The sequence below is a fragment of the Culex pipiens genome, chromosome 2 (assembly GCF_016801865.2).
Source record: "Culex pipiens pallens isolate TS chromosome 2, TS_CPP_V2, whole genome shotgun sequence".
In the NCBI taxonomy this organism is placed as follows: Eukaryota; Metazoa; Arthropoda; class Insecta; order Diptera; family Culicidae; genus Culex; species Culex pipiens.
The window spans coordinates 18,434,884-19,580,855 of record NC_068938.1 but is presented as its reverse complement, the minus strand read 5'-3'; the positions used below and the strand labels follow the sequence as shown (position 1 = coordinate 19,580,855).

Sequence of the window (1,145,972 nt, the reverse complement as noted above, 5' to 3'; positions counted from 1 at the left end):
AAATGCTTTGTTACATTTTACTGGCGGAATAAGTCACTGTATTGCTTGAACTAGTTATGACTCATAACTTATGAGCGATGTTTTGAAAATCAATGAACTTTTGTTTATTTTTGTAAGAATTTCCAATCATGTTGGTCATACTGAATGTTCGAGAACAAGTTGCACTGTAAAAACTATGTTTTCACAATAACTAAAACTACATTTAGCATATCATCATGGTGTACCTAACTTAAGCTATACTCAATTGTTATTCAAGCCTCTTCCTGTCCACGTTGAGTAATTTATGGTTGATAATTTTGTTCGAATTGTTTCGTTGTTCTTACACTTTACGCCATACTTTTGAATTAATCTGATCACAGCAGAAAAGAAGTAGTTTGGTTGGGGAAAAGCTAGCGAGTTTTTGTTTACTCTAGCAAAAATTTCTTAATTAGATAGGAAGCACAGACATGCAGACGAATTATTGGTTTATGTTTGCTTAATAAAGACAAGTATTTCAAAGTTTTGCGAGCTTTTCGAGTCGGAATTAATCAATCATTTTACAGATTATCATTCTCTCTTGGATATGGATGGGAATAAAAGTGATTATTCTAAAATAAAATATATCGTGAAGTTCGTCTGCAATTACAATTTAATTTTCATGATAGAGCCATACTGACATGGAATGTTTTTTTGATGAAGAAGAATTAGGAAATCCTTGTCAAGGTTTTCGAGATAAATAAGGCTTTGTGATGATTTTAACGATGTACTTTGGCGTTGAGTGATGTTCATTTTTTTTCGTGCAATATACTAAAGAAATTATGTAAATCCAATACCTTTGATTATCTTACGCAATTTTGATACAAACTAATTTTGTAAACTTTCAAGGTTTTTTTTTTTTAATTTGGTAGAATCGATCAGCAATGATTTTTCAAATATTTTTGTAACGAGGACCATGCATATCCAAATTGATCTGACTTTTTGCAGAATCACGTTGTTTATGGATGATCCTCAAGCACCTGTGTGTCCTGAAATTTGTTCTTCTCTGTGCGTGTAAGAGGAAGGGTTAATGCACCTACTTACTATTTCGATTGCAAAGTTGTTTTAGCAGCTTAATGTCTTCTACTAAAAATGCAAACTATTTTCGAGCTGTTTACTTGTTGTCATGTTTGTAAACCGTTTAGGTTTATTCTTATTTCGAGAGATTTACGTGATGCCTGGTTTAACGTAAATTTCAAATCTACGCTCCTACAGGTTCTAGAGTTGGTCATTCGAGTAAAATATATAAGTATAGCACACATACAAACTTAACACTTTGGGATCTCACGTGCACACACTTTCTAGAAAAACTCTCCACTTGCTCGATAAACCCGCGGACAGTACTGTTCTGCCAGCACCCCGTACAGTACCCTTGAGCCCACCCGCACCTTGTGGTCCTTGCTGAACTTGTTCCACACATGGACCACCACGGACCGGTTGACGGTGGCCATCGCCTGATCCAGCCAGCGTTCCTCGAAAAACTGCTTGTAGTCGTCAAAGTTTATCGCGTAGAACGCTTCCGGTGGATATACGGTGAAGAACCGGCACCGTTCCCGGGTCATCATCAGGGGAGACTTGGTGGCGCAGATTTGCTTCAGGACGCGGGTTATCACGCCCGGGCCGTTGTTTCCCCAGTCCTGGCCGTTGAAGTTGATCAGCAAGTCTCTGGAAATGGTTATGATTTGAGTTATTCCTAATTTCGAATATTTTCCACTTTGTAGTTAGCGAGTAAAGTGTGCAAACTGCGGTTACACCGCCAATTATCGCGGATGCTCCTTACGATAGATTTGCTTAATGACATTTCAAAATCAAACAGATAAACCCCCACCACCTACCTCACACACATCTCCGCCAGCTCGTGCCCGTGGCCGTCGGGTTCAAAATTCATCACTCCGGCCGCCACCCAGCGCGGCGATTCCGCCCCGGCATAGTTCGGTTCGAGCGTGTCAAACGACTTGAGCACCACCACGTCCAGATCCAGGTACGTCCCACCGTACTTGAACAGCGTCAGATAGCGCATTATGTCCGACAGGTGGGAGTTCATGTACCGCGAGCGGAATATCTCCCCACTTTGCATCCAGGCGTCGAGCGGAGTGTCCTCGGCGTACGTCGAGAGGTTCACGAACCGCAGGTTCACGTTAGGATACGCTAGCAGTGCATCGAGCAGCGGAAGTGCCGATTTGTTCCGGAACCCCACCGGAGCGGCGAACAGGACGAACGCGTTCCAGTTGGGGTTCATGCGGGCCGCCGACTCGATGGCACAAGCCTGGCGAGCGTTCAGCTTGACGACTCCGTCCGCCGAACAGGATGTTTCATGGAAAAAGATGTTCCGCCCGCGGTGAGGCTGCTTGTGCGCCCTCTGGACATCTTCGAGCGTTCGCTGAGGTTCGGAGAACTCTCGCGCGAAGCAGTTTTCGTTGTACGTGTGATAGTCGATCGAGTACAGAATGTAGACCAAGGCCACCAGGGTAGCCGCCGTCAACACCAACTTTCGTTTGCCAAGGAACAAGTTTATCGACACTACCATACTTCCAACCTGGACGGCAGTCAAATCGTTGTCGAACCCGTTCTGATTATCTTGCCGAACTGAGGTCCAACGTTTCGCCGCTGCCCGCTTATCGCGTAAGCCGCAGACTTTTATGATATCACGCAGGTGATAAAACCTCGAACCATTAGTCGAGATTGCGGATTTTATCTAGCCGGTGGAGCTGGGTGGACGGCACAGAGTGAGATCACCAGTCGATATGGCTACGGGCGCCACTGCTACTGCTGCTGTTGCTTCTTTGGCATACTTTCATCGCCATGAATGAATAATGTGTTGGTACAACTGAGCAAACAAAGTCAAAGTTCTTATCTTTTAACGCGCGTGATCAGCGACCCAGCAGCAGCTATCCGGTTCAGCTGCTTCCAGAATGTATGCATTAAATTGCCATTATTGGAATCGACACTGAATATTAAATGTTTATGTTTACGGTTGGGCGGCTACTGCAGTGACTGACGTTCGATGAAGTTATCATATAAAACGCAGACAAAACAACACCGGTTGGTTGTGTTTGTGAAGTCCGCACTTGAAGGCATGGCTGCGCAGTAGCGCTATCCGCCAGTAGATGGTGCTGTTCAACGCTGTAGGTGGACACGATAAAATTTGAGATTTAATAAACTACCGACGGAGAGGTAAATTATCAATGGGCTTCTGGTTGAACATCGTTTAATTCAACACATTTAAATCGGTTTGTTAGACAAAGCTCTACTAATATGAGGCTAACTGACACTTTTAACAATGCAATTACATTTAATCCAGCTATTAATTTGAGCTAGAACCGATGTTAATACACATACGAAAAATGGATTGTTTTTGTCATGCAGCATCTCGGGGTTTCATCAAAACAGTCAAGTTAGCCGGGTGGCCGGGAATCGGTTTTAGGTTTACTGGAATTTGCCAATATGAATGGCGTCGTATATGCGTGAAAAACGTGTAGCATTTTCAAGAGGTTCTCTAAGCTATGGGGTTTTCTATGATTATAGGACCTTTTCAAATAAAACTCTAGATATGAACTTTCTAGTTTTGTTGGGAGGTTAAGTTTATTGTAGTTCTCTCCCATTCTTCAACATTTCATTCCCGAGAATCGGCCATACCCCAGAAATCCATTCGCCAGAGTAGTTTTTGGAATATCAAATCTTTGAATTTTAAAATTATATAAATGATTATCATTAGGCTTAGTGATTTTTCACGCTCAAAAATTGCAAATTTCACGGGGACCATAATTTCGAACAAAAAAAAAAAACAATTTTCACGAAAATAACGCGGAGTGTGAAAATGTCAAAATAACTTTGAAAATCTTATTTTTGATTACAGAAACTACTTTCTTTGCTTCATAATAAATTATTCTTCAATAAACTAAAAGAAAATCACTAAATTTGAATGTGACACAAAGATAACTGTTCCTAATTTCCAAAAAGAAAGTTTGCATCTGTTTTATCTTTTTACATTTAACTGAATTTTATATTAAAGCAAGATTCATCTATCTTGTCCAGCCAAAATAATTGAAATAAATTTAATTTTCTACGATATTTTGCCCAGTAAAAATATTTTTCAATGTTTCCATCTCACTTTTTAAAGACTTAATTAGAAATCAATGGGCAAAAATAATTTAATCTGTAATGGAATCTTCAAAATTGTATTCAAAATCATAACAGCAAACAAAAAATTTGGTTTTTGTTTAACTTACACGGGAGCCATCCACCCTAATAATCAAGTATCGTAAAAATTTAACAAGATTCAGAAAAAAATCTGAAATTTCTTAAAAATAATTTATGTTTTGCTAACAATTCTACCACGCTTTTCAATTGTAAACTAGGTCTTTATGGATGAAATATTTATTGTGTTGCTATTTCAAGGAATTGATTTGAAAAAAATGATAAATTTCACGGGATTTCATGGAAATCTTCAAATTTCAGGAACTTCACGCTGTCCGCGAAATCGTGAAAATTCACTAACTCTAATGTTCATAATGCGTTCAAAAGTTTCAAATCTTGCTAGCAAAAAAAGGGGAAAAAAATCTGTGAATTTCATAGCATTTTTAAAAATTAAGCCTTCTTTTAATGTCTTCAAATATTTAAATCTTATGAAAAGAAGCTTGACCCTCTTTGAATTCTATGATTTTACGTAAACAATATCCTTCTTTTAAAAATCTTCAAATCTTATAAAATAGAAAAGTGAATTTCTATGACGTTTAAAGTTTCATATAAATAACACTTCTTTAATATCTTCAAATTTTGTACAAAAAAGAGTTAATCTCTATGATAATTCAACAGGGATATAGTTGGATCTTCACCGATCTGTAGGTTCCTCATACATCGTATGCAGTTAACACAGTATACGACGTACGGAAAACCTACATTGGCATTGATCAGACTTTTTCACAGCGGTGAGATAGTCGAACGGGTTGGGCCCGGACTTGGTAATCTGAATATGACTCTCGCCAGATTGATGTTATTTTTGGGGTGAGCAGACCTGATTTTTTTTTCTTCTTTTTCTTCTTTCTACATGCTTTTTGTGTACACGTTTTCTCATACAATATTACATGCTTTTGCTCACAAAGGTGATGTGCATGCTTTTGCGATTTTACAATGATTTTTTTTACTGTGTAACCGCTTCATTCTCAAAGAGATTCAAATAGTGAAAGGAACTTTAAATTTAATGTAAGTTACCAAGGATGAATTGAGTGAATTTTAATAGAAAATTGTATAAAATATTAATAATTTAATAATTTTCAAGACTTAGAAAATAATTTTCAAATGAGTATGTTTGGGATTCCCGACTTTTCCCGACTTTTTGAGGATTTTGGCGAATTCCCGACTTTTTCCCGATTTCCCGACTTGAGTAGCCACCCTGTTAATTCTCGTAAATGTTTTACCTTCTTTTGAGGCTTGGAAATTCTTTTCCAATTTTACTCAAAATTGGAGCAGATGTTTAAAATAAACATTAATACACTTTTCGCTTGTTTTATAACAGTCTCAGAAAGGTACGGTATGACCCATGGGTGATTTATACGTAGAAAGAATGTGTTGCACTTTCTTTAGTAATAATATATTCGATTCAAAATGTTCCATCGGTGAAATTTTTTTTTTGTATTTTTTTTTCTTACATAGGATAAGACATATTTTTTTTTGCAAGTTTATACTATTTAATGGTAAAAGAAATGCAAAACATTATGAAATATGACAGATAATAAGCCTTTTTTACAAAAAAAAAAACTTAAGGCGCAATGCGCTTCCTCCCATGGTGCTTTATATGGAAAAACATGTTTTTTTCAGAAATACGCAATTTTCACCGAATTTTGAATCGATCATATTCTTAATCAGGAAGGTGAAACACAACTTTCTACATATGAATCTCCCACGGGTCATATCGATTTATAATATTTTTTTCTAGGGGTGACATACACAGCAAAAAATCCGATGGTAAAATCGCATGCAAAAGCATGCACATCACCTTCGTCAAAATAAACACTTAATATTACACACTGCATGTACATTTTATGCAAAAACAAAAAAAAAAAATGTAGCAACCGACGGGAATCAAACCCAGCACCAACAGTGAGGACTGGCGCCATAGCCCACTCGGCCATCAGATCGATAAAACGCTGTAAGGATAAACGCATATATGAGCTTGACATTTCGGTCAAGTAGGTTTCCCATACTGATGGGTTACATATTTTAGGGTGTAAAATTACATAAAATTGCATAAAATAATGCAATATTAAAAAACAAATTGCTCTTTTTTTTGAATGAACCCACTGTTATTGAACATATCCTTAAATCCTTTGATTTTCTTGCTGCATAGTAGATTATTTTGTTTTCCAATCTTTTTTTTTTCTTTTTTTCTTTCTTTTTTCATTTTTGCTTCCTTCTAAAACTCAGTTTAAAAAGTTAGTTTTTCGACACAATTATCTTTATTCTATAATTTTGCCTTTATCGCCATAATCTATGCACTTTTTTTATATCATTTCAGATTTCTCTTGCCAGGATCAACCAAACTCCTTCACAGGTGGAAACCAATGTAGTTTGACCGGATATTTAAAAGTTAACTGTAAACACTAAAATTTATTGTATATTGTATTAAAACGATGTAGGTTTTTGGTGCTACTGCTTTGGTGGCTTTTCCTACCGAATAAAAAATCAATCAATCAATCAATCAAATATTTATTTTACACCCAGGCCTTTGACACGCAGCTGGATTACAACTTTTTTAGCTTTGTATTTTTCAAGCAAAATTCTTAATTTTATTCTTTTTTGAAATGCGCAAAGTCCTTTCGACTTCTTGGTTTTGGTGTCTTCGTTCCTGAAATTATTTAAAAACATTATGAATATCAAATTGATAATCAAAACATGTTTGGTTTGTAAAGAGCTCAGATTCATTTCCTAGTGTTTAAAAAATAGAAAATTTGTAACTTATGTTTTGTAAATTTATCTTTTTACCTGTTGAACAGTCAAAGTACACAGAAAAAAATAATGTAAATTTGGAAGCTGTAATTTTGGAAGGTTGAATATTACCTCTTTTATGATGTAATTTTACCTCAATTTAGACTGAAAAAGTGACATTACACCAGAAAAGTGGTAAAGTTACACATTAGCGTGGCTCACGGATATATGAAAAAGACAAAAGTGTTCAATTCCAAACGCCTCGACCGGATTTTTGTAGCAATATGGCCCCAGAACATAGCCTGAAACTTTGAGCGCATTTGGTTAAGGTTTAGTACTTCCACCATTGACCTAAAGTTAGTATGGAACTTTTAAAGATTTACTATGGGAAATTTCACTTTTAACCTCTTCTTAGATAAAGTTTCCCAAAACCCAATCAAATTTTCTTATTCTCAAGTTTCTTATAGGTTTTGATCCGGGGAACAACTTTGTAGAACATCGCAAAGCGCTAGGAATTGATCCTGAAAAGATACAGGATATTTTTTGGAGCTAGGAATTTTTTTTTAACGTGCTCTAAAAATTTGCCTGTATCTTTCCGGGATTAATTCCTAGCGCTTTGTGATGTTCTACAAAGTTGTTCCTCGGATCGAAACCTATAAGAAACCACTACTTTGAGAAAAAATCATAGGGCATAGGAAAAAATACTCGAAGAAGAGTTAAAAAGTTGAAAATAAATAAATTAAATTTATTGAAATTTCTTTATAACTTCAGGTCAATGGTGGAAGTTCTAAACCTTAACCAAATGCGCTCAAAATTTCAGGCTATGTTTTGGGGCCATATTGCTACAAAATTCCGGTTGAGGCGTTCGAAATTGAACACTTTTGTCTTTTTCATATATCCGTGAGCCACGCTATTACACATTTCCAGAGGTAAAATTACACATTTTTTTCTGACATAAAAGATGTACCCCTTCCTAGATGTAATATTACCATGATTTTTTTTTGCTGTGTAGATGATTCTGTAATTCTGATCCCGATCAAACAGTTTTTTTCTAGATTTTTTATTGACGTGAATCAAATCTGATTGAACTCAAACATATTCGCACCAAATTGGATAGTGCTTCTGTGCTACTTATTAGGTATTAACACCCGATGAAAGCTCGTATCGTATATGGCACTGCTGCGCTTATGCTGCCTGTGGCTGGCAGCTGAGCGATGTGCGCTTTCAAGTTTTCCCATTTATAACTTTACATTCCGCATCTTTGACTCATAAACTCCCCCGCGCTGGAAGCTGCTGCTGCTGCAGATGTTGCACGAGAAAACCACCACAACAGCTGCACAACAGCACCAGAGTGGGTGGCTGTTCGGAGGGTGAAACGCTGTGCAACATTGACGATGGTTTTGCCTGGTAGCGTGTTGGTATTGGCAGATTTTTGATGCAATATTCGGAAACTGGTTCGAAAATTTCATTTCAACTGGGGGTTTCCTTTTTCGGCGAACCGTGATTAATTACTCGCGAGATGATTGATTTGGGTTCGGTGTGATATTGCAGTTTGATTTGGGTACTTTTTTTTCATTATTGTGTAAACTCATTAAAAAGTATTTGTTATCCTCAAATTTTAACAGTTTAACTAAGCTTACATGTCGGCTTTCTTTTGAGTAGTATGTTTAGTTTGACGTTACTTCAATTCCCAACAATTCTTTGTTCTGCTTGAAAATGTGACATTTAAGCTGAATGAATTCAAGCCACAATAGGTCATCGATTTGAATAGAAAACTTTTTCAAACATGTTTGTAACTATCACGTTATTGAATTCAAAAAGTCACTAGTTTCAGGAACCTACAGGGAACGATCAGTACATAACGGATGAACTTCACACAAGAACGTGTTACGAGCGAAAACTTTTCCTTTTGTGTGGTTCAACTACAAGTTGCACTGGGTCAGATGGAGGAATTGCGAAACATACTAAAAATTTCCACTCCATTACATTTTACTTGCTAGAATTTACACCTAAAAAATGTGTAATTTTGCAAGATGTAAAACTTACATATTTTGGATGTAATTTTGCTTAAACTTCTATTGAAAAGGAAATCTTCAATTTTTTTTAGATGCGATATAATCAGGAAATTTTACTGTGCAATTTCAGTTTTGTAGATTTTTATGATGTCCAAACACACCTACAAAAGCTCCTTGCAATTGCCCGAGGTGGTCACTAAAACTCCGCCCCAGATTACCTGTAAGTTAAGATAAAATTTATATTTACGACCGTCCGACGCTGACCAAATCCACCTGAGCAATTTTATTGTTTCAGGGAGCTGCTCCTTTTATACTGCCCTCAAGCATCTTACGAGGATCCCTTCGAGGATGCTTCTCTCATAAACGTAAAATCGTCCTCCCTCGTAAGAAAAATCTCAGCCTCATCTCCTAAATCCGTGTTTTATGGACGCTAATGAGTTGGCTTATTTGTCGTTATTAATAAATTATTACCCGGTGCTGGCCACAACCACTGGCCTCTTATCCAGCTTTGCTGACCTGCTTGAGGGTATCGTGACCTTTTTTTTTTATTTTGACAGAGAAACTCTGGTAGTTTGACACCTTTTTCTGATTTATTTTTTTTTTTAAATTAAAAAACCTTTTAAAACTTCTTTTAGTGATCTAAGTCTATAAAGAATCGGTAACATCAAAATCCTGATGAAAAATGTCAGTCCAATCGGTTCTTTGTATTGGTTTGGTACACCCATATAAATAAAAAGCTGCAGACAGTGACTTACAGATCATGCGAAATTAAATGATAGCTTTTATGTCAAAGTATGCAATAAACACGCACAATAATTCTGCTCCTGAATTATTTTTGGAAAAAGATAAACAATTTCAGATTTTTTGTTGAAAATTCGAGTCTGCCTTTATTTACATTTCAACTTAAATACAAAAAAAATCCTCTAAAAAATATAGTTCTTTTAAAAGATCTTAAAAATGAATTGAAGATGGCAGAATGTTGCATGACACGAATGCCAAAATTATGGTAAAGTGTCAATAATAAATAATAATTATAATAATAGAATGTTGCATTTTGAGCAGTTGAATATTCTATTTGATGAATCGATTTTGTTAGCTTTCATAAGAACTCAAATCCGAAAAATGTCAAACTATCAGTGTTCTACCGTACCCCAAAAAGTCCATTCATTCATGTTTCTCATCCTACCGATTTATGAGCCACACTTAACCAAAATTGTAACGAGCAGGAAACATGATACTGACGATGATGATGATGATGTAACTAATAATGTGCCCCGTCATGGTTAATTCTGGGCCGATCGACCAAGTGGTCGATGGTGTCCCGAAACATCGTTCCGGATTATCGTCACGTACTGTGTACCAAAAAAAGGATTTTTGTTACGATGGATTGAAACTCCGGATTGATGATCCCCTTTTTTGCTATTGTTTTTATTCTGACAAAAAAGCAACTCGAAAGATCAATAAATTTTTAATCTTTTGTTTATTTCCTCGCTGAAAGGCGGTGTTTAAATTAAAAGAATGAGGTGGATGGGAAATTTCCTTCGGAATTTCTACCTCCCCGCATCAACTTCAAACTGGTTGCTCCTTGAACTTGGTACACAATAGCTGCTGAAAAGTGGGGCGAATCCTTGGGCGGTCCTTGCGATGCCGTCACCACCAACAGGCTGAAGTGAAAATGGAATTTTAACTGATTAACCAGCTTTTAATTAGATTTTAACCTTGCGTTTGGGGAAGGGATTACGCTTTGAGATATCTCGGAAAGTTGGGTTATTCAAAATTTGGATTTAGTAGCAGCTTATTTGGTGATCAGGTAAACATTTTTTTCGAAGGTTTCGAAATTAAAAAGTAATTTGGCTCGAGCAATAAATGATGGAAATCGGATTTTATTTAAATTTCAGAATGAATCAAAAGTTATAAAATATCACGTTTAATAAATATGAAAAAGATTTGGCCCAACTGTAACAATTTTGAGTTGATTAATTTTAAATAGAAATGCTTTCGATATAACCCATTAAGAACATGTGATAGAATTTCGCTCAAATTCGATCCGGTTAAGATTTGAGAACACTGTACAGTATAAAAAAAAACATTTTGGGAAGATGAAAAAAAAAATTACCTCAATTTATGTGGAATACAGTCCAGACTCGATTATCCGAAGCCTAATCGAGTCATTTTTTTTTTTTAAATTTGCGATGTACAGTACCGCAAAACGTTTTTTTTTTCACTAAAATGTTTGTTTTCGTCAAATCTTACATTTTTTTAAAACTAATGATTGCAAAACAACTGAACTAGTGTTAGATTTATTTTTAAACACTTTTTTTTTTAAATTCAAATGTTGAGACTTTGGCTTGTTATTTAAATTTTCATATTTTTATTTTATTTTTGCTCTCCCCCCCGACTTGATATCAACTTAATTCAAAATAATTTTCTACGGGATAATCTTTTTCTGTTCCTTATGTACCCTCCAGTAAAACCTAATTTTGGGCCCAAGCCCATCAAAAACCACATTTGTTTAACGCTTCGTTACTCATTCATGGTTATTCAAATTATGTACAACCGGCCAAAAATAAGCCCCCAAATTGAACCGATTGGCGGTCGGTCATAACTCGTGCCCAATTTAGCACCCTCGGCGGCGTAGGTAAGCACTCGGTGAACTATATTTGGTCCCTGTTTGGTGGCACCTCGCAACTCCCACGCGGGTTATTCAATTATGCAATTGTGTGGGAGGTGAAATCAAGTACAAATTGTCCGCCGCAGAATTCATGGTTTCCCATTTCGGGGACCAATTTGGTGGAGCAAGCTCCATTTACATATTTGTAGGCACATTTCCAAATATTGACGTTGTAAATATATCTGTGCGAATAGCAGTTCGATTGGTGCTCTCTCAAATGTCAACAGCTCAGTTAATGGGCTCAAAATTTCCAGTGTGGCCAAAATGGGATCAAAATTGGTGTAAATCACTTCCAGCTGAGCGATCTAGATTAGCGAGCAATTTTGGGGCCAGTTTGGGACGAAATCCAATTTCAATTAATTAAAATCATCGCTTTATGTCTTTTCTAACTCCCACTCTGAAACCGTAAAAAGAAATCGCTGTAAGGACTAATAATTCGATGAGTTTTCATTTCCCATTTTCCGATTTCCACCACCCTGGAGCTAATTTCGGACAAGACCGAGCACAGCGCGGTTATTCTACTCTTGCCATTTTCGTCACGCTTCCGGTCGCCGGTGGCCACGTTCTTCGGATCGGAGGATAAACTTGATTGGGAACAAAACCGTTTTACGCGATGACATCTTCCGTCCGTTAGGAGATTCCTCCCTCCCTCATAAGAAAAGGGGTCAACGCGCGCGATGGGTTTTGCAACCGGAAGATTCTATTAATTCTCGATAAATGTTCGATTTCAATTGCTGCCCCAGGGGGAATCTGCTCTCCGTTGAGAATGACTTTCGCTCGGTGCTTGGCTGGGTGGTGGAAACTGTGGGAATGTAGGATGAAGAAGTGGACAAAATTAACGGATTTGAAGCTTTCCGGAAATGGTTTTAACCTTTAAGTTTGACTCAATTTTGTAGGGACCATCCTAAAATTGGACGCTCAATTTTATGGCGTACTCAAAATTTCAATAATCGTATTTTTTTATTAAAAAAAAAACACAAAACTAGTTATAAAACCTCTGCCAGTTTTCGTTCCTTAACTTTTAAATTTAAAATGTCATTTTATGGAAAATATAATATTATTTTCGAATCTGCAATAACTCAGATGGAACATTGTCTCATTCAGAACAATTTTTTTTAATTATTTTGTTATTTGCTGGGTTATTTTTAGAGTGTACAAAGTTGTAAAGCAGGCCATTTAAAATAAAGAATGATGATTTTTTTTCTAAGCATCACCTATTCAGCCTGACTGACGATATCTCGGAATTATTGATTCGATTTTCAATTTTAAAAATTAAACTTTTGCGTTTTATTTTTTGAATAAAATGTAAAAAAAAATTATTATAATTTGATTTGATAACCAACAGGGCCACAAGGATGACCTATGTAGCGGTTGCCTAGAATTACAGTGGCTCAAACTAAATGTAAAAAAAAATATATAATGTAGTCTAACTATGAAATTAGGAAAATTTTCTATTTCCAAATCTTATCAAAGTAAAGCTTGATTTTAAAATTATTTGTGTTGATCAGATCAGAAAATTTTGCTATAGTTTCATCTTTTTACATTGAAAATCGGGCCAATAGTTTCCAAGAAAAGTTGAAAATTGCAGGCTAATTAGGTTTCACTAAAAAAAATCATTTTCATCGATTCGAATTCTTTGTGAGGCTGTATCTAAAAAACTAATTGCCTTTTTTCAAAGTTCCAAAGAGATAATTGTAGGAATTTTTCTCAGTTTTTCAAAAATAGTTTTTTTTTAGAGATGAGCAATTCTCTACGAAATCGGCCGATTTCGACCATTTTTATTTTTTGTATTTTTTTTATTTGGCTCAAACTTTGTTGGGGCCTTCCCATGACCAAAGAAGCTATTTTTTGTCATTGTTTCACCCATACAAGTCTCCATACAATTTCGGCAGCTGTCCATACAAAAATGGTACGTAAATATTCAAGCAGCTGTAACTTTTGAGTGAATTTTCTGATCAATTTGGTGTCTTTGGCAAAGTTGTAGGTATTGTTGAGGACTATTGAGAAAAAAATAGGTACAAGGAAAAAAAATTGCCGAATTTTTAATTAATATTTTTATCACAAAAATTAAATTTTCCAAAATATGTAATTTTTGATTTTCGAGATTTTTTGATATGTTTTAGGGGACAAAAACCCGCAACTTTTGAGCTATACAGAAATGTGGTCAAAAATCTGCCACCAAGTTATAATTTTTTGAAAAAATAGTGATTTTTGAAAAAAACTAAATTTCATTCCAAAAAAAAATTTACCTCAATTTTTTATGTAAAATTGAATTTCGATTTTTTTCCAAAAATCACTATTTTTTCATATTTCATAACTCATAACTAATTCATAACTCGGCGGCAGATTTTTTGACCATATTTCTCTATAGCTCAAAAGTTGCGGGTTTTTGTCCCCTAAAACATATCAAAAAATCTCGAAAATCAAAAAATACGTATTTTGGAAAATTGAGTTTTTGTGAAAAAAATGTTAATTAAAAAATCGAAAAAAAAATGTCCGTGTACCTATTTTTTTTCTCAATAGTCCTCAACAATACCTACAACTTTGCCGAAGACACCAAATTGATAAAAAAATTCACTCAACAGTTACAGCTGTTTGAATATTTACGTACCATTTTTGTATGGACAGCTGCCGAAATTGTATGGAGACTTGTATGGGTGAACCAATGACACAAAATAGCTTCTTTGGTCATTGGGAAGGCCCCCACAAAGTTTGAGCCAAATCAAAAAATACAAATAAAATCCATTTCCAGTTTTGGTAGAGAGTTGCTCAGATGTTATTCTTTCAAGAAGTATTTTTAAATTTCAAAAAATCGAAAACAAATCGAAAATGTATATCTAAAAATAGCTATAACTTGAAAATGGTACAATTAATCATAATATGGTTAATTACTTCTCGATTCGACGATTTTTAATTTTTTTTGTCCAGGTTTTCGATATTTTCAAAAAAAAAAAAACATGTTTTTTTAAATCATATATTCTAAACCAAATTTTCCACCATCGCTTTCCACCATTTGATGTAAAATCGAATTTGCAATCAAAAAGTACTTAAGTGAAATTTTGATAAAGTGCACCGTTTTCAAGTTATAGCCATTTTAGGTAAATTTATTAAAAATAGTCGCAGTTTTCCTTTTTTAAAAATAAGTGCCCATGTTTGCCCTTTTTTAAAAAAATATTTTTGGATAGATGAGAAAATTCTTTATATTTTGCTTTTTTGAACTTTGTTGATACGAACCTTAGTTGCTGAGATATTGCCATGAAAAGGTTTAAAAACAGGAAATTGATGTTTTCTAAGTCTCACCCAAACAACCCACCATTTTCTAACATCGATATCTCAGCAACTAATCGTCCGATTTTCAATGTTAAAATAGGAAACATTTGTGAAATGTTCCGATCTTTTCGAAAACAATATTTTCAAAATTTTTAAATCAAGAGTAACATTTCAAACAGGCCAATCATTCATTATTACGCCCAACATTATTTTTGCGACCTGTATTTCGATTTTTTGAAAAAAAAACAGTATTGATTCAAAAAATCATAACTCGGTCGAAGATTTTTTGCCCATTCTGGAAATTTGTGAAAAGTTGCATGTGATGTCCCCTAAAACATATCAGAAAATGAAAAAAAATAAAAATAGTGTTTTTTTGCAAATCAAGTTTTAGTGACAAAAAGTGAAATTAAAAATCACCAAAAAATTTTTTACCGTGTATCATTTTTTTTCAGTGTAGTCCTTATCCATACCTACAACTTTGCCGAAGACACCAAATCGATCAAAAAATTCCTTCAAAAGATTTTTGAATTTTCATACATCATTTTTGTATGGACAGCTGCCAAATTTGTATGGAAAATTATATGGACAAACTAATGATACAAAATGGCTTCTTTGGGCATACCGACGGCACCAAAAAAGTTTCAGCCGGATTTAAAAATACAAAAATTAAAATCAAGAAAAAAATACCGATTTCGTAGAGAACTAATCAGCTGAGTAACAAAAATGCCAAATATTTCAAAACCATTTCTGTGGTTTTTTCGATGAACAATACGCTTCTGTTTTGGAATTTTGAGTACGCTTTCTATTCGGCCGTTCCATATTACATAAATGTTTCTTTGACATCAAATTTCTAAAACTGGAAATAACATTTATAATGACTGTTTGTTAAATTTCATTATGGATTTATTTGGTTTAATATTCCAGATCAAAAATAATAAAACTGTTATTAAACAATCCAAATTTGTGTTGTTAAAATTTCCAAACCATTACGGAAAAAGATATTTTTTTTATATTTCTTGCCGTATTTTTAGAATTTCCCTCCCACTGTCCATCCGGAACATGATACTATCAAGTACGGACCATGTGGACGACTGCCCGTTCTGCTCTTCCGCTGGTTCACGACCCGTCGTACGCAATGATCTGATAGTAGACGCCATCGCGTTTTCATCGCTTTAGTCGTTCTCGAATCACAGGAAAGACGATGACAGCTCAGTGTGTGTGTGCGTGTGTGTTTTGGAAATTGTCGGCAAGACAAGATACCCGGGAAATGGCCAGTAATGGGCAAGATTGATCGAATCGCTCCGGGGCTTATGATGTGATTTTTCCGGTCAGTGTTCCTTTCGTTGAATGTTGGATGGATGTTGCTGTTCGAAATTGAGTTCACTCGACTGTCAGGTCGAGCATAGTTGAATGCTGACGATATGGTATGCTAATGGCATTTAAACACCATTGGTGATTGCTGATTCGCACACACACCGAATCTCGGGACACTTCCACACCTGGGGAATTTGAAATCAATAAAGAACGGAACACGTGGCACGTGGCCAGCTTTTGAGCACATGACTGCCTGTCGGCGTGTGGTGTGGTGGGTTGAGGTATTGCATAGAATACAGGAACTCACATATTCAATCATCATTCCTTGGTGAGAAATCGATTTTGCATTGCAAATGTGCAACAGGTGAATTGTTTGCTGTATCACTACTATTCTTGTAAGAATTAAAAAAAAAATCAATTCAAGGTATTAGTTTGTATAATTGCTTATTTCTTTTCAACTCTTCTGCAATTTTTATTTTGTCCTTGAAAAAGTACACTTAAATTAAAAGTCCTTGCTGTGCAAGCAAATGTGATGAGCAAACCATTCGAAATCCGACTATTCTAATTAGCATCTGACGAGAGTGTCAATTGTTCTTAATTTTTCCACGGAAAATGTATGTGACGCTACGAGTACAGAATACGTCCTGAAAAGATGGGAAACTCACTCGCGAAATGTATTCAAAGGCATACATTGTATAAAATGCTTAATTTTCCTGGAATTCGTCCCAGTTGCAACAAACTGTCGCGGTTTACATCGACATCAGCACCACCAACGCGTCTCAATCTCATTAAGCAACAGCCGCGGGCCATAACTCCTGTTGATGTACTGCCGAAATTAGCCCAGCTCCATCAACATAATCCATTACCTGAGCCGCCGCCGCGCCGCGCCGTCACGGTTGCAAAATTGTATAGTGCAACTCATTACATGTCACCCACATGCGATGCAATCAGCGTGATAGTGTGGTCAGAGATAAACAGAAACAGAAGGTTGCGCTATTCGCCGCTGGCGGCGCAGCTGTCGCGGACAGGCCTACCCGCGTGACGTTTAACGCTGGGACGGTTCATTGATGTGGGTGAGAGTTTGAGTTTAAACAAGTTGTATCTACTAATCTGTGACATCCAATTACACGTCCCCGGGCATTAGAGGTTGCAACAATTTAGTGCTAATTAAAACTAATTTGCCACCAACCGTCATCAATAAATTCAAACTGAACTAAGCCCGGCTCAGCAGCTTAGTTAAATCAATTCCCTTTAGTAAGTCACACCCTGAAGCCATGGGTAGAGAGATCACCCAGCTAAAGTGTCATATCACTTTATAACCGGATTAATTCCCTGCTCCCTTAAATATAACCGTTATGCTTCCTGGCAGAATCCGTCGGAGTAATCCCAGCCTGTTGCCAGTTCCAGTGGTTTGGCAGGAAAGCTCGCGTTAAAGCTCATCACGCTGATTACATGTAGGACCAACGTTAAACAGAACGGCGGCATGCATCTAATTTGCATTCCCGTATGAATAATCATGATGGTGGCGGAGGAACTTGATGCAATTTCACCGGCAGTTTCCGAAATACTGAACAGAGCGCGACTTTGGCGGTGGTAGGACTCGTGTACTTATTTGAATAATTCAACGCTACGTAGAGATTCATGGTCGTTTTGTAGTAGGGGAAGGGGTCAGATGAAGTATTTCCAGGTCAAATGGGTATAATTTCTCTGGGTGAGATGAAACTAATTGATTCGATTGTTTAGTCTGGAGGCCGTGATTGGAAATTGATAGCGTAATGAGGAGGCGATTGAACGATGGATTTGTGAGCACATTGCATCTCTGGTAGACATGATAATTGATTTGCTCAATGCCGTAATGTGTGAGGTATTAGCAATAATAACGGGATTGTTTGATAACAAAAATGTGAGTTCAATGCATTAAAAATATTAAAACTAATCTACCCAGAATCTTTCACATATTGCAACTTACGACTTTTAAAAGCTAAAAAGAACATTCTGCCTTCGAAATGACCTAGAATTTTCATCCCTTACTTTTCCCTTGCCGTAACGTTCCCGGAAGCGTGCAAGGCAGGGAGGTGCTTCCCGTTGCATATCTCTTATGAAATAACTTTATTACGTCCTCCTACAGTTGCAACTCAACAGTAACAGTGCCAAAGGTTAATAGACAAAAAATGTCTGCTCAATGAAAAAATATGTTCACTTTAAATATTTTGCTAAAAAATAGATTTAAAAGGTATTGTAATGGTAAATGATTAATAGTTCAATAATAAAAGTCTTTTTAATATTGCGTAAAATATTTTTTTTTAATTTCAAGGATTTCTTCTGCATTTACCCAAGTTAATCGTCACCAATCTCCACAGATTTCTGATTTTTCACATGTTTTGAGGTAAAACCACATTAAAAAGGGTAAATTTATTTGATTTAATGTTATAACATCATTAGAGTTGAACCAGCCGCTTGCTGAAAAATTCTATAATAAGGAATGTTAAATATCTGAATTTCATAATTTGTAGTGTAATTTTCTAATTTCCAACTTACACAAAATAGTATCTTAGGTTTCTTAACACCTAAACTCCCAAGCTCGAGAAATTTTTTTTTAACAAACCCTTTTAAAAAGCTTTGAACTGTCCAATTTGATCACACTTAGATTTTGTTTACCGAATCCGTTAAAAACTTACCGAAATTCGGTAAAATTTTGTTCATTTTGACAGATGGTTTACCGATCTAAACTTTACCGATTTTTCAACTATAATATTCAGTAAAAAATCTAAGTGTGATCAAACCGGGGGGATGACAACCCTATTCCGACCAAAGCTAACTGACAACTGTCGACATAGCACGGTTGTCAAATGAGAGCCCACAACAAAAGCACTAGCTCTCAAATGGTAGCCCATAACAAATCAATGTTTGGGTTTTTCATTTTCATTTATTCGCAATCTCCTAAAAAACACGTCAATTGAGTTGCTGATGGCAAATTTTATCATATTAATGGAGATTCCATCCCAACATTGGCTGAAAATTCATATAGAAAAAAGTGATTTATCTGTTTACCTTTTTTTGCTTTTTTTCTTTTGGTCGATTAAACAGTGCGCCCGTACACTGATAATCGGCATTACACATTTTTCAGTTTGTTTTCACACATTTGCATGGGACTTTTGAGTTCAACCGTATGATATTGATTCTCAGAGTTTATTTTCTGAACTTACAAGATGGCGGATTCTTCGCTACCCCCTGGATCAAGCATAAAATTAAACGGGACATACATTTAGATTTATTTTACCGAATTCGGTAATGAAAAATCGGTAAAGTTCAGGTCGGTAAACCATCTGTCAAAATGAACCCAATTTTACCGAAAATCGGGTGTAAGATGAACAATAATAAACTTCATTACCGAATTTCGGTTAGATTTTACCAAATTCGGTAGTTTTAAGTTTAGCAAACTGTTCAGCAGTTAAAAAGTCGGTTAGGTTTTACCGAAATCGCTAAAAGAATCTAAGTGTGACACTGTATTTTGAACATGTTACAAGTGTTTTTAGATAAAAATTATAAAACTTCATATATTTTTAAAAATTTCCTTTAGTTTTTGATGTTTTGAAAATTAAAGAACCCACAGATATCTTGTTCTAAAAATAATAATAAAACAATATAATAGTTTAAGATTAACAAATTTGACTTCAAACTTTTTGTCACTCACAATAAGAATAAAAGTTTTCAAAGCATATGTAAAAATTACGTGCAGAAAATGTTAAGTTTCACAGAAAGATTTTTTTCTTAAAAACTAGATTTTTATCGAAACAGATGATCAACTGTAATTGTGTGTAATGCATTTTGCAACATTTTTCATTAAAATGTTGATTCCATGGTTTGCAATTTTAATTTTATCCTCTTTTTCCTGAATGCTTTCGTTTTTCAACAGACGACATTTCGGCTGTTCATCTAATTTTCAATGCAAAAAATTCATTCATTCAATGCAAAAAATAAACTTTTATGATTTTTTTGCAATCTTACGAGTTAACATATTTTCAAGTAAAAAAATGAATTCTCAACCAAATAATATTTGTCACTTTGACGATGATTTACTGAAATTCCAGTACAAAGGTTATCTAAGCACCTTAATTTTTAGCAAAAAAAAAATAGTGCTTAAAAAACAGTAATTTTGTTCTGTTAGATAGTTAGATTGATAGATCGTTTGCGGAAAATTCAGCATCGCTGTTTATTTTTTATTTATTATGATTTTATTATTCTTGTAATTATTTTTGTTCGATGCATTTATTTCTAAAATCACGTTTGAAATTAAAAAAAAACCTTGCGAACCGCATTTTTATCAACAATTTTTTCCGACCCTAAATATGTTGTGACTTGCTGAAATTATTTATTATCGATTCAACAGTTGCCGAAACAATCGAATTCAGCTACCACATTTTGGTCAAATTTAAATACAGTACTTCTTCGGTAACTGGACGTGGCTTAACTGGGTAACTGGGCAAACGTAAAAAAAAACAAAAACAAAACGAAATGATTTAGGGGCTAGTGAATGCAAAAAACATGTTGAATTAATTAGTCATACCTTAACTTTAAAATAAATTCAAGTCAAAATTTAAGGAAAATTGAAGCTCAGAAAAAATTAGGCATCCTTTTTTACAATTTGTAGAGAAATTTTTATGCATCGGTGGTACCCTCGTATCATGATTTTTTAACTGTGTACTCAAGATAACAAATAAGACAAAAAAAAGTTTTTTTTTTAAAATGGTTCAAAATTTTCATTTTTTTTTTACTTTTTGGGTGTTTTTGAAACTGCTTTCAGTCAGAGGTATTCAACACCCAAACAGGCAAAAAATGAAAATTTTCTTTATAGGACCTTTTTAAAAAAAACTTAGATCTTTTTTTCTTGATTCGATTATTCGAAGTGAAATAAACGAGTCTGGACTCACTTTTGACTTGGTTTTGATTTTGTTTGCGTTCTTGCTACGTTTTTTTTTTAAATTTAAATGAGTTTCACGTTAATTTGTCTGTGACAATACTACCCTGCAAAGACAGAACCTTCCGGTGGCCCACATTTCTTCACCATATCATATCATCATCACTACATATCTGCACGTTATTCTAACCATCTTCTTCAGTTGTGGGAGTCGTGAAATATACGCAGTGTGGCGAAGCGGTGGCAACTGTGGCGAAGAACTTTCCCCAGTTTGGGCAAAGTTTATTTTACAGAAATCTTATTAGAAAAGAGCACCAGCTCTGGGATGGAATTAAATGGAATCATAACTCCGGAGGGTATCTTTTTGTGTTTCAAGATTTAGAGTGTGGATTAGTTTCACTTACATTTTGTGTACTTTAAATTTAACGGTAAGAATGCTCATACTTCCCACATAACTGCCAACATTCCAACGGATCAACATGCTTTAAGGTTAAGCTATACATTCGCCAGACTTCATCAGCGCACCGAAATGCCAACCCAGCGGACGGTTAATTGAAACGTGGCCCCCCTTCTTCCTTGGGGAGTTCATCATCATCAACATCGTCACACCCCCCCTCTGTTGGTCCCAAAATAGCTTCACCCTCCTACCACCCCGGTCGCGATACTCTGAGCTCTTAAATAATTATATCATTACGTGAAGCTGCTTCTCTTCTAGCTTTTCTAGCTTTCCCCCGACCCAACCCCACGGGAGAGGCGTGATGTTTTCCCAAGAACCTCCCCCCTCCACTTTTTCCTTTCCCCTTCACTGTGAGGAAACATTGGTCAGGTTGAATTTCATTCTTCAACTCTGGGCGCAGGAGGAATCATGACACGATATACCAGCTCGTTTGAGAAATCGACTCCTAACGAAACCCAACCCCGGCTTTTTGTTCACTTCTTTGGTTGGAATAATATTTGCCCAGGATCGGTTTTACGGTATCACTTTGCGGCGGGGGTGATGTTCTGGTTTTTCTACCATCCCACCCTCGATGGAATGGAAATTTAGTTCGGGTTAAAGTTTGATGGAATTTTACGCACCCGTGAGCTTTCGGTGTCAACTTTGAGGTGAAACCGGAGAAGATGGTAATGATGATGATGATCCGGTGGCGAACTTTATCCCTTTAACTATACCCTAATAGTTTTTGCCTTTGGGACCTAATCATAGATTAAATTGAGGGGTGGACGCAACTTTATCAGTTGATCTCTATGATTTATCTAAAATTAACTTGATTGATTGGCTTGGAATTTTTAAAGAGGTTAGGTGTTAAGAATTTAATCCAGTGAATCTCATTCTGGAGATCATGGTACCACCTCAAGCGTTTACTGAGCCCGGGCAGACGGTAATAACAAAATCCATGCCATTTCAATAACAAATACTGTTAAAATAACCGAAATTGTTATGGAATCTTCTTGAAAAATAAATTTTTGCATAAGGGTTTAATAACAGTTTATGTTATCATAACAAAATTTGTTATTGGTCTGATATTGGTTGAAAGCAAAAACAACTTTTGAATAATATTTTTTGTTATGGAAGAATACCTCCAACTGTTATTGAGATGATCGTATTAGTTGTTAAAATGACAAAAATAATATCAAACATTTGTTCGAAGCATAACTTAAAATGTTTTTAGTCGGTTATTACAATAAAAATCCAATAACAAAAGAAAAACTAACCTAATCCACCTATGTGGTTGATGCCTTCCTCACTTTTTACCAAAAATGGGTAATATGAGTGGTTTGGACACACATTTCAGCTTTTTTAGTTCCAGAAAAAACAGATATAACTTATGTGGTAATAACTCGAGACAGGGTTGCCAGATCTTCAATGTTTTGGACTCATTGGAAAGGCCTTTCAATTACCTAACCAACGATAGGTCGGATGATGGATCCGGACATACACAGAAAAAAATATGTGAATTTACACAGCACGTAATTACTGTTTCTTATGTAAACTCACTCAATGTAATGTTGAAATATGATGTAAAGAGTAAAAAATCATGGAAACTTCTCCAATGTAAATCTAAATCTAATGTTAATCATGAATCTAATGGAAACGTTGAGCATGGAAACTCAAATCTGATGAATTTCTACCCGTGTTCGGCTTCCTGTAAATTCCTATTTAATGTAAATCATATATCCAATGTATTTCTGCCAAACGTTGACTTCAAAACTACCCGAACTAAAAATAGTAATATTTGGTTCTCTTTCTATCGCTGGCCCACTGCCTGTGCCTCGACCTGAACAAGTTGATGCTTTAGCCACTCGTTTACAAAATGCGAAGATGGCTCAGTCGGCAGCGGGTAGCAGCAGTAACACCGAACATTCTTCCCGTCGTCCGTTCGATTCCAGGCCAGCGTTATTCCACTTGGCCGTCGACGAGAAAGCATCCCCTACCTGAGAAACAACTTTTTAAAATCATAATTTCCTTTTGCTGCCCGCTTCAATCATTTTAAAATAGAACATAGGCCACACCCTTTTCCTACTGCAATCCAAGTCGAGCTTCTCATTCCCATTGGCCAATCAGAATTAGTTGATTTGAACTAATGTAAATTCAAAAGTAATGTAAATTCCAAAACTAATGTAAATTTTCAAAACTAATGTAAATTTCCAATGAATATAATGTAAATTTCCAATGAACCTAATCTAAATATACATCATTTATCATCATACCTTTTGGTACATGATAAATAATGTAAATTTACAGAAATATTTTTTTCTGTGTAGTTTACATACATTTAAGTGAGATCCGGCTTCAATAAAGTACATAAATATCACTTAAGTGGTCATAACTCGAGACAGGGTTGCCAGATCTTCAATGTTTTGGACTCATTGGAAAGGCCTTTCAATTACCTAACCAACGATGGGTCGGATGATGGATCCGGACATCGTTTACATACATTTAGGTGAGATCCGGCTTTAAAAAAGTACATAAATATCACTTAAGTGGTCATAACTCGAGACAGGGTTGCCAGATCTTCAATGTTTTGGACTCATTGGAAAGACCTTTCAATTACCTAACCAACGATGGGTCGGATGATGGATCCGGACATCGTTTACATACATTTAGGCGAGATCCGGCTTTAAAAAAGTACATAAATATCACTTAAGTGGTCATAACTCGAGACAGGGTTGCCAGATCTTCAATGTTTTGGACTCATTGGAAAGACCTTTCAATTACCTAACCAACGATGGGTCGGATGATGGATCCGGACATCGTTTACATACATTTAGGTGAGATCCGGCTTTAAAAAAGTACATAAATATCACTTAAGTGGTCATAACTCGAGACAGGGTTGCCAGATCTTCAATGTTTTGGACTCATTGGAAAGGCCTTTCAATTACCTAACCAACGATGGGTCGGATGATGGATCCGGACATCGTTTACATACATTTAGGCGAAATCCGGCTTTAAAAAAGTACATAAATATCACTTAAGTGGTCATAACTCGAGACAGGGTTGCCAGATCTTCACAGTTTTGGACTCATTGGGAAGGCCTTTCAATTACCTAACCAACGATGGGTCGGATGATGGATCCGGACATAGTTTACATACATTTAGGTGAGATCCGGCTTTAAAAAAGTACATAAATATCACTTAATTGGTCATAACTCGAGACAGGGTTGCCAGATCTTCAATGTTTTGGACTCATTAGAAAGACCTTTCAATTACATAACCAACGATGGGTCGGATAATGGATCCGGACATCGTTTACATACATTTAGGTGAGATCCGGCATTAAAAAAGTACATAAATATCACTTAAGTGGTCATAACTCGAGACAGGGTTGCCAGATCTTCAATGTTTTGAACTCATTGGAAAGGCCTTTCAATTACCTAACCAACGATGGGTCGGATGATGGATCCGGACATCGTTTACATACATTTAGGCGAGATCCGGCTTTAAAAAAGTACATAAATATCACTTAAGTGGTCATAACTCGAGACAGGGTTGCCAGATCTTCACAGTTTTGGACTCATTGGGAAGGCCTTTCAATTACCTAACCAACGATGGGTCGGATGATGGATCCGGACATAGTTTACATACATTTAGGTGAGATCCGGCTTTAAAAAAGTACATAAATATCACTTAATTGGTCATAACTCGAGACAGGGTTGCCAGATCTTCAATGTTTTGGACTCATTGGAAAGACCTTTCAATTACATAACCAACGATGGGTCGAATAATGGATCCGGACATCGTTTACATACATTTAGGTGAGATCCGGCTTTAAAAAAGTACATAAATATCACTTAAGTGGTCATAACTCGAGACAGGGTTGCCAGATCTTCAATGTTTTGGACTCATTGGAAAGGCCTTTCAATTACCTAACCAACGATGGGTCGGATGATGGATCCGGACATCGTTTACATACATTTAGGCGAGATCCGGCTTTAAAAAAGTACATAAATATCACTTAAGTGGTCATAACTCGAGACAGGGTTGCCAGATCTTCACAGTTTTGGACTCATTGGGAAGGCCTTTCAATTACCTAACCAACGATGGGTCGGATGATGGATCCGGACATAGTTTACATACATTTAGGTGAGATCCGGCTTTAAAAAAGTACATAAATATCACTCAATTGGTCATAACTCGAGACAGGGTTGCCAGATCTTCAATTTTTTGGACTCATTGGAAAGACCTTTCAATTACCTAACCAACGAAGGGTCGGATAATGGATCCGGACATCGTTTACATACATTTAGGTGAGATCCGGCTTTAAAAAAGTACATAAATATCACTTAAGTGGTCATAACTCGAGACAGGGTTGCCAGATCTTCAATGTTTTGGACTCATTGGAAAGGCCTTTCAATTACCTAACCAACGATGGGTCGGATGATGGATCCGGACATCGTTTACGTGCATATAATTGAGATCCGCATATTTGCGAAAACACGTTTTTATACATAACTTTTGAACTACTTATCGAAACTTCAAACAATTCAATAGCGATGTATGGGACCTTAAACCAAGTCGAATGCAACTAGTTCGATCAAAATCGGTTCAGCCAGTGCTGAGAAAACTCAGTGAGAATTTTGGTCACATACATACATACACACACACATACACACACACATACACACACACATACACACACACATACACACACACAGACATTTGTTCAGTTTTCGATTCTGAGTCGATATGTATACATAAAGGTGGGTCTAGGAGCTTTTAATAAAAAGTTCTTTTTCAGAGCAGGATTATAGCCTTACCTCAGTGAGGAAGGCAAAATCATAACGACGAATAACAAATCTTGTTATAAATAACATAAAATGTTATTGGCCTAGTATTTTGAAATATCAAAAAATGTTATTCCCAAGTTATTTCCGTCTGCTCGGGATGTATCTTTTTGAAACTAAATATCAAAAATATTGTTTTTTGCCATCCTGTCTGGGGTTTCGTTAAATTGATTAAAATGTTTATTTTGGGAAGCTTAAAAATATATGAATAAAAATATCACGATTCCAGAATAATGACAGCTAGTCCCTCGCACAAATTTAATTTTTCATTCAGCCAACTGTTGCTAACTGACCCGAATCTGATAACGGTAATAAAAGTGACCTCGCACATCAAGTCGAGCATAAAATTATCCTGCCAACAAGAACCATCTCCGGACAGCCACACTTGTCACAAAATTGTCGTAAAAGTTTTCCCCAAACCAAAAAAGTAGCATTAAAAACCGTTACCATCCCACGCAATTTTAAATTTGTTCTCATCAGCTCCTTCTTCCACGGTCCATGCCAAGGCCAAGCTAATGCTAATGAGTAATTTCCTTTGCTGAAAAATCCACCCCCTCGCATGATGATTTAAATTGAAATGGAGAAGATGGTGGCCCGGAGGTTGGAGGAGGCCAAATTTTTCGGCTGACCTCACGCGTCCTCGTTCTGACTCCTGATGGCAGGAAAACGGACCAAACTTTTGGCAAATTTATTCATATGAAAAGTGAAAACTTTCGCTGTCTGCGCGGGGAAAACTATGTAGGAGTGTGTAATTATGTTTTGGAGGATTTGGAAGGGAGATTTTGTGATGCGAAGTGGACGATGGAAATATTTTGCCGGAAAAGTTTGCTCACTGGAAGTAGACGATCTAAATGACACCAGGTGTAACGTTGGAAGAATTTTGAAAAAGTAATCTTTGTATCTCATTGTCTGGGAAAAAATTAAGGGGGAAAGACAATAAATGTTTTCTTTTGATTTATAGAAATATGAAAATTATATTAATTCTTTTGAAATTATTTAGTCAGAAAAAATTATTTTTGCAATTCCGTCGTGAAACTACGTACTTTTCCTGTCATTCTTGAACGACGAAATAGCCTACTTTTCTGTACCAAAAATAACAGAATCGAATAGCAACACTTTTCAAAATAAATGCTGAAAAGTTCTACTTTTCAGCACTGAAATGGGTGCTGAAAAGTTGAACTTTTCAGCACTTGTTTCGAAAAGTAACACTTTTCAATTTTTTTTTATTTAAACGATTTATTGACAAAATACGTGAAAATTTGACTTAAAATTTCACTCAATGGGTGTTTTTCGGAATTGCAAAAAATGTTGTATGGAACTCGTTGCAAAACTTGATTTTTTCAGCACTCTTCGTATTTATCCAACTCGGTGAACCTCGTTGGATAAAAGTACGACTCGTGCTGAAAAAATCCTTTTTTTGCAACTTGTTGCATAAACTACTATTTCATAACTAAACAATTAAAATTATTAAAAGTATTATTTTTTTTAAATCATTAAAATTATTACAATTATTATTTTTTTAAATCATTAAAATTATTACAATTATTATTTTTTTAAATCATTAAAATTATTACAATTATTATTTTTTTAAATCATTAAAATTATTACAATTATTAAAATTATTAAAACTTTTAAAATTATTAAAATTATTAAAATTATTAAAATTATTGAAATTATTAAAATTATTAAAATTATTAAAATTATTAAAATTATTAAAATTATTAAAATTATTAAAATTATTAAAATTATTAAAATTATTAAAATTATTGAAATTTTTAAAATTATTAAAATTATTAAAATTATTTAAATTATTAAAATTATTTAAATTATTAAAATTATTAACATAATTAAAATTAATAAAATTATTAAAATTATTAAAATTATTAAAATTATTAAAATTATTAAAATTATTAAAATTATTAAAATTATTCAAATTATTAAAATTATTAAAATTATTAAAATTGTTAAAATTATTAAATTATTAAAATTATTAAAATTATTAAAATTATTCAAATTATTAAAATTATTAAAATTATTAAAATTATTAAAATTATTAAAATTATTAGAATTATTAAAATTATTAAAATTATTAAAATTATTAAAATAATGAAAATTATTAAAATTGTTAATATTAATAAAATTATTAAAATTATTAAAATTATTAAAATTATTAAAATTATTAAAATCATTAAAAATATTAAAATTATTAAAATTATTAAAATTATTAAAATTATTAAAATTATTAAAATTATTAAAATTATTAAAATTATTAAAATTATTAAAATTATAAAAATTATTAAAATTATTAAAATTATTAAAATATTAAAATTATTAAAATTATTTAAATTATTAAAATTATTAAAATTATTAAAATTATTAAAATTATTAAAATTATTAAAATTATTAAAATTATTAAAATTATTAAAATTATTAAAATTATTAAAATTATTAAAATTATTAAAATTATTAAAATTATTAAAATTATTAAAATTATTAAAATTATTAAAATTATTAAAATTATTAAAATTATTAAAATTATTAAAATTTTTAAAATTATTAAAATTATTAAATAATTAAAATTATTAAAATTATTAAAATTATTAAAATTATTAAAATTATTAAAATTATTAAAATTATTAAAATTATTAAAATTATTAAAATTATTAAAATTATTAAAATTATTAAAATTATTAAAATTATTAAAATTATTAAAATTATTAAAATTAATAAAATTATTAAAATTATTAAAATTATGAAAATTATTAAAATTATTAAAATAATTGAAATTATTAAATTATTAAAATTATTAAAACAAAAGACCAAAGAAAACCCATTACTGGCCTTATCCCAAAAAATGATGAAGAGATTTTTTGAAGAAAACTATAATACAGTTCATGAACAGCTAACACAAATTTTTAACGTAAATTAGATTCAACTTCCTTAAACTCATTCTGCGGAATGTCCACTCATACTGTAATAATTTCTCCTGAATGTAAGAAAGCTAACCTCGGGCCTCGGGTAAATATTCAAAACAATCCTTATTTGCACAACTTGTTTTGCATAATCCACCGACAATCAAATGTCACAACGTTACTTTTATAGTTCTCCATTATCCACAAAAAATAACCTTGGTTTTTGTATCTTTATCTATGTTGCTTGTCAGACAACAGCTGGCACACCGAGACGAAAAACACATTTAATGCGAGACTAATTTGCAAATTGCCCTGCAACAGGTCTAAAAAGTGCATCCAGCCATCAGGCAGTTGTGCAGTAGAAGAGAGGCTGCAAATATTTGCACAGCAATCTGGGCTTCCAGTTTCTGGGCTGGTTTGTTGAAAACATGATTCCATTTTGAGGTTTTTTTTCGAGCTCGTGTTCAGCTTTAACAAGCTGGTCAACAATTTTTGGGGGAATTCGGTTACAAGTGTCCAATCAGGAAACCACAAACCGAACAAATCTGCTAATTTGCCATAGTGACCGGTGAAAGGACGTAATTGATTCAACATGTAATTAATTAGTGTGGGAAAAGTAACACCTTTCCGGTCGAACAAACTAATTAGTGTCGATAATGAATCGTTTCCTGTTTTTGTCGTTTTTTGTTCTAGCATTCCTGTTATCGAAATTTCCCTCCAATTTCCACTAGACAGACAAAAAAGTTGGTTGCTCTGGCATTGTTTGGTAATTAAAGGGGAAGTGACTATTTTCAAACTATTTCATACCTTACAAGTGGAGTTCCACGTTGTCAATAATAGGTAAAATCCTCCTCGAACTGATAACAAGCCCAACTGTGAAACCAGATACGGTTCGATCGATCTCCCAAACTGATAAAAAGCAAGCTCTATTTTTCCCCACGCAAATACAAGAAACCGCTCAACCAAACCGCAAATATTTACCTTCGACAGAAGTGGTAATTCCGAGTGGTTATCATTGAAATGAAAAAGTACAATGCCGCGGCAGGAAAACCCTCCAGGCAAACACACTTGAACATCCCGATCACTTCAGACAACATCTCGTTCCAGCAGCCATCGGCTTCGATCCCGAAAGCTAATATTTTATCAACGATTATTTTCGGCTTACGGCGGTTTCGAGAGAGCTGTTTGCCTGAACACAATTGTGTGATTCAGAGTTGGGGAAGGGAAAAGTTCGCGGAAATCGAATGACACACTTTGGGAGCGGAAATTTAGACTAGAGCTGGGCGGAAAAGTTTTCCGAAATGGTAACGAAACACGAAAAGTGCGGAAAAGCACTTTGAATAGATGTCAAGGGAAGTAATAAATTCATGTAATTCTTTGTAAATAATTTATGATGTTTTCGATACAGAATTCTTAGGCATCTCTAGAAAATCACTAGAATCATCTCTGCGGTAAACTTTACGCAGTAGGCCTGGCCGCTTTAACGTTTGTGATGGTTTCAATAATATCTAATGCAATGGCGCACTAGTTTGCATTCGATTGGATTGGGATTGAGATGGGGATTGAGATTGAGATTGAGATTGAGATTGAGATTGGGATGGGGATTGAGATTGAGATTGAGATTGAGATTGAGATTGAGATTGAGATTGAGATTGAGATTGAGATTGAGATTGAGATTGAGATTGAGATTGAGATTGAGATTGAGATTGAGATTGAGATTGAGATTGAGATAGAGATAGAGATAGAGATAGAGATAGAGATAGAGATAGAGATAGAGATAGAGATAGAGATAGAGATAGAGATTGAGATTGAGATTGAGATTGAGATTGAGATTGAGATTGAGATTGAGATTGAGATTGAGATTGAGATTGAGATTGAGATTGGGATTGGGATTGAGATTGGGATTGCGATTGGGATTGAATTGGAATTTCTGAAAATATTTCTTCTAAGAAACATTGAAAATTGAACTTCTGGTAGCTGAGATAAAACAAGAGTTTAAAAAAAGATAGAACATGCTTTCTACACGTTTCAAAATAAAAGTGTATCAATTTACTCACCTAATGCTCTAAAGTTAATCACAGCAACTACAGCGGTTCTCTCAAACTAATCCCGAACACTTAAAGCTTAACTCTCGAACTATCCGCTGCAAAACACCGCACCAAGCTGAATGATGAATGTTCATGAATTATCCCCTTAATCGCTCGGTGTAGTAACTTGTTCCGGTGAAGTTCACCGGACTTCCGTCCGGACGCTAATAGAGAGAGAGAGAGCGAACTACGATGAGACTGGAATAACTTTAAAGTCGAACTAATTAAGCTTGTTTGAAGGGGTAAGGGAAAATTGAGAGGAGAGGAATGTTTCCACCCACGCGTTGACCATCATCCTTGGCCAAGTTTTTTCTTTTCTTCCGGGTTGTCGAATATAAAGCGAATAAAGGAGAAGAAAAGTTGCTTGTAACGGGTGAAAAATTGTGCAGATAAAAAGTACAAGTTTCCTACTTTTTTTGTTGCTTCCGGCTGGGTGCAGAAGTGTTTTTGTTTTAGTTTCCATGCAGAAGGATTGAAAGACTGTGAAGAATTTGAATAATGTTAGAGAATTTCTTGAGAAAATCGATTACATTTATATAGTTTGATTCTTGTTTTTGAAAGAACAGGGCTACTTTGAGACATTCTTGAGTTGAATTAAGATCCAAAGCAGGTGTTTTTCTTATTCTGAAAATAATCTGATAATTGTACCGGATGTACTGGCAATCTGTTGTCACCAGGTCTGAATATGTAATCATTTTGTTATTAGCCTACACAGATAACATTGCCTCAAAGAAATACAATCCTACAGGTTGCTCCTACACTCAAGTAAGGAAGGTCGTACATTTACTCAACGAGGTTTACTGAGTTGGATAAATACGAAGAGTGCTGTTGAAAAAAAAAAAATGCGGCTGGTTGAACACAAAATTGTTTGTAATTCCGGTAAACACCCATGGAATTCGATTTTTTCAGTAATACGTCTGTTGCCCCAAGATATGTGTCAAACTCCAAACTGTCGTGATCGGGGACTTTCTTTTATAATAAAAACACAGATATTTTGCAATTAACAAACAACACGTCTTATTCCACACAAATGAACCACAAAACTGATTTGCCAATCTTCATTCTCTCTTTCCCGGCCGCGCACATCTCGTTGTTTTCTCGCTTATCGTTCTCTCTCGCAGCTCGCTAGCGCGCTCTCGCACTCAACGCGCAATCTGTCAGCTAACAAGGCAATATTTATGTAGGTGCGCACTTTTAGTTGCGCTCTAAATTCTTATTTATTATATCAAACTTATTATAAATACTCATTTAATAATTTATTACATATTCAATCCTGCAACCCAATTAGTACTTTTCGATACAAGTGCTGAAAAGTTGATCTATTCAGTACGCAAATGGATGCTGGAAAGAACTTTATGATATAACAGTATCATAAATAAAAAATAAGCCGTTTTGTTTTTCAAGAATGACAAAAAAGTAAGTAGTTGCACAACTGAAATGCAAAAAATTAGATCAATAGCCAGCAATTTTTGATTTGGGTGTACCACACAAACACGAAAGCAGCTTTTAAAGCCTGGGTGGCTTGGCCGGTTAGTTGGAAACCAAGAATCGGAATTGTTATTGCGGCCTTTCCCCGGTGCACTTCAATTCGAGTAAATCGATCATTATTTATCCATTACAATCGTTTGCTCGTGGGTTTCGTTTCTGAGGGATGAAGGATGTAGGGAAGCCAATAAGGAGTTGGAGCAGCAGACAGCGCGACAGCGGAAACACAAGTCGGTAGCGACAGATTTAGCATTCAATCAATTTCGTACTCTCCTTGTTGGAGGTGGATTTATTGGATCGATTTTTATTTCAGAATCGCGCGGTTGATATTCGAGAAAGCGGTCTGTAATCGGAGCAATATTAATTTTGTACTTTCGATTGGAGTTTTCGGTTTGGCTTCTCTTTTTAGGTTTCTGTGGCTTTTCGATTTTCATTCAGCTACTTCGGTCTTGGGTAAATCTGTATTTGAAGACCTTATTGTTAAATTCCCCTTCTAACCTTGATTTTCTCAAACCAATCTATTTGCACACTTCTTTCTCCTCGCAATTTGTAACAATTTCTTCCCACTTTCGCGCACTTTACTCCCGCGTAAACCAACTTTTAGATTGGAGTGCAAATTAGATTTCTACTCACTTTTTTTCAAACACTCTACTTTCCCTCAGCTTTGCGTTCTATTTTCCACCCCAAAAGCAACCAACCCCAGCTAAGAAACTTTACGCTGCCCGCTCTAGATTCCTTCCGCATTCGTTCAAAGAAAAAAGTTTTTCCTGCTTTCAGGAATTGGACGTCGAGCGAGGGTCAGGGAAAAACTTGTTCCGGGCAGTGTATTTACATTAACTGCTGGTGGCCGGTGTCGTCCACTAAATAGTGGAACACACTGATTTGCGCCACGTAATGCTGGTTTGTTCACAAAGTAATTGAGATACGTTTAGTGGAAGTGGGATCGTTTAGTGGGCAAGTGGCTTTATAAACAGTTTGATGGGGGAATTCATTTGGAAAAGTGTTAAACTGGGGTTTAAATTCAATTTGTGGTGGTCATTTGTAAAAAAATCGCTTTACCTAATGGAATTGACCATAGCATTAAAATTGTGTACCTCGGAAATGTTAATTAATCAGTGCAGCACATGAAGTTGATTGGATTTCCATCGTGGGCTAATTCAATTTTCGCATTATCAACACCCTCCTGCACATAATAATTTATACCGGGGGGATCAGAACATGGTGTCGATTTTTTGGGTAAGCTAGGAAAAAACTAGATAATATTACTCTTTGATCTAAATCTTAACATAAAAATAAAGAATAAAGATATAGAGAAACCATCACTCATAACCTAATTTGTTATGGTTGAATTATACAGTACTTGTTCGGTAACTAGACTGAGAACGTAGCCCAGTTACCGAATGCTGCTCGCTAACTGGGCTGAACAAAAAGTGCCAAGGGGACCAACAATGCATTATATTTTCTTAATAAATAAAAAATAAAAGTTACTTCAATTGTGACCATAGCTAATTTTTCAAATTTCCTTTAATTGTGACTTAAAATTAGCCCAGTTACCGAACTAAAACTGTACTTTAAGGCCGTTGCAAATATTTTACAAAGTTTATGTTGCGACCCCCCCACCCACCCCCTCACTTCAAAGTCGGCCTGAATAAACGGGGGCAAAAAAATAGTTTTTCGAAAAACTTCAAAATTTTAATGAAAATTAAATGTTATTGAAGCAAAACTCGTGGCGCAGGGGTAGCGGCTTCGGCTGCCGATCCCGATGATGCTATGAGACGCGGGTTCGATTCCCGCCTTATCCACTGAGCTTCTATCGGATGGTGAAGTAAAACGTCGGTCCCGGTTTCTCCTGTCTCGTCAGAGGCGCTGGAGCAGAAATCCCACGTTAGAGGAAGGCCATGCCCCGGGGGGCGTAGTGCCAATAGTTTCGTTGAAGCAAAACCAGTTAAAATGCATTTTCCTGCGTTTATAATCATATTTAGCATGTTTGAACTCCTTTGAAAACATTTTAAATTTTCATGAAATAACAATGTACAGTCCGACGAAAAGAATTTTTGAAAAAAATATGTTTTGGAAAGTATCAAAAATGTAAAAGAAAATTAAAAATAAATGATTTCTAATTCGACAATTAATTTTGTAATATTTTGTTTAAGAGCACCGTTTTTTCAGTAAAAGCCATTTTTAAAATACATTTTTCATTAAAATTTTGTATTGTTTATACAGTGTCCTTCTCGTCCTTCTTTAAAAATATATATATATATTCCAAATGCTGTGAAAATTGTCTAAAATTTGCTTTTTTGGACATTGTTGATCTGCTGCTGGCCTTGCAAAGAATGCACAGTGGTCCAGATCGCAAAATTTAGTGGAAAACGGATTTTCCGAAAAATGGTGAAGTTTTGGAGCTTTTTTTGGTCATATTTTGTGTTCAAATGATAATTTCACATAGAAACCCAAAATATGACCAAAAATCGATTTTGCGACACTTTGGGTCAATTCTGAGGGCAGATTCAGATTCAGCGGGCGAAATTACATGGAAAAACATATCGAGAAATTAAAAGTGAGAGTGTGTGCGTGCAACATGGAGTTAAACTTTTCAATGTGCCATGGTAATCTTCACAGCAACTTCACAGAAAGTTTAACTCCATGTTGCACACACTCTCACTTTTAATTTCTCGATATTTGGACAACTTTCAAAATTCGTTAGGGTGGTCCCATAAGGTTTTCCCTTGAATATTAGCCTTTTTCAAATGAAGATATCTCGAGTTTAAAGAAAAACACCCCTGGGATTTTTTCAGCGTTGGTAGTGCTGGATCTCCTCTTTCAAATGCTACCTAGTGCTTAAAATTTGGCTTGCGCCTTTTCGAGATATTTAAGTTTTAAATTTGCATCTTTTTTACTTAAAAATGGCTGTAACTTTGGACCCTTAAGTCCAAATTGACTTGTCAAAAAATAAAATTGTTTGTTTTTTAAAGCTCTAAAAGTGCCCCGAACATCACTTTTCTCTAAAACTTAACCCTGAATTGCCACATTCAAAAAACTGATTTTTGAAGGTTTACTTAGATGCTTTCTATTAATTTGGTCGTAGAAGGCGTAGATTACGAGATGAAATTTTGGTGTCTTGGACAAAGTTGCTTGGATTGGCAAGCTCAACAACTTTCTAGAAGACAAAAAAATTCCCAAAAATATTCATGAAAAGTTAGATTTTCAAAATCACCCTAAAAGTGAACCACCCTAATTTTCAACAAAACCAAAAGTTGCCCCTTTCCATTTGCAACAACTCTTTTGAAGACACCAAAGCTCCAAAACTTCACCATTTTTCGGAAAATCCGTTTTCCACTTAATTTTGCGATCTGGACCACTATGGAATGGTATTTTTCATTCTCAAAATATTTAAATTTTGTTGAGTTCTACATAATTGCCCCTTAATTTTCTAACGATGATATCTTGTAAACCATTAATCAGATCTTGAATGTTGAAAAGTTAACTTATTAAAAACTATTTTTGAATTTTTGAAATCAAGACATGCGTTTCAAAGGGCTTTTAAGCATATTATATTATTTGACCGCATTAAAATGTAATTCGCAATTTCAAAAAAATCTGAAAATATATTTTCACAGAACTTTCAATCAAAAAACGCATAAATTTAAAGATGATTTTTTTTTGCGAAATTTCAGGGAACTGCTCAGCTGACCCTTTGTTTGTTACAGTTATTAGTAGTTTTAACACGTACTTTTATGATTAAAATAAAACTTGTTTCCTGATTTTTATTTGACCCACTTTTTTAATTTTGGAATTGTTGGATTACAGTTTGAAATCAAGATATGAAACCAGTGAAAACGTCTTGGAAAACGTTATATTCATGAATTATAATTCATGATCATATGATATTAAGATTAAAGGATTACGTTAATTGAAGTATTTTATTTCTAAAGATTTTAATTTTTCTCAAATATTTTGCAAAGAACTTATTACGGCCTCATTTGACAAAAAAAAATGCGGCTATGACCCAAATAAAACAATTTTTTTAAACATATAAAATTGCCAAATTAAAATAAAATTCAAAGAAAATCAGGATATTTTAAAAATTTAGGTTGTATCTCCACCATGCACCATATTTGATGGTGGGTGATTTTCCTGGCCAGCGTAACAAATTTTCAAGCCGATTCAATAACTTATGACTCTGCCAGGCGCGCAGTTCAATATTGACGCTGGTGGTATTTATTTTCGCGAGTTTCTCACTGGTTTGTGGCGGTAAAAAGTAAACCACCCAAATAAGCGCGAAATATTTTCCCGGCCTTTTTCCGGTGAAAGGTGATTTCCTGCTGGAAAAGCACGGCACAACCCAGAGAGCAAATATCAAAAAGTACACAAGAGTTTTGTACTTGTGTGTGCTCATATGAGTGTGAATTCGAACCCGAGTGGTACTTTATGGGGGGAAATTTTCACACTTGAACGGCATTTTATCAGCTCCACTCGTCAATCGTAGGTCGAGCGGAATTTCCGCAATAGTTTTCGAAAAGTACACTCAAAATTGCCAAAATGAACTCAGCATAACTTTTCCGCCAAACCGTTTAATTCGATTTCCTCTCAAAATCGACTTCACAACCAATTGACTCAACGGGTTTTCCACTTGACTATGCGGCAAATGCAGCCCTAGGCTGCAAAATAAACTGAAAATATTAAAAAATCTCCCCTCCCACCACAAAAAAAAATAGCTGAAAATTTTCCACCCCATCTTCGTTTCCACGTTTTCCTGGAAAATCGAGGAGGCGAAGCAAACTTTTTGATGCTGAAAAGAAGTCACTTTTCTCTTCCCCGCCGGGTCAGGTTTAATCGTTTTCGGGGTTGAAAAGTTTTCCTCGCCCCTTACCTGAAAAGCTTATGAAAAGCTCGAACAAGTGGCATCACCAGCAGAAACTTGCCCCCCCTGCCATGTTTTCATTGGGATGCAATGCAGCATCAAAAAGTTGCAATGATCGCCACCGAGGAAGGTGTGTTAATTGGATTTGAGGCAGCTGGTGTCAGTTTCGAGGTAAGAAGAAGATGAATTATGTTTAAAATTCATTCCCAATTTTTGAGGAAGTTTTTTTTTTTTCTCATGGAACACAAAAAAGGGGAATTCGGTTTACCATTCAACGGAATCACTTATCCAGGGAAATGAAGGCCAAGAATAACAACTGAATGATCTTGTACATCTTTCAGCTGAAGGAGGAAAGCTGCTGCACTATTTGAATAAATTGTTTTTAGTGCCTGGTATGAGGCAGACTGCAGAATAATAAATAAATTATTTCGATTCATTTGCAAATATAATTGGATGCCTAACAGAAGAATTTGCATTTGTTAGCAGGAAAAGCTGTTTTAGTTTCTTTCCAGGGGAATTTGAACTGCTCACTTTTCAGCTCACTTCCACCGCACAAATATGTATGCAGTAAGATGCAGATTTGACTTGTTCTTAGACGTTTTTGCTAAATTTTCCCACCATTTAATGTCTGAAGGCTTAAGGCAAACGGTTGATTCTATTTGTTTTATTGGAAACATTAAGAAATATGATTTAGAAATAATGTGTTCCATAAGACAAAAAAAATAATTATAAAATTCCACTTGGTATGAGTATGTTTTTATGGGGAGTTTATATAACTAGTATATAAAATAGGCTAAAATATTGACATAGAAATTTTGTTGTAAGCTTTGAGATGAAATATAAAAAAATAGTAAATTTAATTTAAATATTTATTTTAGAATCTATGACATTTCCCCGAAACCCATATTACCGAAGCGACATTTCCCCGAATGCCACTTTCCCGAAAAGACACTTCCCCTTATAGTCATTTTCCCGAATTCCATTTCCCCGAATTTCCAATTTCCCCTAATCGTCCTCATCCCCGAATGCCATTTTCCCGAATGGGCCACAATCCCGACTGCCACTTACCCGATTAGTCATATCCCTGAATCAACGTTGCCAGATTATTTTATGGGAAATCTGTATTTTCTTAAAAATAAATCTGTATTTTATCTGTATCATGTCAAATTCGAAGCCATAGAAATTTTTTTTAGTCTTATCTCAACAGATTTAAGCTTTTTAATCATATTAAAGCATAATTCAATTACAAAATTATTGAAATTTTCAAATTAAATCATTTAAAAAAAATCTGTATATACAGATTTTTGTGATTTTTGGGATCAAAAAATCTGTATAATATTCTGTATATTATTATGTATATCTGGCATGGCTGCCCTGAATAGTCATTTCCCTGAATGCCATTTCCCCGAACGCGATCAAGCGGAAATGCCCGGTGCCCCGGAGCACGCGCGATGGCAAATTTATCACATCAAACTACATATAATATTTATTGTGAGGTTCGTATTGGCCTTGAATGATCAACTTTCTTTTTGGCTTCATTCAGAACAGACGTAGCATTTTAGGGGGGAAGGGGTGTTGAAAGGTTTGGTACTATTCATTCAAATACAATAAATATTGTTACAGGCTTTTTTTTTATATATTCTCAAAACAAATACTTTTTTTCTTATAGACATGATAATAATAATGCAATAGAAGTTATGTTATTTTTTATGATACGTGCGATTTTCGTAGTACAGATCCCCGTTCACACTGATCATTTTATTCACATTGCTGGTTTAGGATTTGGCGAAAAGTATAATCAACAAAAACTTTAAATAAAATTTGTACTAGCCTTATGTACCTATTTGTTCGATTTTTGGGTATGCGGTTGAATACAAATGTTAATTGAACAAAAAAAAAATCTAGTACATTCCAGACTCGATTATCCGAAGGCCTCGGAAAAATTTCACTTCGGATAATCGAATCACGAAAAAAAAAATTTTTTTCGATGCCTAATTTTTTATTGTCGAGCTTAGGTATGACCCCTATACTACGTTAAAGTGATTTAAAACTTTTAAATCCAAGATGGCGGCCAATATGGCGGTGTTGAAATATTGAAAAAAGTATTTTATTATTTAATAAGCAATCAACTATTCAAATTTGACTAAAATGGGGTTGCAGAATTCAAATTTGATGTTTAAAACAAGAAAAAGAAAAAAAATGTTCGTGATTCGATTATCCGAAGTCCCATACAAACCTTCGGCTAATCGAACTTCGGATAATCGAGGCTTCGGATAATCGAGTCTGGACTATAATTGGGTCTTAATTAATCTTAAAATTGTGATATTATTGTTCACAACGATAAAGCTTATTTTTCTAAGTACAATGACCCTTTGAACGACCGCAAAGGATTTAAAATGGATTTTAATTAATTTTTTAAAAATTCACTTCACGGCCCTTCTTGGCAGAAAGGCTCCTACTAGACAGCTCGTTCCAAGGGGACCATAGTTGATCCATCGAAAAAATGTTGTCTTGTCAATAACTTTTTTTTTACATGAAAATGAAAAAAAGGTATCAGAAATGGTTTTTAATCGTGTTTCTTACCGTTGTTCATAAAAATTGACAAAGGACTTTACTACCCAATTTACAACATTTTAAAATTGAGAATGAAAATAACTGTTAGTCATGGAAAAAGGCTTTAGCGAAAATGATGATTAGGGGATATGAAAATTCGGGAAAATTTAAATTTAAATAAACGGCAATTGGCGTAAGTGTCACTTCGGGAAAATGGCGTTCGGGGAAATGGCCGATTATGGGAAATGGCATTCGGGGATATGGGACCATCCATAAACCACGTGGACACTTTAGGGGGGGGGGGTTTATGGCGATTGTCCACGCTCCATACAAAAAAGTTTTTTTTGTATGGACAATTGTCCACGAGGGGGGGGGGGGAGGGGGTTGAGATTTCCAAAAAAAGTGTCCACGTGGTTTGTGGATGGTCCCTATAGCCGATTAGGAGAAATGATATTCAGGGAAATGGCATTCGGGGATGTGGCTGATTAGGGGAAGTGGTATTCGGGGATGTGGCCAATTAGGGGAAATGATTTTCGGGAAATGGCATTCGGGGAAATGTCATTCGGGGAAATGAGCTAGACACTTTATTTTATGAGGCTGACATTTTGTTTTTTTATTCTTTTCAGTTCAATTCCACGATGTTTTGTGTGTGTGTGTGTGTGGTCCAATCCAATACCCGCTAACCGGTAGCGAAATTATGGGAAAGTATAATTTGTATCAGACTGTGTATATGCCGAATGCTGATACAGCTTATCTCAGTCCCGGGTATTAGGTGGTGACAGCCCTCGCGCTGCTTCCAACGACCCGTTTCAGAATGACAGAGCTCCTTGCGGTCCAATTCCGAGGTCGCTGGGCATTGTTCGGCCCCGCCTAAACATAGAAGCAAGCATCTGAAGGAAACTCGATCTATATTTAGACTTCCAATCCCCTCAGGCAAATCAGGGATCAGCGCGTATTTAATATGAGAAGATAACATGTTTCAACACTACGGATCAAATTCACTGCTAGAGTGTAAACCTTCTGATGGCCGACTACTTAGCGTCCCAGACCACCAATCCAAAGGTGTGAGTTCGAGTCCCACCTGATTCATTTTCGTTTTTGTTCATATTCAAAGTTCAAATTCATGATTCCAAATTTCAAAGGTACCAACCGGGATTTGATCCCTGAACCTTCTGCTTGTGAGGCAGAAGCCGTAACCATTAAGCCACGGAGCCGGTTCAGTTCAATTCCACGATGTTTTCATTTAAAATTCTTGAAGTGTTTACACCACACCTAACTGATTCGTAGCGTTTGGTACGGTATTTCCACGCATCCTTCCTCCCCTGTAGATTTTGTGAACTATGATCCGTTCACAGAATCCTCTCTGCGGTAAACACAACGCAGTAGGGCTTGCCGCTTTAATTGTTGTTCTCGGATGTTCTGCAATTATTAATATTTAAAAGAAAAGTGCTTGGGGTGTAATTAAATCACAAGACTTTCCAGCATGCTTTCATTATCTTTTGTGCTAAAACACAAAATCAAATTATTTGGTAGTGTTTCTTTTCTTGACATTGGAAATCTGTCCAAAAATCATCATTTTATTTACCTTTTTTTTCATGGGAGGTTGCGTCTCAGCAATCATTTGGCAAGTCTTCATTGTTTTTCGAATCTTATTTGTAGGGAATTTTCTTTTTCTTTTAGATAAAAAAAGCCTTTGCAAATATTTTTAAAAGTTTCTGTCGCCCCCCCTTTATAATTGGTCAAAAAAAAATCAGGGGGCAAATATTTTTTTTTTCTTCAAAGAGCTTGAAAATTTCAATGGAAATAGAAGTCTAAAGTCTGAAAACAATCTGAAATGCCCTATTCTGCATTGATTATCATATTTAGCATGTTTGGACTAGTTTAAAAATATTTTAAACTTTTATGGAATTTCAATGTTCATCACCGCAAAAACTTTTTTTTTCTCGCAGAAATAAAATTTTCGTCAATACTTAGAAATTTATGATTGCAAAACAACTGGTCAGATGTGTAATGCATTTTAGAACACTTTTTTTCATTCAAATGTTTAAATCGTAGTCTGCCTTTATATATTTTTTTTTGTTTTTTGGCCCCCTCCCCCTCGACTTTGGTCAGAGTCGAGGGACATAAACTTAACTTTATGTCACCCCCCCCCCCCCCTTCAAAATTGGTTCGAAAAATCAGGGGGCAAACAAAATATTTTTTCAAAAAACTTCAAAATTGTTTGGGCTGGATTAAAAATATTTTGAATATTGATGAAATTACAATGTTTAGCACAGCATTTTTTTTTTTGGTAAAAAAATAAATTTTCGTCAATACTTAGGTATTTTGGAAACTAATGCAAAACAACTGGACAAGTGTATAATGCATTTTCAAACACTTCTTTCATTCAAATGGTAAAACCATGGCTCGTAAATTAATTTTTTTTAACAACGGCCTAACTTTGACATTAAAATAAGATGTTTGAGCTTGCACGGAGAAAAATCTGTTCCCTAAATTGTGAAAAAAACGTTCCTCAAATTGAGAACCACGAATGTTCGAAATCGTACCATGGAATTTTTAATTTTTAAATTAAAAAATACACTTTGTTTGTAGTTCCCAGTTTCTAAACCGTTTGTTCATGATTTCGGAAACTGATTTTTCTCCACATATTTTGACCTTTTCGTGTTATAGTTCGAAAATGGCATTTTTGGTCATCTCAAATATTTCCAATTATGATTTTTCATTGTTATTTTGTGTGATTCTATATTTTTTTAGAGGAAAAAGAAAAATAAAAAAGGTCGTGAATTTGAACCCCGTACCGGGATGACAATGTTGTTTGAAGTTCCAAATCCAATTTAATTTTCGCTCTTGAATTTTTCAAGGTTGAACGTTCAGCCCAAATCAAATCACGTTACAAGTGCAGAGATTAATGTTTCACACCAAAACCACTGAAACATGGCGAAAAAGTAAATTGATTTCCCATTTTGCAGCGTTGAAAGCACAGATTGTGGAACCTTTTCTCGTTCCCCGTGATGTCCCACGCGGCCAGTTTCTCCAAAGCATCTCTCGTCTTTCGGCTGGAAAGTTTATTATCTACCCATTTAAAGAAGTTCATAAATCTTTCCACCAACGGCGAAGCAAAGGTAGCAGCACCTTTTTCACTCGCTCCAAGAATTGGATCAAGGTGCGGGAATTTTTCCACCGCACTTTTATATTTCAGTACGAAAAGCGAAAAAAGTTCGAAAAACATAACAATAAACTGGGTTTCCACCAGTTGCCCGAACCCGAATCTTGTTCCGGGCTCTTCGTTGGGTGGAGAGGTACATTTCCTATAAATTAAAAGCAAACGCTCTGGTCGAGAAGAAATATGATCATTCATGCGAGCGGTGGGAAGAAAGCGCATCTTCGGATCCTAAATCCAGGACACCCGACAAAAAAAGCAGCTGCTGGCAGCACTGCACCGACAAAGCACCGTGAAGAAGTTGTTTTATGACCTTCACTCCCAGTGCAAAGGAAGAAAAGGTCTGGCGGAAAATTGTTGTTCTGTCTATCTGGTGGAGCTTTGTTTTTACACCTGCGAGTGCTAACTTGCTTTCACGGTCAGTTCAGTTCAAGACTGTGGGGGCGGGAATTGAATTTTACACTCGTTTACTTTAATCTACTTTAAATTTAGTTGTTCATTCCCGCACAAATAGTCCTATTCATACCGCTAAATTGCTCACAAGACCTAAGAGCCATCACTTTTCAAGACGTCCGTAATCCCCGAGTCTAGCGAAATTATGAGATTAGTTGGACAGTAATGCCGAGAACGCCTCCAGAATGGTCACAAATGGCCTCCGGCTGTCCTCAGTGGAATCTGGCCGGCCATTAGCGTCCGAATACCGTCCCGGATAAAGACGGAACGACAGAATAATCCCATGTTAACGTCCTTGTTCATGGAATAAACCACGTGTCCAGGGAATATCCCCTTCTTGTCAGCGGTAGGACACTCGCGATGACACAAATGCGGATCATGGTAATAAAGGTGGAGAGTACTTATATTCTCACTTATACTTGGGATTTTCAACATTGTCTTCAAAATAGAAGCTCCGATGTCGTGCTGGATGTAAACGGTCTTCCTAATGTTTTCATGATCCTTTTTTCAGCACAAAAAAGTGTTTTTTGAGTAATTTTCTTGAAATTTTGACAAAGGTTTCATTATTTCATGTCAGTGTTGCCAGATAATTAATTTTATGGTTTATCGATACAGTCTTCCAAATATCTCATCAATACTTAAAAAATAAGTCTTGAAAAGTTGTCCACATTTCAGTTTAATCTCAACTTATTTTTCAGTGTTGCCAAATGATCATTTAAGTGCTCATTACTTAGACAGGGTGGCCAGTTTTTCAAATGTCAATTTGAAATTTTTCACAAAACCTTTTTTTTATTTTTTTGTTGCATGCAATTTGTAACTGAAATGCTAGTAAAACCAAGATAAAAAAATCGCCCTGCATTCAACGGCCAATTAAACAATTTAAGCTTGTTGCTCCAACACATGTTCAACCTGGGGTGAAAGGGCGCCCCGAACCGTATCATGTCCAGGATTGGGGCTACCCTCCAGGTAATTAAAGCTGACAGGTTAACACGGTTAACCTTGCTCACCTGCAACCTGACTTCAGGCTGCTACAAAGGCACGTCACGCGGAGGTCGGCAAAAAACAACAAAAAAAACTCCCACCGGTGTAAAGTGAGGCGAACGATTTTGGACAGGTTTATTTAGCTTGTACTCGGCCCGGCCAGACCATCAGGACCAGAGCGTCTGGCAGCCGGGTCCGGCAGCTTTTGTGTTAAATTTAATAGCCGAGGGGAGGGAATAAAAAGTGGCGATGAGGGACAACTCGGGACGACCCGGATGGGGTTTAATTTAGTTTAAATTTTCCCCAACAGATAAAGGTGCGATTTTTGCTGGGAAAGGACGATTGTTGACTTTGTCGGTGAAGAGGATTCGTTTTCCAGTTGTCAACGTCAATCTACGTCATGTTTTGGTTTGTTAAAGCAGGAAGAGTTATTTTCAATCATGACTAATTGTTACAATGATTTTAACTCTTTTCAAGATAGCTAGAGTCGGGGATTCCCACATTAAAATCACGGAATGAGTCAAATGGAGTGGATAAGGGAAAGCTTTCAAACATCAAACGAGCCTTGCTTTGCCGAACGGTGCTTTGAACTTGCACTTTTACTCATCGAGTTTACTTTCTGATGTCACCCTCGTCACCGCTTAAGTCGAATAGTGATTCCCAGTGATTCTTTGTACAAATTTGGAAGCTGTCCAAATCTTTTAAAATCTGTATCTAGAAAACTGATTTTCTAATTGATTTTGGTGCATCAATATATACCTGGTATACCTGGATGCTTAGCAGATGTTAGAAAAATTCTTACACTTTAAAAAAAATCTTACTGTTTTTCCACCTTCTACCGCTAAATAACAATTTCAAAACAATATGGTTTGTTTATTTTCTTTAGAATATAAAAAATGCCATGTTGCCAATGCTAAATTGTGCAAATTTTATGAAGAAACCAAGATTTTCTAAAACGTTTAAAAACATATTTTAATAAATTAAAAAATACATAATTTTCCATACACTTCGAAAAAAGGGTTATTTTAAATATTTTAAATTTTTAGGCTTAAAACTCAATTTGCTACACAGAAAAAACGTTGAATTCTGGAAGGTTGAAAATTTGGTTGGTTGAATATTACCTCTTTTTTGAGTAATATTACCTAAAAATGTGTAGAAATGTGCACCTGATGTAAAATTAATCGTTTTTTTTTTTTTACACAAAATCTGTCAGCATTTCCTGATGTATATTACTATCATTTTTTTCTGTGTATCCAAAAGTACCTCACATTTTGTACCGTTTTAAAGCGTTATCCAATTTGATTTTACTCTTAAAATCTAAAAAAATAACGCTTTTGAATAATAAAGATATTTTTAAGCATTTTTTTTTAAGTTAAAGTTGAAACAAAAATTTGCTTATTTTATCTAAGAGCATCACTTTTTTAAAATGAAAAGCTTTAATTTTCCTTGGTATTTAAATCAGGGTGTTTTTTCATCTCGACTATTTCAAGTTGTGTTTTTAACACATTTTTTTTGCAGTGTGACTTTATTGAAACATGAATGTAAAATAGTTTTTATATATATTTTTTATGAGGTTATTTTTTTCATCTCGTGTATGTTCTTGTGGTTTTTCAACTTACTTAAGGTTTTAAATTTGTCTTGATTTTTTCCATCTTGTTTTTTTTCAACATGATTTGCTTAGAATTAAGTTTTAAGTATGTTTTTTATTTTTCAAAAAAAATAGTTTTGTGTAGGTTTGATTGCTTTACAAAATTAAAAAAAAAATTATAGCACTATTCTAAATCTTAAAAAAAATGCTGTCATAATATTATTGCAATGAATTCAAGTTTTCAACTAATTTTCTTCCAAAATTAGTTTTTTTTCGTTGTTTCAATTTTTATTTATTTAAAATAACCATCTGACGTGTTTCCATCTTGTGTGTTTTGCAAATTGATTTTTATATTCAATTTGATCAAACAAGTTGAACTTGTTTCTTCCACTTCTAAGTTGTTTAACTTGTGTTTTGCCTTTCTTACTAAAGAAAGGTATAGGGTTTGCTTTTTTTTTACTGTGTTTTTCCAACTTTAGTTCATTTAAATGTAGTTTTGAAAACATGAGTTTTTTTTCAAATACCCACACGGAAAAAAAGTGTGAGAGATATCATGAATTTCGATTCATGATTTCGTGAATAGTTTTATTCGTGATTTCGTGATACTTTTCATGATTTCAATAATTTTATTCATGAAATCATGCAAAAATTCATAAATTTATGATTTTTATTTATAACTCAAATATTTTTACAAATATTTATGAATTTTTGTTCATGAAATCATGATTTCATACCTGATTTTCATGGAGTCATGAATAAAATTCATGAATTCATGAAAAATATTCATGATTTTACGATTTGTATGCATGCAGAAACTTTACGTCGAAAAATTTTATTCGTGAATCATATTTTTCATGATTTCATGAAAATTTCCATGTTTTCATGAATAAATTGCATAAATTTGTGCAAAACATTCTCCGATTTATGATTTTTTGTTCATGTTAATGACGAGTGCTCTTGATCAATCAAGAACAGTTTCGCTCGAACTGTCAAGTTGTTGAGTTGCAGTGAGAATTTTGGGTCGAGCCTCGAGTTGATTTAGGCTAATTTTTAACTTAAGTTGATTTTTTTCCTCCAGATTTTTACTTCGTTTTTTTTGTTTGAGTTTTTTTTTATTTATTTCTTTTACTATTGTGTTAAGTTATTAACAAAAGTTTCACTAACCTCTGATTATTAATTTTTTTTTATTTTTTTTTCATTTTCAGGAGGTTATTCTGAGCAACTTTTGTTGTACGAAAAACATGACTTTTTTTGTTTTATGTTTTTCTTGATTAATTTTTAATATTTAATATGCAATTATCTTGTTTAGTTATTATTTGTTTATGATAATATTGTCAAGGCCACAACAAACAAAAATACAGCTTAAATGAACCCTGAAAAATGTTTTTTTTTTTATTATTTGCAAAGTCAAAAAAAGTTTAAATTCAAGATGTACTGCAATCAGTCATGCATCAGCACTAAGAGCTATTTTTAATGACTCTCGATGGAAACATGTCTAACAGCAATACCGTAAAACGGGGTGACTTTGATAGCCGGGGTGACTTTGATAGGTTTGCGATTTTTCCGCAAAATGTAGAGTACAATTAAATTACGTAAGGAATGGTTTAGAAACATACTGACCATGGTAGAGAAGTGTTCAAAGAACCTCAAGAAGAACTTTTCATAAAATTTTGACAAGTTTAATAAGCTAGTTAACTATAGTTAAGAAAATGTTGATGAAAGTCATTATTTCGAACTTCTCAAAGTGTCATGATTTTCTCAATAAACTTGATTTTTAATCGGAAAACGGAATGCATTTTCGGATTCTATGGACAATTTTCCACTAGGAGATGGTTGTAAAAGTTTGTAAATAATAAATAATATGTGTTTTTAAAACAAAATTTAAAAAAATCTCCAAATTTATAGGCAATTTCAGTTGAACAAATTTCATGTAAAATGTGAAAACTTGTGATTCGTGCTTCGAATTCAGTATAGAATGCAATATAAATCGATAATTTTACAAGCAAAACTAGTTTTAACAAATTTCAGGAAAAATTCCGACTTTTTAACAATTTTACCTAAAACTTATATGTATTTTGCTAAAAAGCTTATACACTTAGTTAACTAAATATAAACATTTTTTTTTCTTAAAAACTATATCAGCTACTTTAGTGATGGTGCATTTAGCGTACAAATAAAGTTTGAACATCTTAAATATGATTTTAACAAGAAAAACTATGACTATCAAAGTCACCCCGGAATTAAAACTAAGAATTTTTAACGTAACTATTTTTCTAAACATTATTGGAAAAACTTTTTTTCCGAAATAGTGCATGGACTTTGTGTGGTCTACCCCAGTACATGTTTTAAAAATAATAATCTTGAGAAAAACCTTACCTGTTTGAAAATATTCTGAAAACAAATTGAAATCCTATCAAAGTCACCCCGGTTTACGGTACTCGAAATCATCCTTCAAAGATAAGTCGACTGAAGCTGATTGACGAGGTTAACACACAAGGTAGTGAAAGGGCTAGTTTTTGTGCTTATCACCCCGATTTTAAACGGTTTCGATTATTGCAAAATAAATAAACAATACGATTTTCATTCTCTTCAGGATATTGTCTGAGGTCAATTGCGAATGATAATTTTTCACTAATTAAGTCAGCATTTAAGAGCGTAATTTAAAAGGGTTTATAAAAGCCTCAGAATAAACCTCGTGGTATTTTCACGGTCCGTTGAACTTTGAGAAGGGAAAATCCAAGTTAAACGATTCATCCCAATCGTTTTGTTGACCTTCTCGCCAAAACGAATCGCATTCAATCAATTGTCTGGCCACCAGCTTGTAATCTGCTTGTAAATTGCATTTTACGAAATGATAATGAGAACGGTATGGTTAATGGCAGACAGACAACTTGCCACAGTTAGAATTTATTTCAACCAGGTGTCTCATCCATTTCAAACAGGTCATCAACTTTTGTTAAAATGTTTACATTTCCTGTTTTTTTCAAAACTGATAAAAAATAGTTATGCAAACAAAAAACTCAACATAACATTGAATAATTCAAATTTAATAAATAATATTTGAAACTGTTCTACACTTCCCGGTCAGCTGATGCAGCAATCCATTTATTTCACTCATCATCGAGTGCCCCAAGTGAGTCCCCAACATTATGTTGTGAACCAGCACCGCAAAGCATAAACTTCCAAAGCTTCGCCAAATCCCCCTCACTTCGTGCATTTTCGTACAACTGAGAACCCAAAACAAACGGCAACTCAGAGCGCAACAGGATGAAGAAGCAACTCACCCGCGTGAGTTACTTTTGAAACCGACTGTTGCTCTGCAGCATGCCTGCTTGGATCCTTGTGCAGAAGGACGGAGAACGGAAAGGACGACAAGCGCGAAACCTGGTCTCTGGGCTGAGTCGCACCAGCAGCATCAGGCCAAGAATCGACTAAAATACAGCAATCTTGTGTTAATTTGGCCAGTAGCTTGGCGCAAGCGGTAGCGTTCACATCGCGGAACTCCTCTCCTCCCTGGGAGGTAACGGGCAGGTCTGTAGGTTTTTGTGTGTGTGTGGCAAAGTGTAGTGTACTTTTGGGGACTTGGTGAAGTGACTTCCTGGTTTTTGTGACTGCACTTTAAAGGATCTTTAAGGGAAAGTGTTGAACTTTTTTCTGTGTCTTTGGGAAGACAAGAAAATAAATTTGTTTGGAAAGTTTGAAGAAGTGTTAAAAACCGAGAAGCTTAAAAATTTTAGAAAGCGAAAAAAATTTATTTGAATTTTGAGGAGAAAATATTATTAAAAAGTGTTAGAAGAAAAGATCAACCGCAGAAGAAGAATTTTATGAAAGTGACAAAAAGTTGACCAATTTCCAAAGGTGTAAAAAAGAGTAAAAGAGCAGAAGAAGAATCCAGCTGTGAGTGTGGTGTCCTGGTGATTTCGTACAATTAATGAGCTAACTTTTTGCACATTTTGTCTGGTGCCGGAGAGTGTGGTCTGTTCTGGTGAAGCATTTTCGGAACAAAGTTGTGAACCTTCCCCCCTGCAGTGTGATATCGATTGGGGCGCGAAATAACATTGTCGTCACATACTGTGAATTGGCAAAATTGGCGTGTGTGGGATCGAAAACCTGTGAAATTCTCCAGAAGGTTGTCAATTGCTGTTAAGGTGCGTGGTAGTTAATTAAGCTTAAAATTAATTCAAAATTTATAGTTTTGAGAAATGCTGAACAATTCACAACATAAAAAAGATATCTTGAAAAGCTTAACAAATATTCTATTCTGTTGGATTTGGACCAAGGTCAAGCTAATGCCAATTATTCGCTAATTCATACAGAGAGCTTGAAGCGTGATGAATGGGCTTCGAACGATCTGTATTAGAAATAGAAAAAAAAACTAGGATTGTGTTTTGTTACGGTCTGGCAAACACTTAAGCCGGGTGCGGTGCTAGTTTATCGCTATGTTTTTCATAGTTCGAATCGTTATTTTGTGGTTTTAAGTAATATAACTATAGCAGTTCTTAGCTTTTAATTTTTTTGCCTTTCTTACTAAAGAAAGGTATAGGTTTTACTTTAAGCCAGGACGTCATTTCCATCTTCGTAAATATGTCGATTCAGCATGAATTTTAAGCGGAAAAATCGCCAAAAAATCACACTGCATCGATTTTCGACGCTCTATCGATTCACCTTGACAGAACTCGTCTATCTCGAACCCTCGAATTTTGAGAAAATAAATTCCGTGGAGGTCGAGTGATGTTCGTATGTGGTAAAATTTTGCAAAATTTTGTGTCGCGCCGTTCTCAGCTCCCATATATCCGATTTCGATTCTTCTAAATGCAGATGAAAGCTAGTGTGCTGAACCTGGGCGAGTTGCCGCGCAAATTTCGAAATATCCATCTGCTTTCGGATGCGGCCAGACTTTTCAACAAAATACACAGTTTTCAAATGAAAATATGGTCAATTTTTTTCATTTTCATATATTTTATTTATCTCAAAAATTGCATTATTCGAGCCCTACAACCTCCCAAATTTTCATCCAGATTCATAATATGGTTCTGGAGTTAGAGCCGTTTGATTGACCTACCATAAGAAAAAAAATCCCTAAAAAAAGGTAAAAGCCCACCTGGTGACCTTCGCCAACATTTTTCATTTCTGATTTTATTCGAAATTTCTTGCTACATTCATAGTACAGACCATGAGTGAGCATCTGAAACAAATTCGACATCGATCGACAATCCCGATCAATTTTTAGAACGATTTACTTTTTGCCTTTCTTACTAAAGAAAGGTATAGGTTTTACTTTAAGCCAGGACGTCATTTCCATCTTCGTAAATATGTCGATTCAGCATGAATTTTAAGCGGAAAAATCGCCAAAAAATCACACTGCATCGATTTTCGACGCTCTATCGATTCACCTTGACAGAACTCGTCTATCTCGAACCCTCGAATTTTGAGAAAATAAATTCCGTGGAGGTCGAGTGATGTTCGTATGTGGTAAAATTTTGCAAAATTTTGTGTCGCGCCGTTCTCAGCTCCCATATATCCGATTTCGATTCTTCTAAATGCAGATGAAAGCTAGTGTGCTGAACCTGGGCGAGTTGCCGCGCAAATTTCGAAATATCCATCTGTTTTCGGATGCGGCCAGACTTTTCAACAAAATACACAGTTTTCAAATGAAAATATGGTCAAATTTTTTCATTTTCATATATTTTATTTATCTCAAAAATTGCATTATTCGAGCCCTACAACCTCCCAAATTTTCATCCAGATTCATAATATGGTTCTGGAGTTAGAGCCGTTTGATTGACCTACCATAAGAAAAAAAATCCCTAAAAAAAGGTAAAAGCCCACCTGGTGACCTTCGCCAACATTTTTCATTTCTGATTTTATTCGAAATTTCTTGCTACATTCATAGTACAGACCATGAGTGAGCATCTGAAACAAATTCGACATCGATCGACAATCCCGATCAATTTTTAGAACGATTTACTTTTTGCCTTTCTTACTAAAGAAAGGTATAGGTTTTACTTTAAGCCAGGACGTCATTTCCATCTTCGTAAATATTACGATTCAGCATGAATTTTCATCGGAAAAATCGTCAAATAATCACACTGCATCGATTTTCGACGCTCTATCGATTCACCTTGACAGAACTCGTCTATCTCGAACCCTCGAATTTTGAGAAAATAAATTCCGTGGAGGTCGAGTGATGTTCGTATGTGGTAAAATTTTGCAAAATTTTGTGTCGCGCCGTTCTCAGCTCCCATATATCCGATTTCGATTCTTCTAAATGCAGATGAAAGCTAGTGTGCTGAACCTGGGCGAGTTGCCGCGCAAATTTCGAAATATCCATCTGCTTTCGGATGCGGCCAGACTTTTCAACAAAATACACAGTTTTCAAATGAAAATATGGTCAAATTTTTTCATTTTCATATATTTTATTTATCTCAAAAATTGCATTATTCGAGCCCTACAACCTCCCAAATTTTCATCCAGATTCATAATATGGTTCTGGAGTTAGAGCCGTTTGATTGACCTACCATAAGAAAAAAAATCCCTAAAAAAAGGTAAAAGCCCACCTGGTGACCTTCGCCAACATTTTTCATTTCTGATTTTATTCGAAATTTCTTGCTACATTCATAGTACAGACCATGAGTGAGCATCTGAAACAAATTCGACATCGATCGACAATCCCGATCAATTTTTAGAACGATTTACTTTTTGCCTTTCTTACTAAAGAAAGGTATAGGTTTTACTTTAAGCCAGGACGTCATTTCCATCTTCGTAAATATTACGATTCAGCATGAATTTTCATCGGAAAAATCGTCAAATAATCACACTGCATCGATTTTCGACGCTTCGTCGCCAAGTCGACAAGTTGTCAAGTTGAGCTTCGAATACTGGCGCGAGAATGCTGGCGCATCTATTTTGTGGCTCGATTTATACTCATTTTGTAGTAACTTGTCTACCGATGTTTCCTTCAATATGTAAGATATCGTAGCTTTTCGGTTTCTTTTGCCCTGTCCGTTTTTGCATAACTGTCCAATGTTTATGCAAAAACCTTTGTGACATAGGACATTCATCTGGCTACAATCAACTTGTTTCCCGTGCGCTTCTAAAATCGCCTAAATGTAGACTTCATTTTCGTAAGTTTATTTAACAGAGTTCATTGGATTCCAATAGGAGCTTTCTAAGCTTTTCATCGTTTATATCGTTTTCAAAGTGTTCAATGCTGGCGACTCCAATGGCTTTCTTCCTAAGGTTCTCGCGATTGAGTGTGTAGTGGTGCGGTTGTTAAAAATAGCTATCTCTGACTCTGTCACTCTCGTAGAAGCTGAAACCGCGGTGTGCGTTGTTGGGAAGCTTGCTATGATCGCGTTTGTCATAATCGCTTGTTTGATTAGAAACGTACAAACATATTGTACGATTAAAAATATTCTTTTGGTGAAAATTGCGTTTTTTATTTCTTTTGGAAATCATATCATTCATAATACTCATAATATCATCATAATACTTTGCTTTCATCATAAGACTTTCTTTTGTGCTGACGTTATAAATAAACAAAGTTGATGTTATTAATTGAAAGAAGTTCTACCATTGTTATATTCTTTAGTAAGAAAGGCTCTTTCTCACCCCAGGTGGGATTAAATCGGGTTTTTTTGAAAATGTCTAATCTAAAACTGTGCTTGAATTTTGTGTTGTGCATTGTGCGAACTTAGTTAAGATGTGTCTCATTCTTATACAATTCTTCAATTCTTTGAGGAATTTTTATTTAATTTTAAATCATGGTCAAAGTGAAAAATTTGCGATTAAAAAAGTAATAAAAATATTTGAGATGCTGGAATTTTTTTTTTGTTTTTGTTGTTTTCATATATTTTTATTGTTTGTAATTCTCCACGTTTTCGCAAATGGATTTTTATGTATTTTTTTTATTTGGATGGAATCTTTAAAACCATTTTACTAGCCATTTTACATTTACCATTCTACAAGTCTCCATAAAAACTTGGAAACTGTCCTGTGTCAAAAACTTGTGTTCGACAAACTTTACCCCCTTCGATTTTTTTATTTTGTTATAAGTTTTAGTGAACCAAAAGTGACAACTTGTAAGCTAAAGTGCATTGATAGGCGTTTTAATTTTGGCTAAGTCACGATTTTCTTGAAGTTTTTTTTTTTAAGTTTCGAAAAAAAAACTCCAAAACTGTTCAAAAATAACTTTTGGATGGAAATTTTTATTTTATTCAAAACCTACTTTTTTGCAATTCCGTCGTGAAACTACTTACTTTTCCTGTCATTCTTGAACGATGAAAAAGCCTACTTTTCTGAATCAAAAACAACAGAATCGAATAGTAACACTTTTCAAAATAAATGCTGAAAAGCCATACTTTTCAGCACTGAAATGGATGCTGAAAAGTTGAACTTTTCAGCACTTGTTTCGAAAAGTTATAATTTTCAAATTTTTTATTGATTCAAACGGTTAATTGATATAAAATGAACATTTTACTTATAATTTCACTCAAAGGGTATTTTTCGGGATTGCAAAAAGTGTTGTATGGAACTCGTTACAAAAGTTGATTTTTTCAGCACTCGTCGTATTTATCCAACTTGGTGAACCTCGTTGGATAAAAGTACGACTCGTGCTGAAAAATCTTCTTTTTGCAACTTGCTCTCCACCTCTGTTTTTTAAAGCTGAAAAATGTCTACATTTTTTTGACATTGGCAATTCTACTTTCGGTAACAACATATGAAAATTGGGAAAAAATTAAAATTCAAAGTGCTTACCAGCCATCATTTTTCAATCGACGATGTCTCGGAAACTTTTATCCGATTTCAATGTCATAAAAAGTAGCTTTTGTGAAATTTTCTCATCCCTTTAAAACAATATTTTCAGAATTTCAAAATCCCGTCCAACATTTCAAAAGGACTTTAAACTTTTTTTTTCGCTTTTTTTAAGTGTAGATAAATGCTCAAGGTCTTAAGACAATCAAGTACATTACCTACCGAATAAAAAAAATCAACCAATCAATAACCCATCCTGAACCCCTTTTTGGCAGAATTAAAGTCCAATGTTTAAACCAACACGTGTACTTTAAGAAGCTTTTGATAGAAGAAATATATTAGGTTTTTTTTAGATAATGTTTGGCTTCACTATTGCGCAATTCTCTACGAAATCGGTCTTTTTTAATTTTATTTTTTGCATTTTTTATGGCTGAAACATTTTTGGTGCTTTCGGTATGCCCAAATAAGCCATTTCGCATCTTTAGTTTGTCCATATAATTTCCCATACAAATTTGGCAGCTGTCCAAAAATGATGTGTGAAAATTCAAAAATCTGTATATTTTGAAGAAATTTTTTGATCGATTTGGTGTCTTCGGCAAAGTTGTAGGTATTAATAAGTACTACACTGAACAAAAATGATACAGGATAAAATTGTGATTTTTATTTAACTTTTTGTCACTAAAACTTGATTTGCAAAAAAACGTTTTTTTTTTAAATATGTTTATGGGGACCTCAAATGCCAACTTTTCAGAAAATTTCCAGGTTGTGCAAAAAATCTTTGACCGAGTTATGAACATTTGAATCAATACAGATTTTTTCAAAAAATCGAAATATTGGTTGCAAAAATTATTCAACATAATTTTTCGATGTAAAATCAAATTTGCAATCAAAAATAACTCTAGTGAAATTTTGATAAACTGCATCGTTTTCAAGTTAAAGCCATTTTTATGTATTTTTTTTTGGAAACAGTCGCAGCTATTTTTTTTAAATAAGTGCACATGTTTGTCCACTTTTGAAAAAAAATATGTTTGAAAAGCTGAGAAAATTCTCTATATTTTGCTTTTTTGAACTTTGTTGATACGACCCTTAGTTGCTGAGATATTGCCATGCAAAGGTTTAAAAACAGAAATATTGATGCCACTAAGTCTCACCCACCCCCCTTTGCCAACCTCCTGTGGCCGAATGGTTACGGGTTTCGCCTCATAAGCGGAATGTCATGGGTTCTTCTCAGGGTGGCAGCCTTAGGTTTAAGTTCAGAGGTAGCAGCAACCGCATGAGTATAAAACGGTTGCTTCACGTGCTCTTCAAGCATGTGATCGATCTTGGGATATTCCTTTGCGCCTCTTTCCCAAAATACTCTCCTCGTGTCTTCGCATGTAAATAATGCCCAGCCGATCGGTATTTGCACTGCAGTCCAGTCGCATTATCCAGATCAGAGCAAAGGGAACACCGCAAATATAGCACCACAAAAGACAATTGTCTTTACAAGACCCCGCGCGGCAAATAATAGCTGCTGGGAAGAGCTTGAAAAATGACACGAAAAAATTGTCACCGCGGTTCTAGCGATACATAGCGCACAAGGCAGAAGGAAAGGAGTTTACAGCATCTGGATGGAACAGCACTTTCCCTCTCAATAGGGACTGTGTTATAGATCTGGAAATGCTTAATAACAGTAAAAATGGGTAACACGATACAATAGTCCTTGTAATCAGGATTCAGTGTCTTAATACTCAAACAGAAAAAAAAAGTCTCACCCAAACAACCCACCAATTGGTTGTAGTTGTTAAAAAAATATTGAAACGCTGAACAGTTGGAAATGTGCTGAAACGAAAAACAAAACGAAAAAAGATTGAAAATTTTCACTTTCAAAATATTGTAAATTGTCTTTCCAAAAAGGAAAACCATGGTACACATCAAATAATAAAATAAAATCTAAAGATATTTCATCAAATTACTAAATTGGTATTACCTCATGAAAATTAAACAACTCTTTCTCCATCAACCAACTCATTGCACCTGAGCTCATCCAGTCTGGCGACGAATCTTCTAAATTTCAAGAGATAATTTCCATTTCAAATGAATATTAATGACATTGTCCTTGCATCTCGGTGCTATTTTAGCCAAATGCTAAACATTTCCACCACCAAACGACGCTCTTTTCCAGTGGATCTCAGTGGAAAATTCAGCTTTCTTAAACCACCCACTCCTTCCACACTTCTCCAACCCACGCAAAAACACCCTCCAAGTCCATCAGCATAATTTAATCAATTCAAACATAGCGATTTGGGTACCATTCGAGTACAAGCTGATGGAAGAGAAACCTCCAAAAGCTAAATTAAATCTTCTTTTGATCGATTCTATCACCCATCAACCACTTCATGGTGACCATCCTGGGGGAGAGATGGTGGTCCCGAAAGTGAATTATCCAATGTTGACTCACCTTTTCGTTCTTCTCACCAAATAACACAGAAGGCAAAAAGTGCCCTCCCGAGACACATTTCAACGACCAATCAATTGCGACAAATAGTTTGACGAAAAAAAGTGGTCTCAAGGTGAAGAGTAAAAAGTTTCGCAATCAAATTTGTGTTGCTCTTTTGCCCCGAACCTTCATTCCACGTGAATTTTCCTGGCAATACTAACCAAAGAGTGCACAAAACACACATGAATGCAGCAAACTTTGAACGCGTGTGTTTGGAGGGGAAAATTCTGCTGACGGCGGGCGACGAGCGTATGCGAAGCAACATTTTCCTGACGAACCCCTTCCCGAAAGGGGTAAACAAACTGTATGCTGAGCATTTTGTTGAACAAACTCCTTGTCGTGGGTCCTTGCTTTTGCAGTGTAGGTACCTATCCTGTGGGGAGGAAAGTTTGTGTGTTTGCAAAAATGGGTTGATGGAAGAGTTGAGAAAATTTTGTAATGCACTTACATTACATTTACTTCAAGTTTCTTTTTGAACGATTAAGTGAATTCTGTGATGCATCTGTGATTTTTTGGTATGCTTTTTTTTTCATTGATTGAATTAATTGAATGAGTGTTTTTAGATCATTGATTTGATCAGATTTGATTTTGCAAATTAAAAAAAATACCTGGAAATTTCAAGAATGGTTTATTTTGGTGAATATAACTTGAAAATGGTCCACTTCATTGACAAATTAGTTCTTTTATGTTTGAAAACTAGATTTTATTTGTTAATATAAGGTTAGCTTTTTTGACATTATTTCAGACGTTTCCCAAAAATCCAGATTTTTTTTTATTATCCCTTTAGGCCGCTGCAAATATTTTTTGAAGTTTATGTCCCTCGTCTCTGGTCGTGGTCGAGGGGGGGTGGCAAAAAAAAGCCGAAAATGCATTTCTAATGCTTTTCCGTTGGTTAGACTTCAGTTTCCTTTGAAATTTTGAAGTTTTTTGAAAATATTTTTTTTTGCCCCCTGATATTTCGGACCGATTTTGAAGGGGGGGGGGGGGGGGCGACATAAACTTTGAAAAATATTTGCAACGGCCTTACCGACCAAATTTAGTTTTTCTTGCGTTTTTTGCCTGTTCAACGATCATTTTGAACAACTTTTGTTCTACGTTACTTTTCTTTTTTCATGTTTTTTTTCTTTTGGTTTTAACATGTTTTTGTATGAATACCTTAAATCCGTATCTTTTGGCTATTTTCTGTTTTTCATATTTTTTCTGTTTTCTGTAAATCTGTATCTTTAAAAAACTGATCAATTTTGTGTCTCCGACAATGTCGTATGTATTGTCGAGGACTATTCAGAAAAATAAGCAGACGGATTTTTTGCCGATTATGCCGATGCCGATGTTTAACTTTTATTTTATAAATATCTCCTAATAAATGGTCCAATTTTCAATGGTAAAAAATGAAACATGAATCATAAAATGAAAATTTCTGATCTCTTCGATTTTTTGTTGTCAACTTTGGAATCAAGGCTAACGTTTCAAAAGGGCGTTATATAGAATATTTGGCCATTTTGAAATGTTAGTCACGATTCCAAAATTTTCAAAAAAATAATTTTCTGATCAATTTGGTGTCTCTGGCAATGTCCTAGGTATTGTTGAGGACTATTCAAAAAAAAAAAGCATTTTGTATTTTGGAATCAAGATTATCATTTTTGGATTTTGGATTTTGGAATCAAGACTACTGAATATTTGGTCCTTTTGAAATGTTAGTCTCGATCCCAAAATTTTCAAAAAACAATTTCGAAGAGATCGGAAAATTTTATAAGATTGTATCTGGGCATGAAATAAATGTGAACCACCTTGTGCCATATCCTAAAAGAGGAAATGCTTAGTAACCAAAAAAAAAACCATCGAAAATTAAAATGAAAAATTGATATTTTCCCAAAAAAATTTTTTGTTTTGTGAAAAAGTTGAATAAAAAAATTGGATTTTTAAGTGTAGCTATTCTCTGAATTTTTATTTTGAACATCTACAACAAACAATTACAATTAGAAAATTCGTTCTCAAGATTTTTTTTTTAAACGTTGGTCTTGATTGTAAAATTTCCAACGAAAAATCGAAAAGATCAGAGAATTTCGCAGGTGTTCCGTTTTTTAACATTGAAAATTGGACCATTTATTATGAGAGAAAATGACATTAGAAAATGAGGAGTTGTTTTGGCGAGACTTAGAATTATAAATTTTTTGATCATTCAATAACAAAACAAATAAAAACGATAAAAACTCCTCTATGGTCCATGTTTCGGGTTTTGTTATACCCTAAAATCAAACAAAAAATTATAAAATTGAAAAATACCGATTTTGGGAAATTGATTTTTTGTGAAAAAAGGTTTATTTTAAAAATCGGAAAATAAATCCGTCTGCTCATTTTTCTGAATAGCCCTCCATAATGTAACAAACTGATCAGAAAATGCTTTTAAAAGATACATATTTTCGATTATTTAGGTTTGATTTTTCCATCTAAAAAAACACAATAATTATGAAAAACAGAAAATAGTCAAAAGATAACGATCAAGGGTTGTAAAACGGGATAACGCATACAAAAAATGTAAACACTGAATGAAAAAAAAAATAACATGAAACAAGAGACGTTAGTTTGAGCAGTGGTTTTTATTTTTTTAATCTTTTTAGAATTCATAAAACAATGTTAGGAAACACCTAAGTTGTGTTGTAAATCAGAAATCATAAAATTGATAAGTACCATCTTCTTCTTTTCCACGACATTTCACGCGAAAATAATGGCTGTGTAAATAAATGATAAAAACCATCCCATTGCACGCAATTTGCCACGATTGATGGATGCTGGGGGCCGCCGTGAAACACAAAATCTGATACTTTTTGATGGTATAATTTATTCATACTTCGAAGCAGATTCACCCACTCTTATCCCCCCTCTTCAACCTTGGCCAAAATTTGCTTGTTAATGTAACCGCCATCACTTTCCCAATCAGAAGAGATGAACTTTGGGGGGGAGAGCGAAAAAGAATCCTTTCTCAACCGAGCATGAAACATTCAATAAATCCATGGCGGTGGCCCAAATCCCGTTGCCCGAAAGAAAAGAGCAACAAATCATGCTTTCCATTTCGGCCAGCGATGCTTTCTGCCCAGGCTTATCCCCGTGTAACGGACATTTTTTTAACGATCAATCAATTTTCCATCTCCACAGTCTTTTAAGGGCGGAAAACCCCTTTTTGTAAAAAGGTTCGAACGGGGCTCTTCACAATTTTACTTTGGTTTATCTTTTTTATATTTACCGATTACCCGTTTAATTCTTCCCGGTGAGCAGCTTTTTGGAAGTGAACAAATGTGGATTTTGCTGAAAGAATTTAAATAAATGAATGTTCTGAAAAGAGACCATTCGAAATCAATTTCGCTTGCCTCCCTGCCCCAAAAAAGCTGTTCTTTCATCTGGTCAAACAAAATCGGATCACGCTGGAATGGCCGTAAGCTTGCCTGGCCGCGGATTGCCAACGTCGGTGAAGATCCGTTGTAATCTGGTTCGGATTACCAAAGTGTACACGACAACTGCAAGCAAAAGGAAGCGAGCCAGCAGGTGTGGTTTCACGGGATCCTCATTCGAGGAGTGAATGGGATTTCTTATTCTATGAATGAAACGGTGTGTAAAATTTTTAACTTTTTTATATAAAAATCATATTGATTACGGAATAAATTGAATTAAGAAAGTATATTGTAAGAAAAAAAAATAACTAATTTAATTTGGATTTTTTATACACAAGTTCCCACCGTGTCATCCTCAGTATAGAAATGTGACTAAAGCTCTTGTCGGACATAAAAGTGTTCCTTTTTTCCCCACCACGACGTCGTGTAGCAATACGGGATGTGAGATTGTGACACAGAGGTGAACACGGGGTAATTTTATGCTCCTGCAAGCCTGACCCTCCTTCAACAGAGTTGGAGGTAGCTGCTAGAAAGGTGGTCGCTGATGATTGTCCCTAATGATTGTTATTCAGTGGGCGGATTGCATAACCTGGGATTTCAGGACCCTTGGACTTTATCAAAATGTTCATTGAGGGGTTGTTTTTCCTTTTTTGTAGTGGTTTCGTTTCTTTTACACACACAGATAAAAAAGTTGAATATTGAAAGGTTGAAAATTTGATTGGTTGATTATTACATCTTTTTTGAGAAATTTCACCTAAAAATGCAAACGTGATGAAAATTCAAATTTACTAGTTCCTGATTGCAGATTTACTAGATCTTGATGTAATATTACACATTTTTTGACCCAAAACCTGTTCCTATTCCCTGATGAATATTACCATCATTTTTTTTCTTTGCAGCCAAAAAGTGACGTTCATTAACACACGAACGGAAGAGCGCAACGCAAAGTCACTCACAAAGTTATTTGACTCTCACATACACTCGATATTCAGCCGAAATTACGATCAAATTCCCGAAGACCGCGTTCAAATGACTGCTGTCACCACGCAGCTCAAGTAAAAAAGAGAGACAAAAGAAAGCAAGAGAAACAGCATGGGCCTTCGCGTCGCGAGGCTGCTTGAGTGTCGAGATCGGCTTTCGTTCGTTTCAACTTCGTGTGCGTTCATTGACGGGCTCTGCGTAATGATGATCTTAATAAAGACGCATGGAATAAATTTTACGTTAAGGGAAGGTCACCTTATAACCGTTGAATATCAATCTATAAAGTTCAAAAATCTTCATTTCACCGATAAAGTACTTTAGAAATACACTTTGAAGAGTATTTAGTAAAAAAAAATAATTGTGATAAAGTCAATATCTTCATTCTATTTGATTTTCATGAAAAAAAAAAAACATTTCACCGTGTATGATCTTCTTAAAGAGTTGGATCAGTTCAATTATTTCTGAATTAAATTTTAGATTAAAATGTGAAATAAAAATTGGGTATTAAGTAGATTTTTTTTAAATATTCCTTGAAACTTTTTGTGTTATTTGTGATTTATTTCTCAAATTATATTTTATATTCTTCTAGAGCATAATATATTTTAGAATACGTTATTCCTTTTTTTTGTTATTTGCTCAATTCAAATCTGAAAAAGATAAATATTCAGAAATACCATAAATATTTTTTTCTAGTATTTAAATTTATTGAAAGCAATATTTTTTTTATCAAGCTTTATGATTTTTAAGCATTAATTTGAATGTTTATCGCAAAAATGTTTAATAAAATTTCAAACAATTTGCACAAAATGTTATGCATTTTTTAATTGTATCCCTTATGAATAGATTTCTCCATGTTTAATTAAAGGCTTTGAAAAAAAAAAGAAAAAAACCCTTAAAATAAGCATTGTGGCGTAATCTAAATAAAAGGAGTAACACACTGTTCCACCCTCATTGGGAAATTCGAAATTAATGACAACAGAAGTGGATTCCCATGATTTTCATGATTAATTACGTTGACGTCAGGTGTGATTTTGGTTTGGCGTGTTGTCGGCAAATTAAGGCGCGAGCGTAAACATGGCATGGGTGGGTGGGTGTTAATTTGTAACGAAGCTGATTGTAACTGGCGTTATCGGTGTTGGTTTAGCGATTGGCGAGGGGTGGGACACTTGGAAATTAAGTAAGTTTTTTTTTGTATTTTTTAAGGCATTTTCAAAAATGTAAAAGTATTAATCAATTTCCTGGAAAATTGCCCGACTAAATAATTTTATAATAAAACATAATTTTTAAGTGTCTCACCCCTCGCAAAATCATTGCGCGTTGACATTTCCGCTTGTTTTGGTTCCCACCACTCCATTGACCGCTTGCGGCTAGGGAAAATGCTCTGTGATGTGAATCGGGCGCTGGATTATTGGATTAGTTGGACAAATTGAATGTAACCTTGCGGCGCGACGTCAATCTGTTTATTTGCGTGGACATGCGTTCAACTTTGCTTGGAGCAAATTCGTCACAATTTTTATCAAAAAGATTTTCTCTTAAATGGCGCAGTATGTATTCAAAAAGGTTCTGCAGCAATAAACTTTTAAATTTGGTGAAGACCAAAAACTTACAAAACAAACTTTTTCAAAGGGCAAAGGGCCTCACGTCCTTCAAACAGGTACTCATCTAATTAAATTACCTCGAGCAGATTGCTGCGGGGCAAAGTTTACTGCCAACCGACCCTTGAAATATTATTCATTGAAACAGATCCTCACAACAAACTTGTTAAAAATTATAATCCTCCCCAAATTTCCACCCTCCCCAGCGTCCTTTCCAGCTCTCATGCAAATGAAGCCCCGCAAATTTTAATCTTTTTGGCGGCACCACACTCATTACCATATTTTCATTTAAAAAGTTGAACCACTCACAACAACACAACAAATTAACTCGTACCTGTCTCTCGCGGTGATTCTGCCGAAATTTTCACGGCTTTTCCAACCCCCACAGTGTGCGGGAAAACTGTTTTGGCAGCCTAAGCGTGAGGTTTCACGAATTAAACGGTGGAAAACGATTCTGGTTTTTTCTCTCTGTTTCAACCAACGCAGAAGAGTTGGGGGGTTTTGATTTTAGAAATCGTCGTTTGTGTTGTGTAGTTGAGAGGTTCATTGTGGTTGGAAAAACAGCTTATTGAGATTGGTTCGAAAGGTTAGACTTTGAGTGTATTAGAAAGGATTATTTTCTTGGAAGCAAGCGTTATGAAATTGTTTACCGAAAATTAGCCAGACAAGTGTCTCGCAAAAAGTTGAGAACAAACACGTAAAAAGTGCTTCTTTACAATTCACTCAACCTTGATTGTTTTTATTTAAGACATTTGCAAAGTATGGAAAATGTTTGCGTTTAATCGATCTTATTCCCAGTAAACTCATTTCGAATTATGAAGGGCATTCAGTTTGAGTCGTATATGAATTCCGTTTCAAACGCCAAAACCGGTACGAACACGAAACCATTTGTTGCGTTTGAAACGGAATTCGAATACGATTGTAATTAAATTCCGTTTCAGAATAAGAATTGGACTCTGCACAGTAATTAAATCGTGGTCATATTGCATCCGGGAATGGATACAGCATATTCTTAGCAAAATGTGTAGCTTTACTTCCAGCAATTTGTAAATATATCAAATTTATATGTATCACAAACCTTAAAACTCTACACCCCGCCTTCCCTTTTAAATGCTACGTCATTTGTGAATGGCCTTTTTTGCATGGAAAGCTACAAAAATTGTATGGATGTACCAATAATGTAAAATGTCTCTTTCGTGACGGAAGTTCCTTAAAAGTTAACGCCAAATAAAAAAATGATTTCGGTGTAAACTGTTCAAAAGTAAAAAAAAATATTAAGGCCTTAAGCATATTAAAAAAGGTAAATTAATTCTGAAATTTGTTTTTGAAAAGATTCAATAAACAAAATTATCATAATTTGCTTGCTGGTTTTTTAAGCCGCGTTGAGTCAGGGGTATTTAGAACACCCACAATGCAAAAAAAAAACATTTTGTCTAATGAACCTCAAAAAAGCTTCGTTTCTGTACCCTACTTTTCTAAAATATCCTTAATAATGAAGACTGATTGCAATTTATTTTGCTAATTTGTTGCAATGCTTGTTTTCTTGCTTTTAATCGAAAAGAATCATATATATTTTTTTAGTAAACCGCAAATTTTGAAAGAAAAATTACTTGTTGAAACATTTTTTAATGAATTTGCATTTTTTTAAACTTTGCCTTAGTTCTACAGTTATGTCTCAAGAATAATGTCTTTTGTTTTAATAATACTTATGGAGTGAATACAAAGAGACGAGTTGTTCCTTTTAATTCCGCTATATATTTTTAATATCTTGACAGATACATATTTCGTCTACTACTTGCAGACTTCATCAGTGTTCTGTTCTCGACTGAAGGTTCATCGCTGGTGTATCCATATTTGTAGTAACTGTAAGTACTACCTCCTCGTTCTTCTTTTGTGCCTGTATAGGTAACAGCTTAAACAGCCACGTTGAGCCGTTACCTGAATCCTTGTTGAGTAAACGTTTGTTGCCTGCCTTGAAGATTTCCAAACTTTCGGCGACATCCAGCTTCGATGGGTTTGTGATGTGTCTTAAGATGACCGCGTCGCTAGTTGTGATGTTATGTTTTTCCTCGATGATGTGTTCGGTTACTGCTGACTTGAAATGGGGGACAAATCCTTTCCGTTTTTCCTCCTTGGAAATTCTGACATATGTGTTTATATGCTCATCCAACCTGGTTTGCAGCAATCTCTTAGTTTGTCCAATGTAGCTCATATCACAGTGGCCGCAGGATACCTCGTAGATGCCGGGTTTGCCTAAAGTCGGTATGGGGTCTTTCGTTGAACCTAAGATGGATTCCAACTGGCTGTTTCTACTGCTGAACACTAAATCGATGCCAAATTTAGCCAGTTTTTGTCGTAATGGGCGTGTTATCCTGTAGTCGAATTCTACTGCTGCTCTTCGCAGTGGCTCTACTGATGGCGTAAGGGTTGTGAGTGAAGTTCTGTGCAGTTTTCTTTCCTTCTTATCGATGATTGCTTGGATAGTTGTTCTGCTGTAACCGTTGATTTCCGCTGTTTCAAATATGTACTCCAATTCTTTCTGTTTTCCTGCTTCGCTGAGGGGTAAAGTTGTCATCCTATGTATGAAATAATGATATGCTGCCATCTTATGTTGGAATGAATGGTTTGACGTGGCTGGGATTGTTCTTCTGGTGTTTGTTGGCTTCCTGTAGATCTCGAAAGAAAACGAAGATAGGCAACCTGGTTCTCTTAGGATCAGGATGTCTAAGAAAGGTAACTTTCCTTCGACTTCCATTTCGTAAGTGAACTTGATGCTCCTGCGTGCGTTGTTTATGGTGTCCAGTACCGTTGTTAGTGAATCCCTTTTGATGATGCAGAAGACGTCATCTACGTATCTCCACCAACGTTCTGGTAGTAGGTTTTTGGTTTGTAGTTCGTGTTCCAAAGCTGCCATATAAACATCGCTCAGGAACGGTGACAGTGGGTTACCCATCGATGCTCCCATCTTCTGTTGGTAGATGCAATCCCTGAACTGGAAGTAGCTCTGTTCCATGCATAATTTGACGAATGTTATATACTGGATCGTTTTTTGTCTCCATGGTTCTCCCTCGTATTGTGATTGCAGCCAATCCCGTAGAGTTCCTATTGCGTTTTTTACTGGTATGCTTGGGAACAGTGCTGTTACGTCGAAGGAAACCATTATTTCATCCTCAGCTATCGGTCCCGACTCTAAGAGCTCCTTTGTGAACACCTGCGAACTGATGATCGAACGGCTCGGGAAGGATTAGCGTGTATCCTCGTTGTAGTGAATATTTTTCCCTGTTTCCGAGTTTCTCAAGAAGTTCCTTGTCGTATTCGTCCCGGTCCATGATTACTACCCGGTTTCCCTTGTCCGCTTTTAGGTAGTACACGGGTTTCTCCTTGAGTTCCTTCACTACTCGTACTTCGGCGTTGTCCTGGTGTTTTGTTGTTGCTTCTCGTATTAATTTGGATACCGTCATCCTGACGCTGTTGATTTGTGCTGGAAGGAGCGGGGGAGGTTTTGTCTGTTTTTCGTCGATGCTGTTAGCATTGATAACAGTTTCGATGTCGATAACAATGTTTTCCAGGTTTGGTTTTGATGATACCGCGTACTTAAGACCTTTGTTGAGTAAAGTTAACTGTTCTTCTGAAAATGTTTCAGAAGAACGATTAACAACGAACTCTTCTAAGGGTTTAACTACTGGTTTCATTGTAGGGGCAATGTGGGAAATCAGTTGTCGGAATTTGTTGTCAAGTATCTTGCGTTTCCTTTCCGATTCGCACTTCTCGGCTACCTTCACCTTCGTCAAAAAGGCTTCGAATTCGATGGGGAATTCTATTGGCTAGTTTCAGATGGAGTGAATAGCATTCGAGAGTTTTGATACTCAGTCTACCGTAGAGTTTTTTGATGCTCTCTTTGACAAGCTCTAACTCCACCCTCCGGATGATCTTGCTGTCCGTATGACCCTTCGTCCTAATCTTGTGGCTAGTTGGTGTAACTCGGTGTTCGACGCATGGATTATGGACGTTATGGATTTGGGGTTCTTTTTTTCTAATTTATCTTTATTTTTTTCCTTAATTATTTACAATAATGTATTAAATGATTATTTCTAAATGATTGATTATTGATTTTTTAAATAACTGATAATTGAAAAAGCTTTTTTGTTTTTTTTTGTAGTTTTTTTTTTGCTTTTGTTGATTTTGAATTTGTTTTATTTGTATTTCCACTCGTACATTAGTAGGAAAACAAGTTACAAAAATGTTCGTGGATCGTAAGTTTCGTTATATTTTTGAAACTTCGTTAATTTCCAGTAAAAAATCATGTCTGTACTGTTCCAAAAGCAATTGGCACAATGTCTCGTGAGCTTGATTATCTGTCAACATCCCAAACCTGAAACAGTCACTCAGTAAACACAAACGAAAACTACACCAGACTAAACTCATTTCAAGTTCAACTCGTTGCACTAGTGCGAGTGATTTGGCCGTAGGCCAGAAAATTCATCCCCTAAAGTGCCTTCAGTGCCGAGAGCAGCTAGCCTAGTTGTTGTCACCAGCCGGCATGAGCCTCAGGGGAGGGGCAGATGAAGAGTGAAAAGAAGAGACCCACGGGAACTTCTCTGTATCTCTCGAATCACCTAGCCAAACCGACCAAATCGGTGGAAAAGTTGCACTGTCTATCCACCTGCCTTTGAGCTTGACAAAATCCTGACATTTGATTCGCACATCTGAAAGCATCTGGTGGAACTTTTGTTTGCGGGGGAGGAGGTAATTCTGAGCTTAGGCTGCTTTAGACGGTAGGGTGGATCTGGATTTAAAATCCTCTTTTTTTTAAACAAATTTTCAAAATATTTAAGTAATTTTCGTTATTTCGTATTTTTTTCGCTATTATTTTAAGAATCTAAATTATTTTTTTCTCGAATATTTTTTAAAGGATACTTTGAAACACCGAAATTGAACACCCTACTAGCATTACAAAACCCCTTTTTACGAAACCCCGGCTGATAATCCAATTTCATTCGATTTCGAAACAGGTAAAACTAAACCTCGCCCAGCGAAATACGGTTTCGGCATAGAAAGTTGTCACATCGTCGTTCTGACTGTATAGTCATCAGGGGCCCCTAACATCATCATCAGCATCATCGAAAGTTGTTTGGCGTTTTGTTGTTGTGTTTGTTTTGGTGGCGGAAGCTTGAAACCGGATATGGGATGGTGGCTTTTCGGTTGTTTCGGAAAATCCAAACGGCAATATCTCACACATGTACTAACTGCTGGTGTGGAGTTTTGCTGTCCAGATTTTATTTGCAGCTTTGTTTTCTCCTCCGTGTGTTTGGAAGGTTTGTTTGCTCGGTTGGTTTGAGTACAAAGTTGGCTGAGGGGATTTGAGAAATTCCGGTGAAAATATTGTTCTTTGATATTTGTCTTTGGTGGTTATCTGAGCAGTTTAAAGTGTCGAAATTTGAGCATGTTTTGGGTTGGATTAGCACTTTGAACGAGTTTTCCAATCTCATTTATTTTTTAAAGGGAGCATTCTGATTTTAGATTTTTTATTGAATTAAGTTGATTTAAAATAAGACTATTCTCAAAATTTCTTCACGTAGGATTTTTCATAACATTAATAGTTAGGAGTGTTTCAGAAAATGGTACTTTTCAGGAATATTTTTGGGAATTATTTCTTTTAAAGAAGACACCAAAGTTTTAATTCAAAATCTACGACACTTCATCTAGTTATCCCAGACAATATGTAGAATCTCATCATTCCCAATTATCTCTGCAATTTTCATCAATTTCAGGATTATTGCTGCTTCATCGCCTCGAATAATCTAAATTAATCCAAAGTAACCCAATTGCCATCGACGAGCACATCTCCCTCTCCGACAAATTATCGATTAGTGCTGAACAAACTTCTCTATTTCATGAACACAAGTTGGCCGTTTGGTTAGTTAGTCTGCCCACTTTCGTCATCAGGCACCTCACGTTTTGTTTGCCGATTCTGGGTCCAGCAGTGGAACCACAATTCGTCCATTAGTGGCCGCGCCTCACCACCATCGGTCTGGTGACCCAACAACGCGTTTGGAAGTTTCGATTGAATTAATGAATCCTAATCGATGACGGGGTCACGCCGGCCGGTCGTCATGCTTGATGTTGTTCCAACCTTCTGCCTCATCATCGTGGTAGTTACATAAATTTCGGGTTGTGCCGACGTCGTCGACGTCAACCGTGGCAGGTACCGGGCCGAGCGGCAAGCAAATATTGGCCAACTTGTTCCCGAAAAGGCCCCAGCGGACGTGTGCAAACATGTGTCATCGTCCACTTTTTCCGAAGGGGGGATGAACTTGATGTAGGCATGTTCGAAGAGATTTTGTGTGTGTTTTTGTTAGAATGGTTCATTTTCGCTAGTTTTTTTTTTAAATTTAAGTCCTCATTTTTCAACTGAAGATCACTCGGCAACTGTTGGTCCGATTTTCAATGTCACAAATGAAATTTTCTGAACTTTTCTGAAGTATTTCTTCATTAAAAAAAACAAGCTTTTAACAAGCCATATTTTCAACATTTGACTAAGGCCGATGCAAATATTTAAAAAAGTTTTTGTCCTTCGGCCCTGGCCGAGGTCAAGGGGGGGGCAAAAAAATAAAAAAATATTAAAATTTAAATAACAAGCCATAGTCTTCACATTTAAATGAAAAAAGTGTTTTAAAATGCATTTTACACTAGTTCAGTTGTTTTGCTATCATTAGTTTTCAAAAAATCTAAGATCTGACAAAAACAAAAATTGTATCGAAAAAAAAAGATTTTGCATCGAAAATTTTCAAAAAATCATAAGATTTTTTAATAAATTCAAACATGCTAAAAATGATTTTAAACGCAGAAGAATGTATTTTAATTTGATTTCAGCTGGTTGCACTTGAATTTTCATTGAAATTTTGAAGTTTATTGTAAAAATATTTTTTTTGCCCCCTGATTTTTCGGGCCAATTTTAAAGGGGGGGGGGGGGGGGGGTGACAAAAACTTTTAAAAATATTTGTACCAGCCTAAAAATGTGTTTGAAAATGCATTTTACACTAGTTCTGTTGTTTTGCAATCATTAGTTTTCAAAAAATGTAAAATTTAACAAAAACAAAAAAAAAAGCAAAAAAAAAGTTTTTGCTGTACTGTACAACGACAATTTTCAAAAATTCAAACATACCAAAAATGATTTTAAACACAGGGGAATGCATGTGAAATTGATTTCAGCTGATTGCACTTCAATTTCTACTGAAATTTTGAAGTTTTTTGAAAAAAATTTGCTCTCTGATTTTTGGGCCTATTTTGAAAGGGAGGGGGGTTTCTTATTAAAAATAACTATAACGAAAAACTTAACGTCTGCCATATTGCCAAAAAGTTTTTTTGTCCACTAAAAACATATCAAAAAATCAAAAAAGAAAAACAAAATTTGGTTTGAAAAAAAATGGAGTTTTTGTGATAAGGCAAAATATTTCTTTTAAAATTGATTCGTAAAATTAGTGGATCACCAAACTTTTTTTTCAAAAAGCTTCCAAAAAAATATTAAAATTTACGGCACCGCAAAAACAGTACTAAGGCCGCTGGAAATATTGTTTGATGTTAATACCCCTCTAACAAAAGCCGTGGGGTGTGAGAAAAATAAATTACGAGCCATGATTTCATCATTTGAATGCAATAAGTTGTTTTTTAATTGCATTATTTACCAGTTTTTTTTTTGCAATCATTAGTTTCCAGAATTTTAAAGTATTGATGAAAATTTTATTATCAAAAAAAAGTTTTTGCAGCGCTGTACATCGGAAATGGAGCTTCATAAAAAAAATCAAAATATTTTTAAACGAGGCCCAAACATGCTAAATATAATAAAATAACCATAGCAGAAAATGCATTTTAGCAGCAATTTCATTTGAAAAGAACATAAATCGATTTCTCCGATCGGGCTTAATTTTTTTTCTGGGGGTTTCTTGGATAAAATAAGTGTTAGGGTGGTCCGAAAAATGGCAATTTTTCAAAAATTCAAATCACGCTGTTTCAACCTATTTGAGCTTTCTTGGCGCAAATGAAAAGTCATTAGATGGGCTTTTCGGGAAAAAGTGACAAGTTTCGAAAATTTAGCCTATTTTTTTTTTATAAACTTTCGATTTTTTTCCAAAAAATACTATTTTTTTTCCTATTTTTTAACAAACCTGGCTCAAAAGTGCAGGTTTTTGTCCCCTAAAACATGTCAAAAATTGTCTAAAATAAAAAATACGTATTTTGGGAAAATGAGTGTTTGTAAAAAAAGTTAATTAAAATTGGAAAAAAATGTCCGTGTACCTATTTTTTTCCTCAATAGTCCTCAACAATACCTACAACTTTGCCGAAGACACCAAATTGATCAGAAAATTCACTCAAAAGTTACAGCTGTTTGAATATTTACATACACAGAAAAAAAGTCTAATTTTTTGGAAGGTTGAATTTGGTAGGTTGAATATTACCTCTTTTTTTGGGTAAAATTACATAAAAAATGTGTAAAAATGTGAACCTGATGAATATTCATCAAAAACTGATGAATATTCACCAATTCCTGATGTAATTTTACACATTTTTTTCGACACAAAATCTGTCACCATTTCCTGATGAATATTACTATCGTTTTTTTTTTCTGTGTACCATTTTTACCATTTTTGACAGCTGCCAAAATTGAATGGAGACTTGTATGGGTGAACCAATGACACAAAATAACTTCTCTGGTCACAGGAAAGGCCTTAACAAAGTTTGAGCCAAATAAAAAAATACAAAAATAAAAATGGGCGGAGTCGGCCGATTTTGTAGAGAATTGCTCACAAACATATGATTGAAATCTTTTTTAAATAGTTTTTTTTTTGTAAATTGAATAAAAAAAAGTGTAAAGCTTTTTGTTATTTTGTCTACCGGAATTAAAAAAAAGTTAAAGTGTTTTTAAGGATTTTTCCAAAAAACTTTGGTTAGTCAAAATTTGCCTGAAACTTATAAGGTATCGGAGTTAAAGACAGTTATTTTCCCACATATAACTGTATGAGTATCTCTATTTATTCTCAATTTATTTAGTGGCTGTGTGTGCATATGTGTACCAATTCGTGGCTCATCTCGCATACATGAGTTGGTTAGCATCAGCCAGTTTCGGTGTAGGATGAAATGTAATCAAAACATCAAACCGTCGCGTCGAAAGAAGGAGTGCCGGGCCCGGCATCGGAAAGTGGCTTATTGACTGGGAGCGATGATGACGAACATCCATGGGCGATGACGGGGACGAGGACGTTGATGAAGTGATAATGAATTAGGTGCCATAGTGTGTGTGAGTGAATGTGGGTGAGGGTTGGGGAAAAAGTTTTTCCGACACTTTCCTCCCTGCGTTCTTCCCGCAGAATGTTCATCTTGATGGAAAAGTGCTTTTCCGCCTGCTGTTGGAACTTGCTGTCTAGCCAAAGATGATGAAATTTGGGCGCAGATATGGCACGAAAAGGCACGTCCTCATCGTCTTTGCCGGGTGTCAGACAGGCCTAAATTAAGATGATGATGGCTCGATGATAAGTGCGTTACAAGCAGGGGATGTTAACATGGAAAGCCCTCTGTATACTAGAGATGATCTTTTGATGTACAGCTCGACAAATTAATACAACTCGGTTTTGCCTCGGTGTACTTCGGCCTAGGTTGTTATCACCGGCTATTACAGGCCGACAGGCCGGAAAATCTTCCTACAGTTTCCAGCATTGTATCTTCTAATTGAAATCTCGATAGCTTAAAGTCCCAATTCAATCCGGAAGATCAAAGAAGTTCAGCATTCAGCATTCTGACCTCGAACGTTTCTAGCTTCTGTGTAAATTTCCCCTCTTATCGCACTCGAGTTCGAGGAAAGTTTCCGGACCAGAATTACATGCACCCTGCCGTAAACCATTTCAAATGGACTTATTTCCCCTCTCCGTTAAAAGATAAACTCCCGGCACGACAATTAGACTAAAGGGGAAACAAAATTATCCAAGAAGTTTTACGTTTCGTGTGCTGGGTTAAGGGTGCACAGCAACCAAGGAAGTTGTTGTCTTCTTATTCCAAAATTGTCAAACTTACGGACCCAATCCTGCAAGAATCTGAATGTAAAAATAGTCAAACTTTGTTGTAAATAACTACGAAGACAGTAATTTAGGGGATGAATAAAAAAATACATCGATAGTTCCCGTAGTTTTGAAGATACTAAAATGTCTGTAACAGAATTCTGGGTGCAAAAGCTATGGTTGATGTGTACCGTTAAGGCGAAACAAGCCAAGATAAGCCGGTCATAGTTCTTCGAGCGGAAAAGCTCGGAAAAGTGTTGCCAGCTAGACTGGGTACTGTGGGAAGTTTTTACATGTTTTGAAATGTAAAATAAAATGTAGAAGAGGGGTGGTTTTTTTTGTAACTGCGTTCTGCGGAGCAGTGTCAAAATTATGCTTTATAATTGAATTTGGAGAAAAGTTTCCAGAGTGCAAGAATATAAATAACTTGACGGAAGGAAAAATTGTGTCATTCCGGATGTTGCCAGTTTGTCGGTGCTTGTTTGTTTAGAGAAGCGTGAACTTTTGCTGTCAGAAGAGCTGGGTTCTTTGTTTTGTGGTTTTAAATTTTTACACATCTATCAGAGTGAGCAATTCTCTACCAAAACCGGAAATGGATTTTATTTGTATTTTTTTATTTGGCGCAAACTTTGTGGGGGCCTTCCCTATGACCAAATAAGCTATTTTGTGTGATTGGTTCATCCATACAAGTCTCCATACAATTTTGGCTGCTGTCCATACAAAAATGGTATGTAAATATTCAAACAGCTGTAACTTTTGAGTGAATTTTCTGATCAATTTGGTGTCTTCGGCAAAGTTGTAGGTATTGTTGAGGACTTTTGAGAAAAAATAGGTACAATGAAAAAAAATTTGCAGATTTTTTAATCAACTTTTTTTTTCACTAAAACTCAATTTCCCAAAATATGTATTTTTTGATTTTCGAGATTTTTTGATATGTTTTAGGAGACAAAAATCCGCAACTTTTGAGCCATAGAGAAACATGGTCAAAAAATCTGCCGCCAAGTTATGAATTTTTGAAAAAACAGTGATTTTTGGAAAAAATCGAAGTTTCATGCAAAAACAAGTTTGACATAATTTTTTAATGCAAAATTGAATTTGCAATCGAAAAGTATTTTACAATTTTTTTGATAAAGGGCTCCGTTTTCAAGATATAGCCACCGAAAGTTTGATTTTAGCGAAATATTTGCAGTTTTTCAATTTTTAAAAATAGTGACCATACACCCAAACGGCGGTCGCATGATTGTGATGCATGGCGGCATGAAAGTATATCAGAATCTGCATGAAAACTGTCCTCATGCATTTTTTGCGATAGAGGGGTATGACATTTTTGCCCGTTACCGACAATTATCGACATTACCGACGGCTTTTTGGTTGTATTTCACAAAAAAAAACCTTAACAGAACGAGGATTGAACCACTAACTTTATGGTTATTGATCCGACACGCTACCACCGCGCCATGGACGCTTGATGAAAAGTGAGTGAAAGAGCACCAACATATGCTTCTCTTTGGAGTGTTGCTCGGGGACGGGCCAGCGTTATATGTGTTGGTGAGAACTGCAGATCGCTGAAATGTTTACACGCGGGCAAAAATGATCTAGGGGCTTGTTGCAAAAAATGTTATAAAATATGACATTTTCTGCAGCAAATCCACTGTTGCAGATTTTGAGATATATTTTTCCTTTGGGTGTAATTGACCATTTCTAAATTTTTTTTAAAGTTCAGAAAATTTGCTATAAAATTGTCTAAGAGACATTGAAGATTGGACCTCGGGTTGCTGAGATAGAGCCGCTTTAAGAAAAAGAAACACGAAAATTGAAGTTTTCCTAATCTCACCAAAATAACCCACCATTTTCTAATGACGATATCTCAGCAACTAATGGTCCAATTTTCAATGTTAATACATGAAACATTCGTGAAATTTTCCGATCTTTTCGAAAAAAATATTTTGAAATTTTTTAAACAAGACTAACATTTTAAAAGGGCCAAACATTGAATATTACGCCCATTTAAAATGTTAGTCTTGATTTAAAAAATTTCAAAATATTTTTTTCGAAAAGATCGGAATTTCGGAACATTATTTGCTGAGATATCGTCATTAGAAAATGGTGGGTTATTTTGGTGAGATTAAGAAAACTTCAATTTTCGTGTTTCTTTTTCTTAAAGCGGCTCTATCTCAGCAACCCGAGGTCCAATCTTCAATGTCTCTTAGACAATTTTATAGCAAATTTTCTGAACTTTTCAAAAAAAAAATATTTTTAGAAATGGTCACTTATGGTCACTATTTTTAAAAATTGAAAAACTGCAAATATTTCGCTAAAATCAAACTTTCAGTGGCTATATCTTGAAAACGGAGCCCCTTATCAAAAAATCTGTAAAGTACTTTTCGATTGCAAATTCAACTTTGCATTAAAAAATTATGTCAAACTTGTTTTTGCATGCAACTTCGATTTTTTCCAAAAATCACTGATTTTTCAAAAATTCATAACTCGGCGGCAGATTTTTTGACCATGTTTCTCTATGGCTCAAAAGTTGCGGATTTTTGTCCCCAAAAACATATCAAAAAATCTCGAAAATCAAAAAATACGTATTTTGGGAAATTGAGTTTTAGTGAAAAAAAAGTTGATAATAAAATCTGCAATTTTTTTCCGTGTACCTATTTTTTTCTCAAAAGTCCTCAACAATACCTACAACTTTGCCGAAGACACCAAATTGATCAGAAAATTCACTCAAAAGTTACAGCTGTTTGAATATTTACATACCATTTCATAGAGAAGGCCCCCACAAAGTTTAATTCAAATCAAAAAATACAAAAAATAAAAATGGTCGAAATCGGCCGATTTCGTAGAGAGTTGATCAGAGTATATTTAATATAAAAGGCAGTTATGTTCAATGTTTTTTTTTTTATTTTGATCAGGTTCGAACTCCAAACAATGTTTTGCAAGGATGTCTTTGCTCATTCTGGGGGTCAGTTAGTTTTCTTGTAATAATCCTTATGTTGCATAAAGAACACGAAACAGAATGGCCTTTGTGCAGCAAAATTTGTCGTCCTATTTGAATCAACCAAGAGAATGTTTTTGTGTTTTACACCTTCATTCTCAAGGAAGAACTACAAAAGTTTAAGTACATCCTTTTCCTGTTTTCATCACCATCTAAACAACTCTAGAACGTACACAAAACGGTGCATTATACTTTCATGTGTGGAGGAGGTTGGTTACATCGGTCCAAAAAGAAGGAAGTAACAACAACCTTCCCTAAGTTCCCTTGTGCTTCCTCGGTCCAGGTAAACTTTTTCACAAAAGATGAGAAAATCCACACCCTTCATTCCATCAACGCCTGGGCCAGGTCATGTCTCGACAGGTGGATGCTGTAGAGTGTGTGTGTGGTACACCCAAGTTATTGACATCATACTCAACCCTCAGCTTCCACAAAAGTATCCACTTCCTTCAGGCAGCCAGTTCCTGCCCCCGTCCTGCAACTGCACCGCTCCACGTTCAAGTGAAGGTCAGAAGGGCAGACACAATTCCACAATCATTTGTGTGATGTATCTGACACCTTGACACATTTTAGCAACTAGACCGTCCACCACCGCACTCCACTCACCACAGAAACCCACTAATGTCGGTCCAACGACGAGTCCGACCTCTTCCGCAATCTGAAGCCACTTGTTGAGTCAACTTCTGGTGAAAGTTCAGTGGTTTGGGAGGGGGGCTGCGTACCCCAATCATTGGAGGGGGGTTGTCCTCTAATAACACATGTTCGAACATGCATACGAGATGATGATGTCCGGGGCTCAGGACGACCATGGCCATTGTCGGTTGGAGGCAAACCACAGAACCACCCCCGTCTACGTTAACGAATCGATTGTCATTCCAAATCTGTTCCGGCAATTTTCGGAAATCGTGTCCTTTTATGCACGCCGGAATAACGAGAATGGACGAGGACACTGTTGAAATCTTAAAGGTGAAATTTCATTAAATTTAAGAATTTGATGACAGCTACCTTAATAAACAATGAAAAAAACATTTGTTTTTAACACAAAAAAATATGATTATTTTTGGCAGTGCACGAAACAAAGTAACAACAAAAAAATCTCGAAACTTTTCATCACTGGTGGAACGACGAGGAAAAGTTTTTTTTTTGCTGCTCCTCCCCACTCTGACAGAGATTTTTTTGCTCCAGAAAATTTTTCTACCCGATGATCAGGCCAATCTCTCTCTGGTTTCGAGCGAGCGGAAAAGTTTGACACTTTATGACTTGTATGGAAATTCTTTTCGGGGGGAAGCGTTTTGCAGTTGACTAACTGTTTTTTTTGCTCTTTTGTGAGTTGGAATCTGGGAGAAATGTTCGACGGGATTTACACCTGAGGCGAACGGACGGAAATTTGTGATCGATTTTTGATGAGCTGGTCTGCGGTGGAATTCGTTTAGCTCTAATGGATGTTCGTGGAAGTTTTGCAACAATTGAAATTGTTTTATTTTATTATGTTTTAAATCTATTCCTCAATGGAGTTGCTTGCCCTTTTTGGTAATTTTTGCTCCTGATCACGGATTTGAGCTTTATTTTTTTTAAATATATTTTTTGATATCTCGTTACGGAGGAGCGGCTCGACCCCTTTCATTTCTGAACATTCGAAAAAAGATGTGTTTTTCAATAATTGCAACATGAAATGGAGATGGTTTGGAAATTTGGTGTCATAGAGACTTTATGTAAAATTGGACGCACGATTTGATGGCGTACTCTGAATTTCAAAATAATCGTATTTTTCATTTAAAAAAACTAAAATATTTTCAAAAATTCTGCAATTTTTCGAGAAATCTTATTATTCTTCCAACAAAATTCAAAAATAGTTTCTATAATTCTGCACTTTTTAGTAACTCAACTGTAATTTTTTTTGGCACATGTTAAGTCGTGTGGTGTTCGTGGGGGAGATCGATGGGTGAATCGACGTGCGAGAATCCGAGAAAAAGTGCTAGAAGATTCTGGAATTCATTGAAAAAAGGTGTCGCGTCGTGGCCTTGGAAGTTGGGTCTTCAGTCGTGTGTTGAGCCTGTTGTTCGCGGTCCGGACTGGACAAATTCGTGTTGAAGTTTGTTGCAAAAAAGTCGTGCGCGAAGAATCTAATGAAATCGATTGAAACAGTTCGGTGTATCAGCACTCTTTGAGGTTTACATGATAATGAATAATATGTTACCTAACATTTCATTTCGTTTTGAAAGCCCTTCCCATAGCATCGTTTCTCGGATGGCACGTCAACGGTAAGAAGTAAAAAAATACGGAATTGAGTATATAATTGAGTCCTTCTCATAGTGTCGAAGCTCGGAAGGCAACGATTATGTTTCACTTTCTGGTCATATCATCTACCAAGATGAATCCTAACTTTCCCTTTCCTTCCCCTACTAACACAATTACCCCACTTCCCGTGATACTTGAAGGAGATGCTGTGGATTCAACGGTCTCATGCGGTGTCAACAGTTATAGAGCGACAAACTCTGTGTCTGATGAGCCTGCAACTTCAACTGTCGGACTAACATTCCTACCTTTGTTGAACTGCATCTCCTTGGGGGGGCGCCGGTATTGACTTAATGCAGAGATCTTCAGGGGTTATACAGTGAGGATGTTTAGCTCCCACTATTCATCAGTTGGTTCATTGTGTAACTTCAGCTGATCCGTCAATAACGAAGTAGCAGCTCATTGGCAGTCAACCATGCTCATGCTCATGTAAATTTTTTTGGCACATGTTATTTCATGGGAAATTTAAAGTTATTTTCAGTAACCCAGACTCGTGGTGTAGGGGTAAGCGTGGTTGCCTCTCATCCAGTCGGCCTGGGTTCGATCTCAGAAGGTCCCGGTGGCATTTTTCGAGACGAGATTTGTCTGATCACGCCTTCCGTCGGACGGAGAAATAAATGTTGGCCCGGTCTTATCTAGAGGTTAGGTCGTTAGCTCAGTCCAGGTGTAGGAGTCGTCTCCCTGGGTCCTGTCTCGGTGGAGTCGCTGGTAGGCAGTTGGACTAACAAGCCAAAGGTCGTCAGTTCGAATCCCGAGGTGGATGGAAGCTAAGGTGCAAAAAAATGGTTGCAATTGCCTCAACAATCAAGACACCTAGTTTCGAGTAGGAATCTCGCAATCGAGAACGCCAAGGCAATGCTGAAGAGCGAATAATTTGATTTGATTAGTAACCCAGAAGGGTAATTTTTCAATTCAGGGTTGTTTTTAGAGTGTGATTTAGAGTTTGAAACAATTTAAGAAAATTCATGCTGGTCTCGGGAGAAAATCTTGAAAAAATCGGAAATATCAAAATCGGGCTGCCACCCTGGTTCATGTTAGCTTAGTTTTGTTATGCAGCGATTTCCTTACAATTTACATTTTTTATAACTCTCGGAAAGTCGTTACAACGAAACGGCATATTTATTTCACTATCGACTGCGATACAGGGCGTATCGTCACTCACTTTAGTGAACGATTTCCCATGCTTGCTACCGATATGGAGGGTGGTATCAAGATGAACTGCCAATCCAATCCCCCCTGCGGGGAAGAATTCAAGCGAATCTAGATTGAGGAAATAAATCTCACTTATGGGAGAAGATGCATTGGCGTGCATGCAATTGCAGTACAATGCAGATTTACCTCTACTAGGGGAAAAGGACCTATTTTTGGCTTATAGAAAAAAAAGGTTTTCGTTTTCAAGTTGATCTTTGATTCATAGGGTGGTAATGTTTTATTGAAAATTCATCCTACTTTTAAAAAGACAAAAAAAATCTCTTTCCCTAAAATGTTCCAAGAATATGTAAGGGATTTGCCTCGTTCGTCCTTTTCCAACGACGACGACACTTGGATCCCAGAATGACAGAAAAAACGTTTCTACATACTAGTTCACTGGAGGAAATCGAACCAAACCCTAAGAGAGAGCGAGGCTTCGAGCATCGTCGATGCAGTTCAATGCACATTTTACAGCTATCAATTTGGCATCATGCTGGCACACGACACACATTCTGGTTCGGTGTGTGTGTTAGAAAGAGAGAGAGAGAATGAGAGCAAGGGGATGGCAAACATTTTCCACTCATCCCAGATTAGGGAAAGTTGTGGTAGGTTGATACTGTTGACATGATCAAAGCTTTAAAACTTTAAACATTTCATAATTTTATCGAAAACTTTTAAAAATGTTTATTTATTATTCCCAAGAGAACACAAGTGAGCAAGAGAGTTACTTTAAGTGCTTAGTTTTGTTCTTACACTCAAGAAAAGCAGAGAAAATTAGAGAAATGAGAGTTACTCTCTTGCTCGCTGTCTTTCACTAAGGCTTACGTTGATAAGGATGCTGGATTGTGCTTTTATTTCACAGTTAAATAATAATACGTAGTTTATAGATAACCGCTCCATAGATGCCATTTTTAAAGATGGTTGAAATGTGATAGCGGATCAAAATTATTCCAATTATTTCCAGATCATTCAATCGATACTTAAATCCCCCATGTGGAATCCCTAATCGCCCCAACCCTCCCTTCATCAAGCCCTTTTACCGTAGAAAATGCAACAGTATGAAATTGGAAAATGATGTTTGTCAACATGTGGGTTCCGCCCCCCACCTGCCTCTGGCCACCATTTGTGGGGGGCGAAAGAGGTTTTTAAAGCAAAGTCATCAATTGAATTACTTTTTGCTGTTTTGTGGTTTCGTCGTTTGTGATGGCACACTCTGATTACCATAAATCGGGGGAGGATTGTTGGTAGCATTTTTTTGTGAGGCAATTACGGCGTTGTTATACGGGTATTTCTATGGTGGGAGGTAATTTGCAGTGGGTGTGAGATTTTGTGAAACAGAACGATGCAAAATGTTCAAAACAATGCAATTTTTGTTGAGCAAAAAGGTTAAACTAATCTTGAACATGGTGACAGTTCATCTTTAAAAAAATCTTTTGTTGTTTTTTGTATTTGTAATGTTTTTAAATAAAAAGTTGTGTTTTACGTCGTTTTTTAATTGGCGTGACAAATTGCAATTTAGTTTTAAATTTGATTTTTTTTTCCATTTTCCAGGTAGCTTGCGTTCAAGTTGGCGCTTTATTTGTCCATTCCAGTTAACACCCTGCAACGGCAATTAGTGTATACCTACTCGTTTAGGCTAGGCAATTTGCCACTTGTGTAGGCGCCAAAGGGGTCATTAAGATAATGTTTCTCACGAAAAGCGCACACGCGACAGATATTCAGCACCCAAAGAAACATTCGTCATTTGTGCCAGAGGGTGGAGAAAGTCCTAATGTGTTTACAGGTTTGCTGTCCTGCTTCTTTTTGCCAGCCGGGTTCCCATCCTTCCAGATAACACCATAAATCACAATACTGCGTGGAGGAGGGAATTCCGAGAAAGGGAAAAAGTGCTCCCAGCCCGGAAGCAATCAAAATGAAACATCCCCGAGAAAACAATCTGAGATAAGACAAAATGCTGGGGTTTCCGGTGCTGCCTGCGGGGCAAAAGTTTAGCCATAAAATATATTTTGCACATTCCGTTTGCCTTACTGGATCTGGCCGACGAGACGGTCTGAAGGGGGTTCTACAAGATGCCGTAATTACCGGTCTGAAGCAGCATAATTCTGGCCCTCGAGCTGCTGGTCCCTTTTTTGAGGAATGTGCCACTCAACTGTGGAAATTTTCCACAAGAATTTGTCACCCAAGTGGAAGTTTTACGACAGCAAAAAAAAAAACCATCCCCAAATCAACCGGTTCGATTGACGGTCATGGCCTCCGGGTCAGAAAAAAACGGGCCATATTTGCTTTGGAACAGCTTTTAATGCTGATTTAAAAGCTTCCTCCTCGCCTGGCCACCGATGGCACTGCTGGTGAGTGGTCCATCTGCTACGGGGTCACTATTTGGTCACCGAAAACCGCAACCAACCATGGCCCAGCATCTGCCGGTTGGTTGATTGTGGGAAGTGTTGCCAAATTTGTAACAAAAAAATCGACCATAAAAAAGAAAAAATAATTCTTTTCCATCACTGACCCAGTTCAACCATAACCTCAAACCTGAACTCATCGGGACGCCACAGCGCTGTCATAACTGACCTGTCCACAGCTGGCAGCACTGCTGGAGTGATGTTTTTTTTCTTCCCCGCACTCCAGTTCAGATTGTGTATCGCTGTAGCGATGATTTATGGGCGATGAGAACGGCTTAACCTCACTCTTGGTTACAGCTGGTGGGACCGGTTGGAGCCGGCCTCTAGCCGGATTTACAAGCTGTCACATGGTTTTTCAATCACCGATTGTTACGCGTCATGCTGGCCAAATTCGAGCGGACATCGACGACGGGAGGTGCGGTTTTGTGTTACATTTAAAAGACCGATTAACGGCGTTGACGTGGACATGGTGGACCGAATGTGGGGTTCCGGAGGTCTATGTGGAGTGTAGCCGCATGTCACTTTTTTTCTATTATTTTAGTTGAATTCTATAGAGATAGGTTTCTTTGAATAAAAACAATTTCATGTGATATTTTACAGTTTAATTGGTTTTATTTCGAGTTGGTATAGATTTGTTCGTACTACAGCTGCCCAAATTTCCATGTGATTTCACCCCAAACTTCCTCTCTCCAACCTCGATATCCTCAATCTGAAAACACAGCTTCTGAACCACCGCCATGTCCTTGCAGCTGCTCTCCCCACACTTCAACTCGCAAGCACTGAACTTCCTCACGGCCGTCGTCGTCTCATCGTAGAAATCATCGTCCAACGACAGATCCAGATCGCACTGTTCCATCGCTGGAGAAGACGCTGGCGATTCTTCCAGATCTTCGCTGGGAATCTCCCCCGAAAGTGTCGTCTCCAGCGAAGCTCCCTCGCTGACGATCTCAACGGTAGAAGATTTCAGCTCACCGCCAATCCCAGAAGATGATCCGTTCGATCCGGTGTCGGTCCAAAGAATTGAAGGCGTCAGACACTTAAACATTTCCACCGAGTTGGGCGCACTGGAGGAAGCGCTGCTGTCAAATCCCATCTCTGACAAAACACCCCCAAACTTCTCCGACAATCTCGGCCGCTTCACGGGATTCTCCGTCCGCTCGTCACTGTCAAACGCGGCGACTCGCTTCTCGCACTGCTTGCTGTTCTCCTCCAGCAGGGCCTTCCGCGGCCAGATGCCCTCGTGGTAGGTGAACGTGTCCATCAGCGCTTGCACGCGACTTGCCATCAGCAGGAACTCGTAGTTTTGTTCGACCCGTTGATAGCACCGGGCACAGATGTACCGCGTTGAGTTGCCGACCAGTTCACCGAGGACTCCACCGAAGCACTCGGAGAGGAGCTCCTGGATTCGCTGGTTCTCTGGGATGCTGACCAGTTCATGCTTGGTTAGACAGAACCGGCAGAGTTCGGCCGCTTTAACGCGGTTAAGCCGTTGACGGACGTCTGCGCTGTAGCCTGGGCTGCTCATGGTGGTACGTTGTTGCTTGGTTGAGTTGAGTTGTAGGTTTAAAAAAGTGGAATCGAGTAGAGTTGGAACAAACTTCTTATTCGAATACCTAGTTGGAACAGGTAGATTGCGTTGAATGTTTTGCCTATTCTTAACTCCAAGATCAAATAGGTATCGCAAAAAGATTTTCATTTAACCGTAACATCAACCAAGTTTTTCAGTAGTTCCCCACTATCCTACTCTAGTCACCCACCATGAACGTGTACCAGGTGTACGTGCCCGTCAACCAGATCGTTGCTCGGCGTAGCGCCGAACTTCACCAGGCTCAAAAGTGTCGCATCTGCCTATCAAACCGTAACCTACGTGAAATCTACACCGGCGGTGATCAGTTCCGGCAGCAGCTGATCGAACAACACTCTACGCATTTGCTGGCTGCTCACGAACTGCCGCGGTTCATCTGCGAGGGCTGCGAGGACGTGATGATCTTCTACCAGACGATGGTATCGAAGCGGGAGCGGGCGGAGAGTTTGATGCAGTCGTTCGTGTTCGGTGGAGGAGCCTGGCCAGAGGTTCACGAGATGGAACTGAGTGATGAGGATTCCGACTCGGAGTCGGACTCTTCGGAAGAGGAAGTAGAACAACAGGTACAGCCTGCTGTGAAGGTAGAAGCTGACAGCACTACAGAGAGTGTTCCCGATGCCGTACTACGAAGCAGAGTGTTTGAACGGGAAGGTATGAGTTCAACATTGGAGAGAAACGATGATCCTTTTGATGGGATACTTGATGCGGTGATACAAAGACAACTGAACCGTCCGTCTCCATCTGAAGCTCAACCTTTTGATGCGATATTCGACGTGATCATGGGAAGACATCAAGCCCGTGACCAGAATGAAGCCAACGATTCCGATGACGACATCGAACTAGTCAACGAGTATAATCTGAATCCGTTCTAATGAGGTGTGATTAAAAGCAATAAACTACTTAAGCTAATAAATCTTGAATCGTTTAACCACAGGGTAATCAATAACATTGTCCTCCAGCCCTTCAAACGTTTGTCAAACAATTAGATCAAACAAGGCAAAATCCTCCTCAACTCCCAAGTTAAGCCTCCAGGCAAACAATGACAAATCGCTCGGAAATAAATCCCGGATAAGCTCCGGCTTATTCGCAGCGAAGAGCAAGTATCAAGCGTCGTCGCTAATGAACCTCTATGCCGTATTATCGGGTTTTGAGAGTGCTGGGAGGGATCCCACCGGGGTCGTCCCTATAAACGGGCCATGTTTGTCATCAATTAAATTAAATTTGTCTTGCGGATCGTGGCGGTGGCAAAAGGTGCCAAGGGCGGATTTGCTTTGTTGGGTTTCTGTTGATTTTTTACAGGTTTCTGCTGAAGAGGACATATTGATACTATTGATGATACTATGAAGTTAAGGGGGTACACACTAAAAAATTTGGAATATTACATTTGACGTAATCGTTGAATTAACCTATTATCGAATCATGTAAACGTATTTTCGATGTAAAATTAGGAATATTCTGACGTAAATTGATGAAATTCCCATTGGCACACATCTACATCTTGTGAAACCTAAAATTATAGTACAAATAACCCATTATTACGCTTTATTTGATGCACATAACTGGAGCATCAAATTTGATGTAATTTTACATCAAATGAAACCCAAAAATACCCGCTTCAGCTGTCACATTTTCGTCCGAGTGGTGAACTGTCAAAACGGTTGCCATGCTCGACGTCGCTCAGAATATTTTTGCAGCAGCATTTTTCGGTCTAAATTATCTTCAATTTGGATCATTTATTGGGTAGAACCTGCTACCGTTTAAGATAAAGGTAAGTTCATTAATATTTTAAAGTGGAGAAACAGATCGCTGATATTTTTCGTTTGGTTTTTGTTAGGTTGCGGGTGGAAACATGGAACACTAGCAAAATATCCAAGATGGACTGTTCCGGCAAGCCGCTGTTCGTGATGTTACTGGCCTACCACCAAAGAGGATGTTCCCGATGTGGATTGAAGTGTAGTGCATAAGTTGTAAAGTTCCCTCCAGTTGTTCCAGCGTGATGCCTTCTCCCGTGGAGTGGCCAACTCATTTCAAATGGCAAGCCGGAAGATTGCAAGTGGAACAAAAGCCTAGGCCGAAATTCCGACGGAAAATCTAAGAAAAAAATCAATTTTGAGCTGTGAGTGAAGTTGTGACATGAAATTATGTGGTGTAACAATAAAAACATTTTAGTTTCGGACAATATAAACATTTTTTTTTTCATTCCAATAAGAATTCCAAGATTCCTATTCGAAAAATGATCCACCGAAATTACGTTTAATGTAATTTTACACGACCGTGGATGTTTGGTGGTCGTGTAATTTTACGTCTTATTCAACGCTACTTTACACACTAAAAAAATATGAATATTACATCAAACAGAATTCAAAACCTAACGTAGAAACTAGTCATGTAATATAAAATCAAATGTAATATTATGATTGGTTTGACGCAGAATGACCAAATCCCCATCTAGAACCTAAAGTAGAAAATTTAATCTAATAAAATTTAACATTACATCATCTTTAACTGAACATTAAATCAAATATGATGCACATGATTAGAGCGTCTTTTTCGTGTAATATTCTGTGCGATGATTTAATCCTACGTCAAAATTAACTCAATTATACCATGATTTGATGCTTTTCACTTCACAGTGCAGCAAACGTCAGCCATGATGAATCACTCGAAAAAGTGTCGCGGATTAGTTGTAACGGTAGAAACAATTGAGAATTTCTCAGCATTTCAAATTTATTCTGCTGAAATAGTTTAGTGAATCAATAACCAAGGTAGGTGTAATGATTTTCTGTTAAAATCTGGGCAGCGATTTATAATCTGAATGCTTCGTTTCTGCTAGAAAAATTTCCTCTTCCGGACGAAAAAAAAACTCTTCCTGGATCCGGTCCGTGGTTGAGGATGGCCACACGAAGAACTCGCCGGAGACGGAGTTTGACAAGCTGCTGGCAACGGACGACTGCCGGTTGATGGCGGTCTGTGCTGCAGACAACGGTTGATAGTGCCGTGGTGGTTTGCAATAGTCAGTTGGTCCAGCCGGCGGCATTTCGCGATAACCGCTTTCGGTGCTAGCCACCGACGAAGCCATCCGGGACGAGGTACTCGATCCTGGTGGCAAGACAGAGTGCTTCGTGGTCCGGTCAAAAAAAGGTCTCAAACGCGTAGATGGACCCACGCACGTATTTCGAATCGATCAATTAAGGCAGGTTGGTCAATCAAGGGATTGCAAGTGCAAGTGCTAAGTTAATTATCCGTTCCTGACGCTGTCAAAACACCTGTGCTATAAAATATATTCGTTTAAAATGATAATGTGCTAATAAAAACTATAAATTTAAACATGAATGTTGTGATTTTTCTCTTCCCGATTAATCCCAAAATCCAATAAAATTCAATTCCAATAGGAATCCAATGGGAATGGTTTCCAATGAATTGCGTTGTTGTAATTTTACACGACCATATCGGATGACGATTTGGTTCATGTAATTTCAAAATCAGATGTAATTTTATGTCTTATTTGACGCTCCAGTTATGTGCATCGAAAAGACAGAAAATTACACGATTTTTTCGAAGTGTGTAGGTCTGATTTGATGCTCCAGTTATGTGCATCTAATATAACTGAAAATTACACGTTTTTTTCGTAGTGTGTATATTTAGGTTAATTTGAAAATTAAATAATTTAAACTTATTTTTTTTTATAAAATATACATAATTTTGCAAAAGAGAAAACAGCTTGCAAAGTAATAAATACTGTTAAATACACTTCTACGCTATTAAATATAAGAACAACTCGGAGTGTTTGGCACGGTATGACCACGTCTCCACGTCTCCTTCCGCCCATAATGATATGAGGGTTCCGTTGGCAGAATCTATCGAATGCGATTAATCAACGCAGTTGGTTAGCTATGAGTGTAATTATTACCATGTAATTTATAGAATTTGACAACTTCTACACGTAACTCATAAATAAACAATATTTAAATAAACAAAAATATTTTGTGATTTGTTTGTTTCTTTGTTTATTTTGTTTAATTGAATTAAGTTTATTGTAAAACATAAATTTTTAATTCAGTTTACTTTGAATCACAATTTTAACCGACGAAACCCCTTAACACAAAACTGATGACTTCAGGAGGCACACTTGTGGTGTACCCCAACCCTGTCTGCCTGCCACGGCAACAGATTGATTACCACCATTTCGAGCGTCTCTGCTAACGACGTGGAAATATTTGATTGGGACCATCGGTGCCAATAGGACAGGACACACAAAGGATGGGTGATTCAGTGAATAAACAGATGAACATGATGGTTTTTTTTCCCCTTGATTGAGTTTCAATTAATGGTTGTGTATTTTTACTGTCAATTAATTTAATTTGCTTTGTGGAGTACTTGTAATTATCGGTGACATTTAAAAAGCTGTGATTGTACACGAGAAAACAAATACTGTACCAAAAATTCCTCGAATAAATATGAAATTCTATTGAAATCATTTGTTTACATAATTTGAACAGTCACAAAAGAAAAAAACAGCCGAACTTCATTAAACGGCTTACACTCGACTGTGTCATCTTAATCCGCACATTTTATTCGAAACAAACGAAGCGAATTGAAATAAAGCCCATTTGCTTAAACCGAGCGTTAAATAAACGCGTTTCTGTTCGCTTCCCTCCGGAGTTTTTAAGCCAGTATTAAAACGAGGATTTCCAAAAAGAAAAACGACGAAAAAAATTGTTCAATCAAAGTGAAACTTAAGTACCCACGAAACAACGCCCCCTTATTAATCCCATCAGACTCCCACGCGCCTAGAGGAATTATCAACTCAACAGGTTGTCAGATCGCCCGCTGGCATCCTTCCTTTCTTCAATAAATAACGTTGAAGGCTCCCCGGTTGAGGGACGTTATGATGAATGTCAGGAGGACGTTACAGTGGGACTTCGAGTTTGACGGGGTGTAACTAGAGTGACTTTTTTTTCCTATGTCTCAAACATTTTTTTTTGCAATTCCGTCGTGAAACTACTTACTTTTCCTGTCATTCTTGAACGACGAAACAGCCTACTTTTCTGTACGAAAAATAACAGAATTGAATAGCAACACATTTCAAAATAAATGCTGAAAAGTTCTACTTTTCAGCACTGAAATGGGTGCTGAAAAGTTGAACTTTTTAGCACTTGTTTCGAAAAGTAACACTTTTCAACATTTTTTTGATTTAAACGATTTATTGACAAAACACATGAAAATTCGACTTAAAATTTCACTCAATGGGTGTTATTCTAAATTGCAAAAAATGTACGACTCGTGCTGAAAAAATCCTCTTTTTGCAACTTGTTGCATAAACTACTATTAAAATTCTTTAAGTTTGTAGTTAAAAAAACATAAAATTTATAAGTTTCACAATCTTCAAGTTTGTTACGTACCCTCACTGCCTTCATTACCGTTCTGCGTAATGATAAGAAAGGAAAACATAAAGTGAGCAAGGTGAATGAAAGAAGTCTCATTCAGGGATTTGGCGCTTGGCACACAGAGAATAAAAGAAGGAACGTCTTCCTTACGTTGATTGTGCTTTTTTGGGGGATGCTTCTGAGACATCCTTATTCATTTTTTTTCGGAGGGTTAGCTTTAGTGGGACAATTTACTGCGTGTATTACGTGTAGGAAAATATAGAAAAGAATGAGTTAAAGGAGGGTGTTTTTCTTATTGTTGTGTGGGTGGAAGGATGTATGGAGACTCCAATGGAGAGTTAACTGAACCGTTTTACTTCTTATTTGGGATATTCAGATTAAATAATATAATATTTCTAAACAGGATTCGGTCAAAGATAAATGAAAAAATATTCATAGAGTTTTGTAAAAAAATCTTTAAAATTGATTTGAAATCAAATTTCAAAAGAACTCTAGTAAAACAATATCATTGGGCTAATGTCGATGTTTAAACAAAGAGTCTATCCTGCTCGTTCCTAATGTAAACATTAAATGACGTGAGCAAGATATATTCTTTGTTTTCGCTTCAATATTGGCCCATTTACATTGTTTTGCTTGAATTTCTGATCAATCAGATCAGACACCAATCTTCGGCAAAAACACCCATTTTTTTTATTTCACTTTGTGTTAGCTTAAAGTTTTTGATGTGTTTTATGGTACTCAAAGATACATCTTTTGAGTAATTTTTTATGCATGATGGTGCAATATCTGGTTCCAGAGATATGATTTTTGAAAAAAAATCTAATTCTTGAAAAATATCGAAAATTCGCGAGAAAAAAAATCAAAAAATCATTATTAAAAGATAATTAAATCTGCAATTGAAAAGCATTTTATTCCAAGTAGGCACCCTGAAATGAGGAAATTTATCTATTTGTAGACCTTTTGAAAAGTTATGCTTGAAATTTGAAAATTTTTAAAAGAAAAGATCTGAAAATTTCACTAAAGTCTGTGAAATTTGTAGGAAACTGTTTCAGTTTTCGAACATATTTTTTCATGGTTGGCTTTTCTTCGTAAAGTATTTGAAAAAAAAAATATAACGTAAAAGTGACTATATCTCCTAATTTTTTTCAACTTTATCAAAAAACCGGTAAAGTACTTTTCGTTTGCAATTGATTTAGCTTTTAAACATAGTTTGTTTGAATATTTTTGACCATATTTTCGATTTTTTCCAAAACTAGTTTTTTTCCCATGGAATTATATCCCTGGAACCAGATATTGGCGCATTGACATATAAAAAAGATTCCAAAATAAAAAAAAAAACACGTATTTTGGGAATCCAATTCTATGTTTCAAAAAGTGAAATAAAGAAATTGTAACTATTTTTTCTGCATAGTATTTAATCAAAATTATAACTTTGCCGAAGACTCCGAATAAATCAGAAAATGCAAACTAAAGATACATATTTTCATTTATTTACGAAAAAATAATGAATTGCTTCTTTTGACAAAGGGTAATAAAAGGAACAAAGGTAAAAAGTTTCATCCAAATAAAAAATTACGAAAAAGTCGGTTCACGTAATAGTAGAGTGCCAAAAAGCAAAAAAAATGTTTTTTCAAATACCATAGACTTTAACTGTATTGCCTTAAACTTAGACTTTTAATTATCTATATACATCAATTTCCCACGAAAACAGCATGGAAAAAAACAAAAGTTCTCAGATCGGGGTCAAAATTTGTCTGACGGTTCCCTGGCCGAATTAATTAGACCCGTATTTTTTTTTGTTTGACCATTAGGGTGACCTACGCCGTGTTAGGGTGGTCTGAAAAATGGCAATTTTCGTCGGTTTTCGCAAATACAACTTTTATCGAAAAATCATAACTCCTCGCCATTTCAACCGGTTTCAACTGTCTTATACGCAAATGAAAGATGATAAGTTGGCCTTTCAAAGAAAAATAATTAGAAGTTTCGAAAATCTAGCCTAACATATGAAAAGGGCGTATGAAACTTTAAAATGCCGTTTTGACGGTGTCTGGACCAAAGAGCCTATGTCTGGAAATATTTTTATCGGATTCCCGATTTTACGTAACATACTAAAAAATGGGAGGAGTTCCTTAACAGGATTCCGAAGTTTGGCATTTTTTCGAAAAATCGGCCCCGGCAAAATCAAATGGCGTCTAGGGCGTCGCGAGGCGCGACGCATATCTTTTTTGCCGGGACCGATTGTTCGAAAAAATGCCAAACTTTGAAGGCCTGTACCGAGCTCCAGGGTGCTCCAAATGTCAATGTTGTATATACCAAAAGATGCGCAAGGATCTGGCCTACACGCCAGTGATGTTCTTGGTAAACGCATTGGTGGCCAAAATGCCTCAAAAAGTGACATTTTTGAAAAAATCTTTTTTTACGGGTTAAATCCCATTTAAAATTGAAGGGCGGAGCGCCAGCTCCTGTTACGTCCAATCAAGCTCATATTTTGGATTTGGATTTTGGACTTAACCGGAACAAACCCTTGAATGCCCGCCAAAAAGTCATTTTTGTTACATCCTAATATATAACAAGCCTAACCCGACAAACTTCGTTCTGCCTTTCATTTGTTGACGTTTTTGGCTTCAGCCTCCTGTGATCATCCCGTAACTTTTTCCATACAATTAGCCGATGCTCCGGAATCAGTTCCAGAGTGGCCAAAGTGTCAATTATTTAGCGTATAAACCTTCCTTGGGCTTATACGAACTCAAAGCAACAAAGAGCACCTCTATCCGACGCTCCGTATTGAACTGATTCGCGTTCGAACAAAACCTTCGAAATGTTTTATATATATATATAGAAGATATATATGTATATATATAGAAAAAGTTGTTGATAAAATGTTATGAACATTGCTTCTGAGAATAAAGCTTATAGTTTTTTTTTTATTAATATCCTATGAGCTGCATTTGCAATGCATTGCTTTCATTTCAAGTGTTGTAACAAATTTGTCATTCTCTGCCAACTCACACGAAATCAGAGCAAGTTGCACAAATACATAAATCGAGCAGGAGTCATGGCCTGCTTTGATTTTAATTACATCAACAATTTTCAGCAGAACAGCTAATTATCGCTGATGACAAGTTTGTCAACAAACTTACAAATCAAGGATTTCAAAATGACTCAGCCGGATTATTCCTCATCTACAGATGAGATTGACACGATCTGGGATCAGTTCAGTGATCCTTTGGTCATTGACGAAAGCTTCGGTCAAGTCGAAGATCTGGAGAGTTTGCTGATGGACGTGCACGGTGAAACTGGGTCCAATTTGTCTGACGCGGCACTCATGGGAGGTGTCCTCAACTTGGATTCTTTGGACCTACTGGAACTGCTGGATGACGGTGAATCAAGCCCGGAACCGCTGGATGACCCGTTCTGCAGAGTGTTCATGCAGTTTGGACCGGAAGCTGCTTACTATCAGTGCGATACTTGCTCGTTGATATTTGATAGTATTGAAAGCATGTTTGAGCATTTGCAGGCGGAGCACTTTGTTATTATTTAACTAAGAAATATAAAAATCTGGGAATTCCCCAAATTTGTTTGTTTTCACTATAACCGTATCTAAGAGCAATAAATTACCTGTGGATTATACCTGCCTCAACTACTTAGCTGCTTGTTTAGAATGTACTAACCTGAAGTTGAACAGGTACTCACAATGGTCTGTATAAAATGTTGCACGCGGTGTAGTTTCGACATCAATCACGCTCAACTATCAAAGCTAATTAGAGAAAAAAAACCATGGAGTTCTACGGTACCGTCCTCTCAAGAGCCCAACGTGTCCGTTCCGCTCAGGTCTGCCGAACGTGTCTCCAAACTGCGAATCTAATGGACATCAGCGGAAATGAGCGCTTCCTCAGTCTGCTCTCGGAAGTCCTCTCGAGCAACGTCCAAACCGAACAGCGACTTCCGGTTTTCATCTGTGAACAGTGCCTCAAAATGCTGGAAGTCACGTTTCACTTCAAGTCGCTTGCCCACCGAACTAAAACCATGTTCACCAGCTACATCCGGACTGGGACGGTGTGGCCAACGCCGACCAAGCTGCAGCACCAGGAGTACATGTCGCCGACGGTGAGGAAAACCCGACGACCCGTTGCGGATCGTTCCCGGCTGGCGTCGATCAAGCGGCGGCTGTTTGAGGATTCGCTGATCGTCGACGAAAGTGCCGTTGAGGTCAGTTGTTTGAGTTTTATTACGGAGGACACGGATTATGTGATGGACGTCGAGGAGATTGAAAGTGAAGTTGTGGTAGAGTGTGAAGTGCCAATGTTCAATTTTGGGCTGGAGATGTCGGCGTACTATGAAGAACCTACGGTGGAGTGGGTGCAGAATCCGGTGCAGATGGAAGATGTGTCCTGCGAGAATTATGTTGAGATTCATGATATGGAATCGTTTCAGTTGCTGTTGAATAGTATGGAAGGGTTGGAGTATGAGTTGCTTCCTTATGGTATTGAATAATTGGTATAAAAGGATGTATCCTGGAATTGAGAAAAAAAAACAAAATTAAAACACTTTTCATAATTGAGATAAGCTTAGGCATAAAAAAACACACACAATGCAAAAGGCAAATGATTGTAATTACAAATAAAAATCACAGACTTGACGAACAAAAACTATTCTTTTAAAATGTAACTTCTCCCTTAAAAAAATCTGTTCCACTCATCATCGAACCACTTAAAATTGAATTAATAAAGCACAGATTCGCCCTGACCCTACCTTGTCATCACCATCCTCCCTCCAGGCCAATTACAAGCCCTCGGGTGATCAAATTCACACAGCTTTTCACACCCTCATTCTACTGTCAGGGCTACAATATTTCACGCCATCATCAATCAATTAGGTGCAACAATCCGATTAATTTCCACATCCTCTTTCTCCCGACTTCTCCACTTTCAGCAGAAGTGACACCAGTTGGACCCACGTGGACGAGTTTCGATGGGCATCCTTCTGTTGAAGCCCCACGTCGTCGCCGTTGTCGTGTCTCGTAATGGTGAAAGTGGTACCGATGTTTGACACTAGATGTCGTTAGTTGAAACTGGCACCACCGGACCAATTGAGAGTGTCATCGGGTGTATGTGTGCGCTGTAATTAAAAGTGATTGAAGTAAAGTGAAGTGAAGTGTGTCGATCGAGTTCAGGAAGTTCAGGAGGAATCGCAAAATGATGTCACAACACTTGAACTCGATGCTCGAGCATCTCAAAATGGGCTCGCTGATGAACAAAGGTCGTAACAACAATAGCAATGGGAGTGCTGGTGGTGGTGGCGGTGGCAGTGCTGCCAGTAATGGCAGTGCAAGCAACGGAACCGTGGCGAACCACATCGGAAACGGGCTCAACAATAATAACAACGGAAGTGTCGGGTAAGTGGCGTGGCGTTGGAAATTGGACGGTTATGTAGTTTGCATGATAGTTTCATATCGTTGCCGTTGTTTTATCCTGTTGCACATTGTAGTAAACACCCGTCTTGTTCTCTACACAAGTCTATTTTTAGTTAAATTGAGTTAGGTTAATAAGTATGTTTGCAGATTTCAAAAAGTGAAATCACTTCGCTCCGAACAGAATATTGTTGTCTCTTCAGATTTTGTTTAAATTCAAGTTTAACGCTATATTGAAACCAGTTTCGTTTTTAGTTGTTCTGGAAGGTGCTCTATAACTTTTCAGAAGACAGTATGGTGCTAACCTGCTCCTTAAATAGAAATAGCGTATCTTGAACGTGTTTATGCTCGAACCCAATAGAAACTAAAAAATTGTTGACTTGAAAAAAATTGTCTTGCAACGTTTCGAAGATTTTCTAAAGACATTTCCAAATATGTTTTAAAAAATGTCTTAGACCCATTTTGAAATATTTTTTCATTTTTGTGATTTTGTTTTTTTTTTCATAAGGCCGTTGCAAATATATTTCAAAGTTTATGTCGCACTCTTCTTCAAATTCGGTCAGAAAAATCAGGGGGCAAAAAAAACAAGAAGCTTAAAAATTTAAATGGTCTAATCAACTAAAAACTATTTCAAATGCATTTTCTTAATCGCAGGAATCATATTTATTTTTTGTTTGTGTATTTTTCCGTCAAACAATATTTTAAACTTTTCAATTTTTTTTTTGCATTCACCAGATTTTGCACTATAGCGCAAATTAAGTATTTTTTCTAAAACATTTGTAAAAATGTCGAAAATAAAAACAAATAGAATACAATTTCAGTGACAAAAAAATGAACTTGAAAAATCATGTTTTTTTGTTTCTGTTTGGTTAAACCAAGAGCAATTCTCTACGAAATCGGTCTTTTTTCTTCAATTTTAATTTTTGTATTTTTTAATCCGACTGAAACTTTTTTGGTGCCTTCGGTATGCCCAAAGAAGCCATTTTGCATCATTAGTTTGTCCATATAATTTTCCATACAAATTTGGCAGATGTCCATACAAAAATGATGTATGAAAATTCAAAAATCTGTATCTTTTGAAGGAATTTTTTGATCGATTTGGTGTCTTCGGCAAAGTTGTAGGTATGGATATGGACTACACTGGAAAAAAATTATGCAAGGTAAAAAAAATTTGGTGATTTTTTTATTTAACTTTTTATCACTAAAACTTGATTTACAAAAAAACACTATTTTTAATTTTTTTTATTTTCTGATATGTTTTAGAGGACATAAAATGCCAACTTTTCAGAAATTTCCAGGTTGTGCAAAACATTATTGACCGAGTTATGAATTTTTTAATCAATACCGATTTTTTGAAAAAATCGAAATTTTGGTCGTAAAAATTTTTCAACTTCATTTTTCGATGTGAAATCAAATTTGCAATCAAAAAGTACTGTAATGAAATTTTGATTAAGTGCACCGTTTTCAAGTTATAGCCATATTTAAGTGACTTTTTTGAAAATAGTCACAGTTTTTCGTTTTTTTTTTAATTAGTGCACATGTTTGCCCAGTTTTGAAATAAATATTTTTGAAAAGCTGAGAAAATTCTCAACATTTTGCTTCTTCGGACTTTGTTGATACGACCCTTAGTTGCTGAGATATTGCAATGCAAAGGTTTAAAAACAGGAAAATTGATGTTTTCTAAGTCTCACCCAAACAACCCACCATTTTCTATCGTCAATATCTCAGCAACTAATGGTCCGATTTTCAATGTTAATATATGAAACATTTGTGAAATTTTCCGATCTTTTCGAAAAAAATATTTTCAAAATTTTCAAATCAAGACTAACATTTCAAAAAGACCAAACATTCAATATTACACCCTTTTGATATGTTAGTCTTGATTTAAAATTTTTGAAAATGAATGTTTCATATATTAACATTGTAAATCGGACCATTAGTTGCTGAGATATCGACATTAAAAAATGGTGGGTTGTTTGGGTGAGACTTAGAAAACATCAATTTTCCTGTTTTTAAACCTTTGCATGGCAATTTCTCAGCAACTAGGGGTCGTATCAACAAAGTCCGAATAAGCAAAATATAGAGAATTTTCTCAGCTTTTAAAAAATATTTTTTTCAAAACTGGGCAAACATGTGCACTAATTTAAAAAAATGAAAAACTGCGACTTTTTTCAAAAAAGTCACTTAAATATGGCTATAACTTGAAAACGGTGCACTTTATCAAAATTTCACTTCAGTACTTTTTGATTGCAAATTTGATTTAACATCGAAAAATGAAGTTGAAAAATTTTTACGACCAAAATTTCGATTTTTTCAAAAAATCAGTATTGATTAAAAAATTCATAACTCGGTCAATGATTTTTTGCACAACCTGGAAATTTCTGAAAAGTTGGCATTTTATGTCCTCTAAAACATATCAAAAAATAAAAAAAAATTAAAAATAGTGTTTTTTTGTAAATCAAGTTTTAGTGATAAAAAGTTAAATAAAAAAATCACCAAATTTTTTTTACCGTGTATTATTTTTTTCCAGTGTAGTCCGTATCCATACCTACAACTTTGCCGAAGACACCAAATCGATCAAAAAATTCCTTCAAAAGATACAGATTTTTGAATTTTCATACATCATTTTTGTATGGACATCTGCCAAATATGTATGGAAAATTATATGGACAAACTAATGATGCAAAATGGCTTCTTTGGGCATAACGAAGGCACCAAAAAAGTTTCAGTCGGATTAAAAAATACAAAAAAAATCGAATGACCGAAATCCTAGAGAACTGCTCCCAAATAAAAAAATGTAATAATTTTGAATAACAAGCCATATTTTAAACATTTGACTGAAAAAGTGTTTTTTTTGCAATCATTAGTTTTCAAAAAAATGAAAGATTTGACAAAAACAAAAAAAATTGCGAAAGAAAAATTTAAAAAAAAACTCATACAATTGAAATTTGGAAGCCACCGAAAGTTTGATTTTGCAGTTTTTCGATTTTTAAAAATAGTGACCATGAGTGACCATTTCTAAAAATACTTTTATTGAAAAATTCAGAAAATTTGCTATAAAATTTCACGAATGTTTCATGTTTTAACATTGAAAATGAGACCATTAGTTGCTGAGATATCGACATTAGAAAATGGTGGGTTTTTTGGGTAAGACTTAGGAAACTTCAATTTTCCTGTTTCTTTTAGTGTTTTTACTTTCGGTGGCTATATCTTGAAAACGGAGCCCTTTATAAAAAAAAATATGTAAAGTACTTTTCGATTGCAAAATCAATTTAACATAAAAAACAGGTAAAATTTTGTTTTCTATGAAATTCCGATTTTTTTCAAAAATCACTCCTTTTTAAAAAAAAAACATAACTCTGCGGCAGATTTTTTTACCGTACTTCTCTATGGCTCAAAAGTTGCGGATTTTTGTCCCCTAAAACAAATCAAAAAATCTCGAAAATAAAAACAATACGTATTTTGGGAAATTGAGTTTTTGTAAAAAAAAGTTAATTAAAAAATCGGCATTTTTTCCATGTACCTATTTTTTTTCTCAATAGTCCTCAACAATACCTACAACTTTGCCGAAAATTCACTCAAAAGTTACAGCTGTTTGAATATTTACGTACCATTTTTGTATGGACAGCTGCCAAAATTGTATGGAGACTTGTATGGGTGAACCAATGACACAAAATAGCTTCTTTGGTCATAGGGAAGGCCCCCCGAAAATTTTGAGCCAAATAAAAAAAAAATACAAATAAAATCCATTTCCGGTTTTGGTAGTGAATTGCTCAGGAGGGGGTGTCAAAAGCCTTACATGTACAGAAAAAATAGGTTGCGGGGACATTAATTTAAGAAAAAAATGACCTAAAAGATTTGTTCTCTGAAAACGAATGATGTGTTCATTATTGCTTATTTCCAAAATTGACAGTTAATACACAGAATAAGATATTTTAAACATAGAAAAAAGGATTAACGTGTAAAATAATTTGTTTGATACAATGTTTTTTGAATTTCTTAACCATCATATTTTTCAATCGTTATAGTATTTTTAATTATAGAAAACAAGCCTTACCCGACAAACTTCGTTCTGCCTTTTTTTCGTTTGTTGACGTTTTTTTGATTTTTTGCTTATTCAGCCTCCTGTGATCAAAATATGATTTTACGTAACTTTCTCCATACAATTTACCGATGCTCCGGAATCGGTTCCAAAGTGGCCAAAGGGTCAATTTGTTAGCGTATAAACCATCCTTGGGCTTACACGAACCTAACGCAACAAAGAGCAACTCGATCCGACGCTCCGTATTGACCTGATTCGCGTTCGAACAAAACCATCGAAATTTTATATATATATAGATTAGAATTTAACTAATCAATCTACCTCCACCAAGCAAACCGGTGTAGGTGATGCTCCCCTATACGAATAAAAAACTCGATGAAAGTCCACTTCTCATCTTACTGAGAGGATTGGAGCATGCAGAAATAAAGAAAAAATAGAGAAGTTTTGATCTTTTGATCTTTTGTTTAATTTAGAAGTTCAGTAGTGTTTTAGTAATTTGTTAGGTATTTGTAATTTTACTTAGGTTTTTAGCACCTGAGTGTATTATTTGTTATCATGTTTAAAAAGAGACCGTAAGTTAATGCCAATAAAACTGTTATATCTTATACATTTTTGAAAGGGCTGAAAATCTAATTTTAGTTATTGACTATTTTTCAGTTTATCTTAAAAAGAAAAAAAATGTAAATTTGTGTTTTTGACACTGTTGAAGAAGCTTAAATATGAACACTTGTTTTTTTATTTCATTATCTGCTATTTTTGATATGATTTTTTTCTCTCTTCCCCAGCACCAACACAAACAACAACAACAACCATGTGACGGGCCTCAAAACCCCGGACAAAAACGGTTCCGCCGTGGCGGCGGTGGACGGATTCCCCGACCATCGACCGCAAGCCCCGTCGGAAGTGATCAAAGTGACACCCAGTGACACGGTGCCTCCTCCCGTAGTGATGGGTGGTAAATCTGGCCACGGCGATGGTCATCACGCAGTGAGTGGCCACCGGTTCGAACCGGGCCGCAAACGGTGCAGCATTTCGGTTCACAGTCAGCATAATCAGCACCTGCCCGGTGGCGACGGGGGTGGTCCCGGTGGGGGGTCCAACGGGGATGCCATCCGACCCGGGGGTTATCGTGAACTGTCGCCGCAATCGTTGCGAATCCATCGAAAGTCCTCGCACGACATTCGCATTCTGGGCGCGGACGGTGAGACGTTGCATGGGTTCATGGAAGGTGGCAAGATGCCCAACGTGGTGAAACCGATGAAACTCAAGTGTATTAGCACCAAGGCCGAGTCGTACGACACGCTGCACGGAAGGGCGCTGGATGTAAGTACAGTTTGGATACATATTTGCTGGGTGGGCTTTGGGAAATGTGCGTGTTTTGCACGTGGATTGAATGATTGCGATAGGGGAATAGAGTTGGTGACGCATTGACTGAATAATATTATTCGGGAGGATCAACACGGGTCGTACTGAAATGGTGCCATGGCATAATGAAATCCAAAATGTTCGACAATAATCATGTAATTCCATGATATTCAGTTTTGGACATGTCTTTTTGGTGACGTACGCAATTTTATATTTATTGCTCAAGAATCTAGATGATATGCACATTTGCATTTTTTAAATCAGATTAACGTTTGATACGATCTTAAAGAATATGTCAACAAGCAACTGTTTAAAAAATAATTGTTCATGATGGAAGTGATTTCTGGATATTGGAAGTGGTGACAGATTTTGTGTTAAAAATATGTAATCTCTCAACAGGAATTCAACTAAATTCATTTGTTTTAATTGTGAAGTTATTTCGTAATGTGGGATAGAATATGTACACAAAAATCGTCAGTTAGTCATCAAATTGTTCGCTGCATTGCAGCTAGGAAACTTCTCTCCTTTTCCAACAAAGATGTCTACATTCATCAAGCAACCAAACTTCACTCTACTCGACCGCATCCTTCGCAGAACAACCAGCCCAGCCCCGCGGGCCACGTTGTACATTATTCATTGAGATAAGCAAAAAGCATCCAACGAGAAGTCGAAGCTCTTGCCTATCTCGGCTAATTAAAGCGAAACGCCTCCATTCACTGGATAGGCTTGGATAAGGGATTATTATTAGGAAGATTTCATCTAAATCTTTGGCATCATTTGGAAATTTGGTTCTTTAATAGAAAGTTTTTTATTTGTAGATTTCAGATAAAATTTTACGATATTTCAGAAATAAGATTTTTTCCCGAAAATCATTCTTTTTGAACAGATTTTCTGTGAAGCAATCGTTCCCTACCCAAAGAGTTGCTTCTAGCAAAATTAAGCCAGCAGTAATTACGGCATTATTCGAGCGCAGGAAAAGTATATCTGTTCATGTTAATGTAATTATGTAGATAAGGCCAGCGTTTTATTTAGATGTTCTTTCGGTTCCGCCATGAATTCGTAGCCACTGCCGTTGAATATTAGACGCCATTTGCGGAAAATCGATTACCCTTTTCCTGATAAAAATGTGCTTAAAATAAGAAATGGCAGCCCCATTACCTTGGCACATTCTCTGGTACCGTTTATCGCATCAAAATCGTTTACTCGAATGTAAACATATTTTGCCATCGACCGAAGTCAAATGTGAGATTACTCGTCAGAGTGCGTGAAAAGCCATTTGTTTTGAAAGAACGACTTTTCTTTTTTTTTCGTCGATTTCTTCTTCAGAACCGTTTACGCGACAACGTCGCTGGCACGTGCCCCGCTTTGCCTCCGGAAAACAGCTAATAATTTGATCAACGCGCCGATATGGAAATTGGAAAACTCTGTTCTTTTGTCGTTCGGTGGTGTTTCGGGGCACGGTTCTGAGTAGAGGAAGGGGTCTTATTTTAGATTTTGTTTGTGTTTTGCAAAATCTTTGATTTTACATGTTAAGTTCAATGTTTTTTGGATTTTACATTTTTTATCAAAATGAGAATGTTTCAAAATTATGTCAAATGTTTATTTAAATGAAAATTTTTTTTTTGACACAAAAAAAATTGAATCAAAATAAAAAAAAATCACTTCAAGCATAAAAAATCAACAGTACAAAATTTAGTCGAAATAGGAGAAGTTCTCGTATGTTAGGCAGGTTAATGATTTCCATCCAATTTTATGATTTTCACCATTTAAACTCTTTATTTTGCAAAATTCTGGATAAAAACATGCTAGCTCACTTCCATCTGAGTTATTTATCACTCGATTTCAATTGAAAACTCCTTTTAGGAGCGTTGATTGCTTGTCAAAGTGCTAACATTTGGGGCACGATTGATTCACCAATTAGATGCTGAATAGTACTTTTCAGTTCTGTTATTTTTGGCGATGAAAAGTATGCCATTTCGTCATTCGAGAATGATAGGAAAAAACAGTCTTTGGATATTTCACGGTTTTTAAAAAAAAATCATAACAAATGTGTATTTTTTAACCCTTTACTGCTCAAATTATTTTTCGAGGTTTTTATTTTTTCCTTGTTTAGGAAGTCTATTTGAGCAACTTTTGTTCTACGAAAAAGTTTATTTTTCTTGTTATATGTTTTTCTTGTCCCATTTTTGGTATTTTATTTTGCATTTATCATGTTTAGTTTATGTTTGTTTCTGATAGTATTTGGCTTATTTATGCCATCACCTATCATTACTTTTTGCCGTTTTAGTAGTTATGTTCTTAATATTTTCCAAAAACCTCCATTGAAAAATACCGGGCTGGATGCATGCGCGTCGACGACAGCGCTGCCCAAGCGGTGGGATTTTGAACTAAAATTCATTTTTCGCGTACACCAATACTATCACAAACCGCGGTGAGATTGAGTGTACAATACATAGAAAGAAACGTCAGAATAGGGCCGAATGCATTTAACCGACTTTGACTGAGATCTCTGATAAAGATTTGACCAAGGGGGTGGTGCCAGAACAAAGAGTCAGTAGACTCGTCCGTCACCAAAATCTTACTAGCCCACGCAGTTGTATTCGTGAGTAGTCCCTGTCTGAAACTACACAGAAAAAAAAAGTTGAATTTTGGAATGTTGAAAATTTGGTAGGTTGAATATTACTTCTTTTTTTGAGTAATATTACATAAAAAATGTGTAAAAATGTGAACCTGATGAATATTCATCAAAAACTGATGAAAATTCATCATTTTCTGGGGTAAAATTCATCATCTGTCACCATTTCCTGATGAATATTACCATCATTTTTTTTACTGTGTAGTCCATGCGTTAGTATTTGTGAGTAGCCCCTGTCGAAATTTTTTGGTGTTTAGTAGTGTTGTAACCACAAGCACTTAATTGAAGTAATAATTCAGTACTAAATCAGAACTGGAATGTTTTGAAGTAGTAAATAAGCTTTGCGAATGCGCCTAAGTACCAAGACTTTGCAGCATTACAACTGGCATTAAATCACCATTTACGACCATGAAAATGTGCTTCAAAGCATTTGATGTTTATCAACAAAGTAACCCATCGATACGGGAAACATTTCAGCCAGGCACGCTCTTATTGACTTTTATCCTTCTCCCGACATACCGTTCCAATAAGCGTGCGGGCTAAGGCGCAATTCCCCCAGTGTACATCAGTTTTATTTTTGCGTGAACTGGGTTCAATTCCCGCTGACTGAAGTGTTTTTTTTTGTGGAAAACTGCAGCCTGTAATGAAGTCAATTTTTTCAAAACATATGCCCTTAGCACAAAGGACATTATCAAAAGTTCTCTGGTAAATTGAATGACTTTTCTCGCAAGCAAAAAGCTGCTTTCCGGAAGTCTGATACACTTTGTGAAATTTTGCCAACCGTGAAACCAAGCACTCCTCGGAAAAACAGTTCCCGTTAGCCGTTAGCCAATACTTGTCCCTATTATCCTCAAGCTTTCCGTAATTGATTGCACTGCAATTACTGGCTGGTCGCAGTTTGCTGAGTGACTCGTCAATAATTTCCGTCCAACGAAATGACAACGGATTTTGCTCATGAACCAGAAACTCGAAACAGCACAAAGAAAGTCTTCCTTAATGTTCGATGCATCAACCACATCGATTAAAACTTTCAAAACAAACACTCATTTCAGAATACATCAGTTGGCTGGCGCGCATCCTGGAGATCGACGAGAAAAATGCAAGAATAACATCAAAGTGTCACACTCACACATGAAACGAAAAAAAACAAAGGAGGCCCACCACCAAGTGTGTGTGGAGCAGCTGTTCTTTTTTTTCCCCAGCCTTGACGTCGATAAAGCAGTTTATTTTGTTCGAGCTTTCGGTGAAGTATTAAATCAGCATCACTGTGCGCCACTTGAAATATTTCTCAAGGGAAAAGTGCTGATGAAATGTTTTGAAGCATTAGTTGCTGGTATTAAATGCCAATATAATGCTGATTTAATGCCGCTATTTAGTGCCTCGCGGTTACTTGGGTAATGTTTTGGTTTCGTTAAAATGGCAGCCTTAACATAGACCTGGATAAATTTACCGAGAATTTCGGCGAATTTGACCGAAGTCTAGGTTGCGTGTACAATCACTTTTTCATTTTTATGCTTGATTTTCACATTTTCTGCTATAGAACAATACCATTGTCATTTAAATTGTTGGAAAATGCGTAAATGCATAGTTTGGGGCATAACAAAAATTAATGCTCAGCTATTTAAAAAAATATATTGGAAATGTTAGTGAAATACATAGTCAAAGTTGACCCCAGAAAAATTTACATTTTTAAAAACATTGGTAAAGTCACTTAATTTTATAGAACAAGTCAAACTTCCAACTCTATTTTTTTATAAAATTTTAAAAGTTCTTCGAATTTTTAAATCGAAGCCCGCACTTTTCATAAAAAAAGTTGTTTAGAATTAGTTTTAGAACAGCAAAATTCGTGTATCTTTCAAAAGATTTACAATATATTTACATATTTACTAAGAATTCTTAGTTCAAAAATTGCTCCTTTTCCCCTTCCCGTCCTTTCACAGACCACACGCACCCTCAAAATTAAGCTCGTAACCGAATTACGACTTTGCCGACGAGTTTAGATATCGCTGGCTGTGGTCATGGGACGTGGCGTGACTATTCCACTCCAAGGGGGAAACAGAGAGAGGAATACTGTATCCATCTGCGGGTTTTCGTGACGGGGAGTGAACCGTCAACACGGTCTTATTATTTTTATTTCCTCCTACCAGAAACCATCCACCCGCGTGAATCACACGGATGACGAGATTTTCACCCACCAAAATTGCCTATCTTTAGGCGCTCTTTGACGCAGTCGACGCGGTGACGAATGGTCACTGATACTTAATAAGGGGGCAATTTTTGGGGGGAGGAATGGCCCTTGGTCGTCAAAGTGAATCCGGGAAGCTCCATCCTAGATTTTTTTTGGGCACAGTTAAAAATTTAAAAAAACAGCAATTTTAATAATCTTGAAACATTCTTCTTAATTTCTTGAAGTGCTCAATTCCTCTTGGAGTTTCACGTGGTGAGAGATACTAAAAATATCATTTTGTCAGAATGATTTACCAGCCGTTTTGAGGAAGATTATGGTTTTACGTGCTCTCATCGGATGTGGTTGTTATCTTTCGTCGGGGGTTGTCTTGCAGGTTGCCTCCTTATACAGAGCGAAACTCACTCCGATGTAGCTTTCGAGCTTCCGGAAGAAATGAAAACGGAAGTAGGGCATCACCATTAACATAACGAATGTAAGCGAATCCATCTGTTGGACGCGGGCCAGAAGGTCGGCGCTGCTGGTTGTGAACAACAGCAACGTATCATCATATAAATCTAATAACGGTAATGTGCGGAAGTTTACGGATTTTTTCGGCGATGATGGTGAACTGCTGGGATGGCCAGCTGGTTATGAGCTTAACTCAATTTAAAATCGTTTACAGGTTTTGGGAAGGGAGGTGGTTTTTTTGTTTGTTAAGAGATTTTGATAGCAGACACTGATTTTAATTTGCTTGCTTAAATAAGTATTTTATTTAACTCCAGGAATCTTCTTTACGGTTTTGTGAATGTAAATATGATTTTTTTTTCAATTCTTAACAAAGATTTAATTTTTTGTTTGGTTCATTTGAAGTACAAATTTACATTTTTTTATGTAATTTTACGCAAATTGAAGCGTAGAATTTATATGAATGAAATGACAAAATAGTTAAAAATTACGTCGCATATGTAATTTTACTTAGTGTCAGGTGTAACATATAATTTTAAGGATAAAATCTGTTTCAAAGAATGTGCAGAAAAAATGTGAAACTGCTGAAATTTTCATCTGTATTTTGGTGAAATTACAAGGTGGTAAATTTACATGTTCATATTTTGAGTTTAGTTTAACGTTAAGGATATTTTTCCAATGCTTCAATTTCAAGCCAACAAACCCCATAGATTTAATGAAGGCAAAAAAGTTTATCTGGATGCTTCTATGTTGAAAATTTACTATTTTTTTCAGAAAGTTCAGGATCAATTCTAGCTTTCTTTTTAAAAAGTTTCTGTACTGCCCATGTTCGCATAAATGTCCCATATGCATTTTCTGCAAGTTGAGAAAACGAGCGTTAAAGTTTAAAACGTTTTGTCACTTTTTAAGGAATTATAGAGCATTATACTTGAAGTCTGTTTTTTGGACGGTCGGAGTACACAAAATATGATACTTTTGTGTGGTTTCCCCGATTATCCACTTGAATTTTGCTCTTTCATTTGTGAAAAAAAGGCGATGGGACAAGTATTTAAACATTTTTCACCCTGTCCTTGAAAATGTTCAAATACCTGTCCCATCCATCATAGCAAACCTGTCATTGACATTTGTGGAAAAGTTGAATCGGAACTTGATATGGCCGGATTAAAGTTAATTGCTGCGTATGGGGGCTCATCTGAGGAAGAGGAGGAAGAACCATCCGGTTCCGGTTTCGGAATCGTAACGGTCAGCGAATGTCATAGGTATTTTTTTAAATTTAATTTGAAGCGAAAGGAAAAAAAAATCTTATTTCACTTTTAACACTGGTAGTGATGAACGAACTGGCCGTCCAAGAACCGAGACCATTACGGACTCGGATGATGATATCCCACTCTCTTTGGTCCGAGCCAGAAAGAGGACGAAGAAGGAGCAGCGTGCGGAACTTATAGCGAAACGGCGACGCTTGCAGCACACCGTTAAAAATAACGACTGTTCCTGCCCGAACAAATGCGGAGTTAAAATTTCAAAAGACGACCGAACTGAAGAAAATCTGAGGTTCTGGAAATTAACAGAAGCCGAACAGGATGCCTTCATCCGGTCTACGGTACGTCTGGTCCCGTTGATGAGGCGCAACAAGTCGAAGTTTATGGACGACGAGAGCCCGAAAAAGAACCACTCGTACAAGTTCAGCTTGCAAACGGCGGCCGGAGATCTTTTGCCGGTATGCCGAAAGTTCTATCTGAACACTCTCGGTTATTCGCAGGATTGTGGGTAAGCATTTTAGAAACTGCTTTAATCCATGGTATTGATCTGGACCATTTAAATCTAGAAACATAGTTTATCGACGTATCAACACCGAGCTGGCTCCGCGGACTCTTAAACGAGGTCGCTATTCGCGGTCCACGGATAAAAGGGACGCGGTACGCAACCATATACTCACTTACAAACCAACGGTGTCGCATTACCGACGTAAGCACGCTCCGCAAAGGTTGTACCTGCCCTCTGATCTGTCCGAAAAAGCCATGCATGCGGATTTCCTGCAGTCTCAGAACCTAACCGTGTCCTATGAGTTCTACTGCAGGAACGTTCGTGACATGAACATCGCGCTTGTAAAGCTTGGGCATGAGCAGTGCGAGTCATGCGTACATGCTGACCTCCATCAAAAAGAAATGAAGCACGAAACAAGCACAAACCCGGCCGGTGAGTGTACGATCTGCGACGACCACCGTAACCATCTGCTGCATGCGAAAACGTCGAGAGTTGCCTACAGGGAAGATGGCGAAAAAATTATCCCGAAAAGCGTGGTTTTGTCGGCGGATTTACAGAAGGTAATTATACAATTTTATTTTAAAATATTTATGTTAAAGTTTATATTAAATTTATGCTTAACTGTGCAGGTGATCCAACTGCCTCGACTGGAAGGGCTGAAATCGGTAGTGTTTTCATCAAGATTGCTTGCGTACAATGAAACTTTTGCGCCCGTTGGTCTGTACGCGCGTAAGCTTCCCACGTTGGCATGTGTATGGCACGAAGCTACCAGCGGCCGCTCGGCGAACGAACTAATAAGCTGCTTTCACCGGGTGCTCAGCCATTACAGCGACATGGAGAGTGTGACTATTTGGCTGGACAACTGTTCGTCGCAGAACAAAAATTGGAATCTGTTCCTTCACCTCATCCTTTTGATAAATTCATCCAAAATTCAGGTGAAGGAACTTATTCTAAAGTTTTTTGAGAGCGGTCATACCTTTATGTCAGCCGATAGCTTTCACGCCGCTGTGGAGGGCCGAATGAAGAAATCACCGCCGATAACATTCCACGATTTTGAGGAAGTCGTGGCAACGGCGAAGCGGCAGGTTGATGTGCTGACAATGGATGCTAAGCACTTTTTTGCTCCTAAGTTCACCGTGACCCCGTATATGCTGAGCAAATGCCGCCCTCGGCCGTACATCGAGCAGATCCGCCGCGTCGTGATCAAGAAGGGAAATTTTATGTTCGTGTACAGTGACACCGTTCAAAGTGAGGGAGAGCTGAAAGCTTGTTCGCTGTTCAGCAAGAAGAACCAAAAACTTGTGAGCGAACACAGTTTCGATTTGGAAACAGCCCTCTCGAGACAAAAGGAGCCGGTCGGCATCACTCCGGAGCGAAAAAAAGCCCTGCTTAAGGCAGTACTTCCTTTAGTAGAGCGGGAGAAGCAGAAGTTCTGGAAGAATGTTTCTGAAAAATGATATTTGGTTATACTGTTTTTTTTTTGTTAATTGGTTTGTTAATGGTTTGTTAATGGTTTGTTTTTAAATGGTTACAGCTTGTTACTCTTCGTGAAATATAAAAATAACCTGCTATTTGTGTTTGATTCAATATTATTTCAAAATCACATATATGTAGCTCAATTTTGCTATTTTGATTAACATCGAGGCGCTTCTGAAAACTGCAATAAAAAAGGCTACCTAGAAGATTTTAAACATTGCACCATCAAAATATGATCATTTAAATCCACAAAATAAGGTAAATAAAATGCAATAAATCATATAAAGAGCACACTTAACTAGTACCTAAACTCCTTCTGAACCTATTACTTCGTTCAGCGCTCAATTTTTAATTAGAAATACCAGAGGGACTGATATGCAAACATTTTCAAGATGGGACTCAAATGTGAACATTTGTAAGATGGGACAAACAAACCATGCGTTGATTTCAAAATTTCTAGAACAAAGTGTTCATGATGATAAGTGTAGCTTAAAGTACACCTAAAAAGAGCACTATTCCAACATCTAACTCAAAATCGACAAAAATGCATATGGGACATTTATGCGAACATAATAGGTAATCCAAAAAGTACATTTGTTAATATGTTGAGTTCTCTTCTTTACCCACTCTTCTGTTAAAAATTCCAAATTTTAATCAGGATAAAATTGTCCTATTGGATTAAAAATAGAAAAGTTTACGACTTTAAGTGTTTTAATCCACGCAGTTTAAAAATATATGTTCATATTACATGGGAGAATGTTGATACATTTTGGCTCAGTAAAAAATGTGTAAAATCTCCTTTAAAAATATTTAAATATACATCATTTTGTGTGTAGTTTTACATATTTCACATGAAATTGAGGTAAACTTACATAGAAAAGAGGTAACATTGAAGAATAAAACTTTCATCTTTACAGAATATATCTTTTTTCTGTAATTTTCATGTTTTTTTTAAATAATGTGTTCATTTAGTCTTGGATTGTCAGGCATTTTTTGAAAGAGAGGGAACATAAATAATTGATATGGACTTTAATTACAAAGAAATAATTTAATAAAGTATCTAAAAAAAATTAATTCTCTAAGTGCCAATATCTTTTAAAGAAACATGTAAAAATTAAAAAAAAATAGGAAAGTGGTTTAAAAAATATCACTTTATTAAATTTCACACTTACAGTAACACCTTAAAAATTTTAATATTTACCAACCTTAAACCAGAAAGGTTCAAGTCGCGTATTGAAATGAACCATTTCCCAACGGAGGCAGATCCTCCCGGCCGCGGGAAAACCGGGTCGCTGTCAGCAATTTTGTGCAATGTTAAGGAGTAGGACAAACAGAAACCCGCATAAATACACAACTCTGTGTTCTACATAACTCCGCACAATAGCCGGCTGCTGAGGTGGGAATTCTTCCCGGGGAACATCAAGAACGCGCAGCCGGCTTCAGATAAAGGTCGAAAGCCGGCAGTGTTTACACTTTCACGTTGCATTTTCTGAGGTGGTTTTTCCCTACTAACTAAAGCGGTCTGGGGGAAATGTATGCCAGTATGGTACCAGTAGATTTATGACGTTTTCCTCCACCCTCAGCGACCCTTCAGCGTGTGTCGTTTAGTCGTCGTGATTTTGCCCATTCAACAGATTTGCCTTTCAAGAGTCACGTGATGAGTGCAGACACAGAGCAGTTGTCATTTTCTTTGGGGGTAGTGGTTTTTGTACTGAATATTCAAGACATGGCAAAATAGCTACCGCGAATAATTTAAGCCTTGCGCTTGGGCGTAATTGTGCCAATGTTAGAGTAGATGTCGCAAAGGAACTGAGTTAATTGCTTCTCGGGGTTGAGGAAGGTGGTTGGATCTTGTTTCTTGGAAAACTATGTCTCATCGTAATCATCATCAACTTGGTTCCACGTGGTGAAAAGAGGGATTGGGTGACAGCTTCCGATTAGGTTATGGCACTGTTTGTAGGGTTTCTAGTGTTTTGAGGCATACATTCAGTTTTGTATATATTTTTTCTAAAGTTTTTGTAAAAGTTTTTGCATTTCTATCAATACTTCAATACATTACAATACATCAATACTCTTTGATTTGTATATTTTTATTTGTTGGCGTAAGTATTGCAAAAAAATATATTCAAGGCAAAACTAGAACAATCATAAAAATTCAAATTGCTTGTTCTACGTTAATTTTTATATTTGCAATCAAATGGGAAACTTTTGGTTTAAAATAATATACAGTTCAGACTCGATTATCCGAAGTTTCGATTATCCGAAGTTCGATTATCCGAAGGTTTGTATGGGACTTCGGATAATCGAATCACGAACAAAAAAAACTGTTTTTTCGTATTTTTTTATTTTCTTCTTTTAACATTAAATTCAAGTTCTGCGACCCCATTTTAGTAAAATTTGAATGGTTGGCCTATAAAATTAAAAAAATGCATTGTTTCAATATTTCATCACCGCCATTTTGGGGTCATACTTATGCTCAACAATCAAAAATAAGACAAAGAAAAAAAAAAAGTTTTTTCGTGATTCGATTGTCCGAAGTTTCGACTATCCAAAGTGAAATTTTGCCAAGGCCTTCGGATAATCGAGCCTGGACTGTATTGAAATTTGGTGCCACAGGTTGAAACAAAACGTAAAACCTAGGGGATTTTTTTTGTCATGAATTCATTTTTAGTTTGCTAATGTTAACTAATGTACAAAGCATTTTGTGAAAGTTATTGCCTCAACTTTTGAGAATGATGCTTTTATTTGAAATTTAGTGTGTTTCTCCCTTTTATCCTTGACCTTGACCAAGGCTAAGGAACTAAAATTTTAAATAAAGTTTATAAGTGCCTACACAGAAACTAAACAATTCCCGTAATCGTGATTTGTGTTCACGAATTTGAGAACCACGAAGGAATGTATTGTGCATTTGTACCATGGTTGTTTATCGATAAAATAATCGTCGATAATACTATCGTATATCGTTAACGAAAATGGTTATCGTTATCGTCGGGACGATTTCTATAATTCTATCGCCGATAATGGACGATAACTATTTTTTTAAACCTTTCGATTTAATTCGACCATTTAATTTTAAATGTTTAATGCTTTCACTAAGAATATATTTTTAGAAAAAATGTAATTTTAAAAGTATAATTACTCAAAATTGTTCACAAAATACCGTATCTTTTCGAAAGTACTCAAATTTTCATGATTTGCAATATTGGGTATCAAACGAAGTGAAATTTTGTTTGCTTTTTCACTTCTTATAGTTTTTTTTAGAAAATTTCACAAAATTTTCAGAGTTTTTTTTTGTTAAAGTTTGCAATATGGGTATCAAACTAATGAAAGTGCATATGGGTCATTCCAGGTCAAATGGGTACACTTTTGGACTCGACCAAACTTGGAGGGAACGTTCATCTATCGATAGTTAACAGAAATCTCATGTTTGGTGCTGATTGGACCATCCCTCTATTTATGGCACCGCCCTCTTTTTTGACGATTTTCTAAAAAAAACTATTTTTTCTTTTAATCATAACTTTGTAACTTTTTGAGCAAAAGACTTTCTACAGGTTGCATTTTATAGAAAATTGTCCAAGGAATTCGATAAAAAATAAAATTTAACCCTTAATTCCCCTAATATTATATTTTGCTGCGCAAAATCAAACTTTTTTTCAGTACAATCGCTGTTTCTCGCCAATAGTTCATTTAAGTTTGAGGTCTACATTGATTATTATGTAAAATTGTTCGGGAAACACGATGGTGATAAAATAAAACAAATAAATATATAAGGAATTGGTCAAACTGAATTTCAATATTTAAAACTTTAAAATATAATAATAGGAGCATATAAGGGATAAAATTTAATTTTTATCGAATTTCTTGGTCAATTTTCTATAAAATGCAACCTTTAGAAAGTCTTTTGCTCAAATAGTTACAAAGTTATGATTAAAAAAAAATAGTTTTTTTAGAAAATCGTAAAAAAAGAGGGCGGTGCCATAAATAGAGGGATAGTCCAATCAGCACCAAACATGAGATTTCTGTTAACTATCGATAGATGAACGTTCCCTCCAAGTTTGTTCCAAATCGGTGAAGGTCGAGTCCAAAAGTGTACCCATTTGACCTGGAATGACCCATATGCACTTTCACTTTATTAGAGTTTTTTTTTTTGAAAATACCGCAATTTTCACAAAATATCGTATTTTTTTCAAAATACTCAAATTTTCGTAATTTGACATATGAGCAATTCTCTACCAAAACCGGAAATGGATTTTATTTGTATTTTTTGATTTGGCTCAAACTTTGTGGGGGCCTTCCCTGTGACCAAATAAGCTATTTTGTGTCATTGGTTCACCCATACAAGTCTCCATACAATTTTGGCTGCTGTCCATACAAAAATGGTATGTAAATATTCAAACAGCTGTAACTTTTGAGTGAATTTTCTGATCAATTTGGTGTCTTCGGCAAAGTTGTAGGTATTGTTGAGGACAATTGAGAAAAAAATATGTACACGGAAAAAAAATTGCACATTTTTTTTATCAACTTTTTTTTCACTAAAACTCAATTTCCCAAAATACGTATTTTTTGATTTTAGAGATTTTTTGATATGTTTTAGGGGACTAAAATCCGCAACTTTTCAGCTATAGAGAAACATGGTCAAAAAATCTGCCGCCAAGTTATGAATTTTTGAAAAAATAGTGATTTTTGGAAAAAATCCAAATTTCATGCACAAACAAATTTGAGATCAATTTCTAATGCAAAATTGAATTTGCAATCGAAAACTACTTTACATTTTTTTTTGATAAAGGGCTTCGTTTTCAAGATATAGCCACCGAAAGTTTGATTTTAGCAAAATATTTGCAGTTTTTCGATTTTTAAAAATAGTGACCATGAGCGACCATTTCTAAAAATATTTTTTTGAAAAGTTCAGAAAATTTGCTATAAAATTGTTTAAGAGACATTGAAGATTGGACCTCGGGTTGCTGAGATACAGCCGCTTTAAGAAAAAGAAACACGAAAATTGAAGTTTTCTAAGTCTCACCAAAACAACCCACCATTTTCTAATGTCGATATCTCAGCAACTAATGGTCCGATTTTCAATGTTAACACATGAAACATTCGTGAAATTTTGCGATCTTTTCGAAAAAAATATTTTGAAAAAAATTAAATCAAGACTAACATTTTAAAAGGGCCAAACATTGAATATTACCCCCATTTAATATGTTAGTCTTGATTTAATTTTTTTCAAAATATTTTTTTCGAAAAGATCGGAAAATTTCACGAATGTTTCATGTATTAACATTGAAAATCGGACCATTAGTTGCTGAGATATCGACATTAGAAAATGGTGGGTTGTTTTGGTGAGACTTAGAAAACTTCAATTTTCGTGTTTCTTTTTCTTAAAGCGGCTGTATCTCAGCAACCCGAGGTCCAATCTTCAATGTCTCTTAAACAATTTTATAGCAAATTTTCTGAACTTTTCAAAAAAATATTTTTAGAAATGGTCGCTCATGGTCACTATTTTTAAAAATCGAAAAACTGCAAATATTTTGCTAAAATCAAACTTTCGGTGGCTATATCTTGAAAACGAAGCCCTTTATCAAAAAAATTGTAAAGTAGTTTTCGATTGCAAATTCAATTTTGCATTAGAAATTGATCTCAAATTTGTTTTTGCATGAAATTTGGATTTTTTCCAAAAATCACTATTTTTTCAAAAATTCATAACTTGGCGGCAGATTTTTTGACCATGTTTCTCTATAGCTGAAAAGTTGCGGATTTTAGTCCCCTAAAGCATATCAAAAAATCTCTAAAATCAAAAAATACGTATTTTGGGAAATTGAGTTTTAGTGAAAAAAAAGTTGATAAAAAAAATCTGCAAATTTTTTTTCCGTGTACCTATTTTTTTCTCAATTGTCCTCAACAAAACCTACAACTTTGCCGAAGACACCAAATTAATCAGAAAATTCACTCAAAAGTTACAGCTGTTTGAATATTTACATACCATTTTTGTATGGACAGCAGCCAAAATTGTATGGAGACTTGTATGGGTGAACCAATGACACAAAATAGCTTATTTGGTCACAGGGAAGGCCCCCACAAAGTTTGAGCCAAATCAAAAAATACAAAAAATAAGAATGGTCGAAATCGGCCGATTTCGTAGAGAGTTGCTCATATGGGTACCAAATTTCGCTTCGTTTGATACCCATGTATGCAAATTTGGAAAATTTTAGTATTTTCGAAAAAATACGGTATTTTGTGATAATTTCAGTATAAAAAAACCATTAAAAATATGAAAACTCATACACAAATTTTGGAAATTTGAGTACTTTTGAAAAAAAAGGTATTTTGTGAACAATTTTTAGTATTTATACTTTAATACTCTTAGTGAAAGCTGGTAACCTCCCCTTCAAAACGTGATTAGGCGAAATTTCCACCAACCCAATGACACTAGCACCACCACCGTCACATCGTCAGTATGTGCCAGTGGCATCGATGTGACATGTTGAAGAAAAGTTTCTTGCCGGTGGTGCTTGCGTGGGCGGTGAATGCAAGTGACAGTCGTGGTGCAACCGTGTCACCTGAGGAACCTGCATCTGAGGGGTTGGGATGCGCTTTTTTGCTCGTCTTGCGGTTGATTCATTGGGAGGAAAACTGTCTGCAACACAGGTTTTCCAGAAGCAGCTTGGCATGACTGTGAGGAAAATAGCTCTGCTTGAAGGAATGTCTTGGGTGCGCGGTATTTTTTGTTGAGTCATTGGAGAACGATAAATTTAATCCTACTTTAAAGTTTGCAACTAAGTTTAGCAAACAGTTGAGTATGAATATCAACTGGAAAGTATGCTAATAAAATTCATGAACCTCAATATTGACTCACCGCAGTCGCTCCTAATTGTAATTTTGATCCGTCCAAAAGTCGCCCAAGTACCAGCTGGCGGCAGCATGTCACAGAAATTTTCCCGCCTCCACATGAAACTAACGGAAAAAAATCCCCTGCCCAAAAAAACAGCCCCAGAGAAAGGACTCCAAAGTCAGTTGGCCACGGCCAAGCCACGTTTTTCCCCCAGTCAGATTTTTCCCTTCAATGGGAAAAATTCCACAAAAGCAACAAAAAAAAAGGTCTCTGCAAAAAAATCCTCCTCCAACGAGTAGCCACCCCCGACAAATGACAACAGTTGAATGGAATGAATAAAAGACCACTTGAAGCCATCGACGAGTGTGGCAGGCTTGGGAGGGGCTGGCCGAGAATGGAGGAGGTGATTCCGTGGAAAAAAGGGAAGGACACCCCCGGAGGAAGGAAAATTACACAGATCGACGTCACTCGGGGTGTCCCGTTCTTGGAAACCGAGTGTGACTGTGTGTGCGAGGATGCAGGAAAGGAAACTGCAAATGTGTGGAATATTTCCTCTTTACTGGGTTTTCCCACGTTTTTTTCCGCCGGTATGCGATTGGACCGACGGTGGGTTGAGGCTGAATTTGTGGAAAAAAAAACCGAACAATCACCGTGGTTACATGGTTCAATTTCCATTAATTTTAATTTATGTGAAAAGTAACATAAAATGCTTGATTGATGAATTTGTAACGCAATTTCCACCGAAATTTTAATTTATATTAAAAAGGTGTTACGTGAGGGGAGTTTTGACGTCAAAAAATGGGATATGTAATTTTTGAATGGACCTGAGAATTTGAATTATTATTCATGATTTATTTTAATATATTTCATTATTTTTATAAGAGCGCAATTTTACCCACAATCGGTACATTTCTTGAAATTGTAAAATATTGTTAATCCCTCATCTTCTTTATCACCAAAACAGTTATTTTGTATGATCGTTGTCCATAAAAAAAAATATAGCTTGGAAAGGGATTTTTTTTACTGATTTGCTGTCTGCAGAAGAGTTAAAGTTATAATTAGGAAAATTCTGAACAAATTATTTCTAATATTACATTTTATGGATATGCTTGAAAATACTTATTTTCAATTTAATTTAAGTAAGTTAATTTGGTTGGGGACTTCCCTATGATCAAAGAAGTCATTTTGTATAAATGGTATATAACCCATAAAAGTCTCCATACAATTTTGGCAGCTGTTCATACAAAAATGATACCGTTATCAGGGGTCACATTGGGTCATAAAAATGTCTGCATTTTTGTTTGACCCAATCTCACCCCCAAGACCCAATGTCACCCCTGATGACGGTACGTAAATATTCGAAAATGAGTAACTTTTGAAGGATTTTGTTAATTAATTTGAAGTCTTTGGCAAAGTTTGAAAAAAAAAATAACGAAAAAATAGGTACACGGAAAAAATGTCGATTCACATTTTTAACAAATTTTTTTTTCCAGAATCCTTTTTTTTATTTTTCAAAAAAATCTAATGTTTTTGGGGACAACAAAAAACGCAACTTTTCAGGCATAGAGAAGTATGCTTAAAAATGTTGCCACCGAGTTTTTTCGTAAATAAGGGTGTTTTTTTTCGAAAAAAAAAATTGAATTCCGATTTTAATGTAAATTCAAATTTTGTTTGATAAAGTGCACCTTTTTAAAGATATAGCCACCTTAAGTTTAATTTTAAGTGCAAATTTCCCGTTTTGCGATTCTTAGAAATAGTGTCCACGATCGTCCCTTCCTGAAAATATTTTTCGTAAAGTTCAGAAAATGTCCAAAAAATGGTCCAAAAGACATTAAAGATTGGACCTCGGCTTGCCGAAATACAGTGAATAAAAGAAAACGAAACAAGAAAATATTTTTTTTCCCAATTTTCAATGCTGAAAAATGAAACATTTTTGATATGGGCGTAATTTTGAATGTTTGACGTTTCTGAAATGCTAGTCTTAACTCCAAAATTTTCAATATATTTTTTTCAAAAAGATTATAAAATTTCACAGATATTTATTTTTTATCATTGAAAATTGATCCTATTTTCATCCAATTTTCAGATTCTTAAGATGGTAACAATTACTTATGCAAAACTTTTGATAGTGACTAGCTTGCTCAAGCTAGTTATTACCTATTTGATATTAATTCAAAATGCTTTTAGAGTCTTAATTGAACCTCAATGGGCTGATATGAAAAAATATACCTGTCTGTGAGAAAAAAAAAACAAAAAATTTGAATTTAAAATTTTAACAAAAAATATTTTCAAACGAGTTTTGTGGTACTAAATAAATGATCTCAACACAAATTCAGCAAACTGTTTTTGTTAAAAAATTGATTATTTTTGATTATTTGGAATATTTTGAAATGTGTCGGTGACACATAAACGTTGAAAAACTTTTTTAACGTCCTTCTCTACAAATTTAAATTTTGTAGGCATATTATTGTTTACATATTGCGGTTTATCACTATTACAGTCAAGACTTGATTATCCGAAGGCCTCGGAAAATTTTCAATTCGGATAATCGAACCACGAAAAATTCTTTTTTTTGTCTTATTTATGATTGTGTAGCTTAAAAAAAACCCTTAAACTACGCTTTGAGGGTGATTTAGAATTGTTAAATTCAAGATGGCGGCCAATATGGCGATGACGAAATATAAAAAAATGCGTTTTATTATTTTATTTGAAATCAACTATTCAAATTTGACATAAAATGAATAGCAGAACTATAAATTGATGTTGAAAACAAGAAAATAATATTTTTTTGTTCGCGATTCGATTATCCGAAGTCCCATAAAAATCTTCGGATAATCGAACTTCGGATAATCTAAAATTCGGATAATCGAGGCATCGGATAATCGAGTCTGGAGCTTTTCTTTATATTTTTTTTCAAATTTTGAAAAATGAAATGAAAAAAAAAATTGATAATTCATGTTTTTTTTTAAATCCAACTTTTTTCAAATACCGTCACCTTATTCCCGCGCGTGGCACGGTCGGGTTGGCCGTCTGTCGTGTCGTCCCGTTGGCGGCAACACACAAGAAGAAGAAGTAGCAGAAGAACCTATAACCGGAAACGACATCACACCGACTCGACTACGGGGTCTAGAAAAAGTATCCAAGAACTGATACAGAATAGACAAGAGTTGAGTCTGCACTGCTGCCGCCGCCAGCAGGGCATGAACATCGAATGAACCTTCAAAGGGGAGGAGGAAACGGGCAGGAATTTGTGGCACTTTTATATGATGTAATGCGATATGAATTCTAATTTTTCCCTTACTTGCACAATTTTTCGTTCTGGCGGGGGTGATAATATTCGTCATGAGCTTCGTCATATAAACCTTCGTTAGTGTGTTAAGGTGACACGCACACGTGCTCGTCCTTAAACTGACACAATGATGGGAGCAAAGGCAAGCAAAAAAGGATACGAAAGGAGACCGATTTTTTGTTGAAGAATACCCTTTGTCAAAAGTGAGCCTTTGAGGAAGCTTTTTTTTCTGAGCAGATATTTCTTGAAATAATACAATCATAAATTATTAAGTTGTCCGAAAAGTAAACACATGTCTCTTTCTAACGAAATGCTATTGCTGTAAACACTTTTCCAAGGAGGAGCTTTTCCAAGAGATGGTATTCAGTATTCACAGACAACAGATGGGAGCAGCTGCCGGCTGCTGCTGGTCTTTGCCTTCTGAAAATCTCGGAAAAGCTCAACCAAGATTGTTTCCTTCCAGCATTTTTCTCTTTACCCATAGTTTAGTAAACCATGCTGCCTTATACGAAACCAACTCTCGTCCAGTTTGGTTATCGTTATGATCAGTTATCCCATGAGCAGTTCTTTGAATTTAATTTAATTTTTTGTATTTTTTTATTTGTCCAAAGAAGATGTTCGATCATACAAGACTCCATACATTTTATGAACAAGGTTTCATTAAATTATTCGAAAATCTGTACATTTAAAAAAAAATCCGGGAAAGTTATTAGTTTTGAAATGGACAGTTTAGAATCAAATCGTTAGGGACCATTCATAAACCACGTGGACACTTTTTTGGACATTTCTTACCTCCCTCCCCCTCCCTTTATGCACAATTGTCCATACATTTTTATGTATTGAGCTTGGACGACCCTGGCAGTGACAAGAAATGGAATTAGAAAACGAGAAGTGATAATGTTCCACTTTTTTGAGGGGACAAGGGAAAATCTCCTCGGTATCCCAAATAAGTTTCGCTTGGAATTCAACGATTTTTGGGAAGTTTCAAGGTCTAGGATACGCTCTAAGCAAGCGTTGCGACCAATGACCAATGTGTTTATTACAAATTTCGGTTAATTTTTAAAATGTAGCATGTGACAACATAACACAACCACGACCAACTTGAGGCCGAGAAACTGCCCTCAAGGAAGTTAAGAGAAAAAAAGAGGAGAAAAAATCCTTTTGTGTCGACGAGCAACCAAAGCACAAGTTGGAGGGCTAGTAGTTGGAGAAAAGAACAACATTTTGAGTGGTACTCAATCTCGGTACTTTTCGAGGTATGTCAACTTTGGCCACCGGGCACCGCTTGGGACAGCAGCTGAAGGGAGGACAATGTCTTGTAATGTCCATCTCTCGAGTGTGCTTCCCCCCTCTGTCTGTTTGGACAAGTTGTTAAGGGTAAGGAGTTTTGAACAAGGGGATAGTTTTTTGCTTCGTTTGCCATTACTTGAGTTGTGTTGAGAAGTTGAACTCTTTGATGCTGCCGGTTGGATTAAAAATATGTGATAAACTTTGTGCGGTGATATCTTCACCGGATCCGGAATCCTCACGTGCACTGATGGGTGATTAAATCAGTTTCGGATTGCGGTCAGAAGGTCTCCGCCTTCATCGAGTCGAGAATGTGTGTGATATTTGATCTGATTTATGAATTGAACCGTTCGTTGCTCGAGCCAACCCTGGCTCAACTCAACACAAAATTTCAGCTTGACAAAGGTATGACAGCTGTTGCAGTGTTGTCGGTAATCGAATCCCAGGGAAAATATTTTCTTTGACAAATATTATTTCCTGTTCAATTATGGCCACATTTTGGGTGCGCTTGGGAGGGTGCCATTTTGGTCGGATATTACTTTTTTGCGGAGGTTCATCGAGTTGTCAACAATGTGTCGTACCCATGTTAAAATTTCAGCAGTCATATTTGAGCTCAATGTTTATAGAACGATAAATTTCATCATTTGTAAGCAGCATTAAGGTTAATTTGGGTGACCTCGTCTTAAATTGCTATGGTTTAGACTGTTGCAAATATTTGTCCATTTTTATGTCAAAACTAAATGACAAAACGGAAAAATCAAGTCACGAATTTATTCATTGTAGCAAAAACCTTTTCTTCATTTTTACTGAACAAAAATATTAATGCTTTTTGAGCTCTTTATCTGATTTTTATTCTAGATTTCACATTTTTTGTACAAAGAAAAAACAACAACAAGTAAAAAAACACACAAGATAACATCACAGCATGGTCCGGCGCAATCCGTGATACAAATTAAAAGCTTGTTGGAAAGTTTGGTCACGCACCGGATCCGCAGGGAAGATGATTCTTTTCTTCTGCCCTCTCCGTGGCTTGCATGCAAGAGGCAGGACCATCTTTAAAGACTTGGCAAAGGATATGGCGTGCAATGTGGGGTTGCAAAACGGTTTAATTCCTGCACGTCTGCAACCCCGTGCAAGTATCGCAAGCTTCATGATTGAATCTTGGCGAATTGGTTCGTGATCCTGGTTTAAATGGTGAACTTTGTGCAAGCTGACAAAAGACCACATTAAGCTCGCACTAAGTGAAAATCATAAAGAAACCAAAATCGATGAACCTCCAAATTGGCCACAACGGACACACGCACACGCACCAATAGGCCGTTTTGCCCAAAGGGAATCCCAGTTTGGTACGTGACAATAATATAAAAATTCACACCGCCTAAAAGTGTCGGTCAATTTATGACCACAAGAGCACAAATCTCACAAGAGGGGAGGGGACATGTCAATATTTCCAGGGTTGCCAGAAAAAAAAATAAAATGAAAGGTCAAATAAAATTTAACGGCTCCCGTGCTGCGTGGACCAGATTTCCGGTCCTCAAAAGGTACAAAGCCAGTAAATTTGGTCATTGGGTCGGGAGTTTGTGAGGAGGGGGATTTAGTACTGGTTTCGAGGGAAATGGAAGAGTGGTGTCTGGAGATTGTGAGGTGGGGAAGCAAAAAGGTTCGGGTCGGTAAATTTTCAATTACGCGGGGTCGGAAGAGATTTTTCACGGTTCTGATCGTAGGTGGACTCTTGATATTTTTGATAAGATTTACTGGAACTGGAATCTAAATCTGAAGAATTGAAAAAAGTTGCTTTTTTTAAACCATTCTAATGTTTATTTCTTTCTATTTTTAAACATTGGTTCTTTGAATAATTTTTCAATAAATTGTTTGGCATCAAATTATTTTTAGGTTTTATTATTCAGATTAGACAGATGCAAATATCTTCCAAAGTTTTTGCCCCTCGGATCTGGCCAGGGTCGAGCAAAAAAAAAAAATTAAATACTATGCCATAGTCCCTACATTCGAATGCAAGTCATGTTTTAAAATGTATTTTACACTAGTTCAGATGTTTTGCAATCATGAATTTTCAAAAATGTTAGATTTGACGAAAATAAAAATAAAAGCATCGAAAATTTTAAAAAATTCAAGAGATGTTTAAATCAAATCAAACATGCTAAAAATGCAGGGGAATGCATTTTAAATTTATTTTAGGTAATTGCACTTAAATTTATTGAAATTTTTTAGTTTTTTTTTAAATATGTTTTTGGCCCCCTGATTTTTCGGGCCAACTTTGCAGGGAGGAGGGGTGACATAAACTTAAAAAAAAAAAAAAATTCTATTGAAATTTTGAATTCTTTTGAAAAAATACTTTGTTTTGCCCATTTGATTTTTCGGGCCAAGTTTGCAAAGGGGGAGGGGGGGGGGGGGGGTAACAGAAACTTGAAAAAATAAATAAAATTTGTACCAGCCTTAGTTTTTTTTTTCTAAAAATAGCACTACTTTTTTTGTAAATTTATTTGTTTATGCCTTTTAGGACCCAAATTCCCAAAAAAAAATCTTTAAATTATGGTGGTATTAAAGTAAATACTCGATTTTTCGAAGCCTCGATGATCTGATAAAGGTTTGTATGGGACTTTGGAGAATCGGATTTTGATATTTTTTTTGCTTTTAACATCAGATTGACTTTGTGGCCCAATTTCAATGAAATTTTAATTGTTGCCTAATAAATTATTTTTTTTTTCAATATTTCGTCAGCGCTATTTTGGTCGCCATCTTGGATTCAAAATTTCTAGTTTGGGCTCAATAATAAACAATTTAAAACAATCAAAAAAAAAATTTTTTTTCGGATATTTAAAATTTTCAAAGGCTTTCGGATAGAGCGTCCAATTTCCCGGGGTTACAAAATTCCCGGGAAACGGGAAATTGTTAACAAATTTCCCGGAAAATCCCGGGAATTCCCGGGAAATTTGAAATTTATCGAAAATTGTTCTGATTCTGGGTTTGATTATTATTTTGCAACAAAATTGTTTAGAATAGCAACTATAATGGTCAAAATAAGTGTTAGGTTCAATCAATGCCTTGGCTGCTTTTAAAAAAAACATACAAATTCAAGAAAATAAATAAATTTTCTAAATATATAAGCTGTCTTTCATTTCGTTCAAAATATCAAAAAATAATGATTAGTATTTTGTTTTGATAAGAAGTAGCTAGGTATTTTTTTTAAATCACAGTGTTTGGAAAGTGAGTAAAATGAATCCAATTTTCTTCCAATTTGGTCATGGTAAACATAACGTAAAATCAACTCAATTTTGATCTTGGCGGGAAGAGGTACCTTATTTTCAAATAATATAACAATAATTTTCGTTTAAAAAGCTTACCAAAATTATAATAGTTAATTTTCATTCCATAATATCGTAGTTTTTGTTGCCCAAGATCTACTCTCAGTTGTCAATGCTTCAGAAATTAATACCATCTGAATTAATCTTGACATGGCATTTTCAGACGAACTGTTAAGTTCAATAAGAACAGTAAATTGAATTTAATGAAATAAGATTGAGTTCTTTCATTATTTTTTTTAAGTTTAAAAAAAATTATCAAAAAGTTAAGAAAATGTATACTTACGCTTTAATTTCAGGAATTCCCGGGAAATTCAGAAATTTCCCGGGAAACGGGAAATATTTTTTTTCGGGAAATCCCGGGAATTCCCGGGAATTTTTTTGTCAGGGTGGGAAATTGGACGCTCTACTTTCGGATTACCCATTACCCAAAATCATGCCAGGAAAGAGATAAATTTTTTTTTCTACATGTTATTAGAAATTTTTAGTATGTTATTAGAATTATGTATATATTTGCTAATTTCAAAGATTCACCCAATTTTCCGAAGTTTGGTTCTATAGTTTAAGTTTAAATAGCTCAGAGCTATCTCTTTTGATAAAAAAAATGTTAAAAATACTCATTTTAAACTATACAGTCCAGACTCGATTATCCGAAGCCTCGAATATCCGAAGTCTCGATTATCCTAAGTTCGATTATCCGTTCAACATTCAAAAATAAGAGAACAAAAAAAAATCGTGATTCGATTATCCGAAGTTTTGATTATCCGAAGTTAATTTTTGCCGAGGCGTTCGGATAATTGAGTCTGAACTATATTTAAATAGTGATTCTAAAAGTATTTATTTTCAACATTTCTCGGGTGAGTTTTCAAAAAGCCGTAAGAGCCAGCGTGGCCTCCGACACTAATATTTGTATTTCTCCAAATTGTAACAAAATTTCATATGTTTTTAGTTTAGGCACTTGGAAGACGTGTAGATGAAAAATCTTAGGCATTTTTTAAATTGATTTTCGTAAGTCGGTCGAATACCGAGGCAAAAAAGGCTTTGTTTACCATTGGCTCTTACGTCTTTGTGAAAACTTATCCGAGATTTTTGCTATGCACTTTCTGGGATATTTCGAATTTGAAGCCTAAATTAAAATCTGTGCTAGCCTAATCAGGTCGTTAAAATATTTTTTAGTTCATTTCAATGCCAGTGGATATTTTTTTCAAATTTGATAAAAAAATACGTTTAGTTATTAAATTGTATGCATTACAGGAAACAAAATTTTAAACTAGAAATAAACCACCCAATCATTAATAAAATACTCGATTTATTAAATAAAACAAACTGAAAATGAGTTACTTTTTAAAGCAATACGAATATTTTGCCAAACTCTATGATCCCAAAAATGTCTTCTAGAAATAAATCGTCTTCCAGATAGAACCTTCATGTGCAAATTTCAAGCGAATGGCATTCTTGGTTATAGCATTTTCAAGCACTCTGAAGCGACGGAACAGTTAGACCTTCTTTGCCAATGTCGTAGCAGAAAGTTGCTCTTTCCTTCTTGTACCGCAACAAAGGACCAAAGCCTTGGTGCTGCTTTCATGTTTGCTAACACTGCTACCTAGGTTAAGGAATTTATTTGTTGTAACTTTCCTATGCAAACATATGCTTGGAAGTTTGCTTTGAAAAATGGCACCATAAAAATAGCTTCACAAAGCTGTGAAAACATGCTCGTGACACAAACAAAAAATCACGAGCTTATTAGCATGACGAAACTGATGACGTGTCACCAACTTTAAGGTAGCTCATATTTCACAAAACCACGTGTGGGGACTCACCTGGTGTCACTGAGGTGAACTAGCTTTTTTTTTACGTCCCTCCCCATATCCCACCAGATTTACCCCACTAACATGCTGTTTTCATTCATCTTCCCCCAACAGGTGATGCACTGCTCGAAGGAGGTCTGCACCGGTAGCGTGATGCTGCCCAACATCGTCGGAATCGAGCCCCGCAAGCCCGACATTGTGCTGCAGCACGCGAAGGACTTCCTGGATCAGTACTACTCCTCCATCAGACGGTAAGAACTCCCTTTGGAGGGAATTTGAATGTTTTTTTTTTCTACCTTTCAACGAACAAAGTGAAAAAGCAGCTGCTGCTGGATGGGAGATGATACAGCAAATGTAATGCAAGCATGATTTGCAGTAGAAGCGCTGGGAATGGTTCAATCTGGTGGTTTTCGGAGAGCGTGATACATTGTGGCGTGTTGTCACACCCTGGGAGGTGAATTGTGGGAGAAATGTAGTTCAGATCTAACCAAAATTTGTTTGAAATTTAGCTAAATTTGCTTAAAAAATCGATTTAATGAGTATGTAATTATCAAACAGATAACATTAGGGCTGAGCATACTTCTTTTCCAGTTTTCCATTTTAATTTTTATATTTCAAATCAAATTTTGTTCGTGGCAAATAGAAGCATTCGTTTCTTTTGCACAAGTCACCGCAAAAAATATTTGGAGTCAACATTTTGTACCGAAAACGTGGAAATGTTGTACCTAAGGGGTTTCTAGCATCGTGGAAGAATGGTCAGTAATCCGGAATTACCCGAAGTTTGAGCGAGTAATTTAGTAATTCCGGAATAATTCTAGTAATTCAAGATAATTCAAGTTATTGAGCTAGTAACAACTCAGTAATTCCACACCCGAGCAGACGGAAATAACTTGGGAATAACATTTTTTGATATTTGAAAATACTAGGCCAATAACATTTTATGTTATTTATAACAGGATTTGTTATTCTCCGTTATGATTTTTTTGTTATTGGATTGTTATTGTAATAACAGACTAATAACATTTTCAGTTATTCTTCGAACAAATCTTTGTTATTATTTTTTGTTATTTTAACAACTAATCCGATCAGCCTAATAACAGTTGAAGTTATTCTTCCATAACATAAAATGTTATTCCCAAGTTGTTTTGGCTTTCAATCAATATCAGACCAATAACAAATTTTGTTATGATAACATAAACTGTTATTGACCTCTTATGCAAAAATAGATTTCTCATGAAGATTCCATAACACTTCTTGTTATTTTAACAGAATTTGTTATTGAAATGGCATGAATTTTGTTATTACCGTCTGCCCGGGCAGTAGTTTATGTAATTCCACAGTAACTCGTGTTATTCCGGAAATATCCTGCAATTCCGCAGTTATTCGTATAACTTCAGACTAACTCAGTTATTTCGCAGTAAGCATTTCTCAATAATTCAACTAATTTCAGCTGATTTTTTAAAGGGAAGAAATCTTGTTATCCGTGATGCCGAAACAATGAACAAAAATTGTAATAATTTACTCCTCCGGACCAACACAAAAGAAAATCCAAATCGTTCTAAGAATCTACGACGTCGGAAGTGCTCTGGCTTGCTTTGCATTTTAGAATTAAGTTTTCCTTTCCCTGTCCCCACCCTTAAGTAATTTTTGGTAGGTTTTTTGATAGTTTTTTCCTGCTCCAGTCACCCCCTTTTCAAAGTTCAAAACATCGGAAGATTATTGTGTGCTTAGTAAAAGTTGAAAGGAACCCCATATCTCTATTTAATGTATTTTTTTGTAGATTTGGTCAAATTTGTTCACTTTTTTACAAATCGATGGAAAAGGCCACCATTTTGACTTTCCTCGACCTTCGGGTAGGTCCAACTAGGTCGAAAATTGTCTCCCTAATTCGAATCCGGGCTCAGATCAGTCGTCTAGAAATCTAGAGTAATTTTTGAAAAGGTCCTATAAGCTATGTTTCACATGTTTACGTTTAAAATTTTACGAAATGTCACGTTTAACAAAAAAATGGAAGAACATGATTTGATTCAGCAAATCACGGTTTATTTTTGGAATATTTTTAAACGTTCAAGTCTGATAGCAAAGTGAAATTAGTTAGCTGCAAAAATGACAGCGTTTCAAATTTTAGTTTTTCTTAAATATTTTTTTTAAATTTTTTTATATGTTTGACAGTTTTTTTTATACATATATCATATCGGCAAAGTGTACGGATTTTTGCTCAGCAAGAGTTGGTAGCCTTAGTTATTACAAAAACAATCCAATAACAAAAAAAATCATAACGACGAATAACAAATCTTGTTATAAATAACATAAAATGTTATTGGCCTAGTATTTTCAAATATCAAAAAATTTTATTCCCAAGTTATTTCCGTCTTCTCAGATAAATTATAAAAAAAAACCCACATAGAATTGCTAAAAAACGCTCAAAAGTGCCCAAAAACGCGATTTGAAAATTTAGTCATCCATGACTATTTTGGAAATCTCGTCCAAAATCGAAATCTTTATAAAAACAAATTTAGTTTTTTTTATATATTAGGTATTGAAAATATAATGACATTAGCTTACAATCGTCAGCGTATTTATTTAGAGGTATCATTAATTAGTCCATCTTTAATCGGCCATGTTTGCTTCAGAAAAAATTTATAGTATCGTTTCAGAATTTGTCAGTCAAGGCCTTGAAAAGACAATTTAAAAATATTCCAAGTAAATTTTGTAATTCTAAGTTACTATCCATTTCAAGTTATTTAACGTAATTCGTGACATATTTCTAGTAATCCTATTAATTCCATTCAGACTGGTTAGTAATTCATGGAACCCATTTGTTGTACCATAGTAATGTTTTAAAAATACAAGATTTTTTTTCATTATTTTGAAGTTTTTTTTAGAAAATTTGTCCAACTTCATTTTCAAATCAAAACGATGCAAAAATGTTACATATAGTTTTGAAATGTTTGAATTATTTGCCTTTTTTAAGGTGTTCAAAGTATGTACACCAAACTCTGATAATTTTCCACATGACCTTTCCGATTAAAAACTTCATTATCTGAAAAGTCGAAAATTTATTCAGAAATGTTGATGGATTTTTTTTTTATGCAAAAGATGATTGATTATTTTTACTATATTTGGTAAAATAAAAATGCTAAAATTAAATTACACACTTAGATTTTTTTACCGAATTTAATAGTTGAATAATCGGTAAAGTTTAGATCGGTAAACCATCTGTCAAAATGAACATCATTTTACCGAATATCGGTTGTACGATGAACAATAATGAACTGCATTACCGAATTTCGGTAAGTTTTTAAATTTGAAACTCAAAATTAATGTTAATCACACAGAGATACTGTCTTATATAAATCTAATAAATTTTGTTTAGCTTATGTTAACCTAAGTATGAATTTCGGAACCCCCTAATTTTCCAAAAGTTGTCCCTTTTCACAACCCTGCCGAGAATCCAATGCTCCTAATCTCCACATTTTTAATATAATAGCCACTTAATGTTGATGACTTGACACCCACGCTGTGATTTTTTTATTATCGTTTGCTAGTCTTTCTATGTAGTTTAAGACAGGGCTGCGGAGTCGGGTCATATTTCAAGTGACTCCGACTCCGACTCCGACTCCGGCTTTCTGAGTTAAGCCGACTCCAACTCCGACTCCGGCTCCGACTTTCCACAAATTGATGACTCCGGCTCCGACTCCGACTCCGGCCTTCCAACTCTAGCCGACTCCGACTCCGACTCCGACTCCAGCTTTCCACAAATTGTTGACTCCGGCTCCGACTCCGACTCCGACACCTAATCTTTATTTAAAATATTTTAAAAATTTGAATTAATCACATCACTCACATTTCAGTTCACACTTGCGCGAATACTGTAAACCGGAATTATTTATACAAACAGTATGGAACCATACTAAGCTTGATAGATAAGTGTTCGTTGTTCTATGTTACATGTTTTCAGCGTTATATAAACAAAAATCATAAATATCTTCAGATTTAAACGCATTTTCAGCACAACAATTTTCTAAATAAATTAAAATTTTGTTGTTTGTAAAATTGGAACTTTTTATTTATTTACTTTAAATTTACTTTCATTTTTTAAAATTTATATGCTAGCTAACTAATTTTTAATTGTACTTTTTTTGTAATTAAATATTAAAGGAAAGTTAGCCTTCATGATCGTACATATAAAATCAATTTGCATAATTTTGGGCTGAAATTTTGAAGAAACACAGTAACTATCAAAGATACCCTGGTTTTGGAATAGTAAATTTTCAAAGTCTTTTTTTAAAGCTCTTTTGAATTTATTTCAGAGGACGTACATGGAAATTGTATGATCCAGCCCAGTACACACTTTAAACATATAAATAATGATGAAATTCTATAATTTGAAAATTAAAATTATAGCAATTATATCACCCCGCTTTAAGGTGTTTAAAAACACTACACGCAAACTTTTTTTGCATCGATTTTTTACTGAAATTGTCATAATTCTGAATACAGTTAGAGTTCCACTTTTTGTATTTAGTCATGTAGAAAAGTTATGCAAAGTTAACAAGACCTAAACTGATCTGATTGTTTCTATAGTTTCTTCAAAAAGCACAAAAAAGACTTCTTTTCAGAGTTATGACAATATTCTGTAAAAAAGTCGAAGCAAAAAATGTTCCAATAAAAAAAAGGATCTACTTAAAATCTTAGCAATTCCATGGTAATATATTTACATTTAGTTGAATTAAAAGTTTGCAAAATTAAGTTTAGATAAGTTTTATATAGAATTTCCAGAGTTACATAAACATTTATACAAAGTAGTCAGTTAACTTTATATTCAATCCCAATTATTTTTTTAATCAGTCAAGGATGCCTATTTGGAGTTGGGAGACTGGATTTATGGAAATTTGTCAACAAATAACTTTATTTATGTAAATTTTTTGAAAGGTGTACAAACTTTTTTGCTGGCATGAGTTTCTGAACAAAACGTAGTATACGGTTTCTGTAAAATTTAAATTTTTTTACATGTTTCATCACAAAATGTGCATAGTGCCCAAGGGGTGTAAATACTTTTTTTACATACTGTAAATACTTTTTTTAAATACTGTAAATACAAGCAAAAAGAGACAGTAAAAAATTACTTAAATATGTTTTAATTTTTTGACTACACAGCCACAATTGTTTAGTATTGTATGAGTTATAAAACTATAGTTTAGTGTATACAAACATTGACAAGAGAGGATTAACAGATTATCATGCTGTGATCTTGTGACAATAAATAAGTTCATAAATTATATAAAATATATTGATAACTCCGACTCCAGCTCCGACTCCGGGTCTATCAGAAATTTACGACTCCGGCTCCGACTCCGACTCTAGCTCATCAAATTTAGCCAGCTCCGACTCCGACTCCAGCTATTCGAGTTTTGACGACTCCGACTCCGACTCCGACTCCAGGTCCCCAAAAAGACCCGACTCCACGGACTCCGGCTCCGACTCTGACTCCGACTCCACAGCCCTGGTTTAAGATATACTTTTTTAATATGAGTATAAACAAACTTAAAAAAACATTATATAAACAGTGGTCCATATTTAGTGAGAATTACCCTGTCATTTTTTTTTCTTATTTTAATTATGAAACAAAAAAACTAAAATCAAATTCAAATTAGAAATCATTGTACTAGCGCAACATGATCAACAAACCCAGAAGCAAACTCAGGATCCTTCTCCATTCCAAATTCTCATTCCTTACAAGCTGATTTTCCTCCAAAAGATTCTCCTCAAGCCCTCCAATCTCACATAACTTTCAAGACTGCTCCAAAACCACTTCCCATTTTATTCCTTTTCTTTTGCCGAACTCACAATCTTCTACACACCATGTTGGGGGGTGCTACATTATACAATACACAGTATACACTTACAAAATGCTCCAACACCCCCACGCACACACACACACTCCCACAAATACACCCTCTCGCAAAAGTTCAACACTACAATAAAGAGGCAACAGCCAACAACATTGCGCTTTTTGCAAACTGTTGCTCCTTTTTTTCAAGTTTTCTTTTCGAGACGGCGAAGTCCTTGTTGCTTTTGCCGAGGCTTTTCCCCCGGATTAAGGGATGGCATCACTTCTCGAAGTCGCACCTGGGCTCTCGGGGATGTACAATTCCACCTTTCATCGCCGCACACAAACGCACGTACGTGTGTCTGGTGTAGGCAAACAAGTTAAGCAGACATCACATTTGCATATTTATTCACCACGTGGGTGGGCGGTTTGGTCGACGAGGCAAAGGAATCTCACCGGGGGGGCTTCTCTGCAGTGTTTTTTTGGGGGTAGGAAAAAAATCTGGGAAATTTCGAACAAATTCTCAGCGTGAGGTATGTTTGGCTTTTGAAAAGAGGGGTTTTTCTTTGGTTTGTGGGAGGAATTTAATCAAATTGTCAGAATGGGTGACAATCTTGTCTTTTTGGTTGTATTTTGCACAAAGTTTGATAGGTTTATTTTGGAGAAGCAACCTGATGAAAATTGATGATGATATCAAGGGACCATCCATAAACTATGTGGACACTTCTTTTGAATTCGAAACCTTTTTAGAATTAAAGGAAAACAACGTTATCAATGTAAGATTAAAATAAGTAAGCTTAGTGATTTTTCACGCTCAAAAATTTAAAATTTCACGGTGATCTTAATTTCAAAACACAAAATTTCACGGAAATTTTGCGGAACGTGAAAAATATTAAAATAGCTATGAAAATCTTATGTTAAACTCACAGAAACTAGGTATTTTTTTTGCTTTATTTATATTATTTTTCAATAAACTAAAAAAAATCTTAACGCGACACAAAAAAAAACTTTTTCTAATTTCAAAATAAAATTCCACTTGGTTTATGGATGTTCTTTATATATATTTTGAAATTAAAATGTAGGACATGCGTATTGTCATTTATTGAGCTTTTTTTAAATGTATGACTTATATAGCTGAACAGTTTTAACTAATTTGCTACTATTTTATCTTTGTACATTTTATTGAATTTTATATCTTAGCCAAATTTACCAAAACAATTTAACTGTTGCTCAGTGAAAATAATTTAAAGCTTTTCAGGTCACTTTTCAGTACCTAAATCAAAAATCAATAGGCAAAAATAATTTAATCAGTAATTAAATCTTATTTTTTTTTGGCTCCTTCAAAATACATTTATCAAACGAAATAGTTGTTTTCTATTCAGTAATTACAAAACGCATACGTTCAATTATTCATTGAGATGTTTCGCGGATAAAGCTATAGACAACATCAACAACAACATAACTCAACACAACTACATTGTGTTCCCCAACTTCAAACAGAAAACTTCACTACCATTAATCAACGCGCTCCCGATCGCTACAATGAAATGCTCTGCGGTCACGCGGCTGAACAAAAACGCTCCAGCCAGCATCAGGCAAAAAATTTTCGTTCTTTCATGACGTAACACTCGGTAAAGTGTAAATTGAAATTTACGTAAATCTTGTTCATTTCAATAAAATTTTGATAAATTTTCAAATTTATTTGAAATAAACAACTTATTCCTTCGATTTTAAGTATCTTTTCACAAATTCATTAGCTGCGTTACGTTATTCTCGAACATTCCCCCCGCAAAACGCGTTCTACTGTTTAGAAACGCCTCCACGTGGTGTCGGACTAGACCATAGAGTTGTTGACTAAAGGCCGTGTTGCTGGTGGACGCGACCCGGAACGGACTCATCGATCCGCCGGGACACTGGACCGTGTCCACTTTTAGGAGAGAAAGAGAGAGAAGAGGGTAAGGGTGGCAAGTCCCGTCGAAAAACTGCTGATGACTGTTGTTTACAGTGCCTGGCCCTCATACACTGAGTACTCGCTGGTTTGACAACGTTTTTTGTCAAACTTACGGAGTCCATTTTTAGTTTGACAGCTCTTTTGCATTTTGGTTAGTGAGCAAGAGCGCGATGTCAAAATTGACAGCTCGTTAATGTTAAGTTTGACTTTGTCACAACAACGGAATAAAAACTAAAAAGTGTCCAACCACTGGGGGTTTAGTGTACGGGGAACTGATTCAGAACGCAGTACAGTAACAACCCGTTAGTTTGACAAAGATTGAATTCTAAAATGACAGCTCTCAAAAACTAAATATTAAGGAAAATTATATTTACACTTTCAAAAGATTTACAGATTAGACTTTCTCACAATAAAAGTTTCACTTTACTTGGCTTGTACATTATCCACCCCTGAAGTACATCCCACAGAGTGGTCCACGCTGTGGACACCAGGTGTACTCTCCGGTATTGTGGTTTTGTCCACCCGCGACCTCGCGTGTTGAAAGCCTCCCCCACAAATGCACAAATAAACACAATCAATTTGTTCGCTGTCGATTCTAATTCAAAAAGTGCTGCTTTCAAATCGACTACCGGTAGCACTTTTCGGGACCAGGCCGTCAATGGCTTTTCAATTACCAACACTGACCATTAGAGGGATTGTGGAGGAGGGGGTTAGTTCTGGATGTGAGTGTGAATTTACTGACCGTAATAATTGTAATTGTGGTTGGTTTGTGGGTTCTGCTCAATTGCAGGTTTGTGGGATGCGAATGTTAAAAAAGATCTGTTAAGCGATTTACGATGAGTTGGAAAAAGTGGTCATTATTTATTTACCACACGAGGGCCTGTTGACATTTGGCGACCACGTGACTTTTTTCCGAAGTTTGTTTCTCATTAAATGTCGATTAATTGGTGTTTGAACTGTGGATTTTATGTGGATTTAATTGACAGGTATTTACACTATACGACAGTTTACTAGATTAACTGCTTTATACTTGAGTTGAGAGCACAAGTATTGCAGTGATAACTCATGGTTATTATTAAGTTAGCAAAACAATGTTGTGTTTTTGTTGTATTTTTTTTCCGATAGTATTTTTTTTAACTGGTATGCTCTGTCAGTCAAAAAACTATGTTCAAATAACCCTAAAAACCACATAGAAGATGCATGTAAAATTTCAAGAGTTAAACTTTAAATTGTATGAGATAAATAATTTTTCACGAAATTCTAGAATTTTTGCTTTGTTGTCATTTTTCCAATATGCCAGGATTTGAAATAATATTCATGCAAATAGGCATAGCAGTACATACGTGGATTCAGATTCAGCGTAACAAATTCAGATAGAAAACAACCTATTTTTTTCTCCTTGTGACATATAGCTGAACAATTTCATTTTGTTTGGAAAGTCAACATGCTGAAAGTAGCATATTAACTGACTTTTTCTTAATTCTTTAAATTTAAACTTATCATTTTTAATAAAGTTAGCTTTAAGTTGACGATTAAAAGAACCAAATTTAGGAAATCCAGTCCAGAATTGCCTCAACAATCAAGCCTTCGGACACCTAGTTTCGGATAGGAATCTCACAATCGAGAACGCCAAGGCAATTCTGTAAAGCAAATAATTTGATTTTTGAGTCCATACTCGATTTTCCATAATATCCGAAGGTTTGTATGGAACTTCGAATAATCGAATCACAAAAAAAAAATGTTTTTTTTTTCGTTTTCTTGTTTTTAACATACAATTCAAATTCTGTGACCCCCCATTTTAGTCATAATTGAATAGTTGATTGCCAGTTAAATAACAAAAAAAAAATCAATATCTTCGCCATTTCGGCCGTCATATAGGATTTAAAAATTTCAAATCACTTTAACTTAGTTTAGGGGTCATACTTAAGCTCGACAATCAAAAATAAGACAACGGAAAAAAGTTCGTTTGTAAAAAATACGAAATTTTTAATAAATATGCAAAATTTTGCTGAAGTAAAAATATGTAAGTTCAAATCGAAAAACGGATTCTTTGAATAACTTCTTGCCAAAAGCAGAACAGTCGGTTTTAGAAAGGTAAATTGTGAAAGCAATTAATAAATATTTTTGGAATTAAAATTTATTTTTTAAATATTAATGCAAAAAGTATTACAAAATGTTTGATATATTGAAATGATTGCAGAATCAAAAAAAGATGCAAATAATCTAAATATTCCTTAAACATTGTTATTGTTCATGTCGGGTTTTAAGTAAAAAAAAAAAACTTTTAACCAGTACACAGAAAAAAATCATGGTAATATTACATCTGGAAAGGGGTACATCTTTTATGTCAGAAAAAATGTGTAATTTTACCTCTGAAAATGTGTAGTTTTACCACTTTTCTGGTGTAACGCCACATTTTCAGTCTTAATTGAGGTAAAATTACAACATTAAAGAGGTAATATTGATCCTTCCAAAATTACTCCTTCCAAATTTACATTATTTTTTACTCTGTAGGTACTCTAAAATTCAGAAATTTTTAAAAAAGGGTGCAAAACAGGGCCGTAGCCAGGATTTTTGTTCGGGGGGGGCTTGGGTTCAAAAATTCAAATTATATGGAAATCAGCAAATCAGAAATACCACTAGTTTAAATTCACCTGGTTAACGGTATAATTATTGAGACGAATTATTAAACTTAAAATATTGTATGCAAAAAAGATTTTAAAGAGTTTCATCTTATGTTTCTTTAAAATTAAATTGAAGAAACTGCTTCATCAAAAATCCATTGTTTCCATATAGCATGTTGATACAGTGGACTCTCTGGCTGTCGATCTCCTCGATATCAATATTGCTCCAGCTGTCAATAAATTTTTCAGTCCCTTCAAATAGATTGCTTTGATTTATCGTTCTATAATTTGATAACTCCCGCTCTCGACGGTCTCTTCAATATCGACAACGAGAGAGTCCACTGTATAAAAGAACTTGAAAAGAAAATGATTTTCTTACGTTTTCTTGGATTGTTGAAATGTAATCGAATTTTATGAAAAACTGTCCGCTAGCAAATTGTCTATAAATTTAAAAAAAAATCCCTGAATTTTTCCCTGAATAATAACAAATTTAATAACAAAAATTGCCAGAAAAAATGTTAATTTATTTCACTTATGTATGTAATTTCGTAATTTAACAACTCTGGATGAAAAACTCATGAACAAATTGGTAAATTTCTACTATCTAATTTAAAACAGTCTTGATTTTAATGTTTAGCTGTGTGTATATTTTGATGGCTAATTTCTACTATAGTTTTATAAATAAAAACTATGAACTGAAAAAAAGCACGCTTTTAAAACAAAATAAAACTCATAACTTAACTTTTCTCGAAATTTTCTTTTAAAAACATTAACACTGTTTTATTTAAATTGTTTTAAGGCTATTGAGGCTATTGCTTATTTTCTAAAGCTAATGCAACCTCTTCCAACTAAACACCACAATATTTACTGAAAAAATATTAAAAATGTATTTATTTAAAGCAAGCAAAATCATAGTTTGATTTTTCTCGATAAAATCAAACATAAAAAACGATTAATGTTTAACGTTTGAAGTTCCGGTAAAACACCATTTTCAAACTCATGACTCTGATAAATTTGTCGAGAATTTTGAGCATTGATAAATTTTGCAAATTGTTTAAAAAAAATATCAGTCAGTTCCTTACTCCTAAAAGTATTTTTTTATAGCATTTCAATCCAAATAATATATAGTTGAGAGCTGTCAAAATTCTATCTTCAAATAAATATAGTTAAATTTTTCCTTTAATATGACTGAAAAAACAGTTCATTTTCAAATTGAAAAAATCCAGCAAAGAGTATCACAAAATGCTACTGAACATTATTATAGGTATTCTAGAGTCAAAATATGTAATAATCAATGAATTCATAAAAAAAACATTTATTTAAAAAAAAACCTCTTTTCCGACCTTTCGAAAAAATTCTAAATTCACAGTAATCTTTATGGAGCACTATTCATTAAAAACGCTAGAATAAACACTATCAATGTATTGAAAATGGTGTACAAACAATTGAGCAACTTTCTCAAATTAAAATTTGTGTTTAACCATGATTTATCTATTCGTTCCTGAGACACAGCTTCTTGAAATTTAAAATAAAATTGTACGATGAAAAATATAAATATAAATACGATTAACACATTGAAATCTTGAGTTTTGATAGAAGCTATGATTATACATGAAAATAGGAAAAAATATGAATGTTTTACGAAACTGTTGATAAATTTGGCTGTGTTGGTTCTAGGAACGTCTAATGCTCTCTTAATCTGTTTTAGCAAAATAAAAAAAATCTGTACTACATCATTTTTTCATATCTGTGATTTAACTAATAAAAATGATGTAAAATTATATTGGTTTGTATATTCAAGCAATATAACTCTGGAATCGAAATTTTACAAATTCTAGGATTTAGAAAAAAATTATTTACGAAATCTGGTTCAATGAAGTCAAGAAAACTTTCCATAAGAATGTTTAAAACAATGAGTTTTTTCCTGTAAATCTAATCTACGTCTGGCATTTTGCTACTAGAACCATATTTAACATTCATAAGAAAATTAAAAAAAAAAAAAGTTTTGCCCTATCATGCTTGTACGGAGCACGGAAGGAACGTAAAATTCCATATAAAAACGTTACTTAATCCACCTTAAGGTGGTTGGTGCCTTCCTTGCATTCATGTTGTATTTTAGGTTGTATTTACAAATTAATTTAAGAGTCTTTTTTTTTTAATTTTTTTTTATTTTTTTTTTCATTTATTTTTTTGTAATTATTGGTTTTACTTGAACAGCAATTTTCAATTCTTTTTTTACCAACTCTCCAAAATAAAGGAGAAAAGTCCCATGAGTTATATATTTCAGTAAAAAGTTCGTGTAAATCTTTGTCGAGACAAAATGATGCAGCAACATAATTAATACAGATTTTTTCCAGAAGAGACGCAGACACTGCTTAAGCAATGTGGCAACCGGGCGATACGCATGCAAGGGGGTGTGGCTGCCAATCCCCCGCATGGTCAAACCAAAATCCCTACGCATGCTGCGAGACTCTCGCGCGTAAGCAAAAAGATCCGGCCTTTGAGGTTATGCAAAAATCACCCTTTTTTGTGGCTACAAAAAAACTTTTTCTTGGCATAACTTTAAAAGTACTTCATTAAACAGAATAAAATTTAATAGGGTCTTAGGGGACCCCAAAACGAACAGAATAAGGCGGATCCGGCCAAAATCGGTTCAGCCAGTTCTGAGATAATCGTGTGGAAAAAAAAATCATGTCTACACACATCCCCACAGACATTTGTTCAGAATTTGATTCTGAGTCGATAGGTATACGTGAAGGTATATCTAGGAGGTGTATTTAAGAAGTTCATTTTTCGAGTGATTTTAAAGCCTTGCCTCAGTGAGGTGAGGAAGGCAAAAACGCTCAAGCAATGGTCAGAGTCACGAAAACATTTTTGTCAGGCGGTAAGCAGCTAAAAGCGAAGTGGCTTTTAACGTTTCTTCGCGCGCTACTTGTTTGCAATATTTTTTGATCAGTCTCGTTCCTCAGCTTGACAGAAGAAGACGTGTTTTGATTTTCATTGCGCGGCAAAGTGCTTACGGATGGAGGTGGAAGAATCCTCCGATGGGGACGAGTTTCGTTCTGTAAACGGAACGCGGAAGCGGAAGAAGATCAGCGACGGAGTCGTTGGCGGAAATGGCCAAGAGGAGCATCTTCTCAACAACAACAAGTTCAGCCCGCTGGTGAAGAACAACAACAACAATGGTAAACAAGCCGGGAAAGGAGACGTCCCAACGGTACCAGTGGTTCCAGTGGCCAAGAAACCACCACCTCTGGTGGTAAAGAATACGAGCTACGCCAAGCTGAGGAGTGTAATGTCGCCGTGCACAACCAAGCCAAGTTACAAGCTAACTCCGTTTGGGATCAAATTGCTGTGTTCCTCCGAGGAGCGTTTTGAGACCGCGCGGGCCCATTTGATTGCGAACAAAGTGGAGTTCTACACCCACGAGAAACGAAGCGAGCGGCAACTCCGCGTCGTCGTCAGAGGACTTCCACCGGCTTCACCTGAATTCGTCAAGAAGAACCTCAAGGAATCGCAAAACCTGGATGCTGTGGAGGTGCACGCCATCAAGAGAAAGGGAGAGTCCGCCTCGTCAGAGGAAACCCCGTACATTGTTACGTTCCCCAAGGGGTACACCAACTTGAAGCAGCTGAGTGAGATCAAGCGCTTGAGGAGATTTCACATCCGGTGGGAGGCCTACCGGAACAAGCGACCGAACGTGACCCAGTGCAGGAACTGCTTGCAGCTGGGTCATGGAACCAGGAACTGTCACCTCAAGGGGAGGTGCAACAACTGTGGGGGTCCCCACAAGACGGACGAGTGCGAAGTCCAGGAAGCCCAGCCAAAGCGGTGTGCCAACTGCTATGGAGCCCACGAAGCTACGGACCGCAGCTGCCCCAAGCGTGCGGATTTCATCCAGCGGCGCCAGCAAGCGTCGAAACCGAAACCGCCGGCAAGGAAGGCGGAGAAGCAGAATCCAGCAGTTCCGGCGTTCACGCCAGCGGAGTTTCCTCCGCTGCCGGGCGCAGTTCCGGACGGAAAATCGAAGGATCGCCCTCGACCCGCAGAAAGCAGCCAAGGTGGCTCCCGAGACGGTGGAGCCACGGAGGAGGAAGCCGGGGAGGTGCTCTACAGTTCGGCTGAGCTGTGGGGCATTTTCTCCGAGTACATCGGCAGGTTCAAGACCTGCAAGACCCGCTTGGACCAAGTAACCCTAGTCAGTTACATGATCTCCAAGTATGGAATGTAAGGAGTTGTTTTTGTTGTGTATATTTAATATGTTGATCGATCCTCGGTCCTAACCTGGTCTTAGCACCTAAGAGGACCTAATAAAAATAAGTTTAGAATAAAAAAAAAAAAAAAATATTTTTTGATGAAAAAAATCAAATCATTTGAGATTGTTTATTTGAATGCGACTGAAATCAGAAAGGATTGAAAAATATTGTATTTGCTAAAAAAATATTATAGATCAATAATTGCTTAAAACGCAGAGTCGAACATTTAAAGCAGGGGTGCTCAAAGATTTTGGAGGCCGGGCCAAATTTACATAATTGATTATTAAAAAAAATGAAATTACTTTATTTTAATTTAAAATATTGAAAAATACAACCATAAGATATTTTGTTTTTAATTTCTATTATTTTTTGAATATTTTCATTAAAAAAAATAATAGAAAACATCGGTATTGTTAATATTACACAGTCATTTTTGATTTCCGAGCTCGGCAGAATTCTGCCGAAAACAGAACAACTGATTTTTTCGGCAGAAAAATGCCGAACTTCGGCATATTAACTTTCATTTTTCGCCGAGAATTCGGTAGAATGACTCCCATTTTGCTGGGATTCGGCATATATTTCTGCCGAGCGATAAGTTGTTCTGATTTCGGCAGAATTTTGCCGAAGTTCGGCATAAAAATCTAAGTGTGTATTGTTTTAGGTATTGAAAAAAAGGTTGTAGCTAAATGTACTTGTGTTTTCAATAAAATGTTAAATTTTTGTTTTGATATTTCGAAAATGTAATCTGAACAATGCATGTAACGACAAAATTTAATCTTTAATTTTAGAGGTGAATAATAAAAAATCGTTAAGAGCCAGAATTTTATCATTTCAATGAAAAAAAGTGTTAGCAAATGTTTAATGCACTCGCAAAATTAAATTACAATCATTATTTTCAAAAAATGTAGATTCACGAAAATTCAAATTATCTTTTAATGTTTGATTCTAAACGCAGAAGAATAAATAAATGTTCATACATTTTTGATTTTTGAAAAAATATTTTTGTTTCTGATTTTTCGAGCCAATTTTTAATCGTGGGGGGAGGAGAGGGTTGGTCGACAAAAGCTTTGTAACATATTTACAACAGCCTTCTTCCTCCGATTTCAACATTTTGATGGTAGTCAGATTCGTTATCCAACTGTCATGAGTTCGAATCTCGAGGGAAGGTTTCTAAGTGCAAAGTAATTTTGAGAGTTAGTTCATAAAAGGGTTATTATGACTTTCATATTATTATAGATTTCTATCTATGTTAAATTTGAATGTTTTATAAATATTTCCAGAAATGTTTTTAGTTTCACTCACATTGAAACGTGTAAAATTGTTTTTATTATTACGATTTTTGAACAAAATATTTGTGTCCTAAAATTGTAACAATATATTGGTAAATCATTAGTTTTAATAAAAAAATAAAAAAGATTAGCATGAAAAAGTTTAAAATAAATCCTTATTTTGAAAAAGTATAGAATCATTTTACAAGAGATAACGGGCCATTTTACATGATCTTTAAAAATGGGCCCGCGGGCCAAAAAAAATCACATCGTGGGCCACGTTTTTCCCGCGGGCCATACTTTGGTCACCCCTGATTTAAAGGATACATTTAGTTTTTTTGCTGAGAGTGAAGTTAAAAGTTATGGAAAGCCATTACAATAAACATTTAATTTTCGGGATTTTTTTTTTAATTTCAGCAATTTATAAATTTTAGAATTAAATAATAAAAATATTAGTCCATTTCAAATATTTCGGATTTAAAAATTTCGAAAATAAGTTAATTCTTTTCAAAAATAAAATTTAAAAATCAAGTGGATTTAAAAAATCAAAAATTGAGCATTTCAAAATTTAATAATTTAAGCATTTTTGAATTCAGTATTCCAAAATACAAAGTAAAACCACTATGAAATGAAGAAAATTTAATCTAAAATTAAATTTATATCTCTTGATTCTCACCGGAAAAAGCAAATAAAAAATACATACAAAAAATATAAGACATTAATTTATTATTTTAAATGTGTTTTCAAAATATCCGGCCAGCGACGATTTTTTTTTCTGTACTGCACATCGAAATTTTTGTATTATTGACTTAAGAAAATGCACTTAAATTTGTTTTCTACATAATGGTGAGAAGTTATTGAAAGAAATATTTTATTTGTCCTTCGATTTTTCAGACGAGTTGCAGGGTTCTACCTCCCCTATCTATGTAATTTAAAAAATGTTTATTTAGATTTTTTTATTATTTTAAATTTAAAACTCTGAAATTCTAAATCTAAAGATGCCAGAAATTCAAAAATACAGAAAATCAAATGTTTAAAAACAGAAAAGCATAAAAATAAAATATTAATCAGAAATTTAATAATTTCAAAATTCAAAAATCACTATAAACCATTATAAATTCCCAGGACCCGTGATGTAGGGGCAAGCGTGGTTACCTCTCACCCAGTTTGCCTGGGTTCGATCCCAAAAGGTCCCGGTGGCAAATTTCGAAACGAGATTTGTCTGATCACGCCTTCCGTCGGATAAGGAAGTAAATGCTGGTCCCCGTCTAACCTAGAGGTTAGGTCGTTAGCTCCGTCCAGGTGTATGAGTCGTCTCCCTGGGTCCTGTCTCGGTGGAGTCGCTGGTAGGCAGTTGGATTCACAATCCAAAGGTCGTCAGTTTGAATCCCGGGGTGGATGGAAGCAAAGGTGTAAAAAGAGGTTTGCAATTGCCTCAACAATCAAGCCTTCGGACACCTAGTTTTGAGTAGGAATCTCGCATTCGAGAACGCCAAGGCAATGCTGTAGAGCGAATAATTTAGATTTAGAATAAATTCAAGAATTTAAAAAAATCAATAAAAATTCAAAAATACTAGAAAAAATATTTTGGGAATTTTTAGTTTTTATTTAATGAATATTTTTGAAAAATAAGGTATATTTCGAAAAATGTAGAAAAAAAACCTTATGCAAATATACTGATGGTCTCCAAAAGAAGTCTCGATAATCTTATATTTCGATTATCGATTTTAGATAATCAATTCATGAAAAAATAAAAAAAATGGTATTTTTATTTAGTTGATGTAAAAATATTTCATCACCGCCATTATGACCGCTTTCTTAAAATCACTTTAGAAAAGTTTAGATGCTATTTTTTTCTGTCTGATGCCGTACTAAAGTTCTAAAATAAAAAATATCACTATTATTTTTGTGATTTGATTATTCGAAGTCAAATTTTTGCAAGGTCCGCGGGCAATCGAAGCTGGGCTGAACTTTATTTGACCTAGGTGCTCTTTTAGACGCTTGTTGTTCTTTTTTCTGTGAAAGATAGCCCAACGTCTCAGTGTAGGATAAATTTAGCACCAAAGTGAATTGTAAATGTAAACGAGGCGAATAAAATGTCACTGAATAGAACGATGTTCAAAAATGCAGCTCAACTGTTAAATAATGGACGCAAAAATTACATAGTATGATCAATGAATACTAGATTCTCTATCTAACATTCTACTTCTTGGAGAATGAAAGAGAACTCACAATCATCGGTTTGAGATTTTTTTTCGAAAGCACATAATAAAAAAAATTATGGGAAAAATTTCGGGGGGGGCTGCAGCCCGGTAGCCCCCCCCCCTGGCTACGGGCCTGGTGCAAAATGTCGTGATATGATTTAAAACGAATAAACATTATTTTTATGAGGTTATAAGTAATTCCAAAACGTATTTATTAAATAAAAGTTCATGTTTGTTCAACAGTTTTTTTTTTGCCTAAAGATAATAAACTAATATATTTACGCATATTTATTTTTGCAATTCCGTCGTGAAATTACTAACCTTTCCTGTCATTCTTGAACGACGAAATAGCCTACTTTTTTGTACCAAAAATAACAGAATCGAAAAGCAACACATTTCAAAATAAATGCTGAAAAGTTCTACTTTTCAGCACTGAAATGGGTGCTGAAATGTTGAATTTTTCAGCACTTGTTTCGAAAAGTAACCCTTTAAACATTTTTTTGATTCAAACGATTTATTGACAAAATACATTAACATTTGACTTATACATAATTTCACTCAAAGGGTGTTTTTCGGAATTGCAAAAAATGTTGTATGGAACTCATTGCAAAACTTGATTTTTTCAGCATTCGTCGTATTTATCCAACTCGGTGAACCTCGTTGGATAAATGTACGACTCGTGCTGAAAAAATCCTCTTTTTGCAACTTGTTGCATAAACTACTATTTCAGTAAACTTGTTTAACAATGAAAAAAGAATCGTACTGTAAAATTAGTAAAACTTCAATAGATATATCAATACATATATTAATTATAATATAATGTATAATCATACAAAAAACTATTTTTGCAAATCCGTTATGGAACTACTTATTGATTTTGTCACTCTCAAATGACGAAACCAAACCACAAGACGAAACGGCCTGCTTTTCATCACCAGAAAAAAACAGTACTGAAAATCATTTGAGTGCTGAACAGTGTTCAACTTTTGAGAACTTCTATCGAAGAGGGATACTTTTCAATGTTGTTTTGAAGTTTGACACCTATCTTGACGGCAAATAACATTCAAGCTGAAAAATATCATCGGGAGGCACATATTTTTTTAAATACTTTTCAGTTGAATACGCTGCAAATACGCTTCCATTGAAGTGAATTTAATATTAAATTTAAGATATGTTGAAAATTTTGGAGTTTTTTGAAAAATTAATTATTTTTTTGCTTCTTTACCTTTTCTGCAATTTTGTTGGAGGCGACATAATTTAATACTCTTAGTGACCTTCCTTTTTTACATTTTTTTTTAAAATAAATTTCCAACAAGTTTTACACAAAACTATTTCAATTTAGTGCACATTGTATAATATTGAATTAAAATAGGTACAACAGCATGATTTTGATTCGAAATTTGATAGTTATGTGATCGTAAAATCAATGACCAGTAAACACATAAATATCAAATTTCGAAACAAAATCCTGCTGCCTATATTTTAATTCAAAACATGCAACACTGTTGACTAATAACAACATTTCACCTCATCGCGATTAAAAGCAAATATTATTCGACACATGCTCGCGTTGATTATACAAATTTGGTCATCGAAGCCACTATCTATATATTGGCTTCAGCTTCCAGTGCAAATTGATAATCACACTCATTATCGACGGCGGCTTGCCACAATTTGGCAATGTTTGTCTATGTTTGGTCATGCTCAAATTAAATGGAAACTAACCAGAGCAAACATGTACCTAGTTTTGTGGAGTCAACGATAATTAAAATTTGTTAAACTTTTGATGACATAATGATGCTGGAGATGTGTTTGGAATTAATTTTCAATTGAATTTCAAATTGATTTGTTTTAAATAGTTTCTCTACTCCGTAATTGATTATCAATAAAGACTTGAGACTTTAAGACTTCAAACGCAGCATGCTCCAATCCTCTTTCATAATTTTCCCACCCTTCTTCAATCACTTTCAGACTCAAATCGCCCGCCCACGAGGCCCGCCTGCAGCAGGTTCAGAAGGAGATTGAAGCGTCGGGCATTTACCAGCTGACCGAGACCGAGCTGATCTACGGAGCGAAGCTGGCCTGGCGTAACTCGTCCCGCTGCATCGGACGGATACAGTGGTCCAAGCTGCAGGTAAGAAGATGTTCTGCTTATTTCTTATCCTCGGGCCAGATATGGGTCTAGCTAGATAGTTGGAAAAGCGGAAAATTCTCGACTACGTTCTGTTGCGGCTAAGAAGAGCGTCTTCGAACAGGATGATGTGGGGGTGTTAAAAAAACTTGGTTAATAATCTGTGATAAATATTATACATAATGATTTTCTTACATTTTTTTAAAATTATTTTCAATTCAAGATTTAAAAAAATGAATGACATGATCGGTTAAATTCTTCAAATTAAATTTATTCATTCCAACGCAACAATATGTTTCTGCTCACTCATCAAAATTTTCCCCCTTCCTAGAGAGAAAAGGAAAACTTGCAAGAAAAGAATATGGTGCCCCCCACAGTCCAACAGAAAGAGTGAGAAGGGATAGTTAAAGTCATTAATTATTCAAATTGAGAGTCATACACTCTTTATGTAATTAGCGCAAGCCTCCCCCTTGATGCTGCTCCCCGAACTATGATGATGGTCTCCTAGTTATGGGGCAATAGTTGCATAGTTTTTCCCCCCGGGAGCTATGAAGAGTAAAGGGGAAGAGGGGGTGGTTTCTATCAGGCACACTATGAAGGTGTAAATTAAATGAAGCACAGGGAGGAAAATTAAATTATTCTCGACTATCGTCTTCGTTCGAGTTCGACTTGGGAAGTTGGCGTGTTTTCATGGAAGGATACTTCAGGTTGTGCAAGAGTTTTTGTGTGTTGGGAAGTGCAAAGTTGCACAAGAAGAGGTGTCGTTCTGCAAATGATTGTTTTAATCGTTGACAGTTTTGTAGTTGTTTCGTTGGCTTTGTGATTCGGGGTGAAATTTTCAAGTAAATTAAACGAGATTGTAACGAGGTTTCAATTAAGATAACATCATCACCAGTATCGAGTTTTATGTTAGGTTCGATGTTGACGGAATATCTCTCAACAAACTCAACTTCATAAATGAAACTAAGAGCTAAAAACTCAAAAAAAAAAAAATGGTGCAAAAAATCTTTACAAATTTACAACATAAATTCAACACGAACAAAACTCATTTGCATACAATTCACGGTCTCAGATGAGTAAGATAAACTTCCCAAAAAACCACCTGATGCATGTTTAGGGATTTCTTGTGCGCTTTCAAGAAGGAACTTAATTCCAGTTGAAATTACAAAAAGTTTTCAAATAATTGGATTTTTTATTGTTTTCTAAAGAATGATCGACTTAATATGATAAATCCTTTCAATGTGGAAGTTGAACGAAAATTTTCAAGTTGTCTCTGATACAGTTTGAAATGTGAGTCTAATAATAAGGATTTTGAGCTTAACAAACTAGCGAAATGTTAAAAAATTGCATATGGCAGATTTACATTAGCCTAAAACTTTGTTTCAATTTGACTCGATCACATCAATATTGTTTTCCGAATTCCATACAACAATAAGACGAATTTGTTTGTTAACCCTCTACTGCCCAATTTTTTTGTTCGTTTTATTTTTTATTTTTCCCGTGTTCAGGAGGTCATTTTGAGCAACTTTTGTTCTACGAAAAACTTTACTGCTCTTGTTTTATGCTTTTTCATGTTTCATTTTTAGTATTTCTTGTTTTATTTATCTTGTTTAGTTCATTTTTGTTTTAGGTAGTATTTGGCCATTTCTACCACCTCCTATCATTACATTTTGCCTATCTAATTTTTTCATGTTTTTACAGTCACTTTTTCAATTTTTTGCTTGTTTTTCACATTTTCTGCTATAAAATGGCACCATTCTCATTTAAATTGTAAAACAAATGCGTAGAGGCATATTTTGAGACGCTACTAAAATTACTGCATACTTCTTTTTACTTAAAATATAGGAAATGTTAGTAAAAAACACAGCCAAAGTTAACCCCTAAAAAATTACATTTTTAAAAACATTGTCAAAGTCACATAAAACAAGTCAAACTTCCAACCCTAAAATTTTCTAAAATTTTAAGAGTTCTTCTTTCCAATGCTTTTTAAAGATCAAAAATTGGTTGAAGAATGGATTTTTGGCGATTTTTTTTAATCGAAGCCCGTCTAGAGGCGGGGTTGGGTTGTAGAGGGTTAATTTCTAAATTTCATAAATAAGAAAAATTTTTGAATAAATGACCGAAATTTACAAGAAACAACTTTAAATTTATCGTCAGTTTATTTCAAAGTTATTTGTTAACGACGTTTACAATAGAGAATTGAAAAAAAAAACAGATTTTTATTTTGTATTTTTTCAATTGCGTAAACATTGTTAACGAATTCCCTAAATAAAAAAACCAATTTTAGGGACAAGTCATACAAAATGAACATCAAAAATCTGTAACTTGAGAAGAGTTTGTCCGACCGCTTTAGTGTCCTAGGCGATGTTATGATTGGAATTTTTTTTACAAAATAATGGGTACACGGAAAAAATGGAAATGCATTTTTCTTAATGTGATTTTGGAAAAAGTTGAAAACCTAACTTTTTTTTTATTGAGCCCGTTTTAAAGTTACAGGCATTTTAAATTTGATTTTTTTTCAAAAAATCTAGAATTTTTAAAATTAAAAAAAAAATTGTTTTGGAAAAGTAACCCTGCATTATATATTTTTCAAAAGCTAAGAAATTTTCAAACAAACAGCCTCTTTAAGATAAATTTTGCGAAGAAAGAGTTTTTCTCAGTGTTGTGATCTGATTAGCTCTCATTTTTCAACTAACAATTTCTCAATGTTATAAAAATATTGAGGAATTTTCTTTTAATTTATTTAAAATATTGTCGAATTCAAAAATCAAGCCCAATTTTCAAAGTGTCCAAAAAAAGAATTTTCATCTTTCTCAAAAGGATTTTCTTAATTTTAAAATTTAGAAATTATTTTAATAAAAGAGAACAGAACATTTCATAATGATTTGGATCTCTACATTGAGAATCGAATCAATAGTTTCTGGGATATCGCGAGTTGAAAATGTGGGATTATTAGATAACCATAAGAAATCTTATATGTCACAAAATTTAAACTTTGAGTAACTCAGCAACCAGTAGACCGATAAAAAAGAAAATTGTAGGACATTTTCTTAGTTTTTGAAAAATATTTGATGCAGGATTGCTTTTTAAACATGAAGAATTTCCATAATTCAAAAACAAGACTTTCTTTTGTTTTGCTTCTTTACAAATTATTTTTTGTGCAAGTGTGTTTTTCTTCATTAAGTATTTTTTATTGCAAAAATGAACATTTTTTGAAAAAAAAACCATGAATATACCAAAATTGCATCTAAAAATAAGTTTCAAAATTTAGTTTTACAAAAGTTTTAATGCTTTCCAAAAATAAAAAAAAATCAAAAAAAAATCCGGTGGCGGATTTCGCACGATAATTTGCATGGAATTCCTTCGGATAAAGATGTTCTGGTCGAAAAATGGCTTCAGGAAGGCCCTTAAAAGGAAGAGAATACTAAACATGGTCCGGCCCAGCTGGAGTGGGTAAGGAATTTCCTCCCTGCAAATAAGTTACTCCGGAATGCTATAGTCATGAGGACTGAGGCCACATAGTTGATTTGAAATTTCCATTGTACAACTCAGTCGAGAGTTTGGTTCGGTTATGTGTGTATCGGTTTAAGTGGGATTACTGATGAGGAAGATTGAGTGTCGATCAGAGTCAAGTGATGGCCGAGATTCATCATCGACGAAAAGGAAGTCTTCCTTCTTGGAGGTACCCTCCCACTACGTGTTCCTCGCAGAACCAATATCTCTCTCTGAATCTAACGTAAATTCTTGCCATTCTTTTGCTTTCATGTGGCGTTGCTGCTGCTCATCCGCATGTGGAACATGACGTCGACGTTCGGTTTGCATCATGATCTGACGACCTGACACCACCTCGTTGATACACGCGGTAATTGCCCCCGGGGGGTCTTCAACACGACGATGACGACGCGGGTGAGGTTAGGTTTTCGACTGCCGTTACGTTACCACCACCAGTGGAATGTTTGAAGCAATTTGCAATCACATCAAGTATGCCACCAATAAAGGGAACCTCAGGTACGTATATGGAGCAGGTTGCACTCTCTCTTTGGTTCTATTCTTGGTCGTGATGTGGCCGTTTTAACACCTTAACAGTAGTTTGATCTTGTTTGCAAAGTTTGGTACTATTTCCAGAAGAAAGATCAATGTTACGTATGAGCTACTTTGAGATCTGGCCGACCAAGAGATGTTAACGAAAGATGTAACATTTTACAAGGAGCAAACTTGTTCCACCATTTTTCATGAACAATAAAGTTTGCCCACACTCTTCAGCAGTAGTTTCACAGTGTGCTAAACATGGCATGCATTGAAAGCTTAGTGCACTAATGCAGAGATTAGCGTGTGTGTACTTTCTAGTTGCTGCATTTCCCTTCTATAGGGGAAAAGCACGTTTCTTTGATAGGTTAAAGATTTGATCGAATTGATAAATTATTTTGCAATCCTTTTTATACAAACTAGCTTTGTAATTGATTTCAGTTGAAAACGCTTTTTAAAATGCGTTCAAATTACGTGCCTGATGAAAAAACATGCATTTACCCTATTTATTTCCTCACATATCTTTGTGGTTGCATGGCCTCCTGTTGGAAGGAACCGCAAAAGTTTCTTGAAGCTTTTATCTACCCTAAAGGGAATAACATACGTCTCGTTGGTGTAATCGTCTCTTAGCGTAATCAATTGTTTTTTGAATTCTGTAAAAATAAAATTATTACTCAATTTAAATTATTCACAGAAAGATTTTTCAAATGAAAAAAATACACGATTTATTGAAATTTTCACGCTTCTTAAAAATAATCAATTGACTTCAGAAAGTACCATGTCGACGCTAGTTGCTCTTTTCAACGACGACGAATTTTCCGAGCATGCTTCGAAAAACTATGTTAAAGAGCGCACTGATAGTATTGCTGCAATAGAATGTGGCACTTTGATGCGAGCCTTTGTGTTGCATTTTTTTGTAGTTGTGAGTGAGTGAAAAATTTTAAGATTGAAAAATTCGCCGCATTTCGACACTCCTTTTGAAATTGAGATTTAAGAAAAAATTGAAGATAAATTCAGAGATTTTTTTTATTTTTAAAATTTAATTGCCTTAATTTGCCAAAGGTTGATAGCATGATTATTTTTTGAAAATCATTTTGGACATAGGATTTTTATGACTTTTTTGCATGAAAAATGTTTTTCTTTGATCCAGAAAATATAAAACACTCTTTTTCAGATACTGGAACTTTTAATGCAATTTTTGAGTATTTTTTTTCACGCATGCCTTGTGATCAATCGACAGAGCTCGTATTTGGTTTTCGCTAAATGCGTCCTGAACTTGATAGTCTGCTCTCACTCATACAAATCCGAACGGATGAACGTAACAAAACTTCACTCACACGGTCATTTGACTCTCACCAGAAATTCCAATCGCGCAGAGCTCGTTTTCACTTGGCCTATGACTGCATTCAAATGATTGCTGTCACCACACTTAACCACACAAACAAGAAAGAGATACGAAAAGAGATACGAAAAGAGAGAACGAGAAAGAGCATGCACCGTCGTGTCGCACGGCTCTATGAGTGTTGAGCTCAGCATTCTTTCGTGCCAACTTCGTGTGTGTCAACTGACTTTTTCAAGTCTCATGAGCATATAGTTTGTCTACTGTGAAAAATGTGTGAAATTTTATTTATGTTCCAAAATTCATGTAAAATAAGGGTCTCAAAAATGACAAAAACTTATCCTTAATGTTGAACTAAGGAGAATCGTAGATTTTCTGGTGCCTATGAAAAATTATTCTAAAAATTGTTAAGTTCTAAAAGATGAAATTGCCTTTTTATTTCCATCCCTCCCCACAGATCAGCCATCACGATTTTCCCCCAGCGCACGGACGGCACGCACGACTACCGGATCTGGAACGGCCAGCTGATTTCGTACGCCGGCTACAAGGGCCCGGACGGCAAAATCATCGGCGACCCGATGCACGTCGAGTTCACCGATGTATGAAATTGAAAATCTATCCTTGCGAATTTTCTCACTAATTTGTCAATTTTCTTCCCTCGCCTACCTGTTGCTGCTGCGCTGGAAATTGATTTTCGCACACACACACACACACAGTTTTGCATCAAACTGGGCTGGAAAAGCAAACGAACCGAGTGGGACATTCTGCCGCTGGTGCTGTCCGCGAACGGCCACGACCCGGATTACTTCGACTTCCCGCCCGACCTGATCATGGAGGTGCCGTTCAGCCATCCGACGTTCAAGTGGTTCGCCGACCTGAACCTGCGCTGGTACGCACTGCCGGCCGTGTCCGGGATGCTGTTCGACTGCGGGGGCATCCAATTTACGGCCACGTCCTTCAGCGGGTGGTACATGTCCACCGAGATTGGGTGCCGAAATCTGTGCGACACCAACCGGCGCAACATGCTGGAGGTGAGTTTTCGGGGATCCGCGAAAAACCGCAAATTTCAGCGTCTCATCGAATTGGACAATTTTCTGTTTTTCCCCTACTAACTATAAAAAAATAATCTTTCACTGGAATTCCAACCTGTCGTCAGCCCGTCGCGATCAAAATGGGCCTGGACACGCGGAATCCGACGTCCCTGTGGAAGGACAAAGCCCTGGTCGAAATCAATATCGCCGTGCTGCACTCGTTCCAGTCGCGCAACATCACCATCGTGGACCATCACACGGCCAGCGAGAGCTTCATGAAGCATTACGAGAACGAAACCAAGCTGAGGTGAGTCTGGGGACAATTATGGAATAAAAGATGATTTTTTGTAAAAAAAAAAATACATTTAAAAAAGAGTAAGAGTTTAAAAAACTTATCTTATTGTGAATATGTTCTAAATATTCATATTAAATAAAATATATCACAAAGTTGCACACAAGCGACGCTAAGGCGAACTTAAAAAATGCACCCGTATGATAAAAGATGTAATTTTCTAATCGTTAACGTCAATTGCATATCTATTAGACGTCAATTATCTAACAGACCATCAATCATTTAAATATTTTATGTTTGTTTTATTTTTTAAATCTTTCTTATTTCTCTAATACAGCAGCTCTATTTTAAAAGAGCACAAAAAAGAAAAAAGTGCTCATTACTTTACTTTTCTACATTAGGCGTCATCCATAAAGTATGTCACGCTCTAGGGGGGAGGGGGGGGTTTGAGGAAGTGTGACATTGCATGTTATAAGTATAGGAAAAGCGTGACAAAGGGGGGGAGGGGGGGTAAATTTTGGCTGATTTTAGCGTGACGTACTTTATGGATAAAGCCTTACTTTTTGTTAATTTTCTCAAAAACCCCAGCATTCCTCTTTCCGAGGAACCCGATAAACATATTTTCAGACATACACAGACAAAAAATGATGGTTATATAACGTCTGGAAATGGTGAAAGATTTTTTTGTGAAAAAGTGTAATTTTATATCAGGAACTGGTGAAATTTTCATCAGAGTGAAATTCACATTTTAACTCATTTTTAGGTAAAATTACTTAAAAAGAAGTTATATTCAACCATCTCAATTTTCAACCTTCCAAAATTCACCTTTCACCTCACCTCAACCTTCCAAAATTCACCTTTTTTCAAAGCAGACTCATATCTAGAGTTTTTTTTTTGAAAAGGTCCATCAAACCAAATTTCCAGTTTTTGCTTTTTGGGTGTTTTTGAAACCGCCTTGAGTCAGGGGTATTAAATAACACCCAAAAAGCAAAAACTAAAAAAAAATGGTTTATTGGACCTTTTAAAAAAAAAAAACCCCGGATATGACCTTTCATTTGCATTCAAGAGACGGACGCGGTGTTATGCTTTTTCGCATTGTTAATTTGATTTTGGTTATCCGCGGTATATTTTCTTGAAATATTTCGAACTGTCAAAAATCCACCAAAGCATTTACCACATTGATCACACAAAAAACTGTGATAGAAAAGTATCCACCGCGATCAATTTTTGACAGTTCGATGCCAACGAATTATTTCAAGAAAATTTACCGCGGTTAGCAAAAATCAAATTAACAATGCAACTATGTTGACCTAAAGGCACAACAAATAAATCTGGTCTAATTATTTTGGTCAAGGAATCGCAGTCCAAATTTGAGCCTGATCCTGACTTTAAATTTTGTTATGCTCCTTCAAACGGAATATTTTTTTAAGTACGGAGAAGTTTTATATTCTGTGGAATAACCTTCTTACCTCAAAACATAAATAACGTCATGTTTCGAATTTCAGGACGCTTCGAAATCTGGACAACTCATCTTGCTTTATCTATTTTATGGACATATTTTCGCTAAAAATCGACAAAACTGTGTTATTTGATAAATTTTGGCTGTTTAGGAGAATATAGTCAATGCCAAAAACAAGCTAAAAAGTTGAATAAAATGAGTGTGCATAAAATGAGAAACATTCCGCTGAAACATTTCATAGTAACAAGAAAGCAAAGCAGAAAATTGTGGTTCTGAATTTTTAATATCCTAGCAAATTGGTTTACATAATATCAATTGTTTTGCTGTTTACAGCATATTTGAGGCCTATAGAACGCCGTTTACTAAAATTTTAGTCCAAATTTCAACGATTCATAAGCTAAAACGAATGTCCGGAGTTCGAATCAGCCTTTATCAGTGTCCGGAATCCGAAGCAGAACAAGTCATCTCAATTTTAAAATTCTGATAAAAAAAATTGTTAGAAAATACGTGTTAATTGTACTTTTTTAAAATTGATTGTTTGTATTACATTTTGATAATATTTGTACATTTCTAACTTATTACAAGATTTCATGACAGCTAAAACAAAAATACAGTACTTGTTCGGTAACTGGGTGTTGTTTAACTGGGCGATCGATAATTGAGCTAAAGCCCTCTAAAAAAACAGACAAACGTCAAGAAACAAAACAAGCCAGAATGACCGAGGGGTCAAAGGATGCAACAATCAAGTTTAATAAATAAAACTTTTTTTTAAGCTTTTGTGAAATTTCAAGTCACAATATAAGGAAAAACTTGAAAAATTGGCTCTGAACACACATTTTTTGTGACTTTCATTTTTATATTTTACTAAGAAAATATAATGCATTGATTATCCCCTTGGCATTTTTCGATCAGCCCAGTTAGCGAGCAGCATTCGGTAACTGGGCTACGTTCTCAGCCCAGTTACCGAACAAGTACTGTAATATGCTACAAAGTGTCGGGATTTCGACGTTATCTTCCAGAGTTCGGAAAACCACTCACACTCACAAATCGAGTAGGCTTCCTCACAGCAAACACTCTCGATACTCACCGTGAGTGCGAGGGCTGAGTAAATTTACTCATATTTGAGTAAAATGAGGGTGTGAGTAGGCCGTGTCCAACAATTTGTTATTTACAAAATCATTGAGAACATCAATCCAAAATCATGACTCTTTATCAATCGGTTGTACATTCGAGGTAGCGTCAATGTCTATAGATCCGAAGGTTCTGTGTTGGTATTAATGTGGTTTCAACATTTTTTTTGTCTGGTTTTTTTTTTCATTGCTGCAAAACAAACTTTGGATTGTCAAAGTCCGGCGGATGCGCAATTATTTTCATAATTTTAAGATTGGTGCCCGGTCGAATCCGTTGTGGATTGAAATGCCGCAGGATAAATCGGAGGCCACAGACGGGGGCAGCTTCTGCGGGTGGATGTTGGCAGCCATACCAAAATATGATGGCAGTGTTGCTGTGGGTAATGGTCACTCCCTTCGACAGCTGTGCAACTGTGGCCACTCTCGGTCGCTGACAGTTCTTGCCTAAGAACCGGGACACGCCAATGGAGCCTCAGCGGCCGCCGGTAGCCCTAGCCTAAAGCTGTCCAAAGCACTGGATCGGCCTTTTTTAGTTTTCAGTGAACCTCCAAGCCAAAGCCACCGGCGGCTACTGCAACTTCTTCGGCATGTCCCGATTCTGATCCAAAACACATTTGTACAACTGTCGACGACCGGGAGTGGCCACTTACCTCAGCTACACGGCCTTCCATTGCTGGTAAAGCTGTTAAAATTCACCCGCAGAGGCATCCCCCGTCTAAACAACCTCCGACCTACCCGTCGGTAGGACAGCTGGAAGCTGACAACAAACATTGTAATTAAAAAAAAATAAACTCGCTGAAAAAAAAAACAGATAAAAATCAGGATTTGAACCACTGTGATGAAAAAAAACTTCTAATTGATAGCACTGCGCCTCTACCATCAGGACTACTTTTTCGCTGTTGAGTGAACAAGAAAATCACCGATGTACAGTTTGACATCTCGAAATTTGTTTTCTAAAATAGCCCTCGTGAGCTCTCAAAGCCCTCTTTGTGAGTAAATGAGGAAGGCCCTCACACTCACCGAGAGTGATGAGTAATTTACTCGCAGGTTGGTTTGTTGTGAGACAAAATTTGAGTGGATTTGAATAGATCGACCACTGCTTATTACATGACATGAATGTTTGAGCTTCTATCATAAAGAATATTTATCTTTGAATATTAAAACATTGACCTTAAACAATATCCTTTTAACAAAATTAATTTCAAAAACTTTTCGTTTCAGTAAAACATATTTCTTGTTTAAAATACATAATTTATACTGAAGTAAACCTTAGATTCAATTAATCTTATTTATTGAAGCAACAAAATTGCTCAACATAGCTTTATTGTTATGCGTGTTAACTATTTTGGGGAAATATTTTATTCCTAATCCTTTTGCTAGAACTTATTCAAAAATATTCCAATACTCTTTTTATTATGCATTGACATGCACTGTAACTTACGCTGTTTGTAATATATTTTTCGCTTCTCGTTTTTACCCAAATTGTGCTTTTAGAGTTTTGTTTTGTTTTGTTTGGAGGGAAAAGCCCGTTTGAGTGGATCGCCAACCGATGGGTCCTTCTCAAATAGGCACAAAACCTCTTTTTTTTTTATTGTCAACAGATTTACAGTCCAAATGACAAAAAGGCTTTTTACATAATTACTTAAACTAACCTATTGAGCTAACGAAAATTACATACAATATAAATAAACGAATAAATAAATAAATAAATAAATAAGCTACAAGTGTAAACCTAAACTAGAGGGTTAAGGGGTCGGGGATTTTCTTCTCGGAGAAACGTCAAGAATTTAAGTTTTTGAACAGGACGAGACAAATTAAAATCGAAAGACGAGTAGCACCGATTGAAGACTCTGCACATGCTGGAGAATGGTTCATTGAAGGCGTAATTGGTGCGAGCAAAGGGTAGGGTCAGAAAGGCAAATGAGCGAAGTGTTCGCCGGCGAATGTTGATGTTGAGTTGTCCGACCAAGTAAGGACAATCAATGTTGGATCTCAACAGATCAGAAACAAACACGGTTTTCGCTAAATCTCTCCTGACAGACAAAAAATCAAGATGAAGGAAATCACATCGACTGGCATAATCCAAAGATTGATTGGGAGAGTACCGCAATGCGAATCGAGTGAATTTGCGTTGAACAGCTTCAATTCGATTTATCTCGTTAGCATAAAATGGCGCCCAGACGATAGAGCCGTATTCCAAGGTGGATCTGACTAGTGAACAATATAAAGTTTTTAAACATTGAATATCTCGGAAGTACTTAGTCATTCTGAAGATCATACCGAGCAGTTTGGATGCCTTAGAAGTCATGTAAGCCACATGATCCTTAAATGAAAGTTCTGCGTCAAGCATGACACCCAAATCTTTGACACAACGATCACGTTTTAAAGAGTTTTCAAATAGTGTGTAGTCGAAGCAGACCGGCGACCTCTTCCGTGAAAACGTTATAACTGAACATTTAGTGGGGTTTAACACCATTTGGTTCAGCTGACACCAATCGGAGAAAACGTTGATTTGCTGTTGAAGGAAGCGACAGTCTGAGGGTTTCTTGATGATAGTGAACAGTTTGAAATCGTCAGCATAAGAAAGTTTCGAGCAACGAAGTTGATAGTTGACATCGTTGATATAGAGCAGGAATATAAATGGACCTAAGTGGCTGCCCTGAGGTACCCCGGATGTCACAAGGAATGGCGATGAAAGGCAATCCGCGATTTTTACCTGCATCGATCTTCCGGTTAGGTAGGAGTAAACCCAGTCAATGAAAGTCCCGTGTAAGCCAATACGTCGAAGTTTTGCGATTGCGATTCGATGATCGATCTTGTCGAAAGCTGCAGAGAGGTCGGTGTAGACCGCATCGACCTGGTACCCACTTTGGATTGCTCGTTGTATTGTGGAAACATAAGTCACAAGGTTAGTGTTAGTTGACCGTTTGGGGAGAAATCCGTGCTGGTCGTAAGCAATGCCCGAAGAATAGTTATGCAGAAAAAAGTTAAGCACGATAACCTCGAAAAGTTTAGACATGGCACAGAGGGCAGCAATTCCGCGGTAGTTGCAAATGTCTCGTTTACAGCCTTTTTTGAATACCGGGAAAACAAATGACTCCTTCCATCGGTCAGGAAACACCCCGGAGCTAAGAGACATGTTATAGATTTTTGTTAGAGGAAGGCAAATGCTGTTAGAACAACTTTTCAAGACAACCGAGGGGATACCATCAGGTCCGGCGGAGTGGGAGCATTTTAGCTTGGCACTTGCAGTTCTAAAGTCTTCGTGCGAGATGACGACGTTCGAAGGGATGGGTAGCGATTCTGGAACTCGAGCCGCAGCGTTGGATATTTCTTGTTCAGAAAGATTGTTATGGGTGAACACGCTAGAGAATTGGGCACGGAACGCATCACAAATTTCTCTCGTATTTGTTGCATCGACGCCGTCACGAACCATGGAATTAGGAAGGCCGGACTCACTCCGCTGTTTTTTCACGTAGTTCCAAAACCCTTTAGGATTTTTCTTCAGGTGTTTTTGAACTCTAATCTGATGCGCGAGAAACAATTTCTTGTTAAGGTGCTTGTACCGATTGTTTATGTTGTTGACCTGGAGACGGTAGAAGCTAGAATGGCTCTTCGAGAAGCATTTCAACGCCGAACGTTTGGAGGATTTTAGTCGTTTGAGAGCAGGAGTGGACCATTCCGGAGTGACAGGTGGTTTCCGACACTTCTTGGGGACGAACTGATCAATTGCGTACAATAGAACGTGAGAAAAAACCTCAGCAGCAGAATGGACATTCCGTGAAGCAAGCAGTTCCTCCCAATTCATGTTGTTCAGAAAGGTGTTCATTCCAATGTAGTCAGCTTTTTTGAAGTTGTAGTATACAGCAGTCTTACTATCGGCGAACTTACAGTGAGCGCTATCGAAAATACTCAGGTGCAACGGAGGATGATGCCGAACATCTTTTACCAGAGGTGCAGGCGCGCGGGAAACTCGGTAATATTCCGTAACATCGTTGCTGACAAAACAAAGATCAAGCAAAGCGTTGTTTTCGTTTGTGATTTCACTAATTTGAGCAAGATTTGCCAGATGGTGGTCGTCCAAAAAGCGCGCTGTCACTGTGCTAACGGTAGACCTGCTAACGTCGACGAAAAGGGAACCATCTTTGTCGGAAATCCATTTGAGGCAGCTGAGATTAAAGTCGCCCAGGACGCAGATACTGTCATTAGCTTTCAATTTAGATACGACCCACAAGAGGGACTGGGTATAACGCTCGACAAGCTCAGAATCGTTGACACGGTCCGGTGGAAGATAAACGACGCAAATGTGAACGGATTTTTCAGTTAAAGGGAGAATTACCCAGACGAGTTCAACTTCGGAGGTGTCGGGGACCTTCATTTCACGTGGTTTAAGTTCTTTGCGTACAGCAAGAAGAACACCGCCCCCGCTGGATTTCGAACTAGTAGAACTTGACCTATCCTTCCGGTAAACTTCGTAAGTGTCATCAAATAGCTGGCTGGATAGGGTATGAGACTGTAACCAAGTTTCGGTAAAGGCATAAAGGTCATAAGAAGCATCGGAGCACGCGAGCTTGTATTCAGCTAAGGAACTATTCAGGCCGCCAAGATTTTGGTAGTAAACAGAAAGAATGTCTCGTCTGGTATTCGATGTTACGGAAGCGAGAGCTGAGCAGGGCTTTGATTGCTATGAACGACGCCTTGAAGTGAACGAATCGACGCTAACAAAGTCGGGCCAGAATGCTGAGTTGGTAATAACATTGGTAAAAGCTACAACATCGGGTACGGTAACTTTGAACGACACGAATGTTAGTGGTCGAGAGTCTGAACGAGACTCAGAAGTCAGTCGTTGACAGTTAAAGTTATCATAGCTCCAGCCGGTACGGCTTTGGATGTAATTAGCGATTTGCTCGGCAGTTGTTGCGGGGTCAAACGGTTTAACATAGAAATGCTTGCAGGTAAAAGCCGGGGCAGTTTGCTGAAGAGGAGGAGCCAAATTGTGTTGAACTAATGGTGGTTGTAGGAAGGGCTGTAAGTGGGGCTGTAGCTGCTTCCGGTTCCGGGGACGAGCAGCTTTTTGTTGTGGCACAGATTGTGGATTGTTGTTGATTGGTTGCACTGTAGTGTTGGCAGCATGCGAAAATGCCGTACTTCTGTTGGCTACAGGAAGATGGAACCCAGCCAATGTTGATTGTGATGTTTGGAAGGCATTGTGAGCTTGTGGTTGTCCAGACGCTAATCGAGAGCTGCCAGATTGCCGGTTGGTAGTGGATCCGAAACGAAAAACTGGAACGGTTGGGAATCCAAATGAGGGGGCGGCAGCACCTGCGGCTTCGGCCGGACATATACCCGAACGAGTATTACCTGCACGGAAGGTTAAAGATGCGGAGGGCGCGACCAGGTTCGGCGTCGGTAATCCAGGTAGGGTGGTGACAGTTGCGGCGCTGGATGAGCAGCGGGTCCCAAAAGCACCGGGTTGCGTCGAATAGTTTGCTGGAACGTTTTGGAAACCGAATGAGGGGGCGGCAGCACCTGCGGCTTCGGCCGGACATATACCCGAACGAGTATTACCTGCACGGAAGGTTAAAGATGCGGAGGGCGCGACTAGGTTCGGCGTCGGTAATCCAGGTAGGGTGGTGACAGTTGCGGCGCTGGATGAGCAGCGGGTCCCGAAAGCACCGGGTTGCGTCGAATAGTTTGCTGGAACATTTTGGAAACCGAATGAGGGGGCGGCAACACCTGCGGCTTCGGCCGGACATATACCCGAACGAGCATTACCTGCACGGAAGGTTAAAGATGCGGAGGGCGCGACTAGGTTCGGCGTCGGTAATCCAGGTAGGGTGGTGACAGTTGCGGCGCTGGATGAGCAGCGGGTCCCGAAAGCACCGGGTTGCGTCGAATAGTTTGCTGGAACGTTTTGGAAACCGAATGAGGGGGCGGCAGCACCTGCGGCTTCGGCCGGACATATACCCGAACGAGCATTACCTGCACGGAAGGTTAAAGATGCGGAGGGCACGACTAGGTTCGGCGTCGGTAATCCAGGTATGGTGGTGACAGTTGCGGCGCTGGATGAGCAGCGGGTCCCGAAAGCATCGGGTTGCGTCGAATAGTTTGCTGGAACTGATTGCGTCGAGTGGTTTGCTGATCGGAAGGTTGAAGATGCGGCATGCCTGGCTCGTTTAGACGTTGGTTGTCCGAAGGAGTTTGGTGTCTCACCAGACAAATGGCTAGCGTCGGCTTCGAGAGACGAAGGTGTGTTCGAGGCTGTGGGAGGTGCGGAATTTCCTTGAGGCAGTGCGGTATCTTGTCCAGCTTCGGCTGGACATATACAATTTGTGCAATTACCTGTGACAAAATGTTGAACTGCAGGCAAAGGTGCACAGGATGAGATTCCACCATCAGCGGAAGCAGCGGGCAGAACAGATTCGGCTTCCAGTGGATGCTCGGCGCTGGTCTGTAGATGGCTCACAGAGCTTGTCGAAACATCCATAGCGTGCTCGATGGTAGGTGAATTCGGAGTGGTGGAGGTCGTTTGAGTCGGTGGGTCGTAAGTGGTGGAGGTCGTTTGGGTCGGTGGGTCGTAAGATCGACGAATCACATTGCCGTTGTCGTCGAATTGAACATAGTACTGGTGAAATTCGGGATAACTTATTTGTGGTGCAGTATCACGTCCTGCTTCGGCTGGACATATACTTGTTGTGTAATTACCCGTGGAAACTGAAGGTTCTTCAACCACAGGGTCGGTAGCTTGAACAGGGAGTTCAGGTTCAGATTGAACGGGGGGAGCAGCGAGCGGAGGTACTGCACTTCGGGCTGGCTGTTCAGGAAGCTCGGTAGGTGAGGTTACACCAGCAACTACAGAAGCGAAGGTAGGAGTGGGAAGGTCGGCAAGATCTTCAGCGGCAGGAGAAGGGCTGTGCTGGAGGTTCCTTTTACGCTTCGAAGGGCATTCTTGAACAGCATCGTCGTCACCGGCAGCAACTTCGTCGTCTACATCGACGCTGCCCTCGCTGAGTTTGCGTTTCCCATTTGCGTCAGCAGCTGATTCGACGGCCTTATCGCCAACCGAACGAATAGAGAGATCCAGGGCAGCAGTGTTGTGTAAGTCACCATGGCAGGCTTCCAGAGTAGCGTACGATAGCTGGTTCAGCTTGGAGAGGTTTCCAATCATGTTGTAGCAAGTTTCGATTTTCGACTCGAGGTTGGTTTCCACACGTCTCAGGAGAATGCGGGTGGCCTCAACTGTTTCACAAATATATCCCACCTTGCGGTGAAGTCGAAACAGAGAGTTGTTCTTGCAATTTTCACAGAACCAAAACATTCCTGGGTTGTCTCTCAGCGCTGAAGAGCCGGCAGCTGTGAGTCCAATACACTTCCAATGGAAGCTTTTGTCGCAACCGCCGTAGCACTGAATGAGTTTGTTGTTATGCCTCACGCCAGGGTTACTGCAGACATCGGCCGCGCAAAGCTGCGGACGCGTCATGTTTTGTCTGTATCGCCGAGCCCAAGGCTGGCAGCCAGATGATAAAGTAGCCAAGCGATAGGTGACGAGCAGGACAGAAGGTAACAATAGCAGAAATTTCTCCAAAATAAACTTAACTAAATTAACTTAATTGTCACTAATTAGTTAAAAACTTCACTTCGCCGAGACGGACTAGAGCGCGATAGTCACGATGAATCTCGACGCGGGTGAAAATGATCGGTTTAAAACACGAAAAAGTACTTCAAAAGTGTTAGCTATATTGACACGATGTAAACAGACTTGCTATGGCTTTGTTTTTTGAGTTACTTTACAGTTAATAATTTTAGTTCTTCAAAAATACTATGTTTATGTAAAATATTATTAAGGTGTGACCTTTTTATAAATTACCAATTTTGTTAAGTTTCGTTGAGTTCAAGCAGAGAGAAAACAATTTTTATTAAATAAATGTTTCCCAAAAAAAACAGCAAATGTGCAACAACAATGCTAATTTTTGAAATTATGAAACAAAAGATTTGTCCATGCTAATAGTTTTTAAAGTAACCCTCAACAAACCCCAAATTCCATCGCAAATTTCCAACCATACGCATCGATACTAAACAAATTCGACCTCAATCTTCTTTCTTTCCCCCCTCCCAAAAAAATCCAGGAACGGCTGCCCGGCGGACTGGGTCTGGATCGTGCCGCCCATGTCGGCGGCGATTACTCAGGTGTACCACCAGGAGATGGCCTGCTACTATCTGCGGCCGTCGTTCGAGTACCAGGTGGGTGGGCCCGAATACGTCGTGTGTAATTTCCCGGATTTTATTTCCGGGTCACAGATTATCACTCCTAATGCGAGGGCGGTCATAAAAAGATACTATTATTGGGGCTTCTTACGTTACGTGTGAAGAGCTGCTTCCCGGGGGATGTTTTTTTTCAGATTTGATGCAGCCAAAAAACATTTTACGATAGTACACTCCAGTGGGGAATGTTCATTGAGGACTTTTTTTTAGACAACAGTGGAAATAAAACAGCTCGTAACATGCAATAGTCGTTGTTACTTATGTCCTGTGAAATTGGGTCATTTAATGATGTTAAAGCTGAATTTTGATTTTATTTGGGTTGGAACTGTTTAAAAATTTGTGTTTAAATTTCTTTTTTCCTTCTCAGGAATCTGCCCTCAAAACGCACATCTGGAAGAAAGACCGAGGCTCATCGAAGAACAAAAAGCCCCGACGAAAGTTCAACTTTAAGCAAATCGCACGGTAAGTTCTTTAACGTCGAAAACCCATACGTTTATAAATTGCCTCCCCCGAAAAAAAAACTCCCAATCCAAAAATAAAGCTCCCCTTGACCGCTCACATCCAGCCCATAAATTCTCGGCCCAATTTACTGGAAAAATAATTTCCCATCATATGTAATAACTGCTGTTCTGTTGGTTCATATGCCTCGGTTGGAAATCAATAAAGCGCATTTCACTTGGCTCGATTCTGACGAAGCTCGTTCTCTGCGCTAGTCTGGAATGTTTCCTCTGGCCTTCCAAACAGGCATGTCAGTGACGAACGGATTTCCCATCCATCTGAGGTTTCCGTTGCATAAGTGCCGGCCAACAACCGAAGCCGGAGAGCCCGTCCGGAGGGCCTTTCTTTAGCCCATCACCATATTTTTGCCACAATTGATTCGGACAGAAAAGCTCATCAGACTGTGTCCGTCCAGATATGAGTAGAGCACAGTTGGTTCTGGTACGGCGGACCATAAATTGCTCTGGATTGGGACTGGGCGGCCGTTTGACTTTTGTTTGTGTACTGCAATTCGGAATATGGTTTGGGAATGGATTAGGATGGCTTTGTTTAATTACAAAATTGAGAATTTTTTTCCTAATTTTTTTAGAATAATTTTTCAGTTACAAATTTTCAAAAACTAAAACTAACATTAACTTAAAAGTATTTTACAAAATACTTGAGTCACCCTAACTGAAAACGAAAAAAAAATTCTATGAAAGTATTAAGGTCAGTGGATTGGGAGCTCCGGTTATGAAGCGTTCTGCTTATTTGCCTCGATGTTATTGATATCGTTTCGATTTATTCTGAAAGATTATTGTTTTTGCTGCTTCTCTGTGCGCTTCTTGTAGAGAACGACCTCTAGAACGATGTGAGTTATGATGAAGGATATTGCTTTGAGATAATTCACTGCTGTTCAGGCTATCACGTGCAACAAAAACTGTAGGCTTATTTTCTCAATTGTTTTTTTTTAGTTTGAAATCAATAGGACAAAATTGATAAGCATAGTTATTCGAGTTGTTTTTTTTTTTCAAAAATGACAAAAATGTTTTTATTATTTTCCAAAACATTTCAATACAGTCTCCATTTTTATTAAAATATCTGAGATCCGACCCCCAAAAACTGTATACATAACACTTAAGTGCAAATAAGTTTTGATAGGGTTGTCAGTTCTTCGATGTTTTAGTATGGAATGTGATTGGAAAAGTCTTTCAAATACCTTTCTAAAATATATAACAAGACGGGTTTTCTTAAAAAATCCACCTTTTTATAATCTTCCGGACTCTAATCAAACTCGTTTGTTAGCATAACTTTTGAAGTAATGTCCAAAATTACCAAAATTACCAAAATTACCAAAACTACCAAAATTACCAAAATTACCAAAATAACCAAAATTACCAAAATTACCAAAATTACCAAAATTACCAAAATTACCAAAATTACCAAAATTACCAAAATTACCAAAATTACCAAAATTACCAAAATTACCAAAATTACCAAAATTACCAAAATTACCAAAATTACCAAAATTACCAAAATTACCAAAATTACCAAAATTACCAAAATTACCAAAATGACCAAAATGACCAAAATGACCAAAATTACCAAAATGAACAAAATTACCGAAATGAACAAAATTACCAAAATGACCAAAATGACAAAAATGACCAAAATGACCAAAATGACCAAAATGACCAAAATGACCAAAATGACCAAAATGACCAAAATGACCAAAATGACCAAAATGACCAAAATGACCAAAATGACCAAAATGACAAAAAAGACAAAAATGACAAAACTGACCAAAATGACCAAAATGACCAAAATGAATAAAATGACCAAAATGACCAAAATGACCAAAATGACCAAAATGACCAAAATGACCAATAACCAAAATGACCAAAATGCCCAAAATGAATAAAATTACCAAAATGACCAAAATGACCAAAATGACCAAAATGGCCAAAATGACCAAAATGACCAAAATGACCAAAATGACCAACATGACCAAAATGACCAAAATGACCAAAATGATCAAAATGACAAAAATGACCAAAATGACAAAAATGACCAAAATGACCAAAATGACCAAAATGGCCAAAATGGCCAAAATAACCAAAATGACCAAAATGACCAATAACCAAAATGACCAAAATGACCAAAATGACCAAAATGACCAAAATGACCAAAATGGCCAAAATGCCCAAATGATCAAAATGACAAAAATGAATAAAATGACCAAAATGACCAAAATGACCAAAATGGATAAAATGACCAAAATGATCAAAATGACCAAAATGACCAAAATGACCAAAATGACCAAAATGACCAAAATGACCAAAATGACCAAAATGACCAAAATGACCAAAATGACCAAAATGACCAAAATGACCAAAATGACCGAAATGACCAAAATGACCAAAATGACCAAAATGACCGAAATGACCAAAATGACCAAAATGACCAAAATGACCAAAATGACCAAAATGACCAAAATGACCCAAATGACCCAAATGGCCAAAATGACCCAAATGACCAAAATGACCAAAATGACCAAAATGGCCAAAATGACCAAAATGACCAAAATAACCAAAATGACCGAAATGACCAAAATGACCAAAATGACCAAAATGACCCAAATGACCCAAATGACCCAAATGACCAAAATGACCCAAATGACCAAAATGGCCAAAATGACCCAAATGACCAAAATGACCAAAATGACCAAAATGACCAAAGTTATCAAAATGACCAAAATGATCAAAATGACCAAAATGATCAAAATGACCAAAATGACCAAAGTTATCAAAATGACCAAAATGATCAAAATGATCAAAATGATCAAAATGACCAAAATGATCAAAATGACCAAAATGACCAAAATGACCAAAATGAACAAAATGACCAAAATGACCAAAATGACCAAAATGACCAAAATGACCAAAATGACCAAAATGACCAAAATGACCAAAATGACCAAAATGACCAAAATGACCAAAATGAACAAAATTACCACAATGACCAAAATTGCCAAATTGACCAGAAAGACCAGAATGACCAAAATGACACAAGATTTTAGTTTTTAGTTTTTAGTTTTAGTTTTTAGTTTTTAGTTTTTAGTTTTTAGTTTTTAGTTTTTAGTTTTTAGTTTTTAGTTTTTAGTTTTTAGTTTTTAGTTTTTAGTTTTTAGTTTTTAGTTTTTAGTTTTTAGTTTTTAGTTTTTAGTTTTTAGTTTTTAGTTTTTAGTTTTTAGTTTTTAGTTTTTAGTTTTTAGTTTTTAGTTTTTAGTTTTTAGTTTTTAGTTTTTAGTTTTTAGTTTTTAGTTTTTAGTTTTTAGTTTTTAGTTTTTAGTTTTTAGTTTTTAGTTTTTAGTTTTTAGTTTTAGTTTTTAGTTTTTAGTTTTTAGTTTTTAGTTTTTAGTTTTTAGTTTTTAGTTTTTAGTTTTTAGTTTTTAGTTTTTAGTTTTTAGTTTTTAGTTTTTAGTTTTAGTTTTTAGTTTTTAGTTTTTAGTTTTTAGTTTTTAGTTTTTAGTTTTTAGTTTTTAGTTTTTTAGTTTTTAGTTTTTAGTTTTTAGTTTTTAGTTTTTAGTTTTTAGTTTTTAGTTTTTTAGTTTTTAGTTTTTAGTTTTTAGTTTTTAGTTTTTAGTTTTTAGTTTTTAGTTTTTAGTTTTTAGTTTTTAGTTTTTAGTTTTTAGTTTTTAGTTTTTAGTTTTTTTTAGTTTTTAGTTTTTAGTTTTTAGTTTTTAGTTTTTAGTTTTTAGTTTTTAGTTTTTAGTTTTTAGTTTTTAGTTTTTTAGTTTTTTGTTTTTAGTTTTTAGTTTTTAGTTTTTAGTTTTTAGTTTTTAGTTTTTTAGTTTTTAGTTTTTAGTTTTTAGTTTTTAGTTTTTAGTTTTTAGTTTTTAGTTTTTAGTTTTTAGTTTTTAGTTTTTAGTTTTTTAGTTTTTAGTTTTTAGTTTTTAGTTTTTAGTTTTTAGTTTTTAGTTTTTAGTTTTTAGTTTTTAGTTTTTAGTTTTTAGTTTTTAGTTTTTAGTTTTTAGTTTTTAGTTTTTAGTTTTTAGTTTTTAGTTTTTAGTTTTTAGTTTTTAGTTTTTAGTTTTTAGTTTTTAGTTTTTAGTTTTTAGTTTTTAGTTTTTAGTTTTTAGTTTTTAGTTTTTAGTTTTTAGTTTTTAGTTTTTAGTTTTTAGTTTTTAGTTTTTAGTTTTTAGTTTTTAGTTTTTAGTTTTTAGTTTTTAGTTTTTAGTTTTTAGTTTTTAGTTTTTTAGTTTTTAGTTTTTAGTTTTTAGTTTTTAGTTTTTAGTTTTTAGTTTTTAGTTTTTAGTTTTTAGTTTTTAGTTTTTAGTTTTTAGTTTTTAGTTTTTAGTTTTTAGTTTTTAGTTTTTAGTTTTTAGTTTTTAGTTTTTAGTTTTTAGTTTTTAGTTTTTAGTTTTTAGTTTTTAGTTTTTAGTTTTTAGTTTTTAGTTTTTAGTTTTTAGTTTTTAGTTTTTAGTTTTTAGTTTTTAGTTTTTAGTTTTTAGTTTTTAGTTTTTAGTTTTTAGTTTTTAGTTTTTAGTTTTTAGTTTTTAGTTTTTAGTTTTTAGTTTTTAGTTTTTAGTTTTTAGTTTTTAGTTTTTAGTTTTTAGTTTTTAGTTTTTAGTTTTTTTCAGATAGATAGTTTTAATTTTAATCGAAAATTGTAGTAGAATTTCAAATTTCATTTTTTCACAGTTTTTCACATGCATTATTTATAATCCAAATTTGATGAATTAAAAGTCAAATTGTATCAGGAGTCATCCACATTTTACAATTTTAGTGAAATACGTACAAACCGAAATAACGTAAACAAACACTTCTCCAGATTCCTTTCTCCCCTTGCGGTCTCGTAAATATCACATCACGCAGTCAATAAAAATCACATCTGCAGAATCATCATCAGCTTCTCCTCTTGCGCCCCAAGGGAAAAGGGACTCTCAGACGTCTGACAGTCAAACCGAACCCCTCTCCGAAAAAGGGGTAGAGAGATGCTGAGCTCAGATGACAGTTTGGAATTTGATTGGATTTTCCGCACGGTGGCGGCAAGCCGTGAACGCGTGTTCATTTTTTCTCCCCTGACATACAGCGAATGAATGTCTGGACGAATGATGTTCACTTGACATTGATGACGATTTTTGCGTTCGTTCGGTTCGATAGGTGTCACGGAAGGAAGTGAGCAGGGGAAATTGTCTGTTTAACGAGATTTAACGACCTTGTCGTGAGCGATTCACTAGACTTGCTCAGCGTGCTTTAGTTTGGTGAAACTTGAAGAAGTGTGAAATCTTGACTAACATTTCAAAATGAACAAAATCTGAGTTGATATTTTTTTCAACTTTGTCAAGTTAGCAGACAGTCAAACTGACAGTTTTGCGAGAGAAATTTCTATCGCACTTTAAAAGTCACTGACTGGAACTGTGTTCAACTAAACAGACCTACCCAAATAGTCGTTCAAGGTCTAGTTGGTCCGAGTTGCATTTTCGATATCAGCAGTAGAAGCTAGTCGGCATTCAGGATAGAACGGCGGAAAGGACGTACTTGATTGCATCCGCGAAACTTTTCCCGGCACGTTTCCGACTCTAATAGTAGATATGGATGCTGCACGTTGATATTAGCATGAGTGATATGACACTTTGCTGGTTTTGCAGCGTCAGGGTTGAAAAGTTAGGCAAAAGTTTTCGAGCTTTCCACACAGTTGGAAGGGGCACGATCGTTGAGGGCACTTAGTGGGTAGTTTGAGCAAATTTTGCTAGGGAAAATTGTTTTCCTTTAGCGAAATGCTACATGTAGTAACACTTCTTAGTTTATTTTGTTTACTTTTTGTCTTTTCACATCTAGTTGCAGGCCAAGGATTGATACCTAAGAGCATGCAATGGCACTGACCCTGTTGCGTGCTCTTCGGTTGACGTCCACGTAAGGAACATCCTGGAAGGAGCGCAACTAACTACATCCGTAGTTCTGTTAGATCATCCGAATTATCTTGATCAGAACAGTATAGCTCTGGTTCCTTGCGAGTGTCCTATTTTCTTACCTCCACGTTGGCTTGGTTTTCATGATGACCTAGCTGGTGGCCTGTGGAAACGGATCGTAAACCTTTGACCACCGCGGGTCAGAGTCGAGACGGCTAAAAGAAAGGGGCGCGACAATGTGGGAAAGGGAAGTAATTTGTGATTGTAGACGGTATTGTTTTGATTCGCAGTATGTTGAGTCAACTGCTGTGGATGTACCTGAAACATCGCACAACGGGGTTTCTCTTCTCTTCATTCTCAGCTACCACCTATCTCCTATTTTTATTTTGCTCTACGGATTCACAATTTTTCAATGATTCTTCTGTTTAATATCCATCATTTGATTTTTATTTTACTAACTTTTGATTCTCTTATCTCTCAAAGCTTTTCCACTCTTTTTTACCAATTGATACTGCTGTAACAAACTTTGTTTTGTTTTTTTTTCTCCTTAAAAATATACTTTTCCTTAATGTACTAGTAATATCAAGTCTATTTATCATTTGCCTAATCTTTTTTGATTTTATTGCGAATTTATTTATTTGAATAATTCTTTATTCCTATAAATTATCATTACTATAATCTAAGCTTGTTTTGTATCTCTATTCATTAACTATTGTTTAATTTTATATCTAATACAGCTTCTCATTTTTATTCTTTAAAATACGCTCATCATTCTCTTACTATTGATTCTTGATTTTTATAAAATAAATTCTCTGTTACTGTCTTTATCTTCACCCTTTTTTCAAACAAGTGAGGTTTGAGCCCTTACTCAATTTATGGAATGGTTAAAGGATTAACACAAATATTACTATTGTATTTTTGGTAAACTTTTATAACATGCTTAGGACCAAAAATTGTAACAAAATACCGCGACAAAAGAAATAGCAACAGATAAACACGACTCAACACTAGGGAAGATTTCAGGAGAAAACAATACACAGTAAAATAACAACTAGTTTTTGAATTCAAACTAAAAATAAAACAGTTTTTGCTTTAATGAAAGTTGATAGGCACACTATAAATGGTTAGGCGCTTATACTTACATCAAACCCTACGTAATGTACCACCCCCGGCCGAGTTAAAATGCGTAACCGGAAAAGAAGGTGTGCATGCCTGGCACGAACACTCAAAGCGTGTTCTAGCGTGCTGCTCGTACTGACTCAGAGCAAGGGTGAGATGTAGGTGTAAGGGCAGTGCGTGTTCGTCGGGAACCTGGTGCATAAGATCGGTCAAGGCCCGTTCTTACACTGAAAATTGCGAATTGCGAATTTTTGTCTTTTCACATCTAGAATCATTTTATTTGAAAAGGTACTATGGCTTATCCGATGAATATTTCAATACTACCGTCACTTTTGTTACGCAACTACCTTCACTGACTTCCAAAATGACTATGCACCGTGGATCCCACGAAATTACCCCAGATTTTACATCAAAAGCTACGTTCTGCCTCGTAGTTCTTCTCGCCATAACCTCCCGACACGACAGCAGAACGTTCAAACCTCTAAAAAGCTCCTAACCTAACCTCATTTCTACGTTCTCTTGCTCTCTCTGAATTTCTCCACAGGGCCGTCAAATTTACATCGAAATTGTTCGGGCGCGCCCTTTCCCGCCGCATCAAGGCAACGGTCCTGTACGCCACGGAGACTGGCCGCTCGGAGCAGTACGCCAAACAGCTGGTCGAGCTGCTCGGACATGCATTCAACGCCCAGGTGAGTGAGCATCATGGACATGGTTCCACGACTTTGAATATATCACTTTTTGGGGCGGTGTTGGTTTTGGGAGAAAGTGTTTACGGATGGCGCTCTTTTGGGGGTTGATCTACGTGGGAACAATGTAGTTCGGGGTCTGACGGTGAATATCTGTGTTATTGCGCTATCACTCAATCACTTGTCGGTGTGCATTTACTGCTCCGAGGGATGTATAGCAAAGGGAAGGATTCGGCCGAGATTGGGAACGAAAACAACGTTCCGGACATGGCCAGCAACCCACCACACAAGTCGGCAGGGAAAGGTGAAAACACAGAGTAATCCAGAGAGAACAGTCCAAACCAAAGCAGTCAAATTTTGTGGCTCCGTTACTTGTATACCCTTTGGAAAGGTAGCGGCTTTCAGCGTTATGTCTTGAGCGTTACGGGTTTGATGAAGAAAAAATTTCATCATAGTAAACTCAGGATTTTTCAGATTTGTTTGTTTTGACAAGTGCCAGGTTTTGATGACTGATTTGTTATTTTGTTCCTTTCAAGTTTTATGTTTTTTTAAGGAACTTGGGAAGCAGTTGAAAGTTAAAATCCAGTTTATGCCTGAAGTGTCCCTCAGGCGTGCCCTCAGGACTACCCAAATGATTTGGCGGTGGGACGAAAACTATGCTTCCTTCCGGGTATTTGTTTCGCTATCTCAAATTGCTGCCCGTGGATCAGGCAAATTCTTATTGCCTACCCAAGGCAGGTTGCCCAACGTCCAGGGAATCCATGAGCGCAATCTGACGAAGTGTGTCCTACTCGAAGTCCTATAAAGGTTTTATAAGTACTACATACACCCAAAATTCACAGTCGAGATAATCGTTCTCTCAAAATTTATTGAGGGATCAGTGCCAAAATCGATAGAATAATGGTACCACCTCACACCATCATAACAAATGAGTTCATTCGTTAGTTGAATCAATAAATTTCCAACAAGTGTCATACATCGACTTCTGACCTCTCCTTGGTCACCAAGCTGTGGTGGCCGAGGCAGTTAAGTCATTGGAATGGTATGTCAAAGGTCTCTGGTTCGATTCCCGTAGTCAACACTTTTAGTTTTTTGTTTGACGGATGAACTTTTTTTGCAAATGAACCTCGAGAGAATAGTTCTATCGCCCATCTCGAGCTGTGTTCTCTGTGTCCGTGAATGGTACCACTATTCTCTCGACTCGAGACCATCATTATCTCGGACTAGCGCTGCCAGTTTTGGGTGTACAAATAAATGTGTTTGTGAAGGAAAATGAATGTGTTAGCAAGGAAAAAGGGGGGAGGTCAAGTGGGGGGTCTCTGAACCTTACAGCAGTTTTTTTGGGATTCTTTACTCACAAACGCATGCCATGCATTCTTCGCAGTTTTTATTAAACAGAGGAAAAAAGAGGAAAACCTGACGTAGGTTAGTCATAGTCCCAAGATTAAAACTATAAATGAAAATTAAACATAGAAATAAGAAGATTCCATCTACTAATCAATTTTTTCTAGTAGTATGTTACGTCGTTTCCCAAAAACTGTCCTGAGAAATTGTTCTGACCAAGCCACAAATGTTACAGCTACGAAAACTGTCCCAAACAATTTCGCACAATTTTTCACTTTTAAGAAAGCTTAGTTTTCGGAAAATTCCACTGGAATTCTGTTGGAATTGGAATTTATTACTCGAAACCACAACTCCAGTGAGAACTTGGTCATGCCACAGCGTTGCCAGCATGAAACTTCCAACACAAGTAATTCTTTGGCGGAACTTGGCCCACAAGTGAGAGGAGGTGGTTCCTAGACAGCTCCAAGTTGGTCCTTTTCCAACACTTCCACCAAACTTTGGATATACCAGATGTGGTCCGCGATAGTCGTCAGAAAATTCACATTGTTGATTGAGAGATTGTGAAAATTTTTGACAGCTAAATATAGCACCTGGTTGCTGCGAAAAAATGTAACGCTTTAAACGTCATCTTTCTCGGAGACAATCAACAGTGTTGCTGAAGGGGGGATGTACCACGATGTACCGCGTAACGCAACCATAAATTAAATGCCAGTGCTCCCTCTGGGTTACTCTGTGGTGAAAATATGCAAATCAAATTTGGTAAACCCCAATTCATTGGTTCGATTGGATAACTTGGTTGGCCATGCTTTTTGGTGGGTGTTGAACTTTGGTGGGTTTCGGAAATCAAAATATGGTGCACTTTGATCGAAATTTTAGGGTTTGTGATGCAAGAAAATTGAAAACTGACAGTTTAGAGTTCAAAAATCAGAATGTCTGGAGTTTTTTTTTGAAAAGGCCCACTAAACAAAATTTCCTGTTTTTGCTTTTTGGGTGTTTTTGAAACCGCCTTGAGTCAGGGGATTGAAAAAATACCCAAAAAGCAAAAACAGAAAATTTGGTTTATTGGATCTTTTAAAAAAAAAAACTCCAGAGATCAACTTGTACACGGAAAAAAATAAGTTCCCGAAATCGTGAATTGTGTTCATTAATTTGAGAACCAGGAACTAAAATGCACCATACTCATGAATAAATTCCTTCGTGGTTCTTAAATTCATGAACACAATTCACGATTTCGGGAATAGAGGAGAAAATCGTGACGTCAGAAATCACTAAAAGTTTGGCCTAGTTTGACAGCTACATTTCCCCAGTTTTCTGTGTGAGAGAAAAGGAGGCGAATACTTTATGACAGTCATTGAAATTGAACCCTGGTGACGAGTTTGCTGGAAAACTCGGTTTACTTTTGAACCTTCATTCGTGTTTGACCTTGAACACTGTTCTGTTTGAAACAGGGTTCGTCGGGTTTGCCGAACAATTGGTTGAACCCGTGTTTAAACATTTTTCTAAAACAAAAGGTATAAGCAAAACATGAGCTTTTGTTGAGCTTTTACAAGTTATTTTAATTAAAATCCATGTCATTTTTAGATTAAAAAATCGTTTTTAGCCGAGAAACCCGTGCAAACGAAACAATTGTTGTCACCAGAGTTCAAACCCAAGTTTGAAACTCACCGTGAACTTGGGTTTGTGTTCGAACATCCAAAACGGAATCTTGAAAATAGTTGCTGTTTGGACGCGGGTGAGAATATTTTGGCAGAAGTTCAAACAATGAACGGTTCGGCCAATGACTGCTTTATGAAAATCAGACCTGTCAAAATTCCTAGCCTCAAAATTTTGTCGCGAGTTGATTTGCTCCTCTATTTTTTGTGTAGAACATTTGTTTTGAAAAACGAGCAGTTCCAAAATTTAATTTTTAATGTTTATTTTTGGAAAATTGGAAATCAATAACTCGTTTTTTTCTGAAATTAAAGACAGGTAAAAAAATATAAAACATAATATAATCAAAAAATATAATTCAAAAACCAAAAAAAAAATTCAACTTCTACAAAACTGTTTTAAATCATATTTTAAAAAGAGTAACCAAAAACTACGTTCCCGTTGCATTGTCACAACTTGGTGGAAACTTTCACTTCCCACGCAGAATTTCCTCGCCCTCGAAAGGGGCTACGTGACAAATGAGAAAGGGGGGAGTCTGGGAAACGCAAAAAAGCGCCACGAAGCTGTCGCTTAAGCAGCTCATTTCCCCGCGACACTCACTCGATGACAGCTCGTGTCAAAAGAAGAAGTGAGGAAAAAGCAAGCCACGCTTTTCCCGCTTTTCCTTTGCTGGGTATTTCATACTCCTCCTCGAGGGAACTTCCGGAACGCAGCAACACGTGCCGATTTCAATTTGCTACCAAATTTACGTTAAAATCCGGTTGGCATCACAGCGCTCTGACTGGCAGCACTGGCAGATTGGGATTCAAAGGGAGGATGGAAAGACAAAACAACCCACCAAGTCGGAAAAGCTCCCGGTTTCGTGCAAATCAGTGACGGAGAAAATTTCCCAGATTCTTTGGGGAAAAGTGGTTTTTCGTTTTTTTTGGATGTTCCATGCGTGATGACAAAAAAACTTGTTTGAAACAATTTTTAACAATTTGTAAAAAATTAAGTCGATTTGGAACAATTTGAAACAGTTTGAATCAATTTTATACCACATGAAACAATCTGGAATAGCTTGAAACAATTCGGAAACAATTTGGAAACAGTTTGAAACAATTTGAAGCGATTTGAAACAATTTAGAACAACTTGTGACAATTTGAAACAACTTGAAACAATTCAAACAATTTTCAACAACTTGAAACAGTTTGAAAACAATTTGGAAGAATTTGAATCAATTTGGACACAATTTGGAAACAATTTGAAACAATTTGGAAACAATTTCTAAACAATTTTAAGCAATTTAAGACAATTTGAAACAATTTAAAGCTATTTGAAACAATTTGGAACGATTTGGAATAATTTTGAACAACTTTGAACGATTTGAAACAAGTTGGAAAGAATTGAAAACAATTTGGAAACAATGTGGAACATTTTGGAAACAATTTGAAACAATTTGAAACAATTTAAGACCATTTGAAAAGAATTGAAAACAATTTGGAACATTTTGGAAACAATTTAAAAACAATTTGAAAAAATTAAAGACAATTTGAAACATTTTGGAATCAATTTGGAACAATTTGAAACAATTTGGAAACAATTTAAAACAATTTAAGACCATTTGAATCAATTTGAAACAATTTAAGACAATTTGAAACAATTTGGAACGATTTGGAACAATTTTGAACCATTTTGAACAATTTTAAACAATTTGGAAACAATTTTGAAATAATTTGTTAACAATTTGGAAACAATTTAAGACCATTTGAAACTATTTTAAACAATTTGAAACAATTCAAGCCAATTTGAAACCATTTTAAACAGTATGAAATAATAAGGCACAATTTGGAACAATTTGAAACAATTTCGAGCAATTTGAAACAATTCGAAACAATTTGAAACAATTTGGAAACAACTCAATTTAAGAAAATTCGAAACATTTTTAAACAATTTGAAACAATTTGAAAAAAAATTAAGCAAATTGAAACCATTTGGAACAATTTGAAACAATTTGAAATAATTTGAAACAATTTGAAACAATTTGAAACAATTTGAAACAATTTGAAACAATTTGAATCAATTCGAAACAATTTGAAACAATTTAAGGCAATTTGATACAATTTTTAACCATTTAAAACAATTTGAAACAATTTAAGACAATTTGAAACAATTTTAAACCATTTGAAACAATTTGGAAACAATTTGGAAATAATCTAAAATAATTTGAAACAGTTTGTTTTTATTTAAACAATCTGATTTATTTAAACAATTTGCAACAATTCGAAATAATCCGTTTTTTTTGCCAATTTTCGTGGAACACCCCCCTCAACAGTAACCGGTAAACCAAACATTACCGGTCCCGATTTGAGACAGTCCTTGTTGAAACACTGCGTGTGTCGGTTTTCTCACCACGGATTTCCCAAAGCCCTCGAGGATCCAAATTAGGAACAATGAAGCCGTCTAGGAGTTTACTTCCGCGACATGGCGGAGATTGACAGCTGCAGGACGGACGGAAATGATCCCAACAACGACGTAATTCCTGGTCTCGTGTACTAGGTTTGTCTTGCCGTTGGACCTTGTTTTGGACTTGGTGCGTTGTGAGCTTGCGAAGTGTGTTTGTTGGCTGAGCAGATTGTGTTAAGTAATTGAGTTGAATTTGCGAAAATAGGGGAAAGGAGCTAATTCTTAGTCCTTTGAACATGTTTTGTTGAGAATTTTAAATTTAAAGCACGATTGAACTGAAAACACAACTTGTAATTTCAATAAATAAATCAAAATAAGGTCCCTCCTCCAGTAATGTTATGATGTTTCCAGTCAGAGAGTCAGTGTCAACGTGTGATAGCATGGGATAATACGTGCTAAGTTAAATTTACATGGTTAAAATCGATTTCGTCTGTTGCCTGTTGATTATGTGTGTAAATATTCATGAAGTCAGTCGCTCGGCGAAAATTTTAAATGACTAAAGTTTCCGAGGGGTTGACGGCACCGTGCTTCAACTTTGGGCACGAAATTCGGCGTAATCAATTACGATGATTAAAGGGTGCGTTGGCTAGCAAAATGTGGAATTTATCATGAACAACAGCAGATTGAATATGAATTTCAGATTTCGTTGGTTTGGTTTTCGACATGGAAAAAGAGTGGGTAACAATTGAATCTTTAAAAGACAAATTATAAAGATTTGTTAAACTTTTCAACAGACTTACCTTTTGACGGGTGCGACAACGGTTTGCTATGATACCGGTTTTTCTATGCGCACCATTTCTCGTCACGACCCAAACCCGACACAGCTCGGTAGCTTGATCGGTGCACCGAAACCGAAGTTAGGTGTGACGGCGGTGTGGAACGGGTACACAAAACTGACATGGTTTCTGCGCCTACCACACGGTAGAAGATTAGAACTCTTGATGCCTAGCAAGCCAACCGAACTCAACAGTTCTTAATGGTGTGGTTGTCAAAGGCAGTGCATTAGTATTTTAAAGGTTCTTGGTTCGAATCTCGACAGTTATTATTTTATTTTTTGAATGTTTTTTTATTTGTTTAGAATAATTCGTTAGGAATAGAATTTCGTAGTGTCATGAAATATAAACTTTAACTTCTCGTGCATATAATCCTGAAATAAGCATTTTCACTTAAACCTGCCTGCATAATATGGAACGTTTTCTCTATTCCACTACAAAAATCCATTCAATTTTCTAACTCTTTGACTAAAGCGTCGCAGGTTCGAAGATGTTGCTTGAAAAATGTATATAATCAGTAATTTTGACAGCAAATATTGAAAAAAAACCTCAAAAATATTTGTACTCAGGATTGAACCAGGGACCTCGTGGTTAAAAGACGGAGACACCAACCGCCACGCCATCCCGAAGTTGTGAATGATGGCTGACAAACCTCAATCAAAACAATGTCGCCTCCGGTTTACTTGGATCAACCATATGTTGAGTTGCATCCTTGGTATACAGTTTGGGTGCACCGGTGGTGTACCAAGGTGCTTTCGGTACAGTTGCTATGGTGTGACAATAAACAGCTCGGTTTGGTTTCTAGAGTGACACGAAAACCGTACCACGGCGCACCAGATCTTGGTGTTCAGTGAAGCCTGCTTTTCAATAAAATTTATTGATATCCAAAAGTTGGTAGAATCAAACTTTAGATCAATTAATTTCGAAAACGGTGCATTTTCTTTAAATTTCTTTAAAGTGCTTATTCATTTGAAATCCAATTTTACACCGAAAAATGAGGTTAAATATTATTTCAAACATGTTTGCGAAGTTTTTCAAAAATCATGTTTTTTTTTCAATAAAATGGCAACGTGTTCGAATTGATTTGCCCTTCCTAAGTCATAGGTTAAAATTTATTTATTTTTGATCAATATATTTTTTTCAAAAATGATGTTCTTGGGTAAATCGAATTGCTGTGTTGAACAAAGAAATAAAAGATGGGTAAGTTAAAGTTTACACTTTGTATTTTTTTGTTTAGTTTGGCTAAAACTTTTTAGGGGCCTTTCTCCTGACCAAATCATTGGTTCGTCCATACAAGTCTACTTACAATTTTGACAACTGTCTATATAAAAATAGTTACACTCTAAAACAAATTTACCCATTTTTGATAAACCTTATTTTAAAAAAATGGAAAATTCTCATGAACCGTATTTTTATATAATTTAGGGGACTAAAATAAAACTTTTAAGCCACAGAGAAGTATGGACAAATATTTTTTCACAGAAAATCTAAAATTTAAAAAAAATGAAAACTACATAGGTACATATTTTCTTATTGCTTAAAATACCAATTTTAGTTTTTTTTAATTTATATTTATTCAGATTTTCTTTTCCATGTACATTCATTCAGTTAATATATTATTGAGTGTCCAATCACAATCGATGACTTTTCACCTCAATTAAAATACCAATTTGATAATATGTTTGTTCGATATATCTATAGATCTATAGACCATTTTTTAAATTGCAAATTAAACCAATAGTTGCCGAGATATCGTCACCTGGAAATCATGGTCAATTGGAAAACACTTGGCAATTTTAAATTTTCTCAATTTCAATTCTTTGCATCTCATCTCGGTAACTTTTACTCCAATTTTTCAGAGTTTAAAAATGAAAATAAAGCTATTTGAAAAACCATCTAAAAATGGATTTACATGAAGACTTTTAAAAAGTACAAAAAATACATTTGAAAAATTACTTTTGAACAACAATTAAGGCACACATTTTCAGTATTTTTTTTAAATCTCGAATTTGTCATATTTTTTTATGTTCAATATTCAGCTACATTTCTGGATGTGCACTGCAGCTGTCAAATTTGAATTAAAACTTTTGCTGACGAACCACTAACGCAAAAAGGACAAAAGGAAGGTCCCTACAAAGTTTTAGGCAAAAAGCGCAAAACAAATTAAAGAAAAGTCTGATTTCTGGAAGAATTGCTCTCTTAATAAAGCCCCCTTTCTAGAATGTTAGCTTTAGCAAGTCAAATTAAACAAAAACTGGGATTTCTTTATCTTAGAATGGCGTTCAAATGATCAAGTAGAGCTAAGTAGCCGTGTAATGAGATATCAAGTTCCTGCATTTAAACCAAAAACTTTTAAATTGCAGAATCAAGGTTAAGCAGCGAACTTTTCCCAGAAGTTAATTTCAAACTTCTGCGAAGAGTGGGACAAATTAAAGAGCGCTGGAAACTAATTTCACACGCGGATCCGATGCCATCAACCGCAAAGATTAACTTTTCAAATAAACTACAAAGTTGACTTTCTGTTACCATTTTTTTGCTAACAAATTTCCCCACTCTCCCTTCCTCCCACGCAGATTTACTGCATGTCGGATTACGACATCTCATCGATAGAGCACGAAGCCCTGCTGCTGGTCGTCGCATCCACGTTCGGCAACGGAGACCCACCGGAAAATGGCGAGGTAAGTTTCTGTTTCAGCTTCCGACCACTACTACTGCTGCTACTACTAACACGGCGTCGGCGGCCTTCAATATTTTATGCAACACCTCCCCTTCTCCTAAACTTTTGAGTTTTCCCTGTTTTATCCCATCATTCTTGCTTGTTTTAAGTGCCATACACACTAGGGTGGGTACGGATTTTGAAAAGTTCTCAGATCAAGTTCTGGTGTGGTTCCCCTTGTAGGTCATACCCATAGGGACTCTCACGCCAAATTTCAGCTCATTTGGTTGAAAACTGGCTTGTCTCAAGCGGGTTCAAGTTTACATGGAAATTACTATGGGAAATTTTGAATTTTCGTTCATTCGCTCCTACAGGCCTGGGGAAAACATGTAGAAACTTCTAGGATGGCCAGAAATGAGCGGAATCGTCTGGAGAACAACTTTCCCTAAGAGACCAGGTCGATTCGTTCAACCCCCATCGAGCTCAACGGCAATACATCCGGGGTTTTCGGAACCAACGGTTTTCCCCAGAAAAGCATCAAATTTTCCTTAGCATGCTATGAATGCTAGATGAACACCGCGACGCCACATGTCAAACAGCTACCACGTGATTGTACAATTTGCACCATAACAGTTTTTTTTTCTTATTTGGAGATTTAGAATACAGCTAAATAGTATCAGGATCACCATAAATGATAATTCTATAGTTCAAAAAGTAATAAAAAGTAATATTTTATAGGCGATGCTAGTCCACGTGGTAGCTGTTTGACATGTGGCGTCGCGGTGTTCATCTAGCATTCATAGCATGCTAAGGAAAATTTGATGCTTTTCTGGGGAAAACCGTTGGTTCCGAAAACCCCGGATGTATTGCCGTTGAGCTCGATGGGGGTTGAACGAATCGACCTGGTCTCTTAGGGAAAGTTGTTCTCCAGACGATTCCGCTCATTTCTGGCCATCCTAGAAGTTTCTACATGTTTTCCCCAGGCCTGTAGGAGCGAATGAACGAAAATTCAAAATTTCCCATAGTAATTTCCATGTAAACTTGAACCCGCTTGAGACAAGCCAGTTTTCAACCAAATGAGCTGAAATTTGGCGTGAGAGTCCCTATGGGTATGACCTACAAGGGGAACCACACCAGAACTTGATCTGAGAACTTTTCAAAATCCGTACCCACCCTAATACACACACACACACATCATCGTCATCATCGGTGTGAGCTACAAAACGCCGAAAAGTGCGCGTTGTACAGATTTGCTCCCGACAACAGCGAGAAGAAGGTGGTGGGAAAGAAACTTTTCATCTTATCGCAGCTTTGCCAGCAGTAACGGGAACGTATACATGGGGTGAATGAGACAGATTGAAAACAAATCTTAAAAATGATAACAATTAACAACAGTTTTACCTTCAGTTGATAGTTGAAAGTTGACATGATAGTTAACACCAATTAACAACAGTTGACATACCGTAAACTGGGGTCAATCGGGACACATGGGGCGAATTGGGACAGCAGTTTTAACCATGTTAGAGCACAATATTTTGATTTTTCTGGTTGGTTTTGGTGAGAACAGACTCTGGCCAACAAGATGTGTACATCCATTTCCAAATTTAAAAGCTTTAAGTGCTCTAAAAACTGCTGTCCCTATTCAGACTGTAGTCCCGATTCACCCCAGATTACGGTAATTTAATAACAGCCGAAATAAGTCAATAATCATTAACAACAGTTGACATAAGTGACATGACAGTTAACAACAATTAACAATAGTTAACAGATGTTAATAACAGTTAACAACAGTTGACAAAAGTTGGCATGACAATTAACAACAATTAACAACAGTTGACATAAGTTTACAAAAACTAACAACAATTGGCATAAGTTACTAACAGTTAACAACAGCTGACAAAAATGACATAACAGTCAACAACAATTGACAGCAGTTGTTATAGGTCAGTGGTCACCAAACTGCGGCCCGCGAGCTGGTTTTGAAATTACTATGGAATCCGGCCCACTCGGGAGTCCTCATGTCAAGTTTTTTTTAGAGTTTTGAGCAAGATAAGTTGTCTTTAATAAAGAATGATAAATTAATGATAAATATGATTTAATATAATGAAGAAATGTTGTTGTTGTTAATTCATTTATTTCTGGAAGCATTTACGAAATAACTTGACATAAGAATTTATCTAGTTTTGCCTAACTCTACAAATAGATTTATAAAAGTTTAATTATATAATTATAGAAGTTGAATAACTGAAAATGCGATGTGACGTAAAGCCTGTCGAAATCCTATGAGCCTTGCGGGAATAGGGCTCCGATAACTCTATCTGACATTAAAAATCTTTGCGTCCGTAGGATTTAAACCAGCGGCCTCTGGAGTGTTAGTCGATGCGATTGATTCATACACAGCAAAAAAAGTTGAATTTTGGAAGGTTGAAAATTTGGTAGGTTGAATATTCGCTTTTTTTTAGTAATATTACATTAAAAATGTGTAAAAATGTGAACCTGATGAATATTCATCAAAAACTGATGAATATTCATCAATTCCTGATGTAATATTACACATTTTTTTCGACACAAAATCTGTCACCATTTTCTGATGAATATTACCATCATTTTTTCTTTCTGTGTACAGTCAGAAAAAATAATGAATGATCGGAAAATAATTAAAACCTTTTTTTTTACTCTGAATACGGTTGTGTCTCAAAAACTTTTCTTTTATTTATTTTGATGCCATTTATTTCAGAAAAAATAACTAGCATTTCCAAACATAAGATTTGCATTTGTGGACACCCTCCGATTTTATTTCCAAGATTTCAAAATTAATACATGAAATCTGGGACAAATTTTTGCTTCATAGATCAAAGGAAACGATTCTCATAGTTGATTATTGTTTAACTTGATTGTTCGTGAAATTTTCATAAAAAATAAGAAAAGATAAACTTGCTACAATAAAATTTGAAAACTGAATGAATAATTCGTTTGGATGTCAGATGAAAATTAACTATTAAATGTAACTAAAGTTTTTTTTGATCTCTCACTAATTACTCGGTAAAAATGGAACTAGATTAGTTCACTTACAGAAAAAACGTTACTTAATCCACCTTTAGGTGGTTGATGCCTTCCTCATATTCATAAAGTCAATACATTCAGTAAAAATAGCAACATTCCCCCTTAACATGTTTACCAAATCAACTTTATTACTCATTTCTTTTGATATGGTTCGCAGACCATCAATATTTCTGGCTCATCGGCAAGGTCTGATAAAAAAAAAACCTATCCAACGATAGTTCGCATGGAAGATTCAGACAATATTTTTATCACAATATCTGAAATCCAACCTCTAAAAAGTGTATAAATAACACTTAAGTGCCAATAACTTTTAATAGGGTTGTTAGATCCTTGATGTTTTAGGCTCATTTGAAATGTCTTTCGATTATCTAACTAACGATGGGCCGCATGATGGACCCGGACAACATTTTTACTGAAATATCTGAGATCCGGCCTCCAAAAAGTGTATAAATAACACTTAAGAGCCAATAACTTTTGATAGGATTGTCAGATCCTTGATGTTTTAGGCTCATTTGAAAGGTCTTTTGATTATCTAACTAACGATGGGTCGCATGATGGACCCGGACATCATTTTCATTGAAATATCTGAGATCCGGCCTCCAAAAAGTGTATAAATAACACTTAAGTGCTAATAACTTTTGATAGGGTTATCAGATCTTCAATGTTTTGGGCTCATTGGAAAGGTCTTTTTAATACCTTTCTGAAAATGTATAACATGACAGGATTTCTCACAAAAACCACCCTTTTTACAATCTTCCGGACATTCGCCAAAATCGATATTTTAGCATAACTTTTGAAGTACTTAACTGAACTTGCTGATTTTAAATAGAGACCTATGGGACCCCAAGACGGATCGAATGAGACAAATACGGTCTAAATCCGTTCATCCAGTCCGGAGATAATCGAGTGACAATTTTTTTGTCCACCCACCTACACACATCCACACAGACATTTGCTCAGAACATGATTCTGAGTCGATAGGTATACGTGAAGGTGGGTCTACGAGGTCAAATTAAGAAGTTCATTTTTCGAGTGATTTTATAGCCTTTCCTCAGTAAGGTGAGGAAGGCAAAACTGATCTCTAGGCTTAGTGATTTTTCACGCTCAAAAAAAGCAAATTTCACGGGGACCCTTATTTCAAAACACCAAATTTCACGGAAATTTCGCGGATCGTGAAAAATGTTAAAATAACCCTGAAAACCTTATGTAAAAAATACAGAAACTACTTTTTATGCTTCATTATATATTATTTTTCAATAAGCTAATAAAAATTCTTCAATAAATTTCAACGAGACACAAAACAAAACTTTTCTTAATTTCCAAAAAAAAATCCATTGGTTTATGCATTGACTCTATAAATATTTTTAAACGAAATGTAGGACATGCGTGTTCTCAGTTATTGAAATGCTTTTTTTAAATATTCGACTTATGCAGCTAATTTTTTTTTTCGCTAATTCGCTTCTATTTTATCTTTTTACATTTTATTAAATTTCATATCAAAGCAAGATTTTACAATCCAGCCAAAATGATTTAAAATATTTTTTGTAAAGTAAAGTAAGTACTTAAACATATTTTTGAGGATAATTTCTCACTTTTCAAAAACTAATTTAAAAATCAATAACCAAAAATAATTTTATCTGTGACGAAATCTTCAAATTGTTATTCAAATTCAGAACAGGGCAAACAAAAAAAGTGTTTTTTTTTTTTGCAATTCCGTCGTTAAACTACTTACTTTTCCTGTCATTCTTGAACGACGAAACAGCCTACTTTTCTGTACCAAAAATAACAGAATGGAATAGTAACCCTTTTCAAAACATTGCTGAAAAGTTTTACTTTTCAGTACTGAAATGGATGCTGAAAAGTTGAACTTTTCAGCACTTGTTTGGAAAAGTTGTACTTTTCAACATTTTTTTAATTAAACGATTTATTGACTCAATGCATGGACATTTGTCCAATAATTCTGTTCAATGGGTGTTTTTCGGAATTGCAAAAAACGTTGTATGGACCTCGTTGCAAAAGTTGATTTTTTCATCACTCGTCGTATTTATCCAACTCGGTGAACCTCGTTGGATAAATGTACGACTCGTGCTGAAAAAATCATCTTTTTGCAAATTGTTGCATAAACTACTATTTTAACTTCCAAGAAAACTATCCACCAAAATAAACAAATATCGTGAAAATTAAACAGGACTCAGCAAAAATTTGAAATGTGCCTAAAAGATCAAAAATACTATTCATTTAATCTTTTAATTGATTTCTAAAAATAAATCAATTCAATTTAAAAAAATCTGTGCGATCTTTTAAAAACTAATCACAAAATACTTGTTTAGTCAATTTTAACAAGTTTTTGGCTAAAAAAGCCAACATTTGTAAATAAATTAAACTTTTTTGTATTAGAACAACTGTAATCAAATGATTGTTGATATCATCCTTGTGATAACTTGATGATTACGAGAACAATTTTTTTTACTATGACTGATTTTTATTAACATCATTTAAGTATTCGTAGTTTTCACTTCTCAGTAATAGTTGTAACAATTTTATGTTTATGTAGAAACTTGATAAATTTCACGGGATTTCACGGAAAAATACAAATTTCACGAATTTCACGCTGTCCGCGAAATAGTGAAAATTTACTAACCCTACTGATCTCCTTCAGACACTTAATAACAAATCAAAATCACTACGATAATAGTAATACAAATTTTTTCGAAGCAATGCAACATAATTTTGATTGTTTAACAAGATTAATTTTTTTTATTGATTTTTTTTTTCGAAAATCAAAAAATATTGTACTTTGAGATCATAATTTGAATTTCCAAAATTCCTTTTCAGTTTCGAAATTCATTTAAAACATATGAAAAATGAAACAAGGTAAATTTTAAGCAAAATCGTAATATGTTTGCAAAACATAAAAATGTTTCTTGCCGATAAAGTGTAAAAGTATGGAATTAAATAAACTTTTTTTTTTGCGTCAAAAATGTTATTGAGAAATGGAAGTTTATTTGGCGACAATGTTTAAATTGAAAACAATTAGTTTCATTTGAAAATTCATTGAATAAGTTTGATGTGAAAATTTAACCTTCCTTTTTTAAATCTGCAATTCTAGTAATTTTTCAAACATTTGACCTGGGATTCTGGGCCAAATTGTCAAAATGTCCCGCGAGGTTCATCTGGATGAGGACCACTGTATAAGTTGACTAAATCAGCGAATTTGTCCAAATATGTACAAATCTTACCCCTTCACCCTATTTTCCCACGCTGCCTTTGATGCTTTTCTCGCAACAACGTCCGGAAAACTGATTTCCCACCTCCTAGCCAACAGCAGCGCCGATTTCGGAGGTCGGTCTCGGAGCAACTTTCCGGGATTCCGGTCTGCGCGCCAAACTAACCGCATAATTTGCCGTGGTGGTGACGACGGCCAAGATGATGCTAGTAGTACCTACTACAAGTTGTAGCTCGAGAAGGGAAAGGGGTTGGGAAAAAGTAGGGAAGCGTTGATAATCAATCTTCACGGGGATTGTGGTTTCTGCCGCGGCACGTGGATACTTTGCTGAACGCTGAGTAGGAGCTTGATGGGGATGGAACGACGGAAGAGCTGTAGGAAAAGTCGAGTCAACTTTGCTCGTCCAAAGTGATGGCGTTTATCACGGACTAAGAAGAAGGATTACATGAATTGGCGATAGTGTTACTTTATGACTTTGAAGATTTAAAAGTGTGGAAGCATGAAAAAGTGATGAGGTATGCAAAACGGTTGGAAGGGATTTGATAGTAATACAGCTTACAGTTTGCCAAAACGTTTATGTTCATGTTGGTTTTTGTGATAATTAAATCAAATTTTGTGAGAAACCTTCAAATAGATATTTTACAAACTAATTCATATTTTGAAACTAAATCAGTTTTCCATATTGTTAATAATTGTTTGACACAATGGCAATTGCTTTTTGAAATAAACAACTAAAAAAATAGTAATTCATCTCACTAAAGCATTATCCTTTCAAAGTTCAAATTTTCAACAGAGAAAGGTCTTCTACAATGTGAGCTAATGTGAATCCTCCGTGCAATCAACCAACAGAGTGCTAAACCACCCTCAACTGGTCTGGTGGTAGCCTGCCGGTCATCACTCAACACCTTCAAGAGCCATAAACTGCGGTTCTTAGTACGTTTTCTCTTGACACAGAAACAAAATGCATTTATAGTCTGTAACAATGCTACAATTTAACTATTTTTCGGTTCAGTCAAAAACATCTAAGAATGTATATTTTAACACTGTGCTTCAAGGCTACGCCAATACAGTCCTGAGAGAATTTCTAAATTATTTTTAAAATTTTGAGGAAAAAACGAATTTTTCAACATTTCTGAAATCAACTTCTCACAGTGCACCTCTCATAAAGTGGTGCAAAGTGGCACTTGAAGCACTCTGTAATTCAGCCAGCAAATCACCACGTAATCAACATGATTAACACAACATACCAGCAGCAGCAGCAGCACCGTGGCGCGGTTGGGTGGCGGGAAATTCGCAAATTAAAACTAAACTGATTAAATGCTTGGCATTAAGCTGTCCGGTCACGAATGACTGCACGATGTCCTGAGGCAAAGGGGTTGGAAGGATGCGAATAGAGAGGAGATGATTTTTAGCCACACAGCAAATTGAGCTGCTCAAATGGTTGGCACGATTTGCCACGTGGACTCCCGAGCAGACGGAAATAACGTGGGAATAACATTTTTTGATGTTTGAAAAAACTAGGCCTATAACGTTTCATGTTATTTATAACAAGATTTGTTATTCGCTGTTATGATTGTCATTGGATTGTTACTGTAATAATAGATTAATAACATTTTGAGTTATTTTTCGAACACATCTTTGTTATTCCTTTTTGTTATTTTAACAACTAATCCGATCATCCCAATAACAATTGGAGTTATTCTTCCATAACAAAAAATGTTATTCCAAAGTTGTTTTGGCATTCAACCAATATCAGACAAATAACAAATTTTGTTATGATAACATGTGTGTGTGTGTGTGTGCAACCAACCAAACGGGACCACGCGGTCGCTTCTTACAAATTGAGTTGTTTCCATATATTTTCGATTTCCATTCTATACATGCAAATAACTCGCATAGGCATTTGGTGGGTGTTAGCTCTGCCGAGCTTCGGTGACCCATTTCTACGTAGGCTAGCCGTACGCGAGGTACCTCAGCTTGAACCGACAAGCCCCGCTCTAAAGAACGTTTGCATCAATCGGATACAAACGTTATTCAGAACTTCCGATTTCTTATCTGTGGACAAGAAATCAGCGCGTATTTAGTAAGCAGATGTTTTATATATAAGTTTGTTTTTGATGGATGTCTTGACTGGTGTGAGCGAATGTTAGAATATTAGTGAGAGGGTTTTTTTTTGTTTTATAACAGGAACGTGCTCACCGAATAATGATATCTTCAAGACCAGCTTCATTTGAATTTCTGGAGTTGCCCGTTTTGTTGTTAAACTTGCGAACCGCTGAACCTCCATCGATAAACTTGAAACAGCCAACCGTATCACGATTTGTAGCTGTGATTGATGACGTTGCCAATGGGTCCTCCCTTTGTCCGGAAGTGTAGTGTACCGGATGTAGATCGCCATCTGCTGATAAGTTGCTGCTGCTGGAAAATCCTGACCGTGAAGATTTCTCCCGTTGGAATCCGGGAATCAGCTTTGGTTTCTGCAACAGGCTCGATCTGACACCATACTCTTTTTTGGAAAATCCAGAAGGTTGTGCTTCTAATTTTTCGCTGGAAATCACTTCCCCCTGACCGCTTATCCTTGACCACCAACTTTTCCACCGGATATCACCATAATTTAAATTTTTGGAAGAAAATTCACCGATTTTTTTAATACGAGAAAAAACGTGGAGTGAAATTTACAAACGTCAACAAGCGCGCACGGCTTGCTTCGAACAAATTTTGTTATGATAACATTAACTGTTATTAAACTCTTTTGCAAAAATGGATTATGCAAGAATATTCCATAACACTTTTTGTTATTTGACCAGTATTTGTTATTGAAATGGCATGAATTTTGTTATGACCGTCTGCCCGGGCTGTAATTCATATCCCGAGCAGACGGAAATTACTTGGGAATAACATTTTTTGATATTTGAAAATAATAGGCCAATAACATTTTATGTTATCTATAACAAGATTTGTTATTCGTTGTTATGATTTTTTTGTTATTGGATTGTTATTGTAATAACAGACTAATAACATTTTAAGTTATTCTTCGAACAAATCTTTGTTATTATTTTTTGTTATTTTAACAACTAATCCGATCATCCCAATAACAATTGGCGGTATTCTTCCATAACAAAAAATGTTATTCCTCAGTTGTTTTGGCTTTCAACCAATATCAGACCAATAACAATTTTTGTTATGATAACATAAACTGTTATTAAACCCTTATGCAAAAATGGATTTTTCAAGAAGATTCCATAACATTTTTTGTTATTTTAACAATATTTGTTATTGAAATTGCGGGTCTCGTGGCGCAGGGGTAGCGGCTTCGGCTGCCGATCCCGATGATGCTATGAGACGCGGGTTCGATTCCCGCCTTATCCACTGAGCTTCTATCGGATGGTGAAGTAAAACGTCGGTCCCGGTTTCTCCTGTCTCGTCAGAGGCGCTGGAGCAGAAATCCCACGTTAGAGGAAGGCCATGCCCCGGGGGGCGTAGTGCCAATAGTTTCGTTTCGTTATTGAAATTGCATGAATTTTGTTATTACCGTCTGCCCGGGAGTTTACGCAGTGGGTTAAAATCTCTTTAAATTAATTAAAATAAGAAAATTACATTGATAGTTTTTTTGCATTAAAACCTTTTTAAACAAAATTCAAGTTGTGTTTTGATTAAAACATTTCCCATTTATTTTTAAAAATGTTAGCCTTCCTCAAGAGTGAACCTTGAGGGAACAAAAAAGTGTAAGGTCCAAGGAAAATTTAACCATTACCGCTATTGGTTTCCCCCGTTTTGTCTGGTATCCCTTCTCTTCGTGCCAGAGTGAAGGGGTTGGCTTGCGTGCAGATAAATTTGTTCCGTGCGCAAAAATGGTAATGGCTTGACCATTATAAATAAACATAAGTGGTCGGAAAAACGAAACGAAACCGCCACCTCACACAGTGGGAGGAAACCTCAAGAAAATAACAAGTCTTAATCAAAATGTGCTAAGGAGGAGTTGTTTTCTTTATTCTTAGCTGAGGAAAAGGCAAAAATGTCAGAGTTGAACAAGTCTCAATTTATTTGAGCTATTCAACGATCCAGATCAAATCGACGATGACTTCATTCGGCAAGTGCGTTTTACGTGACAGTTGGTTTGGATTTTGAGCACGTTTTCACGCGTTTTTACCACAGCTGATTGAGAAGGACGCAGCTGTTTCGTTGGAAAATGAAATCGATGTCAAAATTTCGAGTAGATGTGAAATATGATTGACAAACAAAGAAAGTTTGCGAGACAAATGATCGAAATAAGTCAATCTGAGACCAATTTGGGAAAACTATAAAGTCAAGCTTCGTTCCCGCCTGGGGTTTCTGAGTTAAAATAGTCCACTTTAATACTCTTTTGATCAACTTTCACCTCCCCCGGCAGTGGCAGCAAAATAAATTACAGTTGCAAAACATGTGTGAATATGATTTATTTTCTTTCTGCGTGCCGGCGCGCTGCTGAGATGCTGATGCACGGAGGGAAGCACCCCGAGAAATATAGAGTTACTTCAACTCTGTATGATGTATGCTGCAAAGAATTATGTGTGTGTGTGGCTTCGTGCCGCCGGGGTGACAGCATGAAAAGGAAAACGGTGTTGGAGGAGACTTTTATAAAGGAAACTCTGTGGGGAGTTTGGAGGAATCGCACGCATTTTCCACTAGGTGGACGGGGTAAGAAGTTCAATCTAGTAAATGATTCATGGTAACGATAGATGAATAATTGCTTTCGCAAAGTGTGCTTTTTTTAATAAAACTCTCTCAGGACATAGATGATAGTGCTTAAGTTATATAGATGACATTACTCAAAATTCAAACGAATGTATATAAAAGTATTCCTCATCAGATGAAACTATTTTTTTCAAATAATAAGAGAATAGCATGTTATTCCAACGTTCACCCAATCTTAGCATATCATATAATAACATTAGATTACAGCTTCTGAAAAGAGTTTTAAGCTGAAATCGATTACAAACTGTTCGAACAGAAGTGAGCTAGCAAATTTCTCTTGATTTTTTCCAAAATATTTTCTTAAAATTGTAAAAATCTATGAATTAGATGAAAATAGGTCCGAATCCTTAACGAAAAACTACAAGAATTTCTCTTTTTTTATTATACCATGTCATTTAGAATATTAGAATATTTGTTTAAGTTGCTTGTCAATTCGTTGCAATTAACTGTTGGTTTTTGATTACAATTGTTATCAATTCATAGAAATATTTAAAATTGTCCAACAGTTAAACAAGGTATCAGTGTTTTTTTTTTTCTGTAGTCATATCTGTAACCTTGCCTTACAAAAAAAGGTTATTGATCTCATAAAAAGAAGCATGTTTTATAAACTATAGTTTTTTAGCTAAAAATTAAAAAAAAATCTCTAAATTAGTAGATCACGTAATTTCCTGAGACTGGTAAATCTTACTAAAAAGGTCTTTGCTGAAATCTTGCATGCGATCCACAAGGATGTCAAGAATCATCTTCAATAAGGTAGATCCAAAATAGATACATCTACCCTAAATTACAATGAAAAAAGTATTTCCATTTTTTTCCAAGGGAGATACAGTCGGTTGAAGTTGCCTTTCTAACTAATTGTGCTTTATTTTTTTTCCAAATGTTTTATTTACATTTTCTAAAACATTTCTTCCTGTGAAACTGTTTTTGTTTACCAAGCCTTTTGGCTGGTATAGCTGAAAAATACTCCAAATTTTTGCCATCGACTATTTTTTTTAAATATTTTTTGGTTTGTAGGTGCCTTTCCAATGATCAAAGAAGCAAAGTATTTTGAGAATGGAATTCCTGATGAAGACAACCTAAACCTAGGTTTAGGAGGATAATTTGGTAAAAATAGGTACACTCTAATAAAAGTTTACCCATTTTTTATTTCACATCTTAGGCCGTTGCAAATATTTTCTTAAGTTTATGGCGCATCCTTCAAAATTAGTCCAAAAAATTAGGGGCAAATTTTTTTTTTTCAAAGAACTTAAAAATGAAGTCTAATGAATTGAAAACAATCTAAAATGCATTTTTCTGCACGAATATTCATATTTAGCAGAAATCAGATCAGGCTAGAAATCAGTGTATGGAAATTAAGTCATTCTTCAAAACATATAAATAACATGAAATTTTATGTTAAACAACTTTTCTGATTCTAAATAAAACCAAGTATGAGTCCGTGGGAAGAAATAACATAATTTTTATTCTCCAACATTAAATACAATAACAAAGTTGTTATAATATGTACAATAGCTCTACCAAATCATAAAACATAAAAAGTGCTTCAGAAGATAAAATTTAATCACGTTGATTTTCAACGCAAAAAAAATGTTTTTTTTTTATTTTAAATAAAAAACTAACTGAATCCACCTATGTGGTTAGATTAAGTTTTGAAGGTAATCAACAATATAACTACAACTTTAAACCCTCTTTGGCCGGCTGAAGAGGTTTAATAATCAAACGCTTAATAATGCAGATTGCTGCCTAAACACACAAAAATTAACCCTTATGACTCACCCGCAATACCTTCCGAGGTATATCCTAGGGTCTTACCTTTCTACTAACATTGAGTCCAAAACCGCCTTACAAACATCTATACCCCTAAGGTGTCGTAGGGATCCTTGCGCACTTTAGATAGGTGTTTACTAACATTCCTTCCGCTCCCCAAAGGATAGCTTAGACCCGGCAAGGACCCCCTTATGCCCTGGGCTGTATTACACACTCATTAAAAGATGAAGACATGGTATCTCCCGTGTTGGATTATTGTTCCGGATGAGGGTCTACACTGAAATAAAAAAATAGTACCAAATTCCTTTATTCTAGGAATTTTGCCTCTTTTCCTTATTTAGTAATCGGGTTTTTTGGATTACTTAATAAGGAAAGGAGCCAATATTCCTAGAATTTAGGAATTTGGTACTTTTATTTTTTTTCAGTGTAACACAACCAGACCAAACAGAGGGATAAGCGTTGTGGAGCCATCCGTGGATAGGGCGTCCTAAAATGCTAATGCTAATGCTAATGCTAAAACTGAATCCACCTATGTGGTTGGATGCCTTCAATTTATACCAAAAATGGGTGATATGATGGGTTTGGACACTAATTTAATCTATTTTTGTTTAGATCCGGAATAAAAAAGTACACAAATATTACTTAAGTGGTCATAACTCGAGACTGTGTTGCCGGATCTTCAATGTTTTGGACTCGTTGGAAAGGTCTTTCGATAAACCTACCAACTATGGGTTAGACGATGGATCAGGACATATTTTACATACATTTCAGTTTTATCTGGATGTACGAAAAATTATATTTTTATACATAATTTTTGAACTACTTATCGAAACTTCATAAAAATTAATAGGTACGTATGGGACTCTAAACAGAATCGAATTCCAAAATTTGAGCAAAATCGGTTCAGCCAGTGCTGAGAAAACTGAGTAACAATTTTGATCACATACACACACAGACATTTGTTCAGTTTTCGATTCAGAGTCGCTATGTAAACATGAAGGTGAGTCTACGAGCTTTTAATAAAAAGTTCATTTTTAGAGCAGGATTACAGCCTTTCTCAGTGAGGAAGGCAAAAGTATGACCATCAAAACATTGCGTTAACAAGGATATTAAAAATATTTCTGAACAAATAGAATTTCAAAGCCTAATTTTGTTTTTTTTTTAATCTGCGATCCACTCTCTCGTAAATGATACATAATCATATTGATTTGTCTTTGTTTATTTTTTATTTGTTTAAACTTCTCAAGTGACTTACCATATTGTTTACAGAGACCCAAGTTTAGTTTTTTTTCTTTTTTTTAATTTTCACACCTTCAATAACGTCAGTGATTGCCGGTGGTATAAGATAGGTACATAAATCGTGAATTGTTTTCATTGGAAAGTGGAAGATTTTTGACTCTTTTGCCATACCATTGATCACATTGACATTGCTTAAATTTAAACTTTTCGAAAAATTTAAAATTTTCCAGAAATGTATTATTGTAATGTTGTTTATAACGTTTTTTTTGCTTTTTTAACTTTTATAATTAATTCAAGGTGAAGGAAAAAAATAAGCAAATCAATTGGAATAAATAACTATTAGTTTTAATCACTAACCTCGCGTCCCCATCAAACATGCAGCCTGTCCGCTTCACTAATAACGCGTAATGCCGAACGGTTGGGGGGTAATTTTTCTCCTGGTCGCCCAGTCACCACCCACCGCAACAAAGCTGACAAGCTGTTCTAACCTTTCAACTCTGCTGCTTGCTCATTTGCTGCGCCCGCCCCTACTCTGCTGACACTAACTAAGCTACAACTAAACGAGTGGAACGCTTCGGGGAATAGCCCACATTGCATTGCTCCGCCAGCTGGTGATAGATGGAAAACCGCATTCTGGATCATGGAGAAAAAAAATGCTGGGAAAAAAGTGAACAATTTTTCTGTGTTGCTCCAACGCTCCACTTCATTTAGTTCCTTTCCCCCCTCACTTTATTAATTTCGTTTGCGTTCTTCTTTTTCCGTTTTCTGCAGGGATTTAAAGAGCACTTGGATGTGCTAAAAGAGAAAATGGTCTGTATGAAGTTATTATTTTTCCTTGATTTTTTCTTTCGTTTTATGTTCTTTTAGTTCGTTCATCCTTTCCCAAAGTGCACACCACCCAAACCCAAGCTGGACCAGACTTGAAACGAGCTCTGAACTGCAAAACAATTAGCAACAAAAAAAAACTGAAATTTTCCCCCATTTTTCCTTGGCAGCTTTTCGCGCAAGATCTGTACGCCATGCGGCTGCACGAAACAGGCAACAGTCAGGTGCACAGCGAGCTCAGCATCGCCGCGTCCTCCAAGTCCTTCATCAAGGCCAACTCGCGCAGTGACATGAACCGGCACCGGAAGATCGATCGGTTGGACTCGCTGCGGGGATCCACGACGGACACGCTGTCCGAGGAGACGTTTGGGCCGCTGTCGAACGTGAGGTTTGCCGTGTTTGCGCTCGGATCGTCGGCCTATCCGAACTTTTGTGCGTACGGGAAGTACATTGATAACATTCTGGATGAGCTGGGCGGGGAGCGGCTGATGAGGATGGCCACCGGGGACGAGATCTGTGGGCAGGAGCAGGCGTTTAGGAAGTGGGCACCGGAGGTGTTTAAGGTAAGGGACTTTTTGTAACCGTTTTCGAAAGATTTATTATAAAAATATTTAAAAAAGGGATTATTTCAAAGTATGTTTCAAGTTTACAGTTTACCGCTCATTTTTTTTTTATTTAGATCTCAAAAACACATTTAATGAAAATTTGAAAATAAAATAAAAAACATTTTAAAGAAAAGATCATATGAAGCAAGGAACGCTTTCAGATATTTGTATTTACCAAACAAACTTTTGAAACTGCCTTGACAAATAAAATAAATATCGAATTTCAAATTTATCACAAAATATTTTACGCATAATTACAGTTGAAATATTTAAAAAACTCATAATATCAATTATTTTACAAAATTTCTTTGAGTTGAACTTTTTTTTCCTGATCTGTGGTACCAAAATTAAAAATAAAAGATTTTTTTTTGATGTCTACTAATTTGGGGCGGGGGATAAGAATTTGAAGTAGAATTTGGGATAAGAATTTTTTTAAGCATGAGTTATTCTATAGATTTCGCAATTTTTTCGAGATTTTAAATTTTGTATATTTTTATTTGGATGAATCTTTGTTCATGGTTTCCTTTTTCAAAAAGGGGACATTATGCTTCATTTTTTCCCATTAGAGGCTCAATTTTTTTTTTAGAAAATCTGCATCCATAGAAGGGAATTTGTGATAAATTTGGAGTCTTCAGCAAAGTTGTAGATTATGATTGGGACTTTTAAGAGAAAAATAGGTACACGGAAAAATAAATAATAATTTTGTTTTATTTGTCTTTTATTTTTTTTTTTGTGGAAATTAAAAAAATAAAAAAAGTATAAAAATTGAAATCACAAGCCAACATTTGAATGAAAAAAGTTTTTTTAAATGCATTTTAAACCTGCCCTGTTGTTTTGCAATCATGAGTTTTCAAAATATCTAAGCAATGACCAATTTTTTTTTTCTCAGAAAAAAACGTGCTACGGAATTTCACAAAAAATTAAAATATTTTCAAACGAACTAAACATGTCAAAAATGTTAATAAACACAGGGGAATGCATTTAAGAATGTTTCCAGCTAACTGCACTCAAATTTCGTCAACATTTTAATAATTTTAGAAAAAAAACTATTTTCCCCCCGATTTTTTGGACAGATTTTTAAAGGGGGGGGGGGGAGGGGGGTAGTTAAACTTTGAGAAATATTTGCAATGGCCTTAATGAGTTTTCATTTGTTAAACCATGTTACAAAAAAAATCACAATATTTTCTGCTCTATTCTATAAAAAAAGATTGATAATTTTCACAATTAAGAGTTAAATTTTGATAGGGCCTAAAAGTTAAATTTGGTCAATTTAAAAATATTTTGATTTTTAAAATAATGAATAATTTGAATATGCGTCTATAAATAGTTAAAATAATTTAACTGATTTTCCAAAAATATTTTTTTTCCAAAAGTCGTAACTCCGGTACCAGATTTTGCACCATTTTTAACTTTTGACCAAAAGATGCCCTTACCTCTGAAACATATTTAAGTATTTTGTATGACCAACCCCTTAAAATTGTTGACAATTTTTTAAAATGTCCTATACTGCCGTTCTAAGCATAATTGTCCCATGTCCCAGTTTAATTTGATGTATATTTTAAGAAAAATCCATAAAATCCAGTGCTTTGTTAGGAAACTCATCAAAAACAACACCAAGTCTGTTTGTCCCATCGTTGAACTTCTACGCATAATTGTCCCACCAAGTATTTTCTTTCACGAAATCATTAGTTTTACGAAGTATTGTGTCTTGTTTAGCTGTTGTATAGCAAGAGGATTACTAATAAGAGTGATTTACTGCTAACTGAGGTGATAAAGGACTTATAGCGTGAAAATGAACCCACGGGACAATTATGCGTAGAAACACAAAAAACGGTCGAAAAATTTCAATCGCGTTTTTCTCCGTTGCACTTTTTTGAACATGGGACAATTATGCGTAGAACGGCAGTATAAGCTTTGAAGTTTTCTACAAGCTTGTGATAAAAAAACTCTATAATTTAGCTTTACATTTGTATTGATGCTTTTTACGTTTTTAGCTTTTTAATACTTCTTCTAAAAATAATGTGAATTAAAAAAACAATTTTTGGATCAAAAACAGATTTTTTTTATAATTTTCAATCACATTTGAGTATTTTTCAAATCAAATTGAATGTTGAATGTAAAGCATTTTTCGAATTCATTCATGTTGAGCTTTGATTCGCCAGATTTTTCTTTAATTTGTTAAAATTAAAAATATGTTTTTTATAATTCATTTTTTTTTCACCAACATGTTTTAAATAATTCAAAAAAATTGAAATAGTAGTTTATGCAACAAGTTGCAAAAAGAGGATTTTTTCAGCACGAGTCGTACATTTATCCAACGAGGTTCACCGAGTTGGATAAATACGACGAGTGCTGAAAAAATCCAGTTTTGCAACGAGTTCCATACAACATTTTTTGCAATTTCGAAAAACACCCATTGAGTGAAATTTTAAGTCGAATGTTCATGTATGTTGTCAATAAATCGTTTAAATCCAAAAAATGTTGAAAAGTGTTACTTTTCGAAACAAGTGCTGAAAAGTTCAACTTTTCAGCACCCATTTCAGTGCTGAAAAGTAGAACTTTTCAGCATTTATTTTGAAAAGTGTTGCTATTCGATTCTGTTATTTTTGGTACAGAAAAGTAGGCTATTTCGTCGTTCAAGAATGACAGGAAAAGTAAGTAGTTTCACGACGGAATTGCAAAAAATTTCTTATCTAAAAAATGTCAAGTTTCGTTGTTGTTTTGTAACAATTAGTCAATTGTGAGCAAAGATTTAAATTTGAATAATATATTTAAATTATTTTTCAAAATTTCTTTCTAGCAATTTTTTAATCAAATCATGATAATGACAAATATAACCAAAATTGCCTTTTATTCTGAGATGAACTTTTGCCTATGATAAATTTAACGAGTTAGAGTGTTGGTTAGAGGCAAAATTTTAAAAGAGAGTGCAGTCCAGACTCGATTATCCGAAGTTTTGATTATCCGAAGTTCGATTATCCGTATGGCGTCATCCATAAAGTATGTCACGCAAAAATCGGCCAAACTTAACCCCCCATCATATGTCACACTTTGTCACACAAGGTTGAACCCCCCTCGAAAAGTACGTACCATTTTTCCGCCCCCCCCCCCCTTGTTTTCGATGGGATTTTTTATAGTTTTTATATCTTTAAACTCTCTTAATTTTGGTATTTTTACCAATTTCAATATAAAAAAAATAATAATAAATTGTCTTATTATTCATTTTTTTAGAATAAACATTACGAAACAAAAAAAAAAACAGTTTTGTTTCTTTTAAAAATTAGAAGACTTGGAACATATAACATTCAAGTATAAAAAAATCTTGAAAACAGTTGTTCAATAGTTGATTGCCTATTAAATTAAGAAATGTATTTTTTTAATGTTTCATCACCGCCATTTTGGCCGCCATCGTGGATTTACAAATTCTAAATCACTTTAGCGTAGTTCAGGGATTATACTAAAACTAGACAATCTAAAATATGAGAACAAATAAAAAATGTCTCGTGATTCGATCATCCGAAGTTTCGATTATCCAAAACGATTATTCCTGAAAAGAATATACTTGGTGAGACCATTTTGCATAAAAATAAAGCAATGAGACTTTGTATTGAATGCATTCCTTAAAATTTCTTCAAAACAGGCCAAAAAGAATGTTCAAATATTTCACTAATTATCTTCTATCAGATCGCCTGCGAAACGTTCTGCCTGGACCCGGAGGAAACCCTCTCGGACGCGGCCTTTTCGATGCAAACGGAGCTGACGGAAAACACGGTCCGTTTTGCCCCCGTGACGGAGTACGAGTCGCTGGACAAGGCGCTGTCCAAGTACCACAACAAAAAGGCCACCGAGTGCACGCTGAAGCGGAACGCGATCAATCTTCACGAGGGCACCAACGGCAGCGAGCGGTCCACGATTCTGGTGGAAATCATCGCCGAGGGGGTGAGTATGGAGGGTTGTGCGCTATGTTGAGTGCCACTCCTTCTCCGGAATATAGGCAACCACCCGATGTGTGTGTATGTTGTGGGTGGTTTGGGGTGGGACTTGTTGCATTGTGAGTGCTGAAGGAATGAATGCGGGGCACTCGTTCTCTTGAGAGAAAAACGAGAGAAGATCTCACGGTATAACAGTTTGGAAATTCAACGTTGTAGGGTTTCTCGATGTTGCGAGATGAATTATTTTTTAATCATCTTAGATTATAAACGTTACCAAATTTGGAATAAAAAATCGGTCAACTTTTTTTAAAATTTTTCTTTAAAGGTACTTATAAAAAAATCTTGTGGTTTATCTTTTATATTTATTTTTAAACTTCAAATTAAGGTTTGATTTCTACCAAAAAATTTTTAGAAAGAGTCTTATTATAAAAATAATGTTACTTGTTGACTGTCTAACTGCAAAATCCGGCAACACTGTCGAACACGTGCTTTTCGATGAACCCAATTTTCTCAGACACTCATTTCAAGCTCTTCATTTCTCCCCCTTCCAGATGGCCTACGAGCCCGGTGACCACGTGGGAATTTTCCCCGCCAATCGGGCCGAAATCGTGGACGGTATAATCAAGCGGCTGACCGGCGTTACCGATCCGGACGAGACCCTCCAGCTGCAGGTCCTAAAGGAAAAGCAAACCCAAAACGGTAACTCAAGAGAGGACACTCACTCTCTCGATGAACTCTGTAGTGGAGCATAACAAATGTTGCTTTATTTTTTGAATTTCCAGGTGTTTACAAATCGTGGGAACAACACGAAAGGATACCGATTTGCTCGCTCCGGACGCTTCTAAGCCGGTTCCTGGACATTACGACGCCTCCATCACGACAACTGCTGACCTTCCTGGCCTCGTGCTGCCAGGAAAAGGAGGACGAGGAAAGGCTTACGATGTTGGCGAATGTGAGACAAACATACTGAATTGAAGCTCGATTTGCTAAAAAATCTTTAAATTTCCAGGAACCATCCGTCTATGAGGATTGGCGTTACTGGAAGTTGCCCCACCTGTTGGAGGTGCTGGAGGAGTTTCCCTCCTGTAAACCACCGGCTACGGTGTTCGTGGCCCAGCTGAACGCTCTGCAGCCCCGGTTCTACTCGATTTCATCCTCTCCGCGCAAGTACTCGGACGAGATTCATCTTACGGTGGCTATCGTGTCGTACCGGGCGGAAGGTGGGTTGAGTATAAGACAACTGCATCGAAAACGAGAAAAATCATATTAATTTAAATTTTAAAAAATATTCTTAATAAACAATCCAGACTAGATTATCCAATGTTTTGATTATCCTCAGTTCGATTATCCGAAATTTCTTTGGAACTTCGGATAATCGTTTTTATTTTATTTTCTCACTTTCAATATTAAATTCAAGTTTTGCAATTTTATTATAGGCAAATTTGAGTGATTGATTGCCTTCCAAAGCTCTAAGATCTAAAACAAGACAACCAAATTATCCAAAGTATTTTTTTTTTCCCCATGACACGTCTGTAATGGAGTCTGGACTGTACCAATTGACAAAATAAATTTATACAAAATGTTTTTTAAACCAATATTTTGAAATAGCTCAGAAAATTCTCTATATTTTTCCTATTTAATATTTTTGATCCCGCCATTTGTTGGTGAAATAGGGGAGAGTGGGGAGACTTGGTCCTTTTTTTGTCTCGCACATAACTCTATCAATTTCTCACAAAACTATGAACGTTTTGCATGAAGTGAAAGCTTAAACAATCAACTATGTCTGGCTGATAAGGGTATTTAATCAGATGAACTCTGCGAATCATGCCAAGCGTTTGATTTTTTTTAAACCGGCATTTTCAAAACGTTAGGGGTAACCTGATCTCCCTTATTCACCCAAAGATTTAAAAACATGAAAGATTATTTTTATACCAAAATTGAGCATGTTTCCAAAAGCTGGTAATTATTTTGTTTACAAAACATTTGAAAAATAGTCCAAACTGCAGTAAGTCATCCACAACTATACTAAAAGAATCCATGTACGAAAAATCAAGCAAATTATTTAAGCTTGAGGCTGATTCCAGTGACTGTAAAAATGCATGGGTCAAGTCTCCTTAAACACACTTTTTAGAACAATTGATTGTAAAATCAACTTTTTTATCCAAATATAGTGCACTGTCAATATTTAACATTAATGTTTTTTTTTTTCAATTCAATTTAATTGTTATAGCGTTCACGTTGGCGCTAGGATTGCAAGTTCAAAATGAAAATAAGTTTGAATCGGAAAATGGACTGCCTTTTCGAATATGTTAGACACCTATCCACAAAGAAAATAAAAAATAAGTATTTAAATTATAATTTGTAAGTTGAATCGAAACAATTTTCAAAAATAAATAAATTAATTCTAAACATTTCAGGAAAATAATTGTAAATAAATAAATGAAGAAACGTTGAAAGGGTTTTTTTAAATGCTCCAGTGAAAATTGTATCATTTGCTGTTATTTTCCAGAAAAATAATTACCTTGAGAATTTCAAGCAAAATTTAAATACTTATCAACATAGCTGCCTCAATTTTTTTTTAAATACAAAATAGGTCAATGAATTTAGTTAAGAAGACGTTTAGATGTGATTTGTTAAACAAAAAATAAATATTTAGTAAACTTAGTAAAGGTCCATTTTAAGAATACATTGTGTTCAGCACATTTGAAACAAAATTTGGAATAATCATTTTGACTGTTGAAGTCATCTGTAATAAAAAAAAATCCTGCGTGATTTTTCAAATATTCCTTGGAAAAACTTTAAAAAAATATTATACATGTTTTCCTAACATGACTATTGAAATAAAACTTAAACAAATTTAAAAATATTTGTTACATAATTCTTTATTCCCGGTTAACGGTATTTAAAATACAGGGTGGTTAAATTTTCGCAATATTCGCGATTGTCGTGAATTTTGCGGATTTCGTGGAATTCTATATTGCTTCCACCGAGCAGGATTTAGATGAATCTTTGTACTTTTTTCTGGAAATTCTAGATCTACACATACGTTTGCACTGGCCATCGAAACCTGTGTTGTATTCTTGAAGACAGACACACAGCAACATTCAACAGAATTCGCGAAAATCGCGAGTGTTTGAACCACCCTGAAAATAGTCAAAATTATTATAATTTTTCTTTTGCTTTCGTTTCCCTTTGGCGCCTAACATTTTTTTTTAATTCCGAAAAAAATGCGTTTTGGAAAATTCAAGGTTTTTAAAAAATTTGATTAAATTCAAATATTTTGTGTTATTTATTCAAACTTAAGTACCATCAACTGGGGTGAATCGGGACTGTAGTCTGAACAGGGACATCACATTTAGAGCACTGCAAGCTCAAAATTTGGGAATGAATTAATACATTTTGTTGCTCTGAATCTGGTCTAACCAAAACCAAAACAATAGGCTGCAACATTGCTAAAACTGCTGTCCCATTTCGCCCCATGTGTCCCGATTCGCCCCAGATGACGGTAGCGGTATTGTTACTCAATTTTGGTTAAAAGCTATATTAATAAAGGCAAAAATTATACAATGATTTGATGATTATTTTGCTTAAAAAACTAAGAATCTCACCAAGTTTTTACAAGTTTTGTCGACTTTGCATTGGAATTTTTCAAATTGATTTTTGCACTGTTTATTTCTTTACATAAAAATTCTGTTTGTAAATTTAAATTCTTATCGTTTCATACCCTAAGTTTAATCAAGTTTTTAGACTTTATTTGAGATCAGGAAATGGACCTTTTTTGCCTTCCTCACCTCAATGAGGAAAGGCTATAAAATCACTCGAAAAATGAACTTCTTTATTTGACCTCGTAGACCCACCTTCACGTATACCTATCGACTCAGAATCAAATTCTGAACAAATGTTTGTGCGTGTGTCTGGATGTGAGTCCGTGCACCGAAAAATATGCACACAATTATCTCCGGACTGACTGGACCGATTTGGACCGTTTTGGTCTCATTCGATTCGTCCCTAGTTAATATTATGAAGTTTAGAAAAGTCCTTCAAATGTTATGCTAAATAAACGATTTGGATATAGTTTGAAATATTATAAAAAAGGGTGGTTTTTGTAAGAAAACCCGTCATGCTATACATTGTTAGAAAGGTATTTGAAAGACCTTTCCAACACGTTCAAAAGATTGAAGATCTGACAACCCCATCAAAAGTTATGTGTACTTAAGAGCGAGTTTTTCACCAATGTGTAACAGGTCGTATCGAGTTGCTCCGATTTGGATGAAACTTTCAGCGTTTGTTTGTCTATACATGAGATGAACTCATGCCAAATATGAGCCCTCTACGACAAAGGGAAGTGGGGTAAAACGGGCTTTGAAGTTTGAGGTCAAAAAAACATAAAAAATCTTAAAATTGCTTGCATTTCCGTAAAACTTCATCAATTCCAACTCTCTTAGATGCATTCGAAAGGTCTTTTGAAGCACTTCAAAATGTGCTATAGACATCCAGGATTGGTTTGACTTTTTCTCTTAGCTTTTGCAAATTACTGTCAAAAATGGATTTTTTTAAAACCTTAATATCTTTTTCCAACAGCCTCCAACACCCATACTCCCATAGGTCAAAAGATAGGTAATTTCATGGACTATAAGCCTATGGTATTAACTTTTTGGCCAATCGCAGTTTTTCTCATAGTTTTTCGATTTTTCTACAACAAACATTTTACAATGTTAGTTTTTGCCCTGTAGGCCTCCATAGCAGCATTTTTTGGTCTCAATTTTGTCATATTCGGAATCCTCGGACAATTTCACGTAAATTAGAAGCATTGGAGTTGTAAATTTGATTGGAAAAATTGCCATTTAGAATGAATTAAAATATTTTTTAACAATTTGTTGGATTAGGGGTAAAACAGGTTTTCGCCTGACGTATTCATCATAGGGTAAATAAAATCGATTTCTTTTTTCAAAAATGTTTTATTTAATTATTTTTTAAATCAAAATTACAATTCCAATACTTCTAACTTACGTGAAATTGTCCGAGGATTCCGAATATGACAAAATTAAGACCAAAAAACGCCGCTATGGAGGCCTACAGGGCAAAAACTAACATTGTAAAATGTTTGTTGTAGAAAAATCGAAAAACTATGAGAAAAACTGCGATTGGCCAAAAAGTTAATACTATAGGCTTATAGTCCATGAAATTGCCTATCTTTTGACTTAAAGGAGTATGGGTGTTGGAGGTTGTTGGAAAAAGATATTAAGGTTTTAAAAAAATCCATTTTTGACAGTAATTTGCAAAAGCTAAGAGAAAAAGTCAAACCAATCCTGGATGTCTATGGCACATTTTGAAGTGCTTCAAAAGACCTTTCGAATGCATCTAAGAGAGTTGGAATTGATGAAGTTTTACGGAAATGCGAGCAATTTTAAGATTTTTTATGTTTTTTTGACCTCAAACTTCAAAGCCCGTTTTACCCCACTTCCCTTTGTCGTAGAGGGCTCATATTTGGCATGAGTTCATCTCATGCATAGACAAACAAACGCTGAAAGTTTCATCCAAATCGGAGCACCTCGATACGACCTCTAGAACAAACCGAGCAATATTTACAAATACTGCCTCTTAAGTGTTATTTATACACTTCTTCGATGCCGGATCTCAAATATTTTGATGAAAAAGTTGTCCGGATCTATCATGCGACTCATCGTTGGATAGGTAATCAAAAGACCTTTCCAACAAGCCCAAAAGATTCAAGATCTGACAACCCTATCAAAAGTTATAAGTACTTCAGTGTTTTTAATAAACTTTTTTTGAGGCCGGATCTCAGATATTTTGATAAAAATACGCGAGGAAGGCACCAACCACCTAAAGGTGGATTAAGTAACGTTTTTTATTCTAATTTTTGAACATTCAACTTGTAGTTTAATTTTTTGTTCACCTCAACTGACAAATATCTTAAAATTGGACTGAACATAAAATGATAAATTTGAACTATATTTGTTTTGAGTTGAAACAAAATTGATTGCGTTCAAAAGTTTTTGAATTTGATTTCAACATTAACCCACATTTTTTTCACTTTTCAATTTCAGACGGCGAGGGCGCGGAACACTACGGCGTTTGCTCCAACTATCTGGCCAACATGGTGGACAACGAGAAGATATACCTCTTCGTACGGAGCGCCTCTTCATTCCACATGTCAAAGGACCCCAGCCGACCCGTTATCCTGATTGGGCCCGGGACCGGAATCGCACCGTTCCGATCGTTCTGGCAGGAGTGGGACACACTCAAGACGGAACTTCCTGATGTTAAGGTATTTGTTTTAAATTTTATGTTATTTTCGCTAAATTTACATCGAATACCGATTACAGCTTCCAAAGGTTTGGCTCTTCTTCGGATGTCGTACGAAAAAGGTTGACCTTTACCGCGACGAAAAGGAAGAAATGGTCAAGAAAGGGATTCTGGATCGAGTTTTCCTGGCACTTTCCCGGGAGGAGAATGTTCCCAAGGTTTGTTGCAAAGATTAACAAATTTGAAGGATAAAATAACTTTGAGTTTTTTTTTTCAGACCTACGTCCAGGACCTGGCCCTCACCGAGGCCGATTCGATCTTCGACCTGATCTGGAACGAGAAGGCCCACATCTACGTCTGCGGCGACGTCACGATGGCCGAGCACGTGTACCAGACGCTGCGGAAGATTCTCGCCGGCAAGCTCACGAAAACCGAGTCCGAGATGGAGAAGTACATGCTGTCGCTGAGGGTAAGTTTGGCGGGCAAATGAATAAACAAATCGTGACGATCAATCTGCCACGCGAGAGGAGCGATGCGATGCAATTAAAGGCGCCGGATGAGCGAAGGGTGTCCGATTTCGACACGTGGAACTGCGCATTTGAAATTAGCGAATCAATCGAGGTGGGGTGTCATTGTGTGATTTTGGACAGGGAGACTACTCCACGAAAAAAAAAATGGAAAAGATAGTTCCTAACTGCACACAGATATTAAAGAAGAATTTTATTTCCTGGATTGAGGTAATAAGTCACCCTGTTATCTCTAAAATCGTAATGTCTAAGAAGCAAGATGTAACCTGATGCATCACGTTTGCCCGAGTCACGTGTTCCGTTCCAAAAAACGTGCCACGCGTCCTTGTGACCGTTTCCAATTGAGCATTGTTTGTCCACAAACCGTGAAGCTTCTTCCTTCCTCATTTGGAATACCAAATATTCACGCACTCGCACACAAATTAAAGCCAATTCAGACAAATTGCTTCCAAGTTCGAATTATTTTCCATTCATACGTCGCGGTAATCATAAATCTGACCGACGACGACGATGTTTCGCGATGAGTAATTTGCATTCCAATATGTGGATATTGTTGTGGCGCGCGTTCGACCGGCCGCCGATCGCAACCACATGGAGACGCCTGATAATAACTGCGCGAGACTTCAAGTGTTTGGTTCAAGGCATCATTGGTTCGTGCATAACTGCGAATACGCGATCGGTAACACGGTCCACCGGCAAGAGATCGACGCCCTGCGCCTTAGGCGCACCCGCTAGGGATGCTCAAAAAAATAGAAGCTTTAAACTTCAAATTCGAATTGGAAATCAAAATTTGAACACCCTTTTCGCAGGTCGATCGACGATCGATCGATTCCTACGTCGTGTGGTCACGTACGAAAGTTTCAAGTTTAATTACCGAATGCGCGATCGTTGACGCGCGAGCATCTTCAAAGAACCTACGCAGGCCGTGTACTTACATGCGGGGCACTACTAGCTTACGCTAGACATGTTCCGGATTTTGTGCTGAGTTGACGTGAACAACAATTGGTCATAACATCGATAAATTAGTTTTTATGGCACTTCTTGGTAGTACCGTAGTACAGAGCATGACGGGGTTTACAGAGCAATGCGTCGTGTGATATTTGGTGACACGCCACTGAACTCACCATCATTGACGCAGATACGTTAATGTGTTTAATCAGCTGGTTTAATTTTGACAGGGAATATTAGTTAGACAAGCGTTTCACTGGATGCCGATTCTGAAAAAACTTTTAGGCGATTTAAATCAAATTTTAAACTCAACAAGTTTCTTGTTTTCGACTTAATTATCGTCTGCAAAACAGAGAACGGCGGTTTCCTTAAAACTGATTTAAAAAAAAACGCGAGTCGAGGAGTGCGTATTTCAGAGATGAAAAACTCCTGTCTGACATAGGGGAAATATATCCTTTCTAATCAAACACCTATCTTCGTCATTTGAAGAGTTTGATGCTCGATTAAAGCTCCAAAAAGACTATTTAGGATATAAACTTACCAGCAACGGCACCGCCTCGAGTAAGTACGCAAATTTGTCTTTTGCCTTTTCACTTGCGCTAACGTTTTCAAAGCGCTTAAGATTTAAAATTGCTTCCAGCTACCGGCAACATGTTCTTTTGCACATGAGTTAATCACTCACTTGAAAACTAATCCCGAAAAACATGTAAATAATTAACAAGCGCCATAAAAAAAAATGCGCTAAGTCTTTTGACGTTTCAATTTTCACTTTGCATTCCAATCGAAGGCTGAAGAAAACTGAGCGAGAAGCGAAGGCAAATGAATAACAAAGAGTGGCCACCAACACTCACTCACTGTTGGAGTGAGCCAGTGATGTCAGGAAACTTTATCTAGGGTACGTTATCCATTAGTGGACCCCTTTCCTATAGTGGACCCTCTGAAGTGTTTTTGATGAAAAAACAATAAAATCACAATTTCAAGCGTGTTTTTGTCTACAAATCTTTTATTTGGCATGTTCAGCATAATTAAAAACAATGTTGGCTGACATTGACGTGTCCTTTCAGCCGGAATAAGTTTTTTGAGTTCGACATCTGAAATTAACCATGGCCACTAGCATTTTCACAACAAAACTGCATTTATATTTAATGATTGAATTAACTATCCAATCATTTTTTGACTGATTCTTTAACAGGTAGAAATAATGTAAGTTTAAGAAACTTTACTAAAATTAAGCGAAGAACTGCTCATTCTCGAGCAAAAATTAGGGGGGTTCAATATACACGCAGAAAAATCCAATTGTAAACCTAGCAAAATGTTGGGTGCATCCCACAAACAGGATTGTCATCTCAGGGCCAGTAAACATGTTTGTCAAATTTAACCTAACAAATTTTGTGGTTCTAATAAACATGTTTGTCAATGCCCTAACGTGACATTTTTACTCTAACAACAATCATGAGTGGTGGTTCAACAAACATGTTTATCAAAAGAAGAATCCATTTTATCAAATTGCTTTTCTGGTTTTTCGTTTTCTTCTTCTTTTTTCTTTTATTAAAACGCAATATTGTTTTTCAGTTTGTTTATATTTTATTAATTACGAGATACTACTCAAACTTACATTCATCATGAAATTCGACCCGGCCAATCACTCCTTTATCCTCGTGTTAAACCCTATTTTCTAGCAGCTCCCTGGGGAACCCTGGAAAATCCTTGGCGGTCGTCACTGTGGGATCATTTTGGGAATATACTGAAAATAAAATTTAAAATATATTTATCACTTGGCAATCAACTTATTTGTTCGGTTGTTCCTGAAAGCAAATTAAAAAGCAAAGAATTCATTCTTACCTGACACTGCCAGGAAAGCCGGAACGTTCTTCGGAACTGGACCTAGTTTGATTCGCGACCTTCCCTAATTGGTATGGAAAGATAAATACATTATACTTAGATCTTATACAAAAGTTAATAAATACTTACGGACTGGCCGAATCCGGCAAATCAGCACGAAGAAATCTATTCGCCTCCTTTTTTTCTGTTTTCAGCCATCTTGGTATTCGGTGACGTTGAAAAAAACTTACATTCTCAATAATAAGTACACGTCAATAAAAATCGAAGTGAAATCAACAATCGTGTTTGTCGAACTGACAGAATATTTGTAGGATTGATAATAAGTGATTATAGAACTCACAAAATTAGTTTTTCAGTTCAATAATCCACGATGTTCGTTGATAACAAACAAGTTTGTCGATTCAAACTCACAAATTTTTTTTGCGTGTAGGACAACGAAAATCTAAACTTTTCCAAAAGTGGACCCCTGTTAATTTAACTTACAAAAATAAAATAAAAAGTGTTTTAAGCAAAAGTTTCTCTTAAATACCATAAATGCTTGTTGTAATCAACCTAAACGCATTTTTTTTTCAATTATGAATATAAATACAGCTGTTTTCATGTTAAAAGTACCAAATATGCTGAAGCCGAAAGAATTTATAATTAATCAAAACTTTAGTTAATGGTACTTAACTGAAGCATCATAGTTGCAGTTTAAAATGATATTTTATAATAATAAATCAATTACAAAACATTTTTTTCCAATAAACATGCGTGGTTTTATCAGCAACTGTAAACAATTCTATTGTTTAGTATCGGTCAACCATTTATGTAATTAATATGGAAAAATTTGCATCAAGATTACTTTTTTTATATTATTTTTATGTTTACAGTGGTTTTTGAAACGTTTTCTCTGATCTTTTTCGGAAATAAATGTGTTTAAATGTCTGTTAGGTTTTTTTGTTGTTTAAAGCCAAATTTGTTCATGATGAAAAGTGAGCAAAATCCATCTTTTATTCATTATATCTATCATTAGACCTACACAATGCATCAACACATCAAATATCGGTTAAACTAGGTATAAAAATAACAGTTTGCCTATAGTGGACCCGGCTCCACAATCGGATTATGGACCCGAATAGAGAGGTCCATAACAGGCAAAGGGTTATGAAAAAGTGCTTAAAATATTGAAAATTTGTGAAAAATTTGCTTCGGCTCTACTAGGGGGTCCACTAATGGTTAAAATACCCTATTCATGCAACTTTTCGTGAGTGTTCGCTTAAAATTTCATTAATTTTGGCAGCACTAAGCAGACCCAAAAGAGCGCTGGAAGAAAAATGAACTATGTTGAAAATAGGAAAATGGGCGTGGTCCAATACACTCGACTGATTGGAATGCATTTGGGAAATATTTTTTTTAAATGCTTCTAAAAGGAATAGCATAACTTTTAATAAAAGTGAAAATAAACAGAAATGTTCATAAAAAGTAGCTCTACTCGTTGGTGTACTTGGTTTTAGTAAATTTCAAGGAAAACTCCAGATTATCCAGCATCATTCAAACACGACCGCTTATTAGGCTTAAAATGGGTATATTTCCTTAATATTAAAAGTATGGCCCTTTTGAAATGTTAGTCTTGATTTAAAATTTTTGAAAATATTGTTTTCGTAAACATCGGAAAGTTTTTTTTAAAATAAACAGTGATAAATTTTTAATCTATAATTAAATTTGCAATAAAAAGTACTTTAGTTTAAATAAATAAAAAAAACACCGTTTTCAACTTAAAGCCATTTAAGGTCAGGCCATTGTGAATATTTTTTTCAAATTTATGTCCCTCGACTATGACCAAAGACGAGGAGTTGGTAACAAAACAAAAATTATAAAAAAGAAATGAAATTACAAGCTATGATATTAACATTTGAATAGAAAAAAATGTTTGAAAATGCATTTTACACTGCAAAGTTGTTTTGCAATCATTAATTTTCAAAATAATCTGCCAAGAGAAGAAATATTTTTTCGCAAAATTTTTTTATTGGTGCTGTACATTTCAATTTCACAAAAATTGAAAATATATTTGATCGACATGAACTATGAAAAAGTCGCATTTTTTTCAATGTTCAAAATAGTGCCCATTAATTGCTCACTAATTTTGTTTTATTTTTGAAGAGCTCAGAAACTTCCCTTCATTTTGCTTTTTTGAACTTTGTTGATATGGCCTTTGGATGCTGAGATATGGACATGCAAAGAGTAAGAGTAAAAAAATAGATTTACTCATTTTTTTCCAAATTAGTTGTCGTTTTTTGATCATCGTTGATCATCATTGATGATCATATCAATAAAAAATACTTCAAAATTTCAAAACCTAACCGAACGTTCGAAAATGTCAATAATAAGTGTGTTTAGTCCTTTAAAAAGTTATTCATGATCATAGAATATTTTCTCTCTTTTCAAATTATGCTTTTGCTTCATAAAATATTTTTTTCAAATTGCACAAAAAAACAGAATATTCAATTTAAAAATGTATAGAGTCGTTTTCGTTACAAATTTGATTTTGCATCAGAACTGTTTTTTTCTGTCCTCGTTACCAGATTTGCACCATATCTCTAGCAAAAGATACCATGTTAAGTCCTCTCAAAATTGTAAATAAAAAAAAACGTATTTTGGAATTGAACTTTAAGGTTTTTTTTCCGTGTGCCTATTTTTTCAAAGAAAATTCATCATCACTAGGCCGTCCCAAAAAAATGAAAAGTTGTCAAATCTTCGGTGCTCACCCCTAGAATGATAGATTAGGATGTCAGGAACAATGTTCTCATACAACAAAAAATCCCAAAAATGGTTTACAACTCGCGTGCGGAGCTTGAATGAAAAAAGCGCATTTTTCGAGTATTTTTTCAGAAATTCGCGTAACAATCATACTAAAGTCATTCAAATTTGGTCGCCTTGGGCTTTAAGTTATAGTTTAATGTTCCCTGAACAAATTCCTGTAAAAACATAGTCCAATTTATATTTTTTAGCTATAAAATTTCAAAAATCACACCCCAAAACGAGCCAATCTATCATTCTAGGGGTGAGCACCGAAGATTTGACAACTTTTCATTGTTTTTTGGGACGGCCTAATCATCACTCTTAAATGCTCTGTATTTAGTTCAAACTTACGATTTTTTGCAACAAAATGAATCAGTTTATGCCGGTTGTACCCTTCTTGTAGATCTTGAAGGAATGTTTGATCAAAATCAAGTGTGTCTCAAAAAATTAATTATTTTGGGCAGCATTGACTTCTAGGTTGGCAAACAATGATGATTTTCATAGCTTTACAATGAAGAGGAAAATCGTTACCAAACCCGGGCAGACGTTAATAACAAAATTAATAATATTTCATTAACAAATCCTGTTAAAATAACAAAAAGTGTTATTATTTTATCCTGAACTTCAACTTCAAGATGATAAAATAATAACAGTTTCTGATAAAATAGCAAGATTTTGTATTGAAGTGATATTATACAGAAAATGTTTAATAACACGCTAATAAGAAGAAATGTAAAACATTTCAAAAACTCTCCTAATAACAAGATTTGTTATTCGTTTGGTATTCTGACTTAGAAATAAAATTACCATAAATCGCACAATTTTGATTATTTGATACACCCCCTAAGGGACTTTACTAAAATTGGCTAGAACTATGGAATAACTTTGACCATTTTCATTGGGGTCTTGACCATGAAATGGGGTCCTTAAGCTTAAATTAATCTGATAAAATTAACTTTTGAAACTTGTTTTTTTTTAAGTTTATTATTAGGCTTGGTGATTTTTCACGCTCAAAAATTGCAAATTTCACGGGGACCTTAATTTCAAAACACCAAATTTCACGAAAATTTCGCGGAACGTGAAAAATATTAAAATAACTATCTCAGAAACTACTTTTCATGCTTGTTTTCAATAAACTTAAAAAATCATAACTTTATTTGAACGTGACACTACAAAAACTTATAGTTAACTTAAAAAAATACGTATAGCCATTTATTGAGCTGCTTTTTTAATGTTCGATTGATATAGCTAAACAGTTTGCGCCGATTTGCTATTATTTTATCCTTTACATTTTATTGAATTTCATATCAAATCCAAATTCAACAAAACAATCTAACAATTAAAATAACTTTTTTTTGCGAAAATATTTTTTGAGTTTTCATTTCACTTTTCAAAAACTAAATTTAAAATCGATAGGCAAAATAATTTAATCTGTAACGAAATCTTCAAAATGTTATTTAAAAAAATCCGAACAAAAACAAACATTTTTTCTTATTTCCACGGGAGCCATTCACGCAAGTAATCAAATATTGTGAAAATTAAACAGGTGAAATGTTCTTAAAAGGTGACTTTAAAGATAAAAAACTAAATCGAAAAAAAACTAAAAAATAAAAATAAATTGTTATTACAGGTCATGAAAATATTGCTAAATCAAGTTAGTTTCCTTAGTAAAATTGGAAAGATTATTTAGTAAAAAGCAATCTATTTACTCAATATTTTTTCTTTACTCTGATGAAATTCAATTTATCAATCTATTTTTTTGCTCCTCCTATTGAATCATTGACCGGAGGAAAAGGGAAAGACGAATTTTTCCACTTAATGTTACTTTTACAAGAATGTTTCTATTAATTGATTTCTAAAAAAAAGCAAAAAAAAATATCACAATAAAATAAAATTTAACAAGTTTCCGTTGAAAAGTACAGAATTTATAAACAAAATGTGAGATTATTTTTTTTTCTTTGACTGATTTTTTTTAACATCATTTAAGTTTTCGTTGCATATTAGTAAATGTTCTATCAATTTTATGTTAATATAGGTTTTGCTAACAATTTTTCAAATGATTCATATCACACTTTTCAATTGAAAACTAATAAAATTTACTCAAAAAGCCATTAATGAATGCAAAATTGATTATGTTATTATTTTAAAGAATTGATTTGAGAAAATTGACAAATTTCACGGGAGGGCAAGGAAATCTTCAAATTTCACGAATTTCACGCTGTCCGCGAAATCGTGAAAATTCACTAACCCTATTTATTATATTCTCTATGGGAATTGATTTATTTATTGAGAATTTTTGAAATGTGAATTACAAACACTGTATTTTCACAGAGCGAGAAAGTCGGAGCTGACGTTGAAGTTCGAACTGGAGTAAGACCTCAGAGGCGGCATCGGATTCAGCTAATTTCCAGCTAATTTTCACTTGGAGTCGGAATCTGTGAAGTCGGGTATTTTTGGATAGCTGAAGTCCTGCATTGAGAGTCGGAGTTGTCTCCAAAGTATGGATTCAAAGTCGCTTGAAGGAACCCGACTCTGCAGCCTTGACTAGTACAGAAGAGTTATGGCAACTGCAGGTTTATTTGCAAATTACAAATAAACCAAAACAATAACTTTTTTTGTTATGGAGACATACCAGTTCAATAACATTTTTTGTTATTATGCTGCTCCACCTCTCCGCACAAAATAACAAATCTAGTTATTCCTTCATGATTCCTTCTGTGTTATTGGTTTGTTATTGAGCAGTTCTCTAGGATTTCGGTCATTCGATTTTTTTTTGTATTTTTTAATCCGACTGAAACTTTTTTGGTGCCTTCGGTATGCCCAAAGAAGCCATTTTGCATCATTAGTTTGTCCATATAATTTTCCATACAAATTCGGCAGCTGTCCATACAAAAATGATGTATGAAAATTCAAAAATCTGTATCTTTTGAAGGAATTTTTTGATCGATTTGGTGTCTTCGGCAAAGTTGTAGGTATGGATACGGACTACACTGGAAAAAAATAATACACGGTAAAAAAAAATTGGTGATTTTTTTATTTAACTTGTTTTAGAAGGCATAAAATGCCAACTTTTCAGAAATTTCCAGGTTGTGCAAAAAATCACTGACCGAGTTATGAATTTTTTAATCAATACTGATTTTTTCAAAAAATCGAAATTTTGGTCGTAAAAATTTTTCAACTTCATTTTTCGATGTAAAATCAAATTTGCAATCAAAAAGTACTTTACTGAAATTTTGATAAAGTGCACCGTTTTCAAGTTATAGCCATATTTAAGTGACTTTTTTGAAAATAGTCGCAGTTTTTCATTTTTTTAAATTAGTGCACATGTTTGCCCAGTTTTGAAAAAAATATTTTTGAAAAGCTGAGAAAATTCTCTATATTTTGCTTATTTGGACTTTGTTGATACGACCTTTAGTTGCTGAGATATTGCAATGCAAAGGTTTAAAAACAGGAAAATTGATGTTTTCTAAGTTTCACCCAAACAACCCACCATTTTCTATCGTCAATATCTCAGCAACTAATGGTCCGATTTTCAATGTTAATATATGAAACATTTGTGAAATTTTCCGATCTCTTCGAAAAAAATATTTTTGGAATTTTCAAATCATGACTAACATTTCACAAAGGCCAAACATTCAATATTACGCCCTTTTAAAATGTTTGTCTTGATTTGAAAATTCCAAAAATATTTTTTTCGAAAAGATCGGAAAATTTCACAATTGTTTCATATATTAACATTGAAAATCGGACCATTAGTTGCTGAGATATTGACGATAGAAAATGGTGGGTTGTTTGGGTGAAACTTAGAAAACATCAATTTTCCTGTTTTTAAACCTTTGCATTGCAATATCTCAGCAACTAAAGGTCGTATCAACATAGTCCAAATAAGCAAAATATAGAGAATTTTCTCAGCTTTTCAAAAATATTTTTTTCAAAACTGGGCAAACATGTGCACTAATTTAAAAAAATGAAAAACTGCGACTATTTTCAAAAAAGTCACTTAAATATGGCTATAACTTGAAAACGGTGCACTTTATCAAAATTTTAGTATAGTACTTTTTGATTGCAAATTTGATTTTACATCGAAAAATGAAGTTGAAAAATTTTTACGACCAAAATTTCGATTTTTTGAAAAAATCAGTATTGATTAAAAAATTCATAACTCGGTCAGTAATTTTTTGCACAACCTGGAAATTTCTGAAAAGTTGGCATTTTATGTCTTCTAAAACATATCAAAAAATAAAAAAAATTAAAAATAGTGTTTTTTTGTAAATCAAGTTTTAGTGATAAAAAGTTAAATAAAAAAATCACCAAATTTTTTTTTTACCGTGTATTATTTTTTCCAGTGTAGTCCGTATCCATACCTACAACTTTGCCGAAGACACCAAATCGATCAAAAAATTCCTTCAAAAGATACAGATTTTTGAATTTTCATACATCATTTTTGTATGGACAGCTGCCGAATTTGTATGGAAAATTATATGGACAAACTAATGATGCAAAATGGCTTCTTTGGGCATACCGAAGGCACCAAAAAAGTTTCAGCCGGATTAAAAAATACAAAAATTAAAATTGAAGAAAAAAGACCGATTTCGTAGAGAATTGCTCTATTGCAATAACAACATAATAACAGTTTAAGTTATTCTTCGAACAAATCTCTGTTATTGATTTTTGTTATTTTAACAACTAATCCGATCATCCCAATAACATATTTCGAACTTCTCACAATATCAAAAACTGACCTTCCCAAGTTATTTTCGTCTGCTCGGGAAAGGTATCAACAAGTGCTGGGTATTATTTTGAACAAGTTGTAGAAAGAATTTTGTGAAAATATTGCAAAATAAGCAAAATTTTGCCAAAGATAACAACTTGATCCGAAAATCTCTTCTCAAGATACAGATTATCGAACATTCACATGCCCATTTTGTACGACCAGCCATCAAAATTGTATCCAGACTTGTATGGAGAAACCAATTATGCAAAAAGATTTATATGACATGGGGATTGCTAATCAATTTTTCTGCAAAAATATTTAAATTTTCTGTCCTTCTCGGACATCGCAGTTGCATTAAAGTTCACTAGATTTTACGCCGTTTTCATTAAAGCACTCTAGAGAGTGGAATGATTCTAGAATTAATCGTGCTGTCATCTCCGTTTTATCCTACTCCCCCAGGACGAGAACCGCTACCACGAGGACATCTTCGGCATCACGCTGCGCACGGCGGAAGTGCACAACAAGTCACGTGCCACGGCCCGGATTCGGATGGCCTCGCAACCTTCATAAGCTGGCTGTGGCATCGTCAACAACAACAACAACAACAACACCAGTCATCAATAGGCCTGATTCTGTATTCTGGTGCAACGCCGACTCGCACACAAAAGCTCTCTGAATGAATATGTGAGGGGACGTGCTGAGCGCGTCGCGGCTCTAGTCGTTGGTGGGGTATTGTTGAACTGCCCAATAGTCATTGAAGCGAAATTGAACAGCAATATTAAAGCTTTCGTCGAGCAACAGCGTGGAAAATGAGAATTTATAAACACCAAATGGAATTTACCACATCGGTTATGGTTGGAATGAATTTCAAGCAACGCACTAAAGTTTACTCTCATAAATGTTATTGTTTGTTTTTTAATGATGTCTATACAATTGTTAAGGCTTCCTTCAAATATTTTAAATATATCCATCTTTGTAAAAAGGTAGCAAAACAATTTTCTTACGCAACTATCCTTTAAAAAAATCAGCACCAAAAAATTCAAAATACGAAAAAATAATAAATGCAACAATTTTGAAAAATTTAATTCAAACTCCAATTGACAAAAAACAACAAATTAAAATATAAATCAAAGCAAAAACTAGATAAAATCTCGCACAACTTTTCAGTTAACTGAGCGAATTTAAAATTAGCAAAAGCAGCTGATTGCGAATTATTGATGGGCACTTCCACTTGGAATAAAGTGAGAAAAGCGCCAGCGCCAGAGCCAAAGTGATTTACGGGTGAGAAGCGAGAAGAGAAAAATGTAAAGAAAAAAAAGATAAAGCGCGGAATACTTCTAGAAGCAAAAGTTGCAGATTAATCGTTCTTGTTATGTTTGAGGGATGTGAAAGCAAATGCGTTTCTTTTTTCAAGGAAAATCTTTTAGCTTCAATCGAAAGGGTAACTAATAGTTCGTGACGGGAAGATGTTATATGGAGAAGTTAAACCCTGGTTTCATTTGAGGTAAAAAAAACACTGTTTATTGTGAAACAATTGTTTCAAACGATTATATTTAAATTTGAAAATGTTTCGGTATCAGCGAAAGAAAATATTACGATTTTTTACTGAATGCAACACACATCAGAACCAATGAATGTAGTTATAAAAATCAAATCAATTTTTATTGTTAAAGATAAAATATGCTAGCATATACTAAATCAATTTAAGATATCCACTCTTCGATACTACCAAAATATCATTGGGCAGCAATTTTTTTAATAAACTTTTTATATTGTTTCAAAATTAATTGAGTATTACATTAACCAATGATTTTAAATAAATTAATTTCAAATGTAAAAAACAACCCATTTTTTTTAAATTGTGGCAATATTATTTTTTATCAAGGTGGAATTAATATTTTTTGAAAAAAATAGGATAAATAATTTGCACAACCTAATGACCATGACTTATTATAACATTCAATTTAAGTTTTGAACTAGTTTGCTGCTGAGTAAATTGCTTCTAAAGTTGATCATAATTTTTTATTCTATTCACTATTTATCTCATAAAAAAGAAAACGAGAAAAAAACAAACAAAACATTATCGAAAAGACTTTTAATCTAGATGTGAACAACTATTTTCGAATCGATTCTATAAACATATTTATAACAGACATTTGTCATTAAAACATTATGCAAAAAAAACGAAGTATTCCTATTTTTAACAAACACCCAGAAATAATACTTCCACATTTAGCTGTACATAGTTGCAAACTCCAATAAAAAAAACAATATTGTTAAACAATCCCACTGAGGATCATCTTGTATCGCAAAACACACACAACAACAACAAAAAAAACACGCATGAAAAAAATAAACTTTTAACTCTATTCACAAACAAATAGTTGCCGTAATGGTCGTGTGTTTTTTTTTATTTGCAATTAACACTTAACACCACCGCAGCGCCAGTTAATTACCTTCGGTCGAACTCATCACATTCATCACCCCCTCGTTCCTAGTCATAGACGGCGATAGAGAGAGAGATCATCTTACCTGGAATTAGTGCCGCTGACTTCGCCATACAAAGAGAAGAGTCAACTCACTGCTGACTTGGGGGAAGAGGAAGATGCTCCGTAATTTGCCAAGGAGCAGATCTATGGAAAAACGCAATAATGTACAAGTAAAGGGGTTTTTTTGTTACATTTGTTTTAATTTAGTCATACTATTTATGAACTTGACATGATAACTGTTTTATTAACTTTGAATATTTAAAAAATATTCCATGTATATTTTTCACCAAACTCTCTTACATAGTTGTATAAATATGAGTCATTTTATAGCTATCAAATAAAAACAAATTTAGTAATATCCCAACAAAAAATGCATCAAAATATTTTTTCAAAAAAGAGTTTCAGTACTGACATGAGGGATGGCATTTGGACTGGGGGATGAGATTGGGTCATACAAATTTCAGCTTTTTTGTATGACACATGAAACAAGACAAAAAAAACCCAGACAAACAGGTGATTGAGAAAATCACGCTTACCTCTACACCACCGATCCCGGCAAATTTTTGAAGAAAAAATAGCTTCAAAGGTTTTAGCTGTTGTATCTTGCTCATGCATATTTTTACTTCTTTTTTACATGATTTTTTAAGGGCTATTACAATTATTGCGTACATCCCGGGAATTCCTGGGACAAAACGCCCGATTTTTTTTTAAACCGGAATTTCCCGATTTCTGTGATTTTTTTATATTTTGTCCCTGGAATTCCCGAAATAAAAAAAAATCTCTGGTCTAGAAATGTTGAAACATAACAAATAAAATGAAAATAGTAGTTTATGCAAAAAGTAGCAAAATGATGATTTTTTCAACACGTTCCTCCGCCGAGGCACTGCCGAGTTTGGTTCATATAGAGAGTACTGAAATAATCGATCTTTGCAACGAGCTGCGACTATGTTTTCTGAAAACTTTAGATTTTTGAGAGAAACGTTTGATTTTTTGCTTTAGGTTTTTGTAACGTGTATTTGAACAGATCAAAAACCAAAACAGTGTCGGATATTTTTTTGTTAACAAGTTGTGTTGTCACGGCGTGTTTTCTAGAACAACCTTAGCAGGAAAAAATAGTCATCGCTACTTTCAAATGTGTCTTATAGGAAATTTTCTCAGCTTTCCAAAGCTTCTAAGAGCGAAATGTTTCATCGAGAAATTTCTGAGATATCTTAATTTTAAGTTTTTTGTTTTAAATCCCATAATCATTTATTGTAAACTTCTTAATAACAGTTCTGGAAACTAGTCAAATGATGTGTTTTATGTGGCATTTACTCGTCAAAATGGGCAAAATAAGATAGGAAACAAATTTGTAGAAGGTTGCAAATCGCTAAACATTTTGAAAATTATATTTCTACTGAGTTTTGAATTTGTGGGATTTATTCAGCAATTAAAATCATAAAACCGTATTTAAATAAAAAATTTACTAGAATTAATGGATTATTACATAATTTTTGTGAACATGTATCACGTGCCTGCTATGAATTTTTGCAGGTTTGAGATTGTTAAGAGTATTATTGCATTTTATGAATAAATATGATATTTCCTTAAACAAATATGAACCAGGAACATAGATACAAAGCATGATTAAAAATCGAAAATGTACTACAAATTACTGTTGCATGCTTCAAAATCCATGAGAATAAAGTAAAAATATTTATTTTTTTATGTTTTACTGTTGAAAATGCATTGAGAATGTTGAAAACACCTTCACAAACATTTTTTTAGTTGGAACAAAAATAAAATTTTAATTTGAACAAAAAATCAAACAGAAGCCTCCATTACAAGCTATTTCAAAATAAATCAAGATACTTGTAAGGCTTCATCCATAAAGTACGTCACGCTAAAATCAGCCAAAATTTACCCCTCCCTCCCCCCCCCCTTTGTCACGCTTTCCCTATACTTATAACACGTAATGTCACACTTTCTGAGACCCCACCCCCCTCCCCCCCTAGAGCGTGACATACTTTATGGATGACGCCTAAAACGTTTTTAAAACAGAGAAGACTTCTATAACATAACATTGCTGATTACTTGATCATTAAAAAAAAACTATAAAAATCCTTTCACACTCATGAAAAGTATTTCCCCTGAAACTCTACACAGTAATTTGTGGATTAATTACAAGTAAATAACATGTTTTGGTATCAATTCATGCAAATGGTTAATTTTGGTTAAGGAAATATGATATTTGGTTAAAAAAAATTATTTGATTGCCCTTAACAAATTCAAACCTGCAAAAATTTCGGTTGTATGTATCAGTTAAATCCAAGCTAAATCAGAGCAGACGGCTGATTTTTGTTCACAAAAATTAAGTAATTATCTATTAGTTCTCGTAAACATATATTTTAATACGGTTTTCTGATTTCAATTTCCGAATAAATCCTGCTTATTCAAAAACTCGGTTAAAACTTAATTTTCAAAATGTTTAGCGATTTGCAATCTTTTAAGTAGTTGTTTCTTGTCTTTTTTGCACATTTTGATGAGTAAATGACACATAAAACACATCATTTGACAAATTTCCTGAACTGTTATTAAAATGTTTTCAAAAAATGATGAAGGGATTTAAAACAAAAAAAAACTTAAAATAGAGATATCTCAGAAATTTCTCGATGAAACATTTCATTCTTAGAAGCATTGGATAGCTGAGAAAATTTCTTATAAGACACATTTGAAAGTAGCGATGACTATTTTTGCTCCTTAAGGTTGCCCAGAAAACACGCCGTGTTGTGCTTGGTGAAGATAAGTCACTATAGAATGACATGAAGTTTAAGGTCTTTCAAAACAAATTTCAAAGTAGTAGTTTATACAGCAAAAGTTGCAAAAGGAACATTTTTCCTGAAAAATAATGTTTTGAAAAGGTGTTGAATGCAATTTTTTTAAACTTCGGAAACACCATTTAAACAAGATTTTTTGTTGTTTCGCGCTTGAATGTTATTTACCGTCAAGATATGTATCAAACTCCAAAAAAGTTTCGAAAAGTATTACTTTTCGATACAAGTGCTGAAAAGTTGATCTTGTCAGCACTTGCTTGGCATTTTCAGTAGAACTGCTTTTAAGTAAATTTGGGTTATTTTTTAATCATGCTTCTAATATGGAGCTTCTAATTTGAGTTTTTGTTGCCACCAAAATTGTGGATGGTCCCATTTCAGTTGGTTGCAATTAAATTTCCATTGAAAATTAGATTTTTTTTTTTTTTTGAATAGTTTTTTGTCCCCTGATTATTCAGCCCAGCTTTGAAGATGACAAAACCTTCAAATAATGTTTGTACCAGCCTTATCACATAATATAAAAAAAAATCTAGCTATCGAAACCAAAATGCTTCGAAAAAAACGAAAAAAAACCTTGCAGTGAACATTTTTTACAACAAACTTCCTAGAGAATCGCCCCCCCCCCCAAAGCAGGGTGGAGGCGTTGTTCTCCGCGCACACCAGCCCCGGACAGGTGAGAAGGCTCGAGCAATTAAAATCGCAGGAATTTGCACGATTTGCGCGCAAAGCTAGTCTACGGCTACGATGTGTGATGAGCAACCACCCGCCACCACCTCCTTGGCAGAACTGTGGCGCCAACACCCCGGGGTGTCCCGGTTTCACGGATCCAACTAGATGGACTGGCACGAATTTGCTGTCCCCGTTGTCGTCGTCGTGGACCTGGCCAGGGCTCATCAATTTTAATTTGATTGATATGTTTACGCTGCGTTTTACAGTTAAAATTGATCGCGGGGGGAAAAAAACCAGGAGCAAATTGTAGCCTGGTGACTTGGCTATTTGAGGGATGTCCAGTCCTTGGCCAACCGCATTCTGGAGGTGGACTCTGAAGCTGAAGAATGCAACCGGTTGAGGTCTCCACCACACGTGCTAAATATAAAATGAGAAAGCATCAGGCCCAAAGATCTGGACATCTGGACGGACACACTTCTTTGAACGACGTCACGCGGGGTGTAGAAAGGAATATAATTAGGGCTGGTTATCAGCGCCGAGTCCGGAGAAAATGGGCTTATTATGGGCTGGAGTGTATTTTCTATAATAAATTTTCTTTGATTGGCTCTTCGACAGATTCTTCTTTTCATTAAAATTACTTTCTATAATGGAAGTGGATCGAAAAAATATGTATTTATAGCTGTGAAAAGAATCCATTCACACTACAATCTACTGCTCTTGGTGGTCTCTGTTGCAAGATTTCTACTTTTTTATGATATGTCTAAACATAGCCTACACCTTTGCCGAAGACACCTAATCGATCATAAAATCTTTTTTAAGATACAGAATTTCACATACATGTTTGGTAACTGGATGCTCGATAACTTGGCTGTAGCCCAGTTATAAAGCAGACAAACGTCAAAAAACAATAACAAAGCAAAATGATTCAGGGGTCAGTCGATGCAAAAAAATAATTTTCAACAAATACAATATTTATTTTACGATTTTGCATCATTAGTTTGTCCATATAATTTTCCATACAAATTTGGCAGCTGGTCATACAAAAATGATGTATGAAAATTAAAAAATCTGTATCTTTTGAAGGAATTTTTTGATCGATTTGGTGTCTTCGGCAAAGTTGTAGGTATGGATATGGACTACACTGGAAAAAAAATGATACACGGTGAAAAAAATTTGTGATTTTTTATTCAACTTTTCGTCACTAAAACTTGATTTACAAAAAAACACTATTTTTTATTTTTTTTTATATGTCTTAGAGGACATCAAATACCAACTTTTCAGAAATTTCCAGGTTGTGCAAGTCTTGCAGGTTGTGGTTGTGAAACATTCGTGAAAAATATTTTCAAAATTTTTAAACCAAGACTAACATTTTAAAGGGGCGTAATATTGAATGTTTCACCCTTTTGAAATATTAGTCTTGGTTTAAAAATTTTGAAAAAAATTTTTTTCGAAAAGATCGGAAAATTTCACGAATGTTTCATTTTTTAACATTTTTAACAACATTTGCATGGCAATATCTCAGCAACTAAGGGTCGTATCAACAAAGTTTAAAATCGCAAAATATAGAGAATTTTCTCAGCTTTTCAAAAAAAATTTTTTTTCAAAAGTGGGCAAACATGTGCACTTATTTAAAAAAATGAAAAACTGCGACTATTTTCAAAAAAGTGACCTAAAAATGGATTTAACTTGAAAACGGTGCACTTTATTAAAAATTCACTAAAGTACTTTTGGATTGCAAATTTGATTTTAAATGGAAAAATGAAGTCGAAAAATTTGTGCGACCGATTTTTTGATTTTTTGAAAAAAATCAGTATTAATTCAAAAATTCAAAACTCGCTCAAAGATTTTTTGCACAACCTGGAAATTTCTGAAAAGTTGGCATTTGATGTCCTCTAAAACATATAAAAAAATAAATAAAATTATAAATAGTGTTTTTTTTGCAAATCAAGTTTTAGTGACAAAAAGTGAAATTAAAAATCACCAATTTTTTTTACCGTGTATCATTTTTTAGTGTAGTCCATATCCATACCTACAACTTTGCCAAAGACACCAAATCGATCAAAAAATTCCTTCAAAAGATACAGATTTTTGAATTTTCATACATCATTTTGGCCAGCTGCCAAATTTGTATGGAAAATTAAATGGACAAACTAATGATGCAAAATGGCTACTTTGGGCATACCGAAGGCACCAAAAAAGTTTCAGTCGGATTAAAAAATACAAAAATTAAAATTTAAGAAAAAAGACCGATTTCGTAGAGAATTTCTCAGCTTTATTCAGTGTTTTTTTTTCAAGAGATGTTCAGTTGTTCTCAATTTTAAATTGCTTCTAAAAATATTTTCTTTCTATGAGCTGGGAAAAGCCGAGCCATCTAATTAACCCTCATTTTTCAACCTGCGATGTTTTGGAAACTGTTGGTTCGATTTATAATCAAAAAATTTTTTTTTTAATTTTTGTTCTTTTCTATTTAAATAATTTGAAACTTTAAAAATCATGCCCAACAATTTAAAATGCCAAAAATAAGTGAAAGTCCTTTCAAAAGGTTAATCTTGATTCTAAAATAATACAATTATTTTAGAGAAAAAAGAAAAAAAACTTCACAAAAGATTCATTTGTTAACATTGAAAGACGAAGAAAAATATATAAAAATATTTTACATAAAAAATAAAAGAGCGAATTTTGGAAAATAAACTTTAATGATAAAAAGTCAAATAAAAAAATTGGCATTTTTCCGTGCCCGTTCTTTTTATGATGTGTCTAAACATAGCCTACACCTTTGCCGAAGACACCAAATCGATCACAAAATCTTTTTTAAGATACAGAATTTCACATACAGTACTTGTTTGGTAATTGGGCGCTCGATAACTTGGCTGTAGTCCAGTTTTAAAGCAGACAAACGTCAAAAAACAATAACAAAGCAAAATGATCGAGGGGTCAGTCGATGCAAAAAATAATAATTTTCAATAAATACAATATTATTTTTAAATTTTCATAAATTTTCATGTCATAATTAATAGATTTTTTAGAGGAAGCTTTGCAATTTTTATTTTGAGTTTTTTTCATTTTAGTTTGATGTTAGCAAGATATAATGCACTGACGTTCCCCTCGTCATTTTTTATGAGCTTAGTTAAAAGACAAAAGAAAATGTATGACGCAAAATTGTACGGATCTTTGTATTTAAAAACTAATGATGCAAAATGGCTTGACATACGAAAACATGTACATAAACATTTTACCAACCAAATTAAAAAAAAATACAATATTAAAAATCTCGAAGAGAATTGCAAATTCTACAAAAAATTGAAAATTTCTGATATAAATATTGTTAACAATTTGTTAACATAGGAAAAAAGTAAATTGAAATTCTATAAAATCGATTTTCTACACTAATTTTACTGACCGTTTTGACAACAATTACAATAAGGTTACAAATTCGATTTTCTCAAGATTCTACTGACTGCACTTGCAAGTTCTTGCAATTGTGTGCAAAATTTCGCTCAATCCTCAATCCGACACCTTTTCCGGTCCCAATTTCCACAGAACTTCTCTCCGGTGCAATTCTCAGGAAGGTTGGTTCACTGGCCAGCGTCAGTGAAATTGGAAGCCTTTCGCGAACCACTCCAACACAATGTCACGTTGCCATCGTCCGTCGACCGGTTGGTTGTAATTGGAGACAAATTTGCTTCCTTCCGTGGTCGACCACCGCCGGACGACCGGCCAGAGAGGTCTCCTCAAATGGCACAAGGTTGGCTGAACTTTGCTTCGCTATTCGTTGACAAGTTGACAAAAAAGTGAGGTTAGATTTACGACCGCGTCAGCGCCAGCGTTTTGAAGGTCAAAGGTCAAGGCTTATTTTGGATTTGAGTACAGGTACTTGACGAAACACCAATCGATGCTGGTGGCCAGACCACAAAAAGTGACCTTTCTGGTGACGCAGAGTTGTACACACATCAAGCGTGGTCCCGGTTCGTAACGGTTTCCACGCGGGGACAAGCCTTCTTCTTCTGCCTCGAGGGATTGAGTGATTTAGTGGACGGAACAGAACAGAAGCAAAGGCAAGAACCGTCGCCTACTAGACTTGGTGTAGTACCTACCTACCTAGTAGCAGCGGCGTAGTGAGTGGTCATCCTCAAGCAAATAAACATTCCAGTTTAATGGGATGTTTTCGTGCCAAGCTGCACTTTTAATGGCAATATGTCCAGTTGCGCCGGTACTGTTTGTGCCGACGATCGTTTTGTACATACTGGGTTGGCCCCTCGGGAGGAAAAACCCAACCTCGCACGGAGTTCATCGGTTTTGCAGCCGGGCAGTGACGGAATGTACGACTGCAACGCAAGAGGAAGCGCTCTTTTTATGGGAGCGCGGTTTGGCGGTTTTTGTTTTTGTTGCTTTTTTTTCGGTAGGAAATGAACAATAAATGCACGTGCTTCCCAGGTTAATTTGAACGATGACCGGGGTGTGAGTGAGGAATGGTACCGGTTGAGGGTTAATTTGAATAAAGGATTATCCTGAGGCAAAAAGTACTTCCGACTTGTGGCGGTTTTTGTTAACTTTGCTCATGGTTTATAGTACTCACATGTTATGGCTTATTTTTGGTCTGAAATTACTTTATAAAGCTGAGTTATTTTCCTAGTTTTTGCTAACATTACCATTTTTTTTTATTATCTAATTTTTCCATTTAAGTCTCCACAAAATTATACGGGATCTTTTAAGTCCACACCCTAAATCCTTATCCCGAAGCCAAATTCAAAGCAACTCCCGAATATTATTTTGTACTTCATGGCAGAACAAGATAAATACAAACCCCATTTTAAAAAACGTTAAAAAAAACCTTACCAATTTGGAAAATATGAGCAATTCTCTACGAAGTAGGACTTTTTTTTATTTTATTTTTTGTATTTTTTTTTTCTTCAGATCCACAATTCGAACTTTATGCAATTGAAAGACTCTACTTTTTTACCCCAGAAAAAAAGATCATCGCTTAAATTATGAAATAACCACAATTTTTTTTTGTTTTCTTTTCGCATTCGCCATTTATATATAAAAATCCAATAATTATTAAAAAATATATAGCCTGACAAGCCACTGGTAGCCAATTTTTAGATATTTCATAAAAAAAAACGAGAAAATCAATGAACATATAGATTTTAAAGCTTTAGTCAAAAATCCGTCAAAACAGCATTTCTGGAGTTTTTGTTAAGGAGCAGTTCTCTCCGATTTCGGTCATTCGATTTTTTTTTGTATTTTTTAATCTGACTGAAACTTTTTTGGTGCCTTCGGTATGCCCAAAGAAGCCATTTTGTATCATTAGTTTGTCCATATAATTTTCAATACAAATTTGGCAGCTGGCCATACAAAAATGATATGTGAAAATTCAAAAATCTGTATCTTTTGAAGGAATTTTTTGGTGTCTTCGGCAAAGTTGTAGGTATGGATACGGACTACACTGGAAAAAAATGATGCAAGGTAAAATTTTTTTTGGTGATTTTTTATTGAACTTTTTGTCCATAAAACTTGATTTGCAAAAAAACACTATTTTTTTTTATATGTTTTAAAGGACCTCAAATGCCAACTTTTCAGAAATTTCCAGGTTGTGCAAAAAATCTTTGACAGAGTTATGATTTTTTGAATCAATACTGATTTTTTCAAAAAATCGAAAAATTGGTCGCAAAAGTTTTTCAACTTCATTTTTCGATGTAAAATCAAATTTGCAATCAAAAAGTACTTTAGTGAAATTTTGATAAAGTGCACCGATTTCAAGTTAAATCCATTTTCAGGTGACTTTTTTGAAAATAGTCGCAGTTTTTCATTTTTTTAAATAAGTGCACATGTTTGCTCACCTTTGAAAAAAATATTTTTGAAAAGCTGAGAAAATTCTCTATATTTTGTTTTTTTTTTAATTGTAGATACGACCCTTAGTTGCTGAGATATTGCCATGCAAAGGTTAAAAAACAGGAAAATTGAGGTTTTCTAAGTCTCACCCAAACAACCCATAATTTTCTAATGTCAACATCTTAGCAACTAATGGTCAGATTTACAATGTTAAAACATGAAACCTTCGTGAATTTTCTGAGCTTATCGAGCTTATTTTAAACCAAGACTAACATTTCAAGAGGGCCAAACATTCAATATTACGTTCTTTTGAAATGTTAGTCTTGGTTTCAAAATTTTGAAAGTATTTTTTTCGAAAAGATCGGAAAATTTCACGAATGTTTCATATTTTAACAGTATAAATCGGACCATTAGTTGCTGAGATATCGACATTCGAAAATGGTGTGTTGTTTGGGTGAGACTTAGAAAACATCAATTTTACTGCTTTTTAAACTTTTGCATGATAATATCTCAGAAACTAAGGGTCGTATCAACGAAGTTAAAAAAAGCAAAATATAGAAATTTTCTAAGCTTTTCAAAAATTGATTTTCCAAAATTGGGCAAACTTGTGCACTAATTTAAAAAAAAAGAAAAACTGCGACTATTTTTTAAAAAAGTCACCTATAGTTGGATATAAATTGAAAACGGTGCACTTTATCAATATTTTACTAAAGTACTTTTTGATTGAAAATTTGATTTTACATCGATAAATGAAGTTGAAAAATTTTTGCGACCAATTTTTCGATTTTTTGAAAAAATCAGTATTGATTTAAAAAATTTATAACTCTGTCAAAGATTTTTTGCACAACCTGAAAATTTCTGAAAAGTTGGCAAATTTTTTTTCTAAATAATATCAAAATTTCAATGGAAATATAAGTCTAATCAAGTGAGAACAATCTTAAATGCCTTTTTTCTGCATTGATAATCATATTTAACATGTTCGGACTCGTTTCAAAATATTTAGTACTTTTATAAAATTACAATGTACAGAACCGCAAAAAAATTTTTTTTCGCAAAAATAAAATTTTCGTCGGTATTTAGAAATTTTGGAAATCAATTATTGCCAAACAACTGGACAGGTGCATGATGCATTTTAAAACATTTTTTTCATTCAAATATTGACACCGGGACCTGTAATTTCAATAATTAGCTTTTTTATTTTTTGCTTAAAAAAAATAGGTCAATAGTATTTCTCTCATCGAAAAGGACATCACAATTTTTTTATCATTTTAAATTCCTAGTTCCTATTCCTATTCCTAAACCTTAGATTTTTGTTTAAATAACAAAATTGTTCGCATTATCAAAATATTTTAAGAAGAAAAAGCAAATTTGATTTTCTTTGTCAAATGTTAAAAAAATACCTGCCAATCTATTTTTTGGTCTTTGGTGATTGGACTACTTCTTGCTGAGAAACAGCTTTTTCCAGAATAAATATAATTCAGAATTTGATTGTCACAGAGCTCCTTCAATTTCGAATTGGCGATATCTCGTCAAATATTGGTTCAATTTTTTCAACAATTTTTGAACTTTTTCGATCTGTTCTATGCAAGCCGGCCTTTGGAAAAAAAATAATAAAAATTTCTTTTTTTCATTTTCAAAATTGTATGGAAACTTGAATGGAAAAACTCATGAAACAAAACAAAAAAATACAATATTCAAATTATGGAAAAAAGCAAAAATGTTAAAAAGACTAATCAGGTCTTTTCTACGATAAATTATCACTGCGTTACCCAAATCAATTTTTATTTGAGGCTCTTTTCCAGAAAATACTTTTAATACTGATTGCGACGCATTTTACTAAATTTTCACCAGCATCATATTTCCGGAACTAACCACCATCGAAAGCACTTTCGAAACGCGATCAGTGTCAAAAGCTGAAAGGTGATAAATCAAATCAAACTAAAATTTGCAAACGATTAGCCCCACCAGCAACGATTTCCCCTGAGGGGGGGACAAAAAAGGCGCCCACCAAAATCACGAACCCAAGCAAAGCACGCGTTTCAAACTAATTCGAACATGCCGATTGTCAGCGCCAGCTCCAAACATGTCTAAATGATCCCCACGTCGCTACTGCCAGAGATCACACCTTTTCGGATCGTTTAACCCTTGAATGGTCAGGTATTCGAAGACGTTATTTAATTTTTATTAATAACTTAGTTGTTTCTAAGTAGACATTTTTGGTTAAATCTTAATCTTTTATCAAGGGTTTCTTTAGGGTTTGAAAATTTAACAAAAAAAAAAGTTCAACAAAGGTTAATTCCATCCACGACGTAGTAGAGTTGGTCACCGATCCCCGGAGGCCAGCGACTGATTGATTACCACGGGACCTGTCGCGAGATGGCGAGGTGTCGCGTGCAGGTCGGACCGTTATCTTGCGGAATGACCGGCGAAGTGATGATGGGAGAGCACATCATTAGCAGAAGCTGTCGTCGTCGTCGAGTCATATTTAATGGAAAAGAAATTCAGTTCTTCGCCGGGCGCGGAGAAGGGAAAGATATTTTTAGCAGGAGCCGTTCCGGATTCCAAGGCGTCTGGCCAATTGGTTGGCGCCACTACAACGCGGGCACGTCATCTTGGGCTTGGCACCTGACGAAATCTGTGCAACGCCAAAAAAATGGGCGGTGAGAGTGTCGAATGACGTCGTTGGGAATGTTATGCGGATTTGCGTCTGTTTGCGCGTTTAAACTTATTTCGTTTGTTTGTTTTAAGTTGGCTCAGCAAAACCCTAAATTTCGACCAAACAATTGCCCAACGCGATCACCTGATCCAATGGATTGACCAATCGAATCGTACGACATTCGGTCAGTCTGCTTGACGCGTATTAAATTTCCTTCCTTTGTGCCAGACTGGTGGGTCATCGGCAGTCAGCAGGTTTGCCGGTTTTGAACGCGGGAAACCAAAACGTTGCGCGTCTCAATTTTCTGCGACCTTAATCAAACTTATGCAGCGTTTTTTTTTTTTTTTTGCTTGCAAGAAGCAATATATGCTTGAAATGCATTCGTAATTAGTTCTGCTTCCGTTTGAAGGGAGAATGGAAGAAATTTCCAGAAATTCATAGGAATTGATTAACACTGGAACGCCCAACGCATGTTCAACTTACACGGACGCCCAAGCCTCCCAAAAAAGGTGGAACGGTAACTTCAACTCGCTGGTTCTCGGGCATTACTCAACCAATCGAGACGATTCTTGTTTCCAGTGATTTGTAAGAATGTCTAGATGATCCTAAAATTTTGCAGAACTTGATTTGATCAAATCTGTAATTTCTGCGATCAAAAACATCGTTCCGCCTTTTTTAAAACGACTGCCTCCACAGAATTTTTGGCGATTTTTTCACACGCGACAAAAAAGAGTTGGAACGATGTTTTTGATCGCAAAAATTACAGATTTGATCAAATTAAGATCTGCAAAGTTCTAGAATTATCTAGACATTCTAACAAATCACTGGAAAGAAGAATCATCTTGATTGGTTGAGTTATGCATGAGAACCATTGAGTTGAAGTTACCGTTCCAACTTTTTTGGAGCCTTGGGCGTTGGAATGATAATTTATTTCTTGGAATTTTGTTTCTTGAGCGCGTTTCATTTACCATTTTAATTATGGAATAATAGTTATTACGAAATGCAATTCCCTGAGAATTCCAGCAACGTTTTATTTGGTAGCAAATTAGAAGTAATTCTCTAGAATTTTTGGAGAAAAATTTGTCCTTGCACTTTGAAGCCGTTTACAATGTCAAAATGGTTGTGAAATGGTCTACTTATCATCACCAAAAAACAGTGCTGAAAAGTTTATCATATAAGACTAATTTTTTGAGTGCAAAAAAGTTTAACATTACAACACTTGGATCAAAAAGTAATATTTTTGTCACTTTTTGGTTTTTGAGTTAATCAATCACACTGGCGCAAAACTTAAGCATGAAAACAAAAACGATTCACTGAAAATTCCTTTCAAAGTGTTTTTTTAATCAAAAAATGTTTTACATGTCTCGTTGCAAACAAAACTCGATGTTTCCGTGCTGAAAAAATATATTTTTGTTTTTTTTTGCATCAAGGGGTTACATACATGTAGAAAATTTCAAAACTTCATATTACAGAAAATTTATAAAATCCGCTAAAAAGATGATTTTCAATCACTCCTGAAAGTTTAGGTTTGAGATGTTTCCGCAAAATGAAGAGTACAAATCATATACGTACGGAATGCTATGGAATCATACTGACCATTGTAGAGAAGTGTTCTAAGTACTGTTAGAAGAAGTTTTCATAAAATTTTGAAAAGTTTAAATAGTTAGTTAACTATGATTAAGAAAATGTTGATGAGTAGCATTATTTTAGTATTCTCAAAGTGTCATGATTTTCTCAAGAAACATGATTTCGAATCGGAAAACGGAATGCATTTCCGGATTTTTTGGACAATTTTCCAATAGGAGAAGGTAAAATATGATTGTGAAAATCTTCAAATTTTTAGGCATTTTCAGTAGAAGAAATTTCATTTAAAAAGTGGAAAGTATTGATTTGGGCTTCGAATTCAATTTAAAACGAAGTACATTGCCACATTAAATAAAAAATGGCATCAGGCTATTTTTTTTGGGCACAATCTTTATCCCTTAGTAGAATTCTTTCCTAAGGTACAGATTTACACAAAAATCTTATGTTAGAGAAATTCATAGAACAATATGACGATTTTTTTGTTGATTTTTAAACATTTGACATGGTTTGATAACTGAACACCAAGACTAACATTTTAAAAGGGCGTAGTATTAAATATTTGGCCCATTTAAAATGTTGGTCTTGATCAAAAAATTTTGAAAATATTTTTTTCGAAAATATCGGAAAATTTCACGAATGTTTCATATTTTAACATTGTAAATCGGACTATAGTTGCTGAGATATCGACGTAAGAAAATGGTGAGTTGTTTGGGTGAGACTAAGAAAACATCAATTTTCCTGTTTTTAAACACTTGCATGGCAATATCTCAGCAACTATGGGTCGTATCAACAAAGTTCAAAAAAACCAAAATATAGAGAATTTTCTCAACTTTTCAAAAATATGTTTTCTAAAGTGGGCATGTGCACCAAATTAAAAAATGAAAAACTGCGACTATTTTCAAAAAAAAAATACTTAAAAATTGATTTAACTTGAAAACGGTGCACTTCATGAAAATTTCACTTAAGTACTTTTTGATTTTAAATTTGATTTTACATCGAAAAATGAAGCTGAAAAATTTTTGCGACCAATATTTTGATTTTTTGAAAAATAAGTATTGATTCAAAGATTAATAACTCGGAAAAAGATTTTTTGCACAATCTGGAAATTTCTGAAAAGTTGGCATTTTATGTCCTCTAAAACATATCAAAAAATGAAAAAAAAAAATTAAAAATAGTGTTTTTTTGCAAATCAAGTTTTAATGAAAAAAAGTTAAATTAAAAATCACCAAAATTTATTTTACCGTGTATCATTTTTTATAGTGTAGTCCATATCCTTACCTACAACTTTGCCGAAGACACCAAATCGATCAAAAATTCCTTCAAAAGATACAGATTTCTGAATTTTCATACATCATTTTTGTATGACCAGCTGCCAAATTTGTATGGAAAATTATATGGACAAACTAATGATGCAAAATGGCTTCTTTGGGCATACTGAAGGCTCAAAAAAAGTTTCAGTCGGATTTAAAAATACAAAAAAATAAGCATCAGCTAGTTGACTTTACTTCGTTTTCTATCACCAATTGACAGTTTTGAGCTAACTCTATGATTAAAGCTAGAAAAACGTAACAAATATAATGAAATCATAGATTTTATGACTACTTCAAAAATTTCCCAGGATTCCGGGAGTTCCCGGGATTAAAAAAAATATTTTTCCCGTTTTTTCCGTTATTTTTCAAAAACTTTTAAATTATAATGGAAATGTGAAAGTTTAATCAACAGAAAACCTTTAGTGAAAATCCCATTTGCATGTTTGGCCTTTTTGTAAAATTTCAACGTGCAACATCAAATCGTGACACAGACCATTTTGGTCGAAAATGAGTTAATAATGACGTTTTGCTATACTTAACAAACACTACGAGATGCTTTAACCCGATTTTGGAAACTCGCTTCCGTTTTCCGGATATCGCAATACACACTTGTGACATAGACCAATTTATTATCAAAATGATTGTGCACACTTGTTGGAAAATGTGGATAATTTGTCTTGTTTTTCACAAATTTATTTACACACATACTTTCTAAAGGCAATGCAACCTTTTATTTATAAAAATATACTGATTAAGTTGATTAAACCATTGATTTGACCTTATTTTAGTTTGTATGGGAATTCTGTGCACACTTGTGACACGTAGTACAATTTTACTTTCGAAACACACTTGTGACACGTGCTTTTCAGATTTTTGTTTACATTATTTACTGTATCTTTTAACTGGTGTAACCAAATTAGTTGAAAATTGGAGCTTTTGTTTAGCGATAGTATACGAACCGATTGCTTTGGCTGTATCATTCATAGTTTTTAAATTATTTACCATCAAACTTGAAAAATCGATTTTCTCGAAAAGGGACCATCCATAAACCACGTGGACACTTTTTTGGGATTCTGTTACCCCCCCCCCCCTTTCGTGGACAATTGTCCATACAAAAATAAACTTTTTTGTATGGATCGTGGACAACCGCCATACCCCCCCCCCCCTCCCCCCTAAAGTGTCAACGTGGTTTATGGATGGTCCCAAAGTACTAAATGGTCGTTGTCACAAGATAGCATACAACTGACGAAATGTTAATACCATGGCTTGTTATTCAAATTTCAATTTGCAAATCTAGACGTTCTGCTGTGAAGGATTACTAAAATCAATTAGGTTTGTATATTTTCAGCAAAGTTTAAATCAGAGTTCAATTCAAACTTGCAACCATGCTTCCGTTCACCTACGCGCGCAAATATTTCAAAACGCACGCAGCCAGTTTATGTTCATGTTTCACAGAAAGAGAGGAGAGAGAGTTTCGGTTCATGCACTTCAGTTCATCCTAACTCAGTTCATTCCAAACAACCGTCGTCCCGCGTCCGACGAGGGACGACCGACGACGACGCCGTTTACCTGTTCAGCATACTATGATCGGCGAGACACCGCACGACGACGTCGGAGGGGCGCCACGCTTGAAAACAGTTTTGGTGGTGTCGATATTGAATGATTTTTTAATGTTTGATTAATTGATTGAAATTTTGAAGTAAACTGTTAATTTGTTAAATTAGTTTTATGCCAGATTTTAATTGTTGATTGTTCATGATTTTTTTTTGCATAAGTTTTTTTATACCATTTTTTTGCATTTTGGGGGTTGATGTTTATATGAATATTTCAATTCGAAGACCCAAACTCCACTCAAACTCCGCACCAAAACCCTCTTCCACCGTTGCGCCGTAGCGTGAACCCCCCGGCCTAACCTGGGCCTGTGCCGAACAGCAAGCAAACTCCAGCCGAACTGCCAGTCGGCAGCTCAGTCCACATCGAGATTCCGTTCAACGTTGACGCACATTGTTGTCTTGCAAACGGCCGGCAAACGGAGCTTTCATCGCCGCTCGCCGGGAATTTCAGTTCAGTGGAGAGGAGGATAGTAGCAGCGCGCAAAACCCTTCAAGGAAGATCCGATCCGCACTCACACGAGGAAGCAGAGGTTTGAGAGCGAGAGAGCACGAGTGTGGTCACTCCGGGATAGATGAACGGGGAGTGTGTGTGTGTGCGGGAGCGAGAGCGAGATAGCACAGGACGGGACAGAGCGAGACGGGGAGTTATATGTGTATTAATATTTGAAATATAAATTATAAAAGCGATCGGCAGTCCGAGGACCACTTCCAGACAGAGTCCACTGAGTCCACTGAGTACGCGCCCGGAGCAAGTCCCACTTCCGAAGGAAGTCCCAAGAACTCTCACGCTCTCGCATCGAAGTGACCAGCGCAGCGTTGCGGGCTAGCGCGCAGGATAAGAGCGCGCGGTGGTGGTTCGAGTCTCGTGGTGAAAACGGTTGGTGAAATTTTTGAGTTTTTTTTTTTGTTCGTCCGTTGAAACGTGAGTGATTGACAAATTTTGAGTGTTTTGTGAAGAGAGAGAGGGTGGAAGTTGTGTGCGGTGCGCTGCGGTAATGTTTTATGCATACTTAGTCACAGTAACTAACCGCTGCGCTTAACACGGCTAAGAAAGCGAAAACCGCGAACCGAAAACCGAAGTTGATGCATAATTTTGTGGGCTCTCGAGAGCTTTTGCACGCGCGCACACACCGCAATAAAAGAGAAATAGTTGGATAAGTGAGTGATTTTGCTTTATATATCTGTAAAGTTTTTTTTTTGTTATTTCTTCTTACTTTTTTTCTGTGTGACTATTTTGTTGTTTGGTCGTTTCTTTCTCGGCTCTCGGCTAACCCACTTGACGAAATTCGCGAAAACGGTTCGGTCTGCAAAAATAATCGTCTCTTTGAAGAGAGGAGCGCTTGCGAAAATTGAATTTATTAAATAATATTACATCAAAACAGTAGAGAAAAAAAAAACAGCAGAGTCACACCATAGAGCACACAGTGGGAAAAAAGGGGCACGGAGAACGAGAAAGCAAACCAAACCAAAAAAAATATAAAGAAATAACAAACCAAGTAAAACCACAGTAAAGTGCAGTGCAGACAAGAAGAAGGGAAAACAAATTCGTGATTTGAAATTGCAACGAGCAGCAGCAACAAATCGAAAGAGGAATAAAGCGAAAAGTCAACACCAGTAAAGTGCAAACGAAACAAGCGAAAAAGCTAGACGAAATTGCAAGCTCGTCAAATTTGAACATCAAAAGGATCAACTCTAACAGAGTCTAGGTAAGTCACTAAAACTCAAAAACTGAGTCAAAACTATTCCTAAAACCGCTTTTGATACAAATATTGTGATTCTTTCCCTCCGGTATCGCGTTCAACTCTAGTTTTTTTTTTTCGCTGCAATTAAATATTTATCGATAAAACAACTGTTTCTCTGGTGAATCGTGAACAGCTTGGTAGCAGCAGACACGGCATGGAACTAGCGCGACTGTTGGCCATATGTGCTGCATGATACCTGCTTGCTGCTGCAGCATGTGTTAGATATAGTGTGTTTGTTGGGTTGGATTAGAGGTTGACGATTGGACTTGCAATCGTGCGCGGTTCAGCGCGGTTGCTGCCGATTAGGAGTTGAGAAAGTGATTCGGTGGGTGGTGATTTTAGTGAAGGGGTTTTGAACGGAACGTTGAATTTATCAGGATTAATTGATTATAAAATTTAATCTTCAAAAAAAATCGTAGGATTTTTGTTGGTTTTCTGTTTTATCGCTTTGTTAAATTAATATAAAACCATCAAATTTCAATCAAAAATAATCAAATTGAATTCATCCCCTACAACCAGACTAATTTCGCTGAAAGTCACTTTGAAAGTCACTTTGAAATAAATTGTTGCAACTTTGTAAAACTTTCCATTAATAATAAGGCCGATGCAAATATTTAAAAAAGTTTTTGTCCCTCGGCCCTGGCCGAGGTCAAGGGAGATGGACAAAAAAATAAAAAAAAATATAAAAATTTAAATAACAAGCCATAGTCTTCACATTTAAATGAAAAAAGTGTTTTAAAATGCATTTTACACTAGTTCAGTTGTTTTGCAATCTCTAGTTTTCAAAAAATCTAAGATCTGACAAAAATAAAAATTGTATCGAAAAAAAAGATTTTGCATCGAAAATTTTCAAAAAAAAATAAGATTTTTTAATAAACCCAAACATGCTAAAAATGATTTTAAACGCAGAAGAATGTATTTTAATTTGATTTCAGCTGGTTGCACTTGAATTTTCATTGAAATTTTGAAGTTTATTGTAAAAATATTTTTTTTGCCCCCTGATTTTTCGGGACAATTTTGAAGGGGGGGAAGGTGACAAAAACTTTTAAAAATATTTGTACCAGCCCAAGGTTTGCTAAAAAAATGTATCAAATTTGTTTTTGATATGGACGATGTATAGATGCAATTTGTTGCACATTAAAAACCAAACAATTCAATTTAAAAATAAAATTAAAATACACGGTAAATAGGAAATGGTACTGGAAAAAACTTGTATTTCACCATCATAAACAAGGGACCATCCATAAACCACGTTTGTCCACGCTCGATACAAAAAATTTTTTTTTTGTATGGACAATTTTCCACAGGTTTCCTAAAAAGTGTCCACGTGGATTGTAGATGGTTCCCAAACGCTAAAAACAGTTAAATTAAGGTTGAAAAAAGGTTTAAATTTGTAACAAATTGCAAAACATAATACTTAATTGTGAGCTTGATTTGAAAATATGAAATGCGGATTGATCAATTAGAAAGATTAGGATTAATTTTCCAGAAAAACTTGAAAATAACTAAGACATACAAACATTTTCAATAAGTCGATTGAAATTAAAAAAATTTAGTACCCAAAAAAGTATCTAAGTGATTTTTTCCCATTTCCCCAATTTTTTGATATGTTATAAAGCCGATACAAAACATTTTCAGACATAGAACCGGACATAATCAAAACAACGCCTTTTTAAGATTTCATATGACTTTTGAAAATGCTAAGCTAGTTTGTTTGGATATTATACTAATTTTCCAACTAAAACTAGCTCAACTTATAACATTTTTTTCAGTCTCAGAGGGCTCGGATAATCAGTTGAAACGGCTCGGAAACATTTTTTTTAATGTTGCATTTGCGAAAATTGGCGAAAATTCCCTTTTTTGGGACGGTGGTGTTAGCACGGCGTAAGCCAATAGAGGATCCATCCCGGGAATTCCCGGGACAAAAATCCCGGTTTTTTTGCGAAACCCGGAATTCCCGAATCCCTGTATTTTTTATAATTTGTCCCGGGAATTCCCGAAATTGAAAAAAATCAGATTTTGGCCCGGAAATATTTTTTTTATAGAAATACATTAATAGTTGAATACATTATAATCGATAAGAATTTAAAAGCATTAAAATTTGTATTCGGCATATATCACCAATAATTTGGCTTATTAGTGAAAGTTGTTAAATTTGAGTTTACAGATTCACAAAATTTCTAGTGCTTTAAGTATTTGTTTTATTTATCTCTATATATTTTTAAAAGACTGGTTATTGCATTTATGAATATTAATAATTCTAAAAATTGGAAAAATATATTAAACTATTCAGACATTAGTCCCGGATTTCCCCAGTTGGCCAAAGCAGAATAGAAAACAAAACATATATATATATATATATATTTTTAATTTTTTTAAGGTGTTACATACGTTTAAACTGGCAAAAAAAACTTATTACAGAAAATTAATTAAATCCACTTGAAAGAAGTGAAGATATTTCATTATTAAACTGAGTAAGAGACGATTCAAGCACAAAATTTTGCCATGCGCAAAGCAAACTGTTAAACTTTGTGAACATTTTTTTCTCAAGATAGGATGGACCAAATAGGCTGAAATTGGGGAGAAGACTCACAAGACCTCCCGTGTGCATGACGATGCCCGATTTTTGAATTTTGCGTATTTGATAAATGCATGAATCAAAAGCTCTCTAGCCTTTATATGAAAAACAAAAAAATACTCTTATCTTATTTAAAAATATTATTTTTGAATATCGGCTTTCGTCAGGCACACGGAACCACGAGTGTTCACCAAAATTATGAGCCGATTTGGTCATAGCAGTGTTTTTTAAACTGCCAACTTCAAATTGTTATATCTTGGCAATGGTACAACCAAAAGTTTTCAATTTTATTTTGTTGATAGATGAAAATATATATTTTAATGTCTTGAAAATAGATTTAAAAAAGTTTAAATGTGTTCTCATACCAACCTCTGGCATTTATGCCGATTTACATTTACCCTTTAAGCTATTTAAAAGCTGTCTTCTATGCTTAGATTGAAGTGTAGATTATCACCAATTAATATAATTGAGCTGATTCTATGATTTTAAGCTTGAAAACATAACAAATAAAATGAAAATATAGATGACTGTTTAAAAAAATCCCGGGATCCCGGGAATTCCCGGGATTTCAAAAATATTTTTCCCGTTTCCCGGGAAATTCAAAACCCGGGAAAATTGGACGCCCTATTGACCAAGGATTGCCCAGATTTTTTTTGATTAATGCTCTTTTTAAATTTAATTGATGTATTTTAAATTAAGCTAGCTAAAGTGACCCATAGGGTTAAAGTTCCCCCAATAAAATCAACAACAATAACATAGCTAGAGTACTCTTTCAGGGAAAATAAATTTAGAAAAAACTAGATCTTTTAAATTTCCCCAAAAAAATCATGGAGAGAAGCTATTGATGAAAAATAAAATTTTCATTGAAAAACATGTCTAACCCATATTTTTAAAAAATATATATTAAATTGAATTTGTTTTTGCAATTTGAATGAATTGAAGGCAGTTTAATCTCTATTTAAAAAAGTTAAATTTATGTTTTTATATAAATTTTGGAAAAAAAAACCGTAGATTTATGATTTTTTAAATTTATTTTTGTGTTGCTGTCTCAACTTTTAAAAATATAAAAAAAAATCAAGCGGGAAAACTATTGATAAAAATTGAAATTTTCAATGGAAAATCTTGTAAAATCCATTGTTTTTATTTATTGAATTGCGTTTATTTTTGCAATTAGATTGAATTAAAGTCTGTTTAATAGCCGGGACCGTGGTGTAGGGGTAAGCGTGATTGCCTCTCACCCAGTCGGCCTGGGTTCGATCCCAGAAGGTCCCGGTGGCAAATTTTGAGACGAGATTTGTCTGATCACGCCTTCCGTCGGATGGGGAAGTAAATGTTGGCCCCGGTCTAACCTAGAGGTTAGGTCGATAGCTCAGTCCAGGTGTAGGAGTCGTCTCCCTGGGTCCTGTCCCGGTGGAGTCGCTGGTAGGCAGTTGGACTCTCAATCCAAAGGTCGTCAGTTCGAATCCCGGGGTGGATGGAAGCTTAGGTGTAAAAAGAGGTTTGCAATTGCCTCAACAATCAAGCCTTCGGACACCTAGTTTCGAGTAGGAATCCCGTAATCGGGAACGCCAAGGCAATGCTGTAGAGCGAATAATTTGATTTTGAAAGTCTGTTTAATCTTTATTAAAAAAAAAACATTTTTGGATCACAGATCGGCAAAAACGTGAAACTTTAAAACTTCAAAATTTCAATGAAATGAGACGTGCAATCAACTGAAAACAATAAAATCAGTATTTTCCTGCGTTGATAATCGTTTTGAGCATGATTGAACAATTTAAACATATTTTTAAGTTTTGTGAAATTTCTTTATTTTTTTTTATTTGTCCAGTCACCAATGCTGCTGGATTAACAATGACAAATGTTTATCATAATTAAAACAAGAGTAATTAATTTGTAAGAAACCCAAACAGGGTCGAAATTTGCTATTTCTCACTCCCCTGCAACGTCGTTGTGCCAAATGAAAAATCCGACTTAAAAGTAGTTTCCCATAGTCACTACTTGTAGATAATTTAATTTCTCATTCGAATCTGTAATAATAATGTTTTGGAATGGTTTTGTTATCATACGAGATAAATTTCAAAAAAAAAATCGTGACATTTCAAATGACCACCTTTTCAAAATTTCGGGATTTGATGGATTTTTTACAAACGTCCTGTAATATATATGACATATTTTTCGAAGTATTTTTGGCATTTTTTGATCCAATAAAGATTGGGTGCGCTGTTTAAAATTTCAAAATTAAAAAACAAACAAAAACTGTCTATTTAAAAAAAAAAAAAAAAAGCAAATCTTCAAAATAATCACGCGAAAAAAATATCCTCACCGGCGTCATCACATACTATCACGTGTCGGGGGACGAGTTCCAACCCAGATCTTCAATAAAAATATTGGAAAACACAAATCGAACCAGAAAGTCGAAACCCCAAAAACCGGTACCCAAGGAGCCAATGCACTTCGGCAGCAGCAGCAACGTCACACCAACCGGTTGACACGCCACCACCGCCGTCGGTCTCTCTCCGCGCAACAGCCTCTGTCTTGGATCGCGAAATCGAAAATATTTCAAATATTTCACTCTCGCGTGTTCTTTTCTCCGTTGTTTTTATTTTCGTGTTTTTTTTCTGTTTATGCCTTTTTCTGATATTTCTCTCTCCATTTGGCTCATATTTTAGTTTTGTTAGTGTCTGTGTGTGTGTGTTCACAAGTCGATATGTTTTGTTATTTGGTTTCCACCTTTCTTCCAATTTTATACCGATATACTACCTATATGAAATAGATATGGACATAAACATAAATAATGATTACACTCGTTTCAAATTTGGGCCAAAACGACTGGGTTTTGGGTCGTGGTCCCTCTGCTGTTGTCATCATGCCGTTGAGGTATGTCGCGTGTGGGATAGCCGGTTCGATTGGTTTGGTGGAAGGTTGAAATGTTTTTAAAACTCTGCCATTTTCCGTTACTCAACTGTAATTTTTTTTTTTGGAACATGTCATTTTATGGGAATTTTAATGTACTTTTCGAATCTACATTGACTCAGAAGGATCATTTTTTCATTTAGAACAAAATTTTTCATTTTAAAATTTCGTGTTTTTTCTAACTTTGCAGGGTAATTTTTTAGAGTATAACAATGTTCTACCAAGTTGTAGAGCAGACAATTACAAAAAAATTGATACTTAAACATAAGGGGTTTGCTTGTAAACATCACGAGTTATCGCGGTTTTACGAAATAAAAAAGTTTTGAAAAAGTTGGTCGTTGTTGATCGTCACCCGCGGCAGACACGGGCAACGAAACAAAGAGAAACACAAAAAGTATATTTTTTTCAGAACTTTTTTTGTGAAATCGCGATAACTCGTGATGTTTATAAGCAAACCCCTTATGTATGTGTTTCAAACATTTTGTAATTGTCTGCTCTACAACTTTCTAGAACATTATTACACTCAAAAAAATAACCCTGCATAGTTAGAAAAACACGAAATTTTAAAATGATTTTTTTTATTGAAAAAATTACTCTTCTGAGATTCAAAAAGTACATTAAAATTTAATTTCCCATAAAATGACATGTGCCAAATTTTTTACAGTTGAGTACCGGAAATTGCAGAGCTTTTTAACTTTTTTAGTGTTTTTTTTTTCGATGAAAAATACGTTTTTTCGAAATTCTGAGTACGCCACTAAATCGGGCGTCTCATTTTTCATAAAAGTCCCTTTGACACCAAATTTCTATCTTATTCAGGCCGTTTCAGGCTGCAAATTATTGAAAAACACCTCTTTTTTCGCATGTTTAAAAATTAAAGGTACGTACCGCCCCTCCGTCACGAGATATCAAAAAACGGACCTTTGATTCGTGATCAGGGAAAAAAGTTACTCCTTAGGACAAAGTTTCACGCAAATCGAAGAGGGGTTTGGGTAACTTTTCCCGATTTCGTGTAAAATGGTAAAGAATTACGTGTTTTTAATTTTTTTTTCGCAAAAATCTTTTTTTTCTAAAAATGTTGCGCCAGTATTAGATTATTGTCACCTAGGACGTATAAAAAATCCTAAAATTTAAACAATATAGGGGAACTATACCCTTTCTCAGCCTATTTCTATTATCGGCCTACCAGCACTTTGATCGTGAATTACAGCTTTCATAAAGTGTGTTTGATTGTCCAGAGTTACAATTTAAAAAAATCGTGTTACAAAAATCACGATATCTGTGTTGCAAAAAAATCTTAATAAATCTGTATTGTAACAGGAAGTTGAAACACCAAAATATTGATCATTTCGAGTTAAGTCTGAGCAATTATCACTCCAACAACTCAACAATCAAAACCAGCAAACAAATCAATGCTTGTATTCCCACACCTTCCAATTTACTGTTTGAGGTGACAAGTGGACAAGATCAAGTGCGACTCTCGTCGTCGTCGTCGTCGTTTTGTGTACGAATCGCAGTAAATTATTCATATTCGAGCCGTTGAGTTTGAGCAAATGCAACATAGACAAACAGGAAAGAGCCCGCAAGAGTGCGCGAACAAACAGACAAACAATCAAGACGCACAAGACTCGATGGCGATGCTCTCTTGAGACTCGCGGAGACGGTCCCCGGTCCGGCCAATTTGCGGCCACTCGGGCCGGACTTTGAGTACACCTTGAGGTACGTTAGTCGTCGCAAAAGACGGATGGATTGTGGGTGTTCTGTTAGCTAGTTTAACACTCAGTTGTGTAAAAATTCAATTCTAAAACATTGAAAAAGGAGATCGCTTACTTACCGAAAAAAATCATTCTTAGAGTGCAGGTACGTACATTCCCCACTTCTTCTAGAGATCTGTACTATGACAAGGCCAGCGCTGTTATTGATCAACAATACGTTTCAACTCAATTTTGACCAAATAAATAAAATATTTTTATGATCTTCATGAGAAACAACTTGTTTGCAGTAGGATTCTTTTAACTTTTTAAAGCAACTGAGTGCCCCTGGATGTGAAGAGGATGCTCAGCCGTGGAGCCACTTCCAGAACACTAATCAGACAAGTGTGGCAAACATACTCGACGCGCTGTGAGTTGGTGTGGATATGTCCGTAGGAATGCTCCTGTCATCTTCATCACCTTCGTCGTCGTCGCCGCCGTCGTCATCATCAGCCAGTTTGTACCAAAATGCGTTCGTACCGCCGCCGCTGGATTGTTTATAGCTGATGTTGCTGATTTTTTGCACGACCGCGACTAAATTGTATATATTTAGATGCGACCGCAGAATTGATAAATTGCAAAAGTGCTAGCACATAGACACACACACACACACAAGTTATGAACGGCTCGTGGCTTGAGCTCACCGGGGAGCAGATCATCAGTGATGATCGGACAAATTTTAGCTAATTTTTGGGTTACGCGAGGTTCCTTCATTGAGACGAGTTGTTTTTATTTCGGCAACGTGTTGGCTTCGCCGTAGGAGGAATTACGCGTTGCATCCGTGACAAAAGTGCCGTTTGATGGGGATTGATGGTGACGATTGCGAGGTAAGATTAGGTTGTTGACGAAACGGTTGACACGAATTTAGGAGCTGATTTGCAAAGTGTGAAGTAAACAAGCTTTAGCCTTAATTTGTTAAGCGACTCCACGAGTTCAGCAAGGGCCTCGATTTTTATCCGTATTTTCAAACAAACGGCATAAAAAAATAGTACTTTGAAATACTTGAATAGTAGTCTAATACTCTAAGCCGGGGAGGTGCTATACAGTTCGGCTGAGCTGTGGGGCATTTTCTCCGAATACATCGGCAGGTTCAAGACCTGCAAGACCCACTTGGACCAAGTAACCCTCGTCATGTATGGATTGTAAGGAGTTTTTTCATTATTATTATCATATCAAAAATCAAAATCAAATTATTCGCTCTACAGCTTTGCCTTGGCGTTCTCGATTGCGAGATTCCTACTCGAAACTAGGTGTCCGAAGGCTTGATTGTTGAGGCAATTGCAAACCTCTTTTTACACCTAAGCTTCCATCCACCTCGGGATTCGAACTGATGACCTTTGGATTGTTAGTCCAACTGCCTACCAGCGACTCCACCGAGGCAGGACCCAGGGAGACGACTCCTACACCTGACCTGGACTGAGCTAACGACCTAACCTCTAGGTTAGACCGGGACCAACATTTACTTCCCTGTCCGACGGAAGGCGTGATCAAACAAATCTCGTCTCAAAATTTGCCACCGGGACCTTCTGGGATCGAACCCAGGCCGACTGGGTGAGAAGCAACCACGCTTGCCCCTACACCACGGTCCCGGTGTTGATTATTATATATTAGATTTTAAACTGATCCTCGGTCCTAACCTGGTCGTAGCACCTAAAAGGACCTAATAAAAATAACATTTATGATAATTCGTATATATCAAAAGATCACTTTTTGTTTATGACACTCGCTTGAAATTTTGTTTAAAGAATTGAAGGCTAAACACATAAAATTGTCAGAATAATGTTTTTAACATAATCAAATTTTTTGAGTTCAAATTACAGTCGACCTTCTGGTTGTCAATATCTAAGAGACCGTCGAGGAAGAGAAGCATCAGTTTACAAAACGATGCAAAATGAAGACTCGATTGAAATTTGTTTTTTTTTTTTCTTTCTTGCCAACCAGCTAAGGAAGAGAATCATGGCAACGTCCAGCAAACAAAAACAAATAAATGTCAAACACCCTTCAAAGCTTCGTTGCTCAAAGAAAAGTGTCTATGCAAGCCATGAGAAAGTGAAATTATTGACAACCGGAATAGATATTTTTTGTCCCGCCCGTGTGGATCAATCGGACCGCGCACTGGACTCACAATCCAGAGGTCGCCGGTTCGAACCCCGCGGCGGGCGCTCTAAAATTCTTTGTGTAAATATGGGTATTCGTCGCCGTCGCTCCGTGCCATACTTTCATACACTTAGGAGCCCAGGGTGGCGAAGTCCTTGTAGTTAAAAAAAAGACGCTAGTGGTTGGTACTAGCAATGGTGGCCGACAGCTATAAAGTCAACTCCGTTTTTCAATAGATATTTAAAGCAAATAGAATCCAAGGGACCGTCGAGGAAGAGATTCTTCAAGCAAGAGAAAATATCGAGGATTTTATCCGCTGTATCTCAGTAACCAGTGGTCCAATCTTCAATGTTTCTCAGACGGAACTGTAGGAAATTTTCTAAAAAAAGAATCAGGAATGGACACAATTTAAAAAAATAAAAAACGGATTTTTTCGGACAAAATTTAACTTTGAGTGGCTATATTTTGAAAACGATGCACTTTATTGAAAAATCTGTTGAGTACTTTTCGAATTTCGCAAATTTGATTTTACAATGAGGACAAACAAAATTTAATCACAAGATTTCAATTTGTTACAAAAATCACGATTTGAAAAAATCATAACTCGTCGGCAATATTTTGGTCCATACATCTGAATGGCTTTAAAGATGCTGGGTGTTGTCCCCTAAAACATATAAAAAAATCAAAAATTAAAAATATTACGGATTTTGTGATGTTGATTTTTTGTGAAGTTAACAAAAAACATGTTTTTTTCCTTTTAACTATTTTTTTCTGAAAGTCCTTATCAATACCTACAACTTTGCCGAAGACACCAAATCAATCAAAAAATTCCGCTGCCAAAATTGTATCCATACAAATCCATCGAGATTTTTATTTGTGGACCAATGACTCAAAATGGCTTCTTTGATGATAAGGAAGTTTCCCACAAATTTTGAGCCAAATCATACAATACAAAAAAATAAAAATGGTCGAAATCTGCCGATTTCGTAGAGAATTGCTCAAATGAACTTTGAAAACTTTTTTTTTCAATCCACATTTTTGCTAAAAGCAAACATTTTTTGAAAAATATCCCAAAAAATAGTGAAAGAACAGAAACAATTTATGGGGAAAAAAAACTTTTGCAATTAATTACAAACAATTTAGAGTACATTACAAAACCTTAATTCTGAAGTTTTTTTGAAAAGGTCCAATAAATCAAATTTTCAATTTTTGCTTTTTGGGTGTTTTAAGTACCCCTGACTCAAGGCGGTTTCAAAAACACCCAAAAAGCAAAAACTGGAAATTTTGTTTATTGGACCTTTTAAAAAAACTCCAGATTTATTGTATTTGAATAAGCAAGGGCACTCGACATTTTGCAAATTTTAAATATAAGGTTCTGGCCCAAATTCCCCTTCAGGACTTGAACGACTCGTGGCAGTGCGTGGCCGAATGGTTACGCTGTCCGCTTTGTAAGCGGATGATTCTGGGTTCGATTCCCATCTGCTGCAACCTTCCATTGGATGAGGAAGTAAAATGTCGGCCCCGGCCTTGGTTGTTAGGCCGTTAAGTCATTCCAGGTGTAGGAGTAGTCTCCATGCCATAAGTACAAACAACACACCAAACCAAGCCTACTCCGGTGGAATCGCTGGCGGCGGTTGGACTCGCAATCCAAAGGTCGTCAGTTCAAACACTGGGGTGGAAGGTTCCTTGGAGTAGAAAGACGTTTGGGTGCTCTCCCCATTCAAGCCTTTGGACTCCTAGGTTCGAGCAGAAACTTGCAATAGAGACCACAAAAGACCCGGGGGTCGTTAATGTGGATGGTTTGATTCAGAGTTTCCTTTTGACGGGTGTGACAACGGTTTGCTATGATACCGGTTTTTTTATGCGCACCATTTCTCGTCACGAAAAAAAAACCGACATAGCTCGGTAGCTTGATCGGTGCACCGAAACCAAAGTTTGGTGTGACGGCGGTGTGGATCGGGTACACAAAACTGACTTGGTTTCTGCGCCTACCACACGGGAGAAGTTTAGAACTCTTGATGCCTAGCAAGCCAGCTGAAATCAACACTTCTTAATGGTGTGGTTGTCAAAGGCACTGCATTAGTATTTTTAAGGTTCTTGGTTCGAATCTCGACAGTTATTATTTTATTTTTTTGAATGTTTTTATTTATTCAGAATAATTCTTTAGGAATAGAATTTCGTAGTGTCATGAAATATAAACTCTAACTTCTAGTGCATATCGACGTCGTCGTGCTATCTTGTCGCACCCGCCATTTTGACGTTCCGAGAAAAACGCGTTTTAATGTTTGACCTTGAATATTCAAAAACGAGAGCACGCAATGTAAACAATAACAAACACGTTTTGTTTGGCTCACCATTCTGTGCATTGTCCCAAAGTTTGGTTGAAGTTGGCTGCTGGAGTCCCGAGTTATGATTACAAATGTTTACGGTTGTCTAGCTTGTACGTGCGACAAACGCATCCTGACTTTCCTGGCCTGAAATTCCTTTGGCCTTTTGTCGCACTTACATCAATTTTCATGGAGTGACAAGATAGCACGACAAGATTGAAACTACTTTCATATGTAAAGTGACAAAAACGCACGGAGTTTTTTCGGTTTTTGTTGAATATCTCAGGATTGAAATCGAATTTTGGGGATCTGTGACGGTCAAAAGGTGAGGCATTGTGAGCTGCACAAAATGGCGTTCTTAACTCAATTTGGCTCAAAATGCACGTACGACAAGTTAGCACGATGGCGACGATATAATCCTGAAATAGGCATTTTCTGCCTGTATAATACAGAACGTTTTCTTTATTCCACTACAAAAATCCATTCAATTTTTTAACCCTTTGCCTAGAGCGTCGCAGGTTCGAAGAAGTTTTTTTTAATGTAGGGGAAATCTACCCATTTTAATCCTAATAAGCGGTCGTGTTTGAATGATGCTGGATAATCTAGAGTCTCCCTTGAATTTTACTAAAACCAAGTACACCAACGAGTAGAGCAAGTTTTTGTGAACATTTCTGTTTATTTTCACTTTCACTAAAAGTTATTCTATTTCTTTACCAAGCATTTAACAAAAAAAAATTCCCAAGGGTATTCTAATCGAGGCGAATGCATTGGGCCACGCCCATTTTTCTAATATCGGCTTAGTTCTTTTTTCTTCCAACACTCGAGTCGAGTGTTGCCATTTGCGCTGACAGTTCAAACGAACACTCACGAAAAGTGGCATTTATAGCGAAAGTTTCCTGGCATCGCTGGCTGTGCTGCTGGTGGTGTTGACGGCCAGCCTTTGTTCTTTTTTGCCTTCGTCTCTCGCTCGGTTTTCTTCAGCCTTCGAGTGGAATGCAAAGTGAAAATTGAAACGTCAAACGACTTGGCGCGTTTGTTTTTTTGATGGCGCTTGCTAATTTATTACATTTTTCGGGATTATTCTTCAAGTGAGTGCCTTACTAATGATCAAAAGAACATGTTGCCGGTAGTTGGAAGCAATTTCATATCTTAAGCGCCGTGAAAAAGTAAGCAAAAGTGAAAAGTTAATTTTGGCGATATTCATTAAGCGTTTGAGGGATTCTTGTGTGTGTCACTGTGTGTGCCAACAAAATGATGAGAAGTGGTCTCGCAAAATACAAATTATGATCAAAAGTGCATTAAATGTGATCTTTTTGGCCAGTAAGTGGCATACATTTGCGTGCTTACTCGAGGCGGTGCTGTTGCTGGTAAGTTTATAGCCCAAATAGTATTTTTGGAGCTTTAATCGAGCATCAAACTCTCCATATGACGAAGATAGGTGTTTGATTGGAAAGGGTAGATTTCCCCTATGTAATCACTAATTTTGATAATAAAAATTGAAAAAAAACCTCAAAAATATTTATGTCAGGATTGAACCAGGAACCTCGTGATTAAAAGACGGAGGTCACAACCGCCAGGCTATCTCGAAGATGTGAATAATGGCTAACAAACCTCAATCAAAACAAGGCCCGCCTCCGGTTTACTTGGATCAACCATTCTGTTGAGTTGCATCTTGGTATACAGTTGGGTGCACCGGTGGTGTACCAAGGTGCTTTCGGTACAGTTGCTATGGTGTGACAATAAACAGCTCGGTTTGGGTTCTAGAGTGACACGAAAACCGCACCACGGCGCACCCGATCTTGGTGTTCAGTGAAGCCTGGTTTGATTTTTTTTTTACTTGACCGACTCACCAGAGTTTGATAGACTAAATTTACTGAATTTTGGGGTTAAGTTGCCGAATTCATGATTTCGTCTTTCCTTAGCATTCAAAATAGCTGCTGTCTTTGTCTGATTTATCTGTTCAAAGGCCTTAGTTTAGAAGCGTAACTTTCAATTCATATCACTTTAATTCACACTACCCAGCACCAAGCCGAGGTTGGATCGATAAAATCGTTTATCTGGCTGAACAAACTTGCACATCGCAGAATGCTGACCACCTCATCGCACCCAGGACAGGCACTCATCTGGTGGCTCATCCGGACTGGACTAGCTTCTATGCTACTGCCGCTGCTGCTAGGCTGAGCCATCTAAAAATAGGATAGCTCCTCTATTCTCCCCATTATCGTCCTAGCATCATCACATTATATTGCCTCCAATGATGTACAAAGAGCCATTATTTTAGACAGAACAGCAAACTATTCCGGCGAAGAAGCTGGTGTGCTGGCCGGTATTTGAGCCCGGTAATTGCTACCAGCTTCTTCTATTGCCGAGGGGAATTTGCCAGGTCATTCTTTCTGGATGGGGAGCGATGGCATTCCAAAGTCGGGTGTGAGGAGACTAGCGGAGCAATAGATAGCCCCCGATAGGATAGGAGAAATTCCATCAAGAAAGCTGTTGCAGGTCGGGCTCTCGATGGTGCACAACTCTTCCTAAACCGAAGACCTAGAACAGGTATCTCGTGTGCGTGCGGCCGGGATTCGCGCGTGCACGAGGTACCTATGTGATGTAATAACGAGAGATCCCAACAGCATCAGGTAGCATCCGAGGGCACTAAAATGTAGCGGACGAGTCCGGACACTGGCCATTAAAGTATAACATCATCATCTCGGCAATTCCTTCTTCTCTCTGCGTTCCAGACACGAGCAGGCAAAAAAGGTAGATCGAACGATGCAATTATCACATAGTCAAGGAATCAATGAACCCTGGCTGGAACATCTTTCTTCTGGTCGAGTTCTCCACCTGTGTGTCCACCACGCGGTTCGACCCTGCCCGGGTTTCGCACATCTCCATCCGAGTATGTAGGTTGAACGGGGTGGCCCCTCGACTTCAGAATGTAAAACTTGAGTATTGAAGAAACAAGCGTTAGTAGCCACCCTGGTCAGGCTCGCTACGAGACCGGTAATTATGGTCCAGCCTCCTCCGATCCGGCGAAGCCTGTTGATCAGGCCTGAAGTTGGTCGCCTCTCATCTTACATAAAGGACTGCGAGCGGAACGAGTTGTGCTGTGGTATGCAGAAATGTCTCCTTCTTCGTCGTCGTCGGCTTCCCCCTCTTCAGGGCAAGCTGAACTCCCGTAATAGCAGCAGCATCACAGTAGCAACTTCAACTAGTTTGGTCAACAGAAGGAAAGATGATGATGATGCAACAGCAGCAATAAACTTGAACTTGAACGCGAGCTCGTGCGTGGACCGGTCAACGCTATGATGTAATACGGATGGAACCAGTGGCAGTGGATTGACCTCTTGCGAATGCGACACAACTGGATCTTCTACCGCAGCAGCAGCAGGGTTATCGCAACGGGGAAGTCAACGCGGAGAATGCCGCACCGAGTGCCGACAAAGAACCTCTACCTTTATGCGCTGTGTAGTACCCGCGAGCCCAAAAAGTTCCACAACCAAACAAAGATGATTCACCTGGCAGGAATGCTTGTTATTTCGTTTTCACAGCAGCAGCAGAATTCGAGACAAAGAGGCAGAGGCATTTTGGGAGAACAACGGCGAAAAAAAGAACGAAAGAGATAAAGAACCCCCAGCAACTCCATACTCCGGCAACGTCCGCGGAAGGTAGGGTGATGATGAGTCTGGGCCTGGAAATGCCCGGCAACAACAACAAGAACAAAAAGAAGGGAAAACACGCCAAATCACCCCGCGAAGCGCGTTCACGTGGTCTGAGCCCGCAGCAGTTTAGAGAAATGACTCCCGGTTTGGTGGGGAAAAAATGCGCAATTTATTGGTAGAATGTGGGAAGTAAGTAGTGAAGAACTTTTCAAAATTAAATCAAATTATTCGCTCTACAGCATTGCCTTGGCGTTCTCGATTGCGAGATTCCTACTCGAAACTAAGTGTCCGAAGGCTTGAGATTGTTGAGGCAATTGCAAACCTCTTTTTACACCTAAGCTTCCATCCACCCCGGGATTCGAACTGACGACCTTTGGATTGTTAGTCCAACTGCCTACCAGCGACTCCACCGAGACAGGACCCAGGGAGACGACTCCTACACCTGGACTGAGCTAACGACCTAACCTTTTAGGTTAGACTGGGGCCAACATTTACTTCCCGTCCGACGGAAGGCGTGATCAGACAAATCTCGTCTCGAAAAATGCCACCGGGACCTTCTGGGATCAAACCCAGGCCAACTGGGTGAGAGGCAATCACGCTTACCCCTAAACCACGGGTCCCGGGTGAAGAACTTTTATACTATAACACATTTGATGAAAATTTAAAATTAAAATTTAAAATCAGCAAAAATCCGATGGTAAAATCGCATGCAAAAGCAGGCAAATGACATTTGCGAGAAAAGTCGTGTAATATTACACGCTGAATGCTGTGTTTTTCAGTACCTGTGGAAAAAATATTTAACTAAATTTAGGGACCCACGAGACCTCAAAACGATTCCAATAACATTAAACAAAAAAAATGCCAAGAAAATTGAATGCACAACTTTAAAGCGCCTCAGAAAAAAAATGAATTTTGGAAGGCTAAAGATTTTTTTTTAAATGATAAATTCAACAAAAACTGATAAAAATTACACCAGTTCCAAAAAAAAAACCTGGTTCTGAGTCAATCAAGGGTCCTGATTTTCGGTCCAAAGATCAGAAATCACGCAATCATCGCCAACTGGAGCGCGCAACCATTCGCGAGCGAACACGACCCGCCAGCTGCCAGTGCCATGGCCAATCGCTTCACACAGCGAGACAAATACTTCGACACCAACATTTCAAAAAGCATCATGTACAAACCGTGCGTTTTGAGAAAAACGTATTTGAATGTTGAGCAAAATTTTTCAATTCCCATTTTAAAATAAATGCGAAACGATGAAAAACGTTGCCTTTTATGATACTTGATCATCCATGTTCAAAAAAACATTATTTCCGTCATTATATTTAAGAAAAACAAACATAACTTCTTTTGAAATCACCAACGTCTATTGCACCCGGCTGCAGGGATGGAGTAATCGCAAAAAAATCATTTTCGCTTGCGAACTTTCTTCACCCGCAAAAGAGAGCGGAGGCAAATCACACAAAAGAAAATCGCTCCCGATCTTCTACTCGAATATCAATTTGTTGATGACTTTTTTTTAATTTCCATGTTAGCACCACTTAAAATTATTTATTTCGCTTTGTTTACACACATTGTCCATCTACAAAAAGTTACAGGAAATTTTTCGACTTGTGACGTTACACTTGCAAGTGTAATACTTGAAAAGATGTTCCGCCAAATAATCAAGATGATGTTTTTTGTTTAGATTCCTTTTACCGATATTTCGTGCGCGAGAGAGGAGAGCCATGCTCCCTTCGGATTCTTTCTCTTGATGAACGTCCAAAGATTTTCATTTGGTGATGATTATTCCATCGCGGCCCTGCTGTCATTGCAGGGGAAGCGTTGTTATGATTCGTTTTTCTTCGTCGAATGTACATGGCGCCTTTTGCAAGTGGAGGGAAAGTTTTGTTATGATTCGATTTTCGTCGCCAGCGATTCCACGGGAGTAGGCTTGGTTTGGTGTGTTGTTTGTACTTATGGCATGGAGACGACTCCTACACCTGGAATGACTTAACGGCCTAACAACCAAGGCCGGTACCGACATTTTACTTCCTCATCCGATGGAAGGTTGCAGCAGATGGGAATCGAACCCAGAATCACCCGCTTACAAAGCGGACAGCGTACCCATTCGGCCACGCACTGCCACAATAACCCAGAAAATGTCAAAATGTAAATGATGCCTTTTGAAATGGTCCTGTCGACTTCGTGATTTTTTTTGTCTGCTCCGACCGTCGACCTGAATCACAAACGAATATGTTCAGAGAGGAGAGTATCTAACAAAATACCAGCGAAGCGCTCACTTGGCCTGCACTGCAGGGGTGCCAGGTTGCCAGATAAATATGGCATTGCCAGATTTTTTGAGTGCCAATTTGAAAAAAATAAATTTATATTTCTTCCACACATTGTTTTGTTGATGTATTTTGCTTATTTTGTGAATCTATAATGTATAAAGAGTGAAAATACACTGATTTTGAACACAAAATTGCTTATTACTTTGAGAAAAGTGGCTTGCCAGATTTTTTCCAGATTTTTTGCCAGATTTTTTCTGTTCAAACCTGGTAACCCTGCTGCACTACCACAGCTTACTGTCAAATTATATTTGGCATGGTGGAAATTGCTGTCAAATGTGTCTTCGATGTTGTGTTATCAACAAAAAAAAGTTGAATTTTGGAATGTTGAAAATTTGTTAGGTTGAATATTACCTCTTATTTGAGTAATGTTACATAAAAAAATGTGTAAAAAAATTTTGGGGTAAAATAAATCATTTTTTTTATACAAAATCTGTCACCATTTCCAGTTGAATATTGCCATCATTTTTTTTTTTCTGTGTGGCATTGATTTTTGACACTCTAATAAATGAACAAAACAAAGACGCAATCGTTCTCTCTCAGCCATTCGCTGCACTACCCGATTGGAGTGAGAGGGAGTGCAAAGAGAGAGTATGTATTCAATAGCGATTGGTGTGAAAGTGAAAACGGTAGGAAACGGTCAGAGCAGTTTTTTGTCGCGTTCGATTTGTGGTCACAAGTGAATGAGTCTTTTTGGAGCAATCAGGACCTTTGGAGTCAAAATGTAGATATCGGTTAGGGTTGAATATTTTTAAAGATGTATTTAAAATGTGAAAACGTGTTTGGAATTCACGGAAGGCAAATCTGTTTAAAAAAAAGTTGTATACAAGCTGTTTGCTAACCGATTCAACCATTTTTGATGCTATAACCTCTAAGCTTTTCACGTAATTCTTACATAAATTGAAAAATATCTAAGAATCAATAAACAGTACATCTCTAGAGGTGTTTTTGAAAAGGTCCTATGAGCTATTGTGTTTCATATGATTATAGGACCCTTTCAAAAAAACTCAGAATCTTATTTATATTCTATGACTCAAACTGCAAATTAAAATAAGGCACAGTTTTTTTTTCAAAATTTAATATACACAATTCTAATAATAGTTTCAATCACCAAATTGTTTTGATTAGGGCAATTATGCCAGAAGGAAAAAATGATTTTTTCTTGTACATAATTTTTATTTATCCACAGATTTTTTGGGACATTTTAAAGGAAGGGGAGGAGACAAAAACCTGAAATAAAATTTGCAATGGCCTAATTTGGCTTCAATTTTCTGGGGACCTGACTCATGACTCAAGAAACAATCTTGCATCATTTGTTCATCCATATGTAGATACAATCGAAAATCTGTATGTTGAAAACAGAACTTCTGATTTATTGGATTAGGGGAACTATACCCTTTCTCAGCCTATTCCTATTATCAGCCTATCAGCACTTTGATCATGAATTACAGCTTTTTTAAAGTGGTTTTGACTGTTCCAAAGTAATAATTGAGCAAGCAACTCCCCATTGTTGATACATCTGAAGAAGATGATTTAAGAGCGGAAAACGGCAAAAGTGATGAGAATCGGTCGAACGGCAAAGAGTGATTAAAATGGGTATATTTCCCCTAGTTCTTTTGTTACTTCGACAAAAAAAAAGAAAAACCAAACGTGTAAAAATTGATCCGATTTTTATAAAACTTTCTTCTTAAATTTTAATTTTTAATCAAATGAAAATGATTTCAATATTTTGAATTCAAAATAAACATTTTTAAATGGCGTAATTAAGCATACTACACCTTTTTGAAATGTTTGGATATTTGAGCGTCAGATTTTTTAGGAAAACCTTGAGAAATATATCGAATCGAAGTTAGGACAATGCAAATTCTGATTCAAGTTTGTGTTTTAGGATTCACTTCAATTCCTTAGAGTTCAAGCAAAGTGATTGACAGCAACCTGCAACATGTTCACTAATACAACTTGACAAGCAAAAAAATCGCATTTCCTGCAAAGTCATTGGTTTTGCATTCAGCGGCGATAAAATCTAATAATTATATCCGCTACTAGAACGCCAAATAATGACAGGGAGCAGCAAAAAAAGTGAAAATATAGGTCAATCTAGGGTTGTCAGCCCGGGGGTAAACCCCCGAAGCAGTAGTCGCACACAACAAAACAAAAACTATTTCACGAAAGCGGAAAGTATGCAATTTATGAAGCGGGCAAAAAAAACAAAAACAAAAACCATGGTGAAAATATAAATTGTTTACGATCCTTTGCAGCAAACTTTTGCCCGCCCGCAAAAAGAGGGTCGTCGCCGCACATACACAGGTAAGGTAAGACAACCAACCTTGTGTCGCAAAAGCTCTGTAGAACTATGCGCGCTGCTTAGAACGAAGCAAGAAGACAACAACTCGAGTGAAATCAAAGTGAGAGTTGCAGCAAGAGAAAGAGAGTTTGGGGTGGCGCCAAGCGAAGTAGCAGTGCATAAATCACCGTCGCCGAACATAAAAAATGCGAAAAACCTCGAAAGTTACTCTGCTAAATTGTTGACGGAGAGTTGAAGATTTTTGGTACGAAATTTACGGGCTAGGGATGTTGAAAACAATATGAAATTTTGTTAATTTAAATTGCTTAAGCTACAAACCAAGTCAAATCAAACGTATTTCACCATTTGATGCAATCAGAATCACGTTTTCGTCTGCAATCGGAATCACCAGATTGGAATCTTTCCAGTAAACTGGTGCTGTGCACATTATCGTGGGAGGTTGTCCAATTTGTACCGGTACATATACAACCGATTCCGTTATAGCTGACACACGTAACGAAGAAGACGACAACGAGTTCGCTGCGAATTTTGCGACCTGGAGCTCTCTGGTCATGGCTGTGGCGTTTTGCGTTTCGTCGTTGGCGCACAACACACAAGAGCGCAAACCCGGCAAAGAATTGTGTTGTGAAGAGGCGTTTCAGGAGGTTTTCGGCGGTGCCTGGCAGTCACAATACGTCGAGATATCGATCACACAAAGTTACGGTCTTCCTGGGTCGTGGACTTGTGGGTGTGTGCGTGGGGTTGTTGCACACATTTAATTTGACTTTTGCGATGTGAGATATTGCGTGAGGGCACACGCTTACTGTTCTAAACTGCACTGTGGAAAATTTTAAATGAAGCTACAATCAAGATTAAAAATTACAGATATTGAAAAAAATATGAATTGTTCAACAAAAAAAGCATTAAAATTGTGTGAATCGATTTGTATACATTTTTTGCTGTGATGCACGAGAAGACAAATGACTCTCTTTAATCGTGGTATCTCCATGGTATTTGCGTTTGTGACTCAAACTTTACGTAGAATGGAATCTAAACGATGGAATTTATCTATAAATGTAAAACGAACCTTCAACAATTAAAAGCTGAATTTGAATATTGTAAATAATCAACAAAAACTTAAACTCATGAAAAACGTGAGATATGACGTTTCACCCGCCAAGTACCAACGCGGAAATGCCCATCACCGTTCGTTCAATTCACGCCGCACCGCCAATTACTGTGTGCTCACAATTCCTAATGCATGTCCGCGAGATCTGCCGAATCCATCCACGATCCATCAGCCAGCAGCACCTGATCGGTTGCAAGGTCAATGCTATTCAAACCCGTCGTCGTCGTCGTCTCTCTCTGCAACCGTCTCGAGCACTATGAAAATGCTAATAACCCTTTACAGCAAACCCCTTACCGTACCTTACACCTGTGATACCTTCAGCCAACCGCCGAAGAGACGAAACGCACATGTCTTTTAAATCGACGCGACTCCACGACGTCTCCCGGAGTTGTGCAAATGAACTCCGCGTCACGTACGCAGCCCAACCGCCTGAACTTCACCGGACGAGTTCATTTCACATGCCCCTCACATGACTCGTCCAAAGTAGAAACTCAACTCGACTCGACTCGACTTTTCCTGCCAGGTTTGAATTGGAAATTAGACGCGTGCGGACGCCTATCCGGCTTTTTCGTCACCTGAACCACCTGACTTTGGCGAAAAAAATAAATAAAAAAGGTTCCCTAAACTTTCATTCAGCTGTTTCATTCATTAACGAGTGTGAGTGTGCGCCACACTTCATTCATAATTAAACAGTCGGGGCTGGTCGGAGGGGTTTCGAAACCCCCGGTAGCAGTGACGACAGCGAACCACGCTCACGTACTCATCGATTGGAAGCAAAGGCCGGCCGGGTTGACCACACCGCTGACCGGCAGGCAGGGGTGAGGACATTAAAAGCGGGAAAAAGAAATTGAAATATGCCTGTTTTGGGGGCTGGTTAGCTAAAAGAAAAGTTTTGACTAATTAGTGGCTTAATGCCGCGAATGCAAATTTGACCAATTGGGCGTTGAGGATGCAGAGCAGAGAGTGATGGTTTTGAATCACTTAATTAAATCTGATTAAGACATGATTTATAGTAAATTGTATTGATGAGCTTTATCAAAGCGTGCGACGTATCAAACTTCTTGATTTGGAATCGAAAGTGTCTTGAAAACATAATTTTGTCTTCTGAGCCGATTTTCAGGTTCTTCGGTGGCCACATCCGGAATCAATTTTTCTCAATCACGTTAAACTTTTCTTGCGACATATCAATCTTCATGGTTTTCAAGAGGAGTTTTGCTGAAGTTTTTGTGTATATTTGAGTTAGTCCCAGGTCCCATCAGGTCCATTATTGAAATTATTTGTCAATGAAAAATATAAAATTCTAGACCACGAATGGTTTCTGCCATCGATGGCTCTGGACCTCATCACAGTATTGCGCAAACCGTGGAACTGATCCTGCCTATAACAGTTTATTCCTAGATTCAATTTTCAAAAGGTTCTATCTCAATAGGAAATCCATGACTCATAGGTTGTTTTGAAAATTTACTCTAGATTTCAGAATCACTCCTCTTCTAAAACAATGAAGTTTGGTACGTCACAAGACATGGTAGAGGCGTTTTAAAAAAATGGATTCCGGATGTGGCCGCCGTTGAACCTCCATTCAAAATCAAAATCAAGAAGTCGCGATATATTGATATGATTTCTTTTTTTTTTATATTTTGCAACTGGTAAGGTTTGTCTAAAGATTAATATTTTTAAAACATGATCTATTGGTTGGCCACACAAGGTCCATGCACGATTTTCGGAAAAAGTTTTTTCAATAGTGTTTAAGGGGTTACATACATGTAAGTAGGCAAAAATGTCAGAAGTTGGTTTGAGCACAAACTAATTTTTTTAGACCTGTTTTCAGAGCACTTTAATACATTTTTATGTACAAAACAAATTTTAAGATATTTAGTTGTATCATTGCCGAGATATAGCTAGTTAGGCCGTTGCAAATATTTTTTGAAGTTTATGTCCCACGACTCTGATCAAAGTCGAGGGGGGGGGGGGGCAAACAAATATAAAAAAAGCTGAATTGCAAAAATTGAAATTACAGGCCACGGTGTCAACATTTGAATGAAAAAAGTGTTTTAAAATGCATTATACACCTGTCCACACGGAAAAAAATCAATTCTCAAAATCGTGAATTAAATTCACGATTACGAGAATTGATTTTTTCTGTGCAGTTGTTTTGCAAACATTGATTTCCAAAATTTTTAAACACTGACGAAAATATTATTTTTGCGAGAAAAAAAAAGTTTTTGCGGTGCCGTACATTGTAATTCCACAAAAGTTTTTTTTGCCACCTGATTGTTCTGACCAATTTTGAAGGAATGGCGACAAAACCTTTGAAAAATATTTGCAACGGCCTTAGCAGTTTCAAAAACCGCGTGCCACAATATCTTATAACTAGGGTTAGTGAAATTTCACGATTTCGCGGAAAACGTGAAATCCACAAAATTTGGCTTTTTCCGCCAAATCCCGTGAAATTTGATTTTTGTGTGAAACTGTATCGATTTTTCTCAAAATATTTTATCAAATTTAAATAAGAATAAAAATAATCTTAAGAACTACTGTAGAACTAAGTGAGTGAATACCTTTGTTCAATTACTAATATAGAGTTAGTAAATTTTGACAATTTCGTGAAATTCCTAAAATTTATTAATTTTCTTCTTTTTGAAACTTAAAAATAAAAATTTCAACCATAAAGACTTTTTAAGTAAATTTCATTAGTTTGCAATTGAAAAGTTTGATATGAACGATTTGAAGAATTATTCAGATTTTTCAGTAATTTTTTTTAAATAACTAAATACAGTAATTTTACATTCGTTGTGGTTAAACATTTATTACATTTTTATTTGAAAGGTATAATTTCAGCCGGGACCGTGGTGTAGGGGTAAGCGTGGTTGCCTCTCACCCAGTCGTCCTGGGTTTGATCCCAGAAGGTCCCGGTGGCAAATTTTGAGACGAGATTTGTCTGATCACGCCTTCCGTCGGACGGGGAAGTAAATGTTGGTCCCGGTCTAACCTTGTGGTTAGGTCGTTAGCTCAGTCCAGGTGCAGGAGTCGTCTCCCTGGGTCCTGCCTCGGTGGAGTCGCTGGTAGGCAGTTGGACTCACAATCCAAAGGTCGTCAATTCGAATCCCGGGGTGGATGGAAGCTTAGGTGTAAAAAGAGGTTTGCAATTGCCTCAACAATCAAGCCTTCGGACACCTAGTTTCGAGTAGGAATCTCGCAATCGAGAACGCCAAGGCAAAGCTGTAGAGCGAATAATTTGTTTTTTTTTTTGAATTTCAGAAGATATTACAAGAATCAAGCTTTGTTTTACTTAAAATAAAATGAAGATTTTTTTATCTTTCAAATTACCTTTTAAAAACATTTCAGATTTTTCTCTGAGTACTGTTTAATTTTAACGACATTTGATTATTTGGGTTGATGATTCTCGTAAAAGTAAAAAAATACCACCATTTTTGTTTTCTGTTCTAATTTTGAATAAAAATTTAAATTTCGTAACAAATTTTATTATTTTTGTCTATTGATTTTAAATTTAATTTGTGAAAAGAGCGATGAAAACCTTACAAATATTTTGAATGGACTAAATGTCGCAGAAAATTCAAACTATTTTACTCATTTTGGCTGGACAAGATTGTTAAATTTTGCTTTGATATGAAATGCAATAAAATGTAAACTGATAAAACAGAAGCAAATCAGGAAAAACTTTTTAGCTTTATTAGTCGAATATTCAAAAAGCAGTTCAATAAATGAGAATACGCATGCCCAACATCTTGTTTCAAAATATAAAAAGAGCCCATCAACCAAGGTGAAACCTTTTTGAAAATTGAGAGATTTGTTTGTGTCACGTTCAAATTTAGTGAAGATTTTTTGTTTAAGTTTATTTGTATGCTTCATTATATATGAAGCATAAAACGTAGTTTCGGTGATTTTAAAATAAGATTTTCAGAATTATTTTAACATTTTTCACGTTCCGCAAAATTTGCGTGAAATTTTGTGTTTTGAAATTGAGGTCCCCGTGAATTTGCTATTTTCGAGCGTGAAAAATCACTAAGCCTACTTATAACTGCCTTGACCAAATCGGCTCAAAATTTTGGTGAAGACTCGTTAAACCTGTCCCGTGTGCATGACGAAGCTCGATTTTCAAAAAGCTTATTTTGAAAAAGATAAAAAATATTTTTTATGTTTTTCATAGAAAAAAAATCTCCAGTTTTAGATTTTTGTATTTTTTGAAAACGCAAAATTTAAAAATCGGGCTTCGTCATGCTTATAAGTGGATTTAATAAATTTATGTAAAATGGAATTTTGTGATTTTCTACATGTATTGAACCCCTTAATAAAATAGTTGCTTTGAAAATTCTTATTTTGAATTCCGGGGTGACTTAAAATCAGATTTAATGTTTTAAATTTTTATTTTACGTTTTATTTTCTATCACTAGGTTACTGCTACAGCTTTTAGGAAAAAAATAGTTGACAAAGTTTGTGTACTTTTTGATTGAAAAACCATTTTAATTTTAAGTAAATTATATGAATAATCAAAATTTTGCCCAATTTTTTTTTTTAAATAGTTTTGTTCACAAAATTTTTAATTTATATTGCATTTCAAACTGAATTTGAAGCCAAAATAAAAAGTTTTTACATTTTATATGCAATTTATTCCATTGAAAATTCCTATAAATTTGGAGATTTTCTTCTATTTTGTTTCAAGATCACATACAATTTATTATTTACAAACTATTTTTATCTGCTCCTATTGGAAAATTGTCCAAAGAATCTGAGAATTCTTTCCGTTTATCGATTCGAACTCATTTTCAATGAGAAAATCATGACACATTGAGAATATTATTATAATGCTATTCATCAACATTTTCAAAAAATATGAAAACTTCTTCTTAAAGTTTGCTTGAAGAACTTTGAATACCTTTCTCTAACAAGTTCACAAGTTCTCGCATTTAACGCAATTCCCTTCCCTTGGTGACGTGATTGAAGCAAGGGCATCTAAACGAAATGCGATGCACATGCGATGATTCAATATGAAAAAATCAATGCTCCCGCTGCGTTACAATGTGATAAATATTCGTGCGGTAGAGTCGGAATTGAAGTTGGGGCCGATGTAGTGTCTTTTTTGAAGAACTGGAGTTGGAGTCAGAAAATTCTGAAAAGCTGGAGTTGGAATTGCTGAATCTTCAGAAGCTTCGGGGTTACTAATTTTCAAAAACTTTTTATGTGAGCAGTTGTTGGAGTCAAGCCCTAGAGACCGTCGAAGACGGTCATTATTTTGTAAGGTGTGTCCTTACACATTTTGTTGGAAAGGTCAAATTAAGCGACTTCATAAACTACAATTTCATGAAAATCGTTACGGACTTTGATCTCCATAATCCGTAGTTTATGGCTGACCCCGTAGAACAGTTTCGCCAACCGGGACCCAAAATGCATTCACCGCCGATTTTGCACCATGATTAACCCAGTTTTCCCCCCAGGTGTGTGTGCGATAACCGGCTAGATTTTCCTTTTCGTTGCACACTTTGGTCGGTCGAATGTGCATCGCACCACAAAAACCCCAAATGCTGCTGCTGGTCTTCGTCATCGCCGCTGCTGAGGAGGCCGAAATAAAAGTCGAACACCTGACCGCGCAGCGCACACTTTTCGGGGTTGCCTCCAAGTCCGCGGCCGAATGTCCGTGGACTGTGATGCACATGAATTATGCATTGGATGCGCATGACGGACCAGAAAGCCATATCAGAAGAAAAATAAAAAAAAAACAAAAAAAATCGAGAATTGAAACGGTAACCTCGGAACGCCAGGAGTGCACCGTTGGTAACGAATTTACCTCTAGAGGCCTCCATTAGAGTTTTAAGGACAGACTTAGATTAAAAGCAAAATCTAAAATTGGATTCTTTTAACAGTCGGCAATACCAAATCGCGCAATAAATCACATTTCAATCGATTAATCTTTAAAATCAATTAAACCAACTCAACTGGTGACCACGTGTGCTGGTGACCCACCCACGTCATTGGTGACGTGTGACGGCCAAGGAAAGGGGTTGAGGGCCTCATTATTGATTCAACTGATGGAATTCCCTTTGGCCCGCGGACACATATCCTCCCACGTCCCAATGGTCAGCTGAGCGAAGGCAGTTGGCAACAAGTGGTCAGTTTGTACAATTGTCGGCGTGCAAACGACAGTTCAATAACTTTCCTCTGTGCTTATAATTGAGCTTTTCCGGTTGGTACACTGTGTTCTTCGTGCTTTAAAAATTAATTTGAGAAAAAAATTAATGGCATTTAGACTGCTTTTCTCAAACTACTTATTGGTATACTTAACCGTTAAATCATTCCCCTACGTAACCGGTGGCTTCACCAACTATTTAGTACTTACAGAAGACATTGTTGTCCAACCAGATGACGCACCGTGTCCATCGGAAATTTTCACTGTTTATATGAGCAATTCTCTACGAAATCGGTCTTTTTTCTTCAATTTTAATTTTTGTATTTTTTAATCCGGCTGAAACTTTTTTGGTGCCTTCGGTATGCCCAAAGAAGCCATTTTGCATCATTAGTTTGTCCATATAATTTTCCATACAAATTCGGCAGCTGTCCATACAAAAATGATGTATGAAAATTCAAAAATCTGTATCTTTTGAAGGAATTTTTTGATCGATTTGGTGTCTTCGGCAAAGTTGTAGGTATGGATACGGACTACACTGGAAAAAATAATACACGGTAAAAAAAAATTTGGTGATTTTTTTATTTAACTTTTTATCACTAAAACTTGATTTACAAAAAAACACTATTTTTAATTTTTTTTATTTTTTGATATGTTTTAGAAGACATAAAATGCCAACTTTTCAGAAATTTCCAGGTTGTGCAAAAAATCACTGACCGAGTTATGAATTTTTTAATCAATACTGATTTTTTCAAAAAATCGAAATTTTGGTCGTAAAAATTTTTCAACTTCATTTTTCGATGTAAAATCAAATTTGCAATGATTTGAAAATTCCAAAAATATTTTTTTCGAAGAGATCGGAAAATTTCACAAATGTTTCATATATTAACATTGAAAATCGGACCATTAGTTGCTGAGATATTGACGATAGAAAATGGTGGGTTGTTTGGGTGAAACTTAGAAAACATCAATTTTCCTGTTTTTAAACCTTTGCATTGCAATATCTCAGCAACTAAAGGTCGTATCAACAAAGTCCAAATAAGCAAAATATAGAGAATTTTCTCAGCTTTTCAAAAATATTTTTTTCAAAACTGGGCAAACATGTGCACTAATTTAAAAAAATGAAAAACTGCGACTATTTTCAAAAAAGTCACTTAAATATGGCTATAACTTGAAAACGGTGCACTTTATCAAAATTTCAGTAAAGTACTTTTTGATTGCAAATTTGATTTTACATCGAAAAATGAAGTTGAAAAATTTTTACGACCAAAATTTCGATTTTTTGAAAAAATCAGTATTGATTAAAAAATTCATAACTCGGTCAGTGATTTTTTGCACAACCTGGAAATTTCTGAAAAGTTGGCATTTTATGCCTTCTAAAACATATCAAAAAATAAAAAAAATTAAAAATAGTGTTTTTTGGTAAATCAAGTTTTAGTGATAAAAAGTTAAATAAAAAAATCACCAAATTTTTTTTACCGTGTATTATTTTTTTCCAGTGTAGTCCGTATCCATACCTACAACTTTGCCGAAGACACCAAATCGATCAAAAAATTCCTTCAAAAGATACAGATTTTTGAATTTTCATACATCATTTTTGTATGGACAGCTGCCGAATTTGTATGGAAAATTATATGGACAAACTAATGATGCAAAATGGCTTCTTTGGGCATACCGAAGGCACCAAAAAAGTTTCAGTCGGATTAAAAAATACAAAAAAAATCGAATGACCGAAATCCTAGAGAACTGCTCATATGCAACCCGGTTTACGCTTATTAGTGCAAAATAAATCACACTGTAATAAATTAAAAAGTGTGCCTCCACGCCCACACACCGAAAACTTGGGCAAGATTCCTACAAAAATTTCGCAGACGTTTCGCGCACAAGAAGCACTTTTGATCAAAGGTGGCACACACAGTCAACACTCGACGAGGTTTTGCCGGTGGAAATGCCACATACTCCGTACTGCTTCGATAACAATGAATAATTTATCATTGCACTTTAGTGTTGTGTTGTGTTGTGTTTGTTGTTGGCTGACATGCATGCATGCTTGCTTGCTTGCCTTCTTGTTTGTTTGATGGCGCTCTTGCGCTTGTGTTTCTCCAACTGACCCGGCCTAAACTGGATGGTTGAGCTTGTTTCGTTGCAAAACGTTAAATTGTTCAAATAAGCATAAACGTCCTTAGCTAATATTATTTTTGAAACGCATTAAAGCTCCTCTATACATAACTGAACGCATTTGATATCTCAAACCAGTCTCACTAATCACATTCGCCGGAATGAGGGGAGAGAAATAATCAAACCAAAATTTCGCACCCTCATCCCTTCCCTAGAGCGTCCACGTGGTTTATGGATGACCCTAAACTTTAAAAATCGATTTTCTCAAAAAGTACTACAGTTATCCCACATATTCGGAACACCCACAAATTCGGAACACTTTTGTGATAATTTGTCAATAGCCTGCCAAATGCTGCTTTTCTCTCGACCCTACTATTTTTAGGACCTTTGTTTGGACATTTTCTAGCTAGTAAAAGTAGTACCTTTTGAACAAAAAACTTCATTTCAAGACTATTTTATCCTGAGCAGCAAAACACTGCCTCCAAATTGCCTGTTTCATGATTGTGGGATGTTATTGTGCCTCCCACAATTGTGGAACACCTAAATTTAACTGATATTTTCACAAAAAAGGTTATCAGACCATGGATAAAACATCACTCAGCTTGAGTTTCACTGGTTAGAGTGTGTGGAGTCATTATTTTGTTTAAAAGATGTACTCCTGGAGAGGTCCAAAGTTTGTTTACATCCGTAAGAAAAAAGTGTTCCGAATTTGTGGATTTCGAGGGTCAAAGTTTTTCTTCAAAAACTTGATATAAAAGTTAAAATTTCCAGTTGTTCGATACAGCATTCGAAAGATCGCAAGAAAAGCTTTCAAATGAAGGTAAAAGCGAATCATTAAGTTCAATTATCGATTTGCTATGATTTTTTGAACATTGGCCAATCTGTAAACTGTTCCGAATATAAGGGATGACTGTAAATGGTCGTTGTCACAAGCGACGATTTGCTTAACATTTTTGTCATGTAGTACTTCGATGATGTACTACATATTTCTGCGTGTAATCTTACATGAAATTTCATGAAATAATGGAAAATATAATTTACAGGTGTTTCACACATAGCTGAATAATAAGAATAAATTTAGAAAATTCGTCAATTTTCATAATGTTTACTTCTTTGCAAAGCATAAAATGTACAATTTAGGAAGACAAACAAGAATGGTTTTCAGCAAGGGGTTTCCAGCATCGTGTCAGACTGGTCACTAATCCGGAATTACTTGGAATTTGAGCAAGTAATTCTGTAATTCCGGATTTAAGCATAAGCATAAGCATAGGTGCCCACCCGCAGTTGCTACTCCGTTATTGACCAGGACCTCCAGAAGTTACATCCACGAGCCGTGGAAGATGAGTGGGTGCTATCTTTCCTCGCTTCGCAACTTCTCAAAGGCCCCTATCATGCTGATCAATACCGGCGCCGGCCACGACCAGTGGTAGGGTCACGGGGAAGTGGATGGGAATGTTAGTCCGATACTTGAGTGATAGAGACCGCCCAATCGACTGCTTCTCCGACAAAGTATCACATGAGTTTTGAGGGGGTTAGTAGATGGGTATGAGGTCAGGATTCACGAGTGGCAGTGATGTGACCATTAGCATTTTGTTTATCGGTTGAAAATTTTATATCTTAGGCAGCCGGCTGCGGAAAGATAAATAATTGATTATTTAAAAAGTTTTTTTATCGAACGCGTGCCAACCGAGCAGTAGTGCTATGGGCTGGTCTTATCAGTATGTTTTACCTGTTTGTACAACTTAGATAACGCGAGCGAATTTCAAAAATAGTTAATAAAAGACGCTTTGCTCTTCATAAAATCGATAGTTCAATAAGTTAATACTAAAACTTCCAGTTGGAATAAATTATTACGATCAACGAATATAAACGAAAAGAAAACAGGAAACCACGTAACCAATTGTAATGAAATTAAAACAATAACATAAACGAACTAAACCGGCGACGTGCCTTCCAATCAACGATGATAAACGAAGGACTTATGAAAAAAAAATCAAATAAAAGGCTCCGAAAAAACACGTTGCATAGTTACCGCGAGGTCCCGCTACTCACAATCGAATCAACAAATTCAAAAATGCGCGCGTGTCAGCGTGTCTTTCGATAAACGATTCTATAAAAATGAGTTTTTCACCATGAAAAGTTAACACATTATTTGAAAAATTATTGTACAATTTACCCGACGCCGTACCTTCTGATCAACGGTGATATAGGAAGGGTTTATAAAATCACAAAACAATTAATGTAATCTCAATTAAAGCACAAAAAACACCAATAACACAGCAAGTTAAAATCACAACAAAAGAAAGATCTCACCCGAGTTCAGCCGATCACCGTTGTTCATTCATGGCTCACATTTTTCGCGTGTAGTCCTTGATGATGGAAGGATAACAATAGAACGATTCTACTAACGGCCAATTATTTCAGTTGGCCAGCCTCGGACTCGTGAACTTCCAAAACCTTCTCTTAACAACAGCTGACAGCATCAAGGCATCACCATCCAAGCAGGCCACACCGAACACAAATGCATACTCGCTCCCTCTGCATTCCTCCCCAATAACTCACACTCACAATTCTCTCTACTTCGTAGCACCGTTGGTTTCAACTTTTTTCAAAAACACAAGATTGTCGGATAATATTTACAAAATTCGAAAATTCCTTCACGACAGCACGAACAAATAACTCACACAACAGTCAAATGAACGATATTTTGTGCTTTTCCCGAGTAAAATCGCTTTTAAAAACGAGCAATACACAAACGTGGCCGGCACTATTTTCGTTTGAATACAATTAAAATTTTGCTGCCCTTAATTCCAGCTTCTGCTCTTGAAAGAAGAGCTTAGGCAGCCACTTTCATGAAACGAAAAAAAACTTTTATCAGCAAACAATTGGAAAACACAGCAGTGAGTGGAGCACGTCGCACACTCTTATATTAAATTGTTTTTCTTCTCAATTCTGTAATTCCGGATTTACTGAGTAATTCCAGAGTAATCCTGGTAATTCTTAATAATCCCAGTAATCCTGGTAATTCCATCATTCTTTTTTTGTGAAAACATACTTCGGGAAATAAAAAAATTATAGAAAAAACGGTTGAAAAACAGTGATCCCCGTGCACCGCGTTCAACCGCGTTCTCTGTTTTCTGTACTCGATCAAACACCAGCACCGCGTGTGCACGCGTACAAGCAAACCTAAACTCTGCCGTGTACAGTCTGTACGCGCACACGAACCTTGAGTTTAAAACCGAACCTTGCACCCCGGGTACAAACCCCGTGCAAGCCAACGACGCAGAAAAGAGACAAAAATAGTTCCCTCACGCTCCCTCTGCTGTAAAGCGGTGTTTCATTCTCCGCTGCAGTCACACTACAGTGTTTGTCACAGAGAGAGTGAGAAGCAGTCATTTTTTCGTCTCTTTACACGCTCTTCGCTCGCACGGCGTTGTACCCGAGGTGTGCACCCCGTGTTTACACCGCGTGTAAACTTGAGTGCGCCGTGCGGGGAGAACTCGAACATGGTAGCCTGGTGTGTTTGAGGTTCATCTGCACTGAAAACTTGTACGGCGTGTACGGCGTGCGCGCGTTTCGGGAAGACTGTTGAAAAATAATTTCGATAAACCTTTTATGATTCTATTGAATGCCTAATAATTTTCATGTAAGAAACCAGCTAGTACGGGATCATTCGGATTTTGAGTAAGTAATTCAGTAATTCCAGAATTACTTCGCAATTCTGCAGTAATTCCTGTAATTCTGGAATTACCTAAAAATTCCGTAGTAATTCGTTTAATTCCATAGTTATACAGTAACTCGTGTATTTCCCGTCAATGCAACACAGAAAAAAAGTTGAATTTTGGAATGTTGAAAATTTGGTTGGTTGAATATTACCTCCTTTTTTGAGTAATATTACATTAAAAATGTGTAAAAATGTGAACCTGATGAATATTCATCAAAAACTGATGAAAATTCATTATTTTCTGAGATAAAATTAATCATTTTTTATGATACAAGATCTGTCACCATTTCCTGATGAATATTCCCATTTTTTTTTTCTGTGAAGTAACTACTAGTAATTCTTTAAAGGTAAATCGGCAGAATGCATTTTGCTTTTCCTTGATGCCTTTTATGGTTGTAAGAAGTACAGAGCGGATTCGGATGTTTTCTAATTCGAATGTATTCAGATGAAAAAGCACTCAAACGTCAAAATAAGTTGACAAATGTCAAAATCAGTTGTCAAACTGATGTTGATATTTACCCCCTTATTCAATGGTTTCTAAGTTCAATTTTCCCGGGTTTTGAGTTTCCCGGAAAACGGAAAAAAATATGTTTTATTCCCGGGAATTTTTTGAAAACGTCATAAAATCTATGTTATCTTTCTATTTGTTATATTTTTAAGCTTTAAAATCATATTATTAGCTCAATATTATTAATACCAATCTTAACAAGGATAGCACTTTTAGATAGTTTTAAAGCCAAAATCGTCAAAATCAGTTGTCAAACTGATGTTGATGTTTACCCAATTGTTCGATTATTTCGAAGCAGGACGTCAAATTTTCCCAGGTTTTGAGTTTCCGGAAAAAAGGGAAAATATGTATATATTACCGGGAAGTTTTTGAAAAAGTAATAAAATCTATGTTTTCTCTATATTTGCTATGTTTTTCAAGCTTTAAATTTATAGAATTAGCTCAATATTATTAATATCAATCTAAACAAGGATAGCAGTTTTTAAATAACTTAAACAAATTTTTGTTGTTCTTTGTTGTGCTTTGAATTTTATATGCACCACAGTTCTAGTTCAAATTAAATAAGTATCTTATTTTTTTTATTTATTTAGATATGACATGACTAAAACAGCTAAAAAAATTGGTTTAAGATGGCTAAACAACAGAACAACTAAACGCCCATTTAAAATGTTAGTCTTGATTTAAAAATTTTGAAAATATTTTTTTCGAAAAGATCGGAAAATTTCCCGAATGTTTCATGTTTTAACATTGTAAATCGGACCATTAGTTGCTGAGATATCGACATTAGAAAATGGTGGGTTGTTTGGGTGAGACTTAGAAAACATCAATTGTCCTGTTTTGAATCCTTTGCATGGCAATATCTCAGCAAGTATGGGTCGTATCAACAATGTTCAATAAAGCAAAATATAGAGAATTTTCTCAGCTTTTCAAAAATATTTTTTCAAAGTTGAGCAAACATGGGTACTAATTTAAAAAAATGAAAAACTGCGACTATTTTTAAAAAAGTTACCTAAAAATGGCTATAACTTGAAAACGGTGCACTTTATCAAATATTCACTAAAGTACTATTTGATTGCAAATTCGATTTTACATCGAAAAATGAAGTTGAAAAAAATTTGCGACCAATATTTCGATTTTTTTTAAAAATCTGTATTGATTAAAAACATCATAACTCGGTCAAAGATTTTTTGCTCATTCTCGAAATTTCTGAAAAGTTTCTCTAAGACATATAAAAAAAAAATATAAAAATAGTGTTCTTTTGCAAATCAAGTTTTAGTGACAAAAAGTTAAATAAAAAATCACCAAAATTCTGAATAACTTAAATTATATTTTAGACAAGTCCTGTAAGATATCTTTTATTATAGAACAGCTATCAAGTGAATAATGAAAACTGTTGTATAATAAACAATTAAAAAAAAACAAATATGTAAAAGCCATTTTGACAAGCAAAACAGTGACTTATTTAACTTCGAGAAACCTCTCTCCATTGTACTCAACAATCCACAAACCGATTACCGCGTCATAATGTGCTCCACCGTAGAATCCGTTGCTTACCGCAGTGCCCAAAAAACGTCATAACTCGTTGGCACCCTGCCAAATGGCGCTCTCACTGTTTGTCACTATAGAGAGAGTGTCATAATATTTATTTATTTTCCACCACCCTGTTCCCTGACCCCGCTTCCCAAGAGTGTCACTAATTGTGATATAATGGCATCGCGACGCGACTACGCAGTGCCAGGGAAAACACATAATAAACCATTTTGCGTTAATTTCACCGGCGGGAGATTCCCGCTGATGTTCATTCTCTGATGTAGAGAGATGCAGATATTGGAGGTTTTGTCATTCCATTTGGCACGCTGTCAGATTGTTATGACAAAAAAATAATTTGTAGAAAAATAAAATCTTCTAAAAGTACCTAAAACATTGCCAATTTGAAGAGTTAAAAATTCAAGAAAAAATATCATGATTTGAAAATAAAAAAATACTTTAATCTAATTACATCATATTTTCAACTGTGCACTCATTACTACCATTTATAGTACATAACACTGACTGACTGGATGCCACCAGACTCTGATCGGCAGGCTAGACGGCGGCGTCGCGATAGGGGTTGTGATAATTGGCGGAATTCCGTGACAGAATCTTCCCAAGGGTGAACACGAGGCTCGCAGTGTGCTGAGATGCTGAACTGCAGATGAATGGATTGTTTGTTGTGGAAAATTTTCCTACTATGAGTTGTGGGGAAAAGCTGTGCTCATTTTGTTTTTTTAAACTGGTTTTTCATGCTAACAGAAACTACACATCAGTAAATTTATAATGAGAATTTAACACTACCTGATTTCCTTATTTTTTAAATACTTTTTATTGAAGCGTTGAGTTATCAGAAATCAGCATAACTGTTTATTTTTGTATTTAATTTGCATTTAACTTTGTAGGAGTCTTTCTAATGACAAAAGATGTTACTTTGCGTCATTCGTTTGTCCATTGAAGTTTCCATACAAATTTGACAGTAGTCCATTATTAATTCCGATCAATTTGGTGTTATTCATATTCGGGAAAAAGTACACTAAAAAAACAAAGTTCCTTTATTTCCCTTTTTAACACATACATTTTAAGCGCAAAAACACTATATAAAAAACATAATTTTTGAATAGTTTTACAGGATCAGAAAATACAACTTTTGAGCTGTTATTGTACGATCAGTTCCATTCTAGACTCGGTCGTTGGAAACGACCGTTGGCCCAATGACCGTCGAAATAGAATGCGGGATTACAAATGTCAAAACTTCTCCCCCCTCACTTCGTCTCACCATCCAGCTACAGCTTTGTCGACAAACAAACGGAGCACGTGGTCGCAAGATGGCGGCATCGAGACAGTATTAGGGGTGATCATTTGGTTAGAAATTAAACTTTTTTTAAAGAAAAATTATACTTTTTCAACTTAATAAAAATTTTGCAGGAATGTTCGAACAATTATTCCTGATGTTGGAGAAGTGATAGAAGGTATAAAATTTCAACCATAATTTTTCATTTGATTGAACTTTTTAAACCAATTGGGCACCCCTAGGACTATCCACGATCGTTTCCAACGACCGCGAGAAGTTGTTAGAAAATCAAGTTATCAGCAAAATCCACAGTATCTAACAAGGCAATAATTTTCAGCAGTGTTGCCAAATGTTTTGAAAAATCTCTTAATTTGGAACAATTGAAATGACGGGCAAAAAAATCCTACAATAAATTTTGAAAAAGTGCACCGTTTTCGACATGAACCAACCTAAAGTTTGAGTTATTCTGGCAACCCTGATGTCCGGAAACTATTCTTATTTTTTAACCTACCTTTTTCAAAAAATACTATACTGCTACAAAAATTTACTCCTTATTTATGGACTTAACAAAAAAAATCATTGAAATCACTCAAAAAACTTGTTTAGCCAAATATAGTCCCTTATTTCTTAACTTGATCTGTTTCAAGAAAACTTACAACATAAAGAAAAATAATAGATAAAACTGCTTCATTCAGCCCAAATAACAACAATATAGAAAAAAATGTCGAATTCAGCATTGTCCAATGATTTACTCATATAAGTAATGTTAACAAAAAATATTGCAATTCATATTAACGAATAACACAACTCAAGTTCACTACCATCAATACAATGCGATGACATTACCGATCGTTCAGGTCGTTTACTGCCGTTTGCAAACCTGTACTGTCAATCACCACTCACACCCGATGCCGTTATAATATAATTGGACCCACCGTCATCACCGTTGACGGCCACTCAACGACTTTTACACGCTCTGTAATCAATATTTATTGTATTCTGATCGCTTATATACTTCCACACCAAACCCCCCACAACAACAACAACAACTAATAACCTTTTGTTTTGTTTCTGCTCATTCTCAATTGCAGCAGCCGGCCCATTAGCCGCCTCCCACAACAGGTTCTCCAGCCAGGATCAGGTTGAGCCATACTGAACGCCCCCGGAGAGGAGATGAGGAGTCTGGATAAGCGCCGGAGGCCGACACCGGGAATAACGACGACGACAACGAAATGCTGCTCCTTCTACTCCTCAGCCCTGCTCGGGCTGGTGCTCCTCCTCTGCACATCGATGTCAGTAGTACAAACAGGTAATTATCCGCACGCACAACTGGTCATCGATTCGATTGGGAGTCAGTGCTGGCTAACGAGCGGCTCGCGAGCAGCAGCTCCGTTCTAGTGAGCAAGATTGAGAGCTACTTCGCGAGCACCCGCTCAAAGAGCGATTGCGCTCACGAGAACTCTAGCCTCACAACACTGGCGATGAGCGATGACAATCTCATGAGAAAAATTTGTCATCACTGGGCCGCCAATCTATGGCGCCAAATCCCGTGGGATGCAACGGCCTCATCAGAGATTGAGCTCAAACCTGCTGACCGACCTGCTCGGCGCGGGGTCGTAAAGTAGATTGATTGACTCACTCCGGGTGAGGAGGAACGCTGGCGAAGAGAGCCGGCAGCTACTAACTGTATGCAAATTTTAATGGTGGGATTAGCGATATGTTATTTACTACCCTCCCCCCGCTCCACCAAGCTTTTTAACCGACTGACTGACTGGGCAGATTTTCCGTTAATCCGGCCGGCTAGTACTAATTTATACGACTACGATGCGTGCCCGACGACGACCGTGCTCATCCAGTCGGAACGGTGGTCACCGCGACGAAAAAAAAAACAAATGATAGCATGCTGGGCTTCAATGCTTATATACGGCGATTGGCTTATCGGATGCATCGCGTCGAAGGGAATTATAAAGTCATTTGCAAGTCAATCGGGCTCGAAAGCAATCAATGGGGGGAGGTTCGAATTCTGCTGCACGAGGTGATTTGTTTTGGTGGTTTTATGTTCCAGACATAACAAGCGTGTGAGTCACTTTGGTTTTTGCTAGATGACCCACATTTTAGTATCGTTTGAGAGAATCACTTTGAATCTCACCTGGAAAAAGTTTAATTTTGGATTTTTTTTATTTTTACACAGTTGAAAAGCAAACTTAAAAATTGATTAATTGTGAAGAAAAGCAGAAACTGAAAATCAATTTATTTTCAACATTATTGAACGAAAAACTATCTAGATTTTTTTTTCAAAAAATTAAGCGATCTCAAACAAAAGGTGGATTTAAACAATTGATCAAAGATTAGCGAAGAATGCTTTTTAAAAGAAATATTTTGAAAGCTTTGTTTATTGCAAGGTTTTTTGTTATTCCAAACAGCTGTTTCCCATTATTTGTTTGAGAATGAGTCATACTAAATTGATTGTATTCTTTAAAAAAACTTAGTATAGCTTAAAAGAGCAATTCCAGCCCAAAACAGGAATTTTTTAGGTACTTTTTTCTCGACCCTCTCCGATTTCAATGAAACTTTGTAGACATGTTATCCTAGGCATATATAAGCCATTTTTGTGTATATGGTGCCAGTAACACTCGATCATGACATTTTAGAAGGGCGTACGTGTTTTCAATATTTATGTATTTCGTAATTTAAATATTGCTGTATCTCGAAGCCGTTGCATCGTATCAAAAAGTGGTCAAAGACAAACTTGTAGGAAATTTGGCGGGCTTTCCGAAAAAAATACACTGAAAGAAAAATACACTCCACTTTTATGAGATTTTTTGATTTTTAAGTTTAAAAGTCAAATTTGAAGGTGAGCCCACGATTTTTTTTCGTTCAAAATTTTTGTGAAAATAGCCTAAGATGTTACAAAAAGTCTCACGAAAAATGCAGGATGGAGCAACTCACCTAAAAAAATATAAAAATCATTTACTGAAACTGTTTTTTCGAAAAGTGCTCTAAACGTCAAAATTTTCAAAAACCGAACTCGAGAGTCGATTCTCCAGACAATTTTACATAAAAGTCTCCTTATTGACCATTGTCCTAAGTCCAATCCTTGTGAAGTTACAGCGGTTTTAAAAATAAAAATGTTGAAAAAATAGGTTTTTTGATGGTTTTTAAGTTTGTCTTTGACCACATTTCAATTGGATGTATGGGCTTACAGATATAAGCTAATTTATTATCCAGGTTACTTTACTACACTGACAAAATGTTATGTTTGAATTATGAGCAATGTAATTTGCTTATATCTGTAAGCCCATACATCCAATTGAAATGTGGTCAAAGACAAACTTATGGGAAATTGGACGAGCTTTTCGGTAAAAATATTTTCGAAACTGAAAAATCAAGTCCGTCATATAGAAATTGCCAAAAACTATCAAAAAACCTATTTTTTCAACATTTTTATTTTTAAAACCGCTGTAACTTCACAAGGATTGGACTTAAGACAATGGTCAATATGGAGACTTTTATGTAAAATTGTCTGGAAAATCGACTCTCGAGTTCGGTTTTTGAAAATTTTGACGTTTAGAGCACTTTTCAAAAAAAACAGTTTCAGTAAATTATTTTTGTATTTTTTTATGTGAGTTGCTCCATCCTGCATTTTTCGTGAGTCTTTTTGTAACATCTTAGGCTATTTTCACAAAAATTTTGAACGAAAAAAAATCGTGGGCTCACCTTCAAATTTGACTTTTAAACTTAAAAATCAAAAAATCTCATAAAAGTGGAGTGTATTTTTCTTTCAGTGTATTTTTTTCGGAAAGCCCGCCAAATTTCCTACAAGTTTGTCTTTGACCACTTTTTGATACGATGCAACGGCTTCGAGATACAGCAATATTTAAATTACGAAATACATAAATATTGAAAACACGTACGCCCTTCTAAAATGTCATTATCGAGTGTTACTGGCACCATATACACAAAAATGGCTTATATATGCCTAGGATAACATGTCTACAAAGTTTCATTGAAATCGGAGAGGGTCGGGTACAACCGATTCCCTATTTGACATGGAATTGCTCAAAAGAATTATGCGCATTTTTTTTTGGATATGTATGTTTTTTTTTATCATTGAAAAAATATCAATTCTATTAATTCAATTACAGTTTTTTTTTATTTGAATACAGAAATTTCATGCAAAATCAGGCCAGAACTTTGCTGGGAAGCTTTTCTATTTCCAAGACAGCTAGTAAAAAAAAGTAAATCTTTCCCTGTTCCTGAGGGGAACACCCGTGAAGAATATCGGGGCCGACATTTACAAAGCGGGTTCAGTGACAGTTTATTAATCAACTTAATGTTAACATGTTAAGGTTAATGTTAACATTCCATAGGTTGTCTTCCAAAGGTGTCGTGATAAGGTTCAGCTTGTGACGATACACTACCTTCCCTTTACTAAGCAATCGAATCCAGAAGGGAAAAGATCGCCAGCTGTGTTGGTCCGAGCCGGGATTTGAACCCCGATCTACCGCTTAAGAGGCGGAAGCGTTACCACTGGGCTACGTGGCTCGGTCAAGACAGCTAGGTATCTCGGAAAATGATTTTCTTATCGATTTGTTCGTTTTAAAAAATAGTAATCAAACTATTTTCACAGTGCTCAAAATACCGTTATTATGAAAAAAAAAAAAAATGCACTCCGAGATTTTGGGGTCTATCGATTCCTTACACCATAGCGCATCTCTGTGCAAAAAATAAAAACATTCGCTGATGTAGTTTTCGAGATACAGCCCTTTTAAGATGTTACATCCGATTTTTAATAAGAAAACCAAAACAATCAATACAATGTCAGCACTTTAAAGAATATGCATTTCGAGATAAAGGTGTTTTTTGTTTCATATGACTGTCAAGTATCTCTGGGCCAAGTTTCAGAAGGTTTGCTGATGTATTATCTCGAAATGCATATTCTTTAAAGTTCTGAAATTGCATTGATTTTATGGATTTTCTTTGAAAAAATCGGAAATAACATTTTAAAATGGCTGTATCTCGAGAACTACATCAGCAAACCTTCTGAAACTTGGCCCAGAGATACTAGACAGTCATATGGAGCAAAAAACACCTTTATCTCGAAATGCATATTCTTTAAAGTGCTGAAATTGTATTGATTGTTTTGGTTTTCTTATTAAAAATCGGATGTAACATCTCAAAAGGGCTGTATCTCGAAAACTACATCAGCGAATGTTTTTATTTTTTGCACAGAGATGCGCTATGGTGTAAGGAATCGATAGTCCCCAAATTCTCGGAGTGCATATTTTTTCATAATAGCGGTATTTTGAGCACCGTGATTTTTCCATGAGTCGAGCAAAAAAACAAAGTTTGAGCCACAGAAAAGCATGGGCAAACAAATTTCACGGAAAGATTTTGAAAAATCATAGTTCAAAAGATATGTTAAAAATGCGCCTCATAATTTTCAAAACAATAATTCAGCAAATACAATTTTCTAGATAGAGCCGATTAAGGGTTAGTTTCTGATTTTTATTAAATAATAAATTTTCAAAGTTTCAACACCAAGCCTAACATTTCAAAAGGATAATACAACATATTTTCAAAACTGAACATATATGGACACCATTTAAAAATAAAATACCTGGAATGCAACGTTAATGTTTGTAACTAGAAACGATATGTTTTATATTAAGTTTTGATTTTAAAAAAGACTTTGAAAAAAGGAGTGTAATTTAAATATTTCCTCAAATCTTATTTTTTATAAAATTCATATTACAGTGAAACAATTTTGACCATTCCTCTCGTGTTTAACAATTTCTTTCTGAATTGTCCTCATCATCAGCTGCATCTTTTCTGAAGACAAAATATCTTTCAAAAAATCCTTTTCTAAGATTATGATTTTATCAAACAAAGTAAAAACGATTTCCAATTTCCGTGGAGGATTACTAAAAAGCGTGTGTGTGTTTTTTTTTAATTAGGTATTTTGCTTTGCTGTTTTTTTTTTCAATGAATTTTGAATTATACATTTTTTTACATTTTCAATTTTAAGCTAGCACTCTATTGCACTAATATTTTTTTAAATACCTGATTTTTTTTTTACGTGTACATAGGATAGGATTATACATAATAAACAAAATTCAACTCAAATTGGTTTTATTTGTGAATAATCATGTTACAATAAATCCACCTTGATGCACGTCAGAGCATTAGAATTTGTTTAATCGTGATTTATTTTTTAATCTTCTAATCAGATTTTTTCCGTTGCAAATATTTGTTGAAGTTTATGTCCCTAGGCTCTGAACAAAGTCGAGGGGGGTGAGGAAATAAACAAAAAAATTAAAATAACAAGCCTGGGATTACACAGTACACAGTGTTTTAAAATACATTTTACACACGTCCAGTTGCTTTCCAATCATTAGGTTCGATGTATTGTAGCTTATAAGTCCTTTTCAAAAAAAAACTGTAAAGTTGTATTTCATGAGAATTTAAAATATTTTCAAAGGAGTTCAACCATGCTTAATATGATTATAAACGCAGGAAAATGCATTTGAACTGGTTTTCAGTTGATTAAACATTAATTTTCATTACAATTTTGAAGTTTTCCGAAAAAATGTTTTTGCCCTTGCATTATCATACAAAATTATATTGATTGTTAAATCACAACCTGTGAAATTTCAGCTCAAATTTTATTTTGAAGTAATGGTTAAGTTTAACTGTTGACTATAAAAAGTATTTGAAGTTGTTTTTTACAAAAATCGCATAAGTTTTTTTTTATATTGCGATTTAGAAGCTGTAGGAAAGCCAGGTTCATCAAAATTGCATTCTATTGTATTAGAATTGATTTCCTGAAAAAATGAAAAAAAAAAACATGAAAAAATTCAAATTTTCAAAGTTTTTTTTTTTATTTTGGGTTATTTTAATAAGGCCGTTGCAAATTTTATTTCAAATTTTCAGCATGAAAATCATGAATTTGTTTAAAAAAAGAACACAAGATATTTTCAGATAAAGTTGCTCAAATTCCATGATTTTAATTTATAATTGTTAATTTAAAAATAAAAAAATGTTGACTGATTTCTACAGCATTTTCAAATCAATGCTACTAGAAAGAAAAGCAACGGTATTCGTTCAGAAACTCCAGTCACAACTTTCAGATCGTTGAAACCCCGTGAAGCAATTAAGCTAAACCAATATATTTCCATTTTACGATCACTCAACCCGCAGTGACTAATGCTACACAAAACGAGCATGCAAAAGGTGAAATATTTTTATTTCTTATTAATATTTGCACACCGTTTTTCGCATGAACTCGTCAACAAAGTTACGACGATGTCAAGTTCAACGGATCGGACCTTGTCATCGTAATACGTTTTATCGATCCCCCTCCCCTTCTCACCTGGTTTTCAGTTGGATGACTTGGTTTGTGGAAATCCTGCTCTTACCGATGGGGCTAACCCACAGAGAGTGTGGTGCGTCAAAATACCGAAGCAGTGGACGACCTTGGATGTGGGATTGGCCGCCCGACACATCGCAAGTGTGCACACCATTTTGATGTTTTTATTTTCTTTTCCCGTTTCTTATGCAAATTTCCTCGGAAAGTGCACACAGACACTAGGGGGGCTCAAGTTCTTGGTTTGAGTGGGTGGACCTATGTTAGAATTTTGGTCAAATTGTGCAAAATTTTGAATTGGTTTCTCCCATTTTGTTCAATCAGTAATAGAACGCAACAGTAATTATTAAAGAATAATCCAACAAAGGTCACCTCACCCTACCCCTGAACGTGCAAATATTTCCTTATCTTGGCCGGCACATCGAAGCCTGGGTGCTCTCTTATGGACGGTGTCAATGAAAAAGTGTGGACTTTGGTGGATCGAAACAGTTGTGCAAATGGTTTCGGTAAAGGGGTTTTTTTATTGTTATTGTGCACGGCTTATGGTGACCTACGACAAGAACGCCCCCTCACAGGACAAAAGTCTATTTCTGAGCTGGAAACTCGGGTGGGATGACATGTGCAAATGATTCCAATGTTGACATTGACGATTGTTTTGTTGTTTTCGAAAGAGCTTTCTCCACGACTGTTGTTATGCAAAATAGTTCTGGTAAAAATAGGAGATTATTCAAAAAGCCGTTTGAGCACAAATACATCTGGAGATCTTGTTTTTCTCAAACAAAAACTTGTAGCAAATAGACTCTTACGAATTAATATTTGCAATGCAATCCATCTCCAACTATGTCAACTAAATAGTACTACATTATCCACAAACGAGAAAACATTTTCCCCTCAACTGTTCGTTCAAGTAACGTGAATCGTTAACTGCTTTGCAAATAGCCCCACTGACCTTGTTAGATTGTGGTTGGCCAGGGTGTTGAGCATGACCACTGTCCTGACTGGTCTGGAAATAGCCACTGCACTTGATGAAAGCCTGATTATGTTGCATGTTTACTGGACTATTTGTGTACACACACGTGGCGGTGAAGTTTAAGGTCACGCAGGTGGCTTTTTCTGATTATTTGAGTATAGGTCATGGAAGAAATCTTTAAGTTTTATGATATCAATAATGTCTAGCAAAACAATGCAAAAGGGCCGTAGTGGGTTTGTAAACAAAGAGTGTATCTTGCTCACGCTACACAAAAAAAAATGGTAATATTCATCAGGAAATGGTGACAGATTTTGTGTCAAAAAATGATTAATTTTACCCCAGAAAATGATGAATTTTCATCAGTTTTTAGTGAAAATTCATCAGGTTAACATGTTTACACATTGTTTATGTAATATTACTCAAAAAAAAAACCTACCAAATTTTCAACATTCCAAAATTCAACTTTTTTCTGTGTAGAGGATGTTTACATCTGGTATGAAAGTGATACACTCTTTGTATACATTGTTTGCTAGATTTTATTATGACTACAATTTAAAATGCATTTGCATCGCAAAATTTTTATTTAAAAAAAATACTGATTGACATTTAATAAAATTTCCATCAAAAGTAACCCTCTACTGCCCAAATTATTTTTTCGATTTTTTTATTTTTCCCGTGTTTAGGAGGCATTTATCTTGATTGGTTTATGTTTGTTTTTGGTAGAATTTGGCCTATTCTACCACCTGCTATCATTACATTTTGCCTATCAAATTTTTTATGTTTTACAGTTACTTTTTCAATTTTTTGCTTGTTTTTCACATTTTATGGCACTATTATCATTTAAATTGTTTAAAAATTCGTAGAAACATTGTCTGGGATACTAGAAAAATTACTGCATACTTCTTATTACTTAAAATGTTATTAAAAAAACATAGCCAAAGTTGACCCTTAAAAAATTACATTTTTAAAAACATTGGCAAAAACACAAGCACAACATAAAACAAGTAAAACCTCCATCCCAAAATTTTTTTTTTTATAGATTTTCGCTACATCAAAGTTTTTTTTGATTGTTTTGTGTTTTACACTTAAAAATGCAAACATTATATTACAAATACAGTGAAATTTTGTACAAAATTTCGCGCAAAAATTGAAGCAAAAAGTGTTTCATATAAAAAATTAAATTTCAAGCCTGATTTTCGAAAATTCGAAATAAATAGTATCACAAAATGTTCTGCCAAAAAATTACATTACAGTTATGCTATAGGTACTAACAAAAAGTTTCCAAAATATCAAGAATTTATGAAAATGATTTATTTTCTTAAACTTTTACGTTCTCTAAATTCAAAAATTGTAAAAAGATTACATAGCTTCCATTTGATTTAAAATGCATAAATAAGCTTTTAACAATGTATCTTGAATAATTTACAATCGATTTCACAAAGTTTTTTTTTTAATAAAAATTAAATATTAATCAATAGATTTTTTTGACCCTTCATTTTTTGGAGAAATTTAGAAGAAGTAGAAGGAGAAGGACAAAAATTTTATGTAAAATTTGCAATGGCCTCACAAATAAGCTTCTGTAAAAAAAACTAAATAATCAATGAATTCACGAGTGATTTTCGGTCCAAAAATGCAAAAAAAAAATTCACTCAATGTATTCTTGATAGCTTTTAATTGTTAAACAATGATTTTTTTAATCTGAAAAAAAAAGTTTTACTCGCTGATTTCTTTTAACGGGTAGAGAAAATCACGAAATAAAATTTTCATTGGCAGATTAAATTAATTCCCCCATTCCAATCCATTTACATTCAACCCATAATTGTTCTGTAATAAATCATATTTCGGATATTGTGTGACACTTTCTGCTCATTTTATTTTAATGAAATAAAAAAAGGGTGTATGTGTTTTTTTTTTAATCAATTGGTTTTAAATATTTTTCTGTTTTCATATAACAATGCAAACTGAACTATTACACTACTCGACAAAACAAAACTTGTGTCAAGGGATTAACGATATCTCATCCGTTCCTGAGAGAAAAGGCATCCCCGAATCCGATGCAATCGACAGAATTTGATTTTATGTCCACGCGGACTGACGAGAAGTTGGTACATTTTTTAACATAAAAAATCGAACATTTTAAAAAAAACCATGCGTCTCCTCCCAATTATATGAGCCATCTACAAGAATATGGAAGCGCCTGGTGCATAGCCATTTCCTTTAAGCACAACGGAAACAACCAATACAAATGTATAAAAAAGTTGTCAAGTTCTCGAGGGGTCCACAGCTAGCATTTTTTGTACGATTATAAAAAATAAATATTAAAAGTTTAAAATTAATTTATTTAAAAAACATATTTTTTGATTCATTTGTTTACTAAAATTTTATGTATCTCAAAGGTCTATGGGTACTTCGGGATGTCCATGGTCATCCAAGGACTGCCTGGAGTTAAGATCTACGAGTCTACCGCCGTAGCAAGCAAGAGGTCGTCGGATTTTGACCCCGGATCATGTGCGTATAGCATCAGTGCATATGGTAGACTACTATATGAATGTGTTGGGATGTTCATGGTCATCCGAGGACTCCCTGGAGTTAAGATCTACGAGTCTACCGCCGTAACAAGCAAGAGGTCGTCGGATTTTGACCCCGGATCATGTGCGTATAGCATCAGTGCATATGGTAGACTACTATATGAATGTGTTGGGATGTCCATGGTCATCCGAGGACTCTCTGGAGTTAAGATCTACGAGTCTACCGCCGTAACAAGCAAGAGGTCGTCGGATTTTGACCCGGAATCTTGTGTGTATAGCATCAGTGCATATGGTAGACTACTGTATGAATGTGTTGTGATGTCCATGGTCATCCGAGGACTCTCTGGAGTTAAGATCTACGAGTCTACCGCCGTAACAAGCAAGAGGTCGTCGGATTTTGACCCGGAATCTTGTGTGTATAGCATCAGTGCATATGGTAGACTACTGTATGAATGTGTTGTGATGTTCATGGTCACCCAAAGACTCGCTGGAGTTAAGATCTACGAGTCTACCGCCGTAACAAGCAAGAGGTCGTCGGATTTTGACCCTGGATCATGTGCTTCATTCATTCACATTCATATAGTAGTCTACCATATGCACTAATGCTATACGCACATGATCCGGGGTCAAAATCCGACGACCTCTTGCTTGCTACTGCGGTAGACTCGTAGATCTTAACACCAGGGAGTCCTCGGATGACCATGGACATCCCAACACATTCATATAGTAGTCTACCATATGCACTGATGCTATACGCACATGATCCGGGGTCAAAATCCGACGACCTCTTGCTTGTTACGGCGGTAGACTCGTAGATCTTAACACCAGGGAGTCCTCGGATGACCATGGACATCCCAACACATTCATACAGTAGTTTAATATATCCACTGATGCTATACGCACATGATCCGGTGTCAAAATCCGACGACCTCTTGCTTGCAACGGCGGTAGACTTGTAGATCTTAACTCCAGAGAGTCCTCGGATGACCATGAACATCCCAACACATTCATATAGTAGTCTACCATATGCACTGATGCTATACGCACATGATCCGGGGTCAAAATCCGACGACCTCTTGCTTGTTACGGCGGTAGACTCGTAGATCTTAACTCCAGGGTGTCCTCGGATGACAATGAACATCCCAACACATTCATACAGTAGTCTACCATATCCACTGATGCTATACGCACATGATCCGGGGTCAAAATCCGACGACCTCTTGCTTGTTACGGCGGTAGACTCGTAGATCTTAACTCCAGGGAGTCCTTGGATGACCATGAACATCCCAACACATTCATATAGTAGTCTACCATATGCACTGATGCTATACGCACATGATCCGGGGTCAAAATCCGACGACCTCTTGCTTGCTACGGCGGTAGACTCGTAGATCTTAACTCCAGGCAGTCCTTGGATGACCATGGACATCCCGAAGTACCCATAGACCTTTGAGATACATAAAATTTTAGTAAACAAATGAATCACAAAATATGTTTTTTAAATAAATTAATTTTAAACTTTTAATATTTATTTTTTATAATCGTACAAAAAATGCTAGCTGTGGACCCCTCGAGAACTTGACAACTTTTTTATACATTTGTATTGGTTGTTTCCGTTGTGCTTAAAGGAAATGGCTATGCACCAGGCGCTTCCATATTCTTGTAGATGGCTCATATAATTGGGAGGAGACGCATGGTTTTTTTTTAAATGTTCGATTTTTTATGTTAAAAAATGTACCAACTTCTCGTCAGTCCGCGTGGACATAAAATCAAATTCTGTCGATTGCATCGGATTCGGGGATGCCTTTTCTCTCAGGAACGGATGAGATATCGTTAATCCCTTGACACAAGTTTTGTTTTGTCGAGTAGTGTTATCAATAACTTTTAAGAGTGTAGTGACAGAGAATATTTTAAGAGTGTAGTGACAGAGAATATGGAGTCAATAGTCGATTTTTATCATAATTTTCAGTGAAAAGGGGAGATAGTGAAGGTACAATGTTATTAAAACTTTCTTTCTATTAAATTGTTTTTTTTTTTGTGAGATTAAAACACAATTCAATCCTGAATTTTCAATCTAAAACGAAAGAACGTTACAATTTCGGTTGAAAATTTTTGTTCACTCTTGTACAAAAATTGTTCCAATTGGAATAAACTTTCTTTTGACTGTCGCTAATGTGCTAACACCTGTCAGAGCATGTGAAAACCCCAGTGTGAAAAACATTTTCCATCTCACGTGTAGCAACAAACTTCAACCCGCCTGGGAGCGGAACTTCTATTGTGAACTTCCGTTGACCCGCAACTGTTGATGAGTAACCTCTGTGCTGAAAAGTGTAACACATCTTAACATGCCTACCCCCAACGGCATTAGAGGGAGGGAGAGTGAAGTCAAAAACAAAACAACCGCGTTGAAAAGCAGATCGCTAATCGCTTATTTAGCTTGTTTTGCATTAATTGGATATTTTAATAAACATAAATGAGACGTTAGCGGGTAACTTTCCGATCAAAACAACTGATACACGGTCGCGTGGCTTGCGTGCGTGCAAATTCGAGCGCAAAACAGATCCATCTTCGTCACGTGAACTTCGCGTTGGTATCAGGTAGTTCGTCCCCGAAGAACCATGTTAGTGCTCACACTGGTCGCTTGGAAGTGAACACTTTTGGAAGCACATTTCGATTGACGAACTGGGGGCACCCGAAAGAATGGAACTACGTCAAACCGAATTTTGGACGTGTGTCCAAATAATTAAGGCCATCCGCCGCCGCAGTCCGATCATGACGTTCTTCAAACGCTGAATGACAAGTGCAGCACGTGTGTGTGCGCGTCAACTGTTTTGATGATTCCTGGCCCGGCAAGGTTGCGCCGGCGAGAATTTATGCAGAGCATTTCTTCAAAACCGAATATCCAAGGGAAGTTACGCGAGAATATCCGCGTACGCGACCCACGCGGATATTCCAAGAATTTTTCGTCCAGTCACGACGGTGAACCTCGGGACGGCGCCACCGGCGAAGGTGACTTTGAGCTTGTGTTGCGGATGTTCAGTGTTTGAGGAGACTCACATGCGTACTGATCATGATCATCCGCAGCTGTACTGATTCAGCTGCGTAGGAATGTCCGATGGATGGCATTCGGTGGAAGGTTGGCTGTAAATCAGCGCGGGGAATCGATGATTGGGGTTGTCATACGCGACGATATGGCCCACAAATCAAAGCGGAGAATGATAGTGGAATGAACGCCCTTATTTAATTTAACATCTTTGAGAGATGAACAAGAAATACGAAAACAGCTGCTAAATAAAGCATTCATATAGGAATTATTAAAGAAATAAGTTTATGAGCTAAATTACAACAAAAAGTTATATGTTTGTATTTTAAAACTTTAAAGTGAAGTTAAATGGTTTTGAAAAGCCTTTAACAATGTTAAAATGTTGAATAGTTAAAAAATAGCTCCGAAAAGCTGCAATAGTGTTTGTTTTATTACTTACTTACTTACTTACTTACTTACTTACTTACTTACTTACTTACTTACTTACTTACTTACTTACTTACTTACTTACTTACTTACTTACTTACTTACTTACTTACTTACTTACTTACTTACTTACTTACTTACTTACTTACTTACTTACTTACTTACTTACTTACTTACTGACTTACTTACTTACTTACTTACTTACTTACTTACTTACTTACTTACTTACTTACTTACTTACTTACTTACTTACTTACTTACTTACTTACTTACTTACTTACTTACTTACTTACTTACTTACTTACTTACTTACTTACTTACTTACTTACTTACTTACTTACTTACTTACTTACTTACTTACTTACTTACTTACTTACATACTTACTTACTTACTTACTTACTTACTTACTTACTTACTTACTTACTTACTTACTTACTTACTTACTTACTTACTTACTTACTTACTTACTTACTAACTTACTTACTTACTTACTTACTTACTTACTTACTTACTTACTTACTTACTTACTTACTTACTTACTTACTTACTTACTTACTTACTTACTTACTTACTTACTTACTTACTTACTTACTTACTTACTTACTTACTTACTTACTTACTTACTTACTTACTTACTTACTTACTTACTTACTTACTTACTTACTTACTTACTTACTTACTTACTTACTTACTTACTTACTTACTTACTTACTTACTTACTTACTTACTTACTTACTTACTTACTTACTTACTTACTTACTTACTTACTTACTTACTTACTTACTTACTTACTTACTTACTTACTTACTTACTTACTTACTTACTTACTTACTTACTTACTTACTTACTTACTTACTTACTTACTTACTTACTTACTTACTTACTTACTTACTTACTTACTTACTTACTTACTTACTTACTTACTTACTTACTTACTTACTTACTTACTTACTTACTTACTAAAGAAGCGATTTTGTGTCGTTGGTTCGAAAATCTGTATCCTTTGAATGATTTTTCTGATCAGTTTGATCTCCTCGGCAAAGTTGAAGGTACTTTTCGAAATAAAAAATAATTCTGAAATGGACAATCATGGTTACTATTTAAAAACAAACGAAATACTTGAATTTTCAGTAAGAAATGAACTTTAACTGACTTCAAGATATCTTAAAAACGATGTACTTTATCAAAAAACCGCAAAGTTAATCAATTTTCGATTGCAAATTTGATTTTACAATAAAAACTGGAGTAAAAAAACGAATTTAGTTTGTTTTTTCTCAAAAATTTTAATTTTTCATTTTTTTTTTTCAATTAACCATTAACCGGCGGATTTTTTTTTCACTACTCTTTTAAGGCTTTAAAGTTGCGGTTTTTTGTCCTCTTAAAAATAATTCAAAAGGGGTTACATACATGTAAATCGGCAAAAATGTCAGAGGTCGGTTTGAGCACACAATTAAACTTTTTTCAAAATCTGTTTTCAGGGCATTAAAATATACATTTTCATCTATTAACAAAACAAATTTGAAGACATTTGGTTGTATCATTGCCGAGATATAGCTATTTGAAGTTAGCAGTTTCAGAAAATGGGTGCCACGATATCTCAACATTGCTTCGACCAAATCGGCTCAAAATTTTGGTGAATACTCATTAAACCGGTCCCGTGTGCATGACGAAGGCCGATTTACCAAAAAAATATTGAAAAAAAGATAAAAATATTTTTCTGTTTTTCATATAAAACATCGCCAGTTTTTGATTTTTGTATTTTTTGAAAAAACTTACTTAATTTCAAAATCGGGCTTCGTCATGCATGCACACGGAACATGTCTTGGGAGTTTTCACCCAAAATTTCAGCCAATTTGGTCTATCCCATCTCGAGATATCGTGGCACCCGTAAAACAACTTGGTGTTCAGAGAAAAACGCTCAGAAAGTTAGACAGTTGGCTTTGCGCATGGCAAAATTCTGAGCTTAAATCGTCTCTAATACAGTTTAATCATGAAATATCTTCATGAAACTTTCAGGAGTGATTGAAAATCATCTTTTAAGTGGATTTCTGTAATATGAAATTTTGTGATTTTCTACATGTATGTAACCCCTTAATCGAAGTCACCAAACTGATCAGAAAATTCCTTCAAAAGATACAGATTTTGAAATATTTAAGATCAATTCCAGCTCAAATCAGGAATTTTTCTGGTACTTTTGTACCCGACCCTCTCCGATTTCAATGGCACTTTTTAGACATGTTATCCTACGCCTATATAAGCCATTTTCGTGTATATGGAGCCCATTGTACTCGAAAATAACATTTTAGAAGGACGCAAATTATTTAAATATTTTTGTATTAAAATTTTTTAAAATAACTGTATCTCGAAGCCGTTGCATCGTAGCAAAAAGTGGTCTAAGACAAACTTGTAGGAAATTGGACGCGTTTTCTGAAAAAAAATACACTGAAACAAAAATACACGTCAATTCTATGAGATGTTTCATCTTTTAAGTTTAAAAGTTGAATGAAAGATGGTATCACGATTTTTTTTTCGTTCAAAATTTTTGAGAAAATTTCCTGAACCCTCACGAAAAATTCAGAACCCGAGCAGACGGAAATAACTTGGGAAGGTCAGTTTTTGATATTGTGAGAAGATCGAAATATGTTATTGGGATGATCGGATTAGTTGTTAAAATAACAAAAATCAATAACAAAGATTTGTTCGAAGAATAACTTAAACTGTTATTATGTTGTTATTGCAATAACAAACCAATAACATAGAAGGAATCATGAAGGAATAACAAGATTTGTTATTTTGTGCGGAGAGGTGGAGCAGCATAATAACAAAAAATGTTATTGAACTGGTATGTCTCCATAACAAAAAAAGTTATTGTTTTGGTTTATTTGCCATTTTCAAATAAACCTGCAGTTGCCATAGCTCCTCTGTACTAGTCAGGGCTGCAGAGTCGGGTACCTCCAAGCGACTTTGAATCCATACTTTGAAGACAACTCCGACTCTGGATGCAGGATATGACGTCAACGACGACTTCAGCTCTCCAAAAATACTTCACAGATTCCGACTCCAAGTAAAAGTTGTTGAAAATTAGCTGAATCCGATGCAGTCTCCGAGGTCTCACTCCAGCTCGAACTTCAACGTCAGCTCCGAATTCCTGGCTCTGTAAAAATAATAACAGTTTTTGTTATTCACACTTCAAAAATTCTCAATAAATAAATCAATTTCGTTAGGGAATATAACAAAATTTAAAAAAAAAAATGAACTCTCAAAAGTTAACTTTATCGGATTAATTTTAGCTGGAAACCCCATTTCATGGTGAAATAAATGACCCCGATGAAATCCCTTAGGGGGTATATCAAATAATTAAAAAAATCAACTTTCAAAATTTCAACTTTTTAGAATAATTTTAGCTTGAGGACCCCATTTCATGGCCAAAATAATGACCCCAACGAAATTGGTCAAAATTATCCCATAGTTCTAGCCAATTTTAGCAAAGTCCCTTAGGAAGTATATCAAATAATTTAAAAAATCAACTTTCAAATTTCAACTTTTTAGAATAATTTTAGCTTAAGGACCCCATTTCATGGCCAAAATAATGACCCCAACGAAATTGGTCAAAATTATCCCATAGTTCTAGCCAATTTTAGCAAAGTCCCTTAGGAAGTATATCAAATAATTAAAAAAATCAACTTTAAAAATTTCTACTTTTTAGAATAATTTTAGCTTAAGGACCCCATTTCATGGCCAAAATAATGACCCCAACGAAATTGGTCAAAATTATCCCATAGTTCTAGCCAATTTTAGCAAAGTCCCTTAGGGGGTATATCAAATAATTAAAAAAATCAACTTTCAAAATTTCTACTTTTTAGAATAATTTTAGCTTAAGGACCCCATTTCATGGCCAAAATAATGACCCCAACGAAATTGGTCAAAATTATCCCATAGTTCTAGCCAATTTTAGCAAAGTCCCTTAGGGGGTATATCAAATAATTAAAAAAATCAACTTTCAAAATTTCAACTTTTTAGAATAATTTTAGCTTGAGGACCCCATTTCATGGCCAACATAATGACCCCAACGAAATTGGTCAAAATTATCCCATAGTTCTAGCCAATTTTAGCAAAGTCCCTTAGGAAGTATATCAAATAATTAAAAAAATCAACTTTCAAATTTCAACTTTTTAGAATAATTTTAGCTTAAGGACCCCATTTCATGGGCAAAATAATGACCCTGACGAAATTGGTCAAGATTATCCCATAGTTCTAACCATTTTAAACAAAGTCCTTTAGGGGGTATATCAAATAATTAAAAAAATCAACTTCCAAAATTTCAACTTTTTAGAATAATTTTAGCTTAAGGACCCCATTTCATGGGCAAAATAATGACCCTGACGAAATTGGTCAAGATTATCCCATAGTTCTAACCATTTTAAACAAAGTCCTTTAGGGGGTATATCAAATAATTAAAAAAATCAACTTCCAAAATTTCAACTTTTTAGAATAATTTTAGCTTAAGGACCCCATTTCATGGGCAAAATAATGACCCTGACGAAATTTGTCAAAATTATCCCATAGTTCTAGCCAATTTTAGCAAAGCCCCTTAGGGGGTATATCAAATAATAAAAAAAATCAACTTCCAAAATTTCAACTTTTTAGAATAATTTTAGCTTAAGGACCCCATTTCAATGCCAAAATAATGACCCCGACGAAATTAGACATAATTATCCCAAAGATCTAAACATATTTAACAAAAGAAAAAATAATAACAGATTGTGTTATGGACACTTAGAAAATTTTCCATTTGTGCGATTTATGGTAATTTTATTTCTAAGTCTGTATACCGAACAAATAACAAATTTTGTTATTAGGAGGGTTTTTGAAATGTATAACATTTCCTCTTATCAGCGTGTTATTAAACATTTTCAATATAATATCAACTCAATACCAAATTTTGTTATTTTATCAGAAACTGTGATTATTTTTTCTTCTTGAAGTTGAACTTCAGGATAAAATAATAACATTTTTTGTTATTTTAACAGGATTTGTTATTGAAATATTATTAATTTTGTTATTACCGTCTGCCCAGGAAATCACTTAAACTATTTTTTTGAAAATTGGTCTAAACGTCAAAATTAAAAAAAAACGGTAGTGGGATCGATTCTCCAGATAATTTTACATAAAAGTCTCAATATTCACCATTGTCCTAAGTCCAATCCTTGTGAAAATACACCAGTTTTCAAAATCAAAATGTTGATAAATAGGTTTGTTGGTGGTTTTTGGCAATTTCTATATGATAGACTTGCTTTTTCAATCTCGAAAATATTTATACCGGAAAGCAAAAGTGAGGTTAAAGTACATAAAGTATCTATTGGATTTTTTATATATCAATCAATTTTTAACATGAAAACGTTCTCAAATTTTGCAGTCATTTGAATTCATTTCATCACAGTCCGAAGTTGTCAATTTCCAAGCATTTTATAATTTCGATCTCCCAACTCACTGACTCATCTTAGCTCATCTCTGCCTATCCACAAAACAACTTCACAACAACAACTACAAAACCCCAAAAACGTTCAATTATTTCCACCATGTGAGCGCAGACTTGACTGCCTCCGGAGCCTTATTTCGCCAGCAACGATTGCGCTAGCATCAGCCTCCCCCCTTAATTCTTTTCGCTAATTAGCCGTTGAAAACGAGGCGGAAATCAATTCGACCAGCACCACCACAAACACCACAACAAATATCGTGTTGATCGACCAATAAAATCGATAATGTTTGGGCACCTTTGCTATTATATTGCTTCAATTACTCACCCATCGCACCTCACCTCACCAACGAATGAGGCAAGACCTCAGCAATTACTCACGTGGTTGGTGAAGATCCGAGGTGGCTCATCTCTGTTTGCTGGCGGATCGTCTGGATCGAATCCGCGCTGAGCAGACTTCCAAATTTGGGGTTTGTTCTATTAAGAATAAAGGTTTTCCTTGCTGTTGCTGGGGCCTAATTTTGAAATTCGCGGATAATCATGCTCTGAAGTCATGCGTAAATTACGTAATTTACTTCTGATTCATTGAAGTTTAATAAATACCCCCTTTTTCTCGAACTTAATCAGTTCATTGCGGTGATAACGATTTAGAAAATTTTAATTTTTGCATTGAAATACGTTTTTAATGAACATCTCATCCCGCCGTGAAAATCATGATCTTCAACACCACACACGTGCAAGCCAAAAAAAATGCTGACCTCCACACATCCGCCTTCGCCGGGGTCCTTCATTGGTATTCATCCGGAGATCTGGCCCGGATCAGCCCAGATTGCGGATCGTCGTGAAATTGCAACACTTTCTCTTTCCTGATGCCACCTCCTCCACCGCAGCCACTAGGGGGTTGACCACATCATCATCATCTCTCTCGCTCCGAATGGTGACGATGTTGTCCATTTTTCATCTTGGACGACTTTGGGTTGGTTTTGTTTTGATCAAAGGCCGCGACGACGACACGGACAACGCCGCGATGTCGTAATCCGTTGTAACCGAACCAATTTCGCGCACAGCAGTTTTTAACCTTTTTTGCGCTGCGAACCATAAATAATTGTTCCCGCCCGGGAGATTTTGCGGCTAAGCTTTGAGTTAATTTGTCTTTTCGTGTTTTTTTTTTTTGTTTCTGATTGCAGGACCGGTCATCAGGCCGCGTCGGATGATGCGGGACATCTACGGTGAAATCACAGACGCGAGTGCACAAAATGTCACCAATTTCATCGGTAAGGCCGCACTCGTTTTGGTTGATGATCAAATTTAGACTAATCTGTGGAAATTTCTAGATACCTGCCAGCACGACGGAACGCAAGTGTCCAGGGCGAGCATAGTCTGCCAGAAGAAGCATGGCTGTCGGGCGATCCAGAAGACCGGCGAGTGCTGTCCGGATTATCAGTGTGGTGAGTTAAGACTTACCTATACCTAATTGTGGTAACACTGAGTCAGAACTAACTTTGTCTGATTTTCGTCTTTTAGAATGCCAGCGTGATGGCAAGACCTACACCAACGGAGAGAAGGTCCTGGATCCGGAAACGCCGTGCAGAGTATGTTACTGCCAAGGTGAGTAAACCAAAAATTAAATGTAATAAATCATATTCTTAGTTAAACCAAAATTTTAAAAAGGGTCTGCACACTTCATTTCTAAGCATTGTTATTTTCGTTTCAAAATTGAAAAAAATCGTTTCAGGGTTTTGACCAATTTTCCAATTTTTGCAAATTAATGGATCAATAATGAATCTTTAATACAAGTCTTCATAAAAATGGAGGCTGTCCCAAAAATGAAAAAAAAACAGAATCGAAACAATAGTACGATTTCGCGATTTAAAATATTTTTTTTTTTATTTGGATGTACCTTTGTCTATGCATTCCCTATGTCAAAATAAATTATTTTGCGTCTTTAGTTTTTCCATACAAGTCTCCATACAATGTTGGGGGCTAGTCATACAAACTGAGTATGTAAATGTATGAAATTTTGTATCTTGAGAAGGGATTTTCTGTTCGATTTAGTGGCTTCGGCAAAATTGTAGATTATGATTTGAATTTTACACAAAAAAAATAGGTATACGGAAAAAAGAATTCCTATTTTTTATTAAACTTTTAAGGACTAAGAGTTGTATTCCCAGAATACGTTTTTTTTTATTTCCATTTTTTAAGTTTTGAGGACTAAAAAAAAATCTTTGGAGCCATACCCAAGTAACCACAAGCACTAAATTGAAGTATTTATTCAGTACTAAATCAGCACTCGAATGCTTTGAAGTAGTAAATAAGCTTTGCGAATGCCTCAAAGTACCAAAACTTTGCAGCATTACAACTGGCATTAAATCACCATTTACGACCTTGAAAATGTGCTTCAAAGCATTTGATGTTTATCAACAAAGTAACCCATCCATACGGGAAACATTTCAGCCAGTCACGCTCTTATTGACTTTTATCCTTCTCCCGTTATACTGTTCCAATAAGCGTGCGGGCTAAGGCGCATTTCCCCCAGTGTGCAACAGTTTTATTTTTGTGTAAACTGGGTTCAATTCCCGCTGACTGAAGTGTTTTTTTTTTGTTTTTTTTTTTGTGGAAAACTGCAGCCTGTAATTAAGCCAAATTTTTCAAAACATATGCCCATTGCACAAAGGACATTATCAAAAGTTCTCTGGTAAATTGAATGACTTTTCTCGCAAGCAAAAAGCTGCTTTCCGGAAGTCTGATACACTTTGTGAAATTTTGCCAACCGTGGACCAAGCACTCCTCGGAAAAACAGTTTACGTTAGCCGTTAGCCATTACTTGTCCCTATTAACCCCAAGCCTTCCGTAATTGATTGTACTGTACTTGACTGGATGGCCGCAATTTGCTGAGTGACTCGTCAATAATTTTCGTCCAACAAAATGACAACGAGTTTTTCTCATGAAACAGAAACTCGAAACAGCAGAAAGAAAGTCTTCCTTAATGTTCGATGCATCAACCACATCGATTAAAACTTTCAAAACAAACACTAATTTCAGAATACATCAGTTGGCTGGCGCGCATCCTGGAGATCGACGAGAAAAATGCAAGAATAACATCAAAGTGTCACACTCACATATGAAACGCAACAGGAGAAAAAAAAAAACAAAGGAGGCCCACCACCAAGTGTGTGGAGCAGTTAGCTGTCCTTTTTTCCCCCCAGCCTTGACGTCGATAAAGCAGTTTTTTTTGTTCGAGCTTTCGGTGAGGCATTAAAACGGCATCACTGTGCGCCACTTGAAATATTTCTCAAGGGAAAAGTGCTGATTTAATGTTTTGAAGCATTATTTGCTGGTATTAAATGCCAATATAATGCTGATTTAATGCCGCTATTTAGTGCCTCGCGGTTACTTGGGTAGTTTGGTTTTACAGCAATTCCCCACGAAAACAGCATGATTCGAAAAAAAAATCTCCGATCGAGCTCAAAATTTTTCTGGGGATCCTTGGCCGAAATAATTAGACCCGTATTTTTTGTTTGGCCATTAGGGTGACCTACGCCGTTTTAGGGTGGTCCAAAAAATTGCCATTTTCGTCGATTTTCGCAAAAACCGCAAAAGATGACTAGTTTGGCTATTTGGGAAATATAGTAAGAAGTTTCAAAAATCTAGCTTAACATTTGAAAAGGTCATATGAAAACTTAAAATGCTGTTTTGAAGGTCTCGGGACCAAAGGGCCTATGTCTGAAAATATTTTTATCAGATTCCTCTGAAAATTTCACATAACATATCAAAGGTAGAGTATCGAAAACATAACTTTACCATTTTTTGAAAATCGACGAAAATTGCCATTTTTAGAACCACCATAACACGGCGTAGGTCACCCTAATGGCCAAACAAAAAATACGGGTCTAATTATTTCGGCCAAGGATCCCCCAGAAAAATTTTGAGCCCGATCGGAAAACTTTTTTTTCGAATCATGCTGTTTTCGTGGGGAATTGCTGTTTAGTTAAAAAGGTTTTCTCCTCTTTCTCAAATAAAATTAATAAAGCCATTATAAGTTATAAGATCAATGAAAAAGGTTCTTTAAAAAAAATGCGGAAATAAAAACCAATTAAGACAACCACTGAAAAAACGCAATATCCCTAAAAACTATTTTTTGGACAGTTTCTATTTGAATTTTTTTGCATATTTTTCAATGAAACCCATTCATGATATTGAGTATCCGCGAAAGAACCCGTAAAATTTTACGGTTTATCACAATTTCATGATACGTTTTCGTGCGGAATTGATTTAAAAATTGTTCGCCAATCGGTCTTCAATTTCATGGATTTTCGAACGAGTTTTTTTTTGAGTAAAAAAAAATAAAAAGTGTCAATTTATGTCGATGTTTATGTCTAAATTAGAAAAATGTAATATCCTGATGATTTTCTGTGGATTTTTTAACATGGAGCGATATTTGTTCTTCAAATCCTTTGTTACGCAGTTTAAAACTTTTCAATTCAAACAATTTATTGTTTTAACATTTTTGTTCAGAATGGTTTTGCAAACACTGAACACATTTTTGCACATCTTCTAGAACTAATGAATCGTTATTTTTTTTTTTATTATCATTATCATTTTGATTACCTTAAGCAGAAGGTTCAGGGATTAAATCCCGAACGGTCCCCTTGAACTTTGGGTTTGGGAATAGAATATGAAATATTAAAAAAAAACCACTTGAATTAGTTGGGTTCAAACTCGCACCTTTGGATTTGATGGTCTGGGACTCTAACCAGCCGGCCATCTAAAAGTTATGAAACAAGTTGTCTTCTTCTCACTATCGCTATGATCCCTAATTTGCCTGAAGGGATTGGACTTTCCCATAATTTCGCTACCGGTTAGCGGTTAAAATAGTTTGTAATCCCTTTAAAAAACAATAAATTTTATAAATCAAAATATCCATTTCAATATTCCTTCTACAGGTGGCGAGATCACTTGCAGTCAGGTAACATGCTACAAGCGACACGACTGTGAGCCAAAGTTCATCGCCGGTCGATGCTGCCCCGAGTACGACAACTGTCCTCCTCTAGGTACTAGCAAATTCAATAATAAATTTATATTCAGTCAAATAATACGCGATCGTTTCCTTGCAGAAACTTCCAAGATCACCGAAGCTACCAGCGCCAAGGAGGAGCTGATCGAGCTGAAGGAAACGGAAATCGACGCCGCCGAGCTGGAACAAGCGAAGGCCGACTCAACGAGCACGACAACCACAACCCCCACGACTTCCACGGCGTCTCCAACGTCCGAATCAACCGAGGGCCCTTCCACGTCCCGAACCATGCTCGCCGAGGGCAACAGCAACCCGCTGGGTATCAAAATCAAAGAAACCACCAAAGCGGAAGAGATCCGCTACACCGACAATCGCCCGAAGATCTCCGACACCATGCAGGAACGCGAGGAGGCGATGCGACCGGTTTCGGTGGAAGCGGCGTCGTCGCACAGTGAAGAGGCGAACAACTTGGAGCACTTGGACATGAACGTCACGGATGACGGCGAGGAGGGTATGAAGAACGTCAGGCACACGGATGAGGATTTGTTGGTTAATGGGACGTCGGAGGTCACTGAGTCGGGTGAGAGTTTGTTGCCGTCTTCGACGGCTGGGCCGGAGTCGGAAGAGCTGCAGGCTTCGTCGGAAGCGAGTAGTAGTACGTCGACGACGACGACGGTGAGGGTGCTTTCGGTTGGGGTTTCGACGACGGCTGCGCCGGAGGATGTTTCCGATGAGGTGACCAAGAAGGATAAGCCGCTGCCGGCGGTGGTTCAGATTGGGGACAAGCTGGTGATAGTGGATCACAACCAGGAGAAGCCGATAACGGTGATTCAGGTGGAAGAGGTTGAGGGATTGCAGCGGGGGGAGGATGACATCTCGTACGATCCGGAGATGTATACGGATCGGACGCCCGACAACCGGGAGAGTCCGAAGCACATGAAGCTTGAGGGTGGGGAAAATGAGATGTTGTCGACGCAGGCGGATTCCAGTGCGGCTTACGAGACGGTTTATCACGGGGGGTCGACGGAGAACTTGGCTTCGGAGGAGGTCTTTGAGACACAACACTTTACGGAGGGTCCGGAAAGTGCGGAGCATAACGATACCCAGACGGATCAGCTGTTGGCTAGTAGTGAGGAATTTATTCAGATAAGCTCGGCGTCTTCGTCGGAGAAGCCTGCACACTTGGAAGAGGATCACACGACTGTTAATCCATTGCTTTCGAGCGGAGAAGAAGGTAGCACAACGCTGTCGGATATGCATATGTCTTCCGTCAGCTCGGAAGCTTCTGGAGATGAGGTGTTCGATACTCATTACTACACGGAGGGACCGGGAGGTTCGTCGGAAACGACGGACGCAGCGATCAGTGAGGAAACATCTGAGCCGACCAAACCATCCCAGGATCTACCAGCCGACGATATGACCACTCACAGGAAGACGTACATCGAGGACGACGAGCACGACCTGATCCAACCCGGATTCCAGCCCATTCCGGAAGACTTCAGCTTGCCGCTGCGGGATCAACCAGCGCTGATGGACATTGCGGAAGAGGAGGAGCAGCAGAACCCTCACCTGAAGAGCGAACGCAAGGAGGACGGAGCTACGGGAAAGATCCTCTCGGAAGTGCTGGAGTACCGCAAAAATGCCTCGTCGTCGACAACTACCACAACGGAAGCCTCCAGTGAGGTGGACAACGAAGTGACCGTTTCTCCAGCTTGGCTAAAGGAAGAACCTAAACCGCAGCTGCGAGCACCGGGTGAGCCTCATCTAGTTCCAGAGTGGGAACGGAACAACGGAACCAACAGCACTTTGTCGTCGGAAGAGGATTTCAGCGGAGCTGGCGAGCTGCACGTGCTCAAGATGCACTCCGAGGAGTACATTGACGGTTCCGAGGGCAGTGGGCTGAGCACGGCCAGGAAAGATCCGGAGGAGACGACGCTGGCCCCGTCGAAGGTGGCGCACGACATCGATTCGGCGGAAAGTGGGTCGTCCGAGTCGGACAGCATCAAGCACAATCCGAAGAACGACGTCGAGAGCCTCAAGTACGACGAGAACGAGAACAGTACCGCGGAAGAGGTGCTGCCGAAGAAGGCGGCTGCGAGTGTTTGAGGGAAGACGACGTTGGGTAGGACAATTCAATCAATTGAACTATTTTAAAGCCGATGGAGATGTAAGGTAGCTAAACAAATTTACTGATCAAGTATTTAGCGAAACTAAACAGGAATTCTTGACTTCTGAAGGAAACTGGTTGCATGCGGCGTTGTTATGCTTTCTGAACGTTGACATTGCCTCCGCAAATGTCAAAATCCATACAAACATTCCATTTGTTTGCTTTTTTTTAAGGAGTTTGACGATTGCTGAAGCAATGTTTACATTCATAAAGTGAGGTTAAGATGATGGCAACCAACTTGTAACCGGAATCGAAACAGGACAGGTCGAGAATTAGGTGCCAGTTGTTAGAAGAAACGCATACGTCTCTCTTTCTCCTTGATTAGCAAGTAAATATTATTTATTATTCCACTCTCTCTCAATCTTGTTCTTAATCACGTGGGCAACCACTTGTCGCACGTGTTGAGACGAGATGAAGATTCTCCAAAACAATGCGCTTTAGACGAATAATTTTAGTGCCATTTTGTTCATCATCAAAAGAACGTGCATCGAATTTCGGCTAAAACCGGCGGACTGTCTCCCACAGACATAGTGCAATCACTTAGTAAGAAAATGTGTTTCAATTTTCACCAACTTTTTCAAGTTTTGTTTTTCAAGACCAACACGTAGCTAGTCAATCTGGACTCTAGTTGTGACCGGCCAAGACTTGAGTTAGAGACAGGAGACGGAAATTAATCAAAAATGTATCAAAGCGCACGGAAACATCCTTTAAAAGAAAACATGGCACAAGAATTTTTCCTTAAATCACCATCTCTCTGTATTTCGAAAAGCGCAGCTCGAAGGCGTTAGTCGTTGTTGTAAGTTATTTATAAATTTCGACTTGCTCGCAAGAGAAGCAACAAACCAAAATTTTATCCTTATCAATTGTCGAATTTTAACACAGAGGCATGTGATAGCTACATATATTCTCAATTTACTAAACTACAAGGAGCAAAAATGGACCTACACACGAAGGCGAGAAATAAACTAATGCTGTAAATGCAAGAAGAGAAAGACATTTATTAAGTTTAGAAGCTCAAACTAATTTGCACTACCACCATCCACACCCGGAAACACACAAACTCTCTTTCTGATAAGCAGATGATCCTTTAACTTGAATAGAAAGAGCAAATCGTAGCTTAAGTTTAAGACTGTTATAGAAATATAATTGAAAGAGGTGAAACAAAAAAACAAACAAGAAAATCATTATTTATTGATTATTTATGATCGCTGCAAAACCTACATTCATTCGCGATTCAGTTACGCCTCCCCCGCCCAAACTAGGTGGAAATCCCTTAGGCATTCCTTTCTCGATTATGTGTTTTACTGTTTAGAACCTATTAGATACTGCAATTATTTCATTAGACTAAGTGACCCCCTCCCCCTCTAGTACGTAGCATTGTTAGGATGAAATCAATTGAAAGAGTCATACTTGTAACTGAATATAAGGAAAGTTAATTAATCATTCATCTTTTATTTTTAATTTTAAATAAACAAATCCGATGCGAATACTATTGGAACTATTCAGTACTGTTTTGCTGGCCCTGGGTGCGGTGCGAGGATGTGTGATCTTCGCAACAAAAAAAGAGAAGGGAGGAGATTATGTGAAGAGGACGTCCTTACCGGAAGAAGGGCGGTTGATTGCAATTACAGGTGTAAAAATAAATAAATTACAATAAAACATGTTTGGAATTGTTTACTTTAGTAACGATTGAATATCACATGGGCAATTCTCTATCGAATCGGTCGGTTTCAACCATTTTTATTTTTTGTATTTTTTTAATGGGCTCAAACTTTGTGGGAGCCTTCTCTATGACCAAAGAAGCTATTTTGTGTCATTGGTTAACCCATACAAGTCTCCATACAATTTTGATAGCTGTCCATACAAAAATGGTACGTAAATATTCAAACAGCTGTAACTTTTGAGAGAATTTTCTGAACAATTTGGTGTCTTGGACAAAGTTGTAGGGATTGTTAAGGACTATTGAGAAAAAACTAGTTACACGGAAAAAAAATCCGATTTTTAATAAACATTTTTTTCACAGAAATTCAATTTCCCAAAATACGTATTTTTTGATTTTCAAGATTCAAGATTTTTTTTTTTTTTTGAAAAGGTCCTATAACCAAAATATTCAATTTCTGCTTTTTGGGTGTTTAGAACCGCCTTGAGTCAGGGGTATTCAAAAACACCCAAAAGGACCTTTTCAAAAAAAAACTCGAGATTTGGTTTAAGGGACCGAAACCCGCAACTTTTGAGCCATAGAGAAACATGGTCAAAAAATCTACCGCTGAGTTATGATTTTTTTAAAAAATAGTGATTTTTTTGAAAAAATCGAAATTTCATGCAAAAATAAATTTGACCCCTGAAGGTAGACCATAAGTTTTCATCTTTGGTGGGCTATTTCTCGGCAATGGTTTGGATTTTTTTGATGTTATTATTGATTTTCGTGTAAAATTTCTCGGGGAACAAAATGGAGTAAAAATAAATACATAATAAAAATGAGTAATGGGTCAAAACCACGTTTCAATCAAAAACATTTTAAAAAATTGAGGGATGACATTTTTTTTTCGAATTCCTTGGAGATTTTCCTATCAAATGTAAATAGAAAAAAGTATTTTGGTAGAAAAGCTGCAAAGTTATGAGCAAACAATTTCTTTTTTTTTTGAAAAAATCGTCAAAAAGAGGACGATGTAAAAAATAGAGGTATGGTCCAATCGACACCAAACTTTGGTTTTCTGTTACTAACGATAGATGAACGATCGCATTTCTTGGTTCGAATGTTTTTAAAACAACAAGGAGTGAGTTAACTTTTGTTTTATCTTTTTATTCAAAGCTAGTGATTAGGTTTAGTGTATTTTCACGATTTACGCGAAAAGTAATTGAGTAAAAATCGTTAAATTTGGGAATTTCCATGAAATCCACTGAAATTTGATAATTTACTCAAATTAATGCTTAGAAATAACAACATTATACAAATGTTTTTCCTCAAAGCTTTTCTATGTAAATTTACTATTTTTTCAATTAGTTTTTTATAAAATTTCGCAGATTTTTTATGATTAAATAATAAATCTATCAGTACTTTTCGAGAACCCCCGAAGTGTATTACACTCATTAAAGCGGCCCGGCCTACTGCGTTGCATTAACCGCATGAGACAGATTCTATGAACGGAATCCACATTTCATAGAATTATCAGGGGAAGAAGAAGAAGCCGGGGACATACCGTACCAAATTGTTCGAGTTATTTATAGATTATAATGGTGTGTGGTGTGTAGGGGAATCGTTGGGGAAGGGATTGTTGTATTATAGTAAATGACCTTGTGACATTAATTCACCACTACGGATTAATTCTCTCAAGGGGTGTCAACCCCTCGGCGGCCGAATGGCTAGAGCATCCGACTTCCAAATCCAAAGGTGTGTGTTCGAATCCCACCTGGTTTCGTTCGTTTTTTGTTCATATTCAAAGTTCAATTATAGTCGAAAAATTTCAAGGAGACCGGTCGGGAATCGAGCCCTGAACCATCCGCTTATGAGGCGGGAGCCGTAGCCATTAAGCCACGGCCCGGTCACAGATTTTTTATGATTAAATAATAAAGTCGATAAAGTCGACTTTCTCAGAGTCGATTTCACAGGGATCGTGGTTAAAAGAACAAACCAGAATATAGATTGAAATAATTGAAGAAAGCTGATAGAAGGGGTTAAACATTCATTGGAATCATTGATCAGCTTTTTTTCGAAAACTGACAAAATTCGTTCATATTTTTATCCATGAAAAGATAATTTGAATAACATTTTATGTTAAAGGTTAAATAAAAAAAAATTAAGACTTAAATTTGGTGAATTCAAGGTAAAATGCATTTGGCCTTATTATTTTATTTTACATCTTTAAAATCAGGCCTTTTCAGAAAATTTACGTTTTTGAGCTTTATGGATAAAATTGTCAACATTTTGTTGAAGATAATATTTTTAAGCTTTGAAAAGAAAATTCAAGTTAGATTATTAATTTTGGCAGGACTTGTTAAATCTTGTTTGATTTTGCTTTCAATCAACTTAAACAGAGATAGGATAGAAGTGATTCAGAGGAAACATCTAAGAAAATAAAAAAAAATTAAAAGATAACATAACATAACATAAATTTAACAAATTGCCTACAGTAATTTTAACATAACATTTTTGAGGTTATATTACCTAACATCTTTCACGTTCCGTGAAACATGGTGATATACATTTTATGAGCACGAAAAATCAATAAGCTTTAACTTGAACTTGAGAAAGCATTGGCCTATAATATTTGAAAATGTAAATCTGACAAAAAATATTATGCCTGGCCTGGCTCAATCAGTTGCTGAAAACAAATTTATGTTGCCAACCAACAGATAAAATATTAATATTTCAGATGAAAATTAATATTCTACAAAAGTGAGTAAAAACTTTGCAGTGTTTATTTTTATCATAGTTGTTCAAAAGCAATATAAGTTTCACTTATGTTGTTTGTTAAATGTTATTAAAAAATCTCCCGTCTATCTTCTTCCATGAAGATTGCCTTAATTTGGATCTTAAAAAGTCAAAAATAGTTCAATTATATTCGAATTGCAACCATATATTTAAGAACAAAATTCTCAATAAATTTTAATCTCTAACCAATTGAACTAAATTTATCTTGAATGGACATGATTTCAAATTCCCAAGTTTAGGGGAATAAAACAAAAAAAGAAAGTTCGTAAAATCACTCATGCAATTGCCAGCACAAAACAAAAAGTTGTAAGTATTTCTAGATAATTGAGCAAAATTAGCAAGTTGAGAAATGCACCACCCTAGTGCAAACAAGTTTTTCGCCTTTATGTATGCAACATAAAGTTTCATTCAAGCTTTCATTTATCAAACCAGTATCACGTATTCAGGTGCTTATTTAGATATGCTTCCTGACGATACCAACCATAAAGCCTTCAACTTTACGATTTTGAATTGTGGAAAGCCGGTGGAACAAAAACACTAATAAAATTTCAACCATTTATGTTTCTGCAATTGTCACCAATAAATTGCCTTAATTTATAGAGTTTCCTTTTTATGTTGATTTTTCAAAGTGAATCTCTTTGATGCCATCAATTTTCTTCGACAATTTCTGTACAACCATTCCAAAACAAAAACATCGATCCAATGAACGGATATTTCATTGATCAACGGTTAGATAACGTACGACAAATGTGTATGTGCTGCGGAGGAGGAGGTTCGTTTTAGTTGAAGATGGGGTAGTCGCGGTCTGCCACATTTGCAATTGGACATATGGCGCGGAGTCGTGACTCGATGGAAAGTGAAATGCTCGATCCGCGAAACCGATCGACGATTCGTTAGCCAGATCGTGATAGGAAGTTCAATTTATGATCGAGAGTTGAAGTTCCCATGTCTTCTGGTATGTTTTATTTAGGTTCAAATGATTTGAGATCACTCTGATGTTGACGGATCGCATTGAAGTCTTCGCCAAAATTTATTTGAGATATTTATTAAATGTGACTTCCAATCCTCTGAGGAAATACAAGCCCCCAAACTGTCAACGGAAATGTCGAAGAAACCGCGGTTCCTAAACCAAAGTCGCGGCCGATATTATCTAATCGGCGACCAACACAACATAACCTCTCCAACAGCGTCTCAAAGCCAACACTTCCGAGGCCATCCGCTGTTACCTTTCGGATTCGATCGGACGCCTCGTTAAGGAGACGCACCTGATTTGCATATTGCGCTCGTAGTCGACGGACATCCCGCCCGAAAACAACCGACCCAGGGCAGCAAACATGGCGGAAAATTATGCATGTAAAAAGTCGTTTGAAATTTTAAGTAGTTCGCACTTTGTTCGTAAATAAACCCCACTCACACACACACACACTCACACGTGTGACTTGACGAGTGTCACTTGGTTTTGTTGTTGGTCTTTTAAGGTTAGGCTAGGGTGGAGGGAGGTATTGATGGCCGTGGGTGAAAGTTGGAGTATCGGCTCAAGAGGTGGTATTTAGCTTGTTTTTTTAACGATGCGACAAACGTGACATGCGAAAAGTCGATGCTTTTTTGTTGTGTTCGCGTCACAAACCTGTAGACAGGTCTGGCAAAGGAAGGGGATTGGGTTGGTTTGCCATGAATCCCAAATTACGACATGTACTAATCTGGTTTACGAGGGAAAATTGGCAGGTATTATGTAAATCGGTGTAGTTGAATGGATTAGTGTTAGGAATTAGTGGTGTGACACGTCGTATTAATTATCATATCTTATGAACTTTGCCCAATTATAGTATTGAACCTCGCTGGATTTTTTTTTTTTTTGACATTTGCAAATTATAAAACATTGAAAAATTCAAATTTTCAAATCCAAATAACTCCAATACAACTCTCCAAAGTTTAAGAGAAATGGTTTGAATCCTAATTCGGTAATCTAATGCGATTGAATTTTGTTTCAGTCAATATTCTTCTAAACTTTCCCTTACTGTTCTAAAACGTAAATGTTGTGCAAAATTACGTATTTAATTACTTTTTCAAGTTATTATGACTTTTTTGAATCTAAAAATTTTATTTTAATTTGCTTTAAGGTTTTTTTAAATGTTATTCTTGCAATACAAACTTCGATATAATTTATCAAAAAGATAAAAAGAAAAACATTTTTTTAAATCAGATAAGCTAAAGGAATAAATGCTGAGAGTCACGTCGAGTGAAATTCAAGTGACAATTAAAAAAAAATATTTATTTGTCTTTCTGTCTTTGTCTTAGTAACTAGAGGACCAGTCTCTATTTTTTTTATAATAATTGTTTAGGCATTTTTTTTTTCGCAACAACAAGCAACATTTTCGCAAAAGTCAAACATTTATTTTATTTATTTAGAAAACAGTGTATTTTATAAAAATATCTGTAAATAGCTTTTCGATTTTAAATCTAATTTTAAATTTAAAACAAAATACTTTGTTTTCGATTGTATAAAAAAATTATGATTTAAAAAAGCCAAAAATGTTGTTACTTAATTTTTTAATTTATTAAAACACAAAGCCGTCATTATTGGTCTTACAGAAAACACTGATACAACTTTTGTATAGCCAGCTGTCAAATTTATATGGACAAAAAACAAAAAAAATATTTCAGAAAAAAAAAACTAATTTCTTGCAGATTTGCTAGAAAATTGTGGAAAATCTTGTTTTCGGAGAGATCTATAAATTTCACGAATGTTTCATATTTTAACATTGAAAATCGGACCATTAACTGCTGAGAAATCGACATTAGAAAATTGTGGGTTGTTTTGGTGAGACTTAGAAAACATCAATCTTCCAGTTTTTTAATCTTTGCATGGCAATATCTCTGCAACTAAAGGTCGTGTCAGCAAAGTTCAAAAAAGCAAAGTATAGAGAATTCTCTCAGCTTTCAAAAATATTTTTTTCAAGAGTGGGCTAACTAATTTAAAAAAAATGAATAACTGCGACTATTTTCAAAAAATTACCTAAAAATTTCACTTAAGTACTTTTTGATTACAAATTCGATTTTACATCGAAAAATAAAGTTTAAAAATTTTTGCGATCAATATTTCGATTTTCTGAAAAAAAAATCAGTGTTGATTCAAAAATTCATTACTCGGTCAAAAAATTTTTGCTTGTTCTGGAAATTTCTGAAATGTTAGTATTGATGTCCCCTAGAACATATGAGCAATTCTCTGAGATCTCGGTCATTCGACATTTTGAATCAAGATTAACATTTCAAAAGGGTCAATCGTTCAATATTACGCCCTTTTGAAATGTTTCAAAATTTTTGAAAATATTGTTTTCGAAAAGATCATTGTAAATCGGACCATTAGTTAATGAGAAATCGACATTAGAAAATGGTGGGTTGTTTGGGTGAGACTTAGAAAACATCAATTTTCCTGTTTTTAAACCTTTGCATGGCAATATCTCAGCAACTAAGGGTCGTATCAACAAAGTTCAAAAATGCAAAATATAGAGAATTTTCTCAGCTTTTCAAAAATATTTTTTTCAAAAGTGGACAAACATGTGCACTAATTTTAAAAAATGAAAAACTGCGACTATTTTCAAAAAAGTCACCTAAAAATGGATTTAACTTGAAAACGGTGAACTTTATCAAAATTTCACTAAAGTACTTTTTGATTGCAAATTTGATTTTACATCGAAAAATGAAGTTGAAAATTTTTTGCGACCAATATTTCGATTTTTTGAAAAAATCAGTATTGATTCAAAAATTCATAACTCGCTCAAAGATTTTTTGCACAACCTGGAAATTTCTGAAAAGTTGGCATTTTATGTCCTCTAAAACAAATCAAAAAATAAAAAAAATTAAAAATGGTGTTTTTTGCAAATCAAGTTTTAGTGACAAAAAATTTATGGAAAAATCACCATTTTTTTTTACCGTGTATCATTTTTTTTCAGTGTAGTTCATATCCATACCTACAATTTTGCAGAAGACACCAAATCGATCAAAAAAATTCTTCAAAAGATACAGATTTTTGAATTTTCACATATCATTTTTGTATGGACAGCTGCCAAATTTGTATGGAAAATTATATGGACAAACTAATGATGCAAAATGTCTTCTTTGGGCATACCGAAGGCACCAAAAAAGTTTCAGCTGGATTAAAAAATACCAAAATTTAAATTAAAAAAAGACCGATTTCGTAGAGAATTGCTCTGTATTGTTATTAACAAATTATAAATAATTAGTTATAATTACAAAGAAATACAACGTCTGATTTTAAAATGGATCGAAGCAGTTTAATTAAGTTCAAAAAAGATATTAACAAATCATAAAATACCAAAAATCCAACCATTTGTCAAAACCTATTTTTCATATACATTTTTGGTCACAACACAAAACGAATCTTTCAACGCGGAACACAGGCTCCAACCGTCTAAAAACGCTAATGATCAGCTCATCAGCTCTATTTAAAAAAATAAACTGACAAAAAAAATCCTGTTTGGCAGGGTCTTTGGACGCTATGGTCAAGGCCCCAGGTTGAGCCCGTTGGCTTCTAACATTAAAAGTTGGATAAAAAATAACACATTTTCAAACCAAAAAAGGCAAGCATAAAAAGTCTTGGACAGGGGGTGCATCTTCGGCACATATGCAAATTGACCAATCCCAGACTGGCCATCAAACTGGTTTTTCGCGGTGGTCATTTGAAAGAGTTTGGGACACAGATGGGAGCTTTGGGTTCGTTACCGGGAATGAAAATTATTCTAAGCTAATTTTTTGGAGAGTTTTAAGCAGCTTTGAGGCGACGCTTTTGGGGGTTATTAACATAGGTGATATATTTTTCTGCTTCGAACAAACCAAAACGAGTTTTTTTTAGGAAGCTGTTTAGTTCTAGCCGAAGATGCTCTCTTCTGTTGGGCGAACCAGTTTTGAGATTGTTTGGAAGCTGCTGGACGCTTAAGACAAAACCAAAGTGTAGAAGTCAATTTGAGGCACCAACAAATAAAAAGAAGATTTGAAAATATTCATATGCATCGCAAAGTGCCTTTTTCCACACCCATTAGCCGGTGAACGTTTGGACGACATTGGGCTTAACATATTCACAGTTTTTTTTAAGCTTAAATATCAAGGAGACCATTATTCTTCGGACCGTTCTCCCAGACTCTCTGCGATGATGCATCAGGTCAGGTGATAAAAAAAAACCCAAATTCACATCTTCAAAATGATGGTCTGGCGAAGGGGGTTTGAAATACAGTTAGCCCCTTGGCACAGTCAGAGGGTCAGGTGTTTTACGAGACCACAAAACAAAAATTTAACTTGATTGTTCTGCGGGAAGCGTTGACGTTTTTAATGGCTCAAACATCGATTCGTCGGACTACAGGGTAGCGGCTAGAGTCACGCTGAGATGATGCTAGTAATGATAACTTTATCGATTTTTGTTTTATGTTGAAGATCGTATATCTTATGAAAATGTCAAAACATATTCGTTTTCTAAAGCTCTGCTATTTATTGGTGTTCAATCTGCCAAGGTTGATTGCGGAAGTATTGAATGAGTGGCTTTTATTATCAACATTTGAAAATATCAAACATATCTTTACAAATGGATTTCCCTGGCAAGGTGGGGCAGGTAATGTCTCAAATATAAATAATTTTGTAATGTATGTGAGCAATTCTCTACCAAAAACCGGAAATGGATTTTATTTGTATTTTTTGATTTGGCTCAAACTTTGTGAGGGCCTTCCCTGTGACCAAATAAGCTATTTTGTGTCATTGGTTCACCCATACAAGTCTCCATACAATTTTGGCTACTGTCCATATAAAAATGGTATGTAAATATTCAAACAGCTGTAACTTTTAAGTGAATTGTCTGATCAATTTTGTGTCTTCGGTAAAGTTGTAGGTATTGTTGAGGACTATCGAGAAAAAAATAGGTACACGGAAAAAAAATTTGCAAATTTTTTTATCAACTTTATTTTCACGAAAATTCAATTTCCCAAAATACGTATTTTTTGATTTTCGAGATTTTTGATATGTTTTAGGGGACAAAAATACGCAACTTTTGAGCCATAGAGAAACATGGTCAAAAAATCTGCCGCCAGGTTACGAATTTTTGAAAAAATAGTGATTTTTTGAAAAAATAGTGATTTTTGGAAAAAAAATCGAAATTTTATGCAAAAACAAATTTGACGTTATTTTTTAATGCAAAATTGAATTTGCAATCAAAAACTACATTACAGATTTTTTGATAAAGTGCTTCGTTTTCAAGATATAGCCACCGAAAGATTGATTTTAGCGAAATATTTGCAGTTTTTCGATTTTTAAAAATAGTGACCATGAGTGACCATTTCTGAAAATATTTTATTTTTTAAAGTTCAGAAAATTTGCTATAAAATTGTCTAAGAGACATTGAAGATTGGACCTCGGGTTGCTGAGATACAGCCGCTTTAAGAAAAAGAAACACGAAAATTGAAGTTTTCTAAGTCTCACCCAAACAACTCACCATTTTCTAATGTCGATATCTCAGCAACTAATGGTCCGATTTTCAATGTTAAAATATGAAACATTCGTGAAATATATTTTGAAAATTTTTAAGTCAAGACTAACATTTCAAAGGGGTCAAACATTCAATATCACGCACTTTTAAAATTTAAGTCTTGGTTTAATTTTTTTCAAAATATTTTTTTCGAAAAAATCGGAAAATTTTACGAATGTTTCACATTTTATCATTGAAAATATATATATTCAAAAATTCATAACTCGGCGGCAGATTTTTGACCATGTTTCTCTATGGCTCAAAAGTTGCGTATTTTTGTCCCCTAAAACATATCAAAAAATCTCGAAAATCAAAAAATACGTATTTTGGGAAATTGAGTTTTTGAGAAAAAAAAGTTGATTAAAAAAATAGCAATTTTTTTTCCGTGTACCTATTTTTTTCTCAATAGTTGATCAGAAAATTTACTCAAAAGTTACAGCTGTTTGAAAATTTACATACCATTTTTGTATGGACAGCAGCCAAAATTGTATGGAGACTTGTATGGGTGAACCAATGACACAAAATAGCTTATTTGGTCATAGGGAAGGCGAATTCGGAGGCAAAAAATATCACTATAGACTTATACCGAAAATATTCAAAATATAAATTAATTAAAGATTTTCCGGATCTTCCCAAAATTCAAATTTGCTAAAAAAAAACCAAAAGCGCCCTATTTGGTTAAAAACAAAAATAAACGTTACACAAAATGTATTTTAAATAGTGTACAATCCATTCTATTGTTTTTTTAAATAATGAAGTCGTTGTAAATATTTTTCAAAGCCCCCCTTTAAAATTGGTTCGAAAAATCAGGGGGTAAAAAAAATTTTTTTGTCAAAAAAATTGAAAATTTTAATGGAAATAGAAGTCTAATCATCTGAGAACAATCTGAAATGCCTTTTTCTGCATTGATAATCATATATAGCATGCTTGGGCTTGTTTAAAAATATTTTGAACTTTTAAAAAATTACAATGTACAGAACTACAAAAACCCTTTTTCTCGCAAAAATAAAATAAAATTTTCGTTAATACTTGGAAATTTTGGAAACTTATGATTGCAAAACAACTGGACAGGTTTTAAAAAACTTTTTTCATTAAATGTTAAAACCGAGGCCTGTAATTTCCTTTTGTTTTTTTTACTTTTTTGTAAACCCCCTCAACTTTGGTCTGATTCGAGGGACATAAACTTTAAAAAATATTTGCAGAGGCCTAAGTCCTATAAACATATGAAAGACAATAGTTTATAGGACCTTCAACAAAAACTCTGGAATTGTACAAGTTTGTATCAATGAAAACTAAAATTTTCAGATTATTTTTGTCCTGATTTTTGAGGAAATTTGATTATTTGGGGGTCAAAACATGAAATTTAATTTGCAATTTAATTTTTATTTTCAAGGTTCCCCTTATTTCGTTTTCTAAGTTGACTAAAATATCTAGAGCCAAAGAAAAGCTTTTTTTTTTTTTTTTTTTTTTTTTTTGAGAGAAGTATGATATTGACCATTTTGAACCAGTTTTTCGATGGTTTCTCCTATGCTTTTCAAAATATTTTATTAGGAAATTTCAGCATATTTCGCAGAAGAACCCATGTTTTGTTGCTGATAGTTTTTTGTTAACTAACCATCAACACACTGGTTCTGTTTGTAATGAAAATGATCACATTTTTAATGGTCTGCTATAACGTCACTTTACGCGTCTTCAGGATTTTTGCCAAAAAGTGCCAATTATAGAATATAAAATATTTTAATGAATATGCTAAACTCCTATTTTTCATTATCACAAAATTGCACTGGAAAAACTATATTGTCATACCTCTTACCATAAAAATGACATCAGTTTATTGCCGAGGATAGCCAAGCCAACCAATTTATTATACGTTAATCTAAAAATGCAAATTACCCCAAAAATGCATCAAAACCCTGAAGATGCAACTTTCGACTTTGGCTCGAACCCATAACATGCAAATGTTTTGATCAAGAAAGATGATTTTCGCTAAGCTTTTAGTAAATTTTCAAAAGCAACAAAAACAGCTTGAATTCCAGCCAGTGGACTCCTCCTGAGAAATCGAGGACCCCCAAACGGCGGCAGCTGTGTAGGGGTGAGGTGTTAGACTACTTTTTTCCTCTCAGGTATCAAGATTGGGGTTTTTTTTTCTGTTGTGTGTTTTTGGTGGATTTTCTCGCGTTTGTTTTTTTTTTTTTGCGTGGTTTTGGTTGCTGTATTTGGCATTTTATTGGATTTTCGGCTCCCGGGACTGGTTCCGGGGAAAGGAACTGTGGGGCGTGGTGTTTGGGCGAACTCTCCAATTTTTGGCTCCAAAATTTGGACGCAATATAAAAGCTGGCGACGCGCCAAATACCGATGTTCTATCGTTTAAGATTCCTTAGAAGACAGAGGTGAGCAAGCCGTTCGGCGTGACCAAGTGGATTAAGTTTTTGGTTGGAGTTGACTAAGTGAAGTTCATTTTCTTGTTCTGCAATTTTCAGTCGCAAAATGAAGATCCTGTTCTGTCTGTTTGCGTTGTTCGCTGCCGTGCTGGCAAGGCCCCAGGGAAATCTGCCCTTCTACGAGGAGGGAGTCCAGATTGGTAGCCGTATCGCGTTCCTGGCCCCGTACGAAACCGTCGTCGATTCCGGCGTCATCCCGCTAGTCAACAAGCTCGAGAACATCGACTTTGCCCAAAACGTCGACCTGCAGCGATTCCTCGTCGGTCTGGACGGACAAGTTGCGTCCGGCGTTCAGCGCTCGGTCGACGAGGCCCTGGCCTAAACAGTGCCCGCCAACAACTCGCCAAAATGACCCCCGGCAACGACCCACGGACCTGACCCGGAACCCTGGAAACCTTTCGGTGAATACAGCAGCAATGAAAATACTGACATCTTTTGTGGCCACAAAGTTGACTTCTTCCGACGAGCCCACCACCAACGACGCCGTTGAACGCCGTAACATAACACCATCGTCGGCGGAGGCGATTCTCCACCTGGCCACCGTCACGGACCGCGTGACAGTGCTGCCAGCTGTTGGGGGATCGCGTCTCAGCGGTGACAATGCTGGTGGATCGGACGGTTATCCGGACGACGAGAGAGATAGACGTGAACGTGAATTTCGAGGAGCGTCGCGCGGACGTTTGAATTCTTCAAAGCTAGTGAATCCTAAATAGAAATAAATTTATTTTATTTATTTGTGCTCTTAGCGTTTAGTGACAATAAAGAAATGGAAAATGTAAGGGGGTTGTTTTTTTTTTCGAAGGTATCACAAACATTGAAAATTGTTTTTTATGTTTTCCTAACCTAAAACCTAATTTTTTTGGATTAACCATTTCAATAAAAAAAAAGTATTTTTAAATACATTACAAACCAGTACAGTTGTTTGTAATCATTAGTTCAACGAAAATAAATGATTGCAAAGAAAAAACTATTTGCTTAAGTGTAAATAATTCAAAATGACAAAAAAAATCATAACATTTTAAAACTAATTTAATCATGCTTAAAAAAAAGTACACACAAGAAAATGTATATCATATTGGCAAAACAAAATATGAAAAAACTTCTAAACTTCTAATGGAAAAACACAAATAGAAATATTTCAAAATAAATAGAAATAGAAATCTTTACAAAACAAATTAATGTCTCTGGAAAAAGATGAGTTCATAGCAAAAAACAAACTTAAATGCAATATAGTAAAAGATGGTGCCAAATCTGGTTTAGAAGAAAATGACTTTTTAAAAAGAAATTGGGTTTTTTAGGTATCAAAAACCTGGAAAAAAATTTAAAAATATTTTCTTGAAGCAAAATCGAATTTGCATTCGAAACATTACTGCTATTGTGTTTTATATTTTATACGACCTTTAAAAAAAAAAACTCTAAACTTTCTTGATAAAATGAAACGTTTTCAAGTTATAATATTGGTTTCGATTTCCATTTTTCTAAAGATACTTCATGTGGGAAAAGCACCCCTGAAAAAAATATTTTTTAACATCTGAGAAAATTCCTTACAATTTTCTTTCTGGAGCTTTGAAAATCGGACATTAAGTTTGGGAGAAACAGCCTCACAAAGAATTCGAATAGATAAAAATGTTGTTTTTTTTTTCTAGGTGTCACCGTTATCACGTTATCTCGGAAACTTTTGGTCCGAGTTTTTAATGTTAAAAAATTAAACCATTGCGAAATTTTCAGATTTTTAGATTAAAAATAATTCTAAATTTTGATATCAGGTATTACTTTTAAAAATGTCTACAAATAGATATTTTTTCTAATTTCAAAGTTTATACCAGATTATAAAATTTTTGAAATATTTTTGTTGAAAAGATCACAAAATATCGAAAAACTTTATTTTTAAACATTGAAAATCGGACCAAAAAAGCATTGAAAAAAGGGTTAACAATTTATTAACTAGTGTAATGATTCAAATACTGTTAAACAATTATTATGAAACTAGTCAAGCAGATGATTGATTTTTTGATAAAAGTTTTTTTTAGCAAATATTTCTATTATCAATAGCAAAAATTGAAAATAAGAAATGAAATTTCAAACACCTAAAATAAAATCATCTTAATTTACTACCACATCCAATATCTTCGATCAATTCCTAATTTTAGGAAAAAAGGTACAATAAATAAAGCATTTAAAAAACAGCCTAGCAAAAATATAATATGAAATAAACGGTCTGTCACTCATAATTCTCTAAACATTACCGCAATTTCAGGAAAAATTGAAAACCGAATAATATTATCAATTAAATGAAATATTTCTGAAATTGCGCTGTCGTGCTAACTTGTCGTATGTCGTTTTTGGGCCAAATTGAGTTAAGAACGCCATTTTGAGCAGTTCACAATGCCTCACCTTTTGACCTTCACAGATGCCCAAAATTCGATTTCAATCCTGAGATATTCAATGAAAACCGAAAAAACTCCGTGCATTGTTGTCACTTTTCATACGAAAAAATTTCAATCATGTCGTGCTATCTTGACACAGCCTGAAAATTGATGTACAGTTAAACCTCGCATATGCAACTCATATGGGGGTTTCTTATGCGAATCACGCATATGCGAGGTACAGAGCTTATGGGATTTTGGCTATATGGGAGACATGGCCTATATTTTTATAAAAAATCATCCTAACTATACACATTTATAGTGTTTTGGAATCGTTATGATGTCAGCTATACAGCAACACCATGTTTACAAGGTTTACGATGTTCTAGGTCATCCGAAACTTCCTTAAGTTAAGGCCTATGTGTTCACCGCCGTACAAGTATGAGGTAGGCGATTGTGACTGTGGTTTTTGACCTCAGATCATATCCAGATAGCCTCAGGGAGGTTCAGGGACTAGTCTACCGGTATGTGGTGATGTTCTGGGTCTTCTGTAGTGTCCCGGGAGTTACGGCATATGGGTCTACCGCCGTAACTAGATAGAGGTCGGAGGTGTTTGACATCAGATCATATCCAGATAGCCTCAGGGAGGTTCAGGGACTAGTCTACCGATATATGGTGATGCTCTGGGTCTCCTGTAGAGTCCTGGGAGTTACGGCCGATTGGTCTACCACCGTAACAAGATAGAGGTCGGTGGTTTTTGACCTCAGATCATATGCAGGTAGCCTCAGGGAGGTTCAGGGACTAGTCTACCGATGTGTGGTAATGTTCTGGGTCTTCTGTAGAGTCCCGGGTGTTACGGCCGATGGGTCTACCACCGTGACAAGATAGCCTCAGGGAGGTTCAGGGACTAGTCTACCGATGTGTGGTGATGTTCTGGGTCTTCTGTAGAGTCCCGAGAGTTACGGCCGATGGGTCTACCGCCTTAACAAGATAGAGGTCGAAGGTTTTTGACCTCAGATCATATGCAGGTAGCCTCAGGGAGGTTCAGGGACTAGTCTACCGATATATGGTGATGCTCTGGGTCTCCTGTAGAGTCCTGGGAGTTACGGCCGATGGGTCTACCACCGTAACAAGATAGAGGTCGTAGGTTATTGACCTCATATCATATCCAGATAGCCTCAGGGAGGTCCGTAACTTCCAGAACTCTACAGATGACTTAGAACTTCCGACCTCTATCTTGTTACGGCGGTAGACCCATCGGTCGTAACTCCTAGGACTCTACAGGAAACCCAGAACATCACCACACATCGGTAGACTAGTCCCTGAACCTCCCTGAGGCTATCTGGATATGATCTGATGTCAATAACCACCGTCCTCTATCTTTTTACGCTGGTAGACCCATCGGCCGTAACACCCGGGACTCTACAGAAGACCTAGAACATCACCACAGATCGGTAGACTAGTCCCTGAACCTCCCTGAGGCTATCCGGATATGATCTGAGGTCAAAAACCTCCGACCTCTATCTTGTTACGGTGGTAGACCCTTCGGCCGTAACACCCGGGACTCTACAGAAGACCCAGAACATCACCAAACATCGGTAGACTAGTCCCTGAACCTCCCTGAGGCTACCTGCATATGATCTGAGGTCAAAAATCTTCGACCTCTATCTTGTTAAGGCGGTAGACCCATCGGCCGTAACTCTCGGGACTCTACAGAAGACCCAGAACATCACCACACATCGGTAGACTAGTCCCTGAACCTTCCTGAGGCTGCTTGGATATGATCTGAGGTCAAACACCTCCGACCTCTATCTTGTTAAGGCGGTAGACCCATCGGCCGTAACTCTCGGGACTCTACAGAAGACCCAGAACATCACCACACATCGGTAGACTAGTCCCTGAACCTCCCTGAGGCTATCTGGATATGATCTGATGTCAAAAACCTCCGACCTCTATCTAGTTACGGCGGTAGACTCATATGCCGTAACTCCCGGGACACTACAGAAGTCCCTGTACATCACCACATACCGGTAGACTAGTCCCTGAACCTCCCTGAGGCTATCTGGATATGATCTGAGGTCAAAAACCACAGTCACAATCGCCTACCTCATACTTGTACGGCGGTGAACACATAGGCCTTAACTTGAGGAAGTTTCGGATGACCTAGAACATCGTGAACCTTGTAAATTTGGTGTAGCTGTATAGCTGACTTCATAACGATTCCAAAACACTATAAATTTGTATAGTTAAGATGATTTTTTATAAAAATATAGGCCATGTCTCCCATATAGCCAAAATCCCATACGCTCTGTACCTCGCATATGCAACTCTTGCGACAAAACCGAATCAGGTGGAATGACTCGTATATGCACAGTTGCATATGCGAGGCGCTCTTATGCGAGGTTTGACTGTAAGTGCAACAATCGGCCAAAGGGATTCCAGGTCAGAACGCGTTTGACACAGGATCGAGCTCGACTATCGTAAACATTTTCAGTTATAACTCGGGACAACGGCAACCAAATTCAACCAAACTTTAGGACAATGCACAGAATGATCAACCACACAAAACGTGTTTGTAATTGTTTACATCGCGTGTTCTCGTTTTTGTTTTTTCAAGGTCAAACATGTAAAAACTATTTCAATCTCTTGTTATTTTCAATTCCCTGTCACAAAAACTACTGTGGCTAAAGCCGACTAATGAACAAATAAAAAATAACAGTTTAATTATCAACCCAAAGAATTCTCAAAAAAAAACAGAAAAACCTTTTCTCAAAGAAAAATCAATTAAAGCACATAGGCTGATTCAACATTAAATAAAAATATGCAAAATTCTAAAACATTGATGAAAGTAGTAAATCATCCTTAAGCCATAAACATAAACGGCTAATGAAAAGGTCCCGGAAAACGAGAACCACAAAATTTCAAACCCAAAATCCATAAAGATTCGTCCCTCAATCATTCCCCCATAAACCGAAATCGGTTTCCTCTCATGATCCCGCGAGCAAGTCTCTTCTCCCGAGAAGAATAAGCAGAATCTCCTTGCCAGCTTGCTCTCTGCTTAGCAACCACGAACCTCGTGACTGCACTATGCTCGATTCGTGAGCCGATCTACGACGACGACGACCGCGGCGACGAGGAGGGGATTTCTGTCCTATAAAAGCACCGCTCGGGAGGGCGCCGACGTTTTATCGTAGAGCACCTCGCCGTCCAGCAACATCTCGATTCGCACCATCTCCTGATCTTCCAGACTAGGTGAGTTTTGTGGAGGGGGGTTCGATTTGAAGGAGACAGTTTAGTGAAGTATAAGTGAGCTTAGTGAGAAGTGAGAAAAGGTGGATAATAATGCTCATGGACTTACAATGATATACCTCTGAAGAACAGTTGGACACTTTCGATTTCTTCGAGTTTCTTCTCGCTTGATGTAAAAAAAAGCCGCATTACGTTATTGAGGGCAAAATGAAAAGTTGATCGTGCCGGGGTCGGTTATGCCATGATTGTGAATGAAGAAAAAAGCGATGCAAAAAGAGAGGAGAAAAACTCACGACCCAGTGAAATGCTGAAGCGAAAAGTGAGAGGAAAAGAGGAGTTGGTGCAGCAAGTCAACGTGTGAAGATCAGATTTGTCGGTTACGGAGGCTGTGAGTCAATGAACGAAATGCCACATGAAATTGATCTGCCTCATTAGGTTCCATGCAAACAAATCTCGAGTAGAATAATTTTATCGGAACCTTACTCCAAAAACAATAATTTAAAAACTAACTTAATCCACCTATGTGGTTGATGCCTTCCTCACTTTTTACCAACAATGGGTAATATGAGTGGTTTGGACACATATTTCAGCTATTTTTTTAGGTCCAGAAAAATAAGTACACAGATATAACTTAAGTTGTCATAACTTGAGACAGGGTTGCCAGATTTTCAATTATGTGGACTCGTTGGAAAGGTCTCTTGATGGTTCCGGACATCGTTTACATACATTTAAGTGAGATCCGGCTTCAAAAAAGTACATAAATATCACTTAAGTGGTCATAACTCGAGACAGGGTTGCCAGATCTTCAATGTTGTGGACTCGTTGGAAAGGTTTCTCGATTATCTAACCAACGATGGGTCGGATGATGGATCCGGACATCGTTTACATGCATTTAAGTGAGATCCGGCTTCAAAAAAGTACATAAATATCACTTAAGTGGTCATAACTCGAGACAGGGTTGCCAGATTTTCAATTATGTGAACTCGTTGGAAAGGTCTCTTGATTACCTAACCAATGATGGGTCGGATGATGGTTCCGGACATCGTTTACATACATTTAAGTGAGATCCGGCTTCAAAAAAGTACATAAATATCACTTAAGTGGTCATAACTCGAGACAGGGTTGCCAGATCTTCAATTATGTGGACTCGTTGGAAAGGTTTCTCGATTATCTAACCAACGATGGGTCGGATGATGGTTCCGGACATCGTTTACATACATTTAAGTGAGATCCGGCTTCAAAAAAGTACATAAATATCACTTAAGTGGTCATAACTCGAGACAGGGTTGCCAGATCTTCAATGTTGTGGACTCGTTGGAAAGGTCTCTTGATTACCTAACCAACGATGGGTCGGATGATGGTTCCGGACATCGTTTACATACATTTAAGTGAGATCCGGCTTCAAAAAAGTACATAAATATCACTTAAGTGGTCATAACTCGAGACAGGGTTGCCAGATCTTCAATGTTGTGGACTCGTTGGAAAGGTTTCTCGATTATCTAACCAACGATGGGTCGGATGATGGTTCCGGACATCGTTTACATACATTTAAGTGAGATCCGGCTTCAAAAAAGTACATAAATATCACTTAAGTGATCATAACTCGAGACAGGGTTGCCAGATCTTCGATGTTGAGGACTCGTTGGAAAGGTCTCTTGATTACCTAACCAACGATGGGTTGGATGATGGATCCGGACATCGTTTACATGCATTTAAGTGAGATCCGGCTTCAAAAAAGTACATAAATATCACTTAAGTGGTCATAACTCGAGACAGGGTTGCCAGATTTTCAATTATGTGGACTCGTTGGAAAGGTCTCTTGATGACCTAACCAATGATGGGTCGGATGATGGTTCCGGACATCGTTTACATACATTTAAGTGAGATCCGGCTTCAAAAAAGTACATAAATATCACTTAAGTGGTCATAACTCGAGACAGGGTTGCCAGATTTTCAATTATGTGGACTCGTTGGAAAGGTCTCTTGATTACCTAACCAATGATGGGTCGGATGATGGTTCCGGACATCGTTTACATACATTTAAGTGAGATCCGGCTTCAAAAAAGTACATAAATATCACTTAAGTGGTCATAACTCGAGACAGGGTTGCCAGATCTTCAATTTTGTGGACTCGTTGGAAAGGTCTTTCGATTATCTAACCAACGATGAGTTGGATGATGGTTCCGGACATCGTTTACATACATTTAAGTGAGATCCGGTTTCAAAAAAGTACATAAATATCACTTAAGTGGTCATAACTCGAGACAGGGTTGCCAGATCTTCAATGTTGTGGACTCGTTGGAAAGGTCTCTTGATTACCTAACCAACGATGGGTCGGATGATGGTTCCGGACATCGTTTACATACATTTAAGTGAGATCCGGCTTCAAAAAAGTACATAAATATCACTTAAGTGGTCATAACTCGAGACAGGGTTGCCAGATCTTCGATGTTGAGGACTCGTTGGAAAGGTCTCTTGATTACCTAACCAACGATGGGTTGGATGATGGATCCGGACATCGTTTACATGCATTTAAGTGAGATCCGGCTTCAAAAAAGTACATAAATATCACTTAAGTGGTCATAACTCGAGGTAGGGTTGCCAGATTTTCAATTATGTGGACTCGTTGGAAAGGTTTCTTGATAACCTAACCAACGATGGGTCGGATGATGGTTCCGGACATCGTTTACATACATTTAAGTGAGATCCGGCTTCAAAAAATTACATAAATATCACTTAAGTGGTCATAACTCGAGACAGGGTTGCCAGATCTTCGATGTTGAGGACTCGTTGGAAAGGTCTCTTGATTACCTAACCAATGATGGGTCGGATGATGGTTCCGGACATCGTTTACATACATTTAAGTGAGATCCGGCTTCAAAAAAGTACATAAATATCACTTAAGTGGTCATAACTCGAGACAGGGTTGCCAGATCTTCGATGTTGAGGACTCGTTGGAAAGGTCTCTTGATTACCTAACCAACGATGGGTCGGATGATGGTTCCGGACATCGTTTACATGCATATAATTGAGATCCGGATATATGTGAAAACACATTTTTATACATTACTTTTGAACTACTTATCGAAACTTCAAACAATTCAATAGCGATGTATGGGACCCTAAACCAAGTCGAATGCAACTGGTTCGATCAAAATCGGTTCAGCCAGTGCTGAGAAAACTTGGCAAGATTTTTGAACACATACATACATACACACACACACACATACACACATACAAACATACACACACACACACAGACATTTGTTCAGTTTTCGATTCTGAGTCGATATGTATATATGAAGGTGGGTCTTCGAGCTTTTAATAAAAAGTTCATTTTTAGAGCAGGATTATAGCCTTACCTCAGTGAGGAAGGCAAAAAGGCAACATCAAATGTAAAAACACGACAAAGCAACAAAAAAGTAAAATAAAAATACCTTGAGGTTTGAACAAAAAAAAGTGAAATTGATCTGGGCGCAAAAAAAATCAGGCTTTCCAGTCGAAAATCTACTAACAACCTCTGTATACCACAGAATTTTGTTTGTTTGTACATATCAGAATCTGTTTTGTCTTTCTCGCAAAGTTTTTTTTTTACCATACAACTTATGGCTGTTTTTCTAAGGCCTACCGCTCGATGACAGTTAGCACATTTCACAGGGACAGTGACACTGTCACGAAGAGTTCGTCATTTTTGAGTTCAATTATATATTTTTCACTGGGCCTGGAAAGACTTATGGATTTTATAGTTCAAATATTTAACTAAATTTGTATGAAGAAGAATCATTTATTATTATTTTGGAAAAAAACAGCTAAGATACCAATTTTATACAAAACAGTTATTTGTTCAACTTAACATAGATTTATTTCATCTCTTAGTTTAGTAAATGTTCACGATTCTGCGAAAACTGTTAATTCAATAAAATTTGGGTCCCACTGTGAAATTTGCACATCTCGTGAAATACAGTAAAATAATATGTTTTTCCATAGTTTACACATACATTAAACACAAGAAATTAAAATGAAAAAATTTAACATAAAAAATAATCACGGAAAACATTGTTGGTCTTAATTATTTATAAATGCTCCTTTTTTAAAATTGTATTTTTTTTATTTAACTTAACAACAGGAAAACACAGTGACCCTCAATTTGGCCTAAGGAATCGAGCCAGGGGGTGTCTTCTACCCAAGTAACATTTTTTTCCAGGAGTTCTACAAGAGCTCTTCAAGATAACTACAGCATAGCAGTTTGGACCGCGGTAGGATAAAACTCTCTTCAAGTACTCTTCCAAACTCCTGAAGAAGTTTTGAAGAGAATTTTATCCTACTGCGGTCCAAACTGCTATGCTGTAGCTATCTTGAAGAGCTCTTGTAGAACTCCTGGGAAAAAAAATGTTACTTGGGCTAGGATATTCCAAAATTTCTCATTTTTCTTCTTACCCTATCGGTCATCTATGGTTTAGTAAACCATTAAAAAATTACCATGACGCTGGCTCACATCTCTCTTTTTAATTTCTCAACTGTATTTTGTTTAACCTTGCTGAAAAAAAAATATAGATCAGAATACAATACTATTTACTGAACCAATAAAATATTATTTTTAGGATTAATTGGGACCAAAAATCGTTTGTTTAAAATATTTCTATGCCTTTGTTAACAATTAATGAAAAAATAAACCCAAACATATTAGAATGTTATTTATTGTTTCATTTTATCAATACTAAGCATGTTTATTTAACACCTTGAATAACAAGCACAATTCTTATGAAAATTGCACCTTTTCCTTAACATCGCCATTTTTGTAAAAAATATTTTTCAGATATTAATTTATCTACGTAATTGTGTGATTGTGTAAAAAAAATTAAAAAATATAAATATTGAAATAACAAACCATGGTTTCAACAAATGAATGAAAAAAAAAAGTGTTTTAAAATGCATTTCACACTAGTTCAGTTGTTTTGTAATCATTAGTTTTAAAAAAACTAACTTAATCCACCTATGTGGTTGATGCCTTCCTCACTTTTTACCAACAATGGGTAATATGAGTGGTTTGGACACATATTTCAGCTATTTTTTTGAATCCAGAAAAAAACGTACACACATATAACTTAAGTAATCATAACTCGAGACAATCTTCAATGTTTTGGACTCGTTGGAAAGGTTTTTCGATAACCTAACCAACGATGGGTCGGATAGTGAAGCCGGACATAGTTTACATACATTTAAGTGAGATCCGGCTTCCAAAAAATACATAAATATTACTTAAGTGGCCATATCTCGCGACAGGGTTGCCAGATCTTCAGTGTTTTGGATTTGTTGGAAAGGTCTTTCGATTACCTAACCAACGATGGGTCGGATGGTGGATCCGGACATAGTTTACATACATTTAAGTGGGATCCGGCTTCAAAAAAAGTGCATCAATATCACTTAAGTGGACATATCTCGAGACAGGGTTGCCAGATCTTCAATGTTTTGGACTCGTTGGAAAGTGTTTTTGATTACCTAACCAACGATGGGTCGGATGGTGGATCCGGACATAGTTTACATACATTTAAGTGAGATCCGGCTTCCAAAAAGTACATAAATATTACTTAAGTGGCCATATCTCGAGACAGGGTTGCCAGACAGGGTTCTTCAGTGTTTTGGATTCTTTGGAAAGGGTTTTTGATTACCCAACCAACGATGGGTCGGATGGTGGATCCGGACATAGTTTACATACATTTAAGTGGGATCCGGCTTCCAAAAAGTACATAAATATTACTTATGTGGCCATATCTCGAGACAGGGTTGCCAGATCTTCAGTGTTTTGGATTCGTTGGAAAGGTTTTTCGATTACCTAACCAACGATGGGTCAGATGGTGGATCCGGACATAGTTTACATACATTTAAGTGAGATCCGGCTTCCAAAAAGTACATAAATATTACTTAAGTGGCCATATCTCGAGACAGGGTTGCCAGATCTTCAGTGTTTTGGATTCTTTGGAAAGGGTTTTTGATTACCTAACCAACGATGGGTCGGATGGTGCATCCGGACATAGTTTACATACATTTAAGTGGGATCCGGCTTCCAAAAAGTACATAAATATTACTTATGTGGCCATAACTCGAGACAGGGTTACCAGATCTTCAGTGTTTTGGATTCGTTGGAAAGGTTTTTCGATTACCTAACCAACGATGGATCAGATGGTGGATCCGGACATAGTTTACATACATTTAAGTGAGATCCGGCTTCCAAAAAGTACATAAATATTACTTATGTGGCCATATCTCGAGACAGGGTTGCCAGATCTTTAGTGTTTTGGATTCTTTGGAAAGGGTTTTTGATTACCTAACCAACGATGGGTCGGATGGTGGATCCGGACATAGTTTACATACATTTAAGTGGGATCCGGCTTCAAAAAAGTGCATCAATATCACTTAAGTGGACATATCTCGAGACAGGGTTGCCAGATCTTCAATGTTTTGGACTCGTTGGAAAGGTTTTTTGATAACCTAACCAACGATGGGTCGGATGGTGGATCTGGACATCGTTTACATACAATTAAGTGGGATCCGGCTTCAAAAAAGTACATCAATATCACTTAAGTGCCCCGGTAACATTTTTTTCCAGGAGTTCTACAAGAGCTCTTCAAGATAGCTACAGCATAGCAGTTTGGACCGCGGTAGGATAAAATTCTCTTCAAAACTTCTTCAGGAGTTTGGAAGAGTACTTGAAGAGAGTTTTATCCTACCGCGGTCCAAACTGCTATGCTGTAGCTATCTTGAAGAGCTCTTGTAGAACTCCTGGAAAAAAATGTTACTTGGGTGGACATATCTCGAGACAGGGTTGCCAGATCTTCAATGTTTTGGACTCGTTGGAAAGGTTTTTCGATAACCTAATCAACGATGGGTCGGATGGTGGATCCGGACATAGTTTACATACATTTAATTGGGATCCGGCTTCAAAAAAGTGCATCAATATCACTTAAGAGGATATATCTCGAGACAGGGTTGCCAGATCTTCAATGTTTTGGATTCGTTGGAAAGGTTTTTCGATTACCTAACCAATGATGGGTCGGATGGTGGATCCGGACATAGTTTACATACATTTAAGTGGGATCCGGATAAATGTGAAAACACATTTTTATATATAACTTTTGAACTACTTATCGAAACTTCAAACAATTCAATAGCGATGTATGGGACCCTAAACCAAGTCGAATGCAACCGGTTTGATCAAAATCGGTCCAGCCAGTGCTGAGAAAACTTGGCAAGGAATTTGAACACATACATACATACACACACACATACACACACACACATACACACACACACATACACACACACACATACACACACACACATACACACACACACATACACACACACACAGACATTTGTTCAGTTTTCGATTCTAAGTCGATAGGTATACATGAACATAGGTCTACGAGCTGTATTTCAAAAGTTCATTTTTCGAGCAGGAGGAAGGCAAAATGTCAGATTTAACGAAACAAAAAAAGAAAATTTTCGAAACTTCAAGAGATTTTTGAATAAACCCAAACATGCTTAAAATGATTCTAAACGCATTGGAATGCATTTTAAACTGATTTGAGCTAATTTACTTTAATTTACTTGAAAATTTTGAAGTTTTTTGGAAAAAATTGTTTTGCTCCCTGATTTCTTGAGCCGATTTTGAAGGAGGGGTGACAAAAACTTTTAAAAATAATTGTACCAGCCTCATTAACCTAAAGAAAAAAACAACCACTTCTAACCTCCACCAACACACACGACTCGATAGATTAACATTTAAGTTAATTTCTAGTTAGTACTTAATACAATCCAGAATCCGTTCGATTATCCAATAACGAAAACACAAAAATTTCAGCATTTTTTTTATACCTAATACAAGCCTTCAAAATCGGCTTCTGCTAATTCAAATGGCGTCTCGGGCGTCATTGGGTGCAACGCCCATTTTTTTTTTTTTTTTTTTTTGCTTGGCCAAACTTAGAAGGCTTGTACCGAGCTCCAGAGTACTCAAAACAAAACAAAAGCATTAGTGACCAAAGTGCCTTAAAATAGTGTATTCAGTAGTAGGGCATGCACGTGTGTCAAATTGCTTCGGTCTACATTCCCTTTGGCCAGTTTGTTGAATATTTCAGGATTGAAATCGAATATTGGGGTTCTATAAAGGTCTGCTCGAAGAAAACAGACAAATTGGCTAAAAATTTGCACGGTAACAAGCACCTAGTTTGAAAATATATATATATATATATATTTTTTTCAAGCAGATAATACGAACATAAGGATCTAATTTGTTTGGAACCCATTTTCAATTTTACATTGATTCTACAACATTTTTAACAATTCATCTAAACAAAGAAAATTAGGCGACAGAAAGTTTTTAAAAGTAACATAAATTATTTAACAATCAGAAGTGACATAACTATTCAGATCATTTAATCAAACTCAACTATGACACAATTTTGTCCAAAACCTGTAACCCAATTGTCTCGCTGCGACCCTTCAAATCAGGTTCCACCTCGACGAGCAACAAAAAAAAAACACCAACCCGTTGCCACCGACCATTACCGCATCACTTACTCTTCACGACGACAAGTCGTCTCCGAGACGTCTCGCGTCTCGCGCAAAACGGTTACGTGAGTCCAAGATTAACCCCTCTCTTCCCCCTTGTCTCCACCTTCACAGCTCGAAAATGAAAGTAGCCATCTGTTTGCTCGCCCTCGTTGCGGTGGCCGTGGCCGCCCCCCAGGAACGGGACGGTGCCGCCCTCACGAACGAGGCCATCCGACAGGCCCAGTCGCAGCAGCTGATCCCGCGCGACGCCACCATCCAGGGCGTCCAGGAGGGCATCCAGGTGGCGGCCATCGAGTCCATCCCCGGCGATCAGCGCGTCGACCTGTTCCAGCTGCTCGGCGACCAGGTCCCGCGGGAGGTCATCACGAACCTGCAGTCCCAGGTCGACCAGGTTGGACACAACTAAGGAGCGCGAAGGGACTATTTTATCACGTAGACCGAAGCTAGGCACGAAACGAATCTCTGGACGTTGATTTTTGGACACCGAACTGGACAACACCACACGGAGGCATTAGGACAGTATTTTTGTTAGTATGATAGCGATAGAAGAGGTGTAGCTCGCTCGACAAGTCGTACCAGAGTATGATTTTTGTTTCTCTCTTTTTTTAATACATATGTTTTGTAAAGTTACCCCCCAGCGGTTAGAGTTGACGAAAGAAAAAGAAAACACACTTGTTATTCTTCCACGATAGTGCCAATACTCTTTTTGCATCGCAGCATTGCAAAAAGAAGCGATTTTTTTATTAAAACTTGTTTATTTACCAACGTAGACGTTAAGAAAGAAAAAAAAGTGTTTGGTAAAAAATAAAGAAAGAAGATGAAAAGTACCCAAAAAAAACCACCAATTAACTCGCTGATGACAGGATGCCAAAAAACCAAACTTAAAATCTAGGTCGAGTGGGGTTCGTCGCTTGCAGCGGTTGCATGGAGAGACTTGAACGGAGCAGATTTCGCACGATGCACGCGAATTTCCCAACCAAAACGGAGACTGCGCGCGATGTGGATTATGTAATGGATAATTTCAGTGTTGTCGATCGGGTAAGTGTGTCTGGTTGGATGATGGTGATGATGCTGGCGCTGCATCATCTTCATGGCGTGGTTGGCGGAACGGTTTTACTTTCGGTTGGAAGAAATATCTTGAAGCAAATAGTGTTATTGAATTATGATTGGATGTAATCCACATTGCAATCTAAAAGGGAAGTAGGAACTGATTGTAGCACGTTACTAGGCGCTATAGCAAAACTGCTTGGAGTAAACCAAATTTGCCCCACCCGCAGGAAAAATTTGAGATTTCTGAAGTTACGGTAGGCCGAATATTTTTACAAAGCAAAAAAAAAGGTTGAAAAATTGTGAACCTGATGAAAATTCACCAGAAACTGATAAAAATTCATCATTTTCTGAAGTAATATAACACATTTTTTTACACAAAATCTGTCACCATTTTCTGATGAATATTACCATCATTTTTTCTGTGTGATTATGATGTAATTTAAATAAAGACTAACAACAGTTATGCGTTGAGGAACATTTTTTCCAAAAATTGTTTTATAAAACTTCTCATGTAATATTCTTAATTCAATTTATGATTTTTTAAAATATGTTCATTAAATCATCTTAACAAAATTGAAATGGTGAAAAGACTTGTACTTTTTTAAAGTCTTAAAAACTTTTGACATCGAAAAATAGCTCTTGCTTTTAAAAAATCAATTATAATTTAATTTAATTGCAAAACTGGCATTTTTATTATCACTGGAACGCCCAACGCATGCACAACTTACACGGACGCCCAAGCCTCCCAAAAAAGTTGGAACGGTAACTTCAACTCGCTGGTTCTCGGACATAACTCAACCAATCGGGACGATTCTTGTTTCCAGGGATTTGTAAGAATGTTTAGATGATACTAAAATTTTGCAGAACTTGATTTGAACAAATCTGTAATTTCTGCGTTCCAACTTTTTCAAAAAGACTGCCTCCGCGGAATTTTTGGGGATTTTTTTTTACACGCGAAAAAAAAAGTTGGAACGATGTTTTTGATCGCAAAAATTACAGATTTGATCAAATTGAGTTCTGCAAAGTTCTAGAATCATCTAGACATCCTAACAAATCACTGGAAAAAGAATCGTCTTGATTGGATGAGTTATGCCCGAGAACCAGCGAGTTGAAGTTACCGTTCCAACTTTTTTAGAGCCTTGGGCGTTGGAATGTTATTGACTACTTATTTTGAAAATTCAGCTTCAAAATTAAAATTTATGGATTTTTATTTTTAATACCAAGACATAAAATTTAGCTTTGAAAAATATTAACTGTGTTTTGGTTCAAGAAACACCTTTTATGGTATTTTATATGTATGAACTAGAGCGTCCAATTTCCCGTCCCGGGAAATAATTTCCCGGGAATTCCCGGGATTTCCCGGAAAAAAATATTTCCCGTTTCCCGGGAAATTTGTAAATTTCCCGGGAATTCCCGAAATACAAGCGGAAGTATACATTTTCCTACCTTTTTGGCACCAATGTTTTGAAATCATACAAAAAATAATAATTAGAGAACCTTATTTGATTTTATTCATTTCAATCTACTGTTCATATTGAACTAATCAGCTTGTCTGTAAATTTCATGTCAAGGTTTAATTCAGATAATATTTGTTTTTGAAGCATTCATAACTAGGAATATTGCTTGTTTATATATTGGGCAACAAAAATTACGCTATTATGGAATGAATATTACCTATTTTATTTTCGACAACCTATTTTAACTTTTTTTTGTTATTTCATTTGAAAATAAGATATTCACAATTTTTGTTTACCTTGACCAAATTGGATGATTATTGAATTGATATAATTCAATCTTTCAAAAAGGGTTGTTCGAGAAATATCTGTTTGATGTTATAAATTTTAAATATGAAAAAAATATCGTTCAATTCCAACCACTTTTATACCATGAAAATTATTTGAATCTAATTAATTTATTAGGCCATATAACCATATAACTAAAATCGTACCATAAATTTCATTTCATTTCATTTTATTAGGTTGCTTTAACGATTACATTGGTGCAGTTGTTATCCTGAGCTGAGATATGGACTGCCTTTCAACAGCTGATTTCTTCAAAATGGGAAGACTAAGGAGAACGAATTGGACAGAGAAGGAAAAAAATTGCAAAAATAACCTTCGATCGTACCATAAATGGAACCATGGAAAATCATTAAAAAACAACTTTGTATCATACTAAATTTACCTAAAGAATGCAACCATATTTCAAAAACTCGCTTCAAATATTGTAAAACTTTGAGCTGTGATTTCATGAAATAGTGTTACAAGTTAAAAACACTAGCAACTATATTGTTGTGGAGCATAGATTTTCACTGTCCAAACACTTTGATTTAAAAAATACTTCTCAACAAAAAATACCAATAATTTTTTTTATTTGGTACGATTTGAAATACAGCATAAAAAATTAGAAAATTTATAATATTTTCTCAAAGTTGCATGATTTCTTACAAGCATTCAAGCCATTAAATGATCCTTACACTCATTTTGAACATTAAAGTTGCTGTTCTATACAATTCTGTTACAAAATATTAATTAGAAACAGGATCAGAATAATTTTCGTTAAATTTCAAATTTCCCGGGAAATTCGTTGAAAATTTCCCGTTTCCCGGGAATTTTGTAACCCCGGGAAATTGGACGCTCTAGTATGAACTCATATTTGAATATTATTAAATTAGCTAGAGCAGGGGTGCTCAAAGTTTTTGAATGGTGGGCCAAATTTGAAGCTCACATGAGCTTGCGGGACAACTGTAAAAATGATTATTAAAAAAATTAATAACGTTATTACAATCTTCAAGACCGATAATAATTTTTTTAAATACAGTACTTGTTCGGTAACTGGACTTAGAACGTAGCCATATCACCGAATGCTGCTCGCTAACTGGGCTGAACGAAAAATTACGAGGGGATCACCGTTGCATAATATTTTCCCGATGAAATATAAAAATAAAAGCTACTAAAATTTATTTACAAAGCATACTTTTCATATTTCTTTAATTGTGACTTGAAATTAAATAAAAGTTTGAAAAAAATTTTATTTATTGAATGTGGTTTTACATCCCTTGACCCCTCGGTTATTTCGGTTTGTTTTTGTTTTTTTGACGTTTGTCTGCCTTTTAACTGGGCTACGGCCCTGTTACCGAGCGCCCAGTTAAAAAGTAGCCCATTAAACGACGCCCAGTTAACGCAAAGCACTGTATTTCCATGTATTTTTACTTTTTCGTCATTTAAATATTAGAGAACAAAAAATAAGAGTTTTCCAACGGTTTTGTTAAAAAAGCTTTAAACCTGTTGTATAAATTTCGTAAAATCAACAAAACTTAAAAAATGCCAAAAAATATCCATAAGCTTTTATCGCAATTTGCAAGCCTCAACAAACATTGAAATCAGGTTACGCTGCTGCAAATATTTTTGATAAATTTTATATACCACGTGTCAAGGACGCGAGGTGGTTGATCATGTTGTGACTGAAGACGATCGTAATTTCTCAAATATATTCCCTAAATTTTCCAGCTATTATTTTAAAAAAAATCAATAATTATTCCTCCAAATTCAATAAAACTTTAATAAATTTTGTTATGCCTGAATCAGATTCATAACTCAAATGTCATAAGTTCGAATCCCGAGATGAAAAGTTTCTAAGGGCAGAATAAGTTTGAAGCTGAGCAAAGAAAAAAATATATGTATGTAATTTTTTAATAGGTTGATACAGTCCAGACTCGATTATCCGAAGCCTCGATTATCCGAAGTTTCGATTATCCGAAGATCGATTATCTGAAGGTTTGTATGGGACTTCGGATAATCGAATCACGAACCATATTTTTCTTTCGTATTTTTTTATTTTGTTGTTTTAAACACCAAATTCGAGTTCTGCGACCCAATCTTAGTCAAATTTGAATGGTTGATTGCCCGTAAAATTGATAAAGGAATTTATTCAATATTTCATCATTGCCATTTTGGCCGCCATCTTGGATTTAAAAATTCTAAATCACTTTAGAGTAGTTAAAGGGTCATACTAAAGCTCAACAGTAAAAAAAAGACAACGAAAAAAAATCGTGATTCGATTATCCGAAGTGAAATCTTACCAAGGCCTTCGAATTCGAGTCTGGACTGTACATACATCGCACGTACATCGACTGCTCACTCTGTGACTTTAGCATTGCAAGATTTGTCCCCTCTGCCCTCTCTCTTTAAAAATTACCCAACAAAAGAGGCAAAAATTAATTACAAGCTGAAATTGAAATTCACACAAAAAGAAACTTATAAAATCGATGGTAAACTAATCAGAATACACTGTATAACGCTTATTTATGAATTTTCAATCCAATAAAGATTTTTGTGTATTTTAACAAATTTCGGTAAAAGACGTAAAAGTTTAGAGTTGATATTTTGTTAGTTCTTTGATAGTATAAAGCATTTTGTGATACTTTTAGTTTTGAAATTTCAAAAATGAAGCTTGTAGTCTGAAAAAAGATTTCCATTGCAATGAACCACGATCTGAAAACCCTAAGCATGCGCTCTTTTATTACGTAACTCAAAAAATGGATTTTTTACCCCCTCCCCCCTCGTAACAAATTCATAAATTTTTTAAATTTTTTGTGTGGAGCGAAATACGACTAAAAAAAAATATAATTAATGAAAAAACTAAACATTTAAAGGAAAGTTATTTTAAAATCACATGAAAAAATTTAAAAAATAAAACTACACTACCAATAAAGCAACAAACTACAAATTACAAAAAACTACAAAATTTTGATATAAACGAGAACATAAAAAAATAGAAACACAAAAGCCACAAATTTTGTATCACCGCCCGGTTAAGCGTTTTTTGAGAATCAAACAAAACAAGCAAACAAAAGTTTAGCACTTCTCGCTCACAAGAGAGCAATCCCACTCACAATTCTCTCACCAAACGTCAACGCGCGTGGAATTCTCTCTCTCTCACCCTTCTCTCTCCCGGCAGTCATTATGTCATTCGCAAACGTCAATATCACAAAAGTTCGCAACAACAACAATCAGTACATTTTCATCCCAGTTTGTACAAAACATCAGTAAAACTGTGCCACCCCCGGGGAAGCGTCGGGAACTGCAATGTTACTGCGGAAAATCAACCACCACTAACCAAGAGAGAGAAAAGAGGAAAATCGCCGAAAAATTTCCTCACCGCTGGCAATGTTTTGCGGTGCGGCAGCCAAGCTCAACTCTTTGGCAGGTGTTTTGCGACTTAGAAGCGGCCCCGTTGACAACGTCAACAAGTTTTCCGAGTGGAAAAGTGCTCGTTCCAGTAACAGTGGTAGTAACGCAACAGGAGCTGGCGGAGGAAAGCGGAAAAAGGGAATTTTCCAGCATCAGCAGCGGTCGTCGTCAGCTAATTGTTGTCATCAGTTGCGGTGGTTCGATCAATATTTGCCACTGCAGCAGAAGCAGCGACAACTGGGACAAAGAGTGATAGTCAGTCACGGCGAACAAGTTTGGTAAGTTTTTTTCTTTCGGCTTGAGAAAAATCCCCCTTTCATCTTGCGAAGACCTTGGTTGATGGTTCAATATTGATAGGAAAGTGGATTTGTAGTTGAATTGTTTGTATAGATAAAGCAAACTGTTGTTTTGTTATGTAAGCAAATAAGAAATGCGGCAAATTAGCACAGGCAAGCAAGAATGTGTAGATAAAAATCTAGAGAGGCAAATAAATTGAATTTAGTGGCAAAAAGCTACCTTCACAAAAACATGTACCGTCAACTGGGGTGAATTGGGACACATGGGGCGAATTGGGACAGCAGTTTTTACCATGTTAGAGCACAATATTTTGATTTTTCTGGTTGGTTTCGGATAGAACAGACTCAGACCAACAAAATGTGTACATCCATTTCCAAATTTAAAACCTTTAAGTACTCTAAACACTGCTGTCCCTATTCAGACTGTAGTCCCGATTCACCCCAGATGACGGTACTGTTTATCTCGAATGTTTCCCTAATTTGGATAAACAAGTTCAACCATAAGAATTAATTATTCATTAAAAGATCAGAAGCCAGCTTTTAACAATTGATGAATAATTCAAATTTTCAAATTTTGTCGTTTCATGAAATTCAAGCAAATAGAAATTTTATCTGTCTAGGACATCTTGAGACCGGGCAACGTAGCCTAGTGGTAACGCTTTCGCTTCCGTAAGCGGTAGATCGAGGTTCGAATTCCGGCAAAAATTTATATTCAATTTAAAAGATACTACAGCAAAGGAAATCCATGGCGCATAGGACCTTTTGCAAAAGTTCTCTAGAAATGATCAAAAAATTATCAGTTTAAGGGTTAATGACTGTCAATTATGATTCTTGGCACAGTGCCCAGAAATACGGTTATGCCCCGGTTTTGCAAGCCTCGGTTTGCTCTGCCGCTTATAATTCGTAATTTGTCTTATATTTTTAAAATGCAATATTTTTCGAAAAAATACTCAAAATTTTAGTTAATGCAATGTGATATAATGAATGGGAATTTTACATACACACACAATTTCCGAAAATACTAGCAAAAATCACAAAACATTTTTGAAAACATGCAAAAAACAGTTCTCTACGATATGGGTATCAAATGATCGGGAATTTTTCATACTTTTCGGAGATAAGTTTTTTTGAAAATACTCCAAAAATTCCCAGATCTGATTATTTTTAAAAAATACTCAAAATTTTGGTTTTAACAATATGGGTATCTAATGATCAGGATTTTGGCATAACTTTAGAAAGTTTCAATATATTTTTTTGAAGGTATTCAAAATTTTCCCAAAAACTACGTATTTAACAAAAAATATACTTAAATTTTGTTTTTTTTTTTCACAATATTGGTATTAAATGATCGGGAGTTTTTCATAAAAAAATAGTTTTATACAATATGGGTATCGAATTATTGGGAATTTTTGATACATTTCAATAGAAATGATATTTTTTCAAAACTTGAAATTTTAACAATATTTTGAGTGTTCTGAAAAAAATATTATAACTTTCGGATGTAATGAAAAAAATCCAACCATTTCATACAAACAAACACTCAAATTTTCAGATTTTTTTCAAAAAAAAAAAGCATTAGGAAAAGTCATATTTTTAGTATTTTTTTTAAACACGGCATGGTGTCGATCCAAATCCCAAAATAAAATTCCCTGACTTTTCCCTGACCTCTCCAGACCACTAAATTTTTTTTTATTTTCTATTTTTTACTAACATATTGTTTGGAGCGCTTTTAGGGTTTTATGTATTTTCCTTTTTGAATATTGGAAATTTAAGATATTGAAAAATTTCAATGACTTTTTTATTTTATTTTTAAAACAATGGATTCTGCAAAAACTTAAAAACTTTTTTTTATTTTGTCAATCATTTTTTTCTTATCGAACATCCAAAATGAGCAACCATAAAAATGTACTTATCTATCTTATCTGGTGATGTCATTTTAAATGTTGCCCTTTACCAAAAAATCTAGAGTTTTTTTGAATAGGTCTTATAAATATATGAAACACAGTAGCTTATAGGACCTTTTCAAATAAAAACTCTAGAAATAATTAATAATTAAAATTGTTGCAAATTTCTAATTGTGATTAGTTAATTTCACTTCATTTCCTAAAGAAAATTTAAAGTTAAGAGTTTTCCAAAAACAAATCAATTGAAAATTTGAATTAAAGTAAGAAGTCAACTTGCAAAAATATGTAATTTTGCAGAACCTTAAGAAAGATAAAAAAAAATGAAAAACTAAGAAAAATATACAATTAAATGTGAATTTTTCAAGTACATTTTACGGTTTTAAAAAAGATCTAGGTCTTTTTCAACAATGTTTGTATTTAAAGTAAACGGTTTTCTGGATATTTGAAGAAAACATCTTCTTAAATAATTTAACAAAAAGATATTTTTGCCATAAAATTTAAAAAAAAAAGTAATAAAAAGCCTAAAGACGATCATTCACACGATCAATACATTTTATAAAATCCATCCCAAAACCCAATCCGCGAAAAGTCCACGTCATTTGAAGAAAAATAATTTTGCAACAAACATACAAAAGAGTGTCATCATAAATTAAATTTTGTAATCTCAGAACGCAGAATCTTGAAACGCTGAAAATGTATTTTTGTTAGGATTAGATAAACTAGAGGGAAAATCGAAAACAAACATTCTGGCAAAACAAAAATTCAAAAATTTCAACATTTAGAAATCAAGATCAAAAAACTGAATCAAACCTAAAAAAAGAAAAATAATAAAATTTAAACATTGTAATAAATCCTCGATCTTGAGATTTTAAGATACAGTTCATACTCGATGATCTAACCAAAGCGTCACTTAGAAAAATCGAAGCAAATTTTCCTACATCTTCTTCTCAAAATTTCTCTAACCGAAAAAAAATTCCAAAAATACTTCAAATTTTATCAGGGTTTCTGTAATCTAAGATGGTTACAAAAATGGCAGCATTCAAGAAACTAAGAATTTAAGAATTTAATAATTTAATAATTTAAGAATTAAGGAATTTAAGAATTTAAGAATTTAAGAATTTAAGAATTTAAGAATTTAAGAATTTAAGAATTTAAGAATTTAAGAATTTAAGAATTTAAGAATTTAAGAATTTAAGAATTTAAGAATTTAAGAATTTAAGAATTTAAGAATTTAAGAATTTAAGAATTTAAGAATTTAAGAATTTAAGAATTTAAGAATTTAAGAATTTAAGAATTTAAGAATTTAAGAATTTAAAAATTTAAGAATTTAAGAATTTAAGAATTTAAGAATTTAAGAATTTAAGAATTTAAGAATTTAAGAATCTAAGAATTTAAGAATTTAAGAATTTAAGAATTTAAAAATTTAAGAATTTAAGAATTTAAGAATTTAAGAAAATATTTTTTTTTGTTCTTTTATTTGTTTTTTTTTATTTTTTTTTTGTATATTGATATTTTTGATTTTTTTTCAGATTTTTTGAATTTTTTATGTAAAAATTTGGGATCTTTTTTAATTATGATTTTTTTTTGGTTTTTTCATACTATTTTTCCTAATTTCTGAATAATTCAATTTTGAATGTTGGAGCTGTAATTTTTTAATGTCTTGAGTTTTTATTTTTCTTCAAGAATGTTTAAATTTAAACAAATATTTCTACTGCTTGAATCCCATCTAAAATTCAAAGACGGAGGCCAGCTTCTATTACGTCATATTAAGCTCATATTTGGGATATAAGCACAGTACATCCACTAGAACATGTCCCAATAATAATTGTTGTTACATTCTAATGTCTGTATCTTCAGGAAAAGTTTAAAATATGATTAAGATTCACAAGATTAAAATAGAATGTATCCAGTATAAAAGAACACTAAATAAGGGTAAAAAACATTACTCAAAACAAAACTTACATATTCAGAGTCAGTATGTTTAAAAATAAGTTGAGTGTAGTAATACATTTATTTAGGAAATTCTCAACAACACATTTAAAAAAAATATCTCTTCATAATCTTCATCTTCATCTTTCGACGTTTCTTATTGAGAAAACACAAACAAAAAATTTCGGAAGAACTTTAAATTAATAAGAAATTGAAGGTTGTGCACTCAACGAAAAAAAAACATATTATCCTGATTCATGATAATATTTTTCTTTATAAGTTGAAAGTAATTTTATCTCTCAATCATTGTTTTAATAAAAATTGCTAAAGCGCGAAATCCGCGCCGTCCTGTTTATTCCATAAATTTTTGTTTTATTTCTTTAATTCTTAATTTTAATTCTTTAATTTTTAATTCCATTTCACCATCACTATTTTGCTTACATTTTAGATTACACAAAATTTGATTACTTTGGATCATTTTTAAATCATAGTTCAGTAACTGTTTAATTTTGAGTAAAATAAAAATTTAGATAACGAATACTAAAGTAAAATTTTGGAAAATTTTCATACCTTACAATTTTTTTAGAATTTAAGAATTAACAAAATTAAGAAACCAACAATTCCAAAATATCACAATTTCAGAAATTTCAAAATTTAGAATCTTTGAGCTTTAGAATTTTAGATTTTTTTTCAAATATTCAAATGTTCGAATTTTTTAACTTTTGAATGTATGATTTTCTCTGTGGTCCCTATATATGCTGAGCAAACGTCCGATTTTAGAACAAATTTCTGAGGATGGTAGGGCAACTGCCTCATATTGTCCCACCCTATGAGCGCTAGTAATTTGTAATTTTCAGTTGAACGCAAATCCAAAGCAAATCCAAATTATTTAATTTTTAAACCTAAACATATTGCAAACAATCAACGCGCGAAGAAATGCCAAATGCAACTTTTCGTTGCTGTTCCTTTTCTTCGTGACCCTTTTCTTAAGCATTTTTTATATGGAGTTTTGCGTTCCTTCCGGACTGACCAGTATAAAAAATTAAATATTATCAATGTTGCAAAGTTTGGCCTGGAAGACATTCAAATACATCATCAAGGGTGAATTTTCAAAAAGAAATGAAATTTTATAGTAATATTTTTAAGATCATCGAAATTCCCTGACCCAGCTTAAAATTCCCTGACTTTCCCTGACTTTTCCAGGTCAAATAAAATTCCCTGACAATTCCAGGTTTTCCGGGACCATCCATAAACCACGTGGACACTTTAGGGGGGGGGGGGGGTATGGCGATTGTCCACGCTCCATACAAAAAAGTTTTTTTTTGTATGGACAGTTGTCCACGAGAGGGGGGGGGGGGGTTGAGATTTCTAAAAAAGTGTCCACGTGGTTTGTGGATGGTCCCTCCCTGACTTTTCCAGAAATCGACACCATGGACACGTAGTTTGTGAAAATTTTGAGTATTGCGGAAAAAATGATACCATCGACACGTATGAAAAATTCCGATCATTCGATGCCCAGACTGTAAAAAAAACTGTAATTTTTCAGTATTTTTTCGAAAATACGTAGTTTTGTAATTTCTTTTAGTATTTTGGAAAAATGTGTCATAACTATTGAAATGTATGAATAATTCTCGTCATTTAATACCCATTAGGGTGGCTCGACATGATCGATTTTTCAGAACAGGCATTTTCCGGTCACATTTGGGCCCCCAAACAACCCCCCAAAATTGGGAGCGATTGGGTTTGACCCGGCTTTCCGCAAAGCGATTCAAATTTGTATGGAAATTTGTATGGGAAAACCCCCTTTTTTACATTTTAATTTTTATCATTTTCATTTTTCACTCAATTTAAAAACTAACACCGCAGAAGTATAGCCCTGAATGTCCTCTAAAACTTTCCCGAAGAAAGTATGGTCCTATCTTGCTTCTGAAAAAAGATACAGAGTTTTTAAAAGAGGCATTTCAAAATAAGTACTGAAAATAATATTTCTTGCCAACACTGCCAGTACTTCGGTAGATATTTCGAAATCTTATTTTTAAACGTAATAAGGAAGCAACCTAGCAAAATGGTGTCTTAAGAAAAGTTGTTGTATATGAATGTGGCTTTTATTTAAAATTATTGACATGCAGGGTGACACACCTACAGGGTGTCAACCAAGCCCTAACTTCTACTGGTGACCTTTTAAAGCGTTGGTGTCTTAGGAAAAGTTGTTAAGCTACTTATTCCAAGAAATTTTAACATGGTTGGAAGACAGGGTGCCACATATACTGGTTGTCAACTCATTCCTCGTTTCTATTTAAGACCTTTTTGATCACTGTAAAGTGGGCGAAAAAGAGCACAAATCGCAAATTAGGCCTGCCACGCAAACGGAACAATAAATGGGATATCGATTGCGCATAATTAAAAACAGTTTCCGATCTTGCAAATTTAATTTTACATAAAAAATTGGGCCAAAAAAATTTAAGCACAAGATTTCTTTTTTTTACAAAAATCACTGTCTAAAAAAATTATAACTCGTCGGAAAAATGCTGGTCCAAAATTCTGAATAACTTCAAAATATGGGGTTTTGTCACCCAAAACATTTAAAAAATCAAAGATTAAAAAATTCAGATTTTGGGAAACAGATTTTTTTGTGAAAAGAAATTTAATTAAAAAATCTTCAAAAAACTCCGTGTTTCTATTTTTTCTGAATAGTCTTCATCAATAGCTACAACTTTGCCCAAGATACCAAATCAGTAAAAAAAATTCTTGAAAAGTTACAGATTTTTTATTTTTCGTACCATTTTTGTATGAACAGGGAAGGTCTCCACAAAGTTTGAGCCAAATCGGCCGATTTTGTAGAGATTGCTCCAATGTCCTGAACATTTTTACAGAAAAATTTCCATTATTCAACTTCCTTTTATTTTATAGAGCAATTTACAGAAAAAATACAACTTATCAGAAAGTTGCCAAACTAGCATTTTAACTTTTTTACCGTGTTTTTAATCATGTGTCATCGATTCCCCAGAAAATTTCATGTGAAAAAATGACTTTTGACGAATTTTTGTTAAGCCTCCTTTTGCGTGGCAGGCCTAATTTGCGATTTGTACCCTTTTTCGCCCACTTTACAGTGATCAAAAAGGTCTTAAATAGAAGCTAGAAATGGGTTGACACCCTGTAGATGTGGCACCCTGTCTTCCAACCATGTTAAAATTTCTTGGAATAAGTTGCTTAACAACTTTTCCTAAGACACCAACGCTTTAAAAGGTCACCAGTAGAAGTTAGGGCTTGGTGGACACCCTGTACGTGTGTCACCCTGCACGTCAATAATTTTAAATAAAAGCCACATTCATATACAACAACTTTTCTTAAGACACCATTTTGCTAGGTTGCTTCCTTATTACGTTTAAAAATAAGATTTCGAAATATCTACCGAAGTACTGGCAGTGTTGGCAAGAAATATTATTTTCAGTACTTATTTTGAAATGCCTCTTTTAAAAACTCTGTATCTTTTTTCAGAAGCAAGATAGGACCATACTTTCTTCGGGAAAGTTTTAGAGGACATTTAGGGCTATACTTCTACGGTGTTAGTTTTTAGATTTGAGTGAAAAACGAAAATGATAAAAATTAAAATGTAAAAAAGGGGGTTTTCCCATACAAATTTCCATACAAATTTGAATCGCTTTGCGGAAAGCCGGGTCAAACCCAATCGTTCCCAAATTTTGGGGGGTTGTTTGGGGGCCCAAATGGGATCGGGAAATACCTGTTCTGATTGAATTAGTCTATTTTGAAATTTTCCCATACAACTTCAAGCCACCCTAATACCCATATAGTAAAAAACTAAAATTTAAAGGATTTTTCAAAAATACGTAGCACTGTGAAAAAAATTAATATTTTCAAAAAAATGTGTTTATACTCTCGAAATGTAGCTCATAGAAACATTTTTAAAATACAAACATTCAATATTACGCCCTTTTGAAATGTTAGCATTGATTTAAAAAAATTAAAAATATTGTTTTGGGAAAGATCGAAAAAATTCACGAATGTTTCATATTTTAACATTGAAAATCTGGTCCGATTTTACTTTACTTGCTGTGATATCGACATCAGATAATGGTGGGTTGTTTGGGTGAGACTTAGAAAACATCAATTTTCCTGTTTTTAAAACTTTAAATGGCAATATCTCAGAGTCGTATCAATAAAGTTCAAAAATGTAGAGAATTTTCTTAGCTTATTTTTTTTTCGAAAGTTGGCAAACATGTGCACTAATTGAAAAAAATGAACAAATGCGACTATTTTCAAAAAAGTTACCTAAAAAAATGGCTGTAACTTAAAAACGGTGTATTTTATAAAAATTTCACTGAAGTATTTTTTGATTGCAAATTCAATTTTACATCGAAAAATGAAGTTGACAATTTTTGCGACCAATATTTCGATTTTTTGAAAAAAAAATCAATGCTGATTTAAAAATTCATAACTCAGTCAAAGATTTTTTGCACATTCTGGAAATTCCTGAAAAGTTGGCATTTGATGTCCGCTGAAACATACAAAAAAATTGTGTTTTTTGGAAAAATAAAGTTTGGTTTTCAGTGTAGTCCTTATCCATACCTACAAGTTTGCCAAAGACACCAAATCGATCAAAAAATTCCTTCAAAAGATACAGATTTTTGAATTTTCATACATCATTTTTGTATGGACAGCTGCCAAATTTGTATGGAAAATTATATGGACAAACTAATGATGCAAAATGGCTTCTTTGGGCATACCGGAGGCACCAAAAATCCGGATTAAAAAAGTTCAAGATGGTATGTCAGAGACATAACCGAAAGACATAGGACCAAACAATTTTAATGAGATTGTTGATGTTTTTGGATTGCTAGTGAAATTTAGAATAAGATTATTTTGTTTTGTTTCATAGATTTGTCGGCAAAATTGTCATAAATGTTCCCCCAAGGTGAACCTTCCATGAGGGCTCCGGCCACTCCAGGTCGTGGCCACTACTGTCGAAATGGCCATTTTCATGTTCATTATCAAAAACCACGAATTTTGATACCCATATTGCTAAAACTCGTATGGTTCTGTAAAAGGCCCTCCGGGCCTCGGGGGAGCCTGCTTCGAGGGCACCGACCACTCAAGTTTGTGGCCACTACTGTCGAAATTGCCATTTTCATGTTCAGTATCAGAAACCATGAATTTTGATACCCATATTGCCAAAACTCGTATGTTTCTTTAAAAGGGGGACCCCGGGGGAACCTGCTTCGAGGGCACCGGCCACTCCAGTTTTTGGCCACCACTGTCGAAATTTCAGGACATTTTCATGTTCAGTATCAAAAACCATGAATGTTGATACCAATATTGCCAAAACTCGTATTGTTCTGTAGAAGGCCCTCCGGGCCCCGGGGGAACCTGCTTTGAGATCACCGGCCACTCCAGGTTGTGGCCACTACTGTCGAAATTGCCATTTTCAAAAACCATGAATTTTGATACCCATATTGCCAAAACACGTATGGTTCTGTAAAAGGCCCTCCGGGCCCCGGGGGAACCTGCTTCGAGGGCACCGGCCACTCCAGTTTTTGGCCACCACTGTCGAAATGGCCATTTTCATGTTCAGTATCAGAAACCTCGAATTTTGATACCCATATTGCCACAACTCGTATGGTTCTGTAAAAGTCCCCCCGGGCCCCGGGGGAACCTGCTTTGAGAGCACCGGCCACTCCAGTTTTTGGCTACTACTGTCGAAATGGCAATTTTCATGTTCAGTATCAAAAAAAATGAATTTTGATACCCATATTGCCACAACTCGTATGGTTCTAGAAATGTCCCCCCAAGCCCCGGGGGAACCTGCTTCGAGGGCACTGGCCACTCCAGTTTTTGGCCACCTCTGTCGAAATGGCCATTTTCATGTTCAGTATCAAAAACCACGAATTTTGATACCCATATTGAAAAAACACGTATGGTTCTGTAAAAGGCCCTCCGAGCCCCGGGGGAACCTGCTTCGAGGGCACTGGCCACTACAGTTTTTGGCCACCACTGTCGAAATGGCCATTTTCATGTTCAGTATCAAAAACCACGAATTTTGATACCCATATTGCCAAAACACGTATGGTTCTGTAAAAGGCCCTCCGGGCCCCGGGGGAACCTGTTTCGAGGGCACCGACCACTCCAGTTTGTGGCCACCACTGTCGAAATGGCCATTTTCATGTTCAGTATCAGAAAAAATGAATTTTGACACCCATATTGCCACAACTCGTATGGTTCTGTAAAAGCCCCCCCGGGCCCCGGGGGAACCTGCTTTGAGAGCACCGGCCACTCCAGGTTTTGGCTACTACTGTCGAAATGGCCATTTTCATGTTCAGTATCAAAAACCACGAATTTTGATACCCATATTGCCACAACTCGTATGGTTCTGGAAATGTCCCCCCAGACCCCGGGGAACCTGCTTCGAGGGCACCGAACACTCCAGTTTTTGGCCACCACTGTCGAAATGGCCATTTTACATGAGAACCGCCACATCATGATGGCTTCCACCGGTCCGCTTGGTGCGCCTTTGTAAGAATTTCCTCCTTCTGCTGCTGGTGGTTCTTCCTTCTGATTGCTGGTCCTCCTCTGCTGCTGCTGCTGCTCCGCGCCGGCCTGACGTGCACAGTTCGAGTGCTCGTTCCAAAGTGACTTGCTTTTGCGAAATTTTCTGCTTATATAACGGCACAGCCGGAGAACGGCACAAAAGGGGCGCGGCCTCGAATGCATACGCTCGCTCTGATTGGTCATCTGCCCGATTTGAACTGAAAAATTACTCATTTTGTTTGCATGTTTTAAGCGCTTTAACTATGTTTAGTCAAAGTTATTATGTAATAAAACGATAGCTTAAGTCTTCCCCTTTCGACTGGTGATTGAATCTTCTGGATTAATCGATTGGGGGAAAAGATATAAGCGTTTGAAATATGTCAATTTTTTTCGCACGCTTGTGACGGTTTGGATCGAATTTCTGAACTGGCCCCCCAATATAGTAAGTAGAGACATAGTCCTATGTCAAAATACAAAAATTAAAATTAAAAAAGAGATCGATTTTGTAGAGAATTGCTCCTAAGCTCTGTTATGCATCCCCCATATGCGATGCTAAACGGAGGCATGACTGTAGTAAATTCTAATATAAAATAATTACCATACGTAAAATGCTTCTTCGAACAACATGTAGAAACCCATTTATTGATTGATACATTCTGAATCAAGATTTTAATGATTTTTTTAAAATAAACATAGCCAGAAGAAGGATGAGAATCGCTGGTCTCAACAAATCTAGATAACAAATAGTCAAATAACAAATATTTAACTTTGCAGCTAAATTTTCTACAGTGAATCAATGTTTCGAAATGTATTTTTTTTACTTGTCGACGTGCCAACCGAGCCAATATGTCATGAAAAGAATTAAATCGATCATACTTTTTCTAACACAATTTTATTTCCAGTTCCATCTCCACCCACTCAACCATGGCCACCGGCAACGACGGCGCGGGACCATCCGGAACGAGCACGCCCCCCAAACACACGAACCGGCTGATCAACGAAAAGTCGCCGTACCTGTTGCAGCACGCCCACAACCCCGTCGATTGGTACCCGTGGGGCGAGGAGGCCATCGCTCGGGCACGGGCTGAAAACAAGTTGATATTTCTGTCGGTGGGTTACAGTACGTGCCACTGGTGCCACGTGATGGAGAAGGAGTCGTTTGAGAGTGAGGAGGTGGCGGAGATTATGAACGAGAACTTTGTGAACGTGAAGGTCGATCGGGAGGAACGGCCGGACATTGACAAGCTGTACATGACGTTTATATTGTTGATAAATGGGTCCGGGGGTTGGCCGATGTCGGTTTGGTTGACGCCGGATTTGGCGCCGATTACCGGGGGGACGTACTTTCCGCCGAAGGATCGCTGGGGGATGCCGGGTTTTACGACGATTTTGCTAAAGTTGAAGATCAAGTGGGCGACGGATGGGGAGGATTTGAAGGAGACGGGGCGGTCGATCATTCAGGCGATTCAGAAGAATGTGGAGGAGAAGCATAAGGAGGAGCCGGAGCTGCCGTTGACGGTGGAGGAGAAGTTCCGGCAGGCGATCATGATTTATAGGCGGAACTTTGATCCGGTTTGGGGTGGATCGATGGGAGCGCCAAAGTTCCCGGAGGTGTCCAAGTTGAATTTGATATTTCACTTGCACTTGCTGGATCCGGCTAGCAAGCTGTTGGGGGTGGTGCTGAACACGCTGGACAAGATGGCTGCTGGAGGTATTCACGATCATGTGTTTGGAGGGTTTGCGAGGTATTCGGTTGATAAGAAGTGGCACGTGCCTCACTTTGAGAAGATGCTGTACGATCAGGGCCAGCTGTTGATGGCGTACGCGAACGGGTACAAAGCGACGAGGAAGCCGTTGTATTTGGAGGTTGCGGACTCGATCTTCAAGTACATCTGCAAGGATCTGCGACACCCTGCGGGAGGGTTTTATAGCGGGGAAGATGCGGATTCGTTGCCAGCTTGGGACAGCAAGGATAAGATTGAGGGAGCGTTCTACGCGTGGACTTTTTCGGAGATCAAGGACTTGTTTAATGCTAATTTGGAAAAGTTTGGTGACCTTGGTAAGCTCGACCCGGTTGAGGTGTTCACCGAACACTACGACGTCCAACCGACGGGCAACGTAGAACCTAGCAGCGATCCCCACGGGCATCTGCTCGGGAAGAACATCCTGATCGTTTATGGTTCGCTTCGCGAAACTGCGTTGAAGCTCGATACCAGCGAAGAGGTGGTAACGAAGATCCTGAAGGTCGGAAACGAGCTTCTGCACGAAGTTCGGGACAAACGTCCGCGACCTCACCTGGACACGAAGATCATTTGCGCGTGGAACGGGCTGATCCTGTCCGGGTTGGCCGAGCTGTCCCGCGTGAAGGACGCTCCCAACAGGGCAGAGTATCTGGAGGTCGCCGCCAAGCTGGTTGCCTTCATCCGGGAGAACCTGTTTGATGCTAAGGCGGGCAAGCTGCTGCGCTCCTGCTACGGCGACGACAGCGACAAGGCCAAGTCTTTGTAGGTTATCACTTCAAGCTTCTCAGAGGTCATTCAAACTGAAGTCTTGAATCACTTTCAGGGAAGTCCCGATCTACGGCTTCATCGACGACTACGCCTTTCTTATCAAGGGCCTGATCGACTACTACCGGGCCTCGCTGGACACAAGTGCACTTAGGTGGGCCCGCGAGCTGCAGGAGATCCAGGACCGACTGTTCTGGGACGACACCAGCGGGGCCTACTTCTACTCGGAGGCCAACTCGGCGAATGTGGTGGTGCGGCTCAAGGAGGGTAGGTCTGCGCAGCGGAGTCTTGCTGACAAACCTTGACTTTGCGATTTTTTGCAGATCACGACGGAGCCGAACCTTGCGGAAACAGCGTCGCGGCGCACAACCTGCTGCTGCTGGGCGATTACTTCGCCGAGGGGGCGTTCCACGAAAGGGCACGGAAGCTGCTGGACTACTTCTCGAACGTGGCTCCGTTTGGGTACGTTCTGCCCAAGATGATGTCCGCCGCGCTGATGGAGGAGCACGGTCGAGATATGTTTATTGTAATTGGTAGGTACAACTCTTTTCTTTTAAGAAACCCCAAGATCTATGACTCCCTTGTACTTCAGGCCCAGAAGGAGACCAAACCAACGCCCTGGTGGACGCCGTACGGAACTTCTACAACCCAGGACTCGTCGTCGTCCATCTAGACCCGACCAAACCAAGCGAACACCTGGCCGGCAAGAAGCTGGACAACTTCAAGATGATCCAGGACGCCCCCACGGCGTACATCTGCCACGACAAGGTTTGCCAGCTCCCCCTCACAGATCCGGACCGGCTCGCGGAAGAAATCAAGCCGAAGCACCTCTTCGACTACACCGAGTACGAGAACTGATTTTTCGAGGCCTAAGGTTCTGTCAGCGAAGGGGATAAAGCGATCTAGCGAATATGTGTAGTAGGTAACGTTATCTGTTATACAGTATATCTCATTCAGGAACTGGTGGCCGCTAAAAGGAAAGGTTGAATGATTTTGGAACGGAGAATCACACTTGTTTGGACATCTCATTCGAATCGTTATAGGAATTCACAGAGTTATGTGTCATGTTTGTCTTTGCCAATTTGTCATAACATATTCAGTGGTAATTGTAATCGTTTAGAACACAAACATATTCTAAAACAAATCAAACTAGCACACCGAATCAAATAAATATCACACACACAGTTTATCATCGTTGAGCATCATAACACTAACACTAAGAATGCAATTTTAATCAAACATTTAAAAGCATTAAAGTCACTTTTTGAATATATTTAAAAAAACAGTAACTCAAACACACACACACTCACACACTTAGAAGATCAAAATGAAAAGAAAATGTTAGAAGCGCACGAAAAAACGAATAATTTTAATCAACTGATATTACGAAAACTTCTAGGAAATGAAAACCAACTGAAAAAATCTAACTAAATTGAGCAACCAGCAGAAGCAGCGGAAACAGCAACAACAACAACATGTGATCTAGTGATTAATAAGGCAAGCTCTAAATCTAATAAAAACTTAACAATGGTGCCAATATTTGGTCATTACAGAAGCAAACTCGATTTGAAAAACAAAAAAAAAGCCAGAAGAAGGATTTTGAGTAGGTGTTACGGCCGGTCGGATAGGGGCGTCGAGAATTGAGCGGATGGAGAGAGAGAGAGAGTAATCTATTGCAACTATATTACCAGTTTTACTACCATTTGTCAGTCAAATAAATACAATTTTATCGATTATCGAAAAAGTTACCATTACGAAGTTTGTCATTTTGGTGTAAAAGAAAAGACCAGCGAGGGATGAATCATTAGCAAAACTGAGAGAGAAAATATAGATAGCGAGAAACACTTTCGTAGAATTGGTAAGATGCCTCATCAACCCATTTAGATGTGTTGAGTGGGTTGCTGCATTGACTTTCTCTAATTTATGATAATAAGCTCTGATGTGGGATACTGAGCTCAATTTGCATTCCATCCACATTGACTATTTTTTATTCTTGATTTTATGTTGTTCTTTTGCTCTTCATATCATCTGTCTCTTTTATAACCTTACAAGGGATTTTTCATTTCTTCTGCTGAATTGCTTTTTCACTCATTACCAGTCTTTGTGAGGGTTTACTGAGCTCGATTTGCTATCCATCCGCATTGACCTTTTCTCATGTATGTTATTAGTAGTTAAAATTTGTTTTTTTTTATAATTTGCTCAATGCAAAATATCAAACGACGCATTTTTGTGTCTAGTTTTTCATTTAATCAGTTTTTGTATAAATACTATTTTTTATAAAATACCGTATTTTTTTAAGTATTAAAATTTTGCATAGCTTTCAATATGCGTATCAAACGACGCAAAATTTTGAAAAAAGTTAATTAATTCAGTGTATACAGTGTATACTATGTAATTAATTAATTCTCACGAAATAACTTTTTAAATTCCTATTTTTTATTATTTGTCAAGTGATTATCAAACGACGCAAAATTTTGTGGACCTTTACAAAAGATTAGAGTTGTTTCTACTAAAAACTCAAATTTTTCACTAAACACCGTGTTTTCTAAAAACTCAAATTTTCATAATTTGCAATATGGGTAGGGTACGTTATCCATTAGTGGACCCCTTTCCTATAGTGGACCCTCTGAAGGGTTTTTGATGAAAAATTCAATAAAATCACAATTTGAAGCGAGTTGTTGTCTACAAATCTTTTTTTTGGCATGTTCAGCATCATTTAAAACAATTTTGGCTGATATTAAAGTGTTCTTTCAGCCAAAATAAGTGTTTTGAGTTCGACATCTGAAATTAGCAATGGCCACTAGCATTTTCACAACAAAACTGCATTTATATTTTATGATTGAATTAACTATCCAATCATTTTTTGACTGATTGTTCAACTTCAGCAAGTTGAAATAATGTAAGTTTAAGGAACTTTACTAAAATAAAGCGAAGAACTGCTAATTTTCTAGCAAAAATTAGGGGGTCCAATATAGGACAACCAAAATCCAAACTTTTCCAAAAGTGGACCCCTGTTAATTTAACTTACAAAAATAAAGAAAACTTTGTATTTAAGCTAAAGTTTGTCTTAAACATACAAGAAATGCTTGTTTTAATCAACCTAAACGCATATTTTTTTCAATAATGAGTATAAATATAGCTGTTTTCATGTTAAAAGTACCAAATTTGCTGAAGCCGAAAGAATGTATAATTAATCAAAACTATAGTTAATGGTACTTAACTGAAGCATCATAGTTGCAGTTTGAAATGATATTTTATAACAATAAATCATTAACAAAACATTATTTTTAAATAAACATGCGTGGTTTTATCAGCAACTGTAAAACAAATCTATTGTTTAGTGTCGGTCAACCATTTATGTAATTTATATGGAAAAAGATGCATCAAAATTACTTTTTTAAATTATTTTTATGTTTAAAGTGGTTTTTGAAACGTTTTCTCTGATCTTTTTCGGAAATAAATGTGTTTAAATGTCTGTTAGGTTTTTTGTTGTTTAAAGCCAAATTTGTTAACAAAACATATTTGTTCATGATGAAAAGTGAGCAAAATACATCTTTTATTCATTATATCTATCATTAGACCTACACCATGCATCAAAACATCAAATATCGGTTAAATTTGGTATAAAAATAACAGTTTGCCTATAGTGGACCCGGGTCCACAATCGGATTATGGACCCGGGTCCACTATAGGAAAAGGGGGTCCATAACAGGCAAAAAAAAACTTTTTTTTCAATTGGCTATTTTTCTGCTCAAAAACAAATAATTGATGAAAAAAATACTCAAAATTGTTCAAAAGACTCAAGATTCCATTATTTTGTACAAAGTGTTATGAAAAAGTGCTTAAAATATTGAAAATTTGTGAAAAATGTGCTTCGGCTCTACTAGGGGGTCCACTAATGGTTAAAATACCCTATCAAACGATGCGAAATTTTGAATTCATTTTCGATTTATTATATTTTTTATTGTAATTAATTACTAAATTTTCTTAAATTACTAAATTTTCCTAAATTACCAAATTATCCTAAATTACTAAATTTTCCTTCTTTTTATTTCTTCTTATTTCATTTCTAAATTTTTTTAAATTAATTTATTTCTCAAAATACATATATTTCTTAATTTACAAAGTTTTCTTAAAATTTAAATTTATTATATTTGTTTAATTTATTTACAATTTTTAAATTTCTAAGATTTCATATTTTTTAAATTTTCTTAAATTTCTGCAGTTTATTAAATTTTCATTTTCTTAAATTTCTATTTTTTGTTAATTTCTATTTTTTTGTAAATTTCTTTTTTTTTGTAAATTTCTAAATATTTTTATTTTTTTTTTTTAATTTATAGTTTTCTTTAATTTTTTTATTTCTATTGTTTTATTCTTAAATTTTGTTAACTTTTGAAATTTTTCTTAAATTTCAATTTTTTTTATTTTCCTGAATTTCTATTTTTTTAAATTTATTAAATTTCTTAATATTTTTAATTCCTAAACTTTCTTAAATATTTTAAGATTCTTAAATTGCGAATTTTCATTTATTTTTAAAGTTTCTTATATAGTCCGGGCTCGATTATCCGAAGCCTCGATTGTCCAAAGTTTCAATATCGATTATCCGAAGGTTTAACATTTAACATCAACTCCGAGTTCTGAAACCCCGCTTTAGTCAAACTTGAATTGTTGAATGCCTGTTGAGACAAATATTTGTCAAAGTTTATGTCCCCCCCCCCCTCTTCCTTCAATATCGGGCCGAAAAATCAGGGGGGATTTTTTTTTTTCAAGAAACATCACAACTTAACAGAAATAGAAGTCTAATCAATTGGAAACACAAAAAAGGTGTTTACAAAAAAGGTGAAAAAACAAAAAAAAATCGCTTTGTATGATACCATTATTACATATTTTAATTATTTTTAGTATTTTCCAAAAATAAATAATAAATTCAATACGTATGCAACATTTCACTTCGTTTGACATCCATTTGAGTATCTTCCAAAAAATACAATATTTTGCGTTTTTTTTTTTGTATTTTCCAGAGAAAACTCTATTAAAGTAATAAAGAAACAAAATTTCGCTTCGTTTGATACCCATATTGCAAATTTTAAAATATTGAGTAATTTCGAAAAAATACGGTATTTTGTATTTTTTTGTATTTACACTAGCAAGTTTACATTTTCAAAAAATAAACATTCTTTTAAAAATAACAGGATATAGTTAATTATTCGATTTTAGAAACTTGGCGAGAATAAGTGATATGAATAAAAAAAAATCGAAGGTGTTTTGAGTATGAGCATGAGCATGAGAGACCACCCATGGTTGTCCTTCTCCGTTGCTGAACAGGACCGTAATATCCTATCAATACAACTGACCATACGCTTAAACGATCTAATGGTGTTTCCCTTATCAACAGCATGTATGAATGCGTTGAAAAGATAAAACATCAAGATCATTAAAACTAGATCTGAAGCAAATAGGTAACAGTCATTGGCCACCAACGGCGCCCGCCATGTCAGTTTGTAGATCTCGGGGGGATTAAGCCGGGAATGTTAGTTAGCACAGGTTGCTACAAAGAGTGGGTTCTATACGATATCCACACCCCCACGTGTGCCGGAAAACTACTTCTACTTGGGATTTTGTGAGTGGGAAAGGGTAATGGCCAGGATTCATCATAGAGGATGATGATGCGACCCAATAATCAATAAATTTTGTTGAATGATGTGATGTATTATGCATTCTCAAGGCAAACAGTTGGAGGATGCGGATGAGATTATTCCCGGTTATTTGGTGTTAAGTTTAGCATAAATGATTCAATCTTAGACAGCCGGCTGTGGAAAGATAAAACCAAATAAAACGCGAAACCGCACGGACCGAAAAACACACACAATCGGGGGGAAAACAAAGACGGAAACAGCAACGAAAATCCGGCGTGTTGACCGCGACCCGCACCGTTCAAATTATCCAAAGCAACTCAAAAAAAAAATCGAAGGTGTTTTTTAAATAAAAAAAACTTGAGCTGACTGAAGAAAACAAATTGATCAAATAATCATTTCTCAAGACAAGTTTACAGAAGATTCTCTAATATTTTCAAAGCATTTTTGTATGTTGCAAATTGCAACACCCAAATTTGCATGGAGCAAAATAAAAAATTGCTTATTTTTGTGTATTATTGAAAGATATAAATAAAATCATGCAAGAAGAATTCACTTGTTACCATTGACATTAGTGGGTTAAATTTGCAAAAAAAAATCTTTTTGGGGAGACTTTTCTGTATCTTTAGTAAAATCATGTTCGATGCTTTTCTTGATGCTACTAGAGGATACGCTGTGATTTAAGAAATAGTTTTCATATTTCACTTACCTTATCACTCTCAATTGGGGTTAAAATGGGAAAGTAAAAAAAGGCAAGGGAATTTTCGGCTGTTTAGATCCGCATCCATCAACGCTGTGAACCTGTTCGTGTGGAAACGGAAAACAAAAACAATCAGCGAAGCTTATCAATCGAGTGTTTTTTTTTTCAGTGTATTATACATATATTTATAGAGCTGTTCTCAACTGTTGCTGCTTGTTTTTCATATCGGGGTGTACTTGCATTTACTTCACCTAAAGTTAACCTTTTCATCTTCTCTGATGAGTTTTTTCTTGAACTCATCCTAAGTTTACCTTTTCATATTTGCAGCATTTTATCTTTTGTTATCTTATCTCCACCCTTTCTCTCTACATTTCACCTAATTTTATTTACGGGGTTGTTCATTACCTTTTTGTTCTTCTCCCTATTAGGTTTTCACATATCAATTAGTAGTGTTGGTTTCGCTAATTTCAAACCACGTTTTTTGTCACTTTTCAACTTTTTTAATTTCACTTCACTTCATAACTTCGTTTTCTCTCATGGTACAAAAATACTGTTTTATCTTCTGTGTTTTGTATATTGAAAGCGCGCGCGGACACACAAAGCAGATTGGCTTCTTTAGCTTCGCGAGAAGAGATGGGTGGTGAAATGCTTTCCTGCAGTAGCGGTAAGTAGATTTAGAGTAGGTTTAATCGCGGTATTGTCTCTTCTGATTTTTTTTTAAATTAAGCGGAAAACGATGTTCGAGCAAACTTAAACTTGGGAGCGTTTCACCGCGGTTTTTTGAAAACGAAAATTCTGTGAACCTTCCTTCATTTAGCCTTCACTTCGCACGCTTATTTTTCTTGGACGGAAAATAGTACACTTGCCTCAGTATTTCTTTTTTATTATTTTACTTTCACATTTAATTTTAATATTGGTTTCACGCAACACAATACGGGTTGTTCGCTAGAGCGTAGCAAAACAAAACAAAATTGTCAAAACACAAACGTGTAAGCCGTTTCACAGAGAGTCTTCAACGTGTCTTTCTTTTGAGCCATTCCTCGCACAGCTGTTTCAATTTTTAACCTTTTTTGCTCCCACCAAAAGGGACATCTTTTTTTTACTGTAACTTTCTTTTACAACTCGATTATGGTATAATATCGCTTCATCTCACGGTTATTAGGAATATTTACAACGAATCACTCGCACTCGCGCTCATCCGGAATCGCACACACTCACTCAAGTCATGCCAAGTTGATCTATCTCACTAACAGTGTGTTAATTTTCACTTCTCCTTCCCACTCATCTCATCGATTAGTAATTTGAATACATTATGTTAGCGGTAAGTGTCAGAGTTAACTAGATTTTTTTTTTAATTTTTGAAGGGGGAAGTTGATGTAGTAACTCAAAGCAAAACCAATTTAATATTTATTACTTAAGGTGTGTGTGTCACCAATAAAGGAAGGAGGACTCACGATTTTTTTCGGCACATCTAGCCAACCACTTTTTACCCCTTCAATTGTCGTTAAATAGTTTAAAAATATATACCTCTCTCTACACTCTCATGAAGAAATAAAACCAAGCAAAAATAAACAACTCAAACGACAGAGAACGGATAGTGTCGTCTTCTTTTCCTTTATCGTAAGGGGAGGGACGCGACTAAAACTTAACCGTAATATTCACCACGTTCCAGTTCGGGTCTCATTCGAGCGGTGTCGTGGGGTCCTCGGGGAACCCGGAAAGCTCGGTCTGCTCCAGCACGGGGTTGCCGTCGCACTGGTACGATATCCGCAGGCGCATCCGGAGGGTGGCCTAAAGAGGATCATGTTTTAACTACGAGTTTCGCGAAAATTCAAAACAATTTACCTTAGCAGTGCTGGTGATGCGCATTTCCTGCGTGATGGTACCACCGGGCGGTAACGCCGACCCCGAAGGGGACAGCATCTGCAGCGAGAAGCTGCGCGGAACGGCGGCCTGGAACGGAAATAAAACGAAAATGATGTGAAATATTGAAATCCGTTTGTAGAATTTCATCGTTCCGTCCTACTGCAAGCATTAATTATTTGGGGATGCTGGGAGAAATTCCCTTGTTCTCTTAAAAAAGTGGAGCATCAACTTCTTTTCCAAAAACCTGCTATGCGGAATGTTGAAAATTTTCCAAAATCTTAAAAAAAAAACTGAGAAAAAAAAGTTGGAAAATTGTCAACAACTTAAAAAAAATCGCAAAAAGTCGGGAATTTGTGATTTTTTCACAGAATGTCTCAAACAAACTTTAAAAATATTTTCTATTTCTGTAAGAAATTCTGAATACTATATACAGTCCAATTATACTCAACTATCTTGAGCTAAAAATTAAATTAAGTTTTTCGAAATGAACAAGCTTTTGTACAGTCAAGACACGATTATCCGAAGGCTTTGGCAAAATTTCACTTGGAATAATCGAATCACGAAAAAAAATTTTTTTTTGTTGTCATATTTTTGAGTGTTGAGCTTAAGAAAGACCCCTCAACTACTCTAAAGTGATTTAGCATTTTTAAATCCAAGATGGCGGCCAAAATGGCGGCGATGAAATATTCAACCATTTAAATTTGACTAAAATGGGGTCGCAGAACACGAAATTGACGTTAAAAGTTAGAAAATAATAAAATAGGAAAAAAAATTCTTGATTCCATTATCCGAACTCCCATAAAAACCTTCGGATAATCGAGTCTGGACTGTATTTTCAAATTTTTGGCTAAATACTGAATCCCATGCTTTTTTTTGAAAACAATCAAATTTTCAATTTTCAAATGGTTATCAAATTATTTGAAGTTTTGCCTGCATTTTCAATGTTTTTTTAGTACAGATGTTTACTCTAAAACCTCTAAAACTGTGAAAATGCATGCACAATTTCGCTTTGTTTGAAACCCATATTGCAAATTATAACAAATTTAAGTACCTTAAAAAAAGGTATTTAGTTAAAAAAATAGTATTTCTTTTTTTTTTTTTTTTTTTGGGGGGTGATCCAGCCGCACATCGTTGATGTCGAAACCTCTAAACTGGGCCCTCGTCCTGTCACGTCCGTCAGTAGTCTTGTCGTACATTACAACTAGAATCAGATCTGCCAATGAATTAGTACACTTCGACCAAATAAACACTGACGCTGTATGGATCTGACTCTAGAATAAATGCACAGTTGTGTGTTATTGCAGCCCTTAGGTGGTTCTCCACCCCGAGACTAGGTAGCGCAGCCCTGATAAGGCTGCCTACAGAAAAAGAGGATCGCGAATGGCAAGAAGGCTAGAAATCCGGAACAAACGGCAGAAGCCCATAGAAAAGCAGACCACCGATTGGCGACTCGGCTCCTGGAACTGCAGGTCTTTGAATTTCTTGGGTTTCGAATTCGCCTTAGCGAATGAGTTGCAACCTCGCAACTTCGATGTTGTGGCACTGCAGGAGGTGTGCTTGGAGGAGGAGCAGGTGCTAAACTGGCCAGGTCAGCAGACCAATTCCAGTTTTTTTCTGAGCGGCGGCACGGACAAGAAGCTGGGTACCGGCTTTATCGTGCGGGGCAAGATGCAGGATCGCGTGTTCGGCTTCACGGCGTTCAGCGAGCGGATGTGTAAGTTGAGGTTAAGAGGCCGTTTCTTCAACTACAGCATCATCAACGTGCACTGCCCCCACGAAGAAAAGACCGATGATGAGAAGGAAGCATTCTACGCGACGCGTAGAATGTAAAAGGCAGTTTATTCTGCGTTTTGGAAAATAGGCCCAAAACTGATTCTTCAATCTTTTTATTTAGTTTAATTTCTATATCAACATAAATGTGTCAAACAATCAAGTGCAAATCGTCATTCTTGTGTAAAATTGTCTGATCTTTCCGATAAAAATATTTTCAGATTTTTAAAATCTGACCTAACATTTGAAAACGGCCAAAAATGCTTTTATAGCGGAATTGGGGTTAAATGGACCTTAGATGATTTTTGCGGTGCAAGTGGTTATTTTTACTGGATTCCTGGGACATTTTCACATAAGTTAAGTGCATTTTGGATGGCCGCATAAAGCCTCCGCTCTTAATACAGACCGATTTTCAAGAAAAAATGTAAAAAAATGGGGAATTGGGGCAAAATGGACCCTTTGCCGTTTCGTGCGGTGGATGAAACCATCACCAATCGATTCCCCGGATTTTTTTACATAAGAAACGCTATTTTTCATACCAGGGAACCAGCCGCGTTCAATTAAGTCCGATTTTGGGTTCCATTTCGCCCACTGTGCAACGGACGAAAACGCAAATCGACCACGTCCTGATCGACGGCCGATTCTTCTCGGACGTAACGCACGTGCGCACCTTTCGCGGTGCGAATATTGACTCGGACCACTACCTAGTTGGAGTTGACATGCGCTCAAAGCTGTCGACGGTGTTCAACCAACGCCGAAGTCGGCGGGCCCCTCCGTTCAACACCGCGTGTCTCCAGAACGGGGAAGTGGCCCACAGTTACGCGCAGCAGCTGGAAGCGAATCTGCCAGGTGAGGAGGATCTTGGCGCAGCCTCGCTCGAAGATGGTTGGAGCCGTATTCGCTCAGCCATCGGCAGTGCAGCGGAAGCCACACTGGGTAGTGCGATCCGAGTCAGTCGGAATGATTGGTACGACGACGAGTGCCAATTGATTACCGCTGAGAAGAAAGCAGCTTACGACAGGAAGCTGCACAAGGCGACGAGAGGGAACGTGGAACGATACCGGCAGGCTCGGAATCGGCAGGTCGCGGTCTTCAAGCTTAAGAAGCGCCAGCAAGAAGACCGAGATTGCGCGGAAATGGAGCAGCTATTCCGAGCTAACGAAACGCGGAAGTTTTACGAAAAGGTGAACCGGTCCCGCAAAGGCTTCGTGCCGCGAGCCGACGTGTGCAGGGACAACGGTGGAAACCTGATCGTAAACAAGAGCGAGGTGTTGGAAAGGTGGAAGCAGTACTTCAACGAGCACCTCAACGGCGATGAAGCGGACGGAGATGGCGTTGGAGTCAACCTTGGAGCGCCCGCAGCTGATGAACAGTTCCCGGCGCCTGATCTAGAGACGGTGAAGAGGGAGATCAGGAAGCTGAAGAACAACAGAGCTGCCGGCAAGGATCGGTTACCCGGTGAGCTCTTCAAATATGGAGGAGAGAAACTGGCGAGGGCGCTTCACTGCGTGATCTCCAAGATCTGGGAGGAGGAGAAGCTACCGGAGGAATGGATGGATGGTGTCGTGTGCCCCATCTACAAAAAGGGCGATAAGTTGGAATGCGGCAACTACCGCGGCATCACGCTTATCAACGCGGCCTACAAAATCCTCTCTCAGATCCTCTGCCGTCAGCTGTCACCCCATGCAAGGAGGTTCGTGGGGCCCTACCAAGCGGGCTTCACTGGCGCGCGCGCCACCACGGACCAAATATTTTGTCTCCGACAGATCCTCGAGAAATGTCGTGAGTACAACGTGCCCACACATCACATCTTCATCGATTTCAAGGCGGCCTATGATACAGTCGACCGCGAGCAGCTATGGCAGATCATGCACGAGAATGGATTTCCGGATAAACTGACTCGGCTGATCAAGGCTACCTTGGATGGTGTGATGTGTCACGTGCGTGTTTCGGGGGATCTAGCGGAACCCTTTGGATCACGCCGAGGGCTGCGGCAAGGTGATGGCTTATCCTGTGCGCTGTTCAACATCGTCCTTGAGGGCATTATTCGAAGGGCGGGCATCGAAACGAGTGGCACGATTATGAACAAGTCCTACCAGTTTCTTGCTTTTGCCGATGACATCGACATTGTGGCAAGAAACCTGGAGACGGTGAAGGACGTCTACACCCGACTGAAGGTACAAGCAAGGCGTGTAGGACTTGGCATGAATACGACGAAGACGAAGTACATGAGCGGAAGGGGTTCGAAGGATGTCGGCCCCCCAAGTCTCACCCCTCTAACTGTGGATGGTGATGAGTTGGAGGAGGTGAGCGAGTTCGTGTACTTAGGATCGCTGGTAACCGCCGACAATGACACCAGCAAAGAGATCCGGACTCGTATTTTTGCTGGGAATCGTGCCTACTTCGGATTGCGGAAGACCCTCACATCGGATCGAGTGCAACGCCGCACGAAGCTGACGATGTACAAAACACTCATTAGACCGGTAGTCCTCTATGGCCACGAGACCTGGACGATGCGGCAGGAGGACGAACGTGCCCTTGGAGTTTTCGAACGGAAGGTGCTACGAACGATCTACGGTGGAGTGCAGGTGTCTGACGGAGTGTGGCGACGACGCATGAACCACGAACTGCACGCGTTTCTTGAAGAACCGACCATCGCCACCCAGGCGAAGATCGGGAGGCTCAGGTGGGCCGGCCATGTCGCCCGAATGGACGAGGGCCAGCCTGTCAGACTGCTTTTTGACCGCGCTGAACCAGCTGGCGGAACAGGCAGGAGAGCAGGGAAACCGCGCGCACGGTGGGGAGATCAAGTGAATGGTGATATCCGGAAAATCTGTAACCTGGGAAATTGGAGAGTAGCAGCCCAAGACCGAGAAAGATGGAAGCGTCTTCTTGCTACAGCACGCGTACCTGGTGCGCTATGCTGATTGGTATGGTATGTATGTGTGTTATTCATAAGTCCAAAATGTTCAATTATTCATATAAGTCCAAATATTCATTTGCGGATAACTACCTAGCTTGAATTGAATACAAGATTTAAAGCAACCTATCCGAAAGCTACTCTTATCTCAAATCCCCGACATTTTAATTATCAACCAAAAAAAACGTTTCTTTTAAAACCTGTCTGGCTTCTTTTAAAAAACAAAAAAAAAAAATAACAGTTGTTATTTAACAAGTTGTGAATTGAAAAAGAGACGACCATTTGTTCGTCAGAATTCCAGTAGATCCTCGATTCGCAACAATGGTCGATACAATCATAATCCGACAACCGTTAGTTCAACAGATCAACGAATTTAGTCCGATATCATTTCACTATTGATTGATCGAGACTCTATGGAAATTTTGACAAATCATAATGGTTTTTATGCTACTTGAATGAAAATCACCGATTCTGATAGAATTACTAATTCACTGTTACTAATTTTGTCCCTAAATAACTAAAGGCAAAGTATAAAAAGTTGATATTTATAGTTAAAATCCTAAATTCTACAAAAACTAAATTTTTAAAAACCCGCATCCTAACCTGACACCCACATTAAGATAGGGAAAAATCACATATGTAGCGGTTCATTGTACAAATGTGATATTTCCACTATCGGAGAACCTCCTTGTCTCGATGACAGCTTACCGGCCATCGATTAAGCCCTGAGACTACGCCAAAGTGGGTTCTCGCAGCATGAAGTGGTGTCCATGTGTAAAAATGGAAGCTTCAGCAATATACTGAACACTTCGATTTTAATTCGACATCGAATCAAATCATACTCTTTGCCAAACAAGCATCAAACCTATGACACTCATTATGACAAAGCCCAGGGATAACAAATTTAAGTACCTTAAAAAAAGGTATTTAGTAAAAAAAAAATAGTATTTCATTCCAAAAACTCTGAAACAGTGAAAATGCATGCATAATTTTGCTTCGTTTTTACCCATGATGCAAATTATAAAAATTTGAGTATTTAAAAAAAAATGTATTTTGTGAAAATTTGAGTACTTTAGAAAAAAACGGTATTTTGTGAAATCTAAATTCAAAAAATACTAGAACAGTTAAAAAGCATACTAAATTTCGCTCCGTTTGATACCCATATTGCAAATCATGTAAATTTGAGTACTTTTGGAAAAATACGGTATTTTGTGAAATCTGAAGCATGAAATTCAAAAAATACTAGAACAGTAGATCTTGCAAGTTATGTAAATTTGAGTATTTTGAAAAAATACGGTATTTTGTGAAATCAAAAGCATGAAATTCCGAAAATACTAGAACAGTGAAAAAGCATACCAAATTTCGCTTCGTTTGATACCCATATTGCAAATTATATAAATTTGAGTACTTTTGAAAAAATGCGGTTTTGTGATTTTTTTTTAGCATTTATACTTTTAAACTTACCAACAAAATTTTGGTTGAATAATATGGTAAGTTTAAAAGTATAAATGCTAAAAAAAATCACAAAATACCGTATTTTTTCAAAAGTACTCAAATTTACATAATTTGCAATATGGGTATCAAAATAAGCGAAATTTGGTATGCTTTTTCACTGTTCTAGTATTTTTTGGATTTCATGCTTCAGATTTCACAAAATACCGTATTTTTTTCAAAAGTACTCAAATTTACATAATCTGCAATATGAGTATCAAACGAAGCGAAATTTGTTATGCTTTTTCACTGTTCTAGTATTTTCTGAATTTCATGCTTTAGATTTCACAAAATACACAAAATTGAATTTTAGAAATAAATTAAAAAAAAATAATCGTCCGTTATCGTCGATTAAATTATCGTTGATAGAATTATCGGACTAACGATATTTAATTATAGATTATCGTTATCGTCCCGACAATAGCGATAGAAATATCGTTATCGAACCTCTACAATTTTATCGTTAACAACCTTGGAAATAGGAATCATTTTGATTTTGGCAAATTCACATAATAACTGAAATCATTTTTCAAGCCTTTTGAATAACTTTTATCTTTGACAGAAGTGAATTAATATATTTTAATTTTTTGCCGCCTCATTTTTCCAGGCAAAACCGAGGACAAAAATTATTTGTTTGAAAATTTTAATGAGCCTTTAAAAATGATATTATTTAAAGATTTCATTATTTTTTAGTCAGATTTTTTTTAAAGTTACTGTTTTCTCTGAAGCAATATTATGACTCATAATTTATGAGGGCTTACATTTTTGAAGCACATATACAACAAAAAAATCGTTTTGTCAAAAGTGTTTAAAATTCATGGTGAATGTTAACTATCTTATACAATTAGGAAATGTCTATAATTTGAGGTTTTGAACATTTTGGAAAAAGTCAAGAACTCGGAAATCGAAATTGAGTGGCCACCCGCTTATTACTTGTATTGTCATTCAAAAATATCATGAAAATATTTTTAATAATTTGGTTTTTAAATATTAAAAAAAATCAAATCTCGAAAAAAATGTAAAGAATAACTAGACTTAAAATAATATTTCTTGATGTATAAAAAAAATTACAAGTTACTGAACAGTATTTTTGTGGCCTTTGAAAAAAAAAAGTTATATAAAAAAAAGTGTCAGATTGGGGCCGAAAAGTTTTTTGCTTTTTGTTTTTGGAAATGTTTCAGCCAGTACAATACATTTAGTATATCTTTTTGCCAGGTAGAAAAATATAAACAGTAAAAATCCTCTTCCAATAAAAATTGATGAGCATGATTAATGCATTTTTTGACAGAGAGACTACCATTGCTTGTAGCAAAAGCTAAGTAGCAGTTTGTAGTGGAAATCATTTTTTCTCGGACCTTTTAGGCCAAGGTTGACCAACAAACATTGTTGTTCAATAGTTTGAATGAATTAACCAACAACTTAACTTCAACACTCACCTGGAATAGATATTGTTCTAGTGTGCTCAACGAGTTATTTACAGCTGTCATGACAATCTGCAGACATCCACCACTATTTTTCGCTAGTAACTGTACAAGTAGACCGTTCTTATCTAAGGCTGTCAGTGTTTTGGAGTGCTCCTGAAAGAGTTAATCGGCTCAAATTAGTTTCCAGATAAATCAGGACTTTTTCTAGATTAGACTCACCTCATTATTATTAATAGACGAAAAGTCGCTGAAGAGACTGTTGTTGGCCGCAATGCTGCCGGTGCTGTTGTTGATGATGGGGGCCGTGCCCAGCGTTGGCGACACAATGCCACCACCTCCAACGATCGGAATCGTCGTCGTCGGCGAGGTCAGATTCGAGTTCAGCAGGTTTTCCAGCCCGCCAAACGAGGACGAACCCGTCACCGCTGTCGTCGTCGACTTGATGCTGTTGTCGTTGAGACAGTTCAGATCGAGACCAACGCCGCCTCCAAGTGGTGGAATGGCCGCCGGAGGAGTGCTTACGGGCATGTCGAGACCACCGAGGAGATCCAGCAGGTCTTGCGTGTTGGAATTGCTGGACGCTTTGCCGTTGGTGGTGGTCGTGCCCGTCGGAATGATGGAGTTTGTCGGAGGGACCAGGCCGAGTCCGTCGGCGGGATCGTCTCCACCGAGCAGGTCCAGCAGGGCGTTCTAGATTCAAGAGAGTTATCAGTTCCGATGATCTTCATCGCAAAAGAGGTTCAACTCACCGTATTACTGCCAAGTTTGACCTCGCTACTTCCCGTAAGCAGGCCACCAATCTCCATCTCGTCGCCGCCACTCTCGATCAAGTCGATTCCGCCCGAGTTCTCATCGAAGAGACCGCCACCAGTGCCATTACCGTCCCCATTGCCGTTCGTCAGCGATTTTTGCAACTTGGGCATCTTCTCCAGCAGAGCCGGACGCAGATGGCTGTAGTCACGGAAGAGCTGCGAAAATTCCACCCCTCGCTGCTGCAGATCAATGTGCAGGTGCGTTCCGAACGCCTCCACAATCTGCTTCGCCCGGAGTTCCCTGCGAAGACACGGAGTTCAAGTTATTTTCAACACCACGTTCGACGTGCCAAATCAACTCACTCTTCCGCGGAGTGAATCCGAGTGCTCAGCTTGGCCAGCGACACGAGCGCGTACTGCTTGCTCGACGTCGAAACCGACGTAGTCCACAGCAACTTCTGGTACAAATCCACCAGCTCGCTCTCTGCAGGGATTTCAACATCTTTGGTTTAGAGTTGCGTTGCGCAGTTTACGATTAGCGTGTGTTTGTTGTGCGGATTTTGTTGGTGGTGGTGTTGTTGTGGTGAAGAACCAAGAAACCAAGAAGAAAACGAAAAAAACAAACTACGTTCTACTACGACTGTTCTACCGGCCTGCAATTCTACACATCAACTACAATACCTTCGATCCGTTCGCTGCTCAGCATCAGATCGCCGTACTCGCCGATCGTCCAGATGGCCACCTGCAGCAGCGGCTGTTTGTCCTCGTACGAGTTGGTAATGTTGTGCAGCGAGTCCCACAGCCGGAGGCCGATGTAGGCCTGCTCCTCCGGGGGACTGTTCAGGATCAGCTGGATCGTGGAGGACACGACGTCGTCGCGGACGTAATTGCCGGCCTGCGTGGAAAGAAGAGGGGGAAATTGACGAATACAGGTATCGCATGAGGAGTGGTCAGTTTGATATTAGGTTGTACTGGTTTACGGGGTAATTGTCTACCACAAGAAGTCGGTTTGTCATTTAGACTTGAGAACTTACTTGCAAAGCTAGAGTGATTATTTACTTGAATTTAAAAATTCAAGAATTAAAAAAATCAAGATGCTAAAAAAAATTAGAACTATTTTAAAAAAATCAAAAGCTTAACAAAATTCAGGAAGCAAAAAAACAATAAGCTTGAAAAAAAGAAAAAAGGGAACAAATAAAATTCTTATGTTCTGAAATTTCTTTAATTCGCACATTTATTAAATTCTTATATTCCTAAATTTATTAATTCTCAAAATTCCAAAAACACTTTAATTTCCAGGAAAAATTAAGTTCCTAAATTCATAAATTTTGTAAATCTTCAAATTTCCTAAATTCCAAATTTCCATATTTTTTTCAAATTCATAAATTTTCTAGATTATTAAATTACCCAAATTCTGAATTTTCTGAAATTGTAAAATTGTTCAAATTTCAATTTACCTTAATTTAAAAATATCCTGAATTCGAAAATATCCAAAACACTGAAAAACTCTAAATTATAAAATATCTTCAATATATAAAATATCCAAAATATATAAAATATCCAAACTATTTAAAATATCCAAATTTCACAAATTTCAAAAATGTCCTAAATATATTAAATATCCTAAATATCTTAAATATCCTAAATATCTTGAATATCCTAAAAGTCTCGTTACCCTAATATTCTAAAATTTCAAGAAATTAAAGAAATTCATGAAAATCTAAAAATTCATAAAACTCAAGAAATTCATGAAAATCTAGAAATTCATAAAAATCTAAAAATTCATGAAAATCTGGAAATTTATGAAAATTTTGAAATTTATCAATCTGGAAATTCATGAATATCTAGGAATTTACGAGAATTAAAAAAAATGCAATTTCCGCATTTTTTAATTTCTGAAATGTTTAACATTGCATTTAAAATCTTTGTAAATTTCAGAAAATTTTAAATTTCAGTATATTTGTAAATTTCAGAAGAATTGTATTTTTTTTAAATTATTAATATTTTTTTATTAATATAGAGGTTTAAGAAAATTTGTTAATTTTAGAAAATTTAGAAATATACTCACTCAAGCTTTGCGAGTAAGATCTTCTTTAAAACCAAAAGAAAATTTAGAGATTTACAATAATACAATAATAGAAATTCAAGAAAATTAAAAAAAAGCTGAAATTTAAGAAAATTTACATTTTTTAATAATTTAGAAATTTAAGAAAATGCAGAAATTAATGATAACTTCAGAATGAATTTATGAAAACTTTAGAAAAACATTTGTTTTTTAGATTTACAAAAATTTATAAAATATTGAGAAAAATTAGGAAATTTTAGAAATTTTAAAAAATTTAGAAAAAAAAATTAGGAAAATTTAGAGAATTTTTTTTCAAAAATTGAGAATAGGAAAAAATAAGATATTAAAGAAAATTTTGAAATTGAAGAAAAATTACAAATTAAAAAAATACTGGAAATTTAAAAAAAATAGAAAACTTGAAAAATTGAAGAAAATATAGAAATTTAGGAAATTCAAGAATATTTAGAAATTAAAAAATAGAAGTTAAAGAAAATTTAGGAATTAAAGAAAATTTAGTAAATTGAGAAATTAACGAAAATTTAAAAATTCAAGAATTTAAAAAAAAATAGGACTTTACGAAAATTTAAAAATTCAAAAATTTTAGAAAATTTAGGAATTTTAGAAAATTTCAAATTTAACGAAAATTAAGAAATTCAAAAAAATTAAGAAATATAACAATAGATATGAAAGAAAATTTAGGAACTAAAACAAATAGAAATTTAAGAAAATTTACGAATTTAGGAAAAATTCAAATACAAGAAAATTTTGAAATTTAAGCAAATTTTTAAATTTATAAAATATTAAAAATCTAATAAAATTTTAATAAAAAAAACAAGTTTTAAAATTTTAAGAAACGTAGAAAAAGTAGTTCGAAAAATTTTGAAAATAAAAAAAAAGTACAATTAAAAAACATGTTTAAAAAAAAGTAAATTTGGAAATAAAAAATTTGAAATAGAAATTTAAGAAAAATTTAGAAATTTAGAAATTAAAAAAAAGTTTATGATTTAGGGAAATTTATTTATTTATGTTATTATATTATAAAATAATTTATAAATTAGAAATTCAAGTTTCTTCTTTAAAATACGAGTTTTTAGAAGCTTAGGAATATTTGGAAATTGAAACATTTATAAAAAAAATTGGGATTAATTTATTTATTCAAGAAAATTTCAAAAGCAAAAAAAGTAGAAGTAGAATTTCTAGGATTAGGATAGGTGTTTCACAACTCTCGCAAAAAAAGTGGGGTAATCCGATTTGGATGAGAATCGGGCTTCTTGCTTGTTTTGATGGTAGGTATCAACTGTCCCACCAAATTAGATTGCCGATACGTTGGTGGTCGAATGACCCACATTAAGATTCAAAACTTACCGCCACCAGCACGCTCAGCAGCGTGTCCAGCCGCCAGCGGATCGACGACGAGTACCGCTCGGCCACGTGCACCATCCGGCTGCTGCACTGCGCCTTAAAATCGGCGTCGGCCTTCTCCAGAAAGATGAGCAGCTCCTTCGACATGGCGCGAATGTTTTGCGAGTTGATGAGCGCGAAGGACAGCTCCATCGCTCGGCGCCGAATGGACACGTCCGGATCTTTGAGACACTCCAGGATGGTGCTGCGGTGCCGCTGGACGGCGGAAATGTCCGCGTGGACCGTCCGCAGCAGGGTGTTAAGCGCCACGTAGCGGATGTTTTTGTCGCTGTTGAGCAGAAACCGGCCGAGGATGTTGACGGCCAGCACCCGGAGACCACCCTCGGACCTGAGGAGGAAGAGAAAGAGATTTGATATTAGATGATTTCTGAGATGATTTGACTAGAGATCTTACTTGATATCCATGATTGAGAGTACCGTCTCGTACAGAATGGTGTTGCCAACGTTTTTACTCGTCTCGGTGTTGGTGGCGACCTGGGCCAGAATGTCGTTCATGGCTTCCGACGCGTCCGGATCGTTGTGACCCAATATTCTGAGCAATCGGAGGATTTTAACCTAAAACAAAGAGAAGAATTAATTAGTCTCAACACAAAGAATAGCAATAGTAGGTAGATAAAGCAATCATACCTGAAGGAAGGGATCGCTGACTCCGCTGACGTCGTGCTCCGGCGAGTACCCGGCCAGGATTAGATTCTTCAGGATTCGCACCAGGTTGGGCACAATCTGAGATTGAATGGTGGTGAGATGAAAAGAAAGCAAAACGAGAAATAGAATTAATCCACACGGTGGCTGCAATAATGGTCTTTTTTTTGCTTCTGCTCCACAGGACGGTTTTTCCGTCGCCCTGTACTATAATCGGTGGGAAATCCTTTCTTTCTTTCTTTTCTGCTTTGGGATATGACACACACATACAAGCAATGCGCCTGAACTGCATTAGATGCAATGGGATTTTTATGCGAGCAAACAAGATGAAGATTTCATACCTTTTTTTGTTTTGTTTTTTTTTCATGCGCAATATGACGAGATGATTTGATAAAAGAAAGAAAAAGAGCAATTCTCTTGGAAATCTTTTTATTTCCTACAGATGAACAACTTTCATGCATGATAATAACATTTGGCTTTATTTCCTAATAAGAAAATAACTATTATTTAAAAAAATATTAAATGAAACGTAACTTTTTTCTTAGGGAGCGTTCTTTTATTACGTAACGCAAAAAAACTGGTTTTTAGGTTTTTAGTTTTTTGAAAATCAAGTAACATTTTCAGTTATGCTATTGTTTCTATTGTTGCAAACCTAAATCAACAAAAAAAATTCCAAAAGTTTATAAGAAGTTTTATTTATGGTATTGTACTAGTATTTTCCTCGAAAATGTGAAAATCAAGAGGCACAAACATTTTTTCCCTTAATTTTTTGCAAAAAAAGTGGTCATTTTTTTTTAAATACAATTATCACTGACCTTATTTTTTTATCCCTTTCCTTTGCTATACAATTAAATCAAAGTTTTCTGATACTTTCAGAACATACACTTTGCTATCAGCAATTCCATTTGAAAAGAGCCTAAACCGAAAAAAAAGTTCTACGATCGGGCTCAAAATTTTTCTGGGGGATCTTTGGCCAAAATAATTAGACCCGTATTTTTTTGTTTGGCCATTAGGGTGACCTACATCGTGCTAAGGTGGTTCGAAAAATGGCAATTTTCGTCATTTTTCGCAAAAACCACTTTTTTCAAAAAATCATATCCCGCGTCATTTAATCCGATTTTAGCTGTCTTAGACGTAAACGAAAGGTGATAGGTTCGGCTATTTGAGAAAAATAGTAAAAAGTTTCAAAAATCTAGCTTAACATTTGATAAAGTCGTATGAAAACTTAAAATGACGTTTTGACCGTGTCTGGACCAAAGAGCCTATGTCTGATAATATTTTTATCGGATTCCTCGGAAAATTTCACAATACATATCAAAAAATTGGCGATGTCGAACCGTACGTTTCCGAGATATGATTTTTTGAAAATAAAAACTGAGTTTTTCGACGCGCCACGCGCAAAAACAAAAAAAAGGCCGAAATCGGCAAAAAATCAACTTTTTTCACTAAAACTGCGATAACTTAAAAATTTCAGCGATGACCTATACATGTTAGGGTACCAAAATTTTCGTAATTAAAATACGCAACTTTTGGTACCCTAACATGTATAGGTCATCGCTGAAATTTTTAAGTTATCGCAGTTTTAGTGAAAAAAGTTGATTTTTTGCCGATTTCGTCATTTTCCTGTTTTTGCGCGTGGCGCGTCGAAAAACTCAGTTTTTATTTTCAAAAAATCATGTCTCGGAAACATACGGTTCGACATCGCCAATTTTTTTAAATGTTATGTGAAATTTTCCGAAGAATCCGATAAAAATATTTTACGACTTTATCAAATGTTAAGCTAGATTTTTGAAACTTTTTACTACTTTTTTTCTCAAATAGCCAAACTCATCACCTTTCTTTTGCGTCTAAGACAGCTAAAATCGGATGAAATGACGCGGAGATATGATTTTTTGAAAAAAGTGGTTTTTGCGAAAAATGACGAAAATTGCCATTTTTCGAACCACCCTAGCACGATGTAGGTCACCCTAATGGCCAAACAAAAAAATACGGGTCTAATTATTTTGGCCAAGGAACCCCCAGAAAAATTTTGAGCCCGATCGGAGAACTTTTTTTTCGGTTTAGGCTCTTTGCAAATGGAATTGCTGTATACAATTAAATCAAAGTTTTCTACATAAACTTTTTTTGTTTTTTTTTTTGTTGTTTAATTTTTATTCTGTTTTTGCCTGCTTTTTTTAGTACTGCAAAAAGTAAATCTTCAGTTTATAAGTTGCAAAACACTTTCACAATTAAAAATAAGCCTAATAATTTATCATTACATTATTTCAAAAGAATAATACTTGCTCTAAAAATGTTATTCATAAACAAACAGATGAAATAAGTCCAAAAACCAAACCATAATATATGGGATAAATACGACGAGTGCTGAAAAAATCAAGTTTTGCAACGAGCTCCATACATTTTTTTTTTTTGCGATTCCGAAAACACCCTTTAAGTAAAATTATAAATCATGTATTATGTCAATAAACCGAAAAGTATAACTTTTCGAAACAAGTGCTGAAAAAGTTCAACTTTTCAGCATCCATTTCATGTATGTATGTATGTATGATCCCCATACCCGCAGGCAACTTGGTCCCGAAACACATGTGAGCGCTAGGTGAACAATTCGATCATCTTTTACTCCGTAATCTGTAAACCCACGTGCATAAGTTTTTTTGCACGAATTTTAATGCTACAAATACCGACGCATAGATCAAAATGGTTTCCCGCTTCCCTCCCCAAGCGCCGGAAATTTGTAGCGGGTGTAGGGACACTTCGCATAGACGCCCTTGCTCCCATCACGTCACTGAGGGTATGGGGCGACGAGAAATTAATAAGCATGCCCCCCCAGTCGAACCTTCATTAGAGAAGCAGGCAATCCACAACTCACAGCGAACGACCAAGGGAACACCCTACCGCGTATATAGTAAAATGGCGTAGTTGTCTTAATTGAAATGAATGAATGTTAGAGTTAATGAAAGTCAATTTTGATATTTATATAGGAAAGATCTCACCAAATTGAGAAGCTCCGACTCCGGCATCATCGATCTTGACATGTCACTTGAATCTTCTGGGAATTCTGCCCTTGATTTGCTGAACTACCAGAAACGAAACTGGTACACCACCAAAACAGCCAAAAACTTCCTGTTTTTCAGTTCAGTCTTCAGGGATGCTGGAGTTGGTGAATTCTACCCATCCTGGCTGATAATCCGGAACATTGGGACTGGAACCACAAGACGGTGAAATCGATGGCAACTTAGTGGTGTTCACCCGCTGCTGTTAATCCGCCTTTATTTTCCGCAATCCCAATTTCCTGTTCGTCATCCACGAAGATCTTTCACCACTGTGGTTATCACTGGCCGCCAACAGATTAACCGGCAAAATATCCGTATTTCCACTAATTTTATGATTTTTGAAACAAAAAAATTAGGTTTGAAAAATGACAGCACGAAAAAGTTACGTCCGGTCATGCGCACGGATTGCTTCGATCCTTCAACTTTTCAGCATCCATTTCAGTGCTGAAAATTAGAATTTTTCAGCATTTATTTTTAAAAGTGTAAATATTTGATTCTGCAAATTTTGTCGTTCAAGAAAGGTAAGAAGTTTCACTACGGAATTGCAGAAAGTATTTTTCAGAATTGGAGATGAAAAGTAGGGTGTTTCATCATTCGAGAATGACAGAAAAATCAAATAGTTTCACAACGGAATTGCAGAATAGTGCTTTTCGATTTAAATTGTGCTCAAATAGTAGTTTATGCAAAAAGTTGCAAAAAGCAGATTTTTTCAGCACGAGTCGTACCTTTAACCAACGAGGTTTTTCATGTTTTGCAAGTTACTTACAATCTTTTTTGCAATTCCGAAAAAAGGCTTCATGATTGGAATTTTATGTCAAACATTCATGTGTTTAGTAAATTCACCGTTCAAAACAAAAAAAATATTGAAAAATGTTACTTTTCGATACTAGTGTTGAAAAGTTCAACTTTTCAGCACTGGTATTGAAAGGTATTAATTTTCCATTCTGTTATTTTTGGTAGGGAAAAGTAGGCCGTTTCGTTTCTCCAGAAGGACAGGAAAAGTTGACAGTTTCACAGCGGAATTGAAAAAAATATATTTTTTGAATTGTTCAAATTTTCCTTGTTCGATTATCCGAAGTGAAATTATGACAAGAATTTCGACAGGTCGAATCATGACATCAAATTAGCATTAAAAACAGTCCAGATTTCCCAGAGAATTGCTCGACGAACGAAAAAAAGGCACTCCTGCCAACGGAAATGGGTTAACGTGGAAAAAAGGACGCCGTCGACGACGCCGACAAAGGATACAAAAAACGAAGGGGGTAGAGCAGTGCAGCTCAGGAGAGAAAAAAAGTGCCCTCATTGTGTGCCGCAATTGCAACTTTTCTTTTCTGGTGGTGCAGCACACTTCGAGGCACACCGTTTCCTGGGCACCGTAGCTTTTGGGGGTGTTTGTGTGTGTGGAAAAACTGGAGGAAATTTGAATAATTAATGAATTCAGAAACAGAGACAGTGTGGAAGTAAACCAAAACATAAAAGCGAAATATACGGCGGCAGTGTATTCCTGCCCAGCTGATGATGAGATTTGGCCAATCAGCGACGAACGTGGAAATTTATTTGCTGGATGAAAATATTCATTGCACGTCCATGCACTTGCCTCTCCGATGGACATGAAAGCATATAAACACGTGGACGCGGACATGCACGTGGGGAGCGAGCGGAGACGATTCGATCATGCATAATGTAAAGTAAAAGCGTTAACGAGAGAGAGAGAGAGAGAGAGAGAGAGAGAGAAAGAGGATGAATGAACGTCACACGAAGTCAGACGATGATGTCGATGGAGATGAATGAGTAATTTTTATTGGCATGCCAGATGGCGCGCGAAACGGCACACATGAATTGAATTGAGTAGCAAAAGTGGCAGAGCAGGCAGAGAAGAACACTCATATCAGAAAAAGGCCCCATTCGAGCTGACCGACGATGCAGAAATGCACATTGCGTGACATGTGCCACCACCAAAATTCATTCAGGCTGCTGGACGAACGAGCGGGCATGCATCATTGAACATGCAGATAATGATATTGATGTAGGGGGAGAGGTGAAAATGCATAAAATTTTGGCTGAAATCAAATTAAATTAAACAAAAAGCGACAGAAATGGAAAATGATAATTGTATTAAATTAGATTGACATTTGGAAATGGTTCAGAACATAATTTTAAAAGTAATGCAATCAGAAAAATTGTTTGAAAAATACAAAACAAAGTCAAAATTGTGCTGACTTGATAATGGCAACAAAAAATCCTACAGAAATCCTAAAATAAAGAGTCGCCTTTTGGTAATTGTACACCTTTCCGCAAAATCGATTTTTCTTTGTCCTTTTTTGTTTAAATGAAACTTTGTCAAAAGAGGCCATTTTGCATTATTATTCGAAAAATCTGTGTCTTGAGAAGGGGTTTTATGATCGCAATGGTGTCTTCGGCAAAGCTGTAGGTTATGATAAGCTTTTAAGTGTCATCTAACTAGCCCTCGATGTCTTGGAAAATATTGTACGATTTCCAATGGTAAAACATGAAACTTTTGTGAAATTTTAAAATTATAACGAAATTTTAGAATCAAGAATAACTTTTTGGATGGGTTCATATTTAAGACAATTTAACCCTTTCAGGCCTGATGGGTCATATATGAAAATTTCCAAAAATAGCCTATAATTTTCGTATGGTATGAATCATTTTCCCATCATTAACTCAAAATTATTTTTTTTTAATTCAGGCTTGAATGTGTTAAAATATCTTGAAACTTCGAAATACTTTTCGTTGAAAAGAACAGAAAATTTAGTATAGTTTCCTAGATATCTCGATTTGCAAAATAAGGAAAATATGAAAAACCCATTTTCACCAAATATAATCTTTAAAAGGCTGTATCTCAGCAACTAGCTGTCCAATTAACAAAGTCAAAAGGATAAAATTATAGAAAATAATATTTTTTTTTAATTACAAAAAAACTGAACATTTTCAAATATTTCCTTGGAAAATGTCTATAATTTAAAGTCGGTACACTTTAGATAAAAATGTATTAAGTCATTTTTTTTTTGCAAATTTGGTTTGCATCTAAAAATGATTTTTGAAATTTTGTTTGACAATGTTTTTTTTTCCCAAGAATCATCATTTTTAAAAAATGAACAACTCAAGATTTTGCACCGTCCTAAACTCTAGAGCAAAAGGTGCCTTTTTCAGTCCCCTAAACGTATACAAAAATCGTCAAAAATAAATAAAACTTAGATTTCTTGCCATGGTTTTAAGTTTTTAATGAAAAAAGTGTTGATAAATGCATTATTCATCAGTACAGTTTTTTTTATAATCTTTAGTTTAAAAAAAATCTAAATTTTGACAAAAAAAATTTCTTACGGAATTTTTTTTTCGAAATTTGATAAAAATCTAAAATAATTTCAATCTGTTTCAATCATGCTCAAAGTGATTTTCAACGCAGGAAAATGTATTTCAAATTATTTTCAGTTGATTGCACGTCTAATCTAATCTAATCAAGTGGTGAGTATTTTCAGTTGATTGCACGTCTGTTTTAAAACTTTCAAAACTCTTTTTCCACTGTTTCTAAATAAATTTAAAAAATCAAAATTTTCACGAATCAGTGCATTTAACAGACCTTGATAAACATTTATAAAAAAAAAATGAAAACTTAAATTTAAAAGATGTAAACCGTTGTTGAAGCTAAATACAGCCAAAATGGCAAATTCTGTGTAAATCTTTTATTTAATAATTTGTCTTTAAATAAACATAAATACACAAAATATAAAAAAAAGGATTTGCCCAAAGTTTGCAAAAAAAAAAAAAAAAAAAAAAGAACAAACACTCCAGCAGCTAATCCAAATAGTCCGATTTTTGTTCAACATATTCAGGCCGTTGCACATATTTTTCAGAGTTTATGTCTCAATGACAACAACTTTGCCCAAGACACCAAATTATTCAGCAATTCTTTTCACCGGATAAAGTAATTTAAAAACCTTACCATTTTTGCATGGAACCTCAATGGACAAACAATGTTAAATTAGGAATATATTATTATGATAATACAGTTATTTTAAAAATATAAAAATGTTAAAAAATAGCAAAATACCTCATTTATTCGACAATACTCAAATTTTCATTATTCGCAATCTGAGTAACAAACGAAGCGAAATTTTGTATGCATTTTCACTTTAGTATAGTTTTTGAGTAAAATACTCAAATTTTCACAAATTACCGTATTTTTCCAAAGAACTAAAATTTTTATAATTCGCAATATGGGTATCAATCGAAGAGACATTTTGTATGCATTTTCACCTAATTATATTTTTTTTTTTGTAAAACACTCAAATTTTCACGAAATACCGTACTTTTTCGAAAATACTCGAATTTTTACAATTTGCAATATGGGTATCAAACGAGGTGAAACTTTTTATGAATTTTCACTTTATTTGAGTTTTACAAAATATCGTATTTATCAAAAATACTCAATGAAAAATGCGGTATTTTAAAAATATTGTATGTTGTAAAAAATTGAGTATTTTACATAAAAAACTATAATTAAGTGGAAATACACGCAAAATTTTGCTTCGTTTGATAACCACACTGAAAATAATGAAAATTTGAATGTTTTTGAGAAAATACGGTAATTTGTAAAAAATTTAGTATTTTACAAAAAAAAACTTGAATAAATTCAAAATTTCGCTTCGTTTGTTTAAGTACTTAATTTTCATTCCAAAAGTTCCAGATGCATTTTATAAAAAATCCTTCTCTTCAACAAACTTTGAACTTTTCAATATGGATTTTTTTTTAAATAAAACATATAAAAAATAGGAAAAATACTTTTGTCTTACGTTGTTGAGTTTGTTGACCATATCAAAAATTTAAATTTAATCTATTATAAAGTAAATCTTTCCCAGTTCCTGAGGGGAACACCCTTGAAGAGTATCGGGGCCGGCATTTACAAAGCGGATTCAGTGGCAATTTCATTCTCAACTTAATGTTAACATGTTAAGGTTAATGTTAACATTCCATAGGTCGCCTTCCTAAGGTGTCGTGATAAGGTCCAGTTTTTTGACGATACACTACCTTCCCTTTACTAAGCAACTTAACTTAATTCACGATTACGAGAATTGATTTTTTTCTGTGTATCTTTAATATCAATATTATATCAAGTTAAAAAAAAAATATTCATTTGTATTAAAACAATTTCAGAGATGACGTGGAAGGAAAAAGATGAAATGCAGTAACAAACTTGTAATTAATTGTTCTATATTCATGCAACTAAAAGCAAGGCAATATTCAATAATTAATTCGTACAATTCAAAATAAGAAATGTGGTAAATAACTGTAAACTGTTAAACATAATTGATTTTAAATATAAAAAAATACTTCTAAAGGGAAAGGTAAAGATAAAGCTACTAGAAATTTATTTAACACAAAAACAAGCAAACTAATAAAATGCAATCAGTAAAGTCTAAAAGAATATAAGAAACAAATCAAAATAAGTTCAAAACACCGAAAAGCGGAACACATCCTGTGGCCCGTAGATTTGGAGGGAAGTATCGAGAATAAAAAACACACCGATCGAAAATGGATGGGAGGAAAATTCAAACTTGGCGAGACACAGACACACTTGAGCAAAAAAATGTTACGAGATCACCCTAATGAAGAAGCACAGGGAGCGAACGAGAGAACATTCCGAAGTCTTATCACACGCGTTTGGCGCTTTCGTCACATCTCTCCCCAAAAGGTGATAGTTACGAGTGGAGAAAAGCATTTCAGTTCGGCCACGGGCGACTTGGAAGGAGTTTTTCGTTTCGTCATAATTTTCTTAATTAAAAAGACACTTTCCCTGACGTAAGGGGCGGCGCAAAATGGAGGCCGTAATAATTGGATTGGAGCGAAATTTGCTTATCAGAGAGAAGGAAAGAGAAAATGGAGGGGGAGAAGCACAGACAGACGAGCGAAAAGGGAGGGGAGGGATTGGGGGCGGCATTACCTCTTGATTTCCACTATCCTGGCAAGCAATAAAGTATAGGTAAGGATGGTACACCAAGAAAAACCGTTAAAATTGTAGACTTTACTGAGGCGCTTGGGGAAAAGTGTTTGGAGCAGGGGGGGAAACCGGCTTTTTTCCTGGAAAATGGAAAAGTTCTTCTAGCTGGTGAGGGGGGAAACCAAACAATCTTGATGGAAGGGGGGAAACTTAACATAATTTTTAAACAAAAATCAAACCCAAAAACCTTTAAGAAAAAAACTTGTGTGGCTGCTCTAGTGTTGATAGAAAGTTTGAAAAACTAACAAAAATACGCTCTAGAAAAGGCTCAACTACTAGAAATCAGCCGTCAGCTTTCGGATGTTCGCAGCTGAGCTAGCAACTATACGGATTGATTTTGTTGTTACATTCATTAGTTTGGTGTTTTGCTTGTGTTTATGGTAGAAGGTAGAAGCATTTCATTCACTAAACATCATGGAAGTTAGCTTCGCTAGTACGCTCTAAACACGGTAGAATGTATAAAAACGAATGATCAAAAATGTTTTGCAAATGTCTACAATCCTACACAGAGTTTGCTAAAGTTTCACAAAAAACGTACAAGATCACGACTTTAGCCAAGCAATGATCTTGTTTATAAGAACAAAAAAAAACTTTTGTTAAAAAATTATTCATCAAAAGGGTTTCGAAATAAAATCAAAACAATTAGAAAACAACGAAAAATCGAATCCAGAGTAGAGCAAACTCACCTTTTTGAAGTGATTCAGCGTGTCCTGGCTTTTTTCGCACATTTCCGTGATGAGGGTGACGCCGGCGATGAGGATACCTATGGAGAAAGAGGGGAGGCGGAAAAGGGATGCAAATGATGAAAACGTGTACGGTCATAAATAACACCGGGCATTCTCCGGAACCTTCTTGGAGGTGTGTCGGAATTTCCTCATACGGAAAAGGATGGTGTGGTGGTGAGCGGCGGAGGTGGACATTAATTTACGGTGTTGGAGAGCGGGCGTAAGCTACGTAGATTTTTTTTGACATTTAGATTTATTTTATAAGGACAACATTTTCAAACAGGAACCACTTCCCAAAATAAATAGCACAACATATGGATGACCCCTTATGTGGGGGGCCTTTATGATGATGAACGCCCCCGAGAGCAAATCTGATGTTTGCAGAAGGAAAGCTTCGGACATCATGACCCAACTAATAATTCAATCATGTTGGTCGGTTTCGGCACTTTTGGGGAGTTGACCTTTTTCCAAGAATAAAAAGTAATTAATAAGATTTTATGCATAAAATTTTAAGCATAAATCTATTTCACGCTGACAAGCACAAATCCCGAGCAGACGGAAATAACTTGGGAATAACATTTTTTGATATTTGAAAATACTAGGCCAATAACATTTAATGTTATTTATAACAAGATTTGTTATTCGTCGTTATGATTTTTTTGTTATTGGATTGTTATTGTAATAACAGACTAATAACATTTTTAGTTATTCTTCGAACAAATTTTTGTTATTATTTTTTGTTATTTTAACAACTAATCCGACCATCCCAATAACATTTGGCGGTATTTTTCCATAACAAAAAATGTTATTGCAAAGTTGTTTTGGCTTTCAACCAATATCAGACCAATAACAAATTTTGTTATGATAACACAAACTGTTATTAAGCCCTTATGCAAAAATGGATTTTCCAAGAAGATTCCATAACAGTTTATATTTTTTTTTACAGTATTTGTTATGGCATGAATTTTGTTATTACCGTCTGCCCGGGATCTGCCTTCTTCTCTAGCAGATCTGCGTCGTCGAAAAAGTTGATGTTTTCAGCGACGGTGTTATAAATTCTGAAATGTTTTGAATAGTGGACGAATCTTTTCGCACTCTTCGGCAAAGTTGTTCCCTGGAACACGGACTATGAGCTCATGAGGTTTTTGAAATGTAAGGAAAAAAGCGCTCAAAACTGGCAAAAACAAAAACGCATCGATTTTCCGGGTTAAATCCCATTTAAAATGCAAAGTCAAAGCGCTAGGTCCTGTCGCAACCAATCAAGCTCATGTTTGGGATTCGGGCTCAGTACACCTAGTAAATCATGCTCTGAAATGCCCGCAAAATTGACCCGTTTTGTAACATACTAATAATACCCATATTACAAATTATAAAAATTTAGGTATTTTCAAAAACATACGGTATATTTAAAAAAACTCTATATTCAAAAAACTCTAAAACAGTGAATATTCATGCAACATTTCAAATCGTTTGATACTCATATGGCAAATTATGAAAATATTTTTTTTTTATTTGAGTATTTCGTTGGATTAAGTCAATTTTAGAAATATATCTAGAGTTTTTTTTTATTAGGTCCTATAAACATATGAAAGACAATAGTTTATTGGTCCTTTTCAAAAAAAACTCTGGATATTTAAAATAAGTTATCGTCCGTTATCGTCGATGAAATTATAAAATTATTACCGATAAATTATCGCCGATAGAGTTATCGGAGTAATAATAACGATAAATTATCGTATTTTTTTTTAAATTTTTGTATTTTTGTTTTTTATTTAATTTATGAAATATTTGTGTAGTTTGTGTAATTTGTATAATTTGTATAATTTGTATAATTTGTGTAATTTGTGTAATTTGTGTAATTTGTGTAATTTGTGTAATTTGTGTAATTTGTGTAATTTGTGTAATTTGTGTAATTTGTGTAATTTGTATATAAGTTGTGTAAGTTGTGTAATTTGTGTAAGTTGTGTAATTTTTGTAAGTTGTGTAATTTGTGTAATTTGCGTAATTTGTGTAATTTGTGTAATTTGTGTAATTTATGTAATTTGTGTAATTTGTGTAATTTGTGTAATTTGTGTAATTTGTGTAATTTGTGTACATTATTTAATTTGTGTAATTTGTGTAATTCGTGTAATTTGTGTAATTTGTGTAATTTATGTAATTTGTGTAATTTGAGTAATTTGTGTAATTTGTGTAATTTGTGTAATTTGTGTAATTTGTGTAATTTGTGTTCTTGTGTAATTTGTGTTCTTGTGTAATTTGTGTAATTTGTGTAATTTGTGTAATTTGTGTAATTTGTGTAATTTTTGTAATTTGTGTTATTTGTGTAATTTGTGTAATTTGTGTAATTTGTGTAATTTGTGTAATTTGTGTAATTTGTGTAATTTGTGTAATTTGTGTAATTTGTGTTATTTGTGTAATTTTTGTAATTTTTGTAATTTGTGTAATTTGTGCAATTTGTGTAATTTGTGTAATTTGTGTAATTTGTGTAATTTGAGTAATTTGTGTAATTTGTGTAATTTGTTTAATTTGTGTAATTTGTGTAATTTGTGTAATTTTTGTAATTTTTGTAATTTGTGTAATTTGTGTAATTTGTGTAATTTGTGTAATTTGTGTAATTTGTGTAATTTGTGTATCTTGTGTAATTTGTGTAATTTGTGTAATTTGTGTAATTTGTGTAATTTGTGTAATTTGTGTAATTTATGTAATTTGTGTAATTTGTGTAATTTGTGTAATTTGTGTAATTTGTGTAATTTGTGTAATTTGTGTAATTTGTGTTATTTATGTACTTTGTTTAATTTGTGTAATTTCTGTAATTTGCGTAATTTGTGTAGTTTGTGTAATTTTTATAATTTGTGTAATTTGTATACTTTGTATATTTTGTGTAAGTTGTGCAATTTATGTACTTTGTTTAATTTGTGTAATTTATGAAATTTGTGTAAGTTTTGTATTTTTTGTAATTAGGCTTGTACATATCTTCGTAAAAGTTTTTTTTTCAAAATAAGTCCAAAAAATCAGGGGGCAGAAATTTTGTTTTGTTTTCAAAAAAACTTCCCTGTGTTTGGAATAATTTTTAGCATGCATTTTTAACGCAAAAATTTTTTGGTTTGTAAATTTTTTTGTTTTGCTTAAATTTTTTTTTTTAAACTAATAATTGCAAAACAACTGAACTAGTGCACAATGCGTTTTAATTTTTTTTTTTTTCATTCTAATGTTGAGAGCATAGCTTGTCATTAATTTTTTTTATATTTTTATTTATGATTTAAAATCAAATTTGCAATCGAAAAGTACATAAATTAGCAAATGGGTAATTCTCCGCCAACTCACACAGCAGTTGCCCCGACCCCTCTTCGATTTGCGTGAAACTTTGTCCTAAGGGGTAACTTTTGTCCCTGATCACGAATCCGAGGTCCGTTTTTTGATATCTCGTGACGGAGGGGCGGTACGACCCCTTCCATTTTTGAACATGTGAAAAAAGAGGTGTTTTTCAATAATTTGCAGCCTGAAACGGTGATGAGATAGAAATTTGGTGTCAAAGGGACTTTTGTGTAAAATTAGACGCCCGATTTGATGGCGTACTCAAAATTCCGAATAAACGTATTTTTCATCGAAAAAAACACTAAAAAAGTTTTAAAAATTCTCCCATTTTCCGTTACTTGACTGTAAAAAATTTTGGAACATGTCATTTTATGGGAAATTTAATGTACTTTTCGAATCTACATTGTCCCAGAAGGGTCATTTTTTCATTTAGAACAAAATTTTTCATTTTAAAATTTCGTGTTTTTTCTAACTTTGCAGGATTTTTTTTAGAGTGTAACAATGTTCTACAAAGTTGTAGAGCAGACAATTACAAAAATTTTGATATACAGACATAAGGGGTTTGCTTATAAACATCACGAGTTATCGCGATTTTACGAAAAAAAGTTTTGAAAAAGTTGGTCGTCATCGATCATGGCCATTCATGGTCACCCGCGACAGACACGGACGACGAAACAAAGAGAAACGCAAAAAGTAACTTTTTCAAAACTTTTTTTCGTAAAATCGCGATAACTCGTGATGTTTATAAGCAAACCCCTTATGTCTATATATCAAAATTTTTGTAATTGTCTGCTCTACAACTTTGTAGAACATTGTTACACTCTAAAAAATAGTCCTGCAAAGTTAGAAAAAACACGAAATTTTAAAATGAAAAATTTTGTTCTAAATGAAAAAATGACCCTTCTGGGACAATGTAGATTCGAAAAGTACATTAAATTTCCCATAAAATGACATGTTCCAAAATTTTTTACAGTCAAGTAACGGAAAATGGGAGAATTTTTAAAACTTTTTTAGTGTTTTTTTCCATGGAAAATACGTTTATTCGGAATTCTGAGTACGCCATCAAATCGGGCGTCTAATTTTACATAAAAGTCCCTTTGACACCAAATTTCTATCTCATCACCGTTTCAGGCTGCAAATTGTTGAAAAACACCTCTTTTTTCGCATGTTCAAAAATGGAAGGGGTCGTACCGCCCCTCCGTCACGAGATATCAAAAAACGGACCTCGGTTTCGTAATCAGGGACAAAAGTTACCCCTTAGGACAAAGTTTCACGCAAATCGAAGAGGGGTCGGGGCAACTTTTCCCGATTTCGTGTGAGTTGGTAGAGAATTACCCAAATGCAAGAGTTGAATTCGAACGTTAAAATTTGAGTTGTTTTTCGATGATAAATATGTTTGGCCAGTGTTAAAAAAAGGGACACTCAAGAGGTCACAACTCGTGCACTATCAGTCCCAAACGTACGTCACATTTAGCTCGCTGCCTTTCAGAGCAAATATCTAGTATGCAACACAACACCAACTTCTTCCCCTGTCGTCATGTCACACATGGCCCAAAAAGTTTTTCGGGGACGGTGACGGAGACGTGGTTTTGCGGTCAAATGATGGCAAACCCTGGCTAGCTGGCGGGTACAGCACTAAACACCCGTCATGACGGGTGAGCTTTTGTGACACATCATCATAGGTGGGGGCCTCCACACAAGATGATGGTTTGGTATTTATAACTGGAGCAAGTTTCAGATAGGTCGTACGAACTCAAGCTCTTTGTTAAGTTTTGTTTTGGCATAGAATTTCTGCGGACAATGAATAATTATTTTACATCCACCACAAATTAATTCACCTGTTCGTCTTCTGCTCCGTACCGCCGACCAGCATTGCAAATGAATAAATTACATCCAATTGGCAACGTACGAATGGGTACAAAACACTTATGCTGAAGCGAGCGATACCTTCCTTCAAGTTCTGAACATCGCGGGAACAACATCGTTTTCCACCAAACGGCCATCGCGATACCGCATACGATACAGTCAGTGGCGAAAGGGATGGTTATGTTGCGATGTAACGATTATTACAGGAGGATGCACGCTCGAAAGAGTTTTCATCCGCCACCCACACAGGAGTCTGAGCGAGAAGAGAGGGTACGTGTCTTAGCACCAACCGTATGATAATGCCTTCACTGGTTGGGCGAATAATTTAATGAAGCCATCCACAGCTGGGCGGGAAGAAATTGAATCGATCGACCTAAAGCAAAATGATGATGGTTGTTTTCCCTAGGAAGCGAACCTTTTTTACGCGATTTAAGTGGGTCGTTATATCGAAGAAGGTTCAATCACGCAAGTGGCGTAACCTCAAACCAACCAACTGTTGTCGTTGTTGGTGCTGTGTGCGTATCGATTTGGACGTACGATACGCGACAGGCTTCCAGTTAAATCTACTGACACAATTATTTCGTCATTAAGATTTTATCATAATTCATAGATTCAATGTCAGGGCTGTTTTTAGTTGGTTTTGTTACAGGTTTGCTCTTTCTTGCATATCCTAAAGCTGATAAAAATTGAAAACAAGTTGGTTTGTCTTATCCCAGTCTAGAGATAGGACGACCCATTTTGAAAGTTTTCTTTTGTAAACATTTATTAATTATGACAGGGTGGCCACTCAAGTCGAGAAAAAGTTGGGAATTCTCCAAAATCCACAAAAAATTGAGAAAAAGTCGGGACTTTGTTTTTTTTTGTTAAGGTTCGATTAGAAAAAAATAGGAATCACTTGCTTGAAAAATATTCAATAACTCTTGAATAATCTGCAATATTTTTTAAATAATCAATCCATTGCACCTAACTGAAAATTTAAGGTTAATTTCACCACCACAATTTTAAAGAATTAAAAGGATATTTAAGACATTAAATTCCTGATACATACATGATTATGGCATGCATTTGAACCAGATTTTTAAAACATTTTCTATGATCCAAAATTTATGATTTATTTTTACTAAATTTATCAAAATAAAATAGTAGCAGTAACCTAATAACAACATTATAGTCAGATTGAAAATATAGAGCCTAGTGACAACAATTATGACCAGCGAAAAGTTTTTATTATGTTTAATTTTGTCACATTGATTAAATATTTGAAAAACGATTCCAAGTGGAGTTTGAGTTTTTTAACTCTGTTCTGTTTTCATGAAAATATCATATTTTGTTCTAAAACCTTGAAAAATGCTTTCAAACTGTCCCGTATTTCACTTTATATCATAGTTAGGAGTCCTACCAATAATGTTCTGTACTCATATTGGTCCAGAAAGTCGTCATTCATTGGCAGCATGTTAAAGTTGGAAAAATGAAATTTTATGCCTGAAATTTTTACGAATTTCTCTCAAAAATCCATCTAAAAAAATGTTGGCACCAAAACCAATACCATCATCTTGTAGGTAACAATTTTCTGAACAATTTTGCTTTTTTAACAATTAGTTTTCATCACTTCAGTGCCAAGATACAGCCATTTTAGTAGAATAAAAATGGCGAATTTTCAAAATTCTTTATGAAAACTCAATTTCAACACATACACCACTGTTTCAGCTATTGCCAGCATTTTATATGTTTCCAAACCTTTTGCATTGTTTTATAACAGCAATTTACAAGCAAAATCTATAGTTTTCATTGATTTGACTATGTGACGTAAGCGCCAAGACGACGAAATGTATTTTAAATTAACCGCCTTTAGTACAACAAAATCACATTTTTTAAAAAAAATTATGAAAATTGCTTTTCAACCAAAAAAAAAAATTACATACATAAATAAACTGTCAGCCTTTTTTTAATAAATCTTGAAATTTGTTGTATTGTTCAGCTTTTTATTAGCTAAAAAAATATTTTTTTAAAGTTTTCCTTCTGAATGGGAATTAAAAAAATATTTCTTATGAGAAATTTGTTGTTAAGTTTGTATTTTACTGTGACTGTCAATAGTTTGTTCTATTTTTATTGATTAAGGAGTTTGTTTAGTTGGTGATATTGACTTTTTAAGGACATTTTATGATCTGCAATCATTTTTTTGATAAGAAATGTTATACTTCAAGTTCTGAAAAAGTCGGAAAAAGTTTGGAATTCAAAAAAGGGATTTGAGTGGCCTCCTTAATTCCAAAATACAAAATAAATTCAAGACATTCGAATCAAGAATTTTTCTCATCAGCAATTCTTACATGAAATGAGAGATAAAGCATAAGTTCTTATCAAACTGGATTTTTCATTGTAATAAAATTGAAAAAGTCAAATACTGATAACCTGTTAATTAAATTTCAAAATCCCATAAATTGAAAAGGAAGCCTGGCAAAAAAATTGCTTTATGATTTTATTTAAGAATAAAACTGTCCTGTCCCGCCGTAAAAAAAATCAGATTTAAAAAAATTAATATTTAAAAAAATTAAGATTGAAAAAAAAAATAAAATTAAGTAATTTTCAACATTTTGCCATTCGAGCAATTCCAGCCCAAAACAGTAATTTTTTAGATATTTTTTTCTCGACCCTCTCCGATTTCAATGAAACTTTGTAGACATGTAGACATCCTAGGCATATATAAGCCATTTTTGTGTATGGGCTTACAGATATAGCTAATTTACTATCCAGGTTACTATACTACACTGAAAAAATATTATGTTTTCAGTTATGAGCAATGTTATTAGCTTATATCTGTAAGCCCATACATCAAATTGAAATGTGGTCAAAGACAAACTTATGGGAAATTGGACGAGCTTTCCGGTAAAAATATTTTCGAGACTGAAAAATCAAGTCTGTCATATAGAAATTGCCAAAAACCATCAAAAAACCTATTTTTTCAACATTTTTATTTTTAAAACCGCTGTAACTTCACAAGGATTGGACTTAGGACAATGGTCAATATGGAGAATTTTATGTAAAATTGTCTGGAGAATCGATTCCCGTACACGGTTTTTGAAAATTTTGACGTTTAGAGCACTTTTCAAAAAAACAGTTTCAGTAAATGATTTTTGTATTTTTTTAGTTGAGTTGTTCCATCCTGCATTTTTCGTGAGTCTTTTTGTAACATCTTAGGCTATTTTCACAAAAATTTTGAACGAAAAAAAATTGTGGGCTCACCTTCAAATTTGACTTTTAAACTTAAAAATCAAAAAATCTCATAAAAGTGGAGTGTTTTTTTCTTTCAGTGTATTTTTTTCGGAAAGCCCGTCAAATTTCCTACAAGTTTGTCTTTGACCACTTTTTGATACGATGCAACGGCTTCGAGATATAGCAATATTTAAATTACGAAATACAAAAATATTTAAAACAATTACGCCCTTCTCAAATGTCATTATCGAGTGTAACTGGCTCCATATACACAAAAATGGCTTATATGTGCCTAGGATAACATGTCTACAAAGTTTCATTGAAATCGGAGAGGGTCGGGTACAACCGATTCCCTATTTGACATGGAATTGCTCATTCTTGTTTTCTTCTACTATTAGAAAAAAGGAACAAAAACTTTATACAAATTTGTAAACTTTTAAAATAGATATGATTTTTTTATAGTTTTTATTGTTATAAAATTTCCCAAAAATTGCTTCCATTTTTGAAGTTTTTTGCATGAATTTGAAATATAATTAATAAAAACAACGTTTTTTATTCAAATCAACAAATGAAAAAACTATTCGAAATTTATTGACTCTTTTTATAAACAGTTTCCGATTTGCATTTTTTTAAGTCGAGAATTCGAAAATGTGATTTGAGTGGCCACCTTGATAAGTTATGCTCCACCAATTGCAATAAATTCTTCTAAATTTTAAGGCTCAGAATAATTTTCTGAAATTTATGAAATTAGATGTTCTTATGAATCCCAAATCATTCTTCATAACTCTTATGGAAATCAAGAAAACCAAATCAGAAAATTCTGATTTTTGCGTTATCATTCGAATCTCTGTCCTCTTCCAGACAAAAAAAGAACATTGACGCGCGATAAAACTAATGACAACCTATATCCAACGCAATACCAGTCCACATTCCACCGAGGCGCCTAATTGATGCCCCTGACACTTAATTTATACTAATGATAGCAGGCAACTCACCGTGATTTTTCTCGTTCAGCAGTGACCGGGTGGCGGGCAGGAAGATCTCCATCAGCTCCGGCACCCGTTTGATGATCCTGAACGCACAGAGGGCGGCTTTTTTCCGGATGTACGCGTTCGGCGATCGCATCAGCTTTTCCACCTCGCCGGCCAAATCGCGCGCCATCTCCGGCGAGGCGATGGCTCCGAGGGTGCAAAGGGCCAGCCCCACCACGAACTGGGTCGGACTGTTGAGGTCACTGTGTGGGGGAGTGGGGAGAAAAAAAGGTCGTTAGTACAAGGACTCCGTAGGGTCATACCGTGAAACTCACTTCTTCAAGCAGTTGGTGATGAGCAGGTGCACGTCTTGCCGCTCGTCCAGCAGCAGCATCGCCCCCAGGTAGCCGATCCGTTTGTCTGTGAAGCGGGGACTGGCGGTCAGCTTGAGGCACTCGAGCTGGCCAAAGTGGGCCGGATAGCCGAGCATGTGGATGTACAGCAGCTTGGCGATGTTCCGGCAGCGCCACACCGAGTCCTCCTCGCGGAATATGCTGCGGATGTAGGCGCACTCGCGGTTCACCACCGCTCGCTCCTCGGCCGCCGTCCGCGCGGCACGGATCTGTCGGATGAGGTCCCGCAACCGGGTCGGCGTCGGGATGCGCACTGTGCGGAGAAGAGCACCAATGTCTGGAGGTTATCAAGGGGGCAGAGTCGGAGTTTTGGGGGGATGTAGAAGCAAGATATTTTAGTCCCAAGTTGTAACTTTTATATTGTTAAAATTACTTACTCTAGATTACGCTAGCTTAAAAGTTTTTGTTGGCCAATTAAAATACCTTGTTCGTAGATTCCAATCCAATTAGATTTTTTTATAGCATAAGGTAACTTTAAAAAAAATATTTTGTACAGAATTTTTGTTCAGATATCCTCACAAATTTCATTCTCCAGAATTTTATATTGAAGAAACATTTTTTTAAAATTGTCACTTCTAATAGATCTACACTAAATAAAGCTTCTTTTAAATATAATTTTGACCATGAATTTGAATACTTCATTAGAATTTAGCAATAATATTTGTTCATTCGAATGAAGCCTTATTCATGCATTTCATATACCAAAAAACCATTTTGCATTATTAGGTATCTTGAGAAAGGATTCGATAAATTTGGCGTCTTCGACAAAGTAGTAGGAACTAACAGTTCAGACAAAAAAAAGTTAAATAAAAAAGTCGTTTTTAAATACTAAAAAATATTTGGAACATTGTGAAAAAATGTTCAAAACAATTTTTAAATATCATTTTCAGTAGCAAAATTTAAATTAGCAACTGTTTTTAATAAGAAAAACGTTATTTTTGGCATTAAAAATATTTTATGAAGGAAAAAACATTTTTTTCCTGTTTGTTTTCTTTCAATCAAGGGTTCTGATTGCTCCAAAGAGACTCAATCACTCGCGAGCACAAATCTAGAGCGATGAAAAACTGCTCTGATGTATTCCTACTGTTTGTCACATCCACACCAATCGCTACTGAACACTCTCTCTTTGCTCTCCCTCTCACTCCAATCAGGTAGTACAGCGAATGGTTCAGAAAGACCGATTTCGTTAAGTTGCTCAAAGCTGACTGAGATTAGCTTGCGATCGGCATTGCTTCGATCATTTAAGAAATTGTTTAAAATCAATGATATCAATAATATTTTGCAATTTTGTTGTTAACACAACATCAAAGACAAATTTGGCAGCAATTGTCACCAAACCAATTTCTAATTAGGTTCTACGCCGACTCGATTTGGAGGTTAGAAAGGAGTGCACTGTTTACATGGACTTAGCACAGTTCGATGCGGTCGTCGATTTTGTTCTGGGAAATTTGTCGACAATCGACGAAGACCATGTAAACAGTGCACACGAGCTGTCAAATGACGTCACGGTGTAAAACCTAATTGAGGGCAAACTGTGGTAGTGCAGACCAAATTAGCACCGCGCTAGTATTTTTTTTTTGTCTCTCTCCTCTGTGAGCATGTACGTATATGACTCGGGTTGACAGACGGAGTAGGAAAAGAAATTCACCAAGTATTTGTTTCGCTGAGTGAATTGATTGAGCAAGCCGCTGGCTGCCAGCCTGTCGTGTTCGCTCGCGAATGGTTGAGCGCTCCGGTCGGCAAAGATTGATTTATGATCTTTGAAAAAAAAACAAAAAAATATTTTTTTAAGCAAGTTTAAAATCAGCACTTTAAAAAATTGCAACAGCTGCCAAATTAATTTTGACCATCTTGGGTAGTGCGACAAAAAATCCCGGGATTTTTCCAAAACCAGAAATTGGCGAATCACAAGGAATTTTCATAAACTGTCCCGGGAATTCCCGAAATTCAAAAAAAATATATTTAGGATTTTAAATTTAAAAAAAAATCATCTTAATTATTTTTCATCAAACACCGGAATCAAAACAATTAGTACACCGATTTCCAAATGTATTGCTCTTAAAACTTCCTGTTCTTTTTCAGCCTGTAGTCCTGATTTTCTCCAGTTGGTGGTAGTAACATAAAGATAATTAGTAAAATATGTTTTATGTAAAACAAGACATTCAAAACTTATCTAAAATTTTCCATTGACTGGTATCATTTTATTTCTAGAGTTTTTTTTTTTTTTTTTGGGATAGGTCCTATAGACATATAAAAGACAATAGGACTCAGGGTTGTTAAAATATCAAAATATCAGCTCTCAGCAACTACAATTATCCCGCCTGAATAATCATGCCTCAAATACAACTGCTCTTCTCTCCTCATTGAAACTCTCAGAGAGATTGAGAGACTCAGCGGTGAGAGCGCATAGTCGAGGAAAAGGGGAGGAGTGATAGAGAGAGAGAGAGGGACATCGCTGGGAATCACGAGACACAAGAAGAGATCTCACAAGCAATAGTGACTGCCGCTATACTAGCGGATATTTTTGGTGCAGAAATAATCTATTGATAGCTTTTCTATCACTCATTTGCAATACTGATTGGACTTATAGGACCTTGAAATTGAAATTGAAATTCGTATTTTTTTTATAAATCATAAAAAAAAACCATTTTAAAAACTGTCGTCCTTGTTTAGATTGAAAGTAGATTGTCATCAATTGTTATTATTGAGCTAGTTCTATATTTTTAAGTTTTCAAAACATATAAAATATTATGAAATCATAGATTTTATGACTGCTTCAAAAATTTCTCGAGTTCCCGGGAATACCCGGGATTCCAAAAATATTTTTCCCGTTTCCCGGAAAATGCAAAACCCGGGAAATTGGACGCCTTAATCCTGGGTTATTGTGCAAAAGTCGAAATTTGGGGATTTCGAACATATCTAAAATCATTTTTTTATTAATGAATATTTTGGGCTATTTCACCTTTGGGTAAAAAAGATAATCATAACACTCAGTAAAAAATGAAAAAGTGTAACTCTTTGATCCCATAATACTTGTAACCAATTCCTAGAACTTTGCCAAAGATATCAAAACGATTCAGATAACATTTTTTGAATATTTTGATAGCGTATTGGTTTAGACAGCCGACAAAATGCTCCATCTACATGAAACAAATAATCCGGCATACACACTTTCTGTATTGTAAAACAAATATAATCAATTTAAAAACAATTGAAAATTTATATTTTTTGAAGAATTACAGCCGAATTTCTGGGTGTCAATTGTAAAGGGATTATCGAGAAAGAGAAGCATCAGTTTATAAATTATTTGTTCGTTTATAGATTTTATAGATTTTTTTCTCAGCTATAAGAGAGAATTGTGGCAACATGGCCATGAGAAAATATAAAAATTGGCAATTGGAATAGATTTTCAAAACAAATGAAAACCATCGAGAACGAGACTCTTCGACCTAGAGAAGATATCGAGTAAAAGCAAGCCTCAAATTATGCAGCTTTAAAAGAACCATCGATAGATAGAAAAAAACATTGAGATAGCGAAAATCGACAAACAGAGTCACGACTGTATAACAAAGTTTTTAGAATTATATAAAACTACAAAAGAGAAAAATCATTGTAATAAAAAAAATAAAAAATGTTAATTTGTGATAATCAATTATGAAATTATTTTTTTTGCAAATTTGGTTCAAAAAAGTCTCAGTATTGAAAACAATGTGGATTTTGTACACCTCCTGGAGAATGAAATTGTGTGCATTTCTGTAATAAAATCATGGTGTCGATCCAAATCCCAAAATAAAATTCCCTGACTTTTCCCTGACCTCTCCAGGCCACCAATTTTTTTTTATTTTTCATTTTTTACTAAAATATTGTGTAGAGCGTTTTTATGGTTTCATGCATTTTCCTTTTTGAATATTGGAAATATAAGATATTGAAAAACTTCAATGAATTTTTTAATTTAATTTTTTAGCGATGGATTCTGCAAAAACTCAAAAACTTTTTTTTTTATTTTGTCAATCGTTTTTTCTTATCGAACATCCAAAATGGGCAACCATACAAATCGACGGTAACATTTCAAAAGGCATCATGTACATTTTGACACTTTCTGGGTTATTGCATATTCTGAAAGTACTCCTAATAAGCTACCTCTCCACCAAAAATGAGCAAAAGTTACTTCAGTAAAGTCTGTTTAATCATGATTTTAAATAAAGTAACATAAACAAAATCTCTGCCATCAGCAGTCCCTGTTTATATAGCCCTGTCAACCTGTCAAACAAAAGACTACATGAACCTCGTGACGAAAAAAAGCAACATAAACAAAGCGCCATGTACATTCGGCGAAGAAAAACGAATCATAACAAAGCGTCCCCCTCAATGACAGCAGGGTGATATAGACGTTGGTGATTTCAAAAGAAGTTATGTTTGTTTTTCTCAAATATAATTACGGAAATGATGTTTTATTGAATTTGGATGATCAAGTATCAATAAAAGCAACGTTTTTCATCGTTTGTTATCATTAGAACATCTTATTTTGCTTTTATATTAAAATGGGAATTGAAAATAGATGCTCAACATTCAAATATCCTATGTTTTTAAATCTTGTGATGTAATTTAAAATGTTGCCCTTTACCAAAAAATCTAGTTTTTTTTTTTTTTTTTTGAATGGGTCCTATAAACATATGAAACACAATAGTTTATAGGACCTTTAAAAAAAACTCTAGAAATAATTAATAATTAAAATTGTTGCAAATTTCAAATTGCTATTAGTTAATTTCACTTCATTTCCTAAAGAAAATTTAAAGTTAATAGTTTTCCAAAAAAAAATCTATTGAAAATTTGATTTAAATTAAAAAGTCATGTTTAATTTTAAAATCGATGCCTTTTGCCGAATTTTCAAAAGAATTAGGCCGATGCAATTTTTGATTGTGCCTTAATATAAAAAAACTAATGGTTTTGGAGACAAAACTATGTAATTTTGCAGAACCTTAAGAAATATTTGAAAAAACGTAAAAACTAAGAAAAATATACAATTAAATTTGATTTTTTCAAGTACATGTTTACGGTTTTAAAAAAGATCTAGGTCTTTTTCAGCAATGTTTGTTTTTAATGCAAACGGTTTTTTGGATATTTGAAGAAAACATCTTTTTAAATAATTTTACAAAAAAATATTTTTGCTATAAAATTAAAAAAAATAGTGTTATCTACCTTGACCAGAGCCTACAGACGATCATTCACACGATCAATACATTTTATCAAAATAAAAACAAAATACAACCTGCTCGAGCTTTTTTTGTTTTGCAATAGATTCCAAATTTAAGCTCGATCTGACCACGAGAATTCCTCCTTGTAAGCCCTTGAATGTTGTTTGGGAAAAACATTTTTGTAGTTGTACAATCCCTATGAAATCTCGGATGCTGGATCTTAATTAAAGTTGAAACAACTTTTCCGAAGAGACCATTTTTTATAAATTCTTGAATTCTCAAATTCCTTTATTCAGGGTTGTTACGGAGAAATAAAAAAAATCCGCGCCATCATTAAACACAGATTCATGAAACACTGAAAATGTATTTTTGCTAGAATAAGGTAAACTAGATATAAAAGCCAAGACAAACATTTTGGCAAAAAAAAATCAGAAATTTTAACATTAAAACAATAAAATTTAAAAATTGTAAAAAATCCTCGATCTTGAGATTTTAAATTTCAGATACAGTTCATACTCGATGATCTTACGAAAGCGACACTTAGAAAAATCGAAGCAAATTTTCCGACATCTCCTTCTCAAAATTTCTCTAACCGAAAAAAAATAACTTCAAATTTTATCAGGTTTTCTGTAATTTAAGATGAAAAAAAAAATTGCAGCATTCAAGAACCTAAGAATTTAAGAATTTAAGAATTTAAGAATTTAAGAATTTAAGAATTTAAGAATTTAAGAATTTAAGAATTTAAGAATTTAAGAATTTAAGAATTTAAGAATTTAAGAATTTAAGAATTTAAGAATTTAAGAATTTAAGAATTTAAGAATTTAAGAATTTAAGAATTTAAGAATTTAAGAATTTAAGAATTTAAGAATTTAAGAATTTAAGAATTTAAGAATTTAAGAATTTAAGAATTTAAGAATTTAAGAATTTAAGAATTTAAGAATTTAAGAATTTAAGAATTTAAGAATTTAAGAATTTAAGAATTTAAGAATTTAAGAATTTAAGAATTTAAGAATTTAAGAATTTAAGAATTTAAGAATTTAAGAATTTAAGAATTTAAGAATTTAAGAATTTAAGAATTTAAGAATTTAAGAATTTAAGAATTTAAGAATTTAAGAATTTAAGAATTTAAGAATTTAAGAATTTAAGAATTTAAGAATTTAAGAATTTAAGAATTTAAGAATTTAAGAATTTAAGAATTTAAGAATTTAAGAATTTAAGAATTTAAGAATTTAAGAATTTAAGAATTTAAGAATTTAAGAATTTAAGAATTTAAGAATTTAAGAATTTAAGAATTTAAGAATTTAAGAATTTAAGAATTTAAGAATTTAAGAATTTAAGAATTTAAGAATTTAAGAATTTAAGAATTTAAGAATTTAAGAATTTAAGAATTTAAGAATTTAAGAATTTAAGAATTTAAGAATTTAAGAATTTAAGAATTTAAGAATTTAAGAATTTAAGAATTTAAGAATTTAAGAATTTAAGAATTTAAGAATTTAAGAATTTAAGAATTTAAGAATTTAAGAATTTAAGAATTTAAGAATTTAAGAATTTAAGAATTTAAGAATTTAAGAATTTAAGAATTTAAGAATTTAAGAATTTAAGAATTTAAGAATTTAAGAATTTAAGAATTTAAGAATTTAAGAATTTAAGAATTTAAGAATTTAAGAATTTAAGAATTTAAGAATTTAATAATTTAAGAATTTAAGAATTTAAGAATTTAAGAATTTAAGAATTTAAGAATTTAAGAATTTAAGAATTTAAGAATTTAAGAATTTAAGAATTTAAGAATTTATAAATTTACGAGTTTAAGAATTTAAGAAAATATTAGTTTTGTGCTCTTGATTGTTTTTATTTATAATTTTTGTTTTAATTTTTTGCAAATTTTTTAAATTTTAATTTAAAAGAAAAATTATTTTATTTTCAGATTCTTTAAATTTTTTATTTAAAAATTTTCGGATCTTTTAATTTTTTTAATAGGAATTATTTATTTATTTTTTTTGGGTTTTTTAAATACTATTATTCCTAATTTTATTTCCTAATTTCTGAATAATTCAATTTGAAGTTTTTTTTATATTTTGATTTTTTTTTATTTTTCTTCATTTAAATTTAAATTAAAAAAAATATTTCTACTGGTTGAATCCCATCTAAAAGTCAAAGGCGGAGGCCAGCTTCTGTTACGTCCAATCAAGCTCATATTTGGGATATAAGCACAGTACACCCACTGGAACATGCCCCAATAATTATTTTTGTTACATCCTTATGTCTATATCTTCAGGAAGAGTTTAAAATATGATTAAGATTCACAAGTTTAAAATTGAATGTATCCAGTATAAAAGAACACTAAATAAGGGTAAAAACATTACTCAAAACTTAAAAGAAATTAAATATTCAGAGTCAGTATGTTTCAAAATGAGTTAAGTGTAGTAATACATTTATTTAGGAAATCCTCAACAACACATTTAAAAAAAATATCTCTTCATGATCTTCATCTTCATTTTTCTCATTGAGAAAAAACCAACAAAAATTTTCGGAAGAAAATTCAATCAATAAAAAAATCGAAGTTTTTGCATTCAACAAAAAAAAATTATTCTGATTTTTGATAATATTTTTCTTTATAAGTTGAAAGTAATTTTATCTCTCTCAATATTTTTTTAAATTAAAATTGCTACCATGTGAAATCCGCGCCAAATTCGCGCCGTCCGTAACAACCCTGTTTATTTTTAGAAAAAAGTTTTATTTCTTTTATTCTTGAATTTAATTCTTTAATTTTTAATTCCATTTCACCATCACTATTTTGCTTACATTTTAGATTACACAAAATTAGATTACTTTGGATCATTTTTAAATCATAGTTCATTAATTTAAAGGAAAATAAAATTTTGGAAAATTTTCTAACCTTGCAATTTCTTTAGAATTTTAGAATAAAAATTTAAAAAAATAAAAAATCAACTATTCCAAAATATCAGAATTTAAGAATTTTTTAAATTTGATATCTTTGAGCTTTAGAATTTGAGATTTTTTTTAATTTTCTGTTGTCGAATTTTATAACTTTTGATTTTTTTAATCATTCAATTTTTTTGACAAAATGTATGATTCTCTTTATGGTCCCTATATGCTGAGCAAACGACCAATTTTAAAACAAATCTCTGAGGGGGCAACTGCCTCATATTGTCCCCCCTGTGTGCGCTAGTAATTTGTTATTTTCAGTTGAACGCAAATCCAAAGCAAATCCAAATTATTCGATTTTTAAACCTAAACATATTGCAAACAAGCAACGCGCGAAGAAGTGCCAAATGCAACTTTACGTTGCTGTTCCTTTTCTTCGTGACCCTTTTCTTAAGTATTTTTTATATGGAGTTTTGCGTTCCTTCCGGACTGACCAATATAAAAAAATAAATATTATCAATGTTGCAAAGTTTGGCCTGGAAGACATTCAAATACATAATCAAGGGTGAATTTTCAAAAATAAATGAAATTTTGTAGTAATATTTTTAAGATCATCAAAATTCCCTGACCCAGCTTAAAATTCCCTGACTTTCCCTGACTTTTCCAGGTCAAATAAAATTCCCTGACAATTCCAGGTTTTCCCTGACTTTTCCAGAAATCGACACCATGAAAAATCAACTTCACACAAACCTCTCCCTCCCTCCAAACTCACCTCGCTCGATGGTCTCGTTGATCGCCTGTCTTATGGTGGCCATATTAAATGCTGGATTGAATCTGTGAAGCAAGCAAGAAAGAAACGAACAAATTAATCCTCAAGTGTCACCGCCAGAACCTGCCAGCCAGCGCGTTAAGTGTCAAGCACTCGTCACCATCGTCGGTCGTCGAAAGAAAGTAGAGAGTCGTGTAGAGAAGTGGCACTTCCTCTGTTTCCCACTGCCAGTGGTTGAACTCTCTCTGTTCGATTGGATAAACTCAAGTGGTGAACCCAGCCAAGCCGAACGATTAGTCCTATGGGGTAGAAAACATGCACGCTGGTGGTGACGACGAGAAAACGATCGTCATTAACGCGATGTCGCAATTATTAACCACTTGCGCGCGAGTTGGCAGAATACGGTAGCAGCTGCAGCTGAGATTTGCTGGGAAAGTTCTGATGGATTGGGAATTTCTCAGGGGAGGAGTCAGGGTTGCCACTTTGAGGTTATGTCATGGATTTACTACACCCCATAAAAAGCTTCCTAATTACAAAAAATTAAGGTCAAAGAACCCTACAGATTCCAAGATTATAAAATTGGAAAAGGCCATGAAGCCAATAATCCAATAATCCAAGAGTCCAAAAGTCCAAGGGATCAATTGTCCAAGAAGTCCAAGGGTTCAATAGTCCAAAAGTGCAATAGTCCAATAGTCCATGAGTTCAATAATCTTTGACTACAAGAGTCCTAGAGCTTTAAAGTCCAAAAGTCCAAAATTTCAAGATTCCAAGAATCTATGAATCCAACAGTCTAGTCCAAGAGCCTAAATCTATAGTCCAAGTATCTAAGAGCTATGAATCCAAAAGTTTAAGTCTGGGAGTTCAAAAGTTCAATTTTTAAGATTCCAGAAATCCAAAATTCAAGAATGCGATAGTTCGAGCATCCAAGAACCTAACAGTTTAAAAGTTAAAGAGTCCAAGAATCCAAGCGGCCAACCCTACTGCGTTGTGTTTACCACAGAGAGAAATCTGAGAATGGATCACATTTCACAGAATCTACAGGGGAGGAAGGATGCATGGACATACCGGACATACCGTCCAAAATGCTCCAACTTATGATTTAAATTTAAAAGTTCAAGATTCAAAAAATTGATGTGCATGACAAAACCACACAATAACAACTCTGCCATGGACAGAATCCCTCCATACAAAAGCACACAACTCCGAGCATCACGTACAACTATACAGGAATCCCCCCATTTTGTGTGGTTTACAAACTTGGCCACATCCCAGTGCGTAGGCGCTCACAACGCAACTCGAGGAAAGTACTGCTGAAAAGGGTCCCAAGAGTGATTACCACGGGGTCACCTTTTCATGCAGAAATCTCTTTTCATACACCGGCGACCGACGACGTCTGTCTGGAATCGTATGCAAATTAGCAACCAATTCACGCCCAAGAGAGTCCCGCGGTGAGTTACAGACCGGTCTGCTATAGCTTCGCTAAGGGGTTTCAGTACTTGGGTACAGCAATGTAACTTACTAGGTAGATTGACTCATTTGTGAATGGCGATATCGTAACGAGTCTTTAGGCACGTCTCTGGGTAAGTGTTTGAATGTTTTTGTGACTGTCTGTGTGTAGTTGTAATGAGGGTGAGGAAATAGAGCACATCGGATGATTAATAGCTACGACTAGTCACGTTGAGTGCTGGATAGGGAAGAAATAGTTTTGTTAGCATTAACAGAATGCAAGAGTACAAATAGTGTCCATGACTTCTATAGCTCGAAAGTCCAAGAATTCAAAATCCAAGATCCAGAGTCCAAGAGCTCAAGATTCCAAGAGTCCATGATTACAAAAGTCCAAGAGCTTGAAAGTCAAAGAATTTAAGGAGTCCAAGAACCCAAAAGTCCATGAATCCAAAAGATCATGAATCCAAAAGTCCATGAATCCAAAAGTCCATGAATCCAAGAGTCCAAGAATCTAAGAGTCTAAGAAATCAAGAATTCAAGAGTCCAAGAATCCAAGAGTCCAAGAATCCAAGAGTCCAAGAATCCAAGAGTCCAAGAATCCAAGAGTCCAAGAATCCAAGGGTCCAAGAATCCAAGAGTCCAAGAATCCAAAAGTATAAAAATCTAAGAATCCAAGAATCCAAGAGTCCAAAAGTACAAGAATCCAAGAGTATAAAGTATAAGAATCTAAAAGTATAAGAATCCAAGAGTCCAAGAATCCAAAAGCATAAAAATCTAAGAAATAAAGAGTCCAAAAGTATAATAATCCAAGAATTCAAGAATCTAAGAGTCCAAGAATCCAAGAGTCCAAGAATCCAAGAGTCCAAGAATCCAAGAGTCCAAGAATCCAAGAGTCCAAGAATCCAAGAGTCCAAGAATCCAAGAGTCCAAGAATCCAAGAGTTCAAGAATCCAAGAGTTTAAGAATCCAAGAGTCCAAGAATCCAAGAGTCCAAGAATCCAAGGGTCCAAGAATCCAAGAGTCCAAGAATCCAAAAGTATAAAAATCTAAGAATCCAAGAATCCAAGAGTCCAAAAGTATAAGAATCCAAGAGTCCAAGAATCCAAGAGTCCAAGAATCCAAGAGTCCAAGAGTCCAAGAGTCCAAGAATCAAAGAGTCCAAGAATCCAAGAGTCCAAGAATCCAAAAGTATAAAAATCTAAGAATCCAAGAATCCAAGAGTCCAAAAGTACAAGAATCCAAGAGTATAAAGTATAAGAATCTAAAAGTATAAGAATCCAAGAGTCCAAGAATCCAAAAGCATAAAAATCTAAGAAATCAAGAGTCCAAAAGTATAATAATAAAAGAATTCAAGAATCTAAGAGTCCAAGAATCCAAGAGTCCAAGAATCCAATAGTTCAAGAATCCAAGAGTTTAAGAATCCAAGAGTCCAAGAATCCAAGAGTCCATGAATCCAAAAGTATAGAAATCTAAAAATCCAAGAGTCCAAAAGTATATCAATCCAAGAGTCCTAGAATCCAAGAGTCCTAAAATCCAAGAGCCCAAGAATCCAAAAGTATAAAAATCTAAGAATCCAAGAGTCCAAAAGTATAAGAATCCAAGAGTTGGAATCTAAAAGTATGAATATCCAAAAATCCAAGAGTCCAAAAGTATAAGAATCCAAGTATCCAAGAATCCAGGTATCCAAGAGTTGGAATCCAAAAGTATAAAAATCAAAAAATCTAAGAGTCCAAAATTCCAAGTGTCCAAGAGTCCAAGAGTCCAAGAATCCAAGAGTCTAAGAGTCCAAGAATCAAATAGTCCAAGAATCTCAGAGCCCAAGAATCCAAGAGCCCAAGAATCCAAGAGTCCAAGAATCCAAAAGTCTAAGAATCCTGGAATCCAAGAGGTCAAAAGTGGACTTTTAGATTCAAGAATCCAAGAGTCCAAAAATCCAAAAGTCCAAGAATCCAAAAGTTTAAGAATCCAAGAGTCCAAAAGGTTAAAAGTAGATTCATGAATCCAATAGTCCAAGAATCTCAGAGTCTAAGAATCCAAGAGTCCAAGAATCCAAAAGTCTAAGAATCCAAGAGTCCATGAATCCAATAGTCCAAGAATCTCAGAGTCCAAGAATCTCAGAGTCTAAGAATCCAAAAGTCTAAGAATCCAAGAATCCAAGAGTCCAAGAATCCAAGAGTCCAATAATCTCAGAGTTTAAGAATCAAAAAGTCCAAGAATCCAAGAGCCCAAGAGTCTAAGAATCTAAGAGTCCAAGAATCTCAGAGTCCAAGAATCCAAGAGTCCAAGAATAAGTATATAAGAATTCAAGAATTCAAGAATCTAAGAGTAAAAGCATCCAAGAGTCTAAGAATCTAAGAGTCTAAGAATTCTAGAGTCCAAGAATCCAGGAATCAATGTAATCAGTTCCAAGATACCATAAGGTCCGGGAGTCTAGTTGTCCAACATTCCGTCATTTGAATCTTAAAAAATCCAAGATTCAAGAATAAAAGAAATTGAAGGATCAATAATCCAAGATTCATGTATTTGAAAGTACATGGAATATATTATTCAAGTTAAAGAGTAAGAAAATAATGAATTCTGAAAAAAACTAGCTAATCAATTTGATTCCAATCTGTCCGACTAACATCACACAGATCATCATCTCGCACAAATCTGTACAACCACACTAGCTAAACTTGCCGCTCGGCACAACCGATTAGCATCGATTATCTAATTGCGCACACAACCTCCACGTCGCGCCGTCTGACGGAGAGTACTCGTGTCACTCTTTGCCTGCGGTATCCAACGGAATAACCTGACTTGGGAACACGCGCGTCAACCGGACTGGCAACAATGACGGCAATTGTTACGTCAGCACTGCAAAAAAAAAGTAAATCTCAACCGCCAAAAATGGACCAGCATGATTCATAGCCTAGTCTTTGTTGCATCGCGCCGCCTTCATGACTCTATGAGTTCAACGGTGAAACAACAACAACAGTGTTGCCAGCCTTCGTGACCGTGTCAGTTCCCGCGGGGAAAATTTTAAAATCAGAACCTGCAAGTGACATTGACACCTACTCGACTCCCTTTCCTTCCCTGGTGACCTCGAGTTCTGCTGAATGTTCGACTGACCGACCCCGTTTATAGGTGTGGCTTGAAGAAGAGGTTACGTGCACCGGGACGACTTTATCAGCAATCAACCCGAGCAGAGCTTTTAGAACTGTAGGGTGGAGTTGCTTTGAAAGGTTCATTGTTGGAGTAATTGGTCTTTTTTACGATTGGTGTCAAAGTCTTCAGAATAGATTACATTAAAGGATCCATTAGTTCCTCCCTATATTCACGAATAGAATTGGAAATTATTTAAGTATACCGTTGTCCGTTATCTATCAGACCGAATCCCACTAACAACAAAGCAACATGTCTTGGATTGCCCTAATTCTTCAACTGTGGATTCTTGTATCATCGTTTCTCGCAGTCGAGTTTGACTTGGAAAACCAACCCCTAAAATCCCTCAACGACTGCCCTGTGAATACCAGAATCTTCGGTGACATTGTGACCTGGATTCCGAACAACCACGGCCTAAACCCGTTCAACCTGGAGGATCCATTCGCTGTCGGGTGTTACCGTTTCGCCATGGAATGCAATCCAACGAGCGTCCAGATCATAACCTGCAACACTTGCAGAACGTTTCGTACCGTGAACAGATATATGCTACCTTGGAGGCTGGACAACCTGTGGTACCGGAACGATACTCGAGTCTTCCAGATCGTAGGACTTCAACACTGTGAGTGGGACTACCGGGGATCGTTAACGGTTAAGAGGCACGATCAACTAATAGTGGATAGCACGTGCATGCTGTTGAACATGATGACGATCAACAAAACAACGCCAGCCATGCTGCAACCGTCGGCGGTGCACTGTAACACAGCTCTGGCAGCACTGCTCTGGATTGTGAGCTTCAGCGCGTGCAGTATTCTACTAGGGTGCTGGATTTCACCGTAAAACCTAGTCCTTGTATCGCACAAATAAAGCTCAAAGCAACTCCACCCAACGTTTTTCCCGCGGTGATGTTGTGACCTACAGCACGTGAAATCAAGGTGTGGACACGGAGAGGACTGTGGCCTCCCTCCACCCAGCGTGTATGTTTGTTTGTGTATCTTCTGTTTTTCCAGCCAGCCAACCGGCCAGGTCTCGTGTTTGCTGTTCAAACAAGTATAGTTTCGCCCTTTGCTGCACGGTAGTTCAGTGGCAACATCAAGCATGAATTTGCTGTGGGTTGTACCCACTGACTGATGTTGCTGCTACAACTAGCAGGGTGCAGGGTTAGGGTTCATGATGCTCTTTGTGTGTCCGCAGATGATGGTCTAGTCTGGGTTGATGAAGGTGTTCTTGGTAGATTTTTATAAGCTTTTGAGGGTTGTTTTACGGGTGACCGGCAGGGAAATTATGAGGAAGTATAATTTGTATCAAAAATACATAATAAAGATTGGTATTAATGTTGAAGGTGTTAAATTTGATGCTGTTAATGTACCTTTTAATGATGTAATATTACCTCAATCAATGTTTAAAAGTAGAATTATCATAAAAATCACGAAAAATGTGCATTATTTCAAAATTTCTGGATGAAATTAAATGTGGGATAAGGTTTATCTTTTCTGAACTCTTGTGTCAAAAAAATTACCCATTCTAGGATGTAATTTTATCTCATAAAATGTGTAAAATGACACATTACCGATATAAAATACAGTTGAAAAAGTTTATTTTTTGAAGATTCAAAATTTGATGGGTAAGAATTGATACTATTTGGTATAAATTTATTCGAAGTAAATAAGTAAAAAAGACAAAAACTGATGCAAATTTCACCAGTTCCTTAGATAAATTCCCTTTTTTTCACACATAAAAAAAATCAAACAGTAAAAAATATGTAAATTTTGAAGGTGTTAAATTTTAAGGTTTTAAAAATATAATTCTCTTTATGATGTAATATTACCTCAACTATGGTTATAAAATTGTGATTTAATTGAAAAAGTAATAAATTTACATTTTTTTAGAGGTAAAATTGCATGTTATTTTCTGACATAAGAGATACCTACATTTACACAGAAAAAAATGAATCCTGGAAGGATGAAAATTTTGATGGCTTTTATTGAGTTATTTTATAAATTCTTTTTTGTGTAAAAAGTTAATTCAACAGAAAATGATGAAAATTTCACCAGTTTCCGATGTAAAATTACACATTTTTTTATTAGAAATCTTAAACGCATATTAAAAAAAATCAAGGTAATTTTACATCTGCGAATACTTTGGTTAATAATACTAAAAAATACTATTAGTACACCCAACTGGCAGTCGCATGATTGTGATGCATGGCGGCATGAAAGTATATCAGAATCTGCATGATAACTGTCCTCATTAGGGTGCCCAGAATATGGGACTTTTTTTCAAAACCTCCCTCCACAAGCTGAATGTTGTTCCTTGACCTATTTTAGGACTCTGGGCCAACTATGAGCAAAATCGGTCATCATTTACCCATTGATACTCGGAGGTGAAGTTTGTATGGGAAAAATCGAAAAAATGTATGGAAATTCCAAGTTTCTTACGGTTTGGTCTGCACGGTGCGTTTCTTCCATCCAAATATTCCCAAAAGTGAGATTCTTTTTGAAAATTTAATGCTCTACAACTTTGTAGAACATACCAAAACTGTAAAACCCGATCCTGAAAAGTTATTAGCGATTTAAAAAAGTCATTTTTGTATGAAAAACATTTTTCTCACCAACTTTAAACTCGGGTATCAATGGGTTAATCTCATCCAATGTCGTTCAAAATTTACACAGATGCTTAAAATAACCCAAAAAACCGTTTTCCGCTTGTGGAGCAGGGGGTCATTTTTTCTCTGCACCCTAGTCCTCATGCATTTTTTGCGATATAGGGGTATGACATTTTTGCCCGTTACCGACAATTATCGACATTACCGACGGCTTTTTGGTTGTATTTCACAAAAAAAGCACTTAGCAGAACGAGGATTGAACCACCAACTTCTTGGTTATTGATCCGACACGCTACCACCGCGCCATGGACGCTTGATGAAATGTGAGTGAAAGAGCACCAACATATGCTTCTCTTTGGAGTGTTGCTCGGGGACAGGCCAGCATTATATGTGTTGGTAAGAACTGCAGATCGCTGAAATTTTTACACGCGGGCAAAAATGATCTACGGGCTTGCTGCAAAAAATGTTATAAAATATGACATTTTCTGCAGCAAATCCAATGTTGCAGATTTTGAGATATATTTTTCCTTTGGGTGTAGGCAGTATTCAACCATCAATTTTTCATTTTCAAACTTCAAACATTCAACTATTTTTTACTGTGTAATGCGAAGTATATAAACAAGTGAAAATTCCAAAGGTTGAAAATGTGATGTTTGAATATTACCTTTTTTGTGTGGTTTTACCTAGAATAATGTGTATAAAAATTAAAATTAAACATAAACCAATTGAAGATATAAAATAACATTTTTTTTACAAAATGCGGTAAAAAAAAATGTGTTAAATTGCAACAGAAAATGATGAAAATTTCTCCAGTTTCCGATGTAAAATAACACATTTTTTTTATTAGAAATCTTAAATGAATAGTAAAAAAAATCATGATTATTTTACATCTGCGAATACTTTGGTTAAAAATACTAAAAAATACTATTACTAGGCAATATTCAACCATCAATTTTTCATTTTCAATCTTCAAACATTCAACTATGTTTTACTGTGTAATGCGAAGTATAAACAAGTGAAAATTCCAAAGGTTAAGACTGTGATGTTGTAGTATTACCTATTTTTGTGTAGTTTTACCTAGAATAATGTGTGAAAAAGTTAAAATTAAACATAAACCAATTGCAGATATAAAATATTTTTTTTTTACAAAATACGGTAAGAAATGTGTAATATTACATCAGGATCTGGTAATTTTTTTTTCTGTTGAATTTCATTTTTTACACAATAACGCGAAAATCATGTAATATTCAACCATCAAATTTTAAACCTTACAAAATTTATCTTTTTTTCACTGTGGATATAATCTAACTTTTTTCATTTATGATTATAAAACCTTTAAATTTTCCCATCAAAAATACTGATCAACAGAATTAGATTATCACACAGTATCATTACAGGATCGATTCGTAGCACTTTACGATGTTTCACAAAGATTTTCCCCAGATCGAAATTCGAGTTTATGCTGTATTCCCTAACCAAATTGTCCAAAATCTTACACAATCTTTAGTTCCGACCTATATACACAGAAAAAAAATCATGGTAATATTATATCTGGGAAGGGGTACATCTTTTATGTCAGAAAAAATGTGTAATTTTACCTCTGGAAATGTGTAATTTTACCACTAGAAAGGTGTAATGATAATATGTTGATCGATCCTCGGTCCTAACCTGGTCTTAGCACCTAAGAGGACCTAATAAAAATAAGTTTAGAAAAAAAGGTGTAATGTCACTTTTTCAGTCTTAATTGAGGTTAAATTACATCTTAAAAGAGGTAATATTCAACCTTCCAAAATTACAGCTTCCAAATTTACACATTTTTTTACTGTGTAACTTTTCCTAAAAAATATCCTTCTCAAATCAAAAACTCCCCATAAATCACAAAATTCCCAACACTTCAACCATCCATGTGCTTTTCCTTTCCTCGACATCGGCAGCTCATCATTCATCGACAACGATGCGACAGGCACACGCGAACCTCGAATGAACCTATACCTACACAGTAAAAAACATGTGTAAATTTGGAAGGTTGAATATTATCTCTTTTATAATGTAATGTTATCTCAATTATGAGTGAAAAAGTGACATTACACCAGAAAAGTTGTAAAATTACACTTTTTCAGAGGTAAAATTACACATTTTCTGACAATTTTACTGTGCAGTAGGACGCTCCCTGTTCTGCCACGATGTCTGGGCCTCGAGTAAAACGTGTTCTGTCTGCCCCTGTGCCTAGTCTGTTCGTATAGCCTCCGCTGAATCACACGACGTATAAAAGCAAATCAAAAGCCACCCGATTAGGATCTTTATCCCGTGGGTAGCGGAGAACGTCCCCGGGTAAACAATAACCAGTTGCTGACTATACAGGCACAGTTTAGGGAATAGTAACGATTTGTCAAATATTGTTTGGGATTCATTCAAAATAAGAAAATGTAGTAACAGTAGGCGAAATGTTCAAAAACCATAAGGTTTATAGTAATCATATGGTTGTTGTCTGTCTGGCGCGCAAAAAATCTAAATCTCCCCAGTTCTGAGTGCATCTAGCCATGTACAGCAGTACAAGGTGTATACGTGGCCTGGATTTGTCCAGATTCCTCGACCTCTCTCTCCCTAATGGTGACTTGTGTGTGAGTACGAGACCGTTGCTCCCATTTTCTGAAAGGTCCCCCCGAATCCGAAAGTGCGGAAACGGTTAGTCTATGACCGGTCCGCCTAATGGAACCATTTAGACAGAGAAAGAGCTCTCTTTAATGCATACTTAATGGTGATCCTAGATTTTGGATCCGGAGAGGCATTCCAACTGATGGGAAACGAGCTTTTAGTGGCATGTTGTAGTACGTAAGCCATGGCTTACCCCTCTTCTCTTTGCGATACAGACACTGTACAAACGAACACGAACCCCCGTCCCACAGAGTTCAAATGCATTCATATCGACGGACATGCCCGGCCAATATCGGAACCCGGCCCCAGACAGGACTCTCTTCTGTGGCATAGCGCGTTTGAATAATTAATCAAGTTTGAACTCTTGTCAGACGATTGGACGAGGATTTATTCGCGCCCTTTTGGCATTGCCGGGAATCTCTTGACCACGGTCGTCCGGAAGAAGGACTCTGGTGTGAACTTGTGGGGTGCGCTTCGTGTGCCCACTCTTCTTGGAGTTGATTTATTATGTAAGCTGCCTGCCGGTCCTGCCACTCTGGTGGGAAGGAATTTCAAATTTATGTCTGCATAATTTAATATCCCCACTTGGCAGTTTTCGGATGGTTTCGTCCTGGCACGGCGGCCTTTCCAGGAGGTCCAAGAACAAATTAAAAGCTCTCCCTCGCCACTCCCCACCTTCTTCCGGCCCAGGGAGTGATGATAATGAAAAGATTGTAACGTTGGGATAATTTATCACCTTTCTATGGCCGGGCGGGCCCTGTCAGTGATTCAGAAGTTGGTTCGTTGGTATGTCTATATTTACACCGGCAAGGTAAATCTACAACCGAGAGAGAGAGGTGTTGTATACAGGAGCGAGCACACAGCAAGGAGTAGATAAGATAACCCGGGAGACCTTATCCTCGACTTTGAGATTGAGGCAGATTTGAAGCGCACGCGACAAGCAAGGGTGGTAAACATATGGGCGGCGGTTGTCCTAATCTTGGAACAATATTTTGATTGTAAATATTTGGAATGTTTGTGAAGCGTGGGTAATTAGGCCTCATTGAAGGTGGGAAATGCAACTTTGTAGAAAATTATGAAAGGTTTTAACGTTTTTTTCTGTTGAACACATGTTTGGATTATTTATTTCAAAACATATTAACCTCTAACTGCCCAGAAAAAAAATCTAGTTTTCAACGTTTTCCTTTACCAGTAAATTGTGACTATACCAAAGATGAAATTTGAACTGGTTTGTATAAAAATCCTAATTTTTTTTTTTTTTTTTTTTTTTGGGAGCGTGATCCAGCCGCACATTGTTGATGTCGAAACCTCTAAACTGGGCCCTCGTCCTGTCAAGTCCGTCAGTAGTCTTGTCGTACATTACAACTAGAACCAGATCTGCCAATGAATTAGTACACTTCGACCAAATAAACACTGACGCTGTATGGATCTGAATCTAGAATAAATGCACAGTTGTATGTTATTCATAAGTCCAACTTATTCAATTATTCATTTAAGTCCAAATATTCATTTGCTAACTACTTTGGATTGAAAATCTAACCTTTTTTTTTTTTTTTTTTTTTTTTTTTTTTTGGGAGGGTGGTCCAGCCGCACATCGTTGATGTTGAAACCTCTAAACTGGGCCCTCGTCCTGTCACGTCCGTCAGTAGTCTTGTCGTACATTACAACTAGAATCAGATCTGCCAATGAATTAGTACACTTCGACCAAATAAACACTGACGCTGTATGGATCTGACTCCAGAATAAATGTACAGTTGTGTGTTATTCATAAGTCCAACTTATTCAATTATTCATTTAAGTCTAAATATTCATTTGCTAACTACTTTGGATTGAAAATATAAATTTTAATCTAAAATCCTCTAAACTTAATGTTCAAAACTAAACGTTCCTTTAACTGTTGTAATACTACTTCTATCAAAAAACAATAAAAATTGTGAACTGATATACAAATAGGATAGAAATCGCGATTTGAAAAAGAAATGACCATTTACGTCAAAAGATCCGTAGTTCCTCGATTCGCAACAATGGTCGATACAACCATAATCCGAAAACCGTTAGTTCAACAGATCAACGAATTTTGTCCGATATCATTACATTATTGATTGATCGAGACTCTATGAACAATTTGACATAAACGAATGCCTAGTATTCTACATCAATCAAAGGTTATTGACAGCATTACTCTCATTTAACAATTGCAACTAAATTTATCATCAAATAGATTTGGAAAGCATACAGATTTATTTTAAATGCTAATGCTAAGCAACAAATCAATTCTCGAGTTTTTTTTGAAAAGGTCCTATAAACAAAATTTTTAATTTTTGCATTTTGGGTGTTTTTAGAACCGCTTTGAGTCAGGGGTATTCAAAAACACCCAAAAAGCAAAAAGTGAAAATTTTGTTTATAGGACCTTTTCAAAAAAAAACTCGAGAATTGTACTATCCTGAAGTCCCACCTAAATCCCACATTGTGATAGTGAAAAAGTCACAGAAGCAGCGGTGTCTTGTGCAATTGTGATATTTTCACTATCGGAGAACTACCTAGTTCACGAAGACAGCTTATCGGTCAACGCTTAAGCCCTGGGGCTGCGACAAAGCGAGTTCTCGTAGCATGAAGTGGTGTCCATAGTGCTTATAAAAAAGAATGTATACCCAAATTTTAACTAATGCACTAGGATCAAATCATGCCCCTTGACTTTACAAGGCCCAGGGGGATTGAAAATCTAACCTTTAATCTAAAATCCTCTCAACTTAATGTTCAAAACTAAACGTTCCTTTAACTGTTGCAGTACTACTTCTATCAAAAACAATAAAAATTTATGAACTGATATACAAATAGGATAGAAATCGCGATTTTAAAAAGAAATGATCATTTACGTCAAAAGATCCGTAGTTCCTCGATTCGCAACAATGGTCAATACAACCATAATCTGAAAACCGTTAGTTCAACAGATCAACGAATTTTGTCCGATATCATTACATTATTGATTGATCGAGACTCTATGGACAATTTGACATAAAAGAATGCCTTGTATTCTACATCAATCAAAGTTTATTGACAGCATTACTCTAACTTAACAATTACAACTAAATTTATCATCAAATAGATGTGGAAAGCATACAGATTTATATTAAATGCTAATGCTAAGCAACAAATCAATTGTACTATCCTAAAGTCCCACCTAAATCCCACATTGTGATAGTGAAAAAGTCACAGGAGCAACGGTGTCTTGTGCAATTGTGATATTTTCACTATCGGAGAACTACCTAGTTCACGAAGACAGCTTATCGGTCAACGCTTAAGCCCTGGGGCTGCGACAAAGCGAGTTCTCGTAGCATGAAGTGGTGTCCATAGTGCTTATAAAAAAGAATGTTTCCCAAATTTTAACTAATGCACTAGGATCAAATCATGCCCCTTGACTTTACAAGGCCCAGGGTGGTTTGTATAAAAATCCTAATTAAAACTATACAAGAAGAATAAGGTCAGTCCATTTTATAGTTGTTCAGAAGTCTTTAGATAGTTTAAGAATTATGCATAAATCTATTGGAGTAGTTCTCTAGATTTTCCCAATCATACACAGAAAAAAATTATGGTAATATTCATCAGGAAATGATGACAGATTTCGCGTCCAAAAAAAATGTGTAATATTACATCAGAAAATGATGAATTTTCACCAGTTTCTGATGAATATTCATCAGGTTCACATTTTTAAACATTTTTTAGGTAATGTTACTCAAAAAAGAGGTAATATTCAACCAAAATGGGTGAATAACAATCTGTAATTTATAAAAAAAAAAAATATAGAAAATACTGTCGTTTTTAAATAAAATGCATTGTTTTGGACTTATAGGTTATAATTTTCGATTTTTATTTTACATTTTTGATTATTTAAAAATAAATTCATGAATGAAAGACGACCCTGAAACTAATATTTTTGAAAAAGCTGAGAAAAACTGTGTTTGTTTTTTCCTTCAATTTTCTCTCTGCAACTTTACTAGACTTAACTAGATTTTTGACGTAAAATCTATCTCCATTCCCTGATGAATATAACCATCTGTTTTTTTTGCTGTGTATAAAATCTAGAGTTATTTTTGAATAGGTCCTATAAACATATGAAAGACAATAGTTTATAGGTCCTTTTAAAAAATGGAAATGCTCATTTAATTTAACGATATCTCAAACACTTTTTTCCGGTTTCCAATGTTAAAAAAAAAACTTTTGGAAACTCTTCTGATTGTTTTTTTTTTTTTTTGATAAAAAAAATATAATTAAATTTTTTTCCTTCATTTTACATTTTCGACCAGATTTTAAAAGTGGAAAACCTTTTTTAACGTTGATTATAAAAGTTTTATGTTATTTTCTTTCAAAAGACTCACAAAAGTTTCATTCTATTAAGGAACCATCCACAAACCACGTGGAGACTTTTTTGGAAATCTCAACCCCCCCTCGTGGACAATTTTCCATACAAAAAAAAACTTTTTTGTATGGAGCGTGGACAATTGACAACAAAGGTACAAGGAAACAAATTTGCAAATTCTGAAATAATTTTTTTATCGCAAAAATTCAATTCTGTCGATATGTTTAGTTTTTTTTTTTTGAATTTTAAAAAAGGGGTTTTTTTTAAGTATCGGAAATTTAACCAAGCAAAATCCAAATATTACTTTTGGTTGTAGTATTATTTTTTTTTTAAATGTGCAACAAACAGTGCGTTTTCGTGTTAAAGCCATTTTTAAGTTTTCAGAATTTTTTTTTTAAATTGTATACTCAAAAGTTGTCCATATTTGTCCATTTCTGAAAAAATGAAAAGCTGAGCAAATTCTCTACAACTTTCATTTCTGTACAATGTTGATCCAAACTTTGGTTGCTGAGATATAGCGCTGCAAGGATTTTAAAAACGAAAAGCGAGTTTTTGCAATTCTGTCGTGAAACTACTCACTTTTCCTGTCATTCTCGAAAGGCGAAATAGCCTACTTTACTCTAATAAAAATAACAAAATCGAATAGAAACACTTTTCTGAACAAATGCTGGCAAGTTGAACTTTTCAGTACTTGTTTTGAAAAGTAAAACTTTTCAACATTGTTTTGATTTGGGTGTTTTTCCAAATTTCAAAAAATGTTGTATGGAACTCATTACAAAACTTGTTTTTTTTCAGCAGTCGTCGTATTTATCCAACTCGGTAAACCTCGGTGTATAAATGTACGACTCGTGCTGAAAAGATCTTAGTTTTAAAACTTGTTACATAAACTAATATTTTCCATAAGCAAACCCATAAGGTCATCAATTTTCAAACGATGATATCTTAGAAAATATTCATCCGATTTTAAATGTTAAAATGTTGAACCCGTGTGAAATTTTGTCAACGTTAAGAAAAAAATATTTGAGATTTTTTTAACGACTTACGACTTACATTTTAAAAGGAGAAAAATGTCAAATGAAGTACACCAGTAATTTTAGATAATTTGACTGTAAATTAAATATTTTCAAGCTAAATAAATAAAATTACTAAAAGAAAATGGCAAACTCTCTGCAATACATCAAAGTTACAAAAACAATATTTTGGTAAAAAATTTTAACCCTCAATTGCCCAAATTTGTTCAGCTTATTTTGAGCAACATTTGTTCTACAAAAAACATTAATTCTGTTGTTTTATATTTTTATGATTTGATGTTAGTATTTGGCTTACTCTACCACCTCCTATCAGTAACTTTTGCCTATCTAGTATCCTCGTGTTTTTACAGTCACTTTTTCAATTATTTGCTTGTTTTTAGTTGCATTTTCTACTTTAGCACGATACCAATTTCATTTATTTATTTTTTTGTTGAAAATGCTTAGAGGCATAAAACCAAATTTTTAGTTTTTGCTTTTTCCCGAGCAGACGGAAATAACTTAGGAATAACATTTTTGGATATTGAAAAATACTACGCCAATAACATTTTATTCTATTTATAACAAGATTTGTTATTCGTCTTAATGATTTTTTTGTTATTGGATTGTTATTGTAATAACAGATTAATAACATTTTTAGTTATTCTTCGAACAAATCTTTGTTATTATTTTTTGTTACATTAACAACTAATTCGATCATCCCAATATCAGTTGGAGGTATTCTTTCATAACAAAAAATGTTATTCCCAAGTTGTTTTGGCTTCCAACCAATATCAGACCAATAACAAATTTTGTTATGATAACAAACACTGTTATTAAACTCTTATGTAAAAATGGATTTTCCAGGAATATTCCATAACATTTCCTGTTATTTTAACAGTATTTGTTATTGAAATGGCATGAATTTTGTTATTACCGTCTGCCCGGGTTGGGTGTTTTTTTTAATATCCCTAACTCAAGGCGGTTTCAAAAACACCCAAAAATCAAAAATCAAAAAAAAATATTTTTAAAAATATTGGCAAAGTCACATAAAACAAATCACATTTCCAACCTTAGAACTTAATTAAATTTTAAGAGTTCTTCTTTTCAATGCTTTTTAAGATCAAAAATTGGTTGAAAAGGAATGAATGTTCGCAAAAATGTAACTCAATCAAAAACAAAATTCGATTTCAAGTGTAACGATGCTTGAAATGTTCAAATCCCATGAATTCTCCATAAAGACCAAACCGGAGAACCGTTCATTTTCGCAGACCTCCGAAAATATCACCATCATTGGGCAGGGGGAAAATTTACGACTGCAATTTTCAGCTTTTCGCATTGCCACTGATTTTCGTCAGTTTTCTCGATTAATTCTTCCTGCTTTGCCCTCGCTGAAATGTATTTTAGGTTCGCAAAATGGTTTTCAAAATCAATTTATGCCTTTGAACACACATCCAGAAACAAAAGCCAAATAATAATTCACATAAACTGGCTTGGATTCCTCGACCCCCTCCTTCGATATTGGGGACACACTCCCAAAGGAGCAGTAAATCGCGTAACTTTGTGTAAAAATTCCATCGCAGAAAGGACTGCTGGAAAAGCCTCCACTGCGACAGCAGTGGCAGCTCCTTGCTAAATATGGTTCACGCTTAAATTAAAGCTTCCGGCGAATTTGAGCTCCGGTCCTGGGGATATCCTTTTGTTTTTTTGTTGTTGCTGTTGTTGACCTGGCTTTGTATTTGAGAATCGTTCGTTGGAACATGTGTGCGTTAGGGTGATATTTTCAAATTTGTTTATTTTTTTCTGAAAGTTTTAGGTTGAATTTGACTTTATTTGAAATTTTACCAATTTTGTTTAAAAAATGTTTCAATTGAAAAATTGGAAAATTGGTCACCCTAAACCGTACGTGCTGCACCGTTGAACTGGAAAGAATCGAAAAACAAAAGACTGCCAGCAAAAACGAAAAGGCACAACAACAAAAAATGGCACAAAAAATGGGGCATTTCCTCGGAAGAACAACGGAGGCGAGGCGTAATCGATCCGACTTTGGCAGCATATGATGGCCAGTCTGTGCCGCACTCTTTCTGGACCTGTCTCAACAACAACAAAAATCCAATGTTTTGTGATGAACTCCACGCTTGTCCCTCGGTGGCCCCGCTCTCTTCGATAATCGTAAGCGTAATGTTTTTGTTGTTATGAAAATGTGGTACGTTAAAGCGGATTGGATTATGTTTCGTTGATTCGGACGAATCGATACAAGACTCTATCATCCTTTCGAAAAAAGGAGAAACTTCTTCAAGCTTGTTCGTGTGGTGATAGGAGCATCTTCTTCTGCTGTGGCCATGGTATTGGGCAAAAGTTATACTTTCAATCAAAAACTTTTCAATAGGATGTGGTACCTACAAGAAGTAATACATAAAACACGTACAGTATTGATCTTCACATACAGACATCGCATCTTAAAATTTTGCTTTTAAAATTGGCGTTGCCAAGCAAAGGTTGGTACATAATATGAAATTGATTCGTACTTTATGCATAGCGGAATTCAAGAATAATTTTTAAAAAAGATCTCTCATATTCCAAAAGTGTCCTCAAGCCTATTCCAGAGTGGTCAGGATAAGTCAGAGAACAACGGCATGAACGTAGATTGTCATATCTTTAAATTTCATGAAGTTTGATAGGTCGGATGATATGGTTTCTATCATATTCCGGAAGTGTCCCTAAGCGGCCACCGTTAACCGGTTCCAGAGTGGCCAGGATGCTTCAGCAAACAACGGCACGACCGTAGATTGTCATATCTTTCAATTTCATGAAGTTTGATTGGTCGGATGATATAAATTCTCTCATATTCCGAAAGTGTCCCCAAGGGGCCACCGGTAATCGGTTCCAAAGTGTCCAGGATGGGTTAGCAAACAACGACATGGCCGTAGATTGTCATATCTCTTAATTTCACGAAGTTTGATAGGTCGGATGATATGGTTTCTTGCATATTCCGAAAGTGTCCCCAAGAGGCCGCCGGTAACCGGTTCCAGCGTGTCCAAAATAGGTCAGTGAACATTGGCATGACCGTAGATTATCATATCTTTTAATTTTATGAAGTTTGATAGGTCGGATGATATGGTTTCTCTCATATTCCGAAAGTGTCCCCATGCGACCACCGGTAACCGGTTCCAGAGTGGCCAGAATGGGTCGAAGAACAACGGCATGACCGTAGAGTGTAATATTTTTCAATTTCACGAAGTTTGATAGGTCGGATGATATGGTTTCTCTCATATTCCGAAAGTGTCCCCAAGCGGCCACCGGTAACCGGTTCCAGAGTGGCCAGGATGGGTCTGGGAACAACGGCATGACCGTAGATTGTCACATCTCTCAATTTCACGAAGTTTGATAGGTCGGATGATATGGTTTCTTGCATTTTCCGAAAGTGTCCCCAAGCGGCCGCCGGTAACCGGTTCCAGCGTGTCCAAAATAGGTCAGTGAACATTGGCATGACCGTAGATTGGCTGTTGAATGCATCCAGAAGCAACCAAATTGGCAGAAATTTTCCGGGGAAACAGGTTGTCAAGGCTGGGGCCTCAAAAAGGTCTTTTTTCGGTTGTGGCAGATTCACAGTGGCCACATTGACCAAATCCGGATTTACAGGTCAGTTTCGTAAAGGGAACATTCTAAACATTCATCTGACACCAAAGAAAAGAATTAGGTAAAAAACTGGATTGTTTGCGTCTTTATCGCAGAGAGGATTCTGAGAATGAATCACATTTCACAGAATCTACAGTGGAAGAAGGATGCGTGGACATACCGTTTCAAACGCACCAGTTTACAGTTTTATAAGAGTTATGTAGGTAGATAAACTGTCAAACCATTAATTTTTTTTTTTCGTTAATAGCCAGTTGAGGTTTATAACTTTGTAAAGTTAATTTGATCCTGACCATTAGTTTGTTGAGGCAAGGGAGTTTGTCAGATCCAGTAAGGCAAAAATTCAGAATGAATAAATTCGGAAAAAACACTCATTTAGATCTAATGTTACCAACACTTTCCGAAACATAAAAAAGTTTAATTCTATAGTGAATTTTGGAGGTAATTTTACAAGGTTTTGTTTTTTTTATTTTTAGAATTATTTTTTTTACCTTCGTATTTCAATCCAATGAAAAAATCTAAGCTATTTCATATTGGACAGTCAAAACGCTATCTCAAGCAGCACTTCTCTCAAACTCATCACTTCAATTAAACCAAATTAAAAGGCGTTTCCCTTGATTCCCGTCCAAAAGTTTATCACCATCAGAGTGAGAGACAGCAAGCGAATCAATTGATGCCTTCGCGAAGGCCATTCCAAACATAACTTCATCTTCTCCTTCTTCTTTCCCTTCCTTCTTCCGACGACAACGCTGACGACACAGTGTTTAGCTTGACGATGGCAATTGATAGTTCAGAGAGGGAGTAGAGTACGATCAGATGACACACTTACCCATGATCGGAGGCATTCATCTTCTGCTCGTTGCTCCTTCAGCTGCTGTCTCTCTCTCGCTCTCGCTCTCCACGCTTCAGTGCTCTGCTATCAGTGTCGAAGTCGTGCTATCCAACTGAGGCTGGCACACAAACACACGAACGCACACACGTTTATCTACACTTGGCTGAGAAATGCAACACTTTGAATTTATTTGATTTTTGCTTCTTTTTTTAGCTTCAAATGCACTGTTGGAGTGCCACTACAATTGAATCTGGCGATTACGACGCACTACATATGATTTTAGCTTGAGTTGGATGATCTTCTGTTGGGAAAAAAGTAAATTGAACTTTTAGTTTCACTACAAAAATCACTTCCTATAAGCTGCTTTTGAACAAACCCACCACTAAATTATTCGAAAAAGAATGTCTGGAATTCAGCAGCTGTCCAGCAGCGTTGCGCGAATGCTTTCTGTGGTTGTGAGGAATTCGAAGGTCAATGTTTATTTGTTGTGTCTTTTTGTGAATCACACGTTGAAAAGTAAAAAAAAAAGTGCAATGTGAGCGGTTGACAACGTTTTCATTTAGTGCATTTCATGCAATAATCAATTCTTATTTAAAATTCCTAAAATGAATCCAAATTAAACAAACTGAAGATTGAAAATGAGCCTTTATATTTTCATAACTATCGAAAATATAAAGAGGAATCTAAATTTATTCAAAAAATAAACTATATTCAGTAAAGATATTAAACAGGTTTCCAAATATTATTCAAAACGAAACGCACATGAATCAATTTCGCGATTTTTATAAAATGTTAAAAGTGCCAATATTTGAAACCAGGGATGCCAGTTAACTTATCAGAAAATGTCTATCCTAGAAAATTACAAAATAAAACGATTAAATGTTAAGAACAGTTAAACGGTTTTGAAAAGCTATACAATTTTTTTTTATGTGTTATCGCCAATTTCGCAAATCGAATTTTCTTTGTATTTTTTTATTTGGATGAAACTTTATCCATGCATCCCTATGTCAAAAGAAGGCACTTTGCATAGAAGTCTCCATACAATTTACAATTTTGGGGGTTGGTCATATAAAATGAGTATGTAAATGTGTGAAATTCTGTATCTTGAGGGATTTTCTGATCGATTTGTTTTCTTCGGCAAAGTTGTAGATTATGATTAGAATATTTCGGAAAAAAATGGTACACGGAAAAAAATCCTATTTTTTATTTAAGTTTTTAGGACTCAAATTCCGAAATTACGTATTATAGAAAAAATATTTTTTCATATGTTTTGATATGATATTTTGAAGAAAAAAATGACAAATATCGAAAATTTGGACAAAAACTATTTTTAAAGCAAAATTTCAACCAAAAAGATTTTTAAAAATTTTATGATGCCTTTTTTTAGTTATAGCTATTTTTAGATAAATATATTTTTTTTTATTTTTAGTTTCTAAAGGAGCTGTTACACTACCGCAAACAAACTCGCACTTTTGGACAGTTTGTCTGCTTTGATTGTTTGCCTGGATTTGTTTGTTTGTTTGATTGCGGTAGTATAATGGCGGCTTGAGATACACGAACGAATCGATGAAAATGAAAGTACAGTACAGTACAGTGATTATCCGAAGGCCTTGGAAACAAATCACTTAGGATATTCGAACCACAAAAAAAATATTTTTCTTGAGACGAAATATTGAAAAAATGCACTAAAATTTGACTAAAATGGGGTGTTACGTTAAAAAATATTTAAAAAGAAAAAAACGAAAACAAAAATTTTGTTCGTAATTCGATTATCCGAAGTCCCATACAACAATCATCTTCGGATAATCGAGTCTGGACCGATTTAACATGTTAAAAAAAAAGCTTTTGTGACATTACCTGATCTTTTCAATTTGCGAAATCGTAGAGAACCACTCGTCAGCGGCCTTTAAAAGTTTTATACATTTCACTTAAGTACTTATAAGTTGATGCAGGGTTGCCAGTACATCAATTAATTTAACATTTGAAAAAATAATAATATAACGGGAGTTTTTCAATTTGCAAAACTATTTGTCAGGAATGTTGGGTAATTCTTAGGTAAATTAAATAAACAATGTTTATAATTTTTAATTTTGTAATTTTATTTTGATTAAATTAGGCATATGAAACTTTGTAAAATTGCTCATTTTATTAAACAAAATCTACAATTTCTCATAATTTTTTTTTTAGAATTTTCATAAAACATGTAATTTTCCTTTGGGATCATCAATAAACCACGCTGGTTATGGATGGCCCCTTTCCAATACTCCAAAAATAATTTGTGTCGATATTATTATTTTTTTTAGTAAATTGCCTTTTTAATAATTGAATGGGAAATTATCTCAAAATGTTTTGCCTTCCTCACCTTACTGAGGAAAGGCTAAAAAATCACTCGAAAAATGAACTTCTTAATTTGACATCGTAGACCCACCTTCACGTATACCTATCGACTCAGAATCATGTTCTGAGCAAATGTCTGTGTGGATGTGTGTAGGTGGGTGGACAAAAAAATTGTCACTCGAATATCTCCGGACTGGATGAACGGATTTAGACCGTATTAGTCTCATTCGATCCGTCTTGGGGTCCCATAGGTCTCTATTTAAAATCAGCAAGTTTAGTTAAGTACTTCAAAAGTTATGCTAAAAAAACGATTTTGGCGTATGTCCGGAAGATTGTAAAAAGGGTGGTTTTTGTGAGAAATCCTGTCATGTTATACATTTTCAGAAAGGTATTAAAAAGACCTTTCCAATGAGCCCAAAACATTGAAGATCTGATAACCCTATCAAAAGTTAATAGCACTTAAGTGTTATTTATACACTTTTTGGAGGCCGGATCTCAGATATTTCAGTAAAAATGATGTCCGGGTCCATCATGCGACCCATCGTTAGTTAGATAATCTAAAACATCAAGGATCTGACAATCCTATCAAAAGTTATTGGCACTTAAGTGTTATTTATACACTTTTTGGAGGCCGGATCTCAGATATTTCAGTAAAAATGATGTCCGGGTCCATCATGCGACCCATCGTTAGTTAGATAATCAAAAGACCTTTCAAATGAGCCTAAAACATCAAGGATCTGACAATCCTATCAAAAGTTATTGGCACTTAATTGTTATTTATACACTTTTTGGAGGCCGGATCTCAGATATTTCAGTAAAAATGATGTCCGGGTCCATCATGCGACCCATCGTTAGTTAGATAATCGAAAGACCTTTCAAATGAGCCTAAAACATCAAGGATCTGACAATCCTATCAAAAGTTATTGGCACTTAAGTGTTATTTATACACTTTTTGGAGGCCGGATCTCAGATATTTCAGTAAAAATGATGTCCGGGTCCATCATGCGACCCATCGTTAGTTAGACTTTTTAGAGGTTGGATTTCAGATATTGTGATAAAAATATTGTCTGAATCTTCCATGCGAACTATCGTTGGATAGGTTTTTTTTATCAGACCTTGCCGATGAGCCAGAAATATTGATGGTCTGCGAACCATATCAAAAGAAATGAGTAATAAAGTTGATTTGTTAAACATGTTAAGGGGGAATGTTGCTATTTTTACTGAATGTATTGACTTTATGAATATGAGGAAGGCACCAACCACCTAAAGGTGGATTAAGTAACGTTTTTTTTATATTTATACATCTTAAACTTTCTGTTCAATAGGTCCAAAATAGATACTAGGTCCAAATTAGGGACATCACCCTATATAAACAAAAAGCAGATATCATACAATTAATACCATCACAATTTGTATAAAAACGGAGTTCTGAATTGTCTTTGTAAATAAAAACAGCTTGAGCTTTTTTCTAGATTTTACCGAATATTTGGCGTTTGATTTTTTTAAGGTATTATTTTGAATGTTTTACATTTGAATTGTATTTATTTGTGTATTATTTTACATGAAATTTATGAAAAAATAGATTTTGTATTTGTTTGAAAAACTCCACGGTTCAATTCCCGGAGCAAAAAAGTAACGGAATCAGGTGGGGTTTAACACACATACACGCACACATTATAACTATACATATTTTAAAGCGCTTTAGTACGGTATGTCCTCGCCTCCATCCTCCTTAGATGATGCTGTGCAATATACAATGATCCGTTCATAAAACCTGGCTCATGAGATTAATGCATGGCAGTGGGTTGGCCTTGTCTTCCATTAGATTAGATTAATGTTTTGAAAATAAGTATTATTATTTTTAATATGACATTTGTTCTTTTTAAATATATTTTGTTTTTTTTTTATTTTCTATGTCTATTAGAAATTAAGAATTTTTTTTTTTATATCTGTTCTAAAGCTTAAAAATTACTTTTTTTTTAATTTAAAAATCGAAAATTATAGGATTAATCAATTTTAACAGGATTGGATCGCTTTGCCAGTATTAGAGCTTTTAGTCTGTGATTCTCTGTAAAAAAGATTTTTATATTTGAGGTTTCAGATTCGTAGATATAGGGGAAAACCATATAATTCCTTCCGGCTTCTAATGTTGGCATATAATTATTTTGACGTTAAATTACCGTCAGTGGGGGTGACATTGGGTCTGGGGGGTGAGATTGGGTCAAAGTGATTTTTTACGGATTTTACCATTTCTCAGATTCTTCTCAATGAAACTGAATTCTGTTAAAAGGGTTGTGTAGGGGACATCTTAAGATGACTTCGCTGAAAAAATCTCGTTCCTAGAGCAAATCCTGTTATTTTGACAGCTGTCTAAAGTTGAGGTACGTTTTTGGCCAAAAATGAACTCTTGAAAAATCATTTTTCTAAATTTTTTGTTGGGATTGCTCGAAAACTACCCAAATGTTTGAAAATCTCCACTTCAAACATTGTAGCATGTCAATACGATTCCTTCGAACAAGAAACACTGTTGGATGACTTGTTTTTACCATATCGTTGTATTTGAGCATCATTTTAGTTTCATTTGACCCAATGTCACCCCCTCTAAGGGGTGAGATTGGGTCAATTTTCAAACTATTGGCATTTAAGGTAGTGTTCATCAAAATCCACCATATTTTGGGAAAATGTTAGTAAACTATCTAAGAACAAATCTACGTTGAAAGATTTTCGATGTTATTTAAATTGTTTTTGTTATTAAGTAATTACGAGAGGTGTATCGTTTTTCGACCCATAGTCACCCCCACTGACGGTACATCTTCTATAAATCGTTTTAACCTGATTTAAAGTAATAAATAGCTTAGTGAGAACTTAACAAGCATGCTTTTTTTTCTCAAAAGTTTGGCTTTTGTGGATTCAACAAGAAATCTTGATGCCTATCAAACCAAACAATACAATTCATTGGAAAGCAATCCAACCGAAAAAAAAGCCATGCCCATATTTCCAACAACAACATCAGCTCGCAAAACGCAAACAGAGAATTGAGGAGAGAAATGAAAAAAAAACCCTACTTGAAGTGGAACTGCTGCTCATTTTCGGAGGAACCACGACAGACACAAAAAAAAATAAACGCGATTCCAATTCCAATTTCCAACTCCAAAAAGCCAGAGGAGACACTCTCATCGTCGTCGGACCCATTATTGTTTACTTTCACTCGTCGCCACCACCGTTCCTCTTTGCGGGGTCGAATCGACTACCAAATAAAGGCACTTCTCCTTCGACCTCAACTCAACTTGACAACTCGAGAGGTTCATACAAATGGTCAAATTATGGTCCAATTTCTTGAAGTCGATGCCGTTCCGACTTCGTCGGAACCTGCCCTGACGTCACGAGGACGGTGTCAGATTTTTCCAACTGGCAATCAATTCCAATTAGTGAATGGATTCTAAATTAAAAACTTGAGAAAGGAGGTTCCAGAAGGAAGAGGAGAAGGTGGCAGACACTTTTGGTCTGGCCAAGCCTCGCCGTCCAAACAATTAAAAGGTGTTTGCGTTGTGGTTGCTTCCGGTCACTGCTTCCTGCTGGAAGTTGCGCTGTCACTAGTTCCGGACCACGTCCCCACAAAACTGGTTTTTCGATGTTTTTCTTCCTCCGGAAGGTTTGGTCACGGGAAAACAGATTTTGCTGTGAAACTCAATGATTTCTTCGTGCAATTTCTTCGGAATTCTCTTCGTGGTCACCTTCCGCACCGATTCCACCCGATCCGGAACGATTCCCCAACCTGTTCCGGCCACTTTCAGCACAAATTTCACTATTTTTGCTCGTTCAAGCCTCGAAACAACACTCTGACAGACAACTTCTCCTTCCGAGCTGGTGTGTCACTTTGGGCCACAAAACTCTTGCTCACTTGCTCACGAGCCCCCCCACAAACCAAACTCACGTCTCACCGGAACGGTTCTCCGACGACGAAAAGGAAAAATCACCCCCAGAAAAAAGAACGGGGAATCCGCTGCTGGAGGTGGCCACTTCTTCCGCCACGTCGTCACCTTCAACCGGAACACTTGCGAATGGGAATCAACGTGGAAATGTCACGCGAAACGTCTCGATTTCAAAACGGAGTGGCCACCAAAAACTCGCACACGAACGAACGGACACGGACCCGATCACACGAAAAATTTCCTTCGAATGAGCAGGCTGCGGACGGATTGATGACACGGTCGACGGCGACGACTTTGCGAGTTGCGTGGGATGGAAAGAGATGGAGCGCGAGTGACGTTTGGCAGGTTGACGCGCGAGCTGTCATGGAGGAGCGTTTGCGAAAGAGGCGTTTGTTGACGTTTGAGGAAAGCGTTAGCAGCACTGAGAAATTATTAATAATAGGGTTCTAAAGTCCTATTTTAGATTTTTTTCATTTCAAATAAAGAAGATCTGACTACCCTATCATAAGTTACAAGCACTTAAGTGCTATTTATACACTTTTTAGAGGCCAGATATCCGATAATTCGATGAAAGTGACGTCCACCAACGTCCATTACGCGACCCTTCGTTAGTTAGATACACTGAAACCCCGATGGTTTGACACCAACTGTTGTTAAACGAACGGAGTCACTTTTAAGTTTTACACCCTCTTTACACAGAGCTCACATTTACTAACAAACGTTTTGTTTGATAGTATGTGTGAGTCCCGTGTAAAAGTGACAGTTCCGTCCGCAGCCTGCTCTTCGGATAAACGAGTCTGGACTGTATCGGTTTTTGAAAATTTTGAAGTTTAGAACAACTTTAAAAAAACCTTTTTAGTAAATGACTTTTGTATTTTTATTTTTTTTAGGAGAGACATACCATCCTGCATATTTCGTGAGTTTTTTTGTTTTTTTTTGTAACATCTTAAGGTGAAGCTGTGATCATTTTCGGAGATAATTAATCATCACTCTAAAATATTCTCTACTAAATTCAATTTAACTAATTTCAACACCAAAATGAATCAGCATGTGCCGGTAAATACCTTCTTGAAGCCATTGAAGGAATTTTTCATCTAAATCAAATGTGTCTCAAAATTTATATAATTTTGTGGAACAATCATTGACGTCCTAGTTGGCAATCATTGATTAATGACGATTTCCATAACTTCGCAAGGAATGGGATAATCGTTACCAAAAAGTATCAGCATGTGTAGAGCACTATTCTAAACAACTTGTAGAAGGAATTTTGTCAAAATATTGATAGCGACGCAAAATTTATATCTTTGAACGAAAAATCATGGCAATGATAGAAGTCTTCACGTTAAGCCATTTCCTAAAAAAAATTGAGCGAAAAAAAATCGATACATCACCTACGAATTTATCTTTTCAACTCAAAAATCGGAAAATCTCTTGAAAATGGCGTGTATTTTTCTTTCTATGTATTTTCAGAAAGCCCGTCCAATTTCCTACAAGTCTGTCTTTGACCACTTTCTGATACGATGCAACGGCTTCGAGATAAATAGGTACAGTAACTAATAAATTACGGAATACAAAAATGGCTTTTATAAGCCTAAAATACCATATCTACAAAGTTTTATTGAAATCGGAGAGGGTGTGGAACAAAAGTACCAGTAAAATTCCAATTTTAGAATCTATTTTTTTTGGTATTTCAAGATTTGAATAATTTTTGTTTTTTTGGAAACTAAAAAATTAAAAATGTTGGAATTTTTGAGTTAGAAATCGAAAATTCTAACATTTTTAAATTTGTCATTCAAGAATTTCGGAACTTAAAAATTTAAGAATTAAATAAGCACAAAAATTAGATTTGAAGAATTAAAGAATTTTAGAAATTGAGAACTTAAGATTTTTTTAATTTTAATATTTTGTAGCTTTGTAATATAATAATTTTTAAATTTTATAATTTTAGAATCTTAATTCCCGGCTCGGCCCAACTGGCGTCCATTATCTTTGATTACAAAACAAAATCAATCACTTTAGAGCATTTTTGAAGCCCTTAAAAGGTCAGGGACCTAAACTTTAATAACAAAAAATGATTCGGTTGTCCAAAAAGAAATGATGAAGAGGACTTTAGATAAACGAGTACGAAGTGCGGTAATTTTATGAACTTTTGAATTTAGGAATTTATGGATTTAAGAAGTTAAAGATTTAAGAACTTAAGAATTTAGGAATTTAAGATAAAGCGAATCAATGAAATAAGGATTTGAAGGATCTTAAAATTGTTGAATGTTGAAATATGTTTCAAGAGTTAAGGATTTTTATAATTGAAAATTTTTAAAATTTAAGATTTTTTTAGAGTTTAGTAATTTAAGAATTCATTAATTTCAGAAATTTTACTTTTTCAGAATTTTTCAATTAAAAAATATTGAAGTTTAACAATTTTGAAAATGTGGAATTCAATAATAATTATTTATAAATTTCAGAAAATTTTTAATTTAAAATTTGTTAAGAATTTATTAATTACAGAACTGCACAATTTCATTATTATTAAAATTAACTATTTCTAAATTTAAGAATGTTAGAATTTTCAAATATTAGAAATTTAGAATTTTATAATTTTAAAATAAAATGATTTCATTATTTTAAAACATATAAATATCACAATTTTGACATTTGAGAAATTAAGAATTTAAAAATTGAAGATTCTTGAGAATTAAATAATTTTAGAATGTGGAAAATTTAGAATAATAGAATTTAAGATTTTTGAAATTTAAAGAATTGAAAAAAAATTAAGAATTATTTTAAAACATATCATTTTTACAATTTCAGAGTCGTGGAATTTAAGAACTTTAGAATCAAAAAATAAATTCAGAAACTAATATTTTTTAATTTTAGAATATTTAAAGTATTAGAATTTAAGAGTACAGGATTTTACTAATTGAACAATTTTAAAATTTTTTTTTTTTAGAGTTTAGTAATTTAAGAACTAAAGAATTTATTAATTTGAGAAATTTCACATTTTCAGAATATCATTATTTAAAAATATTATAGTTTAACAATTTTCAAATTGTTGAATTTAATAATTTATAAATTTCATAAATTTTTAATTAAAAATTTGAATTTAAGATAGAGTGAAAAATTTTAAGAATCCAAAAATTCTAGAATTTTGAAACGTGTAAATATTTGAATTCAGGAATTTAATAATTGAACAATTTTAATATTTAAAATTTCACGAATTTTGAGATTTTTTATAAGAGTTTAGTTATTTAAGAATTCAAGAATTTATCAATTTCAGAAACTTCACATTTTCAGAATTTCATTTTCTATATATATAAAAAATTTCGACGGTTTTGTTCGAACGCGAATCAATTCAACACGGAACGTCGGATCGAGGTGCTCTTTGTTGCGTTGGGTTCGTATAAGTCCAAGGAAGGTTCTTACGCCAAAAAGTTACAACTTTGGCCATTCTGGAACCGATTCCGGAAAATCTGTGGATTGTATGGGAAAAGTTACCTAAACTCAAACTTAGATCACAGGAGGCTGAATTAGCAAACAAGCAAGAAACGTCAGGAAACCAAACAAGGGCTAGCGAAGTTTGCCGGGAAGAGCTTGTTTAAATATAAAAAAAATTACAATTTTAAAATTTTTGAATTTAAGAATTTATAAATATCAGAAATTTTTAATTTAAAATTTGATAAAAATTTATGAATTACAGAACTTCTTATTTTCATTATTATTAAAATTAGTTATTTTAAAATGTTAGATTTAGAAATTCTTAATTTTCAAAATTTTATGATTTTAGAATAAAAGAATTTTCTTATTTTAAAACATATTAATGTCACAATTTTGACATTTAAGAACTTAAGAATTTATTAATTTTAGAATGTTGGAAATTACACATCAAGCAGATCTTTTGCATCAAGATTTTTGTTACAGACATTTTAGTATCTTCAAAACTACGGGAACCATCAATATATTTTTTTATATTTTTTATTACAGCAAAGTTCGTTTATTTCAACAATCAGATTGTTTCAGAATTGGGATCGTAAGTTTGGCAATATTGAAATAAGAAGACAACAACTTCATTAATTAAAAAAAAAAGAATTATTTTTAAACGTATCATTTTTACAATTTTAGAGTTGTGGAATTTAAGAACTTTAAAATCAAAAAATAAATTCAGAAATTCAATATTTTTTTTAATTTTAGAACGTTGTTTAATGATTTAGAAATTATGAATTTAAGAATTTCTTCATTTCACAGCCTTAACTTTTATAATTTAAGGAGGTTAGAATTTTAGAATAGAAGAATTATATAATTTTTAAATACATTTTATAATAAATGAATCTAAAATTTTAGTATTTAGACATTTGAGAACATAAGAATTTCAGATTTCTTTTTTAATTTAAGATTGTTAGAAATTTAGAATTAAAGAAGTTGTGTAGAAATTTAGAATTTCAGAAATTGTAGAATTAAAAAAATACAGTTTTCGGATTCAAGAACTTGAGATTTTTTTTAAGAATTCAGAAAATTAAGAGCTGTGTTATTTTGGAATCAAATAATTACCGCGCGTCTTTTTGAACTCCAAACTAGCTTTAAAATAAGAAAATTTCTTGAAATTTTCAAATCTTTTCAACTAATATAATTTACAATTCTAAACATCAAGCACAAAACACCAAATAAATAAATACTGTAGCGACTGTAAATCTTCCTGAATAAATACAATTAAAAAAATGTAGACTTATTTCTAAACCATTAAAACAAAACGGTAAATATAAAAAAAATAGCTTGAGGAATTTTTCTTTCCTTGAAAATAGTTTTTTAATTTTCTTTCAATAATTTTATCGACAATAAAAAAAAATATAAGGTCGATTTTTATAAATTACAATTTGAACTTCAAACAGAGAGATTGAACAAAGGCAAGTTTTACCATTTCCTCACATCAAGTTGTAAGTTCTCGAAAAATATTAGGCGTTTTGAACTAATTCTTCTACAACAGTTTTAATTAGGATGTCAGTAAAACTGATAAAAAATCAAATTTTACGCCATTTGGTCAAGTCGAGTAAGGCGTGGTAAAGTAAATCGTAAAATTCTCGATTATGCTCTGAGCGGAAAAGAATCGAAGTTTACTTTTTAAGGGTAGAGTTTATAACTATAATTTCTGGGACTTTCTTTCATTTCACGCTTCACCAAAACAATCCCGTCTATGTGTGTGTGTAGTATGGGGTTTGAGTTTTATTATTAAACCTTGCTTGTAAGTAAGTAAACGAATAGTGTGTAGTTTATAAAGCACTTAACTCCTACGATCCTTGACGGTCGTTCGGAAAGCTAGCTTTTAGCGTAATGCATTGTTGCGACGAGAATCTTACGGATAATGTTGTTCTTTTTGCTGCTTTTGCTGCTCTCTTACATACCGTTCCTTAATGGGGTTTATTGTTAGGTGAAAAGAGTTTTGGGTGCGCATGAAAGAAGAAGATTAGAGATGTTAAGATTTGCTTAGATTCCTCGGGAATAGGAGAAACGAAGCGCGCGCGCAGCACAAAAAAAATACGATGCAAATGAAGAATGACGCGAAATTATTTGTCCGCGGGCGTTCTGACGTCGTCGATCTTGAGGATCATCTTGACGAGCTGGGTGGCGAGCAGAATCTGCTGCTTCTTGGAGTGCAGCGACTCGATCACGTGGTGCTCCTTCATGTCGGAGTTGCCGCTGAGCATGCAGTCGACGCCGAGGGTGGTGCTGTTTTCGGCGACCTGGCGGGACTTGAGCTCGGACAGGGTTTCGATCGGGAGCAGGCCACTGTTTTCGGCGAGGGCGAGTGGGACCGATTCCAGGGCGACGCTGAACGAGCGGAACGCGTACTGTTCCAGGGTCGAGAGTTGGTCGGCCTCGCGGGCGACGGCGAGGGAGCAGCTGATTTCGGCGGCTCCGCCACCGTAGACTATGCGGGAGTCCTTGATGAGGGAACGGACGACGCACAGGGCGTCGTGGATGGAGCGCTTGGCTTCGGCGGTGATCATTTGGTTGCCACCGCGGATGAGGATGGTGACGGCGCGGGTGTTTTTGCAGTCTTCGATGATCAGCATCTTGTCCTTGGTGGTGCCGAAGCTGAGCTCGCGAACGACGCCGGCTTGGCCGAGCTTGTCGGCGGTGAGTTCCTCGAAGCGGGGCACGATTCTGCCGCCGGTGGCGATGGCGATCAGTTCGATTTCTGGACCTCCGACCCAGCGGACGGCCGGCAGTTCCTGCTGCAGCAGCAGATGGTTCGCCTCGTCGTCGAATCCCCACTGGCAGATGGCCAGGGTTGCGCCAGCGTCCTTGACCTGCTTGACCATGCTCAGGAACTTTTCCTGCTCGTACTCGCGCAGCTTGCGGTAGTCCTCGGCCGAGGTCACATCGAGCTTATGCTTGGTCTTGGGCTTCGGCGGCTCGAACGGGCAGGTCAGGATGGCCAGCTTGACATCCTTCAAGACTTTGGGCATCTGCGAGTGCGACATGGTCTTGTCCACGACGACGCCCTTCACCAGGCAAGTGTCCTCCATGCGACCTCCCACCTTGCACTCCAGCTTGATCAGCTCAAAGTTGACGTCCTTCTTCTCCAAATCGGCCACGGTCAGCACCGCGTCCACGGCAATCTCCGCCATCTGCCGGTGGCACTTGTTCACGATCTTGCTGCCCAGAGTCGTCATCGCCACCTGAACCAACGGTTCCTTGTTGTCCAGCGAAATCGGGAACGGACTGGCGATCGAGTCCAGATGCTTGATCGCGCACTGCGCCGCCAGCTCGAACCCATCGGCAATACGAATCGGATGAATTCCTCGGTCCAGCAGCGACTCGGCCTGTTCCAACAGCGCACCGGCCAACACCACAACCCCGGTCGTTCCGTCACCGATCTCGTCGTCCTGCGACTGCGACAGCTGCACCATCAGCTTGCCAATCTCGTGGTCGACGTCCATCAGCTTCAGAATGGTGGCACCGTCGTTGGTGACCGTTACTTCGCCATCCCCGGACACCATCATCTTGTCCAGGCCCTTCGGCCCGAGCGACGTACGGATGGTGGAGGCGATCTGCCGACCGGCGGTGATGTGGCTCTGAAAGGAAAAAAAAACTAATTTGAGACTTCTCACTAGCATCAATAACTAACCACCCACGGTGGAGATGCCCTAAGCAAGAAATAACAGAACCATGAAAAGTGAGGTTAGGTCGTAATTATTCCATCCGGCTGTGAGGAAAAAATGCGATTTCCACCCAAATTAGCAGTTATTCTTGGTGAAAATTTGTGAAATCGATGAAAATGCTCTCAAACTAGTCAATTTAAGTAATTTTAATGCAAAAACTGAAGTTTCTACCACAAAATTCAACGAAACTTCCAGATGCCATCCAAGCAAACATCTTCCTACGCAAAGAAAGGAAAAAAGTCATGTTTTGGGACCATGTGATAAATCAACGTCCCAAAAACCCACTCAAAAAACCGCCCCAATTTCAACCTACCTTGATGGCCTCGTTGCCGGTGAGCCGCTTCTGGTTCTCCTGGTCGCGCAGGATGATGAAGGGCCGGCCGTACTCGTCGAACGCGATCGATCCCGGTAAGGACATCATCTTGGGGCCGGCTAGTTTTTTCTACTGCCGGGAAAGGGTTTCAAGTCAGCTGGACGAGTCTGCAGGAAAAACGCAAGCAAGTTAGAACTTTTTTAAATTTTCACACCTTTTTCTGAAAAAACGCACCACACGCGAGAATTTTTCCTTTCCGCCGTGCTCGCGTGATGACTGATGAATCGAACTGTTTCGAGTCCGGGATCAAAGAGGGGGAGCGATTTTGACGCAGGGCGAACAGCCTGAAATGAGTCATGTTTTTCGCTGCGTTTGACAGATGGCGGGGTGAGTTGAATTTTTCAGCAGGGTTGCGCGAAAGGTCTTTTTTTTCGGGGGTGAGGCGAGAAATGATGCGACAAAAAGATTCGAAGTTTTTTTTATTATAGTGGTTTTAAATAGAGTCGAGTAAATTAAAAAAGGCGATTTGAAACTTTAAAATTTTAAATTCTTGCCGAATTCTGGCAGAATTAGATTTGTTGGCATTTTTCGTGACAGAACAGCGGTGCTGGTTTCGGAGAGTTTTGAAAATTGCATAGCAACTTGACAGAAGTTTTAATTGTATATTGCCAATTAAAAATCTTGATAATCAGCTTATTTAGCGCAAAATACGAGCAACGTGCCGAATCACAAACTTATTACGTTAAAAATTGGGGCCTTATCAAGATCACAAAAGTGAATGTGCTCGCATGTGCCCTATAAATATTACTAAAGGTTGTTTCACCATATGAACATTTAAATACCAAATTCATCATTTTACCGACAGCATTTTCTGCATTTGGAATTCATTGAAGTTGTTTTGCAATTTTCTTCAAAAAAACGTCTTTTTTCTTATTTAGTTTTTACAATCAAAAAATTATAGAAAACTGCAGCCAGCGCGTTTAGCTCGGCCCATTTTAACTTGTTGTTTCGTTTTGCATTTAGTGAAATAAATATAGCTTTAACAAGAGTTTTAATGTGTAATTATTGCCTTTGTGCCTCGACCATCACCATCTCGTTCAACCAAGTCGAGGACCCAAAAGTGTCTCTCTCACACCTTATGTGAACTGTCACTTGAGTGAAAGCGATACGTTCGCGTTTACAAAAGTTAGTGCCACTTTGAAATGTTTGGTTGCAACTTGTAGAAGGGCACGCATTAGAATTATAATTAAATTATCGGAAAAAAAATCAAATAATTTGAATTTTCTTACTGAATGATACAAATGCACAATCTTGAAATGCCGAAAATTAAAAGGACAGATTTTGTTTTTTTGCTCAGAGTAAAGTAAAAGGGAGGGAAAGCCATAACATTAATCGTTTTATTTTGTGGCAATAAACACTTCGAAATATAAAAAAATGTTTAATTTAGAAATTTAAAATATTGAAAATTAAGAATAAAAAAATTATAATTTAGAATTCAAAATTTCAAAAAATAAAGAAAGTAATAAATTTTAAAAATACCAATTTTCTTAATTTGCAAAATTCAAAATATGAAAATAAAAAAATCAGAAATTTAAGAATTTCAAAGTTTTAAAATCAAAAGATTTTAAAATTCAAATACAGTCGACTCTCTGGCTGTCGATCTTCTCGATATCAATAATTCTTAATCTATCGATGAATTTTTCAGTCCCTTCAATCTGCATGCTTCAATTACCATCATTCCTCGACATTTTCCCTTGCTTGAAGGATCTCTTCCTCGACGGTCCCTTGGATTCTGTTTGCTTTAAAAATCTCTTCCGGTTGTCAATAACTTCAGTTTCTCATGGCTTGCTTAGACATTTTTTTTGGCGAAACGAAGCTTTCAAGGGTGTTTGACATTAGTTTGTTCTTGTTTGATGGACGTTGCCATGATTCTCTCCCATAGCTGGGTATCAAGAAAAAAATATTTTCAATCGAGTCTTCATTTTGCATCGTTCTGTAAACTGATGATTCTCTTTCTCGACGGTCCCTTGGATATTGACAACCAGAGATTCGACTGTATATCGATTATAAAAATTCAAAAACTATTAAATTGGAAAAAAAACAAAAAAAATCATAATGCTATAATATTCAGAAATTGTAAAATTAAAATACTAATACAAAAATTTTAAATAATGAATAAAAAAAATAAAAAAATTATAAAAAATGTAAATAAAATAAAAATAGAATAAATTAAATTTAAGAAATCATATATTAATTTGATAAAAGGGTCCAAAAGCCCTTTCTCAATTTTTATGTAGAACGGTAAAAAACACAATGAGAAAACATTTCTGATCACCTGCTTTTGCATCAGGATCTGCCTTCTCTTTCTAGCCAAAGTTATTTTGCCATGCGATTTATAGCTGATTTTGAAAGGCCTTGCACCCGATGACAGCATGCATGACAGCTAACATGTTTCGCAGGGACAGTGACAGATCGAGCTCGATTGTTGTTTGCATCAGCACACTGTGATGGAAAGTTAGACATTTTAGAGTTGAATTATATTTTTTAATGTGGTGTAAAAGCCTTATTAACATTTTAAAAATCCCTAGATCTTTTAATTTAAAAATTAATAATTTCTTAAGTTTTGGTCGTTTTCTAAATTGTTCGATTTTTAAATTTAATCTTTTCGTTGCATTTTTTTTTTTAATTTTTGTTTTGCAATTTTTTTAGAATATTGCCTTTAAGCATTTAAGAATTTTCGATTTTAAGAAATTTTTAAAACTTTTTGATTTCTATGTATTCTATTTTTTTTTAGATTTTTCCTAATTTTTCATGTTTTTTCCAATTTGATTTTTTTTTTGCAATTTCAAATTTAAGAAATTAACTAAATTTTTATTTTATTAAATATTTAAATTTAAGAATTTTAGAATTTTAGAATTTTAGAATTTTAGAATTTTAGAATTTTAGAATTTTAGAATTTTAGAATTTAAGAATTTAAGAATTTAAGAATTTAAGAATTTAAGAATTTAAGAATTTAAGAATTTAAGAATTTAAGAATTTAAGAATTTAAGAATTTAAGAATTTAAGAATTTAAGAATTTAAGAATTTAAGAATTTGAGAATTTAAGAATTTAAGAATTTAAGAATTTAAGAATTTAAGAATTTAAGAATTTAAGAATTTAAGAATTTAAGAATTTAAGAATTTAAGAATTTAAGAATTTAAGAATTTAAGAATTTAAGAATTTAAGAATTTAAGAATTTAAGAATTTAAGAATTTAAGAATTTAAGAATTTTAGAATTTTAGAATTTTAGAATTTTAGAATTTTAGAATTTTAGAATTTTAGAATTTTAGAATTTTAGAATTTTAGAATTTTAGAATTTTAGAATTTTAGAATTTTAGAATGTTACTACGGAAGTGTTGAATGAAAAATTGACCAACCCCGGGGTTGAGTGTATAATAAAAAATGTGTCAAGTTTGAGAAATCTATAAAAAATAATAAAAAAAAACTATTTCATCCAACATTACGACATTTCTGCACGACCCTCAAAAGTTGTTCCGCCTTCAAAAAGGCCTTTTCAATTCCACCCCTGCCGCACAGCCGTTTGTTGACAGCTGACTTTTGCAACACACACTCCATTCAACTTCGCAAAATTTTCTGACGGAGGCCCCTTCATGCAAAAAAGAAAAGAAAAAAAAAAACTCTCGCAAACCTGGAGCCGAGAACTGACGTTTTGGGGGGCACAAATAAAATGGCCATCGCCAGCAGCGCAAGTGAGGAAAATCGTTCGCCGCGGGTTGCGCAAATTTAGCAGAAAAAATCTCGGATCTCCGGATTGTTGGTCCGCGGAGTTCACCGTCGGTTTCGGTGGGTCGTGTTCTGGTAAGGTGGTTCCGGAATTTGTGGGGTTTGTTGGAGAAGATTTTTCCTGGTTTGCTGCTTTCCGGAAGAAATTTGAGTGAGAATTTTTTCGACGCAAACAAAAAAGCAGTTTTGAAGTTTTTAATTTTGGCAAATTCCAGCAAGGAAAAGTGACCTGAAGTTTTGGAAAGGTCAAGAATCCGGTTTGTGCTGCAGTTGTGAAGCCGGGAAGCGATTCCGGAAGAGGTGACTCCGGAATTTTCGGATCAAAACAGAGCAGGGTGTGAGAGAGCGAAAGCTGTCAAAGTCAAAAGTGGCCCCCACAACCGGGCGGAAAACCGGGAAGAAGCTCCCGAAAATTTTGGTTGCAAATTCAGTAAAAAGAGGTCAACCACAAAAGGTTGCGTTTGTTTTGATCTGGAAGCGGTTCCGGATTAGACCGGGAAGCGGAAGAGAAATCATGTCACCGGCAGCGGCGGTTTAGAGTGTCCTCTGAAAACAGTGGCAACTTTCTCCTCACGAAAAGTGAGAGAAAAAAAGTGGTCCTCCCCAAAAGGGGGAAGGGGAAGAAATATTGCGCAAGTGTTTTCCACACTCCAATCCAACTCCTCACGTCGATTCTCCTCATCCTCGAAGAGGAAGACAGTGAAAAACCAGGAATACCTCACGGAAATGTCGACCGGGAAAAGTGGCCACAGCAGTAGTAGTTGTAGTAGTGGCACAAGAATGGCCGGAAGTTGGCGAAATAATCGGCAAGGAAAATGGCAAATTGGTGGAGCAGGAATGATGGTGGCGATGCTGTTGGCGGCGGCGGTGTTGGTGCTGGCGGAATTTGGAGAACGGAACGCAGTGAACGGTGAGTTTCGAGAAGTCTTTCTTTCCTTTGTTGTTGTGGTCCCTACGGGAGCGATGTGTCCTTGAAGAGAAAGAGGATGGATTGAAAATTTAATGTGGGGATTAATACTTTGTTCATCACAGATTCTGCATTGTTGCTAATAAAACATAATTATTCATATTTACAGCACGCCTACAAATTAAAGTCTCAGCCAAATTTCATAAAGCAATTTTCTAGAAAACGATGTAAAATGTTAACAGGCCAAGTACGAAATGTAACCAATAGTTCGTCTTGCTCATTTCTAATGTAAACATTTTATGTTACGACATATTTTCGTGATTTTATTAAAATCTTTTGTTTTTTTAAATATTTTATAAAATACCAAAATTAGTATTTTTTGGCTATTTCTTTAAACGATTTTTTAAAGTTTGGGTCGACCTCAATGCCTTCAAATAATTTAAACCACAAACGTGCCCTTCGATGTCAGAAAATGTGAAAAGTTCTGGCAAAATGCTTAAAAAAAACCCTAATAATGTATGAAAATACACTTTATCCAGAAATTTGTCCAGTTTTTGTCGGTTATAAATGTGGTTATTTTTAAAATATTATTTTATTCTTTCTCTACATTTTTTTTCGTAATATCTAGAGCGACATTTGAAAAGGGCGTAAAAGCATTTTGACAGCTGCAACTCTTTTGAAAATTCCAAGACAACGATTAACTATTTAGCAAACTTCAAAGTGTTGAGAGGCCGGCTATTGTTTTACACTTCAAGTTTTGTGAAAAGTGTCCTGAAGCTTGAGAATTAGCAAAAAAGTTTAAACTGTCAAAATGCTTATCCGCCCTTTTATTGTGTTGCTCCAGATAATATTATTTACTGCAGAACTGTAAAAATGATCCCTTTTGTTTTTCTAAAATAAATACAGTCCAGACTCGATTTTCCGAAGTTTCGATTATCCGAAGGTTTGTATGGGACTTCAGATAATTGAATGACGAAATTTTTTATTTTTTTTTTCGTTTTATTTTATTTTCTTGTTTTAAACATCAAATTCGAGTTCTGTGACCCAATTTCAGTCAAATTTAAATAGTTGATTGCCTCTTTATTAATAAAATGCATTTTTCAATATTTCGTCACCGCCATATTGGCCGCCATCTTGGATTTAAAAATTTTAAATCACTTAACCCTCTACAACCCAACCCCGCCTCTAGACGGGCTTCGATTTAAAAAATCGCCAAAAATCCATTTTTCAACCAATTTTTGATCTTCAAAAAGCATTGGAAAGAAGAACTTTTAAAATTTTGGAAAATTTGAGGGTTGGAAGTTTGACTTGTTTTATGTGACTTTGCCAATGTTTTTAAAAATGTATTTTTTTTAGGGGTCAACTTTGGCTGTGTTTTTTACTAACATTTCCTATATTTTAAGTAAAAAGAAGCAGTAATTTTTCTAGTGTCCCAGACTATGCCTCTACGCATTTTTTGCTTTTTAAATGATAATGGTACCATTTTATAGCAGAAAATGTGAAAAACAAGCAAAAAATTGAAAAAGTGACTGTAAAAACATGAAAAAATTAGATAGGCAAAATGTAAGGATAGGAGGTGGTAGAGTAGGCCAAATACTACCAAAAACAAACATAAACTAAACAAGATAAATGCAAATTAAAATACTAAAAATGAAATAAGAAAAATATAAAACAAGAGAAGTAAAGTTTTTCGTAGAACAAAAGTTGCTCAAAATGACCTCCTGAACACGGGAAAAATAAAAAATTTCGAATAAAAAATTTGGGCAGTAGAGGGTTAAGCGTAGTTTAGGGGTCATACTTAAGCTTTTCGTGATTCGATTATCCGAAGTGAAATTTTTCAGAGGCCTTCAGATAATCGAGTCTAAGCTGTAATAATAATTACCTTAAAACATAAAAATAAAATAATTATCATAAAACATAAAAAGAATGTATTTTGCGAATAAAACATTTAGAGAGTAAAATAAAAAAATGGTATTGAAAAACTAATGATCGCAAAATGCCTTTTTTTGACGTAGGGAATTCATGTAGACAGCCATATTTTGATTGATTGATCAGAGTCGAGTTGAGAAAAACAAGGCAAAATGGATATGAAACTGAATGTTAAAAAAGTGTAGAACAAGTATTGTAAAAAAAATATTGCCAAAAACTACGTAAGCTTGAGTCCGGAAGATACAAGTCAAAAATTGACACGAAAACCCGTAAAATGTTTTTAAATTATGTAAAACTACTTTTGCAATGAGCAGTAAATATTTAGTCTCTGGCAACCCTGCCTTAAGTTATGAGCACTTTTGTAAAAATTGCACAACCTCAAAGGACTCTAAATCGTGGATATTATATTGAAAATGGCAGCCGGAACCATCTCTCTCTGCACATGTTTGGATAAGTATTTAGCGTATCAATAAATTTAATCTGGATCTTTGAAGGTCTGGCAACCCTGTTCAAGAGTAGAGAAGCTTTAAAAAAAATTTCAAGGCTGCATTTTATGAATTTATAAAAGGCCCACACTTGAAAAAAAAGGTCCTCGTTTTTTGAATGAATCTTAAATACATATTAACAAAAACGATTCAAAACTTAGTGAACCTGGCAGCCCCGTCGTGAGATATCGTTTGCCAATTATTAGTTTGCATTATTTTTTAATTAGAATTTATTTGCAATTCTGATATTTGAGCAATGTTAAAACTGAGATCAATATTTATAAGCCGTTACTAGCTACATTTTTTAGAAAAGAGCCTCAGATTATGTAATGCATTTTTGTAGCTCTTTTTTTTTGTTGGACCTATAAAAAATAAAACTCTATAAATACACTTGGATACTTCTTTTGTGTCAATTCAGCTTGAATGATAAAGTCTAATTGGATGACACTTAGAAAAACCAAAATTTATAAATGTTTATTCTTTGCAAGGCTCGGCAATTATTTGTCCGATTTTTATTTATTTAGCTACTCGAAATTTCTTTTTTTCAGAAATGGACAAAGATAATACTATTAAAAAAATGTCCTATGTTATCATAAATTACATTGGGAATGGCAACATTCGTGAAATTTTCGGATCTTTTCGAAAAAAATATTTTCTTTTTTTTTAAATAAAGACTAACATTTCAAAACGGCGTAATGTTGAATGTTTGACCCTTTTGAAGTATTTGTCTTGCATCAAAAATTTTAAAAATATTGTTTTGGAAACGATCTGAAAATTTCACGAATGTTTCCTTTTTTTACATTGAAAATCGGTGGGTTGTTTGGGTGAGACTTAAAAACTTCAATTTTCCTGTTTCTTTTTCTTCAAGCCGCTGTATCTCAGCAACCAGAGGTCCAATCTTCAATGTCTCTTAGACGATTTTATAACAAATTTTCTGGATTTAGAAAAATATATTTTTAGAAATGGTCACTAATGGTCACTTTTTTCAAAATCGGAAAACTGCAAGTATTTTGCAAAAATCAAACTTTCGGTGGCTGTATCTTGAAAACGAAGCCCTTTATCAAAAAATCTGCAAAGTACTTTTCTATTTCACATTTAATTTTACATAAAAATTGAGGTCAAACTTTTTTTGTGTGAAATTTTGATTTTTTTTTTCTAAAAATCACTATTTTTTCAAAAAATCATAATCCGGTGGCAGATTTTTTGACCAAACTTCTCTTAGCTCATAAGTTGCAGGTTTTGGTCCCCTAAAACAATTCAAAAAATCTCGAAAATAAAAAAAATCCATATTTTTGGGGATTTTGTGAAAAAAAAGTTTAATTAAAAAATCGGCAAATTTATTTTTCCGTGTAACAATTTTTTTCTCAATAGTCCTCAACAATACCTACAACTTTGCCGAAGACACCAAATTGATCAGAAAATTCACTCAAAAGTTACAGCTTGATGAATATTTACGTACCATTTTTGTATGGAGAGCAGCCAAAATTGTATGGAGACTTGTATGGGTGAACAAATGACACAAAATAGCTTATTCGGTAAAAGTTTGAGCTAAATAAAAAAAATACAAAAAATAGAAATGGTCGAAATCGGCCGATTTTGTAGAGAATTGTTCACTCACACACTTTGTTCGTGGTTTAGTGAATTTTCACGATTTCGCGGACAGCGTGCAATTCGTAAAATTTGAAGATTTCCGTGAAATCTCGTGAAATTTATAAATTTTCTCAAATCAATTCTCTGAAACAACAACACAATAAATAGTTCATCCATAAAGACACTTTTAATACATATTATTAGTTTTCAATTGAAAAGCGTGATATGAACCAGTTGAAGAATTGTTAGCAAAACATAAATAACCATAAAATTATGACAATATTTAATGAGAAGTGAATGCGAATACTTTGATCATGTTAACAAAAATCACTCAAATTAAAAAAACATATTCTCGGAATCATTAGGTTATCACAAGGAAGATAACAGCAATCATTTGATTTCGGTTATGCTCATACCAAAAAGTAAATTATTTTTTTTACAAATGTGGCTTTTTCAACCAAAACATGTAAAGATTGCACAGATTTTTCAAATTGATTTGATTTATTTTTAAGAAATTTCAGATTTTTTCTGAGTCTTGTTTAATTCTACGATACTTGATTATTTGGGTGGATCGCTTCCGTGGAAGTTAAACAAAAACCCACCTTTTTAGTTTTCTGTTATGATTTTGAATCAAATTTTGAAGATTTCGTTACAGATTAATTTGTTTTGTTTATGATTTCCAATTTAGTTTCTAATATTTTTTTTGAAAAATATTTTTACTGAGTAAAATGTCGCAGAAAATTAAATTTATTTCATTCATTTTGGCTGGACAGGATTGATGAATCTTGCTTTGATATGAAATTCAATTTAATGTAAAAGGATAAAAAAGATGCAAACTTTTTTATAAATTAGGAACAGTTATTTAGCGTAGTTTTTTTTTTTAGTTTATTGAAGAGTTATATATAATAAAGCATAAAAAGTTGTTTCTGTGATTTTTCTATTTTTGAGCGTGAAAAATCACTGAGCTGGGGAAATAATGAAAAATTAACACCCAGTACAAGGATCAGCATTGAAAACAAGGTTGCGATTCCACCTACACAAATCTACAAACCCATCTCGTCTCTTTTAATTCCTCAGAGTGTTATCCAAACCTGTAAAAGTCTAAAATGTAACCAAATCACCAAATGAAGAGGGTACTTTTCTTAGACAGCGACGAGGAAGAACTCTCTTTTTGATCTGCGGCCACGCTGATTGATTGAGGGGACCTCTCTCTCTCTCGTCTTCCATTACGGTCTATTTTCGATCCCGGTCTCGCAAAATCAGCTGCTGAAGTGGCACTTTTCCATTAACAATGATGCGGCTTCCTTCTTTCTTCACGAAGGAGAGTCTTGTCTTAATCCCTTGCTGAGTTATAGTTTTTTTTTTTTGCTTTTTGCGGCTGATTGGCCAAAGTCCCCAAAGCAATTGTAGTCTCAGGTCCCGCTCAACAAGTGTCCCTTCTCGGCCGGCCAGCTAATGAAGGTCATTGACCCTGGTCGTCGTTTTTTTGCTTTTTTGAAGCGCAGACTTTTTCCTCGGAATCGATAAAAGTCAGAGGCTCTCTCCTTGCTTCCCTGGATGACGATCGCCCCGAACCAAACCGAAGACCCGAAGGCTGATGGGTTGTGATTGCCAAATGAACGAGGGTACGATTGGAATTGATGTGCTGCCGTGGGAATTGCCCTCGCTCCCCTCTGCTGCCTCAGATTTCTACATATACTTTTATTTTTTTTATTTTTTCGGAGGATATCTGGTCCAGATGAGAAAGCATTTTCAAGTAATCCTCATTAGGGACATTGGAAACTAATTTCGGAGACTTCTTTCGAGAGTGGTGTTGGTCCTGGTGGTGATGGCAATCGGAGTCGATTTGACAGCCCGATAAGTGAACTCACTTTCTCACACCTAATTGAACGTTAATTAGTCTGGGCCAATAATGATCCAAATTCAATTTCAATATTAGAGATCATGTAATTCTTTCGAAGTGAAAACTAATAATATTAGGTGTGTTTTGAATGTATTACCACAGAAATTCCAAACAACATCCAATAACCTTTTGGAAATCACTCTCACTGCCTTTGCAACTACAATCGAAACAGTTTCACTCCTGTTGATTGCTTTCACCAACATCCCCATTTACCCCTTCCACAATTCCCCCCTCTCATCCATACGAATTCATCGAAAATCCCCCCCAGCTCGAGTAGTGCAGACCAGTGGCAATGCCTTAATCAGCGATAATCTATAGAATCGCTATTCGCTTGACCGATAAGCACCTTAATGGTAAACACGCCTATTCATCAGTGAGAGGCCTTCCATGCCGAGATCCCCACTGGCTTTGGCACGTTGGATGGCTCTGGACTGTGCTTCGGAGTGACTTATCCGTAAGCTTCTAGCACACTCAGATGCTTTTGAATTTTGAAAACTGATTTTCTAACCATGTAATGCCAATTTTAAGAGTAAATTTTGTTCTACGAGATCTGTGATTATCTTTTTTCGGGTTATTTTATTTTAGGTAACTTTTTTTTCAAACATGAGTTTTTCGTAGAATTTTCAAACTGTTTTTTCAAATTTTTTTCTTGCCTTGACAAATTCCTTTCTTTTTTTTCTTATTCATTAGCTTTTTGAATGAAATAACATGTTTCCTTTATTTTAGAGTTCTTTTTTTAGAGGTTTATACCTTGTTTCTTTCTAAACCAAAAAAAAAAAAAGATGAAAACGTGGATTATGGATGGTCCTTTTTTAATATTTTTTTCATGTACAGTTTCAATAGTTATACGAAGTAACGTCATGATTCGAAATCCGGACACTTAGTAGCATATCATTTTTGTTTTAGCTGACAAAAAATCATGTAATAAGTTGGAAATGAAGAAATCTTATCAGGATGTAGTATAAACAGTCAGTTTTAAGAGAATGCATGCAAAATATGTCTTTTCTAACAATTTTTCATCACAATTTGAAAATTAAAATGACTTGTTGTGCTTCGAATCCCGGACACTGATAAAAGCTGATTCGAAATCCGGACACTTTTGCTTCGAATTCCGGACACTCGTTTTTGCTAATGAATCGCACAAATTTGGACTGAAATGTTAGTGAATGGCATTCTATAGGTCTCAAATAAGCTGTTAACATCGAAACAAACGATAATTTTATGCAAATTTGCTAGAATTTAAGGAAATCAAAACCATAAATTTCTGCTTTGCCGTCCCGGTGCTTCGGACGCCTATGAAATATTTCACGTGAAATGTTTCAAATTTTTGGTAATCTTATGATTTTATTTTATTTAATTGTTTTGACATTAACTACAGCGTTCAAACAAACTTTAAAAGAAAGTTGATGTTAGAATTCATCAAATAACACAGTTTTGACATTCTTAATGCGAACTTATATCCAAATAATTGATAAAACAAGATGAGGTGTCCGGGTTTCGAACCGTCCGGGAATTCAAATCATGACGTTATACGAAAACAATTCAAATCAAATTCCTTTATAAAACGGTTAACGATGACTATTTAGAGTTGGAAACTTAAAAAATTTATGACTTATCAAAAAGTCACTACACTTTTCGTTTCGGAAGGTCTACGAATTTTTCTTAACGTAGTGTAAATAGTGTGTTTTTTCTAGGTTGGTCACTCAAGTCTGGAAATTAAGAAAGTCGGGATTTCGCCAAAATACGCAAAAAATCTGGAAAAACTAAATTCATAAAGTCGTTTCTGTTCACTTTTTTAATGAGCATGAGTAAATTAATAAAGCTTGATTATCATTTATAAAATAAAATCTAAACGTTTTTCGTTTTGAATGCAAAAAATTAAAAACTTCCCTGGGCCTTGTAAAGTCAAGGGGCATGATTTGATCCTAGTGCATTAGTTAAAATTTGGGTATACATTATTTTTTTTTATAAGCACTATGGACACCACTTCATGCTACGAGAACTCGCTTTGGCGCAGCCCCAGGGCTTAAGCGTTGACCGATAAGCTGTCTTCGTGAACTAGGTAGTTCTCCGATAGTGAAAATATCACAATTGCACGAGACACCGCTGCTTCTGTGACTTTTTCACTATCACAATGTGGGATTTAGGTGGGACTTCAGGATAGTACAATTGATTTGTTGCTTAGCATTAGCATTTAAAATAAATCTGTATGCTTTCCAAATCTATTTGATGTTAAAGTTAGTTGCAATTGTTAAGTAAGAGTAATGCTGTCAATAAACTTTGATTGATGTAGAATACTAGGCATTCTTTTATGTCAAATTGTCCATAGAGTCTCGATCAATCAATAATGTAATGATATCGGACAAAATTCGTTGATCTGTTGAACTAACGGTTTTCGGATTATGGTTGTATTGACCATTGTTGCGAATCGAGGAACTACGGATCTTTTGACGTAAATGATCATTTCTTTTTAAAATCGCGATTTCTATCCTATTTGTATATCAGTTCATAAATTTTTATTGTTTTTGATAGAAGTAGTACTGCAACAGTTAAAGGAACGTTTAGTTTTGAACATTAAGTTGAGAGGATTTTAGATTAAAGGTTAGATTTTCAATCCAAAGTAGTTAGCAAATGAATATTTGGACTTAAATGAATAATTGAATAAGTTGGACTTATGAATAACACACAACTGTGCATTTATTCTAGAGTCAGATCCATACAGCGTCAGTGTTTATTTGGTCGAAGTGTACTAATTCATTGGCAGATCTGATTCTAGTTGTAATGTACGACAAGACTACTGACGGACGTGACAGGACGAGGGCCCAGTTTAGAGGTTTCAACATCAACAATGTGCGGCTGGCCCACCCTCCCAAAAAAAAAAAAAAAAAAAAAAAAAGAATGCAAAAAATTAAAAACTTTGCTTAGTTTTGAAATATGATTTTGTTTAGGTTATTATAAATATGTTAAAGAATTTGTCTCTTCAGACGTTTCGCTAGATTGAGAGATAAAACATTAAGTCTTATTAAACTAGATTTTTCATTGAAAAAAAAAAAAATACTTGCAACTTGATTTATCAACAATGTTTAAAAATTAAATATCATATTTATAACATTATGAAATTTTTTGAAAGTTTTAATATTTATTGTGACATTATGATTTTTTTGAAAGTAAACCTTTTTTCGTGATGATGAAATAATTAAATTGAGAAAAGCAAATAATCTATTTTTATCTTTTTGCCACTCCCTTTTCTTTTTTTTTAATTATGTTTTAATGACTTAATGTTTGTCTCACTCCAAATAATGAATGCAGCTATTTGTGAAGTTTTCTTTTTAAGTAATATATTGTTAAGTTCCTATTTTCAATAAAATTCAAAAATATGATATTTTATGAATTTATTTTGAGCTTTTACTTTTGATAAGAAATGATTATTTGGGTAAGAAAAACTTATTATTTGAGATTCAGAAAAATCCTGGAAAAAAAACTCGGAAATTCGAAAATAAAATTTGCTACCAGTGGTTATTTTATGTAAGAGCAATTCCAGCTCAAATCAGGATTTTTTCTGGTACTTTTGTACCCGACCCTCTCCAATTTCAATGAAACTTTGTAGACATGTTATCCTAGGCCTATATAAGCCATTTTTGTGTATATGAAGCCAATTGCACCCGAAAATGACATTTAAGAAGGGCGTAAGTTATTTTGATATTTTTGTATTTTGTAATTTAAAAATTACTGTATCTCGAAGCCGTTGCGTCGTATCAAAAAGTGGTCAAAGACAAACTTTTAGGAAATTGGACGGGCTTTCTGAAAAAAAATACACTGAAACAAAAATACACGCCACATCAATGAGATTTTTTTGATTTTTAAGTCTAAAACTTAAATTTAAAGGTAATGTCACGATTTTTTTCGCTCAAAATTTTTGAGGAAATAGCCTAAAATGTTACCAAAAGACTGACGAAAAATGCAGGATGGTATGTCTCTCCTAAAAAAATACAAAAATCATTTACTTAAACTGTTTTTTTGAAAAGTGGTCTAAACGTCAAAATTTTTGAAAACCGGTAGTGGGAATCGATTCTCCAGACAATTTTACATAAAAGTCTCCATATTGACCATTGTCCTATGTCCAAGCCTTGGGAAGATACAGAGGTTTTAAAAATAAAAATGTTGAAAAAACGGGATTTTTGGTGCTTTTTGGCAATTTCTATGTGACAGACTTGGTTTTTCAGTCTCGTAAATATTTTTACCGGAAAGCTCGTTCAATTTCCCATAAGTTTGCCTTTGACAGCATTTCAATTGGATGTAAGGGCTTACAGATATAAGCTTAATTACATTGCTTATAACTGAAAATAGAATATTTTTTTCAGTGTGGTAGAAACCAGGATAGTAAATTTGATTACGTAAATATAAAAACGATATAAATCAAAAAGCTGTTAAAGGCAAACTTATGGGAAATTGGACGAGCTTTCCGGTAAAAATATTTACGAGACTGAAAAACCAAGTCTGTCATATAGAAATTGCCAAAAAGCACCAAAAATCCCGTTTTTTCAACATTTTTTTTTTAAACCTCTGTATCTTCCCAAGGCTTGGACATAGGACAATGGTCAATATGGAGACTTTTATGTAAAATTGTCTGGAGAATCGATTCCCACTACCGGTTTTCAAAAATTTTGACGTTTAGACCACTTTTCAAAAAAACAGTTTTAGTAAATGATTTTTGTATTTTTTTAGGAGAGACATACCATCCTGCATTTTTCGTCAGTCTTTTGGTAACATTTTAGGCTATTTCCTCAAAAATCTCGAGCGAAAAAAAATCGTGACATTACCTTTAAATTTAAGTTTTAGACTTAAAAATCAAAAAATCTCGTAGATGTGGCGTGTATTTTTGTTTCAGTGTATTTTTTTTAGAAAGCCCGTCCAATTTCCTACAAGTTTGTCTTTGACCACTTTTTGATACGACGCAACGGCTTCGAGATACAGTAATTTTTAAATTACAAAATACAAAAATATTTAAATACCTTACGCCCTTCTCAAATGTTATTTTCGAGTACTGTTGGCTCCATATACACAAAAATGGCTTATATAGGTCTAGGATAACATGTTTACAAAGTTTCATTGAAAATGTAGAGGGTCGGGTACAAAAGTACCAGAAAAAATCCTGATTTGAGCTGGAATTGCTCGTAATATTTTGTTTTATTTGTTGTTTCGAATGTTTTGTTTTTTTTTTTTAATAATATAATTCTTTTTATATTTATACTGCTTTTTTAAATATTGTGTCTGCCTCAAAAAAATCCCGCCCGTGTGGATCAATCGGACCGCGCACTGGAGTCACAATCCAGAGGTCGCCGGTTCGAATCCCGTGGCGGGCGCTCTAAAATTCTTTGTGTAAATATGGGTATTCGGCGCCGTCGCTCCGTGCCATACTTTCATACACTTAGAAGCCCAGGGCGGCGAAGTCCTTGCAGATTAAAAGGAAGACACTAGTGGTTGGTACTAGCAATGGTGGCCGACAGCTATAAAGTCAACTTCGTTTTTTTTTCAAAAAAAATAAATAAGAAACATTTCATTTCTGTAAACCTTTTGCTGTATGATACAGCCAGTATCAAACAAAATAAATTCTAAATGTTATGTCAAATTAAAAAATATAATTTAATAAAACGCTTTTTATCGATGGTTATTTTGTAACTATTTAAACAATTTAATTTTTGTTGAAGTGGTATTAAAACTTGTCTAACCCTGTTTTTTTAAATGAAACTTAGAATTTGCGGAGTCAGGCTGGTGATTTTGTCCTAAATATTTGTTGTTTGCTTATAACTTTCTATATTATGTAAATAATCTTCATAAGTTACAAATTCTGCACACGGAGAAAAACGAGTTCAAAAAAAATCGTACCATGGGATCCATTTTCATGAACGCTTGTTCACGATTTTGGGAACTTGTTTTTCTCCGTGCATGATTCACTAATTTTCTTGAAAACTGAATTAGTTTATCCTGAACAAAACAATGATTCACAAACATTGGATCATCAATAGTTTACCTTCTACACGGAGATAATGTTGGTTTCGTATTCTAAAATTCTAGTTAGCGTAATAATTGTTTTGATTTTAGATAGAAATAAAAGATAAACCATCGATTGTAGGATTTACATTGACAAGTCTCTCCATGAACAACAAATTAAATTAGCTTTTTTTTAAATACAATCTGTGTTTTCGTCTTTGAAGTTTTAAAAAACGAAGTTGACTTTATAGCTGTCGGCCACCATTGCTAGTACCAACCACTAGTGTCTTCCTTTTTATCTACAAGGACTTCGCCGCCCTGGGCTCCTAAGTGTATGAAAGTATGGCACGGAGCGACGGCGCCGAATATTTACACAAAGAATTTTAGAGCCTTTGAAGCCTTAACCTCTCTCAATACTCGAAAGCTTTCCTTCTCGATGCTTTGCCCACAACACGACTTCCAGCCTGGCTGCCTGCCTCCGCTCATTTACAATTTCTATAATTCACAATAACAGAAAAAATAAATACCAAACAGCAAAATTTCGTCTCGTCCCGACTTCAATTTCCTCCTCCTCCTGCTTGAAGGTTCGCAGTAGTCATTACACATTTCTTATTTCGTTCCCTTCGTTGCTCCTCAACTCTCTTGTTCACGCTTGACTGTTTACAGTACTAATATTGCATTGCATTGCACGGCACGGCACTTGGTCGTCTTCGTGTACCGGGCTGAAGGTGAAATGAACTTCAACTTGGTTGGTCTTGGCTCATGGCCGTGGAGGTGGTTCATGTTTTGACTGCAATAGTGGAAGCTTCTAAGGGAGGGAAGGAGATAGTTGCTTGGACTACTGTGGAAATGCGCGGACAGGAAGAACTGCAACAACACACTGCGAAACGAGCAACCTCCACGCGAGAGAGAGGTTCTGTTCTGTGGTTCTATGGGCTGCGTGTGGCTGCGATGATGAGTTGTGGCCGCTGTGGTGGTGTTGTCTGTTGTTTTCGGGCACGGTAAGTGTCAGTTGTTAGAGAATCGAGTAAAAAGTTTAGAAGAATATTTTTGTATCAGACCAAGTTGAATAATGTCCGCTGGCTTATTTTTCATTTTTTTTCTTATCATAATCTTATTAAGCATATTAAATAGAAAAAATAATCCTTTTCAAGGGTCTAGAGAGAGAAAATTGTTGGATTTTGCGTGTTTTTTTATTTGCATTTATTTTTTTTTATCGACATACAATCTTGGCAGGTGTCCATATAAAAATGCTACAAAATATTCAAAAACTGTAGGTACTGTTAGGAAGTGTTCAGGAAAAAATAGTTATCCTCTACAAATAGTTTTCCCATTTTTTATTTAAATTTTGCACAAAAAAAACTTTGCACCAAATAAGCATTTCTGAAATCCCATTTTTCGAGCTATAGCACAAGGCGGTCAACATTCTTTGGTACACGGAGAAAAAAGAGTTCCCAAAATCGTGAACAAGCGTTCATGAAAATGGGAACCACGAACAAAGTGTTCAAATGCCATGGTACGTTTTTCAAAATCGTACAATGGGATTTGAACACTTTGTTCGTAGTTCCCATTTTCATGAACGCTTGTTCACGATTTTGGGAACTCTTTTTTCTTCGTGCAGTGTTATCATTTTTTTTTAAAGATCTTAATTTTTCGAAAACTTCGATAACAAAGTCGAAACAAACAAATGTAGATAAAATTTTAAATCATAAAGAACACCATATATTTTCTATGAAGAGAAAACTCTTTATGTTAAATTCACCTAATAACAATTTCTGTATAAAAAGTGTTTCTACAGGTAGCAGAAGCCAAAACCAAACCCCTGGCCTATCTCTGGAAATATTTTGTTTGGAAAGGTTGAACAAATTCTCTATAAATTTGCTCCAAAAGAACTTGTTGATTGATTGCTGAGATTCAGCTTCTGAGGAAAAAGTGCAATTCGCTAGCTTTTCCCAAATCATTCTGCAGTTTTGAGACTTTTCATATTAAAAAGGTTTACGTAAAAAAAGCTCTTTTTTTATTACAATAACTAATTTTATGCAAACTTTACTCTCTTGGTTTTTTTTTAATGTTTGGTGTTTCAGTGCCGTAAGTGCCAACTTTTGAGCTATAGTGCATTAAGGATGTTTTTGTTTTGGTCATGTTATGATTTAAAAAAAAAGTGATTTGTTTTTGAAAATACACTGGAAAAAATCGAAAGTAATTGTTTTTTCAGTAAAATTTTGGAAAAGTTACATTTTTTGAGTTTGTCTCAAAATTATAACATCTCGGTACTTTTTCAAGAGGCGCTATGTTTTTTTTAAATGTCTTTTTTGAATTTTAAATTATTTTGTTTGATTTTGTCATTTCTTAGATGAAAATATTTTCAGAATATCATAATCCTTAGATTTTTGATGTTTTGTTTTAAAAATTGACTTAGGATTATCTCGAAAACGGTGCAGTTTATCAAAATCCAGCAATGTAATTTTCGATTGCTAATTTACATCCCAAAAATACTTTCCGATTTTTTTCACTGTGCTTTCAAAAAAAATATGAGCAAAATTTATTGCTCTACAACCCCTACCTTGGCGTTTTCGATTGCGAGTTTTTTTGTTATTTTATTTTTTTAACAAACTTAGGCCGTTGCAAATATTTTTCAAAGTTTATGTCGCCCCCTCTTCAAAATTGGAAAAATCAAAGGGAATTTTTTTTTCAAAAACTTCAAAATTTTAATGAAAACAGAAGTCAAAATCTTAAAATAATCTAAAACGCATTTTCAGCATTGATTATCATATTTAGCATGAATGGGCTGGATTAAAAATATTTAGAATTTTTATGAAATTCCAATGAAACACTAAATTTTCGTCATCACTTTGGTATTTTGGAAACTAATGATTGCAAAACAACTGGATAGGCAGATATTTTTTTTCCGTTTTCGGAAAATTTGTCAATTTTCAATATGGTTTACATATTTTGTACAATTTTGTTGCAACATATTAATCAGAACCAAAACCAGAACAATTTTTAATAAATTTAAAATTTCCCGGGAATTCCCGGAAATTTGTAACCCCGGGAAATTGGACGCTCTACTGCTCAAGGTACAGATTTTTTAATTAGTTTCAAAGCACACAGAGCCCCCAAATTTGGAATTAAATTTGCTCTAAAACAAGCAGGAATAATGTATGTTTTCTGAGTTTCATTAAACAGCTTTAAGAAACAACTCTAGCCGTTGAAAAGGTCTTAAGACAAATGTTTCGGTCGTTTCAAATGTTTATTGTAACAAATCAAACCATCCACATTAACGACCCCCGGGTCTTTTGTGGTCTCTATTGCAAGTTTCTGCTCGAACCTAGGAGTCCGAAGGCTTGAATGGGGAGAGCACCCAAACATCTTTTTACTCCAAGGAACCTTCCACCCCAGTGTTTGAACTGACGACCTTTGGATTGAGAGTCCAACCGCCGCCAGCGATTCCACCGGAGTAGGCTTGGTTTGGTGTGTTGTTTGTACTTATGGCATGGAGACGACTCCTACACCTGGAATGACTTAACGGCCTAACAACCAAGGCCGGGACCGACATTTTACTTCCTCATCCGATGGAAGGTTGGAGCAGATGGGAATCGAACCCAGAATCATCCGCTTACAAAGCGGACAGCGTAACCATTCGGCCACGCACTGCCACTTTATTGTAACATATTATTGTTTAATTGAGAATAAATCAAAATAATTAAAATCATGAAAACTGTGATGTTTTCAAAATTAGTGCCTTTAACCCTATACAACCCAACCCCGCCTTTAAACGGGATTCGATTTAAAAAATCGTCAATAATTCATTTTCAACCAATTTTTGATCTTTAAAAAGCATTGGAAAGAAGAACTTTTAAAATTTTAGAAAATTTATGGGTTACTTGTTTTATGTGAATTTGCTAATTTAAAAAAAAAAAAATTATGGGTTAACTTTGGCTGTGTTTTTACTAACATTTCCTTTATTTTAAGTAAAAAGAAGCAGTATTTTTTCTAGTGTCCCAGACTATGCCTCTACGCATTTTTTGCTTTTTAAATGATAATGGTACCATTTTATAGCAGAAAATGTGAAAAACAAGCAAAAAATTGAAAAAGTGACTGTAAAAACATGAAACAATTAGATAGGCAAAATGTAATGATAGGAGGTGGTAGAATAGGCCAAATAATACCAAAAACAAACATACACTAAACAAGATAAATGCAAATTAAAATACTAAAAATGAAACAAGAAAAACATAAAACAAGAGAAGTAAAGTTTTTTGTAGAACAAAAGTTGCTCAAAATGACCTCCTGAACACGGGAAAAATACAGAAAAAAAATTTTTTGGGCAGTATAGGGTTAAAAAAGAATAATTAATAAATAAAAAAAATTGAACATTAATTATGATATTTTCAGAAAATTTTAAATTTCAATCAAATAATGTTTTTTGGTTTGAAATAAATAGATTTTTGTGCTCTATTAAAACAATTATGAAAGTAACTAGCCGACCTTCCAATTTGTCTCAGATAATTTCCAGAGTTTTTAAAAAAGTTAATTATATTAAAATATTGACATTTACTTAACAAACGTTTGTATTGCTTAACATTAATGTTTGTCATATATTTTGATTCAATGTATTTTTTATGGAATTGGCTTCTATCCCTTTTTTCTTTGACTTTTAACATTTTACAAAACTTTAAGTTTTTAAATTTTCAACATTTTAATGGTCCAAATTAGATTAGAATAGGAGTATTGCCTTGGTAAAATAAGATTTTTGTTACTATAAAATAAAAAGGAAATTTAATATTTTCTTTAATCGATATTATTTGTTATCTTCTCATAATTTTTAAATTTTTAATTAAAAAATACAGGGCTGCGGAGTCGGGTCATATTTCAAACGACTCCGACTCCGACTCCGACTCCGGCTTTCTCAGATTAGCCGACTCCGACTCCGACTCCGGCTCCGGCTTTCAACAAATGGTTGGCTCCGACTCCGACTCCGACTCCGGCCTACCAACTCTAGCCGACTCCGACTCCGACTCCGACTCCAGCTTTCAACAAATGGTTGGCTCCGACTCCGACTCCGACTCCACATATTTTTAAATGTTTCAAAAGTTAGTTAACTATTATTAGTTAATTATTTTAAAAAGATTGATAAAAAGGTTTTTTTGAATACTCTCCAAGCGTCATGTTTTTCTCAAGAAAAATAAGTTAAGTAAAAGTAAAGTAAATAAACGGAAAAAAGTTTCTAGGTTACAAGTTTTATACGTTATGAAAACAGAAATCAAAAAATATCTTCAGTTTAAGCTGCATTTTGAAAAGAACAGTTTTGTAAGTAAATTTAAATTTATTTGCTTAACCTCAAATTTGAAAATATTTTTTTCAAAGCTAATAAATTTAAATATTAAATTGTTATTTTTAAAAGGATAACTAAAAGAAACCTGGCCTTAATGATCTATTGAACATTAAAATTCAATTTGCTCACTTTCAGGCTGACATTTGTAAGAAGCACAGTGACAGGCACCTTGTTTTTAAAATGACAATTTTAAACGAAACATTTTTTTTTTGTTTTTTTAAGACGTACATGGCTGGCTGAAGGAGATTATTATTGCAAATCAATGTATCTAAACAATTTTTTCGTGAAAAGGACGCTTAAGATGTCCTTTTCAAATATCTGTGACATGGAAAATATTTTACCCTGGAAATTTTTAATTTATTTTAATTTAAAAATTTTATATACTTTAAAAAGGAGGTGCACGATACTTCGTGGATCTTCACCTAAAACGAAGCTTTATGAATGATCTTGCGCCTCCATCAAAATGTGATAAAATAAACCGTACTCAAACTTTTATTCATTAAGACAAACATTGTCAGATGAATGTAAATAAACAATTAGAAAATATATGAAAAACTTAAAATATAATAAAAAACAAATATCCACAAGTAAAATATTTTCTAGGTCACACATATTTATTTTTTTAAGGTTCATTGTTATGCAATGATTATCACCTTGCGTCATATTGGCGTGGGACATACAGTATGAAAAAATTCGTACCAGTTGATAATATTTTGATTTTGTTTTTTGTATAATATTTGAAAAATAAATTAAAATCCTACATTTTGTTCTATAATTTTTTTTATCAGTTCATTTTTGTACTGAATTCTTGAGATTTGTTCAACGATAATTTGCAACGATATCAAAATAGTTTAACTAAAATCAACGTCAACATCAACAATCAATGATTAATTCAAAATTTGTTGCAACTTCTTTTGATATTTTTTGTTAGTTTCAATTATTTTAAATGCAACATATTGATTTTCTTGTACTTAGTGATAAACATAATGCGCATGTTGAGTTCCAAGTAAGAGATTGTTATTATCGTTGATTATTTGTTACAAAAGTTAAACTGTCAGTGACTCTTTTTCGATTTGCACAAACAGTGATTACTATTTTTAATCTTTTTATGTACCTCGTACCAAGACATATGCTATCGGGGTAAAAGATGACTGTGTGTGTACTTTTTCAGAAATAACTGGATAAAATTTGGTCAAATTTGAATTGAAAGGGCACATAAATATAGGCAAAAGGAAGCATTCAACAATCAATTAGATATGTCTGACTACATAACCAATATTTGTTATATTATTTTTTAAATTATGATACTACATACTTGGGTAAGAGGTTATCATTTAGTGATTATAGTGTAATAACACAATTAGAGCTTTTCAATCACAATAAAAAGCTTCAAAAACACAGTGGCATCTGATAAATCAATTAAAAATATAAGATGTTTTGTAAATTAAGTTCAGGAAATACTGAACAATAAAAAAACATACGATACGAAGTTGACTTTATAGCTGTCGGCCACCATTGCTAGTACCAACCACTAGTGTCTTCCTTTTTATCTACAAGGACTTCGCCGCCCTGGGCTCCTAAGTGTACGAGAGTATGGCACGGAGCGACGGCGCCGAATACCACATGTTGTGTTGAATTTAAGATAACTCCGGCTCCGACTCCGACTCCGGATTATCAGAAATCCTCGGCTCCGACTCCGACTCCGACTCCAGCTCTTAAAATTTAGCCGACTCCGGCTCCGACTCCGACTCCAGCTGTTAGAGTTTTGACGACTCCGACTCCGACTCCGACTCCAGGTCCCCAAAAAGACCCGACTCCACCGACTCCGGCTCCGACTCCGACTCCGACTCCACAGCCCTGAAAAAATACTTCATTTATCACTTTCCGTGCCTCCACAACTCACCGGTAAACAACCGAACCAACCACGATGTGTGTGTATGTGTGCCTGCTTGCTTGTGGCGTATGAATCATAATAAACAAAATCGATAAATCTATCTATCTGTTTTTCTTTTGCTTTTTGTTGTTGATATTATTGTTTCCCTTTGCTCGTTCAGTAAACTTTACCTTGCGCGCTTCTTCCAAATTTTGTTTTCTCTTCTTCGCGGGTTCAAAGTCTTGTTAGCATTTTTGTTATTATTTTTGTTGTTTTCGTGCACCGACACCATCCCGGTGAGGGAATTACACGTTAAATATTGCACGTTTGGGACTGTTTCTGCGTAAGATCTGCTCCGTGTGTAAACATATGAGTCGCGTCGATCGTGTCGCTCAAGATTCGTTGAACTTTGGTGTTCAATTAGCAACTTTTTTGATCGATCAGGGAATTGCTTCTGGAAATTGAGCGAATTTATTGCCTAGACGCTTGCGTCGGATATGAAGAATCCAACCGAACAGTATTCCATTATAAAAGTACACGAAACAATACGGATCCACTTGAAGGTTTCTTGTTGTGTTGTGTTGTCTGGGAAAGAAGGTTTTTTTTTTTTTTTTTTTTTTTTTTTTTTTTAATTTATATTTATTCAAATTTCTTTTCCATGTACATTCATTCAGTTAAAATATTATTGAGTGTCCAATCACAAACGATGACTTTTCACCTCAATTTTAAATACTAGCAACTTTCATTTATTCATGAAATATTGTAGCTTTCGCTATTCAGTGATTTCAAATGTAGGAGGTCCTACATGTACAAAAGGGAAAAGGGATACCTTAAAACTAACTTATAAACTATATAAAGAGCGGATCAATGCAGCTGAAGACTGCAATGATTTTTGTCGAAATGCATCAATTATCTTATTGGACATAACATCCAAAGTGTCAACTTCGGCTAATTGATGAAGTTCACTGGTGCTGAACCAGGGAGGAAGTTTCAGAATCATTTTCAGAATTTTGTTCTGAATCCTCTGAAGTTTTTTCTTCCTGGTTAAGCAACAGCTTGTCCAGATCGGCACAGCATAAAGCATGGCAGGTCTGAAAATTTGTTTATAAATTAACAGTTTATTCTTGAGACAAAGTCTAGAATTCCTGTTTATAAGTGGATACAAACATTTAATATATTTGTTACATTTAACCTGGATACTTTCAATGTGATCCTTGTAAGTAAGGTTTTTGTCAAAACCAAGTCCAAGATATTTCACTTGATCCTCCCACTTTAAATTTACCTCATTCATCTTTATAATGTGATGACTTTTTGGTTTAAGAAAATCAGCCCTTGGTTTGTGAGGGAAAATAATAAGTTGAGTTTTTGCAGCATTTGGAGTAATTTTCCATTGTTTCAAATAAGAATTGAAAATATCCAAGCTTTTTTGTAATCTTCTTGTGATGACACGAAGGCTTCTGCCTTTGGCGGAGATGCTTGTGTCATCAGCAAAAAGTGATTTCTGGCATCCTGGGGGCAAATCAGGCAAGTCAGAAGTAAAAATATTGTATAAAATTGGACCCAAAATGCTTCCTTGAGGGACGCCAGCACGTACAGGTAGTTGATCAGATTTGCTATTCTGATAACATACCTGCAGAGTACGATCCGTCAAATAATTTTGAATAATTTTCACGATATAAATCGGAAAATTAAACCTTTTCAATTTCGCAATCAAACCTTTATGCCAAACACTGTCAAATGCTTTTTCTATGTCTAGAAGAGCAGCGCCAGTAGAATAGCCATCAGATTTGTTGCTTCGAATTAAATTTGAAACTCTCAACAACTGATGAGTAGTTGAATGCCCAAGGCGAAATCCAAACTGCTCATCAGCGAAAATTGAATTTTCATTAATGTGCGTCATCATTCTATTAAGAATTATTCTTTCGAATAATTTACTAATAGATGAAAGCAAACTAATGGGCCGATAGCTTGAGGCTTCAGCAGGATTTTTATCCGGTTTCAAAATCGGAATTACTTTGGCATTTTTCCAACTACTGGGAAAATATGCCAAATCAAAACATTTGTTGAAAATTTTGACCAAGCAACTTAAAGTTACTTCTGGTAATTTTTTAATTAAAATGTAAAAAATGCCATCCTCACCAGGGGCTTTCATATTTTTAAATTTTTTGATAATAGATCTGGGAAAGAAGGTGTGAATAACAATTTGACCACTCATAAATAAGAAAGGAAGTGATGTGTGAGGAGCGATAGGGTGGTCAATTTGTTTAATTTTCTACATTACTGTTTTTGTTTATCAAACTGTTTTCATATGTTTTCATGGCATAGATTTATCTATTTGTTTCTTAACTTTAAACAGCTGATTTGTAGAATCACCCTAGCACCAATCAACAACCATGTTCGCTGGCACCTCCTACAAACTCAACTATTTTCTAACCACTTTGCGTGAATCCATCAACAATGCTCACGTTTTTTTTCTTCTGCTTTTTCGTTTTTGTTACTGTTGTTTTAATATGTTGCTAACAAGCTCGAATGGCCTGGTGCAACATTGTAGGGCATGTTTAACTCAATGAAAACGGCGCGAGCGCGAGGAAAACTTATGGATATTTGCCAGGTGGGAGTTTGCCGAGTTATTTGATTAACGTGTAACTTGGAAGGAGGTGTGAGGGTGGGTGCCATTAGAAGCAGCCGCCACCGAGTGTTTATACTATTTGAGTTAATGGGAATGTATGGCTGCAAATTGAAACCTACACTCGCAGACATCGAAAACTAGTTAACATGTTAATAGCGCGAAATTGAGCCGTCAATGAATCATACGCGAGCGTTGATTGTTTCAGTTTAATCTTGAATACAAGGTTCTTTGCCATAAACTTTAATAGCAGGATATTTTACAAAATTACCCCCTACTTAGGCACAAAAATGCCCATCATTAAGATTGATTACCAACGTCAAAAACCAATTTTAATTTTTCATTGCTCGCGCACTCAAATGTCGAAACGAATCCGTCTTATTTCCCTAAAGCTTCGTAAAAAACAACCTCCAGATGTCCAATAAACAGTAGCAACAACAACAACAGCAACCACTTCTCGTCAATGTTTTTCGGACCAGCCATCAAGAAGATGAAAATTCTTTTCCACCATAACGGGAGTGACATTGCTGCTGCTGCTTTTGGTTGATTGTTTGGTTTTTTTTTTACTTTTTTTGCGAATATTTTTCGGCGTTTTTTTGCATTATCATTGCCTTTTTTTGTACGCGAAATTCTTGAAACAGGAAATGAATGGAAATTGGCTCATCGTTGAACCTTTTTCTTGTGTTTTTTTTTTGCTTTCTTTGTTTATTTATTGTACCTTGTGATGATTTTTTAGTTTTCGTGAAAGCTTGAAAAACCTTTTCACTATTCCTTGTTTTTTAGACCTTTTTTTTGTTTTGCTATAAAATTTTGAATTGACTCTTGAATTTTTATGATTTTTTTTTAATAATGTGTGCTTTTTTTATGGATGAATGATGCAAAACAGCTGTTGTGTTCATAGAAATGATTCAACAAAGTTTTAGCGAAAAAAATTGAAAATATAAATTCTGAAAATCGGTCAATTTCCTGGAGATTTTTTAATACTTTCAAAACAGAGGAATTCTCTACAATTTAGGAAAAAAATCCAGTTTTGTAATCTTGTTTTTTTTTATTTGGATGATTCCTATGTCAAAAAAAGCCAATTTCATAATGTGAATACTCGAAAATCTGTATCTTGAAGAGGAATTTTCTGATCGATTTGGTGTCTTCGGCAAAGTGTTAAATATTCCGATTTTTTATTTGACTTTTTATTATTAAAAATTAGAGTCCCAAATCGAGTATTTTTAAATTTTTGAATTTTTTATATGTTCTAGGGGTCTAAAAAATGCATTATTTGTGTTAGGAATTAATATTTTGCAATTTCTGGTACTGGGGAAATGTTGTTTTTGGATAAAATCATAAATATTGTCGAACATAATTTCAAGAATAATTTTCAGGTGCATAATCAAATTTGCTATCGAAAATGAATTCACACTTATTGGCATTTTAAGTGATTTTTGTTTGTTTTTTAATAATAAAAAAAATTTTAAACGAAAACCATCCCTGAGCTAGTCTCTAAAATTTCGCAAAAATCCTGATTTTAATTTTTGTAATTTTTTATTTGTATGAAACTTTGTCCATCGATTTCTTATGTCCAAAAAATCTGTTTTGCATCATTAGTTTCTTCGTACAAGTCTTTATGAAAACATTCGAAAATCTATCTATTTCGAGCATATGCTGAAGGTTTTTTTTTGTCGAATTGGTGTCTTGGGCAAAGTTGTACTTTATGATTAGGGCTATTAATAAAAAATATTTTCTAAATATTTTTTTTAACAAAAGTTCGATTTTGAAAATTTTTACCCTCTTCGACTTTTTTTTTAATTTTTGATGTTTCAGTTGACAAAAAATGTCATTTTTTTGCTGTAAGGTTTGCGTTTTGTTTTTGCCCAAGTTAGGATTTTTTGAAAAAATAGTGTTATTCGGAAAGTATCAAAAATCCCCAAAGCAAAAATAAAAAAAAAAATTGAGTAATTCTCGCTGAAAGTGGACCACTATTTACACAAGGTGCTCAAAAATCAAAAGCAATATACTTTTCCAATAGCCCCCACCAAGTTATGAAAGAAACCATGTTTGGTTGGGTAAATTTGTCCTCACCTCGGCGCCACGAAGCTAAAACATTTTTTCAAAGTGGTAATTTTGTGCCTTAGGCGCGTCTACAAAATTGCTAATAACTTTGCAAAACTTCAACGAACCCTTGATGTTTAGGGGTGTTTTGGAAAGGAAATGAGCAGAGCTTTCGAATGCACTTGTCAGAAAAATACCGTTCCATACATTTTTTAGCCACAACACACCAATGTATTTTTAAAAGTCATTTTTGAAGGCCGGCGCCCCGCTTTATCGAAAAACTGACAAATCCATTCGAAAGCTGAGACGATTTCACATAAAGGACCAATATATCTAAGGTGTATATTCCTCCTATCTTTTTTAATCCAATTTTGAATCTGCGAGCGCAGCGCTTCGTTCGCTTTTCAGGCACCCAAAATGTTGCAATTTGCTTGCCCCATTTTAAGGTTTTGTCAAAAAATATAGGTGCTCACTTTTTAAACGATAGTTTATTGTCCAAGGATCAAAATGCACTTTCGATAATTGACCAATATTTATGTTTTGGGTTCTTTTAGGTAATTTAATGTCGAAAACTTGTTTTTTTTACTTTTTTTGTTGTAAAATGCTCACTTACAATTGGGTTGACATTTTTTCAGTAAAACGAATGAATGTAGCATGTAGGAAATTTCACCACGAACATTTTTCTCTAAAAGATATCGTAATTTTGATACTCCAGTGCCAAGATATTTTAATTTTAGTGAGAAAAATAGTGCAAACTTTACAAATTTCTCAGAATTAACAAGCACGGCCTATTATTTACATGCGGCATATATTTTGGAGGCCAGAGTATGGTTTTTATAGTTATTTTGGTCGCTGAATTCGGATCTGGAATCAAATTACAGATAAACAGGTAAATTTGGAGCCACGCCCAAAAGTGTTTGCGGAAATAGGCTGCAATTTTATTCGCTTGTGAATTCGGACATATTTCATCTTTCGCTCGCCTTTAATTGATATTTTACTCACGGAATTTTTAATGCAGAATGTTTTGTTTAACTTCTGATTGTTTTGAGAATGTCAGAAAACCTCGTTTTGTAATTTGGCTGGTTTCAATGTTAATTTAAAAATAAATAAAAACTTTTGATTTTTTAGGATAAAAAAAAATGATTTTGTGGTACGATTGTTTACGTCTAAGTTGATTAATGATTGATTAACGATGATTTCCATAACTTTGCAAGGAATAGGAAAATCGCTCCCAACCATTTTCACTACACGCAAATAACATTTGAGCGTGGCTAAAATATCACTGTTCACTGTTTATCTGAAATTTTAATCCAGGTCCGAATTCAGCGACCAAAATAACTATAAAAACCATACTCTGGCCTCCAAAATATATGCCGCATGTAAATAATAGGCCGTGCTTGTTAATTCTGAGAAATTTGTGGCTAAAAAATGTATGGAACGGTATTTTTCTGACAAGTGCATTCAAAAGCTCTGCTCATTTCCTTTCCAAAACACCCCTAAACATCAAGGGTTCGTTGAAGTTTTGCAAAGTTATTAGCAATTTTGTAGACGCGCCTAAGGCACAAAATTACCACTTTGAAAAAATGTTTTAGCTTCGTGGCGCCGAGGTGAGGACAAATTTACCCAACCAAACATGGTTTCTTTCATAACTTGGTGGGGGCTATTGGAAAAGTATATTGCTTTTGATTTTTGAGCACCTTGTGTAAATAGTGGTCCACTTTCAGCGAGAATTACTCATTTTTAGATGTAAAATTTAATACTAAATCTAGTACTTTAGTAAAAATTTGATTAAGTGACCTTGGTTTTTGAATTAAAGTCATGTTAAGGTTAAATTATTCAACAAAATTGTTTTTTTTTTAAATTTTTTAAAATGGTGTCCATTCTTGTTGATCTTTGAAAAAAATATTCGAAAAGCTGAGAAAATTCCCTTTGGTTGCTAAAAAAAAGGTGCTGGTGGTTATGTTACACATGACCAGTATGACAAAGAACTTTGCAAGATGATTGTTGAAATTTTCGATTAGAATGTCCGCTCTAAATTTCCCCATGATTCCCTTATAATTAACGTCCTATCGAACTAACGGGACGAAAATTGCAAGTGGAGCTGAAATAGAAATCGAGGTGAAATCAATTGACTTTCTTCACCACTCGAAAGTTACCAAGATGCGGGAATGTTTTTGCAAGGCTGATGCAAACAATCGGCGGCAGTAAAGGAAATTTGAACAGCAGACATTAGAACTGCCCTTTACAGGGCTCTAATTAATTACGAGATAGTTATTCTAAATTTCCAGAAACAGATTTTCGCAGCGGCACAAAAAAAAAGTGCATCGCAGTAATCTATTTATTACTTCCTTCCTAATAAGCAATTTATTTTAACTGCTCAACTTCAGATAATGGCCAAAAGCAACTTTTTATGTCCAGTATCAAAAACCATAAAGTTTGATACCCATATTGCCCCAATTCTTACGGTCCGGCAAATGTCCCCCCATCGGAACATCCGCGGGGCCTCCGGCCACTCCGGATTGTGACCACTACTGCCGAAATGTCAAATTTCATGTCCAGTATCAAAAACCATAAAGTTTGATACCCATATTGCCCCAATTCTTACGGTCCGGCAAATGTCCCCCCATCGGAACATCCGCGGGGCCTCCGGCCACTCCAGATTGTGGCCACTTTTAACGAAATGTCAAATTTCATGTCCAGTATCAAAAACCATAAAGTTTGATACCCATATTGTCCCAATTCTTACGGTTCGGCAAATGTCCCCCCATCGGAACATCCGCGGGGCCTTCGGCCACTCCAGATTGTGGCCACTATTGCCGAAATGTCAAATTTCATGTCCAGTATCAAAAACCATAAAGTTTGATACCCATATTGCCCCAATTCTTACGGTCCGGCAAATGTCCCCCCATCGGAACATCTGCGGGGCCTTCGGCCACTCCAGATTGTGGCCACTATTGCCGAAATGTCAAATTTCATGTCCAGTATCAAAAACCATAAAGTTTGATACCCATATTGCCCCAATTCTTACGGTCCGGCAAATGTCCCCCCATCGGAACATCCGCGGGGCCTTCGGCCACTCCAGATTGTGGCCACTATTGCCGAAATGTCAAATTTCATGTCCAGTATCAAAAACCATAAAGTTTGATACCCATATTGCCCCAATTCTTACGGTCCGGCAAATGTCCCCCCATCGGAACATCCGCGGGGCCTTCGGCCACTCCAGATTGTGGCCACTATTGCCGAAATGTCAAATTTCATGTCCAGTATCAAAAACCATAAAGTTTGATACCCATATTGCCCCAATTCTTACGGTCCGGCAAATGTCCCCCCATCGGAACATCCGCGGGGCCTTCGGCCACTCCAGATTGTGGCCACTATTGCCGAAATGTCAAATTTCATGTCCAGTATCAAAAACCATAAAGTTTGATACCCATATTGCCCCAATTCTTACGGTCCGGCAAATGTCCCCCCATCGGAACATCCGCGGGGCCTCCGGCCACTCCGGATTGTGACCACTACTGCCGAAATGTCAAATTTCATGTCCAGTATCAAAAACCATAAAGTTTGATACCCATATTGCCCCAATTCTTACGGTCCGGCAAATGTCCCCCCATCGGAACATCCGCGGGGCCTCCGGCCACTCCGGATTGTGACCACTACTGCCGAAATGTCAAATTTCATGTCCAGTATCAAAAACCATAAAGTTTGATACCCATATTGCCCCAATTCTTACGCTCCGGCAAATGTCCCCCCATCGGAACATCCGCGGGGCCTCCGGCCACTCCAGATTGTGGCCACTTTTAACGAAATGTCAAATTTCATGTCCAGTATCAAAAACCATAAAGTTTGATACCCATATTGTCCCAATTCTTACGGTTCGGCAAATGTCCCCCCATCGGAACATCCGCGGGGCCTTCGGCCACTCCAGATTGTGGCCACTATTGCCGAAATGTCAAATTTCATGTCCAGTATCAAAAACCATAAAGTTTGATACCCATATTGCCCCAATTCTTACGCTCCGGCAAATGTCCCCCCATCGGAACATCCGCGGGGCCTCCGGCCACTCCAGATTGTGGCCACTATTGCCGAAATGTCAAATTTCATGTCCAGTATCAAAAACCATAAAGTTTGATACCCATATTGCCCCAATTCTTACGCTCCGGCAAATGTCCCCCCATCGGAACATCCGCGGGGCCTCCGGCCACTCCAGATTGTGGCCACTTTTAACGAAATGTCAAATTTCATGTCCAGTATCAAAAACCATAAAGTTTGATACCCATATTGTCCCAATTCTTACGGTTCGGCAAATGTCCCCCCATCGGAACATCCGCGGGGCCTTCGGCCACTCCAGATTGTGGCCACTATTGCCGAAATGTCAAATTTCATGTCCAGTATCAAAAACCATAAAGTTTGATACCCATATTGCCCCAATTCTTACGGTCCGGCAAATGTCCCCCCATCGGAACATCCGCGGGGCCTCCGGCCACTCCGGATTGTGACCACTACTGCCGAAATGTCAAATTTCATGTCCAGTATCAAAAACCATAAAGTTTGATACCCATATTGCCCCAATTCTTACGGTCCGGCAAATGTCCCCCCATCGGAACATCCGCGGGGCCTTCGGCCACTCCAGATTGTGGCCACTATTGCCGAAATGTCAAATTTCATGTCCAGTATCAAAAACCATAAAGTTTGATACCCATATTGCCCCAATTCTTACGGTCCGGCAAATGTCCCCCCATCGGAACATCCGCGGGGCCTCCGGCCACTCCGGATTGTGACCACTACTGCCGAAATGTCAAATTTCATGTCCAGTATCAAAAACCATAAAGTTTGATACCCATATTGCCCCAATTCTTACGGTCCGGCAAATGTCCCCCCATCGGAACATCCGCGGGGCCTTCGGCCACTCCAGATTGTGGCCACTATTGCCGAAATGTCAAATTTCATGTCCAGTATCAAAAACCATAAAGTTTGATACCCATATTGCCCCAATTCTTACGGTCCGGCAAATGTCCCCCCATCGGAACATCCGCGGGGCCTCCGGCCACTCCAGATTGTGGCCACTATTAACGAAATGTCAAATTTCATGTCCAGTATCAAAAACCATAAAGTTTGATACCCATATTGCCCCAATTCTTACGGTTCGGCAAATGTCCCCCCATCGGAACATCCGAGGGGCCTTCGGCCACTCCAGATTGTGGCCACTATTGCCGAAATGTCAAATTTCATGTCCAGTATCAAAAACCATAAAGTTTGATACCCATATTGTCCCAATTCTTACGGTTCGGCAAATGTCCCCCCATCGGAACATCCGCGGGGCCTCCGGCCACTCCAGTCCAGGTGTTGGCCAGTTCCAATGATCGACTCCCGCGACTGGCACGTCTTAGTTGGTCCTTGCCTCCAAGCCATCTGCTCCCGGACCTCCAGGCCGTCTGCTACCGGGCCACCAGGCCATCTGCTTCTGATGTGCTCTCGTCGACGTCCAGCAACAGAATGAATTTTCGGGACCGACCGAGCCGAGTTTTGTTGGCTCGTCGACGATCCGAAAATTACGAGGTGGAGTGGGGGTGATTTTAGATACATCAATCTCACGTCTCTCGATTGACTGATTGGGAAACGTTCGCTCATCCAACCAGCGTGCACCAAAAAGAGGGGAAATTTGCCGAGAGGGGAATTCGTCACGTAACGTTTTCGCTTCGCGAAAATTTTGGATTGACACCACGTATAGAAACCTTAGGACAAAGTTCTTTGTCAAAAGGCCTTGCAAAGAATGAAAATGATCAAAAATGAGTTTGTCTGAGTTCTACCCAATTGATCCTCAATTTACAATCGATGATATCTTCAAAATCACTGATGAGATTTTCAATGTTAAAAAAGTTGTGTTAAATTTCATTTATCATTTTAAAAGGATTCAAACCATATTGTTTGACACTGTTGAAAGTCGTAAAAAATAACCCTGCAATGTTAGAAAAAACACGAAATTTTAAAATGAAAAATTTTGTTCTAAATGAAAAAATGACCCTTCTGGGTCAATGTAGATTCGAAAAGTTCATTAAATTTCCCTTAAAATGACATGTTCCAAAAAAATTTACAGTCAAGTAACGGAAAATGGCAGAGTTTTTAAAACTTTTTTAGTGTTTTTTCGATGAAAAATACGTTTTTTCGGAATTCTGAGTACGCCATCAAATCGGGCGTACAATTTTACATAAAAGTCCCTTTGACACCAAATTTCTATATCATCACCGTTTCAGGCTGCAAAAAAAACATGGTAAAACATCGGAGGGTCGTACCGTCCCTCCGTCACGAGATATAAAAAAACGGACCTCGGATTCGTGATCAGGGACAAAAGATACCCCTTAGGACAAAGTTTCACGCAAATCGAAGAGGGGTCGGGGCAACTGCTGTGTGAGTTGGCGGAGAATTACCCCATTGAAAATCTGATGAATGGTTTTCAAGATATTAACGATAAAAAAATGAGGGTAATTTGAATAGAACTTAGAAAACGGATCAAATGAACCGATTTTTTTTATAATTATTGCGTATTATTTATTTATTTTGCTATTTATTTTCACCATTTTTTTATTTCGGAAGAATGTTTGATTGTAAATAAATCTATTTAATTTGTATTAATGTTTCTTTATGCTAAGATATTTATTTGTTCAACAAAACAATAAAACTCATCGATCTACGAGGGCATTTTCCCATCCCTTCCCTCTCTCTACCTGTCCCCTTTTTTCCACAAGTTATAACAACAAGGACGATTGCACGGCCAGCCGGCCCGGGATGCATCAACAAGCGTATCCTTTCATAAAATCGTATCCTCGCCATCAATCGGCAACCCCCAGCTAGACTTTTCCCTATCGCATCCCTCGTTGGCTTTCGAGAGGGGGATGGTATGACAACGCAACCTATCAAAGCACTGACAGTCGCTTCCCCCTTTCCCCTTCCTAACCCTCTCTTCCGCGCCACACTGATGACGGATGCGTTGTTGGAGGTCAATTCCCTTTTGCGCTTCTGATGTTTACGAGACAGGCTTCTCTCTTGCTTTTTTTTCGAACTTAGACTAGAGGGTTGGTCGGAAATTACGTAGCAAAAATGATTTTCTATTTCAAAATCAATTCAAATTTGCTGTTTTAAAGATACATTTGAGAATAAAAAAAATGTTTTTCCTAATACTAGTTGCGTAACTCGTGACTTGAATCCTTTTTAAGTCTACTTCTTGTTTTCTGAATAAATACACCTATGAACCACTTAAAAATTTGGCGATACAATTTTCATATGGACCGATGTGGAAAATGCAATTTGTCCCAACTTTGCAGTTGACAATTTTATTAGTTTGTGATATATTTTCAAAAATCAGTTATTGTAAAACAAAAAATATATAAAAGATACTGATTGCAAATTTTACAATGGGCTTGAAACTTACAAAAAATTAAGCATATAGTACACGGATATAAATCCTCTAAGCTAATCCGGTAACTCTTCCAACTCCCAAAATCGTCAACATTTTTTTTTCATATTTTACAATTTGAATTTTCTCTTAAAATCTGTTAGATTTCTCATTTATGTTAACAAATTATTTTTGCTTTGTGTTTTTTTATTTAAATGATGTACGTTTGTTTTTCGCCATGGAATAAAAACAAAATAGTGTTTTTTTTGGAAAATGTCGAAAACTTCCCCGAAAAAAAATGTTTCAATCTGAAAGTTCAACTATGTAATGTGAAATTTTCTCAACATTTGGAAAAAAAAAATCAGTTGTTTTTAAATCACGACTTTCATTTTACATGGGCTTAAATTTTATTATTTGACCCTTTTTAAATGTAAGTAGTAACATGAAAAAAATAATGAAAGAGTTGAGAAAAATTTCACGTGAGTTTCACTTTTTAACATTAAAAGTGGAAATAGTTTCCAAAATATAATTGATTATAAATTAGGCCGATGCAAATATTTAAAAAAGTTTTTGTCCTTCGGCCTTGGCCGAGGTCAAGGGGGGGGGAGGGGGGGCAAAAAAATAAAAAAAATATAAAAAATTAAATAACGAGCCATAGCCTTTACATTTAAATGAAAAAAGTGTTTTAAAATGCATTTTACACTAGTTCAGTTGTTTTGCAATCATCAGTTTTCAAAAAATCTAAGATCTGACAAAAACAAAAATTGTATCGAAAAAAAAGATTTTGCATCGAAAATTTTCAAAAAATCTTAAGATTTTTTAATAAAACCAAACATGCTAAAAATGATTTTAAATGCAGGAGAATGTATTTTAATTTGATTTCAGCTGGATGCACTTGAATTTTCATTGAAATTTTGAAGTTTATTGAAAAAATATTTTTTTTTGCCCCCTGATTTTTCGGGCCAATTTTGAAGGGGGGGGGGGGGGGGGGGGGACAAAAACTTTTAAAAATATTTGTACCAGCCTTAAGGGGCACTGAAAAAACTCATTTTTCGCATTTTTAAATGTTTGCAAGGCTCTCAGCTAACAAAAGTCGGATCCAAAATTTAAAAAAACAGTGGGGAATTTTCTCTAAATATCTTTTCTGAGATGGACTAAGATGGACATTATTTAAAAAAAAATAAAAGAGATATTTTTTTTCAGAAAATGTAAACCTAAAATGGGTTTAACCCGAGAACGATGCATTTTATTGAAAATTCACAAACGTTTTTTTTTATTCAAAATTAATTTTTTTAAGGAAGCTTTTTCTGGGGTATTTTCGATATTTTCCAAAAATGGCCTTTTTTCAAAACTTTTTTTATAGCTTGATGAAACACGAAGCGTCCATCATATTGTAAAGCTCACTTTTTGTCCATTAAACCATATAAAATAAATTAAAAGGGTAAAGTTTGTCATCCCACTAAAAAAATACAAAAATTAAAAAAAGTGTTTTTTTTTTGCGAAATTCTAGAGATTCATTTTTTGGGATTTGAAATTTATTTTCGTAATAAACCAGTTTGTACTTCATCAAATAAGTTTAAAAATTGTTTTCTTGAAATATTTTTCTCTTTAGGCTCATAAAAGTATTATCTCTAATGTACTCCTTTCAAAAGAACCTACCCATGCATGATAAGATGATAGGACCTTTTTTTTGAAAAGATATCTAGAACTATTGTTTTAGAAATGAAGATGAAAACAGATGAAAGAGTGTATTTTGTATGCCATAAACTATGACTTGATACATTTTGTTGAAACATAAAAGTAAATGATATATTTGTTTTATCATAATATGTGAAAACAAGCAATAAGTTGAAAAAATATGTATAAATTAACCCTCTGCCCAATTTATTTTTTTGAAATTTTTTATTTTTCCCTCGCTTAGAAGATCATTTTTAGCAACTTTTATTCTGCAAAAAACTTTACTTCTTTTACTTTTTAGTTTTTTTTTATTTGCATTTATCTTTAAGTTTTGTTTGTTTCTGATAGTATTTGACTTAATCTACCACCTCATATCATACCTTTTTCCTTTTTATTATTTTTTATATTTTTAGTCACTTTTTAAATTTTTTGCTTGTTTTCACATTTTCTGCTATAGAATGATACCATGATCATTTAAATTGTTGCACAATTAAACGCATTTTTCAACAATTTAAATGATAAGAAATTACAAAAAATACTGCATACTTATTTTCACACAAAATAAAGAAAATTTTAGTGAAGAACACAGCCACAGTATATCCCAAAAAATAAATACATTTTTTAAATATTGGCAGAGAGAGATCTAAAATTGGTTGAAAAAAGGATTTCTTTCGAAATTTTAGATCGAAGCTCGCTTAGAGGCTTGGATGGGTTGTAGATGGCTAAAGACACAAAACTGGCAAATGATGAGAAGTTTGAATAAACTTAATCCGTCAGGATAAACAAATACTTCAGACAAATATAAAACGATAGAAGCATATTTTTTATCGAATTTTTGTGACGATGTTAAATTTTTCCGTAACATAATTTATAGTTCAAAAGTATTTTAGTCTTATGTTTGCTGTTGCTTTAAATTTTAATTGACTTCAAGTGTTTTAATTTTTTTAAAGTGTTTAATCTTAGGAAACTTATGATGGATAAGACCATTTGAAAAAGTACTTATGAATTAATGGTTTTATGCTCCTTTTTTTGTTCTCAATATTCGTTTTGTTATATTTACTTAGATATTTTTTTATATTTTGTATTGATTGTTGCATTAAATTGGTATTTATTCTGTCTAACGTTTATTGATTATGTTTCCTTTTTTTCTACAGTGCCCCGTAAATCCACCGACTTTCGCTGAAGTGCATACGACGCTTTTAATTATCATTTTTTCTGCTTCTTTTCCCCGTTTTCGTCCTTCGCCACCAAAATGACTTGTTGTGGGCGGTAGTGAGTAGTGGGTGGGTAGGTGGTCTGCAGGTCGGTTGGTTTGATGCCGTGCCGCAGGACACAATGATGTGATGTGCCAGTGCTTAAGTGTCATCAGGTGGGAACGTCGCCGTTTTCCTGGTTGACGGCTGCGACTTTACTCAGCAGGGTTGACTGTCTGTCTGGCGTTATGAGTTGTGGGGGAGGGTTGAGATTTTCTTTACTGCGTGTAGTCTCGCTGTATTAACTTTATGGAGAGAGGAGATTTGACGAGGTTTGGGGTACGTGCGTGTAATGAGTGGGATTTCGTGGTGTTTTTTTTGCAGAAAAAAGATGATTATTTGAGTTATGACTTATTTTCAGAAGAACTGACGTAATTTTCCTTGTTGTCTCAACTCAACATCACAAAGATATTTATCTTCCTTTATAGCTAATAAAGTTCCAAAAGATAACCCTTCAAGGAAGCATATCGTCTCTTTCCAAGAAAGGATGCTTCCTTTACGGTTCAATACATTCCCGGTAAAAAAAAGAGGAGGACCCTCGTTGGACCGGAAGACAAATCCAACGTAATGCTTATAGCCGTCTCCTGCTTGACTTGGCTTGACTTAAACCATCAGGTTTCGACCAGTCCTGGTGTGTGCCATAGGTCATCGAAACACGAAACGACACAAACACCTTTCGACGTCGTCGTCGTCGTTCGATACTGACGAGGGGGGTTCGGTCGTCCCCAAAATGATACAGCTGTGTACAGGGAAGTTGGACTTGAAAAATTTCCTAGTTGAGTCAGGGTTGGGAAAACCACCTCAATAATCTTTTTGAAATTTTTTAATATCTCACAACCCTGCCCGAAAAAACGAACAGTTAAAAGAGACGAAATAACATGGAAAATGCCATTTCCTACACACAGTTTTGTGACTTTTGAACTGTGAGAGGAAAATGGCGACGCAAAACGGAAAAATGCCAATATACACGATACCAACCCCCCCTTTTCCTTGAGTAAAACTGACGTGCTCCGTTTGGCTCTGACTTGAGTGAACTCGTGGCCTGACTTGGAAATGGAAAAAAACGAAACGAAACGAAATCATTTCGCATTAGGAACGTGACTTCATGTATCATCATAAAAATCACCTTTGAATTTATAGATGGGTTTTTAAAATATTAATTTTTATACTCCCGCTGGCGGTGTTGGGTTTGGCAGACTGGCTGATGTCGTTTTTCATTTTCCGAGTGTTTGAAATTGCATGATTTTTTTTCCCGGGTACAAAGACGCTGAGATGATGCAGATTATTTGTGGAGGGTAACTGTTAGCGGATTTAAATTGAAATGCTGCACAAAGAAACCTAAAAAAACAGGTTGAGAAATTTTTGTTTGCAGCACGTGCAAAATTTAAGGTGATGGAAAAAAAATGTGTTGACTTTTTGCACACCTTTTGCAATTTCTTCCAAAACAAAGTTTCCATGTCATATTTTTACCTTTTGGTCTAAGTCTTAAAAACTGTCTAAGACTAACATTTCAAATGGGCGTAATATTGAATGGTTGGCCCTTTTGAAATGTTAGTCATGATTTAAAAAAATGAAAATATTGTTTTCGAACAGATCGGAAAATTTCACGAATGTTTCATATTTTCACATTGAAAATCGGACCATTGGTTGCTGAGATATCGACATTAGAAAATGGTGGGTTGTTTGGGTGAGACTTAGAAAACATCAATTTTCCAGTTTTTAAATCTTTGCATGGCAATATTTCAGGTCGTATCAACAAAGTTCAAAAAAGTAAAATATAGAGAATTTTCTCAGCCTTTCAAAAAAAAATTTTGTCAAATGTGGGTGAACATGGGCACTAATTTAAAAAAAATAATAACTGCGACAATTTTCAAAAAAGCTACCTGAATTTTCTTTTTGATTGCGATTTTAATTTTACATCGAAAAATGAAGTTAAAAAAATTTTTACGACCAATATTTAATTTTTTTTAAAAAATCAGTGTTGATTCAAAAATGCATAGCTCGGTCAAAGATTTTTTGCCCATTCTGGAAATTTCTGAAAAGTTGGCATTTGATGTCTCCTAAAACATATCAGTAAAAAAAAAATAAAAATAAAAATAGTTTTTTTTTTCGACAAAAAGTGAAATGAAAAATCACCAAACTTTTTTTTTCGTGTATCATTTTTTTTAAAGTGTAGTCCTAATCCATACCTACAACTTTGACGAAGACACCAAATCGATCAAAAAATTCCTTCAAAAGATACAGATTTTTGAATTTTAATTCATCTTTTTTTTATGGGCAGCTGCCAAATTTGTACGGCAAATTATATGGACAAACTAATGATGCAAAATGGCTTCTTTGGGCATACCGAAGGCACCAAAAAAGTTTCATCCAGATTAAAAAATACAAAAAAAAATAATGACAGAAATCTCAGAGAACTGCTAATTAAAAAAACCGATTGAAAAAAAACATAAAAAATTGTAGGTGTTAAAAATCGGGAATTTGATGAGCAGAGAAAACTCGTAAATTCGACTGACAAACCGGAAAATTTTAGTTCAGTTGAGTTTATTTAAAATTATTTTTCGGTTAAATGGAATAAATATATTTTTCCCAAAATTGTCTACCCTGTAGTAACATCATTATTGGTGACGATGACGATACAAACTCGATTAGAATGAAAACTTTTTTAAGGTACCGATTTTTTATGGCATTTTTGTATGGAATGTTTCCAAAATTGTATTATTTATTAGATGAACTAATTATGTAAACAGGCTCTTTAAAAAAAAATTTAGCCAATAAAATACAAAAAATTAAATCGGTAATTCTCGGCTTAACTGCTCTTGAATTAATATGAATGAATTTTTAGTATTCGCTGTTGTTTTTTAAATCATCTCTACTCAAATTTAAATTAAAAAAAATTAACATGAAATTAAAAATGACTTTGAAAACGTCCTGATTCATTTGCTGCTTTTCAGTAATAATTTAAACAATTCTCTGAAACAAAATGAAGTTTTATTGATTTTTGCCAAACTTTTTAAACTAATGCTAGCGACCTTTTGAAAGCCATCTTAAAAAATGAAAATATTAAAAAAACCTGTCTAAAAATAACGTTAAAATTTTCTCGACTTTTCTCATCACTTTTTTTTTGAGAAAATGGCAACACTGCCAAATGAATTTTATCTTGTGCCATAGCTCAAAAGATGACATTTTTTGTCATTTAAAACATATCGCAAAATGAGAATTTTCAATACTAGGGTTAGTTGAAAAGGCCTAAATTTGCCAATAAAATAACAAAAACTAAACAAGATAAATGCATATAAAAGTACTTGAAATGAATTATGAAAATCATAAAACAAAAGAAATAATGTTTTCAAAAGAACAAAAGTTTTTGAATTTACCTTTTGATCAAGAGAAAATCGGGAAGAAAAGAAATAAGCACTTTGTTTTGCTATTACTCTTTTAGCCATATCACCAAACAAACTAATTTCCCGTTCAAAAGCTCAATTATCTTCAACTTTTAGCTCTCAATTCCGCAAGAAAGATTTATTTTTCTAATCAACCCCATTCGAATTCATTATCAAAACCCACAAATGAACTGCCTTCTCTCGTCTCTAGAGCCTGCTTTCGGTTCAGGCCTCACTTGCAAAAGTTGTAGATTTACCGGGCAGAGTTCCATAAATCTTCACCTTTTAAAGTGCCAAACCTCAGGGGCAATCACGGGGCTAACCCGGTTCGGTTCGGTTCGGTTCTGCCTTAGAAGTGGAAATTAATCGGTCGTCGTGTGTCTTTTTTTCGCTTCCCCTTCCGAACGTGAAAAGCTTGTTGTAAAACTTTGGCAATTACTCCGCTAATCTATACCTGGCACTTTGCTTTATCTTGGAGCTTTTTTTTTTCCTTTTCCTGAATTGGTGGTGTTCATGCCTTTCGTAAGTGTGTGTGTGCCGTGTTTGAAAAACTTGTAAAACTTTCACCTCACTACTCTGCTGGTTGCCCTTTTTGGGGTTATGTTATGGACGCACGGGAATAAAAATAGCCACTTTATTCGAGCTTCACTAACGAAACGGTTTCGGGGTAGAAAAGGGAGGGTTGGCCGGAAAAGTGTGCTGTTCCTTTCAATATTTTCCGTGATACTTTTTCCACCAAGTTTGGTTTGTTACGTTCTTGAAATGGTTGAGGAATAGAGACTTGGAGGAAGAATTGTTGGAATTTTTAAAGTAGAAAGTTGTCTCCGACGTTTCGGCTTACACTAAGACTTCTTCAGGGTTATCGCTTTTGATTTTTCAAATAAAATCGCCAGAAAGAGTTTTAAATCCACTTATCTGTGGTCATAGCTATTTGAAGAAGGTCGCCGGAATGTGCTGCCCTTCGGGGACCATTGCGGTGTTGGGTAAAACTTGTGGCCAAAGGACACACATACCCACAGCAATATACTCCGTGCAATTGGCTTCATTGCGGCAGCTGCACTATCATTGGCCGTACCTTAGAAAACAGAGGACGGCAAACAAAAAGTTCACTGTGGAGTTCAACAAGCCAAAGACCGGCGCAGAGCAAGTCGATTGTAGAGGGACTCAATTTTCGTTTCGCCCAGATGGTTCTTGTTTTGGAGTAGTTCGGGATTGCAATTGGCTTGGAAGAATTGAGCGATCGCGACTCGACTTGGAGACTTTTCGACTTTTACAAGTTCTCCGTTACGAAAGTCTAAACCCAGCAAAATCCTTCCCTCTTTCCGTAAGATAAGCAATATAAAGCCATTCCGGCCATTGTACAGCCCATTACCGTATTTTTTACGGCCCAAGGATCACACAATAGGAGGTCAATGAATCTGTGGAATGAATTTCCTTCCCACATCACTTTGTGTGTGGCCACAGGCCACAACGAGTTCAAAAGGATAACTCCGGAAAGCAACTCTCGTATGACCGACGACGACGGCGACGTGTCAGAAAGAATGGGGAAAGAATCCTTTTGACCTGTCGTTCCGGGGATGGCCTCTGGCAGTGTCAGGTCGGGGACTCGGGATGCATTCCTTCCCAGTCGTCGTCGTCGTAGATAGACAGGACATCGCGTCGGAAGAAAAACCTCCCAGCCATCATCATCGTTTGGAATATTACGATTATGATGATGGTGACGATGATGGCAATGGGTTATCCACGATAATCCGCATACAAAGCGGCCCGTTAGACCTGCGGAACCTCGAAGGAGCAACAGGATGGCACCGGCTCTTGGGAAGCAGCAACTGCATATCACGGTCATAAACAAAGAGAAAGCGAGCAGAAAGTTTAATCTTTATATCGCCATTTTTCCTTACGCCACGGTGAGTCTACTCAGGAGTGGTAGAAGAATCGAATTTCCACCGGGTTTTGCGGTGCTTTGGCCAGCTGGAAATATTTAAAGGGTGTTCTTTCTTCCGGGTTTTAGATTTTTACCGAGACGAATCGAAATGAACCATCTTATTTTGAATGACTATGAAAGAAAACCTAAAGTTCTAATAGTTTCTGAGCAATTCTCTGAGATTTCGGTCAATCGATTTTTTTTTTGTATTTTTTTATCCGGCTGAAACTTTTTTGGTGCCTTCGGTATGCCCAAAGGAGCCATTTTGCATCATTAGTTTGTCCATATAATTTTCCATACAAATGTGGCAGCTGTCCATACAAAAATGATATGTAAAAATTAGAGCGTCCAATTTCCCAGGGTTACGAATTTCCCGGGAAACGGGAAATTTTCAGCCAATTTCCCGGGAAATCCCGGGAATTCCCGGGATATTTTAGATTTATTGAAAATTGTTATGATCTTGGTTTTAATTAATATTATGCAACAAAATTGTATAGGACATCAACAATAATGGTTTAAATAAGTGTGAAGATCAATTAACAGCTTGACTGCATGTAAAAATCATTCAACTACAAGAAAATGTATTTTGGTATTTTTTGATGAGAAATTTTAAACTTGCCTCTGTGACCAGTTTATTGAAATGAGAAAAAAAAACATCCAGAAATTATATTTTTCATGAAAAATACTTGTTTCAGCTCTTGAACAAGTGGTAAAGCTTTTTAGTGTTGGCTTTACTCCAAACAACCCAATGTTTTCAAATATTTGGAGCAAGCTTTGAATATATTTTTGCATTTTTTTTTAAAACGAACAATAGAAAGTAATTTTTCAACGATTTTTTTTCGTATTATTATGCAACATGATTTAAATTTACCGCAATAGATCAACTCTATGGTCGCAGTTGTTCTAAACTACTAAACTAAACAAAAAAACATGATTTAAATCATACGATAAATAAACATCATTCCACAAAAAGTCTTCTATTTTTTCACATTTAACCCTCTAACACCTGTAGTTGCACCAGTGCTCCATAATGCTTTTACTTCAAATTGTAATTTCTTTAGTACTAGGTATTCAACCAATTGAATTAATTCTTTTTGCACAAATTCGATTTTTATCTCATTTGAACATGGTAAACAAAAACGTAAAAAAATCTCAATTTTAATTTGGGGGTAAGGAGTTAATATTGTTTTGATGAAATAACATCAATCTGTTAAAAGCTTACCTAATTGTAATAATTTAAAACTCATTAAGCAAGATCTGTTCCCAGTTGCTTCAAAAATTAATATTATCAGAAATAATTCTGATATCATAATTTCTGATAATCTGATTAATTATATATAAACCAAACAATACATTTAATTGAACAAAATCATGTTGAGTTTGCTCATTTATTATTTTTTCAGAGCATTTTCAAAAAATAGTTCCAAAAATTTTAGAAAATGTATACTTCCGCTTGAATTTCGGGAATTCCCGGGAAATTTACAAATTTCCCGGGAAACGGGAATTATTTTTTTTCGGGAAATCCCGGGAATTTTTTTTTCCGGGACGGGAAATTGGACGCTCTAGTAAAAATTCAAAAATCTGTATCTTTTGAAGGAATTTTTTGATCGATTTGGTGTCTTCGGCAAAGTTGTAGGTATGGCTATGGACTACACTGAAAAAAAATGATACACGGCAGGGTTGTTAAAATATCAAAATATCAGCTCTCAGCAACTACAATTATCCCGCCTGAATATTCATGCCTCAAATACAACTGCTCTTCTCTCCTTAGTGAAACTCTCAGCGCCGAACAAAGCCGAACACCTTTTCGTGTTTACACACTCGCGATTGACATTTTCCTTTTCTCTCTCATTCCCGCTTCCACGATCATCCTACCGCAACAGCGTTTAACCATAAAAGCCGCCACAAAACCAATTTCGCAAACGCAGTTTAACGGGACGTCATGCGTGGTCGGCTCCAAATCACCATCTCGCGTTCTCTCATTGCAGTTTTCGGAGAGATTGAGAGACTCAGCGGTGAGAGAGCGTAGTCGAGGAAAAGGGGAGGAGTGATAGAGAGAGAATGCCATCGCTGGGAGTCACGTGATCACGTGAAGAGATCTCACAAGCTATAGTGACGGCCCCTATACTCTCGGAGTTTTTTGGTGCAGAGATAATCAATTGATAGCTTTTCTATCACTCATTTGCAACACTGATACACGGTAAAAAAAAATTTGGTGATTTTTAATTTCACTTTTTGTCACTAAAACTTGATTTGCAAAAAAAAAACAATTTTTATTTTTTTTCTATTTTTTGATATGTTTTAGAGGACATTAAATGCCAACTTTTAAGAAATTTTCAGAATGGGCAAAAAATCTTTGACCGAGTTATGATTTTTTGAATCAATACAATTTTTTTTCAAAAAATCGAAATATTGGTCGCAAAATTTTTTCAATTTAATTTTTCGATTTAAAATTGAATTTGCAATCAAAAAGTACTTCAGTGAAATTTTGATAAAGTGCACCGTTTTCAAGTTATAGCCATTTTTATGTAACTTTTTTCAAAATAGTCGCAGTTATTGATTTTTTAAAAATAGTGCCAATGTTTGCCCACCTTTGAAAAAAATATTTTTGAAAGCTGAGAAAATTCTCTATATTTTGCCATTTTGAACTTTGTTGATACGACCCTAAGTTGCTGAGATATTGCCATGCAAAGGTTTAGAAACAGGAAAATTGATGTTTTCTAAGTCTCACCCAAACAACCCACAATTTTCTATGTCGATTTCTCAGCAACTAATGGTCCGATTTACATGTTAAAATATGAAAAATTCGAGAAATTTTCCGATCTTTTCGAAAAAAATAATCAAGACTAACATTTAAAAAGGGTCAAACATGCAATATTACGCCCTTTTAATATGCTAGTCTTGATTCAAAATTGAGAAACATGGGCACTATTTTTAAAAAATCAATAACTAAGACTTTTTTGAAAAAAAATACATAAAAATGGCTATAACTTGAAAACGGTGCACTTTATCAAAATTTCACTGAAGTACTTTTTGATTGCAAATTCAATTTTACATCGAAAAATGAAATTGAAAAATTTTTGTGACCAATATTTCGAATTTTTGAAAAAAAATGTATTGATTAAAAAAACCATAACTCGGTCAAAGATTTTTTGCCTATTCTGGAAATTTCTGAAAAGTTGGCATTTAATGTCCTCTGAAACATTTATATATATATAAAAAAATAGTGTTTTTTTGCAAATCAAGTTTTAGTGACAAAAGTGAAATAAAAAATCACCAAAAATTTTTTTACCGTGTATCATTTTTTTCAGTGTAGTCCATATCCATACCTACAACTTTGCCGAAGATACCAAATCGATCAAAAATTCCTTCAAAAGATACAGATTTTTGAATTTTTACATATTATTTTTGTATGGACAGCTGCCAAATTTGTATGGAAAATTATATGGACAAACTAATGATGCAAAATGGCTTCTTTGGGCAAACCGAAAGCACCAAAAAAGTTTCAGCCGCATTTAAAAAAAAAAACAAATTGAAATTAAAAAAAAGATTTCGTAGAGAATTGCTCATTTGCATAGAGCCTAGAGTAAATATGAGTCAATTATTGTCCTCACTCAAGTCTAACTTTATATTAGAAAAAAAAATCTTTAAAGAACCAGCAATAAACCTCATTCATTTCAAACATTTCCTTTATTTTTCATCCGCTGCCGATCTGCCAATCGAAACAACAAACAACCCACTAGATTAAATTACATCTCATTATCCAATTTGCGCGGCGAATTTCCTATTCCAGTAACGATAGCAAAACCTTCGCCTTTGGAATGCAAAAACGAAATCGCCCTCCCCTCCAGCTCCACCTAATACTCCATGAACCCGATTCCCCCGAAGACAGTCGATAATTTGCTCTTCCCCTTGGCAACAACGCGAAGACCAACCAATCTCACGCAATCAAACCCCTTGGCTCTTGTTATCCCTCTAATGAACTTTGCACACCTCACAAAACTCCCCCGCTACCCCCTCCGAGGACTAGGACGACGCTTTTCTAGCTCCTCTCAGGTGTGTAAATAAAGTTCACCGGCGAAATTCGCGCGAAAATTGAAAGATTCATCTCCGGCGATGTCCTCGGAGACAGGTGCTAAAAAGGAACTTGCCCCCCCTTTTCTTCGTTTTTTAGCTTTTTGCATTTCTTGTCAGTTCAACTGGTTGAGTGAAGTTGACAAGGACTCGCCGACGACGGAAGGGATCACGTCAGGTCGCTCGCGCGCGCCATCAGGACGACACAATCTGACGCAGCACGGAACTCCCCGGATCGACGGGAGAGTGGTGCCAAAGATAAATAAAATAAAAAAATTAAACGTTATCGTGATTTTTCGTAGGTTGTGTCGCGAAAACGGGGGGATGAAGTTACACACTCTGGCAAATTTTCAACAAATTTTTCAGTATTTTTTTTTAAGAATTAAATATACTGAGCTACAAGAAGATTTGTGCAGATGAATTGAGAAAGAAGAGCACAAATAAAAGAAAGACAAAACCATTGTCGAAAATCGCTAACAAAAAATTGTCAGGTATTGTGGTGACTATTGAAAAAAAAATATCAAAAATTTTGTAATGTGCTTTCAGATTTAAAATCGATTTTTTTTTCAAAAAATTAAGGAACAATTTCCTTAAAAAAATATGAAGATGAAGAAACTTTTAAATTCATATTAAACTATTTACAATATATTGTCTAACGTTCCATTTTGCATTTTTAATCAATCGGTTTTTTAATTATTTTTTTCAAAGGAGACCACTGATCGGAAAAAAAAACTTTACAAACAAAAAATATAAATATTTCAAAATTCATTGATATTCTGTGAATTTGTTACTGTACCAAAACTTTAATGATGTGGTCTCCATGGTCTCAACATTTGAATGAAAAAAGTGTTTTAAAGTGCATTTTACACCTGCCCTGTTGTTTTGCAATCATTAGTTGTAAAATATCCAAGTATTGTACATTGGAATTCCACAAAAATTTAAAATATTTTTGATTGATCCCAGACATGCTAAATATGATTTTAAACACAGAAAAATGCATTTCTTATTGTTTTCAGTTGGTTAGACTTATATTTCCTTAAAATTCAGAAGTTTTTTGAAAAAAAAAAATTGTTTTGCCCCCTGATTTTTCGAACCGATTTTGAAGGGGGGGCCACATAAACTTTGAAAAATACTTGCAACGGCCTTACTTATTTTTTATCAGGGTTGAATTTTGAGATTATATTATTTTGTTGTTTATGGATCCTTTGCACATTTAAAAAAAAGAGAAAAAAAGTAAGAGGTGGGAAAGTAAAATCAAACAGAAAAAGAAAAAAAAAAAGATGGGGGAAAACTGTAAAAGAGAAAAATTTGTAAAAAAAAGTGTGATAGAGAGAAATTGTAAAATAGAGAAAATTGTCAAAGAGAGAACATTGAAAAAGACAGAAAATTGAAAAAGAGAGAAAGTTGTGACACAGAGAAAATTGTAAAAGAGAGAAAACTTAAAAAAGACACAATTTTTTATAGAGAGAAAACTTAAAAAAAAAGACAATTTGTTATAGAGAGAAAATTGCAAAAGAGAGAAAATTGTAATAAAGAGAAAAGAGAAAAAAGAGAGAAAAGAAAGAAATGTGAGAAAAGAGAGAATAGAAGTAAAGGAGTAAAGGAAAAAAACAACAGAGAACAGAGAGCAGAGAGCAGAGAACAGAGAACAGAGAACAGAGAACAGAGAACAGAGAATAGATAACAAAGAACAGAGAACAGAGAACAGAGAACAGAGAACAGAGAACAGAGAACAGAGAACAGAGAACAGAGAACAGAGAACAGAGAACAGAGAACAGAAAACAGAGAACAGAGAACAAAGGACAGAGAACAGAGGAGAGGAAAAAGTTTTATAAAAATAAAAAAGATAATTTATAAAGATAAAAAAAGATAAAAAAGAGATAAAGAGAAAAAAGTAAAAAAAAGAGAAAAAAGTAAAAAAAAAGAGAAAAGAGAAAATTTTGGGAAAAACTAAGGTAAGAATAGAGAAAAAAGAGGGAAAAACGAAGGAATGAAAGAAAATGGGAAAAAGAGATATGAAAGCTGAATATAGCAAAGAACAATAGAAATAATTAAAAAGCAAGAAAAAGCTTAATATTTGTAGAAAAAGAAAAATATAATAAGTAGAAAAAACGAGAGAGTAAATTAAAGGAAAAAAGAGAATTTTGAAAAAACAATAAAATAGAAAAATAAAATAAAAACAGCTACGATGATAAAAAGAAAAAAAAACAACGTGATTGACTTTATTGAAAGAAATAAAGTAGAACAACTCGAAGAAAAAACGAAAGGAATAATAAACATTGAATAAAAAAAAAACACAATGATGCAACAATTGTTTGTTTTTCAAAATTATTTCATTGTATCTGCTTAGGAACTCTCTGTAATTTTTAACCGTGCACTCTAAATTGATCTTGATGGAAAAAGCTTCCTCACACAAAGACTTCAACGACAACGTTGAAAAGCAAAGTTTAGCCCTCCGCTACTTCTCTTGGTATAAACCCACTTTTCCTCCTTTAAAGATAGAATAAGAAGCAGAAAAAAATCATCCAAAGTGAAGCGAATCTGGAAGGAAGTATATGCGGCAGTAATTTCCTCCTTTTTATCTTTCCTTTGCTTGGAAAAAATCGCCCACACTTTTCCCCTTCCTTCCCCCTTCCTCTGTGGAGACATTGCCGTCAAGTTCAAGTGTGTTTACACTTGGGTTGACGCGCGCTTACGGGGGCAAGTGCGACCATAGCGCAGAAAGGAGAAGTGAAATCGATTGCAGTTGGGAGAGCTTCTGGCAGCACTGTCAGGATGTGTCCCCAACCCAAAAGGATTCAGGTTTTGTACACAACAAAAAAGGGGGAAAAAGTAGTAGAAGTAGTGCTGTTACAAAGTTAGCCTCTTTTGGACAGAACAACCGCCAGGGGACGAGGACGACGACCGAATGACGGAAAGAATTTTATCTTGGAGGGTTTATGGCACCTCCAGATTTAGGAGCTGTGAAAGTTTTGCGTGATTTTGCTGTTGGATAAAGTGGCGTGCTGCTCCGGTGGGATTTAGTGCGAGAATGCTGAAGTAGGTTTATACACATTTTCTCGATGCTTCAAAATGTCTTTTCATGTTTTTCTTTTTTACTTTAGGGCGAAAAAACTAGTAAAATAATAAAAACTACAAAAACATACAGAATAAATAGATTTTTTTTGAAGCGGAAAAGTAAAAATGGAAAAAAGTCAAAAAAGACAAAAAAGACAAAAAAAGACAAAAAAGACAAAAAAGACAAAAAAGACAAAAAAGACAAAAAAGACAAAAAAGACAAAAAAGACAAAAAAGACAAAAAAGACAAAAAAGACAAAAAAGACAAAAAAGACAAAAAAGACAAAAAGACAAAAAAGACAAAAAAGACAAAAAAGACAAAAAGACAAAAAAGACAAAAAAGACAAAAAAAGACAAAAAAGACAAAAAAGACAAAAAAGACAAAAAAGACAAAAAAGACAAAAAAGACAAAAAAGACAAAAAAGACAAAAAAGACAAAAAGACAAAAAAGACAAAAAAGACAAAAAAGACAAAAAAGACAAAAAAGACAAAAAAGACAAAAAAGACAAAAAAGACAAAAAAGACAAAAGAGACAAAAAAGACAAAAAAGACAAAAAAGACAAAAAAGACAAAAAAGACAAAAAAGACAAAAAAGACAAAAAAGACAAAAAAGACAAAAAAGACAAAAAAGACAAAAAAGACAAAAAAGACAAAAAAGACAAAAAAGACAAAAAAGACAAAAAAGACAAAAAAGACAAAAAAGACAAAAAAGACAAAAAAGACAAAAAAGACAAAAAAGACAAAAAAGACAAAAAAGACAAAAAAGACAAAAAAGACAAAAAAGACAAAAAAAGACAAAAAAGACAAAAAAGACAAAAAAGACAAAAAGACAAAAAAGACAAAAAAGACAAAAAAGACAAAAAAGACAAAAAAGACAAAAAAGACAAAAAAGACAAAAAAGACAAAAAAGACAAAAAAGACAAAAAAGACAAAAAAGACAAAAAAGACAAAAAAGACAAAAAAGACAAAAAAGACAAAAAAGACAAAAAAGACAAAAAAAGACAAAAAAGACAAAAAAGACAAAAAAGACAAAAAAGACAAAAAAGACAAAAAAGACAAAAAAGACAAAAAGACAAAAAAGACAAAAAAGACAAAAAAGACAAAAAAGACAAAAAAGACAAAAAGACAAAAAAGACAAAAAAGACAAAAAAGACAAAAAAGACAAAAAAGACAAAAAAGACAAAAAAGACAAAAAAGACAAAAAAGACAAAAAAGACAAAAAAGACAAAAAAGACAAAAAGACAAAAAGACAAAAAAGACAAAAAAGACAAAAAAAGACAAAAAAGACAAAAGAGACAAAAAAAAACAAAAAGACAAAAAAGACAAAAAAGACAAAAAAGACAAAAAAGACAAAAAAGACAAAAAAGACAAAAAAGACAAAAAAGACAAAAAAGACAAAAAAGACAAAAAAGACAAAAAAGACAAAAAAGACAAAAAAGACAAAAAAGACAAAAAAGACAAAAAAGACAAAAAAGACAAAAAAGACAAAAAAGACAAAAAAGACAAAAAAGACAAAAAAGACAAAAAAGACAAAAAAGACAAAAAAGACAAAAAAGACAAAAAAGACAAAAAAAGACAAAAAAGACAAAAAAGACAAAAAAGACAAAAAAGACAAAAAAAGACAAAAAAGACAAAAAAGACAAAAAAGACAAAAAAGACAAAAAAGACAAAAAAGACAAAAAAGACAAAAAAGACAAAAAAGACAAAAAAGACAAAAAAGACAAAAAAGACAAAAAAGACAAAAAAGACAAAAAAGACAAAAAAGACAAAAAAGACAAAAAGACAAAAAAGACAAAAAAGACAAAAAAGACAAAAAAGACAAAAAAGACAAAAAAGACAAAAAAGACAAAAAAGACAAAAAAGACAAAAAAGACAAAAAAGACAAAAAAGACAAAAAAGACAAAAAAGACAAAAAAGACAAAAAAGACAAAAAAGACAAAAAAGACAAAAAAGACAAAAAAGACAAAAAAGACAAAAAAGACAAAAAAGACAAAAAAGACAAAAAAGACAAAAAAGACAAAAAAGACAAAAAAGACAAAAAAGACAAAAAAGACAAAAAAGACAAAAAAGACAAAAAAGACAAAAAAGACAAAAAAGACAAAAAAGACAAAAAAGACAAAAAAGACAAAAAAGACAAAAAAGACAAAAAAGACAAAAAAGACAAAAAAGACAAAAAAGACAAAAAAGACAAAAAAGACAAAAAAGACAAAAAAGACAAAAAAGACAAAAAAGACAAAAAAGACAAAAAAGACAAAAAAGACAAAAAAGACAAAAAAGACAAAAAAGACAAAAAAGACAAAAAGACAAAAAAGACAAAAAAGACAAAAAAGACAAAAAAGACAAAAAAGACAAAAAAGACAAAAAAGACAAAAAAGACAAAAAAGACAAAAAAGACAAAAAAGACCAAAAAGACCAAAAAGACAAAAAAGACAAAAAAGACAAAAAAAGACAAAAAAGACAAAAAAGACAAAAAAGACAAAAAAGACAAAAAAGACAAAAAAGACAAAAAAGATAAAATACAATACATTCAAGGAAAACAATTATTACATAAATTAAATCTACAGAAACAGAATAAATGCAGGAAAAAATTGAAAGAAATTAAAACAAATCAAGAAAAAAAATATGTTTTTTTTTCATGTTAACGAAAATTTGTGTTTTGGTGGAGTTCAAAAAAACATTTAGTCTGAAGCATAAAAAACATATCTAAATCTTGCCAACAGAAAAAGAGAGAAATCTCCACTTTGTCAAGTAACCTAGAAGACGCTCTCGGCGCAGAAAAAAAACAAGAAAAACAAAATCTGTCTGCATCAGAGTAACAAACTAATAATATCAATCAACCTAACGACTAAATCACCGCACAAACAAGACGCGCGCGCTCTCGGTCACACACAAAAACAACACAAAACTTGGAACGACAAACTGATACATCCAACGACCTGAGCTCGCAAAATGTCCAGGCAAGAACCCTCCGCCAGTGAAAGTTGGAAGAAGATCTGCGAAACGAAGCGAGTGTAGGCCGAGTGTCTGCCGTCGTCGGGCAAATTGTTGCGATAGTGGTATCTTGGCACAAGTGAATTTCAGGATAAAATTTGATGAAACTTTGATAAGAATTTGTCACAAGTTTTTCTTTCAATCCAATCTGATAATAACCAAATTGTCAAAATTGTCAAGAAAGCATGACTACGACGAACTGACCGTAGAGAGAGACCCCCTAGTAACACACTGTCTGATCCCTCCCCCATCCACTCCTCCGTTGGCCAAACCGCGACTTTCTGGCCACGAGTGATTCGCGAAACCACCGCCGTAAGTGTGGAATGCGTAATTTCTTCAAATGAATATTCATTCATACAAACATCCCATCATCATCGTGGTCGTCGTCGTTCAAGTCTACACGACGGTCGCGTCTTGTCGCAGAGTCGTCTTAATCGCTGGCTTGACTGCGACTTGTCAAGTCTGTGGCCAGCAGGGGGCCCGAAAGCTGCCGCAGGATGATTTTCGCTTCTCTAGGAACAATCACTCTGGCGACAAAGTCGAAATATTTTCTCACTGCCGAGTCGTTGATCACTTTCAGTCGGAACGTACACAACCAAGCGGTGCACAGCAGGGTCGAGGATTTTTGAGGACCACTTTTAGGGCACAGTGGTACTAGGACACGAATTTTAGTTTGGGTTTGGAATTCTTGAAACGAAATGTTTTTTTGTTTACTTCCGTTCCAAACTTTTTCAAAGTGGTTCAGATCGCAAAATTAAGTGGAAATTTCATTTTCGAAAAAGTGCTAAATTTTTTAGCCTTAATGTCTTAGGAAGAGTTGATGCAAAAAGGAAAGGGACATCTTTTGACTTGGTTGAAAGTTGGTTCAAGGATGGTTCATGATTAGTGTGTTTAAGTAAATCTTACCTTTCAGGAATAATTTTGGAAATTTGATTTCTCTTCTAGAAAGTTGTTGGACATGAACATCAATGCAACTTTGTTAAAGACATCAACATTTTTCCTAACAATCTATGCCTTCTTCGACTAATTTTGTCAATAGCATCAGATTTGGCTTTCATTTACCTGTTGCAAATATTTTTCAAAGATCTCTGTTGTAACCGTTGTAACGACTCGTTCAAATAGTCAACCACAAACGACGACCAAATGTCTGATAAGAAATGAGCAGCAACTTTTCACAATGGATTACACCACGTTGCGAAATTCCGTTGATCGATTCGGTTGTCAAACTTCTGCTCAACTTCTGAATACGCGGTGGCGTATTCTACGAACGGACCCGCTTCCAAATGTCAGCGTTCAGTTGTATGAAAGCGAAATGCTGACGTAATATTCCGGCTTGAGGTGAAAATTCTTACTAACTTAACATCAAGCTGCTACGTTAGTCACCTTCTGCGAAGGCAACGAGTAGCAAGCAAAAAAAAATCCACTCCCCGTCCGTGACAACGGTGTGTACACCATTGCCGTGACCAGGATTCGAACCTGGGTTACTACGGCCACAACGTAGGGTCCTAACCACTAGACGATCACGGCTATCGGGGAGTTGTGTGGTATGGTGCTTTTGATTGGTGAACGCGTTCAACTCAGTTTGTTGTCGACTTGGTGGAAAACCCGAGCAACACGCGAATAAACGAGTTTTGCTTTATTTTTAGGCTGTGAGGTGAGGTTCGTCCATGCAGTTTTTGTTTTCTTTCGAAAATCGGAAAGGTGCAACGAAAGCCAGTTTGGACAAATGAATGGAGTGAGGGTGCATAGTGGCGGAATGGCAATGGAATCGACTCGATCACTTAATGAGTTAAGTGCAAAAACAAAATCAGCCAAATGTTTACAGCATGAGAATCGAACTTGAAACCTTCAAATTGCAAACTGTTCGCATCGTTCACATTTTACAGCCGGAATATTCATTTTTGATGTACGTATTTCTTTGAATAAAAAAAGAGATTTGATTTTCGTGATTTCTGCAATTATTTCTATGATTTTTTGTATTATTGTGTTCATAAGTTGCAAAAAAATAATCGTTTAAACAGAAAGTCATGATTCGAATTTTCTGACGCTACAAAAGCCGAAAACCCTCAAGAAACTTCAATTTTTTACATCAAAAACGAAAAAAAAAATGCTAACTAACTGTCATATTATAATTCGCTCTTGATAATTATTCAAATGATGTCTCGGAAAAACTTTTCAACACTTTGATATCTGTGTGTTTTTTTTAAATATTGATTAAAAGGCCGTTGAAAATATTTTCCAAATTTTATTATTTGAGCCATTGAGCAAAACGGGCAAAAGTGTTCGTTTTGAAATCAAATTTGCAATCGAAAAAAAAAAACAGTACCGTTTTAAATAGTTTAGTTGTTCAATTTAATAAAAAATCATACACTTTTAATTTAAAAAAATACTGACAATTTCTGAAAATATTTTTTTCAAAAATATAAGAACTACTATCTATTTTGCCTAAGAAAAACTAACAATAAATTTCCTGTAAATTTGCATAAGAAACATTTAATATTGGTTTCTCATTCCTGAGATAAAGATATTTAAAAAAAATAATGAAGCAACAAAAAAAAAAAAAACTTTTCGATGTGTCAAGCAATTAAGCTAAATTTTCTCATTAAAAAACAGTCGCGGGGTCTTTTTTAAAATGAAGCATGAAAATACATTTTTGTTCCCTAAAATTTTCTGTGGCCTAGAAGGTGCTTTTTTGATCCCTAAAACATATCACAATATTCGTTTGACATAGTCAAAATTTAAATCGACGCCAATAAAAAAAATATATCAAATTGTTTTCAATTGGTTGCAATTCTTATTAAGAAAATAACAAAGAAATTTTATAGGAAAATATATTTGTAATAGACTTATTCTCTGAAAATTAAAAAAAGCTGTTAATTTTAAAATTGAACATAAAAATTTTCTTTACTTCAATTTTTGCAATGAAATCACCTGAATACAATTTAAAATATATTTTCCTGCGTTTAAGTAGATTTGAGAAAGCTTGGACATATTTTGAATATTAGTTAAATGTTATGTACAGTACCCAAAAAAGTTTTTCTTTTGCAAAACTTTTTAAGTCACGGCGTTAAATTTCGAAGCCTCAAAGCAAAAAAAAATAATTTTTATGTTTACTAATTTTGGGATGTTTCAATAGTAAAATAGATTGACCATTTAAAAAGTTTGTTTACAAGTTTTAGCTACAGTGATTTGTAGGGCTCGTGATTTTTCACGGCTCAAACATTTAAATTTCGCGGTATGCCAAGACAAAAAATTGGAATTTTACGACAATTTCACGGTACTCGAAAATCGAAATGAAATAAATGAAAAAATATGTTATTATAGCAATATTGTTTAGAAGAAAGTTACTTCGAGAATTAACAGTTGTTCAAAAAACAAAATATTACATCCTGACACAAAATTCATTGCATTTTTTTATGAGCTCAATTTTGTACAGTTTTCATCTGAAAGACTTTTAAATTTAAATATCGAATAATTTGCTGAAGTCTCTCCAAACGAAAACCATTCTTAATTCACCAAAAGTAGAATTAATTGTAGAATTGATTATTTTGAATAAGTTTAGGCAAAGCTTCATTTATTGATTATTGAGAATAACAAAAAAATAAATCATTTATAAATACTCCAATTTTTATCAACATGATGTATTATATTTTAAAATTGAATAAAAGCCTCATTTCTACCTAAAATATTTGAATCGTTTTGAAATTTTCTCACATTATATAGTGCAATTTGTTCATTGTTATTTTACTAAATTTAACAGGAGTTAAAAATAAAATAGCTAAAATTGTTTTGAGTTTTCTTTCATTATATTTCACATTATGTTGGCATGTTACAATCAAAGGTCATTTCACTGTATATTTACATGTTGAAATCAGCATTTCGATAGAAATATTTCATGATCAATATCTTAAAAAATGACGTTTACATTAACCATCCAATATCTTTAATTTTTTTGTACAACTGCTTCCAAAATGCGCGTCTTGTGGTTTGTTTCAATTAAAAATCATATTTCAAACACCGAGGGGCATTTTTTATTTTATTTTGCGGCATTTTACGGTATTGACCAGATTTCACGGCCAATGGAAAATTTCACGGATAACACGGCTTCCGTGAAATCGCAAAAAATCACTAGCACTAGCGATTTGCCTCGTTTCCATTTTTTCTGAATTCATATTTCTCTCAAATCGTTTTATTGTCATACAAGCTTTAAATATTTTGAAGTTTCAATATTCCAAAAAAAAAAAAAAAGGAAAAAAATTGCGTATAGTACCATAAAAACGGTACAGATTTGAACGACATCATGTGAAGTATATAGGGAATGTTAGTCATATACTCACAAAAATACAAACTTAAATAAAACAAGTCATATCACCAAACCAAATTATCTTAGAATTTAAGGGTTCTTATTTTCACTGCATTTCGTGGATCAAATATTGTTTGAAAAATTGTTAATTGTTGAATTTTGAGATCGAAGCCCGTTGTAAACATAAAAAAGTGGACTGAAAGTTTTTTAGAAGTTTGAAAATATGGTTCGAAAATTATATTTAAATTAAACTAAAAAAATAGTATTTGATGCTTTATTTTGTTCAATTCAAAATTGAATAATAATTGTAAAATACATTCCAACTATTTCTCAAATTTTATCCCATAGTTCTCCTTTCCTTAGTATGACATTTGAAGTGTTCGTGTACCATATGTCCCGGGGACAGTTTTATTTCGGCTGTGGCCTTTACGTGAACTACCACCAAAAAAACATGCACCGGGCAACAATTGCTCGCTGAGAGGAAAAGGATTTGCGTTGTTTCTCAAGATTTGTTGAATGGAATGGGATGGCAGTAGTGGTGGAGCCGGTTACTGGTATGAGTTGCATAATATTCTGTTGTGACGATGATGATGATGATGATGATGATGTTTTCGCCGCACAGTGAGTGGTTGCCATTTGACAACAACAGCCACACACAAGGACCGTGAAGACGCAGGAAACTTTTCCGGCGAATTATTTTGACGAGCGTGGTGTTGTTGCTGCTGCTAGTTTGCCAAAGCAATTTCTGCGGTTCGTTTGGCAATAGGTGAGGATCGGATGCGGAAAATTTGGCGCCCCCGGGTCGTCGTGTTCCAGAATGCGGGGAATTTCACAGAAATTTTGGTCACAACAGGATTATGAAAAGCCTTGAGAGAGTTACTGGTCTCAGGGTTATCTGGCTTGAAATTTGACCTGAGTAAATCATCAGATAATTTTTTCTTTAATTCTGAGAAACTTAAATCAAGCGATCTTCGACATTAAAGCTCACAACGAAACGGTTAAATTCGTTCTTCTTATTTTCCCAAGCAAGCGTCTACAATTAATTTAATTGCGAATTTATGCTCTATTTCCATGATTTGTGGTCTCCCCGGCTGGATGAAGTGCTCTCTGGTCGTTCTATTTCTATACTTTTCTTTCAACTCTGCCTTTGAGAGCTTTGTCGCGTCTTCGACGGCCAGGGCCATTGGCAAAGCGACGAAAAATGCGAGAGCAGAGGAAACCCATTAGCTTTAATATTCCCATCATACTAACTATTGGTGAAATATTTCTTCCACCAGTCATTAATTAATTTGCATAATCTTAGTTGGAAGCGCGCAGGCAATGTGTTTTGGCCCCCGGGAAGAGTCAAGTCAAGGTGCGATCGCGGGGAGGAGGACGACATTGTTGCACACAAGTTTCCGAAAGACGGGTTGTTCTTGGCTTGGCTTGGGGGGGCAAAAACATTGCCGGTAATTGCCGGTGAAAAATGGTTGCGCGGAAACTTTTACTAACTATGGTCGAACTGGTCGTTGCTCGAGGAAACCTTTTTTTATCATTTTAATAGATTCAAATTTCTAGTTCTTTTTTGTTTTCTAGAGCTTCTGGAATTGCTTTTTTCTCTTCATGTGCCATTAGTTTTTAGGTGCACATTAGCACCACTCCGGAATGGTTCATGCGTGAAATAAGTTTCCAAATTAAAGTCTCTGCAAGCGCGGTGCAATATCTGGGAGGAGGTCGTCATAACACTTAACTTTGGAGGTTTAATGTGTCCATTGAATGTGGTGGAAAAAAATCTTGATGAAATCATTCAGCGGAGCGAGATGGTTGAATCGAATTAAGTAATAAATCTAAAAAAAAATCCGGACAGTTTTATGCACATATTTAAAAACCTTGTTTCATTTTCATAGGAAATGTATTCATATTATTGAATTAAAATTAAAAACAATAATTTTTTTGTGTGTGTTCATGAAAATAATACATGATTAATTTAATATTGTTATACAGTCCAGACTCGGTTATTCGAAGTTCGATTATCCGAACAATCGAATCTTGATGAACATTTTTTTTCGTGTTTTAACATATTCTCTTACTTTAAACATCAAAATCGAGTTTTGCGACCTCATTTTAGTTAAATTTGACTGGTTGATTGCTCATTAAATAAAAAAAAGCATTTTTTTTAAATTTCATCACCGCCATTTTGGCCGCTATCTTAAATTTAAAAATTCTAAATCACTTTAGAGTAGTTTTGGAGTCATAGTTAAGCTCAAGAATCAAAAATAAGAAAACGAAAAAAAATGTTTTGTGATTTGATTATCCGAAGTGAAATTTCACCAAGACTAAATTCGAGCCTGTACTGTACTTACAAAACTCAAATCAAAAAACTTATGACTCATGAGTCTATTTGTTGGTAAGGGCTAAAAGGAATTCGCATAGTAAATGTTTTCTGAACTTAGTTATGTAAACTTAGTCAAAAATTTTAATTTTAATTTTTAATTTCAGTGCAGTCTCATAATACTTCGGAAAACGAAGAATATTTGTTTTTTTTTTTTTTTATTTGATCGAATATCGTTTTTATGTTCCATAAAGCCCTTTTTCATTATCCATTTGTCCCTATACTGCCCCTGTTTGCATAAATATCCCATATGAATTTTCATTACTTTTGATTTAATAATGCAGTTTGGTTCAAAATCCTGTGATCTTTCAGAAAAATCACCAAAATATCCAGTATTTTGTTCTGGGCAGTATACTCAGTAAAAAAAGTGTTTTTAGTGGAAACATTACACATTTTTCTGACGTAAAAGATGTACTCATTCCCAGATTTAATATAGCCATGGTTTTTTTTACTGTGTACAGAGCAAAGAAAAATATAATCATGATTTTGTGTTAGAAAAAAGGTATAAAAAATTTACATCACATTTTGTGTAATAAAACTTTTTCCACAACAATTGAGGTAGAATAACATACACAGTAAAATATTATGTAAATTTGGAAGGTGCAACATTTGACAGTTTAATTTTACCTCTTTTATGGTGTAATTTCACATCGATTTTGACAGAAAATGTGGCATTTCACCGAAAAACAGGTAAATTCACACACTTTTAAAGGTAGAATTACACATTTTTCGAGGTAAAATTATACAGTTTTAGAGGTTAAATTACATATCTTTCTGACATAAACGATTTAGAATTTAGATTTAGAAGAATCATTCCCAGATGAAGTATTGCCATGATTTTTTTCAACTGTGTAGAAAAAAGTAATATTCAACCATAAAACTATCAAAAAATAACTTTTATACTTTGTAAATATAAATGTTACGTAAAAGTTTTTTTTTCTATATTTGTATATTCTGAAGACATTTTATATTACAGAATAATGCCAATGCAAGTATCTTCAAAGTTTTTGTCCCTCGGCTCTGGCCGGGAGGCAAAAAAAATATAAATATTGAAATAACACGCCATAGTTTTAACATTTGCTCAGAAAAGTGTTTTAAAATGCATTTAACGCTGGTTCAGTTGTTTTTCAATCATTAGTTTTCAAAAAGTGTAAAATTTGACGAAAACAAAAATTTTTGGGGAATTTCTTTTCGTGGTAGTGAACATCGATAATTTTCAAAAAATCAAATGATTTTTAAATCAACCCAAACATGCTAAAAATGATTCTAAACCCAGGGGAATATATTTTAAATTAATTCCAGCTGATTGCAATTAAATTTCCATTGAAATATTGAAGTTTTTTGAAACCATATTTTTTGCCAACTTTTTCGGGCCAACTTTGAAAAAATGAGAGACAAAAACTTAAAATAAAATTTGGACCAGCCTAATGATTAAAAAAAATTACAAATGGTGGAAACATGCCTTTCCGGAAACATATGTTCAGATTTGTTCAATTTTTTTATTGAAGATCATATTTTTTTTATTTAGCCTCACTATTCAAAGGTCAACATTAAGTAAATTAAGATCATTTCGTTTTAATAAAATCATGTTGTAAGAAATTTTGACGTTTTTATTTATACAATAATTATTTAAAACATTTAAAAATTAGCTCAAACATACACAGTAAAAAATCATGACAATATTACATCTTTCCAAATTACATCTTCCGAAGTTACACAGAAAATTTCATAAGAAGAAATGTATAGTTTTGCACCTCCTTATTTGTAATTTCCCACATTCCACAAAAATTGAGGTAAAATTACATCGAAAAACACAGATAAAAAATGTGAATTTACTCGACACGGAAAAGATGAATCACATGTAAACTCAGTTGATGTAAACTTAAGATTAGACTTTAACGGGTGAATCACACGTAAAATCATGTTTTTACGTATAATTTGTTGCAAATTTACATCAAATTGTATCAAAACCAAGTTCATGCTCATGCTCAATTTACATAAAATTGCATTTAAGTTTAAATGTTTGATGGCGTGCAAAACTGTTGCATCATAAATAATGTAACTTTCGGAAATATTTTTTTGTGTGTAGTTTTGAATAAGCCTCTGGTTGTTTGCTCAATAATAAAGGTCATAGAATCATACAATTTTTCAGCCATCCAAAATTAAACTTTTTGCTTTACTGTGTACTGCAAAATGAATTTAGCCTTGAAAAAAAAAATGTTTTCAGTTAATTACAATAATTTAAAAATTCTTTCATTATTTGAGGAACACGTTTTGTTTTATTAATAATCTAATGTCCACCACCACCACTACTATCTTTTGTTTTTTAAATATTCATCAAGTTTTCTTCAGTTAAAGTTTATCTCTTTCATTATAAAAAGGATGCGAATAGACCTTTTTCACATTAAAGGTTTCAAACAAGTAAAAAATAGTACAACAAAAATACGAAAAATCGAAACAGGCAAAAGATAACGTTTATAGGTTTTAGTTAGGCTCTAAAACGATTAGAATAAAATCGAAAACTTTACAAGAAAATACAAGTAAAAGTACTAAAAAAAAATCTTAGAACAAAAGTTGCTCAAAATTTGATCTCTTGAACATAATAAAAACGTTTTTATTTAAATTGGACATTTGAGAAGAACTGATTTAATATACGTTAATTCTCTATCATTTTTAAATTAGGTAAGCAATTTGGTAAATCCATTCAAACTATGAAGATTTTTTTTAAAGATTATTTATAAATATTTTGAATATGAATACTTAATGTTCTTGGAACTTGAAATCGATGGAATGGATTAATTTTGCAATTGTTCTAAAAATTTCATGAAATTTGTTTTCCAAGACGGTTCTCAGATGTTGTCTATATTTTTATTATAGTTCTACAAGTTAAGACCTACTTGTTTTTTCAAATTTGGAGTGGTATGAACACAAATATGATTCCAAGAATGCTCCCAAATCAATTTAATTCGAGTGGTTGACTGCGTTTGAAAAAAATAATGCAGAAATAAAAAAACTGCATTTCGAATGATTTGGTAATCATTATTATCCTGAAATTCTTTTAATAAAACTCCAAGCTTTTTCCCAAGAAAACATCTTTAGAAGTCATCCTTCTCTTAAATCTCCCGCCTTCCAGACTAAACAAAACAGACTTCAAGACGATAACAATAAAAAGTTAAACACAACAACCGTCACTAATCTCTCAATTTGATTTCTCCTTGCAGCTTCGCGGATCATCCGGCACACCAACAACAAACGCAGCAGCAGCCTCAACGACTACCAGGACTCGTCGCTGGCCAAGGAGCAGCACCACCACCAACAGCAGCAGCAGATTAATGGGAAATATTTAAGCTCCAACGAGAACCAGCTGGGAGTTGGGGGTGGTGGCGGTGGCGGCGGTTCTGGAAGTGACGATGACAGCCAGGGTGCGGAACCGGGAGCGACACTATTCGCGTCGGTACCGTCGTCCTCGTCGTCACTGTCATCGCCGCTGTCGCATAATTCGCCGCAAACATTGACGCTGACGGCGGACAAAAATAAAACCAGTAAGTATAGGGTAGGGGGGGACTTGTTTTGGGTCTAACGATTATTTGTTTGAAGCTTTTACAGGAAATTTTTTTATTTTTTTTTCCAAAACAATATTTTGTTTTGTTTAGAATCGAAAATATTGTCGTTTTTGGCTTTTTGTCCAAATTTAAAATTTACATATTTTTAATGTAATTTTACCTAACAACATGCTGTAAATTTACAATTTTTTGAGGTAAAATTGCAAATTTAATGACTTGTTTTAAAACGCTGTCAAAAATTGGTTTGGACAAATACAAGTTGAAGCACCCTTACATTTTGATATCATACCCCCTAAAAAATTTAGGTGGAAAAGAACATTTCTTTTCGCAAGTTTTTTCGCCCCTCTTCTTTTGTTTAGTTGCATTTTCCACTAACTGGGCCGTGGGTTTGTTTTTCGCTCCTCCGGATGGGTGGGAGTTCAGTGGTGGAAATGGTGATGTTTATGGAGTGGATTTCCAGTGGTGTTTTCTTTTTTGGGACTCGTGCCTTTTTTTGTTTCGCTGAGGGTGTTAACATTTTGGATTTATAATGGGAGTTTGTTGGCGAATTTTGGGCGTAATTTTTCCCCGTTACGAGCTCGCTGAGTGGAGTGAGAGGTGGAGCGTTGTGGATGTTTTTTTTGCATTTTAGAGCATATGTCATTTATTTGTTTTGTGCTGGAGTGCGATAATTTTAGTGCCGGGCTGTGTAAAATATTCAGAAAACGATAATTTTTAAAACATTTTTTTCTGAATATTTTTTTTATCTGTCTAATTTTTTTCTTCTTATTTTAGAAATTTACAAACAATTTACTGTTTTTTTTAAATGATTAATTCTCTACGTTTCGCAAATTTACATTTCTTTGTATTTTTTATTTGGATGAAACATTTTTCACGCATTCCCCATGGTAATAGAAGCCATTTGCATAATTATTTTTTCCATAGAAGTGACCATACAATTTTGCAGGACGGTCATACAAAACGGGCATGTGAATATTTGGAAATCAGTACCTTAAGAAGGAATTTCCTGATCGCTTTGGTGTCCTCGGCAAAGTTTTAGCTTATGATCAGCACATCCAAAGAAAGCAGTTACATGAATTAACTCTTTTTTTTTATTTTCGATTTTTTATGTTTCAGGGTCCAAAATTGTAATTTTTTTGCTATTTAGAAAAAATTTAAGAGGATTTTATTAAGATTTATTTAATCGGATTGTTGGTTTCTTAGATATAGTTTAAGTTTAAATTTTGTAAAATAATGGTGAAAATGTCCAAAATAATTGTGTTGAGCTCTATTCAAATACAGTGGACTCTCTGGCTGTCGATCTTCTCGATATCAATATTGCTCCAGCTGTCAATAAATTTTTCAGTCCCTTCAAACAGATTGCTTTGATTTTCAGTTCTATAATTTGATAACTCCCGCTCTCGACGGTCCCTTCAATATCGACAACGAGAGAGTCCACTGTATTAGGTATTTAATACCATCCAATTTAATTTTCATATATAAAAATATGCAAATTTTCAGATTTTTATATATTTAAAATTTTCAAATATTCAAGTTTTCAAATGTTCCAATTTTCAATTATTCAAACTTACAAATAATAATTTTTAAAAAATATTGTTTTTTAGTTTTCAAATTTACTTTGCATACTAAATCAAAAGTTTTTTACGAACAATTAAGGGTGGAAAAACTTTGAAATTTCCAATGAACTGTCCACATTGTTTATAGACGGATTTTTTTTTTAACTTATGGCTTAAAATTTAATTCCCAAACGGAGTAGCAACTGCGGGTGGGCACCTATGCTTATGCTTATGCTTATGGCTTAAAATTTAATTCCCAAAATATGTTTTTTTTACATATTTTGAGCAATAGTGCGCAAAACTTGGTTTATGAGGTATGATTTTTTTTGATAAAATAGTGTTTTTGGAAAAACATCAAAAATCAGGAAATGAAAATCTGGCCCTTGAAAAATATTTGTTGAAAGAAAAGCTTTTGCGAAATTTTCTGATCTTGTCAATAAAAATTATTTCTAATTTTTATACTTTATTTATAATCAGGCTTAACATTTGAAAAGGTCTAAGATTTGATTATTTTGAAAATAAAATTTTCCCTATTTCATATTTTAACACTTTCAGGCCTGAATTTTCAAAATAAATAAAATAAATAAATGATGCCTGCCTCCGGCTGAAAAACTCTATAATAAAGAATAAAAAAAAAAGAATAATAATGCCAAAATGATTCTTATGACCTTACGAAAATTATAGGCTAGTTTGGACATTTTGATATTTGGGTCAAATATATTACCCCTCAGATCGAAACGGTTTAACCAAGTTATAAAACATTTAAAAAAAATGTATTTCACTGAATTTTTCATTTTTAACATTGAAAATCGGACCAATCGTTTTCGAGATATCGTCAGTTGAAAATTACAGGCTAATAATGAGGTGACACTCAGAGAAATTAATCGTTATTTCATCGTTTTTTTTCTGGAGGCTGTATCCCAAAAACTAATTGCCCGATTTTCAAAATTCTAGAGAGAATATGGTTGGAAATTTTCTTACCTCTTTAAAAATATCTGTTTTCTTTTAAGAGTTTTATTTAAACCCAAATATATAAAAAAAATTAAGATTTTTTTGTTGACCAATTTTTTTCTGATAAGTCCTACAACTTTGGCGAATACACCAAATCGATCAGAAAATCCCTTCCCAAAAAACAGAATTTCATACATTTAACTACTCATTTTGTGTGGAGACTTGAAAATGGAAAACTATGGAAAAAATATTGTTTTAAAATTACTTCTATTGACATAGGGAATGCATGGATAAAGTTTCATCCAAATAATAATAAAAAAATATTTTGAAATCGTGTAAAAAATTGCGATATTGTAAAGAACTACTTTATAACGAATCTTATTTGAAAAAGAATGCAATTTATAATGGAAACTTTTACAAAACCAAATATAATGAATATAATATGAATATATATGATGAATATATTAGTTTTGTAATTTATGTATCTCTCGATTCTGTTCGAGGGAGGGTACCAATAACAATACAAGTTGATATTTCAATTCATGGTTTCTAATTGTTGATGTCTAATAATTAAAATGGATGCTACACGCAAGTAGGTTGTTAATTAATGTTACGAAAAATAGCTTTTGCTATATCTAAAATTGTGGAAGTTAATAGCAATTCTTTTTTTTTTATTTAAATAATAGTTGTCTGGTTTAGTTAACAATAACAGTGAAAAATATTTGCAATGGCGTAATATGTCTAAAGAATCACTTAAAAAAGCAATTATTTTTATTTGAATTGGCCAAGAAATAGTCGAGCTTTACAATCTATAATAATAAAAAAATCTTTGAAAAGGTGACTCATTCAAAGTATCGTTTCAATCTCGTATGCTCTCCTCCAAAATGTCTCGATTGTTTGACACATCGTGACAATTTAATGAACCCATTTTACCATCATCAAGGAAAAACAAACGTCTCGCAAATAAAGTTACCTCCAGAGTTTCCTTCCATTCCTTTGAAAAACCGGTAAAGATTTTATATATTTTTTCCCCACTAAATCTTTCCCGCAGCATCTTTCTAGTCTAGAGCAACAAAACTTCCACTCCTCCCCCGCCATTGCAATGGGTTGCTCTTGTTCTTCCCCGTTAGTGGTAGTAGTGTGACTAGACACGACTGATGCTAAATTAAAACCCATAAATCTTTTTCTCTCCCAGCCGACACTCTCTGAGCAAAGTGTATTCTTCTGTAGCGCGCAAAAATTTTAACGGAAATTTTCTTTTCGTGTTTTTTTCTCTCTCACACTTTTACAGAATTATTAAAATGTCACTGCGACATTTGCAAGGATCAAAACTACGTGTGCGAAACGGACGGACTCTGCTTCACGTCGCTGTCGCTCGAGCACGGCACCTACAAGTACTCGTACAGGTATGTAAACAGTTTTCTTTCGAGCGGAAAAAAGAACCCCGCGTCTTTTTACAGGATGCTGGAATCTCCGGGATTTTCGCTTGTAATTCTGTTATTGTCACCCAGTAGCAGCAGGCTGCTGCCGAGAACACGAGTACATTTTAAGGTTCCTAGGCGCGGCGTCGTCGTTGTTGTCTCTTCTGATGTGCTCAGGGCGGAGAATGCTCCTCCAAGTTGTCGGGGAAATTTACGTTCTCTGGAAGTGCTAATTCGGAAGCAGGCCCTGGTGTGTCTTCTTGGAAGTAGGATAAGGGATAAAGGCGCGGGAGAAGGATGGAAGCACGATGACCTTTTGCCTGGGCATGGGACTGTTTTAATTAAATTTCATAACAATTCAAAATGACGACACTCTGTGAGAGGGAAAAAGATTTGGTTTCTCTAAACATCTTGGACTTGGGAAGGTCTTCTAGCGGGGTGAGATTTTTTTTTACATAAAGTTTGATATAACTAGAAAAAAAAAGTTACCTTATACGAAAAGTTTGATTTAATAACCATTACTTGTTCTAATTTGGGACTGTTATTGATTTTGGATCAAGCAAATATTCCTCAGAATTGTTTTCTCGAAGCACCTCCATTTAAAAAAAAAAAGAAAATTGCGGATTATTGAAAAAATATTTCTATCACTTTCGGTAATAATAATTTTCAATGATTTAAATGCAGTTTATGCTACAAGTTACAAAATGACAATTTTGTCAGCACGAGCCATAAAATACTCCAACTAGGCTCTACCGATTTTTATTCCTTAGGTTCAAAATAAATACTTTTTTTTTGGAAAATGCTCAAAAAAATCCTGAAAATGCGAATCTTTGATAAAAAATACCCTATTACCTTCGATTTTTTTGAGAAATTCCCGATAATTTGGTACCCATATTACAAAATATGAAATTTCAGATTTTTGTTTGGAAAATATGTAGTTTTGTGAAATCTTTTGGAATTTACCAAAAAAGCTGAAACTATTGTAACCTATTAGAATGTCTCGATCATTTGATACCCACATTGCAAAAACATAAAATTTAAGTATTTTTTTAAAAAATGCTTGGTTTTGTAAAAAAAAACCAGCAGCTACATTAGCCTGTCCCATTTTGAGGTCATGTCGAGGAATTTCAGGTGCTCACTTCTTAAATGATAGATTATGATGTTAGGAACAATGTTTTCTTAGACAAGAAAAAATAATAAAATACTTTCTCGCACCCCCTAGTCGATTTACTGAAAAAAGTCACTTTTTTGAACAAATTTTCTAAAATCGCTTGGAATCAATACAAAAACTGTTTCGATCAGGTGTGTATTATCTTCAAACGATAGGTTTTTGTCCATAGATTAAGATGCACTATCAATATTGGACGAAAATTTAAGTTTTTGGACTCTCCCAGGCGGATTTGTGTCGAAAAAATCGCATTTTTTCGAAACTTTTTTCAGAAATGTTCATTTAATTTAGGGAAGCCTATTTTTCCCAGTGAAACCAATACATGCAGCTTGTAGGAAATTTCATGGCGAACATTTTTTCCTCTGAGAAAATGCAATTTCGACACTCCAGAGCCGAGATATTTGAGTTTTAGTGAGGAAAAAAGTGCCAATTTTCAAAATTTCTCAGAATTCAGAAGCAAGGCCTACTAATAACACGATGTAGCAAGCATATGTCTCAAAGGTCAGGGTATGCTTTTTTATAGTAATTTTGGCCGCTGAATCCGAATCTGAAATCAAATTTCGTGCAAACAGTGATGTTTTGGAGCTACACCCTTTTGGAATGTTATTTGCGTGTTTAAGTGGCAGTTTTTGTAAATATTGCTCGGTTTGTTCTAGAGGTCGTATCGAGGTGCTCCGATTTGGATGAAACTTTCAGCGTTTGTTTGTCTATACATGAGATGAACTCATGCCAAATTAGGTTTTACACCGTGACGTCATTTGACAGCTCGTGTGCACTGTTTACATTGTCTTTGTCGATTTTTGACGAATTTCCCCGAACAAAATCGACGACCGCATCGAACTGTGCAAAGTCCATGTAAACAGTGCACTCCTTTCTAATTTCCAAATCGAGTCGGCGTAAAACCTAATATGAGCCCTCTAAGACAAAGGGAAGTGGGGTAAAACGGGCATTGAAGATTGAGGTCCAAAAAACATAAAAAATCTTAAAATTGCTCGCATTTAAGTAAAACTTCATCAATTCCAACTATCTTAGATGCATTTGAATGGTCTTTTGAAGCACTTCAAAATGAGCCATAGACATCCAAGATTGGTTTAACTTTTTCTCATAGCTTTTGCAAATTACTGTTAAAAATTGTTTTTTTTTTTGTAAACCTCAATATATTTTTGTAACAGCCTCCAACACCCATAATCTTTTAGTTAAAGTTAGGGAATGTCATGGCCTATATGCCTACGGTATTAACTTTTTGGCCAATTGCAGTTTTTCTCATAGTTTTACGATTTTCTATAACAAACATTTTACAACGTTAGTTATTGTCCTGTAGGCATCCATAGCGGCACTTTTTAGTCTCACTTTTGTCATATTCGAAATCCTCGGAAAATTCAAACTTCAATGCCCGTTTTACCCTACTTCCCTTTGTCTTAGAGGGCTCATATTTGGCATGAGTTCATCTCATGTATAGACAAACAAACGCTGAAAGTTTCATCTAAATCGGAGCACCTTGATACGACCTCTAGAACAAACCGAGCAATATTTACAAAAACTGCCTCTTAAACACGCAAATAACATTCCAAAAGGGTGTAGTTCCAAAACATCACTGTTTGCACGAAATTTGATTTCAGATTCGGATTCAGCGGCTAAAATTACTATAAAAAGCATACCCTGACCTTTGAGACATATGCTTGCTACATCGTGTAATTAGTAGGCCTTGCTTCTGAATTCTGAGAAATTTTGAAAATTGGCACTTTTTTCCTCACTAAAACTTAAATATCTCGGCTCTGGAGTGTCGAAATTGCATTTTCTCAGAGGGAAAAATGATCGCCATGAAATTTCCTACAAGCTGCATGTATTGGTTTCACTGGGAAAAATAGGCTTCCCTAAATTAAATGAACATTTCTGAAAAAAGTTTCGAAAAAATGCGATTTTTTCGACACAAATCCGCCTGGGAGAGTCCAAAAACTTAAATTTTCGTCCAATATTGATAGTGCATCTTAATCTATGGACAAAAACCTATCGTTTGAAGATAATACACACCTGATCGAAACAGTTTTTGTATTGATTCCAAGCGATTTTAGAAAATTTGTTCAAAAAAGTGACTTTTTTCAGTAAATCGACTAGGGGGTGCGAGAAAGTATTTTATTATTTTTTCTTGTCTAAGAAAACATTGTTCCTAACATCATAATCTATCATTTAAGAAGTGAGCACCAGAGATTCCTCGACATGACCTCAAAATGGGACAGGCTAAGCTACATGTTTTCGAAAAAAAAAACTCAAATTTCATGTTGTTGCAATATGGGATCAAATTATTGAGAAATTTTCATAGGTTTCGATAGTTCTAGCATTTTTTTTGTATATACTTAAAATGTTCACAAAACTACATATTTTCCAAAAAAATACTTAAATTTCATGTTTTGTAATATGGGTGTCAAATTATCGGGAATCTCTCGAAAATCTCGATAGTAATAGCGTATTTTTAAAACAAACATTCGTATTTTTGGGATTTTTTTTTGTATTTTCAAAAATTTAAATGCTGTGACTTAAAAAATTTATCAGAAATTACCGAGATTTTGGTATTAAATTTGAGTTTTTTTTAAATATAGAATTTCGTGAAATTTTTGGCTACTGAAAAAATACTTCGGCTATAATAACCTTTGAGAAATTCTTGAGAATTGAAATCATAAACTAGTTTTGTTAAATTTTTAAGATTTTTGAAAAAAGGTTAAACAATTGAAATTTATGAGTAATTATCAATTATTTGACACTCCAATTGCAAAATGACGAAATTTGAGTTTTTTTTTTTCGAAAATACGTAGTTATTGGATTATTTTCCCAATCCCAATCCCAATCGTATCTACGACAAATTTTCGATTTTTAAATAAAATAAAAATACTGTGGCTATCAAAATCTACAAGAAATTCCAGTAATTCTGCTGCATTACACAATGATGAAATTTGATTTTTTTTTTAAATTTGGTTGTGTGTTTTTTTTATTGCCTGCTATTGAAATCTTTGAGAAATTTACAATTAGTTTTTTTTAAAGTAGTTTTATGAAAATTAAGAATAATGTCATAAAAATGTTTTTTATCGATATCCTTGGTTTTGTAAAAAAAAAACGAGCAACTACATGTTTTCGAAAAAAAAACTAAAATTTCATGTTGTTGCAATATGGGATCAAATTATCGAGAAATTTTCATAGGTTTCGATAGTTCTAGCATTTTTTTTTTTTGTAAAAACTTAAAATGTTCACAAAACTACATATTTTCCAAAAAAATACTTAAATTTCATGTTTTGTAATATGGGTGTCAAATTATCGGGAATCTCTCAAAAATCTCGATAGTAATAGCGTATTTTTCAAACAAACATTCGTATACTTGAGATTTTTTTTTTGTTTTTTCAAAAATTTAAATGCTGTGACTTAAAAAATTTATTAGAAATTCCCGAGATTTTGGTATTAAATTTGAGTTTATTTTTTAAATATAGAATTTCGTGAAATTTTTGGCTACTGAAAAAATACTTCGGCTATAATAACCTTTGAGAAATTCTTGAGAATTGAAATCATAAACTAGTTTTGTTAAATTTTTAAGATTTTTGAAAAAAGGTTAAACAATTGAAATTTATGAGTAATTATCAATTATTTGACACTCCAATTGCAAAATGACGAAATTTGAGTTTTTTTTTTTCGAAAATACGTAGTTATTGGATTATTTTCCCAATCCCAATCCCAATCGTATCTACGACAAATTTTCGATTTTTAAATAAAATAAAAATACTGTGGCTATCAAAATCTACAAGAAATTCCAGTAATTCTGCTGCATTACACAAGGATGAAATTTGATTATTTTTTTTTAAATTTGGTTGTGTGTGTTTTTTTTATTGCCTGCTATTGAAATATGTGAGAAATTTACAATTAGTTTTTTTTAAAGTAGTTTTATGAAAATTAAGAATAATGTCATAAAAATGTTTTTAATCGATATCCATGAAAAATTTCCGATCATTTGATGCCTACATTACAAAAAAAAAAAAAAAAAATTAGGAGCACAGAGTTTTTAAGGAAGAAATTTTTACTGATACTGTTTTTTTTTATTTTTTAACAGTGTAACTATGAAAAAATATAAACAGTCCAAGAAATTATAATTTGATTTTTTTAAATCATCTTTTAAACTATTAATGAATTTGAGAATACTCAGGTGCTTATATTTGGGAGATCAAATACCAAAAAAAAAAAAACTTGAAAAAAATAGTTAAATGTTGTTTGCTCTCGTCCTTTGACGAGACTTTGTGATATATCGAAAAGCATTTTTTCACGTTATACCAATCGACTTTATGTCAAATGACCAGCCCCCCTGGGTTAGAACTCCCAGCGGACTAGTCCGTCGCTAGATTATTGACCTTTCCGGCTGCGTTCCCGAATCATCAAATCCTGCCTGAAAGCAAGAACGAAGCAAGTCGTCCCCTCCTTGAGGTCCTCGGGAGGGCAGATTCGGGGGCAGGGGAAGTTTTGCCCGCTATCGTGATCTTCATTTTAATTTCAATTGAATTTTCGGTTCATTTTTCCTTTGTGATATTAATAGTTGGCTTCCTGTGTGTACGTACGGTTGTTCCTCCTTCTTCCACCTATTCGAGCTATTGGTTGGGTCCAAAAGTTGCCAAGGTAGTCGCTGCTCCCGGTGTCCCGGGTTCGTTTATTTTATTATTTCGTTTGCTTTCGGTCTATTTTTTGCGGCAATCCGAACTCCCTTCTGGTCGTTTTTGGATTTCGGCTTGGCCAGATCCAATTCGGTGTACCATGAGTAGTTGAAATTTAATTTAATCATTTGTTCCGTCCATTCAAATTTTTCGCCGAAGGGGCGGGGAGGGTTGGAGTTGGGTTTCATATTATAATATCCCCGACCGACTATTGCCCGGATGGTTTCGGCTGGCTGGCTGGAATCGAGATTATAGATACACAAATTGAGCCGTACTCGATTGCGAAACGATGTAAACTTCCAGCGCTGGAATGGGAAAATTATGGCACAAAATTTAATATTAATTTCCGCCAACAGCTCACTTCCATTTTAGGGTACTTCCCCAAAAAGCACGTTATTTTTAATCAACCCTTCGCAAAGTTCCTCCAACAGTCGTGGAAATTCTTCTTCGAACTCGCACCCTCACACCGACCGTCCGGATTGCAATCCATCGCGGCTTATGGTTATTTGACTGCCAAAAATGCAAATGAAAATTCAAAATTATGACATCATTTTCGCTGCCATTCCACCTCATATGGTTTCGCGCGAAGATCGTTTGTTCAATTTCTGTGTGAAGATGCCTTCTCTCCATTACCGGTTCTGGGAAGAACGGCTAAAGGTTCTTTTTTTTTTGTTGAGGTTATGTAAGGAAGTGTAGCCACAAACACACATACTCATATTCAGTAATTGTATAGATACTCAATCCTTTTACGAGTGCTGGTTTTCAAGAGCAGCGCCACAGCGAATTTGCCAGCCATAGAAGCGAACGCTTTGGCAGAGAAGCAGCATATGTTCGTTTAAACATTCATTTTTAGTACTTGGGAAGGGTGGTATGCACCAAATTTGTGTTTAATAACATAATTTATTAAAGAAATTCATTTAATTTTGGAAAATTTGCTTCAGTGTTAATTTTTATAATAGGAGCTGTATATTCCGTATACTGTATATTATTTTTGAAATCCCTGGGAATCATATTTTAGCGATCATTCATAAATGGTGTATAATTTATTGTAGCAAGAACACAATGGTTTTAATATTAAACCTAAACCAGATTTCTCAATGTAACACTTTTTTACAAACCATGGTTAACCCATTTGAGACCAGAAAATATCATGAATTGTTACAAAATATTCAAACTAATTTTTCGAATTTGGTTAGGTGACAACAAAACCTGAGAAAAACATCAAAATAAAACATTTTTTGCGAAATGGAAATCTTCTTGCACAGGTAAAAACAATCTACTACAATCAATGCATATATTGCAGGGATAAATTTTCCGTGTTCTTGACTGTTCATATTTGTAAATTAATTCATTTTGTTTGATTTTTGTAATTCGAAGTTTTGGGAAAAAATCTTAGTAAATAGGTATTTTACCAATCATTGCATGTTTAGTCAAATAGTGTTGCTTTTTAGCACAATAAAATGTAAATTTGTTCTGCAAAATTGCCCAAAATGCATACAAATATTTATTTTGTCCTTATTATTTTCGGAATTTGCAGTGCGTTTTTTTTTTTTTAAAGTTCTATTTTAAAAAAAATGAAATTTAACCTTACACTTGATATGGTAAAAAAAGAAGTTTTTGGCTTGTACTTCATTTATCAAATGTTAGGGTTTTATTTTTGAACATTTTGAAAATATTTTTAATTCGGGGATCGGAAATTTTCTCGATTATTCCATTTTTTTTACATTGAAAATCTGACGTATAGTTGCTTAGATCGTCATTTAAAAATACAACTTAAGTAAATTTATAGGGAATTTTCTCATCTATTCAAGAGATGGTCAAGCCTGATCATGACTTCTACAAATGAAGAAAATCACAATAAAAAAAATTCACAGAAAAAAATCAAAAAGATTCTTATTGCAAATGATTAGAAAACGATGCGCGATACCGAAATTTTTCTCAAATACTTTTCGATAGCAAATCTAAATTTACATCTAAATAAATAAAATATTTTGTTCGACTTTTTCCTTCCACGTTTTTCAAAAATCATAATTTTTTGGGAAAGAATGGCAACACTGTTTGTTTTTTTTTACTTCCACGTTTTTCAAAAATCATAATTTTTGGATAATATGGCAACACTTTCAAATAAATTTCAACCAACTTGTTCCATTGCTCTAAAGATGACATTTTTGTCATTTAAATATATTCAAAAATACGATTTTAAAAATTGCATTTATCTCTGCGGGTTTTTTACCAAAACTTAAAAAAAGTTGTCATCCTTCAAAAATGCACCATTTTTTTTCAAACGAGTATGATATTCACGAACGCTGTGCACAATTTGTGATTGCTTTTCAAGAATTGCTTTATTTTCAAATATAACATTCAAACTTTAAATTCTAACCCCTTTGTGCAAATCTGGACACGAACTAAAAATCTACAGGAAAATTTCACCAGAAACACAATTTTCAACCTTTGAGACAAATTCTTGGAATTACTGATATTTAAAAAAATAATTTAACACTGAAATAGAGAAATTTTCTACGTTTTCACAAATTGACATTTCTTTGTATTTTTTTTTTAATGTGGGTAAAAGTTTGTCCATCTCGAAAAAATCCCCATTCTCCAGTTTTACTTTTTATCTCTACAATCAAATTCCTAAAGCAAGTATTTTTCAACTTTTTATTTTTTATGTTTTCAAATAGTCATAGTAATAGTCAAATTTTGCTTTGGAGTTTAGGGTGGTGAAAAATCTGGATTTAGAGTTATACATTTTTGAAAAAGGATGACTTTCGAAAGGTTATACAACATTTCAAATCTTTAGATGCAAATCCAAATTTGTAATCGAAATTTTAAAACGTACAAGCTAAATGCATTTAAAGGTTAACATTACTGACTAATGTTAATTTAATTAATTGTTTTTCGAATGACGACGTCTCGAAAACTATTGATTCGATTTTCAATGATAAAACTTTAAACTATTCAGAACAACTTTAAAATCAAGTCTCATACTTGAAATTGATACTATTGGAAAATTATCGAATTCCAGGGAAAATATGTAACTATTATTTTAAATTTGAATAAAAAAAACTTTTTCTTTAAATAAAATTGTTGAGTTTATACTGGAAACTGCATACCACCCTAGCCCCAGCTTCAAAACATTCTGCCTCAAAGTGCTAGCAAAACACCGCCATTCCACACCACCATATTTATAGGTAATTTTCCAAACCGCCAAGAAAACATCCTTGCTCAAACCAGGGGATGAAAAAAAAAACGAAAATCCCATCCCCCGCAAGTCCTCCCGGACCGGAAATTGAACTACCGAGCTCTCTCAGTTCGGTTCGATCTCAGCTGTGTTTACATCGTCGTACGCCATCGCCATTCCGGTTATTGTACGCGCCGTGATGATGACATAAGAAACCGTCGTCGCGGCCAATATTGTCAATGTCGAAAAAAACAGCAATAAAAATGTGAGCTTTCTCGGGAATCACATGTGCGGCAGTGGTCTCAATTTGCCTCCAATAACATAAAAAGCGAAGAAGCGGGGTTCGGCTTCATTGACAACCAGCCAGTCATAACAAGACCGGAAGGGAGTGGGGGAAGATTGCTTTCCCACAACACATTAGCTATTGTAAATATGACACCGGCAGGAATGGTATCGGCTATTAACCATTTATCGGAATTGGATCCTTGAGAACAGAGCAGGTCGTCTATTGTCTGGTCCAAATCTGTCAGGTTCGCCGCTTGAAGCTGGGGAAGTCTCTTCTTGTCTTGTGGAAGCCCGTTACTGCGTGACGCTAATTGAAGGTTTGATATGTATGTTTGTTTTGTTCGGGTAATTAACTTTGCAGTTGTCACCTGCGTTGAAGAAGTGGGACCTGAGAATGCAAGAATCGTTGGAGGCATTGGGATATCATGGTATGAAGATCTTAAGATTTGTTTTGAATAAAACTGAAGTCATTGCTAGATATGTTCTGTAATTTTAGACTCATGGTATCATGAACAACATAATGATTACGATGTGAAGATCAAGGAAGGTATAACTTGATGAGCACAATAGTCATGAAAGGGTTCAGAGCATTGTGTAGATCGACCTCAAAGTCTATTATGGATTTGATTTTTAACAGCTCTACAGTTTAACCGTCTAGTTCTCCCTAAACCTCGTCGTACTACTCACCTTACTCAACTCTTCCTCCGGTTTTAAGGTGTCTCCACCGGCGGGACTATCTCGGTCCGTTCACCTGGAACTGGTGCCGCAACCAGAGCCACTCCGGCGCGTCTCCCCTCTCCGCCTCGAGCGATCACTACTGCTGTTACGGGCCCGATCTGTGCAATCGCTTCCTTCAGCCCCAGCTACCGCTTGAAGGTTCGAGCAAGAATTCTTTAGTTTTTTGTGTTTATTTTTTCTTCTTTTTTGTTGTCTAATATCTGTTTTTGAATTGCCGAATATTAACGATTTTTTTGAGTTTTTTTTTTTTGTAATTGTAATGTCATACAGTTTTAGTTACTTACGTTACGCACTCTCGCCGAGTCCACCACCACCAGAACCAAACGATGCGCGTTTTTTGACTAATGTTTTTCTCTCTTTTTATTTACTTTCAAGCAGAACCTATTAACCGAATGTTTTTTGATTTTGATTTCTTACTTGCTTTATACCCCTTCTAACTCCATTCAGCCTTTTGTGTAGACAGAGTTGACGTGCAAAGCTCCCCGTTTTAGAATGATCCTCTTGGTTCTCTCCGCTATCCGAGGTATCGTCAAGTCTCCGGAAATCTGTCCACCCCCAAAAGTGTCTCCTGAAGTCGAAGTATTGGAATCTCTGAAGTGTTAAATTTGTTATACCTGATCAAATGCAATGAAAGAACTACTTGGTATAGTAATCCAGTACGTAACTAGATACAAGATTCATCTAGATCCAGAATGCCTTCGGATCCATGATTCATCTAAATCCTAGATTAATCTTAGTCCAAGATTCATCTAGATCCAGGATGCATCTTGTTCCAGTTTTATCTTGATCCAAGATTCATTTTTTTCCTAGATTTATCTTGATCAAAGATTCATCTTGTTCCTAGATTAATCTTGATGCTAGATTCATCTAAATCCATATAGATAGCATATAGATTCAAGATTCCACTAGATTCAATATTCATCTAGATCCAGGATGCATCTAGATACAAGATTCATCCAGATCCAAGATTCATCTTGTTCCTAGATTTATCTTAATCCAGAATGCATATAGATTCAAGATTCCAATAGATCCAAGGTTCATCTAGATCCTAGATTCATCTAGATCCAGGATGCATCTTGTTCCGAGATTTATCTTGATCCAAGATTCATCTTTCTCCTAGATTTATCTTGATCCAAGATTAATCTTGAGCCTACATTCATCTAAATCCAGAATGCATATAGATTCAAGATTCCACTAGATCCAAGATGCCTCTAGATCCAAGATTCCACTAGATCCAAGATTCATCTAGATCCAAGATTCATCTAGATCCAGGATGCATCTAGATACAAGATTCATCCAGATCCAAGTTTCATATTGTTCCTAGAATTATCTTGATCCAACATTCATCTTGTTTCTAGATTAATCTTGATCCTAGATTCATCTTAATCCAGAATGCATATAGATTCAAGATTCCAATAGATCCAAGATTCATCTAGATCCAGGATGTATCAAGTTCCAAGATTCATCTTGTTGCTAGATTTATCTTGATCCAAAATTTATCTTGTTTCTAGATTTATCTGGTTTCTAGATTTATCTTGATCCTAGATCCAGAATGCATATAGGTTCAAGATTCATCAAGATCCGAGATTATTTTAGATTCCAAATGTTTCGAGTATCAAACGTAAGGTGTACTTTGAAATAGTATTAAGAACGCTTTACCACTGAGAAGGACTTTAATCTGGATACGCGGATTATGCATTTTCAAAACTCAATAGAATGCGATATTGATCCGCAATACTGGAGTACTATACCAAGTATGATCTACCACTTTAAACCTGTAATATCAACCAAATTCAGAACCATACTCATGTAATCCCTTTATCCCTTTTCTCTCTCTTTCTCTGTACCCCCAATCCGAATCTAATCATCCATCATCACTCATAACAATTTGACCATAAACCGCGAAAATCTCCGCAAATCGTGCTCGTGTGTGTTGACACAGCTGCCAGCCCAAGAAGTACGAGCTGGCCGACCGGCTTCCGTTGAGTTGTCTGACCTCGAAGGAGAAGCGCAACTCGTTCACCATCGAGTGCTGTGGCACCGACTTCTGCAACCATAACAAGCTGTTACAGCTTCCGAAACCAGGTACAGCAGCTTCCTTCCTTTCGTTTAGTGCATTATTTTGACAAGAAAGACGCACTCTCTTCTTTTTTCTAAGAACTTCTTTTTATGATTTTGTTTGCAAGCTAAGGTATTAGCTTCGAATGCAAATCTTAATCTTTGTTAGTAATTCGCAAATTTTAATTTCGTTACGTAATTAGATCGCTGTATAGATATTGTTAACCAATTGGCGCATTATGTACTTTCTCTATCACTCCTTATCAGTTTCGAATATCTCTTGTTATGGTATACAGGAATGCTGACCACTATCCACTATCTCTTTGCTATCCTAACTGGTTTGAGTTACCATTCGCCGTCGCATTCCCAGTAATTACTAATTGCTGTAGATTTGAGTCACCTCAAGTTGTTTAATCCATCGTGTAATATAATTTGCAACTCCGTATGATTTCCGCTGTTGTACATAACCTTTTACCTCTTTTATTGGGTTTTTCGTAGGATCTTTATACTTTGTAGTTAGCTCGGTGCTTGGCTCAGTAGGTTTTGGCTCAACTCTGTAAATAACTGCATCTTGATAAATCAACACAATATCACAACTTCCCCGCAGATAATATCACAACAAATTCTCGTTTCAGCAAGAAAAGGTAATCACAACACTTCAAACTTTACAGCGTCATTCCCATTAAAATCCCGCCCATTCGGCTGCATTTTATACCCCGCGCATCAATTCAAATTCGTAAACCTGGTGCGAGATCCACGTCAAATGGTTCATCGCCAATAAAATCCGTCCCTCCGAAGATTTTCTTGGTCCATCGAGACGTTGGATTTCTTTTTTTTTGTTGTGTGCGTCCAAAACCAAGCCATGCCTCAAAAAGCTGATTTCCCACCAAAATTCATAGAATCGTCGTTTCCGTGCCGGTTCTTCGCACGAAAGGACTCGGATGCTTCCTTTCTTTGTGCGATGAGGACGAGTACGGTCGTCTTCCTCTGCGGCTATCCCTTGGTTTGTCAAATTGGGAATTTATCAGATTCAATCTGATTTTATTTAGACTTAAGAATGTTTAAGATCAAAAATCTACCAAAGTTAACGATTTCTCAGGATATAAATCCCAGACTAATCACGATTTCAAGATTAATCTTGAATCATCAATATTTAAGATTAATAAATATTCAAAAACAAAGATTCATCAAGATCAATCTTGATGAATTTTGAATCTGGATGAATCTTGAATCTGGATGAATCTTAAATCTTGATGATTCTTGAATCTTGATGAATCTTGAATCTTGATGAATCTTGAATCTGGATGACTTTTGAATCTTGAAGGATCTTGAATCTAGATGAATCATGAATCTTGATGAATCTTGATTCTTGATGATTCTTGAATCTTGATGAATATTGAATCTAGATGAATTTTAAATCTAGATGAATTTTAAATCTTGATGAATCTTGAATCTAGATGAATCTTAAATCTTGATGAATCTGGAATCTAGATGAATCTTGAATCTTGATGATTCTTGAATCTTGAAGAATCTTGTATATTGATGAATCTTGAATCTTGAAAAATATGAAACTTGATGAATCTTGAATCTAGATAAATCTTGAGCCTAGATGAATCTTAAATCTTGATGATTCTTGAATCTTGATGAATCTTGAATCTTGATGAATCTTGAATCTTGATGAATCTTGAATCTTGAAGGATCTTGAATCTATGATGAATCTTAAATCTTGATGAATCTGGAATCTAGATGAATCTTGAATCTTGATGATTCTTCAATCTTGATGAATCTTGAATCTTGAAGAATCTTGTATCTTGATGAATCTTGAATCTTGAAGAATCTTGAATCTTGAAGAATCTTGAATCTTGAAAAATATGAAACTTGATGAATCTTGAATCTAGATAAATCTTGAGCCTAGATGAATCTTAAATCTTGATGATTCTTGAATCTTGATGAATCTTGAATCTTGACGAATCTTGAATCTTGATGAATCTTGAATCTGGATGACTTTTGAATCTTGAAGGATCTTGAATCTAGATGAATCATGATTCTTGATGATTCTTGATTCTTGATGATTCTTGAATCTTGATGAATCTTGAATCTAGATGAATTTTAAATCTAGATGAATTTTAAATCTTGATGAATCTTGAATCTAGATGAATCTTAAATCTTGATGAATCTTGAATCTTGATGATTTTAAATCTTGATGAATCTGGAATCTAGATGAATCTTGAATCTTGATGATTCTTGAATCTTAAAGAATCTTGAATCTTGAAGAATCTTGTATATTGATGAATCTTGAATCTTGAAAAATATGAAACTTGATGAATCTTGAATCTAGATAAATCTTGAGCCTAGATGAATCTTAAATCTTGATGATTCTTGAATCTTGATGAATCTTGAATCTTGATGAATCTTGAATCTTGATGACTTTTGAATCTTGAAGGATCTTGAATCTAGATGAATCTTAAATCTTGATGAATCTGGAATCTAGATGAATCTTGAATCTTGATGATTCTTCAATCTTGATGAATCTTGAATCTTGATGACTTTTGAATCTTGAAGGATCTTGAATCTAGATGAATCTTAAATCTTGATGAATCTGGAATCTAGATGAATCTTGAATCTTGATGATTCTTGAATCTTGAAGAATCTTGTATATTGATGAATCTTGAATCTTGAAAAATATGAAACTTGATGAATCTTGAATCTAGATAAATCTTGAGCCTAGATTAATCTTAAATCTTGATGATTCTTGAATCTTGATGAATCTTGAATCTTGATGAATCTTGAATCTTGATGAATCTTGAATCTTGATGACTTTTGAATCTTGAAGGATCTTGAATCTAGATGAATCTTAAATTTTGATGAATCTGGAATCTAGATGAATCTTGAATCTTGATGATTCTTCAATCTTGATTAATCTTGAATCTTGAAGAATCTTGTATCTTGATGAATCTTGAATCTTGAAGAATCTTGAATCTTGAAGAATCTTGAATCTTGAAAAATATGAAACTTGATGAATCTTGAATCTAGATAAATCTTGAGCCTAGATGAATCTTAAATCTTGATGATTCTTGAATCTTGATGAATCTTGAATCTTGACGAATCTTGAATCTTGATGAATCTTGAATCTGGATGACTTTTGAATCTTGATGGATCTTGAATCTAGATGAATCATGAATCTTGATGAATCTTGATTCTTGATGATTCTTGATTCTTGATGAATCTTGAATCTTGATGAATCTTGAATCTAGATGAATCTTGAATCTAGATGAATCTTGAATCTAGATGAATCTTGAATCTAGATGAATCTTGAATCTAGATGAATCTTGAATCTAGATGAATCTTGAATCTAGATGAATCTTGAATCTAGATGAATCTTGAATCTAGATGAATCTTGAATCTTGAAGAATCTTGTATATTGATGAATCTTGAAGCTTGAAAAATATGAAACTTGATGAATCTTGAATCTAGATAAATCTTGAGCCTAGATGAATCTTAAATCTTGATGAATCTTGAATCTTGATGATTCTTGAATCTTGATAAATCTTGAATCTTGATGAATCTTGAATCTTGAAGAATCTTGAATCTAGATGTCTTTTGAATCTTGATTCAGGATGAATCTTGAATCTGAATGAATCTTGATGCATCTTGCATCATGATGAATCTGGGATTTATTTGTATGAGTTTATCTGGGTTTATCATGAATCTCAAAGAATCCCTCCAATCAAGGACCCCCCAACTCAAGGGTTCGTCACGTCTTTCCGACTATCCCACCGTATAGTTTAGTTTAGCTCTTCAAGAGAGAAGAAGGATCGCGCGCCTGGGTAGGGTTTCGTCTCGTTTAGTCGAAATGACGCGCTCTACTCTTCTCTGCTGTGTTGCTGGTAGCTGCTGTAAAAACTTAGATAAAATATTAAAATAGCACTAAAATGTTTACGCGAAACCGTGCGCTTCTCAACGAAATGAGCGCGAACGAAAAAAAAAAAGTTGGAAGGAAAAAGGAAGCGAGAGCACTATCCGATTTTCCGACATTTTCCTCTGCCAGTGGGGAAAAGTTTTTCCCACCCCCGTCGAAGTTCAAAGTGAAGCCGCCGTAATGTTGAAAAGGGAAATTGTTGTTTTTCGGAATGGGATTTTGGCGCGGCTTCGTGCAATGTGGTTCGGGGGGTTTTCTAAGATGAAGCTTGTTTGTTACTCTTTTTTTGGGTAAATTGATATTGGGCTTTTTGAGTAACAAGAATGTTGAAGTCAATTTTCCTGTTAGATTCTGAAAAACAAATCGATTTTAAAATCGAAACAGCAACTTTATTTTTATCCCCAAAATCCCAGGAAGCAAAGCTTCCCACTAGAAATACTCTCGCTCGCATTACATCATCGAAATTGGCTCCACCGAACAAAGTGTACAACGACATTTCCACCTGCAAAATTTCCCTCTTCCACGAAGGAACAAACAAGTAGGTATCACACAAAAACCAGTGCCAACCAGAGGGAGTCAGACTCCTCTGAGGTGGGGTGGGTGAACACTCTCAAAATTCCATTAAACCTGGCAGATCGGGAGGCAGAAGTGGTTTACATAACTTGTGGCATATCACCTTGTCAAGAAGGCCATTATTGTCGGGGTCGCGCGCCGGTGTGTAGGTTGGTGGTGGGTTCAGAGTAGTATACCTGTGGCGCTGTTTGCCGCACATAAAGGGCTATGACAGGTCGTCGCATCCCGACGAAAACGGTAATGGTTTCGGTTGCCAGATCGAAAGATATCCTCCGGGTCAGGCATAAAAGGGTGACACAAAAACAGATCGTATTCTGAACTACGACGAGGAGGTGGTAAGGCATAATTTAATGTCTCCATACAATGTCCTCCAACTTTGAGTCCACAGAATATGAGGCCGCCAAGTGGCACACGACGGAGGTAATTTGACACCTCTTTTTTAATTTAATTAACTTCGGGAAATCGCTTTGAGAGGGAGATATTAGGTAGTGGGTTTTGAAAATGACCAATAAATCATAAAAAACTGCATGAACTTCAATTTTGATGAATCTCGATGAATCTTGAATCAGATCAAATCTAGAACCTTGAATCTTGATGAATGAATCTTGATTTTTTATGATTCTTGAATATGATGAATCACGAATCACGATATATTTTGAATCTTGATGAATCTTGAATCATGATGGATCTTGGTAAATCTTAAATCTAGATGAATCTTGAATCTTCTGGAATCTTCATGAATTACGAATCTCGATAAATTTTGAATCTTGAATGATGATGGATCATGAATCTTGGTAAATCTTAAATCTTGATGAATCTCGATAAACTTGAATATTGAATCTTGATTCTTCATGAATCTCGATATATTTTGAATCTTGATGAATCTTGAATCATGATAGATCATGAATCTTGTTAAATCTTAAATCTTGATGAATCTTGAATCTTGATGAATCTTGAATCTTGATGAATCTTGATGTATCCAATATTTGGATACATCTTGAATCTTCTGGAATCTTTACGAATCTTCACGAATAATAAATCTTCATGAATCTTGAATCTTGATGAATCTTGAATCTTGATGAATCTTGAATCTTGATGAATCTTGAATCTTGATGAATCTTGAATCATGATAGATCATGAATCTTGTTAAATCATGAATCTTGTTAAATCATAAATCTTGATGAATCTTGAATCTTGATGAATCTTGAATCTTGATGAATCTTGATGTATCCAATATTTGGATACATCTTGAATCTTCTGGAATCTTTACGAATCTTCACGAATAATAAATCTTCATGAATCTTGAATCTTGATGAATCTTGAATCTTGAATCTTGATGAATCTTGAATCTTGATGAATCTTGAATCTTGATGAATCTTGAATCTTGATGAATCTTGAATCTTGATGAATTTTGAATCATCATGAATCATGAATCTTGATGAATCTTGGATCTTTATGGATCTTAAATCTTGATGAATTTTGAATCTTGATGAATCTTGAATCTGGATGAATCTTGAATCTTCATGAATCATGAATCTTGATGAATCTTGAATCTTCATGAATTACGAATCTCGATAAATTTTGAATCTTGATGAATCTTGAATGATGATGGATCATGAATCTTGGTAAATCTAAAATCTTGATGAATCTCGATAAAACATGAATCATGAATTTTCACGAATCTTGAATCTTGATGAATCTTAATTCTTCATTAATCTTCATAATCTTGAATTTTCTCGAATCTTGAATCTTCATGAATCATGAATCTTGAATCTTCGTGAATCTTGATGAATCTTAAATCTTGAATCTTCATGAATCTTGAATCTTCATGAATCTTGAATCTTCATGGATCTTGAATCTTCGTGAATCTTCAATCTTAAACCTGAATACATCTTGAATCTTGATGAATTCTGGACCAGGATAAGTCCTGAATCTTCGTAAATGTTTCATGACGAGTCTTGCTTTTCAAACAATAACCCATAAATCACACACTTTATTGCTCTTTTGGCAATCATCTCAAAATGAAAACATCAAGGATCCCAAACTCATAGATGACACCACCCCCATCTCCTCGTTGAGAGCCTCGGTATTGTCTTTTGAGATGGTCGTTGGCGTTAAATGGCGCGTGTCCCCATATAAACCACACCATCTCCCAGACCATAGAATGACTGGCAATCCCTGCAGAGCGACCCAAGCGAATTGTCCCCGTCATAGACTCTCTCGGCGATGATAGTAGAGGAGTAGGTGGAGCCATCGCTTTCTTTGTTGGATGGTCGCAATAAACGCCATCGAATTTGACTCCTTTTGAGACGCTAGACGCGGCGAGTCCTTGTGGGGGCAGGGTGGCTGCTTGACTTATCAATTTAAGTCCTTAAAAAACAGCAAACATATATTTAAATTTCTTATTAATCGAATCATTGGATAATCCAATCTTTGGATAATCGAATCTTTGGATAATCGAATTTTTGGATAATCGAATCTTTGGATACTCGAATCTTCGGATAATCGAATCTTTGGATAATCGAATCTTTGGATAATGGAATCTCAGGGTAATCGAATCTTTGAATAATCGAATCTTTCGATAATCGAATCTTCGGATAATCGAATCATTGGATAGTCGAATTTTTGGATAATCTAATCTTTGGATAATTGAATCTTTTGATAATCGATTCATCGGACTCGATTTTTTGGATAATCGAATCTTCGGATAACCGAATCTTTGGATAATGGAATCTTTGGAAAATTGAATCTTTGGATAATCGAATCTTTTGATAATCGAAGCATCGGATAATCGAATCTTTGGAAAATCGAATCTTTGGATAATTGAATCTTTGGATAATCGAATCTTTGGATAACCGAATCTTCGGATAATCGAATCTTTTGATAATCGAAGCTTCGGATAAGCGAATCTTTGAAAAATCGAATCTTTGGATAATCGAATCTTTGATAATCGATTCATTGGAAAAAAAATCTTTGGATAATTGAATCTTTTGATAATCGATTCTTTGGATAATCGAAACATCGGATAATCGAATCTTTCGATAATCGAATCTTTGAATAATCGAATTTTTGGATAATCGAATTTTTGGAAAATCGAATCTTTGGATAATCGAATCTTCGGATAATCGAATCTTTGGATAATCGAATCTTTGGTAAATCGAATGTTTGGATAGACGAATCTTTGGATAATCGATTTTTTGGTTAACCCAAATATTTGGATAACCGAAGCTTCGGATAATCGAATCTTTGGATGATCGAATCTTCGGATAATCGAATCATTGGAGAGTCGAATTTTTGGATAATCGAATCTTTGGAAAATCGGATCTTTGGATAATTGAATCTTTTGATAATCGATTCATCGGATAATCGATTTTTTGGATAATCGAATCATCTGATAATCGAATCTTCGGATAACCGAATCTTTGGATATTCGAATCTTTGGATAATGGAATCTTTGGAAAATTGAATCTTTGGATAATCGTTTTTTTTGACAATCGGAGCTTCGGATAATCGAATCTTTGGATAATCGAATCTTTGGATAATCGAATCTTTGATAATCGATTCTTTGGAAAAAAATCTTTGGATAATTCAATCTTTTGATAATCGATTCTTTGGAAAATCGAAACATCGGATAATCGAATCTTTTGATAATCGAATCTTTGATAATCGATTCTTTGATAATCGAATCTTTGGATAATTGAATCTTTGCCCTATCGAATCTTTGGATAACCGAAACTCGGACAATCGAATCTTTGGATAATCGAGTCTGCGGATAATCGAATCACGATTTTCTTTATTGTCTTGTTTTGGGTCGCGGATTTCAAATAATGTTACCCAAAACTTTTTAGTGATTTGTTAATATTTTGACCATATTGAAAAAATAATTCTCATATAAAAGATTTTGGATTTTTTTCGGAGCACGAAATCAGTAAGAAGCAACCACCCTGCAGCCAACTACTTCGCAGAAGTCTGGCGCTCCCCAAGGAGACCCGAGTCCTCTTGCTAGGAAGTGGGAAATCTGACGGGGACAATATTTTGTGTATAAATAAACATACGCGACACTTTTGTGTGCACATTTCGGAGGAAACCTCCTCGAAACCTTGGCGACTGGGACACCGCCAAGAGATGTGGCAAATGGCTTCTGGCTATTATTATTGGTGGAGCCCGCCGCCGCCGCCGTGAGTCTGCCAAGGCGAATAATGAGCATCGGGATTGACATCCTGGCCGACCCACCACCAGCAACAAGCTCAGCTCAGCTCCGAAGCCATTATTCGAATCAACACTAAATGGGATTTGGTTGGTGTTGTTGTTGTTGTTGTTTGCTGCCGAGAAATAATAATGGTATATGGAGCGAAATTGATCTCTGAAGCCTGGCAGATTTCGTCTACGACGTTGTTTTTCTTCGAAGGCAGTGAATTGGGATCAACTGTTGATTTGTTTGGATATCGGGCCTTTATTACGGTCGACTCCTTCTAATTTAATTTAACAAACGGAAAAACTTTTGAAAATTTAATAAGAAGCCCCCTCCGCTTCCTACCAAGACTGCTCAAATATTTAACAAAGTGAAAATTTGCATAAAACGCTTAAATTCGCTTGCATACATTTATCTGTCGCCAAAGTGGAAAAAAACGCACCACGACGAGGCGAACCTTTATATGCAAATGCCTCCACTCTAAAAACCTGCTGTGTGTCTAGCCAGGTGAACACCAACCAACCAACTAACTAGCATCGCATTTTGGCCAAAGTTTCGGCTCGTCAAACATCGCTTCGAAGTTGGCCAATATGTGGCAAAGTTAGTTGTTGTTGTCTGAAATTTGGCTGCTTCCAGGTGAGCGAATTTCACCAGAATTGGAAAAAAATCTGCTTATCAAAGTTTTGGATACACACGAATAATTTGTTTTGAGGGGATTTTGCGCCCACTTTGAATCTAAATAATATCGGCTGAAAATAGACGTTTTGAGAAGGTTTTTGACGCCACCAACAGAAGCATAACAAAGTTAATGTGCATGGAGAAAAGATGTTTGCAACGCTGTCATAACTCTCAGATAGGGAAACAATCTGAATTGATTCCATTAGACAATGAAATTATATTTTTGGATACGAATTTGTTTTTAAATCTATTTTAAATTTCTCGATGAAGTTATTTGGATTTAAGTTTTTTTTGTGGGTAAAAAAAGCTTATGTAATGTTTGTGGAATCATAAAGTAATTTAAAAAAATATATTGAATTCGATTTAAAATCTAAAAAAAATGAAAATTATGAATTTCTTGTATGCTTATGAACATTAAGGTAGATTGCCAATTTTCAAATTACACAAAAAATTAACAATTAAATTTTTTTATATATTTTAAGGGCAAAAAATCACAACTTTTGAGCCAAAAGTTGAATTTTTAGCTCTTTTCAAATGTTAGTCTCGATTTCAAAATTTGTAAAATATGTTCTTCAAGAAGTTTGAATGAGACTTTAAAAACAGTTTTTTTTTAATTTTTTTTATTTTATTCGCTATATCTCAGCAATCATATCTTCAATGCCTCTTAGGCAATTTTATTGAGAATTATCTGAACCTTTCGAAAAAAATATTTCCAGGAATGGACAATCATGGACACTACCAAGGGTTTCCAGCAAGGCCTCAGACTGGCAAATAATTATTAATAACTTAGATTTTTAGCTAGTAATTCGGTACTTCATTAATTATTTAGTAATTAATGGTAATTACAGTAATTAAAGGGTAATAAAATGAATTATTGAGTATTGAAAGTAATTTATTATATTAAATATTGTAATTGTTTATCAAAACATTGTAATTTTTCTCAATAATCTATTATAACTTCTGTAGAATGCAGTCCATTTTTTTTAAAAGAATTTTTGGAATTGTTGAGTTTTTTTTTTAATTATTTATAGTTTTATTTTCAAAGGGCTACATTAATAAATAATTTTGTTTAGAACTATTAAAAGAAAAAAATTAAAACTTACCAATATTTTTATCAAAAATTAAAGCAATTACGTAATTAAAATAATTAATTAATTTGGCCCAGTAATTTTAGTAATTAATTGGAAAACTAGCAAGTATTAAATGCTTCTGAAACCCTTGGACACTACTTTAAAAAACCGAAAAACGGGGGTTTTTCAGTTTAAATTAAACTTTAAGTGGCTTTTATAAAAAAATTATAAAAATTGGCCAATTTTGTTTTGCCCTTCAAAAATATAAAATTGATATGTTTTTTGTCAAAATTCATTCATAGTCAGCAGAACCGGTCCAATTTTTTTTAAATAATCGAAAAAAAATAATCGTAAATGTATAATAAAATTTGCAATCGATAAGTACTTTTGTGATTTTGTTTTAAGGAAAACTATTTGCAAGTTATTACTATTTTTACGGATTTTTTTTTTCGAAAAATTGACTGTTTTTTCAAATTTCAAAAATTGTGTGCAAAACATAATCCAGAATTTCGAAAAGGGGGAAATTATGAGATATAAGAAAATTTTAAGTGCACTCTCTGTTTCGATAGCCTAATGTTGTCACGATTTTTTTTTGCAATCTTGCTATGTTTTTCGTGATACTTTGGGTCTATTGGACTTATCACAAAACTTATGGAAATTTGGTCGAGTGATTTTCACAAATTCTTTTTGAGAAAGACTGACATTTTTTTTTTTAAATGTGTACAGTCTGGTCAACGAATATATTCTTTGCATTTATTTTATTGTTGAATTTGCCGATGAAGCAAGTTTCGTCAAATCTTTCGTTGAACAACTTGATATTAGCGTCCTCTTGATATAAAGTTTGAATTTTTTTTTTGAAAGATTTTGTTAATTTTTGAAGTCGTAAAAATTACGAAAAACTAATTCACGGTTATGGATCCCATTCTCAAGAAAAATGTCCTTAGTTTTTTTATTTACATTATTTAAATTTTTTAATGACGTGAATATCTTATTTTCCATTAGTAATATTTAATTTAGTTTTTATAATTCAAGTTTGAGCAAGATTTCGAAAGATTTAACATGTGTACACATTCTCTCTAAAATACTCATCCAAAACCTCTTTTAATTTTGCATCTCCTCCTCAAGCGATCAATTCTGGATTGATCCAGCAATTAAACTTCGATAGCTCCCCACGCACAATTTTTTCCCACCCATAAATTTGAGCCGTAATTTCCCCGCAAAGCTTTGCTCCCAAGCAACAACAGAAGAAAAAAACACACAACATTTCACTCAGACATATTTCCATTCCCACGAAACAGCCATCATTTACCGTTGTTATTGGAGGCAATTTGCGTGATAAGCAAGTAGCAAATCCTACATTCGAGAAAAAAATCTGACGAAATACAAAGAAAAAAAAATCCATCCACCAGTCGTCCGAAGGCAGTTGATCCCACAATCGTCGACGGACCGACCCCTGGAAATGGCCAACCGTTAATTAGTTTGTTCGGGGGTGCTTCTGCTAATCGAAGCTTGCCCCAAGGAGTCGTCTCCCTCGCACCACCACCCAACTCGACTCGAAGCAACAAAGAAGCTTTTCTTTGTTGGTGCGTTCAAGTTTTTGCGAGCGGAAAAACTTGTCCTTTTTGGAGGGGGAAGTTTGTGGAAAGCTTTTCCAATTTTACTCTCACTCCCCGCCAAAGAAGGGAATTTTAACCATGCAATGAAGTTGTCCTGGACAGTTTTGCGCCAGAAGAAAGAGTTTGGGTCTTTGTTGTAAGCTGCGATTAACTAAACTGCTCGCAGTATTTTGTGTTGGAAATTGGTTTGAAGTATTTTGGGCAGTAAAAACTGAGGTTAAAATTGTTCTTTTCTTATCAATTATTTGATTAGCAATATAAAGCACCCACCATTTTGCAACAATTTCCGCTGGCGAAGCTCGAAATGCCACTTTTTTATTTGCAATTATCGTGTCAGGTGAAAAAAGAGATAGTCAGCGAGTGCCATTGTCAGCTGCGAAAGTTAGACGCTCCAACTAAGCTACCGGTGTAATGTGGATTACCGGCTCTGCTTTATAATGCTGAGTTGTTATCGACAGCCTGGTAAACAACACAGCGAACAACAGTGGCAAATATTTGTTTAATACGCGCGGGAAGGTAAACATTGATTTTTTTGTATATCTGGAGTGCGCTTGCCGACTATTTAGGTTAGGTACAGGGCAAAGTTCGGTTATGGCATTGTTTTTTTGATAATATCATTAAAAAAATGTTATTGCATTTAATAATACCAATGATGATTTTTCAAAAACTATTGTTTGAAGAGCACTTTTTATAAACTTTACATTTAGTACACAGTAAAAAAAACATGCTAAAATTACATCTAAAAAGGGGTACATCTTTTATGTCAGAAAAAAGCTTTAATTTTACCCCTAATAATGTTTAAATTTACATCTGGCTGACGCTAGGAAAAAATATCTGTATTCCTAAAAAAATATCAAACCGGCGATAGTTATATCTAGCTTACTAAGTCCGCGCCCCAACCCGCACGGCCAACTCGCCGCTGTGAAAACAAGATGATCAAAGCCAATGTACCTCTATGTGTTCCGTACATTGTATACTGTATTTACTGCATATACGGTGCATAGAGGTACATCGGCTTTGATCATCAAGTTTTCACAGCGGCCGTGCAGGTTGGGGCGCGGATTTAGTAAGCTAGATATAACTTTCGCCGGTTTGATATTTTTTTAGGATTACAGATATTTTTTCCCAGCGTCTGCCAGATGTAAATTTACACATTATTAGAGGTAAAATTAAAGCTTTTTTTTGACATAAAAGATGTACCCCTTTTTAGATGTAATTTTACCATTTTTTTTTACTGTGTAGATTTTATATATTTGACGTTTTTTTTTAAATGAAAATCTGGCAACCCTTCTTGTTGCGAGATATTACAACTTCAGTCAAATATCTGAAATTTTATGAATTGATGCATTTATGAAAATGGCTTCGGGCATTATAACATATGAGAAAGAGGAGTTTAAAGAAGTTCTGGACATCTGGGAACACTGTCAAGATATACGGGAGTGAATGTAAAAAAACGAAAAAACGGTGAATGTACCCTTAAGGTCGTAGAAGGTGTCCTTCACTCTTGGGGCAATGACTGTCAATGATGGTTCTGAATTCATTCTTTCTAAAACAAACATGGCCGCCAAATGGCCGATCGGGAATGATGTCTTCCAGAGCCTTAATAAAATCAAAAAACAAAAACTTCCAAGAGATATCGGTTTGTCTTTGAATCTAAAATCATGTTTTTTCCACTTCGTCGGTTTCATAAAAAAAAATCAAGTAAATACAGTCCAGACTCGATTATCCGAAGGCCTTGGCAAAAATTCTCTTCGAATAGGGAAAATATACCCATGTTAAGCCTAATAAGCGGTCGTGATGCTGGATGATCTGGAGTTGAAGTTCACTAAAACCAAGTACACCAACGAGTAGAGCAATTTTTTGTAAATATTTTGTTTATTTTCACTTTAACTAAAAGTTATTATATTCCTTTTACAAGCATTTAAAAAAAATATTTCCCAAATGTATTCCAATCAGTCAACAATGCATTGGGCCACGCCCATTTTCCTATTTTCAGCTTAGTTCTTTTTTCTTCCAGCGCTCTTTTGGGTCTGCTTAGTGCTGCCAAAATTGATGAAATTTTAAGCGAACCTTCACGAAAAGTAACATTTATAGAGAAAATTTCCTGGCATCACTGGCTCACTCCAACAGGCGCTGCTGGTTGTGTTGGTGGCCACCCTTTGTTCTTTATTTGCCTTCGCTTCTCGCTCGGTTTTCTTCAGCATTCGATTGGAAAGGGTTGTCAAAAGACTTGGCGCGTTTGTTTTTTTTATGGCGCTTGCTAATTATTTACATTTTTCGGGATTATTTTTCAAGTGAGTGATTAACTAATGTTCAAAAGAACATGTTGCCGGTAGTTGGAAGCAATTTCATATCTAATGCGCTTTGAAATCGTTAGCGCAAGTGAAAAGATATTGATGGCGACTTTCGTTAAGCTTTCATCTTGCGTGTGGATGTTTGTGCCACCAAAATGATGAGAAATGGTCTCGCAAAATAGAAATTATGATCAAAAGTGCATTAAACTTGATCTTTTTGGCCAGTAAATGGCATAAATTTGCGTGCTTACTTGAGGCGGTGCTGGTAAATTTATAGCCTAAATAGTATTTTTTGAGCATTAATCGAGCATCAAACTCTCCATATGACGAAAATAGGTGTTTGATTAGAAAGGGTATTTTTCCTTTAATTGAATCTTTGGATAGTCGAATCACGAATTTTTTTTTTTCGTTGTCTTATTTTTGATGGTCGAGCTTAAGTAATGATTTAGAATTTTTAAATCCAAGATGGCGGCCAAAAGGGCGATGATAACATATTGAAAAAAAAAATGCATTTTTCAATTTAAAAGGCAATCAAATATTCAAATTTGACTAAATAAGGGTCGTAGAATTCGAATTTAATGTATAGAGCAAGAAAAAAAATATGAAAAATATTTTATTTTGATCATGATTTGATTATCCGATTATCGAACTTCGGATAATCGAGGCTTCGGATCATCGAGTCTGGACTGTATGCTTAATCGAGATTTATTTATTGACTTTGATTTACTCAACGGATGGTTATAAAGAGAAATAAATATTAATTTGACAGTTTATAATTTTATGAAGATTTATCGGCGTTCAAATACCCAGTGTCTGAGTTCATTGAGCTGAATCATCTAAAAAAGAAAAATCTTATCCGATTAGATTCTTTCCAACGGCATAATCGAAATCAACCAAGCGAATACCGTGCGTACTCCGACACCCACTCGCGAGCGCTCGTGCGAGGGTTTTCCGATGCTTCCAGGACGTAAGAAAAACCTCAATTTCCTGACGTCTTAAGGAGAGCATCAGCTTTGTTGTCTTCAGCGCCGAACTCCCCCTCGCACACGAGGGTACGATTTAGAAAGCAGTCAGAATGTTTAATGAGATAATGCCGAGGTGTATCCAATTTGGCATTTTCCGTTTCGAGGACGGCGTCCTTCATCACTTTCATTGTGTTTGGCAGCAGGTGATGGGTGGCAGTGCTGCCAGCGATTTGCGAATCTCTGGCGTCTCTGTTGTCTCTGTTAATTGATAAAGTAGCTCAATATTAATTATAGAGACGTGTCTATCAACCTACACAGCACTCTGAGGTCTGATGAATTGACTGGTCCATTTATGTTGAAAGAGTTTCTTGGCACAACAAAAACAGTACATTAACCATTCTGTTGATTCAAAACGGTGTGGCGCGGCCAGACAATCTAACAACACTGACGACCCTCCCTCGTAGTTATGTCTTCTGAACAATTCTCAAGAGATTCAATTATGGACTTTTTTTTGTCTGTTGCCGATCTGGTTTTGATGTTTTAAAATTACAACATATAATTTTTTGACATCTTCCCCATATTGACATCATCCAACGAGATTTGAACTGGAGCTCTTTGCATGAGAGTCCATACCTTCACCACTGTACCACAAACTCATGGACGCAAAGGTACTCACCGTGTCTAGTTTTTTGTTGTTTTATACGTTTTTTTTTTTTTGAAATCAAAGTTCGGTATAGAAATTGCAAATATTTTGAAGATTAAACTGACAGCTTTAGCATTATAAGACACCAAAATAAATAAGAACAAAGAATTTCTCAAATTTGAAACTTATATAAGCAAACAAATGCTAATACTTGATTGAAATATGCTAAAAAATAACACGATTTAGCAGAGAACTTCTCCTACCTCCTATCTCGTCACAACGCTGTAGACAAAGAGCCCGCTGCTGAACGTGACAGCCGGGGCCCCGGAGCCCGTCTTCTGACGAAGACGATCCGGACAGAGTGAGCTACCTGTTCACCGGTCATCCCAAGAAAACGTGGGAACCGCCCCTTGTCAGGGGCTCTTCCAGGGAAGAAAGAAGCTTGCGCCACCACTTAATTGAATCAACGATTCGTTCGTTTGATAACGGATTCAGATCACATCTTGCCATCGTCATAAAGTTTGGCAAACACACGCGGGCGTCCTGACCGAAAACGGAAGCGAAAAGGGATCCTGCCTGACTGCAAGAAGAAGGGGAGAGGTCGGTACAATTATAGGAATTTAAAATTAGACGCGCTGGAGAAAGTGAGCTCGGGAAAAGTTCGCCCCCCTCTCAGACAGTCAATTTCCGTAATCGTCGTCGTCGTCATAGAGAGGGGGAGAAGTGACTTCGAGTGGCCAACCCCACGGGGAGCCCCGGGAACGGCAGGACTCCTGCTGACAAAGCGACGACTACGGCGGCGGTTAACCTTTGTTGTTTGACTTTTTTCTCCCCGCCATCACACCTTTGCTGTGCTGGAGTAGTAGGGAACGGGAGATACACTTTGACGACCCTTGAACGAAACGGCAGCATTGGAAAAGTTTTTTGCCTTTGGTTGTTGTTGTAGGTTTGATGCTGATGCTGTTTGTTTATGCAAAGCTACATCAACGCAAATGTTGGAATGTTAAGCCGTCTCGATGAAAAGTTTTGCTTCTGAAGACGGATAATATGTGCGTCACGTTTTGAGTTTTGAACTAAAATACATAAAAAATGTTTATTTAACAAACAAAAACATTTGAAAATACTAAAAATCTGTTATTACTTCCACCAAGAAAACTTAATTTGTCACATATTCTGGAAGCTCAATTTGCCACTTAACGGTGCACATCAACCAGAGCTTTTGCACCCAGATTTTTGTTACAGACATTTTAGTATCTTCAAAACTACGGGTACTATCGAAATATTTTTTTATTCATTCCCTAAAGTACTGTCCACAAAGCAATTTACAACAAAGTTTGATTAATTTTACAATCCCGTTATTGCAGGATTGGCTTCGTAAGTTTGACAATTTTGGAATAAGAAGACAACAACTTCCTTCGTTGCTGTGCACCCTTAAGCTGGATACACTCAATGTTTAGATTTGCTTATAATTGGACCATATAAAAAGTTCTGAAATTTTCATTGAAAAAACTTTTGTAATTAATTATTTTATTTAGCTATTTGAAATTCATTTGTTTTACGTTAATTTTTGAATTTTTAATCAAATTTGGCACTTATGCCTTTTGAAACTTTTAATTTAAGAATCGCAGCTAGGAGAAGAAGTAAACTTGAAAAAAAAAGTTTGTGAATTACTTGATATTTTGAAATAAGAACAATTATCCACGAAACAGGGAATGGATTTCATTTGTTTTTTTTATTTGGTCTAAACTTTCTTGGGGGATTTCCTAAGAATCAATGTTGCATCATTAGTCTACGCAAACAAGTCTCTTTACAATTTTGGTAGCATGGAGTCATATATTAACCACGTGGAAACTAACCCATGTGAACAATTGTTTTTACAAAAAAAAATATGTCGCGTGCCTCCAAATTGTCTACGTAGTTTATGGATGTTTCCCATTAAAAAATTGCATATAAATATTCGAAAACCTTCGACAAAGTTCTTGCTATTGGTGTGGACTATTGCGAAAAATATGCATTCTTTAAAAATATTTACCATTCTTTAACTAAACTTTTTATCACAGGAAGTTGAACTTCAAAAATCCGTATTTTTTATTTTTTATGGGATCAAAAATTTCCTATAAATTCATATAAGAAACATTGTAGATAAGTCCTTAGCTTCTGAGATATCAATATTTGAAAATTGATTGCTGTTTGGAAGACAGTTAGACACTTCAATTTATTTGTTTCTTTATATTTCAGTGGCTGTATATCAGAAACAAAAACACTATGTTTCTTAAAAATTATAAGAATTCTCTAAGCTTTCTGAAAAAATAAAATTTGGCGCTCGTGAGAAATATTTGTTAACATCGAAAAACTAGACAATAATTTTTTTTTATGAATTTGGATTTAAAAAAAATCTTTTATTTTTTTTCCTGAAAATAATCATTTTTTCGAAAAGTAATAACTTGTCTGCAAAATGTTTGTCCATTTTTATAGCTTTTTTGAGCCTCTAAAAACATTTATAACAAACGATCATTTAAAAATTTCTATTTTGGTAATCAAAATTTTTTTCATTAAAAGTTAAAAAAATGCATTTTTTTTGGGTTTTCCTAATCAGTAACTAAGAAATTGCCCAAGATCCCAAATCGATCAGGAATTTCCTTCCAGATATACAGATGTTCACTTTTAACATACCATTTTTGTAAGGAAGGCTGCCAAAATTGTATTGAGACTTGTATTTGCAAAAAAAAAAAATATGCAAAAAGGCTTCTTTGTTCTTATACAGTAAAAAACCCGATTTAATCCCACCTGGGGTGAGATAGAGCCTTTCTTACTAAAGAATATAACGATGGTAGAACTTCTTTCAATTCATAACATTGACTTTGTTTAGAAGAAGAAGAAAGTATGATGAAAGCAAAGAATTATAAATGATATGATTTCCAAAAGAAACAAAAAACGCCATTTTCACCAAAAGAATATTTTTAATCGTACATATTCTTAATCAAACAAGCGTTTATGACAAACGCGAGCATAGCAAGCTTCACATGCGCCAGTGACAACGCACACCGCGGTAGGCGCAAAGAAAAACCGAGGTATAAGTGAACCGCGTGTGCCGCACGGTGCAGGGAAGATAGCCATTCAGCTTCTACGAATGTGACAGAGTCAGAGATAGCTATTTTTACAACCGCACCACTACACACTCAATCACGAGTACCTAGGTAGAAAGCCATTGGCGTCGCCAGCATTGAAAACTTTGAAAACGATATAAACGATGAAAAGCTTAGAAAGCTCCTGTTGAAATCCAATGAACCCTGTTAAATAAACTTACGAAATCACGAATAAATTGAGTCTACTTTTAGGCGATTTTTGGAGCCCACGGAAAACAAATAGATTGTAGCCGGATGAATGTCCTATGTCACAAAAGTTTTTAAATAAACATTGGACAGTTATGCAAAAACAAACAGGGCAAAAGAATCCGAAAAGCTACGATATCTTACATGTTGTAGGAAACATCGGTAGACAAGCTACTACAAACGAGTATAAGTCGAGCCAGCAAATATATGCGCCAGCATTCTCGCGCCAGTATTCGAAGCTCAACTTGACAACTTGTCGACTTGGCGACGAAGCGTCGAAAATCGATGAAGTGTGATTTTTTGACGATTTTTCCGATTAAAATTCATGATGAATCGACATATTTACGAAGATGGAAATGACGTCCTGGCTTAAAGTAAAAGCTATACCTTTCTTTAGTAAGAAAGGCAAAAAGTAAATCGTTCTAAAAATTGATCGGGATTGCCGATCGATGTCGAATTTGTTTCAGATGCTCACTCATGGTCTGTACTATGAATGTAGCAAGAAATTTTGAATAAAATCAGAAATGAAAAATGTTGGCGAAGGTCACCAGGTGGGCTTTTACCTTTTTTTAGGGATTTTTTTTCTTATGGTAGGTCAATCGAACGGCTCTAACTCCAGAACCATATTATGAATCTGGATGAAAATTTGGGAGGTTGTAGGGCTCGAAAAATGCAATTTTTGAGATAAATAAAAGATATGAAAATGAAAAAAATTGACCATATTTTCATTTGAAAACTGTGTATTTTGTTGAAAAGTCTGGCCGCATCCGAAAACAGATGGATATTTCGAAATTTGCGCGGCAACTCGCCCAGGTTCAGCACACTAGCTTTCATCTGCATTTAGAAGAATCGAAATCGGATATATGGGAGCTGAGAACGGCGCGACACAAAATTTAGCAAAATTTTACCACATACGAACATCACTCGACCTCCACGGAATTTATTTTCTCAAAATTCGAGGGTTGGAGATAGACGAGTTCTGTCAAGGTGAATCGATAGAGCGTCGAAAATCGATGCAGTGTGATTTTTTGACGATTTTTCCGATTAAAATTCATCATGAATTGACATATTTACGAAGATGGAAATGACGTCCTGGCTTAAAGTAAAACCTATACCTTTCTTTAGTAAGAAAGGCAAAAAGTAAATCGTTCTAAAAATTGATCGGGATTGCCGATCGATGTCGAATTTGTTTCAGATGCTCACTCATGGTCTGTACTATGAATGTAGCAAGAAATTTTGAATAAAATCAGAAATGAAAAATGTTGGCGAAGGTCACCAGGTGGGCTTTTACCTTTTTTTAGGGATTTTTTTTCTTATGGTAGGTCAATCAAACGGCTCTAACTCCAGAACCATATTATAAATCTGGATGAAAATTTGGGAGGTTGTAGGGCTCGAAAAATGCAATTTTTGAGATAATTAAAAGATATGAAAATGAAAAAAAATTGTCCATATTTTCATTTGAAAATTGTGTATTTTGTTGAAAAGTCTGGCCGCATCCGAAAACAGATGGATATTTCGAAATTTGCGCGGCAACTCGCCCAGGTTCAGCACACTAGCTTTCATCTGCATTTAGAAGAATCGAAATCGGATATATGGGAGCTGAGAACGGCGCGACACAAAATTTAGCAAAATTTTACCACATACGAACATCACTCGACCTCCACGGAATTTATTTTCTCAAAATTCGAGGGTTGGAGATAGACGAGTTCTGTCAAGGTGAATCGATAGAGCGTCGAAAATCGATGCAGTGTGATTTTTTGACGATTTTTCCGATTAAAATTCATGATGAATCGACATATTTACGAAGATGGAAATGACGTCCTGGCTTAAAGTAAAACCTATACCTTTCTTTAGTAAGAAAGGCAAAAAGTAAATCGTTCTAAAAATTGATCGGGATTGCCGATCGATGTCGAATTTGTTTCAGATGCTCACTCATGGTCTGTACTATGAATGTAGCAAGAAATTTTGAATAAAATCAGAAATGAAAAATGTTGGCGAAGGTCACCAGGTGGGCTTTTACCTTTTTTTAGGGATTTTTTTTCTTATGGTAGGTCAATCGAACGGCTCTAACTCCAGAACCATATTATGAATCTGGATGAAAATTTGGGAGGTTGTAGGGCTCGAAAAATGCAATTTTTGAGATAAATAAAAGATATGAAAATGAAAAAAATTGACCATATTTTCATTTGAAAACTGTGTATTTTGTTGAAAAGTCTGGCCGCATCCGAAAACAGATGGATATTTCGAAATTTGCGCGGCAACTCGCCCAGGTTCAGCACACTAGCTTTCATCTGCATTTAGAAGAATCGAAATCGGATATATGGGAGCTGAGAACGGCGCGACACAAAATTTAGCAAAATTTTACCACATACGAACATCACTCGACCTCCACGGAATTTATTTTCTCAAAATTCGAGGGTTGGAGATAGACGAGTTCTGTCAAGGTGAATCGATAGAGCGTCGAAAATCGATGCAGTGTGATTTTTTGACGATTTTTCCGATTAAAATTCATGATGAATTGACATATTTACGAAGATGGAAATGACGTCCTGGCTTAAAGTAAAACCTATACCTTTCTTTAGTAAGAAAGGCAAAAAACATGGTAATATTACAAGGGGTCAGCGATGGAATAATCATCATCAAAAGAAAATCATTGGACGTTCATCAAGAGAAAAAATCCGAAGGGAGCATGACTCTCCTCTCTCGCGCACGAAAGATCGGTAAAAGGAATCTAAAAAAATCATCATCTTGATTATTCGGCGGAGCATCTTATTCACTGCTAAACTGGCAAATGTGACGTCACACGTCGAAAAACGATCTGTCACATTTTGTAGATGGGCAACGTGTGTAAATAAAGTGAAATAAATACTTTTAAGTGGTGCTGACATGGAAATTCACAAAAAATCATCAGCAGATTGATTTTCTTGAAGAATTTCGGGAGCGATTTTCTTTTGCGTGATTTGCCTCCTCTCTCTTTCGCGGGTGAAGAAAGTTCGCTAGCGAAATTGATTTTTTTGCGATTATTCCATCCCTGCAAGGGGTACATCATTTATGTCAGAAAAAATATGTAATTTTACCACTTTAATGTCACTTTTTCAGTCTAAATTAAGGTAAAATTACATCATAAAAGAGGTAATGTTCAACCTTCCAAAAATGCAGCATCCAAATTTACACAATTTTTTACTGTGTAGGAAAGCCAAAGCTTCATGGCCGATTTCGTGAAGAACTGCTCATAACTTTTATAGTGTACAAAGAATTTTGTGATATTTTTTTAAAGATTCAACATCTAAATAAGGCTTGGAATTAGGAATTCCGTTTTTCTAAAATCAAGCTGTGTTAAACCATAGTTTGGACTCCAGTACATTATTTCAGCTGTGGTGAAATAATTGCGTGTCGTGGGAACAATTCCCCGTTTTGGCCCAAGGGTTTTCCCAGATTTGATAAAGTCCCTCTATATGCGGTAAGATTCCGCATGCTAAATGGATAAACCACCCAGACATCGACCGAACCGAACGCCTTCGATAGCGCCCTCTGTTCAACAAGGTCGTTCTCCAATCCGGGAATTCTCCAAAGACCAAACTCCATGGTGGCATCACAAATTGACCGAAGAAAGTCGGGGGGAAACGAAAGGCTTTTCCTTGGTTGTTTGGTGATGTTTTGGGGTGGGCCATTACCAGTCGTAAAATCAAGGGATTTGAATTGTACAACCCTCTTTTCGGGCGCCGGGGCTTTATGTTGATATTTATGTTTTATACGATAATTTATGCTCGGGTCGGATGCATAAAAAAGGCATCCCGAGAGAGAGCGGCGGCGTCCAAATTTGTTTCCATATTGCTCCAAGAGGCAAAAGGATACCACGGGTGTCCTTTAAATACTTTAGAGGATTCGCTGTCGCACGGGCGCTCTCGTCCCAAGGGAATTTGTTCCGTCTTGCCCAGAGGAAGAGTGACCGTGATTAATTCCGGACCAAATTCTACATTCCACCGAGCGGGGGGCGTTCGGGGATAACTTTCCCAACACAAGTCAGCACCCATAAGTCCATTAGAAGATTTAGGAAGCGAGAAAGGTTCCACGTCGCGACAGCGATTGTAATTTTACACACGATTTATTCCCCGCCGGGCTGATGAAGAATATTTCCTTTTTCGGCGTCAGAAAAGGCGGTCACAGACGACCTGCGGATATAAAAATTAACGGCTGATTTCGATGCTACCTTATACGCAAGAATACGCCCGCGAAATGGCACCGATGACGACGATGGGCGATAATATTGATGATGATAAAAATCAATAAGCATTCCGCGCTCGTTTTCCGGGCAAGTTTATTCCACCTTCGCAAATCCAACCATCAGAAAAGATGAAGAAGAAAAAAAGATTCGTCGATCAGCTCACATTCGATGAGCTGCTCCAAAAGCGAAAAAGGAAGATGCGCGCTCAATATAAAAGGAGAAATGTAAATTGCAGTGGATATAAATTTTTATTAATATTATTACGATCCGTTAAATATATTTATTTGACAGGGCGAACGGCGCATCGAATCGCTTCTTTTCTTCTGCTGACGATTGCGTCGAACAAGGAATGAACGTTGATTTTTTTCTGAATCAGCTGAAATTTTTAAACCGGCTCGTGCAACTTTATCTAAACTGAACAAAGATACATATTTTTTTAATTTGGTGTATTATATCACGTCTCGTTTTATCATAAACTTAAAAAAAAGTATAAATCGAGTCTAGTCGATTAAGGCGTCGAGCTAGTGAGGATTTCGATGAAAGGAGAGCATGCAAGCACAGACAACCAGACGTAAATCTCTTTCAAAATCCATCAACCAACAATTTAACGGTCAATTCGAATGACCAAAAACTCACCACGGCCATTTCGAATTCACCACAGCTCATTTACACACGTTTGGCAGTTGCTTGCAGTTGACACATGTGCCGCGGTGCTATGGTTCGCAACTAGATGAACAATTCTCTGAGATTTCGGTCATTCGATTTTTTTTGTATATTTTAATCCGGCTGAAACTCTTTTGGTGCCTTCGGTATGCCCAAAGAACAGCATCATTAGTTCGTTCATATAATTTTCTATACAAATTTGGCAGCTGTCAATACAAAAATGATATGTGAAAATTCAAAAATCTGTTTCTTTTGAAGGATTTTTTTGATCGATTTGCTGTCTTCAGCAATGTTGTAAGTATGGATATGGACTACACTGAAAAAAATGATACACGGTAAAAAAATTGGTGATTTTTAATTTAATTTTTTGTCACTAAAACTTGACTTGCAAAAAAACCTTATTTTTATTTTTTTCTATTTTCTGATATGTTTTATGCCAACTTTTCAGAAATTTCCAGAGTGGGCAAAAAATCTTTGACCGAGTTATGATTTTTTGTATCAATACAGATTTTTTCAAAAAATCGAAATACTGGTCGCAAAAGTTTTTAACTTCATTTTTCGATGTAAAATCAAATTTGCAACCAAAAAGTGCTTCAGTGAAATTTTTGATAAAGTGCACCGTTTTAAAGTTATAGCCATTTTTAGGAAACTTTTTTCAAAATAGTCGCAGTTATTCATTTTTTTAAATTAGTGCCCATGTTTGTCAACTTTTGAATTAATATATTTGAAAAGCTAAGAAAATTCTCTATATTTTGCTTTTTTGAACTTTGTTGATACGACCCTTAGTTGCTGAGATATTGCCATGCAAAGACTTAGAATCAGGAAAATTGATGTTTTCTATGTCTCACTCAAATAACCAACAATTTTCTTATGTCGATTTCTCAGCAACTAATGGTCCGATTTTCAATGTTAAAATATGAACCATTCTTGAAATTTTCCGATCTCTTCGAAAATAATATTTTTAAAATCAAGACTAACATTTCAAATGGGCGTAATATTGAATGTTTGGCCCTTTTGAAATGTTAGTCTTGATTTAAAAATTTAGAAAATATTTTTTTTCGAAGAGATCGAAAAATTTCGCGAATGTTTGGACTTTTTTAGAAACAAGTCGATTTTATTGAGACTAATTGATTTTTAAATTCAAAATCTCTGCCTTCATTAAAAAAAATCTATTTCTGTGCAAAAATCAGTGCCAAGGAATAGTTATAATCCCAGTGGCAGTTCATTTCAAGGCAATTCTCTGTGGAGAATACGAAGCCTTCAATAATTGCAAACTTATTGAAACAACTAGCGGAAAATCCCATCCACAGCAATCCCACCCAGCCTCCCAACCCGACATTTGCAAACATTTGCCTGGACAAATTGCAATTTTCCCGGAGCTTTTCTTCCAGTTGGACAAACTTAGTTACTCACCGACGAGTGACAGCCTCGTCGTCGTCGTCATGCCCTGACTGATGACTTGGTGTCATTTGCCATTGAACTGTGCCAATCGATCTTCTTCCGCTCGTTTGGAGGTTGTGCGTTCGTGTGTGTGCGTGCTTTCTCTCTTCAAAGAAAATTCCCGGCGAACGTTGACGGCGACGTTTCTTTCAGGTGATGCGCGTTTGTTGTCTTTTTCGCCTTGTGCGTGTGTCACTGGGTACGACACTGAAGGGATATGAAATTTCTCTGTTCTGGGAAAAAATCTCTTTAATGTTTGCTTTATTTGATGGAAATTGAGTGAGGTTTGGACAACTTTATCTTGATGAAGTCAGCGAAGGTTTGAAAATTGACTTCACTTGAGTTTGTTATATAAAACAAATAAACGTCTAAATATCTTTCTAAAATCCTAACTGAGAATCATTCTATCTCCACAGTCAATCGAATTAAGCCGTTAGACGCGCCCCATGTAGTTGGCATGTTCGGCACAAATTATTTTAAATTCGAGTTTTATTAACGATGTATTCAGATTTGCTCTCCTTGCTCTGCTTTGTTTCTTCTCCGAAAATATTCATAGAGATCGTGCCTCCCATACCATCGCATCGTCGTCGTCGTCGACTCGATTACAAAATCAAATAAAGATATTATTCATTGTTTCTTGCCGGCTCGGATTTTCTCGTGCCGGAGAGTCGATTCGCACACACACGCACACACGCGCCAGCTATTTTGCATTATTGTGGTATAAAATCCTTTCAAGAGCACACTGTTTTTGCTGCTGCTGCTGATACACTCTCTACTCTCCACATGAGTAAACACACCACTCTTGGAGTGTTTTGGATAGCTGCGTGACACGCACAGCCAGCAAACCGCTAAGGCCAAGAACGATCAAAATCTTTCGGCTTAGGTCGGGTTTTTTTATCTGCTGATTTGGACACTCCAAATTGAGGGTTTGGCCGGGACATTCCAAAATAAGTTGAATTGGTCCAGAAAAAAATGCTGAAAAAAATATTACTTTTAAAATAAAAAATTTAACAGTAACGTTTGTTTGTTAAATATTAAAGATGAATGTTTGAAAAATTATCAGAAAAAAAATATAAAAAACATGAATAAATTATTTGGAATCAATGAACAATAAAAAAAATGATAATTTAAAAAAAATAACTGGTACAATGTTAGCGTAAAAGAAGACATGATAGCACAACAAAATAAAGAAGAAAACGATTTGTTTAGCAAAACATTAAGAAAAATACAAAAAATCTAATTTCTGACAATTTCAAAATATCAGGTTCGCTGTAGATTGTTTAAGGAAAAGTTAAGTCTTTGTTTAACCCCTTCCCGCCCAGAGCAAAAACGAGATTTTTTTTACGATTTTCTCCATTACTCGTAACTCGATCGATGAAATTTTTATGGTTATAAGTTAACATTCTATATAAACTAACGCAGTTAGAACCAGGTTGAAAAAATGCATGGTTGTAGAGAAATTCAATTTTGAAAACAAAAATCAGTGGTGCTCTGGAGTAACCATGGGCGTTAGAGGGTTAAAGTAGAAAAAAATGACACATAACATACCGTAAGTTGGTTACATTGTTTGGTCGAAGTTTTATTTTTTTTAAGGATGAAAATAGAGCGATTCTCTAAGAAATTGGATGATTTCGTGCCAATTTCTATTTTATGTATTTTTATATTTGGCCCAAAACTTTGTGGGGCCTTCCCTATTACCAAAGAAGCCATTTTCTGTAATCGGTTCACCCATAAAAGGCTCCATACTATTTTGGCAAAAAAATAATCTTTCTGTATCTTTTGAATGAATTTATGATGACCATTTAGAATAATATTGGCACGCGTAAAATTTGTTTTGCCGATTTTCGAATTAACTTTTTTTCACAAAAATTAAATTTCCCAAAACCTATATTATTATATTTGGAAATTTTTAGATATGTTTTGGGGGACAAAAAACCTAAATTTTGCAGCCATATTTGCCGCCAAGCTATATTTTTATAGTGATTTTTGAAAAAAAAAAAAAATATTCGTTTAAAATAAATTTGCAATCGAAAAGTAATTTACAGCGAAATACAGCGAATAAAAGAAAAAAAAAACAAGAAAAATTGGAGTTTCTTTTAAGTCTCATCCAAACTACTTTCTATTTTCTAGTGCCATTATCTCAGAAATTAATGGTCAAATTTTCAATGTTGAAAAAATGAAAATTTTTAACAATTTCTATTCTAAAAAAATATTCAAGAATAACATTTCAAAAGGGGCAAATTTTCAATTTTACGAATCAGTTTTCATTAAATTTTGAAATGTTTAAAAAGATAGTTGACTATAATTATGAAAACATTGATAAAAAGGATTATCTGATTTAGTTTAAAAGTGCCTTTTTTCGCAATTAAAATATATTCGAATCAGAAAACGTACTGAATTCTCGGTATTTTGAAGGACAGTTCAATTTAGTTTCTAAGTTTAAAGTTTTAAGTGCTATTGAAACAGACTTCAAAAATATCTTCCGATTTAGAGATATTTTTAGTTGAATAATTTTCTAAGTCAATTAGGATTTTTGTTAATTAGTGCTACAAAATAGATTTTGATGGGAACAAAAAAAAATTAAATGAATTTTGATCAACCTTTAAAATAAAACATTAAAAGCAACCATACAAATGTCAATTCGCATAAAAAAAATAACTTGCACACTTTTAGGCATAATTTTGTAAGAAACACAGTGACTATGGAAGCCACCCCGGTTTTTACACAGCAATTTTCAACATTACTATTTTTTCAAAGTTCTATTGAAAAAAAAAGTTTGTTGAAAAATTGTTCATTGTGTGGCCTACTACAGCTCATATTTTAAAATAAAAATCCTAGAAAATGTCTTACAGCTGGAAAAATGATTGAATAATATATTGAAATTTTATCAATGTCACCCCGGTTTTTCGGTAACCATTTCGCCAAACTAAACGAATTAGTCTTAGTTTTTCCCTTATTTGGAATAAAATGGTGACAAACTTCACAGAAAAATATGAAAAGAAACTCAAAGTAAAAGCAAAACAGTTTGAGTTCGATAAGATTAAATTGAGTTAAAATTAAATTTAAACATGATCAGATTTGAATTAAAGAGTCTAATCTAATCTAATCAGATCTAATCAGATTTGAATTAAAGAGTCTGAACAAAAAACAACACAAATTTCGACATCTTCCCAGTTATGGTTGGGTGTTAACAAAATTTGAAAAATCGTATTTCGTAATGGAAAGTCTTTTCACTTTTTTACTGTTTGTATTACTAGACATTTTTCCGTTCAAGAACAACTTTTTGTGACTTTATTGGCAGGCATGTTTGAGATATTTGAGTTTGAAGTCCTAAGTTGACTCTTTCTTTTGACCAAAAGTCCAAATTGATTTTTTAAACTCAAATTTTCTATGAGTTTTTTAAGAACAATATCTTTTTTGTCAGGAGAATATAAACCAAATATTAAACATTTTTAAGGGTTTGGGTTTTGGATTTAGGAAAAAATATATAGCAACCAGTTTTGAGTGTTTCTGGCAGCCAGACGCATAATGAAAAAGTAGAGCAAATTGATTCCGAAAAAATGCGGCTTGACGCGCCTTAAAAACTTGATATGCTGATAGACTAAATCGAAACAATTTGAATCAAACAAGCTGTATGGATGTTGACTAGGCTCGATAACGATGATTATTTTCTTGCTAGCTAATATAATTTTCATTGTGAGAAATTCCAAATAAACTTGGAATCGAAAAGAGATGATTGAAAAACAGTGAACGAACGGAAATTGCGTGCTTTGTGTTTTTCCTCGCCCAGAAATAAACAACACCGCTGCCGAGCGGTCAATCCTCGAGGAGTGGCGAACATACTTTAATAAATGAATAAACATTGCGATAATCGTCCACGAAGCAAAAATTTGATCACCCCCAAACGGTTCACATCGCCGACGACGGCTTTGCTGGTTAATATTTATGGCGCATGGAATTATGCACGCGATTCGGACTCATTGGAGGGGTTTTTGGATTTTTTCTTCTTAGTTTTGATAGTCGGAGTCAAATACACACACTTTTAGTATCCAGTGCTTCCAGGAGTTGAGTCGAGGCCTCAAAGCTCGCTGGGGGTTCGTGTTTCTTTCCCGTGTCAACTGATCGGCATTAGGTGCAGACACGGTTTCACATAAATTATTTTGCTTTACTGTGAGTGCTTATCAGAGTGAGAGGGCTTTCAGGGTGAAGGTTTTATTAGTGGATATTTTTTGATCAGTTTTATTTTACACGTGACTAAATGTTGCGATACACAAAAGGTCAAGTTGGAGGGCTATTAAAAAGCACGATTCCTAAAATACTCAGATATTGCACAATAACCTAATTGCTGAATTTTGTATGCAACTCGTTGCAAAACTTTTTTTTCAGCACTCCATTATTTTATATTAAAAAAGTCATAAAATGCTTAATAAATTATTTAGACAGCAGCACCAGATCACAGAAGAGCGTCGAAAAGAGTCCTAATTAAAGGTCAATCTTCGATTCCTAATCATTACGTAATCAGCCCAAACTCCACAATCCATTTTCGGTGCGTGTGAATCTCGTACTCCCCTTGCGAAAACTGCAAATAAATACCGAGCTTAAACCTCACCAGAATCGAGAGGCAGGTCCGCGTCTGGTCCAGATTATCGGTAATTTATCGAGATCTTTATTGGGTGACAAGGTAATTATTTTGCTGGTAACGTCCCGATGCAACACACCTGTGTATGGTGTGGTGGGCGGTCCCGAGGTGTCTTGTCTTTTTATGGATCCACTGGTCCACTTTTATGACCTCATAATAATAATCTCCACCGGCAGCAGCAGCAGCAGCAGTGGCCGCCAATTTTAAACTAATTGACTTCTGTATCCATTTATCAGGTTCGTGCGGGTTGATGTCTACAAGGTTGTAAATGCACTTTGTGCGGTGGAAAGTCTTCGCTTTTTTACGACCCCTTAAGTGTAGCAAATTGGTCGGTGCGGTATCGGCTATGAAGCCATCACCATGCATTGTGTCCACGGAAGTCGCGAAACTTTTACGACCTCGCGATGGACATTGTATCAGTTGGCAGAAGTTGCAATAAACGACAGATAACAGCACCTTCAGCTTCTGCACTTTTTCCAGATGTCTCGAACGACGGATTCTGACTCCGCCGGACAATCCGATCTGGTGCCGGGAAAAGTCCCCCGTGGGACGGTACCACACGATGGGATGCTGCGACAGCAACTACTGCAACGGGCAGATTGTCTTCCCGAACGGAACGTCGTCGACGTCGGAACCGTATTACGGTACGGCTTCCAATGCTACCGAATGTAAGATTTTGCGTTGAGGGTCGTCGTGTTGTTGCGTCCGTGCAGTCTTCCCATTTGTGACGTGTTTTGGGAGGGAGATCATCTTGGGATCAAACTAATTTTCTTCAAGATCATCGTCACTTCAGAGTGTTTTGTTTTGGGGTCACCAATATCTTCTGGGGTTAAAAAGGGATCTTTTTTTCGTAGCTAAGAAATTCTCTAGAAAGTATGAGTTAGTTTTTTGTTCATTTAAAATTCAATTAATTGGCAAGACTCCAACAAATTGCAAAAATCAAGAGATTTTCTAGCAAATAGCTCAGCTATCCAAGAGATTTCAATGTTACATCATGTCCTTCTTCAAGCACCTCCTCGAAGTCTATGTGTGTGGCACGTATTCCCGCAATCGTTACGCACCGTTGCCGTTTGTCATAAAAATGTGAAAGTATGGTCCTTGTCCGTGCCGTGATATTATGGGGGTCGCACACATCAGTTATCTCACCGCCACCCCACCACCAAGCACCACCATCCATTTCTTCGTGTTGTCCCGTGTCCGAATGTCCACTCAGGGGACCACAACATCTAATGGTACACCGTAAAACGCATTCATTCTCACCCAGCACCGAATTGTGTGGCGTTGTTTTGTTTTTTTTTTTTCGTGGAATTCTTTTCGTTTTCATGTTACAGAGATCTCCCCGGAGGGTCCTTCCGAACGGGGTTAGTTAATGTTTAATCACCCTGTCAGCGGCAGCAGCAGCAGCAGCACGCACCGCCCACCAGGTTGGGTAGAACCTCAAGTAAGAAGGGGTTTGCAGGTCGTAGAACTTGACAAATTTGGGCGATTATGTGGAATCGTCCTCACGAAAATTCTGGGAATTGAGGAACAATCACAAATCACTAAATTAGTACAAATGACTTAAGTTTTTCAATCGCATAATCAATCAGTACTAAGATTAAGACTCAGCGGGATAGATTTTGTTTATTTGCTTCATTTAGATAATTACGCTGAGCTTCGCCAGAGAGCAAGATACGGAATAAAACCTACCATTAACCAGCTCGAATATCAAGCGAGGTCAATTTCGTTGATCACTTGGAAAATCCCTGGGCCGACAAACCGGCGTTCGGAGGCCTTATTATCACATCATTTATCTTACTTTTCCCGGGGAAAGTAGGCATTATCTGTGCGTGTGCTTGATTAATTCCATGGCAAAACGAATATCCTTTGGAGAACATAGTTTTTTGGTTCAATTAAGGTGGCGACTTCCATCATTGGCATGATTTTCTGTTCGAAGACTTCAATTTTCCTTCGCAAAAATATTTTGACAAAATTAACTCGATAAACATTGACTTTTTATTATTTTTTAGATTTTTTTTAAATGGTCCTATAAGCTAAGCTTGTGTTTTATATTGTTATACACAGCAAATTCTAGCTACTGAAATTTTCAGTTAGTTTTTCGCTGAACTTCAGTTAAAATTTGTATGGAGCTTTGTCAAAGTTTGCTGACATTTCAGAAAGTTTTCATTTACTGAAAATTTCAGTAGTGCAGATTTCAGTAAATTTAACTGAATTCAGTAATGAGAAATTGGTGTGTAGGGTCTATTCAAATTTAAAAACCTATAGAAATTGACTTTCTGTGTATTTTTATTTGAATAAAACTTTGTCATGCATTTCTTATGACTGAGGACGCCATTTTGCAGCATTAGTATTCAAAAAAAGACTCCATTCAATTTGAGCACAATTGAGCACGAATATTAGAAAACCTGCAATTTGAGAAAGGATTTTCTGAACGATTTGGTGTCTTAGGCAAAGTTGAAGGTTGTGATTAAAACTTTTAATGAAAATAGATAATCGGAAATGAAATTTCCCTTTTTTTTATACGTATTTTTATATTTTCGATTCGATTCGATTTGATATTAAAGATAGAAAAAAAATTGAAAAAATCGATTATTTTGTCAATCAAAATTGTAAAATCATGTTTCCATGCAAAGAATTTGCAATCAAAAATGACTACGACTCGACATGATACATTTTTGATAAAGTGCACAATTTTCGGCAAATTAAACAAAACACATTTTATGGAGGAATTGTCGAAAGGCTGATAAAATTCGCAGCAATTTTATTTTTTTGACTTTGTTGATCTGGTTGCACAGATAAAGTCTCTTAATGTTTAAGTTTTTTGTCGATGTCATTTAATTTGCCCTTGTTTTCAATTCTCTAAAATTATCGATTCGTTATGCAATGTAATAAATTAAAAAAAATAAATTCAAGCCCATCATTTTTTTTAAACGCAAAAATATGCTCCTAAAGGACGATCAACAAAATCAAACAAAAAAAATATTGAAAAAATCGTCTTTTCAAAATATTTTTGTAGGCGTGCATTTCTTCCATATAACGTAAAACGGGGTGACTTTGATAGCCGGGGTGACTTTGATAGGTTTGCGATTTTTCCGCAAAATGAAGAGTACACTTTAAAATACGTAAGGTATGGTTTAGAAACATACTGACCGTGGTAGAGAAGTGTTTAAAGTACCTCAAGAAGAACTTTTCATAAAATTTTGACAAGTTTAAAAAGTTTCTTAACTATTGTTAAGAAAATGTTGATGAAAGTCATTATTTTAAACTTCTCAAAGTGTCATGATTTTCTCAATGAACATGATTTTTAATCGGAAAACGGAATGCATTTTCGGATTCTTTGGACAATTTTCCACTAGGAGAAGGTTGAAAAAGTTTGTAAATATTAAATAATATGTGTTTTTGAAACACAATTAAATACAATCTCTAAATTTATAGGCAATTTCAGTTAAACAAATTTCATGTAAAATGTGAAAACTTGTGATTCGTGCTTCGAATTCAGTTTCAATTGCAATATATATCGATAATTTTATAAACAAAACTAGTTTTAACAAATTTCAGGCAAAATTCCGACATTTTAACAGTTTTACCTAAAATTTATATGTATTTTGCTAAAAAGCTAATACACTTAGTTAACTAAATATAAACATTGATTTTTTTTTTCTTAAAAACTGTATCAGCTACTTTAGTTATGGTACATTTAGCGTACAAATAAAGTTTGAACATCTTAAATATGATTTTAACAAGAAAAACTATGACTATCAAAGTCACCCCGGAATTAAAACTAATAATTTTTAATGTAACTATTTTTCCAAACATTATTGACAAACTTTTTTCCGAAATAGTGCATGGACTTTGTGTGGTCTACCCCAGTACATGTTTTAAAAATAATAATCTTGAGAAAACCCTTACCTGTTGGAAAATATTCTAAAAACAAATTGAAATCCTATCAAAGTCACCCCGGTTTACGGTACTATTTTTTAACTGCCAAAAATTTTACATATTTAGAATAAAATCGGTCAGAAAATCTCATGCCCAATTTGTGTTACCGTCCTGCAAAATTGCATATGTATCGTCAAACAAAATGCAAAAATTAAAGTTTCATCACAATAAAAAAGACAAGATTAAGACCTCAAAAAATTACTCAGCTTTCAAATATTAAAAAAAAAACGATATTTAAAGAACAGGTTTTCTGATGAAGACGACAAGTCTTCGGCAAAATGGTAGATATTGATTAGAAAAATTTTGGAAATGTAGGCAAAACCATATTTTTTATTTAAGTTTAATTTTTTTTAGGTTTCCAATCTGTTATACAAACATTAAACTTATTGGAAAAGTGTTTTTTTTCTGTTTGAAAAGATAAAATCAACTTTGGAAAATGTTTCTAATCGGTTACCATTCAAACAACAACAGTTTACTGTAAGAAAACTCACGGTTAAATGAAACAATTGGATTTTTTGTTTGCCTATTTTTTCTAATACCAGTTTTTGTTAGTAAAACAACTGCTCATGCTGTCCAGTGAATATTGTTTGTTAAACTTAAATTTTCAGGATATTTTTTTTTGGTTTATTTATAAAATGACTGGAAAGGCAGACAAATCTAGACATGTTTATTACTATATCTTCAAAAGTTTTTTTTAATTTCCAACACGGAGATGTTATCCAAGGCAAATTAAACAATTGATTGGAATTTTTCATTACAAAAATAATAAACAAATTATTTATTTATTATATTTAGGTTTTATTTTTTTATGTGTTTTGTGTCACTAATTCCAGCTTATGAAAATAATAACAAATTGAATATTTTTATTTGTGTTGGAAAGAGAAAGAAAATTTGGTAAGGGTTACTTAGAATTTTTTTTATACTTCCCGTTGGACCCCCCTCACAACATCAATCTTGTTACAGGAGATGTCCTCCGAAATCATCTCGTGCGTGTTGTTAGGTACATTTTTTTAAGCACCACAATCATGTGATTGCGGTTCTATTTGAGGAATTCGCGTCCCAGAATCCTTGATACATTTTTTTCACTGTTTACTTTAGTTGCGAAACTTATTGAAAGTAATTTTTGCTAACCAAAGTGATTAAATTTCTTCGAAGTAGTTTTAAATATATTTTTTATTTTTGTTCGTTTAAAAATAAATCTTGAGAAAATGCCCTTACCAAAAATTTCTCCTTGAACGTCTCCTCAAATCAGGACGAAGTTTACCATTCTGCCTCCAAGTTCAAACGTTGCGAAACAAAAACAGAAAAGTTCCTGACAAATCGCACAAATCTGTGGTCAGATCAAGTGGTATAGGGCCCGGGATATTAAAAGTGTCGCTCAACCTCGGGGCTACGTGACGGGTTTCGTTGATGTCCTCCCGTTTGTTCTACCCGGTGGGACCCATTTCGCTCACCATACGACGATGTCGTGTGTTTGTTTGTTACCAAATCATATTTCGTCGAGTCATTCATTTTTCAAAATTCATCGCACAAACCGCCCAAATATGTTGCTGTCCACGTGGGAATTAGTTGTTGCTTCTTTATTTGTATTCCCCGCTGCTGTTGTTGTTTCAGTTAGTTCAGAAAGGATCGCATTATTTGCAGACATAAAAATCTCGCGCCACATTTGATAAAGTGATGTAGTCACTTGCACAAACAACACACAAAAAAACAAACGAAAAAAACAGAAAACAACCATTCCAGGGAGCAATGGAACCCCCCCGTTCTCGAATATGGTCCCCAGCCGTTGCCGATGGCAGTGTTGCCATCGCTGGTTGTGTCGTTACCGGCGACAATTTCGGGCTGCCAATTAATCAAAATAAAGTGTCGGTAGCATCCTGCCAGTGTGTTGCTTTGTGCGGGAGTTTGACATCAGGACGAAAAGGTAAATCTGTTGGTTGGGAGTGTCTTTGTAATGGGATGGCATGTTAAGGGGATGGGGTTACGGGGATGATTCGGCAAGAAGGTGTTTCTTTGTGTGTGTTGCCTTACAGGAGGCAAGAATTGCCACTTCATTTTGATGTTAGAGGTGAATGGGCAGGATACTTAGCTTGAAGATTGATCACACTTGTTGAAAAACTTTGCCCGTTTTTCATGGAATTTAGGCACAGATTAATACCACGTAAAATTGTTTCCAATCTTTAAAAAAATTGATTTTCAATATTCAATTCAAAGTCTGATAAGTATTTCCAACGGCTTTTTTTGAAAAAAAAAAATCACTTCTAGGAAATTTTTGAACAGACCTGTGCTTTTGAATTTTCTTTGTGAAAATAAACACGTAGAATTGAAAATAAAACTTAGTAATTTTTGTTTAGATGTCAACGAAAAAAGGTAATACGAAACGTGTTTTCGTTTCCCAAACAAATCAACCAAGAAGATTAAGGAAAAAAAAACTTGTTTTTTCTCAAGCAAAAACAGTCGTAACTTGTTGTTCAACTTGTACTTGTTGTTCTCACCACACAAGGTTACACACACAGTTCTGAAAATCGACATAAAACCGTGGAAATAAGTTGACGCTCAGCCGTTACGGTTCACCGGGCGACTTTTACAACAGCACACAAACGGTTTTCCCCCCACAAACCCCACTACTTCAACTCGGAGAGTCCTTCGAACGGCCATAAATTCGCTAAATATCATCGCTATTGACACAGCGGCGGCACGTTTCGACTGAAGAAAAGTTATCTATTTCTAACGAGAAATAACAGCGCCCCGCAAAACGCAGAAACCGAAGCTCCAAGCTCGCAACAAAACATGAAAAACGAGCTTTTCTTTGCGCGGAGAAAAAGCGAAGCGAATCCCCGGCACAAAACTTTTTGTCGCACCCAAGAGGGAGCGGGAAAAACCGCAACCGCACCGATGCTGATTTTGGTTCCGCAGCTTTTCCCAGACGATTTTCCCTTGTACTTTTTTTTTCCTCTCCCTGTGAGGACTCCTTCAAGGTTCTGAAGGTAAGAAGGAAAAAAAAAACGAAAGGAAGTGCGCTCCTTCTGTTGATCGTAAAATAGCTAACGGACATTCGGAATTTGGATAAATTCCGGCGCGACTGACACAAAGACGACAGGAAAGGTGCTATCATTTTTCCCCGGGAAATGTGATACCATTTTTTGTGGGTGTATATGTGTGTGTGATGGAGGTGGTATCGAACGACGCGATTGAAGTCGTTCTCCCCGTCGAAAATTCGACGAATTTCGCATTTGCATAATTTATAGGCAAATAATAACCTGTGGGTTTAGTGCTGCGATGGATGATTTTTTTGGTCGGTGTTGGATATCCTGTGATTCGATTTGGACAGAATGATATATTTCAGAAAAAATGTAGCTAGAATTTGAATAAACTAGAACTGTAAACGTTAAAAGCATTTAGCAAGACTTCATTTTTCAATTTTTAATTCTTTTCAGCTAAAAAAAAACTAATATTGCAAACACATTAAAGCAGTGCATAATTGGGGTAGTAAATTATGCTTACCCATTCAGTTGAATTAATTTATGTTGGAAAGGTGGAATTACTAGGGAATTTCATATAACTAGAGTTTCTAATACAAATTAAAATATCTATCTTCACTTTAAAATGCAATATCTTCAAAAAAATTAAGATGTTTCAGTTTATTTGGAAACATTTAACACAATATTGTTCAAGCTGATATTTTGAAATATGTTTAAAATAACAGATCTGTTCAAGAATTTTGGATTTTTTTGAAAGATTACAGTGAAGTTTAGTCGAGGTATTGAAAAATGTTAATGTTAAACTAATTTAAAAGTTTGTATTCGTTCAGCAACTAAACATTTGGAATTCTTATATCATTAAGGGTGCACAGGAATCAAAGAAGTTGTTTTCTTCTTATTCCAAAATTGGCAAACTTACGGACCCAATCCTGCAACAATCTGTTTGTAAAAATAAACAAACTTTGCTGTAAATTACTTTGTAGATTGTACTTTAGGGGATGTATCAAAAATTATATCGATAGTTCCCGTAGTTTTGAAGATACTAAAATGCCTGTACCAAAAATGTTGGTGTAAAAGATCTGCTTTATGTGTACCGTTAACGGATAATTGTTCGTCACGGTCAGTTAGAAATATGCTACCTACACAGCAAAATAATCCACACTGCATGTACAATTTTTGCAAACACAAAAAAAAGTTGCAACCGACGGGATTCAAACCCAGCACCAACAGTAAGGACTGGCGCCTTAGCCCACTCGGCCATCAGACCGATGAAGAATGGAAAGGATAAACGCATATATGAGCTTGACATTTCGATCAAGTAGGTTTCCCATACTGATGGGCTACATATTTCGGGGTGTAATATTACACAGAATTTTATTAAATAATGCAACATTTATTTTACACCCAGGCCTTTTACACGCAGCTGGATTACTACTTTTTTTTGCTGTGTAGTAATTCAGATGCATGTAAAAAGTGTGGGTGTAAAAAAAGTGTTGCAAAGTTTTATGAAATGTTATGTAACATTACATGCAGAAATATGTATACCGTCAGTTTGTGAAACAAACTTGACTGAAATGTCAAGCTTACAGATTTGAAACATTGAACATTCGATTTTACCTTCGGACCCAGCGCCTCCATTGAATCTCTCTTTTGTAGAATGAATCCATGGAGGCGCTTGGTTTTTGAGAATGGAGCCTTAGCATTAGCGTGGCTCACGGATATATGAAAAAGACAAAAGTGTTCAATTTTAAACGCCTCGTCCGGAATTTTGTAACATGGCCTGAAATTTTGAGCGCATTTGGTTAAGGTTTAGTACTTCCACCATTGACCACGCTTTTGTTCCTCAGAAACATTTGCTTCATTAAAATTTATGGTCGTTTATTTTGCCTAACTGTATCTTTTGCCAGGAGCAAGATAGTACCAAACTTCTTTGAAAAAGTTTATCAATTTTTCTTAATATGAACGCTATTGTATAATAGCTTTCAATTGGCAGAAAATTAAAATTGACAAAACCCAAATAACAAAATAGTTGGTTTTCCTTTGCAAATTCCCATAAAAATATAAATGCGATTGCTCCCAAATTTTAATAGTTTTGGGACCTATTTACGATCAGAAAATAGGTGCTCTGATTGAATTGGAAAATATTTAAAGATTTTCCATACAAACTTCAAGCCACGCTAATGCAATTTTTTGCCTTTCCAACAATTTTATTTTACCAGGAACAGGAAATTTTACCAGTTTCTGGTGTAAAATTACATACGTTTTCTCATATAAAATTATTAAGACAGATTTTGCGTTGAAAAAGTGTAACTTTACATCTAAAACCGAGTAAAGTTTTGGCAGCGATAACAATTTTTTCTATGTTAATTCATGTTTTACTCATTTTGAATGTCGTGGCAGTTCCTTGGTTCCTTGGAGTAGAAAGAGGTTTGGGTGCTCTCCCCATTCAAGCCTTCGGACTCCTAGCTTCGAGCAGAAACTTGCAATAGAGACCACAAAAGACCCGGGGGTCGTTAATGTGGATCGTTTGATTTTTTTGATTCATTTTGAATGTGTAAATTTAAATCTTTTTAGGGTTTTGTGTAAAAATGCAATTGCATAGAAAAGAATGGAAATTTCAGTAAAAGATGAATTCCTAAAATCTGTTTAATTTGTTTTCAAAATGTTTTAATTTCTTTCAAGGGAACAAAAAGACATTAAATGTCTTAATTCTAGAGCCAAAAACTATAAGTATGGGCAAAATATTTGCCATCAATAATATTATATTTAATAAAAATAGTGATTCTTGAAAAAAAAAAACTAAATCCTGCCAAATTATTTTTCTGGATAATTTTTGAAATTAAATTTGCAATCGTTCCTGAGAAACAGCTTGGAAAGATAGAAATAATAAATTCTAAGTTTTCCTGGTGTCTCCCAAACAACAGTTATCTTTTAAATGCCGATATCTTAGAAATAATGAAGCGATTTTTAATATTAAAAAATAAAACATTCAAAAAAATTTCATTTCGAAAAAATATTTTAGATTTTTTTTTAATTTTTCTATTTTTATTTCTCTGGTGTAAAATTATATACTTTTTCTGATATAAAATTATTTAGACAGATTTTGCCTTCAAAAGTGTAATTTTACATCTAAAACTTTGTAAAGTTTTGCCAGCGATGACAATTTTTTTTTTTTTAGATTTTTGTGTGCAAAGGATTTTTGTGTGAAAAGAATGGGAATTTGACCAGTTTCTGCTGTAAAATTACATACTTTTTCTGATATTATATTATCTAGTCAAATTTTTTGTCAAAAAATGTAATAACATAAGGCCGTTGCAAATATTTTTCAAAGTTTATGCCCCCCCCCCCCCCTTCAAAATCGGTTCTAAAAATCAGGGGGCAAAATTTTTTTTTTCAAAAAACTTCAAAATTTCAAAGGAATTAGAAGTCTAACCAACTGAAAACAATTAGAATTATATTTTCCTGCGTTTTAAATCATATTTAGCATGTTTGGGATCGATTAAAAATATTTTCTATTTTTGTGGAATTCCAATGTACAGCACCGCAAAAAGTTTTTTTTTCGGCGAAAAAAAAAATCTCTTCAATACTTGGATATTTTGAAAACTAATGATTGCAAAACAACTGGGCAGGTGTAAAATGCACTTTAAAACACTTTTTTCATTCAAATGTTGAGACCATGGCTTGTTATTTCAATTTTTATATTTTTTTATTTTTGTGCCCCCCCCCCCTCGACCCCGACCAGAGTCGAGGGATATAAACTTCAAAAAATATTTTCAACGGCCTAACTGAAAACGAGAAAAATTACAGCATCGATGAACATTTTTTTATTGATAAATATTTTTTACTCATTTAAGAAAAAAAAAGGCACAAAAATGAGGTATATACCTTCAAATTTCAATCCAAACTGCAACTCTTCCATGATGTTAACGTGCAATTTCACGCTACAAATTTTGCACTGCCAAACATTGAGAGAAAACCGCGTCCCATCTCGTGGAAGTTTTTATTTTTCTTTTCCATCCAACTGCTGTTTACTCCAAAATCGACGCAACGTCATTTTCAACCAGGCAAAACAACCTTGTGTACATCAGCAACGCGGTGCTGTTTTGTTATGCATGGTTGGTGATAAAAATAAGTACTAAATAAATATTAAACCCTAACCATCCTTTGACAAGTGGGTAACGGCGTTTGCGTGTGTGTGTTTCTGTGTGTGCACTTTTATTGAACTTTCAGCTTCCCTCGGAAAAAAAGACTCGCTCGGGAAAATGTTTTTCCTTTTATTGTTTTCGCTTTGCGTTGTGTGAGTGTGTGTGGTTACCGGTACTAAATATTGCATGTTGGGAATAATAATGCGAAAAAGTGCTGCGCTTATGGCTTGAGCTTTTCAAGTTGTGTGTGTTTGCTTCTGCTCGAGACGCGCGGAAAATGATGGGTGACGAAAAACTCTTTTCCTCATATTCATACAAACTTATGCACACACGCATGCTCTTAATACAAATTTGCTTTTTCCTTGGTGATGGTGGTCGTAATCGTATGAAGAAAAACTCGCATACAAGTATAGAGTGGTTGTGCATGATACTAATCCTTTTTCGCCGGCTTCTTTTTCTTTTATTTTACTCTTTGTTATTTTTTGTTGTTGTTAGCAGCTGCATGGTAGAGCTAGCTCACTTTTTTTTCTCTGCTATTCAGAAGGTTCAGCTTATTTTATGCTTCACTAACTAGCAAAACAGGATTTGCGAGCTTTTTTTGCGTTATCGCGTTTCTATGTTCTTTCCTCATACTAAAAGATTTTCACTTTTTTTTGTTTGCTGTTTCATTTCCTTCAACTAACCCAATAAAATGGTTCACTGTTTTGATTCAAAGCAAGTTTTTTTTTGTTTTTCAGTAAATTAGCCATTAAAATTCTTTTTTTATTTTTCTTATTTCGAATTTGCTAAATTATTTTACACAAAATCTAATAATAAAAAAAAATCATAAACTTTGAACCATTCTAAACTAACGAAACACCTCTGCCAGTGCCAGAGGAGAGAGTGCGCTCCAACAAAAAAAAGTAACCAGAAAAAAAGCGCAAGCAAAAAAATATAAAAACTTTGATTTATCTTGCTGATTTTCTAATAAAACTTTTTCCTTCCAACTTGTGTTCCGTTTTTTGCTGCCATCCCGTCCTGAACCTGAACCTGTGTGCCGTGGCCTGGCCTTGTTCCGACCTCCTGCTCCTGGAAACTCATTTTCATTTGCGACACGCTGCGTGGTTACGTGCCCCGGAATAATTGAATTTTTCACGCGCGCGGTTCATACATGATGATGATGATGACTAACCTAACCGACTCGCAGCACCTGAGGTGAAGGAGATGGACCTGGCCCTGCTGATGGTGTTGGCCGTCGGCGGAGTGATGGCGTTCGCGCTCTGTGTCAGCCTGATGTTTGTGATGCTCCGCCGGAGGAAGCGCAACAGCGGCGCTCGGCAGATCCTGCCGGAGGATTCGGTGTGCGGCGCGAGCTACCCGATTCTGAACGGCCACTCGACGACGCTGCACGACTTTATCGAGATGACCACGTCCGGATCGGGGTCAGGTAAGTTGGATGGTTGATTTTTCATCAAAATTCAAGCCTTTTTTAAATATTGGTTATTATTGGTCTGAATAGTTTATTTCAATTTTCATTTACGCAAAAAATGATTATTTCTTAATGATTGATTATGAAGATGAAGTTTTAAAAAAAATCACGCAGGTTTTTATGTATTTGATGATTATTATTTGAATTTTTAGATATTCTTTTCTTTTGAAAACCATCAACATTTACAAATGATTAATTGTCATTGTCATTTATCAACTCATTAATTGCCATTGAAAATTTTGTGACTTAGATTACTTGAGCTTTTAAGATAGACCCTTTATGTAACAACACCATCAGCCATCAATTAAAACATTTAAATTAGAATCGGATAATTTTCAAAAAAAAATCATCTTGCCATCAACAAAATTCAGATTTTAAGACTGTTTTCCATTAATTTGAAAATGTTCCTGATCGATTTGAAATTGAATCGATTGCAAATTTTTATTTAAATTGCTGTTTTAATTCTCATTTTTGCTAATCGATTTTATAAAATTTATTAAGACAATTTTGGCAGCTATCCATACAAAAATGATATGTTAAATCTATATCTTGAGAAGGAGTTCGACTTGGTGACAATGTTTTAGGTATTTCAATTTTTTTTTTATCACCAAAAGTTGAAATCCAAAAATCCGTATTTTTGATGTTCAAAATGTTTTGATTTGTTTTAGAGGACCAAAAAAAGCATTATTTGAACCAAAGAGAACTATGGGCAAAAAATAACCGTCGGTTGTCTTCTATCTTCTTCTATATATATAAAAAATTTCGACGGATTTGTTCGAACGCGAATCAGTTCAATACGGAGCGTCGGATCGAGGTGCTTTTTGTTGCGTTGGGTTCGTATAAGCTCAAGGAAGGTTCTTACGCTATCTAATTGACACTTTGGCCACTCTGGAACCGATTCCGGAGCATCGGCAAATTGTATGGAGAAAGTTACGTACAATCAAATTTTGATCACAGGAGGCTGAATAATAGGGTGCCCAGAATAAATGACCCCCTGCTCCACAAGCAAAAATTGATTTTTTGGGTTATTTTAAGCATCTGTGCAAATGTACCGAGCCTAAAGTTGATGAAAAAAATTTTTTCATACAAAAATTACATTTTTAAATCGCTAATAACTTTTCAGGATCGAGTTTTACGGCTTTGGTGTGTTCTACAAAGTTGTAGAGCATGAAATTTTCAATAAGAATCTCACGTTTGGGAAAACTTGGATGGAAGTAGCGCACCGTGCAGACCAAACTGTTAGAAAAATGGGTTTTCCATATTTTTTTTCGATTTTTCCCATACAAACTTCACCTTTAAGTACACAGAAAAAAATTGTGTAAATTTGGAAGCTTTAATTTTGGAAGGTTGAATATTACCTCTTTTATGATGTAATTTTACCTCAATTAAGACTGAAAAAGTGACATTACACCAGAAAAGTGGTAAAAATACACATTTTCAGAGGTAAAATTACACATTTTTTCTGACATAAATGATGTACCCCTTCCCAGATGTAACATTACCATGATTTTTTTTTCTGTGTATCAATGGCTAAATGTTGACCGATTTTGCTCATATTTGACCCAGAGTCCTAAAATAGCCCAAAAAACAATATTCAGCTTGTGGAGCGAGTTTTTGAGGAAAAGTCCCATATTCTGGGCACCCTACTGAATAAGCAAAAAATCAAAAAACGTCAACAAACGAAAAAAGGGCAGAACAGAGTTTGTCGGGTTAGGCTTGTAATTTATGAAAAATTAAGATTTTTGGAAAAAAAATTCTGCCAACTCCGAAATAATGGAGTGATTTTAAATGTTAAAAATATGTTTGCCCTTTCAAATGTCAGTTATTAATTTAAAACATATTTTTTGCGTTTTTTTGTTTTTTTTTTAAATGGGTACATTAGTTTCCGAGGTACAGTCCATACTCGATTATCCGAAGTTTCGATTATCCAAAGTTTGATTATTCGAATATTTGTATGGGACTTCGGATAATCGAATCATGAACAAAAAAAACTTGGTTTTTTTTCTCGTATTTCTTTGTTTTCTGCTTTTAACATTAAATTCGAGTTCTGCGACCCAATTTAGTCAATTTTGAATATTTCTCGATTAAATTTTCAAAAGGCCTGCATGGAAACCCATGAGGGATAGGTTGTTTTGAAAATTTAATCTAGATTTGATTGTCTTTTAAATCAAAAATGCATGTTTTCAATTTTTCATCACCGCCATTTTGGCTGCCATCTTGGATTTAAAAATTCTTATTTATTTTAGAGTTGTTTATGGGTCATATTTGAGCTCGACAATCAAAAATAAGACATCGAACAATTATTTTTTTCGTGATTCGATTTTCCGAAGTAAAATTTTTACGAGACCTTCGGATAATCGAGCCTTGACTATATCGGCATTTGAAAATTAGTAATCCTTGAAAAAAAATGAAAATGAAGGAAGAAAAGCATAAAACTAGAGATTTTTAAAGTAAAATAAAAGTTGCGCAAAATGACACCCTGAACACAAACGAATACATACGAATGATGTTTCATTTTGAATTTGATTCAATCAAATTAATTTCTGGATTTATTTTTAAAATTTTACATGGGAAATCGATGTTACTCATTTAACAAGATTACAGTTTGCAATATTAAGACATCTTAAGTACATCACAGTTTAAATAAAATTAAAATATTTAAGCATTTCAAATAATTAAGTCCAAATGTACGGAAATGAGAAAATGTGTATCTTATCAGGTTTTTCTTAATTTCTGGCTTTAACCTTTAAAAAATACATTGACTTTTAAGACATTTTTTATGAACGAAAAAAATATATACATGTTTTAACTTGAAATAACAAACCATCATTTTTGTGAGTGTTTTTCTGTTTTCCATTTCCTCTCACAACACAATTTAATTGCATTGGGATAAATGTATAAGACATAGCTTAAAAGATCTTCCCCAATAACTCTATTCTGCAGCTACATAAACTATTGTTAGTCGGTAATCTTAAAATTAAATTGATTACATTTAATAATAAACCGTACAATTGCGATTATTCAATCACAGTTTTGTTACAATGGTTTAATCAGAGCGAAATTATTGTTTTAAAAATCACGAGTAACTTCTCTTGTTTTGTTCAAAATCAGGGGTGTTCAAAGTTTTTGGAGGCCGGGCCAAATTTGAAGCCCAAATGACCTTGCGGCTCAAAAAAGATACTTATAAAAAAAATGTTTTTTTTTTTAAATTTATAAGACCAAAAATATAAAACAATAAAATCCACAATACCTATAGCAAACTGCAATTTTGTGGTTTTTATTATTTTTAATTAACAAAAATGTTGAAAGAAAACCAGAAATCTAAAAAAAACTTCGGCTAATACATGTATTTTTTTGTCTTATTATTTAAAAAAAATACCAAATTTATTTTTTATAAATATTTTTTTTTGCCCAATAGAGCTTCAAATTTGGCCCGGCCTCCAAAAACTTTGAGCACCCTACCTAAGGTATTCGAAAAACAATATTTTTAGCTGAATGAACTTGTGTTCTCAATAATTTTTTTTATATTTTGAAAATGGTGACATGTAATCTGCCTAATTATGTAACGGCGAAATTTTATCTTTAAATTAAGTGTGACTAATAAAAAATCGTTCAGAGCCAGAATTTCAACATTCCAACGAAAAAAATGGTAGAAAATGTTTTTAGCACCCGCAAAGTTAAATTGCAATCATTTTTTTTTTTCAAAAAATGTAAGGTTCGACAAAAAACCATTTTAGTAAAAAAATAATTCATCGATTTTTTTTTAGTAAACTGGAATATGCTCAAAATGATTTTAAACGGAGAGAAATGTATTTTTAATTAATTTCAGCTGATTGCACTTAAATTTTTATGGATATTTTGAAGGTTTTTGAAAGAAATATTTTTGCCCTGTGATTTTCGAGCCAGTTTTTAATAATAGGAAGAGGGTTGTCGCAAGCGTTGTAAAATACTTGCAACAGCCTTATACCTCCGATTTCAACATTTAGTCTGCTTTAATCCTGGAAGCCTGAATTTCCAAAATGTTTGATGAATATTTACTAGTTTCACTCAAATTGAAACTTGTGAAACTGTGTCCTAAAATAGGGATCAAAACATTAATAAATCATTAATTTTTTTTATCAACAAAAGAAAAAAAGTATAAAGTCACTTAACAAGTAATCAACGGGCCATTTTACATAATTATTCAAAATGAGTCCGCGGGCCACAAAAAATCACCTCGCGGGCAACGTTTGGCCCGCGGGCGCACACTTTGTAATTTGATGGTTTTGAGTTCGATTCTCATGCTGTAAATGTTTGTTTTTGCACTTAACTCATTAAATGATTGAGTCGATTCCATCGTCATTCCGCCACTATGCACCTCACTCCATTCGTTTGTCCAAATTGGCTTTCGTTTCACCTTTCCAATTTACGAAAGAAAACAAAAACTGCATCGACGAACACACAAAGTCTAAAAATAAAGCAAAACTCGTTTATTCGCGTGTTGCTCGTGTTTTCCACCAAGTCGACAATAAATGGTGTTGAACGCGTAAACCAATCAAAAACACCATACCACACAACTCCCCGATAGCCGTGATCGTCTAGTGGTTAGGACCCTACGTTGTGGCCGTAGTAACCCAGGTTCGAATCCTGGTCACGGCAATGGTGTACACACCATTGTCACGGACTGGGAGTGGATCTTTTTTTTGTTTGCTACTCGTTGCCTCCGCAGAAAGTGACTAACTGCGTAGCAGCTTGATGTGAAGTTAGTCAGAATTTCCATCCCAAGCGGAAATATTACGTCAGCATTTTGCTTTCATACAACTGAACGCTGACAGTTGAAAGTGGGTCCGTTCCTAGAGTACGCCACCGTGCTTTAGTGTGCAGAAGTTTGACAATAGAGTCGATCAACGGAATTTCGCAACGTGGTGTAATCTAAGTTTTTATCTGTCTATTTTTTTTTTCAAGAAAAAATGCGGAAAAAATAAACCTTGTTATAACAATCAATGAGCAGTTCTCTCAGATTTCGGTCATTCGATTTTTTTGTATTTTTTAATCCGACTGAAACTTTTTTGGTCTTTTCGGTATGCCCAAAGAAGCCATTTTGCATAATTAGTTTGTCCATATATTTTTCCTTACAAATTTGGCAGCTGGCCATACAAAAATGATGTATGAAAATTCAAAAATCTGTATCTTTTGAAGGAATTTTTTGATCGATTTGGTGTCTTCGCCAAAGTTGTAGGTATGGATATGGACTACACTGAAAAAAAAAATGATACACAGTAAAAAAATTTTTGGTGATTTTTTATTTAACTTTTTGTTACTAAAACTTGATTTGCAAAAAAACACTATTTTTATTTTTTTTATTTTTTGATATGTTTTAGAGGACATCAAATGCCAACTTTTCAGAAATTTCCAGGTTGTGCAAAAAATCTTTGAGCGAGTTATGAATTTTGAATCAATACAACTTTTTTCATAAAATCGAAAAATTGGTCGCAAAAATTTTTCATCTTCATTTTTCGATGTAAAATCAAATTTGCAATCAAAAAGTACTTTAGAGAAATTTTGATAAAGTGCACCGTTTTCAAGTTAAAGCCATTTTTAGGTAACTTTTTTTTTAAATAGTCGCAGAGATATTCATTTTTTCAAATAATTGCCCATGTTCGCTCATCCTTAAAAATAATATTTTTGAAAAGTTGAGAAAATTCTCTATATTCTGCTTTTTTAAACATTGTTGATACGACCCTTAGTTGCTGAGATATTGCCATGCAAAGATTTAAAAACAGAAAAAATGATGTTTTCTAAGTCTCAACCAAACAACCCATTATTTGGTAATGTCGATATCTCAGCAACTAATGGTCCGATTTTCAATGTTAAAATATGAAACATACGTGAAATTTTGTGATCTTTTCGAAAAAAATATTTTCATTTTTTTTTAATCAAGACATTATTTCAAAAGGGCGTAATATTGAAAGTTTGGCCCTTTTTTAAAAAAAGGAATAACTGCTACTATTTAAAAAAAAAGTTACCTAAAAATGGCTATGACTATGAAAATTATATGGACAAACTAATGATGGAAAATGGCTTCTTTGGCCATATCGAAGGCACCAAAAAAGTTTCAGCCGGATTAAAAATACAAAAAAAAACGAATGACCGAAATCTCAAAGAATTGCTCAGCAGTGTTTTGCCACTTTTTTAGTCTTAATCTGTAATATTCAAATCTATATTACTTTTTGATTAAGTCATTTCCAAATGAGCTCTATACTAATATAATACTAATTTCCATTTTTATTTACAGCCGGTCTCCCCCTCCTGGTCCAGCGGTCCATCGCGCGCCAAATCCAACTCGTCGAGGTCATCGGCAAGGGTCGCTTCGGCGAGGTGTGGCGGGGCAAGTGGCGCGGCGAAAACGTCGCCGTCAAGATCTTCTCGAGCCGCGAGGAGTGCTCCTGGTTCCGGGAGGCGGAAATCTACCAGACCATAATGCTGCGCCACGAGAACATCCTCGGCTTCATCGCTGCCGATAACAAAGGTGAGTTCTAGAGTGATTGATGGTGTGATAATTAATTTTCCGTTTCTTGTTTCTCCTTTTAGATAATGGCACTTGGACTCAGCTCTGGCTGGTGACGGATTACCACGAGAATGGATCGCTGTTTGATTTCCTGACGGCGCGCTGCATCGATACCAAGACGATGGTCGAGATGGCGTACTCGATCGCGACCGGCCTGGCCCACCTGCACATGGACATTGTGGGAACGCGCGGCAAACCGGCCATCGCCCATCGGGACCTCAAGTCGAAGAACATCCTCGTCAAGTCGAACCTCTCGTGCTGTATCGGTGATCTTGGGTTGGCAGTGCGTCACAATGTGGCCACCGATACGGTGGACATTCCGTCCACGCACCGGGTCGGAACGAAGCGTTACATGGCGCCGGAAGTGCTGGACGAGACGATCAACGTGAACCAGTTTGATTCGTTCAAGCGAGCGGATGTGTACGCGTTTGGGTTGGTGTTGTGGGAGATTGCGCGGCGCTGCAACGTCGGGGGAATCTACGACGAGTACCAGCTGCCTTTCTACGATGTGGTGCAGCCCGATCCGACCATCGAGGAGATGAGAAAGGTAAGGGAGGGAGGGGATTTGTAAGGGGGATTTTGGGATGCATTTTGTAGCGGTTGGCATGATTTTCAAGCTATTTGCAGAAATATTGCAAAAAAATCACAGATCAAAGGTATCGACCGATTTCATCAAGAAGGAGCAGTGTACTATTCATCGCTTGGTCTAGACCAAAATCCAGGATAGACCTTCCAATAACTGTTTTTTTCACGCCGAAAAATAATGAAATAAGTTTTGCAACCACCTACATTTTTTTGTTTGCAAATCTTTTGAATTGGATTTTCAGTGAAACGTTATCCTATTTATAGGATTTTTCCGGAATTGAAAAAAAAATCTGTGTTCAACTCGCTGTAAAACTTGATTTTTTCAGCACTCGCTGTAATTATCCATGTTTGCAAACTTCGTTGGAAAAATGTAGGACACATGCTGAAAAAATCTTATTATTGTAACTTCTTGTATAAACAATCATTTAAGTATTATCGACGGAAGTATAATTGATTTGTCCATACAAGGTTCGATGCAATTTTGCGGGTTAGTCATACAAAATGAGCATGTATCTGTATCTTGAGAAGGGATTTTCTGATCGATTTGGTCTCTACGAAACTCGAAAAAAAAAGTTAAATTCGCGAAAACTGTACAATTTAATTTTTAGAGTTGTTTTGGAGAAGTCGAAAAAAATCCACGTCAAATCCGCGCCGTCCCAAAACCCAATCTATGTGAAATCCGCGCTGTTTTAGGAAAACAATCATACATGAGTTTCATAATAATTTTGTTTTATGCAAAAAAGAAATTAATTGAGAACAAAAATTAATCTTGTTTTATGTTTAAGGGCTCGGTCGGAAGGAACGTAAAAATCACAAATAATTACAATTTCAAATCCAGAATTAACTCATGCGGTCGAAACTCAGAACGCAGACAGTTATATGGACACATTTATTTTTGCTAGGATAAAGTTAATCAGAAGGAAAAGCCATAACATTATTTTTGGCAAAAAAAATTCAAAAATAGAAATTTCAACATTTAGAAAATTAGATACAAAAGCCAAATAAAATTTAAGGGGTTACATACATGTAAATCGGCAGTAATGTCAAAGGTTGGTATGAGCACGCACTTAAACTTTTTTGAATCTGTTTCCAGGGTATTAAAATATACATTATCATCTATTAACAAAACAAATTTAAAGACATTTGGTTGTATCGTTGCCGAGATATAGCTATTTGAAGTTAGCAGTTTCAAAAAAAAAACGGGTGCCACGATATCTCAACTCTGCCTTGACAAAATCGGCTCAAAATTTTGGTGAAAACTCGTTAAACCAGTCCCGTGTGCATGACAAAGGCCATTTTTTTAAAGTTGATTGAATATTTTAATGTTTTTCATATTAAAAATCATTAATTTTGATTTTTGTATTTTTAAAAAAAGCAAAATTCAAAAATCGTCGTGCACACGAGAGATGTCTTGCGAGTCTTCACCTAAAATTTCAGCCAATTTGGACCATCCCATCTCGAGATATTGTGGCACCCGTAAAATTAACTCGATGTTTAGATGAAAACGCTCAGAAAGTTTGACAGTCCGCTTTGCGCATCACAATTTTTTTGGCTTAAATCGTCTCTTACTCAGTTTAATCATGAAATATCTTCATGAAACATTCAGGAGTGATTAAAAATAATGTATTTGGAGGATTCAATAAACTTTCTGAAACATTAAATTTTGTGATTTCTTACATGTATGTAACCCCCTTAAATTCGAAAATAAAAATAAATTAAATATAAAACCATGTATATAAAAAATATATAAAAATCTATAAACCTAAAGTTTTGAAAATTTTAATACACTTCGTACTCAATGATCCTCGCCAAAGTGTCACTCAGAAAAATTGAAGCACGAAATTTGTATTATTTTCTGCTCAAGTCAGACTCAAAAGTTATCAGATTTTCTGTAATGTAGGATCTAAGATGGTGACAAAAATGGTAGCATTCAAGACATTAAGAATTCGGCAAATTTTCATTTTGTTAAAGGATTTTAGAATTTAAGAATATACTAATTCAAGAATTTAAGGATTTAGGAATTTGAGTATGTAAGAATTTAAATACTTAACCATTTAAGAAATTTTTGAAAGAGATTTTTGTTCACTTGATTTCGTTTTTCGTTTTTCGAAAATGTTCTGTTTTTTGCAATTCATAAATACTTCATGAAGCACCCCTGCAAACATATTTTCGAAAAGCTTAGAAAATTTCCGACAACTTTCTTTTTTGAGTTTGCTGATCGGAATAACTGTTGATTACTGAGATACAACATCTTGAAACATAAATTTTGAGATGAGCGAGTTTTTTCAGTGACATCTAAAGAAGATATTAGACTATGACAAACAAACAAACTCGCCCTTTTTGGCAGTTTGCCTACATATCGATGCCTCTGTGCTCTTTTGTTCTAAGCTTGCTGGTTTTCCTATTTAGTTAGCATAAGAGAGCGCAGAGGCATCGATATGTTAGCAGAAACGTCAGAACGCATATATTTTGCTTTGTTTGCGATTTTGCCGCAAACAAGTTTGCGAGTTTGGCAAACTGTCAAACACAAAAAAGTGCGAGTTTTTTTTGCCATAGTACTTAAGGCGGGTGCACATTGTCTTTAAAGTTTTTGTCCCTCGGCTTGGACAAAAATCCCTTATTTTTCAACTTGCGATATCTTGGAAACTATTGGTTCGATTTCAAAAGTAAAATAATGAAATCGGGTGATTTTTTTGCACTTTTGTATAAATAATTCAGAAATAATTTCAGAAATCCAAATTATTGCGATACGTAATAAAAAAACGTTACTTAATCCACTAGAAGGTGGTTGCTGCCTTCCTCCTAAAAGCCTTGCAACCACACACTACGAAAGCTTTGGCTAACGCTTACTTAGTAAAGACACTGTACATCTGAGTGCTGCCATCTATGATAAATTTAATGAACCATTTGAAAGCACTGCAGTGTTTGTGTGCGTGCACTGAGTGGAATGTTCCGAAGGCTATCCGCCGGAGCTTTCAAATTATGTAAATAATGACCCTTTTTAGTATCAACCAAAACAGTTATTCGAACATAACTTTAAAAGTACTGCATCAAACCGGATGAAATTAAAAAAAGACTTAAAGAACCTGAAGATGAATCCAAAAACATAAATCCGGACAAAATCGGTCGAGCCAGTTCCGAGAAAAGTGAGTGAGAAAAAAAAATCTACGTCCATCCACGCACAGACATTTGCTCAGAATTTGATTCTGAACCGATATGTATACGTGAAGATAAATATCTTGGAGGCTTATTTAAAAAGTTCAATTTTTGAGTGATTTTATAGCCTTGCCTCAGTGAGGTGAGGAAGGCAAAACGCTTCCTAATGCAAAATGATTGTACTACACAGGTTTATGGATAAGGAATGTAAATGTAGGTTTATTTTTTCTGTAAGATTGTTTAACATGCCAAAAGCAATTGAATCAGAAAAATTTGGGATAGTGTTAAAATCTTCGCTTTTCTTAAAATTTCTATTTCAAATCTGATTTTTGTGCCGGAGATGGTTTACCATTGTATTTTTTTATAATTGGCTAAAACTTTGTGAGACCCATGGTTTCTGGATTAGACAAGGTATGGTGAATCTTTCAGCATCTCCGGCATTCGGGAAACCAATTTCTATGTCGATATCACTGATATTTTTTCTTGAATTATAAATTAAAAAAAACGGAATTCGATCTATCTTTCTATTAGAAATATTTTGAATAGTTTAATTTCAAGACTAACACTTGATAATGGCCCAAAATATTTATTTTTCCAAATTTGTAAAGAAAAGCAGAGGTTCACATTATGAAAGCAGGGCAAAGAGGAAGTGTGTCATGTGAGGAAGGCTTTCATAAAATATCAGTAAAATTAAAAACAAACCAAACAAACAATATTGAACACCTCGTTTCTTCCCTTCTTCCAGGTCGTCTGCACGGACCGGCAGCGGCCGAGCATACCGAACCGGTGGATCGCCTCCGACACGCTCCACTCGATCTCCAAGGTGATGAAGGAGTGCTGGTACCAGAACCCGGCCGCGCGCCTCACCGCGCTGCGCATCAAGAAAACGCTGGCGAACATTCGCTAGAGGCGGCCACCGGCCACCGACCAGTGTGGCACCGGGCCCGGCGACGCTCCGTCGGCTTCGTGGGTGTAAGATAGGAGGGAGAGTTTGAGTGTGAGTACTAAAAACAATGCCGAAAAGTTCAAGTTTTGAGGTGGGGATGAAAGGAAGGAACGGAAGGATGATGAACTCTCGATTTAGGAATTAATGCATAAACACACATTTTCTAGCTGGTAAGAGTATTTAACATTTAAGATGGATTGTGAACGCCGCGTGTGTGATAAAGTCGACGACTTTTGTGGGTAAAAGTGAGTTTGGGGTGAGATGAGAGAGAAATAACTATAGTTGTGTAAGTTTACAGTTTATTGTGAATCGTATGTGTAAGGATTTTCATTCTTTTGCTAGATCAAAAGAAACAAATTTAGAAACACCTAGTGTTAGTAAGGCTAACAGGCGAAAGGACAAGTGACGTGTAGACTATTAAGTTTAAAAATGGAAGAGAAGTATCTGATACACCAACTGTCTGTAACCGAACCGTACTATCATTTGTTTGTTTTATTGAACGATTAATCAATGTTTTGGATGTTTGATTTTATTGTCAAGCTGGGTGCGAAACAGATCTTTATACAGTAATATAATATATATAAACTATTATTTATTAGTTTCACCTTATTTATCATATATTTGTGAGCATTTTCTTGGTTTACACATTTTTAACATATCCCCCCTCTAAAACACTCCTCCTCAATCAAAGATTCAAAGTTAATCGCGAGTAAGAGAAAAAGAAAATAGTAACATAAAATTGTACCTCCATTTACAGACAGACACAAACAAAAAAAATACACTGTAAAAAATCAGCAGCAGGAATCCATTACATTTAATCGAGGGAGCGAACTGTTGAAATCCAAAAAGGCAAACACGTTACTCACACAGTTTTACAAATCAGAATTTAAGAGCAAACAGCAACACAAAAAAAAAAGAGAAAAGAGCAGATTACTTCCATTTAGAGACTGTTGATGAAACTATTAGATTATGAAATGTTTTAACATCTTCAGCGCCAACACACACAGAAAGAGACAGAGAGAGAAAAGATAAAAAAAAACAGTTCAAAATTCCTCAATAACCGCAAATTCCTCACACAATTACTTACACCTGTTCAGTTGAGAGCAAGTTGATTTCCAAACTTTTAACCCCTTCACACACACCATCCTACCCTAAAGACACACTCAAACACACACGAAGAAAGCGAAGTGAAGTAACACAAAACAACATTCTCAGGAAAGTGGAGAAAAGAAGTTTCTTTCCACCCACCACCCCGTGTAAATTTCATTTTGAGGCTTCCCCCCCATCTAATCAAAACACGCGGAAGTGGAAGACAAGACACACTCACACACACCTTTATTGCAACAGAATACTGCCGTTAAATGTGTAAATTTTGAGATTAACAGAAATACTAATCAATTGAAACTAACAAAGAGCGAGAAGGTGAGATGGTTTGGACTGCGATTGAAAGTTGAGAGAGAAATCAATTTTAGGAAAGCAAGTCAACGAACACAACTTTTATTTAGCTGGTCTAAATATGTCCTAAAAAAAATCAGTTCAACAATCTAAGTTTGCACTTTTAAAACCTAACCTCCGTTTCTAAGTTTGTTCAAACCGACCCCGAGAACAATCAAGTGAAATGCCAAATAGTTACTTTCTAAAACAAAAAATCTCTCTCAACTTTCTATCGTACTTCAGAGAGGCGTTGAATAAAAAAGTTTGTAGAAATCGCGAAAATGCATATAGAGCGAAACAAAACACAAAATACAAAACCTGGAACCGATGTATACATTCATGACCTATATGCGGAAGGAGAGAGCGAGAGAGGGAAAACTATTCGTTTGTTACGTAGAGATCACAGAGTAAAGCATATGAAAGTATTGATAAGCATAGCAAGAGAAGAGAGACAGGTATTGGCGAGAGTAAATTGTTTCGATATAAAAAGATATGAGCTGAGAGGATGTCACGTAAAGAATTACGGTATGATCTGGAGAAGGTTAATTGTTTGTTTGTGGAAATTGAATTAATAAATTATATATTAATTTCATGCAAAAAGTACGCATGATAAAGGCTAATGATTCGTAACTAGACAAAAATGGTTAAATTCAAAAATTGAAACCTCAAATGCGCACATATTCAATTGTGTACTTTAACGATTAACTTTTTTCATTTGGTTTTCTTACTTCATAGTTTTTTTAAGGTCTTATAAACATATGAAAGACAATAGCTTATAGGACCTTTAAAAAACTCTGGATTTTTAGTTTTCTTATATAGTTTTACTTCTCTTATTGGAGCGAGTTGTGGCGCTATAACCACGGCAAATAGTGTCCAGGGCATTCGTGGAAATACAATGTCCCATCCCAGAGGGTCCCGGAGTACCAAACCTTCTTAGCATGGTGCTCCCAACGAATACAACCAAATCTCGGAGCGTATGGTGGTGTGTCCCCACGCTTCTTCCTCCCCTGTCGATTCAGAAATGTGTTGTTGTTCGAACACTCAGTGCTCAAACTCAACCCAATTACGAGTCATCTCTGCGATACGGCTTTACGCAGTAGGCCTGGCCGCTTTAACGCTTGTGATGTTTCAATGCATTCCGATGCAATGGCGCACTACAAATGGTAATAAATGACAAGAAGAGTGCTAGGCGTCATCTAACCTAAGGCACTCTCCAGGATCCCTTCGAAAGATTGGCTGCGCTAGGGTCTGATTAGATTAGATTAGATAGTTTTACTTCTCTTATTGTCTACTAACATTCCCTATCCCTTAAAATCAAGATCTACGAATTGACATGGCGGGTGCCGTTGGTTGACAATGACTGTTACCTATTCGCAACTCATCTACCTAGTTCTAGCAATCATGCAATCAGCTGAAATAAATTTAAAATCGATTTCCCTGCGTTTAGAATCATTTTTAGCATGTTTGGGTTGATTTAAAAATCTTTTGAATTTTTGAAAATTTTCAATGTTTATTATCGCAAAAAGTTTTTTTTGTCAAATCTTACATTTTTTTTAAAACTGATGATTGCCAAACAACTGAACTAGTGTAAAATGCATTTTAAAACACTTTTTCCAAGCAAATGTTGGGACTATGACTTGTTATTTCGATATTTTTTTTAAATTTGTATTCCATCCTCCCCCCCCCCCCCTCCTCGACACCGGCCAAAGCTGATGGACAAAAACTTTGAAAAATATTTGCATCGGCCTTATTTGCTTTTAATTTATATCTTGAAGTTATTACCTTTTTTATTTAGACAGCTATCAAATTTTGAATGAGGACTAAGCCGGAAAAAATGATACACGGGTAACAAATAGCTGACTTTAAAGTCACTTTTTGGTATATTTTATGAAGCTATGCCATCTTTTCAGGGTATTTCAGAATTGGCAGAAAATCTTCAACGTAATCAGGACTTTTAAAAAAATTGTTTTCTAAAAAAACTTAAAAATGGTCTAATTTATTTACTGTCAAAAAAGGACTTGGTGAAATGTTTGATAAAGTTCACCGTTTTCAATGTGTAGCCATTTTAGGTTACTTTTTTGAAAGAAGTCGCACTTTTTACATTTTTATAAATAGTGCTCATTTTTGGCCATTTTTTTAATTTTTTTTTTAGATGGTCAGAAAATTCCCTACGTTTTGCTGTTTTGAGCTTTTTTGATATGGCCTTTGGATGCTAAAATATGGCCATATGCAAAGGTTAAAAATAACAGGAAAAATTAGATTTACTCAGTGTTGCCCAGTGTGTTCACCAATATCGCGAAACTATATAAAATAGAACCTCTTATACAAAAAAAAAATATTTTTTTTTTAAATTTTTCAGCTTTCTTAAATTTTTTTTTTTGGAATTATAAAACCGGCCTAAAATTTGATAATGTCTAAAACACGTGTTTGAAGTCCTTTCCAAAAGTTATTCTTAGTTTTTTTAAGACACCAAATGGATCAGAAAATGTCTTTAAAAGATACAGATTTTTGAATTTTTTTGTGGACATTTGCTTGAAATTTTTGTATAGAAATTTGCCAAATTTGTATGGAAAACAATATGGACAAACTCGACGCTGTCGTGCTATCTTGTCGCACCTGCCATTTCGACGTTCCGAGAAAAACGCGTTTTAATGTTTGACCTTGAATAAACAAAAACTAGAGCACGCAATGTAAACAATAACAAACACGTTTTGTTTGGCTGACCATTCTGTGCATTGTCCCGAAGTTTAATTGAAGTTGGTTGCTGAAGTCCCGAGTTATAATTACAAATGTTTACAGTAGTCTAACTTGCACGTGCGTCAAACGCGTTCTGACATGAAATCTCTTTGGCCAGTTGTCGCACTTACATCAATTTTCAGGGAGTGACAAGATAGAACGACAAGATTGAAACTTCTTTCATATGAAGAGCGACAACAATGCACGGAGTTTTTTCGGTTTTTATTGAATATCTCAGGATTGAAATCGAATTTTGGGGATCTGTGAAGGTCAAATGGTGAGGCATTGTTAGCTGCACAAAATGGCGTTCTTAACTCAATTTGGCCCAAAATACACGTGCGACAAGTTAGCACGACGGCGACGAACTGATGACGTAAAATAGCTTTTTGGGATTAAAAAATACAAAAATTAAAATTTGAAAATTAATCTCATTTCGAAGATCTCTGCTATGGGACCATCCACAAACCACGTGGACACTTTTTTGGAAATCTCAACCCCCCCCCCCCCCCCTCGTGGACAATTGTCCATACAAAAAAAAACTTTTTTGTATGGAGCGTGGACAATCGCCATACCCCCCCCCCCCCCCCCCTAAAGTGTCCACGTGGTTTATGGATGGTCCCTATGCAAAATGGCTTCTTTGGTCATAGAGTAGTTAAGGACAAATGAAAAAAAAAACACATAAAATTATAAAAAAAAAAATACTCCAATACTCACTGGCCGGCAATCGCATTAGGCAAAACAGGGATCAACGCTCTATATACAGCAATTCCCCACGAAAACAGCATGGAAAAAAACAAAAGTGCTCGGATCAGGCTCAAAATTTTTGTGGGAGTTCCCTGGCCGAAATAATAATACCAGTATTTTTTTGTTTGGCCATTAGGGTGACCTACGCCGTGTTAGGGTGGTCTGAAAAATTGCCGTTTTCGTCAATTTTCGCAAAAACCACTTTTTTCGAAAAATCATAACTCCTCGCCATTTCAACCGATTTCAATTGTCTTATACGCAAATGAAAGGTGATAAATTGGCCTTTCAAAGAAAAATAGTAAGAAGTTTCATAAATCCAGCCTAACATATGAAAAAGGCGTATGAAACTTTAAAATGTCGTTTTGACAGTGTCTGGACCAAAGAGCCTATGTCTGGAAATATTTTTATCGGATTGATTCTCCGGACATTTTTCCATAACATACTAAAAAATGGGAGGAGTTCATTAACAGGATTACGAGATATGATTTTTTGAAAATAAAATCCGTGTTTTCTGACGCGCCGCGCGCAAAAACCGGAGAATGACGAAATTGGCAAAAAATCAACTTTTTTCACAAAAACTGCGATAACTTAAAAATTTCAGCGATGACCTATACATGTCTGGGTACCAAAAGTTGCGTCTTTTAATTACGAAAATTTTGGTACCCAGACATCTATAGGTCATCGCTGAAATTTTAAAGTTATCGCAGTTTTAGTGAAAAAAAATGATTTTTTGCCATTTTCGTCATTCTCCGGTTTTTGCGCGCGGCGCGTCAAAAAACACGGATTTTATTTTCAAAAAATCATATCTCGGAATCCTGTTAATGAACTCCTCCCATTTTTTAGTATGTTATGTAAAAATGTCCGGAGAATCCGATAAAAATATTTCCAGACATAGGCTCTTTGGTCCAGACACTGTCAAAACGACATTTTAAAGTTTCATACGCCCTTTTCATATGTTAGGCTAGATTTTTGAAACTTTTTATTATTTTTCTTTGAAAGGCCAACTTATCACCTTTCATTTGCTTATAAGACAATTGAAATCGGTTAAAATGGCGAGGAGTTATGATTTTTCGAAAAAAGTGGTTTTTGCGAAAATCGACGAAAATGGCCATTTTTCAGACCACCCTAACACGGCGTAGGCCACCCTAATGACCAAACAAAAAAATACGGGTCTAATTATTTCGGCCAGGGAACCCCCAGAAAAATTTTGAGCCCGATCCGAGCACTTTTGTTTTTTTCCATGCTGTTTTCGTGGGGAATTGCTGTATAGTGAAGAATAGATGGCAATTTTGTTGGAGGCATTACAAATAAAAATAATAGTTTTTTCATAATTTAAAAATCAAAATAATATGTTGATATTTCAGGATAAAAACATTTCCCTAAGCACCAACTATTAGTAGCGATTGTTGGGACACTTCACATAGACGCCCTTGTTTCTATCGTCACTAAGGAAATAAAGCGATGAAAATTAAATGGCATGTTTCACCAACCGAGCAAGCAGGCAATTTTTGGGATGCTGGGTCATGAAAAAATAAAAAAAAATCATGACATTTGATATTTTTTATTACAAAAAAATGCTAATTTTCTATGTTCCCTATTTTATTTAAGCTGATGAACAAACACGCAAACAGCAAATTTGATCCAAAATTATTCAAACGTTATTCACGCTATCCTGTTCAGCCTCATTTTGTCATGTTTGAATTAGAACCGACTTGACATTTTTGAGCATTTGCTAATCAAACTTACCAGTTACGAATCATTAGTGTTTATCAGTATTTCAGTTAAACAACGTAGCTTTTTGCATACTTGCAAGTGTACTATCATGATTATTATGTTTTGTTTGTGTTATCATTATTAGAGAGTGAGTGATTATTGACCACGAGCGAAAACTAATCACCAATATATTTAGAGAGAAAAAAAAACACTTTTAACACTACAACGCATTCTTTACCCAAACATCCCACTTCTCTAGTTCGTGCATCGTGCGTTTATTATATTTATATTGGATTATTGAATATCACTTATCACACACTTATTAGAGCGTACGGCATAATTACCAATTACCAAGTAACCCCTATTGCATCCCCTTCTAATTCTGAAGAGTGACGGGAAAGAGAGATGCGATTTGCGAATCATAAAATCACAAACACATAAACAAAAAAAAACTATTAATCATTGTATGGCTTTTGAATTTTGTACGGTAACTAAATTTGAGTTTCTTTTTGGTGTGTAACAATCAAGTTTGCTTCGGCGGTGGTTCAATCAAAGTAGGTTCACAATCTGAAAAGTCCATTAGGCAAAAAAAAAAAAAAATATAACATGCTACATACTTTGATCGCCCCTGCGCGAATGATTGTGTTTGAACAAAGAAAAATCAAACTACCTTTCGAATGATACAAAGTGCACACACAAACAAACAAACACAAAACAAAAAGAGATGTACACGAGCAAACCAAACCTGACGCATGTTGGAACACACGTTGTTGTATGGAACCAACGCTACAAAAACAAAACATAAAAACAAGTGGAAGAAGGTGACAAAGATGGCGAAGAAGGATAAAGGGTAGAATGTTTATTGATAAAAGAAGCGAACATAACAAACAAAAACAGAGCATCTAACCAGTGTTACGTGAGTTTATTACAAAGCAAACAAACAAAAAATAAAGGTGACAAAAGTTTGATGTGAAGTGACAGGAAAGTGGCTAACTAGATGGAACTAGGTTTTGCGTGTTTAGATGGTAGTGACACTGTGTAACTTTACGCTCTTGATTTACAAACACACTGTTTCGAGCGCGCCTAGCCTACTATTTCTATGTGCTGAAAGTCGAAAAAGGAAAAAAAACACATAATTTGCTCAAAACTGAGAGAAAAAAGCCCTCAACTTTGCCACCACACACATTTAATCGCGAAACGCAAAACTACGAGTTTCTTTAGTTGTTTTTTGTACTAAATAGTAGCAACACAATAGACTAAAATGTAAGAAAACGAAAACCGCAACTGAATAACGACTGATTTTTGTTCCCCAAATCCATCCTGATTGCTAGAAAAGAAAGCAAAATAAACCAAGCTGATTCCTATCTCCGTTTAATCGAGAACAATTCCCAGACTTTAGGTGCCATTTAACAAGTTAAAAAAAATAGAGCATTTGATTCACACAACCGCAACACACATTTTTACGACAGTTTATTTTTAAAAACAAAGTATTGATTTTTCCTCCCATGCTTTCCTAAAAAAAAACCCTGAAAAAACTGTTATTTCTTTTTTTAACCTTATTGGTATGCGCTTTGCCCCCCTTCAAGTAAATTTAATAAAACAACAACCACGTGAAGTAATTTTATTCACGAAGCAAAACCGTGAATGATGAACCGGTAAACTGATTATTGTAGCAAGGATACAGTAAGAAAACACAGAGATTTTATTACTCTGATTACACTGATAAGTTGTATGATATAAATTATGATTTTCTACCTCATTTATTTAGTAACTTTTTTTATAAATACAAAATAAAATGTGAGATAAAGTACCCAGAAAAAAAGAAGAAGAAGAAGAAGGAGCAGTGTAAAAAAATGAAACATGTAGTAAATAAACCAAGTAAGAAAATATTTTTAAGAAAAAGTAAGAACATTTGCTAATAACGAAAAGAAAACATTACTAATAAGCGGTACACTCAGAGAGAGAAAAAACAACGTGCAGAGCAGTTCTGCGCACAGCAAGTGAAAGTCGTTTTGTTTGAAACCTCGTGAAATGATGAGATTATCAACGTTGTTAGGCGAAAATTTTATCGTTCGGCGGTAACGACAACAATAATGTCATCGTTATCGTTCCATTATTTTATTGGCGGTTAGGTTATCGGCATTAGTCGAGACAATTCATTCAAATTAAATATTGAACCAAATTTATCAAAACATAACCCTATATAACTTCAGAAGCTTTTAATAAAGCATTATTTATTGGTAAATAGGGTACTAAAGGTCCTATGTAAATTTCTATGTACAATAAAAAAACGCGATTAAACGCGATTTCTGATTACATATTTTCATATTTTCATGCATCAACATAAAAAAAATATTGACAAGACAACATTTTCGATGGATTAACTATGGTCCCCTTGAACCATAGTAGGACCTTTTCTGTCAAGAAGGGCCGTCAAGTTAATTTTTAAAAAATGAATAAAAAAAACATTTTACATCGTTTGCGGTCGTACAAAGGGTCATTATACTCAGAAAAATTAGCTTTATCGTTGTGAACAATAATATCACAAATTAAAGCTTAATTTTAGGACCCAATTGAGCATGTATTACAGTATTAAGTGTACAAAATTTCCGAAAAATGTATTTTTTTATAAAAATACTATAATTTTCATAATTTGCCAGTCAAACATTTTACGAATTTTCATAACACTTGAGTTTTTAGTGTAAAAAACTAGAATCTTTACAAAATATCGTTTTAAAATGAAAATACTAAAAAATGTTATGCATTATTAGCATGAGCATGAGAATGAGCATGAGCATGGTTGACTGCCAATGAGCTGCTACTCCGTTATTGACAGATCAGCTGAAGTTAAACAATGAATCAAAAATGATCAGTGGGAGCCAACCATCCGTTCACTGTTTAACCTCTGAAGATCCCTACTTTATTAGTCAATACCGGCGCCCTTCCAAGAAGCCTGCAGTTCAACGAAAGGGAGGAATGTTAGTCCGATAGTTGAAGTTGCAGACTCATCAAGCACACAGTTTTTCGCTATATACTTGTTGATACCGCTTGAGACCGTTGAATCCACAGCATCTCCTTCAAGCATCACATGATTATTATTTTTTTGGGTTAGTAGGATAAGGTATTGGCTTTTCGATGCCTCCCGAGCTACGATGCTATGGGGAGGACTTTCATAACAAACCCGTCGGCGAGCCTTCCGAGCAACGATGCTATGGGAAGGTCTTTCTGGTTAACACACAAACTCACTCACACACAGTTATTTTGCTCCACTATTAACTCAACGATCCAAATTGTCAGTGCGTCTTTCGTTCATTATATAGAAATGGCTTTTTCACCGCAAAAAAAAATAAAACCTTATTCGAAAAATTTAAACACAATCCACCCGACGCCGTGCCTTCCGATCAACGATGATATAGGAAGGGCTTTGAAAATCACAAAAGAAATCACTTTTCACTCCGAATATTTTTTACGACCACGCGCTCCCTTTGCCAATTATGCACTGATGACGCTGCATTTTCAGAGGGCAATCTTCTCCTCGCAGCACACAATACACGACAAAAATGCGAAACAAAAGGCACACACAAAAAAAAAATCACTTTTCACTCCGAATGTTTTTTACGACCACGCGCTCCCTTTGCCAATTATGCACTCTAAATAATGTTTTGCATTATTAGGATCACAAACAGCGAAATCATGAACAAATTGAAAATTTAAATATTTTAAACTTATTTTAATTGTTTTTTAAATTTGTTTTTGTAAAGTCAAATTAAAGAATTTTTGAAAATACGACTTTTTTTCGAAACTTTGAAACAACAAATTCACTGTTGTGAAAACTCATTCAAATTATGGCGTCGTTTCATAACCATTAACCCTAAATATCAAGTCTGAACAGAAAAAAATCTGGAGAAACCTGGCAAACCACTTTTCTCAAAATAATGAGCAACATTGTCTTCAAAAATTGTGAATTTGAACTTTTTATTTTCCTTTATTGCTTCACAACAACAACAACAAACATAAATTTAACATAGTATGGAAGAAATAGAACATCTTTTTTCAAATTTTCACTCAAAAATTCTTGCTATGCCAGATTTATCAGGCAACCTTGTCCATATTAAAAATTATAAAATAAAATTATTTTTGAAAATATAGAAAATTTATTCTAAATTCATAGTTTCGCAAGTTTCTTTTCCATATGGCCAATTATGTAATTTTTAACAACGTTTAGAGACAATCCTGGGTTTAAAAATGTTTCAAAATGTGAATTTTTTAACCCAAAAACTATAAAATTGTAAGTATTTGAACTGATCCCAAAATGGCGGATTATGAAAATTTAAGTGATTTTTTAAATAAAGTATTTTGTGTAAGTTCCAATGTTTTAGATCATAATTTTGGATGTTGCGAATATCTATTTCTTCAATTATTTTTTTTTTCATTTTTTTAATTTATGTTGCAAACTATGAAAATATTCATAAAAGACGAAATTTTTATGAAAATTCTAATATTTCACCTAAAATTCTAATGTTATGAAATTCTCAGTTTTCGTTGATTGGTTTACATTATTGCAAATGATGAAAATTTATATATTTTTTAAATGCAGCATTTTGTGAAAATTTAACTATTTTGCAAAAAAAAACTCAAGTAAAAAAAAAGTAAATCTTTCCCAGTTCCTGTGGGGAACACCCTTGAAGAGTATCGGGGCCGGCATTTACAAAGCGGATTCAGTAGCAGTTTCATTCTCAGCTTAATGTTAACATGTTAAGGTTAATGTTAACATTCCATAGGTCGCCTCCCTAAGGTGTCGTGATAAGGTCCAGTTTGTGACGATACACTACCTTCCCTTTACTAAGCAATCGATTCCAGAAGGGAAAAGATCACCAGTTGTGTTGGTCCGAGCCGGGATTTGAACCCCGATCTACCGCTTACGAGGCGGAAGCGTTACCACAGGGCTACGTGGCTCGGCCAAAAAAAAAAACTAAAATGTTGCAGCAATTCAATGTTACTTTTGCAACTTTTGAAACCATTTTTCGTCGTTTCATTCTAGTACTATAAAGCAAAAAATTGAAGTGTTTTAAAAAATCTGTATTTTGTGAAAAATTGATGATTTAATTTCCAAAACATTGATATTGAGACAATCAATTAATTATTTAACAATTTTTGAAAGCAACTTGCAAATAAGCATAGTTTTAGTATTATATAAAAAAAAATATCATGCTCCATTCTTTAATTGCAAATTTCAAACATTTTAGCATTTAAAAACAACAGCATTTTTGAAAATTTAAGATAAAAAAAACTCTTTTCTTGTGAAAATTTATTTAAGACTTGGCATCGTTTTTATTCCAAATCATAAAATTTAAAATGTTCGAAAAAAATCAGTAACAGTTTTTTTGTGAAAATGCTGTAAACCAAATATGTATCTTCATAAAATCCATTCATAATTTTGCATCGTTGAAATCAATTGATTTAAAATATGTATTTATTAAAACATAAAATGTCTAAAATTGTGAAAATCTTTTCAGAATTTTGAGTCGTTTGAATCCCATAATGATAAAAATTTAGGTGATTTTTAAAGTATAGTATTTTGTTAAAATTTGATTTTTTTTTTCTAAACTCTAAACTTTTTTTCTAAACTTTCTAAACCATCTTGCAATCTATGATTTTTTTAGTATTTTCAAAAACACGGAAAAATGTGTAATATTGTGAAATCCAATTAAAATTTTAAAATTATGATAATTTGAGTACCGTCAACTGGGGTTAATCAGAACTACAGTGTGAATAGGAAAAGAAGATTTTTTTAAGAACATGGTTTGAAATTCGGAAATCAATTACTAATTTAGATGTATCTTACCAAAACCAAACAAAAATATCAAAAATATCAAAATTATTAGATGATGTCTTGAAAATTTTTAGTATGTTGTTTCAATTCAAAATTACAATATAAAATTTAAGTAGAAATCATTTTGTGAAAATTTTTATATTATAGACATTTAACTTTCATTTATTGAAAAGTAATTAGAAATTTGACTACTTTTAACCTCCTCGTTTTTAAATTTGAGATTTTTTCATAAAAATTGATTTCTGGAAAGATTTGGCACGTATAGTTTTGAACTAGACACATTACCATAAATGAACGCTTAGGGTGTGTTCTCATAACTCCTGAATTCACGTCGTTGAATTTACGTTACCGGTTCATCTGTAGACGTAAATAGTTTTTCACCTATTCACGCATATTTTTCATGCAAAATCTTTGTCAACATGCTTGCTTACTTAGGAAAAGTTATTTAAAGTTGTTTTTGTAAGGATTTTCCCGGAAAATCTTGGAAATTTCCATCTCAAACTCTCCAGGTGGAAGAACCGCTTCAGGTCTAAAAACGTCTTTCACTTGAATTGACGTCGTGACGTGAATGATTTAACGTCGGACGTAAATTGCATGCAAGTCTCTATTATGGAAGTCGCAAATAGAGTTTGCCATAAAAAATACAAAAAAATCGAGTTTAACGACTTTTTGCATAATTTCTCATATCAAACCATCTGCAAATGTAGATAAGTTGAATCAACAAGTAGGTGAGAATTGTGATTTGCATATAAAAATAACTAGCAGGGGTGCCCAACCTTTGGCTCTGCGTTCGCATAACAAAAATGCTTTTTATTTAAAAAACTTATTGATATTTGAGAATAAATAAAGATTTTTTGAATTTAGCTTCTTGATAAATTTCCTAAGGTCGTCGTGGACCGAATAAACTCGCTTGACGGGCCGAATCCGGCCCGCGGGACATGTGTTGGGCAACCCTGATCTAGGCCTAATGATTTTGGAATGTATCAACCAAATCACCAAAATGGGCCAAAGTGGATTTGTAAACAAACAGTCTATCTTGCTCATTCTTAATTTAAACATTTACTGACGTGAGCAGGATAGACTGTGTGTTAAAAATTCCCATTTGCCCATTAACATTGTTTTGCTTGATATATGTTATTTAATATCAAACAGAGAATCAAGTGGGAATGATGAGAAGAATTTTGCTTTCAGTTAAATAATGATTTCAGCAATGTTTTGAGCAGTGAAGTATTTAGGAAGTTGAACTTTCTGTATTGGATAGAGAAAAAATTAAAATTAGGTGGTGTTGGGTATAAGAGTGAATCCAGATGTTGATCATTCGCATTATGTTGGAGTTCCAAAATGTTGAACATTGAGTTAGAGTACTGTGAAGAAGATTTCGCAGTTACTTGGTTACTTTTTCTATCATAATGTTGAGCTGTAGAGTGCTTAACCTCAATGTTTGACACCAATATGTTAAATAGTTCCTTGATACTAACTAGCATCAGTTTGGCATAAACCACCCTTGCTCAAAATCAATCAAAACATACACTGGAATTTTAAATCGTCGTTAGTCGATGATGCCTTGTCAGATAGAGCCATTCATGGTTATGGACAATCTAAACTTAAATTAAGCAGTCGTCGGAATAACATCCCAAACACTCGGACCAGTGAAATTGTCAACTTTTACTTTTGGCTTAAAAATATAAGTCATTTTCAAAATTTATTCCAGAGTTTCGTCGTTTTCAAAAGTTAAGCATTTACAGAAAATGTGCTATCACTGCCATCTGGCGGAGTTTTCCGCTATAAAAAACGTTAGCGGTTTACTTTTTCCCAAGACACAAACCAATCGGTTCGACGTTAATTCAAAGACGTCTTTTGCGAATTTACGTCAATTCTGGAGTTATGAGAACACACCCTTAAATAAAAACTGGAAATGTCCAAGAGGTTTTTGGATGCTTAAGTTTGTTTGAATAAGGTAATTTTAATGGATTATCGTCGATTATTACTATTCAAACAATCGATAATGATGACGATAGCATCATTCTTATCGTTAATGTCCCTCGATTATATTCTCGCCAACAACGTTGAAAGCTATGTTTCCAGTTCCACCACCAAATTAAACAAAACAAAAGTAAAACCAGTGAACACACACCAGAGTGTATTTTGTCGAGGCAATAAACCAAACTACCGAAATTGTCAAACAAACAAACAAAAAAAAAAGCAGAATGTGACAAAACAAACCAGAACAACCCATATATTTTGAGACAAAACTTTAAACAAACAGAATCGAAATTTCGAAACACACGCAGTGGTAAAGCAGTTAAAATAAACGAAATCGAAGAAGAAAAAAACGAGGAAGAAAACTAAAATTTGTGATCAATTGCTTGGCAGTTACTGAGAGAAAAAAAGGTGTAGAGCAAAGCAAAAAAAAAAAAACGAGAAAATTTTAAAAAACCCACTAATTAACACATAAGTCAAGATTGTTAGTGTAACAATTGAGAGAAATGGAGATGAGATCGGCTAAATTTTTTCGTAACAAGTAATTTTGTTTTGTCGTAAAATATAAAAAAAAACACTTTCTTTTTGTGTTGTTCTCTAACGACGTTTGTGTTGCATGAAGGCAAAATCTAAAATCTATGAAGCTATTCTACCTTGTAAGAATTATTAACAACAAACAAAAACACACGAACTTAAGGAAATCGATGAGAAATGAAGAGTAAAAGAGCAAAGAAAAGTCTGGTTTATTGAAAAATAAAGTGCGTTTGCTAAAAGCACGTGTAGAACACATCTGAAGAAATGGATTAAAATCGAGGTGATTGGAGTGGATAGCACTCTCTAAAAAAACAAAACGGAAAAGTTTTCAAACAAGCAGTGCTGACTGGTGTACGACGAGACGAGAGTGAATAATGGTTAGAAATTCTATTATCATTATTAACAATTATTATTGCATACAAGCTATCATTATATTACTTGATTAAAAATTGATTATATTGTGCGTATATTATTAGAGGTTAACAACACACACAACACAACATTAAACAAAAACAAAAAAGAAAACAAAAACATAACACAAGCAGAAAAGAAAATAGGTAAAACCTGGAAGGTTTAAATAAAGAAACAATACAACTCTTTTCGCATTGAAGAAAAGAGAGAACAGTTTCAAATCCAACTTCTTGATCCGTACAGAATAACTTGGAACAAGAAACGCAAAAAAAAGAAGAAAATAAAAAATACAACCAACCACAAACAATGAATAAGAATAAGCGATGAAATAAAGCAGTGATTGATTATTGTCTTTTGTAATAAAACTGTAACTAAAAAGGCGTTTTATTTGTTCTGCTTGAAAAATCCATTTTAAAAACATGTGTTAATTGTATTTTTGAATAATCCTATCCAATTTCTTATCTTATTGAAACCAACTTTAACTTTCAAAGATTTCACTATGATGGTATTTTCGTCTTTTTTTTTTTTTTTTGAGATAAAGTAACTTCTAAACTTCTCTAAAGAGATTCAAATTTTTTAAATCCAAGATGGCGGTGGTAAAATATTGACAAAATGCATTTAGTAAATTTATAGGAAATCACCCATTAAAATTTTACTAAAATAGAGTCGCAGAAGTCGAATTTGATGTTAAAAGTTAGAAAATAAAGAAACACAAAAAAATTGTTAATGATTCGATTGTACGAAGTTCTATACAAGCCATCGGATATTCGAACTTCGGATAATCGACTATACTTAAAAAATTCCACACTGTGTTTCATGAAAATACTTAAATTTTCATAATTTTCAGTATGGATATTGTTGGAGATGATCAAGCAACCTATGGATTTGTAGTTGTTAGTTTGTTACCTGGCAGCTCAATAAATTTTCATTCTGTTCTAAACCGTAACCCACGCTAGACGTGTTATTTCCACCTCTGCCCCAAGAGATATACTTTTAAAGCATTCAAATTTTCACAAAAAAAAACATTATTTTATGAAAATACTAACGTCTTTATAATTTTATATCTCTTTCTCTAGGGATAAAGTACCAACTTGCGAATATTTTACAAAAAAAAAACTTTTTTTTATTTCATTCTAAAAATTCTTAAGCTGTGAAACTTTGCATCGTTTAGCACCACATAAGCATATTGAAAATTAATTAAATTTTAGTAGTTCATTAAAAACGTTTTTTTTTGTTACAAAATTGAGTATTTTACAAAAAAATCTGAAACCTTATTAAAATACATTCCAAATTTCGCGTCGTTTTATGTCCATATTGCAAATTATAAAAATTTAAGTGTTTTGATATAATACGGTTTATTATAAAAAATTTAAAATTTAAAAAAATAATATAATAAAATTAAAATCCATAAAAAAATTAAATCGTGTGATACCTTGATTAAAAATATTGAAAATTTGAGAATTTCAATTATAAAATACGGTGTTTTGTGTAAATTGGAGTATTTTACAAAAAAATATATGATATTTTTTTTACCTCAGAAAATGTGTAATTTTACCATTTTTCTGGTGTAATGTCACTTTTCGAGTCTAAATTGAGGTAAAATTACATCATAAAAGAAATAATATTCAACCTTCAAAAATTACACCTTCCTTTTAATGTGTACATTGAAAATTATGTTTTTTTCAAAATTTTGATGAAAATTGCTTTTTGATTATATTATACAGTATGGCCCATAAAGAAATGCGACATGTGCATTTTTTCACAGAAAAATTGTTCCATTCTAAAATGTATTTAACAAACTGATTTTGTTATGTATCATGGTGTTAGTTTAGTATGTTTTGAAGATATTTTCATGACAGCTTTTTGCAGTTCGCCAAAATTGGGTCTTGGTGGGCTACAATAATGGATGTATTTTTGGTACAAAATTTACCTTAATTTCATACCTTATATCTTAAAACGGAACAGTTTAAAATATCCAACCAGAAGTCCCTCTTGAATACGCCCAATCGGAAAAGTTCATAAATTTTGATAGAATTAGTCATTTTAGAGAAAAATGCAATTTGGGTTATCATCTTGAGTGATTCGGTCTAAATAAATTAATAACTTAAAACCTATGTCGATGGCTCTAAAGAGTGCCCAACGGCTCTATACTGTTAAAAGTCATATCAGGGCATCTGTTAAAGTCAATTGCCATCATTTGTTGCATTATTTTTTTTCCTTGAATCATTGTAGGCTCCAAAAACTCCTAAAATTGAAGCATTTTCAGAATCGGGATATTTTTTAAAACTTTACTGTTTTAGTAGAAGTAGTTAATAGAATGCGAAAAATTCGATGAAATTAATTGTTACACGTCTCAAAAACAGTAACCTTGGAGGCTGTTTACTTTTTAATCCATACAAAAATTCACAAGTGGCTCTTCAGATCGACCAACAAAGAAAAGTCATTTTTCCTTTATATGGCCTGGGCTGGGAGCAAATTTGAGAATTTTAAGTTTAAATGTGCTGTGACATTTTTTAAAGTTAAGGAAAAGGTTTTCAATGCATTATTTGTTTGTTTGGATCCTATTTAACATGTACACATGCTACATACATCGTAAATAGTCAAAATAGGCCCGATTACCACCTAATAACAATGTCGCATTTTTTATGAGCCATACTGTATGATTATATGTTTAATTATATGTAAGTCATATTTTTCATTAAAAAGCAATTTTCATCAAAATCTTGCAATTTTTTGATTTTGTTGTATTAAAGGCGGTTCATTTAAAATACATTTCTTCGTCATGGCCCTTACGTCGCATGGTGTTAGTGGTAAAATTGAGTTTTCATAGGGAATTTTGAAAATTCGCCATTTTTATTTAACTAAAATGGCTACATCTTGGCACTGAGGTGACAAAAAGTAATTGTTAAAAAAGCAAATTTGTTCAGAAAATTGTTTCCTACAAGATATTGGTTTGGATTGGATATCGGTATTGGTTTTGATGCCAACATTTTTATAGATTGGTTTTGAGAGAAATTCAAGCAAAAAAAAACATTTATCCAACTTTAACATGTTGCCAATGAAAAATGACGACTTCTTGGAACTATATGAATACAGAACATTATTGGTAGGACTCCTAACTATGATTTAATGTGGAATACGCGCCAAATTTGAATGCATTTTTTAAGGTATTAGACAAAACATAATGTTTTTTTATGAAAACAGACCAATTTTCAGTAAATCGCTACATCGCCTTTTTTTGTTACACACTAATGGAAGTGCTTGGTTTCTTATAATGATTACACAGCATTTGTAACTAATGTTTGACCTTTATTTTCTGGACGGAAATGAACGAGCTTCGGGGAACCCATTTCTAAAAACCCATGACCAGAAAATTCCAGTTACAGACTCGACTCTCAAAATGATTAGCTGTTTCATTTTAAGCGGCTAAATTTAACCAGCACTAAATCAACATTTCTGGAGTTTTTTTTTTAAAAAAGGTCCAATAAACCAAATTTTCAGTTTTGAGCAGTTCTCTAGGGTTTCGGTCATTCGATTTTTTTTGTATTTTTTTATCCGACTGAAACTTTTTTGGTGCCTTCGGTATGCCCAAAGAAGCCATTTTGCATCATTATTTTGTCCATATAATTTTCCATACAAACTTGGCAGCTGTCCATACAAAAACGATGTATGAAAATTCAAAATTCTGTATCTTTTGAAGGAATTTTTGATCGATTTTTTGTCTTCGGCAAAGTTGTAGGTATGGATACGGACTACACTGGAAAAAAATGATACACGGTAAAAAAAATTTGGTGATTTTTTTATTTAACTTTTTAACACTAAAACTTGATTTGCAAAAAACACTATTTTTAATTTTTTTTATTTTTTGATATGTTTTAGAGGACATAAAAAACCAACTTTTCAGAAATTTCCAGGTTGTGCAAAAAATCATTGACCGAGTTATGAATTTTTTGATCAATTCTGATTTTTTCAAAAATCGAAATTTTGGTCGCAAAAATTTTTCAACTTTATTTTTCGATGTAAAATTGAGTTTGCAATCAAAAAGTACTTTAGTGAAATTTTTATAAAGTGCACCGTTTTCAAGTTATAGCCATATTTAAGTGACTTTTTTGAAAATTGTCGCAGTTTTTCATTTTTTTAAATTAATGCACATGTTTGCCCACTTTTGAAAAAAATATTTTTGAAAAGCTGAGAAAATTCTCTATATTTTGCTTCTTCGGACTTTGTTGATACGACCTTTAGTTGCTGAGATATTGCAATGCAATGGTTTAAAAACAGGAAAATTGATGTTTTCTAAGTCTCAACCAAACAGCCCACCATTTTTAAATGTCGATATCTCAGCAACTGATGATCCGATTTTCAATGTTAATATATGAAACACTTGTGAAATTTTCCGATCTTTTCGAAAACAATATTTTCGACAACAATTCAATTTTTAAGCCAAGACTAACATTTTAAAAGGGCGTAATATTGAATGTTTGGCCCTTTTGAAATGTTAGTCTTGATTTGAAAATTTTGAAAATATTGTTTTCAAAAAGATCGGAAAATTTCACAAATGTTTCATGTTTTAACATTGAAAATCGGACAATAAGTTGCTGAGATATCGACATTGAAAAATGGTGGGCTGTTTGGGTGAGACTTAGAAAACATCAATTTTCCTGTTTTTAAACCTCTGCATTGCAACATCTCAGCAACTAAAGGTCGTATCAACAAAGTCCGAAGAAGCAAAATAATGAGAATTTTCTCAGCTTTTCAAAAATATTTTTTTCAAAAGTGGGCAAACATGTGCATTAATTTAAAAAAATGAAAAACTGCGACAATTTTCAAAAAAGTCACTTAAATATGGCTATAACTTGAAAACGGTGCACTTTATAAAAATTTCACTAAAGTACTTTTTGATTGCAAATTCAATTTTACATCGAAAAATAAAGTTGAAAAATTTTTGCGACCAAAATTTCGATTTTTGAAAAAATCAGAATTGATCAAAAAATTCATAACTCGGTCAATGATTTTTTGCACAACCTGGAAATTTCTGAAAAGTTGGTTTTTTATGTCCTCTAAAACATATCAAAAAATAAAAAAAATTAAAAATAGTGTTTTTTGCAAATCAAGTTTTAGTGTTAAAAAGTTAAATAAAAAAATCACCAAATTTTTTTTACCGTGTATCATTTTTTTCCAGTGTAGTCCGTATCCATACCTACAACTTTGCTGAAGACACCAAATCGATCAAAAAATTCCTTCAAAAGATACAGAATTTTGAATTTTCATACATCATTTTTGTATGGACAGCTGCCAAATTTGTATGGAAAATTATATGGACAAACTAATGATGCAAAATGGCTTCTTTGGGCATATCGAAGGCACCAAAAAAGTTTCAGTCGGATTAAAAAATACAAAAATTAAAATTGAAGAAAAAATACCGATTTCGTAGAGAATTGCTCTATTTGCTTTTTCGGTGTTTTCTAACACCCCTGACTCAAGGTGGTTTCAAAAACACCCAAATAGCAAAAACTGGAAATTTGGTTTATTGGACCTTTAAAAAAAAAAACTCCAGATTTCAGAGTGAATATAACATAGAATCGGGACCTTTGTTTAGGTAACACTTTTTTTTTCTTGCGAGGCAGGCAGAAACACTACATCTCGTCTTAATATATTATTTAACAATAACATATTTTTTTTTTAATTGTTGGTATGTAAGCCTTATTGATACAAAGGAAAGCTTGAGAACCACTGACACTCACAGCAACTATAGTGTACAAACAACAAGCAAAAACACTTCGCACTCTAGCTTAACCCACCAAACAGCATTGCAGCTCCGACCACGCCGCCACCCATTCAGTATTACTCAAACCGGTCACCAGCGAGCACGCGCGTTCTTTCGCTCATTCGCAGGTCGCGCGCACCAACGCCTCGGGAGAAACTCGTTTGTCGTGTCACTTTCGTGCGCCCGAGTCCAAAGTTCACAGAGTTTTAATTTCGGCTGTTCTACCGAACGTACCGAACGTGAAAAAACAGTGATAAGATTTTGTTTTCTGCACTCTCACTTGTCATGCAAATCGGTGGAAGACTTGCCGCGAGGCTTATCGCCGCAGAACGTAGCATCTTCGTCGCAGGCTCTTATCACCGGTTCGGGGGCGTCTTATCAAGGCTTGGCCCGCATTCCAGCCAGGGACGCCAACCCTTCCACACAGCGACGCTACAATCCCTTCGAAAGGCGGTCAGTGTCGACGCTCTGCGGCAGGTTAGCGGGTCAATCAAGTCGGCTTATCAACCGGCGAGCAGTCGCAACTTAACCGTTGAACTCGTCGACGGTCAGCGGTACGAGTTCCCGCTGGTTTGGCTGCGGGACAACTGTCAGTGTCCGGATTGCTTCCACCCGGGCTCGTACAGTCGCGTGATCAACTGGGAACGGTTCGATCCGGAGGCGGCCGTCATCCGGGAGTGCGCCGTGTCCGACGATGGCAACCTGGTGGACATTACGTGGCACGATGGTCACCGATCGCAGTTTAACGCCAGCTGGCTAAGCAAACGTAACTTTACCCAACAAAACACCGAGCAATATCTGGAAGAGTGGTACCGACCGAAGCCCAGACTGTGGAAGAGGACTGAGTTCGGGGAGGTGCTTAAAAGTTTTGAGTTTGACGATGTTATTGGCCGGGATGAGGCGTTGCAGGCGTGGATCGAAGCGTTGATTCGGTACGGCGTTGTGATGATCAGGAATGCGCCGCTGACGGAGCAGGAGTGCAGGAAGTTGGCGAACCGGGTTGGGTTCATCAGGAAGACGCATTATGGGTAAGTTTTTAAAGTGATTTTCCACGTGCAAATACTAAAAAAAACAACTAACAGTGTGGCCACTCAAGTCGGGAAATCGGAAAGTCGGGAAAAAGTAGGGAATTTGCGATTTTTTGTCAAAAACTCGGGAAAGGTCGGGAATCCTAAGCAAACTCTTTTGAAAATTATTTTCTAAATCTTGAAAATTATTTAAATAGTTTATACCATTTTCAATTTAAATTCACTCAATTCTTCCTTATTAACATACATTAAATTTAAGGTTTCTTTCACCATTTCAATCTATTTGAGAATGAAGCGGTTATTTAAGACATCAAAATTCCGAATAAATATTGGATGCATTTGACACAGATATTCATGATATTTTTATGTAACAAAAGATTTTTATTATATTTGTATATCAAAAGAGGTAACATCTGTCTTAAAACAAAGTTAATGAAAAATTAATATAAAAATAGAGACTAATTTGAACGATTATGACCAGCGTATAGTTATGATCTCGGTTATGATTCTGTTTCATATTGTCAAATTGATTTTATGTTTGAAAAAATATTTAAGTTTAGAGTTTGGTTCTTTTGTATTAAATATTTTTAATTGTTTAACTATTAAATTCATTAAGTCACTTCCAATATTTTTCTACAAATGTTTCCCTTGAACTTTCTATGAGTATGGGTAAATTACTATAGATATAAGCTTTATTTTAGTGATCGGAAAACTTTAATATCGAATGAAATCCAATTGTTGTTCGTAATGAAAAAAAAAAATGGAATAAAAGTTATTTTCGTTTTGAACACATGAAAAAAATATTGAAATTGTACAAAAAAAATCAAGTACTTTTTATTTAAGTTATTGCAAATATTTCGCATAAAATAAAAGGAAAAGACATAGAACAACAAGTTGCAAAACGAGGATTTTTTCAGCACGAGTCGTACATTTATCCAACGAGGAACACCGAGTTGGATAAATACGACGAATGCTGAAAAAAGTTTTGCAACGATTTCCATACAACATTTTTTGCAATTCCGAAAAAACACCCATTGAGTGAAATTTTAAGTCGAATTTTCATGTATTTTGTCAATAAATCGTTTAAACCAAAAAAAAAAATGTTGAAAAGTGTTACTTTTCGAAACAAGTGCTGTAAAGTTCAACTTTTCAGCACTCATTTCAATGCTGAAAAGTAGAACTTTTCAGCATTTATTTTGAAATGTGTTGCTATTCGATTCTGTTATTTTTGGTACAGAAAAGTAGGCTATTTCGTCGTTCAAGAATGACAGGAAAAGTAAGTAGTTTAGGAATTGCAAAAAAAAAATTAGATTAAAAAAAATAGTCTCTCAACAACAAAAATACTTAATTTTAAATTTAAGGCATTACTACAATAATTTGAGTAAAATCAAACACAAAATGCCCAAAATTCAGTACTGCTATTTTGATTATATTGTATAATATCGGAATTTTTTTTTAAATATTTTTAAAGCATGTTAAATATTTGTTTTGTAGGGCTTGTTGTAGTTAAGATTTGATTAATTGCAGTATATGTGACACAGTTCAATGAAAAAATAGTTATGAAAAACAATTTGTAATAAGTTTACAAGTCTGATTGTAAAATATAATGCTTTTTAGTGTACTTGCTGAGTTTTAATTTGGAAATGCATCTTTTTCATTTGCCATCAGATAAGATGCAATGAAATCGTCAAAATCGGTTTATATTTGGCATTTTGGGCCTTTGCGAATGATTTTGAAAACAATCCATTATAAATTCACAATAAAGGATTTTTAACACACTTGCAAAGAAAAGGCTAAAAAATTGTCATTGAAAAAGTAAAATTTAAACAATGCTATAAATTTGAGTTTCGTTATATTTTCAGATTTTGGAATTCTGGAATAGTTGTTGAGATATTATCATGTTTTCTTCATTATATTTTTGAAGGAACTCAAAGCTAAAAAACTCAGTTAAATAGAAACAAATCGAGTAATTTGTCCTTATTACACAGTAAAACAAAGTTTAGGTACGGTGAATTGAAAAATTGGAACGGTCAATTAACCATAATTTTTGTATAAAGCAATTGTAATTTTCCTCTTCGAATTTTCAGCTAGCTGTATGCTTTACTCATTTTTCTGTGTACAAGATTTGTATACGATAATGACCAAAACTGAATTGCAATTTAATCCAAAACTTTTATTTGAAATTGAATTGAAATTAGATAAAGGTCAAACAGACGCTAAATAAATTAGATATTTTTATGAAAGTTGATATTTTTTTAATATTTTTGGTTGTAAATTTTTGCTTGGGGGAACCCTTAGATCCCATTTTCTGGTGATATTTTTATCATATTCGTGTTCCTGAGACAATTTCACAATAGAAACATACATAAAAATGTTTATTTTGATCCAAAAAATGCCAAAAAATTAAAAATTTTAAAATTTCAGATGCATTTTGAATTTTGAAATCAAATTGAATGTTGCCTAAGTTATAGCCTTTTAAAAAATTTTGACGTTTCGAAAGTGTTGTAGTTTTTTTTTTACTTTGTTTATTTAAAGAAAATTTTATTAACAATATTTTAATATAATCTATGATCTATATTAAAAAAAATCTTCGATGAGACTACAAAATTCTATAAAAGAAATGTAAATTCCTAAAACAACATATTTTTCCTCTTTTTTTAGCGAGGAGTTCGTCGTTGCAAACAAGGAAAACACCACGAACGTCGCGTACCTGTCGACCCCGCTCCAGATGCACACCGACCTGCCCTATTACGACTACAAACCGGGCTGCAACCTGCTGCACTGTCTGGTCCAATCCGCCTCCACCGGGGGACAAAATCTCATCGCCGATGCGTTTTGGGTGGCGGACCACATGCGCCGGGAACATCCGGAGGACTTTCGCCTGTTGAGTGAAACGCTGGTCAACTGGACCGACGTCGGGGTGGACGAGGGGGGTGAATTTCATAGCATCTACCGGGCGCCGGTTATTTGGTGGGTATTTTTTGGTTGAGAGTGGTGGAGATGTCTGGTTGATTAATTTTGGTTTCTGATTTTTCAGCCTTGATCGCGAGGGAAAGTTGGAACGAATCAATCATAGTGTGCCACAGCGGGACAGCTTCTTCAACGTGCCACTGGATCGGGTTGAGCCGTGGTACCGCGCCATGGCACGCTTTGTGCAACTTTTACACCAGGAGGCGGTGGAGTTCAAGACGATGCCGGGGGATATTTTGACGTTCAGTAATATCAGGATGGTGCATGGAAGAACTGGATACACGGATACGGAGGGAAACATGCGGCACATTGTCGGAGCATACTTGGATTGGGACGAGATTTATTCGCGATTAAGAGTGTTAAAAGGAAAGAAATAGGAATAAATAATTTATTTTCTCGTTTCGTCACCGAGGTGATATTATTTAATATTGATAGGTATTCATATATTTTTCGATTTTTAAATAAAGATTGAAGTGATGGTGATCTACCCCGAAACCCCTTTTTCACCCTTAAAACCAACATTTTCACTCGGACTCGCAAATAGCCCATAGAGGGCGCAAATATCGGTGTTTTGTTTTAAGTTTTTTACTTTTAAAAGTTAGCTTGGAAATTAAAAAATATAAAAAATTAAATAACATGCCACGAGTTTAACATTTTGAGCATGAGCATGAGCATGAGAGACCACCCATGGTTGTCCTTCTCCGTTGCTGAACAGGACCGTAATCACCTAACAATACAACTGACCATACGCTTAAACGATCTAATGGTGTTTCCCTTATCAACAGCATGTATGAATGCGTTGAAAAGATAAAACATCAAGATCATTAAAACTAGATCTGAAGCAAATAGGTAACAGTCATTGGCCACCAACGGCGCCCGCCATGTCAGTTTGTAGATCTCGGGGGGATTGGGACGGGAATGTTAGTTAGCACAGGTTGCTACAAAGGGTGGGTTCTATACGATATCCACACCCCCACGTGTGCCGGAAAACTACTTCTACTTGGGATTTTGTTAGTGGGAAAGGGTAATGGCCAGGATTCATCATAGAGGATGATGATGCGACCCAATAATCAATAAATTTTGTTTAATGATGTGATGAATTATGCATTCTCAAGGCAAACAGTCGCAGGATGCGGATGAGATTATTCCCGGTTATTTGGTGTTGAGTTTAGCATAAATGATTCAATCTTAGACAGCCGGCTGTGGAAAGACAAAACCAAATAAAATGCGAAAACGCGAAACCGCCCGGACCGAAAAACACACACAATCGGGGGGAAAACAAAGACGGAATCGGCAACGAAAATCCGGCGTGTTGACCGCGACCCGCACCGTTCAAATTCTCCAAAGCAACTGTCAAACATCGCGAAATCGTCCGGGTCGAAATACACACACAATCGGGGGAAAACAATGACGGAATCGGCAACGAAAATCCGGCGTGATGACCGCGACCCGCACCGTTCAAATTCTCCAAAGCAACTGGCAAACATCGCGAAATCGTCCCGGTCGAAATACACACACAATCGGGGGGAAAACAATGACGGAATCGGCAACGAAAATCCGGCGTGATGACCGCGAACCGCACCGTTCAGATTCTCCAAAGCAACTGGCAAACATCGCGAAATCGTCCCGGTCGAAATACACACACAATCGGGGGGAAAACAATGACGGAATCGGCAACGAAAATCCGGCGTGATGACCGCGACCCGCACCGTTCAAATTCTCCAAAGCAACTGGCAAACATCGCGAAATCGTCCGGTCGAAATACACACACAATCGGGGGGAAAACAAAGACGGAATCGGCAACGAAAATCCGGCGTGTTGACCGCGACCCGCACCGTTCAAATTCTCCAAAGCAACTGTCAAACATCGCGAAATCGTCCGGGTCGAAATACACACACAATCGGGGGGAAAACAATGACGGAATCGGCAACGAAAATCCGGCGTGATGACCGCGACCCGCACCGTTCAGATTCTCCAAAGCAACTGGCAAACATCGCGAAATCGTCCCGGTCGAAATACACACACAATCGGGGGGAAAACAATGACGGAATCGGCAACGAAAATCCGGCGTGATGACCGCGACCCGCACCGTTCAAATTCTCCAAAGCAACTGTCAAACATCGCGAAATCGTCCGGGTCGAAATACACACACAATCGGGGGGAAAACAATGACGGAATCGGCAACGAAAATCCGGCGTGTTGACCGCGAACCGCACCGTTCAGATTCTCCAAAGCAACTGGCAAACATCGCGAAATCGTCCCGGTCGAAATACACACACAATCGGGGGGAAAACAATGACGGAATCGGCAACGAAAATCCGGCGTGATGACCGCGACCCGCACCGTTCAAATTCTCCAAAGCAACTGGCAAACATCGCGAAATCGTCCCGGTCGAAATACACACACAATCGGGGGGAAAACAATGACGGAATCGGCAACGAAAATCCGGCGTGTTGACCGCGACCCGCACCGTTCAAATTCTCCAAAGCAACTGTCAAACATCGCGAAATCGTCCCGGTCGAAATACACACACAATCGGGGGGAAAACAAAGACGGAATCGGCAACGAAAATCCGGCGTGTTGACCGCGAACCGCACCGTTCAGATTCTCCAAAGCAACTCCATGCCACGAGTTTAACATTTTGATGGAAAAAATCGGTTGCAGTCATTAATTGTACCCTTTCAAGCCTGAATTTTCGAAAAAATATGTTTTTAGTTTATGATGGGAAAATGATACTGAGGACCATACGAAAATTATAGGCTACTTTTCACCCATCAGGCCTGAGAGGGAAAAACCTAATTTCAAGGAATTTTTTTGCGGAAAAAAACTTTGCAGTACTGTACATCAAAAATATCGAAAATGATCTTAAAGAACTTCATGTTTAATACATTTGTCATGTTAATAATTAATTATAATCTAGACTTCAATCTCATCAGAGGGAGCAGTTGGAAATTTAAATATATTATGTTATACTATAGCTTTTTAATCAACATTATTTGTTAAATTTGTTAAAAATAGAATAAGGGTAATTCTCCGCTAACTCACATAGCAGTTGCCCCGACCCCTCTTCGATTTGCGTGAAACTTTGTCCTAAGGGGTAACTTTTGTCCCTGATCACGAATCCGAGGTCCGTTTTTTGATATCTCGTGACGGAGGGGCTGTACGACCCCTTCCATTTTTGAACATGCGAAAAAAGAGGTGTTTTTCAATAATTTGCAGCCTGAAACGGTGATGAGATAGAAATTTGGTGTCCAAGGGACTTTTATGTAAAATTAGACGCCCGATTTGATGGCGTACTCAGAATTCCGAAAAAACGTATTTTTCATCGAAAAAAACACTAAAAAAGTTTAAAAATTCTCCCATTTTCCGTTACTCGACTGTAAAAAAAATTGGAACATGTCATTTTATGGGAAATTTAATGTACTTTTCGAATCTACATCGACCCAGAAGGGTCATTTTTTTCATTAAGAACAAAAATTTTCATTTTAAAATTTCGTGTTTTTTCTAACTTTGCAGGGTTAGACAATTACAAAAATTTTGATATATAGACATAAGGGGTTTGCTTATAAACATCACGAATTATCGCGATTTTACGAAAAAAAGTTTTGAAAAAGTTGGTCGTCATCGATCATGGCCGTTCATGGTCACCCGCAACATTGTTACACTCTAAAAAATAACCCTGCAAAGTTAGAAAAAACACGAAATTTTAAAATGAAAGATTTTGTTCTAAATTAAAAAATGACCCTTCTGGGTCAATGAAGATTCGAAAAGTACATTAAATTTCCCATAAAATGACATGTTCCAAAATTTTTTACAGTTGAGTAACGGAAAATGGCAGAGTTTTTAAAACTTTTTTAGTGTTTTTTTTCGATGAAAAATACGTTTTTTCGGAATTCTGAGTACGCCATCAAATCGGGCGTCTAATTTTACATAAAAGTCCCTTTGACACCAAATTTCTATCTCATCACCGTTTCAGGCTGCAAATTATTGAAAAACACCTCTTTTTTCGCATGTTCAAAAATGGAAGGGGTCGTACCGCCCCTCCGTCACGAGATATCAAAAAACGGACCTCGGATTCATGATCAGGGACAAAAGTTACCCCTTAGGACAAAGTTTCACGCAAATCGAAGAGGGGTCGGGGCAACTTTTCCCGATTTTGTGTGAGTTGGTAGAGAATTACCCATAAGTTTCTTATGCATAAATTTGTTGAAGATTAGAGAAGCCTTGAAACAGAAAAAATATGTATTTTATAAGTTCCGAAAAAAAGAAAAGGAAACCGAAATCAACCAAAAATATCAAAACATTGTAGAAAAAATGTGGCTTCAACAACTGTCCCAAATCGTTACATTTGTCTTGATTCGCCCCGGAATCAAGACGATAAAAAACATTAAAAAACGTAGATAATAGGAATACCCATCCTTTTAACTATATATAATATAACATAGAAAATATTAAAAATGCTATGCATTCTGAGAATATGTCACTAAAACACAACTAAAATTTTAACAATTTTCCTTGATGAGTTAAATTTATGCTGATATATTTTCAATAACAATTTGAATGCTTTGAAAATCTTATCGATTACTAACAATTTTACAGAAGCTTAACATTATCGTAAACATAATAGTTAGTAGGTATAATAACTTAACTACAAGTTTCTTTTTCAATTCACTTCAATTTGAGTTTTTATTAGAATTTAGAAGTTCTGTTCCAGGATGTCACATAAGCAATCCAGAGATTTGGAGAACCTTTCAACTGAGATCAATTAATAAGCCTTTGCAGGGAAGGTACATATGTCTACGTTTAGATTTTGCTCTTTTAGGGAAAATACATTTTAAGAAAAAAAAGCCAAGATCTATGAACTACAAGTTTCTGTTACAAAAAAAAAATATCAAAATACTGACTGCCATTGAAAATGTTGGTATCAGAAAATGGTGAAATGTTGTGATTTGCCTTTTCCAAGTAATTTATGCATCAAAATTAATATTTTAAATAAATTTAGATTGCCTTTGATAAAAATTGAAATAAAGATTAAGAATTTCATGGATGATTTTGAAACTTTAAGGATTTGTACTCCTATTTTAAGTGACATAAATTTGACAAAATATTTAGATAGTTTTGCTTTTCTGTAGTTTTGAGAAAAGATGATTGAAATGATTTAAAGTGGGATAAAACTACCAAAAAACATTCTAAGGAAAACTGTGCAAGAAAAATGAGTTGAAATTATTTAATTGTATTCAAGAAATTTTAACTCTCTACTGCCCCAATTTTTTTTCGTGGATTTTTATTTTTCCCGTATTCAGGAGGTCATTTTGAACAACTTTTGTTCTACGAAAAACTTTAATTCTCTTGTTTTATTTTAAGTATTTTAATTTGCATTTAACTTGTTTAGTTTATGTTTGTTTTTAGTAGTATTCGGCTTATTCTACCACCTCCTATCATTACATTTTGCCTATCTAGTTTTTTTTTCATGTTTTTACAGTCTTTTTCAACTGTTTGCTTGTTTTTCACATTTTTTGCTATAGAATGGCACCATTATTGTTTAGATTGTAAAAAATTGCATAGAGGCATAGTCTGAGACACTATAAAAATTACTGCATGGCGTCATCCATAAAGTATGTCACGCTCTAGGGGGGGAGGGGGGGGGGGTCTGAGCAAGTGTGTCATTGCATGTTATAAGTATAGGAAAAGTGTGACAAAGGGGGGGGGAGGGGGGGTAAATTTTGGCTGATTTTTGCGTGACGTACTTTATGGATGAAGCCCATACTTCTTTTTACAGTCCAGACTCGATTATCCAAACTTTCGATTCTCTGAAGATTTGTATAAAACTTCGGATAATCGAATCACGAACAAAAAAAAATCGTGATTTTTCTTTTTCGATTTTCAAATTCGAGTTTATTGAACCTATAAAATAATAAAATATATTTTTTCAATATATTGTCACCGCCATATTGGCCGCCATCTTGGATTTGAAGATTTTAAATCATGTTAGCGTAGTTTAGGCTCGACAATCAAAAATTAGACAACAAAAAAAAAAAAAAATCGTGATCCGAAGTGAAATTCTTGCGAGGCCGTCGGATAATCGAGTCTGGACTGTTCAATTTTTCAAAGCGGACGAATTTCTTCGCTTTCTTGGACAAAGTTGTGAACCGGAACACAAACAAGCTAATGAGATCTTAGAAAAAAAAAATCGTTATAGAGCAGTAACAAAATAATTTACGTTTTTCCGCATCACTTCCTGACTTGACCAAGTGGAATAAAATTTGATTTGTTATCATAAAACATCCTAAGGAAAATTGTGCATAAAGTATAATTGGAGATTTTCGAGAAATTTTAACTGAAGGTAGAAAAAAGTGGAGCACAGTGGTGCCACCATGGGTCGACAGAGTGTTAACAGGGGGAGCGTGATAATCTTGTATTAAAATCCGATCGGTTTAAATTTTTTCAAGCGATTATTCTTTATTTTTACTTGACACAGACCAATATTGTTATAGTAATGTGTGTGTGTGTGGCTATGTGTGTTTATGTATTTTACGTGGAAGAACAGTTTTCTTTATCAGAGATATTTGCACACGCACGATTCACAGAGAAGTGTTGGACAATTCGATTAAAATGATCTAAACAGTAAAGTGTTGTGGATAATATATCTTGTCTCAGTTAAAATCACAATAATTTCTCGTCTCGCTTCCACAATCGTTCTCTAACCTTAAACAGAAAAAAAAACATAAAGTCGCGTGTGTGTGTTTAGGGTGAAAGGACAAAAAACGCTATCTATTCTAACTATTGTAAGGATTCAAAGACAGTTATGTTGCGATTAAAAATTGGAACTTTCTAACCTCTAAAACCGATTACTACGGTTATTTTCTGTGAGACAATAAACGTGACGGCTAAAAAAAAATTCAATTCACTTGCGGATTGCAGCAACTTTTTGCCGAAAAAAAAGTTGTGATTTCAAACTTATCAACTAGCTCTATTAACGGGTTTCATTTAAAGTCTGTAAAATAATTATAAGCACCTAGTTAGTGTTAAAAAAGTAACGTCGACTCTTTTCCATTATACACATGTTTTCTCGATTAGTAGTTTTGTGAGGGAAAGGGGACAAAATTGTTACAAGAATTACTAAACATTGATTAACTGGAGATAAAAGATTTCAGCGAAGCTGCTCGGAGAAATCACTTTCCGCAAATGTCGCAGAAACAAAGTGACTCTTCAAGCAACCCCAAAAAATGACTACACGTTTCAGCCAAATTAGCGCACAATTTGGCTCCGGTGACGAACGGGTTTCTTCTTCAATTAAGTACACATCAAAAATTAGTCTAAGGCACTGCACACGATTAGGAAGGAAACGTAAAATAAAAACGCAAACGGGACGGGGGTGCAACAAACAAACAAAAAAATCACGCAGGAAGGGTGCAACTTAAAAAAACTCTTTGAATTTCAACATCATACATTGAAATGCAAGAACTTTCTGCCTTATCACATGGAATGCGGGTTTTAAAAATTTCGGTTAATTGGGACGAAAAGGGGAGGGGAGGATTTTGAGGTTGGGGTCGATTGATTTCGAATTTTTGGCCTAAATGATGAGGGGGTTTCTCTTTGATTTTGCTCTTGATTTGCTTTCTTGATTTCTTTTACACAAATATATAATCTTTACACGTAAATGACAAACGACACTTACAAGTCTAACAGAGTAATATAAGAGGGTTAAAATAAAATAAGTCGTAATTTACACAAATTTACACGGTTTGCGCGAGAGAGACGAGTCTCTGCGCGCAATAATTGCTAATTCTATCTCTACTCAACAGCCAATCGATCAATGTTTTAAACCGTTTCGATTCTAAAAGTTGTCGCTTTTTTTCTTCTAAAGGGCTACAAAACCATCGACACAAAACAAGCTTAAAGCTAACTAACTGCGCTGCTCTCTATCAACTAGGTGTGACTTTTTACAAATTACCCTCTCTCAAGGGGAGGGTCAACACTCGCTCTGCACGAGCGTGTCCTTGAGCGCCACCAGCTGCTCCTCGCCCAGTTTGATCTTGTCGGCGATCTCGCGCGAGTCCACAATCAGCTTCGCCTTCATGTTGATGAAGTAGTCGTAGTCGGCGTACTCCTCGATCGTCAGCGATCGCTCCAGCACCTTGGAAATGATGGCACCGCGCCGGTCGATGTCGTCCTTGAGCTGCTTGGCCTCGTCCAGCTGCTCCAGCAGCCGGTCCCGTTTGGCTTCGAGGATCTTCTAAAAAGACAAAACCCAAACTTAAAATCCGAAACACGTCCATCTCAAGATGATACCCACCTTGTCCGGGTGCGAGTCGTCGGCGGCGAGCGTGTGCAGGGCGTTGTCGGTGCGGGCCAGCCGGCCGGACAGCGAGAGCAGCAGCATCGTGATGTAGCCGACGTCGTCCACGTACGACCGGAACTTGGACGCGTCCGACGGGCGGCACTTTTGGGCGACCTTTAGGGCGACGTCCGCGCCGAGCAGGTCGTTCGCGTTGCTCTCCTCGGCGATGCTGGTTTGCTCGTTCGAGAGGACCAGCAGCTTCTTGCCGAGGCGCTGGACGAGTTCCTCCTGGGGGAGAAATTTGAAGGAATTTAATTAAGAATGATTTTAATATTTTAACCAATGAAAAGTAAAAAATATGAAATCAATTTAACGTTTTTGGTTTCATGTTTAACGTAAAATCGATTATTTTTATTTTTATTCGATGATTTTCATTAGAATTACTATTATTATCTGTCTTTTTTCATATTTCAACCCGATTGATTAATTTTTTCTTCATGCCAAAATTTTTTAACTTAAGTTTTTTATAAGACTTGTAATCGAAGTCATCGATTTTATACCTTTTTCTCGGCTAAGGAATCTTTTGGAATTTAATGTGGCTGCTGCTATCTTTAGGTTTCCATTGACTCAAATTGTTTACTTAGATCAAACTAAAACATTTCCTTCCTAGCCATTACAAATATGTTTTGATTGTTAAGAATTAAAAAGGAGTGGACAAAAAAACAAACGAACAATTGAAAAACGTATGGGAAGAACACTAAATTGATAAGTATTACAAAAATATTCTAAAATATTACAAAAATATAACACACAAAAACCTATTGTGGATCTGGGAAAAAACAAACTTTTTCATTAAAAAATAATCGTAAGATCCAGTATTTAACGAAATAAGTTTTGTAAAATTTAACAATATAACAAATATCTAACATCCATTGCACAAATGACACGACTTCACTATTAGGGTTTTTTTTTAGCTTCACAAGAACATTTTTGAATTTTTTTTTAATTAATTTTCTAAAAAGATGTTAGGCATGCTAATTAGAACAACTTTTGTCGAAGACATCCACATTTTAGCTAGTAATCTACGCCTTTTACAACTCATTTTGGTTTATAAATTAATAATTTTGGTTCTAAAAACAAACATTTTTGTTAATTGGTTAAAAGTTACAATCAATTTAAAGTAAAAAAAAAGATGTATCCTTAAAGCTCATATTTTTTTTTAAATGCGTAAGAAAGGAATGGTCTACAACTAGTGCTACGCTCAAACGCTGGAAAAATCTCATAGGTATTTTTATTCAAACTCTAGATATCTTCATTTGAAAATGTGAAATTTACAAGGGAAAAATGTAGAAGACCACCCTAACGAAATTTGTCAATTTTTTAAATATATGTTTTTCCAAGTAATTTTGCCAGCTGAATCTGAATCTGCCTTAGAATAAATCAAAATATCGATTTTTAATCATATTTTGGGTTTTATTTACTTGGCAAAACAATAAGCTGAGAGCTCTTTTGAAATGTTCGACGTGATTTTGAAATTCCAATTTTTGTTTCAAGGAGATGAAAAAATCACAAGGGCCTTTCGCGTAGCATTTTTGAGCATTTTGTTGTTCCTAATTTTCATTCTTCCAAAGGTTATTTAGAATTTTTTTGAGAATTTCCTCGGTTATTATTAGGGTTAGTGAAATTTCACGATTTCGCGGACATCGTGAAATCCGCGAAATTTGTCTTTTTCCGCGAAATCCCGTGAAATTTATGTTTGTGTGAAACTGTAACGATATTTCTCAAAATAATTTATCAAACTCAAATAGAAATGAAAATAATCTTCTGAATTACTGTAAAGTTAAGCGAGTGAATACCCTGGTTTAATAACTAATATAGGGTTAGTGATTTTTGACGATTTCGTGGACGGCTTCGTGAAATTTAACATTTTTTAAAATCATGGTTTAAAAACCAAAGTTATAAATATTTGATCCATAAAGACTATTTAAGTAAATTTATTAGTTTTTAATTGATATGAACCATTTGAAGAATTGTTCAGTTTTCTCAGTTTTTTTAGAAACTAACTAAATTTAGTAATATTTTCATTCGTTGTAATAAACATTTAGCTACTATTTTATTTTAAAGGTATTGTTTCAATAGAAATTAAAATAATCCAGCTTTGTTTTATTCAAAATAAAATGAGGAATATTTTTTATCTTTTGAATCACCTTTTAAAAACATTTCAGATTTTTTTTTCTGAGTCCTGTTTAATTTCAACAATATTTGATTATTTGGGTGGATGATCTCGTGAAAGTTAAAAAATATTCTTTTTTTTTTGTTTTCTCATGTGAGTTAAAAATTTCGATTTCGTTACAAATTATTTTATTTTGCCCATTGATTTTTAATTAGGTTTTTGACAAGTGAGATGAAAACTTTAAAAATCATTTTGAATGGGCTAACTGTCGCAGAAAATTCATATTATTTTACTAATTTTGGCTAAACAAGCTTGTTTAATCTTGCTTTGATATAAATTTAATAAAATGTGAAACGATAAGACAGAAGCAAATCAGCGAAAACTTGTTAGCTTTACTAGGCGAATCTTAAAAAAAAACAGTTCAGTAAATGAGAAAATGCATGCCCTACATTTTGTTTCAAAAAATATATAGAGCTCATCTTTAAACCGGTGGAAACTTTTTTTAAAATGAGGAGATTTTTTTTTTGTGTCATGTTCAAATTTAGTGAAGTTTTTTTTAGTTTATTGAAGAATAATATATAATGAAGCATAAGAAGTAGTTTCTGTGATTTAAGCATAAGATTTTCAGAGTTATTTTAACATTTTTCACGTTCCGCGAAATTTGCGTGAAATTTTGTGTTTTGAAATTGAGGTCCCCGTGAAATTTGCAATTTTCGAGCGTGAAAAATCACTAAGCCTAGTTATTATTTTTTAGACGGTGGAAACAATTTTAGAACGTTGCAAAAATAAAACAAATTTCCAAACCTAGCTTTAAGCTAGGCTAAAGCTAAACGGCGCACTTTATAAAAAAATAACAAATGTACTTTTGAATTGCAAATTCAATTTTACATACAAAAATGTTTTTTTTTTTAAATTTAAGTGTTTTTAACACAAATATTATTTTTCAAAAAATCATAAGGTCCTTCTTAAAATCCCCCCCTAAAAGATCGGCAAGAAAAACGTGTTTAAAAAAAAAAAAAATTCAATGGAATTAGAAGTGCAATCAAGTGAAAACAATTTAACCCACATTTTCCTACATTTATAATCATTTTTAGGATAATTGAGCTTGTTTAAAAATGAAGGTTTTCTTTAGCTTGAAAAACAACTGTACCGGTGTGTAATGCATTTTACAATACTTTTTTCGATTAAATGTTATTCCTTGGATTGCAATTTCGTTTTTTTGTAATCCTTTAACATTTTTTTTTAACAAAATTCTACATTTTAAACAATATATCCAGAATATTAGAAATTTTGACATATAGTCTGAGTTCAAAATTTCGTGAGAAACCCTTGCAGTGTCGAAAAATGAGGGTTCCCGACATTAACGGTGGTTGAATAAATAACGTAATAACAAAAATATTAGCATCAGCTTAGTTTGAGGGCATTTGTTCAATTGTAATGAACTTCTAAATTTATTATTTTTAATATACGTGCTGTTGAGAAGGATTTGTTGCCGCCAATTAAGCAGAAACGCCGCAGTTTTGTGGTTATCAGCTAAAAGCTACAAACATTTATTAGCATGTATTTTAAGTATAAATTAATGATCTTACAATCGGTTGTCCTGGTCCAACAATATCCCACCAAAATCGTCAAATTGCCAGATTGTGTTCCTTCATGTACTTGTTGTTTCCTTACGCGCGAAAATAGCAAGCAAATTTAATAAAATGCTGGTTTCCCTCTAATTCGTTCTGTCGCACAGAACAACAACCGTCAAGACTAGCAATTGTTAAGTAAATCACGGACAATAACCTCACACACACGAGGGGTGTTTTTAGCACATCTTCGCAAAGTGGAATCGGCACTTCTCGTCGCAACACGTGCAAAATTATTTATTCGGGGAAATGCTAACTAATGCTTAAATTATTACGAAAAAAAAACGAATACAATACTTTAGGCAAACGATTTGTTTATTCGTTTAAAATACACAAGGGTAAATAAATTTTTTTTTTGCATAAAATTTTGCAATGACCTAACTGTTAACATCCGCAAAAATTACAGATTTGATCAAATTGAGTTCTGAAAAGTTCTACGATCATCTAGACATCCTAACAAATCACTGGAAAAAAGAATCGTCTTGATTGGTTGAGTTAGGCCCGAGAACCAGCGAGTTGAAGTTACCATTCCAACTTTTTTGGAGCCTTGGGAGTTGGAATGTTAAGAAGTTTTGTTTTTCATTAATTCAGTGATATTTTGCAAAGTTGTGACGGTAGTATAACTTTATTATAAAATTAGTATCAGCCTTATGCAATTTGGAAAAAATAATCACTCAAGTTTGCGATCCTTCGCATTGCCTTCGCCTTCAAAATATCCAACTTAGATGATTATGATTGCACTATTACAGAACCGGATCGAATTAACAATTACACAACAGCAATCTTCCATCTCATCATAAATGAGTCACTTTCTTGTAGCAGGCAGCAGCAGCGGACGGCACAAGTCTTAAAAACCGAAAGTATTTTACGCGCTGAAGGTAAAACCAACCTCAAATACTGAAACACACTTCAGCACCAATTGTTAAAAATTTTGCATGCCAAATCGCTCGAGTACACACCCACTCTCTCTTCTTCGTCTTTTTTTTTCTAAATTGACCACCCCAAACTAAAATACTCAAAACAAAAACTGAATGAAATGTTTTACCAGCTGATCTCTTCTCGTCGTGCAAATTCCCTTCGCCGACGACGTCGTCGTCTTTTGTTGTTGTGGATGCTGTTTATGCCACTTTTCTCTTTCTCTCTTCTGCTGCTGCTGCTGATTTGGCACTATTATTGTCGCCGGCAGATCGCGACTGATCTTTGCCATCGCGAGAAAAATTTGCAAACACACACACACGCGCACACTCACTTACTCACACACTAATGAATATTAAATAGTGGAGAAAAAGAATGGGGAAAAAACAAAGTAACCACTTCCTCACTGAGAGTGACGCGAAAAAACGCGACCACCTTCATCACGTGCCGACGGTTGGAGCAAAACTGAGAGACGTCGTCGCGACGCTGCCTCGTCAAAGAGGGCCATGCCATGTTGATGGTGCAGATGCAGAGAGACGAGAGAGACAAATCCCTTCTCACGTGTGTTTGGGATGTTTATGGGAAGAATTTGATGTTGGTGGCGATTTCAACGATGGTGTGAGCAGAAAACTTTTGATATTTTTAAAAGTATTTTTTTGTGGGTTTGCAGACATTATTCTACAATCTTTTTGGTTTAAATTGAATTATTTATGACAAAAAAATAACAATGCCAGCAGTCGTTGATAATTTAATAAAATGCCTTTAGAGGGTATTGAAGCTTTGATTAAAAAAATCAAAAACAGCAAATTGGTAGAAAAATTCTGGTGTGAAATATGGTTAATATTAAACGTACATTAAATATGTCATAGATTTCCGGTCTTCAAAATCTGATGAGTAATTAAGAAAAAATAATTGAAAAAATATTACAAGAAATATTTTTTTAAACTGATAGTGATTAAAAAGGTGATTATTCTAAGTTTTTTTTTAATTCATTTGTTTATTTTGAAATGGATTCGTACTCCAAATTAGTCAATTTACAAACATTTACTTTATTATTTCAAGTGACTTAAAATGTATTTAAAATGATTTTGAATTTAGGACTAGAGGGCAAGGAGCGCGAATTCACAGGAAATATTTCCGAAGAATTTCATGGGGATTTAATTAGAGATTCCCGAAAATTGGAAACTTGCAAAAAAATTTAAGTATGAAAATTAATGTCTTGGATGTACTGAGGATGTATCACTATTTTCCTTAAATTGTTTATTTTTAAGATATGATCCACATAAATAAAACAAAATTTTCTCTTGAATAATTCAATATATCGATAATTATAGCTTGACTGTAGTATTGCGGAAACATTTTTTATGAGTTCAATATCAGGATTGTAATTATTTTAGCGAATTTAAATTTTTAATGTCTGGGAATATGAATGGATTTGTTTTGTCTGAAAAACGTGTAATATTGCCTGAAAAAAGCGCATTTTTACATTTTTTTCATGTGAAATGTATTTATTCGACAAAATTGAGGTAAAATAATACCAAAAAACGTTACTTAATCCACCTTTAGGTGGTTGGTGCCTTCCTCACATTTATAAAGTCAATACATTCAGTACGAATAGCAACACGTTTAACAAATGAACTTTATTACTCATTTCTTTTGATAGCATTCACAGACCTTTTTTTTTTTTTTAAAACTTCATCATCCCGGTACGAGAATCGAACTCACGACCTCTGGATTGGAAACCCAGCACGCCGCTAGTCGAAACCCATCCCCTACCGGTCAGTACTCCCAGTGAGCATATTTACTCCTTTAAGGGATCTGACTTTGCCGAGCCAGACAGGAATCGAACCCATCACCTTCCGCTTACAAGGCGAAACCCGTAACCTCACGGCCACGGAAGCTCGGCAAATATTTCTTAAATATTTCTGGCTCATCGGCAAGGTCTGGTAAAAAACCTATCCAACGATAGTTCGCATGGATGATTCAGGCAATATTTCTATCACAATATCTGAAATCCGGCCTCCAAAAAGTGTTTAAATAATACTTAGGTGCTGATAACACTTGATAGGGTTGTCAGATCCTTGATGTGTTAGGCTCATTTGAAAGGTCTTTCGATTATCTATCTAACGATGGGTTGCATGATGGACCCGGACATCATTTTCATTGAAATATCTGAGATCCAGCCTCCAAAAAGTGTATAAATAACACTTAAGTGCTGATAACTTTTGATAGGGTTGTCAGATCTTCAATGTTTTGGACTTATTGGAAAGGTCTTTTAAATACCTTTCTGAAAATGTATAACATGATAGGTTTTCTTTCAAAAACCACCCTTTTTACAATCTTCCGGACATTCGCCAAAATCGTTTTTTAGCATAACTTTTGAAGTACTTAACTAAACTTGCTGATTTTAAATAGAGACCTATGGGACCCCAAGACGGATCGAATGAGACTAATACGGTCAAGATCCGTTCATCCAGTCTGAAGATAATCGAGTGACAATTTTTTTGTCCACCCACCTACACACATCCACACAGACATTTGCTCAGAACATGATTCTGAGTCGATATGTATACGTGAAGGTGGGTCTACTAGGTCAATCTAATAAGTTCATTTTTCGAGTGATTTTATAGCCTTTCCTCAGTAAGGTGAGGAAGGCAAAACCGTCCAGAACTCTTTTTTTAATTAAATATAAAAATATTTTTGTATTGCATGCAAGATAACTGTTTTCGTTCAAATGTATCAACATATTTTTCAGCAACAATTTATAAACTAGTTATAAATCTTATAAAAAGCAGCCAAATGTGTGTGAAAACTTAAAAAAAGCAAGTAAATTAAAACTGTCAAATATTTTTGAACTTTAAGTTTAACCATGACCAAAGTAATCACAACCCGCAAAGTGCTCCTCACGCAATCTGATAAAACCCCTCACGACACGCACTCACAAGATAGTGATCGCAAATGTTATTTGAACTAACAGCTCGTCGCGACGCCGATGTTGATCTTGCTTCCTGAAGATTACCACCAAAGTGGTTAGGTCAACAATAAGCTCGTAGCGGGGCTGAAAAAGCATGTTTGACGCGCAGTTTTGCGTGCTTGGACAAATATTTTGCAATCGTCTTCCCCGCCATCAGGTTGGAAGGTTGGTTTCAAGTTTTTGAGAATTTTGAGAAAGGCAAACATCAGCATCGCACACTCTACTGTGGACAGATGAGGTTTGTAGGGTGGTTCGATGATATTATTGAGACTCCTCGAACTTTTTTGAAACAAGTTAAGGAACGAAAAATGAAATTCTTGATTAACTTTTTTGTATTTTGACATAATGAATAGATTCTTAATTATCTCGACAAAACCACCCTAACTTCACGGTACCCTTCGAAAAAAAAACCGACGACATTACAAGCGCATTAGAGAGGCAAATTAAAATCGCGCTCGGTGATGTGCTCTTGATTTCCCACTCTATACTGTTGACGATCGACAGGTTGGCCGATCTCTTCACGTGGGACCGCCGCCTTGGCGAACGTGGTTTTCAGACGTGGTTTATTTGCGATATACTTGAGGCGTCGTGATTAAAAATAATTATCACTACTCTTTGGTGCTTGAGCACGGTCGGTTTTCACTTGGGCGATTTGAAGAATGTGCGATTCTTCACTGACTGGATGGATGCATGTGCAAAAGTCGTCTCTTTTTCGTCGACCAAGTTGATGTTGGTTTTGTGGGTTTGGAAGTGCGGTTGACTGCCTTCTTCTTCGTGGTCGGAATGTCGATTGCCAGTCGAGGGCCTTTTCCGCGTTTTGTGGCGATGAGTTTTTGAGGATGGCATTCGTCAATGAGACGAATAATTATTTGCTGGTTATTGGTGAGGATAAGCCTTCATCAAGCATGCAAGATTTCATTATTCCAACATTTTCAGAAAAACACAGCATAGTCAATTAAACCTAGTCAAAATGAAATTATATCGATTTAAAATATAAATTAAGCCGACACAAATTTTATTTTTTTTTGTATCACAAAAAAATAAGGGAGAAAAATATTACTAAAACCAACATTTCAATTGATACAACGTTCACAATGAATTGATAGATATCTAGAATACGTTGTGTAACGTTTCATTTTAAAATTTTAATCGAATGCGAACTTTTTAGTTTTTTTAATAAGATTTTTAGGACCACAAAGCATAGCATAGCATAGCATTGGTGTCTACCCGTAGCTGCTACTTAATAAGATATTTAGGACCACAAAGCTTAAAAAAAACTCAAGGGATCTTTAATTCTAACAAAAATGACAAATGTAGAAAGTTAAAATTTTTGAAATAAAAATTTGTTTCAAAATATTAAGAATCATGCAGAAATTAATAATGCAAAACAAAGTAATTGCGTGATTCTCACCAATTTTGCGTTTTTTCGAGATATAAAAATATGTTTTTTTTTTTATTTGGATGAAACTTTGTTCATGCACTTTGGGGTTTGTGACAAAAGAAGCTCCAAAAAATCCATAATATTTGACCTTTTCGAAATGTTGGTCTTGATTCCAAAATTTTGAAAATATTTTTTATCAATAAGATCAAAAAATTTCAGAAAGGTTTTCATTTTTTAGCATTGAAATAAGGACCATCCAAAGTAAAAAAAGTTGATTTTTGATTGGTTGAATATTACCTTTTTGCCTTCCTCACCTTACTGAGAAAGGCTATAAAATCACTCGGAAAATGAACTTTTTAATTAGACCTCCTAGACCTACCTTCATTTGTACATATCGACTCAGAATCGCCAGCTGAGCAAATGTCTGTGTGTTTGGCTGTATGTAGACATGTGTACCAAATCAATGTCACTGGAATATCTCGTCACAGGCTCAACCGATTTTGGCCGGAATGGTTTTAATCGATCCGTCTTAACGTCCCCTAAGTTGCTATTTAAATTCATGCAGTTTTATCATGTATTTAAAACGTTATGTTAAAAAAACTGTTTCATATAAAATTAAAATTATGGCAAAAAGGGTGGTTTTTTCATGAAACCCTCACATATTATATATTTTTAGAAAGTATATGAGAAGACCTTTTAGGTGGAGTAAGAATTTCCAAGATCTGACTTACCTATCTTAAATTACAAGCAGTTTAAAAAATGGTCTGAATTCACATAACCTCAACTGGTCGGGTCTGATCGCCATGAAAAAGCCGTTTCTGTATAATCTTGACAAAAAGTCTGTAGGTAGTAGAGTGTAACAAAAATGACTTTTTGGCGGGCATTCAAGGGTTTGTTCCGGTGGGCATACTGAGCCCAAATCCAAAATATGAGCTTGATTGGACGTAACAGGAGCTGGCGCTCCGCCCTTCAATTTTAAATGGGATTTAATCCGTAAAAATGGATTTTTTCAAAAATGTCACTTTTTGAGGCATTTTGGCGACTGAAGCGTTTATTTTCATCATCATTGGCCTGTAGGCGAGATCCTTGCGCATCTTTTGGTATATATAACATTGAAATTTGGAGCACCGTAGAGCTCGGTACAGATCTTCAAAGTTTGGCATTTTTTCGAAAAATCGGCCCCGGCAAAATCAAATGGCGTCTAGGGCGTCGCGAGGCGCGACGCATATCTTTTTTGCCGGGGCCGATTTTTCGAAAAAATGCCAAACTTTGAAGGTCTGTACCGAGCTCCAGGGTGCTCCAAATTTCAATGTTATATATACCAAAAGATGCGCAAGGATCTGGCTTACACGCCAATGATGTTGAAAATAAACACTTCAGTCGCCAAAATGCCTCAAAAAGTGACATTTTTGAAAAAATCCATTTTTACGGATTAAATCCCATTTAAAATTGAAGGGTGGAGCGCCAGCTCCTGTTACGTCCAATCAAGCTCATATTTTGGATTTGGGCTTAGTATGCCCACCGGAACAAACCCTTGAATGCCCACCAAAAAGTCATTTTTGTTACATCCTAGTAGGTAGTCTGTTTTTTTACTCATCACTTATTTTTATTAGGAACTTTTAGGTGCTGCGAACGTTAGGGGAGATCTATAAACATGTGGACACTTTAGGGGGGTTGGAATCACTTTAAATGAGAGGAAGGCACCAACCACCTAAAGGTGGATTAAATAACGTTTTTGTGAATAAATTTACCTATAAAATGTGTAAAAATGTGATCCTGATGAAAATTCATCAGAAACTGATGTTTCTGAATAAGACTTAAAAAACTTCAATTTTCTTGTTTTTTTTCTTTTATCGCAGTATTGTAGCAACCAGAGGTCCAATCTTCAATGTCTTTTAGGCAATTTTATTGGAAATTTTCTCAAATATTGAAAACAAATATTTTCAGGAGTGGACAATATTTTTAAAATATCGAAAAACTGGAATTTTCTGGTCAAATTAAACTTTGTGGATGTGGATGCACTTTAAAAAATAACTTTTCTTTTGAGAATTTAAAACGGAAGTTAAAAAAAAAGTTCGAGTAACATTTATATTTTTTTAGAAACCATTTTTTTTAAAATTATAACTCGGCGGCAAATTTTTTAATATGGCACAAAAGCTGCGGATTTTTGTCCACTGAAAAATGGCTAAAAAGATAAAAAAAATTAAAACATGAATTTTGGGAATTTGAGTTTTGCGCATTAATTTATTTTCTGAATAGTCCTTATCACTTTGCCGAAGACACCAAGCCGATAACAAAATTCTTCATTCCTTAAATTTCCTTCCTATTTACGTACCATTTTTGTACGGATAGCTGCAAAAATTGTTTGCACCAATTAAAAAAAAACAATAAAATCCATTTGGGTAATTCTCTACCAACTCACACGAAATCGGGAAAAGTTGCCCCGACCCCTCTTCGATTTGCGTGAAACTTTGTCCTAAGGGGTAACTTTTGTCCCTGATCACGAATCCGAGGTCCGTTTTTTGATATCTCGTGACGGAGGGGCGGTACGACCCCTTCCATTTTTGAACATGCGAAAAAAGAGGTGTTTTTCAAAAATTTGCAGCCTGAAACGGTGATGAGATAGAAATTTGGTGTCAAAGGGACTTTTATGTAAAATTAGACGCCCGATTTGATGGCGTACTCAGAATTCCGAAAAAACGTATTTTTCATCGAAAAAAACACTAAAAAAGTTTTAAAAATTCTCCCATTTTCCGTTACTCGACTGTAAAAAATTTTGGAACATGTCATTTTATGGGAAATTTAATGTACTTTTCGAATCTACATTGTCCCAGAAGGGTCATTTTTTCATTTAGAACAAAATTTTTCATTTTAAAATTTCGTGTTTTTTCTAACTTTGCAGGGTTATTTTTTAGAGTGTAACAATGTTCTACAAAGTTGTAGAGCAGACAATTACAAAATTTTTAATATATATACATAAGGGGTTTGCTTATAAACATCACAAGTTATCGCGATTTTACGAAAAAAAGTTTTGAAAAAGTTACTTTTTGCGTTTCTCTTTGTTTCGTCGTCCGTGTCTGTCGCGGGTGACCATGAACGGCCATGATCGATGACGACCAACTTTTTTAAAACTTTTTTTCGTAAAATCGTGATAACTTGTGATGTTTATAAGCAAAACCCTTATGTATATATATTAAAAATTTTGTAATTGTCTGCTCTACAACTTTGTAGAACATTGATACACTCTAAAAAATAACCCTGCAAAGTTAGAAAAAACACGAAATTTTAAAATGAAAAATTTTGTTCTAAATGAAAAAATGACCCTTCTGGGACAATGTAGATTCGAAAAGTACATTAAATTTCCCATAAAATGACATGTTCCAAAATTTTTTACAGTCGAGTAACGGAAAATGGGAGAATTTTTAAAACTTTTTTAGTGTTTTTTTCGATGAAAAATACGTTTTTTCGGAATTCTGAGTACGCCATCAAATCGGGCGTCTAATTTTACATAAAAGTCCCTTTGACACCAAATTTCTATCTCATCACCGTTTCAGGCTGCAAATTATTGAAAAACACCTCTTTTTTCGCATGTTCAAAAATGGAAGGGGTCGTACCGCCCCTCCGTCACGAGATATCAAAAAACGGACCTCGGATTCGTGATCAGGGACAAAAGTTACCCCTTAGGACAAAGTTTCACGCAAATCGAAGAGGGGTCGGGGCAACTGCTGTGTGAGTTGGCGGAGAATTACCCATTTCCGGATTTGGTGGCAAATTGCTCAAAAAGTAGTCTGTTCAAAAAAGTTAAAAAAAATGTAGGAAGTTTCTACAGATTTATAAAAATATTTTTTTTGTGATTTTTCTTTATGAAGTGATTTTAGATTACAAAAAATGTATATTTTTCCAAAAAATATGTATAAAAAGCTTGATTTCAATTTTTTTAAAATGCATCGTACTCCAATACAGTTGTCTTGCAATGTTTTTTACTTTAATTTTTTTGCGAACAGATAAACTTTTCGACATTAACCTATGAATTATATTTTCAACGGTCTAACATCTAATAATAAACAGTTTTTGAAATGTTGTTATTAATTGATCAGCCTAGTTTGTAAATTGTTGTGAATTCTGTTCAAGACGAAGAACTCATGTTTAAATATCCGAAGTTCTGCTAAATTCTGAGAAAAGTACTAAATTACGCCAACATTGACCAACTAAATCCATCTTCTTTAGAACAATATCTGTGCCCAAGGCTTGGGCCCCAATCCCAAACTCCCTCACTTACCTTCTTCTTGGTCAGATCACAGCAGTCGCCGTTAATCAGCGTCATCTCGCGGCTGTAGCGCGTCATCAGTTTGGCCTTCGGTTCCGACACTTGGAAGTAGGTGGAACTGGTGGTCAGAATGTCCAGTGGGCTATTCAGTACGAAAAAATAAAGATCAAAACTTAGCAAATGACAACAATCGTAGCAGCAGCAGCGACTAAAATTACCTCTTTTGCGGGCTGGCTTCCGGCGTCGCCGTCGAGGCATCCTTCTTCATCGGTCGGGGCGCTATTTGGATGTTGAACAGGTCAGAAACATAGTCGGAGGACGATTTGAACGTTTTGGGAGCTGTGTCGCGAGCGAGCGATGTAGTAGGCGGGGCGAGAGTACACACACAATAAAGGTTAGCAAAACTGAGCAAAACAAAGCAATTTTGGGGGAGCGAGGTAGGTGGTGGTAGGAGGTTGAGGTGTGTGTTTGTTTTTTGCTATTTTTGGCTGGAACACGTGCACGTCATGGCACGCTGCTAGACACAACAATAAAAAACTACGTAAATTTGACCTAATAATAATTACACGGTATGTGTGTGGAACGTACTCGAATGCATTTTCTGGCAGAGCTACTTTAGCTATTTTAATAGAGACTAGTAATTATCTTGTTTTTGGTTGATGGATTATGAAGGTTTTTTTTTCAGTCAGTCAGTCAGTCAGTCAGTCAATGGTGCAATAACTTTCACGTGCAGAGGAGATTTGCCGAAGAGTTTGATGCAAAATTGTTTTGGATCAGGAAGGTCGTCACGGAGCCGTTTTTTTCGAGCATGGAGCGTGAGCATCGCAACACATCTTGCGATGGGAAGTGGATAATTAAAATTGAGTGAAAATTAATTCGTTTTATTAAAAGTGGAGCAAATTCAATTAATGGGTAGTGTTGGAGGAAAAGAAGAGAAGGGAAGTACGCAGCAGTTTAAAGTGAATGGTGCGAAAAATAAATCGGAACTGCTTGCCTGTTTCTTTCGTTGGTCGGACATGGAAATTGGACGGAGTTTTGAGTTTCCGATTTTGGGGTGTCGATTGGGTTGGATTTAAATGTGGCTGATTGAAAGATAACCTGAATTTATCGATGACTGGTGCAGGGCGCACACGTCAGAGGATGGAGAAATTTTTGGCGCAATTAAGGTTCGGTTGACCAATTATGTCCATTTCGGAGAGGTTTGATTGCTTGAGATTTATGACACCATTCCGTTATTACTCAATGATGAATCAAGCAAATTTTTTTTTGAGGAATGGTAAACAACACATATGAATTTTCCAAATTCCTGAAATTTAAATTTTTGATAACTATAATTTGCAACGTTTTATGATATCGTTGTCGTTGTTTATTTTTAAACAAAAAGAGGAAATTTATATATTTATATCAATTATGTGATACTTGCTGCTTAGAAATTTTAAAAAATAGTTTTTTTCGACCAAGGTCAATCGATTTGCCTGAGGTTAGGGCTAATCAAAGAAATGAAAATTAAAACATGTTTTTTTTTACAAATGAAAAAGCTCAAACGAGATTCATTTTTGTTAATCGATTTTTCGTTGTTTTTTTATGAAACTTTGTTCATCGTGCAAAATGGACTTAAGGACATTTTGCACTATAAATTACAAAAATGCTCTTTTTATCCGCTCAACATATAAACAAAATGAATAAAAAAGGAATAAGGTTCAATTTGTCCAATTTTAGTCTATTTTTTTATTTAAGGTGAAATTAAAAAAAAAAATCCAGGTATACTTGATTCTGTAATTGTCACTATCATTTAAAATAACCCAATAAGCATACACAGTAAAAAAATGTGTAAATGTGGAAGGTGTAATTTTGGATGGTTGAAAATCACCTCTTTTATGATGTAATTTTACCTCAATTTAGACTGAAAATGTGACATTAAACCAGAAAAGTGGTAAAATTGCACATCAGAGGTAAAATTACACATTTTTTCTGACATAAAGGATGTACCCCTTTTCAGATGTAATATAACCATCTTTTTTTTGCTGTGTACCTACAATACCTATAACAATGCCGAAGACGATTTTTGAATATTTTCATAGTAGTTTTGTATAAATTTGTATGAAGAAACCAATTATTCGGACATAAGGAATCGATGGACAAATTTTCACCCTTTAACATAATTTTAAAAACACGAACATAATTGGGAAAAGCTAGAGTTCTAGGGTAACAAAATAAAAGTTAATAATTTTGATTAAAAATAAAAACTGCTACCTGAAAATAATATAATACCCAGTAAAAAATTGTGTAAATTTGGAAGGTTGAATACCTTTAATATGATGTAATTCTACCTCGATTCATAGTGTAATGTAAAATTACCATGATTTTTTTTTCTGTGTACGTATTTGCATACACATTTTTCAAAAGACACCAAATCATAAAACTTAGTTATAATTAATGTCTTTTCTGCAACAGCGAAAGCACATAATTAATTTGAATAAGTTGAAATAAATCTGAAATTCTATTTTGAAAATAAAACAAAAATGTTAACAAAAATGGGAAAAGCAAAAATAATTTTCAATCTTTGCCAGAAACTTGTTTTGTCTGATAAAAAATAAGCAATTGGAATCAAAACTGAAAAAACACTTTTACATCAAAACGTTTACAACTGGGTCCTAAAATGAAACTTAGATTGCTTATATTATTGTTTACATCGATAAATCTTATTTTTCTGAGTACAATGACCCTTTGTACGATTACAAAGTGTTTAAAATGGATTTTTAAATCAATTTTGAAAAATTAACCTCGCGGTTCTTTTTGACAGAAAAGGTCCTACTTGACAGCTCTTTTCAAGGGGACCATAGTTGATCCATCGAAAAACTGTTGTCCTGTCAACTTTTTTTTTTTGCATTAAAATAACAAAAAGTGATCAGAAATGGTTTATAAACGTGTTTTTAATCGTTGTACATACAAATTTACTTACGGCTTTAGGACCCTATTTCGAAGATAATTTCAAAACATTATTATTTTCAAAAAACATAAATTATATACGAAAATATAGCACAAATCATTGGGGCCTCAAACGAAAAAAATTAAAGAGGGAATTCAAAACGATCAATCTGGCACCACTGTTTTAAAATGTATTCTGAAACTAGCAGCACTGCAAATGTCAAAGCATGTTCATTTCTCTGTCTCAGGTTTGGTTTGGCTAAACTTAGCATATAAAAACTAAACATAAGACAAAAACCTCTGCCAAAAGAAGGGCGCTCGTATGCGATTTTTCTCGTTAAGTTGTTTATGAACGGTCCTTAACAAATTTCAAACTAATTTTCGATGATAAGGGGGCCGTGCCATCCAGTTGTACCGCCGTAAACTTGTCATTTTGAGTCTCATTGATCGATTGGAATCATGATGCATGAGGTTTCACGTCTCTTTTTAGGGTCTCAATTATGATTCTTTAGAAAAAAAAAAACTAATAAGAAAAGCTTTAAATCACAAAACTTGTGTGCATCACGAAAACTAGCTTCAGTCTCTTCCATGAAACTCCGTGACTAAACCATGGCTAAGATATCATGCGGTCAATAAAGTGGGTTTCACTAGGGCTCTCATCTGGCCCGATCAGGGGTGCACCATATATCACCCCTCACAGCTAGCCTCCGTATAATTACTTTTTGTATTGCTTTCAAATAGGTCACGTAACTTTTCAAATGGTAGCATAACTGTTGATAGATTGATCGAGCTTTATCACACTAATTTTTATAGCAAAAACAAACAACCTCCTACAACAAACTCACTCGCAATCAGTACTCACCCAGTATGGTGTGCAGCTTGTCGGACGGCGACAGCTGCAGGATCAGATCGTGCGACAGCTTATCACAGTCAATTTCTTCGGGGTGCACCTTGCGCGGGGCCGCCGTACATGCCTTGCTGAAGAAGTTCTTGGTGCCGCAGTTGGCGGTCGGTGTGCTGGGCGGTGAGCGGGGCGATCCGGTGGGCGAACCGGGCGTTGAGGTCGCTACCGAGTGACGGGTTACGTTACCCTGGTCGAGGACGAGCTCGGAGATGCCGAGGGAGAGGGTTGCGGGTGGAGAGCGTGGGGAGCGGGGACTTGGGGAGGTGGACGCTGCTGCTTCCAGGTCGTCGTCGGTTTGCGAGGATGCTTCCGTTGTGGGGGCTGCGACGCGGAGGACGATCTCCGTTCGTTGGAGCTTGGGCGGCGAGGAGGGCCGCTCGTCCAGGGTAATCTCCTTGGTGACGCACTCTAGTACGGGGGTGGTGACGGTAGAATCGACGCCGATACTGCACGTGGTCTCCGACTGTTGGTGTTGGTGCTGGTTTGCTTCCGCACTGGTCGAGGTGCTGCTGCTACTGCTCGTCGGCCGATCTTCTTCCTCTTTGGGAGCCACCACCAACGTGGAGTCGTCCAATTCGGAGTATGGTGGTGGTGAAGACTGCTGCTGCTGCGGTTGTGTTGTGTTGTGGTAGTTTGATTCGGCAGGCTCAACGGTGCTTGTGCTGGTGTTGGCCGCCGTGCTCAGCTCAGAGTTATCGGCTTTTTCAGAAAATTCATTACAATTATTTACAGTTTGTTGGTTGGAGTTGGTGCTGCAGCTATTGCTGGCGCTGTGGTGCTGATTGAGATAATTGGTATTATTGATCGACTCGTTCGGCGCTGTTGGTAGTGGTGGAATCGGCGGCAGCCCAATCTGGGCCGGGCTCTGGCTCAGATACTTGGAGTCGAGAATTTGCGTCTTCTTCAGATCGAACGTCGACTGGGAGGTGTATTTGGGGCTGATTGCCTGCTGCTGCTGCTGATGGTTCGTGGGGCTTCCGGGCTGACTGGACGCGCCACCGGCCACTGTAGAATAGGCCGGCGGTGGGGTCACCGGCGAGGAGGCACTCGGAGGTGTGACCTGGTTTTGCTGGGGCTGCTGCGGCGTAAAATTAAACATCGACTTCAAGCTATTGGCGGAGATTATTGGCGCGCTGTGGGGAACCGTTTTCGGCGGTGGCAACTGCTTCCCCATCTTGCCATTGCTGCTGCTATTATTGTTGTTGTTGTTATTGTTGTTGTTCGAGTACAGCGAGTACTTGACCCCGGGCGGCAGCACGTCCGGCAGGTTGCACTTGGTCGGCGTCGCGATAATCTCCTCCGGGAAGACGTCGCTGTGGTGGTTGATGCTGTCCTCGTTGGACGTCAGCGTGAGCTTGTAGCTGCCGTGGTCCGGATCCGAGTGGAGCTTGTCCCGCGGTTGCTGGCGCGGCAGGTACGACGCCTTGGAGTTACTCCTGAAAGAAGACAAGAAAAATTACATTAATAACAAACAATTTAATCAGATTTGGGCGAAAAAAAGAGAGTTGGCCCAAGCGTAGCAAGTCTCGGGGGGCGCCTGACCTGAGAACCGAACTTGAGTCCGGCCTGGAAGACTGGTTGGTGATTAATAAATGGGGGGGCTCGTCGACGACGCGACGCGACGCGGACCCAGCGGTGCGATGACTCAGTTGGGTCTAGAGGTGTCTCGCTCTCTTGCGAGACGTTGGATTTCTTGGCTAGTTTTGTCTGGTTTGGTCGCTCTGCTGAATCATGTCATTTGCATTTTTGTTTTGGGAGCAGGAGATACGCTACGATACGGAATGTGCCCTTGGATTGGACTTGGAAGGTTTAGGTACACGAGTTTGTGCGTTAAACACGTTTCCAGTAGGTCAAGTTTGAAGATCGTTGTCTAATTGATTGATCTTTTGATTCAATATTAATTCTAAATTATTCATTAACATGTGTAAAGCAAAGTCACTTTAAACTAGAAAAATATGGTAAAACACATAAATGTATGGAACAATAATATTATATCTTTAATTTCAAAATAAAATCACTTACTTTTTTTACCATTTTGTTAAATTGATTCTAAACTGAATTATGCAACATTATATTAAAACAAAACTTAAATAATTTTTATTTAAAATTAAGGAAACCAGATTATTGTTATAACTTTAAACCAATGTTTTGACATTTTTATTCAAAGTACTTTTATTATTCAAAATGTGATGAAATACGGTTTTTCATTTCTGAGCGTCTACAATTATCATGCCGAAAATCTCATCTCCAAAAGTGATAGAAAAAGAATGTTCATTCTAGCAATCACGAGATAAAAGAAGTGAACTCACAAGCTATAGTGTCGTAGTACAAGCATTATCAAATGATATTTTTTTTTCTATCACTCATTTTCAATACTGAAATAGATACATTTAAATAACAAAATTGGATATAACTTTGAATGTTTTTGTATTTTTTTTAAACTTGTGATGAGAAGCTGATTTTTTTCGAGTAAAAACTTAATTTGAAAAAATATTAAACGCATCTGTTTTTGATTGTAATGTAATCATATAAAATTTTTCAATGTAGTGTTATTGATTTATAATAAAGTTGCCTGATATGAAACTAGATGGAAAACAAATACAGTCCGTAGTCGAAAGAATCAATTATAAAAAAAAAAACAAAAAATTATTATTCGAAATCCAATTATCCGATGTTTCTACAGAGGTTCGGAAAATTGATTCATGAAAAAAATGTTATATTTACTGTCAGTCAAATTTGAGTTCAGCGCCCCCAAATTAGTTTGATTCGACCTGTTGGCTACATATTCAATTACAAAATAAATCATTAAAGTATACAAATTTCACCAATGTTGACCCGATTTTTTATAGAAACAAAAATGTTGTGCTTCGACTATGGGGCCATCCTGATAATACGCGGATTTTTTGTTGAAAATTGTATTGTAACTTTGCAGGGTAATTTTTTGTACAATGTTTGTGGCAAGGTTGCCAGGCTGCCAGATAAATATGAGAATGCCAGATTTTTCATGTGTCAGCCAGAATAAGGATTTACCCTTTTCTGTGCCAGATATTGACTGATTTTGCCAGATTTTTAACTTTATGCCAATATGTAAATTTCCTAAAAGAGTATACGTGGTTTATGGATGGTCCTTAACCATAACGATTTATTGCGATTTTTCGAAGAAAACAGTTTGCAATTTTCTACTTTTTAACGTTGTTGGTAAGTCATTTTCAATGTGTGAAAATTACTCTGTAAAGTTACTTAAGCATGAAATTTTCAAATGAACACTTTTAAACTAAATGAAAAAAAAAAAAAATCTTCTAAGTTATTGCTGATTCGAAAAGTACATTAAATTTCCCTTTTTATTCCTTGTGAGTTGGCGGAAAATTACCAAAATATTATAAAACTTCAATAAAATATGCAATAAATAAACATATGTTTTTTTTTGCACTAATTTTAAAACATTCAACTTAAGGGGTTACATACATGTAGAAAATCATATAATTTCATATTGCAGAAAATTTATTAAATCCATTTAAAAGATGATTTTCAATCACTCTTGAAAGTTTCATGATTTAACTCAGTTAGAAACGATTTAGGCTCAGAATTTTGCCATGCGCAAAGCGAATTGTCTAACTTTCTGAGCATTTTTCTCTGAACACCAAGTTGATTTACGGGTGCAACGATATCTCAAGATGGGACGGACCAAATAGGCTAAAATTTTGGGTGAAGGCTTTGAAATTGGAAGGATTTTGAAATTTTGAATTAAAAAAAATACAAAAATAAAAAAATGGCGATTTTTTTATATGAAAAGCAGAAAAATCATTTTAATTTTTTTTTAAATAAACTTTTTGAAAATCGGCCTTCGTCATGCACACGGGACTGGTTTAACGAGTTTTCACCAAAATTTTGAGCCGATTTGGTCGAAGCAGTCTTGAGATATCGGGGCACCCGTTTTTTGAAACTGCTAACTTCAAATAGCTATATCTCGGCAATGAAACAACCAAATGTCTTCAAATTTGTTTTGATAATACATGAGATGTATATTTTAATGTCCTGAAAAAAGATTTTGAAAAAAAAAATAAGTGGGTGCTCTAACCAACCACTAACATTTTTGTCGATTTACATGTATGTAACCCCTTAATAGAAAAAATAAGGTTGAGTTAAAACCATAAATAAAATAAAAATGTAAATGTAGATTCAATCAAAAACTAATATTTTAATGTCATACATTTTCTAAAAATCGAATTTTCAACTAAAATTATTGAAAATTTCTTGTTCAAATCGATAGTTGAATTTAATATGATTTGATTTTGTCTTCAAATCTAATAAATACATTAAAAAAATGTTTTTGAGCACCCCTACCTCATCCCTCGTGAAATTTTATTACATTCTGATTTGGGCGCTTTGATTGCGACAAGAAGAAGAAGAAACGCTCTCAAATTGTGCCTTTGCTTCCTTCCCCAAAACTGTTCCGACTTTCCACTTGTTGTTATGGTTTGTTGTCCGTCCACATTATATTGCTGTCCATCTGAAGCTTCTGCTCCATTTTGGGCTTCATTTTCTGCAACTTAAAACGTGCGTTAATGAATGATTTATCGGCTTCCCGTGCCGGGGGGGTACCTCAATGAGAGTTTAATGAAATTTAATTGTCTTGAGTAAATTTGTTAGGATTATTGCTCATTTCTGAAATTGGTGGTGTAGTAAAAAATAAAATTTCACAGGACAAAAATAATTTTCATTGAGTAGCCCCTCGATCCCTAACAATCTCCCTAAGGTGATTAAGAGGAAGCGCAGAAGGGAAACGCTGATCAACTGAACTGAATGAGAAAAAAAGAAGTTCGACCAAAACACGGTATGACGCATAGCTTAACGGACCAGAGTAGATTTTTTTTTGTGGTGGAGCGAACCTGCCGTGAATTAATCGTTTCAACTTGGACAGGTGAAATGAAAGCAACGAAACAGGAGAAGAAAGAGTTTACCCACCTGGAATGAGAAATTAATTCCCGATTGAGTTGTGGTTTTAAACTGTATGTTTTGGGGTTCGTTTAGTTTGGAATTCGAAATCGATGTTACACAACTCAGCGAGGAATAAATTTCCAACTCAAATGTTCGAGATTTGAACTGAACAACTGGAAGCACTGCCCAGCGCTAAGACGGTTGCCTACCGCAAGGCGTTTCACAGATTTCACAAGTTTGCTGCCTACCTTACGGCGCTTTCCCCGTTTGGCCCAATGAGTCATTTGCCCTAAAGACCACCTCGTCATAAGTTTGATAAACGGTTACGGGGTGCCCAAACCTAATTAACAATTCAAATCAGTTGTTTGTTTTATTATCTAGTTTTTTCCTCCCTTCTCTTTCTCGCCAATCGTTTCGCGAATATGTCATGAAAGAGAGTTTCGCGAAAGAGTCGAAACCAACTCGCGCCGCCGTAATAGTACAGCTTTGAGGCGGTTAACCAAAATTAAATAATGACTGACTGGGTGGTGTTTGTTTACGTTTTGAGACGGCTGCGGCGAACGGATAAATATCACTTTCTTATTTCGCTGAATTTGTGCGAAAACAGATGCTTTTTTTTGCTGGTCACGAGAAGGAGGGGGTGTTGAATCGAATTGATTGTTTGGCTCAGTGTTTGTGTGTGTGTGTTCGAGTGGCGGCATGTTTTTTTAATTACCGAATTGTGATCGATTATGGTGGGTTCGTTTGAGCTACCGGTTTTTGTTATTTGTTGTGTTTTTGGGGTGATGTGTGTCGCGACGCGGGGCTTTTTTAGCACGATGCAGCGTTCGTCTGAGGAATGTGGAAATTGTACAAATTTGGAAGTGCGAAACGTGGATGTTGTATTGGTGGAATTGACGCGACTAATGAGGGATTAGGGGCAATTTAAGTTTTAAAAGTAGGAAATTTATCTTTATTGTTATGCAGTCCAGACTCGACTATCCGAAGCCTCGATTACCCGAAGAATTGATTATCCGAAGTTTTGCCTGAAACTTTGGATAATCTAACAAAAAACCAAAATTTTAATTTTTGTATTTTTTTTCTTGTTTTTAACATTAAACTCGAGTTTAGATACCCCTTTTTTAGTCAAATAGAATGATTGATTGCCTTTTAAGTAAACAAATACATTCTTTCAATGTTTCATCACAGCCATTTTGGATTTAAAAATTCTTAATTACATACTTTAGAGTAGTTGAAAACCAAAAAGTAGGCAACAAAAAAAATGTTTGATTATCCAAAGTTTCGATTATCCCAAGTGCAATTTTACCAAGGCCCTCGATTAATCGAGTCAGGACTGTATTAGATTGGAATTAATTAATTAAGTTGAATATTATTATTCATAGGCAACAAATTAAATCGTGACAAGTGAAGGTATGACATATATTTTTTTACAAGTATTTTTTTTGAAATATGATGGCATACTGAAATCGAAAAAGCATTTTCATTAGAATATAAACATTCTAAAGCTTTTCCATTTTTCTGCTCTTCTGCTATTTTTTCAATGGAATTGCTATTTTGTAAAACTCTTAGTTAGGAGTATGTAGAGTGAATGTAATCGTTTCTAGTATGTTTGAACCAGTTAAAACATATTTTGATTATCTGTAAAATTATGATGTACAAAATGTAGTTTTTTGCAATTCCGCTGTGAAACTGTCAACTTTTCCTGTCCTTCTGGAGAACCAAAACGGCCTACCAACTACCTACCAAAAATAACAGAACGGAAAATCAATACCTTTCATTACTTGTAATGGGTGCTGAAAAGTTGAAATTTTGAAAACTAGTATCGAAAAGTAACATTTTTTGATATTTTTTCCTTTGAACGGTGAATTTACTAAACCCATGAATGTTTAACATAAACTTTCATTCTAGAAGTGTTTTCTGAATTGTAAATAATGTTGTAAGCAACTCGTTGCAAAACGTGATTTTTTCAGCTCTCGTCGTATTTATCCAACTCGGTAAACCTCGTCGGATAAATCTTCAACTCGTGCTGAAAAAATCTTCATTTTGCAATTTGATGCATAAACTACTATTTTATAATTCAAATTTAATGTGTTTGTACCCATGTTTTGAAACTTTTTGTTATTTTTATAGATTGAGTACATACAGTTTCATAATTTACTAAAACAAAAGTTAAAATTTTTTCATGAAAATATAAAATTGTTGTTGCTCTTGAAAACCAAATTTGTTGCATTATTTACTAAGAAATTTATTCTACTAAAAATGCCTTTGAATTTGAAGATACTATGTTCTTCTGAAACTTTTAAATTGAAAAATATTTTTTTATTGTAATATTGTCCAAGAGATGCAGTCTGTTATCCAAAGTTTTAAATGAGAAAATCGTGATATTTTAAGAGTATTAAAAGATTGGTAAATTTACACATTTTTTTTTATTTCAGATAGAAATGTGAAATTTTACCTTAAAAAATGTGTAAAAAATGTGTATCGTGCAAATTTAAGACAAGTTTAAGACATTTCATTAATTTTTGAAATTGGACAGTTTTGACTAAAAACCATTTGTGTTATAAAATGTAACCATTTTTTTTTGTTCTTTCAATTTAACATGTTTTGCAGTTTTTTGCAGGACAAATTATGATGATAATTTTATGTATTTAGTGAATGTTCTTTGAAATTAATTTTGACAAATTGGGTTTCATGTCAAAATCAAAAATTTTCTTAATAAATGAATTTTAGTTTCCAAAAAATAGAGGGTGGACAGAAAAATATATAAAATAAATTTCAAATTTCAAAGTTTCCATTAAAAATATTGAAGAAAAAAGTGTCAGAACATGCTCAGGTTCAAGATTTCAAAAATCAGTTGTACAGTCCAGACTCAATTTTCAAAGATTTTGATTATCCCATGCTCGATTATCTGAATGTGTTTAATGGATTCGGATTCATGGATTTAAAATTCAAAATCACTTTAGAGCATTGTTGGGGTCCTACTTGTGCTCAACGACCAAAAAAACAAGACAGAAACAAAGATTCTCTTTTCATTCTCAATCAGAAGTGATTTTTTTCCGAGTGCATTGTATAATCAAGTCTGGACTATACATTAAAATTAAACTTCTATCAAATAATTATGAAGGTTTTTACCAAATTTCATGTTGCTTTTCAACATTTTGCCCAATAAGACCAAAATGAAAAACAATAAAAAAACTTATTTTCCCTGTTTGATAAATGACAAAAGCCTTGTTTCGGAAACATTTCTAATGCCTCTTTTTTTAAAAATTGAACACACTTATTTTTGAGTTGCTCCCAAGTTTTTTTTAAAGCTATTTTCCCAAACGATAAACAATTTCTTTCTCAACTTTATTAATCTCACCATCTGTCACCCAAGGTCACTATCACGTCCATCTCGGTGCAATCATTGCACAAAAATAAACTTTCCTTTTTGTTCGCTTAAGTGAACGCACCCAACCGTTTAAAAAAACGCATTTTTTATTCTGCTCAAGTCTCCACGTCAATCAAAAACGCACCTCTTCTCCAGGCCGGACAGACAGCTAACAGCACCCATCTGTCAGAGCGACCTCACACAGCATCTCCTCTTTGTGACGTCGTCGTGTTGAATCATTCAAGAGGCTCGGGCCTCGTGACGTGTGAACTGCTGCTCTTTTATGTTTAAAAAGTGAAACTCATGACGGCTTTGAAATTCCGGACGCAAATTTAAGCTAATCTAGTATTGCGCCAGTTTTTGGATGAAGTTGTGTCCAGGCGCATAATGACGGTTTAATTTGGAGCTTCTTTGGGCCCGGACACCACAAAGACCCCTCATTAGCCATACAAATTTTTCGGAGGGATCAAGTTTTTGGACGATTTAATGAGCCCCGCGCAAAGATCATTACCAAGGTCATTGTCGTTTACACCTCTATTCAGCGCGCGCGCTTCTTGAACGAGTTTCAAGCCTCTCGAAAGAAGTGAAAACCTTTTGAGATTGTTTACAAGCCGTTTGATGATGGTTTCACTTGAGGTGTGGCCACTTGCGGGGTCAGTTCGAACTGTGTGTGTGTGTGTGTGTGTTCAAAACAAGTACACAACCCGTGTTGCTCAATCCCGTCCAGGTTGGGCCCTATTATTTCCATATAAAAAAAATCGTTGTCCGTTCGTGTGGAGGTTCACGCGTGGGGGGGACACGAAAAACCTAACCTAGCCCAACTTTCAAATAAAGCGGCTACTCGTCGTGACTCGTGGAGTTGAACAGTTCTAAGTCGAGTCGGGTTCAGACGGTTGAGACGGTTGATGTTGTTGCAATAGAAGTCAAACGTTGCGACTTTGAGATGTGTCTCGCGTGTGGAACTAATTCAATTACGAACGCCCCTCCGTCATACAAATTAGCTTCTCTTTTCTGTGTGTTGCGGAGGCTTTGTGGGACGTCGGTAAGCGGTGGTGAGCCTTCTTGTTTTATATGGGCAAAATGTGCAGTTGATTTGAGTGGGCGATCAGGGCCGAGGGTAGTGATTGTCACAGTAAAGGTTAAAGGATGGTATTAGTTTTTCAACGATCAAATGACTTTTTTTTCAACAATGTGTATTTTGAGTAATGTATATTGGTTGATAATATGATCGTTGGTAACCCAATTATATTAAGAGTACGATAACATCAAAGTTTTATAATGTGCGTAAGTCCATAAAATTTATTAATTACATTAAATGTAATGAAAAGTTATACCTATACTGCTTATTTCTTTTTTATTTTTGTTTTGAAACTATTTTTTCATCAAATCATTTTGAGGATCTTTTGGTTTACAATAACATAACTTCTTTGTTCCATGTTGTTCTTTTCAATTTTCTTACTTTTTTATTTGCATTTTGTACAATCCGAATTAGATTTAAAACTTCGTAACCTCCCCTTCAAAATTTCCCATGAAATAAAACAGGGGGTGGCAAAAAAAATTTATGAAAAAAACCTTTTTGAAATCGATGGTTAACCATTCAGAATACATTGTATAACGGTTATTTGTGCATTTTTAATCAATTAATGTCTGTTTATTCGGTTAACCCATTTTTTATGTTGAGCAAATAGATCGAAAAAGACGTAAAACTTTACGAAAAAGAAAATGTCTTTAGATTCATTGATATTTTGAATTTCTTGTCAGTAGCATATCTGTAATAATGTTTGAAGCATTCTGTGATTCTTTTGATTAATATATTCGAAAATTTGGATTGAAAATTAAAGTTTAGGTTTGAAGTTGAACCCAGTATTTTTTAAAGGTTGGCAGCGTCACACGAAATAGAACAAATAATCAAACTCAAAGTGTCCTAAAACAGAGTTCTTCTTTGCGATGCTTTTTGAAGATTCGAAGTTAATTGAAATTATTACAGAGTTATTTTTTAATTATTTTGAATTTTAGTATTTTTGTTTTTTTTAATGTTCTGAACTTTTGTTATACTGAACATCAACTCTCTTGGATGAAATGCATCGATGCCAAATACTTGTGTTCATTATTGTTATTTCGATTATTTCTTTTTTTACCCATAATTCGTGGAAAAATTATGTAAATATAAACCATTCATGTAAATAATTTTTTTGAAATTAGTGTTAGTAAATAATTTTAAATTAACATTAAAATCAAATTCTGTTAAAAGTCATTACCATGAAATAATAAATAAAAAGAATGATTATATCCGAAAAATGTAAAAAAAGAGATTTTGCCCCACTTGGTAAGAAAATTCGCAAAAAAATGACTACAAAATTTTGTTTTGAAATGTTGTTAATGATTCAAATAATAAGGAGTGATTCGATATTTTTGTACCAAATTTTCAATAGTTTAAGTAATAACTATTTACGTTTGTTTCGTTTCTTTAATTTTCCTAGTCATGTTTCTTCACTAATTCATGTTTCATGCAATCCATTGCATTATTTGCATTTCTTGTTTTTTTTTCATTTGATTGTTGTTTTTATTACAATATTTTGATAACATTTTTCAAAGGATCAAGAACGGTAAATATTAGAAGATAAATGATTTTTAGTTCGATTTTTTTTAAACAACCTCCATGAATGTTCAAATGGGATGGGTGGTAGCACTGCTCGTGAGAGTTCGGACATTATTTTTACTCCGCGTCTTTTTGTATTTTTTGCTTCTTTCGGTCCATAAAATATGTATAAAAGTGACGATAGTGGTTAATAACAACGCGTTGTAGTGGTAGAATGTCGAGTTCTACGGATTTCCCTTGAATTTCGTCGAAAAAAGACAGTTTTGTGCATCGGCCCAGCAATGGTTTTGTTTTTGTTTTTTCATCCACGGGAGCTTTCGCGCGGTCCCACCTAGCAAAGTTCGTTTTCTTTTGTTCCCACGGGAGCTGTCAAAAAGCTCGCGCGCTCGGGCGGTTGTTGCAGGAGAGCTTTTAAGCCGGGTTGCCAAATAAACGATGGAGGAATCTGTAAATCAGATTTGGAAATCGGTTAGGTTTTGTCACAGACTTTTCCAACGGTTTGTGCGTGCCGCGATAGTTTTGTTTGAAGGTGAAATTTGTATGTGTTGTGGTCGACCCAGTTTTTGTTCGTGGTCTTGTTTACCACAAGATGACTAGGACGACAGGATTTATTCCGAAGCAGCATGATGAATCTCAAACTGCTCGTGATTGAGGACCCGCAGCTGGAAAACCGACGCTGCAAAAAGGACTAAAGAATGTTTCAGCAAATTGGTGAGATCTATCCAAACTGAATCTTTCAATTATTGCATACTTTCTAATCATTAATAAATACGCGCTAATCCCTGTTTTGCATTATGGGATTGGAAGTTTAAAGATAGATCGAGAGTCCTTCTGATTCTTGCTTCTATGTTTAGGCGGGGCCTGACAATGCCCAATGACCTCGGAATTGGACCGCAAGGAGCTCTGTCATTCTGAAATGGGTCATTGGAAGCAGCGCGAGGGCTATCACCACCTAAACAAAGCCTGATACAAATTATACTTTCCCATAATTTCGCTGCCGGCCAGCGGGTATTGGATTGGACCACACACACCACACACACACACATTTTTTAAAAACATCCTCCATTATTTTTTTAATTTGTTAGATTTCCAATACAACAGCAAATAAACGAAAAAAAAACGAAACTATTGGCACTACGCCCCCCGGGGCATGGCCTTCCTCTAACGTGGGATTTCTGCTCCAGCGCCTCTGACGAGACAGGAGAAACCGGGACCGACGTTTTACTTCACCATCCGATAGAAGCTCAGTGGATAAGGCGGGAATCGAACCCGCGTCTCATAGCATCATCGGGATCGGCAGCCGAAGCCGCTACCCCTGCGCCACGAGACACACAACAGCAAATAATAAAACTTGATTTAGGACCATTCATAAACCACGTGGACACTTTAGGGGGGGGGGGGGGTATGGCGATTGTCCACGCTCCATACAAAAAAGATTTTTTTTGTATGGGTAATTGTCCACGAGGGGAGGGGGTTCGAGATCACCAAAAAAGTGTCCACGTGGTTAATGGATGGTCCCTTTGAATTAGAGGTGGGCAAAACCGCTCTTTTTTAGGAGCCGCTCATTTTCGTTCGCTCATTAAAAAGAGCCGCTCTTTTGAACGGCTCTTTCGCTCTTTTTCAAAATTTTGATGAAAATGTTTTCTTAAGAATCGTGTGATTTTATAAGTTATTTCACACTTGACTTTTACAAATTATTTGATAAAAAAATTAAAACTGAAAACGAGAAGATGTCCTGAAAAACATAGATCTTGGCGGTCTCTATGTCAAGATTTCTACTCGAACCTAAATATTCGAGTAATTGAATGGCATCCAAACTTAAATCCAGGAAAAAATGCTATTAATTTTAAAATTGCGTTTATTTCTGCAAGAATTCAACTAAAGCTGATATTTTATTTGGAGAAAACGTTCTGGTAACTCGGACAGAAGGATTTATTTTTTTTTCGAAAATCTCTAAACTATTCAGAAGATTTTTAATAATATTATGCAATTTGAAATGCTCTAATTTGTATTCCGGTAATACTTTAATTTTGATTCAGTTGTAAAGTGAAAAATATTTTCATGTTGCTAAAAAAACTTTTTTTGTTTTTTGTTATAATATTTTCAATTCTCAAAAACAAATTTAATACTACATTTTTTGGAAATTCAATAAAATCATATTTATAACAAAAATCATGCCATCTTGGGCCGGTTCTTTCAAAAGACCGAAGTTTAAAAAAAAACCGCCACGGCTGTTTTCTGTGAATCGGCTCTTTAAGCGGCTCGCTCTTTTTTTGCCCACCTCTAATTTGAATTGATTCGAAGCAAAAACAAGAAAAAATTCACAAAAACGATAAGATGAAAATCCCAAACTTGTGTTTGCTTATTTTAAGTAAGGCCGTTGCAAATATTTTTCAAAGTTTATGTCCCTCGTCTCTGACCAAAGACGAGAGGTTCAAAAAGAAGTTTAAAAATTTAATTTACGAGCCACGGTTTTAATTTGAAAATACCTAAATATTGACGAAAATTTATTTTTTCGCGAAAAAAAAGTTTTTGCGGTGCTGTACATTAAAATTTCATAAAAATTCAAAATATTTTTAATTCTTCACTTCATAACTTAAAATGTTGAATTATTATAAAAATAAATGCATTATTGTCCCATAAAAAAAATTAAATATATATTCCTATATTTCTGCTGTAACTTATGGTTGTAAACAGAATATTTTTTTCAAATTTCATTTCAAAATAATCTTTTTTAGCTCGAATGCCCACTTTCTGTAAAACTATTTCAACATAAATTGATTGAAATGAAGACATTCTGATCTGCTCAGAAGGTTATTTTAGCGGGACAATTATGGGAAGATTAGGCCCAAAATTGGTTTTTCAATGGAATCTCAAGGAAGAAAAACTAATTTTATCTGTTTTTTTTAAATCCTATAAGATAAATTGAATAATTAGGTCAGAATAACTAAAAAACGACCAAAACTCATGCTAGACAACTATGCCAATATGGAAACTTTATTTCCACCTAATTTAAATAGAGAGGAAAAAATAAAAATTCAGGCCATAATAAAAAAAACATATTAAAAGAATTGTAAATTGTGGTATAAATGAGTTCAACTCTCAAATTTTTCGAAAGAAAATACCAAATTAAAGGTAATTAATTAATATTTTCATGTTGCTAAAAAAACTTTTTTTGTTTTTTGTTATAATATTTTCAATTCTCAAAAACAAATTTAATACTACATTTTTTGGAAATTCAATAAAATCATATTTATAACAAAAATCATGCCATCTTGGGCCGGTTCTTTCAAAAGACCGAAGTTTAAAAAAAACCGCCACGGCTGTTTTCTGTGAATCGGCTCTTTAAGCGGCTCGCTCTTTTTTTGCCCACCTCTAATTTGAATTGATTCGAAGCAAAAACAAGAAAAAATTCACAAAAACGATAAGATGAAAATCCCAAACTTGTGTTTGCTTATTTTAAGTAAGGCCGTTGCAAATATTTTTCAAAGTTTATGTCCCTCGTCTCTGACCAAAGACGAGAGGTTCAAAAAGAAGTTTAAAAATTTAATTTACGAGCCACGGTTTTAATTTGAAAATACCTAAATATTGACGAAAATTTATTTTTTCGCGAAAAAACAGTTTTTGCGGTGCTGTACATTAAAATTTCATAAAAATTCAAAATATTTTTAATTCTTCACTTCATAACTTAAAATGTTGAATTATTATAAAAATAAATGCATTATTGTCCCATAAAAAAAATTAAATATATATTCCTATATTTCTGCTGTAACTTATGGTTGTAAACAGAATATTTTTTTCAAATTTCATTTCAAAATAATCTTTTTTAGCTCGAATGCCCACTTTCTGTAAAACTATTTCAACATAAATTGATTGAAATGAAGACATTCTGATCTGCTCAGAAGGTTATTTTAGCGGGAAAATTATGGGAAGATTAGGCCCAAAATTGGTTTGTCAATGGATTCTCAAGGAAGAAAAACTAATTTTATCTGTTTTTTTTTAAATCCTATAAGATAAATTGAACAATTAGGTCAGAATAACTAAAAAACGACCAAAACTCATGCTAGACAACTATGCCAATATGGAAACTTTATTTCCACCTAATTTAAATAGAGAGGAAAAAATAAAAATTCAGGCCATAATAAAAAACGTTACTTAATCCACCTAGGTGAATGGGGGCTTCCTCTTCTCGGTTCATACACAAATAAATGTATTGAGAATGTACATGTATATATAGAGGCGATTCGTTGATTGAGTTCTAAAATTCAACTAAATTGGTAATATTATTGTTCACAATGATAAAGCTTAATTTTCTGGGTACAATGACCCTTTGTACGACCGCAAAGGATTTAAAATGGATTTTTAAAACAATTTAAAATAATAACTTTGCGATCCTTTTTGACTGAAAGCAGAATACTTAGTATATAGTCTAGAGACTTACTAAATCGAATGCTATTCAATCCGAGTAGAAGTAAAATACGCCCATGTTCGTCGACGAAAATCCATGTAAGCAATGCACGCGAGTTTTTACACCGTGACGGCATAGGGGGATGGCGTCACTATTTTTAGACCACGTTTTCCACTTTTTCTTATCGAAACCGACTACTTTATCGACTTCATTTTGCTGGGCGAGATAGGACGCCGTCTATTTTTAGACGATGACTCAGCACTTTTGCACTTAAAAAAACCAGATGGCAGCACGATGTAACGCCACGTCCCTATGCAGTGCTCGAACGAGTCAAAATTTCCGTAAACTCTCTCCTTCTCTCGCCTTGCATTCCGCTCTCACCTTCTACAGCTAAAGCGAAAATTTAAGAAAGGGTAAAAAGTGTATCGCTAACGGAGTCGATCGATGGCTCATGGATAGGTATCTAAGAACACATTACATATTGTCATTTCCCGAAATGACTTGACTTGTCTTGGCTTGGCGAAGACGTTTTTGAGGCTATTCTGGTCCTGATTTAGGGACGACAGAATCTTAGCATGCTGGACGCGATTCACAAAGGGAATTTTATTTCCTAAAATGACATTCGAAGCACGATGAAAAATGCTTTCGAGTGAAGTATAATAGTTCTGGGTTTTTTAGCCGGATGGGCGAACCAGCATGTGATAATGCATTGGTATCGTCAAAAATAGCAGTTTAGTGCAGATATTAGCGACTAAGCCTAATAATTCGTCGAGATATGTATCTCATTGGATTGGGTTTTGAAAAAGCTTTACAAAAATGTGCAACATGCCGAAATTTTGGATAATTTTGGCCACGTTTTAGTCGATTTGGAGGCGGCTGAATGCAAACAGTTTTCTTAAAGTGGCTGTAACTTTGGCTAATTTCAATGGATTTTTGTCCCGTTTCAGCCGTGGATGGAGGACATTCCAGACTACCTAGTTGTGCAAAAATGAAGCAATTTTGAAAATTTTTCATCGTTTTGCCTTCCTCACTTTACTGAGGAAAGGCTATAAAATCACTCGAAAAATGAACTTCTCAATTAGACCTCCTAGACCCACCTTCATGTATACCTATCGACTCAGAATCAAATTCTGAGCAAATGTCTGTGTGTGTGGTGGGATGTTGATCAAAAAAATGTCACTCGATTATCTCGAGACTGGCTGAACCGATTTTGTCCGTTTTGGCCTCATTCGATCCGTCTTAGGGTCCCATAAGTCGCTATTAAAAATTATGCAGTTTAGTTAAGTACTTCAAAAGTTATGCTAAAAAACCATTTTAACAAAAGTCCGGAAGATTGTAAAAAGGGTGGTTTTTGTAAGAAACCCCGTCATGCTATACATGTTCAGAATGGTTTTTAAAATACCTTTCCAACGCGTTCAAGACATTGAAGATCTGACAAATCTATCAAAAGTTATACGCACTTAAGTGTTAGTTATACGCTTTTTGGCTGCCGGATCTCAGATATAGTGATAAAAACGTTGCCCGGATCTCTCATGCGACCTATCGTAGGATAGGTATTCAAAAGACCTTTCTAACGCGTCCAAAACATTGAAGAACTGACAACCCTATCAAAAGTTATAAGCACTTAAGTGTTATTTACGCACTTCTTGCATTTTGGATAGCAATCTTAAAATGTGAGGAAGGCGCCAACCACCTAAGGGTGGATTAAGTAACGTTTTTTGTTTTTCCATTTTAGTTTTGCAAATCGTTTTTCGTAAATATCTTTTGACAGGAAAGGGCTACGGGGAAGATTTTCAATAGCGACTTATCGGAAGCTAAGAGGGATCGAATGCAACCGGAAGTGTCCAAATCCGTTCAGCCATTTCCGAGAAATCGAAGTGCAATTTTTTGGCCAATTTTCAAGTGATTTTATATGGCATTCCTCGGAGAGGAAGCCAAAACTCGGGTTCCCCCAAAATAAAATAATCTGCCGTAAACCAATTGCGACCAGTTGGTCGCGTTCTTGTTGCACTCTTCTCAACAAGTCGAGTCGGCGTAGTGAGCTAGGGCGCGCCCTAGAATTTTATTTTTGGCCGTGGGTTCGAATCTCGTTCTCTCCCGCTCGCTCTCTGAGCTGATTTGTTTTTTTTTTCTCTCTGCGCGTTGTCGAGCAATCTTCCGGCCGGAAGGTGCTCGACTTGGTTTTTCGAGCAATCTTCCGGCCGCTCGACTTTTGGGGCCATGCTGGACCTGATTTGAGGTCGGCGGAATCTTTGCATGCTGGACGCGATTCACAAAGGGAATTTTATTTCCTAAAATGACATTCGAAGCACGATGAAAAATGCTTTCGAGTGAAGTATAATAGTTCTGGGTTTTTTAGCCGGATGGGCGAACCAGCATGTGATAATGCATTGGTATCGTCAAAAATAGCAGTTTAGTGCAGATATTAGCGACTAAGCCTAATAATTCGTCGAGATATGTATCTCATTGGATTGGGTTTTGAAAAAGCTTTACAAAAATGTGCAACATGCCGAAATTTTGGTTAATTTTGGCCACGTTTTAGTCGATTTGGAGGCGGCTGAATGCAAACAGTTTTCTTAAAGTGGCTGTAACTTTGGCTAATTTCAATGGATTTTTGTCCCGTTTCAGCCGTGGATGGAGGACATTCCAGACTACCTAGTTGTGCAAAAATGAAGCAATTTTGAAAATTTTTCATCGATTTTTGTTTTTCCATTTTAGTTTTGCAAATCGTTTTTCGTAAATATCTTTTGACAGGAAAGGGCTACGGGGAAGATTTTCAATAGCGACTTATCGGAAGCTAAGAGGGATCGAATGCAACCGGAAGTGTCCAAATCCGTTCAGCCATTTCCGAGAAATCGAAGTGCAATTTTTTGGCCAATTTTCAAGTGATTTTATATGGCATTCCTCGGAGAGGAAGCCAAAACTCGGGTTCCCCCAAAATAAAATAATCTGCCGTAAACCAATTGCGACCAGTTGGTCGCGTTCTTGTTGCACTCTTCTCAACAAGTCGAGTCGGCGTAGTGAGCTAGGGCGCGCCCTAGAATTTTATTTTTGGCCGTGGGTTCGAATCTCGTTCTCTCCCGCTCGCTCTCTGAGCTGATTTGTTTTTTTTTTTTCTCTCTGCGCGTTGTCGAGCAATCTTCCGGCCGGAAGGTGCTCGACTTGGTTTTTCGAGCAATCTTCCGGCCGCTCGACTTTTGGGGCCATGCTGGACCTGATTTGAGGTCGGCGGAATCTTTGCATGCTGGACGCGATTCACAAAGGGAATTTTATTTCCTAAAATGACATTCGAAGCACGATGAAAAATGCTTTCGAGTGAAGTATAATAGTTCTGGGTTTTTTAGCCGGATGGGCGAACCAGCATGTGATAATGCATTGGTATCGTCAAAAATAGCAGTTTAGTGCAGATATTAGCGACTAAGCCTAATAATTCGTCGAGATATGTATCTCATTGGATTGGGTTTTGAAAAAGCTTTACAAAAATGTGCAACATGCCGAAATTTTGGATAATTTTGGCCACGTTTTAGTCGATTTGGAGGCGGCTGAATGCAAACAGTTTTCTTAAAGTGGCTGTAACTTTGGCTAATTTCAATGGATTTTTGTCCCGTTTCAGCCGTGGATGGAGGACATTCCAGACTACCTAGTTGTGCAAAAATGAAGCAATTTTGAAAATTTTTCATCGTTTTGCCTTCCTCACTTTACTGAGGAAAGGCTATAAAATCACTCGAAAAATGAACTTCTCAATTAGACCTCCTAGACCCACCTTCATGTATACCTATCGACTCAGAATCAAATTCTGAGCAAATGTCTGTGTGTGTGGTGGGATGTTGATCAAAAAAATGTCACTCGATTATCTCGAGACTGGCTGAACCGATTTTGTCCGTTTTGGCCTCATTCGATCCGTCTTAGGGTCCCATAAGTCGCTATTAAAAATTATGCAGTTTAGTTAAGTACTTCAAAAGTTATGCTAAAAAACCATTTTAACAAAAGTCCGGAAGATTGTAAAAAGGGTGGTTTTTGTAAGAAACCCCGTCATGCTATACATGTTCAGAATGGTTTTTAAAATACCTTTCCAACGCGTTCAAGACATTGAAGATCTGACAAATCTATCAAAAGTTATACGCACTTAAGTGTTAGTTATACGCTTTTTGGCTGCCGGATCTCAGATATAGTGATAAAAACGTTGCCCGGATCTCTCATGCGACCTATCGTAGGATAGGTATTCAAAAGACCTTTCTAACGCGTCCAAAACATTGAAGAACTGACAACCCTATCAAAAGTTATAAGCACTTAAGTGTTATTTACGCACTTCTTGCATTTTGGATAGCAATCTTAAAATGTGAGGAAGGCGCCAACCACCTAAGGGTGGATTAAGTAACGTTTTTTGTTTTTCCATTTTAGTTTTGCAAATCGTTTTTCGTAAATATCTTTTGACAGGAAAGGGCTACGGGGAAGATTTTCAATAGCGACTTATCGGAAGCTAAGAGGGATCGAATGCAACCGGAAGTGTCCAAATCCGTTCAGCCATTTCCGAGAAATCGAAGTGCAATTTTTTGGCCAATTTTCAAGTGATTTTATATGGCATTCCTCGGAGAGGAAGCCAAAACTCGGGTTCCCCCAAAATAAAATAATCTGCCGTAAACCAATTGCGACCAGTTGGTCGCGTTCTTGTTGCACTCTTCTCAACAAGTCGAGTCGGCGTAGTGAGCTAGGGCGCGCCCTAGAATTTTATTTTTGGCCGTGGGTTCGAATCTCGTTCTCTCCCGCTCGCTCTCTGAGCTGATTTGTTTTTTTTTTCTCTCTGCGCGTTGTCGAGCAATCTTCCGGCCGGAAGGTGCTCGACTTGGTTTTTCGAGCAATCTTCCGGCCGCTCGACTTTTGGGGCCATGCTGGACCTGATTTGAGGTCGGCGGAATCTTTGCATGCTGGACGCGATTCACAAAGGGAATTTTATTTCCTAAAATGACATTCGAAGCACGATGAAAAATGCTTTCGAGTGAAGTATAATAGTTCTGGGTTTTTTAGCCGGATGGGCGAACCAGCATGTGATAATGCATTGGTATCGTCAAAAATAGCAGTTTAGTGCAGATATTAGCGACTAAGCCTAATAATTCGTCGAGATATGTATCTCATTGGATTGGGTTTTGAAAAAGCTTTACAAAAATGTGCAACATGCCGAAATTTTGGTTAATTTTGGCCACGTTTTAGTCGATTTGGAGGCGGCTGAATGCAAACAGTTTTCTTAAAGTGGCTGTAACTTTGGCTAATTTCAATGGATTTTTGTCCCGTTTCAGCCGTGGATGGAGGACATTCCAGACTACCTAGTTGTGCAAAAATGAAGCAATTTTGAAAATTTTTCATCGTTTTTTGTTTTTCCATTTTAGTTTTGCAAATCGTTTTTCGTAAATATCTTTTGACAGGAAAGGGCTACGGGGAAGATTTTCAATAGCGACTTATCGGAAGCTAAGAGGGATCGAATGCAACCGGAAGTGTCCAAATCCGTTCAGCCATTTCCGAGAAATCGAAGTGCAATTTTTTGGCCAATTTTCAAGTGATTTTATATGGCATTCCTCGGAGAGGAAGCCAAAAAACATATTAAAAGAATTGTAAATTGTGGTATAAATGAGTTCAACTCTCAAATTTTTCGAAAGAAAATACCAAATTAAAGGTAATTAATTATTTTCGGGCCTTTGATTTTTTTGAATAATTATTTCCCCAAATTTATTGGAAAATGAAGAAAAAGGGACAAAGAATCTTATTTCAAAGTAGTTTGATAAATTGTAAGCCACATTATTATTGATCAATGATTTTTTTCAAAAATTATTTCCCCAAATTTATTGGGAAATTTAAGAAAAAAGGTACAAACAATCTTATTTCAAAGTTAATTGATAAATTGTAGGGCAAATAATAATTTACTTTGAAATAAGATTGTTTGTCCCTTTTTCTTTAATTTCTCAATAAATTTGGGGAAATAATTATTGAAAAAATCATTGATTTGAAAGGCCCGAAAATAATTAACTACCTTTATTTTGGTATTTTTTTTCAGAAAATAGTTTCAAAATATTTCGAAACATGGATGATTGAAAAAAAAAACATTTTCATGTTTGAAGCACATTTTAAAAACGAAAGGAATTCATCGAAAACTTATTAGTATTCATACAAAAAATGAAAGCATATTAAATAAATAAAAATAAAAAAGTACATTTATGTATCTTTATGCAGGTTTTCAATAAATTACAATTCAAGTGTTTAATTTTAGTTATACATTTGAGAGGAAAATCAAAGGAAATCAAAGGAAAATCAATAATAATCGTCAACATATCAAAATGTTGTTTTTTTTTGTTGTGAATGCTAGACAAGTTTTTATATCATCCAAATTATCACATCATAAAAAAATCTAATTTTGTTTTGATTTAATTAAACTTAAAACATTCAAAACCCTTTGATTCTGGAAGCATTGAGAGATAATCAGCAAAGGTGCTGAAATATTTAAGATCAAATGTTAAATGTCAAACGCCATTGAATGTAAAATCAAAAGCGCACTCAAACGTCCACTTAACTTGACCAAAATGCAAGAGATTGGCAAAACCATAATTATCCCAAGTCCAATTGTATTAATAATCTGGTTAAACTAATCGGCCAATTCAGTAGCAACCTCAAAGCTCAATCCCCAATGCTGAAAACATGCTTAGAAAAGCCAATCGCATTGCTTCACCCCATCGATCCCTCCCTCCCCCGCCCAAAAACCCCTAAAACGGTTTGACATTTATGCTCTCGAATCCCCTTGTCGACTTGGTGTAGCTTTATGCTACCGGTATTCCACACACCAAGCAGCTTAGAAAAAAAACACGATCGTTCGCCGAAGAGGGCGTTAACTGTAACGTAATCATTCAATTATACTTTCAAATAAATCTCCCCCTCTTCGATGGGGGAGTGCAACCTTCGCGACTTCTGGGGAGGTTGTGGTGGCCAAAGTTCAAAGCCCGTTTGAGAGCTGGGGGTTTCGAAAATGCCATCTTAAGATCTCCTCCTAAATTATACTGCCACACAACCAGAGAGTGGCGTTTGATCGCGCGCTGAATGATCGTTTTGGTTCGCATTTTTTTTTGCTGTACGAGCACCAGGAAAGTTGGTAGATTCTTTTGCACGGGGAGGCCACATTTGGGGGCTACCAACGGTCAGAATATGTAATTATTGTATTATAAACACATTTTGAGCCATTTTTTGTGGACGTCGTCGTTGGCGGTCTTTGTGATGTTGAGCTATGAGTTGAGTTGCCTCCCCCAATGACGACGATCTTGATGCTTAGCCAAGCAGTTGAGTGGTTGTAAACAGTTGAACCTACAATTATTGGTTATGTTTCGGTAATAGACCGGTACGACATCAATTTACGAAAGGATCTCTTAAAGGACAAAGCGAATCGTAATTTCTACTTTGCAGTTTCGAGTTCAGAATGTACGAAAAACGAAAAACACAAATTTGTTACTACTTTACCATCCTGATCATTACCGGCGCCTCCTTATCAAGGGACCGTCTTCTTTGTTATCTTTATCAAATAAATGGATTTATGTTAAAATCGTAATATGAAAACGATTCGCCCTTGTATCCTTTTCAAACGTCACTATCGCTGCTCACAGCTCAAACCTCTTCTAAATTAAAATATCGCCTCAGGAATCGTGTCCAGCATAAATCAATTGGCGCTTCACGAACGCTTCAACTCCAAGCAGCAACCGCTCCGCTGCAGCCCGAGGCATGAATAATTGAATTATTTATTGGACTCCTCACTTCACGCGGTGCTCGACCAGATCTAGTTAAGAAGCGTGAAACTCGGAGAATCCTCGCCGGCGCGCGCGAAATTTACGGCGCCCAGTTCATAGGTGAGAAATGGTAGTTATTAGGCGTACGGAACGCCCCCTACCCCGCGCCAGCAGCGGATTTTGAAGATGATTGGTCTCTGTGAGTGTGCCTTCGGGGGGCACCCACGGAGATTAACGAGGACGACGCCGTGGCAGCGGGAGGGTGCCCACTAGAAGACCCAGCTGACCCAGTTCTGGGGCTGGCTGGTGCCTTACAACAGCGGAGAGTTTGGAGGCTGTGGAAATCGTGGTGATGTTGCTTCTCGCAGAGTTGGAGATGATGAATGGTTCTATGCTGCGAGCTTAGTGGGCTGGAGGGAAAACCAATTTTCTAAGCTTGTTAGGCGGAATATCTGTGCCGCGCATGAATATGGAATAGTTTGTTAATTTATGTTGCACAAGATTCGAAATCATAATTGTGTTTGGTCAAACGGGGCAGAAGTGATTTAGAGAGAGAGAGAAATTAGAAGAATGATTTAAATTCCACACGTGAATTTGATTGGTTTAAAAATTTATTTCCAACTTGAATTTGAATGATTACTGATTACACTAGAATAATTTTCAACAAAAAAAAAAATGTTCGTTTTTCTCACTTTTGAATAATTCGGTTATCATTATGACCCACAAAATACCTTATATTTCTTCTTTATTCTACTAAAAAGTTCTCTATTCATACGCAATTTTTTCACGTTTTTTTATTTGGATGAATAATTGTTCATCGGGTTCTTATGTCCAAATAAACCATTTTGCATAATTGGTTTTTCCATACAAGCCTCTTTGCAAACTTTGGGCTTCCCATACAAAAGTGTTGGGAAAATATTAAAAAATAAGCAAATCTCGAGATTTGGACAATCTTAATGGTACACAGATACCAAGAAAGTTGTTGTCTTCTTATTCTAAAATTGTTGAACTTACAGACCAAATTCGAAAATAATTTGATTTTAAAAATTGTAAATTTTTGTTGTAAATCGTCACAGAAATTGTAGCCTTGGGGGTGAATTAAAAATTACGTCGACAGTTTCCGTAGTTTTGAAGATACTAAAATGTCTGTAAAAAAATCTGGGTTCAAAAGCTCTGGTTGATGTGCACCGTTGATCCCCTTCGTTTTTTTAAATGTTTAATATTAAAATTCTAAAAATATTTTTTTAGAAGATAAGAAAATTTCTATTTTTTTACATTGAAAATCGAATCAATATAGTTACCAAGATAACCGCCTATTGAAAAATGAGGGGAAGTTCTGTTTTTCGCTTAGAAATAAAAATTTTAAACATGTTTTATAGAAACTGATACCTTCAAGTTTTATTTTTTTGTGTTGAAAATTAAACATAAAAATTGTGACATCTTAATTACGGTGCACAAGATTATATATGATTACAAATTTAATTTTACATCTCACAATGTTTTTTTATTAAATTGCACGTGTTTTTAAACTTTGCTGAAATAAATAGCTCTAGCTTAAAAATCATAGTTAAGAGAAAATAAAATTTCCATCATGTACAATAGCTAAAAATTGGCAGTTTTATTTCACTAAAACATATCGAAAATGAAAAAAACGACATGGTTATTTCTTTTTCATACATGATTTATGTGATACAAGGCCAATGCAAATTTTATTTCAAGTTTTTAGCCCCCCACCCTTTCAGAATTTCTCTTAAAAATCAAAGAGCAAATAAAAATAATTAAAAGCTAAAAATCACATTTTTATTGACAAAACTTGCTTATTTATCAATTTTTATTAAATATTTTCAAAAATTCATTGATAATTTGCAAGTTTTCGATAGTAGTACTACTTAGTAATGTATACAGCATTTTGTATTACACTTTGCCCAAAAATTTTGAAAATCTGGGTTGGGAAATGATTTTTTTTTTAATTATTTTCTTTGTCATGTTTTTGAAGATATCATTTTACACAGAAAAAAAATTATGGTAATATTCATCAGGAAATGGTGACAGATTTTGTGTAAAAAAAATGAATAATTTTACCCCAGAAAATGATGAATTTTCATCAGTTTTTGATGAATATTTATCAGGTTCACATTTTTACACATTTTTATGTAATATTACTCAAAAAAAGAGGTAATGTTCAACCTACCAAATTTTCATCATTCCAAAATTCACCTTTATTTTTTGTGTACTTAATTTTTTAATTTTTTTTTTGCTTTTTTGTTAATTTTTTTTTGAAATATCATTTCTGGATGGATTTTTTTTTCTATTTTTTTCTTAAAAAATCATTTTCTTTCACTAAAAAGTTGAATGCTTTTTGACATTTTTTTTTAAATCAAAAACCGTTGAATTTTTGTTGTGAAGAATCTTGTTATCTAGTAATTTTTTTCACAATGTCTCTTGGTAAACCCCTAGTGGATTATAAAGTAACACTCCGCTTAAAGAAACTCCAAAACTCTGTTATGTATTTTTGCAGATCTTATCATAACTTGATTATTCACTAATAAAACCGAATTATATTGGTTTCAAACATTTTGCTACCAGATAAAGTGAATAAAATCCATAATCCTGTTGAATTTACATTAATTTCTTCAGACAAATATTTCTAAATATTTGAAAATCTACTTAAGTCTCATCTAATAACTCATGTCAAAACCCAGAAGTCACAGCTGACATAATCAAAGCCTATCTCATCATGCGGCTTGAAATGCTAATTGAGCCCAACGGTCTCGGTATTACATGTCGGCAGACAATTACCCCAAGCGCGTCATATGTCGACAATTAGCGCGAGATACGGTTGATATCAGAGGCGAAAAAATAGCTCCTGACTCAACCCTACAAACAGTTTCTAACCCCTCGGTCAGCGCTGGTCAACCCCTCGTTTGACCACGTGCTAGACCGAGCAAAGTTGGCAGACCTCTCCGGCTGGTTCAACACTTTGTAAGTGCCTCCGGTTGCAATTAAAAACACAAATCACCTACCGCCAAGCTGCGGCTCCTAAACCGCGTGGCTTAGCCTCTGACAGTTGACTAGGACAGTTACTTGGGTGCTGCTGCTGCCACAACCTGTTGCCCTCTGTTCGCACTAAACCTGGTTGCTGAACAAGTGCCCCCAAAGTTGCCATAAATAAAAATTCAAATTAGCCGCCAGCGCGTTTGATAACACACCTTGCACTGTTTAAAACTTTCAAGTTTCAATGGAATTTCTGAGTTTTTTAAAACTCATAATTTGACATTAGGGTTTAAAATTTTCAGAATATTAGATACAAAAAGATTGAAAAAAAAATCTCAAATTTCAATGTTTGCAAATTTAGCAATCAGATTATTCACAGTGCAGTTCCCCTGGAGTCACTCCTACGCAAAAGAGTTTTGCTGGAATCGCCAAAAGTGGCCAATCCCCCTGCTCAAACGGTGCTGGAAGTGTCAGTAGTGCGGTGGGCAATTTGGAGTTGCGTTTCTAACACGATTTGCACGATTTGTATTAGACGTTTGCGTGTGTGTGTTCGACCCGTGGCCGATTTATGGCCAGGCCACGGCACACGCGTCGTTGGCCACCCCAACCCGATTTATTATGCACCATAACTCGGTTTGAGAGGGTTTGAGTTAACCCTCGGCTGACATTTTTGAAAAAAAATAATTTTAGCTTTTTAACTTTTTGTACTTTTTGATTGCATTTCGACATTTTTTTTAGCTTTTTCTAGAAAATTGTTTCTAAAAATATTGTGTGCCTTTTTCAAGTCTCAAGGGTTAATTCTCTAGGGGCGGCACCGTTGCGGAAAATGGCCACTCCCGGAGAGTGTTTAGCGGCAACTCGGTCGTTGTTTTATTTTCCCTTAATTAGCGAAATTGACAGATTTATTTGCGCAGCGCCGCCGCAGGACTATTGGACACGCAAAACAGTTTGGCCGGCGAATGACAGTTTGAATTAAATTGTCACTGGCCAAATAGTCCGCCGCGAAGGGGTGGAGCGAATCGGGGGACCCCCGGTAATCGCACACATGTTAATCTAATTTTAATGTAAACCGTGAAGTGTAAATTTGTCCGAGATTATGGAAATGAGCCGAATCGGAGTTGTTGGTGATCGGCAGGTGCCGGCGTTGATGGTTATCTGATGGTTCATAAATGTGTCAATTTTGAAGTTATGAGATAGTTATTTTTGCGGTAAGCTGCCGCTTAAGATGACGAGAACATACACGGAGAAAAAAGAGTTCCCAGAATCGTGAACAAGCGTTTATGAAAATAGGAACCGCAAACAAAGTGTTCAAATTTCATGGTACGTTTTTCAAAATCGTACCATGGAATTTGAACACTTTGTTCGAGGTTCCCATTTTCATGAACGCTTGTTCACGATTTTGGGAACTCTTTTTTCTCCGTGTATACTGACATAATTCTAGTAAAAAATGATGGAATTATAATTATGAAAATATTTAATTAAACATATAAAATAAATTTATAGAAAATACACAGTATATTTGTGAGCTGAATAATGCCTATGTCCGATAATGTAAGAACACTGATAGGTTAGTAGAATCGGGATCGATTTCCGTAAATGAGTGCTGAAAAAACGAGTTTTGCATACTTCATCGATAGCAATTTTGAAACAACACGTTTTGAATACAATTTATCAGTGAACATTTGTTTTACCGCTTAAATTTGGCGTCCGTGTATTTGGTCAGCTCGCAAACCAAAACTCTGTCGAAAAGAATTAATTTTACATTTAAAAAAATACAACAAATGTATGATTTTTCGAAACGGGATTGCTAAATAGTAGTTTATACAGCAAGTTGCAAAAAGAAGATTTTTTCAGCACGAGTCGTACATTTATCCAACGAGGTTCACCGAGTTGAATAAATAAGCCGAGTGCTGAAAAAATCAAGTTTTGCAACGCGTTCCAAACAACATTTTTTGCAATTTCGAAAAATACCCTCTGAATGGAATTGTAAGTCAGATGTTCATGTCTTAAGTCAATCCATCGTTTAATTCAAAACAATGTTGAAAAGTGTTACTTTTAATAACAAGTGCTGAAAAGTTCAATTTTTCAGCATCCATTTCAGTGCTGAAAAGTAGAAATATTCAGCATTTGTTTTGAAAAGTGATTCTATTCGATTCCATTATTTTTGGAAGAGAAAAGTAGGCTGTTTCTTCGTTCGATAATGACAGGAAAGTAAGCAATTTCATGACGGAACTGCAAAAATACTTTTTAGCAATTCCGTCGTGAAACTACTTACTTTTCCTGTCATTCTTGAACGACGAAATAGCCTACTTTTCTGTACCAAAAATAACAGAATCGAATAGCAACACTTTTCAAAATAAATGCTGAAAAGTTCTACTTTTCAGCACTCAAATTAGTGCTGAAAAGTTGAACTTTTCAGCTTTTGTTTCGAAAAGTAACACTTTTCAACATTTTTTTGATTTAAACGATTTATTGACAAAATACATGAAAATTTTACATAAAATTTCACTCAGTGTGTGTTTTTTGGAATTGTAAAAAATGTTGTATGGAACTCGTTGCAAAACTTGATTTTTTCAGCACTCTTCGTATTTATCCAACTCGGTGAACCTCGTTGGATAAATGTACGACTCGTGCTGAAAAAATCCTCTTTTTGCAACTTGTTGCATAAACTACTATTTAGCAATTCCTACAATAGCCTACATTTTTCTTACAAACAGTAGTAAATTCTAATAGTACCCTTTTTTATAACAAATGCTGAAAAGTTTATCGGTTTTTGATGAGTTTTCATCAGCTTCACATTTGTACACATTTTTTTGGATAAAATTACTCAAAAAATAGGAAATATTCAAGCAACCAAATTCTAACCTTTCAAAATTGAACTTTTTTTCATTGTAGAATATATTGCTATGTTGTTGAAGAGTTTTTTTTGATTTATTATTGAAACATTTAAACCAATTAACATTTTTTATGATCTTTAGGAGTTAGTAATGTTCATGCTCCACTCCCTTTTGCAAATCTCACCCCTTAGAGGGGGTGACATTGGGTCAAATGAAACTAAAATGATGCTCAAATACAATGATATGGTAAAAACAAGTCATCCAACAGTGTTTCTTGTTCGAGGGAATCGTATTGACACGCTGCAGTGTTTGAAGTGGAGATTTTCAAACATTTGAGTAGTTTTCGAGCAATTCTAACAAAAATATTAGAAAAATGATTTTTCGAGAGGTCATTTTTGGCCAAAAACGTACCCCAACTTTAGACAGCTGCCAAAATAACAGGATTTGTTCTAGGAACGAGATTTTTTCAGCGAAGTCATCTTAAGATGTCTCCTACACAACCCTTTCAACAGAATTCATTTTCATTGAGAAGAACCTGAGAAATGGTAAAATCCGTCAAAAATCACTTTGACCCAATCTCACCCCCCAGCCCCAATGTCACCCCCACTGACGGTATTCATTATTTTTATAAATCTGTCTCAGCTTATATTTTTACCATTTAGTGCACCCATCTGAATGGGCACCATTTCAAATAAGAACGACTCAGTCTCCCAAATTTCCATCAAAAAACCATAAAAACCCTCCCCAATAGGTTCGTGAGAATTGTGTCTCCCCCGCCCCAAGTTTAGTTTTGATTACGCTTCGAAAAGGTGAAAATTACAATTTTGATGCGCTTCTAACCATTCTCGCTACTGTTGGCTGGTTGGATAACCACCCACTGCTGTGACTGTCAACGGCCGCCTCGGCACACGAAGCTCGATGACACCCGTCCGATAAGAACGAAAGCTTCACCAGGTTTAGCAGCACACAAACCTTTTCGGAGTCGTCAACAACAGCACAGTAGAAAATTGACATGTATTTTTTAAATAAAAAGTTTATTTAGTTGGATGATTTTTCAAGTCATCAGCAAGAAATCGAGTAAAATTAGACAAAAATGTGAGTAAAAATCCAAATAACATTCCAAAAATTCAATAAAAGTGTCGATTTGAGCTGTAACTTATATAAACTTAATTCGAGGTGGGACTGTTGATAGTTATTGTGGGAGTACACCTCCTCCAAAGCCGCCGTCACCGCCGTGGATTATTCAACTAATTGTTCAGAGCTTTTGTGTTAATTCGGAGGCGATAATCGCGTCGCGTGTTTCAACTCGGGGTTTTCAAGTTGGAAGCTGCTGCCGGCTGCCGTCGTCAACGCAAAGTTCAGAGCTGATGCCAAGCTCCAGATTATTGATGGAGGGCTTTTAGGTTCATCAGAGAAAGATGGGGGGAACCCTCCTTAATTACTGCTAAACTTAAGAAGCCACCCCGTACTGACGAGTAGGACACACTTATCGAACTTAATCTTGAATTAAACGGTTGCTAAATTGCACGGCCGTCGGCCTCCTGAAATGCGTGCTCCAAGATGTTTTTGAAGCGAAATGTGATCTCCATTAAAAGCTGTCATTTGGCTTGTTTCGGACGCGAGATACATTTCATTAAAAGTCGCCGGCCACTGACCACTGGAACTGACCGCTGCAGTGAGTGACGTGCCGAATGCACACAAGTCACACAAGTGGTTATGACTTTGGAGGGAACGAGTTTTAATTGGCTTCCGCGAGCGCGCACCAGGGCAATTGTGTAATCGCGGTTTTAGTTCGAGCGCTCCCTCCCCGCAAAGGCAGAAGGAATTCGTGGGAAGATGGGTGCCCAAAATGGTGACGATTTGAATGATGACAGAGTAAAAAGAAAATGAAATCAGTGTGACGTCAAAACAATTTTAAAATAGGTAATACAATGTTAATAACAATGTCAACATTGTATCATTTAAAAAATATATATTTTATGAAGCTTTTAGTTAGTTTTTCACATTTTCTTATTCTTGGTAATCTTCTTGTTTACAACAATGATGTAACACAAAGCTGAAAGGAACTCCAACACTCTGTTATGTACTTCAAGAAAACTTATTGTCACTTGATTATTTACCAATTTTGGAATTGAATTGAATTACCACTGTTTTTCACATTGAAACAAAATAACGATTTATTTTTTTGGAATCAATCACATATTAAAAAAAAACTCTTTTTGCCATAAAGGGTTAAGGTGAAGCCGTTGATCATTTTCAATGAAAATTAATCATCACTATAAAAAATTGTGTATTAAATTCAATTTGACGAATTTCAGCACCAAAAGGAATCAGCGTGTGCCGGTTGTTGCCTTCTTGAAGCCACTGAAGGATTTTTTGATCTAAATCAATTGTGCTTCAAAATTTATATACTTTTGTGGCACAGTCATTGACGTCCTAGTTGGCAATCATTGATTAATGACGATTTCCATAACTTAACAAGGAATGGGATAATCGTTACCAAAAGGAATCAGCATGTGTAGGGCACTATTCTAAACAACTTGTTGAAGGAATTTTGTCAAAATATTGAAAGCGACGCAAAATTTGTATCTTTGAAGGAAAAATAATGACAATGATGGAAGTCTTCACGTTAATATGAAATTTAGTCATTATAAATATTTTAAAAGCGAAAATGAAAAAATATTTCACTGTTACATTAATAAATTCTATGTAATGATTTTGAATCAATTTAATTTAAAATAAAAACATTTCATGAATTGTCTACCACAAAAAACTTATTTTAAATCTCTAGTAGGACATACTTCAAAAAGTTGTCTGAAACTGAAAGATATGTTCTAAAAATTAAATAAATAAAACCATTACTATTAAAAAAATCAAAGACAGTGTTAAATTTTGGCATTTTTGACATCAATAATTTGGTTAACTTTTTTTTTAAATTAATAGTTTTTTTGTGTCATATTTTTTGAATATTTTTTTTCAATTCCATTATTTTTTGAATTTAGCATAACTTTTATTTATTCCTATATATTTCATAAAAGCTTTTGTATCTCTTAAGGAAAAATAATATTTCACCGTAGCATAACTGAAATAAGGTATAAAAGATTTTGAGAAACATTTTGCCTATTTTTAAAAAATAGAATTTAAATTTTTTGAATTGCATTAGATTTTTTTGTTTATTTTACCGTCCCCCATCGACCTTGACCGTAACTGAACAAAAACTCACAAAATGATTCATTTGTACTTTTATTAAAATAAATGCTTACCTTCAAAAATCTGTCAAAATTGAACAAAAACTCTTGTGTTGATAAATTAAATTGCAAATAAATGACAAATATCCAAATAGTTTAAGAATAGTTCTTAAATAGTAAGAATTATTTGAATAAATTGTAAAGTAAAGTATGAACATTGTTTTTATTAAATATTTTTGTTCGCATTTGCAAATTTTTCTAACAGTTCCTTGTTTTTACCAAAATTTAAAATTTACATAACAATGAATAGTTAGAGTCGAATTTTGATATACTTTGAAGTTTTTGTCTCCCACCATTCAAAATGTTTCCCAAAATTCGAGGAAGAAACTAACTCTCTATTACATGAATTACAAATTTTCAAGAAGATCAAAAATGTACAATCGTTTGTAAACTATTTTGAATACATTCGACAAGGTTTATTTTCAAATTTATAGTTGAACGGGTTACGAAAAAGATGTGAAACAGAAGATTTTTTTTGAGTTCATGAATTTTAGCAAATTTTGCGATATTTTAGTTTCAAAATGTAAAAAAATATATGCCCTCTAAACCAAAATTTGTAAAAAAAAATGAATGATGAACGTGTTTAAAATTTGTAAATAGATGATTTGAAAAGTTAGATTTCTTCTCAATTTTGAACACAAATTATCATTTACGAATAATTGCTTGAATTTTGAAATAAAAAGCATATTAACTCATAGAAACTCAAAATATGATCAAACATCGATATTTTGAAACTTTGAGCAAATTTTGAGAGGCAGATTCAGATTTTTATTTGCATCTCTTCTTAGTTACATCGATATTTTGAAACTTTGAGCAAATTTTGAGAGGCAGATTCAGATTTTTCAGGTGTTATTTTTAACCAAAAAGTCCAACATTCAAAATAATGGGTTTTCAGAGATGTTTTTAGATTTCGTGATTAAATTTTGAACTCTTCAACAAAGTTTTTTGAATTGATATGCCCAACAACTTTTTAAAGAGAACAAAATCTTACCTTAATTTTCAAGTATGCAAAATTTGCCCCTTTTAATTTGCACAACTCTTCCAATGACAATAAATCTCCAATACTGCAACATTTTTCGGAAAATCAATATTTTACAAAAAAAATGTGGGTAGCTGGGAAACTGTTTATTCCATTTACCTTTTAATCTTGAAAGTATTTTATTCACGTAATTTATAAATAATATTGCAGTCGTCAGTTATCTCTGAAAAAGTATTGCGTCATTTTTTTTTAAATATAAATACCAAAAAAAGTTTATATTCTATCTCAGATTATTATGCATTAAAACGATAATTTAGAATGAAATTACAACCAGAAAAAATTAAACTGAAATTGAAACGCAAATTTTCAAAAAAAAAAAAAGAAAAAAATAACTTGCGAAAGATTCTTAATGTTTTGATAATAATAATAATAATTTTGGTAATCTTGTGATACAACCTAAAAGATCCGGAATAACTAAAATCTCTGAAAAATTCAAATGGAAGCGCAATCACACGCACAGGGGAGAAGCAATTCAGAAAGCAAAGCAAACACACGTTTAAATATTGCGAAGCAGTTTCAAGACAAACTCGAGTAGAAATGCAACAACACACTTTGAAAATGAACTAGGCAAAAACTCAAACATCGAAATGATCCATCCACCAGGAAGACTTTCAAACCCTGAAAACTCAAACCAAACAAAGCCGAAGAAGGACAGCACACAAGGCAGACAAATCACACACAAAACAAACGAAGAACCCTCAGAGTGGACTTACATCAGAAACAAACTCTTCTTCATGGGCGGGAGGTGCAACTTGGACCCGAAGTAGGTCAACCAATCGCGGGGGGTGCTACCAAAGGCGGAGGAGGACGACGAGGACGCCATCGATGCCGTTGACCCACTGGTACTGACAGGACTCGCCAGTCCCCACCTCCGGCAGTCCACAAAGCTCCGATCGTCTCCGTCCTCGTCGTCGGTGTCTTCATCGCTGCTGACGTAGCTGCTGTCGTTGTTGTTGTTGTTGTAATCCGTAACACGATAGTCCTGAACTTGGCGACGACCGGTGCAACTTTTTTTGTTGAGGGCAGAAAATGGCGCGCGCGCGCCGAAAAGATAAAAATGAAATTTATAGGTTAGATTGCGGTTTTTCGTTCGAGCAGGCAAGGTCGCGGCTCGTAAATCGTGGCTGAAGACAGAGTTTTTTTTTGCGCGAAGGTATTTAGCTCCAAATTTGGGACTGGAGATGTGCAACGCGAGATTTAGGTTTTGGGTTAGAAATGTTGAGTAGAATCGAGACCTTGATGCGGTGTCATCATAAGAGAATGTGGATGAAATTGGAACTCGTAAAAAGTGTATCACGTATATGGCAAAAAGTGGTAATTAAGCTTGCAGATATGCTTCGAGGACAACAGGTCATCAAGTTTCATGGCAGAACACGGCGAAGAAGTCCATAATTGAAAGTAAGCGTGCGAATCTTCCCCACGAAAATTAAACCGTTTATCGCAAATTCGTCAATTTATGGATAATCTCTTAATCAACAGTTGAGAAGTGCCGCTTCCCGCCAAAAGTACTCAATTACATCCCGATGTAACACTTTCGGACGACTCCCGCGCCTCTGAAGAACCCATCAACGAGAGAGATTGGCCGTAAAGATAAGGTGGGGACACACCGGTCAAGCCTTAAAACCGTCGTCGTGGGATGAGCTCTCCCGACTCCGTAAATGGAGGTGGAGTGTGGTCGTCGCGATCGTCAGAAAAGTGAATGTTTTTATTCGTTTTTAGAGTGCGGAAAGTTGATCTCTTTATAGGATCGCGAGCGAGACGGGAAGGAGGTCAGTCGACTTTAGGTATGGTCACTGTAGCCTAGGAGGGAGGATGATTTTAAGGGGGATGTACTTGTATGTGTAACTAGGTCACATTTGAGCTATGAATCTTGTTTAAATGTTGTACAAAACAGAAAATATTGAACTGAGTTAACTTTTTGCGGTATTGTACAATTTCCAAATTTCATGCAAAATATGATTATCAACGCAGGGAAGTGCATTCAAAATTGATGTCAGATAATTTGACTTCTAATTCCATTATTTTTTTTTAGTTTTTGAAAAAAATTGCCTTATGATTTTTGGCCCAATTTGGAAGGGTCGAAATAAACCCTTAAAAAATATTGTCAACGACCTAATCATGCTTTATTAAAACTTGACCATAATTCCTCATCTGGAAAGACATACTATCTTTCATAATAATTCCTAAAAGTTTCACTCAGGATGGAAAAAAGGAATTAAATGAACCCTATAAATTGATAATGAGCGTAAAATTTTAAGGTGTTTAATTTTAAAACGTTTAAACTTTCAAAACAGAATTGTTCAAAGATTATTTTTATTGAAAAATATTTTTTTTTATTGAAACAATAAAGGTATAGTTTTCCCAAATAGTTTAGGCTTCGTTTTGGGCTTTGTAAACGAGACATTGTCAAAGATGGATTTCTTGAGCGGTTGAAAGTAAATCATAAATAAATAAATAATAAATCATGTTACACAACAAAAAATATATTTTTTTAGTTTATATTTCACAAAAGCAATCATCCCAGAAATAAGGCTTTAATGATTTTTTTTTGTTTTTTTTTGCGGCCAAAGAAGGCGTTTTATGTCATTGGTTCATCCACACAAATTACCATACAAGACCGGCCCGTGGCTTAATGGCTACGACTCCCGCCTCATAAGCGGAAGGTTCAATTGAATTTTGAATATGAACAAAAAACGCACGGAATCAGGTGGGATTCGAACTCACACCTTTGGGTTGGTAGTCAGATACTCTAGCCACTCGGCCACCGAGGGGTTGACACCCCTTGAGAGCATTAATTCGTAGTGGTGAAATAATGTCACAAGGTCATTTACTACATAATATAACAATCCCTTTCCCAACGATTCCCCTACACACACTACACACCATATTCTATAAATAACTCGAAGTGATTGGTACGGTATGTCCTCACTTCTTCTTCTTCCCCTGATGATTCCATGAAATGTGGGTTCCGTTCATAGAATCTGTCTCTTGCGGTTAATGCAACGCAGTAGGCCGGGCCGCTTTAGTGAGTGTAATACATTTCGGGGGTTCTCGAAAGTACTGCAATCATTAATAATGACAAGAAAGAACTTGAGGCGTAATCTAACCTTAAGTTCTTCCCGGATGCTTTCTTCGGACTGGCTGCGCTTGTGTTCGATTAGATTAGATTTGATTGGTTCATCCACACAAATTACCATACAAATTTGGTTACAAAAATGGTACAGAAAACTCTAAAATCTGTTTCTTGAGGAAGAAATTTCTTATTAATTTGGTACCTAGAAGACTATTTTCCGACAATTATAGGACAAAATGTGCATATTATAGTTTTTTTAAACCTTTTTTTGGAAGATTAAAAAAATATCCTTAAAGCTATAACTCAGCAAGAGCTCTTACGAGAAATTTTCTGATCATTCATCTTCCCGTTTCTTTTTCTCCAGAGATTTGTGGGAATTTGTTCAGAGCTTTTTAGTTAATTTTAAATAAACTTCTTAGATAAAATAAAATAAACAAAACCTATTTTTAGACGTGGCAACCATTGGCACCGTGATGGATTTGTCTCGAAAATTGATGGATTTACGTCGAAACGATCCCAAAAATCTCCAAAAACCTTTTTTCATACCAAACGAAAATGTTAGGGTTGAAAGTTTGACATGTTTATATGGGTAATTCTCCACCAACCCACACGAAATCGGAAAAAGTTGCCCCGACCCCTCTTCGATTTTCGTGAAACTTTGCTCTAAGGGGTAATTTTGGTCCCTGATCACGAATCCGAGGTCCATGTTTCGATATCTCGTGACGGTGGGGCGATACGACCCCTTTCATTTTTCTGGTTTTTTTACTAAGACACGTTTTTCAGGTATTTGTAGCTCGCAACCGTGAAGAGATGGAAATTTGGTGTCATAGGGAATTTTGTGTAAAATTAGACGCTTAATTTGATGGTGTACTCAAAATTCCGTAAAAAAGCATTTTTCATTAAAAAAAGTTAAAAAAAAGTTTTAAAATCGCTGCCATTTCCCGTTACTCAACTGTCAAAAATCGTGAGACATGTCATTTTATGGAAAATTTTATGTACTTTTCGAATCTGAAATAACCCAGAAGGGTCATTTTTTCATTAAAACAAAATTTTTCATTTTAAAATTACGTATTTTTTCTAACTTTGCAGGGTTACATTTTAGAGTGTAACAATGTTCTACAAAGTTGTAGAGCAGACAAATGTTTTTAAAAATGTATTTTTTCTTGAAGGGTTTACTTTGGCTGTGTTTTTAACATACATTTCCAATATTCAGAGTCATTACTAATTCAAAGAAGATTCAAATTGCAAAATACTGGTTATAAAAGTTAATATTGAACATCAATCAAAATTTAGAAATACATTCAATAAATATCAAACTCTTTTGGTAAAAATCGAAACCTGACATATTTTTCTAATGACTTCAAAAAAGAAGAAAACATAAACATTACCTTTAAAAAATATGAGAGCTTTTTGAATTTTTACGTTAAGATATGTTTAAAAAATAAAGCAGAAAGATAAAAAATAATGTAAAATAATATTTAAATACCAAGTCAAAGTTTCAAATTTTGAATGAAAAAAAGTGTTTTTAAATGTTTCTTAAACTGTTTTAGTTGTTTTTCAATCATTAGTTATCAAAAAATGTAAGAAAACAAAAATTTTAGCCAAAAAAACCTTGTGTGGTACTATACATGAAAAATTTACAAAAAAATAAAAACAAATGTTTGAATAAACCCAAAGATTCCAAAAATGTAGCTAAACACAGGGGAATTCATTTTAAATTAATTTAAATTTTCGTTAAAATTTTATAGTTTGTTTAAAAAAAAAAATAATAAAAATAAAATAGATAAATACAAATAAAAATAAAAAAAATCTTAAAATCAAACAGGAAAAAATTTACCAGAGAAGCTAAATTTTTGCTTTTAGAAATTGCTCAAATGATCTGAAAAAATTGAACATTAGAGGGTAAAAATGGATTGAACCAAATTTTTGGACATTTTTTAGAAGTTTTGAAAAGTCATGTAAAATAAAAAACAAACAAATTTGATAGAAAAAGTGTTATAAAACGCAAATGGTAATATTCATCAGGGAATGGTGACAGATTTTGTGACTAAAAAAGTGCAATATTGTATCGGGAATTGGTGAATTTCAATCAGATTTTGGTGAATTTTCAACAGGTTCACATTTTTACACAGACTTTTGACTTAAAAAGGAGGTAATATTCAACCTGCCAAAATTCAACTTTTTTTTTGCTGTGTAGTTGTTTTGCAATTATTAGGTTCAAGATGTGTGTGTGTGTCCAATCTAATGCCCACAGGCCGTCAGCGAAATTATGGGAAAGTTTATTTTGAGTCAGACTTTATATTTTCATTATTTTTATTTAGACAAGGGATAGAGATTTTAGAATAACATAATTTAACCTCAAATTGTAACCATCACTTTTGAATTCAAAACTTTTTTTCAAGTATTGAACCTGGTCCATTACTTGAAAACAGATGCGACAACAAAACTATAAATGCTAGCAATTAAAAAAAAGTTCAGTTGATTCCATTCGATGTGACTGTAGAAAACGAATAAAATCCTTTTTTTGCTTTGCGGTGGAAAAAAGAGTGAAGTGTAACAAAAATTAAGTACCCCGATCAACAAGTTCATTTATCCCTGCATGCAACTCATTTAATTGAGTGATACGCATAATAAAGCAATCTCGCCCATTTCCTGCCCTTGTCATCGCCGCCGGTATCGAACAACTTTTCACTTACTTTTTTACCCCCTTTTATTCATAGTATAGTATGAAGTCGTTCACTACTCTAGTGATACCCCTCTCTCTGTGGTAAGTCATCGTGATCAATGGAGGTGCCATTTTTTGCTGCCTCCCGCGATTGCTTATCAACTTCCTCCCAACTCTCACTTTATTATAAATATCTACCTCCCGCGGGTGTAATGAAATCGCGAGTAAAAGAAACACAGCTGCTTTTGCTCCGGACCCACAGGGCAAACCAGGGAAAACGCTTTTGTCTTACTGACTGATATCTGTAACGGTCGGTCGTTTGTTGCCACCTCGTTCCCGCGGGAGATTTCATTTAGGTTCCGACCTCGGCGAGTGAAAACTTGAGTAAACAAATCGATTCGTGGAGGTGTAAAGAAAGTCGCGTTCAATTTAGGTTTCGGACGACGAACAAGGTCACTGGCTTGGAGAGGGAAGGTTTGGAACGACTTTACAGGCCATAAAATCTCAATTAGGGTTTATGGGTTGGGGTTTGCTCGAACTTAAAAACCGTGACTTAAAAATAGACCAGCTTATCTCAACCTGAACCTGGTTTAATTTGAGTTCATCCCAGTGGCCACACGCGTGCGGTGATGACTTCCTCGAATAAATCGACAAAACTTTCTTCGCGAGACTTCTTCTGCGGTATCTGATTCAAGTGAAAACGATCGTGTCCTCCCCCCACGCTGCGATAGCCTAATTTGGGGATGATTCGCGTGAAGAAGCGTTCAATCGGGGTGACCCAATCTTTCTATCGGGAATTCCCGTCAATATTTGGTGGGTTGATTTGTCTTTTTGAGGAAATGATTCATTCATGGGGACAAGTTTCAATTGAAAAAACCGGAAATAAAAGATTGTTAACAAAAATTTGATTAAACAAAAAAACGCGATATTGATTAGGACTTTTTAAAATTTGAAATTTCGGGTATAAACTGTTCTTCAATAATTTGTTTTTTGTAGTGAACATTCTAAAGTTCATAAATTAGATAATTTAAAATATGTTTCAAGGAAATCAAGCATAACGAAATTCCAAATTAATTGAATTCAGTTTCCATGTGCTTCAAAATTAAATTTTTCAAAATTCGTTTCAGAAGCTGATAATTCAGTCTCAATGCCTTAGTATGCCTAACAATTTTTCAATTTCAAGCCAATTGCCACTGAATTGCACAACCTAATAAGAACCAAACATTTTTCCTCAAATTCCATTCTGTTCCATGTTGTTTCCAATGTTTGCACACTTCAAACAAGGTACAAAAAATCAATTTTGACCATATCTAATAAGAAACTACTCACTGCTAGCCTACCTACTTCAATACCACTTCAACAAAACAACAACAAAAAAAACCCCTCCACGGAACGAAAGGCTCCAATTTGTTTTGATAAATTATTACACTCCTGCTCGCGCTAATCGGGTGTCCCGATCCGGCCATGCATGTTCTGACACCATCAGCGAACAAAAAGCTGCAGCCAGCCGGCAGCTGCGGCTAATAACCGTAAAAATTAGTAACTCATTGAACCTTCCAAAGTTAAAGGTTTCCTTGCAAAAGCCTGGTGGTGGTGGCTCGCCACTGTCCGGTTGAAGTCCGGAAGGGGGGCACTGTTAGAAAAATTAAATGAAAATTTGTGTAAAATTTTCTATCTTTTTATTTTTTATAAAGAATCATTTGAAAATCAAATCTAATCAAAATAATGTTAAAATACAGCTTCCAAGACTACCATGTAATTTTACATAAAATTTAATGAAATATTGATTTGCATGGAAACAATGTAATTTTACATAAAATTCACTGTAAATTGAATTTTGCATGAAATTCATTCAACATTATGACGAACTAATCAAACTCTCTTATTAGTATTACAATTCAGTATTAAATGACATTTCATAATTTTACACTACTTTCCGTGTAAATCTACCAGCACTCAGCAGGGTCTCCAAAGTTCAACTCGGCTCCCCCGAAACCGACGTGAAGGGAAGTGCAAAGGAAACCGAGCTCGCACAAGAAACGGTTCCAAGGTGATCCGATTGGTTGACCACTGCTGCCGAAGACCACTAAATTGGGGGTGATTATCGACAGGCACTCAAAGTTATGGTCCCGTGTGCGCCGTGTGTGTTGGGTCAAAGTTAATCAGTGACATAAATTCCTTGGGTGAATAGATTTCGACGGCAAAAAGGGATCTCCAGCGGAGTTAAATCGACGTTTTTAGTGTGTTTCTGTATGATTTAATGGGGCAATCGCGCGCGAGGAACAAGGATATCTGGCAACCCTGCCAAACTTTAAGGTGATTGGGGGAACTATTGGAAACTGACTATCTCGACGACAACCTACAAGAACTGAGACCTCGCTGCGCTCGCTGATCCAGGTCGAGGTTTTCTTAAGGGAAGGCACAACAATTTATGTTCTCTTTTTATCACGTCGTCGTAGCAGATTGAGACCTTTTGGTGGGACCCTTGCGAGACAAAGGGGGTTGACTTTTTACAGACCTTCGCCCAGATCACTCGCGGCTTGGTCTGGGATAATAAAGATCGACGCAGGCAAAACATTGTCTCGGTAGAGGCCACACTACTGGAGGGTTCAGAAGGACGTAGTTTCCAACACGGGGGTTGGGACATGGAAATTAATTTGTGGCACCACCAGCAAGGGTTTTTCAAGCAGACTGAAATTAATTAATCGTGCTCGCTTAATGTTGTAGAAGTTTAAAAAACAATTTCGATAGACCCCCGGGTGTACGCTCGAGGCGGAGCAATTAGTAGCTACAGGGTTATGTGCTGATGGGTTATCGTTAGGACCCCCACTCGCAACCCTTCTCTCCAAACTCCCTTGAGATTGATGTATCAATGAGCTGTGAAATGACGATGTGTGGAGTACCAGAACCCCCGCGCGAGTGTGAGACTTAGTAAATGGACCGATCGTGACCACCTAATGAGATCGATCTCGTCTTTATAAGCGGTGAGAAAAACTGCGAGATTAAGACTTGAGCTGACCACATGGTCGGTGAGCACGGTAGCCGTTTTTGGGATGGAGATTTCTGGTGCATGGAAATGGTACTTTGCAGAGCACGGCTTAATAATAGTTAAGTGAAATATATGTGTTACCTCGAGTCACGAAAGACTATTTAGCAAAGCAGATTGACGATCATTACCTGAAAGAAATTAATAAAATAAAAGTTAATAAAAATGGGTACAAATATACAAATCAGATTAATATATTGAATTATATTCTCTTTTCAACATGAATAGAAACATCCATATCATAAAGAGAGTTTACTCGCGTGACAATAAAAGGCCCAGATTTGTCCAATTGTGAGATTTTTAAATATAAAATTCCCTACAACTTTGGTATAAGACTCAGCTTCGAAACGGAGTAGGGAAATTGACCAGGAACAGCTTCCTCGCCGTTAACTATCCTGTGGTCCGGTTGGTGCTTCCGCAGGTACTGCAGCTCTTCTGGTAGACGAACCCAGTAACGGTCGGAGTCCTCAATCGGTCGAACCTGGGACCAATCGATACCGACCGACTCAACCTGAGACGAATCGATGTCAACCGACTTGGCGCTGGCCACGGCCAAAACGGCAAACAGAATAAGTAAATTCTTCATACTAGATAATGCTGGACACAACTAACTCCGAAAAATATTCCTCTCCTTTATATATGGGCAAAAATAAGCAAAGTTAAGTTTCGTTATCGTGATCGATTCATGGTTTCTTCGAAATGTAGATAAATGCCTAAACTTTTTATCTTGGTAAATTCATGGTTTCTCTGAACTGAGGGGTTGATTAACGTCTAGCTGGATCAAGAAGTGGGATATTCCGATTCATATTAGTCTGCCTTTTTGACGTAGGACTACGTTTTTAATCGTAACTCACCTTAACGTAGTTTGTGCCATACATGTATTTATTTATTTATTTTTATCCAAATCAGCAGCTTTCAGTCTTGAAAATGTTCTACGCTGAAGTGCTGACTACATTTAACAACATAACGAATTTTCGCCAAGATCATTTAGAAGTATAAGCCTCGATTACTCAAAGTTTCGATTATCCAAAAGAACTAAAAATTGCCTACTAAATTTGAACAGCTTTATAATCTCATTTTACCCTAATGAACTTATCTTGGGTTAGTTTTTAATAAGTCCTAAGTGCCATTTGTAACGTAAAACGCTATTCGATCGATTTGCGTTTAATTTTGAATTATCAACTTCAAAAATACTATTTACTGAAAATCAATGAAAATTCGCTTTGTTTCAGAAAAATAAATTAAGAAAGTGCCGGCGGTTGTAATGGCTGCAACGTCTTACGACTATTGGCAAATTAACCAGAGATAGCTAGATTAGATTTTCAATATGTTCTATCTGCTTGAGAAATCCATAGCACACCAGGTTGCTTTTAAAAAAATATTCTAGATATACTTATATTGTTTATTTGCAGCTCGTTGCTGTATGAGAAAATTTTGAATAGATCAAATCAAGTCTTAACAAATTCTTTTATATGATTTTTATGCCTTTAAACAACCCACGAAAAGTTAGGATCGATTGATTGCATTTAGCATGAGAAAATTGTTTTTTTTTTTTGTATTTTGATTTTCGTAATTAAAATTTGGACTTCAATTTTTAAACCAACGAACCAACGACAAAAGATACATCAGCGACATGTTCAAAACTGGTATGAAACGTGATTTTATAGATCATTTAATTAATTTTAACGCTTTTGTATCTGTTTAAAAATTAGTAGAAAATCAAACTGTGAAAAAGGTAGAATTCCCATACAGATTCCAATATAAAATTTAAATGCAAAGCGCAATGTGTTAACTCATCAAATCGATTATTTTCTTTTCTTTTGGGGAAGTTTAAATCAGCCTAAATGCAATCGAAATAACCTTATTCTGAACAGTCGATCATGTTGAGCCACACTAATATACAATTCAAAAAGGTCTTTTCAGCTCAGATTACACAGGTCACAATTTAAAAAAAAGTCAACATTTAGTGCCAATTTCGTGCTTTTAGTGCCCTATAACTCAGATGAAGTATCCTTTTATTTTCCAAATAAATGTGATCAAGTGGTCAAAAATGGAAAGAAAATATTATATAAAAAGCGATTCGAGCATTATAGCGACTGACTTAATTATTCCAGTTTGATAATACGTTAAATCAAGTTGAAAATATAAAATAATTTAAGAAGTTAATGATTGCAAATTTAATTATTTAAAAAATTAAAAAAATTGGCCCCTTCTGAAATTTTCTGAATAGATTTAATTTTTTAAATTATTTTTTTAAGATCATTGAAATCACGACTCACATTTCGACACGCCCAAATAACATGATATCCCTTCTGAAATTTAAGTCGTGATTTAAAAAACCAGAAAATATTTTTTTAAGCTGACCAATAGCTTCCATTGTGAGTCAATTGGATAGAATTTGGAAAAACTATTTTTTTTGTAATTTTCATTCTTTTTAAGGCTATCAAAGGTCGGAGTCGGATAGAAAATTGTAGAGATTTTTATTAGCTTTTCGAATATATTTTCGTCAACACTATTTTTGAAAATTTTAAAAAGAAAATTGTATTTAGGGGTTACATATATGTAGAAAACCACAAAATTTCATATGACAGAACATTTACTAAATTTACTAAAAAGATGATTTTCAATCACACCTGAAAGTTTCACGAAGATATTTCATGACTAAACTGAGTAAGAGACGATTTAAGTTCACAATTTTGCCATGCGCAAAGCGAACTGTCAAACTTTGTGAGCGTTTTTCTCGAAACACCGAGTTGATTTACGGGTGCCACGATATCTCGAGATGGGATGGACCAAATTAGCTGAAATTTGGGGTGAAGACTCCCAAGACATATTTCGTGTGCATGACGAAACCCGATTTTTAAATTTTGCTTTTTAAAAAAATACAAAAATCAAAAACTGAGGTTTTTTTATATGAAAAACATAAAAATATTTTTATCTTTTTTGAAAATTATGTTTTTGAAAATCAGCCTTCGTCATGCACACAGGACCGGTTTAACGAGTCTTCACCAAAATTTTGAGCTGATTTATTCAAAGCAGTGTTGAGATATCGTGGCACCCGTTTTTTAAACTGCTAACTTAAAATAGCTATATCTCGGCAATGGTATATCCAAATGTATTCATATTTATTTTGTTAATATATGAAAATGTACATTTAAATGCCCTGCAAAAAGATCATAAAAAAAATTTAATGTGTGCTCACACCAACCTCGGACATTTTTGACGATTTACATGTATGTAACACCATAAATAATTCAACTTGAAAATGGCTATCTTTTGAGACTTTATCAACATTGTATGAGAATATTTTTTGATTTGATTGTTTTGATTGAATGATTTTTTGTGTGAAATTTCAATACTTTACAGAATACACATTTAAAAAGAATCATTTCTTGGCAAAAAATGATGCCACTTTTTGTGTCCTAAAACATATTAAAAAAATGAACGTGAACGTGAACGTGAACAGAGTTCGTGCCAACGGGAACCAGGAAGAAAACTGTTCAACTTTTATAGTGCATTGCACCATGAAAGTGAACAGTTTTCTTCCTGGTTCCCGTTGGCATCAACTCTGTTCACCTTTACGCGATTTCATTTTTTTGAGTGTATATAAAGAAAACAAGATGAGAATACTGGATTAAATTTTATACCAGACGGAAAATTTCGTTCAGCAGGTAGTTGTTATTTCGTTTGATGATTGCTTAAAACTATTGTTCTGTATTTGATTAAAAAGCAAACGAAAATTTTGTGAAATCACCTAAATTTAAGCAAGTCACCCATGTTTGTTTGCAACTAGCAATATATCACTCTTGCCTTACACATGTCTTTATTGTCCATACAAATCGAACAATGCGATTATTTTGGTACCAATCCTACAAAACGAGTTATTTAAAATTAGGCCGTTGCAAATATTTTTGAAAATTGGTCCGAAAATCAAGGGACAAACATGTTTAGGTATATTTTTTTTTATTAAATCTTCTTGCAAATTATTTAAGTTCAAAACCCAGTCTATATTTATGTCAGTAGAACTGAAATTTGAACTCAATCTCTATAGATAAATCGGCTTACTTTTTAATTCTAACAAACCCTTTTCGCATTGTTCTTCTTCAAATCTCAAACTATCGTGGAACCGATTATTTCACCCCTTAAATTCTTCAATTCCCGCCAATTTCCCGGCATCTCTCACAGACTCTCTGTCGTAATCGCAGGTCATCAATTCTTTGCCACGACTAATTAACCGCCAAGACCTCTCCGCGTTCGCGATGCAGGCAGATTCTTTTCACAGCTCGTCGTCGTCGTCGTCTTCTCGGCGACATCTCCAGGCGATTGCATCCACAGTGTAAAACCTTTGATCCCCGCTCTCGCGCATTTTGCGACATCTTTCACTTTTCATCTCAAATTACGTGAGAGGAGTCGCAGTCTTGCAGTCAGACTAGGTGACATCTCCCATTTTTTCGTTTCAAGTTGGCAAGAATTGACTCCGACTTGGCGAAGTGACTTGTTTGCAATAAATAAGCAATTAAGCCCCCCCTCGCAAACCCTGCTCCAGAGATCTTCTGTAGAAGTGCACGAAGATGACACCGCGAGAGCAGAGCGCGCAGATCAGCTTTCGCGTGTCAAAGGGATTACAGCAACAAGCAACACTTTTCCAGGGTCTAAAGTCTTCTCGGAGGGATCGTGATCGCGTTGAAAGTGAATTTCTTCCTGACGGGGTTGTCGTCAACGCGCCATAACCTACCAGAAATTGGCTATTGGAAACGGTTTTTTTTTGCCTTGTGTGGCATTAGCGCTCGCCAGATAATGATCTCATTTTGAGAGCAGCGCAGAAAAGTGAATCGTGATGCATCGCTGGCATCTTTCACTTTTTAGGTTTCTTGGAAAAATAGAGGAGGGCTGTTGTTGTGTTATTGATCGTGTCGGAGGGGGAAGCAGTTGTTCTTTGTTTTGTGTAAACAGAGCACTCGTTTTGTGGGATTGGTACCAAAATAATCGCATTGTTCAATTTTTATGGACATGTGTTATGCAAGAGTGATATATTGCTAGTTGCGAACAAACTTTGCTGAAATTTGGGTGATTTCACAGAGTTATTGTTTCAATATTCGTGAAATTTTCCGATCTTTTCGAAAACAATATTTTAATTTTTTTAAACCAAGACTAACATTTCAAAAGGGCCAAACATTCAATATTACGCCCTTTTAAAATGTTAGTCTTGGTTTAAAAAAAATGAAAATATTTTTTACGAAAAGATCGGAAAATTTCACGAATGTTTCATATTTTAACATTGAAAATCGGACCATTAGTTGATGAGATATCGACATTAGAAAATGGTGGGTTGTTTGGGTGAGACTTAGAAAATAGTAGTTTATGCAACAAGTTGCAAAGAGTTGATTTTTTCAGCACGAGTCGTACATGGCAATATCTGAGCAACTAAGGGTCGTATTAACAAAGTTCAAAAAAGCAAAATATAAAGAATTTTCTCAGCTTTTCAAAAATATTTTTTTCAAAAGTGGACAAACATGTGCACTAATTAAAAAAAAAAGCTTAGACTATTTTCAAAAAAGTCACCTAAAAATGGATTCAACTTGAAAGCGGTGCACTTTATCAAAATTTCACTAAAGTACTTTTTGATTGCAAATTTGATTTTACATCGAAAAATGAAGTTCAAAAATTTTTGCGACAAATTTTTCGATTTTTTGAAAAAAATAGTATTGATTAAAAAAATTCATAACTCGGTCAAAGATTTTTTGCACAACCTGGAAATTTCAGAAAAGTTGGCATTTGATGTCCTCTAAAACATATCAAAAAATAAAAAAAATCAAAACTAGTTTTTTTTTGCAAATCAAGTTTTAGTGACAAAAAGTTAAATAAAAAATCACAAATTTTTTTTACCGTGTATCATTTCTTTCAGAGTAGTCCATATTCATACCTACAACTTTGCCGAAGACACCAAAGCGATCAAAAAATTCCTTCAAAAGATACAGATTTTAGAATTTTCATACATCATATTTGTATGGACAGCTGACAAATTTGTATGGAAAATTATATGGACAAACTAATAATGCAAAATGGCTCCTTTGGCATACCGAAGGCACCAAAAAAGTTTCTGTCGGATTAAAAAATACAAAAATTAAAATTCAAAAAAATACCGATTTCGTAGAATTGCTCTATTTTATTATGTCATTCTTTCAGATTCATTTGAAAAGAAACAAATATTTTGCACAATATCTGTTGAAATTAGCGGAAATATTAAGGTCAACCCATGATGGCTCTACCTCTGCCATCCTCGATAATGACACCATCCCAAACAAATTACCTCCTTACTTAGTATGGTCCTAATACGACGATCACTCAACGTGCACCCGTATATTACCTGCAAAACGTCCCGCAAATGGAAATTAGAAACAGATCCATTTTTCCCATGTACGGCAACGCTGGCTGCTCGCCATCAATAATGTCTTCTTTAGTACAAACACACACACACAACTCTCGCGCTTGCGCAAAAGTGAGAAGGCCACAGCCGAAAGAAAAATGGACTAATAATTACCGACCGGTCGTCCAGGAGCTACTTCCACTCAAGCCTTCGGTCCCATGGGTATCAAAAAACATTAATAATTATTAGGTTAATATTTCATCCCCCGGTCATGAAGTTGTCGCGAAATCGCAGCAAAAGTCGTGAACTGATTTGACGACGACGCTGTCGTCGTGCCGATCTTCAGGTTGTCATCGACGATCCCCAAGGGGATCGCGCGCGGGACCACTTTCGCTCTCGACGATTACCCAAATGAGATTCACTTTTCGTGATCGTGTAGCTGGACTGTCCCATGAGAATTGGTTCACGGGGTTTTTGAAAGTGGGGGTTCGCTTGATTTCGCCATTCTAGGTTGCGAGTCAGCAGATAAAACGGGCACCTTTAGTATTTGAGCTCGTAAGTGACCTCCTTTGTTCTGTCATGAAGAAACGATTTAAAATTCAAATCCAAACCGGTCTTTGCGAGCGGGTTGTGGAAGGAACTCCGCGAAGTCTCGCGTAGTCTGTAGCTGATCTCGGGGTGGCTTTGTACTAATCGCGCGTCAACGATCTATGTAAGTCGCTTCCTGCAGTATAGCTTAGAGCCGGTTCAAGAGACCTCACACATGTGACTTACGGTCGACGAGGAAGATTGAAGCAATTATCGTTAAGGTGGCTCCCGCGACGCAAGATCTGCATAGCTGTGCTGTGAGCTTCCCTATGGGTTTTTATTGTAGTCACAGCTTCAGTCGGTCACCTCGGGACCCGGTAGGCTCGGGAAATAAATTTGTCAAGATTACGGGCCTGGGAATCCAAGGCAGTAAGCTTCCACAAAGACTTCATTCCGTGAAACGGGTGCCCACCCCGGGACTCAACCCAGTAAGATTGCGATCGCGCGAGGGAGACCTTTTTGTGATGGTTTCCCGTCGATTTCCCACGTGATTCGAGCGCTCGAGGCGGATGTTCTGCAGGGCACCTTCAGCAACCTGATTTGCTCGTGTAATCGAGATTCTAGTCTATCAAGCGTTGAACTACTACGACTACGGCAGGCCTGCAGCTATAGGCTACGAGTCTGGCGAAGCAGGTTATCGAGGTTGGTCGTGATTGCATGATCAAGGATCGCTCGTGATAAGCGGATCAATTTGTTTTCTCTCTTTATGAAGTGGTTGAGGTGGTCGAAGTGATGTGGTGATTGGTTGCTTATCGATTGCTGTCTCGAGGGCGATCGATTGGAGGGTGCTGAAATGACTCAACTGGTGCTTTTGCGGACTTGCAAACAAAGGAAGTTTCTTGATTACTTTGAAGAGATTAAAAAAAGCCGCTTCACAGCAAGTACCACCCGATCAAATTCCTTCAACCAAGATTCCCCGAACATGCCCCCAAAATGTCAAATTCTGGGCTGGGCACGTGAACCCATGTTTTCTGTACAGTCTTTTCGCTGCTGCTGCAGCAGCAGCCTCAGCTGTGTACAATTCGCTTAAAAGCTTCCAAACACCACTGAGGTTGAACTTTACGGACTCTCCAGCACGACGATCCATCCATCGACTAATCGAGTCAATAAAGCAATTGGAGCGCGCGCACACATTTCGTTGGCCAGGGTTCGAGCGCGGAGGTTGCGCGCTGATACCGAGAGCTGAACCTTAACGCGGCGTAGAACCTCTCCTGAACCACTATGGGACGGGGTGGTCGAGGCCTTTCGCGCCGCGAGTTTAAATGTCACATGAAAGCAATAATTCTTCCCCCAAGATTTAGACGCCACGCGTGCGCTTTAAGCTAAGGCTGGGGCTTAAGGTTCAACTCGAGAACAGAAAGCTCGTGAGGTCGAATTACATAAAAACAGTGTGTCCGCACGAGCTTTAGGCGACCTCTTCGGCGGACTGTGACCTCCTGTGTTTTGGTTTGGACGTAACGTGACGCGCACGTTGTGCGCTGCTTAAGCACACTGAAGTGGCTTGGTCTAAACGGGGTCAACCACTCTTTTTGCGTTGCAAGTCTTTCAGTCAGTCAGTCCTTGTTTATTTTATTGTTCTGCGCAGAAAAGCAATCAATTTGGAAGGTGCGGACTACATCGCAAAAGAGATTAAGCGGTTTGTTAAGAATAAGTTTATTCATGCTGAATTGAGGGGCGGAATTGGTATAATTTTCTCTTGATTTGCAACTCACTTTAGGTTTGGTTTGCCATTTTGCTACATCGTAAAATGTGCGATGAACAATTAATGATAAAGTGAGACTTGAGTTACGTTTCGTAATTGGTTCACGAGGCAGTAATGGCTCAGTTTGTTTTGAACTTCATTTCTTTTATTTGTTCAATAATTATTTAATTCAATTTTATTAAAACCCAAAATGACCAAAAATGCAAAAATAACCAAAATGATGAAAGTGATCAAAATGATCAAAATGATCAAAATGATCAAAATGATCAAAATGATCAAAATGATCAAAATGACCAAAATGATCAAAATCATCAAAATGATCAATATGATCAAAATGATCAAAATGACCAGAATGACCAGAATGACCAAAATGACCAAAATGATCAAAATGATCAAAATGATCAAAATGATCAAAATGATCAAAATGATCAAAATAATCAAAATGATCAAAATGATCAAAATGATCAAAATGACCAAAATGACCAAAATGACCAAAATGATCAAAATGATCAAAATGATCAAAATGATCAAAATGATCAAAATGATCAAAATGATCAAAATGATCAAAATGATCAAAATGACCAAAATGATCAAAATGATCAAAATGATCAAAATGATCAAAATGATCAAAATGATCATAATGATCAAAATGATCAAAATGATCAAAATGACGAAAATGACCAGAATGACCAGAATGACCAAAATGACCAAAATGACCAAAATGACCAAAATGACCAGAATGACCAGGATGACCAAAATGACCAAAATGATCAAAATGATCAAAATGATCAAAATGACCAAAATGACCAAAATGACCAGAATGATCAAAATGATCAAAATGATCAAAATGATCAAAATGATCAAAATGATCAAAATGATCAAAATGATCAAAATGATCAAAATGATCAAAATGATCAAAATGATCAAAATGATCAAAATGATCAAAATGATCAAAATGATCAAAATGATCAAAATGATCAAAATGATCAAAATGATCAAAATGATCAAAATGATCAAAATGATCAAAATGATCAAAATGATCAAAATGATCAAAATGGCCAAAATGACCAAAATGACCAGAATGATCAAAATGACCAAAATGGCCAAAATGACCAAAATGGCCAAAATGACCAAAATGACCAAAATGACCAAAATGACCAAATGACCAAAATGACCAAAATGACCAAAATGACCAAAATGACCAAAATGACCAAAATGACCAAAATGACCAAAATGACCAAAATGACCAAAATGACCAAAATGACCAAAATGACCAAAATGACCAAAATGACCAAAATGACCAAAATGACCAAAATGACCAAAATGACCAAAATGACCAAAATGACCAAAATGACCAAAATGACCAAAATGACAAAAATGACAAAAATGACAAAAATGACAAAAATGACAAAAATGACAAAAATGACCAAAATGACAAAAATGACAAAAATGACAAAAATGACAAAAATGACAAAAATGACAAAAATGACAAAAATAACAAAAATGACAAAAATGACAAAAATGACAAAAATGACAAAAATGACAAAAATGACAAAAATGACAAAAATGACAAAAATGACAAAAATGACAAAAATGACAAAAATGACAAAAATGACAAAAATGACAAAAATGACAAAAATGACAAAAATGACAAAAATGACAAAAATGACAAAAATGACAAAAATGACAAAAATGACAAAAATGACAAAAATGACAAAAATGACAAAAATGACAAAAATGACAAAAATGACAAAAATGACAAAAATGACAAAAATGACAAAAATGACAAAAATGACAAAAATGACAAAAATGACAAAAATGACAAAAATGACAAAAATGACAAAAATGACAAAAATGACAAAAATGACAAAAATGACAAAAATGACAAAAATGACAAAAATGACAAAAATGACAAAAATGACAAAAATGACAAAAATGACAAAAATGACAAAAATGACAAAAATGACAAAAATGACAAAAATGACAAAAATGACAAAAATGACAAAAATGACAAAAATGACAAAAATGACAAAAATGACAAAAATGACAAAAATGACAAAAATGACAAAAATGACAAAAATGACAAAAATGACAAAAATGACAAAAATGACAAAAATGACAAAAATGACAAAAATGACAAAAATGACAAAAATGACAAAAATGACAAAAATGACAAAAATGACAAAAATGACAAAAATAACAAAAATGACAAAAATGACAAAAATGACAAAAATGACAAAAATGACAAAAATGACAAAAATGACAATAATGACAAAAATGACAAAAATGACAAAAATGACAAAAATGACAAAAATGACAAAAATGACAAAAATGACAAAAATGACAAAAATGACAAAAATGACAAAAATGACAAAAATGACAAAAATGACAAAAATGACAAAAATGACAAAAATGACAAAAATGACAAAAATGACAAAAATGACAAAAATGACAAAAATGACAAAAATGACAAAAATGACAAAAATGACAAAAATGACAAAAATGACAAAAATGACAAAAATGACAAAAATGACAAAAATGACAAAAAAGACAAAAATGACAAAAATGACAAAAATGACAAAAATGACAAAAATGACAAAAATGACAAAAATGACAAAAATGACAAAAATGACAAAAATGACAAAAATGACAAAAATGACAAAAATGACAAAAATGACAAAAATGACAAAAACGACAAAAATGACCAAAAATGACCAAAATGACCAAAATGACCAAAATGACCAAAATGACCAAAATGATTCCAGAAATATGAATTTCTGAAAAATGTTTCTTGTTGAAAATGTTGATCAAACAGACAAAAGATTTGAAAAAAATCATTTTCATTAGCATTCGATTCAGTTTTTTTGTAATAGCCATTTATGTTCTGAATTTATAGCTACTTTTAGGTATGTATTTGCGACTTCACTTAGTATTTTTTTTGCATTTTAAAAATACTTCTTGAAAGAAAAGGACTTCCGAAAACAATACACAATTTTCTGTCTGAAACTTTTAGAATTAAACTATTGGTTTCTGAAATACCGCCTCCCAGAAAACTTAAATAGATGAAATTGAGTTTTTCTATGTGTCATCCAACTAGCCTGTAATTTTCAACTGATGATATCTCGGAAACTATTGGTTCGATTTCCTGTTTTGAAAAATGAAACTTTTGTAAAATTTTCAGATCTGTTCTATAAAAAATATTCCAAAACTTTTAAATCAGGCACATCTTTTAGGAAATTTTCCTCACATCATATTTTAGTTGTTTAAGTATTTAAAAAAAATGAAAGTAATTCTAAAATTTATAAGTATATAATTTTCTTGATTGAAGAATCTTTTTTACGACTTACCAAAACCTCACTTAAAATCAGATTCCAACTGTTCCACCCCCACCGAGGAGTTATTTGTGTCATTGTTGCTTACCTGAAAATAGAAAGAAGAAAAAAACGCGATCAATTTAGCAATCTTCCATCCTCTTGCGCAATGAACTTGCAAAAAAAAACCTGAGGAGAGAACTCCATTCTATTTGCATCGCGTAATCGCAACGGCAGCCCAATCAAATTATCATCATCATCATCTTCGCCACGGCATGAAAACACCTGTCTATTTAGCAATCTCCACCAATGGGGCGAAAGCCGGCAAGATGACGCAATTAAGATCAAATTATCGGATTCTCAACGGGACGACGGCCAGAACCTGCCTGCCTCCTGCCACACGACTTAATGGACGTTAGATAGTTCCACCTCGCATTCCTCAACTCAGTGGGTTCAGAACTCGTCACCTCATTTGTCCATCACCAGCAGGCCCTCCGCGTAATAACCGTCATCTTCCAGAGCTGCCTCTTTTCCCCCGTGTCACGAGTTCTGCTCGGGTTGGCAAATTGTGCGGAAATCAACCGTGTAAAAAGTACCACTAGCCGAAGAACACGCCTTCTACAAGGTGCTACTACAAGCTAAGGAGTTACTCAACCAAGTTCTGGAAGAAAGCCGCAAGTTCATTCCACTTGGCGTGCGGTTGGCAGAAAAAAAAACCGTTTCTTCAGACCTGCTTCAGTATGTCAAAGTCAACTCAACAGCTTGCTGCAAAGTGCAAGGTGGATGTGACATCGAAGCGCACTTATCTTGTGCAAACAAGTCACACCCCGGCGAGCCGACGTTCAAATAATCCGGGAACGCTCTTCGGAACGGAATTGGACCTCGACATTGCACTGCATATTTGTGGTATAAGCGCTGTTCCAGTTCCTTGAGTGGTTCTGAGAGTGTGCACTCTGATGGGTTGATGCTTGACCTTCCGCTTGACAAAGAAGGTTAAAAATGATTGTTCAAAAGAATTGGTGCAGAGCAAATAACAATTCATATGTTCTTAAATTACACGCCAAACATTAGAACTGATGAACTTCTGTCTTAAATAAAATTTACTTAAGACAGAAGTTCATCAGTTCTAATATTAAGTGTATAATTTAAGAACATATGCATTGTTATCTGTTATTTAATTGTTCAAAAATTATAGATTTTCTAAATCTAAGAGTTGTATTCAGTAAAAGATTCTCTCAACATAAAATTTAGAAAATTTGAATATAATTTAAGTTGCCTTCTGTATATATTTGTATGATTCGAATAAACGGGTAAAAATGCGTCCAATTGCCTTGGATTTCTCCAAATTATCTGCACGGAAAAAAAATCAATTCTCGAAATCGTGAATTATGTTCACGAATGCGAGAACCACGAAGGAATATATTCATGTTTATAGTGCAAATGCACCATACTCATGAATAAATTCCTTCGTGGTTCACACACTCGTGAACTTAATTCACGATTACGAGCATTGATTTTTTTTTCTGTGTGTAAATTTTTCATCCCATACACAAATCATTGTTTCCTTTAGCAATATTCTGTTTAAATTTAATTGAAGATGTAGAGAATTAATTAACGGGAAATTCGACGCTCAAATGAAATGCCGAGTCTTAGCCCACTGCTGGACATTAGATTTTTCTAAAAGTTTTTATTTAATTTTGAGAAAAAAAACTTAAAACAAACTTTTTTTGTTTATTTTTTTAAATTTGCAATCAATTTGTATTTTTTTGTTTTTCTGATAGTATTGGACCTGGTATGAAATATGAAATCATTATCTAGTCCTTTCTTGATTGGTTGAGCGTTTTTTACGTTTAATATTTAAACTAAAATAATTAGCTTTAAAGTCGCGACAGAGTGCTTAAAAATAAAGTCTGGCACAAAACCAAAATTACTGCATAATTGTTTGACCTAAAAAAAATATGAAATAAAGGGAATATTAGTCAAAAACATTGCCCCTGAAAAAAATACATAGGGTATATGGCCCTATTTTGGACCTACTATGCAAAGCGTCAACATATTTCGCATAGTTCTCAGGAACGGTCTAACTAATTTGGCTCGTTTCAGGATTGTTTTGTGCCTTAATTTATGCTTAACAAAGTGTACTATTGAAAATTTAAAATAATTTAACCATTCCATTGTAATAAGCATTTCAAGTAAAACTTTTTTTGGATGCTTTTTGGACTTATTGAATTTATTTTGGAGACATCGCTGAACCTATTTTGGACCCACACTCTGATTGGTTGAAATTTGGACAACTCGAATTGCGGCGTGCGGCGACAACACGCACACTTACAAAAACTCGGTTTGATAAACCAAAGGGCCTATCCACGATTATAATTTGGAAAATATTTATTTCATAAATAAAACAATTATGATGAAACAATGGATTTGAATTTGAAAACGTGTTTTAATCATTTTGAATGGAAACTCACGCATCTTTAGCAGGTATTAACAATTTGCATATTCTTACGACCTAATTGTTCAAGCATTAGAACATAAAAGACAACCCGTTATTACTCGCAATAAAAACACCTTATCTTAAAATTAAATGAATTGAATGACACAGATACATAACAAGTTACAATGAAAAAAGGTTCTAAATTTTACGCAGAGCTTATGTTCAAATATTATTAAACAATCAAGAAATTTTAAAGGGAGATTATAGCTTGTAACTTGGTGTGAAACTTTCTCATCTGTCATGTTAAACTTTACAGTTGCTTGACAAAAAGTTTAACTACATGTTGCACTTTAAAAACAATGTAATATTTGAAAAAAATCTTTGTTTGAATACCAGGGTGCCTTTGATAGTCATAGTTTGTCTTGTTAAAAGCAGATTTGAGGTTTTCAAACATTATTTTTACTTCGAACTTACCATCACTTAGGTTGCTGATATAATTTTTAAGAAAATCATTTATGTCAATATTTAGTTAACTATATTTATAAGCTTTTTAACATAATACATATAAATTTTAGGTAAAATTGTTAAAAATTCAGAACTTTGCCTGAAATTCGTTGAAACTAGTTTTGTTTATTAAATTATAGATTTATATTACATGTTTAACTGAATTCAAAGAACGAATCAAAAGTTTTTACATTTTATATTTATTTTGTTTTAATGAAAATGCCTTTAAATTATGAGATTTTTTTCAATTACGTTTCATAAACAAATAATATTTAATAATATTTATTATTTACAAACTAATTTTACCTTTTCCTAGTAGAAGATTGTCCGAAGAATCCGAAAATGCATTCCGTTTTACGATTCAAAATCATGTTCATTGAAAAAATCATTGAGAAGATGAAAATAATGCTTTTTATCAACATTTTCTATGTTATAGTTAACTAACTTTTTAAACTTTTCAAAATTTCATGAAAAGTTCTTCATGAGTTACTTTGAGCACTTCGGTCAGTATGATTCCATACCATTCCGTACGTATTCAATTTTAACTTTTCATTTTGCGGAAAAATATCAAACCTATCAAAGTCACCCCGGCTATATGTCTCAAATCATAAAATTCATAATGTTAACATCGCATTAACCTCTTATGCTTATTTTTTTTCGAAGATTTTTATTTTTCTAGCTGGTTTAATTGTGTTTCTAACATGATTGACACGGTAAAATTTAAAAGTGTAATTTATTATAAACCAACGCTGCCAATTGTGAAAAAAATCGTTATACCTGTATTTTAAAAAATTATATATAGATAAATATGTAAAAATCAGATAAAACTTACAAAAAATATATTTTCCATATGTATATTTCTCTGATTAGTTTGCAATACGTCTTAAAAGCCATCACGATCTCCGACACATATTTGATTTTTTTTCTGAACCAAACCAAATTTTGTTTGTTTTCCAGTAAAGAGCATTTAAAAGACGTGCAGATGATAATTCAAAGCATTTTTTATTTATAATTCGTAAATTGATCGAGAACTAATCGAAAAATTGATTTGTTTACAACTAGCGCTTAGGATCTTTTTAAAACTAACTCAAGATTTTTTTAAATTTAATTCATACGACTTTTTCAAAAACCACTCGTAAGCAATGTTGACAGCTTCTGTCACGGTGACAGCGATTAAATGAACTAGACCCTTTAGGTTTTTCAATCGTTTCCCCTTCAATTCCAACAGGGTAGCCAGTTTGCATTTTTTTAAGCAAAAATTAAAAATATATGCGGCTAAATTGGTGATAATGATGTTAAGACAAAAATAAATCAACATCAGTTTAAATTTTGGGATACTTTGCAATCGGTCCTAACAATCATCTAAATCTCTAGCATCAATTTGCATTTTTATCGTTTAAAAAACATATTTTCATTGTTTCTGTTAATCATTTGCTTTTTAAAGCTTATATTTCATTCAAATAATTACAGTAAAGAAATTCAATTCAAAATATTAAATTAAAAAATTTCAATCAATTTCAATGAAATATCGAAATAAATTGATAAACAAAACTGGCAACACCTTGTTATGCATGTGTTGGTGATAGCCTTGAACCGACGGCAAAGTAGCTCCAAAAACTGATCCAACGCGGCTGATTTGAAAAAATATTTTGAAATGATTTTTTTTCGATAATAGAATAGTTATTTCAATGGTTTAGTGACGGGAAACAAAAAAGAATTAAATAAACAACAGTTACATTGCTCGGAAACCGAACGAAATTGCTTGGTGTCAGTGCAAAACAGAAAAAATCATCAAGGTGTCGCGAGCCAAATCTGATAAGCAACGAGGCCGGAATTTTTGGACCTAATCGATGTGCTAGGAAAATGAAAGGAAGTTCGAATGGCGTTGGAAAAAGTGGCTGAAAAAGTGGAAATAATCAAAAATGTTAACATTTTTGGAAGAGGTAAGATACAAAACGATCCTGCCTACACTTTCTGTTGGTTGGATTTAGTGAATTCGTACTTTAAAAGCCTGAACTGCCTCGATCAATAAAAATAGGTCCAAAATAGGTACTAGGTCCAAAATAGGGTCATATACCCTACTTCAAAACATTTGCCAAGTCTTATAAAACAAGTTTAATCACAAACCCCAAAATGTTTCCAAATTGGAAAGTTTTTCTTTCCAATGCTTTTGAATATCAAAATTTGGCTTAAAATTGATTTTCAGCGATTTATTTTATTATGTTTAGAGGTTGAAAAACTGTTGTTATGATTTAATAAATTTGTAGTTTATTTGTTTAAAAAAAATGGTTTGGATTAAAATTGACATGTTTTTTTTTCTTCTAACCCCCAAAACGGTGGCGGAACCTAATAACATCAGGTTAAAAAAAATCAAAACTTATAAATAAAAAAATATAAAATTTGTCAATTAATTTTTTTATCTTACTTTAATCCTTGACAAATATCATGATTTTCAATCATTTCCTATTTTCTATAATATCAGAACAAAGTGTCTCACATTTTTGTTGCCTTTAGAAATTATATTTTTTACAGCAATTTAATATAATTTCAGAAATCAAAATGTTCTTGTAAGAATTTTTGATATAGGGCATCATCTATGAGAATATAAAGCTTAACTTATTTAGACAAAAATCAGCAATCTATTTATCAATATCACAAGTCAAATATTATAAACAGAATTGTAAATATCAGAAAATTTAATTGCATAACATTTTCTAAACCTCTGAACATTTTTTTCAAATGTGAAGAATTTAATACTCACAATGAACATGTGTCAAATTAATGAATTCACAATATTTACTCTTCTCAAGGTTTTTTTTATTATTTTTTTTCAAAATAAGTGTGTTTAAAAACTAAATTGTAAATTTATGAATTGTTTTAAGGGGCCATCCAGAAATTACGTGGACGCTTTTTTGGGACAGATTCATTTTTGATTGGAGCATAAACTTCCTCCTCCTTTCTAAAGATTCCACGTGGTTTTTGGATGACCCTTAAGATAAATTTACTAAATATTTCCACTGTAGAATATATTAGGCATAACACTCAAAGAAATGCTTCAATTTTATTTAGTGATGCTGATTTGTCAACTGAGGCGAACTCGGAAAAAAAGGATTTTTATAGTTGAAAAGTACAAACTGAGAAAATTAAAATATCTGTGCATTTCTTGCTAAAAGATCTCGATTTGCATAGGGAATCTTTAGCAAATCGAAATCTTATTTTAATCCTTTTACAATTTTGTTGTTGTTGTTCCTACACAGAGAAAAAAGAGTGCCCAAAACCGTGAACAAGCGTTCATGAAATTCCAAATTACAAACAAAGTGTTCAATTTCTATGGTACGATTTTGAAAAACGTACCATATAACACTTTGTTCGTGGATCCGAATTTCATAAACGATTGTTCACGATTTTGGGAACTCTTTTTTCTCCGTGAGCAGCTTTAACCTTCTTGGTCATTCGCTGCCCTCTTTTACAATTAATTTACTAACTAGCTTTCTGATAGAAAAATATCTTTTTATTTTCAACTTTTTGTTTGTGATCAAAAAGTTAAAAATTAAAAATGAATAGAAATTATTTTAAAGAAATAATTCAGGGGAAATCTATGCCCAAGATTGTGAAGCGATTCGGCTTCTTTGATGAACAGAACAGAACTTGTTCAATCTGCCCCTTTAATTTCCACCATGCGTTCAAACGACAGCACCGTTGCTTTCGTGTAAGCTAGAAGTGATACCAGAAGAAGAAAAAAATGTTTAAGTTACGGAGAACGTTGCAATATTTTTTAAATTTTTGTTTAGAGTCGACGAATCACTTTGCAGTCTTCAGCAAAATTGTTTGCTAAGACATGAGATGTAAGCTTTTGAAAAACAATATCATTAAATTTCCAGGTTTAAAATTTTTCTGAGCAATCCATCCATTTGATACCTTCTTGCATTCCAAACAAGTTGAAGGTTCTTCAGATCTATTCATCTGAACCGAAAAGGCCTTCAACTAAGCCAAACATCACAACATCAAAAGGCACGCACTCGCGCTTGATGACCAGACCAGAAGACCGACTGATCTAATTGACCTACAAAGCGCCTCCTCCTCCCGCCATCAAACCTCAGAAACGAGGAAGACTTTTTCTCACGCCATCAACGCCAAAACCATGAGCGATCACGATATGATCATAACTTCGGTTCGGCTTAATTGCTACGCGCAGTAGCTTAAGTCACTATCTAAACATGAGCAGCGCAGGTCTATAAGCCGTCCAGAAGCCGTCCGATGACCACTGACTCTAATGAAATCTATAAATACGATGATGAGTGCCGACTACTGACTGCAACATAATCGATACCCAGATCATGTCTTCTTCGGCTATTGTGGCGCAGCTTTTACGACCGAGATTTGATCGACAGGCCCCAGCGAAAACAAACAACCCGAGCGTTGATGTCATTCAAGAAATGTGCCCGAAGAAGCGCCTGAACACTCTTCTAGAGCTGGATTATACAACCGTTCGACGGGTCGTTTAGTAATGGCGTACGCAGGCTGCTGAATTGAAGGCTCGATTTATTGCCCATGGTCTTCAAGTGGCAGTTAAACAAAATAAAACAACTCGAGAGTAACTACGCTTTACGACTTTGTAGTAGACGCGCCGGGCGCGCAAGTTTTGTGTGGACATTTGCGTTGATATCGGGGTGCGACTGAAGTAATCACCGGGTTCGGCCTGCAAATATAATAACAGTTTTGTGTGTGGAGACACTGACTGGTTGATTGGAGTAATTGCAGTGTGTGGCTGGGTTGGCTTCCTCTTTTCACCGCACCGGTGAATTACGTCAAGTGATAGGACCACGGGGAAAAGTGACCTCTTATCAGGGGTGGCGCGGCGAGCGCGTTGTGTTACGTGTGTAACATTTGTGACACATCACAGGGCGCGATATCGAAATGAGTAAGCGTGGAGTTCATTAAACTTTTTTTTTTAAATAATTGTTTACACACTTCAGTAAGACTTTTAATGTCAAAGAGTAATATTACCACAAACAGTTTTCAAATGAAATATGTACAATAACAACAATAATTGTCGCTTTCGTGCTAACCTGCACGTGAATTTTGAACCAAATTGAGTTAAAAGCGCCATTATGTGCAGCTTACAGTGCCTTTCCTTTTGACCTTCACAACCCCCTGAAATTCCTGAGATATTCAATGGAAACCGAAAAAAAACTCCATGCATTGTTGTCAGTGTTGGAATTCGAGCGAGAAGAAGGAAAGCATTTCTCGCTCGCGAACGAGGGAGAGAACTTGTAGTACTTTTCTCTTCTCGCTCGTGCTCGCATTTTCGTTCGCGTTCTCGCTCTCGACGCGAGCGCTCGCGAGCGCCTCTGGCTTTCCGTTCGTCCCAAGCTAGCAATTTGTTTATCAGGCTTATGAATACGGACCAGGCGATGGTATAAAGGTGTAGCTTCAATCGCTGTGTTGTTTTTTGTTCGTTCAACTTCTCGCGAACGGGCAATTCTGGCTCGCGAGAAAGCCCGTTCGCGAGCGGAGGAGAGCACGGGCAATCGGTGAGTTTCTCTCGGCAGCTCGAGACTCGCGGCGAGAACTCGAGAGAGAGAAATTTTTCTCGCGAGAGCGCGATAATACCAACACTGATTGTTGTCAATCTTCATATGGAAGAAGTTTCGATCTTGTCGAGCTATGTTGACACAGCCTGCAAATTGATGTAAGTGCGACAAAGGGCGAAAGGATTTCGCGTTTGACACCGCATCGAGCTCAACTACCCTAAACATTTGTAATTATAACTCAAGACTCCGGCAAACAAATTCAACCAAACTTCAAAACAATGCATAGAATGGTCAATCATTGCGTGTTCTATTTTTGGTTTATTCAAGCTCAAACAATTAAACATGGGTTTCTCGGAACGTCAAAAAGAACGTCGAGTTGAAATAGTCAAAATTTAAATAGTCAAAATTAGTTGAATCGCTTCGGTGTCTTCATCAAAGTTTTTCCCTGAAATATCATGTTGTTTTATAAGCATAGTGATGTTATTTTGAAAAGTCATTAAAATAATTGCTCAATTTTGGTTGATTACAACTCTCTACTGATAACCAGTCGGATAAGCACCTGACAAGTGCTTTCAATACAGCAATCAAAAGTTTCGAAACGTCAAAATAAGGTCACCATCGAACCACTTACGCAGGACCAAGTGCCCTTTCGCGCTCTTATCACCAATGACTTGAGAGATCATCGATACACTTATCGAACGATCGCCAGTACAACCCGCCCCGTTTTGAGTGATGACCCCCTCGGTCATCGAAGGGTAAACAATTTACGCTAGTACATGGTAATTGCGCCGTACAAGCCATTAAATTTCCGACATTAAGTGCACGCGTGTGATCAATATTGCAAGAGGGAAAATTATAGTATTTAAGTATATTGAAATTGACCCAGTTTTTGCGAATGTCACTGCCCCCTCGCACCGCAAGTGACTGACCCGGATTGCGCAAAACAACGACCACAACATCATTGTTGACATTTTCCACCCCTGCTGAACGTCGAGGTCACAGCAGGCCCTGAAGAAGTGTCAAAAGGGAGCACCTACTAAATTGAACTCAATTTTCGGGGTGCCCTGCAGCGCCTACTACAGTGCGACCATGCTAGTTTGACAAATTTGAAAATCAAGACGACTTCCAGGGTTGCCAGTTTGCATTACGTCAAACCAGCAGGCTCAAACCGTAGCCATTATGTAGGCTAGCGGTCGCTTAAACAATTACAACCGATTGAACTCCGGCGCGGTTTACCGCGCGTCTGACAGCTGGAGAGCTCCCGCCGCAGGCCAGAAATTATGCGTCCGCGGGTTGACAGCACAGGTTTCGTCGTCGTCGGATTCGAGAAGAAATTTATGACATGAATTCATATTTCTGTCCCACCCCGCCGCCCCCTCGCCCTAAATTGTAGCTGTTGTTGTTGTTGTTGTTACGAATTTATGATTGGCCTGCGGACGACGCCGGCCTTCTGGGATTGACATTGTCATAATGAGGCACATTTTATTTCGCGCGTCTAAAGTGCGGTTGTTCGACCTGACGGATGCATCTCCAGAGCGCGCGGCGGCGGGATGGCGAAATTAGTTCAGAAAGTCATTATTCATATTATGTCATGTGGTTGAGGTTATGATTTCACCGCGAAGAAGTGCCGGGAGTTCACGCATGGTCGTGAATGGTGGCGGCAGCGCGTCAAAACATTGCCCCCGCGGGTTGCTGTTCAGATGTTGTGACCGATGATGGACATCCTGTGACCTCTTGGAGAAGTGATTTTCGATATTTTTTTGCTCTGATTCGGACTTGATGGCGAACGCCACTTAATAGCGTCTGTAGTACAAATAGCGTCTGTAGTACAAAGTTATTGAAGATTTGGAAACTTAGTAATGATTTGTGAACCCTTAATTGATGTTTTTAAAATCAAGTATTTCAGTGAATCCCCAGACATGAAGATCTGGTAACCCTGTTTAATGTTGTGGATGAGAATATATATAATTTTGAAAGTTACAAGAACTCACTTCAAAATAATTACTATAAATCATTAGACCAGTACCTGAAGGAATTTTCTAGCGTGTCTTTAGGATTGAAGATCTGGTAACCCTGCTTTTGCTATGATCCCTGAAGAAAAACTTATTAATTTTTTTAGGGATCAGAATAACTTACTTCGAAAACATATATAAACATCATTAGATTAGAAAATTAAGGACTTTTCCAGTGAATTTTAAAGATGAAGATCTGGCAACCTTGTCATTGTTATGGACCCTTAAGTGAAATAAAAAAAAATATGAACGCAAAAGCTGAACATATCTGAACTTCATTTGATTATTATTATTTTTCCAGGGAGTCTAAGACGTTGCAGATCTGGCAACCCTGTTTTATGACATGGCACCTTAACAATTCAATTCATTTAATTTGACTAAAATAAAATTAACTTTAGACCATAATGGATAATCAGTAGATCGGTAATTGAAGAAGTTTGCAGCAAATGTTGAAAATTTACGATCTGGCAGCCCTGCAAATGCTATGGAACCTTAAAAAAGTTTCAGTCCGGGAAAAAAAATTTCTTCTAAATTATTTGTTAACATCATTCGATCGGTAATTGGAAAGATTTTCCATTAAAATTAAAAAGGTTCAATCGATACTGCACAAGGTGTTGTAGGAAGTACTCAAACAGTCTTCAAAGCTCTGTTTACACAACTGTTGCGTGAGATTGGGTCACCCGAGATTCGCCGACACGCTAGAACCTAGCAAAACCCGGAAAGCACCACCCTTCCTTGGTCGATAGGGGCCCTCAACATCCCTTGAACTATCACTTGAAGCCATCGTCATCTCCACCGCAAATGACCGTTAGTCAACACTCGAACCGTGCAGTTCCTGCGGACCGACGGCGATGAATGTGCACTATGTGCTCATCGAGTTATTACATGTGCTAATGGTCGGTGCACACAAGTGCAGCCTCTCGACAAAACCGTGTGCAAATCTGTGATGGCATGTTTACATTTCGCGCCCCAGCAGGTGTGAGGACTTTCTTCAAGTCGCGAGCCAGAGACTTGACCAGCGTGAGGAGAGGTACTACTCATTGAACGATAAGCAAACACTTAACTTTTATGTGCAATTTCTGTGTGTGGTGATAAGCTGACTCGCGAAACTAGCCACATCGAACGCTTTGGGAGGTGAGGAATGTAGGACACACGGGGCTTCTCGGTTGAAGATCGTCAACTTGATGTTTTGGTCGCCGCACTAAGTCGCGAATCGACTCGTTATGCAATGTCATTCCAGTATCGCCATCAATGTTCGCGAGTTGGTTGGTTGGTTGGTGGTACCCTTAATGAAGCCTGGGCCCATTAAAAAGTTGGCAAAACAGGAAACTAATGTTGTGCAGCAGCAGGTCTACCTTCTTCAATGGGTCGGGGTGGTGGAATCTTGTCGCAAGTGACATTCTTTCGTTTTGCATTCTATTCATCCAAACATGAAAACATTGTAACCAACGTTGGTGAAGTTTAGACAAGTCCCTATATTGGGTCTAGAATCAAATTTTGACCTAATCGGTTAAATTATGTATATTACGTTGATTTTGCTACTTTAGAACAATTTCAAGCTAACAGCACCTAAACTAAACTGATATTATGAAAAATCCGAGTTGAGTGAAAACTTTGTTTAGTAGGACCAAAATAGGGACATCTACCCTGTAACGTGTGTCAATTTTAATTTTGTTTGTAAGCCCAATTTGTGTGACTTTTGACCATCATATAAATATTGAATTCGAATTCATTGGATCTTAAAATTAACAAATTGAGCTTATTTCAGTCTAAAAATTGCAACAAGAAACCACACCAGTGACGAGCCAGCTTTTAGGTGGGTACTTTAATGCTCTGATCCAAACTCTCTCTCTCTGTAGTCGAGCGGCTCAAATCCGCGGATACTGATGAAGATTTGCGCACACACGCTAACGCTAACGACCTGGACCAGGCGATGGCGGAGGGTTTTTTTTATGTGCGTTTGTTTTGCTCGTTGATCGTTGGGGAGGTTGTTGGTGGCGTTGTTCGTGGCCAGAGTAATCGATTATATTTCAAGGTTGCGCGAGTTAGATAATTCGTGATCCGTGTGTTGGGAAGTTATGCAGCGGGTGAAGGAGTGCATGGAGTTGGAGTCGCACTTTTGTGAGCACACACCCATATGAAGCAATCAAAGCGTCTGACTACTTTGACAGAAACACGGAGATTCAATGCGATCTCAGTACTGACCAATTTATAGTTCTAGAGTTTTTTTTTTCAAAAGGTCCTATATTCTATTGTCTTTCATATGTTTATAGAACCATTTTCAAAACAAAAAAAAAACTCTGGAGTTGTTCTATTTAAGTAGATGCAAATAGGTTTCAATATTGATAGATTTTGAACACACAAAAAAATTTTCTACTGAGATTTGTAACCGCATTTTATAAAAAAAATAATTCACGAATTTAATGTGTTATTATTTTTTTGTATTTTTTTTTATTATTTTTTAAAACTCTGGGTTTTTCTTAAAACCAGAAGGTTATTTTGTGTCATTGGTTCGCCCATACTGCTTTGGCTGCTGTCCATACAAAAATGCTACGAAAATATTAGAAAATCCATATCTGTTGGAGAAATTTTCTGATCGATTTGGTGTCCTCGTTAAAGTTATAGGTATTGATGAGAATTGTCCAGAAAATAGGATCACGAAAGCAAACACTTTTAAAAATATACTTTTTGAAATTCCTTTGTGAACCTACTGACTATTCTGTCCTACTGTTCTTTTTCTCCACCTGTCATTCTCGAACGACGAAAAAGCCAAATTTTCTGTACGAAAAATAACAGGATCGAATTTCAAAATAAATGCTGAAAAGTTCTACTTTTCAGTACTTGTTATAATTCTACTTTTCAGCACTTGAATAATTGACAAAATACATGAACATTTGACTTATAATTCCATTCAAAGAGTGTTTTTTGGGATTGCTAAAAATTTTTACACAGAAAAAAAATGATGGTAATATTCATCAGGAAATGGTGACAGATCTTGTGGCAAAAAAAATGATTGATTTTACCCCAGAAAATGATAAATTTTCATCAGATTTTGATGAATATTCATCAGGTTCACATTTTTACACATTTTTTTTATGTAATATTACTCAAAAAAGAGGTTATATTCAATCTACCAAATTTTCAACATTCCAACATTCAACTTTTTTTTTCTGTGTATGCTGATTCCAAGATAAATCAGTTGATTCCAATATAGAAAAATCAAGGGGATCAGTAAATTTTACAAATGTTTATTTTTTTGAGGAAAATTGGACTCTTGGCAGCTGAGATTATGACATGGTGCAAAATTTGGTAGGTAAAAAGAGATTAAAAATTACTGAAAAATAACGATTTTTGGATAAAAATGTGGTGTCCAACCAAATTAAAAAAAAATAAATTTTCAGATACAAAATAAATTTCAGGGCAACCACTTCAAAGCAAATCTCCTGAAAAATATTTTCGAAAGTTTGAGAAAATGTCCTAAAGTTCTGCCTTCGATCCTATCACGCCTCAATTTAAAAAAAATAATGATAGGAAAATCATTTTAAGACCATACGAAAATTATAGGCTTGTACAGACAATTTTGATTTTTCGGTTTTGCGGGTTGCTGAGAAACAACGCTTAAATTTCTAAATCATTGTTTTTTAGCATATATTATTGGAAAAATAGATTCCAAGATATTGCGAGTTTTAAAATGAGGGCTTAATAGTTACATGACACTGATAGAAACTCATTTTTCACAAAATTTTAACCGTTTGCCAATTTTTTTATCAAAAATATTTTTTTTCCAAAAATCTTTTTTTTATTCATCTATCCGGTACCAGGTTTTGTACCATTTGAAACTCTATTGCTAAAGATTCCTTTTTATATTCCCCAAACCATAAAAAATATGCGAAATTTAAAAACACGTATTTCAAGAAAACAACTGTTAGAGGAAAAAAATCAACTGAAAAAACGTTTTTTTCCCGTGTACCTATTTTATTGTGGAAATCCCTCATTATAACTAAAAACTTTGTTGAAGATACCAAATCGATCGAATATCTTATTCATTTCCGATTATTCACATGCCCAATTAGTATGATCAGTCTGCACAATTAAATGACGCCTTGCTTTGGAAAACTGATAGTGCAAAATGGCTTCAAAGTTTCATCCAAATCAAAAAAATACAAAATAGAGAATCTCGAAAAAATGCGAAATTGTACAGAATTTCTCTTTATTTAATATTTAAATTGATTTTAAAAATTGTTCGAAGATTTTTTTATAAAGAACGAAACATTTCAATGATTTGATTTAAAAACTGCTGCAAGTAATTTTTTCTGAAGAGCAAATCATAACGATGATTTCATTTGTTTATTTTGTTTATTTGTAATGTATTAAAAATCTGACCCATATTTAGTCAAAAAACTTTTCTTCCACGTTTTTTCACAAATTATGATATTTTCGAAAAATTGGCAACAGTGTCGAATGAAGTTTATGTTTCAACAACTTGTGCCACAGCTCAGAAGATGTTTTTTCAATCCAAATATACCATACAAACCTTCGGATAATCTAACTTCGAGAATCGAAACTTCGGTTAATCGAGGCACAGCTCTATCCATTGATGTTCTCAAGATACAGATTTTCTTATCTTATCTTATCTTATCTTATCTTATCTTATCTTATCTTATCTTATATATATATAAAAAATGTCAACGGTTTTGTTCGAACGCGAATCAGTTCAATACGGAGCGTCGGATCGAGGTGCTTTTTGTTGCGTTGGGTTCGTAGAAGCCCAAGGAAGGTTCTTATGCTAACTAATTGACACTTTGGCCACTCTGGAACCGATTCCGGAGCATCGGCAAATTGTATGGAGAAAGTTACGTAAAATCATATTTTGATCACAGGAGGCTGAATAGGCAAAAAATCGAAAAACGTTAACAAACGAAAAAAGAGACAGAACGAAGTTTGTCGGGTAAGGCTTGTATTTTAAAAGCCTTTTTGTATGGACAGCTGCCAAATGTATGTAAACTCTGCAATAGCTATCTTTGGTCATAGCAAAGTGTCTTTTACACCCAAATAAAAAATTCAAAAATTATCGTTGTCCATAGTGTCAGAGAATTGCTCAAATAAGTAATTGGACACAACAAAATATCTGGATATTCCAAACTAACAACTGTTCCAAACACCACGATCAACTTGGCAAACATTCCTCTCGTCAATTGGGACTAGCAAAACAACAACCTGTACGATTGTGCAAAAACCGTAATTGAATTTACACTTATTTCCAGCGAAAATTGCATAACCGTCCCCTCATTGACTCTGCAACATTATCCCGATTGCGGCGTACTGCAAAGTACTGCACCGGCTACCGAGTTCAACAATACAGTAGAAATAAAAAAAATGGAATAGGTATAACTACGCCAATCTCTCACTATGGAAAAAGGTACGTGATAATGGCCGCTCGAATCGAATCCAGCCGAGCCGGCAGGGATCAATCCCTGCTCGATTTGAATGCGACCGCCAGCACAATCGCCATAACGAAGCTACCTGAAATGAGCAAAACTACCTGGCTGCATATCCAATCAAATCAGTAACGAGATCACGCCGCTGCACTTGCTACCACCATTCTGAGTAGATTTCAATGATTTTTTTTTCGCTTCTCTCTATTCTGAATTGCATTATTTCAGAGAACCGCGTGTCGAAACCAAGGGTTTCCAGCAAGGCCTCAGACTGGCAAGTAATTAATAATTACTTTGATTTTCAGCTGGTAATTAAGTAATTTTTAATTGCTTAGTAATTTATGGTAATTTGAGTAATTTAAAGTAATTAATTGGTAATTAAAGTAATTTTTGAGTAATTAAAGTAATTGATTATTTTAAATTGTACTTCTTCAACAACACTATTTACCTTTTATATATAATCTATTATAACAATATTTTATTAATTTCCAATAAGAGTGAAACACAAAGATAAAAAAAACCGGTTCTGTATGTAGAAGGCCTTATTCACCATAGTTCTCTCCTAAATCTCCTAAAATTTATTTTTATCTTGTTGTTTATCGAAGCTGATGAACAACAAAAGGAAACGCCATGATATATTACCCAGTGAAAAAAATATTGTGCATACGAAATCATTTTTATTAAGTAATTATAAAAATATGTTTTTTTAATTGAAAGAACTACATTAGAATTGATTAATTTTTTATGCTTTTCCTTCTATTGGGCAGTCAAAATTATTTGAAGTTTATGTGGATCAAATATGTAAAACCAAAATGTACTTAATTATCATTAATATAAACAAAGTTTTCAAGGGATAGCCAAAGCCAAAAATTAATAAAAATAAAAATATGTTTATTTTTTTTGTATAATCTGCAGAAATTGTCAGTCCTGTAATATCTCTCTATTAAGAGCTAAGCTATTTTCCCGAAAAATTTCCAAATATTTCTGAGACAAATGTTTCAATGTTAAAAATCAAACTCAGTGAAATTAAAATCGACTAATATTCAGATGCAGAAATTAAATCTAATGTAAATGTCACATTTCACATTATTCGTATTTTCAGTAACGGATTTTTTTAATTTGCTTGAGAAAAAAACATGCAAAGTAATGTCAAGCCAATGTTTGAAAAATATTTTAAAACTTAATGTTATTTTGATGAATTTCACAATTTTCATGAAGAGCCGCTGCAAATATTTGTCAATGTTTATGTTTGGTTCGAAAAATCAGGTGATTTTTTTTTCAAACAACTTCTATATTTTATTGGCATTCGCCTTGCAATAAACTGAAAACAATTTTAAATTATTAATTAATTATATTAAAATTCATATATCGAAGTAAAACAGTACAGTATTTTTTACAGAACCGTAGAAACGAATACTTAAATATAAATTAAATGTTTTTTATCGTAGTGAAAAGTAATTAAGTAATTAATGTAATTAATCATTTTGCATCAGTAATTTGAGTAATTAATTGGCAGACTGGCAAGTAATAAACGCTTCTGGAAACCCTTGGTCGAAACGGTTTGCTGGTGACCGCACGTGGCCTTCCCCGGAGTGCTGTTCTTTTGATAAAAAAAATACTTCATCGCAATTACGGCCCTAATAATGGCAACTGTTGGCACAATATTGGTCCCCGCCCAGCTTAGGGTTTTGGCGGGTCGTAATGAATCGTGCGCTGAAAATGGTGCCCGGACTGTTGGAACACGGGCCAGGTGAAGGTTCTTTGGTGGTTAGTTTGGACGGAATCTTCGCGCAAAAAGGGTGCAGAACACTCCCTAATGGTTCGGAAAGGTCTCGCTGGTGGTATCTCCGTGAACTGGATCAATATCGAGCAAGGTTGGGCGATGAGCTTCAACCGAAGTTGAGAACATACACTAGAGCGATCTTCAAGACTTTGAATAACTTAAGGTATTCTCAGAAAATGAGTGAACTCAAAATCTGAATGAATTTGAGCAGTCATTGAGCAAGTCGGACTCCCAACAACTTGATCAAATCAGATCCCTTCAAGAAGTTAACATTCTTCCACGATCCCCGTAGATTGTAGACCATCGCCACAGAGATCATTAAACTGTACCAAAGGTGCCATTAAAATTGAGTTACGACCAGGGTGTCGGCAACCATTTGAGCCGCGACGTGACTGACTTCTGACTAAGCTTCTGCTTTCGTCGTTGCGTCAAGTTGAACCTGCTCCAAGAGGTACGCTCGCTCGCGGTCTTGAGTTATGACCGTCAAGTTGGGAATCACGCTGGGAACATTTACTTGAAACGACTTTATTAACCGTATCTGGATTGTGTTTGACCGGAGTCGAAATTCTGCCAACCTCCCCATTAGCGAATTGGATCGGCTAATCGGGGAGGAAATTTACGAGATGTTCCATAAATAAATTCCTGAAACGCGCAGCTGGAACAGGAACTACATTGTATCGCCGACACCGTTGGTTGTTGTTGCTATTGCCGAGCCGAGAATAAACATAATAAAATGAAATATACACGGGAAGTGTGAGCCCTCATTCCGGGCAGTTCCTTAACCTCAGGAATCCCTCGACGTTGCTGATTTAAATTCTATCTCTAGCTTGGAACAGACCTTCCCGCAACTCTTGTTGCTGCTGCTGGTGCAGCAAATAAATAAATATTGCATTCTTGGACGATCTGCTTCACTGGCGTGACGATCGAGCTGCCTTTGGGCTTGAACGAGCGTATATTCTTGGGTGGAGGAGGAGTTCTGGCAGTCGTAGACACGGCATAGAGTGCTTATTTATGCTGAGATAAGCATGGAAATAGTGTGGCAGGAGCGCTTTCACACCTAATTAATTGGCTATGGATGGGTTGAGATATCGGCGGGGCGTGCAGAAAATTAGAACATTTGCATACGGAACCGTTCTGCTGGAAGTAACTGTTGTTGAATCGCTGATTGAAACAGGGACAGTGCAGTGTAGCTGTAGAAGGTTTGCTTCAAGCAAAATTTCAAAGTTCAGCAAATTCAAAAATTTTTTCGAGACAAAGATCATCTTGACCATTTTTTACCTGTTTTTAAAAGTTTTAAACTCAATCGTGTGTTTTTGATTTTTTTTCCGGAAAGTTCAGAAAATTTTGCATAAGAATGACCCTTGGGTCGTTTCATGTGGATAGTACATTATTAGAATAAGGATATTGTGATAAGCGGCAGTCTAAAAGGTTAAAATTTCGAAAAAACAGCTAAAAAATGGTCAAAAAAACAATTTTTCAAAAAACCTTTTCCTTAAAATTCAGATAACTCGTGAATAATACATGCAAACCCCTTAAGTTTAAGCAGCAACATTTTTGTTTTTGCCTGCTCTACAATTTTACACAGCATTGTCAAACTTTTAAAATTAACCCTGCAAGTTTCAAAGTAAAATATGTACTCAAAATTGTACACAAAATACCTTTTTTTTCAAGAACTCAAATTTTCATAATTTGCAATACGGGTATCAAACAAAGCGAAATTTTGCATACTTTTCACCTTATTAGTTTTTTTTTAAATACAAAAAAAAATCCGTATTTTTTTCGAAAGTACTCAAATTTTCATAATTTGCAATATGGGTTTCAAACGAAGCGAAGTTAAGCATGCTTTTGACATTATTAGTTTTTTTTGGGAAACACAAACATTTTCACAAATTACCGTATTTTTTCCCAAAAATACTCCAATTTTCATAATTTGCAATATGGGTATTAAACAAAGCGAAATGTTTGCAACATTTTTATTTTATTAGAGTTTTTTTCAAATAATTAAATTTTCACAAATTACCATTTTTTTTAAATATTAAAAATTTTGGTTTGGTTTTCACATTGAGTTTTTTGAAAAAAGAAAAAAAATACAAAAAACAGTACTTATTAAAAATACTGATAATTTCAAAATATGTAATATGGGTATCGAACAAAGTAAAATTTTTCATGCGTTTTTCGATTTTTAAAGTTTATTTTTGGAAAATATTAAAATTTTCACAAATAACCGTATTTTTCGAAAATACTCATATTTTCTAAATATACAATATGGGTTTCAAACGAAGCAACATTTTGTTTGGGTTTTCGCTTTTTTTAAGCCTTTTTCGGTAAAATATAAAAATACTCACAAAATACCGTAATTTTCAAAAATACTCAAATTTTAAAAATATGCACTATGGGTATCGAACTAAGCGATTTTTTTTTTGCTTTGAGTTTTCTTAAATACAAAAAAATCAAAAAATACCGTATTTTTTCGAGAGTACAATATTTTTCAAAATATGCAATATGGGTTTTAAACGAAGCAAAATTTTGTTTGCTTTTTCACTTTATAAGAGTATTTTTTTGTAAATTACTAAAATTTTCACAAAATACCGAATATTTTCGAAAATACTATTTTTTTTAAATTTGCAAATGCCACAAAAATTATACTAAGCATTCACAATTTATTTTTTTTATTTTAAGTATTTTAAGTATTTTAAGTATTTCCAGTATTTTGAGTATTTAAAGTATTTTAAGTTTTTGAATTATTTTAAGTATTTTAAGTATTTTAAGTTTTTTAAGTATTTTAAGTATTTTAAGTATTTTAAGTATTTTAAGTATTTTAAGTATTTTAAGTATTTTAAGTATTTTAAGTATTTTAAGTATTTTAAGTATTTTAAGTATTTTAAGTATTTTAAGTATTTTAATTATTTTAAGTATTTTAAGTATTTTAAGTATTTTAAGTATTTCAAGTATTTTAAGTTTTTTAAGTATTTTAAGTATTTTAATTATTTTAAGTATTTTAAGTATTTTAAGTTTTTTAAAGTATTTTCAGTATTTTCAGTATTTTCAGTATTTTGAGTATTTTTAGTATTTTCATGATTTTCAGTATTTTCAGTATTTTCAGTATTTTAAGAATTTTAGGTATTTTAAGTATTTTAAGTATTTCAAGTATTTTAAGTATTTTAAGTTTTTTAAGTATTTTAAGTATTTTAAGTTTTTTAAGTTTTTTAAGTTTTTTAAGTTTTTTAAGTATTTTAAGTATTTTAAGTATTTTAAGTATTTTTAGTATTTTTAGTATTTTTAGTATTTTTAGTATTTTTAGTATTTTAAGTATTTTAAGTATTTTAAGTATTTTAAGTATTTTAAGTATTTTAAGTATTTTAAGTATTTTAAGTATTTTGAGTATTTTAAGTATTTTAAGTATTTCAAGTATTTTAAGTATTTTAAGTATTTTAAGTATTTTAAGTATTTCAAGTATTCTAAGTATTTTAAGTATTTTAAGTATTTTAAGTATTTTAAGTATTTTAAGTATTTTAAGTATTTTAAGTATTTTAAGTATTTTAAGTATTTTAAGTATTTTAAGTATTTTAAGTATTTCCAGTATTTTGAGTATTTAAAGTATTTTAAGTTTTTGAATTATTTTAAGTATTTTAAGTATTTTAAGTATTTTAAGTATTTTAAGTATTTTAAGTATTTTAAGTATTTTAAGTATTTTAAGTATTTTCAGTATTTTCAGTATTTTCAGTATTTTCAGTATTTTAAGTATTTCAAGTATTTTAAGTTTTTTAAGTATTTTAAGTATTTTAAGTATTTTAAGTATTTTAAGTATTTTAAGTATTTTAAGTATTTTAAGTATTTTAAGTATTTTAAGTATTTTAAGTATTTTAAGTATTTTAAGTATTTTAAGTATTTTAAGTATTTTAAGTATTTTAAGTATTTTAAGTATTTTAAGTATTTTAAGTATTTTAAATATTTTAAGTTTTTTTTTAAGTATTTTAAGTATTTTAAGTATTTTATATATTTTATGAATTTCAAGTATTTTAAGTATTTTAAGAACTCTAAGTTTTAAAAGTATTTTTAACATTTAAGTATTGTTTGTTTTTTTTGTATATTTGTAAATAAAAATTCTTGTTTCTTCAGTTTGGTGATTTGAGTTTTCAACCAAAAATTCACTTGAATCCACGCGTAACGGAACAACTCGATCAATAACTGTCCAGAACTGCACCGCAACAGCAGGACAACTTTTCTGAAACACCATCAGTTGTACAACTCATCTCGTTGACCTCCGCCGCGGGTTCAACCTGCGTCACTCCGATCGAATAAATTTATAGATAAAGATTACCCAGCTGACAGTAAACATGACCGGCTCAAATTGATCGCCCTCTGACGTGCTTAATTTAGCTTGCACATTGCGAGAGAGAATTCCCCGTAATTGAAGGCCAACTGTCACCCCCCGTTGGGATGTCATCTTCGATTCTGACGACGACAACGACGCTGCGATCTTCAGGTATTGCCGATAATCATATTAATGGGCATCCTGTCGACATCTGTCAGAAGAGTGGCCAGCAGCGTGGGTTCGCTGTGGAGGTGTCATTTTTTTAGGGATTTGAACTCTCGGCGGCGGCGCCGGGTCAACGAGCGTCCTCCAGGGTTCACCGCCGCCGACGGTACACGTGACTCAAAAGAGTTGTAGACTTCCTAGTGGAGTTACGAGCGCCAAATTGTTTTGCGAAATCAAGCGCAATTACACGAAACTTGCCAATTAGGTGGCGCTGAAGCAAGTGGCATGAGTCACGCTAGTACCGAATGCCGAGCATTCCGTCGCAGACGGGTTCTGTCTCATCTTCCGAGTTGTACCAGATCATTGTCGGTGAATCCCGCCGCGCACAAGGTCTACATTGAGCTAAATCTGTTCTGAAACGGAATGTCTCACCGCGGTCTGAGAACACAAAGTGATTTATTCAGCTCCGTTACAGCTCAGAGTGTGGCGCGACATTTCTGGCCGGAAAACAAAGATGTTCTTTTTGCTGCGGTGGTCCGACCTGGCGACGATGAAGATCTCTTAGTGCTCGTTAGAGATAAGCGCTTTCGCGAATGTCATGGGAAGAACCGCGGCCGCCATCTAGGTCAAAAGGTTCGAGGAATATCTCACGCCACGGTTTTCATGAATCAGCTGTTTCCCGGAGCGGGGGGAGGTTGCTCAATCGCATTCCACTACCCTAATCATATGTGGATCACATTAAAGATACTTTGTTGTTCCTTTCATTACCGACCTGCGGTCGGCGGCAGGACTAAATAACACCGCATGCACCCAAATTGTACCCGAAGTCAAAAGCCATTAATCAGAAGGGGCCGATTCGCTGCATTTCTGCAGTATCACTACCCCGCCGGACCACATTCTAGTGGAGGCCACCGTCGCTAATGACCCTTTATTTAGCCGCGCGTAATTTGACAGCTACTTTGCGGTCACTCCGTGGACGCGAATATCCACCGTGGTAGCGAAGTTATTACCGCTCTTCTACAATTGAGCGAAATGCGATATGCACTTATTTAAATTGATAGCGCGATACGATACCTGCAAGAGAGAAGTGTTGCAACGGCCAACCTTCCTCTTGGTGGACCCCTCGAGCGGTGTGTCTCGACAACATAGTGTTCGGAGGTTGTGTCCTCGGAGCTGGTACCGACTGCAGAAACATGTATCGCGATCGATCAATAACTGTTAATCGGCGTTGCAGCAGCTGTCGAAGGGCGGAGTGGTGCCCCGAAGGGATTTCGTGTGTTGGATGAGGTTTTTGTCTTTGAGAAAAATGCGGTGCTTTTTTTTCGGAGTTCGGAAGGTTAAACGTGATTGGCAGGGGTTGTAATAGCTGGGCGTTTCTAGGATTGTGAAATATGTTGGTTCAATTTTTTCTTTGCGGTGACTGAGAAAAGACTATAAAAAACTTCGAAAATGAGCCATCTAGAAATACCCAAGGGTTTCCAACAATGCCTCAGACTGGCAAGTGATTAAAATTTACTTCGATTTTAAGCTAGTAATTAGCAATTAATGGTAATTAGAGTAATTTCAAGTAATAAATTAGTAATTGAAGTAATTTTTGAGTAATTAAAGTAACTCAATATTTAAAAAAATCTTTTTGTTCTACAGATTTTTTTAATTTTTATTTATGATTTATTATAACGGTATTTGTTTAATTTCAAATAAGAGCGTCACACAAAGATTACAAAAAGACTGGCTCTCTATGTAGGGGGTCTTATTCACAAATGTTCTCTCCTCCGCATATTTGGGTTACACGGTGATATTATGAAATCGTATATTCGTGATATTCGTACTTCATATAAATACAATAAAGTTATATCACATCATTCAAAAATTTTACTTATTTTTGACATGTTGTTTCACGATGCTGATTACCAACAAAAAGCCATGTTATATTACCAAGTGAAAAATATTTTGTGAATCCAAAATCTATTAATTTTTATTAAAAAAATAAAAAAATATGGAAAATTTTGTACTAGAATTGATTTATTTTTAATAAATAAAATTCATCATAATCTACAGAAATTGACAGTCCTGGCATATATCTTTTTAAAGAGCTTAGATATTTTTCTCAAAAATGTCCTTATATTTGTTAAACAAATTTACCAATGTTAAAAATCAAACTTAGTGAAATTAGAATCTACTAATATTCAGATAAAGAAATTAAAACCAGCGTTAATGTCACATTTCACATTATCTATATTTTTGGTAACGGATTTTTTTTTTATATGTGTGAGAAAAAAAATGTCAAATAAATTTCAAAAAGCAGAATTAAATTCAAAATCGGAAATGACATAAGGTTTTTTTTTTATTGAAGAATTCAACAGTTTTCATGAAGAGCCATTGCAAATATTTTTCAAAGTTTTTGTTCCGCTCCGGGGGCCATTTTTCAAACAACTTCAATATTTCAATGGCATTTTACTTGCAATAAGCTGAAAACAATTTAAAATTAATGTATTTAATATTTTTTTCATATTTTTAAGTAAAACAGTACAGTAAGAAGTTATTTTTTGGGGAAAAAATAATAATTATAGTCAAAACTGAAAAAAACAACTGAACTCAAATCATGAATTGACCAACACTTTTTTCTTCGAAATGTTTCAACTTTGGCTTGTAATTTAATTGATATTTGTATCAGTCTTCTTCGCATTTTCAGTAGCTTTTCGGAAAATATTCATAATATATTATATTCTTGCATAAAAAAATTAAGGAATATTAACCCTTAATTTTTTTATAGCTACACTTTCTATTTTTTGACTTTGTTGATCAGACTGCTGATTGCAGTGATAAATTTAAATTTTGGGAAAAACAAGTTTTATCAGTGTCATTGAAACAATTTTCAATGAGTAAACATGAAACTTTTGTGAAATATTCTGCCATTTCAATAAAAATTAATCTTGAAATTCACATTATTCAATTTGGAACAATATAAAATAAAAAGCATTATTTAAAACTTTGAACAAAAATACTGCCTGTCTTTTACTTGATATTGAGTGAATTTATTATATTTTTATTAAATTTTGTTTTTAAAACCGAATGTGCTATTTATTTATAATTTCGTTAAGAGCCAAATAAATAAAAACTTAAATTTATTTAATATGAAATTGATTTGTTTTGTTTTTATCATAATAAAAAGTAATTAATTAATTTATGTAATTAATCATTTTGTCCCATTAATTTGAGTAATTAATTCGAAGACTGGCAAATAATAAGTGGTTCTGGAAACCCTTGAAAAAACCTTCACATATATTATTATCAACCCATCTATTTTTGCAATAAAACTTCTTGCAAGATAACTTGCAGGAAAAAAAGTTCCAGTCGGTCTTGCAGAAATTGACCTAAAGTTATCTTGCATGAGTTACCTTGCAGAAATCGAGCTGAAATTATCTTGCAGAAAGTTATCTTACAAAAACTGACCCGAAGTTATCTTGACTATTATTTTTTTATTTACCTACTGATATGTTTTAGAGGACATCAAATGCCAACTTTTCAGAAATTTCTAGGGTGGGCAAAACATCTTTGACCTAGTTATGAATTTTTGAATCAATGCTGATTTTTTTTTCCAAAAAGCGAAATGTTGGTCGCAAAAAATTTTCAATTTCATTTTTCGATGTCAAATTGAATTTACTATCAAAAAGTACTTTAGTTAAATTTTAATAAAGTGCATCGTTTTCAAGTTAAAGCCATTTTTAGGTAACTTTTTTGAAAATAGTCATAGATATTCATTTTTTTTTAAATTAGTGTACATGATGGCCCATCTTTGAAAAAGATAATTTTTGAAAAGCTAAGAAAATTCTCTATATTTTGCCTTTTAATACTTTGTTGATACGATCCTTAGTTGCTGAGATATTGCCATGCAAAGGTTTAAAAACAGGAAAATTAATGTTTGCTAAGTCTCACCCAAACAACCCACCATTTTCTAATGATGATATATCAGCAACTGATGGCCCGATTTTCAATGTTAAAACATTAAACATTCGTGAAATTTTCCGATTTTTTTGAAAACGATTAAAAAAAATACAAAAAAAAATAAAAAAAGACCGATTTCGTAGAGAATTGCTCAACTTCTTCTATCAAAAATTACTTTAATAGCACCAACATACGGACAGATAGAGAGACAGGGAAGCGGAAGTCTCCCAAAAGTATGTAACTTATGACTTGTTTCTCCATTTGGTTATTCCTCACACATATTTCGCACAAAAAAAAACCGTTCGACCGGGACATTCCCGCCGCGCATCCATCCCGGACCGCAAGAGGCGTAAATCTCCCGCGTGGCGTCGCATCTCCCAGCTCGCGTCTCCACAAATGAATTAAGGTTTAACGATAACGGCTGCATTTATTGGCGGAATGAAAGAGTCGTAAAAGCCGTGACCACGGAGACTTCCTCCTCCGGGCCTTTCTCGCAAACGAACAAACGAACGAACGCATGCAGCGATATTTATTGGAATAATTAAACTGCAATTACCGGGCGCGCTGCTCGAGATGAAGAAGCGCTCATCAACAGTCCATAAAACTGCAGTTGATCAATGGGCGCGCGGTGGTCGCCGTAAATCTGAAGAATCCGGAAGGTCACCTTTTCGAGTTCGGTCTAGAAAAAGTGGTCCCCAAGTGGCACGACGTAAAACGCTAGACGGTGTGAATTACCTAACCAACTCAGCTGAAACGCCCAGAAGTTGGGGTCTAGGGCGTCGCCGTATCCCGGAGGAGACGGAGATTCGTGTTGGCCGTAAACATCCCGCGATTTGCTGCGCGATGATTAACGTGTCGTATAAAAAGCTAAACTTTATGACCCCCTGATCGTATCGTTCCTGACTCTCAGCTGTTCGACAATCTTGCTAAATCATGGCTCGTTGATCCGTGTTTTGTTAGAAGTGCGATCACGCCTCTGAAGGTCGTTGGATCCACAACACTGAAATTACGGGTATTGCTCCAAGAGGTGCAATAAAAAGTTTTATTTAATTAGTGAGAATGGAAAATTACAAGCTATTTGATGGGATGAGGCTGGAACTCGATCAATCGTGAAGTTGTTGAACCTAAAACCTCCAGAATCTTCATTTTTGCTGATGATTTGACAGTCTTCGGTATTGTTCAAGTCCTCATCGCGCGCGCGTGTTCCTCTCCGACATTCCAAGTGTCTGGATCATAAACTCACCCATTGTACGTACCAATTTAACGAGTTCATTAGCATTCCGAGAAGTTCTATCGCTACTGGTGCCTCCCAACAATGATGTTCAGCGCACAGCTCAGCTGGGCGTTGATTGACGACTGCATGGAACCCACGATCGCATCAAGATCAATCAAGACCCAACACGTGCCCAGAAGTCGATCTTCATATTTCAAAGAACTTTAGAGCAGCAGCAGCTTCTTCGCTTGAGCGCGCAGAACTTTGCGATGATGGATCGCGCTACTTCGATTGGGGTGCTTGCTCAGCGGGGGGAAATTTGCGAGTAATTAGATTCCGTCAGGCACAAAGCGGTTTCCGTTTTGGATTGATCAAGCTTACACCCACAGCAGACGGTTGAGAGTAAAATTGACTCAAAAAACATTGAATACAATTTTGGTAGTACCATTTCTTCAAATTAAGCTTACTTATGTGAAGCCGTGATGGCCGATACTGTAAAGGCGCGGTACTGATAAATCAATAATTGCGGGATTGAATCTCACGAGCGGCAATTTAGATTTTTTGCTCAGGTAAACGTTTTCTATAGTTGAATTGAGAGTAAAATACTCTCGATTTTTTCTTGCAAGTGAGCAATTCTCTGAGCTTTCGGTCATTCGATTTTTTTTATATTTTTTAATCCGACTGGAACTTTTTTGGTGCCTTTGGTATGCCCGAAAAAGCCATTTTGCATCAATAGTTTTTCCATATAATTTTCCAAACAAATTTTACAGCTGTTTATACAAAAATGATATACGAAAATTCAAAAATCTGTATCTTTTGAACGAATTTTTTAATCGATTTGATGTATTTGGCAAAGTTGTAAGTATGGATAAGGAGTACACTGAAAAACAATGATACACGGTAAAAATGTTTTGGTGATTTTTAATTTCACTTTTTGTCACTAAAACTTGATCTGCAAAAAACACTGTTATTTTTTTTTATTTTCTGATGTGTTTTAGAGGACATCAAATGCCAACTTTTCAGAAATTTCTAGAATGGGCAAAAAATCTTTGAAAAATTGCACCGTTTTCAAGTTATTGCCATTTTTAGGTAACTTTTTTGAAAAAAGTCACAGTTATTCATATCTTCGAAAAATTTTTTTTTTGAGATGCTTTGAAAATTCTCTATATTTTGCTTTTTCGAACTTTGTTAATACGCCCCTTAGTGGCTGAGATATTGCCATGCAAAGATATTAAAACAGGAAAATTGATGTTTTCTAAAGGAGTTATTAGACTACGGCAAACAAACAAACAAACTCGAAAACAAAAAAACTTTTTGACAGTTTGGCAGTTTGCCTGCATTTGTTTGCAGAAACGTCAGCCTGCATTCATCTGGCTTTGTTTGCAAGCTAGCCGCAAACAAGTTTGCAAGTTTATCAAACTGTCAAACACAAAAAAGTGCGAGTTTGTTTGTTTGTTTGCCGTAGTATGATAACTCCTTAAGTCTCACCCAAACAACCCACCATTTTTTAATCTCGATATCTCAGCAACAAATGGTCCGATTCAATGTTAAAATATGAAACATTCGTGAAATTTTCCGATCTCTCCGAAAACAACATTTTAATTAATATTGAATGTTTAGCCCTTTTGAAATGTTAGTCTTGAATAAAAAAATTAAAATATTGTTTTTGAAAGATCGGAAAATTTCACGAATGTTTCATATTTCAACATTGTAAATCGGACTATTAGTTGCTAAGATATCGACATTAGAAAATGGTGGGTTGTTTGGGTGAGAATTAGAAAACAACTATTTTCTGGTTTTTAAATCTTCACCCAAACGGCGGTCGCATGATTGTGATGCATGGCGGCATAAAAGTATATCAGAATCTGCATGAAATCTGTCCTCATGCATTTTTTGCGATATAGAGGAATGACATTTTTGCCCGTTACCGATAATTATCGACATTACCGACGGCTGTTTGATTGTATTTCACAGAAAAAAATCTTAACAGAACGAGGATTGAACTACCAACTTTTTGATTGTTGATCCGACACGCTACTACCGCGCCATGGACGCTTGATGAGTTGTGAGGGACAGAGCACCAACATATTCTTCTCTCTGGAGTGTTGCTCGGCAACGCGTCAGCTTCACATGTGTTGGTGAGAACTGCAGATTACGAACATGTTTACACGCGGGCAAAAATGAGCTATGAGCTTGCTGCAAAAACTGTTATAAAATGTAACATGATGCAGATTTTGATACATATATTTCCTTTTGGGTGTTTGTATGACAATATCTCAGCGACTTAGGGTCATATCAACAAAGTTCAAAATAGCAAAATATAGAGAATTTTCTCAGCTTTTCAAAAATATTTTTTTCAAAGATGGGCAAACATGGGCACTTATTAAAAAAAATTAATAACTGTGACTATTTTCAAAAAAGTTACCTAAAAATGCATTAACTTGAAAACGGTGCACTTTATCAAAATTTCACTAAAGTACTTTTTGATTGAAAATTCAATTTTCAATGAAATTCAATGAAAATTCAATGAAGTTGAAAATTTTTTGCGACCAATATTTCGATTTTTTGAAAAAAATCATACCTCGGTCAAGGATTTTTCGCAAATTCTGGAAATTTTGGAAAAGTTGGCATTTGATGTCCCCTTAAAAAATACATATAAAAAAAATAAAAATAATGTTTTGCCTTCCTCTCTGAGGTAAGGCTATAATCCTGCTCTAAAATTGAACTTTTTATTTAAAGCTCGAAAACCCACCTTGTTGTATACATATCGACTCAGAATCGAAAACTGAACAAATGTCTGTGATGTATGTGTGTGGGTATGTGTGTGTGTATGTGTCAGTTTTCTCAGCACTGGCTGAACCGATTTTGACCAAACCAGTCGCATTCGACTTGGTTTAGGGTCCCATACGGTGCTATTGAATTGTTTGAAGTTTCGATAAGTAGTTCAAAAGTTATGTATAAAAATGTGTTTTCGCATATTTTCGGAAGTTGAATAAAAGGGAGTAAACTGAACCAAACATCATCATGCTATACATTGTTAGTTAGATAATTGAAAAACCTTTCCAACGAGTCTAAAACATTGAAGATCTGGCAACCCTGTCTCGAGTTATAACCACTTAAGTGATATTTATGTACTTTTTTGTAGCCGGATCTCATTTAAATGTATGTAAACAATGTCCGGATCCATCATCCGACCCATCGTTGGTAAGGTAATCGAAAGACCTTTCCAACGAGTCTAAAACATTGAAGATCTGGCAACCCTGTCTCGAGTTCTGACCACTTAAGTGATATTTATGTACTTTTTTGTAGCCGGATCTCACTTAAATGTATGTAAACAATGTCCGGATCCATCATCCGACCCATCGTTGGTAAGGTAATCGAAAGACCTTTCCAATGAGTCCAAAACATTGAAGATCTGGCAACCCTGTCTCGAGTTCTGACCACTTAAGTGATATTTATGTACTTTTTTGTAGCCGGATCTCACTTAAATGTATGTAAACAATGTCCGGATCCATCATCCGACCCATCGTTGGTAAGGTAATCGAAAGACCTTTCCAATGAGTCTAAAACATTGAAGATTTGGCACCCTGTCTCAAGCTATGACCACTTATGATACCACTTATGAGCCCTTGAGTGATATGTGTGTTTTTTGTATTCCGGAACTTAACGAAATTAGACGAAATTTGTGTGCAAACCCATCATATCACATATCACCCATTGTTGGAAAAGAGTGAGGCAGGCACCAACCACATAGGTGGATTAAGTTAGTTTTTTTTTGTGCAAATCAGTTTTAGTGACAAAAAGTGGAATTAAAAATCAGCAATTTTTTTTATCGTGCATCATTTTTTTTCAGTGTAGTTCTTATCCAAACCTACAACTTTCTCAAGGCACCAAATCGATCAAAAAACTCCTTCAAAAGATACAGATTTTTGAATTTTCATACATCATTTCTCTATGGACAGCTGCCAGATTTGTATGGAAAATTGTATGGACAAACTAATGATGCAAAATGGCTTCTTTGGGCATACCGAAGGAACCAAAACAGTTTCAGCTGGATTAAAAAATACAAAAATTAAAATTAATAAAAAAGATAGATTTCGTAGAGAACTGCTCTGCTTACTTATGAAGTCGTGATGGCCGAAACTGTAAAGGCACGGAACTGATAAATCAAATATTGCGGGATTGAATCTAACGAGCGAAATTTTAGATGTTTTGCTCAGGTAAACTACTACAAAATAAAACTGAGAGTAAAATACTTTCGATCGTTTTTTAAAAGATCTACAACGCTTTGGGATTATCAAAAATCGCTTTGTAATTCTAGCGGATTGCAGACTGGATTTCGCCATGTGGATGTGATGATTTTCAAGCTCAGGTTGCTTAGAAGTTGACAATTGACAGCCACTTTTATAAGGAGTTAAGGGAAAATCTCCCAAAACAATTTTCGCTTGAAGTTGGACAGTTTTTGGGAAGCTATCAAGTCCTAGGATACGCTCTAAGCAAGCGTTGCGCTTTGGGTGTAGCAAAAACCACCAAACAAATCAATATTCCAACTCGGAACCCCGGATTGGCACCAACCATTGACGGGGGGCGCATTGTGTGTGATAGGTGAGAGCAGTCCCCGATCATTGATTGAAGTTGAGGCGGAGGAAGCAACACCCGGGACACTGGAATCCGGCTCAATGAACTTGGCGCGGGTGTCTCGTGCATATTGATCGCGGACCAAGTTTGTTACGGGGGGAAGAAACCATTAAACTTTAATTTCCGCTCGCACGCCATTCAGCGAATGCAAATTTGTCGTGCAAAGTTTGAATTATTTTAAGATGGTATCGCGCGGGCGCTATTATTTACTTTCCTCTGTATGAAGAAAAAGGGGAATTGCCACCTTGGAAGAGAGCTCTACGAAATTATTCCTTTCTTAGAAATGTGCGAGCGCGCGCAGAATTGATGGTCTCTTTCAGAATGGTATTTATGCGAGACAAGTCCAAGAATGGGAAGTGGGTTTAACTTGATGATCACGATTCTGAGGGATCAAAAGGGAGTGAAGATAATATCACGCATCGGGAATCAAGCTGTGTGATTTGCATTGAATGCAAGGTCAAACATAATGGGAATAATTGATGGGCACAAAACGAGAGAACAAAACTGAGTGTTGGAATCATGACTCACCTGAGTCTGCTGGAGAACGCAGAACAGGCTTGAGAAATAACTCAAAATCAAAGTCTAAGAAATTCGAAAATCTTCTGCGATGCAGTAGGAAATCAGTCACGAAACTGGATTTAATCCCCCCTTTTTCCTTATCACACACGATCAACTTTCCTGATGACCATACTCTCCGCAATCCCGATGATCACTACCTGTTCAGCGTACTATCCCTCCCCCTGATACACCGCACTAAACAACCCATCAGTCCGGTCCCAGCCCAAATGAAAGGTTTGCATCTAATTGATACCCAATAGGGTCTCCACCCCTTTGAGCTCCAGATCCTCCGCACACACACACATGGAAAAACACGCGCGCATGGTAGCATGAAGCAATGAATGAGAAAATTAGCATTTCTTCAAAATAATAAACGTAATTCATCGCCGTGGCACACGGACACTAACAATCAGCTGCCGCCGAGGCAGCAGCCTCCAGCAGCCCCATCTTTCGCCAAGCACTATGATTGAGATGTTAATCTTGGCCTATCAACGGCAGCATAAAGGGGTGGTTGAACCTATTTTCGACCCATTGAGGATCTAGTTTCGACCCATCAGAGCAGGTCCAAAATAGACAGCTTCCCCCTTTTAGTTGATGTCGAGGACCGACCCCACTGACTCTTCCTTGGCGAAGTAAAAGTTACACATTTCTTCGAGGCTTCCCTCCTCACTCCTCCTTAAGGTATCACTGAACTCGCGCGGATCTTCGCGGTTGAAACATTGTAGGTAACACGCCTGTTGCAGTACCGCTCAAGCGGTACAGATGAACCGATTGTATTCCGTGTGGACTCGCGTTCATTTGGTATTCAGACGCCGCTGCTGCTGCTACCGCTCTGATCGACAAGTGCGCACTTGTGAAAGGGACCCGGTCGTCGCCGCCGGGGGTCAATCGGTTCTTTCGGTCGTTTGTTTGTGCGGATTTGTAACGTGGAATGAAATAATTATACATAATGGGCGTTACGTGATGATGCGGCGATATGGAAGCTGGCCGGTTTCGCAAAAGGAAAGAGCGAGATTTGTAACTTTCTTTTGATGTTTTAGTAGGTGGAAACATGGTTCCCTTACTTAAATTATATTGATGAATTCATAACTTTCAAACCTCAAAAGTTCGTCTAACCCTCTACAACCTAACCCCGCACTTTAAACGAGTTTCGATCTAAAAAATCGCCAAAAATCCATTTTTCGACCAATTTTTGATCTTTAAAAATCATTGGAAAGAAGAACTCTTAAAATTTTAGTAAATTTTAGGACTGGAAGTTTGACTTGTTTTATGTGACTTTGCCACCCAAGCAGCAATTATTGTTGCCAAGCCTTATTTGCAACTAATTCAAAGCTATCCAAAATCGCTGAGGCAACATGTTTGCAACACTTCTGGCGACAAAAAAAGCGCACGGCAATAACGCGATTGGCAACAATAGCCATATAGTTGTGAACGTGTTGCGGCAATGTTTCCTATGCGATGCTAATTTTTGTAGGAGAAATTGATGGTGTTGCAACAATGTAACAACTCAGTTGCAAAAATGTCACCATAATGGAGAAATTTTGGGTTGCTTGTAATCAAACGTGCAGCCTCAATGATTTCAAGCGCAACAAACTTCTAATTAATTTCTGAATAAAAATGTTTCAGCTTTGGATTCGCTGCACAACAAAAATGGATAAGTCTGGAAAAATAATCCTGTCGCATTTTACGTCAACAACAAAGAAAATTGCTTTTCTTAAATGTATAGGAGGTTTATGTCTTTTGCCATTTCAAATTTACCGAGTAAAATTGCATTCTACTCATGATTTTTTCATGCGCCCTCAATCTTTTTGAAATTTTGTATATTTTCTTGAGCCAATTTAGCATCAAAATTTTAAAAAGTTGGCTAATATATCTGAAATTCATCTGCGTTCCAATGGAAGTTGCGCAGATTGTCAATTCTGTAGCAAAACATTATTAAAAATGTGTTTAAATAGCTGAAAATTGATTATTATCATTTTTTTCCTATCTACCATCATGGCGCTTCGGTCACACAGGGGTGTATTCAGGCAATTTATTTGTTTTTATGCAAACTATGAAGCATACTTTTTTAAGCTCCCAAATAAATACTTACAATAGATTATTGTGCACGAGAGTGCAACCCACGTGTCGTGGCTATCTCTAATGCAAGATTTCTACTCAAAAATTGAAGTTTACTGACGGCCTTCAAAATAGCTTCCAATATTGTCAAATTTCTTTCTAAGAAATATGCGGAATATATTGTTGACAGGGATTTCAAGCACTTTTAGTGCAATATAATCGATTTGAAGAAGAACAACAATAGAAACAAAACACACAATATGGGATTGACAATTGCGCATTTGGTCAAAAGTGTATATAGTTCGATGCAGAACCTTGTTGTCCTTGTGAGCAATTCTTTTACAGCAATTCCATTTGAAAAGAGCCTAAACCGAAAAAAAGTTTTCCGATCAGGCTCAAAGTTTTCCTGGGGGTCTCTTGGCCAAAATAACTAGACCCGTATTTTTTATTTGGCCATTAGGGTGACCTACACCGTGCTAAGGTGGTCCCAAAAATGGCCATTTTCGTCATTTTTAGCAAAAACCACTTTTTTCAAAAAATCATGACTCCACGCCATTTCAACCGAATGAAAAGAGATAAGTTGGTCTTTCTACGAAAAATCTAGCCCAACATTTGAAAAGTTCCAATGGAACTCTAAAATGCCGTTTTGACGGTGTATGGACCAAAGAGCCTATGTCTGAACATATTTTTATCGGATTCCTTGCACAATTTTAACATATTCAAAAATGGGAGGTGTTCATTAACAGGATTCCGAAATATGATTTTTTGAAAATAAAAACTGTGATTTTCGGCGAGCCGCACGCAAAACCGAAAAAATGACGAAAATGGTGACCTACATCAAAAAAGTCCAAAACACAAATTAGTTTTGTTCTAGAAAGAACTACTCAAGCTAGTCAGCTTTTATTTTTTATTTATTTTGGAAAAATACTAATTCAATACCTAGAAAAGGTGATATTTCCTTTGATTAGTTTGTTATATTTCAAAACACGATAAAACAACAAATCATATTGTAAAATCGCATGCAAAAACCTGTACATTAGGGACAAAAAATATATGTCAGAAAAAACTTATTTGCAACTTCAAAAACGATTTCATTTGTCATTGCTTAGTTTTAATTTTAGGCTGGTACACTGGCACTCTCCCTCTCCAAAGTCGACCCGTAAAACCAATATTTTTTTCAAGAAACCTCAAATTTTCAATGGAAATTTAAGTGCAATCAACGGAAATCAAATTAAAATGCATCCCCTGCGTTTAGAATCATTATTATCATGTATGGTTTAATTCAAAAATCGTTTTTATTGTGGGGAATTTTCGATGCACAAAACCGCAAAAAGTTTCGTTTTCGCAAAAAGAAATATCGTCAGATCTTACATTAAAAAAACAAGAATATTGCATATCAAATGTTTTCAAATCGCGCTCATCGCGGCAAATCGCGGCTAATCGAAGAAAATCGTGTTCATCGTAGCTAAATCGGAGTGTCATCCCCCTCGTGTAATGATGTGTAATGCTTCTTCGAATGGGTTTTATTTAATTGAAATGTTGAAATTCTGGCAAGTAATTTCAATTATTATTTTTTTTATTTCTATGCATCGAAAAAACCCGAAAACCTAAAGTAAATAATACTGCCGTGATTTTTTCAGTAGTTTGCAAACATCAATCAATCAAAGTTTTACCTGCATATCACCCACTCGCCCACTAATTCATTCTAGCCTTTAGTAAAAATACTCTGTGAGACTTAGTTTTTTTCGTATTCCCTTCCGTTTTCACCGTTAAACCTTATTCAGAATGAAGGACAAAAACTATTTAATTGAATAAATGTGATAAGATTTCTAAATCATTCACCCTTATTACGTCCCTGCTTTCTTCTCTCTGAGCAAATTACCATCCTTCACTTCTGTTGCAACAACGTTTCAGATATGTAGCAAAAATGTTAAAGTAAAATATCCAACATTCCAATTTGTGTAACGTTGTGGTAACATAATGGTAACATACATTTTGTAAACATCAATTTGTCTAAAGAACTGTCAAACGAAATGGAAGTTCTCATTTTAGTTCAGCGGTGAGATCGAAAACTAAACGTAGAAAAAACTTCTGGATGGAGGTTGTTTCTTGGTGGGTGGTTCTACTACCCCTTGCGAAAAAGCAGGGGGTGCGAAGCGAAGCGCCGCGGAGTGGGTACCGTCAGCCCTAGGCTGGTTTCGGCTGTCCCGTAACCCACGAAGGATGACTTGGGTGGTGAGTCACGTACTAGGGCTCCGGCCGAAACAGTGAAAGAGTCTTGCCGGGAAGTCCGATGGGCAAAGCTGCCCAACGGCGGGAAGCTAAGTGGCTAGGCGGCTCGTAACACCCCAGTACCCCTGCCGTGTGTGTGTTTCGGAGGTCCTTCTGAAAATTACACAGACTAGATTTGATTGATCCGGGAAATCCTCCTCGTCATAATCAGCCGAATCATTTCGTGAAGCGCTGGCACATTGCGAACTTCATTTATTTGTTTTGATGTTTGCAACAAAAGACGAAATGTCTACAATTTTCCACTAAAGATGTTTTTATGTCATGGCCTCATGGCAAACGATGTTTACAATTAGCTTTATCAAGGCAACATTGCTGCAACTAATTCGCAACATTTGCCGCTCAACATGAAGTAAGTTTTTTTTGTTTCTACATTGGTACAATAATGTCACCGAAATGTTGCATCAATACACAAAAACAAATTGTTGCCACAGCATACAATGGTAACTATTTCATAAAGAACTATGTTTCGATATAAAATTTTTGCGAATTGCAACATTGTTGCTCCCTTGTTGTAACTTAACTGGACTTAGACGTTTTCAACATGTTGTGCGATGCTGCTTGGGCAATGTTTTAAAAAATGCAATATTTTTAGGGGTCATCTTTGGCTGTGTTTTTAACTAACATTTTCTATATTTTAAGTAAAAAGAAGTATGCAGTAATTTTTGTAGTGTCCCAGACTATGCCTCTACGCATTTTTTTTGCAATTTAAATGATGATGGTGCGATTCTATAGCAGGAAATGTGAAAAATATGCAAAAAAATTAAAAAGTGACTGTAAAAACATGAAAAAATTAGATAGGCGAAATGTAATTATATAAGGTGGTAGAGTAGGCCAAATACTACCAAAAACAAACATAAACTAAACAAGATAAAATCGAATTAAAATACTAAAAATAAAACAAGAAAAACATAAAACAAGAAAAGTAATTTTTTTCGTAGAACAAAAGTTGCTCAAAATAACCTGAACACGGAAAAATAAATATTTTCGAAAAAAAATTTGGGCGGTAGAGGGTTAACGAATTCCCCAAAAGGATTTCAAGCATTTAAAAATTTAAAAGATTCGTAATATTTGAAAAAAAAAGTTGAAAAATTAAGCAAAACTAATCGAAAACAAAATGTGAAAACATCATCACCTTCAAAATAATTCCAAAAATTGTTAAGTTAAGATAATTTAAGATAATGATTAAGGTTCATTTACAATTTTTTTGGCAGCGTAAAAAAAAAAATATCGCAATAAAAAATGGCAAACTTAGGCGGTGAAGTAAAATTTGAAGGTGCAATATTTCATCTTTTATGATGTAATATGATGTTGAATTGCACATCAGACCGTTGCAAATTTTATTTCAAATTTTTATCCTCCCCCACACCTTCAAAATATCCTCGTAATATCTGGGAGTATAAAAAAAGTGTTAAAATAGTAGTTTATGCAACAAGTTGCAAAAGAGGATTTTTTCAGCACGAGTCGTACATTTATCCAACGAGGTTCACCGAGTTGGATAAATACGAAGAGTGCTGAAAAAATCAAGTTTTGCAACGAGTTCCATACAACATTTTTTGCTATTCCAAAAAACACCCATTGAGTGAAATTTTAAGTCAAATTTTCATGTATTTTGTTAATAAATCGTTCAAATCAAAAAAATGTTGAAAAGTGTTACTTTTCGAAACAAGTGCCGAAAAGTTCAACTTTTCAGCACCCATTTCAGTGCTGAAAAGTAGAACTTTTCAGCATTTATTTTGAAAAGTGTTGCTATTCGATTCTGTTATTTTTGGTACAGAAAAGTAGGCTATTTCGTCGTTCAAGAATGACAGGAAAAGTAAGTAGTTTCACGACGGAATTGCAAAAATTATAATTTATTCTGAAAAAACTTGAAAATCGATTATTAACAAGGTTACATCGAATAACGTTTATCTCTATATTTTTAATGAAAAAGAGCATTTTTGAGCTTCACACAAATTTTAAATTATTGGATCAACAATTGATGCAATACTTCAATAAAACCGATATTTTCATGAATTTATTGATAATTTGAAAGAAAAAATATACCGTGGCATTTTTTTATTTGAGATATCACAAATAAATAACATTAAACTTGAAATTTTAAATTTTAGTTTTTTTTTGTCCCACCTTGATGTTTAGGGACCATAACTTTAATTATTTTTTTATCGACCTAAAAGTTTAAAATAAACGTAAATGTGAAATTTCATACATTTTCAGAGATTAATTTGCATCTGGGAATGGATACATCTTTTCTGATAAAATGTTTAGGCAAGATGAATTCAGTCTAATATGAAATTTTACCTTAGAAAATGTGTAATATTACAGACGTTTGTGTATTTTTTTTGAGATACCTAATTTACATTTAAAAAAAAGCTGATGTCATATTACATCATATAATGGTGATATTACACCATCATATTTTCCAATTTTTTAATTAACACATTTTTTACTATGAATACATGTGAATATACACACAATAAATACTACATGTATAACGTACAATTTTGGTTTGAAATTTTTTTTTATACTACAACAGATTTTGTGTCCAAATAAAACAACTATTTAACCGCAAAAAATGTGCAAATTTACTTTTATTTATTTGTAATTTTACCAATTCCACATAAATTGAAGTAAAATTTCTTCGAAACAGAAGTAACAATCAACCATCAATTGTTTCAACCTTTGTAAATTTAACTTTTTTCTACTGTGTGGTCTTAATTTTAATTTTATTTTAAATCACAACTTCATGGCTTAACTTGATTGGAAGTTAGAAAATAATCGCTGCGAAAAATTGTAGACAGAGTCAAAAACCATGTCAAATGGAGTAAATTAGCCACCAAAATTATGGTTTGCTGGAACACATAAAAAAAACACAAAAAATACCAATCAAGAAATTAAAATTGATGTAATTTGAAAAATCTAAAATTTAGCTATTCTTTCAAGAATGATCAAATTTTTAGATTTCTTAAAAATATTTTTTTTTGATTTGGATGAAATTTTGTGTATACTTTTACCATGACCAAAGTAGAAATTTTACATGATTGTTTATAAAAAAGGCTATTAGAATAACAAAAAATCTGTACCTTGAGATCGGATTTTGTGATCGATGTGGTGTGTTGGGCAAAATTGTAGGTACTTGGATTTTTTGTTAAGGTTAAATAGATTTTATGTTAAAAACTTGACTTTTTTTACATGTAAAAGACATGACCTCATGGCTTAACCATCGCTTGACATATTTTATTCCGAAAAGATGTTTTAAACCAACTTGTGGCATAGCTCAAAAGATGGAATTTTTGTCATTGAAAACATGTACAAAAATTACATTTTTCAAAAAAGTTATTATGCGCAATTATTTTTTTTATTGGAATAGACAATAAAAAAAAGGGTAAACTTTTTTTCGGAAAAGCTATACTTACAACTTTGCCGAAGACACCAAATCAATCAGAAAATCCGTTCTCAAAAAACATTTTTTGAATATTTTAATAGCCCTTTTGTATGGATGGTTTCCAATATTGTATGGAGACTTGTACGGACGCACTAATGATGCAGCATTACTTCTTTGGTAATGGAACAAGTACAAACAAAGGTTTCATCCAAATAAAAAAATCAAAAAATTATAGTTGTTTCTATGATTGAACATTATTTGTTATTTATAACATATCAAAATGAACAACAACATTAAAAACAGTGTTCAAATCCATAAAGGCATTGATGGTTTTGTTATGAGCTTGAGGTTTGACCTTTAATCTTAATTTCTGACGGCTCCCTATCTAGTCTAGCCTATCTAATGGTCATCTTTTTATCGCACATAACTTCACTCTTCTCAGCATAAAACCCCCGAATATAATACATCATTTGGGCAAATTATACGCATCATTCAAATTCCAAGGTGCGCCCACCACATTAACCATTTCCTAGATGACGAATTAAGGTCCCATTCTAAAGACAAGCACTTTCCGTCCACAATCTGTAGCAAAGAGGCGACGCTCAACAATTTACATAGAACTTCCGGCAGTCGTTGCTGCGCGAAAAACAAATCGCTCCATTAGTGTCATTAAGGTGGGCACCCGCGCCGTCGTCGTCCACTTTAAATTAGCCTTCTTGAGGAGAGTTAAAAAAAACCCAAGCATTAACCGCCATCAAGCCCAAGTCGTCGCCTTTATTTGTACCCTTCAACTTCAAGCGGTGACAATGGCGGTCCGCGACCAGTAGCAGAAAATTGCATTAACAACGTGTCCAATTCATAATCGACTAGTCATGGTGGCGGTAACTTCTAAAGTGGCCAACCAACCGGCAACAGGTGCGAACTTCATCAAGAACAAGAGTGTGATTGAACTCCTTCCTCCGTGGAGAATCGCACTGGGCTAGAACCAAACCTGGTTAGATTGCTCGCGCAATTTTCCACTTTTCCGTCCGGAACTCACCTGGAAGAGAAGGAGAGAAAGACAAAGAAAATTAGTTCACAATTGTATGTGCGCGGTTTGTGGGGTGCAATTGCAGGCTGCAAGCTGCAGCTTCAGTCCTGGTTTTAATTAGGGATCGGAAGTAAGCTCGTTCGATTCGCACTGTTCTTATTTCTTGTAGTTATGATGGGTCATTGTTCTATGTGGGGAAGCGTTTCAAGGAGAAATCAGCACATTGATTGAAAAAAAAAAAAATAGAAATAATACATTGCTGCTGTTATGTAATCTATCAACTCTCTAAATCGGAATAAAAATCGATAGAACCCAATATCAACTCCATCGCATGATCGCCGCCACCGATCGCCAAACCGATTCCCACCGTTTAACCTCCTCAGCTTCTCCAATGCCAGCCCGAGGGGGTGAACCATCATTTATTAAATAATTACGTTTTATACCAAAACGAAACGCAACCGTCACGTAACGTTATTGGTAACACCTTCTCCAGACACCGTGGCCGCTGCACTTCCAAGCGGATCTAGCGCCCATCGCGGCCAAATTTGAAACGCGATCGCGGCCCAGGTCCGTCTTCCCATGTCGATCAACGGCGCGGCGTGACTTGGAAGGCCCTTTTTCCCGCCACCAAGCCGCGACGATCCAACAATTCAATAAACTTTCGATTAACGGCTCAATCTTTCCCATCTCTCTTAATTACGGAACCTCGGAACTAGGATCACCGCGAGCTTTGGGGAGGATCGATGAAGTAATATCGCCTTGATTGAGAGTTCGATCCGCTGATTGAAAGTGAAACCTTCGAAGGTCTGACCTTCCTTCGAAAACTCGAGTCGCGGCGCCGCGCAGATCTTCGGAACAAGTCGTGAGGAAGGTCGTTGCGCGATCGCTGTCATCGATGAGATAATGTGGCCGCGATAAGGGACCAGATCTGGTGTAAAGAAAAAGAGGTGGACGTTTTGGCAGCCTCCGGCGGGGCGAAGAGGTGATTGCACGCAAAGGCGGTCATTTTTTACGAGTTTCGGGGTTGAGCAAGAAGTGCAGGACGACTTCCTCTGTCGAAAAAAATCACGCACAAAAAAAAGTGGTCGGTCGTAAAATTTGATCAATAAATTCGGACGGAGCAAAACACAGATGAAATTATGTAATGGCCGTTTTCGTGATAAGATCGCATGAGTGTTGTGTCTCAAATCGTCATGGCCGGAACCCTTGGAGCGAGAGCAGCGGATGTTGTCGTAAAAATGAGACATGTTTCTTTGATGGATTGCAAACCGTGGGGTACGCTGACAGGTTCAGTGAGTGTTGTTTTCGCTCGCCAAATTATGATGTTTTATGTCATATTTTTTTATCATACCTTGTGATTTAAAGTATTTGGATAGGTTGTTTTTGTGTATGATAAAAAAAAACTTATGCAATAATTAACGAAATTGATTTAAAAGGTAGATTAAATTATGAATTTCTTTAAATTTAATTTTATGTACACAGTACCATCAACTGGGTTGAATCGGGATCAATGTCTTAATAGGGAGAGTTGTTATTCAGCACATTCAAATTATGAAAAATTTGTTTTTTTAATCTCTTTTACTTTTTTAGCAAATTTCTATATTTTTTTAAATATTTATTAAAGTTTAAAAATTTGTAAGAAATGTAGAAAGTTTACTAACCCCTTTTCTAAGATTTTTTTCTATTTCCAGTAGTTCAATTTCAAAAACTCTTACTCGGGAATTCGACTGACAAACCGGGAAAATATTTTAAGTTTAGTTAAAATTTGACAAAAGCCTCTTTAATGCATTCAATATGTTCCGTTCTCAAATAGAATATTATTCCTGTTATTTTAAATGAAGAATTCGCGAAAACTATGTTTGAATTTGTGTAATAGACTCATGATTCTTGGCTATGGATGTTTTTTTTTCTGTTGTATCCTATGATATTTTTACTTGGCGAATTTGTTTTTTTTTTAATAAAGCATTTTTTTTTTCTCGACGGCAGCGGTTCTCAACCTGGGGTACGTGTACCCCTGGGAATACCACGAGCGGTCTCAGGGAGTCCGGAAGAAAAATCCCGTAATGGCGGACATTGGTCCCAAACAAAATATTTGAGAGGAAAAAAAACAAATTGATTTGAAGCAAAGAACTAACAACCATATTTAAGGTGCATTGATTTACGGGCGAATTATTTTTGACCAATCAGAAAATGTTTTACAAAATATTTGAATGATTAACCTATCATTTGCATTCGTTAAAAATTTTTAAGAACTTAAAGTAAAGTGCACCGTTTTAAAGTTTTATCTTTTTGTTTTTTTCTACGAATATTTTTTTCAAATTTGTAAATTGAGCCAACTACCATTTAATTCAAAACATTCAAAATATTTGTGAAAAAAATCTTATGTTTCATTATTTGGATATTGTCAATTCGACCTTTCTTTGCTAAAATATTAGCTTTGCATAAAACTAAGGATTTTTTTTTTAAATTAGTAGTAGTAGCAGTAAAGAATTTTCTCAAGCATTCGATTTTATAAAGATAAAATAGAATTATTTTTTATTGAAAATAGCCACAACTTCTTAAAAGTACTATTAAATAGCATGTTGAAAGTTTGGGCAGTTTCAAAAATCTCTGTTCCAAAAACTATTCGTCCGTCATCAGAAATTGATTCAAAATAAAAAATAAATTATGGGAGATGTTTGTAGAAATGAAAAAGTCCATGAAAATTCAGTTAGTTTTCCAAAAATGTAATATTTGACGAAAACTAATATTTCAACGAAAAAAAACTTCTTGCGAAAGACCGAAAATTTAAAAAAAAATTCAAACGTTAGGGAATGGATTTTAAATAGATTTCAGCTGATTGCACTTAATTTTCCCCTTGAAATTTAGATGTTTTTTGAAAAAAATATTTTTATTGCCTCCTGACTTTTTGAGCAACTTTGAAGGGACAAAAACTTGAAATAAAATTTGTACCAGCCTAATGTGTTGTTGAAAAAATCGCAGCACGATCATACAAACTTACCGAAGATACTACGTCGATAAAAAAAAAGTTTCAAGCTACCGATTTTTTTACATTTGTATGGACCGTTTCCTGCACTGCTGCCAAAGTTTATACATTTTTGTTTGGACTAATGATTCAAAAATGCTTTTTTGGTTAAAAAGAAAGTACTCACATAATTTTAGACAAAAAATAATAATTGATTCATAGCAATTGATAATTCTTGGAAGAATCGTTCTTCTTGAATACACAAAGTTTTTTTTAAAGAAACTTTACGAGCCTTTATATAAATGTTGTTAACAATGTATTTTTGCAAATCTTTTCTACAAAATTAATAAATTGTAAATGACATTTCCTGCCTCCTTATAATAATTTATGTTATTCTAAAAAAATAAAACGTTTTTTTTTAATTTTTATTTGTAAAATCTGTAGAGCATGATGATGAAAAATCCCAATCATTAGGGAAATTAGAGGTTTAGATTGGAAACAGATAAAAACGGCTTCGTTTTCAATTACTTACTTTGTACTCAAGATATTAGAAAGCTTTCTTGAGGAGCTCAAACTTTGAACCAAATGTATGCGTTCCAAAAGTATGTTGATACCAACGTTAGCCTAAAAACATTATAATTTGGTTTTAAAACATTCCGGAAAATTCCTTCTAGCCTCGGGAGAAAACCGGGAAAAAACCGGGAAATTGAAAATCGAAATCTGGTGGCCACCCTGATTTAAACTATGCTAAAATTTATTCATTAAACTTTTTAATGAGTCATAATTAACCAATGTTTTTGTGATATGATATTTCTTAAATATATTCAAAAGTATTTAAGTAAGAAAGTATTTTAGGTTTTACTGGTGTCATAGGTGGTATGTAAGCGTTTGTATGAATGAGTTCGTTTAATGTTTATCAACTTATTTTCCAGGTTTTTCGAATTGAGTCGATTTTTATTGGTGGGGCAGCGCGCACGCCTTGCAGAATTATTCGTGTATCGAGCGTCATTTTTCAGTGATTGGTGTTTTTAATTAATTGTTCTGTAATTTTAAAAGCCCTTCCTATATCATCGTTGATCAGAAGGCACGGCGTCGGGTAAATTATGCATAAATTTTTCAAATAATGTATTAAATTTTCACGGTGCAAAAGACATTTCTATAAAATCGTTTATTGAAAGGCACGCTGACATTAAGGAAAGAAAATTAGAGCGCTGGCCATGGGGACGCCCACACTCGTTCTTGCATTTTCCTCTCTTTCATTTTCGTTGTATCGCTGTTAAGATTCGATTGTGAGTAGTGGGACCCCGCGGTTACTCTGCATCGTGTTTTTCGGAGCCTTTTATTTGATATTTTATTTTTCATTAGTCCTCATTCTATCATAGTTGATCGAAAGGCACGCAGCCGGTTTAGTTCGTTTTAGTTATTGTTTTAATTTCATCACAATCGTTTACGCGGTGTCCTCTTTTCTTTTCGTTCAAATTTGTTGATCGTAATAATTTTTTCCAACTGGCAGTTTTAGTAGTAGCTCACCAAACTATCCATTTTATGAAGAGTAAAGCGTTTATTTACTATTTTTGAAATTTACTCGCGTTATCTTATAAACAGTGAAAAATACTGATAAGTCCAGCCCATAGCACTACAGCTCGGTTGGCACGCGTTCGATTCAAAAACATTTTAAATAATCAATCATGTATCTTTCCGCAGCCGGCTGCCTAAGATTTTTAAAATTTCAACCGATAAACAATTGCTTATGGTCGCATCACCTACCACAGTGAATCCTGACCTCATACCCATCTTACTAACCCCTCAAAACTCATGTGATACTTTGTCGGAGACGCAGTCGATTTGGCGGTCCCATCACTCAAGTATCGGACTAACATTCCCATCCACTTCCCCGTGTCTTACCACTGGTCGTGGCCGGCGTCGGTATTGATCAGCACGATAGGGACCTTTGAAAATTGCGAAGGGGTGATGATTGGTTCCTACTTTTCATCTGTGGTCCACGGAGCAATGTTTGGGGGTCCTGGTCAATAACGAAGTAGCAGCTACGGGTAGACACCAATGCTATGCTATGCTATGCTATTTCCAGTAGTTCAATTTCAAAAACTCTGTTCTAAACCAATTTATTCAATGAATTAAATTTGAATTATTAGTTTTTCTCCTCCTCATACTTTTGGCTTTTCAAAGCATCAACATTACATTTGAATAAGTATAAAATTTATGTCGCCCCCGGGTTTTCTCGAATCTCATTTTCAGATTTTTCTGATTTTGTCCCGTTTTCTTGGAGTAAAAAAATCAAAATATCTCTGGTTAGTTTGCAATACGTCGTAATAGTCATCACGACTCCAGAAACAAATCGAGTTTGCATTACTTTTTATCAGTAAAGAGCATTGAAAACACGTCTAGATGAGCAATTTAAAGCATTTTTGAAGTTAGTTCGTAAACTAAACGTGAATCGTTTGAAAAACGGCTTACGACTAATTATTGGAATATTATGGTGAAACGGCCTACTTAAAAAAGGCTTTAAGGACCTTTTGGAAAGTAACCCGAAGAATTTTTTTCAAATGTTTTTTTTTTATTTCTTTGTAAAATTGAAAACAATGTAAAAAAAATTTACTTAAAAGTATTTTAATATATTTGTTAAGAACATAAAGACTTTTTTAATATTGTTTTTTTTTGGTAAGGTCATTAAGCTTGACAAACAAAAACCAGGAAGCAAAAAATCAGTATTTTTATCGAATGGAATCAAATGTAAATTATTGCGAATACATAGTTTAAATCATATTTTGAAAATTGAAATTAAATAAGGGTTTATAAGCTTTTCATAAATTTTAAACTTTGTGAACACAAATTAGAAAATCGTAGAACATTCAGAATTTTTTTTTTGATAAATTAATTGCTATTTTGCAAATTATTTGCAGAAGCACAACTGTGATAATGTGTTAAGCATTTTGTGACACTTTTCGAAAATTAGGCTGAAAATTTTAATGTTTTTTTTTCACCCCGATCCTTTGACCAAGCCTAGGGACAAAAACTTTTTTTCTAATTTGCCTTCTAGCCTAAGATCTTAGATTTTAGAGAGCTAAAAACTGACATTCTGTATTCAAAAGTTTTATTCCTAATTTATATTTATATGTCAATAAATACTCTAAAAGTTTTAAGGAACTTTCACAGAAAACATAAAAAATATTGAAAAATGCTTAAAAAAATACTTTTGTCAGGATATTTAATATGACTCAATAAAAATTCTTAGTTTCGCAGGTAAATTATTTTCCGATCCGATTCTTTAAAAATGGTCAAGATAAATCATGGAGGGGGATGTCAAAAATATCTGTACATATGAGGAATTTATAAATTTTTGGATTCAATTTTAAATTTTTATTATTCCCTTTAAAATTAAAAGTGACACTTTCAAACATTTTGAACATATTGAACTTTTGAAACAAAGATCCAATAAAACTATTAAATTATTATTTTTTAATTAAAAGTCTGAAAAGTTCCAAATTTTTATGAATTGATTATGCGGAATTTTCAAAATTCAATGCAGTAAAATGTATTTAATTTTAAAAGGGTTACATACACGTAGAAATTCTAAAAAAATCATATTACAGACAATTATTAAATTCCCTTAAATAATGATTTTCAATCAGTCCTTAAAGCTTTATGAAAGCATTTCATGATTCAAGTGAAATATAGACGATTTTAAGCTTGAGTTGATTTACGGGTGCCAGGATATTTTTTTTAAGCCTCAAAAATAAAAAAAATAATTTTTATTTCATTTCATTTCATTTTATTAGGTTGCTTTAACAATTACACTGGTGCAGTTGTTATCCTGAGCTGAGATATGGACTACCTTTCAACAGCTGATTTGTTCAAAATGAGGAGAGAGTTTACTGGTACTAAGGAGAACGAATTAGACAGAGAAGGAAAAAAATTGCAAAAATAACCTTCGAAATAGCTAATAGATGTGGGATAGTTAGAGGAAAGGAAGGGGTGCCAGGATATCTAAAGCACATCAGGCAGAGCTTTTGTACCAAGATTTTTGTTACAGACATTTTATTATCTCCAAAACTACGGGAACTATCGATTTTACTATCTCCAAAACTACGGGAACTATCGATATAATTTTCGGTTCATCCCCTAAAGTACTGTTTACAAACAATTTGCAACAAAGTTTGTTTTTTTTTCAGAATCAGATTGTTGCAGGAATGTGTCCGTAAGTTTGACAATATTGGAATAAAAAGACAACAACTTCTTTGGCAGCTTTGTACCCTTAACCTATATTTTGAGCTGATTTGGTCAAGGTAGTGTTGACATATCGTTTTTAAAACGGTTAACTTCAAAAAACTATATTTAAGCAATGATTTAACCAAATGGCTTGAAATTTATTTATACAAAATCGCAAAAAAAAACCTTCAATTTAAAATTACATCAATATGTACATAAATAAAATTTTATTTGAAGAAAATATAAGAACAAAATTATAAGGATCTAGATTTTCGTCAAAAGAGGGTGTCTTTTCAACTAACAAGTGGCCAAAATTCCGCAATAACCGGTGTCGAAATCCCCACTTAACAAATCGTGCCAACCTAATGACTACAAAAGGCTTATCATTAGACTAATGTTGCGACATAGATCGCGCTGTCCCGCCAAACCCCGTTTTAAATTTCCTTCCTCTGTGTTTTTTTTTTGCTCTCTCTATATCTCCACCAAAACCCCCAAACGACCTACACCAATCTACTACGTTGAGGTGGTGGGCGGTTGATTGCTGATTTCGATGCTAAAGAGAGCGCAACAAAAAACAACATAAAACCGAAAGGGATCGAACACAATCGTTAATCAGTCCAAAAGCCAGTCACCGAAGCTGGGACGGGCACACCCCGAAAAAGTTGTTGGCCACGTTCAGATCAAAGCTCGCTATTTAATTCTGACCAGTCATGCAAAACTGACCACCAGTCGACCGACGACAACGGAGCTAACGAGAAGTAATTCTAAATCACGAACCAACTGGAAGTGGTCAACGGGGGGTTTGAGGTGGGGAAGAACTGACCAGGGCGCAGTGGCCAGTAAATATTTCGATTAACGGGTTTCAGGTTTGGAGCCGCTGCCGCGGCCGAAGCAGTTTGTGGACTGTTAAACAATGAAGGTCACGTTCTTTGCATACTATTATTTCGAAACCACACTGGCCAAAGCTGGACGCTCACTTCTCAGAAGCTTCTGTGAAATTAAATTTAAGCCGAGAAATGGATTTCGTTTTCCGGTGTCTTTTTTTGGAGCGTACACGGAGAGATCTTTTTCTTAAAAAATACGAATTTCGAACTCTATTTTACACAAAACATGAAGATCGCTCATTTTTTTGTCATTCTCTTTTGTGTCGCTGTTCGCCTTTTTCGCTGCAAACGCAAGTAAGCGTAAAGATGCGAATGACAGCACAAAAGAGAATTTTCTCTTTTGTGCTGCCGTTCGCATCTGAACGCTTTCAAGCGATTGAAGCGCGAGAGGCGAACAGCGACACAAAACAGAATTCGTGACACGAGCAACAAATGGAGCAAATAGCGAGCCAATTCTCTCCGTGCACTCTCTTTCAACACGATCAAGTGCTTCATTTTGTATTCTACGCCGAAGGCAGCGCTCTTTTTTCGTGAATGAATCACGACTTTCAGGGTTCTCAACGCTCTGTTTTGATCGCGCCCAGACAATAACTACTCCGAAAAAACTGGCGCACGTTTCCTCTCGCCAAAAACAAACTTTCGCACCGATTCCCACGATTAACTGTCAAGGTTCGACGACCTTGGCTTCGCCAACCTGTTGATGGTGCTCCTTCTTGCATGCAATTAATTTTCACTTCAACGGTAGTCGCACAACTTTTATCACTGATTGTAAACAAAACTACCCTGCGCGTCTGCGCTCGCAGGCTTTAAAGTGGCCATAAATATTAAGGTAAAATGGCAAGAGTGCATCTTCGCGGGGGGAAACTGGCCAATTCGAGGACATCACGGTGACGCCAATAACTGTAATTTTGCGAGCCCAATAATAATAATTTTTGGCCAAGGCGAACTTAACATCGTCCCGCACTTGAAAATTTTCCGAAAAGCTCACGTGCTGGGCAGTCATTATTGTAAAGTCTCTCGCTGGAGGAGGGGTGATTTGGCGGTTGTTGAACCCGGTTTTGAGTTTAGGTGAAAATTGGATAAAGTGCTCTAAATAATCCAGAAAATTGAAATTCTAGATAGTGTGAAATAAGTAGCAAAGTAAATTGCTGCTATCTTCCATTATTTTATGATAATGATTTATTTTATGCTTCTTATTCCAGAAATTGAAGCAATTGGATAGGTTTCATAAACTGACTATAAGTAAGGAGAAATCTTTATGGTCACTTTTTGGAACTTCTTACAGAGGAAAGCTCTAATTTCTTCCAAATCTGTCACTTTGACTTAAAACCAAGTTCTGAGCAAATTTATGTGTGTGTGCATTTGTTTGAACTTAAACATTTTTGTCACTCGATTTTCTCGGCACTAGCTGAACGAAATTGGTCCGGGTTTGTTCCATTCGGTCCAATGTCTATAGTCTAGTGTCTATTGAAAATTATTAAGTTTGGTGAAGTCCATTAATAGTTTTGGTAAAAAAACAATTTCGGTAAATGCAACTGATTTTTGTCCAACAATTCCCCAAATCACCCCAAAACCTGTGGCGTCTCTCGTCTCGTCTCAAGAGGGCTGATCATCTTCAAGCAGCAACCTACCTACAACGAAGGAGGTTGTAAAAATGGCTTGAAGATGCTACCGCGGTTTCATGATCGCGCAGAGGGGCGGCGGTCAATAGCGGTCATTCAGCAGTACATGGCGACGAGCGAAACAAGTGCCATTTCCGCGATCTTCTTTTCGGGAGGGCTACTTATTACGTCTGAACGATGGTTTTGCGGCAGAATTTGCGGCCAAGTTTGGTGCCGGGCCACTTGAGATATCTTGAGGAATTGGCTTGCAGTGATGGCGAAAAATTTAGTTCAAGAATTCTTTTCAAGCCCTCCACAATTTGGTGGTCACGGTTAATTGGGCCGGGCACGTGCAAGCGTACAAGCTTATTTTGCTTCCAGCCAAACCAGAACCGATTATGTCACATTATTCAACCGAAAATTTAATAACGATTGACCCCGCGAGCACATTAATTGCGCAACTTCATTGATTGGCGACGAGGCCCGCGCGATGATGACTAATCACTTTGTCAATCGCAAGTCGGTTGCAGTCTGGAGACTTCTCCGGTGATCCCGATGACCCGAAGCGCACCTCGGGTCGTAACACGGCGCGACGCGGACCCTGATTGTGGCACAAATTGAACGAGACAGCTACCACACGTGATCACCGCACTTTTGACAGCCGGTGGCGGTAGCGTGACACGGAAAGAAATCAAATTCATGAATTGGTCACGGTGTGTTTTTTAGAACAAGCTAATGATAAAAAATTCGGTATGTCTGATATTTGGCACCGTGAAAGAAGGGCTCTTTCCCGACATTTTGCGGGGTATACCGAAATATTTCGTCGGGGGGTCTAGAGCAACTTTTTTTTTTGAAGATTATTTTCCGATTTTATGGGATATTTGTTCAAAAAAGTCACAAAATTTCGGTTCATTCATGTTGATATCACTCAAACTTCTTATGAATATGCCTTGGGGACTCTAACCAACTAGCTTTGACCAATATTTGACCTCCAATAAATAAAATTCGCACCAAATTTACCAGATTTCTTACATTCTTTGAAATTACTCCAAAATCCAAGCTGGAAACCCCGATACGACCGAAAATAAATCTTTTCTTTGTACAATTTGTCATGAAAATACAGCAACACATTGCCCGGATACGAATTTGAGCATCAAACAATGCAAAACATGGATTATTTAATAAATAAGCTGTTTATTACCCAATAGGTTCCGAAAATTATTTTTGCTCTGCCTCTGCCACATTACACCATTACATTTTAAAACATTTTAGAACCAATCATATTGTAGAAAACAGTTTTCTGAACAAGTTCCATAAAAAAGTTTCAGTTTTGGGTCAATATACGCAGAGATATGCCCAATTTCCTGAAATAAATAGTGCCTTTCTCCAAAATTTCCTAATTTAATTACCATTTACATGATGGGCACTGCCTACTAAGATATTTTTTATGGTGATAATATTTTATTGAAACATAAAAATTGTAACAAGTTTTGACGAAAGTCATGAAAATTATTCTATAGCATTCATTCAAAACTCAGTAGGCAGTGCCCATCATGTGAAAGGTAATTAAATTAAGAAATTTTGGAGAAAGGCACTATTTATTTCAGGAAATTGGACATATCTCTGCTTATATTGAACCAAAACTGATACTTTTTTATGGAACTTGTTCAGAAAACTGTTTTCTACAATGTGATTGATTCTTAAATGTTTAAAAATGTAATGGTGTAATGTAACAGAGGATTGAAAAAATAATGTTCTGAGCCTATTGGGTAATAAACAGCTTATTAATTAAATAATCCATGTTTTGCATTGTTTAATGCTCAAATTTGTATCCGGGCAATGTGTTGCTGTAATTTCATGACAAATTGTACAAAGAAAAGATTTACTTTCGGTCGTATCGGGGTTTCCAGCTTGGATTTTGAAGTAATTTCAAAGAAAGCTAGAAATCTGGGAAATTTGGTTCGAATTTTTGTTTATTGGAGGTCAAATATCGGTCAAAGCTAGTTGGTTAGAGTCCCCAAGGCATATTCATATGAAGTTTGAGTGATATCAACATGAATGAACCGAAATTCTGTGACTTTTTTGAACAAATATCCCATAAAATCGGAAAATAATCTTCAAAAAAAAAAGTTGCTCTAGACCCCCCGACGAAATATTTCGGTATACCCCGCAAAATGTTGGGAAAGAGCTCTTCTTTCACGGTGCCAAATATCAGACATACCGAATTTTTTATCTTTGAGGTCTCGAAAAAATACACCGTGTGGTGTTCATGACATCGTGAATATTGATGTTCATGATAACCTTATCCAGTTTCTCAATAACTCAATAACTTAACTGAAATGCACTTATTCAAGCTGTCATGATCATTATTTTTAAAATTTAAATTATCTGAAGAATATTTTTTTCATGATATCATGAACAATGTTCACGATATTTTTTGAAGTATTTGTTCAAGTTGCAATTTTCAGTTATTAACTATTGTGAGGCAAAGTTAGTAAGAGAAACCAAAGAAGTACGAAGCGTAACGCTTGAAAAATGTCCAAGTTCTAGCAGTATTCACGACGTTTTTTTTTTCTTTCCGTGCACCGGATATGGCGGCTGCCAAAAACGCCGCTGGAGACTCCGCGCGCGCCACCGTTGAACACCTCACTCTCCCTAGATTGGTAATTGATAAATTGATTATAACCTCCGGGCAGGTCGACCGCCGAATACCGTGCCTCACATGGACCTGGTGGCTGGTTCGGTCCCGCAAGTGTGAAATTTAAGTCATGAAACCACAATAACATCATTATTTTTTTCGATCGCGCAAAATCCCTCGAAACCAGGGCTGCCAGCTTTCCACAAGACTCCAAAGGGGTAGGTAGGAGTTGCATGACTGACTCCAACTTTCCTGAAGGGGAGAGAAAAAGGTGTAAATGGGGGGGATTGCACGCATCAGCTGATCCACAGCCGGCCAACGCACATAATGCCCCATCATCAATCACTCCACTTCTTGACGGAAGGCTTGGAACGCGTAGGGGGTTTCAGGGTACCTGTTATGCTGTCGCTGGCCACTCCGGGGCTCTCGGTTACGGCTACCATGTGGGATATGTCAAGGTAGCGCGAATTTTCACTTTTCTACTGAACGTAACGCTTTGTGAACTTCTTGAATATTATGATACTGTAAAACAACTTTTTTATTCAAAGTGTTTATCACACGTTTTTCGTTCTACTTCTTTGAAGCAATAGAAATTTTACAATCTTTGTTAAACGAATCAAAAATCTGTACAAGAAAAATCTTTTGCATAAATAAAACGGTATAAATGTTGTGTAATTCTAGACAAATCTTCTAAATACAAACGTAACGAATTTCAGCGAAATCAAGTCTAGAAATTCTTCTTCAAAAAGCAATATCTCACATCAAAAAGTACCCCTTTCCACAACAAACACCACACCAATTATACCGGGCAATTTTGCATTTCACTTGCTCCAGTTGCGCAACGCCACGTCACGCTCACCACCAAATTACATTTGCAAGCAAAAAAAAGAAAGAAAAAACCCTCGACCCAGACAGGATTCTCACCGCGTACTTTCCACTTGAGAAGTTCTTGCAACGCTCCGCTGGCCGTCTTCTCCTTGGCGCGGTCCACGCGATAGCCGACTGACGTGCGAGAGGTTCATCATTTCTTCATTACAAGACACTGTTCATGAGCGTTCTTTCAACACTGCTTGGTGGTGTTGCGGCATCAAGTTGCTTATTTTTATGGTTTTAATTGGCTCCCCACAACTTTTTTTCTGCGTTCTCTTTGAAAGAAAAAAAAAACACTCTATGGCTTTCTTCTTGCGGGGAGGGACCAAGGTCGTCCAAGCGTGACCTCGCCTTGTTTTGGTCTTGGGGCAGAGTTGCTGGTTTTTGGGTTTATGAAAGAGCTCCAAATCCAGAACCTTCAAAAAAGAATCTGTAGTACAGACTCTGTACTACAGAGTCTGTAGTTAAAACTTTTAATTTGCATTTTTTTATGTGTTCTATAAGACTGAAGCAGCCATTTTTGCTCTAGAATCTAGAACGGTTGAAAAAAATATAAAATATTTTCAAATTAAATTCCAAAATCCCTTTTGATTAATTTCACCATTTTCAAGCTAAAGCCATTTGACAGTTAAATCTTTTGAAAAATTTCCGCTTTTTTGCAATTAAAAAATATTTCATAAAAATTTGATCGTAGTGCTAATTTTTTTTTATTTAAAAATACTTTGTTGGCTTATGATTGCTGATATACAGCATTTTAAAGTTATTTTTGTGAAAAAATAGTGTTTCTCAGTGTCATCTAATTTGCTCTCATTTTAGATTAGTTTGATTTTCAAGGTTGTTTTTTTTTCATATTCAATGAAAATAACTTGAAAACGGTGCACTTAATCAAAAAAAAAGTGATTTATATTTGATTGAAAATTTGCTTTTGCGTCTAAAAAATGTTCGATTTTTTTTTAAATACTACTCGACATTTTTATTTCACTTCAGTTTTTGATGTAAACCTAAAATTGCAATCGAAAAGTACCTTACAGATGTATTGATAAAATGCACCGTTTTCATAATATTGCCACTTAAAGTTGTATTTATTTGATAAATACAAATTTTTCGATTTTTTAAAAAAGTGTCCTGAATTACCCATTCCTGAAAATATATTTTCAAAAATTTAAGAAAATTACATATAAAATTGCTTTAGAGAAAAAGATTGGACGACTGGTTGCTGAAATACAGCAAATGAAAGAAACAAGAAAATGAAGTTTTTAAATCTCATCCAAATCACCCTTTCAGATTATAGTATAAATAAAATACCAAATTAAACGTTTGTGAAATTTTTTGTTCTTTTCCTTTTTTTATTTTGGGATCAAGAAAAGAGGACAAATATTCAATATTACGCCCTTTTGAAATGTTAGTATTGATTCCATTGTTTTAAAAAAAAAGGAGAGATCATAAAATTTTACATTTATTTTCATTTTTAATATTGAAAAAAAGGATCAATAGTTCCCTACAGCGTGGTGCAGACTCATAATGCTATGCTATGCTATGCTATTGGTACTAGAAAATAGAAGGCGGTTTGGATGAGACTTTTACAATTTTCTCGTTTCTTTTTCTTTTATTCGCTGTATGTATACCAGGGGTACAGTCTTCAATGTCTTTTGTGTTTATAAGAAATTTTCTAAAAATTTCGAAAAAAATATTTTTTGGAATGGACAATCATGGACACTTTTTTTTAATATAAAAACTGGAATTTTTTAGTAAAAAATCAACTTTAAGTGGTTTTACTATCAAAACGGTGCACTTTAACAAAAAATCTGATAAGAGCTTTCCGATTGCACATTTTATTTTACATTAAAAATTGAAGTCAATTTTTTAGAGTAAAATTTCTAATTTTCCAGAAAAACACAAAAAGAATCAGAACTTTGCGGCAAAATGTTTGTCTATATTTTTCTGTGGCTCAAAAGCTGCGATTTTTTGGCTTCTTAAACACATAAAAAAATTATAATAAAAAAATCATGGAGTGTTAGAAATACTGTTTTTATGTAAAAAAGTTTATAAAAAAATCGGCAGTTTTTTGCCGAATAGTCATCATCAATATCTACAACTTTGACGAAAACATCATTTTTGTATGCCAAAATTATATGGTGCCTTGTATGGGTGAACCAATGACACCAAATGGCTTCTTTGGTCTTAAAAGAAGGTCTCCAAAAAGTTTGAGTCAATTAATTAAAATATTTATAAAATAAATTTCCAGTTTTGGTGAATAGAAAATGCATGGAAGTTTTTTTTATCTAAATCAAAAAATACAATATTAAACAGCTCGAAAAAAATGCCGAAATCCAGAGAAAACTTTTTTTTTATTTATTGGTAAGGCCGATGCAAATATTTAAAAAAGTTTTTGTCCCTCGGCCCTGGCCGAGGTCAAGGGGGGGGCAAAAAAATAAAAAAATATAAAAATTTTAATAACACGCCATAGTCTTCACATTTAAATGAAAAAAGTGTTTTAAAATGCATTTTACACTAGTTCAGTTGTTTTGCAATCATTAGTTTTCAAAAAATCTAAGATCTGACAAAAACAAAAATTGTATCGAATAAAAAGATTTTGCATCGAAAATTTTCAAAAAACCTTAAGATTTTTTAATAAACCCAAACTGCCCATGTTCGCATAAATGTCCCATATGCAAAAACAGCAAGCTGAGAAAAACGCATTTGAAGTTTGTCCCATACATAAGGCTACGTGTTAAGTTTTCGCGAAAAAAATGGATTTCCTCCTGATTTCTAGAACAAAGTACTGGATTTTATAGGCTCTTTCGAAAGAGCACACGATTTTGAACCAAACTGCATCAATAACTCGAAATCGATGAAAATGCATATGGGACATTTATGCGATCATGGGCAGCAAACATGCTTAAAAATGATTTTAAACGCAGGAGAATGTATTTTAATTTGATTTCAGTTGGTTGCACTTGAATTTTCATTGAAATTTTGAAGTTTATTGTAAAAATATTTTTTTGCCCCCTGATTTTTCGGGCCAATTTTGAAGGGGGGGGTGACAAAAACTTTAAAAAATATTTGTACCAGCCTAAAAGCAAAACGACAAACTGGCAACCCTGCTTTTTGACACAAGAAAAGTAAAACAAACAAGGGCAGCAAAAAATTACTCGTGCGTGCAATTTTTGCGGCTTTTGGAAAGCCGGGAACGCTGGAGGTCAAACAAGCGTCTGGTGGATTAAGAAAGCCCGGCTTCAGAAGAAAGTTGGCGCAGAACACATTCCTTCAAGGTTTCTCACGCTTGAAGGGTTGCAGGGTTAGTTTATTGCATGCAATTCTTTAATGAAATGTTGTGTCACTGATGATAATTTAATAATTCAAAAAACCACTAACTTTCTCACTTTTGCTCGCTCATTTGCCTAAATTTAATTTAATCGCAAGCAGTGCTGCCACCTTTTAAATAGGTTAAAATTTACCGCCGACTTTGTGTAGGCCTCTTATTTATTTTATCACCGGGTGACATTTTTTTTTTCGCCGACAAACCGGTGCACAATGATCTCATCACCCCGAGCTATTTTGATGCAAAACAGTTTTCAAACATAACCGAGACACCGGTCAAGTTCCGTTCGCCTACGGACGGATCTCTTTGAAGAAAACAAGATGTTACATTTTTTGTTCGCCGCTTTCACTGGGAGGGGGACATTTTCCATAAGGCCCACACTTTAGTCTACTTTTCACTCGTCACAAATTTTCGAGACACCATTTAAAATTCATCTGCCACCCAAAATATGATAATGTTGGGTAGGGTCGTCCAGTTTTCGGCTTGATTTACGGGTGAAACAAATATTTAACGAGGTTATGAAACCAGTGTGGGGATATCCGAAGAAGAGACCGATTTCCGGCGAAAAATAAAAAAAAAACAGCAAAAAAGGGGCGTCTCAATGCAAATTGATCGATTTGTGTGATGACCCAATAATCGAAACAAGAAAAAAACATAAAAACTTGTACTCAGGTGGTACCGATTGCGGCTCATTATGTTAGTCTGGGTGGTGCTGTTTTGTTTTTAGATTTTTTTCCTTTCACATCGATTTGTAATTACCGGCTCGTATAAACATCGATTATCTCATACGTGTTTTGTTTTGGCTTGTTGCTTCGAAATGGTATTAATAGCCAACTCGTGTGCAATATTAGAAGGTAAATCATGTTTAATTATTGCTAATCGTCTTGTTTCGGCTAATTGTGACACATTTTCAAATACAAATTGTTAGAGTTTAATTTTTATTTAAAGCAAAATCTATTTTAAGTCTTATTTTCGACTCGTTGAAAAGAGTTTTATGGTTTCAAATAAAATAGAACATCAGAAAAAAAAAATTAGAGCAACGTTAGAACCCCCTCTCGATCTAAACCAAGCTGGTACCCAAAGGTCACTAATTGATTGATTAATTGCCGCCAAAACGGCTCTCGTAACCGCCTGTTCAGAGGAGTTGCCAAATCAAGTCAAAAACAATAAAACCAATGCTTGTTTTTTCGGGATTTCGTCATGTTTTGCTTATCTCAACCTGTAAATCTCAGCCATCCCAGGTATGGCAGACCTCCGTCGAAGAATTCAATCCTCAACCTAACTGTACATTCTGCCCGACCTGTTGAAGACCTTGCGTCCCAAAATCAAGCAATTAGCAGCGTGATTTCGGTTTGGCAAATTGAAACATGCTCATAAAAGTTAATGAAAATATGACTTTTTGAGGTGGGCTTTCTTCGGAGAGAATGTCCGAAATTCCAACTATTCGAACTGTGACCAACCGCGACGTCCGCGCTGACCGAAATTCAATCCAGACAAAAAAGTTCGAATAACTGTAATTCGCGCGGGGGGTGTGACGATGATGGTCACGGATCATAAAGCGAATCGTCAGCATAAATAATTGCACTGTGAGTGCAGTCTTGAGAAAAAGAGGGGGTTTCGACTTATGTTGGAAGGATTTTTTGGACAACCTGCGGCTGATTGAGTTTGATTGATGAAGACCGCCCCGGATTGCGGAATTTACGAATTTTTGTTCCGCAATTCAAAGGATTGACCGACTACCGACTTATACAATACACAGCAGTGGAGTCGCAGTCGCTTTTATTTTCCTAAAAAAATGATAAAAGAAGCTGGAGTCCTTATCAATTTTGAACAACAGAAAATGCGCCTGCATTTCATATTTGAACAAGATTTTGACATTTAATGAGGTCACCTTCTCAGAACACTGATTGACAGTTGTTCTAAATTCGTTGCTGGAATATTATTTTTTGATTGCAATGAAAAATACAACCTAAAGGAATTAATTTAGGGGCATTTCTTTCTGGTGTTTCTGATGCAATGAATGTTCTTTGGGGAATCCTATAACTGCATTTTATCTATTTTTTAAGTGTTGGTTTCATATTCAGACGATTCTAGTAACTTTCGGAAACTTACATGCTTTTCCATGTAAAACTATTTTATTAAATAAACCCTCAGAACAATGTATGTAATTTTTTGATAATAATTAGAAAAGTTGTAACAGTCTTTATTTAAAAATTCTTAAATAAATTAAGTTAAATTGATTCCTTCAATCTACTTTTTAAAACTTGGTTTCATATCCTAGACGATTCCAGTAACGTTCGAAAACTTACATGCTTTTCCATGTAAAACTATGTTATTGAATAAACCCTCAAAACAATTTATGTAATTTTTGATAATAATTAGAAAAGTTGTAACAGCCTGTATCTGAAAATTCTTAAATAAATTAAGTTAATATAGATCCTTCAATCTAAGTTTTAAGTCTTGTTTTCATATCCTAGACAATTCCAGTAACATTCGAAAACTTACATGCTTTTCCATGTAAAACTATTTTATTGAATAAATCCTCAGAACAATTTATGTAATTTTTGATAATAATTAGATCGGGACTGGCAACACCAGCCAGCAACAGTCAACTGTTCGGAGCTCCTCAAACTTTTCGATTTTTTCGCCGTAATTAACCGTGTTTACCCGCGAGTTTGCTGCTCCAGCATGCCAAGGGCCGGCCGTGGCCGTGGCAGTTCGAGTGCGGCCTCGAAAAACCCGCGAAGTTCATCTACCGGCAGAGTGCAGAAAGGTAAACACACCAACGCCGCATCGACCGCCATCGCGCACGGGAACGTGCCCAGTGACGTCACCGATCCATCGTTTTTACACGTGTCATACCGTCCACGTGAGTCCCCAGTACGGACGAGACAATCGACCCGGGCATCCGGAAGCACTTCCGGCCAGCAGCAGCAGTCCACCAGCACTACGACAACAACCACTTCCAACGTTCCCACCAGCAACGAGTTTGAGATGCTGAGTGGAGAAGAAAACAACACCGCCAGTGACAGCAGCAGTACTGGCGACGACGATGATGATGATGAACTTGCGCGCAAGCAAGGAAAGCAGAAAAAGTGTAACTCTCCGAAGGAACGACGTCCACCTCCAATTTTTGTTTTGGATACGTTGGCTGACGATGTTGACGAGTTGCTTGAGGGACTCCAATATTGTCTCAAAATCAGCAAAACTTCTGTGCAAGTGATTACCCACAAGAAGCTGAATTTCGACTTGGTGGTGAAGAAGTTGAAGTTGCGAAACTTCAAATTCTTCACATTTGATCCTGCAGAGAAGGTCCCAGTGAAGATCGTCCTTCAGGGATATCCGGACCGCCCGATCTCCGACCTGGAAGAACACCTGACGGGCGTCAAGGTAAAGCCTCGAGAGATAAAGGTGCTCTCAAAATCGACTACGGTGACAGGTACGTACACCTTGTACCTCCTGTACTTCGATCGCGGGTCCGTCAAAATCCAGGACCTACGGCGGATCAAAGCACTGGACGGCTTCTTTGTGACGTGGCGATTCTATACGAAGAATCCGGCCGACGCAGCTCAATGCCACCGCTGTCAGAAATTCGGACACGGTTCCAGAAATTGCAATCTTCCACCCCGGTGCGTAAAGTGCGGTGAGACCCACTTCACCGAAAGGTGCAATCTTCCGCGGAAAGACCAGCTGGGGGAAAACGCCCAGCAGCACAAAGCGCGCGTCAAGTGCGCGAACTGTGGTGGAAACCACACGGCGAATTTCCGTGGCTGTGCCGCGCGGAAAAAGTACCTCGAGGAGCAGGACAAGAAGAAGAAAGCGCCAGCGTCCCGCCAACCTCCAAAGACATCGAGCTCGAACGCTGCAGCAGCTGACGGCGGAGCGGTTCCATCGACCAACCCAGCGTTCCCTCCCGGTTGGGGAGGTTCGTACGCTAGAGTAGCCGCTTCTGGGAGTGGTACTTCACCGGGACAAGCAGACATCACCGGAGATGACCTCTTCACGCTTCCCGAGTTTTTCGCTCTTGCTGGAGAGATGCTCACGCGCTTCCGTGCCTGCCGGAACAAGGCAGAACAATTCCAAGCTCTCAGTGAGCTGATGATGAAGTACATCTACAACGGATAAGCTGCCTTGTGCAGCGAAGTTTTTCGACGTCAATGGACAAAACATACTGTGATTTAGTTTTAAGCTTTTCTATTTCTATCATTTTCCTTAGTAAATCTAGAAGGTTTTTTTTTAATTTTTCCTTCTCTTGCCAAATCCATTGTTAAAATATCCAATTACATCAAAATGAATTATAGTTCAAATCATAGTTGAAAGGAACTCCAAAACTCTATTAGGTTATAAGAATTACGAAATTGTGAATTGATTATTTACTAATAAAAACTAATTGAATTGAATTGATAATAATTAGAAAAGTTGTAACAGCCTGTATCTGAAAATTCTTAAATAAATTAAGTTAATATGGTTCCTTAAATCTAAGTTTTAAGTCTTGTTTTCATATCCTAGACAATTCCAGTAACATTAGAAAACTTACATGCTTTTCCATGTAAAACTATTTTATTGAATAAACCCTCAGAACAATTTATGTAATTTTTGATAATAATTAGAAAAGTTGTAACAGCCTGTATCTGAAAATTCTTAAATAAATTAAGTTAATATGGTTCCTTAAATCTAAGTTTTAAGTCTTGTTTTCATATCCTAGACAATTCCAGTAACATTAGAAAACTTACATGCTTTTCCATGTAAAACTATTTTATTGAATAAACCCTCAGAACAATTTATGTAATTTTTGATAATAATTAGAAAAGTTGTAACAGCCTGTATCTGAAAATTCTTAAATAAATTAAGTTAATATGGTTCCTTCAATCTAAGTTTTAAGTCTTGTTTTCATATCCTAGACAATTCCAGTAACATTCGAAAACTTACATGCTATTCTATGTAAAACTATTTTATTGAATAAATCCTCAGAACAATTTATGTAATTTTTGATAATAATTAGAAAAGTTGTAACCAAGGGTCCTGATTGCTCAAAATCAACCACTCCATTCGCGAGCACAAATAGCAGGCGACGCGATACTGCCCTAATGAATTCCTTTCACTTTGAAACCATTCGCTCCCGAACACTCTCTTTTCTACACTCCTTCTCTCTGTGATCGGCTCAGTCTCCGAACGGCTCAGTCAGGCCGAACGTCGCCGATCACTCTGAACTGAAAACATTTTTTCTCTGATGCGCTGCGTTATACTCATTGATTTGGGTTGCCTAAAATCAATGTTATCAATTAAATTGTGCATTTATTTTGATTTCATAACATTATAGACACCATTCAAAGAAACATCCACCAAGAAAAAATCAAATTGATGGCAAACTGAGAGAAGGAAAACAAAAAGACTGCCACGCTGGCGTTTTGTGAGAATGCCTCTTCGCTGAGCATGGTAGTGTGTGAGTGTCGTCGAGCGACGGAGTAGGCAAAAAATTTCACGATGTATTTGTTCGCTGAGTGAACAGTTCGGGCCACTCGCTGACTGCTTGCGAGTATCATTCGCTCATGAATGCTAGCGGGTTAGAATAGGCGACGAATGGATAGGCGATGAGTGAGTGGTTTCTGTTCATTGAACCGAAAATCAGGACCCTTGGTTGTAACAGACTTTATCTGAAAATTCTTAAATAAATGAAGTTAAATTGATTCCTTCAATCGATTTTCTGTCAAACGTATGTAAAATTACATACTGTTTCAAACGTATGTAAAATTACATACTGTTTCAAACGTATGTAAAATTACATACTTTTCAAAGTAATGCCATCTTTTTTCTATGCATCAATCCGCGAGGAAATGATCTCATCTCCTGTCTATTCACGTATTTTTTTTTTGTTTCGCGCTAAACACGGATCGTTTACTCGGTCGATCGGAAGCCTTTGACTGCCAGTATATATTTCAAACTAAATATTACTCTGAAGAGGAGAAGAAAAAAAAACACCATCCAAACATACCTACTATTTATACTAAACACACACACACACCCATCTTCACTCACGCAAGCTATAGGCAGATTAGGTTCGATCATCTCGTCGATCCGCGCCTGCATTATAGTATGTGTGAATATGTAATTATGTGTGTGTCCGTGTAGGAAAGGCCGGCGAATAATAGGTTTGTTGGCTGCATCGCGTGAAAGAGTTGGGAGAAAAGTGAAAATAGCGCATCGCACTACTAAGACCGAAGCGCCACAGGTTAGATAATATTTATTTACATGTCCGACGAGGTTGGTGCGAAGACTCTGCAGCAGCTGTTGTCGTATTTGTACGTGCTTGTATAATGCGGTGTTGTTTGTAGTTGTTTGATTGTTTAAGTTGTTGCTACCAAACTGATTGGGTTAGGAGACCACAGGTCGTCGTAATTAGACGTATCTTTCTTGAAGATCTTCGGGTTTAACGAGTTGATTTTTTGTTGATCCTGTTACCCCGTTACTCAACCGTTTCCCATATCGATCACGTTCTAGCGCAACCCTAACTAGAACCTCATTTACCGTAATGAAACAGTCGTTCTTCACCGCTAATGGACCAACGGTGACGTTGAAGTATTTATGACCCAACTATCCGCTAGCGGCTCTTCCCTCAACATTTGATTGATTTCCCATCAAACAAGCAATTATTCGGAGAATCATCACAAAACACAGATAACAGACAAAGGCGATCAACCTAGTTCCATCTCTGTATAGGAAAAAGTGCCCTCTCAACGCGCCTCAAGAACCTTCCCTAACGCTGATTCCAAGTGGTTTGGATGACCCCCTCGAGCAAGAGTGGCTAATTAAACCAACCCAATTATTCACTTTGGACTTCCACCAATCAGGTGGTGGACTAACGGAGTCTTTGTCTTCCGAGTTGATCTGTTGTTGCTGTTGTTTTTGCGAATGTTTTCGCCACACTCAGGACTCTCTGCGAAGACACTGTTCCGTTAGTTTCGTAGAATGACGTCCATCATCGGAGCCGTCATCATGCGGAGTTGAAGTTCCTCCTATTGATATCGAAAGCTGGGAAGATCTCCACGCCGGAAGGGGTTTCTTTTTTTATGTAAATTGATGAGAATCGGAGTTCGAGAATCGCTGGTGGTGCCTTACCGAGAAGATAACTGTTTGCTGTCAGCGTTTTTGTTTTCGCAAACGAGAATGTATCACATCATCTTTCATCTCTAAAAAAAATGCTTCATCCGTGGAAATTGCTCCCAAGAAGCAAGATTAGATTAATTGAGTTTGATTAGCAACACTTGTCAGCACACGAGCTTGACGAGAAGAAGCGAGTGCTAACTCGTGAATGACTTTCATCAAAAGTTAATTGCCTGCTTGGCACTTGGCGATGGAATCTCGCAGTGAGAAGAAGTTCTTGCGGTTCTTGCCAGGCATCTCCCACTGCTGCTGGAGGAACTGGTTCCGCCACTCCCCTGTTACGACGGCGTTAATTGGCGGCTGCTGTTACTTCATCGAGGGTCGCCACATTCCACGATGAAAGTGAAACGAGCCAATGACAAAACTCTGAGACGCTTTTTTGACGCATATAAATGAGCCGCGTGAGCTGAGCAAAGCTCAGGTCTTTGAGAGGTGACGGCGTCAACCAAGTCGACGGATGTCAGGTTTACACGATTGGCTGTTAAACCTGAACTCTTGTAGATAGAAATGGATCTTCAATCGCAAATCTACAAAATCATTGATTCCCAAATAAACTTCTTTGTATTGACTCAAAATCGTGAACAAACGTTCGTGAAATATGAAACCACGAACAAAGTGTGGGATTCTGAACTTAGAAGAAATTTTATTAGCTAAAAAGTAAGCTACTGAAAATTTGAGAGTTCCGAAGTCCGAAATCATTCCCTGACTACCGTTGCCACAACTTCTGTCAAATCTGTCAGAGGATTTGACTGTTTCCGCATGGCAACATTATTTCAATTCCACAATGTTGAGCTAAATGGAAACTAGATCTCATTTGCGAAAGGTCTCATTTCCGCGTCCCACAAGCTTGTAAACAAACCCAGGTGACGTCTCTTTCACGCGCCAGGTCCATTCAAAAGGGTTCGTTAGGGGAACCTGTTACCAAATCGTGCCGCGCAAGTGTCAAAACTGCGCGCGCGTGATCGTTCGTGGCGAAAATGTCAGAAGGTGGAGGACGAGGCAGGTTTGGAGTGTGTAATTTGCTTCATAATTATGATCCTCCTTGCGTCATAAGTTTCGGAAGAGGGCAATATTCTGTGGCGTCCCTCTCTGCCAGGGAAATCGGGAACCACCTTTTGAGTAAACCGTGAAAGCATAAAATTTTGCACACTCTACCCCTCCGGGAGGGACGTGCTCGCGCCACGCGCGAATCAATGAGATAATCGCGCGCGCCGAATGGAGGTGGCCAGAAGCGGTCTGCAAATAAATCCGTCTCTTTGGTTATTGGAACCCGTCCCTTGCCACCAAGTCTGCCTCGGTAACCTTTGACGACTCAAACAACCTTCAAAAAATCAACAATTAAAAAATTTAAACAAAAAACCTAAAAGCTTGATTTTTTTTTACCAAAATATAAAATCCAAACACCCAAAAAAAGTTGATTAGCCAAGGGTTAACCCGAAATCAAACAGGTAGACTCGGCTCGGCTGCGAGGTGGCGGCGCACGAGCTGCCCAGAGGCTGTGAGTAATTAATAAATTATACTAACGCTTCAAGTCGCGCCGGAGTTCCTGCTTTTGGTGTCCTCTCCCTGGGACGACGCACCGGCACCGCCGCCGCCAGAGTGGCCACTCGACTAAAACGGCCCGTGACAGCCGATGTGCGCTTTGACGATAATTACTATCAGCCGTTGGAGGTTTGGTGGTGAACACCTGGCTACCCCTCCCCGGGGGAAGATGGGGAGAGTTTGGAGTGTGACAAACGGAGGCACGCGGCGAGCTCTCTTTTGCGGTTTTACATAATTATGTAATGATTATGGTAGCGATTTGCTTTGGGGGTTTGAGGGGGAGAGGTATCAAGTTAGAGGGGATTTAAATAGTTTACGATAAGATGGAAAAGTATGCGGAAAACGGTTCTATTTCTAATCGACCAAAGTCATAATTTAAACGATCAATGATCGAACTAGTTTGAAGAAATATTGTACACCAAAATATGAATTAAAATAGAAACAATCATAAATTATCATAAATTGTTTTTTTTTTAAATAGAAATAAACGAGTCAGTTTAATTAAAACTGTTAATTGAAGCAAGCTAACGCAAAGAAGAATGAAACAAAACTTTCCGGTTCAATGATATTTTCAAATTTTCGTTAGGAGGAGCATACCTGTCATGATGTATAACGCATTCAAAAAAAATATCAAGCTTAATTTTAAAAAAAAATTGAAAACCTTTTGTTTCGAAATTTTTTAAATCACTTGAGATTTTTTTTATTGATTTATTTTTTTTTTAATTTCAAGAAATACTTTCAAAATTTTGAAACAAGTAGTGTCACTAAATGCTTAAAGGCAAGATTTCAATGAACTAGTTTTTTTTCTTCAAAACTGCTATTTGAAGCTATATTTTTTTAACATCCTGAATCAGGGATTCCTAATTTGAATATTTTGGAAGGGGAAAGACAAAAACTTTAAAATGAAATTTGCAATTTGCAAAAGCTTCATCTCAATTATAAGAATTTTACAACAAAATTATTTAAAAAAATGAAATATTCAAGCATTTCAAGATTTTCCAATTTTTAAATACAAATTTCCGATTAAAAGTAAAAAGTCTAGTTGGTGTAATATTTGAAAAATAAAAATAACAGCTGAAATTCAGAAAAATAACAAAAAACAAGGAAAACAGGACAACAAACAAGTTAATGAGACAAATCAGAAAGAAACACCATCACTGGCTTAGTGAATTTTCATGTTATAATAACCTTAATAAAATTTTGTTTAAGTTACAAAAATTACTTTTAATGCTTCATTACATATTACTTTTCACTTAGCTAATAAAAATTCATCTCTAAATTTGAACGTGACACAAAAAATTTTTTCTTAATTTCCAAAAAAAAAGCATAATTTTACAAACTTGTCCAGCCATAATGATTTAAATAACTTGAAATTTCTGTGACATTTTGCCAGTATTTTTTTGTTGTTTGGATTTTATCTCACTTTTCAAAAACTAAATAAAAAATCAAGAAGCCAAAAATAATTTAATTTGTAACGGAATCTTCAATTTTGTATCGAATCAAAACAAAACAAACAAAAAAAGGTATTTTTAACATCCACGGGAACCATCCACCCAAATAATCAAATACCATGCAAATTAAATAGGACTTAGCAAAAATGATAAATGTTCTTGAAAAATGAATTTAAAGATTAAAAATAGTATTCATTTAGTATTTTAATTGATATCTAAGAATGATTCGATTGGACAGAAAAAATCTATGCGATCGTTCAAAACTTATCACAAAATACTTGTTTAGTCGATATTAACAAGTTTTGTTAAAAAAAGCAAAAAATTGAAAAAGAAAAACTGTTTTGGTCCGTAAATAACTGCAATCAAATGATTGGTGATATCATCCTTGTGATAACTTGATGATTCATATAGCATTCATTAAAAGTTGTAACAATTCTATGTCAAAGTATGTTTTGCTAACAATTCTTCAAATGCTTTGAGAAAATTGATAAATTTCACGGTATTTCACGTGAATCTTTTAAAAAAATCACTAACTTTTATCACCACAACAGCTTTTTTTAAACGGTTACAAAAAAATAAATAAAAATTAAATCTAAGAATCAATGCAAACGTCATCTTACTCAAAATAACAGAAAATAAGTTTTTTGGGAAAAAATATAAAGAATAGATTGTAATTATATGCCACTTATTTGATTTTCAAGGAATTCGCATTTTTTAAACTTTACACTGCTCATTATCTGCAGAAAAATTAAGGTAATGTAAACCAAATAACATAAATCAACAAAAAATCTTTTTGAGCAATTTCTGAAAAAAGTCAAATCTGTCTAATGTAATATTTTTTTCCAAAAGGAAAAAATATGCAATGTTCAAGGAACGGAGAAACATTTAATTAAAAACAAAATTAAATAAATCATCGCAGAAAACACATTGTTCATCTGTGTTTTTGGCAACCTTGAGGAGAAATTTAAGAAAGTTTAGTTTGATTTTTTTGGTTTCTTTCCCGTTAAATTGCAAAAAAAAATATACATATATATATATATATATATATATATATATATATATATATATATATATATATATATATATATATATATATATATATATATTATATATATATATATATATATATATATATATATATATATATATATATATATATATATATATATATATATATATATATATATATATATATATATATATATATATATATATATATATATATATATATATATATATATATATATATATATACATATATATATATACAAGCACTGCCTCTTTATTTATAACTTCTGGCTGAATATATTTTTCTTGAAGTCGAAATAAGAAGAATTTAAGCAATAACAAAACATAAATAGTAGTTTATGCAACAAGTTGCAAAAAAAAGGATTGGATTTTTTCAGCACGAGTCGTACATTTATCCAACGAGGTTTACCGAGTTCCATACAACATTTTTTGCAATTCCAAAACACACACTGAGTGAAATTTTATGCCAAATTTTCATGTATTTTGTCAATAAATCATTTAAATCCAAAAAATGTTGAAAAGTGTTACTTTTCGAAACAAGTGCTGAAAAGTTTAACTTTTCAGCACCCATTTGAGTGCTGAAAATTAGAACTTTTCAGCATTTATTTTGAAAAGTGTTGCTACTCGATTCTGTTATTTTTGGTACAGAAAAGTAGGCTATTTCGTCATTCAAGAATGACAGGAAAAGTAAGTAGTTTCACGACGGAATTGCCAAAAAAAATATAAATAGAATTAAAAAACAAAATTCGATAAGTAAAGAGATATTTTATATGTCCAAAAGGCATTGGAAAATTCTCTACCAACTCACACGAAATCGGGAAAAGTTGTCCTTAGGGGCAACTTTTGTCCCTGATCACGAATCCGAGGTCCGTTTTTTGATATCTCGTGACGGAGGGGCGGTACGACCCCTTCCATTTTTGAACATGCGAAAAATGAGGTGTTTTCCAATAATTTGCAGCCTGAAACGGTAATGAGATAGAAATTTGGTGTCAAGGGGACTTTTATGTAAAATTAGAAGCCCGATTTGATGGCGTACTCAGAATTCCGAAAAAACTTATTTTTCATTGAAAAAGCGCTAAAAAAGTTTTATAAATTCTCCCATTTTCCGTTACTAGACTGTACAAATTTTTGGAACATGTTTTATGTTTGATCTTCTGAACACAAAAATACAGTTGACAAAAAAATAAGTAGAATCTGTTTGACGGAAATAAGAATAAATTGAACTATTGATTTATATTTATTAATAAAATTTTAAATTGATTAATAAATCTTATTTGATTGAAAGTGAAATTCTACCTGAACACTCACGAAAGCAAGCTTCAACTTTTTCCAAATCAATAACCATAAATCTGCGAAGATCCATTTCCCAGATAGCATTTGTCATTCCCCCAAAAGAGCCATCCATTTCGTCCCCCGCGCGATGCTTCGCGGACCATAACCCATCCTTCATTTCCTTCCCTGCCATGTCTGATAAATAGCCCACGTCAGAAAACGTGAGGAGCCCAGCCGGCAACGCATTTCCATGAAAAATTGCATAAGAGGCCTATATATTTCCCACTACATCTTCCAGCGATTCAACGCCTGTTCGAAAAAACCTGTTCCCCATCACATGAGCGATTCGGGGGGATTGGTTTTTGATTAGATTTGCGCGCGCGCGCGCGCGATGATGAACAACCCTAATCTGCTTCGGCGCGGAAATGTCAGACAGGGGTCAGGTTTGATTCGTTCCCCTTTTGCTTAAAAGTTGGACAGTTTAAGGGGTGAGTTTAATTGCTGTATCTCCATTTGTGGGTAATGAAGTTGTGCTACTTGCGTGGAAATTTTAGAGTTGCCTTGCTGCGTTGCGTTACGTACCTGAAAATAGAAAGAAGATATTTATTAGTTAAAAATTATCACTTTGGCTAAACTGAAATCGACTAAGACTTCGAGTTTGACTATCTAAAGCTGACACTTTCATAATTGTTTTGATATAACCAACTCGTCAACGGAAGGAAGTTTGAAAAAAAAGTTGCCCGGCAAAGTTTGTCACCAAAAAAAAGGGACAACGTTTCAAGCACATGCTGGGGCCATCTAGCCAAATATATATTCGAATAAGGATTGCATAACTTCCAGTCACCAAACTGGTCCTCAGCTGAGAGGACACACAGACAAAATATCGGTCCCCCTACAAACACTCACGCAAGATTTACATCTTATTATTGTGTTTTTATTAGTTCGGATTTATTATCATGCACACACATTTTCCTCGCTTCTCACACGAGACATCAACTCTGCTTTTTTTCATCTTTCTTTCTGAAGGAAAGACCGTGAAAGCCTTTCGTTGCGGGCTTCCAAGCCTTGGAGTCGCGGCGTTATTTTGAACGAAAGTCGCGCGTCTGGTTTTTTTCTGCTTGAATCTTATTATATTACAATATACCTACACACGCGAGCGCGGTGTTATCACATCACAAGCCGCGGAGACCCCTTTTTGGGATGGGTCCTCTAAGGGTGGACACTGAATGAAATTTACAATTCTAACCTCAAATTAAGGTTTGATTTAAAATCTCGTTGTTAAATAAGTGACAGTTAGATTAGGGTCCCTGAAGAAGGCTAAAATGTGTACCGAAACGTCGAAAAACCAAAACTAGTTGGCATTGCAGTTTTAAACTAACCCTGAAACCGAAACGTCAAACAAACAAAAATCTTTTTTTTACAGTGCCCAACATGGAAAAAAGCTCTGTCACCCGACAAATGTCATCAGTGAAAGAGAGGCGCACTTCCACCTTTTATCACTAGCAATGATGAGAAGAGGGAGGTCATTTCGACATCCCCCCGAACCGGCTTGCGGCGGCGTTCCAATGTGACAGTTATGATTAGTGTGTGAGACCGTCGCGCGACGGTGACAAAAACCGTGACAAAAAAAAACTGTCGCTGACAGCGATTTAGCAGCGCGCGCGTTTGCGATGATGATCGAAATCGTCAAATATTTGTAATAAGATTTAGGGTAGGGTAGTCATCAATGAGACACTTTTGGTTTTCAACTTTCAACGATTTTTCTAATTTTTTCATCAGCATGTTTTAATGAGCTTTTTGTTGCATTTTATTTCTTTTAGTGTGTTCAAACATTGACCAAAATATGAGATCGATACGACATCTACAGCCAGAGTTATTCAACTGTCTCATTGTAGACGCACTTGGCAGGAACAATGAGACAGCTGGGGAACAATGAGACACTCTACGAAAGTCAATACTTTTCTAGTAAAACATCATGTTTTTGTATTGTTCCATTACTGGTGACTTGCCTTGAACATTTTAGAGCAATTTTGCCAACATGAAACTTTAATTAACAAAAGTTATACTAAAAAGTATTTAAATTTTGTAAAATCCATATATTTATACCAAATAACTTTGTATGTCTGGTTAAATGAAGTTAAGACTCTATAAATATGCCAAAAATCACTTTCAATTCATGTTTTGAAAGATTTACATGGATTTTGAAATGTTTAATGAAGAAAAATCAAAGTGTCTCATTGTTACCCATTGGCTAACATGAGTGGGGAACAATGAGACAGCCCTGGATTCTGGGTATATTCTAAATTTTGGTCAAATCTAATGAAAGGACATTGTAGCCCAACTCAATCCCTATGGAACGTCGAAAGAAATTTGAAGAAATATTAGTTTTGGTGTAAATGGCAGCCTACGAGCGAAAAAGTATTTTTTGTCCATAATTTACTTTTACACCCCAGAATCAAACATTTATGAATAACTTTTCAAGGGAGCGTCCATAACCAAAGCCACTAATATGGCAGACGTGTATCCCGTAGACACACCTTTCCTCCAAATATGAGCCTGATTGGTTGAAACTACGACTTGTGAGAGCCATTTTATCATTGTTCCCCGTGTCTCATTGATGACTACTCTACCCTACATAAATTTGATGTGGCCGCGGCGGTTCAGACAAAAAGAAATGTGGTCGAAGCTAAAACAAGGAACGGATTTGCGGCGGGGCCTCCGACGAACGGTTCCGCTCGGATTATGACGCAATAAAGGTGGAAATAGGTCAAAAGATGAGGTTCGATGATGGGGATATAAAATTATGGAATCAGAAGTTGATGGGAGATTATGAAATTAGTTTTGGAATGTGAGTTCATCAAATTAATATGAACGAGATTATTTTATAACACTTCATTCTAGAAGATTATTATCATTAATTTTAAGTCCATAAAAATATGGAGGCATCCACTCTTTTAAAGCCTAATAAATTGGGTCAGTATTCTTTAAATTTGGTCAGAAAATGCGGTTTTTATTTTCCATTTTGACATTACATTTAAACTATCTGAATATAAAATAACTTCAATATTGACTAGGAACAACTAATAATAAAGTTTAATTGAAAAGGCTTTAATCACTAACTTGGGCAAAATATGCTTTTGAATTTATTATAACTTTTTCACACCATTATTTAAATAAATGTTTTTTTTCAAATATTCGAAACACTTGTAAAAAAAAAAGTATAGAACATAAGCAAATGTCCATCCAATTCTTTTGCATTTTTAATGATATAATGATATTGCTAATAAATTTCATGAATGAATTTGAAACAAAACTCCAGACCACTGCACAATTTTACAAAAAGTAATACTATTGTATTGTGAATCCAAATATTTCAAAAACGCTACAACAACTGTTTCAAGTGTATTTATCCATCGAAAATTTTAAATTTCAAGCAAAATTTTTCATATTTAAAAAAAAGTTATCTAAAATAACTGAAACATTGCAATGGACTTTTTTTGCTAAACAAAGGTAAAATTTAAATAAATAAACAAAACAAAAATGGTTAATCTTTCGCAACTTTGTATTATCTGTGGTCTCAAGATTCGAAAATTGTATTATAAATAAAACAAATGTAAACACAGTTTATTCTTAATTGTTTAAAATCGATTGAACATTTTTTTAGATCTCTGGTAAAAAATAAGTTTGTTTGCAACCTATTTTTTTTGGAAAATAAAAGCAAAACATAGCTGAAGGCAAAATTTTTAAATAAAATTTGCATTTGTCTAACTTTTTAAAAGTTTATAAAATAAACTAGCAAATTTATTATATTAAATTATATTAAATTACAATTAAAAAAATCATTTTAATATTAAATCTGGGAAGGTGATGTCAGAAAAAATATGTTATTTTACCTCTGAAAATGTGTAATTTTACCACTTTTCTGATGTAATGTCACTTTTTCAGTCAAAATTGAAAAAAGAGGTTATATTCAACCTTCTAAAATTATTGATTTTTACAGCGAAAAAAAATATTCCGAGGCAATCACCAAATCAGTTTTTTTTAAACAAATTCAAACAAAAAATCACCTGTTTACGGGTAAAAAAAACATCAGGATTGAGGTAATTCAAACACAAATGAAAATTTACCAGCAATAAATCAAAAACGTAGATATTGCTAAACTTTTGTACATTGAATTTATTTAATTTCTAAACTCTACAAAAAAAGTTTTATTTTGGAAGGTTAAAAACTTTATGGTTGAATATTAAATCTTTTCATATGTTATTTTACATCAATTTAGGTGGAATAAATGTGAAATAACAATGAAAACATGTAAATTGACGCAACTTTAGAGGTTATATTATATTGTTTTTCTAGCATTTATTATAGGCACCACAGTAAAAAATAATTATAATTATATTAAATCAGGAAATGATGACAGATCTTGTGTCGGAGCGTAATACAAAGAAGAATAATAAGAAGCAGCAAAAAGAAAAAAAATGTCAATGTAAGGGGTTTGCTTGTACAGCTGAGTTAATTGAAACAGTTTGATCTTTACTTTATTAAACAAAAAAAAAAAAAACAATCTTAACACTCAACAGAGTTTTTCGAAGCTTTGGTGCCATCTTAAACATAACATAACAAATCCTGAATATAATTGCATGCAAAAGTGTGTCAATGTCAAACGCACTCATACGCAGTTTGAAACAAACCCAATTAGGGCCAAAGATGAAACCATAATTAGACTGACGCTCTCATCACTCCCAAAAATAGTCATCAATAGTTCGCCACCGTGTTCTTCTCGACATACCCCACAGACCATTTCGTCGAGACCACCCTGTTTGCTGGGGCCGAATGACATCCTCCGCACTCAACTCAGCTGCAAATAATTAGACTATCCGCGCCGCGTTGAGAGGAGCCACTTACGCAGCCCTAACCGATGACCCTCGCCGACCATCACCGCGCGCTAAGGTCAACCCCCCTGAAGCAATGAGCGGTTCTTCAAATCGATGCCAGCTGCTTCAAACAACAATGTTACCCCTTGTTAAGTGATCTTCGGATCGACAGAGTCGGATCGATTGATCTACTTTCAAAGTGCTTTTGTCAGCGTTTCAGTTAGTGACGTCCAATTGTCTGCGTCGGCTGACATTGACCGAAGATCGTGGCCAAGTTCAACACCCAAAAACGCTCAATGGTGAAAGCTCTTGAGCGTGGCTTGAATGAAATTCATTGTATCAGCGTTGGGCAATTGCAGCTAGTCTAATTAATTTGCCACGATTTAGTGCTTCCTTTCTCGATCGGCGTTCCATACAGTTAATTAAATCGCTCTTAGTCATTAATTAGAAGGCGATATGGAATTCGCGTGAGATGCGTGAGAGAAAAGCCAAGCCACCACAGTACGGCGATGACCTAGATCACTGGTCTCGGTACGCTTCAAGTTGAGGCACTCCCCCCACCAGAAAAGGCAATCGAATTGCACGACTTTGTCGCCAATCGACCCCGTTGGGGGATGGAATTGATAATTTTGCTGGAAATGGCTCGGGCGAAGGTGTGAACGAGGCGAGGCCAGATTGTAGAAAGCCATCTACGGGGGTACATTCCGACGGAGTGAAAATCGCCGGTGGCCACGTGAGAGCCATGGCAGCGCGTGTGTGTGTGTGGAGGGAGATAAATGAAGTTTCAATTATTGTGTGTGCCCGCGAAAAATGGGATTTTCAACGCGCCAATGGACTCTTGAACGTAAAGTATGTGAGAGGATATGAGGTTGTGTGAAGGCCGTAGGGTACAATTTTGGACGCACTTCGTTGGCCAGAGATAAATAGATGATGGTTTTGATGTTGAGAAAGGTCTTCTTCGTGTTTTATTTTGTTTTGCCATCGAAATTTATTTGCATCGAACTAAAAATTCTTGTTTGACACTAAAATTTGAAAAATATGGAGGAAACGTATTCGGATATTATTTTAAATCACACCACATAGGATTACTTTCATTTACAACCGAAATTTGATATTTTCACAATAATGTTCTTTTACTCCTGAATTCGTGCCTCTCACGCCTTACTGTCATTTGAGTAAAAGAGATACACTCTTGTTTTCAAAACTTGTGTGCCCTTTTGAAATGTTAGGCTCCAATCGATAAATTTTGAAACTCTTTTCAGCAAATTTGCTCTTATTTTTTTTTTTGATTTTTTTATTTTTTGTAAAAAATGGTGAACTTTTATGCCGGGTAGCCTCTCACCCCAGTATGGCCTGGGTTCAATCCCAGACGGACCCGGTGGCATTTTTCGAGACGAGATTTGCCTGACCACGCCTTCTATCGGATGGGGAAGTAAAACGTCGGTCCATTAGCGTAAAAGAGGTTTTGAGTGACTCACCACACATAACCTTCGGACGCCTAGAAATGAGCAGAAACTTGCAACAGAGACCACAAAAGACCCGGGGGTCGTTAAAGTGGATTGCTTTGCTTTTTTTTTTTTTTTGGTGAATTTTTATATGTTAAGCAGCGATACACTCTTGTTTACAAAACATGTGTGCCCTTTTGAAATGTTAGGCTCTAATCGATAAATTTTGATACCCTTTTCAGCAAATTTGCTCTAATTTTTATTTATTTTATTTTTTTGTAAAAAGTGGTAAACTTTTATGCGCTAAGGATGGATACACCCTTTTTTTTAGAAAACATGTGTGCCCTTTTGAAATGTTAGACTCCAATCGATAAGTTTTGATACTCTTTTTAACAATTTTTTTCTTATTTTTTTTGTAGAAAATTGTTAACTTTTATATGTTATGGATGGATACACTCATGTTTAAAAAAACATGTGTGCCCTTTTGAAATGGTAGGCTCCAATCGATAAATTTTGATACTCTTTTCAGCAAATTTGCTCTAATCTCTTTAATTTTTTTTTGGAAAAAAATGTGAACTTTTATATGTTAAGAATTGATACACTCCTTTTACAAAACATGTGTGCCCTTTTGAAATGTTAGGCTCTAATCGATAAATTGTGATACTCTTTTCAGCAAATTTGCTCTTCATTTTTAAAAAATGGTTAACTTTTATATGTGTTTGGGAACTTAAAATGCATCTTTTGCGAATAAATTTAGGATGGTGCAAAATCTTTACCCAGAGATACATTTTAGAAAAAAATGTGATCGAAATAATAGTCATAAAAATTCAGTATTAGCTGCAAAAATAATTTACAATAGAAAATAATATCAGACATTTTTTGATTAACTGCTCCATTTCCAAGTTATATGATTTATTTATTTTCAAAATTGTGTTTTTTTTTCCTAATTTAAACATTAATATTGATGAAAAAGCTGGAGTGAGTGAAGAACAAAATCCAGAAACTGAGTAAATTTCCTACAATTTTTCACTTTATGCTTTGTTGATTGGACAACTGATTGCTGAGATAAAGCCTCGTGATGTTTAAAAAATTTGAAATGTGAGCTGAACTTTTCTCAGTGTCACCTAATTAGCTCTCATTTGTCAACTAATGGTATCTTGGAAACTGATGGTTCGATTTTTAATGTCAAAAAATGTTTTATGTTTTTTGGTTTTTTGATCGCGAATCAATTCGCGGCGATTAACATCTAAAAAACGAAAAATGTTTAAAGAAATTTTCTAATTATTTCAATAACAATATTTCCAATTTTAGCCCTTTTTTAAATGATTAAAAGTGATTTAAATGGCTAAAATGATGAAGTAATGTTTATTGAAAACAGCGGAGAAATTTACATAAATGTTATGTGATCTATGCAACACTTTTTTTGTGAGCTTTTTTAACGTATCCCCACAAAACCGGCTTTCAAGAAATCAATTTATTGGATTTAACTCATGATGAGTCATCACATCCTTTTTAGACCCAATTCTGATCAAATTATTGAGTATTGAATTAAATGTTAAATAAATTGTAAAAAGAAGTAACGATATTTTTTTGTGTGTTTTTAATCCAATTTTTTTGCAGCGAAAAAAAGCCGAAGATAATAAAAAAATAACATTTATTTAAAATCTTGTGTCGCCAAATCTATGCCTTCACACTTCCTCTAAACTAGTTGCAGATGTAGGAAGTATGTGTTTGTGCGACATGATTCCAAAGTAAGTGCCGCGACGGAATTTATGACCACTCGGTGCTGCATTAGACTGGGAGAATATGATAGCTCACCAAGTGGGTGTCGCACCCAGGAAAATTGCCCCCAGCCAGGGGAAATGGCATCGAGATTGTGGCTTTTTTGTGATTTATGACCAGCAATTATGGCACACTTCCTCTCATTGCCTGGGTTGCCTGGAAAATTGTGAATTAGGCCAAGCACAATATTAACCGGTGACACGAGGATTGACTTTGGCGCGCGTGGGCGGTAGCTGGGATTGCGCCGGGAGAAATGCAACGAGCTGCATTCTGATTTATTCCCCCCACCACTTGCCTGACAGTTGACAGATAGCGGAGGAAGAGACTCTTCTTGGCGAATAACCGCAGCGCGCAAAAAGAAATCATTATCACAGAAACGACCACAGCTGGAAACACGGCGACAAAGGCATTCAAGTCTCCGCAGCCGACTCCATTCTTCATCATATTTGAATGCAGTCGCGGTGACGAAACAGGTTTCATAAGACGATCGTCGTGGCGTTTTGAATTGCCATTTTGTCACCAAGTTGCATGCAGTTTGCGCGAAAAAAGCCGTGCAGAAAAGATCATCACGCGGGGCAATAAAGTTTTGCCCAGCCATTTGAAATGGAAAAACCTTTTCGAAATAAACACAACTCAAACCAGCATCTTTTCAGACGTTGTTGGCTGACATTTCCTTCCTCTGACTTTTCGTTTGTTTGGGTTTTTTTTTTTCGAATTGAGACGGCTCACTTTGACTCTATTTCTCACTTTTAGTTTCATCATCACCTTCTTCCCTTTTGAGGAAGGTTGGCGCTTTGTTTGAGATCGTGTTTAACACATTTAGCTTTGTTTTTAAGTGTTTCACTAACCCTCAAACTGTGTGATTTACGTTTTTATTATTTATTGATCTATTTTTGAGCTATATTAAGAATTTCTAATTTTGTAGAACTTGTTTAAAAGCTGAGTAGGTTTTGTTTGAAGAATCTTTATAAAAGTCCATTTCAAATTGAAAAAAAAAACTGTTTTGCCTAATTTCAGCATAGGGTTAAGGTACAGTTCAATTCGTTGAAAAAGCACTCACAGAAACAAAACTTTGCCCTCAGGTTTATCCAAAATGCTCGAAGCCCTCAGCATTTCAACAACATGGTTTCGATCTTAATTAAAATTACGCCGGTTGGAGGGCGTGTGCCCAAGGCTCAATAAATTTCTACCAATCTCACCCAACTTCATTTTTGCGAAACCTTATAAAAAATTACGTCCATCGGGCAGCACACACCGCCATTAGTTTTGGGTCTGTGGGTCCATGTAAATAATTGAATAATGATATGATTAAGGGCAGACACACTGGCTGGTTGGCGCGAAAACAAATACCCACCCATTAAGTAGCGACAAGCTGCGAAAATAAATAAAGAAGAACAACAACATTCACCCACCATGTTGCGCGTTTTGTTAGCCTAACGGGTGGGACACGAAATTAAGGTGAATCGTCGTCGTCGTCGCCTGGGAATGGGCTTTTGTTGTTGATTGCCACCACACACCCACCAACCCACTCGATCAACAATAAACAACAAAACAAGTGAGGGTGGTTTAATTTCACACACATAGTTGACTATCGGAGCGGAAAATGTGTGATAGTTTTTCTTTTGCCTGCTCAGCTTTTATCTGGCTCACTTTTACCGACGCGGCGGCATTCATTTGTGTTTAATAGCCAGAGGGTGGAGGGGCGCTTCATGGGGAAATGTCGAAGAGAAAGGTGACGGAAATTGACGTGAATGGCACTTGCGCTAATGCTGGTTTCGGTAGAACTTTCTATTTTGATAAGGTTTGTGCCAATTTAAGAGAGAGAGAATGTAAAAGGTTTTTTTTTTAAGATTAGTATATGTAAAAAACCGAGGAATATTTAATTGATATATCATTTGCTAAGTTTATCAAATACCTAAATGAAAAAAAAATGTTTTTTATTTATGCTAAGTTTCACAAAACATGTTTAAGGTTGAAATTAAAAAAAAAGTGAATTAGAAATCCAAACGTTGAACCAAATTGCATAGATCTTAACTACTTCAAATAACACGTTGTCTGCAAAAACCACTCTTCAACTTCAAACTACATTTCTTCAAATCGTACACTCCACTCAAAAAGGTGCTCCAAAGTGTATCAATTAAGCCGATCTTTCAAGAACATCCCCTACGGTGGCCACACTTTGATCCTTCGGACGACCTCCCCAACGGGGGAGCCACTTCATCAACCAGCGCGATGTGCGGCGGCGCACCTTCTGTCATTCAAGCTGAACCTCCTCTCGGCAGTTAAGCCAAGGTCAAACGGCGATCGATCGGAACGCAACCGAACTGCCATCCATTCACCGTTTGGAATGGGGCAAAGACAGCTGCTCCGGTTTTTAAGATGACTTAACCCTTAACAGAGTAAGGATGTTTGGTAAAAATTAAAACTTAGAAGGTATTAGAATTTTATAAAAAAAATTTACAAAAATGGAATAGATACAAAATAAGCAAACAAAAATTGACTCAAATCAAAAACAGCTTTAAAACAAACTTAAAAGAAATAAACGGAGGGTTAAGTTGAGTGCGCCGTGGCCTACAAAGTATCGACCCATGAAGTTTTTCAAGTGTCGACTCAAGAGAGTGTGTCGTTGAACTGAACCTCTCCACGTTGATCCGGCCAAAGCCACCTCAACAGACAATAAAGAATTAATCGCTGTTCCACAAATCGCAACTAATTACCGAGACTTCGCGGAGGGCAACGCGATTGTCACAAACCGCAGCCGCCGTTCATGAACTTGAGGGTGTTGCGGGTCGTCAAAGAGGTGCTGATGGCAATTAATTTTGCTCCCGCGCCGCTGCAGTTGAGCAATTGGAGCAACTATTTCTGGTGCACTCTAACGGCACATTCCTGGCACCTTTTGATGCCGCGTGATGGGGCCGCGCACCACCGGAGCAGATCCGCCGGCGTCATCGCCGGCTTGCGTGGCCAAGGCGTGGGATATGCGGTTTCTAGTGTTGTAGAGAATTCCTTTCATTTTAAATGCTTTTGCCAGGGTTTGCAGGGTGGCAACTTATTGAGATTGAATGTAATAAGTCTCTAATTCGCTATTACAGATTATAGAAAAATGCTTGTAATACAATTTAAATTAACATTTGCCAAGCATTTTTTATAAAATAAAATAATATTAAACTTTTTTTATTTCTTTTTGTTTAGTATTTTTTTGGATAAATAAAAAACAAAGTTTGTAATATTCAAAATAAGAATTCTCATCTTCCCGACTCAAACTGGATTCTGTTATTAAAATTCCCTGGAATTATCCAAAACCGAAAATTCACATATACCGAGAATACCGAAATCTAAAACAATATGTTGATCATAAATTCCATTTTTTTTCAAAATGAGTATTTCAAAATGATGCATTTTACTTTATATTAGAAATAAAATCGGAGTTCAATTAGAATGTTACTATTATCAAGTTTTTTAAAGTAGTTTAAAATAATAATTATTTTTGTTAACAGATCATATGATTATTAAAATATTTGAATTTAAATTTATTAATTTATTATACATTTTATAAAGCCGAAATAAGTTTTATGTTTTTATAAATTATATTAAAAAAAAACTTTGTACTGTTTAAGGCTTAATTCTTAACCCTCTACAACCTTTAACAACTGAACCCCACCTCTTGACGGGCTTGGATTTAAAAAAAACATCAAAAATTCATTTTTCAACCAATTTTTGATCTTTAAAAAGCATTGGAAAGAAGAACTCCTAAAATTTAAGAAAATTTAACGTGAGAAAGTTTGACTTGTTTTATGTGACTTTACCAATGTTTTAATAAATGTATTTTTTAGGGGTCAACTTTGACTGTGATTTTCCTAACATTTTTTATTTGAAGTAAAAAGAACAATTCAAATGATAATGTTGCCATTCTATAGTAAAAAATGTGAAAAACAAGCAAAAAATTCAAAAAGTGACTGTTTAACTAGAATAAACTAGAAAAGCAAAATGTAAAGATAAGAGGTGAAAAAATAGGCCAAATACTACAAAAACCAAACATAAAGTAAATAAGATAAATGCCAATTAAAATGCTAAAAATAAAACAAGAAAAACATAAAACAAGACAAGTAAAGTTTTTTATAGAACAAAAGTTGCTCAAGATGACCTCCTAAACAGGGGAAAAATAAAAATAATCTAAATAAATTTGGCAGTAGAGGGTTAGTAGAGGCTGGTACAAATATTTTAAAAAGTTTTTGGCAACCCCCCCCCCGCCTCCCCTTCAAAATCGGCCCAAAAAATCAGGAGGGAGAGGGGGGGATTTTTTTTTACTTCAAGATTTCAATAGAAAGTCAAGTGCAAGCAGTTGAAATCTATTTAAAATGCATTGTCCTGCGTTAAGAATCATTTGTGTTTGGGTTTATTAAATCAATTATGATTTTTTTTTAATTTTCGATGTACGGTACCACAAAAAGTTTTTTTTTGCTCAAATTATAATTTTCGTCAATTATTACATTTTTGGATAACTAATGGTTGCATTACAACTGAACTAGTGGAAAATACATTTTAGGGCAAATTTTTCATGCAAATGTTAAAACTTTGGCTTGTTATTTCAATTTTTGATATTTTTTTTCATTTTTTTACCCGACAGAAGCCAAGGCCAAAGCCGAGGGACAAAAAAATGAAAAATATTTGCATCGACCTTATAAAAAATGATCGAGCCACGTAGCCTAGTGGTAACGCTCCCGCCTAGTAAGCGGCAGATCGGGATTAAAATCCCGGCTCGGACCAACACAACTGGTGATTTTTTCCCTTCTGGATTCGATTGCTTAGTAAAGGGAAGGTAGTGTACCGTCACAAACTGGATCTTATCACGACACCTTAGGGAGGCGACCTATGGAATGTTAACATTAACCTTAACATGTTAACATTAAGTTGAGAATGAAATTGCCACTGAATCCGCTTTGTAAATCCCGACCCCGATACTCTTCAAGGGTGTTCCCCTCAGGAACAGGGAAAGATTTACTTACTTATAAAAAAGAAGTTTAAAGTATGTTTTGAAGCCAATAACGTAAAAAAGTTTGTTTGTTTTTTCCAGTCATGATCAAAATACAACATAAATACAGGCATAAATAAGCATAAAATGATGTTTTTTTTTTATATGAAAGTCCCTAAATCTAAACCACAAAGGATTATTTATTGACAGATAATCATTTTCATTATCCAAAACGAGTAGCAATTCTCTTTCATTTTACTTATCACAAAAAAAAAATTAAAGATGAAAAGAACTTTAAAATAGTTATTGGTTTTTACCTTTCATCAGTTAAAAATGCGTTTTCGACAAAATTTTTTTGGAATACTTTTAAATTTTTTAATCAGAATAAACCTAAACAAAATTTACTTAGCATATTCGAATCATCAGATAATCGAGTCAAGAACATATTTATATACTTTTTCAATTTTATTAATTTGGGTTGCTGAGTTGTAATATTACCTTACAAATTAAAAGGATTATTGAGAATACCACTCAAATTTAACTGTACTATATGTTGACATAAACAAATAAGAAAATCAAAAGCATAAAACAAAACATGATTTATTTAACAACTTTGGACAATCGAATCATCAGATAATCGAGATACAATCATAACTGGCAAAAATGAGATTTTTTTTTTTCTTAAGCTACCTTTTTTTTTACTTAAAAGTATTTGCAGTTGAGGATGTTTCAGCAACTACCGTTCAATTTATAACAAAATTGTCTATAAAAATTGAGGATTATTTGATAATATTTTTTTATAAATTACTTTTTATGCAAATCTTGAATTTTGAAAAAAATAAATTATGCCACGACATCTTTTGATAACGTCAAGCATTTTCTGTATATTTCAGATAAAGATTATTTTATTTATGAAAAATGTAACATTCACGAGCAACAAATCGATTAACCTTCGTCTTATTTATATAACTAGGGCGTCCAAATTTCCCGGGTTTTGGATTTCCCGGGAAACGGGAAAAATATTTTCGGAATCCCGGGAAATTTTTGAAACAGTCATAAAATCTCTATTTTCATTATATTTGTAATGTTTTTGAAGCTTGAAATCATAGAATAAGCTCAATCATATTACTTGATGGTAATTAGGGTTAGTGAATTTTCATGATTTCGCGAACAGCGTTAAAATCGTGAACTTTCTCATTTTCCACGGAATACTATGGAATTCAAGGAGTTTTTGAATTCAATGCATAACAATAACATACTTAATAAATATATTTTACCCAAAGAGTTTAAATGTAAATTTAATTAGCATTCAATTGAACAAAATGATATTAACTTTTTTAACTCTTCAGTTTAACACTAAAATTAGAAGAGAACAAATTTAAATAGATTTTTTACAACATTTATAAGAAACGAATGCTCTGAATAAATAATTGAAGTAAAAAGAACAAAGTTCAGCATCGGAAAGTAAGTTTGCAGGGATTTAGGCGAATGAATTTTATTTTAAACTTTTTTCTCCTTTAAAATTGTCCACAACACAATACTTTAAATGTTTAGCGAAAATAGAAATGCATTCAAGTAAGAACAAATGCATTTTCCTGAATTTATTATCACTTTAAGCCCGATTTGGAACAATTAAAATTATTTTGAATTCAAGTGAAATTTACATGAACAGTTGAAATCTCAGATTTTTTGAAAACTAATGATACCGTCTTCAGGGGTGACGATGGGTCTGGGGGGTGAAATACGACAAGTGCTGGAAAAAAACAAGTTTTACAACAAGTTGCTTGCAACATTTTTGCAATTCCGAATAAACGCCTTTTGAATGGATTTTTTTCAAACATCCAAATGTTTAATAAATTAACCGTTAAAATTAAAAAAAAATACTTATTGATACTAGCGCTTAAAAGTTCAACTTTCTCAAAAAAATACTCTTGCAAAGAAAAAATTACACATTATCTTTAAGTTACTACCGCCAACTAGGAAAAAACTGAAATACAGTATGAATATGTAAGGAGATTCTAGAGCAATAAATTTGCAAATCGATGTTCTTTGAAATTGTTTTGTTTGTTCCTGCCATTCAAGCCATTCAAAACATCATGCAAAAAATGGCTAATTTGCCCCACATGCCAGTGTTTGATGAAAAATAATTTGATTTGTTTTTTTCCAAATCTTAAATCATAAATATAGGTAGAAATATCAATCTTTTAAAAATATATAAAATCAAATAGGAAATATTTAAAACATAAGGCATTCTTGCGATCAGTAAACTAAAATTTTAACAGTTTTCCCTAATGAACCAAATTAATGCTGATATATGCCGAATTCAAATTATAATGTTTTAAAATTATTATCGATTATGAGGTTTTTAACTGTTGATCTATTTCCCAATCAAATCTGAATTTCCAGAAATTAGTTTTTTTTTATTTTCGGGAATTCCCGGGACAAATTATAGAAAATCCCGGGATTCGGGAATTCCCGGTTTTGGAAAAATCCCGGGAATTTTGTCCCGGGATTTCCCGGGATGGACGCACTATATATAACAAATCAATGCAGATTTTAAATTGTAACTTTTAATTAAGATTTTTTGAAAGTTTCACAAATTCAATCTAAAGTAGTTAATAATAAATTACAAAAGTCACTAAAGATAATTAATCATTTTTCTAGAAATCGCATTCAAAGTATCTCTAAATATTTCAATAATTTAACAAGTTGCCACCCTGCCATTTGATACCCACTGTGCTTATGACGACTTCAGCGAGCGGGTTCAAGTTCCCGAGACAGGCGGGGCGTGTGACATTGGAAAAAATGTGTAATGGCAGATTTGTTACGCCGGGCCGGACCCTTCTCCGCCGAGTCGAAGAGAATGTCAGCTGTTCTCTTCTGCGACAATGATGAACACTGAACGACACTGACTTGCATAGCGCGCAGGACTGACCGGGTTGGGCCACAGAATCTAATCTAGACGAGAGGCCGATTTGCTATTCATGGTGCCGTTGGCGGTTGGAATTCGGTTTAAGAGTGTGCATGTTCTTTTTTTAGAAAGGCAAAACAAAACTGGGCGGCGGTATTGTACCAGGTAGCCGGAATGCCGGTGCGAACCAGTTTGCTTATCGTGGGGGGAGATCGAATGACCGTGAGGTGTGAGCCCAGCTGGATGCTGCTATGACGCAGCTATTAATCTTGTCCAATCGGTTTCGGTAGTGATCACCGCGGCTGTAGAGAACCATTCCGAGGTGTTGATCAATTAATGTTGGCGGGTAGGTCAAACTCTATCTTGATAGTACAACTATCTAGAACTACTAAAAGAGTGGACTTGAGGAACTAAAGTCACTGTACATTCATTACCAATCAATAAACATCAACGATTTGACACAAAATCACACTCAATTCATCAACCCATCACAATCCCACACGAATCCGCAACTGTTTACATTTATTTTGATCCACAAATCCGTCATGTTCCACACCACACGTGATAAATTACTAAAGCTCATCCACCCCCGCAGCTTTTTAGTCAGCACTGTTTATTTTTTTCGTTCAGTTGGAGGTGTTTCTTGCGTGGTTTTCCGCCAAAGAGGTCGCTCAACCTCCTCCGGTGAGAGGGTGGTTGTTGGCGTGACTTTGAAAAATGAAAAAAAAAAAACGCAAACCGTTTAACCCCCAGATTTGTACGGTTTGCTCACAGCAAATCGGCCAGATAATCGCAACCAGCGCGACCTACAAAAATGAGACGGGTGTGTGTGCTCAAATCAGTATTAATTTTATTCAATTTCGCTCAATTACCAATCGGAGAAGCGACTGCCAAACGTGGTACAGTCAGTAGCAAAAAAAGAATCAGGGATTCATAAATTTATAGATTTTCAATAGAATTTTTAGTTTTGAATTCAAATGATTGGTAGGTTTTAAAAATCAAAATTTCAAAATTAAAAAATCAAAGATTAAAAAGATTGAGAAATGATCAAATATTGAAAGATAAAAAAATAAAAAATTTAAAGATTGAAATTTTTTAAGATTAAATAGATTGAAGATTGAAAAATCAAAATCAAAATTTTGTATGTGTTTTCACTTTATACGAGTGTTTTTGTTTAAAACATTTTTATAAATATATTTTTTTCGAAAATACCTAAATTTGCAATATGCAATACGAAGCGAAATTTGTTAAGCATTTTCAAATTATTAGAGTCTTTTTTCGGAAGTGAATGACCCATACGGTTAAAATTCCTCTTATAAAATCAAAAACAGCGTCTTTTTTTGAAAATACTAAAATTTTCACAAAATACTGTACTTTTTCGAAAGTACTCAAATTTTCATAATTTGCAATATGAGTATCAAAAGAAGCGAAATTTGGTATAAAATTTGACTTTTTCATAGTTTTTTTTTGAAAAATACTTAAATTTTCACAAAATACCGTGTTTTTATAAAATATCAAAATTTTCAAAATTCGCAAGGGAAGCAAAATTTTAAAGATTGAAAGATTGAAAGATTGAAAGATGGAATGATTGAAAGATTGAAAGATTGAAAGGTGGAAAGATTGAAAGATTTGAAGATTTGAAGATTGAAAGATGGAAAGATTGAAAGATTTGAAGATTTGAAGATTGAAAGATTGAAAGATTGAAAGATTGAAAGATTGAAAGATTGAAAGATTGAAAGATTGAAAGATTGAAAGATTGAAAGATTGAAAGATTGAAAGATTGAAAGATTGAAAGGTGGAAAGATTGAAAGATTTGAAGATTTGAAGATTGAAAGATGGAAAGATTGAAAGATTTGAAGATTTGAAGATTGAAAGATTGAAAGATTGAAAGATTGAAAGATTGAAAGATTGAAAGATTGAAAGATTGAAAGATTGAAAGATTGAAAGATTGAAAGATTGAAAGATTGAAAGATTGAAAGATTGAAAGATTGAAAGATTGAAAGATTGAAAGATTGAAAGATTGAAAGATTGAAAGATTGAAAGATTGAAAGATTGAAAGATTGAAAGATTGAAAGATTGAAAGATTGAAAGATTGAAAGATTGAAAGATTGAAAGATTGAAAGATTGAAAGATTGAAAGATTGAAAGATTGAAAGATTGAAAGATTGAAAGATTGAAATATTGAAAGATTGAAAGATGGAAAGATTGAAAGATTGAAAGATTGAAAGATTTGAAGATTGAAAGATTGAAAGATTGAAAGATTGAAAGATTGAAAGATTGAAAGATTAAAAGATTGAAAGATTGAAAGATTGAAAGATTGAAAGATTGAAGGGTTGAAGGATTGAAGGATTGAAGGATTGAAGGATTGAAGGATTGAAGGATTGAAAGATTGAAAGATTGAAAGATTGAAAGATTGAAAGATAGAAAGATTGAAAGATTGAAAGATTAAAAGATTGAAAGATTGAAAGATTGAAAGATTGAAAGATTGAAAGACTGAAAGATTGAAAGATTGAAAGATTGAAAGATTGAAAGATTGAAAGATTTAAAGATTGAAAGATTGAAAGATTGAAAGATTGAAAGATTGAAAGATTAAAAGATTGAAAGATTGAAAGATTGAAAGATTGAAAGATTGAAAGATAGAAAGATTGAAAGATTGAAAGATTAAAAGATTGAAAGATTGAAAGATTGAAAGATTGAAAGATTGAAAGATTGAAAGATTGAAAGATTGAAAGATTGAAAGATTGAAAGATTGAAAGATTGAAAGATTGAAAGATTGAAAGATTGAAAGATTGAAAGATTGAAAGATTGAAAGATTGAAAGATTGAAATATTGAAAGATTGAAAGATGGAAAGATTGAAAGATTGAAAGATTGAAAGATTTGAAGATTGAAAGATTGAAAGATTGAAAGATTGAAAGATTGAAAGATTAAAAGATTGAAAGATTGAAAGATTGAAAGATTGAAAGATTGAAGGGTTGAAGGATTGAAGGATTGAAGGATTGAAGGATTGAAGGATTGAAAGATAGAAAGATTGAAAGATTGAAATATTGAAAGATTGAAAGATTGAAAGATTAAAAGATTGAAAGATTAAAAGATTGAAAGATTGAAAGATTGAAAGATTGAAAGATTGAAAGATTGAAAGACTGAAAGATTGAAAGATTGAAAGATTGAAAGATTGAAAGATTGAAAGATTGAAAGATTGAAAGATTGAAAGATTGAAAGATTGAAAGATTGAAAGATTGAAAGATTGAAAGATTGAAAGATTGAAAGATTGAAAGATTGAAAGATTGAAAGATTGAAAGATAGAAAGATTGAAAGATTGAAAGATTGAAAGATTGAAAGATTGAAAGATTGAAAGATTGAAAGATTGAAAGATTGAAAGATTGAAAGATTGAAAGATTGAAAGATTGAAAGATTGAAAGATTGAAAGATTGAAAGATTGAAAGATTGAAAGATTGAAAGATTGAAAGATTGAAAGATTGAAAGATTGAAAGATTGAAAGATTGAAAGATTGAAAGATTGAAAGATTGAAAGATTGAAAGATTGAAAGATTGAAAGATTGAAAGATTGAAAGATTGAAAGATTGAAAGATTGAAAGATTGAAAGATGGAAAGATTGAAAGATTGAAAGATTGAAAGATTGAAAGATTGAAAGATTGAAAGATTAAAAGATTGAAAGATTGAAAGATTGAAAGATTGAAGGATTGAAGGATTGAAGGATTGAAAGATTGAAAGATTGAAAGATTGAAAGATTGAAAGATTGAAAGATTGAAAGATTGAAAGATTGAAAGATTGAAAGATTGAAAGATTGAAAGATTGAAAGATTGAAAGATTGAAAGATTGAAAGATTGAAACATTGAAAGATTGAAAGATTGAAAGATTGAAAGATTGAAAGATTGAAAGATTGAAAGATTGAAAGATTGAAAGATTGAAAGATTGAAAGATTGAAAGATTGAAAGATTGAAAGATTGAAAGATTGAAAGATTGAAAGATTGAAAGATTGAAAGATTGAAAGATTGAAAGATTGAAAGATTGAAAGATTGAAAGATTGAAAGATTGAAAGATTGAAAGATTGAAAGATTGAAAGATTGAAAGATTGAAAGATTGAAAGATTGAAAGATTGAAAGATTTAAAGATTGAAAGATTGAAAGATTGAAAGATTGAAAGATTGAAAGATTGAAAGATTGAAAGATTGAAAGATTGAAAGATTGAAAGATTGAAAGATTGAAAGATTGAAAGATTGAAAGATTGAAAGATTGAAAGATTGAAAGATTGAAAGATTGAAAGATTGAAAGATTGAAAGATTGAAAGATTGAAATATTGAAAGATTGAAAGATGGAAAGATTGAAAGATTGAAAGATTGAAAGATTTGAAGATTGAAAGATTGAAAGATTGAAAGATTGAAAGATTGAAAGATTGAAAGATTGAAAGATTGAAAGATTGAAAGATTGAAAGATTGAAAGATTGAAAGATTGAAAGATTGAAAGATTGAAAGATTGAAAGATTGAAAGATTGAAAGATTGAAAGATTGAAAGATTGAAAGATTGAAAGATTGAAAGATTGAAAGATTGAAAGATTGAAAGATTGAAATATTGAAAGATTGAAAGATGGAAAGATTGAAAGATTGAAAGATTGAAAGATTTGAAGATTGAAAGATTGAAAGATTGAAAGATTGAAAGATTGAAAGATTGAAAGATTGAAAGATTGAAAGATTGAAAGATTGAAAGATTGAAAGATTGAAAGATTGAAAGATTGAAAGATTGAAAGATTGAAAGATTGAAAGATTGAAAGATTGAAAGATTGAAAGATTGAAAGATTGAAAGATTGAAAGATTGAAAGATTGAAAGATTGAAAGATTGAAAGATTGAAAGATTGAAAGATTGAAAGATTGAAAGATTGAAAGATTGAAAGATTGAAATATTGAAAGATTGAAAGATGGAAAGATTGAAAGATTGAAAGATTGAAAGATTTGAAGATTGAAAGATTGAAAGATTGAAAGATTGAAAGATTGAAAGATTGAAAGATTGAAAGATTGAAAGATTGAAAGATTGAAACATTGAAAGATTGAAAGATTGAAAGATTGAAAGATTGAAAGATTGAAAGATTGAAAGATTGAAAGATTGAAAGATTGAAAGATTGAAAGATTGAAAGATTGAAAGATTGAAAGATTGAAAAATTGAAAGATTGAAAGATTGAAAGATTGAAAGATTGAAAGATTGAAAGATTGAAAGATTGAAAGATTGAAAGATTGAAAGATTGAAAGATTGAAAGATTGAAAGATTGAAAGATTGAAAGATTGAAAGATTGAAAGATTGAAAGATTGAAAGATTGAAAGATTGAAAGATTGAAAGATTGAAAGATTGAAAGATTGAAAGATTGAAAGATTGAAAGATTGAAAGATTGAAAGATTGAAAGATTGAAAGATTGAAAGATTGAAAAATTTAAATATTTTAAATATTCAAAGATGTTTCAACGAAAATTTAACCCTACTGAGTGTACCCAGTCAAAACCACCCAAAACAGTTGACGATGATGCAACACCGTCCCGCCGGACTAGTCAGTCCGACTTTAGGCCAGAGCAGTTCCACACACTGCGATTGCTCGATATTTTCGGGGTGGACTCCGCCGCGCCGGTCCGCACTCTTTCTCGCTCTGGTTACTCCGTTGAATTCGAGGGGCCGCAGATCTGGTGCAACCGAACGCTGATTTCGGACGGACACACCGTCGCGTTACGCAACGGCGTAACGCATGGCGCTCTTGGATTGGTTGAGGTTAGGTCCATCCGCCCGCAATTGCGCGCCGCCCGTCAATACAAACGAGTTTTTTTTATTATGATTTTTTTTCGGGGGGTTTTGTTTTGATCGCGGTAATCAGGTTGAGGGTACACGGGTCGTCGCGTTTTAGTACGTTTTTGCACACCGCATTTAAACTTGAAAGTTGCCGTTTGCGGTGAAGGTTTGCAAAAATGACGGCGGTGGCGTCGGTTTTCGCAATTTCTTCGATGCGTGCGCCATTTTTAAGCGTTTCGAGAGTCTCGAACGCGTCGGAATTTGGCGAAAAGGGAAAACACTGAAAATGCATCCAAGGGAATTCCTTTAACGCTCTGCAACTTTCCGCGTGCAATACCGGTCCAAGACCGTACTCTCACCAGCGCCGGGGGCAAAAGTGGCACAAACCAAGGTCGTTCCATGTCCATCTACGGTGGACACTAGTTTTTGCCACATCCCTCGGCGACGAGATTGATGATGGACCACCACTTTTACCTTCGACTAGACCAGACCTGGACCTGAGAGATTTCGCTTTCGTTTGCTGAATATCCGATATCGTCGAGAGTCGTAGGCTGTGCGTCCGATCTAGTAAACTGGTTCCTCAGGCTTGTACAGAGAGGCTAGAAAACGTAAACAATCACGTGCAGGCCTGCTGTGACTAGCGGCCCCCTCTCTCTCTCTAATTGGACCAATTTTTCCCGTGAAAAGCGATTAAGAAATCTCCCCACCTGATAGAGTAAGACGTGAGTAGAGGTTCTCACATACGTACGCACTTCAGAGAGAAAACCCGCGCGCAGGTGTGGCTTCAGGGCATCTGACCATGGGCGTCGCTTTCGGAAAACTTTTTACGGGTTACATGGACCTAGCGTAGACCAACTTATAGACGACCTCTGGAGTTTTTTTTTAAAAAGTCCAATAAACAAAATTTTTAGTTTTTGCTTTTTGAGTGTTTTTAATACCCCTGAACAGTCATGCCAGATTTACAGATAAATATGTATTATACAGATTTTTGGATCCCAAAAATCACAAAAATCTGTACATACAGATTTTTTTTAAATTGATTATATTTAAAAATTTCAACAATTTAGTAATTTAATTATGCTTTAATATCCTTTACAAGCTTAAATCTGCTGTTAAAATTTCAAAAATGTTATGTATGGCTTCAAATTTGACATGATACAGATAAAATAGAGATGTTTGATTCAATGTTCTTCTTGGGTTTGCAAACAATTGTTAAACCTGCAGGAGAAAAAATCATTTGAAATATGAAAAAATATGATTTTTTTTGAAAATATTGAAAATATTAAAAAAAAATACTTCCATAAAATTGTAAAATTAGGAGTATAGGTTTGAAATAATATAAAATATACATAATATTGCAGAAACGTAAATAAGTTGGAATTTTTTACCTAATAAATAAAAAATATTGGAATGTTATATCACAAATATATTATTATTTTATATTAAAATATATTATTTGGAAAGAAAATAACATTATTTTAAATATCTTCGAATGCTGTCTATTTCTCATTAAACATTAAAAAGAACTTATTTTGTTGAACAAAAAAAAATATTATCGAAAATGCCAAAAAAAACGAAGAGTGAAGTAAATTTTTGTCTGCTTTTTTACTTTATTAAAGTTTTTTTTCTAAAATACATAATCGAATTCAAAAAAATGCAATATGGGTGAAAGCAAAACGAAAGTGAAATTTGGCATGCTTCAAACATACAATCAATTTTTTAAATGCTGCATATAAAGTGTTTTTCGTTTGATACCTATATTGCAAATCATGGAAATTTTTTTATTTTTTTTTATTCAAAAAATACAATAATTTGGTCAAATTGAAGTGATTTAAAAAAATAAAGTGAAAATGCATTCCAAACTTTGCTTCTTTTACGAATTTTGATTTTTTTTTATTTAAGTAAAATACTGTATTTTGTGAAAATTTCAGTATTTTTCTAAAAAAAACTATAAAAAAAGTCAAATTTCATACCAAATTTCGCTTCTTTTGATACCCATATTGCAAATTATGAAAATTTGAGTACTTTTGAAAAAGTACGGTATTTTGTAAAAATTTTAGTATTTTCCGAAAAGACGCTGTTGTTGATGTTGATTTTACTAGGGACACTTTAGCCCTATGGTTCATTCGCTCCCGAGAAAAGACTCTACAAATTTTAAAATGCTTAACAAATTTTGCTTCGTGTGATATCAATATTTCAAATTGAAGTTTTTTCGAAAAAATACGATATTAAAAAAAATGTTTTTTACAAAACACTTAAATAAAGTGAAAACTCTTCAAAAAACTTTAATAAAATGAAAATCAAACAAAATTTTGTTTCGTTTTGAAAGTTTGAGTATTTTTTTTGAAAATACGATATTTTTTGAAAATTTTAGTTTTCTCAAAAAAGAATCTAATACTGTGAAAAGCATGCAAAATTTCGTTTCGTTTGAAACCATATTGCAAATCATAAAAATTTAAGTATTTTCAAAAAATACGGTGTTTTGTAAAAATTTTAGTATTTGGAAAATTATAAAAAAAAATTAAAACTCATGCAAAATTTAGCTTTGTTTGATACCCATATTTATTTTTTTTATAATTTGAGTATTTTCGAAGAATACAAATATTAAATTTTCGTATCTACAAAAAACTCAAATAAACTAAAAAACAAACTAAATTTTGCTTCGTTTAATACCCATTTTCAAATTTTGAAACATTAATATTTTCGAAAAAATATTGTGAAAATTTTATTTATCTTATTTTATTTATTTATTTATCAAGTTTGATACCCACTGAGCAAATTTTGGAAATTCAGTATTTTTGAGAAAATACGGTATATTGTGAAATTTCAGGTTTTCAACAAAAAATAGTATCTTCAAAAAAACGCTAATAAAATGAAAAACAAACAAAATTTCGCTTCGTTTGATACCTATTTTGCAAATTTGAAAGTTTGAGTATTTTTTCGGAAATACGATTTTTTTTTTTGAAAATTTTTGTTTTCAGCAAAAAATATCTAATAATTTTAAAGGCATACAAAATTTCGCTTCTTTTGAAACCCATTTTGCAAATTATAAAAATTTAAGTATTTTAAAAAAATACGGTGTTTTGTGAAAATTTTAGTATAGACAAAAAAAACTATAAAAAAATTAAAACGCATACAAAATTTTGCTTCGTTTGACACCCATGCTGCAAATTTTTAAAATTTCAATATTTTCGAGAAATACAAATAATAAATTTTCGTACCTACAAAAAACTCAAATAAACTGAAAAACGAACAAAGTTTCGCATCATTTGATACCCATTTTTACATTTTGAAAATTTAGTATTTTCGAAAAAAAATATTGTGAAATTTAAGTTATCAACAAAAAAAAGTATCTACAAAAAACTCAAATGAAATGAAAATCAAACAAAATTTCGCTCCGTTTGATACCCACTTAGCAAATTTTGAAAATTTAGTATTTTCGAGAAAATACGGCCTATTGTGAAAGTATTAGTTTTCAACAAAAACAATTTAAACAACTAAAACTTTTAACAATATACCGTATTTTCTCGAAAATACTAATTTTTTTAAATTTGCTAAGTGGGTATCAAACGAAGTGATTTTTTTTTATTTGCAATTAGGGGTTTGCCCCTAATAAAGTGAAAAGCATACTAAATTTCGTTCGTTTGATACCCATATTGTAAATTATGAAATTTGAGTCCTTTCGAAACATTACGGTATTTTGTGAACAATTTTGAACGCTCAACCAAACCACATCAATTTTGAGTATTTATTCTTTATAATTTTGAGTATTTTTACCTTGACACTTACTACATTTTCAAAAAATATATTCTAATAATATGATATGGTTGAATTAAGTCGATTTAAAAGAAGATTTTAAAAATGAGTTATCGTCCATTATCCGCGATAAGATTAACGATTAGAACTATCGTTATCGTTATCGAGCTCGATAATATTATCGTTAACAGCATTGTATCGGGGCATTGGCTGTGTGAGTTGGCGGAGAAAGACCCATAAATAAAATTAAAAAAAAAGTTTTTTGCAGCTGAAATTTGTAATTTGTAAATTCTTTTAAATAATTATCAAATTAAATAAGATAATTTTATAAAAAAGTAAAAAAAAATTAAATCTTTTTGCACAGGCAAAATTGTTTAACAACTGAAAAATTCCCCTACATATCAACTCTTTTTTTCACAATTTCAACTCGTGAAATTCGCTTTCATCTGTCCAGCTGAGTCGCGCAAGTCGCTCAAGCTGATCAAACACTGAATCCCGCAGCAAACGCTGCGCTAATGTTGACAATATTTGCACCTCTCCACGGGTGGAAGCTTAATTTTGACCTAGAAATTGGACGGTGCGTGCCTGTCGACAACTGCTGCTGCTCGCTGGTCACCGATGAGTTGTTACCGCGGTAATTAGGCCGGTTAATGGACGACGCCGCGCGGTGGTTAAAATTAAACATTTGTGGTGAAAAATGCAACGCGTCGCTAATTATAATTGAAGTTGGGAAGAGGTATTTTGTTTGAACAGGTTTGGAGGAAAGTTTAGAAATCAGTGACTATCGTTTGTTGCAATTTATACTCTTAGCTAGTAAACAAACTTTAAATATCTTAAGAGATTTGCTTTGCAAAACAATCTAATAGAATCCATTGTCCACCACATTGTCAATGTCAACCAAAGCCGCTTAACCGCGTGAAAGTCCGCCCAACCTCAGAAAATTTCCCATGAAACACTTTCCTCTCTCTTCTATCAAGCTTGATCCAGATCGTCTCACGATCCCAAAATCGACCCAATCTGCCCGATTTCCTCCAGTTTTTGGTTTTTGTTTTTCAAAACACTTTTTGGGAAAGTTCCTTTCACGCGTCCAACTCTTACTAGAGATGAATGACCAGCCCATGGTCTAGCTTCCCTCATGGTCTCGAAAAAAGTCGTGCTTTGGCCGGATTTGGACGGTTTCAATGCCGCCGCCGACACAGAGCTGAGCATAGTTTTCTTCCGGCAGCTTGGTAGCAACATAATGAATAGGAAAATAAAAGCTCCAACTAGTAAGACCTGGTGATGCGAGCAGCATAGACAGGCAAGGTGCTTTCGTTTAGGGTAGTTGGCTCAATGTTGGATCAACTGAGTGCGTGACGGATGTTATCTTGAACTAGGAAGAAAATAGGTACTCAGACCAACTTCGTGTACTAAGCCAAAGTGAGAGGACGGTGAAAACAAATGAACTCATTGTTGTTTGCTTTTGCCGTGTAAGATGAGCCTTCGCGGATCTTCGAACAAATGGTGCCCGCCCGCCCGCGCGTGATGTTCCCAGTTTAAATTAAGAGCCCTGTTGCTTAATTTTATTTGCCTCACCAAACCGTACGTCAAGCTCCTCTACAGAGAGGTAAGAGGTTTTTTCGGTGCAACCGGCAAGAAACGCTCCGATCGCATCAATCAATCTCAAGGTAAAAGACCTCACTTAACCTAATCGTCTTGCGCTGCTCTCAAGAGATGCCAATCATCCGGCTTGGCCAGAAACTCGAGCAGTTCGGCGAGGATTCACGATTAGAGCAGCAACACGTAACCTTCAGATGTTGCCATCGTGAGGACTCGCGGTTGGGTGAGATCTAGATAAAGATAAAGCTCACTTCAGCGAGGGGTTCCAGAAGCCATTAATCTCAATCGTTGTTGGCCAGCACTGTCAATGATGAGCGATCGGTCAGTTATTGGTTGCGTTGAACGCGTGCTAACTGGCTTAATTTGTGTGATTTTGGGAGGTTTGCAGGGTGGTCACTAAATTTTTGAGTAGTTTTCTCTAATAACCTTCCTATAAATCTAAATCTATAAAATATATAAAATCAAATTAAACAGGTTGAAAAATCTATGAAAATCTAGTTTCACATTGAATCAAACCTACCAAATAAATAAAATCTGAGATAAATCATGTTTTGAAAACCTGATTGTTTCTAGTTAGACCAATGCCAATTTTATATAAACTTTTAATCTTCCCCTTTCCTTTTAAAATCTCTACAAAAAAAAATATGAGTCTAAAAATATTTCTGCTTGAAACTTAAAATTCAATGAAAAAATTAAAATATTCTGTTGTAAACTAATTGGAATTCATTTATTATCGTTTATTTTATTTTAACACTTTTCTAGGAAGACTTTTTAAACATTTTACAACTTTTGAATTTTGGACAACAGATCAGAAAAAGTCATAACACCATGTCTTAAATTTTATAACTGTCGTAACAATTTACTTTTTGAACAACGTTAAAAAATGTAACCCAACAATTCAATAAAATAAATCCAAAAATGGACTAACTGCATACACTATTCTCCAAACCTCAAATATGTAAAAAGAAATAAACTATAAGCTAGACTAAGAAAGAACAAAAACAAAGTTATTGAAAAAATAAAATCAAATATTATATTGGGGCCATTGCACTTTTCCCCCCTTCTAGAGCAATTTAAAAAAAAAATAAAAAATAAAATTTAACATAAATAGATATCAAATAAACTGAAAACGATTTGAAATGTATTTTCTTGCGTTGATCATCATATTTAGCATGTTTGGGTTCGATAAAAATATTTTTATGTTTTGTAAAATTTCGATTTTTACCTTAACACGTTTTTTCTTGAATAAAAATTGTCAATATTTAGATATTTAGAGAATAATTGCGTAACAACTGGAATGCAGTAAAATAAATTTTAAAACAATTTTTTCATCCAAATGTTGAAACAGAGGCTTGAAATCTAAATTTTTGTATATATTTTTGCCTCCTCTAAACCAGGCCTGCCCAAACTTTTCGGCTCAATTTTAACATTTTTGATCGCCAAAATTAACATTAAAACCGCTTAGTCGTAACAAACTCCCCAAAACCTTGATAAACCCCACTTAAAACCCAAAAGGACCTCCGCAAAAGGTTGTTACGGCCTATTTATAAAACCTACATAGGAGTTCAAGGCTTTACAACTGAATTCTAACAACATCTTCAAAGCCTTGATAAAACCTTTGTTAAAACCTAGTCAGAAGTTATGGAAAAATGACAAATAATTTGAAAGCTTGTTTCTCGCAATTGATGGCTTAAATTCAGCTGCGGTTGAAATTTTATTAATAAATGTAGGGGAGATAGAGCCAAAAAATTCAACTCGCTTTATCAAAAATCAATATTTTGTAATCATAGTGTTAAATGTTAAAAGATATTTTATTACAATTCTTTGAAAAAAATGTTCAAAATATTTTTAAACATCTATTGCTATATTAATCATACCAGAAGTTCAGCATGAATGTGTGTTTTCATCAAATTTAAATCAAATATTTCAGTTTTCTATTTTTTCAACCAAGATGGCGGTCAATCAAATTCAATCAGAACACGTGTTTAGCGCCATATTTATGCACTGCTAATTGGCCGCGTTAAATGCTTTTTCAGGAGCTTATGGTTTTAAGTAAGCTTTTTGCATGCCTAATGGCACTTGACAGCTAAAACACCCTGGGTTTTAAAAAAGCATGCGATAAAATCGTTTGGCATGACATTGCCATTGGGTTATCAAGACTCTCTTAAAACTTTCATAAAACTTTATTAAAAGCCATTTAGCTTTTATTGTCACAAGGTTTTATGTCCGAGGCATAAAACTTTGTTAGAACCTACTAACTAACTAGCTCTTGCTTATTGGTTGCGGTGAATGCCTAAATTAAACTATAAAGCAATCAAGATGCTATCATAAAACCTCAATAAAACTAAGTGGTGACTAGTTGGTTTAAAAATGTTACTTGGGAAATGTAGATAAAAACGACTTTTATAATTTTATTTTTTTTCAAACTTTTGGTAGTTATGTTAACTGGTCATCTGAGAACCGATTCCATCAAAGAAACCATGAAAAAATAAACAAATGTAATTTTGACGATCAAAAATGTGAAAATTGAGCCGAAAAGGTTGGGCAGGCTTGCTTCAGACTTTGGTTTAAAGTTGAGGGACATAAACTGCAAAAAATATTTGGAACGGTTTAACCAGATTTCACCTCCAATTTTAAAATAATTCTTGGTACTTATAAAAAAACTAATTCAACAAGCTTTATGTGATAAAAACTAAGTTAAAAAACAATTTTCACAGTGCATAAAATTAAACAACAATAACAATAAATATCGACGTGGACCGTGGTGTAAGGGTAAGCGTGATTGCCTCTTAACCAGTCGGCCTGGGTTCGATCCCAGACGGTCCCGGTGGCATTTTTCGAGACGAGATTTGTCTGATCACGCCTTCCGTCGGACGGGAAGTAAATGTTGGCCCCGGACTAACCTAAAAAGGTTAGGTCGTTAGCTCAGTCCAGGTGTAGGAGTCGTCTTCCTGGGTCCTGTCTCGGTGGAGTCGCTGGTAGGCAGTTGGACTAACAATCCAAAGGTCGTCAGTTCGAATCCCGGGGTGGATGGAAGCTAAGGTGTAAAAAGAGGTTTGCAATTGCCTCAACAATCAAGCCTTCGGACACTTAGTTTCGAGAAGGAATCTCGCAATCGAGAACGCCAAGGCAATTCTGTAGAGCGAATAATTTGATTTTTTGAACAATAAATGTTACAATTGATTGGATATGAAATTTAAAATGGTTAAATAATAAGAGGGTAAATGTTTTACCCTCTTGAAAAAATTGTAAAATTCAGTTAAACGGATTTACGTTCTAAGTCTTAAAAAGGAAATTGTAGAGAATTTTCTCAGCTATTCAAATACATATTTTTTAAGGATGGACAAGAATAGACAGTATTTTAAAAAAAATAGAAAACGCATTTTTTGTATTTTTGTTTTTTCAAATTTTCAAAACTTTCAAAAAACAAAGTCAATAGTTATTTTTTTTGCCACTAACACATATAAAAACGGATGTGATAAAGTTTTTCAAAATTGACTTTTTGAGAGGAACAGTAAATTAAAAAAATTGATAATTATTTTTAGAGTCTAACCTATTTTTTATAAATTTTCCTGATCATAATTACAACTTTGTAGAGTCTTAAGACTCGATTCGATTATAAAAATCCTTCTCAAATAGCAGATTATTGAATATTTTCCTTGAATATTTGTATGAACAGCTTTGAATTGTATGGAGGCTTTTATGGACAAACTAATGACTCCAAATGTCCTTTTTTTACCCAAGCAAGATCAAAGTTTCATCAAAATTTAAAAATAAAAAAAAACATTTGATTAATTTTTGGTAAATGTAGAAAACTGCTCAAATGTGAAATAAAAAAAAATAATGTTAAGCAATATTTAAAAAAATGTGTGGTAAAAACCTGAAAGAAATTATGTGCGGCTAATTTATCTTTTAATTTTTTGGAAATTTGAACCAAAATCATTTTAATTTATTGCTCACGAAATAATAAAAAAAAAACTGTAGTTAACAAAGAAATCCGAAGCTTTGCAATGATTAAAGAAAAAGATATAAAAAAATCGAAGTTTTCTAATTGTTTTCCCATATTTCCGTTCATTTCATCTCAAACTTTGGGAACTCGAGTTACCACCCTGAAGTTTCAAGATACTAAATTTAGAGTCATTCTTTTCGCGCGCTCTTCAGGAACGCGTTCTGCGTATGCAAATTCATTGATGATTAATCGACAGTAGCCGGGGCCATTAACGTCGCCCCCATCAATAGACGAAGAATTGTGATTGATAGCTTCTCATTCTCTAAATAGCTCCAAATAGCTGTCAATTGAAGATCTCGCCCAACATTTTGAAGGTTTCGACAACTGTGATGATCCATTTTGGCTCGACGATGCTTTCAAGATCATCATAAATTTTAAAATAAACTTGTTTACGTTTCTTCCTCTGCAAAACATCCATCAATTCCATCAAACAAAGATGTCAAGATCGCATCGCAATCGCGTTGAAAGAGAGCTGCCCAAAAACAGTTGCTTCCTTGAATTACTTAACCAAATCCGAGGGAGGGCGAGTGGAGCTAATTCCAAAAACGGACAACGTACCTGGAAATAGACGGAGAGAGAAGACAAAAAAAAACGTCAAAATTAGATTCAAACTCGCAATTCCTGGAAATTGAAACAAAGATCACGTTTCTTCGAAAACACCCTCATTTGCGATCAATCGATCGCGCACGTCCTTCAGCCATCATTATCGCACCTCGTCGTCGCGATTGCGATTTTCTCATGATCCCACCGGAGCCCGAATAGAGTCGACCACACCACCACTTTCCATTTCATTCCACAACGTTGTCTGGCTGTAAAAATGCAACCAGCATAATAACACATAACGCGCGAGAGACATGTCACAACAATCCGATCGCGTCAAACTCTCTTTAACTAGCTTTGGTGGACTCAGTTTCGTATAAAAAGTTTATCTTGAAATTTAAATGGAATAATTCGGCTACTAAAATTACAAATTTCTCTGATTTTTTAAATTTTAAAATTTTCATTCAACTGAGTGTAAAACCGTTGGTGGACGACAGGTGGAAAATCGGACGGACAAGCGGATCGTCGAACGGGTTGGGTCGGGGGAACGGACGTGGACGAACTTGTTTCGCATCCCTAACTAGGCCCCCCCGCTCGGTCTGACTCTATTATTGCTAAATCAAAACTCGCTCGCGATCGTTCGCCAGCAGGCAGGTTGTCGTCAAATGTGATTTTCCTCAGGTTTTTTTTTTGTGAAATCGTTAGTCGATCGTTATTGTTTTTGCCGGGTGAGACACCAGATGATCGCGACACTGCTGCTGCCACGAGATTTGCCAATTCCGCTCCGAACTGGTGGAGCGGTTGGAAGTGGTTGTTCGTTCACAGGCCACGTTTGGTTGGAGGTGAACAGTTTTCAAGTGGAGATATATCGATTGACGAGGTGTTTTCACCACGTGAGAATTTTGTTTTATGGTTTTTGATTCAATGGCATGAAAACAGCGAATAAAAATGTTATCCAAGGTTTAACTGATACAGAATAAAACAAAATAATGAGTTCAATTAATCTTAGACAGAATAAAGAAATAGTAGAGCAATTCTCCCAGAAACAGAACTTTTTTGAAGATTTTTTTCTTAAATTTATTGAATTGCTTTAAGCTTTGTGGGGGCCTTCCCTATGACCAAAGAAGCAATTTTTTGTCATTGGATCCTCCTCCTGTTATTTAAGGTGGTCCAAATTCAGATTTGCCGAAGACGCCAAATCCAAGTTTGTATGGGAAAAATCTTCAAAATGTATGAAGTAGTTAGTGATAATTAGGCTTAGTGATTTTTCACGCTCAAAAATTGCAAATTTCACGGGGACCTTAGTTTCAAAACACCAAATTTCATGGAAATTTCGCGGAACGTGAAAAATATTAAAATAACTAAGAAAATCTTTTGTTTAACTTACAGAAACTTATTTTTATACTTTATTATATATTATTTCCGGAATGGAATCGACGTAACACCTTATAATGTGGCCCTCTTAAACCTTGCGGTTTCGTCAACGGATCCACAGGTGTGTATCGTTCTTTTTGCGACAAGACTCCGCCTCCCGGGTCTCCTAAGTGTGAAGGTATGGCACGGGGAGAGGGCACCGAATACCTATATTTACACTTAGAATTTTTTGCGTCCGCCTCGTGATTCGAACCAGCAACCTCTGGATTGTGAGTCCAGCGCGCGGTCCGATTGATCCACACAGGCAGACCCGGGAGCCTTCACCCAAATAATAAAATATCGTGAAAATTAAACAGGACTCAGAAAAAAACTGAGAGGTGATTTTAAAGCTAAAAAAAACTATTAATTTTAATAAATAAATAATAAATATTTTTTTTTAATAAATCAAGGTTATATCTTTAAATTTCTTTTAAAAGTATATCTTTCAAATTAAGTAATATTAATTTTTGTATTACGGCAAATGAAAATATTGCTAAATTCAGTTAGTTTCCTAAGAAAAATTGATAAACTGTTATTTAGAGTATCAAGCAAATAGCAATCTATTTTCTCAATATTTTTCTTGACTCTGATGGAATTAAATTTTTCAATATTATTTTCAATATTATTATATTATATTATTATATTATATCCGGTTATTATTATTGACCGGAGGAAAAGGGAAAGACAACTATTTTCACTGAAAGTTTCTTTTGCATGAATGTTTGTTTTTAATTCATTTCTAAAAATAAATCAATTGCACTCTTTAAAAAAATATCAAAATATACTTGTTCAGTCAATTTTAACAAGTTTTGGTTGAAAAAGGCAACATTTATAAAAAATAAATTCCGAGAATTTTTTTCCTTTGACTGATTTTTGTATCATTATTTAAGTATTCGCAGCATTCACTTCTCTGTAAATGTTGTATCAATTTAATGTTAATGTATGTTTTGCTAACAATTCTTCAAATGGTTCATATCACGCTTTTCAATTGAAAACTAATAAAATTTACTTAAAAAGTCTTTATGAATTAAATATTTATTACGTAGTTATTTTAATAAATTGATTTCAGAAAATTTATAATTTTCACGGGATTTCACGAAAATCTTCAAATTACACGAATTTCACGCTGTCAAATCGTGAAAATTCACTAACCCTAGTGATAACTAATAGTTGTCTGATCTTTATCCTTTCTCGGATGTAGAATCTTCATTAAATTTGGAACAAGTTTCCCGAATAAATTTTTTAAGGATTTTTCCTGTAAAGTATTAGTTTGCTTTTAATTGAAATTTAAGGAAAATTCTAATTATTTTAGCACAAAAAGATTCGTGTGCTCAATAAAAACTATTGTTGTTTTTTTATATGTTTAAGAAAATGAAAAAAAAAACAACTTAATTGCAAGGTATAACCGAGCATGGTAAAAAAAAGTTTAGCAGCTTTGCAATTTAAAAAAAAGATCGTATGTTTTGGAAAACTTCGAAATCATGGTCCTTAAAAAAATAACTCTAATTTTAAATGTGAATTAAGATTTGTAATCCAAAAATTGTTTACAGAAATTTTAATGATGTGCCCCATTTTTGAGATAAATCCACATTAAAATTTAGATTTTAGCAATATTTTAGATTTTTTTTCCATTAGTAGGTAGGAAAAAGACCGAGCCACGTAGCCCTAGTGGTAACGCTCCCGCCTAGTAAGCGGCAGATCGGGGTTCAAATCCCGGCTCGGACCAACACAACTGGTGATCGTTTCTCTTCTGGATTCGATTGCTTAGTAAAGGGAAGGTAGTGTATCGTCACAAACTGGACCTTATCACAACACCTTAGGGAGGCGACCTATGGAATGTTGACATTAACCTTAACATGTTAACATTAAGTTGAGAATGAAATTGCCACTGAATCCGCTTTGTAAATGCCGGCCCCGATACTCTTCAAGGGTGTTCCCTTCAGGAACTGGGAAAGATTTACTTTTTACTTTTAGGTAGGAAAAATGTCTTACAAATTTGTCAAAAAAAAAAATTGACCTCCATCTCTAATTACTGAGTCACGAAAAGAAAAAAATAGGGAAATTAGTTTTTAATTAAATTTACGTTGAATTTTCGTAATTTTCTGATAAAAATATAATCAAAATTAAAAATTTATGATTTTACCAATAAAACTATTGTCAAAATTTAAAATTCAAGACTAACATTTCAAAAAGACATAATTTTACATCTTGATGTTTTTTTCAAATTTCAGTCATGACTCAGTTTAATTTTTACTAGACAAAATAAACAAATTTGAAAGCATTTTCACCCAATTTACATTAAGAATTTAAAATATGTTGACAACTAGGTATATATTAAATTCCATTTCGATGTTTGATAAAAATCAAAATAAATTCAATATAATTTGTAGAAACAATTGATCAGCAAAACTGTTATTTTCCATAAGAACTTTGGAGTATATTTTACTTCAAAATTATTAAGGTATGATTTGAAATTTGATTTATTGTGTCTCCTTTACGGCTCTATACATATTTTTCAAAATTTGACCAAAAATAAAATACCGGAAAAAATACAAAAAAGTTTCATCAAACAACTCAAAAAATTAAATATGTTTAAGTGTAACATTAAAACGTTTATACGTTTAACAAAAGTTTAATATTTGACATTTAAACGAAAAAGATCGAACGACAATGACTTTTCATGTGAAAAACAATTATTTTTGAACTGTTCAAGATCAAGAAGTTTTTTCTTGTATGCCATGAAATATTTAAGAAAATAAAGAGGAAGGGAATTTTTAGTTAAAAAGCACATCGACCAAATACCGTATGATTTTGTTGCTTCATTTTAAGATGTATTTAATTTTATATCTATTAAATTTATTTTAAATATACAAACACTTTATATCTTAGTTGCGAATATTTAAAAAAGTGTGTCTCCCAATTCTGGAAAAAGTTAGGTTATTATACTTTTTTATTTGAAAAAAAATTAAATTGGTGTTTAAAACAACAACTAAAGCCACAAATATATCGAAGAAAGAAACAATACTTGGAACATGTTCTCACCAATCTTTTTGACACCATTTTATAAATTTGGTTATCACTTTAATGTAGTACAAATCAAATTTCCACCTTTCTCGCTATCTCCCCTCAATTCCGGTGCGAAAACTGTCACCTATTAACCACAGAAACCCGTTCCATTTCCGTGTCGAACCAGCATTGTGCTCCGGACTCTCCACACCTGGACCCCAGTTGGAACCCATTACGATAATGGCCCCACCTCCCTCCCCTTGCCGTAACTTTCCCGCAACCCACCGAACTCGCGCGCCCTGATCTACATATAGTTCCAAATTGTGTAAATTTAAATTTTCCAGTTCCTGCCCATTGTTGTACTCGCGACTACTCTCTTCAAAGCAGGGTTTCCCCCGAGGGTATTTTTGTTGTTATCTGAAGTCGGGGGGCCTCAAGCTCGAACTCGGTGGCCACCGCCATCATCATCAGCGTCTTGTTGGCGTAAGTTGGCGCTTTTTATTATTCACATTTATATAAAGTTAGGGTAAGCTTTATGATGCATTCACATGCAGGCACGACGACGCGACGCCAACGTCCCGGAGGCCAACAAACCAGAGCGTGTCGAATCTCCTCCTGAAAACGTCAGCTCTTGGGAGGTGCACAGTTGGAAAAATTATCAACTATCTTTCTCGTGATTGAAGAAGGGATGAATCCTTGGTTTATCGATTTTGAATGTTTTCACTGTGCACCATTCAGCATCACGAGGGAACCAGTTTCGCAGACAATGATCTCATTACTGGCTTCACTTTTTCCCCCGAACAAAGTTCGGAGTCGTCGTGGTCGTCGAGCTGTCGATCGATCTCGTTGTCGATCTCTCACACATAAATCATAATGTTTTCGAACCGACCCTCAAACCCCGCTTCTTCCCAACCTGGTTGAACCACAGACATACAGAAGATCTTAATTTGTCGCACGGTGATCTACACGCAGGTCGACCGATCGCGACCTGAAAACCAGGCCGCGATCGCGACTTTGAGCGTTGCGTTCAGACCATTTGAACTTGGCGTTTGAGGTGGTGGTGGTGGTGGTGGCGATCGAATCGATCACCAACCCCAGGAGTGGAATACCAATTGACCATCAACGCAACCGGTCCGCCGCTGAGGACGGTTGAGAGCCGGATCTACACGGATTTTGTGCAAGCGCGTGAGTACGCGCTTAAGCGTAAGTTAGTGACGGGGCTGATACGCAGTGTACGACGTGCGAAGTCGATCGATTTGACGTGGTTTCAGTGTTGGGGATTTGAGCTTGATTGTGGTGTTAGTGAAGGTAGAGGTTGTCGGGAAAATTAAAGTTGGAAATTTAAAGGAATGTCAACATTTGAAAATCATTTTATATTAGGATGATCCGGGAAATCTCAACACTCTCTATGAGTTCACGTTGGATACCCAGAATGAACAGCTTATCTTAGAAGTCTGCAAATTTTCAACTCACAAATTTTAAAAATATGTCGATTCGCTTCCCATCTGGAACAATTTGCGTCAATCGTCTGCGCGTGCCAAAAACGCCGAACAAAATCGCGTTTTACGAGCAAAAACCATTCCTCATTTCCCTCTCAAGCCGTGCATCGTTTGAAAATCGAAACCTAATTCGAAAGCAAATGTTCTAAATTTAACACCGCCGCCGCCACAAACAAACCATGTTGTACAAGTCGTCCGGGAATGACCTCAGTGCCGGCTTCAAACACTTTTTTTACGACCCATTCTTCGTGTCAAACACGTGGATTATCTTCCCGAAAACGAGCGCTCACAAAAGGTAGAAAGCCGCCGCCGCCAGACCGGGAATGACCTAATAAAAATGTAGCTCTCCAGAGTCAACCAACCAGAGTTCATCGTGTTCCACTTTCCGAGAATTTGCGTAACCTCCGGTGACCCGCGGGAACTGGACACAAAGCAGTTTTCATTTTTGTCCCCGAAAAAAAAAAAACACAGGCAGTTGGACGACGTCAACATCCTCTACCCCAGTGATCACAGGCTTGGCTTGGATGCGCATTTCACGCAGAGTTCACCCACGAAACGATTACTTTGCGGCAAGGACGTTGATGAAGGGTCTGGTTGGGTGCTGAAACTTGATTAATGTAGACAATATCTTTTCTAAAATTAGTCATCTTCATAGCTTTTCTTAGTTCTTCAAGAACTCGACGATCTACAAGAGTATGACGTCAGCTTTCCTCCAGCCATACCTCGTATAAACCCCCTTGGCAGCCGGTACTACTAGGTAAGCAGCTGGTTTTCGCAAATCGAAAGGCGACCCGCGCACCAAACAAAGGAAGTCGGCTTGAAAGAAAGTTGAATTTCTCGACAAGCTTGCGCGACGAACGCGCACCGCGATGATCATCAGAGACAAGGAAGCTGATCTACGTCTCGTAGTCGTTTCCGAGGGATGACCACGTAATAGTGAGGGAGTTCTGTCTCCCAAGGTCCGCACAGCTGCAGCGCTGCCGTTGGACAGGGATTAGCGGGTTTGTTATTCAATTAAATCCCCGCGCTAATGCTTGCAAAACAAAACAGATATCGCGTAATCTTCACACATTTGGCCAGATTGAGTCGCCGCGGACAGACGGTTTTGGAACGGACGGGTTTGTTTGGGTTGCGGAGGTTTTGGCAAATCGGTGGAGAAGGTGGAGCGCAGTCAGACATCTGGCGCGTACTCGGTGATTTTCGCTGAACTGGGTGTGTAGAAATAGCTGCAGAGTCATGCAACGGCGTTGATTCGGAGCAGATGTTTGCAATGCGACCTTGACATAGAGAAGGTCGTAAATGCGCACTTCCAGGTCTTTCACCAACACATTTCCGCGCGTCCAAAAAACATTCAAAGTCTTTGTTTGTCGAAACTAGAACAGCTGAGTCACGATCCAGCTTGCTTTTTATGCACTCAAATGAAAGTTTTATTAATCCACGTGCGCACGCGTTACAGCTCCTCCCTTTGTCAGTTCCTCTACCCCCTCTGGACAAACTTCACTTCCACTGCAAACAATGACACCACGACAGACCTAGAGCTCATCAAACGGTAGAAAGTGTCCCCCAGAGGTGTCACGTTCGATGGCACGACCAAGATATTCTAAAGACCAACCCAAAGTCTCCACGGAATCAGATCATGGACAATGCTTTTGGTTGGTTCTTTGTTTCGTTCGCTGCATCCGCTACCATTCTACGTGACGATTTGTACCAGTGTTGTTGTGACACCAGATCCGCGAGTTTTGAGCCATTCGTCTCGCGTTATCTAGATCCGGCTGATATGGTGGTTTCGGGGTTTTTTGCACGTCCAAATTCCGCCACTAGAACTGACATTGAGTTATGAATACGGTCAATACGTCGTCCAAGAAGTGGCGGCGGTCAGGGTGTGCGCTCGAACTGAGTCACACCAGCAGTGACGGTCGTCACATGAGCTCGCAAAGAGAGGTGTGCACTAGAACTCCGTGTGTTCTGGTACCGGTACTCCTCTGGCTATGAAGTGTGGTTGGCTTTGTTTATTTGCATTTCAACGATGGCAAAGACATCGGTGCGCGGTGAAAACAAAAACCGTTAGATTCGCTCTGCTGTGTAACGTGACGTGACGTGTTTGGCGTTTGAGTCATGCGTGGCGTGAAGGTGGTCTTTGTGTGATTTGGGAAAACGTGTCAGTTTTAGGTGTTTTGGTTACGTTCTCATTAAATTTTTTAGTTAGAATTGGGTGGGCAATTGACGTGAGCTGATTAATTTTAACTGTACTTTTTAATATCGAATGCTGATACTGAAAATTTAATAATATATTAACATAAAACCGTTTTTGGCACCGGTGTATAAATAATCGTAATTTATTCTAGATTTGCCATTTTTGTGTATGAAATTTTCTGAAACTTGTAACGATTCAAAAATTATCAGTTTCGACTGACGAAAAATTTAAGTTTGAAATTATTATACAGTTCAAACACCGATTCTCCAAAACCTTGATCATCATAAAATTTTCATTTCTTTTTTTTTCTTATTTCTTAAGTCAAATAAAAGTTAATCGACCAATAAAAAGTCATGTTCAATGAATGAGTCTTCAAAATAAAAATAAATCATTTCATCATTTTTATAATTCATTTCATAAAAAAGCATTAGACAATATTTTTTGATTGATTTTGTGTTTTAAAGTTTAAAGTATGTTTTGGTGTAACGAATGTTACGGTGTAATGAGTGTTACATTGTAACATTGTTACACCATAATGTTTGTTACACAGTAGCATTATTGCTATGGACCAATTTGTGACATTGGCAATGTTTTGAGGATAAGGAGTATTTTTAGAATTTTGTTATAAATTATTTATTGCAAAATAGCTTATCTGATAAATCAAAATATTGTTGAAAATGCAACTATTGCATTCGGAAACAAAGCCTAATTTTTTTTACGGTGTTTTTTTGGTAGTAGATTGATGTTAAATTTGTTATACGGAACATTTTACTTCGCTTGTTTTTATGTTTTTCATAATTTGTATTTGCATACATCCTGATCAGTTTTTTTTCTGATAGTTTAGACATATGAAATCTGAAATCATAATCTCTTGCCTTTTGAGTGTTTTTTATTTTCATATTCCAAGTTCTCATTTAAAATTTCTTGCTTTTTTTTAAGCATTTTGTGTTGAAAATCACTGCATTCTTATATTTACTCAAAATAAAGTGAATTTTAGTCAAAAATATGATAAATAATTACCATTTTCAAAATAAAATGCCAGTGAAAAAAAAAGTTCTTAAAATTTTTCAAGCCAATAAAATTGGTTGTAGCATTGAATTTATGCTAATTTCTGTATTGAAGCCCATGTAGAGTTGAAATTGTGTTGTAAAGGATTTAAAAAAGACATGAAATGTTTTGATGCTGTTGTTGGAAAACGTTGAATTGATTTCTTAAATTTTAAGCAAGCTGATTTAAAACTTTGCTTAACTTTGTGGGTGCTGTTATATAATTAAAGCTTTTTTTTATTTCTTTTTTTTTATTTTGGATATTTTATTAGTTTTTGTAAGAATGCTTTTTCATTACCATCTAAATTCTATGAGTTTTCAATTCAGATAGTGGAATTGAAAACAGAACGTTAGTATCAATTTCAAATTTTAATCTATTTATTCCACTTATTTTGTCATTTTTATAAAAAAAGATTATTCAAAAGCTTTCAATAAGTCATTATTTTCTCAATAATAATGAATTCGTATTGGAAAACGAACTGCATTATTTTATTCTTTGGTCATTTTACACGAAGAACAGTTAACAATTATTTCTACTTTACAAAAATTTACCTTTGAACAAGTTTCTTAGTAAATGTGGAATTGAGTTAAATTTCAAGTTGTAAAGTTGATTTTGCAGGCAACAGAAATTTATATTTTTTGTGTCAAGGAATTTTCCAGTTCTCCTTTAAATTTATTTATTATTTTATATCTTCAAATTTCAAATCGTCGTCCTAAACAGTAAAAACCCAACTCAAGAAAGTTTTCTTCAAAGTTCGTCAAATTAATTTCCAAACTTTCACACAAAAAGGTTCGAACAAAAATGTGGAAAACCTCCATCTCAACTTCACCTCAGCACTTCACACAACGCCAAAACGCTACAACAAATCCAAATAGGAAACCATCATTCGCAACCAACCCGTTTCCAACAAGCCAGGCCGCCGTGCAACAAGTGCCTCACGTCCTTCACCATTTCCCATTTTGCTGGTGCTGCTGCTGCAGCTGAAGCAAACCTCCACCAGCCAGGACCTATCCGTGGGGGCCTGTTATTTTTAGCAAACCAAACCTAACCTGCCCGATCGTTTCGCAGTGAACGTTCCTCGCAATTCCCTGTTTTCTGCGCGCAATCCCTTTGCTTCTCCGACGACCAGTCTTTCGAGTCTCGTCTCGACGACGCGTATTGCATAATTGCCAACATTCCTTTCCATAACCCCAGCCGAGCCAGACAGACTTGGCGCGGCGGTGCGGCAGGGTTCCAAGGTTGTCCGCGACTCGAGTCGCGCGCGGAGGATACCCGAAGTTCTACTTTCTAAAAGCAAAACAACCGCCGAAAATCTGCGTGCCCAAACCGTTTACGACAACTGGTTCGCACGCACTTCTGGGCTTGCAAAGTTGCTGTGATCAACAAGTGATTAAATTTCACTAGCTTAAGTTGGTTTTAGGGGGTCTTGTAGCACGGTAAGAAATCCTGAAATCATAGCTTCAAGTGGATCCTTACCTTCCAATTCGAAACCGGTTGCCGAAAACCATTTTGAAGACTTTGCTGGAACTCCTCTCTGCTGGAACGTTTGAACAAGACAATACAGCTAGGTCTAATTACGCGCACACGCGTCCCAAATCTCTTCCAATCTATCGCCGTCTGGAGTAGTCGGGAACAGTTAATTCACTTGACGTTCCCGGGGCGGAACTTGACGCAACCTCAGCGGGTCTTCAACGGCGCTTCAACCTGCTAAACAAAAACGTTGATGGGCGGTGATCTCCGGAACAAACACACTCCGACACAATTGGAGAGTTTCCGATCGTAAAGCACTGATGACCTGCCTCACCTCCTACCAACTTCGAGTTAGTAGTCTCTTCTTCCCTCAGGGGTTCGCGCAGATCGTACTGGTTCACATCACTCGGTTCCCCCGGGACTCGCTTCGTTTGTACAATTAACTAAATTCCCATTCACTGATTCTATCTCGCACCAGACGACCAGTAATTGCCCATTGACGATGGTCTTTCTTCCCACCTCGAGATCTCTCAGAAACTTCTTCCTCCTTCTCTTCACGGCAGTGTCACATTCCCCCGAAATAAAGCAAAAACAACAACCGCTATTAGCTGAATTCCTCAGACGTACGTCGAGCGTAATGATGGCCCAGATTGGTCACTGCAGGGGTTTCACCGAAACCCGCAGACACCGCGTTGCAAGGTCATTTGGACAACCACACTGCGTCCTCTAACGCTTCCTTCGTTCCATCAACTTCTCCCCTTTTTCTTCCCTGTGGTCACTTCGCTCTTCACGGCATATGGCGTTCAACACCTCAAGCTGCTCCAAACCCGCAGCAAAACTTTTCACAACAAAACATCCGGGGGCACCAGCCAACAGCAGACGGCAAGCGAAACCTGCTTCTTGAGGAGAACAACCCTTCTCTTCGCGGTAACAACGCTACCCAACAAGGGAACAACACAATACATGAGGGGGAACCTGCCGCAAATGATCACCGCGTACCAAAACCGTCGGAACGTCACAGTAACAACCTCTCGAAAGACCGCAACGCGAAAGACTGGAGCAGCGACCAAGTCGCCAAGTCGCGGCTCCCCCTTGCGAAAGGGTCTCCAACGCCGCTCTCTCGCTAACGCTAACGCTCGCTCTCGCGCGCGCGCTCTCTTTACACCGCAGAGTCACAGAAGAAAGGCATACGGACTGGGGAGCCGGCTCGATTATTATGACTCTTGGTGGATGTCATTAAAGTCAGCGTGAGTCAGTAGGCCCAGGGACGAAGATGGTCAAAACAGAAACGGAGGAAAACAATGATGTTGACGGTGGTGACGGTGTAGTGAGAAGCGGTGTAAAGAGAGAAAGAGCGTGAGAGAGTGCTCTGGGAGAATTAATTTGGTTGGCAGTGTTGGAAAAATCATTCAAGAATAGGTATTCTCTATTAAAAAATTTGGCGTTTTCAAACAAGTTACTTATTTTTTACATTTTTTTTCGTAACAAGAATTAATGCTTTGTCTTCTTATTAAAAGGTTTATTTCTCCAAATTAAAAAAGAATATCAATGGTTTTTGGTAAAGAATTCATGCATTTCAATTTAACAGTTAATTTAATATTTTAATTACTCAAAATGCTAATCTCAATAAAAAAATATTAATATGAGTAAGCTAATAACTACAAACAGTTTGTTTGTAATACAGTCCAGACTCGATTACCCAATTCCACATTAAAAATGGGTTCAAAGAGTTTGAATTGTATGTTAAAATCAAGAAAAGAAAAAAAAATATTTGGATCCATCGGATAAAAGAACTATGGGTAATCGAGGCTTCAAATAATAAATCCTCTATTGTCACCGAAATAAATCTAATGAAATGCTTATTAACACCTAAACTCCCAAGCTCAAGAAAAAAGGGGGGGAGTTTATATGGAAATTCCCCCTTTTTCATGAACTTGGTAGTTAAGGTGTTAATTCTAAAAACAATTTTTATTTCAACATATCTGCTTAGAAAATCCAAAGCAGAAAGCCTGGAACGAAAATGTACTGAAGAACTTTATGATAGAAATTGTTTTTTCCATAGTTCTATTTTTCAAATTACATTTTCTCGGCAAAAACTAAATTCAAGTGTTTTTTTGTTGCAGAGTTTTTTGAATTGTTATTGAAACTTTGTGCCGGGACCGTGGTGTAAGGGTAAGCGTGGTTGCCTCTCACCCAGTCGGCCTGGGTTCGATCCCAGACGGTCCCGGTGGCATTTTTCGAGACGAGATTTGTCTGATCACGCCTTCCGTCGGACGGGAAGTAAATGTTGGCCCCGGACTAACCTAAAAAAAAAGGTTAGGTCGTTAGCTCAGTCCAGGTGTAGGAGTCGTCTCCCTGGGTCCTGTCCCGGTGGAGTCGCTGGTAGGCAGTTGGACTCACAATCCAAAGGTCCGTCAGTTCGAATCCCGGGGTGGATGGAAGCTAAGGTGTAAAAAGAGGTTTGCAATTGCCTCAACAATCAAGCCTTCGAACACCTAGTTTCGAGTAGGAATCTCGCAATCGAGAACGCCAAGGCAATGCTGTAGAGCGAATAATTTGATTTGATTTTGATTTTTTTGAAACTTTGTGAATGTTGAAGATTATTTTTTTTTTGTCATTGAATTTAATTTTATTGATTTTTTTAATGAATTTAAATAAACTATTCAGTTTAATTATTTAAACGAATTTTATTTAATTTACTGAAAGTTTTTTCTACTATTTATTATAACTAAAATTCATTAAATTTATGTGACTTAATTTGTTCTACTCGATTGATTTTTTTGTAAATTTTGTTAAATTTTAACTTTTTCATGAATTATTTTTTATGCTACTTTTTTTCACTTTAAAGATTGTTACTGATTTTTCATGTTTAACTTAAATTAAATTATATTGAATTTCTTCTGTTTGTTTGGATTATTTTTGTGTTTACTGAATTTATTTGAATTTTTTTTCTGAAATAATCATAGAATTAAAATTCATTTGACCTTTCAAAAAATATCACTTCAACTGAAATATTTCAGGAATAATTTTTATTAATCAAAAAGATTCCTGAAATATTTCAGCAAAAAAATGTTTCTTCTTTTACAACCACTAGATTATTTTGTACATTTTTAGGCCCTTCTAGACAATTGTAGAACTTGGCAAAATAAACATTTTCATTCTTGAAAAACGAATTTTGGTATGTTATGGGCATAAAACGATTTAAAAATGCTCATTTTCAAATTGAGATTAAATGAGTTAAACAAAAAAGACCTCCGAGATATTTTCAGCAAATGTACTCTAGAATGTGTACTTTTAGATGCTTTCAAGAGCGAGGTAAAACTCCACCACCTTTTCAAGTTTTTAACATTTCAAAATGGCGTCTTTTTCGTCGTATTTTAGCAATAACATTCGTTTAAAAGGTCAAATTTTCGCTCTCTTGGAAGATAAATGTGTGTTTTGATAAGCTCTACAAATGTCTAGAATACATGACCTCGCTACGACATAAGCCTGAATTAAAAAATTCTAAAAACTATTTTTTTCATAAACACCTTAACCCAAATCACAAAAATGGCTCTAAAAAATTCCCGTTTGAAGATAGAGCTTTGTGCTCTTAAGCAAAGTTGCTCAGAATGATGTTCCCTACAACTTTTCGCAAGATACCGAAGCGCTATCTCGTCATCCCGCCAAAATAAAAATTCTGAACCGCCCTTAAATTTGGACCACCCTAATGTCCACCATACCAAAAGATGCCCCTATTGACCCTGATCATTTGTCCCGAAGACACCAAAGCTCTAAATCTTAACGTGTGGCCGCTATCAATTTTGTCACGCTAGATTCGGTCGTCACATTGTGAGAAAATCTCATGTTTTTTCATGAAATGTTATTAACAAATATCGTTTTTTAACGAGCAAAATAAAAATATCCAAAATATATGCCTTCCCGTTTGTAGTCATAGTAGCCAATGTTTTATGCTAAAAACGCTTATATACCAAGAATTTTGAAAATTCGTCACTTTTTGTTCACTAAAATGCAAAAATCTCGGCATTGCGTGGACATAAATTGAATGTTAAAAAAAGCAAAATGATCTCCGTAAAATTTCTTATGAGCTGAATGCACTTGTTTTGACTGCAAAAGTTTTTGGCTCGTTTTGGGGAGTGATTTTTGAAATTTTTTGGCTAAAAAATACAATTTTATCTCCCTAAAACGCTCTGCCATGCCAAAACACAAGCTTTTATGGACTATTTCTGTACAGGAATTTGTTCCGGGAAAATTAAACTATAACTTGAAGCCCAAAGCGACCAAATTTGAATGACTTTAGTATGATTGTTATGCGCACTTCTGAAAAATACTCGAAAAATGCACTTTTTTCATTCAAGCTCCGCGCGCGAGTTGTAAACCATTTTGGGAATTTTTTGTTGTATGAAAACATTCTTCCTGACATCCTAATCTATCATTCTAGGGGTGAGCACCGAAGATTTGACAACTTTTCTTTTTTTTTTTTTGGGACGGCCGACTGTGCAGTAAACAAAAAATATAAAAAAATCATTTCTTAAATTTTAAATTACGACTTACTTTTTGAAAATAATACGCCACAAAATACGTTTTAAAATTTGGATGAATTTTGATCTCTCTTACACATTTTCAGGTAAAATGTGAGTATTATCGAGATTTTCTTCATTATGTTTCACAACCTTTTACTTTCGCCGATGAGAAAAGTTCGCTTGAAAAAAAAACAAAAAAATTGATAATAATTCTTGTCGAATTTTGTTATGTTTCCTTATATTTTCATTGAAGCTGTTTGAATATTAAATAGAAAAATCAAATTATCCACACCATGCCGACCGTATGCGTTCAAGGCCGTTCACAATCACTAATGAATGTCATAGCCTCAAATTACCCTAATACGTACAGAATTTCACAAGCCCCATAATCGATCCAACTTATGAACCAACATATCACACGACATTCCGATCACTATCGGGCTCCGATTGGGTGTGGGTAGCAAATTAAAAACATTCAATGTCACCAGATCGAATCTCGTCTAATCCTCAACCAGTGCTGCGCCGACGGCGCTGCGCTCAACTCAGTGTCATGATCCAATCAATTTTCCAGTCAACTTTGTCGCCGCTCAAAGCCCGCACGACCTTTTGCGTATCAAAACCGGTGCGACGTGCAGCGTGCCATGTCCAATAAACACCAATTAGAGACCCTATTTACACTATCATTTTGTGCCCCCACGCAACCTTCAGAGGTCTGAGCACCCAACGAGACGAGGATACGCGCTAGGGTCGTCCCCAGAAGGTGCAACTGACGGTCGTCAAGACCATCATTAGCCCCTTTGAACTCCACCCCCGTTCGCGCGATATGTTTCAACCAGTTCAGCAACGGTGGAAAAAAGTGCAACTCTTCTCCGATTGACGCCCACGTGGGTTTGGCAAGTTTGGTCGGGTTTTTTTTGCTAGGCTTGTTGTTCCTAGAAGTAACAGATATTAATGCCACCGGCGCAATCTGTGGGCTTCAAACCAAGCAAACGGCAGTTGAACGGTTGAAGAGTGCGCAGCTGACACGATGACCTACTGGCTCTGAGCTGTGTGGCAGTGGGAGGATCGCGGCTGGGGTACTAGAAACCCATCCACTGAACAGCCCCCAGCTGACAGCTGGAGAAGTTTTTGTGCAATGAACCGCACTTGGCGGGATTCGAACTCACGGGAAGTGCTGAGGTGTTGAACTCTACGCTGAGGATCGTTGAGCGGCGACTCTTGAGGTTTGCGGTAACTTTCTCACATTGGAGAATGGGGTTTTTTGCGTGGTTTTTTTCCTTTCCGATATGTTGGTGATGATACCTGTCTTGTGGTACTTGGTGTCAATGTTGAAGAGGGGGATGCATATATATGCGCTGTTGCATTCCATGATTTGGAGTGGAGGTGTCAGTGCATCAAAGAAGTACATTAGAAACAAAAACTTGACCCATTTTAAACTTGTAAAACACAGCTTGCATCAAGCTTTCGTTCAAATAATTTTACCTCATTTCCGCAGAACAATTTTGAATAAATCATCCCAAACCTCAATCTTTCCAAAGTCCTCAAACCACTTTATCAACTCTACAAACCACATACTCCATTAGAAATCGAATCCATCGGCTGAATAATCGTCAGCTGTTACGGGAGCCATCACTTGTTGCGAGACCCTCAAGTCTGAACCTCCCATCGCACCAGAATCCACACGCCAGCGGGAGTGATTTACGACCACGTCCCAGCACTCTATCTGCCAATTTTATGCTGCTCCCCAAACCGATTCAACACCTTTTTCACAAACGAAAAAAACGACCCCCTTGAGTTAGTCGTCTGGGCAAAATTTGCATAACAACAGTAACAACCCCGCGAACGAACGAAAGTATCGATGTTTTATCGCGCTTCTGGTTTCTTCTCAGCTGGAAAAAAGGGTGGCCATAACTGGCGGATTGATCCCCGGCCCGACAGCCGGAAGGTGGTCAAATCTCAAAAATTGTACGTTTTGAGGCGGTCGACAAAAAAAAACTCGTTTGTTTTGTGTTCGATCTAAATTGGCAGTTTCGGACCTCGCGCGGGCTAAGGGTCCACAGATTATCTAAACCAACAAACCCTCCCGGTGGGACCGTAACTAAGAGAGGCGGGGGTATTGCACGACTTCAAACATCTTAATGATCCAGAAGCAACCCAACTGGTGGTGGTCAGAAGATGATCGCCCGAAGAAAGTTTGCTGCAGCTGATTTGGGGTGCTTTATGGAATTATGGGTATAACTAGGTGGAATAACGAGCAGATGCTGGTCGAGTAGGGGGATGGTTGAGTTGAGATAGTCTTCTGGGTACTACTACCGCTGTTGGTACAGCGAAGTAGTTTGTAGATGGTCTTGTTTGGAGCGTTTTTTGTGTACACTCTCACTTTTCAGAAGCTCGTTAAACGAGGTAGTTGGGGGATGATGAATGGTTGAAGATATCAGAACTAGAGCATGTTGTTTTTTGGTTTGATTTGTGTAATGAACAACCAGATTTGTATTCACGTGGTGCTGAGAAATAATAATTAGAAAATATATTTGAAGTAAAAATTTAATGTACATGCAATATTTTAGTAAGGTTTATAGATTGTTATTGTTTACTGTTGAATTTTAAAATATGTAAAAATTATAATGCAATGCATAAAGAAAAACGTTACTTAATCCACCCTTAGGTGGTTGGTGCCTTCCTCACATTTAGAGGGCGAACCCTTCAGTGTTCTATCAACTTGATTAATTATTCAGACCACCAGATTGGTAGTCAGATCTCCATAATTCAGGGCTCTTATGTGCTTATAACTTTTGACAGGGTTGTCAGATCTGAAATCTTTTGACTCGTTGCAAAGGGCTTTTAATTACCTATCCAACGACAGGTCGCATGATTGATCCGGACAACGTTTTCATCAAAATATATGAGATCCGGCATCTAAAAGGTTCATAAATAACACATAAATGCTTATAACTTTTGATAGGGATGTCAGATCTTCAATGTCTTGGACGCGTTGGAAAGGTATTTTGATTACCTATCCAACGTTAGGTCGCATGAGAGATCCGGACAACGTTTTCATCGAAATATCTGAGATCCGGCCATCAAAAAGTGCATAAATGACACTTAAGTGCTTATAACTTTTGATAGGGTTGTAAGATCTTAAATGTTTTTGACGCGTTAGAAAGGGGTTTTTATTACCTTTCTAAAAAAAAACAAAAAAAAACACCCTTTTCACAATCTTCCGGACTTTTTGTAAAATAGTTTTTTTAGCATAACTTTTGAAGTACTTAACTAAACTTTATAATTTTCAAAAGCGACTTATGGGACCCCAAACGGATCGAATGAGGCCAAAATGATCCAAATCGGTTCAGCCAGTACCGAGATAATCCAGTGCAAATTTGTTTGATCAACATCCCACCACACACACAGACATTTGCTCAAAATTTGATTCTGAGTCGATATGTATACATGAAGGTGGGTCTAGGAGGTAAAACTAAAAAGTTCGTTTTCTGAGTGATTTTATAGCCTTTCCTCAGTAAGGTGAGGAAGGCAAAACTGTAAGGCGTCATCCATAAAGTATGTCACGCAAAAATCGGCCAAAATTAACCCCAAATTAATATTATGCAATCATAAAAAAAAACTCAGCGTGACGCCACAGTCTCGAATAATATTTTTTAATTCCCTGAATATCATATCTATGATATTGCCCACAAAATAGATAATAAAAATAAGAAGAAAACAACTTTATAGTACAAATTTGACAGCTTGTTTTCGAGCAAAAAAAGAATTTAATCACACTCGTGATACGGAAAACTTTCTGACTCGAAAGTGACTTTTAGATCGTTTATTGTCTGAAGCAAACTTGTAGGTTATGATGAGAACATTTCAGTAATAATATTTACTCTCTAACTTTAAAAAATTATACATAATTCAACTTTTTGAATCAAAACGTTAACAATCACAAAAACTACAATTTTCTTTTTAATTTGTGCTTGTTAATTTTGCATTTAAAAATTATTAATGAAATTTGTTAGAGTCTCAACTCAATTTTTAAGAAAAAAAAAACTTGAATTTAAAAAAAAAACTATCACTGTAAAAACTGTAAATATTTCGCTGTTCCTTAAAATGCTTTTTGAAGTTTCCTAAAACATCAAAAGATAAAGTTCCAGTTTTTCTGAATCAAAAGAAAAAAACTTAATTTCAAATTTTAAGAATCAATTTTAAAATAATGAAGATAAAAGGGTTGCAGCATGCATTATACAGAATGACAGTTGCGTTACTACTTATTACATATTTAAAAAATATCCATGACTCTTTTTTATCTTATTTTTGGCTCAAAATTTTTTTTAAAAATGCCTAAAAGTTCTTCTTTTTAATATACACATCAATAAACTTAATACAATGTGTTCTTCATATTTGCAAATCGAATGTACATTTTTGCTATGACATTTTTAACTTTTTGCAATATTTGTTTTTCCCCCTTATTTTTTGGGAAAATATGGAAAGCAGGCAAAAAATTGCATTGGCCTTATAACTTTGATGAAGACGCAAAATGGATCGGAAATCCCTTCACAAGATACCGATTAGTACCGAAATTCTTCAATATTTATGTTAAGTTATATGAACATAAGTTTTTTTTTATATATATTGTTCCTCCCAAACCAAACTAAATGCAACTGTTCCTGGATTGAACGACTTCCATGAATGGCCTGAGCCTGATTTCCAGCTCCAAGGCACATTCGTTGGTCAATGCGAGAGTAGCTCCAAAAATATCGAAATCATTGCCCAAAGAATCGATTCACTGCCGAGCTGGGGCAACACATAATTCATGGTTGCAATGGCCGAAAAAACGTGATCTTTATTTGTAGCTTACCGACATGGCTCATTTCGAAAGCTCGTTAGCATCCATAAATAGTAAACGTACCTGAAATGAGAGAAACAGAAGAAACCACAATGAGAATGATTAGTATCCTATTGGTCCATACCAAATGTAGCTACAATGTAAGGAAATGATTCTTTCTCATAGGTAATCCTAGTTGGCGCAAGAAAAAAATCAATTAAGAGCGCCCATCAATCCATCGGATCTCGTCTCGCGCGTAATTCTACGAAAATTGATCATCTTTCCAAGCTAATTTCAATTAAATCTCCCCCAACAACTGCTGGCCAAATGGCAACGGATGCCTCATCATCGTCAAGGAAAGCCGCCAACCAAACGAGCGAGCGAAAGATCGCCGAAGAAAACCCCCCGAAAAGAGGCGCCGATAAATATCCATTTAAACTGCAATTACAAGGCACTCGAAGAAAAAATGAACAAGCACTTAACCTTAGTGCTACGCGCCGACGATCTCCTCTCTTAATGCTTCTAAGCCCTTTTGTCGACGATGATCTGGCTGGCTGAAATGTGAGGTGGAGGTCGCCAAGAAGCATTTGTTTCTGCGTAAGTACGGATCTGCTCGATTGGAGGAGGTTTTGAAGGATCTGCGTTGGTACTTGCGCGGTGGTAATCACTTTCAACCTGATTTCAACCTTATGGTAGCCGCATAGAGAAGCCCGTAAGCATTACGCGCGGGTCATTTGGGTCGACACGCGATGGGATCAACTGGCTACGAAACCGTGATGGGAGAGATGTAAGGCAGTGGGCTACTTTTGCTACAAGGTAGCAGAAGGGAAAGTTTGTAGTTTAAGAAGACAAATGATCATTCTTCTAATTTACCTCGATTTGATGTTATTTTTTAAGATATTATTTTGCATTTTTTTATTCATTCAAAAATCATTTTCTGATAAAAACATATTTTTTCAGTTTAAAAATTCATATTTAAAAACAAAACAATTTATCATTGGAATATTTGAAAAAAAAAATAGAAAGAAAGATAGTTGAAAAGCAAAAATAAGAAAAAAACAGTCATAAATATTTACATTGAAAATATCATTAGCATAAACCCAATTTAAGATAAAGATATAAAAATCACATTTTCGAATTTCACAATTTTACAAAATTAATTTTCATACATTTGATCAAATTTGTACAAACGCTGTTTATATCAAAATCACTTTCGAATATTCAATTAAATTGAATAAAATTGAAAATCATGACAAATTTTTACATCATACGTAATTTCATGAATTTATGAATTTATGAATTTATGAATTTATGAATTTATGAATTTATGAATTTATGAATTTATGAATTTATGAATTTATGAATTTATGAATTTATGAATTTATGAATTTATGAATTTATGAATTTATGAATTTATGAATTTATGAATTTATGAATTTATGAATTTATGAATTTATGAATTTATGAATTTATGAATTTATGAATTTATGAATTTATGAATTTATGAATTTATGAATTTATGAATTTATGAATTTATGAATTTATGAATTTATGAATTTATGAATTTATGAATTTATGAATTTATGAATTTATGAATTTATGAATTTATGAATTTATGAATTTATGAATTTATGAATTTATGAATTTATGAATTTATGAATTTATGAATTTATGAATTTATGAATTTATGAATTTATGAATTTATGAATTTATGAATTTATGAATTTATGAATTTATGAATTTATGAATTTATGAATTTATGAATTTATGAATTTATGAATTTATGAATTTATGAATTTATGAATTTATGAATTTATGAATTTATGAATTTATGAATTTATGAATTTATGAATTTATGAATTTATGAATTTATGAATTTATGAATTTATGAATTTATGAATTTATGAATTTATGAATTTATGAATTTATGAATTTATGAATTTATGAATTTATGAATTTATGAATTTATGAATTTATGAATTTATGAATTTATGAATTTATGAATTTATGAATTTATGAATTTATGAATTTATGAATTTATGAATTTATGAATTTATGAATTTATGAATTTATGAATTTATGAATTTATGAATTTATGAATTTATGAATTTATGAATTTATGAATTTATGAATTTATGAATTTATGAATTTATGAATTTATGAATTTATGAATTTATGAATTTATGAATTTATGAATTTATGAATTTATGAATTTATGAATTTATGAATTTATGAATTTATGAATTTATGAATTTATGAATTTATGAATTTATGAATTTATGAATTTATGAATTTATGAATTTATGAATTTATGAATTTATGAATTTATGAATTTATGAATTTATGAATTTATGAATTTATGAATTTATGAATTTATGAATTTATGAATTTATGAATTTATGAATTTATGAATTTATGAATTTATGAATTTATGAATTTATGAATTTATGAATTTATGAATTTATGAATTTATGAATTTATGAATTTATGAGTTTATGAATTTATGAATTTATGAATTTATGAATTTATGATTTTATGAATTTATGAATTTATGAATTTATGAATTTATGAATTTATGAATTTATGAATTTATGAATTTATGAATTTATGAATTTATGAATATATGAATTTATGAATTTATGAATTTATGAATTTATGAATTTATGAATTTATGAATTTATGAATTTATGAATTTATGAATTTATGAATTTATGAATTTATGAATTTATGAATTTATGAATTTATGAATTTATGAATTTATGAATTATGAATTTATGAATTTATGAATTTATGAATTTATGAATTTATGAATTTATGAATTTATGAATTTATGAATTTATGAATTTATGAATTTATGAATTTATGGATTTATGAATTTATGAATTTATGAATTTATGAATTTATGAATTTATGAATTTATGAATTTATGAATTTATGAATTTATGAATTTATGAATTTATGAATTTATGAATTTATGAATTTATGAATTTATGAATTTATGAATTTATGAATTTATGAATTTATGAATTTATGAATTTATGAATTTATGAATTTATGAATTTATGAATTTATGAATTTATGAATTTATGAATTTATGAATTTATGAATTTATGAATTTATGAATTTATGAATTTATGAATTTATGAATTTATGAATTTATGAATTTATGAATTTATGAATTTATGAATTTATGAATTTATGAATTTATGAGTTTATGAATTTATGAATTTATGAATTTATGAATTTATGATTTTATGAATTTATGAATTTATGAATTTATGAATTTATGAATTTATGAATTTATGAATTTATGAATTTATGAATTTATGAATTTATGAATTTATGAATTTATGAATTTATGAATTTATGAATTTATGAATTTATGAATTTATGAATTTATGAATTTATGAATTTATGAATTTATGAATTTATGAATTTATGAATTTATGAATTTATGAATTTATGAATTTATGAATTTATGAATTTATGAATTTATGAATTTATGAATTTATGAATTTATGAATTTATGAATTTATGAATTTATGAATTTATGAATTTATGAATTTATGAATTTATGAATTTATGAATTTATGAATTCATGAATTTATGAATTCATGAATTTATGAATTCATAAATTTATGAATTCATGAATTTATGAATTTAACTTTTTTTCCTGAACTTCACATAAAATTTTAAGTCAAATAAGAACCACAAAAATCACTTAATTTGTTCTTCTTAAATCAACCTCAACCAATGAATCGTGAGACGTGAGAAGACTCTTTCTCCTCATTTGGTGAGCAATGTGAGCTCTCTCCGAAAGTTTCTCTTCAGCTGCTCAGCCTGTTGCCTAGATGCAGGCGATTTCGCTCCAGCTCCAACGACTGTAATAAAGCTGATTTCGAGCAGAGATTGCTGTCCAATCCAATCCCTAGGTGCAAACGCGAGATAAAGAACTGCAAATTTGCAAACTGCACCCCTCAAGGAAGTCCGCGTTCAATCCGTATAACCAGCCAGGTACTGTTCAACAAGCGCCAAACAAGAGCACGTTTTCGTAGTTCAACACGACCTGCGTCAAATGCCAGCTCTGAAGTGTTGATCGCTATCAATCACCACATCGCAGGCGCACACGTCTTAAAAGTGGCCCTAGAAGGGAACTTAGAACAACCATCGATCCGGCAGTTATGATTTATTAGCCGTAATTGAATGTTCTTGTGGCGCAGGGCGTTGGGAGCAATTTCTGGTTCTCTGGGTGGTGTCGATGATTGATTGCGTACATTGCGACCAATTATAGTGCCATTATAGTGCTTGCGGGGACACTTTTCCCCGAGACGGATGGCTCGCGGGTCGTACCCGGATCACTGAATGACGTGTGAATTGTTCTTGGGAAAATTGGCCACAGTTTTTGCAATTCGCAAGAACTGTAACTAAATTGTAACCTCGAGGAACACGAACAAATCTAGGGGAGGTCGTTACTCAAGCGCGCGATTCGAATCTAGCCCGGAATCAAATCTGCATGACATCACCCCCCTTTAAGGAGATTTCACAATGGACCATAACGCCTTGTAGTCCGTGAAAGGAACAAATTTTGCAGCCCAGACTGACCTTTTGTGGGTCCCTCTCGGGAACTGGACACAGCCATCGTCGTCGTCGATTTTCCAATCAACAAAAGGCCGGTCTCGTTACACACATGCTCCGATTTGGCCACGATCGGTCATAAATCGTCAGCGTTGCTGTTGTTGTTCGCAACATGGCTTATTGGCTGGCTCGTCGGTTGCAACATTATGGAAAATGTAAGTGGCGCGTGGCTTGTTTCGACTAAATGTTAAGGTGGTAAAAGTGTCATGCCGCAAAAAGAGGGCGCGTGGCGATCGATTTCCTTTCGGTAGGGGGTAGGGATGCTTGAAAATTGTTTTTAATTACTACACAGAAAAAAAATGATGGTAATATTCATCAGGAAATGGTGACAGATTTTGTGGCTAAAAAAATTATGAGTTTTACCCCAGAAAATGATTAATTTTCATCAGTTTTTGATGAATATTCATCAGGTTCACATTTTTACACATTTTTTATGTAATATTACTCAAAAAAAGAGGTAATATTCAACCTACCAAATTTTCAACATTCCAAAATTCAACTTTTTTTTTTCTGTGTAGTTTACTGTCAGATTGGTGGACAAAAAGAAAAAAAAGCTAATAAAATAGTTGCTGATTTTTTTAATCATTTAAAATATTTCAAATTTGCAATTTTCTAAATCAAGTACACCCAAATTACTTTTGGAAAAGAAAACAAGAATTTAATACCACTTAAAGTATTTTTGTGGAGAAAAGATTTATGAAAGAATATTTTTAAACGACAAGAGTAATTTAGTGTTTTCCTCATAAATTTTGTTTTCGATTACAGTCCAGACTCGATTTTTCGAAATTGTAATGCATATAATTTTTTAAATTCAACATGTCGATCAAAATGGCAGTGATGAAATATTGAGAAAATGCATGTGGTATGCTAACAGGCAATAAACCACTAAAATTTTATTAAAATGAAATCGCAGAATTCTAATTTTTTGTTAAAAGCAAGAAAATAAATAAAATCCGAAAAATATGGTCGAGTTTCATTTTCCGAAATCCCACACAAACCTTCAGATAATCGAAATGTCGAATAATTGAGTCTGGAAATTAAACTCTAAATTTCAATCCATTTTTTTTAATTTGGAAAAATGTTTTTAAAAAATCATAAAATGATTCATACAAAATTATTGTTGGGAAGCAGGCACAGTAAAAATGCCTTTGCTTAACAAAATTTAAAGTATGCAATTTTAATCTACACAGAAAAAAAAATGATGGTAATATTCATCAGGAAATGGTGACAGATTTTGTGGCCAAAAAAATGATGAATTTTACCCTAGAAAATGATGAATTTTCATCAGTTTTTGATGAATATTCATCAGGTTCAAATTTTTACACATTTTTTATGTAATATTACTCAAAAAAAGAGGTAATATTCAACCTACCAAATTTTCAACATTCCAAAATTCAACTTTTTTTTTCTGTGTAAAAGAAAAATAAAACTCGATCGATGTCAATCAAAGATGCCTGGTAAAAATGCAAAATATGGAAATACTAAAGAAAGGAAAAAAGTTATCAATTCAATAACATCAATGATGACAAGGAACAAAAATTGCAAAAATGCCCACCCTATTATAAAAATGTCAAAGAGAAATATTTATTGACAATTAAAGTTTTTTGGTACAATTTTTCGCTAAAATTGGAAGATTTTCAAAGAAAACACATTTAAATGATTAGCATATTTCAACAGTTTAAGGAACATATGACATTAATACAATAGAAAATAAAGCAAAATTAATCCATTTTAATAATTACAACTATTCAATTTCAACCAATATTTGCAAGCTATTTTTTTAATTAAAAAAAAAAGAAATAACAAGCCATAGTTTCAACTGTTGAATGACAAAAGTGTTTTAAAATGCATTTTACACCAGTTCAGTTTTTTTGCAATCATTAGTTTTCAAAAAATGTAAAATTTGACAAAAACAACAATTTTAGCGAAAAAAAACTTTTTGCGGTTCTGTACATCGACCTTTTTTTAAATTCTAAGCTATAGTTTTTTAAATTTTCATTAAAAAAATATTTATACCAGCCTTAGAGGACTAAAAGTGAATAAAGAATTCACAAAATATCAATTTTTAAATTTTCTGATTTTTTCATGTTAAAAAAATAAAATAAATGAAAAATAATAATAAATGTTAAATTCCAAAAAAAATATTTTTTAATTTTCGGATTTTATAGAATGTTGTTGTTTCAGTGAATTCAAAACGAATATTTATGCAAATATTACAAATTTTTGAAAAAAAAAAGATTTTTTGAAAAAACGAATATACTGACATTTTTTTCAAAAACCAATTTAAGGTGCAAAGTAAAATTTCCAATCGATTATGGCATTAGAATTATGTTGATAAAGTTCATTATATTTAAATAAAAGCTATTTTTAGTTATTTAATGCGGAAAATGTTCAATTTGCAATTTCAAAACACTTTCGAAAAAAAAACCACATAAGTTTAGGAAAAAAAAGTCAAAGACAAAACAAAAAAATCAAGCTTCAACACAAACAATCTTCAAAAAGGCGAAGAGAATAGGTACAAATTTCTGAAACTTTATAATGTAATTTTCATAAAATTAATACGCATGAATCTTAAAATAAAAAAGGAAATATGTTTAATCTTTTCAAAAATGTTAAACATTTTGTTTGCCATTGATTTTATGAATATCTCTGACTTTTATGAACAATTTTCTAATAGACTTTTTTAAACCTCTCTCAAAAAGTTCTATTGTTATACATTTTAATAAAACTGTGTTTTTTTATTTCTGTTTGCTAAAAAAACGTACCTAAAATTTTCAAGAAGGCTTTTCGTTGAGTTTTAGGTATTTTAATTGATCGCAGTTTGACATCCCTGCTCCAAATCGGGCGCCAACCGCGATGACGAGGCACGTGACCTGAAAAGTGTGCCATGCGCTGCTACCTAATCCTTAACCAGGCTCAATCACAGTCTGGGCAACAGCTTCATAGGGGTTCCCCTATCAATAAGGAAAGAAAACTGACGCTTGTTTGCCAGCACACAAGAACATGCAATGTTTATTATATCGTTTGACAGTTGACGACCGGTGGGCTGTCAATTTTTCCCCTGGGGGGTGGGACGACCCTGGAATGTCACGGCGTCAGCCGTATTTTAGGGTCTAAATGTTAATAGGACGATTTAAATACGTGTGCTGCGGCGTTGATATTCATTTTGGTACACGATTTAAGTCACGTTTTCCTGATGGAGCATTGGAGCGACGACCCGGGAAGCTTGGAAACCGGTCCGAACTGTTCCGATCTAGATCCGATGGCCAAGCGGCCCCTAGAAAGGTTCAATCAAAGAAATTTATTTTGGTCTGCGGGTTTCCCTTTAATTGAGCCACCCCCACCCTTTCAAAAGTTGAAAGGAACTATGGCGAGCGCGCGCTCGCGCCGGCCAAAGGTGAGCGATAACATCTTAGTGTACGGTGATTTATTCCATCAATGGGCACGTTGCCTAAGGTTGGGCCCGGTTTATGCAAAGTTGTTCGTTGATCTTTGTTTCGACGGGGTTGTATTTTCTCAAAACGATCGTTTTTTTTTATGGCAACCTAATTATAAAATTCTATTTCGCTGGATGCCATAATTACCCCCACAAAGTAGGCAAAGGACCTTGACGCGTCATCCGGCCAACTTTGACCAACCGCGGCAGGATCAATTAGTGTCAATCCCTCCTAGGAGTTGATTACGGCCACCAACTTTGTTGTTGCCCAGAAAACGGTCCCGGGTCAAACGCGCGGTGCAACTTCAGTAGGCTCTGAGCCCAAGTCGGGGCACGCTTTGATTGAGGTGCCATTTAAGCGGGAGCTGCTAAATGTGTAATTGGAACGTTGGCCTGGGTCGTGATTGCGGCCATTTTTCTTCATGGCGGACATTTGGAATAGATCCATGTTTTGAGCGGGGAGGCAAAAAGCTTAACCAAGAATGGGGCGTTCTGTGTGTGTTCAACAAATGAGAACATTTGTCAATTGGTAATTAACGGTGATAAATGGATTACCGTTTAAGCAAAACAGGGTGAGATCTTAAGGTTAAGATGCGATACTTAGTTTTTATTTGTTTACCAATGTTGGGCGAAGGTAGAAAAAGGAAATCGAAGTCGTGACCTTTCAGTACTCGAAAAAGGATCATTTGTCGAGATTATAGATGGCTACAATGTTTTTTTTTTAATGATTTAGGAAATACTTTGTAACAAGCTAAACAAAACAATCTTTAGGTATCGTTGAATGATCTAAACTTAGTATACCAAAAAATGAATAAAAACAATTTTACGAAGAGCTGTTTTGACATTTTCAAAGTAGTAAAACAACAAATAACATCAAAGATTTAATTTTAATCCTAGCACTTTGATAATTTTTGGTAGAACAAGATTTAGAAAAAAATATTTTTTTGCTCAGTTTTTTTTCAATAGAAGCTAAAGATTCTTTGAAGAAGAAAAACAAAACTGTAATTGAGATTTTTTTAAAGTTAATAGCTTCAAAAGAACGATTTCTCAGCGAATGACTTCAACGCACGTATCCAATCTTAAGCGACGAACTCACTACTCACAAAGAGCGCGCATGCGCTCTCATCCTCTTTCTAAAAATCGCCCCCAGTTAGACAATCAGCACAACACAATCTCCCAATCGCTCGCACTCACCTTTTGCTTCCCATCGAGATCAGCTGTCCGGCTCCGTTGAGCGCCACGTCCAGCGGCTGCATCGGCATGCGCGGTTTCAACGGCGGCGGTGGCGTCACATTTGCCGCCGTCGTCGTCACCGGCGTCGAGACAGGAACCATTTGACCGTTGTGGGCCGCCTGCAGCTGCTTCAGCAGATGATACTCCATCGCGGTCGTCGGCAGCTGCTGCGAGTTGTGGGACCGCTTGCGCATCGAAACGCGCGAGTCCGATTGGCGCGGGACGAACTGCTGCTGCTGTTGGGGTTGTTGCGGGATCGATTGCTGCAGGGGCATTGGCAGGGAGTGTCGTTGCTGCGGCTGTTGGTCGGCCGATTTGCCGTTGACCAGGACGCGGTGCGCTTGGTGTAAGGAACTTGCGGTGAGGGGTTGCGATTGGGGTTTCGAGGACATGCTCGAGGAGGGTCGTCGGTACATGACCTGGGGTTCAACGACGACGATCGCCGATTGTTGGGGCTTTTTAGGAACGGCGGGTGGAATGATGAGTTGACTGATTTGGGTCAGTTGCTGGGGCGGGGGGCCACCTTGCGAGGGGGGTGGCGAGAGATTCTCGAAGGTTGACGCTCGGTAGAGAGATTTCTTGTTGGTTTGGCCGGCGAAGCTGTTCCGTCGGCTGGCGGCGCTCGATTTGGGTTCGCCCGAGTCGCTGAGCTGCCGGATGTGGCGCAGGATCTCCGGCGGAGGTGGTGGCAGTGGTTCGTCTTGGTTGATTAGGAGGACGTCCTCGGTAGGACTCATCATCGGTGGAGGGGGCAGTTCGGGGCTGGGTATTCGCAGCATCGGATTCTTGGGCGGGCGTTCCGGGACCCAGTCGTCCAGGGCGATGGTCGGGCCCATGATCATCGGGCCGAACAGATCCTTGGACAGCGTCTGGCGCTGCTGGATCATTTTATCACGGATGGAAGAGTATTCCGATGCGGAGGAGGTTCTGAAAAGGGGGAGGGATCGAATTAGTATGGACGAAAAACATCATATTTATCAAAGTTGCTAACGAGTAAATTATCGAGGTTCGATAATGATAACGATATTTCTATTGTTATCGTTATTCCGATAATTCTATCGGCGATAATTTTATCGGCGATAACGGTCGATAATTTATATTTAATATATTTCTAAAATTGACTAAATCCAACCAAATTATGTTGAACTTTCAAGCTTCCTCTAAGAAAATATTTCTTTGATAATATGATTAGTTTTAAAGTATAAAAACTAAAAAAATCACAAAATACCGTATTTTGTCGAAAATACTCAAATTTTTATAATCCGCAGTATGGGTACCAACGGATCGAAATTTTACCTGCATTTTTACTTTTTTAGAGTTTTTTTTTAAAGAAATACTTTTTTTTTCAAAAATACAGTTTTCCGGGGTGACCACTAAAATCCCATTTTCAAATTCCCGACTTTTCCAGAAACTCAAATAATAGGCATTTCTTATCTAAAGAATGATTTCAAACAAAAAAAAACTCGTTATAAAAAATCGTTATGTTATGTTTGATTTGTTATTTCTAACTATTGACAATTTTCGTAAAATCAGAAAGTTAACAAAAAATTCCTAGAAAACAAATTCAAAATAAAGCACTCATTATTTTGATTCAGAGTAGAAACATAAACAATTAATCTTTGAAAAATTACCGAAAGCTTAACAATGCTTAAAATTTCAATATTTGTTTTTGAAATTGGCAAACGTATATTTTTTGATACTTCGTTTCGACTGGAAATGGCAAAACTCAAAGATAACTGAATTTAAAATGTTATTAATAATTTTGTTTCATTTTAAATCAAAGAACGCTTAAAACATTATTACTGTTATTATTCTTTCAAAGAATTTAGAAAATATCAGGAAATTCGGAAATATATATTCAGGAAATATTTGCAATAACTTAAATCAAAATTTCTTGGAATTATTTTTGCAATTTCAATATTTTTTTTTTTTCAAAGCGACAAAAACTATTTCATTTTTTTTTCATTCAGAACGAACAACGATTAGATTTTATTCGATATTTAAGTTTTCCGATAACTAAGAATCAAGCTTTATCTATAGCAGTGTTCACCAAACAGCGGCCCTCGGGTGAAGTGAGTGAATACAAAAAAATAAGATTTAGAAAATAATTTTCAAACGAGTATGCTTGGGATTCCCGACTTTTTGACATAAAAATCACAAATTCCCGACTTTTTCCCGATTTTTTGCGGATTTTGGCAAATTCCCAAATTTTTCCCGACTTTCCCGATTTCCCGACCTGAGTGGCCACCCTTTTCTCAAAAATACTCATTTTTTTTAAATTCGCAATATTGGTATCAAACAATTCGAAATTTTGCATGCATTTTCACTGTTTTAGAGTTTTTTGATAGAAATACTTAAATTTTCACATAATACCGTATTTTCTCGAAAATACTCAAATTTCTATAATTTGAAATGGGTATCAAATGAAGCGAAATTTTACCTGCATTTTCATTTTTTCAGAGTTTTTTTTAATGAAATACTTAAATTTAAAAAAAATCAGTGAGATTCCTAATATTGGTATCAAACGATTCGAAATTATGAATGCATTTTTAGTCTTTTAATGTTTTTTGCATGAGATACTAAAAATTTCAAATATACCGTATTTTCTCGAAAATACTCAAATTGTTATAACTCGCAATATGGGTATCAAACGAATCGAAATTTTGCTTGCATTTCACTGTTTTAGAGTTTTTTTAAATGAAATAATCAAAAAACTCTGAAACAGTAAATGCAAGCAAAATTTTGAATCGTTTGACACCTATATTGCGAATTATAAAAAAATGAGTATTTTCGAGAAAATACGGAATTTTGTGAAAATTTTAGTATTTCATTCCAAAAATTCTAAAACGGCGAAGATGCATGCAAAATTTCGAATCGTTTAATACCCATCTTGTGAATTATATTTTTTTAGTATTTTCGAGAAAATACGGTATTTTGTGATAATTTGAGTATTTCATTAAAAAAACTCTTAAACAGTGAAAATGCAGGTAATTTTTCGATTCGTTTGATACACATATTGCAAATTATGAAAATTTGAGTACCTTCATTTTTTGTTTTTATGCTTCGAAAAATATATTCTTAGCAAATGCATTAAAAATTTAACATGATATTGATGGAATAAGCCTATTGAGGAAGATTTAAAAATGAGTTATCGTCCGTAATCGGCGATAAGAATTATTGGAATAAAGATAACGATAACGATAGATTATCGTTATCGTCGGGACTATAATGATAATCTATCGCATTTTCACTGTTTTAGAGTTACTCTAATAACTCGGAACTGACTGAACGAAATTTGGCCGGGTTTGTTCCATTCGGTCCGTTTTGGGGACTCATAAGTTCGTATTGAAAATGATTGAGCTTGGTAAAGTGCTTAAAAAGTTCTACACAAAAAGATTATGGTAGGTGCAAAAAGGTTTCATTTCAAAATAACCTCAACAGCTCAAGTTCAGACAGACCTCAAAACATTGACATCGATCTCTTGCGGAAATATTTGGAAACTACGAAACGTACGAAATTTTTGGTTTGCATGCATTCAGGCGCAATCAAATTTTAATTTTGTAGTTTTAAATTTTGAAAAATAAACATTAATAGTTTAAAACCACTGCCAATAAATCATTTACTACAACATGTTCTGCTCAGCAATATTGCTGCTGTGCCGCTCAACATTCACTAATCGTGACATGGATTTGCATAAGACTCAACGGCTCGTGCCCAACTCACCTCCTCACGGTCGCCAAATGTGCGGCGTGCGTGGCGGCTGCAGCCGCCGCCGCGGCACTATTGATCCCGGCCATCCCAATCGATCGCGTCGACCGTGGAGGTGGCGGCGGCGGTGACCCGTTCACGTCCAGCTGATCTTCCACCGGGTTCCCGTTGCAGTCGGTGTCCATCGTTGCGTTGGCCAGGATCAGCGTGGCGTTGCTGATCATTTGAGATTCCAGCTGTTGCTGCTGCTGCGGGGATTGCACTTTGTTCAGTAGGTTCATCGTGTGGACGGATGCTAGCTGATTTCGCAGGTTGTTGGCGGCGATCTTGTCCAGCTGCTGCTGGACGGCGATACTGGCCTGCAAACTCGGATGGTGGTGGTAGATTCCACCGGGGTGCGAGGACGGCGTCAGATCCATCGTACTGCCCGACGAGGAGTACGCACTGGAGATCGAGGAACGTTGCGAGACCGATTTGAGCGAGGGTGGCGATCCGGAGTTCGGCTGCTGCTGCTGGCCGAGATTCAGCGTCGTTGGCCGGGACAGATTGTGGCTGCTTTCGCGGGCGTGCGCCTGTTGGCGCTCAAAGTACGAGATGACGGCGTTCTTCTGGAACGCCTTGAGGGAGGGGTTCGACACCCGGTGCGTTTTGGACGGATCGAAAAAGGTGTACTTTTGGGGGGAGGGTTTGGCGGACACGGGGGTGGATACGCCGGAGGAATGACTTAGATTTTTGACACCCGCGGTCGGGATGGGGTTGCTGTTGGAGGCGTTGTTCGAAGAGCCGGTGTGCTTCTCGAGCTCGTTGATTCGGTCGGCCACCGATTGCCAGTTGTGGGGGCTGAGTTGCCTGAGGGAAGGAAGGGGTTGAATTAGTATCACTATTGCTTGAAGGTTGTATCTTCATACCAAACCAAGTCCCAACTTGTTAGCGAAAAAGATAAATTTTATTAGTAAATGATTAGAAAATTCAAGAGTTCTACTCACTTGGAACCATCAACCATGGACGGGGGCTGCTGGACGCTGGGCGTCGTCGGCCCGCCGTTGCTAATATTGCTACTACTGCTACTGTTACCGCTAACGTTGCTAGGAATCTCGGTGTAGGTGCTGATAGGAAACAGCCGATTATTGCTACGACTAGATCGGACCGAGCCGTTGAGGCTGCCACCGCCGTTACTATTGCCACTCCCGGCCGGTGCCGACGCGGACGAGGCCAGCGACGTGTTGGACGTGGTCCGGTGCTGAAAGCGCAAATCTTCCCCGACCGGTGACCCACCGGATGATCCGGACGAGGACGAGCTCTGGTGCAGATGGACGGCCGAGCCCGGTGAAACCGGATTCGGCTGCTGCTGGTGATGGCCGTGCACGTGAACGTGATGCAGCGATCCCATCGACTGGGACACGGAACTTGGCGCACCGGACGCGGAATGATGACTGGAACCACCAAGTTGAGACAGCTGTTGCTGCTGTTGAAGTTGCTGCTGCTGCTGTTCTTCGGCCGTCATGAACAGGATGCTCTCTGAGTTGTGGCGCTGAGGCGTTCGAACCCGCGCACTGTGCGCGATCAGCTGAGATGTGGAACCTGCGTGATGAGTAATGAAAAAAAGAGAGAGAGAGGATGGTGAGTTAGTCATCTTGCTGTTGATGAAATACTGTTTCTTAGAGGGGGTGTGCGTGACTTGACTGCGGGAAGCGTCAATCAATTCGTGATTGATGAACAAACATGTGGTTTGTTTGCAGAAGCTTTGAAGGAAATTTGCATATTTTTAAAAGGGTAGCATCACGGTGTTCCCCGAAGTTGACACATATTTTTAGATTAATCATTAGTTATCCTAAAAAACGCCTTCACCCATATACGTGAGGCTGGGTTTAGGAGATCGAGTGATTTTATTGAATTTCCTCAGTAATGAATGCAAAACTGTTGCCTATGTTTTTTTCTGAAGTTTGGGTCCCTTTGTTTTATACAATATTTCGATGCCTCTGTGATCTCTAGTTCTAAATTTGCTGGTTATCAATCTAGTTAGCATAAGAGAGCACATAGGCATCTTTTTGCAAATATTGTTTTGAGAAAAGTATTTAGTTAAATAAAAGAGTTAGGATATATTTTTTGCTTCAAAAACAAGGTTAGTTTTATTAAAAGTTTTTGTCCTTAAGCAATTGCCGAGGTCTTCGGACTGACTGCGCTTGTATACGGTTAGATTAGATTAAGCAATTGCCGAGGTTAAAAAAAAACTATTTAGCATAACTTCCAGAATTGCTTTACACATAAAAAAATAAACAAATAATAATACTAATACTAAATTAATAAGGAATTCTATTATTCGAAATTTACAAAAAAAAAAATCCTAAGGTTAATTAAAATAAAAGAAATATTTAAAAAAAAATCGAAAGACGGTTTACTTTCCTGCAAAAAATAAGTTTACTTTATCTCCGCTGCATGTTGTATTAACGAAAATGCATATTTTTAATTTTTTTGGCCTGCTTCCCGCTCAAGATTATCTCAAAAAACCAGGAACAAAAAAATAATTGCTATGAATTAAAATATCCATTGAAAAATGTGTGCAATCGATTTTAAACTATGTCAAATACATTGTATAACGATTATTAAATAAAAGCAATGAATTTGCGAAAAAAATTAAAATAGAAGAAAATAAGAAATAAACAAATTCATTGATATTTTTCAATTTGTTCACAAAAGCATGGCTGTAATAATAATTAAAACATTTTGCGATCATTTAGTTTCAAAAGTTTAATTAAGCTTGAAATTTCTTCTAAAATTTGGCCAAAAAATTTGCCAACGTGAAAGAAAACTTATCCAATTGAATTTTTCCACACTAATTCTTTAGGTAAAATGAAGTTTGTATTTTATTTATGATTTAAACGGTTTTTTTATATACCCGAGCAGACGGAAATATCTTGGGAATAACATTTTTTGATATTTGAAAATACTAGGCCAATAACATTTTATGTTATTTATAACAAGATTTGTTATTCGTCGTTATGAAATTTGAGTTATTGAATTGTTATTGTAATAACAGACCAATAACATTTTTAAGTTATTCTTCGAACAAATCTTTGTTATTATTTTTTGTTATTTTAACAGCTAATCCGATCATCCCAATAACAGTTGGAGGTATTCTTCCATAACAAAATATGTTATTACAAAGTTGCGTTGGCTTTCAACCAATATCAGACCAATAACAAATTTTGTTATGATAACATAAACTGTTATTAAACCCTTATGCAAAAATGTATTTTTCAAGAAGATTCCATAACACTTTCTGTTATTTTAACAGTATTTGTTATTTAAATGGATACGGGGTGGATGGAAGCTAAGGTGTAAAAAGAGGTTTGCAATTGCCTCAACAATCAAGCCTTCGAACACCTAATTTCGAACAGGAATCTCGCAATCGAGAACGCCAAGGCAATACTTTAGAGCGAATAATTTGATTTTTTGATTTTTTGTTATTTAAATGGCATGAATTTTGTTATTAACGTCTGCCCGGGTAAGACCATTTAAAGTTTAATTTTTAACTAAAAATGAGAGGTTTTCGATTGTATGAAAATAAAACAATCGAAAAAATTGGCATTAGAGGGTTTGTGAAAACCTAAAAATTCATAGATATTTTGCAGTAATAATAAACAAAACATTTTGCGATCATTTCTGTTTACAAAAAAAAAGGCTTGAAATTTAATTTAAAATTAGGCAAAAAACAATTGAATAAAAATCGAATTTGTAGAATATTTTATAAGGTAAGCCGTTTATGAGATAAGGCTACTTAAAGTATGAATTTAATTTTAAAATGAGAAGCTTTTGATTGTACAATTTTTTTCATTATTTTTTTGCTATAACATTCTTTTTTTTTGAAATTTCGTCTTTGCGAATCAAAGTAAAAAAACAGGAAATTTATGCTTTTAAGTCTCACCCAAACAGCCTCCCATTTTCTTATGCCATTTTCTCAGTAGTAGTGTGAAATGTTTTGCCCTTTGAAAATTTGAGTCTTGATTCCAAAAGATTGAAACTAAATTATAAAAGATTGGAATATTCTACAAATGTTTAATTTTTTTTAAGTTTTATTTTTTTTGTTAAAATTAAAATAAATTTCCCAAAAACGGCACACTTTTGCAAAAATTCAAAAAAATGTGAGATTTTTTCTTTGAAATAAAAGCCTTCAAAAAATCATAACATAGTATAAAAAAAATTATAAAGAAATTAACAAAATTATTTTTTCCATGTAAGGCCGTTGCAAATATCTTTCAAAGTATATGTCGCCCCTCCTTCAAAATTGGTCTGGAAAATCGGGGGACAAATTTTTTTTCAGAAAACTTGAAAATTCCAATGGAAATAGAAGGCTACTTAGTATAATCAATTGAAAACAATCTGAAATGTCCTATTTTGCATTGATAATGAAAATTAGCACGTTTGGGCTCGTTTAAAAATATTTTGGACTTTTTTCCAATTTACATCACCTCAAAAACTTTTTTTTCTCGCAAAAAAAAAAAACGTCAATACTTAGAAATTTTGGAAACCTATGATGGCTTGATCTGTCCAGTTGATGTGTAATGCATTTTAAAACACTAAATACTTATATTTTCTGAACAGTTCTCATGAATAACTACAACTATTCCGTAGGCATTGAATCGATACGAAATTTCTTAAAAAAAAAATCGGATTTTCGAATATTTACGAATAATTTTTGTATGCACAGCAGCCAAAATATTATGGAGACTTGCATTTGTTAACCAGTGACAAAAATTGGCTTCTTTGGACATAAGAAAGGACCCCAAAAAGTTTGAGGCAAATCGAAAAATAAGAATAAAACTTCTATTTCCGGAATTTGGGGTGAATTGCTCATTAATTTCTTACATTTAACTTAACTTTTCAATTAAACATCTCTTCTTCATATATTTCAAAAAATCTGCTGAACTCTTTTTGAAAAATTGTCTAGAAAGATCTCTTAATGAATATACATTTCAATAACTAAACACTTTTTTACATTTTAAAATTATAGTTTTATTATTTTAATATGTCCTTAACAGGCATTAATTTAATTTGAATCAATTTTACGATGCTTTAGAATTTTATATTTAGCAAAGTATTTTATGTTTCTAAAAGCCTTATTATTTTAAAAGAAACGCAAATTGAAACATCTATAGTATTGCTCTTAGACAAGAAAAAAGGCTTGGAAATTGCCAATTTTTTTTAAATTAGGTCTTTAAAACGCAACCAGTTTTCAGGATAACTTTCCTTTTTGTGATAAAGTTTTGCCTTTCTTACTAAAGAAAGGTATAGGTTTTCTTTTCTTTTTCAAATACCCAAAAAAATATATTGTTTAAAACTGTAAAGGTAATGAAAAGAAATTGTACTCTGTGTTTCTCTAACAGAAAAGAATTTAAAATTTAAATCTTTTTAAAAGCAGAAAAGGAGTTTCCTCCAAATGATCTTCTGGCGCTAGACTTCGCCCAACTCTCGGTTCAAGGTCACCCGTGTAAGATTCATTTTCGCTACGGTAATTCCCGAAACACCGTTTCATCCCCATTTTTGGCACGCACGCCCCCACATTCAATTATCCCCAATTTAGCGGTGTGGTGGTTTACAGCGCCATCTTCCGAGTTGGTACGGCGTATCCACCCCCCTTGGACAGCGCCAAGCTGCCAACTTAAGTCACACACACGCGGAAAGAGCGATCCGTCATTATTACGGGTACTAATTCGACTTTTACGATTATTACCGTGCTGCGACGCGCGCGATTATTGCCTGCTGGCAACCCTGCCACCTATTGGTTTTCTGAGTTGTTGCACTGGAAGTTTCGAGTTCTAGGTTAGGTTAATTGATAATTTGTGAGATTAGTGTGTTGAGAAATTGAGGGCACGTTCATTTGCATACTCATTAGTAACAAATTATGTTTAATTAGTGTTTAATTTGCTCTCTGAACTTCCAGTGCAAAATACTATAAAACGTGTTCTGTTCCTTATTACACACACTCGACAAATCGCTCAACGCAAAATAGTCGCTAAAGTCACCTCTTACTTTGAACTTAGTACATATAGCTGTAACCGACTCTCCAACGGCGGTGGCGGCAGCTTGCAAAACCAATTATTTCGCCTTCGCCCGAGACAAATTTATTACCATGCGAGCATTCGCAGGTTGGGGGGTGACTAAACCAACTGCAGCCCTCCCCCGATGAAATATTGCACTTAGTGGCGCAAAATTAACCGTTTTACGACGGCCACTCCTAACAGGTTACCTTGAACTCGCGACCTTTCGCCGCCGGTGAAGGTTCCGCATAAAGGGAACTCCTCCTACGTGCAAAATTGCGTGTCACTTTGCACTTTGGTGCGAAATTCGAAAACGAAACGGCGCCTTTTATGTGGGGGTTCGGAGAAACGGAAGTTGGTGAACTTTAGCGAAATGTGATTTATTAGAATTGACTGATTCAAGTTTCAAGTTCTCAATTTTCGACTTCATTGAAGAAACTTGTTACCGATTGAACGGTGCTGATAATAGCTTCACTTCTTCTGCAACAATAATGTTGTCTATTTTTACGAGGGCAAATGCAACGAAAAGCCAATAATTAAAACAACTTTATTTATGTCTTATCAGGCGCATATCTCCCCAAGCCACCCCCTGCCGAAGGTTCACTTTCAACAATAATCCCAATCATAGCTCAATAAATAGTTCACCCAGGCAGTTGGTTCCGTGCGCACGCCACATTTAAACCCCCCGTAACTGACCAACCCGAACACAAAAAAAGCCCCTCGACTCCTAGAAGAAGTACTGCCCGGCCACACCCCAAACCAGATGCCCGCAAGTCCGGTCGTACTTCAGTTGAAAAAAGGGTTCAGATCCTTTATCTGCCTCGCAGCCCAGCCGCCTTGGTCCAGTTCAAGTTCGTGAGTTCAACCAGGCATTGAACGGCGCCCTGTCAAGATATTCTATTCACTTATCCAGGCAGGACACCTAGGCTCTTTTGAACGCCCAACCGAGCCGACCGAGATATTCTAGAACCCCGCCAAGTTGTGGTCAGTTTTATTATCTCAAAGGGGTTCGACACTTGCGAAGGATCGACTTGCAAAAGCTTTTGAGGGGGGTTTTGCTTCGAGGGGGCACAGAGAAAAATGTTGGGTTAAAATCGTGAACATTTGTTAACGAATTTTGAAAAAAAAAAAAAACATACAGAACAAATGTTTCTTGAAAAAATCAACCATAAATGTTTAAAGATCCTCAAACAAAATCTCTCTCCGTGTAAAACCCCCGGGTTGGACCGCGACGCGGTGTGGTCTGCGTTGTCTCCGTTGCGGATTTTCTAAAGGGACAGTACCGGAGAGTAGTCACTGAAATGCACTCAACTGCGACGACGACGACGACGGTGGTGGAGGAAAATCAGAACTGGAACTGTTCAGTTCAACTAAAGTGAGTAATTTATTAGTTGCTGCATTGATTTCAAGGTTTCCGCGCGAGTGCGAGAAATGTTTTGTATTTTATGGTAACTGACGGTATTTGTGAAATTCACTTATTACTTTAATAACATATAAAAATAAGTCCAACACAGCACCATCAACCATTGCGGATTCGATTTTCAGACGCATTCCAGATAGGGGTGGAACCGCGATATTCCTTATGAGTATCCTCGGGGCTTTCTCCTTGTTTTGTACACCCTGGAATGTGCGACTGCAACGCCCTGGCTGCGCAACGAAGCCGAGAGGGAGAAGTATGTAATTTGTTGGATTATTTATCGAGGTGACATGCGGATCGATGTATTTCTCACCCCATCTGGAACGACTGACCAGGGAACAATAAGGTGTAAAAAATGAAGGTTGTTGAATAGGGAAATAATACAATCTTTTCCCATTTTCATGTGGAATGTTTAGCAAATGATTTTAACTATTTTTGATAGTTGAAATCATGAGTTATTTCATTATTTTGCACATTGTTATATTTTTAACAAAACTCGAAAGATATTTAGTTTTGTTACATAATATTTTTTATGAAAGGCATTCAAAATCAAGGCGTAATGTTATGTTAAGTTTACGAAAATTGTCATTACATATTTTGAACTAATCAAACATTGTAGTTCATATCTGTAAACTTAAACCAAAGCAATGGAGATTTTAAACATCAAATTACGTCATGGATAGCCTCTACAAATAAATGTGAAGTTTTTTAATTGAGTAAAAACATTTTTAATATAGATTTCCATAACACATAAGTTAAAGCAAAGTGTATTTTCTAAAGCAAAGTTTTTTTTTCAATTGAGCAAATTGTCCAGTAGATTTTTAAAGTAGTCAAGGCAAAAAAATCCGAAACAGTGATGAGCAAATCGCTAGCCTATCACATTTTTTTGCAGTTTTCGATTTTTTAGTTTTTGATTTAAATGAAATTTTGTCCATAGATTCCAATATTACAGTCTGCATAAAAACTTGGGAGCTCTCCATACAAAAGTGCATAAAAACGTTTGAAACCCCGAATCTTGAAAAGGGATTTTCTGATCGATTTGGTATCTTCGGCATAGTCGAACTTTTCAGAAAACAAGAAAAAACTTTTTTTTTCAGCTTTTTACCACAAAAACAATGTCCAATTAATTTTTACCTACTTGTCAAATACAATTTTATCTACTTTACCCAATGCTCAAAAGATGGCATTTTTTATCATCTAAAATGTATGGTGAATTATGCGCCATTTTTTATATGAAAAGTCGATTTAGAAAAAAAAAAGTTTTTTTTAGATTGTAACTATTTTATTCTGAGAAGTCCTAGGAATTCCTCAAACTTTGCCGAAGACATCAAATTGATCATAAAATATCTCTCAAGATACATATTTTTAATATTTTAACATTCCAACGCCCAAGGCTCCAAATAAGTTGGAACGGTAATTTCAACTCGCTGGTTCTCGGCCATAACTCACCCAATCATGACAATTCTTTTTTCCAGTGATTTGTTAGGATGTCTAGATGATCCTAGAGCTTTGCAGAACTCAATTTGATCAAATCTGTTTTTTTTGCGATCAAAAACATCGTTCCAACTTTTTTTTGCGTGTAAAATAATTCGCCAAAAATTTCGAGGAGACTGTCGTTTTAAAAAAGTTGGAACCATGTTTTCGGTCGCAGAAATTACAGATTTATTCAAATCAAGTTCTGCAAATTTTTAGGATCATCTAGACAGTAATCTAGAGTTATGCCCGAGTTGAAGTTATCGTTCCAACTTTTTTGGAAGGCTTGGGCGTCCGTGTAAGTTTGACATGCGTTGTGCGTTCCAGTGTTAATAGCCTTTTTGTATAAGCAGCTGCCAAAATTGTATGAAAGCTTGTATGGACGAACTATGAAAACAAAATGAGTTCGTTGGTCAGAGAAAAAGATCATCGAATTATAAAAATAGGTACAAAAAATAAATTTGTTTATTTACAAAAACTTTGAAAATAAAAATTGAGTTTCTAGCTTTTTTTCAATCGACGATTTCTTGGAATCTATTGACCCGATTTTCAATGTCAAAAAATGAAATCTTTTGATTATCTCGAAAAAAAAATATTTTCTGAGTTTCATAAACGAGGCTTAAAGTTCAAAAAGGCTTAACATTTGTTATTTTGTCATATCTCATTTGAACAATTATCTATCGAATCGGCCGATTTCGACCATTTTTAATTTTTTTATTTGGCTCAAACTTTGTGGGGGGCTTCTCTATGCGTACGTAAATATTCAAAAATCGAATTTTCTGATCAATTTGGTGTCTTTGGCAAAGTTTTAGGTATTGTTGGTACTATTAAAAAAAATAGGTTCACGGAAAAAAATTGCTGATTTTTCAATTATTTTTTGTCACAAAAACTCAATTTCCCAAAATTCGTATTTTTTGATTTTCGAGATTTTATGATATGTTTCAGGGGACAAAAACCCGCAACTTTTGAGCTATAGAGAAGCATGGTCAAAAAATCTGCCGCCGAGTTATGATTTTTTGCAAAAAATAGTGATTTTTGAAAAAATGAAATTTCATGCAAAACAAAAAATGCAAATACATTGGTGCAGTTGTTATCCTGAACTTAGATGAGGAGAGAGTTTACTGGTACTAAAAAGAACGAGTTGGACAGAAAAGAAAAAAAAATGCAAAAATAACCTTCAAACTAGATGTGGGATGGTTAGAGGAATGTAATTGACCCGATTTTCAATGTAAAAAAAATCCTTCAAAAAATCTGATTTTTGGAAATAATATAATTGTTTTTAGAGTAATTGAGTCTTCGGATAATCGAATCACGAAAAAAAATCGCTGTCTTATTTTTGATGGTCGAGCTTAAGTATAACCCATAAACTACTCAAAATGATTTATAATCTTAAAATCCAAGATGGCGGCCAAAATGGAGGTAATAACATATTGAAAAAATGCATTTTTAATCTAAAAGGCAATCATATATTCAAATTTTACTAAAATTTGATCGCAGAACTCGAACTTGCTGTAAAAAGTAAAAAAATTAAACAATTCGAAAAAAAATCGGTCGTGATTCGATTATCCGAAGTCCCATGTAAACCTTCGGATAATGTACTACGTGGTTTATGGATGGTCACTTTGCCTTTTCAAAAATTGCCCAAAAAATGGGATAAGTAATAACCATTTAAAAAAAAAAATTTTAATATAATAAATTTGTACAAATGCTTGTAAAATTGTATAACGATATTTTATTTTTTTTTATTCAATAAAAATGGCACCCTTAGACTGTTTGTAAGTATTCAATTTTGAGATAACAAAAAAAAAATCTCAGAAAAAAAGGATTTTTTAATTTTTTAATATTTTTCAAAATTTGAGTAGTAGAATAATTGCAATAATATATAAAGTATTTTGTGATGCTTTTTGATTTATTTTATTTTTAAGTTTGGCTCAAAATTATTTTTTTTTGTTTTTTCAAGTTCAGTGACCGCAAATTTGTAAAAAAAGAGGTGTTTGGTTGAATATAGAAATAATTTATGTTGTTTTTTTTCAATCGTCCGCCATATTGGTCACCATCTTGAATATCTCGGTTCTCTTTGAGTATCGGGAAAATTAACTTAGATCCATAAAAAGCTGGCCTGTTACACGATTTGCTTCTAGGCACGAAAAATGAGCATTTTTTTTAAACAACGATTGTTGCGAAATAAATGTATAAAATTTGCTTGCAAGTTACTATGAAAACCGGCAATATTTCCCTAATAATTTCTCCGAATCTGTCCTGATAGTTGACATTTTTAATGAAGATTATAGGCTTTAAAACATTACATATACATTATATATATACATTCCAGATATTAGCACCTAGAAAGGAAGCAATTTTGGAAGCAGATTTGAAATTGACCTAAAAAATCCACAAGAAAAAACTTTTTCGAGTAATGAAACAACATTTTGATTGGGTTATGTGTTAAAAATTATTGTTTTTTTTTTTCAAAGAGGTATTCCACGTTAAGTTCACGAACCTCGCCAAGTCGTTGTCCAACCTTGACCCGCCAGTCTGACCCTCTGCCTGGCTAGCATAATCTACCAGAGATTACACCACACTGACAGGGCAAATTCCCATTGTACGTGACCAGCGTCCAATTTCCAGCAGATTAGTCATACTTGAGCTGAGCTGCTGTAAAGGCCTTTAGGAAATGGACTCGGCTCGCGCTAATAGAAACTGTATCAAAACAAAGTCCAATCGATGAAACAAAAAAAAGCTAACCACTTTTGCAGCGATCACATTGTAAACTGACCACGTAGATTTATTGCTGGCTCCCCTCCCCCCTCCTCAACTTTTTAAGAGTTATCTAACCCTTTTTACTGTGGTTGATTTGTGGGGGCCTAACTGAAATTTCCACACTGTCCGAAATTCTTGGCACACGAGTTGTCATCCCCTCAAGGGCCTGAATATTGATCAAGCCCCGCTTGTTGTTCTGGGGCCGGACCCGAGTATAGATATGCAAATTGGGACCTCTTGTTGGCCCCTGCCATTAAATTCGCGTGGCCGGGGCCATCTCGCGGTTGTCGTTGGCCACGTGATTGATTCATTGTTCTCCGGGGCAATCGACAGAGAGTGAAGTGAGGCGGGGAAAAAAACTGGATCGAATCTCTTGCAAGTTTTTTCGCGTGTGGAAAATCTATGGCGACGGCGACAAGAGGGTTCCCCCTCCCTTTATTTATGGACCCCGCGGATTCTGGTTTGGAGTTGAAAGCGAGAGTTTTCGATTTCATGGCTGGAATGTGACGCGCGTCTGATGTGATGCCCGAAGGGACCGATGTTGTCATCTTGGAGAATTGGCGCGGAAAATGCGCGCGATGTTTCGGAAGAGATTTCAACGCTTGAGGTTCATCGCTTTTTTGGAAGTCTGCCCAAGTAACAATTTACGTTTTAATTCACTCTGGAAGTATATTTTAAGAGTCTCTGGAAAGATTCGAGCAAAAAACCGCTTTATCCTGAAAGCAGCAATAAAGAAGAGTTAAAGCAGCATTAAGTGTAAAATGGACTATTTTAGGAGGTTGTCAAGATCGTATTTCAGGAGAGTTCTAGAGCCAAACAGTATTGCTGTTGATTTTTAACGGACTCACCAGATACTCTCAAGAGATCTAATAGAACTTATTCTAAAGCTAATTAAATTTATGGCTTTATTGAAAATCTCTTGGTAGCCGCAATAAAACATATTTTAAACTTGTTCATTCTCGGTTAGGATAAATTAGATTTTACCAAAAATATGGGTGCAAGATTTATTTCATCAAATCCAACTATTCTTTGAAACTTTAAACAACAAATGGTTAACTTTATTCAGTGACAAGAATATAATAATAATATAAATAAGTGTTTGATTATCGATCCAATCATATCGAGAAAATCCATGCCATTAAAATTTCACCTATCAATTTCTTGAGATACCTCACAAAAATAGACACCGAATACATTATTATATCAAAATAACTCTAATTTTTCATGAAATTGAAGCAAACTTTTCTTGTTCAGCTGTAAACACCATCATGGCGTCCATCTAGGTCGCTATTTTTTCATTAAAACATGGCGAGATTCTTTGAATCTGTTTGTTCTTACTTAAAGCTATTAGAAAAACATCTTTTCTGGAGACGCTCTCGATCAAGAATAACGTTTCTTGAAAAGCTCTTGATTAAGATTAAGCAAGGGGTTCTAGACTGAAGTGAGCTTTGATATAGTTTTAACCCAGAGTAAAATACACAATACTGCGACCGTAGCGCATGCAAGTTTTAGCCCACTGGAGGTAGATCCAAAAAAACATGTGTTGGCACATTTTCGTCATTTTCGTGAATTACGAATAGCGAGTTTTCGTCAAATTTGAATAAAACTAGGATTACGTTCAGTTCACCGTTTTTATTTATTAACAGAAAAGAATACTTGTCACTTTTCTTCATTTGATGATTCGGAACCGTCTTCCAATTTTCAATGCCGGAAGCTCAGAAAGAAGGACAACACTAACAAGTTTTACCACCACACGAATCTAAATTTGGCACAATTTTATCACTAACTCACATAACAATTACGAAAGCAGTTTGATCTTTTTGCTTAATAAATAAATAATAAAAGAGTTTTCCCGGCACTTTGGAAACGTCCGATCTTCTCGCTGCTAAATGTAGACTGAGTTTGACAATTGAAAAGTCAAGTCAAAAAGATTTCGAATAAAGCTTTCCCTAAACACCTTGGGTTTAATACTGATTTGGTGAAGTCAATTTGTTCTGGGAATATCTTCTTCAAGATAACTGTAAGTAAATAAAAAAGAGATCAATAAAACTTTGCTCCATGATCTTCGAGAACTTTTCAAGATTTTTTCAAGATATTTCTAGAACAGTATTCTGCTAAGCCCAAAAAGACTTGATAAACGCTTTTATAAAAGCAAGAGGCTTTTTTCAAATGTTTTATAAAAACTGATAAAACTTAGGAGCATTTGGATTGCTACTTGGGTGTTTTGAATTTTTCCTTTCGGTTATGGCATTGATCAGAAACCATAACAGTAAGGCAACGAAGGACTTTCAAACAGTCAAATCTCGTTACGTCTGCCTTCCACCTTGTTAAACAATCACAATTTACACGTCCACAACTCATGTTCCCTGTCGGATTGGCTCGAAAGCCAGACAGTAGTTCATTCACACCAACTTGGCCATTTCTCATAGCCACCTTCCGCGAAATACCTTGAACTCCCTAGTCTGGACTGGCAGCCGATGTGGGAGCAATCCAATTCACCGACCAATCTCTACACCCTAAGTGATGTTCTTCGCCGCTGCAGACGAGAACTATTTTCATGCAAATCACTAATAAATGTATAAAAATATTTATTTTTCTCCTCTCCCCAACGTCCCATCTGATCAGGAGGAAGTTTGCATAGCCGAGCGCGATCGATTCTGTTTTTTTTTTATGATTTAAGTGCGATGATTTAACTCCGGATGTCATGCGTGTGTCTCGTTCGGTTTCGTCTCTTTCACCTGAACGAGCCCGCTCAAGTTCTACTCCTCTCGGAGGGGGATGTCACTGACCAGCAACACCTCACTTCTTCAACGCTACGCTGCCGTTGATGCTGATCGCACGAGACACCATAATTACAGATTTTATTGCACCTCATCAATAATGTTTTACGTCTGGCCCGGGCGTATCGACGGCGAGGAATCTATTCGCCAAGAACACGCCAACATCTGCCACGAAGAAAGGGAGGCGTTCTGGACACGCGGTATCGATACTTTCGATCGCATTTTTGCAAAATGGTGATTTGTTGGTGGACAGGCCCCTTGCTGTCATCTCGTGGCAGGAAAGATGAGATTATCTCTAGAATTGGAAAATGGCCCGTTCTAGGATGTTTCCCCGGAGAAGACATCACCACCCAACAAAGGGCAGTAAAACAGAGACGGACAGCGAAGATGTGTTCTGCGGGGCCGTTAAAAGTTATGGACACACGCGCGCAGTGCGGGATGAATTCCGGCTGATTAGATTCGCAATTATCGAGGGAAGCTCACGAGCTCGCTGGAATATGAGGATTTGAATCGTTGTTCGACATGATCCTTGCGACGGGTTTACGATCATATTGAGTTATTCCTACTCTGATGTACCTTTAGAAAGAATGTTAATTCTTTCAAATGGAAACGCAGTTTTGTAATATTCAGCAAAATTATCAGATGATTAATTGTCAAACTTCCTTGTTCAACTTTTTTGACAACAAAATAAAAAAATGGTCATAAACAAGGGTCCTTATTTTCGGCTCAAAGATCAAATATCACCCACTCATCACCGAACGAATCTTTGTCGACCGGAGCGCGCAACCATTCGCGAACGAACACAACTCGCTAGCTGCCAGCGTCTTGGTCAATCGCTTCACACAGCGATACGAATACTTCGTCAATTTCTTAGCCTACTCCGTCCGCCAACCCGAGTCACAAACGGATTTGTTCAGAGAGGAGAGAATCTAACAAAATACCAGCGCGTCGCTCTTTTGACCAATTTGCCGTCAATTAGTATTTGGCATGGCGGAAATTGCTGTCAAATGTGTCTTTGATGTTGTGTTATCAATAAAATTGCAAATAATTTTTGAGAACATTGATTTTAAGCAGTTCAATGAATAATCAAACAAAGCCGATCGTAGACTATTTCGAATCAGTTTTGAGCGACCGAGCGCAATTGGCCTCTCTGAGCCATTCGCTGTACTACCTGATTGGATTGAGAGGTAGAGCAAAGAGAGAGAGTATTCAGTAGCGATTGGTGGTTGAAAAAACGGTTCACTATAATTCGTCTGAATTCAACAATAAAATCAAATGAGTAACTCTGTACCAACTCGCACAGCATTCGATTTGCGTGAAAATTTGTCCTGTAGGGTAATTTTGGACCCTGATCACAAATCCGACGACAATTTTTCGATATCTCGTGACGGAGGGGCGGTGCGACCCCTTCCATCTTTAAATGATTTGGTGATGATTTGGAAATTTGGTGTCCAATGAACTTTTATTTAAAATTGGACGCACTTTTTTATGGCGTACTCAAAATTTGGAAAAATGGAAAAATGGACCCCGGATTTGTAAGCATGGACAAAATTAGCCTTTAAGACAAAGTTTCACGCAAATCGAAGAGGGGTTGGGGCATTTTTTTTTTGATTTCGTGTGAGGGGGGAGGGGAATATTTCTTTTTACAACTTAAAATTTTATTGAAAAAATAAATAAACTGGAATCAAATAGGAATGCACTTCAGCATATTTGGGCTTGTTGAAAAATATCTAGAAGTTTAATAAAACATGAATTTCAAAAACAAGAAAGTTATTTATTCCTCAAAACAAATTGTCTATAAAAAAAAATCAAATTATTCGCTCTACAGCATTGCCTCGGCGTTTTCGATTGCGAGATTCCTATCGAAACTAGGTGTCCGAAGGCTTGATTGTTGAGGCAATTGCAAACCCTCTTTTTACACCTTAGCCTTCATCCACCCCGGGATTCGAACTGACGACCTTTGGATTGTGAGTCCAGCTGCCTATCAGCGACTCCACCGAGGCTGGATCCAAGGAGACAACTCCTACACCTGGACTGAGCTATCGACCTAACCATTTAGGTTAAACCGCGGCCAACATTTAATTCCCCATCCGGTCAGGCAAATCTCGTCTCGAAAAATGCCACCGGGACCGTCTGGGATCGAACCCAAGCCGACTGGGTGAGAGGCAACCACGCTTATCCCTACACCACGGTCCCGGATTGTCTATACTTAGGGTAAATATACCCATTTTCATCACACTTAGATTATTTTTACCTATTCTCGTCACTTTAGTAGTTTGTATTTATTTAAACAACATTTCGACGTGGTCGTGCTATCTGGTCGCACCCGCCGTTCCAACGTTCCAAGAAAAACGCGTTTTAATATTTGACCTTGAATAAACAAAATTAAAAGCACGCAATGTTAACAATAACAAACACGTTTTGTTAGGCTGACCATTCTGTGTATTGTCCCAAAGTTGCTTGTTGTTGCTGGAGTCCCGAGTTATAATGTTTACGGTAGTCTAGCTTGTACGTGCGTCAAATGCGTTCTGACCTGATATCCCTTTGGCCAGTTGTCGCACTTACATCATTTTTCAGGGAGTGACAAGATAGCACGACAAGATTGAAACTACTCGGAGTTTTTTCGGATTTCGTTGAATATCTCAGGATTGAAATCGAATTTTGGAGATCTGTGAAGGTCAAAAGGTGAGGCATTGTGAGCTGCACAAAATGGCGTTCTTAGCTCAATTTGGCCCAAAATGCACGGACGACAAGTTAGCACGACGGCGACGATTTTCAGATACATCAACAAAAGAGAATTGCTTGCTCACTTTCATTTGAGATTTTTATCACTTTGATATAGTCTAAAACACTTTATCAAAGCTGTAATTAATGATCAAAGTTCTGATAAGCCGATAATAGAAATGGACCGAGAAAGGGTATATTTCTCCTTGATATTTTGAAAACCAATTTTTCAGAACAACACAGCAAAAAATCCGATGGTAAAATCACATGCAAAATCATGCACTTCTCCTTCGTCAAAATAAACACTTAATATTACACACTGCATGTACAATTTTTTGCATACACAAAAAAAAGTTGCAACCGACGGGATTCAAACCCAGCACCATCAAAAGGACTGGCGCCTTAGCCCACTCGACCGTCAGACCGATGAAAAGCTGTATGGATAAACGCATTTATGGGCTTGGCATTTCGGTCAAGTAGGTTTCTCATACTGTTGGGCTGCATATTTCAGGACGTAAAATTACATAAAAATGCATAAAATAATGCAATATTTATTTTACACCCAGCACTTTTACACGTAGCTAGATTACTACATTTTTAGCTGTGAACTTGACTGGTGTAAAATGCATTTTAAACACTTTTTTCATTCTCTGACTTTGGCCAGAGTCGCTTGACATAAACTTAAAAAAATATTTGCAGCAATATTATTTGTTTAAAATAAGTATTTTTCAAACTTTTATTTATTTTTGCAAAAACTTCCAACTGATATTCCTCTAGATCAAAAATAAGGGAAATGTGTGCACTTCCATTGGCTAATGATTATTTTTTCTCATAATTGAACGATTTTTTGAAACCAAAATCTGAACACCTTTAAATTTTGCACTGTATTCTTGTAAGGCGGCTTTTTCACAATTTCAACATAATCAGAACCCTCGAAAAAAAATCACATAAGACAAACACTTAAAATACGGAAATTCACTGAAATGATTTCACTAATAATTTTTGTATGAACAACAGGTTTTTGACTGTCGAATACGGAGGTTATTTTTTAAGAGTTAGACAATGTTAAATTTAATGAGTATGTTCACGGCCGTACGTAATTTGGGAATTAAATTTCATTGAATTGAATATGTTAGTAAAATATTTCAATTCAATGAAATAATTTTAACTAAACATAGAGTACTTTTAAATTCAGACGATTGTTCCATATCAATTCATTTTTTGAAATCTTGGAAATTTTATAAGACTTTCTGAAACCTCAGACAATTAAAGTAAACAAAAAATATGTTTTTCTATTTCATAAAATTGATAACATATTTTCACTAAACACACAGAAAAAGATCTTAGTAATATAACATCTGGGAAAAGGTACATCTTTTATGTCAGAAAAAAAAATCACCTCTGGAAATGTATAATTTTACCACTTTTCTAATTAAATGCCACTTTTTCAGTCTAAATTGAGGTAAAATTACATCATAAAAGAGGTAATATTCAACCGTCCAAAATTACAGTTTCCAAATTTACATTATTTTTTACTGTACAAATAAACTTATCCCATTACTTTGCGAATATTGTCTTATGCCATCTGAAAAAGGAAAAATCAACTATTTGTGACTAGTGCCAATCACCAGTTTCAAAGAAACCTCGTTTCCCATAGTATCCACAGGTCAAAGGTTCCCCGCCCATTCTCCCTGAGAGATCGCAATAAGAACGCGACCATCAAAACGAAACAAGACTATTTCCACTTGCTCGAACAATAACCGACGAACCGAGGTACAATAACGCTCGGGAAGTAGGGTAGAGTAGTCATCAATGAGACACGGGGAACAATGATAAAATGGCTCTCACAAGTCGTAGTTTCAACCAATCAGGCTCATAATTTGAGGAAAGGTGTGTCTACTGGATACACTTCTGCCATAATAGTGGCGTTGGTTGTGGACGCTCCCTTGCAAAGTTATTCATAAATGTTTGATTTTGGGGTGTAAAAGTAAATTATGACTGAAAATTACATTTTCGCTCATAGGCTGCCAATAACACAAAAACTAATATTTATCCAAATTTCTTTCGTCATTTCATAGGGCATGAGTTGGGCTACAATGGCCTTTCATTAGATTTGACCAAAATTATGAATATACCCAGAATCCAGGGCTGTCTCATTGTTCCCCACTCTTTTCAGCCCATGGGTAACAATGAGACACTTTGATTTTTCTTCATTAAACTTTTCAAAATCTAGGGAAATCTTTCAAAATATGAATTGGAAGTGATTTTTGGCATATTTATTGAGGTTTGACTTCATTTAGCCAAAAATATAAAGTTATTTGGTATAAATAAATGGATTTTACTAAATTTTTTTACTTTTTAGTATAACTTTTGTTAATTAAAGTTTCAAGTTGGCAAAATTGCTTTAAAATGTTCAAGGTAAGTCACCTGCAATGGAACAATACAAAAACATGATGTTTTACTAGAAAAGTATTGATTTTCGTAGAGTGTCTCATTGTTCCCCACCTGTCTCATTGTTCCTGCCAAGTGCGTCTACAATGAGACAGTTGGATAGCTCTGGCTGTAGAGGTCGGATCGATCTGATATTTTGATCAATGTTAGAACACATTAAAAGAAAGAAAATGCAACAAAAAGCTCATTAAAACATGCTGATGAAAAAAATACAAAAATCGTTGAAAGTTGAAAACCAAAAGTGTCTTATTGATGACTACCCTACCCTATTAAACATAAAAGTTGTAATGAACAAAGCCCATTTCCAGCGAACGACTTGAACGCGTCGCCCCCAAAAGTGGAGAAAACAAGCAGGAAACCTTTGAAATGTTCAAGTTGCTTGAGATCGGCACAGTGAAAAAGCTGTGCTTTTTGTTCAGACAATCGTGTTTTACACAAATTTACACTTTTTTCAACAGTGAAAGTCTAGTCAAACCTCGCCAACAAGACTCGCTGAGAAGTGTGCTAAATGAGTGAAGAGTGTTGAACAATCCAATCCACGGAGAGCCCAGAGGAAAATGAATTGAGCTGTTAATGCAAATTTATCTCAGCTAGCCATGCCCGCAACGCAACGCGCAGAGACTTCAACCGCGTCTTCGGTGGTGGCCTGCTGCGTTTTGCAGGCCGGCGAAGAAAACCTTCAACTGATTGGAGCGCTCGAATCGAATCGACGCGGGGTCTTCGGCGCCAATGACCGCGTGTGTGGTCCCGTTTTTCCGCGCGGTCTTGTTGCCTTGAACTGTCCCACCCTCCTTTTTTCAAACGCGCGCGACGAGTGGAGTTGTTGACGGGTGTGCAAAAGTGGAAGTGGACCACACTTGGGAGAGCGGGTGCGTGGGTTGGTGGAGATCGAATGGCTTGTGTCAATTAGCACTTATTACAACGCAGGGCATAATTCAAAATTTTAAGGAGTTTTTGATTGTGCTTGCGATATAACAAGATTGGGGTTTATCGATCATGCCTAAAAATTGTGCTGTTCTCACGCTACAATTTTCGATTTAAATTTTTCAATTTTATAATTTCAATAAATATTTGACCAGAGAACCAAAATTTGAAAATTTTTGAAATTACTCATAGCTTCTGGAAACTATAATTGTAATCAAACTGAAACTCACCTGCACTCGACAGCGCAGACATGCTGGTCGCGTGGCTCGCCTCCGACACGTCACTCATCGAACCGAGCCACTTGAGCGTCTCCGTCGAGGACGTACTCTCGGAGCTGTTGTTGTCCGCGATGCTGTTGCTCGACGCGGACAGCTGCAGCTGCAGGTCCTGCTGGGACCAGTTGTGCGACGACCGGGACAGCAGCAGTTCACTGTCCTGACGCAATCTGGAAGAGAGACACAAATAGAAGTTTTGCTTTAGTTTGTTCAACAATAAGAATAGAATTAACAAGGGGCTAATAGCAAGTTTTATTGCTGTTTGTGATCTCCTTGAACAACCATTATTCAAACTATTTTATCAATAAAATATAAAATATAATTTATAATGGCCACAGCTGGGACCATTCACTTCGCACCCCCCTCAATAATGGCCCGCCATATATGACCAATACGGCGCGCATACCACGGAATTGGATCCATTATTATTAACACCAATATTTATTGTTTGTGCCACACTTAACACTTTGATTGGTACCGTCGAGAGGGGGGTACTCGATCCGTGCGATAACAACAGACACGAGGGGCATTCATTCATAATTTACCTTCCTTATTTATCGGATGATTTTTTTTGCTTGTTGGTCGTCGCGATCGTCGCGACCAGATATTGTCGATTTTGCTTAAATTCAATGGTTGTAAGCAAATATTTTTCCGCCGCCGCCGCAGTCGAACGAGCTTTTGTGTGAACTGTCACGGGTGGTGAGGGTTTGTAAATTTATGTTTTCAATTTTCGACAACCACCAAATTGACCGGAGCGAAGCGAACAGATCTTCCGAGGGAGATAGCTGATATGGATGGGAGATTGCGGTTGTGAGTCATCTTGTTTGAAACAATGACTTAAAAGGATTTTTAAGCAGGATTTATAAACACAACTAAAACGAGAAAAAAATATTAACCATTCATTTCTAATACAAATGAGTTTTAAGAAAAAAAAAACAATAATCAAAACAATCAGCACAATATAGAACACAAAAAAACATGTATTAATATGTTAGGGTTAATTTAGAGTTCATATCATTTACTGTAAACTGGGGTGAAATTGATATAATTCCAATTTAATTTTGAAATATTGTTAAACCGTCAAATATGACCCCATCAATGCTTGATTTGGAAATTTTGAATGCAATATAGTGGCCAAAATGGCTGAGATGTAATATGCATTGTAATGGCTAACCACTCAAATTTGACAAAATGGGGTCGCAGAATGTAAGAATGTATTTTTTGTGATTCGAATATCCGGTGTTCCAAAGAAACCTTCGGATAAAAATTTGATGTATTGAATGTTGAATTAACCTTAGTAACTTTTCACAAAAAAAAAATATTAATTTATTTTTTTGATTATCTGAAACATTCTCAAAACATAATGATAAATCGTAAATAAATTTTTATTGCAGTACATATAAAAAATCTGAAATATATTTATGTTGCTGAAAAAAGCTGAACAAATCTTAGAAATCTGTATCAATAATACCTAAAACTTGTTATCTAAATTCAAATTTTATGTGTTCTTAGTAGAAAATTGTGCGTGTGCAGAATGTGTTCCGATTCGAACTCGATTGCATTGAAAAATTTATGACGCTTAAAATATTAATATTTATAAACTTTTTACAATTTTTTTCACAATTAATTTAAGCTACTATTTAAGGTACTTTAGATATATTTGTCTATTCCCTTAGTATTTTATTCGATTTTTTAATCTTGTAAAACCAAATCTTCAACTGACCATTCCGAATGGAATTACCAGGATAATTGGAAGTATTTTACGGATTACTTTTAATTTTCCAAAATCATTTCGAACATCCAGAAACTACATGAATGTATACGAAATTGATAAGAGCTACTTGAAACCAAATTACAAATTCAGAGTATTACAAAATGTTGGAACAAGCAGTATTGCAAAATGACTCGCACATTATGTTACTGTCACAATTCACAAATTTTGCAAAATTTTAATTAATTTATGAAAACATTTTTTTCTGACTGTGGTTTGAAAATCTTTTTAAGAAGATTAAAAGCGTCCCATTTTATCTGAAATTCAAAAATAAACTTTTTCATATCATTATGTTTAGTTTATAGTTGTAGTTTATATTAGCTTGTAAAAAGTATTTCTTCGGAAATATTTATTTTAAGCAACAATTTCGTTTAACCCTTTCATTTTATTGAAAATTTGAAGATATAAATTGGAAAACAAAAACTTGAAATAAAGTTTGCATTGTCCCAGGAAACGTAAAAAAATATTTTTGCAATCCCGTTAAATTTTAGAAACAGTCATGAAATCTATGTTTACTAGCAAAACATTGTAATAGGGCCGAAGCCGAAGTGTAAACAAAGAGTCTATCCTGCTCGTTCCTAATGTAAACATCAACTGACGTGAGCAGGATAGACTCTTTGTTTACACTTCGGCTTCGGTCCTATTACAATGTTTTGCTAGCATTATATTTGCTATGTTTTAAAGCTTAAAATCAAAGACTTAGTATACAAATTCAATCATATTCATTGGTTATAGATTCACACTTCGATCTGAACAAGGACGACAGTTTTTAAGTAGCTTAAATGAAATTAAAATAAGTTTTTTGTTGTTTTTTGCTGTGCTTACGATTTTAAATGAACTACAATGTGATTCAAATTAAATAAACTCATATAAAAATATTTCTTTATGATATGACATGATCAGAAAAACTTGAACAATTTCTTTGAAAATATTTTAAAAAACAAGAGGCGACAACAAATAAAATGACACCAGTCAATGTAAAATTTTAGATAAGTTTTGAATTTCATGTTTTATATAATAAAAGTTTATGCAACAAGTGGCAAAAAGAAGATTTTTTCAGCACGAGTCGTACATTTATCGGATAAATCTCGATTACTTTTTCAAAATGTCCTATGTACATACGAAACTCTTGGCACATTGGTTGTTTTGAAAAAATAATCTAGAAATACGACAAGTGCTGGAAAAAAAAGTTTTACAACGAGGTGCTTACAACATTTATTGATACTAGTGCTGAAAAGTTCAATTTTCACAAAAAAAACTTTTGCAAAAAACATATTTTATAAATTATCTTTAAATTACTACCGCAAACTAGGAAAAAAAACATACATACAATACAATACAATACAATACAATACAATACAATACAATACAATACAATACAATACAATACAATACAATACAATACAATACAATTCAATACAATACAATACAATACAATACAATACAATACAATACAATACAATACAATACAATACAATACAATACAATACAATACAATACAATACAATACAATACAATACAATACAATACAATACAATACAATACAATACAATACAATACAATACAATACAATACAATACAATACAATACAATACAATACAATACAATACAATACAATACAATCAGGGTGACCACTAAAATTCCATTTTCAAATTCCCGATTTTTTCCCGACTTTTTTCCAGACTTTTCAAACAAAAAACTTTCTATAAGAAAAGTCAATATTAACCACCAAAAAAATCTCTATGAATTTAAAAAAAATGCAAATGTAGGCATTTTTTGTAAATACAGAAACTAAACAACAAATAAAGAAAGCTTCAAAATGTAATTTCATTATTATGATTCAGAGTAGAAACACAAACAATTAGTCTATGAAAAAATAATCGAAAGTTCAAAAATACTTATAACTTCCATGGTATTTTCTAAATTGACAAACGTAAAGTTTCTGATATTTTTGTTTAAGACTGATTAAAACATAATTGCTGTTATTATTCATTCAAAGGATTTAAAAAAAAGTTTCGGAATTCATAAAAGAAAATGTTTTTGCCAAGTTCCCTTTTTAATTTTGTAATTTTTGATATTGAATTTTTTAATCAATGTTAATTTATCTAGTGGTCAGTATTTAACTGTTGTTTTTTTTCAATGAAAATTCAGCTTTATATGATTTTATGTTTTCCCACTTATTTTAAGCAAAATAACTCAAAATTTCTTGGATTATTTTTTTTTGCAATTTCAATATTTTCTTTATGTTTTCAAAACGTAAAAAAGTTTTTCAATTTTGGATTTTATTCGATATTTAAGTTTTCCGCAAACTGAAAATCAAGCTTTATCTATAGTAGGTAATTTACCCATACTCACAAAAAAAAGTTCAAGGGCAACATTTGGAAAAAATAACATACTTAATGAATTTAGTTAAACAATTACAAATATTTACCAAAAAAAAAAAAACCATTGCCAAACTCAATTTCGAATCCTGTTTCAAATATTCAATTGTGTGACAAAATGAAATAGAATCGTAATTTTATTTTTATATTAGTTTTTCATTAAATTTACCTCTTCATAAAACAACAAAAAATAATAGCGATCATTTGATTCATAAAAAATATTATGAAAATCAGTGTCAAAACTCCAATATTCATAAAGATTTTGAAGGTCTTAAACAGCTTTTCCATACTCAAATATATTGAAATAGTGAAAAGATCCTTAAATTTAAAGTAAGTTACTAAAGCAGAAATGAGTGAATTCAATTTGAAAATTGTACAAAATACTACAAAATTATTTATGAGTTAAAAAATAATTTTCAAACAAGTATGCTCAGAATTCCCGACTTTTCCCGACTTTTTGACAAAAAATCATAAATTCCCGACTTTTTCCCGATTTTTTGCGGATTTTGGCAAATTCCCGACTTTTTCCCGACATTCCCGATTTCCCGACTTGAGTGGCCACCCTGAATACAATACAATTCATACAATACAGTCTGAATAGGTAAGGAGATTTTAAAGCAATATATTTAAAAATCGGTGTTCTGTGAAATTGTTTTGTTCTGTTCATGTTTTAACATAAGTTATTCAAAAAAGCATGCAAAAAATGGTTAAATAGGTGTCTAAATTCGTTTCATTTGTTCTGATTTGGCTCACATGGCAGTGTTTGATGAAAAATAATTTGACCTGATTTTTTTTAATTTCAGATCATAAAAATACCTAGAAATCTCAATCTTTTTTTAAACCGCTAGGCATTTTGCAGATCGATAAACTAAAATTTCAACAGTTTTTCCAAATACACAAAATTGATGCTGATATATGCCGAATACAAATTATAATGCTTTAAAATTATTATCAATTACGGGGTATTCAACTGTTCATCTGTTTGCACAAAAAAATCTGAATTTCCAGACCAAAATTGTTTTTTTTAATGTCGGGAATTCCCGGGACAAATTATAAAATTATAAAAAAATACCGCGATTCTGGAATTCCCGGTTTTGGAAAAATCCCGGAAATTTTGTGCCGGGAATTCCCGGGATGGTCGCACTAATATTGAATTGCTGTGTTATTTTTTAAAGTGCAATAAAAAATAAACAGTTTTTGAAGCTGTGTTGGAAATTCCTAACATAGATTAAAAAAAAGTTTAACTTTGATTACTTTTTTTATAATCTTTTTATTGTTTCATCGAAGTAAAGTTTCTAAGAAAAATCGTAGAATTACCAAAGATAACCTGCAGTAGAACAACCAGAAATTAATCCAATTGCTTTGGTATTAGTGAGTTATTCAGGAATTACTGAATAACTTGCTAAATAATAACTATCATAAAATAAAAGTTTACTATAAAAATAACAAAAATGAGTTCTAAGTTTGGGGTATTTGATTGAAAAAATTTTAAAATGAAAATGTTATGTAACAAATACATGATATTTTTTGAAGATATGTTATTTAAGGTTATGTTTGATTTTGAAAAGAAAAAAGAAGTCATAAAAATGATTTGTCTTAAAACTAGGCAAGGGGCAAAGGAATGATAATAAATGAATCTGTAATTCACACAAAATTTTAATACTCAAACATAAAAATTTGCACAGTGCAAAAATTTCAATGGACAGGCTTGAGAATTTAAAACAAACTTTAAAAATTCACATGATATCAAGTTTTGTCAACTGCAAATGCAAATTTCAAATATAAAATTTAAAAAATAAAATTCAAACCAGAAGATATTGTTTGATATTTTTTAATAATGAGGAAACGAGTCTTTACAACAAAAAAAAAAAGAAATAAAAAATAGACCGATTGTTTGCATTTAAGTCCCATACGGGTAGCAACTTCGAGTAAATGATGGATTTGGTATCAAAATCATATTTTTATTTGATAGAACTTTGCATCTTCGCAATTTTTCAATTAGTTGCATTTGGAGTCGGACAAATGTTTCATGTGTTTTTATGCCTGAAATATTTGAATAATCATTTCCAATAATTGTAAATATTGTACAAAAAATTCAATAAATAAACCGAATAAGCTTCTTTAAGCATCATCAACTTTTGACATTTCATGTCATATCCCTTTCTAAGAGTAGAGCACGTGTGCATCACCGCAAAACCCTTGTCCTGTACTCGTCTAACGACCCCGAAAATCAGGTCAGACCACACGGACTCTTTCAGTTCGCAATCACAACCTCCCTCGCGGGCTTGCGCGACACTTTTCCAACTTTTACGACCACACGACAGCACTAGAAGATCTCTTTATCCCTGGAACCCTACTATATATACATCTTAATGGTTATGCTTATGGGCTTTCGTGTGGCCACGATTCCGCACGGGCGACACAGATTCCCTGCCTCCCGATTTGTTGACGTTCCGTTTTTGTGGGTCTGGTGACTAAATAGTAGTCACCACCGCGAACGCGAAACGATTATGATCATCACACGATCATCCGGGTGAGGTTCGCTTTGCGGTCTGGTGAAGAGTTTGTTGTAATGACTCTCCGAAAAAAAAAAAAAAAACGCTGAAGATCGCAACCAAACCAAACGGGGTACGGGAGTCACTCGATTTTGGGACACCTCAGAATCTTTTAGCTGTGTGCCAGGTCTTGAAACTTGTTTAGCTAACCAAATTTCAAGAGATGACTGTACCCAAAATGCCCCGGGAATCACGCCGGAACATGAAAGTGACCGCGCGAAAAAGCGATTCCGAGACCGTACTCCTAAACGATTTTACGACCCACGGAGGTGGATCGGCGTTCGGCGTTGCGGGGCCATCGATGACGGTAATTATCTTTTATGGATAGGTCAGTTACAGTTCTGTGGGAAAAAACGGCAGCGTCCGAAACTCTGCCGCGTTGTAAGCGATGGGTTTTTCTCTCGGGACGGAACCATCTCTCTCCGCTTCTAATGACTCAAATTTGAGACAATTATCGATGCGGCAATTTCTCCCCGCGACGGGGTCTTCAACTCGACGTCGTCGTGCTATCTTGTCGCACCCGCCATTTCGACGTTCCGAGAAAAACGCGTTTCAATGTTTGACCTTGAATATTCTAAAACGAGAGCACGCAATGTAAACAATAACAAACACGTTTTGTTTGGCTGACCATTCTGTGCATTGTCCCAAAGTTTGGTTGAAGTTGGTTGCTGGAGTCCCGAGTAATAATTACAAATGTTTACGGTAGTCTAGCTTGTACGTGCGACAAACGCATCCTGACTTTTCTGGCCTGAAATCCCTTTGGCCTTTTGTCGCACTTACATCAATTTTCATGGAGTGACAAGATAGCACGACAAGATTGAAACTACTTTCATATGTAAAGTGACAAAAATGCACGGAGTTTTTTCGGTTTTTGTTGAATATCTCAGGATTGAAATCGAATTTTGGGGATCTGTGAAGGTCAAAAGGTGAGGCATTGTGAGCTGCACAAAATGGCGTTCTTAACTCAATTTGGCCCAAAATGCACGTACGACAAGTTAGCACGATGGCGACGAACTGTGAGTTTGCTGGTAGAGGGTTGGGGGATGGACCAACGTGACCTTGGGAACCTACTTTGCACCGTGTGACACCGCCGCGTTGACGCAACTTTCCACCAATCTGGGGCCCTTGGCAATTATCGCGCGAAACTCGCGCGTTCTCGTGAACGTAAAGTCGACGATCGTGTCGTTTGATTATCTCGAAATCTGGGAGTTTTGGAAACGAAAAGATTGATGGATTTGCGTAATTAAGCTTTTTGAGGTGAGGTAGATTAAGGAATGCTAGGAAACTGCTAAAAAGTAGCACTCTTCTCAAGATATTGAATCTCAACGTCTTCGACACTGACCGTTGAGCCCGGTGGGTGGCTTCTTCTAGCCCACTTACTCGAAGGTATCCACAGCTGATGAGTGCTACAAACTTCAAGTAGCATAAAGTATCATATCTCCTCGCTGAACTATGGCGCACTTCATTTGCCTCCCATTGACCGTTCAGTCAAAGGGCCTGCAGATGGATGGCCACCAATGAATCAATCCCGGGGTTAATCTGCTGGCCTCATATCTCCGAGACCCCTTTAGGGGTGGTCCTCGAGCGGTTTCTGCTGAAAGGTTATCGGTAAACTGTGATTGAAACCGGAGTCCGGATCCGAGCCCAAATGGGAAAGACATTTTGCTACGGAGATCAGATCGTTTGGTTTGAATAAATTCCAGTTCTGCAAGATCGGCGTAGATCCGCGGACCTTCACCAGAAGTCCACAAAAATTACGACCCCCAAGGTTTTGTCTAGTTCCACCCGTGACAGCTGGTTCTGCTACGATTGTGCAATTACACCAATTCCGTCACAGAGGCTTCATGACCTGAGGGGTAGATCGCGTTTTTCGCGTGATCGCCACATTCCACGCGGATGAAATCGAAACTTCCTCCCCCGAAGCCGTTGATCGTGATTCGCGTTGACAGTCCCGCTAAAGGAAATCGAAAGTGAGTGATATCAATTTCCTGGAGAAAACAAAGATCGCGCGCCCGGAGTTGCAACTCGTGATCTATTGTAGTAAATGCCTGGTGTGGAGTTCCGTCCAGGGGCTTTGATTTGAATTTCCCGCGCGAAGCTGCTCGAGTTTCGCGACTTTTCCCCCCAAACAAACATGCTGTTTTACCCCGGTAATGTGCCACTAACGATCGATTGTTTCGAACTCTGTTGTTGTCTGTCCGTCTGTCAGAGCTCGAACTCGATCGACGGTGGGTCGTGATTTGCGATCGATGGGAAACGCTGCGCGCGCTTTTCGTTTTCCAACGTGAGGAAATTCCTAATAATCTTTGTTTGCACAGAAGGAATAACTTCATTTTTTCCCGCGGCGTAACGGGGATCGTAACAGCTCTCGGAAAAAAATGTGCGAGAAATCATGAGTAATTTTATTCATGAAATCGTGAATTAATATTCATGAATTCATGAATTTTCTACATGGCTAACATTTTTTTAATAAATTGATAATATTTTATTCATGAATTTTCGTTCATTTTTTTTTTACTTATGACAAAATTTCATGAATTCTTGAAAAATATTCATGATTTTACGATTTTTTATGCTCGCACAAAATTTACGTGGTATAATTTTATTTGGGAATTTGTAAATCATGCTTTTCTTGATTCATGAAGATTTTCATATTTTCATGAAAAAAGTTCATGAATTCGTGAAAATCATTCTTGGGTTTATTAATTTTTTTCATGTTTATGACAAGTGATCTTGATCAATCAGGAACAATATCGCTCGAACTGTCAAGTCGATGCGTCGTGCTACCTTGTCGCACCCGCCATTTTGACGTTCCGATAAAACGCGTTTTTATGTTTGACCTTGAATAAACAAAAACGAAAGCACGTAATGTAAACAATAACAAACACGTTTTGTTTGGCTGACCATCATTTGCATTGTCCCGAAGTTTGGTTGAAGTTGGGTGCTGGAACTCCGAGTTATTGTTATAAACGTTTACGGTAGTCTAACTTGTACGTGCGTCAAACGCGTTCTGGCCTGAAATCCCTTTGGCTAGTTGTCGCACCTACATAAATTTTTAGGGAGTGACAAGATAGCACGACAAGATTGAAACTATTTTCATATGTGAAGTGACAAAAATGCACGGAGTTTTTTTTTTGGGTTTCGTTGAATATCTCAGTATTGAAATCGAATTTTGGGGTTCTGTGAATGTCAAAAAGTGAGGCATTAACTCAATTCGACCCAAAATTCACGTACGACAAATTATCACGACGGCGACGAAATTGTTTTTCGCTTTGCCAGTTCAACCGCGTTTTTATTTGCCACAAAGTCAATTGTTATCATGAAAATCATGAATATTTTTCATGACTGCATGCATCCATTTCATGAAATCATGACTAATATTCACGTTTACGAGTGAAATCGGCCATGGAAAGTTCACGGCCCCTGGATAATTTGTGCTTAAAATCTTTAGTTCAAAAATTCGTATATTAAAAATTGCAATATTCACGTGTTCACGGTACGATTTGCATGATTTCCGGAACACTTTTTTCTGTGTGGTGGGAACTTGCATCCGTTTTGGGGTGAAGAACTTGAAGCTGTGGCGTCAACAGGGCGCCACATTGCCAAAAGTTGACGAGAGTTGAGCGTGGGTGGACCAGCTAAGTGTTTGACGGACCTACTCCACTTTTTTTAGGGTGGAGAGAGCGCCGTCGTAACATGTCTTGAACAAATGTTTATGCAATGTGTCAGCTACCGATCATGTCACCCAAATTGGGCAGCTATTCAGCTGATTTTCTTGGTGTCATGTACAGAAAATATAGGTTAAAATAGCAAGCAAAGTTAGGTGTTTTTTTTTGCTTTTTGAACTAAAGAAAGGCCTTTTAAAAAAAAAGTTGCTTCTGATCAGTCAGTCTCAATATCGCAAAGGCAAATATCACTTCCCAACCGCGCTCACATTTACCTCAAAATAATGAGACAAATCAATTTTCATTAAAAGCGGATTTTCCCCGGCAACCTCCAACGGCGGCGCGAGGGTGGAAAACTGCAGCAGCCTCCGCAGAGGCAGCAGATTGAATGGCACTGATTACCTACCGAGTAGTCGAGGCCCGAGCCGTTGACTGCTGTCGATGGGGTTGACCAGCAGCACCCCCCACACGAGCGAGTGCACCACGGCGATCATAGGAGAGAAATGATTCCCGTTTACCGATAGCCGATTGCGGCTGCAAATCGTTAATGGGGTGTGTGCTACGGTGGGGTGACTTTGGTCACTTTGATTTTGTTTCAATTTAGAAATGGATTTTCAACTGGTTGTCCAAAGTCACCCCACCGCACGGCGCTTCCCTCCCCATGCAGAGTGGAAACCCAAAACGGGGTCACCGTGTCAAATCGATTGATCTTTTTGCTCATAGACGCGCGACTACCGCGAGCTGCTAACAGCCCGCGGAATCGACTACTGGTTGCAGAATTCGCCCCGCGGGGAGGAGAGGCTTGGACGTTTCGGGGGTGGCCTCTGCGACTCCAAGAGATAGAGCGAGCTGCTCTGGCCATTGTGTTGTTGTCGAGTTCAGACATCGGAGGGCGTTCCACACACATAGACCGCGATTGCTGTAGGGTGGAGAGGGTGTCAAAGGTGTTATTTGGTGTTTTCGCGCGCCGGCGGTTTGGATCGGGTTGCCGCGGTCAAAGATCAACCGGGCCGGCTGACGGCTACTGGACTTTTTTGCGCGCTGCAGAAGTTGAGAAGCATATCTCCTTACTTACTGACTGGCGCCAAACATCTGGAAGTAATGGGGGATAGACTGCGGGTACGCCCTTTTTATTAACGGGAGAGAGAATGTGCTTGCCGTGTAGCTGATATCGAGACTTTTGTTTCAATTAAATTTTAAGAGGTAAGAAATACTTATCAATGCAAGTAGAATTTAAGGTCCGCTTTTTACATTGTTCAAATATGCAAACATTGTTTGGTTTGTAAGCTCTTCAAGTATACTTAAATTAGTAACAAATAAATTTTATTATCATCAAAACTGATTTTGAAATAAAATTTAAACAGTGTTACGCCTGAAAATTGGTTTGGATTTGGTTTAAAAAAATCGTGGAATTTACTCTAAATGTATTCAAATGTCCCTTTGTTGTTCTGTAATTTCAATTTTAAAACATAAATTGCACAAAAAAGTACAACTGGAATTAAAAAGAAAAAGTAATGATTAAAAAAAAGTTTTTTTTGAAAATCGTCAAAAAAGAGGGCGGTGCCTAAAATAGAGGGAAGGTCCAATCAGCACCAAACTTGGGATTTCTGTTAACTGTCGATAGATGGACGTTCCCTCCAAGTTTTGTCAAAATCGGTGAAGGTCGAGTCCAAAAGTGTACCCAGTTGACCTGTCACGTATTGAATATATTTACTTATTACATGCAATGTCACGCTTGCTCACAAAAACATTATTATTTTTTTTGTCCAAAAATTTTTGGACAAAATTTGATAAAAAAAATTGCTTATTACTTAAAAATAATCAGAGATGATTTGAACACGATTTTAGTTCTAAAATAACTTTAGGCGCAATACAAACAAATCAAATCTGGCAAAGGAAAAGATAACTGACGAAAAAAAAATGATTTTGTAGAATATTAATTTAACATTTTGAAAGGTCATGGAAAAGCGTTTAATAGTAGTTTATGCAACAAGTTGCAAAAAGAGGATTTTTTCAGCACGAGTCGTACATTTATCCAACGAGGTTCACCGAGTTGGATAAATACGAAGAGTGCTGAAAAAATCAAGTTTTGCAACGAGTTTCATACAACATTTTTTGCAATTTCAAAAAAACACACACTGAGTGAAATTTTAAGTCAAATTTTCAGGTTTTTTTCAATGAATCGTTTAAATCAAAAAAATTTTGAAAAGAGTTACTTTTCAAAACAAGTGCTGAAAAGTAGAACTTTGAGTAAATATTTTTTGCAGTTCCGTCGTGAAACTAAACACTTTTCCTGTCATTCTTGAACGACGAAATAGCCTACTTTTCTGTACCAAAAATAACAGAATCGAATAGCAACACTTTTCAAAATAAATGCTGAAAAGTTCTACTTTTCAGCACTTGAATGGGTGCTGAAAAGTTAAACTTTTCAGCACTTGTTTTGAAAAGTAACACTTTTCATCATTTTTTTGATTTAAACGATTTATTGACAAAATACAAGAAAATTTGACATAAAATTTCACTCAGTTTGTGTTTTTAGGAATTGCAAAAAATGTTGTATAGAACTCGTTGCAAAACTTGATTTACGACTCGTGCTAAAAAAATCCTCATTTTGCAACATGTTGCATAAACTACTTTTACGTAAGGCTCAGAAAATTTCTTTTATTTACATTAGAAATCAGTTCATATATTATTTGAAAAAATCTTCTTCTAGCAAAGTTTACAAAAAAAAAAAATACTTTCATGAGCTGATAATTCATTCCTTCAATATATTTTGCTTTTTTGATTACAAGAGATTCTTAGAAGAAGTTTTCAGGTAAACAGGAAGAATTTCAGATAAACATTTGTCGTTTTTTTTTCATTGTATTTCTCTTTTAAAGGCGAAATTTTGATGTTTTCTTTCATCATATTTATTTTTGTATTGAATTTCGCATTTTGTTTTTGCTATAATTTTTATATATCAGTAAGCTCAACCACAGTCTTGTGTACCGAAATTTTAACTGCAACATTTGCAACGGTAACTTTCGTTTATTTTTTTCTATTTTTTTCAGAATAGCAACAGTTTCGGAAGAAGAAGACAACAGCTTTCCCAGTTGCTTTGCACCCTTAATTCAGAATGTTATACAATTTTAAATCAAGACTAACATTTTAAAAGGGCCAAAAATTCAATATTACGCCCTTTTTAAATGTTTGTCTTGGTTAAGAAAATTTTTAAATATTTTTTTCGAAGAGATCGGAAAATTTCACGAATGTTTCATATTTTAACATAGTAAATCGGACCATTAGTTGCTGAGATATCGACATTAGAAAATAGTGGGCTGTTAGGGTGAGACTTAGAAAACATCAATTTCCTGTTTTTTAACACTTGCATGGCAATATCACAGCAACTAAGCGTCGTATCAACAAAGTTCAAAAAGCAAAATAAAGAGAATTTTTTCAGCTTTTCAAAAATATTTTTTTTTTAAGTGGGCAAACATGTGCACTTATTTAAAAAATGAAAAATTGCGACTATTTTCAAGAAAGTCACCTTAAAATAGATTTAACTTGAAAACGGTGCACATTATCAAAATTTCACTAGAGTACTTTTCGATTGCAAATTTGATTTTACATCGAAAAATGAAGTTGAAAAATTTTTGCGACCAATTTTTAGATTTTTTGAAAAAATCACTGTTGATTCAAAAATGCATAACTAGCTCAAAGATTTTTTGCACAATCAGGAACTTTCTGAAAGGTTGGCCTTTGATGTCCTCTAAAACATATCAAAAAATTAAAAAAAATAAAAATAGTGTTTTTTGCAAATTAAGTTTAAGTGGCAAAAAGTTTAATAAAAAATCACCAAAAATTGTTTACCGTGTATCATTATTTTTTTCAGTGTAGTCCATATCCATACCTACAACTTTGCCGAAGACACCAAATTGATCAAAAAATTCCTTCAAAAGATACAGATTTTTGAATTTTCATACATCATTTTTGTATGGCCAGCTGCCAAATTTGTATGGAAAATTATATGGACAAACTAATGATGCAAAATGGCTTCTTTGGGCATACCGAAGGCACCAAAAAAGTTTCAATTGGATTAAAAAATACAAAAATACAAAAATTAAAATTGAAGAAAAAAGACCGATTTCGTAGAGAATTGCTCTGCTCTAAATGAATTAAAGCATAATATTCGATATCGCACAAATCTCCCAAATTGCAATAAAAGCAAAAATTGATTCCCCTCAACGAGTTACTCTCCCTTTTATTGCGCACTGCACCCAATCTGACCCCATTTCACTTTCATCTCGTGGCCCTGATTTATGAATGATCCTCACGAAATCGGCCAACTTTCGCCAGCCAGCCGAGGCGAGGAACCTTATTGTTGTCAAACCGTCAACTTTGAACCCTCCTCCTCGACTTCTTTTTTTGGGATAAAATCTAACCTCAATTCGTGAACTCAAAAAAAAATCGGCGCAGCAGTTTTCCCTTTCCGTTCTGCGGAGGTCGTTTCGGTTGAAGGGGAAGTGCCGACGACTAAGCCGTGGCTAAGCTTCTAATTGTATCATTGAACTTTTCGCCCGAAAAAGGCATGGCCGGGAGGAGGAGAAGGAGGTTGAAGCCTGTCAGGGCTCGATTCTTCGGAGGTACCTCTCCTTGCTCCAAATTCGACAGCTCTTTGAACCGGGGCTGAACAATAAAGATCATCGTCGGAGCCGCGCGGTGAGGAGCCAAAAGGTCAGATCCAGGCTGCTTCGAAAGGGGTACTGTGCTAGCCCGAGTCAAGAAGATTGGAGCGCGGGGATTAGTGGCTTAATCACGGAGAATAGCTGGCGCGCGCGTGCTCAAAGAGGTTGCTCTTTTGTTTTGAATTTCAGCGGAGGAATTGATCTTCGGGGTTGCTCAAGATTCGCCGCCGCCGGTTCAGAAATTGGTGGTCTTTGCCGCTGGCGGCGGTACAGGAAGTTGTAAATGGGTGGAGGGAGCGGTGTTTAGCGTAGAATTAGGCTGCTGTAAATGAGGGGGGTTGGCTGGAGGCACGCGATCTGGTTAGAATTGGACATGGATATTTGTTTTGTAATTTTTCCAGTTGAATAAAGTCATATCAACATGCGTCTAAATTATCCGGTCATGTCGACAGAGAGTTGATTTGTAGTTTCCATGTAATTAGTGCAATAAAACCAAGGAAAGTCGGCTTCGTACAAAACTTCTAACTTTTCCTGTCACAAATGAGCATAAGCATTAGCAAAAAAAAAAAATAAAGAAATGCACTTCTACGCACCAAGTCGTCCAGTACAATTAAACAGTTCTCAAGATAATGATGACTAAACCTCGCCAGCACTTTGCATACTAACTCATTGTGACATCCCTTTCCTGGGACACAGATCTTAATCTGGAAGGTATCGCGTTGGCCAAGTGTGTGTTAGAAAAACGCTTCATTAAAACAAAGTAATTTCAAATTAAACCTAGCTAAGAGGGCGAACGTCGGAGATCTGTTACATCTCCAGGCACAAACCGGCATAATTTTTGTACATAAATTAGCCTCGCCGCCACGACGATCTGCTTTTTTGCGTTTATGACTCACGGCCGTGATGCGTCTTTGCGCCTCCTCAAGCTCATTAACGGTGACCGACGAGGACCATGGATTTCACGCGCGCCAACTTTTGTCCGCAGCGACTTTAACCTACAAAACCATCCATGTGACTGCGAGTTTCAGGTTGAACTTCCCTCCAACTACCGTGCGTACCACGCGGAAAGCTGCACACGTGAAATTAAAGAGATTTAATTATTTTAATTGAATTTTATTAGACCACTTTAACGATGCATTCGTTGCACTGCATGGGAGAGTGGGTGCAACAGAAGCTCTACCACCACCTGGCTAGGTTTGCGCGACTCGCGATCATAATCATTATCATCACGTTTAATCATCGTCATTATGGGGAAGCCTTCATAGGCCGCAATCATGTTGAGAATCATCACTCAAATCGAACAGGAGCTGAAGTTATAAGCCGTTTCATAGTCGAGGCTTATTATCGAACTCTTTCTAGCAGAATAAGTAGATTTTACGATGGGATGCACTTCTGTGGATTGTGCGATTAGTCGTGAAAATTTTAACGCTTGTCTACATTTAAAAGCACTTCAGAAATAGTAAATTAAAAGAGTTGCAATTGAGTCGCTAACATTTTCGGCTCGAGTTCAACAAAGCTAGCTGAGCTTGACAAACACTACGAGTGCTGAAAAAGTCAAATTTGCTGTGACAGCTATTCTCCTGCATTCACAGTAAAAATTATGTAATTTTCGAAAGTGTAAAATTTGGATGTTCATTTATACCCCTTTCCCTCTTTTATTCCTCAATTTAGACTGAAAGAGTGACATTACACTGGAAAAGGGGTGAATCTAAACATTTTTAGTGGTAAAATTGAACATTTTTCAGACAAAAAGATGTTCTTATTCCCAGATGTAATATTACCATGATTTTTTTACTGTGTATAAGCAGTAAAATAGTGTCTAAAAATATGTTTTTCAGATATTTTCCAATGTTAATGCCAACTTACTTAAAACAAAGAGGTCTTATTAATTCAAGAGAGTGATTCTTTTGAGAATTTGCATTTTCTTTGATTTCAATTTTTTTTTTATTTCCTGAAAATGTGTATGATCTTTGTTTATGATAAAAAAATTGTATCATTAGTTTTGTTTAGCAAAATCTACACACAACTTTGGCAGTTTTCCATACTTTAAAATATTTAAAAACTGGTACCTTTAAAATCATTTTATCTGATCGATTTTGTTTCTTGGAAAAAAAAATAGGTATTGGTAGAGAAAAAAAAATAGAAAAACATTCAAATAATCAACCATCAAATAATTTTTTTACATGAAAAAAAAAAAACTCAAATAACAAGCCGAAGTTTCAACATTAGAATGCAAAAAGTTTTTTAAATGCATTTTACACTACTTCAGTTAATTTGCAATCATTAGTTTTCAAAAAATGTAAATTTAAACAAAAATTTTAGCGAAATAGATTTTTAAAACAATCCAAACACGCTATAAATGATCCTTAACGCAGGGTAATGCATTTTGAATTGATTTCAGCTGATTACACTTAAATTAACATTGAAATTTGGAAGGTTTTGAAAAAAAAAATTTTGCCCCCTGATTTAAATAAAATTTGTACCAGCCTAAATGAAAATTAAAAAAAATATATATATAAAAATATTTTTTTTTCATGCTGATCAACCTTAAAGTAATTTTTTTAAGTGAAAAATATGGTTTTTTAACCTTGTAATCGTAAATGCTCCTCCCATTTTGATAGGTGAATGTTTCTTAAACAACTATTTCAAATACCCTAAAGCTCAAACAAATATTTTAGAAATTTAAGAAAAAAAACATTAAAATTAAAAAAAATCCGATTTTTTTCTCAATAAATCACCATGGTCATTAATCAATAAGGTGAATTAATCAATAAGGTTGCTGCAAATATTTTTGAAATAAAAAAAAATGATAATTAAAAAAAATATTTGTATGTGTAAATCAATATTGAAATACATTCAAACATTAAAAACAATCATTCGGTTGTTTATTGTGTTCATTAAATTCAAAAAAGTTATAAGATTCTAATTATTGATGAAATATTGAATTATTATACTCAGAAGAAATTACAAAAACTAGTTAGCTAAAGATAAAAATGTCTATACTACTCAACAGTAATAACTCAATGATTAGGGGCTATTACACAATGTCAAACACAGTTTTTTTATAATATTTTTTGAATAATTAGGAAAAAAATCCTAACGAAATGATTTAGAATTATAAGAATAAAATTATTATCGAGAGAAAACCACGTATTGAATTCCTTCTAGTGAAGTTAATCGAGTTTTAAATCAATTTATAATACTTTCCCGGTTTGTCAATTCAATATCCGAGTTTTCCCGATTTTCTACTAATGTTGTGGAATCGAATATCCCATTTTTCCCGTTATTTATTTCATGACAGTTTTAAACGAGTTTTAAATATTTGGCCATTAAAAAAGTTGAAAAGGCCGTGGCTGGCTGGCTACGGTGTCCGCTTTGTAAGCGAATGGTTCTGGGATTCGATTGAAAGAATTGAGAAGATGTGATGATTCAATTATAAAAAAGTATTGGTGAGATAATCTCATCAAGCACATCAACGCCTCAAAAACTCGCTCGACCCTGCCACAATAGAGGGCTTTTGACCCTAATCTCGTTAATCCCCATGCGAGTGTGTAATGAGCTCCTCCTCCAGCAAGAAAAACAACAGCAAAACATCATTATACAACAAACTGCCCCACAGTACAAGAAAGCCACCATTACCAACAATCGTATCACAACCCAATCCCACAAACAATGTCTTCATTTTCGGTAACTACCCTTTTGCTCCAAGTCATAACATAACCTCCACGCCCCCTCCCCCTCAAGACCTTTGACCGGCCCCAAATCTGGGCGCAGGCACGTGCCCAGTGAGCAATAACGCGGTTACGATTTAAAAATTTAATCAAAACTGACTGGTTTTGACACTTACCGGTCGTGATTATGCCAACCAACTGAACTGCACGCGCCCGCGCCAGTTAATCACCCAAAGTCACGATGTCCAATCTACGGCTTCGAATGCTGGTCACCAACCGGGGTGCTTGCAAAACTCCCGCCACTCTTTTTTTCAATTGTGCGTAAGTTGAGACCCCGCGCAATGAGACACAGATCTGGACAAAATGAAGGGTTTTGAGACTTTTTCGAAATTACACATTCACGGTGACGGATTCCGAAAACTGGGCCAGATTTCGATTCGACCCAGTTGGAGTCAGTCGGTAAGTGATTGGCGACGAATCGGATAACCCTTAAAGGGGTGGCTACCGAGACTGGAAAAAGTGACTTGAGCGAGTGATAAAAGTGCAAGTTCATCTGTGAGGGGGGAAGCCCTTTTTGAGTGACAGCCAAATTAACGATTTCGATCAGCCCCAGGACGGGTTCATTCATCATTCTGCAATGAGTTCAGATGGGAGTCTGATTTTTTGTAAAAGAAAGTGAAAGGATTCTCGACTGCAAACACTTTCGTTTAACGTTTGTTGAAAAATCGTTGATTTTTTTTTGCGAATTCCCAAAACGTAAGAAAACCGTGTAAATTCAACTTCTGATATTGTGGATCAGGATTTTTTTTAACGTGTTTCGTTTGGGAGTTAAAAACTCATGATTGATTTCAAACGTTTTCAGGATAATAAATCAGTTTATGCAAAACTCAAATATCTTCAAATATTTTGACTAATAAAAAAATCATTTACAGTTTTCTCCAACTTTAAAGAGATTTGTTAAAAATCTGAAGAGAGATTTCATTAAAAATTTAATAAAAACTTTGACATTATTATATAGATAAATCAGTGAAATTATTGACTTTTTTTTGTTTTCTAACATATTAACGTTTTAGTCGTGCATCATTTCAGGTTTTTTTTAAATACTTTTCTTAGTGAGAAACGATGAAACATCCGCCTTTTCTATAAAAGCTTAATTTTCAAATAAAAATCAACAAAACGTAAAAAGGTTTAACAAATGGCAAACAAAAACAAAGATTTAAAAAATAGTTTATACATGTCTGTTTTAAAATAATTTCCGTATGGTTTTTGTGGATCAAAAATTATATCAATTTGTTTGAATTTATTTGAATTTGTTGAAAAATTCAAGGATCCTTTTTTTCTCAATTTACAATCCGTTGGAAAACTCACCTTTTGCAGTAAAATGTCTGATAAAAATATTCAGAAATATTTCTAAAAATGTATAATCCTATAATCAAAATTTCCATATTTTGCTTTTTGAATGTTTTTGAAACGGCTATGAGCAGGGCTGTGGAGTCGGAGTCGGAATCGGAGCCGGAGTCGGTGGAGTCGGGTCTTTTTGGGAAGCCTGGAGTCGGAGTCGGAGTCGGAATCGTAAAAACTCGAACAGCTGGAGTCGGAGTCGGAGCCGGAGTCGGCTAAATTTTATTAGCTGGAGTCGGAGTCAGAGTCGGAGCCGAAAATTTCTGATTACCCGGAGTTGGAGTCGGAGTCGGAGTTATCTTAAATTTAACAAAAATTATGTTTATTTTGTAGTATCTATATATATAAAAAATTTCGATGGTTTTGTTCGAAATGCGCATCGGAAAGTCGGATCGGAGCGCTCTTTGCTGCGTTGGGTTCGTATAAGCCCAAGGAAGGTTCTTACGCTAAAGAGTGACAACTTTGGCCACTTCGGAACCGATTCCGGAAGATCTGCAGATTGTATGGGAAAAGTTGCGTAAAATCAAATTTTGATCACAGGAGGCTAAAAACGTCAAGCAGTGAAAAAATGACAAGACGAAGTTTGTCGGGGTTAGCTTGTTTGCTATAAAACAGATTAATTTACAAAACTTCTAATATTTTTAATTGTTTTTTTCAAGTTGCATGCGCTGCGTTGCCATTTTTTTTATTAATTAGCTCTTACCCAAGTATGTAGTATCATAATAACTCAAAAAATAAAAACAATATTGGTTTTGTAGTCAGAAATATTTAATTGCCGATATTTATGTACCCTTTAAACTGAAATTTGACCAAATTTAATCTAGTTCTTTCTGAAAAAGTACACACACAGTCATCTTATACCCTGATAGCGAATGTCTTGGTGGTTTTAAGTAAATCAATGCTCAGGAAAAAAGTTACGAGGTACATCAAAAAATATTAATAATAATCACTATTTATGAAAATCGAAAACAAAAAAATCACTGACAGGATAACTCTTTCAACAAATATTCAACGATTATAACAATCTTTTACTTGGAAATCAACATGCACATTTTGATTATAACTTTTTACAAAAAAATAAAAGTGCCGCGCTTAAAATATTTCAAACTGACATATATATATAAAAAAAGTTGCAACTAATTTTGAAATCATCATTGAATATGTTAAATATATCGATTATCTTAATGTTTACTATTTCTCTACTAAAATCTGAGAATGTTGATCCTTAGGCAAACTATTTTGATATTGTTGCAAATTATCGTTGAACTAATCTCAAGATTTCAGGATAGGACAGGATTTCAGGATAAAAAAATATCCGTGACCTAGAAATTATTTATCCTGTGGATTTTTGGTTTTTTATCCAATTCTAAGTTTTTTCATATATTTTCATGGAGGCGCACGACCATTCATAAAGCTTCGTTTTAGGTGAAGATGCAAGAAGTATCGCGCGCCTCCTTTTAAATATATAAAAAAAATAAAAATTCAAATAAATCCAAAATTCCGAGGTAAAATATTTTCTAGGTCACGGATATTTGAAAAGGACCCCTTAAGCGTCCTTACCACGAAGATTTTTTTAAATACATTGATTTGTAATAATAAACTTCTTCAGCCTTGGCGTGATGTCCATGTACGTCTTAAAAATTTCAATGGAGCTTTAAAAAATAGTTTCGTTTAAAATTGTTATGTAAAAATACAAGGTGACTATGATAGTCACTGTGCTTCTTATAATATGTCAACTTAAAAGTGAGCAAATTGAGATTATATTTTAAATCAATCATTAAGGCCAGCTTTCTTTTAATGATCATTAAAAAAATAACAATTTAATATTTTAGCTTTTAATCAATTTAATGAAAATTTGAGGTTAAGTAAATAAATCCAAATTTACTTACCAAACTGTTCTTCTGAAAATTCCTTCAAAACTGGCGATTTTTTATTTCTGTTTCAATAACGTCTAAAACTTGTAAAACTAGAAACTTTTTTCCACTAAAAGAGTTTTTAAATAATCCTATTTATCAATGTTTTCGAAATAATAGTAAACTAACTTTTGAAATATTTAAAAATATGTGGAGTCGGAGTCGGAGTCGGAGCCAACCATTTTTTGAAAGCTGGAGTCGGAGTCGGAGTCGGCTAGAGTTGGTGGGCCGGAGTTGGAGTCGGAGTCGGAGTCGGTTGGATCTGAAAGCCGGAGCCGGAGTCGGAGTCGGAGTCGGCTAATCCCAGAAAGCCGGAGTCGGAGTCGGAGTCGGAGTCGCTTGAAATATGACCCGACTCCGCAGCCCTGGCTATGAGTCAGGTAGGTATTCAATAACATCCAAAAAGCAATTAATGAAAACTTTGTTAGGGCTGGTCCAAATTTTATTTAAAGTTTAGTACCTTTTTTTGAAAAAAAAATAAAAATAAAAAAATAAAAAATTCCGGATCCTGATCAAAGCCTATTAAAAAACCAGTTAATCAAAAAGTTATAAAAACTTAAATGTTAAAACGCATTTGCAAATAGTTTTAAAAGTTTATGTCACGATATTTTTTGACGATTTTTGCAAAAACCACATTTTTCAACAAATAAAGTTTTCCTATGCAAGTTTACTGGATTCTAACCTAGTAACAATTTGTTTATAAATTTTAACTAAGATATTAAAACAAATCGATCCTCTAAGAAATCTGGTGTAAAACAAAACAACTGAAGTGTCTTAATAAAAATAAATGATTTTGATCTATCTTTAATCGATATATGTATTTTCATTTACCAACGCAGGTGCAGTGATCCCTTTGCATGCAACAAACTCACTAGCCCTAAATCCAAATTATGCAACCCATTAGTTCGAGTATCAAAATCACGCTTCCATGCATGACATAAATTAATACCAATTACAGTTGCACACACAAACACACACACTCAGATCGTCGATCGATCGAATGCACTTTAAGTGCACACGCGAAAAATCGGGGTGTCCAGTTATTGAACTTTTTTGCTGTGGATTAAACAGAAAATAAATTCAGCCGTCAAAACGCCACCACCCACCCCCAACGCGAAGGCGCCAAGTGTGGAATATTTATGAGTTTATTAAAACAGTCAGTGTGGCGAACGGATCGATTTTTGTGTGGATTGAAAGTAACTTGATTGGCCTTTCAAAAAAAAAATTGCAGTTTTCGTGTGAATTTTTAAGCTCGGCGATGAACGCATGGAGAACTCTTTTGTAACATCTGCGCTTATGTGTTTATAATTTGGCCGAAAATTAATTCGTGGGTTTTAAGTATATTTTATTGAAAACAAAAAGAACCTCCCTCCTTTCTTAAACGATTAAGCATGACTCGCCTCCTTTCCCATCGATCGGGCATCATTGTATCCCGAGGTTTTCTTAAAAAGGGCAAAAAGAGCATCTTCCGCCAATTTGCGTGTGGAGCCCGTGTGCTTAGAATTGGAGCTCTGTGTAATTATTGTTGGTTTTTCGGGGGGAAGAGAGAAAGGCCCTTAAACTGTTTCACCGGGGCATGCTATTATATCATCACTCTCGCAGGTCATGAGCGTGTAACGGCGCGTTTCCCAGAGAGATCCCGCCGCACAAGAAAGAGAGTTTAAAGGTTTTTCCTTTTCCTTAAAACTTTTATATGATTGGTTTTAAATGTGCCTTGAAATGGATTGGGTGCGCGCGCTTTTTATTAGTAGCCTTAAATGCTACAAACCACTACCCATTTAGTAGCAGCGAGCTCACCCCGGCGCTAGGTTTTATAGTTTTCACACGATTTTACCAAATGATGATTGGGCTGGGAGAGCAAGTGTATGATGGAAATTGGTTTAAAACTCACTTGCGCTGTTGGTTGTCGGTTCCGAAACAAAGACCCGTGGCTCTAATCACACGGGGGCACCGGGCGAGGGAAATAAATGGTTTTTAAGGGGGTGATTTTTATCAATAAGGGGAGATACGGTAACGGCCGGTAATCGTCTGCTGATTTATGTAATCCGCTGTAACCGTGTCGTAACCGTCATGTGGGTGAAAATTATTCGATTTGAGGGTGATTGCTAATGGAGCGGAAGTGGAGATGCATTAGGCATGTATTTGTGGCTGTTTTTTAAATACCTCAATGTAATCAAAACAAATCAAGATTTCCCAGATGATCCAGATTTTCAAAATTAAGCGCAATCTACAATTTTTAGTTCGTATGGCTTTAATTTAAACACATTAACCTAGTCAAATTTTGGATACCTCAGTATTTTGTGATATGATGTGACTGTGGTATAAAATTTTAAACAATATTTTTGTGAGCTGACTATTAGTTTAAAGGTATCTAATTTATTTACTGCACTTTTTTAAATTTATTCTTACTAGATGATAACTTTTTTTTTAGTAGGAACAGTATTTACAGTATAAACTTTCCAAATGCAAATTTTATTTCAAGTTATTGTCCCCCCCCCTTATTTTTTCCAAAGAATCAGGGACAAAAAAATTATTATTGCTGAACATTAAAACTTAAGTAAAGTACTTTTCGATTGCTTTACATCTGAAAAAAAAACAAGGTAAAACAATTTTCGAACGAATAAATTTTGACCTACTTGTGTCAAGCTCAAAAGATAGCATTTTTTTGTTATCTGAAATATATCCCAAACGAAAATGTTCAAAAATGATTAATTTACACAATTATTATTTTTGTGTGAAAATCGAATTGTTTTTTTTTAAATGTGTTATGAAATCAACTTTCATATTTCATCATAGCGTCGATTTTTTGTGTTGAACACGAAATCTGAAAAAGTTGACTTTGCGTTAAACATTTACAATATTCGAGAAAAGACGCGTTTTTCAATCATTTGCAGTCTAAAAAAAATATAAATTTGGTGTCAAAGGGACTTAGGTAAAATTGAACGCCCGATTTGATGGGGACTTCGAATGTATCTGAATATCCGGATAACCGTTTTTTTTAAACCAATAGAAAAATTGCGGAACTTAAATAAGTCACTTTTTAGCTAACTTTTCGGATTATTCATTTACTACAAATCAATTTTCCATGTATAATAAGCTGATTTTATTGTGTTTTATTACCGAATATCTGTATTTTTTATTTTATTTTAAATTGAAAAAAAAAACTTTCCAAATGCAAATTTTATTTCAAGTTATTGTTCCCCCCCCCTTATTTTTTCCAAAGAATCAGGGACAAAAAAATTATTATTGCTGAACATTAAAACTTAAGTAAAGTACTTTTCGATTGCTTTACATCTGAAAAAAAAAACAAGGTAAAACAATTTTCGAACGAATAAATTTTGACCTACTTGTGTCAAGCTCAAAAGATAGCATTTTTTTGTTATCTGAAATATATCCCAAACGAAAATGTTCAAAAATGATTAATTTACACAATTATTATTTTTGTGTGAAAATCGAATTGTTTTTTTTTAAATGTGTTATGAAATCAACTTTCATATTTCATCATAGCGTCGATTTTTTGTGTTGAACTAAACTTTTCCCCAGTGCAATGAATCAGACTCAAGGTTAAAGGGTAGGAATTGAATCTTAAACTGTTAAAATATGAACAAATCAAACCATTGTTGAATATTTATGCCTCACCCTAACTTGCCCTAAAAATAGGTAAAAATGCTCCTTTCTTGGTGCATTCATTATGTGGAAAAATATCCAGATATCCGTAAATTTCAGATGATATTCATTTTTTTCGAAGCTCCGGATGGATTTCCGGATATCCGGAGTCCGAAAATATCTGATCCGAAGTCCCAGCTCTAATTTGATGGCGTACTCAAAATAAAAAAACAACATGTTATTATTAATCTAAAAAAATACAAAAAAATTAAACCTCTGCCAATTTTTGTTACTCAACTGTAAAAAAATCTGGAGGAAATTTTACTGAAAATATAATGTATCTAGCAGGGTAATTGTTTTCATTTAGATCAAAATTTTCATTTTGAAATTTCGTGATTTTTGTAAACAAAATAAACTCTTCAAACTTTTTACAGTGTATCAATGTGCTGCAAAGTTGTAATGCAGACAATTTCAAAAACTTTGATGTATAAACATAAGGGGTTTGCTTCGATGGAAAGTTTAAGCTAAATCATCTGCTACAATAATGCACTATTGTCCAGAGTCTAAAAAATAAATTTCAAAGTGATTTAGAAACTTAAATCTAGAGGAGTTGGAGGTCATATAAAAATTTAAAATTTAAAAAGTATGCTTGACAAAATTTAAAACATACATATTTTACAAACATAAACTCTACCCCTTCCCACCCAAAGCAAAATCAAGATTTTTACGTTTTTTTTATGCCATTTATGCCATTGCTTGGTGCTTGATTTTTTGAAAATATTGCAAATGACCATAATATTCTGGCTTCAAATAATACTTAGAAGAAAAAAGTAATCAGAAAAGGAAGACAAGAAAATAATGTCACACTTCAAGGTTATTTTATCAATTTTGTGGTCTTATTTTAAGTCAATAAAATTTAACAATTTTTAATATTAGTACCTTAATCAATCTCGAACCAATCTTTACACCAAATAAACTCACAAATCCAATTCCAGCACAATGCTTTCGATTCACCCATCTCGGCGGGGAGAAAGTTCAAACCGCATCGCAATCGCGCAATCGCAGCAGCATCCACAAACCAATTTTTGCCTAATTTGGATCACACATGTTGCGCGCATCTGCCCGCGTGAAATCCACTATCATCCATGCTCCACATTCCGCCGGCGGCCACAATGCGAACCCCGCCACAAATAAAACTCTCGAACAGCAGCTGACGCGCGCTGGCGGCCTGGCCAAATATCATTTACATCGCGGACACGTACCCTACGATCAACCCGCCAAAAAAAAGCCCCCTCCGAGAGACCTGCGCGCGAGCTTTGCATTTGAACTCGAAAACCATAACTATGTTTAACCTCGTTATGTCAGTTATTTTCTTCTGGCCAATCTTTGGAGCATTAAATTGCAGGCGTAAAGATCTCTCTTTTTGCTAAGGGCATTGGCTACCCTTTTACCCCTCTCGAAATGTGTGCCTTTAAGTTGCAATGATTGAGACTCCTTTTTTATTCCTTTTCTATCGCTCCCGAAAGGCTTGAAAAACGCCAAACCAGAGTCAAAGAGCGGCTGCTGAATGAGCATTAATTTGCTCATTCATTTAATTAGAGCATATTTATCTTGTTCGGCGTCTCCACCACGTGCTGCGGCGTTTGGCTGCGCTCTTCCTCAAAAACTCGAATGAAATGAGAGAGTTACCTAGGCGATTCGAAGCCAAAATGGTGTGGCATTTCACTCTGGGCTTTGAAGGTTGCGCGCGTTGAGGAAAAGCTCTTTTTTCGATTGCAAGGTTTGAGAAGTGTAATTTGCAAATTAGAGATGACTTCCGAGCCGGGCCGGGCTTGGAGCTGACTGGTTGAAGAAACGAGCAAGCCAAATGAGGAATGCAATGGTTATTGGCATATTAGGGGCAAATTGCTGAAATAAACAAGATTGACATTCCGGAGGAGAGTGATATAGGTAAGTTATCAGCTGATTTGAAGCTAGTTATAGCACGGTACTTACGCGCTAACAAGCCTTTGGAAACAGCTGTACTAGTAATTAGGTGATTTCTTCTAGGACCTCACTTTTTGAACAATGTAAAATTTTGTGAACTTAAAAAAAGTTAAACTTTTTAAGTGTTTTTTAGCTGCTTACATAGTTTTGTTACTTTTCATATTTCTACTAAACTAAGTATATTTTTTCAATATTTACAACAAAACACATTTTAAATCCGTACAAGTTATCTTCCAAAACAGTAAAGGCTGTCAAATTCCAATGTTTAAAAAATGAAGCATTTATAAAATTTTATGATCATTTCGATTAAAATATGTTAATTGTCAACAACAAATATGTCTCGATTTGGTTAAAATTTAAATTGAATATAATAAACATTAAAAATTTGCCTAAAACATGTTTTTTTTGTAAAAAAAAACTTTAACAATCTTATAAAGCACTGAACATAATTAAAATTGTGTCAAAAAGGACCTCAAAAATGCTGACTAAACCTTACAATCTTACAATTTGCCTTACAATCTGACCACAACTTCATTTCGCAAAATGGGATTCGTTCTCCAAAAGGGTTTGTTTGTTTGGGTGCGCATTATGTATGCCTCAGCAGCCCCGAACCAAATAGAACTGGCGCTTTTGCGCAAAATCCATGACAAATTCTCAACCCCGCTCTTTGATCATAAACAAGTAGTGACTTCACCGCGCGGCGGCGGCACACTTTGGCACTCGGTCCCAAAAGGAAGCATAAATAGACCGTCCCTTTCGAAAGTAGGCAAAGCTCCGATGGAGGCCGGACTTGGACTTGGTCAATCGCGCGACAAACGACTGCTCTGTTCTAGAGACCGAGTCATGCGCCCCCAGAGGAGATGCGATGAACCAATCCGCGGTGGGACGCGGAGTTCTCCCCGCCGGAGGGGGAGATGACATCAGTCAACGCTGCCGTGTCGGTGGTCGTGCGCATGTCTTCTTCCAGCGCAGTTGCCGTTGCTGCTGCTGCGAGATGGATTTGTGACAACAATCAACCGACGAAGCGACAAGAAGCGCTCCGGGGGCGAATTTTGCGACATCTTCTTGATGACTTGATGGCTCGGTGGTCTACGGCCAGGGGGAACTAATTGTTGCTCAGCGGTTGCTGATGGTGGTGGGACAGCTGGCAATTGAGAACGATGGAGTCTCTGCTGTTTGATGGCCGGAGAATTAAAATTGATTTTGCGACATGAAATGAGCGTGCGCTTAGGGCTTTGCGACATGATTGGGTTTGATTTTTATTGATATCGGTGGGATTGATGGTTTGTTAAGAAACTAGCTATTTGAAGATCCGTGGAAAATTTATGTGAAATTTCATCCTCCGGATTGAGGTTTACGAGTTCTACAAACACAGATATGGTGTCTTTATTTGAAGTTAATAATTTTCCATTTAAGAGCAATCGATTGAGAATAAAGCTAAAACTTTGAACAAAGTTGACTCCAGTAAATTTTCACAGATGTCGAATCAAAAATGGTATCAACATTCAAAATTTTGAATTTTAAGAACAGATTTTATAGTTGAAAAAATGCCCCAAAAACTGAGAAACTGTTTGCTTTTCTTTCAAAGGCCATATCTCAGCAAATTTATAGAAGATTTTCTGATGACTTCGATTTTTTTCGGAGATGGCTTGGTCATGGCTTATTCAGGTGAAAAAGTCACTTTATTAACAAAAAATCAAAAGTGTAAAGCAGTTTTCACTTGCAATAATGGTATTTTAGGTAATTATATTTTTGTGTGAATAGACCAATATAAAATTATTTAAAATGGGTCTTTGGAACGGAATTCCCGATGAATTTGGTGTCTCCGGCAGAGTTCAAAGCTTTTCAGAAGAAAAAAATAAATAAAAAAGGACAATTCGGGAGGAAATAGCTCTAGTTAAAAAAAAACTCATTTTAATTTCAAATTTTAATACAAAAATCGATTTCCGCAAAAAAAACATGATTTGAAAATTGTTATATTCTGATATGTTTAGGACAAAAATAGACATTTTTTTAACTACACCCCACCGGCGGTCGCATGATTGTGATACATGGCGGCATGAAAGTATATTAGAATCTGCATGAAAACTGTCCTCATGCATTTTTTGCGATTTAGGGGTATGACATTTTTGCCCGTTACCGACAATTATCGACATTACCGACAGCTTTTTGATTGTATTTCACAAAAAAATAACCTTAACAGAACGAGTATTGAACCACCAACTTCTTAGTAGTTGATCCGACACGCTACCACCGCGCCATGGACGCTTGATTAAATGAGATTGAAAGAGCACCAACATAATCTTCTCTCTGAAGTGTTGCTCAGGGACGGGCCAGCATTATATGTGTTGGTGAGAACTGCAGATCGCAGAAATGTTTACACGCGGGCAAAAATGATCTACGGGCTTGCTGCAAAAAATATTATAAAATGTGACATTTTCTGCAGCAAATCCACTGTTGCAGATTTTGAGATATATTTTTTCTTTGGGTGTATGACTCAAAAAGAGCAAAAAAACTATTTCAAAAAACATTTTTTTTAAACTGTTTTTTTGGAAAACAAAAAAAAAGTCACATAATTTTTAAACACAAATTCCTAATCAAACATGAAGTTTGATTTTTGCGAAAATTTTGTTTTTTTTTCATTTTTTCAAGGTTCTAACGGATGTCCAAGCCAAGACAATTTTTCGGAGTTCCGATTTTTTTTTAATTTGTATAAGAAACTTTGACGATTGAAGTACAGCTACAAATAAAAAATGATATTGGAATTATAAGGTTTTTGTCATCACTTAAATTATACTCCACTTAAAAAAGGCAATATCTTCGAAACGGTTGATCTGAATTTAATTTCATAAATGAAACATTCGTGATTTTTTTATGATCTATCCAATAAAAATATGACCAGAGTTTTAAACTCAAAACTAACATTTAAAAAACGCTTCAAATAAGGCCATTTGCAAATGTTAGTCTGAGTCAAAGCTCAAAAGTTGTCTTTCTAGATCATCTAAAACATAAAAAAATCAAATTTTCAAAAATAATGTTTTTGCGCAAATCGATTGTTTTGAATGCTCAACAATAAAAATTCTTCTATTTTGTCCTAAATTTCCCTTACTTATACCTACAATTCTGCCAAAGACACAAACTTTAATAGAAATTCTGTTCCAAAGATAAAGAATCTCGGATGTATTACATAATTGTATGGGCAGCTGTCAAATTTGTTTGGAAATCGATTTGAAGTAATTTTTATTTATTTATTTATTTATTTATTTATTTATCATCTATGCAGATTTCAGGTTTTCTTCCTAACTAAGCAACAAAAATGGCATTTTTGGTCAAAAGAAAGAGTCCTACAAATTTAAGGCAAATTATAAATACAAAAATGATTAATGGCTGAAATTTTGAAAAAGTGCGCATTTTATATCAAAATTAGGTTCTTTTAAATATATCCTAATTAATCCTAATTATTAAAAGAGGTAATATTCAACCAAACAAATTTTCAACCTTCCAAAATTTAACTTAAAACTTACATTTAAAAGGACTGTAAAATAAGGCCATTTTCAAATGTTAGTCTAGGTTAATGCTCAAAAGTTGACTTTTTAAATCATCTTAAATATACTAAAATATATCAAAATAATCAAATTTTCAAAAATAATGTTTCTGCGCAAATCGATTGTTTTACATGCAAAATAAAAAGAGTGCTCATTTTTCCCCAAATTTCCCTTATTTATACCTACAGCTTCGCCAAAGACACCAGATTTATTACAAATTCCGTTTTCAAGTTAAAGATTCTCGGTTATTAAGATTCCACTATTGTATGGGCAGCTGTCAAATTTGTAAGGAAACTTGTTTGGACCATCTATTGAAGCAAAATTACTTTTTTGGTCGAAAAAAATGCCTTACAAAGTTAATGGCAAATAAAAAAAATACAAAAAAATATCTTTGCCCAAAATTTTGGAAAATGGCTCATTTTATATCAAAATTATGGTTTTTTTAAATATATCCTAAATATTTAATAATATTTTCACTGTATTCCTTTAGAGCAGTTCTCTACGTATTTTTTCGGCTGAAACTTTTTTGGTACCTTCGGTATGCACAAAGAAGCCATTTTGCATCATTAGATTGTCCATTTAATTTTCCATACAATTTAGGCACCTGTCCATACAAAAATGATATGTGAAAATTCAAAAATCTATATCTTTTGAAGCAACATTTACCAACAAAGCGTTTTGATATTTTTCCCACAAAGAGGATCTGAAAAATGCTTTTATTTCAGTTTGGATTTTACGTCACAAAGTCGTTTTAATGCAAATAAGCGCTTCGTGTTACTTTTTGCTTTAACATTTTGAAATTAGGCTCTTTTTTTTCCTATTTGGCCCTGAAAATATAATTGAACAAGTAGATTTCAGCTTAAAATTTAAAATCTAATTTAATAGAAAAAAAATGGTCAAGAGTAAGTGAAACTTAAACGAAATCATGTTCACAATGACACGTAAAAATTAAAAACATAGACAGTAAAGAAATCGCAGTCAAATTCCAAACCACTACAAACTTATTCACCCAATCCCGCAGAGGCCTTGAACGAATTACACAACTTCTCAGTTTGTCTCAGTTTAGTGCCGTACTTTGTATATGTCACCAAGTCCAAGTCCCACAGCCGCACGCAACGCAAAAATCGAAAGCCAAAATATGATTCCTCTCGAAAGCAAATCGATGTGGCCCGAGTTCAAAGATCATCGGTCCATAAATTTTCTGCTTGGTGACTCCTCGACTCGGATGATGATTATTGTTGTTGCACTTTCGGGATATCGTGGATATCTGATAATCCCAGCGAGTCTCTCCGGTCCCAGGGCCTGCTGTCACGGATCACCTTTTAATTAAATTTATGGGACTCCCAGTGACACTGATTTCGACTCAATTTCACGCCATCTCGCTGCCATCGTATATTTGCGCGCGGGGAGGTTTTTCTCGAATTTGCACTCGCACAAAGTTCATGAACTCTCACTTCTCACTTTCCGAGACGCTTGCTGCAGACGCTCCGCGAGGAGGCAGGGAGCTTTATTGTTATTATTATTTGGAGGGTGGTTGGTAAGGTTTCGCTGGCATATCTCAAGATTCACCCACGTGCAGACCAGCGAACCAGCGTAAAGCCAAGGTGGGACCCCCCTCGTTGTCACCCGGGTTGTTGATGGCGTCAGGGGCGAATATTTTTCATTTATTATGATTGAAAACATTAAAGTTGCTGTTGCTGCTGTTGCTGCGGCAGGTTTCATAAATAATGTTGGGCTTCCACGTTAAAGTAATTGCACCCCCTCGTGAGGTGACAACGTTGCGACGATTTGGAGGTTGCTACAAAGTGGTTAAAAGTGGTTCAGAAAGTAAGTGTCTTCATGATGGTTCGTTACAGATTTTATCTGATCATGATTTTGAAGATGATGATGGAGAAGAAGCAGGATATTCGTGCCTTCCGGATTACGATGGCAGATGAAATCGAAAGTGTTGCGGAAGTGATTTTATTTTCATGCTGTGAATTCACCTCAATTGTGTAACCATCTTCAGCTGATTGCTGATTTGTTTGAAATAAACCCACAAGAATCTAAAATGTTGCACTTCACAATTTCTATGGTTTCTTTCAAGCAATCCAATATCTGATAAACAAAATCGTTTCAGAAAATGACTTCCTGATTGTGTTTAATTCTCCTGCTCCATAAAATCATAAAACCCATTTAATCAATTGTTGACTCGTTCGAATGTGCAGCAAATCAGGATCTAGATTATCTGCTCAACTTTGTGACAAAATTGCGTGCTCAAATCAATTTAGCACCACCACAAAGTTCAATTGATCCAGCTGCATTCCCAGCCTCCACCACAATCTGATCTGGTCGCGGCAATCCCAAAACAATTTATTCGAACGCTAACTCCCCTTAATTATCGCAATTAAAAGCAGTTTAACACATTGTAACGCTGGGGTGGACTAAGCTTTATAGACAATCGGGAGACCGCTCAAACAAGCGCCGTAACACGCCATACTATGTCCGCGTAGGACGACCTGGTTGACAATCTCACGCAATGAACGGAGTTCAGGACATTCGAAGGGGGTACGTGCGCGCCGATATTTATTGATGCACGCATTCAAACTAATTAAGGTTCCGATCAAGCGATCAAGAACAACGCCGAGCACCCATTAAATGATGCTTTTTAATAAGAGTGTGCTAAAACTTGGACGGCGGGCATTAACGTCACATCGAATCACCTCTCTCGCAGCCATGACAGAGGTCCAGATAACGACCCCCGGTGAGGACTACAATGTTGCAGAAGTAGATCTTCGGCGACTGTCGTCGGTGTCGTGCCAACAGATGTCGATCGACTCAAGGAGCTCTACAGCTCTTGTAGGACAAACGAGAGTGTGTGGGGTTGATTTGTGATCTGTCTCGCGAGAATCTGGCTTCTGCTGGACCTCTACAATGTTGCGGTGGGTACTTGGTGGTGTAGTTGGGCCTGCACGCAGATAAATAATAATTTACGCTTTTAATGACCTCGATTGAATTTTCGCGCAAAAATCGCCCAAGCCGAGGCGAAATTATTGCGGGGTCTTATTTACGGCCCTGCCCGTTTGAAACAACTGCTGCTCACGAACGCGTCTACAGACCTTAGCGAGCAATTACAGGGAAGATGCGGCCACAAAAAGGCCAGAGTGATTGCACTTCTGACACCTAGGTGGCGGCGCCGAGCTGCAACTCTTCAAGTCCAAGTCAAAGAGACACGAGCAAAAAAGTATGTAGATATGTACGGGGAAAAAAAAGCATAAAAAGAGCTGAAATAGAAATAATGAGCCACGGCTGCGACTATTAGAGACGAAAATTGCAGAACTTTCGTTGTTTTTGTTCCCGCGCGATGGCCACTGCGAAAATCCGAGAGGGCCCTTGAGGGAAAAAGAAAGTTTTCCGCGCCGCGTCAACGGACGGCGTGATCCTTTCCCAAAAGCATGAGAACTGAAAAGTCATCGGACTAGTGGCTGAAGTGAGGTGAGGGTACAGCTCTAATTAGATTTTCCTTTCCGTGGTCACGACCGAAGAAGAGCGTTCTGCGCCGACGACGCTCCAAAGAGTGGCCATTGAGCAATGACCTTTTTTCTAAGCTGTGGAGGGGGATTTTGACGGAAAGGTTTGACGTCTGGATGAAGATGCACTCTGAATGCATTTTCGAGAGGAATAATGGACACGATTCGGGATGATTGGATGAGCCGAGACAGCTGTATGGATTTGAGATTTGTGTTTTGACATGAAAATGTTAGAAATCTGTAAATATAAGATTGCAAGTACGACCAACAGGGCTTGCGAAATTTCTACTTTTTTGGTGATAGCTGACAGAACACTCCAATCGTTTTCACCACGACAACCTGATTTTTACATTCTACTTTCGTTCGTTTCACACACAAAGGAATGAGTGCTACGCAAAGTCACTCACACAATCATTGACTTCCCTCCAGGAGAAAAATCGCTTAGAGAGCGGTCGTTTGACATTTTACCAAGATTCCGATCATCTCTCCAATGATAGCAATCATATGACTCCTGTCACCACGCAGCATACACTAGGAAGAGAGAGACAAAAACGAGAAAGAGCACGTTGTCTCGTTCGGGCGGCTGCTTGAGTGGTGCTCATTTTTCGTTCGTTTCGTCTTCGTGTTTACGTTCATCGACCGTCGCCAAGCAATGACGGTCATGATAGGCGTTGTGTGTCAGCGATCAAATATCGTCTAGGGAAATGATCGCTGACAGAAAGTTCTATCGAATATTGAGCAGTCCCGTTTAGTGATAGATCTCGTTTCAAGCATTGACGACCAAGCGTTCAAGTAGACATTATGTTTGGCATTAAGAATAAAAAAAATGTAAAACTGATCTCAAATGCAACCATGAATTCGAAAATTCATTCTGAAAATCGCTGCCTGTATTCAAAGCAATTTGGTATCATGTGTCTTTAATAATCTCCCACTACAAGCTCCCCATTTGCAGCGCATTTCCGAGTGGCGGCGAATGGCCAATCTGCCGAACCACCGCGATAACATCTGATCTAACCCAATTACGACTGCATATGTTATAAATTATCCCCCCAACAAAACAGCTCCCACAAGGTCCGTCGAATTTGTATGGTTTCAACAAGCAGGCAGCAAAAAACGCTGATTCGCTCAGCATGTTTCTAATTCCAATCTAACGATCGATTCCATCCATCTTTTCAACGAGCTCCAACCGGTGAGAACATCAGCGGCGGTGGCTAATTAATGACGCTGGAATTCCTCTTTTAGGGGTCCCACATTTGGGACGTTTCGCAGACTAAACAAAAAATGAAGCCATTTATCAAAATCGCAGCCGACGCCAGCTGTCACAGTTTGCAAGAAGCTCTGTTTCAGGAGTTTGGATGCATTCGCTGGATGTCAGCATGTTTGGCAAAGTGACGCATGTGGGCATGAGCAAACAGATATTGATGGCGCTTTTGTGACCTCTGTCTGGAAGATTGGAAGGTGAATCCTTTTGAGGAATTCCTGAAAAGATCTGGATTCTTTGTTCAGGTGAAAAATTGAGATCAGTTATAATTGACGTGGAGCTTGTTTTTGCCAGATTTAAGCAGGAAGCTTTTAGGATTGATACTCAAAAGAACATAATGATAGGTTTAAGCAACTTCTTGAAGAATGCAACCTCATAACCAAACAAAAGCACATGTTGTGCAGAAGCCCACCAAGATCGCTTCTTCCCAGAGCGCATCCAAACAACCGCGTTACATCAAATTGCTTCCTGCTAAACCTCACCACACCGAGAGTGAGAGCTTGTAACCACGAATCATGACTTGTTTCAGCGCTAAATCATGACCTAATCCGTTGCATAATTATATCAAACAACGCACAGTTACAACCCGCTAATGGACCCCACGGCGCAAATTTACATATTAAATCTCACTCTCACTCTTCAGGAGATCACTCATCAGCACCCGCTCTTAACGAGGTGTTGCTACCTGGTTAAGGTCTCTCGAGCCACCTTCACCCGAGATCAGGTAGCACCGCGACGATAGATCACGCTTTCACGCGTGCGTGTGATCAATCGAACTGGCAATAAATTTCGCCCTTAAAACCATAGGGCCTTAGCCGTGTGAGAGGAAGGGTTCGTAAATGACCACCCTGGGTCCGAAAACCGTGCTCATCCGGGGTCGATTGCGAGTGACGGGGACGGGGTGTGATGAGTGGTCTCACGAAAGGTGCTGGAAATTGATTCCTCCGTGTTTTGAGGTCCGAGTGCGGGGAAGTGACAATATTTCATTCAGCTTATTAAATTTTTGGTCTTTGCTCACTGCTCAGGGTTTGTTGTTCATCACTTATTCCTTGCGGCCATTTACTCACTGCTCATGGCTCCGTTCGCATCACTCATTGTTTTCTCTTCACTGCTAATCAATTATTACTCAAAACTCTTTGCTCACAACTCATTAAAAACTCCTGAATGCTCATCTCAAATTGCACACTGCTCATTGCTCATCACTTGTTGCCACTTTTTGCTCATGGAATATAGTTCAACACTACATCAAGACATACTGCTCATTTTTACATCACTTATGTTCATAAATCAGGGACCAACGCCCATGTCTCATTGCTTTCTCATGGCTCACCACTTACTACTCATTACTCATTGCTCCTACTCATTACTACCTACCGCTATTTGCTCATCTCTTATTGCTAATTATCATTGCTCACCTTGATGCACTTGATGCTTCAGACTCACTCCTCACTTCAGCTTACACATTTTTTGCACATGGATTATTTCTCGATACTCATGGCTCACTGCTCGCTCCTCTTCACTTTGTTTGTTTGTTTTGAGGTGGTCCGAGTGCGGGGAAGTGTCGATATTTCATTCAGCTTATTAAAGTTTTGGTCACTGCTCACTGCTCAGGGTTTGTTATTCATCACTTATACCTTGCGGCTATTTAGTGACTACTTATGGCTCCGTGCGCATCACTCATTGTTTTCTCTTCATTGCTAACCAATTAGAACACATAACTCGTTGCTCACAACTCATCAAAAAATCCTGACTGCTCAATTCAAATTGCATACTGCTCATTTCTCATCACTTGTGGTGACTTTTTGCTCATGAAGCATAGTTCAACACTACATCAAGACAAACTGCTCATTTTTGAATCACGTATGTTTTTAAATCAGGGACCAAATCTCATGACTAATTGCATTCTGCTCATGGCTCACCACTTACTACTCATTACTCATTGCTCACAACTCATTGCCTACTGCTATCAGCTCATCCCTTATTGCTTATTATCATTGCTCACCATTTGATACTTCAGGCTCACAGCTCCTCATTTCAGCTCACGCATTTTTTGCTCATGAATTATTTCTCATTATTCAAGGCTCACAACTCGCTTCTCATCACTTGTTGTTCATTATTCATGGCCAATTTTACATTTCTCTCTGTCTCTCTCTTCTCTTGCTCATGGGCCAACTCTCATGACTCATTGCATAATACTCATTGCTCACAACTAATTACCAACTGTTATTTGTTCATCTGTTATTGCTTATTATCATTGCTATCACTTGCTTGGCTCATTGCTCCTCACTTTAGCTCACGCATTTTTTGCTCATGGATTATTTCTCATTACTCATGGCTCACTGCTCGCTCTTAATCACTTGTTGCTCATTGTTCATGGTCAATTTTTCATTTCTCTCTCTCTCTCTCTCTCTCTCTCTCTCTCTCTTTCTCTATCTATTTCTCTCTCTCTTTTTCTCTCTCTCGCTCTCTCGCTCTCTCTTCTCAAAACGAACTTCACATTTTTCATCACTTATTGTTTCTTGTTCATGTACCAATTCTCATGGCTCACCACTTAATACACATTTCTCATTGCACACAACTCATTACCAACTGCTATTTGCTCATCTCTTATTGCTTGTTATCATTGCTTATATCTTGCTTGGATCACTGCTTCTCACTTCAGCTCACGCATTTTTTGCTCATGGTTTATTTCTCATTACTCATGGCTCACTGCTCGCTCCTCATCACTTGTTGCTCATTGTTCATGGTCAATTTTTCATTACTTATTGCTCCTTGTTCATGGACCAACTCTCATGGCTCACCACTTATGACTCATTACTCATTGCTGACAACTCATTACCAACTGCTATTTGCTAATCTCTTATTGCTAATTATCATTGCTATTACTTGCAGCAGTAATAGCAATGGTAATGCTCCTCACTTCAGCTCACGCATTTTTTGCTCATTGTTTATTTCTCATTACTCATGGCTCACTGCTCGCTGCTCATCACTTGTTGCTCATTGTTCATGGCCAATTTTTCATTTCTCATCCTCATTGTGTGCTGATCATCAGTCAAAAAGTAATTTTGAGTAACTCATTACTCATTTTGAAATTCTTCTCAGCTCATTCTGAAGCATCTCACGACTCAGGTTTCGGCGAATCACCCCTTCAGCTGCCGATATTTTCCGCGGTGTCCGCTTCAACAACTCCGATACAGGCTGGCGGGGGCCTCCTCAATGATAGTTATGAAAATAATAGCAACAACTTGTGGGGGGTTGTGATTTTCGGCAGATGGATGACCCCACTTGGGAGTGAGAAAGATGAGATGAGCGTGGTGAGGTGAGGGGTGCTAATATATGATTGTTTATTTCTAGCTTTGGGGGCTTTTTTTTTGTGCTCGCTGAAATCCAGTGGGGGCGGAGGCCAAGGTGGCCACGGAGTGAAATTGGCGAAATGATTGATTGAATCCGAGTGGATATGGCGAGATGGGGGGAAGAAGACGCGAAAGAAGAAGCTTGAGTGGACTTTATGGATGGATTTGAGCGCCAGATGGTCTCCTCTCTGTTCGGTACTAGTGAAATGGAAATTTGTTAAATTGAATATTTTACGATTCGGTGAGGCAAAATAATGAACAGACGGCACACAAAAAAACTGAAAACCGGCACAAAAATAGTGTGTGGGTATAATTCAAAGCACCAAAATACTATTATTGTGTGGCGCTGCCACAACCGCCCAAAAAAAGTGGTGATCGATGCCAAAACTAGGTATGCAGGTTAAAATAACCGACGAAAATTGATTCCGATGCAAAATTTAATTCAACTTTCGATTTTTAACGCCAACTTACGACGATCGTCGATGCTTTCCATTTCACTTGAAGTGTTTTTTTTAGTTATTTCAAGATTTTTTTCAATCCCGCGAAACATTTAAATAGTCATCGTCTCAGTTATTGTTCTCATAAAAAGTAATCTAAAACTATTCAAACTAAAGTTCATCATCGTTATGTTTTACGATTATTATTAACGTCATTTTCGAACAGTTCTCCTGCCTCCCTTCACACAACATCATTTCCGTAAGTCATCCATCGAAAAGTTCACTCATCATCATCATCTGCCCCGGAAATTGAACCGTGTCGAACAGTTATATTGGCACACATAGCCCACCGGAATTAACAAGCGAAACTTATTTTTCATCAAGGTCGCCAAAACGCGCGCGTGAAAAACAACGAAAAGCCCCCGAAGGCAAGTCGCGCCCAAATAACTGATAATGATGAACGGCGAAGCGCCCATGACTTTGAACTAGCTATAGCCAAACAAAGCTCGCAGGCGTATCTTTATATGTAATACAATAAAAATCGCGCTCGCGCGAAAAAAGCCGGCTTTCGAGAGGAAATCGCGATCATAAATCATATCGGCACCGCGGAACTGTGCGAGACTTGGCTAAATTGAAGAGAAGTTGGAGGGGGGTTGTTCAGAGCAGACGTGAACTTTTTAAAGCTAATCTACCCCAAAATTTCCAAAAAAGTTGCCGAAAATGTTCTTCCACGACCAATGACCAAAATGACCAAAATGACCAAAATGACCAAAATTACCAGAATGACCAAAATGACCAAAATGACTAAAATGACTAAAATGACCAAAATGACCAAAATGACCAAAATGACAAAAAAAGACCAAAATAACCAAAATGACCAAAATGACCAAAATGACCAAAATGACTAAAATGACTAAAATGACCAAAATGACCAAAATGACCAAAATGACCAAAATGACCAAAATGACCAAAATGACCTAAATGACCAAAATGACCAAAATGACCAAAATGACCAAAATGACCAAAATGTCCAATATGACCAAAATGACCAAAATGACAAAAATGACCAAAATGACCAAAATGACCAGAATGCCCAAATGATCAAAATGACCAAAATGACCAAAATGACCAAAATGACCAAAATGACAAAAATGACCAAAATGACCAAAATGACCAGAATGCCCAAATGATCAAAATGACCAAAATGACCAAAATGACCAAAATGACCAAAATGACCAAAATGACCAAAATGACCAAAATGACCTAAATGACCAAAATGACCAAAATTACCAAAATTACCAAAATGACCAAAATGACCAAAATGACCGAAATGACCAAAATGACCAAAATGTCCAATATGACCAAAATGACCAAAATAACAAAAATGACAAAAATGACCAAAATGACCAAAATGACAAAAATGACCAAAATAACCAAAATGACAAAAATGACCAAAATGACCAAAATGACCAAAATGACCAAAATGACCAAAATGACCTAAATGACCTAAATGACCAAAATGACCAAAATTACCAAAATGACCAAAATGACCAAAATGACCAAAATGACCAAAATGACAAAAATGACCAAAATAACCAAAATGACAAAAATGACCAAAATGACCAAAATGACCAAAATGACCAAAATGACCTAAATGACCAAAATGACCAAAATTACCAAAATGACCAAAATGACCAAAATGACCAAAATGACCGAAATGACCGAAATGACCAAAGACCTAAATGACCAATGATCAAAATGACCAAAATGACCAAAATGACCAAAATGACAAAAATGACCAAAATGACCAAAATGACCAAAATGACCAAAATGACCAAAATGACCAAAATGACCAAAATGACCAAAATGACCATGATGACCAAAATGACCAAAATGACCAAAATGACCAAAATCACCAAAATAACAAAAATGATCAAAATGACCAAAATGACAAAAATTACCAAAATGACCAAAATGACCAATGGACTGTTTATAGCAGACGTGGACTTTGTTAAAAATTACCAATGAATTATGACCTTTGTCCAATTTCCAATGGCCAATGACCAATGGGTTGTTCATAGCAGACGTGGACCAACTCAACGTAGAAATTGGACTAATCTAACCTAGAAATTCAAAAAAACCAAAAATGTTGACCAATGACCAATGGGCTGTTCATAACAGACGTGGACTTTTCAAGATATTTAAAAAAAATAGTTCAACAACTACCAATAAACTATGACCGTTTCCTAATGACCAATGGGCTGTTCATAGCAGACTTCAACTTCTATTAGACTAATCTCACCTAGTAATTAAAAAAAATGTCAAAAATGTTGATCAATGGCCAATTTCCAATGGCCAATTTCCAACGGCCAATGACCAATGGGTTGTTCATAGGAGACGTGAACCTTGTCAAAAATGACAAATGAAATATGACCAATGACCACTGGGTTGTTTATAGCAGACGTGAACTTTTTCAAAAATGACAAATGAACTATGACCAATGTCCAATTTTCAATGGCCATTTATCAATGGGTTGTTCATACACGGAGAAAAAAGAGTTTCCAAAATCGTGAACAAGCGTTCATGAAAATGGGAACCACGAACAAAGTGTTCAAATCCCATGGTACGATTTCCAAAAACGTACCATGGGATTTGAACACTTTGTTCGTGGTTCCCATTTTCATGAACGCTTGTTCACGATTTTGAGAACTCTTTTTTCTCCGTGTAGCAGACGTGGACTTTGTCAAAAATGACAAATTAACTATGACCAATGTCCAATTTGAAATGACCAATGACCACTGGGCTATTTATAGCGTAGACGTGGACTTTTACTATTCAAATCTAACCTAGAAATTAAAAAAAATGTCAAAAATTTTACTATTCTAATCTAACCTAAAAAATTAAAAAAAAAAAATCAAAAATGTTGACCAATGACCAATGACCAATAACCAATTACCAATGATCAATGGACTGTTCATAGCAGACGTGAACCATGTCAAAAATGATCATTGTACTATGACCAATGACCAATGGGCTGTTCATATCAGACGTGAACTTTTACTAGTCTAATCTAACCTAGAAATTTAAAAAAATGTCAAAAATGTTGACCAATAACCAAAAAATTACAAAAATGTTGACGTGGACTTTGACAAAAATGACCAATGAACTATGACTAATTTCCAATTTTCAATAACCAACTTTTATTAGATTAAAAAAATTGTGAAAAATGTTGACCAATGATCGATGGGCTGTTCATAGCAGGCGTGGACTGTTTCAAACTACAAACTTAAGTAAGTTTTACTCAAATATTCAAAACAAAACAAAATCGGTAATAAATTTTGTCCAATTTTCGATGACTAATAACCGATGTAGTATTTCTAAAGCATCTTCGTAATTTTAGAACTACCCCACGAGGTCGTACGTCGACCGTGCTGCGTCTTCGAGGAAGGTGTGAAGCAGTTCAAAAATTAAGGTTACCCCAAATAGACCATGGGTAATAAGCCCCGCCACCTCCTCTCCCACCACAGGTGACCACCCTCATCCAACTCGTGTGTGTTTACCCATTTTGTTCCACCCTCACCGCGGTGAGTACCACGGTGTGAAAACCATCATTATCAGCGGCGAAGGAGCAGCCGCCGGCGTGATTCATGGTTTGTTAGGGTGCTGACACTGGGCTTCAGGGATGGATGGGGATGAGAACGAAAGTTGAGCTTTTTTTCGCGAGATTCCCCCCGTCAAGATTAGAGTGTTGAACCGTACAATAGTGTCGGTACGAAACCTCTCCAGCACTATTGACGGGGGCAGGTCGTGAGAGAATACGATATGGAGCCCGCTCAACGCGGGTCATCAGTGAAACAGAAACCTAGATGATGCGTTACAACGGAAAGTCGTGATGCGATGTGGAAATGTTTCCTAAGGAGAAAGTTCTTAGCTGGACTAAGCAAGGAATAGTTTGTTTGTTTTACTGCAATTTTAATCACTGAATCTGCTACATTCTCTCGAAGATCAATAAGCAAAAACAATTTCAATAAAAATTAAATACATTTTGAACGTTATCTCCCAGGCAATTACCGGCTTGCGAAGCAATTTCTAACATTGTATCGAAACCGGGCAAGCTCCAGTACAAAAATTCCCTACCCCGTTTAAACTTATCTCGAACATCGATCTCCCACTCAGAACCATTCACAATCCATTCACCTTCGTCGCAACTATGCCAGCTTATCTCCCTTCTCTGATACACATTCGACCGGCAACCTGTGTCCCAACTCCAAGCTCGAATCTATGTAAATAGCCAACCCAGCCTCATATTAACGCGCCCCGGATTTATGATCATGTTCATGAGGGCGACTGGCTGACCACGACAACACTACTATTACAGCCTGGGAATCACGCGTCCAATTTGCAAGAATGTTAAGTCGCGTTTAATGATTGGAATTGCGGCTTAAGCGAAGCCGCGGTAGATCAGATCTCGGCGCAGATGTGATGTGATAAACAAAGTGCGTTTGGATCACCGATAAGATTGACTTCAACTCACCGATCGAGAAACGGCGTCGAGCTCGAGTCCGAGCTGGACACGTAGCTGTGGTACCCCTCGGACTGCGCGTACGAGGACTGCTTCTGGTGGTGGTACATGGTTTGCTCGTAGTACGACCTGCTGTACTCCTCCAGGCCGGCCTGGGTCAGGTTGCTGCCGGGGAGCCCTGGGGTGTTGTGACCGCTGCCCGCCAGCAGGTGATGCCCGTGATGGTGGTGATGGCCGCCGTGGTGGTGTCCCGGCCCGGAACCGTTCGTGTGCAGCAGATGGTGGTGGTGCGGTGGATGCGGCGTCGTGCTCGATGTGGTGCTCATCTGATCGTCCTGGAAAATTAAAAGGGAAGAGGAGGGCTATTAATTACGGCAAACAGTCGTACTTGCGTCGGCAATAAGCGGGTCTGATTTGCTCGTAAGAGCAGTAATTGAAAATAGGAGTTGGCAATCAACCAGCGATTCTAATTTAAACTCGACGCGATCGCGATCGCGTCGCTTGAGACATCGAGAAATCGACAATTTTATGACGCCCTGGCTGTCGCTTGGCTGTAATTTCCGCTGATGTAACCAGCAACCGCCGGGCTAGATGGCAATGGCCTGCAACGTAGAGACACGCCACCTTCCCCAAGGGGTGGAGGAGAAGAACAGTATGGAAAGTTGAGCTGCGCGCGTCTTGCGTGACAATCATAATTACAGAAATGTGCGTTAACATAAGTGCTGTAAGCTCGGGGGGAGTTGGCCGAGCTTTCTCACGGTCGCATCGCTGCAACGGTAGTCGTAAAGATTAGGAAGTACTAGTTAGAGTCTCCAAAAGGGCTCAAATTAGCGATAAGTCATAACGTCATGATTCGAATTCCCGGACGCTTCGAAACCCGGACACTTCATCTTGTTTTATCAATTATTTGGATATAAGTTCACATTATGAATGTCAAAACTGTGTTATTTGATGAATTCCAACATCAACTTTCATTTAAAGTTTGTTTGAACGCTGTAGTTAATGCCAAAACAATTAAATACAGTAAAATTATAAGTTTACCAAATATGCGAAACATTTCACTTGAAATATTTCATAGGCGTTCGAAGCACCGGGAAGCCAAAGCAGAAATTTATGGTTTCGATTTCTTTAAATTCTAGCAAATTTGTATATAAACTATCGAATGTTTTGATGTTAACAGCTTATTTGAGACCTAAAGAAAGCCATTCACTAAAATTTCAATCCAAATTTGTGCGATTCATAAGTAAAATCGAGTGTTCGAAGTGTGATCGAGTGAATTCGAAGCAAAAGTGTCCGGATTTCGAATCAGCTTTTATCAGTGTCCGGGATTCGAAGCACAACAAGTCATTTTAATTTTCAAATTCTGATGAAAAATGATTAGAAAAGACTTATTTTGCATGCATTTTCTTGAAACTGACTGTTTATACTACATCCTGGTGATATTTCTACATTTCCAACTTATTATATGATTTTTTTGCCAGCTATAACAAAAATGATATGCTACTAAGTGTCCGGATTTCGAATCATGACGTTACCATAGCATAGACATGACAAAATTTGAAAAATATCACTGTGAAGTACACCATATTCTTTTTTTAAGTCACCTTTTTTTAAACGATTCTCGATTTTCGCAACTTTTTTTAAGTCATGACTTAAAATGAGAATGTCCATGACTTAAATTGAGAATATGACTTAAATTAAGAATCTTTGGGATTATGTAATTTGTCGGAGAATTTTCATCATTTATCAATTGTATTTGGTTTAGTTATGTTATTAAAACATTTTAGTATGGTTTTGGAACACCTGGGATGTTCTAGTCCATCCGAAACTTCCGGAAATTTTGTGCAGCAGGCTAACCGAAGAAACAAGTTGAAACTTCAAAATTTTGACAACGGATCCTACCCAGAGTGCTTCAGTGAGTGCGGTAGGCTACAGTGCATTGTTGTAACAACTTATTGGGATGATCTGGGACATCCAAGGACTCCCTGGAGTTAAGATCTGTGGGTCTACCGCTGCAACAAGCAAGAGGTCGACGGATTTTGACCCAGAAACATATCCGCATAGCTTCAGTGAGTATGGTAGACTACTTTGCTGATGTGTAGGGATGTCCTGGGTCATCCAAGGACTCCCTGGAGTTAAGATCTGTTGGTCTACCACCGTAACAAGCAAGAGGTCGACGGATTTTGACTCCGGAATATACCCGCATAGCTTCAGTGAGCATGGTAGACTACTTTGCTGATGTGTTGGGCTGACTTGGGTCATCCAAGGACTCTCTGGAGTTAAGAGCTGAGGGTCTACCACCGTAACAAGCAAGAGGTCGACGGATTTTGACCCCGGGACATACCCGCATAGCTTCAGAGCGTATGGTAGACTACATTGCTGATGTTCTAGGATGTACTAGGTCGTCCAAGGACTCCCTGATGTTAAGATCTGAGGGTCTACCGCCGTAACAAGCCAGAGGTCGACGGTTTTTGACCCCGGGACTCACTCGCATAGCTTCAGTGAGTATGATAGACTTATTTGCTGATGTGTTGAAATGTTCTGGGTCATCCAAGGACTCCCTGGAGATATGATTGACCACCAGATCTTAACTCCAGGGAGTCCTTGGATGACCCAAGTCAGCCCAACACATTAGCAAAGTTGTCTACCATACGCTCTGTAGCTATGCCGGTATGTCCCGGGGTCAAAATCCGTCGACCTCTTGCTTGTTACGGTAGTAGACCCACAGATCTTAACTCCAGGGAGTCTTTGGATGACCCAGTACATCCCAACACATCAGCAAAGTAGTCTACCATGCTCACTGAAGCTATGCGGATATGTTCCGGGGTCAAAATCCGTCGACCTCTTGCTTGTTACGGTGGTAGACCCACAGATCTTAACTCCAGGGAGTCCTTGGATGACCCAGGACATCCCTACACATCAGCAAAGTAGTCTACCATACTCTCTGAAGCTATGCGGGTATATTCCGGGGTCAAAATCCGTCGACCTCTTGCTTGTTACGGTGGTAGACCAACAGATCTTAACTCCAGGGAGTCCTTGGATGACCCAGGACATTCCTACTCATCAGCAAAGTAGTCTACCATACTCACTGAAGCTATGCGGATATGTTCCGGGGTCAAAATCCGTCGACCTCTTGCTTGTTGCAGCGGTAGACCCACAGATCTTAACTCCAGGGAGTCCTTGGATGTCCCAGATCATCCCAATAAGTTGTTACAACAATGCACTGTAGCCTACCGCACTCACTGAAGCACTCTGGGTAGGATCCGTTGTCAAAATTTTGAAGTTTCAACTTGTTTCTTCGGTTAGCCTGCTGCACAAAATTTCCGGAAGTTTCGGATGGACTAGAACATCCCAGGTGTTCCAAAACCATGCTAAAATGTTTTTATAACATGACTAAACAAAATACTATTGATACATTTTGAAAATTCTCCGACAAATTACGAAATCCCAAAGATTCTTAATTTAAGTCATATTCTCAATTTAAGTCATGGACATTCTTTTATTAAACGATTCTCGAATTAAACACCCCCATTTCGTTGTGTAAATCAAGAATATGGTGTATTACATAAATATTGACTTATCCAATTCTGCTAAAATGAATCGTATTCAAAATAGTGGAAAAATAAAACATTTTCTAGTTAATCAACTTGAATCCTCTCATTCTTTGTGTAATGTTAGTCTTAATTTAAAATTACCTCTTTCATGACATTATTTTATCTCAATTTTTACTGAAAAAGCGACATTACACAAGAAAAGTGGTAAAATTACATATTTTCAGAGGTAAATTTACACATTTTTTCTGACATACAAGATGTACCCCTTTCCAGTTGTAATATTATCATGTTTTTTTAAATGTGTATATTTTGATTTACAACTTTGATCTCCGATTTATTATGACGGAGGGCCGGTGTAACCTTATCAAATTTCCGGAAATTTGCTAAAATCAAAAGTTTCATCATTTTGTAGCACGGAACCGTAATGAGATAGAAATTCGGTTTCAAAAGCAATTTTTTTCATGCATTCCCTTTAGAACATAATAATTGTACTTTTATTCAATTGATTATGCTCAATTTCTTTAGAGCACTCAATTTAAAATGTCCTTTTACTTATATTGTACAGATCTTCATAATATTTTTATTTATCAAAAGGTTATGTTTTTTTTTAAATAAGTTCATAAATGTAAAGGGTAGAGTAGAGAAGGCGGACTTGAAATAACAAAGCTGTTGAATGACCATTTTAAAATAAAACTGAATTTAGCAAATATGACCGTCTCAACGTTATTGTTCATTCTGTCACATTGCTTGAAATATCTGAAATACAATTTCAACTTGGAAATTGTTATAGTCTGTTGTAAAATGTATTGGTTGTAGTAAAACATTAAGAAAATGCTTAATTTTAATGTTTTAGAATAACGTTACTATAAATTTCAAAAAACATACAAAAAACTTTCGTCATTATTTATTATTATCTTAAACAATAAGTAAATATTTGGCAACAAGCACTTTTGCATAAATTTTATTATTATTTTTAAAGTTTTTGCCTCTCGAAAAAAAGCTCAAAAAAATGAGAAAATATCACATGAATTCTTAATAATCTGGATTCACTCGATAAAAAACAATTGAATACACAAAAAAGACAACTCGATAACTCAACATTGACTTTCAAATAAGATATATTATCTTAAACTCAAAATGTAAACTTAGTAAAAACTCAAAATGTAACTCAAAATGTAAACTTAGTAAAAACATATTTAATTATTTTAATCGGTAAAGATAATATCGATAAATTATCTGTCAAAATGAACTAAATTCTACCGAAAATCGGTAGTAAGATGAACAATAATAAACTTCTTTAACGAATTTTGGTAAGATTTTACTAAATTCGGAAGTTTTCAGGTTACCAAACTGTTCAGCAGTTAAAAAATCGGTAAAATTTACCGAATGTTCCTGAACTTCCTAAACTAGATTGATATTCGGTAACAGTTTGTCCTCCTGATTTTTTTACATTTGAAATATTTTTGTGAACGATGTTTGAACAAGGGATATGAAATTTAAAGAATTACCAATATCCCAAAGATTTAAGATAACAAGAAAGCGTTAGCTATCAACTTTCATACGCGTCCGTCCATCAGCCGCCGACAATCCGTGCACCCATTATTCATCTCGAAACAAATCTCCATTCGCATGGTAATATCTTCATATGTAATGGTCGCCACTAGTTTTCCACATCAGATTACAGTACGTACGCGCAAACTGCCCATTGACAATCCCGCGCAGGTGAACGTCACTTTCACGGGCTTCCGCCAGGGTACATCCGCCTAATGGATTTGCAGCTAGCCAGGAAGCATCGAACCTGACAGATGGGACCTCATTAGTGGGGGAACAACAACGTTAGTCCTGACTTAAAAAACACTAAAAACTTCCTGCAATGTCTCCGCAAGATGGTCGGATAATGGTGGCGGATTGTTTGCTACCAACAAGTTGTAGGGGTATTAGTTTTAACGATTTGTGCGCTGTCTTGACCACTCTCGGGATTTGTAAGCAAATAATGAAGTTATACCGGCAGCAATCGTCGTGGAGAGAGGCGTTTAATGGATTAAGTCACCGCTTGCGCGTGCCTGACTGTGACTAATCACTTGCGAGAAATGAAGAGATGGACTGACAATCCGAAAGATTGCCTAATACATGGTGAAGAAGTTGTAGATCGGGAAATATCACTGTAGATTGCTGTAATGTGATATCAATACTGACCTGTTGCTTAATACCTCCGATAAATCGCAGAGCAAACCTTTAACTGAACTCGATTGAACCATCACTCAAAATCTGCACTTTATTAGACCTTCACGATTCTCATTAGCGCGGACCGCGCAGCTCATTACTTTTGCAGGTAGTGAGAAGTGACACCCCTCACGGCAGGACTCTTGCGCAAAGATCACCACGACCTTTTCACCAACCACTTGGTGCGGAACCCCGCAGGGCAGGACACGTTCGATCCTGGATCGTGTAAAGTCACTTTGGCGTATAGAACAAGTCAAAGTCCCAACTCTACGTGGGTGTAAAACTGGTCAATAAAACGTCTAGTTCTGCGCAGCAGAACTCCACGCAAATCGTGCGAAATCTATACAGATGTGCCATTTCCCTGTTTGAAACACGCAACGCAAAGGTTGTAGATCTCCGTGGACGTCTACAGCTGTGTACTAACTCCGTCTGATTGCTCTGTCAGATTGGCAAAGGTTAAGCCCTCGGTTAATCGTTTTCATTCTCGCAAGAATAAAGCTGCAATCAAAATCAGTACATCAATCCAGAATCGCGCGCTGCAGGGGCTACCGGCGCGGGTCATCGCCAAGGTTCGAACACCCTGCGCAAGATCTTCGGTGAATGGGAAGAGGTAATCGCGCGCGCGCGCACTCCTCTTACTAAAAGCCTATTTGCAGTTATCTTGGAATGCTGTCGGGACGGCCTGTCAGCCCGGGGTGTCAGCTGCTGCTGAAAGTGAAACCGGGGCAGGATAATCGCTCGGCCCGGGATAATCTCGTTGCAACCAGACACAGGCCTGGATCAGCGGCGACGACGGGCATGTGCAAATAATGAGTTCATTATGTTGACTTGTTTGGAATGTGTCCGGCGTTCTTTTTTTTTCGTGGGCAGCTCTCAAAGTGAGGTGTTCGAAGAAGTCGGGCAGCAGCGTTCGGGGAGTCGTGACGAGGAAACCGTACAAATGTGGAGTTAATTTGGTGCAGGTGACATGATATGCATGCAACACACTAATAATGGACGGAAGTAACGTTGTAAAGGTTTCCCTAATCAAGTGGGATCGAGATGTTTTTCAAACGAACTACTGAGTTACGTAACAATTTTCTGTATCTGGAAGACCAAATGAAGCTGTTGAACTGAATCAATGTTGATATTTGAAATGATCTTCAGAAGTTCTGGATTTTGCAACTTGACCATGTTGAGTTTTTTCAGCATACACAGGTTAGCCATGCGCCGGCTATCGATCGAGTTCACGAAGATCAGCCCATAACAAATTCGGCGAGCTTCTGCACATGTTGAACAAAGCCTCAACAACGTTGATTAAATTCCACAAAAAGACCACGCGACAGCCTGACGCCAGTTCTCGTCCTCCCTCCACAAAGCAGAATTACAAATGAAGCCTACACGATCATCTCGCCCGGCTCATCCTAGAACCCTTGAGCCGTTTTCGCGCCAAAGATCGGCGACCGCGGCGACAATGATCAGCAACTTCTGCGCGGTGAGGACGCGCTCGCAAAAATTAAAATTGCTAATCGGAACCACGTCGACCCTCAACCTGCCCGTGTGGTGCCACTCGGTCGTCCGGGTTGGAAATTAATTAAACATCCCCCTCGCGCTTCGCGATAATGGAATACAGCGCGCCCAAGCACGCGAACATAACTCAGGAGGGCCGGCCAGGACCTGGCGGCGGCCGCCAGGACCTTTCGTGATCTCCGATCACCCCAAAACGGCAGCCAACTAAACTACATCGCGCGGGACAAGATCCGCCTCCGCATCAACGCAAAACATGGACGGTACAAATTTTCGCCTGTCCTTCACGAGCTCTGCCCGAGAGAGAGAGACCCAGAAAAATTTATGAAACGGTTAACACGGGCGAATAATTTATGGGTATTATTCCCGAATACCTTGCTGCTGCTGGAACCTTGCAGCGGGATCAACCCAGCACAATACCGGGCCCAGGTACCGGTAGGACCAGGAAGAGCGAGGTAATTCATGTTCGCCAAACCACTTTCTACCCTGACGACGCCTGAATTTGGTTGCACTGCACTGCAGCCAGTGCTGTCAGTTTGGACGAGTTATTGATGCATTCTTCAGCGGAACCTGGCGTGGACACGCGCGTGTCGCAAGTACATTCCGGTTTTGAGTGGCCCGGATGGGGTGCCAAAGTTATGTAGTGCACAGGCGGGAACAAGATGATAAATTAACTTCTGGGACAGGAAATGCTTGAAGGAATTCAGTAAAACTACAATATTTTCAAATGGCTGTGTTTCGCAAGGGACCATCCATAAACCACGTGGACACTTTTTTGGGAATCTATAACCCCCCCCCTCCCCCCCTCGTGGACAATTGTCCATACAAAAAAAACTTTTTTGTATGGATCGTGGACAATCGCCATACCCCCCCTAAAGTGTCCACGTGGTTTATGGATGGTCCCCAAAATCGGTTTAATTTAAATTCTATGTTTTTCGGTTGATGTGTATCTAAGAATACAAAAAACTAGCTCCAATTTAGTTTGGACTCATTAGTCTTAAACTACCGAAAACAAGTGAGTGATCTGTTAGTGTTATGCTGTTATGTTACTAGACTAGTTTGTACATATAATTTTCCATTCAAATTTGACAGCTGCCCATATAAAAATGATGTATGAAAATTAAAAAATCTTTATCTTTTGAAGGAATTTTTTGATCGGTTTGGTGTCTTCGGCAAAGTTGTAGATATGGATAAGGACTACACTGAACAAAAATGATACACGGTTAAAAATTAGGGTGATTTTTAAATTCACTTTTTGTCACTAAAACTTAATTTGCAAAAAAACACTTTCTTTATTTTTTTTTTTTTTTGATTTTCAAACAATTCAATATAACGCCCTTTTAAAATGTGAGTCTTGGTTTAAAAATTATGGAAAAAAAATAATTCGAAAAGATCGGAAAATTTCACAAATGTTTCATATTTTAACATTGAAAATCGGACCATAAGTTGCTGAGATGTCGACATTAGATAATGGCAAGTTGTTTGGGTGAGACTTAGGAAACATCAATTTTCCTATGTATGTATGTATGTATGTATGATCCCCATTCCCGCAGGCAACTTGGTCCCGAAACAAATGTGAGCGCTAGGTGAACAATTCGATCATCTTTTACTCCATAATCTGTACACCCACGTGCATAAGTTTTTTTGCACGAATTTTAATGCTACAAATACCGGCGCATAGATCAAAATGGTTTCCCGCTTCCCTTCCCAAGCGCCGGAAATTTGTAGCGGGTGTAGGGACACTTCGCATAGACGCCCTTGCTCCCATCACGTCACTGAGGGTATGGAGCGACGAGAAATTAATAAGCATACCCCCTCAGCCGAACCTTCATTAGAGAAGCAGGCAATCCACAACTCACAGCGAACGACTAAAGGGACACCCTACCGCGTATATAGTTAAATTGGCGTGGTTTGTCTTTGTTGATCTGAATGAATGTTAGTATAAGTGAAAGAGTATTTTGATATTTATATAGGAAAGATCTCACCAAATAAGAAAAACTTCAGAGGTTGGTCCATTCCGACCGATTCGCCACGCGTCTTCTAGCTTCCAGCATAGAAACAGATCTCGCCTGAACGGATACTGCTGGGGTGTTGATGTGCTGCTGCAAGCCTTGATGAATTTCTTTAGAAATCGATCCTTGGTCCAAATCCAACAGCTCGCTGGTATTGATGAGAGTTCGTAGTTCCCGGCACCTTCTGGGGTAGCAATCGCCCCGACGAATCGCGGAAACCGTATTTTCAATGGCACCATCCCGTGATTTGCCTTCAAATTCCACTACACCACACTTTTTTTTCAAGTTCTAGATTTTTTCACAAAATGACAGCGAGAAAAAATTTGAACGTCCGAACCCGCGCACAGTTTGCTTCGATCTCCAACTTAGGAAACATCAATTTTCCTGTTTTGCCTTTCTTACTAAAGAAAGGTATAGGTTTTACTTTAAGCCAGGACATCATTTCCATCTTCGTAAATATGTCGATTTAGCATGAATTTTAATCGGAAAAATCGTCAAAAAATCACACTGCATCGATTTTCGACGCTCTATCGATTCACCTTGACAGAACTCGTCTATCTCCAACCCTCAAATTTTGAGAAAATAAATTCCGTGGAGGTCGAGTGATGTTCGTATGTGGTAAAATTTTGCTAAATTTTGTGTCGCGCCGTTCTCAGCTCCCATATATCCGATTTCGATTCTTCTAAATGCAGACGAAAGCTAGTGTGCTGAACCTGGGCGAGTTGCCGCGCAAATTTCGAAATATCCATCTGTTTTCGGATGCGGCCAGACTTTTCAACAAAATACACAGTTTTCAAATGAAAATATGGTCAATTTTTTTCATTTTCATATCTTTTATTTATCTCAAAAATTGCATTTTTCGAGCCCTACAACCTCCCAAATTTTCATCCAGATTCATAATATGGTTCTGGAGTTAGAGCCGTTTGATTGACCTACCATAAGAAAAAAAATCCCTAAAAAAAGGTAAAAGCCCACCTGGTGACCTTCGCCAACATTTTTCATTTCTGATTTTATTCAGAATTTCTTGCTACATTCATAGTACAGACCATGAGTGAGCATCTGAAACAAATTCGACATCGATCGGCAATCCCGATCAATTTTTAGAACGATTTACTTTTTGCCTTTCTTACTAAAGAAAGGTATAGGTTTTACTTTAAGCCAGGACGTCATTTCCATCTTCGTAAATATGTCGATTTAGCATGAATTTTAATCGGAAAAATCGTCAAAAAATCACACTGCATCGATTTTCGACGCTCTATCGATTCACCTTGACAGAACTCGTCTATCTCCAACCCTCAAATTTTGAGAAAATAAATTCCGTGGAGGTCGAGTGATGTTCGTATGTGGTAAAATTTTGCTAAATTTTGTGTCGCGCCGTTCTCAGCTCCCATATATCCGATTTCGATTCTTCTAAATGCAGACGAAAGCTAGTGTGCTGAACCTGGGCGAGTTGCCACGCAAATTTCGAAATATCCATCTGTTTTCGGATGCGGCCAGACTTTTCAACAAAATACACAGTTTTCAAATGAAAATATGGTCAATTTTTTTCATTTTCATATCTTTTATTTATCTCAAAAATTGCATTTTTCGAGCCCTACAACCTCCCAAATTTTCATCCAGATTCATAATATGGTTCTGGAGTTAGAGCCGTTTGATTGACCTACCATAAGAAAAAAAATCCCTAAAAAAAGGTAAAAGCCCACCTGGTGACCTTCGCCAACATTTTTCATTTCTGATTTTATTCAAAATTTCTTGCTACATTCATAGTACAGACCATGAGTGAGCATCTGAAACAAATTCGACATCGATCGGCAATCCCGATCAATTTTTAGAACGATTTACTTTTTGCCTTTCTTACTAAAGAAAGGTATAGGTTTTACTTTAAGCCAGGACGTCATTTCCATCTTCGTAAATATGTCGATTTAGCATGAATTTTAATCGGAAAAATCGTCAAAAAATCACACTGCATCGATTTTCGACGCTTCGTCGCCAAGTCGACAAGTTGTCAAGTTGAGCTTCGAATACTGGCGCGAGAATGCTGGCGCATATATTTGCTGGCTCGACTTATACTCGTTTGTAGTAGCTTGTCTACCGATGTTTCCTACAACATGTAAGATATCGTAGCTTTTCGGTTTCTTTTGCCCTGTTTGTTTTTGCATCACTGTCCAATGTTTATTTAAAAACTTTTGTGACATAGGACATTCATCCGGCTACAATCTATTTGTTTTCCGTGTGCTCCGAAAATCGCCTAAAAGAAGATATAATTTTTTCGTGATTTCGTAAGTTTATTTAACAGGGTTCATTGGATTCCAATAGAAGCTTTCTAAGCTTTTCATCGTTTATATCGTTTTCAAAGTTTTCAATGCTGGCGACGCCAATGGCTTTCTACCGAAGGTTCTCGCGATTGAGTGTGTAGTGGTGCGGTTGTAAAAATAGCTATCTCTGACTCTGTCACATTCGTAGAAGCTGAATGGCTATCTTCCCTGCACCGTGCGGCACACGCGGTTCACTTATACCTCGGTTTTTCTTTGCGCCTACCGCGGTGTGCGTTGTCACTGGCGCATGTGAAGCTTGCTATGCTCGCGTTTGTCATAAACGCTTGTTTGATTAAGAATATGTACGATTAAAAATATTCTTTTGGTGAAAATGGCGTTTTTTGTTTCTTTTGGAAATCATATCATTTATAATACTTTGCTTTCATCATAAGACTTTCTTCTTCTTCTAAACAAAGTCAATGTTATGAATTGAAAGAAGTTCTACCATCGTTATATTCTTTAGTAAGAAAGGCTCTATCTCACCCCAGGTGGGATTAAATCGGGTTTTTTAAATCTTTGCAACTTAGGGTCGAATCAACAACGTTCAATAAAGCTAAATATAGAGAATTGTCCCTGCTTTTCAAAAATAAAAATGGTTATAACTTAAAAACGGTGCACTTAATCAAAATTTCACTGAACTACTTTTTGATTGCAAATTCGATTTTACATCGAAAAATGAAGTAGAAAATTTGTATGATCAATATATATCAGAAAATAAAAAAAATATTGTTTTTTTTTGCAAATCAAGTTTTAGTGACAAAAAGTGAGTTTTAAAACTTTGCCGAAGACACTAAATCGTTCAAAAAGTTCTTCAAAAGATACAGATTTTTGAATTTGTATATATCAATTTTATATGGGCTGCTGCCAAATTTGTATTGAAAATTATATGGACAAACTAATGATGCTAAATGGCTTCTTTGGGCATACCGAAGGCACCAAAAAAGTTTCAACCGGATTAAAAAATACAAAAATTAAAATTTATGAAAAAATACCGCTTTCGTAGAGAACTGTCTACTGTATTTGAAAATGAGTCTCCATTCTGATTTGCAGATTGATTCCTTTAATTTCAAAACATTTTAAATTTAACATCACAGGACACTAGGTTCTTATCTGATTTAAAGAATTCTTAGACTGCTGAAATCTATTTTTAATTTTTTTTTTAAAGTTTTTGTCTTCTGAAAACTAGTCTTTCTCTCGTCTTGATTTCCTTTATATTTTGTTAGTCTTAGTTTAGTGAAGAACAAGCCTTTGAAAATTCATGCATATATGCATGAACATAGAAACAGATTGATCGAGTCCAAGAATCAACGACTCCCTAAGCACGATTTCCCCTAACCTTGACACTCTCGCTTTCGTTGACGTGCCGCCGCCAATTTGTCGTCCCCCCGTCATGGAGACCTTCAGCATTCCATACGATAACTGCTCGTCACGCCACTTTAGATCAAGCCCCCTAGTCCGTTAATCCCAAAGCAGGCAGCCGTTTGCTTTCATAATTGAATAATCACAGTGATTAAAAGTCACTGCACGGGCGACGATCATGATGACGGCGACCACCACGTGTTTCACGACGGAGAAATCCAACTCCCAACCGCTCGCCGATATCTCTAAGAGGTGTCCATCGGCTTCGATTAGCGGTGCCACCCTCGGAGTGCACGGTAATTAAATGCCCACCGCGCGCAGAGAGTCCGAGTCAAGTACCGTACCTGATCCGGTGGCCAGTCCATAACCGTGCCAGTGTAACACCGCGCGCACACTAACCTCAACATGTCGGACCCCGACATGATTTCCGAAGCCCCATAAATAATGGACAGATTTGCTGGGTCCGGTTCCCGCTCGGAGCAGCAGCAGCTTTCCCGGGGACCGGTTCCACGCGACCACGTTCATCAAATATATTGATGGATTCGTTACAAACAAATAAACAAATTTCTGCGCTCTCGGCCACGGAGAGATGATCGATGAATTAGCCGCCGTAGAGTATCGATTAAAACCGGTTCCTCCTCCTCCGGCAGAAGAAGTTTCATTAGCGTATCTAATATGTCAAAGAGGCACCCCACTCGATGCGATGCGACCGGACCGGCCGTGGTCTATACCGCTTGCAGTGATGTTCAACAGCAAGTTTCGTTTTCGCGGCGAAGCCGCTACCGAGTTTGAGATTTGGGAATGATCGATCGGATCGCGACGACCCGAAGATCGACAGTTTTGTTCTACAGAACGATCTCGCTCGCGGGTGCATCCGACGTCGTGATTGATGATCCAATTTGGGTACTAATTTGAGTCGAGCGCGGGATCGTGGAGTTATGCAAGGTCCGCCATCACCCGGGGTTTGATTAGAATTGACGGAGCCAACAAGTTGATTGTGGTTGACCAACTAACGGTACCGTGGTGCAATCGAAAGGGCGATCGACCTTGAAACACTATCGAGCAATCCCCCGGCGAGAGCTACCTTTTACAGCGAGACACAATTCACGGTGGGAAAGCCCAAAAATGGTAAGGGAGAGAAAAGAATCACTTTATTATCTCTTAATTGCATCGCGTGTTACACGTACGACGAGCTGCGAAGCCCTACACAGGTCTAGGGGGGAATGCACCCGCCGCCAATAGAACCGGGCTAGACTTGGCGTTGATGGCTAACCCTTGGTGGGTCAGATCTACTTTGGCTATGTTACGGAACTGATCTGACAGATTCTTAGCACTTTTTTACCAAGCAGTTTTTCAAGTTGAACTTTGGATCATATGTGTTAGCAGAACTTGTAAAATGTATAAATGTTGGAAATTTTTAATTTTTGCCAGCATTTTTAAATCATTCTAAACGGATTTTGATAGTAAAATGACTCATTTATAAGACCTCTTATTGATAAAAGCAGATGTTGTAAGAATAAAATTAAACATGACTTTTAAAAAGGGGGTATAAGGAAGCGTTGTACCGTCACGAAAAATAACAATTGTTTATTTTGCAGTGGTTCGTGAAATCGGATTTTCATCATATTTCGGATTCTCTTTGTATTCAAAAAACCCTTTAAAATGTTTCTTTGAAAGCTTCTTGACCTGTTGATTGCCTGTTACATTTTTGTATTAAAATTCTGTATAAAGCTTGGTATTTAAACCAGATAAAACAAAACAATTTTCAAAAAAAATCAAATCAAATTATTCGCTCTACAGCATTGCCTTGGCGTTCTCGATTGCGAGATTCCTACTCGAAACTAAGTGTCCGAAGGCTTGATTGTTGAGGCAATTGCAAACCTCTTTTTACACCTTAGCTTCCATCCACCCCGGGATTCGAACTGACGACCTTTGGATTGTGAGTCCAAACTGTCTACCAGCGACTCCACCGAGGCAGGACCCAGGGAGACGACTCCTACACCTGGACTGAGCTAACGACCTAACCTTTTTTTTTTTTAGGTTAGTCCGGGGCCAACATTTACTTCCCGTCCGACGGAAGGCGTGATCAGACAAATCTCGTCTCGAAAAATGCCACCGGGACCGTCTGGGATCGAACCCAGGCCGACTGGGTGAGAGGCAACCACGCTTACCCCTACACCACGGTCCCGGCAAAACAATTTTATTCAATCTAAATTGAGTAGTATAGGACAAAACAGATTCTTTGAAACAAATATTGAACCTATCAAAGCTGTCTGAAAATCGAAGGCCAACATGTAATCTTAAAGTTTCGTGATACAGTCATACATCGTTTTAGTACCGCATATGGGGGATGCAAAACCGAGTCGTGCATAACTGAATCACAGAGCTTATGGGATTTTGGCTAAATGGGAGATATTGGCTATAATCGTATGAATAATCATGCAATCATCAAAACATTATAATGTTTTGAAATGATGATAGCAGCTATCCATTGCAAAAAAATTACATAAAAATTTTCACAAAAATACGTATTATTCCTGTATTTGGAAAATGCCATTAATTGTTATTGAAATATGAGTATCAAATGATCGGGTTTTTTTTCATACATTTCGAATGTAATAACAACATTCTTTGAAAATGCTCAAATTTTCACAAAACTAAGTATTTTTGAAAAAATACTCAAGATTTCAGTTTTTCACGATATAAATTTTTTTCATGCATTTCGAATGTAATACCATTTATTTATTGAAAGTACTCAAAATTTCCACAAAACTACGTATTTTCGAAAAAAATAATCAAAATTTCATTTCTTACAATCAAACGATCGGGATTTTTTCATACATTTCGAATGTCATACCAACATTTTGGGAAAATACTGAAAATTTTCACAAAACTACGTATTTAAAAAAAAATACTCAAATTTTCAATTTTTCACGATATGGGTCAAATGATCGGATTTTTTTCAAAAATTTCGAATGTAATAACAACATTTTTTGAAAATGCTTAAAAAATTTCACAAAACTACGTATTTTTTAAAAATTCTCAAAATTTTAGTTTTTTACAATATGAGTAGCAATAACTGAAAATTTCAGTATTTTTTCGAAAAAAACATTGTGTTGTGAAAATTTTGAGCATTTTCAAAAAAAAAATGTTATTACATTTGAAATGTATGAATAAAAACTAGATCGTTTGATACCCATATTGTAAACAACTTAAATTTTAAGTATTTTTTCGAATATACTTAGTTTTGTGAAAGTTATGAGTATTTTCAAAAAATGTTGGTATTACATTCGAAATGTATGAAAAAATCCCGATCGTTTGATAGCAATATTGTTAGAAATGAAATTTGGATTATTTTTTTTTGAAAATACGTTGTTTTGTAGAAATTTTGAGTATTTAAAAAAATTGTATTATAACTTTCGAAATGTATGAAAAAAGCTCGATCGCTTGATATCCATATTGTTAAAAACTGAAATATTGAGTATTTTTTTTTCGAAAAAACGTAGTTTTGTGAAAATTTTGAGTAATTACAATAAAATGTTATTTTTTTACGTTCGAAATGTATGACAAAATTCCGATCGTTTGACACCCATATTGTAAAAAACTGAAATTTGGAGTTTTTTTTTCGAAAATAAGTAGTTTTGTGAAAATTACCAGTATTTTCAAAAATGCTGTTATTACATTCTCGAAATGTATGAAAAAATCCAATTATTTGATACCCATATTGCATAAAATAATTTTGAGTTTTTTTTAGAGGAATATTGCATTTTCAAAATACAAGAAAAATACGTATTTTTGTGAAAATTTCCATGAAATTATAATTTTTATGGATAGCTGACATCATCCCGATTCCAAAACACTATAATTTTTGATGTTTGCATGATTTGTCATACGATTAAAGCCAATGTCTCCCATATAGCCAAAATCCCATAAGCTCTGTGCTTCAGTTAAGCACTGGACCGTGCTTAACCGAGGGAGCTGAACGAATCAAAACTGGGGAAGTGCAAAACCGAGGCGTGCAAAACTGGGGCATGACTGTATTTTGATACCAGAGAATTCGGATTAGACTATGTCATGGAAGACTGCAGTTTCTATTTGTATTTGTCTCAAATAGATCGAGTACCAACCTAGAAATAACTTGAAGTTTTATGATAGTCTGAGATCCGATAAAATCTCTTGAATAGGTATAGAACAATACAGATTCTACAAAGATGATACCGGATGGATTTGTACTTTGGAAAACGTATTGGGCTGTTAAAGACTCTAAAAGTTTGTCCGGATTGAGTAGCTCAAAGACTGTACATTTTCTAACCGATCTCAGCCACTAACAACCGTATTCTGAGCATTTGAAATAGTTCAACACTTCAGATATTCAAAGATCTGCCCAACTATTATTCAATGCTCCCTCAGAACCCCTCGAGCCAAGGGTTACCTTGGTAACCACCCGTTTCGCTACACAGTTATGTTTTGATAATGATACCTTCCCGCTGATAGCCGCAACAGCATGGGTGGATCACACATGTTCCCCTCGCAGACAATGTTTCGTGTACGTAGAAAGTGGTCGTCGACGACTGCCATCTAGCATAACCATTCGAGTTCTGCGCGCGTTCACAAGTGCCCTGGAAATGGAACGAGACAACCTGCATCATCTGCGAAGCCACCGAGAAATGATTTATTCGCGTACGAGTTGAGCTAGAAATTGGCCCGAGATCTTGGTCTTCACCAGCTCTCGTTAGCTGGTTTGGTTTATTTTATTGAATTGTAAATGTAATAAATTCTTACCATTATTGATTAATTGAACGCCGCGAGGGGTGGACCGGTGGACCAAGGGGATAGACCAGCGCGCGCAATATTTCATCGAACATCACCACAAATGTCATTCCGTGCGCCACCACCACACGTATTCACGGCCGTCGGACGGATTAACGGGTTCCCAATCCATCAGATCGGGGATACGTATTTTATGATGGATTGATTGGAGAGTGCGGCGAGTAGGCTGCCGAGTTGATCTCCTCCGTACAAGTATTAGAGGTGTTCTACGGTAACCTAGAAAATTCGGGACATTCGTTGAACAGCTTCTTTCGAAAGATGCAGTCATAAAACAAGTCTCGTTCACTAAACTAACCATAACAGGAGCACATAACACCGTTATCTGGTGCATGCAGAACTCCATTAGTCCTGTTTGATTAATATCTGGCCAGTACCTGTCGCGACAAGAATGGTAATGACTGCTCACACGCAGTGAATTCAAATTACGTGTACGCACTTGAAAAGTCTGCGCATAATTCAGCTCGAATACAGAACGCGACTCCCTGCTGCTGTTTCTGCTGCTGATCATAAATTTGCCATTTCCAAGGGTCGTCAATAGAAATCATATCGATTGAATTTCATTAAAATCACTCCAAGTGAATGTGAACCGCACTCTCGCGATAGATTAAAGCCACCATTACTCAGCCGATGTTTATTTGTTTATGCAAAAATCAACCATCATAAATGGAGGGGGGAAATTTATATTTACTCGCCCGCCAACGACTGCCAACAACAAGCTGAATGTAAATTATTCAAAAAACCAGTAGCAGAAACACCAGCCTCGCAACATGTGTTCACGCCGAGAAGAGCAGCCCCAGCATCCGGCGAAACTGGCAGCTTTACATCACTAATCCGTAATGGCAGGGAGAAAAATGCATAATAATATTGACGCTCTCGGAAAGCTGGTTCTTCTTCTGGTTAAAGATGACTATAGCGCTGAGGCCTCTAATCCGTCCCATCCATGGCCGCGAGGCAAATTAATTGAGCTCGAATCGAGAATCAATCATGATTAGACGAAACACTTTGCTTTGGTGTTGGCTACAGAGAGTTAACTTGCACTATATCTGCTCTATATTCCGATGTAATGCTATACTAGTGCTGATTTAGTTACAAATTCTAGTTCACGAAAATGCTTCGGAATCAAATGTCGAACTCAAAATAAAATATAAAATTACAAAAATTTCAAAAATGGTTTCAGTACAGCATTATATTGGTTTATTGAGCAGAAATAGTGCAGTTGGATTCTTTCAACTTTCATTGCAAATTCCTTAGAAAATCTTTCCGTTTCACATTGAAGAAGTTTTAGTGCCAATTTCCCTTCCCTCATTTGAGGCCTACTCAAGAGACCTAAATATTCTGAAAGTTTGCCAATTTGCCGAAGAATCCGGCGGAATTTGGTCAATTTCGCATTAAGGTGGTACACAAATGTGAATGGAGCCGAAATTCCAACCTCTTCCATCGTTTTTAAAAAGGTTTGTTGGATGATAACCGGCGGTTGACTTCAAAGCTCGTTCTCTGGGCTCCCGATTGGCTGGGATGGTCCAGAACCGTGAAGCAATCAAAGCCGGGAGCCGATCGCGAGAAAGCGGCGCGGTTCATTTTTATTATTTTTTTCAAGAGTGTGGTCGTCATCGCCATCAAGGCAAGTGGATTAACAAATTTCAAGAGGTTTTATCGCGCCAATAATGGGATGGATATTAACGCTGGACAGGTTGATCGAATTAGGTATGAAATTTAAAAATATCTAAAGTTTAGATTCTAAACAATAATAAGATATTGAATTGAGTTTCAATATCAACTCCATAGAAATTTGTACTTAAAAACTTTCAAAACTAAATTGAATTAGTGCGACATCTTTTGACACCCACTTAAAGAGCTTATTTCAAATTTTTCAGAAGATTTGGTTACTCTCGTATGAGATTAGCATGAAGTTACGCAACAACCAAAAATATCAAATGTTTGCCATTCCTAGTAGGAAATACGACGAATCTTTAAAAAGTTCAAACCCATAAAACATAAAGATCAGGGCCAAGCCAAACCATTAAATTGCTTCTCGTTCACATTCCAAAAAACTGCATGTGAACCTCACAACCAGAAGGACTAACTCAATTACTTCTAGAAAAATTATCGAATCAACACGTCCTAAAAAGCGCGCGCGCTAATTGGTCCACCGACCTTCTCCGAGGTGAGCTGTTTTGGCGACTCTAAACCGTTGAAAGGTGCGCAAAAAGCTTACCCAAAACATTCCTCGGCCGTGTTGCCCAAAATTAAGCGCCAAAGACAAACAAATCACTCTCGATCTCGCGACCTTCAATTCCCTCCCATGGGCCCCCACTCTTAAAGTGTTTGTGGCTAATGAAATCAATAAAAATCGCTTTGGTGAATGTGCAGCAAAAAAAACGATGAACGTGCGAACCCTTTCATTGAGGAAAATCGCCTGATGACTGCACGCACCCAAGCACCGAGCTAAAAAACAGCACTTTCATTGAATTAATCAAATTATAATCGATTAGCGCTGGGGCGCATTGTTTTACATTGTTTCACCTTCCTCTAATTTTTCCCTCAATTGGCGCATTTTTTCCTTTCCTTCGTTTCAGAAGCGCACTCTCGTTCATCGTTTTTTTTTATGCTTTTGTTTCGGACGTTTTAGATTGTCGTTTTTGCACACTTCTACACGAATACTACCAAGTTGTACACTCAAACATGCGTGTAGGACAGACTGAACACAAAAAAAACTGCACGATTTTCGTATTTTTATTCGATTGTTTTGTTTTTGTTTGCAAATAAAACAAAACTGGAGTGAGGAGGCCGTCGCTGGTGATGGAAATTAAACTGTTTCACTTTCAATGGGTTCGATTGGTCTGAGGGCGATTTACTTTCGATTTCGAATGGAGGGAGAAGGGGGTTGTTTGATATATTTTTGATCCAAATTTGAGAGTTTGTTGAACTCATCCAAGATCATGAGTTTGAAATTGATAAATGCGATTGAAATCAGTTAAATGTTTGTCAAATCTATAGTGGTGAATTTTATCATTTTTTTTTTTTGCTGTAAACATTTTCAAAAAAAGTAGTTTGAGCCTAACATTTGAAGTTAAATTACCAAAAAACTTGTTTTTAATTTTCGACATTTTAAAATATGCTTAAGGGACTTAAAATGGATATTTTGCGTTATAATTAAGCACTATTTTCAAGTTACTGGCATTCTTAGTTTATTTTTTTTAGAAATTTGCAATTTGGTACAATTGAAAATCAATTAATGATGGAAAATCACCCCTGCATTCTCCTAAAGTTTTATATTAGAGCAATTCTATGCGAAATCGGCCGATTTCGACAATATTTATTTTTAGTATTTTTTTATTTGGCTCAAACTTTGTGAAGGCCTTTCTAAAGAAGCCATTTTGTGTCATTGGTTCACCCATACAAATCTCCATACAATTTTGGTAGCTGTTCATACAAAAACAGTACGTAACTAAATATTCGAAAATCTGTAAATTTTCAAGGAATTTTTTGATTGATTTGGTGTTTTCTGCAAAGTTTTAGGTATTGATGAGGAATATTCAGAAAAAAATAGGAGCAGGGAAAAAAATAAGGATTTTTTTTATTTACTTTTTTACAAAAAATCTATTTCTAAAAGTCCATATTTTTTAATTATTTATTTTTTTTAAACATGCTTAAGGGGATAAAACCCCGCATCTTATAAGCAATTCTGAAGTATGTACCATAATTTTACCGACGAGTTATGACTTTTTTTTTTAAAAAAGTGATTTTTGTAAAAACATGAAATCCTGTATTTGAAATTTGTTGACCTCATTTTTTATGTAAAATCAAATTTGCAATCGAAAAGTACTTTAATTTTTTTTATTAAGTGCACCTTTTTCTAAATATAGCCATTCAAAATTAAATTTTGTCCGAAAAATTCCGGTTTTTTTTATTTTTTTAAACAGTGTCTATGATGGTCCAGAGATTTTTTTTTTTTTTTGAAAAGTTCAGAAAGTTTCCTACAATTTCGTCCTAGAAACATTAAAGCTGGTCCACTGGTTGTTGAGATTCAGGGGATAAAAAGAAAAAAAGTAAAATTGATTTATTTCCTCCATTTTCTAATGTCGACATCTCAGCAAAATATGAAACATTCGTGAAATTTTACTATCGATAGGAAAAAAAATATATACATATTTTAATTTTTTTAAATTCAAGACTAACATTTCAAAAGGGCGTAATATTGAATGTTTGAGCCAAACCAAAAATTATAAGTAAAATCCATTTCCGGGTTTGGTGGAGAATTGCTCATTAGTGAAAACTTAGTTTCTCTTGGTAAATTAGTTTAACAAACTACATATCAAAAACTTTTGGTTCGATTTTCCAACTTAACATTTTTTATTTTTATTTTAATCAAGCCACACATTTGAGAAAATAAAAAAAACACTTATATTGGATATTTTTCAAATATAAGGCTAGTTTCTAAAATGTAGAAATTGTTTTTTTCTTTTTGCAAAGAGTAGAAAATTTCACATCAGTTTATTTTTTTAATTAAAAATCAAGTCAACAATTTCTGAGATATCGTCAATTGATAATTGAGGAATAATAAGGTGACACTGAGAACAAATATGTTCATGCTTTAAGGTGAAACGGGACGGTTTTCAACTGAAATACTTGCTCATTGCAGAAAACATGATTTGAAAAAAATAGCCTTAGAATGCCTAAACACTTAAAAACGGTGGACCTTATCTGAAATATGGTTTTTCATCCTCTAAATCACATCTTAAAAAGTCTAATATTGATATAAAATATAAATATTTTTGATAAAAAAAAAAGTGAAAGAATGCACGATTTTTCACGTGTTCCACCTCTATTTAAACTTACGAGCGAGTTTTTCACCAATGTGTAACAGGTCGTATCGAGGTGCTCCGATTTGGATGAAACTTTCAGCGTTTGTTTGTATATACATGAGATAAAGTCATGCCAAATATGAGCCCTCTACGACAAAGGGAAGTGGGGTAAAACGAGCTTTGAAGTTTGAGGTCGAAAAAACAAAAAAAAATTAAAATTGCTCTCATTTCCGTAAAACTTTATCAATTCCAACTCTCTTAGATGGATTCGAAAGGTCTTTTGAAGCACTTCAAAATGTGCCATAGACATCCAGGATTGGTTTGACTTTTTCTCTAAACTTTTGCAAATTACTGTCAAAAATGGATTTTTTAAAGCCTTAATATCTTTTTGCAACAGCCTCCAACACCCATACTCCCATAGATCAAAAGTTAGGGAATTTAATGGACTATAAGCCTACGGTATGATCTTTTTGGCCAATCGCAGTTTTTCTCGTAGTTTTTCGATTTTTCTAGAACAAACATTTTACAAAGTTAGTTTTTGCCCTGTATGCCGCCATAGCGGCACTTTTTGGTCTCTTTTTTGGTCAATTTTGGAATCCTCGAAAAATTTCAGCATACAGCACCTCAGTTGTTCCAAACAAACCATTACATTTTACAAATTATTTCAGGCTCATAATTTAACAAATTCGTGAACAGTATAAATCACTTGTTATTCATAATCATTCACGAGTTTATGAATCTATATCCATGATTTCTGGAGTACAATAATTTATTAACTATTTTAGAATTTTATGAAAAGTCTATTTTGATAATCCATAATTTTCATTTTGTTTTCCATATAATTTCAAGCCGGAAATCGACACTCAAACTGAGACTATATTTGGCCACTTTGCTGCTCCAATTCTGCCAGCCCAAGTACCATCGCGAAAGCTCACAACTTTATTAGCCAGCAGAATTGGCAATAACCAACCGCGAAGAATCATCTCCACCTCCCCAACATCTCATCCATTTGGGAAATTGATTGTACCGTTCGTTCGAACGCTCACCCGCTCGTCAGTTGAGGATCGATTTCGAAACCTCCAAGTCGCGTACATGCATCCATCCACGTGTGTCCCATCCCAGAGTACCTCCCAACTCTACGTAACGGTGCGCGATTCTAGGTCTGCGCTGCTGCTGCTGAAGGAGGTTCCCGCCGCCGAGTCCATCTTAAAACAAACTAAACAAGGTGACTAGGCAAATAAGGCGATGTGGGGTATGTTCGCAGACATCGCGTGTGTGTAGGTCTTTCTGTCTGACGAGGTAGAATTGGACTGCAGCAGCAACTAGGGGCAGCATCAGTCAGTCAGTCAGTAAGACAGAGCAGGGTCGATGTGTGTTCTAAGGTTTGCTGAAGTCGTCGTCTAGGAAATGTGGAACGCGACGACGATGTGGGGGGAATTTCACAAGAGTACAGTTAGCTGAAATTGGCGGGAAGGCGAATATTTTGGGCGATGCTGCGGGTTCGTCGCTTGGAACTGGGTCATACTCATTTTTTCGTGAACTCCGAAGGGACTAATCTGCATGGGCGAGCCCTTTTGCTGAAGTTGCTCGTTGGTCAAACGAGGATGTGGTCATCTCATTACGGCATAGCCGGACCCACAAGAGTTACACGAACCCCCTTCGTTCCCGCAACGAATTGCTTCGCGTGAGGCGAATCATGACAGCAGCCGTGAATATATTCATAAACAAACGTTACTCAATCGATAGGAATTTGCTCGCGCCCTCGCGTTGCAACGCTGGCTGGGCTCTGTATGCAACTCTTGGACACATTCACGCGGTCCCCGCGAGATCAGATCCAATCGATTTGCTCGCCGATTTAGATCCGATCCAGTTGTAAGGTCTAGGGGCGGCGGCTAGATCAAGTCCCCGGTCTCCAAATCCATAACGCAGCGGGGAAAATCGTCAAATTGGAATTTCTCGTACGCTACCGTTCCGTCGCCGTCACCTTGACGCGTTATAAGTCCAAAACAAATCGAATTATGCAACAAAAACATGAAAAGAGGTCCGATTTTGGGGAACCTGTGCGTGCGATTTAGGGCTGCGATACGGCGACCTCGACAAGTTCGGGGGGTCCGACAGTTGTTTAGATACAGGTGATTGATAAGTGACCACCGCTATTAAGGTTCGCCGCGCCCAGACCAGGGACCCGCGAGCGGCCTTGAGACATGTGGATTGTGTCCCGCCACCGTCATGTTGGTATTGTTGAGATGAAGAATTTGTAGTGACAGGGCGCTTTCAGCGAGCACGCACGTCGGCGTTGTCAAATGGTTCAATGGTTAATCAAATTAATTTGTTGGGTGCTTTTAAGGGTGCCGGTGAGACCTCTCGGGGGACGAAGACCTTGGAAGTTGATGACTTGAAAGATCAAATTAACTATTGAAAAAACAGTTGTCATGGATCTCCATTCAATCCTTAGTGAATAATCAGACTTATGAACACTGTGAATATTTTCTTCGGTAGCTTAACATTCAAATTTGGAAATTTAGTTCAAATTTCTATTGTTGATAAATTGAAAAAATAGGAAAATTTAAAATATGTATTTAAAAAAAATTTGGGTTGTTATAATAAGAAGCAGAACTGCTAAAAAGCTGTGAAATTAAGAATTAGCAAAACAATTTAAATTCCTCCCATTATAAAACCACTTGAAATTTGTTAAATACTTTACTTACACTACTGTGTAAAAATAGTGTAAATTTGGAAGGTGTAATTTTGGAGGGTTGAATATTACCTCTTTAATGATGTAATTTTACCTCAAATTAGACGAAAAAAAGGCATTACACCAAAAAAGTGGTAAATTTACACGTTTTCAGAGGTAAAATTACACATTTTTTCTGACATAACTCCTTCCCAGATATAATATTACCAGGGAAGGTATTTGCCGATGGGCCTCCAAAAAGCTTTTTTAATTTATTTCCTTCCAGTTAAGGAATTTACTATAATCATGTATGGAGCACTTGTAGATATTTTACTAATGAACAACTTTGTAGAACATTGTTTTGTTCTAAACTGAATGCTGTTGACATTAGAGCGTAAACAAAAATCCCCTCACCATCGCGAGTGAGGGACGCCGATGGTGGCATTTTTAGACATTGTTTACGCTCTAGTGTCAACAGCATTCACTTTGGAACAAAACAATGTCCTACAAAATTGTTCGTTTGTACAAAATCTACAATTGCTTCATACATCATTATAGTGAATTCTGTAACTGGAACGTAATAAATCAAACGAGGGCTTCGCGATGGTTTTTTGCCATTTTCCATCCCTGAATATTACCATGTAGTTAATGACCCTAGAAATTTAAATTTTACTACCTGTCAATAAGCCATAAAATTTGGAAATAGCTAAAAGATCACAATAACCATATAAATGTCTAATTTATTGTATGTTACCCACTAAAAAGTACTTTGCTTGAATCTTTTTTATCAGACTGGTACAAATATTTTGAAAAGTTTTTGTTTTTTGAGGCCCGAAAAATCAGGGGGCAAAAAAAATATTTTTTTCAAAGTACTTAAAGTCAATGAAAATTCAAGTGCAATCAGCTAAAATCAATTTGAAATGCATTCTTTTGCGTTTTGAATTATTTTTAGCATGTTTGGGTTGATTTAAAAATATTTTGATTTTTTTTGCAAATTTTCGATGTTTAGTATCCCAAAAAGTTTTTTTCGTTATTATTTTTGTATACGTCAAATCTCACATTTTTTGAAAAATAATGATTACAAAACAACTGAACTAGTTTGAAATGCATTTTAAAACACTTTTTGCATTTAAATGTTGAGACTATGGCTTGTGGTTTAAGATTTAAAGTTTTTTTTTTAATTTTTTGCCTCACACTCCCCCCCCCCCCTCGACTCCTTTGAAAAAAAAACTTTGAAAAATATTTGCATCGGCCTTAACATCAAATATCAAAATTCAAAAACTAAAAGAAAATTTAAAAATCAATGTTGTTATATGTTGTTAAAAAAAAGTAAATAAATCAAATTCAAAATTATAACATTTTTTTCGAAATTTAGGTGTGAGTGTATTTTTAAAAAAAAAAGAAGCTAATTAAAAATTTAAAACTATCAAAATTGTTCAACAAATCGAGCGTGACAAAAATTTTGGGCAGAAAAAAAGCAATGTAAACATGTTTGGTCAAGTAATCACAAATTACACATCTACAATTTATGTAATTCATAACTAAAAAAAATCAGATGTAATGCAGGATTACGTAATCCAAAATTACAGTAAATCGTAAATCCAATCTCAGAAGAAGTGCAATTCAGGATTACAAAAACGAACACCAAGTAGAAATGGCAAAATTTCCAGGAATTTCGAAAACGGAGAGTTCTTGGAAATTTATTTTTGAGGTTTTTAACTTATAACAATTTTAAACACAAGTTTTTTGCTGTCGTAAAGTTGTTATTGTTCATAGAATGTGATAAAAATCTCAATGATTTATTTGAAATAATAATAATCCTAATTAAAAATAAATCAGACCATTCATTACAAACGTCACACCAAATGTGTCAAAATTTATATTTTCTGTTAAAGAAAACTTGCTCAATGAACTAAATGTTTTCAAAACTCCCATTTATTTAATTTTTACCATATTTTTCATCGTTGAGGGTCTTTTCCTGTCATAAAAAGAGCACTCAAATACACATCCAATTTTAATTTGTTATTGAGCAAAACATTTTTATAATCCTTAAATTAAATCATAAAGATCGTAAGATAAAAAAGAGTGAAAAGTTTCGAAATTTCCTGCCATTTAGAATCTTTGATAAGCATAACTGTTACACTTACTAAAACACTTACTAAAACGAATCTTAACTTTGAACATTTGAAGTATTTAGGCAAACCTTATACGTTTGATGGTAGATTTTTACCTGAAATTAGAAGAGAAAAAAACATCATGAGAAAAGCAAATAAATCACTGCCTATAAAAATTTATTTGAAAAAAAATGTAAAACCTAAAAAAAGAGAACAAGACTGTTGAAACCTGAGATTTACGCCAATCATAATATAATGTTTATTTAAGATCCTTATGTAAGCACTCAATTACTATTCTTGACCAACGAATCAACTCAATGCTCAAACAAACTCCAATTCCAATCACGTAACGTAACCACTAGCCACCATGTGCCACCTTATTTATGGCGTCCAATTCCCTCACCCTTTACTTCTCGATCCGATCGTGTGTAGGTGAAGATATATTAATAGCGCCATCATACCCATTAGTTAGTCTAGTCGACCACAACCAACGACCAAAGTCGCAGACGACTAACCCAACAAGCCCGTGCAAATAATGCGCGAAAATTACAAGAATTTGTCCAGCGCAACTCCACAGCGCGCAGATCGCGACAATCGATAGGGTTGAACTCCTAGCCCTTGGACGCGATAGTTGGTCGTGCAATTTGTGCGACGCTATAGAGTAAGAAATGGGGTGATCGTGAAATCCCTCCCGGGCGCCATGTTGTAATTCTTGATGACAGTTATCTAAGGTCCTCCCGCCCCTTCAAGAATTTGCGACAACTTGAGGTAAAAGATGCAAATTTTTCACAACACCAGGAAGGTTAAACCGCTAGCGTTACGTCAACCCCCTGGAACTCCTTTCTACTATCAGAGGTAGGGAACCCCAATAGAAATGATTTATGGCACGCTACACTGTCATCCAGGGGGGTCCGTCCATAAGTTACGATGTTGTTTGAAGACCTCTTCTGCTTAAATTGTAGTTTCGCCGTTTATGGTCGATCCTCCCAGGGGTCCCACAGCACGAACGCTCGCTATCCCAGAAAGTGAGTCCCAAGCGTTTAGGCCACCAGCTCGCCCGAGGCCACCACGGCATGGCCCGTATTCGATAGTCGAGAGTTCTCCCAAGCCGAAAGTAGGTCGTCCCGATGCCCCAGAGAGACGACGACCTCTGACTTTCAAGCCAAGGTAAGGTAGCTTTCGAACTCGGGCGGGAAGAATAAGCCGCGGCAGTTTTTCATTTTCTCAGGCGATTGTGGGGCTGCTGAAGGGGACGGCGACAACACGGTTGCAACCCACGCAACTTCGTGAGCATGTCACTCCCAATTGTTTACACCTTTTAAACACCGTATCGACACTTGGCGAGAGGTAGCCCCGGTTTCACTCTTGTCTGGAGGGGACAAATGGAGGAGTAGGTGGTGGAAAAAGGTCGTGGTAGTTATGATGAGCGAAAGTCAGGGGAAAATTACAGGGACATAGGGTTACTGAAACCAACTGTTTTTTTTTTTAACAAAGCTTAAATCAATAAAAAAAAAACTACTTTCAAGGCTCAAAAAATCAAAATGTCAATTCATAAATATTTAAAATAGCCAACGTTTTGATCCAGATCAGAACCTTCATCAAGGCCTATTATTTTTTTATTATTTAGAAAACTATACATTTGGCAAAACGTATTACTACTTGGCTTCTCACTTTGGCTCAAAAGTTGCGGGGTTTTGTCCCCTAAAACATATAAAAAAATCTTGAAAATCAAGAAATACTTATTTTGGGAAATTGAGTTTTTGCAAAAAAAAAGTTGATTTAAAAATCTGCAATTTTTTTTCCGTGTACCTATTTTTTTCTTAATAGTCCTCAACAATACCTACAACTTTGCTGAAGACACCAAATTGATCAGAAAATTCACTCAAAAGTTACAGCTGTTTAAATATTTAGGTTTTTTTTAATATTTTGTTTGACAACAGCCAAAATTGCATGGAGACTTGTATGGGTGAACCAATGACACAAAAAAGCTTCTTTGGTCATAGGTAGGGTTAGTGAATTTTCACGATTTCGCGGACAGCGTGAAATTCGTGAATTTTGAAGATTTCCGTGAAATTCCGTGAAATTTATCAACTTTATCAAATCAATTCTTTGAAACACCACATAGTAAATATTTGATCCATAAAGATCATTGAAGTAAATTTTTTTTATTTTTACTTGAAGAATTTTTAGAAAAAACATACATTAACATAAAATTGTGATGACATTTTCTGAGAAAGAATAATTTTTAAATCATGTTAACAAAAATCACTCTGAGTAAAAACCATTTTCTCCGAATCATCAAGTTTTCACACGGAAGATAACATCAATTATTTATGTTATTCTCTTACCGAACAAGTACATTATGTAAAAAAAGTATTTACACCCCTTGGGCACTATGCACATTTTGTGATGAAACATGTTAAAAATTTAAAGTTTGACAGGAACCTAGTACTACGTTTTGTTGAGAAACTCATGCCAGACATTTTGCTACAAAAAGCTCATGAAAAGATGATTTCTATAAAAAGTTATATAACAAATACTATTACGAAAATAAAAAAGGTGCAAAAAAAGTTTGTACACCTTTCGAAAAATTAACATAAATAATGTTATTTGTTGACAAATCACCATAAATCCAATCTCCCAACTCCAAATAGGCATCCTTGACTGATTAAAAAAATAGTTTGGATTGAATATAAAGTTTACTAACTACTTAGTATAAAAGTTTATATAACTCTGGAAATTCTATATAAAACTTATCGAAACTTAATTTTGCAAACTTTTAATTCAACTAAATGTCAATATATTACCATAGAATTGCTAAATAAACATTTTGGAGTGGGTATAACACCGTTTTGGGGGTATTTGTATCGATAGAATAGATTTTTCGTTGGAATTTCGTACCAACCCGGAATTACGTCGTCGGAAAATCCACCGGCATCCGAACCGGTACACGATTCACAAGCCAACCTATGTGGCATCAGAAAGGGCATAAAATTTCCGATCTTTTGATACCCAAACATCTAGGTTTTCTTTAAAACCTACGTTTTTAAATAGCTGGGCAAAAAGTAAGTTTGATCCACGAGAACAAAAATTACGAAATTCCATACATTTTTGGCAGGTTGCTCAAACGAAACCATAAAAACGTTTTTGCTTAGGTATTTAAAAACGTGGGTTTTATAGAAAACCTGGATGTATGAGTATCAAAAGATCGGAAATTTTATGCCCTTTCTGATGCCACATAGGTTGACTTGTGAATTGTGGACCGGTTCAGATGCCGGCGGATTTTCCGACGACGTAATTCCGGGTTGGTACGAAATTCCAACGAAAAATCTATTCTATCGATACAAATACCCCCAAAACATTGTTATACCCACTCCAAAATGTTTATTTAGCAATTCTATGGTAATATATTGACATTTAGTTGAATTAAAAGTTTGCAAAATTAAGTTTCGATAAGTTTTATATAGAATTTCCAGAGTTATATAAACTTTTATACTAAGTAGTTAGTAAACTTTATATTCAATCCAAACTATTTTTTTAATCAGTCAAGGATGCCTATTTGGAGTTGGGAGATTGGATTTATGGTGATTTGTCAACAAATAACATTATTTATGTTAATTTTTCGAAAGGTGTACAAACTTTTTTTGCACCTTTTTTATTTTCGTAATAGTATTTGTTATATAACTTTTTATAGAAATCATCTTTTCATGAGCTTTTTGTAGCAAAATGTCTGGCATGAGTTTCTGAACAAAACGTAGTACTAGGTTCCTGCCAAACTTTAAATTTTTAACATGTTTCATCACAAAATGTGCATAGTGCCCAAGGGGTGTAAATACTTTTTTTACATACTGTATATTGTGATAATTTTTTAATGATTGCTAATTTTTTTGTGTTAAATAAATTTGTTTTTAGAAATCAATTAAAAGCAAAGATTCATGCAAAAGAAACATTCAGCATAAACAGTCTATTCCCTGAGAACGTAGGAGCAAGCAATACGAATATAAAATGTGAAAAGAGAAAAATATTGAGAAATAGATTACTATTTAGAGTATCAACAATAGTTTATCAGTTTTTCTTAGGAATCAATTTTTATTTAGTGATATTTTCATTCGCTGTAATAGAAATTTGACTACTTTTTTATTTTAAAGGTATAATTTAAAAAGAAATTAAGAGATAGTCATAATAAATCAAAGTGATCAAATAACTAGTATTTTTTATCATTAAAATCATCTGTTAAAAACATTTCATATTTTTTGTGAGTCTTGTTTTATTGTGTGGATGGTTCACATAAAAGTAAAAAAAAAACTTTTTTTTATTTTGAATAAAATTTTGAAGATTTCGCTACAGATTGAATTATTTTTCCTATTGATTTCAAATGTAGTTTTTGAAAAATGAGATGAAGACCATAAACATATTTTTACTGGGCAAAAGTCGCAGAAAAAAAAATTACTTTAATATTAAATTCAATAATTCAGCGAAAACTTTTAAGCTATACTAGTCGAATATTTAAAAAAAACAGTTCAATAAATTAGAAAACGCATGCCCTCCTTTTGTTTCAAAAAATATATATAGAGGAAATAAACCCATTTTAATCACTCTAAGCCGTTTGACCAATTCTAATCACTTTTGCAGTTTTCCGCTATTAAATCAACATTTTTGGATACGTCAATAATGGCAAGTTGCTTGCTCACTTTTATATGAGCTATTTGTTACTTTAGATCAGTCAAAAACACTTTATGAAAGCTGTAATTCATGATTAAAGTGCTAATAGGCCGATAATAGAAATAGGCTGATAAATGGTATATTTCCCCTAGAACCAGTCCATAAACCAAGTGGATTTTTTTGGGAAAATTAGGAAAAGTTTTTTTTTGTGTCACTTTCAAATAAAGATTTTTTTAGTTTGTTGAAAAATAATATATAATGTAGCATAAAAATTTGTTTCTGTAATTTTAGCAAAATATTTTTAGAGTTATTTCAACATTTTGACGCTCCGCGAAATTTCCGTGAAATGTGGTATTTTGAAAATAAGGTCCCCGTGAAATTTGAAACTTTTCAGCGTGAAAAATCACTAAGCCTAGTCATAGGGAAGGCCCCCACAAAGTTTGAGCCAAATCAAAAAATACAAATAAAATCCATTTCCGGTTTTGGTAGATAACTGTTCAAGTGTCATCTAATTAGCCCTTAATTTTCAACTGATTATATCTATTGGTTCTTTTTTCAATGTTAAAAAATTTAAACATTTGTGATATATTCTGATATTTTCAATACAAAAAATTAAAATAATAAAAATAAGAAAATTAGAAAATTCTTATTTGGGGAATCCAACTCTTAGTGAAAAAAGTAACATAAAGAAATATTTTTATAAGAGTGTAACATTTTTTCAGAATAGTTCTAATTATCAACTTTACCGAAGACACCAAATCAATATGTTTTCGTACCCATTTTATAAGACCAAACAAATTGTATAGAAAAACTTGCTTCTTTTTGTTTCATCAAATTAAAAAAATATAAAATTAAAAACCGTGAAATAATTTGCGAAAATCTAGAGAACTTTTTTTACATTTATTGAACAAATCTTGCTCTTATTGATTTTTAAAATCAATTATTATTTACGATAAATGATGGGTTCAAAAGTTAAGGATAAAGAAAAAATAGATTTAAGAAACACAACATATAAACATTAAAACATAGCAATAACAAAGAAGGTGCTGATAGAAAACACGAGTTTCTATTATTTTTTAACATCACCTGAATAAATTCAATAATTTCTTCTTTGCTTTCAACAAACCACGTTTAAAGACTTAAGTCTGAACACACTGTTTCTCTCTGTTTTGGTTTCCATCTTTTAAGGTGAAACCACGCGGAACGCATCGAAACCGTGGCAAACAGAAAAAAATAGATAATTCACTGTTTTTGTTAGCGACCTCTTGGACAGTAATATTTCGTTGTTTTTGTTTCGCTGTGGGTCAAATTTTGGACCCATTAGACAACAGTAAAGTTGGCAGGAAGAAATCCAGTCCAAATTGATTAATTCACCTGACGAAATTGGAGACTTGACTCACATTTTAGTTCATCTTTTACAACCCAGCCTTAACAGAACTTCGACGCCAGACTATTTAGCAGCAATAAAAGTGTAAATGATGGTGGCAATAATTGCACACCTCCGAGTTTTTTTTCCGACTGTCTGCCAGTTGGATCATGTTTCACAGGTGGAATCGGGTGAGCTAGATCACACCCGCAGCAAAAAGATCCGCTACGGTCAGCAGGTTTCCCGAAAAAGATTTTAACTCGGCTCTAAATGGTGGCACTTTGCCACACCTTCCTAGCCGGTGTCGAGACTGGGGCAGTAAGTCGGACTGGAGTTCTCTTTTTTTAAATGATAATGAAGATTTTAATGCCACCATTAGTGTTGATCGTAGCGAATTTCATAAAACATAATTGTAGAATAAAGTGAACAAGTAGATCTAAGTCAGGTGTCGATTTAGGGTGAGAAATTCAAATTAATTCAGTTGATATTGATATTTGATGTTTCAATAAGAGGATTTGTTGTAGTTCGTGAAGACTTTCGTCTCGTCTAAAACCATAAATCGCATACCACCCTGAAGAATGCGCAAACTAAAATAAATGTATGACCTAATTTGCACCACTCGGATGGGGGGCAGAAATAAAAACAAACCACAACTAACGATCAGCCCGTGCTTTATTGCGTAATTAAATAAATAACTAGCCGCCCTCTCCTGCTGGTTTACCGGAGGAGAGTCCCGTGGATCGAACCGTCGGAATATCTGGGTCGTGCGCGATTTTTGCTCAGTTTTTTGCACTCACAAATCTCAGGTGCGCATAGTGGAAGATTTGTCTCAGGGATCATCCGCCACCACCGTCGGGGGTTTCTAGGTTAGGTCAGCTTCATTAGGGATACACCCTAATAAAGGATTCTCATCGAGCTTGTCAAATAAAGCTATAAAAACGTAATAATTCAAAATTCGTTGACTTAAATCCTCCATTTGGGTGTACCAGCAACCACTGCACCAAGTTCTCCGTAAGTGTTACCCTTGGTGTTACCGACCTTAATCTCCCCGCAGAATTCTGCTCTAATCTTCTCACTTAGTGCAGAGAGCGCAGCGTTTCTGTCAGTCGCGTGTGCGATGGCTATCAGAAGACAGCTTGTCTCCAAATCGGGCAAGCTTTTCACCGGCTGAACCCCCTAGTCGTCGTCGGTCGCGCAGACCAAAACAGAGGTGGACTCAGGTGGGCCCACTGCACTGGTGCAGCGCGGAGGAGTCCTTACAAGGTAATCTTAAGATTTGCACTCATTACGGCACCGCGCCGCGACTGCCCAAATTGGGACTTGATGGACATTTTCGTGGTCAGAATTAGAATTGGTAACGGGAGTTCGTCGCAGCCGCCGCCACCACCTTCGGCGGTGAAACCATCCGGTTAATGATCCTCGAACCTGTGTTCCGCGAGAGCGGCCTGACTTTCCATTTCCATGTCCCAACTCCGATAAGGTGTTGATGCGTGACAAATTGCATCCAACCCGGGGGTAGCCATAGTGCTAAGCCGGTTGATAACACCGAGCTCTGAACTGGGAGTTATGGGCCGATATGGGCCCCCATAACGAAAGTTGACTCCCGTGGAGCTACTCCACCGCTCACCGAGGGGTCCCACACACGCGGAAAATGGCTAATTGTCCGCCAAGTTTGGCGCTGTGGGCTAATGACGAACGGGGGGCTGAATGCAAAATAGCTTTTTCGCACGCGGATCCTGGAAAGGGTGCCAGGGGCGTCGTTACCACTCACAAGAGGGATCAGAAAATTATTATCAAAATTCAATCAGCATGAAAAAACAAGAAATAACTGGCAACAAACGTTGAATGACGTCCGACTCCGACTTATGAAAATTTTGCGACCCCAACTCCGAGTCCAACTTCTTCTTCTTCAAAAGGTATTCGACTCCACTCACTTCGGATCAGGGTTGCCAGGTTGCCAGATAAATCTGGGAATGCCGGATTTTTCAAGTGTTAGCCAGAATAAAGATTTACCCTTCTTTGTGCCAGATATTGAGAGATTTTGCCAGATTTTTAACTTTATGCCCACTTTAAACAAATTTTGAATTAAAATAAACGTATTAATTGAATATCAAATAAAAATAGAATGTGAATTTCAAAAAAGAAGATGCAAACTCAAAATTGTTGAGGTCATAAAATCAGTTGAACTAAATATCTGAATTCTTCAAATTTTTGAATCAATTCATATTCTCTCTCCCCTATCATTCAAATTTGTTAAATTTTTGTCTGCCAGATTTTTTCAGATTTTTTATCAATACTTTGCCAGATTTTTCAAATTTTGACCTGGTAACCCTGCTTCGGATCCTCAATCTTGATTTTTTTTTTAAATTACTCAACATCAATTTCATGTTCTGTGACCCAAATTTGACTAAAATTGGGTCGCAAACTTTAAATTGATATAAAGGTAAAAAGTGATAAAATAAAAAATACGATGTTTTTTGCTCTTGATATGATTATCCAAATTTACAAAGCCAAAGTTATCAAATGCATTTATTCAAAATTTCATCACCGTTATTTTGCTCGCCATCCTAGATTGAAATATTCCAAATTACTTTCAAGTATTTTGGGTTTATAGCTCAACTATCCATAATAAATAAGAAAACGATTTTTATGTGTGATTAGAAAATAGGAAGTATTTTTTTTTCGAAGACTCACTATTGTCTGGACTGTGCTACAATACATTTCTCAACAATCTGTTGAAAAAATCAATCAATTGTTGTACAAAAAAATCCATACCAATAAATGCATTAAATTTCAATGAATTTTTAGAAAAGTAGTTTATGCAACAAGTTGCAAAAAGAAGGTTATTCCAGCACGAGTCTTGCATTTATTATACGAGGTTTACCGAGTTGGATAAATACGACGAGTTTTGATAAAAATCATGTTTTGCAACAAGTTCCATACATTTTTTTTCAATTCCGAAAAACACCCTTTGAATGGAACTTTAAGTGTGTTTAGTTAATTCACCGATAAAATCAAAACAATATTGAAAAGTATACTGTTCGACACAAAGTTGAACTTTTTAGCACTTGTATCGAAAAGTATTACATTTCGATTCTTTTATGTTTAGTAAAGAAAAGTAGGCCTTTTCGACATGCGAGAACAACAGGAAAAGTTATTAGTTTCACAACGGAATTGCAAAAAATCTTTATCATCTACAGAATCTGAATTATAAAACACATATATTTCTACTCCAACTTTATTGAAATATATTTATACAATGTTTCACTAACACTAACTGTTATCAAAACAGATAAAATATGCTCGTAGCAGAATTTGCAAGATAGCCCGAAAATACTGTTAAATTTAGGGAAAAAAATACATTTATTATTTTGCATTCGTATTAGCATTTAATTCTAGAATCTGAAAAGTCCCTCAATCTTTTATTTAGCATAACAAATAATATTGAATTTAAAAAAAATCAATTATCAATTTCTAATTATTTTATTTTATTTATTTTTTTGATTGTAAATTAAACAAAATAATGAAAGATATTTGTGTGATATGTGATCAACAAATATTTACACTTTTATCAAATAACTTAAGGATAGTCCTCAAAAATGCCATTGATTTTTACGATTTTGAATAAAACCCTGGAATTTAATTTAATAAAACCAATAATAATAACAAAGACTTTCGTATAGACAAATAAACCAAACTATTAAACTCTAAAATATAAAGCAATAAAAACTGCACTATTTGGAAATCCTGAAATAAAAAACATAAACTGAACTGATTACAAATTTCAAAAAACACAAAAAAATTTAAGGAAATTAGGTTATCAGCATTTTGTTGAGCTTTTTTCGATTTTGTTCAGTGAAAAATGTTTTAACATTTAAAATCTGATCATATAAATAGTTTTATAAAAAGGTTTTTCCACCATTTATTATCAACAAAATCATAACGTCTTTTCAAAATTCATTTATAACGCGTATTACACATTTTTGGATCGAATTTTTGAAAACACTCCGTTCAAAGCCTTCTTTGAAGAGAAAATTAAAAACAAAATACATTCGAGGAATATTGTGTCTCGCTTAGAGGGTTAATTATAAATATTTAACCCAAAATTGTTTTCCAAAAAAAATAATGTGATCTTTTAGTGAAATTTTCAATTTTAAATATATTTTTTCATTCCAATATTTTTCACATTCACATTTTATGAGAAATTTTCAACAAGGAAGTGTAAAGATCTTTAAAAAATATCAAATGAAAAAAATATTTTTTTGGAAATTTGTCAAAAAAATCGATTACCAACCGGCAGATTCGACGCCTCTGCTGAGCCCTATGGAAGACGGATACATGAGGTTACGTCGTCGGGTCCACTTTCAACCGACCAAGGGCCGGATATTCACCTCCGAAGACGGCTGATTGGCGATAAGGGAAAGTCCATTCAACACTCGCACACGCGGTTATTGGATGTGTTTACATTCTGGGAAAATGCTTAATGTTCAACTGATCGACACCGCTCAACTGGTTTCACCACCTATCTCCGCGCACTATTAAGCTGTAATTACTCGACGAAATTAACCAAAACCCCTCCGAGCCCTAATCCACCTTAAAAGATTTGCACTCTTAATTTCGAACCGCCGAAACCGCCCCAAATTAAGCCCCCGCCCCGCGTGTGGAACCAATCGGCGCGCCAAATTCAAATCGCCGTTGGACCCACTTTGCACTCTCAGCTTATCGAGATCGATTTCCAATCAAGCTGGAGTGCGACCGGTCTCTAATTGAGTTTCAAGAGTTCGCGCACAAATTAAGTGTTGACGCTAATTACCATTGTCTCCGAACGACGCCGTCGTCATTGCGGTTTGGCACCCCTCGGCAGGACACTTCTCGGCGGTAATTAGGCCCGCCGCGCGGTCCATTAGGCCGTGAAGACCCACGATCGTTGCGGTAAATACGGCGCGATCGATCGAACTTGGAGTGCAATATTGGTTTAGCTTAAAATGCTTAAGAGTAATCAAGAGCCAATCGAAATGGAGATATCGTGTTCTGCCGTTGCAGCTAATTATCGAATTTAAATCAAGTCCCGTTGCAAGACTTGATGATTTCAGCACCGTGTCACGTCTTGACGTTGATGAGAGGCGCATTATCTAAACATTATTTTCTAAATGGGAAAAATTGCTTATGTCATTCGTGCAGCCAAGATCAATAAACTTTCTACACCCAGGAGAGAAGAAAAGAAAAACTTCCGCAGTCGCAGTCGTGTGTTCTACATCTTCAGGGGGCTAGGCCAGGTCCTCACTCACTCCCGGGAGAAGATCTTCGCTTGCTTCTAATCTGCATATGCAAAAACGTCAAAAATTTATGCAATCTCATCCACGCGGGGCTGCACGCGGACACGAACTCATCCATTAGGTCGGATTGTTGAGTTTTGTGCGAGAAATGGAAACGGGGTGTTAGGGTGATCGTTATAACATTTAAAAGAATTTGAGTCATAGTTAAAAATAGATCTAGGTATGAAAAAAATAAAATTATCTTGGATAAATTTACTGTATGACTTAATCATAATTTACATATTTTAAGCTTTTTCTTCGATCAAAATCACAACCAATTTGAAGAAATCTTAAAATTCTCCTCAAAAGGCATTCATCAACTTTTTTGTATTTAAATATATTTAATACATAACGAACGTGCATTTGACTTAACATAAAGCTTTTGTTTGCTGAATAAAATATTTTTAACAAATATAAAAGCAATTATTTTTTCTAATATTCTTCAAAAAACATTTTATAGTTGAGGATCAGAACGATACATATTTTTCAACAATGTTCCTGAAAAAACCAATTCTTAAGTTTTTTTTTGAAAATTGCACTGGGAGTTCTTTTGCCGAAATAATTCGACCCGTATTTTATTTTGTTTGGCCATAAGGGCGACCTACACCGTGTTAGAGTTGTCCAAAAAATTACCATTTTCGTGAATTTTCGCAAAACCACATTTAAAAAAAAACATAACTCCGCGCCATTTATGGCTATAAAGGAAAAATAGTTCAATGTTTCAAAAATCTAGCCCAACATTTGAAAAGGTCGTATGAAAGCTTAAAATGCTACTTTGAAAGTCTTGTGGCCAAAGAGCCTATGGTTGTAAATATTTTTATAGGATTCCTCGGAAAATTTTACATGATAAATCAAAAAACAGTGAAGTTGTTATTACAGGATTCCGAGATACGATTTTTAGAATATACAAACTGAAAAAGACTGAGACTGAGGAGAAAAAGACGAAAAGAGGAATAATCTCCTTTTTCGCCAAAACTGCAATAACTATAAAATTTTAGCAACGACCTATACTTTTTTTGGGTACTAAAATTTCCTTAATTGAAAAACGAAAAAATAAATAAAAAAAAATAAAAATAAAAAAACAAAAAAAAAATAAAAAAAAATAAAAAAAAATAAAAACTTTTAGTAAAGTATAGGTCATCTTTGAAATATGAAAGTCAGTTTTTAGGTAAAAAAAAAGTTGATTTTATACCGTTTTCGTATTTTTTTGGGTTCTGCGCGCGGTGCGTCGAAAAAACACCGATTTTATTTTCAAAAAATCGTTTCTCGGAATTCTGTAAAACAACTTCATCATTTTTTATTTATCATGTAAAAATTTTCCGAGGAATCCGATAAAATATTTTCAGACATAGCCTTTTAAGTTTTCATACGACCTTTTCTTATGTTAGGATAATTTTTTGTAAAATTAAACTGATTTCCCATAAAACAATATGTTATAACCTTGCTGTATATTTTTGACAAAATTTAATCCTCTTACCATTCCTTTTTTTACTATCGTTTCACGATTTTTTTAAAGTGCTTTAAAAAGTTTTCATAAAAAATATTCAACATTTTTGAAAATCCATGATTTTTGTTTCTTTTTGAAGTTAGTTATGTTGATTTTTTTATGGATAATTAAGTGGTATTTCGAATTTCTTATTTTTGTCAAAATTTAAAAACAATCAACGAAACTTAAAAAAATCTGGCCGTTTTTTTTTTCAACTTTTAGCTTTTTTTCGCGAAGTGTTCCAAAATTTGAACCAAAATTGATGGACTATCCAAAATGACGAAGTTTTTTTTTTATATCTTTTATATTTTATTTGAAAGGAATTTTTATTAAATTAATGTCTTCTTCTATGATTTGCTGTGCAAAAAATATAATATGTTTGATAATTAAAACCAAAAAGGACAGAACTTAAATTCAAAACAATTCTTTGATCAATTTTGAAAAACCAATATAAAAAAAATTCCACAAATTTTTTTCTACATTTTACTTTTTCACTAAGTGTTTTCAAAAGATTTTGAGTAATTTTTAAAAAGATTCTGAGAAGCAATTTATCATTTCGGTAAGGTTCGAGTGCGTCGATGGTCGAGTGCGGTTCGATTTTCTCGTGCGCGTGTTTTGAGTAGTGTTTTTTTGTCGATTTTCCCGGAAGTTTTGCCTGGTCGACTCGGAGGTTTCCTGGAGTTTTGTTGCGTACGGGGTATCACCGGTTTTCGGCCTGATACGGCGTGAAATCCGCTTTTTCGTCGAGGTTTTTCTTATCGGAGTCGGCCTCGTGTTTGTGAAGTGTTTTGCGAGTGTGTTGGTGGAATGTGGTTGGCCGGAAGGAATGAGCAGGGCCACAGTGCCGGAGTGTTTTCGGTTTGGTGCCCAATTGTCCGGGAAGAGGGGCTCGGGTTCCCTGAACCTGGACAGGGTGCGGTGGAGGCGGGGTTGGAAAGGGCAGCGGCGATGGACGGGGCACGGGCTTTTTGCTTGTGTGTGTGTGTCGTTGGCATGGTGTGCTCGCCGCTGTGAATCGTGCTGCCACCGTCAAAGCAGCCTTTGCCTTCCAAAGAGATGGATTCTGCTGTTGGTGTTTGACAGCTAAGAGGGTATTTTTTCATAAGGGAGTAATCGGTACTTACAGACTTTTAAAAAAAGCTGCAGACTTTTTTACATTTTGGCAGAGAAAGGAAAAAAAATCTTTTGTGTGTACAGCAATCGAAGTCTGTATTTGCTTTGCAATATGAACTAAATCGGTAGTGTTGGTCGTGCGAAGGAAGAGCTCTAGGAGCAAGTTTTTAATTATATCCCGAAAGCGTCATGGATGGAAGTTAACATTAGCAATGCAGTGTATCCTTTTCAAAGATTGGTTTCAATATTTCTATCAAAATTGTTCCTTTTATTTTTCTTTAGTTCTTATCTATCTACCTCTTAGAAACCTTTTCTCCCCCTTTTGCCCATCAAACATTCTAATCGTCTTTGAGATGTTTACTTTAACATAATCTATACCACCCTGCTACTGTCCTTTAACTGTCCGTCCTTTCTCATTTCATTAATATAAGTTTTGAATATTTCAGCAAGGTATGAAGGTAAATAATTATATAACAAATGATAAATGATAAAAATTGTTAATGATATTATATAATTACACTTCACACACCCTCCACAACACCAATGCGACTATAAATCGGAGCGTTTGGTACGGTATGTCCACGCATCCTTCCACCCCTGTAGATTCTGTGAAATGTGATCCGTTCTCAGAATCCTCTCTGCGGTAAACACAACGCAGTAGGGCTGGCCGCTTTAATTTTTGTAATACATTTTCGGGTGTTCTCGAATGTACTGCAATTATTAATAATGACAAGAAAAGTGCTTGGGGCGTTATCTAATCACAAGACTTTCCAGCATGCTTTCATCGGACTGGCTGCGTTTGTGTTAGATTAGATTAGATTAGATTAGATTAGAGAAGCAATTTATCATTTCGGTAAGTTTATGAACAAAAATTTATGGACTTTCCAAAATGTTGAAGAAATAATAATGACTATATAAGTGGAATTTAATATACATTATTCTTTCAAAATTTATACCTTTATTTTTCTGAAGAAATTTTTTATTAATTTTTTGTCTTCTCTTACGATTTATAAAACAATTTTTTTTTTCGATAATCACAGCCAAAAAGTACAGAACATTATTTTAAACAGTACATTCAATCTTAATATCGATAAATAGACCTCGGATTCGTAATCTGGAACCAAAAATACACGATAGACTAAAGTATCACAGAAACGGGGTAACTTTTTCCGATTTCGTGTGAGTTGGCGAAGAATAACCAACATTACAGATAAATTGATTTTATTTACTTCGAGCGAAATAAACAAATTATAACACCGAAATTTCAACGCAACTAGCATAACAACCACTGGTACCACCCTAACGCTCCTCCCAACAATGTTGCATCCTTAGATATGGGCGTTCGCCGCCGCCGCCTTGCGGCCGCCAGGAAAGAAAGTTCTCAGGCCACGATCACGACGCGCAATCTCCCGGTGCAAATCTTGGCCTGCCCTCCTACCCCTCCTAATGGGGGGTGGTTCGGAGGAACAACCGGCATAAATAAACAGTGACCTAGACCACATCGTCGTCGGTCGTTACCATCAGGCTTCGGGTCTCTGCCGCTGTTGTGTGTCTCGAAGAAGTGGTCGTAAAATTGAAGTACGTACTTCGCTACTGCACACCCGAATGTAAATAAACAAATGTTCTATTGGACAAGGAGGTTGGCTGGCTACCGCTATTTTCCATAACATCGTGTCGTGATCTTGGGGGCTCTTTCGAATGGGAGGTTTTGTGCCACAGTGGCGACACTCATCTTGGTGCAGGGCTAGACTTCCGGGGTAAATACTGTGGTTTGGCAAAGTATTTTTTAAACTATTTTTACAATTTCTTGAAATATGTTGACCTCTCCACTTCTACGAATTGTTACGTCCAGCTCCTCATAACCATAACGTTCCGGAATTCCATTAAGACGTTACGTGCCAACGCCGCCGCGATCCGTTTATCGTATCATAAACTACAACAATACTTATAATTTAGTCTAAGCTCGCGCGACCAAATTTACCCACTCCCCCACAATGGACCCTTTTCTTCGACAGCATTTTTTTAGTGCCACCAGTTAAGCAGCTGTTTTCTCGTCGTGTTTTTTTTGTAGGTTAAGCAGAGCTCTACTCTTAAGTTAACCTCCCCGAAACGCTGCAGCGCAGACAAGGCTTGAAAATTATTCAATCGTCACCATTAAATTGGATTAGTGAGACACTTCTTTGAGCCGCTGCGCGGCGGTGGGTTTTCTGGGGTGTCATTTCCTGAGCTTTTTTTTTGTGAGATCGCGATGCACATTTCTCGAAAACGGCAGCCGGCCACCCATTTTGAGGGGGGCTGTTTTGACAGAGTCCGGCATCATGTGGCCCAACCCGCGTGGTCATCCGGGAGGAGAAAAACGGTATTAGTTTTATGGGCGATTTTAACGATCGACAAATTTTCGATTTTCCGACACATTTCGGGGAACCTCTCTCTGTCTCTCTCTCTAATTGGCTGCGTGCGTTTCAAGGCCCCCATCTCGAAAAAGATCTTCCAGTGCGGGACAAATTGGGATAGGTTGTTGTGACTTGATAGGCGTTGGTTGCACGTCGCATAGTTCGGCGTGTGAGCATAATGGGTCGCTAAAGAGATTTGTTAAACGGTTTGGAGACATCGCCCCGAAGGGGCGAAGGGGGACACCCATAAATAACCGAGGGAATTAACACTGGAGACAAATTGGATTTCTCTGTGTCTGGGGTTGGTCATGGTCCCTTCTTCTGACCCACACTGACGGAACGGCTTATCTCACAAGTGATGGGTCTTTGAGTGACCTTAAAAGCACGTGAGATGGGGCTTTTGGGGGGAACGTTAGAAAAGCCCAGTGACCTAGTTTTGGCGCTGGCTGGGACTTTTGCCTAGGAGGGAAAGGAAGTTCAGCTGAACTGGCGAGGACTGTCCGCGAAGTAGTTCACTTGCGGACGGGTTAGGTTATGTCACATGCCATGGGTGTTACGAGTACGGACAGCAACTAGGTCTAGCGTTGGGGGCGGTTATTTGAGCTTGGTGAAGCCTTGTAGTGAGTGGTTAGGGTTGACAGTACCGGTTGTTTATCGTTTTCGGGCTATTTTTTGTTCATAACTAAAATTCTAAAAATAATATGACAAAATTTGAAAAGCAACAACTGAAATCAAGCGATCAACAGCTCTCAATGAATCACTTTTCAAAATAAGAGCACCATTGAATGGTTTGTTTCACAAAATATTTTTGAATTTATTTGTGTAAAAGCAAAAATCATGATTTAAGATCATTGCTTTAGCAATTTCATACGTAAAATTCGATAAGATAAACATTATTGGACATTTTTCTAATTGATTTGAAAGTTACACAAAAATAGTTTTCGCAATTTTTTATGTGATGATTATCTAAGCCCAAGTTGTCTAGGAATTGATAATTGGGAATAGAAACAATTCAAACTGCACTAGGTTTTCAACACCATGATAGTCGTCCATTGCCGGCTACTCCCATATCCAGATTTGGAAGACAGGATGTGTTGCTGCTCAACTTTTTTAAGAGGATAAAGGAAATTCTCCACGCTATCCCCAAGTAAGTTTTGCTTGGAATTGGACGGCTCTAGGAGAGTTTAAACGACCGTTAGCATTGCTTTTGAAATGCATCTTTCAATTGTTCTCATTACTCCACGAATGAATTTTAAGGCTCATTAAGGTCTTCCGTCCGGCCCGCGGGCCAGTTTTAAAATTATTATAGAATCTGGCTTACTTAGAAGTCATGTTAAGATCTCTATAAAATTTAAGAACAAATTTTCTTTTATAATGTAAAACGTAGAAAATAACAATTGCCAGGTCAATTGCAAAAATCTGGCCAAGGCCGAGAAAAATCTGCAAAAGTCGGGAAGACGAAAATGTAACAATAATGAATGGGGAGGATTTAAATTAATCCAAAAAAAAGCAAAATTCAGTTGGTGGAATTTATTTTCGGCCTCTAAAAGGGTGAATTTACTTTTGTTATAAAAAAATGTACACTACATTTTTCAATTTTCTATTAAACTCGTTCAATTTAATCAAAAAGATTTTCGAAATTGGCAGAAAATGTAAAACCTGACAAAATCTGTCAAAATCTGGTACAGATAAGGGACCATCCATAAACCACGTGGACACTTTAGGGAGAGGAAGGGGGGGGGGGGGTTGGCCACGATAAAAATATTTCTTTTGTATGGAATTTGTCCACGATGAGAAGGGGCGGTTAAGATTTCCAAAAAATTGTCCACGTGGTTTATAAAAAATCTGGCAACCTGGCAACCCTGACCACTGGTCAGGATTTTTTTTATAAAACGATTTTCCAAATCATGGACCTGAATATGGATATTTATTTGAAATCACGAGAGTACTCAATTTCTAAGAAAATATTTTCATGCAGAAAAATGAGAAACTAAACATTCATAAACCGAAAAAAGCGAAAGAAGCTACTTATTTACCGAATACATCATTATAAACATAAATATTCGAGCTAAAAATAGCTGAAAAAGAGTTCAATCCCTACATATTTGAAAAAATGTCAAGAAATCTGAAAATTTGGAGAAGTCAATTGAATTTCAAAGGAGGAAGTATCAGATTGAATAAAGATTCAATTTTGAACAAGAAATTTTATTAAAAAGGTATTTATTAGAATAGATTGATATGGAAGTGATATTTATTTAAAAAAAAAGCTTGGAAAACATTTAATTACCTTTTAAAAACCAATGAAAAAAATGTATCAAAATTCAACGTACAAGCTTTTAAATTGCACAAGTTTCGGTAATTTTTATTTGTGTTTTACATGCGGGCCGGAATTTCCTTAAATGCTGATTTGTTGTTTTGTAAATAAAAGTCAATGGTTTTTATAGAGCAATTCCAGCTCAAAACAGGAATTTTTTAGGTACTTTTTTCTCGACCCTCTCCGATTTCAATGAAACTTTGTAGACATGTTATCCTACGCTTATATAAGCCATTTTTGGAGGATTTATATGGAGCCAGTTACACTCGATAATGACATTTGAGAAGGGCGTAAGTGTTTTAAATATTTTTATATTTCGTAATTCTAATATTGCTTTTTCTCGAAGCCGTTGCATCGTATCAAAATGTGGTCAAAGACAAACTTGTAGGAAATTTGGCTTTCCGAAAAAAATACACTGAAAGAAAAAACACTCCACTTTTATGAGATTTTTTGATTTTTAAGTTTAAAAGTCAAATTTGAAGGTGAGCCCACGATTTTTTTTCGTTCAAATTTTTTGTGAAAATAGCCTAAGATGTTACAAAAATACTCACGAAAAATGCAGGATGGGGCAACACACCTAAAAAAATAAAAAATTATTTGCTGAAACTCTTTTTTTTTTAAAGTGCTCTAAACGTCAAAATTTTCAAAACCGAACTCGAGAGTCGATTCTCCACACAATGTTACATAAAAGTCTCCAATATTGACAATTGTCCTAAGTCCAATCCTTGTGAAGCTACAGCGGTTTTAAAAATAAAAATGTTGAAAAAATAGGTTTTTTGATGGTTTTCGGCAATTGATTCGACTTGATTTTTCAAAATATTTTTACCGGAAAGCTCGTCCAATTTCCCATAAGTTTGTCTTTGACCACATTTCAATTGGATGTATGGACTTACAGATATAAGCTAATTTACTATCCAGGTTACTATACTACACTGAAAAATTATTATGTTTTCAATTATGAGCAATGTAATAAGCTTATATCTGTAAGCCCATACATCCAATTGAAATGTGGTCAAAGACAAACTTATGAGAAATCGGACGAGCTTTCTGGTAAAAATATTTTCGAGACTGAAAAATCAAGTCTGTCATTTAGAAATTTCCAAAAACTATCAAAAAACCTATTTTTTCAACATTTTTATTTTTAAAACCGCTGTAACTTCACAAGGATTGGACTTAGGACAATGGTCAATATGGAGACTTTTATGTAAAATGGTCTGGAGAATCGACTCTTCGGTTTTTGAAAATTTTGACGTTTAGAGCACTTTTCAAAAAAACAGTTTCAGTAAATGATTTTTGTATTTTTTTAGGTGAGTTGCTCCATCCTGCATTTTTTGTAAGACTTTTATGTTACAAAAAGACTCACAAAAAATGCAGGATGAAGCAACCCACCTTAAAAAAAAGGCTAATTTCACACTATTAAACTTAAAAATCAAAAAATATTAAACCTAAAAATCAAAAAATCTAATAAAAGTGGAGTGTTTTTTTCTTTCAGTGTATTTTTTTCGGAAAGCCCGTCAAATTTCCTACAAGTATGTCTTTGACCACTTTTTGATACGATGCAACGGCTTCGATATAAAGCAATATTTAAATTACGAAATACAAAAATATTTAAAACACTTACGCCCTTCTCAAATGTCATTATCGAGTGTAACTGGCTCCATATACACAACAATGGCTTATATATGCCTAGGATAACATGTCTACAAAGTTTCATTGAAATCGGAGAGGGTCGGGTACAACCGATTCCCTATTTGACTTGGAATTGCTCTATAGCATTTATATTATAAGATACTCACAAATGATTTAATGTTTGGAATGTCTTTTGGACGTATTTTTTACCTGTAAATAGAAGAAAAAATTATGTGTTAATTAACAATCAACTAATTAAAATAATCTAAATTCATTTAAAAATATTAATATATTTACTTCTTTGTAAATTGTGAGAACAAAGCCAACATACGCAAAAAAACAACTACTTCGCTCAAACTCATGAGAAAATGCAAAGTTCATCCACTCATCAGTTTATTGTCCTGCGTGTCTTCACATCATCCATAACTCATAGTGGCATCTCGGCAATGAAACGCACTCTAGCAGATTCATAAATTTGCTACTTTATTAGTCAACACCACCACCACCATCATGCCGTCAGGCGATGCCGATGCCTGATTTGGATTGGCAATCTAATAAACATTTGATATGCAAACTAGCGAGACAAGAATGAAGATGTTCTGACTCTGAGTGATGTAGGTGGATATCTCAGCAGGTACCGTTAGAATAGTCAGGAAATGTAAATCTTTTGTTAATGTTATAAACTTGATGTGCGTCAACTCAGCTACCATATGGTCCGTGATATCCAATGCAACTAATTTGACATCAACGTAACTTTGTACACCACTAAAAATGCCCACTTTAAGTCCACGCAGTAGCAAAGACCTTGGCCACACGTGCTACCGTCCTCCTGCGGGGTGACCTCAAAGTAGTACATAAATCTCGGCGGCACTCTTTTCGTCAGCTGCAACTACCCGCCACTAAAAAAAATCATAAACCTTGCATGTACTGGGCTTGAAGTTCATTCCAAAAACCCATCTAATCACGTGTTGGCGGCCTGCACTCTGCGGTTCCAAATCGGCAGTCCGCGGACTTAAACGGTCATTTAACCGCCGCCACCGACGTCAGGCTGTAGCTGTCATAGAGTGAGGTGTTTTTCGCGTTGTTCCACTACTGACCGCCCGGTTGACGTGGGATTACTCCCTGGAGGGTGGCGGCGGCGGTCAGAGGGGAGAAAGCCGATTCGCTTGGCTGGTCGACGACGGACGTCGTCTGGGACTTTAGGGGGATGATCTGCGCCGCACCGCGGCGTGTTGACTTTTTTATGGATGAAAATATAAAAAAATACTCCACTCAAAGAGCAATAACAAAACTTCTTGGCGGGGTGGCCGCGGACCGCCCGACTCAGGAATTGGGTCAGGGAGCCACCAAGAAGAGCCCACAATGGAGGTACAAATTAAAAATCCAAAATGACCGCAGGCTGATGGGTCTGGGACGGGGGCAGTCTGAGCTTTCGAAGCGAAAATAAAAATTAACAAAGAGTGCAGCCCACCACCACCAGGAGGAAAAGCAATTCTCGAAAATAGAACAGATTTTTCGGCGGAAAGAGAAATCTGGAAAAACACGCCACACCGTGGAATACAAATTGACCATTAGGCCACCAAAACACCAGACAGCCACGGTGGTAGAATTTATCTAACCGTTTTATAAACGGCCCACGAGTGGTTTTGCGGTCCAACGCCGCGCCGCCAATTGCGAATTAATGCTAAACGGTCAAACAAGACGATGGCCGCTATTAGAGCCGTGTTGCTTGCGCGCCTTAATGTTCTGATATTGGTGTCGTAATTTACGACCGCGCTTTGATGCATCGTCGTAGTTTAAGTGCAAAAAAAGGGAAATTGAATCTAATTTTGTGGGAATGACGAAATAATGGTACACGGGATGTTGCTGGAATGTCGAGAGAGAAATTGCTTTGAAAGTGTAATCACACTGAAATGGCATGTAAAAAACGTTAAATTTATGTTTGAGTACAGAGATAAAAAATAAATTGCTATTTGCGATGGATTACAACATTTATTTGCAAAATGAGCAAACCAATTTGCTTAACTATAAATTTTATTTTAAAGTTTTGGATTCACTGTAAAACTGTTAAAGCTGTTTTCTAGCTTCTAATTAACCCTCTACTGCCCAATTTTTTTTTTCGAAAATTTTTATTTTTCCCGTGTTCAGGAGGTCTTTTTGAGCAACTTTTGTTCTACGAAAAACTTTACTTCTCTTGTTTTATGTTTTTCTTGTTCCATTTTTAGTATCATAATTTGCATTAATTTTGTTTAGTTCATGTTTGTTTTAGTAGTATTTGGCTTATTCTACCACCTTCTATCATTACATTTTGCCTATCTAATTTTTTCATGATTTACAGTCACTTTTTCAATTTTTTGCATGTTTTTCACATTTTCTGCTATAAAATGGCACCATTATCATTTAAATTGTAAAACAAATGCGTAGAGGCATAGTCTGAGACACTAAAAAAATTACAGCATACTTCTTTTTACTTAAAATATAGGAAATGTTAGTAAAAAACACAGCCAAAGTTGACCCCTAAAAAAATGACATTTTTAAAAATATTGGTCACATTAAACAAGTCAAACTTCCAACCCTTATTTTTTTTTAATTTTAAGAGTTCTTCTTTCCAATGCTTTTTAAAGATCAAAAATTGGTTGAAAATTCGATTTTTGGCGATTTTTTTAAACCAAAGCCCGTCTAAAGGCGGGGTTGGGTTGTAGAAGGTTAATTTGTAACAGAAATTTTAAAATATCAAATTACAAGTTTAACTATTAAAATATTGAAAAAAATATTATAAAATGCTTTTAACTTTAAAACACTTATATTACATTGTGTTTTGTGTGTTTTGTGTGTTTTGTGAATTTTGTGTATTTTGTGTGTTTTGTGTATTTTGTGTGTTTTGTGTGTTTTGTGTGTTTTGTGTGTTTTGTGTGTTTTGAGTGTTTTGTGTGTTTTGTGTGTTTTGTGTGTTTTGTGTGTTTTGTGTGTTTTGTGTGTTTTGTGTGTTTTGTGTGTTTTGTGTGTTTTGTGTGTTTTGTGTGTTTTGTGTGTTTTGTGTGTTTTGTGTGTTTTGTGTGTTTTGTGTGTTTTGTGTGTTTTGTGTGTTTTGTGTGTTTTGTGTGTTTTGTGTGTTTTGTGTGTTTTGTGTGTTTTGTGTGTTTTGTGTGTTTTGTTTGTTTTGTATTTTGTATTTTGTATTTTGTATTTTGTATTTTGTATTTTGTATTTTGTATTTTGTATTTTGTATTTTGTATTTTGTATTTTGTATTTTGTATTTTGTATTTTGTATTTTGTATTTTGTATTTTGTATTTTGAATTTTTTCTTAATCTGGTATCAGCAAACATTAAAGCAATCAATATGAAATATATTCATTACCATCTAAAAGAGGTCAGCAAACCCCAACTCGCAATTAGGGCAATCGCATGAAGTTGGCAATAACCATTCAGCCTTAAGCTCCTTACGCACGTATCCAAGCCGCAAAAAAAGTGTCATAAAATTACCGTTCAAGATTTTCGTTCCTTCCTCCCCGCGTAAAACTGTGTCGCAAATTCCCCAAAAACCTTCCCTAATTGCACCCAACAGGCAAAAGCCAACGGTACCACAAAAAAAAGCAATGACCAAGTCCCCGAAGCCCTGAAGCTCTGGCGTTTTTTTCCCTTCCCGCGCCTAGAACCTGACCTCGAATCCAGCCAAAAGTGATGTAATGTTCGCAACTCTCATTGCACAACCTGACCGCGCACCTGTCGTGGTAGTCGACTTTGCCGAGATCCATAAAAAAAAATCCGGACCCCAAAATTGCGGACGAATTTCGCGCGCGCGAGCGCGGGGTAAAAAATGAGTCACTATGTCTCATTATCCGGGCCCCAAAATTAAGTTCGTCCCTCGCCGGTTGCGAAGACGCGCTTTGGGGTGGACCTGAGAAAGTTTCGGCTGTACGGAGCAGCGGCTTTTGAAGGCCACCCTAAACCACATACACATAATAAACAGCCCCATTACGGTGTGGTTGGGTGCGGGGTTTTGGGGTGGCCCCCCCGGTAGTACAAATTGGCCCGGCGAAGGCCGTCGGACTGGGGAGGAAGGAAGCGAAACCTGACCCCAAACTCTCTCGTCGACTTCGTCGACGGCCATCGCTTTTGGGCTATCTACTGCGCCGTCCCGTGGTTGATGCGTTCACATATATCACTCACGCTGGAACAAATTATATTTCTTGAAGGAAATACCGGTTAACGCACCACCGGCAACAACAGGAAGCCCGAAAGGAAGCGACACTTTTGGCGACTTGTTTGGCGAGCCGGCTGTCTCTTCGGCGTGATGACCCCGAGAGCGGGCCCGCATTCCGGTGTCTGCGTTGTTGTGCTTCCTCGAAGAGTGGAACCGTAAAACAAAAATCGATTCTTCTCTGATTAATAATTGTACAGCGAGGGGGGGATTTCGTGAACGATGAGTTGATGAGAAGAACAGCTTTTGTACAGTTGTTCAGTTATAGAGTTAAACAGTAGTCTAGTGGAACAGCTGAACAATTGTTCATTGGCACAGCTGAAGAGTTGTTCAGAGGTCAGCTGAACAGTTGTTCAATGGTACAGCTGAACATTTGTTCAGAGGTCAGCTTTGGAACAGTTGAACAATTGTTCATTGGTACAACTGAACAGTTGTTCATCGGTACAGCTGAACTGTGTTCAGTCGTGTTTAGCTCAACCGTTGTTTAATGGTATCAGCTCATCTGCGTAACAATTGGACAGCAGTAAAGTTACACCATCAAGATCACCAAAATCGAACCTCCCCTGTACCCATCTCTCGAGTCGCGCTACCTGTCCAAAGAACCGCTCGTACACAGGACACTCGACAGTAAACAATGTGTTTTGCTGTTTTCGAATTTTTATAAATCATTCGCATTGTGTGCCGGCCACCGTGCTACCGATATGGCAAGTCAACGCACGTGAGTGGAATGCCGGTTCGGCCGATTCGGAACAACACCGGGAACCACTCTTGAACGCCAGGCAGAAAAAAAACGCGGAGACAGTTGAAGGTTTCGAGAGCACCGGTTGAACTCGCCGTCGCGTACTGCGCTGACCTTGATCTTCCTCTGCGCGCAGCGCAGCCACCGTAAAAGAGGAAAAACAGAGTAGGGTAGAGTAGTCATCAATGAGACACTTTTGGTTTTCAACTTTCAACGATTTTTTCTAATTTTTTCATCAGCATGTCTTAATGAGCTTTTAGTTGCATTATCTTTCTTTTAATGTGTTCTATCATTGACCAAAATATGAGATCGATCCGACATCTACAGCCAGAGTTATTCAACTGTCTCATTGTAGACGCACTTGGCAGGAACAATGAGACAGCTGGGGAACAATGAGACACTCTACGAAAATCAACATTTTTCTAGCAAAACATCATGTTTTTGTATTGTTCCATTGCAGGTGACTTTCCTTGAACATTTTAGAGCAATTTTTCCAACATGAAATTTTTAATAACAAAAGTTTCACTAAAAAGTATTTAAATTTTGTAAAATCCATATATTAATACCAAATAACTTTGTATTTTTGGTTAAATGAAGTTTAAACTCTATAAATATTCCAAAAATCACTTTTAATTCATGTTTTGAAAGATTTCCATCGATTTTGAAAAGTTTATTGAAGAAAAATCAAAGTGTCTCATTGTTACCCATGGGCTGAAAAGAGTGGGGAACAATGAGACAGTCCTGGATTCTGGGTGTATTCTAAATTTTGGCCAAATCTAATGAAAGGACATTGTAGCCCAACTTAATCCCTATGGAACGTCGAAAGACATTTGAAGAAATATTAGTTTTGGTGTAAATGGCAGCCTACGAGCGAAAAAGTATTTTTTGTCCATGATTTACATTTACACCCCAGAATCAAACATTTATGAATTACTTTTCAAGGGAGCGTCCATAACCAAAGCCACTTATATGGCAGACGTGTATCCAGTAGACACACCTTTCCCCCAAATATGAGCCTGATTGGTTGAAACTACGACTTGTGAGAGCCATTTTATCATTGTTCCCCGTGTCTCATTGATGACTACTCTACCCTAACTAGCAGTTAGTCTGCTGGCCCAGCATCATCCAACTCTCTGAGGCATATCAGAGATGGATGATCTTTACGGCCTGAGCGCGCGTTCGCGCGCGATCTTTAGCTAAATTTGCGAGGTAAACGATACATGAAGTAACCGCCAGACGTCGAAACAACGAAAAAAAAAAGTTGAGGAGCAGCGCAGCTGCTCATTCATAATATCTATACTTTGGTCGCCGGCCCAAGATCGCATGTATGCTCGAAAAACACGAAATTATGTTGATGGAAACCGGCCGGCCCCGGTTGAGGGTTTTTCTTTATTTTTGGATTCGCGTAAAAAGAAGACGCGCTGATCCTCTCCAGATATGGCCAAGTCGAGTTCACAAGTCCAAGTCTGAGAAATATTTTTACAACAGTTTTATAATATTATTACAATTTATGCTCTCATCATCATCATGACGCAGATGATCGTCGGCGTCGTCGTCGTCGTCGCAAAAAGCTGGAGAATGTAAGCAGAAGCAGCTGTCCGTCGCGACTTCATTAGACAACTGGCACGGAAAGATGATCCCCCCTCTTTACGATGATCGATTTTTGGCACATTCAAGGACGTGGCACGGTCAGCGTGTGTCGATTTTATGAGCTTGGTTTACAGCGCAGCTGTAAATGATTCGACTTCGAAATGGAGCACGATGTGGAACAATGGGACACATCCTTCTGAAAAATCCGGAATTGGCCTCGATATCTGTTTATTGTAGGGATTAAGAGATACTGATGTTTGAAACATCATTTTGTGGTTAATTTAGCATTCAACTTCTACTCGATTTTTATCAATTTTTGTTGATATATTACGGCTATTTCACATGACTACGCCACCCTATTCAAATGGAAATAACTGGTATAGTTCAAGTTCTGTTATTGTCAGGAGATCAGACATTTTTATTAAAACACCCAGGTTCAAATCAAATTATTCGCTCTACAGCATTGCCTTGGCGTTCTCGATTGCGAGATTTCTACTCGAAACTAGGTGTTTGGAGGCTTGATTATTGAGGCAATTGCAAATCTCATTTTACATCTTAGCTACCATCCACCGCGGGATTCGAACTGACGACCAGCGACTCCACCGAGACAGTACCCAGGGAGACGACTCCTACACCTGGACTGAGCTAACGACCTAACCTTTTTAGGTTAGTCCGGGGCCAACATTTACTTCCCGTCCGACGGAAGGCGTGATCAGACAAATCTCGTCTCGAAAAATGCCACCGGGACCGTCTGGGATCGAACCCAGGCCGACTGGGTGAGAGGCAATCACGCTAAACCATGGTTCCCGGCAAACACCCAGATTAATTGTTATAATAACACTCAATAATAACAGAGATTTGTTCGAAAAAAACTCATTCTGTTATAAAAAAAATATAATAACAATATTCGATAACAAAGAAAATATGTTCCCAATGACTCAATGAAAGCTGAGATGTGTTTTTTGTGCTGGTAAATAACTGATTTTGAAATTAATTTCTAATTATAACAATGATACAACTTTAATATTATTGCTTGGTTCCAATTAAATATTCCTTATTTTCAAATAATATGAATAAAATCACTTAACATTAACTGATGGCTCACACATTTTGTTCAACATTTGAAAAGAGTGTAAAATTTAATAGAGTTCAGGCAAAATTTCGAAGTGAGCAAATAACCAAAATGTTTGAAAGTTCTAGCGATAAAAAATCAACTTTCAAATTTTTTACCTTTAAAAAAAGTTTTGGTTGAAGACCCCATTTCATGACCAGAATAATGTCCATGATAAAATTGGTCAATTTTTTTCCATGGTTCTGGCCGTAATCAGCAAAATTAAAAATAATAACAAATTGGGTTATGGATACTTACAGTATGGCCCATAAAAAAAATGCGACATGTGCATTTTTTCACAGAAAAATTGTTCTATTCTAAAATGTGTTTAACAAACTGATTTTGTTATGAATCATGGTGTTAGTTTAGTATGTTTTGAAGATATTTTCATGACAGTTTTTTGCAGTTTGCCAAAATTGGGTATTGGTGGGCTACAATAATGGATGTGTTTTTGGTATAAAATTTACCTTAATTTCATACCATATATCTTCAAAACGGAACAGTTTAAAATATCCAACCCTGTGTCAAAAGCGTCGTCAGAAGTTTCTCTTGAATACGCCCAATCGGAAAAGTTCATAAATGTTGATAGAATATGTCATTTTAGAGAAAAGTGCAATTTGGGTTATCATCTTGAGAGATTCGGTCTAAATAAATTAATAACTTAAAACCTATGTCGATGGCTCTAAAGAGTGCCCATACTGTTAAAAGTAATATCAGGGCATCTGTTAAAGTCAATTGCCATCATTTGTTGCATTATTTTTTTCCTTGAATCATTGTAGGCTCCAAAAACTCCTAAAATTGAAGCATTTTCAGAATCGGGATATTTTTTAAAACTTCACTGTTTTAGTAGAAGTAGTTAATATAATGCGAAAAATTCGATGAAATTAATTGTTACACGTCTCAAAAACAGTAACCTTGGAGGCTGTTTACTTTTTAATCCATAAAAAAATCACAAGTGGCTCTTCAGATCGACCAACAAAGAAAAGTAATTTTTCCTTTATATGGCCAAGGCTCGGAGCAAATTTGAGGATTTCAAGTTTAAATGTGCTGTGACATTTTTTAAAGTAAAGGAAAAGGTTTTCAATGCATTATTTGTTTGTTTGGATCCTATGTACACATGCTACATACATCGTAAATAGTCAAAATAGGTCCGATTACCACCTAATAACAATGTCGCATTTTTTTATGGGCCATACTGTAGAAATTTGTCGAACAAATTGTGGATTTGCATAGAAGTTATCAATAATTGTTTTTTTTTAATTTATCACTTTCTAAAAAAGTTATTGTAAAAAGACCACGTTTCATGACCAAAATAATGTTCTTGATAAAATTGGTCAAAACTTTCCCATAGTTCTGGCCATATTTTGGAAAATAAAAAATAACAATAACAACAAATTCGTTTGTGGAAAATTGGTCAAAATTTTCCCATAGTTATATTAAAATTCATCAATAAAAAATAATAACAAATAAGGTTATGACTGCAGATTGTTTTTTTTTTTAAGTTAACGCGATCAACGATTGAATGATTATTCCATATATACTCCATACTTTGAGTTGTTATTGTCTTACTCTCTCATAATACCTGTTCAATAAAATGTTTTAGAGTAAGTGTTGAGGATGTTATATTGTTTTCTTCTCATTACCGATGATCAAGACTTTCTCATAACAAAATAATATATTTTAACAGGACTTGTTATTGAAATTGTTTTTGATACTAAACGGGCTCCAACTCTTAAAAAATAAAAAAAATTGTATTTTTCCAAAATTTTATTTTTTTAACATAAAAAAATGCTTGACAGAAAAGGAAAAATGTTTAAAAAAAATCTCAAAAAAATCTCCAGAAAAGGAAAAATGTAAAAAAAATCTCAACTTTTCAAATACGGACTATTTGAGAACTTGAAAATTTAAACCTCAAAATTGCTTTAATCTGAAAACGGTGTATTTGATTGAAAATTAACAAATTTTATACCAAATCAATTCTACCTGCAAAAATGGTATCTGAAAGCTTCTTCGGTTAAATTTTTGATACTTTCCAAAAATAGCAATTCTTTTCATGAAATTAAAACTTGGCGAAAAATAAATGTCCGTTATACCCAAAAGTTGAAAAATTTCGTTCACTCAGGTCATTGCAAATCTTTTTTGAAGTTTATGTTCCTCAACTCTGGCCAAAGTCAAGGGATGGGAAAAAAATGTATAAAAATTTAAATCTCAAGCCATGGTATTTAGATTTGAATGTGTTTTAAATTTCATTTTACACTTACCCAGTTGTTTTGCAATCATTAGTGTTCAAAATATGAAAGTTTTGAAGAGATTTTTTTTCGCCGAAAAAAATCTTTTTGCGGTGCTGTACATTGGAATTCCACAAAAATTGAAAATATTTTTGATCTATCCCAGACATGCAAAATATGATTCTAAACACAGGAAAGTGCGTTTCAAATTGTTTTCAGTTGGTTAGACTTCTATTTCCTTATAAATTTTGAAGCTTCTTGAAAAAAAATTTGCTCCCTGATTTTTCGGACCGATTTTGAAGGGCAGAGGGACGACTTATACTTTGACAAACATTTGCAACGACCATAAATATATAAAAAAAAATAAAAAAAAATAAAAGGGAATAAAAATAGTCAAAATCAATTTCGTGATAAATAGTCAATAAAAAAATGTGTGTATTTTTTTCCGTGTAAAATGCTGTTGACTATTTTCACAACTAATACAAAAATGATAAAAAAATGTATTGTCTTGTTTGAATAACATTTGATTAATGCTTGGTCAGCCTACAAACGATTCTTTAGGTTGTTTGAATGAAGTAATCATGTAATTAAACCACTTTTTCTGCTTTCAAAGTTTTTGCCCAATTATTTCAGATCGAAAAGTGACAAAAACTTTCAAAATATTTGTATTTACCTTACTAATGATTGAAACCCCAATTAAAACAAAACAAGAACAAGATTCATCTCGAGGCTTCAATTCTGTAATTTACATTTTTCTTGCAAACGCACCGGAAATATCAAACATAACTCAACACAAAGTTGCACGTCTCACTCGGCAAAGAATTGAACATAAAAAATCGTCAACCAACCAAAAAAAAAATGTGCCCTAATTATCCTGCAATTCAACCCAAAACAATGACTTCATTACCCTGCCCTGGAAAGTGACCCCCGAACTACCTTCCCCATCCGGTGCGACCGCCCGAATCAAGTTCATTAACGCTGGCCCAGAAGTCGTCATTAAAAAGGTTAAAGAATGCACTCTTGTGTACAACTTTTTGGGCAGTTTCGAGCGAAGCTCATAAAGTCGTCGGGGACATCGGTCTTATGCAAATTTGCGGGTTATACTTCCGTCGTCGCTCTCCGGTGTGTCCAATCTCGTTGTAGTCGCACTGATGAATGGCTAATAATGGCTGGTAATCTCCGGCCAGGGGGTCTCTATGGTCCAGCCCGGAAAGTGGTTTGTTTTTATGATTTGCACTTGTGATACATATTTTTTTCCGTCCGACTATAATTCACCTCTCGCTCTTTCTTCGGAACCACTCTCGGGAAAACAAAGCAAATATTAAGACGTTACACAATATCCCCAGACTCCGTCGCGGAACCAACGCGACTTCGCGAGGCTGTTCAGGGCCGTGTCATCAGAATTATAAACGGCTTGAGGCAGACAGGCAGGCAGGTGGTGACGATAGTTTTACGGCCAACTCTCACTACCTCGCGGCTGGTCGTCGACATTGTACGCGGAAGAATAGATCAACAGGTTCCACCTCGCGGCCGCAAGAAGCGGGTTCTCACGACAGTGCACAGGGAAATGCGGATTAAAGAGCACTTTTGTGCAGCGGCGCGCGCTTCTGCTTGGCAATTTTATGGTATAATTTGAATTTGATGTGGCCGCGTGGAGAAGTGCGGAGCGGTTTATGGTGTCTGGCTACGATTTGCATAGGGAAAATCTTGGTGGAGGAGGATTGGGGGAGTTCTGGCGCGCGGGTACTACTTGCCGGTCGACATTTGAATTCTGTGCAGTTGGTGCCATTGCCGTGGCATTTTGGGTAGCAGCATGATGGTTTTATGAATGATCGTTAACGCAAAATAAATGTGAGGAATTCTAAGTGGGCAAATTTGCGGATTGCGGAGTAGCGGTTTCGAGTCCCTCGTTGTGGCAATTAAAAACTAAAATGGAAGCTCAAGTGAATAAATGTAAGTTTTCAAACAAAGAGCAGAATAAAGTATCATTAAACTGGGTGCAATTGTTTTATGGAGTTTATCGATAAATCATTAATCGTGATACAACGGACTTAATATTTACTTTTGTATTTTACACTCTAAAAAATAACCATGCAAAGTTAGAACAAACACGAAATTTTAAAATGAAAATTTTTGTTCTAATTGAAAAATGATCCTTCTGGGTCAATGCAGATTCGAAAAGAACATTAAATTTCCCATAAAATGACATGTTCCAAAAAAATTTACAGTTGAGTAACGAAAAATGGCAGGGTTTTGAAAACCTAGGGCGTCCAATTTTCCCGGATTTTGAATTTCCCGGAAAACGGGAAAAAATATTTTTGGAATCCCGGAAATTACCGGGATCCCGGGAATTTTTTGAAATAGTAAAAAAAATCAATTTTTTTCTATATTTGTTATGTTTTTCAAGCTTAAAATCATACAATTAGCTCAATAATATTAATTGGTGATAATCTACACTTAACAAGGACGACAATTTTTAAATAGCTTAAAAGAAATTAAAAGTGAATTGAGGTTGCTCTTTGTTGTGCTTTGGATTTGAAATGAACTACAATTATTTTCAAGTTTTTCATAAAAATATTTCTTTTATATATATTTTTTATATCACATGACTAGAAAAACTCTTTGAAAATGTCTAAAAAAATATGAAGCGACAACAAATTAAATGCTACAAGTCAATGTAAAATTTAAGATACTTTGTATAAAACATATTTTACAAATTATCTATAAGTTACTACAGCCAACTGGGGAAAACAGTCTTAATATGTACATGAGATTTAAAAACAATAAATTTGGAAATTGGTGAACTAATTGTTTTGTTCAGTTCCTGTTGTAACCGAAGTAATTCAAAACATTTTGCAAAAAAATGCCTAATTTGGCCCAGATTCCGGCGATTGATGAAAAATAATTTAATGTGATATTTTTTTCATATTTAAAATCATAAATATACGTAGGGGAAAGTGGGGCAAGTGTAACAAGCTAAGGAAATGCTCGTTATAACCCATCAAAAACGTTAAAAAATCTGTCGGATTTTTCTATAATCATCTTATTCCAGGTCTTGACTAAGACTTTGATAGAACAAGTTTTTAAAAAATCCTGTTTTTTAATGTAAAAAATTGATTTTAAAATTTTGGATTTTCCGTACGTTCTACTCAACTAGTGGGGCAATCCGAACAACCCGTTGGGGCAAGAGGAACAATGCATGAAACAACATGTTAATTTGCTAACAATTGAACTGTTATCACTTAGATACATCAGATTAGAATGTATTTGAAAGTTTTAAAAATTTAAATTTAGATTAAATAATAATATTTAACTAAAAATTTGATCGTTTTTACGAAAAAAAAATATTACTTTGATGAAAAAAAGGAAATTTTCATAATATCATTATATTTTGCATGGAAATTTTTTTTTAACAACTGTTTATCAGTTTTTAAGTACTTTTATGTATTTTTTCTCAATAAAATATGTTGTTGCAGCAATTCGTATTTTTTTTTTCATTCTAAAAATCCATATGGTACACTTGCCCCACCTGAACAAGATTTTTTAAAAGCTCTCAACAAAATTAACTAAAAGTTAAATCATACTTTATAATAGGAGCAAGTGGTAGGGACACTACTGATCTAGGAAAAATAGCATTTTGATAAAATGAGGCTTAAAACGAACCCTAAGCCTTATTTTGTACCATCCAAATATTATAAGAAAACAAAGGTTTTGAAAAAAACTTCATTAAATCTTATGCCCCTTGGCGTTTACGTCGTCTTGGCGGTTATGTGGTAGTAGAATCAGCCAATTGCTTTGCTAGCAACAATTCCTCATACTGGAAATAATCAAAATTGTAAAAATTATGGCCGTACGAGCGATTGTTCCTCTTGCCCCATATGGTCTTCTTGCCTCACCTTCCCCTAAATATAATTTCCAGTCTATTAAAAATATATAAAATTAAAATGAAAATATTTAAAGCCGAAATTTGATTTTTTTTTCTTCAATTTCGGGAATTCCCGGGACAAATTATAAAAAAATCCCGGGATTCGGGGATTCCCGGTTTTGGAAAAATACCGGGATTTTTGTCCCGGGAATACCCGGGTTAGACCCTCTACGCAAATCAAAGAGGAGTCAGGGCAACTGCTGTGTGAGTTGGTGGAGAATTACCCAAAGACAAAGTTTGAATCATAACAAAAATTACAAAAAATCTAAAACACGAAAGAAGCAAAATTATCAAACTCAAGTTTTTTTTTAAACTAATGAGTTTTTCTTTTCAATGCAATTATCCCACTCACAAGAAAAACACTTCGACGATCTTCACCCACCAGTGCAATTTCGGGTCGCTGCAACAGTAAATCTCCCCCCAGAAAGAAAAACACCCACCGATTTTCCGAATTTACCGCCCAATTTCGACGCGGCCACAAATTATAACATTTCAAAAGGGCATCTTCTCGATGCTGCAGCTTCTCCTTTGTTCAGGTGAATTGTGGCAAGGGTTGGCAGTCGAAAAACTCTCGCACGAACCAATTACGCACAACCCCCCCAGAAAACACCTTCAAATTACCCTAAAATGAGCCAACATTATCAACGTTCAATTGCGTGGCCGCCAGTAAGTTGCGAAATCCATTGCGGTTGTGGCCTTCGTTGAACGCGACTAGATCGATCCGATCTTCGTGTGTACCTCCACGTATGTGGATGCTGCGTGCGGTGGGTAAATAGCCAAGATCTAGAATTTCAACATCGCGCGTACGTACACGTATGGGATGGCCTCCGACTACCTTCTGGCCAGCTCCGCCAGACTGTCTGCGATGCCGGAGTCTGGCAAACAGCTATGCCAACCTTCTAAAGTGTCCGTGCGGGGAGGAGGAGGAGCCTCTTCAGTATACGATAGCGCGAGCGAGTAATAATAATAGCGAATAATTACAATTTTCCCTGCCCAGCTACCGTTACCGAAATTAAAGATTATTGATTCACCTTTCTTCTTTGTGAGTGATCGCGCTGTTGGCCGTTGTCGGAATTGGCAGCGATCCGCTGGAGTAGCCACTGCACGGAGGGAAATCCTGACCGTTTGTTGACGATTTTTGTTCCGGATATTTGTATTGCAAAGCGAATACACTGATTTTCAAAATCATGAACAAATTTTACGCTTCTCAAAACAAAATTTCCCTCCGTGCACAACTCTAGCAAATAAAATAAATCGCTCCGGATGGATTTCTGCCCGGCCACTCCCGGCAGCAACAAGTCCGAGAACCAGAAACCTGTCCGCGCAGACATTCCACGTCGACTTGCCCCATTGCAAAACTGTACTTAATCGGACTGCTTCGCGCGGTGACATCTCCCGAGCAGAGTTGCCATATGTTGCCGGACGACCAAGGGAGGACATAATTGGATTGAGGGCTTCCCCCTCTTCACTTACTAGGGTTGGGTTAGATTTTTCACCACACCGCGCGATAATTGCAGAGGTGCAGAAAATCGTCGCTAATTGCCGCTGGATGTGGCGCGGCAATTATGATTCTTTCGAATTGTGGAGGCAATTCTAATGAAAAAATAACACTGCGAGGGAATTCCACGAGCCCTTTTTGCCACGGGGAGGTACTGGAATTAGGGTTCAATGCTCCGGTGAAGTTATGGAGAATTTATAGACGGTATTGTTTGGATTCAAAATAAAACAAAACTCTACAATTTTGCAAAAGGTCGTCGGATTTTGACACTGAACCAGATCCGAATTGCTTCAGTGATTATGGTAGACTACTTTTTTGATATTTTGGGATATCCAGGGCCATCCAAGGTTTCGCTGGAGTTCGGATCTGTAGATCTACCACCATAACAAGCAAGAGGTCGTTGAATTTCGACCCCGGACCAGATCCGTATAGCTTCAGCTAGTATGGTAGACTACTTTGTTGGTAAGCTGGAATGTTCTGGACCATCCAAGGTCTCCCTGGAGTTGAGACCTGTGGGTCTTCCGTCGTAACAAGCAAGAGGTCGTCGAAATTTGACCCCAGACAAGATCTGTATATCTTCAGTTAGTATGGTATATGTTGAGATGTTCTGAACCATTCAAGGTCTCCCTGGAGTTAAGGCGAATTTATAGACGGTATTGTTTGGATTCAAAAAATAAAACAAAACTGTCATTTATGCAAAAGGGCGTCTGATTTTGACTCTGGACCAGATCCGTATAGCTTAAGTGAGTATGATAGACTTCTTTGTTGATATGTTGGGATGTCATGCGCCATCCAAGGTTTCCCTAGAGTTCATATCTGTAGATCTATCACCGTAACAAACTAGAGGTCGTCGGAATTTGACAGCCAAACAGCTCTGTATTGCTTCAGTGAGTATGGTTGGTTATTTTGTTGAAAACGTGAGATGCCCAAGTAACATTTTTTTCCAGGAGTTCTACAAGAGCTCTTCAAGATAGCTACAGCATAGCAATTTGGACCGCGGTAGGATAAAACTCTCTTCAAGTACTCTTCCAAACTCCTGAAGAAGTTTTGAAGAGAATTTTATCCTACCGCGGTCCAAACTGCTATGCTGTAGCTATCTTGAAGAGCTCTTGTAAAACTCCTGGAAAAAAATGTTACTTGGGTGTCCTGGGTCATCCAAGGACTCTCTGGAGATAAGATCTGAGCGTCTACCGCCGTAACAAGCAAGAGGTCGTCAGAATTTGACCCCGGACAAGATCTGTATATCTTCAGTTAGTATGGTAGACTACTTTATTGATATGTTGAGATGTTCTGGATCATCCAAGGTCTCCCTGGAGTTAAGAACTGTTGGTCTACCGCCGGAACAAGTAAGGGATTTTGACTCCGGGTCATACGCCTGTAGATTCAGCGAGCATCAAACTTCAAGTAGATTGATTACGAAATCTACTTCTCTTAGCTGATAAACCTTATTGACCGGGATCTCTTCAGCGAGGGGGAGGTGAAAATTCATTAACCTTTCTTTCGCAGTGCGCGTTGTCTTACTCTCTATTGGCACGACGATCAGCATTACATAACCGCCTCAAACTCGAAACATTAAGCATTAAGAGCACTAGCGTCGCCATCGCCATCGTCACTGGCAAATGTTACGTTTGATATTAATTTTTCGGCGCCTGAAATATCCACTTCAGATCCAAGTGAATAATTGCACTTTTTTAATTACTCAGCGTCGTCGTCTTCGGTTACGTCCCAGCATCTGATGCCAAGTTTCGCCTCATCAGAGCTCGACAATCTCGAAAGACATCATCAGCAGCAGCAGCAGAGAAAAAAAACTTTGATATCGAGACCAAGCTAAGTGCTCTACATGGCCTGCGACGACGTCGTCGTCGTCATTTGGCCGTTTTGCATCTCCAGATTGCATCACGGAATTTGGATGCTGCCTCACATCGATTCCATTTTTTTATTGTTATTATTTGGCTCAGCTGAAACACGACGGTGTGGCCCCCAAGCGGCGCACACTTCCCTGAACTCTTGGAAGCTTTTTTTTTCGTTGATATCCCACCAGGCGGACTCGGAGTGACTTCAATCGAGCTGCAATGTTTGTACAAACAAACTAATTAGGCGAGATTGTGTAATTGAGGTGTGTGAAGTAATGCACATGTGTGTTTACCCCCTGCACTGAACATCTACGAGGCTTGATGCCCCAAATGCTAATGAGTTGTAATATCGATGAGGATCAGAGTTTGGTGCTTTTAAACGGATTCCTTGGCGAGAAGAAGCACTTTTTTGTGCATTAAAGTCGATTCAATTTGAAGTGTTATGCAATTATTGAACCAATTTAGACTGTAAATCTCAAATGAACAAAGATCTACAAGTATTAAGATCATACAATATTCCAGAATTTAGATTTTATTAAAAGGGAAAACATGATTTTTAGTATCTTTTCATTTTTCAAAGGGACATGTCATGTAGGGACCACAAAGAGTTCAAATTTTCCCCTTAAGCCTGGCAGGGGTTCGGGGGGTCATCACCGAAAAACTTTACACCCAATTTGCATAATTCCCCTATTAGAAGACCGCCTCTTGGCACCCTGAAATTAACTCCTCACCGACACAGCGTCTTCTCGCGCGATCACCGAATGTCGGAGTTCGACTCGCGAAACCCCCCGAGACCCGACCTGCTTTCATTTTCTCGCACATTTCCTTCTAATTTCTTGCGCGGGTTCGCCATCGATGAGATTCGTTTGTGTTGATGTTTGCGAGGTCCGAAATTACGCCCCTATTTTCGGAACTCAACTGGACGCGCAGGCTGCAGCTGCACTTTGGCGGAAATTAAAAGTACGAAAATTGGAAGGGGAAAATCCGCGCCGAACTGCTACTTGAGCTCCCCCTCGAAATTGATTTGTAATCAAGACCTCCGGACGACGGCGGCGGACAGGTAGCCGGGGCACCCAATTCCGGGCAGGGGCGAAATCAATTTGTCTCGGCCGATTGATGGGTTTTTGGCGAACGCCGTGAGGGGCTTTGCAGGAAAATCGATCATTAGGGTTGGGCCCGCGGGGTCCATTACACCCCGTGTGGCGCGCCCGGATTGTCACTGGTAATTGGGTGTATTGTGGTGGGTTACGTGAGTTGCGTTGGGTTGATGGGAGTTGGGCCGTGGATCAATTTGAATTGTAATGGTGACATTTTCTTCATTTTCTTCAAAGATGACCTCAAAATTATTCTTCAATGACCTAACCAGAGTTCTGAATTCCAAAAATCACATAAAACAAACATCTTATCGTTGAATAACTGAATAAATAATATAATTCAATACCTGAGTCTTTTTACCAACAATTTCCGTCAATCTCTGACACATAACCCTCAAGCTTTCAACAACATTGATCTTATTTCTACAAGTTCAACAAACTTCTATTACATCGTCATCAACAAAGGTTCTTTGAGGTATTCTATACATTCAACGGCGTCAAATGATATCAGTGAGATACAGTCAACAATAACAACTGATCTCTGAGAATTGGTATCAAATCAACAACCACTTTCGATCTCTTAAGGGGTTACATACATGTAAATCGGCAAAAGTTTCAGAGGTTGGTTTGAGCACACGCTTCAACTTTTTTTTAAATATGTTTTCAGGGCATTAAAATATACATTTTCATCTATCAATAAAATAAATTTGAACACATTTGGTTGTGTATTTGCCGAGTTATAGCTATTTGAAGTTAGCAGTTTCAAAAAACGGGTGCCACGATATCTCAACACTGCTTTGACCAAATTGGCTCAAAATTTTGGTGAAGACTCATTAAACCGGTCCCGTGTGCATGACGAAGGCCGATTTTAAAAAAAGTTTATTTTAAAAAAAGATAAAAATATTTTTGTGTTTTTCATATAAAAATTCGTCAGTTTTTTTATTTTTGTATTTAAAAAAAAACAAAATTTCAAAATCGGGCTTCGTCATGCACACGGAATATGTCTTGAGAGTCTTCACCCCAAATTTCAGCCAATTTGGTCTATCCCATCTCGAGATATCGTGGCACCCGGAAATCAACTCGGTGTTCCGAGAAAAACGCTCACAAAGTTTGACAGTCCGCTTTGCACATGGCAATAGTTTAAACTTAAAATTGCTTCTACTCACTTAAATCACATATCTCAATGAAATTTTCAGGAGTGATTGGAATTCATCTTTGTAAAGGATTTACCAAATGTTCGGAATTATGAAATTACTTCAGTCGAACTCACTTACAGCTAATTTTCCTTCTATAACTTCTATATTATTGTGCGTAGCTTTCAAAAAACCTAAGCCTGAGCTACTTCCGGTAACCTCAACTGATATCTGGGAAGGCAATCTCCACTGTGTTGTTGTGAGTTATTTTTGTCAACCTCAACATAACTTTGTTAGCTCTTTACGACAACCTCAGTTGATTTCTGAGAGGTCCTATCATTGACACAAGCTAATTTATTGTGAGTTACCTTCAACAACATCATCCGAATTCTGTGAGCTACTTTCAACAATCTCTACTGATCTCTGAGAGGTGCTATAATGCAACGCTGCTGAGTTGTTATGAGCTCCTTTCAACAACCTAAGCCGAATTCTGTGAGTTCCTTTTCACAACCTCAACTGATCTCAGAGAGTTGCCATCAACTATCTCCACTGTGTTAATGTGAGTTACTTTTAGCAACCTTAGCAAAAATATTTGAGCTAATTTTAAAAACCTTAACTGATCATTGATAAGTGCAATCAAGAACTCAAGTTGAGATATTGCAAGTTACCTTCAAGAACATAATCCGAATTCTGTGAGCTACTTCCAACAGATTCAACTGATCTCTGAATAGTGCCATCAACAACCTCTGCTAAATTTGGAAAGCTCCTTTCAACAACCTCAACTAAACTCTGTGAGGTGCCATCTTGAATCCAAGCAGAGTTTCGGAGTTACTTCCAGCCACCTGTGAGGTACTATCAACAACCTCAACTGATCTCAGAGTGGTGTTATCAACAATATTAGCTGAGTTGTTATGAGTTACTTTTAGCAACCTCAACAGAATTGTGTGAGCGTCTTTTTACAACCTCAACTGATCTTTGAAAGGTGCTATCATGAACTCAATCTGAGTAAGTTACTTTCAACAACCTAAACTGAATGCTTTGAGATACTTTCAACGACCTCAACTGATATCAGAGAGGTGCCACAAACAACCTTCACTGAGTTGTTATGAGTTACTATAAGCAACCTCAAATATATTTTGTGCGCTTTAAATGATCTCTGAGAGGTTCTAGGATGAACACAAGCTGACTTATTGGAAGTCACTTTCAACAACCTAAACCGAATTCTAAGGGCTTCTTTCAACAACCTCAACTGATCTCTGAGAAGTGCCATCAACAATCTCCACGTAGTTGTTATGAGTTACCTATAGCAACCTCAACTGAATTCTGTGAGCTACTATCAAAATAAATATAAACAACAAACTCTCAACATCTACGTGCCTTCATCGCAACCTCACCTGATCTCTGAATACCATATGTTGATTTATTCTGACATCTGCCACATACCTTCACGGTCACACTTTTTGCTCCCGGTAATTCAAGTTCTGCGTCATAAAAACCGCGCAACAAAGTTTTTTCTGCAACAGTACCGTTTTTTGCGTCCATTATGCACAGCGCGATCAGATTTCCCGCGCTCAGATCTTCGGCTGGCATTTTCCCTCAAAGTTCTCCTTTTAATGGGCCGGCACCTCTCGCAAAAAACACTCCGGTTTATCCCTCGCGGCTCATCGATACACTCACTCACTCACGTATGGCCAAGAATAGAATAACAAACACATTTTTTCCCAGGCCACCAGCACCTCTCGGTGCTGGTGCCGCGCAGCTCATAAATTATGATGTGCATAAATTTCATACTTTTTCTCCAGAAGCCGCAAAATCATAAGCGCATACGCGCCCCGGGAACTTCTTAGCTTTCCTTATGTAGCGCTGACGCGCTTCAAATTTCAACTCGCTCAACGCGAATAAATCTTTTCGCAGCTGCTGCAGGTTTTTATGACCGGACTCTACGTGGGAATGCTGCTGGAACTTGCATACAATACGGATTTTTGAGGGAGAGAGTCGTAAACAACACCCGTCATAGGTGTTGTTGTTCTAATTTCGCTACAAAAGATCCACGCAGTTCTGGGCAAACCCACGCGTCGTAGACGCGTGTGCGGTCTGAAGGTTTTGTTTGGTTTTGCTCAGGTGTCTCCAGCGAAAGTGTCTCCAAACAATTGATTCGTTGTGGAGTATGTCAGCGCGGAACCTCGAACGGGGTCTACCTCCGAATCTTGAGTGACGTATAATAGGTGACAATGGTACACACAGATCTGAGTTCCTTGGTCCGTGATTCTCAGTCTTAGTTTCTTAGTATGAGTTTCTCAGTATGAATTGCTCAATATGAGTCTCTCAGTCTGAGTTTCTCAGTCTGAGTCTCTCAGTCTGAGTTTCTCAGTCTGAGTGTCTCAGTCTGAGTCTCTCAGTCTGAGTCTCTCAGTCTGAGTTTCTCAGTTTGAGTCTCTCAGTCTGAGTTTCTCATTCTGAGTTTCTCAGTCTGAGTTTCTCATTCTGAGTTTCTCAGTCTGAGTTTCTCAGTCTGAGTTTCTCAGTCTGAGTCTCTCAGTCTGAGTCTCTCAGTCTGAGTCTCTCAGTCTGAGTCTCTCAGTCTGAGTTTCTCAGTCTGAGTCTCTCAGTCTGAGTCTCTCAGTCTGAGTCTCTCAGTCTGAGTCTCTCAGTCTGAGTCTCTCAGTCTGAGTCGCTCAGTTTGAGCTTCTCAGTCTGAGTTTCTCAGTCTGAGTCTCTCAGTCTGAGTTTCTCAGTCTGAGTTTCTCAGTCTGAGTTTCTCAGTCTGAGTTTCTCAGTCTGAGTTTCTCAGTCTGAGTTTCTCAGTCTGAGTTTCTCAGTCTGAGTTTCTCAGTCTGAGTTTCTCAGTCTGAGTGTCTCAGTCTGAGTTTCTCAGTCTGAGTCTCTCAGTCTGAGTTTCTCATTCTTAGTTTCTCAGTCTGAGTTTCTCTGTTTGAGTCTCTCAGTCTGAGTTTCTCATTCTGAGTTTCTCAGTCTGAGTTTCTCAGTCTGAGTTTCTCAGTCTGAGTTTCTCAGTCTGAGTTTCTCAGTCTGAGTCTCTCAGTCTGAGTCTCTCAGTCTGAGTCTCTCAGTCTGAGTTTCTTATTCTGAGTTTCTCAGTCTGAGTTTCTCATTCTGAGTTTCTCAGTCTGAGTTTCTCAGTCTCAGTTTCTCAGTCTCAGTTTCTCAGTCTGAGTTTCTCAGTCTGAGTTTCTCAGTCTGAGTTTCTCAGTCTGAGAATTTCTGAGACTGAGTTTCCTTATATGAATGGTTCAATCTGAGTATCTTAGCCTGAGTAGCTTAGTCTAAGTATCTCAGCCTGAGTGTCTCAGGTCAATTTTGAGTATCTTAGTGTGAGTGTCTCAGCCTAAGTGGCTTAGTCTGAATCTCTCCTAGTCTGAATGCCTCAGACTAAGTACCCAAGCTATTACTATTGTATGAGTTCAAATTCCGATAAACTCAAGATTTTGCATTTAGGCCGACTCAAATTTGAGTGCCTAAACCCAACCTCGCAGGTCAACCCCCGGACTATTACCGGGAGAAACCTGTATATCTCGGGGCCCACAACCAAACGCCAACAAAGTCTACACCAACTTCAAGAGTAAATTGTTTATGGTTTCTTTTGTTACACATTAACGTAATGGTTTTGTCGGCAGGTCTCGTCATGTGGATTATTTATTTCACTTTCATCCGAGAAGAATGAGCGCGCGAGCGCTCGAGGTCTGGAAAAAAAACTGGTCAACGTAACTCCTAAGGTTCGCGTCAGCAGGTCTGCGGCACCTTCGGATGTGGTGTTTTGTTGTTGTTGAGTAACACAATGCTGCGCGCACTGTGGACAAAAGGGATGTCAATCTCCTGTGGGTTTGCGGAGGTAATTACCTCCAGGGGATGACGTCGCTGATGCTGGGCAAAGTAGAGTTGTGAAGTGGCTCATCTCGTACTCGTTGGAGATGTGTGCTCACAGCAAACAAATTGAATCATTTTTTTCTAGTTGGCACAAAAAAGCCATCATGAAGAGGAAGGTGTCGATAATTGGTTGGATGAGCTGACCGATTTCAGATGGGAGTGACCTTCGACACGGATTGAACGAAACGAAGTTCGGAGTTCAACCCCTTCAAGTGCTGGGTTAGGTAATGAGCGCCAGCGTTATGAAACTCGATTTGACCCTCGAAGGTAATTAGCTTCTTTTGAGAGGTCTTTTTGTCCGCTGGAGTGATGACACTATTTGCTAAGGTTCGTTAAAGTTGCTACAGGGCAGGTCTGATTGATTGATCTCTTGGACACATCAAAAGACTCTGTTGACCTTGGTTGAAGAGCATTTATCATAATTAGATGAGATTTCAAAACGATTTGTTTGCCAATATCTCTCAAGCTGAACTCAGGATTGCTGAACGAATTGGATCAGAATTTCATTTGCCATCGACAGCCGTGCCAAAATTCCGCACAATCTCAAACCCAAAAAACAGTTACCTGACCTAGACCAAATAGACGCAGAACCGCGATGTTCTACAACGAAAATTCCCAGCCCAAAACCATCAATCTTCCCGGCACCCCGTTTCTCCAAAGAAGTCCGAGTCCGACGTTTAATTTTCACACTTTTCTTCGAAATCCCCCACTCCCCACTAATCTCGGCCCCTTGATCGCGATGAAAGACGTCTGATTGCATTGTGTGTAGTTTTAATTCAGCGTGGACTCCGCCCGAAAGTTGGCCAACCGAAAAGAACTAAACTTTGAGAAATAAAACACAGAAAGAGAGAGAGACATGAAAAATCGCACACATCAAGATCGACGGTTTGAGGGGGGGAATTTGATCCGAACCTTGGAGGAGCGAAGCCACCCCGCGAACACAAAAGGGACTCAATGGGCAGAAAATATGACTAATGAAAGCTCAACCAACTTCGAAGTTTAAAATTGACACGGTAAAAACTAAGCGAAGCTTGTTTGACCTTGATCGAACGCAAGCGTTCGTGGATCAGTTGGCAAGGTCACCGTTCCCAACCAGCGCATCCCAGTTCAAATCCCACCGCCATCTTGCCTTTTTCACGCTAAAACTTTTTTTCCTGTGCCACCCGGCAGCCACCGATGCGATGACTAATGGTTGAACGAACCTGTGGGTACGCAAATACTGAAGAGTTCTTCCCTGGCCGAAAAAAAGCACTTGTTGTTACTTGGGCACACACTTTCGCGTAAAAGTACTCAGATTGAATAATCATAATGCAAATATTTCCCCCCGTCAACGTCACACGTTGAGTTTGAACGCAAGGTTTGTTTACGATCGGCTCTTCTGTTTTTCCCTGCTCCCTGCTTCTTCGTGGAACAAACACTTATGGGAATTTTTCGCCAAATTCGTGTGTGTTTGACTCACCAAACAATGGGACGTCTCTTCCGAGCAGCCCCTCTTAAATTTTTGTCCAAATAGTGGAGCTTTTGCAGGAAATTCCTACTCCAAATTCTCGAGAGTTTCTTGCTCGGATGACCTTTTGCGACTTCGTCGCCGCCGTCACATGTCTCAATTAGCAGGGACTTTGACGAACCGACGAATTAATCCCTGGTTGAACGGGTTCCCGCGAGGTAATCCGATACTTTTCCGTCGATGACCCAGTAGGAAAAACCGCACACACCGAGAGCTCCCGTCCATCAGCGACGGCAACTCGCACGCAACTCGTCTGACGTCGGAAAAAAGGTTAAACGCGCCAAGTGGCTTCCTCGTTTGGGGATTCGAGACTCGGCCGGGATGTGTTCGGAGGAGGTCGGAGGGTACGAAAATATTTTAAATGCCCCCTCCTGGCTTCTTTCTTTGCCAATACACGCACCTCAAAGTGCAGTTAGCTGTTTTTTTTTTTCAGGCAGCACCAGCAGCTTCTGTGTTGCTCGTTTTAAAAGTATTTACTTTTTGACGTATTACCGCGGTATTGGTTTACTTACGGGATGTGGATGAGCGGAGAAGGGACTCGATGGACAGGGTTGATCCTAATCGACGGTATTCGCTTAATAATTATGACATTTTCTGCTGTGAAATTTTAAATCAAGCGTGTGGTCATATCACATGCTTAGGGCGTATCCTGGAAATTTCGCTGCAAAAATTCTCTTTTAGTATGAAGGCATTATCTTAGGATCTACACTCAAAATGCGTAGGGCGAATCCTTGATAATTTAAATAATAAAAACAAATGGTTATATTTCAAAATTGGATTTTTTTTTTTTTTTGAGAAATGGTCCATTAAAAAAAATTTTTTTTTTATAATGGAGGATAACTCATTTTTATAATCTTTCTTAAATCGACTGAATTCAACCAAATGCTTTCACTAAGAATATATTTTTTGAAAATGTGGTAAGTTTCATAGTATAAATACTTAAAATTGTTCTCAAAATACCGTATTTTTTCAAAAGTACTCAAATTTATGAAATTTGCTTTATGGGTATCAAACGAAGCAAAATTTGGAATGTTTTTTCACTTCATAAGAGTTTTATTGTAAATACTAATAAATTTACAACAAAATATCGTTTTTTTCGAAAATACTCATTTTTTTCTAAATTTGCAATATGGGTTAGATTTTTTTTTAAATACACAAATTCAATCAAAATACCGTGTTTTTTCTAAAGTACTCAAATCTACATGATTTGCCATATGAGTATTAAACGAAGCGAATTTTGATATGCATTTTCCCTTTATTAGATTTTTTTGAATACTCAAATTTTTACAAATTACCGCATTTTCTCAAAAGTACTCAAATTTACATGATTTGCAATATGGGTATCAAAAGAAGCGAAATTTTTAATGCATTTTTAGTTTACTAGAGTTTTTTCAAAATAGTCTAATTTTTAATATTCAAAAGTAAAGCAAAATTTGGAATGCAATTTCACACAATTTTCACAAAATCTCGCAATTTTTTGAAAAAACTTTAATTTTTCTTGATTGCAATATGAATTGGTATCAAACGCAGCAAAATATATGTATATGAAGCATACAAAATTTGAATGCATATTTGATGTATGCTCAATTTCGGTTCGTTCGATTCCCATATTGCATTTTTTGAAAATTTTAGTATCTCAAAAAATAATACAACATTTTGTGAAAATTTTAGTATTTCCCAAAAAAAATAATAAGGTGAAAAAGCAAACATAATTTTGCTTCGTTTGATACCCATGTTGCAAATTTTGAAAATTTGAGTATTTTCAAAGAAATACGGTATTTTGTGAAAATTTTAGTTTTTAGTAAAAAATAATTCTAATAAAGTGAACACGGATACACAATTTCGCATAGTTTGGCACCCATATTGCAAATTTTGCAAATTTTGGTATTTTCTCTAATCTAATCTAATCAGACGCTAGCGCAGCCAATCTTTCGAAGGGATCCTGGAGAGTGCCTTTGGTATTTTCGAAAAAAGGCATTTTGTGAAATTTTTTGGTATTTTCCAAAAAAAAACTTTAACAAGGTGAAAAAGCATACAAAATTTCGCTTCATTTAATACCCATATTGCAAATAATGAAATTTTTAATATTTTCGAAAAAATATGGCATTTGTGAAAATTTTATAATTTTCAAAAAAAATACTATAAAAATTGCAAAATGACTAACAAATTTCACTTCGTATGCTACCCATATGGCAAATTTTGAAAATAAGAGTATTTTCGAAAAAATACGGATTTTTATGAACAATAATGAGTATTTATTCTTTGAAACTGATTACATTTTGAAAAAAAAAATATTCTTAACTAAGTAGAAAAATGAGATTTCGTCCAATATCGGTGATAAGATTATCGCCGATAGGATTGTCGAAATGACGATAACGATAACGATAGATTAATAAACATTACTAACCATTATCGTTATCGTTAGACGATTATATTTTCGACGATGATTTTATCAATTAACAAAGTTGGTACCCGGAAATGATAAAATTTGTTATTTTTCAGCAAGATTTTTTTTCAACAAGAGTCTGCTTTGGGCGATTTCTGAATGAACAATTGTGTTAAAAATTAGAAAATGATAAAATTCACGCTGAACTTGTAAATATTTCAAGATAAAAAAAATCATGTTTTGTCAGATTTGACGCATACTTTAGTAACATTATTTGCTTAGGGGTAGCCATAATAAAAGATAACTTAAAAAAAATCAGATAAATTAAAGATCGACGATCACCCGGTAGACTGCCAGGTTCAACCCTGCTCCACTTTGTCCATTCTCCGGGACAAAGCATAAAAGGAGATAATGGATCCAATTCGCACTCACTGGGAAGAGGAGCGCGCGAGAGAGAAATTGGGTTCGAGCCCGGGAATCCGGGTTGCTCAATGGAGATCCCGCCGTGCAAAAATTTCTCGGATCACCTTTCTTCAAAAAAAAGGAAAAAAAATAACAGATTTCGCAAAATTTCACGCAACCCCGCTTTCGACCCAAGGTTGTTTCAGGGAATTCTTCCCACCAGACCGCGGTCATCTTGATGAGACACAGTTTGTCACAGCTCTTGACGAGCTTTTCCGAGGGAGGTCACCTCAACTCCGATGGGCGCAGGTTATTTACGACCATTTTCGGGCGCGGTCATTGCCGTTCCACGCCGCTGGATAGACCAAGGGTGTGCGCGAAGGTCGATTAACCTAATTATCTGTGCGCCAGATTGCGGTTGCCGTAAATAACTCTTTCACCGTGCGTCGGCAGGTGTTGAGCTCTATGGTCTCTCAGAACCATCGCCCGCCCGCCAAGGAGGAGGTGACGTAGCGACTAATCTGGGCCTTGGAATCTACGGCTACGACGACGCCGGCCTACCACCTTCATTTGGCTGGTTAATTTCAATGTTTTATTATTATTACAGACATTCGAGCCGACATTAGTCGGAGAGCGCCGCGTACGCGTGTAATGAGATGAGCTTCGCTTCGGTGGAAATGAGCCGGAAGAGTTGAGCGCTCGAGCTTTCCACCGAGCGCACACCTGAGTCGGTTTTGAAATAGGTCAAAGTAATAAATTAGAGTGTGTTTTGGATGTAATTAGACGACGACATGGAAGATGTTTTTGGGGGAACTTTCTAAACATATCTTCAGTACCACCATGGTGGACATTACGGAGAGATACTTAAAATTTGGCTAAGATATCGTTGAAAACGCCCAACATATGCTCAGACTGAACCATACCTTCATTACCACCATAGAGGATATGACGAAGAGATGCTCCAAATTCAGTTCAAATATCGTTGAAAATTACAATAAACTTCCAAACTTAATTAGGAACAAACATATTGAACGGTTGAATGTCCCCACAACCTCCAACCTTGGCTAGGAACTCTACAAATGCTTTGCAAATTTAGTTGCTCGATTTGGCACAATCATCTTCGATATTGATCTTGTTCAACGCTAAGCCCATCGACTCAGTCCCACGTATTCCAACCCGTGTCATAAAACTAATTATCCGAATGATTTTTAAATCGTGTGAACTATGCCCACTAACGATGTCATTTCCTTATTTGAAAACGTGTGATTAATCACCACCTACCTGCTACAAAAAAGTACAAAATCGCAGGTCCATAAAGCAGCACCACCCGCCGTCTTCCGAATCCAGTTTTCAGCAAGCCAAAAATCAAGATCAATATCATCGCGGCCGGTTTCCCAAAATCGGCCACTCCCGCCCCAAGATAGCTCCAATTCTGTCACAACCGGTCGCCCGAAAAAAAACGAAACAAAATCATATTCCGAGCCGCGTCGTCCAAAAACGGGCAAAAAAATCTCCTCATCAAACAAGCGCCCCTGACGAATCCTGCTGAGTTTTGCTACCTCTAAATTAAAGACCTGCCGCCACCCGGGCGACCCCTCTGTCTCACTCGCTCGCTGGCCGGATGAGATGGCCAGGGGGTGGGTGAGCAAAAGAGTGAGAGAACTGCAATCGGCTGGGGCTGGAGCCCGTGCAGCATCATGGACACGGAAAAAAATATTAAATATGATATTTTATTCTTCAAAGATTGAGACATTTATTAAATCCAAAAGATGTGACCAGAATAATCTGGTCACATCTTTTAAAAGTGACCTTGGACTATCGTAGTTTTTCTACAAACTCGCATGAGTAATCTTAAGCTATAGAGAAATCTCTAGCTTAGGGCGATCAGATCATTAACAAATTTGCTAGAGTAATTAGCTTAGTGAAATTTGTTTCTAAAACTAGCTCTATCCCGGTTTTTGGTACCATCACTTGCTTAGAGCGAATCCTGTTCTATTTGTTCTATTTGTTCTATTTGTTCTATTTGTTCTATTTGTTCTATTTGTTCTAATGGTTCTATTTGTTCTATTTGTTCTATTTTTTCTATTTGTTCCATTTGTTCTATTTGTTCTATCAGCAATTCCCCACGAAAACAGCATGATTCGATAAAAAAGTTCTCCGATCGGGCTCAAATTTTTTCTGGGGGTTCCTTGGCCGAAATAATTAAACCCGTTTTTTTTGTTTGGCCATTAGGGTGACCTTCGCCGTGTTGGAGTGGTCCAAAAAATGGCAATTTGCGCCATTTTTCGCAAAAACCACTTTTTTCAAAAAATCATATCTCCGCGCCATTTCATTCGATTTTAGCTGTCCTAGACGCAAAAGAAAGGTGATTAGTTTGGCTATTTGGGAAAAATAATAAGAAGTTTCAATAATCTAGCTTAACATTTGAAAAGGTCGTATGAAAACTTAAAATGCTGTTTTGAAGGTCTCGGGACCAAAGGGCCTATGTCTGAAAATATTTTTATCGGATTCTTCGGAAAATTTCACTTAACATATCAAAAAATGGTGAAGTAATGTTTTCAATACTCTGAGATACGATTTTTTGAAAATAAAAACTGGGTTTTTCGACGCGCCACGCGCAAAAATGGGAAAATGACGAAAACGGGGAAAAAAACGACTTTTTTCACTAAAACTGCGATAACTTGAAAATTTCAGCGATGACCTTTACATGTTAGGGTTTTCAAAATTTTATAGAAATACGCAACTTTTGGTACCCTAACATGTATAGGTGAAAAAAGTCGTTTTTCCCGTTTTCGTCATATTCCCATTTTTGCGCGTGGCGCGTCGAAAAACCCAGTTTTTATTTTCAAAAAATCGTATCTCAGAGTATTGAAAACATTACTTCACCATTTTTTGATATGTCAAGTGAAATTTTCCGAGGAATCCGATAAAAATATTTTCAGACATAAACCCTTTGGTCCCGAGACTTTCAAAACAGCATTTTAAGTTTGCATACGACCTTTTCAAATGTTAAGCTAGATTTTTGAAACTTCTTACTATTTTTCCCAAATAGCCAAACTAATCACCTTTCTTTTGCTTCTAGGACAGCAAAAATCGGATGAAATGGCGCGGAGATATGATTTTTTGAAAAAAGTGGTTTTTGCGAAAAATTACGAAAATTGCCATTTTTCGGACCACCCTAACACGACGTAAGTCACCCTAACGGCCAAACAAAAAATACGGGTCTAATTATTTCGGCCAAGGAACCTTATACTTTTAAAGTTATAAAAATGAAGAGCCACAGCTGACCACTTATTATGTAAACCAAATGTAATTATTATATGAAAGATTCAATAAAGTATATTTAATTCAAAAAAAATCGGCCAAGGAACCCCCAGACAAATTTTGAGCCCTATCGGAGCACTTTTTTTTCGAATCATGCTGTTTTCGTGGGAAATTGCTGCTATTTGTTCTATTTGTTTTATTTCTTCTATAAAATAATTTTGTTCTATTTGTTCTATTTGTTGTTGTTGGAGATATTCCTAAGGATGCCCAATTTATGTGAAAACCTTAAATTAAATCACTTCTCCAACATCAGGAATAATAGTTTGAACATTCATGCAAAATTTTGATTAAGTTGAAAAAGTATTATATTTCATAAAAAAAGTTTAATTTTTAACCAAATGATCACCCCTAATACTGGCTCAATGCCACCATCATGCGACCAGGTGCTCCGTTTGTTTGTCAACAAAGCTGCAGTTGGATGGTGAGACGAAGTGAAGGGGGAGAGGTTTTGACATTTGTAATCCCGCTATTTCGACGGTCGTTTCCAACGACCGAGTCCAGTAAGGAACTGATCGTACAATATAATGTTACATATTATTGTAGTTTTTGAGGTAACTTGACAAGATAAAAATCATAAATCAGGATGATCATTTTGGAAATGAACTGTCAAGATTGTTGGTCATAACTCTTGATCACACGGAGAAAAAATCAGTTTCCAAAATCGTGAAGAAGCGTTCATGAAATTCAGAACCTCGAACAAAGTGTTCAAATTGCATGGCACATTTTTGAAAAACACTTTGTCCGTGGTTCCGAATTTCATGAACACTTATTCACCAAATTGGGAACGGATATTTTTCCTTGTAGGTAGTATCCATTCCATCAGTTCAATTCATAGTTTCAGGAGAAATGTTTTTTAAAGACATCTGGTTGAAACAAAATTTAAAATCACAAAAATATTTTTTTCCGTGCACCCCCAGAGTACAGCAAGTTTCGCGCGCTCGCGCTCGAGCATTGGTTCTTCTGATGATGGTGTGGTGATGGTGTGTTCAAGTTCAATGACTTGCTCTGCGCAGAGGAGTAGTTATCTCATCTCTGAGAGTTGCATGATTTCATGGCTGGATGGAGGTGGATGTTGGGGAAGGAGTTGGCGGAGTCCCTCGTGTAGCAGAACAACTACCTTGCCCGTGGTGGTGCAGGTTCGAACGGCTGATCAGCATTTCGCAAGGTTGGATGAAAGTTTGCGAGAACTCTGGGAGGTTGTGGGAGACTGAACTTGACCTTTTTGGGTCTACTGAACTTTAAAAATCGCTTGAAACTATTCAAATTATCATAACAAACTCAACCTCAATTCCATCTTACCACTTTTTAACAAATGTTCCAGAATACAATGTATTTATAACTGATTTGAGTCCGTCAAATTCCTCAACTCCTCTCGAACTGGTCCAGACCACGTCAATTTAATCATTCCAGCTCGAAAAATAACCCCGCCAATATCTCAGCCAAAGTGGTCCAGAGGAATTCGCGAAGAACGCCGCTGAGTCCAGCTTTTCGCTGGCCGGGATTGACCTGAACAAATTCGCAAACCATGAGGTAAGGCGACGCGTCGTTCCACCAAATGACGATTGGCAGTTTTAATATTTGGTTCACCTGGAGGCTACACGCGGGATTGCGGTGTGAGTTGCCTTGCCTTCGGCAAGACCAGACCTGAAGTTTTTTGGGGTATCTTTCCGTTTGGAATGCTGTGACGGCGCAGAAATTCTATCCCTGAAACAGGACCCTGGCGACACCGGTGTCGCCTTGCAGGAAATGCCATTAATTATCATTTAATTGGCGGGGCAGTAAATTAATGGTACTAATTGTTTGCTCTTTTTGTTTCAGCTGGGTTCATTTTGGGCAGCAGCGTTCCAATTTCACGCGGCGGGACGAGATTGGATATTGAAAGCTGCCGCTGCCGGTGTTGCGCCGTAAAAAGTGGCTCATTTATCAGTCTCTGAATGGGGAGGAAATTGGAGACTGGAATGAGTGAAAATTGTCGACTTTGGATGACCGGCAACGTGGCCTTGGGAAATGTCTGCACGCATGTTTTAATGAATCTGGCGATATCTGGCGGGACTGACTGTCAGTACCAGACTGACTTCAGTGTCTTACTGACTTTCAGTTCCAGACTGACTGTCAGTGACTGATTACCAGTGACTGACAGACTGACAGGGATTGTCTGTCAATGACTGACTATCAGTGACTGTCAGACCGTCTGACTGACTGTCGGTAACTGACTGTCAGTGACTGACTTTCAGTAACTGACTGTCTGTACCAGACTGACCACCAGTGACTGACTGTCTTTCAGTTCTAGACTGACTGTCAGTGACTGACAGACTGTCAGGGATTGACTGTCAGTGACTGACTAGCAGTGACTGTCAGACCGTCTGACTGACTGTCGGTAACTGACTGTCAGTGACTGACAGACTGTCTGACTGCCTGACTGTCTGACTGACTGTCAGTGCCAGACTGACCACCAGTGTCTGACTGACTTTCAGTTCCAGACTGGCTGTCAGTGACTGACTACCAGTGACTGACAGACTGTCAGAGACTGACTGTCAGTGGCTGACTGTCAGTGACCGACTGAGTGAGTGAGTGAGTGAGTGTACTCCTCACAATTTTGTTTTTGTTTTTGTTCTATTATGACAAAAAAATTGAAATATTCTGAACAACTCATAAGGTAACATTTTAGTCATGAATTCGCGTTCTACAACTGGTGCACTTCCCCACATCTGGAACGCTGAACTCCACACCCCGCGTTAAACGCTAAGCGAAGCGATTAATCCGCAACCAAGTCGCGGAACGTCTAAGGTTCTGCCGTCTGTAAAACACAACGTTTGGATAGAAGAAACAAAACAGCAAACACTACACACTACAGCGGGGTTTGCGGTTTAGAGCTTTTGAAAGGAAAAGCCGCGTTCCAGTCACCACCGCCGCGGAATGAATGACTGCTGCTGTTGCTATTTTTTCGCAGTTTGTGCGGTGCCGCTGAATAGAATTTCTGCATAATTTAATTTGTAGCAATTTATTAGTGGATTAGCGTGCGGCCCGCGGAATACCACAGAAGAACGGGCTGACCGAGTAGTCCACTTATCCGTATTTGGGTTTCGGGAGCTCGCGCAGCGGTCGCGCAAATCTTGATGTTGCTAGGGTTGGTCTGGCGCGCGCGTTTTGCATGTGATGGAGTTGCGAGCGTTTTCCTTTAAATGCCACTTTTCCTACAAATTGGGGCTTGGCGAAGCCAAAGTTGTTGCGGGCTTCGAACGTAACAGACGCTGATAATCCAATTGAATGAGCGAGCGTGACGATACCCTTGGAACGGAATCGGCACACATCGCGCGCGGACTTGGGGAATGTTCGCAAGAACATGCGACACAACTGCTACGGCGGCGAAACGTGCCCGCACGGGTCACCTAGAGCTAACGGTACCCCCGCTGGAATCGCAGCTATCTTTCCTCCAGCTGATGTCAACAAATTGCAAACCACCTTTTTGGACACTTTTATTACCTCAAACGAGCAACGCAACGCCGAAGAAGTGATGTCAACGAACTGAGCGCGCGAGCGCGCGAAAACTCGTCTCACTATTGCTTAATCCCAAACAATCGACTTCCTCTGCGAATCTCTCGCAGCAGCTGATCACAGTCGTCGTCTGAGACCCACAAATAAGCCGTGAATAGCTAATAGACGACCACCAGCTTTTTTGCGCGCGATTAGCTGCAAAGCACGATCCGGCTTGAAGAAGTCGAGAGACATCTGTTTGCCATTTATCGCCACTTTGGATGTTGTCGACTTGGCGTTGTTCGGCGGGGGAGAAGCTGATGAACCTTTCAATCATCTGCGACTTACGGCGTTAAATATCTGGTGAATTTTGGGTTGTTTTCCCGGACTTTTGTAATATCGGATATCTGGGTATTCTCAGCCAATATGAACATTAAGAATTAAAGAAAATGTCTAAGTTGTGGGCGTTGACTTCGATTCCGGTGTCCTCAAAGCTCCTTAGCGCGATAAGGCGTCCGTGACTCATCGACCGTACAAAGTCGCTCGTGATCTCGTTCTAATCTGGCGTAAATTAAGACCAACTCGTTCTACCAGTTCCCGAGCCAGGAATGCGCCGAGGATCACGAAGGATCGTAGATTCAGCTTGCTGCAGACGTTCAATGATCTTTGGTGATCTTACGCGGAGGTTCAATGATCATTCCGTACTGGTCAGACTCCTGTGGAGCGCGTTGATCACCCCCGTACAATGTGATTCCACCAGCAGGTCCCCACATCAATTACCACAAAATCTCCAATTTCAAAACAAACTAGCCAAGTTCTTCGCATACCTTCCAAACACACACAATTTACCTCTATATTTACCTATTCAACCCGATCGGGTAAAAGTCACAGAGTTCAAACACCTTCCCCGTTCAAATATCACGCTGGGAAGACAAATAGCACAGCGACTGTTGTGTGTTTGCACGGAGGTACCTTACCAGAACAGCTCCAGGGCACCCCCGGGACGACGACTCTCCGCAACCTTAAACGCGCCAGCGAGAGAGTGTTTCCAAAGAATGCACTGCCTCGTAGCGGAGTTCCACCACGATTCGCTCTGCACTTGTTTTGCCTTAGTTTTGCGAGCGTTCTATACGACGAAACTTCAAGTCCAGGGTCGGGCTGCCGCCCGGGGAACGCGGGGAAACAAAACAGAAATGATAAAAATTGAACTCCACGAGGTCTGAACCCCTCGAGGGAAAGATCATTTGGTGATCATTGATTTATACGAAAACCTGTTTTTTTCTTTCTTTGTTGCTCTGCAGCTCTTTGAGCTGTTCGTTCTTCTCGATTCTGGTTTAGGGGATCGCTACCTCCGAAAAATTTGAACTCGCCAAAGTGGTTGCGCGCGGAGAGAAAGTAGTTTTCTGTGGGGATTACGTAACCCGCGCAAATCCAGAACGAACTCCCTTCGGGAGAGATAGCGGTGTTAAAGTGCTAAACTCCAAAGTGTTCGCGGAAAAGGGCGGGCTAACGCTCGCTAACGTCATAAATTTCCTGGACTGCCACAGGAAAAGCTTTGATGAGCTGCTTCTTGGCGAAATGATAGGACAAAGAGTAAAAATAGCGCCCGAGAATGTCTCGTAGTCGTCGTCGTCGGCGACGAAGTTCAAGATTGCAAACCTGATTCTGCACCGGCCGAACGACAACTACTTGGAGGTCGGTGGACGCGGGAAGGGGGACAACGTTCTTTATAGACCCCGGAGGAAAAACACACACTATCTGGTTGTACGGTTTCCCCCTGGGTTTCGGGGTAGATCGTACAATGGACTTGGACGACTGCGACATCGACTCTAGTCCTAGAGGTTGTACATGGATTCAATGATCCGGAAGATCGACTGTGAACAAGCGCTGCCCCGGGGCCCGGGGAAGAATGGACTTGCTGAAGCTTGTTTAAACTCTTGGGCAGGGGGTTGTCGTGAATGTATCGTCTAGTTGGGCTCATCAATATCAACGGGGCCGAAAGTTCGCGCTGCAAGTGTAGCGGTTCCATGAATCGATTAACGGGGCTAAAACGGTGATTATTTCTGCTGTGTGACACAATTTGTACGGGTTCTGGGTTGAGTGAACTCTGCAAAATTGCTGGAAATGAGTGCACAGTTTATTGAAGAGATGCAGTGGATTCATCAAACTTTTGAGTCAACGATGTTACTAGACTCAACTCTACGTTGTCCATAAGCGGAGTATTGTCGGTTAAAGAACTACGGGTAATGCATATTAAAGAAGCCACCAAAAAACCCAATTTGTGACGGTAGTTTCAACACAATTCTACTCTTACACCCAAATATGGCGTAAAACCTACCGGATGTTTCTAAAGGTCTCCCGATCAAGATCGCTAATGGCCAATCAGAATTCCATCAGTGTTTGCAAACGATTCGATCAGAGCTATAAAACACCCATTTCCTCCGCGTTGTGAGCATAGAACTTCCCGAAACCTGTGAAGTTCCAAAAATAATTGCAACATTAGCCGAGCTGACTAATTTGCTGGAGTTGATCGAACTCCAAGCCGTTGTTGTTCCCACGCACACACCGATCTTGCGGGTCGTCCAATCAACCCTAGAATTTAGAACCCTTCGCGGCTACCGCCGACGTACAAAGCATCGTCCAGCGATTTTCACGGGTGCGTTCGAGATTCCATCTTGATCCAACCAGCCTCACCAACTTCCCATGGAAGAGATCCACAGATCGCGCGCTTTTCAAAAAGTACCGAGAGTGTAATTGTACTTTGAGGTTAATTAAATTAACGATTTTACCCTTTCTCTTGCCTCGGCCCGCGCAGGAGCGAGGGGCACCTTTCAGCGAGAGTGCAGATAATAATCTGAGAGGAAGCCCAGCCCCAGATCCGGACCTGCGCCCGGAAACGGTTCTCAGCAGCTACGCTGCGCGGAGATTTCGTTTCACTCCATCAACTCCGAAGCAAAAAAAAAACTTTTTGATAATTGGACGACGCTGATACCGACCCCTTTGAGATAGTGCGTGAATTTCTGGCCCCATAAAAAGAGGCCCGGCCCCATAAAATGGTTTGCACAGTTATAAAGAGAGAGAGAACGAAAAAAGTTCGATTCGATACTTGGATTGCGCGATCTTTTTACGACCCTCCGCAGGTCGTACCAGAACTAGTTTGGGGCATTCTGAGTTCCAAACTCTTGGAGGGCCACGAGACGACCCAAAAAAACGAGTTTCTAATTAGTTGAGCCTCGCTCTCGCAGGCTCTCTCGTCATCTCGGAACGTCACCCCGGAGAGTGAAGTGAGCTGTGCAGGACGGCGCGGCGCTGCCGTGGGATGTCGCTAATATTTGTGAATGTGAATAAATTATTTCGGCGACGAAAGGGAGCCCGTGTGGGGCCTAAAGTTGGGATGACGGATTGATCGAATGGGGGACACGGAAAGAAAAAGTTTGTTTGTGAATTTTCTATTAAGAAAACTAAGAATATTTTTATTTTTCAGAAACACTGAAGCTTAAAATATTTTATTTAATAATTTTATGCAATCACAATTTAATAAAAACATAGGTATTTATTTTAAAAAAAAACACTGCAAAATTCTTTCATAAATTTCCTGCAAAATTTTCTCTTTTTGCTACAAATTTAGTCCTTTTTGGCAAAAAATGTCTGGAGGAGGATAAAAACTTTTAATAACTGTTATAGTCTATGTCTGTTAAATTCTCAAAATGATTTCAAACCTTGTGTATAATAATAACTTCATTAGTTGATTTTGTGTAAATTTCAATTTCAGAAAAAAATGACTTTAAAAATATTTTCTGATGTGTTTTTTATTCAGTGAAGTTATTTAAATGTTTTCTATAAATCATAGTAATAAAATTCGATTTTTATTCATTGGTAAACTAAAAAAAATCAATTAACTTTAAAAATATTTTTTTTAAGTTTTATGAACTAAACCAAAATATTTTCTATAAATCATAATAATAAAATTCGATTTTTGTTCATTGGTTTTTCAAAGTAATTTTCAACCCAATTATTCATTTTATTTTTTATCACAGAAATTGAATTCCCAAAAGAAATCCCGATCAAAAATTCAAGAAATTAAAAAAATTCGAAAAATTCAAAAGATTTAAGAAATTTAAGGAATTTAAAATATTCGAAGAATTTAAGAAATTAAAAAAAATAAAAAAAAAATAAGGAAATTCAAAAAATAAAAAAATCAAGAAATTTAAGAAATTCAAAAATTGAAAAAAAATCACGAAATTCAAAAAACTCAAGAAATTTAAGAAATTTAAGAAACTTAAGAAATTTAAGAAATTTAAGAAATTTAAAGAATTTCAAGAAATTCAAGAAATTCAAGAAATTCAACAAATTCAACAAATTCAAGAAATTCAAGAAATTCAAGAAATTCAAGAAATTCAAGAAATTCAAGAAATTCAAGAAATTCAAGAAATTCAAGAAATTCAAGAAATTCAAGAAATTCAAGAAATTCAAGAAATTCAAGAAATTCAAGAAATTCAAGAAATTCAAGAAATTCAAGAAATTCAAGAAATTCAAGAAATTCAAGAAATTCAAGAAATTCAAGAAATTCAAGAAATTCAAAAAAATTAAGAAATTCAAGAAATTCAAGATATTTAAGAAACTCAAGAAATTCAAGTAATTCAAAAAATTCTAACAATTCAAGAAATTCAAGAAATTCAAAAATTTCAAGAAATTCAAGAAATTCAAGAAATTCAAGAAATTCAAGAAATTCAAGAAATTCAAGAAATTCAAGAAATTCAACAAATTCAAGAAATTCAAGAAATTCAAGAAATTCAAGAAATTCAAGAAATTCAAGAAATTCAAGAAATCAAGAAATTCTAGCAATTCAAGAAATTCAAGAAATTCAAGAAATTCAAAAATTTCAAGAAATTCAAGAAATTCAAGAAATTTAAGAAATTCAAACAATTCAAGAAAATCAAGAAATTCAAGAAATTCAAGAAATTCAAGAAATTCAAGAAATTCTAGCAATTCAAGAAATTCAAGAAATTCAAGAAATTCAAGAAATTCAAAAATTTCAAGAAATTCAAGAAATTTAAGAAATTCAAACAATTCAAGAAATTCAAGAAATTCAAGAAATTCAAGAAATTCAACAAATTCAAGAAATTCAAGAAATTCAAGAAATTCAAAAAAATTAAGAAATTCAAGAAATTCAAGAAATTCAAGAAATTCAACAAATTCAACAAATTCAACAAATTCAAGAAATTCAAGAAATTCAAGAAGTTCAAGAAATTCAAGAAATTCAAGAAATTCAAGAAATTCAAGAAACTCAAGAAACTCAAGAAATTCAAGAAATTCAAGAAATTCAAGATGTTCAAGAAATTCAAGAAATTCAAAAAAATTCAAGAAATTCAAGAAATTCAAGAAATTCAAGAAATTCAAGAAATTCGAGAAATTCAAGAAATTCAAGAAATTCAAGAAATTCAAGAAATTCAAGAAATTCATGAAATTCAAGAAATTCAAGAAATTCAAGAAATTCAAGAAATTCAAGAAATTCAAGAAATTCAAGAAATTCAAGAAATTCAAGAAATTCGAGAAATTCAAGAAATTCAAGAAATTCAAGAAATTCAAGAGATTCAAGAAATTCAAGAAATTCAAGAAATTCAAAAAAAAAAACAAGAAATTCAAGAAATTCAAGAAATTCAAGAAATTCAAGAAATTCAAGAAATTCAAGAAATTCAAGAAATTCAAGAAATTCGAGAAATTCAAGAAATTCAAGAAATTCAAGAAATTCAAGAAATTCAAGAAATTCAAGAAATTCAAGAAATTCAACAAATTCAAGAAATTCAAGAAATTCAAGAAATTCAAGAAATTCAAGAAATTCAAGAAATTCAAGAAATTCAAGATGTTCAAGAAATTCAAGAAATTCAAGAAATTCAAGAAATTCAAGAAATTCAAGAAATTCCAGAAATTGAAGAAATTCAAGAAATTCAAGAAATTCCAGCAAATCCAGAAATTCAAGAAATTCAAGAAATTTGACAAATTCAAGAAATTCAAGAAATTTCAAGAATGTCAAGAAATTCCATTAATTCAATGAAATAAAAAAAATCAAGAAATTTAAAAAATCAAAAAACAAACCAAAAATGCTGAAAATTAAAAAAAAATAAGAAATAAAAAAACAAGACATAAAAAAATAAAGAAATTCAAGATTTTTGAGATATAAATGAAACAAAAAACTGGAAAAAGTACTTCTCTCAATTTTCTCCAACATATTCTTCTTTCTCCATACAATAAAACAGTTTGTCAATTTATGAAAATTTAAAGCCATTATTCCCATCTTAATTAAATTAAAATGCATGCACCCATTTTCAGAAACAAAAACAAAATTTTTAAATGACATTTCTTACGAAAACACAAGAATACAAAAACAGAAACTCTTTGCATAATATACCTTAGTTTAGATTTTTAATAATAATCTATTTGAAAAAAAACTGCTTGTGTTTCAAAGAAGATATTTTTTACAACAATATAACAAAAACAAGACTAAATTATTTTGAAGCATTATACAAATTTTCCCAATATGCTTATGAAACTCTAAATCACAAAAACCTTAAAAGAATACACAAATCTTAAAGATAATTTATATTTTTTTTAATGTTAAGTAAATTGGTTTGAATTTGGTCTTTTTCTATTTTTTTTACTTATTCTCTTTTCGATTTTTTGTCGCTTTCGACATTTGAATTTATTCGATTTTTTGTTTTCTTTCGACATTTGAATTTATGACAATAGGACAATAGATCAAAAGACAAAATGTCGAATGGACAAAAAAGTTATTTCATTTATTTTGATTAAAATAATTTGTTTACACGTCTCAACTAAAATAAACATGATTTGATAAATTTAAAGTTGAATCGAATAATTTAATTTTTATGAAAAAGTTAACAAGATAATAAAAAAAACAATTCCCAATAAAATATGATAAATTATCACTTGGAGCTTGGAAATCAATAAGTTGATTTTATTTAATAGCTTTATGGTTTATTTATATTTATGATTTATTTATGTTATTAAAAAAGAAAAAATATTATTATTTCACAAAAGAAAAAAAAAACATTTTTCTCCGTGTCACCTGTCTCCAAACGCCACGATCCGGACATTTGATGAAGGATTCAGTCATCAAACAGGCATCCATCTAATTGGAACAAGTCGCCGTCGTCGTCTTCGTCGACGCTGATCGCTGAGCCTTGCACTTTGGAGTCAAATTTGCTAATCAAATATTCTAATGTGGCTCAACCAGTTCCACTGGTTCCGTCTCCGCGGACCTACCCTCCCATTGCACTAAACAAAGTCCGAAATCGCTTGATTGTTTTATGTTTCTGTGTCCCCATCTCGGCGCGTCATTACAACCAACTGCCATAAATCATCCCAACCTCACACACTGCCCTACATCAAATCCCCGGGAGTGTGTTGTTGTTGTGTGTGAGGTCCCCCCGAGAAACCCGAACCTGTGCCGTAATCCGCGCGCGCGCGGAGATTCGGCATCGTGCTAATGGGCTACAACCACCATGCATGTCATTAGCCAAGTCCCGTCCCGTTCCGGACGGTGGTGGCCTCAAGGTCTGGATTTACGACCGGGGCATCCTTCCCTGGTCGCGTGCCACTAGACCCCCGGTAGCCAAAACGCAGCCACTTAGTGTGGGGTACTCCGGGGAGAGCGGGATAACTGTAGATTTTCGGGCTGGTTCGTTTCTGGGTCATGTCTTGCACTTTTTCGGGGTGGTTATTAAAAGCCGGTTGCCGGAAGCCGTGGAGTGGTTCTACCCCGCGTGTAACTCTCGATCTTGGGGGCTTCATTAGAGGTACGCAACGTCGAGTAGATTGCTGTAGCTGTCAAATCAAGGCGGGCTGGATCTTGCAAAAAACAACTCAAATCTGCACCACGTCCATATCTCAGCGAAGGTGATCTGATAAAGCGAAATGCCTTAAGCCGAGAGACATTAGGCAATGTGTGGAATGCCCTGAACGCGTCCAGGCGCAGCATTCCCACAGAAAACACACAGTTCAAGGGGAGCTTAGAAAGGAACAAAAACAGAGAAACGCACTAGACGAAGGGGTCGAGATGAAATCCGAGTGATATGTAAATGAGATCGAGATAAAGGTCAACACAGAGAAACATGACAGAGGTTCTACCCCTTGGTCGTAATCCAATGAAACGTGTGCAGCACACACAGGTGCAAATAGTGTGCACCTGATCCTCAACCCAGGTCTTAAGCTCCGATGCTGGAGTTGTGGAGATTGACGTCAAGAGGCACTGCCCTAATCACTTAATTTCATTTATCTCAGCACTGCAGAGAACGAGAGAACTTCTGGTTCACGGGAAATCAAATTACGAACACGGACTAGGCCACAACAACTTCCAACCGTCAAGAACAGAGTGTGAGGAGGAAACGCGAGAATGATGTGTCCGTTGGAAGAGGGTTCCAAATTGCTGCTAAACATCTCTAATAAACACATCCACCACCAGATAATGCGCGTGGTTCTTGGGATGCTGCACATCAGCTACGCGGTCCTCCTGGGACAACGAATCTATTCAGAACCTCCCGGAGCGTCCGGAGCTATGCAGTTTTAGGCGAGTCATTGCTCGGCTTTCCGCAAGTCATCTCTCGTAGGGTTTGAAAATAACTCTTTCCTGTAATTTACGCGCAGGCCTCTTTTGGACTCCGGGAATGTCTCTGCGTTTTGGACGCTTCTGAGGAGAGCGAATAAAGGATTCCAAGTGTGGGAAGTGGTAGCCTTCTTGGAGCTAGATCTGTGCTAGGATAAGGATTCCGAGTGTTAGCTAGAACGTGGGATAATTACATGGAATAATGCGTAATCTGACAGGGGACGCGATGTTCTGGGAGAGATATGAAGAATCTTGGAATACTCTTCAGTAGAATAGAGTAGGGTCGGTATTTTTCCCCATCCTGGAGATTCCAACGTGACACACTCACCCGGAGACCAGCTGACCGTAATCGGCAGGAATTTCTACGAGGTTGCCAAACTGTCGTCGACGTAACCTTCCCCGTATCTATCGAACGTGCCCGCGCGCAGCAGGTCGTAAGACACACGTCGCCGACGGACAAAACTGCATAAATGCACCTATCGACACCTATATCTCCCAAGTCCAAGATCCGTACGACCACACCACACCGCCTCACCAGCAGGTAAACATAACTGTAAACAATGTTCGCATCCATAATTGATGAGTGGTAACAGTAGTAATCGAGGGGCCTTTTTTCCTCTGTCCCACGTCTGCGACGACGGCGGCGCCCTCACACATGCCGGATCCCTCCGATATCTCGAAGAGATTCAATAAATGCGGTTCCTCACCGCCACCGCCGCCCGACAGTCCAAGGTTGTAACACGCATCGGCGACTACCGGCGTGGAAAGGCCCGACGCGACTCCGTCAGTTGTGGCCGAAGGTAGTTTTTTTTATTATTTCTGGAGGTCGGGCCTCACCACCGCATGTAGTAGTAGTTGGTCGTCGTTTACCGATTTGGAATGCTGCCGGCCGGCTTGGCGAAATGATTGATTGGGGGCCCCTCTACGCGGCTTTGATTGCCACCACTAGTACGCGTCCTGATTTGGGGTGCGGGATTTACAGTTTTCTGGAGTGCTCGGCACCTGTGCAGATTCGATGCAGCTGCGGCGGTTTGCAGCGAAATTCGCTACGGATGACCTACTGCGGATTAAGGTCTGCTGCGGCGGCGATCAGGTGTGGGATATATCGGGACTACCGGGTGAGCGATGGGGATCTGCGGCGTAGAGTTTATCGACTAATTATGGTGAACTAAGAGATACATCGCTTCCCAAAAACCCTCCAACTCCAAGCGAAACTGACTTGGGGATTCCGTGGAGAATTTCCCTTATCCCCTTAAAAAAGTGAAGCATCAACAATTCCAATCTCCAAATCCTTGTGATCTGCTTGAACTAATGTACAACGGTTACAACCAATATCATCAATATTTTTAATTTGTAGTCTGTACAAACGATTACAAATTACTAGCTTCTCGTGACACAGTTCCCACACTTCCTTCGGGCACCCCAAATAAATCTTTCCGCCCGTTGACAGATGTACCTTATAATTGCGGATATAATTCTTTAAATTATTACATTCGTTCCGGATTAGCAGCCCCCAAAATTTCTTCTTCATCGCATAAATCAACACTGTGGAGTGGAGAAAAGTCAATGAAGCCAACGACAGTCGCACTTACTCATTGACAATGTACAATTTATAAAAATCCGCAACGCGATGACACTAAACGAAGGATTCAGCAGAATTTCGGGAAAGGTTGGAGGGTGCGAGCAAAATCCATTAATTTATATCCTTCTGCGATGCCGAGAGGATCCATTAGCGATCGCGATGATCAAAAGAATTTCCCCCCGTTGACGATCACACTCCAGCACGATCTGTCTCGTTACGTAATGTGAAGTTGTGGAGAGAAAAAAAAACGAGGTTCGCGACTCACCACAGCGCGGAAAGCTTAATCATATTATCATAGGTTCTTAATAACGAACCACGGTGAACACACAAAAAAAACTGGTCCCGTCCAAAAAAAACGGGACCTGCACGACATGGCCCCGTAAGATCCCATCAATATCGCAGAGCGCTTGGGTTCCCGCGGGAGTTGGGGCGATGCGTGTGCTTCGGACGGGACTCCTCCGAAACCGGGAATAAAATATGATTTATTTTGGTTGCGAATTTGATTTATTCCCGATCGTGCGCGGACGCGTTTTTCTTCTCGACTCGTCGAATTCTTCGACGACGACGAAGAACTGGTTTTCGCGCCATGAAGAAAGAGAGAACACTGCCCAGGTAGAAGTAGATTAGATTGTTAATACTTTTTATATCGATTTATCTTGCTTGTTTCACCTCTCTTTCTGGACGGCGAGGGGCGGGATGGACTCTGGACTACGACTAGGAATGTGCCAGCCCGATGTCAATACTCTTTTAAGAGAATTAAAACCGTCGATAAATCAAACATGCGCGAAGGTGAACGAGATTCGTACGCGGGGAGGAGCTCTAATCGATCCGACTACGGGGACGACTTGCGGAGAGTGCCAAATCACTGTGTGTGCGCGGAACGGGTTTCCCGGCGAGGCCACTCCGCGCGAGCATATTAAAGTGGCAATTAGAATAAATTACCCGCGCGGGATTGGGTTAGAGGACTACTGGTCTTTACCTCAAGTTGTGCTCGTCTGAGTGTTCCCCGAAACGGGAAGACCACAGTTGCAGGGGGTTTGGATCCATTAGGGACTTCCTGGTTCTGGCGCGTCCGTCATCCTTAAAGTGCAAAAAAGCCGAACCTTGAAAACCTTGAGACCCGAAGGTGGACGACCCGTCAACCCTTACATCACCATTAGAGCGATTAGCTTAAGCTGCAGTCGCGAATCCCACGCGCGCTCAAACTTATAAATCATGTAGATCGTCGGTAATTGAAGTCACCCCGGGATTGCGTGCGCGCTAGAGGTAAAAGCTCTCGCACGCATCAACTTCTGTTTTTTGCCAGCACAGCTTCTGCGCCCTGTATCCCACACGTTGGTACTTTGCGACACGGGAAGTTCCGTTTCTGCACTCTGTGGAATCTCTCGCGCCCGGGCATGCCAAAGACACATAAATCTCCAGCTATCTCGTCACATGTCAGGAAGCGAGCGACGAGGAATTAGCGCTGGGAAATGTGCAGTTAATCTTCTACTGGAAGGCTGGTTGGGTTTGTTCGCATAATAGCTGAGCATCGGTGCACTTCAGGACATGCTAAAAGAGTTAGAATGACCCTATGGTTTGCTAAAATAGTTTTTTTAATAGGTAGTAAACCAAGTAGTAATTCAAGCGTTTTGAATATCAAATTCGGCTACCTGGAGTAATATTATTATCATTGAGAAATTTCCCTCTTAATTGGGATGTAAATCACTGTTTTGGTATGAGAAGCCCGATTAAACGTACTTTTGATAAGAATAAAGTAAGCTTTCATTGGTCAAAAGGAAAAAAAAAGTTGTTCTAAAAAACGTTCACCACTTCACGTCACGCGTTCGCATTTGCCACAATTCTGTTCACACTTGTTAACGATTTTGACAACATGATTAACAAACGCCTTAATGTGTGCAACCCGCAGAGCTTCGTTGTTAGGTGGCTAACTTCCTATTAAGCGATTTATTGCTATATTTTAGTTGAAATTGCTTTTTATAAGCTGTAGTCGATCTCAAAATATTGATGTGCCAAGATTAGGTGCCCGAAGAAATGACATGCTGTACCTTGTTCTGTACTCATATTTGAAGTTTTCCAAATATGTTATACGTGATAATTTTGTTGTTTTATTGGGCACGTTAAATTGTTAGCATAACAATTTCTATCAATTCAAGGAAGAAACATCAGGAGGTTAGAAAAGGAAGTTAGATGTTTGAAAAATATATATTATTTCAAAAGTAATTTGCAGATGCTAATTCAGTTTGTGTAGTATTTTAGAGTATAAACAAATGGTAGGTGAACTACTCAAGAATTTGAAGTATTTTAGCATATAATATGCTTGCAAAGTATATCGAGTACATACTTTAAATATATTTAGTATTTTAGACACTTAAGTATTATGAGTGTGTTAGATATTTATGTTAAATACTTTAAGAATTCAAAATAGATTATGTATTTCAAGAGTTATTTAAAATTTTTGGTATTTGAAAAAAATATCAATTTTAAGTATTTTACGTATTTCAAGTATTTTAAGTATTTTTAAAAAATAAAGTTTCAAGTGTATCATAAAATTTAAATCCTATCAAATACTTCATTTAAAGTTATTTAAAGTTTAGGAATTATTTACTTCTTTACACCCAAAATTCCGAGTCGAGAGAATCGTTCCCTCAAAATTTATTGAGTTCTCAGAGCCAAAATCGAGAGAATAATTCTATCAACTCACACCACCATAACAAATGAGTTCATTCGTTAATTGATACAATAAATCTCCAACAAGTGTCATACATCGACATCTGACCACTCCTTAGCCACCAAGCTGTGGTGGCCGAGGCAGTAAAGTCCTTGGGTTAGTATGTCAAAGGTCTACGGTTCGAGTCCCGTAGTCGACACTTTAGGTTTTTTGTTTTGACGGATGATTTTTTTTTTGCAAATGAACCTCGAGAGGCTAATTCTTTCGCCCATCTCGAGCTTTGTTCTCTGTGTCCGTTCTTTCGTCTCGAGGTCATTATTCTCTCGGACAACCGCTGCCCAGTTTTGGGTGTAGAAGTTCTTGAAGGTTTAAAAAATTAAAGCACTGAAAATATTCAATGTATTTCAAGTATTTCAGCTTTAAAAGTAAATGTTGAAGGTTCAAAGATTTGAAGCACTGAAAGTATTCAATGTATTTTAGGTATTTTAGGTTTTATTAAGTATTGTATGTGATGTTTTTCAAATATGTATAGTATTTTAAGATTTTAAGGTTTTTTATGTCTATTCAATATATTCTGAAATTTATGTATTTAAAGTATCAATCGAATTTTATGAATTTTCCGAATCTTAAATATTTTCTGTAGTTAACGTTCTTAGGTATTAAATAAGCTTTTAATATTAGAGGTATTCCAATTATTGATAGTTTTTTAAGCATTATCAAATATATAAAGTATTTTATGTTTATTTAAAAAGATACTATGTCGGCAGTAAAACATTAAAATTGTTCAAAGTACTATTTTGAGAGAGTAAAGACCTCTCACGTGTTCATTCGTTCATTGAAACAGTTCATCCAATTGAGTGGCTTATATGGACAAATGACCGACACTTAGTCATCGAACCATGTTGGCCCATGCGGCAAAGGCACGGTTCATTAAGCCGAAGGTCTTAGGTTCAAGTCTCGGTGCCGGTACTTTTTTTTTTGATAAATGAACTTTTTTGAAAATGAACCCATGAGTAAAGTACTCTCGGTAATTTCGGGATTTATCCTCTCAGTCTGCACACAGTTCCATTTTACTACCGAACCGTGCTCTTTATCCTCTCGTATGCCGATGCCCAGTTCTGTGTACAAAATTCAAAGTATATTGAACATTGAAAAGAAGAAGATGAGAACTTGAGAATTTTAAGAATATTTAAGAATATTAAGAAGTGTTTAAAGTCCTTAAAGCTTTTGAAGTATTTAAATAATTTTATGAATTTTAAGAACTTTAATTATTTTCTGTAGTTTACGTTTTAAAAGTATTAAAAATGCTTCTAATATTAGAGCTATACCAAATAAATAAGTATAAAAGTTATTAATAGTTTTTAATGCTTTAAAAGTATGCAAAATAATACAACAATAACAACAACAACAACACAGTATTTAAAGTCTACTGCAAAGTATTTAAGATTTTTTTTCATAAATTTAGGTATTTTATGTTTTTGAAGCTTTTCAAATATTTAAATAATTTTAAAGCAATTCAATATTTTAAGTAAGATTTTTGAAGAATTTTAAATTATTAAAAGTATTGTTTTTATTATAAATATTATGAGTTGGAAAAATGTTGAAAGTATAAAAAATATTTGCACTAATAAAATTATTCCAAGCATTAAAAGCATTTCAATGATTCATTTTTATAGTATTTTATGTATGAAAATCATTAAAGTATTTAAAGGACTAGTATTGAAAGTTTCCCGAAAAAAAACCCTAAATTTCTTAAATCATTCGTGGAACAAAAGTTAAATAGTTTTAAAACTGTTTTATTAACAAAAAAAACACTGACACGATAAGAATTGCATAAACCAAGAAAAACTCAAAAAATATAAACTCATACGGGTAATTCTCCGCCAACTCACACAGCAGTTGCCCCGACCCCTCTTCGATTTGCGTGAAACTTTGTCCTAAGGGGTAACTTTTGTCCCTGATCACGAATCCGAGGTCCGTTTTTTGATATCTCGTGACGGAGGGGCGGTACGACCCCTTCCATTTTTGAACATGCGAAAAAAGAGGTGTTTTTCAATAATTTGCAGCCTAAAACGGTGATGAGATAGAAATTTGGTGTCAAAGGGACTTTTATGTAAAATTAGACGCCCGATTTGATGGCGTACTCAGAATTCCGAAAAAACGTATTTTTCATCGAAAAAAACACTAAAAAAGTTTTAAAAATCCTCCCATTTTCCGTTACTCGACTGTAAAAAAATTTGGAACATGTCATTTTATGGGAAATTTAATGTACTTTTCGAATCTACATTGTCCCAGAAGGGTCATTTTTTCATTTAGAACAAAATTTTTCATTTTAAAATTTCGTGTTTTTTCTAACTTTGCAGGGTTATTTTTTAGAGTGTTTTAATGTTCTACAAAGTTGTAGAGCAGACAATTACAAAAATTTTGATATATAGACATAAGGGGTTTGCTTATAAAAATCACGAGTTATCGCGATTTTACGAAAAAAAAGTTTTGAAAAAGTTGGTCGTCATCGATCATGGCCGTTCATGGTCACCCGCGACAGACACGGACGACGAAACAAAGAGAAACGCAAAAAGTAACTTTTTCAAAACTTTTTTTCGTAAAATCGCGATAACTTGTGATGTTTATAAGCAAACCCCTTATGTCTATATATCAAAATTTTTGTAATTGTCTGCTCTACAACTTTGTAGAACATTAAAACACTCTAAAAAATAACCCTGCAAAGTTAGAAAAAACACGAAATTTTAAAATGAAAAATTTTGTTCTAAATGAAAAAATGACCCTTCTGGGACAATGTAGATTCGAAAAGTACATTAAATTTCCCATAAAATGACATGTTCCAAAATTTTTTACAGTCGAGTAACGGAAAATGGGAGGATTTTTAAAACTTTTTTAGTGTTTTTTTCGATGAAAAATACGTTTTTTCGGAATTCTGAGTACGCCATCAAATCGGGCGTCTAATTTTACATAAAAGTCCCTTTGACACCAAATTTCTATCTCATCACCGTTTCAGGCTGCAAATTATTGAAAAACACCTCTTTTTTCGCATGTTCAAAAATGGAAGGGGTCGTACCGCCCCTCCGTCACGAGATATCAAAAAACGGACCTCGGATTCGTGATCAGGGACAAAAGTTACCCCTTAGGACAAAGTTTCACGCAAATCGAAGAGGGGTCGGGGCAACTTTTCCCGATTTCGTGTGAGTTGGTAGAGAATTACCCATACAGGTTTGACGAACGAAACAATGACTAGCGTAGAGATTACATTTCCCGGGAAATCCTCAAAATCTTCGGGAAATTGAACTATCTGATTTGAATGATTAAGAGTTTTGACTTTTTTAAAGAATTAAAAGTATTCAAATTATTTAATGTTTATTCAAAGAAATAAAATCTTTAAAAATATTAAAAGTATCAATAAAACAATATAAAAATGACTTAAAAGAATTTAAAGCATAAAAGTTATTAAAACTATTGAATGTTTTTTAAGTATTCAAATGATATGCCTTTTTGAGTGATTTTAGTTTTAAAAGTACTTAAAGCATTACAAAGATTAAATGCATTAAATGTTTTTTGTTACGTTTTCTGCAGAAGCACGTAATCTTCATAATTCCTGCAGTTATAATATTCAGAAAGAATCTGAATTGATCATAATATCGGAATATAAGAATGTATCCTTGTTCATATATGAAAAATATCTCCATACGGACCAACATCACTCGTGATCGTTTCTCTTCTTGATTCGATTGCTTAATAAGGTAGTGTATCTTCACAAGCTGGACCATTTCAGATTCCTTAGGGAAGACGTATAAGCCAAAATTTTGATGTAGCACAGAGTCAGAATATCTTAGAAAAGCTTTACCGAGTACTCTAAAAATTCTCTTAGAGTACTCGGTGAAACTTTCCCTGGATATTCTGACTCTGTCTACTATGCAAACTTCTCAAATCGAACTTTGACTTAAACTACAACAACGCAAAAGGGAACTAACCTGCACTGATTCCGCCAGCGTTGACATACTGTAGTCGGACGTCGCGCTAGCGCTGCCCGGTCCGGATCGATGAAACGACCTCCGGTAGGCGCCGGCACCCCCAACTCCGCCACCAATAGCCGTCGACACGGTCGTCGATGGGCCCGAGTCAACGCTCGATACAGGGCGCAACTTCACACCATTGTTGCTAGTTGTGGCGGCGACGGCTGCTGCGGCAGTGTTGCCGTTATTGTTGTTGGTACTGCTGGGAGTTGTTGCGGGGTTGTTGTTGCTGCTGCTACTGCTGTTAGGGTTTGCCGGAGTTGAACTCGGCGTTCCGCCGTTGCACCGATCCATTGTTACTCTTCACCTACACACACACATACAGAATCACTTGCACACAATTTACACACAATTTTATTTTTGCTTCTTCGCTAGAGAGAGCGAGACTCTTGGATATTTGGAATCAGATCACCGCGAACGCGCACTTGTTGGTAGACTCTCGAGTTGATTGCACCAAGGGGAACATTTTCCCCCTGCGCACACACACACACACGAAACTTCTCACAACATCTAGGGTTTGACCTTTTTTTCCCCCTTCGACGGCGGCGGCGGCACTGTCAAGATCTTCGAGGGTGAGAGTTGTAGCGGCAGACTTTGGGAAGACACGCGACGCGCGCGATAATTGTTCCGCCCAACCTGCTGATGCTGCTGCTGCGGGGGTGGTGCCAATTGTTTCCCAAGATCCTCAACTCCCGGGAGGTAAGAGGGGGCTTTAATTAAATCAAATGCTGCCGAGGCAGCCAAGGCGGTACTGATTATGCATTAGGGGTGAGGTGAAAGAGAGTGCTTTGTGATCTTGTTGAGTCGCCCCACCCGATTGACGCGAGCCTGACTGGTGTTCAGAGGTCTTCGCGCTTGTGCAACCACGAGGGTTCAGGTGTTGATGCTAGGAATGCCGTAACCGGGCAAGCTTTCAACGGATTTGCTCGTATGGACATTAGTTAACAATAACAGATCAATTTCCATGTTATTGTTGTAGAGACTCTCGTTACGGAGGTCGCGACGCCGGGGAGGTTCCAACCCCGAACACACACTTTTCCTCAAGAGTTGTGTTTTTTTGCTTCTCCTTTCGTAATGCGCGAACTCGCGCTCTCGTGGGGGGCAATTGTTTTTCACTCTCTTGTTTGATGATAATAATTTTATTCTTCTTTATTAGTTAATAATGTTTAATTACTGTGGCGGACCACTTTTCCCCCCGGGGGGGAAGCTCTGCAGCTCAAATTTTCACTTTCTCCAAACACTTTTTCTGCCCCGTGGTGCGTCGTCGGTCGGACGGATTCGACGTCCAAAGCGCGCAGAGGAAAATTGCCCCCGATAAGCTTTTTTGACGCCCCGAATGCTTTTAAGCTTCGTGCTCCCAAAAAATGATTGATTCGGGGCCGCAATTATTCAGAGCTGTATACACACAAAACTTTTATGGTAATTGATATCCTCCTGACGCGCTGGCCGAATCTCCTCCGCAAGTCAGTAATGGAACCCCGGAAGTCCAAAATGCACTTATTGCGATTGTGTTGCGCTAAACTGCTGCTCAGAGCTCAGAGCCTTATTACGCGACGACTTGCGCGCTGCGCGCTGATTAAAACGATACGCAGATCTCAGTTGCGAGCGCACTTACGGCTGGTTATCACGCGCCTGAAACGAAACAAGAAGAGACACACAAACAAATCAGTAACACGACGAAAATCAACAATATCGATCAGTCAGCAGTTTTCAACCTGTGCACGGAGAGTAATTGGGAGGAGGTGATAATGGAAAAACATGAGGCGCGCGGAGTTGGGGTGAGGAAGGCAGGAGGAAAATACGCAAAACAACCGAGTTGTGGTGGTGCGCATAGTTTTGGCTTTCCCCGTGGGAAAGATAAGGAAGAAAGAAATGGTAGGGTGTTGAGGATTGAGGAAGAGGATCTACTCACAGAGTCAGTGCAGATAATGGCAATTGGATGGGCGTTGTAGTTGGAGGTTACCCGGGGAAAGTTACGGCCTAGCGGAACCAGGAAGTAGCGCTGTGAATCAGTGGATGGATCAATACTTTAATATCTACTACAAATAACTGTTGAACTTATCAGGAAGCATATGTTGATTACAGTCAGCTTTCAATATTTTGACAAAATTCCTTCAACAAGTTGTTTAGAATAGTGCCCTACACATGCTGATTCCTTTTGGTAACGATTACCCCATTCTTTGTAAAGTTATGGAAATCGTCATTAATCAATGATTGCCAACTAGGACGTCAATGACTGTGCCACTAAATTATATAAATTTTGAAGTACAATTGATTTAGATCAAAAATTCCTTCAGTGGCTTCAAGAAGGCTACAACCATCACATGCTGATTCCTTTTGGTGCTGAAATTCGTTAAATTGAATTTAATACCGAATATTTTAAAGTGATGATCAATTTTCTTCAAAATTGATCAACGGCTTCACCTTAAATCAATGCTCTTCTTTCCTCGAATCCTACCGTCGGCGGTCTCTTGGATTGTAATTCTTCACAAAATGCTCTCGATTTGTCAATGTTTTCCCATTTTTATGGCATTGGACATTTTACTTTGCAAATTTGTGGTATTTTAACATTCATTTGATTTTGTTTGCTGAATGTTGCCATGATTTTCTCATATAGCTAAGTATCACGAAAAAGATATTTTCAATCTAGTTTCAATTTTTCATCGTTCTTAAAATGGTTATTCTTTTTCTCGATGGACTATTCAGAATCTACTGTATTAATTTCATTTCACCAATGTACAATGTTTGAAAGCAATTATCAAAATACAGTCCAAACTCGAATATCCGAAGTACGATTATCCGACGGTTTTTATGGGATTTCGGCGGCCAAATCGAATCATGAACAAAAAAATCGTATTTTTTTATTTTCTTACCTTTCAAATGCCAACTAAATTACCAAATGAGCAATTCTCTACCAAAACCGGAAATGGATTTTATTTGTATTTTTTGATTTAGCTCAAACTTTGTGGGGGCCTTCCCAATGACCAAAGAAGCTATTTTGGGTCATTGGTTCACCCATACAAGTCTCCATACAATGTTGGTTGCTGTCCATACAAAAATGGTACGTAAATATTCAAACAGCTGTAACTTTTGAGTGAATTTTCTGATCAATTTGATGTCTTGGGCAAAGTTGAAGGTATTATTGAGGACTATTGAGAAAAACATAGGTACACGTAAAAAAAAATTGCCGATTTTTTTATTAAATTTTTTTTTCATGAAAACTCAATTTCCCAAAATACATATTTTTTTATTTTCGAGATTTTTTGGTATGTTTTAGGGGACAAAAACCTGCAATTTTTGAGCCATAGAGAAACATGGTCAAAAAATCTGCCGCCGACTTATGAATTTATGAAAAAAACATCGAAATTGCATGCAAAAATCATTTTAAAAGGGCCAAATAGTGAATATTGCGCCCATTTAAAATGCTAGTCTTGATTTAAAAATCTTCAAATAATTTTTTTCGAAAGGGTCGGCAAATTTCACGAATGTTTTATGTTTTAACATTGAACATCGGACCATTAGTTGCTGAGATATCGACATTAGAAAATGGTGGGCTGTTTGGGTGAGACTTCGAAAACTTAAATTTTCCTGTTTCTATTTCTTTAAGCCGCTGTATCTCAGCAACCAGAGTTCCAATCTTCAATGTCTCTTAGACAATTCTATAGCAAATGGTAACTCATGGTCACTATTTTAAAAAATCGAAAAACTGCAAATATGTCTCTAAAATAGAACTTTCGGTGGCTATATCTTGAAAACTGAGCCCTTTATCAAATCAAAAAATCTGTACAGTACTTTTCGATTGCAAATTCAATTTTACATTAAAAAATAATGTCAAACTTGTTTTTGCATGAAACTTCAATTTTTTCCAAAAATCACTATTTTTCAAAAATTCATAACTCGGCGGCAGATTTTTTGACCATGTTTCTCTATGGCTCAAAAGTTGTGGATTTTTGTCCCCTAAAACATATAAAAAATCTCGAAAATCAAAAAAATACGTATTTTGGAAAATTGAGTTTTAGTGAAAAAAAAAATGATTGAAAAATCTGCAAAAAAAATCCGTGTACCTATTTTTTTCTCAAAAGTCCTCAACAATACCTACGAGGATCTAAGTAATCTGGGAGCGTGAACAGACGTATATTTTTTCGTTGTTATATTTTTGGAATTTGTATTTTTTTTAAACGTTCGTTTTCAATTTTTAAACCGGAGTTCCTGTAGAATTTAAATGGTGGTAGCGGTTGAGGTAGTGTCAGTGGAATATCAAAACCCAGATTTCAACTTCTCGTCGGCTTAATGCTCTTCATGGGGGTGACGATTACACGAACAAAAAGGCAGGATCAGCAACAGCTGGAGCACTTAATGAAGTGGTCATCATGCTCCTGTTCTAATCTACCAATCCGGCCAGCAGTAGCAGAATTAATGCATCGTGTGGTGATCAGTACCAACTTGCGGTGTCTTATGCCTTTCCTGCCGGTCGAGCAGTACCAGGATCGCTGCTGGAAGAACTGAAACCTTGATTGTTTCTGCCCGCTACTTTACTGTAGTCCTGTTCAAGTCCAGAATCCTAGAAGAATTACGATTCAAGTGGCATTTGATGATAAGTTCAAACCCTGCTGGAGCTCGATATAAAAATCATCCCTTATTTTATATAATATTCTATTGATCAAATGATATATCCCAATTATCCCTTTCCAACTTTCCCTTTCTCCTATCCTCATTTTCTCCCCCTCCCCCCTAAATATTATTATCTGCCAAATTTACACTTACATACCACACCACAACTAATTCGGACCGTTTGGTACGGTATGTCCACGCATCCTTCCTCCCCTGATGATTCTGTGAAATGTGATCCGTTCACAGAATCCGTCTCTGCGGATAATGCAACGCAGTAGGCCTGGCCGCTTTAATTTTTGCTATACATTTTCGGGGTAACTCGGATGTACTGTAATCATTAATATTGACAAGAAAGAACTTGAGCCGTAATCTTAGCACAAGTTCTTCCAGGATGCTTTCTTCGGACTGGCTGCGCTTGTGTTCGATTAGATTAGATTAGAAAAGTCCTCAACAATATCTACAACTTTGCCGAAGACACCAAATTGATCAGAAAATTCACTCAAAAGTTACAGTTGTCAAAAGTTACAGCCAAAATTGTATGGAGACTTGTATGGGTGAACCAATGACGCAAAATAGCTTATTTGGTATATGGAAGGCCCCCACAAAGTTTAAGTCAAATAAAAAAATACAAAAAATAAAAATGGTCGAAATCGGCCGATTTCATAGAGAGTTGCTCAAAATTGAATTTCCAATCGAAAAGTGCTTTACAGATTTTTTGATAAAATGCTCTGTTTTCAAGATATAGCCACCGAAAGTTTGATTTTAGCGAAATATTTGCAGTTTTTCAATTTTTAAAAATAGTGACCATGAGTGACCATTTCTAAAAATATTTTTTTTGAAAAGTTCAGAAAATTTGCTATAAAATTGTCTAAGAGACATTGAAAGTTGGACCTCTGGTTGCTGAGATACAGCGGCTTGATGAAATAGAAACAGGAAAATTGAAGTTTTCGAACTCTCACCCAAACAGTCCACCATTTTCTAATGGTCCGATTTTCAATGTTAAAACATGAAACATCCGTGAAATCTTCCTTTTTGAAAATTTTTAAATCAAGACTAACATTTTAAAAGGGCCAAACAGTGAATATTACGCCCATTTAAAATGCTAGTCTTGATTAAAAAAAATCATAACTGCCTTTATCATTTTATGATACAACTTGCTTAAAAAATTTAAAACATATTACTGTGAAATATCTGAAAATGTCGTACAATCAATAAGACATATTTCATGAGAAAATTCTATTCGGTATGCTGAAAGGCAATCAACAACTCAAATTTGACTAAAAATGGGGTCACAGAACTTCAATTTAATGTTTAAAGCAAGAAAATTAAAAAAAAACGATTTTTCGATTCGATTATCCGATGTTCCATAAAACCTTCGGATAATCGAGTCTAGACTGTATGACAGTTTTTAAACCTCATATAGAAAAATCATGAAAATCAACTACAATTAAAGAGTTTCTAATGGGAATGGAAAAGCCGTTAAATTAAAAGGTTTGATAATACATTTTCTAATATGCAGCTCATTTAAAATACGGAAAATATGGTGAAAAAGTAAAAAAAATACCTCATTTTATTAGCGGTCATTTTTTTAGATTTTTTTTTCAAGTGTTGATCAAATTACTTTTTTTCATTTGATTTCAGAATTTTCCCAATGAAAATTGAATATTGTAAAATCTTATTTAAAGTCAATGTTGAAAATAATGGCAGCACGATTGCTGGATTATTTAAAGTTATTAGATTCGAACCATAAAATTCATATCAGTTTGTTTTTGATTGATTTGCTCTAACTTTCGAAAAGAAATGGTAATGAGAGAACAGAAACTGTATTTTGCAATTTTGTTTTGGAAATTCTTACTTTTCTTTCCATTTGTAGTGACTAAATGGCTTATTTATCATGATCAGAAATAACAGTACTGAAATTTTCATTATAGTTTTGTTTTGAAGCTATAATTTCGAAGGTAAATAACATTGATTGCTCGTACAACATTGTTGCCAGCTGTTAACTCCATAAGGAAATTCATTCTTGAAGTTATTCGCTGTTTACATCACCCACTCGAAACCCTCGAAATCAGCTATCTACCAGCACGAATAACCTCCTTATCACCGTTGAGAGCTGTCGTAAAACAAATCTCCAATGCGCTCTCGACGCAGCTATCCAGCCAGAGTTCTTTCCCCTTGCACCAAAAAAGTAAACAAAGTTCGCTAGATAAAAGCCGCTCCATTCACCGTGGTGTGCTCCAATAACCGCGTGCACACCGCGAACGTTTCACACCACTCTAATCTTAGACCGTTGCGTCACATCATCGCGAATTCATCACCGCATTCCCGCAAAACCTCGTTTAATTAAACCTGGTGGGACAGGTAGTCCCTCTCTCCGCTAACCTGTCCTCTCCCTTGTCAAGAGACGAGCGCTCAAGACGAGCCAATAAAAATTAAAAACATTTCATTTTCATCTATTCTATGAAATCGCTTCGGCCTCACCTCAACCACCACGAGCGGGGTCTCCAGTGGCTATGTGGTTGACCAAGTCTTTTCCGAAGAGCGCTAAGCTGACCGGAAAGAAATTTCCAGCGAATGAATTCATCGAAGGATGACGGGCTCGGGCTGGATCTCAGGGGGGAGCCACTTCTAGCTTTTAGTTAGCGCATGTAAAACTGACAGGCGAAGAGCAGAACAGAAGGCAAGAGCAGGCCCCCAGAAGCCGTCGTCGACGTCAGGGGGAGAGATGATTGTGGTCAACGTGTAGAATCATAAATTTGCAAACGCGTCATTTGCGATCGAAGAAAAAAAAGGTATGGTGGAAATGAAGAGGCATCAAGACTTACGAAGGAGAGGTTTGGGGAAGCTGGAAGCGGTCATCGAATATCTGAAGAATTTCAAGAGTGATACGAGGTTCAAGAACAATCTACTCAACAGCTGGTTCGATTTAAGAAGCTAGAATTGAGAAACCCGGACAGACGGTAATAACAAAATTAATAATATTTCAATAACAAATCCTGTTAAATTATTTTATCCTGAAGTACAACTTCAAGAAGAAAAAATAATAAAAATTTATGATAAAATAATAAAATTTGGTATTGAAGTGATATTATATTGAAAATGTTTAATGACACACTATTAAGAGGAAATCATATACGTTTCAAAAACTCTCCTAATAACAAGATTTGTTATTAGTTTGGTATTCTGACTTAAAAATATAAAGTTACCATAAATCGCACAAATGGAAAAGTTTGTAAGAGTCCATAACACAATCTGTTATTATTTTTTCTTTTGTTAAATATGTTTAGATCTTTGGGATAATTTTGACCAATTTCGTCGGGGTCATTATTTTAGCCATGAAATGGGGTCCTTAAGCTGAAAATATTCTAAAAAGTTGAAATTTTGATAGTTGATTTTTTTTATTATTTCTTATACCCCCTAAAGGACTTTGCTAAAATTGGTTAGAACTATGGGATAATTTTGACCAATTTTGTCGGGGTCTTGGCCATGAAATGGGGTCCTAAAACTGAAATTATTCAAAAAAATTGAAATTTTGAAAGTTGTTTTTCTTTTTATTATTTGATACACTTCCTAAAGGACTTTACTAAAATTGGCTAAAACTATGGAATAATTTTGACCAATTTAATCGTGGTAATTTATTTGACCATGAAATGGGGTCCTTAAGCTAAAATTAATCCGATAAAATTAACTTTTGAAAGTTGATTCTCTTAAATTTTGTTATACCCCCTAAGGGAATTGATTTATTTATTGAGAATTTTTGAAATGTGAATAACAACAACTGTTATTATTTTCAGAGAGCCAGGAAGTCGGAGCTGGAGTGAGACCTCGGAGATGGTATCGGATTCAGCTAGTTTTGAGCAACTTTTACTTCGAGTCGGATATTTTTGGAGAGCTGAAGTCGGCGTTGACGTCATATACTGCATCCAGAGTCGGAGTTGTCTTCAAAGCATGGATTCAAAGTCGCTTTGAGGTGCCCGACTCTGCAGCCCTGACTAGTAAAGAGGAGTTATGGCAACTGCAGGTTTATTTGCAAATTACAAATAAACCAAAACAATAACTTTTTTGTTATTGAGACGTACCAGTTCAATAACATTTTTTGTTATTATGCTGCTCCACCTCTCCGCACAAAATAACAAATCTTGTTATTCCTTCATGATTCCCTCTGTGTTATTGGTTTGATACCGCAATAACAACATAATGACAGTTTAAGTTATTCTTCGAACAAATCTTTGTTATTGATTTTTTTTATTTTAACAACTAATCCGTTCATCCCAATAACATATTCCGATCTTCTCACAATATCAAAAACTGTCCTTCCCAAATTATTTCCGTCTGCTCGGGAACACAGGAGATCAGTGTTAAATATCAAACGCTATTCTTTACCAATTATTAAACAAGTAAAACAGTGAGTTAATGCAAAACATCAAATAACAATAAAATAACATCATAATTTATTCCATAATTATATAAAATCGCAATATTTTTATTAAAAATTAATTTTAATACTGATATCATTAAAAATTGCATTAATAAATAAATGAAACTTGCAAAAATTACTTATAAACCCGCCATTTGTGGGCCAACGCCCCAATCGGTGCACGGCAGAGGCATTGGCGGACCGAAACACACGCACAGAGACCTTCGTAACCCAAAACGCCTCCTCACCTGACAGGAAACGCGTCACGCCAATTTGGGATCGTTTTTTTTTCTCCACATTGCTTCTGACTGACTGACTCCAATTGCATTTGACACATTAACACTTAAATTTGAGTGTTGATGATGGTTTTTTTTCACAGCTTATTTTAACTGAAAAAAAATGTTTTGAATTTGATTTTTTATGGTTTTATGGAAATTCCTCGAATTGAGTCAAACAGTTCTCAAAAATCATGCCTTTTTAGCGGTGACCTCATTTCCATGCCTCCAACTGTTTTTAATTTTTATTGCAAAATTTTCGCTTCTCTCTGGGCAGGATCGACACTTTGACACGGGGGCGAACGAGTTTTCGCGCAACTCTTGGACCTCTCCTCTTGCATTTATTGCCGTGTGGCTTTTGCAGCGTCTCTCGTAGCAGTTTTGGTTTTACTGCGGTTTTTGGACAAAAAAACAACTCCAAACCCCAAAATCAATCCCACAGCTGGGCCCTCAAAATGGTTCAGGGTTGAGTTGAGTCGAAATTTGGTTTGTGCGGTTTTTCCCCCATTGTGGCCGGAATGCAATATTTGCAACTCTGCGCCCACTTCCAGGGGGGTAATCGAACCCCACGATTAAGCTTACAAATTAAGCATTGGGTAGCGGGTTGTCGCCGCGACTTCTTTCTTTCCTGTGTCTGTGGGAGCGCCGAAATTGAGCCAGACAGTGTTGCCAGCGATCCAGTTTGCAGAGCGAGGAGGTGGTCGAAAGAAACGCTTGAACACGGGGCTCGAAAGTGTGGCAATTTTTCAAAGTTCGATGGGGAGACCCACCCGAAGAAAACAGAGTCGAAATAACTGCATAAAATATGGCCGTCAGAAAGTGCAGTTTGGCTGTCCGTTAGCGCGAGATGTGGTTGTTGTTTGGTGAATGGAAAAACCATGTTTGTTTGGATCGTTGAGTTTACTGTCGAGAGCTGCAATGACCATCAAAACATTGTTGTGAATCCGAAAATGTATGTTTTGTTCTAAATACAAAACAGTCAGTTGAAATTTGAAGTAAACAAAAAAAACAATCATTTTTTTATTTGTATCCGTTTCGATTCGGCAATAGATTTTAAAAATTAGGACTTTACATTTTTCCTTCTCTTCGGAAGACCTTCCCGAGAAAGTGAAACCGTTTCAAATCATCAAACTCAAAGCATCCGAAATCTCCGGCGCCAGTGATCTGTCCTTTTACCTGCCCCTAAATTACCCATAAAACAATTGTGCAGGACCATAAAGCCCTCCTCAACCTCATTTCAATTTCTGCCAAATTTTACACTCTGCTCAAAACACCTCGCTCTGCAATAAAAGTTCGAACTCACAGTGGTGCGTATCCTTCTGGAAAACCCCCTGGGTCCGATCGAACCTGAGCCATATTATGTAAAACCAGTGAGTCGATTAATCCACCGGAACCGAAGAGACGAAACGTTGAGCTTTTCCTCAAGATATACGACGGGGAATTACGAGAGCTGTTATCACCTCATTGCTTTCGGGGCAGAAGGTTTTTGGAAGACCTCACACAGAAAGGGATCTCCTGAGAGGTTCAACGAAAAGGACGAAGGAGAAGCTTAACAATTATCCTTGTGTATACACAATGTGATTTCGAGGGTCTAGTGTCAACAGAGAAAAGGGACCAGGAATTGGACACAGGTTGACGGCTTTGGAGAGGTAGATTCTGACCGCAGGTAGAATTTCGGGATGAAGATCATTCTTATAGGAAGTTTTTGAGAGTAAAAAACTTCAAGAAACGTAACACTTTCGGCTTGGATCGAGCGCGCGTGTGCAACCTCCTCCATTATCATAAATTAATAAAGACCAAAGAATGGGACAGTTGTCAACCCCGACGCCAAATATTGGCTTAGGACTCGGGGACTCGGGGACCGATTGTCAACAATAAAATTCAATATTTTGACAGCTTTTACGACGTGTTCAAACACCAGCTATGAACTCGCGGGTCATCACCGCAGCTCTTCAAGCTCAGCCCAGGTAAATTCAACGAGGTCCGGATTGCATCACGTTCCGACCGTATTTCTTCGCGTCTTCTTTCCGAAAATTGAACGTGATTCAAAATTGGTCAAAAAAGTTGAAATAAAAAAAACAAAGAAACAGAAACAGAAAAAAAATGATGAAGCCCCTCACACATGGAAGCCGCGCGCGCGCGCGCTGGTGGCTTATATAATTAAACGTGAATCGCGAGCGATTCAAAGCTCTTCGACGACGACTCCGAACTTCAACACTGAACTCCGCGCAAGGCTTTCGGATGAGCTCTGGGCTCGCGAGAAGAGATGGAAGAGAGTTCAAGGACCGGCAAGAAATCTTTCGAATAAACACGTATACCGAAACGACGACGACGACGACTCCCCCAACATTCACCAGGCAGAGGCAGAGTACCTCTCGTTACTTTGGCTTAGCTCAGCGCAATGCCAACTCCGACTCCGAGCTCTGAATGCCGTTTCTTGTTTTGGTCTCAGCTACTCTGTTTGCAATGAGCGAGAATCTTCGTCTGTTTGTAGCGAGCTGTTTGTTTTTAAAACGCGATTAAAAAATTGTTCTTGCACTTCAGGCGAACTTGGGTTGAAAAAGTCAGAGGCGGAACCGATAGATGACCTGAAAAGGTTTGAAAAGATTGACTTTTAATATTTTTACTGTGTCAGTGATTCCATTTTCCGCCATTTTGAATAAGTAAAAATGCAACGCTTTTGCTAACCTGTAGAATTCAAATTTAATAAAAAAAAAAGCTTTTTTCTTCCCTTCAAAATTGCCTTCTTTTTTTGTCTGATTTTAAATTAAATATTTGGCTGAAAGACTGTTTGAAGAATCCTTTGCAGTATTTCATTTATTAATTGTAAATCAATTTGTTGATAAAAATTGTGAAAAACATAATTTAAAAAAATTGGATTTTCTGTCGTTATTTCAAATTCTTAGTCGTTAACCGAAAATTAAAGCGAAAAAGTTAATGCAAGTTTGAATGAAATGTTGTCCTTTTTCCATGAAAATTGTCATTTCATAAATTTTAAAACGAAAATCTGCTTCTCTCTGCTATTTGAGAATTTCACGGAGAATTTAATTAGAGTAAACCAAAACTGTAAATGAATTTGTTTTGCAAGCTGCCAGCTTTGGTGAATTTATTTGATTTTTTTTTTAATTTACCAGTATCTAATGAATGTTTTAACAAAATTAATGTTAGAGAGAATACATTTATATAGTAGTTTTTACTATTCAAAAACGCAAATGTATAAAAATCCTGAAATTTCAGTCGAAATTCTCGAAATATTTTGGAAAACTATTCGATTGTATTTATTTTTGCAAAGTAAAGTATTTCATCAGCTTTTAAAAAGTCTATATATAAAATATTTTTTTTTGAATCCCTTATTTGACATTTTTGATAATTAAAGGAACAAATAATTTAAAAAACTGTTTTGTAGCAACTATTTTTAATAAAAAAATGCATTCCTAAACTTAACTTCATTATTCAAAGACTTGTAAAAAAATACAAATTAGAAGAAACATAATCATAGAAATGTTGGATAAAAAAAAACATGATTTAAAAAAAATACGAAATGAGTATCCTTAAAATGCCAATATCAAATTATTATGTACCAATAAATTCCCAAGATACAGTCTATATCCGTTCTAGAGCCAGTAAACAAAATTGCGTTATGATGTGGAACGAAAAAATTAACATTCAAAAATCAATTCTTAACAATTTTCAGACATTCATCATCAACAAGCTGATTCAATGAAATGTCAAATTGCATAATTACATTTTTTTTGCTTTTTGTTCATTTAAAACGTTTAAAAAGAAGCAACAATGCAAATTTAAATGATAAAACAAATTTCATAACAAAAAAAATAAGAATGCATTTGAAAATAATTCATTAAATAAAAATATCGAACCAACAACTGCAAAATATTATTTTTTGGATAAAATTCAATAAATACCAAAACATATATACCGGTTATTCTTTATTGAACTTTGTGAAAAAAAAACTTGGCACATTTAAGGAAGAAAATATAAAAATAAATAAATAGAAAAAGCTGGCAAAACAAAAATAAATTATAACAAATTACAATTTCAAAGTAATTTAATATTTTCAAAAAAATAAAAAAATAACAAATTATACCAATATTTGCAAAATCCGTAAAAAAAAACCCTTAAAAAATTATTGTTCAAGCAATGTGATGAAAACAAACACACAAACCAAAAAATAAAAAGACGTTACAACAAAAACGTATAAATAAAAAACAATAAAAGAGTCTAGATACAGTGAAAATTTGAAATTTTTCAATCATTTAAACCAGTTATTGCTTAAAGATGAATAGTTATTAAAATTGGCAATTTTTGTTGAGATTTTGATTTGACTTATTTCATATAAAAATATGAAACAATAAAAATAAGCAAAAGTTAAAAATAAGTACTTTAAAACACCCTTTAAAAAATCCGGTGAAATACAGACATTGAAAATTATTTTTAAAAATATAAAATAAAGCAGCAGAAATCGTGCAAAACAAGAGAAGGGAGAAGTAATGAAGTAAAAATAATAGTAAATAAATGGTAATTTAAACAAAAACATTCAAAAATTTTGCTGAAGGATAGAAACAAAATTATTAAGAATAAAAATAAAAGCAGAAATCACCAAAACCATGAGAAGTTACAAGTTTTGTAGAACAAAAATGGCTCAAAATAGAATATAATTCATATAAACATACAACAAACTACCAAAAAATAATATCAATTGAGGGTCAAGTTCACAAATAAAATCCTTGCTTTTTTTAACTCAAATCTTCTATTCCTCCCAACGCCCATGACTTTTGCTCCCAAACAATCACGGGTAGAACCACGTTCACGATGGGGTTTCCGTGCTTCCGAGCTTCTGGTGCTTGAGGTCTCTTGTTAGCCATATGTGATGTACGTGTACACAGTAAAACAAACTTGAGCAAATATTTGCCGTTTAAATTTGATTGTTTTTCTAATCAATGGAAGCGTTTGAAAAGCTTTAAAGTTTTGTTTGCTAATCAGATTAAAACGTTTTTTTTCGTGTTCTCGACTGTGTCATTCAAAATCACAACAACAGCTGATTTGCCTTTAAGTTTTTTGCATACAACTCAAATTCCTCACGCCTCAATCGACACCGTGTGTCATGTGATGAAACGTGACGTTATGCAACTTTTAACTTTAAAACAAGTGACTTGCTCATTCTTCTTTTCAGCAATGATATCGCACATATTATTGTTACTTGTTTTTGAGGTGCCAAGCTCAAGCTCATCTGCCGTTTCTTTTTTTTTCGAAAACTCCGTGATTGGTTCTGATTTAATTGATTCGACTTTCGACAATTCACCGCTGGCGCGATGATCAAGAGCTGGTGGGTGTTCAACGAGATCGGGTTTGATGGTCACCACCAGGCCTGAAGGTTCTTCCGCTGAGATCTCTCCAATGCTGCGGCGTGCCAGACGTGTCAAGTCCAACACTTCCCTGCAGATGGTGCGACTCAATCGATCGCCAATTGGAGCAGCAGTCATTTGGGGAATTAAATTGCCTCCAATTGATTTGAGCAGCTTTGAATGATCGAGTTACATTGTGGCATAATGTCGTGGAGCTGCGGACGGATGCGATAATTTGGCCGCACAATTCAAGACGCTGGCAGGTGTTGAGAGCAATTTTTCAATTTTCGACTTCCACGTTGCGGCGAGATTAGCTGCCCGAGGATGCTTCACGCCAAATCCACATTCTCTGCTGAGGCGACGACGACGGCGAATTTCATTCCAGCAGCAGCAGCATTCTGAACTTGACATCAACAGCAATGGCAACGACCAACGTCGCCAAAACCAGTCCTCGATAGTGTGTAGTTTTCAGTGATACACAGCCACGACAGCACCACTTAAGCGACATGAGCAGAACTGTTGCCGATGTTGTTGTTGTTGCCGTTGATCTTGCTTGCGACGACGACTCCAACTCCACAATCACAAACACTCACAAAGAGGAGCGCTCCATTAAGCAGCTGGACAAGTCCGGCAAAGAAAGAGCAACAAGAAACAAGATCGCGATCGTCTGGGCATTCTCCACGCGCGATCACGCAGCCCAAACCTCCCTTCTTGGAGACCCCGCAAGTACAACAACAACAACATCTCGGAGAATACCTACACACAGCAGACGCAAACGGCAAAGAAGTCATGCGCTTCTGATCTCCTTTCTCCTTTTCTTTTGCTCGCCACTCAATAATCATCACCTTCTGGGACCCTCCCCGACCTCCTACCGCAAAACTCCAACTTCGCTCAACTTCCCCACGTTCAGGTCGGAGAAACACGTCAGAACAAACGCCGGTCGGCGGAGTTGCACTGCAGCGGGTATTAGCTGGACGAACTCACGCAAACCACCACAAACGATCGTGGAATCCGCGCAAAGAATACGGCACCAATACAGGTTACGATCAGAGAGAGAGAGAGAGAAATCACAGGTGTGCGAGCGGTGAAGAGTTCTTGAGAGGATCGAGTGATCGTGACTCGAGCGGACTTAGCAACTTCCAAACTATCAAGTTGGGACATTTTGTTATCTAGTACTAAAGTTGTATCATGAAGAACTCCACGTTAACCAGCAGCTCCCAAGTGATCGCGCAGGTATGACTCCGCGCAACCATGATCGCGACCTAACCTCGCAAATGTGTACCAAAGTAAGCCCTCGGGCCTCACAAACACACACAGCTCAACTTTACTGCGCCAGTTGTTATTGTTTTTGTAACACTCTACAGAGGAGTAGTCTCGGAATGACCGCGCCGCCGGACCACGCGATCGTTCGCGGCCATCAAGGTATTTCCACACGCTCACAAAGTGTAGGTTAGGTACACCGCAGTGAACCTTCGGAGAAAGATGACCGAAAAGCACTAGCACCGAAGAAAAATCACGAGAGAGAGAGAGAATAAAAACCTTGAATGTATGTTTATAAAAAGTATTATCGGATTTTAAAGGGATTGGGAATAAATTTGCCTAAGTTGGGTTTGTGTGGCAGGCAGGCAGGTTTGGCCGGGTTGGACACCTCAGCAGCACCGGGCCGGGCGTTTTGCATATTATACATAAAAGTGCTTTGTGCCGCAAGGTGCCTCTAAAGATCAAAACAACACATCCGAAGCGATAAGAGTATCGAGTATAATGGCTTTGAAACTTCCTTCTTTCTGGTGAACAGCGCAGGTATGCAACGAAGACAGAAGTTAGAATCCAGGTGGTGAAGGATTTGTTGTGCGAGATGAAGTACGAGAGACCTATCAAAATATAAATATTACCAGAAAATATTAGCATGGCAATAGAGATATATAACAGAATTATGGAAAACTATATTTTTTTCATAAATTTGGATATATGTTTAAAACAGAAATTTTTTTTTACGCAAATTTGTCGCGATCTCCAGTACGAAAATATTTTACATTTTCTAATACACTTTTTGCAATTCTGTTGTGAAACCTATTAAATACTTTTCTGTCATTCTCGCATGACGAGAAGGCCTTCTTTTCTCTACTAAAAATAAAAGAATCGAAAAGTTATACTTTTCAATATTGTTTTATTTTTATCGGTGAATCGACTAAACACATAGACAATTTTCTTAAAATTCCATTCAAAGGGTATTTTTCGGGATTGCAAAAAATGTTGTATGGAACTCGATGCAAAACTTGATTTTTTCAGCACTCGTCGTATTTATCGAAGTCTACCGAAAACGACGACTCGTGATGAAGAAAAGTTCTTTTTGCTACTTGTTTCATAAACTACTATCTTATACAGCTAAAAAAGTACACCCAAAACTGGCAGCGCTAGTCCGAGAGAATGATGGTCTCGAGTCGAGAGAAAAGTGGTACCATTCACGGACGCAGAGAACACAGCTCGAGATGGGCGATAGAACTATTCTCTCGAGGTTCATTTGCAAAAAAAGTTCATCCGTAAAACAAAAAACCAAAAGTGTCGACAACGGGAATCGAACCAGAGACCTTTGACAAATCAATTCAATGACTTAGCTGCCTCGGCCACCACAGCTTGGTGACCATTGAGAAGTCAGAAGTCGATGTATGACACTTGTTGGAGATTTATTGATTCAACTAACGAATGAACTCATTTGTTATGATGGTGTGAGTTGGTACCATTATTCTATCGATTTTGGCACTGAGCCCTCAATAAATTTTGAGAGAACGATTATCTCGACTCTGAATTTTGGGTGTGGTAATCCAGCTGCGTGTAAAAAAAAAGCAAAAAAATCCGATGGTAAAATCGCATGCAAAAGCATGCACATCACCTTGGTCAAAATAAACACTTAATATTACAAGCTGCATGTACATTTTTTGCAAACACAAGAAAAAGTTGCAACCGACAGGATTCAAACCCAGCACCAACAGTAAGGACTGGCGCCTTAGCCCACACGGCCATCAGACCGATGTGAAGCTGTAAGGATAAACGCATATATGAGCTTGACTTTTCGGTCAACTAGGTTTCCCATAGGGACGTGGCGTTACATCGTGCTGCCACCTGGTTTTTTTAAGTGCAAGAGAGTAAAAGTGCTGAGTCATCGTCTAAAAATAGACGGCGTTCTATCTCGCCCAGCAAAATGAAGTCGATAAAGTAGTCGGTTTCGATGAGAAAAAGTGGAAAACGTGGTCTAAAAATAGCGACGCCATCCCCCTATACTGATGGGCTACATATTTCAGGGTGTAAAATCACATAAAATTGCATAAAATAATGCAATATTAATTCTACACCCAGGCTTTTTACACGCAGCTGGATTACTACTTTTGAGCTGTGATATTTACATTCTCATGTTTTTCAGGTTTTCTTAAAACCCCGCCTTTTTAATTTTGCTTTAACATTAAATTGTTAATCAAACTGTAAACTAAAACAATTACACATTCCAAAGTGTGTTCATACATTTTTAATCGAATTAAGCAATGATTTTTTTAATCTCGATGAATCTTGTTTACCCATATTTTTTCACTTTCTGAGACATTTTACAAACTTTAGGCTTTAATATATGTTTTATCACTAACTAGGTATTTTCCTAACTACATTTCAAACCAATGCAAATTATATGCAAATTGTTAAAAAAAATCAAGGGGGCACAAAATGTTGCTCAAAAACTTTGTTATAAATTTTATCTTTGTATTTTAAATAGAATACGGTACTTCAAGGCTTTTAAAATATTTTAATTTTGGAACCACAGATCGAAAAAGTGTGTGTTCTTTTATAACGTAACGCAAAAAATCGGATTTTAGACCCCCTCCCCCCCTCGTAACAAAATTTCCATACAAATTTAAAAAAAATTGTATGAAGCGTAACACGGCCTACGACCCCCCCCCTCTCCCCAACTGCGTTACGTAATAAAAGAACGCTCCCAAAGACATAAAATAAAAGAAAAAAAATATAAAGCACTAAATATACTTTTAGATTCTTGAAATCTTGAAAGTTTAAATCAAAATTAGAATATAAGTTTTTTTACCCCCTACCCTTATCAAAGGTTAGTCTTCAACCTATTTCCTGTTTCTGCTTTTTTTCTATGCGCTCCATTTATTTTTTCTACGTATTTCAAATAAAAAAAAAATTTAAAAAAAATGGCAGCGCTTCCAAATATTTTATGCTCTAGCAGATTGATTTCCCAGATGTTGTCTCCTCTAAAACACATTGAAAAAATAAAAATAATGTTTATGCGCAAGTATATTTTTTTGTGTTAAAATAGGAAATAAGAAAAAAAAAATTGGTGGGCACCTATGCTTATGAAATAAGAAAAAAATGTTTTTTAGAGTTTTCATGTCCTTAGCTATTCCTGCAACTTTACCAATAATCAGATTCATATTTTTTTAATAAAATATTCCATTCTCAAGATACAGATTGGAGTATGGACGATTCCAATGACGCAAAATGGCTTCTTTAATCGAATACACGAAAAAAATTAAAAATGCTCATTTCTGTAAGAATTGCTCAGAGATGAAAATAAATATAAGTCCATAGTTTAAAAAAATGTCAGAAAATAAAATAGTTGTAGCAAACATTATACCTACACAATCACAAAAACAGTTGCCTTATAATCAAAAGTTGAAAAAATAACTAAGATAAACCTAAACGAAATCATTTTTTTATATTATCTTTTGAATTTTTTTAAATTGTTTTCCGTAAATTGTAACTTTTTATTTCATCATTTTTTTTTAAGAATGATTTACAAACATTTTTTTAGAAAACAATTCCACTAAAGACTTTGTACAGCAACCTTGCATGAACGAGAGGGCAGCGAATGACCAAGAAGATTAAAGCTGCCAGAAATAAATAAATTAACAAAAACATGAACGAAAACTATTCAAAATATTGCCGATTTTTTTCAAGTTTGAACTACAACGGCGTATCAAAGAAAAAACTCTGCAATTGATTTTCCTCTTAGTAACACCATGTAACTATGTAATGTGAATACAAAGAGACGAGTTGTTCCTTTTAATTCCGGAATTAAAAGGAACAACTCGTCTCTTTGTATTCACAGTAATGCATTCTGCTAAAACGCTCAACCAAACCACAACTATGTAATATTATGTTGGTGTAGCTCCGCTTTTGAAATTGATATTGAATATATCTTTATTGAACATTCTGATAGTAATCACATTTCTTTTAACATTTTAAGTGGTATAGCTAAATGCTCTTCATCTTTGTTGTACTTTTTGTTTTATTCGTAACTGATGACATTTGTTTTATTTACTTCAAATTGTTTTTCATTTTTGCATTGAATAGAATACATTTGGATAAAAAAGAAAAAGTCACTTTAAGTGTAGCCCCGCTTTGTCCTTTGAAATTTCACTATTTTCTAAAAATCGTTCGTTTTCCTTTAAAAAGATTTTTTTCAAAATAATTTTCAACAACCTCAGAATCTTTCAAAATACGGAATGAAAAACATCAGATTCTTAGAAAGCAAATAAGAATATCAAAGTAGTACAAATTTCAACCGCTATTTAGATAGAATATTATGTAAGATAACAAAAAGAGCAACAACAACTAGTAAAGAACATAGACATAGCGAGAATCGGAAAAAAGTATTTGACCTTGCATCATTACGCGCGCAAGTTCAAGAATACTTACTGTAGGCTCTTCAACGCGCTGAACGGATGACGCGAACAGCTTCAGCTGATAATCCACTTAAACCGTATCGCCAACAGAGTTTTCTGGCGGAGTCGTAATTAGGTGTAAACATTCACCTAAAACACATGCCAGTACAAAATGTTTGAACACTTTTCACACCTCTCTTCAACTGCACTGCTGTATAATGTGTTGTATTGCACTTCTCAGCTCAAAACAGCAACAAAAAACATCCAGTTATCGATGTGTTTACAACGCACTAATTCTTCAAGCTTTCATTGATCGATCGCGCACACTAATTGAAGCTGAAACCACTTCTGTTGCCGCTGCTGAATGCACATTTGGCTATTCCTTTTGCTTCTTTGCTGCTTTGTTTTCCTTCCTCGCCGTGCCGTGTTCACCTGATGCCCAACACACACAGCTCCACTTGAGTATGTTACACGGCAGCAAAAACAGAACGTCGACAACTTGGACTTGGACGACGACACAACAAAAAAAACAACAGCCCGATTCAGCTCTCTTGGTCAGCACGACACGATATTGCAAAATTCGTCCACTTCGTGCCCTGACTTCTCACACACAGGACGGCAGGAATTCCAAGTCTTGCCCGCGCGATGTTCACATTGTTGCTTCACTTAGAACCTCGAGGTGCCCCGAGGGATCAACGCAACCAGAAACCAACAGGTTTCGACGCTTTTGGTAGCGATCAAGTCCTCGTCCTCACCGCGATCTTCGCGCGTCGAACTTCTGCTCTAGGTTCTAGGTTCAGCAGCATAACTCGTGTGCACGACTCCACCTACACTCGCGCGATTCCCGCGAGGATCGCGAATTTCTTCGGATTCTTCGGAACCTTCACCACTACACAACTTGGAGAATGTTTCAGCGTTTCTCAAACGTAGAACTTTCTGAACACACAACTTCACAACCGCCTGTTGCCTGTTCGCTTCAGGCCTGCTCAGCCTGGTGTCTTCTTCTCCTTCTACGGCATTCCCGGTGATCCCGCGCGCACATACATACACAGGTAACTGTTGGGCTCGATCGCTTGAAGATCGCGCGCGCGGGGAGCAACAGCAGAATCAGCTTAGGAAGAAGAACAGCTCGCCGAAGCTCTCGGACGGAGGAAAAAACAACATCTACACAAACGTGTACACACACCGGTTTCACCGGAGAACCGAACGAAACGGGGAGAGAAGCACAAAGCGAAAGAGGTGAGAAAACTGGACTTGTTGAACCCCCGAAGATCGCGAGGAGCCTGGGCAGAATACCTGCGCGCACGGACGAAACGAACCCGCACGCACGGACGGAAAACGATCCACCAACGACGACGTACTACCGAGAACTGAAGCACCACCCCGGGTAGTCTCGGCGGAGAGTCGTAGCCGGTGCTCGTCGGAGAGGGTCGGCTCTCGAGAAAAGGAAGGTTCGGGCAAGGGATGCCAGAGATTTCTTGAATGTAAAATTTTGCTTGGCAAAACTTTGTTTTAATTTTTTATACAATAAGTTTAATTTTTTTTTATTTCGTGACCTAACCTAAGTTTTCAATTTACGGAAAAGTACAATAATTATTTTCAAGAACAAACCCGACATTCAGTGCAAGACAGTGAGCAAACTAGCAATTCTCTTATCGCCATTTTCTTCCGTTTTCTATAGGTTTCACCAATTTACTTCAGTTTTCAGAGAGAAAATCTAGAATTGTTGTGTTGTGTTTCATATGTTTATAGGACCTTTAAAAAAAATCTAGAAATGATAAAATCAGAAGTAAAGAGAGAGAACCATGAATAGAAAATTGTGATTTGCCACGTATGATGTTTTTCAAATTATTTGTAATGTACAATCTTTTCTGGAGTTTTTTTTTTATAAGGTCAAATAAACCAAATTCCAGCTTTTGCTTTTTGTGTGTTTTTTGAAACCGCCTTGAGTCAGGGGTATTAAAAAACACCCAAAAAGCAAAAACTGAAAATTTGGTTTATTGGACCTTTTAAAAAAAACTCCAGTTTTTGACTAACAACCAGCAAAGTAGGTATATCAATAACGAGATTTTTTTTAAATTTTCTCAAATTCTGCCAACACTGTCTCATCCACTCCGAGAGAGTGGGAGAGCGATCGTCCAGTCGGTGGTCGTCGGTGGGTGGTGATGGTGATCAGCACCCCACCAGCCAGCCAGAGCTTCTCTTACAACCGACTAAAAAAAAAGACTAAAGAGAAGGTGGAAGAGAACCTCAGCCATTCTAAAGTCAGAGCCTAAGGAAAGCTCAAAGCCGCCTTCATTTACAATCCGAGTGTTGTTCTGGAAAGTATTTCGTGTAGTAGAACTTAGTATTTTACGCAAATAATTTGCAAAAATAGTTTAAATATGAACTTTTAGGTTGACAGGTCTTCTAAATTTAGGTTAAATATTAGAACATGTTCAAAATAAAATCAATAAAAACTAAGATTAATAATTTTCCACAAAGTGAATCTTCTTAGAAAAACAACACAAAAAATGTATCAATCCATCCAAATAGGATAAAAGCACAAGCTAAACCAAACACATTTTCAATCAAGAGAGTTCTTCCATGACTCTCGCGAAAATGCTCGTGAGAGATACAGAGAGAGAGGTTTCAATGTGTGCGTATGCCGGTTCATTCATGATACCACTCGACAATGTAAACAAAACATAAAAGAGGCCAGCATACACCTCAATGAAGTCGTTTTCAGCCTGCCGATGGTTTTGGCAGATATTTGGTTTTCATCAATTCTGGAGTTTTTTTTAAAAGGTCCAATAAACTAAATTTCCAGTTTTTGCTTTTTGGGTGTTATTGAAACCGCCTTGAGTCAGGGGTATTAAAAACACCCAAAATGCAAAAACTGAAAATTTGTTTTATTGGTCCTTTTAAAAAAAACTCCAGAATTTATCAATTTGAAAATCTATACAAGAGATGCAATAGTAAGCCAAAAAGTTGTGTTTATTTTGTCTAACAAGGTTCAAATTATGTTCCTTCTGATGATTATTTCAGGAGATTTTTTTTTTAAAAAGGTCCAATAAACCCAATTTTTATTTTTTGCTTTTTGGTTGTTTTTTTACACCCCTGACTCAAGGCGGTTTCAAAAACACCCAAAAAGCAAAAACTGAAAATTTGGTTTATTGGACCTCTTCAAAAAAAAAAAAACTCCAGGTTTGTTGTACAATTTGTCACACTACTCGAACTTTGAACAAAATCGAAATTTCACCATTGTATTGAAAGTAAAGTTTAAAAATAGTAGTTTATGGAACAAGTTGCAAAAAGAGGATTTTTTCAGCACGAGTCGTACATTTATCCAACGAGGTTCACCGAGTAAAAAAACAAAATAAATGAATTCATTTTCAAAAATTTTAAGTTGCAACACATGATAAAGGATTAAAAAAATGCTCAAAATAACTAAAAATTTAAGCCAATTATTTATATAAAGTGTAGACTCAGTCCGAAGTTAAGGTTTCAATATTTCAATGAAAAATTTGTTGTTAAGTTCAATACTAAGTTTCGACGGCTTTCATTCGCAAGAAAAAAAACAAACTTTTTACAAATTTCAAAGATTTAAAATATGTTTCAACTGATTCAATCATATCAAAAATTACTATAAACGCAGGAAAATCAATTTAAAATTGTGTTCAGTAAATTTCACGTTTTTATTTGCAACGGCAAAAAATTACACGAAAAACGAATAAAAAATATGAAGATGATTAATTATTTATTGATATTGAAAATAGTTTTATTGAGTAAATTTTTTCGCTCATTAAAAATAATAAAGAAATGTGTCTAATTAGAATGAGGCAAAGTGTAACGGTCGATTCAAAACCATACACGTGAGAAATTCACCTTTTTCTACTCCTTCTGTTCACCACACTCCCAAGAGTATGTTGAAGGGGTCGTTCATAAATTATGTTACGCAAAACTTGTTTGGTTGAAAACATGTTTGCCCTGTATGTTGAAAATAGAAGTTTTACATGAAATCGGCAACGCTACGAAGACAAAAATTTCGTTACGTTTTCTCTGGACGACCCCCTTTAAATGGCAAAATATGAGAAATGCGGCAACGCCGCCAGTCAGCTGTTCTGTCCAGGAACTGTCAAACGCACACTGTAAACAAACCATAATCTAGAGAGAAAATCGAGCAACTTTTCTGTTATCAAAATTTTCCTTTGATTTTTCATGCGAAATAGTGCAGCTTCCAAAGATTAGTCATTTGCAACTACTGTGTTGTGCAGTGCAAAGTGTGTCAAAAGCAAATATGAGCAATTTTTAGTGCAATCGTGTCGATTTTACAACGCTTGAAATTTTGTGTTGACAAATTTGGTGTCTTTGTTTTGGTACATTTTTTGTGTTTTTTTTTCATTTGGGGGGCGGAATCCAGTTCGCTTAGTCACACCAAAACAGATGTTTTCGTGCTAAGTGTGTGCCAAAAGATAGCCGTAGAGTAGTGTTCGGGGAAGGAAGATGCCACCGGAGCGAGATATCATCATTCGGGGGTGGGAAAAGCTAGACGATGACGTCATCATCAAAGATGTTGCCACCAAGGGTAAACACGTCAACCTTTGCGTGTTCTTTCTGGCCCAAAGGAACGAGCTTTCGCAGACCGAGGCGAAGAATTATTTTCTGCAGAAGGTGAGATTGAATAAAGAACAACATCGATTGAAAACAGCTTCGAAATGAAAGTGTCTCAACATTAGTGAGAGGAAATCGATGAATACCTCATCAAAATATTAAAATATATAATATTTAACAAGCGTCTCCACTTGCTTGTCACAGTTACACTTCATTCGATGGAGGCGCATGGCAGTTCAACTGATTTATGAATAATATATACAGTCCCGATTCGATTACCCGAAGTCTCGATTATCCAGGTTTAGATTGTCCGAAATTTAATTATCCGAGGTTCGTATGGGACTTCGGATAGTCAAATCACGAAAAAAAAAAAAATGTGAGCTAGGTAAAAATAAGAATTACTTTTTATTATAATTTGTTGAAATGTTTGAAATTCTCAACTACCTATTTGAAAAATATATAAGAAAAATCGAAAATTTACAATCTATAATATTAGATAACATGATTAAAAATTTTATTTTTACACTGTGTTAAAAAGACTTCATCAGTTATAAAATCCATTCTTGAATTAATTTTTGATTGAGTTCATACCACTTTTTTATGGACAGCCCTCAAACTTAAATGGACCAATAAAAAATAGCTTGTTTGGACGTAAGGAGGCGATGAACAAATATGCATCCAAATAAAATTTTTAGCGATTTTATCTAGTTTGTAAACGTTGAAAATAAGATTAATTAATAATTTTAAGAGCGAGTCCACGAACAGGACATACCCCTTTGTATGGGACGTCGTTTGGACCTCACCAATCTGCCTGAAATTTTCAAGGGTTGTTTGTACTAGCATCTGTCCAAAATATGAGCACTCTCGGTCAACGGGAAGTGGGGCAAATCGGGACACAAAGTTTGAAGGTTCAAAAACGTCAAAAATCTTAAAAAGGCTATAACTTAAGCAAAATTCAATTAATTTTCAAAATTCAAAATGCATCTGAAAGGGCTTGAAAAATGCAACAAAATGCAGGATAGAGCATCCCAATTGATTAAATCTAAAGGGAGTTATTGGCATTTTAGTGAAAAAATAGCATAATTTTCAAACTCAAATAAAAAAGTGTTCCATCCAGATATCTACTCGGTTCGACCTGCAGCTTGTAGGGGACATCTGGGACTACCATCTGAGACTGAGAACGCTCCTCTGGGTAAGGCAGTTTAACATATTAGATCCCATTTTATGGTGATAATTTTATCATATTCGTGTTCCTGAGACAATTTCAAAATAGAAACATGCATAAAAATGTTTATTTTGATCCATTTGAGCCCTTTAAACAATGAAAGTTAAAAAAAAATTAAGAAGCTGCTTTTTTCTTGTGTTATCTAGTATCCTTGGAAACGAACTTGGTTTTCAATAAATGTGAATCGAAGATTTTTTGAACTTTTATTTTTTTAAGGTCTAAAATGGATGAAAATATACATTTTTAAGCATATTTCCATTGTGAAATTGTCTCAGGAACACGAATATGATAAAATTATCACCAGAAAAAGGGATCTAAGGGGTCTCCCGTGCAAAAATTTACAATCAAAAAATTCACTAAAAGTAAAAGTGTCTATTTAATATGTTAAACTGCCCAAAGCGTTATCAGTCTAAGATGGATATTTAGAAAAAAAAGAATCAAGATTGGATGTCCATATATTTACGTGATTTTTGGGCAATATTCAATATTCAATATTCAAATTATTTATTTGCAATTATTTATTCAAATATTTGATATCATTTAGAAACAAGAAAAATGAAGTAATTTATAAATTTTCAGAAAAGCATAATTAAGGGTTTCATACATGTAAAAAGTTACAAAATTTCATGTTACAGAAAATTTATTGAATCCACTAAAAAGATATTTTCAATCACTTCTAAAAATGTCATGAAGATATTCCATGATTAAACTAAGTTAGAGCCGATTTTAAGATCAACATTTTGCCGTGCGCAAGGGGACTGTCAAACCTTCTGAGCATTTATCTCGAAACACCGAGTTGATTTACGGGGGTCACGATATCTCGAGATGGGATGTACCAAATTGGCTATAATTTGGAGTGAAGACTCTCAAGACATATCCCGTGTGCATGACGAAGCGAAGATTTTGAAATTTTGCTTTATAAAAAAAAATACAAAAAATCAAAAAACTGACGATTTTTTACATGAAAAACACAAAAATATGTTTATCTTTTTTTCAAATATTTTTTTTTTTTTGGAAATCGGCATTCGTCATGCACACAAGACCGGTTTAACGAGTTTTCATCAAAATTTTGAGTAGATGTCAAGGCAGTGTTAGGTATCGTGGCATCCGTTTTTTGAAACTGCTAACTTCAAATAGCTATATCTCGGCAATGATACAACCAAATGTTATCAAATTTGTTTTGATGATAGATGAAAATGTATATTTTAATGCCCGGAAAACAGATTTTACATAAAATGAAGTGTGTGCTCACACCAACCTCTGACTTTTTTGTCGATTTACATCTATGTAACCCCTTAATCATTTGTTATTTTTCATAGATATTTTTACGATATTGCCAGCTGCATGTTATCTTGTCTAATGAAAAAAAAATGTGTCACCTTTGAACCTGTGAGCTTTGAACAAACCTAAATAAATAAACTTTTTATTCGAGTGAAATAATAAGGCTCTTCTAGTCTCATACAATATTTTTAGTTTTTTCTTTCTTTTTTTCAATAATTCAGTAATAAAAAAAACTTAATATACTACCATTTTAAGATATATTTCATCTCAGTTTATTTTTTTTACTTTCAAAACAGTGTCCTCGTGGTTTATAGATTGTACCTTGGCTATCAAATAAATTACCTTTTTTTAGTTTTAGCAATATTCGTATTTCCAATGTACTTTGCACCACATCAAATCAGTCAATTACTGCACGTTTCAATTAGAAGCACATCGATTTTTCCATTGATACACTCTTCCAGTTCAGTAGACTCAATTCTGTTTATGAAAGCTGTAACATCTGTTGATTTGCCTCCTTGATTAGAGGGCGCCACCCATCGCTTGACCCTCTCTTATTCTCTCTAATTGTAATCATCCACAAATGATTCAGATGCGTTCCTAACAGGAACCGATTTATACTAAACAATACAGACTCACGTACATTAAATGTTTGTATGACTTGAATCAACAAACAACTCGCCCGTCAGCTGGCAGATCGAGCCTGGCGAAAGGTGAACTGCCGACAAGTAACAACCTTTTAGCTGGAAAAGTATACTTAGAGCAGAGGAAAAGTGCATCGCTTCGTTATCAGTGCGTATTTACAAACAGCACTCCTTCGGTAGACTCAATTCTAACGCGTATAGATCATCTTGTATGGTTTGTTTGAAGAGAAGGTCGAATGTATTTTGCACTTATCTGTCTGTCACATAGATCGTTTGACCTATCCCCTATCAATTTCTGGTGATTTGGAAAAGCTAATTGAGGCTACTGTTACCATGGTCTATATTTATTTACTGCCGGTGTAATAAACATCTTCTAGGGTTGATTAGCTACATGGAAAAACAGTGCCACTGAACCATCCGTAACCGGTATTCCAGAAATTACTCGTCCTTATCAACTTGGTGAAGCGATCTACTCTTGCGCCGATGCCCCATCTCACATTACTCGGCCACGCAAAAAATATAAATAAATAAAAAAGTATACTACTCACACTAGCCCGCGCGGGTAATCAATCGGCTAGGAACCTTCAACGGTTCCAATCTCGGCTCATTCGTAGTCCGCGCTTGTTCTCGATCGCATCGTTACCGTTTCTGAACTCCTACCTACCGTTCTTCGCAGGTCAACGCGTACGTCTACCGGCTGCTCGCGAACCGCCAGCTCTACAAAGCCGAACACATCCTGTCCAACATCGACCGCACCTCCAAGTATGTGTTCTACCAGATAGCGGCGGAAACGAGCGACCACGGCCTGCGGGACTACATCCGGGACCATCTGCGGCGCACGATCGACGATTACGACGGCGAGGGCGGCGAGGGGCGCCTGCTGGACGCCAACTGGCGAGTGTACTGTCTGCTGAAGGGCAACGTCGGCCAGCTGGCCGAGCTGCTCCGGGTGCTGGATCCGGGCTACAGCGTGCTGGAAATCGAAACGATGTCATTCAATACGTTCTACGCGAAGGAGGAAGCGTACCGGAACGCGGTGGCGCTGGACATGTTCTTCAAGAATCAAGGTACGTAACGGGTGTTACGAGCTACGAGGGGGGCTTGGTGATGCAATTCCGCGGGAGGGGCTGGACTGGACTGTGACTGTGATTGATTCTGGCTGATGCAATCGGTTCCGATGCCCAGTGGAAATTAGTGTAAATATTGCGTGATCTTTTAAGACGGTTCTTGTGAATGAGTTGAGGTAGGACAGAAAGAGGGATTCCCCGTCGTGATTAAGAAGAGTTATAATCAGTATGATAGTATTAAAAATACTTTAGTAGCGGAGACCCTCAATATGTACTACGGCTTTTGAAGATTTGGCCTTCAAATTGTGGAGAACGAGCGACTGATACTACGAATTCTCAGAATTTTTCAACTTCAACTTAAAATCTGAGTCCTCTAAATGTATAGACTCCGGCTTTAAAAGGTTTAAGATTAGGCTTGAAATCATACTGAGCATAAAAGAAAAGGTTTAAAAGCTACTCAAAAAGCGTTTTCTACAATTTTTAAGTTATTTTGTTTGCATCATTAGTTTTTCCAAACAAGTCTCCATAAAATATTGCATAAAAATGAGTACGCAATTATACGAAATATTGAGTATACGTAAATTTTGAACATTGAAACGGGATTTTCTAATTGATGTCTTCGGCAAAACTTTAGATTATAATTAGGACCATTCAGACAAAAATAGACATACTCATAAAAAATAACCAATCTCTATACTTCACTTTATTTTTCACTATAAGTTAGATCAAAATACAGGAAGTGGGGCAAAAAATCTTTGTAACAAGCTAAGAAAATGCTCGTTAAAAAAACGTAAAAAATCAGTCGGATATTTTTAAAATCATCTTACTTTAGGTCTTGACTATGACCTCGTTAAAACAAGGTTAAAAAATTGGTTTTGTGTAATAAAAAAACGCTTTAAAAATTATTGTTTTCCGGCACATTCTACAGCTAGGTGGGGCAAGACGAACAACCCGTTACGGCAAAAGAAACAATGCATGAAAAAAAAAATTTCTATCGATACAAATATTTTAAAACGGCGTAATATTGAATGTTCGACCCTTATAAAATGTTAGCCTTGATTTGAAAATTTGGAAAATATTGTTTACGAAAATTTCACGAATGTTTCATATTTAACTTTGTAAATCAGACCATTAGTTGCTGAAATATCGACGCTAGAAAATGGTGGGTTGTTTGGGTGAGACTTAGAAAATATCAATTTTCCTGTTTTTTAACCTTTGCATGGAAATTTAAAAAGAATTTTCTCAGCTTTTCAAAAATATATTTTTTCAAAGTGGGCAAACATTCAAAAACATGAAAAACTGCGACTTATTTCAAAAAAGTTACCTAAAAATGGCTATAACTTGAAAACGGCGCACTTTATCAAAATTTCAGTAAAGAGCAGTTCTCTCAGATTTCGGTCATTCGATTTTTTTTTTGTATTTTTAATCCGACTGAAACTTTTTTGGTGCCTTCGGTATGCCCAAAGAAGCCATTTTGCATCATTCCTTTGTCCATATAATTTTCCATACAAATTTGGCAGCTGTCCATACAAAAATGATGTATGAAAATTCAAAAATCTGTATCTTTTGAAGGAATTTTTTGATCGATTTGGTGTCTTCGGCAAAGTTGCAGGTATAGATATGGACTACACTGAAATAAAATTATACACGGTAAAAAAAATGGTGATTTTTATTTAACTTTTTGTCACTAAAACTTGATTTGCAAAAAACACTATTTTTATTTTTTTATTTTTTGATATGTTTTACAGGACATCAAATGCCAACTTTTCAGAAATTTCCAGGTTGTGCAAAAAATCTTTGACCGAGTTATGAATTTTTTAATCAATGCAGATTTTTTCAAAAAATCGAAATATTGGTCGCAAAAATTATTCAACTTCATTTTTTGAATTAAAATCAAATTTGCAATCAAAAAGTACTTCAGTAAATTTTGATAAAGTGCACCTTTTTCAAGTTAAATCCATTTTTAGGTAACTTTTTTGAAAATAGTCGCAGTTTTTAATTTTTTAAATTAATGCACATGTTTGCCCACTTTTGAAAAAAATATTTTTGAAAAGCTGAGAAAATTCTCTATATTTTGCTTTTTTGAACTTTGTTGATACGACCCTTAGTTGCTGAGATATTGCCATGCAAGTGTTTAAAAACAGGAAAATTGTTGTTTTCTAAGTCTCACCCAAACAACCTACCATTTTCTAATGTTGATATCTCAACTACTACTGGTCCGATTTACAATGTTAAAATATGAAACATCTCTGAAATTTTCCGATCTTTTCGAAAAAAATACTTTCAAAGATTTTAAACCAAGAAAAACATTTCAAAAGGATGTAATATTGAATGTTTGGCCCTTTTGAAATGTTAGTCTTGATTTAAAAAATTGAAAATATTTTTTTCGAAGAGATCGGAAAATTTTACAAATGTTTCAAATTTAAACATTGTAAATCGGACCATTGCTTGCTGAGATATCGACATTAGAAAATGCTGGAAATTTCTGAAAAGTTGACATTTGATGTCCTTTAAAACATATCAAAAAATAAAAAAATTAAAAATGGTATTTTTTTTTGAAAATCAAGTTTTAGTGACAACAAGTTAAATAAAAATTTACCGTGTATCATTTTTTTTTCAGTGTTGTCCTTATCCATACCTACAACTTTACCGAAGACACCAAATCGATCAAAAAATTCCTTCAAAATATACAGATTTTTGAATTTTCATACATCATTTTGTAAGGACAGCTGCCAAATTTGTATGGAAAATTATATGGACAAACTAATTATGCAAAAATGGCTTCTTTGGGCATACCGAAGGCACCAAAAAAGTTTCAGTTGGATTAAAAAATACAAAAATTAAAATTAAAAGAAAAGACCGATTTCGTAGAGATTTGCTCTTAAGTACTTTTCGATTGCATATTAGTTTTTAAAAAAAATAGTTTTTACATTTAAATTTTTTTTTGTTTTTTTATTTTTTTATTTATTTTTTTTTTTTTTGTTGTGCCGAATTTGTCAAAGCAGTGTTGAAATATTGTGACACTCCTTTTTTGAAACTGCTAACTTCACATAGCTATACAGTCCAGACTCGATTATCCGAAGGCCTCGGAAAAATTTCACTTCGGATAATCGAACCGCGAAAAAAAAATTTTTTTCGTTGTCTAGTTTTTGATTGTTGAGCATAGGTAAGGCTACCAACTGTACGGATTTTTTCCTTACCGTACGGATTTTCGACCCTCTCCGCGGATTTTAAACAGGCCGGATTTTTTGTACGGAATTTTTCGCATAGTACGGATTTGTACGGAATTCTAACAATTTTTTAAAAAAATCATTGTTTTTTTGATTGGGTCAAAGCTTTTGTTTATTAGACATTTTCATTTAACTGTCAGTTTGATTTTAAAGAGATAACTTGCATAATTTTCCGGGTTTTCCTCAGTTCAAACTAGATTGTCAATAATTGTTCTTTTCAAATTCCTTACAAAACATATTTATCAAATAAAAGATAAAAAGGTTTTCTAAAGCTTGTGAAACCTTGTGTTGTGCTTGTATTTATAGGACCTTTCCAATAAAAGCTTTAGAAATGTTTTCGCGAAAATACTGACAACGATATTATTCGTAAAAGCAAACTTGATATTTCGTGAACTTTTAAACGTTTAACAAAAATATTTCTAATTCCCAAATTCCAAATTTATCTAAATAATTCCTTGACATTTTTGTCATACCATAGTGTCATGTCGGTAAAGTAAGGAGCGGCCGTGGCTGACTGGTTACGGTGTTCGCTTTGTAAGCGAATGATCCTGGGTTCGATTCCCATCTGCTCCCAACGAGAAAGTATAGGAAATATAAATCTTGAAACTCTGAACATGTTCGAAAAATCAAAGTCGCTCGAGTCAGGGTTCGATCCCCCGTCCTTTGGATTGGTAAGCAAAAATGCTAACCACTAGGCCATCGCGACTTGGTGAGCTATGACTGGAATTAGGAATACTGTTACCACCATTAACTATATACGCGCTGGGTCCTTGTCCATTTGACAAGGGTTCGGAAGTTCTAAATAACGTTTGAATCCGATTGGTCCAAACGTTCTTCAGGGCGGGGCTTGTCGACAAAGCTGAAGTACCTCGCGCTCGGCTAGCCAGCGTAGAAATGGGTCACCGAAGCTCGGCAGAGCTAACACCTTCCAAATGCCTATGCGAGTTATTTGCATGTATAGAATGTAGATCTAAAAATACATGGAAACAACTCAATTTGTAAGAAGCGACCGCGTGGTCCCGTTTGGTTGGTTGCACACACACACACACACACATAGTGTCATGTCGGTAAAGTATACGGATTTTAGCTCAGCAAGAGTTGGTAGCCTTAAGCATAGGTATGACCTCTAAACTAATTTTTAAATCCAAGATGGCGGCCAAAATGGTGGTGATGCAATATTGAAAAAATGCATTTTATTTTTTAAAAGGCAATCAACAACTCAAATTTGACTAAAATGGGGTCGTAGAACTAAAATTTTATGTTTTTTTTTTGTTCGTGATTCCATTATCCGAAGTCCCATACAAACCTTCGGATAATCGAACTTCGGATAAACGAAACTTCGGATAATCGAGTCTGGACTGTATCTCGGCAATGATACAACCAAATGTTTTCAAAATTGTTTTGTTAATAAATGAAAATGTATATTTTAATGCCCTAAAAACAGATTTAAAAAAAAGTGTAAGTGTGTGCTCATATCAAGCCCCATAGTTAAGATATCTCTAAGGAATAAAACTAGGAATCGCCAAAAGGGCCAATGTGTTGCGTCGGTTGCTTCCAATCAAGCTCGTTTTAAGATTTGGGCTTAGTAAGACTCAAGTAAATTGTGTAACACCTTAATGAATACTTCCATACATTAACAGGAGTTCAAATTCCACTCAAGCATCAATCAAGAAATTTTAAAACAAACCATTTTAATCGACATTGAGCCAGAAACGTGTCCTACTACGCAATTAAGTATCTCGCACACGGGATGCCGCCGCCTTATCAAGGGCAATGCATAACAGTTTATTGTATTGTACTGCTGGACGGATGTAGTAACCACGAGATGCCGCCCAACGAAGAAAGGCCCGGCGGTCCGGAACCTTGGGCGGCCACACACAATACTGTTGTACTATACTACACTGATGGCGACAATTAATCAGCGCTGCCTATCTAATGACCTGGTTTTTCCATTCATTTTCGAGCACGGTCCAGCGACAACCCGCGCGAGCCTACCCGAGAGTGATTAAGTTCATTCAACAACGCCGCCACTATCAATACGTAGTCCTATTAATAGAGTTTTTTGTTATGGTTCCTTCCAGAAACGGAAATCTCTCCGCTGCTGGACAAGCACGCCGTTTGGGGATATCTGCTGCGGAACAACATCGACAACCTGGTCAAGATCTGGATTCAGATCAACGCGTGCTTGCGGGCGGCGGACCAGCATCCGGCGAGCTACTCAGCGGAGGTGGCCAAGATCAAGATCGACATTTACGATGATCCGCGGTTTAATGAGCGGTTGCGGCAACTGTTTCGGAGGTGGGAGATCAGCGACTTTATGGTTTCGCAGCTGTCCGGCCACAAGAGCATGACCAAGAATGAGGTGTTGCTGAACGTGCTGGCGACTTATGGGAAATTTGTGGAGCAGGAGCGGGGCGATGCATTGGTGATCTTGAGGAGACTGTTTACGACGCAAACGGTTGAGGTTAATCGGGGTTGGCTGGAGCAGAAGGTGTTTCGGGAGGGGTTGACACGGCATTTGGTGGAGAATCGGCTGTTTCAGCTGATGGATTTGTCGGTGGTGAGTGAGGAGTGTTTGGAGCGGCTGGTGGAGGACGAAAACTGTGATAACCGGAAGGAGTTGGAGTTGTTTATGGCACTTAGAGGGCTTAAAGAAGATAGTATTAGTGGGGAAGGGTTGCTGGTGGTTTCGAGGAAGAGTTCCGAGTATTTGTTGGAGACGCAGGAGAGTTTTTACGATGATAATCCGATCATGTTTCTGTTCGAGCACTTTCTCAATCCGAGCAATGCGGCGTTCCCGGATGATGATCAGCGGTTTTGGAAGCTGGCTCATTTGAGGAGTTTCCTGGCTCGGCTGAAGGACAACCCGATATCGATCGTATCGGCGAAGGAGTTGATGAATCTACACGAGCTGCCTTGCTTGGAGAAGATTCGAAGCAATTTGTTCAAGGATTTGGATGGAACCTGCGATGAAGAGGAAGCGTGCGCAAAGAAGGAAGCGATCCTGCGAGAACATGGCTACGTACCGCACTTTAACCATCCACTGCTGTGCGAAAAGTACTCGACCGAGGTCAAGCTCAACTACTTGCACTACATCAAGCAGCAACGATCGTGCTACGCCCTGTACCTGTTCTACGTGGACCAGCTACGAAGCTACGCTCGAATTACGCCACAGCAGATCAACAGCGCAGCAAGAACTGCTTCCGAGGTCGCCCTCGGACACTACAATGATGCCAACCTGGTGTCGCACTGTACGGCCTTCATCGAAATGCTGGGCGTGGACAGCTCGCGAACGCGAGCCTACATCCGTTGCTTGAACATGCTGAACGAAACTGCCACTCTCAGGGAGATCTCGACCGTCGAGTTGATCGAGCAGTGTGAAGACGTTCTGGAAAGTAGAACTTGGGATGATCCCAACCTGCTGCTAGACCTGGAAGCAATGACCACCGTCTGTCGAGCTAGCCAACTGAGCTTCCCGGAAAAGTATCTCAAGCAACTCCTCAACGAAAACGACTGGTTCCGCTTCCTGCTTCTCGTCGAATACCTGGACTACCCGCAAGAGCAGATCCTAGCCCTGAGCAAATCCAGCTTCCAAAACGCCACCATCGGCAGCAACGTGATGCGCGCCATCAAGTACTACACCGAGTCGGCGGGTTCACTGCGCCGCGAATCAACGCCAACCTCCCTCAAGAAGCGCAACAGCTGGACGCCAAAGAAGCGACGACGGGTGAGTTATCAATTTCGTAACATGGTTCAATTAGCGCGGCTTAGCTCTCTCTCCACGCATCCTTAAAACAAACCTCAAACCTCTCCGCGCGCTGATAAGCGCGTGTCGACTTTTCTTTTTTTAGCCCGCAGAACCGCCCGAAACCGCCTAATCGCATTGTTTTGGTTCGCGTTCTATCTTTCTAGGGCAGCAGCATTAGCAACGCCGGCGGCGACAGCCATTCGAGCGTATCGAGTGAGAGTGACATCCAGTCCAGCACTACGACGACGACCACGACCAACAGGCGCCACTCGACCATTAGCGAGTCTTCGCTTGGTGGTGGGTTGGACTACGACGGATCGCGCTACCTCGCCGAGCGGTACGATCGTGACCTTTTCGCCACTGTGCTGCTGTGCTCGAATGAGGCCGATACACTGCGATCGGGCCGGTGCACGCTGGATTTTGACGGGTTTAGACAGCTGATGCTGGGACGGAAGCAGGGCGGGACGTTTGGGAATCTGTTGGATCGTGCCGTGGCGAGACGATGGCCGCTGTTGGCGGTTCTGGCGGGAATGGTAGCGGAGAGCAATCGCAAGTACTGTTGGGTCACCTGGTTGATGGTATCGATCAGCTATCCGTTCTATGAGAAACTTAAGGAACTATCCGAGGTCGAGTTCCTGCAAGATTTGCTCGAGTTCAGCGTTCAGAAAGGTTACGTCCAGATATTGCAGGACTCGGTTAGCTTATTCTACCCCGATTCAAACCTGTGTAACTTGACCAAATATTTCGTCAACACTACAAAGTTGGACTTTTCCCAAATCACAACCGATCACTTGCGACATTTCTTGCTAAAAGTCAACGATTGTCCGCTACTCGGACTAAAGAAACTGGAGATGATCGCGTTCGGGGTCAAACTGCTCACCCTGCACGTAGATAACAACTTCAGCTCGCTCTACCAGCAAACCTGCATGCTGGAGACGCTCGTCTCCTCAGACATCAACTGCTTCACACAGAAAATCGACTTTGTCCGACTGCTCAAGTTCTGCAACATCCTGAAACCCACAACGGTGAGGATCGCATTCATCAACTTCTTCGATCGCGAAGACCTGCGCCAACAGTTTGAAGCCCTCTGCGAGCAGCTCGTCTCGCACAAAAACTACACGCAAGCCATCGAGATCGCCGAGCTGTCCGCCCTCCCTCGCGACTCGATCATCTTCGAGCACTGGATCAGCGACTTTGAAACCAACGAGGAGTGCGACTTTTCCCAGTACCAATCAGACATGACCCGCTACGACGTCGGTCCGGAGCTCCTCCTGAACTTCTTCATCCACATCGCGAACCGACTCGAGTACGGCAACCGGACAAAGTACGACCTCCTAAAGCGAGCTCTCGAGCTCATCAAACAGCACGGTCTCTACCCGAGTCAACTGTACGACCGCGATCGTCTCGAGTACGAGCTGGCGCTGGCTTACGTGAAATGTTCCGAGAACCCCTCCACGCTACCCCTCTACCACTCGCACTTCTTCAGCAACACGCTCAAGCGCGACGGTGGCATCCTCTACCACACCTTCATGGAGCTCAAAGAGGTAGCCGGGATCGACGATCTGACCGTTTCGAATCTTCCGCTGGAACACCCCACGGAACGATCGCGTCTCGATGGCCTGATCCACCGACTGCTCAAAGAAGGCGACATCGTGCAAGCCCTACGCTACCAGGCAATCTTCGAGCAGCGTCCGTATGATCTGCACTTTGTGGTGTTCTGCATGGGACTCGCCGAGTCCGTGCTCAGCTTGTACAACCTCTCCAAGGAGGAACGCCTTATGCTGAACGAGGACTGCAAGCGGGTATCGCTGCACATGCAGCGTAGAACACTGCGCTTGAGCCGGATGAGTCAGTGCTCGGCGAATACCTCCTCCATAGGATCTCCGGCGCGACTCGAGTCGTCGGATACGAGTGCGGGAGCTTCCGAGTTCGAGGAGGTTCCCTCGCGGGAACGGCAGAACGTGCTGGAGGCGATCAATGTAAGTTTCTAGATGATCTTTTTTTACGATTTATGTTGTAATTTGACTTTCTTGCAGGGTCTCGGCGCCAAGATCCAGTACGGACAAGACCTCGCCCAGCGGGTCATCCTAACCTACCGAATAGCGATGTACCTCGATCGCGAGTACAACGAGATCCTCAAAATCCGCGATCCCGTCGGCTTCCTAGAGGAAGTGATCCGCGAGGACTGCTTCAACAAACTGGAAGTGATCAGCGACATTATGACTTCGCACCGGATGAGTGACGCCACAATTTCACGGTTTCTAGCTCGGGAGATCGTCACCGCTGTGGTCAGATCCAAGTTCTACATGCTTCAGCAAGGTTCGCCACTGGCGAATGCAAAACCGATCGACGAACTGCTCTGGGGTTATAACATCGATCGAGAGTTCCACCTCTTTCTGGAACTCGCGCCCAACACGACCATGCTGGGCAACTGGCTGCTCAAGTACTGCGACGCGATCAAGTGCTACAAGCGGCTGGAAAAGTCACCGGATCGTTCCTCCATGACGGAATCCGTCGTAGACGACGTTGAACCAACCCTGCTCGATAACCTCAAAGAGATCTTCAAGAACCAGATCCTGTCGCTCAAAAAGCAAAACACGATCATCGTCGCGCTGCTCGTCAAAGCCCACGACTGCTTCGTGCACGAGTGCTCCGTCGAAGGCATCGTTGAAGTCCTGCAGCGGTGCAAGTCCCTGAACAACGTGCTCACCGGCGCCAAGTCGTGGAACTTGATCGTCAAACTGCTCGTCGGCATCGGACGCTACCGGGAGATGTACTACTGCTTCGAGACGCTCATCAAGAACGATCAGTTTGAATCGCTGCTGGGGCAGTTTGACGAGAAGCACACGAATGGCCTCAAGACCGCGATCATCTCCTACCTCCACGAGCACTGCCCGGCACAAAAGGAATTCTTCCGGCTGGCAGCACTTCACTTCCTTATGTACAAGGAGATCGCCGAAATGTGGGAAACGGAAGCCAAGTCCAGTATCGCCAAAGTCCTGTCAGTGTACGAGTTGAGGAATCCCACGACCACTGCCAATACAAGTCCCAAGATCTGCATGCCTCGACTGATCTGCGACCCGTTGGCGTTCTCCGAGCTAAACTCCGCCTTGGAGGCGTACACGCATGCTACGGAAAACTACCTACTGGACAATAAGCTGAACTTGGCCCAGAAGATCGCTTCAAACGCTGAACTGGTAGCGTTACAGCTCTGTCTAATCGAGCAAGCCAAAACAGAGCGGAGCAACCCCGCTGAAGATTCTCGAACCTGCATTTCAGTTCTGAACATCAAAAAGGACGAAAAGGGCTCGAATCTCGCGTACTTTGTCAACACTGCACTGAGGTAAGCCACCTTCTTCATCGTTTCCCCCCACAACCTAACCCAACCCCCTCCCCAACAGCGTCCCGCAAGCCCTCATCATCTCGCGAACGTACGAGTACGAGATCAACTGGACGCAAGCCCTGTACCAGCACTACATCGTAAACGGCTCCACGCCCTACCTGGAGGATTACCTCGATCGGATGCCCCTCACCGACGAGATGGTCGAAAGTCTCGTCAAAACGTTCCAGCTGGAGCCGTGCGTGACGCCGGAAATGGAACGCGCCATCGCGACGCTCGTCGAGATGGTCGAAACCGTAACGCTCAAGTACCGGCTGGCGTCGCTGCTCGGCCTCAAGCGGACCGTCCACGAGCTGATCAACGAGAACAGTTTTTACTACCTGAAGGATTGTGACTATGGGAGGAGCGAGAGCGTTAGCATGGGGAGCTGAACGGGTGGAGGCTCTCTCTCCGTGGAGTAGGGTTGTTGCTGGCTTTATGATAGTATTTTAATTGTAATATTTTTCGTTTGTTTGTTACTTTTTATCTGTGCGATGAAGATGGTATAACGTGTATTTATTTGTTTTATATTCGATAGTAACTATACGGCTTAGCTGTTCCGTTCAATATAATCCTGAAGCAATATTTACAATAAAGAAAGTCGAAACTTAGTACTTTATGGTATGTTTATTATATGAGCAATTCCTAACAAAAAACGAAAATAGATTCCATTTGCATTTTTTAAGGTGGATAATTCTTTGTGGTAAAGTTTACTTACGACCAAAGAAGCATTTGGCATCATTGTTTCGTCCACACAAGTCTCCATATAATTTTGGCAGCTGTCCATACAAAAACGGTATGATAATGGTAATATTCAAAAGTCATTTAATCGGGGCCACTCAAATTCAATTTTTAAATACCCGGCTTTTCCAGTCGGGAAAAGTCGAGAATTCGTCAAAATCCGAAAAAAAACTCATAAATTTGTAATTTTGTGTCAAAATTTCGGGGAAGTCAGAAATCCCGAGTATAATTTAATGAAAAATATTGTTCTAAATTTACATAATTTTGTAATATCTTTTCAACAATTGCACTCAGATTGTTATGAGCACATTTCTTAAAATTTAAGGCTCAAAAGCTATGTAGATCAAGATGTAGATTGCTTATACAAGTTGGATGATTATGACAGGGATGCCAGATGGTTTTTTGAAATGTCTGTAAAAAAGTCTGTGTATGTCTGTGCACTTGTCTAAAATTCAAATATATCAATTTACAGTCATTGAAATCCTTCAGCAATTGCGTTTTGAGATTTGAGAACTAACTAAATAAGTTTTGGTTAAAAAATTTACAAAATATTATTTTAATGAAGTTTTTAAAAAGTCTGTGTACCTCAAAAAATGTCTGACACAAGCCCAAATGTCTGTGAAACACAGACAAATCTGTGTATCTAGCATCCTTGGATTATGATGACGTGCATTTGGCACAGATTTTGAGAATATGTTTTATTATTTTTTTCAATTTTTTTTAATTTAGTTTATTAAAATTAAAAAAATCTTTAAAAACAACTTTAAACAACAACAAAGCTATTGAAACCAAATTTGATAATAGATCTTAATTTCAACGAAAAGCGTCAAGTTGTAATTCTGTTTCAAATTTCACATGGCTCAACTACTTTTTTTGTAGTAAATATTCTAAATTTGTTAAGCTAGATTTATTAAGTTTCTGTAAATATTTTTCAGCATGCTTTTTTATATGTATGAAAATAAAATAGTATGATATTCATTTATCGAATAACATTAAACTATCAAATAAATTCCAAACGTTATCGCTTCGAATAAAAAAAATTAAAAAAATCTTTTTGCTTTTTTACAAAACTAAAATAAAATTGTGAAAATGACAAAATAAATTCAAAAACTTGCCTAAATCCATTTCAAACAGGATTTTAATCTTTAAAAATTTCACTTAAAACAAGATATGAGATAATAAAATACGAATAACTTGGTAAACTGCATAAATGTAAACAAATGTGTCCCACACGTAAGGTTGTTAAGTTTTCCTCCAGATTTCTAGAACAAAGTACTGAATGTTATAGGCTTTTCTTAAAGGACACACGATTTTAAAGCAAACTGCATCAATAACTCAAAGGCGATGAAAATGCATATGGGACATTCATGCGATCAGGGGCAGTAAAACAACATTGATTTTTATATTGAGCATCAAACTTTACAAATTTTAAAAGGAAACTTGATGAACATATTTTTACACAAATTCAAAGGACCCAAAAAGCGTGCAAGTGATTTGAATATATTAAATCCAAAATGGCGGCAAAATGACATTGATGCATTCAGATTTGTTTGATGCAAAATGCATTTTATCATGCAACAGGGAATCTACCATTCAAAATACGACTAAAATGGGGTCACAGAACTCGATTTTGATATTAATATTACTTTAATCACGTTAGATTGTTCAAATCAAGAACAAAGTTTGAAATTTAGTTATTTTTAAGCATTTTCACGTAAAAGTGTCTCGTCTCATTTTTAAACCTCTCGTTCTTCCAAAAGAACCATGCATGAACCATTAAACCATGAAAGATATGGCAGCTCAAGTTTTGTTAATCAGCAAAATATAAATTTGACCAGTAGTAGAAATACATAAAAGAATATAAAATCCTGGATGCTTGATAGCTTAGCTTTAAAAGTTAAAAATGTTAAAAAATATTTCATAATTTGGTAATCTTTTGTTGGATGACATTCAAATTGTTTGAAAAAACTATAAAAATGCCAAACTCGAGTTAGAATGGGTTTCAAATATAACAGCAATGTGGCAAAATAAAACGGAACCTTCAACAGAAGTTCATGAGTTTTACTTGAAAAGGTCATATCTGGATTTTTTTGAAAACGTCCAATAAACCAAATTTTCAGTTTTCGCTTTTTGGGTGTTTTTTAATACCCCTGACTCAAGGCGGTTTCAGAAACACCAAAAACTGGAAATTTGGTTTATTTGACCTTTCAAAAAAATTCCAGATATAAACATATAAAACACAACTGCTTATAGGTCCTTTTAAAACAAACTCTAGAAATTTAGTTCTTTTTTCAAAATTGGTTTTTGATAGCTGAGTATTTTTTTCATTGAAGTTTAATAAATATTTTTTTTATGAATTTAGTCAAAAATAAATCTTAATACGTGTCATCAACAGTGTTCAGCATTTATTAGGATTTTCATAACATTTTTACTCTCAAACAGTGAAACTTAAATTTGAAATAAAGACCTTGATTTGGGCAATTTATCTAAAAAAATATAAAATATAAAAAAAATCAGCCGGCTGGAAAATTTGTTTTAAAAATTCATGGGTTTTCATTTTTTACGAAATATCATACAGCCAGACTTTTTCGTGGATTTAGGTAAATTCTTTTCGATTTGCCGCATTAAAAAAACAATTATACAATATTTAATACAAATAAATATGGTTTCTAAAAATTGAAAGAATGTCTTCATCCGAATTAAAAACAATATTCAAATTGGGTGACAATTAAAGAATGTTAATTTTAAGACATTTACTTACTTGTCAAACGGTGGATCCATGATTTCAAATCAGCACTCCCTTTCAGGAAGTGGACAATGAAGTCCAAGATGTTGTCCAAAATTTTCAACGATCATACCAAATTGAAAGCATTAGCAATTCCAGCTCAAATCAGGAATTTTTCTGGTTCTTTTGTACCCGACCCTCTCCGATTTCAATGAAACTGTGTAGACATATTATCCTAGGCCTATATAAGCCTTTTTTGTGTATATGGAGCCAATAGTACTCGAAAATAACATTTGAGGAGGGCGTAAGGTATTTAAATATTTTTGTATTTTGTAATTTAAAAATTACTGTATCTTGAAGCCGTTGCGTCGTATCAAAAAGTGGTCAAAGACAAACTTGTAGGAAATTGGACGGGCTTTCTGAAAAAAATACACTGAAACAAAAATACACGCCACATCTATGAGATTTTTTGATTTTTAAGTCTAAAACTTAAATTTAAAGGTGATGTCACCATTTTTTTTTCGTTTCAAATTTTTGAGGAAATAGCCTAAAATGTTACCAATAGACTGACAAAAAATGCAGGATGGTATGTCTCTCCTAAAAAATACAAAAATCATTTACTAAAACTGTTTTTTTGAAAAGTGGTCTAAGTGGAAATCGATAAAACATAAAAGTCTCCATATTGACCACTGTCCTATGTCCAATCCGTGGGAAGATACAGCGGCTTTAAAAATAAAAATGTTGAAAAAACGAGTTTTTTGGTGTTTTTTGGCAATTTCTATATAACAGACTTGGTTTTTCAGTCTCGTAAATATGTTTACCGGAAAGCTCGTCCAATTTCCCATATGTTTGCCTTTGACAGCAGTTCAATTGGATGTAAGGGCTTACAGATATAAGCTTAATTGCATTGCTTATAACTGAAAATAGAATATTTTTTTTCAGTGTGGTAGAAACTAGGATAGTAAATTTGCTTACGTAAATATAAAAACGATATAAATCAAAAAGCTGTCAAAGACAAACTTATGGGAAATTGGACGAGCTTTCCGGTAAACATATTTACGGGACTGAAAAACCAAGTCTGTCATATAGAAATTGCCAAAAACCACAAAAAAAAACGTTTTTTTAACATTTTTATTTTTAAATCCGCTGTATCTTCCCAAGGATTGGACATAGGACAATGGTCAATATGGAGACTTTTATGTAAAATTGTCTGGAGAATCGATTCCCTTTACTGGTTTTTAAAAATATTGACGTTTAGACCACTTTTCAAAAAAAAAACAGTTTCAGTAAATGATTTTTAAATTTTTTAGGAGAAACATACCATCCTGCATTTTTCGTCAGTCTTTTAGGCTACATCCTCAAAAATTTTGAACGAAGAAAAATCGTGACAACACCTTTAAATTTAAGTTTTAGACTTAAAAATCAAAAAATCTCATAGATATGGCGTGTATTTTTGTTTCAGTTTATTTTTTCTCAGAAAGCCCGTCCAATTTCCTTCAAGTTTGTCTTTGACCACTTTTTGATACGACGCAACGGCTTCGAGATACAGTAATTTTTAAATTACAAAATACAAAAATATTTAAATACCTTACGCCCTCCTCAAATGTTATTTTCGAGTACTATTGGCTTCATATACACAAAAATGGCTTATATAGGTATAGGATAACATGTCTACAAAGTTTCATTGGAATCCGAGAGGGTCGGGTACAAAAGTACCAGAAAAATTCCTGATTTGAGCTGGAATTGCTCTTAGATATCTCGTCCAATCACTGAAGCCAAGCGACATATTTTCTCCAAATTTTACCAGGGACACATTTTCGGATACCAATGAACAAAAAAACACTGCTCGAAAGCGTTCATTTTTTTTCCTTCAACGATTTTTCATTGTTTTCATCCGACATATAATTTTCTCTATACATACTTTAGTTTTCACTTATAATATAGGTTTTTTTTGCCTTAATTTCTTCACATTTTATCATTTTCTTTTTTGCTCAAAAGAAAAACTTTTACAATGCTTCTTCTTTCTTTCTTATTATTTTCTTAATTTTCGTTTGCACTCGCAATAACGGATATATAAGTATGCTCGCGCGCGCTTGTGTGTGTCTGTGTGTGTTTTTTATGTGTCCAATATTTTTTTTCTTGGCTGTATAATGTACTTTTTTTGCTTGTTCCAATAATAATAGTAATCATAATTGTGGTCCACACAATCGTTTACGCGCGTGTATGCGTGTGGGTGTGTGTGCTTGTTTGTGGTTCATTTCAAATGGTTACCATTCCACTAGTTTTTTTTTTCTTTTGTGTATTTCCCTTAAATTTTGTTTTAAATTACTTTTACACAAGTCACTTGCAGCGTGTACTCTCTCAGCTGCGCGTGCATTAATAATTTTCGCTATCATTTGGATTGAATGGTATGGATTTGATTTGCTTACTTTTTTCCAACAGGAAGGTTTTCAATCTTCTTAAGGAGGGGGGTCGTACGTAACTTCCGCTGAGTATTGTTTTTTTTTTCTAATAAATTTGTCGATTACACACATTTTCATTGATTACCTTTAATAGTTTGCAAAAAAAAAACGAAAAAAAAGAAATCGAAAAACACTTTCAACGGAACAACTTTGTACAGGGGGTGTGAGTTTTGAGTGATAAGTTGAGTTGACAAAAAGGAACAAGGATGTTTTGTGTGCCTTGCACCAAGGCCTAACGCGCGCGTTGAAGGGCAATATAAAAAATGGGAAGCAAACAACAAAACACTTGCTCCAGCTCCACCACTCCTAAAATGGGGTGGTGGGTTTTTGTGTGTGGGTTCTAACAGCTTTTTTTTTGGAAGTTTAATTTTGCCTTGCATTGATCTAACTTCGATTTTTTTTTCAGTGTTTTTAGTTTTGCGTGTGTGAATCTTTTTTTTTTCTTTTTTCACTTATCTACAAATATTTATGATTTGTTCATATTTTTACCACTTTTTTTACTAGTAATACAGTCCATTTGTTATGTTTTTCCTCACAATTTCAACATGTGTGTCTGTGTATGATTTTAGTATCGTTTAATGAAATTGAATTGAAAGCTTTTCTTTTATAAATTCATCCGGAAACTTAGGGCTAGATTATTGTGTGAGTGTGTGTGGAATAATTTACAAAGGATGATGGGTGAGAAAGAAAAGGCAAGACAAGAAAATGCAATTGCAATCGAAAGAGGATGTGCGACAGCATCCCGACACAAGATGCAGACAGAGTACGAGAAAAAGGACGAAACTAGCAGTGTAGGTTTATTTGGTCACATTTTTTTTGTTTTTGTTGCCAAAATAGAAACGGAAATGTGTTCCCCTTTTGTTTGTTTGTTTTTTTTTTTGTGTTTGGTTGTGTCTTTAACTTTGTCCAACGGAGAGGAAGTTAGGTTTTATGTTGTTTTTTTTTTCTACAGCTGTTATGGTTCGTTGAGTTTGCTCAAAGTTTTAGCGAGAAATTGTTCTATTCAGTACTATGTATTATAAAAATTGATTGTATACAAGTGGAGTAGTAGTACAACTATGGTTAGGTGTGTTGTGAGTGTGAGTGACCTTTCTAAACTGTGAGTCTGGGTGTAGCTGTGAGAGTTCTGAGTTTTCACGATGATTAGAATTTCTAGACTATTTCAACTATCCCGTTTTTGATGGTTTTACAATTGTTGTTTACTTATTTCGTTAGTGGGATTAGATGTGAGTTTGTGTATGTTGTGTGTGTGCGGAGGCCTCTGACATTGTTTTACTATAATTGGGGAAATCTATGATAGTATGGTTGTGACTCGTTGCGAAAAACTAGCTTTGTCAACAATTTGGAAATCGATGTATTTCAAATGGCATTAACAGCATTTTTCATTGAAATTCTAAGAATTTATCAGATAAATTCGCAACATTTGTAAACAGAAAACAATATTTGGTAAACAATTTATTTTTGAAAATAAAAAAAAACAAAAGAAGAAAAGTTAAACAAAGCGATTATGAAGGAGATTTTTTTTCATTCTTTATCTAATTTAAAAATGATTTTTGAATTAGTGTATCTGCCATTCCACAATCATTTCAAATCAGCGGTTCTCAACCTTTTTCGACCAATTCCCCCCTTGGAATATTTTGAAGACCTTCATTCCCCCTTCAATTACAGGGTTGTTACGGACGGCGCGGATCGCGCGGATGGCGCGTTTCGCGCAGATAGCGCGGATTTGGCGCGGATTTGCTGGCTTAATTTGCTCAGGCGCGGATTTCGCGCGGATGACAATTTTGATAAATAAAATAATTAACTTTCAAGTTATAAAGAAAATTATTATCAGGAATTACTGTAATTTTTTTAAGTGCAAAAACTTCAATTTCTTAGAAGTTGTTACCGAAACAAAATTGATTTTTTCCGGAAATGTTTGTTTGTAATTTTTTAATATGAAACGTCGAAATAATCTACAAGAAGAGATAATTTTTGTTAAAGATTTTTTAAATAAATTTATTCTTACACTCAACTCATTATTAACATCTGATACGGGTTCTAAATATTCCATCTCTTATGAGTTTCAGGTTATGTTTTATCAACAATATGTATTGTTTATTTTATACTGGATACATTTTGATTTGATTCTTTTGAACCATATTTCAAGCTTTTCTATAGATATTCGGATTAAACAAAAAAAAATATTGGGGGTGCTCTGGTGGACGTATTGTGGTCAAATCCCAAATATGAGCAATATTGGACGGAACAGAAGCTGGCTTTCCGCCTTTGATTTTAGTTAGGATTTAACCCGTAGAAAGGTTTTTTTTAATTTACATGAAAAAATAAAAAGATCTAAATATTCAAATATGAAAGCTCCAACATTCAAAATTAAAAGTTCAGAAGTTCTAAAATTCTATTTTTTTTTTAATTTTTATAGTTGTTAAATCCAAAAATTGAAAAATTCTGAATTTTAAATAGCCAACAATAAAAAAATCTAAATTTCTAAATAAAAAAAAATTCCAAAAAATCAGGAATTCAAAATATTTAAAAATCAAGAATAAATTCTCCAAATTTACAAATTTTGAAAATTGATAATAAAAACAATCAATGGAACAAAAACTTATAAATTCTCAAATAAAGTTCTTAAATTCTTAAATTCTTAAATTCTTAAATTCTTAAATTCTTAAATTCTTAAATTTTTAAATTCTTAAATTCTTAAATTCTTAAATTCTTAAATTCTTAAATTCTTAAATTCTTAAATTCTTAAATTCTTAAATTCTTAAATTCTTAAATTCTTAAATTCTTAAATTCTTAAATTCTTAAATTCTTAAATTCTTAAATTCTCAAACTCTGGATCTTAATAAAAAGAACCGCAGAATTCTTAAATGCTACAATTTTTGTCACCATCATAGATTACAGAAAGTCTGATAACTTTGGAGCATTTTTTAAGTAATATTTTAGGATTGAGAATTTTTTAGAAGAATATAATACAAATTTCGTGTCGAGCACGAACTGCATGTTTTTATCTAATCCTTAGATTTATGAATTTTCAAATCTTAATTTTTTCAATTTATTGATTTTTTTAATTTAAATTTTCAAATCCCTATTTGAATTTCTTTTTTGCTAAATTTATTGTTATGGCTTTTCTCTCTGGTTTAATTCATCCTAGCAAAAATAAATTTGATCATATAATTTTCAGCGTTTCAACATTCTGGGTCTTGAGATTAAGATAAAGCTATTCTGGATTTTAAATTCTATTTATTGAATACAACATAATTTTAACGTTTGTGGTTTTTGCGTTCCTTCCGACGGAACCCTTAATCATAAAACGATTTTAATTTTTGTTCTCAAATACTTTCATAAAAATTAAATTGTTGTGAAACTCTGTTGTATATTTGTCGCGCAAAATTATTTTTCCTATTATGGCGCGGATTTCGCGCGGATTGGGTTTTTGGGACGGCGCGGATTTGGCGCGGATTTTTTTTCGACTTCTCCGTAACAACCCTGCAATTATAAATTTAGTATCAATTTACAAAATATATAATTTTGGCTTTAATTCATGTAGAATGATAAAAATTTTCATTGCAAAATATTTTTCTACGATTTGTTTTAACAATTTTTCATGACCTGCTCATGGTCGATGGAATGCAAATGTCTAAAGAAAAAAATACACTGTTTTAAATGATATTGTTTCGGCGATTAAAGGAGGTATTAGACTATGACGACAAACAAACAAACAAACATTTTGCTTTGTTGCGAGTTTGCCGCAAAAAAGTTTGCGAGTTTGACAAATTGTCGAACACGAAAGAGTGCGAATTTGTTTGATTGTTTGTTATAGTCTAATACCTCCTTAACTCTCTACGATTAAATTGCATTATCTTGCTCTTCAACATGTTATTCTCTTGTCTTATTATTCTCTTTTGTAAGAGATTAATGTTGTCTCTTCTTCTCTCACATACAAAATAATACAAGAGAGAGAAATTGGAAGAGAGAAAAGAAAGAGAGAGGGACAGGAATGAAATTATGTCGGAGAGAGCTTTTCGTTCCATTTTCAAGAGTCTTATAAGGACGACGACGTCAATGAAAATTTGCTATTCGGAATTCACTTAAAAGCTTGACGTTTGAGTGCAATTCGAATAAGCAAGATTCGAATGAGCAAATCAATAGTTTTTTTAAAAAAAAGGTCCTATAATCGATTGTTTTTCAGATGTTTACAGGACCTATTAAAAAAACACTGGAAATCTTCCTGGTATGTTCGCTGACAGAGGCTTTTCAAAGGCTTTAGCTTTTCAAAGAAATAATTTATTTTTCAAAATTACTTTATTCAGCTTACTGATTTTTGAGCGAAAAATACTTAAAAAATATGTATTTTTGTCCCATTTTTGATTCCGTTTAAAAAATAAAGTTCAGAAAGTATTTTTATTTTCTATTTCTCGCAACTGAAGCAAGAAGAGAGAAAAACATTTCCGAAAAAACGAGAATACGATTTGACATAACCAGAGAAAGAGAGTGGAGGAGAGAGTGAGAGAGAGTGACGTAATTTTTTCTAGTAGCTTCACATTCAAAAATATAAAAAGAAATTTGCAAAAAAAAAAATACTAAAATGTGATTCAGACGGTTCAATTCATCGCAAAAACAAAACAAATCGTGCAAAATGGTATAATCTTCTCCAAAGCTTAAAAAAATCGCGATTTTATCTCTTCTGTGAGATATCGGTGGAATGAAAGTTCAATGAATGATTTTCGTGTTGTTCAAGAGCAATTTCGATCCCATTCATGGAATTACACGCGAATTTAATACGCCGCAAAAAAATGTTGTCAAGCTTAGGACGAATCAACACTAAAAAAGTTGCACTCAACACTCACTGAGTAAAAAAGAGAACGAACAACTTAACTCTCTCTTTCGTGATATATCGATGATGTTAAGAATAGAAGATTGATTTTCGGGTAATATTCAGATTTCACTAATACATTCAAACACAGAATCTTACGACGAGGGTTAGCAATGAAAGGAGTGGAAAAGGGAAAGAGAGAAAATCTCTGTAAAATATTCACGAACTCTGCCACAAGCGCTCTGCACTCTTTTTCTCGCTGTTCACTCTCGTAAAAAAGCTTGCAAAAAACAGAAATACTATTCTGTTGAGAAAAATTTATCTTTTCAAATCAAACTCTAAAATTTGCGAGACAAAAATCTGTCATTTTGGTCACAATCGCTTTTTTTTCTTCTCTCTCCAAAAGGCTTCTCTAAACCTGTGCTCTCTCATATTATGACGTTTAAAGAGAGAGGAAAAAAGAATGCTCTCCGCGCCATCTGAAATACACCGAGAGAAGTCGCCCCCTAGATCACATGAAATGCTCGACACGATTAGTGAAAAATGAATGCGCGTTGATTTTCCCGATTTCACGTGAAAGAATGATTTTTTGTGAGTGAGTGAGTGTTCTCCTTATTTATTGGCAGTTTGTTTCGCTTAATTTTACTGGTTTTGTTTGTAATTTAATTTACTTTGTGTCTTACGTTTCTTGTGTGTGACATTTTCTTCCTGCACGTTTATTGTGTTCGCTAAAGAACTACTTTTTTTTATTCGACATGATTTTAGTTTTAGTTTTGATGGCATGCGTGAAAATAGTTCTTTTAAATGCGCAAAATTACGGAAAATCGAAAAATGGAAACAATCGTAAGCTGAAGACTCAAATGGTGGCGGCGGCGGTCAGTCGCGGTCGGTCAAAAGTGGGGATGTTTGTGTTAGTTGTTGTACAAATCGCTTCCGGACTGGTGCAAATTTGAACGAATTGAGCTGGGTAAACGGTGAGCGTGTTCACTGGCTTTTATGTATTTGAGAGTAAAATGGCAAGATACATTGTAAGAATGATTTTTAAAACTTTCTTTTAAAAGCGTTAAGAAAAAGTATTATTCTATTACGGGTAAGAAAATTACGTGGAATTATAAAACTAACTTTGCACCAGTCCTCGGCCGAATGCTGTGAAGGTTGGAAACGGCTGATACATGTTTGTTTGTCTCGTTTTTTTGTTTTGTAATTTGTTTCTCTATCATTAAAGGCATGTTATACTCTCTATCGTTTGTCCCCTCGAAATATAAGTATCAAGAATTCCCTAAAATTTATTCTCACAACATGTTCTTTGTATCCGTTGCATAATATTTTCTAATAATGTGTGGTTTTTGTGTCTGTGTGTTTGTTATTTGTTTTGCCGGTAAGGTAGATAAAAATGTCCATTTAAACACGATTTTTTCTGCATTATTTGATTCACTACAAACGTTGACCAGCAAGCCACACAGCGAGGACAAAATTGAGTTCTGCGGGTTGGAATTGTGTCAAAGAAAATCTGCTCTTTTCAGTTCAGCACCTGGGATTTGACTAATTACACTTACATCGACATATACTTGAATAGTTTTCTTCCTTACACGTTTAAGAGAGAGCAGCAGAACAGAACACAAACCCAGAAACTGAACCCGCGAAAAAAAAGGTGAGGGTGATGGGTAAAAAGCCTCGTGGGAAAAAAACACAGACCGGGTGAAGTCGGCAGTACACGCTTAAATGAATGCAGTTTTTTTTTTCTCTTGTTTGTGTGTGTGTTTTAATTTTCAGTCATTTTCTTCTAAAACACGCAATCATGCCCAAAATAAGTTCGAAACAATTTGCAGCTTGATTTTTTTTTCTTGTTTTCTGTACGTTTCTCTCTATTTGTAATTGCAATCGATATGCGCGCATTTAACAGCCTTATTTTTTGTTGTTGTTTCCTCGCAATTGTTCATTCTAACAATGATTTTTATTCTTTATATTTTTTTAATAAACGATTATTTTGTTTTTTTTTTTTTGTTGCCGCTACTAAACAGTTTGTGTCTTTGCTGGATTACACTATCTCAATCGATTATTATTTGTTTACTTTTCCATTATCTATTTTAGCGCTTGTGTTTGTGTTTCATTGTGTGATTTTGTTTTTGTCTTCCTTATGCGGAATCGTACAACGAGAAACATAAAATCAAGTTGGATTTTTATTTCAGTCACAGCTCACGCGCACACACTCTTCTCTTCAGGTGAATTGTTTTTATTTCTCGCTAATTCATGCATTATTTGTTGTATTTCGCTAGTCGTTTTTCAAAAAAAGGGAGGGGGGATCAATCACTATCTCAACAAAGTTATAAATTTTACAACTTTTGCTCTCATCCGTCGTCGTCGTCACATGCAGTAAAATCCAACCGGAAACAGAAAAAGTTCGCCGTCATAAGTTCTAATCGTGTGCCTGTGTTGTGTATGATTTTTGTTCAGTGTGTCGCTCCTGCCATCCATGCTTCACATTTTGCTAATTGATTACCTAACCACTAGAGCAAATTAAATTACAGAATAATCCTCAAATAGTATAAATTTATTTACTGCTGCTAGTCGCATAGCTCTTCCCTATCAGTTAATGAGTGTGTTTTCGCCTTTTTTGTTTTACTTACTTTGCTAAACTTCTTCTCCTCCTTGTTCTTCTTCACCTTTATTTACGTTAGCTTAATTCACTTTCAATAAGATGCATCGATCTCATCGATCGTCGTCATGCTGCTGAACCTACTAAAACTGCTTCTTACACAACAAATTTTCTATTCGTTTCATTCTACTTTTTTTCTTTTCGTGTGGGTGCCTTTCTATACAATTTTGATTATCTGCTTTCTTGGTTTAATGGTTTTTTGTGAGTGTACGTGTAAGGGTGTCTTTAGTGCGCAATAGTATAACAATTTGTTACTATTTTTACTACTAATAAAGTTTGTCAGTTTTTGTTTTTATACTTTAGGGCAGCGAAACGAAAAAGGTATCATCGTCGGCAAACGTTTCACCACCTCTCAAATCACTCGATGACGACCACTTTGGGAGAATAAAAAAGGGAAATTTATAGTTGTAAATATCACTTCAAGTTAAACGTATATTCTCAAAAAGCGTGTGTTAGTGTTAGTGATGACTTGTGCATTAGAAACGCACACACACATACAGCGATAGCTGGTGAAATGATTGAACAGTTGTTTGTTGTTACAGAAAAGACATAGAAATATTGTTTTTGGGCACAATCAACAGGGATAGTAAAAATTGTTAAAATGTTTCTTTTTCAAGTCGCAATTCAGTAAATACAGAAATTAACTAGCTCTATATTTGATTCGATCAAATTTTAAATTGAAAAAATGCAAAACAAAGTAAGTTTACAGTAATCATACTCATTTCATGGATACAGCTTTGCGGTTAACTCTACGTAGTAGGCCTGGCTTGGTTAAAAAGGATGCTGCGATCACGCAAACAAATATTTGCAAGAACTTTTAAATAAATGTGTAAATACAGTACTTATTTGGAAACTGGGCGAAAGATGACGTGGGGACCATCAACGCATAATATGTAGTTTTGTAAAAAAATAATTAAACTCAGTTATTTTTCCCCTAAAAATTTTCATTTGCTATGACATGAAATAAAAAAAAATAATTTAGTTTCTCATTTTGTTCGGCTAACTCTCCTACAGATCAGTTATCGAGTGCTTAGTGGAAAGCAACAACAGCAATGCCCAGTTACCGAACAAGTACTATTTATGTTTACAAATATTGAAAATCACTTAAATTTATTTATGTAACTAGTGTTCAGTACAGTATTAAATTTTTAAAATTTAAATAAATAAATTGAAATAAAACTTATGTCAAAAAAAAAGTTAGATTGTCATCGAAATATTTTTTAGATTTATCGATTTATTTTAAAGAACTATTAAAATTCTTTCAACAGTGTCTAGGGCATCTGTGGAATAACAATGTCTCATCAAAAAGGGTCCCGGAGCACAAAAACGTCTTAGTTTTGATGCGTTCAACGATTTATTACTTAAACAAACAAAAATTTCGGGTATAAATGTTATGGAATCATCTTTAGCAATCATGCGCACCCACGTTAATCTGTTGGGGTAGCAAAAATAAGAGGGTACGCATGGTAGCTTCTGGGTGCTGAACAGTGGTTCGCAAAACGGCCTCAATTTTGAACTGTCAAAGTGGAACCAATTTACTGTTCGCCAAAAGTAGAGAGTATTGTTATCAATCATTAAAAAAATATTTTTTTTTTTCAAGAGTGGAAAATTTGTGGCTCTGGAGTTGAAGTTAACAAATCTATAAAAAGATGAAGGCAAGATCGTAATTTTTAATAATTGTGAATTGAAGTTGTTTATGGAGTCGATGCGGTTGTATCCATCCAGAAGCTGTCTTAATTTAATTTTGATACCGTTTTAAAACCAACTGGTTTAGTGAACATCTTCTTTGTTTGTTGGATCAGCTTCGCTAGAATTAGCGACGTTTTTTCACTGGACCAGGAAGAGCTGTAGGATTCCTAAATCAGCCAGGGAATTTATCTGGGACATCGCAGAATGACACCCTCGCCGCAGTTCTTCGTCAACCATAAAAAAGTAAAACATCTTCTAACCGATCCAAACTTGAAAACACACAATTTTCCATCCAAAAATGTCAAAAACTAGACAAAATAAGACATTTACTATTGATTATAAAACAGCTCATTTACCAGTAAGAAAAAAGTCATGCTTGTGCTTGAACAGCCTCCTGCTTTGTAGATGTAAACAAAGTGGGATCATTCGAAAATCACGTTACGCCTTTGCTCTATTCATCACCCAGGGTAGCTTTATAGGATTCCATAACATTGATACCCGGAATTTAAAGTGTAATTTATTGACAGGAAACTCACTAAAATTTAATTTTGTTGGCTGGAGCGTGTTCAAGGAGCCCAAATCTATCATACCTTGAGGAAACTGAAGCGTTTACTAACATCAAATTAAGTATTGCCCGAGCAGACGGAAATAACTTGGGAATAACAGTTTCTGATATTTGAAAATACTAGGCCAATAACATTTTATGTTATTTATAACAAGATTCGTTATTCGTCGTTAAGATTTTTTTTGCTATTGGATTGTTATTGTAGTAACAGACTAATAATTTTTTAGTTATTCTTCGAACAAATCTTTGTTATTATTTTTTGTTATTTTAACAACTAATGCGATCATCCCAATAACAATAGACGGTATTCTTCCATAACAAACGTGACATTCGATTAGCTTGGTAGTGGCGGAGAGATGGAAACAGTGACACAGTTGTGGCAGTGGTAGTCGTCACAATTGAAATGAGAGCGGGAAACGTTTGCAAAGTATGATGTTTTAGTAGATTGGTACAATTTTAAACTTTCCGAAATATTAAACAGATAGATATTACACGAACATGACTTAGGTAGGAAAACGAAAAAAGGTTTGAAGTTTGTGTTACAGGTAGGACACCGAAGAGCAACTAGCAGCCGTGTGAGTTGTTGTGGTGGTGGTGGTGCGATGAGAATGATGACCCTCAGCGTTAGCGCGCAGCAGCAGCACGGACGATCGGACGACCAACGACGACGACAACGTCGCTGCCGCCGGTTCCCGCGGGAATTAACTAAACTTACCGTAGTCTACGAAGGAAGTTGCCAGTCCGGGGTTCGAGGTCAGCGAGGATGCCGCCTGCGGGGAGGTGTTGATAAGTCTTTTCTTGTCGTTTGGGTTGTACGGAATATCGATGATGGTGGTGGCGGCGGACCGGCCGAGGGTTCCACCGATGGCACCACCCACGCTGCCGCTGACCGCTGGAATGCTGATGGCGGACGAGGTGAGCGAAGCCGACTGCAGGGACTGGAGCGAGCTGGAGTTGCCGTGGTGGGACGCCACCAGCGAATTGCACGTGGTGGTTGTGACCAGCGAGGAGGCCTGCTGCTGGTCCGAGGCGTACGCGTACGAGAAGGGAACGGCGTGCACGACCTTGTTTATATGGCTGCTTTGACAGTTGTTGGACGTGGAGGGGCTGCTGGTGGTGGTGATGGTGGCCACGTTCGGGGAGGGGGGCAGAAGGCGACGGAACCAAAAGTGGTTGAGGGCCGTTTCGGGCGTCATCCGGAGCGCGGGGTCCCACCGGAGGCAGCGTTCGATAAAGTTCAGGAAGAGCGGGTCGTCACAGCCGTTCAGCGCCTTTACCAAACTACGAGATCCGGGTGGTCCGCGGAGCTTACCCCGCCGGGAGAAGCCACCCGTTAGCACGGTGGTGCCGTCTTCGAGCGTTTTCACGTTACAATACCGCGGGTAGCCTTTTGCGGAGATGAAGTTCTTCGCTCGCTTCGAGTTTTCGAGGATCTTCTTGGGCGGCATGCCAATCAGTTCGATGATACAGGCGAGCTGGTCCGCTTCGTCCTCGCCGGGGAGCAACGCAAACCCGGTGAAAAGTTCCGCCAGGATGCAGCCGAGCGACCACATGTCTATCGCCATGTCGTACTTTGCGCCGAGGATGACCTCGGGCGCCCGGTAGAACCGCGACTGGATGTAGGTGTAGACCCGTTGGTTTTCGAAGCACGACGAGCCGAAATCGATCACTTTGATGCCGGAGCGGCCCTGCTGTTTCAGCAGTACGTTCTCCGGCTTCATATCACAATGTATAATCTTATGCTTATAGAGCGCATCCAAACACTTGAGGAGGGAATGAGCAAACTTTCGCACCAGCTGTATGCTGAAGCCCTGGAATTTGTTCTTCTTGATCAGCTCGTACAGGTTGATGTACAGCAGCTCGAACGTGATGCACATGTGGTTCCGAAAGACAAAGTAGTCGTACATGTGGATGATGTTCATCGAGTTCATTCGGTCCTGCGCCCGCAGGTGCTTCAGGATCCGGATCTCCTCCTGGGCCTGCCGGTGGAAGCGCTTCTCGTTGCGCACCATCTTGAGCGCCACGTGCTGGTGGTTTTTGTGGTCGTACGCTTTCACCACCTGGCCAAAGCTACCCTTGCCGATGATCTTCAGCACCTCGTACCGGTACGCGATGTGGTCGTGCGCGATATGGATGTACGAACCCTGCTCGTTGTCGTACTCCGAGTTGCTGATGCCCCTCCGCTTTTTGGCGTTCGCTCCGATAAAGTAGATCTTCGGGTACTGGTAAATCTCGTGGTGCTCGTACTGCGTCAGCTTGTCCATGTACAGCATCATCACTTCCTGCGGCGTCTTGTACTTGGCCCGCTCGTACTCCTCGCCGGTTCCACTCGCCCCACTCCCAACCCCGCTGCTACTGCTACTGCTGAGCTTGTCGCTCGACTGTGCCTTGTTGCTACTATTGCTATTGTTGTCGTTATTGTACAGACTACTGCTACTGCTATTGCTCTGATAGTTGTTGTTCTGGTGGACCGCCGCCGCCGCCGCAGCCGCCAGCAACGCACTCGACGGCGTCACCGTTATCGATTTGTCCGACATGAGCGACACGGCGGCCACCGCAGCCGATGAGGAAGACGAGGCCACCGCGGCAATGCAGTTCGCATCGCCCCCGGTCGTCGTTGTCGTTTTGTAGGTAATACTCGTCATAGCGCCGTCCTCCGTTTTTTTCGTTTTACTCCTAAATCCTTTTGAGCACAAACTCCGTTCAGGCCTATCACAAAGAGACCGCGCGCGCTCTCACTTGGCGGCGCGCATCGTCGTCGGTTGACTTCCTCCCCTGCTGGACGCCTCTAAATGCTGTGAACTCCTCGCCACGGCAGCCTGCATTTACGCGCGCGCTCGGCCAATAATACGCCAAATCAATCAACTTGAACGCGATCTCTCTCGCCGCGGCCGCCACTATTCAGTCCGATAAAGTTGTGAAAACCAGCATCTGCAAGAGGAAGAAAAGAAAGAGTATTAATGAACGAGTAAATATCCGAATCTCGAGATGTATCAAACGCTATCAATATCGGAACGCCGCGGCGAGCGCGGCAGTACGGCATTATTTACTTTCGCAATTATGATTCATTGACACTGGCGTGCCAGCTTGGAGGCCAACGCTGCAGAAACTGGTTAACTGGCCCCCGAACACATGTTCGTCGTCGTGTGACCTTTTTTTAACAGCTCCAATTTGGCAACCTCTTTTTTTTTCGTTGTTGTTGTTGTTGCTCGTGGGTAATCTGATTCCACTTACGACAGAAACTCCAATCGATCGCGGAGAACTCCGGCGCAGCAACGCTCCGAAAAACGGGACGGTTTTATGGCCTCTCTTGGTCCCAGCCCATAATCGAATTGACTGGACTTCCGTCCTATGGCGACACGCAAGCAAGCAAGCAACAGTTTGGGCGGGGGTTAAAAAAATCGCACACCGAACCAATAATAAGTCATTATCCGTTCACTTGACATGTGTGTGTGCTCTGCTCACTGCCTTGGTAGAGCGGCTTTTTCGATGTTTTCAGGGTTCGGGCTAGGTCGAGTTCGTTGTTTCTGATTTTTTTTTATCAGCAAAATTTCTTAAGGAAGAAAGGGTCGTAAACATGTATAGATTTGGTCTGGTACAGGATTTCATTATTGAAATTTTTAATAAAGTACCGTAACGATATAACTTTAGTTTCACCCAAATTAAATGGAGTTATGAAGATGAGTCGTATAGAATGTTTTTTTTTTATAGAAAAAAAACATGAAAATATATTTGTCAAGCAAAGTGCTTCAGATAGACATATTCCAAGCTATTTATTCTGAAAATTTATAAGATTTGGTTACAATGAATGTCCACATGACATTGTCCAGCAAACGCCAAGTTTTGAAATAAACCTATTTCATTTTATTTGTCTAAGTTTACTGGAGAGTTCTTTATCATTAGGATAAATAATTTAAACTTCAATTTAAATAAGTTTTGTGGACGGCAACACTGCGAGAGTATACACCAGGAAGTCGAGTCTATTCGTGCACTCTAAGCGCCGCTGGGCTCTCCAGTTGCAGCATACACCCTTACCAAAAATCATGACTTTTCAAGTTCCAAATCCCACTTTTTCATAGGATTTTTTCAGTTCAACCCATATAACCATTTTTATGGTTGTAGTACCTGAACTCAAAAAATCGTATCCAACAATAAGATTATAGGTGGATGAAAACATCAAAACAAAACAATTTTTAAGTATTGACCAAACAGGTACAATCTAAGTATTGTGTAGAGTTTTTGATTATAATTAATATTTTTTAAAGAAATTGAGCCTTTTGAATCATAGAAAATGTTTGATTATGCGACCACACATTCGAAAAGTCGTAACACTCACTATTTTTTATAAATCTTAGATATTATACCTTAACTGTAAATTACACTTTTAATTTACCTATAATCTTTCTTTAATCATTTTATGAATCGCTTTGATAAAAACTTTTGAAGGTTAATCATGGAATATGATAATTGAATGACCTTAATAATAATTTAAAAAAATAAACAATTTTATAAAATCTTTATGATGCATTTTTATCATAAAATGTATTAAATTTATGTTGAAACAAAATAATCGTTGCATACTACAGTCAAGACTCGATTATCCGAAGGTTTGTATAGGATTTCAAATAATCGAATCATGACCAAAAAAATATAATACTTTTTTATTTTCAGTCAAAATTGAATATTTGCTTCTTTTTAAATTTGCCACCATCTTGGATTTAAAAATTCTAAATAATTGTAGAGTTGTTTATGGTTAATTCTTAAGCTCGGCCATCACAAATAAGACAACCAAATATTTTTTTTTTCGTGATTCGATTATCCGAAGATTCGATAACCCGAAGTGAAATTTTTCTGAGGCCTTCGGATAATCGTGTATGGACTGTATCAGGGTAATTCAAATTCTTTTTTTGATTTCCCAAATTTTGCAAAATCTCAAATAATGGGCATTTTCTTACCCTCTTTTGGTATTGCAAATAAAAAAAAAAAAGATAATTTCAGCCGGAGAAAAAAAAGTCTCCATTATTTTAAATAAATCAAGCTGTTGAAATTTTAGTAAAAAATTAAATTCGACAATAAAATTCTAAAAATTTGCTCAATCAACAACTAAACAATAATTAAAAAAATAAATACAAATCAAACAAGATTAATTCTGAAAACTGCCAAATAGTTAAAAAGTTTTTTGTTCCTCGATTTTAACTGGAAATGAAAAGGGAAGTGCAAAAACTTAAAAATAACGTTTTCTAAAAATATTCTCAATAGGGGGCCATCCATAAACCACGTGGACACTTTAGGGGTGGTTTAGCGATTGTCCAAAAAAGTGTCCACGTGGTTTATGGATGGTCTCTAGTATGTTTTACAAGTATACGCTTAAACATGATTACAGTTATTTTTCTTCTCTAAAATCAGCATATCTCGGAATTCGTAGAAAAATGTTTTTATCAAGTTGCTGAAACTTATTTTTCAATGAAAATTCCAGTTTCAAATAATTTACGCCCTACCCCTCGGTATATGCGACATTTTTGGAATAAATTTTTGTTTTGTCAGTTTTAGAGTTCCAATACTTTTTGCCTTCCTCACCTTACTGAGGAAAGGCTTTCAAATCACTCAAACAATGAACTTCTTTATTCGACCTCGTAGACCCACCTTCACGAATACCTATCGACTCAGAATCAAATTCTGAACAAATGTCCGTGCATCGAAAAATATACACACGATTATCTCCGGAATGGCTGAACCGATTTGGACCGTGTTGGTCTCAGTCCATCCGTCTCGGGGTCCCACAAGGCCCTAGTTAATATTATGAAGTTTAGATAAGTACTTCAAAAGTTATCATTAAAAAAAACAATTTTAACAAAAGTCCGGAAGATTGTAAAAACGGTGGTTTTTGTAAGAAAACCCGTCATGTTATACATTTTTAGAAAGGTATTTAAAAGACCCAATGAGCCTTAAAAATCGAAGATCTGATAACCCTATCAAAAGTTATTAGCACTTAAGTGGTATTTATACACTTTTCAGAGGCCGGATCTCGAATATTTTGATAAAATCGCTGTCCGGATCTATCATGCGACCCATTGATAGATGGGTAATCAAAAGACCTTTCCAGTACGTCCAAAAATCGAAGATATGACAACGCTATCAAAAGTTATGAGCACTTAAGTGTAATTATAACACTTATCAGAGGCTGGATCTAAGATATTTTGATGAAAAGGTTGTCCGGATCTATCATGCGAACTATCGTTGGATAGGTTATCAAAAGACCTTACCGGTGAGCTAAAAAGATTGAAGATCTGAAAACCCTATCGAAAGAAATGAGTAGTGAAGCTTAATTTGTTGAACATGTTAAGGGGGAATGATGCAATTCTTTTTTAAGATATTCACTATATGAATGTTAGGAAGGCACCAACCACCTTAACCAATGTTTTTAATTCCAAAAAGTTTACAAATAATTTTATTAAAAACGAAGATCCCTTATACAATAGTATGGCAAAAAAAAAGTGAACTAAACGTTTATTATTCCATTGTTAGAATATCCAATGACATCGAAATTAATTATTGTGTAAATTATTGTTGTAAGGAACTCCAAAGCTTTATTAGATCATAATAAATCCAAAGTATCGAACTGATTGAATTGTAAACTGAAATTTTTAAATTATGTTCTTCAAAAGTCTAAAATAAATAAATAAAATTTAGTGCGTTTCAAATATTTTTACAAGTTTATGCCTTTTAAAATTGTTGTCAAACTTTATTTTCGTGATTCTTCTTCTATTTTTTATTTATTCTTTTGAGAATTTTTTAACTTGCAAAAGTATGTTTCTCAACAAAAATCAAAAGGTTTTAAAAAGTAAAGACTGCAGTGCAACTTTTATTTATTAATTCTAGATTAAATTTTCAAAATGTCCGGATGGGATAGGACTCATAGAATTAGTGTCACCGTGGCAATGCTTTATTTTTACTACATGACTACAATTTCTCGATCTTGGCTTAAATTGAGGGACATAATGTTGGGAGAAAAAAATATTTTCAGCGGTCTATACAAAACAAATTCATGTAAAACATTTTTTTTGTATTTTAGAAAGTTGTGCCACAAAAATATGTATAGAATATATTTTGATCATAAAATGAAATATTGTAAGTATATTGTTTGAAATTGTTCAAGAAAATGCAAATTTTCAAAAGTTAAAAAAAAATCCCACTGACTCACAATGTGAATTAATGATCCTGCACGCACTACCCTCTCTCCCCTCCGCAAGATATCCTTTTGCTTCTCCCCAGCCCAAAAGACCCTGGCCCCATTCAGCGACCAATTAGTGGGGGGTTAGGATCCCATCCCATATTTTTGCCTTCTCCGATCGTTCCTTCCCCTCAAGTTGCGTCTTATAGTTACATCGAGAGCAGAAGGTCCAGCTTTGCAGCCTCCAAGCACCGAAAGAAGAGAAACAAAAACAAGAACATCCCCCAGAGACCAACTTGGAGGTCTTAAGATTGAGGAGGTCAGAAGGAGCAAAAAGAACCTGTTTCTTCACTGGTCGGGTGAGGAAGAACTCGCTCATTCAGCAGCAGCCGGTTGTCTTTGCTCCAGAGTCCAGTTTTCCCCCAGCGTAGCGTACATGAAGAAGACGCGATCCCACACGATCGCGCAAGATCAACCAAGATCCCAAGAAAGACCTCAGAACACTACACAAGAAGGACAAAGAGAGGTTTAGGAGGTTGACGGGGAAGGAAGTCGGTCGGCCAGAGAAGGACAGACAGATGGGGAGTGGTGATAGAGAGAGAGAGAAAGAGCGAACGACCAAAGTCAGGGAAGGAAAATGAACTTATGACTCGATCGCTTTACTTTAAGAAGTGGCGGCCCTTGCCTTGTGTGTTGTGTGGTGTCGGAGGAACCTCGCAATATTTTTCTTCCCCGCGCTCACAACACACACACACACACAAGCTTCGATTCAGGCTGGCCTTTTTCGACCGACCATTAAAGGTTTCTCATCTCTTCCTTGTGTGTTTCGATTCGGCCCAGGCCAGGAGAGTTCAGCGCCCGGCTGCGGTCAAGTCCATTACAACTACTGCTGGCTTCTTTGGCTGCTGCATTGCGCGCTCGGGTATTGCCGGTGATGATGACGATGGTGACGACCCCCAAAACAATGGAACAAAGTACCTACTTGCGAGAGGGGACACATCTGCGTGAATAATTCATACACGAGAGAGCGGCCCGGCGATTATTATATTGGGAAAGGAGCTTTCGACTGCAAGACATTATTCCGAAATATCACCCCCAGCAGTGGCATTGGAAAAGCACAGGGACGTGGTGCAGTTTTGGTCAGGAGCTCGTTTTGAGTTGGCCGATGAATAGTGGCGGAAATTATAAGGTGACAAGAATTCAATAAACATTGAACGAAATCTTGTAGGTGACTAAGGCTGACTGTACGTATCAAAATAAGAACAAAAAAACTTAAAATCGTCAAATTTCCTAAAAGCTTATATTTGACCAGTTTTTGATACAATGCAGTGGTTTTAAGATACAGCAATATTCAAATTAATCAAACTTTTTTACATACCCCCTTTTCAGTCTTCATTCTTGAGTCCAGATGGCTCCATATACACAAAAATGGCTTATATAAGCCTAAAATAACATGTCAACAAAGTTTAATTGGGGTCATTCTCTGCCAACTCACACGCATTTGGAAAAAGTTGCCACGACCTGTCTTCGATTTGCGTGAAACTTTGTCCTAAGGGGTAACTTTTGTCCCTGATCACGAATCCGATTTCTTGATATCTCGTGACGGAGGGGCGGTACGACCCCTTCCCACTTTTGCGAATGCGAAAAAAGAATATTTTAATAATTTTCTGCTTAAACTGGTGATGATATACAAATTTAGTGATGGGGAAAGTGGGGCAAGTGAACATGCTATGGAAATGCTCGTTTTAACTTCTTGAAAACTTTAAAAAAAAACCTGTCGGATTTTTTAATAATCATCTTATTCCAGGTCTTGACTAAGACTTTGGTAGAGCAAGTTTTTGAAAAATCCTTTTTTTATGTAAAAAATTGATTTTAAATTATTTGATTTTCCGTACGTTCTACATAACTTCATCAACTACATCAGATTAGAATGTATTTGAAACGTTTCTTTCATTTTAAGAATCAATAATAATATTTTACTATAAATTTGATCGTTTTAACGAAAAAAATTAGATAATAAATAGTAAATTTTCATAATATCACTATATTTTGTGTGGGCAATTTTTTTAACAACTGTTTATCAGTTTTTAAGTACTTTTATGCATTTGTTTCCCAATAAAATATGTTGTTACAATCAAATCAAATCAAATTATTCGCTCTACAGCATTGCCTTGGCGTTCTCGATTGCGAGATTCCTACTCGAAACTAGGTGTTCGAAGGCTTGATTGTTGAGGCAATTGCAAACCTCTTTTTACACCTAAGCTTCCATCCACCCCGGGATTCGAACTGACGACCTTTGGATCGTTAGTCCAACCGCCTAACAGCGACTCCACCGAGGCAGGACCCAGGGAGACGACTCCTACACCTGGACTGAGCTAACGACCTAACCTTTTTAGGTTAGTCCGGGGCCAACATTTACGTCCCGTCCGACGGAAGGCGTGATCAGACAAATCTCGTCTCGAAAAATGCCACCGGGACCGTCTGGGATCGAACCCAGGCCGACTGGGTGAGAGGCAATCACGCTTACCCCTACACCACGGTTCCCAGCTATATGTTGTTACAGCAATTCGTAATTTTTTCCATACTAAAAATCCATATGGTACACTTGCTCCACCTGAACAAGGTTTTTTTAAAAGCTCTCAACAAAAATAACCTTTATACCAACCAACCTTATAATAGGTGCAAGTCATAACTAGGGACACTACTGATCTAGGAAAAATAGCATTTTGATAAAATGAGCCTTAAAACGAACCCTAAGCCTTATTTTGTACTTTCCAAAAATGATAAGAAAACTAAGGTTTTGACAAAAACTTCATTCAATCATATGCCCCGTGGCGTTTACGTCGTTTTGGCGGTTATGTGATAGTAGAATCAGCTAATTGCATTGCTAGCAACAATTCCTCATACTGGAAATAATCAAAAGTGTAAAAATTACGGTCATCTTGCCCCACCTTCCCCTACAAAACTTTTTTCTCTGGATGGCGTACACAGAATTCCAAAAAAAAACGTAATTTTCATTTAAAAAAAAGCAAAATTAATTTTAAACCCTCTTACATAACTTGACTATAATTTTTTTTTGGAACATGTCATTTTAAGGAAAATTTTATGTACTTTTCAGATCTGCAAGGGTCAACAATTTTAATTTTAAAATTTCGTATTTTTCAAAGTTATAAATTAGATAATTTTTTCATATTCATATCGGGAAAGTTGGAAATTCGTCAAAATCCGCCAAAAATCGGGAAAAGGACAGGAATTTGCGTTTTTTTTGTCAAAAAGTCGGTAAAAAGTCGGGAATCCTAAGCGTATTTGTTTGAAAATTATTTCCAACTCTTGAATATTTTGGTACAAGTTAAATTCACTCAATTCTTTTTAGTAACTAAACCTCAAAACAATTGAGGTTCCTTTCGCATATTCCTTTCTTGATATTTCACTAGTAAAAGTAGCACTTTTAAAACAAATAAGTTCATTTCAAAACTATTTTATCCTGAGCAGCAAAAAACTGCCCCCAAATTGCCTGTTCCATAATTTTGGTATGATATTGTGCCACCCACAATTGTGGAACACCTGAATTTAACTGATATTTTCACAAAAAAAAGTTATCAGACCATTCATTAAACATAACTGAGCTTGAGTTTTTGGCGAGAACCAAAGTTTGTTTACATCCGTAAGAAAAAAGTGTTCCGAATTTGTGGATTTCACGGGGTTTTCAAGTTTTTCTTCAAAAACTTGATATAAAAGTTGAAATTTGCAGTTGTTCGAAACAGCATTCGAAAGATCGCAAGAAAAGCTTTCAAATGAAGGTAAAAGCGAATCATTAAGTTCAATTAACGATTTTTTTAATTATTTTTGTGAACATTGGCCGATCTATAAACTGTTCCGAACATGAGGGATGACTGTATCAAAAAATTAAAAATCTGTATAAATAGTGCATGCATTTGACACAGATTTTCATAATATTTTTTTCAATCAAAAGATTTTAATTAATTTTTGTTAATCAAACACTTAAAACATCAACAAAGTTTTTGAAGAACTAATGTAAAGAGAATTGAGGCCAGTGTAAATTTATAAATCTGTTTCATTGTGTCACTTACCATTGATTGAATATTTGAAAAAAGATTCCAACTTGAGTTTGGCAATGTTTTTTTTTTGCATGGTAAATATTATTAATTGTTTAACTGTTTAGAGACAATTTTAGCAAACTTCAACGAAAATGAAAAAAAAAACGTTATCAAATTTCTTACTCTTACAAAGCTTAAAGAACAGTTTTAGAAACCGAATTAGAATTCTGTACCATTAAAAAACGACATGAATGCAGGGTGGCCACCAGTTTTGGATTTTCAATTTCCCGGTTTTTTCCCGGTTTTCTCCCGAGGCCTGAAGGAATTTTTCCATATAGTTTCAAATCAAATTACAATATTTTTTTAAAGGCTGAAGTTAGCATCAACATACTTTTTGAACGCGTACACAACGTATTTATTTGGTTCAATATTTTTATTTCTCAAGAAAGCTTTCAAATTGAGTACAAAAAGTAAGAAGCCGTTTTTAACAGTTTTTAGTCCAAATCCTTAATTTCCATAATGCTTGTGATTTTTCATCTCCATGCTACACCATTTTTCTTAACTTAAAATCAATAAAAAATCGTTTTGTATTGAATTTAAGAATTACAAAAACTATTACTGGAATGCAGGAAAAAGCATTTACAATGTTGGGTATGAGATTGGGTAGAAAAAGTTTGCAAAAGACAACAGCATTTATGCAAATAATCTTCAGTTTTCTTTTAAAAATGCTTTTGTAAATTCAAGAAGAACAATTCTTCCAGAGAAAATGTGCCATATATTTAAACAATCGGTAACATAAAACATTTTTTGCTGATCGATTTAGTATCTTTGGCAAGGATTTAGGTATTGATGAGATGATTTCTGGAAAAAAATTTAACTGTCCAAAAAAAAAAACCTCTCTGAGTTAGCCTGTACTTCAACCCCTCATCTTGACTTTCAGATCGCGCAAATATAAACATTATTCTCGATACATCCTTTGTATGAGCCGTGCCAAATTTATTGAAAAAAAGATAAAAAAAAAACATGGTTGGATGTTTATAGTTTTTGAGTAACACAGAATTTAAAAAATCAATTGACCTTGCTGCGATTTTCTGAACAACAGAACCGAAACAGTCAAAATTCAGTTAATCTTTTTTTACGAAATTTTCAGATGAGAATTAAATAAACCTAACAAAAACTCAATTTTTGTGTTTGAATAAAAAAAAGTGAAAAGTTGAACTCTAAAAATATTGTAATTTTAAAATATCTAAAATTTTAAATAACAATTTTAAAATAAATTTTAAAAGAAAGATATTTTTTCAAATGTTCTGAATTTGAACACAATTTGATAGGCATTCTACTGTTGAAAGATTCCCAAATAACTATATAAAAATATCTTAAATACCAAATATTTCCGACATTTTAAAATTATACAAAAATACTCAAATCCTATTTAAAAATACAAGCACAAAGTTTCATAGCAATTTGTCCTTGATAATTTGTTTGACTGAGAAAGCCAAAAATCATCTTATAAAATACTACTGAAAACAGATTTTTGAAATTCCATTAAATGTTTTACAGTAAAAATTGTTAACAGTCCGTCTCGATTATCCGAAGGTTTGAACAATAAAAAACAATTCGTATTTTTTTTATTTTCTTTCTTTAAACTTCAAATTCGAGTTTAGCTACTAAATTTTAGTCACTGTTGAGTGGTTAACTGCCTATTAAATTTGAAAATTCATTTTTTTCAATATTTCATTTTAGCCCAAAATGGCCGCCATCTTGGATTTCATAATTCTAAATCATTTTAAAATAGTTTATGCTGGTGCAAATTTTATTGAAACTTTTTGTCTTCCCCCTTCAAAATTGGCCCGAAAAATCAGGGGGCAATTTAAAAAAAAAAAACTTCAAAATTATAATGAAATTTTTTATGGAATCAAGTGAAATCAATTTTAGATTCATCCACCTGCGTTCAGAATCATTTTTAGCATGTTTGGGTTGATTTAAAAATCATTTGAATTTTTGAAGATTCTCGTTGTTTATTGTTTTTTTTTCGCTAATATTTTTGTTTTCATCAAATTTTACATTATTTGAAAACTAATGATTGCAAAACAACTAAACTAGTGTAGAATGCATTTTAAAACACATTCTCCATGCAAATGTTGAAACTGTGGCTTTTTATTTAAATATTTGTGTTTTTTTATTTTTTTCCGAGGCTTTCGGATAATCGAGTCTGAACTGTATTCTTATCTTTAACGGCGCACATCAAGCTCAGGCTGTTTGCACCACGATTTTTGGTACGCAAATTTTAGTATTATCGAAATTATGGGAACTATCGGTTATTTATTCCCTAAAGTTACTGTCTACACAAAAAAATCAAGCAGATTTTGACTCTTTTTACAATCATATTGTTGAAGGGTTAAATCCGTAAGTTTGACAATTTTGGAATAAAAATACAAAAACTTCCTTAGCTGCTGTGCAACTCAAGTCGATATTGCAATACATAATAAAACAAAAATAAATTGTTTATTGTGCTTATAAAATTCAATACTTATTGAATAAGAATTCAAAAATCATAGCCCTGAGTAAATTTTCTATTGAACCGCGAACTTGATCGGAAAAATTGCAGCTTATCAAACATTTGTTTTTTAAACCGGGTCCGGTGGTGTAGGTAATAGTAATCGTAGTTGCTTCTCCCTCCCCTCGCCAAAGAAATATATCAAGGAATACTCAACAAAAAAAAAACAATCAAAGCCTAGTAGCTTGAGTCTATTACACAAATTCAAACATTATTTTCCCGAACCATTCATTTAGAATAACGAGAATAATATTCTAATAGAGAAAAGCATACGTTTAAGTCATTTAAGAGCAATTTGTCGAATTTTAACTAAACTTAAAATATTTTCCCGGTTTTTCAGTCGAATTCCCGAGTTTTTCCCGGTTTTCTCCCGATGGAATAAATTCCCGGGGTTTTCCCGGTTTTCCCGGTTTTTTCCCGAGGTGGCCACCCTGCATGAATGCCATTGCAATGGTAAAGTGTCTTTAAATAAAACTACTAATGATAAAATAAAACTGACAACTAGATAAATCAACATTGATTATAAAATTTAATATTCATATTTGCAAAATTAAAAAGGAAACCTGGTTAAACTTTTTTTAACAAATTCCGAGATATGTTTACTAAATTCTTTGGAAAATTAATAACAGTAATCACGTTTTAAGCGTTCTTTGATTTAAATTTACTATTTCCAGTTGTTACAAAGTATCAAAAAAACTATACGTTTGCCAATTTTAAAACATTGAAATTGATAATTGTTTGTGTTTCTACTCTGAATCAAAATAATAAGTAACGGGGGCACTCTAGGGGGGGGGGGGGGGGGGGGTAAATTCATTTAGATTTTTTTTTCGCAGGTAGATATTGATTTTTTTAAAAGTTTTTTGTTTGAAATCATTAGTTAGATAAGAAATGCCTATTTTTGAGTTTTTGGAAAAGTGGGGAAAAGCTCGAGAATTTGAAACTGGGATTTGAGTGGTCACCCTTAACATAACAATAACGACATTTGAGCATTTTTTGTAACTCTATGCAACGATATTTTGCAAATCAAGCCTATAAAGATTCTTTACAAATTTGTATAGCAGGACTTAACAGTGCACATCAACCAGAGCCAAATGCACACAGATTTTGATAACTTTTTTTTACAATCAAATAATGTTAGGATTGCGTTCGTAAAAGTACAAATTTTGGAAGAACTACTTTAATTATATATATTTAATTTTATAAATTAACTTTTTATAACTAAAAGTCGAATTCAAAACAAAAACTAGATAAAGTGTTTTTTATATGTTTAGGAGACCAAAAAAGCTTCTTTTGAGCCATAAAAAAGTTTGAGGAGAAATTTTGGATTATTCGAAGAAAAAAAACACATTTTATGCAAAACAAGCTTTTTTACATTATTATTGAGTGCTGTTTTTGTGACACTTAGAAAACTTAAATTTCTAGTCTCTGTATATTTGAGTGTGTATCTTAGGAACAAAAAGACCTTCAATATTATATTTTTAAGGAAGAAGTACTCATGAAACAGTTTCTTCAAAAATTCATAACTCAGCATTAGCGTGTCTCAATAAAACACGAAGTCGAAGAAATCAATGTGCTCAGTTCTCAAATGATAGAAAATCATGTTAGAAACAACTCTCTCATACATGAAAACTTTCGGAAAAATCGTTTACCACGTTCCCTGGGCATTTTTTGAAATAAGTCAGTTTTTTCGTCAATTTCACAAAACCTGCTTAGAAAAAATGGAAAATTTTAAGATTTCAAATAGCCTATACCATTAAATGATCGTCTGTGGTCTAATAAACAAGTATTTGTATCCATGGAAACGCAGCAAACGTGCATCGATTGGCTTAAATGCAAAATGCTCTAAATATGAGTTATTTAGTAACTGTAATTTATTGATTTAGCATTTAGTATTAAAGGATGAGCTAATTATGTTTTAAAACAGATGCGATATAGCCTCACTTCAAATAAAGGTTTAGTTTCCTTTAATATTGTACGCCAATGATGATAAATTTCAACGTTTTCAAAAATTCGATATTCTTTCTTCACAAAAACTGGAATATCTAAGCTCAGAGTTGATGAAACTTCAATGTTGCTTAGACGAAAATCTTCGGCGGAAAATACATACTTGTTTATTAGTCCACAGACGATCATTTAATGGTATAGGCTATTTGAAATCTTAAAATTTTCCATTTTTGCTAAGCAGGTTTTGTGAAATTGACGAAAAAACTGACTTATTTCAAAAAATGCCCAGGGAACGTGGTAAACGATTTTTCCGAAAGTTTTCATGTATGAGAGAGTTGTTTCTAACATGATTTTCTATCATTTGAGAACTGAGCACATTGATTTCTTCGACTTCGTGTTTTATTGAGACACGCTACTCAGCATCAACATTTCTACCCATACTTTTCTATTATCCAAAAGATGGCTTTTTATGGCTCATAAAAATTATTAAAAAATCGTATATTTAAAAATACTGATTCTAGGAATACAACGTTTTGTGTTAGTTGATTTATTATAAAAGTGAGTAAATTTTTTGAGAATTTTTTGAGATTTCCGAATATTTACTTACCACTTACGGGTTTTTTTAGAATTGCTCATATTACATAGACACCATTTTTAAGGACTCTCTTGTCGCATGCATGCAGCATTACATAATTCAAGATCACGTAAGTATAATGTTTAACTTTTGACTAAACACAAAACAATAAAAGTAAAAAAAACCGAAGATGGAAAGAGAGATACAAAATGAGTTTAAATATCAAATTTGAAAGGAACAAAACGTAACCTTGAACCCAGTCCAGTTCGACAACCAATCGCGTTCCAAGGTCCCTTTCCCCAAATAAAATAAAAACCCTTTTATCAAATTCTCCAAATCCCAGTTCCGTGTCTGCCAAAGAAGCTGTCAATCCCGTCACCGTCGTCGCCATGCTGGCGTTGAAAAAGGTTAAGTAGCAGCCGCCGCCAAGAGTTGCAAGATCCGCACCAGTTGATTAATAAATCATAAAACATAAGTCTGAGCTACTACTACCAGTCAGTGCCAGGAGAGCTCAAGTGGAGAGGCACTTCACATTATGAATTTGGGAGTGAGGATGGGGAGGAGAACCTTTGTTGACAATCTGATTGGGTATTGCGCTGCCGGGGTATTCGTCGTCGTCGTCGTTGTTGTTGTGTTCCGCTCTATTAATAGGTTAGAAATCGATTTAAACCTGTCGTCCCAAAGCCAACCCCGAGGACATGATGATGGCAGCTGTCGTAAAGTGGCCAGAATAATCATAAAACAAACCTCAGAGTTGAGATTTTTTTTGGGTGTACAGAACAATTGCCGGGAGTGAGGAGAGGTCAGAAATGTTTCCTTAGTTTGGGGAAGATTTTGATTCATCAAAAAATTATGAACTCCAAGTGTAGTTTGTGGGAGAGGCAAGAAATCGTAGAAAAGTATACTTGGAGTGAGGGGTAGAAGAAAGAAAACGAGCTACAACCACCAATACCTGGTATGTATCGCGGTTTGAATGAATCGATTCAATATCGATTCCACATCAAACTTGTCGACGGGTATCGGACAACCTTTTGGGCTTCTGCTGATGATGATCCAACGATAGGCCAAGTGTGTGCGCGGATTTGGGAGGCCACTCCACCACCACCAGCAAGAATTCGCACAAGTCAAAAAAGGTTTCTACAACCCCCTCAACAGCAACTCCACAGACGGACGGGGGCAGGCTACTGAACACACTCTTGAGCTTTGGCGTAGACCTGAGCCGGTCGAAGTTGAGGCCGTTGGCTTGCGATACCAACCAATACCGGCCTGCCTTGGAGGTTGATGGACTGGCCTGGCAAATCGCAAATTCCAAAACCGAATTGAATTATGAGTGTACGAAATTTGATTTTGGCGAATGTAGGTTTCTCCCTTCGCGAAATTCGACACGGACCGGCTGCGAAGTATATAAACAGGGTGGATTTGCCTTAATGCGCGGTTCGGGGCTCGTTGGTTGCTGCCAATAATCGAAATTTTTCGGCAGGCTTAGAGCATTGATCCCGGAATAGAAGTTTGTAGCAATTCACGAGCTCCTCGAAAAGGTTTATCCCTAGATTGTACGAATTAGTCCTTCATACATAGCAACAATAACGATAGTATTATGAATTCATAATACCTCTCATGTTTTACATTGCATGATTGCACTTCAATCAACCTAAACCAACACCCCCTCTTCTTATACCTCCCCCCTCAACACAACCAACAGAAGCAAATCTAATCGGCCACGTTTGCGTCCTCTGCCTCATACCAACCCAGCCCCAATCCCCCCCAACCATCATACAAACTACTTATTTTGTCTGTATCTCTTGTTCGGGCTGCAATTAGGCCATTAAGTTTGATGGTTTGGGGTTATGTTTTCCTCACCTGGCGGACCAGGCCCGGTTGCTCTCATCCCGGTCAACCCGGGGTGTGGATCTGCCAAACTTGATCTTCTGCCAGGGCCACACGCCACATGAGCGAACACGCACACGTTTTGCTTGTGAACTTGCGGGCCGACCAACAACAACAAATGGGCTCTGCAGATAGATTTGTGTTAGCTTTGTAATAGCTCTAGAAGGTGGCAAGTTGGTATCACCTTATTTTTTTAATGTTTACCCATAAAAAATTATTGTCATCCAAAACAAAATCCAAAACTTTCAACAGCTCAAAAAAATGTTTAGGTCTCGAACGAATTACAGTACGATAAATTAAGAATTATAAGGTAAAAATCGGTAGCCACGATTTTTTTACCTACACTAGGGTGACAATTAAAAAAACGATATCAGGGATACCTCATGATTCGATTCCTAAAGCAATAATAAGTAACTGTGAACATTTTGAGCTAAATCGGAAAAGGGATAAGGGTCGCTTTTTATTGTTGAAATTGATGAAAAAAAAATCCTTATATAAAAACGTCTTCTTTAAGTCGCTAATAGCTCGTCAGGTTAACTCGGATCGTTTTGCGGTCTTCGAGAAATTTGTTTGTCATACAATTTTACACAAGAGTCTCACACTTGACAAAGATCCGACACATTTAAAGCTACCTTCTGGCGGAATTTTGAAATTTTTGCTTTTCCCCATACATTTTTTCAATGTTTCCTATGGGTGTACCCCATTTGGCATAATGGACATTTGGCATAACGGGTTTTCAAGATGGACGTTTGGCATAATGGACGTTTGGCATAATTGGTCCAAGACATCAGGGACGTTTGGCATAATGGACATTTGGCATAATGGACGTTTGGCATAATTCTTTCAAAAACCATCAAGGACGTTTGGCATAATGGACGTTTGGCATAATTGACGTTTGGCATGATTATTACTAGCTTGTTTTTTTTTTGTTAATTATTTGTCATTTTCACGAATGAAAATGTATATTTTTTACCTTTTTTATATTACTTTAAGAGATTATCATTTTTTTCTATAAAAAATTAGGTATCTCTATATTTTTTCCTAATAGTAAATTCTTTCCATTTTGAATAATTCACAATAAATCCTTTCAATGAAATTTTGATATTTTAATTAAATAATTAACATATCTCTTGTTAGCTTAAGATTTTTCCCCTTTCAATATAGGGGAACTATACCCTTTCTCAGCCTATTTCTATTATCGGCCTATCAGCACTTTGTTCATGAATTACAGCTTTCATAAAGTGTTTTTGACTGTTCCAAAGTAATGAATAGCTCAAATAAAAGTGAGCAACCAACTCTCCACTGTTGAAACATCTGAAAATGTTGATTTAATAGCGGAAAACGGAAAAGTGATGAGAATTGGTCGAACGGCTTAGAGTGATTAGAATGGGCATATTTCCCCTAATTAGGAGTAATTTTTCAAATGAAATTTTCCCTTCTTTTATATGAAATTCATGATGAGAAAAACCTCTTCAAATCTTCGACAATTGAGCTTTTATAATGCAATTTTCCCTTCTTTTGATCAAAATTTTACTTGAAGAAGGAAATTTCTAAATAAATTCACATTTTTCCCTTCTTTTTCGAATTGAATCTAAAGAAACCCCAGAACTGGGCAGCACTCATCCGACACGAGACTAGCGGAAAGATTCACTGACACAGAGAACACAGTTCTACATGACCGAGAGAATTATGCCCTCGAGTCCATTTTCAAGAAAAAGTTCATCCTTCAAAACGAAAAGTGTTCTCTACGGGAACTGAACCAGAGACTAATAATAGACTAACTCAATAACTAAACTGCCTTGGCCACAGCAGCTTGGTGACACAAGAGTAGTCAGATTTCGATGTATGACTCTTGTTGCAGATTTACTGTTTCAATTAATTAATTAAGTTAATTGTTTTGCAGGTGTGAGTTGGTACCATTATTCTATCGAGTTTAGCATTGAGCTCTCTATAAATTTTGATGGAATTATACTCTCGATCCTGTATTTTGGGTGAATGGATGTCGATGTTGCTTTTCTTTAAATATTTTGCAATTAAGTTTTTTTATTCAATTTTCCCATATTTTTTTTATATTTAACTTGAAGAAGGGAAATTCTCTTATAGATGTTGTCTTTAAACATTTATATAATTTCTGCACATTTTTTCTCTGTTGGTTTAATTTTTGCAATAAAGTTGTTTATGGAATTTTCCCTTCTTTTATTTATTCAATACTAATCTTAAAGAAGGGACAACTGCCTAAAAAAAATGCTGATTAAATGTTATTTTTAAGAGAGGTAGGTGAAAAACATAAAAATATTGCGATAGTCAAACATTTAAAGAGTGTCAAAATGTGAATCTTTTAATTTACTTTTCCTTCCATAAGTTGAATTTTATATAAATAAATATAAATTTTATAAAAAAATTCATAATCGAAGTTTATTGTCAAATATTCGAAAAGTATTGTTTTTAAAGATTTTCCCTTCTAAAAGTTGAATTTAAAATAAAAGAAGGGAAAATTTCATAACTCATTTGTCAAATATTTAAAGAAAGAAAAAATGTACATCCCTTATTAAGGATGAATATTAAAGAAGAAAAAATTGCATAAAAACAATGATTGCAAAATTTTGAAAAAAAAAACAAACTGCACATTTTTTGAGAGATTTTACCTTATTTTAGCTTTAAAATAAAAGAAGAGCAAATTGCTTTAAAAAATTCAAATGCATTTCGTTAAATAAGAGCAAAATGTACATACATTCTTTAGGTTGAATTTGAAAAAGGAGGGGAAAGGGTAAACAGTATAAATTTTTTATTGCTAAATTTCAAAGACTGGCAAAACTTACATCACTTTGTTAGGTTGAATTTAAAATAAAAGAAGGAATAATTGAATACAAAAAATTAGCTGCAAAATATTTCAAATGAAGACAAATCTCAATATTATATATTTATGAAAAAAATGCATTTTATATTTATGAAAAATTGCATTTTAAAGATTTATTAAGAAAAAAAAGGAAAAAAAAAATACATCTATTGGGAGAAAATGACAAAGATACTAGACTTCTTGAAAACAAAAATCATTTTTCAAGTAAAGTTATCTGCTTAGAAAAAAGAAAAAAAAACCTATAAATTATTATTCTTTACAAAAAATAAATACAAAAATAAGAACAAAAAAAAGCTAACAAAAATTATGCCAAACGTCCATTATGCCAAACGTCCTTGATGGGTTTTGAACGAATTATGCCAAACGTCCATTATGCCAAATGTCCATTATGCCAAACGTCCCTGATGTCTTGGACCAATTATGCCAAACGTCCATTATGCCAAACGTCCATCTTGAAAACCCGTTATGCCAAATGTCCATTATGCCAAATGGGGTACACCCGTTTCCTATACAACGATGACAAGCGACCCTTTAACCCTCAACCGATTATGTCTCAAAATTGGCATAGTTACTTATTTTTAAATTGCAAACCAAGCTAGCGGGTACCTCTTACGATTTCTCAAAAAAAAATAATCATTTTTTTCTTGTCATCCTAACCTACACCCTCAGGAAAAATATACATCAGAATCTGTCATAGTGGATTTGCTACAAAAATGTTATCTTCTATAACAGATTTTGCAGGTTTGAAAATTTACTTTGTGTGTTGCATGTTTTTTAAGATGAATATCTTTAAGAAACATTTACTTAGTAATAGAAAGATTAATGTACAGTCAAGCATTTTTTTTCCTATGAGAAAGGATTTTTTTGGAATACGATATTACTTTTTCAAAAAAATCAATGCGCCATGGGATTCCTGTGCACATAGGACCTTTTGAAAAAGTAAACGAAATTTTTCAAAGTTTTTGTCTCTCCCCCTTCAAAATCATCCCGAAAATTCGGAGGGCAAATTTTTTTTAAGCACGTTAAAAAATATTTTAAATTTAGGTCTAAACAGTACACTAAATTTCTATCACTTCACGGGTTCAAGCTATCATTGAAAACCGTGCCTTGATCAAAATTCAGAAAAATCCACCCTCAGATTCGTTATCAGGGACTAAAATTACCACTGAGTGCAAAGTTAAACGAATATTGAAGAGAGGTCGGGGTTGTGTGGGTTTGCAGAGAGTGACCCAGCTGCGAGTAAAACACATAGGTTTAATATTACATTTGCATTATTTTATGGAATTGCATGTAATATTACAAGAAAAACGTTACTTAATCCACCCTTAGGTGGTTGGTGCCTTCCTCACATTTAAAGGGTAATGCTATCCAAAATAGACACAATAGGGTGGACCTTTAAATGTTCTATCAATTTGACTCATTGTTCATACCATCAGATTGGGTAGTCAGATCTTCATATTTCAGGGCACTTACGCATGATATATTTGGACGACGTTTTCATCAAAGTATCTGAGATCTGGCCTCCAAAAAGTGTATAAATAACACTTAAGTGCTTATAACTTATGATAGGGTTGTCAGATCTTCAATGTTTTGAACGCGTTAGATAGGTCTTTTGATTAACTATCCAACGACAGGTCGCATGATAGATCCGGACAACGTTTTCAACATGATATTCGAGATCCGGCTTCAAAAAGTACATAAATAACACTTAAGTGCTAATAACTTTTAATAGGGTTGTCAGATCTTCAATGTATTGGTCGCGTTGGGAAGGTTTTTTGATTAACTATCCAACGACATGTCGCATGATAGATCCGGACAACGTTTTCATCATGATATTCGAGATCCGGATTCCAAAAAGTACATAAATAACACTTAAGTGCAAATAACTTTTAATAGGGTTGTCAGATCTTCAATGTATTGGTCGCGTTGGAAAGGTCTTTTAAATACCTTTCTAAAAATGTATAACGTGCCTTTTTACAATCTTCCGGACTTTTGTTAAAATCGTTTTTTTAGCATAACTTTTGAAGTACTTAACTAAACTGCATAATTTTTAATAGCGACTTATGGGACCCCAATACGGATCGAATGACGCCAATACGGACAAAATCGGTTCAGCCAATATCGAGATAATCGAGTGACAATTTTTTGATCAACATCCCACCCCACACACAGACATTTGCTCAGAATTTGATTCTGAGTCGATAGGTATACATGAAGGTGGGTCTAGGAGGTCTAATTGAGAAGTTCAATTTTCGAGTGATTTTATAGCCTTTCCTCAGTAAGGTGAGGAAGGCAAAAATATGTAGCTCATCATGGGATTGGGAACCTACACAGTGAAAAGAAAGTAGAACCTCATTTTCGATGTAATTTTTCCTCAATATATGAAGGAAAAGGGGGTTTAGTTAGCAATAGGTCTCAAGTGCCTTTTATAAACGAAGCCTTATTTTGATCGGATTGCGATTATTTTAGGAATAATAAATATCAAACATGCTTTAAATTTTATTGGTTCATCGTCCTTCAAATACTTCTAACTCAAAATATAATGAAGTTTCAGGTTGTTTTAGAGGAAAATGCAAATTAGTTATGGATGGCTCATAGGAACTATTAAGAAGAATTACACATTTTTCGTAGCGGACGGAATCGACGCAACACCTTACAATGTGGACCTCTTAAACCTTGCGGTTTCGTCAACGGATCCACAGGCGTGTATCGTTCTTTTTTGCGACAAGACTCCGCCTCCCGGGTCTCCTAAGTGTGAAGGTATGGCACGGGGAGAGGGCACCGAATACCTATAATAATACTTAGAATTTTTTCGTAGCAATATTACTTATTTTTTCTGACCCAAAATCTTTGTACATTCTAAGGTGTAACATTAAAAAATGGCATTTCTAGCAAAGAATGAATGTTGCAAAAACTCATGGTAATATTACATCTAGAACGTGGACAGTTGTGTCAGTGTAATATTTCCTCGAAATTTGTGTAAACTTACACATGATTATGAGTTATTGCACTTTTTCCTGAAAGGGTTAGGCCTGATTTTTTTTATGATGGGAAATTGATTATTACAACCATGCAAAAATTATAGGCTTGTTTTGAAAATTGTTATTTTTGGGTCATATATGACCCATCAGGCATGAAAGGGTTAACTTGTTTTCACTGAGTAATTTTCCATATAATTTAGCAATATTACGTTACAGAAACTTCAAATTATTACAAATCCATCGAAAAACATACTCAAAATGAGTTTTATAACAGTTTACTACACAGCATAGAAAATAAATTAATTTGGAAGGTTGAAGAATTTGATGCTTGAATGTTTACATGTTTGTCGATGTAATTTTACCCAAATTTAAGTGGGATAAGTAAACTTTTTTTAAATGAATTTTGAATCTTAAAAAAGTATTGGAAAGGAGAACTCTTATATTTTAAAGATAAAAGTTGGATTGATGATCTAAATTGTTTTATATGACTTTGATAATTTGTAAAAAAATATATCTAGAGTTTTTTTTTATTTGGTCCTATAAACATATGAAAGACAATAGTTTATTGGTCCTTTTAAAAAAAACTCTTGATATTTTCCTGAGGTCAACATTTATGTCAAAATAAGTATGCAATATTTTTTATCATATTCTAGATTATATTTTGACGAAATGTGTTTTTTAATGGCTCAAGTTAATATGTAAAAAAAGTATAAAATATTTAAAAAATCGAAAAGTGACTAGAAAATTATGAACAGAAAAAAGAAACTACAAAAAAACTAACCAAAATTTGTTAAAAATTACATTAGGAGGTCACAGGAAAACACAAAAAATCGGATAAAAATTTGGACGGTAGATGGTTAGATGATATCCGAATAAAAGTTAAGTATAGAAAAAGATAAATTGAAAAAAGTTGCAGACAGATGTTTTCAATTTACACCTTATGGAGATGATTCATTTTGTCCATTCAATTGTTTCATTTTAAAAAACAACTAGAAAGCTTTTCTCATCATTCGCCATACCAAGTTGTTTTTCTTAAAGTCCAGACAATTTGACAAATCCAATTTTGCAATTTGGGTATTTTGTCTAGTTTCGAATTCAAAAAACGCCCAAAAACAAAAAAACAGAAAAATTGGTTAATTGGACCTATTACAAAAACGTGAGACATGCCTCTATAAGATTTAGCAGTGTACACACTAAGATTTTTTACCGAATTCGGTAAGGTTTACCGAATTTTCATCTGCTTAACAGTTCGGTAAACTGAAAATTAAAAACTTACCGAAGTTCGGTAATGAAGTTCATTATTGATCATCGTACAACCGGAATTCGGTAAAAAATTGTTCATTTTGACAGAAAGTTTACCTATCTAAACTTAACCGATTTTTCAACTAACGAATTCGGTAAAAAATCTCAGTGTGTAAAATGTTTGCATGATGCTCATGGTATACCACCGTTCTACGCATAATTGTCCCATGTCAGTTTTGTCTTATTTTGACCTTTGGTCTCCAAATAATCTGTACCATTGTAATGCTAGAATCAGCTAGTAGATGGGGAATAAAACATCGTCAAAATCGTCTCAGAATCCTTTAATTGAACTTTTGATAATTTTTTATATGATATGCAAATAACAAAAATTAAAAAAAAAAGATAAATATTCGAATTTACTAAAAACTTTTTTATTTGTTGTTGTTGATAGTTGTGTTCTAACTTGAAATTAAAAAATACTTAATATATCTTAAGAAAAAAAATCCTGTGGGTACAAGATTGGTATGCTTAACAAATATTTTGAATTTAAATATCTTCTAATAAGATTGCATAATGGAAATCATAAATTTGATCGATGAAAGAAGCTTAAATATGCACTTACTAGAGTCTCCCAGATTCTCAAAAGTTGATTATTTATCACGCCGATAAGGATGACGTGAACATGACTTAACCAGTTCGTTAGAAAAGATAAACATTCAATAAAGTTAAAACGACCTTTGTGAACCTGCACCAGCGATAGCATGCATGCAAGGATAGATAAATTTACAATTTGCTTTTTATTTTTTCGCTAACATGCAATCAGCTGCAAACAAATTTGTTTATCGATAACCCCTTCCGAGGTTAAACTTTTGGGGCCCCGGTCCCTATGGCGCACCATATCGAAAACCAAAAACGTCGTCATCGTGTGACTTCCGTGCCGTTTTGGTTTGTTGTTTTTTCGTCGGTACAACACACGTGAACCACATGCATATCAATCCTTTGCCCAATCAGTAGTTATGGTGATCACCTGCTATCAAACAAACCAAAGTTTTATTTTTTTTTTCAAGTCGATTTTGATAACGACGCAAATTTTTAAAATTCGTTCTGAAGGGTCTTTCCCCCACCCCCCAACCCGTTGTGTCGAACTCGACATCGAACGACCCACTTCAGCGCGGCGGCGTGTGCACATTGCACATATCAGAGTCGTAGAAACTCACCTCATTTCCTAGTACTCGCGGCGGTGGCTGCGCTTCAGTGCGTTCCTGCTATGATGACGATGGGTGGGTAATCCTTTTCACCAGTTAGACACTTTCTTCTTCCTCAGCTGCTGCTGCTCTCCGTTGGATGTTGCTGAAGATGTTGTTGCATTCTTTTCCTTTTGCTCGGGTTTTCCAACACTGAATTACACCACTGCTTTGCCTTTTATTTCCCCCTTTTTAAGCACATGCACACACTGCTCTCTGGCTGAGGGTGGGTAGTTTTAAGAAACAACACACTTTTATGACATTATTTGCCTACACTTTTATTGGCGAGTTACACTTTCCTGTAACATTGGTTCCCCTGTCTCCTTCAGGTACACGGCACGATTCGAGGAACGTGGTGACACTCACACGCACACACACACAAAATTAGGTTCTTCTTCGTTGATGTTGTTGCTGTTGCTGCTGCTGCTGTTGGTTCTGGGCGGTTTCAAAACAAAGACCACTTCTTGGGCCCATTTCCGACGTTCACGACCGAGGCCAAGAAGCAAAAACCAGCCTAGGGCCTGTGGTGTGGTGGTGCTGCTGCTGCTGCTTCACACACTACAGCAACGACTACACAGAGCTATGGCTGCTGCTTCATCGGGAGTTCATCGTCGTCGTCGCCGTCCAAGTCAGCATCAACAGCTCGCACACAGCTCTCTTCTTCTCCAGCGCTAGTTTTTCCTGCAATGGGAAATCGAAATTTTGCCAATCAGCATCACAATTCAACCATTTCTTAACACTACACAATTTCGCACACACAACGTAATTTTTCGGCCAAAAACCCGTCAGTCAGAGATCCATCATAATTCCACACACCAACCAAGCGAAACACCAAACCAGAGTCGAAAGATTTACTGGAAGTGTCGGAGAAAGAAGAGCAGACTGACTGGACTGCTGGCTGGCTGGTTGGTTGGTACTGCCTGCTGGTTTCACCAACACTACACACTGGTTCAGGGGGAATTGAACACACACACACGGGTGCGCGACTGTGCCTCAATGAACCGTACACCGTTTGGCCGAAGAGGGTGAATGGTGGTCCCACGAATACTGGTAGAATCACTTCCAAGTGGATGGAGTAAAAACCGTTGATACGCACACAGCAAGGACTAACTGTGCTGTTGGGTGCACTGGAATGAATGGACGGGACGGTTTCGAGTTGGAAGAAGTGTTTGCTTTTTAGGACGCAAGAAAGGATAGCAACTGAATGGAAACTTAAACAGTATTCTAATATGAATCAACATGTCGGTTTCTAATACTCCCTTGAAATACAGTTCATTAGAACGTAACTCGAACTCAAAACCCTAAAATCAGAACCAATGCAAACAAAATTTAAAAAAAAACAGCACATCTCTAAGCATTGTTGCTCGGGAGGCACGGCGACTGATTTGCGAAATAGTTTCTCGAATACCATTTATTTATTTAAATCATTTAAATTTCTTCCTAACTCCGGAATGAAGCCAGTTAAGGAAAGTGAGATAATTATTTAACAATAGCCATTTTGTTTTGCAAGAAATAACATCCCTGTTCATCTTAGAGATTACGTATACATCCAGAAAATCTCAAAATTTCATATTACAGAATTTTCATTTAAAAGATGATTTCCAACAACTCCTGAAAGTTTCATGAAGATTTTTCATGATTAAAGTGAGTAACAGATGATTTTATAAGTTGATCTACGGGTTCTAGGAGATTCAGGTCAAAAGAAATAAAAAAATATAAATACTGAAACAACGAGCCATGTTTAAAAATGAATTTAACACTAGTACACTGCCCATGTTCGCATAAATGTCCCATATGTAAAAACAGCAAGCTGAGCAAAACGCATTTGAATTTTGTCCCATACATAAGGCTACGTGTTAAGTTTTCGCGAAAAAACTGGATTTCCTCCTGATTTTTAGAACAAAGTACTGGATGTTATAGGCTCTTTCGAAAGAGCACACCATTTTGAACCAAACTGCATCACTAACTCGAAATCGATGAAAATGCATATGGGACATTTATGCGATCAGGGGCAGTACAGTTGTTTTGCAATCATTAGTTTAAAAAAAAAAAAATTGACGAAAACAAAAATTTTAAGCGAAAAAAAACTTTTTGCGATAACAAACATCGAAAATTTTCAAAAATTCTACTAACATGATTCAGGGGAATGATTTTAAATTGATTTCTGCTCATTGCACTTAAATTTCCATTGAATTTTTTTTTTAATGAAATTTGTACCAGCCTAAGCTTTAAAATATATTTTTTAATTACTGAAAAAGTTAGAATGTTGGAATCTTTAAAATTTGATGACAACTTCTTTTTTATTTTAATATTTAATAGTTACTTCAATTCAATTCGGGTTTATTGGTGAATAATCAAGATACAATACGTTTTTTGCAGTACATAACAGACTTACTGAAATTGCTAGGGAAAGGGGATAGAAATAGAAAAAGAAAGATTAAGCTATCTTGTATTTTTTCATGCTCTTTCAAAAATTTTCAGGGTTTTTAAATGAAAGATTTTGATCATTGGAATCATTTGTTGAATTTGAAATAATATTGATAAATTTGAACGAAATTTGATGATTGCATAAAAAATATCTCAAATACTCATTGACTTATTATAACTTTTTTTCTTGAAAACACATATTAAGAGAAATTTTTGTTTATAAGTCTAAACATTTATTGGAACCCGTCACTCAATACCACAGTTTTGAAAGGCCGAAAAGAGAAATGTAATTAGAAAACGATATCTTTAATCAAGATGTTTTTTTTTTTGTTTTGTATATTTTGTTGAATATTCAAAGGCAATCAATGATTTGCAGACAGACTTGCCATGATTATTTTTTGCATTTCTTATCAAAATTTGGAAATTTTTTAACTTCATGGTGAACGCAACATTTTTTCCAAATCTTCAACATTTTCCAAAAAAAAGCAGGGACTAAATTTTTAGGAAAAAATAAACATGCACACTGCACAGTCAATTGAAAACTATTTAGGATACATTACAAATCGTTCTTTATAACGTGTTTTTGCTTTAAAAATGATTATGATTTTCCTGGGTTTCTCCGGCAAAGTAAAAATCGGTTTCCTTCCAGGTAGAAAAAGTGTTCGTTTTCTTGTCTTTTTCGCAAAAAAATATCAAAACAGAAAAAATAAATTTGGTCAAATTCATTCAAATTTACTGAACAACAAGATCTAAAATAAGATTATACATTTTTATTTTGATGTGCCTAAACCATTCAAAACAATGGTTAGAAAACAAATCTAAGCTTAAAAATAAGTTCAGACGCGCGTAAATCAAGTATATATTTGAGATTTTTCAACGGAAGTTATTAATCAAACTCAAAATCTTGAAATAAATAACAACAATGTAAGTAAAAAGTATTCATAATACATTACTGTCCGCATGCCAAAAGTATGCACAATTTGTCTAAAACTCGCTTCAGTTGTTCTAAGACTCTGGGCAAAATATGAGAACCATCGACTAAAATCAACCCATGGATACTCGAGGATGAAGATTGTCTGCGCACAGCAAGAAAAATCCAGCTGCGTGTAAAAGCCCTGAGTGTAAAATAAACTTTGCATTATTTTATGAAATTCTTTGTAATATTACACCCTGAAATATGTAGCCCATCAGTATGGGAAACCTACTTGAACGAAATGTCAAGCTCATATATGCGTTTATCCTTCCCATTCTTCATCGGTCTGATGGCCGAGCGGGCTAAGGCGCCAGTCCGTACTGTTGGTGCTGGGTTTGAATCCCGTCGGTTACAACTTTTTTTTGTGTTTACAAAAATTGTACATGCAGTGTGTAATATTTAGTGTATTTTTTGACGAAGGTGATGTGCATGCATTTGCGTGCGATTTTACCATCGGATTTTTTTACTGTGCGGTATCCTAAAAAAGTTTATGAAAAAACAATCTTTTTTTTAAATTAGAAAAATGCGTTTCAAGTTGTAAAAAGACGTTGAAAATCAGATGACTAAGTGAAATGTATCAATAATGCAGTAACAAGAAAAAATTGAGTTTGTCTTTTGAGATTTCCAATGAAGGTCAACATTGGAAATCTCAAAAGACAAACTCAAATTTTACTTGTTCAAATGTCAAAGTAGGTGCACTAAATTTATACATTTCTCTTTTAGTTCCAATCTCTCCCACTCACTTGCAAACCTGTCCACACGTTACCAAGTGCATAGTAAAAATTAATTTATTTTAATAAAACACACGCTTAAAAATGCGAAAAAGTGAAATGCGAGAGATGAACCATGGCAGACCAACATGACGACGACGACCACGGTCGAGAGTTCGCGTCCAGCGACCGGCAAATGAACTTTGAATTATTCATATGTCAAATGTGAGATACATCAATTTCACCTGCACACTTTTTCCAGTGCAACCTTCTCATGTTATTACTGCCGCGTGTATTTGTGAGCGCACGTGCGCCAGGTCAGAAAGTGTGTCGTCCAAGTGTGCGTGCGCACAGTAAAACCCTCTCTTTGTGTAAGACTCACTCACTCTGCTGGAACAGTGTGTGGAACGCAAAAGCAAAAGAAGAGAAGAGAAGAGTGAACAACAGACAAAAAATCAAACAACAACGCAAGGCGACTACTGCGACGACAAACACAACAACAACAACCAGACCGAAGAAACGAAACGGCAACGAACGTAGAAGAAACGAAACGAAACGAGCCAACTCTCGAGAAAATGAGAAGCAAGCAAATAGGAGAAAGAAAGAAAAAAATCTCTCGGCCAACTTTTCTTTCTTTCCTCTAATATTATTACTCTTCTCCTCTACTTTGTGGCGCTCCACCACCGCCCCCACCCCCACAAGAGTGGAGTCACAAACAGGTGGGAGAGCGGGATTCAGGGGGGTTGGAGGCTCAAGAGAGTGATAGGGAGGGTGGAAGAGAGGAGGATTGCCACCCACTTACACAAAAAATATATATTATCAAAGATGAATGTAACTCTATAAAGGTAAATCGTTACGCAGAACTTTCGATTTTTGTAATCAAAGTTTAACAAAGGAGAAATTGATTTGAGAAAATGCTACAATTTGAACATATTTCCTACAATCTTTTTTACTAACGTAAGAAAAATTTTACGCTATGGTTTATTGGCTTCGAGCCAGGTATTATCGTTATTTTTTGATACTACGAATTGTTTTTTTCTTTTTGGTATTGATGTTCTAACTCATGTCATGATTTCAACAGGACTTGAGTGAATGCACCATTAGGTTAAATACAATATGAGTAAGTCTCTAGATTTTCACAATAACTGTTTTCTCGATTTCTAGCGTTGTGTTATTTTTTAACTTAGGTTGAAACTTTTTTTCTTGTTTGTAGATTGTTTCTTTATGTACGACTCAATATTGCGTTCAGTCCATACAAAATGTGTTTGCAAGAACAGTGCATCAAAAAATTAAAAAGTTGTAAAAGTTAGGCAAAAACATTGATAAGGCCGTTGCAAATATTTTTCAAAGTTTAAGTCAAAAAAAATGGTTCATCCATACAGAAATGGGTACGTAAGTATTCGAAAATATGTATCTTTTGAGAAAATATTCGATCGAAGTTGTAGGTATTTATGAGGACAATAAAAAAAACAAACACACGAATAAAAACATTTTTGACGATTTTTAAATCTTCTATTTTGAGCCATGGATAAGTACGTGCAAAAATGTTGGCGTCTAGTTATAATTTATGCACCCAAATTCGCAATTCGCAATTGCGCCCAAAGGAAAAATATATATCAAAATCTGCAACAGTGGATTTGCTGCAGAAAATGTTATATTTTATAATAGTTTTTGCAGCAAGCTCATAGCTCATTTTTGCCCGCGTGTAAACATGTGTCAGCGATCTGCAGTTCTCACCAACACATATAAGGCTGGCGCGTTCTCGAGCAAAATTAAAGAGAGAAGAATATCTTGGTGCTCCGTCCCTCACAATTCATTAAGCGTCCATGGCGCGATGGTAGCGTGTTGGACCAACAACCAAGGAGTTGATGGTTCAATCCTCGTTCTGTTTAGATTTTTTTTTCTGCAATACAATCAATCAGCTGTCGGTAACATTGATAATTATCGGTAACGGGCAAAAATGTCATTCCCCTATATCGCAAAAAATTGCATGAGGACAGATTTTCATGCCGCCATGCATCACAATCATGCGACTGCCGGTTGGGTGTGAAAAAAGTAAAATAGAAGTCACTGATTCAAGATATGTATAGCCACTTAAATTTTGATTTTAACTAAAACATTGCATTTTATTCCATTTTTGAAAATAGTGCTCATGAGTGACCATTAAATGGAAATTTTCTGAAAATATTGAAGGATGCCAATATTCCAGCAACTTATTTCCAATGTAAAAAAATACAAATTTGTGAAATTTTCTGAACATTTCAAAGGGGTGTATTTTTTATTTGATGATTCTAAATAACTAATTTTAGATTACCTTCCTATGTACAATGTACATAAAAACTTTTGTAGTCGCTGAGACAAAACCATCAAATTTGCAATCATCCAAAATTCAACTTTTCTTACTGCATTACCACATTCATTCGTATGAAAGGAGATTCAATTAAAAACAGAGTAAATTTTGCCGAGAATTTTTTTTTTATTTAGATTAAATTTTGTTTATTCATTTTCTAGGTTAAAAGAAGCTGTTTTTCCATACAAGGCTCCATACCAATTTGCAGGCTGGTCATACTAAATGGGCTTGTGAATATTCGCAAAATCTGTATCTTGAGAAGAAGTTTTCTGATCGATTTGGTGTTTCCGGCAAAGTTTTAAACTATGATTCGGACTTTTCAGAAAAAAAGAAGTACATGGGAAATTGAATTCTTTTTTTTATCTGTCTTTGTACAGTGGACTCTCTGGCTATCGATCTTCTCAATATTAATATTGCTCCAGCTGTCAATAATTTTTCAGTCCCTTCAAGAAGCATGCTTTGATTTTTCGTTCAATAATTTGATAACTCCCGCTCTCGACGGTCCCTGCAATACCGACAACGAGAGAGTCCACTGTATTACTAAAAGTCGAATTCCCAAAAAAGGAATCTTTTGCTTCAGAGTTCTGGATGCTGAAAAATCTGGTATAGAAGGCATGAATTTTTGATTATTTTTTTTTTGAAAATTGAAAATATCCTCAAAAAAATGTCCAATTGTTTTCAAATTAAATGCCTTTCAAGATTTTTTTTAAGTTTATTGTTCAATCAATATTTAGCTACTTATCAGATAAGGATCTTAGAGATTTTATGACAATGTTGTTAGGATTTTTTAACTGACCACTGGTGACCAGTCGTGATCGATCGATAGATCGATTTAAAAAAAATAGGATCGTTTCGAAAATATGGTTGTTGATTATAATGGACAAAAGTAAGCAAAAAACTTTGAATTTGTGTCAAATCCATGTAGGCTTTTTGGTCTGGAAGCGAGTACAAATTTTTAACTTTTATGAAATCTTTTTTTGGGGTTTTCTATTATTCACCAGCGAAGGCGTCTTTGGGGGTCAAAACAAGTTCCGGGTGAAAGTATTGTGCAAATTAGGAGCGGGGTTGGCTGTTTACCAAATTACAAAACGACCCTTTTTATAACAAATTAAATAACTGTTCTTCAACATTGTAAACCATCAGTTCGCTCTAATTATCACCAGCGTATTGTTTTGACGCCCAAAAACGCCTGCTTAGTAAAATAATTGGTGAATAGGATTTTTTTTTCTCCAAAAAAACAAAAAACAAAATCTACCAGTTAAGTTAACCCGCTACTTCCCATTTTTTTTTTTTTTGAAAGTTGTTATTTTTCCCGTGTAATTTTTAGCAACTTTAGTTCTACGAAAAACTTGACTTCTCTTGTTTTATGTTTTTCTTGTTTTATTTTTAGTATTTAAATTTGCATTTACCTTGTTTAGTTTATGTTTGTTTTTGGTAGTATTTGGCCTATTCTACCACCGCCTATCATAGCATTTTGCCTTTCTAATTTTGCTTCTCATCAAAAATTGGTTGAAAATGGATTTTGGGCGAATTTTTAGATCGAAACCCGTCTAGAGGTGGGGTTGGGTTGTAGAGTAACTGGCTTAAGTTAGCTTATGAATTTTGCTCAAATTTCGACAATCGTCAAATTTATAAAACTAGAAAAGTAATAAATGTGCATTCAAGTGACAATTGAAATTGTAGAATATGCCTGATACTTTAAGAAAAGTTAAAACCTTAAAACTTAAACAAGATAAAGGCATATAAAAAAACAACCATTTAAACAAAAAAAAAAATAGATGCATAAATTTGCATAAAAAACCTCCTTGACGCGGAAATTGGGCACTACAGGATGAATATTTTGATTTTTTTAAAATTTATTGATCTGACAAAGGAAAACGTTAAATAAATTTCCCAATATATGTTTATCTTGGCCTTAATTTAAAACATCGAACAGGTCATAAGGAATTTGATGTCTTAGTGATATTTCGAAAGCAATGAATGTTAGTATAGGAACAAGTCGGATAATCAAAATTAAAATGTATTTTAGATTAGAGAAAAAAATTTCACTATTACAAACCGTGACAAATAATACAAGAAAATAGAATTATTAGCTCTTCACCGAGTGACCACTACCCTGTCTTAAAATACCCAACAACAAAAAATCCTTTTATTGACCTCTTTTGCCTAGCTTCGTGTGGCTCTCGGTCTGACCTGTCGTTGTTTCCAACCCCGAAAAAAAATCTCCAACTCTAAAGCCTCAATCCGTTCCGTCCATCTGTCCGCCCGTCCGTCTTTCAATACGCAACCTGATCGCGTAAAGAAATCTCTTCAAATCACGACCGACCAAATTTATGTGTGCTGATGATGATGATCAGGGTTACCAGGTCTGAAGAGTAAAAAATCTGGCAAAAAATCTGGGAAAAATCTGGCAAGCCACTTTTCTCAAAGTAATAAGTAATTTTTTGTTCAAAAACTGTGTATTTTTGCTTTTTATACATTATAGCTTCACAAAATAAACAAAATACGTCAATAAAACAATGTGAGGAAGAAATAGAAAATTATTTTTTTATAATTGGAGCTCAAAAAATCTGGCAATGCCAGATTTATCTGGCAACCTGGCACCCCTGATGATGATGATGAACCTTCCTCTTTTTCTTCACTTTCTTCTTCGTTTGCCACTATTCCTCTTTGATTTTTCATTCTACTGTTTTCTTTCATTCATTTCGCTCGCTCTCTCCCTCTCACTCTATCTCTCTGTGTCTTTACATTTTCATATTGCACTTACTTTTGCCTCCTCGTCCGATGAAAATCGGAACGATTTTCGTCTCTCCTCGGGGGGCTGCTCCTCCTCGTCGTATCTTTCCTAATCACACTGCTGTAGGGAAAATCGACATCCTTTCCGTCCCTCGTGGGCCACTTCCTCTTTGCTCCACCGGAAACTCCCTTTGACCGCTCAAGTCAATAATCCTTTGCACACAAAAAGAGCACTATTTTCTTACAATTTTCACCATTTATTTTACCTGATTTTTCGACTTGATTCTAATTTTGCCACATACGGCACACGGACAGGGGCGCACAAACACACACACGGGGCCGCGGCCAGGCAGCAGCAGGAAATAGAAAAAAAGAGTGCACACGCAATGAGGACACACACACACAACTTTTGCAACGGGGGGAAGGAATCGATGCAGAACAGATTCTGTCCGGATTAATCAATGTTTATCTCTTACACGCAAATGGATTCCGCACACAGACACCACGGTGGAACCGATTCCCGAGGACGCAGTCCGAACTTCCAAAGATTTTCAACGGGATAAACTCACGGCACCGAAAAAACCTCGACCCGACCCGTCGAACTTCTGTTGGCTGTGTGAGAGCGAACGAACCGTGCGGAGCAAGGATGCCACATGATTTTTTCAAATGTCTGTAAGAAAAGGCTTTTTTTGTCTGTGCATATGTCTAAAATTCAAATAATATGGATTTCTATGACTGTAAACTGATATATTATATCAATTTACAGTCATAGAAATCCATCAGAAATTGCATTTTAAGCATTTGAAAACTAACGAAATAATGTTCGGTTTAAATTGTTTACAGAACATTAATTTAATGAAGTTTAAAAAAGTCTGGTGAACCTCAAAAAATGTCTGACATAAGCTCAAATGTCTGTGAAACACATACAAATCTGTGCATCTGGCATCCCTGGTGCGGAGGAGACATCTGTCACAAACACAACTTTTGTTCGGATACAGTCGCGGCTCGCGAGCGCACAAACACAAACAAAGGGAGAGCAGTGTGGGCAGAATGGTTGTGAAATATTTTGATGCTGAAATATTTCGTGTACAGGAAAACCCCGATGGTTTGATGGCTCCAATGTGTCAAACTAATAGTTTTGACAAAGAACTTTGTCCTAAGGGCTCTATTCTGGTGAGGTGTCAATCCAGAAAAACGAAAAATGTCGCGCGTTACGAAAATGTTGCATGCTTGGTACTGCGGAAGGGGTCAGCAACGAATGAAGTGTGGCAACAATGGTGCAACATTCTCGCGTGACAGTTCCAAGAAAGCAGGAGACGAGGCAAAATTTGCACCATGTTGCCACATTTTATGCGGACTATATAACCTAACAGATAGCCTCTGAACAGTTAGTTTTGACCGAAAATCCGTCAGAGACGGATCGATGGTGGTAATTTTATTGCTCACACACACATACACACATTGAAAGACACAGGTTGAGCACCACCTTGGGAGGAATTCTGTTCTAAAGAACATTGTTAGAACGGTCACTCGGAAATCAGAATGATTCAAGGTAACGGGGTTGGGACCAAACTGGTAGGATATTGGCCACACCCGGAGTGGCCATGGCCCTGAGGGAAGGTTCTACCGGGGGGACATTTATCGAACCATACGACTTGGGGCAATATGGGTATCAAAATTCATGGTTTTTGATACTGGTAATGAAAATGGCCATTTTGACAGGATTGGCCACACCCGGAGTGGCCATGGCCCTGAGGGAAGGTTCTACCGGGGGGACATTTATTGAACCATACGACTTGGGGCAATATGGGTATCAAAAATCATGGTTTTTGATACTGGTAATGAAAATGGCCATTTTGACAGGATTGGCCACACCCGGAGTGGCCATGGCTCTGAGGGAAGGTTCTACCGGGGGACATTTATCGAACCATACGACTTGGGGCAATATGGGTATCAAAATTCATGGTTTTTGATACTGGTGATGAAAATGGCCATTTTGACAGGATTGGCCACACCCGGAGTGGCCATTGCACAGTGTTCGGAATGGCAAAATTAAGTGGAATAAATTGATAACTCTTTTATTTGACGTCCTAGCCAAATGATGTCTTCGGAAGAGTTGTTGTATTTGATAAGGGCTATCTTTTGAAGTTATTGACATACAGGGTGACGACCTTCCAGGGTGTCAACCATAATTAACTTTGTTGGATGACGTTGTAGGGCTTTGGTGTCTTGAGCAAAGTTGAAGAGGAGAAAAATTCATGAAGGTTGGTCGAAGGCGCCAAATTTGTAGCTCTTAATCTACTCGAGATATGCGCCAGTTTTGCAAAAATGGTCCAAAAAGCACTTTATTGTGATAACTTAAAATGTTAGCGTTTTAGCGGCCTACTATGTTCTGAAGAGTTGTTTATGACATAAAATTACATATCTTTGCCGAAAACAGCAAAATGTTTTGAGCCTTTATTGAGGAGTTATAACCATTTTTAAGTGATTTTGAGCCTATTTTCAAGTTGCAATGTTTTCAAAATGGCGCATTTTGGCGCAAAACCGAACAATGCACCTGAAAGTACACACTTTCAACTACATTTCCTGAAAATATCTCCGTGTATATATTTTTAGATATCTCAATTTGAATTTGCCGATTTTTAATCAATTTATTTATAAATGTTATTCGAAATCATAATGAATACAAGGTGAAAATCGGTAAATTGAAGGGTAAATTGATCGATTTTTATGGAAATTAAATTGTCTTAATTCTAAATACGAACAATTATTTAAAATTTTCACTTACATTATTTTTGGGAAAAACATGTATTTGTTCATAATGTTAAAATGTGTATCATAATTTTTAGCATGAACAATGTTTTACTGCGGGCGTCAATAATTAGAGTTCACGTGCGGTGATACGACCGCAAGATAATGGTCGCATGACAGCCGCAAGACAACCGCAGAACAAATTTTTGGCTGTTGTCAAAGGTTGCCTTGAGTTTTGAGCTGACTTTTTGGAAAATATTCAAAACAAACCAAGTTGACAGCCAAATCAATCAGAATTTCAGTTCAACTTGCTGATTTTTACACTGCGGTAATAAGGCGGCAATAATCTCCTGTCACTCACAGCGAAGGAGAAACGTGATTTTATCTCGCAATAAGCAATATTAAAATCGATCAATTTACCCTTTCAATTTACCGACTTTTACCACGTTTCAATAAGATTACGCTTAAAAATTATAAATAAATTGATTAAAAACCGTCAAATTCAAATTGAGATACAGTGGACTCTCTCGGTGTCGATATTGAAGGGACCGTCGAGAGCAGGAGTTATGAAATTATAGAACAAAAAATCAAAGCAATCTATTTGAAGGGACTGAAAAATTTATTGACAGCTGAAAATGTAGTTGAAAGTGTGTACTTTCATGTGCATTGTTCGGTTTTGCGCCAAAATTCGCCATTTCGAAAACATTGCAACTTAAAAATATGCTCAAAATCACTTACAAATGGTTATAACTCCTCAATAAAGGCTCAAAACATTTTGCTGTTTTCGGCAAAGATATGTAATTTTATGTCAAAAACAACTCTTCAGAACATAGTAGGCCGCTAAAACGCTAACATTTTAAGTTATCACAATAAAGTGCTTTTTGGACCATTTTTGCAAAACTGGCGCATATCTCGAGTAGATTAAGAGCTACAAATTTGGCGCCTTCGACCAACCTTCATGAATTTTTCTCCTCTTCAACTTTGCTCAAGACACCAAAGCCTTACAACGTCATCCAACAAAGTTAATTATGGTTGACACCCTGGAAGGTCGTCACCCTGTATGTCAATAACTTCAAAAGATAGCCCTTATCAAATACAACAACTCTTCCGAAGACATCATTTGGCTAGGACGTCAAATAAAAGAGTTATCAATTTATTCCACTTAATTTTGCCATTCCGAACACTGTGCAATGGCCACTCCGGGTGTGGCCAATCCTGTCAAAATGGCCATTTTCATTACCAGTATCAAAAACCATGAATTTTGATACCCATATTGCCCCAAGTCGTATGGTTCGATAAATGTCCCCCCGATAGAACCTTCCCTCAGGGCCATGGCCACTCCGGGTGTGGCCAATCCTGTCAAAATGGCCATTTTCATAACCAGTATCAAAAACCATGAATTTTGATACCCATATTGCCCCAAGTCGTATGGTTCAATAAATGTCCCCCGGTAGAACCTTCCCTCAGGGCCATGGCCACTCCGGGTGTGGCCAATCCTGTCAAAATGGCCATTTTCATCACCAGTATCAAAAACCATGAATTTTGATACCCATATTGCCCCAAGTCGAATGGTTCAATAAATGTCCCCTGGTAGAACCTTCCCTCAGGGCCATGGCCACTCCGGGTGTGGCCAATATCCTACCAGTTTGGTCCCAACCCCATTGCCTTGAATCATTCTGGTTTCCGAGTGACCTTTCTAACAATGTTCTTTAGAACAGAATTCCTCCCAAGGTGGTGCACAACCTGTGTCTTTCAATGTGTGTATGTGTGTGTGAGCAATAAAATTACCACCGTCGATCCGTCTCTGACGGATTTTCGGTCAAAACTAACTGTTCAGAGGCTATCTGTTAGCTTATATAGTTCGCATGAAATGTGGCAACAGTGGTGCAACATTCTCGCGTGACAGTTCCAAGAAAGCAGGAGACGAGGCAAAATTTGCACCATGTTGCCACATTTCATGCGGACTATATAAGCTAACAGATAGCCTCTGAACAATTTTAGTTTTGACTGAAATCCGTCAGAGACGGATCGACGGTGGTAATTTTATTGCTCACACACACATACACACATTGAAAGATACAGGTTGTGCACCAACTTGGGAGGAATTCTGTTCTAAAGAACATTGTTAGAACGGTCACTCGGAGACCATAATGATTTAAGGCAATGGGGTTGGGACCAAACTGGTAGGATATTGGCCACACCCGGAGTGGCCATGGCCCTGAGGGAAGGTTCTACCGGGGGGACATTTATCGAACCATACGACTTGGGGCAATATGGGTATCAAAATTCATGGTTTTTGATACTGGTGATGAAAATGGCCATTTTGACAGGATTGGCCACACCCGGAGTGGCCATGGCCCTGAGGGAAGGTTCTACCGGGGGGACATTTATCGAACCATACGACTTGGGGCAATATGGGTATCAAAATTCATGGTTTTTGATACTAGTAATGAAAATGGCCATTTTGACAGGATTGGCCACACCCGGAGTGGCCATGGCCCTGAGGGAAGGTTCTACCGGGGGGACATTTATCGAACCATACGACTTGGGGCAATATGGGTATCAAAATTCATGGTTTTTGATACTGGTGATGAAAATTGCCATTTTGACAGGATTGGCCACACCCGGAGTGGCCATGGCCCTGAGGGAAGGTTCTACCGGGGGACATTTATCGAACCATACGACTTGGGGCAATATGGGTATCAAAATTCATGGTTTTTGATACTGGTGATGAAAATGGCCATTTTGACAGGATTGGCCACACCCGGAGTGGCCATGGCCCTGAGGGAAGGTTCTACCGGGGGGACATTTATCGAACCATACGACTTGGGGCAATATGGGTATCAAAATTCATGGTTTTTGATACTGGTTATGAAAATGGCCATTTTGACAGGATTGGCCACACCCGGAGTGGCCATGGCCCTGAGGGAAGGTTCTACCGGGGGGACATTTATCGAACCATACGACTTGGGGCAATATGGGTATCAAAATTCATGGTTTTTGATACTGGTGATGAAAATTGCCATTTTGACAGGATTGGCCACACCCGGAGTGGCCATGGCCCTGAGGGAAGGTTCTATTGGGGGACATTTATCGAACCATACGACTTGGGGCAATATGGGTATCAAAATTCATGGTTTTTGATACTGGTGATGAAAATTGCCATTTTGACAGGATTGGCCACACCCGGAGTGGCCATGGCCCTGAGGGAAGGTTCTACCGGGGGGACATTTATTGAACCATACGACTTGGGGCAATATGGGTATCAAAAATCATGGTTTTTGATACTGGTAATGAAAATGGCCATTTTGACAGGATTGGCCACACCCGGAGTGGCCATGGCCCTGAGGGAAGGTTCTACCGGGGGGACATTTATCGAACCATACGACTTGGGGCAATATGGGTATCAAAATTCATGGTTTTTGATACTAGTAATGAAAATGGCCATTTTGACAGGATTGGCCACACCCGGAGTGGCCATGGCCCTGAGGGAAGGTTCTACCGGGGGACATTTATCGAACCATACGACTTGGGGCAATATGGGTATCAAAATTCATGGTTTTTGATACTGGTGATGAAAATTGCCATTTTGACAGGATTGGCCACACCCGGAGTGGCCATGGCCCTGAGGGAAGGTTCTACCGGGGGACATTTATCGAACCATACGACTTGGGGCAATATGGGTATCAAAATTCATGGTTTTTGATACTGGTGATGAAAATGGCCATTTTGACAGGATTGGCCACACCCGGAGTGGCCATGGCCCTGAGGGAAGGTTCTACCGGGGGGACATTTATCGAACCATACGACTTGGGGCAATATGGGTATCAAAATTCATGGTTTTTGATACTGGTAATGAAAATGGCCATTTTGACAGGATTGGCCACACCCGGAGTGGCCATGGCCCTGAGGGAAGGTTCTACCGGGGGGACATTTATCGAACCATACGACTTGGGGCAATATGGGTATCAAAATTCATGGTTTTTGATACTGGTGATGAAAATTGCCATTTTGACAGGATTGGCCACACCCGGAGTGGCCATGGCCCTGAGGGAAGGTTCTACCGGGGGACATTTATCGAACCATACGACTTGGGGCAATATGGGTATCAAAATTCATGGTTTTTGATACTGGTGATGAAAATTGCCATTTTGACAGGATTGGCCACACCCGGAGTGGCCATGGCCCTGAGGGAAGGTTCTACCGGGGGACATTTATCGAACCATACGACTTGGGGCAATATGGGTATCAAAATTCATGGTTTTTGATACTGGTTATGAAAATGGCCATTTTGACAGGATTGGCCACACCCGGAGTGGCCATGGCCCTGAGGGAAGGTTCTACCGGGGGGACATTTATCGAACCATACGACTTGGGGCAATATGGGTATCAAAATTCATGGTTTTTGATACTAGTAATGAAAATGGCCATTTTGACAGGATTGGCCACACCCGGAGTGGCCATGGCCCTGAGGGAAGGTTCTACCGGGGGGACATTTATCGAACCATACGACTTGGGGCAATATGGGTATCAAAATTCATGGTTTTTGATACTAGTCATGAAAATGGCCATTTTGACAGGATTGGCCACACCCGGAGTGGCCATGGCCCTGAGGGAAGGTTCTACCAGGGGACATTTATTGAATAAATTTAATTAGAATTAATTATTCAGGATTAAATAAATAGGCAAAGAATTAAAAAATATAAATAAAAATAGCATGATTTTTAGAGTTTTGTACAAAGTTCTTTGTCATATTGGTTATGTAGAACATAACCACCTGCACCTTTTTTTTGCATTTTTTCATTCTTTATCACAAACCAAGTCGTATAAATAAATTTCCAAACATTTCATCGCATAAATTTAGCGTCACATGTCGGGCTAACTTCGATACCAGCCAAACTTTTTAACTGACATGTCATGTGGAAACTTGCCGATGAAATCTTAAAAAAATCCACCAACATTATACCACAGAGTAACTCTGTGATTATACGGCTTCGGTTACTCTGTGGCTACGGCCTTGAAACATTCGAAAAACATGATTAAGAGGAAATCTGAGTTGTATTGTTGATTTGATTTTAGTCAAATTTTGGTTAACCGAGGTGGATTTTCTCGAAATAATTCGAAATGCAGGGTTGTTACGGACGGCGCGGATCGCGCGGATGGCGCGTTTCGCGCGGATAGCGCGGATCTGGCGCGGATTTGCTGGCTAATTTTGCTCAGGCGCGGATTTCGCGCGGATGGCAATTTTGATAAATAAATTAATTGAGAGAGATAGAATTACTTTCAAGTTATTGAAAAAATATTATCAGGATAATTTGTTTTTTCCTTTGAGTGCAAGAATTTCATATTTATTAATTGAATTTTCTTCTGAATATTTTGGTTTGTATTTTATTAGTGCGAAAAATCGAAAAATGAAGATGAAGATTATGTAGAAATTATTTTTTGTATGTTTCTTGTCATTTCTTAACATCTCCGGCTCTGAGTTTTGAGTAATAATTTTTAACCTTATTTGTTTTTAATTTTATACTGGATTTATTCAATTTTTAATTTTGTAAATCAAATATTACAAACTTTTCCCGAAGATATAGACATTGGAATGTGTAACAAAAACGATTATTGGGGCTTGTTCTGGTGGGTGCCAAATATGAGCTTGACTGGACGTAACAGAAGCTGGCCTCCACTTTCGAATTTCAGATGGGATTTAATCCATAGAAATATTTTTTTCTAAATTTAAGCATTCTTGGGGAAAATAAAAAAAAATTAATGGTTTTTTTAACCAAAAAAATCAAAATTCATATTCATTTTTTTTAAATTTCTAAAATTGTAATCTGAAATTTCTTAATTCAAAATACTAGAAATCTGAATTCGGGAAATCAAAAATTTAAAGATTAAAAAAATCAAAATTTAAAAAATCAAATTTAGAAAACTAAAAAATATTAAATTCAAAACAATTTAGAAAACAAAAAAAATATTTCTCAAATCTCAAATAATTTTAAATTCTTAAATTCTTAAATTCTTAAATTCTTAAACTCTTAAACTCTTAAATTCTTAAATTCTTAAATTCTTAAATTCTTAAATTCTTAAATTCTTAAATTCTTAAATTCTTAAATTCTTAAATTCTTAAATTCTTAAATTCTTAAATTCTTAAATTCTTAAATTCTTAAATTCTTAAATTCTTAAATTCTTAAATTCTTAAATTCTTAAATTCTTAAATTCTTAAATTCTTAAATTCTTAAATTCTTAAATTCTTAAATTCTTAAATTCTTAAATTCTTAAATTCTTAAATTCTTAAATTCTTAAATTCTTAAATTCTTAAATTCTTAAATTCTTAAATTCTTAAATTCTTAAATTCTTAAATTCTTAAATTCTTAAATTCTTAAATTCTTAAATTCTTAAATTCTTAAATTCTTAAATTCTTAAATTCTTAAATTCTTAAATTCTTAAATTCTTAAATTCTTAAATTCTTAAATTCTTAAATTCTTAAATTCTTAAATTCTTAAATTCTTAAATTCTTAAATTCTTAAATTCTTAAATTCTTAAATTCTTAAATTCTTAAATTCTTAAATTCTTAAATTCTTAAATTCTTAAATTCTTAAATTCTTAAATTCTTAAATTCTTAAATTCTTAAATTCTTAAATTCTTAAATTCTTAAATTCTTAAATTCTTAAATTCTTAAATTCTTAAATTCTTAAATTCTTAAATTCTTAAATTCTTAAATTCTTAAATTCTTAAATTCTTAAATTCTTAAATTCTTAAATTCTTAAATTCTTAAATTCTTAAATTCTTAAATTCTTAAATTCTTAAATTCTTAAATTCTTAAATTCTTAAATTCTTAAATTCTTAAATTCTTAAATTCTTAAATTCTTAAATTCTTAAATTCTTAAATTCTTAAATTCTTAAATTCTTAAATTCTTAAATTCTTAAATTCTTAAATTCTTAAATTCTTAAATTCTTAAATTCTTAAATTCTTAAATTCTTAAATTCTTAAATTCTTAAATTCTTAAATTCTTAAATTCTTAAATTCTTAAATTCTTAAATTCTTAAATTCTTAAATTCTTAAATTCTTAAATTCTTAAATTCTTAAATTCTTAAATTCTTAAATTCTTAAATTCTTAAATTCTTAAATTCTTAAATTCTTAAACTCTTAAATTCTTAAATTCTTAAATTCTTAAATTCTTAAATTCTTGAATGCCACAATTTTTGAAGTCATATTTTATGTTAGAGATTTTGAAATTATGAGAAGAAATTATTTTAAATATCGGAAATGAAATTTCATTCGGAGTGAAATTTTAGCGAGGATTTTGGAATACAAACTGCTTAAAAATTCTTAGTTTTTGAATTTTTAGACTTTCGAAATTTAAAATTTTATCATATTAAAATTAGATTTTGATTTATTTTTTTGAAGTTTAATTTTTAAGGTTTTAAATATTGTGTTTTTTATTTTGTAGATTTTTTTATGACCCTTGCCTTGATCGTCTCTTGATGTTTGCTTAAGGGATTTATTGCTTTCATTCTTTTGAAGCCTTTAAACATAAAACGAGTTTATTTTTTTTTCAAATACTTCTTGAGCAACATTTGAAAGGGGCGGTTTGACATAGCTCTTACGGCCTTTCGTCCCATTTAAAGGCTTTCATTACACGCCTAAGAGCAATGTCGTACCGCCCCTTTCAAATGTTGCTCCAGACTTTCTGAATTAGCTTTTCTTCATTAAAAAATAAAATTTCTTAAATGTTGGTCGCGATATTTTTTATATGGCGCGGATTTCGCGCGGTTTTGGGTTTTAGGACGGCGCGGATTTGGCGCGGATTTTTTTTCGACTCTCCCGTAACAACCCTGGAAATGTCAAAAACCCACCAAAACATCAACCACATTGATTACATAAAAAAAAACTGTGATAGAGTTTTTTTAAAGGTCCTAAAACATTTTTTGCTTTTTGGGTGTTTTTGAATACCCCTGACTCAAGGCGGTTCTAAAAACACTCAAAAGCAAAAATTGATTTTTTTGTTTATAAGACCTATAAAAATATTCTCATTGATTTACCATTTCTATGTTCAGTCTTTCAATGTCCTGTGTCAATGTCTCTTATGGGAAAAAAATCCAAAAATTAAAAAAAAACAAAAAGTAGACACTCAATAATTTTAAAATTCTATTATATCTTTTAGTTTTTTTTTGTTATTTCATGTTTTTTCAGGCACTTTGTCATATTTTTTGCATGTTTTTGTAATTTTTTACTCTAGAATAAATCCAATATTATTTAAATTGTTTGAACATGGTAAGAGGCATACTCTGGGACAATACAAATTTTTTTACATGTAAAATAGAAATTATTAGTGAAAAATACAATCAAAGCTAACCCTAGAAATTTTTTTTAACATTGGCAAAGTCACATAAAACAAGTCACACTTCCAATGTGCTTCCAACCAAGGGGTTGGAAACTCTTAGAGCTATACTTATTATGTCAACCAGTATATCAAATATGTTAGTATACTTTTTTTTAATATCGCCTGTATACTATTAATATACTAACAGTTTATTGCTTTTCGGTAAGTATACTAACAAGTATACTGGAATATCGTTAGTATACTCAGTAACCTTAAGTAATATTAGAGTCTCCAGCCCCTTCCTTCCAACCCTAAATTTTTCATAAATTTTAAGAGTTCTTCTTTCCAATGCTTTTTTAAAGGTCTAAAATTGGCTACTAAAGCCCTATGTAAATTTGTATGTACAACGGTAAAAAAACGCGATAAAAAATCATTTGAGATCACTTTTTTCATTTTAATGCAAAAAAAATATATTGACAAGACAACATTTTTTCGATGGATCAACTATGGTCCCCTTGGAACGAGCTGTCAAGTAGGACCTTTTCTGTCAAGAAGGACCATGAAGTTAATTTTATAAAATTGAATTAAAAATCCATTTTAAATCATTTGCGGTTGTTCAAAGGGTCATTGTACTCAGAAAAATGAGCTTTATCAAGATAATTATTTATTTTATAATTTTATTTTATTTATTTATTTTTTAATCAAGCTTTATTTATGAAAAGGTCTAAAAATAGATTATTTTCATAATTTCATACTTAAACCAAATTATATAATTTTTGAAATATTTTTATTGAGTAAAGCAAGAAAAAATAAAAAAAATAGCAAAAGTTTCATTTTTTAACATTGAAAATTGGACCAATATTTTCAAAGATATCGTCAGTTGAAAATTGCAAGATAATTAGATGACACTTATAAAACAATATTTTTTAATAATGCGCAAAGTGTATTTTTTGAACGTTTTTTTCATGTAAAAAGATATTATCTTTTTGCTCCAAAACTGTCAAGAAACAACGGAAACAACAATAGAAGATTAATCATAGTTGAGTTTAATAAATATCAACTTACCCTATCTGAAATATTTCCGATAATCTTTTGAAAAATTTCAGCACACGCAATTGTAAACATATCGCTGTCAATTTCAATTCTGTCACGATTTTCATTCGGCACTCGCGCGAGTCATATTTTGAAGTGCTTAAAAATGTCAGCATAATTCTTATCAAAAGTTCTATCGGCTTGTTCAAATATCGTTCCAAAGAACAAGTGCAGATCGCCCTTCGTCGCCCGTGCCACTGTAATGTCCGATTGTGAGGATTCTTTCGAGGAAAAGCTTCGCAAGTTTCGCCTGAACAAAGAGGTGAGGGTGGTTGGTGCTGGGTTAGAAAAGTCGGGGTTTGTTTTGGTTTGGTGGGATGGCCTGTTTATAGGAGAGAGCAGTCAATTTTAATTTAATGTTTGATCACTTTTTAGTCTAATCCAGTGGAAACCAAAACCGAGCATCAACCCGAACCAGACATGAGTTACCGATCTAGAGGCGGAGGCGGACCGAGCCGCGGAGGTCGTGGCGGTCGTGGTAATTTGCGAGGCAAGCAGATCGGCCTGTACTACGCGAACAAGAATCGTGGGAGAAATCGGGACGAGGATGGCGAAGACGGACAGTGGAGAAGTGGCAAGGATCTTCAGCGGAACAAGAACCGCGAGCGGATGGCGTACGAGGGCGGGGATGGGGGAAGGGATGCTAACCGGTTTCGGAGGTTTGGGGATGAGCGGGACGATCAGGTGGTGACGGGGAGAGATCGGCCACCGCCGGGGTTGCGGGGAAGGGCGCTCGGGTTGTACTATCGGGATCGGAACTCGGCGAAGAATCGCGAGCGGGAGAAGCGAAAGGCGGTTGATATTACGATTCCGAGGTGGCAGATTTTGGAGATTCGGAAGTATTTGAACTTGGAGGATGGTGGTGGGGGGAAGGTGGATTTCTTCAGACACTTTGTGCAGAACGATGAGATTGATTCGGTGTTTAAGAATGAGTATTTGAAGGTGATTAGCAAAAGTTTGGATCAGATTTTGAGGGAGGAATCGGTGAAGGAGGAGGATATGCTGGAGCAGTGGCAGCTGGATGCGAAGGAGACGCTGAATGCGGATCTGTACGATGAGTATTTGAGGAAGGAGAAGTTTGGGGTTATGAGGGAAGTTCGCGAGCGACTTCCGGCGTTTGGTTCGCAGCATGAGATTCTGCAGATGATCGACAGGCATCAGGTCATCTTGGTTAAGGGTGAGACTGGAAGTGGTAAAACGACGCAGATTCCGCAGTTTATCCTGGACCAGGCGATGTCTAAGCGAAGGGGTGCCGATTGTCGGATAATTTGTACGCAGCCGAGGCGAATTTCGGCGATCACGCTTTCGGAGAGAGTTGCAGCGGAGCGTGGTGAACAGCTTGGGGACTCGGTTGGTTATCAGATCAGGTTGGATGCGAAGAAGCCGCGATCGGCTGGAGCGAGTATCGTGTTCTGCACGACGGGAATTGTCCTCTCGATCATGCAGAGCGATCCCTGCTTGAAGGAGTATTCGCACTTGATTCTGGACGAAATTCACGAACGAGACGTTATCACGGATCTTCTGTTGGGGATCGTCAAGAAGATTCTTCCGTTCCGGAAGGACTTGAAGATCATTTTGATGAGTGCAACGCTAACGGCAGAGACGTTCTCTCGATACTTCAACGACTGTCCGACGGTTGAAATCCCTGGTTTGACGTTCCCCGTTGAGGAGTTCTACCTCGAAGATATTATATCGGAGATAAACTTCCACGGATTTAACCCGGGACCGAAGAAGCCCAACTACCGCGATCGTCAAATGCTGCAGTTCTTCGACATGATCGATCCGTACATCCAAACAATCCGCGGTCAATACCCGGCCAAAGTGCTCCAAACCATCGCCAACCCGCTGAGCGAGTCTAGTCAGAACGATCTGATCACGGAGCTGATCTACCACATCTCAGCCACCAAACCAGACGGAGCGATCCTCGTGTTCCTACCCAGTCTAGCGCAAATCTCCGACGTCCAAAAGCTTCTCTCCGCACATCGCGATCTGTCCCGCATGTCCACCCTTATCTACCCACTCCACTCGAAAGTCCCCCAACTCGACCAAAAAGCGGTCTTCTCGCGACCCCAAAAGGGCACCCGCAAGATCATCCTCGCAACCAACATTGCCGAAACGTCGATCACAATCGACGACGTGGTGTTTGTGGTCAACGCCGGTCGCCACAAGATCAACATGTTCGAGGAGGGCGTCTCATCGCTGCGCGACGAATGGATCTCGATCTCGAACGAAATCCAGCGCAAGGGACGCGCGGGTCGTGTTCAACCCGGCATCTGCTACCATCTGTACACGCGAGGACGGCGTAACGTGCTGCTTCAGAATACACCGCCGGAGATTCTGCGCGTTGCGCTGGACGAGGTCATCTTGAACATCAAGATCCTCGGGTTGGGAGAGGCTCGGGCATTTATGAGTCATCTGCTCGATCGTCCGACGGACGACGTGATCGAGACATCGCTGGAGCTGCTTAACCGACTGAACGCGATCGACGATGATCAGACGTTGACCCCGTTGGGGTACCATTTGGCACGACTTCCGATGGACCCGCGGACAGGGAAGATGGTTCTGCTGTCGAGTATCTTCAGCTGCGCCGACCCGATCTCGTCGATCGCGGCAAGTCTCTCGTTCAAGGACGCGTTCTACAAACCATTCGGGAAGGAGAAGGAGGTCGGAATGGTAAAGCGGAAGTTCGCCAAAGGTTACCACAGCGATCATCTGATGTTGGCGAACGTGATCGAACAGTGGAAAGACCTGACAGGTCGGGACGTTCAGCACTTTGCGTACAAGAACTTCCTGAACTTGGGCACGCTCAACCAGCTGTACAACATGAAGCGCCAGTTCTGCGAGTACCTCTACTCGGCCAAGTTCCTCCAGAACGCCCAGGTGACGTCCATGGCGAACAACCTCAACTCCCACAACGACAAGCTGCTGAAGGCGATCATCGGAGCCGGGCTGTACCCGAATGTGGCGTTCGTGCGGAAGGTCATCCGCAACCGGAACTCACCCGACGGGCGGTCCATTTTAAATATCGAAGGACAGGGCAGAACTACGATGCATCCTTCGTCGGTGAACAGCACGCTGGCGGACTTTGAGTCCAAGTAAGTAAAACTTGCAGGGTTGTTAATTCTTAAATTCTTAAATTCTTAAATTCTTAAATTCTTAAATTCTTAAATTCTTAAATTCTTAAATTCTTAAATTCTTAAATTCTTAAATTCTTAAATTCTTAAATTCTTAAATTCTTAAATTCTTAAATTCTTAAATTCTTAAATTCTTAAATTCTTAAATTCTTAAATTCTTAAATTCTTAAATTCTTAAATTCTTAAATTCTCAAATTCTTAAATTCTTAAATTCTTAAATTCTTAAATTCTTAAATTCTTAAATTCTTAAATTCTTAAATTCTTAAATTCTTAAATTCTTAAATTCTTAAATTCTTAAATTCTTAAATTCTTAAATTCTTAAATTCTTAAATTCTTAAATTCTTAAATCCTTAAATTCTTAAATTCTTAAATTCTTAAATTCTTAAATTCTTAAATTCTTAAATTCTTAAATTCTTAAATTCTTAAATTCTTAAATTCTTAAATTCTTAAATTCTTAAATTCTTAAATTCTTAAATTCTTAAATTCTTAAATTCTTAAATTCTTAAATTCTTAAATTCTTAAATACTTAAATACTTAAATTCTTAAATTCTTAAATTCTTAAATACTTAAATTCTTAAATTCTTAAAATTCTTGAGAATATTCTCAAAATTCTCAAAATTCTAAAAATTCTAAAAATTCTTAAAATTCTCAAAATACTAAAAAGACTAAAAATTTTAAAAATACTAAAAAAATTAAAAATTCTAAAAATTCTAAAAATTCTAAAAATTTTAAAAATTCTAAAAAATCTCAAAATTCTTAAAATTCTCAAAATTTTCAAAAATTTTAAAATTTTCAAAATTTTTAAGATTTTAAAAATTTTGAAAATTTTGAAAATTTTAAGAATTTTGAGATTTTTTAGAATTTTTAAAAATTTTAGAATTTTTAAATTTTTTAGAATTTTTAGAATTTTTAAAATTTTCAAAATTCTCAAAATTCTCAAAATTCTCAAAATTCTCAAAATTATCAAAATTCTCAAAATTCTCAAAATTCTCAAAATTCTCAAAATTCTCAAAATTCTCAAAACTCTCAAAATTCTCAAAATTCTCAAAATTCTCAAAATTCTCAAAATTCTCAAAATTCTCAAAATTCTTAAAATTCTCAAAATTCTCAAAATTCTCAAAATTCTCAAAATTCTAAAAATTCTTAAAATTCTCAAAATTCTAAAAATTCTCAAAATTCTCAAAATTTTCAAAATTCTAAAAAATTCTCAAATTTCTCAAAATTCTAAAAAAAAATCAAAATTCTAAAAAATCTTAAAATTCTAATCCTTAAATTTTTTCAAATTCTCAAAATTTTCAAAATTTTCTAAATTTTCTAAATTCTCAAAATTCTCAAAATTCTAAAAATTCTAAAAATTCTAAAAATTCTAAAAATTCTAAAAATTCTAAAAATTCTAAAAATTCTAAAAATTCTAAAAATTCTAAAAATTCTAAAAATTCTAAAAAATCTAAAAAATCTACAAATTCTAAAAATTCTTAAAGTTCTAAAAATTCTTAAAATTCTTAAAATTCTTAAAATTCTAAAAATTCTAAAAATTCTAAAAATTCTTAAAAATTCTAAAAATTCTAAAAATTCTAAAAATTCTAAAAATTCTAAAAATTCTAAAAATCCTAAAAATTCTAAAAATTCTAAAAATTCTAAAAATTCTAAAAATTCTAAAAATTCTAAAAATTCTAAAAATTCTAAAAATTCTAAAAATTCTAAAAATTCTAAAAATTCTAAAAATTCTAAAAATTCTAAAAATTCTAAAAATTCTAAAAATTCTAAAAATTCTAAAAATTCTAAAAATTCTGAAAATTCTGAAAATTCTAAAAATTCTAAAAATTCTAAAAATTCTAAAAATTCTTAAAAATTCTCAAAATTCTCAAAATTTTAAAAAATTTCCAAATTTTTAAAAAATTAAAAAAAAAAATTTCTCGAAATTCTTAAATTATTATTTCTTAAACTCTTGAATTCTTAAATATTGAAATTCCTCAATTTTATAATCAGGACTTTAAACTGCAGAATTCTTAAATTTTTATATGCAACCCTTTTTGTCACCATCTAGAGCAGGGGTGCCCAACCTTTTGGCTCTGCGGGCCATATCTGATTTTTCTGATGCAGTGGCGGGCCGGAACTAATATTTGATAAAAGTTGAAAAAAGTATATCTTGATTTTAAGAATAAAACAACAAAGATAACTTTCAAAAATGTGTTTATCTGACATATTTAAATTTTTGTTTGTTTAAAATTGTATAGTTATTGTTTTTGACGATTGCAATTAAATACCTCGATGGAATTACAAAAAAAAAACATTCAGATTTCAATGGTCGTTGCAATTTTTTTATGTTTAATTTCCCCAACACTACAAAATAAAAAAAAATCAATGAGACATTATAAAATTTATTCAATCGAAATTTGGATTCGAATATCTTTTACAAAAAAACCTTGTTGTACACCTTTATTCAAATATTTTGCAAAAATATTTAAAAATTATTTTAAACACAGAAAATTTAAAAGTGTAAAAAAAATATGTATCAAATTTCATGGAAAAATATATTTTTGCTCCCTAATTTTGAGACATTTTTTATATTTTTTAAAAATATTTGAAGCGATCAGTACGAATAATTTGCTTTTTTAAGCTTTTTTTTTAAAAAAAAACTTTATCACAGAAAAGTTGTTCTGGAAAATACATTAGTTTTTGCTTAGTTATTTATTTAAAAAAAAATGAAAATAGAAAAATCTTCAATGTGAAGTAAAAACAGTTAAAACCGAAATGAATTTAAATTTAGAGTCATTTTGAACATTTTTAGACAACAATCCAAGTTTTTTTTTGTAATTTTTGTAATCTCACAATTTTACGAAATGGATAATTTTGTTTTCTTGCACCATTTTTCAGTTTAAAAATATCAATATAGAAATTATAAGAATTAAATTCAAACATGAAGTTGTTGTTGTTATAATATGTAAAAATTTGATCTCAAGCTTACTTTTTTAAATTCAGGCAACCAATTTATTTATTTATTTTTTCATGAACAACCAGACCGGCCGGTCATAGAAATATTTTGAAAAGCCGTCGCGGGCCGGATGAAATGGCTTCACGGGCCGGATCCGGCCCGCGGGCCGGACGTTGGGCCTTAAATTCATGCCATTTCAATAACAAATATTGTTAAAATAACAGAAAGTGTTATGGAATCTTCCTGAAAAATCATTTTTTGCGTAAGTTTTTGTTATCATAACATAATTTGTTATTGGTATGATATTGGTTGAAAGCCAAAACAACTTTGGAATAACATTTTTTGTTATGGAAGAATACCTCCAACTGTTATTGGGATGACCGGATTGGTTGTTAAAATAACAAAAAATGATAACAAAGATTTGTTCGAAGAATAACTAAAAATGTTATTAGTCTGTCATTACAATAACAATCCAATAACAAAAAATCATAACGACGAATAACAAATATTTTTATAAATAACATAAAATGTTATTAGCCTAGTATTTTCAAATATCAAATAAAAAAAATTTAAACTCTCTTGTATGTTTGTCGCGAAATTGTATTGTGTTTTGGGACGGCGCGGATTTTTGTTTCAACTTCTCCGTAACAACCCTGAACTTGATGATGATCTTCTGAACTACTATTTCAATTCATTCAACTCAAACAGCTTCGTGGTGTACTACGACAAGCAGAAGATCTCCGGCTCGGGACTGACCATTTTCGACACGACGGTGGTGAATCCGTTCCCGCTGTTCTTCTTCGGCGATAACCACGTCGAGACGGAGGGCGCGTACGAGTTGATCTCGATCGCTGGTCACTACTGGTAAAATTTGTCTCACTTCAAAACTAATCAAATTCTAACCACCTCAAAATCCCACCCTCAACAGCCTCAAATGCAACAAGGAAACGTACGAGCTAATCCAGGACCTGCGCGCCGGCTTCAACCTCTTTCTCCAGAAGAAGATCTGCAACCCGTCGCCGGTGGACTGGTCGTCGGACGAGGGCACGCTTCTGCGGGCAATCATCCAGCTAATCACGATCGATGGGCGGTACGAGGACGGGTTTGATGACGACGACTTTGGGGGAGCTTCGTCCTCGGAGCAGCGGGCCACCGGTGGTGGAAATCCGGAGCAGATCAAATTCGACCAGGATGACGACTATTTTGATTACTTTGAGAACGATGATTTGCCGCCACCGTCGACGAGCAGCAGCAGACGATAGAAGGTAATGTCAACGTTTAGCGGAATTTTATTTTACTAAGCAGCACTGGAATGTAATAATAATTTATTTGAATTTACAAAAATAGAATCGCTTTTTGCATCGTTGCTTCGAAATCCCGATGTCCTTGGGCGTTTGACTAAATTAGATTTGATAAAGTCACCACCTCAAGCGTGAAGAAAGTGAATTCCTCTGCAATTTTCCTACGCGCGCCGAAAGAGAGAGAGAGAGCGAGGAGGATAAAAGTGGCAAATTAAATGTAATTGTAATTTATATCTATTTGAGGGATTGTGTGCGTGTTTGGGTGTGGGTGGGAATCGGGGAAGGAAAGAATCAAAGCCAAAGAAAAAGAAAAGCTCTCTGTGAGTGAAATGAAGTGAAGTGAATTGAAATAAGTGGCTCTGTTTTGATGAGTTCCGTGAAGGACTGGAGGGTGTCCTTTGTGAGGGAATGGGAGAGTGGAGAAGATTTTGAATGCTGCAAAACGGCGGAGGAGTTAGATAAGTGAAGAATATGATTTTGTCTTATAGTATTCAAATAGTTCTTTTTTGTTTTGTTGTCAGTAAATTTAAGCACAGGTTTTGAAGTTATTATCAAAAAGTTTTTTTTGGTGACATTATATTATGCCAATAAAAATTATTTAAAGTTTTGGTCTCACTCCCTTGAAATTTGCTGGTGACAGAGAAATACTTAAACATTAAATTTATTACATAATAAATTATATTGGAAAATCTTGTAGTTTTATATATACTTGATAATAAAAAAATACCTTCAAGATTTAAACAAATGAATTGTGAGTCCAGATTTCAAATAAGTACATTATTTTTCTTCTAGATATCGTAAGTTAAAAAGTATGAACTTATTCTTGGCCACCACAGCCGGAACAGTGAAAAAACCAGGATTGTTGTAGATAGGACGGAAAATAAGTTTTATTTCGACTGTTCTTTAGCGAGAGTAAACACACAGTGAGCTCAGTTCATCTGCTTGCGTCAAACCCAATCAACTGTCAGAAAAAAGTACCCGTCACAGAAAATGCCTTACTCTTGCCCACTGCTCTACCTGTCAACACTCCTCCACAAGAGTACAGCAACCTAACCTCTAAGGCTTTACTCAATTGAGCTTGTACAATTTCCCCACCTTCTCTGCTACTAACATCACTTTACCATCTTTCACTACGCAACAATCGTTCTTTCGGAAAACAACTTCAAATCCTTTAGCTACAATCGCGGACACTGACACTAGATTCACCGTAAGTCCGGGAACATACTGCACATCCACCAGCTTAACTCCTCTTGCGTAGCCATTGCCATTCCGTGTGCGTAGATTGACCTCTCCTTTGCCAGCTGACTGCAACACTTGGCCGTCCGCAAACTTCACGCTTGTAATCGGTGTTAGTTTAGCTTGATCCAAAAGATCTCCACGCCCAGTCATATGCACAGAAGCTCCTGAATCCAGATACCAATCCTGCGTTGTCTCCTCCTGTATCGCCGCCAAGCATATCTCTCCTCCAAAAGATCCACTCTCCTCCTCCACAGTAGCAGACAATGCTCTGTTCTGCTTCCCGCCAGACTTCGATCGTTCGTCTTCAGCTCGTACTTTCTTCAGCAAGTCACAATCTCGCATCAGGTGGTCGGGACTGCTACACGCGTAACACAGCCGGCTCGGTCCAGGGTACCGCTTGTCCTTCGCTGCACTTCGAACTACCATGGCCTTCTCCGACTCCGTCTCGACTTTGTTCTTCCGGCGGTCGTACTCCTCCATAAGCTTCGTCTTTACAAAATTCATCGAAAGAACTTCCATCCGACCATGAATCGACGACACGGTGCTGTCGAACGAATCGGGCAAATTTGCCAACACAAAACAAGCCTTGAGATCCTCGTCCATTCGAATGCCAACGTTACCCATTTTCTCGAAAAGCTCCTCCATGTTCAGCAAAAACTCCCGAACGTCACCTCCTTCAGCTAGCTCCATCTTCGAAAGCCGTTTGATCAGCGCCACCTTCCCGACCGAAGAATCCTTCACAAAGTACTTCCGCAGCATTTCCCAAGCTTCCTTCGCCGTAGCAGCTTCCTCAATCTCCCTCTGCAGCGCATCATCCACCAGGTAGCCGATGGTTTGCAGTGCCAGATCGTCTTTGGCCGCCCACTCGGGAGATTTCTTCACCTCTGCCTTCGCATCGCCGACAACATAGCTCCAGAGTCCCTCCCGCGTCAAAAACTGTCTCGCGCGCCGCTTCCAGGTTTCATAGTTGTCGTAACTCAACCTCGTGAACCCGAATTTCGCACCTTCCATCCTTCCGGCAACTTCCTTCGTAAACTTCCAGCAATTTCCTTCGTTACAAGCTCCACACTAAATCCTCCTTCTTCTACAACTTCCTGTCGCCTGGGCCCATAACCTCTTGGCCACCACAGCCGGAACAGTGAAAAAACCAGGATTGTTGTAGATAGGACGGAAAATAAGTTTTATTTCGACTGTTCTTTAGCGAGAGTAAACACACAGTGAGCTCTGGGACGGGACGGCTGGATAGAGTCTTCTTATTGAGTGTTTACGTTTGTATTCTTCTTCTGTTTTTTGCAAGAAAATTCGTGTTCGAAAACAAATATCAAGCAATCTGTGATTCAGATAGCTTGACAATTCAAATTTTCTTGATGATGTTTTTCAACTCAGTGCTCAAGCATGTGGATGACTTGTTGTTTAGTTTCTCCTCGCAGATTTTTTTTTTGAATTTGGCTGTTAAAATTTGCGGTTGGACGTGGGTGGAGAATCCTGAGTTTATATTCCATCGTTTTACGGTGGATCCGTTCATAAGGAGCTGCCGGATACAAATTACTTGAAATGGTTGGCAAATCAAAGATGAGTCAAAAAATGTTCATTTCTTCAATTTTTAATGTGTTTTTTATATGAAAGATTTTTCATTTTCATTTGGATGTGAAAAATGCAATACGATTTCAATGCGTTTTCTTACATCAATCTAAAAAAAATCCTAAAAAGCCTGCAAGCGAGCCTGCAAGTCATTAAATGGGAGGGGAGATTTTTTTTTTGATCTGCTCCTGTCGTTGTCCCGTTACGCAAAGAAAGTAAACAAATCTTTCCCAGTTCCCCAAAGAGGAGCACGTCGAATTCAACGGCAATTTTTACTCATCTTTAAAGACAACATTCCTTAGGTCGCACGCCCTAAGGTGTCAGAATGTCAGAAAAAAGTGCGAAAAAAATCAAATAGGCTAAACTGTGGCCATTATTTTTGTTTGCTTTTTAAATCCAGTTCTTCAATGTTGTTTCTTCACGCCACATTTTAATTTCATGGGAAGCACAGGTTTAATATTGTTCAATCTAGATGACATTTCTATGTAACGCTCAAAAAAATAACAAGAGATTTAAATGGGCAAAAGAATAGTCGGTTCATGAAATGGATTGTTTTTTAAAATGAAAATGCTGATAAGTCAACATTCGGTGTACGATAGAAATAAATGCCTTTCAATTGAAAATATTTTAATCAATCTATTAATGCAATTAACAATTATTTCTGAAATTGATTTAAATTCGTTTTTTTTTTTTTTTTCAACTAAAATCACAATACTTCTCATTTTCTCCTCATAAGAAAGGACAGGTTTAGGTTGACAGAAGCGGCCATGTTGAAAGTGGTTTAGTTTGACAATAGGTTTTTTTCTCTTTGTTTATCCCATCCCAGAGTGAGCTCAGTTCATCTGCTTGCGTCAAACCCAATCAACTGTCAGAAAAAAGTACCCGTCACAGAAAATGCCTTACTCTTGCCCACTGCTCTACCTGTCAACACTTATTAGCTGAAACTGAGAATAACTAATTTTCAATAATTTTTAAACTTAAGAAGAGTCTCTAGCTCAACACAGCCGAATAACGATTGACAAAACCTTGAAAAAGGAACGTGTAGGTTATTTTTCAGCTTTTACAAGTATGAATGAATTTTAAAATTTTGGATGACGATATTTGTGATATTTTCTGATAACCATCACCTAAAAAATACGTATTTTTAGAATACAACTTTCAGTGATAAAAAGTAAAAAAAACGGTTTTTTTCTGAGTGCCATCTAAACAGTCCTAATCACAACATTTTCCTTGTACAAATTCCTTAAGTGTATCATTATTGGGTTATTATTTGTATAGAAGTCACTCATACTTTACTGCAATTGATTTTTTTATAAATGAAACGTTTGGTAAACATTTTACTTGCGATTGATAATCAAATTAACTTTCAGCTATTCATAGACTTACAAATGCGCGGAGGATAATTTATTCCCATATTATTATTTAATCGATTTAATCCGGTAATTCTTTAAATATTGAAGAAACGACTTTTGCGTACAATTTTTGTTTTTTTTCTTTGACTTTTTGAAGCATGCTCAAAGTTGGTTTAAATCTAATTTTGACTTATTTTCGCACCCTGTTTATTTGTTTCGTTTTGTGAAAGGGATGGAAAATATCCTGGAAATTATAATTTGCTAAAATTTTAAATTTATTTTTTCTACTGTTAAAAAAACCGTTAAGAAATCACAAACCAAAGCATTCCAAAAATTGTTTAGCGTGTCTAACAAAAAACTCAAAAGCAGAAAGAAAAAAACAATTTATGAAGAAAATTGCTAAAGTTTGACGATCCTTGTTCCTTATGATTTTTTTCATGATCCTGAATTTTTAAAATTTCTCTTTTTGCCTTCCTCACTTTACTGAGGAAAGGCTATAAAATCACTCGAAAAACGAACTTCTTAATTTGACCTCCTAGACCCACCTTCACGTATACATATCGACTCAGAATCAAATTCTGAGCAAATGTCTGTGTGTGTGTGTGTGTGTGTGTGTGTGTGTGTGTGTGTGTGTGTGTGTGTGTGTGTGTGTGTGTAGGGATGTGGGTCTGTGCACCAAAAAATATGCACTCGATTATCTTGAGACTGGCTAAACCGATTTGGACCGTTTTGGTCTCATTCGATCCGTCTTGGGGTCCCATAAGTCCCTATTGAAAATTATGAAGTTTAGTTAAGTACTTCAAAACGATTTTGACTAAAGTCCGGAAGATTGTAAAAAGGGTGGTTTTTGTAAGAAACCCCGTCATGCTATACATTTTTAGAAAGGTATTTGAAAGACCTTCCTAACGCGTCCAAGACATTGAAGATCTGACAACCCTATCAAAAGTTAAAAGCACTTAAGTGTTATTTATGCACTTTTTGGAGGCCGGATCTCAGATATTTTGATGAAAACGTTGTCCGGATCTCTCATGCGACCTGTCGTTGGATAGGTAATCAAAATAGCTTTTCAACGGGCACGAATTAGATTGGAGATCTGACTACTTAATCATAAGTTGTAAGCACCTAAGTGCCCTGCAATATGAAGCTCTGACTACCCAATCTAGTGGTATGAATAATGAGTCAAATTGATAAAACACTGAAAAACACCGCCCTTTTGTGTCTTTTTTGGACAGCACCCTTTAAATGTGAGGAAGGCACCAACCACCTTAGGGTGGATTAAGTAACGTTTTTTTCATGAATTGGCTCATTGCAGACTCACAATCACTATTTTTTTATGTTATCCTATTTTTGATTAGTGATAACGTATTCATCGGATTTAAAAAAAATATTCAATTTAAAATAAAATTGGCCTACCAACTGCTTAAAACGGTTCCAACTCAAAATTTTATTCAAAGAAGCTCTTATTAAATCTAAGTAAAAAAAAAACTTAAGGTTTGCCCAATTTTGTTTACAATTTAAGTGTGGATCAGTTACATCGTGAACTGGATTTCCAATCCAGAGATTGCCGGTTTTGATCCCGAAGTGGGCAATACATCAAATTTTCATTAAATCCTGTCATAACTCTGAATAGAAAACAGTTAGAGTCCCACTTTTTGTATTAGGTCCTGTCGAAGTGTTTTGGAACTAGACCTAAACTGATCTGATTGTTTCAATAGTTTCTTCAAAAAGTTTTTGAAATAATATTAGGGACTAAATGTTTAGAATTCAGCCTTGACCTCAAACTATGCTAATTTTTCTTCCTTCGTCAAACTCATAAAGAAAATAAAGAAGGCTGAAAATGTTTTGACTCTCCTTGTTTTTATAATTAACATTAAGGTGATTTAAAAAATGTAATTAAAAAACACTTATTTCAAATTTTCATTGATTCAAAATACAGTTTGCATTAAATTTCTCTCAAAACATCCCTATTCCCACCCATCGCCACGCGCGCCAGCGGAATCAATTGGTTCACTGCGACGGGACAAAACAAACCAAGCAAAATCCACCGGAACTGGAGCCGAAATCCAGCAGTCAGTCGGCAGTGCCACACAGTGAGCGAGAGCCAACTAAATTAAACATAGTGAAAATGCTTGCGGTGGCTTAAAAATCCCATTCCTTTCGTCCTACGGAGGGATTTTCCTTCCAAGATTGTCTTTCTTCAATTTCTTCCCCACGTGGTTGGCTGTGACAGTGGGGGTGTCGTAGGGTACGGACATGTGTTGGATTGAATTGGTTTTGTGTACGTTTGATAAATTTTTGAAGGTGTAAAAATAACCAGAAAAAAAGCAAAAACTGGAATAAAAAATTTAATCTAATTAAAATAATTTTGTCAATTCTGTCTATTCAATAGTTAGTTTGGTATTTTAGATTTTTTTTTCTTTAATGATATTTTATTGAATTTTATGTTTAAATAAAATACGAAGCTTCACTGTTCACATACTGCACCACTTCAGAGAGATCGAGGACAGAGAAAATGCCTTCGCCTTCGGAACGCCTACCGACCGAACCCTGGCAAGTGGGAAATCCTAAATTGTTTTTCTATTAGCCACGGATTATTTCTAATCCGAGAGCAAATAAATTTTTATTTCTCCTCCGGGTTCGTCTTGTGTGACTTGTCTTATACTTGAGAAGCGGTTCCGTTCCGTTTGAGCATGCGTTTCTATCACTGTTGTCCGTTTGTCTGTCTCCGAAGGACCGTTACTTTTGGGACATTTTCCCAAGATTTGCTCACTTCAAGTTTGGCCGGCCTCTGAAGTGGTCGCATTTTCTAAAGTGTTTGCGAATATCTCAAAAACATGATATTGTTGCTTCTAAAACTACTCCTAGTATCCGCGGTTTGTTGTGCCCCGGGAAAAGGAACTGACCTTGATTTGCCACCGGTGGCCTCGGAGCGATTGCTTCAGGGCTGGATTGGGCCGGAAGCGTTGCTGTTTCGGTTGGATAAACTGCTGGATGTGTGCATTGCCAATTACGAGGATTTAAGTACGGATTTATTGCTTGGAGTGGCGATTGCCAACGGTAAGAATGATTCAAGGAAAATGGTGTGAAGTAATTGCCACGAGAATTATGATGAGATTAATTTGGTCATTTTCTTGAAGAATAGGGAAAGAAGTGGTTCTGGTGTGAACTTCAATAATACTGTTTATCTTAGAGAAAATCTAACGATAAAATAAAATTTTAATGGTTGATTTTAATTATTAAAATTATTTTAATTTCTCTGAATTTGTTCATATAAATTATTCCTATGACTGATTCAAAATTTTCATGTGGAGAAAAACGCTTGATTTTAAATTTCAAAACAACGGTAAGAATAGTTTTTCACATTGAAAAAAATAAATTTTAAGCCCAGCGTTCAAAAACATTTTACTGCAGTTATTCTACAGCTAAATTTAAAGCAAATATGTTTTACCAAAGTCTGAATTTTTAAATAAAATATAGGCCCAATAGATTAAATTTCATTACAAACAAATTAATAAATGTGTTGTGAACAGTTTACCAATAAATTGTGCAAACAATATTTTTGTTCCTGATTCGTTGGAAAAATTTGGAAGAGGCACAACACTTAAAAAACAGATATTGATTGGCCTTTATTTACTATAATCGAATTTTATCAGATGATTGCTTGTTACATTCAAAAAAGCATTTCCTCAATATTTTATCACCGCCGTTTTGTTCGTCATCTTGGATGTAAACTTCAAAGAGCAATTCTTTACGTTTTCGCATATCTGCTTTTATTAATACTTTTGAGCAATTCTATGAGATTTCAGTGCTTCGATTTTTTTTTTGATTTTTTTTATCCGGCTAAAACTTTTTTGGTGTCTTCGGTATGCCCAGTAGTTATAGTTTGTCCATATAATTTGCCATACAAATTTGGCTGCTGTCCATACAGAAATGATGTATGAAAATTCAAAAATCTGTAACTTTTGAAGGATTTTTTTGATCGATATGGTATCTTCCGCAAAGTTAAAGGTATGGATAAGGACTACACTGAAAATAAATGATACACGGTAAATTTTTTGGGTGATTTATATTTTCTCTTTTTGTCACTAAAACTTGATTTGCAAAATAACACAATTTATTTTCTATTTCCTGATATGTCTCCTAAAGGACATTAAATGCCAACTTTTCAGAAATTTCCAGAACGGGCAAAAAATCTTTGATCGAGTTATAAATTTTTGAACCAATAATGGTTTTTTTTCAAAAAATCAAAATATTGGTTGCAATTTTTTTTAACTTCATTTTTCATTTTTAAAATTTTAATAAAACTTTGACCATGTATTCCTTTTGTCAACAGAAGCCATTTTGCATCATTAGCTTGTCCATACAAGGCTCCATACAATTTTGCAAAACGAAAACATTATTTTGGACATATTCAAATGTTCGGCTTAATTTAAAAAATTCGGATTTTTTTTACCCTTCGATAGGCGCGTGTTTTTGCGTTTCATACAAGTGCTCACATATCCCCTTTATTTTGTGAAAATAAGTCTGCAGTATTTTTTGTAGTGTACCAGACTATGCCTCTAAGCATTTTTTTACAATTTAAATGATAATATTATCGTTCTACACAGCAAAAAAATAATGTAAATTTGGAATCTGTAATTTTGGAAGGTTGAATATTACCAGAAAAAAAATTCATGGTAATATTACATCTGGAAAGGGGTACATCTTTTATGTCAGAAAAAATGTGTAATTTTACCTCTGAAAATGTGTAATTTTACCACTATTCTGGTGTAATGTCGCATTTTCAGTCTAAATTGAGGTAAAATTACACCATAAAAGAGATAATATTCAACCTTCTAATATTACACCTTCCAAATTTACAATTTTTATTGCTGGTGGTAGAGTAAGCCAAATACTTCCAGAAACAAACATAAACTTTACAAGATAAATGCAAATTAAATACTAAAAATTAAACAAGAAAAATATAAAACAAGAGAAGTAACGTAAAAAAAGTATAAAACAAGAGAACAATAATTGCTCAAAATGGGGACACTAACACACGGGGAAAATAAAAACATTCGAAAAAAAAAAATTTAGGCCGTAGAGGGATAAGATGCTATATCTCGTTGCATATAGGTATCTAGTTGCCAGCAGTCTAATTATTGAGGAAAAAAAATTACCTGGTTTTCGATGTTTTTTTGCAGGGGTGCTTTTCCTTCATGAGGTATTTTAAAATTGACAAAAACTGAACTTCAAAATGCCTCATTTTTTTATGTTTTAGTTTTTTTCGAAAAATATTCTTTTTTTGACATTGATACCTTGGGAACCAGATTTTGAACATCCTAAACTCTTAGTACAAAACTTGTTTGATTAACGCAAAACAAAAACAATCAATTTATCAAAAAATGACAAGTCGGTTGAAACGGCGTCTTTTTGACACAAAAGTAGCGGTGGGCAAAAAACGAACCGCTCAAAGAGCCGGTTCACTAAAAAAAGCGAACAAGCATCCATGGCTCACAAAAAAGAGCCGCGGTTCTTTTTTAAATTCCGGTCTTTTGAAAAAACCGTTCTAACATGGATTGATTTTCAAACTTGTGTCTATTTTTAAGTTCATGAATATACATAATTTAATTTTCAACAAATAGCGCTATTAAATTTGTTTTAAAGGGTTGAAAATTTAATTTCAAATGTTTCAATGCTTATAAAAAAATAATGCCAAAATTGTCCCACGGTGTTTGCGAGACTGTGACGTCACGCTAGGTTTTTTATGATTGCATAATATTAATTCGAAATGTACACAATTAAATTAAATCCTCTTTTCTAAAATTGTTTGCTTATAATTATTAATATAGAAATTTTTTATATATAATTGATTGGTGTGACATAGGGGGGAGGGGGGGGGGGGTTAATTTTGGCCGATTTTTGTGTGACATACTTTATGGATGACGCCAGATAGCATTTATGTCAATATTTGAACACCACTTAAAAGTTTTCAAACTCATATTTTCAGTTTCCTTCGAAATTCGAAAATTCGAATTGCTATTTTTTTAAAATAACTTCTTTTTGAGACTGTATTGCTCATACTTCTTTTTAATTTTTCATCTTTAGAATTCTTTTTTGATACAATTAAGTCTTCAGGCAAGTCAAAAGCTGCCCCATTTGCAATAATTCTTCTATAGCTCAAAAATTGTTTAGGATTTTTTTTTCGTAAAATCAGATTTTAACTTATTTTTGTTTTCTAGACTGTGCATTGACTGTTAAAAAAACACAGAAAAAAAATTATAGTAGCATTTATGAATGATGACAGATTTTGTGTCAAAAAAAGTGTAATATTGCATCTAGAACTGGTGAGTTATCATCAGATTTTTGTGGATTTTCCTCAGGTTCACATTTTTACACATTTTTTATGTAATATTACTCAAAAAAGAGGTAATATAAAATTCCAAAATTAAACTTTTTTGTCTGTGTCGAAAAGTTTTTTATTTGCTCAAAATCGAAATTTAAAAAAAATGCTATTATAATGAATATGTTTCTTTTTCAAAATCTTTTTTTATGCATAATATATATTATTCGATTCCAGGTCAAGTGAAATCGATCCTTTCAACTTATAACCCAAAGAACCGAGCCTTCATCGAATCTCTCCAACGAAAGTGTGACTACGTCGAGAGCCGAATTGATAGCATTTTCACATTCCCCAGCGCTGCCAACGCAATTGGTAATTTAAATTGAACCTTAATTGATGAATTCATTGTGACAAATAGCTTTTGTTTGTTCAAACCAGTCAGCAAACTCCTCATCAACTCCAACTTTTGGCAAAGCTTCGACGACGAGGACGACATTCCGCTCAGATTGCCCGAACCAGAATCGATGAATCACCGCCGTCCGCATGGCCGTCATCCTCCGTCGACACTTCGAGATTACCTGCGCCTGCTGGAAGTTGGAGCGCCCAGCGAAGAACAATCAGGTGTGTTTTGATTGCGAATGAGCAATAAAAAACGTTCAATTAGCAATTCTGACAAATTCACTCCGCAGATATGTGCCTATCGGAGCTGTTGGTAAATGATTCGGAAAATGAGTTCAACGCAAGCTTATCACGCGCTGGCAAGGAACCGCCCATATTTAAGCCACTTTTGCTCAGCCAGGGATGCAGTTCTGCAATGTTGATGCGAAAAAAATCCTTCGGTTATCATTTGACACACAAGTAGGTTATCTTAAAACAATTTGTTTAAAAAAAAAACGATTTTCAAGTTGATTTATTTGTAGACTTCTATTCTACCTGATCCTGGGCAAGCAGCGATTCTCCAACATTGAAGAAGATTATGTCGCGAATGCCAAAGGACGACTCTGCGAACAAATCCTCCGGGAGTCGCGTCTAATCGCCGAACTAAACTTCCCCGAGATGTTCCGCGACCTGTTCATGGAGCAGGTTTTCCTCTGTTCGTACGCTGGGTTTGTCGAGTTTCGGAATCAAAGTTGGATCAGTGAAGTTGTGGGCTGGCAGAACGCCAACGGATGCTTCAAGTACTACTACCAGGATGGAGTGGAGCAGTACGATGGAGACAGTGCGATTAGGGCGGTCTGTTCGACGCACATGAGTGGAGTGGGGGCAGCGTTGCTGGGGTTGTTTGCAAAGTTGCAGTTTTAAACAATTTCAAAGCAGTCAAATAAATCAAGTGAAGTGACGAAAGGCTTGTTGTGTGTTATAAAATATCCAGTGCTGTATTAAATAAAGTTTCTGTTCAGCATTCATTAAAACAAAAAATCGAATATGGTGTTTCAACTAACGTAAAAAATACTATCGTCCAATCATCGTTACTAAAAAGTAAAATTTATTCAAATCAAATTTGATGATTTATATATTGCGAATTCATATTGTTCATTTAAAATAATAGGTGGCAATTGTTTATGGTTCGTTCAAAAAAAAAAAAAAAAAAGAACATTAAGGTATCATTACACAGAAAAAAAAATGATGGTAATATTCATCAGGAAATGGTGACAGATTTTGTGGCTAAAAAAATGATGAATTTTACCCCAGAAAATGATGAATTTTCATCAGTTTTTGATGAATATTCATCAGGTTCACATTTTTACACATTTTTTATGAAATATTACTCAAAAAAGAGGTAATATTCAACCTACCAAATTTTCAACATTCCAAAATTCAACTTTTTTTTCTGTGTAAAGCCACGCAAAAACGGTCCTTTTTAGAAGCTAATACTTTTCAGCAAAAAATCCTAAAAATATGGTGTCTTCGTGAAATTTGTTCTAAATTTAATAAAGGGCCTACATCTGAGAATTGACAAAGATTGGACGACTATTGCGCCCTCCACAGGTAAAAAAAACTGAAACAGTTGCTTTTTCCATACATTTTGACGATTTTTCCCATACAAACTTCATGCGATTCCCGTGGTCAGAATGAACTCAAATTTCGAATTTATCCTAGTGATGGGTCAATCTTTGATTTCAGGGGGTAGCCCCGAGAAAGCCCGGATTTGGACCACCCTACTGCTCATGTTTGAAAGAATGGAAAACTGATACAAGTTTAATTTGATTTAAAAGAATATGAAAATATGTTTGAATTATAGATCTGCTCATGTTAAAAAGAATGGAAAACTCACATAAATTTAACAGGAAAAAGAATAGATAGAGGAAGGTGGGGCAAGACGACCATATGGGGCAAGAGGAACAATCGCTCGTACGGCCGTAATTTTTACAATTTTGATTATTTCCAGTATGAGGAATTGTTGCTAGCAATGCAATTGGCTGATTCTACTACCACATAACCGCCAAAACGACTTAAACGCCACGGGGCATGAGATTTAATGAAGTTTTTTGCAAAACCTTTGTTTTCTTATAATATTTGGAAAGTACAAAATAAGGCTTAGGGTTCGTTTTAAGGCTCATTTTATCAAAATGCTATTTTTCCTAGATCAGTAGTGTCCCTACCAATGACTTGCACCTATTATAAAGTATGATTTAACTTTTGGTTATTTTTGTTGAGAGCTTTTAAAAAATCTTGTTCAGGTGGGGCAAGTGTACCATATGGATTTTTAGTATGGAAAAAATACGAATTGCTGCAACAACATATTTTATTGAGAAATAAATACATAAAAGTACTTAAAAACTCATAAACAATTGTTTAAAAAAAATGTCCGAGCAAAATATAGTGATATTATGAAAATTTACTATTTATCATCGAAGTAATATTTTTTTTCGTAAAAACGGTCAAATTTTTAGAGTAATATATTTTTTTTAATCTAAAAATGGAAGAAACGTTTCAAATACATCCTAAGCTGATGTATCTAAGTGATAACAGTTCAATTGTTAGTAAATTAGCATGTTTTTTCATGCATTGTTCATCGTGCCCCACTAGTTGAGTAGAACGTACGAAAAATCAAAAAATTTAATATCAATTTTTTACATTAAAAACAGAATTTTTTAAAAACTTGTTCTATCAAAGTCTCAGTCAAGACCTGGAATAAGATGATTCTAAAAAATCCGACAGATTTTTTAACGTTTTTAATAGGTTATAACGAGCATTTCCTTAGCTTGTTACACTTGCCCCACTTTCCCCTATTTGAAAAGTGTACAAAATTCTTTAAAATATGTTTGATTTCATTTTGTCTCAAAAAATATGGTATTTAAAACAGTCACTGAATAAAAACACTCACAAAAAAATATAACGGACACTAGAATACTTCAATATTCAATCATCCGGAGTGAAATTTTGGCGAGGACTTCGTATAATCGAGTATGAACCTTGGTACGAACTGTATTTAAATTGTTAAAATTCCAAAATTTAAATTTTTGAAATGTTAGAATTTTTATATCTTTGATTTTTTTTAAATATTTCTGTTTGGTCAATTCTATGTTTCCGTTTTTTTTTTTTTTAATTTTTAACCTTTTTTGAATTTTTGAATTTATCAAGTCTATATTTTTAAAATTTCTGTTTTTTTAATTCCTTGTTTAAAAATATTTAAAATCCTAGAATTTTAAAATTTAAGATAATTTATTTTAATTTTTTTAAGTTATATTTAAAAAATGTTTCTGAATTAAAAATTTACCGATTTTTTAAATTTATATATTTTTTTTATTTTTGAATTTTAAAATGATTATTGTTATGAGTATCCTCTGTTTGATTTTATTGTGAGCAAAAAAAAAAAACAAAATCCGTCCTTTATTTTTTTTCTGGATTTTTGTTATTTTCAGTAGCAATCGAATAAGCAAATCATTTTTTTTGGATTTCATCAAAGCATATTGCAAACAAGCACCTCGCGAAACTTCGCTTGTGTGAAATATTTTCGTGACTCTTGACTATATATATATATATATGGAGCGAGCTATGGAGTTTTGCGTTCCTTACGAAAACGTGAAAAAACAAGCAAAAATTGGAAAAACGGACTTTAAAAATATGAAATACAAGTTATGATAAACAAAATAAATGTAAAATGAAGTGTGAGCCTTACACAGCAAAAAAAAGTTTAATTGTAAAATGTTGAAAATTTGGTAGGTTGAATATTAACCCTTTGTTTGAGTAATCGTCAGTTGTGTGCTATCTTGTGACAACGACCATTTAGTACTTTTCGAGAAAATCGATTTTTAAAGTTTGTTGGTAAATAATTTCAAAACTTTGAATGATAGAGCCAAACTTTTTGAAGCAATCGTTTCGTATACTATCGCTTAACAAACGCTCCAAATTTCAACTTATTTGGTTACACCAGTTAAAAGATACAGTAAATAATGTAAACAAAAATCTGAAAAGCACGTGTCACAAGTGTGTTTCGAAAGTAAAATTGTACTACGTGTCACAAGTGTGCACAGAATTCCTATACAAACTAAAATAAGCTCAAATCAATGGTTTAATCGACTTCATCAGTATATTTTTATAAACAAAAGGTTGCATTGCCTTTAGAAAGTATGTGTGTACATAAATTTGTGAAAAACAAGAAAAAATTTCCACATTTTCCAACAACATGTATGACGTGTCACAAGTGTGCACAATCATTTTGATGATAAATTGGTCTATGTCACAAGTGTGTATTGCGATATCCGGGAAACGGAAGCGAGTTTCCAAAATCGGGTTAAAGCATCTTGTAGTGTTTGTTAAGTACAGCAAAACGTCATCATTAACTAATTTTCGACATAAATGGTCTATGTCACAAGATAGCACACAGCTGACGTAATATTACCGAACAAAATTGTACCTGGTGATGAACATTCTCCAGAAACTGATGAAAATTCATCATTTTCCGATGTAAGAGGGTGTCAAACTAAAAAAGACAACAATTAGTGTCAAACAAAAGAAAAGTTCAAAATTACTTCCTGAACACGAGAAGGAAATAGAGAACATATTTATAAAAAAGATTTTTTTTGTATGGATGTGCATATTGGGAGAGGGGAAGGGGGTCTAAAATTTAAGTGTCCTCGTGGTTTATTCATAGCTCCACTATTGTTTTTTTTTCAACTTATCACAAAAGATGTAAACTTTGCATTTTTTTAAGTTTCAAATTGAAGATGTTGACCATGAACAGAGATGTAGAATATAAGCTTTGAAGAAATCAATGATCACTTCAGAAAACATAATCTTAGAAACACAGCAAAAAATCCGATGGTAAAATCGCATGCAAAAGCATGCACATCACCTTTGTGAGAAAAAGCATGTAATATTGTATGAGAAAACGTGTACACAAAAAGCATGTACCGAAGAAAAAAAATCAGGTCTGCTCACCCCAAAACTAACATCCATCCGACGAGAGTCATATTCAGATTACCAAGTCCGCGCCCCAACCCACTCGGCTATCTCGCCGCTATGAAAATAGTCGGATCAATGTCAATCTAACAGTAGGTTTTCCGTATGTCGTATACTGTGTAAACTGCATACGATGAATGGGGAACCTACAGCTATATCGTTGAAGATCCAATTATTTTCATAGCGGCGAGATAGCCGAGTGGGTTGGGGCGCGGACTTGGTAATCTGAATATGACTCTCGTCGGATGGATGTTAGTTTTGGGGTGAGCAGACCTGATTTTTTTTCTTCGGTACATGCTTTTTGTGTACATGTTTTCTCATACAATATTACATGCTTTTTCTCACAAAGGTGATGTGCATGCTTTTGCATGCGATTTTACACAGATTTTTTTTGCTGTGAACATTTGAAGTTTTTCAAGAAAGACCATTTTGATTAGCAAACTTCGATCCTTCTCTCAAAAATGTATCACAATGCACCGTTCCGCGGCGCGGGAATTCACCGAGCAGACCCTCGTGGTGAACCACACAACCATCCACCTCACCCCAAAACACACACCCACTATCCATCCCTCTTGATTAACCACACTTTTGCGGCTTCACGTGTTCGTACTCTCGTGCACGCATGACTGGGTCCTTCCACTATTGCAACTCCTGGTTTGAACTCGGCAGTTGTCGTTTGTCCAGCATGTGAGAGACAGGTCTCCAAGAAGCGTAGTCATCACCACTCTAGTTGAACCAGGCAGTTCAATGTCACGTCGCCGATTGAAGAAAGTACCTACTACTGCTGGCTGATAACCGGGAGAGACAGAACAAAACAAAACAGCCGGCAATCGTTATCAGGCAGAGTACTCAGCGAGGTAGTCGGTAGCAATTAGGATTAGCACAACAAGTCAAGTCTTCAAGAAGTTGCTAAGTATAACTCGGCGAATAAGTAGAATTCTGGAGCACGAGTAGTGAAGCCGAAAACCGAATCCACCGGCCAGGCAGAAGCTTATCAACTGCGTAATCCAATGAATGCGTCATGCACATCGAGAAGAGCTGAGACGACATCTACGACAACGAGTCTCGGTGAAGCCAAGTGAATGGAGAGGAGATGTGCGCTCAGTGAGTGATAAGAGACCACTTTGGACGGAGGTCTGCCCGCGAGTTGGTTCGTAATAAACATAAAGAAGCATAAAAAGTGGTATTTGATTAGCCCAGAATTATGTAAAGAGTCCAAACAAAAAAGTTTTAGAGTGATAACTTGAAGAGATTAGTCTCGTTGCTTCCGTGACTTGGGAAGAGCCTCATGTGGCGATCCCAGAATGACTTGGTCGGTGAAACAGTGCGAACATGAAACCTGACGACGTCCAGCTCAGCTGAAGTTTGCGTGCAATAGTTGGGCAAGGTCGGAAGGAAGAAGAACAAGTGTACCCGCAGTGATGGCCGACCCAACGATCCAGACGTTCTGCTGCCACAACCGGATCCGGTCACCGCCGGCGGTGAAGCTCATGGACGAGTTCAACACCGACGGCTACATTGTGGTGTGCATCGTGTCTTCCTTTTTCGGAATAGCCGGAGCAATCTACCAGGTAATGGGATACACCTCACCCTATACTACATGCTTGCAGTAGAAAGAAAAAACACGTGGTAATTAATATCGACTTTCGGAAGTTTAAACTTGATTAATGGAGAAGAGGGAGGGGTCATCATTAGGACACCACCTAAAAGTGCACTTGAATTCGGTGGTTTTCCGGTTTATTGTGCCTAGTGCAGTTACAGTGTTATTGTGTGCGAGTTTATAGCCGGTTTCATTATCACACTTTTTGTTTGTCTTCATTGGAGCTGACTGTCGCAGCAGTGAGAACAGCAGTGACGTGAATCCCGACAAATGTGGCGAAGCACTTTTTCCTTCAATAGAATTTCGGGGTGTGTGAAATTGGGTTGGTGGTACGATTATATTGTACAGTTTATTGTTTTCATTTGAACTTGAACAACACATCTGCTTATTTTTATCAAGCATAGAAATATATCATGTTTTTAAACATACCTCAGAATAACGGTTTTCAAAATAAATCTTTAATTTGCTTGCATTTTCTATTTCAAATAAATTTGTGAGATATTTAGTGATGATACACGTACACAATATTAATAAACAAAAATATGATTCGACTCGAGGCTTAACTCGAGGAAAGACATGGACCAGTAAGGCCTATGTGAACAATTCCAAGATATTTAGAATTTATGAAAATATTTTTTCGTTTTCGATCGTGGAATCCAAGATATTTTTTTTTGTGGTAGTACCAACAACTGTTAACATTTTGCAACATTTTAGTTAATTTGGAAATAGATTTTTTTAAATTAAAATTGATTTGAGTTTTGGCAAACTATTTGTTATATACCCAACAACTTCATTTAAACAACAAAAAAAGACAAACACTTTTTAACTTTCTGTTGGAAACAGTTTTTCATTCATATGTAGATATAAGATCCTTTTAAAAGAAACATAAATTATCATGTATAATCGGAATTCAATTGAATTAATTGTATTGAAAAGCCTTACCTTTATAAGATAGTAGTTTATGCAACAAGTTGCAAAAAGAGGATTATTTCAGCACGAGTCGTACATTCATCCAACGAGGCTCACCGAGTTGGATAAATACGACCATTGCTGTAAAACTCAAGTTTTGAAACGATTTACATGCAACATTTTTTCAACTTTTTAGCACTCATTTCAATGCTGATTCTGTTATTTTTTTTGGTAGAGTAAAGAAGAAGCTTTAAAGAAGTTGTTTCTAATTTTCCTTCTTCAAAGATATTTTTATTTAAATTAGAGATATTGATATTTTAAAGTGTCTAATTTTCAAGGGAAAAGAATTTCTAAAACCTTACAGTTTTGGAGCCAAACATTCAAAACTACGCTCTTTTGAAATGTTAGTCTTGATTTAAAAAAAATGAAAATATTTTTTTCCAAAAGATCGGAAAATTTCACAAATGTTGCATATTTTAACATTGTAAATCGGACCATTAGTTGCTGAGATATCAACATTAGAAAATGGTGACTTGTTTGAGTGAGATTTAGAAAACATCAATTTTCCTGTTTTTAAACCTTTGCATGGCAATATCTCTGCAACTAAGGGTCGTATCAACAAAGTTCTAAAATGCAAAATATAGAGAATTTTCTCAGCTTTTCAAAAATATTTTTCTCAAAAGTGGGAAAACATGGCAACTAATTTTAAAAATGAATAACTGCGACTATTTTCAAAAAAAAAACCTAAAAATTGCTATAACTCGAAAACGGTGCAATTTATCATAATTTCACTAAAGTAATTGTTGATTACAAATTCGATTTTACATCGAAAAATTAAGTTAAGTTTCGATTATTTGAAAAAATCAGTATTGATTCAAAAAAATCATAACTCGGTCAAAGATTTTTTACCCGTTCTGGAAATTTCTGAAAAGTTGCCATTTGATGTTCCCTAAAACCTCCTAAAACATATCAGAAAATCAAAAAAAATTAAAAAGGTTTTTTTTTGCAAATCAATTGTTAGTGACAAAAAGTTGAGTTTACTTTTTTCAGCAAAAAATCAAAACATGCTCATAAAATAACCTGTATCTTTTTGGGATCATTTCCTAGCGCTTTGCGATGTTCTACAAAGTTGTTTCTCGGATCAAAACCTATAAGAAATCTCTTAGACGAGAAAATGTTATCCGTTAGAGGAAAACATTTTAGAAGAAGAGTTAAGGGGTTACATATATTTAGAAAATCACAAAATTTCATATTTAAGAAAATGTATTCAATCCACTAAAAAGGTGATTTTCAATCACTCCTGAAAGTTTCATGAAGATATTTCATGATTAAACTGAGTAAGAGTGCCAGGATATCTCGAGATGGGGTGGACCGAATTGGCTGAAATTTAGGGTGAAAAGTCTCAAGACATACCCCGTGTGCATGACGAAGCCCAATTTTCAATTTTCGTTTTTTTTTAATACAAAAATCAAAAACGATTTTTTATATGAAAGCCAAAAAAATACGGTCTTCGTCATGCACACGGGACCAGTTTAACGAGTCTTCACCAAAATTTTGAGCCGATTTGGTCAAAGCAGTGTTGAGATATCGTGGCACCCGTTTTTTTTAAACTGCAAACTTCAAATAGCTATATCTCGGCGAAGACACAACCAAATGTGTTCAAATTGATTGCATTGATTGATGAATATGTATATTTTAATGCCCTGAAAACAGATTTGAAATAAAATTGTGGCGTGTGCTCAAACAAACCTCTGAATTTTATGCCGATTTACATGTATGTAACCCCTTAAAAAGTGAGATTGTTTTGTGTTTGAATTACTAAATTTCCCTTGTTGGCTTGTTTTTTCGAGATATTTAATTTTGAAAATTGCATCTTTCAACCCAAAACTGTAACTTTTCACCAATAAGGCCAATGCAAATTTATTTAAAAAATTTCTCAAACAATCAGGGATCAAACAAAAAAAAATATTGCTAAAAAATTTAATTTTCATCTAAAAAACCAGTTCAATTTATTGTATACTATTTAAAATATACTGCTCAAAGTCTATTTGTCTGTTTTTAATCAAATAGGACACTTTCAGACTTTTTGCAAATTTTCATATTGAGACCACATATCGGTCCCGCCCGTGTGAATCAATCGGACCGCGCACTGGCTCACAATCCAGAGGTTGCTGGTTCGAATCCCGCGGCGGGCGCTCTAAAATTCTTTGTGTAAATATGGGTATTCGGCGCCGTCGCTCCGTGCCATACTTTCATACACTTAGGAGCCCAGGGCGGCGAAGTCCTTGTAGTTAAAAAGGAAGACACTAGTGGTTGGTACTAGCAATGGTGGCCGACAGCTATAAAGTCAACTTCGTTATCGGAAAAAGACATCAGATTTAAGGAAAAAAATGATGATGATATTTTTTTCTTATCTTTTTCAAATTTGGGCTCTTTTATTGTTTAGCAAAAGTATGGACAATTTTTTAAACAAACTTTTTTTTATCAAGATTTTCAAAAATATTGTTTTTATTAAATATTAAAATCATGATATTTTTAAAGCATTCAAATCATACTCAAACAAAATTACAAAAAGAAACTTTAAAAGGGAAAAACTAACTTCCAATCGAAAAACAACTTTTTTTAATGCGCCGTTTCCATTATCCATTCTTGGATTCATTTCATATAGAGATTAGCAAATGTTTGGTTATGTAATAATGTCCATTTCTTGAAATTATTTGTTTTCAAATAACTCAGAAAATTCTCTACAGTCCAGACTCGACTATCCGAAAACCTTGGCAAAATTTCAATTTGGATATTCGAATCACGAAACAAAATATTTTTTCGTTGTCTTATTTTTGATTGTTGAGCTTTAGTATGACCTCTAAACTACTTTGATGTGCGCACCGGTGGAGATGTTCTAAGATGATTTAAAATATCCAAATCCAAGATGGCGGCCAAAATGGCGGTGATGAAATATAAAAAAATGCCTTTTTCAATTTAATACGCAGCCAAATATTCAAATTTCAGTAAAATGGGGTGGCAGAACTCGAATTTGATATAAGAAATACAAATAAATACGATTTTTTTCTTCTTGATTCGAATCCAAAGTCCCATACAAACCATCGGATAATCGAACTTCGGATATTCGAATTTCGGATAATCGAGGCTTCGGAGACTATAGAGAATTTTCTGAGTTATTTGAAAACAAATAATTTCAAGATATGGACGTAGTGAAATTTTGCCAAGGCCTTCGGATAATCGAGTCTGGGCTGTATAATTTTCCTCAGTTGCCTAAATATAGCAAAGAATTGAAATTAAGAAACAATAAATTTAATTGAATTTTCAAAATTAAGTATATGGTATCGAACAGGTTAACATTTGTATTTTTAGATCTTAAAATTAAATTCTAAGCAAAAAAAACTCGAAAGATTTAAAATTTTGGCAAAGACTTATTTTTTTATGTTGAAAATCGGCCCATTGACTCAATGAAATAGTTAAAATCGTCAAAAAATTAAATAAGACAGTTTTAAAAATGCTGTTATTGTATAATGCACCTTTAGATCTGGATCCGCAACGAGGCCACCCCGAGTCAGCCGGTCTTTCCACGACGTCGCCACGGCACAACCAGTGGTCCTTCCAGCATAAACACAGCGACCTCGTCCGGCCACAGCACCGGCCGAAGCATCATCGTGTGGTTGGCCGTTGCCGATCTTTGCGCCTCGCTGGGGGTGTTTTTGAGGTCTGCGCTGTGGAAGTACATCAGCAACGTGATTCCCCCGGACAGCGATCGGGACGACACGACGAACGTGATCTTCTGCGCGGTCTCTTCGGCGTGGATTCAGTATTTCTACATGTGCACCTGGCTGTGGACGCTTTGCTACGCGATCAACGTGCGGAGAACGCTGAGCGGGTACGGAGTTGCGTTGAGGACGTACCACGCGTACGTTTGGAGTATATCGGCGTTGCTGACGGGGGTTGGACTGTCGGTGCTGTACATTCCGGATGCAGAGTAAGAATTACCTACGTGATTCACCCTACAATCTACAACGAACCCTTCTTCCCTTTCAGCTGTCACAACGTGCACGATGTGGCCAGTGCCTATCTGCGGATCCTGCCCAACTACCTCATGACGTACGGGCCCATGGTGACGGTGATGATCGTCAATCCGGTGCTGTACTTTAGTGCCTCGAAGGAGGTCGATCGGCAGCTGGTGGCTCGCTACAGTCAGATGACCTCGACCGAGCGGGATCTCATGACCAAGTTCAAGATGAAGTTTTCACTGATCAACTTTGTGTACTATTTGTGCTGGCTACCGAATTTGCTGAACGGCGTGATCATCTGGACGATGTGGTTCGGGTTGCCGTTCCGGACGATCGTCACGATATGGTATATTATGGTAAGTTTTGCCATTTGGCATTGAAAAAGAGGCAGTTCTTTAGTAAATTGTTCTAATTTCTAGGCCATAACGAATCCTCTACAAGCGTTCTTCAACGCATTAGTGTACCAACGGTGGAACTGCACTTGGCGAATACGACTTGATCCAGAAGACGGTCAAACGGCGGAAAACAGGGTGAGATATTGGCTAAAAATGATTTTTTTTTCATTGAAAAATCTTTTTAAATCGATTGTAAACTATTCAGAATACATTGTAAGCATTTTAAAACAAATGAATAATTTTTAATCTTTTTTTTCAAATTTTGAATTGTGGGACAACATATTGGTAAAAAACATTGAAGTCCGGGAAAAAAATATGTTGGCTTTTATTTTTTTCATGAAAATATCAAATATTTTGGATTTACTAATTTAAATGCGACTCAAAGTTACATAAACAAAAATAATTTTGTAAAAAAAAAATTTAAAATCTCTTTCATAATATCTTAATTGTTATATTCTAAAACTCAAAAAAATCGAGAATAGAAAAACTTAAAAAATGTAAGAATTTATTCAAATCAATTATTTTTTATTAGTAAATAACACAGTCCAACAAGATTTTGTCTCTGAGACGAGTATATGTGTTCGTAGTAGAATTTTGCCTGCTGAATCCGAATCCGGGTCCCGAATTGCTCCAAATGGTCCCAATTTTGAGATTCACCCGTTTGAAATGTTAGTTTAGGCCAAAATTTGCTACTTTGTTGACTATTTTACAAAAGAACTACAGACATGCCTCGGTTTAGCACCGCATATGGGGGATGCAAAACCGAGGCGTGCATAACCGAGGTACAGAGCTTATGGGATTTTTGCTATATGGGAGACATTGGCTAAAATCGTATGAAAAATCATGCAAACATCGAAAAATTATAGTGTTTTGGAATCGGGATGATGTCAGCTATCCATTAAAATTATAATTTCATGAAAAATTTTCCCAAAAATATGTATTGTTCCTGTATTTTAAAAAAGCATATTTTTTCTAAAGAAACCAAAAATATATTGTTATTGCAACATTGGTATCAAATGATCAGTTTTTTTCATACATTTCGAATGTTAAATCTTTTTTTTTTAAATGATCGAAATTTTCACAAAACTACGTATTTTCGAAAAAATACTCAAAATTTCAGTTTTTACAATATGGGTATCAAACGAACGGGATTTTTTCATACATTTCGAATGTAATAACAACATTTTTTGAAAATACTTAAAATTTTCACAAAACTTCGTATTTTCAAAAAATACTCAAAATTTCAGTTTTTACAATATGGGTATCAAATGATCTGAATTTTTTCATACATTTCGAATGTAATAACAACATTTTTTTGGAAATACACAAAATTTTCACAAAACTACGAATTTTCGAAAAAATACTCAAAATTTAAATTTTTACAATATGATTATCAAACGATCGGGATTTTTTTCATACATTTTGAATGTAATAACAATTTTTTTTTAAAATACTCAAATTTTTTCACAAAAATACGTATTATCAAAAAAATACTCAAAAATCAAGTATTGAGAAAATTTGGAGAGTTTTCAAAAAAAATTATAACATTCAAAATGTATGAATAAAATCCCGATAATTTGAAACTGAAATTTTGAGTAGTTTTTCGAAAATACGGAGTTGTGTGAAAATTCGGATTGTTTTAATTTTTTTAATAACTTTTGAAATGTATGAACAAATCCCGATCATTTGATACCCATATTGTAAAAACTGAAATTTTGAGTATTTTTCGTAAAAACGTAGTTTTGTGAAAATTTTGAGTATTTCCAAAAAAAAATTGATATTTCATTCGAAATGTATGAAAAAATCCCGATCATTTGATACTCATATTGTAAAAACTGAAATTTTGAGTGTTTTTTCGAAAATACGTAGTTTTTTGAAAATTTTGAGTATTTAAAAAAAATGTTGTTATTACATTCGAAATGTATGAAAAAAACACGATCATTTGATACCCATACTGTAAAAAATTAAATTTTAAGTATTTTTTTTCGAAAATACATAGTTTTGTGAAAATTTTGAGTGTTTTCAAAAAAATTATTTTACATTCGAAATGTATGAAAACATTTCAATCATTTGATACCCATATTGCAATAACAATAATTTTGAGTATTTTTCCGAAAAGCATTGCATTTTCAAAATACAGGAAAAATACGAATTTTGGTGAATATTTTAATGAAATTATAATTTTAATGGATAGCTTACATCATCCCGATTCTAAAACACTATAATTTGTTGATGTTTGCATGATTTTTCATACGATTAAAGCCAATGTCTCCCATATAGCCAAAATCCCATAAGCTCTGTGTATTCAGTTAAGCACTGGGCCGTGCTTAACCGAGGCAGCTGCACGAATCATAACCGGGGCAGTGCAAAATCGAGGCGTGCAAAACCGAGGCATGACTGTGTACATGTATCTTAAAGTTCACGTTTTCCCCTTTCTGAAACACCCCTGGTTTTTTAAATTTGATTGTTTCTACGCATATTTATAGCCATTTTAAAATTATATTATCGGTTAGTTCTCATTCAAGTTTTTCCAACTTGCATGCAAGTCAAATTCTAATTTTCATATTTTCCAGATATTTTTTTAAATATGATGAATAAGAAAATTTCAACATTAAAGAAAATTCAAAATTAAAAAAATCTATGTGTTCAGTGATTAATTTTTTGAAATTTTTGAAATATATAAATTGTTAAGTCATTTGAAAATTATTAATTCTATTATTTTTTTTGTTTTTTCAATTTGGAATGAAAATCATTTTAAATTGATTCAAAATTTTAATTAACATTAACTAGAAAAAACTTTAGAAAATAAATAAAGCATAAATTCAAATTCCATAAATTTTAAAATTAAGGCCAATGCAAATATTTTTCAAAGTTTGTGTCCCTCGGCTCTGGCCGGGGTCGAGTGGGCGGCAAAAAAAAATTGAAATAACAAGCCATAATAAAAAAAACTTAAAATAAAAATTGTACCAGCCTAAATGACTTAAAAACATCAATACTAAAAAAAATCATTAAAAAATTTAAAGATTCTCAATTTTGAAAATTTTTAATGACTGATTTTTTTTATTTTTTTTAAATATTTTGTAGATGTTTTTATTAAAATTTCTAAATTTTGAATTTGAAAAAATAAAATTAGTTCAACAATTTCATAAACATCAACCTGATTAAACCTTAAAAAAATAAAGAAATCTCAAATTCAAAATTCAGAAATTGCTAAATTTTCTTAATTTCTGAGAAATTTCATTTTAAAAAATTGACAATGATTCAAAATTTCTCAAATTTAAAAGTTATAAATCTGGAGTTTTTTTTTTTTAAAGGTCCAATAAACCAAATGAGTAATTCTCGCTGAAAGTGGACCACTATTTACACAAGGTGCTCAAAAATCAAAAGCAGTGTACTTTTCCAATAGCCCCCACCAAGTTATGAACGAAACCATGTTTGGTTGGTCAAATTTGTCCTCACCTCAGCGCCACGAAGCTAAAATTTTTTTTAAATTGGTAATTTTTTGACTTAGGCGCGTCTACAAAATTGCTAATAACTTTGCAAAACTTCAACAAACCCTTGATGTCTAGGGGTGTTTTGGAAAGGAAATGAGCAGAGCTTTCGAATGCACTTGTCAGAAAAATAACGGTCCATACATTTTTTAGCCACAAAACACCAATGTATTTTTAAAAGTCATTTTTGAAGGCCAGCGCCCCGCTTTATCGAAAAACTGACAAATCCATTCGAAAGCTGAGACGATTTCACATAAAGGACCAATAAATCTAAGGTGTATGTTCCCCCTATCTTTTTTAATCTAATTTTGATTCTGCGAGCGCAGCGCTCCGTTCGCATTTCGGGCGCTCAAAATGTTGCAATTTGCTTGCCCCAATTTAGGGTTTTGTCAAAAAATTTAGGTGCTCACTTTTTAAATGATAGTTTATTGTCCAAGGATCAAAATGCACTTTCGATAATTGACCAACATTTAAGTTTTTGGGTTCTTCCAGGCAATTTAATGTCGAAAAATTGTTTTTTTTTACTTTTTTTTGTTAAATGCTCATTTACAATTGGTTGGACGTTTTTTCAGTAAAACGAATGAATGTAGCATGTAGGAAATTTCACCATGAACATTTTTCTCTAAAAGAAAACGTAATTTCGATACTCCAGTGCCAAGATATTTTAATTTTAGTGAGAAAAAAAGTGCCAATTTTACAAATTTCTCAGAATTAACAAGCACAGCCTATTATTTATATGCGGCATATGTTTTGGAGGCCAGAGTATGGTTTCTTATAGTTATTTTGGTCGCTGAATTCGGATCTGGAAACAAGTTTCAGATAAACAGTTAAATTTGGAGCCACACCTAAAAGATATTTGCGGTAATAAGCTGTAATTTTATTCACGAGCAATTCCATGCCAAATAGGGAATCGGTTGTACCCGACCCTCTCCGATTTCAATGAAACTTTGTAGACATGTTATCCTACGCTTATATTAGCCATTTTTATGTATATGGAGCTAGTTCCACACGATAATGACATTTGAGAAGGGCGTAAGTGTTTTAAATATTTTTGTAATTCGGAATATAAACATTTCTGTATCTCGAAGCCGTTGCATCGTATCAAAAAGTGGTCAAAGACAAACTTGTAGGAAATTTGACGGGCTTTTCGATAAAAATACACTGAAAGAAAAAAACACTCAGCTTTTATAAGATTTTTTGATTTTTAAGTTTAAAAGTCAAATTTGAGGGGGAGCCCACGATTTTTTTTCGTTCAAAATTTTTGTGAAGATAGCCTAAGATGTTACAAAAAGACTCACGAAAAATGCAGGATGGAGCATCTCACCTAAAAAAATACAAAAATCATTTACTGAAACTGTTTTTTTGAAAAGTGCTCTAAACGTCAAAATTTTCAAAAACCGAATACGGGAATCGATTCTCTAGACAATTTTACATACAAGTCTCCATATTGACTACAGTCCTAAGTCCAATCCTTGTGAAGTTACAGCGGTTTTAAAAATAAAAATGTTGAAAAAATAGGTTTTTTGATGGTTTATGGCAATTTCTATATGACAGACTTAATTTTTCAGTCTCGTAAAAATTTTTACCGAAAAGCTCGTCCAATTTCCCATAAGTTTGTCTTTGACCACATTTCAATTGGATGTATGGGCTTACAGATATAAGCTAATTTACTATCCAGGTTACTATACTACACTGAAAAAAATGATGTTTTCAGTTATGAGCAATGTAATTAGATTATATCTGTAAGCCCATACATCCAATTGAAATGTGGTCAAAGACAAACTTATGGGAAATTGGACGAGCTTTCCGGTAAAAATATTTACGAGACTGAAAAATTAAGTCTGTCATATAGAAATTGCCAAAAACCATCAAAAAACCTATTTTTTCAACATTTTTATTTTTAAAACCGCTGTAACTTCACAAGGATTGGACTTAGGACAATGGTCAATATGGAGACTTTTATGTAAAATTGTCTAGAAAATCGATTCCCGTATTCGGTTTTTGAAAATTTTGACGTTTAGAGCACTTTTCAAAAAAAACAGTTTCAGTAAATGATTTTTGTATTTTTTTAGGTGAGATGCTCCATCCTGCATTTTTCGTGAGTCTTTTTGTAACATCTTAGGCTATCTTCACAAAAATTTTGAACGAAAAAAAATCGTGGGCTCCCCCTCAAATTTGACTTTTAAACTTAAAAATCAAAAAATCTTATAAAAGCTGAGTGTTTTTTTCTTTCAGTGTATTTTTATCGAAAAGCCCGTCAAATTTCCTACAAGTTTGTCTTTGACCACTTTTTGATACGATGCAACGGCTTCGAGATACAGAAATGTTTATATTCCGAATTACAAAAATATTTGAAACACTTCGCCCTTCTCAAATGTCATTATCGTGTGGAACTGGCTCCATATACATAAAAATGGCTTATATAAGCGTAGGATAACATGTCTACAAAGTTTCATTGAAATCGGAGAGGGTCGAGAAAAAAGTACCTGAAAAATTCCTGTTTTGGGCTGGAATTGCTCTCACTAGTGAATTCGATCATGTTTCATCTTTCGCTCACCTTCAATTGGTATTTTACTTACGGATTTTTTTATGGAGGATGTTTTTTTTCAACTTCTGATTGTTTTGAGAATGTCAGAAAACCTCGTTTTGTAATTTGGCTGGTTTCAATGTTAACTTAAAAATAAATGAAAACTTTAGATTTTTTAAGGAAAAAAAAAATAACTTTGAGCCTAAAAAAGTTTGAGGTACGATTGGTTACGTCTAAGTTGACAGTCATTGATTAATGATGATTTCCATAACAGTGCAAGGAATAGGATCATCGCTCCCAACCATTTTCACTACACGCATATAACATTTGAGCGTGGCTAAAATATCATTGTTCACTGTTTATATGAAATTTAAATCCAGATTCGAATTCAGCGACCAACTATAAGAAACCATACTCTGGCCTCCAAAACATATGCCGCATATAAATAATAGGCTGTGCTTGTTAATTCTGAGAAATTTGTAAAATTGGCACTTTTTTTCTCACTAAAATTAAAATATCTTGGCACTGGAGTATCGAAATTACGTTTTCTTTTAGAGAAAAATGTTCATGGTGAAATTTCCTACATGCTACATTCATTCGTTTTACTGAAAAAACGTCCAACCAATTGTAAATGAGCATTTAACAAAAAAAAGTAAAAAAAAACAATTTTTCGACATTAAATTGCCTGGAAGAACCCAAAAACTTAAATGTTGGTCAATTATCGATAGTGCATTTTGATCCTTGGACAATAAACTATCATTTAAAAAGTGAGCACCTAAATTTTTTGACAAAACCCTAAATTGGGGCAAGCAAATTGCAACATTTTGAGCACCCGAAATGCGAACGGAGCGCTGCGCTCGCAGAATCAAAATTAGATTAAAAAAGATAGGGGGAACATACACCTTAGATTTATTGGTCCTTTATGTGAAATCGTCTCAGCTTTCGAATGGATTTGTCAGTTTTTCGATAAAGCGGGGCGCTGGCCTTCAAAAATGACTTTTAAAAATACATTGGTGTTTTGTGGCTAAAAAATGTATGGACCGTTATTTTTCTGACAAGTGCATTCGAAAGCTCTGCTCATTTCCTTTCCAAAACACCCCTAGACATCAAGGGTTTGTTGAAGTTTTGCAAAGTTATTAGCAATTTTGTAGACGCGCCTAAGTCAAAAAATTACCAATTTAAAAAAATGTTTTAGCTTCGTGGCGCTGAGGTGAGGACAAATTTGACCAACCAAACATGGTTTCGTTCATAACTTGGTGGGGGCTATTGGAAAAGTACACTGCTTTTGATTTTTGAGCACCTTGTGTAAATAGTGGTCCACTTTCAGCGAGAACTACTCAAATTTTTAGTTATTGCTTCTTGGGTGTTTTTTTAAACCCCTGACTCAAGGCGGTTTCAAAAACACCCAAAAGGCAAAAACTGGAAATTTGGTTTATTGGACTTAAAAAAACAAAAAAAAACCCGGAACTCTAGTTATTTTTAATGACTGATTTTTTATATTTTTTTGGAGTGTTGGAATTTTTTAAGTCATTTAATTTAGAAAATTTATGTGTTCTTTTTTTTCGTTTTTTTCTAATTTTAATCTTTGAATTAAATATTATATTTTAGAATTGTAAAAAAATAATAAAATAAAATAAATATGGATTAAAATTTTAAAATTCCTCCGTTTATATTTCACGTTGGATAATCGAGTAACATTTTTTATCACATTTTAGGTCTAACCCAAACTCTTCATACATGTTTAGAAATTCGCAATTCGCAATTCGCAATTTTCAGTGTAAGAACGGGCCTTGACCGATCTTATGCCCCAGGTTCCCGACGAACACGCACTGCCCTTACACCTACATCTCACCCTTGCTCTGAGTCAGTACGAGCAACACGCTAGAACACGCTTTGAGTGTTCGTGCCAGGCATGCACACCTTCTTTTCCGGTTACGCATTTTAACTCGGCCGGGGGTGGTACATTACGTAGGGTTTGATGTAAGTATAAGCGCCTAACCATTTATAGTGTGCCTATCAACTTTCATTAAAGCAAAAACTGTTATATTTTTAGTTTGAAGTTTGAATTCAAAAACTAGTTGTTATTTTACTGGGTGTTGTTTTTCTCCTGAAATCTTCTAGTGTTGAGTCGTGTTTATCTGTTGCTATTTTTTTTTGTCGCGGTGTTTTGTTACAATTTTTGGTCCTAAGCATGTTATAAAAGTTTACCAAAATTACAATAGTAATATTTGTGTTAATCCTTTAACCATTCCATAAATTGAGTAAGGGCTCAAACCTCACTTGTTTGAAAAAAAGGGTGAAGATTGAAAACAATAGACAGTAAAAGAGAATATATTTTATAAAAAGTCAAGAATCAATAGTAAGAGAATGATGATTGTATTTTAAAGAATAAAAATGAGAAACTGGATGTAGTAGATATAAATTAGACAATAGTTAATAAATAGAAATACAAAACAAGCTTAGATTATAGAAATGATAATTTATAGGACAGATAAAGAATTATTCAAATGATAAAATTCGCAATAAAATCAAAAAAGATTAGGCAAATGATAAATAGTCTTGATATTACTAGTACATTAAGGAAAAGTATATTTTTTAAGGAAAACATAAAGTTTGTTAAAGCAGTATCAATTGGTAAAAAAGAGTGGAAAAGCTTTGAGAAATAAGAGAATCAAAAGTTAATAAAATCAAAATCAAATGATTGATATTAAATAGAATAATCAGTGAAGAAGTGAGAATCAGTAGAGCAAAATAAAAATAGGAGATAGGTGGTAGCTGGAAATGGAAAGGAGAGAAACCCCGTTCTGCGACGTTCAGGTACATCCACAGCAGTTGACTCAACATACTGCGAATCAAAACAATACCGTCTACAATCACAAATAACTTCCTTTTCCCACATTGACGCGCCCCTTTCTTTTAGCCGTCTCGACTCTGACCCGCGGTGGTCAAAGGTTTACGATCCGTTTCCACAGGCCACCAGCTAGGTCATCATGAAAACCAAGCCAACGTGGAGGTAAGAAAATAGGACACTCGCAAGGAACCAGAGCTATACTGTTCTGATCAAGATAATTCGGATGATCTAACAGAACTACGGATGTAGTTAGTTACGCTCCTTCCAGGATGTTCCTTACGTGGACGTCAACCGAAGAGCACGCAACAAGGTCAGTGCCATTGCATGCTCTTAGGTATCAATCCTTGGCCTGCTTCATACATGTTTAGAAATATTTTTTAAATCTGCCAGCATTTTTTTTTATTTTTTGTGTTTGGAAGCCATGTTTTTCCTAGTGAAATTAAGAAAACAAAAAGAAAATATTCAATATCAAATTGTGGAATCGACATATCACGGAGTAAAATATAATGTTAATAAATCTTTCTGGTTAATGTTTATGACGTTTTAAAATCTAAAAACTTTGTAAATTTTTTAAACAAAATTTCATAAAAAAAGGTAAAACAGATTAGACGAATGGAAATACATTTATGAATTTTATAAATACCTATAGAATTAGATTTTTTTTAGAATTTTCTTAAATGGAACGAGGTGAATTGTTAAACGAGCATTACTGCCGCTCTAATCGTGTCCGTCCCATATGTAAAAACAGCAAGCCGAGAAAAACGCGTGTCAAAGTTGTCCCGCCCGTAAGGCTACGTGTTAAAATTTCACGAAAAAGTTGATTTTCTCCGGCTTTCTAGAACAAAGTACTACATTTTATTGGTTTTTCTGATTGTTTACATGATTTTGAACCAAACTGCATCATTACCTCAAAATTGACGAAATTACATATGGGACGGACTAGCTTCGAGCGGCAGATTAAGCGCCTGATTTTTTTTTTTTTTTAAATTCACATATATAAAAAATACCTCATATTTACCTCCTACCAACTTTCTTTCCTAATTTTCAGCGCCGAACCCGCCGCTCGCTCGGCCCATCCGAGGTCACTCCGCTGCTCCAGTCCCAGGTGTTCCAAGGCGCCACCTCCTCGTCGCGCTCCACGATTCGACTGTTTCCGGACTCGGACGCCGAGCTTATCCCAAAACCCACCCGGAGCATCAACTCGTGCACCCTAGTCTAAGACCCAGCGGAATCTCACCAATCCAAAACTACTTCTATTTACTTAGCTGCTGCAGACAATCAAACACAAATTAGCTGTTAGAGGGGTTTGAGACGCGCGTGTGACAACTGCCCTCTGGTGATAGTGTTTTTTTTTTACTTTCTTTTTAGTTCTAGTTACGAATAAAGCGACAAGTTTTAGAATGTTTACGTTTTCAATGTAATGTCTGCGTTGGTTTTCCTTTATTTTTGTTTCTGATTGAATGAGTCCGAAAAATGAACAGCAAAGAAAAGAAAGAATTAAAGTTGACATCTACTACACAGCTCAAAATGTAAATGATTCTTTGTTTGCAGTCACACAATTGGTTTCTCGTCATTCGTCATTCACACACAGTCTCGCACTCAACAGCTAAGCTAAGTCTGCCGCGGGTAGATTGTATTCGATTTTGTAGTCGATTTTGTTGTTTTCATTCCTGATGCTATTGCTACTGCTGGTTGTAGAGGTTACTTAACACAAATAAAGGGCTGTTTGAACTGTTCTGTTCTGAGAATTTGCTTACTTAAGAGGTCATCTTTAGTGCACAAAAAAATATTACCGACAACTGTTAAAGTGTAAATGTTTGAACTAAAAAAAATGTGGGTCATTCCAAGCAAAATAAAAAAAAATACGATGGAAGGTTATTTCATTCTTCTGTAAAGTTAGCGGATTTCTGTTTGTTTGTGTACTCTACTACTCTGTCATCTAGAAAATAATGATTTCTGTGTGTTTGTTACTACTTCTAATAAAATAGTTGCTCAGTATCCGGACCTCGTGCGGGACGACTTGGTCAGATACTGCTTCTCGCTGCGATCGAGCCGATCGTGCGAACGCTCCCGGTGATCCCGGCTGCTAAACTGCGGGGATTTTTCCTGGAAAAAAGAAAGTGATTTGCGATTTTATCCTTCTGTTACTTTACGGAAAGCTAAAGCTAGTAAAAAAAAAGAAAAAAATAAAGCAATGTTTGATATTCAGAAATGCCAAACGGTCGAACCTCAATAGTCAGAAATATTAATCGGCAGAAAATTTGAAGACGGAATTTTCAAAAAGTAGTGCCTAAAATAAATGGCTGAAAATTCTTTACACAGAAAATTTTAACTGCAATTTTTTTTAGACGAAAAGTTAAACTGGCAGAAAAAATATAGGGCAGATAATTCTTTAGGCAGAAAGTAAAAATTGCAAATGGCAGAATTAATGGCAGAAAATGATTTGGTTAAAAAGTTCAACTGGCAAAAACAGTTAAATGGTACATATTTTTCAAGGCAGAAATTTTAACTTGCCGTAAAAAATAAAGGGCAAAAAATTCTTAAAGCCATGACTGGCAGAAAATATTAAGGGCAGAAAGTTAAACTTGTTGCAAAATTTTTAGGCAGAAGTTAAACTGGCAGAAAATTATTCAGATAGAAAATTCTTTAAACAGAAAATTAAACTGGTTAAAAATTTGAAGGGCAAAAAGCTTAACCAGCATAAAGTTATAATGGTAGAACATTCTTTAGACAGAAAGTTAAACTGAAAGAAAATTTGAAGCGCTTCTGCGTTGACAATTTTTAAGGCTTCTGCCTTGCCTGGCAGAAAAATCTTTAGACAAAAAGTTAAACTGCCAGAAAATTCTTTAGGCAGAAAATTCTTCAGACAGAAAGGTAAACTGGTTGAAAATGTAAAAGGCAGACAATTCTTAAGGCAGAAAGTAAAACTGGCAGTAAATTTAAAGTGCAGAAAATTCTTCAGGCGGAACATTAAATTTGCAGAAATTTTTAAATACAGAAAACTCTATAGTCAGCAAGTTTAATTGGCAGAAAATTTAAATGCCAGAAATTTATTTAGGCAAAGAATTGAACCGATTAAAAACATGAAGGACAGAAAGTTGAACTGGCAGAAAATTTTAAAGGCAGAAAATTATTTAGACAGAAATTAAACTCGTTGAAATTTTTAAATTGTTGAAATTCTTTAGGCAGAAAGTTTAACTGGCAGAACATTTTAATGCCAGAAATTTCTTTAGGCAGAGAATTGAACCGGTTGAAAACTTGACGGGCAGAAAGTTAAACTGGCAGAAAAAGGCAGAAAGTTGAAACTGCAACAAGTTTTAATGGCAGAAAGTTATCTAGGTATAAAATTTTACCGGCAGAAATTTATTTAGGCAGAAAATTAAACTGGTTGAAAATTTAAAGGGCAGATTTTTTTTAAGGCAGAAAGGCGAAAAATCTTTAGGTAGATAATTTGAATGGCAGAAAGTTCATTAGAAAGAAAGTTACACTGGTTGAAAAGTTAAAGGGCAGAAATTTTTTTAGGCAGAATGTCAAACTTGCTGAAAATTTTAAAAGACGAAAATTCTTTAGGCAGGAAGTTAAACTTGTTGAAAATTTTAAATTGCAGAATTTTTTTAAGCCGAAAGTTAAACTGCCAGAAATTTTTAATGGTTGCACACATTTTTGAGCAGAAAGTAAAACTGGCAGAAAAAAGGAAATTTTCATGGCAGAATGCTATTTAGGTAGAAAGTTAAACCGGCAGAAAATTTGAATGACAGAAATTTCACTAAGCAGAAAGTTAGACTGGCAGCAAATTCATTAAACAGAAAGTGAAACTTTAGGCAGAGAATTTAACTAACACTAAATTTTAATGGCAAAAATTTGTATAAGCAGAAAGTTAAACTGGCAGAAAATTTTAATGGCAAACATTTTTTTTAGGCAGAAAGTTAAACTGGAAGGAAAAATAAAGAACAGAACATTCTTAGGCTGAAAGTTAAACTTGCGATTTTCTACGCTCTATACAAAAAAAGATTTCTTTTTCAGAGGTTCAGAGGTTAGCTGAATCAATAATCTGATTTTTATTTTATTTAATCAATCAAAGTACTTTTTCAGCTGTACGACCTTTCTGGTTTCATTGATTATGTGCCGATAGATCATTTCTGCCATTTAACCTTTTCTGCTGATTGACCTTTTCTGTCATGTTGTTTCCTGCCGTTTGACAATCTGTTCTGACATTCGAAGTTCTGCCGATTAACCAAGCCCCATTTATTTTAATGTTGTTTACTGTTGTTCTACGCATAATTGTCCCATATCTTTTTTGGTCGATTCTGACATTTTGTCATTTTTAGGTTTAGTTTGACGTTTACTTTTCGAAAAACACATAAAACCTAGTACTTAGTTAGGAAACTCATCAAACTCATACTAAATTAGTATTTTAAAATAATTTCGTGAAGATTTTCGAGCGATAAAATTATAATTAGCATTAAATATTTTTTTTGAATGAATTGACTTTGGGGAATATTGTCTAGAAAAAAGCGAAACTTAAAAAACTCACCCGCAGATGGTGGTGCTTGTCACGATGGGACGGCGTCAGGTCGTCCTCCCCGTTCAGCAGATGCAATTTGGCGGCCTTTTCCTCCTCGCGGCGGCGCTTCTCCGCCAGCATAATCTCCTCGGCACGATCCTGCAAAACAAAAATCACACCAATTAGTACTCGACGCTCTTCGCCACACTTCAAGAAGCATGCATTCACCAGGATATTTACCCTCTTCCCGCGAAGTTTGCGCTCCTTGCGGAGTTCCTTTTCCTCCTCGGTGCGGTCGCGCTTGTCCTTGGTCTTGCTGCTGCGCTCCTTCTTTGACTCGGACGACGACGAGGTGGTCGACTGGAGCGTGGCCGTGGAACTGCCGTCCTCGAGGACGTGTTTGCTCTAAAATGAGGCCGAAAGAGGGGTGGGCGGGGTTTTTAGTAACTGCATGGGTGAGATTTTTGAAATTTATTTTTAGTTTACTTTTGAAGGAGGGAAGAAATGACCCGTGTCCCAAGGGAGTAGTTCTAAGGGGGAAATGTATGATCCTTTTATTTAATTATTTTTTTCTGAATTTCACTATTGTAGAATTTTTAACAACATTTCGGAAAACACTTTTAAAAATAACCCTAGAAATCGTTTGATGTATGAAAATTTGATTACAACGTTCTATAAAAGCACTTCAATAAAACTTGATTATTTCATAGCAATGTGCACACTTTTAAAGAAATCGATGCAACAATAATTTTCTAAGGTTGTTAAATTTTTTGCCACTGTGATATTTTTTAAGCATTAAAATTTTGGTTATCAAGTTTTTTTTGTCGAGTCTTTTTTTTTGTAAAGAACTTTTATTTAGTTATATTTCACAGATCTCTGTTTACGCAGTCTCCATTTGAAAGGTTTTAAGTGGAAGGTTCGGAAAATTTTAATAAGGTTTTTTTTTAATATTGAAAATCGGACCGTTGAATCAAGGATCATGGCAACTTAAAAACCTATTTTTTTTTTTATTTTATTTTTTTTGGATACATTTAAAAAAATGCTTAGACTGGTACAAAAAGACGGAATGCGATCAAGAACAGTTGCGCATTATTTTCGTTACCCGTGAGTTTGGAATTTTTAAATTCCTAAATTATCTGAATTAAAAAATAAAATAATAAATAATAAACAAATAATGTTTTACAGCCGAGACTCGATTATCCGAAGTTTCGATTATCCAAAGTCTGATTATCCGAAGGTTTGTATGGGACTTCGGATAATCAATTTTTCACGCCATCTTTTTTTCCAAAATTCAATATCACCTTAGAGTAGTTTAGGGATCATAAGCTCGAGAATCAAATGTAGGATAAATTCGTGATTCGATTACACGAAGATTCGATAATCCGAAGTCATTTTTTCCCAAGGCCATTTTTCCCAAGGTATTCGATATAACAATATGGGGCAGCATAATCAAAAGGCCGTATTTTTGTTTGCTCAAAATAAAGTAAAATTGAGGGAAATTTACAAGAAAAAATATTCTATTTTATGACAAAAAAAAAATCTGAGTACATAAAATTTAAAATATTGAGAACTCCAATTTTTTTAACCAAGGGTCCTGATTTTCGATCGATTTCGATGAACAGAAACCACTCACTCATTGCCTATCCATTCGTCGCCTATTTCAACCCGCTAGCATTCATGAGCGAATGATACTCGCAAGCAGCCAGCGAGTGGCCCGAACTGTTCACTCAGCGAACAAATACATTGTGAAAATATTTGCCTACTCCGTCGCTCGACGACACTCACACACTACCATGCTCAGCGAAGAGCCATTCTCACAAAATGCCAGAGCGGCAGTCTTTTTGTCTTCACGCCCTCAGTTTGCCATCAATTTGATTTTTACTTGTTGGAAATTTCTTTGAATGGTGTCTATATTGTTATGAAATCAAAATAAATGCAAAATATAATTGATAACATTGATTTTAAGCAACCCAAATCAATGAGTATAACGCATTGCATCAGAGAAAAAATGTTTTCAGTTAAGAGTGATCGGAGACGATCGGCCTGCCGGAGCCGTTCGGAGAATGAGCCGATCAGAGAGAGAAGGAGAGTAGAAGAGAGAGTGTTCGGGAGCGTATGGTGTGAAAGTGACAAACGGTAGGAATTCATCAGGGCAGTATCGCGTTGCCTGCTATTTGTGCTCGCGATTGGAGTGGTTGATTTTGAACAATCAGGACCCTTGTTTTTAAGTAATGGCTTAAAAAAAATTTCAAAATTCGAATATTTTGATATTGAAAATATTTTTTTTTAATTCAAAGATATTTTTTAAAATTATAAATTCAAAATAAATAAATAAGTATTTTTCATTTTTTTTTAAGTATTACAAAATTTTAAATTTTGTTTTTAATTTGAGGATTTATTATTATGTCAGGTTGTTGAAAATATTTATCAAAGCTGCATTTCATCTACGTTAAGAATAATTGTTAGCATGTTCTGGTTTATTCAAAAATCTTTTGAATTTAAGTGAATTTTCGATAGCACGCAATCTGTCAAGTTCAGGAATTGATTAAAGTTGAATAAAAGATGTCCCGTTTCACCATAAACGTTTGTGATTTCAAGACGCATTACAATGAGCAAGTTATTTGATATTTCCTGAATTTTTAAATTTAAATATATCCCTTTAAATTTTCAAATTTCTAAGGTTGAAAAAAGTAAAATTTTAAAATCCTTGAATTTTTAGCTATTTTAAATTAGAAAATTTTGAAATAATTATTTTTGCGTTTGAAATTTAGAAATTTTTGGGCTTAAAATTTGTATGTTTTGAATATTTAAAATTCAAAATATTTTTTTTTTAATTTTAAAATTATTTAAATATTTATTTTATATTTTTAAATGTAAAAATATCATAATTTTGTAATCTTGGGGCAGAGGAAAGGAAGATGGAATTTTAAAACTTTGGAGCTATTGAATTTGAAACATAAATTTTGAATAATATTTGCAACGGCCTTATGATATAGAATACAGTATTATTACTACGACGTTTGCAACTTCAAGTTTGTTATATTGCAAACCGCTCTTTTCGTGACCGTTTCTTCCGATCTGCGTACTAACCTATAACTTGAAAACGGTGCATTTTACCGAAAGCAAGTCCGTCCCATATGTAATTTCGTCAATTTTTAAGTAAGTAAGTTTTTCGAATTTTTAATGTTTTTGAAAATTAGCGATAATTTTTTGTACTCATTTTTTCTATCTCAAAGTTGCCGTTTTGGTTCCCTAATGGGCCTAATAGGAATTTAAACGTTGTTGATAAAATAGAAGTTTATGCAACTATTGCAGAAGAAAAAAAATCAGCATGATGAATGCTGAAATAATCAAAAAATTGCAAAAGTCTTGCTAATTTTACAATTTATTATTATTGTGTTATACGCCAAACGATTTCTAAGGTGTAACAAAACATCCACACAGATAATGACCCAAATTTTCAAGGAAAAAAGTTTCAACTTCAGCAGAAATTCCCCAATCTTAACCCAAAGCCGAACTTTGAATGCTCATAATGCATTTTTTGTGTTCTTCCCCGTTTTCCACCAAGTAGTGGAGATTTTTTTTCTTTCTTTCATTTTTTGGCGAAGTGATACGTACCTTGCACAAGCCTTGTACCGTGTCACAGGTCGGAAGGAGGGAGAACGGAGACTACACCCAATACGATAGATACTACTACACACGACTGCGGAGAGCAAGTGTCGTGATCAACAGAAACGGTCGGTGGAGGTTGACGGTTGGTAGGTGTTGCTGCTTCGGCGTCGTCGGTGCACTTTTATCTTGTTTCGTTTTGGCAAATTGAGTTGTGGAAGATTTAAGTGGGTGGCAAAATTTATTTGGTTGAAGTTTGTTACGCGAATTCGGTTGACCAGCTTTGTATTACACTTGAATACATTTGTACATTTGGAATGAATTATTTCAAATCACAGCGAAAAGAATTGGAATCGTTTCAAACGATTGAAAAGTCCATTAATTTAGAAAATACAAAAGCAAATGACAATAAATAATTGCACACTTCTTCTCTTTCACTTTTCACTTTCGAGTTGAGTTACAGCAACGCGTCGGAACGGGACATCTTGGTCGATATTCTGCAACGCGTGGACCTGCTACTCTGGACTTCCGGTTCGTCAGCCTTGGTTAAGCCTCATGCCTTCAATATGCTTGGATCCTCCTTCCAGGTTGGTAGAATTCCTTCGATTACGCAACAATTTGAGAATTGCGTTGTTGATTTACTTAGCGTTTCCGGTGACTGTCGCTAGCTCGATGCTGATTTGTACTTTTTGCTTGGTTGATCAATTCAGAATGTTCATTCTCCGACATCTCCTGCTGCTTCATTTCTGCGGTTTCAGCTTCTTCTCCAGTAGATCGTGTCTCCAGTTTTGCAAAGCTTCGCCGTGAATCTACCTCTCGATTTCCAAGTTTGCACAGTTGGCCGCAAAGACTGGCCAAAAGGTTCTCCTGATCTTCAAAAGTTGAAGAGTAAATGACAATTTTCCTTGTAGATTTTGTAGCTTTCACCAGTTTGATTGAAATTCTGGTAAAACAATTATTTTAACAATCGGTAGATTCACGCTTCCTCCGCCGTAATCATCGGTATTGATCGTCGTCACCGTCGTCTCCTGCCTCGGTCACCTGTCCGCTTCAGCTCTGTGCATGGTCCACCACGTTCGCCACGACGTCTTCTGCTCCACCGTCATAGTCACCCCCTGAGTGGCGACCTCCTCAGACCGTACTCTCCGTTTCTTTCGTTCCTCCCCAAGACCGCACAAGACACCGTTTTGTTTCGGATTTTCTTTTTCTTTCACGGGCACTTGTTTTTCACTCTTGTGTCAAGTGTTGTCTACACCAGAATACTAACCTTGGAGCTGGAGCTTTCCACTTTGCGACGTTTGATTTCTGAAACAAGTCATAAAAGTTAGAAATATCTAATAATTTCTTCTGTAATACCAGAAAACTACCTCGGTCATGTTCCGGCGGGTCCTGGCTGCTGCGCCGGTGCTGCTGCTGCGACTGCGACTGCTGCTCGTTGCTCGAGTTGGACACCGAGCTGAGGTCCCGCTCGCTGCGATCGCGCTCCCGGTCGCGCTCGCTGGCCCGTGATTCCCGCTCGTGCTGCTGCTGCTGTTGCTGGAGCGTCAGCTCGTACTCGGCCGCGGCGGCCGCTTGTAGAGCGGCTGGAAGGAAAGAAATAGAAATTTAGCACTCTAGCAACCAACACTTCAAAAATAAAAAATAAAAAATCCTTCGAGCCGGATTTGAACCAGCGACCTATGGATTACTATTAATATTACCCAAATCTACAGTCCACCGCTCTACCAACTGAGCTATCGAAGGCACGTTGCGATTAAAAATGCAGCAACGCATTAAATTTTGATCGCGCACAGGTCATCAAATCAGAGAAAGGCAATCGCATGAAACTTGTTTTTCGGTTTGCACTCCCCTCTTGATGTCAAGTCAGTGGTTTTAGCAGACTTTCAGACCACTAGGCAAAAACCAAGCGGGTAAGACCTAGGTTAATGCAACTATTGAGCGGAGCCTTCGATAGCTCAGTTGGTAGAGCGGTGGACTGTAGATTCGATAATATTAATAGTAATCCATAGGTCGCTGGTTCAAATCCGGCTCGAAGGAGTATTTTTTATTACATTTCTCATAAAAACATCAGTTTAAATACCCCAAGAGCATAGCTAAAACTTCTGTTGAAATAATTTAATACTTTTTGAAATATTATTAGTCATTTGAAGGTATTTTAAAAATAGAACTTATTTCAAAATATTAGTGAAATGATGGCAACTAATATGAAATTATTTGAAAGTACTTGAAATACCTTGAATTGTTTTGAATACGATTTGAAATTTGATTATATTTCAAATACTTTTGAATTAGGCAAATTCATTTTTATTTGAAGTTCAGAAAACTTACAATTCTAATAATTTGAATAATTCCTGAATTCTGGTTCTTTCGCTAGTTTAAAAGGGAGATTGCTATGTGACTCATTAGCAATTCTCTACCACTCTACCATATCTTCTGTAAGAATTTTCTGATCGATTTGGTGTCTTCGGCGAAGTTGTAGGCATTGATGAGAACTTTATAAAACATAGATACACGGAATTTGTCATGTCGATTTTTAAATTAACTTTTGTCAAAAATAAAAAATAAACGATTTTCCAAAATCCAAATTAATATATTTTTCATTTTTTTTAAGGGAAAAAATCCCGAAACATATTGTAAACTGGGGTGCCGGAGGTAGCCGGAGTAAGATTGATAGGTTGAAGATTTTTTAGCAAAATGAAAAATTATGAATTAAATACAATCGGTAACGTATGGAAGCGACCAAAGTAGGTACCTCAAGAAGTAGTAAATAACATTGATAAATAAGATATTTTCAATACTCTCAAAGTGTCATGTTTTTCTCAATGAAAATGAATGCAAATCGGAAAACGAACTTCATTATCGGGTTCTGTGGACAACTTTACACTAATAACAGTTAAGATAAGTTCTTAAATTACTAGTTTTAGGTGTTATTTAAAAAGAATTTAAAAATTTCTTTAGATTAAGAGACATTTTCAGTAGAACAAGTTTCTTAGAAAACATGGAAAATTTATAAATCTTGCTATAATATTGATTTGGGTGGCATCCAAAATTTATATTTTTATGAAAAAAATAATATCTGACGAATTTTAATCAGACTTGAAACTTTTTATTCACTTAACCTTAAATTTATACACATTTTATTGAAAGTTTTTAAAATTATTTAAAAAAAACTTAAAATGTATTTTTTTGCAAACGGAACTTTAAAAATAACCTTACTGAGGGCCACTTTGACGTTATAAATTCAATTTGCAAACTTGTAGGTGTCCGGTTTTTTAAATTACAATTTTCAACGAAACTATTTTTAAATGCTATTGAAAAAAAAAACTTGTATGAAGAAATGTACATGGACATTCTGTGGCCTACCTCAGCACATGTTTTAAAACTATAATTTTCGGACCCGAATGACTCTTGAGTTAAGTGGTCCTTAAACGCAAATAAATAAAATAAAATAAATAAACTATAATTCTTAAGACAAGTCTTGCGGATTGATTAATATTTGAAAAATAAATTTAAATACTATCAATGTCAACCCGGTTTACGGTTATTGCTAACCAAAAATTAGGCCGCCGTATTATAATTTTTAAATGTGTTTTTTGAGCAAATAAAAATTGATACAGTACTCAATTATTTACTTCAGGTAATATTGATTTTTAAAAAGAGCAACTCTCTACGAAATCGGCCGATTTCGACCATTTTAATTTTTTGTATTTTTTAATTTGGCTCAAACTTTGTGGGGGCCTTCCCTATGACCAAATAAGCTATTTTGTGTCATTGGTTCATCCATACAAGTCTCCACACAATTTTGGCAGCTGTCCATACAAAAATGGTATGTAAATATTCAAACAGCTGTAACTTTTGAGTGAATTTTCTGATCAATTTGGTGTCTTCGGCAAAGTTGAGGACTTTTGAGAAAAAAATAGGTACACGGAAAAAAAATTGCAGATTTTTTTATAAACTTTTTTTTCACAAAAACTCTATTTCCCAAAATACGTATTTTTTGATTTTCGAGTTTTTTTTTATATGTTTTAGGGGACAAAAACCCGCAACTTTTGATCCATAGAGAAACATGGTCAAAAAATCTGCCGCCAAGTTATGATTTTTTGAATAAATAGTGATTTTCGGAAAAAATCGAAATTTCATGCAAAAACAAATTTGACGTAATTTTTTAATGTAAAATTTAATTTCCAATCGAAAAGTACTTCACAGATTTTTTGATAAAGAGCTCCGTTTTCAAGATGTAGCCAGTAGCCATCGAAAGTTTGATTTTAGCTAAATATTTGCAGGTTTTCTATTTTTAGAAATAGTGACCATGAGTGACCATTTCTATTTTTTTTAAAAGTCCAGAAAATTTGCTATAAAATTGTCTAAGAAACATTGAAGATTGGACCTCCGGTTGCTGAGATACAGCCACTTTAAGGAAAAGAAACACGAAAATTTAAGTTTTCTAAGTTTCACCTAAACAACTCATCATTTTCTAATCTGCCCATAATTGAAAATTCGGCTATTATGCCACATCAAGTATTCCGAGAAAAACGCGTTTTAGTGTTTGTCACCAAATCTCTATCAAGGTGATTTCCCATAAGAGTGGCATACAAGCTTCCCATGCGCCAGTGCCAACGCACACCGCGGGTTTGGTTTTCTAGCTTCGGTACGAGCCTGAACCCATTTGTGTGTTGGTATATTGGTACATCGTACCAGCGCACCACGGCACTCTCGGCTCGCCGCGTCGGTTTTGTGTCTAGCACTCACCCATGGCATGAACCCAGCGTGCCGTGGTACGCGCCGTGGTATTGAACCCGGTTTGTACCGCCAGCGTGTACCACGGCACGTACCTCGGCTCGTACCGAGTGAAGCACCTTGGCTCATACGCTGGGTTCATGCCATGGGTGAGTGCCAGACACAAAACCGACGCGGCGAGCCGAGAGTGTCGTGGTGCGCTGGTACGATGAACCAAAATACCCTCGGCTCGTGTGAGTCGGGTACGGGTGTAAACCGAACAAAGCAGGCGCAAAGCAAAACCGAGGTACAAGTGAACCGCGTGTACCGCACGGTGCAGGGAAGCTTGGTGGCATATTATCCGTTTGGTTTTTCGCATCGGCAGCCAAATCAAAACACTATTTTAGTGAAATTCAAGTTTCAGAAGATGCGTTGGAACATCCTCTACTACCTGGTGCTAATAACTCGTTTTTGCCAAAAGTGGATATTAGCCGTTTTTTTTCAATGGTGGGCAGTAATGTCGATATCTCAGCAACTTATGGTCCGATTTTCAATGTTAAAACATGAAACATTCGTGAAATTTTCCGATCTTTTCGAAAAAAAATATTTTGAAAAAAAATCAAGACTAGCATTTTAAATGGGCGTAATATTCAATGTTTCACCCTTTTAAAATGTTAATCTTGATTTACAAAATATTTCAATGATCTGATCTTGTACGGATCGGTAAACGTCCCCCGTCGGGAAACTCCTGAGGGCACCATTATTGTGGTAAATTAAATATTCTTAGATGATTTGACTGTTGCCTAGCACAATCTAAAAAAATCCGCACAGTGCTTCCAGGCTAAGCCCATACAGCTCGACTTGGGGCGTGAGATTCAAGTACCTAAAATGTCACGTCAGAAAGCTTCTGATGGTAACGAGCGACATCATTGCAAAATTTTGAATTGACACCGTAAAACAGAGCCCTAGGACAAAGTTCTTTGCCACAAATGACTGCTCACGTTATTTGTATGCACGTTGATGATGCTGATGTTGAAGAAATAACATCCACTCACCTTTCGTGCTCTTCTCCCTCCGCTTTTCCTTCTCCTTCTCTCGCTTCCGCTCCGCCGCCGCTTCCTCCCGCTCCCGTTCCTTCTCCCTCGCTCGCTCCTCCCGTTTAATCTCCTTGGACGACTTTTCCTTCGAACCACTTCCGCCACCACCTCCACTACTCGACTCCCTCACCGATTCCCGCAGCGGCGTCTCCTTCTTGATCTCGCGCGTCTCCAGCACAATCTTGACGTCGTCGTTGTTGCTGCTGCTGTTACTCTTGCTGGTGGTGGAACTTGTCGAGTTGCCGTTGTTGACGGGGGTGGAACTCGGCTGAGGTTTGCTGCTGCTCGAGTTGGTCGTCGTGACGATGATCTTCTTCTCGATCTTGATCTCCTTGCGCTCTGGAAGGTTGGAGGTTTGGTTAGAATTTTTAAGGTTTTTAATTAACATTTGACTTACCACCTTTGCTGTCGCCGTTCATGGCCTTCGAGTCTTGCGACTCGACCTTGACCGGCTTCTCGGAAACCTGGTGGAAGTCGCTCTCGCGCATCATCTGGCCCGATTTGGCCTTGAGTTGGCCGATGTAGCTCGATGCGAGCACGAACAGGTCCTGCCGCTTGTTTTTCTCGTCTTCGCGCACCTTCTCGACCTTCTTCTCGATGATCTGGGCGAGTTTGGCAAGGACGGGGAAGTGCGGCAGGATGCGCATCAGGATGATGAGCGAGTTGCGGATCTGCATGTAGTCCTTCGAGTCGAGGCAGAACACCATGGCCTTGGTGATTTTGTAGTGCCACTTGTGGCAAACGTGGCGGTAGTTTTCGTAGTTGACGTGATCGTTCGCCTCGGAGAACTGGTTGCTGACGCGGAACTTGGTCACGAAGCCCGGATAGTTGGAGCACTCGCGGTTGAAGGTCGTCTGGTCGGCGTGCCAACGCATGACCGTCTCGAGCATGGCGCACAGGAAGCGGCCGTAGCGCGTCGCTTCGTTCTCCGTGCAGGACGTGACCGAGTAGGTGATGTCGCAGAAGATCCGATCGTAGCACAGCAGCGTGCTGAAGTTGGCCGTCTTCAGGCTGTGGATGGTGTGGACAAACTTGGCACAGTACAGCGCGTCCAGGGCGGTGAAGGTACAACGCGGAAAGAGACACAGCTGCAGGAACTGCGTGATGGTTTCGTTCTTGGCGGATTTGGCCGATCGCGACAGGAACCACGAGTCCTTCTCGCTCGTCAGTCGGTGCATGATCTTGTCGACGTGTTCCTGCTGCTTCTTGCGCTCGTCCTGCAGCTTCTCCATCAACGCGACGTAACGCTCCTGTTCCTTCTTGTTCTTGGACGCGTTCTGCTCTTTCGAATCCATCGCCGCCAACGACAGCTGCTTCAGCTTGTTGACCTCGCGCTGGTAGCTGTCGGCCGGAACCTGCAGGTCGTACATCGACAGCGACCAGAACGTAACCAGGAACTGCGGGCTGATGTCCTCCCAGACCTTGGGCGGATGCAGCGGACGAACCGACTCGATTACCGGATTCATCACGAACGACGTCGCTTCCAGATATTTGACCATCTTCTGCGAGGTCGACAGCTTCTTCGAGTTTTGGTCGGCCTTGCGCAGCTGGTCGTACTTTTGCTGCAATTGAGAAAAAAGAAATTAATTTCCAACTCCACGTTCAACTCTTAAGGCTGGTGCGGAGATCGGAAGGAACGCAAACGCGAAATTTTAAAACAGAAGTTTAAAAATTGAGAATAAAAAAAATTAAAAAGAGTATTTAAATTATTTAATATTTAAAAAAAAACTAGTATTTTAAAATTTAGAATTTAAAAAAAACTACAAATATACAAGAAAAAAAAATCTAAATTAAAAAAATAAATCATAAATCTGGAGCAACATTTGAAAGGGGCGGTACGACATTGCTCTTACGGCCTTTCCACCCATTTAAAAGCGTGTAATGAAATCCTTTTTGCCTTTCTTACTAAAGAAAGGTATAGGTTTTACTTTAAGGCTGGACGTCATTTCCAGCTTCGTAAATATGTCGATTCAGCATGAATTTTAACCGGAAAAATCGTCAAAAAATTACACTGCATCGATTTTCGACGCTCTATCGATTCACCTTGACAGAACTCGTCTATCTCGAACTCTCGAATTTTGAGAAAATAAATTCCGAGGAGGTCGAGTGATGTTCGTATGTGGTAAAATTTTGCAAAATTTTGTGTCGCGCCGTTCTCAGCTCCCATAAATCCGATTTCGATTCTTCTGAATGCAGATGAAAGCTAGTGTGCTGAACCTGGGCGAGTTGCCGCGCAAATTTCGAAATATCCATCTGTTTTCGGATGCGTCCAGACTTTTCAACAAAATACACAGTTTTCAAATGAAAATATGGTCAATTTTTTTCATTTTCATATCTTTTATTTATCTCAAAAATTGCATTTTTCGAGCTCTACAACCTCCCAAATTTTCATCCAGATTCATAATATGGTTCTGGAGTTAGAGCCGTTCGATTAACCTACCAAAAGAAAAAAAATCCCTAAAAAAAGGTAAAAGCCCACCTGGTGACCTTCGCCAACATTTTTCATTTCTGATTTTATCCGAAATTTCTTTCTACTTTCATAGTACAGACCATGAGTGAGCATCTGAAACAAATTCGACATCGATCGGCAATCCCGATCAATTTTTAGAACGATTTACTTTTTGCCTTTCTTACTAAAGAAAGGTATAGGTTTTACTTTAAGGCTGGACGTCATTTCCAGCTTCGTAAATATGTCGATTCAGCATGAATTTTAATCCGAAAAATCGTCAAAAAATCACACTGCATCGATTTTCGACGCTTCGTCGCCAAGTCGACAAGTTGTCAAGTTGAGCTTCGAATACTGGCGCGAGAATGCTGGCGCATATATTTTTTGGCTCGACTTATACTCGTTTTGTAGTAGCTTGTCTACCGATGTTTCCTACAACATGTAAGATATCGTAGCTTTTCGGTTTCTTTTGCCCTGTCCGTTTTTGCATAACTGTCCAATGTTTATGCAAAATCTTTTGTGACATAGGACATTCATCCGGCTACAATCAATTTGTTTCCCGTGCGCTCCTAAAATCGCCTAAATGTAGACATCATTTTTTCGTGATTTCGTAAGTTTATTTAACAGGGTTCATTGGATTCCAATAGGAGCTTTCTAAGCTTTTCATCGTTTATATCGTTTTCAAAGTTTTCAATGCTGGCGACGCCAATGGCTTTCTACCTAAGGTTCTCTCGATTGAGTGTGTAGTGGTGCGGTTGTTAAAAATAGCTATCTCTGACTCTGTCACTTTCGTAGAAGCTGAATGGCTAGCTTCCCTGCACCGTGCGGCACACGCGGTTCACTTGCACCTCGGTTTTGCTTGGCTTGGTGCGCTGGAACGATGAACCAAAATACCAACACACACAAAGGGCTCGTACCGAAGCTAAAAACCAAAACCGCGGTGTGCGTTCCCGAGCAGACGGAAATAACTTGGGAATAACATTTTTTGATATTTGAAAATACTAGGCCAATAACATTTTACGTTATTTATAACAAGATTTTTTATTCGTCGTTATGATTTTTTTTGTTATTGGAATGTTATTGTAATAACAGACTAATAACATTTTTAGTTATTCTTCGAACAAATCTTTGTTATTAATTTTTGTTATTTTAACAACTAATCCGATCATCCTAATAACAGTTGGAGTTATTCTTCCATAACAAAAAATGTTATTCCAAAGTTGTTTTGGCTTTCAACCAATACCAGACCAATAACAAATTTTGTTATGATAACATAAACCGTTATTAAACCATTATGCAGAAATGGATTTTTCAGGAAGATTCCATAACACTTTTTGTTATTTTAACAGAATTTGTTATTGAAATGGCATGAATTTTGTTATTACCGTCTGCCCGGGTTGTCACTGGCGCATGGGAAGCTTGGCATGATCGCGTTTGTCATAAACGCTTGTTTGATTACAAACGTACAAACATATTGTACGATTGAAAATATTCTTTTGGTGAAAATTGCGTTTTTTATTTCTTTTGGAAATCATATCATTTATAATACATTGCTTTCATCATAAGACTTTCTTTTGTGCTGACGTTATAAATAAACAAAGTCGATGTTATGAATTGAAAAAAGTTCTTCATTGTTATATTCTTTAGTAAGAAAGGCTCTATCTCACCCCAGGTGGGATTAAATCGGGTTTTCAATATTGCTCCAGAAATAAAAAAATCATTAATTCCAAATTTTAAAAAACCAAAGAAAATTTAAATATTTGTATTTTTAAATTTAGAGTTTTCATGTTTTGAATTGAATTTATTTTTTGTATTTGCAGAAATTTAGAAATATAAGAATACAAATATATAAAAAATAAAAAAATTCAAATCTTAATTCAATTATTTAATTAATTTAACTCCAAAATTAAAAAAACTTGAAACTTGAAAACTTAAAAAAAATAAAATTAAAATACTCCAAAATTTAAAATAATAAAAAAAAAATTCTTAATAAAACAAAAAATATATTTTTAAATTTTTTATTTTTTATTTTTTTTTGATTTTTTGTTTTGAACTAAAATAAGATCTTTATTTTTTTTTATATTTGTATTGTTGAATTTCTGAAAATTAAAAAATCCTAATTCAATTCAAACTTGAAAACTCAAAAATTTAAAAAAATAAAAAGGTCCAAAATGAAAAAAAAATAAATCAAAAAAAATATATTTAAATTTTTATTTTTTATTTTAATATTCAAAACCGATTTTCTTCAATTTTGGAGTTAAATTAATGCAATAATTCAAAAAATCCATACTTTAATTTTTTTATAATTTTGGAGTTAAGTATATATAAAAATCAAATATACCTAGTAATGCTACAAATATTAAAAAAATACTTCAAAAACTCTACTTTTTCTTTTAAGAAATCCAAAATTTTAAAAACTTAAATATTCAAAAAATGGTTCAAAACAGTTTCTACTCAATTTCCCGAGTCCTCGTCAAAATGTTTAACCCAATCTAGACATTTTCATCTTTCTAAAAATTTCGGTTTCTAGCCTAGAATATATCTAACTCCAGAAATGTAAAAATGTCTAAAACACGGTATTCAACTATTTTAAAAATTAAAAATGTAAAAAAAAGAATTTAGGCATTCAACGTATTTCGAATTCAAGAATCTAAGGTTATCAGAAATTCAAGAATTTTATTTGGTAAGGATTTGCAAATTTTTAAAATTTAGAAATTTTTAATCGGGCAATCTTATTTTTTTTTTAGTTTTCTGTATATCGATTTTTTTTTGCAATTTTTTTCGAATTCTACAATTTTTTAATTCTTAAATTTTTAATAATTTTTAAATGCTTCTAAATTTTTAGCTTGTGTATTTTAAAATTCAAAATACTGTGAGGATTCGTTAATCAGAATTTGCTATTTTGAATGTCCGCTGACGATTCAAAGATTCAAAAAAATTTTGAAAAAAATAAAATAAAATTAGTAATTTAAAAAAAATGAGTCAAATTGAAAAACAGATATTGATTCAATACTTTTTTTTAAATTTAATTAACTTCAATTAAAAAATTCAAATTTCAAATTAAAATTCAGGAATTAAAGAATTTAAAAAAATAAAAAAATCAAGAATTTTTTAATTGATGAATTTGTAATTAAAAAAACAGCGTTTTAAATTTTAATTTTGTAGTAATTGTTTTTCAGATGTTTTTCTTTGCAATTTGTGTATTCTTATATTTTTAAATGCTTAAATTTTTGAATTTGAGTTTTTTAACTTTGAATTTGTGAATACAGTAGTTGTTCGCTAATTGGGCGTTGTTGAACTGGGATGCTTTTCAACTGGGCGCGGACAAACGTCAAAAAACCAAAACAAACCGAAGTTACCGAGGGGTTAATGGATGTAAAAATCAAGTTCAATAAAAAAATCAACCTTTTTTGAATTTTAAGCCACAATTAAAGAAATATGAAAAGTTAGCATTGTAAATAAATTGGAACAACTTTTATTTTCATATTTCATCAGGAAAATATTATGAATTGGTGGTCCCCTTGATATTTTCGTTCAGCCCAGTTAGCGAGCAGCATTCGGTGACTGGGCTACGTTCTCAGCCCAGTTACCGAACAAGTACTGTATTTCAATCATTATATTTTTTTCTCAAAAAATTCGACCGCGTTCCTTCCGATCTCCGTACTTAGCTTCATGATTACTTACACTGATCGCGTGCGAAAACATCGGCCGCGCCAAAAAGAACGCCACGTCCGAGTGAATGTGGTACTCCTGCAGCATACTGTGGATCGTCGGTAACCGTTCGACGTACTCCTCCACCGAGTACGTCGACCCCAGGAACGTCCCAAACTGGACCAGCGTGTCCTGGCACTGATCGTACAGCTTCCCCACCAACTTCAAATGACTCGACGCCGTCTCCCGATAAATCACGCAATGCTTCTGCTGCGCAATCAACAAACACAGCGCCACCGACAAATCATTACTCGCCAGCGCCTCCTTCAACCGCTGCGACGACTTCTTCGTGTTGCGCACCTGGCTAAAGTACCCGGCCTCACCCCGCAGCAACTCCCCACCGCACATCGCCCCAATCTGCTCCGCCGTCATCTCTTCCGCCGCTTCGATCCCCGTCATCTTCTGCACGACCTCCTTCAGGATCAGCAAGTCCAAACTCTTGTGCGACTTGAGCTGATTCGCCACGTACTGCAGCAGTCCGCTCAGCTCGATGTTGTACTTCTTGTAGATCGCCCCGCAAAAGTTGGCCAAACTCTGCAGCCACATCGAAAACGAAGTCCCGTCGTTCTGCATCGGGTTGCGATCGACCTGCTCGAGTGACTCGATCAAACAGTACCCAAGCACGTCGTACGACAGCGAGGTGAGGTACTTGAGCGAGTCGACCACTGGCGTGATCAGATTGTCGTAGATCTGGATCTGCAGCAGAATGTAGTCGAACAGGAATCCCGGCGAGCAGTGACTCAACTTGCCGATCAACCTCCCCACCGGCTTGCTGTTCTCCTTGCTGACACGCTTCATCAACGCCTTGATCTGCTTCTGCGCATTGCCGCGACGTCGAATCAGCTTTGGTTGCAGCTGGAACGTGTCGTTCTTCCAGCGCGCATACAAACTGTACCGGAACTGATACGGGTACAGCTTCACAATCGACCAGATCTCCTCCGCCACGCAACAGTTGCAGTCCATGTACGAGAGCGACGGCAGAATGGCCGCGTCCAAGATCGAGATGATGTCGTAGTAAAGCAGTTCGTTCTCCGCGCCCGTTGCCGGCGGATTCGACGGATCCACGTTCATCTCCGTCAGAATTGTACGCACCAAACGGAGCAGTTTGTACAGCAAAACCGAGTCGTAATGCAGAGACGGTCCCAACGCGATGAACATCGGGAAAGCGTGGTTGCGAAGCTTGGCGATCGTCGTGACCGGCGCTGGCGCCAACTTGCTCAACCCATTACTAATTGGTCGTCCCTTGATGTTGCACGGCAGAGCGCACTTCAACCGGTACACCGGCTCGATGATCATGTGCAACAGTCGGCACATGGCCCTCGCGATCGGCTCGTTCACCATAACCGACTGCTCGGGCAGCTTCTTCAACAGCAGCTGAGCCGTGTTCCAATCGCCGACATGCAGCAACGCCTCGCACAAACCCCACTTCTGATTGGTCGCGTACCGTTCCGGCGTCATCTCCTTCTCCGGTTCCGGCTCCTGCTCCTTGTCCTTGTTCGTCGACACCACGTTCAACTTCCGCACAAACTCCTTCGCGTCCGCCACCTCCGACTCCCACTCCCCAACAATCAGCTTGTCCGTCGGACTCAACCACGCGTAAATGTCGTCCAGCTTGATGACGCCATGCTGCAGCAACAACGCCGTCACCTTAAACAGCGACTCTGGCGTCTTGACGTCCGCAAAGTGCCGATACTTGTACCCCAACACCTCACAAATGATCGTCCCATCGTTAATGTAAGCCTGCAGCAGCGGAATGAAGATCTTGTCGTGCTCGGGACGTTGCTCGAACGACTCCAGGATGATGTCCAGCACGCGGTTCGGATCGAGGTTGAAGCAACCGATCAGCGATTTGATAATTTCCAGCACGTTCAGCACCGACACCGACTCGGCAAACTCCTGGTTCAGCTCGGTGATCAGCTTGGCGTATCCTTCGCTCTCCTCCCGGAACAGGTTGAAGCGGCGCTGTTTGTAGCTGGAAGAAGAGAAAATTGAAGTTGATTTTTGAGCTCTTCTTTTTATATTTATTGGCGTAGGACTACGTCTCACTCGAAACAGAGTACTAAGATATCAAAAGCTCAACATAGCAACCAATGTGAGCAATTCTCTACAAAATCGGCCGATTTCAACAATTTGTATTTTTTGTTTTGGCTCAAACTTTGTGGGTGCCTTCCCTATGGCCAAATATGCTATTTTGTGTCATTGGTTCACCCATACAAGTCTCCATACAATTTTGGCAGCTGTCCATACAAAAGTGGTATGTAAATATTCAAACAGCTGTAACTTTTGAGTGAATTTTCTGATCAATTTGGTGTCTTCGGCAAAGTTGTAGGTATTGTTGAGGGATATCCAGAAAAATAGGTACACGGAAAAAAATCCCGATTTTTTTTATAAACTGTTTTTTACAAAAACTCCATTTCCCAAAATATGTATTTTTTAATTTCAAGATTTTTTATGTTTTAGGGGACAAAAACCCGCAACTTTTGAGCCATATAGAATTATGGTCAAAAATTCTGCCGCCGAGTAATAAATTTTAGGAAAAACTGTGATTTTTGAAAAAAATCGAAATTTCACAAATAAATATTTTTTGACCTCATTTTTTTTTTTTGAAAATATGAATTTGTAATCGAAAAGTACTGTATAGATTTTTTGATAAAGTGTCCCGTTATCAAGATATAGCCATCGAAAGTTTGATTCCAGCGAAATATTTGCAGTGCTTCGACTTTTAAAAAATGATTACCATAAGTGACCATTTTTGAAAATATTTTTTTAAGGTTCAGAAAATTTGATATAAAATTGTCTCAGAGACATTGAAGATTGGACCTTCGGTTGAGATACTACGGCTTAATGAAAAAGAAACAGGAAAATTTAATTTTCTAAGTCTCACCCAAACAATCAACCATTTTCTAATATCGTGAAATTTTCCGATCTTAACGAAAACAATATTTACAAAAATTTTGAATCAAGCCTAACATTTCACATGAGCGTAATATTGAAAGCTTGGCGGCCCTTTGAATTGAAAATTCAGGAATTAAAAAAAAATAAAAATGCAAAATGTAAAATATAAAAAAATAAAAGATTTAGAAATTTAATGAGCAATTCCAGCTCAAATCAGGATTTTTCTGGTACTTTTGTACCCGACCCTTCCGATTTCAATGAAACTTTGTAGACATGTTATCCTAGGCCTATATAAGCCATTTTTGTGTATATGGAGGCAATATAACTCGAAAATAACATTTGAGTAAGGTATTTAAATATTTTTGTATTTTGTAATTTAAAAATCACTGTGTCTCGAAGCCGATGCATCGTATTAAAAAGTGATCAAGGACAAACTTGTAGGAAATTGGACGGGCTTTCTGAAAAAATACACTGAAACAAAAATACACGCCACTTCTATGAGATTTTTTGATTTTTAACAAAAAAATTAATTTTCAAGGAGAAGTCACGATTCTTTTTCGTTCAAAATTTTTGAGGAAATAGCCTAAAATGTTACAAAAAGATTGACGAAAAATGCAGGATGGTATGTCTCTCCTAAAAAAATACAAAAATCATTAATTGAAACAGTTTTTCTGAAAAGTGGTCTAAACTTCAAAATTTTTTAAACACGATAATGGGAATCGATTCTCCCCAGACAATTTTACATATAAGTCTCCATATTGACCATTGTCCTATGTCCAATCCTTGTGAAGCTATAGCGGTTTAAAAAATAAAAATGTTGAAAAAAATGTTTTTTGGTGGTTTTTGGCAATTTTTATATGACAGACTTGATTTTTAAGTCTCGTAAATATTTATACCGGACAGCTCGTCCAATTTTCCATAAGTTTGTCTTTGACAGCATTTCAATTGGATGTATGGGCTTTCAGATATAAGTTGTATTACATTGCTCATAACAGAAAATGGATTATTTTTTTCAATGAAACCTGGATAGTAAATAAGCTTAAGAAAATATTAACACGAGTTAAATTGAAAAGCTTTCAAATGCAAACTTATGGGAAGTTGGACGAGCTTTCCGGTAAAAATATTAACGCGACTTAATAATCTGTCATATAGAAATTGCCAAAAACCACCAAAAAACCATTTTTTTCAACATTTTTTATTTTTAAAACCGCTATTTTTTACAAGGATTGATCATAGGACAATAGTCAATATGGAGACTTATATGTAAAATTGTCTGAGGAATTGGTTTCCACTATCGGGTTTTAATTTTTTTTTGACATTTAGACCTTTAAAAAAACAGTTTCAGTAAATGATTTTTGTATTTTTTAGGAGAGATATCATCCTGCATTTTTCTTCAGTCTTTTTTTAACATTTTAGGCTATTTCCTCAAAAAATTTGAACGAAAAAGAATCGTGACATCTCCTTGAAAATTAATTTTTAAAGTTAAAAATCCAAAAATCTCATAGAAGTGATGTGTATTTTTGTTTCAGTGTATTTTTTCAGAAAGCCCGTTCAATTTCCTACAAGTTTGTCTTTGACCACTTTTTGATACGATGCAACGGCTTCGAGACACAGTGATTTTTAAATTGCAAAATACAAAAATATTTAAATACCTTATGCCCTTCTCAAATGTTATTTTCGAGTACTATTGGCTCCATATACACAAAAATGGCTTATATAGGCCTAGGATAACATGTCTACAAAGTTTCATTGAAATCGGAGAGGTTCGGGTACAAAAGTACCAGAAAAATTACTGATTTGAGCTGGAATTGCTCTAATATAAATTTTCAAAACAAAAGTATTTACTAAGAACTATAAAATTTAAAATTCGTAAATAAAAAAAATAAAAAAAAAAATGTAATTCAGACATTTCAAAATAGGAAATATAGAAAAATAAAATATTTAGAGATTTAAAACTGAGGCCGTTGCAAAAAATTTTCAATGTTTATGTCGCCCCCTTTCAAAATTGGTCCCAAAAATCTGGGGGCAAAAAATTTTTTTTTTTAAACTTCAAGATTTTATTGAAAATAGAAGTCAAATCAACTGAAAACAATATAAAATGCATTTTTCTGCATTGATAATCATATTTAGGATGTTTTGGCTGGATAAAAAATATGTTAGATTTTTATGAAATTATTAAAACAACAAAAATTTACGTCAAACTTAAATATTTTGGAAACTAATGATTGCAAAACATATGGACAAGTGTGTAATCCTTCCCCAGCAGAAAAAAAATCAGAAATTTGAAAATTAAAGCAAATCCAAAATCATTTTTTAATCTATGGGATTGAAAAATTTAAGTATTCGCCAAGACTTCACTCCGAATAATTGAAAAATAATTTTTAAAAAAATCTCAGAATTTTAGTCTTTTTTCCTCCAAAAACGCTCCACATTATCTTTTTTTTCTGTAATTTAAGATGGCGGTAAAAATGGTGGTATTTAAGAATTTAAGGAGAATTTAAAACAATACAATTTTTAGATTTTAGAAGCTTCGATTTTTGAATTTGATTTTTTTGTTTGATTTTTTTCCATATCTAGAAATGTTTTTGAAAAGGTCCTATTGTGCTATTGTGTTTCATATGATTATAGGAACCTTAAAAAAATTAATATTTATCGATTAATACGTATCGAAAATTACACCTGAGATATTTCGTGATACTATTAAAATCAAAAATTCAAAATTAGTCTTGAAATATGAATGTTATGCTCCTTTTTCTATATCAAATAAATACTTTTTGACGTTGAATAACGTCTTACTCGAAGGAACTGGGTCTTTTTTAGACTAATTGATTAGCACAATTTTTGCACTGTTCAATTTGAAATGTATTCAACAATTTTCTATAAAACTTTCAACATTTGTAAGATAATTCTACCATCAAAATAATTCAATATTTTAAAATGTTTTCAAAGTTCAACTTGCAAGCGAAACTAATTTTCTCAACTCCCACGGGAAGATTTTTTTTCATAAAATTATTTTTATTAGGTCCTTTTCGGTACTGGGACCTAGTTAGGACCGAGTCTCCCACGGGAAGATCAAGTAGGTACCAAGAATGCATAAAATGGGCCACCGAAAATGATCTTCTTTAACACGGATGTGAATTTCAAGTACCTAGGACACTCACAATTTCAACTTAGGTTTTTTTTTTTGCGAGGCCATATAAAAATATTGCAAAAATAAAAACATAAAATTTTAGTGCAGCTTAAAATAGTACATTATGCAACAAGTTGCAAAAAGAGGATTTTTTCAGCACGAGTCGTACATTTATCCAACGAGGTTCACCGAGTTGGATAAATACGAAGAGTGCTGAAAAAATCAAGTTTTGCAACGAGTTCCATACAACATTTTTTGCAATTCCAAAAACACACACTGAGTGAAAATTTATGTAAAATTTTCATGTTTTTTGTCAATAAAGCGTTTAAATCAAAAAAATGTTGAAAAGTGTTACTTTTCAAAACAAGTGCTGAAAAGTTCAACTTTTCAGCACCCATTTGAGTGCTGAAAAGTAGAACTTTTCAGCATTTATTTTGAAAAGTGTTGCTATTCGATTCTGTTATTTTTAGTACAGAAAAGTAGGCTTTTTCGTCGTTCAAGAATGACAGGAAAAGTAAATAGTTTCACGACGGAATTGCAAAAAGACTTTTTTAAATAAGTTTGAAATACGATTAAAAAAGCTTCAAAAGACAAAAACTATTGATATTAAAGTTGACCTCAAATACTCACTAAAGCTTCGTCTTCACTTTGATAAACTTTGTGTAGAAGCTGCGATTCTTGATCGTCCCGACGTCCTGCAGCGTGTCGATCTCCAGCCGCTCCTTCAGCAGCTTCTCCGACAGGAACCGCTCGGACTCCTTCACGATGTAACAGAACACGGTCCGCTCCTCACTGGACCCCTCCCCGGAACCCCCACCATTGCTACTTCCTCCCCCAGCCGTTCCACCACCACTTCCCCCACCGGCGGTTCCTCCTCCGCCTCCCCCAGCCGTCTCGGCGTCCAAAATGCCGAAAATGTCCAGCAGAATCGACGGAATGTCACTGTGCAGGTTGACCAGCTCGCCCAGCATCGACAGGACGCTCTCCTTCTTGATCTGGCCGCGGATGCCGTGCGCAATCAGGTCGTACACGGCCCGGGAAACACCCGTCTTGCGGTCACCCTTGGCGAACAGCGGACTGCTGGCCGGATCATCCTTCAGCAGTGCCTTGCAGTGCTTCAAGCTGGAAGAAAACAACAACAAAAACGTAAACAAACAATCCGGAAGACTGACCGCGAAGCAGTTCCCCGCACTGTCCGCCTTTCAAACAATAACCGGTCCCCCGTTTCTACGCATCTTGCCGCCGCCGGAATGAAGCCGACGACGAAAACAAGAGCCAAGAAGAAAACACAACTTTTTTGCATCTTTGCGGAAAAGAAGACCAAATTTCAATCCATCTTTTCTCGCCCAAATGGGCGAATTTCCCGGAAACTCCACCACCCAACGGAAGCGCACGGCACGGGGAACACTTTGTGGTCGGTTTCGGCCGGAACCGGCGATAATTACAATTCAGATCGTCCGCTTTTTTCCCATGATTTCCAGTCCAACATTTTCGCGAGAGAAGAAATTTCACAGACTTTGACGTTTGCTGCGGGTGTGCGTGGTGCGGTGCGTGCTCGCGAGGTGGCGCGTCGAGCGGGCGCGGGCCCGGTGGAAGGGGCGGAGATGACGTAACGCGGCATTGAATGTGATCTAAAATGGGTTGGGGACGAATGTGAAATATAGGTGGCGGCAATAGGGTCCTAAACAAACGGAAACAAATACACTTAAAAACCATTGCTGATCATGTTTATTTCAAAGCAACAAATTAAAAAAAAATGGCAAGACAACATTTTACGATGGATCATCTATGGTCCCCAAGGAACGAGCTTATACACTCAACCCCCGGTATTTGATCAATTTTTCGTTTGACACTTTTTAGTTTGTACTCCGTTGGTTTGACAAAGTCAAACTAAAAGGCACGAACTATCCCTTTCTAGGTCCCTTTTTACAGGGCGATCACGCACACTATCAAAACAAATGTTTGCTAGTGTGTGTGAAATCCGTGTAAAGATGTGTCAAACTAAAAAGTGACCCCGTTCGTTTGGCAACAGTTGGTGTCAAACCATCGGGATTTGAGTGTATGAGCAAATAAGGCTTTCTAGTCAGAAATTTACCAACACGTTCAAAGTATGTTTACATGACAGCTGGAAGTTTGTTTGCATCAGGTTTCCTATCTCTTTCAAGCAAAAAATTTTGTCAGGCGACTTCTAGCTGGTTTTTTTTGACTGACTGCCCGATATGTCAGCCAACATACTTCGCAGGGCTGTGACAGCTACAGCTCGATCATTGTTTGCATCAGGACACTGTGACGAGGAGTTCGTCATTTTTGAGTTAAATTATATTTTTTCACTGGGCCTAGAAAGCCTTATATGGCAAATATGAAGAATAATGCCAAAATTTAAGAACACAAAATTTAAAGATTTAAAAATTATAAAATTCATTGAATTAAAAATTCAAAAATATAAAATTTAAAAATCAAAAATCAAAAATTTTAAAATAAAAATACCGAAATTTGTAAATTAAAAAAAAAAATAATTCAAAAAAATTCGAATATTTAAAATTTCAAAACATTCAAAATTTAAAAAAAAAACACAGTCCAGACCAAGTCCAGACTGGATTGTACGAAGCCTCAATTATCCGAAGGTTCGATTATCCGGAGTTTGATCATCCGAAGGTTTGTATGAGACTTCGGATAATCGAATCACGACCAAAACTTGTTTTTATTTTCTTGCTTTTATTATTAAATTTGAGATCTGTGACCTCAATTCAGTCAAATTAGAATATTAGATTGTCTTTTAAATTTAAAAAAATTAATTTTCAATATGTTATCAACGCCATTTTGGCCACCATATTTGATTTAAAAATTCTAAATCTCTGTATAGTAGTTTATGCAGAGAGAAGGGAACTCAATACTCTTTGGTTTATGGGTCGTACTTAAGCTCGACCATCTAAAATAGGACAACAAAAAAAATCGTGGTTCGATTATCCGAAGTGACATTTTTACGAGGTCTTCGGATAATCGAGTCTGGACTGTATATATATTTTTTTACTCAAGAATGAATTTTTTTAATTATGTTGTTTAATAAATTTTTGATCGTTTAATTGACATAAAGGCTTCACTTTTTTATATTTTTATATTTTTTTAACGGTGCTCATCAACCAGAGCTTTTGCTCCCAGATTTCTGTTACACACATTCTGGTATCTTCAAAACTACGGGAACTAATGATATAATTTTTAATTCATTCCCTAAACTGATGTCTTTAAAATAATTTACAATGAAATTTGACTCTTTTTACAGTCAAATTTTTTATGGATTGGGTCTGTAAGTTTGACAATGTTTGAATAAAAAGACAACAACTTCCTTGGTTGCAGTGCACCCTTAAGAAATCTAAAACTTAAAAAAAATAAGCAGATGTATAAAAATTCAGAAATTAAGATTTTTTAATATAAAAAAAATTAAAATAATACCAAAATTTCTATTTAGCAAAAAAAAACTATGAATTAAAAAAAATAATTTGAAGAATCCTAAATTTCAAACTAAAAAAAAAATTCCGCAATTTTAAAATACTTTATTTAAAATGTTCAAAAACTCCGAAATCTAAAAATTGTAAAGAAGAAGGAAATTCAAAATTTAAAAACTTCATAACATCAGAATTTTTAAATGCTAAAATAGATTTTTTTTTAAAGAAATTATTGCGGATTTCAGGGATTTTTAGACAATCGTGCAATTTGTGGAAAGCTCTCCAACAAAGTGCACACCTCAAACTACAGCAGAAAAAAACTATCTAAGACACACACACCCTAGTTTGAAACTGTTCTAAAGTGGTCCAAAGCAACAAAGCTCAGTCGAGACACGCACCACTCTAGGCGAAAGGGGGGAAGAAGGGGTAGGATTTCAGGTGTGCAAATATTTGGTGTGCAGTTATGATTTGCAAGGGTGGAGAATTTGGTGCAAAGTGTGCAATATAATTGCATATAAAAAATAACAATGAAATAATTGAAGTACTTAAGAATTTAAGGATCTGTAAATTTCAAAATTTAATACCGGAATGTTAGAACTTTAGGTTTTTTTAGAGTTTTGAATTATGAAAATGTTTGCTTTCCAATTTTTTTTCTTTTTTTTGTAGTTTTTTTTTCAATTTTTAAACTTTTGGGCTACCAACAAAATCCACAATAATTTACAGGATAAACTGTTGTTTAACGTCGACTTCCCTTCCCGAATCAACAACCAATGGCCAACTCCTCCAAGCCTGTCCTGATGATGGCCGGCAACGAGACCACCCTGTTCTCTATAACGCTGTCACGCTCCAAAATGAAGGCCACGATGTTGCTGCCCAACGAAACGTCCATCCGTAACCTGCTTAGCATGGGGCCTTCGGACGTGACCGGTGGCGTACCGTAAGAATCGGTTCAGCTTGGACGCGGAAGTTAGCCTACCATAAGCAGATGCGTTGAACACAAAAAAACGGAAGCAACTGTTTTAATATTAAAATATTGAAATAAAATCCATCACATTTTTCGAAAATCATCACTGTAATGTTAAATGTTATTTATTCATGCCATAAAAAGTTTCTTCTTAAATTAAAAGCAAAAAACTTTTACCAATACGATTTTGTGGTTTGGTTGAGCGTTTTAGCAGAATGCATTACTGTGAATATAAAGAGACGAGTTGTTCCTTTTAATTCCGCTATATATTTTTAATATCTTGACAGATACGAATTTCGTCTACTACTTGCAGACTTCATCAGTGTTTTGTTCTCGAGTCGACAACAGAACACTGATGAAGTCTGCAAGTAGTAGACGAAATACGTATCTGTCAAGATATTAAAAATATATAGGCAATCAAACGTCAAAATTACCCCCCGCTAGAGGGCGCTGAAACTTGGGGTGATGTTTTCATTATATCCTACAGCGAGTAAATTGGTTTGAAATTTGAAATTGTTTTATTTCATCATAAAATCGACATTAATAGCAAATTATACCATTTTCAGGTAAGAAATAAATAGCTTAATTGATATAAACGAAAATATTTTTGTGATGGCCGATTTAACCTGTTCATTATCTGATTCAAAATAAGGGAATGTTTTAATCAACCAAAACTTAACTAATCAATTGAGAATGTAGATTATTCAAGTGGACAAATATTTTTTAAAGTCACTTCTACCATAAAAGCAAAGCTCTGCTTGAAAAATGATGATAGGAATGATTTGCAAAATTAGCAATATAACCTCATTCTCGCGTTTTCAATCCGGATCTCAGAATTTTCAATGAAAAAGGCAACTTAGCAAAAAAATCAAAAAGTCAGTCGATAGAACTTTTTATTTCTTACCTCCTGTTAACTTTATTTTATTCCAAAAGATCAATTTTCTTTAAAAAAAACCTTCAAATAGTTTTCACTCCCCTTCGCACTTATCGCGCAAAAACGTACACCCTTACCAAAAATCATGACTTTTTGAGTTCCAAATCCCACTTTTCATACGATTTTTTCAGTTCAACCCATATAACCATTTTTATGGTTGTAGTACCTGAACTCAAAAAATCGTATGAAAAGTGGGATTTGGAACTCAAAAAATCATGATTTTTGGTAAGGGCGTAAACGTAACCTTGCACCAAAGTTCTTCTACTCGAATGTAGGTGGCGAATCGAGTTTTTAGCTTTGGTTTTGGGGGCCTATTGAGGTTTTGCAGCGCGACTGTGTTTCAAATGTAGGTGGCGCCAAAATGAGGTTACTTGCCAAAAGTCGTATTCCTTTCTGCTGGATTGAAGAACAAAATCGCTTAGTTCTCATGATTCCCTGCATCAATCTTAATGAAACTGGTTGCAAAAGACGAGAAAATTTTTTTGCTTTTAAATAATGAACATCAATTTTTGGGCGCGCAAAAATTTGTGAACTTTTTCATTAAAAAACATGTTTCAGAACACGAAAAAATTAGTTTCCCCATATATATCAATGAAATAAACAGTGATATAGTTGATAACAGATGTGTTAAAGTATATTCAACAATTTTTATTGATTTTTAACAGACTTTGTTGCCAAATAGTTCAAATTACTATCTTTTACTAAATTTACAATTTTCTCATAGAAAAATCAAACGAATATTGGAAAGTTGCACACCAAATTGTTGGAAATAATTTTTCTCATCTGAATCCATCATAAGTTTAATAAAAATGTTGATTTTGAAGGTAAAAACACATTTTTTTCGAAAAATCATAGGTTTACACTATTTGTTCATAGGTGGCGACATGAGTCTTTTAGCTTTGATGCAAATTCTCTATAGCGGAATTAAAAGGAACAACTCGTCTCTTTGTATTCACGATAAGATTTTGTTCCAGAAATGCATGGTAGTATCAACAACTTTCCAACTTTTAAATTAAAAAGTTTGAACTTTCTACGAATATTCACCAACGCGAACTTTTAATCCAACGAACGATCTTTTTAAATTTAGAGGATTTTTTCTTTGTGTGTAGAGTAATATTTTACATAATTTCTGCGCCTCCAACGCTTCTGGAGTTTTTTTTTATAAAGTCCAATAAACCAAATTTCCAGATTTTTGCTCAAAAACATCCAAAAAGCAAAAACTGGAAATTAGGTTTATTTGACCTTTTAAATAAACTCTAGATTTGAAAAACACATCGCCGTTGAAGCGAACCCTACCTTTGAACATTTCCATTTGAAACGTCAATTTTAGATCACTTTGGGTTTACTCGGTTTGACGCAAAACGTTTCCAAAGGGCACAAAGTTGTTTGTTTTGAAATCGTTTCGCGACCGTCCGCGCATCGATCGACATTTTTCTTCATGGAAAATTGGAAAATAACGCAGCTTCAACACCGACGCGGAATCTCGAGTGAAGTCGACGCGTGTTTTTTCCTCCTCGGAGATTTTGACGGAATTTCGACCCGTTTTCGTGAATTTTGGGCGTCCGGCCGGAAGTGACCAGTCCAGGAGTGGGCAAAGTGGCGGAAGTAGCGGTTTTTGTTCGAACGTCGGCGATTAGTGGGCCCGAGACGTCGGGAGTACGACGAGATCGGTTCGCGAGATAAAGGGCGGCGGGGAGATCGCGTTTGCTCGTGGTCAGTCGAGAGACAAACCGTCGGAAACGGGAGGCGATTCTTTATACGTCGCGGATTGCGGAAGCCCGAGGAAACGGCAATCGGTCGAGTTGTCGGAGAGCGGAAAAAGTGCAATTGGACGTGAATAAATTAAGTTAGAATCTTAAAAGAAAAAGGAAAAAAACAAACAAAAATCTTAGTGAAAGAAAAAGCAAAAAAAAAAAAAACGAGTTAAAGTTGCAAATAAAAAGAAGACAAATGGCACCAAAGAAGAACGGAAACTGGCCGGTCGACGGAAGAATAACGCGGGCACAGATGGCTAAGGCAAAAGGGAAGGAAAAAGGGACGTTGGAAGGAAGCACAGACAGCGCGCAAGCAGAGAAACCAACCACTGAAACAGGAAGTGGTGGAGGAGTCCAACCGGGAAGGAGCCAGGGTTCGGTACCGACCGTAGCTACAACGTATGCAGAAGCCACAAAAGCGACTCCACAGGCCACAGCGGTTCCCACTCAACAGAAAAACGGGGAAACTGGAGCTCGAGTGGTGTATCTTGAACCCGTTGACACGGAGAAGGGCTTTCCGCGACACTCTCTCGAGTTGGCAAGAATTCTGTCGGAAAAGGGTTTCACGGCGTTTGGGGACATCGCGCAGATCGGTCGTTTCAGATTCAGAGTGGACCTGGAAAATGCAGGCGCAGAAGGGCAGCTCCAAGCACTCAATCTGTCAAATCACAACATTCGGTTCCTCAACCCGAAGAAATCGAAAAGGACCATTCTTTTTGTGAAGGGAGTACCAGAAGACTTCGGGGAGGAGGAGCTGAAGGACTTCACATCGTCGGAAACAGAGGTCCTAGCCGTCGAACGGGTCAAGAAGAAGGTGGACGAGACCCTCGTCAACACCACGAACCTGAGGATTACAGTTGCAGGAGAAAAGGTTCCCCGGCTGGTGAAAATCTACGGATGCGCGTTCCGATGTGAACTGTACATCTTCCCGATCCGACAGTGCCAAAATTGTTGGAGATTTGGACACAGCGCCAAGAAGTGTACCAGCAGACATCGTTGCCGAATCTGTGGAAGGAGCCACAAAGAGACGGATTGCGGGGAAGCAGATCGCTGTTCGAACTGCAAAGGGCAGCATCGGGCCTCCAGCAAGGACTGTCCAGAGCGAGAACGGAGGCGCAACATCCTGGAGGCCATGAAGAAGAAGCAGGTGGGTTACACGGAGAGTGAGTTCCCGAAACTCACAAACCGATTCGCGGATCTGCCGGTCGATGAGGAAGAAAGCGACTGTAACCGAACGGACAAGCCCGTTGGACAGTTACGTCCGCGGCCGAGGATGTGCTCCCAACCTTCCGATGAACAAGTCCAGCAGGAACAAAGAAATGCAGAATCAGGGGAGGCAATCCGGAGTGGACAAAGAAAGGAGATCACGGAGTGCCATTGCTCGACAAATCCGTTCAGGACCACGGATTTCGAACGCTTCCTGGACCAACTGCGGAAAGATTTCCTGGCGGAAACGCGGAACCACTGTTGGGTCCAGCCGTTGAGACTTTTGCTGGTCCAAATCGGCCGAAGAGTGCACGAAGTAAACTCGGAATTGGACAGAGATCAACTCATTCTGGAGATCGGCAACAAAATCCAGGATATCGTCGAGAGGAACACACCGAACAACAGCATAAGCAGAACAGCAGGATCGAGCAACAGTGGAGTGTAAGAAGCTGAAAATTCTACAAAACAACGTGCAGAGCATTCGACCGATGGAAGCGAGAGAACAGCTACACCGTTTTCTCCTTGAAAATGAAATTCACGTCGCGCTGCTTCAAGAAATTTGGCTTAAAAAGAACGAGCACTTCCGACTGGCGAAGTACAGGATGGCGAGCCAGAGAAGGAATGAGGGTTGGGGTGGAGTCGGAATCCTAGTTCACGAAGGTCTGGAGTTTGAGGAGATCAGGATGCCACAGATGCTGCCGGTGGAAGTGATCGGCGTTAAGATCATCAAAGGATTCGACCCGGTCACCTTCGTGTCGGTCTACGTTCCGCCAAACAGAGAGCTTCACAAGGAATGCGTAGACAAGATCAAGGCCCTCTTCGATACCCTGGAGGATATGGAAGGAGAGATCTTCGTAGGCGGTGACTTCAACGGACACCACCAGAGTTGGGACAACAACATTAAGCCCTGTCCAAAGGGTATCCTTATTCACAGCCTGATCACATCTTCCAACATGGTGCTTCTCAACAAGAACAAAATGGCAACTTGCCTAACCACGGCAACCAGACCGAGCTCAACTCCGGACATCTCATTTGCAACGCCGGGATTAGGCAGAAAGGCGACTTGGGAGGTAGTCGACGAAGAATTTGGGAGCCTCCACTTGTGC

At 35.7% G+C, this 1,145,972-nt stretch overlaps 19 protein-coding genes and 4 non-coding genes across 52 annotated transcripts; 15 read left to right on the top strand and 8 right to left on the bottom strand.

Moving 5' to 3' along the window:
* Positions 1-746: 746 nt before the first annotated feature.
* LOC120432453 (lactosylceramide 4-alpha-galactosyltransferase) lies at positions 747-3,013 on the bottom strand. Its single transcript, XM_039597671.2, has 2 exons — positions 1,851-3,013; positions 747-1,680 (listed from the first exon to the last, which is right to left on the bottom strand). Exons 1-2 carry the CDS (start codon positions 2,540-2,542, stop codon positions 1,317-1,319), a joined length of 1,056 nt encoding a protein of 351 aa, XP_039453605.1. The 5' UTR covers positions 2,543-3,013; the 3' UTR covers positions 747-1,316.
* Positions 3,014-50,253: 47,240 nt separating this feature from the next.
* Positions 50,254-219,011, top strand: LOC120432426 (nitric oxide synthase). Of its 4 annotated transcripts, none has more exons than XM_052707336.1 (23): positions 50,254-50,638; positions 94,525-94,984; positions 99,827-100,364; positions 125,561-125,697; positions 145,554-145,716; positions 149,630-149,721; positions 151,536-151,677; positions 151,795-152,109; positions 152,235-152,416; positions 163,117-163,231; positions 163,620-163,714; positions 171,307-171,451; positions 180,235-180,339; positions 195,118-195,156; positions 195,342-195,734; positions 199,461-199,715; positions 200,260-200,407; positions 200,491-200,660; positions 200,718-200,928; positions 205,777-205,997; positions 206,056-206,193; positions 206,253-206,444; positions 217,247-219,011. In XM_052707336.1, exons 2-23 carry the CDS (start codon positions 94,785-94,787, stop codon positions 217,355-217,357), a joined length of 4,107 nt encoding a protein of 1,368 aa, XP_052563296.1. In that variant the 5' UTR covers positions 50,254-50,638; positions 94,525-94,784; the 3' UTR covers positions 217,358-219,011. The 4 variants fall into 4 exon arrangements, with proteins under 4 accessions (XP_052563296.1, XP_052563297.1, XP_039453565.1 ...); XM_052707337.1 differs by having other exon boundaries at positions 94,522-94,984; XM_039597631.2 differs by lacking the exon at positions 195,118-195,156 and having other exon boundaries at positions 50,255-50,638.
* LOC120432425 (uncharacterized) lies at positions 106,494-109,008 on the top strand. The gene is made up of 4 exons (XM_039597630.2): positions 106,494-106,932; positions 107,000-107,440; positions 107,499-107,997; positions 108,067-109,008. Exons 1-4 carry the CDS (start codon positions 106,826-106,828, stop codon positions 108,892-108,894), a joined length of 1,875 nt encoding a protein of 624 aa, XP_039453564.1. The 5' UTR covers positions 106,494-106,825; the 3' UTR covers positions 108,895-109,008.
* A 17,095-nt stretch (positions 219,012-236,106) lies between the features above and the next one.
* On the top strand, positions 236,107-302,521 carry LOC120432428 (uncharacterized). 7 transcript variants are annotated; one of them, XM_039597642.2, is made up of 8 exons: positions 236,107-236,280; positions 237,259-237,456; positions 274,959-275,176; positions 294,865-294,951; positions 295,012-295,125; positions 295,202-295,285; positions 298,621-298,728; positions 298,792-302,521. In XM_039597642.2, exons 3-8 carry the CDS (start codon positions 275,041-275,043, stop codon positions 300,795-300,797), a joined length of 2,535 nt encoding a protein of 844 aa, XP_039453576.1. In that variant the 5' UTR covers positions 236,107-236,280; positions 237,259-237,456; positions 274,959-275,040; the 3' UTR covers positions 300,798-302,521. The 7 variants fall into 7 exon arrangements, with proteins under 7 accessions (XP_039453576.1, XP_039453574.1, XP_052564705.1 ...); XM_039597640.2 differs by having other exon boundaries at positions 236,107-236,627; XM_052708745.1 differs by having other exon boundaries at positions 236,107-236,627; positions 237,081-237,456.
* An 11,542-nt stretch (positions 302,522-314,063) lies between these two features.
* LOC120432452 (uncharacterized) lies at positions 314,064-315,039 on the top strand. Its single transcript, XM_039597670.2, has 2 exons — positions 314,064-314,209; positions 314,300-315,039. Exons 1-2 carry the CDS (start codon positions 314,175-314,177, stop codon positions 314,580-314,582), a joined length of 318 nt encoding a protein of 105 aa, XP_039453604.1. The 5' UTR covers positions 314,064-314,174; the 3' UTR covers positions 314,583-315,039.
* Positions 315,040-319,723: 4,684 nt separating this feature from the next.
* LOC120432441 (uncharacterized) lies at positions 319,724-329,273 on the top strand. Its single transcript, XM_039597659.2, has 2 exons — positions 319,724-319,878; positions 328,558-329,273. The coding sequence occupies exon 2, from the start codon at positions 328,565-328,567 to the stop codon at positions 328,850-328,852; it is 288 nt and encodes a 95-aa protein (XP_039453593.1). The 5' UTR covers positions 319,724-319,878; positions 328,558-328,564; the 3' UTR covers positions 328,853-329,273.
* Positions 329,274-334,476: 5,203 nt separating this feature from the next.
* Positions 334,477-349,621, top strand: LOC120432435 (spermatogenesis-associated protein 20). The gene is made up of 5 exons (XM_039597653.2): positions 334,477-334,966; positions 346,263-347,864; positions 347,926-348,134; positions 348,191-348,400; positions 348,460-349,621. The coding sequence occupies exons 1-5, from the start codon at positions 334,665-334,667 to the stop codon at positions 348,723-348,725; spliced, it is 2,589 nt and encodes an 862-aa protein (XP_039453587.1). The 5' UTR covers positions 334,477-334,664; the 3' UTR covers positions 348,726-349,621.
* Positions 349,622-355,814: 6,193 nt separating this feature from the next.
* On the bottom strand, positions 355,815-423,195 carry LOC120432427 (AP-1 complex subunit gamma-1). 6 transcript variants are annotated; one of them, XM_039597632.2, is made up of 17 exons: positions 422,925-423,195; positions 416,651-416,954; positions 396,978-397,039; positions 388,047-388,401; positions 387,736-387,974; positions 378,311-378,387; positions 377,568-377,585; positions 368,538-368,633; positions 368,305-368,465; positions 367,854-368,238; positions 365,105-365,318; positions 364,787-364,925; positions 364,421-364,724; positions 363,891-364,361; positions 363,684-363,824; positions 356,046-356,153; positions 355,815-355,991 (listed from the first exon to the last, which is right to left on the bottom strand). In XM_039597632.2, the coding sequence occupies exons 2-17, from the start codon at positions 416,668-416,670 to the stop codon at positions 355,881-355,883; spliced, it is 2,901 nt and encodes a 966-aa protein (XP_039453566.1). In that variant the 5' UTR covers positions 416,671-416,954; positions 422,925-423,195; the 3' UTR covers positions 355,815-355,880. The 6 variants fall into 6 exon arrangements, with proteins under 6 accessions (XP_039453566.1, XP_039453569.1, XP_039453570.1 ...); XM_039597635.2 differs by lacking the exon at positions 422,925-423,195 and having other exon boundaries at positions 364,787-364,907; positions 416,651-416,822; XM_039597636.2 differs by lacking the exon at positions 422,925-423,195 and having other exon boundaries at positions 388,047-388,377; positions 416,651-416,817.
* A 4,908-nt stretch (positions 423,196-428,103) lies between these two features.
* Positions 428,104-430,706, bottom strand: LOC120432440 (T-complex protein 1 subunit epsilon). The gene is made up of 3 exons (XM_039597658.2): positions 430,624-430,706; positions 430,390-430,556; positions 428,104-429,989 (listed from the first exon to the last, which is right to left on the bottom strand). Exons 2-3 carry the CDS (start codon positions 430,495-430,497, stop codon positions 428,475-428,477), a joined length of 1,623 nt encoding a protein of 540 aa, XP_039453592.1. The 5' UTR covers positions 430,498-430,556; positions 430,624-430,706; the 3' UTR covers positions 428,104-428,474.
* A 3,349-nt stretch (positions 430,707-434,055) lies between these two features.
* LOC120432429 (TGF-beta receptor type-1) lies at positions 434,056-566,937 on the top strand. Of its 4 annotated transcripts, XM_039597644.2 has the most exons (9): positions 434,056-434,324; positions 434,389-435,083; positions 494,503-494,823; positions 498,643-498,757; positions 541,614-541,801; positions 553,385-553,624; positions 559,941-560,174; positions 560,237-560,760; positions 564,700-566,937. In XM_039597644.2, the coding sequence occupies exons 2-9, from the start codon at positions 434,900-434,902 to the stop codon at positions 564,859-564,861; spliced, it is 1,968 nt and encodes a 655-aa protein (XP_039453578.1). In that variant the 5' UTR covers positions 434,056-434,324; positions 434,389-434,899; the 3' UTR covers positions 564,862-566,937. The 4 variants fall into 4 exon arrangements, with proteins under 4 accessions (XP_039453578.1, XP_039453579.1, XP_039453580.1 ...); XM_039597645.2 differs by having other exon boundaries at positions 434,057-435,083; positions 541,614-541,777; XM_039597646.2 differs by lacking the exon at positions 541,614-541,801 and adding an exon at positions 508,804-508,964 and having other exon boundaries at positions 434,057-435,083.
* On the bottom strand, positions 486,063-486,134 carry Trnah-gug (transfer RNA histidin (anticodon GUG)). The gene has a single exon. It is a non-coding gene; the product is annotated as a tRNA-His (tRNA).
* On the top strand, positions 558,233-558,304 carry Trnah-gug (transfer RNA histidin (anticodon GUG)). The gene has a single exon. It is a non-coding gene; the product is annotated as a tRNA-His (tRNA).
* Positions 566,938-586,117: 19,180 nt separating the features above from the next.
* On the top strand, positions 586,118-590,532 carry LOC120432450 (gamma-butyrobetaine dioxygenase). Its single transcript, XM_039597666.2, has 3 exons — positions 586,118-587,077; positions 589,739-590,047; positions 590,115-590,532. The coding sequence occupies exons 1-3, from the start codon at positions 586,335-586,337 to the stop codon at positions 590,422-590,424; spliced, it is 1,362 nt and encodes a 453-aa protein (XP_039453600.1). The 5' UTR covers positions 586,118-586,334; the 3' UTR covers positions 590,425-590,532.
* Positions 590,533-597,911: 7,379 nt separating this feature from the next.
* LOC120432464 (protein Shroom) lies at positions 597,912-969,071 on the bottom strand. Of its 3 annotated transcripts, none has more exons than XM_039597692.2 (12): positions 968,326-969,071; positions 869,456-869,778; positions 825,159-825,373; positions 805,348-805,942; positions 804,377-805,210; positions 800,615-801,580; positions 649,405-649,698; positions 615,460-616,937; positions 611,888-612,008; positions 611,682-611,811; positions 598,344-598,616; positions 597,912-598,283 (listed from the first exon to the last, which is right to left on the bottom strand). In XM_039597692.2, exons 1-12 carry the CDS (start codon positions 968,659-968,661, stop codon positions 598,020-598,022), a joined length of 5,829 nt encoding a protein of 1,942 aa, XP_039453626.1. In that variant the 5' UTR covers positions 968,662-969,071; the 3' UTR covers positions 597,912-598,019. The 3 variants fall into 3 exon arrangements, with proteins under 3 accessions (XP_039453626.1, XP_039453627.1, XP_039453628.1); XM_039597693.2 differs by having other exon boundaries at positions 611,888-611,948; XM_039597694.2 differs by lacking the exon at positions 649,405-649,698.
* A 23,758-nt stretch (positions 969,072-992,829) lies between these two features.
* On the top strand, positions 992,830-1,008,481 carry LOC120432432 (spatacsin). Its single transcript, XM_039597650.2, has 6 exons — positions 992,830-993,355; positions 997,119-997,509; positions 1,002,821-1,004,466; positions 1,004,652-1,006,466; positions 1,006,524-1,007,830; positions 1,007,889-1,008,481. The coding sequence occupies exons 1-6, from the start codon at positions 993,188-993,190 to the stop codon at positions 1,008,256-1,008,258; spliced, it is 5,697 nt and encodes a 1,898-aa protein (XP_039453584.1). The 5' UTR covers positions 992,830-993,187; the 3' UTR covers positions 1,008,259-1,008,481.
* An 11,330-nt stretch (positions 1,008,482-1,019,811) lies between these two features.
* Positions 1,019,812-1,059,852, bottom strand: LOC120432463 (dual specificity tyrosine-phosphorylation-regulated kinase 2). 9 transcript variants are annotated; one of them, XM_052707307.1, is made up of 5 exons: positions 1,059,705-1,059,850; positions 1,059,260-1,059,513; positions 1,050,006-1,050,713; positions 1,024,233-1,026,448; positions 1,019,812-1,021,637 (listed from the first exon to the last, which is right to left on the bottom strand). In XM_052707307.1, exons 4-5 carry the CDS (start codon positions 1,026,160-1,026,162, stop codon positions 1,021,621-1,021,623), a joined length of 1,947 nt encoding a protein of 648 aa, XP_052563267.1. In that variant the 5' UTR covers positions 1,026,163-1,026,448; positions 1,050,006-1,050,713; positions 1,059,260-1,059,513; positions 1,059,705-1,059,850; the 3' UTR covers positions 1,019,812-1,021,620. The 9 variants fall into 9 exon arrangements, with proteins under 9 accessions (XP_052563267.1, XP_039453619.1, XP_052563266.1 ...); XM_039597685.2 differs by having other exon boundaries at positions 1,059,260-1,059,441; positions 1,059,705-1,059,833; XM_052707306.1 differs by having other exon boundaries at positions 1,059,260-1,059,852.
* Positions 1,059,853-1,071,497: 11,645 nt separating this feature from the next.
* On the top strand, positions 1,071,498-1,089,628 carry LOC120432436 (ATP-dependent DNA/RNA helicase DHX36). The gene is made up of 5 exons (XM_039597654.2): positions 1,071,498-1,071,654; positions 1,071,768-1,074,487; positions 1,078,170-1,078,325; positions 1,078,390-1,078,726; positions 1,089,494-1,089,628. The coding sequence occupies exons 1-4, from the start codon at positions 1,071,595-1,071,597 to the stop codon at positions 1,078,721-1,078,723; spliced, it is 3,270 nt and encodes a 1,089-aa protein (XP_039453588.1). The 5' UTR covers positions 1,071,498-1,071,594; the 3' UTR covers positions 1,078,724-1,078,726; positions 1,089,494-1,089,628.
* Positions 1,089,629-1,090,167: 539 nt separating this feature from the next.
* Positions 1,090,168-1,090,671, top strand: LOC120432437 (uncharacterized). Its single transcript, XM_039597655.2, has one exon. It carries the CDS (start codon positions 1,090,313-1,090,315, stop codon positions 1,090,556-1,090,558), a length of 246 nt encoding a protein of 81 aa, XP_039453589.1. The 5' UTR covers positions 1,090,168-1,090,312; the 3' UTR covers positions 1,090,559-1,090,671.
* A 4,733-nt stretch (positions 1,090,672-1,095,404) lies between these two features.
* On the top strand, positions 1,095,405-1,111,878 carry LOC120432420 (G-protein coupled receptor 143-like). The gene is made up of 5 exons (XM_039597622.2): positions 1,095,405-1,096,233; positions 1,100,714-1,101,162; positions 1,101,222-1,101,549; positions 1,101,613-1,101,723; positions 1,111,506-1,111,878. The coding sequence occupies exons 1-5, from the start codon at positions 1,096,084-1,096,086 to the stop codon at positions 1,111,674-1,111,676; spliced, it is 1,209 nt and encodes a 402-aa protein (XP_039453556.1). The 5' UTR covers positions 1,095,405-1,096,083; the 3' UTR covers positions 1,111,677-1,111,878.
* On the bottom strand, positions 1,111,861-1,138,166 carry LOC120432419 (THO complex subunit 2). Of its 3 annotated transcripts, none has more exons than XM_039597619.2 (10): positions 1,138,011-1,138,166; positions 1,137,196-1,137,687; positions 1,130,514-1,132,512; positions 1,124,781-1,125,945; positions 1,124,342-1,124,722; positions 1,119,938-1,120,153; positions 1,119,838-1,119,875; positions 1,115,190-1,115,366; positions 1,114,992-1,115,120; positions 1,111,861-1,112,563 (listed from the first exon to the last, which is right to left on the bottom strand). In XM_039597619.2, exons 1-10 carry the CDS (start codon positions 1,138,052-1,138,054, stop codon positions 1,112,450-1,112,452), a joined length of 4,755 nt encoding a protein of 1,584 aa, XP_039453553.1. In that variant the 5' UTR covers positions 1,138,055-1,138,166; the 3' UTR covers positions 1,111,861-1,112,449. The 3 variants fall into 3 exon arrangements, with proteins under 3 accessions (XP_039453553.1, XP_039453555.1, XP_039453554.1); XM_039597621.2 differs by having other exon boundaries at positions 1,115,202-1,115,366; XM_039597620.2 differs by having other exon boundaries at positions 1,124,784-1,125,945.
* On the bottom strand, positions 1,120,220-1,120,313 carry Trnay-gua (transfer RNA tyrosine (anticodon GUA)). Its single transcript has 2 exons — positions 1,120,277-1,120,313; positions 1,120,220-1,120,255 (listed from the first exon to the last, which is right to left on the bottom strand). It is a non-coding gene; the product is annotated as a tRNA-Tyr (tRNA).
* On the top strand, positions 1,120,515-1,120,607 carry Trnay-gua (transfer RNA tyrosine (anticodon GUA)). The gene is made up of 2 exons: positions 1,120,515-1,120,551; positions 1,120,572-1,120,607. It is a non-coding gene; the product is annotated as a tRNA-Tyr (tRNA).
* Positions 1,138,167-1,143,856: 5,690 nt separating the features above from the next.
* LOC120432416 (uncharacterized) lies at positions 1,143,857-1,145,311 on the top strand. The gene has a single exon (XM_039597616.1). The coding sequence runs from the start codon at positions 1,143,857-1,143,859 to the stop codon at positions 1,145,309-1,145,311; it is 1,455 nt and encodes a 484-aa protein (XP_039453550.1).
* The last annotated feature ends 661 nt before the right edge of the window (positions 1,145,312-1,145,972 follow it).

Coding starts and splice junctions, on each gene's coding strand:
- LOC120432453 (XM_039597671.2), bottom strand. CDS start 2,542: ATGGTAGTGTCGATAAACTTGTTCCTTGGCAAACGAAAGTTGGTGTTG. Junction 1,681..1,850: donor CTGGCGGAGATGTGTGTGAG/GTAGGTGGTGGG, acceptor AACCATTTCCAG/AGACTTGCTGATCAACTTCA.
- LOC120432426 (XM_052707336.1), top strand. CDS start 94,785: ATGATGTCACAACACTTGAACTCGATGCTCGAGCATCTCAAAATGGGC. Junction 195,157..195,341: donor ATGTGCTAAAAGAGAAAATG/GTCTGTATGAAG, acceptor TTTCCTTGGCAG/CTTTTCGCGCAAGATCTGTA. Junction 200,929..205,776: donor CGTGTCGTACCGGGCGGAAG/GTGGGTTGAGTA, acceptor TTTCAATTTCAG/ACGGCGAGGGCGCGGAACAC.
- LOC120432425 (XM_039597630.2), top strand. CDS start 106,826: ATGGCCGGATTAAAGTTAATTGCTGCGTATGGGGGCTCATCTGAGGAA. Junction 106,933..106,999: donor ACGGTCAGCGAATGTCATAG/GTATTTTTTTAA, acceptor TAACACTGGTAG/TGATGAACGAACTGGCCGTC. Junction 107,998..108,066: donor TGTCGGCGGATTTACAGAAG/GTAATTATACAA, acceptor TTAACTGTGCAG/GTGATCCAACTGCCTCGACT.
- LOC120432428 (XM_039597642.2), top strand. CDS start 275,041: ATGAGGAGTCTGGATAAGCGCCGGAGGCCGACACCGGGAATAACGACG. Junction 295,126..295,201: donor CTGTCCGGATTATCAGTGTG/GTGAGTTAAGAC, acceptor TTCGTCTTTTAG/AATGCCAGCGTGATGGCAAG. Junction 298,729..298,791: donor CGACAACTGTCCTCCTCTAG/GTACTAGCAAAT, acceptor GTTTCCTTGCAG/AAACTTCCAAGATCACCGAA.
- LOC120432452 (XM_039597670.2), top strand. CDS start 314,175: ATGTTCTATCGTTTAAGATTCCTTAGAAGACAGAG. Junction 314,210..314,299: donor AGATTCCTTAGAAGACAGAG/GTGAGCAAGCCG, acceptor TGCAATTTTCAG/TCGCAAAATGAAGATCCTGT.
- LOC120432441 (XM_039597659.2), top strand. CDS start 328,565: ATGAAAGTAGCCATCTGTTTGCTCGCCCTCGTTGCGGTGGCCGTGGCC.
- LOC120432435 (XM_039597653.2), top strand. CDS start 334,665: ATGTTTTGCGGTGCGGCAGCCAAGCTCAACTCTTTGGCAGGTGTTTTG. Junction 348,135..348,190: donor GGTGGTGCGGCTCAAGGAGG/GTAGGTCTGCGC, acceptor GATTTTTTGCAG/ATCACGACGGAGCCGAACCT. Junction 348,401..348,459: donor AGATATGTTTATTGTAATTG/GTAGGTACAACT, acceptor CTTGTACTTCAG/GCCCAGAAGGAGACCAAACC.
- LOC120432427 (XM_039597632.2), bottom strand. CDS start 416,670: ATGAATGCCTCCGATCATGG. Junction 364,362..364,420: donor TCAAACTTGGCAGTAATACG/GTGAGTTGAACC, acceptor TCTTGAATCTAG/AACGCCCTGCTGGACCTGCT. Junction 363,825..363,890: donor CGTCTATTAATAATAATGAG/GTGAGTCTAATC, acceptor TAACTCTTTCAG/GAGCACTCCAAAACACTGAC.
- LOC120432440 (XM_039597658.2), bottom strand. CDS start 430,497: ATGATGTCCTTACCGGGATCGATCGCGTTCGACGAGTACGGCCGGCCC. Junction 429,990..430,389: donor CCGGCAACGAGGCCATCAAG/GTAGGTTGAAAT, acceptor TTTTCCTTTCAG/AGCCACATCACCGCCGGTCG.
- LOC120432429 (XM_039597644.2), top strand. CDS start 434,900: ATGTCGACCGGGAAAAGTGGCCACAGCAGTAGTAGTTGTAGTAGTGGC. Junction 435,084..494,502: donor AGAACGGAACGCAGTGAACG/GTGAGTTTCGAG, acceptor TTCTCCTTGCAG/CTTCGCGGATCATCCGGCAC. Junction 494,824..498,642: donor GGCGGACAAAAATAAAACCA/GTAAGTATAGGG, acceptor ACACTTTTACAG/AATTATTAAAATGTCACTGC.
- LOC120432450 (XM_039597666.2), top strand. CDS start 586,335: ATGCAAATCGGTGGAAGACTTGCCGCGAGGCTTATCGCCGCAGAACGT. Junction 587,078..589,738: donor ATCAGGAAGACGCATTATGG/GTAAGTTTTTAA, acceptor CTCTTTTTTTAG/CGAGGAGTTCGTCGTTGCAA. Junction 590,048..590,114: donor TACCGGGCGCCGGTTATTTG/GTGGGTATTTTT, acceptor CTGATTTTTCAG/CCTTGATCGCGAGGGAAAGT.
- LOC120432464 (XM_039597692.2), bottom strand. CDS start 968,661: ATGGATCGGTGCAACGGCGGAACGCCGAGTTCAACTCCGGCAAACCCT. Junction 612,009..615,459: donor CAAGCTGCACACCATACTGG/GTGAGTACTGAT, acceptor CTCGCGACACAG/CTCCCAAAACGTTCAAATCG. Junction 598,284..598,343: donor ACGACTCGCACCCGGACAAG/GTGGGTATCATC, acceptor TTGTCTTTTTAG/AAGATCCTCGAAGCCAAACG.
- LOC120432432 (XM_039597650.2), top strand. CDS start 993,188: ATGCCACCGGAGCGAGATATCATCATTCGGGGGTGGGAAAAGCTAGAC. Junction 993,356..997,118: donor AGAATTATTTTCTGCAGAAG/GTGAGATTGAAT, acceptor CGTTCTTCGCAG/GTCAACGCGTACGTCTACCG. Junction 1,006,467..1,006,523: donor ACGTGCTGGAGGCGATCAAT/GTAAGTTTCTAG, acceptor ACTTTCTTGCAG/GGTCTCGGCGCCAAGATCCA.
- LOC120432463 (XM_052707306.1), bottom strand. CDS start 1,026,162: ATGACGAGTATTACCTACAAAACGACAACGACGACCGGGGGCGATGCG.
- LOC120432436 (XM_039597654.2), top strand. CDS start 1,071,595: ATGTCCGATTGTGAGGATTCTTTCGAGGAAAAGCTTCGCAAGTTTCGC. Junction 1,071,655..1,071,767: donor AGTTTCGCCTGAACAAAGAG/GTGAGGGTGGTT, acceptor ATCACTTTTTAG/TCTAATCCAGTGGAAACCAA. Junction 1,078,326..1,078,389: donor TCGATCGCTGGTCACTACTG/GTAAAATTTGTC, acceptor CACCCTCAACAG/CCTCAAATGCAACAAGGAAA.
- LOC120432437 (XM_039597655.2), top strand. CDS start 1,090,313: ATGTTCCGCGACCTGTTCATGGAGCAGGTTTTCCTCTGTTCGTACGCT.
- LOC120432420 (XM_039597622.2), top strand. CDS start 1,096,084: ATGGCCGACCCAACGATCCAGACGTTCTGCTGCCACAACCGGATCCGG. Junction 1,101,550..1,101,612: donor TCACGATATGGTATATTATG/GTAAGTTTTGCC, acceptor TCTAATTTCTAG/GCCATAACGAATCCTCTACA. Junction 1,101,724..1,111,505: donor GTCAAACGGCGGAAAACAGG/GTGAGATATTGG, acceptor CCTAATTTTCAG/CGCCGAACCCGCCGCTCGCT.
- LOC120432419 (XM_039597619.2), bottom strand. CDS start 1,138,054: ATGTTGGACTGGAAATCATGGGAAAAAAGCGGACGATCTGAATT. Junction 1,120,154..1,124,341: donor GAGGGAGAAGAGCACGAAAG/GTGAGTGGATGT, acceptor CTTTCCTTCCAG/CCGCTCTACAAGCGGCCGCC. Junction 1,119,876..1,119,937: donor CCCGCCGGAACATGACCGAG/GTAGTTTTCTGG, acceptor GACTTGTTTCAG/AAATCAAACGTCGCAAAGTG.
- LOC120432416 (XM_039597616.1), top strand. CDS start 1,143,857: ATGGCACCAAAGAAGAACGGAAACTGGCCGGTCGACGGAAGAATAACG.